This window comes from Xiphophorus maculatus, chromosome 4 (assembly GCF_002775205.1).
Source record: "Xiphophorus maculatus strain JP 163 A chromosome 4, X_maculatus-5.0-male, whole genome shotgun sequence".
Lineage (NCBI taxonomy): Eukaryota > Metazoa > Chordata > Actinopteri > Cyprinodontiformes > Poeciliidae > Xiphophorus > Xiphophorus maculatus.
The window spans coordinates 29,376,744-30,264,243 of record NC_036446.1 but is presented as its reverse complement, the minus strand read 5'-3'; the positions used below and the strand labels follow the sequence as shown (position 1 = coordinate 30,264,243).

Here is an 887,500-nt window from a genome sequence, read left to right as displayed (position 1 = left end):
TTCGTGATAAACAGCCATTTTGTGTTTCTGAAGCTGGATTCTTTTATCCTTTTGACTTTCACACACTCTTTCCAATTCAATTAAGGAGAGCATGTCTTTCCTCTCAATGTCACGAAGTAGTTTTTTCTGCTGCTGTTTAAATTGTATCTGGGAATCCCAGGAATCAGTCAGAGACTTGATGGCTGCAGCTTTTTTCTCTTTCTCCAGCTTTACACGCATTTGCTCTGCAGCTTCCCGATGTTTCATTTCTTTTAATAACTTTTCCTCCATAAAAGCCCTTTTCATATCTTCTTCCCTCTTTATAAGAGACAGTTGGTCGTACACTATTTGTTTACGGATTTCGCGACATCTGTCCTTATCAGGAATGTCGGAGTCACTGTCATAATCTAGAAAGTCTGATTCATAATGAACATCTCTTCCTTGTTCAGTGACACCGTGATGCATTTCCCACTGCATTATGTCTGGGTTGTCCATATTTTTTTTAGTCTCGTCCTGTAACTCGTCTGATCCGGGAAGCCTTTCAGCCCTGTCCATTTCCCTCTTCTTTTGCTGGTTATATTGATATATGAATGACATGTCAATTTGATGCCGTCTGTCTGACTCCATTATGGCAGCCATTTGTTGCCTTTCAATTCCAGCTCTTTCCTTCTTCTTTTGTTGTTTATCTTGAATCTGAGCATCCAATGTGTCAATCAGAGACTTTCTCAAATTGGCTTTCTTTTCTCTCTCTTGTTCTTCTCGTAACTTTTGTCCTAGCTGCTGCTTAGCCCTCTCTTCGCATCGCTTTTCCTCCAAAAGAGCAAAGTTTGCAGCTTCTTTCCTCTTTAGATCCTCCAGATTGTCATATACAATCTTCTTACATTCCTCTAGAGAACTGAGCTTTTCACAAAGTCTCATCTCACTCATGTGTTTTCTACAGTCTGATTCAAATTGAACATCTTCCTTTTGCTCACTAATACTCTGATAGGTCTCCCTCTGCATTGTGACTTGGTATTTGGTATTTTGCTCAGTCTCATTCTGTTTGAAGAATTTCTGGTCTTTCCCCTTATGTCTCCTCATCTCAAGTTCTTGAATTTGACGCAACCTGTCTGCTTCCATTATGGCAGCCATTTGTTGCCTTTCAATCTGGTCCATCTCCATCTTCTTCTGCCGTTTATATTCAACTTGACCATCCCATGCATCAGTCAAAAACTTTTGCATTCCAACTTTCTTTTCCCTCTCCTGTTTGTCAAGTAATTTTTGGGTAAGCTCTTGCTTGGCCATTTCTTTATAAAACCTTTCCTTCTCTATTGCGTATTTGGCAGCTTCTCTTCTCTTAATTTCTTCCAGATTTTGATAGGTCATCTTCTGACATCTGACTTGAAATTTTGCCCTTTCAGGAAACCTTTTCTCCCCCTCGTGATGTAAATTTTTTGACTGAATGCCTTCACTAACCCTCTTATATTTTTGCCTTTGCATTATGACTTGGTCATCTGCATTTTCAGTAACATGTTTGACAAGTTTCTCTTCTTTTCTACATGACAAAGGTTTTTTAAACTGCTCATGTTTGTCTTTTCCTGAAAACTCGGTGGATTTACCTGTGGACAAGTAGAGAGGTCTTTGTCTCCCAGCTGGACACCATATTTTTGCTTCCTGTCTTTTAGTTTCCTCCATTCTCCTCTTCTTCTTCTTTTTACTTTCAGCTCGGGCATCCCGTGCATTAGATTTTTGCATTGCAGCTCTCTTTTCCCTCTCTTCTCTATCTTGTACAAAAGTAACTTTTGGGCAAAACTCCTGCTCTTCCGTTTCTTCATGTTGCTGTTCCAATAGAGCTCTGTTGGCAGCTTTTTTCTTCCTCATAGCTTCTAGCTTGTCTTGCAAAATATTTTTATATTTGTCATACCATCTCCACGGGCCCTCCTTGCTGGCAATCTGAGGTGTTTCAGTACCTGGTTCACTTGTACCTTGTACCTTTTCACCCTTTTCGGGATCTCTCTTGTTCTCGAGAGTGCCACAGTCTGAATTATTGGGAGGAGAGCTGAAATTTTGGGGACTGCTGACCACATTGTTTAAAACACTAGTTTGTTCTTGATTTTCCAAACTGCCGCTCAGATCTTCAGATGGCTGTGTCTTCTTTGTCCTTAGCAAAGGGATGAGCCTCTTGGGTAATCGACAGAAATCCATCTTCTGTTTCTTTCTCACGGTGGGAAAAATACTGTTCACTGTAAGTAAGTCTAGGAAAAGTAAGTTTGGTGCTACACCTCTGGTGCTAGAACACAAGTAACAAGGTGTTAAAAAGCTGAGGTGCTTGAGAGCTGATCATAGGATCTATGACACAATAGTGACCCTAGTGATATCATCAGTCAGGTAGAAGTGTAACATTAGTTGCTATAGTAACCAGGAAAAGCTCTGAAGTGATTCACACCTTCTAGTAAAGGAGATGTTTCAAACCATCAAAACATTTCCAAATAAATTCATTCATATTAAGACAAATTAAACTTTTCCCAACAATTTAGACCAGCTTCAGCCAATGTGGCTGTAATTTAAATAGGCTTAACAATGTGCAAAACACAATCACCTGGTTTCCCATTAAATCTGCTCAACACTGTTTTCCTCATCAAAACGTGTTTGAGGAACTCAGGTTAAACTTTGGCCGTTCCATTCTTCACTTCATTTGTCTTATTTACATTACTTACCTTCGTTTAAACCGGGGCTCGGCAACCCGCGGCTCCAGAGCCGCATGTGGCTCTTTAGCGCTGCCCTAGTGGCTCCCAGGAGCTTTTACACAAATGTATGAAATTTGAAAAAGATGGGGGTGGGAAATATACTTTTTGTTTTGATATGATTTCTGTAGGAGGGCAAACACGACACAAACATTCTTAACATTTTCCAATGATATAAAAATGTGTGGAATAAATATAGAATTTAAACATTTCCGTCAACAAAGATTTACGTCAAAACCCTGTGACACGTTTCTTTCAGCTGGGCGGGGAGAGAGGCAGGTGGATGTTGTAAACAAACTGACGGGCATTGATGGCATAGTTACTTTGAAAAACTAACTTTAACCGGATTACTGATTACTCCTTGAAAAAGTAACTTAGTTAGATTACCGATTACTTGATTTGGAAAGTAACTAAGTTAAATTAAAAGTAACGTTTTTAGTTACTTTCAGCAGCTGCTAACAACAACGCTCCACCACCCGTGAAAATTACATTGATCTTTGCCAATACTTAATTGTAAACTATTGTTTAATGCTAACATCAACAATGTGTCTCCACTTGTAAGGTTGAACTGAAGGGGAGATTGTTTAATGGTTACAACAGTACAAATAAAACTTTAGTAATTTGTGCGTGTTTTTGTGTGGTCCAGTATTATCTGGAAAACTAGGACTTTAGACCCCGCCCTGCCCTCCGGCCCTGCGTTTGGTGTCGGAGCGCAGTGCACAGCGCTCCTCCTGCGGCTCCACAATTCAGATGGCTGCTGCACAGATTTATGACACTTATCTTAATATTAATAATTATAATGCCGTTTAGTCACACAACTTTACGGACTCGTTCATTCGTGGTTGTTTTCATGTTTATTGCGCTGTTCATCTTGAACTAGCATCAATCACATGGTTGTATATGTTGGAAGTTCATCAACATGCATGATATAAATTTTTCTACCTGAATTAATTTGCTTTGACTCAATAGTTAAGTACGTTTATAGCTAGAAAATTTACTTTCACGTGCAAAAAACACATTTTTATGAAAAAAACATACTTACCACAGCAACAGCACCAACTTCACCTTCCTGGCAAGGGGAGAATGGGAGGGGCTTGTAAATATAATGGTCACATGACCATAATGTTGTTCCATTGCCTAGATATAAGGGGTGTCTCACATTACCCAATGTCTCACAATACCCCGCTCTCCCCTATTAGTCTCGATGTTCGCAGTTTTCTGGAGCGCCACGCGAAGCTCGACGTCATTCAGAGGTTAAATATATTGACTTGACATTAACAAAGACACAGCGGGACGGATCATCCGGGAAATGATGGACTAAAACTAACTGGATGTCAGACAAATTCTGGGGTTTATGTCTGCTTATTTCCAAGCCCAAAAAGCGCAACCCGTGACTCATTAAATTTTCAAGCGACTTTAGAAAGAACAAAACAAGCCCAAAGCCGCTTATAATAAACGGAATTGGTGACCGAAACTCAAAATAGTTCCTTTTCAGCAACAAAATGCGCATCTCCCTGCATTGTTTACATGTGTGTGGTGGGCCATGGAGAGCAGAGGGGAAAAAAGGAAAATAGCCGAGGAGAGATTCTACGATTCTTAGACCGAATCATTTGCATTCATTGCCAATGCTGAAGGATTACCTGAATGTTTGCTCTGTAGCGAGAAGTTGTCAAATACCAAAAAGAGCACCGTACTTTCCTGACTGTAAGCTGTACCCACAATTTTTTTTCAAAAAAAAGCGGGGGATCACGTGATGCACGCTGCGGAATAGTCGTGTGTTTTTTGTCTTCGCTCTGGATTGAAGTAAATCTATTATTTAAGACAACAACCCACCGTGTGAGCTGAAACATAATCATGTCCAGATGATCAGCCAAAGATGCTGCATGCTGAGCCTGACCAGCATCTCCACTGCAGACAGATGACAAAACCCTAACCAACCCTCATCACAGGTCATGGATGTGTCAGCTGTAATGGAGGAAGAGCTGTCCACCGATTGAAGCCGACAGGTCAAACGGAAAACATCTGGAGTGCAGCCATCCTCCTTCATGAGGTCCTTTTTTTCAAAACCAGAGATGACCTTTACCTTCTCCTGATCAACAGAAACACCACCAGCCTCCACAACGTGGCCCAGGAATCTCACAGACCTCCTGAGAAAGTGACACTTTTTCTGGGCCAGCTTCAAGTTGTTTGCTCTCAGGCTGCACTTCGTTTTGCTGATTTGTTACATTGTTACAGAAAAAAAAGTGTTTCGTACTGGTATTGAGTGGGTTTTTTTTTTACACAGTTTTCTTCATTGTGTGTAACTCTGGGGGGGGTGAATGTAACCTGGTTGTATTTCTCTTTTGTTATAATTACACAAAATGACCTTTTTTTTGTTATTTGTATTATTTCTTATCTGACACCTCTAAAAAATCTGTCATTGTTTTAACCGTGTGACTTTAAGAGTGGAGGCCCCTCCTTTTTATTTCTTCTTCTGTGGTATTGTCTTTAAATTGTTTGCACCCCTTAGCCCCTCCCCTTTTGTCATGTCCTGCGGGAGAGGTGTGTGCTGTTTATTTTTCATCTAAATACATCCAGTTTATTTATAGATCTATTAAGTGAATTTTTGTTACGTACTTCTGTTTTGTGTAGGACTTGGAGCGGGCAGCCTTTATACAACACGGTTGTTTTCTTATGTTGTTCTCGTCAGAATAAATCGAGAAATCACCTTTTTTAAAGACAAACCGTGTCACGGCCTGATCACTTAAAACCAGCACAACGCAGAATGGATCCGGTTACACTTGGATTACTGGAACTAGGTCCTAGATTAATTTGTTTGGTTTCGATGGTCTCCAGCATGTGTGGCAGCTGTCAGGTGAGGAGTACAAAGATAAGTGTGTGATGCCTACAGTCAAGCATGGTGGAGGGAATGCCATGGTCTGGGGCTGCAGGAGTGCAGCAGGTGTTTGGGAGTTACATTTCATGAACTCAAATATGTACTGTGAAATACTGAAGCAGAGTCTGATCCCCTCCCTCTGGAAACTGGGTTGCAGGGCAGCGTTCCAGCATGATAATGACCCCAAACTCACCTTTAAGACGACCACTGCTTTACTGAAGAGGCTGAGGGTGAAGGTGTTGGACTGGCCAAGCATGTCTCCAGACCTAAACCCAACAGAACATCTTTGTGACGTCCTCCAAGCCCAGGAGAGTTAAGGCAGTTTTGGTAAATAATGGTGGCCACACAAAAATATTGACACTTTAGGAACTTTCACTAAGGGGTGTACTCACTTTAGTTGCCAGTAGTTTAGACATTAATGGCTGTATATAGAGTTAGTTTGCAGGAAGAACAAATTTACACAGTTAAGCAGGGTACTTCTAGCAGGAAACATAAGCTTTGTGGAATCTACTGGGCTCTAGGTAATTTACCTCCAGGCTCATACTCAACACTATCGTCCATTTACTTGGCAGTGTTGTGTAAAACTAATGATCTTAATAAGTATGGTTATGACAGTGTTTTACGTCCTCTGCTTCATGACATAAAAACTCTGGAGCAAGATGGAGTTTTCATTCCATTACTTGGTAGATATCTACAATCCAGTTTGTGGTGGCAGATAACTTGGGGGCTCACAGCATTGCAGGTTACAACGAAAGCTTTTCTAGTGGGTATATCTGCCGATTTTGCACGGGAACAAAATCAGACATCCAAACAAAAGAGGTAAAATCAGGTGCGTTGACCCTCAGGACTAAAGAACTCCACGAGTATTTTGTAACCTCAGCTCGGCAAAATAGGGCAAGCTGTTTTGGGGTGAAAAAAAGTTGTCCAATCACCGATGCTCTTGCCCACTTCAGTGCTGAGACAGGTTATCCTCCAGATATTATGCACGATCTGTTTGAAGGCATAGTACAAGTGGAGCTTGCACGGTGTTTGACAGTACTTATATCCAAGAAGTATTTCAGTCTTGAAATCCTCAACAAATCCATCCTGCAGTTCCCTTACAAATGGACCAATAAGAAAAACAGGCCAAATGTGATCCCTAACGGATTTTCAGGTCGGGCAACGATGGGTGAAAATGCCCATGAAAATTGGACTTTAAGACTACTTCCATTTATAATTGGACACCCGGTGCCTGATGTGAAATGGCATGGCAAATACTGTTGGACTTGAAAGATATAGTTGAGCTTGTAGTTGCTCAAACACACACAGGCGAGTCCATTGGCTATCTTGAGGAGAAAATTTCAGAGCACAGACAAAAGTACCAAGAAGTCTTCTCTGATGTGCAACTACTCCCAAAGCATCATTATTTAGAGCACTACCCTCAAATGATCAGGATGTCTGGGCCTCTTGTTGAACTCTGGACTATGCGCTTTGAGGCCAAGCGCAGTTTTTTAAAGCAAGTTGTACGACACATCAATTGCTTTAAAAATGTGTCCCTCTCACTAGCTACTAAGCATCAGCTCATGATTTCATATCACTTGAAATCATCCAGCTTGGAGAAAACAAACCTAGAGGTTACCAATGTCTCAACAGTACCTCTGGATGTTTTGAAACAAGAAATAGCTCAGACTATTGAGAAGAAATTCCCAGGTACAACTGTAGTTCATCTTTCCAAGTGTGTGTCAAACAAAGGTGTTGAATTCAGAATGGGAATGATAGTTACTCATGGGAATACAAGTGGACTTCCTGACTTTGGAGAGATTCTTCAAATTTGTATTGTTTAGGGGAGACTGTGTTTCATAGTGAAAAAGCTTTATGGGTGGTAAAGAGAGCATTTCAGAGCCTTTGAGCTGAGTTGAGGGCAAACCAGAGAAAATGTTCTGTTGGAACTTTGTGAACTGGCCGATGACTACCCTTTGGCAGACTACTTTGTGGGTCCTCTGAGTCTGGTGACATTAAAAGACACATAAATATTAGGTATGTTTCCTTTTAACATTGATTGTGTTCTCAATTTACTTGTTATTGCAATGTATCTTTTCCGGTGGTGATGTTGCTGGGGCTTATCTATGCACTACACTTGAGCTACCCTCAGGAGCTCAAGCATACTTTTGAAGTGCTACAGAAAATAGTTCTGAAATTGGATGGAAAGAACTTATCCAAGAAAGCACAAGTTCTCAATATAAAACTCTCCCACTGAGAAACTTGCTAAGTTGAGGAAAGTTTCATATGGAAAATCAGTGTTTAAAGACTGCAGTAGAAAAGATTTAAATTGTTACGGTTCTCAAAGTTGAGCAAATATACTGACACTTTTTATGTTGTGAAGAATTTTATTTCTGTGCTAAACAGTGATCAACACAGCCCAGTTTTGGCTGGAAAAACAAAACTGTAACCTTTTTTTTGTTAATTTTTTTCAATGTCCAACTCAGCTGTTTTTTGTGCTGTGTAAAAAGAAAAAGTATAACAATTTCAAAAATACAATTCTGTTGTACCTTTTCTAATTGTGTTCTTGTTATCCTTTCACCCAGTGCTGTCTTAAAACACTTAATTGACGGGGCGTGCTGTGGTGGCGCAGGGGGTTAGCACGCCCCACGTTTGGAGGCCTCAGGCCTCGATGCGGACGTCGCGGGTTCGAGTCCCGGCGACCTTTGCCGCATGTCCTCCCCCCTCTTCCCTGTCTGCTGACTGTCGCAAAAAATACGAGCCACTAGCGCCGCAAAAATTCTTCGTAGAAAAAAATGGGAGAAAAAAACATTTAATTGAATAGCTCTTAAAAAAATGTCTTTGAATTAACATAATTAAATTATGGAAAGGATTTCCACATGAATAAATAGCTTTCTTTCAGCATAAAGCATGTTTTTTGAGCTAACTTAATTTTCATGAGTTGGATCAACTTAAGTACTGTAAAATAAGGTGGTTTCAACTAAATTTGCATTCATCTTAATCAAGTAAAGCAGGAAAACACGTTTGATTTAATTTAGAATAACCATAAGTTGTGCCAACACATTTGCTTTAAATAGGAGTAACAGAATTACATGGTGCAGAAATAAAGCAAAGTAATCAGGTGGAAATCCTTTCCTGTCAAGATCTGTGTTTTTTCTCTGTGTTTATTTTGAGTTTCTCAGTCTCCGTGTTGTCCCATCTTCCCCTTGATTGTTCCCTGGTGTGTCTCGTTTCCTTGATTACCCTCTGTGTATTTAACTCCACCTGTGTTCCTTGTTCCTCGTAGGGTCCTTGTCTAAGCTGTTGTCAGTCCAGTCGTTTACCCTGTTGCTACCTGTATTGAGCCCTGGTTTCTGCTCAGCAGTGCTGCCTGGGATTTTGGACTGTTTTTGGATACTTTGTACAGTTTATTCTTCATTAAATCTCATCATCATCACTGCAACCTGGTTCTACCGCGTCTTGATCACTACCCACCACCACTTCATGACATTTCCATGATTTTTTTATGTTCATCCAAAGAGATATTTTTTTCAGTGTGCTATGATTTGCCCCTAAAATATAACTTACTTGTTTCTGCCACCTTTTGCAAAGGACAGCTTTCATCCATAGGTTCCCATGGCGGAAGAAAATGAAACAATTTCACATAAAAACATTGACTTAGTCCTTTGAAACTTAGGTAAAATGCACTTGTTGTGGTCACTCAACCAAATAAAAACAGACCAAATACATTTTAAGTTGCATTTACCAGTGCATCAGCAAGATCAAACTCAGTATTTTCTAATAATCTCTGGGTCAGAATCAGACAAGTCTGACAAGTTTCCAACTGCAAAACAAGCCAACTTAACTTCTACCAAGTGATGGAACCGTATTCGGTCAACTATATTACATTGCATCTGGAAGCACAAACACAGCACAGGTAAAAACTAATAACTTTGTCTATGTGACAGGGTTCTATTATGACTTGGTCAAACATAAATGACTGGCCAGGGCTGGAGATCACTTTAGTGAAATTTATTAAGCTTTTCTTCAGGTGAACAAAGATGGTAGGTGCAGAATATATACAAAAGACAACACAGGCAGGTTAAAATCAGACAATCAGCAGTACCTTCAGTGTGACTCCTCAGGAGTCTAGCCACAGACTGCCTCCCTGTGGAGCAGAGCCCTGCTTTTAAAGCCACAGGCTCCGCCCACAGGAAGTCCAAACAAGCAAAAAAAAACAAACTAAGCAGTTACTAACTCAAATAAACTCTTAAAAGTATACAAAATAATAATAATGATGAGAGTAAATAAATAAATAAACCTGTAAACAAAATACAATACTCAATTTAATAGAAAACACTCAGTACATTCTGATGACATCACCAAGTCATCATATGACTCCCTCCCAGCACAACACAATCCGGAAACAACCCTGCTTGAAAATGGCACCGGGAAAATGTTTGAAGCTGAAAATAACAGGTTAGGATGAATGTTAAGTAGCAGGAACACCGCGTGTGCACCAACAATGAACTGCATCAGTTTAATCATAATGGTCAAAGCTGAAATGGACGTTATTAAGAAAGGAACTTCTGTCATCCATCACAAAGTTTGTCCAGTTAAATTTGGGAAGGAGGGCGGGTCTTTCTCTTAGTATCACCCACTTCAGCTTTGGTCTTATATATTCTCAGTTTCGTTGGCGGAAATTTTCTTCTGTTCTACGGCACAGTTAACAAAGTAGGTATTTTATGGTATTATTTGAATAATAAGCTAAAGCTTTTATTGTCTTTTATCTTTATAGTTGTCATTATCTATATATTTTGTGCTTTCTAGAACATGGCCAATTTATCACCACTGAAACTGCCCAAGTTAAGCGACCCGGACCTCAAGGCGGTCCAAAACGCGGCCCAGCTTGCATGTGTAAGTATATTAGTTGGTAACTAACTTTAAAAAGTATTGTGTTTGGAAATTTGTGTATGAAGTTGTGTAGTGTTAAGTAGTTCGAATGACGGTAATTCTTTTTGGATATAAAACATACCTGTGAAGTTTTAGGTTAGAGAATACCGTAACTTTCGCCTGAAGTTGGGACATGTGATCTACGAACATAAAATGGAGGGAGAGCCGCCATTAGACGACAGGACAGTTCAGGGGGTGAGATAAATGTAAGACTGGGTGGACAGAAGAAAGAAAGTACGCTATGTGGGAGGAAGACCTGGGCGTTAGACCAGGGGTCAAACCACGTAAGATGGAGAGGAGGAGGGCAATACTGGAAAATACTAATATTGGAGCACGACTGGAAAGGTGGGTAAAATAAACCGTAGCTTCCCGGCCAATACTGGAAAATTTACGGATTTACTAAGAGGATGGGAAGGAAGCTAAGAGCGGACTGGATTCATGTGGGTAATATAAATGGCGCGTTTTGATTGTCAGGTGCATTTGGCTTATATTGAACGTCCATGTGGATCGCCTCGAGGATTGTTGCGGTGCGTTTCGTTTTGCGTGGCGCGATTTGAATTATATGGAGCGTTCGATGCTTCGAGCGTGTCCGACACTCCACATATTTGAATGTAAACCTGACGACCATATTAGTTGATCAATATGATTTATTATTTATGGTGCCGTTTGGTAAAGTATTAGTGTTCATTGTAAAATATGTTTGACAGTAGTTTTTTTTTTCTTACATCACCATTGCACAGATCCGACTGCATCCCGTGCAGCTGTAAAAAAAAACAGCGTCCAGGAGGCTTTCCAGCTAAACCTGGAAACTATTGAAAAAAGAGGCAGGCAACTGAGGGCGGCAGAAAACAAGGTGAAGTTTCTTCAAAAAGAAGTGGAGAACTTAAAAGAAAAATTGGTCGCTTCTCAGATGATATTAGTTGTTTAATATGATTATTTATGGTGCCGTTTGGTAAAGTATTAGTGTTCATTATGAAATATGTTTAACAATTAATTTTTTTTCTTACAGTACCATTGCACAGATCCGACAGCATCCCGTGAAGCTGTGAATCAAAGCGTGCATGAGGCTTTCCAGCTAAGCCTGGAAACACTCGAGAGAAAAACAAGGCAGCTGAAGGCGATGGAACAAAAAATTAAGTTTTTGCAGTGTGAAGCCGTCACCCTGAAAAAACAATTGCTTGATGCCAACAGTAAAATTCAAGCACTGGAAGGCGGCGCAGCATTTTATGCTGATGATAGGTATATGTCATGTTGATTATAGGTTTTATTTTTGTTCTATATTTTAATCTTAATTAACATATGATATAATGGAATATTATTAGGTATTTGTAGTGTATATAGAAAGTATTTTTTGGTTCTTGGATGTTTTTACAAATCCATTTATTATTTATGGTGCTGTTCGGTAAAGTATTAGTGTTCATTGTAAAATATGTTTAACGGTATTTTTTTTTTCTCACAGTACCATTGCACTGATACGAATGCATCCCGTGAAGCTGTAAAAGACAGCGTCCAGGAGGCTTTCCAGCTAAACCTGGAAACTATTGAAAAAAGAGGCAGGCAACTGAGGGCGGCAGAGAACAAGCTGAAGTTTCTTCAAAAGGAAGAGGAGAACTTAAAAGAAAAATTGGTTCCTTCTCAGATGAAAATTGAAACCTTAGAAGGCTGCTCAGCCTTTTTTGCTTATGGTAGGTATATTTATAGCATAACATGTTGATTATAGGTTTTATTTCTACTTTATATTCTAATCTTAATTAACATATGGTATAGTATAAGGTATTTGTAGTGTATGCAGAAAGTATTTTTTGGTTCTTGGATGTTTTTTTTTTTTCTTTTTATAAATCCATTGTGAATAAAAGTCCTGCTCCACGTTCCTCCCACTGTCAGGTTAATTGGGTTTTCTAAAATGTTCCTTTGGTATGTGTGTGCATGGTTGTGTTTCCCGTCTGTGATGTCCTGTGACAGACTTGTCCAGGGTGTACTGTGCCTGTTGCTAATTTGCTACTGCAGTTAGCCACCAGCAGCTTTCCTGGTGTAAGAGAATGAACGGACTAAAGAAAGTCAATACATTTATAGACAATGTATCAGTATTTCTTAGTGTTTTTATTGTTCACGGTGTCAATTGTCCTAAGAATTTATTTATTTTACTATATTCAATTGGAATTGCTGTATGTGTTCTGATATTGTTTTTTATGCTAAAATCTTTCAAAGAAAATCAATGCTTCCACCAAACTCAGGAGGAAGACGATGTCCAGGACATGAGTTGGAGCACGGACAATTAAATTGATTGTTTTCTTTAAGTTCCTCAATTTTGTTTAAATTTGTAAAATGTTAATTTTATCAGTTTTTTAAAATCGTTCTATTAAAGAAAATAGTTCTACTTTTGTGAATGGATTCATTTTACATTTTTGTAACACGATGAAACAAGACGACCCCTAAAAAGGTAGTTTAATGTGAAGTTGAGTTAAAGTTTGAGGGAAGGACCAAGTGGGATAAGTTTGGTATAAATGTTGATGTCACACAACTCGGTTGTGGTTTTGACAGCTTATTTGGAAGGCAAGATTTTATTTATTTTGTTGGTTTCTATTTTTACTGTTGAACAACATGGATGGTGGCTAAATAATGGTGTGGACAACCCAAACAACCAACACCAGAACCGGTTGATTAAGGAGCTGGAGGAGAGCGAGGGAGCAGCAACATCCGCAGCAGGTGAGACAGTGAGACATAAAGGATACATCCAAGATACCTTATATACACACTGGCCAGTGCAACAAAGACTTGGGAAAAAAATGAGTAATCTTCATTAAATTAGAAGGTGTTGAAATAACTAATAAAATCGAGTGATCAGAATTGGTTTAGTAAAATATAAACTGTGAACTAAATAGTCACATCAGAAAGTTAGAAATGTCTTTAGTTTCTTACAGCATAATTAAAGTTAGTGTCAAGACGTTTTGGAGTGAAGTGGTGGTGAGGCAGACGCTCGAGACCCAGGTAAGATGAATGATGACAGTTTAATGAAGATGATAAGTCCAAAATAATCCACATAAACCCAGGCAGCACAACTGAGCAGAGGCCAGGGCTCAACGCCAGTAGCAACTGGTAAACAGGTGGACAGAACAGCACTCTAGACTGAATCACGCTGGAACAAGACAAGGACCCGACAAAGACACAGAGACACAGGTGAGACTAAATACACAGGAGGTAATCAGGGAACGAGACACACCTGGGAGTAATCAAGGGGAGACAGGACAACGAAGAGACTCAAGGACACGGAAAACTCAGAAAAACACAGATCACGACAGTTAGAGATGTTATCTTTACTGCTTTTTTTTACCCCAATTCCCAAATATATTGGGGTGTGTGACAGAATGTGGGAATGACTGGCATTAACTTATAATACTTTTTATGACAATGCTTTATGAAGTTCGGTACATTTACTTGTATTAGATAAACCACATTCAATTTGGGGGATACTGTGACTTATTGCAGCAACTACTCAAAATTCGTTTTAAGATATCTCCAAACAAATTAGACATATCTTTAATTAATTACGTTCGAAATATGTTAAGTTATGATAATAATGGACATGTGTCCCGTCAAATAAGAGATGCAGTGACATCATTTGAGATATCGAGAGTAACTTTCACTCGTCAAAATGTAATTTAAGATGTCATAAATTATTGTTTTTGTCAGAAAGTACATTCAGATATCTTAATTGACATTACGAAGTCAAAATGTAGTTTTGTCCACAATATGCATTTTTAGACGATTAGAATGTAATTACGGACAGTAAGACTAATCCGAATTGATGTTAAAACGGCCTGCCATAGCCGTCTAGTATTCACATTAATCATGTGGCCTTCATAGATGGTGGTGAGTCACTGTAAACATCCTACGATGTACTACGCAGTGATGTTGGCTGCGTAGTATGCAACCAAATCTATTAGTTGTCTTATTATTTCTTAATCTGATTGGTTGGTTGACCTCTCCAAAGTTCTGTTCACTGAGATTTCTTTCACAGACCCATTTTGAGTAAACTTCTCGTGAGAGTTTTCACACAATCCTAAGTTTCAACCAGGAGAGTATTAACCGGATTGCTTTGAAGCCTTTTCCGTCGAGGTAAGTTTTTGCATATGTTTGATAAAGATGCTATGAATGGGAGTTTGTTAAAATACAGCACCACGGCCATTATGTAAACTATTGCACACACAGCGGTAAAATCATGTAGCTTCAGGCTAGGTATTGTAATATCTGCTACTGATGTGAATAAATATAAGCCTGGAATAGTTGCTAAACGTCGGCAACGTTACAAGAAGTGGTGTAGTGAAGGTCTTGAGTGAAGTTCTCTTCACCTGTAAAAATCTGCGCACTCTGATTAGTTTTTTTCTCCTTTTTTCCCCACATAATTCAACAGTGATTTTCTAGCAGCTTTGAGTAAACTTACTTTTCTTTTCTTATACACATGACAACTGCAGAGCCAGTTGTCACGTATTTCATATGCGACTGTTTTCTTAAAGGATTTCTTTATTTTCTGTGTCAAGTTTTAAGTTATCTTTATTAGTTTTCAATGTTTTAAATTTTGTTTTTCTAACAGTACCATTGCACAGATCCTAGCACTTCCCGCGAAGAACTACAAAATAGCACCACGAGGCTTTCCAGCTAATCCTGGAAGCCGCAGCTGAGAAAAAGATGAAGTTACTGCTTAGCGAAGTTGACAGTGTCGATAAGAAATTGGACGCTGCTCAGACTAAAATACATACCTGTTCACCACGTTGTGTTATCCTGGTTTTTATGTTCTTGTTTAATTTAAATGGATTACAATTGTAGTTTCCTAAATAAAGGAGCCATAAGCTTGACGCTCTCCGTCTTTCCCTTTTTCGGTCCACTTGATGACGAAAACGACAAAACAAAAAAAAGAGTGGGTCCTCTTAATATAGTTGAATGGTTTACTTCAGAAATAATAATAAAAACGGTACAAAGGTTACCTTTCCACGAAAAATAAAGAGAAACGACAATTTAAAAGGACAGAGAGTGAAGTCAAAAAACTGTGTGGCTCCACTCCAACTGCCCAACTCACTCTGTCTAGCCACACCCTAAAATCCTTAATTCCAATTAGATATGCAAATTTTCAAGACTTAAGTGTAGTCAAATATAGTAAATTACTATGCAATAGATTTAACTAGTTATCATTTTTATCCAAATAAATTATAATAAGAAATATGAACATAACTTATCCTAAAGTCTGAATGAACAAAAACTGAATTTAGGCTTCTACAACAATGTTGCTTGACAGCACTGTCTCACTTTATCCCCTTGATTTGGATTTCTGTGGTAGAATTTTAGCTGGTCCAATTTTTGTAGATTTTCCTGAACTGTATTATAATTGCAGTGTGCCTATTGTTTTAGCAGTGGCTCAAATACTATATCACACATAACAATCATTGAGAACTCAGTCGCCTCTCTGCATGCAGTGACCACTCCCAACAGAGGGGAAATAGATTTTCATAGGGGACCAGAATTTAGCACAAGACTGATGCTGCGTACCGCCAAAAAATTCTAGGCTGGTATACAGAACTGCAGCAAAGCAGTCATTCAGAACAGCTGTACTTTGAGTAAGGATACATTTGCTTTCAATAGGGAATTTAAATCAGGAGTTAAGTTTAAAAAAAAAAAAAGAAAAAAAAGAGCTTTTTTTTCATTTTGAATCGTTTCTGTACTGTTGGTTCTGTCTGTGGAGACTGTCCTGCTTCAGGCATCCTTATCCTCATGTTTCCGGAGCTCGTAGCTATCCTGCAGAGCCTTCAGGCTGTTAATTGCTATGTTTTACGGCTGTTTGTGTCATGAATTGGTGCGGTGGATGTGGTGAGGCAGACGCAGCAGACCCAGGATAGGTAAAGATGGTAATTTTAATACTGAAAAATGTTCAAAAACAGTCCACAAAGATTCTGGCGGCACGGCTGAGCGGAAACCAGGGCTCACACCGGTAGTAACAGAAAGATAGCGTGGCAAATGAACGGGCAGACAGAAATCACACAACACGCGACGAGGACCCAACAAAGACACAGACACACAGGTGGCATTAAATACACTGGGGGTAATCAGGGAATAAGAAACACCTGGGAGTAATCAAAGGGAGACTCAGAACACAGAAAACCCGAAATTAACACACAGAAAACACAGAACACGACAGTTTGATTCTTACAAAATGTCTCAATTAATAGAAAACGGAGAGTATGCAGTTGTGTTTAATGTTATCAAGTAGAACAAGGCACACCTCAAAGACAACTGCTTATTCACTTATAATCGTAGATTTCATTGGTATTTATATATATGTATAGCAGTAACGCGCTACTGACGTTGGACAATGTCAGTACAGCATTTTTCAGTAACGAGTAATCTAACGTGTTGCTATTTCAAATCCAGTAGTCACACTACAGTTATTTTTTTGAAATCCCCTTGTGTTACTGTGCGTTACTATCGTTTGTTATTTAATTGTATTTCCTCTACGTGTCTTGTCGAGTGACCTACGTCTCTATGCGACAGTATAAGCAGCGACAGAAATGTAAAAAACGAAGGGAGATGCACATTTTGTTGGTGGAAAAACAGGAACTATTTTGAGTTTCTGTCACCAATTCTGATTATTATAACCGGCTTCGGGCTTCTTTTTTTTTTAAAGTCGCTTGTAAATTTAATGAGTGGATGGTTGCGCCTTTTTGGGCTCGTTTCTAAACGTGAAGTTGCTCATTTGGGCTTGGAAATAAGCAGAGACTCATAATAAATCCGAGAATTTGTCTGACATCCAGTTAGTTTTAGTCCATCATTTCCTGGATGATCCGTCCCGCTGTGTCTTTGTTGATGTTAAGTTAATATATTAACTTAATGTGACTGTGAAAAACGTCGAGCTTCGCTTTGCGCTCCAGAGAATTGCAAACATTTAGACTAATATAAACGTGGAAACAGCCACGAATGAACGAGTCCGTAAATCCTTCTTAGAGTTTTGCAGACAACAGTGGACCACACAAAATCATACACAAATTGCTAACAGTTATTTTTGGACTGTTGTAACCATTAAACAATCTCCTCTTCAGATCAACCTTATAAGTGGAGACACATTGTTGATATTGCCTTTATAAAATAACTTGCAATTTAACTGCATCTGATGCTCTCGGCATCCCATTTGGACCTCCTGTTGAAGTTGACTGAACTGGTGTTGCATTTTCCTCCACCGTTCATCGTGGCGTTGTCTATCCTGCTCCCATTTTGCTTTGTGGTCAGACTGCTGCTGCATTAGGCCTTTCAATAAAGCTGAGAGTTCAGAACAACTTTGTGCACCAGGGCGCTGCTCACCAGAAGCTTCTGGCTGGTTTTCATCATCTTGGGCCTCTGTGGCGCAAAAAAGTGGCTATGCAGTGTATGCAACTGGAGGGGGAGAGGGAGAGGTCACTGGAGGGGGAGACTTCACTGGAGGGTTAGGGGGAGACAACCGAGAGAACTTGGCAGGGGGAGATTGAGGACGAGAGGGAGACAACAGGGAAAAGCACTGGATGACCTTGCCATGGACCTGACCGTCTGTCTTGGTCTGCAGTGGGGTTTCTGCTTTCCCTGCGTACCTAATCACTGTCTCCCTTTCATTCAACTTCTCACCTGAGATGAAACCCTCACCTGCATTTTGTCCCTCATTGCCTCTGTTATATGGCTACAGACGACTCATGCTATGCTTTGTCTTGAGGACTTTTCCGGCCATTGTTTTCAACATCACAGTGCTCCCTATCACTTTATGGATAAAATAAGGTCCAGAGTAGTCTGCCTCCATCCTGGCACCTTTCCTACCCCTTTTTCTTATGTTGAATAGAAGAACTTCCTCCCCTTCTGTGAACTTTAAATTTTTGAATTTTTTTTGTGCCCGGTTTGCAAAAGCTTTTTTCATTTTTTTTTTGAGCCAGTTCGACATTCTCTTCCACCTGGATCTTTGTGTCCCCCTGTCTGTTGTCTCTGTCTTTAATAATTTGGCTGTAGTCCTCTGGTAGGACTACAGAAGACAACTGTATTGTAAAAACACAAACACATTTACATTCAAAATATAACTAACAAGACATCAAACTTTGTATTAAGGGTTAGGGTTAGGGTTAGGGTTAGTGAACTTTTTGACCTATAAGCAAAAGATTATGCAGAGGAAAACTAACCCTGCACATCGATCTGAACATCTGGGCGACACATGGTGGTGGCAGTATCATGCTGTTTAGAGGCTATTCTTCAACAGGTACAGAGAAGCTGGTGTCTGATGTAGAGGAGGAATTAAGTATTTTCCAGGTACACAGTGCAATTACCAGCCAAAATCACCAATGCCTCTGTAGTTATAAAAATGGTGTTAAGTTAAAAAACTGAAATTAAAAGAAACTAGACTTGAAATCACAGCTGCATGTGATAACTTTGAAGTTGGATTCTATGTATATACCAAGCTGAAAGTCTTTCAGACACACCCCCTTAAGCAAGTCTTTCCAACAACATTTTTCACTTCAGCCTTTATAACTATGTGTCACTGACAGGTAGACTGTGGGATAACTCAGTCTCACCTGTTATTTTCAGATTACTCATTCCTACTAATCTGGAAGACTGTAGTGTTTGTGTTGGCTAATGCAGGTATGTTTTTGAGGAAGTACTGAAATTTTAACATGATGTACAAACTTAAAACCTTAATACACTCGGATTTCCATGCAAAAACAGTACAAACCCATGTAATGTAACAGAATCGTACCGGCATGTCAACAGGAACTTCAGAAGGAAACCTAGCCTCTCTGCCATACATCAGAAAAAATGGCGAGTATTTCGTGGTGGTGTGGGTTTTCGACCTTAAGGAAAACAAAGTGGCCTCAAGGAACATGTCCCAGTCATCTTGCTTGTCGTTGACGAGTTTTCTCAGTGCCCTAGAAGAACAGTTTCATACATGTTCTAAGAACATACTCCAATTTGTAAAAGTTGCTTATGTGTTGCATTTTTTATGGTATGTCATAGCTATAAGAAGCTGTATATTGATACAAGCCTACAGAAAGATGTTGCAATGAAAAGAAACTATTAAAAGATATAAAACAAAACAAAAAAACATGTAAGTTTTCTAATAACTTTCTTACCGCTTAATGTTGTCATTTGTCTTTTCATCCAAGCCGTTGGTTTGAGGATGATAGGCGGCAGTGATGCTTCTTTGAATTGAAAGTAGATCACAGAGTCTACTGTTCATCTAAGGGGTGGGCACTCCTGGTCCTCGAGGGCCGGTGTCCTGCAACTCTTAGATGTCTCCCTGGTCCAACACACCTGAATCCAACAGCTGAATCTCCTCCTAAGTGCAGTCAAGTTCTCCAGAGTCCTGTTAACGACCTCATTATTTGACTCAGGTGTGTTGAAGTAGAGATGCATCTAAAAGTTGCAGGACACCGGCCCTCGAGGACCAGGAGTGCCCACCCCTGATCTAAAACAACAACGAAGCACATTATTATAACCTTTTACATATACTGAGGCTTCACAAAAATATATGTAGTATTAAATGTGGCTTACTGTGTTCACAAATTCTCGCCCTTGGTCAGTGAGAATACGCTGAGGACAGCCGTGCCGGTAAAATATAGAACATAATTTTTGGCAGACTTCCTCAGCGGTCTTAGTCTTGAGAGGGAAAGCCTCCACTCATTTAGAGAAGTAATCTGTAGCTGTCAGGATATACTGATTGCCACAAGATGTCAGGGGCATGGGACCTGTCAGATCAATTCCGATCAGCTCCCACACCCCTGACACCTGTTGGGGATGACAACAATGTTATCAGCAACAATGTCCTAGAGGTGGTAAACTTCATGAATTGATGGTTACCTTTATGCACTGAAGTTCTCTGACAACTTGGAGGGGAGGTCCAACTCTTTGGCACCGGTCACATTGAGACACCTTTACAACATTACAGTTTATAGGTTTTACGACACTTTGGACCATAAAGATTTTGCTAACTATGTTGTTACATACCCATTTCTCAATGTCTGCTGTCATACCAGGCCAATAGAATCGGGAACACATGGCAATGCGTGTTTTGACAATGCCAGTGTGTCCTCCCATGGGGGATGCATGAAACTCCTTGAAGAAGTTCCAGGCCTCTTCTTTGGACCGTATGGCCCTTCTTTTGGGTAAGGCTCCGTAGAATAGGTCACCAGCTGTATTAAAACAATGACCATATTATGTCAATATTGTAGTTAAAGATGTTATGTTTATTTAAGATATAAAAACCTTACCATGGATGGTAAATTTTTTGGCATACTTTCTTAAAGTTTGCCTCTGCCCTCTGTTGAGTGTCAATGGGTAGGAGCCTTCAGAAATAAAACTGAAGACTTCCCCCCCATTTGCACTCCATGTTTGCTATAAATGACACAAGAAAACATGTAAATTGCATCAACAAGCATTTAAACAAGACAATTCATTAGACACTGCAAATTGTTCAAATATATAATAATACCCTGCTGCAGTTGCGTACACAACAAAACACACCTACTCCTGCTACTAAACACGCCAACTGGTGCTGCAATAATATGACATTTCTGTGAAATATCAGCTCTTAGGACAAGAAATACAAAATTAAAATAAATAAAAAAAAGTTTGTAGTGAAAGCTTCTTCATATCCATCCTTTTTTATTCCGATTTAATACAAAAAAACCTTGTAATCAACATATTTATGCATGTGCATCCAACAATGCAATTCTTGAAATACTGCAGAAAACACAACAGCGAGTTTAAATGCAATTGAGAGATCCCAATTTTTTATTGACAACACTGGTGGATGCCATGTCCTTCCTGGCAACGCCTGGTGAACACAGGGACTTCAAGTGACTCAAGAACATCTCCTGTCTTTTATTAATTGAGGTAAAAGTCACACTGACAGTGACTAATACATAACCCAGGTGGCTGTACTCGTGTATGTGATCTGTTAACCTGAAAAGCCTTCATGTTCCAAAAACAACCTCAATTTGCATAAACTAAATATGTGGAAATGTAAAGCACATATAAAAACAAAATTAACATGAACGCTTTTCATATACATTAATGAAGATAAGGATTTGTTTCAAAAGTGAAACACTGGTTTTGCCCCAGTTTCAGTGTGGGTAAAAATTGCGTTTTCATACATCTGATTCATTTAATGTTGGTAACGGTGGATGCCAACATTAAGTTCATCTATGTAGATGTTAAAAAGGTGAGAGGACAGTATACTTCCCTGTCTTACTCCGGAACATGAAGGCTTTTCAGGTTAACATATCACATACACGACATGCTATCCAAGTTAGCAGACATGTTATCCAACCCAAAAATATCAAGGAACCGGGGGACGTGAATTTAAACAGGGCGTGTTTTGTAGTTTACTGCAGCTGCAGCAGCATTAAATTTAATTTATTTACTTACTTTTTATTGTGTCTCTTCTCGCGTATGACAAGCTGACGACTCCTCTCAATATCGCGGACCTCCTGCAGAATGCGCATGCGTGCGCATGGGCCCTTACCATATGTATGCTATTCTGACATGTATGGCTATCTGATAGAACACCGCCACTTTCAGTCCACTAACTAAAACTTGTGCCAGAAATAGGACCGGGCAGGCTGGACTTTCAGCATTAGCTTCGACGGCAATAGAAAAGGACTTCTTCATGGAACTGAAACGCACGGATAATCTGCACAACAGAGTAATTGAAATCTTGAGGAAAGAAAGGAGGATGGATTTTGTGTACAAATAATCAGGATTTTTGGTGAGTAAAATGTTGCTATATTCCTAAATAATATTGCAATTTTATCAGGTTATTTTTGATGCTTTTTTATGTGTCGCAGCTGTAGAAGTTTTATAGCCACAACATAGTTATTGAGGGTTGGATTGATTCAGACGGAGCACTACTGAAGGCCTAGGTGTGAAATGCACGGCCCGCCACTGCTTTTTAGTAATGTCACGGGTTGTTTGGACGCTGCTCAATTTTCATGTCTGATAATATAGCAGCCGTTCAACCGGGCTTTGTAAGGTTGGTGAAGAGCGTATTTATTAAAGTACAACACTGTGGAATTCCCAGTACCAGTGTGGTTGTGAGTTTTTGACCGTCCTGACGAATCTGCCGCCTCCTCTCCTCCCTTAAACACAACCCAAGCGTTACAGCGCCTAACCTTAATTATGTTACACTGATCAGCAACTTCCGGGTCTAGACTGGATGCTGACGCACGTGAAGCGGGAGCGGCTGCGGAAATTGTGCCTGCGCCATGTACCGCATGCAAATAATGACAAATAGAAAATGCAAATAGGCCCGGCCGATGTCCCGCCCCCGAGAGCAATATACTCCACCGTGATTGGTAAGTTCGTTCAGCTCATCACACAACACTGAAAAGTGCCAATTATATCAAACTTGCACTAACATTAAACTTTCATATTAAGGCAGGGGGCCACAAACTATCATCCCGAGGGCCGCAGTTGGCCCGCGGGCCGCGAGTTTGAGACCCCTGCATTAGATGGAACTGCGCTAAAGGGAATGTCAACAAAATAGTCAGATAGGTCAGTCAAACTTTATTAATAGATTACAAACCAGCGTTCTGAAAACTCAGTTCATTCCCAAAATGAATAAACAGCTGTTTTATTATTTTCCCCGAGGTAAAGTCAGTGACGTGGTATTTTCATGACACAGTTTATCTTTTAACAACAGCAAGGTGTAACATATAGTGGAGGGGAACTTTTCCTCGATTCAATAAACACGTAAAAAACAGTCTGATACTGTTAAGGTAAATCAAATGTTAGTGCAATCACAATATATATCCACTTCTGCTATAACCATTGATTCATTCATGTTAAATTCTCTCGCTGCTGCTCTATTCCTGTGTTCTACTGCGTGACTGATCGCCTTGAGCTTTTTTGTAATTTTCAAGTGCTAAAACCGCAGTCCATAGCATATAGGGTTTGAGTTAATTTAAGTAATTGTACGTCATTTTAAACAACAGGTTTTCTCTGGGTGCTCCAGTTTCCCTACAAAAATGGTAGATAGGTACATAGAGTAGATAGATAGATGGGTAGCTAGATATTGTCTGTAATTTTCTTTATTAGTAAAATGACGCAATCCTACTTTAAATATAAGTTTTCTCCGGGTGCTCCGGTTTCTCTAAAAACACAAGTGACAGATAGACAGACACTGTAATATGCTCTCTTAGTAAAATCAACTAATCTTGTTTTAAACTAAAGTTTTCTCTGGGTGCTCTGGTTTCTCTACAAACACAAATGACAGACAGACAGATAGATATTGTCTGTAATTTTGTCTATTAGTTAAATAATTCTACTTTAAACATAAGTTTTCTGTGGGTGCTGCAGTGCCTCTACAAGCAGGATGGATGGATGGATGGATGGATAGATAAATATTTTCTGCAACCTTCTCTATTATTAAAATTAAGTAAACCTTTGTTTTATATAAGTTCTATCCTGGTCTCTACAAACATGATACTACATAGGTTAGCTAGGTATAAATAAATATGTCTATCAATAGGTAAGCAGGTAGATAGATAGAGCTATCAATAACTCTTTAATGGACGGGCTGTGCATAAGACTGATATGACATATCATAAACATGACATAACATCTCATGTCATGAGATGTTATGTTATGATAAGTTATGTGATGTGATGACATAACATCATGAGATGACATCTCATGTTGCATCAAAATGAGATGTTATGTCATCTCGTGATGTTTTGTCATTATGAGATGACATATCATAAGATGACGTAACATGAGATTAATGTCATGACATGACATAATATCTCATGATGTTATGTCATGTGATGACATAACATCATAAGATGACATATCATGAGATGTTATGTCATAGCATGACATAACACCTCATGTTATGTCATGCTATCTCATGTTATATCATGCTATGACATAACATCTCATGATATGTCATCTTATGATGTTATGTCATCTCATTATATAACATAATGAGACGACATAACATGAAATGCCATAAAATGAGATGTTATGTCATCTCATGACACAACAATCTCATGTTGTGTCATGAGACACAACAAAGTCATGTTCTTTATGAACATGCCTCCATGTTCATAAAGAACATGAAGGAGTCTTTATGAATGTTTACAACTGTTGTCATGAAGTGTCATTCAGTAAATAATGACACTTTTAATGCAGCTTTGCATTAAAAGTGCCAACTTTGCATTATTTTGAAAATAATGTCACTTTAATGCAAGGTAGGCACTTTTAATGGACTTTCACTGCAACTTTTAGAGCAACTTTGAATTCAAAGTGTCATTATTATGGAGGCTTTGGACACAAAGGCCTCCATATGTGGGTTGTGCTTTACCGCTGTGCCACTACAATACCCCTCTGTGATTTATCTTTGACTAAAGTTATGTCCTCATATTATGTGAAAACCCCTCAGTTATGTTCTCAAACATACCTTAGAGGCACAAGGTATGTTTCTTTTGTAAATAAGGATGGTTCTAATTTTGATCGATTGAAATTGTGAATTTGTTGTATATAAACACTACGGCATAGTTTTGAATTAGAGTTGATATTTTTAGTGGTGAACATTATTTTCACCACTGGTTGTAAGAGTGTGTTTTTGTAGCTTACACTGTCCTTTTTGTGCGTGTGTTTGTGCATACAGGTATTACGGTGAAACTCAGGGCTTACTTCCAATAAACCTCACTGTTCATCAGTAAAGCCACAATCCTTCATTTGGGGCTGGGGGTGTTATACACTTTTTTATCTTTAATCCTATTAGGCATGTGCTACTGTTCATGCTTGTATATATGTGTGGCCCAGTGTAGACAAATGATCCAAACACATTCAACTGAGAAACATAAGTGTGTTTTATTCCCGACTGTCCTCAGAAGGAACAGTATTAATTTTGGTAAATTCTTGTAGCTTGGCCATAATACTCCCTTAAGCAACACACAGAATAGAATAGAATAGAAGTACTTTATTCATCCCAGCAGGGAAATTACTTCGCAGTTACAGCATAGAGACAAGACACAATAACAACTACCACTGAGTAGTAGTTGTCTATAAATTGTAAAAATATGAAATGCTGTTAATATAAAAAGCAACTTAAGAGCAGTCCTTGCAAAGATTTTTAAAAAAATGCAGATATGTATATGTAAATATATGTACAGCAAGTGTGCCACAGTACAGTTGTGCAAAATCGGACTGATTAGTGCAGAACAGTGATTTAGCTTTTATTGTACAGTGAGATGGCATGTGGCAGGAAGGATTTCCTGTATCTGTCCCTACGAAATAAAGGCATTTTTTGAAAGTGTTTTCTGTCGTTTTAATTATTTTTTAATAAAAATTGAGGATGGGGGAATTGATTAAAATCAAATCTGGTATGAAAGAAAATCTTGTAAGTCATATCATCAGCCTTATTCAGTATATGACTAACTGCATATTACTTTATATTCATATTTCTTTGTCGGTATTACTTGAAAGTGTTGCATTTTAATATCTCACCTGGAAGGCCTGCTCTACATGCCAAAACCTCACATATATATATGCAATATATAATGTAAACACTGAGATGAGAGAAAAAAACAAGGTTTGTGAAATGCAGAGTATTACAGAAGAGACTAAATGTTATTGTAGGTACAAACAGTACAACAAAATGAAAATGAATATACACTATACTTCCCAGCAGTCACTCAGATGTCAGACTTATTTGCCTTTCCTGCTGATGAAAACACGTCACTCTGGAGCAGAGGGGAAGAGCGGCTCAGCTCAGTCCAGGATCACTGCAGTGTGAGAGAAAAGGCTAGCATCGCGAGATCCGTTGTTAATGTTGTTGATGGTTATGGTTCTCACAGCTCACTGCCCGGACATAGCTAAGCGCTGTCTGTGCCAGAGCTAGAGGCCAGAAACCACACAGTTCTTATGTGAGAACAACTTAGTTACTGTTGTAACTCATCTGTGCTGGAAGAAGTAAAGTTCATGCAAGAGACCCCTCTTTCTTGCCGTGTATCTTCACCTACCCACATGCCTCCATCACACCGGAAACCAAAAGCACGACATTACTGATTATTAAGAAGCTCTCATGAACACATCACTGGTTGAAACATTTCGAATCTTAGTGAATATTTTGATAAGCGCCTCAGAAGAGGACGTGCTGGTCTCAGTCACCTGGCGTTCAGTTTGTTGCCTACTGCCGACATCGAATGACAACCTTCCCGCGACCGACCGGCCGATCACCATCGACGTATCGAGAACTGATCCTGATCTAAACTCTGCAGCTCTGGAGTTACTATTCCTGATTTAGTTCCAGAGAACTTTAAACTCCAACAAGCCCAAAGAGCTACACAAAAATGATGAAACAGAAGTCACATAATGCAACAATTAACAAATAATAAAATCCTAATGTGCCAGGAAGGAGGTGGAGGCTGCACCTGCCGGATGGGTAACTGCAGGCGAGTCAAGTAACTTTTAACAACCTGGTGTTGGTAACTTATTTTGATATTAATTGGTTGGAACCAGTGTACAGCAGCATCTTGACAAAAATCATGCAACATACCCAGCCCTACCTCCTTGCCCAGGGATCCATCCAAAGCAGTATTCACGCATTCTTTATTGTGATTGACAACTATGCTATTACATGTACGGCAACATGTTCAGTTGGAGCTCTTGGTGAGCTCTTCAAGGCCCATTGTGTGTTTGGTACGTCATACAGTGCTCCCTTGACCAAGTTCTTCACTTTTCTCCAAACAACTGTTGTGTTATGTTTTTTCACACAACTGAAAACTTCTCAGTTGTTTTTCAAGGTATTGGCCCGTACGAGTTGAAAGTTTTGTTTGAGTATTTTAAAGAACGCATTACATTGGAGGAACTGAATTTGAGAATACAAACTTTTGACTATGGATTCATGGAGAGGAATAACAGGCCAGTGGCTGTGAATTTATGTGGAGAATCGAATGATCTGGGACTAAATGCAGTTCAATCATGGTGCTTTCTGAAGAATGTTCCTCATGTTTGGAGATCTGGTAACATCTGATAATCCACACTGGGGCCTCCTCCTTTTACTACTACAAATTGTACATATTGTTCTTTCTCCAATGTTAACCCAAGGTCTGTGTGTATATTTAAAACATTTGATTGTGGATCATCACAAACTGTTTAAAAAGTTGTATCCACAGAAAAAACTTTTACCAAAGCACCATTTTCTCATCCATTATCCTAGGTGCATTCAGAAAATTGGCCCTGTACTTCATAGTTGGTGCATATGCTATGAAGGTAAACACAAATTTTTAAAGAAACATTAAAAGTAAAAACATTACCAAAACACTTGCTAAAAAACATCTAAATTATATGGCACATGTTTGGCAAGCTTCATCAACTTTTAATCGATTGGACATTGGACCAGGGAAAATGGTATCTTTAAACATGGTAAAAGGAGGTTCTGACATTTCTGAGGCAGGGCAAGTGTCTCTTTTGGAGGGATATGAGAATTGGAACAAATATATGATAAACAGGGGGGAAATGTTAGGTAAATTGTATATATTGTTATCAAATATTTGTTGTTTCATGTGCCTTTATAATGTTCTTGTCTTATATGCCTTTATTTGTTTCATCTTAGCATAAAGAATATTTCTGTGTTGTTGAATTACTTTGATTCCTTTCTCAGAAGGCCTCTCTGAGGAAGAGCAGAGAACCATTTTCAACATGGTTATCGCTCAGCAGAAACCTCTGCATCCTTGACCTGTTAGATAGTTATAAAACTGTTGCCATGAAGACGTACAACTTGCTCTGTTTTACCCTGTGTCTGGAACAGAATAATCTAGTGTGTAGATACCGTGTGTTTTGTTAGTGACTAGCATTTGCGTTGCAGTTATGTGATTGAAGTGTTTTCCCCGCCCCTTTGAGACGCTCTCTGTAACAGGGATCCTAACAGCAATAAAAAGGGAGAACGGACACATGTTTTCAGAACGGAAGAGGTGTGTGACTGAAAAGATCTCTGGCTGTTCTCCTTGCGAGTACAAAAGAATCTAACTCTCTTGTCTTTCTTGTGTTTGTTAAATCTGTCTCAGTAGGTGTTTAAACCTGACTTGTGGGTCAGGCACTAACTCGTACGTTTTTAAAACAGCAGCTTTCACCTTAGCATAATCATGGCAATCAGAGTCAGACAGCATAGAAAAAACTTTTTGAGCACGCCCCACAAGCACACACTGCAACAATAGCACACGTGCAGAATCAGACCAGCTGCGCGCCTCAGCCACACGCTCAAAAATTACAAAAAATGAATCTGGATCAAGTTCATTAAATTTAGGCAATAGACGTAAATTACCAATAACATCAAACTCCGTATCAGCACCATCCATAGCAACTGAAGGAGAAGAGACTCCAGACGCGACTCCCTGTTTAGCCAAATGTAACCGTGTCCTTTCGATCTCCAACCTAGTATGCTCTGCCTCCAGTTGTGCTTTTATTTTGAATTTATCGTGTTCAAACTGCAACAACAGTAATTCCCTATGCTGCTCAAATGTCAAACCAGGGGGTAAAACAGCAGTTTTAGATGAAATAGTTTCACCAACTGACTTGTGCAAAACGTCCTTTTCAACTAAATTTGCAACCAAAATGGACTTCACGTTCTCTTTAGACCGTCGGCCATCAATTTCCACACCGTAGTGTTTTCTAATCTCGAATAATTGCTCTTTTGAGCAATCTTCCAAAAACTCCTCTGAAGGAGAATCAAAAAATCCAGAGAAAGAAGTCATGATCACTTATAATACCAGAACTCAAACAATAATCAGGGAAAAGCGCTAAATCGTGTACAAAATAGGCAAACTGAAGAATCCCCACTACCCATGTATATATATAAAATTTAACAAACAACTGATCCCTAGTCTTCACGCTTCTTTGGCGGTGGGTTGTTATGCACCTTAAACCAACGGGCCAGAAAGGAAATCTATACAGATCGCCTGACTAGAATCCCACGGACGTGCTCCCGAGATAACTGTAAACAGTTAACACTAACCACCTAAAAGCGACACTACAAAGATAACGTCCAGATGCAGCCCAAAGGAGCCACACCTCTATCGCCTATCAGGGGACCAAAGCTGCAAACAGGTGCACACGATCAACACTCAACACACTGATTACAGAAAAAAAAAATCCAAAAACCAAACTCAAACAAAAAAACAACAAACTATCCAAGCGCAACCGAATTCAACAACGGACGAGCCCCCATTTTGTTACGACCTGACTCGTGAGCCGTAACAAAAGCCAGAGAAACACGGCCATCAAATAAAGAATATGTTCTTTATTGAACAACCCAAACAAATGAACAGAGCCAAACAGCGACAAGCGGGTATCCCCCTTGGTGGTCGACGGCATCTCTGAAGTCAGTAATAACCGAAGAAGTTCTGCAAAAGAAAAGAAAGGTCAAACAAACAAAACATAACCAGAACAGGGTGGCCAGACAGGTAAGGGAAGGGCCACCTCTGTAGAGCCTTATCCGGGTAGAGAAGCCGACTCCCTTTTATAGCGATGACGCGCTGGTCCTGGCGAATCCTGGTCCCGCCCACTCTGCTCCGCCTCAGGACAAAACACAATAACTGACGGATCCCTCCACGTTAAGTGGAGGGGGACGTCACACTGTGTGTCTTCAATGTCCTTAGCACAGAAATAAGCCTCTTGAGTAATCGACGGAAATGTATCCTTTTCAGGAAACCTTTTCTCCCTCTCTTGATGTATATATTCCAACTGAATGCCTTCACTAACGCTCTTAAAATTTTGCCTTTGCTTTACAATTTGGTCCTCTTTAGTTTGAGTAACCTCAAATTTATCCTGAATTGCAAGTTTATGTTCGTTTTTACATGACAAAGACTTTAAACCGTTTGTCTATTCCAGAAACCTCATTGGATTTAGCTTTGGACAAGTTGAGAGATTTTTGTCTCGGTCTCTCAATTGGACGTGATTTTGCTTCCAGTCATTTAGCTTCTTCCATTTCCCTCTTCTGTTTTTCTCTCCAAATGTCCAAATCCCGTTCGTAAGCGTTTTGCTTTCCAGCTCTGTTCCATCCATCCATCCATCCATCCATTTTCTTCTGCTTGTCGGGTCGTGGGGGCGGCAGCATAAGTAGGGAGGCCAAGACTTCACTCTCCTCAGCCACTTGGTTCAGCTCCTCTGGGGGAATCCCATCGCATTCCTTGGCCAGCTGAGAAACATAGTTCTTCATTTGGGCCTGGGAATGGATGGGACTTTTACACTTTTACAGTTCTGTTGGCAATTCTCAGGGAGGTGGAGAGTTGGAGTTCAGTAAGGGAAGTCTAACAGGCTTGGTATTGTTAACTTTTTGAAGACTCAATAAAGGTCTGTAAACATTACTGGTTTTTGCGTCATGTTTGTCACCAGAATACACCGTTCTTCCCATGTAGAACTTGGAGCAACTTCTCCCTGGTCCTGCTGCTGACAGAGTCTCCTGAACTTCATTATAAACAGGCTGTTTGTGTTTCTCAAGGTGGATTCTGTTACTATTTTCACCTCCACACACTCTTCCCAATTCAATTAAGGAAAGCATGTCTTTCCTTTCAAAGTCACAAAGTTCCTTTTTCTCCTGCTGCTTGCGCTGTATCTGTGAATCCCATGAATCAGTCATAGACTTGGTAGCTGCAGCTTTTTTCTCTTTCTCCAGTTTTTCACGCTTTATCTCTGCAGCTTCCCGATGTTTAATGTCTTTCAATAACTTATCCTCCATAAAAGGCCTTTTGGTAGCTTCTTCCTTCCTTTTAAGTGACAGTTGGTCGTACACTATTTTGTCCATATTTTTTTTAGTCTCGTCCTGTGTTTTCAGGATCTGCTGATCCTCCTTCTTTTCTCTCCTGGCTCCAACTTCCTCAGCTCTATATCCAGGAAGCACCCCTTGCCTTTCAGTCCTGTACATTTCCATCTTCTTCTTCTGTTGGTGTTAATGTCTGGCAGCCAATTCATCAGCCAGAGGGTTTTGCATCAGAATTTTTTCCTGCTGCTTTTCTTCATGAGACATTTTGGCAAACACCTCCTTTTCCATACTTTTATAATGCTTTTTTTTGTAAAATAGCATCATAAGCCTCTTCTTTCTTCAATATATCATCCAAATTATCATCCATGGTCTTCTTTAGGTCTTCTGTGTTAGGCTGCATCTCATCCTGTCTCAAAAATTTCAGTTCTTTCTCCCGTCTCCTAATCTCAATCTGCTCAATTTGATGCCATCGGTCTAACTCCATTATGGCAGCCATTTGTTGCCTTTCAATTTCAGCCTTTTCCTTCTTCTGTTGTTTACTTTGAATCTGAATCACCAATGTGTCAGCCAGAGACTTTTTCAAATCAGCTTTCTTTTTCCTCTCCTGTTCCTCTCGTAACTTTTGGCCTAGCTGCTGCTTAGCCTTCTCTTTGCATCGCTTTTCCTCTAAAAGAATGTAGTTGGCAGCTTCTTTTTTCTTGATATTGTCCAGATTATCATAAACATTCTTCTGACAATCCTCCATTCAATGTAACCTTTCTGATTTGCTCAAGGAATAAGACCCTTGCTTTTTAATCTTGTCTATTTCCATCTTCTTCTGCCATTTATATTTAACTTGACCATCCCATGCTGCAGTCAAAGACTTTTGCATTTCAACTTTCTTTTCCTTCTCCTGTTTATCAAGAAATCTTTGGGCAAACTCCCTCTTGGCCATTTCTTTATGAATTTATTCCTCCTCTAAAGCGTCTTTGGCAGCTTCTCTTCTCTTTATCTCCTCCAGATTTACATAGGATTTACATAGTCTGTCTTCAAATTGATCCTTTCCAGGAACTTTTTTCTCCCTCTCTGGATGCACATATTCCGAATGACTGCCTTCACTAACACTCTCATATTTTTTCCTTTGCATTACAATTTATTCCTTAGGATTTTTAGTAACCAGTATGGCTGGACACTTTTTAAACCGTTTGTCATGTTTGTCTTTGGAATCAATTTGTCCTATTATCTGAACTGGATGTGTTCTTATAAGTTCCAGTATTATAGCATCTTGCATTTCCTTGTCCTGTTTTTGTTTCATAATTTCCACATCCCGTTCGTAAGCAGTTTGTTTTCTATTGCTCGGTTTCTTCTGTGCTTTTCGAATGATAGTGACATGTTCGGATTTAATCTTCTGACCCACATGCAGAAATCAACAATTTCAATTGGGTTTAGGTTTTATTTCCTTCAAACAACTAGCAACAATTTACAGGTTTCCTCGATGTATCAGGGAGTGGCAGTGTCATGCGATCTGTGGCGTCTGGAATGAGAGTTGGGTTATTGGTGGCCTGTAATAAGTTGATCCGATGCAATGTAAAAAGCTTACTTTGGAATGGACTTGGTGAAGCGTGGAAGAAAGGTGCCCAGGGGTCCTGTGTGGAGATGAGGGGGAACGGTGGAGCAGGCAGGTAGGTTGGTACTGTTAAGGAGAAAAGTTATTATGTTAGCTTAAATTTTGGAAAAGCATGGCTCTCCTTTTCCTCCTGTTAGCCGGGTCGAGCGGGGTTCTCCGTGAGCGTCCTGCAACCGCGTGCTGCTAAAACGAAACAACAACAAAACGTGTTGACGTCACAGATCACGGAGTTTTAATCTCATACAAAGCAATCGACAACAAAGTTGCAGAGATACAGAGATATGCATTTTCTCATAAAAATAAGACACACAAGGGAAGACACACGAAACACATAAGACAGACAAAGGCGCCCACGTGGAGTAAAAAAGATGGAAAAAAACTCTCTCCTCTCCGGTGTTGACCTGAAACTATAAACCAAAAGGGTGTTTCCCTATTTAATATATGCAAAAAAGGCGTTCTGTTGTTTTGACCAATCAGAGACCTGGTTCAGCCTCGAAGGTGCTCTGTTTTTTGTCCAAGCAAATCGGAGGGAAACCCCCAGTCCTGCACGAATATCCCCCCCGCACCGAAGTCCTGTTATAAATCTCGCGACTCTCCTGGAGTTTCTTCCTACCACATTCCAGCTGCCGTTTCCATGGAGATGCTAATTTTATGGCTTTTGTATGCTCTTAAACAAACAGTTGAAGGCGTCTGCTTGTCTCCTCGGGCCTCTTTCGAAGGGTCACACAAAGCCTGTTTTTTCAAATACGAGTGATTAACACATGTGGGAAGATTAAGTGTATTTTAGCATTAAATAATCATTTTCTTAGCAGTACTTGCTGGGGAGTTTCACAGGAGGGAAAACGGTTGAACTGATTCTTCTAGAGAGGTCCAGTGACAAAAACCTAAAGAAAGCAAAAACAAGAGCTATGAACTTCAGGTAGGTTCTCAAGAGACTGATCAAAAGCTAAAAATAGCCGACAACAAGAGGTGGCCAGAGTGACTACCAGTAGACGTTAACCATCCAGCGCTGAGTGAAGGCTCTGCTGCTCCTTTATCCCCAGCACTCTGATGAGGCTGATGAGCTCCACCTGTGAGGGCTGCCCAGGCTCTCCACCAAGATCCTCGCTGGAAGAGATGCGTTACTCTCACTCGCACACACGCACACAGGAACCCTGACAGATAGCTTCATATCTCTCCTTCTCCTCCTGTGCATATCGAAGTTCTGTATCGCGAGCAATTACTTCCTTGATGTCAATTCTGGAAGGGAAACCAGAGCTATATCCTGAACTTTCACTAATGTCCGAATCAGTTGTGGTGCATTTCTTGTCTCTCATTTGATTTGGCCAAATTCTCTCGCTTCTGCTTTTCTTTAGCTTCTTGTCTCAGCAGTCTTTCAGTCATTTTCCTCTCAGGTTCCACATCTTGTGTAAATTTAGGTACATTTGACCGAAAGGTATCTAAAGATTCATCCTGTTCTTGAAGTGGGAAAGAGCGGTTCAAATCTTTATTTGGTCCTCTCTTCAATGTCCGTAGCACAGGGATAATCCTCTTGAGTAATCGACGGAAATATATCCTCTTCAGGAATCTTTTTCTCCCCCTCGTGATGTACATATTCCTTCTGAATGCCTTCACTAATGCTCTTATATTTTTGCCTTTGCTTTACAATTTGTTCCTTTGGATTTTCAGTAACCTGTATGGTGAGAGACTTTTGAAACCATTTGTCATGTTTGTCTTTTCCAGAAACCTCCTTGGATTTAGCTGTGGACACTTTGGGAGCTTTTTGTCTATTTGTCTCAATTGGATGTGTTCTTATAAGTTCCAGTATTTTAGCGTCTTGCATTTCCTTGTTCTGTTTTTCTCTCCAAATTTCCACATCCTGTTCGTAAGCGTTTAGCTTTCTAGTTCTCGGTTTCTTCTCCTGTGCGTTTCGAATTATAGCTTCATCTTTCCGTTTCCTCTCCTGTGCATGTTGAAATTCAGTATCCTGAGCAATAGCTTTCTGAATATCAATCCTGTCTTCCAAACATGAAGGGAAACTTGAGCTATACCCTGAGCTTGCACTAATGTCAGAATCGGTTGTGGTGCAATTCTCCTGTTCCTTATTTGATTTGGTCAAATTCTGCCTCTTCTGCTTTTCTCTAGCTTATTTTCTCAGGAGTCTGTCATTGTCCTTTCAGGTTTTCCATCTTTTGTAAATTTAGGCAAGTTTGACAGAAATGCGTTTAAAGATTCATCCCGTTCTTGAAGTCGGAAAGAGCGGTTCAGATCTTTATTTGGTTCTCTCTTCATTGTCCTTTGCACAGGGATAAACCTCCTCGGTAATTGAAGGGAATCCGTCTTCCGTTTCTGCCTCTCAGCTATTACGGTGAAACTCAGAGTTTACTTCCAATAAACCTCACTGGTCATCAGTAAAACCACAATCCTTCATTTGGGGGTGTTTTTTTTTTTAATCTTTAATCCTGTTAGTGATGTGCTATTGTTCATCCTTGTATATATGTGTGGCCCAATGTAGACAAATGAGCCAAACACATTCAACTGAAAAACATAAGTGGGTTTTATTCCTGACTGTCCTCAGATGGGACAGTATTAATTTTGGTTTGATTTGTACGGAACAGCAATGCTATCACCCAGGAAAATGTTTTTTACGAACGCTATCACGTTATAGCGTGATACGTATCTTAGATGTAATACGCATCTTGTTTAAACGTGATAGGCATCTCATTAAAATGTGACACAAATCTTGTCAAAAAGTGACACGTATGTTGTTAAAACGTGGTGTGAAGTGTATCTTGTTTAAACTTGACACGTATCTCGTTTAAACCTGATGCTGTCATGAAGTGCGGGGTGTGGTGGTGAGGCAGACTCTGTAGACCCAGGTACGGAGTAAAACTGGTGGTTTTAATGCACAGAGTTACAAACAAAAATCCAACACAGTCCAAAAACCGAGGCAGCACTGCTGAGCGGAATCCAGGGCTCAACGCAGGTAGCAACAAGGCATACGAATGGACTAGACGCCAACACACGACTGAACAGACGCCAAAATGAGACGAGGACCAGACAAGACACAGACACACAAGTGACACTAAATACACAGGAGGTAATTAGGGGACGAGAAACACCTGGAAGTAATCGAGGGGAGAACAGGACAACATGGAGACACAGAAAACTCGAAATAAACACACAGAAAAACACGGAACATGACAGACCGACAGACCCGCATCTTGTTTAAACGTGACCCGCATCTCCTTAAAATGTGACACGAATCTTGTTAAAACGTGACACGTATGTTGTTAAAACGTGAAGCGTATCTTGTTTAAACGTGACTCGCATGCGCATCTCTTTTAAACTTGACGCGCATCTCGTTAAAACGTGACATGTATCTAGTTAAAATGTGATAGTATATCTTGTTAAAACGTGACACTTGTCTTGTAAACGTTATAATTTTATGTCCAGGAAGTGGCAGTATAATGCTAGGCTAGTACAGAGGCTAACAGGAATTGGTCAAGTTTCCCTTCATGTTTGGTCTAAAACATGGAGAGATACGGATGCTGCTTTGCACTGTGGTTAAAACCATTAATAGCATGCGCACTCTGAGCAGGATCCTAAACAGAACAGGACTGCACAGAAGGAAACGTCAGTCTAGTCCTCTAGCTGTGGCGGCGTTTCAAAGACAATTGAAATACAAATATTAATTTATTTTTTAGAAAAGAAAAGATCCAGCTTCATCTGGATCGAAGCTGAAGTTGGCTTCCGATTGTAGCTTCTGATTCAGGAAATGGCTAAATTGTATTCTCTGATCACTGCTGGTCGTCGCACCTGGACATGAGCCTTTTCTTTGTTGGACCATCTGCTACAGATATCTTCTGGATCTTTCCCACACACAGTGGAAGCCATCAACACTGGTTTATTGTCAAACCATTTAGTGATTGCCAGCTCAGGCCTCCTCCGGACCACCGTCACTGATGCTCCTCTCCCTTCTTTTCGCAACTGCTTATCTCCTGGTAGCTGGCATGGCTTTGGTACTCGGTTCCTCATTATTGTTCCAGTTGCTGGAAGACCCTTTGCAAGCAAAGCATCCATGAGATTGATTGTTGTGAAGTATCGATCAAAGAATACACAGGTTCCTGTGGGAAGAGATTCAACCAATCGCAAGACTGCTGCAGCTCCAACTCCCAACCTTTGGCCCCTGAACGTATTCTTCCCTTGATACACCTCAAAATCCAGCACCAGACCATTTGGAGAGGCAAGGACAAAGACTTTTAGGCCAGTAGGGTTTGGCTTGCCTGGGACATATTGCCTGACTGGACAGCGGCCTGTGTAAGGGATGATTTGCTCATCAATGCAGACCTTGTTATACCTTGGAAGTCTCAGACAACCTTGCCTCACACGGTCAAGCAATGGTCTGACTCTCCAAAGAGTGTCTGACTGCTTTGTCTCCTCTGTTACATCCAGATCATCAACAATCTTGAGTGAGCTTCTCAGCTTGTAGAACCTGTCCCTTGTCATTTTCCTGCTAATAACTGGCACTTTAGTTTTTTTAGCCCAAAACATTTTAACTCTGGGATAGCCAAGGCAGGCCATGTGTACTGATATCCCAAAGAAAATCTTGATTTCTTGAGCAGTAGTATTTAATGACACTCCTGTAGTTTGCAGCTGTCTTTGATTTGTAAAAGCTGCCAAATCTTCAAAGATTTTGTCGTTAATGTACTGCGAAAAGTATTGGATTGGACTCCAGTGTTCTCTGATTTTAGGGTCATCTTGATAGACAGGAAGCCCAGGTAGCACAGGTGTTAATCTATTATGATGGATGGAAAAAAAAACACAAATAAGTACTAAAATACTAATACAGCACTAATCTAATATGATAATAGAATTGGATATATTAGCCTAGAACTAAATAAAACATACAAGGTAGTCCTGGCCCACAAAGCACGACGACTTTCCTGCTCCCTTTCTGGCTCTGAGTCTGTCTCCTCATCAGATACTCCTGCATCTTCTTCCTCTCCTTCTTCACCATCTTCTCCTGTCCCAGGCTGATACTCATCCTCATCCTCATCTGACAGCCCCAAATATGAATCTCCCTCTACTATTCGGTATAAAATCCTCTCTGCTTCACTTCTTTCTCCTACAACAATGTTGACTCATTAAATACATTAAAATGGTCCTGGTGTCCACTACAATTGACATTCATTAAAGAATAATTTGCTTACCTTTCCTCTTTACATAAAATGCGGTTGTTGGTATGCCAGCCATTTTGATTGAAAAGAAAAAGTGAGTTCCCAGCATGCAAACCTATCACATGACACATCACTGGAAAGCCCAGGATGTCCTCTAAAGAGTACTGCAGGGCTTGATAGGGTAACTCAAAATAGTAAAAGAAAATACAGGTGAACAAAATGTCCACTATAAAGGACACAAATGAATGGGCGGGGTCTCAGGAGGATATGTTGAAACCAAGCCCCAAAAGCTATTTTTCCCAGCCGACTATGTGATCTTAACAAACTCAATTTTTTGTAGGGGTCTGGGACTGTTTAATAAAGATTTATTAGGACACAAAAATGCTTCCAAAGCTAATTTGACCGACGGAAACAAATTTTAAAAATTGACGAAATTGAGTATTTTTTGACCACTCCCCAAATTTGTATTTTTCATCAGATTTAAATAAAACTTCTCTACTACAGATAAAGGCTGCTGAATAATATAAAGTCATCCATTTTGGCAATCTTTAATAGTTTCTTTGACATTTGTGGTAGGAAATAGGGATTTATTGTTTGTTTTTTAAAATATCTAATTTTAGATAAGTTTTGACTTGCACCAAAATGTTTATTTTTTATGCATTTCATTGAAACTGCTTCATCAGATAAAAACATTCACTTATGGCTATCTTCAGTAGTCTTTTTTTATTTTGCTGACAGAAAATAGAGATTGTTTTTAGATGTTTTTTTATGGAAAATTCCCTACTACCGACCATTTGAAAAAGTGCCAAAGATAGTACAGTTTTTCATAAAAAAAAAGTGTCCAGAATATATTGTAAAGCAGTGCATAAATGTTCCAAAAGAGGGTGCTGTTGATTTCTGTAATTGCTGGCACTACCACAATTCCGACATGTTTGTCCTGCCGGGGACACCGTAGCGCAGGGGATTTCTGCGCGCGAACTGCCGTATTCTTTACAGTGTGTTTACTGCCTGTAAGGTAAGCAGCAGCTCTGCTAGCTCGGTGTAACATATACAGTATATTAATATACCGATCTATTTCTGTTTGTTCAGTTTGCCTGTTAAGTATAAATTACATTTTGTTTTGGTGATGTTTGATTATTTTGTAAAAAGAAAAACGATTGAATGCTGACAGTGTGTTTACTGCCTGTAAGGTGAACAAAATAAACGCGCCAAAGTCTCCCCACAACGACGAGCCGCCTGTCTGATTCCTCTCCTGCACGGAACACATCCCACCCTCACACAAACACAACGCAGAGTCCATCGGGTGTCTTCCAGCAGCTGCAGGGTTAAAGAGGGAAAGCCTGGGTTACAATATTATTTCAGTATAGATACAGTCACTTCATCCTGCCGCCGCCCACATGATGATGCCCTGGGCGGTTGTCCATGCCGTTCATATCCAAAACCGAGCAAATCTGCTAACGCGAATCATGTGCCTAAACCACACATATACAGGTCGTTATGCATAATTCCCATGGCCCATAAAAACAACGAATCTAATCCGCTTTTTAAAAATTATTATACTAAATAATGACAGGGAAGCAAAGCATACCAGTGTGATCCACAGGAGGAGGAGGATGGACAACCCCATGTTCAGGTGAGGAGGTGAAGCGACCTTGTTTGCTTAATTTCTCCTCTTTTGTAAAAGTTTCGACTAGATTTAACTGTTTAACTCTCCTGCAGTCTTAGCGCGGGGTTCAGGAGAAGCGCGGTAGATGTCATGTTCAGCCAGCGGGATGATCCGTCCGCTTTTCAGTTTGGAAAATCTCAAACAATCTGTTAAACCGGCGTCCTCGCTAGAACCGTGCACACGGTAAAAAGCTCAGCAGGGCGTCACTCCACCGCTTTTAGAACCGCGGGAGGCTTAAAACTCCGGTTATTCATTTTTAGCTAGCTTCACTACGTAGCCACATTTAGCTTACAGAAGCTAGAAGGGGCGACTCGGGCGAGGTCCGTGCGTGTGTTGATATGCGTGGGGCGTCACGCACACTGATTCTACAGGTTTGGTACCAATATAATATTAAAGCTCACAAATTAATCCTTATTTTCATACCTAATTTGTCAGGTTTGTTTTGTATAATTCATTCGCTATTTGACAATCTGTTCGGAGGTTTTGATAATTTTATGATTTACAAAAAAACGAGGAAAAAACCCCCCAAAACTTTGACAAAACCGGGTATGTCTAGAAAGCATATGACGTAAGGTTTAATATGATATCACTGTTGGCTCATTTGGTCATTTGTTCGTGACGCCCGAACCGATTTTCTTGGACAATGTTTCAGTGCGGTGTCAGGAGGGGCGTTGGAATTAGCATAAATAATGTGTTCTAATCAGGCTTTTCAAAGAATTTATGAAAACTAATGGGAAAATGTAAGTGTTTTATTTGCGCCAATATACATAAAATGGGTATCATTGCAAAGGAAAATTAATAAACTTTAACCCAGTAGGGTTGCTTTTGGGAAGAAAATATTCTAAAAAGGACTTTTGATGATGGGAAGTTAGGCTATTTTCTGTGATCAGCATGCGTTCTCCTACAATACAATAGCTGAATAACGGCAACGCCTGTTCGTAACCAAGCAACCAAAATCAACGGAAGGCCAGTTAGTGCCAAAAGACAAAACTGGATCCTGTTAAGTGTTCTTCAAAATAAAAGACTTCCTCTTTCCAAAATAAATCATTCTTTGCACTTAATTATGTCTCACGTCACCTTTCTGTAATTGCAATCAAGTTAAATTTGGTGAATAATAATAATCATGTAAGTTATGCTTAACATATGACTGTAAATAAGTAACTAATTATGGAAATTATACTTACCTTATAAGTGTTAAGAAATAATCTGTTCTGCTTTAAAAACGAACATACATCGACACTTCAAATCTGGACTAGATTATTCTATGCCAATAGCAGAATATTTCAAACCTAGTTTGTGATTCGTGAAACTTTTATTTGAATTGTGAAACTTCAGTAATGAAAGATTTAAAAACATTTTTGCATCTGGAATGCATTAGAAATGAACTCCTATCACATTTGCAATATTTGCTATTATTTTAACTTTCTGTTTTCTTTCATTTTTTGTCCTAAAGCGCCTGCCTTTCTGTTTGACTGTTGTGGCTTACAGGGATGCATCAGCTAAGATAATAATGCCAACAACTTTTCAGATTCAGATTTATCGTCATGCAACATAGCATCAGAGATGAATAATCTATTCCAGGTCAGAATGTCTGTTCATGGGTAGATTAAAGATGCTACCCATGTCCTTAATTGGTCGCATCAATATTATAAAAATCACAATGAGAAGGTTATCTGCAAAGTAAGAAAAGTTTAACAGTAAGGCAGAAAAATCTGTACAAGGCAACTTAAGCTTTAGCTTCAGTCAATTAGGGAACAAGGTAACGGCGATTAAAGTTTATTTAAGTATTTTAATTCTGCTTAATTAATGATTCATGAAAGGAATTGTATCAATGTAACGAGCCATGCATTTCATAAGATTATTTTCAGATACTTAGTCTACTATTGACAGCATAATTCAGATAATTATATTACATTTCTGCCAACAGATGATAATAACCTTAGGCATATCGGTACCATCTACATCAGGGGTCTCAAACTCCAGTCCTCAAGGGCCGCTGTCCTACAACTTTTAGATGTGCCTCTGCTGCACCACACCTGAATAGAATAATTAGATCATTAAGGCTCTGGAGAACTGATCTACACAATGAGGAGGAAATTAAGCCATTTCATTCCAGTGTTTTGTACCTGTGGCACATCTAAAAGCTGCAGGACAGCGGCCCTCGAGGACTGGAGTTTGAGACCCCTGATCTACATTATGCTTGCTGAGAATGTTGATTTCAGTCTGGCCCACAAATGAGTTCATTGAAAAAATAAATACAATCGGGGCGTGCTGTGGTGGCGTAGCGGTTAGCGCGACCCGTATTTTGAGGCCTTGAGTCCTCGTCGCGGGTTCGACTCCCAGACCCGACGACATTTGCCGCATGTCTTCGCCCCTCTCCTTCCCCATTTCCTGTCAGCCTACTATCATGTAAGGGACACTAAAAAAGACCCCCTGGAGGGGTAAAAAAAAAAAAAAGAAAAAAGAAATACAATCAGTAAGATGTAACCATTAAGCTTCAGGTGACCAGCAGCATTGAACAGTCTTTCTTACTACCACATTTCTTTTAACCCAGCTGTACCACAAAGGAAGTTAACAACTGTAATACTCATCAGACTAAGGTAGTGGTCTCAAACTGCATTCCCCAAAGGCCAGAGTTCTGCAACTTTTACATGTGTCCCTTGTTCTACACACCTAAATTCATTGGCTAAACTACCTTACCAGCATGCAGTCTTATTAGCAGAGCAGTCTTGGTGCAACATTGGAACTTGCACATTTTCGAACTCTACAGCCTGTTTACAAATAAGGAACAGACGGGTAGCTTGGATGTCAGGGGTGCTGGGGGGTCCTCGTATATAGTCTAATACAGTGGTCCCCAACCGGTCCGTGGACCAATTGCAAGAAATAATTAAATATTTCCGTTTTATGTATTATTTGAGTCCGTTCAAATATTTTTATTTTGAAAATCCTTTAACCGGATTCTCTCGGTTACGTCTTGCGCGCTAACAGGGAGTAAGAAACAGGCAAAATGAGTAATAAACAGTTATCTTTAGAAAGTTTTTTTACGAAGGGGAAAGGGCCCAGTGAAGAGGCAGAAGAGCCCACTTGCAAGAAAAATAAAAACATTTAACAGACAATACCAGGAGTCCTACTTCAGATATGGATTTGTCCCGGTAGGTGATTCTCATATTCCAAGCCCGCTCTGTCTCATATGTGGTGACCAGCTTGCTAATGAGGCAATGAAGCCGTCAAAACTGTTGATACAGTTTGTGTTTCAGCTCACACATTGTTCCAGCTATCAAGGGAAAATTGAGTGACTTTTGACATTTCACATAAAATTCAAGACTGAAGTGTCACCCCTCTTATAAGCGGAATTAGGTTTGTAGGGTTGTCGTACAATTAAATATAATATTGTGCATGAAAGATATTTTAGCAACATAGAAGCAGCATAGGAGCCCTTCCTTAAAACTAAATGGATCTGGATCAGAACAAGTCTGTAAACATTAGTAAAATAGTTAAATGTTTAAGATGAAAAGTACTTTTGTTCCTTTTTTCCAATGTGTTGTTACTGAAAGTTAATCTCCGATGCGTCACAAGAGATTATGACTTAATTCACCAAAATAAAGCAAAAAAAAAATCATCAAATGCATCTAATTGCCCAAATTTTAGGCCAATCAAGAAAAAATCTTAATGTGTTTAAATTATACATTATTCAATTTATGTAGCGTTGTTAATTCAATTCAATGTGATTATTATTATTATTCATTTATTACTAATAAGATTTTTTTTTTTATTATATGAATTATAATGACTAATTATTCACATGTTGTAATGAATAATTTGCACATGAACATGAAAGGCACAACACAACATGTCAAAGAACATCACTAATAAATTGGTGTTCAATGGAACTTGGTTGAAGAAGCTCATCACCTGCTTCACCATCAGTTGTTTCTGATAACTTTTCTGTATTAGGCTGAATTTGTGGGAGAAAAACAAACCAAACCACATGAAAAAAGCATGAAGATTGTTGATGGAGTCTTCAGCAGAGAGTCAAAACTTGTGCAGGTCACTTGGAAGAGTGACCTGCACACATACACACACACACACACACGCACACACACACACACACACACACGCACACACACACACACACACACACACACACACACACACACACACACACACACACACACACACACACACACACACACACACACACACACACAAGTGGTTTTCACACACATAGAGCCCATGTGCACAAAGCTAAGTTTGAACGAAATGACACGCTGGGAACGCCGTCTTTATGGCGTAGCTTAGACAACGGCCAACAAAAAAAAAAAAGAAACTACTGTTAGGTTCCTCATCAAAAACCTCTTTTAATGAGGAAAACAGTGTTGAGCAGATTTAATGGGAAACCGTGTCATTGTGTTTTGCACATTGTTAAGCCTATTTAAATTACAGTCACATTGGCTGAAGCTGGTCTAAATTGTTGGAAAAAGTTTCATTTGTCTTAATATGAATGAATTTATTTGGAAATGTTTTGATGGTGTTGAGGAAGAATGATTATTTTTAGTGCTTAATACAGTTAATCTTGCGGCATGTGTAAAAGGTATATTCAACACTCTTATTTTGAACAAATTTCTTTATTTTGAACAGGTTTGTGTTGAGCATTTAAAATTAAACCAGATGAGCAAGCATTCAGACAAACAGGGGCCAAATGCAGATCTCTCAATGGGGCCTCCCGCTGTGCGGCCAGAGCACAGGAGGCCATAAAATTAGCATATCCTGCAGGGCAGAATCACTGGAGCTTGGGGGAGAGAAGCCTGTTCTGTTCACAGCAGATCAAAAGCCTCCCAGAAACCAACATCTGGGATGGTGTGAAACTTAATACAACATAGAAGGTTGAAACTGCTAACATTTAATTTCTAAGACATTTTTCTAAGTATTAATACCATGTTTTTACTGAAGATTGTATTATCTCATTTTAAAACTACTAAATGATGAATGTATTTGAAAATTGTACTATCTGTGACTATATCGGAATCAAATGGAAATAGTTTGAATGAAAATGTTTTGTTTAGTATTAGAAAATTGCTCAGGAATCATACCTTATTTTGTTCTGTTGATTTTATGTGTTATTTTTGGCAGGACTCAATCTTTTGGGGTGCTGACTGTAGAGGAGCAAAACTGGGGTTGGTAAAGATAACATTTCCTTGAACCAAAAATTACTGGATGTATGTTTCTTTGAGAATTTATGTAAGGAGAGATAATGAGAGAGACTTCACAGGTATCTGTGAAATCTTATCTCAGGTTTTTCTGTACCCAGAATGACCGTAGAACCACAGGGGGTCAGGACGCAGCTGTTCGCTCTTTTGTTTTACCAAGGGAGCAAATGGCCTTTGATCTTTGCCGTAAAATTAGGGGGAGTTTCTAAGTTTCTCTGAGTGTCCAAGGTAGCTTCCAGTTGGTCAACTGGAGGAACGCCTTAGTTGAATATATTATACAGGAAAGACACACCTTTAGTATAAGACTTCGTGTACAGGAGAAAAATTCAGAGAGCTGCCACTATTTTGCTTTTTTTCCATCGGCTCTCTCCAAAGACGCGTCTTTGTTTTGTTTTTTGTCTGTCTTTGTCTTGTCTGTCTTTGTTTGTATAAGGTAAACAATGCATATCTCTGTTCCTCTGCAGCTTTGTTGTTGATTCATGCGTTGCTTTGTATGGAATTAAACTCTGTGATTCTGTGACGTCAACGCGCAGTGTTGTTGTTTTCACTCTGGCTGCACGCCGCCCGCTGAGGACCCGGAAGATTAGGGAAGAGAGAGCCAAACGTTTTGTCCAAAGTTAATTTTAAATATTCTTCCTTAATAATGGTTTGAAACATCTGCTTTACTAGAAGTTGTGAATCACTTCAGAGCTTTTCCTGGTTACCATAGCAATAGCAACTAATGTTACACTTGTACCTGACTGATGATGTCACTAGGATCACTATTGTGTCATAGATCCTATGACATCAGCTCTGAAACCTCTTGAATAGTTTACTTGTGTTCTAAAGTCAGACCTGTAGAAGCCAGCGAATTTATAGTGAGTTGTAATCTTTTCATCGTGAGACAGAAACGAAATATGGATTCCAGACGATTACTGAAGAGGATTATTCCTGTGTTTAGGACAAACAAGACAGGACCAAGTAAAGATTTGAACCGCCCTTTCCGACATCAAGAACAAGATGAAACTTTAGATACCTTTCGGTCAAATGTTAGTGAAGGCAGTTATTCAGAATATGTGCATCAAGTGAGGGAGAAAAAAGTTCCTGGGAAGGATAAATTTGAAGACAGGCGTAAGAAGATGGCCTATGAAAATCTGGAGGAGATAAAGAGAAAAGAAGCTGCCAAAGACGCTTTAGAGGAGGAAAAAATTCATAAAGAAATGGCCAAGAGGGAGTTTGCCCAACAATTACTTGATAAGCAGGAGAAGGAAAAGAAAGTTAAAATGCAAAAGTCTTTGACTGCAGCATGGGATAATCAAGTTGAATATAAACAGCAGAAGATGGAAATGGACAAGATTAAAAAGCAAGGATATTATTCCTTGAGCAAATCAGAAAGGTTAAATCGAATGGAGGATTGTAAGAAGAACGTTTATGATAATCTGGACAATATCAAGAAAAAAGAAGCTGCCAGCTACATTGTCTTAGAGGAAAAGCGATGCAAAGAGAGGGCTAAGCAGCAGCTAGGGCAAAAGTTACGAGAGGAACAGGAGAAGAAAAAGAAAGATGATTTGAAAAAGTCTCTGGCTGACACATGGGATGCTCAGATTCGAGGTAAACAACAGAAGAAGAAGGAAAAGGCTGAAATTGAAAGGCAACAAATGGCTGCCATAATGGAGTCAGACAGACGGCAACAAATTGAGGAAATTCAGATGAGGAGACGGAAGAAAGAGAAAAACCAGAAATTTTTGAGACAGGAGGAGACGCAGCCTAACAAAGAAGAAGTAAAGACTATGGATGACAATTTTGATAATATATTGAAGAAAGAAGCGGCTTATGATGCTATATTACAAAAAGACCTTTGTAAGAGTATGGGAAAGGAGGAGTTGGCTAAAATGTCTGATGAAGAAAAGCAGCAGGAAAAAACTCTGATGCAAAACCCTCTGGCTGATGCATTGGCTGCCAGACATCAACACAAACAGAAGAAGAAGATGGAAATGTACAGGACTGAAAGACAAGCGGTGCTTCCTGGATATAGAGTTGAGGAAGTTGGAGCCAGGAGAGAAAAGAAGGAGGCTCAGCAGATCCTGAAGACACAGGACAACATTAGTGAGCAAAGAAGAGCTGTTCCATATAAATCGGTCGTTCAAGATCATGACATTGACTGCGACGTTCCTGTTAAAGACAGAATTCGTGAATGCCGTAAAAAAATAGTGTATGACCAACTGTCTCTTAAAAAGAAGGAAGAAGCTGCCAAAAGGACTTTTATGGAGGATAAGTTATTGAAAGATATTAAACATCGGGAAGCTGCAGAGATAAAGCGTGAAAAACTGGAGAAAGATAAAAAAGCTGCAGCTACCAAGTCTCTGACTGATTCGTGGGATTCACAGATACACCGCAAGCAGCAGGAGAAGAAGGAACTTCGTAACTTTGAAAGGAAAGACATGCTTTCCTTAATTGAATTGGATAGAGTATGTGGAGGTGAAAATAAAAGAATCCAGCTTGAGAAACTAAAACAGCCGATTTATCATCAAGTTTGGACGACTCTGCCAGCAGCAGAACCAGGGAGCAGTAGCTCCAAGTGCTGTGTGGGAACTGCTGACAAACATGACGCAAACCCTAGCAATGTTTACAGACCTTTACTGAGTCGACAGAAAGTTTGCAATACCGAACCTGTCAAACTTCCCTCACTGAATTCCAAATCTGTGCACCTCCCTGAGAATTGCCAAAACAAAAATGTAAAACTCCCATCCATTCCCAGGCCCAAATGAAGAATTTGTTTCTCAGTTGGCCAAAGAATGTGATGGGATTCCCCTGGAGGATCTGAGGAAAGTGAAGTCTGGGCCTCCCTACTTAGGCTGTCGCCCCCACGACCCAACAAGCAGAAGAAAATGGACGGATGGACGGATGGACGGATGGATGGATGGATGGACGGACGGACCTTTTATTACCTGTCTCCCAATTACTTCCACTCTGGAGTTGCCCACGGTGAGAGGCGACGGGCAGGAGTGGGCATACTTGTTGCCCCCCATCCCGCCGCCTGTATGTTGGGGTTTACCCCGGTGAACGAGAGGGTAGCCTCCTTCCGCCTACAGGTGGGGGGACGGGTTCTGACTGTTGTTTGTGCTTATGGGCCGAATGACAGTTCAGATTACCCACCCTTCTTGGAGTCCTTGGAGGGGGTACTGGAGAGTGCCCCTCCTGGGTACTCCCTTGTTCTGCTGGGGGACTTCAAAGCTCACGTGGGCAACGACAGTGAGACCTGGAGGGGCCTGGTTAGGAGGAACGACCCCAATGATCTGAACTCGAGTGGTGTTCTGTTGTTAAACCTCTCCGCTTGTCAAGGATTGTCCATAACGAGCACCATGTTCAGACATAAGGGTGTCCATATGTGCACACGGCACCAGGACACCCTCGGCCGCAGTTCGATGATCGACTTTGTCATCGTTTCGTTGGGTCCGCGGTCATATGTCTTGGACACTCGGGTGAAGAGAACTGCAGAGTTGTCCACTAACCACTACCTGGTGGGGTGGAGGATGCCGGTCAGACCTGGCAGGCCCAAACGTGTTGTGAGGGTCTGCTGGGAACGTCTGGCAGAGTCCCTTTACGACCGGTGTCAGAGTCTGGTCCACATTGCCGGCAGTAAGTCGGGCTCGTTTCCGGTGAGAGTTGGACTCCGCCAGGGCTGCCCTGTGTCTTCGATTCTGTTCATTATGTTCATGGACAGAATTTCTAGATACAGCCAAGGTGTTGAGGGGATCCGTTTTGGTGGCCTTAGGATCGCATATCTGCATTTTGGGGATGATGTGGTCCTATTGGCTTCATCAGGCCGTGATCGGCAGCTCTCACTGGAGCGTTTCGCAGCCGAGTGTGAAGCAGCCAGGACGAGGATCAGTGCCTTCAAATCCGAGGCTATGGTCTTGAGCTGGAAAAGGGTAGAGTGCCTTCTCTGGGTCAGGGGAGTTGGGGGGCAGTCCTGCCCCAAGTGGAGGAGTTTAACTATCTCGGGATCTTATTCACAAATGAGGGAAGGGAGTGAGAGATCGACAGGAGGATTGGCGCAGCTGAGACAAAAAGCGAAGCTCTCAATTTACCGGCCGATCTACGTTCCTACCCTCATCTATGGTCATGAACTTTGGGTTATCACTAAAAGGACAAGATCGCGAATACAAGCAGCCGAAATGGGTTTTCTCCTTAGGGTGTCTGGGCTCTCCCTTAGAGATAGGGTGAGTAGCTCAGTCATCCGGGAGGGACTCAGAGTAGAGCTGCTGCTCCTTCACGTGGAGAGGAGTCAGTTGAGGTGGCTCGGGCATCTGGTCAGGACGCCTCCTGGATGCCTCCCTGCTGAGATGTTCCGGGCACGTCCCACCTGGAGGAGGCCCCGGGGAAGACCCAGGACACGCTGGAGGGACTATGTTTCTCGGCTGGCCTGGGAACACCGTGGGATTCCCCTGGAGGAGCTGGAACAAGTGGCTGGGGAGAGGGAAGTCTGGCCTGCCTTCTGAAGCTGCTACCCCCGCGACCCGACCCCGGATAGAGCGGATAAAAATGGATGGATGGATGGATGGATGGACGGATGGATTAATGGATGGATGACTCTTCAAACCACTCTTTGCTTTTCTCTTCTGCTTGTCTGTGAAAACAGCAGCTTTCACTTATCATTTACATTACATCTTTGTGAGATTGTCTGTTAGCTACGTCAGACATATGAGGCCTTAGCTTTGAAGGTTTTATGAAGTTTGATACCGTTGTTGGAGCGTTTGAGGATGTCTGAATTATTTTCTAAGCATCATTGATAGTCCTGCAGCGTACGGAGCAGCCATTACTAACATATTGTTGCCTGTGCACCGGAAGTATTCTATGTGGTGAAAAAATGCGGAAATGCTAAAACCGCAGTCCATAGCATATATGGTTTTAGTTACTTTAAGTCATTGTACGTCATTTTAACAATAGGTTTTCTCTGGGTGCTCCAGTTTCCCTACAAAAACGGTAAATAGGTACATAGAGTAGATAGATAGATGGGTAGCTAGATATTGTCTGTAATTTTCTTTATTAGTAAAATGACGTAATCCTACTTTAAATACAAGTTTTCTCCGGGTGCTCCGGTTTCTCTAAAAACACAAGTGACAGATAGACAGACACTGTAATTTGCTCTCTTAGTAAAATCAACTAATCTTGTTTTAAACTAAAGTTTTCTCCGGGTGCTCCGGTTTCTCTACAAACACAAATGACAGACATACAGACAGACAGATAGATATTGTCTATAATTTTGTGTATTAGTTAAATAATTCTACTTTAAACATAAGTTTTCTGCGGGTGCTGCGGTGCCTCTACAAGCAGGATGGATGGATGGATGGATGGAGAGATAAATATTTTCTGCAACCTTCTCTATTATTAAAATTAAGTAAACCTATGTTTTATATAAGTTCTATCCGGGTCTCTACAAACATGATACTACATAGGTTAGCTAGCTATAAATAAATATGTCTATCAATAGATATGCAGGTAGATAGATAGAGCTATCAATAACATTTATTGGACGGTGTTAAAAAAGAGGATAATTTAACGTTAACTTTGGACAAATCGTTTGGCTCTTTCCTCTTTAATCTTCCCAGGATCCTCGGCGAGTGACGTTCTCGCTAGTGACGCTCTCAGTGGGCGACGTGCAGCGACAAGGAAACCACAACACTGCGCGTTGACGTCACAGATCACAGAGTTTAATCCCATACAAAGCAACGCATGAATCAATTAACAAAGCTGCAGAGGAACAGAGATATGCATTTTTCTCATAAAAATAAAGACAGACACAGGGAAGACAGACAAACACAAAACAAAGACAAAGAAAAAAGGCAAAAATAGTAGCCGCTCTCTCTGAATTTTAGCGCTGACCCGAAATTTTATACTGAGTGGGTGTTTCTTCAATTTAATATATGCAGTCAAGGCGTTCCATTCTTTGACCAATTAGAAACTCCGTAGGGACTCAGAGAAACTTAAGAACCTCCCTGATTTACGGCAAAGATTGAAGGCCGTCTGTTTTTTTTCTGAGCAAAAGGGCGGACCACTTAGTGCTAATCCCTGTCTGGTACGGGCGCCGAAAAGTCCTGAGATGAGATTTCGCAGATACCTCTGAAGTCTCTTCCCCCAAACTCCCTTACTTCTACCCCATCGGAATGCTACTTTTATTGCTCTGTGTGTGGGGGAGGCCCCTGCTTGCCTGAATGCCTGCTATTCGGCTCCATTCCCAAATGCTCAACAGAAAACTGTTCCAAATAAGAGTGCTGAATATAACTTTTAAGATTAACTGTATCAAGCATTAAAAATAATCATTTTTCCTTAACAACGGGCTGTGCATAAGACTGACATAACATATAAATATGACATAACATCTCATGTTATGTCATATCATGACAAGTTATGTGATGATATAACATAATGAGATGACATAGCATGAAATGAGATGGCGTCATGTTGCATTAAAATGAGATGTCATGTCATCTCATGACACAACATGAGATGACATAACATCTCATGACAACATCATAAGATGACATAACATGAGATTTATTTCATGAAATGACATAATATCTCATGATGTTATGTCATCCTGTGATGACATAACATCATGAGATGACATAACATGAGATATTATGTCATGATATGACATAACATCTCATGAGATGTTAAATCTCTGGGTAACTGCAGGCGAGCCAATAGCGCCAGAGGGCGCTCGTTATAAAAGCTGAGGTGTTGGGCTGTCTGTGTGCCAAGTACAGGTGAGCTTGGCTGCCTGCGCGCTTACAACTGCTTGTTCATTGTAGTTATAAAACTACAGTGAAGTATCGGCGTATTCACCTCCACGTTTGATTGAGTGGAGTGGTTCCTGTTACGGGTGCCGATGTTTGAGCGTTCCTGTTTGGGTGGGAGTGAGAGGAGCTTGGCCTCAGCGGTTTTATCTTTGTCTAGTACTTCTCTAGTACTTCTAGTGTTAAACTGCACTTGGGTGAGTGTGACTTCACGGGTGTTTGTAGTGATTTCTTTGTTTCGGAGCCTCCTGTCCAGGACCTGGCCGTACCCGCCGGTAAGCCTAGTTGGATTTATTTAGTAATTTTCTTTTTTTTCCCCTTCACATTCTAGTATTTTACTGCTGTGACAATAAACCACCACTATTTTTTGAGACTGTGTCTCTGGCTTATTGCGAAATGGACCTTTACTGTTATTTCCTGGGTGGCAGCCCTGGTGGCGTTGTTGGCCACAAACAAATTTCATTGCATAGTTGAACCGCTGAATGCCACACTAATAATTTAAATAATAATAATAATAAAAAAACATCACATTTTTAATAAAGATACAAAGGAAATAAAATTCTGTAATTAAAAACAATTTAATTTAACAATTGCCGTGTTCTCTTTGAGGGAACGTTTTGTGATAGCAGCTGTTTGGCTAAGCAAGTCAATGGATGAAGTGCTTTCAAAGATGACAATAAAATGATCAGACAGGGCGACATCAGTTACAGAGACATTTAAAATATTCACACCCTTACTGATACTTCATGATTGTGTGTTGCTTGTTTAACATGTTGTGTCAGACCAAAATTCTCTAATATATTAAAGATCTCATTTGCCCCTTTGTCTGCAGGTTGTCAACATAATAATAATAATAATAATACATTTTATTTGAAAGGCGCCTTTCTGGCACTCAAGGACACCGTACAGAGAACGAAAAATAGCAAAAACAATAAAATATAGCAATTAAAAATAGGTAGAATAAATACACAACAATGTATCTATATAAAATCTATATGTAAATCTAGATTTTTAAATCATGGATGTTGAAATCACCAACACTGTAGTTTTATAACTACAATGAACAACATTACTACACAGTCATAATCAATGCATATAAGAGACAAAAGCTCATTAAAATCAGTAAAGAAATTCTCCACATATGTTGGAGTTTTGTATGAAGTAAGTGTCAAAGTTCGTTTATAGCCTTTTACCTCAACTCCCCGATATTTAGAAGAGGTGAAATGACCCAAAGAGATTTAGCTGCAGTTTATGATATTCTTAAATATTGATGCCAAAAAACAATTCCACCAATTCCTGCACCATTTTACTGTAGTTCAGCATTAGAGAAAAAAAATAAAACTGCAAGGAAAAACTAACGCCTTCCCTCGGCTGTATTTGTAGTTGTCTGTCACCATCTGGTGGCGTTTTTTGGTACTGCTGCTACTAATCTTTCCTTTTGGATTTGAGGGAAGCCTTGAAAGTGAAGTTAGATGAACTCATCGATATAGAAACAATAAATAAAGATAAATTTGTTGTTTCTGTAAAAATCAAGTCTAGTTTTATAGAATCTGCACATTTTCAAAAGTATCTGATTTTCCATATTATCATTATTTACTTAAGAAATACCAGAATAACAACAACAAAAAAAGCGTTTTATCCTCACTTAAAATGATTTATGAAGGAGAACAGCATCAGCTTGGTACTGGTGATAACAGGCACTTGATTAATAGGAGGAGTTTCAGGAGGAGTTTTTCATCAGGGAATTCCTTAGAGTGAAATTCCTAGAGAATTCACCTGAAGTCTGGCTGTGCAACACTTGGAGAGATTTCAAATAGGCCCACGGTAGAACTAGAACCCTGGTAGAGAGAAACTTGTCATCTATGACAATACATTTTTTTTAAAAAAGAGTCAAAAGGTCTGACTAGAAGAGATCCTTTCTTTGTAAAAACAAGATGTTGACTTAAGTTTGCAAATATGCAGCTCCAAAATAGATGACTCCTGAAGGATGTAAAGTGTCAAGTTTGCCATATGTAGCAAAAAGCCACATATGATAGCTGTTTCCCAACTATTACACAGAAGCAGGGACGTGGATATTTGTGGTTGTTTTGCTCTGAGCGCCTTACAGTTGTTGATTGATTAACAAATTTACCTTCAAAGATCCTCTACAATAAAATAAGTCGTTCCCATTCACATACACACCGATGATGGCAAGTTACTACATGGTAACCACAGTTTCCCAAGGAAAGTCTGATACAGCCTGATAGGGCGGGAGGAGGGGGGGCTTGTAAAGCATGGCGGGCCGCCAGGCTTATAATACACTGGGGTAAACCCTGGAGTTACCTTTGATACCTCATCCTTTTAATTAAGCTACGGACTGAGGCCAAATGTGCCGCCAAGCTATTTTTTATTATTGATCCCAAAACACAAGAGTGTCTGTACTGAATATGGAGCCTCTAAGCTGCAAATACTGTCCCCAGGTTACAAAAATAACATTTCTACCAGAGTAGCACAACAAGAAACTGATTTTTCTTCCCATTCTTTTTCGTAAAATAGCTCACCTACAGTTCAACAATTCAGCGGTCATTTTATTGTGCCAAATGAGAGCTTGTCCAGACATCATTAGACGAAGAATGCCTGTGAACTTAAATTTTCATCATTTTCTCAGATACTCAATTTCAACTGAACTTCTGGACATTTATTGTTCCCTTTGAGGAATTATCCTCAATGTTCTCCTTAACCAGAGCTCAAATTAGGTAGACCGTCATGGTAGGTCTACCATACTCTTTTCATTTTCAGACAACGGACTTAGCAAGTTCTCTGTGGAGTATTTCAATTTATAGATTGGAGTCAGGGATCTTAGAGTTAAAAATATCTAGAGCAGAAGTTGAGGTCAACAGGACACGGCACTCTGACAGGATTAGACGAAGGGGAAACTGCGCTTTAAATGCATGGAAACAGTTTGGACGAGGCTGACCAGCAGAATAATCTGCTGCCACACAGTCCAAAAGGCATCAAAAGACAGAAAGAGATTTTTTTAGCAACATCACCAGCCAGCATGTGTTTTTCAGTCAGTTCATTCTGTGTGATACATGGATGACAACCACCTGTGGAACAGCTGCATTAATTCCCCCGAACCTGTCAGCCTACACCACCGCACATAATAATAAGTCAGTTTCTCTTTGCTCACACACGCCTCCAGCCCCAGAGCCACCAAGGGAGGACGTCTGCCCGTGTTTTAGCAGGAGGTGTGAGAGAGGTGCTGATGTGTGATTCCAAGGGAGGAACTTTCTCCATTTCAGCAGTCCGTCACAGCACACCCCAGGAGTTTGTCATCTGCGATTATGCTCATCTCTGTGAATAGAAAGAACCAACAGATAAATACAAGCTGGAGGGGGTGTGCGTGTGTGGGTGTGTGTGTGGGGGGGAGGAGTGCGTGTGTGTGATGACATGTTGACATGACAGAATGTGAAGACAGGAGAGAAAAGCAGATGTGAGAAACATTTCTGCATGTTTTCCCTTGGTCTGGTTATCACAGTCACTTGTGGGATGTACCTCATACTTGGCATGTTTGATTTCACTTTCTTCTGGTTGTAGGTAGACTGGTGTGGAGAAAAATGTGTTGCAATATTATTGAAAACACATAATATTGTTTCAAAAATGATCCATAAAAAACGTTTTGTGAGTAATTTAATTTAATGTGTATGCAATGGTTGAACGTACATCTGTCTCGTTTGCTTTTTTAAAAATATATATTTTCAAGTGATTTTTTTCCAGATTTTTTGTCAAAAGATTTTTTTTTCAAATTAATTTTCAGACTTAACAATATATATATATATATATATATATATATATATATATATATATATATATATATATATATATATATATATATACACTGCTCAAAAAAATAAAGGGAACACTTAAACAGGTGTTTAACACTTAGTGTTCCCTTTATTTTTTTGAGCAGTATATATATATATATATATATAACTTTTGAAAGTTTCTTTCTTTACAATGCCATAAGAGAAAAATTATTTCGATACGATTCTACTTTTCCATAGAAGACCCAATTTTCTACCTTTATATTTGCAGAATTCAGATCCAGCTGTACTAGAAGGAGGATAATGACTACAAAACTATAAGATTTTACAGTGTGCGTATCGAATGGACTGGAATTGGGGTTCTGATGATGAGTAAGGTTCAGCTGGCTTCAAGTTCATATTTCAAAGCCTAAAAATTTAAAACAGCAGATGGTTTAAGTCTGAGTTTGGCTATCAGTGGTACGTTGGCCTCCAGCAACATATTACATCTAGTATTCAAACTGTGTATAACCTAATATTAGCAAAAACAATAGCAAAAATGGTTAACAAAAATGATGTCAATAGATTGACTGAGTTCATTTAGTAAGTTAGATGATGGCATTTTTGGCTAAATTGCTGCCATTAGCATGAGGGCTACCACTAGCAATAACAACCCTCCAGTTAAGAGTCTTCATGTAGAATGCAAGCAACTCTGCATAAGCTAAAGTGACCTAAAATGTAGTGAATAGCATCTGGGGCATCACTAATGTGTTCACTAACATGGACTTACTCCATTCAGCATGCAAGCAATGTAGTGTAAGCTAAAATTAGCATCAACGCTAAAAGCTTTCTGAAAGGTGAAACCTGGTATGTTTGCTCAGAAAGAAGTTGTTTTCAATTATTTTTAATGTCACTACAGAATACCTTCACACAATTTTACTGGTTATCCGACTTTTAATTCTCTTATTTGTGATAACTAAAGTCACATTTTTGAATCCTCAGGCTTAAGCACTCTGATTTATTGAAAGCTGCTGCATCCTGGTGGTTCAATGCAGCATTAATCATTCTTCAAAGTTAATCAGCAGAGCAACGTTACATCAAGGATAATGTCTCTGGATTGCTTCTGAGTGCTCTTTAATCGTGCAGCAGTCAGGCGGATGGGGACATCATCCAGTTATTTATGGTTTGGGGAGTAACAGAGGACCTACAAGTGTGCCTTCTGAAGAGTAATTTATCTTTATAAGAGGAGCTCCCTGTTTAAAATCCCTGCTGCTGGAAGACGGTCAGCTTTTTCCCCCCCATAGATAACACCCTCAGAAGAGTACAACTAATTGGCAACAAATCTGAAAATCTTTCTAAAATCCTACGGGAGCCATTTTATGTAAAAGAGATTGATTAAAGAAGACAGACAAGAACTCCTCTCTTCGGGTTCTGAGTTGATCTGAATATACTGAGAAAGAGACGGAGCTCATTCATCTTATCCCCAGACTCTCGCCCAGCTCTCCGCCACGGAGTAAATCTTGCAGGGCAGCAAATCCAGATGTGCTGCTGAGGTGGAGACTTGTGAAAAGTATCCAAGGCCTTGGAAATGTATTTGTATACCTTGAGCATGTTTTTTTTTTCCCCATTTCATTTTGTCAGTTTCAATAAACGTCTAATTTTAGTGGTAATTTATGTGATGGACACTGGGGGTGTGCATATGACTGTGAAGAAAATTAAGTGGTTTCTGAAAAGTGCGGCTTTCATTTGTATTTAGCCCCGTTGATTCTGATGACCCAAAAATAAAATCCAGCAAAGTAATAAAATCAATGGAAGGAGGAGATCTAGTCAGACAAAACTAACTTTAACAATTTGACCTGCATGGAAAATGCAGTGTCCATTTTCTATGCACTGTGGAGGTGGTGTCGCCCTAAAGACACCATCTCCACGGTAACAAGTGGTGGTGGCAGCATCATCCTGTGGGTTTGCTTTTCTTTGGCAGAAAACCTTTTAGTCTGAAAACGGCTTGAGACTGGAGCAGATGCTCACCTTCTATAAGAACAACTTGACCCTCCAACCAGAGCTACAACCGAACAGCTTTGATTGAAACTTTCCCACAGGCTCGAATGGCCTAGTCAAAGTCTACATTTCAACCTCACTGAAAATCTGCGGTAAAACTTCAAAACTGAGGTTAACAGATGTTCTCCAATCCGTATGCCTGAGTTTGAGCTATTGCACAAAGAATGGACCATAACCTCTGTCTCTAAACGAGAAATCTCAACATGTCTGCAGCGGGAACTGCAGCAAAAGATGCTGCAACTAAATTTGAAAACTATGTGTTGCTTTCACTTCACAAGTCCAAGTAAAACACATGGAAGTGTGTGGCAGTAACGCAGAAAACTTGAGGAAAGGTTCAAGTTACAAATTCCCAGAGCACGCACACACACACACACACACACACGCACACGCACACGCACACGCACACACACACACACACACACACACACACACACACACACACACACACACACACACACACGCCTGCACGCACTGATGGAAAGATAAACTGAGGAAGATTTTTATAGTTTCTACCATTTTATTTCAGATAAAAATATGTCTTTTACAGATCTAGTTCACTAACAAACACAATAAAGCTCCGATGAACAATGGCGACTTTAGTTATACCCCTCACAGTGATGGCATCCAGCGAAGTGTGTTTAGAGCTTTAATCGGTCCTGCTAACAGACGCAAGCACATTTTTTCACAGATACAGTGAAGCCTAAAGGGCACTCAGCCCAAAAAGCTTCACATGAGCAGTAGTCGTCGTCATGCAGAGCCCTTCTGAAAGCTGTTTTATAGTTAATTACATTCAGAAACCCTTCCCTGCAATCTATGACAGAATGCACCTTGGAGAATAACTCAACATGCTACGCTAAACACTAAAACATCTACGTGCTGAGATGGATGACACACAAATCACACATAAATAGGTTAAAAAAAAAGGTCAGGTGTGGCGGTTCTTGGTCAGTCTAACAGTTTGTTTCCTGTGAAACTGGCAGAAAACAATAGCAAAGTTAACTGCTTTCTAATTTAAGTCATCAAACGTATTTAGTCTGCCTTAGTATGGAACACATAGGTAGGCTCACAGTTTGAATGATAATCTGCTAGATTACAGAGAACTACAGTATATCTGCTGGTGAGATACAGAGAACAGTTCCACCTGAGCTTGGTTTGTGAGCAACATGAGTGATTCTGAAGAACCGGGTGACCACCACACACCTTTTAGACTTCTATGAAAAAACACTTAAACGTTTAAAAGGATTCCAATGCATGCAATGGAATCTAAGTAAGCACTGAAATCAAGGTGAAGCAAATTAGCGATGATGACTTTACGTGCTGCAAATCTAACTAACGGCACACGGGTCGTCCTTGCAGGGCTTCATGTCTCCTTGCAGCAGCTGAATCATCACCGCCTTGGTCAGGTAGCTGGAGGTTCCTCTCCTTCCTAGAGGCGGTGTGTTGTAGAATACCTCCATGTCATCCTGGGGCCAACAGCCACAGTTAGGGACTTGTTACAGCAGTTGTAGTTTGGTACGCAACAAGTGTAACCAGAGAGGTTCCTCAGAGGCTTCCGTACCTGTTTCTCCATCCCCTCTAAGCGACTCCGGTCTCTCTGGAAGTCGTTAAACGCCTCCTTCACCAGACTATCCAGATCCACCTTGTCGCCAAACTCCAGCTCGGGGTTTCTCTCCAGCACTGTGGCCACCACCATCAGCAGCTAATGGTGGACAGGATTGCAAAAGACAATTAAAAGAGCTGAAAATACAAAGATTATAATTTTTTTTAAAGCTAATTTTGCTTCAGCTCTACTTGCTGCATGTTTGTTGGTCTTAGTTAATGTGGTTCTTCACCTCTACAATGATTTGTCTGTACTCAGGCAGGACAATGTTCTTGAGTGTGTCCTCCACCAGCAGGGAGAAGTTCATCTCGTACATCGTCATGTCTGACAGAGTTGGTTGCTGCGTAATGACAGAGGAGACCTTAGTCATGTACTGCTGTATCTAGAGGGGCAGGATACATTTTCCATTTGTTACATAATATTTACATAATGTTTTACAGGAAGTAAAACATTATGCATGATGCTATAACAGCTAGTAACAACGTTGAACCAAAACAGAGTGGAGAAACGCTGCCTGGTCCAAGTTTCGATTTGGTTCAAGCCAAATAAAAACAAAGATCCGTCCTGCTTCGCATCGGCATTTTTCCAACAGATTGCGATGCACATTTTGAGCAAACTTTTAAAACGTTGCAAAAATGAAAAGGAAGCAAATTAGGCGTGTTTCCATCTACTGGTTTAGAGTGAGTCAACCAGCAGAATTCTGTCAGATGTTGACATTACGCATGGCTGTGAGAAACAGGAAGCAGAGGTTGCCAACTAGCATGGACCATGTATATGGGGAGAGGTTTTCAGGAATCTGTTGCTATTGGGCAGGTTGGAACTTTTCTGTTGAGTCAACCAGTATTGGCGATGTTACATGCTGTCGTAGACAAAGGAGAAACAGGATCAGTCATGAGATAAATGGTCACTATGGCAAATATGTTTCCACCTCCCCTTTAAGGCACTAACTTTTTAGGAAAAGCCAAAAAAAACCACCCATCTCAAGCAAGTGTGAAAACCTTTTTTTTGTTGTTGCAAGACTGAGGAAGTTATTTAGAATGTAGCCATTTCCATCAACCTTTCCTAAAGCGATACTTCAAAATGCAGATAAAAAAACGTTGCTGGAAACACGGCTACTGAGTCAGGACGGCGTAGAGTAATTGAAATGCCTTTGGGCCCCAAGACCAATACAGCATTGTTGCTGACCATGTTCATCTCTTTTTGACCACAGTGTACTCATCTTCTAATGGCTACCTCCACTGTAAACGGATTACGTACCTGTGGGAGGTGAGTTCCTCCCACCACGATACCGTTAGGCGTCCTCTCCAGGATCTGCCACACACGGTCATAAAACCCCAGAGGGGTTCTGTTCAGACTGCCGTCGATCTGACGCCTGTTCAGCCAAGACCTGGGGTAAAAAAACCAACAGAACCTGATGAGATCACATCCTCAAAATAAGGGCAGCTGTTGTCCTTTTAAAAAAAAGATTGTTTTTCAGTCAATGCTAGTTAATTAGATAAGATAAAGCTTTATTAATTCCCTAAGGGAAATTGGCTCCTGCTTTAATTAGATGATCTGATATAAACCAAGGGAAGAAGATTAAACAATTAAACATCAAAGAAGATGTTTAAACAAACCAGAGCCACCAACGAAGCTCTGGTTTGTTTAAATCTGTGAGTTAAATGGAAAGTAAAAAGCGTAGATTTTGTCGGATCACGCATCGTTTATGTTCATCCAGCGTACCTGGCGGTGTGCTGCGGCTGCAGGACGTCCAGCAGCAGCTGCTTGATGTTGCTGGGAGAGAGCTGGTAGATGTCCTGAGGTGCCAGGTCTCCACCTCGGATCTTCAGCTCATGTTTCATGGCCTGAACGATCCAGCTTGGTATCCGCACAGCAGACGAATTATGTTAGAGATTACAAATGCCACCTCGTCCGCATTGCAATGAGGACATGATCAAAACCAGAGCTTAACTTCTTAACCCTCAATAATCCCACTCGATGCGTACCACAAGTCTGTGTACATGGACATCTTACTTTTTCATTCTGCCTGATGCCGCCCGGTGAAACATTAGAAAAGAAGATCAATTTCTTTGGGGATCCACATTTTCTGGAGCCTTACACTTGTTTTAAAGACACAACAGAAGTTCAGAAGTGATGCCACTTCTGCCCTCTGACCTTTGACCTAAGGTGAAGTGTTGACTCGTTATTCTTACTCTTTGTTTTAATTCCTTTATTATAGTCTTTTCTTACCAGGTTTCTGCGCCTCTTGTACGATTGTACCTTTTATCTTGCATTTCTCTACTTCCAAATGACACAATCAGGATAGATTCAGGGATGCAGCGGTCAGCTGTAAGTATCGATTCATTTTCAGTGTAGTGCCGAGGCTGGCATTGATCAAAACGCTGTTTTTTTGTGAAGCGCTGCCTGAGGGTTTAAAGGTCACAAACATCTAACACACAAACATGTCCAGCTGTGGCCTTTAGGTGCTGAGATTCCCGTTTGCCCTCCTTTTATACAACCAATTTAAATAATACTGCAGATGTTGTTTTAAATGGCCTCTATTCAACAGCTGCGTACAGAGTTAGTATCTTTATACACAGTTTGCTCTTACAAAGAAAACTGCAGGCACCATTTCCAGGAATCAGATTAGTTTTCAGGGCCTATTTTTGTCTGTTTTATTTCCACTGGAAGAAGTAGGAGGAAGTCAGAGCAGAACGGACCAATTGTGTACTCTGTGTACTCTTTACGGGAAGAACAGCAGCTGTTTTTCTGTGATTGAAACGTTCTTCTTTTCTTGCACATATTTGGGAGTCAGGATTGGTCCAGTTAATTTGCACATTTCAACACAAGAGTACACTTAGCTTTTAAACCATAACTGCTATGAAACAACTAGATATCGAAGTTGCTCTGCTCTGATTTTACTGTTTTTTAAAAAAAAACAAAAAACTTCTATATCTCTGCTGTAGATCAACAAAGCTGATGTTCCTGTAGGTCAAAACATGCACCGAACCTGTTGGGAGGTTTTATTATTGTCTGACACCATTCATCAGATCAACGGAGGCAGACATGAAATCGCCTTAAGCCTTTGGGTGACGTTTTTTATGTCCATATTCCAAATAATTTCCACCATCGTAAGTTTTTGCACCTGTTTTTTCTAATAAGTTAAAGGTCTGTTTTTTACATTTACATAAAAAACCACCAGTGTGGCAGATAAAAGCTGGAAATAGTCATTTTCAAGCACCTAATTACAGATTCAGTCAGCTGGATTTACAAAACATTCTGAAGACGTTTCTAGAAGTCTAAAATGTAGATCCACCTTTGGTAAAATATCACCATTTTGTGTTCCGAAATGCTTCTAAGATGGATTTTCTCTTTGATTTGTTGATATTAGGGCACAAAGCTAAACATAATTTCTGTGAGACACAGCGTGCCACTGTTGGTGAGCAGTTAACAAAACCCCACACAATACACAAGCCCGTAGGCACTTTCAACATTTTCAATTTTCCCGATAACATGACGCCTCAATCCAATCGCAAAGAAAATTGCAGCGTGGGTAATTTGGAGCGCGAGAGAAATGCAGAAAACAGGTCACATTACTGAATCTCAGAGGGATTTGACAGCAATTGGTTTCTTGAGTTTTTCAATGGCTAGCACCAGGGAGGGGGAAATTGCATCTAGGCAAACATGCTGCATGAGAAAATCCCAGTTGGTAAAGCACATAAGAGCTGCTCGAGCTTCAAATTCAGCCTGGTGTCGTCCTACCCGACTCTGATTTTGAGCATGCCGCTGAACAGCTCGGGGTTGTTGGAGATTATCCAGCCGATGTGGATGACCAGCTCCTGCTGGAGGACAGCTTCCCTCTCCCCGCCCTGGAGAGAGCACTTGCTGTAGATGATGCCCTGGATCACTCCTGGAGACAGCGGGTTGGAGATCACCTCCTCCTCATGCCCAAACAGACCCAGGGTCACCTGGTGATCATGTGCAAACAAACAAAAAAAAAAGTGCTGAAAATCTACCAAAGTTTTCAGCAAAAAAAGAAGAAAGAAAAAGAAATCATGTGCTATTATGCAGACCACTTTATCAGGAGACAATTTCAATATGTCTTCTGTTCCTTCAATTTGAAATTGGCCTCCTCTCTCTGAGTAAAAGTGAGAGAGTATGTGACACCTTTGTAGTTTTGCTCAGGAGGAGCATCAGAGGAAAATGACACCATGGCAAATTTCACTGATGAGAGGACACGCTTTTATGTTTTTTTGCCTTCGTCTGATGAAACTCCGAAACGTAGACGCATCGTTCATCCGAGTATCTAAACGGATCCGAGAGGAAGCGCGAAAGCCTGCAGCTGAAATGAAGTTTTGGATTCCGTGCAGGACGCGCTGTCAGATTTCAGTAACAATGTGAAATATAATCAGAATGAAGACTCACTCAAATGGGACAGCGCCTCGTTCTGCCTCCACTTAATACTTTATTGTAAAGAGAGGAGCGGCATCCGTCTCCAATTTTAAATCGGCTTTTCCAATCATGTCGAGAGGAGCCTACCCTCTTGCCTCATTGGCAATCTATATGCAGATTCACACCTTGAGCTACTTCAGCATAATGAAATACCTAAAAGTGTTCAGAAGGGTAAAAATGCAGCAAGATAACTGGAACTCTCGAGAGGAGGCTAATCTCTGAATACCACTTGAGAGAGAATGATGAACTGAAAGACATCCGGCATGATGTGGTGAATCCACACAATTCATGAGTCAGTGTGTCAATCGTGTATCCACACAGGTTGCAAATTATTGTGTGGCCAAACGGGGGTTGGGATGGGCGATGGGGGGGCGGGAGATAGGTTATGCTTGTTGCCTTGCTGTATCTGCAACTACAGCTTGGATCACAAACACAGTCGATGTAAGCTTTGATGAGGGACATGCGCAAGCAGCTGGCCCAAATAGTTCCCATAGGATACAGCATGAGGAGCCTTCAGCGATGTACACATCGAGATTTTGCTTTTTCTGCTAATCAGTGAACATTAAAATCGCCAAACATGCCGCCAACAGTTTTCCCCAACATACTACCCTTAGAGAAGGGGAACATTTTACTCAGGCCCCTCTCTGTGTCTCTGTGTACTCAGGTCTCTGTGTCCACTTACCTGCTTGCCTTGCACTAAAATACTAGTAATACTGGGGGCAAGGCTGTCCACTAGCTTAGTTAAGAGACTGGCAGCAAGACGGACAACAGACCTAATGGGCGAAAAGACACAAGAACATTCTTGAGATATTTAGGACAAGTAACAAATTTACAGCTTGGACTTTAATATGTACAGCGCTTTGTAGAAGTCTTTAAAGCATTTTTAACATTTTGTCATGTTACAACTGTAAATTTGATTGCATTTCATTGGGATTTTACGTGATAAGCCAACATAAAGTAGCACAAGATTCATCGAAAGTAAACGGACTTTTGTTCAGTTTCTCCTGAATATGTTTCGACACGTATCCAGGAGTCTGTCAGTTGAATGAGGAATGTAAAGCAGACATATTGCTCAACAGAACTGGCAAAAGCCCCTTCTCCATTGTCAAGTCTCACTCTAGCCGGTTACTGTCTAGTTCGGATCTAGCCAAGTTGGGTTGGTCTTCATTGGCAGGGTGTTCCATCGGCAGGAACTTGTGCGGGCTGTGAGCACGGAAAAGCTTTGGTCAATGCGCTGATGATGTCCTTTTATAAGTGCACCCCTCGGTGGCCAGTTTCTCTGAAGTCGCTGGCTATGTTTTTAATTGGTGCCAGTTGATGCCTTATGCGTTCTTAAGGCGCCACAATCTGTCCGGGGCTGACTGAGAGAGAGCTGGTTGAAGCACTTCCTCTGGAGAAAGGGCTAAAGACTCCTGGAGGGGTGTTGAAACATCTTCAGGAAATACTGAACAAAAGTCAGACTGCCTTTGACTTGAACTGCTTGTTATAGCATCTTCTTCCTGATCCAGAGTTATCGAAAGGTTGGTATTGGTTTATCACAGTAAAAACCAAATAAAAATATTTAAGTTTGTATCTGTGACAAAATGTACAAAAGTGGACCTTCACAAAACACTGTAGCTTCTTTCTTTGTATCCTTTGTACATTATCCAATAACACCAAGGGTTGCAGAAAACATCTACAGTAGCAATGTGCTGGAAAGTGTTCATCCTAATCACATCGAATCATTTTGATTCTGGAAGTTCCAATATCAAGTTTACTTTCTAGGAAATATTTTAATGTTCACGCAAGTCTGAATTTATCATTCATGAGGTTCAACGCGGTCTGCTAGATGCTTCCTCTTGTCTGCAGGAATCCTATTAGGGAAAAATGGCACACTGAGATGGCAGTTATCTAAATACAAAGCCAGGGATGACTAATGACACACAAAAACGAATTACATTTCTTACAGCAGTGGTGGAAGCATGGGGCGATGTCGTGAATGAGGCCATGAATAAGCTGGAACACAGTCTGCTCTTATTATATGCTGAGTAAAAGTCCTAATCAATTTTTCTACCTGAGAAGTTGTTGTATTTCATGATTACATTTGTGGGGAAAACAAAGGTACAGCTAGGAAATCAACAAAACATTAAAGTTTAAAAAGCATGGTATGCTGTCAAAGCACTGATCCTTAGAAAACCTATTTCAAGCCTCACTTGCTGGCCCATGTCAGAAAAATGAGAGCATATACACAGTTGAGTATGGGAGTAGATTCCCTACCAAGCAAAACAAAACAAGCAAAAAGACTATTCCATCTTTAAATGTCATAAGTGCATTTCTCTTAGCTGAAAATGTCGATGAATAAAACAGCATACAATCAAAGTTGTCATGTCAGGAAGCATAACGAAAGCAAACGATGAGCACAGAAGGCACTGATGAGAGAAACAAATACCCAGTTATGACATATGACAACCACCTGCAACATTTGGTCAGTATTTGTGGATGAGGCCAGCAGCAAACCACAATTCAAATAGAAATTCGACATCGTTTCAAATGGTTCCACACCCAAAACAAGCACAAAATACAAAATCCTTTTCTGTGAAGGACAATGTAAAAAGTAGACAATCTTTGCTTTCGTGGATAAGAATGTTGTTTTTGTTTTTCCAAATTATGAACTGGTTTGCTATGGTAACTTTAAAGCTTTTTCCAAGGTATTTAGATAGAATGATCTTTGGTAAGAGTCAAAATCTATTTAATTTGCAGTGCAGTGCCAGCCTTTGAGCCACTGGGAATGGACTTGGAGGAAGGGGTTCAGCCTCTGTGGTTTTAATGTAAAGAGAAAGCCAACACTGACCACAAGCTCAGCTCCGGATTACATCCAACTCAAGGTTCCTGCAAGCGTCCTAGCTGGCTTGCCAAAATCCTGACTGTGTGAGCCAAGGTTTCAATGTTCCTAAATCAGTTAATGCACTAGAAATACAGCAGTGTAACAAATTGACAAGATAGCCAAATAAAAAAAATCCAGTTTTTAGGTAAATTAGAGCAGAGTGAATGTTGGTGACTTAAACTGTTTGAAGAATTTCACATTAAAAATGATGTTTAGAAAGCGATTGTTCACATGTAACTAGCTACTGTCTTATGTCCACCTATATATATTTTTTATTTCTGTCGTCTTTATTCACATTAATCGCAGTTTTTCTAATTTGAAGTTTTTTAGAATGTAAAAAATTTACAACAGTTTTGATTATAAAATAAACAAATGTATTATTATTATTTGTAAATTAAATAGGAACATCTTAATTTTAAGGGTTTATTTTTTTTGCTTAGAAGAAAAACGAGGATCCGATTACAGTGAACGGTGAAATCGTACAGGTCAACACACAGCTCACACAGCTCTCCAGCTAGCCAGCTAGCTAGGCAACTAAAACATGCGGGAACATTTACTGTGTCGCCCGCTGAACTTTACCTGTTTCCCATGAACCAGTATTGTGGTGATGTGCGGGGCTATAGAGCTGGCATACTTCTTGGTAATGGCAGCAGCATGCCGCACTGCCAGCCTGTAGTTTATCCAGATCACGCAACAGTTTGTTTTGTTAGTTTGGGAAGTCAGGACAATGTGATTAAATGAATTTCTACAGACACAAGAAATAACAAAAAGCATTTCAAGCTACTTCCAGAGGAAGTCTGTCTCATGACGCCATAAGGCCACTAAATGACGCTACATGTTCTGTGAATATGTTTTGGACAAACACTATGTTTGTGTGTTGAAATGGGAATACCAGACCAAAGTTTTCTGCTGCCGGCTCGTCTGTAGATTCTCTCCAGTTCATCCATGAGGTTCTCTGGAATCACAAATATGGCTGATTTTATAACTTTTTCTAAATGTTGCTCTTAAATGAATATGGGAAGCATGTAAGATTAACACAGTTTAAACATTAAACCAATCGCATCCCAGCTCCAGCCCTCGAGAGACGATATGTTGAGGGTTTTACTGCAGATGCTTTCCTGCTCCAACACACCTCCATTAAAAAAATGTCATTTTAGTTCCAATTTCAGCTTAAGTTATAGAAATTTAGATTACTAGATGGATTTCTTTAGTATTTGGTAGAATTAGCTTTTAAATCGTATGACTTGGTTCAAACATTTTGCATTTCTTTTCACGAGCTTCTTACCATAGTTTGCTGGGATTTTGGCCCATTTTACCAGATAGAACTGGTAGAACTGGGTCAGGTTTATAGGCTGCAGTTTATTTACAGTGAAAGTAAATATCTGGTGTGACCTGTGGATACGTTGGAGCGGAAACACATCTGAAAGCTGCAACTCTTGTCCCCCAAAGGACCAGAATTGGGAACCACTGCATGAATCAACATTTTAAAACTGCTAACTGATTGTCTTCTAAGATTATTGTATAATTTCTCCTAAGACACCCTGATGCTCCACTAGAATCCTTATTTATGAACTCATTTGCGGCGTGTCCACACCATCCTTTGCCAGGAAGTCTGGTCCTTCTCTTCTGAGGAGGATACAGGCGAGCTGAGCCTGACTGGCCAAGCAGTTGCAGTCCTGCATGAACACGCAGACAAGCAGAATAAACAAAGATCAGAGTGATCCCGAATGCAAACTTAACATTTTTCAAAAAACAAGAAAAAAAAAAAAGAATGATGGTATCATTAACCGACTTAAAATGATACATTGTTCATGGTTTATACTAATTGGAGTACTGATTTGGATATTAAGTTGCAACAGCTAAAAAAACCCCCGTCCTGATCGTATTTTAGTTGAAATGTTACTATTTGATCGAAAGCTTTACATGCGATTCTTTAAAAATAATTTCTCTGTTCAACAAGAACCCAGTGGTAAACCGGATCATTGCTCTGTTGAAACAATCAGCTTACATGAAACTTCTGCAGGATCTCATAGGTGGGCTTGTTTTGCCACTCCCCCACACTGATCTCCGGCTGCTGCTCCAGGTCCAAGGCGTTGGGCGTGCTCGTCTGCCTCTTCACCTTCGAGTGCTTCGGCAGCTCCAGCTCCTCAAAGCTCTTAAACTCTGGGATCCTTTAGCACACGGAAACGGACCGCACATGTCAGTTTTATTTGACACATGAAATAATGACAATGTTCTCCTTTCAATAACGTTTTGGTTTCCTTTGGTGAAACAGAAAAAGCACTTTAACCTGAATTTTCACTTTTACTGCAACCACAGCAGAGAAAGCATTCACATTTAACAAGGAAAGCGTGAAGAAGCGTGAAGGGAAGAAACTCTTACTCTGCCTCATTGACGCGAAGGAAGTCCAGCTGCTCCACAAATGCTCCTGATATCAGGGTCTGTGAAAATGACAGGGGGGAAAACAGCACATTTAAAAAAACTATAAAGTTATTATTCTGGTGATACGGCCCCAACCATCCAAGAGACATAACAGTCATAGAGGATCCATAATGGCTCATGTGCCAGCAAGAGTGGAGGAAGCAATCTGGTACACAAGGTTTGTTGGGTGACTCAGGAAAGATAAAATGCTTCAAAAATGCAGTAAAAAAAAAAAAAAACAAGATTCACCAGCAAGGTGCCAAGTGACAATTTTTTTTTTTTTTTTTAAACGGACACAGCTGCCGCATGTAATGATAAAAGTTAGAAGATCTCCAAAGAGATCTTCTAATTTTCCAATTTTCCCTTCTCCTCAGGTCCAAAAGTGATACCACTCGTTCCAGCTGAAGTCAACTCAAAAACTAAACGAAGTGGCGCGGGAGACGGGCGGTTGTGCTCTCCATAACAATGAGATGATGAAGAGCACAAGTGTTTCAAAGCCGTGAGGTAGCTGTGAACGGAATGGCAAATAGGCAAGGGGTGGGGAAAGAAAAAAAAAGTTAAAAAAAAAGAAGAAGAATCTTGTGTGGAAGTCTCTGCTGAGCACCACAAATACAGTCTGAGAGGAGCTGGAGGAGGAAAAGTTGTCGGGAGTTTGACAAAGACATTAGTTAAAGTTACCAATGTTGAAAGAAGTTCTAGTTCTACCTCGGCCTCATTTTCCTTGCAGTCTGTTCTGCGGAGCGCCGCTGTCTCGGCAAGGTATCTTCGAGTTTAACTTTGGGATGCTTACAGTTGCATGTCCCCATGGCAACCTTTGTGGGAAACTTAAACGACTCTAGAGCAATTTATATTAGAAACAAGACAAAGGCTTGGAGAAACAACAACTCTGGTCTTTGTATAACCTATTTATTTTATGTAACTTCAAAATAAAAAACTGTTTGTGACATCTTGAAAATGTCTAGTTTTTGTTTTCTTATTGCATCTAAATGCTCCACGTCATCAAACTAATTAGGATGACAAACTGAACCGACATTTAAATAATAATTCAGTTTATTAAAGGTTAACTACCTAAATTGGTACTTTGTGACTGGTTCAACATCTACAGAAACATCTGCCACTAACTGGTAATCGTCACGTGGGGCAGAAACTTGGTTCACACTTCTTTAAGAAATGTTGTAAAACCAAATCAGATGTAAAACCAGACTGACTGAGCCATGATAAAAGCTTTATTCTGTTCATATTGAGATATTATATAACGCAAGTGTGTTTTAGACTCACAAACAGAAATTCTCTGTCACAATTTTATGACAAAGAGCAGAATTTAGGGTTTCATTAACAACAACATATCTTCCAATTTCTGTAATAGCAAAGCAGGTCCCAGATGACTTGTGAAATCTTAAAAAAAAAAAAATACATGGATTTATTTTTTTGTAAGAGTCTTCCTTCTATTCTTGTAACACTGCATTATTGTCGTATCATTTCGACTTTATTCTTGTTTGTTCTCGTGATTCTTCCCTTCATTCTTAATTTTTTTTTCTTAGTGTGGCCCCGATTCGCCGTCGTATCGCTCAAACAATAATCGTGTCCACGAGTCAGACAGAGGTGAAGGAGAAATGAAAGTTAATACTGCTGAACAAATAAGGGACTTTATAACAATGTCAAAGAAACACCATGCAGAGGGAGAAAAGGCAGGGGAACAGTTTCTGCTTTGACAAACCAGGAAGAAGAAATACTTCAAAACAAAGAAACAGTGCAGCCAATTCTCTCTCATTCACAACACCTGTAAAGATCGTGAATGTTTAAGAGTCAAAAAGGGATTTTCCCACTGATCCTTTGAGGAAAACATTTTCACAGACAACACACAAAGATAGAAACTGAGGAGGAAATGGACACAGCAGAAAATGTATCTTGACCAAATACATCGTCGGTGACCTTTCTACACACTGCACCTTTACAAACCAATACTATCTGCTACATTCACTCTCCAGCTTTAGTAGTGCCAAAGCAGGTCGGACGCAGTGCCCTGATGCAACACTTTTTTAATAATGCATTTAACGGGCCCCGGGGACATGTTTTAGGGCTGCTAAATTCACTGTTGTCGCAGCTGTAAAGGCTCTTCATCCCTCATGTCCAATATTTAATTCTGAATCCCTTTCCCAATATTTGAACTCCAACAGAGTTCTGATTGAAAAATGTAGCGTTTTCATTCACAAAGAATTGAAAGCGTGCTGCTGTTGCACAGTTGTTAACTCAGTAAAGCGCATCCTTACACTTCCCATTCCGAACGCGACGCTTTAAAAGCCGCTTCGGTTTTCTCGATTCACGTACCTGAAGTCTGTCGACGTGAACTTTGACCCCGCCGATGACGCCTTTCTTGAAAGAGGCCAACATGTCCAACACTGGATTGAAGCGGCTCCCTCTGGTTAGATAAAATATTTGATGGTTAAAGCTGCCAGTCAAACCTTCCCTGAGCATCAATCAAACTCACTTTAGTTTGTCAGGTGTAGGAAAAGTTGGTGAATTTTTCTATTCATTTTTTATTCCTTTGTTGGACATTGATTTATAGTCAGTATGCACTTTACCCTCCCCAAAATAAAGAAAAGCCTCCACCCTCAGGTGTTTGGTGGTGACATCAAATATACTATAAGCTCTTAAATTTTGTGAATTTAGTCATATTTATTTATTTTTTTCTTCTTTTTTCTGTACGGCAGCAGCAGAACGTTTGAGCCATATGTGAGAAAACTGCCTGTCTTAAAGATTTGTCAGCAACAAAGCACATCAACCTGTTTGTGAAGAGAAACATATTTAGAAATATTTACAAGGAATTTTGCATTTTTCCTTGTTAAATCCCTTCCAAAATCTACAGATAGAAGAAAAAAAGTTAAGAAAACAATAACAGCCAGGCAGATTCAACAGTCATTCATTCTGGAGCATCACTTAAACCTGATGTTTTTGACCATTTTTTTTTTTGTGGAAGGTTTGCAAAACATGTGCAATATTAGCAAGTACAAATGTGGAGATTTGTTGATTTTGTGTTAATTTTCACAATTGGAAGATGGTGAAAATGGAGGGTTTGAATCAGAGTCAAACGACACAAACACCAAAGAGTGAACTCCTTGGAAATGCAAGTGCTGCCCTTCAAAGCCTACGTTGCAAACTGCCATCAGATTCATTAAATCCAGCTGATCAACTCAGTGTTTGTGCCTCTCGTGACGTTATTGACCTAAACACAGTCAACTGGAATTGCCTTTGTACTTTAAAGAAAAACTTAAGGGGAAATTCATATTTTATTACCAAGCTTGGTTCTTACTGCCAGTATACATCTGTTAGGAGAAAAAAAAACAACAACTTGCAACTGGATAATATCTTTAAAACTTGATTCTTTCTTGATTTTCTTCGTTGCTAGTCACAATCAATCTTACAACTCAAAGCAAACGTGTAGTAACCATGCAATCTGGAAATATAACTAAGCTTCAATATCATTTATTCCGTCCTCTGTCACGGGTCACTGCTGTACGGGTCATCGTCCTGATCAATGGCAAACTAATGACTATCGAGCTGCTGCTATGAGCGCCCATTGATTCATTTTTGGGCGCTGCAGTGAGGCCATTTAAACATTTGTAGCGCATTTAACGTATGGCTCCCTGGGTAACAGTCAATACTTCTGTAATCAGCCCACCAGCCAGGCTGTAGTGATACAAATGAGAAACATTATCACCCAATCAGCAGGCAAATACAGTAGCACCGTTCTTCCACTTAAGATTAATGGCGCACACAAAACGGGAGAAGGGGTGGCAGCAGAGAGGGAGAAAAGTTAGATGAAAAAAAACAATGTGAACTGGCTTTTTAAACGCTTCACTACAGTTTTGAGACAGCGATGAATGTAGTGACAGCGACGCAAAATGAGACAGAAGACAGAACGCATTGGGAAAACGGTCACATCAAAGTAAAACAGCGGAAAAGATCTGCTTTGGAGTGTGAGTGTGTGCATTACTTGATGTTATCCTCGCGGATGAGAACCAGGAAGAGTGGACGTCCCTGCATCTTCCAGCACTGCTTGATGAACTGCAGGGCGTTCTGCACACGCACGCACGCACGCACGCACGCACGCACGCACGCACGCACACACGCACACACACACACACACACACACACACACACACACACACAGAGCATCTCAGACCCACGAGCTGCAGCTGTAAAGCATTCAATTTCCTTTATTTGAGTCGGTGGCATTTGGAGAGTTCAGCCTCCTCTGCTGTGAAGCTGGGTTTACGTTGCCGAGCTCCTCCAGCAGCTCAGCGTTAAACACAAACACAGTCTTGATGTGGAGAGATCACAGCAGGATGTCTGGAGCGTTCCTGAAAACACGGCTTATCGCCGGATTCACGTTACAATCGGAAATAAATAAATAACCGAACGTTTGGGAAACAAAGCTGTGCCAACACCTGCTTTCTTCACTGGAACAGGAAACGAGGACATTTTTAAATATCTAGCACTAAGAAGTGAACGGACTTTCAGGAAAAAACATTCTCTACTCTACAGCACTCTTGGACAAGAACGTTTTTCACTAACGTTTACATGATTACTCCGCTAGAGTCCCGCTGGTTGTGTGAACTGGTTGACTGGATGTTCTGGAACCATAAATTTGCCAGAGATAATGATTTACTGCATTCCTGATTGAACCTCCAGCTCTGGATCAGCAGGTTTTTTTTTTTTTGACAGTCTGTGACCTGATTTTGTCCCAGGTTTCTGACCCCTCTACATCAGGCTGTCCTCTTCACTGCCTGAATGTCGAAGCAAAACAGCACATCTCTGTTCCTTGCCTTCTTCAGATTGGACCTGTTTATTTCATGGAATTGCTTTTTATTACCACAAAATGTTAAAACCTAACAAAGTATATTCAATACCTGCTTTAAAGCTGGTAGAAGTATCTCTTACCAGCTTTTTCTTTTCCAGCTATAGTAGCCAAAATCTAATTTGCATATAATCTATCTCCAACTAACTATTTTAGTACTTGATTATTCTGACTAGTAATTGGATTTGACCACTTGAGCTTGTTAGAAAAAACTATTGAAATTCAAGTACATAAGTACTTGAATTTATTTTAAAAAACTTTATTTTTTTAAATAAGAAAATAAAAATGCTATTCCCTAAACTGCAACAACACAGCACTTCTTTAGTGAATTATTGGTCATTTTGTATCAAATGATGCACCTGCAATAAAAAAAAAACAACTTTTAAAATCAACATGCGAGAAGATCAGCTCTGACATCAATGGCTAATCTGCTTTTATTTTTGTATTTGGTTTTTTTTTGTGGATTAACTAATAGTTGGAAAGCAAAAGGTGGTTAATGGGAGAATTTAACAGAACCAGGTGAAGGTGAAACTGCACCGCCTGAGGAGTTCTGGGAGACGAAGGAAAATATTCTCATTCTAAACGCAAAACGTACAACTTTGTGTTGCTCTTTCTGCAAATGGCTTTTTTTAAATGTTTTTTTTTAATTTATCTGCATATTCTAGTTAACGATTAATCGGTCGCTTAATATTGGAGCAGGGGAGCAAAACTCATTTTTGTTTCAGGCCGCATCCAGATCATGAATGTCGTCAAAGGGCCGGTGGAGGCAGAATGAAACCGCTAAACTACTAAATTATGATAGTTGGGTTTTTTTCTGCGTTTGATTAGTATATCTTGAAATAAAACAATTAACTTTTTTTTCACAGTGATGTATTTCGGATCTATATAAATGAAAACTGATTTGATGTAACTGATTAAAAAAAATATTTAAGCACACAACTATTACTTTAAAGATGAATTTCTATGGCCCTCTAAAGTTCAGCGGGCCACATAAGAGGCTGCGGCGAGCCAGACCTTGAATTTGACACGATCCCATTAAAGGGTTGCATATTGTCTCGTCTGTCTTCCTTTTTACGTCTGTGCTTTAATGTCTTCTCAAACCAGACAAGGTGAATGTATTTAAATCACCTAAGCTTTTCCAAATCAATGAAATGTGACATTGACTCACCTTAATGTCGTCAATTAGAAGCATAACATCTTGAGACAAGTAGAAGTCACTTAGATCAAACACTATTGGGTAGCACACCACCGTCTTGCCCAGTATGCGATAAATCTAAGAGATAGACAGACAGACACACACACACTTGCTGTGATATCTGAAGATGGATGGCCCATAAGCAGTTAGAAATGTATTATTCTGGGCAGGACATAAAACCAGCCATCAGTCCTTGGTGTAGAAGTCACAAGAAGACCGCTTCTGATAAGACACAGCATCAGCTCATAGTACACACAGAGAGCTGGTAGAAAACTGATGATGATGACGATGTCCTCTGGCATGTTGCCATCTTCCCAATAAATGTTCCATTATAATATTGTCTTAATGTGTTTGGAGTCATGATTCATTTGTTTGCCGGTGGCTTTGTTGCAGTGTTCCAAAGGTACAACGTTATCTGGTTCTGCGACCTTCATTCAGCACAAACTCAGATATTTGCTCATTAGGAGTGAAAGTGGGGCAGAACGAGTTATTAATTCTAGCATTTTTTTTTAAGTGCTGCGTGAGAAAAAAGCAGCAGATGCATTGCTGCTGGAGTGCCTTGAAAAGCATGTAGACCTAAATTAGTCTCGTTACAAAGTGGACTCCAGAGGACTTTACTGTGGCGCACTAACACAGTAGTGAGCGAGGAGTGGGAGGAAATGACGTATTGTTTTTAAACATTTTCTATGTAAATTTCTGAAAAGTGTGATATACATTTCATTTCAGACCCGTCTGAGTCAATATATATGCCTTTGAACATCTAGACTAAAAGTTTCGTCCATTAATTTAAATACAACTCATGATCACTCAGTTTGGATTGAGAATATCTGAACATTTCGGACATCGGTATCGGCCGACTTTAGTCGTTTTTTGTTGTTGTTTCTTTTTACACACTGCTATTGGTCCTATAAATGAAACTGGGTTGATGCTAATAACCAATATTTCCTTCCATCCATTTGTTTCTGGAGGGGAAGCCGATTGGTCCCGTGGTATTTGTTTGGTCATGAGACAATGAGAGTGATGCAGTGCGGGATTGTGGGTAAGAAAAGAAGCAGTGGTGAAGTTGGTTGTTTTTTTTTCTCAAGATATTAAAAAGGTAGTAGAATGAATATGATCTGTAATATCATTAAATATCAGTAACTGGCCACTGCAGCAATATTGACACCCACATTTTCATGTTGCTGCATTCCTAATTTCAAGTAATGCCACAAATTCTCAATTAGATTTACGCCGGCGTGGCATGTTTGGATTTTAATCAGATTTTTCAGTCAATAGTTTCTTTTGGTAAAAGGCATCTTCCATTTTGATTTATGTACATTTTTTCAAACTGCTTGTCAGAAATGATTTATACTCTTCTCAATAATCAATGGAAGCATCTCTATTGAACTTTGAGAAATCAAAACCCCTTTTGTAATTGCTTTTTGTTCCACTTCGCAATCATGCGCCGCGTTGTGTTTGTCTGCCGTTCAGCTCAACGGGTTTGAATACTTCAGAACGTCAGCGTGCGACAGCAGCAGCTGGCATAATTAAGTGCAGATTATCAACCGAATCTGAACAACGGTCACTGATGCCGTCTGCGTGTTGGAGAAAGAGACAACTAAACTCAGGAACAGAATGCTGTGTGTGTGCTTCCACGCTCACACTAATGTATTCGGATCGATATGTGCTGTGTGCATCAGTCATCCCTCTTGATCCATGCAGCACAACTACAAATAGATGCACATATGCATTCATATCCTGATGTGTGTGTGCGTGTGTGTGTGTGTGGGTGAATGAGCACAAACTCAAATACCTTGCAGGTCCCGATGCAGCCCACTGGCCTATCCGGACGCCCACTCAAACCCAGCTTCTTATTGACGGCTAGAAAACGGTACGCCTGCAGAAACACAAAGACCTGAATCAGTGTGCACAGCCTTCACCGCATCCTCTCGCTGACCTTTCTGCTCGCAGGGAAAACACTGCGCAGCACACCTCTTCCATACGGATCCCTGTGATTGCATCTGTGCCACTTTGAAAATGAAAATACCGTAGTTGATTTGAAATGTCATGCTCCGGAATTTCATTTCCACGTCGCAACGAAAGCATGAGCCCGATATCTCTCCGGCCCGCCGAGGCATTTTGTGATTCTGCCACTCATGAGCTGAAATATCGCCCTCCGTGATAGAAAGCAGCAACGGATATTAGGTCGGTGTCTGAGTTATGAAATGCAGCAGTAATCAAGGTCCCTGTGCTGCCGTCAGCAGCGTGCTTAGTGGACAAAAGCACACCCATGAGCCCCAAACACCTGGTGTCTGAAAACAGCACTTTATTGGCTCACAGAGGCCCTTAGAAACAAATGCTACGAATTGAGCTTTTATTACAGTAGATAAAACACAATCCATTATCTTTTCATCAGTTAAAACGTCATTCGCTGCCAAATAGCCAGACATATCCATTCAAATCACACAAAATTTTTGTCAGTCATATTTTTGCACTGACTTTTAGACTAGACTAGAGATCACTAAACACATAACCAATTACTGAAAAAGCAGGTTATTTCACAATGCTGGTGTATTTTAGCTGAGTGAAGCTGACACCCCACCCACGTCAAAAAGTGCCCAGTGCTGGGCGTGCCATGGTGGCGTAGCGGTTAGCGCGACCCATATTTGGAGGTCTTGAGTCCTCAACGCGGCCGTCGCGGGTTCGACTCCCGGACCCGACGACTTTTGCCGCATGTCTTCCCCCCTCTCCTTCCCCGTTTCCTGTCAGCCTACTATCATATAAGGGACACTAGAGCCCACAAAAGACCCCCTGGAGGGGTTAAAAACCAAAAAAAAACAAACAAAAAAAGTGCCCAGTGCTCCGTTTGTGCAGGTTTGTGCCGTTAAAACTACAGCAGCGAAGTTGTTTTCAAGTTGAATGTTGGATATTCACAGAGTGAGCGGCGCCTGACTCAAAGTTGATCCAATTTATGAATTTTCTCTACCGCTCCCTCTTTAGCTCCACCTATTTATGACAGATGATGATTCCTGGTTAATAAAGTTGTCAAAACAAAGACATTTTAAACAATGTCAACTTTGTATTTAAAGTGTCATTGTTTACTGGATGACACTTATTCATGAAGACTTTATCATGTTCATGACAGGTGTTATGTCAGGTTTATGACGGTGTCATTACAGTCTTATGCACCACTTTTAAATAAAGTGCTACGAATGTTCAATGTTTGATTTTAAGAAGTACTCACTGAATGCAGAGGAAACAATTTATTCATACTTTAAATTTGTTAATGAGTGGTTTTATCAGTGCATTTTGCTGCAACACAGTCACAATCTTGACATGGACCAAAATCCCAGAATGTGCAAAAATCACAGAGCCTATAGCGACCAGGATGACGGCACCGCCGAGATAAACAGATTCTGTCACGGAAGAAACGACTGTCTGGGCATCGGATGAAATATTCAGCATGGTGCCCGCTCTGACTCCCGATTCCTTATTCCATCTGTGAGGCTGAGTGCCACACAGCAGAAACAGAAAGAGGTTGAGAGGAAGAAAAAGTAGCAGGTATGACAGTTCAAAAGGGAGATGATAGGCAATGGAGAAGGTCTCTGATTTAATAGGCATAATGGACAGGATGTGAGCCTAGGGGCAATAATGTGGTTGGAGTAGCGAGTAGGACGGCCACACAGGGGAAGACACAGAAGGCAGAAAGATCGTCGAAAAGAAACCAGAACCTGGAGAGATGGCACGACCGGAGAAAATGGTTGTTTTTAAAAAACATGACGTTGAGGGAAGGCGTCACACAACAGATTGACAGATGAGGAATGCCAGCAGAGCAGGAGACGAGGCTTGGAGTGACGGATATGACAGAGGAGAGACAGATGACACCGAGATGGTAGACTTCCAACAGCAGACATGCAGATGAGGGACAGGGTCTACGGGCAAAATCAGGGATGTAAAGGAAAACCTGCTGCAGAAGCAGTGCTTGGTGTAATGGGTGTGTCAGAACAACTCGTATAATCCGTAAAACGTTAAAGAAGCAAAACGGAAAGGATGAAAACAGCATTCTGTAATAGGCTGAAGTTGTCACTGAATACTTATGCACATTCAACAGCAACAGCTTTGCTTGGATCCTCCAGTAAAATCACGTTGACTACAGAAACTTTCCTGTTACAGAAGTCACACACGATGTACCCCAAGGTTCAGTCCTGGTGCCTCTCTTGTTCAATATCTACACTATACACCGTTTTTGCTTCCATTTTTCTTGAGCTAAACCCAAAGATGTAAAACATTTTCTATATACACATAATGACCATTTCTCTCAAATACTGTTCACAAATCTGTGGAAGCTGGGAGCAAAAGCAGAACGTTTGCGTTGATATTTTTGTTCAGCGTCTGTATCTTCATCAGATGTTAAATAGGAGACATATGTAATATTTAACAATACATGAACATATTGTCCAAAATCTGTTTTTATCATTAGTGAAATACTTGCCAAACTAAGAAGGTTAGTGGGAAAACACAAAATTTAGATTGTTATTCATACTTTCATTTCGTCTCATCTAGATTATTGCACTTGTCACGTGGTACAAAACTCTGCCGTAAGACTTTTAACTGGAACCAACAGAAGTTTTCACTTTACTAGTGTTCAGCTCCTTCCTTTATTGTTTTTGTTACTTTATAACTGACTTGTTCAAATCTCAATCTAACTTCTGCAAAACAAAAACTTCACATATTCCCAAGAACCAGACGTAAAACTCCAGTGAATTGCTCTTTCCAGGCTGTTGCTCCTCGACAGTAGAAGCAACTTCCTTTGTTTCTCCACTGTCTTGAGAGTTTGGGACTCGGCTAAAAAGCAGCTTAAGAAATTCTCATTCAACTATGCTTTCCCTTTAGATTCCTTCAAATATTATCATACATTTGTGTTTCATTCTGTATCATTTAATAATTTAAATCAATCATATTTTATTTTTGTGCTCTGTGAAAGGTGCAGTCTACATGCACTTTGCTGACTTCGTTGCCATCGGAGGATTCGTTGTAAGTTATGACTACATTTCTCACAAGGTCAAAACACAGAGGAAAGTACAAATTGGGTGTTTGACAATCATTCAGTATTACTCCCTTTCATTAGGTTGTCAGTTTTCATGAAAGTTAAACATGAACCAGCTCAACAAAAGCATCTGGGAATATTGTATGAGGAAAGACGTGGTTAGATTCAGAGGCGGTGAAATCCTCAATGTCAAGAAATGCTTTACGGCGAAAAAAAACAAAAAAAAAAACTAAAAACATGAGATTTTTGTAGTTAGTTGGAGTTACTCTGAGGAAGTCTTGCAGCTTCAGTATTTGCAAAAATACTCCTGAAGCCCCCGTCTGTTCATCATTCCGAACACTTGGCTTAAAAAGCTGTTGCAGGAAAACTAAGATCCCTTTAGACTTCAGCAGAAGATAAATAGTTCATCTCTGACAGAACTGTGAGAAATGTAACCTTTGGAGAGTAATTCTGCAAACTGTGCAGGTTTATGGATTGTCACTTTGGCACAGTAGCGACTTTACCATTATGCTGATCAATCAACACAAGGAACCCCTGTTGGGATAATAAGTCACTCCGGCGTCGCTGCAGCTCTGCAGTGAGTGATGGGACAATCAAGAGGAAAAACCTAAAAAGGACAAGCTGATGGCTTGACAAGCACATGGAATGACTGAACCAGGATGTATTGGGACGCTGAGGTCAGGTAGATTTGTGTGCTGCTGGAATGACACGCAAAGGCTACTCAAATATGAACCTTTTCTTTCCACCGACTTTTGGTAGTTTAGAGGAAAAGAGCAAAGAGTGAGAATTTTCCATTTCAAATTGAGCACAAGGACAAACGTTTGTCTATAAAAGCCAATGCTGCTTATAACGAACTGAAGATTGTTTCCATATAATCAGTAATTAAAACAGCGATCGCTAAATTATTGCATCACTTAGATGAGACTGTCAGTTGAGCTTCTACCAGGTCGGTCCCAATCAATCAATACGTTTTCTAATTATACCCAAACAAATGTTAGTGTAGGGTGAAGCTGAACAGAAAGCAGCTTAAATGTTAGTCGTAACATTTTATGGCCTTTTCTATATAATCTGTCTACATAAATGTAACTTACACTGCAGTGAAATATGCATGGAGCCAAATGATGAAGTGTGTCAGGCCCGGCTCCAGAGGAGTTCAGCGGGGGGGGGGGGGGGGGGGGGGGCAGTGGCTTATTGGTAGGGGGCAGAGTTAATGAGCTTTTACTTTAACATAAATAAATAAACAAACCTTTATGGAACCTCTCAAATAAAATAACCATACCTATTAATGCAAAATAAAAAAGGATGTAAACAGTGACATGTATAAAATGTTGAGTAATTATGCTCTGAATTCCATAAATATTTGCTCTTATGTTGCAGAAGTCCAACAATCTAATGCTTCCAATCTCTGAAGTCCATTTCTTTGAATGCAAGTAAGACTAGCAATAATAAAACATGTCACGACATGTTAGCAATGGATTGAACGGCTTCAAAAACTGCAGGAGACAAGAGGGCACAGATGCAGAAAGTGCAGGAGACGCCGCTGGATCAAATCGAGATAGGAGAAATAGAAAGTTGGCCACTCTGAGGTTAAAACAACAACAAGAAAAAAACAGCTTCCTGTCCTGCTGCCTCTTTGAGCAGGCAATGCGCGCCCATGCCGCCGGGGAAAAACAACCCCAGTTCAAAGAATAGACACTTTGAGCCGGCGGATATTAGTTTGACAAAAATGGAACATGTGACTGATGGAAAGGACTGTTGAGATTTGAGCAAATGTTGAAGGTGTTGTGCAAAACTTGGTGCCCGGTTAAAGTTTGATCAAAACTTACCTTGACCAGTTCCTTCTGAGGCCAGATCTGGATGGGCTCGACCTGCTGAGGCGTCTGGGTCTGAATCCCATACGTGTTCAAAAACACCTGAAGTCTGCAGAGACAAAAGGATTCAACACATCAACACTCGTCATTCTTACAACGTACTTAAAATGTGTCAAATTCAACCTAAACATGTTGGTTTCATATTATTCTTTTGATCTCGCTCAATCTTAAGCCAGCTTGAAGTTCTCAGAAAATATTAAATGCATCAATTATTTTTCCCAATACCTCAGGGAACTAATCACCGACGTCTCACCAAAATGGCCTTATTTTGTCTAAAGCTGTAAAGCTGTAAAGTACCATATTCTATGCAATTCATAGGCAACGAGATACGTGTTTCAAACCGATCCGTGATCCCCCTGTGACCTGCTTGTAAAAAAATAATAATAAAAAATTCTTGAGCAGCGGTAATCTTTTCAGAGAACTTTCAACCAAATGACGGAGAGTTTGACATATCACTAAGTCGAAAACGAAGCTCATCCTGGCCGTCATTCAGCAGTGCTGTGCTTGGATGTGAACAAAATTACACAGCTGAGGTTTTTTAGGGAAACAAACTTTTAATACCATAAAAAAAAAGAAAAGATTTTTCACCTCAAAGGTGAGAGCTTGGTGACTGCTGTGAGGGACGGAGTGTTTTTCTTTGAGTGCGGCGGCGTTCACACCGCTACAGAACACACAGAACCTGATGTTAACAATGCCTCGCTGCTCTAAACGTGACTATAAGGCGTTCCTTGTAAACTAAGATAAACTCCATCAAAAAGTCAAAAACTCTGGGAAACTTTCCAGGACGGAAAGCAAATGGCTTTTACAGACGGAGCTGGAGCAAAAACCAAAACTAAGCTGCATTCATTCTTAATTCATTCTGTTACTTCTAACTTTCTCTGTGAACTGTTTTACAGGCAGCTAAAATAAAAAATAATACACATGTAAAGATGAAAAAAATGGAAGGAAAAAGTACAATTTGAAATAAAATGTAAATCTGTGTCAATCACAAAGCTTCTGTGCAGCAGGCAGTAAAATGGGTCTGCAGTGAAAAGAAGGAGATGATGGTGATGATGATGGTGATGATGATGGTGAAGCGGGAGTCCTTACAGGGACGTGGCAGAAGCTACAGGTTGACAAGCTTCACAGTCATTTAACCCTGTTTAACGCCCGCACACACACACACACACACACACACACACACACACACACACACACACACACGCACACACACACACACACACACACACACACACGCCTCCACCCCTTCACACGAGCCCACAATGAAAAGAGTGACAGATGATGGCGTGATAGCGGAGGTCAGACTGAGCTCATCGCAATTACAGAGCTGAGCAGAAGAGAGAAGCGAAAAATAACCCGTCTCTATGACCTGGAACATATTAAGATGCGCACATTGAACCTTTGTAGACACACACACACACACACACACACACACACACACACACACACACACACACACACACACACACACACACACACACACACACACACACACACAAACGCACGCACACAGAAAGATTACCTCTGGCTCTCGGCTACCAGCGACACATGAATCACAGCATCGTTCTCTATGGGACCCTGTTAACAAGAGAGAAAGCAGAGAAGATTAACATCAGAACCAATGTTCTGCTTCATGTCGCATCTGTTGTGTTGCACGAGTTGGTTCCTTTGTGGCAGAACTGTGAAGTTTAGAACACTGCTAAAAGTTACAAATGTTGAAATTCATGTTGTTTTGCCTCCTTTTAATACTTTATTCGTGTAGTTGCTGCTTTTCTTGCACGTAAATCTCTTAATTCCTTCTGTCTCAGTGATGCAGCTCAACCAACAGTCAGTGGCGAAGCAAAACATAAACATGACTAATGTGAATCTAATTAAACCAAATCAGATGTGTGTGAAGGTGCGGGGTCGTGCGGGCGCGCGGGTGTGTGTGTGAGAGTAGGAAAGAGGTAACACAGAGGGAGGCAGCTGAGATTCATCTCGCTCATTTCTACGCCAACAATAGGTTTTGTTATTGCTGCCCACAGTCTCTGACGAAAGTGAAATAACCAATGAAGGTTGACCCTGAGGTAGTTGGCAGCAGGAAGCGGGAGGCAAATTAGCAAGGACAAAAGAGACGCAAAGTGAAAGTTGGAGCATAGATGGAGAATAATGTTTGGCTGTTAACAGATGATGTTTCCTTCTGCTGCATCTCAGAGACGCCGATGAAAAGGAGAACATCAGAATTTGCACGCAGGTTGTTTGATCCCGCTAAAAGGATTTTGCAAGAAATGTACGATTCCTTTGATATCTGGGGCCGGAGGTAACGCACATATCAGGATGAGAGGCGGAGCGCCGCCTACGGACAGGTCTTTAGTCCGTCTAAGACCCTGGAGTGGAACAGCGTTAATATTTTCAGTAATTTAACAGCAGGGCGGACCCCCGTCATCTTTGCACTTCTACTTTATTAAACTTGTATGATTAGAAATAACAAGCTGCACGTGAGCTGGTGTAGACTCGACAACCTGCGTCTGATTTTTGCTTGTTTGTGATCCTGTGCTCAATGTCTCTTCTCTTATCACTCCTACACTGGTTTTAATCATCACTGACTGGCTGCATGTCCTTTCGGTAAGTCGGTAATATGTCAACAAGAGGATTTTTGTTTTTCAGCTTTACTTTGTCCTGCGTGTCAATCTCTTTGTGACAGATAACCAACACTTCCTTTTCAGATCTGCAACTTTTTCAAATTCCTTCACAACAAACTGAAATATGACTAAATGTCTCTAAATAAACTCTATGACTAAATGTGAGCAAGATTTGCTTTCTACTGTGAGGTTGTTGCTCCTTTGCCTCATCACAATTTTTTATCCACGACGGCTTCAATTTCTCGCTTTTCAACAACTGTATATGTCCATTTGCGGATATGTATTGTGTAAGATGTGCTGCTGCCATCCCCCTCTCTCCGTTCAGTAGTGGTTGCCATTTAGTTTGTGAGTTAGTAAACGGTAAACAGAGCTGTTCATCAGCACGCAGAGTGACTATCCAGGGCCATTTAGGAGGCAGACAGCAGCTCGTGACTCACAGGACTCTTTCATCTTGCGCTCGTCGAGGAGATGCACACCCACCCACACACACACACACACACACACACACACACACACACACACACACACAAATGAATACAGATACAAACATGCAAAAAACGAAAAAAGAAAAAAGGGAACATGGCAACACGAACACTCCTGCCGGCAAGCACAGATGCTCCAAAGCGTTGGCAGCGGTGGAGCACAGAGCAGAGGAATAATGCACCCATCAAGCAGACAAACAGGCAGCCATTTTGTTTAGTCGAAACAGGATGGAGAAACTAACAGCCTTGCCTTTAGGCGGCGTACATGAGACAAAGAAAAACAAAGGAATGTCCCGCTCAAGTCAGCTCTGATCTCTTGAGAGAGAAAAAAGGTAATTTGGTGGAGAAGATCTGAAATGCATGATAGAGATCTCCATTCTCTCTTCCTTCAGTGACTGTTCAGCCACAGGGAGGAAATGGAAATGAGTGTTCAAATGTTTCTGTAAACAACCTATTCAGATTCTCTTTAACGACGTCAGTGTAGTGCGACTGAGCTCCTGCCGAGGCCGAGGGAGGCGATGGAGAGACGGGCCGTCTCCCCACAGGACGGGAAATGATAAAAGGATCCAGGAATAACCTGAGCCTGCGACCGGCTCAGTCTAGACCGGACCTTATGGTTCCAGAACTTGTATCTTCCACGACATAAAGTGTCAGGCTTCGAAATAGAGACAACAGTAAATACAGACATCCAGTGATGGCAGTGAGCTTTAACTTCGATAGTGTAATTTTATGACTTTAAGTGAACCGTTTCTCACCATTTTGCAACAATCGGTAAGGGTCAAATTGTCATAAATTATCATAAAAGTCATATATTCGATTATTTGAGGTGTTAAAACAATTAAGTTGATCTGAGATTTTCAAAGAAAGTCTGCAAGTGATACATTTTTCCTCCCAATATCCAAGAAAACGAATCACTGATGCGTCACTGATTGACAGAAAACTTGTCCAAGAAGTTCACAACTGCTCACTGTTTGTTTTATGCAGAATCTCAAAAGCATGTTTTTGTGTTACATTTTCAATATTCTACAGACCTAATTTCTCCCAAAGCTCAAAAGCAGTTTGATCCGTTTTCACAAATGAAAACATACATCATAGAAAACAGAAATCCCCAACAGCTCTAAAATCCACAGAAGCAGCTAAAATCGAAGTGATACTTTGATTTTCAGATTTTACATTTCTTAACTTATACCGAGCGAGCATGTCAATACGGAGGAAAGAGGCACAACTGCTACTCCATTTTGTTTTCATAGATAACATAATGTGAGCAGTGTTTCCATGTGGTCTGCAGCTCGGTGCTCTTGCAAAAAAAAAAAAAACATTTGCGGGATTTTGCCTCTCACCCTAAAAACAATCCGAGTTACTTCCGCAAGGCCAAAAAAAAATGTTCAGACGTTAATAAATCTCACCACGACGAAGCCGCCCAACAACTAAAAAACACAAGCGCATAGATGATGGATGGTGTGGTGAGAATTTGTGGAATTTTGTAAAGGCGTTTTAGGAATCATCAGGCTGAACGATTTCAAACACCTTATCGAGTTTATTGCCTGAAAACAAAGGCAAGAAGACAATCCTCCAATGATTAAACTGAGATTCGACGTAAAAATGACGCAGCCGAAATTGAGAATGTGCAAAAGACACATGTGATTTCAGTGTATGAAGGTTTTAGGAAATCCAACCAGCCAGGTCAAGGTGCTGAAAACATAAACAGCACCAAACAGCAAGAGAAACCTCCCTGTTCCTACCAGTCATGCCCTCAAGTTTAGAGGTCAAGTAGGAAACAAGCACATTGTTTAAAGAGGCATCTGGACACCAACTGTTTATCACAGCGTCAGTAATTAATTCAATACCGCTGAGTGCTCCCCTTTTGAAGCGACGCATTAAATTAAGCAGCTGAAAGCTGAAACACTGAAACAAAGTATTCATTAAAGCTGCAAGCAGCGTTAAACAGGGTGATGCCAGGACGTGACCAAATATTGTTGTTGGACATGGAAAATAGATCAATCTGGAACCTTCTAGGAGATACTTACAGTGTTTGACATTTTGTGGAGAGAAGGCAAAGTTTGAGGCCTTGTCTCGCCCCCTAGACAAGCTCGAAAGCTCAACATTTAAAAAAGATTTAATATCTCATCCCTTAAGGTGACACTGACAAAATTTGAAGCCGTTTATTCAACATGTGTAGGAGGAGTTTTTCAAAGTGTAATATGTGTAAAATGTAAAATAAAATAAGAAAAAAAAAAGGACAATTTAGCCCAAAATGGCTGACTTCCTGTTTGTTTCAGGACGAAGTTCTGAGAGACGTTCTGTGCACCAAAATGTCAAAAATGTTTATATTTGTGCCAATTCACCAGGCTGAGTCAGGGGGGCGCTGTAGAGCAGTTTGGACACGCCCCTTTTTAGCTCCACTAAAAAAAGAATACTGGCATTTTATGTGCGACTGATGCATGTACAAAATCTGATGCAACATCTTTCTATGAAATCTGAATATGAGCATAAAATCAGCATGTCGTCAAAAAATAGCTTACGTTCATTTAATTTGGTTTCAACTGAAGCACCCAGCTGTGTTTGTTCAAGACAAAATTATATTCTTTTACTTAATAAGGGACTTAATCAGCAGCTATTATCCCAAATATATAGCCTGTACAGCAGCACTTAATTCATAGATGCAATCTGTCTAAAAGGCATTTTAACTAAATCTTTCTGCTGCAGACGCCTACTGGGTGCTGCAGCTGCAAAAGGCCATTCATCTCTACCCTGGAATACAAACGCTCAGCACTCTGAGCAGGTCTGGTCAGAGCCAGATAAAATGTGTTTGGTCTCTATTTTCTGTTATCAGAAACAAGCAATAGAAATACTAAAATGAGCCATGAATCAGATTCCTGAAAGGTTAGACTGTTACATTTCACCCTGGGCAGCAAAGCCTTTTTGCCTCTAACAGCTCCAGTTTATTGTCAGCCTGCTGGTTAGCGACTGTTAAAGTTAAACGTTTCCAATAGACTTTACATTTTTCTTTTTTTTTTCTTTGGTGTGACAGACCAACACAAAGTAGAAGAAACCTTAAGAGTAAAAGGAAACTGCAGCTCCGAGGAGGAGCTGTGCCTTGAAGGCGGAGCTAGGTCCACCTGGGCGTTTTGCACAGTTGAATGGTTGCCATGGAGATTAGATTTCTCAAATACGCATGAAAAAAATCTAAGCAACACTCCAGGTATGTTTTCGATAAGGGAATAAAGCTCAAAAAAGATGATTTTTACATAATACTGCCACTTTAGGAATGCAGCAGCAACACTTCGTATTATACCTAGTAAACAAACTCATCATGTCCCGATGTCTGCACCGACAAACACACAATATTCTACAATATACAAAGGTACAAGATGACACACATCTTTCAAAATAAGTGTTTGAATGAAACACGCTACAGTTTTCACCAGGGAGGTCACAGTCCTAGAAAACCAAAACAGCCTTTTTTTTAGTAAGAGAATGTTTTTTTGTATCATACAGATAAATTTTAGTCCTGGACGCTTGAGATCAAACTGATGCAAGAAAAGCTAAAAAATATTCAAACAACAATTGTCAAGAGGCTAAGTCATTGCCTGCTGCATAGGATTATAAATTGATGCGGACAATTACAGATTAAGAATTTTCTTCCGTCTTGAAACCTCAATCCAAACCTGCAAGAGCAGGAAGGAAAAAAAGGAATCAGAAGCCGTTTTAAAAAGGGGGACATGCTGCCGGTGCTACGGTACGCCACGCAGGAGCAGGACGGACTGCCTGCGGTTACCAGCGGTTACCAACGGGCTGGCTGGAAGCGAGCTGCCCCTCAGAGATACGGTGGAGCTAAATTTGACAAAGTGAAAATCCATTTGCAGGAGAATGCTGCTGTGAGTCCCTGCAGAACCCAAATGAATTTCAGCTCTGCTTCATTTGACTTTTTCCCCCAAAATTAAAACCACCGACCTGTGACTCAAGATGGAAAGTGGATGAGATCGTTTCCTCTTTTTCTGCTTTATCCCTTTCTGTTCTCGATGTTACAGTTTCCTCCACAAAATCTTTTCTTCGGTTCTACCCCTGCATTTGGTTCGTGTGTTTGGGATTCTTTATTTTCCTACTCGTCTCTTATTTTCTGTCCTGTTTACCTCGTATCCTGCTGGCTTAGAACAAAGTGACCACACTAACTTTTCCACATGTAATGTGACATTTTCTCCTTTCCTGACAATTTATTATTCAATAATCTATAATCATAGGCGTTTTCAGAGATAAGTTACGAGCTTCTTGAATCACCTTTGCATTCAGTTCAAACATTCAATCTAATATCTCTTAATTATCAGGACATTTATCGTCCACAGACCTTTGCAGGTGACGTTCTATCAGACTTAGTTCCGAATTCTGGCTTGCACATTCGAAATCTTACATTTCCCCCATTATGAATCTTATGTTGGGGATTTCTAGATGTTTCTAGATGGGTTTTTTTGTTTGCCACTTAAAAGTTGAACAATATTTTGAACTGAGTCATCATGGAACTATCTTGGTCCGTGATGAAGCAAAACCAGAAGAAGTCTGCAGAGGGATAACTCTTTCGCCGTCTGCATGTTGCCTATTTTTGCTCAGTTCAAAATGCTAGCATTGTCATACTGCTGTGAAATCCAACAGCCAGCCGGCAGACGTTAAGTGGGTGTTCTCGGTTTGTGGAATTACTTGCCAAAATAAACCTGAATGAAATAAACAACACTGATCTGAAAGGCCACGCGACTCCGTTTCAAGGTCAGATCCGTCCCGGCGTGGCGGCTGGCGGCCTCAAGCGAGCGTCACCCCCTCAAAGGAATAAAACATTTAAACACTTTCATGGATTTAAAACGGAAGCAGAGGAATTCCTCCACCTTCCGTCCCTATCTGGATGAAATATAATCCCTTCTTTTAATGTCCCCGCACAGACGAGCGACTCTGGGCTCGCCGTGCTCCGGCCTTTCTGCGGCTCAGAGATTCAGATTCTGATGAGCGCGTTTCAAAGCAAGGGATCGGCAGAGACGGCTCGCATGAGGAGAGGGAGGGGAAAAAATCTAATCAAATCATGAAAGAGATGCCAAGTCGTTTTGTGTGAAGAAAACGCCTCCCGTGCACGGTTTTTAAAGAAGTCGCTTCGAAAAGGTCGTCCGACGGCATGAAGCGATAAGGAGCGCGACCGGGAGGTTTTTCACTGTTAAAGAGAACGTAATAAAAATGGATGTCTCCCCTGATCTGATTTAGGGAATCGCTTCCAGTCTGACAGGGAAAAAAAAAAAAGTGTGGCTCTACGGGACTGAAAGACAAAAGGATAAAAGAAGGGAGGGGGAGCCGATGGAAGGAAGGAAGGAGGGTGGAATCACCTCCACAGAGGAGAAGCGAGTGAAGAGTTGGATTGCATGCCGCTGACTGCCATAATTGCAAAGGCGCCCCGACTGAGAAAGCGATACATTGTTCCTCAGCCTGGGCTCAGAAATATTATCCTCCACCAACAGAATCCTTATGAGCAGAGGAGGAGGAGGAGGAGGAGGAGGAGGAGGGAGGGATCAATTGATATTAAAGGCGAGCCACGGTATGAGCTACAGGAGTCCCAGCTTGTCAGAGCCGCTCTGTTTGATTCCACGCCTGGAGAGCCGAGAGGCTGGTGGAAGATAAGTGGCCTGATTACTACTGTCTGTGTGAGCGGAGAGACGCGGAGGGGGGCATAATGACGCGAGCGCCGCAGTGAAAAATAAATATACATGCAGCCAAAATATGAATGCCTGATGGTGACGGGCTGCCTGGCAGAATTGTGCATGTGATGTTTTGTTGCATTAAAAAAAAAAAAAAAAAAAAAGTAAAATCTTTCTTTATCTTCAACTTTGAAAGTCATTTTTTCCCCCTTTTTATTTAAATGACAAACCCAACGCTGGAAAAAAAAGAGAGAAAAAAACAGACTTGTGGTGACTCTAACTTGCCAGTCTGTGTTATTGTGATGAGCCTTAACGCAGGCATGCAGCCTGACAATGACCCTGGAACAGAATTATGCTCCCCCGTTTCTGTGCCAGGCTGCACTCTGAAGATTCAACATGGCATACGAGCATAACTACAATCTTTGGGAAGCAGATGGAGCGCGTTAGAAGTGATGATGCCCATTTTACCGATTTAATCCGGTGTTAAAAGAAGCAAGTAGTTGGGCTAGGAGACACTAGGTGGACCCACATCTGTTTCTAAATAGTCAAAATTAACCTCTTTTGTTTACTTGGTGGTATAACATTACTGCCTTGTAAAATTTTTTTGTATTTTTTTTAATACATATTTAAGCAGGTATTATTGATTTTTTTCCAATGGAAACCTATAAAAAAAACACACAAAATGAAAGTAATCATGGAGATGGAAACAGGACGAGTAACGATGTGAATAAAATGCAGGAGTGCATTTTTAAAAACAAGTTCTTTAGACTGAATCAGCCTCTGATACTTGTGATTTGCATTGAAAAGCAATGGATGAAATCAATTCTGTTATTTTCCAGGCAGTCTGGCGCCTCTTCTATTCAAAAAGAAAAAAACCCAAATGAGTGGATGAAATCCTCTTTCAATCATTTCAGTCAAGACTTAGACAAACCTGAGAACCATTAATCCTCCCAGGCATGCGTTCCCAAACGGTTTGCAAACCAACAGACAATGCTGCACAACATGTAAGGAAACAGGTTTTTTCCCCCTGACTTTTATTCACTATTCAATAATTATTATATTCAGCATTCAGTATATGCTGCCTCTTACATTTTTTTTGTTGGCTTGGAGTTACTGTGGTTTTTCGGTCGGTGTTTTGACAGAAACTTGTTCCTTTAACGCTCGCTGCGCTACGGCGTCAGGAGGGAAGCAGCTCGGTGAATTTGTCTGGCAGCAAATCAGACAGATGAGAATGGAAAATAATATTTCAATAAATTATCCCAACTTATATTGTTTTAACAATGATTGACAAGCACTGGGTGAGATTTTATGATAATTTTTTTTTTTGATTCAATGTTTTTAATTTCTGCATTCTTTGTTTTTCTAATTTCCCCTTCAGCTCTCTGAGGCCCCTCTAGCGCCCCCTGGAGACGGCCACTTTGAAAAACACATCTCCAAGGGATACCTGAATAGATTCACAAGTAGGTTGTCGACTGAGAATTGCCTGATGGATAAGAAAGTACTAAAGAAGTAAAGTGCCCAGGTGACCCTGGTATATATTCCTACATACCTTCATATGCTTCAGTTCACCATGAACTAAAGCTGCTCTGCTCACCGCAAACTCTCTGTTAGTCTAACTGTGATAATAATCCAACCTCTGCAAACCATGTCTGAATGATAATGTCAGCCTTTCTGGGAGCCATGTTTGAAGTTTAACCACAAGTAAGCATGAAAGAAAAAAAAAATTAATGATTTATTTAATAGATTTCTTGAGGTAAAAAAGGATTTTGTGACAGTGATTCTAAGCAGACTGAGCACATCCTAACCTTTACCTCCTTCACAGACGCTGCGCTTCTGAAAAATAAATCAAATAAAAAATAAATAAATAAAAGTGAGTTTTGCTGGAATTAATCCTGTTCAGAGACATCCACACATATTTGGAGCCTTTCCATTCATGTTTCAGGAGGTAAGAGAGACATAAAGAGCATACAACTACAAATGCAGTTGGGCTGCAGCTAAGAACCCATCTGGGGAGTTCAATCTCTCCCACCAGGCAGCCTGTCATCAGTGGGGATTTCCATTCAGTAAATTGCTATGTTCATTCAGTGATTTGTCTCACTTCCTAACGTATACTTAACCGCCCCCCTGCAGTTGTTCCACGTCTGCTAAGTCGAGAATAGCAGGGCTATTTGCTGTTTTCACCAACAAAACTTCACCAGACTAAAAGTTTACTTTCCTGCCTGCATGTCAATCTCCTGTCTGCACTGTGCTGTCTGGCAGAGAGGACTTGGTCACCAACATGCTGGACGCTTCCAAGACAGGCAGCAGGTTGTTGCTAGCCACTTTGACAGGTGGCTAGCAACACCAGTAAGCTGACAGGATAGGCTCGAGACAAGCAACACCAACTGCCAGTGGTAGGTAATACTAGCGCAACTGACTTAAGCTAAGATGTTAGTTGTGCTAACCCTAAAGCACTAATCGAGGACATTAGCTCCACTAATGCTAAAGCGCGACACCAACATGTGGTAGACGAGGATTGGCCAGGCCGCTCACTCACTTCGGAGCACAACATTTATAATTTCCTAATAATTGACAAAAAGTATTTTCTTGAAGCAAATACATGTACCCCTGTCTTTATGTGGTCTAAGCACATATCACTGCTGCCACCAACTGTTATGGAGGGGAATTGCCTCATTCCAGTGGCGTACTCTTCTGGTGAGTTACCTCGCAGTTGGAATAACCAATCACCTGGCAGAGGTGGCCATGTTGATGTCAACATGTGTTGTGTTGCCCTCCACAGGGTAAAATGTGTCATTACTCATCTGTCTACACAGTTGTGCTTCAGGAAGTGATTCTTTGGAACAGACTTTTCACTCACAGTTTCAGTTTCATAGTTGATGAATATTGCTAACTTTTGCTGATTCTGTCTGATTGACCACTGCAGGGCATTGGTCAGAAAGCATCAGCATCAGCAGATTATTAACTGTTAACTGTAAACCTTAGCTATGCAGAATAAATTCACTGCACCGCATCTCGCCTGGAGAACGTGAGGAGCACCAACATAAAGGTTCTTGAAACAATTCATAAATGTCATTTATTTGTTTGTTTGCTCCATCCTTGCAACTTACTCCAAAACGTTTCTCGGAAGAAAAAAGAAACAGAATGAGATTAGACAGACAGTCGTCACTCACTTCAAAAACAGAAGCTTGAATTCTTAACAGTCCATAACCAAAATAAAAATTAAAAAAAATCACATTTTATTCAACTGAAAGCTTACTAAACAGTAAGTAAATTAGAGCTTTAGAATTTAGGCCCAAGATTTTATTTAATGGAAGCTCAGCTAAATGTTTGCAAGAATAATGATGTGCTAACAGCGGAACAAAATTTTGATTTAGCATTTTTAGATTATTGGCAGTGTGCCCACCACTGAAAGTTGAAAACTACTTTTGCGGCTATAAATTCATACGACTTCAGACTTTAGTTCTCAGTCGTTGCTTGTTATTTGTAAAGAATCTGTTGGTCAGCAGGCAGGAGGCAAAAACCAACAGCTGAGCTGAACTGGAGAATCTTCCTGGCATCAGTTTCTTTCTCATCCAGTTGGTATTTATAACACTGGAACACTACAGGTACAAACTACAAACTGTTTTATTCAGAAAGTATAAGGAAAATAATATGATGTTTTTTTTTTGGTTTTTTTGCAACAAAAAACTGTGCCTTTGTGTTTAGCCCCTTTTAGCAAATACAATCGTTTTAGGTTTAAATCAAATAAACAGGGTCTGTTTCTCATGTGGTGTTGCAGTCCTTTGGATCAGAGAAAAGCCAACAAATGCAGAGTGCAGTGAAAACAGCTCCTGTTGTGAAGCGTCGGCGCCTTCACTGTCAGCAGTAACCATCAACAAGCAGCTAATAGAAGGGCAGATGCTGCCTTTCAGCACACCTGGCACCGCTCACACTCCCCGCATTCACCTGACACACCGATTCCGGCCGCGGGAGACTCTGATGCACCATAATGTGCAAAAGGACGTGACAGCAACAGGGGAGGGGTTTGGATGAAAGGAGCACAACAGGTGCAAACATTGGATTCCTCCCCAGGGGCTCCAAGAGGTTATGCCTCCTGGCAGCTCGCTTTTCCTTTTGTCTCCCAGCGATGCATTGACCTTTAACAGGAAGACGGTGGACAGCAGAGCAAGTCAGCAGCACCGACAAAAGGAAACACGAGGGGCAAAACCAATCAGACGCCTCTAATGGGGTCCAAGACGGAGAGAACAGCTTGTAACTGGACAGGGAAAGCAAAGTTCTGTCTGAGATCAACACAAACTCTCAACTTTGAGGAGTTTGCAGCAGCAGCAGCTTGTGTATGTATTGGTAGGGGTGTAAGCAGAGGGTGCATTAGAGCATGGGTGATGTTTCTTGTGTTAACGCTTGCAAAGTGTTTGAGTGTGTGAGTGATGTCCATTTCCCTGCAGGTTAAGGTCAATGGCTGTCTCTGTGAGGCTTTTACTGTCACAGACCACTGGGCTCAACACTTCCTGCCCACCACTTGGCCATTTGGCAAACAGCATGGCTTAGCACACTGTGCATGCGTGTAGGCGTGTGTGGGCATGTGTGTGCGGGTGTGTGTGAGTGAAGCCAAGGCTACAGAAAGAGAATGAAGAAATGTGTGCATGTTGGCACTTAAGCGTGTGATTCAGTTGGTGGGGCTGGTTTGAAGTGGACGTAGGCTGGAACATGGTGTGATGCAGTGAGCTGCACATGAGAATGCGCCCTTGGGACAGACACATCCCTGTGTCCATCTGCTGAATGCTGCTGAAGGCGTCGCTGCGCTCTTTACACGTGGGAAATGTTTCGATTATTCAACACTGTCCTGCCACTGACCTGTGCTTTGTACGCCGCTGTATGAATCTGGTGTAATTCGGTTCAATGTTCGGCTCTGTTCCGGTGCCGTTCCACGTAAACAGGCCTCAGCGAGACGGACCAACAGGATGATAATGGAGAATAGTTGTTTTACTGAAACAGAACTGATGCTGATGAAGAGTCTCTGCATGTAAACAAATCACTGGAGTTTCATCTTCCTGAGGCTGCAGAGGGAGTGTGTACAGCAGAAAACCTCATGTCGTCTTCATAAACACCACCATGGGAATAGTTAATGTGGAGCTTCTGCATATCTTTCAACAGTAATTACTCCACTGACCCATCCATCAATCAATCAGATGGAAAGGACATGAGGTACTGAGTGAGCTGAATTTCAACGTCAAACAAGGATGGCATAACAAAGCAGGAATCATAACTTTTTTAAAAGATCTACATATAATGCATTATGAAAATATCAAATGTCAGATGTATTAAAGCGACAATAAAGCAACGTCCTTCTTTACAAAATGTAAACCAAACTGGAGTAGCGTCAGACTTTAGTAGCTGTCGTTGTCTCTGTTGTCGGTGGTAAAAGACCAAGAATCATTTCTACCGCCAGTGGTTAGGTTGTATTTACCCAGAATGCCTTATGCCATAGCCCACTTCCTGCTTTTGGAGCGGTTTCCCATCCCACTTGGCCTTCACATGTGCATTCTTACCTCAGCAGAGTTCACTTCAACCGAACCGAGACTTAGGTTTTTAGGCAGATCACAGTTCAGTTTAATTACGCATTCACATCTCCCCAAATGAACCAGACCTTCTACATAAACCACCTAGAGCAGGGGTGGGTGCCCAAAGTCGGTCCTGGAGGGCCGACATCCTGCATGTTTCAGTTTTCTCTCTGGTTTAACGCACCTGGATCCAATGATGGCTCGTTAGAAGGCCTAAGAAGAACATTGTCTTGTTGAAAAGGTTGTTGGTACCACCAGGGAGAGAACTAGAACATACAAGATGTTGGCCCTCGAGGACCCACTTTGGGCACCCCTGAGCTAAAGTTTGACTAAAACGGACTAAATCAGGTTTAGGTCATCTTTCTCATACACGTCTCTATTACCTCTCTTCAACAACAATGTGTGAAGAATGCTGGGGTGTTGGTGACAGACCTTGAAACCACCAAATAGAGGCTGCAGTCCTACTTCAAAGTTGAGTGCGTACTAGCTAAATATTGTGTGCTCATATCAAAATTTACAATTAACCTCGATTACGTGAAACAAACTGAACTTTAACGGTCAAAATCGAGGAGACAGGCCTCTGACACACAGCTGGTAGAACTCTAGGCAATAAATGGACAAAGTTTTCCTGCTAAAGTGATCACTCAAAGCGCCACGTTCACAACATGAGCATATCGGTAGGCAACATGCCCAGGGCCCATCGCCCTGCAGTGAGAGGAAGTTGAAATCACCAATTGCAACAGGACTAATGTTCCCAGTGAGCCACAGCTGCCTGCACAGCTCCACATAAATATGCAAAAGCCTTTCCCCCTTAACTGATACCATCTGCATAATGGTCTTCTTGACATAATTTAAGACCAGAAAGTTCAAACCATTACAAAAAGCTATCTGCTATTTCACCAAAATCCTCAGTACACAAAAAACATGGCATTATTATTCTTATTATTACCTATCTTAAGAGAGATTTAACAATAACGTCCAAAGCTGATGTACAGCAGCAAAATTGCAAAAAAACATTAATGTTCATTAAGCTTGCAGAATATAAATGACTTGCACCGTAAAAAAAAAGAAATGCTGCCAACACAAAGAATCAGTTTGTTTAAATACGTCAACAGGAGGTTTCAAAATTAAATAAAATGTTGTGAACTGATCCATCAGAACCTGACAAAGTCACCAGTTCTTTCTCAAACTGATTAAAGGAAAAGTAATATTGAGAAATACAAGCTAATAAATAAAAAAAAAGGCATAGAACCTTAAAAAAAATCTATAATTGATCAAATTGGATTGATGGAAAAGGATGAATTTATATCCAAGTATCATTTTTGTTTGTTTCAAACCCTCTTGAAATTGCTGAAATTTTGTGTTTTCGTTTTGTTTCGTGATGTCCTCGTGTAAAGTTTGTAAAAATGTTAAAGCTGTTGAGGTGGTTGATTTGAACGTTGTGTTTTGATTTGGTTTGTGTCTTAAGGTATTTCATTACGTCTCTTTTTGTTTGTGATGTGTGTAAAAGTACGACTTTATTGGAAACTTCATGGAATCTGCTGATGTATAGAACAAGTTTCAGCCTTCATCTACTCCAAATCCCTCGGACAGATGGGACACTCTCTGGCTGTCCAAAAGTCTGCAGCTTTCTCTGACACCTTTGCTCAGGTGGTGTTGGGGGAACCTGCATTGTGTTATAATGAGGGAGAGGGGGAGAGCCGTCGGGCTTGGAGCTGAAAGCTGCTAAATGTTGCATCGAGCGGCGGTGCTCTGGTGGCTCTCAGCTGGCTCCGCTGTGTTCGTACTGGAGGAGAGGCTGGATTCTGTTCTGGTTCCTGTTAATGTTGCATCGTGCATTGTCTTTGCTCCTGATGTCTGCTGATATATACAATATATATACGAGAACGCATCCTATAAACCCATATTTTACCTCTGGAACGCAGTCATTTTTTTCTCCCCATCAACCCTTTTCTTCACAGAGCCATGCGATCTTTGGCTAAATCAAAGAATTTTCATTTGGAGTGTTCCACTCACTCCACAGCTAAGTGGTGGATTATTTTAATTCCCACATGCCTTTCCTGCATGTTTGTGGAGCGGGATACGCTTAGTGCCTTTGGTAAATTTACAAAAAAAAACAACAAAAAAACCCCAGAAGAAAATTCAAAGAGACAGAAGGAGTGAACGACAAAGGGGGCAAAAAGACAGACTGAGAAAGCCACAATGACACCGTGAGCATTTCTGAAAAGCTGAGCACATTAAGGGAGCCACATTAAAAGCAAGAGTGTGACATAAGAGAAATAAGCAACTAATTCACTTTCATTGCCATTCATGACTTCTCTGATGCGCCGGTCGCTTCGCCCGCTGAGTCATACTGCATGTTTGTCAGCGGGATGTCACGCCCTGCTTCTCGGGGTGAGTTTCATCCGACTCACCCACTCAGACCTCGTGGCTTTTTGCACCGAAAACCCCACAGAGAACTGCTGCTGCAGATCACGGAGCGCTGCTTTTCTCCACAAAGTAAAGCTAGAGCTAAACACGGACTCGTCAGGAACTACAGCGCCAGCCAAAAGCCACGCACATCAACCGAGCAATCATTCGCCTGATTGGCCGACTAGTCGGCAATTAGTTTAATTTCATTCTTACTTTCATTTGGCAAGCCTCCGTAATTGATTACTTATTTATTTGACTTTGAGTTTAAAATGAGAATGTCACATGTTGTTATTAACAAAACAGTTTTAAATAAAAAAAAAAGCTGGAACAAAAATAGTAAATTCCACCAAGTCGCTCAAAAGTCCATTTGCTATACCAGCAGCTAATAATCAATCAAATGTCCATATAGATACATCCGTAAACACAAAACAGGCAACGAATATAAAATATCATCATTAAGATAAAAAGATATATACCCTCTGCAATGATACAGCACTCTACTGAGACAATATGCTTCATTATAGCTTGATAGCATGTTATACATTATTATTTTTTGTAAAAGTAAAAATTGATTCACTCTCTCTAGTTTCTTTAGGCAGATTGTTCTGCAGATTTGGTCCATGACCAGAAATAAAACGTTACGATTCTTTAGCTCCAACTTAGATGTTTTATTTTTTTTTAAACACTCTAATCCTCTCAAATGATAAATTATCTCTCTTTTAAACACTATATGTAAAGGACTATATGTTTTCCAGGCACATTGCATCATTTTACAGCAGCATCAGTTAATAATTTCAACTTCAGTTGTCCTTCTATATAAAATGTGACTTAAAAGACATTTAACTTGACATCGGGCCCCCAGGCGTGTGGCACAGCTGACTGGTTGCCATGGAGATTCAAAGGCTTCTCAAACGTTCATGAGAGAATCAAAGCAACACACCGCGTATGTTTATGATGAGGGAGTAACATTATAACATGATGTAAACTTTAAAAAGTAGATTGTGTATAACACTGCTCCTTTAATAAATCTTTTTAGCAAATGTATTGGCAATGTACTGTTATTTATTTTAAACATAACCTGCAGAATATAATAGTCCAAGTCGAGAAACGTTATTTATTTTAAGTGTACAAGTTTATCAGCTGTAAAAGCCTTTCTATACGGTACAATTTTCTTTTTTCTGCAAAAAGACAGTTTGGTTCTAATGGCTAAAACGTGCATTAAAGCTCCCACAAGTAACGTGACGTTCACGCACCTGGGGAGTGACTCTAAGCTTTTCAGCAGGACCTAATTACCTTAACACAGGAGAACCTGCTGCGCTGCAGCTTTACTTTTCATCAGATTTTCCACCCTTTGTCACGTGGAAAACATGCATATTTAAAGTGTTTGGCTTCATCCACAACCTCCCACTACAGTAAGAGCTTGCAGTTCATGGCTGCAGAAAAGTTTCTCGTACGTCAGGAAAGCATTAAAGTTGCATAAATGCCTCATACACCAACAGAATTACAACTTCCTCCCTGTCAAACGCAAAACGTTTGAACTGCTGCACTTCAATCCGCCGAGGCCTCCACGACGCAGACGCAATCCATCACAAAATGTGGGGAAATCTGCAGTACATACAGTATATTATTTTAAATATAGAGTACGTATCAAAATAATACATAATTTACATGATTAACTCATAATAATGAGGGTAGACTATTTGTGGATCAGCTCAGGAGATCTGCATGATTTTAAGGCGTTATTGGAAATGAATGTGTTGAAGTTAGCTAATGAAGGTAAAAAAAAAAAAGAAAAGATTTTTATCACCAGGTCCAGATCAACAACAGTTTAGAGTGGGATATAAGCTGAACAAAGTCAGTATTTTTGAAGCAATTCGTGTTCGCAACATGAAAAAATATGTATCTATGTATGAACTTTTAAAGTGGATTGAGCATCTATTCAAAACAAAGTTATTTCCTTAGAGTCTGATGTTAAAGACAGACTTGAAAACATTCACCTTCTATTTTAAATGCTCCAATATTCTCTATTCCTGAGCATAACAACCTATATTACAGCACATATTTAACAATAAGAGAAAATTAAGCTAACTACACACAGGTCGGTTCCCTTACTGCATTGCAGAACGACTCAAATGTCTGCAATATAAACTATTTAGATTCCATCAGCCTTAATGCACTTATGACATGTACTTTACAAAGCAAGGTGAAAATATTGGACTGAGGTTCTAAAAACTGGTTTTCCATCTTAAATGACACGATGATGTTTTTTATTGGGAAAAAAACTTAACTCCATTCTTCGACCAATGATGCATTAGACTGCATTGTTTTGGGGGTGTCATCAAAAATGACAATTTTGCAAATAGATTGGTTGATAAAAGTCCAAGTAAACTTTTTTTTTTTGTATTCGTGCCCCCCACTCCAACTTATGACAGAAGCTCTCCGGTGTGGCTGAATTAAAATCATTCTCCATTCTTGTCAACCTCTGCTAGGTTTAGGGGATGGAATATGTTACCATATAAGACAAACTGAATTCAAATAATTGCTTTTGTAATCCTCATCTGAAAATTGTCATTTAGTTGGGTTATTTTTGTTTGCTGAATGGCAACATTTAAGTGATACAAAAACAGAAATCTCTAAGGTGGCAAATACTTTTTTTAACAGCATTGTATGTTCATTTACTCTTACTCTGAGACATGAGTACTTCCATATATGTGGACAGAGAGAACAATAAGTGTTGAAATCAGTTCCTAACAGCATGTGGAAGCTCAGCATGGCCATGTGCTTGCTTCCTGCCTGGAGACAAAAACGCTGGACTTCAGTGATGAAGAGCCAACCAGACGTTTGAGCACACATTTACCCTCCCCCTCCCCAACTTAAAACACAAAATAATCATCAGAAAAAGTGGCAAAAACACCTTTTACTTCATCCCTTTACTTCTTTTCTCCCTTTTGCGTTTTCCTCCCAACCCATCTCGGGTCTCCTTGCCGACATAACATGAAAGCTGAGAGTCTGGCTGAGCCAGAAAAGGTGCAAGGGCTGAGATTCAAAAGCAAAAAAAAAATAAACAGAAAAAAAAAGAAAAATTGACATGAAAGAGAAATATGGACTAAAAGGCTAAGGTGAAACAGTGAGAGAGAGAGAGAGAAAAAAAAAGAGATGGAGGAAAAATGCTGCTTCATGAAGGCGGAAAGGAGAAGTCCACAACGTGCCCAGCTGACCCCAGGAGGCGCTCCGCTCAGCCTGATGAATAAACAATCACACCTAATTTGTTCAGACTGAGGGCAAGGCGACAGGTGCGTGGAGAAAAATGGTTCATTTGAGGCATTCATGTTCTCAAAGATGGAAAAAAGAAAACACCGCTTTGCTCTCCTTCTATACGACGAAATCTGCGAACAGATCGATTCTAAGATTTTCTATACACATAGAGGAGCAAATCACCTGCGACGGGTTTCTGTGAGGCCAAGGGTTTATTTTCTATCAGGTGTACAATGTGTGGTTGGAAAGGTGATAAGATGCAGCTGGGTTTCTCAGCGAGGCCTGGAGGGATGTTAACAAAACGTTCCAACGGCACGGAGATGTGAGAAAACCCTGAGGTTCAACGGGAGAAGAGCCTCCTATCAGATGGAGGACGACATAAAAAGCAGAATCACCATATAATGATGATAACTCAGAAATAGTTCAAATAGTTTGGATGTATTTTTTTTTTTTTTGTCGTACTTACGTAAAGTTTCTGTTTATATCATAGGTTTGTGGTGCGTTTTTATTACAAAAAAAAAAGATATAAAACTTCAGATATGTCACAATGAGATATTAACATACATGGAAAAACCTCACAAAAACCTTATACTATAGCAGAAAGTATGATAGCGACCGTAAGAAAGGCTTACAGTTAGGGCTGCTGTAAAATAATATTTTATCTTACGATTATCCGAGGAATCAGATGGATCTCTCCCTCTATCTCGGCGCCCATTCCTACCATTCGCTCCAAAACCGTGACGACGCGATTCCGACGCCACAAACGCTGTCGTAGTCCAACCATCGCACCGCGAAATCCGACAGTCCTCGTTTCTCACCCAAACCCTGACAAAACGCCGCACAATTCAACACCATGCTGCTAGCACTTCACAACTACTCATAGGCGAGAGTAAGAGCGCCGCCCTCCACAAATAATGATCCGGCCAGAACACGGTGCGCTACATGAAGCATAATCTAACGATGCTTCGGGGCAGATACATTTTCCTCGAGGAATTTTAATAATCGAGGAACTTGAATCACTTGAGGAATTGGTGAAATAAACCAACATTTGGGGATCAGGTGTTTTCGGTATGAATATGTGAGCTGTTGCATCACTTAAATAAATATGGATGAAACAGAATCCAATAGCCAATATACCTGTAAACTCCTGATCACTATTGGCATATTTGTAGTGCCTATAATATTCACCCCATATTCAATGCAGCACATAACATCATCAGCACAGCTGCCTTGTTTTCATCCGTCAGCGGACAGCCGGCCGGCTCTGTGTTGGTCTGAGACAGATTTAGAATTGCACATGTTAGTGAAAATCCATCTCAATTATTCCCTGGCCAGCTGTCAGCGCTAAAAGGTTTTTCTGATCATGTTGTCTGTAGCATTTTTGAGGCTGAAGATGAACCTAAAACAGAACATTTGGACGTGTGTGTACACAAACAGCACTGATTATCTGGTGGTAATGGATATTTGGAGCAACAGCAGAGCTACCCAACACAACAGTGGATGAAAACTGTTCTTTAACAGAACACAAGCAGCAGCAGAGACAGCAAATTCAAATCACGGCAGTGTCAGTGGCACTTCCGGAAAATGCCAAAGTTTAGTAAAAGGCAGCTTCCGGCTTTTGTAGCAGGTAACACACTTTTAGTGACGGATGCCGTGGCATTTGTGAGACGCCATGGTTTCGGTGACAGATGTATATGTGTTCTTATTTCTTTTTATTGATTTGCTCAAAATAAACTTGTTCACATTCACTCGGCCACAGAAGCTGCGTTTATCTGTCACAAAAGCCAGAAGCTGCCTCTACCAAGCTGTGGCAGCTGACACCAGAAGGGCCACTGTCGCTGCTACTGCCCCAGTTTGAGCTCCACCCTGCTTTCTGATCACCAATCTGATCAGTGAGTTCATTGATAATGGCTACAGAGGCCAACTCTCATTCCAAATGCTGACGGAAAGAACACGCCACAGCCAAACAAACCGAAGCATTTCACACATTTCCCAGACAGAAAGTTCACTTAAAATTCTTTCCCCATTTCCGTGGAACGATTGTGGTTTAAAAAAAAATAACCCATCCGGCTCAGGGTGGGGGTCTTTGTTCGTGTAGTCGCATGCTGGGTGGTGCCTGCTACCGTCAGAGGCCTGGCTCAGAGCGAGCTGCGCCGCTGCTACTCTAAGCACATCCAACATAAACCGGCTGTGATAAAACTTTTGATAATCTTGACAAAACCTGCTTCCGACCTGACAGGAGCCAGTTTTTGCTCCCAGGGGAAGCTAGTTTAGATGCTCCACACAAAGAAGCCGACGCTGATTTTTCTATTGATTTCTAATATTTAAAATCAGATCTATATAGATCACTGTCATATATAAGGATCAGGATTTGAATAGCTGATGTTCCCTGCTCTGCCAGCACTGGAACAACCTGATTATTTGCAGTGCCGGGCAGAAGTTTCATCACTACATAAGCGCGCTATGGATTTTGGGCTTGAAGTGATTTATCTATACTGTTATTCTTTCAGGGTGGACTGACTATGCAACCAACAGCTTCAATAAACTCATGAAAAGGAAGTGGATGTGCAAGTTTTGAAGTTATTGTGTTTTTCTCTAATCTTCAGAGGATCATAATTATGCATACAGGCTCAAATAGCACACACCTCCACCGATACTGGGCTGAAACGCTTTTTGTAGCCACCAGAAAGTTTTTGGAAACTGATGAGCAAAACTGGCAGGAGCCACTTGAACTGATTTGGGGCGTTTTCACACCTAATAGTCTAGTAGACTCTGTTTTATTTGGGACCAAAACTGCAACATTTGCTACATTTTCAGCTGCTGCGGCTCGCTTTCACGCCGCACTGCGTCAAAACGATCCAGATCAATCGACAAACATTTCGATCGTTTCGCCATGTTATGAGGGAAATAATCTGCCAGTAGAACTTGTTCTTTTTCATCAATATTGAGGAATTATTGACTTACAAAGAGTAACTCTATTTTCCTATAGAGTTCCTCGTGAGTTAGTCTTGCCTCATTTGAAGTGCACTAGAATATTTGCAATAGAAACCAGAACAGAACTACTTGATAAGATTGAGTCTCAGCAGTGTAATCATTCTAATCTGAAAAAGAAAACGCTTCAAATCGCATTTATTAAAAGGTCCAGAAGAAACATTTCATCCTTAACCAGGGTGAGTGGATGTAAACTTCTGACTCCATCGCATTTCAAACGCTTGACGCTGCGCTCGGTTTCTTACGAGCGGGGGAAAAAAAAAAGATCCACCCGACACCGTCGCAAAGTGAAACATTGTTATCTACAACGAGACGGGAGACGGTAAGAAACTCAAGCGCGGAGGCCGGCTGGATAAAAACATTTCCTTTGTTCCCTTTGCTGATATTTGGATTTATTCTGCCAATTGTCATACCTTCTAAAGCCTTTTCCTCTCCCTGTGCCTTGTTCCAGCTTTGTCTTATCAGCCAGGCAACAGAAACGGGTGGAATATGGAGGTGGAAAAATGGTTTCATGAAGCAGGTGAATATGTATCTCCAGCTTTCATCAGCGTGATCCTCGGAGCTGCCGGCCACAGTCGATATGGATTAAACCTCATCCTGATTGCCATTTAGAGGAATAAATAGGCGGGGTTTAATCCTCATCTGCCAGGTTGGCCTCTGGCAAGGTAAAAAACCATAAATATGTATAATATCTGCTGGTTTGCTCTTGATTTAGGGAAACACAATTAAGACTTCCTTGCATGTGAGGAGCCAGGAGGGAGATCTTTAAAAAAAAAGGCATTTAAGAACAGAGGAGGGCAAAACAGGGTGTTTGATATGAGCCATAAATCGAGTCTTTGGGGAGGAAAAAGGAATTAGAGGGCAGAAACAACGAGACTGAAAGTTTAAAATAAAATGTAGAAAAAAGTTCTTCAACAGAAACATGGACGTTAAACATCAGCTTCTTTAAATGGAATTTCTGTTTTCGTTGAACAATTTGCAACGTTTACGGCTTATATTTGGTCATTTATATCATTTGATTGATGTTTTGTTTTGTTTTTGTACATTATAAATAAACCTAACCAGGAAGCAAGCTGCGACATTAATTGGAGAAATCGGGAAAAAAGAAATAAAAAATATTAAAAATGTATTAAATTAAAATTAGATAATTATATAACACCAGTTTCCTTCTGACTTCAGTCTAAAAGTTATTCTTTCCATGACAAAAATACTATATGAAATCAGTCCACTGTTTCTCTTACAGACAATTTTCAGGTTATGGCCTTTTTTGCTGCCATTAATAGCACTCCAAGGAGGTATTTATTTTTTTAACATTTTTTTGTAGTTCATATCCTCCCAATGTACCATATACTGTATATGTACCATATATTACCATAAACTGAAATTATATGTTCCTTTTTAAGACTGTTTCCAGGACCTCGAACATTTCTCTAAAAAAATGGACCCACGTGGGGCCAATCGCAAAAAATGTGAAACGTTCTTTGCTAATGTAAGTCCACAGAGTCTCCAACAGTCAGTCCAGCATAAATATTTCATTTTTTAGGCCGGTGTGTAATCTATTCTTCCAGCTGAATTTCCTTCCAGGAGAGGGAAACGGAGGAGGTTCATTTTTACACAGGAACGGATTAGCTCAATTTAAACGTTTTAAGCCCTCAAATGCTCCCCTTTAATTACAGAGATTACAAAGAGCACCTGAGCTTCTTTTTATTTACAGCCTTGCTACCAAAACTGGGAGGAATAAAGTCTGCCTTACAGGATGCGGACCACACCGCGGAGGATTCAAACATATCTTGTTTATCTTTTGGTGTCAAACTGGATTTTCCAGGTGGGGTGAAGAACAGTCCACAACAGCAGAGGACATGATTTAAGGAGGCACGAGAGCACAAGTAGAGCTTAGACCCAGAGCTGAGAAAGGGAAGAACATGATGAGAGCAGAGAGAACAAGTGTTGGAGTTCTCCAAGAAAAGGATGATAAAGCCACTCAGAACCTTGTAGAGTCTTTGGTAAGCTGTCATTTTAAGCTAAGTTGCTATCTTCCTGTAGAGTCGGTTTGATTGGGAACCAAAGTTGCAGTATTTGCTACATTTTCACTTGCTGCGGTTCGCTTTCACACTGCACTGTCAAATGAACCAAACCCTCTGAGAAGCCACCGCAACCTCCTCGCCTGTGGTGGTGCTGTGATCCAAGAACTAAAACGTCCAAACGAGACACTGAGGGCGACTTCCTTCTTCATAAACATAAACGTAGTGCTGTCAGATTTTAGCGGTTATAGGATTTCTCTTTCGTCTTTGACATTTCTCCCACTAGCGCTTAGACTTGTGTGTCTGTTTTGGTTGTGTTTACCCAGAATCCCCTGCGGCGTAGTCCGGCTTCCTGCTAGTTTTATTAGTCTCTGATCCAGCGTTTTATTTTCATTGCCGAGTTATCCTTCCACATTCACGGTTTCATGCTTTGGCTTAATAGACGTTAATAAAAATACCATTTTAATGGAACAGCTTCAGTGTTTATGACTGTGTGGGCTGACTCACTTATGAAGCAGAACTAGAGTAATTATTTGAGATTGATCATTAGTAATTTTCCCCTGTTTCTCCAAGGATAAACATGTAAGTAATGAAAAAAAGAGGAGCACAGAGGTAATAATAAGTAAGACATTAGGTTAATTCCTATTAACTTGTAACAAAAATGAATCTCAGATTTCTGCATTGTTAGACGTCACAGTTGTGTGGAATCTTACCTGATTGGAGTACCTCATGCTGACGTTGCGCTGGTCTTGCCGTGGGACGTATCGGTGGATGGGGTCGATGTCTTTAGGGTTGATCAGCTCATCCACTGGAAAGTTAAGAAACGCACATGTGCAGAAACAAAAGATTATGAATGTCACTGAAAGATTTACAGACAGGAAAAAAACAAAACACTTCTGATCAATAGCTGTTCTTAGCATTCAACTGGAGTGTAACGATAGATTTAAGGAATCTTAAAATCGTAACTACATGACAAACTGTTGCCATGTTAACAATTTAAGAAACGCACCCAGCAGCTTAGCAATGTTGTACATGGCCTGACCCCAGAGGAACATCTTGCCATCACGACCAGAGTTGCTAGGGAAACGCTTCTGGCTTCCATGTTTGTTCTGCTCCGCCTCCACAAAGTCGGCCGGTACATAGTAGTACTTGGGGATCACAGCGTGGCCTGTCAAAAAAACAAAACAATAAAGCAGTGTTTACATAGACCACATCCTCTCTGGATCTGTGTCTCTGAGTAAAATGTGTCTAAATCGACGCAGCACAGAGAATGAAGCAACAACTCCAGCTTAAAGGAGTCATTTACAAAACCAGTTGTGTGTTTTAGAGAACTTTAGAGAAACAGATTCATGCCTGAGTTGGTATAGACACAAACATGGACTAGTTAACAAGGTTCTGCATTCAAAATAACAGTAATCTTTTTTATTAGAAATATTTTAGTGAGGAAAATGTGGAATTGGACAGCATCACTATCCACAATCACTCTTTATGTTAATTATAGTAGCATTTATCTTCCCTTTGGGATAAATAAAGTATTTTTCAGTTGAATTCAATGACCACTATAGTCTGATTTTTGTGCTGAACTCTAAGCTGAATCATGCAGCTGGACTCTTTCTATTTGCCGAGTCGACCAGTGTATGCTACCAGTGAGACTCGACATGTTTCAGAGCTGCTTCAACACTTAGCTTAGGCCTTTTCCAGACCACTTTCCAGGTGACTAAATGATATTTAAAGTGGACAAAGAACATTCTTCGGATTTTACAGCATGCTGTTTGTGCACTGATTAAAAAAAAAAAAAAGTTTCAATCAAACATGGCCGACACTGTTTTGTAAAAGTATTCACACCCTCTCTTTACAACAAATATCCATGTTTTTTTTTTTCTTCACCTGACCAAAACAAAGTGTAAACAGAAGGATTTGATAGGTGATTGTCTACATTAATAGTGTGCTAGCTGCAGTTGCATTCAGCCCCTTTTACTCTGGTCCCCTCTAGATAAAATCCATCAAAAGCTGCCTATTTAATCTGAGTTTATCTCCTGATTTTCTATGAAGATTTCAGAGTTTAGAGAAAAATCACAGAACTACAAAGGACAAGGAACACAACACACAAGTCAGGAAGAGTGTTGAGTTCAGGTTTACAGCAGGGATGGGCTCCAACACACCAAGCTTCGCTTTAAACGTCTCACAGAGGACTGCTTATGGTACACAAATGGAAAAAACACAAATTCAAACTGCAGCCAGCAGTACAGCCGAATGGTTAAGATCAAAGCATATTAAAGTGTTAAAATAGCTTGGTTCACATCTAAATCCAATTCAGAATTTATGGCTCAAGCTGAACATGTTTATTGGCAGGAATGAGCCGGAGCTGAGGAGGAAGAGCTCAACGTTTCAGCATGTAGATGTGTGAAGCTCACTCTAAAACACCCTCAGCTGTTAGAGCTGTGAAATTTGCTCCCACCAAGTATTGAATCAGGGAGGCTGGAAGTAAATGTAAAGCGTACCTTTAAACCTTTTATTTATAAAATAAAAAGGTGCAAACCGTTTATTAGGCTTCATCCTTTTACTAATGTACACGTAGTATGACTCTGATATACACACAAAAAAATAGTTAAAGGAGCTGAAGATAAGCAAAAAATATATTCGGCAACAATTTTAGGGAAATAAAGGAAACACAGACATCCCGATATGAAACATGAGCTGCCTTCCTAAACGTGCTCTGAACAACAAACAAGGAAGAACATTAAAATGTAAGGGTGCAGATTTGACCTGATGTCCTGCCTCCTGTGTGATTCCCCCCCCTGCCACTCCAGATTATCTTCAGAGCGCCACGCCAGCTGAGAATCCCCTGCTGTAAGTCAGTTCTGACCTGATTCTCAAAATATTCACCAGTGTGAAACAGTTTTCATGTCTGTTAGAGTTTCTGCTGTAAGTTAGCGTAGTGATGCGTGTTTGTTCAGTCACAGTTTCTGACCTGTTTGTGTTTGTCATCTTTGATGCAATATATTTTTGCTGTTTTATGCTACATAAGTAGCCACACTCACAGCAGAGGGCGGCATGTTTATGCTTTAGCAAATCAATTAAAGTCAATGAATTCTTCTGACAGCAGTAATCACATTTGTTTAGTTTTTTTCTCATTAACATTAATGGTGAAACAAAAGAAAAACCTTTTTGATTCACCTCCAAAGCTCAGACTATTAACTTTAGGAGTTGGTGCTATTTTATACAGAACAAGTACAAAGACTCTATGGAGGCAACTAATGTCTCACACCATCATCCTGTCTACTCTCTAATTATTCCCAGTCTATTCTGAATGGACCAGAGGAAACGCCAAGCTGCTGACTTTCCTATTATGTAACCGTTTCCCCTCAATATAATGGCTGCAGTCAAGGTGAAAAGACGTAGATTTATGTAACGTTTTTCTCATGCTAAAAATGACAGGATCTAACATGACAAACAAAATCAGAAATCAGAAACCAACAGTTGCTGGATGTGTACGTGCGTTTACGTGAAAACTCACCCTCGAACGACTGGAAGATGATGGGCTCCAGGAGGTCCTGGTACTCCTTCACCTGTGCCTTATTTCCTCTGAACACACCTTAAAGAGACAGGGACACATTTCGGACTGGATGGTGAGGGAAGGCGCTCTGGGCTGCGCTCTCTGTGTCTCTCTGCCTGCAGCTATGAGACAGATGTGATCCCAGAGCAGATTGTTTGTACTACTGTTTGTGACTGAATTGGTCCTCACAACATGAACAATACGTTTATGCACACTCCCGTTGTGTCAGTGTCATTGTACTGAGAAGACAAACACCCAGGTTCCATAATGTGGATTGTTTGTTTTTTTTAGAGTTAGGACAAGACAAGAAGTTTTTAACTTATACTGAGATGCTGAACGGTTTTGTGCAGATATGTGAATCTGTTGAGTGTCTGAGTTAAACCATTGATCCAGCCATGGACTACGGTGGATTTGACTAGACCGTAAAGAAGCAAACCTCTGTACTTGAACTATAACAGCTTTGTAGAGCAGTGGTGTCCACACATTTTGCCACATGGGCTGCAAAAACCTGATTTTTAACCCTTTAACTGTCACCTTGAAAACACTTACATGTTATCTGACGGGTCATGAGACAGTTGAGGGGTTTTAATAAAAAAAAAGAACCTAATTTGATTGTTTTTTGTTTGTTTCTATATTTTTATGCTCAGCAACAAACTAAACGAGGATTATTATGAAAGAAACAAATTGGTCTAGTTTTTTTTAGAAAATGGGTTTGTAATTCCTGCAAGATTTGAAATACACACACCGTCAACTTTTATTCATTGGTTTGTTTGTTTTTTACATATTTGTTGAAATTATCACTGTGACGCAACAGTCTGAGACGGACAATTTGTGAAAAAGAAAAAAAAAAGTCTTTCAAGGTAGAAAGACTTTTTTTTTTTTCTCCCAGTGCCAACCAACAACAACCAATCACGCCCACAGACTTCGGACACCCCTGGTGTAGAGCCTTAATGCGACATGGATACAGAATGTGTATGACTCTCTGTTTTGGGGGAAAAAAAGAAAGAAAAGAAAATGTCTTTATCACCTATTTTGTCATGTTAAACATGTTTTAAGAATCAATTGTAGTTTTTTTTTTTAATGTCTCTTCAAAATAAACCAAAATGTAATTTTCTTTCAAAAACACTACAAGCAGGTTTTCTCTCTCGTCCCAATGAGGCATCATAGCAGCAGCGGCGGCGAAGAGAGTGAGGCTTACCGTCAATCATCATGTAGATGAAAAACATGGGAAACTCGCATTCGATTCCATCAAAGAGCTGCAGAGACACGCAGAGAGAAGGAATTAGATTGCTTTCTAGTTTTACAAAGCATCCAGCTTGAAGTGAAAGCAGGAAAGCTTCTTAATATGAAACGGCAGGGAGCAAAGAAAAACACACAGAAAACACATCATTCTTTAATGCTCTCCAAGGTTTTTTTTTCTTTGTATTATTGTCATTTTAGGCAGATCTGTTGATGGGAAAGTGAAGATTTAATTTGCCACCTCAAGAACAGCAATACAGCTACATTACATACATCATTATATGCATTTGTTACTATCCCTGAGTTTGATCGCTTCCTCAGTGTGATGGTATGAAGAGGACAAAGAAGGCTGTTGTGTTATATGGACGCTTTATGCATGCAGCATTCTGATGATGGACAACGAATCAGGGATACAGGTCAGTAATAACCCACATTTCAAAGTCAAAAGATCTCAAAACAAAAGTAGTAAACACAAAAACAATTTCACACCCTGGAAACGTGGAGCTATAAATAAAACGCTTGATAAATGACCAATCGCATACTTTTAATTAAGGCTTTTGATTTAATTAAACTCGGGCACCTCGGGGGGCAACCCCCGCACTGATTTGCTGCCATCTTAATGCAACAAAGCCTGGAGGGAGAGCATGTGGCGGTGGAACGAGCCTTTATAGCATAAACCACGACTCTACGACTAGTCAAGCAGGCGTTCTGCTGCAGGCAGGCCCAAAGTTATGATACATCACAGTTATGGCACAACATCACACACGTTTATTGAAAATCCATCCTGGAGATAATCATGATAGCACATCCATTCCAACACCTGGATGAAAACAAGTCAAACTGATAGAACTAGAGGTGAAGATTTATGCCGATATCTGGTGTTAACATTTCTGTTGTGGCCGATAACCAATATTTACCGATAATATATCAGAAAAATATTCATACTCCTCTACATTCATCCGGACCGCCCTTCTGAATGATCAGTCAGTTTTTGGAGGACCAAAGAACTCAAATAGGAGCCTGCAGCAGCAGAACAGTTTCACTTTCAATGTGCACAATGTGGTAAAAACACTAGGAAATATTGGTTTAAATACTGGTCTAACATTGGTTAGATCTGACTAACACACATAGCGTTTAGTATAGTTCTGCAATCAGTGCAAAACAACAAAAAAGGTCGTAATTTTTAATAGGTGGCTAAGAAAATTGTGAAGGTCAAGGACACAGCTGACATTACCATTGAGTTAACCAACAACAAATATTGGTTAAGTAGATATGGACAGTTATTGTCTTATCCATTATTATCAGGAAAAAAATGAGGGTTGTGAAAATTAACTCGTTAACCTTGTTTTAATTCACATGTTTTTAACGCCGTTAATATTTTTTGGACACAACATTAACACACAGGCTGCTGTACGTTTTGCCCTGTAGTCTGAACGGAATTTCCTGTTTCTGTTTCAGCCGTTTTTCTACTAAGCGAATCTTCTGGTCTTTAAAAAGGTGCAGCATCGTTGTAATGAATTGACAGCCCTAATAAAAAAAACAACTAATTTATTAAATCATATTTTTTTTTGCATTGTCCAATTAATTATTCATGATTAATTCACAGCAACACTTTAATTAACATGATTAAACAGGAGTTGACAGCCTTAAAAAAGTATACAGAAATAAGATTTGTGATTTATCGTAACACCGATAAACTTCAACTGATGATTTCTGCAAATTCCCAGAAACAGTCAAGATAATGGATGTGACTTTTCTCCCACTGCGGATTCCAATAAGCCAAGAAGAAAGATGTTCGATCGAATGCAAGTCGGATGTCTGGGATATTTTAACATAATCAAGTTTATACGTTAGCTGGAGATAGGCACCAGCACCACTAGGTGTAAGAAAATGGATGGATTTCAGCAACAAGGCAGTTCAAAGTGCTTTACATCATAAAAACAGAATTAAGCCAACAATTGTGAAAACCAGCGACAGGCATCACATTTTGTCAAGTCCCACTGTTAAAATAATCAACAAACATCAAACATGTTGGTCAATGTTCCATTTTTCATGGTTCAAAGGAAACTCTAAGCACTCGGGTCTTTAGTCTCGATTTAAAGGAACTCGTTGTTTCGGCTGTTTTGCAGTTTTCTGGAAGTCTGTTCCAGATATGATGTGCAGAGAATCTGAATGCAGCTTTTTCCATGTTTGGTTTAAATCAAAACACAAAACCCACAAAAAAAAAAGATTCTGGTAATAACATGACACCTAAAATTGCATTAAATAAAACCAATGTCCAACTGTAATAAGATCAAAAACAATAATCACAGTGGTGATTATTTACTTAGTACAGACTGCAGGCAGGTGTGTTCACGCCTACATTTCTTGTAACCGTCATTTGTTCTGATTATCTCTGTCAATCCTCTCCACACCGATGGAAGATAACAGAGATTAGATCTTAATGCAGAAACAAACACCTAATGGAGCCGACACACGCCGACGCCGTCACTCCACGGATACCTCTGTCTGAGCGTGCTTCTTTAAACGCTTTGTGTCTTCATGCTGCCATTATGCAGATCTGCCGCACCTCAAACTGCTTTTGCAGCGACAGAGGGAGGAGAAATGAGGGGAAAATGATAGACAGGAAAGTGCATAACAACGCGCAGAAGCAGGGGAGGCTGGTTAGCGGCGGTGGGGGCAAGGCAGTCGCTCAATGAGGCCCGTGCTTTTTCGCCCCTTTGGGCTGTAAACACGCAGCGTTCCCTCGTGTTTTGTGCTTGAGCAGCCTGACTGATTGGTAAAACTGTCTGTCACCAAGGCAGCTGCTGCTCTCAGTGAGCAGACAGGAAGCGCAGGCGTTCGCCCCCGCAGTGAATTCTCTCTAAACGCCAACAACAACAGCTTCAATCGATCCTCTAGGTGTCCTCTGCAGGGACACCTGGTCTACCTGCGACCCCTCGCCCTCCAGACTGTCTTCACTCCCACAACCCGCTATCCCATGTCACCATTGTCTTACTGTAGACGCCTACAGGGTCGGGAAATCTAATCCATAGCAACCCCTCCGCCTCCTAGAAGGACAGCTAGTTGAGTATTAGTACTAGAAAGTCACTCTGCAGTAATATTTCCTGACCTTTCACTAAAAAAAATACAAAGTTTCTGATCCAAATCAAGTCATGTACATACAAAAGTAGGTACACTACTACTCTAGATGAAGAGGAAACAGCAGATTGTGTGGAAAACAAATGTTCCATAATGTTTTATGGAACATTTTGTGTGTTTTCTTCTCTGAATGAAGGTGTGAAGGAGCCTGAAGAAATGTTGGATAATTCAGAGCCTCAGAGTCTTTTTATCCCATTAGCTGCAGGATTAAATGCAGCTAATTGCAAAGTGGTTCAGACTCGGCGCCTCGTGAGTGCCCACTTCGGCAAATCAAGGAAGCGCCTTCATCGTCTGTGACTTTTCCTTTGTTAATCACTGTGCGGTTGAGTATATATATATATATATATATATATATATATATATATATATATATACTGTATATATATATAGAGAGAGAGAGATAGAGAGATATCTATCTATCTCTATATATAGATACATATATACAGTATGTATCTATCTATATATATGTGTTCTCTCTCTCTCTCTGTCTCTCTCTCTCTCTCTCTTTATGCTGCTCCTCTGGTTAGATACCAAATTTCCATTTTCATTGCTCTCTACCTGTACATGTGCAACAACAGTGAAGATGAATCTGATCTAATCTAATGTTGGGATGTTGCACAAAAATCCCAGGAATCACAAGTTTGTAATGTAACAAAGTGTACAAAAGTTCAATGGAGATGAGAGGCATTTTGTACTGATTTTCAGAAGAATTTTTCAGTCATTGAAAACTGAAATGGATCCATTCTTGCTGCCTGGTGTTCTTAGTGACCGTCTCTTTTAGCCTCAGTTTTTCATAGCAAATGATTCATCCTGTGCGGTAAAGGAGCTAGCTGGGTGTGTTGTTTGGGGTGTTTCTGTTTCTTGTAAAGATGCAGGTCTCCACCAGGGGGCGTGGCTGAGCCGGATGCTCCAGCACACCTGCTCCTAATCAGCCCACCAGCAGAAGCTTTAGAGCAGCTGGCTGCCGGTTTCTGATTCGACGCCTCCGTGTCGACCTGTGTGGTGCCTCTAACCCTCTGAGTTAACTCCTCGTTGTCAACTCAACTCTGACCTCGTGCCTGTTCCTACGGTTACCGCCCGAGTTCCCTCCTGGATCTGATCCTCCAGGATTTACTCAACCTGTCCGCTCTTGAATCCTCCGCCGTCAACTCCTCACTTCTCTCTGGATTCAAGCAATCCTATTCAACCAGTAAGATCGTTTCCTGAATCTCACCTTGAGACATTCATCCTACTGCTCCGCTCCCGGAGTTAAACCCCCCTGGACCAGAAATCTACTGCAGCTTCCTGTATTTTAATAAAACTGCCAAACTTCAGAACCGTTTCCTGAGAGTTCTCCTATGTGGCCAGAAGTTTACCATAAAATATGACATCAGCATAACAGGGACTGTCTTTTTATCCCGTCTATGTAAAATCCACACCCGTTAAATAGGGTTGTATCTATACATCGATATATATAAATGAAATGATTCAGTATACGATTCAAAATGTTTCATTTATATCATCAAGTTTACGATGTCCTTTATTTTGACATTTTGAACTTTTCTTTCGATGCCTGTAGGAATTTGGAGAGAAAATTATTTTAAATGTTTTTGTGAGTTGAAATAGATGCAAATGACTGCGTTAGATAGGCATAGTGCATCGCAGATTTGTGAATTATATTGAATCAAAATCATACGGCACACTTTGTGATATTGCATTTTTGCATCACGCGAGCCAAGTGATCAAAAACCAGATGTTACTCCTGGCAGAAAAGACGAAAGAAGACGACAGGAAGTGGCATGAGGATGATGGCGGACCGGGGTTTTTTTATGAATTATCAAACTAATTCACATGATTTTAATTGCTTTTCTTATTTAATGGGAACACAACAATTGCAAAATTGTGTTGTTTTTTTGACATTAGCAAAATATCAACAAAGTTTTCTGAACATTTGTAATGGAAACGCAGCTACTGATGACTATTGTGGATATGGCAGCAGGTCTGGTGCTGCCATAGAATAGGTTGGCCATAAACCCGGAGGTTCTCGGTTCAAACACCACTCCCTCCCTTCCAGAGAAGGAATTGGGGGTGAAACAGAGCAGCTGCAGGCGGCTGTTGTACCACGATAACCCAATGGTGGGAGGAGCTAAAACAACAATGCAGGGTCGATGTGTCCACTGGGTTTCAGATGACCAGTCCAGAACTCTCTGAACAACCATTTAACATGAATAGGAAATCCCACCCGGAGTCCTAACACTCACCTTCATCTCAGCAGGTTTGTAGTAGCGGCGGTTCTTGTCTTCGTTCGCCGTGCGGTAGCCGTCGCGCAGGAAGCGCTTGAAGCCATATTTGCCTCGGAGCTTCCGGACAATCTTGTCGAGCGTTTGGCTGTAGAGAGCGTCATCATCGACCGCAAAGGCCGGGTAGCTGATGGTCGGGAGCAAGGCGGCGTCGGTGTTCTGTCAGGGAGACGAAACACAGCAAGTCGCTGACAATCTCAACTTAACACAGCACCATTAGTAGGGATGCGATTATTTAAGTTATCGATCACTCCACCTATTATCTTGACAATTAATTGGATTCTGCAGTTTGTCAATTCCTTTTTCAGATAAGACATTTTTTTTGTGTGTGTAATAAAATAACTAAAATTCCTTTAGTGAATGCTTGATCATTTGCAGCAAAGGATCCATCAGCAGCTAAAAATAACACTTTTAACATCCAAATGAGCAAAGCTTAGTCCCAACATCAACACATCATAGAGCTGATCTGTTGATTATTGTTGGATTATCAGATCATTAAAAAGATAATAATAATAATAATAATAATAATATTCATTAAAAAAATTAAAATAATATTTGTTATCAAGTTTTGGCTTTTGCTCTGAATATGTTGTTTCAACAACTGGTCTTTTATAAGTCAATGTACTCCAGTTAACATGAATCTATTACTATTTTATTTGATTGTTTCAATAGTTGATTCAATACAGTTTATCTAAATGTTTCAGCTCTCATTATAAGTCAGCACTAATCAAGGCTAAAAATATTTTTGTATAATTTTCTTCCAAACGGAACCGTATCTGACTGAACTGTAACAGAACCACTCATTAGGTATAAACAATGCTACAGCAATTAAGAAGCCGATATGACTAGACGACGTGTTGAGCAGAACGAAAAAAAAAAAAAAAAAGCACATAATTCACATAGAGCAACCAGAAATATTTTCACTTCGTCAATAAGGGTTTCCAAAAGTAAAGCTCCTGCGTTTTCTTAATGAATAGACTCGGCTGCCTGGACAATAAGTTTCCTCAGAGCCGCGGTGAGTTCATTCAACAAGCGGCTAAACGAGCGCGTCTCCCTCCAGGTCTGTTTGATGCTCCTTTGTATTGGATTCTCTCTCAATTTGCGCTGATCTTTGCAGGAACAAAGGCTGGGGCAGAAGCATTTAGCCCCGGCCCTTTTATCTGACATCTCATTACAACTCCAGTGTGCATATTGACAAGGCAAACCGCTTGGCTATAGTCGCTCAACAAAGAGCAGAGCAGAACCTCGTACGGGCGACCGAACATTGAAATTGGATCTTTTGACGCACAACAAGCAGCACTGATATGGTATTAGTATCTTTATCTTGACATAATCCTGCACTGTTGACATTATCCTGCACCCCTACACTACTTCCCCCCCCTTAATGTCAGCCTAACATGGCTGAAACGGCCCTTTGATCCTCTAATTACACTCATTTGATTCCTCAAATACTGACGGGTGGCTTTCCTGCCCGACACATTCAGCACACACACTCTCACACACACGCAAATACATGCTGACAGGGCCGTGCAGAGACCTATGAAGGGGCAGGGGCTCAAATTTAAAAAAGGGGCACATAGAACAAAAACACAGTACAACAACCCATATTAATCAAGAATCTAATTGGATCCTGCTGTATCATTGCCATCATGTGGGGAAATGCAAAGCAAATATAGTCTATATTTTCCCCATCAGGTGTAAAGTTTCTGTTTCTGCTGCTGACAGTCCTGGAGGGCTGAGCTGATCTGAGACTGCAACTGTTAAACAGAGCAGAGGAGAGAAGGTCAAAGGTCATGAAGTTATGAAATAAGCAAATTTGCTGCCATTTTACTAATTAATCCCTAATAACATCTATTTAACCTCTAGAATAACCTGCCTGCAGACTGATTTATAAAAAACTCAAAGGGGTTAAATCTATATAATTGTTTGATGTTAAACCTCTAGATCTAGAATTATAAGACTGGAATATCAAGGGAAAGAAAACTCAGTAGCTGCTGGTAGGGGCCATTCAGGGGCCTCCAGACATTCAGGGGCCTCCAGACACTCAGGGGCCTCCAGACACTCAGGGGCCTCCAGACACTCAAGGGCCTCCAGATATTCAGGGGCCCCTAAAAATGGTTTAATTGTAACACAGACCTGTAGACCTTTAAACCTGTAGCATCATTTATAGAGAATAACAATGTTATTACATTTTATTTAATGCATTCAGCTGCGAAAAATAAATAGTACATTTAGGATTTAATTAGGACATTTACTTTGTAAAAGTTTAAAGAATCATCTTGATAGTTTGATTGTTCTGTTACCATGGCTACAATATGGTGTAATCTTTGTGTTTGAATTGGGTTTGTTCACAAATACATCACAGCAAATAACCAATAATCAGTGATTGATTTTAAACTCGGCCAATAAACCTGGTCTCCCTCTCACAGATTCACCTGATCAATATTTAAACATGTTAGTGATGCTGAGGTTCTTAGTAGGACGGAGGGAGGGGGGGGGAGGGGGGGGGTCTGTCTAAGGCCCCATATTACCTTGGGCCGGCCCTGGAGGAACAGCTGCTGCAATGCGCATCTCTGGACTCTACCTGGAATCTACCTGCAATCCACCTGGAATCTACCTGGAATCTACCTGGAATCCCCCGGTGGCCCCTGTCAGTCCCCCGATGCTTTGGAGACATTTTGATTCATTTCATTGTGGCATGTTTGGCTTTTTGCTGCGGTTCTAATTATTGCTACAATATTTTCTCTGATGTTTATTTTGTGACTCTAATTGGGCCGAATTTTCATTTAACACTTGAGGTTCTGCAGTAACTTCTATTTACAGCCCAGAACCTCCAGCCCAGATCCCGTCAGCAGCAGCTTTAACCCACCTGGTAGAAACGTTAAGGAGAAGCAGAGCAAACAGAGAGGAGGTGGTACCAAGTGGTACCAGGTGGTACCAGGTGGTACCGGAGCTTTGAGCTGCGTTGCGACTCGCGGTGACAGTCGGTACCGTGTCTTATACCAGGATGTCTGATATAAAGACAGATATTCTTTCTATCTGTCGGTGGGACCGTCTCAAGCTGCCTGTAGTGAACCGGGCTTTTAGCAGAATGATGAAGTTAGAAGTTTCTCTGCAGCCGAAACATTTCTGAGTTTATGGGCGAGGCGGGTTTTGTCCCGCTATTGCAAGGACGATTATAAAAATATAAATAGAAACAGTTTTTCTAACATTAGACCTACGTTTTTATTCACAAACCAGTGTATGAAAAAATATTCTTGCCCATAATTTGATAGTTAGAAGGCAGATCCGCCTCCTCCTCACCATGGACCCGGAGTCTGAACAACATGGAGGCTCTGAGAGTCATTATTAGACTGAGGGCAGCCAGACTAGTTTATTTTTAACAAATTATTATATTTAGCTAAATATTATTGCTGAGGGGCACAAACAGGCTTTCTGACATACAGATTAAAAATAAAAAATTCAAAAAAATAAAAATAAAAAAACTCAAAAAGGGCACTAGGAGCATCAAGTATAAAAAAGGGCAGGTGCTCAAGCCCCCCCCCCCTGCACGTGCCTGCATGCAGATGTGATCACTGAAGTGTCTGCAAGAGGTGGAGTGAAAAAAAGAGGAAACAATTTTACGCCTCCTTTCTTTTCCTGATTCCGTTTCATTTTTCCCCCCCACATTTGCCGTGAGGCCACCTCTCACTTTCGCCAAATCTTTCTGAACGCCGAACAATCAGCAGCACAGTTGGCGTAATGATCGACTACAAGGGAGAAACGCGGCTCTAAATTGAAATTTAGAATTGACACGGGGGTGTGGGTCCATCTGATGTGTGCGATTAGCCTTTGACGTGTGTGTGTGCGTGTGTGTGGCAGGCTACAGTTCGGGAGAGAATAAGAACAAAACTCCTGGTAGGCGCAAACGGTGCGACGGCTGTCTTAAAATGAGCAAATGTAGATCTGGCTTTTCACAGAGAATCACCCCACAATGTTGCTAAAACTGTTACATGAAAGTAGGGTTGGGCATTTATCGTATTATCATTTATTGTGACAATAATAAAAAATTTCATTGATTGCTGCCACTATAAGTTCCAATTAATTATGCTTAAACCCCCAAAACTGTCCGTATTATCGGGAGTGTTAGCTTGATTATTTTCTCAAGAAAACTGATCAATGAGAGTATCAAAATTGAATACATTTGAAAATATCATTGCATGTAATTAATATGCAGATTAGTGATACAAATCACACATCATGTGACTGGTGTCCTACAAAATGAATTGACAAATTGGTATGTTTTTCCAAGTAAAAAAAATTTAATGTAATGTCCCTTTTATCACAATAGCAATCAAAGAATATTGCGATAAAACTTAAAGTTTAAATTCGCCCCAACACTACATGCACAGTCATTCTGTTTTACCCTGATAAGACTGACACCGGGGGAGAATCGGGCATTAGCACGGCAGCAGACGTGGTGTAAAAATGTATATTTATCTAAATATATCATCTTCAATATTAATGGAAAAGCTATTCAGCAATGCACCAAAAAAATCTGTTTGGTGTAAGTTTTCTTTCTGCATCAGTGGACTGACTTTTCATGTTTTTTTCCCTTGCAAACACACACTGGTGTTTCTCTGTTTCCACCACCTGCAGAAAGAGGGAAAAAAAGAAGGTTGAGTTAAATCCTAAAAGAACCCTGCTGTAGTCAGCACTCAGTCTTCCTGCTGCTAATGCTAAATTAATTATCATTCAGCAGGATGTTTCTGGAGTCATCAGCACAGAGTCTACTTTGTCTGTTTAGCTCGCTACCAGCTAGTCGCAAGCCAAGTGTCTGCCTATGCTCTGCGTAGCAGTTATAATATTAATAATGAAGCGAGTTGCCTGAAGCAGTTCATGATTGTTTGCATTTTGTGAAAAGCATAAGAAGAAGTGGTGAAACTTGTTTGTTAATTGGAGCTGGTTGGAAACGACATGGTGAGAGATGAACTGGAGGAAGAAAGCAGGCCGCTGGATTTGTTCATGTAAATATAAAGCAGTTAACAGATGTTTTTGTCAACAGTACAAACATTACCCTCTACATACATGCTCCGTAAAAACCTGAGAGAAGGGCTGATCCAGGAAGCATAAAACTGTGATGGGAGATATAATCCTCATATCCATCAAATTGTGTGACACAAGTGAAGGTCTGAGTCGTACTCAGCTCCTCTGCTGGGGTCGGTGTTCTCGGCTGTGATTGGAGACCGAGGGGCTCGTGGACTGACTCACATGTGAGCGAGACTCTCTGGGCAGCAGGGAGGACAGGGTCTGTCGGTTCCTGTTGTGGGCGTCCAGATCCACAAATATCACAGACCAGGAGCAGCCCTGCAGCGGGGGCAAGAAAAAACAAAAAACAGCACAGTTACTTAGGAACTGTTCATGCTTCACAGGTAAAGTGGCGGCTAATAGATTTCCAGTCTGAATGCCCACCCCCATAAACATTCGCACTTGGCAAGTCATCCATCCTTTATCTGAGAAAAGAAAGGAAAAAAAAAGAAATAAATAAATAAAACCACTTGGCTTTAAAGCCCATAACTTCTCACCCCGTGCCTCCACACATCAAAAACACGCCGTTTTCCCTGCAAAGCCGATCGGATATTTCTGGCTTGCATACTTGTTTGAAGCTGAACGTGGGAGTGTTTGAACAGCGCAGGACTGATAGTTATTTTATCACTTCAAAAATCCTCACAGGGAGATGAAGTGCAACAGCCACAACGTCGTCTGTTCATCCGCTGCACTTAAATATCTTTAGGAAACGGAGGAGGAGAAGAGGAGAGTAAAGCTGTTCAGGTTGTTGTTTCGTTTTTGTTTTTTTTTAAGTGATCAAACCTTTCCGGCTCCAATGCGCTTCATCAGCTGTGCTCGCATAAAAGCAACTGAGTCACCCCTGCAACCTGCTAAGCAGTTTTTAATGCAAGTCTTATGCATAATGTATGAATATTGCTAGAATCTGTTTTTCTTCCCCCAAACAGGTCTGGGCTTTTAGTCAAATCAGCAATCTTTCCTTTCGCAATCTGCAGAGTGCCGAGCGCTGCTGGACAGAAACGGAGGCAGCTGAGCGCCATTCCACTGGAAAACTAAAACCGGCTTTAAGCAGAACAGAATTATATACATCTGTAGAAATATCAATGAACACATTCAGACCTGAAAGGGCAGGTTAATATCTATGACTGGGACTAGACAGGCAGCAGAGATGTGAACCAGCATGCACTTCCATCAACTGTGCCTCTTTTTCATGAATGTTTAGTGTTATACAAGGTTCTAATATTATATTTTTTAAGAAATCAATCTACTCTTTCAGTCAGTTTTATGGAACTAACTTCCATTTTTTTCTTGTTTTTATTTTCTGTGACTGCAGTTGGTGAAATATAAAAGGCTATTTAAGCCGAATCTCACTGGAAACTAAGGAAAGAATGGGAAATGCAAAAAAAACCAAAACAAAAAAAAAAGAAAAACAAGCTAGTGAATCAAAGCAAACAGAAAAGCAGGGAAAAAGGACATATGAGGGCTGTATTAGATTGTCTGCTTGTTTTTCAGAGTAACAATATGTCAGATTGTTATATGAGAAAAAACCTCAATCGGCGTACGTCTGCAGGATAAACATAACATGTGGTTGATAAATGGCACATTCAAAAAAGCTTTTGTTCACATTTATATGCAAATAAGAAAACAACATGTGTTTTTGTCACTGTGCCAGCTTCCGAAAAGTTTTTACTTGGAGTCTTTTGTTTCCGTAACTTTCAGAGCAAAGGTTGAGGCATTAAAAAAACAAAACATGAGATCTAAAAATCTCCTTTCCACTAAAATGCAGAGGCTGTAATGAGGTTGAACACTTCTGACCGCAGAACAAAATGAACAGAAACCCTGATCTGTGAAATACATTAAATACCAACAGTTTTTCCCCAACATGGCTGTAAAAGTAGGAACAGTATAAAGTGTAATACGACTGATTAACTGATTAATCAAAATTAATTGGAATTGAAAAAACTTGGCTTATTGCATCAAATATGATAAAATGGTGGTTAATCATAGTAATTGTTTACAAAGCAAGGTTTCCCCCAGAAAACCTGGTGGTTGGACGCGCAGCAGTCATTCATCCAGCAGCCTACTGTGTTTTTGAGTTAAAAAATGTTTAAGGTTGACAGGAAATATGAAAATATCATTTGATAATTATGTGTTATTGGAAGATTGGAAGATTCATATCTGAATATCAACTAAAAAGCCTTTAAAAAAAAGCAAACATTTAAGAAAAACTTAAGTAAGTAAGCAGTGCTAAGCCTGGTGGCCCGCCAGGCTTATGATACACCTTCTAAAGCTTCTAATTAAACAGATAAATGCTTAATTATTGACTTGTAATTGTCAATAATATAAACTATTATAATTTGGATCAATTTTTGTAAATCTTGGACAAAATTGTTTATCTATTTTGTAACAGAAAATGTTGTGTAATGTCAATAGAAAAACTGTAAAAAGCCACACAGAAAATGGAGGTAAACAGTAAATATAATAAGAAATATTCACTATTTCAAAGATCTTAATGGATAATCTAATATAAAACATGCTGGCACTGGTGATATGGAAGAAAAATAATAAGAAGGGGTGTTTACATGGATTCAAGGAGCCGTAAATGTGCCTTCAAAGCTGATGATGTTAGTTTTATCTCTCCAGTTCAGTTTGTCTGGAGCAGAAAAGCTGCATCCCTGCAACTGGTCGGAGGCGGGGGCGGTCAGTGGAGGAAAACTATAAACTCCCTGGACCTGTAAGCAGAGTGTCCATTGCGCCGGCATAAAGGCTAAATGTGACAGAAAAGCACACGGTCTGGAGTCGGCGATAAGTGCGATAGCAGAGCGTGGTTTATAATAAATGTTCCGCTTTGAGGCGCTGGGGGAGCTTGGTTTGGTTTTGGACGGCTGAGAGTCAGCTGGGAAATCAAGATTGATAAGGGTCATTAATAAGAAAGAGGAAAGCTGGTGCACAAGCATTCCCACATAGGAGTAGCAGACTTGATGCAACACGCACTCACACAGCTACAGATGCTCTGCGCAGCATGGATCATACAGCTGACACGTCAGTAAATCCATTCAACAAGCTCAGCTTGAAAACAGAACCCATTTTGAGTAGAAAGTTGCTGATGAGACTTTGCCCGCTTTCTGGTTCCTTGTAAGGTGCAACCTGCCAATTCCAAGTCTGTTTAAATCTTGTTTTTTTCTTCTTTATTTTAAAGAATGTAACTCCAACCAAACGCTGGAGGCTCTTTGATAGGAGCAGAACTCTGGACATATGGAGTTAAGTCCAACATTACCAACAGCTACACACTAAAGCAAACGTCTGACATTTAAAGGTTTTTTTACAAACTCAAGACGCAGTTCAGTAAAGCATGCACTGTCTGTTGAAAGCAATAAATGATGTGACTTCTTGATTTCAATACATTTAACCAATTTTATATAGTATTGATGGTAACACTTTATTTGACGGGGTGTGCATTAGACTGACATGACACTGTCATAAACATAACACCTATCATGAACATGAAGGAGTCTTTATGAATGTTTATGACTGTTGTCATTCAGTAAATCAGTGGTTCCCAACTATTTTCTGGGTCCCTCTATGGATTACAATAAAATCCCCCCCAAAAAGGAAAAAAAAAAAAATCAACTGGGCACACACATCGTTCAACCAGACATAAACCTACACACACATTTTGTTTTCAAACTCCACTGAAGTTTATTTCACACTTCAGGTTGCAACAAAACAAACTACAAACCATCTTTACAGGGAAACACTTTTGTGTAACAGTTTGTTTTTTTTTCCCATTCATCCATACCGCTTCCTGCGCCCCCCTGCAATGGCACTGTGCCACCCCAAGGGGGCGCGCCCCACACTTTGGGAACCACTGCAGTAAATAATGACACTTTTATTCCGAAGTCGTACTAAAAGTTGCACTTAAAGTCTATTAAAATTGCCAACTTTACATTATTTGGTAAATAATAGCATTTTTAATACACTATTTGCTGAATGACACTTCATGACAAGTCAAACATTCATAAAGACTCTTTCGTGTTTATGACAATATTATGCCAGTCTTATGCACACCCCTTCAAATAAAGTGTTACTGTGTTGATTGATTCATTCATTTATTTTATTTCAAACAATTAAAAATGCAAAACAAGAAAACAAAACAAAGTGCCCTAAAACTAATAGGTAAAGGTAGAAAACCTATTCTTACTACCTCTTTTTAATAATGTATAACAATAGTTTAGAACTACAAGAACGTATTGTTTATTTATTTGACACAATTCAGTTTACATTAACTGCTAGTAAAACACGTCATAGCTCAGCTCCACACCTGCATCACACCTGTTTATAACCAAGTCTGGACTTGAGCTGATATAGTTTATGTTGTAAAGTTTATTTTATTTTATCTGGCCCCAAATTCACAGAGAATTCATAGAACTCATCATTTCCACCTAAAAAAAATGTATACACTTGGTATTGCATCAGTTTTCCCCAATTACACCTTTTAGTACATTCCACATACCTTTGTTATCTTTATTATTATTTTTTCTAATAATTTTGTATAATAATAATCCTTCTCATGATATTAGTTGAACTATTTTTGTATTTTCTGTATCTCTGTTTTCTTCCGTCTTTCTACTTTTTCACATATTGTCTACATATTTGGTTCTTTTTCTGACAGGCATTTAGCAGCCATTGACCCTTCAGTCGTCGATCAGAGCCAATCAAGGCAAAATTGACCGATTCTGCTTCCTGGCTGACGGATTGGTCCAAAAACGTTCTCTTTTTCGCAGCAGTTCAAAAAAACCAAACAGGAGCTTCTGCAGTAAAACCTACAGCGACGCATAACGATCTTAGGAACCCTCTAAACTACTGAGGGATTTAATGGCCAGATAAGCTAATCCTGGGTACCGTCCAACTGTTGACAAGAACGAGAGGAAAAAAATATCTTTACTTCTAATCCATTGACAGGTCTAATGAATGACTCTGTTTTTCTGCCTTACAAAGCAAGAAAAAAAAAAGTGCAATAATGGATTTAGCAAAAGAGCGGGCGGGAGAGACCAAACCGGGATCAACTGCGACCATCGATCACAGTGTGTGCAAACATAAAGTATCTGCTGAAACAGACCCGGCCGTTCAGACAGAGCCCCGTCTCGAATTCAGAAGTAGTGCGTTTCATTTTTACTCAGTCAGGAAAAAAATATGAGCAATGAGTTTGAAATTCAAATACCTGATTCCCAAACAGGTTGAATCCATTGATGGCCTCCAGAGCAGCTTTAGCGAGACCCACGGAGCTGGAATGAGAAGAAACACCAAAAATTAACCACATTATGACCACAATGAAGGTTATTAGCTGAAACAGTAAACTTCATATTACAGTGTTTGATACTGTAATGTTGTTTCTGTCTGTGAATTATCCCATCAGCTTTCATAAGACTCTGCCCAATTCAAATCGTGATCATACAGATCTGGCAGGCCTTAATAAAGCTGAAGGCTCTTGAGGCTGCAGTCTGGTGTAAATAATGCCTCTCTTCAGGAAAAAACCCTAAAAATCATAAATAAAGAATATTGGAGTGGATTTCACAGTGACTGACGGCTGTGATTGCAATGCAGATAAAAAGCAAATCCATTTCGCTGCTGCGTCTCCATTTCTACCCAGTGGAGACGGGCACCAGAAAGAAAATTAGATGGGAGATCTGGAGGAAAAGCGAAGACGACTTCTGATGTCGCTGCAGACGCTTCAACCAAGCAGTGGAAGTAAAACATTACAGGTGGGTTAAATGCAAAGTCAAAACTTTCTTTAAACAAAGAGAGTTTAAAAATCCTCTTCAAATTGTTTTTCAGGACCATTTGAAAGTGACCATCATTGCTGTGTAAACCATCATAGCGTGTTTTCACACATGATAGTCCGGCAGACATGGTTTGATTGGGAATCAAAATTGCATTTTCACTGCACTGTGTCAAACAAATCAAATACCTCGGAGCAACCCGTTCACCCCATCGTCTGTGGTGGCGCTGCAACAACAACCGTTGAAGGAAGCAACACAAAAAACCTCAGAAGAAGACACTGAGCACATCTTCCTCCTTCACAAAATGTGAATAAAATTGAAGTGGCGTCAGACTTTAGCGGTCGTAGGATTTCTCTTGCAAGTGACAGATGCGTGTTTGTTTTGGTTGAGTTCACCCAGAATTCCTTGCTGTATCTTCCAGTTCCTGCTTTTGGCGCCGTCTCCGGTCCACTCGGCATTCAGAAGGGAATTCGAGCCGCGCCAGAGTTCCCCCTCAACCGAACCGAAAACCTGGTGTTCAGGTGGACCGTAATTTGTGTTTTTGATCCGTACCAGAGTGCGATTGCACATTCACACCTCCCAAAACAAACCGGACTTACAACGCAAAAAACTGGAGTTGATTTAACACCACCACGGAAAAATATCTCCTTCTGCTCAGATTACCTCCACATTGTTTTACTACAGCAAAACAAAATCTCAAGTCCTTTTGAATTCTGCTTCCAGCGAACCGAAACGCTGACACAAGCTCATCTATTCAAAGTTTGTTAAAAAAAACCCCAACATGCTTCATTTTGGGAAGGGGAAGCCACCAGCTTTCCCAGCAAGAACTTTCTTGGCTTATTACAAGTTGGTGGAAGCTTTACTGGGGAACAGAGCCGCCTGCTGCAGCTTTCAGAACGCAAGATGAAAGCTGAGCCGTCACGTTCACAGAGCAACACAAATATAATCGGCTCAAAAATGGGGAAACGTTTCACGTTTAAAGAAATAAAGCCAGTCACGACGTCTTCAAACACCTCAAACAACAGTTCTCATATCATAGCCGCTATACCTGTTTGCAGTGCGAAAACACAGATGAAAGTAGTATCAGGGTTTAATCGAAAAGTGAAAAGAAATTAGAAAGTGCCTTTAGAAACAGTTTACATGTGCATAACAAAGCCAAGAAAAGCTTTGGTCTGCCAGTAATACAAGCATTTGGCACAATGAAGAACTACAAATTGTACACTAGAGGAGCAAATTCACACTCTATAATCATTTTCATACTTTCAAACTTGAAATATAATTTCTCAATACATTACAGAATAAATATTTATACAAATACTAAAGCTAGAGGTCAAACTCGTCATCTCGCCTTACATATTGAAGAATGTGTAATGTCGGTCTAAAGGTGGGGAAATGAAGGGAATCTCGACACATTCTCATCCTGAGTAGAGCTTGTGCATTGGGATCAATGGTGTGGAATTTACAGCGTTCTGTTGGGTTTAGGTGGGATATGTTAATGTCCTTGTTGATTTCTAATACTTAATGATCAACTGACCATCTAAAAAAATGTATGCCAATTCTCTTAGTGCTGTACACATGGCACTGTGAGAGCCATGAGTGGCAGCCTGGCTTATCTGCTAATCATATTGTGAATGCTTCACTTTCATATTCACACAAAGGCAATGCCCTGACAGTTATTTTCCTATGGCACTGAAGGAACAGGGAGATGCTGAACAGTCTGCGCCAGATTACATCTGACTCATTAAAACCTGAAACAATGCTGGTGGGATTAGATATGCTTCTTTCAGTCAAATTTATCTTCAATCTTAAATCTATTTAATAGATCGGACGTGACGATAAAATGTTCTCCAGAGGCAAAAGTTAGTCATTTGTTATGTACAAATAAATCCTCTCCCCAATGCAAACAGGCTTTCTAGTTCATCTCTATTTAACCCACAAACAGAGCGAAAAGGACTTCTCCCTTACGCAGATCTAGTTTACATAAAACTGCTTTAAAACAAGTCAGCCTCGTTGTTTACCATTTACACACAGCACATGAATTGCTATTACACAGCTACATGTAGAAACTCGCTCGCTAATTGTGAAAATCAAAAGCGTAGCAACAAGAAGCACAAGACACATTGGATTAGTTATCTCCCCCCGCAGGATATCTTGGCAAGCTGCTGCCAATAGTGTTGGATTGTCAGAGGGAAAGAAGAAGAAGGAAAAACATGCTTCCAGGAGATAAGCCATGGCAGAAATTGAGGATCTTTATCAAGGCGCTGATAGAGGAGAGGGAGGCCAGCTCGACCTTGGATGATAAGTTAGTTAGAAGCAGGTAACAAAAGCTCCCTGCAGCGGGTCAGAACAGAGCTGCTGCTGCTCAGACATGTGGGCTTAACGACCAGCGTTCAGATTGTTGAACTCTTTACTGTGCAGTTTTTCTTGATGGAGATTACTTGCCTATTTCTGATTGTTGCTTTGTTGCCCATTACAACAAATAGCCATAAAGGGAGATAAAGATCTGCGTTGGGGTTTCTCGCAATTCTTAAAGCTGCAGGAGGTCACTTTTACAACTTTGTTTTTTTTTTACGCATTTGTTGAAACTGTCACTATGTCGTGACAGTATGAAAATTTATAAATTCATAAATAAATAAATCAAGGTCTTCTGTTTTCTCCAGTGCTAAATAAAAACAACCAGTCAGAACCAGGAGGCGGGTCTTAGTGCTGTCAATGACTCTGTGTGGCGTTGTTTCCGCTTCCTCTCTTCGTTCCGACGCTGCAGCTAGCACAGCCTCTTAAAAATGCTAACGCTAGGTAGGTGGATAAACAGTTTTCCTGTAATGGTAAGTTGGTTTTCCACCATTAGCACATTTACATAAGGATGATTGACAGCGCTACGCCCCTCCTCTCTGTATTTATGATTGTGCGTTAACATCAACCTTCCAATGGGAAATTAGCTGCCTGGCTAATATCTCATGTATTTACATGTAAATGTTCATGAATACATTTATTTAAAATGTCTCATTTAAAAAAACAAAAAACTTGCAAAGTGGATTAGAAGAAAAGGACGCTCGTTTCGTGTGGCATCTTCACAGCCAGTTTCAGCTTAAAACCTGGGATGCCGTTTCTCCAAATGCTGGGAAACTTGATGGCAACAGAGATACACTGCATGATATCTGCATGAGGGGTGGAAAACAGGTATAAAACACTTCAAAAGTCATTTCAGATTCAGCTCCATTCCTCATCATGGCTGTAAACCGTCTGACTGAGGAGATCATGTTGAGAAGCAGCAGCTTTTATTTCTACATCAGACTGTGGTGCATGAAGAGAACTGGATCAAACACAGATGAAGGGGGCGGGACTAAAGTTCAGGAATCACTTAGAGAACTTCTGTTTAGTTTGGTACTTAAAATATATATATATATGTTTTTTATTTATTTATATAAAAACATGTATAATTTTTTGTAATAAAACTTAAGTTTGGATTTTGTTTTGATTTGAAATACGTTTACATCAAATGACTCAAAACAGAAGTATGATCAGGATTTTTCAGATTTATTTGAGCAAACATTGGGTAATAATAGAGGTTTTATTTCCCAGAGTGGTGTATTACAGCAAGTGCAATATGTGATTCTACAGCTTTTTGGTAGAGGTGAGCAATGCTGCATATTTTAAAATCGATTCGATAATAAAGTAAATACAGGTCCAGTATCACCAATACTGATGCTGATATTGATTATTTAAGTTTGACATGTGATCAAACTTCTGAGCTTAGGTGTTTCTGTGGTCTTTCCATTTAAATATATTGTGTTAAAATCAGGGACGGCATTTAGATATATAGGTGTCTACAAGATACATTACATAACATCAACATGATAGACAGAAACAATAGAAAATGTACATATGTGTCCATTTTTCCCTTAAAGTACAAAAATTTATAATTTCAGAACAAATCCAAACTAAATATTTTTGAGATAAAGTTGAGAAACAAAAAATAAATTCAATAATCTAAAACTTAAGTTTTGATCAGATACTGATACTAACGTGATATTGATATTATCAATATTTTGAATCACTCTGCCCTCCTCTACTTTGTCAGACTTCCATAGATTGAGGTCTGCAGACTGATACCTACATAAACGGATCCAACACACAGACACACGCTGAGTCCATTTTGTTTTCATCCCTTTGCCTTTAGAACGTCTGTGATTATTTGGAATGATTATTTTATTCTAATAAATTCCAGAGAAACACGGTTTTGTGTTGGAAAATAATAGTTTGACAGGCACAATAAGAACAATTATAACAAACCCTTGGTATAGAAAACAGATATTTGTCCTAGATGTTTCAACATGTTATAGGATTTATTATTTTTTTTTTATTCCAGAACATCTTCATGCGCCTTTTGTTCCGGACCGACTGACCTGGAATGCAGCTCTGTGCTGCCGTTGTTGTATTTGCTGCCTCGCTCCCACATGCCGTAGTCGGGCACCCTGTAGGCTCTCTCCACACAGAACACCAGATTCTGGATGAAGGAAACCTGAGAGGCAAAAACAGAAACATCGAAACATCCAAAAGCAGAAAGGCTTGGGACACAGGGAGCAAACACAACACACACAACACACGATCACACACACCGAGAGAGCCGGAGCTGGTGGTCGTAAACATGTTCCCAAATGGGAAAAAAAAAAGCAATTGCAGCACATGATTTATGCTGCACCCACACATTGATACAAACACACAGGACACAGAGATACAACAATACACGATTGTACAATACCGAATGACCTTCTTTATTGATTTGGGAAGATGAAGGATGTAAGGCTGATTACTAAGGTTACCGAAGAGCAGGAGAAAACTGATTTCTCATCAGCACTCAAGGTGAAACTCTCCCTGCAGCTACAGACAAGGTCTCAACTAACTCATAAAGTGTGCCATTAATATATGTGAAGGCACCTACAAAAAAACAAAAAAAAACAAGGAGCTTACAACAAAATGTTCACTTGTTGCGATATTTGAATTCATTAAAACCATAAAGTAGCATTTAGAACTCGAAAAGATGCACCGATCAGGCTTTTCCTTTGAAAACGAGTTCAATATTTGATACAAACCCAGATTTGTCTGGATATTTATCCTGCAGATCAACAATCGGAAACATTGCCTGATTTCGATCTCTTGCCAATTTATTGGTGATTTATTACTAAACTACTACCGAATGTAGCCTTCGACTTTTCTTGCACGCGTCATGGAAAGACACTGCTACGACCTGTGAGTTCTCAAAACCTTGACTTCTAGATGCAAGACGTTGGGGGGGAAAAAGAAAAGTGCGAAGACTTTCTGGTCTTGCATCATTAAAAAGACCTGAACGCAGCTGTGCTTTCATGTGTACCTGAGTGACGGGAGGTTTAATCTGAAATGGCACAGTGAGGAAAAAAAAAGAAAGAATGAGTAAAAGAGAAAGATGGAGGGGAAAAAAAAAGAGCCTGCGCAGGTTTTAAATAGGCCAGTTTGAGAAGGAGGCCAGGCAGGAAGAATGAGAAAGGTGTTTGCTGCGTCTTTTATGACTTGAATGATTAACGAGAGCAACTCTTCAGTATCTTAATGGTATCTTAATGAATGTTACTGCCCACTGGCCAAAACAAGCCGCTCTGTCTTACTGATGCCAGCCAGATTACTAATCCTGCTTCTGTTTTGGGACGGAGTTTGTGAACACGGGATACATGTGGAAAGCTAAGTACTTTCTACTTTTACCCAAACATCCGCAGCCGATGAGCTTTTTTCACATTTGGCAAATCACAACCAGAAACTTTCATCAATTTATACAAGAAAGATCAACACAAAATGATAGTTTTTAAAATCTAAAATGGGGAGTGGATTTAATCCCCCACTCAGACTCCATTGTAGTCAATAATAATAGAAGCAATTTCACACTATTACATAACCCAGGCCTTCTAGGGCATTTCTATAAAAACATTGTTAAAGGGTTAATAGAGGAGCCATGTTGTGATGTCTTCCCGAACGAGAAGCTTTAGAAAGAGCAGGAGTTTTTAAAGAGACAGAGGCCCAGTTTAGTGAAGTACCATTATGAAGTCAAATTTCTTTTGTTTGATATGCATGCAGCATTTGTATAACAAATGAAGTTAAGATAGTTTATTGATTGTGCTGTGAAATGTGCCTGGAAAGCACAATAATGATTGCTTTATGATGCAAAAGTGCGAAACCTTCCCCCTGACCTGCCTGCTGTATTAACCTTCATGATGCAGTTTGTTCACTAAGCTTTTCTAGCAAAACTCGGCGGCCTTCACAGATTAAATTAGACATGTGCACTCCATTTAATAATTAGGGGATTTTTGACTCACCTAATTCCACAGAATTTATTAAAGGGTACCAGAGGCAGACAGAATGCAAATACACACCATATAATGCATTATTTTGCGTTGGGCCAGTTGAACACCAGACTTGTGAAGTGCAAAACAAGCAAAAGAAAAAAGATAAAGAAGGAGATTGTGATGCATGCAAGGCAATGAGTCGCAGCATTTCATGCATCATGAGACTGAAAATGACATCTGGCAGAAGGTTGATGGTGAATCTTTCCTTCAAGAGACGTGCGCAGCCTTTCTTTGCAATCGCAAGGAAATAAAAAAAGAGAAAAGAAAACACTGCAATGCAGCTTCCAGGCTCGGCCTGGAGGAAGCCCACAGACTTCACAAGCAGTGACAGCTTACAACAGGCTAATAAATACGGCACTAATGTGATTAGTCTGAATGAAATACATTTCAAACAGCTTTCAGTGGGAGCAGCAATCACAAAAGCTCCTGCTCAGTGGTTCTGATGTTTGCTAATACGGGGTTTGGGGCGCAGGCCGCTTCGGTTTGAATTATGCAATTTGGTAAGCGCTGTCTAACTAGGCAGAAAAAGCTGCTGCACAGCCGCGACTGCCCTCATAAACATAAAACATTGCATTGTTAATTTGTTTTGTCAGTGGTAAGAAATGGAGAAAAACGGGAGGTTACCAAGGTGATATACGTGTGCGTTTGGGCGTCTAAACAAAGTGCAGGCAGTATGCATTAATTGCTCAGCGGAATAATATTTGACCGCATTTCTGCTTTCTTCAGATGAGCTCAATTTAGTAAACAAATGGATTTCTCTACCAGGGGCACAAATTTCACTGCTCCGTAGCAGTAAGTAAAGCTGTGAATGAGTTGGCTGTTAAGCTAACTGAATTAATGATGTTCTTGTTGCTCCTAGAGGCCACACAATAAAAAATAAAAAATAAAGGTACGCTGTGGAAACCTAACGAGCGACTAGGTCTGTTTTTTGTTTTATTAAGAGCTGAAGATAAAAAAATACCCCATGCTGGACAGATAAATCAATGTACAGGAAGAGACAGATTTTAGGTAATAAAGGCACAAATCACTCAAATAAAATGTGAACAGATCATTTCCCAGGAGGACATTTAGACTTCCATACGGAGATCATCCAAATGGTTTTTTCCTGGTGAAGTTAACTAAGCGTTTCAGAGACTATAAATGCAAGAACTCCTATGAAAGAGAGATATTCCCCCCTCCGATTCTGCTTTTATGTCGGATCTGTGGCATCTGCTTTGAGCTTAGTTCAAATAAGCCCAAATTTGGAGGCCTACAGTTTCTATCAGATACTTTTAAAGGGGCAGTGATGTGTGTTATCCAGCCACATTGTGCTGTAAAATAGCTAATTTTTATGTTAACTGCAGTTGCTAAAACAATGCTATATACATATATCAAATGTGACAGAAAATACATTTTACTTTGTAATTTAATGCCTTGAAATTGGGCCTCTGTCTCTTTAAAAACTCCTGCTCTTTCTGGAACTCCGCCTTCAGGAAGTCATCACAACATGGCTCCTCTATTAACTTTTTGACAATGTCAAAGGGTTAGAGTTTCACTGAGAAGCAGCTCCTATGATGAGCTCAGCAGATGTGCAGTTCCACCAGGTGTTTGCTAATTGCTCTGGCTAGTCTGAAGGAGCCGAGTGGGAGAGTCACAGGGGGAGCAGTCCTCCCCCTGTGACTCTGTTTCTAATGAGGGAATAACATTATGACATAAAGCAAAGCCCAACAAAGGTCGCTTTTACATAATACTGCCCCTTTAAAATCTCAGTGGGAGGTAATATTTTGTACAGACGTAGAAAACAAATTTTTTTTAATATCGAGAACGATTTGATTTCCAGAGGGAAATTAAAACTACTGTAATTGTAGCTCATATGATAAAAGTTGGAAGTGATTCTTTGTATTTAAATGTAGATAAAAGAAATTAAAGCAGGACTCTTTAATGGACCTCTACAATTAGAACAGCACTTGTGTGACTTGAGATTGACACAACTGGCTAAAGACAGTCATGATGTTAACATTTTTATGCCTTAGTTTTGTTACACGGTGCCTTTTCTTTACAGTTTTAAACTAAAACTGCTTCAGCTGTCTGCTTTACTATGGCTGACGATACTTGACTTACAGTCGCCTTAATTTGTGACAGCTCTCTTTATTTAATTTGCTTGATAAGTGGATACAGTAGTTGATAGTCGGTTGCAACCTCTTCATGTGTAATAAATAGCAAATGTTCTAAAACATCTGTTGTGCTTCATCGCTCTGCTATTACAAATGCAGAAATAATTTGTTCTATAATTATCCATTTTACTTGACTGGTGTCTTGTTTCATAATGTGTATATATAACGTTTGAATAGCTTAGATTAGTGTGCAGTGATTTCTAAAGCTTCGTCAGGTGTCAATTTATGTAATCATATTTTTTAGATTCATAATGAAGAACATTTGAAAGCACATTTTCAAATTCCATTAAAATTGATATGTAAATGTGAACATGTCTTTTTAAGTAAATCAAGCAGAGAAGTTCACTGGATGGAAAACAAACCTAAAGGAAGAAATTTATTACTACTGAATGTGTAATTACTTAACCACATGCTTATAAAATGTTTGGACCAGCTTCTAATTGCTTCCAAAATGGCACAAGTGTAAAATGTCTATGTTTTTTTTTATTTTTGTGCTTTCTGGTGTCTTGTTTACCTCATCGGTGTTGTAAATGATCTGGAGACCGGAGCAGATCATCTCCACCAGGTACAGCAGGAACAGAGAAACCGCATCGATCTGCAGCGACGACAGAAAAGGTTGGGAGTGAAGCAATGTTAGAGAAACGACCGTCATTTCCGCTACGCCGCATGCTACTCTCAAATTCAGTTCAGCCAAAAACCGTTGCATACTGCAAAAAAAAAAAAAACAAGACATGTCTTTTATGTTAGCTAGAAGAAGTGACACCGAGACATCATCAATAATAAAGTGAAAGAAAAAAACAACAGCAAAGGACTTAATGTGAAAAGCAAATCCTTCACTTCTATACGCCCTTGTTGATTTTTCAGCGTCTTTGTCGCAGCACGGTGACTTTGCAGCCTTATTTTGATTTTCAATTTCTGGCTCTCTCGCTTGTATTGGACTCGCTTCACTGGAAGTACAGACTCCATCCAAATGCAGCGCACCAAATTGACCTCTTTCAATACCATTGACAGAAGAATAAACTGTCTGAGCCCCAGTTTAAAGCACATTCGCCTTTCATACAGAGAGAGAGAGAGAGAAAGGCTGCAGGACTAATACTTGATAATGTGTCATTTATTTGCTCATTTATTCACACCGTTTTATCTTTAACAAGGTTTACTCATCCTAACATCCTAACTTGATCTGAAAGTGACTTTCCCCCCACACCCTATATCGCCATTAATCTGAATATTCAGATTGTAGTAAAAAAAATAAGATAAGCCGTCTCGTTTCTACAGCTGGCTGTTTGCTGACTCACCTGTAGGTGGTGATAGTCGCCGTAGGTGTAAACCTCGTCGCCGGTGTCCACGTTGAAGACGGAGTGGAGACACTTGGAGGGGCTGGGGTCATTTTTAAACTCCTCCACCTGACAGAGAGACGAACACAGGCGGAGGTGGGTGAGATAAGACGGGTGAAGATGGTGCAGAGGGAGATAAAGGCAGAGATTTCTTTCGTTGCTTTTGATTTCGACACGGTAACAACTTTGAAAAGGTGAGGAAGAAACCGTCCACAGGAAGACAGAGAAGGCAAATATATGGTGCCTTACAAAAGCATTCTCGAACCTTTCCTCATCCTCAAACTTTCCGCATTTCTTCACATTACAACCACAAAATGTGCTGGGTTTTATGTCACAACAAGTAGTGTATATTTAAAAGTGGAAATAAATTGATAGTTTCCAATTTATTTGATTACAATAGCCATCAAGAGGTGTTGTGTTCACCTCATTTTTAACCTCCTAAATAAAATCAACAGCAATTAACTGCTTTTAGAAGAAATAAAAAAATTTTTAATGGATCTTTGGTTCTAGTGGCTTTTGATTGTAAGTTGACAGGAAGGTGGGTTGTGACAGAATAGTTAGATGTGTAGCAAAGGTCATCGTGTCGGGATTTGAACCAGTGCCTGCCGCGTCACTTTACCCCATAAACATAGTTTACATTTCTGTGATTTGATGTCAGTGAAAATCCATATTTTCCTGTAATTAGAGAACTTTAGAGAACAAAGTTTTCTTTATTGCTGTTCCTTTGTAATCAAAGGAACAGCAATAAAAGCAGGTTTAGGTTATAAAACTAAATGAAAAGTTTTGAATGTGTCACCCAGCTCTGCTCAGTCATCTGGAAATGCAAAGAGTATGGAACGACTGCAAACCTAAACTGCAAACCTTGAAGGAACCATGGTAACTGTGGAGGATCGAAAAGGTTACATATGTGGGAAAACTATCACCAGATATCACCTTGAACACACCGTTCCCAAAGCAACGCATGGTGGTAGCAGAATCATGTTCTGGGAGGTTGATTGGAGACATAACCAGAAAAAGAGACTGGGCTAAGAAAAACTACAGCAAAAGGTCGATCTGTAGGCATACAAAGCTTGTAGACAAATAAAAAAATAAGACATCTATCTGCAGCAAGAGGCGGTTTCACTAAGTGCTGAGTCAGGGGGACTGAATGCACAGGCACACCGTCCAGGAAACTGAATACTTTTGTTGAAATCTCATTGGAATACATTACAGCTAGTGATTTTGATGTGATCAAATGTAAAATGAATACTTCTGCAAACCACAGTGCGGTCCTGGAACCTGTCACCGTTTGTTGCCGGCGCTTTAAGTCTTAAATCACATCCGGCGATGCAGCAGAAGCGGCTCTAACTGTGCCAGTGACACATATTGAACATAATCTTTTATTTCCGAGTGAACATGCTCGTCCCATGAGGAACGACCGTAAAGGGATGCTGTGTGGGGCGGACTGCATCCTGCTCTGTGGCAGATAAGGGTCACATTCAGGTCACTCAGTCTGTGACATGGTTTGTAATAAGCCCTCCACGGTTTCTTGGCTACGTTGTTTTGTTCGGTGGCTTGTTGGTGGCTTTGTGCTTGTTTGCTGCATCGACTCAGCTCCATGCTAAATAACAGCTGTGCTGCCAGTCCTGTCATGCAGTTATAAATAATTGGCCTTTTGTCCCATCTTTCCCTCATTTGTTTCCCTTTTCTCCCTCCTCTCTCTCTCTCTCTACCATCTCAGTCCTGAAGCCTTACTGCCTTTCTCCTTGATTTTTTTCTCTCCTCAAGTCTTCCTTTTCAGCTTTCTATCATGCACTCTACGGTTTTCATTCACCATCCTTTTGCTCTTTGTATCTTTATCTTTTCTTTTGCAGACACCCTGTCTTTTGTCTGCCGCTCTACCGTTTCCCACCCTTTTCTGCCTTCGTGTTGCTACATAGCTGGGTTGTAGTCGAGACCCTCTGCCCTATTTTTTCTGGAGCTGCTCCACTTCTTGCTATCCCACAGTAATACGGATATAAACATAAGTGTGCATAGAGTCCAATGAGTTCTGACGCACATATTTCCATAAAAGATGCTTTTTTTCTTTCTTTAGTGGACCACCTGAATCTCACTCCAATAAAGCCAAAATGTCAACTGGCTCCACTCTTGAAAAATTTGTTGTAATTGCTACAAAGCACAATCAAAAGTTGAGTGTAGCCCCCCAAGTATTCTTTCTAATACCCCACTGTAATGGGAATGATCTGAAACAAGTGATGTTAATGGGATTTAAAGGTGCAGCAGCACAGCTTGTAGCCCTGCTGCCTGGCAGCCAGAAGGTTCCGGAATCGAATCCTGGGCGTGGGGTCTTTCTGCATGGAGTCTGCATGTTCCCCCTGGGTTCTCTCCGGGTACTCCAGGTTCTTGCCATACTCTAAAAACATGACTGTTGGGTAACTCGGTTTGCCAGATTTGCAATTAGGTGTGAGTGCGTGTGCATGGTTGCAATGTAGGGATGAACCGACATAAACATTTGAGCCAATATTGACAGCTGATAGCAGATATTTACCAATAATATGTAAATATTTTACAAACCTACTTTGACATTTTGAAAAAAAAATGACCCCACTGCTTACTCAGTTTTACTTATCGGATCGATTCAGATATGTTTAATAATGACTAATATCGGCCAGTGCCGATGTTGGTGCCTGTATATCGTGTATCCCTAATTATACATCTAGTGTATTATTTGTGCTGCCCTGGCAGCATGTCTAGAGTGTACCCAGTTTATCCATTTTATTTTGGTAATCTAAGTGTACAACAGTTATCTCTTGTGAATAATACTAAAATTTTATGTTTCATGTGATTGTAAGGAAAAAGACATGAAACGTCCTGAAGAGGTTCCTTCATGCAGACATCGGCCTTACATCTTCAATAAAACCTCCATGTAGTTCTTAAGTGCTGGAGACGGGTAAATGACGAACGGCGCTTTGTGTAATTAACTGTGTAAACGCAGCTTTGTAATTAAGACACAGGAAAGCTCTTCTCTGAATTAGGTCGTGAAGGTCGAGACGAGACGAAGCAGAGCGGCTTTCTCAGAGTGCACACACACAAACACGCGCGTACGCAGCAAGAGAACACACACTCTGAAAAGACGCTGCTCATGAAGACCAACAACAACATCCAGCCAGAAGATCCACTTGGCCCTACTTTGGCTGCATAAGGCAAAGCGCGCTCATTAGGTTTACTGCAGACGTGGCATGAAATGTTCCCGTTCGGAGCAAAAGTCCGAGGTAATTAAAGGATAGTGTGTTATTAAGCCCTGAGGACTGAAGCATCCATCCTCTTCCTGTTGTCATTTGCAGGAATACGAACAAAGGGAACAAGATGCCTCCGCTGCTTTAGAGGCTCTCTGCATGGAAATGTACTTCTGATAGGAAACTGTGCGTCACTGCAGGCTTTCCTGAGGAAAACAGCAACTTAAGAGCAGACGCTGGAACAAACTCACCTTATCGGCCTGCCTCATGTAGCAGTAGAGGATCCCTCTCATGCACTTGATGGCAGAATGCTCCAACTCATGCGTGCGGCCCAGATCATCATCGATGCGCCTGCACGGTGAGGGAAGAGAAAAGGACTTTAACAGCGCTGTTCACACAGGACATGAATGAAACGACGGAACTGATGGTCTCTCTAACAGAACAGGAATGATGATCCACTCACAAAAACAGACCTAAGAGAGGCTTAATTAGCATTTATCAGTAGAACCTCAGAAGTCAAATAGTTAATTATAGCATCTGACTACATTCTACTGACAGCAAAGCAATAGATAGAAGACACTCTTGGCAAGATTTCTGCTCATCTCTTGAGTATTTAAAAACTTTTCAGGCTGTGGAAAAAGAGGGCCAAGGCCGGTCACGATAAATTGTCGAAGAAGTTATTGTGATAAACGATGATATCGTTGTTCTGAGATCATTTTACCATAACACTGCCTACACCGTGTCATCATCCGAGTTTCAGATGATGAAGATCGTCAACCATCATCACGGCTGTTTTTGTTCGACAATGCACTGTTTCGAAAACGTGACGGCATTTTGTGAGTGTGGAATTTCTGTTAATGTTTCACTTTATTCATGCCTCATTTTACAACATGCATACATTTGTTATTAGATTGTAAACAAATCCCCCATTTCAGCAAGGGAAGGACAATTGTTTGTGTAATTATAAATGTGTTGTCATTCCTATGGATAAATGAGACATTTTGCATCCAGGTGATATTTTAGGCACTTAGATGTTACAGATGACTGGCCAGTGTTTGAATCTGGCCTTGTCTGACCAGATGTACATTTCCCCCATGATGGTTTTGCTGGCAATAGGGCCGTAAGGCTACCCAGCACTTCAAATGGAAAGGAAAACTGGAATCCAAATATGAAGCTGAAAAGTGGCTGTCGATCCATCTATTGGATTATAGTTGATAATTTCTGTCCAAGAAAACTACTGAAGAACAAAGACAGTTCTCAATCACATTAGTCAAATTTAAAGTGTAATGGAGCCACTTTTCAACATCAAGCCTCATGGCGTTGATGTTAACATGAACAATAACATCGAAAAAACAGATTTATATTTAAAAACCCTTAAAGACATAAAAAGCTATTTGTTCCTTCCACACTTAGGATTTCAATCAGCTTCTTACTATTACAGTACAAAAACATTATTTTTTGTATAGGCATGGTATGAACAAAACCATGGCACTGTAGCAATATTATCTCAGCTTTTGTCGTCTGGGAAAAAAATCCTTAATGTTTTTTTTTTCTTTTAGATTTTTCCCTTTCATGTTCTACTGTGTTCTTACCAGAGTTAAAGTGTTGCTTTATCCTGTTCATCTCCCTGTACTAATTATTGCTCAAAAGGTCTTACCATATATTTTATTCCTTTGTATTCACTTCTTAGTTCATTCTTATGCATTTGTGTTTAGTTTCTCTTTATCATCCCCATGTGTTTCACCTGACTTGCCACTCATCTTATAAGCTCTTGATTTGTTACAGTTCAGCGCTGGATTCTCTGTGTTAACGCAGCTAGTTCCATGTGCTGTTTTAAAAAAAAAAAAAAAAAAATTCACTAATGCCTCTCACCAATTGCTGTTTCACCACTAAACTTGGCAGATTGCTGTAGTCCCTCGGTGGGGGAGCAGAGCGCCGTGGCTACAGGCCGGGACCGTGTGTGCATACTGATGAAAAAAAAAAAAAAAAAAGCGCAGGCCGACGTAACACCTGGGAACTTCGAGGTCGAAGCTAAGGTACTATTTCAACTTTTGAGATGCTAAGCAGCTGCTCCCGGCCGTATCGAAACAAACTCCTGACTGCCAAAACACATCACTGCAAATGTCTAAAAGTAAAAGTAGTAAGACTAAAAATATTATCCCAGCTGCACAGCCTCCAAAACCAAAAAATGATTGTCCAAAAGACAAAAAAACAAAACAAAACAGTGTTATATCCAAAAAGAAAAGTCTACAAAGAACAAGCATAACAGAGCTACTCCAAGTACCATAATTCTCGATCAGTATTTAGTGATGGAATAAACAGAAACAAGCTACTCTCGGTAAGATATCTGCTCATCTGTTGAGCATTTAAAAACGTTTTCATGCTTTGGGAAAAGAGGGAACAGGCCTGTCACAATGAATCGTCAGACGTTATTGCGATAAACGATAATATCGTTGTTCTGAGATGATTTTCAAGTCATTTCACAGTAACGGCATAACAATGTAAGAACACATTCTCAAAGATAAAACGCTTTCTTTTCCAACAAACATTACACACTAGAACAAAAGTACACTTTAAATAAATAAACAAAAATGGAAACTGAAATCTCTGTAAACGAAGCTATTCTTCCACAAAGACGTCAAGTTCAGACTTGACTTCTGAAGCACCAAACTGAAGACTTTTGTCATCCACACTTTGGTAGTAAAAGATACAGACATGAGGAAAAACGGCCATGTAAATGGAAATTATTGATTTATTATACAATTAATCAATTCATTGCTTATTGCAACAGGCTTAAGAGGAAATATGTAAAGTAGAGACGACTGTCCATCCTGTTTGGACAAATACACTAAACCTTTACTCACCACTTGCCATTTTCTGATTACTTAGAAAATTAAGAGAGAGTTTCGATGGCAACATAACTACAACAACTGTCCCAGCAGCACATATATAAAACATTAGCATAAAGGTCAAAGGAAGAGCTGAAATCATGTGCACTTAGAGCAGGGGTTGTAGCAATTCCAGCCACTCATCAGATCCCTGAGTGTCTCACACTCGCTCAGACACACACACGCGGCAGCCGACTCTGAAGTAAGTAATGGCACAAGCCAAGCCTGTCAGATGAGAATCATCTTAATTAAATCCCAGTGACAATTCTAACAGGAGGCAGCCATGACTGATGACTGGGATGTGCCGCTGGTCACATCACTGGAGTACACTCTATTTTTACTCCTCTCTTTCACTCCGTCTTCCCCCACAATCTAATTTCCTCGCTCGCTTTTCCTTCCCATCCCTTGTTTTGCCTGGATATGCCTCTTATCTCGTCACACACTCTTTCTGCTGACCTTACCCCTCCCTGACATTCCTCCCGTTTTCTAGCCTGTTCTTCAACTACAAACCATTTTAGTCCCACCATCATCATATCTTCCTTTCTCCATAGTTTTCTGTCTTTTCTCTGTCTTTTTTTTTAATTCACACTTCAGGGAAATGCCCTTTTCTCAAGACACTAATCAGTGAGGAATTAATCAAATAAGGGAAGCTGATAGAGAGGATTTTCTAGCACTTGAGTGAGATGCTAATGTAGCACTCTTGTTTTAAAATCTGAAGACATATTAGCCGTTTATTTCTCTCTCTCTTTTTTTTTTACATATTGTGTTTTGTTAACAGCCCTGAATCATTTTCTGCTTCAACCATAAATTTCAAGTTTTGTTTTATAACCTGACATGGATTTTAAGCTGCACCACAATTTATTTATTTATTTTTTTGCTTCTTGTTCTTTAATATTTTCTAAGAAACCTCCAGGACCTCAAGAGAACAGCTGGACTCACAGCTAAGTCCTAAATTATTCATACTCCTGGCAGATTTGGCCTTAAGGTAATCTTTGAATTTTTCCAACATGACTCAGAGGTTTTATTAACGTTGTGGTGTGGCCTGACGTGAATCTGATAGCGAAGTTAAAAAATGAAGGCGGTGGCAGAGATTTCTTCCTGTCTGCAGGCGTCATTATCAACAATAACTCGGGAGAATTTTGAATTAATATACGAGTTAAGCAACAACGTATTATTTCCCTTTGGGATCAATAAGTATTTTTGAATAACAAAGAAATCTCAATATGCTAAAATGTTGAACATGTTTAGTGTTTAAAGTTCAAAGGGTATGATTATTTTTCCAAAGCACCATATGTTTTTCTTTAAGTTGTTATCCAGGGACTGACATATTGAGGAGATTACACTCAGTTTCAGTATTTCATGAAGGTTTTGGTTCAATTAAACACAAAATAAAACCATAAACTATTGCAGTCAAGAGAGGCTTTGCTCAAAAAACAGCAAAGCCAGGAAACTGAGACACACAATCACCTGAGTGTGTGTGTGTGTGTGTGTGTGTGTGTGGTGACAGATATTCCACAATTACACATGGTCCAGCTCTCTGCCAAGTAATCATGCAGTATTACCATAATTATGAAGCACCTCATTAATTAGCTAAATTAGTCATGAAAACAGCCCCCAAAATAAGCACAAGATTTCAAATATATCATCAGCCATAAACAGTGACAAAAACAGGAGGTTTTTCAAATCATACAACAGCCTTATCATTTAAATAAAGATTCAAATGATGAAACATAACCCGTGTCAGAGAGGTTTACTAACCGGTATGCCATCCCCAGGGCCCAGGCACAAGCAGCGCAGTACAGAGAGTCCCGGACCTTTGCCTCCTTCATGTCGGAGAATGTCTTGACGGGGAAGAGCCCAGTAGTGGGGCTCTGGTAGTTCAGGATGGTTGTTTTTACTGGATAAAGGCAGAAGAGAGAAAGAGAGGAGCAAAATGGATCTTAGTAAAACTCCAGTGATGGCTGCAGCCTCAGGCGCCCGTCTACGCATGTCTTACGTTGTTTGTTTGTCATTTTCTTGTTGTTGTTCTTTGGGTGGGCTGCACTGAAACTCATTTTCTGTACAGTCCACTTGGTACAATGTCAATAAAGGCTGACTCGAATGATTCTGGTTCTGAAAACTGAAGATCAACTGGTTTAATGTGAAGTTGTCGTTGATTTCGAATGGGAAAGAAAACATAAAAAACGGTGATGCAAAAAAAAACAATGTATGCATATGTACAAGGAGAAGTAACAGATATATGGGACAGACTGAAGTTCTTAATCCATAAGATAAAATCTGTAAACATTTCATTTCATTCTGCACAGTTCTCTGCATTGAGAGGGAAAAAAAAAAAAACGTCTTCAGATGCAGATTAAATTTTAAACACCCTTTTAGTTTTTGAGGGAGTCAAAACTGCAATTTAAATAAAAAAGGTCTATGTCTATGACCCTCACATTTAGCACAAAAGCATGCAGAACAAAAAAAATAATATTAATAAGAGTAGCAAAAGGGCTGTGATAAACGAGAGAGACTTGGATACAACATGTCGAACTATGGTCCTTGCAAAAAGGACAAACCTCCTAAAGAGCCTGCAGACAAAATGTCAGCAGGCTATTCAGGATGAAACTGTTTTAATCTATTTTGTTCCTGTTTTGTTTCTTTTGGACTGAAAAACGTTACAAAAAATAGAGATTTGAACAAGACAGAAACCCTTTTGGTCCTTTATTCTAAGAACTGTGGTTAATCTAGTTTTGGTCAACCAGTATTCATTTCTTTCTGTACTACTTGAATGTAAAAGATGAACAGGCTCCTTGAGCAGAACATCAGCAGCTTTCATCTTCTTATGACTCTAATTGAATACACTGCATTAAACGCCATTAAGTTACGAATAGGATAAATAAATGTGGTAATCATTGTTTTCGTTTTCATTTTTTGACTACAGAAGGTCAAAGCTGACTTTCCATTCAAACTCCAGCTTCTTTCAGTCCTTGCGAGTTTCACAACAGAAGCGACTTGAACCAAAACGCTAAAAGTTGGATTTAGCATTTAATCGTTTCCGTCAGGACATGCGTACTCTCCTCGTTTCGTGTTGGAGCTTTTCAGATGTTCAGCCTGTGCCGGTTTGCTGGCTCCACGCTGAGAGCACAAAACAGAGCCGTCGTTACACAACCACTGTTAACAGTTCAGTTTTTGCCTCAATAACTTTGTGTCTTTTTCTCTTCTTCTGCATCAACGTCAAACAGGAAATGAGGAAACGAGCCAAGGAAACTTCCTCCTTTTCAGCCCCTCATGTTGACCTTAACCTGAAAAACCTTTGCGGTTTAGATTACTAATGTAGAATGAAAAAAAAAGAGCCATAAACTTTACACCCACATTGATTTAACAATGAATCTTCCTAAAAGCATCTGAAGTATAAACCTGCTAACTGTAAATACAAATATAAATCTGTCCTGCCCTCTGGTAAATATCTCTTGTGTCTGATTGTGTCTAGATACAGAGTAGTGACTAAACAGATGGTGAACAAGTATCAGGTAATGCAGGCAGATGGCAAACCCTGTAATTTTGTCTAAGTTTAGCAGGTGTTAGATGGCGAAAAGCAGACTCGTTTAGATTTACAAAATTGACCATTTCTGGCAACGGGGCTAATCTACTTCAAAAACAGTAGCATCCCCGACGTAATTATGTCTGCTTTCTGCCTCATTTCGCTTTTGGTGTACCCGTTAAATGTGTCCTCGTGTTCAAAAAGTAGCTGCAGGTTTAAGTGATCCCATGCCTCTTTTTACAGTGATCAGGAATCTATTTGCTGGATGGTTGCAATTTTGTGAGAAAGCAATTTTGCACCCCTGACTGAATATTTCTGTATTTCTTTTAGCAAATTGGATTTTTTTTTTTGGCAAAGATAACCTGTGTTCACACAAAATGTTTTTCATTCATACATTTACAAGCCAATAAAACCATCTTATTACAGTCTGAAAAAGAACAAAAAAGTCAAACCTAAAGGTAAAACTCCCAGTAAATTATTGATTGAATGTGTCAGAAAATACGGTTTTCACTGGCAAAGACAATTTAAAAAAAAAAATCAAAATAAAAGACTCAAAGTGACTGAGTCAAAATTCAGATGTAGATCTGATTAAGATGCTCTGACATGACCTTAAATATGATATTCATGCTCACATTTCCTCCAAGGGAGCTAAAATTGATAACATTTATCAAAGGAGGATGAGCAAAATTGATGCAACAGCTGATTGTGGTTATTGCTAACTGCTAAGGATGGCACAGCCTTTCCTCTTCGTAAATAAGAGTTTCTTGCTGCAAGGCAACAAACTGTACTTCTACATTGTTAGGAATAAAATCTAGAAGGTGATGCATGAATTTGTATTCAGCTCCCCAGGATATGGTGAAATTCTATATCCTTAATTAAATTAATTTGTTATGGTTTAATGAGACAAAATATGAATAAAAGCTTACAATGTGCAAGGCAGCAATATGTACGCTGGATCTGAGCTCAACAGCCCGCTGCTATTCATTTTAATCCCCACAGTTCCACCTTAAGCTAGCAAAAATCCCAGCATCAACAAATCGTTCTAGTGAGACCTGAGAGAGAGGAAAGCTCCACAGCAGATAATGACCAGTCATTTCTTTGGGAAGAAAAAAAATGGGTCTAAAACATTCAGCCGGGGCTTTATTAGGAAAATCCAGCAACAGAAGAAGACAGAGCAGGAGTAAGATTTAAAAAAAAACAAACAAACGTTGACTGAGGTTTAAAGCATAAACACATCATAGTCCTCTAAAGTATCACACAGTGACACAGAGAGATGCGTCAGGCAGAGGTCTTCTCAATGATAACTAATGTGTTCAGAGAGACGGCTCCGTTTTTCCTCCTAACATTATTCCACTGCTAATGAAAGGCCCGTCCACTGCGGATCGCGCTTTGATTCAGGACGAAAGAGAGGGAAGGAAAAAAAGAATCAAGAGTGACTGCGAAAGAGACAGAGGAGGACAGACATTATGATGAAGGTGTGTGTGAGGTGGTGTGAGCACGTCCAGTGGAGACAGAAAGGATGTACGAGTGTGTGAGAATAAACAGTGGAAGTAGTGTGTACTAGATGGAAATGACGGACTGGAGCGGTGTGTGGGTGAAGTGGGGGTGGCTGTCGCGTTGGCAGAGATAAAGTGATTAATGGGACGAATTAGACGGATTAATAATAAACCTCTCAAAAAGTCCACCTCCTAGTAAAGTACTAATGAAGTACCTGGAACACACAAACATAAAGATCTGTGCTGCAACCAGCTGGCGAACGCTAGCTAAACTAAATCAAGTCTGTAATGTTCTTTTTATTTAATATTTGTAAAATTATGTTTAATTCAATTTTTTTTATTTGATAAAACATTGCTGCAGCTCATACCATCAAAATGTCTCCAAAGACTCGTTGTAGATGGAGATGCTGTGGGCAGCAAGGCTCTCCAGTAGCAGTCAGTCTTGCAACAAAACCGTAGAGGCCTCTGACTGAAGACACTGTTGCTGTATGACAGCATCATGACTCTCGTGATATGCTAACAACTGAATTTAGCAGAAACATGTCCTGGCTGACACACATCGTTAGCAAGCAGTGCTAATCCATCTCATTTGCTTTTGCTTCTTTGAATTTCTATCTGTATGTTTGGAAAGCAGATCATTGGAGTAGGAGATCATAGAGTATTATTTGAGCTTTTGAGATTCTAATCAGCTGCATCAAGGTAAAAAAAACAAAAACAAACAAAAAAAACACAATACCATGTTGCCATGGTGACACATCATGGGAAGAGGTCAAAAGTAAAATAAAAGTAGAGCAAAAATTCGGCCAGGTGCATAGCTTCTTAAACAAGAGCAAATAACTGTCCAAATGTGAAACGTCTCAACCTAAAAATGATGAACAGACGTTTAGAAAAAGAATAAATCAGAACTGGCTTTACAGAGTTACTCTACATGCTGCCACCATGAGCGAGCTATTAGCGAGAACACATAATCAATGAGTCTGCATAGAGTAAATTATTTTAGGTTAACAGTGTTAGTCTAGATAAAGCGCTATGCCAAAGATTTCACCCAGTTCTTAAGAGTTTTCTTAAAATTTTTTTTAAAAAAATCTCAATTTTTCATGTAAGGTGAGAGGTGATTTGTTTCTGCAATGCTTTGGAGAGATTTAACAATATATTCTGGATTAAAAAGTAAAGTAATGAGCATAAACAATGGAGGGGCTGAATGTTGTTTGGTCTCGGGCTAGAAGTTTCTCGGCATGCAAATCATCTGTTGTTGGGAGTTTTCTGTGCCGCCATCCATCAAGCTAATGTCCCACTAAATCAGCAGCTAATGTCTCAGGCACACACAGGCTGCTCTTTCACAATGGGCCATTTCACTGCTCTGCCAGGCTGAAGAAATGATAACGAGAAAAAAAACAACAACAAAAAAAGAAGAAGAAGAAGAAGCAACGTGATACCTTTACAGAGATATCATGAGAGCGAAATAGAAACGCAGCCTGCTGAGATCATCATTTATACAAATGTTGAGCCTGGCAGAGTATTTTCAATTGCTTCAATTGGTGGGTTTTTGTCAACATGGATAAAAAGCAAAACAAAATAAAACCTTTACTAGCCGTTTTTCTGCTAGCTGGCAGTGTACAGCAACAGGTAGGGGAGGGGAGAATAGTTCTAGAGTAAGAAAAAAAGAACAGCAGAAAAAAGAAAATCCCATCTTTTGGGCAACATTATCTGGCAACTCACAGGAAAGAAATGACAGAAGTTTGTCATATGTATTGAGAACATAACTTTTCAAACTTTATCTAAAATGTACATAAAAAAAGGCACACATTTTTTCCCTTCTAACAAATAACCTATTTTTATTTCCTTAATTTATTTATTCATAAAATAAGAAAATTAAACATTGTTCATTTGCATAAATGATTATTTTTTTATACGCAGAACATATACTTTACATTAGATTTTTGTTTCTTTTTTGGTTTAGATTTAAATTCTGTATTCCACCACCTTTTCCCAGTCAGACTGCTGGTTTGCTCAATAGAGTAATTAAGGGACAAATTAACCACATGCACTAGGGCAATACAGTCATTCCTGTATTGGGATTTAATGGCTATTTTCTATTTGTGTGACCAGATTTCCCTACAGCCCACACACTGCAGCATTAATGAAAACATTTACAACTCCACTGTGTCTTTTAGCACTATTAAGGCTAAGAAGTGTCCCACAAAGTGACTTTTTACCTCTTTTACAGAAGGTGAAGGGGACGGGGAGCTTGTGCTCTGTTGTCTCTACACCAGGGCTCTAAGTCAGCGCCCTGTTGTGTTATGGAGACACACTGTCCCTCCAAACCATGAGGCCCCTCTAATCCATGCAAGCAGCTGGTTTTATGAGAAAAGTCCTCTTTGAAATACCTTTTAGAACTGTCGCTATGTCCTGACAATATAATATAGAACAGATAATCTGTTCGGCTCAGTCACAAACAACCAATCAGAGCCAGGAGGAGGGTCATAGCGCTGCCAGTCACCCTTTTGTAAGCACCCTCTTTCTCTCTGCTATGCTGCAGCCTCTCCCTGTCAATGCTAATGCTAATTAGCATGGCCACCATTGATGGTGGATAAATGGCTTTCCTGTAATGGTAAGCTGTTTCTCTACACGAGGTCGACTGACAGCTCCGAGCCCCTCCTCCTGAATCTGATTGGTTGTTTTTGCCCAGGAGCGGCACATTTAGCTCTGGGAAGAGGTAGAGGAAATTGATCTTTTCGCATATTATCTGTCTTATCTAATACTCTCACAACATGGTGACATAATAAATATGTAAAAAAAAAGTGACATAACCCAGCTTTAAGTAAGTTAACATCCATTGCAACATGCTGTAATGAATGTTGTTACATTAAAAAGTGTTTGACGTTTAATGTCTGACATATTAGTATTCATCATAATTTTTTAATCAAATGCGCTGCACAAGTAGCAGTCGCCATTTTTTAAGACAAACTCTCTCTTTCAAAAAATACCAGAGACAAAGCTCCACGTTTTTAAAAAAATAAATCCAAGACAAAGGCTGGATGTGACCAAAAGCGTGTAAAATGTGGTGAAAACTGTGAACCTGTAGCTTCTACAACTCTATTTAAATATCACACAAATGAAACCAATAAAGAAAAAAAAACCTTTTACTCCCATTTTCTAATCAGTGCGAGCCCCACAGCTTACAGCAGCCTGCCTTCTGCCACCAGCGTTATCAGGGAGCAGAGTGAGTCAGTCGAGTGGAGCCATATTGGCACATAAATGAGAAACCAGAGAAATAGCAAAGGGAGGGGGGGGGAAATGAATGATGAACCGTAAGAGATGGAGGTAAAGCTTCCCTTGTTATTCTCTTCTTGATAAGAGAAATATAGTGCTTAATCATAGCAGCAGCAGCTTAATACCGCTGCTTTCGACTGAGCTGAAGGCAACACGGCACAGCTCACGAAAAAATAAATAAATATGGAGAAAATCTAACTGGTTTGATTTGTCATTGTCATCCAGCCTCAACCCTCTCCACCTCTTTTTCTTGCAAAAACTGAGCGAAAGCAGGTATATTGGCGAAAGGGCCTGCGCGCCGGCGATAACAATGTTGGCATTGTTCCCTGCTGGGATTGGATTGGACGACGGCTTCCAGCCGCCACCCAGCACAACAATTAAACAAGCTCGCTGTTTAAGGTGCCGTTCCACAATCTGGCAGAGGCCTTTTTTTTTTTTTAAAGAATCTATGAGGTTTCGACAAAACCGCTGCTCTAGGCAGTGCTGCGCTCCCTGATAGCAACAAATTGGTTTTAACTGAGAGCTACACCTGTTGCTCACTCAGCTCCCTGCATTGTCTTCTCTTGTTTTCTAAATGAATGCGAGCTAATGAACACACGCAAGCCTTGCTCTGACTGACCTTACTGAACGCATAAACTGAGGAAGAAACATACACCGATTCACCCACACACACACAAACACGCGGCCTCCATCAGAGCTGACCAATGGGCTGTGTCATATCTGCAACAGGAGTGTTCATGGGTAAAATTGGTCCATCCAGCCCTGAAGAGGCGTTTTCTTCACAGGATACATTAACAATCCGGACGCGGTTCCAAGGGGGCAAACTTTGATTCTGCTGAGTTTAAACTGAGCCATGATCCAGAAAGACGTGAGCTGGAGGTCACTCACGTCTTACAGCAGGTCTAGGAATGAAGTTGAATAAGCTTTTCAGTCTTGCCATTGTTTGCTAGCATTCTGAAAAGCACTTGAAATGAAGAGGACCTTTGTGTCGCATCTTTTAAGTGCAGTTCCAATTAAAAGGATTCACCTCCTTGGAAGATTTACCCTCTTTATTCATTTTACATATCAAAAATTTCATGATTAAGAACAACAAATCAAGCAAAAAGTCCAAAAAATTGGCCTTTAAAAAACAAACAAACAACTTTGTCTAAGTTTTGACAAAATTAGAAATTTATAAAAATATACCCCCTCGAATAAGTGATTGCACTTATTCGATTACAGTCAATGAAATCTGTTTTTCATCTGCAGGTTTAGGATGTATTTTTCTCATAAAAAAATATGAGAAAAAATATTTTCTCATATTCCCCTTTCAGGCAGACCCTTGACTTGAAAGGGGTCAAGTCAAATAATGACTTGACCCCTTTCAAGTCATTATTTGGTAGATGCTGCAATTACGTTGGCATTTTTTCTTGCGTAACTGTTGGAGCTTCGTCAGGTTGTTTCTGAACTCCTTAAATCCAGTCACAAATCATCTTTTTGTGGGGAAAAAGCAAAATCATGCTGATCATGATTGATTTGTAAAAGCAATAAAAAGGGTATAACATGAGTACTTTCTATAGGGAACGGCATGCGTCTTGTTTTTGATGCGCTCCCGTTTTGAATAGTTGTGTAAACTGGAATCGGTGGTGTGGAATTCACAGTGTCAGGACTGGGGTGAGTGAATCATCTTCATAGATTAAGTAATATTAGCTCATGCTTGTCATATTTGGGTTGCAGAGAGCTGTTGTACAGTATAATTTCCTCCTATGCCACTATAAACAGAGCTAGATATGTAATAAATTAGTTTACATTAACGTATGTATTTACTTGGGGTATAGATTGTATTTAACTGGCAGCTAAAGCATAACAAAAACTCTGTTGCACTTATGTTCAATGACAAAAAAGATTATGTCTTTATTTTTTAGTCTCCATTATACAGTCAATTTAGCTGTATTTACAATTTAACACTCATACATATTAAAAAAAAATGCTATTTTCACATTTGTCACTTTATTCTGTCACTTTTGCTCTCAGTCAGTACCAGATACTCGATTTTCCTCATGGCTGCTCTCTTCTGATCTTTCTACCTGATTTGTCAGAGCTAAAATTCTTGCTTGCACCCCACTTCATGCCCTCTGCTCATCTGGGTTCGCAATAACCTCAGCCACCTCTCAACTACTCCACAAGCGCTCTCTGCAATCTCCAGGGTCCTGCTCCAATTTTCCTTCAGGATTCATTTCTTGTTTTCACTTGACTAACAATTTATTTTGAGGTTGTCAGCCCTGTAAAAGGATAATGTCCAACGGAAAGTTGCCAAGGGTTAAACAAATGAAGGTAGAAAAATAGCGTTGATTTCTAAGTTGTGTCGCTCCAAATTCTGCAAATGCTCTAAAGATTTCCGAGCAAGACTGGTTGAGCTGCGCCAGGAGAAATTAGTGCTTCCTTGAGAAACTAATGAAAACTCCCCATTAGCTTGTCACTGTACTGTATCTACAGGGCACAGGCAGAGCTCTTCTTTAAATTAACTCTTTGAAAAATAGTGGCAACTGATGCACTTAGTAAAGAGCAATGGATACAATTCAGACGATTCAATAGTTAGAGTAACTTAAAATCAAGTGGAGAAGCAGTATTTTCCTGTCTCTGCTTTTTTAGTGCGTGTTAGTGTTAATCACACACATTGATACTGATGGGTAAGATTACAAATAGTCACATACTTTACTGGTTCTCATTTTGACTGATTATTCTAGGGGCTAACGAACATCCAAAAAGGGGGGGGGGGGGAAATAAAATAGGTGCAGATTATTTGATAGTGTAAGGTTTTAGTTCTAAAAGATTACCTCTATTTATGTATCACCACACACACCAAAGTCCCTGGCCTTTAAGATTTTTAATAAACTTTAAAAAAAACCCAGTACAGATTGCCTGAATAATGGGGACGATGTTGCCACAATCTTTTGTAGCATTTATTTTAATTACAATACAATTCAATTATGTTGAATAAGGCTTGTTCAGAAAAGTAATGTGATTTTTTTTTATTAAACTGCAGTTACATTAGATGCTACTTCTGAACCTATTGATATGTATTTATGCTCACAAAGAACAAAGAATGAAAAAATAAACAAAATAGTACAAATAACAATCCTGGCAGTCAAAGATAAATCAAAATTACTATCACTACTATCACCACTACTATCTTATTACTATAAGATCATTTTTAGGAGCTGCATTTATTGATCAAAAACAATAAATGATACAATAAATGCCTGTCCTATCAGATTGATTGGTTTATTGACTGAAAGTGAGAGGAGTTTTACTTTTTGTTTCTATGTATTTAAGAACAAGTACAAAGTGATGATAGAGTATCACAGATTAGAGCCAAACATGGAAAACTTTAAACTTCTGGTTGCCTTCTCTATGAATTTATAACACCTATAGAAAAGTCTAATTTCTCTCAGAGTAAAATCCAAGTGTATTTTCTGCATGTTTTTAAATCCATAAAGGTAAAAGGAACACAAACACCTCTCCTCCTTCACAGTTATTCTACTTTCATATACATGTTCAAGCTGATGGATGACAAAATGCAGCTTCAGCTCACCAGATTTGAATCTACGTAGTTATAAATTATTCATGTTGAACACAAACAGATTGAGAATACCAACGTCAACGCACAAAGCCAGCTAAACCTCCATCAGCGAACGAGTCGATGGTTCACCGTCAGTCTATACGTCAAACGTTTCCCCCCCATTCAATGCCGACAACTATGAAAAGCCCAGTTTATGGCCACAGTACTAACACCAGCGCTGGCCCTGCAGGGACAACAGGTTTTGTAATACCAGAAACTAATAACCACATGAACACCAAAGTTAACCTGGTCCAACACTGAATACTAAATGGAGCTGTAGCAGCGAGGATGGAGTGCTGCGCTCGGCCCGTTCCCTCTGCTGCTCTCTGCGTCTACTTCCGTTGATTTTGCTCAGAAACAAAAAGCAGGGAGAATGGAGTCTGACGTCTCGAGGCAAAACAAATAGAAAAAAAAAAGAGCTGCAAAGTGTCCACAACATGCAGATCTGACAGCTGTCATCTATGCAGTCAAAACGTTCAGTTTTCTAGGGACACATTGCACTCTGTTATCGCACTTATTGACTTGTTAAACAAATTTGTAAATAGTAAGATTACAAAGCAGAATTTTGTTAAGACATGAGTGTGTATTTTTTAAACTACATCAAAACTTTTATTAACATTAACAACTGTTTGCATCCCACCATCAGCTGTTGCTGTCACCAGCACAGTTTTTGCTGAGCTGCAGACACTTCAATGCGTCTGAGGCAACATCTGGTCATTTCAGTCGTGCCTCTCTATATGCTACACCTCCGACGTTCCAACAGTTTGTCGGCTGCTCTGTCAAAGACAAGACGACACTGGTTCTGTTTTATGCATGTCTCCTCTGATGACTTCCACTGGGATGACAGTCATTTTTCTCTGTTTGGAAAATAAATCTATATCTATGGTGTAAAACAAGATTCTTTTGGGCAAACACTGATGCTATACAGCAGCTGTCGCTGAATTTCCATTTATCACATAATTGCATAATTGGTTTACTGGAAACGCACCAATTTTGAAAAAAGAACAACAAAAAAAATTCTTGCTTTTTGATAAAAAAAAGTTTTGCTGATAGGATGAGGTGGGTTTTTTTTTGGCCATATCAAAATTAGTTTATTTCTTAAAACTGCAAATGAGACACTTTTTTTGTATCACATGAACAACCGATTTTGCCTCCGGCACAAATCGCCAAGAAGAAGATGACAAGAAGTAGTTGTAAGGATCACGGCATGTTTTTTAATGACTTATTGCGTTAACAAATTTAATCACGTGATTTTAATTGTGTTCCTTATTTAATGGATACACTGCAATTGCGATATTGTGTTGTTTTTTGACATTTGCAAAATACCGACAAACCTTTGCACACAATAGAAACGCTAGTGTCTTTAGTTAGAGGCTTCTTCAGAACCACTGTAAAGCAAACTGCTACAGGAGATCCTTCCTGTCCACAGCAATCAGCACGAGTTACATTTAATCTCCCATTGAGTTTAATAAAGTACTTGTGAATTTAATTAAACAACTCAAATGTATCACCCAATTTGAAAGCATTATTACTTTCTCTTATTGACATCTCCACCAAACAAAGTCTTGTGATCACAATATTCTAATCTAAATGTACTTATGTGTTGATCTTCTTCACTTTATCAATCAATCAATCAAATTTTATTTGTATAGCACCTTTCAGCAGCAAGGCATTTCAAGTTGCTTTACATCATATCAAACACAGAAACACAAAGCAACATGGAATCAACAATCAAAACACGACATTAAGTCAAGTTCCATCATTAAATGTGCAATTGATTACTTTTCAAATACAATCCTAAACATGTGAGTTTTTAGTCGAGATTTAAAAGAAGTCAGTGTTTCAGCTGTTTTACAGTTTTCTGGAAGTTTGTTCCAGATTTGTGGTGTATAGATGCTGAAAGCTGCTTCTCCTCATTTGATTCTAGTTCTGGGGATGCAGAGCAGAACCAGAACCGGAAGACCTGAGAGGTCTGGAAGGTTGATACAACAACAGCACATCTTTAATGTATTGTGGTGCTAAGCTTTATACTGCAAAGTGAATTTGTTTACATCCAAAAGAGAAATTTGAGTGAGCACGAAGAATCAAGGACAATATGTGTAGCACCGAGTGTGTGAGTGTGGGGAGGTACTGCTGTTCTACAGTGCTGCACTCTCAGCTGCTGGTAATTCAGCAATCAGCGCTAATGTGTATTTATCTCTCCTGCAGTGGTGCTGCAGCCTCCTTCACTGATTACATATCCTAGAATAATCTCCTGCACCGGGGCTCTGCCAGCTATCCATCATCAAGTTTGCGTCCTTCTCGAGTTCTTCAGAACTTTTAGGGGGTTTATAAAAGAACCTTTCACAGATGCAAGCATCGTGTATTCTTTTATTCATGCATTTTATACCCAGACCATATGTGGCATGTGGTGGTATTTTTTAATCATGATTTCTTTGTGTGACTAGTGAGTGCTCACAGTCTATGTCTGTTGAGGTGTTTCTGTGTCTTAAAAATGGCATTCAGACTCATTTAGATAGGATCTGTTTATGTGGCATCAAAAGGTTGAGAGAAATATGTCTGTGGGAGCTAAATCAACCTCCCGTTTAATGGAGACAAATTGGCCAGAACTACAAAACAAAATGGACGAATTCTAAGTCTGGATTACGCTATGCCAAGTTGTCAGTTTGATGTTGATATCTTGAAAAAAATGCACAATTATAGACAGAAGATTACACCCACTTCTGATTCCACTGACATACAAAACTGTTTAATTTACTTACAATGTGTGTTTTTTGGAATGCAAGATCCTTAGAAAATTATATTTCATATGACAGAAAAGTGACACACTGCAGATACAGCACCGCATTAGCTAAATTGACAGATAATTAAAAGAAGAGTCCCATATTGCATATACAATAAAAGAACAAGGACTTTATAAAGTTATGATATTAAAAAACATATCCAGGACTAACTTCCTAGTGGAATTGTTTCCTTGGGCTACGCAATGCACAGCAACAAAGTAAAATGTGTTTCCTTGAACGGTTCATATTGCAAAACATATTAGTAAGTCTACACTAGTGATTCTTCAAGGACCTAAACAACAAGTTGGAAGAACTATCAGATGATTTCAAGATTTAAAGGGGGAAATAAAAGCATGAGCCCTTATTAACAACAGGGTAGATTTATTGTGGATTGCCGTCGACAAATTCAAGCAATTCACGTTGCCATGTTTTTCAAATAAAGGAGAATGTGATCGATTTTAGCCTTGAGGCAGAGATTTGACATGTGTTGAGTTCCACATTGGGGACTCTCTTGTTTTACAAATCAGAACAAAAAAATGGAAGAAAAAAAGATTTCTGATCCTCCTTGGGTTATATAGTCAGTTGAAAAAATATCAATATTGCCTTGTGATGGACTGGAGATGTATACAGGGTATACCTCTCTTGCCAAATGGCATCCGGAAACAGACAGCAGCCTCACCCTCACCCCAACAGCCTTACAAGGATAAGCAGGTATAGACCACTGATGGACGAAAGATCAACAACATCATTATGGTGATAATGATGTTGTCCTGTTTGTCCAAGGTCCTGTTTTCCCCTTCTATTATCAATCACTCGCATTGTTTTTTTTTGCCCTCTTTTCTTGCTTTACTAGTAAAGTGTAAAGGTCTATCCTACTGGTTGCACGTCACTCAGGAAGGTCAAGAATTAAACCTGTCCTGCTAATTAGAGCACCTGGCTAACCAATCCTAAACATCTCTCTGGAAGCAAATGTTTTGGCAGTTTCCTGATCTGCAGGATTCAAGAAGAGTTTATAGAAAGCCAAGACGGAAAGACATCAGCAGGAAGGAACATTTGGTTCCCAATAATCTCAGGTGGGTTATAAGGTCCCGTCTTAGTCAAAAAGAATCCATGGTGCAGTAATGTGAAATGACAACAATATATTGGGATGCCAGTAGAAAAGACCTGAAACCTGATAACTTTATGGGAAAGGTAGCCTGGTAAAAACCAACCGCTTGTTCTGCACTTTTGATTTGTCCAAAGCATCGGGTCCCTCGGCAATTGAGAAATGATTGCTTGCTGGAGGCGTGGACTCTGTTGAACTTTTAAAAGACTGCATCTGACTTTACCCAATTGCTAACAGTTAGACGTGACGTATGTAAAGCACTTGTTTGATGAAGCTTACAGGAAATTGTGTGCACTGTAAACAACCTGCTTGGGAGTAGGACTTCTTTGTCAACAATAAAATGTCTTTAACCTTCCTCTTGCTCTGAATAATTGCTCAATATCTGGAAACAAGGCCTACATGGACTGAATGGCTTTGTTCACTTCCTCCACTGCCATTGCCAAACCACAACCAAAGGGAGGCTACAATTCCAAAACGGTGCAGAAAATCGTAATTGCATAAGAAGGCAACGGTCGGCTAAGTCAAAGTAGTCTAAACTGATGCATATTTTAGGCAAAGAAGATATTTATTGAGTCAAAAGTGGTCAACTAAATTTCAGGGCCACTGACTTTTCCATAGGGAGTGAGTGAACTTACCTGCATTGTAGTAACGGTCCAGCTTCTCCCATAGGGGCTCATCCTCCCGCTGGAGATTGGACAGCTTTAAAGGTTCATAGATAGAACCTGTAGAAGACATATTTATTACACAAAAACCAAAACATACAGTAGCACATTTCCTTTTTTTACTTCAACTGATGCTTCATTTGTCAATGAAGTTGGAAAAGGAAATTAGCAACATGGGGTCTTGTTGCGCATATCTAACCGAATGGACTCCTACAAATTTGACTATTTCCAGTTAATGCAAACAAACAAGCACCAGAGAATAGAAGCAAGACAATATGTACTATCAGCAAATTCTTTTTTTTTTTTTACTGCAACACACTGGGCTCAGATCAAACCATAATAGGCACACCGAGAACGAGAAATTCGAATAGTAATGTCGCACTCAGCCAGGCGTTACAGAGAGAGCAGGCAGTGGAGGGAACCCCCCTCTGCTAGGCCTTCTCTATTTTTCCACACACTTTTCTCTTTGTTAGATTTGCATTTTAATAGGTTTGACCTTGGGTCAAAACCACAGGTAGCCCACTGAAAAATTCACATTCTTACTTAAATTAGCATAATTTCCATCAGCTTAAAAACTTCAAGGAACAAAACCAATCTCTTTTTTTTTCTCCCCCTTTCTGAGATAACCCTTTAAACCGGTGTAGTGGAAAATAACATTATTTCTTACATAACAGAAAATGTGAGCTGTCCATGTTCAACTAGTTTTAAACAACCCCATGGCTAACTTCACTAATGAAAACCACTTGAAGCCACTTTGTCATAACTGCATATTTAGGTCAGAGTCCCTTCAGGGTTCCCAAATGATTGGAGGGGAGGAGCAGAATACAGAGCGTAATATTTCCAAAACCACACGATTGCTAAAATAAAGTTCATTTCATTATATTCAAGAATATCAAGTACCAAAATTAAAGTTCAAGTCTTATGTTCCATTATAATCTGAAAACATTTGTATCCTGATTACATAAAACCCTCTTATGTTTGTGTATTTATTCAGAATTCTCTGTGAAATTAATATTCCTTCTTTCTTTTTTGGGAAAAGGAAGGCTTCTCAACCAGCCCAACCTTAAAATAAAAATATACAACATATAGGCCACCAGCACCCAGAGCTTCCTAAAATATCCTCTAAATAATTACTCAACAGCACTTTTCTTTGAAATAGTTTACAACTAGAGACCTATGTGACTGAACTTACCTTTACAGTTGTTAGGGTTTATTAGTTCTACCTCATAGTTGATCTTCATATTTATCTTGTAAACATGTGACATGGAAATTTCTACTAAAACCAGCTCAAGTATGACCTCTGTTTTGTTGAAGGTTATCTTCTGTTTCAAATAAGTGAAAAAACCCCCCAACAAACTACTATCATCTGTTTATTTTTTGCTGTTGAAAAGAGCCCTCACTATTATATGACTGTGTACTTTAAGCTCTCTACTGAACATATGGCAGTTTAAACCATTAGTTTACATACACTGAATAAAAGACAATTGTTTCGACTCTGAAATTAAATCAGACTGAACTTTTTAATTTTTAGAATTACTAAAATTATTTCTATTTGCTAAACCAAAACCTGTTCATCTCTGGGTCACAGAACCCGTCTCGTTCCTGAGCCTTTTGATGGCTGCACATTCCCACAATGTCTGTACTTGTCTATAAATGTTTGATGAGATAAATGAGTATGTGGAAATTGTTCCCAAAGATGAACCAGACTTGTGCAGCTGCCATAATGGGCCAAGATATCTCTTCCTGGCATCTTGGTTGGTTTCTACTGACTTTCCCCATCATGTCAAACAAAACAGCAGTGTGTATCAGGTGTGGCTCAAAGCACAAGAGCTTGAGCTTCCAACTAACTCAGGTGTGTCAGTTAACGCATCAGAGGTTTCCAAAGCCATAACATCATCATCAGTTGTTTTTTTTTTGTCATTGTTTTAAAAGTTTTAGTAAGGTCAACTTGTCAACTTCTGCTTTTGAAGACATGAATAAATAAATCTCTAACATATTTTTGTCAAGAGGTGTGGCTTTGTGGTTGAACCAAAATGCAGACATGAGGTGGGGGACGTGGATCATATCAGGTGTTTAATGAAAACATAACGAGTACAAAAATCACAGGAGCGAAGACAAAAATCAAAAAATAAATCCTACAAAATCACCTAACCAGGGGTACACAGGGAAGCACGGAGTTGAAGTGAGGATCCGACGAGTTGTGGGTGAGACTGAGGAACTTAAATACTAGGGGAGTTGTGACCAAAGGACTGGGCTGATGAGTTAATAGATACCAGGTGTGGGTAGTTGGAGCAGGGATCAGGCTGAGGGGAGGCGAGAATGTGGCACAGGGGAACACCAAAGAATGAGGGAGGAAACACAAGGGAGCTGGAAATAATTCTAATATTAAAGAAACACTAAGACTAGAGAAAACATGATAAACTAGAAAGAGACAGAGACATGAGGGGGAGCTATAAAAGAACCAAAACAAAAACAAGGTTGATCTAAAAATAATAAAAACTAAGGATCACAGAAACTAGAATAACCCAAAGGCCTATCAAAGACATAAACCTGACTAGAATCACCAGGGATGGACATACGTAGACTCTGACATAACAAGATAACTAGGAACACTACGATGGGGCTGAAATAAAGAAACACAAGAAAGAGAAAGATCTGACAAGAAATCAGTAACAACAAATAATAAGAAATCAACAAAAAATGAACAAAAACAATGGTAAGAAGATCAGCAGCAAAACCAAACCCAAAAACCCAGAGTCTTGACAATTTTCTCTCTCATTATTTTAACATTTAGCAAATAGAAATAATTTTGGTAATTCATACCAATCTAAAATAAGAGAAGTTTGGTCTGATTTAACTTTATCCAATGAGGAAAAAAATAGGCGTTTGTCTTTTTATTCCACATACATAAACTTTAGGTTTCTACTGCACCTCTCTAGCTTTTCTATTAAACGTATTTCTTAATTAATTGCTATCCATCAAGAATTAAGATTTAAATTCGATTAAATTAGGAGAACAAGCTGCTGTGGGCATATTGCTTAATGACGTGGAAAAATGGACCCAGTCAGTTTTACCATTAAACAAGCAAGACATGGAAAAACCATCCAAGGATCTAAAAGATTTCTGAATGCATTTCCTGTCCGCTCTGGCTTTGTGCATAACTCTGACCCATATTCACTCCTGCTACTTACCGAGTCTGCGAACTTCTCGACGGGGCTGGGCAACCGCAGCCATTGAGACAGCCATGCTCAAAAGGTGAAATTAAGGCCAACCGTCTCTCTTTTTCTCTCTCTCAGCTAAATCAGAAATCTACAGCAATTCACAGGAAGCAGTTAGTAGCAGAGCGTTAGATTTGACACATGCGCCAATCAACAATGAATTACATTTAGAGGCATGATGATGAACAACATGCAGAGAATCACAGAACATATTAACAATGACTTGCAAAATTATTCATTCCCACTGATTATATATACATAGATATATATATCTTTTTTTTTTCTTTTCAGATTTTATTACACAAAAACCATAAACTTCAGTGTATTTTAGTGGAATATTATGTGGCCGACCAACACAATATCAACTGTTTCTTAATGTTTTTCCCCGAAATTAGTAATCTGAAAAGTACGGTGTTCAGCCTTATTTACTTCAATAGTCCTAAATAAAATCCAGAGCATCAAACTTATTTTAGAAGTTTACATTTTTTGTATATCAGTATAAACACAGGTGTTCCATTAAGTTTTGGGGGGGTTATTTGAGAACATTAATGAACAAACAGGATCATAAAGACCAAGCCAAATTCTTCAGACTGGGGCGCAGGCCGGGCAACGACCCAAAGTGAGCCCCTAGTTCTAAATCCTTTCTGACTGCACTTGGCGATTCTGATTTTGCAAAGATGTATCGCTACAAAATTTAGTCTCTGAATGTGCAAAGCTGGTTGAGACATAACTCTAAAGACTAGGCTGCAGCTAATGCTTTATTTTACTTTTTTTTTTTTAATAATAAAAATATCCTGCGGACTGTCTATAAAAAGCACAAATAACTCTTCAGGTTTTTTGCAAAGAAGAAAAAAAAGAAACTATCTATCTTATCTACTACTTTCTATCGCTTATAAAATGCACTGAAATGTTTGGTTGTAACATGAAGAAAGGGCTTTGAATACTTTTACAGAAGTCATTTGGTGAACTACATAAAACACAATCTACTCTACAATGATGATGTAATTATGAACGTAGACAATAACTGTAATTAAATCACTTATTGAAGCTGTTGAATTACAGTAATTTTGAGATGCTTTCTATAAAGCTGGACCAACTTTAGTAAATTACCCATATACACGAGAAGGATGCAGGAAAGGATCTGAATACAGTTAAAAGCTAAACAGGTCACCTTTTTATAAGTGTAACTTTTAAGAGTTTTGTCCCAATAAGAGACAAAAGTACATTTTTACTCTCGCATCGTTTCTCGCAAACTCTTTAAAATGAAACAACCTTCAGCATTTAAGAGGCCCAGCAGGTTTGTGCACAGTGACTCCATCACGACAAGGCAGCGCAGGAGCAGAAAGTTTTGCTGAGGAGTCCCAGCGAACCGAGATCCTCCTAAAATAGCGCCAGAGCTTGGCTCGTGAAAACCCCTGACCTTTCCTGCTTGTACCATCACCTCGGATCTGAACAGGTTGAGAGTACAAACAGACCAGAGTCAGGCCCGAGGTTGCCGGACTTTCGCAAACAAGCTGCAGCAGAGCAGACACCGCCGGGGCGCGCCATACAACGTGAGATCGTGCAAAGTAAATGAGTCAGACCTGATCTCTTCGATCGGGCTTTGAATTCCAAGAGTTTCCATCCGACATCTGCCAGACTCGCCATGTTTACTCTCAGTCAATTCCGCCAGGACTTAACAGCGTTTCTGCTTTGTGCCCTTCAAAGTAAAACGTTTACGGCTGTGATTTACAGTCAAGATGAGAATAACTTACATTTTAGTGAGTTTGGAGGAAAAGTGACAAATTAAGTATTTTATGGTATAAAAAAATTTTTAGGTTTGGTTTTAAATGTTCCGTTTTAAGAAGGAAATGCATTTATTTTGAAGAGCGACAGCAACACTTCCCTCGCTACCGTTCTCCAGCTTCAAACACCTGTCATCTGTCAGGCTATCAGTTTGCACGACATTGACGTAAATAATATAGTCATTTTATTTTTTTAAAATGGCTTACTCTTTGATTTTAAGGAAACTAACTAATGATAAAATAATAATAATACAAACAATCTATACAGATCTTTTGAAGAATACTTATTGTATTCAGAAGATGGTTGTGTTCCTTCCAGCCGTAAAGCGGTGTGCCGTATTCCGGTTGGTGGATGTTGTGGAGCTGCACTTGTTCCAGGATGCGGATGTTTACATTAAAGACCTTTTTAATAACGTTTTTGTTACTTTTATTGGAACAACGAGGCATCTTTGCTCTTCAAGATGTAACCGTGGAGCTGTTCGGGACCAACATGTATGGGACGGTGGCGGCGTTTGGTGACTTCAACTCGGATAAACAGACTGACATCTTTGTCATCAGAGAGCGTATGTAATGCTGCTGTCACTAGCGACCTGGCACACAGCTAGTCAGATAAATATACATGTACTTTTATAGTGATAAAAATAAATTGTCGGCCGATGTGTTTTTGTTTCATGAGTATTAATTTTCGAGGAGAAAAACGTACCTTGTCAAATGTAAACTTTCTTATTTAGTTAGTTTAAAAAAATTACTACAAAATATATACTTTTTACAGCCGTAAATTAATTTTGACCTCATTAAGCTGCTGCAGTGATCCAGGAAGTAGACAGAGTTAATTAAGCACACCTGTGGTGTTATCTGCTGCCACGAGACAAAAGTGTGCGGTCAAAGCTAGTTTATTTCTTATTTTTACTGTGAGAGAAAAAAGGAAGCGACATAAATTATTCAAGCTCACTTTAAGTAAAGCCAGTCAAAAACAGAGCTTTGTCTGGTAATGACTTTATAAACTCTAAATGCTCTCTCTAAGTAAATAAGTGTGTGTGGCCTTTTTTTCAAATAGAAATGAACGATTATTATGAACGAAATTGGTTATTATGTTTTTATCATGTAAATCACTTTGACCTGCCTTCTTGCGAAAATGTGCAATACAAGTAAACTGTTATTGGTCATTTTTCAAGACGCTGGCACAGAAAAAGATGCAAACTATTGTTGTTTGGGGCCATTTAAGCTTTGATAATCAAAGCTGAGGCTCTCTGGACCTAACTCAGCAACAGAACCTTTGATCCTGTTCTGAATAAAACACAGAAAACAGCAGAGAACTTTAAAATTCACCTGAAACCCTTCTAGATTATTATTTTTTTGTGAGGAACAAAAAAAAAAAGAACAGGAAATATAAATAGCAAAAACTTCAACTCGTGTTTACATATAAACAGTTATTGATTACTATGTTTTACTACACCATAGATGCCAGTCATGCAAGTTTTCGCCTCATCTAGCACAAATAATGAAAAAAAATTGATGGGAGTGTAAATGACATTTTAAAATAACTAGCATTGCAATGATTATGTTTGATTTAAAATTGGTTTTATCCACCTTTTAAGTAGTTGAAATCTGTAGAACTTTACTTCATATCAAGTATTTTTGATAATTCGTCAATGACAGGCTGCTTGTCCATACCAGGGGTTTGTTGTGGTGGGTAACAGATCTGTTTTAATTCTGTGTTATTTTCCAACTTTTGCAGAATCTGAGGTAGTGATTTTCTTGGCTGACTCCAAGTCTCCTTACTTCAAGCCCAAAGTTAACATCACCAAGGACATGTTGCCAGGGTAAATATTCTCAGAAATATCATCTTTTTTGTTTGCTTTTGTATAAGTGGTACATTCAATCTTTCTGTCCGCTGTATGCATGCAGTTTACTTTAGTGATGAGGCAAATTTGGCCACTGGCTATCATCTCAGTACCCCTCTTTCCTTTTCCAGGGACAAAACTATCACCAGTGTTGTTCCTGGAGATTATGATGGAGACTCTCAGATGGATGTCCTTCTGACCACTCAGGACAAATCTTCAGAAACATCAGTTTTCATTTTCTGGGGAAACAACCACACATTAGGTAAATATTAACAATAAATGGTAGCTTAGATCGAATTCACTCTTCTTTCTGTTTCTTTTCTAGTTTCTTTTTTTTCCAAAATGAATGTTATAAATACAGAAGAGTGAAATGTGTTTTTGCCGTCTTATGCTTTTCTTCAGTTTTTGCTTTTTCCTTTAATCACAGTTTGATTTTTCACATCATAAAAAGTGTTAATTTTGGAAAAATATGATCTAAATAATAATAAAAAGACAGTTTTCAAATTATTGTCCTTTTTATCAAGGGGAAAGAAACTAATAAAGTCTTCTACTATGTGAAAAAAGTAGCTAGTTTTCCTGCGTTTAGCAGGAATCAAGGGTTTCCGATAACTGGCAATGAATCTTTAACATCACTACTCAGTATGAAGAGCATTTCTAAGGTCATATTATATTACCGAGATTATATTGAAGTCCAGACTTTGTCTAGGTCACTCCAAAACCTAATATTGTTGGGGTTTTTAGTCATTTGCTAATGTGCTTCGGCTCATTCTCCTGCTGTATAGCCAAAGTGGAATTGGGATAATATTGCTGGACTTTCCTCCTGAAGGATGTTCTGGTAGAAAGCAAAATTTGTGATTCCATCAGTTATGGTAAGTCGTCCAAATCTTGAGGAAGCAAAGCGACCTCTAACCCTCACTCTACCAGCACTGAGTTTGACTGTCAGTGTGATGATCTGTTTCTGAGATGCTTTCCTAGTTTTAGGTCAGACTTAACACGACTCACACGTTCCATTAAAGTTCATCTTTTGTTTCGTCAGTCCGCAGAATATTTACCCAACAGTCTTGAGGGTCAACATGATGTATTTTGGTAAACTTAACATGAGTTTTGATGATCCTTTGGATTAGCAGTTTTAGCTTTGAGTTTCTCCCATCGCTTCAACTTAGCCCTGTCTCTTATTATTAAACAATGAACCTTGACATAAACTGACTAGCTTGAGGTCTGCAGAGCTTTGGATGTTGTTTTAGACTTCCTGGTGATAACGGGGTTGTTGTGCAGTTGGTTCAAGTTTGATTGAACAACCTCTCATTTGAAGGTTCACCACTGCTGGAGTTTTTTTCTCTGGTTGTGAATTTTTGGTTTGCTGGTCTCCCAAAGTTTAAAAATGGCTTTGTAACCCCTTCCAACCTTCAGTAACTCTGTTTTTATACTACTTTTTCTTTTAGATGATGTGATGCTTTTTGAGACCTTCCAGGTGTTGGGGAGCTTTCCAGAAAAATACTTTAATCAGAGTTAATTTATGACTTAAGAAGGGGCAATAACTTGTCTCCAGGTTTGGATACCCTTTTGTTCACCTTGTTGAATGAAATCATAATTTGAAACCTTGTTTTTTTTTATTATTCCACTTAGGTTATTGTTGTCTAACAGTAACATTTGAGGTCTGATAGAAAAGCAAAAGCAGAAGATGTCCTTAAGGGGGTAAACACTTTTCCACCTTCTTACTTAATGTATTTAGTTGAAATACTGTATATTGTGAGCAATTGCATGTTTTTGTAGAACTGAAGCCACTGATAGAAACCATTCTTATCATGCTTTTTATGGCAGATTGTTTCTAGTATCCAATAAATGACTCTGCACTGTAAATAGTTGAATGTTTTATGCATGTTTCCAAATCTCTCAGATCCAGTATTTATGTTTCAGTTGTGTTGTTAATACAGTGAGTGTAAACAGCTTGTGTTTCCATATTGTTGAGACAAATCCAGTTTTTTGATTCCCCCCTGATTTTCTTCATTGTTGTTTTAACGTAGTCATTCTTCAGCGTGAAAATAAATCACATCTTTAAGCAGAACTGGATTCTCTACAGCCCTGATCACAGCATTGAGAGGAGAAAAATGATTCTCCCGTCTGGTGTTCATATTTTATGCTGCTGGATCGTATTCGGGTTAGAAGTTGAGCGCCAAATGCAAAAAAAGTTCAAAGACAAAAAAAACAACTTAGTTAATTTATTAAAAATCTAATTTAGACTGGAACACGGTGCTTGTTATCCAGTCAGAAGTTTAAGACTATTTAAAAATCATCTTTAAAAAAAGCCTAAAATGAAATGAAACCTAAAAGTGTGGAAATTCTTGACTGGTGACAATGTAGAGCAGGGCTGTCAAACCCATTTTCATTTTGGGCCACATCCAGATCAAGAATGTATTTAAATGGCCAGTTGTGATAGACAGTATTGATAAAACTACCTATTAAAGATCTGTTAAAATGTGAATAAACAGCTGTCTTTGCATTTGATGAAAACCACTTGAAATTTAAAAATATCAAACATCTTTTCACATTCATGTGATTTGGGAGAATACAGGGTGTCCACACATCCTTAAAAAATCTTAAATTCATGTATTTAAGGCATAAAGTTGTCTTAAATTAATTAAAAAATATAAAGTTTGACATAAATACTCTTATATTTCATTATGGTCATTAAGTAGGTTTTAATGACCATAATGAAAGAAAATTTGGGGGATTTTCTGTCAGGCTAAAATTTGAGTCACACTTGGACATCTTTTTTGCCTTCAGTACTTTAGGTTGTCAATAAAAAGCTGCTAATATACCCTTGCTAGCTAGCTAGCTTTTTAAAATGTCTTTTATAGGTAAGTGTAAATGTATCACCAGTTGACAGGATGACATTTGTTTGTGCTACCAGCTTGCTTCTCTTGCCAACCCATAAGAGCCAGCAGGATCCCCCAATCGTCCCCTATATTAACAGATTTTTTGGTCTTAAATTTCATTCAAGCTGGCATTTAAAAGGTCTTAAAAGGTCATAAATTTGACGTGCTGAAACAAGTGCAGGTGCCTTGGCTGTGATTTAATTGATAAAATAATTTTTAAGCACACTGTTATCTCAAAGGTTTTATTTCTAGAGACTACATAAAAACATCTGGCAGGCCGGATCTGATGCATGTGATGTAGAGAAACCAGTTTAGAGCAAACAGAAATGTTTTCAGGGATGATTGCCTTCCATCAAGAGTTTTGCCCCTTGCAACTTGTCAACATATCCTACTCTGCTTGATGCCTCTGCACAACCAGAAGCTTCCTTCTCCTGTTGAATAAATGGATTTTCCTTCACTCTGCTGTGTAGAAAGTAGAACATTCTTGTCATGCCAGTGACAATGGAAACTTTCACAATAGTCTGCAATAATTTACTCTTTAGAAAATCTAAATTTCTTTCACCTTTTTGTGTCCCATGCTTGGCAGAGTCCAAAGGGGCAAATTTTTAGAGTGGGAGGAAACATATTGTGTTCTTTAAGATGCCATCTAATGGATTTTGGGCCACAGTCGGCATCAGTAAGGGCTTTAACTTAGATTTGGGATTTGCCTGTGTCTTCCTGGAAACCCCACTGGATCTGCTGGATCAGTTCAGGACCTTTTATTCACCTTGCAAGAGATCTTAGTTGTGCAGCTCAGCAGTCCTTTGGAAAATCTTTTTTCCCTGTGCTATCTGGGGTTCATGAGAGCGAATATCTGACAACAAAAGGACATAAAACTCAAATGTCTTCTCATATGCCGCCTTTTAGGGCCATAGATTAGAATGGTTTAAGTTTAAATGTAGTTTTCAATCATCTGTCTGTTGCCTTCCTCCTGTTTAAGTCTCACTTTACCAGTCAGACTCTGCTGCCTTTCTGTTCACCTTTGTAACTCATGACTGCCTTCTTTGTTCCTTTCCTGCAGAAATCTCTAAGCGGTATACCCTGAATTTCACCTTAACAGATCAGCCTCTTGTTATGGAGTAAGTATTAGTTTCAAGGTTTTTCAGATACATTATGCTGTGAATATTTTAAATACTAATTGCAGGAATATACTAATGTCCCTAATGGGGTTTTCTTTCCCACAGTTTCAATGGCGACATGATTCCAGATGTCTTCGGGGTGACCACGCCTCCCCAAACTGTAGTCTGTTATCTTACCAAAAGGTGAAAGTAATACCTTTTAAAAATGCACATTTCTTGGCTTTGTCATTAACTGCTACTCTCTCATTTATTCAGAATAATATAGAATCATGTTTCCCCCACCACTTTAGGATTCAAGAGTGCAGGAATGATTTTAATAAATCAATCAGAATGCGCACTCCTCACTCTAATGCTTTCATTGACCTCGACAAGGACTTCACTGCTGGTGAGTAACATATCGTTTATCAAGTTCCTAATAAGAAAATGATGAAAAATGTGTTTTGTTTGACAGCTCAAACCAACTACTTTATGTTTGTCGGCTAGAGAAGCTGAATGAATGGTAGTGGAAACGTACAATGCTGCACTTTTCCTCACCCGATCAGTGTTTAAGTTTTTTTTCTTGGGTACTTATCGTGTTTATTATTATTTTGTTTTAAAACAGTGACTGTAAAAGCATCTGATTCTGTGGCCGTATTCCTAGAGCAGCCCTGATCATCACACAGTTGTAACCAGAGCATTTCAGTAATAGATACTGGCAGCTCCAAAATTACACCAAGACTGACTACAGGCAGAAACCTTAATACATCTGCCTGTGAGTGTTGTTTTCTATTAGACTGGTGATGACAGTGCCACAGCCAAATTGGAGTTTTTGTTCTCAGATGAGCTTAAAATTGATTCTTGGACAACTTGCATCACTAAAGAAATAAAAACACAAATTGTTTATCAGATTTTGCTAAGGACTTCAACATGTGAATGTCGAGTCATTACATAGATTTTAACATGTTAAAATTGTTTTGATTAAAATCCTTTTTTTTTTTTAGCTTATACAAGGTTCAGAAGGGAGCCATGTGGTGCTACAAACAGGTTTTTCAAAGGTTTTAGTTTGTTTCACACAGTGCAGTGTGAAAGCGAACTGCAGCAGCTGAAAATGTGACAAATGTTGCAACTTTGGTCCTCAATCAAACCGAGTCTACCAGACTACCAGGTGTGAAAACACTTACACCATTCTTTCTCGGAAAACTGTTCAGGTTCTCAGGTTGCATGTGGATTGCCTTTGAACAGCCCTTTTCAAGTCCTGCCACAAATTCTCTGCAGGATTTAGCCCTGGGCTTTGACTGGGTCACTCCAGAACAACCACCTTGTTGTCTTCAAACCCTTTCTGTGCAGCTTTAGTTTGGCGCTTTGTGTTGTTAACTCGACAGAAGTTAAATGTACTCCAAAGTAGATGGAAACTGCATTCGTTTCACCTTGTCCATGTGCTTAGAAGCATCACCAAAGCATGACGCTGCCACTTCCGTGCTTCACACTGGGAATGGTGTGTTGGTGGTGATGTACATTTGCTGTCCGCCGTTTTTTATTTTGTAGAAATCCATTTTCACTTTGACAGTAAGGGGATTTTTATCCTTTTTTCTTTTTAGTCAAAAAAGTCACATTTTGATGATCATGATTGATTTGCAAAAAGCAATAAAAATGGTAAAACATTCGAGGGGTGGAGTACTTTTTATAGATTTTTATGGTACAATTTGTACCTATATGTACCAATCAGTAGAGCAGGGGGATCTTTGTGGTAAATCTATAACTTTTTATGAGCAGTCAGCCCTTTTTACGTTGCATTGGGCAAATGTGTAGCGGAGACATGAGAAAATTAATTGGAGAAATCTGGGAAACAAAAAAAAACTGCACATCTGGTGGGTTTTAAGTCCTGGCTGCTGCTTTTTGTGAGAGGTGGCTTACAGAGTGCAGGAAGAAAAAAAAGTGAGAGAGAAAAGTAGGCAGGAAGCAATGGAGCGATGAAGCTCAGCTGGAAAGGAGAGATGGTTTGAAAGAAAAGGATGGCTGGAAAGATAAGAGGGATGTGAGGGGGGGGATGAGCTTTTAGAAAGGCTCAGTTCACTGTCTGTGGAGGCCACCTGTTCCTCTAAGCGCTACCTGCTGGAGCATCACAGAATGGAGCAGGCAGAGCTTGAGTCCCTAAGATGGGCAGGTTTGTTCTTGTCAGCTGGTTCTCCCTTCATTGGATGATGAGAGTGTTTGCTATGCTGCTGAAAAAAACCCTGACAGTTAAGTTTTAGATGTAGATTTCAGTAGTAAGAATATAGTCCCCAGATTATATGTTGAAAACAAATTCATATTATTCCTCTCAGATTCTTATCTGCACCAACCTTTGCCATGTTTTCTGTTTTTTCTTTTTACATCTCTAGCCTTTTTATTTTTTTAGTCTATCAAAGGAAATACAAACACTGAAGTAAATACTCTGGCAAAAGCTGGAAAGGTTCAAGAGATAGTCGCAGCCTGCACCCAGAGGTACTATCTTACAGCTGCTTTGTGTTTTACCTGCTGGGTATTAAATGTTGTACCTTCATTTTTTGATTGACATATCTTTTTGCACAAAAATGTGGTTGCCTATCAGGATTCCTTACATAGAAGCTGTAGGACTGAATTAATTTCTCCTATTTTGCTTGAAGCCACATACTAGTAGTTAGTTTTTTAAAAAGTTAAAGTGAGAACAGCCCACAACCACTCTTAAAATAAGAGCTCTCACATAAGAAGAAACATCTGGGTCATGAAGTTTCTGTGTTGACAGCGTTTCTTTTTTTGTGTGTGCAAATCCTGCTGGGATAAAAGGAGTAGGCGGCCTAAAATGTAGACATCTTTATAAATTAATCTGCATGGATATGTTAATTACCAGCAAGTCAAAGCCGGCACAGAAAGCATCCCACCGAAACTAAACAGAGAGTCAACTGATATTTGTTGTTTTAAAGCTTTTCAATTGCTTTGACCCTTTACCAGTGCAAATCTTTATCTTGTGATTTTATTCAGTGTTTCTGAAATGGACGGCGATCCCCATCCGACCAAACAGAGAAGCAACACACTCTGGTCTTTTACTGGTACCCACTTAAGAACAGGAAGGGCGGTTTCACTGCAGTGTCAGGACTCCAATCCTGGTCCGCTCAGTGCCATCACTGTAAACAGTTTTGTAATGGTATATTGGCTGACCCCACTATATCAGCAGTTCCAGCTAAGGAAGGAAAAAAAAAACTGGAATTGTTTCCTGGCTAATGTCATGGCCTCATTTAGCCTGCTTATTGGTCTCTCTGGCCAAGCAACCTGGCGGTGACAGTGACATATAGCATGCGGCCCATAATCTTTTCATAGTGTCATCTTTTGGCAGCCATTACCTCTAACAACAATATATTCATATTAGATTAGTGTTTTTTTCCCCTTTCTTTTACTGCCAGTTAATTTGTGTTTGTTAAACAAATCAAGAGACTTTAGACCTTAATAAACCTCGTTGATTGTCTTGTTTTTCGACAAACACTTCCTGAAACACTTCAAAACCAAATGGGTGTAATAACACTTTGCAACTGGCTTATGGTTGGACAACTTAAATAACAGATTACAAAACAATAAATGTCTTTGTTGTTGAGCTCATCTGTCTAATTATTCAACAATTTAGCAGCAAAAAAGGATTTTTGAATTGAGATCATTGCTGTCTTTGTCGATTATATGGTTTTCGATTAAAATGCAATTACATGCGATTAGTTACAGACCCTGCAATTAACGTGATTCAAAATTTTAATCAAGTCCCACCACTAGATTAAAACCATGATATACATTAATATTGGCAACTGGCCTTCTCCTGTTATATTCAGGAAGCATCCCCCTATTTAGGTCTGTCATTTGAAGAGTATTATTATGGTTCCAGGCATCACATCACGTGTCTGAAAAGAATCTGTGGAGCAGGAGTCTACCAGCAGCTTGATTAGAAACTTTGTTGAGAGAAAATGTTGTAATTGCATAGTACTTATAGACGGTATTTTGTGAGAAAGGCATGCACAAAGACAACAATACTGGCATAAGGATTCATTGCTAGGCAACAGGGATGGTAATTCTCTGCAGCATCCAATTAAACTACCTCTGTGTTGAAGTGGCTTGTTGATTGTCTGACTAATATCACAGGGGTGGTGGGAGAAGAGAACAGATTTGCCACCTAACAAGGCTGGCCGAGAGGAACAGTTGCTTGTTCATAAATTATGCTTACATTTTGCAGGGCACTGTAGCAGAAATGTTAGTTTTGCTTGTCATCACACGTAAGGATATTGCATGAGTTTTAAACTTAATGCAATAAAAAGAAGTTAAAAACTGGGAGGCTAACCCCTAATTCAGATTTCAACACACATTTTAATTTCTAAATATTCTCCCTCCAGGATTGATCCCCTTTCAGATGACAGGTCTGCAATAAACATGGTCCCACAAACCAAACGTTACGAATCATTTTTTCCATTAGCTTATGCAAGTTTATTTTAGATTTTAGATCCTGTGTGCTTTCAGAACAGGCAGTTGAGATTGCAGAACCAAGGTTAGTGATGTACTACACACAGAGTTCACCTGAGAAATATGTATGAGGGCAATTCGCTAAATGGTTGAGCTTTTTAACTAAACTGTGTTGAATATATCCTAAGTTGTGCATTTTCTTTAATAAGAATCTTTAGGCCCTTGGGGAATCAATTTGATTAGGATTCAGAGGACTAAAATGGGATAAGTGGATTGAATACATAACATTGACACATACACCCCTAAGTACAGATCTATCACTGCATTTGTAACTAAAACTAGATCCTTCTCAGCAGAAGATGCTAGCTGCTCCCCATCAGAACATGCTTTGCAGTAATAGTCTAACTTCGCATGTTGTTTTGCCTTTTCTGAATTGTGGAGAATCTTAAGCGTTGCTAGCTTGGTGGGCTCTCAGTGTTGTTTTACTTCAACCTTCACGTCAAAACCTGTTAAAACATTTGTCTGTTTTTTTCTATTTCTAAAGATTTTCTTTCAATTTCACACATCCTACATATCACCTGTTTCTTGCAAAAAGGTATTTTTTCTTTTTGTATACTTATAATGTTTACCGTGAACTATCAAGAGGCCACAATTTCAGAGTTTTGCCTTTTGCAATTGGGTTAGAAATGAACATCAAGATATTTGAACACTGTTGTTTGCTAACTGAGTCAGAATTGTCCCAACTCACATCTCAAATGATTCGATTCTCTTCTTCCAGAGCTAATCCTTAGCATATTACAAATATTGCTACTACTACTAGTATATGAAAATGAAGGGAAGCAATCATTTTTTTTTCTACTGCTAAAATAGTAGATTATATTCATTATAATTTCATAGTCTCCTATGGTGTTCCACAAGGTTCAGAGTTTGGTCCAGTTTTAAACATCCTGTAAATACTCTCGTTGAGTGATGTCATTAGGAAACACCATGTAAATTTCACTGATAACTGATGCAATCAGGATTTATTCATTCATTATACCAGGTGATTCCTACCACTTCCTTAGCTTATGGGCAAGAAAATGGAGTTTCCCCTGAACTCCAAGTAATCTGAGGTTTTCTGCCCATAAAGGCTCCAGGACTCAGTAGCCATCCATATTTTTACACTGGTGAGAATGTGGCTGCAATATGTGGCAGGCTAAAATATCTCAAAGGCTGAGCATTAAAACTGTGTATTAACATTTGACAACTTGGGTGGATTTTTGCTTTTCTTTTATCATAATTAGTAAGTTACTTGCATTTCATTTGCCATTTTGTTGTTTTAGAGATATTTTCGTGAATGATGCACTGTATGCAAGGTCATTGTAGTTTTACCAAAATGAGTGAACCATCATGGCTTTGTGCTGTTATAATGGACACTGCTTTTGATGGCGATAGTGATACTGGAGGTGCTCAGACTTGTGAATCCACACCACATTCCTGTCTATGAAATGAGCTGATATGAGCTTGTTACCGTAGCTTCTGAGAGGAGTTTCTATTTACACAGAAGTGTTCAGCATATAGGAAGTGTCATGAGCAAAATAGGCTAGCTAATGTGTGCGTGGGTGTCCGTGTGTGTGTTTTGGACATAATCCTCCCTATAGCTACTGCACCTACGTTGTTCCCTGTAATGGTTTTAGAAGATTAGCTCTTCCGGGAATAGCATTGCTCCATTCTGTGCGTGTGTGTTTTTTCCATGTTTGTGAATGAGCCGTTTTGATGGATAGGGGTGGAAGACACAATGTGGAGTAGGGCAACATATTGGCTTAGAGACGGATTTATTCTGCGGAGCTCAACACTTTGTTCTTGGCCTCGATTCAGTATTTTATCTGTGTGTGTGTGTGTGTGTGTGTGTGTGTGTGTGTGTGTGTGTGTGTGTGTGTGTGTGTGTGTGTGTGTGTGTGTGTGTGTGCGTGTGTGTGTGTGGTGGGTGTGCATATCAAAACCAGCATCAGGGTGTTGGGGACAGTTTAATAATGGTGTTGCTCAAGCTTGTGTGGGATTAGTTGGGCTGTTATAGCTATTGAAGCTTACATAATTACGTTTGCATTGATTTATATCTGTGTGTAGGTGTGTAATGTGTAGTGTATCTGTTTAACAGCATTCATTCTTTATTGTTGTACCACAGTAACAAGTAGGGATGATCTGAATGAGCAGTTCTGAGTTTTTAGCTCTGGCCTGCTCCTCCTAACACACATAAATGCTTGTAATAAAATGATTTTTATAGATTTATAGCTTTTATGAACTGGAGAAAGAATCTTTTTTTTTGAGTCTTTGACCTGCTGATGAGTGGTCAGAGCTGATGAAGAAACAGTTGGTTGACTGGTTTGATGCTTTGAGCTGCAGAATTTAAATAGTGTCCATACTGGGAAGGTTTTAGAATCTAAATAAAATGTTTGGGATTTCTCTATAATTATTTATCATGCAGAATATGCTTCATTGATCTATGTTTTTTAAGTGCAACCTTCTGAAGCTTTCTTAAGACTGTTTAGAAGCTGGTGACTTTGTTCTCGCATCCATTCTGTTAAAATGCCAAACTTTACAGCAAATAAAAAAAATCCACCGTTAGCCTGTTACAGTACTAAAAGTTCTAAATATTTTTGCTTCTGATACATTTTTTTTTTAGTTGTGTTGCACCACAGTTTTACCAAAGTCCAAATCCCACCTGTGGCTTTTCTATGTGGAGATTTCCTTTAGGCCAAAAATTATGCATATTTGGCTAACTCTCAATTTGACATAAACCATCATGGCTGAGTGTATTGTGCCTCTTTGTTGCCTTGTGTCTTACGATCTGTTCAGGATGTACTCTTTATTTTACAGATTGATTGCAGATGATAGACGTCTGCCACCTTGTGATCCTGCAAATAAACCAGGTTTAGAAAAATGATGAATACTTTTCATTTTCCTTTTATAACTTTAATTCTTCTATTAATATTTTAAATAAAACATTTTTTAACCAGTTCACTGAAATTCATTAAGCAATAACACCCAGCTGTCTAGCCAGCCAACCTATACTCCTCGTTAGTATAGTGGTGAGTATCCCCGCCTGTCATGCGGGAGACCGGGGTTCGATTCCCCGACGGGGAGTGAAGTTTGTTTCAGGTCCCTCTTGAAAATGAGATCTAGATCTCAACGGGGTTTACCTGATTAAATAAAGAATTATATAAGTGGCTAAAGCTTAGAACTCTGTATTTAGAAAGTATTTGTTGTTCAATAGTTATTTGTAAAAGAAAACCCCAAAAAACAGCACACTTGTTTTAATTTCTAGGGTTTTAACACCTAAATCATGGAAATTATTTATATTACTAATAATAAATCAAAGTGAAAAAGTTGACTGGTTCAATGAAAATAATCCAGTAATGGTGTCACTGTAATAATCTTGCGCTCCTGTCTAAAAAATGATCTGGTTTTTTGGATTTTGTTCTGTGTTTCTAAATCACATCACAGGGCCATGGTGGTCACAATCATGATTGAAAGCCTAGTCATCTAAAGACGTTACTCTTGGTGTGACAGGTGTCTCGAGGGTCAGTCTGCAAACTGAACAGCTATAACTCTGTCTGGGCAAGGAGAAACGTACACAAAACGGCGTGCGTGTGTGTGTGTGGTAAATGGTTTGAGTAATGTGTTTTGGGTAAACGGATGATTTTCGGTAATTGTTCTAAAGTAATCTTACCCCTGAGAATGATCCACATTGTGCCACTTTTTAACCATGAATCTCCTTCTGAGGATTCATGAATTAGATAAACACACATTTCTTTAAAATGGTGAAGGGAAACGATGCATATTCTTTTTTCCACATAAAGATCTGAAGAGTATACAATGAATTTGTTTTCAGCGTCCCTTAGTTTCTATTTTGTAGAGACAGATTTTTATTTGTTTTTGTCAAAATAGCTTAAGTTCAGTTAGACTGAGTTTCATTGTTCTTTCAAAGAGTTTGAATACGTTTGCAAGACACTGCTTTCCTTTGGCTAGAATAACAGGCAGCAGTCATTGATTGTTGGGACTCTATTTGCATGTCTTCAGGCTAAGTCTGCCGGTGAGGGAACCCTGGTTTCAGTTGGATGTATCCGTTTCTCAGCTGACAGCTGTGACATTTCCCTCAGAATGCCAAAGGCTCCCCCCCCATCCAGCTGAGGGATGACCCAGTCGAGGGGTTAAAGACGGAGCGAACAAATCGATGCAGATAAACACTGAGGTCTTGACTGATAAGCTGCAGGATGTCTTTTAGCTTAACTATGAACAAATATACACAAGATACAAGAGTCACAAGAGCAACCGAGCGCACACACACACGCTGTGGTTTAATACATCTTATTTTGCTTCGTTATTGTCAACATCATTCAAAGTCCATCTCAAACACAAAGTAGACATCCTTCCTGCAGACCCATAAATAAAGCAATTTGATCATTTGGCTGGATGGCCTTCCTTGAGCTCGTTTTTGAAACCGCCCTGCAGGGATGAACCACACGTGTGTGTGTGTGTGTGTGTGTGTGTGTGTGTGTGTGTGTGTAGGGGTGTGTGTGTGTGTGTGTGTGTGTGTGTGTGTGTGTGTGTGTGTGTGTGTGTGTAGGGGTGTGTGTGTGTGTGTGTTGCTGTGGCATTTACTATATCCCTTTGACAGCCAAGGCAGAATAGGAGTCACAGCTTGTTTGCTGGGTAACAGGCTAACAAATAAGCCTCTCAGGGGCAGTAGAGACATGAAGTAAAGGATTGGCTCTGTGCCTCGCGCCTTCCTATCACTTCACATCATTTTCTTTACCTCGGTTTCTCTTTTCCTGCGTTTCAGTTGGGCTTTCTGTTCTGTTCCTACTCTCGTCTTGTTTTATGATAATACGCTTTTTTCTCTGAAAAAAAAAATTACTGTAAAAAAGTACTGTTTTTTTTGTTTGTTTGTTTTACCCCAGACATAGGCAAACATACACCTAATGGCTTGTCTTCTCGTGTCGTCGAATGAGGCAACGGCGTACATGCACAAAAACACGACGCATATCAACGGCTAATACAGCAGGTGAAGTGCTGGCTGTCAGATCTTCTTTAGACACGCTGCCTGAACAAACCAGAGAGCTGCTGCCAGAGCTGGAAGGTGTTTTACAGGTCCAATACGGAGATGTTATCCTGATGTTCTTTGCTTTAGATTGCTCTTGTAACCTGTCTGTGTGAAATACAAAAGTAGGACTTAGTGCTGGTTTTTGAGTGGAGAAGGTATTTTGAGTACAGAATTTCTGTTTTGATTTTGGAAATCCCCCCAAAAATCAGATAATTTAACTCAAAACTACAGAAGTTGATGCTGCTACTTGAAAAATGAGTAGATGTGTAATGTTTTTTCTATCAAGTTCTAGTTTCACTTATCTAGGTAAGAGTTGTTCTAAAATAGAAACCGGCAGACAAAGAAATGAGTTCACTCATTAAGGAGTCACACAGTGATTCTGTTCTGATGTATAGGCTCTGCACCAAACTGCACTGCGCTATTGTAGTTCTTTGGCTTCTGTCACTTTCTTTTTTGCTCTCCTCCATCTCTGCAACTATCCAAACATCCTCAGTGTTGTACAACCACTTTAAAACTCACTTTAACTACTCAACAAAATACACCCAACTTTAAAAAAAAATAGACTTCTTTTACAATATTGACAAAGTACATACTGTTTGTTTCTTGTTTCTTAATCTGTCTGTGTGGCTTTTTAAATTTTTATCCAAATGGGATGTTGGCACAACACTCTGGTCTATTTGTACCAGCAAAGGTGTTTTGTAAGATCAGGCTGCAGCTGAACCTACGACGACTAGCAACAAACCTGCAGACTGACTTTTGTGTGTTGGCCTGAACGCAACACTGCACATCGTAGCTGAGCTAAACTTAGACTGGATTTGCATATATATGTTAGAAAGATTTTATTATTACAGACTCAAAGTTCAAATTACATAAAAAATAAAGCAAATACAATAAAAGAATAAAAAGTACAATAAAAAACGCTCCTGACCATTCAGGAGGCAGTCATACCAAAGTACAGATGAGTATTTTACTGCACTATATTTAACGTTAGTCAACAGTAGGATAATTTTATTATTAGACTTGTTTAAACGACAAATAAATTTATACATAAGCTTTCTTAAAACAGCCATCAAAGTGCTGATGCGAGCAGATACAAACAGTTCACTGGCACTGGTCCATCTGGGCTCATTTAACAAAAGTCCTAATGCATCATGATAAGCCACCTTCAATCTATGAAGGCTGGCGCTTTTAAAATTGCACCACAAATGTGCAGTGTACAGTGATGTACAATATGATCTAAACAAGTTCAGTTTCACTTCATCAGAACAGAATCCAAACTTATGGACAAGTATATTTGCCTGAGCATATAACGTTAGATTTATGTATGATAAACTCCAAGATGGTCTTTGACTGGATTGATAGGAATTTCATCTGGAAACCTAACCCTAGCCCCCCTGACGGATCATAATTTTTTTCACCGCTGTTTTAGTGTTCTCTAAATAATTTCCAACATCAGTTTATTGAGTGAATTGGTAACATTTAATCAAGACTATTCAGTTTGAAAGAGAAAAAGTCCAAATGATTCACTGGAATGTGGATTTTTAGACTTAATACAGTAAAACTTTTTACAACTGCATTGGTTACTTGTCAGCTTCTTCGGTGTAGTTTTTCACAAAGTATAACATTTTTAACATTTATTGTGGAACGATTTGCAGCAATATTGCTTATATTTTAGCTTGTCGGATGAGAAGAGATGAAAAGTGCATAACATTTTGCATTAGCAATAAAAAGGTAGGGTTCGTCTATTTCCTGTCCTTTTTCTGCGAGCTACAGTTAGTGGCTTATGATGGAGTATAAGGACCAGGCTCTGAGTTTTTGATTTGTGTTTTAAATACGAGTAAAGTTGGACGAGAATAAAATCGTAATTTTATGATAACTTTTCACCATACTGCACTAAATTGCGGAATACTAAAGGTCTTGTAAAGTTATGGATGGTATTGGTTTAACAAATGACTAAGTACTAAATGTTTTAGCACATCAGAAGCAAATTTTCAGCCCCACGACTTTGAAACGATTGTTTAAACAACTTTTTTTACAGAGAAAAAACCAGACTTGCGTTACATATCACTCTATGAAGCTTTTAAATTTAACGACTTTCTTCCGGCAATATTGCATCTTTATGTTTTTTTTTTAATGTTTTAATTTCCTTTTATTTAACCAGGTAAACCTCGCTGAGATCTAGATCTCATTTTCAAGAGGGACCTTGGCAGAAGTCTGCAATACACAGCAACCTGGTTACAAAATAAAACTAATTAATACATTCTGCCAATATATATATATATATTTTTCTCCGAAGAGTTTTTGCGGCGCTAGTGGCTCGTATTTTTTGTACAGTAGGCAGACAGGAAGGAGGGTGAGGAGAGGGGGGAAGACATGCGGTAAAGGTCGTCAGGACCGGGAGTCGAACCCGCGACGTCCGCGTCGAGGACTAGGGCCTCCAAACGTGGGGCGTGCTAACGCCCTGCGCCACCACAGCACGCCCCTACATTCTGCCAATATTGAACCAATTCTGCTAATAGCACTTGGTTCTTGCAGTATTATGACTTTATTCTTGTATTTGAAAATAAAACTCTCTCAACCTGGCCATAAAACTCTCACACTTGCTTCACTGACTGGTTTTTCTTTTCACTGTCAGACTTCTCCATCTCTACTCTATGACGGCAGATATATTTCAAAAACCCGCGCTTGTATCCTTTGCTCCGTTTTTTTTTTTCTTCCTCTGCTTCGTTTACAACAGGGCTGTGTAGCTACTTCTACTGGCTGGAACAGGCAGCCTGTTGATTAGTTTGAACACTGGCTGCTCAAACTAATCAACACTAATCACTAGGTAGCACTAGGCTGCCACCTAGTGAGCGGAGGCTTGTTTATCAGTTAACATGAATAAAGACAATTATAAAGTCCTGCCCAGGGGTGCGCCCCACTATTTGAGAAGTACTGAGATCAACAATACTGAGTGTTACTGTACTGAAAACACTCAGAGTTAAGGAAAGTCATTGGAGGATCTATTGATGGCACATATCTTGCCATCAATAGATAGATGCCAATGTGAAGACTGGGGCCAGAAAACCAAGGAAAACATTCATTCAAATAAAGGAAATCTTCGACCTTGAAGGATTTGTCACCATTAGAAAAGGTTTTACAGTTTTATTTGATCACCGACATGAACTATACTCTCCTTTTTTGAGCATTTATTTGCAGTACAATTGTCAAAGCCATAAAGAGACTGCAAACCTTTACAACTGTTTGAAAAATAAGACGAGGAACACTGACCTTTCCCACCGAAACAACGAAGTGTGAAAGAAGATATCCTTAAGAGAAGCTGACGATGGATCAGCCACGCTCTGCTGATGAGATTTGGAAGCAGATGTCAAAAGTCTGAGCTGAACCAGCCGGAAAGAAAGACATAGAATACAGATGGCTGGAGATCACTGGTCAGTGGTCTTTGCTCCAAGGGAGCCAGCAGGTGATTTTAATAAGTGTAGTAAAGTAGATAGTTGATGTTATCATTTGTAATAAGAACATAACAGGTGATCATCAAAACCCCCCAGTGTGGACTTGGCTCTGAGGTCATTCCAGGTTATTTGCTACATTCATTAAAAAGTGCTCTTCATTGTGAATCCAATTAGGACTAACTTAGCAAGAGAGAGAGAATCTGAATCTAAGTGTCTCTCCCTGGAAGTTTGTTGTAGTCTGAATTTAGACATTAGAGATTTTCTGTTTTCAGATAATTTGGGACAATATTCTTGTCAACACTTTGCCCAATGTCTTTATGGGAATGGATGATATTCACAAATATGTTTTTAGCTAATATATTTACATTATTTCAGGTGAAGTGGTAATGACTTTAAGAAGACAGAGAGAGAGGTTTTAGAGCCAGCCTTCAACAAGTCAATAGCCTGTCTTGACTATTCACAGGCACTGAATGCCTATAATCTGGAATTTTCATAGACCAATAGACAGATATTGGTACAACATCTTTCAAATAGATGTGCATCTAACTTTAAACCCTACGTGCTTGATGTTGTATCAGCAAAGGCTGCACAATATTAGAAAATCTTGAGGAGGCGATAATATTGATAAACTTTACCATGACGATATCAGGTGCGGTATACACCTGTTTTCTTATTTCCTCTCCTTTTAATCTGTGCTTCTTACTCTGAACATTATTGTCTTTTGTGTCTAGTGTGAGCTTTTGTTGCCCTGTCCTACTGGCTAAATATTGCATTTGCCTAAAAATGCTACTTGAAAACTTGTAGCATGGTAATCAACCATTAGTTCACTCCAAACAGTCCTTTGTCATATGAATAGAATAGAATAGATATACTTTATTGAACCCCAAGGGGAAATTTCTTATTTGTTGAAAGCTACTCCATCTCGGGTAATGAATTAAAGAGTAACAAGTTCAAAATGACTAGATATAAACAAATAAATTAATAAATAACAAGCAATCACATGCAATATATTAATCTATAAATGAGCGCAGAAAAAATATTGAATAAATTAGCTCAGACTTGGGCGTTTTAAAGCCTGATGTCAACCTGCGCTCTGTGGTGCACTTTGGCAAAATGAGTCTCTGGCTGAAGGCGCTCCTGTATCTGGCCAACACGTCATGGAGTGGATGAGACTCATTGTCCAAGATGGCGTGCATCTTGGACAGGATCCTTCTTTCTGACACCATTGTCAGAGAGTCCAGCTCCACTCCAACGACGTTACGAATATAGCAACGACTGCTCTTGATACCCTTTATTTTGCAGTCGTAGTATCAGCATTGTTACACTGCTGAGCATGATGGAAACCAGATTTGCTTCCTCTGCCAATAAGTTATAAACCCTTTTTTGTGCTTATATCCTCAGTATTTTAAACTCATAATGTTCCATTTTGTCAGTTTCTGTTTTGTTGCCATGTTTTAGAGACCTTTTACTCTTAGAAATCAATCAGCTACAGAAAATCCATAATTGTACCCTTGAAGGGTCAACAGCAAATCTATAGAGAGATTGTGACATTTATTGTTTTTATGGGCCCAAAAAATATCAAGATTATATTTCCTCACAGACTTTTCAAAGCTACAGTTTTTCTAGTCAGGCAAAGTGAATCCAGCAAACATGAGTTAATGGAAATGTTTTGTATTAAACAAAAACATGGTTCAGATTAGTCTCAAACAAAAACTGTTTGTAAAAACGTGGAGCCCAATTTTGACCTTATAGACAATTATATTGTGAAACTTTAACCTGAGTAACAAGTAAATGTGATTAAAGTCTGATGCCCTTCCTTCTGTCCTGAAGCTACACTTAACAACATGCCACATACACAACAAGCACGGTATGTTATTTCAGAAAAAACTTACAGTCTGAGATACTTAAATCACAACCATGATCGTGCTGTAATCAGTATTCTCACTCATTACTGACAGAATTTACCCTCCTGTGCTTATGTGAGGGTAAATGTCGTTAGGCGACACGGTTACCACATTTACCTTTTTGTTTTCTTGTCCATTATCAAAAACCATCAAATGTCTGCTGCTTGCCTCTCAGAAAGCATCATAGCACCTTTTGAGGCTGCAAATAAAGGGAAGATGCAGTGGCAAGTGGGGAGAATGATGTGAAAGTGAGTCAAAGCAAGCAGATGGTGCACACTCATGTCTGCTGCCATCTATCTTCCCAGAGTCAGAGTTCACCCTCTCTGCTGCAGCTCAGAATCCCCCAAGCGCTGCCCTATCTGTTTATACAGAGGCTAATAGGACGGCCGGTCTTCATCCCCGTACGGCACCTCGGCATAATGGAATACTGGGACATAATGCCGCTCCAGTCAAACACTCAACTGAGGCCTTCAAATTGCCTCCAATCCCCTTAACAAATCTGCAGAGAGGCTATGAATAATTTGAGGGCCTGCTCATCTCTTCTGTCTTCTGTTCTTCTCCTCCTCCTCTTCAGATTAAACCTGAATCAGATAGCTTGATTTTGCTTTTTTTTTTTTTTAATTACAAAGTCCCAGACAATTTACCAGACTGATCTAGTTCAGCTTGAAAGGTCTTAAGCAGAAGTAACATTTGAAAGAAGTACCCCGAATGAATACAGAGGAAAATGCTGACTCTGCCTGAGTGGAAGCAAAAGTAGACCTGCTGTCACAATCACAAATTTTGATAAATAGTCCCAGAAGTTATTGTGATTATGATAATATTGTCATTTTGAGGCCATTTTCAGGTAATGTGATGATAATAGTGTAATAATGCAAAAACACATTCTCAAAGATCGGTAAACTTCAAAGTCTAATGAACATTTAAAACTGAATTTTGAAGACATTTTAAGTGTTCAAAATGAATAAAACAACAAATAAGTGAATTATGGAGTCTCTGTAAACAACGTCATCCTTTAAAAAAAGGGCTAATTGAGACCAAAGCACCAGACTGAAGACTTTAGTTATCCAGTTTTTGGTAGAAAAGAGAAAAACGATAAATAATGCAAATGGTACTGAGCTTGTTTTAATTTATCATGTGATTTACTGATTTATTGCTTATTGCAATAGGCCTTAGAAAAAGCGTCCTTTAAGTTCACTTTATTTCTCCTATAATTGCTCACTTTTAATTACTAAGTAATCAAATCATTTTCCAAGTACAAGCTGCAGATTTCAGATGTAGAAATAAGATCTAGAGCTTGTTGAAGGAGTTTTTGTCTCCATTTGACCTTAAGAGGAGTGGAACCTTTGTGCCGCACGGAGCCATTTTCGCAGCAGCGTGTGCCTCAGTTTATCTTTGGAGCTGTTTGTTTTAGAAATACTTGAGCTGTGTCAGTCGGGGCTTTTAAGACCCTGCTATTAGGAATAGACACACTTGCAATTATTCCGTTAGCGTGAAAGGACTGGCTGATTGTCGATGATTGGCTGGATCACAACCTGATGACAAAGGAACTCGCAGATTCACACGCAGACATTTAAATAATGTACTGAAATCAGCCACGCCGTGCGGGGGTGGGCGTTTGTGTGTTTGTGCGGGCGCCTCGTCGCGAACACGTTCATGTGGGTGTGAAGGCAGGAATTTTCAAGTGCCATTGTGATGGAGGGACAATTTTAGCACCGTCACAAAAGCTGGAGTCAGCGTGCGAGCCTGGGCAATAATAAAGTGATTATAGATTACGTTCTGCAGCCAAAGAGTCGCCTTTTGCTTCTAGTGAGCTGCTTTTTTAAGGTCCAGATCTACCTCGAACCATGTGTTGCTTTCTGTAGGTGCCTCACTCAGTCTTCTTTGTGGGTTTTTAGTACGTTTTTTGTGTCTTCAGACGTCACAGGTAGCATATCTCCCATTTCCCGGCAACATGACATTTTACTTACAGCTTTGAGTCCCTGCAGTGGTTATGCAAGCCCAGCTTCCCACACACAAGCACATTTATATACTTCAATTATATATGCATCCTTCCAGAGTGGTGGAGGATGACAGCTCCATTAGCTTGTGCTTTAAATGCATGTATTTACTGAATCTGCAAAGAGCCAAGTCATTACTGCTGAACTGGTTCAGGACTTAATTTTTGGAAACTTTGCCTTTTTTGTCCCAAATAACCAACAAATGAATTTAATTTATAGATAGTTTGGAACAGTTGAGTTTGAAAGATTTTCAGAATCACAGGAAAAATGGAAAATGTTGATTCCAAAGTAAAGTGGAATGATAAGCTTCAAATTCTTAAATATATCTCGCTTACTTGTTAAGTCATAGCAACAAGACTTTAGAAAGACAGTTTTTAGTGATTTTAGACAGAACATGTCTAATCATGGTGTCTCAATGGAGATGTTGAGAAGTGAGAAAAACAACCTGCTTTTTTTCAGTGAGCAAAGTAGAAAACAGACAGCTTCACAGAAGTGGCATCTGGATTGAGTGTTCCCGTTTATTTACTGTCTAAACACCTCAAAATGCTTTAAAAGAAAGTTTTGTCATTTTAAAGCAAAGTTGGTTTAGAGAAACTTTATCTCGGCCAGAGAAACAGAAAGTGGGCAACTTCACAAAACTGTTGTCTCGTTTATTGTCTAAACATCTCAAAATGGGTAAAACAAGACAAGAACATGCCTGACCATTGTGTTTAGAGTTACAGCGAAGTGGATTTAGAAAATATGCTTCATCATTTTCAAGAATGGCAACGACTTAATAATGCAAGAACACATTCTCAAATGTTCAGTAGATTTTAAAGTTTGTTGATCTTTAACGCTGGAACTGGAAGACATTTTACATATCCAAAATAACAAAACAAAACAACAGAAACAGCAGATAAAATTAATTACAAAGTGTCAACAGTGTAGGCAAAATTGTCCTGAAAAAAGGGCCTGTAGTTGAGAGCAAAGCACCAGACTGAAGACTTTTGTCATCCGGTTTTTGCTAGAAAGAGAGAAATGATAAATCCTGCAAATTGAAATGATTAATATTGTTTTAATTTATCATAAGATTAATTGATTTATTGCTGTTCACATAAAGTCCTACCATTAGGTTATTATTCCTCTTTCTCAGAGGGTACCAACACTGATCTGTCAAAAGTTTATGATTGACTTTCATTCTTTTTTGTTCCATTTATTGACTTGCAGAGCAAAGAGTGAAAATAATATTAAAACATTTTCCTCGGAGTCCAATATTAGACCTGCACATATGTTAGGCCGTCTTCTTGTCTTGTTCAGTTTGATGAAATTGTATTTATAGCATACCAAATCATTTCAAAAGTAATGAGATTTCATAAAACTTTACGTTGATATGTGAAGTCTCAATTGTGCTATGAAGAAAAACCTTCCATCAAGCCACTATTTAATCCCAAGGTGGATAAAAAACAAGTTTTAGTTGATTTGGACTCCTAAAAAGAATATGACTCAACCAGAGCCACTGCAGCTTTATACAAGTTTAATGTGGCTTTTAGGAGTTTCACCACTTTACCAGGTGCTGGGTTAATTGTTTTTACAATAATCAATCCCAATCCTGGTTATTGTTGTTCTACAGCACATAATATCAATATAATTTAGAAACAGAGAGTAATTGGATTCTTTATTTTTTTTACCAGTAAATTGAAGGTAATTGCTCTTTAGTGGGAGTTATTGAACCCGACAAACAACACAAGTCCAATTTACCAAGACACTCATGCTAATTCAGAAACGGTTTGTGAAATTAAACCATGTTAGAATACGCTAAACTAATGAGAATATTACAAGGAGGACTCTGTCTTTCTGTCCTCATTTATGTGATGTCTCTTAATTTGAAAAAGTAAAACTGTGTTACATTGAACAGTAGTGCCACCACTTAGGTTTTATATTAGAGGGGCAGTATTATGTGTTTACCAGGCACGTTGTGCCATTTTATAGCACAATCAAGTAACAAAATGAACTTCAGTGGTCATAAAAAATCCTGTATATAAAACAAAATAAATTTTCCTTCCTGATTTAAAATCTTGAAATTGGGTCTCCTGCTCTTTCTGAAACTCTGCCTTCAGGAAGTCATCTCAACATCTCTCCTCTGTTAACCCTTTAATAACATTTTTAGCTGTAGCTTGCACAATGAGCTCAGGAAGAGCTCACAGTCCCACCAGGTGTTTGCTAATTGCTGATGGCTAGTCTGAAGGAGCTGAGGGGGTGGAATTGCAGGTGGGGCCTGCTCTGTCAGGCAGGAGCTCAGAAACTTGGAACTTGCAGCTCCAAGGAGGAGCTTCGTCCTCAAAGGCGGAGCTAGGACCACAAAGACGTTTTGCACAGCTAACTGGTTGCCATGGATATTAAAGGATTTCTCAAACATGCATGAAAAAAATCAAAGCAACACTCAATGCATGTTTTTGTCAAGGAAATAACATTATTACATGATGTAAAGCTCAAAAAAGCCGATTTTACATAAAACTGCCCCTTTAATTTGTACTTTATGGGTTTATTGTGAACTAATGAAGGCAGACTTGAGGAAGAAAAATTTAAAAAGGTCTTTCATTCGAACTCAACAGCAGATTTTATTTCTGGAGATCTGTCTGTGCTCATCTCTCTTTTAACACCGATCGGTGGGGAGGCGGGGGAACTGCTCCACAGTCACAGCATATAAGAGTTTGCGAAATGAAGATCTCTGTATGCATCGCTCTGCTCCAACACGCTCCTCTCACTGAATCAGCAGACTCACGGCTAATCAGCCAATCCCGGCTGGATTCTGTCTAAGAGGCCTGATTGGCTGATTAACTAAGCTCATCAAGATGCCACCCGTAGAGGCCACAGGACGCACACAGCAACGAGGAGAAGGACAAACACACAGCAAGCATTTCAGTGTGAACTCTGCGCTCTGTGTAATGCATGCATGAATTGGTTACTTGCTTTGTTTATGTAAAATGTTCTGAGTTCATGTTCACAACTTGTTCAAAGTTTAAAGTGTAGCATTCTGGGTTTTAATGGTTGTTTAAAAAAAAATAGAGGCATTTAGTTTGAGGCTGTGGTAGTCAAATCCTAAATCTGAAAATATTCACTAGTAAATCGTTGTGGTTGGGATACTGAAGTTTTAGGATGTATGTAACTATGTAGCTATATTTCAGAAAAATACCTAGCTCTAAGATGCTTAAATGTTTCTGTTGCTTAGGAAACGCTTTAATCAGACTCTGGGCCTGATGTTGATTGAATTCTGAGGTATTTTTGGGCCCAAGTAATAAATTAAAAGCCCCCTGATTAAGTTCTTTGTCTGTGTGAGGATGGAGGTGAGTCACGAGTCTTGTGGAATATTTAGTCCTGTAGTCAAGTTTCTTTGTATAACACATTTCAGCAAGAAGGCAGTTTAAAGTGTTTTACACCATAAAAACATAAGAAAAAAACAATTATGAAACAAGCAATAAACATATTTTGTCTAATGTAATCATCAAAATCATCAACCAAATATACATTAAACATGTTGATCAATGTTCTAGTTATCATGAATCAAAGGGAACTATAAACAGGTGGGGTTTTAGCCTTGATTGTTTCTGCAGTTGTGCTGTTTTCTGAAAGTTTGTTCCAGATTTGAGGTGGCAAGAAGCTGAATGCTCCTTTTCCATGTCTGGTTCTGGGGATGCAGAGCAGAACAGAACCAGAAGACTTGAGAGGTCTGGAAGGTTGATACAAGAGCAGATCTTTAAAGGGGCAGTATTATGTATTTTCCAGGCACATAGTGCCATTTTATAGCACAATTAAGTAGCTATGTTGCCTTCATTTGTTATCAAATGCTATACATATCAAATATGACTCAAAAGAAATTTGACTTTTTAAATTAACACTTATAAATTGGACCTCTGTCTCTTTAAAAACTCCTGCTCTTCCTGACACGCGGCCTTCAGGAAGTCCTCACAATGTCACACCCTGTATAAATTTTTTTATTTTTATTATTTTTTTTTTACCAGCTTTTCACTGAGAAGTAGCTTGTATAATGAGCTCAGCAGATGCCCAGTTCCACCAGGTGTTTGCTAATTGCTGCTGGCTAGTCTGAAGGAGCTGAATGGACTAGTCACACATGAGACATTTTGCACAGCTGAATCGTTACCACAGGAAATTAAATGATTTTTCTTCATGAGAGCGTCAAGGCAACACTCATTTATGCTTTTAATGAGGGAATGAATGACATTATAACATGATGAAAGTAGATTTTACACAATACTGTCCTTTTAATGCATTTCGGTGCTAAACCATTCAACGATTCATAAACTAACAGAAGTATTTTAAGCTCTATTCTTGAGTTATAGAATGATGTGGGTCTATAGTTTCACACATCATTCATAACCAATCCCACCGCTGCGCTTTAAACTCTCTCCTGGCGACAGCATGTGCGTTGGAGGCAATCACTCGATGTAAAATGTCTGCCGTTGCCACGTTCATTATGCAGGACCTCCACTGTTCCCCTCACTAATGCAACAACCTTTCCTACTTTCCTTGTTCCCAATCCATTATCACGCAGATTTTCTTTTCTTCTATGCAGAGCACTGCAACGCATAGAGCCCAGCTCTAGTCTGAGGCAGATCAATGGCGATATTTATTTCATGTCCAATTATTGGGGCAAAGCCACAGAACACGGCAATTAAAGTAATCGTCGTCTCGCAGAGAAGCACACAGAAAACCGCATTAAAAGTGCAGCCTGCAGCTCGAAGCTTCAAGCGCAGGCAATATGAGTACAAGTGCAGGGTTATAAGATTCCAATAGCGAAAGCTACAGGCATTACCAGGGGGCGAAGACCTGAGAAAGCTCAGAGAAATCCTGTTGCTCCGAGCACCATATTTTCTCCGTTATATGTATTTTTTTTTCCTTTCTTCACCTGTTTTTCCGTCTGACTGCTCAAAGAAGCTAATTCATTGTGGAATCTTTAATAGATTTTCATACAAAACATACTACAGATGACTGTGTAATTAAGCTTCTTTTATTCATTAACACACTACCTCTTTATGATATTTCTGTTTCCTTACATAATGGAGCTGTGCTCCTCTTGGGAAGACCAGGAAGCAAAGTATGGCAGTATCTATTCTTCTTGTGGTGAATGTGTATGTTTTGCATTTTTGTATTGAGTAAAATAAACAGCTGTAATATTCTTTAGGGGATTCGGTTCCTACTTGTATTATTTCTGATGCGACATTGCTCAAATATGAAGCAGATTTTCTTTTTCTTACCTAATACAAAACGTTTACCATCAATGTTTGAAATTACACAGTTCCTTTCTCTGATTGCCTGTGCTAAGTACTAGAACTTCACTTTTGTCCTCACTGATCTGAAAGTTTTCTGTCATCCATATTAAATTTAAAAGTTCATCAGTAGGTTCTGTGAGTCATCAGGTGACAGTGCAGTTGCCAGCAATTTCATTTATACTCGACAAACAAACTTTAAAAATGTTGCAGTTTATACTTCTGGAACTCATACAATGGATGTTTGGTGCATCTACAAGTTTGTTTCGAAAAATTTAATCTAATGGTATTAGTCTATAAACACAAAAGAGTCGATGTAAAAAAAAAAAAAAGTGTACTGAATTTATTTGTGTACATTTTTGGTATATCAATTATACCAAACATGTTTCTAGACAAAGTTGATTCAACATGATTTGTCTTTTGATCAGTCTTTGTTTCTCCTGTGCAAGCTTAACAGTGAATAAATAAAATAAATGGAATTTCCATCAGCTAAATTAAGTCAGAGAAAACTGCTTTCTTTTTTTTTCTTTTCAGCCTGCAGTCATTTCTGTGTTTTATTTTGTTTTTATTCAGTTTGCAGAATGTGGGTATGAAGTTCTGACTTATTGAGTTCACTCCCTCCTCAGCAGCCGGTTACAGCAATAATTGAAGAGGGAAAAAACCCGTAGTTTTATGTGCAGGTTTTGACTGCAATTTTTCAAGTTTTTCTACAGTAGCAAAGCTCTCATGTGTTTTACCCCGGGCTAGAACACGCTGTCATTTCAGCAATTTTATTTGAAGAATAATTACCAAATGGAAAAACAATATCCCATCTAATAGCTTGCCTTCTCCTTTTTCTCGCCTTTGTTTCCTACAACAGATTTGTTCCTGACGACTGAAGATGGGAACTTTGAGACTTGGCTAAATAAGGTAACAAATGTACCTGATTACCGTACCTGATTTACAGATATAGATAATTTTATGAGTCCCGTTGACCCCGATGAATCTATCTAAAATAAACAGGAAAATGTGTAAACTTGTTGGTCCTGTAGCTTTCAAGTAAAAATATAAAATATTGCATATGAAGTGGAATAAATATTGTCAGTTCAGATTCAAAGTTCAGTAGTTTGTTTTAAATAATGTGTGAAGATACCCAGCTTTATTTTTAAAAAGCTCCATCATCAACTTTCTACTTAGCTGCTACTTTAGCATACACAGGTTTATCTTTGTCATGAAGTGCGGTTGAGAGGTGGTGAGGATGACGCTGAGGACCCAGGTTGGAGTGAAAGAATGATGATTTAAGGGTGAAAATATACAAAAATATCCAAAGTCCAGGCAGCACAGAATGAACGAAAGGCTAAGGCTCAAAACTGGTAGTGACAGGTAACAATGGACACACATCTGACGCGGCAAGACAGATTAGACAAGGCAGAATAGACAAGGACCCAACAAGGAATACAGGTGGGATTAAATACACAGAGGGTAATCAGGGAACGAGACACAGCTGGGAACAATCAAGGGGTAGACAGGACAACACAAATCAATAGACACAGAAACCTAAAATAAACACAAAGAAAACTCAAATCCTCACAATCTTCAGCTAAGCCACTGCTTATGGAAACTCTATTTAAATGTTGCAGCAATGATCCAATAATAACGTTAGTTATCGTCTTTCTATGCAGTACAGATCTTCTGTCTGGGCTGATGAAGATTTATCCACCTCTGCATGTTAAATGCTCGGAGGAACTTGAACTGATAACACACGACTGGACTCTATGTTCCGCAAAATACAGTTAAATTTTTCACTTTCAGAAAATCCAAAATATGTTTGCAGATACACCAACATGGTAAGATGCAAAATAATACACCTTGAGCTTTGGGTAAGAACAAAACTATTATCACAAAATTTAACAAGCTACAACGTATTCTTCCCTGTTTGTCAAAGTTATCGTTATGCTGTCGGATGCTCTGATATTGGCAAGTGGAAAATAATGACTTGTTTATACTTAAAAGTAATCCTTATCAACCTAAAGCTTTATCTTTACACTGCACAAAACCTTTCTTTTGACACTTTTATCCAAATACATTTGGTGATTTAGGGTATATTTAGCATCATAATACAATAGAATGAGAGTTTAGCATAATATTTCTAAAACTGGTGTGTTGCTGCATCTTATTTGTTTTACATAATCCTTATACCCTATATGATTCAGAGTCTGATCTATGCACATTTTATAAGTTTGCATTCTCAAAAAAGAATGAGAATTTAGTCTGAAGTGTACCTTTAACGTATTATACACCTGGATGCAAATAGTACACATATTAATAAGTTCATTGGACGTGTCGTGGGATTTCCTGGATTTCCTGGCACTGCCACCCGACTACTTAATATTCTAGGAGAGCAGGAAGGGGAGCCCATGGCTCTTGGTTTTTGTCAAAGGGGCCTGTTTGAAATGCAGCAGGTTGATTCAGAAGCTCGACAGTACTTTATCTTATCGCAGAGAGAGGGAATATGAAAAAGAAAAGAGAGGAAAGAAGGGCATCCAAGCAGAAACAGAGCGAGGGTTTCTGCAAAGTTAGAATGTTTGGGAGGAGGAAAGAAAATCAAGCAAGAGCAAAACAGAACAAACTTACCGCTCTGCTCTAAGACCAGAAGTGTGATCACATCACAACTTTTAAGTTAAAAAAAAAAAAAGACATGAAAGAAGGGGAGTTGTCACTCATAGCTCTAGAATTTTTATGTCTTCCAATCTACTGGCAGTGTTAAATTTTTCAGATGTGTGTATTAGGGCTGTTGTAAATGAATAATTTAGTAATTGAGTAATCTATCGATTATTCTTCAGATTAATCGAGTAATATAAAAAAAATTAATATAATAAAATATTGGTAAATCTAGCATAACACCGGTGTTACTACCGGATATCAATATCAGTCCAATTTTTCATGTTTGAGCATCCTTAACAGTTACTTTTTTGTAGTTTAGTAACAATAATAGCTCACTTTCTAAGTTAGCCTGAAGAAAAGTTGGGGCGTGCCGTGGTGGCGGAGGGGTTAGCGCGACCCACATTCAGGCAAAACGTGGCCTCGACGCGGCTGTCGCAGGTTCGACTCCCGGACCTGACGACGTTTACCGCATGTCTTCCCCCCTCTCCTTCCCCCTTTCATGTCAGCCTACTTTGAAAAAAGGGATACTAGAGCCCACAAAAAGACCCCTTGCGGGGCGATTAAAAAAAAAAAAAAACCTGAAGTTTTACAAAGATCTGAAATTCTATTCAATTTAATAATAAAAAGCCAGACTCACAAATACGCTTATAAACAATGTCTATGCTCCAGCTTTTAGTTTATGTAATCATCTTCAGTCAGTTTAATAGATGAATTCTCACCCTGCTACATACTTGTTACGCTTTGGGTTTGAAAATACGGGAAATGTCAAGCGAGCAAACGTAAAAGGAAATAGACCAGGGGACAGACGAACGTAAGTCTGGGAACCGATGGATGAAAGTCTGGGGACGAAAGTAAGAATTGGGGGGAGCAATACGGGATACAGTATTTACGGCACCTTCGTTTGTCACACTAAGAAACTCATCGACCAGCCATGTATCGCCATGATGATTTCTGCCACTCATTTGTTCAAACAGGGATGATATGAAATTTATTGTGCGGTTTGTCTGTAAAGCTACACTTACACTGTAATCATCAACTACTCAACCGCCCACCGTGTTCAGTCTATCTGCTCACCTGTATAAACTCCTGCAGCGCTCTTTCCGCCGTTCACTCTGAACCAGCAGCTCCCAGAGGAGAAAGGCTGCCGTACTCCAGGCATCGCGCCAGTCATTTTAAGGATGCTTATTGGTCCCCCAAAAACGATGAAAATCCAGGCATTATCATCAATCAATAAAAAACCCAGGGCCAAACTTGAAAATTGGAGGTTATGCCGCTAACATTTGCATTCGTCAACAACTCAGAGGCCGAAGTGAGAGCTGCACGTAACGCAAGTAATGTTCTGGCCGGAACACGGCACGCTAAATAATAAGACATAAATTAATGAAGCTTCGAGGCAGGCAAGTTTTCCTAGAGGAATTTTAATAATCGAGGTACTCGAGTCATTCGAGGAATCGTTTCAGCCCTATGTAAATATTAATCTGCTAAGGTGCTAAATTATATCAGAAGAATTTTAAAAATTTAATGTGGCAAAAAAAACAAACCCTGATATCCTAGCATATTAGAGCATTTAAGATATTAATAAAACACAGTGTTTACATATGTCACTTAAACCCTGGATGTGTCATTATAAATGTTCGTTATAAAGACACCCAAACATTCACTTTTTATTTATTATTTTTGCTTGTCACAGTTTTCTTGCAGCTCATCTACATTTATATGGGCTCCTTAGGTCTTACTAGCAGCACTTTGAGCTCTTGAGACATTTCAAATGCTGTGTGTAATATCTAAGAATGTAAAAAAATCTGTAAAAATCCACCTAGAATCGTGTAACATGACCGAGCAGCTTTCATTCACTGGAGATCCTAAATTCTGTTCTCATATCTGAGTTTGAGCCAATCTAAATCGTTTTGGGCAGATGACATTTTCACATAATAAATGTCAGTGTGATAGCAAATCTAAATTGGACTACTTTCCACATTAGTTTTGTCCAGGTCAGTAAATAAATTAAATAGCACATATCCGATTTTATTTTAATTTATTTGATTTAGTTGAATGGTTGTTCTTAATAGACCAATGGTTAAGCTAAAATTACAGTTTATTAGTCATTCTGGGCAAAATGTTTTTCCATTTGTGTTTATTCTGTATAAAAGAAACTATCTGAACCTTTTCTCATTTATGTAAAAGGTTCAGTTCCCTTATCCATCTAATCCAGTGTGCCAAAGTATAACTTGCTCTGCAAAGTGAAGCCTTTCAAATCAAGTGGAACAAAGGACGAAGCCCAGGTTTGGGTGCTAGACAAAGATTTACAGATGAATGGAGCTTCTTCTTTATCCAACTAAACCCTCTTCACTTTATGAACAACCGCCATCTTAAGTCTCAACTTCTTCCCATTAAAAAAGCCAAATTGCTTCCTTTCATGCAACCTTTTCCTGTGTTGTGTTGCTTTTCTCTAATGACCCTCATCCTCAATGCACCAAATCATCATGCACACCAACAAGTCCTAATATCAAAACACAAAAAACTGTTTGTAACTGGTTGCATTCTCCTACGCTTGAGAAAATATAGTCAAACACGGAAGACCAGGCCATTTCCCAGCAAGCCATCAGCATTAGACTGCTGTTAATCCCTTCATGCTGTTCAGCTGTATCTATCAGTCACAGGCCAGTAGACTCTCACTTGTTTTTTTTCTTCCACCACTTTTTTTTTTATTTTATTAATCGCCTCAGTTTTTCTACCGCCTTAGTCTTATTCCATCACTGCCCGTTCCACTGTTTTCTTGTGATTACACATGAGAAGGGAAGTCAGAGCAGTGGAAATAAAGTAGGAGATGTACAGAGAGACGCATCGGCCAGCGAGTTACCGAGCGGTGCAAAAGGTCAGGTCTGTGACATGATAGATTCAATTGGTGACACCGGAACAAACTGCACAAACATGTCAGCGTTCTGATTTTCAATTTTGTAATTTCACCATTTCACCAAGGGGAAAAAAAATCGGGGAAACAAATAAAATATTCATTTTAAACGCAGAGTAGCGGAAGCAAGTTGCAAGAAATGTTTTGGATTATATTTCCAGAGGGGGAAAAAAACCAAACATTCTTTCATTGTTTTCTGTTTCCTTGCCAGTGGTTAGTGTGAATTTAATTCCTTGTGACAGTAAATAGACCAAGCTGTGCAGCCAGAGTATTCTTTAGTTATCACATCAAAGAAAATAGCAAGGCAGCTTCTATATTATCCATCGCTATATTTGAGCTGCCTTGGCATCGTTATTTCGATCTTAGAAGCAACACGAAAGGATTTGTTTCACTGAGCTTACATGAATACATCCAGCCCATCAAGGGTTACCCTAACCCAATGATAATGGCATTCTTATCATATCACCTATTAGCAAATACAGTGGTTTTACCGGCACTTATTTATAAATAGAATATATTTCCTCTTTGTTTTCAGATTTGAGCTATGTGTGTTCCTCTCTGTATGAAAGAGAAATGTATTTGGGGTAATTCGAACAGACGGCATCAGCAATTCTACAGCGTGTAATCCCTTAATCTTCACACATCAGTTGGCCGTCCTCAAACACACTCCGTTTTTTAATCATGTTCCATTGCAATTAAGGAACCAGCACCAGTCAATCACACAGATGTCATCCCTGATACTCAAAGTTGACACCATAAATCCATGAGTGACCAGAAACCCTGATCTACTTGCTGCAGAATAGATTGTTTGTATGTCTGGTAAATATTAGTAAAAGTTAGTGAAATTGAATGATTTTGAAGAGTTATTTCTAGTAGTTGCATGTTGCTCCTACTTCTTGATATGGAAAATTATATGAAACCTTTGAGTGTTAGGTCTGAGTGAATGGGAACCTATGCATTCTCTATTCAACTGTTACTGCAATGGACCAATAATGCTTAATGTCAAGATACCCTAGGCAGACACTCTGTCTGCACTGATGAAGATTTATTCACATCACTATGTTAAATGCTCAGAGGAGCTTGAATCGATAACTACTTTTTGATTAATTTGACACACATTAAACACATGACTGGACATTTCCTTCTGGAAATATGGTAGTTTTGTACATTAAGTAGTGCTTATACAGTCATTAACTCTGATTCTTTTGGTATGGTGGAACTCTTTGTCTAATACACTCCAAGGAACATTTAAATCAACAAATAAAATGCCACCGTATTTGAACTTTGTCAGAATTCAGTGCATTCAGCATGATGCGAATGGTTAACGCAAAAGCACACTATTGTTGAGGCTAAAACTTAATTTCGCTTTGGAACTTGTTGCTAGTTGTGGGGCAAACTCCTTTGATAAAAGATAAAAGAAACAGTTTTGTAAAATGATATATTTCTAATCTATAAAGTAAGCACATTTCCACAATCAATTAATGTTTGCTTGGAAAAGGTTGTTGTAGTGTTCTCATCAAAAGTGTAACAACTCCGACTAAACACCAAGGTAAACCACAGCAAATTGATGAGAGGGAGACGTGTAGCAAGATTGAACATTTACTGTCGACTTCCACGTATCATAAGCTGGGTGAAAACTGTAAACAGAACAAACAATACAAACTTAGTTATGTGTCCGAAGAAACTTACAGTACATACATAAACTCTGCAGTTATATGCAATCCACTATGAATGGTTAAACAAGAATATCCGCCGCCATAACTAAACATTAACATCTTCGTAAAATAATATCTGATACATCTTACACAACATGTATGTTATCAGAAAATAACACTTACAGCATTGCTTCGCCTTAATTTCTCGCGGATGGCACAGGATTAAATGCTGAAGACACAACACATTCAGCCATGCTTACTGCAGCTCACGGAGAAAACCGGAAATTACCAAACAGGAAGTCCGTGGCAGACAACACAGTAATTCTTCAAAATAAAAGCCTTCGCACTTATTGCAATTACAAATAACTTACAATGGCATTAACACAATATCTATAAACTATTAAAGAAAAATGCTGTCAAAGCAGCACAGTTGTATATCAAGTTTTTTTTGTGTATGCTAACCATTTGTACATGAAGCCTCAGGTCTGGTCCAGCTGAACCGCCTGATTTGGGTTTTAGATCATATCACTTTAACATAGTAAAATTGAATAAAGAAAAACTGTATTACTAAGAATCTAGAAAGAACCTATTGCTCATGACAGCCAAATAGCTAAGAGCATATCATGCATATCAATAAAGGATGTATCTGATAAAAGAAACAAGCAACGTTTCCCCTAGTATCTTTGAACTGTACTTATTTACACCATTTAAGCTATAAACTGGAAAACTTTGTGTGAAAAAAACAGTACTCATGTCAATTTTAAGATAAAATTTTAGAAGTGCTGAGAACCTACACATTCATACAGAGACAGTGACACATGCTGTTTATGTTCTGAAGTCCGTTAAGGAGATTCCCCACTGGTTCAAGTATGCTAAGCCAGCAGTGACACAGCTTAGTAATAATAATGTTCTGTGTTCTTCAGGTGAACTGGACTTTGGTTAATGAAGTGTTTTATTATTATTATTATTATTATTATTATTATTATTAATATTTGCCTTTGTATACACTTCCAATGGTTTCCAGTATGGAAGGTGTTTGCACTGCATTTTTGACTCATTAAGAATTTATAGTTTCATTATTTTATTCATGGTGACTTTGACTCATCATACAAAGCAGGTGTTTTCATTTTCTCCGAAAACAAACGTGTCTTTACACAGAAACACAAAGCACTTTATTTTTATAGGATTTTTTTTTTTTTTTTTTTTGTAAAACTGATGACATTTCTGGCTTCAAACTCAATACATGTATGTGGCCCATTAGGATTATCCTTCCTTGACGACGCTATAAGCGATGAGCAGCCATGCAAAAAACCCATTTAGGTGTCAAAACATAGAGATACTAACCGACTCGAAAGAGGCAACATAAATCTAACGGGACAATTACTTTGGCAACACTAGTCATCAGTCTCCTAATCTTAATGTCTCAGGAGGGAGTTAGCGAGATGAGTCGTTTCTATAATGGATGGTTGAAATACTTTGCACCACACTTTTTAAGTATGCTCAACAGCAGTCACATTTCAAAACTACACTAAAAATAAACAATTCCATAAGTAGCAGTGAACTACAGCCTTAAAACCACATAAAAATGCTTTAGATGGCATCTTTGATGCATGTCACAGCACCAATTTTTCATCAGATGAACACTGGCCAAGCAGTCAACATTGTATTTGTTCAGATGAACAGAATGGAGCAATAAATAATAACATTATCAACACTTGATGTCACTCGTAGTTTCTTTTTCTCACCTGATTTGAACAGATTTTTCACCAAAATTAACATTAAAAAGTACCAAAAAATGGTAGATTATTTAGAATATTTGGGTATTTTGTGCAGTGGTAGTGAATCGTGTAAGCTGCCACACAGATACATTTCTTATTCATAAAATTATACAGTTCCTTCAATCTTTCTGTTGGTGCTGTAAGTCTTTGGGAGATGATTAGATTGGCCCTTTGTGTTCCCAACTAGTTTCTCTCCCAAAGCTTAAATAAGGTGAAAAATGTTTTACAGAAATATATCATAATTCATTCTTTCTGCTGCTTTTTTATATTTTCCTGATTTATGGCGCACCATGTGGAGATATTACACTTTTACAACTATATTTTGGCAAAAATAAACTAAGCCCAAGTTTCAGCTATTTGTATAAATAGCTGAAAACTTTTTTTCAGCTATTTATTAAACTTTTATACAAATAAAAGCATAAAAAAGGAAGGGCTTTTGAATTATGCCAATTATAAAACATTGGCATTTTGGAATAACTACTTCATACACATTGAACATCCAAAAATGATATTTTATGGTGTTCATTTCAGTTTATGATCAAATTCGTCAGATTGAGTTTCCGTCTGATAGACTGTTTGTTTGTTCATGTTTGTTCCAAGACTTCCCTCTAAATTGCCTTTGCTGGCAATTTAATCCTTGTGGCATTGTGGAATTTCTCTCAGCACAGAAAATCAATACCATGGATGGCGCTTTGCATTATAATGTTGGTCTTCCTCTACGTTATTACCAGGATCTGTCCGGTGTTGTTAAACAGACGAGCATTTATTGACTATGCTTTGTCTTTTCATCTCGTGAAATACAACTTTTGAATTTTATTAACTGTGGTCCATATAATTTTATAAATATGAAGTGTTTATTATAAGTTATAGACTTTCATGGTCTTATTTTGATGGCCATAGCAACTTATGACTTTAGCTAGGGAGGGAAAAAGAGGAGCAGCATATTTCTTAAAGAGAAAATGCTAAATTGCTTTTTTTTTTGCATTTAGACAATAAAGTCAGACTGGGGTTTGTTTCATTTTATCGGTTCATTTTGTACAACGCATTGCATCAAGTAAAACACACACACATCTTCAGCCTGGACATTCTGTCCCTATGCAGTTCCTCTCGATTATCATCTCCCTCCAGCGCCCCTTCTGGGATTTCTCCCATTGAGGTTGATTTCTGCAGTTGAATTTCAACCGGGCCAATCAGCGCACAAAACGATGACTTTTGAACGATTATTTTTGATTTTCTGTGCTGCTTTAGAACTGTTGTCTGCCAATGGTCGTAGTTTGGCAGATGTTCAAAATCGCTTCCAAATATTGAGCAATTAAAATTGGAGCAAGAGAAATGTTTAAGACATTTAATTGCAACTCAAGCTTAGAGCTCTCATGAACAGCTCAGTAATTCTCATTTCACACTGTGGGAAGGTTGTCTACAGCGCACGCAATTTCCGGTAAACATAGCTTTGCTTCCTCCATGCTCCAGTTGGCACATTACATCCATCACGACCAGACGTTAGCAATTGGGTAAAATCACATCCAATCATTTAAATCTTCAACATAGTCTACACCTCCAGATCTTCTTACTATGTCTATCTCTTTCATTATGTATATGCAGGTCTCTTAGTAAATGATTGTCTCCATTCCTCTTCCTGTCTTTGTTTCTGTTTTTGGTGCATTCTCCCATGAATCACCTAATGTTAGTATCAGCAGGCCATATATCCCTCAGTGCATGTGTGTGCATAAACACATTGCTTTTCCTGCGTATCTAGTATCTAGTTTATCCTTTCTTCCAGATACAGCTCAGAAAAGTATGATGTTGTGAGAAAGTTCAAACCTTTTTGCCACTTGCATCTTGCATAGATTCATTCCACGTAGAGTGGAATATTTCTGTGGTTCTGCTAAGGTGTAATGGAAGCCCAGGTTGCTTTAATAGCAGCCTTTATGTATGTCGTCTGCACGATTGGGTCTGGTGTCTTTCATCTTCCTTTTGACAATACTCTATTCATCTTTTATAATTCTCTCATTTTCTGAGGCACTGAATTTTTAGTTTTCATTTTCTGTAAGCCCTAATCATCAAAACTGCATCAAATAAAGGCTTGAAATAGTTCGCTTTATATGTATGTAATAAATCTATGCAATACCAGAGTTTCACTTTTCTGAAATGAGTGACAAAAAATATTAAAGTTGTCCAAGTTTGTTTTAGACGTACCTGTACATTTAAAGCGTATCTGTTTATTATTTCTGGAAGTCTCGTTTGTAACATTAATTTTTTTGTGTGTAGAGAGTGTAGAGATCTTCAAGTTAATAAATTCATCGGAGCAAACTGTGTGACAGTTTTAATGAATTGCTGGGCCACTGTCCCTTTAAGGCTGCTTTAACACAGGAAATAAACATAGAAATTCTCTGGCCTTTGACACTGAAAGCTGAGCTGCCGTCTGTTGTTTGGACATAATAAAAACAAAGTGCAGCATGAGCCCCACAGCTATCACATGCCATGGATATTGCACATGTATACCAATGGTACAGTGTTTAAATATGTTCATAATTTTGCAATTACGGTAATATTCTCTCTGTTTCTCTTGGACTGTGTAAACCCTTGAAAAGGGAATATGTCTTTACACTCTGCTGCTTCTGCCAGCTAGCAAATAGAAAAAACTGTAAATACTAAAGTTCAGCCTATTTATCTGTCCGGCGGTCTATGTATATTAAAAAAACAAAACAACAACTCAGTGCAGCCCCACCAGGGGAAAAACCTCGCAGGGTCTAATTGACCCAAACTCTTAAGACTGTGGGAGGGTTAAAGGTCGTGTGATTCTGACTTAAACTGTTTACAAGATTTGGAACAATACCAAAAAAATTACTGAAGGAATTTTTTCGCACTTATTTTACAGCAGATGGAAAAAATTAAAGGCATACAGTAAATGAAACGCATCGTGTATGTTTGTAATTAGGATAATTAAAAGATATTTTTGAACAGTGTGGGATCTGTTTTTACTCCTTAAGATCGTTTTTATGCATTTCTTTCAGGTACAATATTGAACTTTAGTGTTTTAATTGTTGTGTGCAAAACAAAAAGAAGTAATGTTACATTTAGAGACAAATGGGGGAAAAAAGGCAGAGAAGGCTTTTGTATCTGTAGCGTTTCAGCACCTGCTAGCAGATTTATGGATATGTGCCGGCTCTGCCTATTCCTAATGTTAATGCACAATTGTCATGCTTATCCTTTTTTCCCCTCAATTGGTCCATTAAAATGTTCCATAAACCATTTTCCTTTGAAGGAAAAAAATTACTGCTTCGGTGTGGTAACCATGATGCCTCTTCTCTGTATGGCCCTATTGATCCACTGGGTCTGTGACTGTAAAACAAAATTCAAGTGATGGCTGATTTATTTATGGCAGTTAAACAATCGAGAGTACAGTTGAGCATTTGAAAAATGTATGAGCATTTATGAAGCCGCATAATTTTATTGTTCTCTTTTCTTTCCCTCGTTTTCTCTGTGTTGTTCTCCCAGGACGGAACCTTCGCCAAGGGGGAAGTCGTCTCAAGTCCAGCAAAAACAATCGGGCAGTCCTCCTTTGTCGACTTTGGTAAGAATTAAAAATAGCTTTTTTCCTTTCCTTGGGTCGAATAGTCTTGTTGGTTTAAAGCAGAGCCCTAACTATGATAATCTTGTGCTTTCTAATGCTTTTTTATTTAAACAAATCTTTCTGTATTCATAGGAAAATCTACTTTTCAATTATTAGTGTAGCAGGTGTAGCTATACGTATAGCAGGTATAGACACCAGGTAGGAAAAATTAACAACGTCGAAATTGGCAGGTTTGAAAACATAAAAAAGGGCTAGTTGTTTTTCTAATGTATTAAAAGCCAAAGTTAGCATGTGATCTGGTGCGTCTTTGTTTACTTTCCTCCCTCCATGTCTATCCGACAGTATATCTATGAGCATTGTTGTGTGAGTACCAGAAATAACAAGTGGGACATTATGATATTAATTTTTAAAGGACCCATTTATGAAACACTATACTAAGCTACTAATGTTATATTAAGTGAGTGTAACTGTTTTTGCAATAATGTTTTTTTTGTCTTTATGATGTGGCTAATGGGGGATCCAAATAAACAAACAAATGCTCCGCTTTATATAAACAAAAAATTTATTTAGAATTTGCTTTGGGTTTATTTATTAATAGGAACAGACACCGAGAAGGAGGGGGAAATTAAAAGAAAGAAAGAAAAGAGGTAGGGAAGAAAGTTAACAGGGAGAGTGAGAGAGAAATAGAAGTGAGAACAAGAGGGAGACGGAGAATACAAGACAACGGTAGGAATCTGCATCTACATCTGCAGAGAGAGAGAATAAAGCAGATCAAAACAGAGAACCGAGAAGCGGCAGCAGCAAATAACAGATGTGTATGAAAGAACAACAATGTCACTGAAAAGCACATGGTGCTTGTTAATATAAGGTGTGTCTAGTGGCAGCCGCAGCCCAAGGTGGTGTGTGTCTGTGAACACCTGAGTCCATACCTGATTCGGCTACAAAGCAAAGCTTCACAGTAAAAAACAACAAAAAACTATTTTAGTTGAAACAAATGCAAAAAATGCCTTCATTTTGTTTGTGAAAACATAAAAATGTCATTGGACGACTAGTTCTGGCATTAAATAATTTAGTATGACATCGTTTCAATTTAATTAACAACACATGCTGCGTCATGGCACTTCACAAAGAAAACATGAATGCAGCTTGATTGTGTATCATCTAATGCTTTGATTGAAATAAGGTTTTTACATCTCTATAAAACATTAAAACAGCTGCATTGTTGAGGTTTGAGGAATGGATAGCAGTAGTTATATGGAACAATACAGAATAAGTAAATATGCATCCCTGGCCAGGTTGCCTTGGGGTCACAAATGTGTTTGTGACTTCTGCGTGACAGATTCATTTTTTTCTCTCTTCTTCTAGGCTTTTTAAGCTTCTGCATTTGAAGCCGCCTAGCTTCAAAGGATTCTAAATAAGACCTTATGGTCTCCCTAGCTTTGACGGTTTCACTGCAGCCCTCTCATCACGCGCACAAAAACCACACACTCTCACCCTTTACCCACGAGGCTTATCTCTCACACACAGTCACAGGCACGGAGTCCCACACAAGACAAGCCCACAATCCCATATGGAGCCAGATTTTTGTGGGGATCTTATCCTTTTAAACAATCCTGGCCAGCAAGATTCATTGTTAGGCTCAGCTTTACGTTTCTCCTCCGCAAATCTCCACTTTTTCACAAATCTCCAGGCTGCCTAAAGAGGCCCTTGGTCGTCCATCAGAGCGACCACACTGAGGACAGAAGAGGAGAACAACGCCGGCTACTTAAGCTTGTCTCTAATGTGAAAAACAATAAAGTTAGGGAGACCATAACAATATTAGGCAGGTGGTCGTAATGTTCTGCCTTTTTAGTTTTAAACCTTCTTTCTGTTCAGATCTGTTTCAGCTGGTTGGATTTTTTTTAAGATTTTGCCAAATGAAAATTTTTCCCTCTTTTTTGAGGGAGAGGGGTGCAGCGTTAAAATCGGTATAATCATTTTTGCTTTTGTTTTCCCCACAGTAACAAAAACGACTTCCCCAAAGTCAGCATGCATCCAGCTGATTCTGCAGCACTGCTTCTGTCTGAGACAGTGTCAGACCTTGTTCGCATTAATTCAGTAGTAACAGCAGGGGGCACCTAAATATCCGCGGGCCAAATATCCCAGCATATCGACTGGTGTACGGCCTGGCTTTTGTTTTTTTTGTTGTTTCTTTTGGATTATAAATCTGCTGCTTCATGCTGACTGAGCATTTCTAGTTATGTCTGGAAGAAAACAGCAAAGTCAGCAGGAGAAAGAACCTTTTTTATTTTTTTTTAGTTTGGAACTGTGGCAATACTGTGCAATACAGCTGAATAAATAGGTAATTGTCTGTGCTACTCATTATGACAATTAGTTGCTAAATATGTGTAAGCCCTCTTAAATATTCTAATAAACTTAATTAGTTTATTGATATTTCACTCCTCTATCTGTCTGCGCTGTTTGTTTAAAGAGCTGTCAATGGTTGAGCGCTGTTTATTCAATATTAATTTAGTTCTTTGTGCTGCACATGCACATAAACACGCAGCCAAACACACAGTAACAGTTTTACGCCGATAAACACATCTCTGCTGCCAAGATTAATCTTTTAATCTCACTGCAGCTCGGGGTGCCCATCAAATATTTAGTGAACAAACTTGCCCTTCCCAAATTGCTGATGATCTATGAGCCTGAGGGGAAATGACCTGTATGCTGTGTCTGAATATGTACATGTTCATATTCTCTCTGGAATATTATCAGTATTTTTGTTGTTTTTATTGGATACCCCCCCTAACCTCCCTATTATGTTTAGTTTCACTAAAGTTTTTCTTTTTTTTCCCCTATTTTCTTTTGTCTTTCATTCAATGTTTTCTTCTTCAGATGCTTTTGTCAACAGCTTAGGGTCAGATTTTACTACATTGTTTTGCTTTCTTCTTTTAATCCTTATTCTGCGTGTGATCTAAACATAAAACAAATCATTTTTAAATTTAATTTGGAAAATGAATTTCCTGCAGTCACTTTTTACAATTATTTTGAGTGATATCTAACACCAGCGAATCTGATCTGTGCAAACAACTGAATGAGTGATTGTGGATTAATTTAGATAACTTCAGATACACTGCAGCAAATAATTAAAAATACATTTAACTCGCAGAGATTTACAGCTACATTATTTTGTCAAACATATTTTGTGATGGCAAAGCGAGACAACATCAATAACAATGTCAGATCTGGTGTTTTCTAACAGAGATGCACCAATTAGAACTTTTATGTTGATTTCAAATCTCCATTTGTAAAAGAAAAAAAAAGTTATGACCATCCAATGCAATTACTTTCTGATGTCTTTAGTCGATTTAAATGAATTTAGAATTTTATTGTTTGTTTTCAGAGCTATCAGTTTTCATTTCAACGCTTTTAATTTTAAATTAGAGCCTGGCTGCTCCCGGGCCTAATTTATTAGGTTTTCTCGCCTCTGAGGACTTAAGGAAACCTTAAAGCCTCGTTATTTTTACCTTGGATTTTGATTTAAGTCAAGCATGCCTAACACAACAATATTCATTTTCTTTTGCTATCTTTTGATAAAGTGTATTTTACTTTCTTTTTAATCACTTGACCATAGTCCTGGAATTCTTTTGCTAAAATAGTCAGTAGTCAACCGTCACTATCAGCTTTTGTGCCTTTTTCACATTTTAAATGTGAAATATGTAAAAAGCATTCACCATTTTCACATCTTTCATAGTTACAAAGCTCAAAAGGCAAAAATGACTCTGTTGTGTTTTATTTGGCCTTTTATTAATCTACTTGAAGTTTTGCTCTCTCTCGCTCTCATGCAGCTTGATTAAACCACTTGATATGATGAAAACAATTGATCACATTTTAATGTTTCCATATCTCCTCTGACTTCATTTTAGAACTTGCTACTGAAAATAGCAAAGTCTGAATCTTCTTCACTAACATTTTCCACATCAAAGCATATCTGTTGAGCAGAAAAAGTTTGGACCTTTAAATTTCCAAGCAGCTCGTCACACATCAGGGCCAATCAAGAAAAAAGAAAAAAAAAAAATGTTGATTCCAGTCACCACCAGATGTCTGGGTGCATCTCTAGTTTCTTATGTTATAAATCAGGCTGATTGGAAGACAGTGTGCTCACCTCAATGAAAAATTCTTTGTTTTATCCCGATTGTTTAGCATTATTTGATATACAATGTAGATTGGATCCTACAACCCCTGGCAAAAAGTATGGAATCACCAGTCTTGGATGAGCACTCATTCAGACATTTCATGCTGTAAAACAAACTCAGATCAAAAACATGATACAATATTAAGGTCGTTCCAAAGTGCAACTTGTTGGCCTTCAGGAACACTCAAAGAAATGAAGAGAAAACATTGTGGAAGTCAGTGAATGATACTTTAATTGACCAAACACAGGGAAATAAATATGGAATCACTCAATTCTGAGGAAAAAAGTATGGAATCATGAAAAACGCATAAACAAAAGACCATTCAAAATACATCACTAGTATTTAGTTGCACCACCTTTGGCTTTTATAACAGCTTTCAGTCTGTGAGGCATGGACTTGATGAGTGACAAACAGTATTCTGCATCAATTTGGTGCCAACTCTCTTTGATAGCAGTTGCCAGATCAGCTTTGCTGGTTGGACCCTTCTTGTGGACCATTTTTTTCAATCTCCACCACAGGTTTTCAATTGGGTTGAGATCTGGACTATTTGCAGGCCATGACATCGACTGAATGTGTCTTTCTTCAAGGAATGCCTTCACTGTTTTTGCCCGATGGCACGATGCATTGTCATCTTGGAAAATTATTTCATCATCACCAAACATCTGTTCAATTGAAGGGATGAGAAAACTGTCCAAAATGTCAATGTAAACTTGTGCATTGATAGAAGAATTAACCACAGTCATCTCCCCAGTGCCTTTGCCTGACATGCAGCCCCATATCATCAAGGACTGTGGAAATTTGGTTGTTTTCTTCAGGCAGGCCTCTTCATAAATCTCACTGGAACGGCACCAAACAAAAGTTCCAGCATCATCACCTTGTCCAATGCAGATTCTTGACTCATCACTGAAGACAACTTTCATCCAGTCATCCACAGTCCATGATTGCCTCTCCTTAGCCCATTGGAGTCTCGTTCTTTTATGTTTAGGTGTCAATGCTGGTTTTCGTTTAGCTTTCCTGTATTGAAATCCCATCTCCTTTAGGCGATTTCTTACGGTTCGGTCACATACATTGACTCCAACTTCCTCCCATTTATGCTTCATCTGTTTAGTTGTACTTTTTCGGTTTTCAAGACAAATGGCCTTAAGTTGTTTGTCTTGACGCTTTGATGTCTTTCTTGGTCTACCAGTACGCTTGGCTTTAACAACCATTCCATGCTGTTTGTATTTGGTCCATATCTTGGATACAGCTGACTGTGAACAGCCCACATCTTTAGCAACCATGCGTGAAGGGTTACCTTCCTCAAGAAGTTTCACAATCCTCTCTTTTGTTTCAAGGGACATTTCTCTTGTTGGAGCCATGGTTCTCACCACTCCACTTCGTCCAGCAGCCCTCCAAGGTGTCATGACTGCAGGTGTTTTGAACTGCACACTAACGGGCACATCTAATCTGGGGCAGGTGTCCATTTAGGGAAAGGAAATAGACTGGGTGTGTCCTTTTTTTCTACCTCCAATTTGAGTGATTCCACACTTTTTTCCTCAGAATTGAGTGATTCCATATTTATTTCCCTGTGCTTGGTCAATAAAAGTATCATTCACTGACTCCCACAATAGTTTCTCTTCATTTCTTTGAGTGTTCCTGAAAGCCAACAAGTTGCACTTTGGAACGACCTTAATATTGTATCACGTTTTCGATCTGAGTTTGTTTTACAGCATGAAATGTCTGAATGAGTGCTCATCCAAGACTGGTGATTCCATACTTTTTGCCAGGGGTTGTATAAGAACCAAGTGTGGTCACAAAGGCAAGTGAGTCCTCCATCTTGTTTTGTAAGGCGTTGTGTCCCCTGTCTCTTCCTATGTATTCTATTATTTACGTGGCCACTAACAAACAGAATGAATGTGTTTCCCTCCTGCTCTAACTTTGTCAACGTTACTGGCAAACACTGAATTCTATTAGAATGCATTTCTCTTTTACTGCAGCGTGGACGATTGTTATCTCCGTCTTTATCTTTAAAAAATTGACCATAAATGATAAGAGATGTAATGGACAAAAACAGAAGAGACAGAATAAGGAATATCTTATTAGGCAGAAAGTACAGACGAGAGCAAATCGAAGCACCACTGTGTAGGCAGCACGGATAGAAAATAGAAAGTAGAGGCGATGTGAGGCAGAGTAGAGAGCAGCGCTGGATCCCTGTGTGATCTGGAGTGGGAATTATTTCCATCACACATCACATTGTCAATTCTCACTCTCTGCTTTTACCTGCTCTTTTCTCCCCCTGTTCAGCGCTACATTTTTCTCAACACATAAAGGACTGTATGCGCCAGCCTGCCTGTACTTCTGTAGAAACTGCAGTACAGGTGGAAAACTTCTGTTTTCCACCTGTACTGCAGTTTTGGCTTCGTCTAAAAACTGCTGAAAAGCTTAAGTTCTGCGCTGCAGCAGAGGTACAGATGTTACAATGTTTAAGTCTGAGTAGTACATTTGACCTTCTCAGAAGATTGGGCAATTATTCATCAATATAATTTTTCATCGGACAATGCATTTTAATTTTTTTTTAATTTTTACATCAGATTGTAAAGTGATATTTGTTGTGATTAAAAGAAAGGTATGTTCTTTCACTGTCCTCTGTAGCTTTAAAGCCTTGAGTAGAGTAGAGAAAGTTGAGAGTAGAGAAGCATTTTTACGCACAAAACATAAAAGAAATATTGGTTTTCTTAGTTTATTATCTCTGTTTAAACACCGTCTGTCCATCCGTCCATCTGTCCATCCATCCATGTTTACTCATCAGCCATCCGTCTGTCCATCCGTTGTTTTTCATCATCCAACAATTCAGTTAACATCAGTCCCTCATGTACAGATTCATCTACTCATCTATCCATTTTCTCATCTGTCTATCCTGTCCATCTTTCCATCCATCCCTTTCAGTTCTGGGGGTTTCAGGGCTACAGTATTGGTATATAACACTGTGGTAGGGGTTCATCCTACTGGCTGCCGGTTTTGAACCCCGCTCCATCTGGAGAAAGTGATCGTTCTCATCCAGTTAAACTGTTTCTAATACGTATTCAGTGGATTGTCAGTGTCCTCTAATTTCACAAAGAAAAACAATACATTTTATTTGATCTCCAAACATTTTCACAAAACACATTAAGCTAACAATGTGATTTTAGTCGAGTATGAGACTATCGTACTGAAATTGAACTTTTAATCATAACCTACCTTTCACAAATTAGATTTTTTTCTCTATTCGTGCAGAAAGCATTGATTCATTTTAAGCCATGCGTTTACCTTTAGAACGGTCATGGAAAGCAATAGGAAACCCATCCACTGTCTCGTGTTTATGAGCGAACGGTTCTGCTATTAGCCCGATTCCCATAATAAATGCACAGCATATGCCAGACAAAACACAACCATCTGCCTGATCACTCAAGTAATTGCTTTTTTCAAAGTGACAGCGGCTGATGCATAATTCATCATTAGGTAAAACACAGTGAAGTTTCACAACCGGATGTGTCACCAGGCATCAGTGCAGGTGGAATACAGAGACCAGCAAAGGGGCAAGTTTTTATGTTTTTAGAAACGGCAAAATCCCAGCATGTTTAAAAGTGTTTTTTCAAAATGGGAAAGGCTGTCATCATGCCCTCTGTGTGTGTGGGTGATGAAGTGTGTGCTTCCAGGCAGGTAAGTCAGCATGTGCGCAGCCTAGTTGCCTCTACTCTGCCCTCAGGCGTTCTTTTTCCACTCATCTTATTATATCGTGTAACATTCACCTCCCTCCCTCTGTTCTGTCAGCCTCATTCTCCCCTCAACCACTTTGCACTTTTTTTTTCTATTCCTGCATTTTTTTATATATAATTTTACTGGCTGTCCTGTCCTGTCTTGTTAACCAGCCTACGCTGCTTTTCTACGCTCTTCTTCTTCTTTTTTCTCTTTTGGCTCCATCACTTTCCTTCACTCCCAGAGAAAGGCCTGTACCTTTTTCAAACAGATGTAGTGCAGTGCTGCTTGTCTTGTTGAGATCAAAGTGGCTTTTACTTTGTGCCACGTGTGTGTATTTGTGCCAACGACATCCCTCTCTAGACTTCCTAATGAAGGAAAGCGGTCCCAGGAGGAATAATAAAAACCTAATCAAGCTCCATTTTGTCAAAGAGTTTACATTAGCCCTAATGCAAAAGTTTTTGTGGTTTGCAATTGCTGAATTTAGATCATCATTTGCACATTTTAACATGCAGTTTGTAGCAAATATCAAAGTTCCTCCATGAGCAAAGTGTCCCTTACTGAAAGAAAAGTCTTCTTTCCTAATGGCATTCACTACAGTTAAGTGGTGACCTTAAATATGAATTACCAACTGGACCATCTTCCCAATTTGCACTTTTAAAATGAATAAATGTGTTTTTCATTGAGCCTCAGTTCAGAGCTACAGTATTGGCATATACCAATACTGGTATACTGTGTTAACGAGACACTTTTCATGATCTTAACGATTCAGTTTTGGTTTTGTGTTAAAGATTGTTTGTTTTGTAGTTGTACTTTAATTATTTTATATCTTTGTTTGTCTCTCGGTTTCCTTTTTGTTTGTACTATTGCGTTGTTGTTAAAGGGATTCTTTAGTCTTCTTCACCGATCACTGTTACCATTGTTGGGTTTATTTTGCCTATTCATTCTTCTCAATCCATGCCCCATTTTCCTCACTGGGTGTATTATTTTGATATTTATATCAAATGATGCTTAGTATTGTTTCAGTTCCCCTATTATGATCTGTAGAGGGAGATGAAGATGAGAAAGATGTGAGACAAAACCGGTCAGTGACTATAGGAGGGGTTTGATTACTATCCCAACTTTTCAAGTAAGATTTGAATAGATCATTTTATGAACATACCAGTTTCAACAGTCAACCTCTTGGTTGAATGAAATGATCAATTCATCTCATGATAAAATAAAATGAGTCCTGTAATTTCCATTCTGATGAAAAATATTGTTTGAAGGACAATTTTGTTTACAGGGTTAGTCCATTTTCATTCATTGTTTCGGTTGTATGTGTTTTTTATTTCCGTTTTATTGATTGTTTTTGGTTGTTGTGTTTTATTTTGTAATTTTAAAATGTATTCCAATGCCAGTTTGGAGAGTTTTGTACAAAATTCTAGTTTATTAGTCTTTGAGAGGATAAAGTTGCAATTTTATGCCATTATCAATATATAACTTGAAAATGGTCTCAAAACAACAATACTATTGATTATTGCAATACTTTCTGGGACAATTTATTGTCCGACAAAGTTTGTTACTGTGACCCAATGCAGGGTCCTGTCCTTTGCGTATCTTACAGCAAGCATCTGTTAGGTGGGATGTCTCAAAGTATGCTTGTGTGAACACGTGTGATAATTGGCAGACGTCGGGATATTTTGCAGCGTGTAATATGCCACCAGGTCACACGGCCTAATCGTGCGGTCTGCAGTCTCTCATCTTTTTATCCACTTTGCCTTCTTGATGCCGTTTTTTTCTCCAGTCCAGCGCCATTCTGCAGCTTCAGTGCACAGCTCCCTCAACCCGTCTCCAACATGCCACACATCAACTGAAGGGGTACAAGGGGATAATGCGAGAGGGGAAGACAGACTCAAAGATGAGAGAAGTTGAAAGAAAGATAGAAGGAAAGGTAAAAAGGCGAGCATTAGGAAAAAAGGCGACTGGACTGAGGAGGCGAAGGTGGTCGAGTAAAGAGGACTATTACAGAGTCAGATGAATAGACGAGATGGAAGATGCAGGAAAGGGCAAGTAGGATGGGGGAGTGTGTGTGCTGAAGAACTGAATAATCAAAGAAATAACCTCAGCAGGACTGACTCTCTCCTAAACCTTTTGCTTTTCTCCACCTTGGTGTTTCGGCGCGGAAACTTTCCAGTAGAGCACACCTCGATGCACACATGCTCTTATTTGAATTTATTTGCCTTGTTTCAACATTAATGCAACTAATTAGAAAGCATTGCTCACGTCTGAATAATTTTCTGCTGGTGGGGGGATGTGGGAGTGTGTTTTGTCCCACCATATGTTACAGTACATGTGCCGGTAGATATTAGCAGCAATCCTGCAGCCCGTTCGGATGTGTCCTTCCATCCATGTTGGTTTTTCTTTTTAATCTGATGCTTACCCTAAACTTAGAATGCTATAGAGTCCAAACTAGACATTTTTCATGTTTTATACCATGAAAAGGAGTCTTTTAAATTCACAGAATCTTGACTTATTAGCTTTTTCAGCATCTAATTATCTATCTCTTTTTCTCCCACTCTGCCTCTCGCTCAGTTGCCCCTGACAGCCACTTTGAGTTTCTCCTCCTCCCCATCTTTGCGCTGTCATTCATCATCAGAGTCATTCGGTTCTCCTCTTCCACAGGGCACAACATCTGCTAGGGAGTCTGGCTCTTACCATGTTGAAGCAAATTTGGATTAACAGAGCAGTGGCAACCTGGGCTAAAATCGACTTTTTAAAAAAAAATTTTAAATAATAACTTTATGAGCACAGGATGAAACTTGTCAGTTAGTGGAAATGCACAAGAACAGCCTCCTGGAATGTAAACCATAAACTATGATGCTTATCAAATTAGTGAAAATCTTCCATCCATCCACCCACTCGCCCATCCACCCATCCATCCATCCGGTTTGGCTTTTAGATGCATAACGGAAACCTCCCATGTTGCTAAGTAATGCCAAGCACAGCCGCTGAGTTCCTTAGTGGGTTCACACTTTACTTCACTGACTTTGAAACGCAAAACAAAAAACAATCTGCAACTGTTCCATTATCAGTTTTCTTCTGGAGAGCTCCTGCAAACATCCATTTGGAGCTTATTGAACTGCAGTTTTAACAGCACACCCAAGGCAAAGTATGACTCCGTGGGTCCTGCTTAATTTTTACTCTTCATCCATGAATCAATGCCCCTAAGCTAAGCTTCCCCTCTAAGCTACTCGAATTTTACACGTTTGTCAGGACCTTTGTGAGAAACTGTTCTGTGTGACGAGACGACACACAGACGCCGGCTTACTATTGTATACCGCCAAAGAAATCTAATAGTTTCCTTAGTGGACCAATACCAAATATTAAAGAATTTGTTGCCAATTAAGAAAGGATGCAAGACATCCTGTTCTGTCAAAAGAATGCAGAGCAAAGCTTGTCTTGGTTAAAAAAAATTTGTACTGTTGAGATTTCTCTGGCGAGAACGATGTTTATTTTAAAAGACAAATTTAAAAGAGAAGTTTTCTCCAGCTTTGTTTTTATAAAGATAATAAAAAGCTGTACAGTATATGTGACTAGCATGCTGTGCGTTACAAAAGCCTGGCCAGTTTTCCTCGACATGATGATACTTCACAGCAGCTTTATTTGTATGACAAGCATTTTATCTATTTAAAAGGCTATCAAGACAGATTATTACAATGTTGGAGGATTTTATAGACCATGACAATCACCATGTGTTGAAAAGAATGATGTGCTAATTATTATTATTATTTTCTTTTTCCTATCACCACTGAGTTATTCACCATGCTACCTTCAGTTCTTAATGGCCTTTGGTTATGACGGGTTGAGTTGCCTCAAAGGCAACTTACTCTTGGGCTTACTTCAACCATATAAGTAAGCCATTTCATAAAGTCTAGAAGGCTACAAAGCTGCGACAGACTGGCGACCTGTCCAGGGTGACCCGCCTCTCGCCCGAAACATTAGCTGGAGATAGACTCCAGCACCCCTCCCGACTCCACTAGGGACAAGGGTGTTGGAAAATTGATGGATGGATGGATGGATGGATAGAAAGATTTCAAAACACAGTATTTTGCAGTCGGCTGTTGTAGTCAACAACTACCCATCCTGACCTGTCTCCTTGGCTGAAAGATGTCAATGAAGAAAGGTGGCATGCTATAATACATTCTGTATTCCTTTGCGTCATTGGAGATTTAAAGTTTACTGATCTTTGAGACAATAACATCGCATACTTGCATATGTCATGGCAACTGTAATGCCATTCAGTTGGCATTACAGTTGCATTCAGTAATGCCAACTGAATGCATTACAGTCGGCATTCAAATACATCAAAAACGCGACTCAAATCTCATAGCAACAGTAATATAAACTAATCACATGTTACTGTGCTTACCTGTGATTAATCACGTGTTACTGCCGACGCCTTGTCTGTGCAGATGAAAATTTGTGGAACTTTCTCATGATGAACAATTGAAGCGGGTGCAACAGCTGGTGGCCCGACCTTCTTTCTGAAGAATTTAACTATCGTTTTACCACTTGGATTCTGAAGGGCTGAAACATTTCATGCAAACACACACCTCTTTCAAAACACTGTAGCACATCAAAAACAGCACACATATTTCCTAAGCAATTATTATTATTCTATTTTTTTACAAAGGCATTACATTTCTTCATGTTTAGACCCGTGCAAGACGTAGTTATGCCAAAATACGTGGTATGTTAATTAGCGTGACGAAGACTTAAAGCACAGTGGATGCAAGGACTGATTCATGGTCACAAATATTGCATTAAATCTTTGTTAATAGTCAACTGGCATGATCAAATTTAAAATCCATATTTCCAATTTCTTTGTCTAAAAGCTCAAGGCTGTCAATGGTGCAGAAAGTGGCCTACTCAATGTTGGTAGCAGTGGGTAGTAATTCATCATATAATGAAAAATCTTTTTAATTTCAAAAACTATTTTCCGTCTAACACTTGTACATTTGCAGACGTTTTGTTCTGCTCTGGAGTTTTCCAGGAATCTTTTTTAATATTTGTTTCTAAGTTTCAGCCTTCTCTGATATTTGGATTCATGTATGTATTCAATGTTGCCAAGGTGTCAACACCCTTTGCTCTTCAAAATATTTCCTGTTGTATATATTCCTGGTGCTTGACCTTGTGGTATTTAAAACAAACCTTTTGGATAACAAAATAACTTCATGTTACAACAGCTTTACATTTTATCAAAAACATTTTGTTAAGCATCACCAAATAGAAAATTTGTTCCTTTTACGTAAACCTGAGCTACAGCTGAACCTGGTCCAGTGAAGCCTTTTGGTTTTGAATATCCTCTGTTTTAACTGAGGGAAATTCACTTCTAACTTGTACTCCAAATAAACCCCGCGTGGTTTAATCCTGATATCAATTAATATTAATGAAATGGCAGTAATTACTTGTACTGGATGAAAAGAGTTGGGAACTCATTGTTCAAGTCTAGAGACATTATTGAAAGACATCAAAGAGACAAGTGCTGCTAGGATTTGTGTGTGCTGGTGGAAAACAAGCAGGTGTTCTTGTGATCCAGTTCACACATGGAAAATTAAAAAAAAACACAGCACCTACTCCTTTGTTGCCTGAAACGTTGCTGCTCTCAAAGTCACAGCAGAACAAATTCACGGAGTAGAGATGGAATGAGAATATTAAAATAGCACAGTTGCGGGAAAGCAAAGTCTCGCGTTTCTCTTCAGTTCAACCCTGTATTTTTATTCCCTGATCTTACTTTGCGTTTCATTCTGGCAGATGGAGATGGCTATCAGGATCACCTTCTCCCCGCTTGTTTGGATGAAGCCTGTCAGAAGAGTGTCATCTACATCGCCAAGCGGAGTTCAGAAGAGGTACACACACACGCACACACACCAACGCAACCACTTTCAGCGGTTAGCCTGCTTTGTCCTGCTCAGACCTTTGCTGTCATCTGATATACTGGTTAATGGACAATCCTGTGGGAGGCAATAATTGAATCCCAAAGTAAAAAGAAACTGCCCTCTTGTTCTCATCTGAGTTATTGAATAAAATCTACTGTGAATCTACTGTGAGATTCTTTTTGATGCTCAAGCAGTGCCCAGATTTATGGCACAAGCAATTGTGACCACCATCAGACTTCTGTGTCAATGGTTTATAACCCCAAAGCGACCCACATGCGCAGAAAGAGAACGCAGACGGCACACACGGAAGTAATAATGAATGTCACCGTCTGTGGATCGATTTTAAAGTTATTGAGGGCTGACAGTTTTGTCACAAAGGAAGTGAATAAAAACAATGTGCAACTACTAGCTAGGGTCTTTTGTAGAGAACTGACTGCAAATTCTGTAGAGGAGGGGTGAAAAGACTGGAATTGGACCATTCACTGCAGTGAAAAAGTCTGCTTTAATGTAGCCGTAGGGTGTTTTCAGACCAGCCCTGCTTAGTCCACTTTAATCAAACTCTTTAATCATTTGCCCAGAAAGTCTAGTTCATTTGGGTAGGTGTGAATGCACTTTTGGTTCACCCTGATGTGGACCAGAAATGCAAACTCTGGTTTGCCAAAAACTTTAGATCTTGGTTCATTAGAAATTAACTCTGGTGTGGTTCAAATGCATATATGAATGCAAGGGATTCTGGGAAAGCTAATCCAAAACAAACGCGAGAGTCTATTGTTATCAGGAGAAACGGCTCGAGGTCTTTTACTAAAGACAAATGAGAATTCCCACAACCGCTAAAATCTGAAGGCCCTCCATTTTGTTTACGTTTTGTGAAGAAGGAAGGTACGCTCATGTTTTCGTGTCATTTCCTTCAGCGGTTCTTGCTGATGTGCCACCGCAGGTGACTGGGGGAACAGGTTTCTCTAAAGGTTTGGTTCATTTGTCAGTGTGAAAGCAAACCCCACAAGGTGAAAATGCAATAACAAATGTCGTAGTTTTGGTCCCCAATCGAACCGACTCTACCGGACAATCAGGAGTGAAAACACCCTTAGTTCCTTCTGTTTGGTGAGTCTTTCCCAAAAAGACCTTTGGTTTGTCAACCATTCCTTATGGGTTCTGGCTGCATGATTTGGGTCATTTACCTGCTGGAAGACAAACCTCCACTCGCCTCAGTCTCAGGTCTAACAGTTAATAACAGGAAGTCTTCCAAGATTGGAAGTTTCCAATTTAGCTTCATCATCTTTCAATGGCCAGCCTGAACCAGGTTTCTTGTTCTTAGTAAAGAGCAATGATAATCCCACCTTACGTTTTTCATGACAGGTTAAAACATAAAACTACCTTTGCATTAGAAATGGATACTTTAAAATATTTCAACATGTGAACAATTTAGTTCGAATCCCAACACGACAAATATTTACCTGCAGTTTACCAATTGTTTCTCTGATACAATTGTTGTCTATTTCAAGAAGCCAGTAGCCATGTGGCTCACTGCAGGAGGTCTGGGCTGATTCAGGACATCACTTTGTTTGTGGAACAGTGTGAATGTGACAGATTTGCACACACGTTCGCTCATGTAGTTTCATCTAATTAACGTGTATGCATTTAATGTAGCGCATACAATCATGTTCACGCCAAGTTGTTCTTGCACCCAAATGAGCACACGTCCGCTCCACAACCACCTACAGAACATCTTGTGCGATTCTCTCCGTTAGCTGTACGTTTTGGCAAGGGGGCTCCCTATAATTTCTTCTGACCAGAGAACTGGCATTCGCTCATTTTTAATTCCCAGTCCTCTCCCACACATGCACACGTGTGTATGAAAGACACGTCAGACCTCATAGATGTGCGCATTCTGTAGAAATGCTTTCTTTTTTTCTGTGTTTTTTTTTTGGGGACTGTCAGCACGACCAAAAATGATTGAAAGAACAAGAGAAAGGAGGAGTGTTGAAGAGGGCGGGGAAGGGAGGACTTATCAGCGCTGATGGATGAAGTAAACACACGTTGTGTTCTTTGTTGTTGTGTGTGAGAGACCGTCATTACTGTCAAAGAAAGAGACGGCGAAGACAATAGTGGGTGGAGTGAGGGCCAAATCTATTTCTCTTTAAACTTCCACAGCTGTTTGGAACTGCTTGGACACTCCTACGGAAAATATTGTCTTGACTTGTGCATTTAAAAAAAATACAATCGTTGCTGTAGCTCTACCCCTGCAGTCTCTCCAGTCCTTCAGCTGACAGGATTACAGGAGTCTGCGGGGGGGCTTCCCACAGTCTGCTTCATTTTTGCTCTTTCTAGACACACACTGATCCCATTTATAGCCACTCAGAGCTCCTCTCTCTCTTAGACCCACACCCTCAGTAACACAATGGGATAATACCACAGACAGCAGTGTAATTGTGTGACTCAACTGTCAGACAAATTGAAGCAGGTAGACAGGGTGTATTTTTTTTTATGTCACACACTAACCAGACTATCTGAAATATTCCTACCAACAACAAGGTGACAGAAATCTCAGACCATGACACTTTTATTAGTTGTGTTAACATTGATGCTGAGCAGTATTTATCCATTCACAATCTTTCAAAGTAAGGACCAATCAGTGTTTTGTTTTTTTTTTAAACATTTTAGAACTAAACTGGAATTTATGTTTGGTGTAAAACGTTTTCAGCACACAGCTGACACAACATACTGGAGCACTGAATCTGATTAAACACAGTAGGTGTTAATCCTGTCTGGTTTGGATTGTTAGTGGAGTGTAAGCACTAAGAACAAGATTCTCGCACTCTGCACACCTGCCAGCGATGAGTGAGTGACCCAAGCAGCAAGTGTTTGGCCGGCGGCCGCGTCTCCTGGCCCCGAGTCAAGGCAAACCACAAAGAAGTGATGAGCTCTGCTGACGCTCCTGCTGTTCTTGTGATTCGGCTTACGTTCACTACAATGGAGAGCCGTTTCGTTCAAAATTCAACAAATAAGTTATATTATTGATAAATGATTTTATGTATATTCTGTGAAATAAATAAATGTCCCCATTAAAACAAAAAAGTAAAGCTTTTGATTAGAGATGAATTCCCGTACTCCAATGATATATGAAAAATCCCATAAATAGGTTAAAAAAAAAAGTGTCACAAAGTAAAACGCCATTAAGAAATTAATAAACAATGGAAGAAATTCATAAATAAATAGCTAAAGTTTTTATTTAGGAAATAAGCTCCCAATTGAAAAATATGTTTGTTATTTCACAGGGGCCATTATTTATTTGGCATATTTATTATTCACTTATGAATAATAGTATTTATTTAATTTCATATGTAAAGACTCTTTATGCTCTACAACAATGAGCTTATAAATAAGAGCACTCAATTTGTATTAACAGCAAGTGATAATCTGACTGCACAGTGGCGCAGTTGGTAGAGCTGTTGCCGAACCCATGTGAATCACTGGGTTCGATTCCTGGCCACAGAGACAGCATTTCTACTGTCTCTGTGTTGCCCTGCGACAGACTGGCGACCTGTCCAGGGTGACCCCGCCTCTCGCCCGGAACGTTAGCTGGAGATAGACGCCAGCACCTCCTGACCCCATTAGGGACAAGGGTGTTAGAAGATGGATGGATGTGATAATCTGGAATATTCTCCTTGTTGGTTAAAGAAAATATCACAGCATGTAGGAGAGATTTAGAATAGGCTCTATAAGCCTATTTGTAAATGTAATGTTCAATACTAGTTTATACTTACTGCACTGTTGGTAAAAGTCCTTCATATCATCACCTAAAATAATGCCCTTTTTTTCCCCAAAAAGTTTTTTTTTTCCCCTAAATTGTCTTTTGGCAAAAACAGTTTACACTCCATAGCTACAGAACTTTACCAGAATCTAAAGATTGCTTGCAAACATCCTGGTGTCGGGTTAACAAGGGCACCTTCAGTAAACTCCACCCCTCAGCAGGCCGTCGCTGTTTTGGCAGCATGTTAGGGATGAATTAGAAGGCTCATACAATGAGCAATATTAGTCAAAAATCCTGGTTAAAAACAGAACCTGCATAATGAGCGATGTTTTTTCTTTTCCTTTACACGTCTAAATGCACATTGATTTATCTCATCTAACTACATTCCTTTGCTAAGCTCAGTCTGGAACCAATTCCACACTGAGGCTGCTCCCCTGTCAGTGTGAGGAAGACTGCATCTTTCCAACCCTTCAGGTTAGTTGGTGAGTCAAAAAGGTGACCCTGGCAGCAGGCAGCAGCAACACCAACCCACCCCCGACCCGTCCATCCATCTGACAGAAAGACGTGTGGAGTCAGTCCATCACTGGCTCAACTACTTCCTGAGAATCAGTGAGCCCATTTACACCGAAGCTAATGACTGAACACATGCATGTAAATGGACACCAACAACCACATGTCTGCAACGCTCATACTGTAGATGTGCTTCACTGATATACACTATGTACTAATCAAATCACTAAAGTAATCAAAGTTGTACTGTTGTCCAAGCATCGCTACAATCGCGGACGTTAAATTTGTGGGGTTTATTTTGTTGTTTTCGCCATTTAGTTGATTTTTTTTTTAATATAGTGGAACCTCAAGTTCAGTTTAATTTGTTGCGTGACCAAACTCGTAAGCCAGTCTACTTGTATTTCAAAAGATTTTTCTCCATTTAAAATAACAAAATAATTTTAATCAGTCCTAGCTAAGCTTTCTATAAAAGAGGTTAAAGTTTCTGGTTCCGATGTGACAAAAGTAGGAATATTTGAAACTGTCAGTAGCGATATTTCCATTACAAATGTGCTCAAAACTTTTTCAGTACTCTGCTAATGTTGAATAATCACAATTTTGCAATTACTGTGTTTCCATTAAATAAGAAGCAAAATTAAAATCTCATGTGAATAAGTTTGTTAATGCGACAAGTAATTAAAAAACGTGATGCGCCATAATTCTTCAACTACTTCCTGTCGTTTTCTTCTTTGTGGTTTGCGCCAGCGGCAACATCCTGTTGTTGATCATGTAACTCGTGTGAAGCAAAAAAAAAAAAGTGTTTCAATTGCAGTTTTGTGAGCTGAACCAATTTTGATATGACCAAAAAAAATCTATCATTGCAGCACCAAAACCTTTTGGCAACAAACACAAGTTGTTGTTGTTTTTTTCCAAAATTGACGTGTTTCCATTAAGTGAATTTATTTTTAAGATGTCAAATTGCTCAATTATATGGTGAATAGAAATCTACTTATTGTTAAAAATCTGTATGAAGTTCGAACCATTATCCATTAAATTCCACCAACTTTCCCGATTTTTCTCTCTGTTATAAAAATAAGCACATATAGCTTGTTTTTAAGAACTAATTGCACCCAGCTATTTTCAGCAGCATACTTTGAGGCAATGCAGAAAAATGTTTAGCCTTGAGTTACAACTTGGCACAGTCAGAGGAACTGTTGCTATGGCGAATACTCGGGTCATGTAGCAGTGGTTATGTGGGTGAATGTCATAGTATCATCATCATCAGAGTGAATTCCAGGAACCGAGGTTTTCCAGCACAATGTTGCATTTTAACTCCTGTTATTGGTTTCACCTCTCGGTTTCTTTGGTGCTGTGCATGATTCCTGCACACAAAGACACATAATCAATACCTCATTTACACAATTACACACTCACGCCAAAACTGGACCAACTTCCAGGGTGCCAATGGCTACGTGACTACGTGCTGTTTCCACTCTCCCCTGCATTCTGTCACTTGCTGTTTTTTTTAGTGTCAGTGTTAATGTAATGAGCTCTAGTCAGTATAGTGCTCGGTATACAAAAGTCATTTGTTTCAGATGTTTTTCTTTCTTTATTTATTTTATTCATTTAGCCACAGACTGCCTAGTCCAACAGTGTTACAGCACCTCCCCACATCACTCCATAAATCCCATCCACCCCAACCTACACCACAGGCCACCCACATTTTAATTTCTTGGCCTAATGAAGCGGCAGCTCTCTCCGTCAAAGTGAATCAATGGGAGTCTGCAAGCATGCTGTCGCTTTTTTTCACTTTAGTCATCAGCAAAGTCGGGGAAGCTATCTTTTATTTATTTATGTTTTCTACATTAATAGCCTTTTTTTTCTTGGGTTTTCATGTGTTCCTGCATGCGTATCATACGGTTCAGTGTGTGATGCGCGCATGTCGGCGACGCAGATTCACACGGTAAGTCATTAGTGTGCCGAGTTTTCCTGCTGGTAGATAAAAAGTCATTTATATGCAGAATCCTTCTCTCCGTCGCCATTAAAGGTATCAGATTACCTCACGAGCGTAAATCCCATCATCGTCTTCATCTCCATTAACTAGGTCATTTTGATCTCTCCGCTAACGCGTTTCTCACCCACTTGTAGCACACACACACACACACACATGTGCTTACAAGCAATTTCAAGTTAATATTGTTGACATTTGATCCAGCAAAAGTCTGAGTTATTTAGACGCAGAAACTACATTTGAATTAGAGATTCTTAAGCAACTGATTATCCTAAGAAGACATTCACTTGACATTCTACAGATACTTTGCTTTGGTTGTTGATTAAATGCCAGAAACTCCTGCATAATTTGTTTCAAATGTTCCGCTCCCAAGCTGGCTATTTTAGCTCACCTTAGAGACTTTTGAGTTGTACGTGCAAGGCCCAATATGATTTGCTTTAAAATCACACCACAGATCTGCAGACTAATAAAAACAAAACTCAGGGGAAACATTGTCATTCTGTCCTGGGGGAAAATGTCCTAAATTACTTCCTGCCTTCTGTTCAATTGCAAAGACCGTATCTTATGGCTTTCTACTTACGCTGTTGCGCTGTTATCTCATTCTGCCAATGGCCTTTTCATCGTCTGCCTTTGTTCTGCCAGAAGGTTTCACAAATTATGATAAGAAATCGGTGTCAGTAGGTAATCTTCAAGTGCCTCAGTTTATATATATATATATATATATATATATATATATATATATATATATATATATATATACACTGCTCAAAAAAATAAAGGGAACACTTAAACAGGTGTTTAACACTTAAAGTGTTCCCTTTATTTTTTTTGAGCAGTATATATATATATATATATATATATATATATATATATATATATATATATATATATGAGAAACCCTGCTCATCCTGAGTTCTGATTTTAATTATGACCACCGACAGGTAATGTACGTACAACAGATTACCCCCCACCTCTCGCCACAGCATCTCCTCCTCCCACCTGCATGGATAAGCGGATGTCAGTATCGTGGTACGTGTAAGTAGGCAGGAAATATTAGACAGCAAGTGAACATTTTGTCCTGAAATGACAAAGATACAGGATACAGGGGGACAAGTATTTGAGTGAGTTTGACAAAACCCAAACTGTGAAGCCTAGACACCTGGATTGGAGTAGCTCCAAACTGCAGCTCTTGTGGGTTTGTGTTTTGGTTAGGTAGTAAGAAGTATCAATCAAAAGTGGTCTCAGGACAGAGGAATGGAGAACTGGTGACGGAGTCACTGGTGATAATCATTGAGGGATCATTGATGCACGTAGGGAGCGTAGGCTGGACTGTGTGGTTCGTTTCAACAAGCTGCCATGGCTCATATTTCAGAAGGAGTTACTACTGTTTCTGCTTGAAAGGTGATATAATACACAATCCATCTCAGACCTTATTCCACTCGGGCATCTGTGGGATGTACTGGATAGGTGAGTCCGGTTCATGAAAACTCCACCTCACCACTTACAGGACACAAAGAGAGTCTAGTAGAGTCTGTATCTCCACGGATGACTACTACACTGTTAAGATTGGTTGACCCGCATTGATGAAATCAGTTTTCATTGTCGCGTAATGAAAATCACGTCATTCTGTTTTCTGCCTCATGTCGTCAGTTCCTTCTTTTCACAACCCTCCTGGTGAACTTGTCACTCTATACATGCAGACGTGTTGTGTGATTGGTCTGAATTGCATGGGTGTGTCTATTTATGGAGAAAGCAACATTACTCAAGTCCCCTGGGATGCTGTTTTGACTCTGTGCTACATATGGTACATCGTCAGGTAGCAGTGACAATCAGAACAGCGGATTTTCTGAGAGCAGATTTTTGAGGACCAATTGTTCGAGGCCGTGAGGAAGTACATACTGAAATGTTAAACTCCCTCTGGTCAGTTTTGATCTGATGCAGCGTCCGAAGGTTTCACCGACGCCTTCTGCTCTCTTTTTGTTTGTTTTCTTGATACTGTGAAAAACAAAAATGAGATTTTCTACCCTGCCAATTATTATTTCCTCCTCCTCTGAACTTGTGAACTTGTAATAGTCATTCTTCTGCACCATGATCGCAGTGTTTACTGCTGTAAACCAAACATGACCAAACACCTTGGTATGTTTTGTGGACCGTGAAGGATCTGTGTGGAAACGGCAGTTTGACTTCGGTCCAACCGATGCTGGTGGTCATAATTTTATGCCTAATAAGCATTTATGAACACGTGTCTATAAAGCTTTGATCTTTATCATCTTTCATTTCTGATCTTTCGTCCTTTTCATCCTTAGTTTTATCAATTTTCTCCATATACCTTGCTGTCCTTCCAAGCGTTACAGGAAAGGTCATGGATATTTACCCAGAGAGCAAAATGCCATCTCTAATTTAATCAATCAACAGCTTTAATGCTTTAGTACCTTCAAATGAAGCCCCCTCACCCTGATACATGTTAAACGCTCAGTTGCTGGGGGTGCATGTGTGTGTGTAAATTTTCTGCAGTATTGACTAGATCTGGTTGATATTCTCTGGGCTTTTCCTCTCTCCTCTTCTAATCAGTGTTGAGGGGGGGGAAAAGAAACAGACAGTACACTGATTGCCTCAGGGCCTACATCAGCACAGTGGTCTGCTGATAAGGCCTGGCCGGCAAAGGCCTCATGTTCCCCTGAGAGGGAATGTCATAGCACAAGTGAGAGCAGACCAAAGGACTCCAAGGTAAAGCAATCGCCTGTGATGTATTTTTTGCCTGTAGGACTTAGTTGGGGGGAAAAAAAAGAAATTGGAACAAGATAGGTTCTGATAAAATTTTAGACATCTGGACATATTAAAGTCGACTTTTAAAATTAGGTACAGCTGCACATAGATAACAAAGCTTTTCATTGAGTGAAATGTAGGGTCTGTAATTCCTTACAATTAGTCACATTTTAATCAAATACAATATTTTCAATCTGAAAAGCCTTTTTGCTGCTTAATTATTGGACAGGTAGACATATGAGCTCATCAGCAAATATATAATTTTGTGTCTATTTAGGTTATTCAACCATCAGATTAATGCAAAGTGCTATTCAACCGTGAAGTGTTCTCAGAAACCCCTGATCATTCATGAAAAAAAAAATCCTTCTTTAGAAATGTGGACTGAGAAAACAGACATTAGTGTTGGACGTCTCTGCTGCTGCTACATGTTCAGCATTAAGATGCTATTTCAGGCTTGTTGTTTGCAGATGCTGCTTCTGACTCAGATTTATAGCCATACCAGAAATGCAACTGTTGCATAGAAAAAAAGATAATGCTATTAATTACATTAAAACTTTTAACATGTTAAAATCTATGTACTTACTATGAACGCGTTCAAGAACTGGCCTGTATTTTTAAATTGTTTATTACAAGAAAGATTATTGTTCTGTTTTATAGCAAAGGTAAGGTGTCCGAAGTACTTAAAACTAATTCACCTGTACATGACAACATCTAATGTAATCTTTACATAAATTGCTAAGAATCTCTTTAGAGCTGCGCCTGTTCAAATGAATTTCTGCCGCCTCCTAAAGCTGATTCTCTGAAGCAAAGAAAGGTGGGACAAGATTCCTCCACAACAGTCTTAAAGACTGATTAAATTGCACCAAAAACTGATATTAATTTACACATAGCAGCAGGAATGCTTTCCTAAATCTGACAGATTTCAGTGAGTTTCTTAGCTTCCTATGCATTTCCATGTCCTTTTTTCACTTGCCCTATAGTTATTTCCTGTCATTAAAATACGTTCAGTTCATTTGTGAACTAATTTATCTTTGACCTTTCTGTGTGTGTCGATTATGTCAGCTATTACTTCAAGGTATTTCTACTAAAAGTTGCTCTAAAAGGTCATAAGGTTTTTATAATTTTAACATACTTCTCTTAATTAGCTCCGTTTTCTGTTAGTTTTCTGTGAACATGATGTGTGCTGTTGTGTATCTCAGTGCTCTTATTTTAGGCTTGCTGAGAATCAGATCTTTTATCATTTTCTTATGTATTCAGTCTTTAAATCATAGGTTTCCTTCTTGTTGTATGTTAACATTTATACTCAATGTAAGAGCAGAGAAAAGTACTCCCATTTCCTCAGTGGACACATAATCCAAATAATTCTAATTTGCATTATGGAGGTAATGTGTCACTATCAGCTGAGCTTCCAGTTAAGTCTAAAACTGGAGCGCAGCCATGTATTTATTGGAAACTTAATACGAATCCGTCTTTTTTCACTCGTTTCTTTCCTCTTCCATCTTCCCGTAACTGCTTTGAAACAGTCGGCCTGAAAATGCGACATAAAAATAACTGGCATCTTCTCGTTTTCACTGCCAGTTTTAATTGATTTACCTTCGGAAATTTATGATTATGCGTGGGAGAAACCATAATAATATGTCCATCCGGAATGAGCATTGCATCTTCTGCCAACAAATAGACTGGCAGCAACCTGAAAGCTCTCTCACTCGCTCTTCTCTTCTCTCTGCCAGCATCTGCAGCACGGTCAGCTCAAGCACTTCTATCTGCTATGGCAGTAATCATTGCTGAACATTATGTCCATCTGGCATACAGGCAGCTCCTTAAACCGCATTGCAACATTACTCAGTGGTCACTTAATGAGAGCCAGACAGAGCAGCATTTCATTAGAGTTCAATCTAGAAAAAAATATCCAACTTGGAAGTGACTTGTTCATTCCTCTTTAGATCAATTACACCTCCAATCATGGCTGTCAAGTAACTGCATTTGAGGGCTTATAAATACACTATTCAATGATTTTGAACAAAATTAAGGCTTGTTTTTATGAGGTTGTAGCGTTAACTAAAAAGAGTAATGACTCAGCAGTGAATCTGAGATGCATTGTGGCGGGGCAGCAGTACGCACCAGTCACGCTTTGCCGAGTACCTTGGTTTTGGTTTGGAGATCTCAGTTTGGTACAACCAGAAAAAAATCTAGAAATACTTAATACTGGGTTTAGAAAAAAATGAACCTGAAAAACAAAGGAATAAAACAAATCTAACATTTACTCCAGATATTTGATTGACATTGATGATTTTGACAATAACCCTCAGCAATATGTAATGTATGTTACTGGTTTCTCAATTGGTGACTATGTAAAATCTTTTTTGACTTTTTTGTGGTTTTATGATGCAAAGCACTATGAACTGCTTTGTTGCTCAAATGTGATAAATAAACTTGATTGATTGATTTCTACTAACTTTGCCTGTTTCAGCTCCATTAGGAAAATAATTGTCTATTTCTACAAGTTCAGTTTTGTTGTTTTGTTCGTGTTACTTAACTGTAGTAATTTTGGTTATAACGTCCTGCATTGTATCATTGCCAGTCACTTCAGTATTGATGTTATTTTTTGACAGGCTTAGAAAGTGTCTTTATGTTTTCATTCTCAGTCGCGGCTCTCCTGGGTGAAAGCTGTGATGACTGTGATTCATTCTGTCACCTTAATGCATCAACTTGTGAATGTTTACTGTTATGATTCAGTATGTGTATATTTACCATTACACCCCAACTAAAAGCATAATTTGTCACGTTGAAAAACTATGCAAAAAAAAAAAAAAAAAAGTCATTTTCAGGGAACTGTCCTAATGCATTATGGAACAGAAATCTGAGAAATAAAAATGTAGAAGATGTAAAAGTGATGGCTCAATTTCCATGATTATTTTTATTATGAGTTTTAATTAAATCATCATATTTTTAAGGCTTTATTTCAGTATGAATTTTAATGATTAGGTACCCCAGCTTGTTCCATTTGAAAAGGCTGATGACTCAGCGATGAGAATCTGCTGATGTTTGGATCAACATTACTTCCACCTTTTACCTAGCTGCCCTGTAAACGGACCAAAACCGGCTAATTCTCCACCTGCAGCTGCGTCTTTGCAGTTTACACAGCTGTAATTATGAGCCCTGCAGAGGTGACATCATTCTCTGTGCTGAGTTTTTTTTTTTTTTTACCTTTCTTTCCCTTGAAGGTGTCTTATTAAGAGCTGTTAGTGGCAGTTCTGGTGAGCGTCTCTGGTGACTCTCTCCTGCACCTGCTTTCCCTGTTTAACATTCATGAATAGTTAACATTTGCAGCTTCTTGCTTCTGTGTCTCTTTGGGATCACCGCATACAAACAGTATGCAGTGATGGAAATGCATTTTTACTAGAGTAGAGCAAATAAAACTATTTTTTTTGTAGTGTCTATACTGCTCTTTTTTTACAAGTTGAAATGAATAGATTTTTTTTTGGCTTTTGACAGAGGAACAAGTTTTGTTGAGGTATTTCTTATAAGTGATCATAACATCCATTATTTCTTTTTCTGTTGTCTTGTGTTTTGTTTAATATTTTCAGTTATTAGCAACAAGCAAATCATCCCATTCACTTCAATGTGATGCAGTTATGCTTTTCTACAGTTTCTCAATTCGAAATACTTTATGAATTGACTATTGACATGCTATATGCACTATACTTTTTGAGTAAAAAATTAGCAAAAATTAAAGAACCATGCTAATGTGTTGGTAAAAACATTGTTAAAGGTTTAATAGAGGAGCCATGTTGTGATGACTTCCTCAAGTCAGAGTTTCAGAAAGAGCGGGAGTTTCTTAAAGAGACAGAGGCCCAGTTTCAATTAGCTGTAATTTGATGATTTTGCATTAACAACAGAAGGTAATATAGTTTCTTGCTTGTGCTATAAAATTATACTATGTGGCTGGGAAACACACAATACTGCCCCTGTAGCAGATTAACTTTCACCAGTCACTTTGCAGAGCCTTATTGAAATGAAAATGATAAAAAAAAAATGTCTAGATAATTAATAATTGTTTTACCTATGTGGTAACTTGGTGACCATGTGATGAATAAGATGGTCAACAAAAAGCATACAGAGAGGATTACAACTCAACCACTTGGAGTTGAAAAGTTAAAAGTGGGACATTAAAAGTCCATAAAGTTCACAATATCCCACTATTATAATTGTTTTTTTTTATGTCTATGGTAGATCCAAATCTCATTTGAAAGACTCATCAAGTTATTAAATTGTCTGTATGCTTTTGTTTTTCCAGTGGGTGGAGGTCCTGTCCGATTTCAAGCAAAGGGACACTGTTTGGGGCTTTGTACCAGGAGACGCCATCCATCCACTGGTCCTGCATCTCGGTGACTACAACCTGGACGGCTTCCCTGATGCGCTAGTGATCCTCCGCAACACCAGTGGCAGGTCAGAAGAGAAAACCTATCAGCGTTCCCAGTTTTCTGGTGAAATTTTTGATTTTAAGTGCAAACTAATTTGAACTTTGTGATGGTGAACGAAGGTCCATGCTTTATATGATTCTTTACAAATAGACAATGCCGTAAAAAAAAAGTCTATCAGCTTTGACATTAGCACTGATTTTGCTTTTTAGTTTTGTTTAACCATTTCAGATCATCAAAATAATTTTCACATATTTTCAGCTCATTTATTAAAGGGGGGGAAAAAACGATCCAAGAGACAGAAACAGTTTGACAACATGAAGTAGACAAAAAGTTCTAAAGACGCAACGCATGATGCCTCGATCTAAGAACTGAGAAAAACAGATGAGGAACCAAACCAAATTAAAAGTAGTTATCAGTCTGGATCTCGTTATATAACCATTTCTACTGCTTTGGAGTCATTTGAACCATTGTGAGAATCTTTATCCACAAATGGAGAAACTACTGACTAGTGAAACTTGAAGACTTGCAGGCTGTTGCCTTTGCCTTAAAATACTCCATTAAAAACTGCGATGGTGAATGAATGGCCATCAGTTTGTTTCCTTAAGCTTAAGCACACTTAGGTTATCTAACAGTTAGTCAGAAAAATGAAGGTTTGGTGTGGCTTAGTCAAAGTGCAAAGTGAGATGCTGTTTTGATCTTCATGCTTTAAAATCCTAAAACCGCATGCGGGGTCAGTGTGACCCTGCCAGACCATGCACAGGGTAAAAATTGTTTAAGGTGAAAGTTTTGTCCTCTACTTCTCATGATGATATAAAAAAAATGCAAAAAGAAAACCTAGAAAATTGAGTCTGGAAAGGTGGAATCTTGAAATTAAAAATCTGTAGGAACCCAGACAACATGTAGTTTTTCATTTAGGCCCAGGTCAGTTTGGAAAGCTTTCCACACAAATCCAAATCATCCTCATTTTGATGTACGTCATCTAATTCCTTATCATTTAAATTTGCCATGAAATATTTCACCCTTTGACAAGACAATTTTAGCTACTGCAAACTGGGAACACAAAACACCACGGATCAGAGCTTAATAAATCCAAATACATACTTAAGAAGCTTATGCAAATTATTAAGGCTTCCTCAAATTACAAATGTTTCTGTTTTTATTTTCACAAAAATCATCCAGTTTAGGCTAAACGTATTGCATTGATTACTATGAAATGAATGTACTCGACCCCAGTTCTTCTTCCTGTTAATTTTAGCATCTACTTTGGTTTTTACTTACAAGCAGAGTTGTCACATTGGTGCATTTGCAAACAAGCGATTTAATTCCACAGATTGCTTGGTGATCAAACCCCAATCTCAGACTTGGGAGCGAAAAGCAATTTCTCTCAATTTAATCTGAACAGAAAAGCAAGAAAACAGATACCTAAGGTGAACTTGTTCGCCGACTTTTCTCAGCATTACGCCCGATAAGCCGGCCCTTTAAAGAATTCCTGCGCCGCGTTCCGGTGCACGAGTGCCATGCGCGTCAGGAATGGGACGTATGTATTTGTTGAAGGACTTATGTGGATTATCTGTCCTCAGAGATGAAGATAAGATAGTTGCAGGGGTCAGAGCCGTGATTGTCCATGCATACTGATTTCCGTGTAAGAGAGAGAGTAATAGAGAGTGTGCCTGCTTGAGCTTATTACGCTAGAGATGGGATAGAGTTGAGCCGCAGCTAAAGACAAATACCTCTGAACCCCAGTTTCTAATGCAGGCACTATATAATCACCAGTAAGTCGTGTTGAGCTTAACTTTTTGTGTTTGAAGAGGAGTTCCATGTCACTCGCTCTTATCCTAGCAGCTATTGCCTCTCTATTTTTCTATTTCCTTTTGTCCAGTTGATTCTCATTTTAAGCCTGAGCTTTGAAATCTAGGAGTGTCTTCATTGCAAAGCTTTGAATGCAATCTTACTTCATCTATAGCATTGGATTTCACAACATCAACATTAAAAGAAAGGACAGGAGGTCTGTTTGTTGTACATACAGGAGTGAAGCTTTAGCACAGATTATTGTCTTAAAGCTGCAGTAGGTAGCTTTTATAAAAAAAAAAATGTTTTTTACATATTATAACTGGCCTGGCAGTATAATATGAGACCAATAATCTGTGAAAAAAATCCAGCTCTTTGTGGTCCTACTGCCATTTGCAGAAATATGCCGCTCTCAGTCAAAAACAACCAATCGGAGCCAGGAGGAGGATCTTAGCACTGTCAATAAAGCATGTGTACGAGCTGCTCTCAGCCTACATCTTGTTTTCTGCTGCACTACAGCTTTTTTCACACAGAGGACCCTGTTGTAAATGCTAATGCTAGTTAGCATGTCCACGAATGACGGCCTTCTCATAACTCTAAGTTGCTTCTCCATCTTTAGCACATTGAGCAGCGAGTACACATGGTTGATTGACAGTGCTGAGACCTTCCTCCTGGCTGTGATTGGTTGTTTCTGACCGGGAGCATTATACGTATTTCTACAAATGGAAATAGGAGCATTGAGAGGAAGTGGAGGTGCTTGACTTTTTTTTTTCTCAAATTGTTGCATTTTCACCATAGACAGTTTTAACAAATGAGTAAAAAATATATTTTATATAAAACGAACCTACTGCAGCTTTAAGATCCCCTAATCAGCATATTTTACAATGATGAATTTGATCTCTGTTTACATATTAATGTCACAAATTCTCATTTATTAGCCCTGCCCACAAACATGATGCACAAACCCATTAAAATTAGATAACTGATTATCAAATTTATTTTTGAACTGTCATAGCACATTGTTTGCTGTGTCCGAAAAATTTGCACGTTTAACCTGCTAGAAGGTTTTTGATTGAAAGCATTGGGAAGATGCTGTCAAAGAAATGCCACCACAATGCCCCCTGGTGTTCAGCACCTTGGGCCAGTTTCACTAAGAGCTAACAATAAAATGTACATGTAGCACTGTGCAGTTTGAGGCAAAATGTTGTCTTGGAAATGCATCAGAAAGTCGGCCATTTTGGGAGAATGGGCCAGACATTGGACTTTGCATGTGATGCTTGATACTGAAAGTTGTTTTTTGTTTTTTGGTTTTTTTATTTGGGTGTGTCTGTTGTTCTTTGCCATCATGGATTTTTTTTTCTTTTTTACAAATTAGACTTTGCATCAAATTAGATTTGAATACGTGTTGCTTTTTTTTTTTGAGGTTTTATTGGCTGTAGTGACCTTTAGTTGATAGTGAATTGACAGGAAAGTGGGTAATGAGAGAAGGGGGAAGACATGTGGCAAAGGTCACCAGGCCGGGAATCGAACCTGCGACGGCCACGTCGAGGACTAAGGCCTTAAGATGTGGGTTGTGCTTAACCTCGGCACCACCACAGTACACAGCGAGTTATGTGGGCATGGCAAAATATATTCACTTCACCCTATAGAGGACAATCAGCCCCATGTATATGTATAACGACATACACATGTTTGTTATGAAACATATACATGTTATCAAATTCAATATTTGTGGCAATACCCGATAGCAATAACAAAACTAAATGCAATCGAAAACAACCATTAATCATCATAAATGATGTATGTGAGAATGTGGCTGTTCTTATTTATTAGTTTTTTTGTTTGTTTGTTTTTTGGTTTTTTTTTACCAGTTATTTGTTAATTCTTACATTGTGTGTGAATTGTGAGACAGTTATTTTTTGTTTTTAAGCAGATTTATCTTATCTTATCTTATCTCATCTATCTTAATCTTGGCCGGAACTCAACACAAGATGTTCCTTTTGGATCAAAGAAGTTGTTTAGCCATATTTTCACTTGGCAACATGAAAATAAATCAGTTTAGGTGTGACGGCCATTTATGGCTACTTATCTCTGTAATGAGCACATAAACTGCAAACATCAACCTCTCCATCCAGCTCCTTTTATTGGCTGCATATATCTGAAGCCCCTTAAAACTCTTCCCATTCAGCAAGCTGCTGCTAACTTTAAGTGTCTTTTAAGATGCTTTCTGAATATGTCGATGTTCAGTAGGACAGGATGAAAGGATAAATTCTTGGACGAAGGCATATTCTGGATGTTTCCCCTCCAACTAAAAAACCCTGATATCAAGTCGTGTTTCACACTTTTCACTCACAACAACGACTGACTTTCACAAACGTAGAACGTTTATAGAGTTTCACCAGGTGATCTGATGTGTTTATTTTTTCTCCGCTGGGAAAATATCTGCTTTATTCTCACTTTGACTCTCATCATGCACTAAAGCTTTGCTCTGTCTTTGTTTTGTTTTTTTCCCTCTCCTTCTTTTTCTGCCAAGAGGCTTTCAGCTAACCAAATATTTGGACCACCCATAACTGATCTATTTTAAGCCCCTCTTCTTCGTCTTTGTTTCTCCGTCTTTCACTCCTCCACTACATTACAGCTTTCTCTTTATCCTTTCAATTAGTTATTTATAGCTTATTTCAGATAAAAGTCCTGCCAGTTCACTTCACCTCCCAGCAAAAAAATGAATACTGATTTAACTGTTCATAGCAGAAAAGCAGAGGGTGTGAGATGAAAGTAATCTACTGGAAACAATAGAACAATGAGCGGATGGACGCAGCGAGTGGAATAAATTAAACCAAAACTGAAATGTTGTCGAGGAGTGTGTAGGTCACCTTCTAGTGCTGCTCAGTTGGGTTTTTTCATAAAGTTTAAGTTTAAAAACTTAAACGTTTTTTGAGCTATGAAGAAATAAAACAACATTTTAAGGTTTTTTTTCCCCCTGTTAGTTGTAATACAGCTTATTTAAAGGTTTGACAGCATAGTGTTAATGTGTCAACCACCTGGGACAAAAGAAAATCAGCTCTAGAACAGTTTCTTGCCTTGTTACTTTCCGACATTAGGAATAAATAAATAAAAAAGCTAAAAAACAGTTTGGATTAAACAAGCTATCACTTAATTACAGTTGCATGGTGACAAAAAAAGAAACTAAATCTCACAAAGGAGAAAAACAGTCATTGAAGAATAAGCTAGAGTAAATAATGAATGGTCGTATTAATGTAATCCAAATGGCAAAAATGATGTTAAATGAGCTAATTTGATTAATTTGCGAAATAAAGTGTTTCAGTTGGGGCTTAATATAATTTTCTAAGTGTTTTTTTTCCCAGTTGAAATCAAATTAATATAAATTTTACACTTTTACTTAAGTAATATAGTCTAAACATTATATTACTTGTCTATCGAGAAGGAAAGAACATTTAGAATAAGGTTAATTTCAGACATCAGTTCAAAACCTTCAAACATCCTCAAAAATGTTCCACATTTTCAACAGGAATATAACATAAAGAAACACAATCAGCTTGTGAGATAAACCGAAAGTATTTCAAATGGCATGGCTCTATTTTTTGACATGAAAATAGACTTTTATCTTGTATTACGCCACCTATGGCGTGCTTGTAAAACCTTTGCACCGTCGCTTTCGATGTGTTAGGTTGGCTTTAGTGGCTTCGACCAAAAGTCAGTGATCCCCACTTTTTCCGCCATGAAACCAAAATCTGCAGAAACTGGCCTGAAAGAGTGAACTCCATGTCTTTTCAAAACCTGTGTAGACTGTGAAAGCGTTGAGAGTTTAACAAGCCTCATAGCAACTCTTGCACTGAGATTATATAACACACAGGTGGACTATATTTGGAAAGGATGATGACTTGTAAAGGCGCACTGGGTTTTATTTACAGTTTAAATCCAAGTCATTTTGGAAACCATGTAATCCTTTTCTTTCTTTGTCAAAATTATGAGCCACTTTGCGTTAGCGACTCACGGAAAATCCTAAAATATACAGAGATTTATGGTTGCAACATGAAAAAAATGCAAGAAGTCTCAGGGGATATGAATATTTTTTACAAGGAGGCACCAAACTAATAACAGTTTTTTTTTGTAAGGTAATAGATCACCTCTACATAGGAGACAGGTTCAGTGTCAGCGCTTCTGCAAAGGCTCATTAAGAGCGACAGGGCAGACTGAAGATGTGGGTGAATCTGTATATTCGTGTCAGTATCGATGTGTTTCAGCGAAAGCTCTATACGACTCGTGTCCTGAGGATCCGCGTTATATCCAGGTCACAGAACAGACGGTGACTCTCTCACGGCCTGTCTCGCTGTGTCTTGCACATGCAGGCAAACACGCTCAAACAGATGATCGTCACAACAAATAGTACATGGCTGGTGAGAGGAAGCCTTGTAGATGTTTCTGTTTGCAGAAAAACAAGCACTGTGGGACGCTGGGGACGAGTGAAGCGGCATAATGAAAGAGACATTGACACACACACTGAGAGGTAAAACGCTATAAAAGTAGATATTTTTTATTCTGCTTTTTCTCTTTTATGATTTTATCAGTTCGAGAATGTTTCACAAGATTTCTATTTATAAACCACAGTTTATGACTGTGTAAATGTTGTAGCGTGACCACTTAGTGGGCAGCTAGAGGCTAGAATTATAGAACCTATAATACATCCGGAACGCTGCTGCTCGCGTTTTCACTAAAACGCCAATTCTGAAGTCCTTACACTGGCTTTAAGGTTGCGTTCACACCAGCCATGTTTATTCTGCTTTAATCAAACTCCAGTTCATTTGCCTGGAAAGTCTGGTTCAATTGGGGAGGTGTGAATGAGCAATCGAACTCTGATGTGGACCAAAAAGGTGAAGTTTGGTCGGTCTAAAAACCTAGGTCTCGGATTGCAATGAACTCTGGTGTGGTTCAAAATGCATATGTGGATGCATGCGGACTACAGACTGCTCCAAAAACAGGAAGTGCCCAACAACACAGGGCATTCTGGGTCAATGTAACCAAAACAAATGTCTAGCTCTAGCGGGAGAAATGGCTCATCGTCTTCTGCCAAAGACAAATGAGAAATCCTATAACTGCTAAAATCTGACGGCACTCTATTTTGGTTTATATTTTGTGAAGAAGGAAGTTGCGCTCAGGTCTTCTTCAGTGATTTTTGTGTATATTCCTTCAGTGGTTCTTGGTGCAGTGCCACCACAGGCGAGGGGGGGAACAGGTTTCCCCAAATACTTCAGATCGTTTGACACAGTGCAGTGAGAATGAGAAACCACAGCAGCTGAAATTTGTAACAAATGTTGCAATTTTGGTTCCCAAACCGAGTCTACTGGACTATCAGCTGTGAAAAAAACCCAAAAATATTGTTAGTTTATAAATCACTGAATGAAATCAACCTAACAGAGCTACTCCAACATGCTGCCACCGTGAGCGGCGCAACAGATTATGGAAATAAATTAACAGTCAGAAATTGGGAAGAACATTTTTAAAGCATAACTTTTTCCATGTACTTTGTAAACGTCCATCATCATATTAAATAAGTGACAGCACTTAACAAAGAGAGTCAACCTCCTTTAATTTGAGCAGCAGACACACAAGCTCGTTAAATTAGCAGCAGCTCCCTATTCAGGAATATTCTCCAGAAAATTAAAAATACTCACTGTTAACTCCAGATACTTTTAGCTGGTAGCCATTACCTTCGTTACACCCATGAGTGAATGTGACAGAGCAGTGTTACCAGACAGGCAGAGGACAGCTGCATCATATTGCATGGGCTATGCAACCGTCTGCCTCTGTATTACCAACAAAACCCTTTGACAAGTGTCAAAGGTACGGCTGGAGTTTGACGTGTGATTGGACAGAAGTCTCTACCTGCTGCTGCTCCAGCGCTGTTGGGGAACATCGGTAAATATTACACTACATCAACTACAGGTCACGCTTAAACCGCTTGTGTGCATCTGTGTGTGTGTGAGATATACAATCGTATACGTCAGTCAGCAGCCCTCGTAGAATGGGATTATCCTCAGCTGCAATCGTGTGGTTTTTTTTTTCTTACTTCTCTGCATTGCACCACACACTGATTAAAAGCAGTTTGAAAGTCTGATCTGCCTCAAGTGACTTGGATATAATTACATGTTCGCATGTGTCTTACGTGCACGTCGGCTTATAACGCTCCAGCAAATGAAAACAACAGTCAGATCATCATCTGGACAGCTTTCAGCTTTTAAAGACCCAGAGTAGTTACGGTTTCATTACAATTTTTGATTAAAAAAGAAAACGTCAATGTTGGAAGAATAGTGAACAAGGACATGGATGGAGCTAAATACAAGGCAACAGTAGAAGGAAACTTGTTGGGGATTAAAGTTCGGACTGTAGGTTCATCTTTAGCAAGCATGTCAGCTACCCCCCAACATGCAGCTAACGCTACAACTTCAGCATCAGATCAAAGCAAATGCAATTCTTAGAGTGACCTGATTGAAGTCCAGATGTAAATCCTATTGAGAGTTAAAGATGGATGTTTACAGACACACTTCATCCAGTCAGACTGAACCTGAGCTATTTCCCAACGTAGAATAGAGGAGAAAAATACATATAGACTTGGTCCAAAATACGTTCTGTTGGGATTACATCTAACGGTGGTTCTATAAAGTATCTACTACAATTCACGGCACAAATTTCAGATTTCTTACTGATAAATTATGAAGCCATGTGATTTTCCTTCCACTTCGCCATTACGTTTGATTCCATCCAAAACAAGATAAAGTTTGTCTAAGTTTGTGGCTGGAACAGGCCATGATGCATGGCACCATATCTAGACGTTGAAGTTTTATGTTTTCCACTTTGTTGCCTGGTGTCAATATTAACTTGGCCTTAGAATCACAATGATAGTCGATGAACTAATTAGTATCAGCACAACATTGTTGGAATTAAATGTATTAAATATGCAATCAATGCAGTGCAATAACATAAATCCACAGTTAAGTTTCCACTTTACTGCAGTGTTTTCCCATTGGATTCAGGCCATGATAATGCAAAAACATTTTTATTATTATTATTATTTAGTATGGATTACAGTACATGTACAGTACATACATAACAGTCACATTAGTGAAAAGGGGGGATAAATTACTGCCACCATTCATTCATTCATTAACTGTAGGTTAATGAATGAACACAGTGTGTGTAAGCAGTGATGGTGAACTGAATGACATAACACTGACACCATCATCAGCATGTAAAGAATTCAGAATAACAAGGTAATAAACAGGTAATAGTGATGATAATAATAAATCCGTATATTACCAGGTAAACATAAACATGCAATGGATCAATTAATGCTGTTAAAAATTATTACATAGGATGAGAAAGGAAGAATAATGCAGAAGAGATTAGAACGAAAACTTGAGAGACAACAGGAATTGCTTGTGTTTAACTGTGATCAGTTAATAAATGAAAGTATATTTTATATTGTGAAGCGCCTGCCAAATCATCTAATCTAATCTAATGTTTCAGAAAAAAAGACAGAAAATTGACAAATCTTTTCTTTCTATATTAATTTTTGGTATCTTCATTTCTGTCTGTTCAGAATAATTATTTGTCCAAGTGTACATATTTATGCAGATGGTGCATAGATGTACTTTATGTAACTGTGACCATGAGTTTTAACCACAAGTAGAGCAAAGTGTGCTGCTGGTAATAGGTACAGATGTTCAGAGCTGCTGAAATGTGATGTTTTGGGTTTTTTTTTTTTAAACAAACCCCCCAAAAAAGGCTGATACCACAGATGAGCTCTTAATTGGCTTGGATCCTCTTTTATTCTACAATCAGCTCAGATTAAATTTAAAAAAAAATAATTTGTAACCAAATGGGAGTCATATTTTCTCGCTCGTCCATAAAATGGTGCTTTTAAAGGTTGACCTAATGTGCTTTTTGGGTCGTAATGCTTCAGTTTCACCGACGCCGTTTGTTTTTGAAGCAGAGCCGTTTTCATTATTAACAGAGTTTAAGGACAGAAGAACTGGTTCCACAACACATTATTTCAGCTTAGTGGAAAAATGTGAAAAACCCATAATTGATTCAATAATAATAATAATTAAAAAAAACATAGTTAATTTGGCTTCTTTGCTCAAAATATTTCTTACCAAGCAACACAATGTGTGAAAACTATTGGTTTAGGTTAGGGATGCACAATATTGGATTTTTGGTCGATATCCAATTTGCCAATACACTAAAACCCATTTGGCCGATAACCGATACCAATACCGATAATTTTTTTCCTATACCTACTTATTGAAACTATATGACTTTCTCTACTGTGGATTAAAATACTGCATTATATTTTTCAATCTAGCCTGTTACCAAATGCTAATACTAAAAATGAGGCTGAAAATGATGCAACACTTTCAACTTGCTTTATGTTTATTGTCAAATTTATTCATGACATTTCCTCAACGACAACACAAAACAGTGCAAATTTGAGGTTGTGCTGAGCTGCAGGCATCATTATCACTGGTTTGTCATATAAAAACAACACCTTTTATGTTGGTGAGTTATTTTGACAAAATGGCCGATATTAAATATTACAGCTAATATCAGTCGATACCAATACCATTCTGGTATACTCTTACTTCATATGAATCCAGATGTTTTATCTGAATTTTTTATTTTTTTTATTTTTATTTTTGTAGTGGACCCTTCATCCTGTCCTCTTTGCCTAACTTTCTCACTTCTGGTTACTGCTGCTTCCTCTTTGTGAATATTAAGCAAGCTGTCAAAGACTCCAGCTCCCAATTCCATTCAGATGTATCATTTTTCATTTATCCTAGAAATAACTCGTAAGTCCGTGTTCCTCTTGTACTTCCCCTGAACAGGTACAACCCATATCTGTCAAAAACAGTTCATAGGTTATCAATCCAATCCATCAACTACTTGACATATTTGCTAAGCAATCAGCTTTTGGACATTCATTTGCTTTTTACCCCCAATCTCCCCACTGTACAGGCAAACCTTAGTCTTCCAACAAAAGCTACCAGAGATGCTCCCTTTTCAAACAACCGCTGCCATTCAGCATAAACATAATGACTTTTTTTCTCACCCATTTACTTTAAAAACTAATTAAATCTTTCCTGTTAAGGCTTTAAAGGCCTCTTAGGAATTGAATGAAGGGGTCCGTGCATGCAAAAAGACAGAAGGGAAGACTGTTTTTATTTCATTATGTCGACAAGACAGATGTTGAATTGAAGAATGAAAACTGAGGTAAATAAAGCCTCACCTCGGATGTTACAATCACATATGCTCTGATGTGTTGCTGAATCAGTCATTCCATAACATTTATGCCTCCAACTAGAACATATTTAGAGTTAATATTCACTGACAATAAAAATAGAGGCTACATAGTCCTGCAATGTAATGTGTTAGGGTTTACAAAAAATGCAAATGTAGTCCTTACCAGTTTTAATATTGATTAAAAATAAAGTCCAACACCAACACATTACGTTGCATCATCTTTCGTTCAGCAGACTACAAGCCAACATTCCTAAATGGTGAGTGTAAACCCAAAATTCACCCTCACCGCTTCATAGGAATTGTAAGTGGGAACAGGGAGCCACTTATAAAATACACTAAGATACTGATAATCATAAGTGTGAGCAGCTCTACACAAGAATACATTTTAGTAATGTAAACGCAATGACGGAAAAGAAAGACAATCAGCAATAACTTCAATGTTTTAACCATCCCTAAAACCAACAAAGCTTCTAATTTGGACACGACTGTACGATAAATGGTTCGTGGAAAGTCTTGAATATGCTGAAAAATGTTTTCTTTCCCATCACAGTCCAGAGTTTCCTCCAGAAAACCCGCTAAGCCATTTATAAATTTTTTTCACTTCAATTATTTCATCTTAATTAAAGTGTTTAAAATTTATCCATGACTTGCCACTTTGTTGGCTGAGGGTTTTATGGTGTAGACTCGTAAAGACAGGCGGTTGTTACAGCTATTCGGTGAATAGAAAATTTTACTTGACCTCAGTCTCCCTATACTGACCCTACTATGTTGCCATTATGCTTCTTACTAAAGAGACTCTTTAACTCGTCTTTGCCATCACTGTTACTGGTGTGTATATATAAAAATAATAGTAAACAAGCAATGCTTAGTCTGGGGGGGCCACAAGTAAAGCCTGGTGACCCGCCAGGCTTATAATACACTGATGGAAACCCTGTTGTCCAACAAACCGACATGTTATGATGGGATTGTTTGATGTTCATATACCAATAACATTTGTTTTTCTTGGTAAACTCCAACTTTACCATGCTATTCCATGTAAACATTTCATTGTCTCTCCACATGAACATTTTAGAAGTAGCCTCTACTCTCAGACGTTAGACCATCAATATTTCTTCTTTCCTGGAGAGTTTCAGGTTACAGTATTTTATTAAAATCAGCTTATTGGTCTTCAGAATAGGAAGAACAGTGGGCACATAGCTACTGAAAAGTGAAACTTTTAAATTGGTTGCTTTTTCAAATCTATAGGTTTTAATTTTACCACACATATATATAAGGATTTCCACATGAAAGTGATGCGACTTGTATTGGAAATGGTCCAATACAAGTCAGGAAATAGGACAAAAACATGTCACGTGTTTCAAAAAAACAAACCTCGAGGAACAGTTTTTTTTATTTTATTCTTATTAATTTTGTTATTGAGGAGCTTTCTGATGATGTAAATGAACTAGGCTAAGTAGTGGAGTCAGACGGGAGCTATGTGGGCTGCTTTATACTTGGTTTACAGTTCGCATCCGCCCTGTTGGGAGTCCCTGCCGCTGCTTGGATGGCAGTTATAAATTGATTCACTTTTCCAGCCCATTGTTTCCATCCTTAACCTAATTCTCCATCCCTGTGTGCAATCAGTCTGCTCGTAGCTCACAGGCAACAAAATGAATGTTTTGTAAATACAACAAAAAGTGTTTTTGTTTTTTATATCAGACAACAAGCTGATAGTATCTTGCAGATTTGTCCCAGAGGCAAAAAATAAATACCATTGTAGGTTTTGAACATTAAGATACTGTGAAGTTGCCACTGAAATGGAAGCGGTGACACTTTCATGCTGCAAACAATGAAAGTTTAATTCCAACACTTCCTGTTTTTGGACTTCTACAGTTTACAAGTGAAATTATGCTTTTTTTCTGCATCAACATTGAAAGATTTTACTTGATTTTTGTACCAACAACAATTCTGTACCACAAAGTAAGCTTGGCTTTTTTTTTTTTTGAGGGCATTAAAGTATCCTTTAAATTCACTGGAGGTCACAGGCATGCACACAAATATGCTATTGATCCGTTGCCCTCAGGAAGAAAGCGCATCCTGTGGCCCCGGAGTGTTTGATGTGGAAATGGTCCAGTCCGGCTTTAAAAGAAGCCCCCCCACCCCTTCGTCATAAAAGGAAGGGTTTAAATGTCGCACCTTGCCCTCCGACAGGCTGCTCTACAAACGAACGTGCGTTCTGGTAGGAGTGTTAGCATCCCATGTAGCCCAGTATGCATGTAGCAGTGTGAGGTGTGATGAAGCTATTTCTGGAGTACAAAATGAGGTCACAGATGGAGACAGCTGAACTTAAGTGATTTCTGTTGTACCTCCCGATGCTACATGACAGCGTGTCACATGCACTGTACGCTCCGTGCAGCTGATTACTGGCGACGCCAAATCCCAGAGACCAGAACTGCTATTGTCCTGTACGATCCACCTTCAATTATCGTAGCTGTCTTTGCCGAGGTTCACGAATCAGTGCAGAGACGGGGAAAGCCTTGGAGAAATGTGGCACATCTGCACAGCCCACATTTAGACACATTTATGTGTAGAACTATTCAGGCTGTAGGTCAGACTCGGTGTCTGACAGTAACAGAATAATGTTAACTCCGCCTGACAAGCCTCCCTTCCTCAGTTAAAGGATACATCTAATCTGTTCTGTCTGTGCCTTAGCAGTAAACATGCTACACAAAATAACAAAACAAAACCAGTTTTGTTTGGGATGCGTGACATAAAGTAATAAAATATACAATGTCAAGGTTGAAAGACATCACCAATAACCTCAATGCTTAAAGCTGGAATAAGTAACTTTTATTAAAAATGTTTGTTTGTTGTTGTTTTTTTACATATTTCCTGAAACTATCAATATATTGTGACAATGTAACTTTAGAATCTATAAATAAAATTGCCTTTATCTGCCTTCTGGACAAATACAATGCTCAGTAAAAACCAACTAATCAAATTCTGGAAGAGTGTATTAGCATTGTAAATCACACTTGTGTATGCGCTGCACAGAGAAACAACTTACCCTTGCAGGTAAAATGGTTATCTGCCATCATCAGTGGCCAAGCTAAGTAGCTGAGCATTCACAGCCGGCTCCTGTGGAAAAGATGTTGCAGCCCTGCAACCCTTTCCTTGGATGGATGCATGGACAGACAGCATAGCATTCTCAGCTAGCATAGATAGCTAGACAACAATACAATACAAATAGTATCATTTAAAGGCTCTTTTACTTTCTCAGTTATAAATTATCCACTGACTTACTTTAATAAAACTACCGTAGGCTAATTAGAGTGAATGTGTGCAATACTATGCTTTTAGTGTAATTTAGAACTGAGAATGGTAGAAAACATGTAATGTGATATCAGAGATGTAAATTAATGTTTTGGATGTAACAACTTTTCAGTGTAAGCATTTCTATTTGATAACAGATGGATGATTTTTAAACTTAAGCAAAATAATAATAATAATAATAATAATAATAATAATAATAATAATAATAATAATAATAATAATAATAATAATGATAAATAGCGACTTTAATTGCTTAATTTTCTCCTTAAAATAAAATTTCTCTTCCATGAAATGTTTTAAATCGGTGGTGCCCAGTCAGTCCTTTAGGGTCGTCATCCTGCATGTTGTATTTTGTTTCCCTGGTTCAGCACAGCTGGATCTAATGATGGCTAACATCTGTTAAAGCCTGTTGAAGAGCTAATTCAACCATTTAAAGCTGCTGTGTTGGACCAGGGACATGTCTAATACCTGGAGGACTCTGACCCTTGAGGACCAGCTGAGCACACCTCTGCTTTCACTTACCTTGTGAATGTTCATTTTTCTCAACATGTCTTGTCTTTTTACTTTTAATGAATAAGTGCTTTACAGCAGCCAATTCCAGTTCGGCCTGTTAGTTGAATAAAGGCACTAGAGGTTTCAAAACAGTAACAAAACTAAATTAATAAATTTCTCACTCAAACCTTTCCAAGGATTTAAAATAAAAGTGCTTTTAATGAGAAACTATAGAAAGTGTCACAATGAACAGAATTTTCTACTTTTGTAATTAACACAGTGTTGCTCCTCCCCCACCTGTTGCTCTTAGCTGTTTAGCTGGAAGAAAGAAGACGTTGCTGTCTCTCACAAGACAAATTTGACTACTTAAAAAAACATTTTTGGTTGCAAAAACACAGACGGTAATGATCTAGATAAAAAAGCACTATCCATCACCTTGTTTTAAAGACTACAGTTAGTTAGTCAGCTGACTGCAGGTTGAGCCTGAGCAGATAGCTGACAGACTACCCAAAATCAGCCTGTTAAACTCCCAGTTACAGTGACTGCTCTGTATATGATTCACACTGACTATATCTACATTTGCATTTAAAATGTCGCAAAACTTTGTCAATATTCCGCTAATGTTGAAAAAACACAGTTTTGCAATTGAGGTGTTTGCATTAAATTAATCCAAATAAAATCACTGGTGAATATGTTTGTTCACACATTAAGTCATTTAAAGACACAATGACATGATTCTCCAACCACTTCCTGTCGCATTCATCATCGTGGTTTGGGCCAGAGGCCATGTCCTGTTGTGGATCATGTGACTCGTGGGATGTGGAAAATGTGTTTCCCTTGCAGATTTGCAAAATAAACCAATTTCAATACAGCCAACAAAAACATCTCATCCTTTTCTCAAAACTTTTTCTCAAAAAAAAAAGAGTTTTTTGAAATTGGTATGTTTCCATTAATCAGATTTACTTTGAAAATATCAAACTGCCCTATTAAATGGTCAACGGAAATGCAGCTACTAACATTTCAGTTACAATGCATTATATTTGTGCTTGACAGTAAAATATTTGGTCACTAACTGTTGTTTATATTCATCTTTGATCTAGATTTGTTAAGCAAGACTCTGAATCTCAGGAAGAGTAGTGAAGACATTATGATGACTGAAAATAGAGACTAGTAAGGAAAACTGTAGATAATTGCATCAGTCATTGCGGTACTGAATATTATCCAAATATTTTTCTAATTTTTTAGATCTATTAAGATCTTATGTTCAAATCTAACAGTGGTCATTTATAAGATCAATTTTAACTGTTGAAGGCAATGTTATATTATTTTCACATCAATAATAATTGAGTAGTTATGTATTATTTGAATAAAACCAGTGAGATCATGTCAAACAGTTTTGTTTTAAACCATGAGAAGCTCATCCTGACCTATGCCTGGTTTCCATTAAATGAGCTTTAGTTTTTCTGTAAGTGTATATAGACCCGTGTATCTGTGCACGTTTTCCATCTATCAGTATTCAGTCCAACATAGCAGCTGCCAAAAGCTTAGGAGGCTGTTGCTAGGCAATGCCATTTAAAATCCATCCTTCTCTGTATGTTGGAAGCAGGGTGGCTCTGTTTGTCTTCTGGGGTTGGAGCTAATACCACAGTGTAAGGTTGAGTAGCATGAGACATTTGCCTTGTTTGTTTTCTGCAGCCACTTTTCAAAAATGTTCAGTCTGGTTTGACCTCAGATCACTTGAAACAATTGAAACTAAGCAGCTTTCTAGGAACAAAACAAAGAGAGAGGACGTTTGCAATTTACATTTTCTAAAGAGGCATTCTGAAAAGATCACTCATCTCGCTTACGTTTTGAAGAGACCTGTGGTCAAGCCACTTAAGTGTACATCCTTTGTTGACTCTTAGAAAGTAGGTCCATCCATCATAAAGCAGGATTATCCATCATAAGCTGACAAAACAGATACCACATCTGTTGTTCTTTGCTTTTTTATTTTTCCAAGGCCCCCGTTGAGTTCATTGTGAGGTTAACTTGCTGTCTGTTGCTGCATCAGAAACTGGATAGAAGTCAGCAAAGTCAGTGTTTAAGACATAGATGTTACTGTATGCACAGCACAGATGGAGTTCTTAACTTGAATGCTTCGTTTCATACCCAAATTAAAGCACTTTTTCTCTCTGCCTGCCACCATTTTAGCAGTTGTAGAGACTCCCTGCGTTGGTTGATTGGAAAATCACCATAACCCGACTAATGATGTGGATTGCACTTCACATTTCATGTGTCTTATAGCTCTTTATTAGGAAAAGGGATACAGCAAGAATGGAGTCATATATTGATTTGCTTTACACGTCTTCATTTTCTGTTAATCGTTTTGTTTGTTAGGTGAATGTTGTCAAAAGAATACAAAACCATCGAATGCAGAGACTCCATAGCACCGTGATGAAGGGAGCATGAAGCCACGGAGAGATGACGTGACTAAAGGAGTCTGTGAGAGCAGGCGGACCATACAGAGCGGTGACGCTGCCAGAGAACAGTGTTTGACTTTGATTGTGACAACATGAGTCACCACTTCTGTTCCTCACCGCAGGGTCCGAGAATGAGAAACCACAACACCCCGGGGACCCAAAAATGTATCACTGTCCATCTGAGTGGACATGCCCTCGTCTTTCCTTCGGCCAGCTTTGAGCCACGACCCCTTCATCCTCCCTCTTCTTATCAAGTAATAGGTCGGTGATGGTAGAGCTACAGCGTTGGCTGATTTACATAGAGAAATTAATACTTGGTGACTGTAGCTCATCTGGGCCTTTGAGGGCAAAAAGGGCTGGTTAGGAAAATGTTTGTGTCCTCAATGGATTATTGTCTGACTGCGTGTGTCTGTTTCAGTGAGTAGTCATTTTGAAATCTGAAAGCGGTGGGTCTGATTCCAACTCCCTCTTGCCACAAGTCAGTGTAGTCTTGAGCAAGGCTTTCAAGCCAAAGTTGTCTACCAATTTGGGTATGTGCGTCTATGGCAGTGTGAATGGGTGAATGTACATGTTGTCACAACTCTTCAATATCTAGTCAGCCCTGCTTCTGTTTCTTTTTTTGGTCTTTTTTATTTCTCTCTGACTGCCGTTGTATGGTCGCATTTGCCTTGCACTCATTGCATTTCCTCTGCTATTGAGCAGGTGTCTATAGTGAAACGTATACCACTACACAGCAGGAATGACAGCAGCAGATACAGAAAGCATGCACTTCATCAATAAATGTAACACTGTTTTAAATCATGTGAAGGTCAGCTATCATCTGAGTTTTTAATGACCGCATTCAGAACAACTCCTATTTTTATATAGCATTTATAGTATTACTATATTAATACCCAACTCTGTTTCGAAGCAGTCGGAATTTACCATCAAGAGTTAGACGTTAGGTTTTCACCCAGGGAGTCTGAAAAGAGAGGTAAAGGACTCTTTTCCAAAGAACTGAATGACATTCTGTTAAAGAAACAGATAAGTATATTGAAAAGAAAATTTTCAAATACATTTTGACCATTCATAAAACTTATTCAAAGCCAGAAGGCATTCAGTTGAGTCCTTGGTCATGTGACTGAAGTAGAGCATAAAAGTAAAAATGGAAACTAATGTATTTTCCCTTGAGCTCGACTGTGTTGAAGTGGAGCTGGTGAAGGACAAAAAAAAACAAAAAAAAAAACAGAAGAAATTAGATGATGGGCTAGGGGGTGGCATCAAAAGCGAGGTAGTCAGATTTGTCCAGACATTCACCATGATCAAGTTTACTGATTAGTGAAAGCTGGAAAGTGCAAAGACAGGCAGGTAGTGGCCTCCTTGAACGCTTGAGGTAGAGAAAGAAAAGGGTCATGGGCATGATTAGCTGGATGTCCTCTTACCAGCCGACTACTCCTCCAGAGTCCAATTAGAGTGGAGGTGGGTACAGAAAGAAACCATGGAAGATTCCTTACATACTCGAAATAAAAAAACCACAAGTCCTGACACAGAAGTCATGTTATAATCAAAGCCCCCAGACACACAACCCTAGACATCCACACTGCTGATGGCATGCTGAAAGAGCACAAGGCATGGGTTAGAGATTATTCCTTCACTTTTGTAAGAAACAGTACTTGCTGATGCTTGATTTTTATTACACGATGTGGTATTTCAACATTTAACTCACATTTCCACAGCTAGCATTATAATGCTCCTGTAAATGTATATATACACCGTTTTAAATTTTTGCATCCAGAATCATCTTCTCTCCCACCTTGTGACAGAAAGATATTTTGGGATGATCAGCTTTGGAGCTGAATCAGAAACATCATGGCAACATGCGAAATCCTAGGATTAGAAGCATACCCTACATGTCCTTTGTGATTCCATACGTCTTCACTTTATAGAGCTTGATTTCTACATCCTTAAATGAACCTTAGAAGTTTGGTCAGGTATTTCATAATGATATAAATAAGCATCTCTGTAGTTATTGCACCAAATACGTCAATATATGTACAAATTGTTTCAGCAATCTTAGCTGAACACAGACCTGGAAATGACATATTGTACACCTCAAACAGAAATATGCTGAACGTCATATGGGAAGGTTATCAGAATATAAATATACTAATAAAAATGTTTAATGTAGCAGATTTTAAATCAGCCAGATTGGCTTAGTTCGCACCAGGCGATAAAATGATTCTAACAATTATTGCTGTTTAACACCTGGAGGACAAACAGGATAAATTATTTTTCTACCTTTTATGCCCACAGCTTTTTCAAAGTACTAACAAGGCTGCCAAGTAGTTTTAATCACATTTACAGTGTAGTCCTTTTAGACAGTGAACAAAGATGCCAAAGAAAACGAGTTTTATTTCTCCATTTTATCATCCTTATCCAAGTTTGTAGGACACAGTAGGAGTGTAACCGTAAAAACTGCAGACAGACTGTGATTTTATGCGTATAAAAGTAAACGGCAACAAAAAAAAGCTAAGGTTGCAGTCTGCTGCTGGCCACACAAGCAAGATACAGCAAGCAATGCTGTTTCTGTGTCTTGGCAGAAGGATGCGTTTGTGAGTGTGTGTGTCGCATAATGACCTTGAGTTCATCTCACCAACGCAACCCCTGCAGCGCTGGGAAAGGACTCCTTTGAAGTACCCGGCTCTCAGAAAGAGCAAACAGACATTAGTGGACAACCAAATGCCTTGTAAGGTTCAGCCAGGGGGGTTTTCTGTATCTGCACGTTTCTTTCTTAACATTGACACCAACACATTTTCACATGGTGGACCACCTTTCAGAGGCTTGAGGTGCTGAATATGTACCGGTTAAGTCAACTGAACCGCAATCAGTCCCCAGCAACAACAGAGAGCAATATTGTTGCTGCATCAGTGGATCCTTGCGTGTGCCTGTATTGCCTGTGTTGTTGTGTTCATGGGTGACACAGAATGACCTTTTAGCACACCTCAGACTCTTTGTGTACAATCATGGCCAAAGTCATTACGGCCCTTACTCGCTGTCAAAATTATTCAATCTCTGTTAGACGAGATGTTACCATGGAGCTCTCAAGAGCAGGTTTTGGTCTCAGATGGCGAAAAAACATACAGACAATTAACAAGTTGATTGATTGATTGAGCACTTAACAACAACTAACAAATCATAAGAAAAAGAAAATCAACAATAAAAATAAGGGAAAATTGCACTAATCTAAATGGTATTAAAATTCTGTCTAAAGAAATAAGTCTTGAGCTTAGACTTAAAAATGTCTGGGTGGAGCAAAGATCTATAGGAGGTTGTTCCAGTGTTGAGGTGTTGCCACTGGAAAAGCCCGGTCACCTCAGTGCTTTAGCTTAGTCTGTGGGACATCTAATAAAAGTTGATTTGATGACATCAGGGATCTCCTTCATAGAGGAAGACTTAAAGATTCAGATAAATAAGATGGGGCAAGGCCATTAAGAAAATAAAAAAGGTCAAATCAATTCTAAAATGGTCAGGAAGCCAATGTAAAGAGGATAAAACGGGGTTTAACCAACTCCCCACATCCTGGGGAGTTGGTTAAAAGATGGGTTGCGGCGTTCTTTTACTACATTTTCTTGTTTTTATTCCAAAACAATACTGGCGATAGTCAGTTCTTACTAGTTTTATAAAAGGCAAAAGTGATACGGTGTTATTTTAATATCGTGAGCTCTTGTATTACATAATCATGTCAAACCTCTACCTACAGCGGATTTCTCAAAAAGTAACAGATCAGCTTGTTGAACTTGCTGTAGGAAGTTACAACAGAATCAGCCAATAAGTGATCATTGATTTCTGTTAAAACTTCTGTCTTCATAATTTTTCCCACATAGAGTGCATTCTAAGTATTTGGTCTCTCTTGCTTTTGTGTATTTTGTTTCCCTAGCTTATTTTATGTCATACACAGTGCTTCAAATACATTTAGGTAAAAATGACAAGAAATCATTTTCATGATATGAAACTTTCATATTATCTGTTAAATGAGTCAACATTATCTCCACTTAAAATGAACAATTCTGTTTTTTGAATAGTATCAATATTTTTATTTATAAAGAACGCTGACTACAAAAGAAATTAAGCATTCAGATTGTCAGATTATCATATTGTAATATAGAAATCATTTTGTCTAATATGATGTATTATACTGTAGTAGCACCTCATACATTAGTTGCATCATCCCCAGAAGGGAGTGTAAAATGTACTATTTCTACCTCTTTGTTTGTAGAGTCTAAGAATGTGTGTGAAGCAGCTTCCCCAAACAGAAGTAGAAAGAGGTCAGTTCGGTTCCCCAGAGGGAAACAAGATGGTGTTGAAACAGTCTGAAAAGGTAGATGTGGTGAAAGGAAGAAAAAAGGTTAGAGCTGTAGGGATTTCATTTAGTTCCAGGAAATCAATCACAGTCTGCCTGCATTTACGGAACAAGGCCACATGTGTTTACAACAACAGATGCAAAGCAATAAAATAATAAGAGCCTGTTTTAAATTTGATCAGAGGAGCTACATTGAAGGGGGATGAGGGAACACAAGTTCTATTTTTGTGTGCACCTTAGTTTTACCTGAACTCAGACACACGCTTTGTGTCTTTATTTGTGTACAAGAGCAGCTGAAGGTTTTGTTCACATTTTCTCATTTCTACAGCCTAAAAAAGCCCTCATGTTCAACCTCAAGTCATCAATGTTTTCGGGTCTAATCCAGGAGCCTGTAACCCTGTGTATGGTCCTTCACATCGTTCACTGTGACTCTTAATAACTTTAGCCAAAAATGCTAAAGAATTAAGCAATGTTCTAAAATATATGGGTAATTAAAAACATGGTGACTTTAGGTGTTTTTATGCAGTATGTGTATAAGATTCCTACAAGGAATGACACTAACAGTGTAAGGATTACTCTATTTTTACAAAGTACATTTTTTTTGTGTGTGTATCTTCTGGTTGAAAACATACATACTTTTGTGACATTGTTTTCAATACTTATTAGTTTAGAAAAATTGCTCATTACCTTAGTTTAACATTATCAGAACAAGAGTCTAGAGGAACCCCTACTCGCTTATAAATCAGAGACTACTAATTCTTAGACAGAATTATACTCTATGTGTTTTCTTTTTCTCTTCGTTTGCTCTTTCCTTTGGTTTGTTGTTTTGTTGCATTTCTTTCTAATTCATGTAAAGCACTTTGAATTGCCTTGTTCCTGAAAATGTGCTATATGAATAAAATTACCTTACCAACTGAATGCTCTGTTGACAAAAATATATTCATTCATTTGATGATATTCTTGATGTTAAAACCTAAAATCAAGAATTGTTGTTCAACTGAAAAGTCAACACAAATTTATGGATGTCTTGAATTGCTTGGCACAATCAGTGGTAACCTCACCATCACCGTGTTAGATGTAAATAATAAAGAGTATTTATTTCTGTTCTTCCCAGTGAGCAGCGGGCCTTCCTGTTGGAGAACGCTCCCTGTAACGCCCCCAACTGCAGCAGCGTGGGACGAATGTTCCGCATCCACTGGGACCAAACGGACCTGGGAGCGATCCAGAAGGCCGTCATGGCTACTTTCTTTGACATCTATGAGGACGTGAGTAAAGTATCTTTATTATTATACGCTGCTTTTTCCTTGCGATACTCTGTTCCCAGTTCACCAGTAATGAATATCTGCTATCTTTACCCGGTTGAAATACCTAATAAACTTATCAGACTTTGTGAGAATTTCAACATTGCTAAATAAATCCGATAGAGTAAACAAGAATATTTTGAATCTTGAGTTAATAAAAGTGTATTATTAGGTTTCTGTCTACCACAAAAAACAAAGTGTTTATATATATATACATATATATATATATATATATATATATATATATATATATATATATATATATATATATATATATATATATATATATATATATATATACACTGCTCAAAAAAATAAAGGGAACACTTAAACAACACAATGTAACTCCAAGTAAATCAAACTTCTGTGAAATCAAACTGTCCACTTAGGAAGCAACACTGATTGACAATCAATTTCACCTGCTGTTGTGCAAATGGAACTTTGTACAGAACAAAGTATTCAATGAGAATATTTCTTTCATTCAGATCTAGGATGTGTTATTTGAGTGTTCCCTTTATTTTTTTGAGCAGTATATATATATATATATATATATATATATATATATATATATATATATATATATATATATATATATATATATATATATATATATATATACAGTATATACAGTATATATTTCTTCCTTTTTGTTCCATATTTGGTTTTAGCAGATTGTTTCCTTAGATTATTGTCACTAATCAAATTACAAGCTCCTCAACCAGGGATGCAAACAATTGGTCTACTTATGATTAATTGTCAATTAATGATTTATTAGATTAAAATGAGTTCCAATTGATTTACTAGTAACGTTTTCAAAGACCTTCTTTGAGTGTTGTTGTGTGGCTGCCATCCAGAAGAGGGCGCCGCTGGTCATCCTTACGCAGATTTATTCCTGTATCGAGTCGATACAGGAATAAAGATGGCGGGGCATTCCTTCCTGTTTTGTTATATTTTACAAATATGTCAAAGTTAAATATGAGAAAACTACCAGTTTGTGTTTATTCAGAGATTCTTTAATACAGCTGACACACAAAAATAGTTACAATATAATAATGTGCTTCCTTTCTTAGGAATATAAAGAGAAAGAAAACTTTTAAAGGGTTTCAAGAAAATGGCCGCTTATCAGTTAATCGTTTGTCAGTCAGTAAAATCAATCAGCTTTTGCTGAACTCATTAATTGATAACTTGCACCCGTATTATCAACACTTCAGTTCTTTTACAGCCCTTTTTATTTACTGATTGATCCTCATTGATCCTCATATATATTCTGATCCATACGGGCATCCATAGTATGTCCCTGTCCTGATAATTACAGCGGCTAAACTTCTCTTTTTGTTTTGTTTCTTATCTCTATCTACATTTACAGGGAATATTAGACATGCTCATCCTGAGCGAGGCAGAGGGCAAAAGCGACTTAATGATCCACGCATTGAAGAACAATTTTGAAGCTGATGCCTATTTTGTTAAAGTGATGGGTAAGTGACTTACTGGCCAGATTTTCTCCTTTCTCTTCTTTTGTGTAAAAGAAGCAATTTGAACAAAGGAAAAAAGGCTTTTTTTTTCTAAAAGTGTCTTCAGCACATTACACACTAGTTTTTTCTTTTATTTGCTATAACAGCCCCACCTAGACCAATTAAACACAAGCAAGTCTATTCCCCAATCTAGAGAGCAGATGGCCGTAACTATTATCTGTCATATAATTCAGATTTTTTCGTCTGCAGTTCCTCCGTTGGTGCTGCAGTCTGGAGCTCGTTTGTGCTCTGTGATCAATTCCAAATCCATTAAGTTAAAATGGATATTTTAAGCACAAAACTTCTATGTCCCAAAAGCCAACATGTATAGTCTGCCCACTTTCCTTGGCTCTGCACTATCGGCTTCAATAATGCTTAAAAATTCTGTGCAACATTGTTTTTAGTATAGTCTAGTTGAAATTAAAATGCCTTGCAAAACTTTACATACAGAGTTTTTCTTACATTTTCTCATGTCACGAAAATTTTGCTGGACGATAAATTGTCCCAGAAGTTATTGCGATAAACGATAACATTGTTGTTTTGAGACCATATTTAGGTGGTATAATGACAAAGACATAATAATGCAAAAAGACATTCTCATAGATCAATAAAGGTTCATTAGAATTTAAAGTTTAACACTGGAACTAATAGACATTTTAAATATCCAAAATAAATAAACAAGACAACAGAAACAACAAATATAATGAATTATGAAGTCTCTGTAAACAAAATGGTCCTTTAAGAAAAGGACAGGTGAGACCAAAGAACCAGACTGAAGACATGTTTTGAGAAAAAATGATAAATCATCCAAATGGAAATTATTGAGCTGGTTTTAATTTATTATGCAATTAATCGATATTTATTGTGACAGGCCTAGTCACAATAAACACTCAATTTTCTGTGAGTATTTTGTGACAGACCAACATTGTTACATAGTTTTGTAATGAATAAAACTACACTTTTTTTATCGAAAAAATGTACTAGTATTTGTAACCAACATCCTCTGAGCCAGTACTTCACAGTAAGTACAGCTGTCAGTGAAAGAAATCTTTCTACCAGATTTGCAAATTTAGAAACTTAAAGTTTTGCTTAAGATAGCCATAACTCAATCATATTGCATCAAATATTACCACATATCTTCAGTGGAATTTAGTCGAGGACTTTAACTGGGCCTTTCTGACACTTGGACTTTGGCTTTTAGGCTTGTTGTCCCACTGGAAGGTAAACCTCGGCCCTCGTCTTAGGTCTTTTCCAGATTCTACAAGCTTTTCTTTCAGGATTGCTCTATGTTTAGCTCCATCAACTCTGGCCAGTTATCCTGTTCCCACAGCACGAATCTGTCACCACTATCCTGCACTGTGAAGATGGGGATACTAGCATTTTGCATGTAGGCTAAGAAGTTTAAACTTTATCCCCTTCCTACCAGAGCACCTTCTTCCACCTGTCTGCTGCATCCCCTTTATGTTTATATTTATCTTAAGATAAATGGCAACACTTTATTTGATGGGGTGAGCATTAGACTGACATGTCATAAACATGACATAAAACCTGTCATGAAGAGGAAGGAGTTTTCATGAATGTTTATAATTGTTGTCATGAAGTGTCATTCGGTAAATAATGACACTTTTAATGCAAAGTTGACCATTTTAATGGACTTTTAATACAAGTTTTAATGCAACTTTGCATTAATAGGGTCATTATTTATCAAATGATGCCTGATGACAACAGTGGTAAACATTCACGAAGACTCCATCATCATGACAGGTTTTATGTCATGTTTATGACAGTGTCACGTCAGTCTAATGCACACCCTGTCAAATAAAGTGTTACCAGATGGATACTTTGATGTTTGTCAGTGTGTCATGACACAATGTGAAAAATTACAAGGGATGTGAATACTTATGCACTGTTCTGCAGTTGGATAAGTTGCATTAGCTATAAGGGGAACATACTAAATAAAAGCCATGAGCAATGGACAGTAACTGCATATTTCCTCTCTCTCCTCTAAAATAATCCAGTGTTGGAACCATTACTTGGTCCATTAAATTGAAACTACAAACAGTCCACATCATCTACGTAGTATGCTGTGTTTTGTCACGTTAGAAACCTTGTTTTTGCACCAGATGTCTGATTACAGAACCCTTTCTCTCAGTTTGTCAGTATGGCTTCTTTTCTAATTATCTTTTCAGCAGCGTTTGAGTCCAAACACAGACTCGTTCTATTCACGTCACAATCTCGTTCATCATCTTTGAGCTCAGTTGCAGACGGTTTTCTTTTCGAAAGGGAGAAGCAGACCATTTGTACGCTGACCGTAGAAATCGTGACGGTTCTAAAAGTGACAAGCGTCAAGCAGGTGACTGAGATCAGTAATTAGGCCTCCAGCTAGACTGAAAACACAGGGTGAGGGGGGATAAGCTGTTGTGTGGGAGGTTAGTGGATTACTGACATTAATGTCGATCAATAATAGAGGTGTTTCCATTAGCTATTTTCAAGATTTAAGGTTCATTTTATTAGGCTTTCTGTGTGAGCAAAAGAATTAAAAAGATTGAGACCCTGCAGATTATTATCGAAGCGGCTGGATCTAAAAACAACACAAAGCAATTTCTGAAACATAAATACAAATAAAGAAAAGCAGAAAAAGATTAGTGACAGTAGCTGCACCACTCTAACAATATAGCAGTTAAGGATCATTGAGCAGGGCATCGAGTTTAGAAGGAACAACCTTCATTTGAGTTGCTTTGTTCTCACTTTAAGACTTTTGAGCTTTCTGTATACAAGCAGAGGTGACGGGTGGGGTCCTTCGTGCTAAAGGACACACTGCTACCACACCTGCTGTTTTAGATGTCCTTAATAGCACAGAGGCTGCGATGAATTGTTTTTCGGTCAGGTATGACCAGCCCCAGCAGCAGAGATGTTTTACCTGTGGCAAAAGGGAAAAGAAGGTGAGTGCGGAGTCCACTAGCTTCCTCCTTACCTTCCCCATACTAATGCAGAGCTTGTTTGCTCTGCACCCATTCTAAGGGGTCTTTGAGCTCCCTCCTGTGCAGTGACTCATCGTTGCTGAATGCCAATCCTCTCGCAGTTATTGCATCTAAGGATGTTATAATCCCAGGTTTTTAATGCCCAATACCAATTCTTGGTGAGATCTTTCAGCATTGTGCCTTAACAAATACAGAGTCCTAGTCCGATATGTAATGAAATCGGTGCAAGGTAGAAGTCGTAAAAATCTCAAGTTTACAAAAGCCGTACAATATAACGTTTTGGACGGATCTTCATACAGTTGTCATCACAGAGCAGTTATCAACAAGTCATATCACAACAGAGAGCAAGCATGATATAATTAGCTTAGCCTTTTACCAAACTGCTCACCATGACATCATCATCAGCATGCGCAAGATGTGAGTTTATAGAAGAATGTAGTTGTATGCAAGAGGCAGGTTTGGCTTTAAAAAACAAATGCTAAAACTATATCGAATTTTGGTTACATGTTTTCCATCCATTTTTAGCTGCTTTCTTAACTGAGTAGCAGATTTCTGCAGGACTGATGTCATCAAAGTTCAACTCACAAACATATCTGACTCTTGCATATAGCTGCAGCTTTAAATGAACTCATTACTTGCCCTGTTGCTGATAATGTCATAGTGAGCATTTTCCTGAAATGCCAAGCTAATGATAGCATGTTATAATTTGTTATAGGGCTTGTTGATAACTCTGCTTGTGGCCTATTACGGGTGTGGTTCCAGGCAATCATGTGTTGGAAAAACCTACTTGGAATGAGGCGGCATAGATTTTCATAGTCTGTGGGGGGGTTTTTTGCATAAAACTTTCAATCTTTTTAGAAATAAACTATTTTAATTCAGTTTGCAGACTGAGAGTCTAGAAGGTAAAGCGCAGGTTTATAACGAGGAGTTTGAAATGAACCTGGTTCTGATACAAGCTGGTTCTTTTAAGAAGCATACATTCATGTTAGTTATGTATTTTTTGTGATCAATGACCAGCCTGATCGTGGCAATCACATTCAGAACCAAGAAATTATGGCAGCCATTTATGGAAGCAACAGTTACTTTTGATTCCAATAAACTTCTGTTAATTCCCATACAATTTTTCCAACTTTGACTATTTCTTTTATTTTGCTACCCCATCAGAGCGTGAGAATGTGAAACCAGCCCCATTACTCGATAGTCATGAATGAGTTTTCATGACATAAAGCGTTTTCTGCTGGTGATGCACATGAAAAATGCGTCATTCACTTCGATCTTCGTAAACCACATTGCTTACTTTTCTCTGTAATAGCATTTTGAGATAGTTGTTTTCAAGGATTGCGGGTAATTAGGCTGGGGAGACGAGTAGGGATGTGGCGTGAAGCTCTGCGTGTTTCCCCCTTATGTAAATGAAACCCCCTGGGGTCTGGAGAAAAGCAGCAGCATATGGATCATAAGAGGCACATTCTGATCTAGATTCTCTCTAGGCATTGTAGGCTTAGCATTAAGAATTTAGAATCTAAAACGGGACCAGATTTTTGTGATGGTTAAAAAAAAATCCCAGGTGATTTGGTACTATTTTGAAGCGAAAATGGTAGTAAATACAAAAAAAAATAAATAAAAACATGTATTTTTAGTCTGTTTGACAGCTCCAGCTTGATTGTTGTTTTGCGTGTGTGTGTGACCTTGGCACGTCTTCTTCCCTAATGCCTCAACACAAATTCCTTTGGTGCCGTCTCTTTAAACAGTGCTGTTCTTTTCGGTATCCATGTCTTGTCTCACTGCAGCACTTCAAAAAAATATATACAGAGATGCACGCACAACCGAGAATCCTTTTCCTCCTCGACACGTTGATGAGAACTCTGTCAGCAGCTTCTTCCCTGCATCTGACTTCAGTTGGTACATTTTCCCTGCTTGTAAATATTTCATACATGTTTGGTCGTAGCTAGCTGAGCAGCAATAGACTAAAAAAAAAAAATGATGTGCCATCTATTGTATCGCATCAACAACTTATTCCCCTCTGTCAAAAACAGCTTAATAGCATCCACCCACATCGACCCCAAGAGAGGAAATTGTTTTTTGTTTTTCTTTAAATGTCTTGGCACGAGTACTAACGTTTTCACCCTCGAAGTGAGGCTGTGAGAGTGAAGTTCATATTCAATCCTGGCACATCGTGTCAGCCAGCGCTGCATCTCTGTTGACAGCCTGATCCAGCCCTGCCTTCTATAAGGTGGAATCCTATTTCCTCCAGATGACATCCCTCGGCCCTCCCCTCCACCGTATTGAGCATCACCCACTGGGGAATTGACGGGTTGAGTCTAACGCGTGTGTCTGTGCAGTTTGCGAGTGAAAGCAAAGATCCTGCGGTCCGCTTGGACTCTCTGGGATGAATCCATCAGTTCTACCGCAAACCTCAGACAGCAGCCTTCGCTGCCTGCCAGCCAGAGGTCTGAACCCTTGCTGGGAGACGACCTGGACCTGCACAAATCTGACATCTTATCCGTCCAAACACCTGACAAGAGTGCATTGCATCTGGACCTTTACCTGCTTTGCTGTCTGAGCGTTTATTATTTAAGACCCATATGCAAAATTATGGGCATAGACTCAGCCTACTAAAAGATTTCAAAGCTTGGATGTCTATTGGATCTGTTTTTGAAAGTAATGTTATTTGCATGTTATTTTAAGTTGGACACAAGTGCATGTATCTTACAAGATGAACTCATACAGCACTGAATAAGATAAGATTTTAACCAAAAAATAAAAATCACTCCAACAGCTCCTGCTTGTGTTCACAAATAAAATCCAAGTTTAATTTGACTCGTCCATATGTTGGAGTTTTGCATGTTCATTTAATTTTAAGATGATTCTAATCCCCCCCAAAAATATTAAGATGTTAAGTTTTGTGTTTTCAGAAACACAAAACAACACAGCAGGGCAACTCAAGAACTGCTTCCTTTTATTTCTTCAAAATAAGGCCCAAAAACATGGCTAGAACTAGATTTAAGTCTTAATTTACATACCCTCACATATATTTCTACTAACTATATCTTAGACTTACTTCAGCTGGACAAAATCTAATGATGACAGCTGTTCACTATGATGAGCAACAATACTGTGCTGTCTTAATATTGAGGATGTAAGTCATGATGAAGACATATCCATGTTTGACATTAAACTGATCTAAATAGCATTCTTGAAATATGAAGTCTATACAATGGACCACCAGTATTCATGTGAATACTTGAGGCGACCTCTGAAAACGCTTGGAACTGCTTATTTTAATAAGTCAAACACCAAATATACCTTAACATGCATCAACACACACAGTGGAAAGTGTCTCGAAACTACAACAGAAGCTAATATTCCCTGGCTTTGCTCCTGGCAGTACAACCAGTCACTGCCAAGGAAACTGAATGGCACTCCTGGGTTAGCTGCTTTGCAAATGCTAGCTAATAGCATGACAAGAAGCAAGTCAATGCCATTTAATCAAGATGCTCCGCATAACACAGCTGTAGACTGGGGATGTTTTTGTTCAGCTTTAACTTCTTTTCCGACTTTTTCAAACTGTTGGTTGGTCTTCCCTTTGGTGGTTAAGGTTGCTATCTTCTTGTCCAACATCACCTCTGCGATTTTATCAACGTTAGACGGAGAGAGGTTGTTGTTTTTCACACCACGTCACCAGACTTCCCACCTCTAGTGGCCTCCGTCAGTGATCAGTGAGTCATTAGAGCGACATCTGAATGTTTCAGGACGTTGTTGTTCATTTGTCAGGCAGCACAGTCATTAGTTAGCAGTGTTCAGAGGAAATCTGGTGCTTTGAGACATCCCATGTGCCACTGTTAGAGAGCAAATAAAGATATGAATCAGAGCTGAACAGTACTTTGCACAGATCTCTATCTTAAAATGCTGACGTTAAGACTTGATATCAAGTTATTATCAAGTGCTTAGAAATAAAAGAATACAGCAACCGGTTGGCCAAACGATGCCAAAGTTGGAATCTCCTTCAAAGCTTCTTTGATCTTAGCTTGATTTGTTCTTTTTGTAGACTTTTGTCCTTAATTACTTTTCATTTGAGGCATTACAAGTTAGAACACTTATTCCCTTATTCACTTATTTTTGGATGTTGTACAGCTAGAAGGAATTTTGCCTGACCATTGTTAGGATGCATTAACGTTGCAATAAGGTATTGTTTTTACTACTGGGAGCAGCTGGTTACAAATCAAAAGCTTAAGTAATACCTGAACTATGACCCCAAATCTCAGAAGAATTGAAAAGGAGTTGAATGAACGCCTGTATGATCTTGAGCTCATTTGATGAGTAAACAGATAAATGGCTAATGATTAAAATAAATGTTGCAAACAAGAGTGAATTAACTCTAGTATATGTTTTTGCTGTTGTATTTACTCCTCTTATGTCATCCCGCCATCCACAGGACGGCAGAATCCTTTTGATGCGACCACTTTAAACTTACTCACTCTTACGACCCCCACACACAAGGGGGGGATAAAAAACAACTACTTCCATAAATAGTTAGGCCAGTCTTGGATTATAACAACGACATGCGTGTCTGTCAAGTTTTACACAAAGCGCGGTGGCTCCACATTAAGCTGCGAGAAGCAAAGTGGTAGCGTGGTGGACAGATGGATGGATGATTACTGCTGAAGGAGGGAGGGGATGGAAGCAGTCATAAACTCCAGAATTAGAAAGAAGGATAAAACGACGGGGGAAGGCGAGCGGAGGGGGGGTTGCGTGTGCAAAAGTGTCTCCGAAGTGTGTGTCGAGAGTATGCGTGCGCTCCTCTATGTGGGGAAAGGAGATGAAGAGAAAGACTGACAGGCAGAACTGTACGAGTTGATTAGTTTCCTGCTCACTTATTAGGATGCAGATTAGCTGCATTGAGAAACATCTGGTAGCTTTTCTCCAGCCCACATACTCCTCCTCTGCTCACTCCTTCACATCCCTATTCATCATTCCTCCCACCATATCAGATCCAGACCTCTTCTCTCATCCCTGCACATTTCCTGTCCTCCTATCTTTCTCTCATTCCCCCTCCCCTTGTGCTTGCTTCTTTCATTTCCTCCCATCTAACCCCGTCAAGCCTCTGTTTTACATCTTAGTCTCACCTCTCCTTTTTGCTGTCAGTGCCGCCACTCTTTTTCTTGATTCTCGTCGACAAACCCTCTTGTTTCCACCCCACCATTTCTTCCTGCTGCCTTGTCAGTACATGCTGTCGTTTTAGTCCCTCTTTTCATTTCACTCAAAAGACATTGAGAAGATTTACATCAAGTCGATCAGCACGGTTTCTGTTGTCCGGAAGAAGATTTGACTGCAGACGGTGTGTTCGCGCCGCAGTGAATGCCTTTTGCTGTATGAGTTTCGGCACAAAAAGACGCCCGCTCCCCGTTTTTATCAAAAAATAGCATCCTGTACCGGTTTGTGTTGACAGCTGAAGCTCTACTGCTTCTGCCTGCCAATGAGACATGGAGCAAGTCAAGGCAATGAATTGTGCGTTACGTTGATGGCATTGTGCAGACAGCCTGAGAAGCAATTCTTTTTATGCCAATAAAAAAAAAAAGTTTGCCGCTGATGAATGTGTCAGCCTTTTCAGAAATCTACAGCTGTCTGCATTATTGGGTCCAGAGATAAGATAGATTCATCATCTAAATTACAACTATAAGCAAATACTAGAGATGCACAAACAACCAGATATCGATGCAGTTTTGAGCCAAGTCTAATTTGTCTTTAAGAACTGCAGTAGAAGATATTAGAACAACATTCAAAGTAGTATTTCTAGTCTTTGTGATCTATTTTTGTCAATAAAAGGGGCGGTATTGTGTATTTTCCAGGCACATAGAGCCACTTTATAGCATAATCAAGTAATTGTTACTTTCATTTGTCAAAAGAATGCTGCAGATATCAAATAGGACTTAAAAGAAACTTTGCAATTTGACAGCTTGAAATTGGGCCTATGTTTCTTTAAGAAGCTCCTGCTCTTTCAAACACTCCAACTTCATCATGTCATTACAACAATGCTTCTCATTGTGCCGTTTGCAACCTTTCTAAGGAGCGTTGCACTGAGATGTGCAGCTCCACTACCTGTTTGTCAATTGCTGCTGCCACTAGTTTGAAGGAACTGAGTGGGGAAAGTGCTCCGAAGGGCACAAGCTGAGCTGGAGACCGCCACTTCAAGGCGGAGCTTTGTGGGAGCAAGCATTTAGTCACCCCAAATGGTTGCCATGGGAGGTGAAAGGATTTCCCAAACATACATGAAAGAATCAAGGCAACACTCCAGGTGTGTTTTTGAGGATGATTACAAAATATTATTTTGTATTATGGAAAATAGTCAATTTTTTTTATTACCCCTCCAGGGGTCTTTTGTGGGCTCTAGTGTCCCTTATATGATAGTGGGCTGACAGGAAACGGGGAAAAAGAGGGGGGAAGACATGCGGCAAATGTCGTCGGGTCCAGGAGTCGAACCCGCGATGGCCGCGTCGAGGACTCAAGGCCTCCAAATACGGGTCGCGCTAACCACTACGCCACCACAGCACGCCTGGAAAATAGTCAATTTTACATGACACCCCTTATATTAGAATCAGAGTCACTCCAGTTTGTAAAACTGAGTTTTGTTATTTTAAAACAAACATGAAACTAGTTCAGTATTGACTGACAATTTTATATTAGTAGTTAGTGCTGTTAGGTTTTACACTACTAACACAGCAGTCTTTCTTTGTGTATATACTGGACAAAGTATTTAGACACTTTTTTAAAAGCTGCCCATATTCCCAAACCCAACCTGTTTGTAAATATCTGTTGGTATTTGATAGTTGTTGAAAATTTTAAGAATTAAACCTAACACCTCTGCTGTCCTCTGTTCAACCCTCCTGTTATTTGCTGCTTAGTTTCACCTTCTTTCTCTCACTGCTAAAATGAGCCATGTAAATATCTCAGTATTTTGCAAACATTACACTTTCCTCTGAATTTTCTTTTTCAAATACCTTGTCATCTTACTTTGTTTAAAACACCTCACTGATACTGAGAATGCTTTTCTTTGAGTCGTCTTCACTCAGTGACTACATCCACTCCGTACAACTTCGCCTTTATCAAGCAGAATGCAAGGAACATTAATTGATATCCGTCTTCAACTGGTAACTTATTATATTCCCATATGATTTAGTGACTTGGCAGCACACATTTTCAGTGTATATATTTAATTATTCCTACAAATTGAGCATGGAAAAAAAGCAGCACAAAACCTAATGCTGAGGTTTTGGATACCAGTTAGCTAGCTTGTGTCTTCTCAGTACTCATTTTTTGTTAGGATCTGACTATACATCATCTACAGGATCATTTAATGCTATATTTTTGATAAACTTAACGCAGAACTCACAAGACCTCAGTCCAGCTGCGGTAACATTAGTGTAAATGTGATTGCGGCTGCATTGAGAAAATCACAGACCAAGCAGTGATGTAGCGCTGGAAGTCTGTGTTAATTACTTCCGAGGTTTGTCAAGTTCAATTTCATTAGGGTGGACCAAACTCAATGAGAAATGAGGTAGCTGGATGGCAGCTTAATTAGCACATTATGGATTGAAGTTCAGATGATGAAAACAAACGCGGCACTTAATTACAAATTACATCTAATCACGATGTGATTTATGATGCAGATTGCTCTTGTCTGCATTTTACAGCTGATATTTGACCACAAACAAAAATCTAAAGACAGTCGCACTTCTGTAAAAAAAAAAAAAAACAACTTACTTTATTACTTAAAATTAAGTAGAAACTATGCTCGTTTGTGATTTCTATACCGTACTACACTGTCGAAGACAAATTCATTGCTTGTTTCAAAAGCCAAGAATGTCTATTGTCCGGTCATATTATGACATTTTGCTGTGGTATAATAAATTCTTGGATGAAGAGAGCCTGTTTGGGTTGTCGGGGTCCGGAGCCTCTCCCAGCTGCCGTTGTTAACAGACACCTGGCGGCCCACCGGGCTGAACCCAGAGCCATCTTGCGTTGCCAGGTGAAACCGCCTGATCGAGGTGGCGGTCAGCATTGTATTTCCAGTGTTCATCTGAAAGCGAAACATGCTGCAAGGCCCAGCCAGCTGTTCGGGGAACAAGCTGTAATGAGAGGACCAGAGGCAACCGGGGGAAGCTTCCTCTGGGAGTAGAGCACCAGCAACAGCAGGACACCAAGTCTTTTGTTGCACTTTAACCAGCTCAGACAACTACAACTATGTATTAACTTGGACAGGTCTATATAATTAATTTTTCTTATTTCTGTTGGACTGTTTTGGTTAGTGAATAACAGCTTCTCTTGCTCTTTGAAAACTATACTTATTTTTGGAATAAGCTGCTGAGGAGGATGGTGGACAACTTGCTAGGGAGGAGTTGATAACAGTTTGGTCTGGATTGTGTTGTAAGTTGGTTAATTGATTAATCGGGTAAATGAAATTGGCATATTCTGCAGATTTTTATTTAACCACTAATGCCTTTTTTTATACAATGTTGGGTATACATTAAAATATGCAACTAAACAAATAATTTAGTTCTTTTTCTAAATGACAAGATAAGCATTTTATTGCCTAAAATGCCAAAACATAGCATTCCTTTAGTTCACTCTTGATCATTTGTAGCAAAGGGGACACCTGTAGCTAAAAAATACTTCTAACATCAACGTGTAAAAAGCTCAATCCTTTCTGCTTAACAGCAATACATTTTTTTTGATTATCCAATTTAGTAATTGGATAGCAAAAGGTTAGATTTTCACAGAACTAAGTGAATCCAAATCTGTGCAACTTGAGTTTTTGGTATAACATATTTACAGACAGGTTTTTGTAAATGCAAAATGTATGGCTCAAGACTCTGACTACGTTGTTCTTCCACCAAATCGCTTGCTTTCAAGTATGTATACTGCAGTTAACAATTAATCAGCTACTAATTTAGTTGACGATTATTTCAATAATTGACTAATACTAATACAATGAATCGTTTTAGCTGCAGTGTACATGCAGGATGTGTAGTAAGAGTTTTTGTTTAAAGCTGTCTCTTTATAATACTTCTAACTCCAACTGAATGGACTTCCAGTCCGGCAACAAACCAGTGTGGTCTGCTGTGAGACATGCTGATGCTGTGGTAAATACCAGAGCTCAAATCTAATTGGTAATGAAAGTGGTGGAAACTACCAACGCCCATCAACCAGTACGACAGTTTGTTACCAGGTAGACAGAAGAAAAACTTTTCATCTGTTTGAAAATGAGCTCAGCACATGCTCGGTAGAAGTTGTAGGAACAACAACTCTGCCATCTACCATCCTTGTTGGATCAGTAGTCATGAGCATGTGGTCATGTCTGAACTTCCTCTTGCTTTTTGTGACCAGATGTCACCTCACTTCCTGTCACAATGTGAGATGCAGGTCAGACGCATGTTGGCAGGAGCGGTGGCCTCACACGCCTCCAACCAGCCCTACAGTCAGCAAAAGCAGCCTGAGGACAATAGGAAGTGATGAGCATCTCAGAGCAATGCTGCTCAGCTGTCAGTTGTTGTTGTTGCATGGTACTCTGTGTGTGTGGGGTGTGTGTGTGTGTGAGAGAGTGTGTACTTTTTGTGTCTGCTCAGGTCTCATTGACTTGCATTTGTTGCCACAAGAGCTGACACGGCCTGTCATGTTTGCCTACCGAGGTCTGCTCATCACATTTTCCACTTTTCTCTGCCAATGTGTGTGTGCGTGTGTGTGTCTGTGTGTCTTCTGAACAATCAGCTGTAAATTGGAAAGTATATAATAGTTTGTGTTTTCTTAACGGATGTGAGGGATATATTTTCCCTGACAGTTAATAGTTTTAACTGCAAACTTTATATGAATGTTCTCGCCTGGCACAGTCGTAGCTCTGTTGTAATCTATAATGTTATCGTAACTGCCAGGGCAGTGGCAGGTGCAAGCACAAGCCATGCTTTTAAAGAGGTATTTAGTTATAGAATATGTCCATATGGATAACCTGAACGTGAAATGTTTCCTGTTGGGATTCAGTTTGGATCTGTAGATCTACACTGAGTCTGGACGTTTGGGAACCTAGCTGAGCGGTGAGGAAAGCCTCAGTCTGTCACCGCCACACCAAGCACTCCTTCAGGCAGCCTGTCCTCTGACTGTCCCCACCTCATCAGGGAAGTAGCAAAAGAACAAAGTCAGCAGGGAGTCAATCCTACACCCAAAGCTAAGCTGCTAGGCAAGTTCAACCAAATGTTCCTCTCTTGCATGCATTGACTCAGTTTTTGGAAAACTGAAGTAAGCATTGCACTACTGTCCATTAATACCTTTATATCACCTGGGTATATACTTTAACTTATCTGTTTGTAATAGTTTGTTTTAAGAGTTTCAATTTGAGAAAAAATTCACAAGGTCGCCACACTGACAAAACAACTTGGATGCCATTCATTGCTACACTGAGTTACCTATTGTTGGTCTGAAAAACTCACATATTTACTTTTCAGTTATTTGCTTTTTTTGTGTGTTTTTGAATGGCATAGTGTAGCTCCAAACCCCAAAGTGAGAACCCTAGTGGTTATCATTGATTGACTCATTGACTCATATTGAAATTATTTGGTGTTATATAAAAATGTCTTAGGTACAGCATTATTTCATTTAAATATACCCAAAATAAGAAACATCTGTTCCCAGACTGTAGCTAAAGAAAAACGTCACGACATCTCTCTGGAGTTTAGACCAGGCCTCGAGAGTTTGCCAAGATGCTGAGCCCTTGCCCTTTCTAAAACCAAATTTTAAATATATCTTTCTGAAAGAACATTTGTTCAGATTTGTGACTATTGTGCATTAAAAGTTTTAAAATGCTTTGCTGTATTTTGTATGTACTTGAATTCTTTTGTGCTGCATTTGTGTTATTTCTTTATTTGCAAATTGATATTAAAAGTTTTACTAGTATGAAAAATATTTGGAGAATTAGGTTTAATATTATTGAATTAGTATCTATTTTATAGTAACTATATTAAATAAAATGTTTTAGCTAAACTATGTCATCAACATTTCATTCAATTTGAAAAAGGAAGTTTTGTCTGAACAGAATCTGGAATTGTTTCTTATTTAGCTGCATTGGTCTTAGATATCTGGCATGTTTACGTTGGTGTACAGTTTTAGCTTTATGTCAGATATAATTTTGCAGATTGGAAAATAAGCACCTATCAATAAGTATGTTCAATAAATGCTGGATTCTTAAATGCGTATCATGAAAATATTCTATCGTGTTTCTAAAAGTCAGTCAGAATACCAAAACAATCAACAATCAAATGTATATTTTTTACCTACTTATTTTTTTTCCTGCTTGCAGTTTTTGAAAGTTTGCATGTTTTAGTTTTTGTAATTCTTGACTAATTAAATTATATAAATTATTGCAAGAAGAATAGTAAATCAAACTGCAGGTCAAGACTTTTCAGGCCTATATGTCGGTTTCCATGGCAACCTTTCATAGCTGGAATTCAGTATAAACAACATAACTAGATACCGGATGTTAAAGGTCACCGCCACTCTATACTGACAAACTATGGCAGGCCCTTAAAGTACAATTTTTTGGGAAAAAATTCTTTCTAGATTTTGTTTTTTATTGATATTTGGCAAATTTTCATACAGACAAATCACATTCTACTTATTTCCACATGAATGCATTTGTGCAGTAATATTTCTTGAGCGTTTTTATATTTCCAAAATTCGATAATGTAGTCTGCAGAGAACATAGTGTACGGTAACGGAGTGTTCCAGTGATGCCATGGGATCAGAGATTCAACTCCTATGACATCACAAAGTGAGACCAGCTGATGACATCTGTCGTATCCATGGTGAAGCTATAACAGAATTTCCTACTTCAGAATCCAACAGATTGTATCAAGGAGCAATTTAAGATATTTTCAAAGCTAATTTTCAATCGGCTTCCATGATTTATACGCTGAAGAGTTTGTTGGAGTGCGTTACACGGGCAGTAACGCTTGCACAACCTGCTGATATTCTAAAGTTTGAAAGTCAGTACTTTTTAGAACTATTAGAGTTTGGGAAAACTATGCCTGGCATTGACCACGCAGAACTTATTTTCCACTTTCAAGAGCAATGGGAGCTTAATTTCTTGATACGTGCTCGGAAAGAAGAGGACCCTACAGCTTCTTCTGCCCCAAGTCTGCATCCACAAGATGCTACGAAGAAAACATATCCAGATGTCCAAGAAGTACCTGGACAAAAGGTTCCAGCTGTAACTGTATCCAGTGTCCAAGAAAGACCTGGAAAAAATGGTACATCTGGAACTGTATCCAGTGTCCAAGAAAGACCTGGAAAAAATGGTACATCTGGAACCGTATCCAGTGTCCAAGAAAGACCTGAAAAAAAGGGTAAATCTGTATCCATATCTGATGTCCAAGAAAGACCTGGACAAAAGGGTACATCTGGAACCGTATCCGATGTTCAAGAAAGAAATGGAAAAAATGGTACATTTGTATCAGTATCTCATGTCCAAGAAAGACCTGGACAAAAGGTTCCAGCTGTAACTGTATCCGGTGTCCAAGAAAGACCTGGAAAAAAAGGTACATCTGTATCCATATCTGATGTCCAAGAAAGACCTGAACAAAAGGGTACACCTGGACAAAAGGGTACATCTGGAACCATATCCGGTGTCCAAGAAAGACCTGGACAAAAGGGTACATCTGGAACCGTTTCCGGTGTCCAAGAAAGACCTGGAAAAAAGGGTACATCTGTATCAGTATCTGATGTCCAAGAAAGACCTGGACAAAAGGGTACATCTGGACAAAAGGGTACATCTGGAACCGTATCCGGTGTCCAAGAAAGATCTGCAATAAAGGGTACATCTGGAACCGTATCCAGTGTCCAAGAAAGACCTGGAAAAAAGGGTACATCTGTATCCGTATCTGATGTCCAAGAAAGACCTGGACAAAAGGGTACATCTGGAACCGTATCCAGTGTCCAAGAAAGACCTGGAAAAAAGGGTACATCTGTATCCATATCCGGTGTCCAAGGAAGACCTGGACAAAAGGGTTCTGTTGGAGCCATATCCAGTGCCCAAGAAAAACCTGATATAATGGTTACACTTAGACAGAGTTTGAAATCAAAGACAGGTAAACCAAAGGAATCTGCAATGGTTACTTTAAAAAGGGCTCTAAAGCATGAGAAAAAAGACACTAAAACTTTTCTAGCTGCTCCAATCAAACCTAAAACATCTTTAACGGCTCCAGTGAAACCTACACAACCAACTGGAGCAGCACCAGATGAGGAGCGGGACACTGCTAGATCAACAAAACGCAAGGCAACACTAAGAGATACTATTACTGTCCAGGAAACAGACGGTAAAGAAACAAAGAAATCTAAAGCTAAGAAAACAAGGCAAAAAAGTGTAGAAAGGACAGACAGACAAGGCTCTCTAATGCATTTAACGTCTCCAGTCAAACATAGACGACCTACTGAAGCAGGACCAAAGAAGCTTAAGAAGAAACACGGTAAAGAAAAAAAGCACTTAAAATCAAAGAAGACAACACGGTTGTCTTCCTCATACAGGCCTGAGATAGTCGAGCAAGCCACAGAAAACAGAGTTAACAGAGTCCTGTGGATTCAAAGAGAGAGGGTCAAACCATTGTTTAAAGCAGTCACAGAAGAGGCCCCTCCGCTTCCTGGAGTGTACCTTCCCTTTGCAGACGATTCAGCACATATCATACACTACAGGCAATGGAAAAAAGGCACACCTACCGGCCCCAACTCATTTCCAGATACAACTTCAAATAGAATATATCAAGTGTCCACAGTCTTGTAATAATGGAACATCATAAACAACACATACAACTAATAGGCTAACCTTCTATCCCACAGCTATAAGGCTGGACATCTATGTATTTCAACTGAATTAACTACCTAACAAGTGCAATTTCATAGTAAAATTAAATGAAACTCACAATTAAAATGAGCCGCACAATGTTTTATAAGGTTGAAGTAATGGTAACACTGTACTTGAAGGGGTATGCATAAGACTGATATGACACTGTCATAACATCTGTCATGAACATGAAAGAGTCATCAGGAATGTTTACAAATGTTGCAATAAAGTGTCATTCGGTAAATAATGACACTTAATGCAAAGTTGAAACTTTTAATGGACTTTTTAATGCACATTTTAGTAGAACTTTGCATTAAATGTCATTATTGACCAAATGACACTTCATGACAACAGTAAACATTCTTGAAGACTCCTTCATGTTCATGGCAGGTGTTATGTTATTAATATTTAGTGTACAAAAGAGAAATACAACACAATAATCTTTCCTATTTAGCTCACAGTTAGTGGGAAAATGAACATGTAGCTGCTGTCATCAAGGCAGGTGGTAAACTAAGCCATCAGAAATCAAAAGTCCAGCAGGTGCAAAGTTGTGCCAGACGAAGAGGGGTGATTTGCTCTGTCTGCAAGTTGCAAATAATTTTATTAGCCTGAATGTAAATACTTTACTTAGAATCATGTATTCCTTTTTGCTTTCTGCAGTGAACATGTACAGTACAATGGGTGCTAATGCAGCATGGCATTGATAATCCTTCTATACTATTCTATGCTCCACTACAACATACTATAATACACTAAACTATACTGTTTTATACCACACTACACTACACTATAATACACTATACCAGGGGTGGGCAATCCTGGTCCTCGAGGGCCGGTATCCTGCAACTCTTAGATGTCTCTCTGGTCCAACACACTTGAATCTAATAGCTGAATCACCTCCTAAGTCCAGTCAGGTTCTCCAGAGTCCTGCTAATGACCTCATTATTTGACTCAGGTGTGTTGAAGTAAAGATACATCTAAAAGTTCCAGGAGACCGGCCCTCAAGGCCTGGAGTTGCCCACCCCTGCACTATACCGTACCATTCTATTCTATACTATACTATACTATTCTATACTCTACCATGCAATACTATGCTGTTCTATTCTATACTGTACTGCATTATACTATTCTATAAAGTATAATGGTACATATGGTATGACATACCATGTGTATGGTGTATAGTGGTGTGTAGCAAAATATACACTTTACAATACCATACCATAGCATACCATACCATGTTATACCATAGCATAGCATACCATACCATGTTATACCATACCATAGCATACCATACCATGTTATACCATAGCATAGCATACCATACCATGCTATACCATAGCATAGCATACCATACTATTCTATACCATACTATGCCATAGCATAGCATACCATGCTATACCATATCATAGCATATCATACTATACCATACCATACCTTACCATAGCGTAACATACCATACCATTCCATAGCACAGAATTCCATGCCATTCCATACCATACCATAGCGTAACATAGCATACCATACCATTCTATAGCATAGCATGCCATGCCATGCCGGACAGTTTCTTCCCCCTGGCTGTCTCTCTAAACACATTGAACACCTTATAACCTCAGTAGTCAGTTACTCTACTATCAAACAAAGCAAGCTTATTTTACTATCACAACCAGCTTTTTAAGTTAAAAGGTATAAACATTGGCAACGCATACACAAACATACTGTTCTGGTTGTTGTTAATTTTATCTTCTTTAAAGTTTATATATTTAATGCTGTACACTGTTCTTGAATCCTAATATTTTATTATTTTATTGTTCAAAACTGGTTTTGGTTCTATTATCGAGAATCTTTGCTGCATCCTCAACATGACTTGTGACTTCCTTTCAACAATTTTATTAATGTACTTTATTAATCCCAAACCTATGCCAACTTGTTTCCCAATCTTATATTGGCCATTATGATTTATGGAAAGGAAAGTTTAAAATGTCTCTTCTTCGTCACTCACATTGTCTCCTTTTCAGCTCATGTGGGATGTGTAGCTGCAGTTGAGGTATTATTTGATCCCATGCGATATTAGTCAACTGCACTCATAAACCACCATGGTTACAAGCCATAACCTCAATGAAATGAAGTTATAAACAGTAACCAGACATGGACATAACCATGCACACACCATCATCAAGTCATGAAACATTTTTCATTGTCTGTTTCACCACAACAGAGATAGAACAGGTAGCCCAGTGGTCACACAGAGCATGGCAGGATACAGATGACTGCTCATCCTCCCGCTTGATTAGGTTAGCGCCACAAAAGAGCTGTCATCAGTCCTAATATTAGGCCACAAAATAGGTTAGCTCAGTCCAACCAAGGCTTTAGGGATTGTTGTTTATGTGTGTGAGAGAGAGATTCTGGCATTGAAATATCTCTATATTTCCCTCTGGAAGTTTGAGAGCTCTTCCACAAAGCTTGTTTTGGGCGAAGCAGAGCTGGTATGCAGTTGTTTCACACCAGCCAAATACTGTAGAGTGGAGAACAAAACCACTTGCAGAAGAAGCAGGACCAGCTCACACTCCCGAATCATGTTGATCAGTATTGTAGTCTCTGAGATATTTGGGATTAATCCACTGACGTTAATGTCTGCCTTGCCTCTATTTCTTCTCCCCTTTGTGCATCAGTAGATTCATTTCAAGTGTTTATCGTACTAGTATGTACTGCCTGTACTTATTTCTTCCATCTTGATGTCTCACAGTACTGCTACTTTGAGATGATTTGACTGAAAGTGTCCTTTTATTTCTAGGTATACACAGTCATATTCAATAAATTAACCGTTCATTTCAAGGTTCCTGTCCCTGCAGCAACACAGAGAAATAATTTTACCTGTCCACCACATAATAGTGTCAAAATACTTGAGGAACATGCAGAAATCTGGTCAGCAGATATAAATCAGTTTGAATATTTTGAATTCTTTATTGATTGAGAACCACATATAAAATGTCTTGCATGCTATTTCAATATCATGTAGATAAAAACTGATTTTTTAAAAATTCTACCCATCTTGTTTCCTTCCTACTTCTTGATCAAATGGCTTTTAATCTAGATCTGCCTGAAGTATGAATAATTGTGGGTGTAACTTTATTCAGTTTTTATTTTGCCATATTTTGGTACTTAATATGGTTCATTCATGTGGTCTATCAAACGACAAAGATGTTTTATGGGAAGTAGGTCAACAGCCACTTTCAGAAGTGAAGGAAGTTTTTTCTTTGTTTCCAGCAGATAAAACCTTTGCTGATGTAGAACATCTTGAAACGATAACCCCTTTTTTGTTATGAATGACGTATATTGAGTGTAATTTTTTTTTAAATCGGATTTACAGAGATTTGACTGTCCTCTTGTTAGTCCAGTTCTTTACAGTCACTGCATTTCAGTGGAAATGGGATTTTTAAATCCCGCAGAGATTTTTTTTTTTTTTTAACAAATCACGCTTTTGTTTGGTGAAGTAGGCAATAAAGTAAAAACAATGAAAAACTTAACAGATTAAAAGTATGCGGCTGTAGTAATACAAAAGTTGTTTTTGTTTTTCCATCGCACCTTGTCAAGATGTCAGGCTGCACCCCACATATTGTCTGGCTTTGTATTTTAAATGTTGACCCTTAATCATCACAAATTAAAAAATAAATTAATAATAAAAATCCATGTAATTTCTGTTAAGGTAATGTGCTCCTTGGCTTGATTGCAGTATTTGACACAGTATTGTGAAATTATTCCGCTTTCTGTAGATTTTAGACAGTGACAAAAAGTGGTTCTCTTTACCCAGAATGCATTGAATTTTTTGCTGCAGGATTAACACAGACTGTCCTGAGAGTTCCTTCTGTACTGTCCCCATAGGTATGCAGAGACACCTCTGAAAGTGTATTATAGGTTGATTATATGGTAATGTATTCTCTGACACATTAACATTTGCTTCGCTTCAGTAACTTTAAGTCTTTCTGTTGTGGTTGAGAGGATTGTGTAGGGTGGAGTGTGCCGTAAGGTCATGGGATAGTAACTGTGAGGCCTCCTGCAGTGTTTTCACTCTGACCTTAGTTCTCTCTTCTTCCCTTCACAAGAAGTCTTACTTTAGACAAATGGCAGTTTAATCCTTTAGTGCCATTGATTGAGTGTAAGCTACAGACAATTATAAAAGTACCCTGACCCTTAACAGCTTTAAATTTAAACAAGTGATGGATCAACCCATCCATTTAGATTATTGATTGTTGTGTCCTTCATAGATGATTAAAATCTAGTGATCTCGTGTTTACTTAGAAGTAATGTGCTTTCTGACCACATTCACATTTTGTGTGTCTGGCCTCCTGATACAAAAAAACACACGTAAAATGGACAACCATACTCCCATAACCCCTTCAGTAATTCTGCGAGGGTAAAGCTCTGGTTCACTGTCCTCCAGGCGACATTGAAGAGATGCGACAACCATGACAGCTCCACAATGTCCAGAGGTTTCAGAATTTCAGGCTGAACCTTTTAATTACTTTGGCAGCTTCTGTCACAGTGATGGAATCCCATCCTCCTCAACCCTCAGACTCAGATCTTTTAACCCATTTTCCGTGTCCTTTGTAGAGGACAAAGTGCTTCTTCCACCACCACCTGACAACGACCTCATCCCAAATCTCTCTGTTCACTCTCTCAGCTGCTTCAGGATTCCCAAAGGAAGACCAAGCCCCAAAGGTCTCTTTCTTCAGCCTGATGGCTTCCATTACCACTGGTGTTCACTGTCCACCAGACAACAGGCTGGTGGACACCATGACAGGTACCCAGATCCTTCAGGCCTCAGGTCCTGGAAGCTCAATCTACAATGATGGAGCTTCACATGGTCCATTCCGAGTTCATATACCTAATTTTCCTCAACACATAAGGGAAATTAGGAGGTGTGATCTACAATGCACACTTCCCAGGGATGTGAATTATAGATCATTTAAACGGATGTGTCAAGCAGCCTTCCCTGCCATTGGATTCAACTCACTATCGGGTGGTGATTGGTTCGCAGGTGAGATGATACGATTACAAAGTCGATCACTGACCTTTGCCCCAAAGTGACCTGGCAACAAGTACACTGATGAACTATCTCAGGCTGGCACATGATACCGAATAATAAAACACTACTCAGGCTCAGACTGTGAAGGCTAATCTTGTGGTATCATTCAAACAACACAACAGCTTTGGCTCTTTACTCATTCAATGAGGGGGCATTCAATGTCCCTAAAGCTGGATTATGCTGCTAGGACCTAGTATCAATGCCCCGCCCTCGCTTGTCGTCCAATTTGCATGGCACCTTATCCTAACATTTCTTTCTGCAGGTGGTGGCCCCCCATCAAGGGGTTTCCTGTCGCTTCTTCAGGCTTAGCCTGAAGAAGCCCCAGCAGCCAAAGTTCAACCACCAACAAGCTCTCATCCCTTGAGGAGTGTGCACTGGTTTGCCTCATCGTTGTGGTCAGCCATATTATAGGAATCATCAAATCACTTTGTAAGGCAACAAGACATGGTCCCTGCAGTTAAAGGAGGGTCCGTCTCCTTGGCAAAGTTGGACTTCTTACTGAGAAGATTATCAACCTGTTAAGTAGTTGCTGGTTTGTAGTGTGGTCAGCTAAGGGTTTGCATGTTTATCTTTGATGGAAGCTCCATCTGAACCGTGCCTCAGGCATTTTCTTAATAAGCTTGTGAACTTCAAAGCAGTCAATTTGCTTTTGCAACACGTACACAATTTCGTTTTAAATCAAAGCTTCAAACTGGGAGGGAAAAAAAATCTCTCTTGTTTATTCCCATAAAGTGGCGGCAGACGAGGTACCATGTAAAAGGATCAGAGCGGAGTCATGCTGTATACAGTGCCTTAACACTGCATCATTTGCATACTACATTGGTCTAATTTGTTGCAATTCGTTTTGGGGTTGGATCAAGTTTAAAAATGGCACGTGGGAGGGACACATCTATCCTTTTGTTACGACGGCAGCGTGTTTTGACACAATCTTTTTGAAGTTAAGAGGATTTTGAGCAGTGCTTCATAAGAAGGTAGCAAGGAGGAAAATATGCACGTTTTGCCTTTTTTTGTAGCGGAAGCTCAGAAACTAAATGCAGGGATTATCCATTAATTTATTTGTGTTTTTTCCATCTTTGATTTTTGGAAAACATTAACATTGTCTATATCAATTTTTGTGTAGGAACTAGAATATTTGAAGATATAAAATAAGCATTTTTAGCTTCCTGTAGTGAGCATGCTTTACATTTTCAAGCTAGGAATCCCACTCTGTTAAGCAAGGTCTGTTTTAAAACAAACACCAAATTATTCTGAGTCTGATGTTTTAAAATGTGTTGGTCGATTTAGTTCTGAGAACTTTAGAACATGAGGCTGTCCTTGTCCCCACAACACAACACATCAACAAAGCACTTCAAACCTTTCTGTACGCTAACTGGACTTATGTTAGAGCATCTAAGATTATAAGAAAACACTCAACTCAGTCCTCTAAAGGAGAAAAGAAAAAGAGATGAAGGAACATTTTCATTCTATATGTGGCTGCATAACTCAGAAAGACATTTTCCAAGGGTAACATTCTGCTGCATTTAAACCTCAGACAAAAAGTGTTTTTCTGTTTTTTTGTCTTACATGTTTGCTGTTGTTTGGAAAAACTTAGGTTACTTAGGTCTAAACATGAGGATGGAAGAGGATTTTGTGAAACATAAATGCTATAATTACTTCACTTAAGATAATGCACGTGTTACACATTTTTAACAAGATGGAGAAGATATGACAGTCATCTGAACTTGATTTTCAATATCTTAGTTGTACTTAAACATATATGCATTTTTAAACTTTACTGCATTTAGGATTTGTACTTTAGTAGTTGGTGAAATTTTGAAATGACGCAAAATATTACAGCTACTGACACTATCACCAACAGTGGTAACATTTATGCTAAAGTTTACTGATAACATTGATGTATTTGCAAACATTTCTGAACATTTTCATATAGTTATAAGACTACTATGTGGCAAGAGTGGATTTTACCCAATTAGTGGGTTTGCTAGTTAGATAAAACTATTTTAGTTTATCATAGAAAAAGGTAAAAACAACAACAACAACAACAAGAAACTCCAGATAATAGTGTTATATTGTTCACCCCCATTGTGATGGGGGGTGAACATCATTTTGAACAATTCAAAATGACGAATTTTGGATTTCTATCATCTTCCAGCCATAGTCATTCACATTACAAGTAGTAAAGACTTACAATATTTCACTGTATGTGTAATAAATCTGTGCAATATATAAGATTTAGATTGACACAAAAAAAAAATATATTTTTTGTATTATTTTTTACCTGTACATGTGAATATAAAGCCAAAGAACCACAACTCCACTCACACACTCAACTTTGTCAGCCTGGCCTGGTTAAGTTGTGTCAAAACCGAGAAACATAGAAACTTGTGGAACAGCATAAAATAAACGACTTAAGACTGAGAGAGTCGAAGCGCCTTTTATGTCATTTTTTTCTCGGGGTGGTCAGCCGTGACATGTTTGGTGAGAGACACTCACTTTATCTCCGTCTCACTCTATTACCCTGCCTAAACAAGTCACAGGGCAAAAAGGAAAAAGGTCCCAATTCACACATTTATGGGAAATGGTTCAGTGGATCAAAAAAGCATTTTCTTCACCCCCCCTGCAAGACAAACTCTCCACAGGAGGCTTCTCCCTCTAAGCATCGCTGTCCCCCTGCACATTAAACATCCCAGTGAGTGGAAATGACATAGCTTGTGGCACAAAGGCCTTTCTGTTGCAGTTTGGATTAATGAGACTCGCTAATAACCAGTAAGATGCTGTTTGTGGAGCTAATGTTGCTCTGAGCTCTTTGGGAGAATGATGTGGAGGATTCTCAGCTTATTAATTACCTAAAATATTAAGGTCATTTATAGAAACAGAATCTACAAGCTGCAAGAGAGGTGAAATGATTTATAAACACAACACAGCAGCTTTTCATAACTCGGCAGGTGAATATTGATTGATCCAGGATCAGTAGGCTGAATCAAACACCCCTTAGATCAATTTATTTCTCATTTAGACTCTAACTCAAAAGAAAAATGCCGTTATTTATGGGGGTTTTTTTTGGTTGTTTTTTTCTCATCCTTCTGCTTTTTGACAATAATCGCCATTTGAGTATGCTAGTGACCCCTTGAAGTTCTATGACCATTTGTTTGCCATGTGCTCTGCAGGTAATAAATCTTCACTGTATGGCTGGTACACTCTGGAAAACACATTGAAAAGAAAATATTTGCCTATTTCAGAGGCAAAAGATAGTGGCGTTTATTGCATTATGAACTACAAAACTCAAATTGTAAGGAAATGTTGGCTTTTATCATTTCTTTAGAAACTCCAGTCTTTCTAGGCTAAGAAGGGTCAAATTAGACTTTTATGTTAATAACCACTTTAAGCAAAAACGAAGGTGGTTTTACAGCCATTCACACACAATCTACGAATTTAAGTGTTTTCATTTTTAAGTGCACATCTCGAGTGAAAATACTGTACCAAGACTTCTGGGTAAAAGCTTCAAGGAGGTGTCTCCACGGTTACTGGATGTGGCATCCCCAAGAATAGAAACTCTGTTTGTGGCAAAGTTTTATTACAGAAGCTTACAGCAAATTAAGCTTGGAGCGACGCTGCATTGTCCTGATCGTTATTGGATTTTAACGAGCTGCAGCCGAGATATACTGTAGCTTCTCTATATAACATAGACATTGTTTTCACACCCCAGATGTCCATTCACAGCCTAAAGTCTGGCATGGCATTTTAATTGATACTGGAATTGATGGGAGAGAGCAGAGATAATTCTTATCCTCTTGCAAAAGTATTCATACCCTTTGAAATTTTGCAAGACGATGTTGCAAGACACCCATGGCTTTTTATTAGAAGTCTGTGTAATAAACCAACACAAAGTAGTAATATCAGTTATTGTAATAGAAGACTAACACCCATCATAATTGTGATGTAAAAGGACAGAGATATGTCTAAAATAATTTGACAATATTGGGAACATTTGTTTTCATCCCCCGTTACGCTGATGCCACTAAATGCGGTGTGATCAGCTGTCTTAAAGGGGCAGTATTATGTAAAATCACATCATGTTGTTCCCTTCTCAACTGCACTGTTGCCTCGAGTATTTTCCATTGATCGTGTAATTTTGCAATTTGACATTTTGAAAATAAATTTAGCTTAATGGAAACGGCAATTTAAAAAAATAAAATAACATTTTGATCAACTGTTTGATCAAATGAGGTGGGTTATTTTGGCTGTATATAGAAGTTGGCTTTTCTTACAAAACTGCAATGGAAACACTTTTTTGTATCACACAAGTTGTGCGTGATCAACAACCGGATGTTCCCACTGGTGTAAACAAGAAGAAGACAGGAAGTAGCAGGAGGATGATGGCGCGGCTTGTTTTTCGGTGACTTATCTCGTGAGCAAACTAATTCACATGTGATTTTAATTGCGCTTCTCATTTAGTGGAAACACCGCCATTGCAAAATTGTGTTTTTTCAACATTAGCGGTATATCTAAAAGTTTTACAAACATTTGTAATTGAAACACAGCTAGTTTTGCTCTCGTTCTCCGTCAAATGTGCGTTCCCATCGTTTCCATGGGGCTTAATGAGTTCGCCGCACAACACTGTGGCATATTCACGCATCAAGGGCCATGAGAGTCCAGACAATATTATTTGCAAGCAGAGAGTTATTGCACGTTGCTTAAAATGTAATTTCCCACCAAGTACTGCATGCCTTCCAATTAGTATATTAAAACATTGATAATCCAATGACGACTTATAATTTAATAACTGTGCAGCTCAAGGGGGCATTTAAAAAAATTTACCTCCACTCCTGGTCTTTTTTTCACCTTGATGTGCGACACTTTGGGCAGTGTTAATTACACAATAATTTGACAAATATTAACCTTCAGACATTTGCTTGTTGTTCCGTCATTTCTGGTTCACACGGTTTCGGCACAGTTTAGCGCTGCACCGTGGAACACACCGCTATGTCCAGCCCAAGAGAACACTATTTATGTTTTTAGTTTGAGTCCATCAGCCAAATTAAGGCAACCGTAGACCCAGGACCCCATTAGTATGCTAATAAAGGCTCTCAACTAATGACTGATTTACAATTCAGTCGATTTTTGTCCTCGCTCCGCTCGTATGCACAAATAAGTAAAACGCTCTCCCGGCACACATGTTCATGTTAATAGTTTCCACACTATTATTTTTTTTGTTTGTTTATCATTAGAGGCAGCTTATTTCTAGCCCTTTTTTTTCCTGTCTTGACCAAATCTACTTTGCATTTGTGTGATTAATAAATTGTGTTTGATATCATGAAAATATGAGAATCATTTGAGCCCCGGTCAGAGTTTCTACATCTTTTTTTTCCCTCCTACTGTCAGCCATTTTGGACCCACTTAGAGTCGCCTTGTAAGCGAATCCTTCTCAGTGTGATATTCTGGAAAGCAGAGATTCTGGTGCTGATTCTAACGGGTTTCTTTCTCCCACAGTGCTCAGCGGCCTCTGCTCTAACGCCTGTCCTGACGATGTCAAGGTGAGAAACCTTTTACTCTAACTTTCTGACTTAAAAAGCTCCTGTGTGCCCGGATCACATTGGTTTTTAAGAACTTTCGAAAAACTTTAGTACAAAAGAAGAAAAACACAAAACCTTACCAAATATTTTTGGTCTTGTTTTTAATGCAAATACCTTAGTGCACTTAAAATAAGACCAAATTTACTCATAAGTAACTTTTCAGCAAGATGTAGCAGCTTGTTTTAAGCCAATAATTCCTTTGTATTGATGAAAAAGTTCTAGTTCCACATTCAGACTATTTCACTTATAATGTGGGGGGGAGTCTTGTTATAAGTAAAATAATCTGCCAATGGAACTAGTGATTTTTAATTATTATTAAGAAATTATTGACTTAAAACAAGCTAGTATATGTTGCTGAAAAGTTACCTGGAAGTTAGTTTTATTTTCTTTTAAGCAAAGCTAATTTGTACCAAGTTATTTGCATTAGAAACTGGACCAGAAATACTTTGTAAGGTTTTGTGCTTTTGCAGTGTAGAAATAATTTGAACATTCAGTCAGTAAACTGTTTCGATATTGAGCAAAACCAAACTTGTCAGTTGATCCATTTTGTTTTTATTACGATAAAAGGAATCCAAGTCATACCATTTGCATATAATAATGAAAAAAAAAAATAGTGATTTTCTTTTTGTCGTTAATGCTGCATTTACATAAACCTTTCTAAACAATCACTAAGCTGTTGGCTAGCAACATGGAAGCTAAAGGAGGAGAATGTGAGCAGCAACCTTGATCAGCAAGCCGTACCTTTTGTAAAAGCTCCATATAATTACCCGCTGTTTGTTTTCTCTTCAATATGGCGACAGCTTTTTTTTATATTTTATTTTTGAAAGAGCCACTGACATATTGACGACATGTCAGCATATTAGTATTATTGTTAGTATGTTGGTATATTAGCACTGCAGAGTGAACCAGTGAGGGATTCTATCAACAAGCTCAGACTGAATCATTCTGCTGAAGGAGGGGGGATCAAAACAGCATGGCTGATTTTTTATTTATTTTTTATTTTTTTGCTGCAACATTTTAACATGAGGAAAATTTCCTGTTATGTTAAGACCGGAGAAGGGTTTAAAATAAGCTTTAAACAAGATTGAGAAAGGGTTCCTAAAACGACAATTGTAAAAGGCTTTGCTGTTTTTAAAAATATGAGAAGAACTGAAGCAGAAGACAAAAACAAAATAAGAGAGTAAAATAAGAGTTTCCTCTGGGGTTTTGTTTTCTTTTAGCCTTCCTTCTCTGAGTGGTTAAGAACGGTTCAGATCAGAGGCAGTGGCATCGTCCCATGTCTCTCTGATGGAGAGCTGTGGTTGCAAACTGTAAATCACAGTGATTTCTACACACACCTCTGTAAACCAGCATCCAAACACCTTCGTCTTTACATCACCGGGTCTGTTTGCAATAAAACAACGTTGTTGGATTTTATTTGATAAACAGCTGGAGTTTTTCCTTCTTTTTTTTTAAACACTCTTGACATTTGAAAATGTACTTTGAGATGTGTTTATTAGTCTGGGATACTTTGACAGCTGTGATCTCTACTGGGACTTACAGTGGAGTGGATTTTCTCATAACTTCCACAAGTTCCTACTCCCCCCATCCCATCTGTTGCGTAGTGGTTGAGGTATCAGAGCCCTAAATCATGTTTACATTGATTATACTGGGATACAAAAAATATATTTTTTAGAAGTTCTCTGTGTTTTTTCAATTGAATTAGGACTATTTTGCACAGCTGAATCCAAAAGTGACATCCATTTTTCTCACTCAGGTCAGATTTTTATTCTTTTATTTGTGTGTGTGTGACATTATCAGTTCATTTCCTTTAATAATTCTCATCCAAAAGAGATTTTAGGAGAAAAAAAAATGTTTTCGAAAAGAGTGTATTAATTAAATGCTACAAACTTGGATTTCTGCAAATTGAACAATAAACACTGATAAGGGTAAGTACATATAAATTGAACATTACATCTTCATTGTTTAAAATTCTCCGTCTCTTCTCGGTCCTGATGGAGTCTCTCCTCCTGCTCGTCACTCATTGATCCAGATTATCAGCAAACTGATCCAGATGTGAGAACAAGTCGTGCATTTTGAAGCTGATGTTGCTCCATAGTTCAGAAAGTTGACCTGATTGAGCAAAACCAATGGGATTTTTGGATTCAGCACATCACCATGACCCTAAAACAGTTGAAAAGCCCCAGACCATTTTTTAACTGTTGACCAACATTATCTTAGTAATCGTTTCATCTATCAATTGTTCTGGCGATTAATCGATTAATCATGTGCTTGTTTGATAAAATATTAGAAAAGCATTAAAAAATGCAATTGAACAAATAGTTAAATTCTATTTTTAAACAAAAGAATTTATTGTCAAAAATGCAATAATATAGAATTACTTTAGTATACATGTATCAGCAGCTAAGAAAATATGTCTAAAATCAACATGTGGAAAGCTCGGCCCTTTCTACTTGACTCAGAATCAATAAGGTTTAGGGCTGATCCGTTCAGTAGTTTTTCAATTAACCAATTAATAATTTGAAATTTGATAGCAGAAGGTGCTCAAGTGGAGATTTTTCTTACACAATGTAAACCAGGAGAAGCTAAAATTATTCCTAACGGTTGAACATATTTACAGACAAAGTTGTTTTGTTGTTTTTTTTATCTTAAATGCAAAACATTTATATTTTTGTAGTTTTGGCTTAGTTACTGCTCAGACTGTGTTGTTGTTTCAGTAAATGGCCTTTTTTTGAGTCTCTAAGTTAAAGTCGACAATCTTTTCGATGATCAACTAATTATGATTAATCGTTTCAATTTGACCACAAAACCAATCTTGAAAGTGTAGATACCATTAAAAAGCGATCAAATGCTAATGAAGTTAATGTGTTGGTTGAAACCTGCTGTTAATATCTGAGAGAAATCAACACCTTGACTTCCTTAGCTTTTGTTTCTTAACTTTCTATTCACTTTACGACCTTAAATGATTACTTTTACTGCTAAATTACGTGGTGTAATGATATAATAACTGTTGCTCAGATTGCCCTCGTTGAAGAAGCTCTTATTTTGAGCTTACTTGGCACAATATTTAGCAGTCACAATCATTTTCGGTCTGTGTGCAGTTTTCGATGAAAAGCGCTGAATGCTTTGCTGTGAGACACGTTGTATTTATTGTGAAAGCGCTAATGGCCAATTATCACCTGTGGGGGTGGACAAGCAGGAGAAATAAACAGGTAAAAAAAAAAAAACAGCATCCGGCTCTGTTACTCCTCTCCCAAAACCTTTCACTGGTGGAGAAGTCCTTTGCAAAACACATTATCTATGACATCAACAAGAGGCTGCCGGTTGTTTTGCTCCCCTGTCTGTCGACTCTTCCGCCTGCTTGTCTAAGTGAAAAATATGATGAATGCGGTAGACGAGTGGAGCTCGCGGCTGCTTTAACTCCTATCCTCTCCCATCCATCAGCCCCGCTCGCGTCTTTCTCTTCCACTGTCCTACCCCTCTTCTTCTTAGTCACACCTCTCGTCCCCCTTCACGCGTTCAGCCCGTTAGTCTTCTCCTCAACGCTTTTCTCATCTCTCACTCTCTTTTCCCCTCGTCTGTCTGGTTTTTTTTGTTGTTGTTTTTTTTTTTACCTCATTCCTATTCCTCTCTCACCCAAAGCGCCGCCGTGTCACCGCATAAAGGGCCGAGTCTTTCCCGCAGCGTGTCTGCGTGTGTGACGGGCTCGTGATTAGCCGATGGAAAGCGAAGGACGACTCGACGGGTCTCCTCATTCCTTTCCATCCTTTCATAATGAGGAGATGAGACGAGGTCTAACCATCTACCCCGCACGGACACGCAAATGTCACAGTCGTTTATAGTCGGGCAGGTTCAAGCCAGCTACGTCTGGCCTTTTGCGTTTGCACCTGTGATGGTGAGAAGATTGTGTAAAATGTCAGAAATGTTCAGCCTTTTTTCTTTAAATTGTGTCTGTGTGTTTTATTTTAACAGCCGTTTGGTGTGAATCAGCCAGGCCCTTATGTCATGTACACCACAGCGGACTCTAATGGCTACTTGAAAAATGCCTCAGGTGAGCACTTTTCTGTTTTTAGTCAGTATTTTTTAATAGCAGCTCTCGCTCCTCGTTTTAAACGCCTCTCCTCAGTGAGGGAACATTGGCAAGTAGCATTTATTTTCCTGAAAAAGATTCTGCCTCAGCTTTTTTATGTCACCGTTAGACTGGTCTCACTGCAAAAGCACAAAATCTTACCAAGTAATTTTGGTCTAATTTCTAGTGCAAATATCTTAATAAAGTACTTATTCCACTGGCCGATTATTTCACTTATAACAATACATTTTTCCCATGTCATAAGTTAACAATAGAACAAGTACTTTTTCATCAGTACGAAGAAATTATTTACTTAAAGCAAGCTTCTATATCTTGCTAAAATGTTACTTGTAAGTTAGTTTTGTCTTATTTTAAGTGTACTAATATATTTGCACTAGAAACTAGACCAAAATTACTTGGTAAGATTTTGTGTTTTTGCAGTGAAGACAACACGGGAAACAAGAAGTGTTTTAAATTAGGGCTGTTGCTTGTTGTATGATCAGTCTGTTCCCGCAAAAACGGTTCAAATTCATCACTTAGAGCCCCAAAGGAATTGCTTGTATGGTGATATAAGTGCAGATAATGTTCTATGTGTCAGGGTTTATCATTATACCTAACACAACACGAGTCTCAGTCTTTGTTGGAATGGTTGATGTTTAATCACAAACATTGATTCTCGTATTGTAAAGGATCAGGGGTTCTGCTCCCCTGTAGGATTAACACTTCCTCGGCCTCTGAAGATGACAAACACTTCCACATCCCAGCTACATGAGAGGACTGAAGGATACGAAGGTAGAGCGAGACAGATGTTGGAGTAGATAAGACACGACGCTGAGGACAGCAGCGCATTACACCGACACTGAGGAGCGCCATATTAGCTCCACCCAGCCTCGCTGTTAGACTGTGGGAAGGACACAGAACTGATGAGGACAAGATGCACTGACAGCCCGGGGTCAGAGATATATATAGTCGTGCGCTGCATAATCTCACTCTGTCAGATTTGGTTGTTTCATTTGTCTCTTGGCGCAGCTGGGGTGGATACATATTTAAAGAATGAGTAGATGGATCACAGTTCAACATCATCATTATTTCACTCTCCCTTAGACGGCTGTAATTGTCGGGATGTAAAACAGACTTTCCTAAGAGGGACTTTTAGTTCTTCTACAAGCGCCAAATGTACAGCGGACTGTTTTTTTTTTTTCTATTTATTTATAGGTTTTAAATCAGGACAGATTATTTGCTCTTCAAGGTGTAACATATGCAGTTAACTGGGCACTGACGGCCACAGCGAAAAGGGAGGGAGAGGAGGGGTGGGCTTTTACCGCCAGCACCCACGCCTACTGCAGAGAAAATGGACAGTAATTCAACATCCCACGGAATGTGGAGGCAGCAGAAAGTCACGGCTAGCTGAAGTTGGGAATTGCAAAAGGCCAAACCTTGGTGGAGATTCGCAGAGGGAAAGACTTTAGTGTTTTTTCACTGCGTTAAGCTCTGACCACAGCCTAAGATTCATAAAGCCGCCTGCAGGGATTTGCTGCCATTCAGTCGCAAAAGCTTTACCGAGGTTGGTCCACTCGCAGTCGCCATGCCAATTCATTCCCAGGTGTTGGATGTGGTTCAGGTTGTGTGCAGGCAAGTCGAGTTATTTCCAGCACCAAGCAGGTATACAATTGTTGTCTAGTGCATAAAGATTTAACCCTTTATGTCCTAAATTTAAAATCTCTGCCTGGATGTTATTTTAATTGCGCCCAGTTCTTTAAACGTCCTGTGGGTAACTATATTTGCCCATTTATCCATAACAACTGGAACTTTCAATATCTATTTTTGCAACTTACCATCTATTAAAAGAGCAATCTCAGATTAATTTCACTCCCTGCTGCAGCAGGGAGTGAAATTACCATAATAACCTGATATTGGCTGAAAAGCACAACGACTCCCCTTTCTGAAACCGTTGGAATTTTTCAGATGGCACCAAATGTGGCAGAATTACGGTACTACAAATTTGGGTCAGTTGCTGGCACTCTGTTTAGGACTTAAAAGTTTAAAATAGTCCTTAACCTTTTCTGAAACAGATAAAAATGTGAATTTGGGCAAGGATTTTTTGTGGGAGGGGGCAGTGTGTATAAACTTAGAAAAGCACAATAAAGTGTATTGGCAGCTAGTATTATGGGAGCCAAGAGCAAACGTTTTCCACATCTGCTTTTTCCCGATGGTTTTCTCGAGATAACGAGAAAACAAGGTTTGTTTTCTCGAGATCAGGAGATGATTGGTGTGCGAGTGATAAACCCGATTCCCAGTCGGCCATGTTTGTTTATGCTGAACTTGCGTTTGGTCTTGAGAAGTTTTGCGAGACACCTGGATGTCGGTGAGTGAAATCAGTTAGTGTGTGGCGTGTCGCTCCTGCCTTGTGGCTGAACACCACACACTGTACGACCAAACCGGTTAACCCTACGATGTTTTAGCGCCGAGTGTGTGGTGGCAAGTTTTGAGAATCGGATGACAACTTTAAAATCTTGCTGTGTAAACCAAAAGGTATCCCTTGGATTCTCTGTGCTCACATTTTCTGTTTTTTCTGGAAAGAAACGTATTAATTTTAAACACCTCTTTGTTTTAAATGCTGTCCATCATCAGACCCACTTATATATATATTTTTTTTTTTCCAGTTTCTAAACAAAGGGCGCAAAGAGAGGAGAAGAGTTGCCAATGGCTTTGCTGGCACAAATCCCAAGACCCCTAATTTAACAGAAAGAAAGTGAGACGAGGGAACAGTGTGGGCGTGGGTGTGGATGTGTGTGCAGTAATTTAAAGTGTATTTATTCTGTAGCTTGTGGGTCAGGAAACAGCTCCTGAGAATGCCAGAAATGAGCAATGACAGACTGCGCACACAAACACACACTATAACGTGAGGCTCTTTACTGGGGTCCAATGTTCTTCACTTACCCTTCAACCTCCTGAAGGGAAGAAAGAGCAGAGAGGAAAGGCAATAAAACACTTGGAGAAAAAGGCAATAAGAAGTAAGGAAATAGCTGGTATACCTGAAAGGAATTATAGGTAAGGGTTAAGAGTTAGAGCATTAAACAAAAGATAGTGGTAGTCTGAATAAAGTCATTTTAGTCTCACGAAACTTCAGAAAACGCACTGATGGCACAAATCTGCTAATTACCATACCCACATATGCTGGTACATTAAAGATATGCAGAAGTTATAATGTCATCCTTGAACATGCAAGAAAGGTCAGCATCAATCCTGTAATACTCCGCATCATGTCCATGGCCATGTGCAGTCTTTGTCCGTAAAGTGGAACTCTTTAAATGTGACTCGATTTCTTGTGGGCCAACCTGAAAAATCTTTTCCTCTAGGCTTCCATGGGTGGAAAACATCTCCTTGGTTATGCACCACAGCTACCTGTGGAAAATGATTCTGTGAAGCTGACAGTTTCGGGAGAACAGAGGTGATGGTGTTGGGGCAATTTGCGGCTTTCACTGGGCCGCCATTTTCTTATTCCTGATTCACAGGAAGAGTTTTATGACAATTTTTGTTTTTTGTCCCAATTTTCCTTTTCCAACAATCTTAAGGATGCATCGATTATTGGGATGACTGAAGATAATCTTAAGAGAAATTCTTGTTGTGTGGGATTATTCATCGTGTCTGGTAGCCTTGGCCCGATATGGCTTCATGTGGGTGTGGCCTGATGTCCGTTGAATGTGACGTGTAGCCAATCAGAAAGCGAAACATGAAGGAGAATCCAAAATACACAGACAAAACAACGTCCATGGTGCAGCACAAAGTCCGGTGGATGTTGTAGGATGATTAGCCTTCTCTGTTAAACTATCGCCATTGCACCTTAGTTGGCCTTGCTTGTTTACGCTTTTCAGATTTTCCATCGACATCTAAATGTTGGTGAGTGAAAATCAGTTAATGCATGGTGTGTTTCTCCTGCTGGGTGGCGCAACACCACACACAGTACAACCAGACCTGTCATACCGAGGATATATCGTCAGGTTTTGAAAATCAGCAGACAAATTTTAAAATCTTGCCATGTGAACCAGGCATTAGGGCTTGTTTCAATTATCTTTCTCCACGCAGGCAACTGCTGAACTTAAGTTCTGGGTAAAAGTGAGTCATTTGAGCGAACCCCAGCTGTCTCTGATACAAAGATACAATGCTATCACATTTTAAAGATTAATTCAAAAACAAGCTTGAGGTCTTTTCTGTGGAAAGGACATTTTTTCTTTCCACTGTCACCACATTCTTGCTCGCTACGGATTAATGCACAATGCATCCAACTGGACTTCCTTAGACTTTACCAAATTAGCATAAAAATCCAAACCTGATTGCCCTGTAACGTCACTTCTTGGTTTTCTCCTTAAACAAAGTACCTCACACATGACATTTGGAGCAAAGAGCTGCTTTCTTCCAGGTGATTGCGTGAAATCGCATCACCACCTCCCGTGTCCATATGTGCTCTGTTTGTCGCCCAGACTTTCGCATCTGGGCGTATGCACTTTGTGACTTTCTGACTTTGCGTGTGCAAGCGAGTGTGGATGTGTTTGCTGTACCGTGCCTCTTACTAAGCAGGGTGGATGGATGAGTCTGGACTGTGCTTCTGACAACACCACACCTCATTATCAACAAAATCCTGCTGAGACTCCGAGAGGAGGGGGCTGGAAGACCAGCAGGTGGGATTGTGGAGATGAATGGTTGATGGTATTCATTAAGAACCTTTTTAATGCTCACTCTCTTGTACTGTGGACACTAAATTATGCTGAGCAGGAAAAAAACACCGCAGGGTAATTCTTTCAGGTTCACACATGGATGTGTAGCAGTCACCTATGGATTTAATTAAATTTTAGGAACTGGAGAGTTTTCCACTTGTTGTTATTATTATTATTACTATTATTTACCTTTTTTATTTGCTGGAAGTAGGTCAGCAATCAATCTTGTTGAGTTTGTTGAGACTGATGTGGATTCAAGTAATCAAAAGCCCCAATCAGACGTGGTTCTGCAATGTCTCCTGGTTGACTCAGATATAAATAGATAACCCTAACAACGACCCGGAACACCTTACTTTACAAGCTGACCTCAGATCTATATTACTAGATTTATACGCAGATAAACTGCTAGTAATGTCAATCAGCTGGTATGGACCACCAGCAGGGGATTCTTGCTGTTACGTTGGTGCTCCTTCCTCTAAAAAACATTTTCTATGGAAGTGGCTTTGTCTCCATGTCTAGATCCTGTGCAGCTTCTCATTATTTTTTGGAACTACCTCAGGGGTGATTAAATCCAGACTTAAAACAAAACAGACTCAAATCACTGGCGAATACTCTGTCAACTGGATCAGGCAACCTGCAGCAAACAAATATACAGCAAGATTTTGGAGACAATGGCAACTTAATAGTGTGTTCAGACCGAACATGATTCAAGTTTCAGAGCTTCTGGTTCACATGCAAAGTCTATGTGGAGATGCGTCTAGGGCGCGTTGAAAAGTCTCCTGATGCAGTTTACATGTCTTGCGCATCGCATTTTGATGCGTTTTGTGCATCTGTCGCTGCTCGATTTGAGAGTTTGACTCATATGAAGCACATCCTAAGCGGCAGATACTAGATTTGGAAAATCTGAAATTTTACAGCTGGATACTGAGCATCAACTAATCAGAGAGACTCTGCCATGTGACGTAGTGAGCTGTAGCTGGTGACCTGTTAGAAGATGCAGGCACCAATGCGAGTCACCGGATTGTCAAACTGGGCTCGGGTGAGACAAAAATACCGCTGGAAGCGACCTTCGTCAGCACGCAGCTCCCGGAGCAGGTGGTGAAACTTCCCAAACTCGGAAATCCTTAGAATTATCAGGTGAATTCAAACACGGTGCAGAGGTGCCCAACGACGACGTTTTCTTGCTTTCAGTAAGTAAAGTCAAGCCCCTCTCTACTTCATCCGCAATTGTACGCCAGAGACAGCGAGAGGAAAAAAAAGTAAGATCAAAAGGCTCCACCCAGCGCACATCTTTCTCACACTTTGCTCAGACGTACATCTGGAGCGATTTTGATCCTTGATATCAACCGTCTGATTTAAAAGTAAACATGCGTCCAACTAGAGACGCTGGACGCCTTTTTGACACACACGAGTTCTGACTGCACACAGCATAAGGGCAAAAGGTCAACATCGAAGAATCAACCACAGCATCCATCTACGTTCCTGCCAACATTCACACCAATAGAGACGCACCCAACTTGGCTAGAACTGAACCAGACATTAACCGGCTGGAGTTGATGTCTTGACAATGGAGAAGAGGCTCAACATATGCCACACCACAGTCTGGTCTTTTTTTGTTGGAGGAGAGACTTTGCAGGAGTTTCTTGTACCTTTCCCATCCCCCACTTTTCCTGGCCCCATCCTGCACCTCAATTTTAATGCAATAGAGACACTGAGGCGAGGGGAGACTCTGTTTACAGCAAGCAGCGGACTCTACATCACACCACCTGCAGCTCCAATTTTGATGCACGTTAGGCATGCAAACCTGCATTGACTGAAAATTGAAAGCAGTGCTGAAGCTCTCTGTATAATTTTATGCATAGTTTGTTCTGAAGTGACCAGGAGGAAAAAACAAACATCTGGAGACATGTACTTTGTTATAAATATCAGTGTATAGTTTTACTATGTTTAGCTGTACCTTTACATGTTTCCGGTTCAGTGTTTGAGGATTCACACGATGGAAGTCTGGAGGAATTTTTTTTTTAATCTAATATTCATCAGAAGCTTAATGCTTGATTATTGTTTTAAATGTCTCGTTCAGTATGCAAAAGCTACAAAAAAAATCTGTATTCAGCACATTCTCACTCCAGTGCTTGTATAAACCTCATTATTACACAGAAGAGTCTGAATGACTGTTGCCTTTACAGATGTGAGAGACAGGCATTAACAACCCTTAGCAGTTCATTATCTGCCTTGGTGCTAAAACTTGGTTAGAGGTGTTGAAAGGAGAGAAACAAACATTTAAGAGAAACAAATGTTCAAAAAGGCAGAATAAAACATGAAAACAAGTCGCGTTCATTTGAAGGAAAACTGTACCAGCTAAAATCAATGTTGAGTTCTCTGCAGTCCTTCCAATTAGTCTAATGAGTTTGTGGGATTAGCAGTGGCCCACACACAACACACTTCATATCTAGTAAAATGCAACCACTCATCAAAACTTCAAAAAAAAACAACCAAAAAACAAATCTCAATTCAAAACCAAGTAAACAGTAAGTGGTACCCAAGTCTCAGACTCTTTCATTGCCAATTATATGAAGCATAATCTCTAAGCACATAGGGAGGATTTAAAATCTGCAGGTAAGATGGAGGAGTAGGTGGATGGGAGAAATGCATTGGGTTGAAAGCAGAGAAAATCAGGGGGTGTTGAGGAAGGGGCTGGAGGTGTAGAGTGGACGACTGCAGACAAAAAAAAAGCACTGGAGAGAGAATGAAAGTGGAATATAGGAAACCATGGGAGTCTGGAGTAGCAGAGTGCATAGAGATCAGGGGGGAAAAAGCAAAGAAGAAAGAAAATATCAGAGTGAAGGGAGGGAAAAAACAAAAAGAGGTAACTGTCCCTAGAGATGCTGAGAACGACTATTGATCAGGCTTAGCTAGCTCTTCACTTCCCTGTTCTTCACTCGCTCACGCTGCCTTTCTTTTCCCCTTTAACTTCTCACCTGTTAATCTCTCCTCCAGCCTTTCTCAGATACAAAGGAAGGCCAGCAGCATGTTGAACTCTCTCTGGGGCTGGTTCTGTTCAGCCCAGTGAACAATCATCTTCTAAACATCGCCGACCGTTAGCAGTTAAAGGGCTTGTATGTTTTCCTACATTCAAATCTTCTGCTTAAGACAGAATAAAAGGATAGCCATTAAGGCCGTTTTGTGAAATACAGACCCATTCAATAAACTGGAATATTATTGGAAAATCCCATTTATTTTAGGAACTCTGTCTGTCCCCAAGTGAAACACATTACATTGATTAATTCCACCGAGGTGCAAGTTTGAAAGCCTTTATTTCTGTTAATTGTGATTTTCTGCTTATAGCTAATGAAAGCATGATGTTTAAATTTTAAATATTACATCAAACTAATAAAATATATATGTTTTAAAAATAAAGCAAAACAGAAATGTGGGCTTAATAAAAAGTATATTTAATCCCCGCTTAAAGATTATTTCCAAAAGATATCTTAATCTGACAAATAAGACTTTTCGGGATGTATAGTTTAATTTATTGAATGCAGCATTCCAAAATGTCGGACTGCTTTTAATAAAACTGCCTTCTCTTTTGGCACGATGAGTCATTGGTTTGCAAAATGAGATTATAACCCATCCTAGTAATAAAATGTTTGAACACTTGACAAAAATACGGCGGTTAAATAAGCAGATTGGTACTCGTTATTTACGAAGGCAAAGAAATGGTTTTATGAATTGCCTGTTGGTTTGTAGTTTGGTTTTAGTGAGAGCTGAATAGTTATTAGTTTGGATTGAGTTAGCTGCAGCTCATTATGAGCATCATTGTAATATAGCCAATGATATTTAACTTAAACCGCTCCAGTGCCATCCCTACATGTCTTTGAGTCATAGCAATCACGTGGATGATTGTTCATTTTCCTCTGTAAAAAAAGAGACTTACAATTTTCTAAGTGCAAGAACTTGTTCAGTGGCTCGTTGTTGTGTGCTGCCAGCCTATTAAAAAGGCCTTTGGTGTTAGGCGTTGTTAGGTGCGTGTGATTTTTGTTTTCAGAAAGCATTTCCAACCTCTTTCAGGCTGCGTACTTCTTCTGCTCTTTCTGCTTCATGGCTTTTTTGTGGATCCCATTAAGACTGCAGGCATGTTACGCGGACATCTCCGATCCAGAGTTAGAGTTGTTTGTTAGCTTTTACCTTTTCAAGCCTGATATGAGATGAGCATTGGAAAGGAAAAAAAATCTAACTTTTTGGCCCAACTTTTATTTTATTTTTTTATTAGTTAACATAAAAGGGTATATAATTTATTGTGCAACGGCTGCTTTCAGACTTGCTACAAAGTCTAGCCTTTTAGTTCAGAATTAATACATATTTATATCAAAAGCATACATATCATAAAGGTATTTAGATTCACTTCCACTTTCAGGATAACCTCTGAGATTTATTTTACAGTGTAGCTTACCTTTTTTTTTCCTTTGTCTCTTCTGCTTCAACAATTGCCATTTTTCTTAATTTAGTTCAATTTCTTCATTCAGATCTGGTTACTATGGAGACCATCGAAGTACAATGAACTCGTTGTCAAGTTGATGAAGCCAGTTTGAAATAATTTGAGGCAAAACGGATACTCTCATGTTGTTTCCACCAAACTCTGACCCCCATCGTCTGTTGGAGCAGAAGTTTACACTTTCCTGACCAGGAATCTTGTTTCTAGTCTAGTATGGGCCGAGATTAGATTTTAACCTCAGTGTCCCGTTTTAAAACGGCAGGAGAGTCACCTGGTGTGGTCCTCTGCTGCTGTGGCCCATCTGCCTCACGGTTCTAGCGCTCTCTGCGTTCAGAGGTTATATTTCACATACCGACCTTCACATTAATTAGGCTTTTTCATCCAGCAGCTGCTGTTTACTGGGTTTCTTCATATTTTTCCGGCCTTTCTCGGTAAACGTAGATCAGCAGATTGTGGAAAAACTCAACTCAGCTGGTACCAACATACTGTACCATGATCAAAGTCATTTAAATCCTCTTTTGGACTCATTATGTTGTGTGCTTTCAACTTCATCACGTTGCCTTAGATAGATAATTGAGTCGCTGCCATGTGACAGGCTGGTTATGAAGCAATTGCATAGCAATAGCTAATAAAGTGGAGTTTATGTAAACAAGAGCATAAAATCCCCATCACATTTACCTGTATCTGCCTTTCGTTTTAATAAAATGATGTGAAGCTTTAGATGAATAATGTTCTAGCATTAACTTCCTATTCATATTACTCTGTCGACAATTACAAATTAGATGTTGTAATACAGCACATTAGTGGTGGGAGATTAATCCTATTTTTTTTAATCTACATCTCATTAAACATGACAAACATAGGGGAGCATATTACATGGTTCCACCACGAGACGCAAGTAAAACGGCTGATCTTAGCCGCCACTGCTAACTGACACTAACTGGAGCGCTCATTACAACCTTTACCGGAAAGGTTGTAATAACCCACATACATGACTACAACATCATTTCATATTGTAAAATAACTGCTGCAGTTCATGAAAAGTCATTGACATGGAATTATGTCAGTGTGACCGTGTTTTTTCCGCTGAGTCATAACTCAGCGGAAGAGGCTAGCTAGGGAGGTAGCTAGATAGCTAGCTAGCGAGTTAGCTAATTACACAGTTCTAGATATAAATAGACTTTATAAAAACATAGCAGAGAAACAACAAATCACTAAGAAGGATTATGTTTTAGTTACAGATGAAGTGAGAGATTTTGAACTCATTAGCTGGTGAATTAGGTTAGCTGTTTGCTAGTTCTCTCTGCACTAATAAAGATTATAAGTCACCCGAGGAGACTCCATGCTCTGAGCGTCTACACCCTTAATTTACCTGATAGTCAGCTGGTCATTTTGGCCACTCAGACTGTGTATAACACTGAGCTTTAATCCACAGATAATTATGAGGGTTGAGGGGGAAATGAAACAAAATGAGACAGTGGCATCTCATCATAAGTAACATACCCTGTCCTGAATTGAACGCCCAACAAGGACCCATAGGAAGCATTAAACACAGTTGAAAAATGTGACGAAACTTGATCTGTCACAACCAGTTTTTCTTTTTCGGCCTAAACCTACAGATGTATGTCACAAGTGTGACATCGGAGCAGCTCAGAAAAGCTTTTATTCTCCAGTGAGGCAGATGCTGCAAACAGAACGCTGTTTTTGTGGGTTGCAAACTTTCCGTTTTGGTCTCATTCTGTCAAAACCGTTTGAAATAAAACGAGGGATAAGACAAAAACAATATTTGCTTAGCGTTTTACTCAAACGAACTTCAGTCTCCCAGTGAATATATTCTACATTTGTGTGGATGTCTTTTGTGTGAGGATATTATTTCACTCCGGATTTTCCCATCCAACTGAGGCCCGAGTCATTACTGGGTGTAAAACTCTATATAACAATGCATAATTGATGAGAAGCAAGCAATGCATAGATAAGGACACGCCATGCTGATAATTAGAAAAGAAATGTGGGAAAAGGGGGTGTTTGAAGATTGTTTTTCTCCTGCAGCGCAGTTAATATTTTACACATGATGCAATGAAACACACTTGTGTGGCTGGGTGAGACTATTACCTGCCTTTGGCTGTGTGACTTTTAAAGAGTTATTTTTATCAAAATTTCTTTTCAAAATGCCACATCTGATTTTTTTTTCTTATTTTTGTGGTTGTTTTATTTATTTCAAAAGAGACAATGCACATATCATAGAGTTAGCCATAGAGGCTAGTTTTCATCTCTAGGTACAATCAATATAAACACAATAGTACAATACAGGCAGCTTAAATAGCTTCTTCCAATAAATAGGATAATACTGATAAATAAAAACCATTTTTTATCTTAAAGTTATAAATTTAAAAAGAATAAAAAGCCATTTATCACAAAGGTTCATCACAATACAAACTATACATTAAAAAAGAATAAAAATAAGAATCACGTGATCAGTGCCTGCATGTTTGATGATGTTGGAGTCAAAGGTGTAAGTTAGAAGAAAATGAATTACAAGACATTTTGGCAGATCTGGTGGCATTAAATAGATGCTGCGAACACAAGAAATTCAACTCCAGTTCTTGCAGACCTATACGATTTCTTTTCTCACACAGAGCGATCTGGTGTGATGGCGGCGATCTACTGTTCCCGCGTGTCGTTCCGGTCGCAGGTGTTTACATGCCTCACTGCCGTGGTGTTTAAGAGGCGGTGCGAAGCGGGACAGAGCAGCCATGAAGCCCAATGGGTCCTTTAGCTGAATCACATCACACACACACACACGCACCCCCGCCCGCATGCACACCCCCACACACACACACACACATTTTTATCTCGCAGTCAGTTTTCAGATCTTGGCATCATTGCTCTGGCACTGAAGGGGCCTCTTCTGGCGAGGCGCTCTGTGTGTTCATATGCACTCCTGTCCCTCTCGGCTCCTCCCTATATCTCGGCAATTTGCTCCCTTTATCGCCATCAGGGGAGCAAATGGTTTCTATAGCGACAGGCAATAGGAATTTCTGGGGGGTTTTTTCTGGGGGTTTTTTTTGTAGTTTCGAAGCTCTTGGGAGTGAAAGCGAGCTCGTCAGTGTTTCTGCACCACAAGTCAGCCAAGCTTATGACTACACTGTCATCATGGATCAATTTAGGGGATTACGATGGGATTTTATTCTATTATTCTATTATTTTATTATTTTTTTCTTCTCTATATTACATATTTTTTGTCCTTTAATATATATATATATATATGTTAATAGGTATATATATATAAATTCCCTTTTATTTGCAGTCTCTCACATCTCCTATTGTCTCACACGACCACACACATAGCTTAGCTTCAGACTGCTATGCGTGACATTGTTTCGCTGCCTCCCAGCCAGAGGTGGGAAAGCCTCTAGACGGAATATGAAGACATGCGTCAGAAGAACTCGGCAGATGGACACACACTTTCACACGCATTAACATGTTGTGACTTCCTCAGAGGCATCAGTCTTCTCGCTCTCTTTTGATTTTCAATTTCTCTTCTTTTTTTTCTGTTTTGTCGTCTGATTCCTACAAGGAATAAAAGTTTGCTAGTTTAATTATTCAGTTTACATCCTGCCACTACTTGATTTAGCTATTCTGTTCTGTTCTTTATGGGTAAATAAGAAGGAAACATGGTGAAATACTTTCAATTTTGAATTCAACAATGACTAAATGTTGCAGCCAAACAATTTTAAGAAAAGGTGGGAAATTGACCGAGTCTGTGATGTTCACAGGAAAATAATGTAGGAACTCCATATTCAGTTGTGAGGCTAAAACAAGATCAATAAAGTTCGATCATGCACACATGAAATCATTTCATGAACAAACAATGTTTTAAATCAGTTTTAGCTTAAAGTTATCAGAGGCTTATTGACTGTAGCTGAAAAAACACTTTTACTAGCAGAGTCTGAGCCACTGAAGTAACATTATCAGGATTGGTTTTGGTATTGACATAAAGATGGTAACTGGAGTCTTTTCAGTGTGCGCTACTGAATGGAGACTTCATCCTGACTGAAGTTTTATAAAACAATCTTTGTCTCACAAGCCACAAACCGCAGCTCTGACAGATGTCATCTTCTGTGAAAGGCTGCATTTGTTGTTGTTCTTCTTGTTGTGTTTTTTGGGGGGTTTTTACCCATGGAGGTTTCTGGATGATTCCCCCAAACAATGGTTTTATAACAATCTGTTCATGTTAGCTGAATCTTCTGTCGATTGACTTCATAAATGTCTATCTAAATGTACTCTATTATAACTTCAGGGGGGTGATAAAACAAGCTAAAATCCATTTACCTCTGGTGGTTAAATTGCAACATTTTTACCATTTAGACTTGATAACAGAAGTTGTGAATACAGATTTGTATAATTTTCTAATATTCTTGCAATCCTCTCACTGAGAGCGACAAGAAGAGTCGTCTCCAAAACACAAACTGAGCTGTGTTTGGTGGGAGTGGAAACTTTTCACATAGCAGTTAATAAGTCTTTAGCTATTAGCTTGACTGCATTTTTGCAAAATAGAATAGAATAGAATAGAATATACCTTAATGCTCCCCAAGAGGAAATTGTTTATTTGTTGACAAGTTACTCCATCCAATGTGTTAAATAGTAGTAAATACAAATATAACCGTATAATTTTTTTTCAAATATGTATAAATCTAAGTGTGCTATTGTAAGTAATTTAAATATAACTAAATGTAAAATGATCCATACAATAAAATAATAAGCCTGCACATGGAAACATGCTGATCTGTAAGTAAATGTATAAACGAGTCCAGAGAAAACCTAGATATAGACATTCAGAGGAAAAAAAACCTTAAATTAAAAATAGAACCACACTCAACGTAGGTGATATGTTTGCTTTATTAATTGACAAAATAATTTATAGTATTTTTGCAAGTTAAATTAAATACAGATTGGGTCAACCAGGCATTCTGGGCCACTCACAGTTTTTGATTTAAAAACAAGTAAAAGTTTTTTTTTTTTTTTTTTTTAAAGTGCAACAGTGCTGCTGGTCCTTTGACAGAGGTAATATTTACTGAAATCAACAAAAAGTAAATGAATCACAGATAATCCTTTCTTAGGCATCAAAGCATATTTACTCAACCTTTATCAGATTTTATTTTTTTTTGATGTTGAAGCACATGATTCGGTTGATGAAACGTTCTGGAAAATGTCGTTTGCTAAATGTTCAGCGTTCACAGTAAACGATACATGACAGTTTCGTAGGCAGACCATATTTACTTCAGTTATTAAACATCCGAGACCTGACTTGGACTTCCAATAACATTTGTAATAGCAAAGCTCAGGCAAAGTTTCACTAATAAAGATACAGATTTGTGCCACAATGTAAAACTGATGATAAACTATCTGCATGCAAACTGTCATTTAGAACAAGAGGGCATCATCTGTCCACTTACTGCTAATATTAAATCTTTCATTGCGAACTTTAGCAGTACAGCTGCAAAAGTGTCATGATAAAATTTTAACTCGTAAATGTAGGAAGAGTTTCATAAACATGGACCTCAGCTGCCATCTGTTGCGACTCGCCTGACCTTTAACAACACTGAGCCGAAGCCGCAGGTGTAACAAGCTCTTTGTTTGTTATTAATGATCATCATTTGGAACAGAGGACGCTGAATCTGTTTGAAATAATAATAGGGTATGAAGGTCAGCACTGCACGTTAACATGATTAAAATATTTGACTTATTTTGAGCAATGTAACTGATCAAAAAAAAAAACTGATGACATTTTCTCAGCTACATATTGTTACGCCACATTGTTGTTTGATTTTTTTTTTATTATTATTATTATTTAACCAAGTGAGTTAACAAATTCTTATTTGCATTAATGCCACAATATGTGGCTGGACAGTGGTGCAGTTGGTAGCACTGTTGCTTTGCAGCAAGAAGGTCCTGGGTTCAATTCCCGGCCTGGGGTCTTTCTGCATGGAGTTTGCATGTTCTCCCTGTGCGTGCGTGGGTTCTCTCTGGGTACTCCGGCTTCCTCCCACAGTCCAAAAACATGACTGTCAGGTTAATTGGTCTCTCTAAATTCTCCCTAGGGTTGTTTGTCCTGTCTGTCTCTGTGTTGCCCTGCGACAGACTGGCGACCTGTCCAGGGTGACCCCGCCTCTCGCCCAGAACGTTAGCTGGAGATAGACACCAGCACCTCCCGACCTCTCTAGGGACAAGGGAGTTAGAAAATGGATGGATGGATGGCCACAGTATGTAAAAATATAATAAAATCAGGGTCTCATAAAACATCACTCAAAGCACATAAAGTAACAGTCAACACAAAATGTAATAAAATGTTTGAATTTTGAATTGTTTCGAATGACGTAGGTTAATAGTGAGGATCTGCCTGTGAGTCTGAAAAGGTAAATGACCTGAAGCTCAGCAACGTTTTGATTTAAATGTGATTAGGAGCTACAACATGATCCTTATTAGAAATATAATGATTAGACTGTGATTGTTTGTCACATAATGCGTCATATTATCACATAATCATTTCTAAAAAAAAAAAAAAGAACAACCTCTGCATTTTGGAATAATTGCCGCAAAATGTAATCACTTTATTAAATATGTGGCAGAAAATACTGCAAAATGTGTTCAAGGTTTTTATTCAGTTTTTTGTTTAATGCGTTTTTAATGATGTTTTGGCAACACTTTATTTGAAAGGGTGTGCATAAGACTGACATGACATTGTCATAAACATGAAATAACACCAGTTATGAACATGAAGGAGTTTTCATGAATGTTTAAGCTGTTGTTACGAAGCACCACTCAGCATATAATGACGCTTTCAATGCAAAGTTGAGGCTTTTAATGCACTTTTAATACAACTTTGCATTAGAAGTCATTATTTACTGAATGACACTTTGACAACAGTCAAACATTTATGACAGTGTCATGTCAGTCTCACTCACACCCCTCCAAATAAAGTGTTATCAATGTTTAATTACATTTTGAAGTGATGTTATCACATGTCTGTCCACCTAGCTACATTTTAGCTTTTGTCAGTTATATGTTAAAGCTTTAATAGTCGTGTAGTGAAAGATGTTTTTCTAATCTGTGCGTTTCATCCATCCAACAACTTAGTAAGTGGCAGAATTCGTTTGGTAACAGGTTTGTAAGAGAGGAGCCGTATTTAACTGCTTCTTGTTTGGTTTTACAATCCAACAGTAGATCATGCAGCCCACATAAGTGTGTGCATGCACACGGGCGTGTGTGTGTGTGTGTGTGTGTGTGTGTGTGTGTGTGTGTGTGTGTGTGTGGGCGTGTGTGTGTGGGTGTGTGTGTGTGTGTGAAGTTCTTCCACAAAAGCAACTGCTGGTGCAGATTTGGAGTTTTCTCATTGTCTTCAGAGAGATGAACTGGAGGCTGTCAATCATGTGTGCACAGTGGGAGTCTCTGCCAAGGCCTCCGCTGGCTCTGCTTTAGCGATGTAGGACACACAAACCCCAATCTTCCTGGCAGACAAACAAATACACACAAAACACAGACACTGTCACACTCTGCACTCCGAATAATACCCTCTGCCAGCCTCCCTATGTTGTGAAATGGCTTTCCTCCAACCACGGCTATGTTTGTTATCCAGTCTACTCAAACACACACTCGCTCGGCACTAAGCAGACGCTGAGCCAGGCTCCCTGCCTGCAACGTAACCCTGCTTGATCCTGCCTCTAAGCACACACAGACACACACTCATCCACTCCACCCTGCTGAGTGGCCGGCTGCAAGCTATCCACCTCTTGCCACCTTACCGGGGTAAGCAGTCTGTCAAAAACATCAAACCAAGCTTTACTTGAAGGTCCAATCCCCCTCACAAATCCTCTTCAGCACTTTTGACTCTAATTGGATCTTTCTGAATCATCTTTTTCCGTCTAATTTCAGTGTTTCGTATCGGGTTTTTTTGATGATTTCTCCATAAATGCTGGGTTGTCTGTGTTCCACTTTGACGTATACAGAACTTTCATGGTTTTGCCAGCAGTATTTACATGTCTGATTCGTTCGCCGGACTTTTGGTGCTGACAGATAATTTGTTTCGCTCGAAGGGTCTGAGTGGAACTCCAGATAAAGCTCCGATCTCAGTGGTTTTACACTTGATTAAACTTTTCTCCTGGGTTAATTTAAAGGTCCAGTGTGTAGCATGTAGTGACATCTTCACCGCAAATTGCATACATCTTGCTTCCAAACTGTGGTGACCTCGGTTAATGAAGTATCATGGCCGACTCAAGTGCACATTGGGGTACATTCTCGTTCTGACGTTCCAAAGACATCCATGTTTAAATCAATGACATGCTACTCAACTTTATTTATATAGTACTTCACATGACAAAAGCAAACAGGTCATAAATGCATTAAAGATTAAAGATTCGAATATAAGCTGGGAAAAGAAATTGCTTGTAGAAGACAAATAAAACTTGAAATTTTGAAATGCATATAAAAGACAAATTCGGTACAGTTATTCATCAGGAAATTTTGGTAACATCTTAGGACAATACTTGTTTTAAGGTGTTTACTGTTTTTAGCACATAGGTGATAAGAAGAAAATAAAGATTGATGATTTTCTAGGGAGCCAGAGAGGGATGCCAAACAGCATACAGATATAAACATTCTTAAAGTTATATAAATCTGATGTTTCTTAAATAAAAGGACACTGTTATTGAGATTTTCAGTCAAAAGTAAAACCAGATTTCTTAATCTAGCATTCTGAGCTAAATCAGAACCATCTAGAGTTAAGAACATGACATCAACAATAACATCTGACATTTTTTGGGCCAGTTCTAATTACCTTAGTTTTGGTGAGGTTAAGATGCATAACTGGACATCCAGCACTTGATGTCTTCAAGACAAGTGTGTAATGTTAGCAGCAGATTAGCTTTCTTAGGCTATGTGAGAAATAAAGCTCAGTGTCATCAGCATAGAGTTGAAATAGTAGATCATATTTTCTAATATTTCCTACAGGTATCCTACAGTTTACTGAATATTAGTCCAGAACATGGTGTATACTGTGTCAAATATAGTGAAAGTTTTGTTTTAGCTTTTTCCACTGATAAATTGTTAGGATTGTTGTTAAAAAGGATTATAGTAACTCAGAATAGGGAGTCGTCTTTCAGAGTATTTTTCGTTGGCAGGTGCAGTAGGTGCTACTATCGTGTCAGATTATGGCAGACATGCGTTTAAACATTTTATAAAACCATATTAGAAATATTTTTAATTAAAAATGGAATAACAAAGGGTGGTTTTAACATTTCTGTGTGTTTTATGCTAAATCAGCATAGAATATTTACAACATAAGGCCAGCAACAGTAGAAACCCTGAAAAGTAATTTAATGGGGAGGATCAGCCTCAAACTATTACTCTATTTTGTTTTTACGTGGGTTATGAGCTTTTCTTCAATTTTCATATTTATTGGAAAGGACGCACTCAGCTAGCCTGCTCTGATATAATAGATAAAAATGTACTTTTGTTTTTAAAATCTGAAAATAGACATAAAATTTGGCTAAATTCCCTTAATTGTCAAAGCCTTTTGTTGCTCTAGACACATTTTTCTTTGTTGTAGCAGTGGTAAATGTGGCTCTTTGAATTAAGAAAAGCTGCTGACCCTGAGACATCACAATCTTCACTGATGTTGAAAAAGTTTGGAGTTCATGCTTACAGACTGATTTCAGCAGATTTTTTGCTTCGCTACAGAAAGACTGAGGATCACACACTTATCAACTACACCAGCTGAAGGATCATAGAGTAGAGGATTGGTCAAACAAAGTTAAGCCAACTAAACGCATCAAACTCATGGAAAGTGTCAGAAGGACGACAGCAGAGAGAGTGAAACTTAGGAATTAGAGGCGGTAATAAGCAAATTTAAAGAGACTGTCTCTTTTTCAGCCCTCCCTAAAATGATCAAGAAGCTGTTCAAAATGCTTTATGCATCTTTGACAGACTGCTGGTGTTAGATACATTTTATCGTTAGCATGTTACTCATTACAATTTTGAAACTTTACTTTGTGTGCTTCCAGTTAACTTTAAATGTCATGCTGTGCTGAAATTAAACAGATTTTTGGGGGTATAAATTCATTTCTTTAGTCATCATGACTGCTAAACTTAATAGGATGATAAGAAACCAGATTTTATCTCTCTTTTGTTGCTCATCAAGCATTCTCCCAATGCCCTTTAAGGATTAGGAAATTGCCCGATGCCATTTAATAAAAAGTAAAAATCAGTTTCTGTTCTGTTGCCCACTCAGATAAATGTCAGGCACCCTGAGTTTCAGCTTTATTGCTTGTTGGAAGCCTGGTCTTTGTACAGCCCTCAACATGTCAGTGTTTATGAAACCGTACCTAGTTCTCTGTGGAAATGGCCAATATTTCTGTCTCTTTCCTGTTTCTGTCATGGGGATATGCAATTCAGGCAATTATGCCACCCTTTCGCTGCAACACAGCGAAGCACTGAAAAGCTGCGAAGGCAGACACAGTCCAAACAAGCAGAAATTTTTAGCCATAAAAAGAAACGTCCAATGAAAAGCTTTTTGTCCAATGAAAGTTCAAAAAGTCAGTGATTACTACTGAGCTGCCATGCTGCCTCTAGCCAAACAGAAATAAAGCTCTTACACCAAACCAGTCCATCTCGATCAATGAAGGCATCACTGGACGTTCATTTACTTCAGTAATTCAATTCAAAAAGTAAACTTGTTTATTAAATGGATATTTTATTTGGTTATTTGTGTTTCATTGGCTGCTTATGTGTTCCAGCCAATGAAAAGCTAAAATTTGGTTTCTTGGTTGAGTGATAGCAAAAGGTGCAGATGGAAAAGATGCACATTCAAAATCAATAATAGCACTTTTTAAATAAATAGAGTGAAATCCTTTCAAGAGGTAAGGGGGGATTTTACGATGTGTGGACTTCAGCAGGAGTCAGAAGCCATTTTCACAAAACATTTCCATCATAAACCCACCAAGACAAGCCACCTTTAAGCTGTCTCTGGTCCTTCATAAATCACAAGTGAAGTTGTTGATATCCCACACTGCTACATTTATCAAAAAACAAGCCAGCAGTGCAGGATGGCTCTCTTTTCCCCCACACCATTCTTTTCAAAACACTAAAAATCAAAATCAAAGTGGCAATCTTGTTGGCTGAGCAAATGCTTCAGATTTAAATGATATTTCTCAAAATCTTCTACTTTTGGCAGAAATTATTCTGGGGCTTTGGATTTTAAATCCTGTGGTTAGGTGATCACACAGACTTCATCACTCCCTCGACCCACAAAGCTAACCCAGCACTCTGCAGCACTGCCAGTGTTTGGCTCTGACTACCTTGCTTGGCAAGTAAGAAAGGAACAGATAAAGGTTGACTTCTACCCCTGTGCTGCATCTGTCTTTTCACAACAACAAAAAAATGGAGTAGGCAAAAGGCACTTTAATCCCACCTCGAAGTGTTTTTGTGAAAGCGGCTAAAGCTTCAAGAGAAATCACACAGTCTTATCCAAGACATGGGCTGCAGTCGTTGTGTTAAGCTGCTCCTACATCAGTGACAGCGTCAGAAACATCTCACCGTGTCAAAGGAGAGAAAGGAATAGACTGTTACTGAGTGGTCCAAACTCCTCTTCTCATATGAAAGTAAATTTTTCATTTCATTCAGAAATCAAATCCTCCAGAAAGTGTGAAAGAAGACTGTAGACCAGTGGTTTCAAAGTGCAGTCCAAGAGGGCCAGAGTCCCTGTAACTTTTTGATGTGTCCCTTGCCCTACACACTTGAATTAAGCCTTTATCAAGTCAAGAGGACTCCAAAGCACTTCACACTACATTCACCCTTTCACACACACATTCACAGTGGATAGTAGCCACAGCTTCCTGGGGCTGCCATGAGCCACCTGACCCTTTGACTGCCACAGGCAGGCAAGATGAGTGAAGTGTCTTGCCCAATGACGCAACGAAAGAGATGAATAGAGTGGGGAATGAACTGGCAACTCATCGATTACAGGGCAAACTACCATCACCATCGTCCAGTCAAACTCTTCAGAGCTCTGCTAACAAGCTGATATTGGACCCCGTTGTGCTGATGCAGAGAGACATCTAAGAGGTTCAGGACATCGGCCCTTGAGGACTGAAGTTTGAGACCACTGCTGTAGAGGCGCAGAATCCAATTGCTTGAAGTCCAGAGTCAGTGATGACTTGGGAATCATGTCATTGGCTGGTGTTGGTCGTCAATACAGCTGTTTACTTGGGAAGTCCTTAATGCTTCCATCTGCTGAGGAGCTTTACAGAGATGCTGACATTATTCCTCTGCTTGGTACCTGTCCACTTTGACAAAGGTACCAAAAGCTGGTTCAGTGACCATGGTGTTACTGTTGTTGATTAGCCTGTAAACTGGTCTGAGCTGATTTTTAGAAAGTCTTTATGTGCTGTTGTCAAGAGGAAGATGAGACACCAGATCCAACAACTAAGTCAAGGACACTTGACTGCCAAAGCAACCTGGGTTGGGAGGCACTGAGTGACTTAGTCAGGAAAGAACATACACCATGTTCAGAGCAAGTAGTCCTCGACGTGGTTGTTCACGGTTTTGGTTTCATGTTTTCCCCTTCTCTCTCTCCACCACCTTTCCTGTCTGTTTGCTGTTCAATAATGGCTACAAGTGGTTAAAAATCAAAATTTCTATTACGTCTCAGCAGAAGCAAAGGCTGATCTCCATCCCATGCCTCAGTGACGCAATAATTCATGCAAAAGTAAACTTGACCAAGTACTGAGTGCAGATACTCTACAGGAAATGGATGTTTCAGTAGATGCAGTTCTTTTAAATTAAAGTCCTGAGAAACCAAATTTTGGGTTGTAATAAGCTGTGAAGCGTAGCCTCTTAACTGTCACTCTGAAAAATGTTAGTCCAAGAGGACACTGTTGGATAATCTACAATATATATATTATAGATTATAAATCTATAATATATGTCATGGACTTCATTTTTGAGCTAAATTACTCATATAAGTACATTTTTTGATCTTGCTGATTTTTTTTGTATATAGTTTTGTTAATGATGCACTACAAATGTATGCCTACTTTCCGCTGGTTAGGTTTGCCTCTACTTAAGTAACACACCAGGGACAAAAACGAAGACCTTCAAAGACCGAGGTGGACTCGCATGGTCCGAATTCAGTTGACCCAAAATGAAAGCAACCTCTCTTTTTCTTCTTCATCTAAACCGAGGCTAAGCATAGATTAGAAACCTATCTGTTGTTCTCCCCCGTGGTCTGCAATACGCAGTCTATCCACATTAGTTCTGATCACTGGCTGCCTCCAGGCTTTCTCCTCTTCCACCCTTCCTTCTCTCCTTCCCTCTCTTTGTTTACCACATAGAGGTTGATTTATGTCGGCTGCACTTGGCAGAGTTGGGTGGCGTGGGCGAGATACAGCAGCTGAAGTGGAGCAAGAGAGGAGACGGCGAGGAGGGATGAAAAGAGGGAGAAGCAAAAGGCCAAATCGGAGTGATGTAGCAGGGGGAACATGGAGAGATAAGGACAGGCTGAAAGAGGAGAACTAAATGCAGAAGGCTTGGCGAGAACAGAGAGAACGGGGGGCGGGACGGAAAGAGGTGTGCCAGCCTCAGGTGTCTCCTGCTGATTTGTATCCTTCCTGATGCGTCTCTACGTGAGAATCCAGGGTCTCTCGTTTGGTTCTCATCCGTCTCATTACGTAAAATCATGTAAAACGTAAATAGAGGACGATTACTTAGAGCAAAACTTTCTCTTTTTTTCATATTGTTCAGCTAGATTGGATGTTTGTTGCACTGTAAGACAGTCGCCCTTAACATCAAAACATGATTATGAAACATCAGATCGGGATCTCAGCTTTTTTGTTTCCAGGTATTTATATCTCACTTTGTTGCACAACGTCGTGTTTTGTAGCTGAAAGCATTTTTGGAGCACGAGGGAGACGAAAGGGAGAGATCCGGTTGAAACCAGATATTTACATACACAGAGTAAAAAGATGCAAACACATTTTTTATCTCAACGTCGGAAGTTAAATCAGACCAAACTTTTTTTGTTTTATCTAAAAAAAAATATTTTTTAGAAGTTATTTTGCAGCTTTTCTCGAATTCAAAGGTTATACATACGTTTTGCTGAGCATCAGGGACAATGTCTTTTAAAATGTATGACTTGGGTCGGAGCTTTTGGGATGACGATTGATCTGAAGGAAGGAAAACGTAACATCAAGAAAGGAGAGTTGCACAGAGAGTGAATGACTGCTGTTGAATGAGATCCATTTCCACATTGATCAGCTCCTCTCAGCTCCATGGGGAACAGTTTGATTGATACACTGCCTTGTAGATGTATTTAAACCCCTTGACCTTTTTCTCGTTTTCTCACATTGTAGCTACAAGCTGCTATTCCCTCTTTTGGGATTTGATTTGACAGACCGACACAGAGCAGCACATCATCAGGAAGTGGCAGGAAAGAGAGACGTCGTTTCCAGTTATTTCGGGGTCGTTTCTTTTACTATTTTTGGATATTTCCCTGCCAGCTTTCCACATCTAGAAACCAACATGTTTGTTTGTTCTATGAAAATTGATTGGATGGAGAGCATATGTGAGCAGACTTTTTCAATACTTTACACAGATTGTCAATGTGATTCGGGGGGGGTGGGGGGGGGCTAGCATATCGTTGAGTGTTGGAAGGGGGGCGGATGGACAGAGTATTGCAAGAAGGGGGAGGAGGTCTGACTGTACACTAACCCCCCTGGTCCTCCTAGATATGCTATTTTATTTATGTAATTATAAGTAATTTCCACTATCAGTGATGTTGTCCAAGTGTGCCATTTGGAGGCTCCAAATGGCACACTTGGACAACCCCTGTACCTCCTCAAATATAAACATGTCCAAAATGACATTTCTTTTTTGTGCTATTTTGATCAATCTTGAAATCCACGAGCAGAATACTTTATTCTGCAGATTTATTGTATTCCCCAATCCATACATTCAACACTCAATGTACATTTTCAAGAAATAAAAATGAAAAATCTGGGTGAAGCAAAATTTTTCAGTTTTTATTTTTTTGTGTTACAAACGTAATAGCTACAAACTACTTACAGTTAAAGTATTTTTGACTGCAAAAATAGAAAATTTAGCTTGTCATCTTCATAAAGAGACTAGAGCTTTTGCATGTACTCCAAATTGTTCAAGAACAGCAGCTGGTTTAATTTGGGTATACCTTTTCAGACCTCATTGAAGTGAAAATTAATAATTTAATGTTCACTTCAGATTTAATGCGTGTGCACATTTTTATCTTTAAAGCAAATTTATTTAACCTACAAAGTATCTTTCCAAAAACAGGGTCTTTATAGGCTTTTTTCCCCACAAGAGTCAAGCATTAGATTTCTAGCATTACTAGTGTGTGTGATTTAGCTCTTCCATTCGGTCACCGCAGCTAATAAAACATTTTGCTGTCAAATCAGACACAAAAGAAACACTCCACTCTCATTAACTCACTCTACATGCATTTATACTGTACAGGCTTTAAGCACTGTAAAGCCAGATGCAGTTCAGAGGATTATTGAAGCAGAAACATGGCAGTTAACTTAACTATGCATGAACATACAATACAATACTCATTTAAAAACAGTGCGTGCGTGGACGGGGGTGGGCGTGTTGGGGTGTGTGTGTGTGCTGGAATGTTGCTATTTAACTTTAGTTTATTTTCCAACAATTCAGAAACAGACTAGAGAGCAGAGCAAGTTAATAATTCATGGTGGCCATGGAAACACAAATAACAAATTCCATCTGTTAAAAAGCTGCTCAGCTATGTCATTAAATGAGAAAAAAATGTTGTTTTTTTTCTCCGTGGTTCCAGTAGGTTAAAATCAGACAATTGCAGAGTCTGCATGACTCACCGTCTTTCAATAGACGCCTGCAGCACCTGTGAGGAGAATTCATCCCAGCCGCCGCTTCACGGGTTTCTAAAAGGAACCGCATAAAAATCTACAACTCTTGCTTCTCTCTCTGTGTTTCCCTGCAGCTGGTCAGCTGAGCCAGTCGGCTCATTTCTCCCTGCAGCTGCCCTACACTGTGCTGGGCCTCGGACGCAGCGCCAACTTTCTGGACCACCTCTTCGTTGGCATTCCCAGGAGGCCTGGAGAAACGGTGAGGATGTTTAAAGACACAATGGAGGCTGGGGAGCTGAGAGGGGGAAGACAAATACAGGCTGCGTAGTTGAACAGATTATCATCTGTGATTGAGCAGAAAAAGAAAAACGTAAAGATTTTTAAAAAACAGCTCAAAAAACATCAGATTTAAACGCCTAGGTGCAAGTTTCACTGTAACATGAAAGCTGAAGTTAAAACTCCAAATTGAGTTATTTCTGAGGAGCCTGTGACCCTTTTGAGCGCTGCGTGCCATGCGTGTCTCTGCCACTTTATGTCTCTGCATTGAGTTCAGTGTGAGGGGGGAGAAACAGCCGCGGGGCGGCGATAACCGGAGCCAAAAAGCTGTCCAAGAAAATATCAGCTCATAGAATAATTCATGAAAACGTTTAGCATTTCAAAGTCACAGGCGGAGAGCAGAAGTTTTTGTTTCCGAACTCAGCTTTTTTATGTCAAGGAGCTGGATGTTAGATTTTTTCATAAAATAATAAAAACAATCAAAACGTCTTTCTGTTTATTTATTTGCTACGCAGAGCAGAAACAGCTGAATCTATCAGAACAGTCTGAATTTTCTGCCATCATTTAAAGCTTGGTCCACATTTTCTTTTGCAGCTGTTTATGCAGAGATGTGATGCCTTGTCAGGAAATGTGTTCAAACAAGATGTCTGCTAATGAGAGCAGCTCATTAGATAATGTGAGAAAGGTGCCATGCCCACATCTTTTAAACGCTAAGTGTGTGTGTGTGTGTGTGTGTGTGTGTGTGTGTGTGTGTGTGTGTGTGTGTGTGTGTGTGTGTGTGTGTGTGTGTGTGTGTGTGTGCGTGCGTGCGTGCGTGCGTGCGTGTGTGTGTGTGTGTGTGTGTGTGTGTGTGTGTGTGTGCGTGCGTGTGTGTGTGTGTGTGTGTGTGTGTGTGCGTGTGTGTGTGGGTGTAACAGCTGGACCCAGTTTAAATCGCAGCAACAATCCGTATGGATTTCTTTCCAGTCTTCCATTTCTGATATCAATTTATGGATTATTTTCCTAAACGCTCACATTTTCACATTATTTACCTTCGCTTCTTCTCCTTAATGAGCACCGGCGACGTATTTTCACTAGTCATAAGTTGTGTTTGGCCACATCTTTGGAAGAGGCATGTTTTCTGCCTCCGCCTCATTCCAGGTGTTAAAAGGTTTACTTTCAAGAGTTTAATTTGTATTTTAAAAGAAAAAAGGGTTGCAGAACTGAAATATATTTAGACACATTGAGGGAGATGGATAATACAGGAGACATGGAACGTTTTCCAGATCTAAACATGAAATGGTTTGATAACCTTTAGGGAAAATCACCGCTTTGCAGTATTTTAAGAAAGCAAAACCAAAATGATCTCAATTTATGTACTTAAAACAGAAAAGCAATAATTATTCAAAAGTCCAGTCCCCCAAACCTTTGGGGTTTGCTTTAGGGTTGAATACAGTACATCCCTGTGCTGTTTGGGAATTATCCTGACTATTAGCTAATAATGTCAGAAACAGCTGGAGATCAACCCAAAAACAGAAAGCAGACTATAGCGCAAGGTATTCTGGGTAAATACAACCAAAACAAACATTTTAGCGGGAGAAATGGTTCTTGGAGTTTTACTAAAGACAAAAGTGGAATTATACAACTGCTAAAATCTCACCACCCTTCACTGTTGTTTACGTTTTGTGATGAAAGTACATGTGCTCCTGTCTTCTCCTGAAGTTTTCATGTTGTTTTCTTCAGTAGATCTAAGTTCAGCGCCACCACAGGTGAGGAGTAGAACAGGTTTTTAAAGGGTTTGGTTCATTTGACCCAATACAGTACAAAAGCACAAATGTTGCAAGTTTGTTCCCTAATCAAAACGAGTTTACTGAACTATCAGGTGTGAAAAGACTCTAAGTAAGAGTGTTGGTTGGCAAACCTTTTGTTTCTACACCATTACTCTAGTATTTACAGGAAGAAATGTTTCCAGATTTGTACATTTGTCCTTATGGATACATTTAGGATTTTTAAAATCTTTTTTTTTTCTTGCTGTTTTTGAGACTAATTCTTTACATTGTTTATAACCAACTTATCAGTTCATTTCTGTTCAGAAGTGCCAACAATTCAATGTTGTCACATCCTTTATAACAAATCTTTAACATCTCTGGAAGCCCACGATGCATGGATGACTACTGAAGCAATCCTGCATCCTGTTGGACGATGCGCTAATGTAAAACTAATACGCTAAACAACAGCAAGCTTGTGTTGATGAAGTGTATTCATCTCCCACACTTTTCTACTTCACTCCCATAAATGTCAACGCTCTTCAGCTCGGCTCCCTCCCCGTCCCCGCATCCATCTCCGGCTCTGTTTCCTCTCCCAGTACACTTGTCGCTCTGAATATTCTGAACAACAGATCCTTTTTTCCCCCCCCTTCCCGTGTGGCACCAAGGTCTTCGTCAAGCAGCTCATTTAAATTGCAGATGACTCAGTCCGACAAACTCTGAAGCCGTAATGCGCCCAAAAACTCTCAGCTTAACCAGGCTGCTTTATTGTGCCTTTTTTCAGTCCTTTTTTTAAAAATCCCTATACATTTTTAGATCGTCTCGTGTTCCTATTTTCCCTCCTCCTTACACATTCCTTCTACAAAGTGTCTTAATGAAGGCCTAAAGATGCAGTCTATTATGCAAAGTGGGCTTTTTTTCACCAGTCAGAGGGTCTGGAGAGTGGAGGGACTTCATTAAATCTACAACGTCTTTAATGAGGAAAAGCCGGGTCCCACTGTAGAGAGGACGATGTTTATAAATCCTTTCCACTGTGCCTTCTTGATGCCTTTGTTAGGTTTAATCTGTCTGTTTATCTGCGTTCCTGATTTCTGATCTACGCGGTAAAAATATCTCCACATTTAACAGTAATAAACAGTGAACTTTTGTGACGGGAAAAATCCGTAAACTATAAAACAATTTTAAACCGTTAATGTGATGTGAAATTAATCTGTGAAAGTGGTCATTTGTATATTTTACATTTCTACGTTCAATTTATGGGGTTGCTTTCATGTTTGTTTTAGGAGAAACGGTGTTGTTTTCCTCAAGTGAAAACATTTTCATCTTTGAACCGTAAACTCAACAATGACAAAGCCATCTGACCGGGAAAGAAAAATATATTTTACCAGTAATTTTAAGCTGGAACTCCGGCAACCTCAGCTGTCGGCGTTTGACCGTTGAATCAACTTTTCTTCCACTGAACATTTGATCCAATCTTTGCTTTCCCACCCCCTGCCTTTTGTAATTTCTCACCTATAGAAACGTTGCGATGTGACGATGACCCCGCACCCGATTCCCTACAATGGCTGCCATTGGTTTTAGCTGTCAAGTTGTCAAAATAATGCACTAAATCTTAAATATACGCATGAAATATAAAAGAAAAAGGGACCCAGTGTTTTGCTACTAATTGTCAAAACTATGACAACAAAATAATAAGGTCCAAGGGTATCGCATTTCACTGGTCACTGAAAAGTTTTCATAAAACAAAAATATGAAGGGAGAGGGAAGTAGGTCCGTTTTCCTAGCTTGACGTTGACATCCTTAAGATGTGCTGCGGGATTCTGATTCTGTTCAGCTTGTAGAAAAAAAGGGAAGGCGACCCAAACACCAACTCTGTGACAGATAATCAGAGAAACAGGTGTTAAAATTAAACCCCTGCTTAATTTAAACTGCTGCTGCTGCTGCTGTGCTCAGATGATCACTTATTAATCATCTCAGAGCTAACGTCAAGCATGAGAACATTATGTAACGGACTGAATGTTCTGTTCTTCGTGTGGGAAATGTCTGCGTGTTTTTAGGCGGTGAATAACGTGTCTGAGGACTCACTTGGTAGTAAATGTCCGCTCCGTCAGCCAGTGGAGCTGCTGTCAGTCAGTTTCTACGGCTCAGAATGAGAAAAGAGAAGAATAATGCGAGTGGTTTTAGAGTAATTCTTCTATTGTTTTTCTGCGTCATTCTTCCCGTTGCTGTGGCGCACTGCGCTAAATTAATAATACCTACATCTCCAGGTTTCATTTAGCTAACTGAGTTGTTCTACTGCAGCAACGTGGCTGTGGATGGCAAGTAAAGGAATAGTCTTTTTGGCCTCCAGCCTTGTGCGTATGTGCAAAATTTCCAGATGTGAACAATAGCATTGAGTGTGTCTTTAACAGCAGTTTCTGTCTGCTGTGTCCCTGAGGAGGACGGTCTGTGAAACGTGCTTGAATGTCTTCCATTTTTCATCTGATCTCTGCTATCTGTTACTAGCCTCTTCCTCTGTGAGTGTTTCTCCTCCTGCTTACTTATCTTCCACCCAGGGGATTCCCTCTGCTGTTCCAAGTGGTTTACTTCACTAATCAGTCCTTGTCACTCTCACCCGTCCTGTCTGAATCTGCCTCCGTCGGCTCTCTCTGGTAGCGCCGCTACTTTCCCTGGCTTTGAACCAGACCGTCTCTCTCTCTCTCTCTCTCTCTCTGAAGATTTGGGAAGGTTTTCGTCCTCCAAACAGCCAGATCAGATCTGCTCCCAGACAGCAGCAGTGGAGGCTGACTCGCCTCCAACGTCGCCCAGCCCTCCTCCACCCCCCACTGGTCGCCACCAATGGTTGGCGCTTTCCGAGAGCTAAGCGACAACGGCTGGCGGCAGGAGTGTGCTTTTTCTCGTTTAAAAAAGCAACGCCTTCGCTGCACGCTTATTTAAAATAGCTGCGAGATATGGTTCCCGCTCTGGTGTTGAGGAATGGGGAACCACAATTAAAAAGCAGCAGCACTTCCATATTCTGCCAGACTGGATATGTTAAAGATCCCTCCAGCTCCGAGCGCGGTTATGGTCTTGGGGTCACTGATGTGATTTCCCCCGTTGCCTCTGGTTACGCTGAGCTCATAAACTGTAGCTCTGGCAACTCTTGATCCTAAACTGTCTTCATTCAGTGTTTTTTCTATTATAACTGTAGATAAAAATTCTAAAATTAGAATACTACATGGACTGTAATATGGCCGGATTATTTTCTAATCTGAATAAGTATGGAAATTTATTTTTTTATTTTTTATTGTTAAAAAAATGAAGAGCCCATAGAATAATATGGTCTAAGAATGATGGGTTGAATGGGTTTGACAGCACTTTGCACCAATCTGATGGGTTTATTAGCTGTATAACATCTACAAAACTACAAGTGTCTTCATTGTTGAGCTCATATGTGTGTTCAATAATTTTGCAGAAAAAAGGCTTTGAATTAAGATATTGATCATTTTATCAATATAGTTTATCAACATAGTTTTCTATAATTAATTGCAAATTACAAATAATTATAGACTCTGCGATAAAAACATTTTTTTTTTTAAATTGCTAGTTCCAACACAAGTAAAAAGCGAATATTTGTTGTTGCAAAATAGAAAAAGCAATATTATATTTTGCAAGCAAAAAATGTATATTTAGATCCTGATCTCTGTCTTTGATTTGCCACATCAAACTTAAGCTTTTTTTTCCAACTCTGTGGTCAGTTTGGTTTCTAAGTTACTGACGGAGAGTAAAGACAAGTACAGAGTCCATCAAAAGAACAAATATCATTTCTTTTTATTTGCTCCTAGTTCTTTTTAGATCAACGTTGTAAATTGGGTCTATGACTTTTTTTTTTTTTTTAGTGTTTACATACAAAATATGGGCTTCCAAGAAAACACACCACGATTTAAGAATCTGTAGATAATATAGAATAATATGGTCCAGAATCATATTTAGCCAAACGTCATAGATTTTGAAACAGACCTGATTACCATTAGTCCAGACATACATTTTAGTATTAAAATGTTTATAATGTAAGAAAAACAGGAAAACGTAGAAGCAGGGAGATATTCTTTTTGATTTTCTCCTAAAGTTTGAACTTTGCAGCTCACTGATGACATCGTTTTACGTTCTTTACGTTTACGATATCGACTTTAGGTCATTTAGTTGAACTTCACCAATCCAGTTGTTCTGTTTACTGAAATCTCTTTATAGAATAGAATATAGAATAGAAGTACTTTATTCATCCCAGCAGGGAAATTACTTCGCAGTTACAGCATAGAGACAAGACACAATAACAACTACCACTGAGTAGTAGTTGTAGATAAAATAAAAATAAAATATAAAATGCTATGAATTGTAAAAGTATGAAATGCTGTTAATATAAAAAGCAACTTAGAGCAGTCCTTGCAAAGATTCAAAAAATGCAATTTTGGTGTTTCTGTAATAAAATAAAAAATAGTATAAAAGTATCAAATGCAGAGGTTCAGATTATGAGTCTGTTTATAAAACTATGCGCTGCCCAGCTGTGTCAGACGTCATGACGTTTTCTGGCCCGGTCAGTCAAACATCGCCCACACAGAGCTGCCTCTGCCATCAGTTCGCTGGAACACAATGATATTTGTTCTTTTGTCCTTTTCCTAATGCTGGGTTTGTTTGTGTGCTTACCTGGTAAATGACAGGTAATAATGGACATGAAGCTAAACTCTAAAATTTAAGACACATTTCTGATAAGAAATGCAGCCGTTTCTCCAGGTTTTAAATTTTCTGTATAATTATACCTTAATCCTCGCGCCTGCCTTAATGTGTTTCTAGTAATTACAATCTGCTGTCTCTCACCTCTCGTGTTTTTTTTTTCTCAGCTTACTCTTCTGTTGACACTGCTGCAGGGTCTCGAGAAAGTATTCACATCTCGGGTCCCTTTCCAGGTTTTGTCACATTACTAACAGAAAATACAAGGCGCTTTATTGAGATTTTACCTGATAGAGCAGGAAACATCTGAAAAATGTCCAATTGCCTTAAGCAGTAAGTAGTGGGAACTGATTAAATTTTTTAATCGAGTTAATTTGGGGTTCTGTAATTATCAGAACTGACCGCATTTTCTGTCAAAAACCATCAAACAAACAAATAAAGCAACATTTTCGATTCCAAAACTCTTTTTACTGCTAAATTATTGAATAAATAGACATATGAGCTCAACATATGTGCATTTAATCTTTTATTTAGGTTATTCAACCATCAGATCCGTGCAAATGCTGTTATAACCATTCAGCTTTCAACTGTTACAAAACTCCTGACCATTCATGAAACTTCTTTAGAAATGTGGCTTCAGTCTGCGCTGCTGCTGCTACATGATTAGCATTGAGATGCTATTTCAGGCTTGAATAGCTTCACTGACTCCTTGTAGCACAACCTGAACACACAACAGTAGTTTTTTTTCCTCTGTCCCATCAGAGTGTCTCTCGAGGACCAGCTTTGTCGTTGGTCGCCTTGTTTGCAGATGTAGCTTGTGCATCTGGCGTACCAGAAATGCTTGGGACTTTTGTATGTATAAAAAAATTAAAGCGACAAAAATGCAATTAATTTTGTCACACTATGTAATGCATTAATCACAGTTAACTATGTTAAAGTCCCAACCCTAGTTGTAACGTAGCAAAATGTGAAAAGGTCGAGGTGTTTTTCCCCGAGACGTTGGATACGCTGCCTTAGTCGCTGTCTGTAAAATATGATCGTTTTCAGATTATGAACAATCTTAAATAAATCTGGTTTTGTTCAATTGATAGACTGCCATCTTTAAGTTTATTGGCTTTCTTTCTCTCTTTTAGGAGACGAGGAAACATGAGTGGACGGCCATCATTCCCAACTCTCAGCTCATAGTCATTCCCTTCCCACACAATACTCCCCGCAGGTCAGTAACACTCACCGCAGACATAAAACATTTCAGTTGAAACATAAAAAGCACACACACACACACACACGTTTCTCTTGTAAACTGCTGCCACAGACACATTTAAACACTCATGCTATTCACGGTTTTATTCGAGCTCCTTTAGCTTGCTGCAGACGGTGTCGGCGTTGCCTCTCAGAGGAAGACAATGCCCGGTGAGCAAACACCACGGCATCGCAGCGTGTGTGCGGGTGTTATTATGGTGCTGTTCACATGTTGTTATGAAAGCCCAGGAGGAGCTCCAGATGGCAGTTCGTCTCTGACAAACACACACACTCGCATGTCTTCCTCGCCCCCCATACGTTACACGCAGGTGTAAAACCACTTAGCTGTCGAATGTTTCAAAAATGATGACATATTTCGGATCCCTCTAAATTTCAAGTTTTAGAGGGATTACTGTAGTTCTTTGATTGTTTCCTTTGTGAAAAATGGGAAGGAAAAACGGCAACAATGGTTCTTCTGTGATGGCTCACAGCTGGAGCTCAATGCAGCAAGAAGAGCTCTTATTCTTTGGACACGTATTAACTCAGCCACTCTTTGGTAAAAGGTTTGTGTTCTGCCTGTGGTGTCGAAATACCAACACTTTCTCTTGGTTATAGATATAAGCTGGACCAAATCGCACTTGTGTAATATTAACAGTGTTAACTTGTTCCTTTAAGATCTTGGAATGTTTGTTTTGCCATTGCGTAATAAGTTAGAGTATGGCATAGCTCTACTTTTCTGTTGACCCCAGAAATAAAAGAAAGGAGGAAATTTCAAGCTATCTCTAAACTCTGTTACTTGGGAACACTGAGGTTTTTCCTCATGCAGCTACAATAGAGAAACAAAGGTAGACAGAACCAAAACTTGATGTGAGGGTACGCATTTTTTCAATAGCCATAAGGTACATAGCGCTCTCTGTGCTTAGCAGACTTACTCCCCTGAAACAATGTCAAGAATGTGAATGTAAAGATCACTGGAACTGGAGAAGAATCAGTTCAAGTTCCTGTGGTGTTCAGTCAAATAAACCAAATCTTTTATATGCTATTTTGTCCGTTTTCATCGTAAAACCGAGTCATACAACCGACTCGTACCGCGCCATATTGGACCCCTTCAGCTGTACATCCATAGGTACGATATGGTTAGGGCGGAGCTACTGGCGTCACATAACAACACAATCCATTGATTAGAGAAGATGAAAAACGTCTCAGTTTTTGACAAGCATGAGGGATTCTAGTGCGTCACATTTGGTGTTACACTAGTTTGACACAACATTTGGTTTTAGCCCCGCCTGGACAACGTCTAACTGGCGGTGGATACGCTCTTCTGAATATGTCAGACTATAAAACAGCATGCCGAAACGCTCAGTGGAAATGAGGCAATAGAGTCTGACCTTTTCATCCAACATTACTGTCTCACCTCACCAATGCTCCCCTAGACAAATGGACAAATGTTCCCATAAACACACCCCAAAACCTCGTGGACAGCTACGAAGGTTTTACCAATGTTATTTTAAAGCCTTGGCATTAAGAATGAGATGTCATTCAAGGTCATGTGTGTGTCAATACTCTACACAATTTAGTCTAGATTATCCTCTCACTACCTAAACCAAGATTATAAGTATGTAACGCAGTTGCATTGCAGTGATGCTAAAACACAATTTGTGTCAACTAAAACAAAAACAGTGGTTCCATTTACCTGAAAAGGCTTATAGCTTTTACACTTTTACCCACCTTCACACTGTATAAAACTGTTGTTTGTACCTCCATATGCAAATCATGTGCTCTGCTGTACTTTGAGAAACATTTTCACAGTTTGGAGGTGATAGTCTTATTTTGCTACAGCTTTTAATCCAACAGCAAAACATTTAAACCATAAAAAATGGTTACAAGTGTAAGTACACCAAAGATTTTGCAACAAACATAGCGGTGTGTGACATCTTCCTGTTCTTCTCTTTTTAGATGGAGCGCTAAGTTGTACCTCACTCCTAGCAACAGCGTCCTGCTGACGGCCATCGCGCTGATCGGCGTGTGCGTCTTCATCCTTGTGATTATTGGCATCCTCCACTGGAAAGAGAAGGTCGGGACACAGAAAACACTCACTCGGTGCTCTGCTGTAGTAAATGTTCACACCTTCTCGGTGAAACACCGCTTCCTGCTACTTCCATTCGTTTATTGGTGAATGAGCGAGAGAGACTGGGTGAGCAGACTGGTCACAACCGGCAGCAGATGGATCTCACTGCCTGTCCTGTAGTCCTCTGGCCTCCCCACTGAGCCACACACACACAGTCCTTCTCCTCTACCAGCTTCCTATCCCCGCGGGCCACAACCTGGAAGGGCGTTCAGCTGTAATTGCCTTCTTCTGTCCTTCCAGCACGGTAGATCTGCTGCTCATTACTGCCTAAATGCGCCCTCCAGGGAGTCGGTGCATGTTTTCTCATGTGTTTTGTGCTTCATTCTGGGCCGGTTGTTCTCAGCAGCACACGCACACGCGCACAGTTCAGTCGCCGAGGACACAAGGATGCAAACGGTTAACAAGTTATTCCAGCAAATCTACTTTTTCTTTATCGTTTCCCTTTTTCTTCTTCGAACCCTGTGATTGGCGCGTGCCGAACGGAGAAGAGCAGGAACTCTCTGGCATCCTGTCTGAACCATCTGCTACTGGAGCTTGTGGGCTGCATGTGTGTGCCTGGATGTGTGTGAACATCTACCATATGAGCATGATTACACACACACACACACACACACACACACACGCACAGGAGCTCTTTAATTGTCCTCCATTGAAGGGTAATACCGGTGTGAGTGCTTACAGAAAAGACCTGGCCTAAACCCGATTATTTTTTTAGCTTCCCTACACAATAACACACACGCACATGCACGCCCACACACACAGTACAAATGATATGAGAAGTACATTTAAAAAGAATAGAAAAGAAAATATAATACATATGTTATCAATGCGAAACTTACCAAGTATGTAAAAAATTAATAAAGTCACTAAAATTATAACGTTTAGCTACAGCACAAGTTAAATGTCTCTTTAAAACCAAAAAGCTTATATATAACATTGATTTTGGCTTTAATATCACTTAACTTTAGCTGTTTGCAAAAGTTCTTCAGAAAATCTTTATTTATTGTTCTTGTTATTTTATGTCGAAACCAAAAACTTCTCTTATGCTGTTGATACTGTGATTGTTCAAAGATACAAATGTAAATATGAATTTTGTGTTACTCAGATCTTCACCTTTCCATTGGGAACATTTAGAGGACAGTCGCCCGTGTTTCCAGTTTGGGAAAATGGACGGTTTCTAACCAACCTGAACTTTATACAGTACATACAACTTCATTTGCGGTTGTTTGATCTGACCAGGGTGTATCCTCCTTCTTAACCAATGATGGAACTTCTCACAGCCCCGCAAGAATAAACAGTATGAACGATGGCTGGATTGATAAATTGAAAAAATAAAAACTTAAGTAAAAGGAGAAAGAAATGATTGAACCACTTCCAGAACCTCGTTTGGTTTACATCGTCGTTTTAACTGATGAAATTCAGAAACTCCATTCGATGATTAAATAAACATTGAGGCGCGTTACGTATTCACTCTGCTTTAACTTTTTAATTTGATCAGAATTGCTGAATGTATTATCAGGTCTCTACACAGCAGAGCTTCTATTACCAGTGCTGTGCTCACAACAGAATATGAAATGCAGTGATTGAAATTCTCACTGAACGTCTCCTTGGGACTTTTTCGCATGTTGCCTTTGCAAGGCACAACAATGAATTTGAAACAGTCAAAATGTTGAATTTTAGTCCTTTGTTTTCAGAAACGCATCTTTTACTGACTAAATAAAAACTACTTGATTCTTTCCTGAATCACAACTGATTGTAAAACATATGAACCAAGTGGGTTTTTTCTTAACTTTCCTCTTTGCCAGGATTTCTACCTCTAGTCTTGTCTTCAATAAGGGAAGCTTGGTGGGGCTTTATTCCACAATACCTAATCTCCTTATCCTTAGAAGAAGAAAAAAAAAAGCAGTTTGTTGTTGCTGCATCATTTGTGTCTTTTTCTGTCTGTAAGGTGAACGCCTTCGCTGTAAGTCTGCTGCATTTGCCTGAATGTGAGCAGAGTTTGGATCTAAGCAGCTTTAAGGATATTTTTACCAGTGGGGGACGACGCAAAGAACTTATGAAAATATAGAAATGAGTCAAACTAGCAGCAGGTGGTACTGTGTTGCACATGTAAGCGAGGCGCTGCGTAACAAGCGTCAACACTCCTACAGCACTCCTTAGAAGAATCAGTTCAAGTTTAAAATAGAGACTGAAGAGCATCGTGTCTGGTTGGTTTGAGTCTGTACTCAGTTCAAAGGTTACATTAGTTTGTTGGTAGACTCAGTCCGCTCCTTTGGTATATATTCAGAGTGAAGATGACAATCTGCACTTCTTCAAATAAACCACAATACCAGTTTTGTTTGCATCAAAGTCAAGTGAATGTGATTCTGATACAATACAGCTTCAAGTCTGTTCACCTACCTAGAATAAACGACCTAATCTTATCTGTTCATTACTGAAAGGATCGCATCAAGTTGCAAATATTGTCAACAATCGTTTATGGCACAGCCGAACCTAAAGCTGTAAAAAGCTTTAAAGGGGCAGTATTATATATGTTCCAGGCATATAGTGCCATTTTATAGCACAATAAAGTAACTAGTAGTTTCAGTTGTTATGAAAATCCTGCATATATCAAGGATGACTTAAAAAAAATCTTACTTCCTAATTTAACGCCTTGAAATTGGGCCTCTGTCTCTTTAAAAAATTCTGCTCACTTTGAAACTCCGCCTTCAGGAAGCCATCACAACCCAACATGGCTCCTCTATTATCCCTTTAGCCAAGTTTTTTTACAAGCATAGCACTGAGAAATAGATCTTATAATGAAACTTTTACAAAATTATATTTTGTACATGTATATTAAAACCTGTCTCAATGTGGTGACGGTGTAATACGAAACAAGCAATCTGTAAAAAGATCGATCTCCTCCACCTCCTCCCTGAGCTACTACTGCTGTCTGAAGAAATTCACCACTCCTAGTCAGAAACAACCAATCAGAGCAAGGAGGAGGGTCTTAGCGCTGTCAATCATCCTATGGTACGAGCAGCAAAATGCACTAATGGTGGAGAAACACCTTACCGTTACAGAAAACTGTTTATCTGCCCTCATCAGCGGCCGTGCTAAAACACCTGTTAGGAGAATCAAGTCAGAGAAACGCTGGTTGATTTCTTCAAACGGAGTGTTTTTCTTGTTAGTTTGGACTTTTTCATAACTGGCTATTTTGCCTGTTTTTCTTGCCTGAGCTTAATGATTATTATTTGTTGAAGGACGATTTGGTTTACAGAGACGTCATAAGTTTTGGTTGTGTGTGGTTTTTGTTCCCCTTTTATTTATCATTTCTGGTTTATTGTTTGTTTTGGATATTTAAAATGTCTCCCAGTTCCGGTGTTTCTGGGACAATACATCGTCCTGTAAAGTTTGTTAGCGTCACAGGCTGACTTGTTGTGCATCTTGTGAACAGTAGATTTGGACATGTTTTGGATCATCCTAAGAAACCTCTTGATGACCATTCATCAGGTTGATGATATTGAAGATGACATGCACTCCTGGCCCACAGCATCACAGATCCTCCTCCATACTTAACAGTGTACATGATCTGCTTTTTGTCTTTGCTGCTCTTTGTTTCCCTCCCCAGCTACATTGAGTGTTTTTTTGTTTGTTTGTTTGTTTTTTTTACTGCAAAGCCAAATTTTAATCTCATCTGAACAAACTACATGTTCCAGTTTAGGTCCCAGAAGAGATTGGCAAACTCCACATGTGGGAAGACGAAAACTGGTTGTTTAGCATTGCTGCTAAACAACCAGCATTGCTGCTAAACAACCAGTTGCCAAGTGGATTTGGTATAATGGTTGCTAGGGCTTGGTGTTTCCAAGTTGCCATTCTTTGCTGCGGTTCTCCAACAGCGAGCTTTAGAAAAATCTTTTCTTTTTTTTTTTTTACTTTCCTCACCATTCTGCTCTCTGTGAATGCTGACAAGATGAACATGGCTCCTCGTCCAGCTTCGGGGTCAGACGCTAAGAAATGGGCCTTGGTGCCTCATCCTCGTGTATCGCAGGGTCACAGAGAGTCATGAATTAATAATCAAGTTCCTAGAAGAAGAGGAAGAAGACAGAAAATGTTTCAGTTACATTTATTATTGAATGAATATTGAGTCTACCAACTATTATGTTTGACTTGCAGTGATTTTATTGAAAACTACTATTTCTTTACCCGTGATAGGATTTTTTCCACCAAAATATTTTTAATCAAAAGAAAATTTATGTAAATTCTTCAGTGCAACAAAATAAGATTTTTTTTTTCACATCTTTTCCAGGCATTTACCTCCTGGTGTTGTTCAGTGGGCTTGATGCCAGTGTAGGGGTTTTTATCTGGAAGCATCAAACCCTTGTACCTCCCTAGACATGTTTTATTAATCTTCCTTATTGATGTTTTATTTCTTTTGAGCCTGCATCTCACCACTCCTTATGATACAATTGAACACTCGTTCAATTGAATCTAAACCACTCGGTTTAGAGTTTTTTTTCTGCCCGTCGGCGCTCACATTTTCTTTACCTTATTGTACAGTTTTAAACTAATAGCTGTTAATTCCAAACATCATTCCTGAATTGCCTTATTAATCGATAAAGACATGAGACAAGACGGTCCGCCTCGCTGTACTCCCACCAATCATGTTTGAGAGATCCTTTAATCTCCCGTGGCAACCATTCAGCTGTGCAAAACACCTGTTGGGACCCAGCTCCACCTTTGAGGTGCAGCCTGGGGTTTTCAGGCTTCCGCCTCACAGAGCAGCCCTCACCTGAAACTCCTCCTCTCAGCTCCTTCAGACTAGCTCTGCTGAGCTCATTATAGGACCTACTGTAATTCTCATTGAAATGCTGGTTAAAAAAAAAACAACATCGTTAAAGGAGGAGCCATGTTGTGATGACTTCCTCAAGGTGGAGTTTCAGAAAGAGCTGGAGCTTCTTAAAGAGACAGAGGCCCAATTTCAAGGAGTTAAATTATGAAGTCAATTTTCTTTTAAGTTACATTTCATATATATAGCACTTTCTTAAAATCTGAAGGTAACATAGTTACTTGATTGCGCTATGACATGGGATTGTCTGGAAAACACATACTGCTGCCCCTTTAAGGCTACAGTTGGTCCCAAGACTATATTGTCAACAGTATCTTCCAATAACATATAATTACCCAGTCATATTTTCAAATTTTGCCAACTTTTAAAATTGTTCAACACAAAAATATTGATGACTGCTATAAAAGAGGCTTAAATTTAAACTGTGAACTCTCACTTTAAAACCAATAGGTTCTGTTCAGACTTTCTAAAAACTCTACATCTCTGCTTCATTTGGGAGTATCCACCGCTCCTCCCCATCCAGGGAATCCAGATTGGGAGTGAGTGTTTTGCAAACTCCCTCCCTCATATCTCTTCTCCTCTCAACCCACTTACGGTGGGGGTGCGTCCGGTAAGGTCAGGGTGAGACAGCTGATTGACATTTAGCATTTCTGTCTGTTTGCACTGCCGCCTCTGGTATTTGCTCCTCTAATAACAAAGTCAGATAGAGGGCAGAAACACAAGGGCAGGGGTGGGGGAGGGGGGCAAAAGATGTGTAGTCCAGGCTAAACAGCCGACAGGGCTTTGACAGAAAATCCTGTGAACTTCTGTGCATTTCTGTCGTTAGTGGCGATATTTAGAATGCCTTCTTAAATCAAAGCCAGAAAGGAATGGAAATGTGAGGGAAAAAATGCGATTTTTAAAACATAAAGCAGAATCTAATCAATCTGATCTTCACACAGGTCAAATTTAATTAGCTGGCATTTAATCCCAGTCATGCTCCAATGCAGCTACCGACCTGCTTTCAGACACAAACTCAACACTATGTCTATAAAATCTATTGACAGAAACACATCGATGCAGCGCTGCCTAATAATTATTCAAGCCTCAGGTTGATTATTAGGTGGCGCGCCTTGGCTAGTCAATTACGGCAACATCAGCCCCCAATGGATCGGTCGTCTAAAGGAAATCAGTCCATCAGCTCCTGAAAACATTGAGCATCAGAACAGGACAGCATTCAATATGAGACAGGCTTTCCTTTGAAGAGAGATGAAGGCTTTATTCCAAACTGAAAGTGACAGGATAAAGAAAATGGAGTAAACATGTCACTGTCCATCTATTGGACTCAACACCAGGGAGGTCCGTCCATGAACGGACGGTTTGGCTGAAGAAAAGCTGGAATCCGGATTTTTAGATGCAGTGTTCTTTGATAATTAGTCAATATGTTAAGCAATGTTTTAAAAGGTATTTTTTTAGATAGTTCAAAGCTGATGCCTGTTTTCCAATGTGTTATCTGTGATCTTGGAATATTGATTGCACTGTCTGAATGATTTATTTTTAAATCATTTTGTTTTTACTTTCAGCTACTTTTAATTAGCTGAAATTAAAAGTAGCCTTTAATATGTGGACTTTCATATTGTCATAGTTTGGGATTTTTTTTTAGTGAGGTTATGTCAAAGTTAACATTTATAAGCAGTTAATATTTTACTTACGGTAGATGATGCTGTTGGCATATTCATTTTATTGTAATTCAAATTAGCTTGCCCTGGAGGCTGAAGCTAACAGCTTGTCCAACAAGACCGAACCGAACCGAACCACCAAACCAAATGTAATCTGAAAAAAGTGAATACTGTTGGTAGACATAACCTTCTGTGTAAAAAATCTATCAATGCAAACATAACTTACTTTAAAGTAGCATTTGATTTAAAAAAAACAAAAGAAGTTCTTTAAGACAATAGTACTTTGCTTTGGAGTTAGCCTCATTGTTATCTTTGTCTTCTGGAACCAGCTAATCTGTGTTTATGCTAAAAGAAAACACCAATGAATCTAGGGTGCTAACTAGCTATAAACTAGCTTCAAACACGTGCAGTGATGCTCAAAGAAATCCTCCATCTTGTTTGTTCTCGACATTTATTCACCGTACTCTGTGAAGTACGGTGGCATTTTTATTGCCATTTTTATTATGCCAATAAAAATGTTTCTTACAAACCACATTTTAAAATGTGAGCCCTTCGTGTTGGTGAAATTGCAAACGGTACAAAGTGGTTAAAATTATGTCCACCTGGCCAAAACACAAAATTATAGAGTATGATCACACATTTGTAAGTGCTTCTTCGGGTAATTTCCTCACATCTACATGGAAGCTGTTTGTGGATACAAATGTTCTTTCCGGACGTGAAAAGGCCGCCTGGGAATAAATTTGCAGTCTTGATTCTGTGCAGCAGTGGAGACGAAGCTGACACGAGGCTTTAGCGCCGCTACTAAACGGCATTCAGGCTGTTGAGGTCCTCAAGCTGTTCTTTTATAGATGTAAAGTTTTTTAACATGCACAATTCTTTCAAATTGATCATTTTATATGAAATATTTGGCCAATTTCCAACATATGCTTGCCCCTGCTGACATCATGAGTCAGCTGATTTATTCTTCATCTTACCCAACTATCCCTGCTTCCTGCCCGTGTCAGTGACCAGGTGATGAATGCTCACCACTTATCGTCAACTGCTGTCTGGCGGCTAACTCAAGGATAAAAGCGTGTGTATGTGTTGAACAATCTCCTCATATGAAATGCCGTTCCAGGTTCTTTGAACTGTATATTGGCATATAAACTGTTCATTTAATCAGGTTTTTTAGACAAACCAGCCACTAGATTTATAACTGTTTTTTTAATTATTATTTATTAGTGTGTCTAGCAGATACAGTGCCTCGCAGAAGCATTTCTACCACATGTCAAATTGAACGGAAAGTATGTGTGGACTTCAAGACACAGATTAACAATTTGATTTAGAAGGAGAAACCACACAGCTGTCAGTCAGACATAACTTACCTTATTATTTATTATTATTTTTATTAACAGAGATTGTGAACTTTGACAGACTTTTCTGTGGGATTTCGTCACAGAGGATTCAAAGAGGACGCTGTGAAATCTCGATGCATGGATGACGAGCCTGAAAACCAGAACTGCTACACCTGAGTAAAAAAAAAAAAAAAAAAAAACTCCCTGCAAGGAGTCAGTGACACTCTGAAAACCTCTGACTGTGCACACACTTCATCTCTGCGTCTCAGGTTTATCTGCCAACCATGGAGAGGAAACTCAAATAAACAAGATCCAAACGCTGCTGCCTGTTCACAGCCTGAGCTCATTTAAAATGCAGGGGGGCAGAAACACCAGCCCAGGATGTGAAGAGTCAGAAATGACACTTTACAAAACACACACACACACACACACACACCGTTCTTCAGGATCAGAGGTCAACACCACCTGCACCTTCTTTCAATTAAAGAATCAGCTGCAGTCATAATGTTGGTGTAGCACACACTGCTAACCACTGACTTGAAAAAAAGTATTTTTTTTTGTTTGTTTTTGTTTTTTAATACTGTACTTATGCATTTTCAATGTACAAAACAGAGCATCCATATAAAGGATAACCTCAGCTATTAACCATTTTTTCCAAATCCATTATTGCCAAAACAGGCTGGGAGGAAAAGCAACAACAACAAAAAAAAAACACTTTACAATGATAGCTCATGCAGTGATCTGCAACTTTAAACGATGCATAAATAAATATTCAAACACAATTTGGACATTGAAGTGTCAGTAGATTTCCTTCTGCAGATTAATATGATAGAAATAGCAACAATCTGCTCATGTCACAGCTCTGACTTCATATAGTTGAGGTTCTAAACTGCATTTTGTTCACCAAATCTCCTCACGCCAAATAAAAATCATCTTCCTTACGTTCTACAAAGAAAATGTAATTGTAATGAAACTCCAAGTAAATGTTTTGTGTTTGTTGATGTTTCTCCAAAGTGCCTCCCAACCTTTTCCATTTGATAAACAGGGTTACAATGTTCCATAATTCTACTATTGAAGCATGTTTGTACGCATGCTGAATTATATTACGAGATGAGATCGATATTTGCAGATTGTGCACAGACCAAACGGTCTTTCCAAAAGTTTTTGAGCAGAACTTGAAACAGTAAAAAAAAAAAACGATAGAATAAGAAACCCAAAATGAAACAGCAACAATAAGGAACAATGAGTATCGACAGTTCATGTTCTGTTTCTATGTCATAAAATATTAAATCCAATTTATTTACGTAGCGCCAATTCACAACATATGTCGTCTCAAGACACTTTACAAAAAATAAATACAATTATTTCAATCAAATCATGCAATCATAGTTACCAATTGCATAGAATCACAATTTGGTTAGATTTAAAGGTTTATGGTTCATTTTTGTTGTATTTTAAATTACTGTAGATGTTTGTCATTGTTTTTGTTGTCAAACTGTATTTTCTTTCCTATAAGGTAGAGTTGCAGCAGAACACCTCTGGTTCAGGTTGCTCTGATGTCATGATAGGTAGACCTCAGCAACACGACTGACTCTGTGTGTTGCTGTGTGTCCCACAGAAAGCAGACGACCGAGAGAAAAGGCAGGAAGCCCACCGTTTCCATTTTGACGCCATGTGAAGGAGCAGCGCTGCGCCACGGGAACGCCTGACCCCTGACCCCCCTCCTCCTCCAGACGCTCAGTTTGACCCACACTCATTTCAGGGGCCAATAAATTGATACTCATGTGCCCTAAAGCGTTTCTTTTTTCTTTTTTTATATCCTTTTCAGTCAATGAGTCGGATGTGAAATATTTATGTTCCATTTGATTTATTCATTCCGGTGTTAGAAGCACGTCCTGACGGGGAGCACTGTGGAGGTTTAAAGCAGCGGCTTCTCGGGACGGACTCAACAGAGATTTGTGTTTTGCACGTAACTCCACATCTGCTTGTTGCTATGGTTTTTATTTAAGTACAACTTTCATTAAAGGTTAGCATCTGTTGGGTCAAGTGTTGAAAGTGGGTAATGTTAACTTGAAATCCATGTCATTTCTTATCATTTTTGTAGTTTTTTTGTTTTTTTTTTCCCTCTTCTGGCTTTTTCTGTGAATTTGAACAGATTCACCAGAAGCTGAATGGAGGAAAATGAATAGAAGTGGACCGGTACAAGTCAAAGCTTTGCTTGACTGCAAATTCAGATTTTCCCCAGCTGATTGTATCAAAGCTTATCACAGAAGTAAAAAATAAAAGTATCTGCAACACTTCTGCACCGGGCTGAGGGAACAGTCTGAACACTGTCGGTCCTGCTGAGCCAAGCCCAGTTTACTGTGATAGAAACTGGATTCTTCTGTCTTCTTAAAGCTGAAGCAAAAATATGTTGATTTTTTTCCCCATATTTATTAAAATTGCCATCATGTTGTGACAGTTTTGTATGAGAGAGATAATCTGTGAAAAAATTGTGCTCCTCCACTTCTTCGGTGATCTGCTATCACGGTCTGCAAAAATGCTCCGCCTCTTATCAAAAACAAAAAATCAGAGCCAGGAGGAGGGCTTAGCGCTGTCAATCATCCTCATGTACTTGCTGCTCAATATGTTAATGGTGGACAAACAGAAAAACTATTTCTCCCAGTCATTGGTAGCTATGCTAACTGTTGTGGTGAGCCTGCTGTATCTAAAGTGATTGACAGCACTAAGACCCTCCTCCTGTCTCTGATTGGTTGTTTCTGACTGGGTGGCATATTTCTGTTGTCAGTTCTGGGAGAAGGCAGAGGTGAAAGTAATCTTTTTCACAGATTATTTGTCTTACATTTCTGTCACCACATAATGATGGTTTTAACAAAACATGTTTTTGTAAAAGTCACATACTGCAGCTTCAAAAGCTTGATTGAGCCACGCCCTCCGACTCGCCATGTTATTTATTTTTTGTCCACCGATGAGCTACAGGCCGTCGATGTTTGCACTTTCTAAGCTAATTATTAATCGTGGGTGTGTTTTACTGTAATTGATTATGCATCGTGAATTCTGCTTGCAAATGAATGTTCAGGCATCTAACCGTGTTTAGCTTACATGTTGGCTGAGAATAAAGGTTTCTTCTCGTGTCAGTCTGCTTTATGATTATTATTTTTTTATATATACAAGTTATTGTGACCGCTTCCCGCACGCTCCCTCGTCGACCGCCTCTGCGCGTTTCTGCCCTGAAGACGCTGCAGAAGAACACCGTGTCTGTGCGGTGGCTGGGACGCTGGAGGAAAAATGGTCTAAATGTGTAATGAGTTCAGCATCGGCGAAATTAAAGGGCCTTAAATTTTCCAGAGGGCCCCCAGAGGCGGCTCTGAGCATCCCAGTGGGCTCCTCGCCACACTTCAGGAACCGACCTGGTGAGCAGCCTAACGCGTGGTGGGAGTCAGAGTCAGCCCTCCCCGCTCTGCAGCGACAGTAAGCGGGTCTGAACTGAAGCTTGGCTGCCTGTGAGGAGGAGGAGGAGGGTCTACAAGCTATTATGAAGGTAAACAGGAATAGACTGAATTAAAAAGGAAATCTTTAAAAAGTAAAAGCATACATTTTAATAAAGACTTTTTTGAGGATATATTGGCCATTTCTTTCTAAATGTAATGCTGACTTACAGTTAATTCCCATCCTCTACTTTGTTTCCGAGAAAAAGAAAATCCTCCCTTTATGTTTTAGTCAAGAGTTTAGTGAAGAGGCTAGTTCAGCTAATGAACTGCTAGCGTATTCATGTTCGGCATCCAACAGGCAAAAATTTTATATAGGTTGTAATGTTAATAAATATAAAATAAGGCATAAGGTCTGCAGTTGGCCATGTTTATTTATTGGAGGAAACATTTACGTTCATATCCAACTCCAACTGGTTTAGCCCTGATGCTAACCTGCTAGCATGTTAGCAGTCTAACATGCTAGCAGGTTATTATTGTTTGTTTGGGGTTTCCATTTAATTATTTCACTATGAAGTGATAATTTTAGCTTTATTTTAGGCTAATGTCTGATTCAACAGAGAGGAAATTGTGTAGAAATGACTTTACTTGAATTTTAAGTCAATTATGTTTAAAAACTTGTGAGAATTTAGCTAGTTTTTGTGTCATTTTTATTTAATGTCTTGTTGAGATTAAAAATCTCTTTCAAGAGAGAGCTGGTCTAGACTGGTGGCAGCACAACATTTTGTAAACGTGTGAATATATTTCGAATATGTGTTTGAGTTTAACTCGATGTCTTTTTCTTCAGTGATTCCTACTTGGATGTATTGATTAACCGATATGTGAAAAATGTAGGCAAGGTGTCCGAGTGTCAACGTGAAGTTCAGCAGATTTACTTTCACCAGTGGAGCACTACAACGGTCACCAACGTGCTCCATATAACTCTATTAAAAAGTGTTTTGGGTTTATTTTAAGTGTAGTGGATAAGGAGATGGACAAGACAAGAAAGGGAAAGAAGAATAGAGCAAATACAAGAAAACATACTAGGAATCTGCCTTCAGAAAAAGAGGGAAACTCCTGGTAAACCATAACGAAACAATATAACTGACTGGATCAGTACCAGGCAAAGAATTAAACTTCAGCTCACATCCCAACAAGGTAGAGGTGCCAGATGTGGTAGTGCTGTGGGCTGGTGGTATTAAAGACTGGCTATAGTTGGGCTGGTTAATCTGGTTAAGGATGAGCTCAAAATCATTTTCCCACCTACTGCCAGTTTTTAGAAGGCACTTACCTGCATCTTTGAATTTTAACACGCATGATTTTTATGCAGGCAGTGGTCCACGGAATATATCAAAGTGCGCTGCTCAGTTAAAATATTTAAAGATGAAAACACATTGGGAACTTTTGGACTCTTTCTTAACGGGAGGTTTAACGGTGTGTGTGGGGCAGGCTGTGGTTGCTGCTCCAAAGAAAGTTGATCAACAGGTCAACACACTGACAGACTCCATGAACTGAAGGACGGTGACTCTTACTGAAACATGTGTGACTGTTTCTGCTATTTATTTTCTTTTTTTTTTCTACGAAACGACGAGAGAGGTGATTTCATTATGATTTTGAGATGTTTATTCTTGCTCAAATCGATAAATGGATGGGAAAAGTTTCATTAAAATGCGCCATAATGTGCACGCTAACATTGCCTGTTAATTATGCACACATTTCCTCCTAATAGAGCCAGAACACAACTTGCCTAATCGTTGTGCACACAGCGTGACAGGAAAGCAAAATTTCACTTCAACATTTGTTGTTTTTATTTTTATACATTTGTTTATTTATTACGGCTTGTGAATCTTTAATAATAGAAATAAAAAGTCAACATCAGTTTTTTTAACCATCCATGAATCAGCAATCCGGGGGGGGGGGGGAGAGGTTTTATTCGACTGTTTTCTTGATTTTTCTCATTTGTTCGCCGGTTAAATGCAAACAACATCTCAACCGGAAGACGAAGCCCTGTGCGGAGTTGCACCTTGACGACGCCGCTGACAGGCAGCCGCTCACTGATGTAAGCAGCAGCGCGGCTTAAATGAGCTTCGTTCAGGAGGAGCGTTTCTTAGTTCTGACGCGGACTGAGCCCAGAAAGCGCCTCTCCTCCCGCTCCTGCTCTGTGTTTTTCTCTCTCTCTCCTCCCTCCCTCCTTTGTCTCCATTATCACTCTATCCGCGTGCGCATTTTTGGATAGCATCCTATCCGCGCGCATCGTCCCTGCCTCCTCGTCTCTCGTTGCCCGTCTTCGATGCGCTCCAGCCGAAAGCGGACCGGACTGCGTGAGGTGAGGATGCCCGGCTGAGGTTCGGAGCGGAGCGGTTCGGATTTCCAGCTGCCAGTTGCGGGCGCGCTTCTCTGTGATGGATTTACTGTTGCTGGAAAGTTGGATGTTCGTGACCCGGTTTACAATGCCCAGATCAGGGGGAGATTTTTGAGAAGAGGGCGCTTTGGAATTGCACCGGGAGGAGAGATGCACAGAGGTGAGTTCAATGCGCGCAGAGAATGTGCGCTGCGCACAGGCAGGAGCTCCGCTCCCATCCTCTGGGTGAGCCTCAGTTAAATCAATTAAACTTGTCCTCCGTGTCGCGGTTGGCTTCGCAAATGAACACGTGTCCATTCAAGTGGTTTATGTCATTTCAGTCTTTGATCATTGGACCTAAACTAGCACCGTAAAGTGATCCACCTGCTGGTTTCCTTCTGCAGGTCTGGTAATGGTTGGCAGCCTGTAGGTAAAGAGAGACGAAACTGCATTCATGTCAGTCAGTATAGGTCGATTTCTACGTAGAGATTTCACTTGAATCTTTATTTTGTATTTAATTTATGTGCTGTGCATTCATTTTTGCAATCAGTTTAAGATTAGAGAGGCGTTACAAATAGCCTAAGCGTTTAATTTTGCTTTATCACTATATAAATATGTATATAAGAACAGCAGCCAACCCGAAGGCACATCTGAGTCGTCGTGACATCAAAGGTCAGATACCGAATCTATTAAAAGAAGAAGAAGAGGGATAAAAACCAATCACTAAGCAGAGAGTGACATGACTATCCCGATGTTGGCTAATATCTATGTTGGGAAATATTTGTTATCCTTCGTATCTAAACGTCCTAACAGACGCGGGCTTTGTGTGAACAGGGGAACAACTTCCCAGTACTTCCATGAAGCCCTTTCTTCTGGTTGCGGGGAAACGCTCCAGGTGGAGCGGAGCAGTCATCAGACCGGGATGCACGCTGCCCCGCACGCGCCACCGCTCGCGCTCCGTTCCTATTGACTGTCTCGCGCCATCAACACCTGTGAAACAGTGAAACACTTGTCGCAGCACACAGAAGAAGCGCGCGCCTTCGTGCTACCTTATGGGGCTCGTGGTTGTTTGTTGTAATTGGTTCAAAATCAGTCAGGCTGAATATATATATATATATATATATCTCCAGATTGTATCGTCACGTCCCACTTGATGCTGGAGTTAAAGGACGTGTTTCCCTTCTCTTAACTGGCCTGTTGTAGAGGCTATAATGTGATTATCTCCTGATCGGACAGGACAGGGGTATTCCACCACCAATCTGTTATCAGACAGCAGTGTTTATACAAGTGTTCGTTTGTTGAAAACTGATTACTATAAGGTACAGCCAGAATGTTGGAAGATAGACGGGTGATTCAAACTTTTAGGCAGTCCTTTTAATATTGTCTTGGGACGAAAGAACTCTTTAAATTTGCCATTATTGGTGTGTTTTTTTAAGCCAGTGTTTTTCGACGTGTGTGCCACCGGGGGGGCGCTCAAAAAGTTGGAGGGAAGATGAGGGGGAAAAAAGCAAAATAAGAAAAAAAATGAACCTATCTTTCTGAGGAGCCCCCAAACGGACATTGAAGGGGAAAAAAATACATTTTTAAAAAATAAATATACTTTCTTGTAAGCTCCAGATACTTTCTCGTGAGGACCTGATAGTGTCTCGTGCCATGAGATACTATCTGGTGCGCACGAGCAAGTTTATTTTTTCGTTCATTGTCCCCTTAGGGGCTGCGTAATCTTCCTGATTCCTGATTAAATTTATAAAGCTGCTATTCTCCTCAAGCTAGCATAGAAAGCGCGAAGTAGAAAAGTTTTTGCCAAGAAAAAGACCGAAGGAACCGCCCAGCATGCAGCCCTGTCATGGCCGACTAAAGTCAGAAGGTATGGGGCCGCTTTTATACTAAACTAATATAATTATTATTGAATATGAATTAAAATGACAAAAAGAAAGCTTCTTTACATATCAGACAAAAGCTAATGCTATGTGGGCGGCCATAGCATAGTAACGTTTGGGAACCCCTGTTTAAACCAACAGATAGCACACTATTTCACACACTATTCTAAAACCGTTCAGTATTGTTTCATTCAGTTCAATACAAACACGTTTATATGTGTTAGCTGGTGACTTAAAGCTGGTCAGTTTCATTCTGTAGCCCTTTGACTGCCCTCTCTCTAATGAAAGCAATAGAAATGTTGATCAGGGTCCACTTCTCTTTTATTAAAAGTGTTTATACTGCATCTGACGCCCTGGGCAAAGAGCAATGTCACCCAGGAGAAAAAACAGCTCTGTGCCAAACAGCAGAATAAAGAGATAATGCGTTATTGTTTTTTTTTCTTCTTCTTCTTCAGTTAGTGTGAGCGTGCCAGGATTGACGATGGCAGCGTTTGAGTATTTTTAAATCTGCAACTCTCCTGGGATTTCCATTCTCTGAAGTCTCTGGGGTTTCAGTCAGAATGGTGAAACAAACAAACAGTCTCTGGAAGTGTGATGAGAGGAAAAGCGTCTCTCAGAAAGCACCGCGCGCTCAAGATGGAAGCAGCATCAGAAACGACACGTTAGCTTTCACTGCTTTCAGCCAAAATGTGATGCTGGAATCAAAACGGCCACAAAAATGGACATTTGAAGAGAAGAGAGAAACAGAGAGAGAACCCTTGCTTTATGATTCTGTGTTTTTGCTGAGGCTGCAGATGATGTTGACCTGGCATCTGGCGTCACAAGCGTGAATCCACCGAGTCGACCTCCTAACACCAAATAGGGAGCTTGAACTCAGCCCTCTGAGTGTTTCTGATCAGGAATACTTTGATGGGCGCAGCTAACGATCCGCTAATGAGTATTTTTGGCAGATGGAGGAGTTGAGCTGTCTCTGCTGACATCAGATCTAAATCCAGGATGGGCTAAAAGCAGCAGCATATAGGTGTGCAGTTGACAAGTCTGCAGGAATGATGTGATGCAATCATGTCACCGAAGAGCAGATTCTTTCAGCTCGGAGGGAGGAAAACTAGGTTGTTTTGACAGCATGGTGATGCCCCCACTGTCTTTTCAAATTAAAAGGATTTTAGGGCGTGTGTTTGGAGCTTATTGTGTCGGGCCACCTCATTAGCCACCTAAGAGATGGAGTGTGTTTGTAGTCGGGGCCAGCCATCCATACTCAGGGCCGCGGTTTCAGCTGTTTCAGCTTTGTGTGACAGATGGCTGGAGTGGACCCTTTCCCTCCCTCCTCCCGGCCTTAAATTCAGCTCACGAGCCGAAGTGGAGAAGTGATGTGGAGAAGAAGTGACGTGACCCAGAATAGCAGGGTTGAACCCGAGGTAATTTCTCCTCCTTCTTTAAAACGAACTGAAGGTCAGGAAACTTTCCCCTCCGTCCCCCCGTGGGGTGTGATGATGACCTCAGCCGTGTCGCAGGGTGATTGGGGTGTTTCCTAATCGACTTAATTCTTTCTGTTTGTTTTCGCAACAGAGCGAGTTGATTTCTTAAAGAGATTTCAGCCTCTAATTCATTGATGATATTACAAAATAGCTCCCGGTCGTTGCATAAATTAGGCAAGTTTAAAAAGACGAGAGGAAAAAATAAAAGCATTCCAGCTGCTCTTTCCCGTGAGGTTTCCTCCAGGTGAACCACGGTTCTGTGCCTGATTCACGGGTTGCAATGTGAACAAAAGCTTCCAGATCCGCTCGGTTAGCCGGTGCCCGAACTGAGGTGGTCCGCACTCCAAATAAGCCCGTGGTAGTTCATTCTCCCACCTATAACACTTCATTGCAAGACAATGGAGATAGAGTTAATGAGGATCCCGGAGCCCGAGGGTCGTGAATATGTGTGCTTTTTCAAAACGAGTTCAATCACAGCCCACACTCTCTGGTACCGAGGAGCGTCTCCGCTGCACACTTTGCCTTTGCTGGCCTCCTTCTCCACCGTCCTTCATTCCTTCCTCTGTGTGATTATGCGATGCTTTCAACTTCACATCACTCTCTAATGCAGAGAGTGAGTGGGCCAAGCTTTTACTAACTCTGTGGCAATTCAGTAGACAGCATCTAATCTTTTCACATGTCCTATGTTTCATGAGTCAGGTACATTCTCTGATTCTTTGTGTTTCTGGTGGTGGGTTTTTTTTAAACTGTCTTTTTAAAAAAAATCCTTTTCTTGTTCAGCTTTAGTTATCCATTAAGTTTTAATGTTCTAACTTAATCCCATTATCCTGCCATCCATGTCTATTAATCTTTGATGAAATACTTTTTCATGCACTGGTTATTAGACGTTGCGCGTGTCCCCAATCTCCTTCGAGCAGAAGTAGAAACCATCACTGCCATGGAGCCTCGGCTCACACAATGTCTGTGTTATCACCAGTGTTTGCAAATAAGTTGTCGCTTCTCTGCACAGTTTCTGTTTTTTCTCTGATATTTAATCCAAAGGCGGCAGAGAACAGTTTGCTTCGGCTACGTTTTGTTGAAGTGTCATTCTTTGGAATAGGAAACAAAAAATGTGTTTGATCAGTTAATTCCACTAATTTCTACACCTGTGTTGTGAGAAACTGGCAACTTGTTAACCAGGAAGTTAAATGGTGCTTCTCTAATATCACATACAATGACACCAATACCAAGCTAGGTTTTTCTTGATTGGTGGATATCGATGTTATGCTGAGAGGTGGAAAAAGAAGTCAGTCAAAAAAAGCCCTCCCATGAGTCTATTCACCGCCTTCTCAATTTGCATCGGCCAATCACATCAGCCTTCTAGAGTGGGGAAACAGTTAACTTTCACCGTTCACACTGTGTAAACGCCAACAATTATTTATCAATAATAAACTATCAGGCAGACATTCGATGTATGCAAAATTGCATTGAAACAAGGGGGAGAAAAAGAGCAGCCACACGGAGGATGATTGACAGCGCAAAAAACCCGCCTCCTGGCTCTGATTGGTTGTTTCCAGTTAGTGCTTTGAAAAGGCAGAGGAAATTGATTTTTTCGTATAGATTATCTGTCTTATGCTGCACTCTCACAACATAGTTTCAACAAATATGTGAAAAAAAAAAGTTTGTATAAAAGTCACAGACTGCAGCTTCAAGTGATCCATGCTCAAAGTGGAGGGATGGATGTTTTCATGAAAAAGCAGTGGTGCAGTTTGTTATCTGCAGATCAGATCTACGTTTGAGTTTGCAGCTTAGGCTGCTGCTGCAAGCACGCCGCATGTCTTGCATCTTCTCTTGATGGGCCGCTCAGCAGTGGGGCGTGCAGCCTCTCAAACACAACAAGATGTCTACCACGTCTACACACATCGCTTAAGGTCATTCCAATATCCATCGATAAGAATCAGTCATTCTGTAGCTGCCTTGGGGTATTCCTTTGGAAAAAAAGAAGAAATAATGATTCAAAAAGGCCTGAGAGGGAAAGAACCTGGTTGTTGGAGTTACAGTTTGAAATAAAATTAGTAAAATCCTGACACACACCTTGTGCTTTGCTTATTATCTAATTAATAGTTGAGCATCCCACAATTCCCCCCCATCGTCTCTTCATAAATACCTCATGTTGACACTTTGTGTAATTGCCATGTGGACACAGTGGTCCTTCTGAGACAGCTTCCTCCTGAAATGAATTTAATACTATCTGTCACAGCTCTGCCGTTTATTAAATATAAATAATTCAGTCACAGATATCATAAATCCATAGTCTACTGTAATTAATTAAGACTGAGTAAGACCTGCAGCTGATCGAATCCTATGTAGTTTGAGTGATTTCAACTTCTTGCTGTTTATTTAACATCAGGTGTGATGTGTATTAATGTAATGTTCAGACACTGAGGAGTAATGTGTGACATCTCTGCTTCACAGCGTGGATTCTCTTCTTTCTGATAGAAGAGGGCTTTGCACTGGCACAGAGAACTAAAGGTGAGCTAAGGCAAAACCTTAACGTCATTTTTACACCACATGTTGTACGTTAACGCACATCTACGGTATGCCAAAAGTGCCACATTAAATTAATAGATGAATACTTTCTTTGTTATTTATGAACATGCATTGCAAATATATGATTAAGTGCGTGATTAAATATTTGCATTTACAATCGGTTTGTTAAAACTTAACATTATTCTCCAAAAATTCTTTTCAACGTAGAATTTTTTTCCCATTTGGTTATTTTTTGTCATTTAACATGTCATTGTGGTAGATCAAATACACACTGAAAAATAAAGATATTTAATAATCACTTATTTACACTGTTTTCCAGTGTTAAATCGGTTATCTGTGAGTTTATTTCTAATCTATTTTGCATTCATTTGAATTGTGGGACTTTTCGGACCTCCGTAAAAATAACCTTTCTCCTTAATTCAGTTTTCTCTCTCCTCCCGTTTTATTCCCTACCTGCTCTTTTGTTTGCTCTTGCTGTCCTTCCCTCTGATCCTTTTGCCATCTAATCATTCTCTCATTGATCCACTGATCCAATAACTGCTCTGTTTCTCCCCTGTTCTGTCCTCTTCTCTGGCCTCAGACTCCCCAGGCGACCCCGGCGGCCAGAGCCCCGGCCAAAACGACTGCGGCACGTGGGTCCGCAACATCAACGGCGGGGTGTTCATGTCACCGAACTACCCCAACACCTACCCACCCAACAAGGAGTGTGTTTACATCCTGGAAGGTATAAAGCTTGGCCGCTTTTAGCCGTTTCCTGCTCTGTTGCATCAGTTTCCTCCAGAGGGGGCTCTCTGCAGACTCAGGGTGGGCCTTTCTAAAGTGCTAACTCTGATCGGCCGGTTCCTACTGCAGAAATCCTTCCAAAACTTGAGTGTCTGAAAGGCTTCTGGAAACAAGAAGTTAATTTTTCTTTGACTCAAAGTCATTTTAAGTAACATTATTTTTTGAATAATTTAAAAAAAATATCTGTACGAGTTTCACAATATTTCAGAAACTAAAGCGGATTTTATTTTTAATTTAATGGCAGGGTATCAACATTAAGCCTCCCTACTTATAAAACATCTCTGAAAATGATTACTGCTGCAATACTGCTCTTATTTTGAAATGTAAGTAAAAGACAGGCGCCATAGTAGTTAAAAATGGCCATATCTAAAAGCAAAAATTAAAAACGGTTGTTAATTTTGACCAATCAGGTGCTGTCATTGAAAAACGGCTTGCTTTTTTGTTCGTCCAATCAGGTGTGGACTAACAAAATCAAGAGGAACATGTAAGCTTTTCACAAGAACCACATCTGATTGGACAAAATTAAGTTTGCTATTTGATTTTTTTTCTCTCTCTTTCTCTATTTTAATATCACTAGTTTACTTTTCTTGCATCAAACTTTAACTCAGTTTTTCAGTTTCACACCCTTGCTGTTGTAACCCAGGGCATTAGAAGCCCTTATATATAATAACGGCATGCAGATTGTGTTAGCTGGTAACAGAGAACATCAGGTTACATTTCAAAATAAGAGCATCAACATACAGTAAGTCACCCTGTTTTAATAACCAGCAGCAGTGATTTTTCAGAGATGTTTGTAAGTACGTATAGGGAAGACTAAATGTTGATACCCTGCCATTACATTAAAAACAAAATCATTTTTGGTTACTGAAATAATGTGAAACTGTCATAAGTAGTTAGAAACTAATAATACAGACATAAAAAAAAGAAATCCAAAAAATGATGTTACTTAATCTGGCCTGTGCTGTTAACTTCTTGTTTTCTTAAAGCAGTCCCTGCAGATGGGCGATTCCTGTACGTTCTGGAACACGTCTGCTGCTGGAACTAGCCAATGAAATAGGATTTGCTAAAATAAATAAATTCACTTAATAGCAGCACACCAGTTTCGAGAAAAGTCCAAATTTTTTATACAGTGCAAAGGTTTTTTGCCTTTGTATGAGGTTGTTTTTTTTTCAGCTGTACCGAAATGCGTTTATTTCGCAAAACTGTGATGGAAACACTTTTTTTGCATCTCGAGCAGGGGCGCCGAATAGAGGGGAAAAGTTATGACAATTCCTAGGGCCCCTGACCAACAGGGGGTCCTCCACAATTTATTTATTTATTTTTTCATAGAAATAAAAAAAATGGGGCCTTGTCAATTACAAAATTAATTCTATTGTGTTTTCTAAAATTGTTCTTAGCAGTAAAAATTAAATGTTACCCCTCCCAGACTGAAAAGCAGACATTTGCCATGAACCCCCCTGGCTCTGCATGAAATGGTTCGTTCCTGCTTGGAGCTTGATGGTGATGATGTTCAGCAGCAGTCAGTGGAAGACAAGAACAGCTGTGGCTGTTACTATGCTGCTAATGAAAATAATAAAGTTAGGTTTACAAAAAATAGAGACAAATAGATAAAAAGGTAAAAGTGTGAATTTGTAACCCAGTTTTTCTCCAAGAGAGGTGGGTAGACTGTGTGAGGTTATCAACCATTCAGCATAGTTAGCTTAGCTACAGCCTACTGTTTACCTCCTTTTCACTAACATTTAATGAATTAAGGAAAGAAATTACCAAAATATTCATATATTGAACATGTACCTGTACCTTTTACCACTTAACAGATGAGTCGGTCAGCAGCAGCTCTTTCCCGCGTCCCTCCTGACCTGCCCTCTCCTATATGCAATTAAAGCTGCAGTATGTAACTTTTATAAAAATATTTTTTTACATATTTGTTAAAACTGTCATTATATTGTGACAGTATGGCATGAGGAATAATCTGTGAAAAATCTATTTCCTCTACCTTATCCCAGTACTGTATAGAAACAATCAGTCAGAGACAGGAGAGTTTTAGTGCTGTCAATCACTATCTCATGTGGCTGCTCATCCTTATGCTGTCTCTAGCGCAGCCTGTTGTGAAGGCTCAGTCTAGTTAGTATATCTACCATTGACAGCAAATAAAAAATTCCCTGTAATGATAAGTTGCTTTTCCACCATTAGCACATTTAGCAGTGAGTGAATGAGGTTGATTGACAGCACTAAGACCCTCCTCCTGGTTCTGATTGGTTGTTTTGGCCGGAATGTTGCATTACTTTAACCAGTAATAGCAGCTCAGTGAGCAGGTGGAGGAGATTGATTGTTTTCACATATTATCTGACATGGTGAACAGCTTTAACAAATATGGAGAAACTTTTTTTTATTAAAGTTATATACTGTAGCTTGAATAAAATGCAACTACATAGCACTTTTTGATAAGTCTGGATTGCTTTATGTATATTTTGCACGTTGCCTATGACTGTTGCTCGTGGGGAGAGACCTTTCAGTAATCTAAAACTAATAGAAAAAAATTAAGCAACCTACTTGCATACTATATGCAGACTGGATGTTAAATTCATGAGCAGTAAATATTGTGCTAGCATCAGTATTGGACCAAAGAAAGCAAGGATGTTGCAAGCCTTTAAAACGGTGACACTTTTGATAGGTCAGATAGACTCAAGAAATTGTAACGGCAGCTGCGTGGGGGGCACAATTACATTTTTTGTCATGAGGCCCAAGATTCCTGGCGGCGCCCCTGATCACGAGTCATGTGATGGACAACCAGATTTTACTACTGACAGAAAAGACGAAGAAGACAACAGGAAGTGGTTGGAGGGTGATGGCATGGCTTGGTTTTTAATGACTTATCACATGAACAAACTTATTTATCTGTGTTTTTAATTGCAGTTCTTATTTAACGAACACACCGCAATTACAAAATCATACTTTTCTTGACATTAGCGGACTATCAGCAAAGTTTTGCACATATTTGTAATGGAAACCCAGCAGGTGTTCCCTTGGGGTCTCAGAGAACCCCCTCTAACATACCTGCTTGATTCCCTCCTTTTAGTAAATGCCCTCACCCTGACTGACATTGTTTTATTGAACCGGTTTTCCTCTCTGTCGCTGGAGGGCATCATGCATTATTTTATTTTTTTTATATGACCCATTCTGAGTTTTATAACCTTTTAAAGAGCGGTTCCTCCCCCTCACCCCGGCTTCCTGCCAGCTCGGCGCTCGCTCTGTTCGTCTCCACACTCAAAAGATTTGCTCATTGAAGGACACATAAGAGTGGAACATCTGCTACAGAACTGGGCCTTCGTGGCTCGTCGCTGAATTGCGAGCGTCCTCGTCGGCGTTGGTGCTCGCTCAAACGTCGCATCAATCAGTAATTTGGAGGCGCGCAGGAAACATAATGGAAAAGATCATTAGCGGCTATAGGAGACGGGGATCTGGGTGATGCGTTCTCTAGACTGATGAACTGTTTGTGATGCTGAAGCACGGCTCCTCATGCAGATGAGATGCCTCCCTCTTCCACGGCGCAGGGAGCAGGGGGAACAGATCTCACACACGGCTCAAGTGCTCCACCTGTGGACCAATCAAAACCCAGGCCTGCTCTGGTTCTGGCTCATCACACAGATCAGGCCGATCCGTTTCTGTCGGTTTGTCCCAGAAGGCCTCGGTCTTTCTCAGACACAGGGACGCTCACAATCCATTGTGGGGGCTAATCAGTTAGCTTTGTAATCATAATTTGTGGTTAGTGAGCCTCATTGATTGTGTCATGTCCCCAAGTTCATCAGCTAAATAGACGAGGTGATTATATATTCTGCTGTTTCTGTGTCAAGCGCTAGTCATTATTTTGTGTGTGTCACTCGGAGAGAGACGGGAAGAAACACACACACACACACACAGAGAGAGAACTGGAGGTGCAGTCATACAAGCTGCTTCTTCAAGCAGAATATCACGGATCAAATTCAAATCCGAGACACAAAAAAAAATCATTTGAGTAATTTTGTTGCAGTTATACAGAAAAGAAAAGAAAAAAACCCAAAACGATCCACTCTTAACTTCACTCTTTGTTCTCTACTCTGGGCATGGACAGCCTCTCCAATCCCCCGCCTTGCTGCTGAAGCTCTTCTCTTAACCCCCGTCATATTTTTTTGAGCAACCATCAGCTGCTCCTCTGTTTCTGAGGTGGAAACAGTTTTGGTTTCAGAGTGCCGCGTTTCGTGCGCCGCCGCAGACGTGCTGATTTGCCTGAACCGGCGAACTTCAGATCAGAGACGCAGTCAGAGACGGCAGCTCCGCTCCAACGCTGCACAGCAGCTCTGCTAACTGTCATGGCTCCTTATGAACTGACTGTGACTTGAGGCGCTGTACTGTGAGCGCACCGACGCCACTTAAAAAATCTCTGATTGTGAAGCTTGTTGAAAAACCCTTTCTCACTGTGACACTTTAAAGCTACAGTATGTAGCCTTTTACAAAAATTTGTTTTTTTTCCATATTTGTTAAAACTGTCACCATGTCGTGACAGCATAGCATGAGACAGAATCAAGCTCCTCCACCTCCATCTGTAGAAATGCATCAAAATCAACCAATCAGGACCAGGAGGAGGGTCTTAGCGCTGTCAATCAACCTCGTGTACTAAATATTTTAATGGTGGAGAAACAACTTACCATTTCAGGAATGTTGTTCATCCGCCGCCATCAGTAGCCATGCTAACTAGCATTAGCATTTGTGGCAGGCTGTGTTGTAGTGAACAAGTTGTAGAGTTAACAGGAAGAGGATGGGACTTAAAAAAATGGCAAAAGAAGAATTGGGACTTTTGCAAAAGTTAATCTTTCTACAGGACAGCTGTAAACATACAGCCTGAGCCTCATGGCAATTTTCAGTTTTAATCTCAAAACTCTTTCTCAGTTTAAAACGTTTTTTTCCAGTTTCAATTTTCTTTTTCTTTTAACAAACTTTACGGCCGCAATTTAGCTCCTTATTTCTCAGAGATTTCTTTTTTTAATCGCTCATTTTCCTTCCGCCTCACATTTATGTTTTACTAAAGCACACTGACGACTGAAAACACTGAAAACATGAAGTTCATCATGCGCCTAAAACAAATGTAGCTATATTTGCAACAAAACAAATGTCATCTATTCCTACTTTGATAGTCAGACGCATAAATCCAGACTAACTATTGAAACTCGAAATCTCAGTCAGATCATTTCTGCCCTACAAAAACAAGCAAATTTTTTATTTCATTTTTTTCTTTGCTCTCATGTTTTTTTTCCCCCACAGCTCTCCCCAGACAGAGGATCCAGCTGGCTTTCGATAAGAACTACTACATCGAGCCGTCGTTCCAATGTCGCTTCGACCACATCGAGATCCGCGACGGGCCGTTCGGCTTCTCCCCGATCATCGACCGCTTCTGCGGAGGGAAGAACCCGGGCCTCGTCACCTCCACCGGCCGCTTCATGTGGATCAAGTTCACCAGCGACGAGGAGCTGGAGGGCCTCGGCTTCCGCATTCAGTACACCTTTGTTGCCGGTGAGCGGTGAACTCCACAAACCTCTGTTGTTTTTTTTCTTCCATATCGAAGGTTGCTCAGAGAGATGTGCGAGGAGCGATGTCGGATTAAAAATAATAAGCCCCACAGGGTTTTCTGATTTATCTGTTTAAAATAATATACCAAAACCTAATTGAGTTTTTCTCCACATTTACAAACTCTGTTTCAATAATCTTGGTGCCTAGATGAAGCTGACGCCTGTGAGGCTCCATCTGAAGTGTAAGTAGAGCAGCAGCTGCTGTAGTTTCAGAGAAAATGAGGATGGAACATAAAATAGTTTGGAGTTTTTTGTCTTTCACCAGAATATTTTTTGCATTGTATCATTAGTAAATCTTTTAGGCATATCAATAATACGGGTGTAAACTTTTGGAAACCATAGATCTACCTAGACCTGTGCAGTTGAGGTAAACTAGATCAAATATACAAAGGTTTTAGTTTAAAAAAAAAATCTCAGCATTTTGCCTTTGGCACAGATTGGCACCATCTACGAAACTGGGGGTTTCCTGTGTTTTTACTTACTAAACTTAATAAATCTGTTTTGACATGTTTATAATTGCTTGTTTTTAATGTTTTTAAAAAAATACCTACTGTTATTTTTTATTCAGTTATTATAAAGAATAAGAAATTGTTATATTTGACTCCAATTGAAATGTTTTGTTTGGAAATCCAGTATAAAAAAACACATAAACTTTAGGAAAATTTTACTACACAAAAAAAATTTAAAACCACCCAAATATCTACTTTTTCTGGCACTACCAGAGCTCCATACAATGTCTTTTTGATGAAGATTTCTGGTCACTGACGTCCCACAGCCTTCGGGCATAAACTCTTGGTTTATGTCAGACTCTTGGCTTGAAGCTGATAAAAAGCACTTGATGCTTTTTATCAAATGCTCAAATGCTTTTTGTCAGCTTCAAGCCAAGAGTCTGACGTTTCCATGGGTACCAGCTATGATTAACTGAGGACAGGTGCAGTGATGAGTGTATGTAAAGAAGTTAAATTTGCGTGGGGCTTTACAGGTTTTTAACCCAAACCGCCAAGAGCCTGAAACATGCAGCAGATCATATTTTGGCGTTAGTGAGATTTTCCATCATGTTTAATCATCCACTGCTTCTCTTTCATCCTTCAAACATCTTAATCGTCCTTTTTTTGGGAGGGTGGGGGGGATTTTCTCTCAATTGAAAAGTCTTTAAATCTAAATCCGCATGCGCTCCCATCAGATAGGAGATAAGGAATCCTCTCTGTGCTTTATCTCGGCCGCTTCGTCGGGACCGTATCATGACTCCTCTGCTTACCTGTCCATGCATTGAGGGTAATGTGCCTCCCAATTTTTTTTGATCATTTCAGACCCAGACTTCCATCTGCACGTGGGCGGACTGCTGAACCCCATCCCAGGTACGACGCCGGCTCTGTCCCGTCCGAACGCGACGCGCCGGTAATTGTGTATGAAGTCAAAGGATGTTCGTATGCATAGTTACGAGCCTGCGAAAGGACGCAAGCATCTTTCATCTTCCTTCTGCCTCCCCGTTTCTGTTCCTCTCCCTTGATGTTGTCCTGTGTTATAATCTTCTGTTCGCGCTTCAATTGAACCCTAAATCTCTTTCACTCCTTAACAAAACCCACCGCCTGTCAAGCTCCTCTTTTCAAACATCTTGTGCGTTTATGTTCTCGCTGCTCTTCCTCGTGTTTGCCTCAGTTTTTTTAAAGGTGTTTTTTTTTGTCTTCTTTGTTTCGATGTGCAGACTGTCAGTTTGAGATCGGCGGCTGGGACGGGATTATTCGCTCCAGTCAGGTGGAGGAGGAGGAGCGGGTAAAGCCTGGTGATGCTCTGGACTGCATCTGGACCATCAGGGCGCCGCCCCAGTCCAAGGTCAGTAGACAGGAGCGTATTAGTCACGATGCCGGACCCGGCCGCCTTTATCTGGAATAGAAAGCAGAAAAGCTGCCAGTGGGGGTCTGAGCTGTACTTGTGTGAGGACGAGTCACATTTAGTTTCGTTTTATCATCTTCAATCATTCCACAGGAAGACTAGAATATGTAGTTTATAAAGTTTTACATTTCATATCTGAAATGTAAAGTTTTACATTTCAAATATGAAATTTAAAACTTTACATTTCATATCTGACTCTGGATGAAAACACCGGATGGAAAAATATTTCTTAAGCTGTATCCAGCCGTCCGTCCGTCCGTCCATCCATCCATCCATCCATCCATCCATCCATCCATCCATCCATCCATCCATCCATCCATCCATCCATCCATCCATCCATCATCCATATTCACAGTCTGGCCATACAGACTTAACTGCCATAAACTCATGCAGAACATTTTGAAATTGCACTTTAGAAATTGCCTTTTTTTTTAAAACTGAATTCTTGAAAACTCTGTTCTGTAAATGTTTGGAATCTTCACTTAAAAATCTAACGTAGATCTGTGTAAGTGATACTCTCAGCTATCTGACTCCATAGTTCCTGATGTAAAACGTCTGACCCGTGTTAGAAGGCTGAGTGTCAGTCCACGCCCCAGATGAAGTCATTAATTCCCCTCTAATCGCTCTAAATGGCAAAAGCCAGCATGGCTTCTGAGATGGAGCTCACCAGCGTTCACAGAAGAGAGCCTCCAGACACACACAGGTTCTACGGACGTAAATGTGAGCTGAAATGATTTAAAGGTTTACCACAAAGATCTCTGCTGTAATTCGTCTGAGGCTCTGAGTTTAATTAACAACAGAAAGAGCTTAAAATCTCTTAATTGTTACAGAGAGCATTGCTGTGCCGTCCTCTGTACAGTAATTCTGTTCTAGAGTGATTCTCCTGGCTTTCAGCAGAGAACTCAGGCCTTAAAGACGATCTGTAGCTTAGCCTCAGTGTTACGCTTGATTACACTCACTGCAACATACATGAGCTGAAAAGTTAACCCATCCAGAAATGTGCTAGAAAGAAACTTGAAAACTAGAAAATGCTATCTGCAGAGATCTGGTATATAAAGTGAATAAATCAAAGAAATTAGCATTTCATGTCCAGATCAAATGTCAATTTTAAATTAAGGTGAGCAACTAGCAGCTTTGTCACAATTTGTTTAGATGCTTAAATTGGAAAGTCAGGATTCTCCAAACAGGCCAAAGTTCATTATTCAACATGGCTACTGTGTTACTAAAATGTAGTGAAGCTTAGGTGTCTGAGTAAAGTTAGCCACCTCACCTTCTTCAAATTAAACTAAATTTGTGTCAAACTTTTGTACTGGTTTGTTCAGCAACAATTTTACTTTGTGTTGCTATCATTTTGAAGATATTAATAAAAGTCTCCAGAGAGTCTCATAGAAGGTCAACCAGTCGCTCACACATTTATGAAGTCAAACAAATTTGGTGTCAGTCGACTGTGCTACGTTTGTACTGCAAAAAAATTTCCTGCACAAACATAAAACAAACATTTAACACCAATTTTGTTTGATTTGGGTAATGTGGAGGAGCTGGTTGTACTTTTGACCTTTAAACATTCACTAATACCTTCAAAACAGAAGCAGCACTAATCAGAATTTCTGCCACCAAAGTGTCACAGCAAATCAGAAAGGTCCAACAAAAGCAACCTTTTCCTGTTCAAATTTGTAATTTCCCATCACTTGGCTTCCTTACATTCAGGTTGACTGAATGTGTGTGGCTCTGTGTCACGGTGAAAGCAGAATTTAGCAATAAAAAAATACCCTGACGATTGAGAAGAGTATTTTTTTTTATGTGCCTGGAGTGAAAGCCCACTGACTTCTTCTGATATTTATGAGATGATATGAAGAATCTCATTGAAATTACAAACATAGTCAGGCTAGCCTTGATTCACAGCAGCTCTGTTTCTTCCCTCACGGCTAAATGACTCATCCGAACTCCCGCGCTGCTCACTGGCCGCAAAATGAGCACAAATGAATGCACATCCTAAATAGTGTAAAACCCCAGATGTACCCAAATTACATAATGAAGTGTCACATAGCGTAAGTAATGTTCTACGCTTATGAGCACATTTCTGCCCCTCCGACAGTCTGACGGACGTGTTGCGCCGGTCCGGCTCGTGCTTTCGGAGGCAGCGGTGACGATGATCTGAATTTAGCAGAGGCTCTGGCTTTTCTCGCCAGATATTAGGCAGATGAAGCAGAAGGAACAGAGGAGCACAGTCAGCTGCTGCAGGAAACAGGTGCTACATGGGCTGGAGGTTTCGTCAGAGGGGTTGCTCTCCAATGCCAAGCAAAACGGGAAGAAGTTTTTGAAATAAGAATTTAATGCACACGTTGGTAGTCAGGATATGGATAAACTCAAATCTACACTGCACATACATTCCTAAGAATAACTGGTTCAGTGTAAGTACTTTGTATTTTCACCACTTGTTTTTTTTGCAGTCATCAACAAGCTTCTGGCAGAACTCTGGCTGGATATTTAACCACTTTTTTAACAGAACTGGTAGAGCTTGCTTAACTTTTAAGTCTAGTTTGCAAATAGTTTTTAGCCTTCTTTTTTCTGTTTGATTTTTAGCAATTCTTCAACCATTTTTTATGTGTGTTAGGGACGTTTCTACCATCTGGTTGCAAGAAAATATTTCAAGATGTTCAGAATTAATGCAGGATAAACTACGTAGGGATAGATTGAGTCTAAAAGGAACAGCCAGCCAGGGCAGCAGTGTGTCAGCTTTCCTTGTTTTTGCTAATTCTGTGTTGCAAGATATCTAGGTTTTAGAAGATCCCACTGTGCTGAAAATGTACCTATGACCTCTTAACATATCTACCATTTTACAGAGAGAGATGGTTGAACACACGGCTCTGCAACATGCTGCTCCGGAGCCACAAGTGGCTCTGTGGATCTCCCACATGGGCTCGTAATAATTTTGGCTAAAAATGGAAACGAACCAGCTAATGATTTTAAATTTAGATAGAATAACAAACACATTATTTTAACTGTTTTTTTAAACTGTCTTTTTAAATTAAAATATTTGCATTGTTTCCCCAAATAATGACACTAAAAGTCCTTTTAATATGCATTTAGATCTGTTTTTCTTATTAGGTTGGAATCCGTGTGCTTTTTTGTTTTTTACGACATTTCCCGTCCCACACACAAGAAAAGTACATCTTGTTTTTTCATCTGTATCTTTATTTTAAATCCTAAAGCTAGAAGTAAAATGGCGGTTCTTTAAAAGTGACAACTAATTTTCCGTAGTAGATGTATCTAAAATTACAAGTTGTCTTTTGTATTTTCCAGATTGTCTTAATGCCAGCTCTCTGTGCGTCTACAGATTTACCTGCGCTTCATGGATTACCAGATGGAACACTCAAACGAGTGCAAGAAGAACTTTGTGGCCGTGTACGACGGCAGCAGCGCCATCGAGAACCTCAAGGCCAAGTTCTGCAGCACCGTGGCCAACGACCTGATGCTGGACAACGGCGTGGGAGTCATACGGATGTGGGCCGACGAGAAGAGCAGGCTGAGCCGCTTCCGCATGCTGTTCACCTCCTACATCGACCGTAAGAGAACATGATCTGGTGTGGCCTTCTGCCGCTCCTTTGATATGTTTAATAATAGCTGTGTTTCCACTGAACAAATAATTGCACAATTGGATATGTTGAAAATAAATTCACTTAACGGAAACACACCAATTGTGAAAAATAAAACTTTTTGGCGCTAGATGGGGTTTTTTTTTGGCCGTATCGAAATTGGTTCATTTGGCAAACCTGCAATGGAAAAAAATGTTTTGCATCACACGAGTCACATGATCAACAACTTGATGTTGCTGCCGGCGGCGCAAACCAGGAAGAAGAAAACAACAGGAAGTAGTTGTCATGTTTTTTAATGACATAGCGTGTGAACAAACTTATCCATGTGTAATTTTAATTGAGTTTCTTATTTAACAGAAACACCACAATTGTGAAATTGTGTTTTTGAAATGAGCAGAATATAAACTTGTTAAATCACAAATCAAAAAAGTTTTTTTTGTAAATATTCTTTGTGGTAGAGTAACAGTTAGTTAGTTAGTTAGTTAGTTAGTTAGTTAGTTAGTTAGTTAGTTAGTTAGTTAGTTAGTTAGTTAGTTAGTTAGTTAGTTAGTTAGTTAGTTGCACAATTGTGATTATATAAGCAGAGGGTAGGGTAGCTAACAGTTGTACTCAAGTCAAAATATTTTACCTGACATATTTTTGCTCAAATTAAAGTAAACAGTAACCATTTCAGAAATTGCTCAAGTAAGAGTAAAATGTTTTTGGTATAAAGGCAATTCAAGTACTGAGTGTCTGATCAAAACATCAATTATTTAATATTTAAAAATGACATCATCAGATGAACCAAAAAACTAAAGTTTGAGGAAATTTTTTAAAGATCAAGATGAAAATAATTCATATAAATAAAATATTTACAAAATAACAGTCAGGCAAAGGAAACATTTTTTCCAAATTAATTTCTTTCCATATAGAAGTTTAGCAAAACACTGCAGATGTGAGTCTGGTGAATTTTGGTTAAAACAAATTTGTTCTTCATTCATTGAAGTTACTGAATGTGAGTGGAGTATCCAGAAACTTTACTCAAGTAAGAGTAGCGACACTTCATAATCAAATTACTCAAGTAAAAGTAAAAAGTACAACAAAGTAAAAGTAAAGAAAAAATCCAAAACGTTACTCAAGTAAATGGAATAAAGTAAATGTAACGAGTTCCAAGCCAACTCTGGGTGTAAGAAAACGTACACATCAAAATAAATAAAAAATTCACTTACATGCTAAACACTGATCACCACAGTTAAAGCTGGTAGTGGCAGCACCATGCTGTGGGGAGGAATATGGAGGTGGAACACAGGGGCAATCCTTAACAAATACACAGCCCTCTTGATATGCACAGACATGCCCTAAAATACTTGTTGGTCTGCAAAATTTTGATGCCACACTTTTCAGATTTTCTATTATGCTTTCTTTTCACTTCTTTCTTTCTTTTCACGGCTCATGTCACACTTTGTCTGACCACATGAAATCCTTTGAAACTAGACTATAATTTCCAGTCATAACATAACACAAGTAAAAAGAAAAAAAAAAGTTCTGTCATGTTATGACCTCAACTGATAGTCTAATTAAATCTAAATTTCCATTGTTTTCAAAAGAAATGTGCCTTTATCCTAAGAGTAAGGTAGCGCATTATTTATTTGTAACACACCAGCTGCCTCGCTATCTTCCCACAGAGAGAAGCAGACATGAATTCAGCTCGTCTCTTCTGCTTTCTGTTTGCATAAGCAGTCATCAGCAGAGACTTGAAGTGCCGTTTCAGCGAAGCAAGCTAATTAATACGTGCCATGTTTAGAACCCAGATACGAGAAAACCAATTATTTACCTCAGCGTTTCTTAAATAACCGAAAGCTCCGAATGTTATCTTCACATGCCCGTCATGGCATCACACTGAGCTCATTACTGGTCACTTTCACCAGGGAAATAAGAATTATTTGATTTATTTCAGTGAAAGCAAGAGCTTAGAGGGGTTAATAGAAATCACGCATCAAGCCTCATCACTCTTAAAAAGACGAAGAGACTTTAAACAAATGCTGTCAGAGGTGACACAAAGTAGGAGCAATTGCCGCGCGGAGGAACCGGTTCCTGTTAACGCCGTAATATTTCCATTAACTGCCTGAACGGGCTGAGATATTAATTGCCACATTCTCCTGCACACATCCCCCGACCCTGCCTGAATGCTAATGTTGTTTTCATCAGCAAAAGCCCTCACCGTTGCAGGCAGAAGCTAATAGCTTCCAAATTCAGCACCCATATTTTTTATTTTTTATTACTCTGCGAGTCCTTAAGACCGCTTCGTCCTCATTAATTCGGGTCATGCAGCTGATCTCCTGGAAAGCGGGAACGCTGGCTGGATGACTCCCAAACTTTATTTGGTTAGTCAGCGGCTGGATCTAAGTTCGCTTGGAGGTCAGAGGAAACTATTAATCTTTGCCACTTGATGTGTTTTTCTCTTCACACTTTGTTGCCTTCGATGTGCCGCTACAAGATGTAAGCCGGACTTTATTAGACGTACACGAAGCGACGCTGGAGTACGCCTCGTGGAGTTGGTAACTTTGTGGTCAAAAAAAAAAAAAAAAGAATAAGGTTGAGGCGCTGCAGACGTGCTATGAGAGAATACGTGTTAGTAGGTTTAACGGGATTGATCCCGTCTGTAGAAGGAGACTTTGGCACACACTGCTTCTCACAGGCTACCTCATCTACACGTCCTCTCATCAAAGCCGTCTGACCTGGACTGTGGGGCTTCACTAAGCTTGACACAAGAAAAAGTCATGCAGTCTATTTGGCTGAAACGATTAATTGAATTAATCATGATTAACCGATTATTGACATAATCGTCAGTTAGTTAGCATGTTAGCTAAGTGTTTTTTGGCTGCAGAAACATCCTCTACAAATGATCAATGAAATGCCAATTGCTGAGGTAAACAATGAACAAACTACTTCAAGTCACTTCGTTTCATTTGTTAAATCATAAGCTAAAAAGCTCACTGTGTGATTTTATTTTTGGCTAGCACCACTTTTTTTTTCTTTTTTTTTTACATTATGTCTATGTTGTATTTGAAAGATTCAATAAAAATTTATTGATAAATCAGCCCAGATTTCCTTAATCTTGGGAGATCGATGATCGGCCGATACCTACATGTGAAACCGATCTTATCTATCGATCTTATCTACCCTGACAAATCAGTCCTGAAATCAGGCCTCATTTGCTCAGCTGTGAGAACGGTTTAACTGACAGACCCGCCTCTCAGGTCATGTTTGCACATTTGCGGTGAACAATAGTCACCTCGTAGTTGTCAACTCAGCGACTCATATTGCTATATTTAGCAGCAAAAATAATCTGTATCATCCAAAGTCTGAATTGGCAGGTCAGGCTTCTTAAAGATTGTGATCTGCAATCAGCCAGAAAACTGCAACCCCTCAAATTTAAATGACAAAAAACCCCAAAAGTATTAAATCAATGCTCCAGTCAGTTTTCCAGAACCTTCTAACACACACAGACATATAAATGGTTACAAAGTAAATGTTCCGGCTTCAGGCCTGTTTTTATCTCAGTGCTGACCACGCCCAGCCTTCAGCATCCTCCAACTCTTCTCCCAGCGCCCGGGCCAGTGGCCGCTGCCAGTCACCTGCGTCCCTGCATCCAGACTCTAACGACGGCTCTAACGAGGTCCCTCTCTCTGCACCCGGTGGACCAGCAGCACCTCATCATGTTGCATTTTCACCCGCTCTGCCTTTCTTTTTTATCTTTTCCTCTGAAATTGCCACAAGCCACCCTGCTATCCTCCGCTCCCTCACTCCACGGTTGCAGTTCAGTGGAGCCGCCATCCGCTCCCCTCGCCCGTCCCCTGATGTCCCTTCACGGGGAAATGATGATGTACTGCTTCACGTGCGCCGTCTCCATTAGGCCTCCAGCATTTCTACAAATAACATAACATTTGTCGCTCATTACAGCCCCCAGGAGATTTTCTGCTGCTAGAGTATTCTTTTGTTAGCGTTAATGTTGTTTTATTATCCCTTTCCCCAAAATATCTCCTGGTCCTTTTCACACTCCAGTCATCTTTTATTCAGATTTATTCAGCTAAATTTTATTTCCTCTGTTCGTTTCTTGCCTGCAGCTCCCTGTACGGCCAATACGTTCTTCTGCCACAGCAACATGTGCATCAACAACACCCTGGTGTGCAACGGGATCCAGAACTGTGTCTATCCATGGGATGAAAACCACTGCAAAGGTGACCATTCAGACTGCTTTCTATGACGGCGTTTTAGGGACATTGTAGATGGACAAGCGGAGGATTAAACTTTTGCTAAAAAAAACACTGAAGCTTCCAAGTTTTTTCTAGAAAATGTCTGAGGTTAATCTCAAAATTTGAGTTTTTTCTAGCAAATTTTTGATGCTTTGACCTCTGAAATTTTAAAGGCTTTTTTCTAAAAAAAAATTCTGAAATTAATCTAAAAATTTCAAAGTTTTTTCTAGCAAATTTGACGCTTTGCACTAAGAGGTTAAATTGTTTTTCTACAAAATTTCCAAGATTTTGTAGAAAAAACACATAAATGTATGAAAATAAACTGGTTGAGATTGAGATTAATCTCAAAGATTTTATGGCGGAAATTTACTCCTTTTGTTTTTTATTTTTTGTGTCTATGTGCAATGGCCCTAATATACCATCTTAGTTTTCATACTGGTGCTTGGTTTTGTTGTACTTACCAGGATTTTATGGCTTTCTCTGATCAGGGCTGATCAGAGAAAGTATTTGCCCTCTTACAGATTTCTTCTGTATTTTTTAATCCTTGTCCCGAATACATTTTAATATTAGACAAAGACCACCTGAGTAAACGGACATCCTATGTGGGAATAAACAATCCTGCTACCTTCATAAATCATGTGCAATATGTCATTTGCACATTTTTTTGGAAAGCTGGCGATGAAAATTCCTCCACGGTGATATGAAAGATTAGATTTAAGGCAAAAATATACTCTTTTACATATATTTGTTTGATATTAAATTATTTAAAACTTTAAAGTGTAACAAAGCACACAAACAAAAGCCTGGAGGGAGAATGATAATTGCATGGTTCTGTACTTTCATTTCTTTTTTTCCACTTATCTTGTTTGTTCTGCCATCCTCCTGCAGAGAAGCGTTCCAAGGGGCTTTTCCATCAGATTACCAAGACCCACGGCACCGTTATCGGAGTTTCCTCAGGCATAGTTCTTGTTCTTCTTATTATTTCCATTTTGGTCCAAATGAAGCAGCCCAGAAAAAAGGTGAGTCACTCTTTTGTTTGGTCCTGAGGTAAAGTTCTGAAGGTTACACTGGTAAATGGAAATGTTTTAAGGATCTTAGACCAGCTGAAGATGAAGTGTTGTTGTATTTGACAGCTGATAAATCCTTCATTCAAGCCGAACTTCTCTGTGGTTTCAAGGTTTATTGTTTTCCTTCCTTCTTAAAGGGATAGTTCAGTCTTTATGAAGCAAGGCTTATGACATTATTATTAGTAATAGGCCTCTTGGCTGTTGTAGACAAATGTTACATTGTTGTGATCCTCAGAGAAGTGATACTAAGTTTCAGCGAATCAAAACAGTTCAACCTGAAGTTGCTAATGAATATTTAGCATCTATGTGTTTTTGAAAGCCATCTCGATAAACTGACAAATTTCATGTTTAAGTGACAATAACAAGGTATAAAACTCGTTTGGTTACAATGAGAAACATTGTTGTTTTGCATCTAATTTGCGAGGGTTTTCTCATTTTAACAAGAAATGTTCTCATTATAGCAAGCTATAAGATTCATCTGGTTATAACAAGAAACTGTCGTTTTAACAAGTTTCATATCTTGTTATAAAATGCAAAGGTTTTGTGTTATAATGAGAAACTTTGTCGTTACAACAAGATACTGTTCCTCAATTTATTTCCAAGCTCTGGCAGTTAAACACCTCTGTATCTTTCCTGCATTCTGACTTCCGAGGACTTAAAGTAATGTTTTTAAAGCCTTTTAAGGTATCTAAACGGTTCCGTATCCAAAGCTGTAACGGTCTGGGTGGTCTTTTCAAGGTGGTGGCTCGGCGACCTGGTGTCTTCAACAAGGCTGGATTCCAGGAGGTCTTCGACCCGCCCCACTACGAGCTCTTCTCTCTCCGCGACAAGGAGATGTCCTCAGACCTTGGCGATCTTTCCGAGGAGTTGGACAGCTTCCACAAGGTGCGTCGCTCCTCCACCATGTCGCGCTGTGTCCACGAGCACCACTGTGGCTCCCAGGGCTCCGTAGCCACCGGAGGCGGCGGCGGTGGCGGAGGGAGCATGAAGCACAGCAGAACTACGCTGAGCTCCATGGAACTGTCCTACCACAACGACTTCTCCAAGCCCCCTCCCATGAAGACCTTCAACTCCACGTCCACCTACAAGAAGAGCTGCTACGGCTACAAGCAGCACTCACAGACTCATGACTGCGACCAGCAGGTCATTGAGGACCGCGTCACCGAGGAGATTCCATGCGAGATTTACGGCCGTGGCGCAGTGGGACTAGTCGGAGGAGCGACCGTCGGAGGAGCAATGGGAGGATCGATGGGAGGAGCGATGGGCGGGGCGATGGGAGGAGCGATGGGAGGAGGCGGCCCATCGGGAATTGCTGGAGGAGGGATTACAGGCGGAGTGTCCATGGCTGGCGGGATGGGCATGGTAAGCGGAGTGAGCATGGCCGGGCCCAGTGGGATAGCTGGAGGTATTGGCGCCGGGATGGCGGGCGCCTGCGGAACCCTCAGTGTTCGGGGGACCAGCGCTCGCAACAGTACCACCATAGTTGACCCACAGCAGCGCTCCATATCCATGGACTTCTAGATCCCGAAGGCTAAACGGGAAACACAGACCTTGCATTTCCTTTATGGAATAAAAAGTTACAGAAGGTCGAAAGCCCCACATAAACAGACCAACCCCTGCTTCCTCCCACTCCTCTCGTCTATAGGTAACTTTTTGTTGGGTTCTTTTTTTTTTTTTTGAGTTAATACACAAGGACCTCTCAAATTCACATGGAGCCTTTGGAAGAATGGAAGCTATTAGAGCAACAAAATGGACCAAACTACTCATTTTTTGATACTGATGGACCTCCAGTGAAGACAACATAAAGACATTCTGCCTCTTCACTTGTCTTTCACTTAATCTCTACTTCCACCTGAAACTTGTTGGAAAATGTCCTCGCATGCAGAGCCAGACTTCTCTCCATTGGGTTTCTTGGTGACTCCAACGGGACAGAAGGGGACTGTGAGACATGCTACAGGCAGACAGTTACATTTATTCACCTGCCAGGCACAAATATATATGATCTATAGTGCATCTTCTAATAATTTATATCCTTTTGATTTATCTTGTTGGTCAATGTACTGTACTGTTGAAACCAGAATATATCCAGCCTCATGGTGTTGCTTGGCTTTTTACTCTTTCGTTTGTTAAAATTGTTGCTGCCCTGATTTCATAGAGGTGGATTATCAGTGGCACAAATCTGATCAATGAAATAAAACGATTGCAATGTTATGTCAATATAATAATGATGTAGTTTCCATGGTTACCTCACAGGGGATACCCATCACTCTCCTCAGGGTGAGCACATGAAGAGACTGTCCTGTTTGGGTAAGAAATGTAGAAACAGAGATTATTTGAGGTGTGTGAAGTTTGTGAACAATGATTTATGGAACATGAAGCTCTTAGCTGGGAGAATCCGAGTCAAAATAAGCAACATTCCCGAACCCTGCATTTCTAATGGGGTGGGGGGATATATATTTTTTCTCTCTTTCTCCACGACCCGATTGTGTAAAACAAGCACAAGCCTTCTCCCTGAGTGACACATGTAGCCTGTATTAGACTCATTTATGTTTTTTAACCACTTGTTGTATAATTTCATTCTGTTGAATTAAACGAGAGCTTACTCACATCCTCGAGCGGAGTCTCTCTCTTTTTTCTTCTTCTGTAAACAAGAAACATAAAGACGACTCGCGGCCCACGCGATGGAAATGTCTCGTCAAGGTAAGACACACACTGTGACAAGCAAAAACCAGCCTACGCCAAGTGGGGTTTTTTTCTGTTTTTGGTTTTTTTTTCCCCCCCGCTTTGCTGCGGTGGATATTAACATGCTAAGGTGCTCCGGGGATAATTTATTCGAGGAATTGTTTGAGCCTGGTTGAATGCGCGGGATTCAAGGCTGACGAATTCCAAGTTCCACTCATGAACAACATAAATTGAGATCGCGCACATCCTCCCGACTGCCACACGTTTGAATGAATCCTCGCAGCATTTCTCCACTTTTGTCTCTCTTCCATGCTCACATTCGCCTCACCCCTTCCCCGTGCTGTCAAGACGCATTTGTCCCGGCCGAACCTCGGGGCGTCCTTTTTTAAAAAAAAAACAAAAAACACGCGACCTTCAAATTTGGCCGCTCTGTGCTTGACCCCGATGATGTGGTCTTCTGCCTCTCAGAAGTTTCCAAGTGTTTCATAATAACTGTCATTATATCCATGAATGGTGAATATTAGTGAGCAGCAGCATTTGTAACATGTCAATATTAATTGAGAATAAACATCTGAACATTTCTAACAGGATAAAACGGGGCTTCTTTCTCCACTTCTAGTTGTACGAGCTGTGTTATCGGTTCAGCTGTCTGGTGATTCCATAATACAACATTCAGTGGTTTAAATGTATTCAAGATGCTATTCTTGTGTTGTTTTTTTTACATTCTCAAAGGATTTCTCGACCAGAGGCAAAAATACCACATTGCATCAAATCCAGATTGTGATGGTACAACAGCACCACCAGGAAGCAGACTGCTGCTCACCTCTGAATAAAAGCTTAAAGAGTTTAAACTCCCACCAGGTGGACAAGAAGTAGTTTTCTAAAACAGTATGTCCACTAAAAGATTGGACGGATCTTGATTTGAGAAACCCTATCTTTAGGGAACCCATGGCCTTGGGTTTACTTCATTTTGTCAAAACTCACGTTCTTTAGCGAAATGGGTGACGTAAGCTGCCATGTTCTTTGTTGGTAAGTACGTGTCTGGTATGCTTTAATGTTTTAATTCATCCATCCACAGGTAATGGATCTAGGAGGGAGACACATCACTTTTCCCAATACCAATCCAGAAAAGATGTTTAGTTCCTTGGCAAATTCTGGGTCCACTCTAGTGCCTGGTCGCAGGGGGATGTGTTTGGATTGGAACACCCTTCCAAGGGCAGCACCCATGGGAGTCATTCTGAACCACCTAAGCTGACTTATTTTCAAGGCGAAGGAGCAGCAGCCGGTAGACAAATCTCCTCACCCTGCCACAAACTCCAATGACCCTACAGGGAAGATCAGATGTGCCATGTAGAATTGTGTTCTTTGGTGATGATCCATATCTCACAACCCTTAGTGAGGGCTGGATTGTAGTCGGACTGATAAATGAAGAGCATCGCTCTGTGATTCAGCTCTGTCTGCACCATGATAGACCAGAGCAGCACCTGCAGTATGGCAAATGAAGCCCCAATCTGTCTGTCCATCTTTTCACTCAGTCCTACAATTACTAGTAAACAAGACATCAATTCTTAAACTACTCTGCCTAAGAGCAACCCATAGATCCCAATGATAGTTGACCAGTACTCTTTCTTGGAGTCAGGTTTTGTTGGGGTGGCTCATCATTCACTGTCAACCACCAGGTCTTGGCTCCTGGGGATCAGTAGGTGTAGTGCGAGGGGGCTGGTAAGGTAAGACACGTTGGGGCATGCTGATTTTTGGCATGTTTCAAACATTGAGTTTTTCTGCTAGTAGCTCTTCCAGGCCATATTTGGTCAGTCTCTTTCTAATTTATACAGTCATTAATTTTAACAATGAGGAAGCAAGCCTGTGGAATCTGAGATGAAGTCCAGTTTCTGTCATTTGTGCATAGTTTCACTGAGCATTCAAACTTGTTAAAATGTCCATGTATTAAAAAAAAACAAGGAAGAATTTCTTTTAAAAAACATGTCTACCAATTTTAAATTGAAAGTCCAGAGAAATTATTTGGTGATGTAAAAAAAAAAAAAGAAGAAATTCCCACAGGGTTACAGGGTAGCCACAGATTTTTACTGAGGCCAAGTTTATTCAGTTTTTATTTGGTGTATAGGACCATTCCTAAATTTGAATCTCAGATGTGTTGGTTCTACCTGCATACTAGTCTAACATGAATGATAGACTAATTTAAATCTGTAAATTTCCTTTAGTTGTGGATTTGCACAAGCATAGTTATTTTCCATTGACAACCCTATAAAAAAAATACCGCATTTAGATAAATAACTTGATGACTTAGTTTTAGAGAAAAAAAAGTGTTGAATTTATTTAATGAGTTGCTTATACACTAAAAAGAAAAATTCATTTGTCTACTTTTTTTTCTTTTTTTGCGTGGTTTCCAGAAATTTTACTTCAACATGTGGCTCAAATATTCCGCTGTTAAGCTGCATACTGACCAGGAGGGGGCGACAGTGCGTACGAAGAGACTTTAACATTCCGGAAACTGAGGAAGACGACGAGCAAACCATTTTCCACCGGCTCCTTCTCTTTGTCCATCCTCCTCCTTGTAGAAGCAACATCCCCAGCAACACCATGGCCAATGTTGCCGACACAAGACTCTACGACATTCTTGGAGTGTCTCCGTCCGCAACTGAAAATGAGCTCAAGAAGGTAAGTTAGTAGAAAAAAAATTGTAACAACCTGAGAAGAAACAGTTAGAGCTGAGAGTTCTAGAAAAACGTCACGTTTCTCGAACCAGGAAATGATTTGCTAAGCTAATGCTGGCTGTGAGGTAGCCTAGCATGCTAACGGTGCTAGCATTTTAAATGGCCTGAAAGTTCATGTGACGATGCCACTGTAAACTTTAATTATTACAGATTCTTTACATTGCGGAGAGACCAGTCCCAATGTAGCCACTTCCAGGCGGTTTATTTGTATTCGTTAGAAATTTTACACATTAAATCTAAAACGGTAATATGTAAAGTTTAGCGTTTCTTGTACTGATGTAACTGTTGACCTCAAGTTAGCTTTAGCTTAAATCTCGGTGGCATTTTACTTAGCGTCGTTTGTCAAAGGGCTGTAATGTACACATTATTTTATTCCATCTTATGTTATGCTAATTAACACTGCACTAACTTAGATTCAATTGGTATTGGGTATATAATAGATTTAAAAAACTCGGGGTTAAGTTCCTATTAGCTTCGCTAATCTAGGATCTAGCTAAAGGAACAGCAGCTTATAGCCCAATAACTGCGTTTCTTAATTAACCGACCCACCGCTGAGTACCCTTTTTAATGAGTATTTAGAGACATTTGTTCTAATATCTCACAAAGTCCCGATTCGATGGCGTCATTTCTCATGTCATGCTGCTTTGCGTTTTCTGTAGGGAAGCTAACTAGCATGGCTATGACGAAGTCGCTTGTTTCCGGTTTTTTGATATTTAGCTATTCTCCGTATAGTGCCAAGTTTTTCCGTTGCCTTCTTAAACATGACGTCCGAAGGTATTTTTGTATGTATTTAAAAAATTAAATAAATAAAAAACTGCTGCCCGTACAGCACTGCTGTGTTTTGGGTGTTAGCGAGGGATCCTAATTAGCAAATTCTGGTTTTCGTTAGCAGTAAAGTTGTCAGACATTTTGAGGGTTCCGTTTTATTCTGAAGGTCGATTTGTATGTATAGTTAAGTAAATAAAAGCCGAACAGTAGAATGTTGTGTCCTTAACTGCGCCAGAAATGGATCGTTGTGTTCTTAAAATCAAGAGACTGAGGTTATAGGGTCCGTTTGCCGGTTGGAACAGTTTGGTTTCTTTACGCAGGCACGTGCGATTACGTAAACAGCGAGTAAGCGCCTTTCAGGTGTTCCTCTCGTGGGACGTTCCAGGTTACACAGGAAACAACAATTACACAGGCAAATTCTCCTTCTGTCTTTCCAGGCATACCGGAAACTGGCAAAAGAGTATCACCCTGACAAGAACCCAAACGCTGGTGACAAGGTAAACATTTGGTGATGGCCTCCTTCATTACTGTGGGGGACAAAATGTGCAGATAAAGACATACAGTGGTCCAAACGGTGAATTTTATTTGTCTCTCATTTCAGAAAGCGAAACTTGTTTGTTGCATAGATTCATTACTTATGGAAAGAAATAATATAAGCCTTTTTTTCTTGCATGTTTGATTATTGATTATTACTACATGAGCTCATTAAAAAAATATATATTTCAAACAAAAATGTCAGATTTTTGAAAAGTTTATTAATTACTGTGCACTAAATACATAGTTGAGGCTCCTTTTGCATAAATTATTGCATCACTTTAGCGTGGCGGTTTGTCTGTTTTTGCTGAGGCGTAATAGAAGCCGAGGTTTCTCATTAGACGCTTTTGTCGTTTCTGGTTAAGAAGTGGCTTTACACATTTACGTTTTAAATTTGTAGCTCATGTGGCTGAAGCAACTTTATGTCTCTAGCTGCTCTGACTCCAGCCTCAGTTCACTCCTTGTGAAACTCTCCAAACTCTTTCCAGGCTCAGAAAATCTCTACTTTAATTTTTGGAGATGTTATTGTAGTACATTTTGAAATTTCCTGTCAAATTCACAATACTTCACATTAATTGACTATTTTTTGTTGGTCTATTACATAAAATCCTGAAAAATGCTTAAGTTTTACCAAATAAATACTTCAACTTCTCTTATAGGAAACATAAATATTAGTGAAGCTCATTTAGTAGAAAACAAATTTACCTTGAGTTACATTTGCATTGTGTGTTTTTAACTGTACATAAGCACCAACTATAAAGTCTTAAAAAAGGCAAATGTAAAAATAAAACCCATTCAAATAAGCAGTACTCATTTGCTTATTGTCCAATTGTTTCATCCTAATTAAAGTTTTTTGATTCTTTATCCATGACTTGTTACTTTATTTGCTGAAGTTGTCAGCCTGTAAACTGGTGAAGACGGGCAGTGGTTATGGAGTTCAGGAGAATAAAGAGACTCCTGACCTCACTCTCCCTACATGTTCACATCCTGAACGTACTATGTTGCCATTTTGCTTCCAACAATTTCACCAAAGACACTCTTTAACTTGTCTTTGCTATGTGTTACTGGTGTATAAAACCCCCTATAATATTTATAAACAAAATATGCTTAGCCTGGTGGGGGAGTATTAAGGCCTGGTGGTCCGCCAACCTTAAAATACTCTGGGGGAAACTCTGCCCAACAGTCAGGAAAGATGTGTGAAACGTGGCTGCAGCAGATGTTCTGTTTGAACTCAAGTTGTGTTGATTTATTGATTAATTCTGAATAAAACGTCAAAAATAACTTCGGTCTTTGATTTAAGCTGCTATAATAAAATTTGTTTGGCTTCATGCATCTGATGGAGCTGATTTATGGCCACAGTGCTGCTGTTTGCTTTTCTTGCACAGAACACAGGAAGCTATATTAACTTCTGTTTGCCCTCATCATCCTTTAGATCAGGGGTCTCAAACTCCAGGCCTCGAGGGCCGCAGTCCTGCAGTTTTTAGATGTGCCACAGATACAAAACACTGGAATGAAATGGCTTAATTTCCTCCTCCTTGTGTAGATCAGTTCTCCAGAGCCTTAATGACCTAATTATTCTGTTCAGGTGGTGCAGCAGAGGCACATCTAAAAGTTGCAGGACTGCGGCCCTTGAGGACTGGAGTTTGAGACCCCTGATGTAGATGATTTGACAGAAAAAAAATAATTATTCAAATTTGCTCAGAGATGATGGTTCTAGAGTAACTACAGTAATCTTAATGATGTAGTCCAAACATTAACCTCATTCTGGTAGCTTTCTGAATTCAAAAATGTTCTGCTTCCCACTGTTAGTCCTTTTCTCTGTTATAGAGAATGTAGAGGTGCTGATCCCATCCTGTTATGTTTTTAGTTACAGCCTCAGTCCCTTTCTTTGGATTACATCAAAACTCTTGTTTTTTGCTGAAGTTCTTTTTTCTCTCTCTTCGTCAAGTTTAAAGAAATCAGCTTTGCCTACGATGTGCTCACTAACCCTGAGAAGAAGGAGCTGTACGACCGGTATGGAGAGCAGGGGTTGCGGGAAGGAGGCGGGGGCGGCCCCGGGATGGACGACATCTTCTCCCACATCTTCGGCGGCGGACTCTTCGGCTTCATGGGCGGACAGGCGGGGCGCTCCAGAAACGGCGGTCGCAGGAGAGGCGAGGACATGGTCCATCCGCTCAAGTAGGTTACACGTCCCTCAGTGGTCCTGTGATGTCTACAGCCAGGTTGCTAAGTAGCTGTGTTTTTGTTGACCATTTAATTTTGCAATTTGATGTTTGGAAAATAAATTAGTTTAATGGAAACACAGCAATTTAAAAAGAAAAACTTTTTATTTCTATCCAAAGTTTTGCCACTAAGATAAGGTGGATCTTTTTTCGGTTGAGTCAAAATTGGTTTATTTCGTAAAACTGCAATGGATACACTTTTTTTTTTTTTCACGTCACATGATCAACAACCAGATGTTGCCATTGGCGCAAACCAGGAAGAAGATGACGACAGGAAGTAGTTGGAGGATGATGCCGTGACATGTTTTTAATGACTTAAGTGAACAAACTTGTTCAGTTGTGACTTTAATTTACTTTATTATTTAATGGAAACACAGCGACTGAATGTATTTTTTTTTTTTTTGACATTAGTGGAATATTGACTAAACTTTCCTCATTTGTCATGTAAGCTCAGCTAATGTCTCATGTTTTCTTCAGGGTCTCACTGGATGACCTTTATAATGGGAAAACAACAAAACTACAACTCAGCAAGAATGTACTGTGTAGTTCCTGTAATGGGTAAGTTGGATTTTATTCCACCTCTGTTGTTTTCTTGTTGCCGCCTGCTGAGGTGTTGCCCTGTTTCTTCTTTCATCGATTCAGACAAGGAGGCAAGACGGGCGCCGTACAGAAATGCACGGCCTGCAGGGGGCGGGGCATGCGCATCATGATCAGACAGCTGGCTCCAGGCATGGTCCAACAGATGCAGTCTGTGTGTACCGATTGCAACGGAGAAGGTGAGGACCACGGCGGCCCCGGTGTGTGTTTCTGCGTTCCTGCGGCCGTCTCAGAGTTACAGTTCGTTCCGCGTGTTTGATCTGCTCCAGGTGAAGTCATCAACGAGAAAGACCGCTGTAAAAAATGTGAAGGCAAAAAAGTGGTGAAGGAGGTGAAAATCCTGGAGGTCCACGTAGACAAAGGCATGAGACACGGGCAGAAGATCACCTTTGGAGGAGAAGCCGACCAGGCGCCGGGGGTGGAGCCTGGAGACATAGTTCTGGTTCTGCAGGAAAAGGACCACGAGGTAAAACCCAACTTCTTCAAGTAATATTATTATTCTGTAAGATTTTTGTTTATGTTGTACTTCAAAGCATCTGTTTAAAAACTTGATCACATGGCCGTTTCTCTGGAGGTGTGTTGGTTTAGAAACATGGCCGATGCTCTGCGCACAAATAGTTTTTTATGCGTCTGCATCTGTCCTTCTGAAGCAGATACACATAAAGGTTCATAAATGCATATTCTATCATTCATGTAAACTAGAGGTCAGAAATTAGTTTCCAACCTCTAGTTTTTGACTTTTCAAGTTGCTGGTGCTGATTTCCAATAACCAAAAGAAGACACTATTTTTAAGAAACTTCATTTTCTTGCCTTCCTATCATGATCAAACAAGACTCTTACTATGAGCAGGACGTTGTCACATGTGTGTCTGACCAGTTCTTTTAAAACAGATTTGCTTACATTTTAAAGCAAAGGTGAGATAATTACAAAATACATCTTTTACCATCTTCTACTAGAAATCAGTGTAGCTAGCACTGCAAAACAAGCACTGCATCGTTGTGGGTTTTTGTTTTTTTGGGGGGGGCGTGGGGGGAGTTGTAAGTCTTTAGCTCGAATTGCCAAAAAGTTCCCAAAAAATCTTAATCCCAGAATGTTTAATGTTGAAAGCTGAAAAGCTAAGCTGCAAGTCTTGCTCTCTCTCGCTTTCCTGCAGCCTTTATAGTGTAAAAGAAATGCTATTTCCTCCTCTGTTTTAAAAGGCTAAAAATCAGTAGATTCCAATGAGCAGCTAATGTTTTGGTCATTAGTTCTTTCAAAACAAAAGAGACGCCAAATAATATCCATAAACTTTATTTTCACGTGGAAATCTTCCAATAATTGTCCATATTTAGTCATTTATGAGAAGTTTGGATCTAATGCGCCGTGTTGTGCCAGTTCTCCCTGAACAAGTTGAACACGGTTCCTCCCACTGCTACAGGGAACCAGTCCTGATCAGAACCGGGCTCTGTGGGCTTCACAACATCTCCATCTTCTCTCCGTTTCAGACGTTTAGACGAGAAGGAAACGACCTCTCTATGACCCATAAGATCGGCCTGGTGGAGGCGCTGTGCGGCTTCCAGTTCATGCTGAAGCATTTAGACGGGAGGCAGATTGTCATCAAGTATCCTGCAGGAAAAGTCATTGAACCAGGTCAGATTTCTTCTTCTCTGGTCCTCCAGTTCTGTTTGAAATGTTTAATGCTGCGTTGAAGGACTAAATGTTGCTTCAAGCAAAACTATAAGTGAAGACATGAGATGGATCGTCTTGTAAAAATACATCATCATTTTCAGTAATTCTGTCATTAGTGTATTAGAGCCGTTGGAGATTTAAAAAGAGAGTAAATTTCTGCCAAAAACGTGAACATTTCTGAGTTTTAAAAGTCAACAATTTTCTAGAAAAAAAACAACTGAGTTTTAAAAGTCAAAATTTCTTTTCTTTTTTGAATTTCTGAGATTTCAGAGTTTTTATTTATTTTTTCCTGTCTGAGATGAATCTAAACTTTCTGAGTTCTTTGGCAGAAGTTTCCTCTTCCTTTAGTTTTTCTCTCTATTGCCCCAACACCTCATCGTATCACTGGTCCTATGGAGTAGCAGCACGTATTTCCTGGGCGGTGTGGCTAATATTAATATCAATCTTGTTGTTTCCAGGCTCGGTCAGAGTGGTGCGGGGAGAGGGCATGCCACAGTACAGAAACCCGTTTGAGAAAGGAGATTTGTTCATCAAGTTTGATGTCCAGTTTCCTGAAAACAACTGGATCAGCCCAGAGAAGCTGGTGGTAGGACAAGTTCCTCTATTAACACGTCATCTCTGCTATCAGTTTCTTTTTTTGAATTTATTTTCAGAAAAGCCTCGTCTCATTTTTGTTACAGCTCCTTCATTTCTCCGACAGGAATCAACAGCTGAGCAAAACTTACCCAAAAAATGGTTCTGATAGAAAATGTTAATTTCTGATTTAGTTTATTTAAACCTTTCTGAGCCACAATGATAGTTGTTACTGTCAACACAATAAGCAAGCAAGGAGTTGGAAATAACAGTTGAGTAATAATTGCTGAATTATGACAAGTTTCTGTAACTGTCCCTTTAATAAGTCTTGTTCTTTTTAGACATAAGGTGTCCTACTAAAGGACTACCACAAGGTGGCAGTAGAGCACCAAGCTGTCTCCCAGCTACTGTAGTAGTTGGTAAACAGTCCTGCTCTATTCTTCTATTCTCTCATTATTTAGTGAGAATTTAGCAGTGCTTTGGTGAGAGAGAAAATCAAGAACGCCCAACATCTTTACATTAAGCTAACGCAGGCTTAATGTAAAGATAATGTCAGGATGTTCTTGTAACTCAAGATGTTTCTGAAAACATTTATGGAACATCAGCAACAATCAGTTCCTCATGAGGCTCTTTGGGAAATAAAAACCACTTCCTGTTAATCATAAGAATATTTCTTTTACAATCCAGAGAGGCCAGAGCTGTAAAACTAGACATGCACCGATCCGATACCAGTATCTGTATCGATCTCGATATTGAAAACAAAATTCTAGATCGAGCATCAGTGACGATACATCTCGATCCTGAAGGGCAGATCTATTCAGTCTAATTCTATGCTTTGTGCTCTGAGCGATGTCATGCTTTATTTATTTTACATTATCTTTTTAGAATTTCTAATTGCACTTTCTGAACCATTTAAAAGATTTGTTGTAGTTTATTTTTACATTTTTGACCAAAATAGTCAACCTATTGTTTTTAGTTTCTTTATTATTTATTTAACATTAACTGTTCTACTCCTAACTGCACTGACTGAACTAATTAAAGTTGTTTTTACTTGTTTGACCAATCTCGTGAAGCTATTGGTGTATTTAAATGAGCCATGCTGGTGCAGAGTTGGCAAATAAATTTATTTCTGTGTAAAAAAAAAAAAATAAATAAATAAATTAACAGTTTTTCTGTACCGTATTGGCCAATACTACACCTCAGATATCAGTATTAGTATCAGAAGTGGCTCGGTTGTTGCTGTGTAAATCACACCAGATTTCAGTACTAAGGTCAACTCTCCCGCCCGTTTTTCCCCTCACAGGAGCTGGAGGACATGCTGCCGTCGCGGTCGGAGCCCCCCATCATCGCCGGAGAAACGGAGGAGGTGGACCTGCAGGACTACGACGCCAGCCAGGGCTCGTCGTCCGGCGGCCGCAGGGAGGCGTACAACGACAGCTCCGACGACGAGAGCGGCCACCACGGGCAGGGCGTGCAATGTGCCCACCAGTAATCTCCATCCGGCTTCTCAGACATACACACATACATATATATATATATATATATAAAGTCTTTCTATATGTATATATACATAAAATCCCAAACATCCTCGTTCTGCAAGTTGCAGAGTGAACAAGGAGCCAAGAAACGTCCAGGTAGTTTCCACAGACACAGATCCAGAACATGGCTGCACCTTGTAACTGTTCCCTAACGTCACTCACCTCAAAATCATCCGATCTTTTGTCTGAGGAACTCTGAATAGTACACCGCACCTAGATATGAACGAAGATTTGTGGAAATAAGTTTGACGCCCCGCCCACTTCCCCTTCCTGTCCTCTTCCTCCTCTGTTCCAGTCAGATCCTCTCATCTGATGGGAGGATCCAAGGAGAAGAAGAAACAAAACGCTTCTTGGTTGCAGAGTGTGTGACTTGCATATATATATATATATTTTCTTTTGTTTCATAGTATTTACATTAATTTAAGAACTAACCAATGTGCACACAGACAAAAAGCAGCTGAGCAGTGTGACATAAAGATAATTTCTCGTTGATTCACGGACTCATCCACTCGGCGACATTAGTAGGAATTTGTTTCTGATTTTTACCTTTTTATTTTCGTTTGTAGGATTTTTATGTTTTCTTTCTTTTTACACTTTAATTCACTGAGAAATTTGGTTGTGTATATCATTACGGTGGTTGTTGATGAGCTTCATCAACAGCTGCAGTTTGAGCTGTAATTTTTAAGAAAAATAAAAAATAAAAATCATCAGTGAAACGGGGAAGAATAGAACAAGCTATCGTCTGTTTCTGTGCCGAGACCATCTGCATGTAAAAAGCTTTGGTTCTTGCACTTACCAAACAAAATAAAGCAGCAGTCTTCTTAAGAAATGTCTATGAAGTTGTTGAATAAACTGTTGAAATACCAACTTTGGTGCCATTCGTTATTGTTTTTGGAAAAATAAGAATTTATGTTCTTTGCAGCTCGTCAAACAATTTTTTTGAATCATTCTTTACTGTTTAAACTCAATTCTTGTCGATTGTAATTCTTAGTTATTGTCCTGAAACATTAAAGCAGATCTGAGCCTCTGGAACATCCTCACAAACATCACTTAATTTATTCATTTATATTAATCCTCATAGATTCCTTACACAATTATAAATGAATGTTGCTCACTGCGTGATGGATCTATGAGTGTGAAATTAACGGGAACACGGCAAATGTGAAAAAACGCGTTTTTCGATCAACGTTTTGCGTTTTTTTTCCACAACAAACTTAAGTTTTTTTTCACATCACACGAGTCACATGATCAGATGCAAACCATGTAGAAGAAGACAGGAAGTAGTTGAAGGTCATTGCGGTTTAGTGGAATTTTAACAAGGTGTTGCTCACATTTCTAGTGGGAACTCGGCTGGTGATACATTTCCATTGGACTCTTCATTTTGAACAAGATCAACACAATCAAATTGTTATGACCAATACAAAAAAATTAATACAGACAAGTCAGCCGGCTGGGAACAGCGTCTGTCATTTTGTTTTTCACATTAACCGAGGTGAGCTGAGTTTGTTGGTTGTTTAAAAAAAAAAAAAACTAGATAAGCTCCATGACGTTCATCAGCAGAAGGAAGCATGAAGTGATCCAAAGTGTCCAGATGGACGCTGTTCTGACTTTGGACTTAAAACATTGGAGCGCCACCAGCTGATGACATAATTCCTCAGTCTGTCTCAATAACAGCCGGGTCCAAACGTTTTGCCATCATGGCCAAAACCGTTAAGTTGAAATCACACAATTGTATATAAATATATATATATATATAATTTTTTTTTTTTTTTACTGACATTTTCAAAACAAACTTTTGTGCCTTTTTTATTTCATCTGCTCAATAATAAACTTGACGAAAAATGAAATTTTTATTTAAATTAAAATAGTCAGATTTTTCTACACAAGTCTAAATGTGTTTGTTGAGAGCTGAGGGTGAGAGTCCAAAAAATCATTAAAAGGTCAGGCAACAGTGCTTTAGTATAAGACAGACAGTTGCTACATGTTAGAAGTTTATCTTCTTATTTTTGCTATAAAATTTTTCTTTTGAGTAAAAGTAGGTCAATGATTGTGATTCTAGTTACTCCAAAATTAATACGAATGTAAGAACTTTAATAAATGGGAATCAATTTTTAAGACGACTTCATCTGTTCACAAAAAAATTGCCCTAAAAGTTGAAAAAGTGTCCATCTGGCACACTTTATACTCCCCTGCTCTCCAAATGTAGCCTTGATTTATCAATCAAATGTACTGCGATAAAACATTCATTTCCATTTCATCATTTTTGGTTTCAAATAAGCACCATTTTTTTTAAGTACTTAGTATTTTGTGCAAATGCAGCTGGAATCCTGAGATAGATTAGAAAAGGAGGTAACCATCATTTTAAGATGAGTGTTTTATTGTAATGTGGATTTCATGCTGCAAAATGTTTGTAGTAGTCTTACTTGATTTGTGCAATTGTTTCTCAAATATTTACATTTATTTTTGTTGGTATGTTTTAAGTGGTGCATGTTCATTTTAGCTTCATTCATACTCTTAACTGCTACTGTAGTTTCTTTGACCACCTTGGAAAAGAGTCTGAGATTGTGGCTGTACTTTGATCCATTCATGAATGACAGTTTTCCATTTTCTTTCATGTCTTTCTGGTTTTCAAATATATGAGACAATTTTCTGCACTTCTTTGTAAGTCTCCAGTCCACTTCGAAACAACTTGGAATCAGAGCATAATGTGCAATTTAACCAGCATGAAGGATATTTGCTGCCTTCCTTCCTCGAGGGCCACCCATTTTTCACCCAATTGCCGTGGAAAAATGTTATTTCAAAAGCAAGTGTTTATTTCTCCAATATAAGACAAACTCTCATCAACAATTATGAACAGAGCACCACTTTCTTTCATTTCCATCTACTGATTATCCCGTGAATATAATAGTTATAAAGGCTTTTCCCTATCATGACATCAGCGGCGCCGTGGCTTAGTTGGTTAAAGCGCCTGTCTAGTAAACAGGAGATCCTGGGTTCGAATCCCAGCGGTGCCTTTTGTCTTAATTTCCATTTAAAGGTGCTGATAGCTTTTATTTTACCTTTCTGCATCCTTTAAAAATACCAAGAAAATGCTAAAATAATTTAAATGTATTTCAGAAGAACTATAGTTTGTAGATTTTGCAGAAAGATAATCCGAGAAATGTGCCTTACACACCTTGTATAAAAGATTTCTGTTACTTGTTGCTGCGGAAGGCAGAATCAGCAGGTTTGAGTGTTGGCGGGTCGGTGTGTCCGGTGTGTGTGGATAACGTGCTGGTTTACGAAGGATTGTTGTGATCGGATATGTGCTGAACCAGACTGGACTACTTTAAAAAGGGAGTGGCAAACAGCGCCATCTTCTGGACGACTAAAAAAACTACATGCAGTAAACCTTTAAATACCAGTAGGGGAAGTAGAGAGGGCCAAAACTGTCAACATAAATCCGCCCTTAATCAAATGACGAAGGTAAGTTAATTTTAGTAGGCCTATATTGCGCTTCTCAATAAGTAGTTATATTTAAATATATGTTTGAAAATTTATGCTGTTAAAAAGAGCTGCAAAGAGCTTAGAAAGTTAACAAAGACATTTACAAATAAGAACTCCAGAGAAATTAAGAAACTCTTCTCTTTTAATTAAGTTCACATATTTAACATTTAAATGTCACATTATTTGGGTCAAATCACCACTTTCACAGAGGAAGTTCAAAGATTTCTTCTTTTTCAAAACAAATCGTTCACTGTTGATGTGAAACAACATTAATATGATTTATTTGTAAACGTAATGTCTTTTTTATGTTGTTTTTTAATATTTGTTATGCCGCTGAAGCTAATGGGGAGCTCAACAAACAAACATTTTAGAGCCATTTTTTTGACTTGATGTTTTCATAAAATCTTCATATTTTGTCACAAACAATTAGTCCACATCGGTTTTACTCGGCTTAAATGAGCATGAATTTATTTTTTGAATTTTAATATCCTGTTACTTTTTTAAAAAAATGTAAGTACACTCTTTATTCGTGAACTAAAGTTATTTTCAATAAATGATCACATAAAACAATGCATTCATACAGCATAGATACAGTGCCTTCCAAAAGTATTAACATTTATTGATCTTTCACACGTTTGTCATATTACAACAAACTAAAGTATTTTTTAGTATTTTATACCATGATGTAAAGCTAAAAAAGGAGAAAAATTAAAATAAAAAATAACAGCTGTTTACACCACACTATATCATGATTTATCGAAAATTGTAAAAATAAATAAATAAAAGTGAACAAATGTGGAAAAGTTCAAAGGCTTTTGGAAGTTTAACTACGTATCTTTGAAGTGAAATTAAAATAAAACAGCAGACACCGTACCCAAATAAAGCATCAGCGTTAGAACACCATGATCCAGCCTCTTAATTTGAAAATTTGAAATATATCTTTTCCCCCTCCAGTGTTGCTTTTATTTTGAAGAGTCCAACCGGAAGCCGCGTGACTTGCGCTGTCTGCCTTTCTCTCCCTGCTTTGCTCCGACTGCAAAGGACACAATGCACGTTCCCAACGCGGAGCCGCCGGCGGCGTGTCGGAGCTGACAGCAGATGCTGGAGCCTCGCTGCGTCCCCGATGCGGAGCCCCGGATCCTGAGCGGACCATGGGGCCGACACAGCCGCCGCCCCCGCCTCCGCCTCCGCCGCCTCTGCTGCTGCTGCTGCCGCTGATCGGACTGCTGTGGTGCCGCTGCGTCCCGCTCTGTGCAGGTGAGAAAACAACAATCCCTCCATCCATCCATCCATCCATCAGCGCAGACCCGCTGTTTTTATACCGGTGTTCCTTACATTCATGGAGGCTTAATGAACCCGAGTTTTAGCTTTTATTCGCCTCTGATGCGTTTCTCATTAACCACACCTGAATAAACCCGAATAAACCTGAATAAACCCGGGCCAGCATTGTTCCTGCCGCCGACACGGTGCTGAGCCGTCAGAGGTTTTCATGTTGTGATCTGGAGGAGGAAGCGGTGTCAGTCATCCTGCCGGGAGCATTGATCTGTGGTGGCTAAATGATCAGGGCGAGTGTAGAAACATGGATGCTCTTTCACAAATGTGATGCTGGTATCGGCATTACATCACTGCCTCTCTCTGCAGCCCCACTCTTCTTCCTCCTCCTCCTCCTCCTCCTCCTCCTCCTCCTCCTCCTCCTCCTCCTCCTCCCGTCTCTGTGTCTCTGCACCTTAATGGAATGACCATAGAGTTGATGCTGAAGCTGCAACACATGCTCTTTACAGGTCTCTGTGTGATACTGAGATAAGTGATTCACACACCTTCCTAGTTGCAGACAGACAGTCTGCAGACACTCATCATCATCATCATCATCATCATCATCATCATCGGCTTCATTTGTGGGACTTTAATGACGGTTTAAACTGAAACTACCAGACACAGCTGGAATTTATGATTAAAAACAAGAGTCAGAGGCACAAGTTCGGATCTATTTTGGATTAAATAATCAAATGCAATTTTGTTTGTTTGTTTGTTTGTTTAAAGCACAGTTAAAGTTTCAATAGAGTTGGGGTGCACCGACTGAACCTTTTCCTTAAAAAGCCGATTTTCGCTGAGGTTTTTATGTTGCTGTTGTTGTTTTTGTCTGAAAAGTCACTAAATGTCGCAACAAAATCGCTAAGTTGGCAACTGGCCAGTTATCAGCCTGCTTTAATCCAAAACCAGCCTGACCCTGAGCATAATGCAGCCACCACTATGCCTCACAGCTAGTGTAGTTGTTTTGGGTGTTGGGCTCACCTTTATCCCGACCCTGACCCTGACCCTGACCCTGACCTCGACCCTGTTCTGATTTAAATCCAGGTTTATGCCAGAAGACCAACCGATTCTCCGTTTTTGGAGTGGCTTAATATCACCAAACTGTAATATATTTATGCTGATTATGACCGTGAGCCAGCGCTGCGTTGGATTATTAAAAATAGAAACACCTCCACCCTGAGGCTCTACTTAGGAAACAAACATAGTTACAAATGCAAATAAGAAATAAAATCAAACATTAAAAAGATAAAATGTTTGTTATTTAATTTTCTTGCAAACAACAAACTGTACTTCAAGGCCATATTGAATAAAAAAAAGAATAGTGTGATAGTTTTAGGTTTTGAAGAATATTAGAATTTATATCACCATACAAGTTTATAATTTCTTTTCTCATGTTCAGAAACAAGAACATTACGTACTGTACATAAAACAGTTCCCAAGTTTCCCCTCGATTCGTTTCTGCATAGCTTTGTTACGATCCAGTCGCAGCGTTTCGTTCCCGCTTCCTGTCCGGACTTTGACTAGGCCGTCGCAAAGCCGAGCTCCAAATCCTCCTTCCCCCCGCCGCTCTGCAGGACGGTCAGTCGGTGTGACATGAAGCGGACGGAGGGAGCAGGAGTCCAGGGTTGCTGCGGCAACAGAAACATTCTGCAGCCCTGTTCGATGCGCGGCCAGACACGTTGTGTTAGTCGATATCCATCACTTAGCTTTTAATGATGCCCCCCCCCCCACCTCTTGCTTCACTCTGCTGCTGATTCACTGATAAAGTGTGAAAGGCTTAAAAAAAAACAAGCTCACACCCTCAGCAGAACCCAGTTCGTCTCTGGGTTGTTTTTTTTATCGCAGACATAAATATTCTCCGATCAACATCTCCAGTTGTGGCTCAGAAGCTTTCAGCCAGATTAGTTTCCAAGTCTGCCAACATCAGCTCTACGTGCCGCACCGGACGTCTCGAGAGAAACAGAAGTTGATTTTAAAGTGGTGGGTAATCACCCTGACCCTGACCCTGACCCTGACCCTGAAAACCTAACTGAGGGAGGTTTTCAGGAAAGGCGGGTTGATCCTGAGGCGTCTGTTTATTGAAGGAGCATCAGGATCCCTGACTGCGGCTGCTAAAGCTCGCCGCCTCATCCTGACGGCGGCGCTGCTCCCTGGAGCAACGGCTCCACGGCTACAGAGATGCCGTTGCCTTGGTTGCCGCTTTAACTCCTTCTGGATCTCTTTCGATCTACATTCACTGCATAAAAATCAAATAAAAATCTTACCAAGTGTTTTTGGTTTAGTTTCTGGTGTGAATATCTTAAAACTAACTTGTTTCAAGTCAACAATTCTTTACTATTGATAAAAAAACAATTTTTTTTTGCACAGCATTTCACTTACAGCAAGACGTTTTTCCTGCTACAGGAGAAATAATCTGCCGGTGACACTCCTACTTCTTTATATCAATATTAAGAAATTATTTAAAACAAGCTGCTATGTCTTTCTGAAAAGTTTTTTGTAAATCGGTTTTGCTTTATTGAAAGTGTACTGAGATGTTTGCACAAGAAACTAGAACAAAAATACTTGGTAAAATTTGAGTTTTTTTGTTTTGTTTTGTTTTGTTTTGCAGCATTTCATCAGTTGTCCCCAAAATCTGTAGGATCATGTTGGTTTTTAAAATGTGAAAATATTTAGTTTCAAATATTTGTAGGCACATCTGAGCACATTAGGGCATCATTGAAATTATTATTTTCTTCAGTGAATCTACTTAAAATTAGGAATTTAAATCTATTTACTGCACAGAGGAATATATTTAAAAGAAAATTCACTTTATTTTGATCAGACTTTGGCTTGTATGTTATATGTCTTAAAGCATAAGATGCAGGTGTATATGTACAAGGACTAAAATGTGTATTTTAACAAAAATATAGATATTTTTAAAAAGAAATATATGTAAAGCATAGATGAGGTAAGCAGCAGTCACAGAAAAATGTCACATTAAAAATAATAGTTTAGGGTTTTATTCATTATATTTAATGTTATATTTTTTCTGTATTTATGCCAGTTTTTTTTTTATTTAAATTAATCCTTATCATATATTTTAAATTTGAAATTAGATCACATGCAGGACATTTTGCTTTATAAGAAAATCTATTTTACAATTCATTTTCAAACGGGAGGGAAATAGCGCCACGTAATATATATATTATATTATGATTTCCTGCTTATGGTTCAGAGTGTTGGTGTGTTGCAGCGGCCTGCACAGAGCAGGTGGAGGTCCACACGGAGCGGAGGGGGGTCCTCTACAGCCCGGCCTGGCCCTTAAATTACCCGCCTGGCCTCAACTGCAGCTGGCACATCCAGGGCAGTCCGGGGGAAGTGATCACCATCAGGTAGGGTCGCTGCTGCACATGCGCAGCAACATTTAATTTTTCCCTGCAAAAAAAAAAACAACAAACAAAAACACGATCCGTCCTGGGCTCCAGCTTCCGTAACTTTGACCTCATGGAGTCGGGAGGATGCTCGGCGGACTGGCTGCTGATGACGCCGACGCGCAGCGGGGAGTCCAGGCTCTGCGGTTCCGTGCTGCCCCCTCCTTTTATTTCCACCAGGGGGCGCGTTTGGCTCTACTTCCACTCTGGGAGCAACAGCGCGGGCCAGGCGCAGGGCTTCCGTCTCTCCTACATCAGAGGTGAGAAGGGAACACTTTCTCTGCGCTCCAGTTTAAAAGATAAATAAATAAATATAATATAATAAAATATATGACTTCACAGTCAGACATGACAACAGAAACTTAAATGTGTTTCATTTGGGATTTTATGTGATAAAAAGTGTAAACTAGAAAGATATCGTTGCCTGTTTTCCTAAATAAATATCTAACGTCTTGACGTGCCTCTCTGCAACTAGCGATTATTTGAGTAATCTATCAATCATTCTGATGATTAATTGAGTCAAAAATGAAATAACAGCATTCTTTTAGGGTATAGCCGATCATTTTTATCAAAGGATAATGTTTTATTTTTGTTCATCTATTACTATTTGGATAGTAAACTGTGAAGCTAAATCTGCCACTTCAGGAGTTCTGGTTTCAAGTGGCCTTTTTTGTGTTTATGCTCAAGTTAACGATTAATCAGTCACTGAAGTAGTTGATAATTATTTCAGTAACCAATTCATCGCCATGAATCTGATTAATCGTTTCAGCCCTAATGAATTTGAATGATATATTTGGTATATATAAATTGGCGAGAAGTTTGTAATTATTCTGCATGTCCTGTTGTTTTCCTCTGATGTTCTCCAACAAACCGCTGAAACTTTCACAGAGCGGCTGGATTCACACCGACACTGCTGGATAAAATCTCACTTCACAGACAGTCTGGGCTTTCTCTCGTTTACTTGGATTCCATACAGTATTTTTTTTTCTTCTACCGAACCAATCAGCACACAGAATCAGAAGTTGCCAACCTCAGTGTGGATTTTCTGATTTAGAATTGTAGTCTGCTTGTAGTTTTAGCTGCTTGTAGTTTTAGCAATGGCAGCGGAGGAAGTGAACAGGTCAGTTATGTTTCTTCAAGTGGAGAATGTTTGTTCACAGCATAGAAAATGTCCTTTAAGCTTTATAGCATCAAACCGGCGGCCTACATATGTCACGACCAAACTTTGGCTTTTGGGTAAAATGTCAGACTGAACAGAGTGGACGTCTCCAGAGAGCAGCCCGAGAGCCCAGACCGTCTGGATGGAGCTAAGTGTAGAACAACGGTCTGGTTTTTACACACAGCTGGACTCCGCCTGGGTTTCTGCCCCCTGCAGGTCACCTCGGTCAGAGCAGCTGCCAGTCAGACGAGTTCCTGTGCGGGAACGGGAAGTGTCTCCCTCGCTCCTGGAAGTGCAACGGCCAGGACGAGTGCGGCGACGCCACAGATGAACATGGCTGCTTCCCGCTTCCCACCGAGCCCCTCCCCAGCCTCTGCCCCCCAGGCTCCCTGCCGTGCACCGAGGCCCAGACCACCCGCTGCCTGCCCGCAGCGCTTCGCTGCAACGGGGACCGAGACTGCCGCGACGGGAGCGACGAGCTGCGCTGTCCGGACACCACCTGCGGCAAGCGACTGGGGAACTTCTACGGCTCCTTTGCCTCCCCGGACTTCTTCCACGCTGACCGGAGCTCCGTCACCGAGCTGAGGTGCTCCTGGCTGCTGGACACCCAGGACCCCAAGCCCATCGTGCTGCAGCTGGACCTGCAGCTGGGGCCCGGGGATTCCCTCCACGTCTACGACGGCCTGCTGCAGCGGGCGGAGCATCTCTTGCAGGTGCTGTCGCATCACAACAACCGGCGGCCAGCGCTGCTGGAGTCCAGCCGGGGTCAGATGAGTGTCCTGTACATGGCGCAGCCTCACAGTCCCGGGCGAGGCTTTAACGCCACCTATCAGGTGCTTCGACGTTCCTAAGCATGACACAGTGGCGCCCCTAAGAGGGTGACTAGTGGGGGCCATGAACCCTTACCCCCAACTAAATAAATTTATTATTTATTTATTTAATTCCTTTACAGTTTAAAATGGTGTTGATATAAACAACATTTGGATTTTGATATATAATCTAAATCCCTTCTCTCAAAAGTCAATTTGCTACACCTTACGCAAGTAAGCATCAATCAACCATCAATATAGATACATCTTTAAACACAAAGCAGGTAATGTACATAAAAAGGAAGTATATTGATTTTACTAAGTGAATGTACTTCATTACACCTTGATAGCCTATTATTTTTTATTTTCTTGAAAGTAAAATTTGATCTTCTCTCATTGGTTTCTTTTAGACAGATTGTTCCACGGATTTGTATTTATTTGTTAGTTTATTTAATTCAGTCTAAAAATGAACATGTCACATGTTGATAGAAACAAAAGTTTGAGCTAAAAATGAGAAAATAATCTTATGTATTCTACCCCTTCCTCTCAAAGGTCAATTTGCTATACCACAAGAAATTAAGAATAATTAGATTTGTTTGTTTAGTTGTTTTATTTATTTATTTATTTTAAATCCCTGATGCTCCCAAATCATAATCTTATACTTTATGTTATCTTTCTTAATAAATCTTTTTTTTGCCAATGTGTTAGTAAAATACTGTTATGCATTTTAAATATAACTTCCACAGTATAATAATCAATTAAGTTATGAAATAAATAAAGTTATATACATATACTGTATATCTGTGTCCACCCCTATAAAAAAATTTTCTGGGGCCACAGTTGTCATGACGACCTGTTTCGGTGTAGCCAAGAAAAGCCTATACATTTATTTGATGTCGTATCCTTTCCTCCACCTCACAGGTCAAAGGTTACTGTTTCCCCGGAGAGCACCCGTGCGGCAGCGAGCAGGGCTGCTACTCCGACCACCAGCGCTGCGACGGGTACTGGCACTGCCCGTCGGGCCGCGACGAGGAGGCCTGCGCCGTGTGCCCGGACGGGGAGTTCCCGTGCGAGGGAGGCGGTGGTGGCGGCGGCGCGTGCTACGCGGCGTCCGAGCGCTGCAACAACCAGAAGAGGTGTCCGGACGGCTCGGACGAGAAGAACTGCTACGACTGCCAGCCTGGAAACTTCCACTGCGGCACCAACCTGTGCATCTTCGAGACGTGGCGCTGCGACGGCCAGGAGGACTGCCTGGACGGCAGCGACGAGAGGGACTGCCTGGCCGCCGTGCCCCGCAAGGTGATCACGGCGGCGCTGATCGGCAGCCTGGTCTGCAGCCTGCTGCTGGTCATCGCTCTCGGCTGCGCCCTCAAGCTGCACTCGCTGAGGAACCGAGAGTACAGGTGAGAGATCTGGCAATCCTAAGCGGTGAAACGATTAATTGGGCGATAAATGAAAACCAGCTGAATAGTTTCCATTTGCACGATGGTTTGTTTTTCTACCAAACCCTGTCTGGTGCTTTGGGCTACAATACGACCAGCCCTTTGTTTTCAAAGGGCTGGTCGTATTGTAGCCCAAATTTCAAAATATTTGCCCTTTTTTGAAGGTCAAATTTTGTTTAGAGACCTCAGTGTCCATTTTATATGTTGTTTTGTTTATTTATTTAGGATATTTAAAATGTCTTCCAGTTCCAGCGTTAAACGTCCTTTAGAAATTAAAGTTTATTGATCTTCGAAAGGGTAAACTTGCATTATTTTGCCGTTGTTATATTTGTTGAAAATGGTGTCAAATTATTTGTTTATTGGGTTTTAAGTTTGTGTCTTCATTGATGAAGAAATGTTTTTTTTTTAATCTGATTCTCTGGGGGAGCCGGTGTTTCAAGAGAGGGTCATGACCCCCATTTGAGGTCACCACTGGATGGACTGCATGGATGCAACAGATAATTTTATGTTAAAACATTTCATCATTGACCCTTCATAACATTTCATCAAACATGTCCTGACCTACGTATGTGGTTGTAATGAACCAAAGTGAAGAAAAGGTCAAAGGTGAATGAATACTTATGTAAGGAATAGCACCAGTGTTGATGCTTTTAGTCTTTATTTATTTTTTAGTACAACATGTTTTCTTCTTGGCAGAAGCTCACAGGAACGCCTGATTGAGTCTAATACTTTTAACTGGAGCTGGTGGAAATAAGAAATGATAATAATTAAATAATAATAATAATTAATATAATAAACAGGTTGTCTCGTTTCTCACTGTTGCTCTAATTGCAGAGCGTTTGAGACTCAGATGACTCGCATGGAGGCAGAGTTTGTTCAGAGGGAAGCCCCCCCTTCCTACGGCCAGCTGATAGCCCAGGGTCTCATCCCCCCGGTGGAGGATTTCCCAGCCTACAACCCCACCCAGGTAACACCATATGGGGTCTGCGTCGAGGAACTGTACGGTGACACAGCACCAGACGTAACCTTTATTTCCGTTCCCGCCCTGCATTCAGGCGTCGATGCTCCAGAACCTGCGGCTGGCGATGCGCAGGCAGATCAGGCGTCACTCGGCCCGCCGCTTCTCCTCTTCCTCCTCCCGCCGGCGCCTCGGCCAGCTGTGGAGCCGGCTGTTCCGCCCCGCGGGTCGAGCCAGGGCCCACGCCGCCCTTCTGGATCCTGCCGAACCCGCGCAGGTCACGCTGGGGCTCCACAGCTACCACACCGTGAGGGAGGAGGGGCCCCTGGGCGCGGCGCGAGACGCGGCTGAAGATGGAGGCTCGTGCTCGGCTGCGGTCGACCTCCAGGCTAGTGTGCCTGAGAGCCCCGCGTCGCCGCTGTCCCCGCACTCGGTGAACAGTTCCGACTCGGAGGCGCCGTCGCCCATCGGCGGGGTTCCCCGGTCAGACCCGGCCGCCCCTCAGGCGACCGCTGCTCCCCCCTGCCGTCGCCGGCCATCAAAGAAACTGGTTCTGGAACTCGCAATTAACCTAAAGGGCGTTTCCTTAAAACGCTACTCGCCCGTGGGGCCGTTTTCTCCCGTGTCTCCTCCTGCGCTGGAAAGCAGCTTCTTGACGCAGTCGGAGCGACGTCACCCCCTGGGGTCAGCGGTGACGTCACCCTCTGAGATCGTGCCTCCGTTAGTGGAAGGAGAGGAATTTGACGGCGATTTCTCCGGGGATGTGCCAAGTGAGGAAAGGAGCGAGGTGAACGGAGATGGAGCAAGCTGACTCAGCGGGTTCCACACAGCGAGGAAGATGAAGACTCAGGGAGGGAAGTGCCATGAAACACGAAAAGCTCTCAATGGGGGAAGACCAGATAACGCTCCAATCAAGTGTCCTTCTAATGTGTCTGAGACCTTTCCTTTTCACTGACGGCTCATATTCTGACTGCTTACTACTCTATCCTGATGTGAATAAAACCAGCAACGTGTGTTGTTCTTTTCCTTGTGAAGCTCACTGAGGATTGGAACAACTCTGATCAACCTGCTTAGGCCAACACATTAAAAACTAAATCTTCTGAGCAAGCCACAAACAGCTTCGTGTTGCTACCCAGAGCCATTACACACCGCTACTGACTGTGAGCCGTGGAAGCCTATGGACAAACTTCTTCCCCTCCCTCTCCTACAAGATGATGTTTTACCAAAATTTTTAACATTTGGTCCCAGTCTGCCACGTTCAGGAATGTTAGGTGGAGATATTTAATTGCTTCTGTTTATTTATTGAAAAGGTGAACCGTTGTTTTAATCGATTACTCAATCAAAGCAAAAAGACAGTTGTTACTTACCTGCTTAGTTTCATTCTCACATCCAGGTTAGTCCTGCCACTGGTCTCGCTTTCTCATGATGTTGATTGTTGTTAGCATAATTATGTTTGATGTTTATTTATTGCTGCTTCGTGACGCGCCATCTTCAGCTGAACTGTGGAATAAACAGCCTCAGAATTTAGTTGTAGCTCACAAGAGAACATTGCATAACCAGCTGGTTAATAACTGTTAATTTAGTTAATCAGGATATGTGTTTGGTTAGCTAGCCTCCAGTTAGCTACTCGACAGACATGTACGACTGTACGGTTGTTTTACGTCAGCCTACTAGTGATGGATGGAACTCCCTTTAGTTTCAAAGGCAGGATTTGTTTTCAACGTTTTCTATAATTGGAAAAAAATATATATATTTCAGCCGAATTTGTCTTTCTTGTGACCATGAGGAAAGGACAAGAGCCTTTTCAAGCCAGCTCAGTGGCAGTGCGCAAGCAACAGGTGAACAGAAGGGGAGCGCTATACTCTATGCTTGACGTAACCAGAGAAAATTCTGGTCACTCCAGCACTTTTCTTTTCTTTATTAAAGAAAGTGCTGATGGCATGATGGAAGATTTTGAAACGGAAACTTTTTAAAGACCTTGGTTTACCTGGATACCAGCACTGATACCATGACTAACCCGAATCACCTTACTGTACCGTTCGACACAAATTAATTAGTTGGTTTTATATATTTTTTAAATACTCTGTCTCCTTGAACTGAATTAGCCAACATGAACGCTGCAGCCACAACACATTTATAGTTTAATGGCTGTTAGCCGGCAGTTAGCTAGCTTAGCATACAGACTGGAAACAGAAAATGCTAGATTTGCAGTGGTTTGCTCTTTTTTTTGGACAATGCGTTGAATTCGATACTTGCGGTTATAATATCTATCAACATTAGTCAATATCAATATTTTTCTTAAATGTGTGCAGTGTACATTAGCAAGTTAGCTTAGCGCAAACATTGATAATTGGAGGAAGGGATACATTTTGCTGCTTCTTTCTGTTTTCATTCTCTGTTAGGTTAAACTAAAAGCTTGCTTCAGGTTTCATATTTAACATTTAAGTGAGGTTCCTCAAGATGTTCTTTTACCTCCTAGAACTTGGCCTAAGCAGGGAAGCAGTTAGTTTAGCACATTTAGCAATTGGTAAAAAAAAAAAAGACTAAACAGCTGTTTCCTCCTGGTTTTGAACTTTGTACTAATCTTGCTACAAGGCTTATATATTAAATATATAAAACACTAATAATTTTTTTTAAATGAAACTTATTTTAACTTATTTTGTGAAATATCAAAAAAGCAGGCAACAGTTTCAGCTTGAAAGATTTCTCCTGCGTTTTCTGCTGGCAAAGAAATGTTCAACCCGTTTTTGGATACAGCTCAGATTTTTGGGTGGCATTTCTTATTTGCCAAGTCATGAGTTTTTAAATACCCAAACTGGGGTGGATGCAGAGGTCAAAGACCCCGGATGTTGCCTGTAAATGTGCGCAGCCACGTTAAATGTTCTTTTGCTTGAATAATCCAAACTTTCTCTATGCGAGTATCCGCAATGATTGTGAAGACAATGGAGACGATCGCTACGGATCCGATACCAACTTCTCACTACGCTCTGTTCGTGGAACTGCTCGAGGAAATCATGAAAGTTTTTTTTCTAATATGAGACAATAAAGAAAATAACTCTATTTTTCAGTTTTCGGTTAAGACTTGTGTGACTATCTTCCCTTTTCTGCTCGTGTCTTTGGCGCGTTTTGTAAACGCCATTTTTCGCTGGCAAGAGCCGCTTCTACTTGCGGCTGGACTACTATAGATTGTAAATGTAGTTTTTCTACTTACCTGTTGAACTATCGCGCCAATATTTTTGCAGTAAAAAGAAGGAATGGTTTAACTTTGTCCAGGAAAGCAAGAGACATTGTTAGGAGCTTAATGCGGGTTCTTAAATGAAACTTTCAGTTTTTTCTTATCCAGCTTGCTGAATGTCCCATGCTACCTTCATCCACAGCCTATTCATACCTCTTGAACAGTGGTCCCCAACCCCCGGGCCGCGGACCGGTACTGGTCCGTGGACCAATTGGTACCGGGCCGCGCAAGAAATAATTAAATATTTCCATGTTATGTATCGAGTCTGGAGGATCTTGTCTTTTGAAAATCCTTTAACCGGATTCTGTCGGTTACGTCTTGCGCGGCAACATTGAGCCCACAAACAGCATCGGTTTCCGGTCTCCTCCCAACGCGCGCACCCCCCTGCTTTCTTTTCCAGACGGGCAACCCCGTACCCCCCGGTCCGCAGAAAATTTGCGAAGCCTTAACCGGTCCGCGGTACTAAAAAGGTTGGGGACCACTGCTCTTGAACATTTTCACATTTTGTCAGTCATTCAACCACTGTACTGGAATTTGCAACAAATTGCTTTTGAAGTGGAAAGGAAATGGCTTTACAAATCAAAATCTGGAAAGTGTGCTACCTTTAAGTGCGTTACCTTTAAGCCACACATGGAGAGGCTTACTCTATGGGTGAACAAATAAACCTGTAAAAACGAATATGAATACTTTTTCAAAGCACTGTTCTTTTTTTGTGTGTATTTTCATAAAAAGCTGCTGCGTCATGTCAGGTCGTGGTTTTTCTGTCAAAGTTCATTTGACAGCCGTGGTCGACTGTTTATGATATTTTGCCTTCCTGGACGCGGTACGCTGTGATTCGTTCATCTGGACGGTTCGGTTTCAGTTCACCGGTTCGGTTCGGCTCCAGTTCACCGCTGCATCAAAGCGACTGTCTTCTCTGGGGGGGAAACAATATTCATTTTGGTAAAACGTCGTGTAAATGTTTTTTTTTTTTTCCTCTGGTGACATTTAACATCTCAGTAACGTGGAAACATGTATTATTTGGAATGGTTTAATAAGATTTTGTTGTGTGGGTGATCTGAAAAAGGTTGGGTTTCATTTAACCTTCCAGATGAATTAAATAATTTCCAACATGTTAATTCCCAACATTAATGTTAATGTTTTTGTTCGAGCATTGTTGAGTTTAACTGAATTAGGTCCAGAATAATTTAAGGTTTGTGATTTAGTTGTGGTTGTTATTCCCATCGAAGTCTGAAGCCAACATGAGTTTGTATTATTTTGAGATACTAAATTTAGACTTTTTTCTCCTGAAATGTATATCAAGACCTACTGATCAAAACCTGTCACAGTTTTGACGTGCCTGAATAAATACATAAAAGGTCTAGTTTTCCCTCAATTTCTCAATTCTTTAACCAAGTGACGCAAAAACCGAGTTTCAAATTTCTACAAAAACACAGATTGAAAGCAGTAAAAAAATATATATATATATGGCAGGCACTTTGTGTACATAATATCTCCTGTTATCAGCTATCATTTCTGTCGATACTACAGTAAAAACATTTGGTCACGATGCTTTGACATGTAGCTGTGCTTATTGAATAAAAGTGCAACTCTTTGGACAAAATCAGTAGAAATAGGTAAGCAGTTTGGGAGCATAAGAACCTTTACATCAGTCAACATTTTCACCAACTTAATAATACTGAACAGCAACTAGCAACCCCAACTTGGACGAGGTAAAAGACAATAGATTTGAAGTTAAACTTTTCAAATTCAAAAACACTCTTTAAAAATAATATAACTACTAACATATAACAAACTAACATTTTTATGCCACTGTTTATTCTGGCAGTGCTTTTATCTGACGAGGCCGCAAACATGACAAGTGACAAAACACCTTTTATAAGCTGCTATATTTAATGACACTTTCCATTGTTATCATTGCACAACTTTACACATTTCTTTTCTTACAAACACAGGTACACACATCCGTTATGTAGTGTGTGAAGACATCACAGCACGTCTGAGGAACGTGATCTTTGCAGGAGTCCTTGGCACCTTTTTTTTTTTTTTTTACACAGTATTTACAAACTGCAACAACTACTGCCTGGACATGGCCAAACAGACCTGTTTTAGGCTTAAGGAGTCTCTCTTTTTTTAAATGCCCAGTTACCAGAATTCATAGGGTCTAGAAAAAGCACCACAAGTTTATTGTTGTCTTTCTAAGAAATAAAAAAAAAAAACCAAACAATATCTCCTCAGTAAGTAACAGTTCTTTTTAAAAGGTAATGCCGCGGACAAAATTATGTTGGCGGTCAGGTCCCCAAACAGTTTAAAGGAATAGTTTGACATCCTTGAACAGAGAATTTTTGAAGTTTTTGTCAGTAGAAGTTCCCATACACAGAAAAAAAACAAAAAACGAAAGCGCCGATATCTCAGTTAGTTTGTAGAAAAGTCCTGAGCGACGGGAGGCTAGCTAATGAGACAAAAGTCGACATTTTAGCCAATTTTAGCGAATATAGAGCATGTTATGTGGCTGAGAAATTGGCGACAAATCTAAATGTCTCTTATATAACCGCAGAACGTTTATATAGAGCTGGTTTGAGAAAACTACTGAAACTTCACCTCCAGAAGAAAGGAAACCATCTCTTCAAACGCAAATAAACACTTCACCTGCACCATCCTGTGGCAGTATGATGCAAAAACCTGACGACACAAATTCAAGTAAGCTTTAGTACATCAACAGGACTAAAATCTGTACAAGCGTAAAACGTCATCAGTACCTTAAGTTAGTTGGCAGGTTTATAAAACGTCAACTGGCTGGACGAGCTGTGGGCCATAAAGCGGACAATGAATGTAAATTTCTGCCAAAATTTTCAAGAAGAAACTCGGAAATTTTGAGATTAATCTGAAAAAAATGTAAATAAAATTGACTTTTTTTTTGTAATTTTGTTGACTTTTGAAACTCTAATTTCTTTAATTGAACATTTCTGAGATTAATCTCAGAAATTAATCTCAGATTAATCTCAGATTTTTTTGCCAGAAATTTGCCACTCTTCTTTGTTTTTTCTATCTACAATTGCCTTAATGCTCTATGATACAAGCAGGAAGTGTGTGTCTATGTTTCTGCCTTTAACCTTTGCCAGCTGCCATTTTGGATTCTGAAATGTTATCCACTAACAGGTTTGTGGTAAGTACTGTACGGTAACAATAATTTCTGGTCGCGTGAGCAGCTCTAAAGAGTCCACCGCTAAATCTGGAAAACCTGAAGACACTGTTAGGTGCCAACCTCAGACATGAAACAATTCATTTATCCAGTTCAGCTGAAGCTTCTTGCCATTCTCACGTCTCTCTCAGCTTGTAATTTTCATGCTAGGACAGAGAAATACCATTTAAAAAAAAATTCAACACCAACAAGGCACGTATGGTATCTCTCGGAACATTTGCGACAGATACGAGGATGAAATAAGTGGTGTATCATAAAAAAAAAAGAAACTACAGCTGAGCAGAGAGGATCAAGAGTGATTAGTGAAAAGGTGCTGGAGAAAGAAGTAGCGATAAAAAAAATATGACTAAGTGCAGAAACTGCTTGCATATTCGTCTTAAAAGTTTCTCTCTTCTTTTTTTTTTTCTTCTTTTAAACGTTTCTCCATGCCAGCTGCATTCGGGGAAGATGTACAAGAGAGTACATGACAGCGATTCGTCACAACTCAGAACACAATTGGAAAACCTAAACACCAAAAACTGAAAGTGCAGGCGCGAATGCAAAAATAAAAAAACAAAACAGAAAAAAACACATTGTCGCTGCTCAGTCGATGGCTTTGGCAGTGAGGGGTTCGGTCTCTGAAGAGTCTGCCTGTGGAAACACGACGTAGCACAGCTTCTGGCCCATGTATGTCACTCTTTCTGCAAGGCAAACGGGACAGGTCAGCTGATGGGAATCTCTGCAAGCAGGAAGAACTGTTTAGAAAAGTATTGTGTCGTGTATCATTTATCTTTTAAAAGGAATTGTGATTCATCATTGTAATGATGAATTTCAATTATGGATGTTAAATTAAAAACAAAAAACAAACTGTATGATCAGAAACGTTTTTTTCACTTTTTCTTCCACAAGAGAGCCAGTAAATATCAGTAAATTCCTAAACATGACTCGTTGCTGTGTGCAGTTTAGGTTACGCTTCAAGTAAGTGGCGTAAATTTTAGCTCCAAAAGTCGAAAATTTGGGAGAAAAAAAACAAAACATTAATCTCAGAAATTTCCCAGAAGGAACTTGGAAATTTTTGACTTTTGAAATTCTAGAAAATTTCTGAGGTTAAATCTCAAAATTTCCTTAAGAATTTTTTTTTACTTTTCAAACTCAGAAATTTTCTGGAAAAAAACGTGGAAATTTCTGAGATTAAACAAAAAATGTCTGAGTTTTTTGGCAGAAATGTACTCCTTTTTGTTCTTATCTACAATGACTGATAGGGAATTGATACTTTTTACCATTTATTTACTGATATATGTGCTGTTTTTATACTTCTGCAAGATGTGATATCCTGTTAAATATGTTTCCAGACAATGTGCAGACGCTTTTGCAGCTGTCTTAAAGAGTTACCATATATGGAACGTATTTTCCTGAACTTGCCAGACCTGTTGAATTATCACTGTGACGATATGCCTATGCTTAGAAGCGAATAAATATTGAAGGCCTACAATCCCCTGTTGGAGTTGGACGAGCTAACTCCAACAGTTGGAGTTAGCTCGTCTGACGCAGCTAAGTCTGACACGTGTCTCCCCTTTTGCAAAAGACAAGTTTTTGTGTCCTTGTGATTTTTTTCAGTTTATTTGAAAAATAAACCTAACAACCTATACGCCACTGAAATGAAATAACAGCAGGACAGTAGGAATGTTTTCCCAAGAACAATAAGTGTGTTTGTGGTGATATGAATACTGTGCCATGCAGTCACAGTCATGCAGTTATCTAAAAAAAATTATTATTTTTATCATAACATCATCAAAATAATATTATCTTTTTCACAATAGCATCACAAAATATCATGATAAAACTATGAGTCCATATCGCCGGGCCCTAGTGCAGTTTAAACCTTACTTACCCAGCAGTATGTAAATCCACTTGGGCTTTTCTTTCCAATGAACTCCCACAAAGTAAACGGGGACGCCGGTCAGCATGATGACCATGCCCAGGCCGCACACCACCGGCTCAGAGTACAGACTGCAGAACAGCAACAGGGCCCAGAAAATCAGGTAGGTGATGGGAACCAACAGGTTCACCTGCACACAACAAAAACAGACAGAAATATTCACATTCATGCTTCAACATATACATGCAACATGTACTGGACTTTTTTTTTCTTAATATTCCAAGAAAATACATGAAAGTTTACATTCACTTAACCCACACTTAACATGTACAGTAGCTGTATATACCAGTCAGTAGGTGGCAGCAAAAAATTAAGTGTGCCTATGAGAAAGATGTGACAAAATAACAGCTTATGTTAAGCTTATCCCAATAATTAATTAATCACATGATAAATTAAAATGAGCCCAATAATTTCCATTTGCGTGACTGATTGGTAGAAAGAGAGACAGACACACAAAAAAGGTGGTTCATTGGTCTCAACAAGACTGTTTTTTGAAGGCCACTTTTGTTTACAAAGGCTTCATAATTCATTCTATTTGTTAATTTTGTTTATTTATTTTGGATATTTTCAGTTCCCGTGTTAAATATTTGTCTAAAATTTTAAAGTTTATCCATCTTTGAGAGAGTGCAATTTAATGATTATGCCATCCATCCATCCATCCATTTTCTAACACACTTGTCCCTAATGGGGTCAGGAGGTGCTGGTGTCTACCTCCAGCTAACGTTCCGGGAGAGAGGCGGGGTCACCCTGGACAGGTCGCCAGTCTGTCGCAGGGCAACACAGAGACAGACAGGACACACAACCATGCACACACACACTCACCCCTAGGGAGAATTTAGAGAGACCAATTAACCTGACAGTCATGTTTTTGGTCTGTGGGAGGAAGCCGGAAAGAACCCACGCATGCACAGGGAGAACATGCAAACTCCATGCAGAAAGACCCCAGGCCGGGAATCAAACCCACGACCTTCATGCTGCAAAGCAACAGCTCTACCAACTGCGCCACTGTGCAGCATGATTATGCCATTACTATTAAATGACTTGAAAACTGTCTCAATATGACAATATCATCATTCATCATGATCCTTTCAGGGACAATTTATTGTCCAGCAAAATTAGCCTGGTTGACAGGCCTACCTGGTGTACATACAAAGTGCTTAACTAATTTAATGGACATTCATGACATAATGGACAATGGCTGAGGAACTGGTAAAATGCTCCTGTTAACATCAGGGAAGCTGTACCTTAATGGGTCTGGCCAGGTTGGGCCTCTTCTTGCGAAGGTAGAGCAGGCCAGCGATGGTCACCCCGTAGGACAGGTAGTTGATGAAGGACACGTAGTTGATCAGGTTGTGTGTCTCTCCAATACACATGATGAGTACTGTGGCGATACACTGGAAGACATGCAGGTAGGTTTAAACAGAAGGAAGTTGTTAAGCTAAAATAACAGGCGATTTAGTAGTTAATTACGATTTCTACAATTTTGGGTATTAGAAATAAAAGCTGGACAGAAGCAGCACTTACGCAGACGAGCAGGGCGGGGATCGGTGTGCAGTTTTTCAGATGGATCATGGCCAGCAGGTACGGCAGGTGACCCTCTCTGGCTCCGGAGAAACACAATCTGAAAGGAAAAATCAATTGTACACAGTTTTATTTTCCCTTCTCTGACATATTTGAAGCAAAACATTTAGCAGTGGTTGCAAAAAAGGACAATTTAAAAGGAGCATGATTTTGTACCTGGAGGAGGTGAACAAATAGCCGTTGATGCCTCCGAATGTGGACAGCGCCACGGAGATGGGCATCACCCAGGAAAACATGCCCAGCAGCTTTTCCCCAAACGTCTGAAACAGCAAAACAGTTGCAGCAATGTTGCAAGGTTTAAACCAAAGTCAGTTTAACTCACAGAAAAATGGAAATGTCTGCTAAAAGTCTACTAAAATGACAACAAGTCTGGAGAGCAGCAGAGGTCTTTCAACTGTCCTTTATGGAGGAAGGGGAAGATACAAAAACACTGCATATTGGCAGGAAGATATTAGAAAGCAAACGTGTGGAAGACGATGCTCTGGTCAAATAAAACCGTCAAAGCTGCAATGGAACAGTTTAAATTAGGGGTGTCAAAACTTTTTATTACCGAGGTGAAAAAAAAAGTACTAGCGGGTCAACATTGAATACTTTTTGAAGAACTAACAATACAAAAAAGTAGGTGTTTTTACTTGTTCAACAATAAACTAAAAACGCAAAATGTTTGTAAAACAAAGTTTCATTTTTCATAGGAAAGAAAGGCGAAGATCAAATTGTGATTGAAACCTCAAAAGGAGTTTTCCATGTTTACCTCATTGAAAGAAAGACATCCAGTTTGCAGATTATTTGGGATTAATTTAGAAAAAAACAAAGAAAAAAGCAGCACAAGAACAAGATTCAGGCCACTCTTTCTTTGAAAGCACATGTTTTCAAAGTTCAATACAATAACAAGTTTAATACAGTTATTAAAGTCACTGGATGAATGTATTCACATTTTACACTGAAAGTAAAGAAAATGCTGAGGGGTGCAAAATATTTTGTGTTAAGCCTAACTTTTTTTTGTTTCTTTGTCCTAATAAAAGGTCAACCACCTTTGCTGGGGTTGGGTCAAATTTGTCTCCTTTTGAAATTGCAGTCAAGAAAAGAAAATCAGACGGTCACTGTACTGGGGCAGAGTTAAAAAGCAAACACTGTCAGAAAAACAGTGATGTGGATGTTGAAACTGCTGTTTTTCTGTAGCAGATTTTATTGGCTAATGCTAAACCTCAGATATCTTTGTTGAAGTGAAGCGAAAAATGGTTCGATGCATCTCTAGTTTGAAGAATGCAAACACACACCACATTTTTTCTGATGTTTACTTGTGAAGGAACTATTGAAAATCATTTTCCCTCCATTTCACAATGATGAACTACTTTGTGTGGTTTGACAAAACACACAACAGTAATCAGTGGCTGCTCACCACTGCTACAGCGTTGGAGGCGAGCAGCTCCTCTGGAGTCATGGAGGTGAAGTAGGCGATGTTGGTCATGGTGTACACCAGGGTCACCAGTGGGATGGAGATGTAGATGGCAAGCGGCAGGTTCCTGATGGTACAAAAAAAAAAAAAATCATTCTACTGGAGCAAAGGAGCTGAGACGTGCTCCCTGTTGTATCAGTGCCATCGTACCTGCGTGGTTCCACAACTTCCTCCGTGACGTAATTGAGGAAGTTCCAGCCACTGTAAGCGAAGGAAGCCTGCAGGAAGGCCAGAGCTATCTGTCCAAACGACGGATCCTGGCTGAATTCAAAGGCCACGCTGGGCCGCAGGGCGTCGTAGTGACCTGCACAGACACGGGAGGAGGACGGGCCAAGAAGAGGTAGAAATTAACACCTGAAAAAGGTAATGGTTGGATCATGAATAGAAGAAAAATCTAAAATTGTAAACTAATTTTCCTGCTGTTAAGTTTGATCGTCTGATAGACTTACTGGACAGTATAGAAAGAATGCTGAGATGTCACAGTCAGTCACTCATATCTGTGAGTTTATGTTTGCAAGGGCTGCAACTAACAATTATTTTAGTGATAGATTATTCTATTGATCATTCTGAAAATCGCATAAAAAGAAGTAAACATTCTGCAGATTTTTTTATTTAAGTATTTTTTATACAATGTTAGAAATACACTAAAAGTTGCAATTAAGCACATAATCCAATTAATTTTTTAAATAAGAAAAACATAAACAAAAGACTAAAAAATACTTTGAACTTCAACACATGAAAAACTCAGCCCTTTCTGCTTGACTTAACATCAAAAACAGAGATCTGAATTTGAACCAGGTGAAGCTAAATGTTTGCCTCTTGAGGAATTTTGGGTAGGGCAAATTTACAAACAAAGGTTTTTTTATTTTAAATGAAAAGTGTATAAACCTTTTTGCACACTTTTGGAAGTGTGTTGTTTTTGAGTCTGAATGCTCCAGTTAACGACTAATCTGTTACTAAATTGGGTGATGTAATGGGGTTATGTCATTCATTGCTATTAATCGTATCAGTCGCAGTGATTACCTTTGAAGATCTGGACGAGTCCAACCACAATGATGAGCACTAGAGCCAGAAGTTTTCCTACAGTGAAAATATCCTGAATCCTCGTCGCCCAGCGAACACTGGAGCAATTCACCCAGGTCAGGAACACTGTAAACACACACGCACGCCCACACACACATGCACAAATATATATTTATACAGACATCTCATACAGCATAGCAAAAATGCTTTATAGATACACACAGACCCAGAAATCAGATAAGAACGGAAACCTAACAAATCCCTGTACATAATAAACACTCAAACTACTCATTAGTGCCTGCTAGCCAAGCTTTTTTTACTGTCTTTAAAAAAAAAGGTAAGCACATGATTTCCTGGGTTAACTAAATTACAAACAGAACGTTTCCTGATTTTACCTCACAGTGTCTAATCCATAAGCCTGCCTTAATCTGTCAAAATGACCTCATTTAATAAACCCACATTCTTTCATTCACCCACATGGAGTTGTGATTGTGTCGGAGTACAATCACATTTGTAATTGGTCATTTATTTCTTCAATTCTTCTTGTAAAGAAATCTGTTATTGTTGGAAAACTTGTTTCAAATTAAAAGTTCTCACATTTGTGGAAAGATAAAGAAGCTTCTCTCTCTAATGTTAGTCTGAATAACAAACTTATTTTTTTAAAAAGGCTCCTCAACCAGGAAGTTGCCAGTTACAACCCTTCGGCAACAATCGGGAAGAATTTAGATCACGTCGATGAAACTATATTGTTTTGTTTTTCCTTTAATGACTGGGAGCAGCTGGTTAGCCTCTCAAACGCTCAAATAACACATGAACTATGACCCCAAATCCCAGAAGAGTTGAAAAGGAGATGCATTGGATGCGGATCACACCGTCTCTTCCATAAATCTTAACAGACGGCGATCACATCCCCGACTCCAACGTCTCTCTGCTCGACTTTCTAACCAAACGGCCAGACGGAGGTTTCAAAAAGAGCAGCAAAAGCAAATGAAGTGGATTAGCAGTGCTTGCTAATGAGTGATGGTGGCATCCAGCACATGCGACTGTGGAATATCATCTCTGCTGCCTGGATGTTAAACTGTTAGCATGGCAGACTGTCATACAGTAACTGAATAAAAGCTGCACATTTCCTCCAGCATGTAATACTAAGATTACTCTTGTAGTTGGAGTCATGCAAAACCCTTTACTTAAAATGGAAGAAAATAAATTCAGATATCTTGTTGAGAACAATAAATTTGCTTAATGAAAGATTTTTCGATGAAATGTTTTGCAGATATAATGAAGTGGTTTTTTTTCTTCAGCTGCATAAAAAATGGGTTATTTTGCAGAAATGCAATGGAAACACTTTTGCGTCACACGAGTCATGTAATCGACAACCAGATGTTGCTACTGCAGGACGATGAGGCGTGAACAAACATATCCACATGTTTTTTGAATTCTTTCTCTTATCTAACGGAAATACCGCAATTGAGAAATTGTGTTGTTTCGCCAATAGCTGAATATTGGCAAAGTTTTTTTTGCACATTTGTAATGAAATTATTAGCTGTGTTTTCATTACAAATGTGTGCACAACTTTGCTGATCATGTCGAAAAAGTATAATTTTGTAACTACGGTTTTCACATTAAATATGAACAGCAATTACAATCACATGTAATGTCATGAAAAAAATAAAAAAAACATGCCTGTCTTCTTCACAGTTTGTGCCAGTGGCAACATCCGGCTGCTGATCATGTGACTATTATGATGCAAAAAATATTTTTATATCCCAGTCTTGCAAAATAAAATTAAAACATTTTGATACGGCCAAAAAACAACCACCTCATTCTAGCGGCAAAACTTTTTATTTGACAAGCAACTGGTTTTTTTTTTTGCCCTGTAAATTGCTGTGTTTCTATTAAGCAAATAAATTTTCAAAATATTAAATTGCACAATTATGCAGTCAATGGAAGCGCAGCTTAAGACAGCAAATAATTTTGAAGCTCGTCAGGATTTTAAAAAGTTACTATTTTGCAATTTCCTAGTTGAGAAGAAAAATGTTTTAAATAATATTGGTAGCTGGAGTCCATGTTTATGTAATAGTATAAATCTAGCTGTTCTTTGAATCCTTGTGGGTTTTTCAGTGAACAAGCAGCATTGTGAAGGAATACAGCGGACATGTCAGAGAAAATATTGTGGACCAGTTTAAAGCCGGGTTAAGTAAACTGTTTGCAGGGAGACGTTGGCTGGTTGTTCTTGGTGAAACCCACAATGGTACCACAGCTGCAATTTTCCTCAAGACTGCAGAACCATTTCTGCTGAAACTAACAGACTTTCCAATAAGATTAGATTTTTTTTTTTTACCATTAAGTGCTGTTACAAAAAAAAGACCAAGCACACATATAAAATCCCACTAAAAGCACATTAAAGTTTGTAGTTTAAATGTGACAAAATGTCAGATTCTTTCGCAAGACTTTCCACTTCCCATGTCTGCTAAGTAAATCTTCATTTGTCATCCCTTTTACTAAGTTTCTGAATGATTAAATCCTTATTTTGGTTAAACAAAAACCCTAAAACCTATTATTTCTTCGTTACGCTAACTTCTCACCGCACCTCACTTCCAGACTACTAACACAGTGACTTGCATGGGAAACAATAGTGTGTGTACCGGCACATACAGACGGCAGGTCATCCATCACTAGAACAAGGTTTTCCCTCCCACCACAGAACACTTCTTCCGCTGGTACAGGCACTCACACACACACACACACACACACACGCACGTGAATTGTTGGCAGGAGGTTTTGGTGGCACCGAGCAGAGCTTTTTTTTTTCCTTCTCCACAGCACTGCTGAGTTTTATAGTCGGTTACTCTCTGGGTGTTACATGCGTTTCCGTTCCTGTGTTCCCTCCGCCGCCTCCTCCAAATTTCCTCTGTTTTAACCCTGACAGGAAGGAGGTGCCAGCGGCTTTGAATGTGACAGTGCAGGTAAATATGTGTGCCGCCATCAGGGGCTTCCATTGAAGGCCGCTCCAGCACTTGAATACTAAACAAATTACTGCTTTTAGCCTTAATGGATTCAGATCCAAAGTCGGTGCAGATTTATCGGGGAGGGGGACCGCGGGGTGTGGGGGGCTTTAACCTCAGGAACACCCCCTTCTGGTTCAGGATGTGGTCACTGGAGTCACTGAATTGGTAATAACTCCCACCAAGTTCCTCTAACATCAGAAAGCAGTCAGAGTTAGCCAGATAACTGGGGATGGGTGATCAATTGATTTTATAGATTAATCAAATTTTGGGCATTTGAAGTTGGAAAATCTGGATTTTTTTATTCGTACTAAGTCTATTCCAATTACCATCTATGACCATTATTAGGAATCAACTTAAAATGTATATGATGAACTGATATGATGTGTCTGTAAAGTGCCTTGAGACAATATTTGTTGTGAATTGCAGCCCTATAAATAAATCAAATACCTCTGTTTGGCGTCCTGGGTTCTATGTTATGATCTCCACTCTTTTGGCTCTGATGCTCCGACCCACTGAGCAGTGGGAATGATTCCTCTCCTCATTTTAAATTCAAGTAAAAAAAAAAAAAAAGAAAAGAAGAAAAAGCATAGACCCACAAATCAGATGATGTATGTCTTAATTTTAAGCCCCCCCCCCCAAAAAAAAGTCTTTAAATTAATTTTATATTTGATGATTATGTTTGTTTGGTTTTTCTTATTTGTTTTTCTGATATTTTACATGTCTGAAATAATTTAAATAATTTCCACTGTGTTGATGCTTTGGGTTATATTTGTGTGTGCTGCTATTCCTGCTCTATAAAAGACCCTTTTTTTTAACTCCCCTATAACATTTGTAGGGTGTGACAGGCAAAGTATGTATCTAGAAAAAAAACTAAACATGGGTTTTGCTGTTCAAGTGCTTTGAGCTATATTTCTAAAAATCATAAAACACACTCACTGTACAAAGTCATAAAACATAAACAGCACCAAATACCAAATTTCTGTTCTGTAATCACTGAGGCCAAAATGACAGAACAGAAATTGCAGAGTTTATGTGGAAACCGCTTCAGTCTGGTGACCAACAAAGATCCTCCAGTCAAACAGTAAATGAATTTAATGCAGCATCTAATATAGAACATTCTGGGAATTTTAGAAAGCTTGCCAACACTAAATTGAAACCACTGGTCACAAACTGCATGAGCACATGATTTCTGTAGATGGGTCAACATCCATCACATATCTAGTAATAAAACTGTGCTGAAGTGAAAAAGGTGCGTTTTATTTTAAGGTTTTCTCCAAGATTGTTCCTCCTCTAAAAACCAGCTTCAGGGTTTTTGGAGGAGATTAGGATAATTGCTGATATATGGAAAATAATTGGCTTATTATGGAGAAGAGGAGTTGCTGAAGAGTCAGAAAGCTGGGTTGGTATGGATTGTGGTGTGGGCTTGGAGACAGACTGTCCAGCACAGCTCACCTACAGGAAATGACTACTTAACAGATTTTTCCTGCTAATGTTCAGTCTCTGGATAACAGCATGGATTATTTACGGCGGCAGGTCCACACTTGGCAGTGAGTTCCTTCACCAGCAGTCAGCATGGACATCCTGACTGGACTGCTGCTCTGCAGCCTGTTATGTAAAAAGCTGCAATGTACTATGTAGTTTGACAGTCAGTCCTCAAGACATGCATAAACTTTTTCAGCAATTTGATTTAATGTCACTTTTCTGTTCAATCAGACCAGAATTCCAGCCTTTTTTTCCTCCATGTTCATCAGGGAGCCTTGGTGAGCCATGACCTGACACCTGTGTATCACCGTTGACATGTACTGACCACTGCAGACCCTGAACATCCAGATCATTACAACCTGCTTATTGTTAAAATAACTCTAATCTCCATGCGTTCCTATTATTACAGCTTCTATCACTGAGTTCCAGCTAGAAAGTCGGGATGTTAACACATGCAACGAATGTTGTAACAATACCGATGCAATGCTGTATCTCTTACAAACATCAGTATTATATATTTTCCAAGCACATTGTATAATGTTCTAGTACAATGAAGTAACTATGTTACCTCCAATTGTTATAAAAATGCTGCACATATCAAATATGACTTAAAAATGTTTTTACTCTTTGAATTTAATGCCTTGAAATTGGGCCTCTGTCTCTTTAAAAAAAAACCTCATGCTCTTTCTGAAACTCCACCTTCAGGAAGTCAACGCAACACGTCTCCTCCATTAACCCTTTAACAAGGTTTTTACCAGCGTTGCTCTGAGAAAGAGTCCCTATAATGAGCTCAGCAGACGTGCGGTTCCACCAGATGTTTGCTAAGTGCTGCTGGCTAGTCTGAAGGAGCTGAGGTGGGAGGGGTCCTCTGGGAGGTCATTGCTTGCAAACTGCAGCTCCTCATTAGAGCTGTGCCTCGAAGACGGTGCTAGGTCCACCCAGGCGTTTTTGCAAAGCTGAATGGCTGCCATGAGAAATTCAAGGATTTCTCAAACATGCATGAAAGAAAGAGTCAAAGCAACAATTCAGGTGTGTTTTTGAAGAGGGAGTAACATTCTAACATGAAAAAACTCCATCTTACATATTACTGCTTCTTGAAGCTCTACTTTCCATAACCAAACAGCACTTCAATCATTGATTTTAGACACTCTTGCATGTGTCTCTTCTAAAATGAACATGTTTCCACCACACTTTGAGAGGACCAGCCACATTGAAAAGCAAAGTCAGTCATAACTGGGTGGAGTCGGAGTTGCTCCCGATTTCTCAGTGGGATATCCGACTTTCGTAGATTTTTCTGACTGGGAAATCTGAATTTCTAGGTTCCAAGTACAACTGGAACGCAGCATAACTCATCAAGATTAATGAGAAAACTGATGCTAAAATAAGAAATAATTAACTGTGACACAAAGTTCTTCACTGGTTTTAGCAAATCTCACCTATAAATAACCAATGAAAATAATAACCAGTGAAACCTAGAGCACCTCACCAAGTTACAGAGGAAGTGTCTTCACGTAAGCGAGCTGGAGCTGTGTGTGCCTATTCTTAGTAGAACACCGCTAGCCCAAAACTGGACCTGTCTGGTTTTTACTCACTCACTCCAGGGTGACTTGCGTCTCCCTTGCAGTACGTTCTGCATGAGAGGAAGGAGGGGGAACGTGAATATCTGGGCTGGCTGACATTCAGAAGTTACGCTGACCTCAGACCAGTCTGACACTCAGCTTTACAAAGAGGTGAAAATAAATCCCACAAGCATTTAACCAAGTCTGTCTGCTTAACAGTATGAACTCTTAAAAGAAGTGAGGCTGATCGCAGACAGGAAAATAAAGTCTCTGGGACTTCAGCGCTGACAAGTAACGCTATGAGGATGTGGAGAGTAGTAGACAGCCAATGAGAGCTGCCGACATCCTTCCTGAAACACAGGCGGCCAATAGGATTCCGTCATTAATGTGCAAGGTGTCCGGCCCATTTCCTGTTTGCATTTGACTCAGCCGCGGGAGCATGAAACAATACACAGTAGTGTGGACATAGCCGCTCATTAGCGGCGTCCACAAAGCCTGGCACCATTATGTATTCTGACACTGCCACTGACACACACACACCCACGCACGCACAAACACACACACACACACACACTTGCACAAAACAAACCAATCAGTCCAACCAGAGTCCGACAAAAAAAAGTTAAAAAAAATAAAAAAAGCTGTCCATGTTACACCTGGTCTAACTGGGCAGCAGTTGTAGCCCACCGTTGCTTAAAATAGCAGCGCTCCATCAGTGGACTCTGAAAATGTTAAGCTCAGCTTGACACGTGGAAACACTCTCCTGCAGATCCCCATCTCACTACCATCCATCTCCCCCCCGTTTTACTCCATCCGGATCAGACAAGACCCGACCGGCTGTCTTACTGGTCCGATACATGTACAGCATGTCTTTGCCATTAGCCATTTCATGTCTTGCATTTCAAGCAAAGGCGATGATGAAATTAGAGGCTATAAATGGAGCAGAACATTCTGGATGGGATTTTCGAACGAAAATGAACAGCCTCAGGCGACATCATCGGGTCCTGACGCAAATAACTGGAAGCCGGACAAAGACTTTGCAATTTAAATGTTTTCTTTAGTTACAGTCAGAACTTGAAGAGTTTTGTTTAATGTTTGATCTAATTCCTGGCCCCTATCAGAAGATAAGTTGTTTACGCATCATATAAAAGAATGTCTGCCCTGCTGATTACGTCACTAGGAGTTTCTCTGGTTCATGAAGTCATCTGACCTGACCGTCTGAGCAACAGAGGATCTGTAGTCAAGATATTTTTAAGCATGGTGGCACAATGAAAATAAAAAAAAGACACTACGCAGGCTACTACACTGAAACACTGGACAGCTCAACTCCCAGTAACCTTCAATTCAACACTCTCCACGTTTTCGACTAGCTATGCTTATCACTCTACTGACCTAGACGGACTTGGATTTGTACGTTCTTAAAAAAATTTGGATGGTAAACTTTGAGCCACAGCAATTTAATTTTAAACTTCTCAAAAAACAACAACAAAAAAACAAACAAACAAAAAAAACTGTGCTTTCATTCAGTTAGCTTGGTGCTTTCTTGCGCCAAGCTAGCCAACAAGCCTATAGCCTCTACCTATAGGCTACATACTGGTATCAAACAGGAAATGGACTGAACCTCCAGAGGACTTTTCTTGTCACACTGACTAAGCAAAGCATTTCTAGAGTCACATTCATCCAGCCGCAATCAAAAATGTTCACGTTAAGTGGTGGGCACACTTCAACTATTGTGTTAATAGCAGAGCTAGTTTAGCACTTTAGCATTTTTGGTAACTTTGAAAACATTTAGCGCACTTAGTTTCCCCTTAATTAACTTCTCCAGATAAAATATAAAGCGCGAACATATTTAGCTCTTTTGTAAACTTTCAGATAGAGTCAACTAACTTTTTCGTTAACACTGCTAGTCCACTGTTCACTTTTATGTAGCAATATACAACTTTGTAGGTAGGCAACGTGGGGCTCAGAAGAAACACGTGAAGGAGGGAGGAAGCTTGACTTTTCCAATGATTTCGAGATGAAAGGTGATGTGACAGACCAGTTTATAACTTTAGAAATAATTCAGTGCATCTTACTTATGCTCCAGTACCAAAACCAGGCCTCAAACAGAAGGACTTCTGCCAGAGGTTGAAATTTGCACGATATCTCCCTGTTTCAACAATCTTGGTTTGCCAGAATAAAACAACATATTTGGTAAGGCGTCCCAGACATGCTGGTTACAAACATCAGCACCGCAGCTGAAGGAACTGGGATGAATAAACTGCACACAGACAGAAAATGTAAATCCTAGAAGGCTTTAGACTCACAGACACAGATGGTGGCGAGGAGTCTGGTGGCGATGAACGGAGGCAAGCAGTTCTGGAAGGCTGGCTGCAAGACGTAATTGGAGAAGGTGAGGGCAATGACTGCCAGCGTAGTTGGATACATGATGAGAACAGCGCTCCATAACAACAGGAAGCTAGAAATAAAAGAACAAGCATGACTGCAACACACCATTCAAAAAATACAAAACATCCTTTTTTTAATTCATGAGTAGAACTCACAAGCTATTTTGTGCTGACGGCTGTTTTTACTGTTCATGCTGTTCTTTTTCAGTTCCACTCGTACTTTTCATTCACACTTGTACAGAAAGCTGCGAGAACAACCGCAGCTCTGTTGCAATAGTGGTTGAGGGCCTTGTCAGAGAATTATAAAATATATGAAGCTAAAGCTCAAATATGAGGGTAAAAAGACCTAAATAAGCTCCAAGTGAGTTACAGAGGCAGAAATGATCAGTTTCTCTACATTGTTGATACAAAAACTGTTTTTGCAGCCAAAACAGTGTTGTCTCATTAGCTGCATTTCCAGTGACCGTATAATTGCAATTTGACATTTGAAAAATAAATTAGCTTAATGGAAACACGGCAACTTCGAAAAAACTCACTTTTTGGCGCTAAGATGAAGAGGTTTATTTATTGGCTATATTAAAAATATCACAAAACTGCAATGGAAATACTTTTTTCACACAAGTCACATGATCAACAACCAGACATTTCCACTAGCACAAACCAGGAAGAAGAAGAAGACAACAGAAAGTAGCTGGAGGCTTGTGGTCAAGTATATTTTTCTAATGACTTACCACGTGAACAAACTTTTAATTGGATTTCTTATTTAATGGAAACGCCACAATTGCAAAATTGTGCTTTTTCAACATTAGCAAAATATTGACAAAGTTTTGAGTGTATTTGTAATGGAAATGCAGCAACAGACACAGCCAATAATTCACTAATCCATTCTGTCTATAATAAAGAAAGGCCTCAAAGAAGGAGTCTACTTTTTTTCCCAACAATGGTCCTCAAGCCACTGCCAGGGTGTTTCCCTGCTTCAGCTCAACTGATTTAAATTGATGGCTGATTACCAGGATTTTACTGAACACCAATTCTAAGGTGTGTTGTCAGGTGTGTTAAAGCTGAAAAATATGTGAAACATGCACGTAAGCCTTCAGGACCTATGTGCACGTAGAGAAGTCAAAACACTGAAGTTGCTGTTGTTTTCCTGAAACCATTTCTTCAAAGTCAGGCTACTCCAGAAAGTTAGAAATACTTGTTTGGCAACAATGTTGTAAATACAGCATGTTTCAGGAAGAAGCAGAAGTCAAGGCTCTTTAGAAAACTGTGTCCTACAAGATCAAATTTCCTTAAACATCATCCCTGGAAAAAGAATAGCATAGGTAGCTCGAGTGATCTACACATTTTATACAACTTTTACGTTATTGAGGTGAGACACTCATCATAATTCTACAACAGAAGAAGCTTGGCGCGGTAAATCCGGTTGTAAACAATGGCTGGAGCAAGCAGCGTTCCACTTTTTCCTGTTTTCATTTTTCTAAATTCCAGTTTAGCTATATTTATTGAATTGAGCATGACCTGCTGTATAAACATCGATTTTGACCAGTTTTAGAAAGTAATATATTGTAAAAGAACATCTTATTTCTTGAAACTTAAGGCAAATACTGGAATACATAGACTTTACATCTCTCAGAGTTTACTATTTTGCATTCTTCTGAAGGCTCAAGTACACATTTTTCAATAGTTCACGCCCTCAATATTTTGTTGAATGATCAATGCAAACTTTGACAAATCTATTATAACTCAAGGTTGTGATGCCATAAGGATTAATACTTCTATACCATTAAAAAGTTTTTTTTGTCTTGCCTGTATCAGATTCTCCATCCCAGAGAGCAAAATACTTGAGTGAAAATAAGAACTTGGAAAATCTAGACCCTCGACTGGAGTGTTGCTTTTATGCGATTATGTACAGCTTCCTAAACTAAACCCATCAAATTCTGAGATGCAGAGTTTACAAGAAGACACAAGCTGCCGATATGTTCTACTTACCCTACAAGCCCTCCAAAGATCTCAGTCACATACGAATAGTCTCCTCCAGATTTTGGGATTGTGACACCGAGTTCGGCGTAGCACAACGACCCAAGAGCGCAGATCCCTCCTCCGCAAACCCAGACGATGAGCGACAGTCCCACCGAGCCTGCATGCTCCAGCACTCCTTTAGGTGAGATGAAGATCCCCGAGCCAATGATGTTCCCTTCATGGACAGAGTTAACATTGTTAGCTGCTGCTGTTCTTATAATTCAGTAGAAGTCAGGTAGTGAGCTAATTCACAACTAGTACATTGTGATGCCAGAAACCAATAAAGTTTAAGTTGTTGTAGTTGTAATAGAATACGTTTTCAATCTTGTTGCACTTAAAACAGATTAAGAAGTTTACTACAATCTATGATATGCAAAAAAAACCTAAAGGGGCAGTATTATGTTGTACAACTGTTGCCAACTGTGCAACAGATCCAGATGTAAAGTTTCCTCATTATTCCACACTCAGCCATCAGTAGTATGATGAAGTGGAAAGGAAAAAGGGAATGAGTCAACTCGTCCACAGTGTGGTAGGCCATAAGATCACAGAACAGGGTCAGTAGTCGTTGAGTCGCCGAGTATATTGAGGTCACCAACTTTCTGTGTAGAGGAGATTACAGTCTAGAGCCGTTTTTCAAGAGTTGGGCTTGGCTGCTTAGCTCTAATGAGAGGAACTTTTAATGTTTCAGTAAACCAAATCGTTTTGGTCACTCTTATGCTCCCAACCTTGTGGGAACGGTTTGGGGATGACGCTGTTAGTTCCAACATGACCGGGTTGGAGCTTTGCTTTGGCTCTGTGCTGAATCTACATTTGCTGTGCTAGGCATCTAAGCCTTTACGCTGCAGTTTAGACATCTCTTCTATTTTAAATGTCAGAAACTATAAGAATGCGAGTCAACAAATGCTGTGTTCCACTTCCCTATCATAAAAAAAAAAGAAAAAAAAAGTGGAACTTCCCACCGAGTCCAACTTCCCACTCAAAGCAGGAGCACTCCGGATACCTTTAATTGACGGATTACGTGATTCTACTGAAGAGAAAGGGTTCAAAACGTGATCGTTGGACACGGCGTCTTCTACAATTTCCTGCAATGGAGACGCTGATGAACAAAAACAAAGAGCTCTCTTGTTTGCGTGTGTACTTGTGGCTGTAAATAATCCATCTTGCTATCGATGTTTGCAAATGAGCACTAGGACAGAGCAGTGCTGTTGTCGTTGCCATCAGGTCAGCTCTGAGCCACGTTCAGCTGGAGTTTGAGCTCAGCTGACCCCTACAAACCGAGGGTTCCTTCACTTGGCCAACATGTTATGAGTTCAACTTTAGCTTGGCATGTATGACATCATCAGTCTCTCCAAAAGAAAAACACAAAACAAAAGAAAACTACTGCATGCTAGAAAGTAACAAAAACAAACAGCAGCTGTCGAAACAAGTGGTGTTTTTGCACTGGCCTCCATGTTTTCCCCCATCCTTGGGGTAAGTTTGGGGCTAAAAAGTGTGACTCTGCTGAGGGTAAACATTGCGGCCGTTGAAGCCAAGTGAGGCGTGCTGTTGCTCTGAATGCTCCCTAATGAAGCAGAGCAAGAGAGGAGGACCAGGATGTGCATTTGTCATTGTCTCCTCACTTGATGGAAGAGACCGTGTTGAGATGCAGAGCTGTTACATAAAGCCTTTGTCGCGTTTGTTATGTCATGAAAGTTCAGCATCTCAGCGATTCAGCAGGAACCGGGGGGTCTGCCTATGTCTACCTGTATCACAGTTGTAAAATGATTTCAATAGTTCAGATACACGATTTCACTACAATCTTTTCTCGATGGGGCAAAACTGAATCGTTTCTGTGAAAGCAGTCCTGGGTTTTGTCCCATCTCTCTGGTTCTCATTTGGCCTCTTTGAAAATTTCCCACCACTGTTTTAGACAAAGCTGAAATGTAAGGAGAGAACTGAGATACCCTTCCAATAGCAATAGGGCTGAAGCGATTAATCGGAATAATTGTGATTAATCGTTGATTGACACCATTGCCAACTAATTTAGTAAATGATTAATTGTTTAGTGGAGTATACAGACTCCAAAAATGCCTAACAACACACTCGGAGCAGTGATGAAGCCAAGACTGCACAAAAATATACATTTTGAATTTAAGATTAAAACAAAATCTTCTCTGACTGTAAATATGTTCTAACCAGAACTCTTCATGTGGGATAGTCGTAGCTTCACCTGGTTCAAATTCTGTAAAATTTCTCCAATTAAGCACCTTTTGCTATCCAATTATTAATCAGTTAACCCAAAAAATAAACAGATTAGCCCTACTGATGTTAAGCAGTGCAGAAAGGGCTGAGTTTTCCACATGTTGATTTAAAAAAAAAAGCAAAATGCATGTTTCACCATCTCACAACTAAAGAGGACCAGGATGTGCATTTGTCATTGTCTCCTCACTTGATGGAGGAGGAGGCCTCAAATGTGAGGGCAGAGAAGATTTGCACTGCAGAAAGTGAAACAGCCGAGTAGGTTTCTGGTTTACATCACTAAGCCGCCAAAAGAAAAGAAGAACTGAAGGATTTTTGATTTATGTTGTTTTCAGTCAGAATTGACATTTTCATTGGGTAGTGTTGTCAAACCAGTATTACTAGTCGCTGCAAGCAGTGGAGCACCAGAGCAAGTCAGTACAACACATTTCAAGAATATTGCAGTCAATTCATGAGTAGGCTGATGGTGGTGGGTAGCAATATGACTCAGGCAGCTCATGTTCACCCACTCTGCAGTGTTTTTAAAGAGAACATTCACTTTACTCCACTAAGATTACAATTCAGACCAAACATAGCCATTCTGATCTTTACATTCACTAATGAAGGATTTTTTTGACAAGTAAAAAAAGGACAACCTGCAATTCGCTTTAGACTGAATTCATCAACAGGATCGGATCTGACATATCTGGTACGGAGAAAAGCCAATCAATAACCCAGAGATCCAATTTCACCACATGGGCCACTAAAATCCTGAGCAATGCATCTCTCATCTTTAAAAGACTGCATCACAACTACATAAGTATTATTTTTGTTCACAACTCTTCATGCCTCTGAGAAAACAAAACCAAAAAAATCAGATTCCACAGAAGAAAAATCAACTTCCACAGTGTTGATCGTTAGAAAGTAAAATTGAGGTTTCTGACACGATGGTGGAGAGTCAAAAACACAGAGGAAGAAATTCTCTTTCCTCAATGACACAGCTTGAAAATCAGATTTGAATACATGTTTATAAAGAAGCAACTAATGATTATTTTAGTAAATTAGTTATTCTATTTTTTTTTTGACAATTAATCACATCTTTACAGAGTTTTATTTTAACCACTTGAGCCGTTTTTTTTTTTTTTTTTACAATATTAGAAACACAAATTACATTTATTTTTTACACAAGAAAATATTTTATTTCCTAAAATGCATCAACACCACATTCACTTCATTTGTAGCCAGGGATGCATCTGCTGCTAAAAAAATACATCTAACATCAAAATGTGAAAAGCTCAACACTTTCTGAGTTTTTTTACAGATCTTAGATTAAAATGTATATGTTTTTAACAGTTTTGGCTTATTTACTGCTCTGAGAATTTGTTCTTTCAGCATATTGCCGTTTTTTTAGTCTGTATACTCCAATTAATGATTAATCAATTACTAAAGTAGTTGATGATTACTTCGAAAAGCGATTAATCCAAGCTTTTTGTCACATGTCAAAAATTGTCAAGACAAAATTAGCAACAAAAAAAATCAAAAACAAAACGTGAGAAAACAAGGACAAAGAAATGTTTTTTTTTTTAAAAAGAAACAAAATACTGACTTTTTTACATATAGGCAGCCCGGTAGTACTTGGGCTGGAAGGTGTTTATTTTATTTGGGTTTTATTTTTTTCACCTCTGAGTGGCTAACTGTCAATTTACTCCGGTCTCGGTTTGACGGGGTTCCCTCACTTCCTGTATCTGTTCCCTCACTTCCTGTATCTGTTTACGTTTTTTTTCAGCTGTTACAACCATTTAGTCCATTGTTCTCATGTCGTAATGTGTTTTTTCCAAGCCGCCTTTAAACGTAACATGAGCGTTAAGATACCGGTGGGTGTAAGAGTCATGTCAGCAGCCAAGAAAAGGCAAAACACCTGAACACAGTTTTTTCCAAAACAAGTGGAGTTGAATAATGCTGTTGGATGCAGATGACAGGCTGTTAAGTATATTTTGTTTTTAAAAAATGCATGTGGTATCTGGTTTATGTGATTTTTAATATTAAGGCAGTGTTTTTTTTTAATGGATTATGAAAAACTTTATTACTATTTGCTCTTATCATAATGTGATGTCTAAGTTACATTTACTTTTTGAAAACAAAAGAAAACAAACTTATATTAGTAGTTTTACTGCATTTTTTACTTGAGTAATATTTTTAATTGAAAGAGATAAACTTCAGAGATTGGAAACATTAGATTTTTAGATTTCTGCAACATAATGCTAATGCTTGTGCAAGTCTAAGTATAGGCACTAAGCACCGTTTTTTGTATTGATTAACTACTATTTTATTTGAAAGTTTGTATACACATTTGTATTTATGTGAAATTATTACTATAAAAGTATATAATCAATTGTAATACTTTAATTAAATAAGTAAAATAGTAAATTTTCTTTTGTTGGTAAGGGATGTGTAAATCATTCTAGAGCTAAACAAAATGTTAAACGAGTTTCGCAGATTTGCCTTGTTAAAAGAGAGGGATCCACTATGTGAATTTTTTAATTTCTCGACTCAAAATAATCTTTTTTTTTCAGTTCTGGGCAATAAAAACAAGATTTAGATCACTTTTATTGAAAAGTTTGTAGCCAAGTTGAATAAATTCATTAAAAGAATCAAAGCCTGCTGATGGATGTGGTCGCCACGTTGTACTGTAGCCAGGATTTTCTATTGCAAAATTTTAATTTGTTTGTAATACTTTTGCCCTGACTAAAAATGTAAAATATTTGTATTTTCTTGAATTGGAGTTGTGGGCAGCACAAAATCAGTTTGGCCACTGCATTAAAGTATATGCTTTGATGCATTTATACCCTAAAAAACAGCAGTACTTATTTGTTTTGATGTATGCATTAGAAAATTATTTTTTTTTAAAAATCTAATGTTTTACTACCTGGTCAGCCAGTTGGTGCATCTTTGTCCCAAATGAAGCAGAAGTGATAGCATTTAGCACTGAAAAATGTTCTAAGAAAGGCAAGGAATGTACTGAAAAGTGGTATTTATGCAATATCTTTAAGGCATGTGTGTCCTCCCTCTGACCCCAGACTTTTAACCAGCAGCTCCGTGGAACTTGGGACATTAAACAGCAGAGTAATCTGTGTGTTTCAAAGCACGACTGTGTTCCGTGGGCAGCTTACTGTACATTTTAAATCGTTTTTTTAGGAGTGGCTGATTTGCATATTCTAGAGCGGACTGCTGCAGTGCCTCGCTGCTCAGCTGTCCCACAGAACCGGGCCTCCCAACTTCACCACACTACCCAGCCACGTAAGCATCCTCATATTCAGACCCATACGACTGATGCAACAGTTTCCACGCGAGCCGGAAAAAAAAACACACTACCCTTGTACTCAGAGCCTGCCTCTTGCAGCTTCCGCGTGCTCAAACGACTTTTCAGTCAGATTATTTATTTATTTATTTTTGTACTCGGGTTTTGCGTCCAAGTTTGAGGAAATGAGATGAATTTGAGCCGGAATATCCCGCTACGTGTAACTTTTGGACGGCTGAGTGAACGGGATGCCGTGTCATAACAGTGAGCCGAATCCTCAAACACGTTTCTCCGTTTACTTCAGGTTGTGGAGCTGAATCCCCTCCACAACCTGTCGGCTCGTCTGTCTCAGTTGTCGCGCGCACTCACCGATGATAATAGCGCAGGCGCTTAGGAGTCCGATTTCCTTCTTCAGCGTGACTTTGTCATCACTTTTGGCGTTTTCATCCTTCTTCCTTTTCCTTTTGTCATCCATCTCTCCCTCGCTGTCTTCCTCTTCCCCCTCGGTCCGGTTCAGATACTGTAGACTGAACCACGTCTCACGCTGCCGGGCGCACTTATAATATCGTGCAGATGACGGGGAGGAGGAGGTGCGCATGCGTGACAGTCCCAAACTTTGACTCAGGTAGGTTAATGCGAGAGGTGTGTAGAGATTCAGGGATGTGGCATCTTGGCCTACAACAAAAAGGACAAGGTTTCTTTTTGTTTTGTTAAGTTTGCCAGGCTATATCTACATTATATTGATGAGTATAAACACACACCCAAAAAATAACGAGGCAAACCTGCGAAACTCTTTTTTTGGCTCTAGAATGATTTACACATCCCTTTCCAACAAAAGCGCCCAAATGAAAAGTATGAGGATTTTATTAATTGATTAAAAATATTTTCTAACACTAAAAAAAGAGTTTTAGTTGATCAAACTTCAACAAACTCTTTCAACTAGTTACAAGTGATTGAATGTTAAGTTAAGTTATTAAGTTGTCATGTTAAAGGAACTATAATAAATAACTAAACTGAAATGAATTGTTACCAAATGAAGCTATTTATTTAAGTTGGACCAACTATTTCCCTTTTTCAGAGTAGATTTTGAAGCCGTTTGCTTGAGGTTTTAGAGATGTGAAGGAAAAACTTCAGGTTTCAAGATGACTGAAGATTTGAGGAGTACAGTGTAAATTTTTTGATACAAAGTTCTGCCTAATGGTCACTTGGAAATACACTTTTGATGCCGTCATTATAAGAAATTCCAAACTGAAGCACATCAGCTTACATAGAAACTGAACAGGAGCAGTATGGAACAACTCTGAACCAAAACACTGACGAGCACATTACAAATTAGTGACAAATAATATTATGAGCTTCACAAAAGCATTTGCACCCCTCAAAATGTTCCGCATTTTGTCACATTGTAACTACGACACGTAGACAAACACGGTACATTTCTGTAAGCGATTAAGAAAGAATGTGGTGTCCACACAACAGGCTGCGGGATTCCACTGAAAACGTTGTAGTTGGTATGCCATGCCAATCGGTGGCGCTGTAACACTGCCACCAAACAAAAAGCACTTTTACAACGAAGATTTCATTTGTGAAAAGGAAAAAAAATAAGGTATCCAAGCCAGCCCACCAGCAAGTTCACATTCAAACTGCTAAAATAAACAAAAGTTTTCAAGGACATACAAAGCGTGTCCTTGAATTTAATGGAAACACCTTGAAATGATCTTAAACAGTCTGTAATGCTTAGAAATCCAACAATGTGCCTGATTTAAAACAATTCTGCAAAGAAGAGTGGGTTACAATTTTTACAGTGATGTTAAAGACTTATTGCCAGTTATCGCACACACTTAATATCAGTTCTTATTGCTAAGGGTGGTACAACCAGTTATTGGGCTCAAGTGGGAATTATGTTTTCACACAGAACCAGATTGATTTGGATACATATTTACCCTTAATAAATTAAATTAAAAAAACAAGACGTTTTTTTATTTACTCTGATTCTGCCTACAAAATATTTAAAAATGTACAACTTTTACATGCTACAAAAAGTCTTTAAGCAGGCAACTAGGTTTTTACAGTACTGGAAGTATCTCCCAAAGGTCAATGGTGCAGCCAGGAAAACAGGTCAAGTATGTAGAGCACTAATGCTGTGGAAGCAGCTGTGGCGGGACATTTAAACCTACAGCAAGAAGAAGATGTTCCTCTTCATTCATTACGAGGAGAAATCCAGGATGCAACATATCTCGACTTTAATGCAACTGACTAGCTGAAGCATATTTGTCAACCACAGGAAATATCATCTGTACTTGTGTGACAAAAATTGCTAACAGACAAACCAAAAAAAAAGAAGAAAAAGCAATAAGTTTGGTTTTCACACAGCTGCTTAGTGGCCGTATTTTTCTCAGTTTACCACTGAAAGCATTTAGGTATTTAGGTCAGTTGTGAGGCAGAAAATAACTGGCTCAACCTAGTTTTGAAGCTCGAACGAGGGAGCTGGAAGAAGTCACGGCAGAAATGTAGAACATTAACTATATACTGTACAGACCAGATCAGGTTAGAGCTGTGATATTATCACACTTTTATCTCAGCTTTGTTTTAATGAACCAGAAAAACTGTAATTCTGATAAACGATTGGCTTCTATTTATCTGTTAGTGGAGCAAATTATTTATGGTCGCTATTTTTTGACTCTCCAATAAATAAATAAAATGTTTTAGTTCTATGTATCGGATTGATGACTAAAAGAATATTCCATTTTTTAAATTTGCCAATGTATTTAGCATCAGACTCCATTTTACCTTCTGAAAATACAGAAGACGTGAGAGGAAAAGGGAAAATCAATCTAAATTCAACTTTGATCATTTCAAATAAATCCAACAAATACAACAGAGGCTTATGGCATGGATTATTGGTGCAACTTTTAACAGCTACATCAATTCAGATTCATTAATCTGCTTTTTTAAGGTATGTGAGAAATGGCCTGGAGGAATTAAGCCTTTTGTGTCTTGCTAAACAGAGTAGTTATGCAGTTAAAGCTGTTTTTTCTCCCCCCCTTAATTACGTCTAACATTGCATTCAAAATGCAAACAAAAATGTTAAGCAAGATCCATTCTACTTGAAACGTCTCTGCTGGCCAGTAGCCAGTGAAGTGACAGATTGAAAGCATCCTCAATTAGAAAACAAGAGAGGCACTCTAATGGAGCCGCCTTCTGTCAAGTGACCAGGAGTAATTCTTTCCTGTGGCTGCATGTCAAGTTGCCACAGGGAACACCTCATATTTTATGTCATTACCTACCCTAATGCACTGACAAGTCTTGTTTACAATTAGCTTAACACAGAAAGCGTGACAACAGCTTAATGGGGCCACAATGGGGAATATTTATCTGGGTTTCTGATCCAGGAGATCTCTCTGAACAGATCCCTAAGCTACTGCAGTATGCCAAGTATCAGACAACCCAGTCTACCAAACCATTAGCAGCGCAGCTTTTATTCTAAATACACAGTATCTAATGTTTGCACTGAGCACTGTTCAGTTAATCATCTGGCAGCGGTAAAAGTACGGCACAAAAACAAACCTGCCCACCTAAACCGACAGGGTGGACAAGGAAAGCAATGATCAGAGAAGCAACCAAAAGGACTGTGGGGAAGTCTGGAGAATCTGCAGAGAACCGCCGTTCAAGTGGAGGAAAAGGTCAACACAACAACAAACGTGGCCTTAACAGAAGAGAAACCTATATAAAAATAGGCCTCAAGCAACAGAGGAGACATGACTCTGGGATGACAGCAAAATGTAACCTCTTTTCCTGTGTGGCAAAAATCTCCCATGGTGAAACACGGTGGTGATGGAATCATGCTGTGGGATGCTCTTCTTAGAAAGAGACATAGAAGTTGTTTAGAGTTGATGGGGAAATGTTAGGAGATTAAACGTTAAGAGGTTGCATAAGACTTGTGACTATAGAGGTTTATATTCCACAAGGATGATGATGACCCTTGAGATACGGTCTGAGCTACAGTGGAACGGGCCGGGTCAAAGCACAGTCATGCCTTAGAGTGGCGCAGACACAATACAGACCTAAATCAGATCGAGAATCTGAGGTTTTCTTTCAAAATAGCAAGTTTGCAATGACGAATGGCCAAAAATGTTAACCTTTTGATGCGGTAGACATGTGACAGAAGACTGACAGTAAGAGCTGGATCAACAAAATAGATGGTTGGCATGAGCCCCTGTACAGTTTGTGGTGTGCTACACTCTCACAGCAAAGATTAACCTTAAAGAATGTCTGTTTATTTTATTTGGGTTTTATTTCTTTTACTTTTACTCCTATTTTGATTTAACGGGGTTCCCACACTTCCTCTATCTTCCAGCTTCCAGCTGTTGCAACAGTTTAGGCCACTGTTCACATGTCATAACATGTTTTTTCCAAGGCGCCCTTAAATGCAACATGAGTGTTAAGATCCCAGTGTGTGTAAGAGTCATGGCAGCGAGCCAACATGAAGCCAACAACAAGCCGAGGAAGTTGAATAATGCTGCTGGATGCAGATGACAGGCTGTTTAGTATATTATGTTTTTTAAAATTTAATATAGTATCTGTGATTTTTTTTTTAATATTACCATTGTGTTTCTCATGGATGATGGAAAACATTTGTTTTTATTTATTGTAATGTGACGTCTAAGTTACATTTACTTGAGTAACATTTTGAAGAAAAAAAAACTTATAGGAGTAGTTTTACTGCACTTCTCACTTTTACTTGAGGAATATTTTGAATTTAAAGAGATAGACTTCAGAGATTGGAAAATTTGGATATTTTTAAGATTTCTGCGATGTATGAGCTAATGCTTCTGCAGATCTGATAATGAAGGAACATTTTCTACATGTTGCAGTTTTTAAAGAATCTCCGTCTCCTTCGGAGCCTCACTTATTTTTCTCACACACCCACATACACACACGCTAGTTTAGGGAGTTGAGTCATTAAGTTGTGGCAGGCAAACGCCAACGAATGCACAATGAACTTGGAGGCCAGCCTCCCTCTCCAACGTGAGGCCCCGACAAAGAGAGGAGATGCTTTGTTGGCAACGGGAAGACAAGCTGAAACACTAACTTCAGTGTGATTGCAGGATAGGATGAGGAAGAGGAGGCGATGAAGCAGGAAAATAGCAGAAACACTGTGGTGGCAGAAGTGATGTAGTTGTACATAGATGATGATGATAGATCACAGGATATATGGAAGGGAAAAAGAAGCAAGAGAGTAGTGAAGAGGAAAAGAGATTGACATGAAAAAGAGTAAAAGAAAAAACGGATCATGTGAGGCATCTCAAATTATGATTTATAGAATCAGTCATCAATAGCCTGTTGAGTTCCAGACTATGTTCAGACTGGAACGCTGTAGCAAGATAGTGTTCCTGTCTCCAACAAAAAAAACTGAGTCGTAGAATGACTCGTAGAGTACAGGTATTGAAAGCGGAGAAGCTTAATTCAACAGTCCAAACCACTGAGCGGTACAAAGGCAGGCGAAGAAGAAAGTACAGACAAGGTGGAGTCGATGGAGAAGAGTATAAGGAGTGCTCTGGAACAGGAAGATATCTGCAAGAGTGAGGAAAAAAGGCTTAGAGGATGGCAGCGGAGACAGTGGCGATAACAAAATGACAGTGTGTGTTAAGATTTTCATTGACAGTGGCCAACATAGAGAGGAATAAAAATGAATGTCAGGAAAGACAGGTCAGGTTGAGTGGTTTGAGGATAAAGGAGGAGGAAACAGGAAGGCCAGGGACAATGTCCATGGATGGAGTAAGGGTTATGCCAGGGGTGGGCAATCCTGGTCCTCGAGGGCCGGTGTCCTGCAACTCTTAGATGTCTTGCTGGTCCAACACACTTGAATCCAACAGCTGAATCACCTCCTAAGTGCAGTCAGGTTCTCCAGAGTCCTGCTAATGACCTCATTATTTGACTCAGGTGTGTGGAAGTAGAGATACATCTAAAAGTTGCAGGAGACCGGCCCTCGAGGCCTGGAGTTGCCCGTCCCTGGGTTATGCAGAGGGGTTAGTGTGAAACAGGGGGGATGCTGGGAAAATCTAAAGTGGAGGCAAGAGATTTGACCCAGCAACTTCTAAAGATGGAAGAGCATGAAGAACAGAGAAGGTATGTAGATCTCTGTTAAGAAGTCCTTGTGGTAATCTGTCAGAATCCACTGCTAAAGAACTCGCCAACTATGACAAACATGCCTTACTAATGTTCATTGAATGAAACCCTTTACTTAGCATAAAAAAATTAACAACAATGGTAAGATCCTAGAGATAAAAAGTGAGCGAGAAGGACAAGAGGGAAGGAGTTGTTAAGAAAAACAAAAAGTAAGGACAAGGAAATTGAGAACAAGAGAGGAAGGAAAAGGCCATGAACCTAACAACACTTTTCTGCCAGGAACAAACTATCACTCTGTCTCAATCTCGCGTTCATCCCACCCTTGATCTATTCTTACTCTAGAGCTTCTGGAGTGCCTGGTCGAATAGTCTGCCATACTACCCACATCACGCATCGTTTGTTAACAGGCAACCCAGAGTTCTTGTGGTTCGGGAGCAGAGCTGCGTAGCAACCCCACAGCACTTCCTGCTGGACCAGGGGTTGAACGTCAGTGGCCGTTGTTCGTCGCTGTGCCCCTTCTGCCTTTACAAAAACAGACGGGAAGCAGTTTGCTCACAATCAGCTTTGTGCTACGTTGTGAGGAGAAAGGAAATGAGTGTGAAGGCCAAGCCACCCTAGTTCACTGCACCTCCATATGGGGTAACAAATATGTGTTTTGAACAGACGTCTTTGAAATTAAGGTACTAAGAGTCAAGGAGTTTGTGAAGGGAGATGAGAGGGGGGGTTGGTTAAATTTAGGGCTTTGCCTGTCCAACATACTGTGCTAAAAACATGGCTGCATCTCTTTAACACCCAATGGATTACTGTGATTACACTTCGGCCACTGAGCCCTAAATCACAGGTGCTAGAAGAAACACCCTCATTTTGCGTCATCTGCCCTTTCAAAACATGATAGCGCTGATATGGTAGTTACAGAGTGAGCATCTATGTATTTGTGAACACAAACTCCATTCTCCAAATTGTTGATTAACAATACTGTTCAATCTAACTAAGACATTGGCAACCCTTACATCTTTGATGAAATAACAATTCATGCAGCAACTCTGCCAAGAGACAGGTCAGGTACTGGAACACATTTCTTTTTACATTTATGACTTGTGAGAGATAATTTTATTGTTGTTGTAAGAAGTTCAGGTATTTGGTTACATTTGGTTTTTGCAGTGTGTCTTAATGAAACCGTGCCATCCGCCAACATTTACAGTTCCAGCAGAACCTTTGAAAGTTAAAGCTTTTATACCTCCTTATGTCAGGAGTTTCAAAGTTAAAAGTTTTTCCATTTCATTACTTATTTGCTTAAGAAATCAATACCGAAAGAACTATTTTGAGTCCTCCTTTAACAAGTCATCAAGCATTCTGAATCATGGAGCAGTGTAATGGTGAGTCATTGTACTAGGAAGCTTTATTTTTCAGTACAAATGCTACTTGTAGACAGTAAATGTATCAACATAATGTAAAATCTTCAGTGACTTTGGGACAGTGGACTAATAAACATTTTGAATGAGAAAGGCCGTATAAACAGGTGAGTAAAATGAAATGAAATCTAGACTTCTATCTCCATCTAGTGGTCAAATTTGAGCATTACAAAAGATAGGCGCATTAGACCAATGCTGCGTCATGGATTCAGTTCTAGACTAAATAAATGTGTTGCATAAAGAGAACAAGTCTCCTTTTTTTGGGTAAATATAAAGATGATGATATGAACTGCATTTCAATCACCTTTACACTCACTGGATATTAAACGAACTGGGAACATATTCCACCCCAATCATCAAAACAGCAAACAAGAAAGGAAAATCTGAGTTATTATATCATCCTTCCAGTTCCTTCATAAATTAAAGTTAAATAATGCGTCCTCTGCCCAACCGCTAATGAGTTTCAATTAACTTTTTACTGCTATATAGATGTTACAGTTTTTGATTTAAACCCCACGCATCTTACACGTGGAGAAAGCACTCAGACAAAACCTGTTTTAGCCTAGTTTACAGCCCCAGCAACACCCTGTTGCCCTAGCTTCAACTCCGTTGTTGACAATAATCCTCCCATGACATTAATAGCTACACGAGCAGAACAGCAACATGCCTTTCACCCGGTAAAACCGGAAAGACACAAAGCACAAAAGGCTATTCTAGTTCCCAGGATGTCATGAAAAGGGAATGCTGCTAAAACATCTTTAAGGGCAGTCATGGATCCAGTCCAACTGTCACCAAATGAATTGTCGCAAGGAACAAAGCCAGACATCCATCATACAACATGTGGTTCTGCTTTCACAAACAGAACCGTTTCAAAACTACAGAATAGATAGGGCCACTGAAACAAACAAATCTGACTTTAATGGAGATGGGTACCTGCTAGCAACCAGCTTCAATGACAGAAATGTAAGTTTTGCTGGACGAGAGGTAGAATTTAAGTGATTTTTATTTACATAGGAGAGGTGTATTGAATTACACATTGATTGTAAAGGTGAATGGAAGAGCAGAAAAAAAAGAGTCAGAATCCTGAGATTAGGTACTTGTCATAAAATCAAGAAGATTATGGACAACACTAAACATCCTCTTTATGAAACTTTTATTCAACTCAGTGTCTCCAGTCAGAGGTTTTGTCAAAGTTGCTGTAACACAGACCTCTACAGGAGCTGATCACAGCCATCACCATCTACAACAACTCTTTGAACAATTTGTGAATTACAACATTTAATTTAAAGACAGAATTCCGAGAGAGAAAGAAGTCGTCCCACGTGGAATAATTTCCACCAGGTTTAGATATTCCACGGGGTTTTAAAAGCTGCAAAACAAAGTAAGACAGATGAAGGCTAACTCATTCACAGCATTGTTGAATTAGTTCGTAGGTAATTGGAAAAACAAGTTTGTTAACAGCGTTTCTAGGAAAGCGGACATGATGTAAACAGAGTTTTAGTGTTATCTGTTCGTAATATGATTATTTTATTTTTTATTTGAAAGTTTAACCATTACTTTAAAAGTTAGGTCTGCTATTCTATTATATTGCTCGAGCCAAATAAACATGCACGGCAATTTTGCGCTAGTAACACCGTCTGTGGATTAATGCTAGTTTTGCGACGCTTTCTCTTACCGCGTTACTGTAATGTGGCGTACGTCTTCTGAAGGAAACAGGTGACTTCCGGTGACCTTTTCCTCCTTTATCCTCCGGTTTCTCATCCCGCTCCAGTATTTTGGGCGGAGTCTGCTGTTCTTGCTGGAAAACTGCTCTGCTGGGTGGAGTGAGGACAGAGCAACGGGAACACTGAGGACAGACGAAACTCACCTGTTGCACAGCAGCGCGCTGCTTTCTTATTCAGCTCGCCTTTAGTGCTACTCCTTTTTTATCTTTTTGGTTCGGTTTTGCTTCGTTTTAACCGGGCCCTCAGAATGACGGACACTCTTTTACCGAACGGCATTGACGACAGCGGAGGAGACGGAAAACATTTCAGAAAGGTGAGTTTAGTTTTTCAACAAACGCACGAGTTTATTTCTACATGTATATATATTTTGGAATAAAACCATCTCAGCTGCGGACTTTGTTTCCTTAAACTCGTCCATTTTGGCTTCAGGTTTTTAAGTGAGGTGTTTGCTTTCCATTAGATAAAAACATGTCAGGGAGTTTTAAGACTAGCTTGTATTTTGACGTGTTCCCCACAGTTTGGACGCGTTTTAAAGCTTACCGTCCATTCAGTTCTCTGAAATCAACCAACCTCACTTTCGACATTGCTTGTCACATGTTAAATGATACACTGTTATCCTTTTTTTTCAATCCGTTGTGAAATTTTAATGAAAATTAGTATTCAATCAAGATAAAATCCACCCCCCACAGCTGAAGTGCCTCTGGTGACGCTACATAAGGCAGCCCAACCAAGCTGGTTGTTTCTCCCTCTTTCCTCGTGTTCTTAATTAATTTTCCCCTTTAAATGTTTCTTCCTAAATTTTGTATCACTTCAGCAAAAATGTTCTAGTTATTTGGGGAGCTCTGCATGAAATTAAATACCAGGTCAGGCTAGAATGGATAGGTGTCATTTTTAAAGGTCTTGGGGAAACTTACCAGCAGTAAATGAACACAGATACCACATGGATTAAAGAAAGATTCAAACAGGAACTTAAACAGATTTTTACCCATTAAAGTTATGAAAATTGTCATTATCTCCCTTCAAACAAGAAACTTCAGGTGTTTTTTGTTAACTTTTTTTTTTTAAAGCATTGCATTTAGTGAAAATCTTGTTCTGTACTGACAGTATTTATTTTACTGTCGGTGTATATTTCTCATGTAAAAAAAACAAACAAAAAAAACGCACCACCAAGGTTAATGATAATGTGTGGGGGATGACAAACCGGCTACAAAATACACTGATTTGAATGGATAACTACTGGTTCTAGTCTTTTCCAATCCTGAAATGTCACCAACAGCAGTAGAAACCACTGGGCTGTCAGGTTCAGGTGTCTGCGGGCACATGTATGGGTGTGTGTGTGTGTGTGTGTTCTCTTCTGGGAATAGCTTTGTCTTGAGAAACTGGAGGGCCATAGTCATTATCGGTTGTCAGCTTTCCGTCAAACATGCAACGGGTCTAAAAGCTCCCTTATGGACTCCCGTCCACATAATTTCTGTTTCATCAAGATTTTCTTTATGTTCTTTTCCTGCAGTTTGACCAACGATTGTTGTGTTTCTAATGAATTTTATCTAAGTATTTACCTTTTAATTGATTGTAATCAACAGCTGAACATCTGGGAGGTGCTCTTTATAATGCCATCATCTGCATAATTAAAGGTGGTTGACAGCACTTTCATCTTCTGGTGTTTTGATGTTGAAGTTGGTAAATTGCCCAGCTACAGTACCGGCTACAGTAGCATTTTCTGGAGGTTTGGGTTTTGTGTAGTCTGAGGTTATAGGAGAGACAGTTGGCCAGCTGAGTTATTATCTAATGTGTTTTCACAGAGTTTGGTCGGCCTTTGAGCACTCCACATGTTCCTGAGTGTTTTCACAGGGCAAGTTTGTTTAGATGGGCATTTGAGCGCTGCCTTTGTGTCTTTAAATCCGCCCGAATCCCACTTTTGAACGCTGTCTGGTTTGAGACTTCCTGTGTCTATAAAAAGGTTAGTGGGCGTCGGGGGCTGGTACAGCCACAGGACACGACCAAACCTTCTAATGCCTTTAAAAATGTGGAGCCTGAGCTCTACTTTCATTATGATCCTCACTCTTTGCTTTTCACTTTCATTGAGTATTAAAGAGTTTGCAGATTCATGTCAACCACAATTACATCCACATGTTTTCATTTGGCCTTCTTAAAGAGATTTACAACTAGGAAACTTCTCAGTCAAATTTCTGCCCCCGTGGAACTTGGTGAGTATTTTATTTTATTTTATTTTATTTTTTTTTCTCTACTTGGTGAGAATAAGATGCAGTGATTAACAAGACCTCATCGGGTCTGACTGATACTCCAGGGAGCTGTTGCGGTTCGGGACCGTCCGTAGTTTATCTTCCAGCTGGCTGGATGTGTGCAGGATGGAAAGATGGCAGCACAAAACCCCCGAATCGGCATGTTTCTGCTCTTCATCTCGACCTCCTTGGCCAGAGAGAGCATTGACGTAGCATCTGGCCTGGGGCTCTCCTTCAGCCAGACCACAGACACAAATTGACAACATGTGCCTTGGTTCTCGAACCAGGCAAGCTCCCCTTTCTGGGAGAAACATTTGCTCCTTCCAAGCGTTGGTCATGGTGGAGACAACCTAGTGGGAGGTGGAGAGGAGGGCAGCAATAATCAACAATGGATTTGTACAGTAATTTACTCCAAATTAAGATTTGAGCTTTTTAACGTGCAGATGAAACTAGCAAGTCCTATGATTTTAGTTTTCACTACATGTACCTTAAGCGACAATGAAAATACCGAGCACACGTAATCTATACCGGCAAGAAACAGATTGTTCCAGCTCAAAACTGGGTCGTGCCTGAAGCCCCCTGTTGGCAGATTGCCACTGTTAATCACCACTTGTGCAAACCAGCTAACTCATTATACGTTGCCTCACATGTTCTTTATGAAACCTCGGTTATACAACTGCAAGTGGATTTTCTGCGTGATGGATATGATGCTGGACTGGGCGGCCCTTTGTGTTTTGCTCTAATTAAGTGCATAGCACAGTGACGGAGAAAGGCTGCACTGTTCAGGCGGCCCAGCAGGTCGAGGAAATTAGTTGTACTAAAGGGGATAATAAAGATGGAGGCAGACATGGCAAAAAGTGATTTATGTCACTGATGTTCAATTAGGCATGTGGGTGGGTACTGGTGGCCAAGTCTTTATCCTATCAGAACAAACCCTCACTAGGGGTGTGTTCACGCCAACCCAGTTTACTCTGCTTCAGTCAAACTCTAGTTTGTTTGCCTGGAAAGTCCGGTTCGTTTGGCGATAATAGTGAAAAATAGTGTGAAAGTGAACCGCAGCAGCTGAAAATGTAACAAATATTGCAATTTTGATCCCCATTCCAACCGAGTGCACTGGACTATCAGGTGTGAAATCACCCTACAACACTATTTTTTGATTGGAGTTAGTAAAATATGGATACCATGTCTGTTAGGAGGCCATCAACTGACCCGAAGCTTCTTGTACTAAAAAACATAAATTTAGTAGAACCTTGAAAACAGCCACATTTACAGTGTTTGATTCTCCATTTTCTTTTGTATAATGTATAATGTATATTAAAAAAAAACATTATTACAGCTGTTGCTTATGAAATTGGGGAACAAAAAGTGGGTAGTTTGAATCTTGGCAGATCAAGTTCCAACATCCTTCAGCCTGCTTAATGACTACTTGCTAACTTCGATGACAGACGATGAGTGACGTTTTATTTTGCTATATACAAACGACAGAAACTTACTGCTATGGCAACCATCCGCCTCAAGCCACTCCCCAGTCCTGTTACATGCCCCACCTGAGACGTAACGACGGTAGGACAGTGTGTCACGATCAGAGCACACCCTGTCAAGTCTCGTGCTCGTCATCCTGTTGCTGTTCCCAGAATAGCTCAGCGCCTGTCTCTGTTGATAAACAGGGCAGTCATTTGAATACATGGTTACTTATTAAACCTGCAGGTCACTGAAGTGTTTGCGCTGGTCCAATCTTGTGACCTCAATGGGCGCATTGTGCTTTGGCTGTGGTGTTTGGTCGAGTGCTAGCCTCATTGGCGCTTTGTGACCCTTTCCACCTCGCTGTTCTGCCCGCTCCCTTCACAGAAACCTCTGACACAGGCTCTGTCATCGCAGCATGACTCGGACGTGAATGTAAAGGATTTGAGAGGACAGTCAGAGGAAAAGCCCTCACCGAGAACCGCACTTACAATGACAGGAATGAGTAGAAACAATCCGTACCAGCAGAATGATGTCACATCCTTTGGGCAGCTGACAGCAAAGGGGCACTTCACTGAATAAAAACATGTTTAAATCATTATGGCTTTTTTTAAAATTATCTTTGTACTTCCATTGAAAGGACACCTGTGAAATTTGAAATTCTTTTAGTGTTGAGTCAGGCTTGAGTCAAAGACTGAATCAGTTGTTTACAGAAAAACGGTGAACTCATCTCTGAAATCATAGATGTTTCTTTTTTTTAACCTCTTGCGTCCTTTTTTTGTGTTTTTTGACTCCTAGCTCTACTTGGTGTTCATGGATAAACCTAATTGCATTCTTTAAGTCTGTTGTGATAACTGGTTTGACTGGTTAACTGGTTTCTCTACTAGGCTTGTTTTTGCAAGGCAAATTATAATGGAGCCAACACCTCTGTTGTGTATACTGAATAGGGAAGTGCCTGTATGAGATTCTTACAGTGTGACAGAAATATCCATTTTTAGAATTATGTCCACAATATCATAGTTTTTATTTACATCATTGTTATTAGAAAATGAAAAATTTCTCCTGCTGCTAAAATATTACAGTATTTAATAACGTTTAGCATTTATCATACATTGACTTACGCAAAAGTGTAATATGCACATCCAATTAAATTTGACAAGTTTTCAAATGTATATTTTACTAAATACTACACATTGTTGCTGTTCTGCTCTTTATAGAGTAATGCTTGGAGTTTGTAACTACACTGCCTTCTTTTTATTCTTTCTTTTGTACAGACAGTGACAGTCTATGTGACAGCAAACTTACATTTATCTTTATAATCTTATCATTTATTAAAGAGAAATACTTTTAAATGTTAGATGGGGAAGCAAAACCATGTGGTTTTTTAAACTAGTGTTTTTGTGCCTTGATGCTACGTCTATTAAAGAAATGAAAGAAACTTTGCTGAAATATTTTATTGTTCCTGTGCTCATAACACCCTGATGAGAAACCGCACACAGGTGCAAAATAAAGCCGCACGATATATGGACTCTCAGTTGTCATGGCAGTATCAATGCGGACAGAACCGTAATGGAAAAGAACTGCCTGAAGGCAGCATTTGGCTGAGTTGTCATTCTTGTTTCCATGTCTTCTCCTCCAGGGCTGCAACCCGCTCGCGCAGACCGGACGGAGCAAGCTGCAGAAGCAGCGAGCCAGTCTCAACCAGCAGATCATCAAACAGATGAGGATGAGGGCCGGAGCTGAGAATCTGCTGAAGTACGGTCCAACTCACGCACGCACACACAGCCAAACACCCCTGTACATGGATTGTTCGCGTCTGCACAAAGCGAGGATCGTTGCACAACGCCCGTTTCTCAGGATAAAAATACCCCCAATTCACCGGTGACGGTGACACATGCAAACTGTGATTTTTGCATGTGTCACCTAAGGTGGAAACATTGCAATAATTATGTAATTTTTTTGCACCATAAGTGAACTCAAGTAAACTCCAACTTGTTTTCCATTTTGACACGCTTGGCTGCACCCCTGCGCTCCTCTGTCATTGTGGGGATTGGATGATAAAGCTCTGAAACAGGAGCATTCCATTTAGCCTGAAAACAAAGAGTCACTGTGATTCACACTAAAGAGAAGAAGAAGAAAAAAAGAGTCACAACATTTTTGCTCATGAACCTGCTGCTTTGATCAGGCTACCAAAAAAGCCCCTTGCAATCACACTCCTGGTTTTGTTTGCTCTTTTCAAATGTTATTTTCTCCTGTTGCTACACAACATGGGTTTCCATGGAGGAAAGCTTGGAGATTGATTTAGATTGGAGTTTTGAAAAACACACAACTTGAAATGTTTTTTCATCCACATATTAATTAGTGTAAATTAATATTTTACACCAATTTTCCTGTTTTGGGATGATACAGATTTTCCTCCATAGAACCAGAGGAAGATCTGATATTACCAGTGAACCTACATAAATAATACAGTGATTTTTTTTTTTTTTTTTTATAATTTTGTCTTAATTATGACATTGAATTTATTAACAACTCCACACGCTGTGCCTTTTCTGCCCAAAACATAAACCAGGTAATATTTATAGACCTTTATTTTTGCATTTATTTTATATAGTCCTCAAAAAAAGACATCTGGCTATCTTTGTATTCTATTAAATACTGTAAATCATTTAAACTCCCTTTAAGTCAGTATTTATGACTTAAAGGGAGTTTAAGTCCCTTTAATAAAAATATGGTCGTGAGATAAAAATACGAACAAGCACGTAAGCAGTAGGAGTGTATTTTTCTAATTTTTAATGAGAGACTTACAGAAATGTAATTTTTATATTCGTTCCCCACAGTCTGAGTGTTTGACGCTTTTTAGCTGATTTGAATGAGATGTATTGCTATAAGTTTTTATAGGCAACATTTAGCAATATAAGTTGCCTATAAAGCAATAAAGAAAAAAGTGTTGCCTAGAACGATAATATATTATTATATATAATATATTCAGTTATGTCTGAGTATACCATGAATAGAGTTTAAAATAATACAATCAGAGCCTAGAGTCCTAGAGTACATTTCGGAAATCTGACAGCTAGAATGTATATATTCATGTAAATGACAAAAATTTAAGAAAAAGTCTGATATGAATAGCTTTATGCGTCATAAAGCTATTTCTAGCCATTTGTTGCTGGTTCACAAAAACCTTGTGTTCTTTGCAGGTTTGGCAGAAAGTTTCCATCATAACAAGGAAAGTCAAGCTTACTGATCCAGCAACATTCAGCTGTCAAAAGTCCAAACACTGAAGCTGAAGCTTCTGCTTTTGCAACAACAAAAAAAAGCAACTGTGCATCTTCGCTTTTGCAGCGGTCACTGCAAAAGCAAGTGACAGCTGTTGGATAATTTGCCACAAAGACGGTGGTTTGAATTTGATGTTTTAAGATATACTTTGCATAATCTATTTCACAAGTAGTGCAGTTAGTTTTGATGATCAGAAGAACTGTCTCCCTGTGTGTTTGTTAGAGAATCCAGGTCTTTAGCTTTATTGTGAGATTTTGAAAAGGTTTCTAAAACCTTTCTAAATCTAGATCTTCTGTAACGGACAGAAGTTGAACATTCAAACAGATGAAAAGAGCAGTATTTCTGTATCGATACCTTCAGGCTTCCAGGTATTTGCAGAAGTCAGCTCTGAGCTTTTCCTCAGAGCTGAAACGATGAAAAGTAAGAAACCTGGAAACTAAATAACCAGGAACTGAACTTTAGTGTATACCTTGGTAGAAAATACAGTTTCCTTTTTAAATGGCTTTTCATTCTTTTGTGTCTTATCTGACTTGATTGTTAAACATCAATCAAGTGATGATTGAGGTTAAACAATCAAGTGATTGATTGTTTAATCACTTGATTAAAACAATCACTCAGTGTCATTGTCACTGATACTGACAATGACCAACCCAAAGTCTTTTTTCACTGTGAATTCACTAGGCTGGTGTGTTCAATGTTGGGGTTTCAAAAACCTCAACCTACCGATATGCATTTTGGCCAATGCCGATTTCTTTTTCATCTTAATATAGCGACAAAGTCGCTGGGAATTATCTGATGTAGCAACTACAGATAAACAAGGCTCAGTGTTTACTGGTAAAGGTCTGACTTTACCTGTCTGGAACCTGCAGAGGCCCGACATTCCTCTGGTACCTCGCATAACTTACTGACGCGAAGGCTGGGGGCAAGAGGCCGTTGTGCACATCCTGTCTGTCTGTCTGTCTGTCTTTCTATTAACCACTCTAAACCAGGGGTGGAAATTAGTACCCGCCTCTGGCCAAATGCAGGTAAAAGTATGAAGTGGCTTGTAAATTGGAGCAATGCACCTGCCACTGTGGCGGGTTGACAATTTGAACAGAAAAAAAAAGAGGGATGTTTTTAGTAATAAGAATAATTGTGAATTTCAATAGAAAACGTAATAAGTAAGAAACAACAAATAGGACATTTAGAAAACAGCTATTGAAACCATTTTAAAATGTTTAAAAATGACCAGACACATCTTCAGTAAATACTATCTGGAAGAGTTGTAGGCAAAATGTGATGTTGCCATGGTACTTTCTAGGTGACAGTATTTGTCATTGGCTGACATCAGTACACCTTTCTTTTGCCTCTTTTCCATTGTTCTGCATTCCTCTCCCAATCAGCAACAGGTGGAGTCTGTCTGGTCTGACCAGTTTCTCTCTCTTCTTTTCTTTCTCTTTTTCGTCTTTCTTCCACTGTTGCACTTTTAAAACCACAACTCTTCTCTTTTAATGATGCTTCATTTAAAATTTGAACCAGGATTGTTTTTGTTTGTGTTGAAAAGTTATTATGGAGAATTAGAAGATATTTATCACAGGAGAACGGACAAAAAGGATTGCGTGGGTCGCCCTGTTTAAAGTTACAAACTTTTGTCCTGTCCTGTATCAGAGCTCGGCATCTTTTCCTCAAGACAATAATGTCAAGGTGCCAAACGTATAAAACGGCTTTTCCAGAGAAGAGGATGGGGGAAAATCCTTGTGTAAAGCCACACTTGCTGGCTTCCTGTCTGGTTCCCACACACTGCTGGGTGATATTTGATATTGAAATTGGACTTTAATAACAGCTTATGGTCAGGTTTTCTGCATCACTTTTTTCCAACCCACAGCACATCCACCTCTTCAACCCAGTTTTTTTCCCCCCTAAACCGAGATTTAAAAAAAAAATAAAGCTGTTGGTGGGTTGAAATGAAAAGCAAGTCTTATAGTGTAAACAGGTTTCTTTCTAGCATTACTGTAATGAGCAGCAGGTATTTATGCTGGCAGAAGGGGTGACGTCGCACTGTGTGTAGAAAAAAAAAAGTTTTACTGATGTTTCAAAATGAAAATGATTACTGAAATTATTATTTAAACGCTTTGCTATCACTGGAAATAATTGACCGTAAAAACATTCTCACTGGAGACCTAGCAGTGCGTGTGTATGGTGTCTTTTTTTCTGGTTCTTAGCCAAAAATCGCTGCATTTTTTTTTTTAAAGTTGTCTGTCGACACCTAATCGCATATCACACCTAATGTTGAAAATAATACCCTGTAATTACAGAGTGGTGTCAGTGCCAAAGAGTTTGGCTCTGACCTGACAAGTTTTAGGTGTGTTTAGCATCCATCCATCTTCTCTGTTACGGTCATGCAGATAAGATGGCTGGTCGGGATGCGATTGTCAGCTAGTATCCGGGCCAGTGTGCTGGTTTTTGTTTTAAGAGGGCTGCCAGTGAAACATAAATTCCTTCCCACAAAAAGCCGCAGACAGGTGCTTCATGGGTGTTACAAGAAACGCAACCCTAAGTTGCTAGGGCAACCTTATCGCTCTCAGGCAGCGAAACCTTTGCTGTTGGTTTCACAAAGACGCACAACTGCTCATCTTGCACAAATATAGCCATTATTTCACTCTTTAAGGTTATTTTGCTGTGAAGTTTTAAGTTTTTATTAATCACCTAATATACAACAAAACAAGACAACATTAAAGTTAGGCTATAGAAAGAATAGAAGTCAATGCAAAATCCTTGTGAAGACAAATGTATATGCTATGTGAGTGTGCGTTTGTGTTCTATGGTCCAGATTACTGGAAGAGAGAGATTTGTTTTAATATTCAGCCACAGAAACCTTTAGTCCCACTAATAGATGTTTTCTTTTCCCGTTCAGCCTCGGGCCTTACTTTAAAGGGGATTACTATCTGCATGTGTATCCTTTTATCCTCTGTTTAATCCTTTGCTTTTGTCTGTCCTCTCGTTTGTTGCTCCTTGCAGGGCCACAAACAACAACAAGGTTAAAGAGATGGTTGTTCTGGAGCTAAGCTACGTCAACTCCAACCTGCAGCTGCTGATGGGACAGCTGGAAGGACTCAACAGCTCAGTGGACGTCTATCAGAGCGCAGAGTAAGGAGGCCTTTCCTGACCCCTTTATAATTATGAATATGTTCCTGCTGACCTTAGGTATAGAAACAGTAAAGTAATGGGAACGTTTAGCTGCACAAAGACATCTACACCTACTGTTTGCAATCTATTTACTGGCATTTATAAATTATGCATTTTCATTGTCAATTACTATTGGTCTTCATTCACACGTTTATTTTTGTTGCTTTGATTCACATTGAAATGCACAAATCGGTGGAGTTTCCTATTGTAGTTATGTTAAAAGCGTCCCTCCACGTAGCGCTGAGGGTTCTTCACAACTATTTGACAAGTCGGTGTCTTCACCTTAAGTTACCTTTAAAAGCACCTGCGGAGGAAGAATAGTAAAGTTGATTGACAGAAGGAAAAATGTGTCTCTAAAATGCGTTGTTTTTAGTTAATAAGTTCTCTTTAATTAAAAGTAGCTTCATGACTGAAGACGTTCAAAAGGAGAAGGACATTTAGAGAAACCCTGAAGACAGACCGATCATTTGAATGTCAAACCAGACTAACGGGTTTCTGTGCCACTGTATAAAAAGCAACAAGGAAATTGTGAGCTGAACCTTTATGCAAACCCAATTTAAGCGTCTGGTGTTTTTTGCAAGATGCATCACTGGGTGTGTTCTGCTGAGGTGTGCGTGGTACTGAGAGTTTTTTTTTTTTGGTTTCTTTTTTCATTTATTTTGTTTATTCACAACTTTCTGTGGTGTGAAGGAAAACAAAGCATGGATATCTGGAGGATCCTCCACAACCTCCAACACAAACGTTTCAGAGTCACAGCAATGAGGAAATGCAAAAGCTTTAAAAAGCGCGGCTGGATGTTTGGAGGGAAATCAAGCGACAAAGCATTTCCTCATCGTTTGAAAAGGTGACTTAGCCCGCGCATCACATCAAAGCCACAGTTCAGCCAACGGGGATCAACACTTCAACCAGAGGACTCACCTGGAAGGAGGCTCTTGGCTCCCGTTTAGCAAGCATACAGCAGAGAATGAGCTGGCAAATGCTCAGGTGTAATTATAGGCTCTGATTGCTCCCACCCAGAGCCAGAGGGTAATTCGCCATCCTGCTTCCTTGAACTGCTTACTCTCACAACGAGACGAACCCGTATGCTGGCAGGATGGTTTAATATATGAATTCAAACTAGCTCTAGAACTCCCTCTTCTTATTTCAATGGTGAGCAACAGCTGCTTTTCTAACCTCATTGCTGATATCGTATTTTAAAAGCACCTAAAATGCTTCAAGCCTGCAAACTGTGGAACTTTAGCTTTTATGGTGCAATTGCATTTGCTCATAATCAGCTCCCTGTTCAACAAAGGATCCAGTTCTTGGTTTTATTTCTTGTTTTTAAGAGTTTTAATGGTTTGCTGCACCAAATTCAAATAAACCTTTGACCCCTTTGCTTCATTCCAAGCATGACCTACAAGGTCTACCAGTCACCTGTGATGGAGGTTTCCCAGTGCTGGAACAACCTCCCTTTGTACACTAGAGTTGCTCAATCACTCATTTTAAGACGCTCATAAAAATCTCTTGACAAGGACGCCATGTCAGACAGAGATAAATCACAACTTCTATTCTTTGTCTTTTAATTCTAGCTTAGCAGAACTTCATATTTTTATTAATTTTTTTCTAGTTTTGGTGATTGAGCTTATTTTAAGGTCAAAGCAAAGTTCTTGGCTTTGTGAGGAAACGCTAAGGCTCCTTTCTATAGGTAAAATTAGCCCTAAAATAATTTGTGTCTCTGGGGTCAATTCAATTTTGTTTAAAAAAACAACAAACAATTTTTAATCTCAAAGTTCTGCAGAAAGTTAACGCCCCTCGTGAATGGACTCACTTTGAACGCGTTTGTCCGCAGCACTGATTACATCGACCACTTACATAGCACCAGGCTCAGACCTAGACGAGTTTTCTTGTAAATTACCTCACAAACCCAAAACGCCCTCTCATGTCGGCACTACGATAATCCCGGATTATTTTGTTTATCCCACATGGATGCCGTCCTACAACACTCAGGAGGTTTTAACCTAGATTCAGGGAGTCAGTCTGCACCGATACACACAAACAGTGGAAGATTATGAACTTTCCTTCCCTGCAGCGATCAGGGAGGCAAATACTTTCCCACTTAGGTTTATTCTTCTTTTTTTTTTTTTTTTTTTTAAGATTTTCTGCTCAGCAATTCATCTGATGTTGAACTTCATACTTTTCCATTTGGGGTTTGGATTATTAACACACGGAAAGTTTAGCAGCTGCTTCTGGATGAAATTGTTTTTCCCCAGTGTCTTCGGCTTGGGGATTAAGGAGTGAATGGAGGGTCAGAACAGACGGCTTGTTGTCGGTGTCTGCCAGGTTCTTAAAGAATCACCAGCCCACCATTCTGTCTGACAATACAAGACTCTGAAGCAAGCATTATCTGTCCACCTGTGTTTCCCACAGCCTGAAACACACATACACGCACACGCCAGCAAACAAACCCTACCAAGCAGCCCTTGCATACTCATTACCTGAACAAAAAGCTCTTGGATGTGTTGAGAAAGTTCTTTTAGGTGATTTGTGAGCAGCTGTCTCTTTGGGGTGATGGTACAAATCTCCACAGTGGAGACCTAGCCTGCTCGAAACACAACCTCAGTGGTGAATACACAAAGACAAGACTCTCATAACCTTTCTAGGCTTTTCCCAGGAGATCTCCGTCTTCTAAATGGCGTCCCTTATTGTCACTCTTCCCAGTTTCAGTTTCAGCAACACATTTGCTTTAAAAATCGCTCGTCCTTAAAACGTTTTCACTTTGCTAGTTTTTATGCATCTATCATGGATAAGTACAAATAGATTGCCAATTGGCTGGACAAAGTTCATACATTCCTCGTAGGTCTTAAATTACCTCCATGATGGTCTTAAAAAGTCTTAAATTGAGTTGGTGAAACCTGCAGAAACCCTGTTTAAAATTGTTTTCTTTTCTTTTCCCCTTTTCTAACCATCTTTTTTTTAAAATCTGACTAGTGGTTGTTTCATTCTTATTAAAGCAGCTAAAATTTGTATCAATGTTTACATTTTGTACATTGACACACTTTTTTTAGCTTCATAAATATTGGACAAGAACCAGATGCATAGGAATAAATGTTCATCTTTATTTTCTATTGATTTTCAAAACTTCTACATCCATCAAACCTCTATAAAAAATACCTCACTCTGAATCAGGTTTATGTGTAAAACACATTTCAGCAACAAGGCAGTTCAAAATGCTTTCCGGCATTTTTTTTTAATGGTAGCTCAGGTTGTTTAGATTTCAAGTCATTCCATATTTTTTCATATTTCATACCCTAAAAATGACCCATACATTTCTAAATTTATTGTTTTTTGGGGAAGAGAGGTGACAACATGAGGGGACCATGGCCTAAACCTCTCTCTCTTGGGGGTGTCACTGTTTCAGTCCTGCCTCCCAAAAAATGTCAGTGTCTAAAATTGATGCCATGGAAACATCATTACTGCAAGTCTTTCCCCAACCTAGTTGTATGAGAGGGAAACAAAGGTCAACATGACTTCATTGGAGCTGGTTAAAGGCCTCACCACAGTCAAATGTAATGCAAATCTCAAGTGTTAGCTGGAATATACCTCTCTCTTCTCTGTTATAGAAAGTTTCTAAAGATAACCTTCATTAAATTGCATCAGGTTGTTGGTTTTTGTGCTCTTCCTCTGAAGGAGGAGACTGGTATCTGGTGAGAGATCAGGGCCTCCTGCAAACTCTGGAGTCACAGAAGTAGTCAAAACATGCAGCTGTAATCAGAAAAACGCTCCAAATTAATGATACAAATTTACCGCATGTAAGCTTCCCAAGTTGTCATCTCTGAGAATCTAATCAGGTCGAACCTGTGATCCCTATTGCCGCTTTTCCCGCCTTCCTTAACTTAAAGACTTTCTTTCAAACGGTCAGAGTGCATAAATGCAGGGAATTTTCTGTGAAGCTTTTGACATCTTAGATTCCCAGCATTACAAACGCCTCCCCTCCCGGGACCTGCACCCTGCCGAACCAAACCAGAGATCAGAGTGATCTCATCTACAAGCGCTGATGCATCGCCGTGCAGCCCCTATCTCTGCTGTCTGTGCTGCTGACGCAGAAGATCTGCAGTGATTCACTGAGCCAGTGCGCCAGAGGAATGCAGCGCTATCTTAAAGCGATGAATGAGTACGAGGAGTTGTTTTGCCGGAGCATGTAGTCCGGACAGCTTGTGCCTCCGTTGATACGCGAAGCTTCACCTTGCAGGGAATTACAAATGTGTTCTTTCCACTCGGTCATGTTCTGCCACTTTACAACCTCAAAGTTCAGCGTATATTTTTTTTAAAAGCTTTTTCTGGCTTTATTTATGGCCTTTATTTGAACATGCTAAGACAGAAAAGTAGGTGAAAAGAGAGAGGGAAGACATGCGGTAAAGGTCAAGAGGCCGGGAATCGAACCTTGCGACTGCCTCATCGAGGACTAACTAATCTTTTTGTGGGTTGTGCATAATTATTATTTTATCACAATTATGTTAAAGTATTTAACACATCACAGTTTTCCATACTAAACATATTTCTAGATGGTGCTATTGACATGAAAATTTCACCAGGTGATTATTATTGCTGTACATTTTTGATTGTATAGCACGTTTCCGGCAACAAGGCCATCCAAAGTGCTTTACATCATGAAAATGCAAAAGTTAAAAACGTCTTAATCACCAGTTTAGAAACCAGTAACATTACCAGTAGCATTATATTTTATCAAGTGCCATCGTCAGAATCATCAGTATGCATCAAATAGTTGTTAGTCAATCAACAATCCAACTGCAGTCAAAGAAATCCAAAACAAATAAAAATAATTCATAAGCTATTCAGCTTTTCTTACGTGTTCATTACAAATAAACCATTTCCACTCTTCTTAGCTGCAGCAGGATAAAAATGAACAGAATACATGAACTCAACAAGTCCAGACGAAAAGAAAAATGTTAACAAAAAACAGATTAAAAAGTAAATAAATCAGCATCACAGGTTTCAATCAAACTTTAAATATTCAAGCCGCTTTATGGCTTTTAATCATTCTATTCCATGTTTTAACCCCGGTTACAGAGACATACTTTTTGATGACGTTTTTATGCTTGTTTGTTTTGAAGTTCAGTTTCCATCTTGGCTCATGTTTCCCGTCTCTTTCAGAATTTTATTTGGGAGCATATTATGTTTTTATCTCCAAAAAGAAGGGAGAGAAACCAAAACAAATAAGTTCAGGAACTAATTTATGTGTAATAATTAGAAATGACGGAGGGAAAAAGTATTGAACACACGCAGAAAGGGAGGTGGAAAAAGGAATGGAAAGCCAAGAGACCAGCTGAAATCCAGCGTCGATTAGAAAGCCATCATCTTCCTTATTACGCAGGAGAAATTAATATTTTTCACTCTTAGTTTACATTATTTCACATAAATTAATTTCTGAACTTATTTGTTTTGGTTTGTTTCTGCATATGGATTACTTGGGTTGTTACCAACACTTAGTGAAAATTGCATGTAAATGGCACCTTTTGTGAAATATGTTTACTATAAAAAGTCTGTTAGAAAACAAACTCTGGGCTTCAGCTTGAATTAGCCAACATTTTAATATTCATATGGAATTATTTCTCCTTTTACCTCACAATTATGCTCTACTTACTTTACATTGATCTATCACATCACATCCTAATAAAACACTTTAAAGTTTGTACCTCTGACATCGAGTGCAATGACTTCCTGTGGAAACACCCTGACCTCTTTATTGCTGCAAATTATTTTGTGTGTGTGTATTTCCTCCTTTAGTTTCTAACTCTGCTGTGAAGCTGATGAGAATTTAGAGGTTTTTTTTGTTTGTTTGGTTTGTGAATGGCAGCAGGTACTTGTCACGGTGTATTTCTTCAGCCCCGATAACGAGCTGAACCTGCTCTCCGTCTGTCTGCAGCAGACGTCCGAGTCCTTCCCGCTCCACATTCCAAACGATTACGGCGCCAGCCGAGATGAAACGAGAGGTTTCAGGACGCGGTGCAGTCTCGCTTTTACTAGAAGCTGGTTTTAATAACAGGAATTTTTTTCTAAAGAAGGAGCAATTACAGGAGTTTGCTTCGCTGCGCTGCTGAAGCGAAGCAGCGAGTCAGGGCGCGGGGAGGCGGGAGAGGATGATTAATTGATGGAGAGTCGGTGGCCCTCATTCACCTTTAAATCCCAACTCCTGCAGAGTGTGTTCACTACACCATCTGCCAAATCCTGGCTTCGCTAATATGATTTTCGACATAAAGGCCCAACAAAATGTTAACTTTCTCAGCTTGAACTGCTTGGATCAGCTTAGTTATTTCAAATTATTCAGTATTGTTGACCTTTTTTCCCAGGTTCAATAATTAACAACATGCAATGATTAGGAAAAAAACATTCTGATCCTTGATGTTGCTGTAAGTAAATCAGATTGGTTTAATGGGGTTTAATGCAGTTTTCTCTTTACTATTTTAGTGGCCTTGGCTTCAACTGGTCACGTTTGTTGAATTTACTAACTTGTTTTCTGGAAGTTTCTTCCGGATTAGAGGAGCATAGAAACTGAATGCCAATACGTTGTTGATCACAAGACAACCTTCTTTCTGTTTTGCTTACAGGGAGACTACCAACATTCCCCTGATTGCCCTGGGTCTGAAGGAGACGAAAGAAGTTGACTTCTCTGCACCATTCAAGGTATAAAACCATCAAACGCCGCGACTTGATGTCAATATGTGTCCTAAAATATAAAAGTATTGTAGAATTAAAGAAAAGCAAACGCATGTTTAGGGCTGTGCTGAAATCTAGCTTTACGTCATTGTCCAGGATTGAGTTTACTGTTATATAGCATTCAGATCCTTTTATTGCTTCATAAAATGATGTCCCATCCTGCAATAATCAATGTTAAAATGCTAATATCCATCCTGCAAACATGACCCACATTATAATAGTCGATGTTTTCAGTTGGGATTTAAAATGAGACTCCTTTCATTGAGGATTTGGGTCATTTGTCTGCACCACCAGTCGCCCTCCGCTATATTAATAGCAGCTCTGATCTCTAATCTGGCATTGTGGGGTTTTTTTGTTACCTAAACGTCAAATGCGCGTGGGACATTTCCAAAGCCCATTCCAGCAGTGTGTTGTTATTGTCGCAGTACCTGCCAAAAAACAGCTTTTATCCTCTGCACGTTTTACACGCCTGCCTATCAGCACAGCTACAGCCATAAAGTCGTTCCAAAGCGGGTCAGTAGCCGCTTAGAACGCCGGGGTAATTATCGAGCTCCGCTGCGCCGTGGGGAAGCCCGCTTGTAAATGTCACGATGGCTCGTTTATCGCTCGTCGCTTCCTGGTCTGGTTTCCTGTCAGTAATTGATCTCCGCACATATCTCTGTGCTAATTAGCAGGTGCAGCCGGCTGGCTCTGAAATAGGATGGCTTTTAACACGCATTCTTCGGCTTATGTGTACAGCAGAACAGAAAAGCCCCACAAAATGTCGGCAATGAATGAATAAATGCGTTGGGCTCAGGGTTGACGCCTGTGTGTTTGACAGGACTTCATCCTGGAGCACTACAACGAAGACGGAAGGACTTTTGAAGACGAGATCGCCGACCTGATGGACCTCAGACAGGTTAGTGCTTTTGAATGTTTTCTTCCCAACGTATAATTCTCTACTATAAAAACCACCTTTATATCCACTCCCCAAGGTGTGGAAATAACCGGTTGTGTTCCTACAACTTCAAATACTTTTCCTTTTTTCAAAAAAAAAAAAAAAGACTAGTCTTTGAGAGTTTGAGTGAGAATATTACATCCTCACTTCTACAGGTTTATTATTACTACTGTATTAAATTACATTTTTTTTATGCCTTAGGCCTGCAGAACACCAAGCCGAAACGAAACTGGGGTGGAGCTGCTCGCAAAATACTACAGCCACCTTCCTCTGATAGAGAACCGCTTCTTCTCCCCGACACGCCAGACGGGCATCTTCTTCACCTGGTATTACTAAGTATTCTGCTTTACAAAAATCAAAATCATTCATACCATTTAAACATTTTTACATTTTGCCATGTCACAACAAACCCAAATGTATTTTATTGCCGTTTTATGGGATTGTGTAACTTTTCTGGGTTACACAAAAGTAACCCAGAAATAAGCAAACAAGTGAAAGATGCTTTGGAACGTTGTTGTCTACATGGGAAGCACAGTAGAAAACTAACTGGGCACACCGGATCTCATAGTGAAACATGGTGGTGGCAGCATCATGCTTTAGGAGGCTCCACAAAATATTCACTCAGCGAAGGTTGAATAAACAGAAGCCATATATTTATTGGTTTCCACTACACAGTTATGCTCTATCTCCTAATAAAATACGCAGAACTTTGTGAGTAACGTAACCTGTCGCAAAAACCAATTAATCACATAATAAATTAAAATGAGCTCCATAATTGATTAATCATTTTTGAAAGGCAATTTTGTTTACAGAGACTTCATGACACATTTTATTTATGGTTTTAGTTGTATGTGTTTGTTTCTGTTTTATGTATTATTTTTGGTTGTTTTGTTTTATTTTGGATATTTAAAATGCGCTATATAAATAAAATTACCTTCCCTTACCTAAAATGTCTTCCAGTTCCAGTGCCAAGTGTTTTTTATGTTAAAGTTTATTGGTCTTTGAGGCGATGAACTTGCATTATGATGCCGTTATCAAGATATTACTTGAAAATGGTTTCAAAACAACAATATTATCATTTATCGCAATAATCACTGGGACAATTTATCGTCCAGCAAAATTTGTTATTGTGACAGGCTCAGCTTTTGCAATTATGAAAAACTAACAAACACGATGTGCGTTTAAAACGAACCAAACGATTACGGTACCTTAATTTCCATAGTTTCTGCCTTAAAAAAGCAAAGTGCTACATAAATGAAGAAGACAGAGAGCAGGAATCTCCTAAATCAGCTGCCATGTTGGGGGTTTTCAGTCTTCAAGTATTCTGACACCTCCTTAAGCCTGTGGATCAGCTGGTATATCCCTACCTAAAGCCTCGCTTGCTTATAGGAGCTTTAAATGAGAAAGATTTAGGTTGGTACCAGCTGTTTGTCTTCCTGTGCAATGAGAGGTTCTAGTTGTGGAAATAAAAAGGCAGAAATGACATAAAAGCTGCTGCTAATATGAAAAACATGTCTCAAAATAAAGTGAAGGTTTTAGTAAAGACGTTTTAGACTATGCCTTGACTCTTTTATGTATTTTAAGCCACTTGTAAAATTATGTTTATGCTCCAAATTGAGCTGTAAATGGTGATGAGGGTCGTCTTCTTTCCTGCAGGTACGACTCCTTCACAGGCGTTCCCGTCTGCCAGCAGAACCTGTCTCTAGAGAAGGCCAGCATGGTCTTCAACTTGGCCGCTCTGTACTCCCAGATCGGCACCAGAAGCGACCGGCAGACAGTAGCGGGCTTGCAGGAGGCCATCTCGTCTTTTCAAAGAGCCGCAGGTACATTTTCACTTTGACCGCATTAACCTGTAACGACGTGGAAGTCAGCCCAGGGGGGAGTTTGCGTTTGCAACTCCAGAGTGAAACGGTGAAAGAAACTGTCAGCTACAATTCTTTTAAAAATAGCAGCCTCCCTAAACACTTCCATGAAATGTTGGTGTTTCTTTGTACCGTACACAATGGCAGTAAGGACACAATAACATGCTACTGAGATAAAGTTCGTCGACGCTCGTGTCAGCTTATCAGCCAGCCGCCGCCGCCGCCCTCTGGTGTCCGTGTCAAGAGGAAGAATGAATGCAGATGATGTTTCTGGCTCCTTGTCATGTGGCTCCAGTCCAAAAAAGCATCAGACACACAAAGTAGCTCAAAGGTTTTCAAGAATCGCCGTCAGATCTTGATAGATATATGGCTCTGCTGTACGGCTGGTCTTTCACTGTAATTACAGCTCGCAACTTGGCTTCGCTTTTCTCGCTTTGATGAATCTTTTTTTGAGTTATAGTAACTAAAGCACTTATGTTGTGACAGGGAACATTGTGCACGCAGCAAAACTAAACTGAGAGCTGACAATTGCTGAGCATTTATTTATGTACACATCTAAATATATGTTGGATTTGCTTCAGTGCTCTAAAGAATTGTAGGAGAAACCATGTTGCATAATGTGTCCTAGCAATCTAGTTCTCTGTTACTAAGTAATAAATAGCTTTCTGTTGCTACTAGCTAATCTAACAAAACAAAATACACACTGGCTTGTTGGAAAAACTGATAATCCTACTGCGTTCTGGGAGGAACCTTTTGATTTATATAATTATCAGATGAATAACAATAAAATAAACAGGTCAAGTACTTCAGAACAAATTGCTGTTTGAGTCGCATCTATTTATTTGTTTCAGTTTTGTTAAAACTATTGAATATGTTTTAGGACTACCATTATTCGTATGAAGTCTACCATTAATCAAAGGTTGAAGCAGAATACTTTGAAAGATTGAAAAAGTAGAATCTCAGTTTTATTTAATACCAGTTTGTCAATTACTGATTACTATAAGAACTATTATAGTGGAAAATGGGAGCACAGTTCAAAATAAGTTGTCTAGCCTTTCTGTAGTGAGTGGTAAAATATTATGTTAGGAGCAGAAGTGATGTCACGCCGTTTGAGTGTAAGAGAGCAGTCGCTAAAAACAAGCAATTTCGTACCTTAAAACAAAGACATTATTGTAGAGGTCACCTTCTAAGCTGTTTTTTAGCATCTCCTAAGTTAGCGCAGCTAGTGGGCCTAACATTACAAAAAAAACAACCTTTACCATGTTCTACTAGTAATTTCCCTGGCTAGTGTGGCTAATATTACAAAAAAGCGGCCTTTACCATGTTGAATTAACAGTTAGCCTAGCTAGTGTGGCTAACATTACAAAAACAGATGCTTCTCTAAAAAATTTAGCTTCTTAATTTTACCTGGAGGCTTCCTGAAAAGTTGTTGACGTTTTCTAACCCAGAATGTTCCATTAAAATACTGTTGTTAGTTTATAAATCACTGAACGGCTTAGCACCACAATACATTAAAGATATGCTTTTATTGTATCAACCTTCCAGACCTCTCAGGTCTTCCGGTTCTGGTCTGCTCTGCATCCCCAGAACCAGAACCAAACGAGGAGAAGCAGCTTTCAGCATCTATGCACCACGAATTTGGAACAAACTTCCAGAAAACTGTATAACAGCTGAAACACTGACTTCTTTTAAATCTCAACTGAAAACCCACCTGTTTAGAATTGTATTTGAAATGTAATCAATTACAAATTTATTGATGTAACTTTACTTAATGATTGATTCTATATTGCATTGTGATTCTGTGTTTATGTGTAAAGCACTTTGAAATGCCTTGCTGCTGAAATGTGCTATACAAATAAAATTTGATTGATTGATTGATTGATTGATTAAATGGAGGTTGAAAGCAGAACATAAATGTTTTGAAGCCGCTTGGGTTTTGCTTAGGTTTCTGTTAACTCAAACCTCTCCCCTCAGGCATGCTAAGTCACCTCAAGGCAACCTTCACCCACACCCCGAGCTACGACATGAGTCCGGCCATGGTCAGCATGCTGATCCAGCTGATGATTGCCCAGGCGCAGGAGTGCCTCTTTGAGAAGAATGCTCTGCCGGGGGTACTGAACCAGTTCACCTCCCTGATTAAAATGGCCCAGGAGGCTGCCAAGGTAAGTAGCGTACAAACATTCATGAAGTGTCCATAATGTGCTGGTCACAAGAGTCTGTTTTTTTTCACTCCTCCATTGTCTTCCTCCTGCCAGGTCTCGGAAATCTACGATCAGGTCCATCAGTTCATGGTCCAGACGCCAATAAAAGACAACGTGCCGCTCTTCTGGTCCACCATGTCACAGGTCAAAACCAACCACTACCGAGCCATGGCGCACCACTTTTTAGCGTCAGCATTGCTGGATCATGAGTGTAAGAAAACCTTTCTGGGAACGTTTTTGGAGCTTTGAAAGATGTAACAGAGAGAATGTACTTTTACAAAAAAAACAGGATTTCTTATTGTACAATCTGTTGTTTCTTTAACAAAACAAATTGGTTCTGCCTCATGTAGAAAACATTATTGAATGTTCTGCTCTTTGCCTTTAATTCTGTGTGAGCTACTGTGGGTCTTGCCAGATGAGTGAACTGAACTACAGTGAGCCCTTGCACTATTACACAACAGCTATTTAAGGATTCACACACACACACAATTCAGAAGCTTTGTCTGCAGAAACCGTGATCAACAGAGAGTGGAGAGGGGAAGGCAAGGGAGGAATTTAAAGTACAAAAAACAAATTCTGGAGAAAAGTTACAATGTTGCAGGATTATTTCTTTATATCTCTGTCCAGTGGATAAAAAAAATAACTCCAGAGGAAAAAAGCGTTCTGTGGTTGATAGCAATGTTGTCGGTTTTGTAACTCTACTGGTTGTGTAACAGCGGTGATTGATTAGTTCTGATTTCTTGTAGATGTCATATTTCATTCTTTATAATTAAAAAAAAAAGAAGTTTGTGGTTTATTTTCTAATCCACAATCCAACTGAATCCCCTTTGTCTATGTTGAAGCTAATTCACATTCTGAAGAGGCCAAGCTGAAAGTTTCATCGGAGCACACGAAAACATTAGAAACTTCTTGGACTAGGACACAACTACAGATAATGACATGGAAACTAAGCTGCTTTGAATCTGGCAGCTCATTAACAAATTCCTGGCAGACGAGGAAAATAAAGCAGTTAACCACAGAACCGTGGAGAGAGGTTAATTTCCAAGCAAGAAACGTCAGTGAATGATGGCAGCAGTGGAACGGAGATGAAACACAAACACCAGCAAATGGTTCTGCCTCAGTGAGGCGAGCTGTGTGATCCAAACCCAGAGAAAGTTCTGTCCAGAATATGTAGATGACAGCTTATAAGCACTTATGAAATTTTAAAAGAAATTGATGAGCTTCTTAGTAAAGAAATGATTGCTGTTTAATTTTAATATCTACAGAATTCAGCAAAATTCATAGCTTTTTTTTTCTAATTTTGCCACATCACAACCACATACTTCAATATATTTTGTTGGGATTTTATATGATCGACCAACACAAAGTAGTAGGTTTTCAGGGTTGAAGTGACGGATTGTTTCTCTCCTCTGCGTTTAGTGGGTCCCAACGACGACGAGGACCAGCAGGAGAAGACCTTATCTCAGGTGTACGATCAGCTCCCCGAGGGATGCTCCCCACTCGGCATCCTGAAGAACAAAGACGAACGTGAACGGATTGGTAAGCGAATAACAGCAGTGGGAATCAACTTGATGGGATTACACTAGAGGCTGCCCCGGCAACACAAACGGCTGTTCATTTTTGACTATATTTTGTGTATTTTTCCAGGTAAAGCTCACATTCGCCGTGCCATCTCGGGTCACGAAGAGGCTCTGAGGAACTACAGCCTTTGCCAGCACCTGGAGAAGCTGGAGGCTCTGCAGGAAATTCTAAAAGCCAGCCACCGGCGCTCACTTGACAAGTACAGCGACTACGACAACGAGGAAGAGTTCGTTGACTATGTCGAAGCTCCAGACATCATCTGTGAGTCCTGGGGGTGTTTTCTTTTTAGAAAAAAAAAAAGAAGCAAATATCCTGTTTGCTTTAGCACAGGAGGTTAAGATGAGATTCGAGGAATGCAGTCTGTCTGTGTTCTTGCGTTAAGAGGGAGAAAAAACTCCCTGTGATTGACTTGGCGACAGAACAATGACCTGGAGCGTCTCCACAACAAACGCTTCCCGAGCTCAGAAACCATTGTGTTGACTTTCATGGTGTCCACACCTGCTGCAGTTTTATTAGCTTTGATAAGTGACTGTTAGGTGACGCAGTAGTTATTCTCTTGACCTCCCCTGTACTCCTCCCTGCAGGACGGCGGATGTAAATGACCTCATTGTTTTTCCTCTTTCTCTCCCCTCAGCTAAAACGGAGCACAAAGCAGAAATGGAGCTTCCTGCTGCCACAAAGGTGAAAGTCACCGACTTTTTCCAGAGGCTGGTATGTGGGTTACTAATATTCTTTTACTCACATTGCTATTTTTCCTGTTGTTTTTTTTTCCTGGTTGGTTTATTCATCAAGTGGTATAAAATGTCTGTGGATTTGTGTGTTTTTACCATTAAGGATCTGCTTAGAATTGAACACAAACAGACTTTGACTTTTTTTTTTTTTTTTATCATTTCTGAATACAACCAACCAAGGGTGAGTCTCCAGGGAGCTCTGGGACATTTAATCGTGTGTTTAAAGACATGTCATTCCCAAAGCCTCCTGGACTTTCATCCAAAACAACAAATGCCAAACTAACACTAACCATGAATGGAAATGGGCTGAGCGTGGTTTAAGCCTTATTTTGGTTACTACGGTATAAATTGAGGAAACAGAGAGAGGTGGAACATGTTGTGGGTTAGTATTGCTATTTTGAATTCTCTTTGTGATATCTGGTTAAGGATATTGTTTGAAATTTCCTATCAATCATACTCAGACTTTTTCACATTTTCTCGCATTACAACCACCAACGTCAATGTGTTTGAATGAAATGCTACGTGACAGACGTACAAAAAATGGTGCATAAGGTGTGACATTCATTAATCAGAGAACAGGCCTAAAAGTAACTGCAAGAGATCCAGAGAGACCAAACGAATATCCCGTCCTGTTCTCTGAAATATTCTACCTTTCCAGATTAGATCTGTCCACAGTCTGGATCATTTTAAATCACTTCTTAAAACTTATTTTTATTCTTTGGCATTCAATGGATACTGTAGCTCTTCTGTTGTGACTTTTTGAAAAAACTTATTATTACTCATATTTTTTTAACAGTATATATAGATTTTTTTTCTTGTATTATTTCTCTTTTTCTTTTCATCAACTTATTTTATTATTGTTTTTGTGCAGCATTTGGTGCCGTTTTAAACCTGTTTTTAAAGTGCCATGTAAATAAATTTGACATTGACATTGACATCCATACACATCTGACTTTTAGGGGGAAAGTGACAAGAAGTCGGCCATTTTTGAAAGAACATCAGCAAGAAGTGGTTGTACAAAGCAAAGCATCGACTCTGTGGGGCGGATCGGGAATGTACAACAAACTTTATAGACATTTATGTACAACTATTGTTAGTCTATTACTTCACATTCATTGGAATAGATTGACGTTTGTGGTTGTAATGTGAGAAAATGTGGAACATTTCTCTTATTCCATTTACTCTCCACAGTGATTCCTAAACTCCTCACGTCTAAACATTCAGTTTCTGATTCCTTTTGGATCTCATGCTAAATGCATGAAGGAATGTCACTATTTACTATGTAATAGTGATGGTATGGGTAAACCCAGTTTACAGCTATGCTGATAAAATGCAGGCATCAGTTTCAGTCAGCAGGTGGTAAAGCCTCAGAACAGAAGGACTTCTGTTGTTCCTGTCATAAAATCCAAGCCACCTATTTACTAGCAGTTTAAGCCCAGGATTGTCATCCTTAGAAAGATAAAGAGGATTGCTGGATTTAGAACAATAAATAATAACTTTGGAGCTAAAAGAATCTTTTCTTGTAATCAAATTTATTGCTCCTATAAGTGTGTGAACTTCTCTGGTGTTAAACAGTTTTACAAAAACAGTTACATTTATGACGGCCAAACCCGATCTTCATCTATGAAACAATAAAGTCACAAGTGTAACAGAAAGTAAACCTTTGGATCTTGTAAACTTTCCTGAGACATGACATTGTAAGGAGGATCTTTTTATAATTTTTTTATTCTCATTTATGCTTATTAATACATTTGGAATGACTGAATAAGCTGAAACAATTGGATTAATCGCAATTAATCGATTATTGAAATAATCATCAAGTAAGTTAGTTGATTAAGCATTAACTGGAGTATACAAACTCAAAAAAGTCATTTGGTGAAAAAAACCCCAAGATATTCAGAGTATTAATCCAAAACTACACAAAAAATATGCATGTTTTGTATTTAAGATAAAAACACCTTTTTGTTTTTACATATGTTTTAGCCAAGACTCCTCAAATGGTGTAGCTTTAGCTTCACCTGGTTCAGACTTACTTAAGGAATGCTATGTTGTTGCATTTTAGGCAATAAAATGTTTATTTTCTTATCCGGAAAAAGGAAATTGAAACATTTGTTTTTCATGTTTTAATGTATTTCTAATGTTGCATAAAAAATGACAAGTGGTTGAATTTTGAAATTTGATTATTCTTGTACTAAAATAATCAGTAGCTGCAGCCCTATGCAAGTAAAAAAGCAAAGTACTTTGAAAATGTTTCACTTTCTGAAAGCATGTTGATAAAATTCATACGTCTGAGTGCGTTACACAGAAACCTGATAACACAGATGCTCGTGGTTACTGAAGAGAGAATGTATATGATTGCTCTCTGTGTGACTTGGCGTACAAGAATCTTGACAGAACTACACAGGAATTTGCCCCTGACCGCCGTGTCTCAACAGGTCATGTGTCAATGAGGACACAAGAACCTGGAATTTCAGTTTTACCCCATTACAAAACCCAACAGGACCTTTTAAATTGAAAATAAATAAATCTAATTAACCTAAGCATTTCCACCTTGTGTCCACTCAGGGCCCTCTGGCGGTCTTCTCGGCCAAGCAGAAGTGGACGGCCCCGAGGAAAATCCGAGTTTGTGCAGAGGACAGAGACCTGGGTTTCACACTGAAAGGAGAGGCACCAGTTCAGGTGGTCTCACTGGACCCTCTGTGCCGCGCCGCCGTAAGTTAAACTGCATTCTTTACATCTGGCTGCACACGACTAATTATGTTACATTTGGAACGCTAAGGCACTGCCCACCCAAGACAAAAGTAAAGAACTCGGTCAGAAACTCAAATGTAAGTTTATAAGGTGAAGATGTACATATAAATGTATCCAGACAGGAGGAGGAAGTCAGAAGAGAAGTTGTCTTAGAGGGGCTAGCTTGGATACCCAACAAACCGGCATGCTACCCAGGGATTTAAAAGTACTTTGAGTGGAAGTGAGTCTAGCTGTAATGCACCACAGCAGTGATTGACCACTTATGCCTAGAAGTTTTATTCAAAATGTCAAATTCTCGTGGCATTTAAGTAGATGTTGGAATCAGTTTTGACCTAAATGATTACTTTATTTGTGTACTCAAACTCAAAAACGTATCATAGGTTAGCTTTGTCACTGCATGTTGTTTTTCTTGGTTACAGCCAAGCTGATAGTCAATTAACACCAGTTCCATTTCCATTGACCATATAATTGCTCAAATTCATATTTTGAAAATAAATTTGTTTATGGAAACACGGCAATTAAAAAAAGAATCTTTCAATTTCAATGAAATGTTTTGCTGCTAGGATGAGGTGTTGTTTTCTTTTTCTTTTGTCAAATCAAAATTGGTTTATTTCACAAAATTGCAAAGGAAACACTTTTCTTGCATCACACGAGTCACATGATCAAGACAACAGGAAGCATTTGGAGGATCATAGCAAGACATGTTTTTTGTGTGATTTATTGCATGAACAGACTTACTCGCATATGATTTTAATTGCGTTTTTTACTTAATGGAAACACTGCAGGTGCGAAATGGTGGTGTTTTTTTAACATTAGCAGAATCTCTACAAAGGTTTGCGCACATATGTAATGGAAACGCAGCTACTGTCAAAACTTACTCCTTCACTTGCCTCACATATTGAGAAAAGTGGTGTTATTGCTAAAGCTATTTGTCATTTATAGACAATGCAGGTGACGTGTTTTGAGAGAGATGCAATAATTTCCTTACTGATATCAGCGGAGGTTTTCATGCTGAATCATAAAAAGTACAAATTAAAGTAAAATGATTGATTTAATTTCCTGGAAACACTCTCCTAAATATAAATTTTGTTGTTCCAACCCCTCAGTTTTGAGTTACTCCTTTTCTTAAAACCAGCTTTCTAGTTTAATAATCTTGACTGTGTTAAAGGAGAGAAATCTGTCCTGCAGACCTATTTATTTTCACAGAGCTTTGAGGAAAGTAAGAGCGCTCACTCCTTTGACATATTTCCATTAGGGCTTTTTTTTTTGCCTAGCAGTCAGTTTTCCATTTACAGCCTTTACAGAGGGGGCGGTTGCATATGCTGAGTCATCAGTTGTATATGGCAGAGAATTTACTGTTTTCATGTCAAATAAGTCTGCTGTAATATGACCTACTTTAACAAACCATTGGAAGGACCTGTTCTAATTTATTTGCATTTTGTACTTTGACAATTCTTAGGCTTAAAGTTTATGAAGTGTGAAGGGTCCTCTAGTTCTAGTTCTAAACTCTTTGCACGATAATTAAACGACCAGCTCAGTTTGAGTCGGCTTTTTTCGGACAGGAAATATGGACTAATTCCAAACACTCCTACCGGTTTTGTGGGCATTTGATTCAAATGAAATCTGGCTCCGTAAGCTCAACGGGATTTGCGTCTAAAAATGTTGGAAGGCGCTCCCCTCCTCCCTCCTGACACTCTGGCCACTTAATTAAATTAAGAAACGGGGAGTATTTACGCCCTGCAATCCTCTGCAGCCTGACAGCTCATTAAGATGTGCTAACAAAAAGCATTCCTTAATAAGCTGCGCAGGAGATCCAGAGAAACAGATTAGTTGTAAGGCATAAGCTTTACCAGACCAAACTCTTAGCAACTCTTTAATAAAGCATTCAGAAGGCTTTTTTTTTTTTTCTCAGGCAGCTGATTTTGAAGAGTTATCGACCAGCTCATGCAAATGTAAATCAAGCAATTAGACAGACACGGTTCAACTCTTGCCTGTGGGTGTGGACCCACTCAGAAAAAGACACACTCTTACACACACCCCTACCTGTCTGCTGATTTTAGCTGCCTTAAGGGACGAAACAAGATGGAAGTCCTTAAAGACATTCTCTGTGAATATGTCGTTGTCTTTAAAATCCAGTGTCTGACTCTTGTCTCGTCCATGTCTTTTAAGACCGATGGACTGAAGGAGGGCGACTACATTGTTGCCGTGGGTGACAAAGACACCAAATGGATGGCTGTCAGTGACATGATGCGACTTCTGAAAGACTTGGATGAGGAGGGGATTGAAATCCAGGTGGTCAGCGTGATCGACAACAGCCCTCCAATGGTATGTCTGACGAATTCCTGGAAAGAAAATGAAATAAGGAGGCTCTTGTCAGACATATGTCAGAATTAAATATTTCCACTATGTTGCAGATGTATTGATACTCTTAAAATGTTCATGTGAATACCAAAAAAGTGAATGCATCTTTTTTTATCAGCTGGACAAACTACACATAAATGTAAGGTTGAAGGAAATGATGCTTGGTTGGAGTTTATTAGACAACTTTAGTATGACACCATTACTGCAGCACACTTACATATTTCAGACTGGCGACAAAAGCAGGACGTAGCTAATCAAAAACACTTCCCGTGTCTACACAGCCTACCAAGAGCGCCACCTTCAGCGGAAACCTGCCCAAGACCTACTCCATGATTTGCCTGGCCCACAACGACGAAGACAAGCCCCCCAAGAACCGCAAGGTCATGAAGAAGTCGTCGTTCCTCAGCTGGGGCCTGAAGAACAAGATGAAGAGCGCCAGCACCTTGAGCCTGCCCACGGACGACCACTCGGGGGCGCTCTCCTGGAACAAACCCATCCCCACGTTCCCCACCTCCAGCACTTACAACAACAACAACTGCCACTGAGACAGCTGCCGGAGGTGCTCTGCTGTACCTGTGCCGGGTACAGTGCGCTTTCGTACGGAGTAGTCGTCACTCATTTTGGTGTTTCAGCACCAGAAACAACAAACATGCCAAAAACAGCACACAGGCTGCCCGTCTTAAGAGCGTCAGAGATAATGGGAAACCATTTTATTCTGTGCCAGCGCGTGTACAGCACAGTATGACTCCAGTTACCATTCATCTTAAGACACACACACACACACACACACACAAAAACCTCTAAAATTTGTGAGTGTACCCATGCCAGCGTCTACTGCTTTTGCAAAGCAGTGATTAGAATGTGGTCTAAGAAGTCTACAGCATTCCTGCATACATGAAGGACATTGTTACAAAAAAAAACGTCACACAGCTGATCAGTGAGGGAAAACTAAAAGTGCTGTGAAGTTTTTTTGTTTGTTTTTTTTAAGCCTAGGGAGATTTATTATTTTTTTCTTTATTTTATGTTTTTAGAATGCAATATCCGATAAGCTGCTAAATCATACCTTCAGTTTTGTGTTACTGTCTTCTTTTTTTTTTTTTTTTTTGTATTTTGAGAAACAGCCTTTAAAGATGGTGTTTGAACTTCGTGCCATGTCTGGGACGCTGTGTAAATAAAGAGACCTTTGTGTTTTATCTCCCCACATGCCTCCACGCCCGCGACGAATCATTTACCGATCTTATATTTTCGTAGGAAGCCGGAGCCGTGCGTCTTCATTAATGTGAATCTGTACGTAGTCGAATCTATGTTAATAGAAGGGAAGGATGTGGTTACACTGATTATGTTTGCGACGCACACTCTGACAAACGAGAGTGGCTCGGATGAAAGCCCGCAGCCACGCGCCTTAACGTTAACGCTAACAACTTGCATTTTTTACTGACACTCCTCAGTGTTGGACTGTATCTCTTTATCTACAAAGTAGATTCTTATATTCGTTTGATAATCAAATTATTTATGTTGTTCAAAACCACAAAAATAAATATATATATTTACCTTTTAAGTTTAGTTCAAGTTCTAAATTGTTACTTGGTGGATTTCTGTCTTTTGGAGGAATGTATTTTATTAGCTTTGGAAAAATTGTCTACTTCTACCTTTTTTTTGTTTTGTTTTTCTAATGTATATTTGTAAATGTTTTCGTAAACCTATGTAATTTTCGGTACTGTCTGCGTTTACCTAACACTGCTTTAAGGTGCCATGTATGTTAAACGATGAAGTAATATGTATGCATGTTAGCTTTTTTTTGTGTGTGCGTTAACGCTGCAGTGCCTGGTGATGCTGAGTGCCTTAGTGTGTATGCAGAGGGTTCGGTCTCCTTTTCTTGAAATGCTTTCTGGTCGCTCCATGTTGTGCACTTTGTGCCACATTGTTGGGTCTTTGTCATGTGTTCACTCGAATAAAACAGAATAAACAAAAGTGGGGTAAGGTGAATTTTCTGAAGTATTTGTCAGGCTTTGTGTGTCTGGACCCAACAAAGCGGAGGAGCAGGTGGGAAATGTCTGGAATGAGGTTTGACCTACACACACCTCTTAAAAAATTTTCAACAATTTTTTTTTTATTTTTTTTTTTAAGTCAGGCTGGTACCACATGACATCCTAATCCATCATTCCACAGACTGAAGGAAACGCGTGATTACATTTTACTCATTTGAGCTTTTTATGGCCTTAACAATTGATTGCTGGGTGTAATGTGTGCTCTAAACTTAAATGGGGTTTTTTTGTTAAGTGAAAGTTTGTTTCTTGTTGAACTTTTCCCATTATGTCAGTATAGAAAATGTACGTAATCTAAATCGAAGCTTAAAAATAGTCTAATTAGTATGTAAATCGGTTGCATACGGAAAAATAAAGTGATGCCAACATTTAGTGGTAATGGTTAAGAAACTCAACGTCTTTTACTGCAGCGGTGTAATAAGACAGCATTTTTTTAGAAAGAGCCCATCTTTAACTACATTTATACAAAGAGGAAAAGAAACTTATACACTTTTAAAGTTTTTATTGGCTCTAGTGGTCTTTATTTGAGAGTGGTTAGACAGGGAGGTGGGTAATGAGAGAGGGAGAGGACATGCAGCGGAGGTCATCAGGTCGGGATTTGAGTCTGACGGCTGCATCGAAACACTAAGGCCTCCATACCTGGGTTGTGCTTTACCCCTGTGTCACCACAGCAATGTTGTGATTACTTCCTGAAAGTTTCAGAAAGAGCAGGAGTTTATTAAAGAGATGGGCGTTAAATTAGAAAGTCTTTTTTTTTTTTAACCAACTGAAGTTAACATAGTTACTTGGTTGTGCTATAAAATGGCACTATGTGTCTGGAAAACGCATAAAACTGCCCTATTAAGTTGAGTTGACAAGTTTCTAGAAATGTAAATACTTTTGAATAAGTTTCCCTGGGGTTTAAATGTGATGCGACATAGAGTCCTACTTCCTTTAAATCACCAACCACTAGTTTGGTTGAGGCTCCAGATTCAATTTGCCTCCATGAACAGTCAGCAGGTTGGTAACTTAATTCCAAGGATCAGTGTTAGATGAGTGAAATAAAGAGTGGCATGTTAGAGTCACCAAATCGTCCTAACAACAATTACAAGTATGTTGTAGTTGGCTGTTTTTGGGACAGTTCTAGAGCTGACAGTGCAAAGAGGGACGAGTCATTAAAAGAAAACATAGACAAAGAATAATAGCTATATTCATCCAAGACTGTAACACAACAACCAAGTGTTTTCAGTCCGAGGAATTCGCACAACCACTGTAACAGACTGTTACACGCTGCAAAACACAAAATCTTGTCAGGAATTTTTGTCTAGTTTCTAGTGTATATTTTTGTACAATGGAAATAAGGCAAAAGTAATTCAAAAGTCACTTTTCAGCAAGATATGTAAGCTTGTTTAAGTCAATAATTCTTGAGTATTAATTTAAAAAGTACTAGTCCCACTGGCAAATTCTTTCACTTATAAAAATATGTTTTTCTTATTTCAAGTGCAAAGAAAATCTGCCAGTGGAAATAGTTCTGTTTGTATCTATATTTAAGAAATATTAACTAATATAATGCAGTTTTTTATACTGAATGTTAAAACAGACTGAAAGCCAGAATGGGGAGTCCAAATCAGATCTATTATGATCACGTTTTCTTTTCTGTCGTTTCTACATTTGGATTACCCTTTACTGTAATCCAAATGTAATGTAACGAAGGTTTTAATTACTGTCTCAAACAAGTCTATGCAATGGAGGTCTCAACTTGGTGTAGACTAGGTTGTAGGACTTAAGGGGTACTTGGATAAACTGGATTTTCCAAACTAAGTAATTATGTGTTGATTATAGCCAGCTTATATATAAAATACAAATGAAAAATTATTGTTATCAAGTATAAAACCTAAAGTAATGTTTTCTTTCCTTCTTTGTTTCCTTGCTTCTTTCTTTAACGCACTGTCTAGGTATCAACCGATCTCATGCTTTTTAAAATTTTATTTAATGGGACACACACGCCCCCTGGTGGACGGACTGTTGGTTGCTGGACACATCGTTGCTAGGGAATTTAAAACGGTGTCTGATTGGCTGTATTTGAGCAGGGGAACCAATCACCGCATCTTTTGCAAAGACGTGGTTTCCCATGGTTAAGCGTCTAGATACGGCGGCTGGTAAATCAGTATCTCCTTTTAATTTAGTTTACTTGGTTGTCGTAGACTGTTTTTTAAGAACAGAGAACCAATTCAATCATATTACAAGAACAGGATAGCGGTTGGGTGTTTTTAAGGCAGTTTGGCGATTAGCTTGTGAAGTCTTTGCGTAAAAGAAAAGCTTTTTGTCCGTCAAGTTATAGAGCTAAAGGTGAATCATTTTCATAATGATGAAATTCAACTTCAGACGGGAGAAAGACAAGGAGTTTGTAAGTTTTGGTTTTTTTTATTATCACTTTCCAATGTTTAACTCGGTTAATATGCCATGTTGTGTTAGCTTTAGCATAGTATAATTAGGGTTACTTAGCGTATCTTATTGTGTCGAGCTGACATTTAATAATGTCCATCCAATATTAAAACATTCTTGGTTTAATATTGACCGTCGGAATTATGGCGCACTTAACAGCTAAAGCAAGTCGCGTGAGTATTTACAGCGCCACGCAAAATTATTCATCTGTCTGAAATTGGTTTTGCTGTTCAAACACTAATTGCGGTGTATGTTACGGAGTTTTAAATAACAGCAGCACAAATTAAGCAGTAAGTGTAAGGTTTTGATTTTTTTTTTTTTTTTTTTGACAAATACAAATCTAAACGTTTGGCTTGCTTTTGTATTCAACCCCCACAGTCAGTACTTTGTGCAACCACCTTTCTCTGTAGGAATGTCTGCCTGGCTGACAAAACTTCACAGTGATGCGCTAATTTGTGTTGGTTTATCCCTGAAAACGTCACTGAAAGCGTTAACCTAACAAATACAAAGCACTGTTGCCATTGGTGTTTTTCATCTACATTCCTCATACAACAGCTTCCTCTAACCCCCATCCAGTTTCATTGTTGCAATAAAATAACAACATTACTTGTTATTTTATTTCCGAGTCTTGAGCCTCTGTACAAAAACAGAGTTACAGTCTGTGTGTGACAGGCTGACCCTGTAACCTCTCCCCTGTTGATGTGTTGTGTTGTGTAGAAGCACATAGCTCACGGTTTGATCCCTGCCGCCTCCATCGCTCCTAAAGCCGCCGTGCCTCGTACTCCTCCCCCACAAAGCCCAGACCCCTCACCTGAGAGACATCGGTACCTCACACACTGGCTTTGTCACCTTCAACCTCCCAACATCTTTTCACATTTTACACTATTTTTCCAGAAGCCTTTTTTTTTCTTCTCTCTTTTCTTCTTTTACATTTGTACGGTCATTACTGAAATGTTGTGGACTGACTGCTATTGTAATCAATACTCAACTTTAAGGGAGATTCCACAATTGTTGGCCCTCTGGCAAAGGGGTGCAAAAAGCCACAAAAAAAAAAAGAAAAATTAAGCTGAAGTAAAATAAAATGATTTATTCAGCGAAAGAAAAGTTCAGTTAAAAAAGATGATCTTATTTAAATTAATTTATTGTTTCATTTATTGTCTACTCTTGTCTTAATTACAACTGCTACAACAGAGATGTGCCTTATGTTAAATAATAAAAACAAACAAGTAAACAGGGTTAGTGGATTCCTGCTTTGGGTTGTAAAAAAAAGGCACAGGGCGAAACCCTGCAACCTAGTTGTAGTTTCTTAATGACTTTCATGACCAATTGCATGAAATTTCACGTTTCATGCATTTCGCTGAAACGGCGAGTGTCGCCAAATATTTTACTGGCTTTGAGAACCTGAATGTATGGTACTTCAGTAATCAGCTTGTAGATGGAAACCCCATTAGAACATTGCAGGATGAGCAGAAGAGAATGGAGGATATATAGCTTTTAAAACATCTTTACCAAGAGTGTGGTTGTAAGAATTTGGGGTGCCTGTAACTTATTTATTGGGCTGAACCGAGGTACTAACTTACCTTTTACAGCAAGTCATAAAATGATATCTTCTGACTTCAGTGAGCCAAATTTCACAAGCAGTATTTATTGTTTGTGCCTTTTTGCTACGCAACGTTTGTGTTCACATCCACAGGTCGGCGTTGGCTGCAGCTATCCTGTCTTCCTCGTTGACGGGACAGACGTGGGTCATCCCGCCCGCTCGGCCAAGGTCTTTCTCTGAGACAGATCGTTCAGAAACTTTCCTTTCTGAGCCAAACGGCAGCAGTGTGCTTTACTCAAGGTGAATTCTTCTCTACAGTCGCACGCTGTCCAGTCTTCAGAAAAGTATCCCTTTGTGGCTATAAAACTTAGTGAGCCACAAGGCGTTCCTTCCGAGACTTGCATCAAAGTCCAAATTCTGCCTTTTCCACCTAGAATTAAAGTGAATTCATAAAAAGCGAGACCAGTTTTCAGTCATTTTCAGTCTTCGAATCACCTTACCTTCAACAGAGACAGATGGTCGGAGGATTCGGCTAGCCGGCCACACCTGTCATCCCCCGACCACTCCGAGGGAGAGCTGGAAGACGACAAAGACGGAGCTGGTAACCAGGGTGAGGCGGACGAGCATGTGTATCAAACTCTGGACAGACGAGAGGATCTTAGAGTGTCAGAAACAGTTCATAACCTGCCTCTAGAGCCAGAGGTAAGGAAGCACACATTTGCTGTGTTATACAACATCAGAATATGTTTTTGGTAGAGCTATAGAGTCTGTATGCTCTGATATGTTCATACAGAAAAAGATTTGTCTCTCTCGCTATCTGTCTGACTAACTTCCTGTTTCACCCGTCTCTCTTCCAGGCCGTTCTGTCTCTGGCCACTCACATGTCGGGTAGAAGAGTGCCATCTCCAGGTACCGACTTTACTCTACACATGGATGGATTATAGTAGCCTACGTAGACTCAGTAGAACTGCTTCAGAATAAAATGATTGTAGCACAGAAGTGATGGAAACGTTTATCACCAGCATGAGAAAGCATGAAGAAGAACGGCTGGAGTTGCACCAGTCAGGAATCTTCTGGCAGATCCTGTTGATATCTGAGCTTTGGATATTTTAAAGCAAACATCCTTGACGTTTATGTGAGTTTCATTAAAAGCACAGCAAAATGTAACAAAACGCATGCTGTAGGTGACAGAAAATAGTGGGAGTTCATAGTTTTGAGGCAAAACTCATTTAAAATGTTCCTAATACTTACTTGACTAATTTTAAATTACTAAATGGGTGTCATTAGAACTAAGTTATATTCGCTATTACTTGAGCTGTGTCCAGGCATTAGATGATGAGGACCTACAATATTCTACTGTGCACGTTGTAAAAGTGATCCATACATGGTCTCAAATGCAACACTCTCACATACGGGTACTTTTCCTGCCGTTACACTCATTTCTTTATAACTTCCAGACCTCACCGAGGAATCAAGTGGCCAGTCTCCAGAATCCAGAAGGAGAGAAACTCTCAGAAAGAGCTCCGAAAACCCCAAGGAAGACGTGCGATGTATGTGTTTCCCATCACCTTCTGTGTCTCTTATTTTTATTTATTTATCTTCGTTTACCCACCAAACAATCATTGAATTTCCAAACAGAGATCTCTCATTGTTTTCTTGTTCCTCTGTTGTTCTGCCTTAAACTGAGCCTTCAGTAGGAAATAGATGTTTCACAGTCATTTGTCTAAATGAATAGGAACAACTGTCTGTTTCACATCAAGTAAGATAAACTGTTGTTAGCAACAACAAAATGTATCATTTTGCCAGCATTTAAAATTGTTCTGATGTTTTTTGTTGAGCTGTCACATACAATCCAAAACAACAGAAAAAATAAAACAGTAAAATTTGTGACAAAATGTGGGAAAACTTTTGCAAGGCACTACAGTTGTTATTGGCCAACAACCATGTGTTACGTTCTTAATCCACTAGAGGGCAATCTACCACAAAGTCAGGCAAACCGAAACTTTTCTTGTTTTGTACTCTGCTTTCTTATGCATTTCTTAGTTCATTCAGCAGGAAGATAACTGGTAAATTACTATATTAAAAGAAAAGTTCTGCATTTATTTTAGAGATTCAGAGCTGTCCTTATTGCATTTCAGCTCTGCCACCCATCCCAACCACTAACAGGCCTGGTGGTGCTAAAATGCCAAAACAGAACGTCCACTCCTCTCCAGAAACCAACCGAGGATACAGTGAGCTGCGGAAACAGAGGAAGACCAAGACGATACACGAAGACAAGCAGCTGGAAAAGAGGCTGGATCGCCTGGAGCGGGAGATCAGTCAGAGCCACGCTTCCTCAAACCTCAGATCCGCTGCAGGTAAAACGAAGGAAATGTCAAAGGAAAATAAGTCTGAAAGTTTAGTGAAGTAAATGATTGCAGCATTTAGTTATTAAAAAAACAACAAGAACTCTAAAGTTAAAAAATATAAATGTTCAATACACAGAAGTTCTAGTTCTAGTTTTAGCACCCCAAAACAGAAAAATCACCTGGAAAATATAATCAGTATTGAGGAAATGTCTTCCAAGAATCCTTCCACTTGTTTTGCTGTAATTTATAAATGAATCAGTGAGACCTTATGATGGACTATTAGAGACATAGCAGATTAAAAAAGTAATTTTCTGGTAAAAAAGAAAAACAACAGGTCAAGTTGACCTTGTTTTAGGTCAACTTGAAAAGTAGAACATTTTCATAGAATTTCAAAGTTTTTTCTAAATTCTTTTTTTCTTTTTTAAAGAAATTTCTCAGATTTCGGTTTTTCTCACAAAGTTTCAACTTAAGGAGCTCAGAACTGTCCAATTTTTTTTTTCTCTCGAAAATTTCTGAGATTAATCTAAAATTTCCTGAGGGTTTGTTGGTGGAAATCTGCTCCTCTGTTCTTTCCCTAGCTACTTTGGCCCTAATATGCCATCGTATCATTCTGAGAACCGATAATATTGAATACCTTGCTATGCTGTGCTAGCAGGCAGCCAGGCAGAGCTACAGAGCCTGAGACAGCATGCGCAGGAGCTGGTGGACGAAAACGACGCCCTGAAACTGACCGTCCACCGTCTGAACGTGGAGCTGAGCCGCTACCAAGCTCGCTTCAGACCGCTGTCCAAACAAGAGGTATGAGAAACTCAACCAACGTGAGCAATGTGCTGAGAACAAGAGCTAATCAAACTAATGAGTACAATCAAAATCACCCAGCTGTAGCTCTAATGAAACATGCTCTCTGTAAAATAACCATGCCTGTGATACGGCACGTTTCACTTCAGTACGTTTCTGGAAATATTGGTTTTGTAATCTCATTTGATTTAATCATATCTTGTGTTTATTTCACCATTTCGTTGTGCCGCCTTTCTAATTAAGCTTTTCTGATAGACATCCAGTGTCTTCTTTTTGATCCGCAGCCCTGCTGAGTGATAGGAGGTTTTCTTGTCCCTTCTTCCAAGTGATTTCCTTCAGTAAACTGTCTGCGGCTCTTCGTTCCTTTCTCTCCGCGCCGCCGTGTCGTTTAACCGGCGGATGAAAGCAGACCTGTGCTTTTAATCATGACCAGCGCATGCTGGGTGTTTTGGGGTTTTTTTTTACATCAGGAGTTTTCTTGTGCTCATCTCTGACTGTTTGCTTCCTCTGTACCAGCATGTCTTTGTGAGTGACTCATTAGTGACAGTGGAAAAGATCTTCAATACATATTTTTGTACATCTTCAGTACATTACAAAAGAATAAATAAATAAATAAAGAAATAGGATAAGGACAGATGGAGAACTTTATGACAAAAGCATAAAGGAAAACTTTAGTCAAAACAGAGCTTTGCAGTTAAATAGTATGTAGAATAGAATATATAATGTATTGTTTGGCAAAAGCTTGCTGGGAAGCCTGTCGTGTTAGACCAGTGAAACGCAGTACTGTATTCCTTGTCTTTCTGAACATGTTCCTTAAGTGTTTGAACTGAAAGAAACAGAAAGCAAAACATTGTTTTTGCAGCGTATTACCAGTTGCAGTTAGCAAATCCCACCGACTTATTTTGTTTTTATTGCATAAACATCTTCTTTGATGTGGACCATGGATTCTTTTAGTGAGCTCAACGTGAACCTTTCTAGTTAAAAAGGTTCCATCCAAGACTATTTCACCATTTTGTTGTTGCAGAGTTTTGTACATCCAATCATAAATTTTAGTAACAGCTGTAAGGAAAAATAATAACTAACTTTTTTGTTTTGTCTTTGGCTGAATTTCATCTAGAGCTCCAAAATCAAAGGCATACCGAGCACAGGTTCTCCCCCTCCATGGCTGGTTAGTAAAGAAAAAACCTCTTTGTGATTCTGCTAGGTTTAAGTTTTTGTTCCTGTTATTGAGGCAAGGAGGACATTAAGCGTTTTTTTAAAAATATGTGACATAAGTAAACGGGATATTTAGCATATTTATTTTCACCATCCATATCTTTTTAGGTTGACATGAAGTATCTATGCCCTTTGCTGCTGGCCTATGAAGACAACATGAATGAGAAGGAAGCTCTTCTACAAACCGCTGAGGTAAAACTGTTTTATTACAGATCGTATGCATTTCTGTGTTTCTTTTCCTTCCCACATTTACAAGTAGCTCTCTAAAGGTGTAAAAAGCTTCACATTCTCCAATAACAAATACAATAAAACACATGAAAGTTTAGGAAAAAAAAACACATATCCCCGGTCTCTACTGGGAAGAGCAGTGACTGAGAAAAATGTAGAAAATAAGGGCTCTCTCTTTTTGCTTGGTTTCTGTTTTATTTTCCCAGTGTACAAGATTTTCAAGGTTTGTTCATACGAACAAAAGTTTCTTCTGTGTGTTTGCCTGCTGCAGGAGGAGGTGACCAACTTGCGAGCTAAGGTAGACGATGTGATGAAAGAAAACGAGAGGCTCCGTAATGAGATGGATGTGGTCAACCTTAAGGACTGGTAAGAAGTGTTGGATCGTCAGAACCAGAACTTATAAACAAAAACAAAAAATGAAGTGCCTTTTTTTCTGCCTTTCTGACCTTTTGCTCTTTGTTAGTCAGAATAACAAAGAGAGAAATTGCAAAACCTCCACAATCACCTTTATAGTTATCCTTCATTATATGTTTGCATAAATTAGCATTTAGACAGTTTTTCCAAACAATTTTATCAACATGACATCACCGAACAGTAATTTGGCTTCATATTTGTCACGTTGATCTTCAGAACAATGAGGCCAATTTGAAAGCTAAAGAGCAGATATCAAATTGATTATTAAATCAAGTGCTGTCTAAAGTAAAAAGTTTACATATAAACCTCTTTACTACTAGATGCATTAGAAAAGATGTTGAGATTATTTACTCTAAGTTGATGGTGCATTACTTTGCAAAAATACTAATTTATTTCTATTGATCTAATCTTTACGATTGTATATGTATTTATTATTATTATTATTGTTATTATTATTATTGGAGCTGTCATTTTCCTTCTACTTGAGAATTATTCACTACTTTGTGTTGGTCTATCAAAACTGCATTGACGTTTGTGGAGGTAAAATGAAATGTGCAAAATAACTTTGCAAGGCACTGGAAATATTTATTTTCAGTTTTACCTCCAAAGAACTGAGGAATAATAATAATAAAAAAAACCCCAACTCCCTCCAATCTCTCTCCAGCCAGATGATTCAGCAGCAGGCGCTTCTGGTTTTGCAGGAGAACCAGGCTCTGATTGGTCAGCTGGAGGCTCAGCATGAAAAAGCCAAGGCCAACCACGGCAAACACCAATCTGAAGGTGCTGCGAAAAAGGGCTAACGTAAATTGAAACACATTTCTTAATAGCCAAAAAAAAAACCAGCAATGTGAAAGTTGTAAAATAAAATCCCAAACTGAACAATCTTTGGGTTTTTCGCCTACTTCTTTTCCTTTACACTCTTCTCCTCCTTCTGCCTCTCTGTAGTCTTGAAAATGTCTAAGCAGCTTATGATGTTGGAGGAAGAGAAGGAGCGTCTGCAGGAGGACCTGGAAGGAAGCAGACGGGGGTTACAGAAACGCACGAAGGAGGCCGAGCTGCTGCAGGCTCGCCTCAAGGATGTCGTCACATGGGATGAGCACTGCAGCATTGCAGGCAAACTCAGAAGGTGCTTCTACAGTCTCTGCTGTGATTCATATTTAAATGATTAATCAGCATTAAAACAACTCTGTTCCATTCGTCTGATTGAGAATTGTGCAATTGTGGATTCCACCTTATTACTTTTTTTCATAAATGTACAGTTTAGTTTATTTCAATATTTCGAAACAAGTGATTTGATGCGGAACAATAAGATCAGATTCAAGAAGTCCAACAAGGGAAGCACCTAAAACATTGCATTTTTAATTGCCACGGAGACCAGCTAGGGGATGAATTATTTAACATGAGAGTAATTGAAACCAGCAGAGTTCTGCAAATTAAAAAAAAAATTAGCACTCTCAAAGAAAATGAAAAAATTACCAAAGCTTTGAGCCTTTCAAGGTTTTTTTTTTTTTGCAGACTGCAGCACTTTATATAGCCAGAATCCAAAAAAAGAAAAAGATATCAACCAGAATATTATGAAAAATCTGGAAACATTTTCCTTGAAATTTGTTAAACAGAGTGAATCCTTTAATGCTTAAATGTGCTCCTGACTTTCAGACAGCTGGAGGAGCAGGAGAGGAGAAATAAGAGCGAGAAGGAGCAGTTGCTTCTAAAAATGTCCAGCCTGCAGGAGGAGAACAAGAGTCTGGCTCTGGACAAAGTCAGCCTGACTGCTGATGTGAGGACGGTGAAGACTGAGCTGGAGCGCTGCAAACAAGCAAACAGGTACCAAATGGGCTGCTTCTACTGGATCTGCTGACTCCTGAATTATAAGAAGAATGCATTTCTGAATCCATTAATGCGCAACAAAACAAAAACACAGCATTGGTACATCTTTGTGGAAAGCCTGGAAGTTATGGAATTGCATTTAAATTTGGAAAATGAGTGGAGCAAAAATATTTTCCATCCGTTCTTTTCATTTTACAGATATCTGGAGGTGCAATCTGCTAAAGGTTGTTCAGTAATATTGAACATATTAGAATATCGTCACCTTCCTAAAATAACGGCCCCAAGTAATGTTTTTTTGCCAAAAGTGGTTTTGGCTAAAAATAACTATCTCTTTTCTTCCAAAAGTTGTTTTAGGCAAAAAAAAAAAAAAAAATCACTTTTGGCAAAAAATGACTGAGGCCATCATTTTAGGAAGGTGACATGTGTTGCTATGAGGCACTTTTGTCATATTAAAAGTAACTTGAAAATAGCAGACTTTAAGCAAGTATATTATACAGATTTTTTTATAAAGCCCACATTTCTGTATTAAAGGAGCAGTATTATGTTTTCCAGGTATGTAGGGCCATTTTATAGCATAATAAAGTATCTATGTCACTTCAGTTGCTATAAAAATGATTTGTATGTCAAGCAAATATGATTTAGAAGATATTTTACTTCTTGGTTTAACGCCTTGAAATTCGGGACTGTCTCTTTAAAAATTCCTGCTCTTTCTGAAGTTTTTCCTTCAGGAAATCATAACAACGTCGCTCCTCCTCTATTAGCCCTTTAACAATGTTTTTACCAGTGTTTCACTGAAAGTAGCTCATATGATGAGCTCAGCAACTGCGCAGTCCCACCAGGTGTTTGCTAATTGTTGATGGCTAGTCTGAAGGAGCTGAGTGGGAGAGGTGAGAAGGAGGGCTCTGCGAAGGGGAAGCTCAGAAAGTTGGAAACTGCAGTTCAGGGGAGGAGCTTTGTCCTTGAAGGCGGAGCTATGTCCACCCAGCTGAATGGTTGCCATGGGAGATTAAAGGATTTCTCAAACTTGCATGAGTGTCGAGGCGACACTCCACGTATGTTTTTGATGAGGGAATAACATGATGCACAGTTGACTTTACATAGTATTGCCCCTTTAAAAAGCTTAAGTGCAAAATCATTATAATTAGCACAAAGGAGTGGCTTGAAAACATCTGTCTGTGTGTAATCTATTTAACGTTTCACTTAGTGAATTGAGTGGTCCAGTAAATTATTTAGTTTCCTTCTGGCTGATCACCGATAAAGGCTGGCCCAGACGACTTACTTCTGTTCTGCACGTCATAGAATTCATATGCAGATTCTATTACATATGTCTTGGTAAATCCAGATGATGATTTTCTTAACTTATTTTTTAAATTTTAATCATGGACTCAAGCTGTTCTAAAATCTCCTCTGCTCTGGGAGCGTGCTCGGTTTCCCAGCAGGCTTGCTCTGAGATTAATGTGGAGTTATTCATTCCGAGGCGTGAAGACTGTCAGAAAGGGTGTTGGATTAGCCGAGGATTGTCTCACGTCCTTGTACAGATGGAAGCATCTGAAGATATCCAGTTAATTCTTTGTCTCTCTTCTGTTCGCACCTCTTCTCTCTCTCTCTCGCTGTCTCTGTCTGCCCAACTCCTTTTCCCTTAACCCTGCTACAGTTTCCCATTGTTTTATCTCCTCTCTCCATTTTACAATGTAGCTTTCGTCTCCTGTTTAAAATTCTCTCGCTTGTTAACTCACACAATCGTTCCTGTCAATCAATTAGGAAGGCAGAGAGGAGAATGAGTACGCTGAGGAGACAAAAGGAAGAACATTTGCTGAAGGAGGAGAAGACTCGTCATTACCTGGAGGCTGTCGTTTCTGTCGCAGAGCACATTTCCAGGGAAAGAGACCATCTATTGCACACGGTACTGCTGATGTTACCGCTGTTCCGATATGGACTGTTTCACAAGTCACACGCACACACTAACTGTGCAAAACTTTGTCAATATGGCGAAAAAACACAATTTCGCAATTAAAATCACACGTGAATAAATTAGTTCAGTAAAAAAAGGCCACAACATGATCCTGCAACTACTTTCTGTTGTCGTCTTCTTTGTGGTTAGCGCCATAGGCAACGTCCAGTTGTTGATTATGTGGCTCTTGTGATGCGAAAAAGGTGTTTCCGTTGCAGTTTTGCAAAAATAAACCAATAAAACCTCAATGTTTTTACTAAGCAAATTTATTTTCTAAATGTCAAACTGGAATTGTGTGGTCAGCGCAGCTATTGACCAACACATAATTTCCCTTGTAGAAGAATGTCAACACTATTTTGAGTTAATCCGGTTTAGCTTGCGAGAAAGCTCGCTGTTGATTTGAAATACTCGCCAACATTCATCAGGTCGGACCCTGGAATAGTTTATTTTGTGATCTGGCGGTGATTATCAGGTGTCCAGGTGAACAAAATATGAAAGACTGGGCAGGAGCACGCAGCACAGAGTGACAGACAGACGTGAGCCGTGTTCTGGCAGGCGATTTAGCACATGTCAGATGAAGCTGGGCCTCATATGTATTAAGAAACTAATGGATACAAAACCTAGCAGCTGTGCAGCATCTGGGTGATGTCAGCCAATTTATATAGGCTTAAAAAAAAATCAGAAAACACATTGTCTGAACCTGTTGTTTATCCCACAGGCAGCTTTGCCCCTACTGTGTGAAAAATATAGACATTGTTCATACCAACAGTGGGAAGCATGGAGACAAATGCAAATAGAGAAGGTGACTGATAATCTAGCATATAACCTTCTTATTTCAATTCACTTAAGTTTAATTATCTATTGTAGGTAGTTGCTAATGGAAAATCTGTCCATAGCTGTATTTAATCTGCCAAGATTAAACATGAACACATTCCACTAATGTTATTATGCCATCTAATGTGATAATCAACGGAACTGCGCTCTGTTTAATTATAAAAATTTCACAAGCAATTTACATTGACATATGTCAAATCAGGGGTGTCCAAAGTGCGGCTCAGGGGCCATTTGCGGCCCTTTGATTGATTCTGTGATGGTATATTTAGTTTATTTCAAAAGACAGTGTATTTTTCCCCTTTAAATTATGGACATATGGAGATTACCCTACAGGAGTTGATTTGTGCCCATTAAATGTAGGATAAAAGTTAAAAAAAAGAATATTTATAGAATGATTCACTTTACCAATATTTATTTAACTATATTTAGTAAAAAACTGTTTTGATATTAAAGATTTTATTTTCCATAAAGCCAAATGCTATTGACCATGATTTCTTCTCTAAAGCCAATAAAATGGGGGAGCACATTTTACCAGAATTTGACAGTCATATGCTCTGACCATTGAAAACCTTTTTTTTCTGTTTCCAATTCTCCCCCTTTCCTCCATGTCTCTCACCTAACTCTGTGTCCTTCCCTTCCTTTCGTAGCTCAGTAACCCTCCATCTTCCCTCTCTGCCCTCTTAGGCATCTGGACTCCAGCAGGAAAAGCAGGGATTTGTCAGCAGGATTCTGAATGGCACGGTCCGCTTTGGCAAGCTTCAAGAGGAACTCAAAGTAAGCCCGTTTCCTTTTCTGTTTCTTTCGTTTCTCCCTTTCTTTGGTGAAAGTCTGAAGTGTGATTTTAATCACACTTCAAGGGGGCCGTGGTTGGCTTTTAGGATTGGAGATGTAAGATTTAAGACAGATCTAAATGCAAACAAGAAAATAAAGTTCCCAGAGGCTGCACTGATACGTGCCTTACAGCTGAATTTGGGTGCCTAGCGTTTATATTTGTGGAGCTTCATATTTGGTCCAGCAGGTGTCTTAAGTTATCAAAATTAAGACCATTTTCTTGTTGATTCTGCTCAATAGAATCCTCATGTGTAGTTAATATTGATCAGCCCACTCTACCTCGATCAATGTCATTTACTGTTAACTTCTACTATTCTGAAAATCTACATTGGTGCACACCGATTTCCTTCAGCTCTTTGTCTCGCAAGAGTGAACACTGGCAGCATTTTCATTGAAAGAAGCAAAACCAGCATCAGTAAAATAGTTTCTGAGAAACTGCACTACTGAGGATGATGTTTGTGAACATAAAGCTGCAAGCGGCTGCTACACTGCAAAAATACAAAATCTTACCAAGAACGTCTAGTCTAGTTTCTAGTGTGAGTATCTCACGTGAACACTTGAAATAAGAGAAAACTAATTTGCAAGTAGCAATTTTTTTTAGCAAGAAATAGGAGCTTGTTTTAAGTAAATAATTCCTTAATCTTGATGAAAAAGTGCTATTTCCACTGACAGATTATTTCACTTATAATATTTTAAAAATGTCATGTTACAAGTGAACTAATCTGCCAGTGGAAATAGTACATTTAAAAAAAAAATCAGTATTCAGTAATTGTTGATGTAAAGCAAGCTCCTATATCCCACAAAGTGACTTGAAACTGCTATTAGTGTAGTAACTGGCACTATGTTGAAGGGAATTATGGAACTTGTCACGCAGGTGTTTCATGTTACGCAGCATTTTTACTCACCAGCTGTTAATTTGCCATTTCTTAATCTGCAGAAGAAGAATCTGAAGAGTGACGATGCACATCAGCAGCTACAGTTAACTGCTAAGTAATGCAGCTCCAGCACATCCCAGCGCACTGGTGTCGCGTGATCAAAAGAACATGACTTGATTGGATAAAAGCCACTCGATCAGATCTAGTGGTGATTGCCTAGGTGACCTTTTTTTGCTGCCGAATGTAAAGTAAAAAACAAATGCGCAGCATAAAAAGCCAGCGTTATGTATTCAGTGTCTAAAAAAAACCAGATTCTATTGAGACTTTTTACTCATGAGCGAAGCAAAGCTACAGTCTGAGAATCACGGCGGCGTCTGGATTTGGCTCCCTCGTCTGAACTGATGAGTGAACAGATGGTGGCAGCAGCTGGATGAATTCAGAAGTGTTCAGGGACATTCTCTCAGGTCAGATCAGCTCCTCTCATCGCAGTGAGCAGACATCCTGCAACAAATGCTTTCTGTTCAAGCAAAGCTCTTATCTGCAACTGTTCTGAGCTCTGAGGGCGTTTTGATTGCTGAACGCAGATGATTTAAAGTATGTTAAATTTCCAGCACTTGTTTTTCGGTCTGCTGAATGTTCCTACACAAACATGAAGTTATATCTAGAGGAGGTACGGCATCCCATTAATAGCATGACATTTAAATTAAAAGGGATTTGCACCTTTTTTCCGCTGATGTTTTAATCTCAAGTACACGTACTGTAGCAAAATACATAGACCTTTATTCTATTGTGTGCATATTTTGTCCCATTTATTGGTTCCCTTGGTCCAGACGCTTAAAAAAAATATATGACAAGCTAATCTGGTAAGAAGAATTTTGTAAATAGTAACACAGATTGAGAGAACTTATGATCTGCAGCTACATATCAGGCAGAATATAAAAGCACTTGATATAGAGGGCTGTTCCTGTTAGCCTCGATATGCTAGGAGCCATATTTATCCTGTCACCACATCCACTGATGGATGGTGAAGGAAGTAAAATCTTCAAAGCAGTGCAGTGGTTGTTAGGGAGGGACGCCAGCAAAAAGCCTTTTATGTCTCACCATAATAAATTTCATTTATTTATTTTTTATTTAACCTTTATTTTACCAGGATAAAATCCTACTTATTCAAGAGAGTCCTGGCCAAGAGGCAGCAACAAATACATCAGCTTTACAAAAGTAACCATGCATAGTTTGCTAAACTCTACTACAATCTTCACTGGAATTAATTACTCTTGTCCACCAGACACCAAAGACCAAACTCTCTCCTCAGCCACCTTGTCCAGAAACAAATGATGATATATCAGACACCACAGCCATGAACATTTCTCAGAAAAATCAAATGGAGTATTAACATAGTCCAGCCACTGACCCCGGTGTAACCCCATATATTTAAATGAGGTAACTCTAAAGAAGAAGAAATGCTAGTTTCTGCATTTTTCCTTGAACCTCTAGTCACCTCCTTCTATCCTCATGTTTCATCTCAGCTTGTGGAACTTCACAGAGTTCCCTCTCTGGTTATTTGACTTCACTGAGACTTTTCATGGGGATGACATTTTAAAGTTTTCAGAAAGGAAATAGAACGTCATAAATTGATGTTTCGTCGGTTGTGCAAGCCTCCCTTCTGTGAAGTGCCGAACCTCCTTATGCTCGGTATGGAATTAATCGAAACGTGAAACTTAATGTTTCAGTTTTTGGCCTCCACTTTTTTCTCTCACACTGAGATTCTGATAAAACTCAAATATTCTTTGCCTGGAATCAGCCTATTAGCCTCACACCAGCTCATGAATTGTAAGTTATTTAGTCCCATAAAGAGAAAGCAGGTTGTGACTAAATTATTCACGCGCAATTAATATTCATGTTGGTCCATCTCCTAGAAACACCTGAAAATCTTGCATATTTTATGGAGTCACAAGTTTGAATGACCCATGCAATTCCTGACCCAGATTTAAATGGATTTTTTTAGAAAATAATTTAACTTCTATGTTTTTAATTTAGTTAGCTCTGCCTTCTCCTAGTACTCCCAGTACAGACTGCAGAAATACAACACTCAGACGTAGCGCTGTCAATCACCCTTATGCTCACACTCTCCCCCTTGTTCACCACAACATATCTTTACACGAATGCTAACGTTAGTTGGCATGACCACCCATGATGGTGGATAAACAGTTTTCCTGGAATGGTAAATTGTTTCTCTACCTTTAGCACATTTAGCATCATTGATCGACAGCGCTAGCAGCACAGGGAGGAGGTGAAGGAGACTGATCTTTTCACAGATTATCTCAATCATATTACACTGTCACGACATGATGACAGTTTTAACAAATTTGGAAAGAAAACATATTTTGTGTAAAAGTTACATACTGCAGCTTTAAATAACGCATCTGCGTGAAACCTTGTATTTTAAAAATTCTTCCTCCTTGAAAGGTTTTTAAAAGGCGCTAACAATTAGCACTACCCTCATCATGATGTCCTGACGACTCGCTGTTAGCTTTAGCAGCTAACAAAGCTGCAAAATTCACAATTATTTAACAGTTAAGCCAACGGACTAAATATGTTATTACAATTCAGAGTGAAAATTCAGGACTCTTGAAATATTGTATCCTCCAAGCCTTCCTGTGTGATTGCGAGATTGACATCTGTAATATAATAATAATTGTGATTTGATTTGTTATTCTCATTTAGTCGTCAGACTATGTGAACAACATAGTTGGCTTGGTAGTAAAATACCTATAAGTGCAAGACAACGGGTCAGTTATTTTTTTCTTATTCTTCACGTTTTGCTCCCTAAAAAATAATTTTTATTGATTTTTGAAGTATGACCTGAGTGTGCTGGTGTCTCTTCAAGCCTGATCGAATGGAGTGTGGCTGATCCACTCATGACGATAATTTTAATTCTCATTTGCATTCAATCTGACTGATGTGCGTAGCAGTAGGTATAGTCAAAGACACACGCTTTATATAGAAAATAATTCTCCATTTATTTCATCTTCTTATGGCAACTGTATGTAATCATGTGGTATTGAGCAGACAGTGTACAAACAAAGGGAAACTTTGGAGAGGACATTAACACAGACAGAAAACTGTGATTAAACGAGGTGAAGAACGTATAAGAAAGAGAAACTTTAGGCTTTGGAGTTCAGATGGTTGTTACAGTGAGAACATCAACATGGTCAAATTTGAAGCTGATTGGTGGCGGTCACACCGAAACAAAAAGGAATTACCAGAATTTTTATTAGACAGAAAGCCTTTCTGAAAACACCTCCTACATGGCTGCATTTGCTCTCCGATGACAAATAGTTTCGAATTGCAAAATTATTACTGGAATTTTATCATTGAATACATAAAACAAGTCATTCCAAAGCCCTCAGTTATCGACACACACAAAAGAAGTTAAATTGACTCTGGCTGCGTGAAAGCCTGAAGGATGGAGTTTGTCAAATTACTCGGCACAGACTTGACTTGACAGACATGTTCAGACTTGGCTCTGAACACACAAACGCTTTGTGCGTCTATGAAACCTGTACAATTCAAACCACCTTGTTTGTGAACAGCAGTGCAGCTCAGATATCAGAATTATTATTAGTAAGTTAAACAGTTTTTAGCTTTCTCTGAAGTGCTGCTGGAAATATCCGTCTTTTCTGCATCAGTTCACAATGTCTTGAATACAAATTTGACAATACATTGGGTTATTAAAAAAAAACACCTTTTGGATAATCATTCAATGATAAACATACAAATTTTAACTCCAGACAGAACTGATTGGAAAGTATATGAGTTACATTAAACAAACCTGTAGCTTATGTAGTCTTATGTAGTCTGTATGCAAATCTTAGAATTAGAAATGTACTGATATGAAAATTTGGGCCAATATCAATATCCGATATTAAAATTCCTGTTATGGCAATCAGCGATATTTACTGATATTACAGATGTTTTCTTTAACCTTTGTGAGATGACCACCATGATATTGAGTCTCTGCTTCAGTTAAACAAAATGACTAACATTGACCAATACCATTGTTGAAGCAGTTATAGCAGAACCATATGTACCAATCATTTATATCATTTATACAAGTACATTTTGGAAAATTAAACTTTTTTGATTGTGCCGCATATGTAACTCCCCTTTTTCACAGGATTTGATGTTCTCTAATTTTAATGTTTGTCTCGTAAAAGCACTCATACTTCTTAAAGTTTTTCCACATTTTGCCAAGTTACAAAAACAAACCGCAATGTACTTCATTTGCATTTCATGTTATATAGACCAACACCAAGTTGACCATGTTTGTGCAGTGGAAGGAAAAAATACATGCTTATCAAACTCTTTTTCAAAACATTTTCTATTCACCCCCTCTGGCAATGCTTGTTGCTGGAATTAAAGCTGCAAGTGCTTTCCACATCAGGACCCTTAATTTGTTTTGCATACTCTACTTTGCAAAATAGCTCAAGCTAAGTCAGATTAGACATAGTGTGTCTGTGAGTCAATCATTTTAACATGCTTAAATTGATTCTGTGGTTGCAATTCTGACTGTAAGTTAAGTGTTCTCATTCTTCTAAAAAGGTGAAACACTGAAGTTTGTTGAAGCTTCAACAAACTTCTAAATGAGACAAACTCAGTTAGTATCAATACTTCCGCAATGTATGGTTATGTAATTTCCTCCTAAATCTGCTTGCGTGAAATATCGAGTGCCTGCTCTAAAAGTCTGTAAGACCAGCTCATATTCACAACACGGAACAACTCAGGCACATACACAGAGACGTACATCACAGGACTGTAGGTATACTGCAGGCTCCAGTCGCAGGCTGAGCTTGTCAGTGATTCTGTTCCTCTTGACCAAACTGATATCGAAGCAGTAGGCGTGAAGAAAGCAGAGCACATCACTAAAGATAGGTTTCTGTTTCTTTCTGCATGGTCCTTTATATGCAAGAGGACAGCTGCCTGCTAGGAGTGCTATTAAGCCCTGTGAAGAGGATGATATCACCCTAGCTTTCTTACTTCTGGAGCTTATTTTATCCTTATCCTTCGGTCCACTGGTTTCCATACTCTCAGCCCCGGGCAGAGCAGTCACACATGCCCTGACACAGGCACTGACAGAACCCATACACTAGGCAAACTGTCAGACTCGATGGCACTAAGCTAACACATACGATTCCTAGAGTCACTCTCTGGATCACTAACAAATAGATTCCTAAGGGCAGCGAACCAAAGTATAAGAAACCAAGTAGCCACACCAGGATACGTGGGACGTGATTGCAGAACTTTGAAAGCGCATCATGATCAGTGGGTCCATTGGAACCGATTGACACAGAGTCCAGGCTCTGGTCGGCGTAGATATCCGAGCTGCCATTGTGGCTTGGAGAGCGCTGCAAGTCCCTCTGAACCTCCATGATGGTGATGACCAGGCAGTTTGAGGAGTCATGGGACGGGCTGGTGGAGGACAAACTCTTTGGCGTCAAGACCACCTCCCTCTTCTTGTCCAAACTGCAGGACTTTTCTCGCATTGTCAGGTGGGACATGATGTTGACGTCATCAGGCAGGGCAGAGACCTGGTACTCAGTGATTTCAGTTTGGTGTCGGCAGAAGGGGCAGGGGACGCAGCCCGCTCCATCAGTGACGTCCAGAATCTTAACGAGGCATCGGGAGCACACCCGATGTAGGCAGTCCAGAATCTTAGGCTTCCTGTTGTTGGCATTGTAGCGCTGGTAGCAGATTTTACACTCTAATTCCTCTGGGGGAGGACAGTCCGTCTCTTCTGAAGTAGCCGGAGGACTGCTCATCTTCAAGTCATGTTCTGTGGGACACATATGGGAACAGATTGAAAAGAAAGTGTTAGATTTAGAAATGGTTATGTTTAGCTGAACGGTGGAGTCAGGGAGACGTAGGGGAACAGACAGAAGCAAGAGGATGTTTTAGTTCCCAGCGTGAAAAGGTCAGGGCTTTGCCTTCTTCTCAGACTGCTCTGACTGTGTGTACCTGCTGGTGATGAATGATTTATGGCCTGGGAATTAGATCAGGGTGTCATCCCTGTGCCCTTAGTGGCAAAGCAAAACCCAGCGGTGATATTGATCTGTGGGGAAAGGTGACAGGAGTTTCTTCTTCTTTAACATTTTCTCTCAGTTCTTGTCTGGACTAGAGAGTTGTTAGGTCGTAGAGGTCTTTGCTTTATTTCGACTTGTTCTGCAGTTTCTTTTGCATCAAATTTTGCCTTCATGTAGTTTATTTGAATATAAACTATTGATTCATAGTCAATATTCAACCAAATAGCTGCTTTACTTTGGATTTATCCTTCTTTGCTAAATTGAATATTGGATATAATTAGAAGCCAATTGGTAGTAGCTTTTTGAAGGACAACTGGTGTCCTATCATTTAAAAAGAGGTAAATCGTGATTCCATTGTAACAAAATGTTACTTGTTTTTAGTGGTTCAAGATGTGCTGTTTTTCTTGGAAACCGCTTCCTTCAAGATCCACTTATCGAGTTTTGTGTAACGTGGTTCTTTCTAAGGAACAAGATTCAAACTTTTGTCCGACTATTAAGGTCTGGGCTGTCAGACTGTTATTGTGGCGTTTTAATATGCCGATATACAGAAGATAAGGTTTCAGAGTTTAATCTGTAGGGATGCCTTGTGCTTTAGCTGGCATTTATTGGCCTCCTTCCAGTATGAGAACCTGAAAGTAAAAGACTACTACCAATATTGTTAGTTTATTATTAACAATATTGCAGTAGCTAAGATATGGTGACAAGCATGATAATAAAACGTACATGTTGTTTAATCTTTGAGCTCCTGGAAGACTTCACTGTGTTTTGATAAAAATGAGATGAAAAGCTACTCATTCAGTTTTGCACCTGCTGATAATGACTTTCCAGAATAATTGAAAGTGATCTCAAATGAAATTCATTTTCCATTTGATTTGAAAAGCTTTCAGTTTGGACACAAAACCTGTTACTTCAGTTCCGTCCTTCGAGTAGGTAAGAAAACAGTTCAAGTTTCACCTCCTACTAGCACTCAGATTCTTTTATCCATTAATCTCAAAGTTTTATCCTTTGGACTAACAAAGCCTTCTTTGTCTGATCTTTTAAAAATAATAAAAAAAAAATAAATTTAAGGTTCTTCGAGTGATTCATGACATTATTTTTATATTCCCGTATCTTAAGACAAGGCGTACTGCAAAATGAAGGACCAAAATGACAAAAAATTTGTTTTTCTGACAGTTTTCACACTTTTATTGCTGCAGCATTGGTCAAAGACACTCTGAAGGGTCAAGGCTAGTTTATACTCGGCCTTCGATGTGCTCACAGACAGCTGAATGCAACACTGACTTGTAGTTTCTGTGTACAAACTAAGAGGCCTGGGGGAGGCCGCAGCTGTCGGGGACGTGCTTTGTTTATAATCCTGCTTCAGGCGAAACTAACACCACCCTCCTCCCCCCAATACACACATTTCCTAGCAGAACGTCACGATCAGTGCCCGTCATTTCCAGTAGTATCTGATTATTGCCCTGATTTATTGATGTATTATGAATATTTATGTCCATTGTATGTGTATATATGTGTATAGAGTTTCTTTTAGTTAACTATTAATCTTTTGATTATTGTGACGATTAAGCTAATAAAAAATGTGCATGTTCTGCGTTTGGCATTTAGGCACTTAAACCTTATTTATCCAATATTAGAGATGCGTGAAAAGATGTTAAGTTAAGTTAAATGTAGAACATAGCATTCCGTTAGTGTGCGCTTAATCCATGATTTGGATTAACTGGCTCATAATTGGATAGCAAAATGTGCTTAATATGAGACTTTTTTCAGGGAGCTATACTGCTCTGTGTGTAATGTTCTTTTATCTAGTGGCATTTTTGAGTAAGTATGCTCCAGTTATTGATTAATCAATTACTAAATTAGTTGACGATCATTTCAATAATCAATTCATTACGATTAACCCGATTAGTCGTTTCAGCCCTGTTGGTCTTTGCATGTTTTAAACTAAATTAACTCTCATATCCGTATTTATTCCTTTGTTGTGTCTTTCTTGATTAAGTTAATCCAAAAAGCATGTGTGTAACCCATTCTGAAGCTGTACATGCAATAAATTACGAGCGTAAATCTGTTACAATAACAAACTCAGCGACGTGCCGGTCTACTTAGGGTCTTTGCATCCTGCCATTCGGTTTGACAGCCATTGACTCACTGTCCAGATTGCCAGTCAGACTGTGTTTGTACTTGGTCTCCTGAGCTTGTTTTCACGGCAGCATAACATCATTTCAATTCAAGCACCGGTCACAGCTCCCAGACTTCAGTTTGCCTTGCAACCACAATGTTTTCAAGAAATGTTGAATGTTCAATTTGAGGAATGTATTATTAGTATCTCCAAAGTGTTGCCACGCACATCTTATATGTTTAGTACAATCAGGTCTTCTTCTATTATTCATTTCCTAAAGGATGGTGCAGTACTTATGTGCTTTCTGTAATGTATTCTCAGACAGTGGCAATCAGCAAGGGAAGTACAGTCTCTGTGGCTAATTAAAAATGAATTAGTAAAGGTTAACAGGGTTTGCCGGAACTGCTGAAAAGGGCTTTGATTTATCTTTTTTTTTTTTTTTTACCCCTCCAGGGGGTCTTTTGTGGGCTCTAGTGTCCCTTATACGACAGTAGGCTGACAGGAAACGGGGAAGAAGAGGGGGGAAGACATGCGGCAAATGTCATCGGGTCCGGGAGTCGAACCCGCGACAGCCGCGTCGAGGACTCAAGGCCTCCAAATACGGGTCGCGCTAACCGCTATGCCACCGATTTATCTTTTTGAAAATGTTTGGTACTGCATATCGGCTAATTTCTAACACCTATGTTGATGCATTAACCAGTCCTCTTCCAATCACGGAGAAACAATGTAAAGGAAAGGCTGTCATCCATTCATTTATGATAATAAAATATACATTGAATAGGTGAAGGCTGGCAAATGCCCAACAGGCTCCTCTTTGACTTGCTGACTGTTAAATATTTCAGCAACAGCAACAGGTCTGTTGCGTTAAAAAGCCCCCAGAAACATGTCAGAAAGAAGAACCTGCTTGAGCCGTCCCAAGGACAAAACTCAGGGCAAATGTTGAACAGAAAAAGAAAAAAAACACGGTTCAGAGCTTCATTCAGATGACATCATTTCTCATGCGTCTGGACTAATTTAGGGATCTAATTATTGTGACACTCAGATCCACAAGGGCTTTCAGCCTCTGGCAGTGAAATATATGGATACTGCTAAAGGCGCTGAAGGAGATTTCTTTCATGGCACTAAGCAGCTGCGTTTCCATTACAAATGTGCACAAAATGTTGTGTATATTCCGCTAATGTGGAAAAAGCACAATTTTGCATTTAAAAGTCACGTGAATACGTGTGTTCACACGATAGCTCATTTAAAAAAAATCATCCTCCTACATCATATCCTCCGCATTAATCTCAGGAACTGTATTTTACACTAACTCTGTTTATATAGTTTTGTATCTAAGTAGATTATGGGTAAAATCAGAGCCATTTTTCCATTTCATGTTTTGTAAAGCCAATGATGTTTGCATCCCCAGGTTTAATCTGGTATCGGGGTGTTTTTTGGTTAAGAACAGACATTAACAACTCAGGGCTCCTTATATCAAGGCAGATGTTAAACAGAAGAAAAAAAAACACGGTTCAGAGCTTCATTCAGATGACATCATTTTTGATGCGTCTGGACTAATTTAGGGATCTAATTATTAGCATTAGCTTTTACATTAGCATACAATAACTATATGAGCTAAAATACTAAATTAAACTCTTGTGTTATCACTCGGGATCAGACTGTAAAGTTAGAAAAGCAAAATATGCACTAAAATGTGACAAATTACAAAAATGTTGCAATTTTTTTGGAGTATGTATGTCTGCCCTGGGATTTTTTTCCAAGATGAAACGCTTCCAATTGCCTTTGTCTTGCTTGTCAGCCTTTCATCCACCAAACCCCAAGACACACACACACACAGACACATCTTCTATCTGCCTCTTATCTGTGCAGATCGTTCTGGAAAGTGTTGACCTTTGCTGTCAGAATGTCCTCTTTGTGAATCACCTCAGAATTGATCAGAAGACGCTGATATTGCTGTTGTCCGAATATTCAAACTAATAGAGAGCCCAACCTGACATCAACGTTATTAAAATCAATAACACGTATAAAACTCAGCAGCTTTAAAGTGCAGGAAAATAAAACATTGTAACAAATTATTACACAGTGTCAGTGTCCCACCTAACTCAGTCACTGTTGACTTCTAGATACTGAATGTTTGTTTTTTACTTGCAGTTTTAGCATTCCATGTTTTATGGAAACACAAGTGAATGTGTGTGCTGTTAGGCCAAAGGTGTCAGGACCTTGTTTGTTTGAATTATTTTGGGGATTTGATTATTGTTTTGTGTTTCTTTCTTTGATTAGGCCAGCATTCACTCTCAATATTTCTGCACCTCCTCTCCTTCCAACTCCAGTCATGACAAATCAGGTATTTTTAGTTTTTCGGCGTGTCAGGATTATGCCTATCAATGAATATTTCATGAGCAGCCTAAGCAGCAATGCATGTGACCTATAACTGGGTACGTGGCTTCCTGCCAACTGATGCAAGTGGGACTGGATAGTGTAAGGCAGAGAGAAGGAAAAACTAAGAACAACAAACAAAACAACCAGAACATGACCTGCTGCAGCTGCCGGATGATCTCTGATCTCAACATAAGGACAGAGTTGTCAAGGGGAAAATGCCTTTTTAAAAAGCTTTGCATTCTGCAGAAGCTGATTTTTCTACAGTTTTGGAAACTGTTTTATTTCCTCTGCAGCTATTTAAAAGCCGTATGAGTTACATCTTTATTCGCTTGTGTAAACACAGCCGCAACCAAGCTATATACTGGTGAAGATTTAGTGATTAATTTATACAAAATCTAGAATAAAAAGCAGCCACATCAAAGTTTCAAACTCTTTTATGTCCTCATCAAAATGCAGCTCACAGGCGAAACGACTTATTGGTTGAACCGGCTGCTCACTGATCACAAATGACTCTGTTCTGCAGCAGGAGAGGGATCGTGCTTTCATGCCAAGTAAAATATTTTTCCTTCAGCAAAGTACAGATTATCATTTTACGTGCAATAACATCAAATCCTAAAACTTGGTAATATGTTTTCTCCATGTTCCACATCATATTTTAAAAAGCATCATCTCAGCAGGACTATGTGTGTTCGGTCTAATTTCGTTTCACCCGCAGTACGTCAACATGCTGTCGGTTAATTAGTGTGTGTAGGTTGACCTGAGTGGTGACCTGATGCGGGTGGTTGTGACTCTCAGAGAGGCAGAGAGGCTTTCTACTGGCCGCACAGCGCGTTGCAAAACTATTTATACCGCTTGAACTCTTTCAACAGCTTTGTCATGTTCATACCACAAACCTTGTTGTATTTCAGGGGTATTTTAAGTGATAGACATGTGACAAATTAAATATATGATTTTGAAGCATTCTGAGCATGACAACATAGTTTTAAAAAATACTGAATGTGAGCAAAATGCTCACATTCAAAATAGGTCTTTTGTTGGGTTAGGTTGCAGAAAATGAAAAGAATCTTGCAGAGGTTTTCTTGGATATCCTAACAATTTAGCTGTTTTTTTATTTTTTTTAAAAAAGCTGCGTGCTTTACTCTGATACCTCTATTTTATTTTACCTTTATTTAACCAGGAAAGTCCCACTGAGATTAAAAAATTACTTTTTCAACAATTACAAGTAGATAGACAATTAATATACCATACAAATAATGTTTAAAAACTGTCACAATTTGAAGAATTCCTCTCTAATGACTTAAAAATGCTCAATGAAATAAGTTCAGCTAATTTTCTATCTTTTTGCAACATGTTCCATGGAAACAGAGCTGAGTAAACAAATTCTCTTTTTATTCCCAATTCTGTGCGGGGAAGTGGGACACAGAGCAAGAAATGATCCTTTGAACACAAAAAACAACATCCAGTCCAACAAGCGGCATCGTGAATATCAAGACAAAAAAAAAAAATCAAAAATCTGGACTTTATGTGAGAGCAGCAAGAACCATTGTTGGGAGAAAGCTGTAAGATCATGTTTACAGTTTGCCAGGAAGCATGTAGGAGACTGTGATTGAACTTTTTGGAGCAAGTAACAATGCACGCAACCCTGCTCAAAGCATCTGCGTGATGAACCAGAGTGGTGCCAGAGTGGTGGCAGCATTATGCTGCATTCCTGCTCAGCAGAAACAGGGGTCAGAGTTCATAGGAAAATGGGTGGAGCTAGATACGGGGGCAATCTTAGAGGAAAACCTGTTGGAGACGACTAAAGACTTGACTTCCAGCAGGACAACAACTCTAAACATTCAACCAGTGCTGATATAAAATCATTTAGATCAAACACTATTCATATGGTAGAATGGCCTAGTCAAAGTAAAGACCCTAATCAAATTGAGAATCCGTGGTAAGACCTAAAAACTGATGTTGACTCACACGTTGACTGATGTCTGCATCGACACATCCTGCTGTCTCACAGAACAAAATGGCAAAAACTGATTAATAGGTTTTTTTTCTTTTATATCACCTATAGTTTGTTTTATTTGTCAGATTTTAAATAATTGGTTTTATTTATATATACAGTACAGACCAAAAGTTTGGACACACCTTTTAATTCAGTGAGTTTCCTTTATATTCATGACTATTGACATTGTAGATTCACACTGAAGGCATCAAAACTATGAATAACACATGTGGAAATATGCACTAAACAAAAAAGTGTAAAACAACTGAAAATACCCCTTATATTCTAGTTTCTTCAAAGTATCAACCTTTTGCTGTGATTACTGCTTTGCACACACTCTGCATTTTCTTGATGAGCTTCAAGAGGTCGTCACCTGAAATGGTTTTCACTTCATAAGTCAACCTGCCCTGTCAGGTTAATAAGTGGGATTTATTGCCTTATAAATAGTCATGAAAATGAAGAAAACCCATTGAATTAGAAGGTGTGTCCAAACCTTTGGTCTGTACTGTATATATATATATATATATATATATATATATATATATATATATATATATATATATATATATATATATATATATATATATATACAATATATGCCTTATTTTCATGTTCAGACCCTAAAAAGCCCCATTAAAATCCAATTTTTAACAAAGGAATCCATTTGCTCTGTCACTCTGTCTGCTTTCCAACACTTTACAAACCAATGCAGCCTGTTGAAGTCCTGCGTTTCCCACCAGCTTCTTCTTCCTCCACGCAGTGAACCGGTCTCTCCTCTGTTTGATGCACTGAGACGGATGTTGCAGTCGCCTAATTAGAGCCGAAAAGGTTAATCTGTTTATACATGCGCGGACGGACGCTTTCTAGCTTGTTGAATAGAGTTATTGCCTCGGGGGCTTTAAGTAGCATTTGATTTTGTGAATTGATGGAACGGATCAAGGGACATGATGTTGTTACTGAGATTGTGAGGTGTTAATTAAAATAACAGCAAGCCGGTCAGGTGGGAGGAGAGTGTTTACAATGCAGCGTTTTGGCTCTGCTCTGCAGCGAGAGCGTAAAAGTTGCTGCCTGCAGCATGAGGCAGATGCAACACTGGAGCTCATTCAGAGAAAGATGAATCCTTTTCAGAACGTTAGCACACGCTAACATGACCCTTAATCTGATAATTATTGGTCAGATTAAAAGCACAGCATATGAAGGTTTTTCTTTCAAAACAAGAGACTCGATTCCAATATTTTCAGGTAAAACAAGTGATTCACTTCTAGCTGGGATTTTTCAGAGGCAAAGTCAAGACCGATAGCGAATCTCATTCCCAGCATTCTGCATTATGTCTGCTGCTGCACAGACATCTGACTGCTATCAGCCTCGTTGATCAGCTTCCAACCAGGTTTATTATGATCATGTGGAAGATATTCGTTCTTTAAAATGTTAAGAGTCAGATATGGTTTAGTTATTTGTTATGAGCGGCTGTAGTTCTACTCTTTTAAAGTTTGCCTCTGCAGAAAGCTCCCTTAAATGTATTCATTTAGACAAAAATTAAGTAGAAGTTTGAGGCCAGAAATTTACAGAATATCATAAAGTTTTTATGAATCTCAAACTGTTTTTAAACATTTTTTATTCAGTCTACACTACAGTGCCTATAAAATATACTAATACTGTTTTTTTTTTGTTGTAGTTGCTTTTAGAAAGCAGTCATGATCAACAAAAAATGATTTAAAAAACCATTAATGTCAAAATAAAAAAATGATTTCTACAACTGAATGACAAATACAGATATTGAACATAAAATAAGTGATTGCATAAATATTCACACCCTTAGAATTGGTGTTCAGTGGATGCATATGTGGAGTGTGGATAGGTTTGATATTCACCGACTTTAAGGGGGTGAATATTTTTGCATTCACTCAAAAAAACTCAAAACAGCTTATTTCTGAAAGCAATTAATACCGTAATCTCTCACATGCACTAATTATATTATGGTGTATGTATACATATCTACCTAAATATACATATGATTGTAAAAATTACCAATTCATGTTTATATGAGGTATATTTCATGCATTGTTTTCACTATTTTTTGGATTTGGGTTTTAATCTCATTGTATACGTGTACAGTGACAACCCCCCCCCGCCCCCCCCAATCATTTCTAATTCTAATTTCATGTTCAATAACTACAGTTAAAAAAGTCCAATTATTTTGATCATGATTGATTTGTACAAGTGATAAAAAATGGCCCATCGTCCAAGCATGCACATTGTTAATGGTAAAGGTGATCAAACACAGCAAATAAATACAGATGGATCTCGTTTCTGTCCTTTGATTATGTGTAATGCTAACACATTGTAGGATGCTCCAAGTATACAACTTTCAGTGTATACACTAGTTGTATACTAAATAAATAAACTAAAAATAAATAAAAACAACCAAAAAAAACTGGTTTTTACAGTGTATACACTACAGTGTACACTACAGTGTATACACTGTAGTGTAGTATACACACTGTAGTATACACACTACAGTATATACACTGTAGTGTGTATACACTACAGTGTATACACACTGTAGTGTATACACTGTAAAAAACTGTAAAAAACAGTTTTTTTTTGGTTGTTTTTATTTTTTATTTTTTCATATCTTCATAAAAGATATGAAAACTCCACGCTCCTTTACATCATCAGAATTTCAGCGGATAAAATTGTTGTGAGAATCAACTATTGCATCAGTAATTAGTATTCTGGTTGCCTTGTTGCGAAGGCGAGCGCCCCCTCGGGCTAAATCTGGCAGGGACGGCTGGATGTTTGGCGGCTTACAGAGCAGGCTAAATGTCACCGCGTCAGCTGGCCAGATGCTGGTGCCCTCACGCCTCCCGGTGCGCCCCAAGACATTTGGATTCTCTGGCTGCAAGCTCTGGACCCAGACAGCACCATTTGCATTCATCGCTCGGCACAGGAGGGAATTAACAGGGAATAACTGCCTTGCAGAGGGACATTTAATAGTTCATGGTGTAATTCATTCCTAGTTATTCGTTCTTTTTGCTTTCATTACGTCTCATTTCAGATCCACCTCTGCTCATCTTTGCTCAATAATGTTTCGTTTCCTTATTTGCTCTTTGCATGTCTGCTTCACTCACCAGAGCTTTTGTCCTGAATTTATACAATCTCGTCTTAGTCAAATCACGGCGATTTGTGTGGCAAAGCTAACCTGGAGTAGGCTGACTGAAAATCACAGCTTGAAACTGATTGTTTGAAACTATTGCACGGTGGCTTGCTAACAGAAGGATAAACGTTGAGACAAAATGGAGTTAAAAGATGCAAATGTCAGCGAAACTTCTGAACAGAATTAAAACCCTCCAGCCAGTGATGCACCAAGATTTGCGACTCGCACGGAAGGAGACATTTTGTGACAGGACGGAAAATGGAATAATCTGGTTTCTGTCAGTTTGTCACAACATTTCCGGCTGGGTGAGGTGACACGTTTTGGGGTTTAATGAGATGCTTCCTAGCTGAAGAACTTGTAGAGAAATAAATGGACAGCGTTTGGATATATACATATATATTTGTTTTTCTTCATTTGAACACAGAAAGGATTATAAGAGTAAGCCATATTCCCTACGCAGTTATGAAGGCTATGTGTTTATATTGGTTGTTTTTATTTCTACTCATTTTTGATATGGAAAGAAAATCTATTAACAGTTTGTCAAAAATGTTTCATGGCCAACAATAATGCACCAGCGCCAATTCCTAAACAAAGAATGTTTACATTTCAGTTTATCACAAAACAGAGAAATTTTTTTGATGTTTTCAGTCAATTATAATATGTATAAAACTACAAAAAATGCTTGGTTCTTTTAGATTTTTCTAGAACCTTTCAAAAATATCCATAAGCCTCTACATCCCTGTCACATTACAAACACAAACGTAAGTGTATTCTATCAGGGTCGACCAACATTGTAAAAATCTGAAAAGTGTTGTGTACATTTGGAGTTTTGCCTCCATATGCTGATACATCTAAATAAAATTCTTGGCAACAAGTTGTCTTCAGAACTCATGTTACTAGTAAAACTATCAAGAAGAAAAATGCAAAGGTTGACTCAAAGAGAGTACACACGTTTAAATTTGACAAAGGTTTCAAACATCATGTCGTAGCGTATTTCCACTGAATTTTTAACAATGTCAGTGGCCCATGTCACCTCTTTATCATATAAAAGCCTTTATGATGCATTAAACAACTAGTGTCAAGAAATAAGACTCTGCTATTTAAATAACTAGCTAATGTCTATAGCAGTCCAGACAGCTATTCACGGTGTACAGTGATATTAGGAAGACGAACATGAATGAGTATCTTCAAGGTCTGTTTTTGCGTCTTTCTCAGTGCTGCTACACTAGCTGTATAGTTCACCTGTGTGTAGTTTATTGTAGGTATAAACGCAGGCCAGAGAATCCCACTGAACTAACAGAACAACTTCCGATCAGTCAAATCCAAATTGATGTAGATTTTAAACAGACTGGCAGGTTATGATTATGATTGTCGTCTGTTTCAGTGACACGGGCGACAAAGTTCAAATGGAGGAGTCGAGACCAAGCAACACAGCAGACAGCAGGTCAGGAATTAAGTTATGGAGAAGTTTAAAACGGGCTTAGGTTATAGAACAATATCCAGGTTGTAAGCCTCTTCAAGAGCTCAGAGCCACCATTCATCTGGAAATGGGAATAAGCTACTGGAGAAATAAAGCAAGAAGAAGTCACTTTGGAGTGAACAACTAGGTGTGCACCAATGAAGCAGTTTTGTCTGCTTGTAAAATACTATGTGGGATAGAGAGCTAACACTAAACATCATCCTTTGAATCATGGAAACAGAAGCATCATGCTGTGGGCCTGCATTCTTTACTAGGGAACATAGGAAGTTGGTCAGAGCTGATTTGAAGATTGGTGGAGCTAAATATACTGTAGCTGAATCATGGGAGAAAACAGACGCAGCTCATAAACATGCAGCCAGAGTTCACAGGTTAGAATGGCCCAGTCAAAGTTCAGACCTAAAAATTACCACTCAGATATTTTTTATATGTAACTTGAGCTAATTTGCAAAGAAGAATTGGAAAAAGTTCAGACTTATAAATCTCAGATTGCAGCGAAAAGGGGTTTCAGCAATTTATTCTCTCAGACAGGGTGAACACAAATGCACACCACACTTTTCAGATATTCTTACTCTAATCTTATTTGGACTATGTATTGTTTTCTTTTATTTCAAATTTGACATGATTTATTTTAGTCAGTGACAAAAAAAAAAAAACCCTAAGTAAAACTGAAAGTTTGTGGTTGTAGTGTAGTGAAATGTGAAAAAAGGAGCGTGTATATACTGTATATTTCAAGATGATTTAAATGCACGCTTAAAAGAGAGTATTTTTGTGGTATGAAGCCACAAAAGACTCACAATAGCTTTATAAATCAGGTATACTGTCCAAATGGGAAAAACAAAGCAAAGTATCCACTCCGATTTCTCAAAGGGGGCGGCTTGTAATGAACCTCAGCAGTTTATGGTTTACTGTCACCACTTTGAAGAAGCCTGAACAGAAAGAGTGCAGCACTGAAATTAAAGGAGCAGCCACAAGTTTCTCTTTCTTTCTTTTTTTTCCCGCCCTTGAGATAAAAACACTGTAAGTTTAATATAATAAGTTCAACTTGTTTACTTTGCTCCCCCGTCTTTTCTCGGTCTTTGTGCAAACTACAGACAGGAGCAGTCAGGGGTGAAATTTGCTCGTGGCGAATGCTCGAATTATTACATCAGAGCGCTTCTCTCATCTTTCTTTACTGGCTCTGGCTTAACAGGATAAAGCGATTATGCCGTTTTGGAAGCACAATCAACGTTAATTGGCAAATTTGCATCAAATTCATATTCATTAAAAAAAAAAAGTTCTTCATGTTGCTGCTTTTGTGCAAAAGTGTCACAATCACCATTGGAAATGTCCAGAATCCAGACATTATGTGCAGACGTGGAGGAAGTGTTTATTTTATGCTTTAACTAGCAGATGGTGTGACACACACGCACACACACACAAAAAAATATAAAATCTTTTTCAACTCTTGTCCTTTTTTTTTTTTATTCTTCTGAGATCTAACCTATTTGCTCCTCTGTCAGTGTTTTCCATTAGTGGAGCTTCTTATTCCACTTGTATGAGTGTGTACTGCACTACCAGCAACAGTTCGGAACTGTCAGCAGCAAAACAGCTTCTAATCTGCAAACACACCCGCCTTTAATCTGAACCTACCAGCTAAATGCTTCCTAAATACAGCCTAACACACACACATCCAAGTGTGCACACACACTTCAGACAAAAAGAACATGCAGGAAAAGTCCCGACGTTTCTCACAACAACAACGTGTCGCACGGGGGGTGGAGGGGGAATCTACAGATTGCAGTTTGTGCGTGCGTGTGTGTGTGTTGCTGTTACTCCTCACCTTGTCCCAGTGTGTGTGACACCCCCTCCTCCGCTCCACTTGTCTCTGCTGCGCTGTCCTTCATTTAAGTCCACCTTCTTCATAGCAACACTCCTCATATCATTCCCTTTTGCATGTGTGCGTGTGTGTTTGTGCGCAGGTATACCGGAGGCAGGCGTCAACCAGGCTGGCAGCGTTGGAGGAGGCTGCGGAGGGGAGGACGGCTTCTTACAAGAGGGAGATCCTTCACCTGCAGAAGCTGCTGAGAGAAAGACAGGAGGCTGAGGAAAAACTGCTGCAGTCCAAACGGTAGGAGGGGGGGGCGAGGAGAGGAGAGGAGAGAGAGACAGAGAGGGAGAGAGGAGGACGGGGGAGGATAGTGAGATAATGTATGAATGAGCGGAGGGGACCCGATGAGATGAAAGACAACTGTGTGTGTAGAAAGAAAAAGGTGTAGGAAAACAACATTGACTACGTTTTACAATCTAATAGTCTGATTTAGCTCATTAAAGCTGCATTATGCAACTGTTGTAAAGAATGTGCTTTTTACATACGTGTTAAAAGTTGCGACAATTTGCTATGAGTCACATTATCTGTGAAAAGATCAATCTCCTCCACCTGCTCCCTGAGCTGCTGTGGCTGTCTGACGAGTTGAACCGCTCCCAATAAAAAATGACCAAGCAGAGCCAGGAGGAGGGTCTTAGCGCTGTCAATCATCCTCACGCACTCGCTGCTAAATGTGCTAAATGCGGACAAGCAACTTACAGTTACAGGTAAACCGTTTATCTGCCGTAGGTGACAGTTTAGCAAGATAAATAAGCTTGTATTTCAGTCAATAATTAAAATAAAAAAATAAATTTAAAAAGTACTAGTTCCACTGACAGACTTTTTCACGTCAAAAATCTTTTTCTGTTTTAAGTGGAAAAAAAACTGCAGTATTGTTTACTTAAAACAAGCATATTTTTCTTGCTGAATTTCTACGTTTCTTTTGTCTCATTTCAAGTGTACTAAAATATTTACACTAGAAACTAGACAAGACTTCATGGACAAAAAAATAAAAAATAGTGTTTTTTTGTCAGTGTGCTAAACATTTTGGGGTTAAATTCTAGGAAGTGAAAAGGAAATGCTTTCTAGGGAGGAACTATATGTCATTTTATTTTAAGATATAAAATCAGCAGCAGCAACATAATGATTATATGCAATTCAATGGAGAGACGTTGGAGATAAAACGATCCACAGGAGGAGGAGGAAGGATCACTCTCACCGCGCTGACGGCTTTTTTTTCCCTATTTCTTGCAACTGTCTTTCAAAAATCATCTCCAGAAAGGAGAGTGAAACCCCAGACACGTCCCCGTCACATGTTGAATCCTGCTTTCAGGTTCACTGCAGGTTGCCACACCGAAATGCGATGCAGCGTGTCAGGAAGTTTCTCAACAGCATCATGATAAAAAGCAGTGAAGATGCTGCGGCGTTATTATGGGATGCCACCAGGGACATTAGCACCCCATAAGTTGTGACATGCTTCAGTCTGCCGAGGGAAGCGCAGTGGGAAGTCCAGGAGAGATTCTCGGGCAACCATATATGGATGGATTCATAAAAAAAACAAAAAAAAACAATCAGATTTATTTTGGTCAATATCAATAACAATGCCATTTAAAATAATTGTTCTATAAGTTTGAAAAGACAGGGCATCTTGGTGCAACTTGAAGAACCTTGAACTACTTTCAATATAACAGTCTCCTGTTATCTTTCTGTTTATTTTCTTTAATGTAGGCTGTTATATAAAACATAAAGGTAAAATAAAATCTGGGACATAGTGTTCTTCAACAGTTCCTCAATAGAAAAGCAAAGTGCTACATTGAAATTAAAATGTAAAATATACTGAAGCAGAAATTAACCTAACTTACAAAATAAATGAACTAGAAATAAATTCAAAAGAATAAAGTAAGAAAATGATTAATTGCCTTCACTTATTATAAATAAAACATTAAACATATGTGCTCACATTTTAGTGCAGCTACTGTAAGATTTTTATAGATTTCAATAAGATTAGATTAGACAAAATGTATACAATAAATGTCACTTAACATATCAAATCACAGTCTAAATTCCAGTTGTTGCTCAGGGGGGCAGACATGACCGCAAAGCAAATCTTTCATATTATTATTATTTTTTTTTAAATCTGTACCAGTCAAGAGACATCACAAAATGTGAAATGTCAAAAGTAATAACACAAAGAATCATTTTTCAGCTTTGCATTGTTTTTGTGTTTTGATATTGACTATGAAGGATAAACTGAGTTAATCACACAGCCCTGATGGCTGGAATAGATGGATGTGGTAAGACATGCTAGCGCAGATGCAGCAAATGAGGATCAAATCTTAATATACCCACCGTATTCACTGATGGGAATTTGGCTTCATCTGGATATATATTGTCTTTTCTCCAGATATAACTTTCTCAGCACTTTGGAGTGACATGTGGCCAATAAAAGGAGCAGCAATGTTTTTTTGTGGCAAGCATTAGCTTTAATCTTGCTATTTTTCAGCCTTAAATAAAGAACAGATTTGTTTGTTTTTTTCAAATAAATCTTAAATACTACCGTGTTGAATGGAAGGGTTTGAAAAAGAGATTGTTTATGCCGCACAGTTTGTGCAGCCTGTTAATAAACTTGCACTGTCAGTATGTTTTATATAAATATAGCACCCTTCTAATAATCAGATTGCTCCAGAAAAAAAAAAAAAAAAAACTCTCAACAATTCCCCTCTCTGTTTCTCCCACCGTGGGTCGGTCTGTTTTTAGATCCGTCTCCGGGCCTGATGCCCGCTGCTATCAAATGAAAGCAAGCTAATCAAATTGTCTGAAGAGTCGGCCCTGCGCTGCCTGGAGGGCATCTTAATGACGAATCACACACATTATCAGACGCATCTCTAACCAGGACGGCTTTACCCGATCTCAGGAAGGTCGTTCGTTCTTTTAATTCAGCCTCGCTTGCTTTGTAATTTATGTAGTAAAGTGCTACTATCGGCGCTATTCATCGGGTGGAAAAGGCAGCTGTGTTTTAGTAAATACACAGGACGAGATCCTATCAGCTGTGATTCAGCCTCTCTTATCACTGGCTGCCAGTCAGTTTGGTAATCGATTTGTAAGATTGCCCTGATCACCCATGTGCTCTGCATGGTTTATTTCTGAGACAAGTGGCTGAATAGTCGACCCTTTCAGAGAAATCGGACTAATAGGGGGATAAATAATATGAATTGAGATATTTTTTTGTATGAGAGGCTTAAGACATCTCTAAAGATGTCTTGTGATGCAATAAACCAAGATGTACGTTAGAGACAGATGTTTCTTTCTTTCCACATCAAGTTGCTTCCCATCCAGTCCATCCAGTTTCTCCTCAGTTTTACATATCAAGATAAAATAAAAAGTCAATGGCTCTCGCATACCTTATTAACCCTCCAGACTAATGACTATTATTGAAATTTGTTAATATACATTTGATGAGAACTTAACACTCTATTTATCAGTGTGAAAAACTAACAACTTCCTATAAGTTTTTGGTTGATTCAATTTTATTACAGGGAATCAACTTTTTTTTTTGGTAGCAATAGATGTATTAACTCACTTATAACTTTTACAAACCAGTAAACCGAACAGGTTAACTAGTTAAGAAGATTTTGCTCGGTGTTTTTTGGCCAATAAAACCAAGGGAAATAGAGCGTCCCATTTCTTTTTCGCCGTTTTTCTACATGTGTTGTGAACTTTTCAGAGGTGTGCCCCTAAACTTGCTTGCTGTGGTTAAATCCCTATAACCATTGACTCATCGGAAATGATTGAGAACAAATTCTGATTATAACTTAGAGCTTCCTCCCTAGCTCTGAGTTTTTGCTGTGTTTTTGACATGTTTCTAATCAGAAGCCCCTCATTAAACTGAGCTCAGGGTTTTACAGCCGAAAATCCCTTTAATGACACTGAGTGATACCAACTGTCTCAAAAGATATGTTATTAGGAAAACTTTTCCATCTTTGGCTCATTCGTGCGATCAGAGCAGAGTTGAACCTTGCCTCAGAAAGTGGTCGGCCTAATTAGACTTTTTCTGATAGCCATCCCCCGGACGCACAGTCAAGCTTTGCCAAGTCATTGGAACACACACCGGGGCCAAAATGTTACAGAAAAATCCTGTTTGTAGATAGGGTTTTTATAAAATACCCCTGGATTGTTTTTCCTTTTTGAGAAAATGCTTTAGCTTTGTTCTCAGGAAGAGGAGCGAAACTTTTCACCGTCTCCCTTCAGAAGAATCTTTCTGCGAGTCAGTCTCTGGTCCCTCTCATCCTCTGCTTTATATTCTGCCCCTGGTGCAGCCGCAGAGATGCTGATCGGTTGTGATTGCTGCCTGCCTCCGGGGAAGCGCCACGGCCCGAGACTTCATGGAGCTCTGGGGGTGGAAATTGAGCTTTCAGATCTTCGTTTTCCCTCCTCTAAACATAGTCTGCTCCTCCCACTGCTACCTAGCCACTCAACACATAAAGACTTGCTTCATATAAACAAAAAGCAACCTCCAAGTCAACAACCAAAGCTGGTAATTTGCTGATAAATTCCCCCATTTTCATTTAATTTGCTTTCAGCAGCCAACAAACTGAGACCCTGATTATATAAGCCATTGTCAGTAAGTTTAGAATCTGATTAAAATGCAGCAGGGTTTCGCAGGACTGAAGTCAGTGGATGGTTAGTATTGATTAGGAACTTCTTTAGTTCCTAATCCTTCAGTAAATCCAAGTAAATTACGACTTAAAAGATGTATTGTGGCAAATAATTAGCTTTCACTTATTAAAGGGGCAGTGCTATGTATTTTCTATGTTATCTTCAATTGTTAAAAAAAATGCTATATTTATCAAATGTAACTTACAAGAAATTTTGCTTTGTGGTTTAACTTCTGGAAATTGGGCCTCTGCCGCTTTAAAAACTCCTGCTCTTTCTGAAACTCCGCCTTCAGGAAGTCATCACAGCATCGCTCCTCTATCAACCCTTTAGCAGCGTTTTTACCACTGAGAAGAAGCTTGCATAATGAGCTCAGCAGATGTGCAGTTCTACCAGGTGTCTGCTAATTGCCACTGGCTAGTCTGAAGGAGCCGAGTGGGAAAGTCGTGGCGGAAGCTTTGAAGCCTGGAAACTGCAGCTCAGAGGAGAGGCTGCATCTGAAAGGTGGAGCCAGGTCCATCCAGCCGTTTTGCACAGTTGAATGGTTGCCATGGGAGATTAAAGGGTTTCTCAAACATTCATGAGAGAATCAAGGCAACACTCCAGGAATGTTTTTGATGAAGGAATAACAGTATAACATGATGTAAAACTCAAATATGTTGCTTTTACATAATACTGCCCCTTTAAAATATTGATTTTTAAGATAATATTAATAGTATTACTGTCAATTCTGTTCCAGCGTAGGCTTGAAACAGCCCTTCCTTCTGCTGTTGAGCACCTCAAAGTGCTGACAGTCATTTATGTTAATGTGTAGAGCTGGCCTCGAGCTTAAAATTCATAAAACTCAAGTACACAAACGATCATGCTGCAGAAGTTTTCTGTTCCTTCAGGCTCCCTCATTTGATCAGGGCCTACCTCGTCCGTCAGAGCCACTTTCCTCTCAAATCATTCTGCATTCACTACGAACCTGAGGCAGTTGCCAAGGACTATATTTCGCCTGCCCTCGCAATAACCTGCCAGTTAGAGAGACATGAAAAAGACGACTTAAACAGGCAGAGATGGGTGGCGGTTTTTTGTAGCAGCCGTTGTAAAAGATCCCCGTTTGTTATTTTACGGTCGTAGCAGCCTGTGGCGTTTGTAGCTTTAAGCCCGTAGTGAGTGAGAACCTGAATTAACATACAGGGGTAGTGCTTTGCTAACAGCAGCCTTCAGCACATAATTTCTAATCATGTTGTATCTCTGAACCCAGCACTGAGATGTTTCTTCTGCATCCAGCAGTTATAAAGCTCTTTACTTTATTATTCTTGTAATACTCATCAAAAACACAGTAGATCCAGTGGTTGAAGGCTAGTTCAAACACTCAATCAAATGTAGAAATACATTAAAATATGCATTCTGTCCTGATGATGAGGCTCCTTTTCTCATAGTAAAAGTTCTTTATGAAAATTACCCATAAGCATGTGTTATATATACTTTACATTAAGCCCATATTTCTGGTTTAAAATGTATTTTTTTTATATTGGACTGAAGTATTATTCTAATCTTTAATGTCTTGCTTGCGTTAGCTGTAAGTGGAAAATTATCATAATTTGCAAAATAAAGACTTGGAAAATATGAACCTGCATGTTATTAACCTATATCGAGATTGAGGATTGAGTGGCTGAAATGAATGAACTTCTCGGTAATTTTCTGATTTATTGAATTGACCATATGGAATGACTGCAGTGCAGATATCTAAAGACGCAATTGTACTTAGTGGCACGTAAGCCACACAGTGACTGGCAAATGTTTCAATATCCTTTTTTTTGTGGAATATCAACACAAAATATAGAATCATTGCTAAGTGGAAGGAGTAGGATACTACTTTCAAATGTGCAATTTTTAAATAAAGAATCTGCTTTCCACAGATTCCACTATTTCACAAAATCCCAACAAAATACATTGAAGTTTGTTGTTGTAACATGGCAGGATGTGAAAAACCTCAAAGGTCTTTCTCTTTTTTCTCTCTCTTTTTTTTGTAGAACCGTTTTTGCAAGGCACCATGTATATTTAATGCAGCAAAATACATCTTAGTGGGTCTGTGGTCACTGCAATCAAGCCAGTCTTCAGCAAGAGTTTCTCTCCATCACAGGCGCATTAATCTTTTTTCCTCTATGCTGAAGCAGCAGGGAATGTGAATGGCAAAACACTGGTTGCCATTGGTAACTGTTTGGATTGGATGTAATTAGCGAAGAATATGTGGTGGTTGTCACTCTGAGACGACAAGGGACAAAGTTTTTTTTCTTTTTGCTCACATTGAAACACATCAATAATAGAAAGAACAGTTTTATCTTTTTTTTCCTTCACAGTCTAGTCGACGTTCTCCAGATGGACTAGCAGTCGCTCTAAAGCTCAATGAATGACACTGAAGGAAACGAGTCCTTGACACCAAGCATCAATTGAGAGTTCCGATTTTTTATACACACAAATATATACATATATTTTCAGATTTTCACGTGGGGTTTTGAAATTCTGTAACCTTTTTGGCTAGGATCCGGTTATTAAAAGTCATTTGAAACACATGAAAAAGAATAAAATAATTATTTTACACCATCTCTTGTTACCATCTCTAATGGCCTCTAGTCCACAATGCCTGACACAGGTGCTTTACATAAACATGTATCAATAAATGTAAATCTTGTACATGGATTATATTGCTTGACAAATACAAAATGACCAAAATTGCCACTAATTATGTTTTAATTGACTTTATGTTACTTGCTGAGGGGCAATGTTGTGCATTAATGAACATTTTGAACAACACAAACGTAAATGCACCAATTTACAACCAAGGCTGATTTCCATTGTCTGCGTCCCTAACAAATGGTGCAAGCTAAATTATTGAAAATTATAGTAGTAAAAAAAAAAAGAAAGACGAACCAACAAGGGAAGAATGCATCAAGATTAATTTACAATGCCACTAAATATGCCATAAATATATATGCGGTTCATATACGTTTGACAGGATTACCTCATGTGGCAAAAGCGTTAATGTTCTCCTCAACACTGCCTTCCAGATAATTATTTACGTTGCGATTAGAAAGTATTTGACCTCTTACAGATTTCTTCAACAATAGTCCAGGAGATCCCAAAAATAAAAAACGAGAACAATTTTTAGCACTGCCGTCTGAAACTAGTGTCATTATCTAGAGTAAAATACGTCCTGTACCAACACAAACCGAAAGGCCACTCAGCGAGGAGGAAGCCATTACTCTAAAAGAAATGTAAGAAATCCAGAGTGCAGTTTACAAATGCACACATGGACACAAAACTTTGTTTTTGGAGAGATGTCCTGTAGTCTGATGAAACAAAAGTGGAACTGCTTGGCCATAATGACTATTGATATTTCTGAAGGAAAAACCGTGATAATTGTTCCATCCTAACTGTGAAGTACGATGGGACAGGAGGAACTGGTACACTTCATGAAATAAAATAGAAAGAACATTGAAGAAACATCTAAAGACATAAGTCAGGAAGTCAAAGCTTGGGTGCAAATTGGTTTTCCAAATGGACAATGACTGTCAACGTGCAGCCAAAGTAGTTACAAAGTGACTTAAGAACATCACAATAATGCACCTTTCCCCTATCTCCCATTTACACTGTTGGGATCAAAGTCAACGTTTAGGTGTGGCCATCACAAAGCCCTGACCGCAACCAATATTGAATTGTGGGTAGATCTGAAAAGGTCTCGGTCGCACCAGTTCTATCAGGAGGAATGGACCAGAAATCCAGCAAACTATTGTGAGAAACTAGGGGAAGAAAACCAAAGTCATTCAGTTCAAAGACAATTCTACCAAATGCTGAGGAAATGTATGTAAACTTTTGATTTTGAAGACATTGATAATAAATCTCTTAAGATATGATCTTCCTCGTAACTGTGACATTTAGAAAGTAGAAATAATATTGATAATTAGAAACATAAATGCTGTTTTACAGCAGAAAATCCAGACGGACAATGCCTGACCGTCAGTTTGTGACCTTATGTTCAAACATATTCAAACATAAACGATCTGGAGCAGAGAAGTAATTTAAACTTAGAATGACTTTAAAAATGTTTTGGAGAGGCCTAGTCAAGATCAGGACCTCCTTCTCACTGACAGGCAGTGGCCTTAGAAGCCTCCGTTGTGGTGGAAGTACAAAATCTCTGCAAAGAAAAGCGGATCAAACTTCCTCCACAGTGATGTAAAAAACTGCTTAATCGTAATTGTCAATAGTTTTGTCAGATAGTTTTGGATATCGGATAGCTTTTATCCACGTTCTCTGTCTGATATTAACAGTTGTTTGATTTTGTACAAGATTTTAGAGAGACAAAAAAGGAAAAACTGAATCTGTAAGAAGGTAGATACTATTTCGGCACTTTGGTACCGTTTAGAAAACCGAGCAGCACTGTCTTCTTACAGCCATAAACCCGCTCGCTATTTAAACTGCTGAAACCAATGTGCCGCAAAATTCAGTAGGAATACCTGGCTTTCCACCACAGTGTCACAATTGCCTTGACAGTTACGCCTGTCTCACTGTGGAAATCAGCAGACACCCTCCGGCTCGCTCAAAGGCCAATAAGCAACAGCCGAAGAAATCTTCAAATTTATTTCAAGACAATTTCACACATCCACTGCATGCTAGGCCCCCTCCAGACCCCCTGCAGAGACTCTCCAGCAGCTCCCCGAGTGAAAGCCACAGCAGATTACTCAGTGAGTGAAGCAAAGTGACTGATGGAGCTGATTTCCTTGCTTTTTAAAAAAAAAAAATTTTTTTTTTTTTTACAATTTTTCCTTTTAGGGACGTAGAGGAGGAGTTGGAGGTGGTGTGGCAGGTGGCAACACAGGAGAACCAGCAAATGAGGGAGACGCTGTTGGACACGAAGCTGAGCGGGGCGCTGTCGGCCTGGGCGCTTTCCCCTGACTTCCCTGCTCAGACTTCAGAGGAGGCCATCAAATCCCCCCTGCTCCAGCAGACGCACGGGCTGGATTTCTATTGCTGAAGACCCAGAGACTAAAACTGGCGGCGTCTGAACATCAGAGGATGGTACTGGTATCTGGGTCACGCTTTCTTTAGCTTTTTTTTTTTTTTTTGTAAGGCGAAAGAGCAGACAATCAATAAAACTAGGACGAAATTAATCCTGAAGGCAATCCGTTGGCCTGGGAACGCACTTTTCTGCACTTTTTATTTTGACATTTGACATAGTATTTTACTTGATTTTAACATATTTGTTTGTTTTTTTCTTTCATAAAATGTGCCATGCACAACTGAGGGGGTGAGCTGAAGAGTAAAATGGGAAGGTGAAACTTGACTGAAATGTCCTGAAGTCAAAAGGCAGTGGTGCCATCTACTGGACACGACATGGCAATGACTCTATTACGGCCTTTGACGGTTCTGCCAGAGAGCAGGACAGTGACCAGGCTGTGTGGGTGTAAATAAATACACCCATCATCTGTACACTGAATGAAGAGAAATAAGAGGAATAATGTTAAACTCATTGAAATTTAAATTTACTTGAAGAAGATTAAAAATGTATATGTCAAATGAGTTTTCTCTAATAGATATAAAGAACATATTTTAGACATATTTAAGAATGTTTATATATTTGTACGTCCTAGACCTGTAATTTTTAAGCCCGACTTTTATGATTGTAAATAATAAACCAACAATTCACATCTGGGAGCCAAATTACTTTTCATCTTTTTTTATTCTTTCTTTATTTTTTTTTGTTTGAAAGCTCAAGGTAGTGTGAGCATCTAATATTTTGACTCTAACTGGGAGTTGGACTAAAACACAGATGGTCACAACTACTGATAGATGTTATCAGAAAATATGATAACATAAAACAAAATTATGTATTTATACTTAAATATAGTCCATGTGACTTTATGCTGTGAAGTAGTGAGAAGAATGACTAAAATATGGTATGTGACCATAAGGGAACATGTAAGTGTTAAATAATAAGGCCTTAAGAGGTCTAAAAGGGCCAGTATTATGTGTTCTCCAGCCACATAGTATCACTTTGTTGCAAACTATGTTACCTTTAGTTGTTATAAAAATGCTATATATATATATGAAATATGCCTTGAAATTGCATATTGAAACCGTCAGGAAGTCATCATAACATGGCTCCTCTGTTTATCACTTCCAGTAACCATGAAGAAACTCAAAGAGCTAAATGTGTTAGGCTTAGGTTTCATTAGTGTGTGAGTTCTTATTCTAATCGATGAATGTTTGAGGTGACAAAGTGATTTTTACACAAAAGCCTTTTGTTGTACTAAATATCTGTTGTGCTCTACTGATGGTGTGGGCATTTTTAGAAGAAGAGCTCCGTTTCTAAGACCAAGCAGTCTTTAAAAACTGTTGATTCTGCAAAAATCTGAACTATTTTTAGCATGTAGTATCAAGTTAAAACCAGCAGGTGGAGCGCTTCTAAAATCGAAATACGTGACGCTCCTGTTTAAAAAAAAAAAGGAAAAAAAAAGTCCGAGCTGTTACGTAAACATGTTCTATAGTTTGCGAACTATCTCTTCTGTGCTCGTAACAGTAAATAATACACTATACATATTTCTTTGTTGGAGTTTGAACTACTGCTACAAACAAAAGAAAAATGCTGAAAAGAACTTTATGGGTGGTTTTTGAACCTGGAACATTATAAAACCGAAATGGTTAATAACAGAGCGAAAACATGAAGGGTTTATTTTTTTACTTAACAATTTAAATATAACGTACAAATGAACGCTTGACCAACTCTCCCCAAATAAACACAACAAGTTTCCAGATTTGACGGTTCTTACTGCAGGTAGGTGATGCTGAACACTTTAAATGAAATGACATTAATGATCTGCAACAAAGATACATGATTTATCAAAAAGACTAGTCAGTGAGGACACTTTAATCTAGTTATGAGTGTTATGTTTATCTTTGTGGTTTCTTTTACTGTACAGTGTCAGTTGAATTTAGTTTTCTATGAAAGGAACATCAGTTATTAACATTTTAATGCCATTCAAAAGTAATTGTGTAGAGCAGTACATAAGGAAGCTTACTTTTTTCAAATCAAAAACCACTAACATTTGCTAAAAGTGTTAGTAGTTATGTTTTACCAAAAGTTTTTTTTTTTTTTTTTTAAAGAAAGATGCATTATTTATGATTTCAGAAATTGTCACCAGAAACATTTTCCTGCAGATTTTCTTGAAACCCCACAAACATTTTGCCACATGAACTCAAGACACTCAAATCTGACTCAGTGAACAACAAGATAGTGATCTGGAAAACGAGTTGTTTTAAACAGGCCTAAAATGTCGCTTTGGCAACACACTAATAACCTGCAGGAAAACAATGATTTATTAAATAGAGAACAGACACAACCACAGATATTTGGATTGTTAATCTATTTGTAGATGCTGCAGTTCTGTTCTTGCAGTTTGCCGCTCACTGAAAGAACAACAAACAGGAACACCATCTGCTTCTTAAACAAGAGACAGTTCCCTTCACATTAAGGTGTGTGGTACCTTATTTCTACACTTTATCAGGTTATCCACACTCTTTTTTTTTTATTATCATGTAATCCGTATAATCCTTTTCTTTTCATGTCTCCTGTCCTTGGTTATGAAAATATGTTCTGAATCTGTAGGTCAGGGCTTACACTCTGGTGCTGTGTGTTGCCATCTTTGCTCTAATTTTGTACAAGATACTTTAATAAAACTGAACGGTTTTCTCATTAACATGCTTTGATAGCTTTGCTTTTCCAACACCAATATACAGAAACAGGCATAAATTGAAAACAATTAACCGTTACAGTTTTTTTTTTTTGTTTTTTGTCTTTTTCTGGTGGACCTGGACACTAATTTGCGTTTCAGCTAAATATCAGCCAGACTTTATCGTTTTAGGTTGATGTACTATAACTGATTTTAATTGCTGTGTCATTCGGGCTGTCAGCAGGGAAAAGCAGGACGTTTACCTCTGAGCACACCAACCTTTGTTCTTCATAGAAAGGGAGGCAGAGGGAAATCCTACCGGCTCCTCAGTAGAGTCTGAGTTAACAAGCTGCAGAGGCTCCTCTCTGTCCACTCTGAGGTACTCTTCTGTTTATATCAACATTTCTCTTTTAGATTATCTACTCCTGATTTTGTCAGCTCAGCCTAGTTTTGATTGGGATTGTCCAGTCTGTTTATTTAGTCTTTTACGTTGTGTTGTGTTTTTTTTGTGTGTTTTTTACATTTTAGAAGGTGCCGTTTGCCTTATGCAAGTAAAAACATAAGGTATCAGTGGTTTTTTTAATTAATAGTATAAATTATTAAAAAAAAAAAAAACAGGGTTTTGATTTTGTTCAGATCTAAAACTTTCTTCTCCTCAACTGCAATAAAATGAGATTATCCACTTTTAGCTTGTGATAACTCTCTGCGCATACAAATTTTGGTTGCATGCGCATTGTTTTAGCAGAACATTTGTTTTACAGCTCCTTGTACTTTCAAAGTGAGAGAACTTTCTTTTCTGAACCAATATTAGTTATCAGACAGCAGTCGTGCAGCTTGAGCTGTTGGTTATTAGCCCTGTGAGTTCAAAAGGACTCTGGGTTTAATTCAGCTGGTTGCTGTTTTACCAAGATTTGTGGAGTGATTTTGAGTTGTCAGTATCTTACCCGTGGAGCTTTAACCATTTCTGAAACTTACGAGGGAAATTCTAGACCAATAAAAAAGGAGGTTCAAATGTCCTGCTTCAGGAATTTTTAAGACAACCAACAAGTTAACACCCACAGCGCATCGATTTCACGTCCAGGGGTGCTTAAATACATCCCTGCAATATTTTAATTGTGCTATCAGCATTTGGAGAGTTCATCATCATCATCAAACGAGGATACACCAATGTGTCTGATCAGCCGTCTTTAAAACATGAGGATGGTTTTATCCTGTGCTGCATTTTAGCTAACGGTGATGATTGACTAAACAAAACTGATGGAAGTAAACAGGAACAGCCGATTAGGTTTTGATCCACCTTGCAGTTAAATCTGAAAAATTAGTGTTTCACAACAGTTTAGGTTTCGTGACCTAAACAATGTTCCTGAATACAGTGCCAATGCAATAAAACCAAACTTAAATGTAAAAGAACATAATTAAAAACCTTTATCAGTTATTGTTTGATTCACCAGACACTTGAACTTTGACAGTACCAGAGAAATGGGAATTAGAAAGAAAAAACAAAGTCAACTAGTAGTTCCATAAAAGATTTGTCTTAAGCCTTTTGAGAGGGTAGTTTCTGTACATAACATGTAAAAAAAAAAAAAAAAAACATGTTAAAGATGAACAGTGAAGCTTAATTTAATACTAAAAATCAGATTTTATTCATAGTATATTGCTTTTTTTTGCTTGTAATTTTTTTTTAGCCTTATCAAGTAAATTAAATTACATTAAAAACTTTGCACTATCTGCATGGGTCACCAGACTGCAGTCAGCCAGCCAGCTGCTCCTTTAGTCTCCACAGCATGGCAGTGTGAAGCAGTAAGTGGAGGAGGGGCAGAGATAAAGTACAGTACACTCCATGAAGTGCAATAAATAAACTATAATGGATCTAAACAGTCTTTGTACTAGAAGTCCAATGACACCTTAAGATGGGAAACCTCCATGTACGGTTTTGTTGGCAAAGTGAGGACCTTCTGTTCTTGCTATTAGACCGACTTTCATAATTCCATTGCTGAACTCTTTATGCCCTCATAATAGTGAGATCAAGTTCTGCCTTTTCAGCTCTGTATAAATTTCACAGCCATGACGAAGGACAGAGTAACCGTGACTGTGTGTTTGGAGTCATCTCCCAGAACTTTGACACAGTGGGAAGCAGCTCCTGTAATTCATTGACTCTGTAGTTCCAAGTGTCATGAAGCAACACGGATTATGTATCCACAAGTCATCTGCATACAACGTCTCAATACTGTTCCTGTTAAAACCCCCAGAAGGTTTAAAATGGAGCAGGAGATGCGATAACTCGCCCCAGTCTGATTCTGTCTGTTTAAACGCCGTCTGATGAATTTTCTTGACATTTCTCGACTAAGAAACTCATCCAGTTTTCATTCTGTTTGTTATGCAGGACACAATGAAGAAAGATTATTCCATAGAGCAGAGCAGGAATCGACGGACATCTTTTGTAAGTGGGCAGAACAAACAGAAACCGGGATTTTACAGTCTGACACTTTCCGTTTCGTCCCTTCAGATCTGCTCCCCTCCTATTGTCTCGCTTGCATCCTGTGTTTTTCTTGCACAACTCTTTGAGTCTCTGAGACTCGTTAGCTGGAATGTCATCTAACTCTGCCTCTTTCTCTTTGCATCTTCTTGGAAATTTTACGCCTCAGACAGATGATGGTCTTCGATGGAGAACTGGATCTGAATTTGCCCACCCAGATCACACCGACGTTCCTAGCAGCAGGGTGTCCCACCCCTCCCTGTTTGGGAAATACCAGCCCAGCCTACAGACTCTCAAGCCCTTCCGCTGGTCTTCCCCACAGTCAGTTTCACTGGTGACATGAAGCGCTTTACTTTTTGACATGTTGAACCCACAAACTTTTTTTCCACCGGGTTTAGATGCGATGGACTTTAAATCAAATGCATGCTATACCTCCATTTCACAATCATAGAGCTCTTTGCATCAGTCCAACATAAAAATCCCAATACAACACATTGAAGTCAGTGGCTGTAAAGAGTGAGGAAAATGTGTTCAAGGCATTGCATGTGTGGTAAGACCCATGTATGTGGATATTTAAATGTCATTCCTTCTGTATGCGTAGATCCCACCCTGTGGACAATGCAGGCTTCTTGTCGTTTACAACCTTTGCCTGGATGACTCCCATGATGTGGGCCATATTCAGGAACAGGCTGGACTTGTCCTCTCTTAGCCTCTCCCCATTTGACGTAGCTGACACCAGCGGAGAGAGGTGAGTAGCTTTTGCTTTTGCTCATGTATGTTTATGATATCGGATGGATACAACATGGATTGTAGTAAAAGAACGCCTTAGCCAGGTTGCTAAGCTTTGAATCTGGAGGTCGTGTCTTGAGTCCAATGCTGCAGACACCCTCAAAAGGATGGGAACTAGGGGAAAAAAAGGTTGACTTCCTGTTCTTGCATCTTATGGTGACCTTGAATCTCACTGTGATCAGTAAATAATCTCACGTGTGTGGCCGAAGTCAGTTCCTTTGACCAGAGGCTCACCTCATCTCCACTTCTGGAGGCTGTGAAATATTGGCAACACGTCCTTTGAGGTAGACTAGAGGATCACCAGCTTTATTGATGAAGCACTTAAAAAACCCATCAAAGGTTACAAAGTGCTAAATATAAAAGTGCAAAAAGAAGAAAAATATTTAAAATTGTTGGTGACATAGTGTATGCTGTAGGGGCTGGTAAGAATGCCCTCATTTGAAGGCTAATGGCCTAGTAAACAGTTTTTGCTGGAAGTTGCTGGTGATGCAGTAGGAAACGTTGCTCCCTCAGACTTGAAAATCGTCCTAACAGAACGCAGCAACCAGCCAAAATATTACTGTCTTGCAGGTTGCAGAGACTCTGGGAGGAGGAGGTGGCAAAGAAAGGCCTGGAGAAGGCGTCCCTGGTCAGAGCTGTTCTCCGCTTTCAGAGAACGAGGCTCATTCTGTCCGTCATCATCGGCACCTTCGCCATGGGAGCAGCTTTCGTTGGCCCAGTGAGTTTGGTTTTCATTCCACCTTAGCTCTATTTGTATGTTTATGCTGCAAAAAGACAAAATCTTACCAAGTATTTATGTTTAGTTTCTTGCGCAAATATCTTAGTGCGCTTTAAATTAAATAGGTTCCACTAGCAGATTTCTTTCAACCATAACATAGGAAAAATGTCGTGTTATAAGTGAGATAATCTGCCAGGGGCACTTGCATTTTTTTCAACATTTAAGAATTATTTACTGAAAACAAGCTCCTGTCTGAAAAGTTACTTATGAATTCATTGTTTTATTTATTTATTTATTTATTTATTTTTATTTCAAGTGTACTCAGATATTTGCACTAGAAACTAGAACAAAACTACTTGTTTTTGCAGTTTGTTTGATATGCTCAGATTGATATACGATGTTAGTCACAACACATTCGACTCTGGAACTTGACGTTTCCTCGCAACGCTCCTGTCCTGTTACGTCTCCACGCTTTCCTGTCCCCCCTCAGGGCATCCTGGTTAACGAAATCCTGAACTACATAGAAAGCCCAGAGAAGTCCACGGTGGCCCACGGCGTCGGTCTGGCCGTGGCTCTGTTCTGCACCGAGTTCCTCAAAGCTTTCTTCATCTCCCTGATGTGGGCGGTCAACCTGCGGACGGCCGCCAGGCTGAAAGGAGCCTTCTCCTGTATGGCCTTTCAGAAAGTCATCTCTCTGAGGGTGCACAGCGGCATTTCAATGGGAGAGGTAAAGCATGATGCAATCACCAGACGCTGTAGTCATTTCGGAGGCTTTGAAATCCGCTCGCTGTCTCTCCCGTCAGATGATTAACGTCTTGACCAGCGACGGCCACCGGTTGTTCGAGGCGGTGCTGTTTGGGAGCTTCGCGCTCTGCGCCCCGGTGATCTTCATCGCCTGCGTTGTGTTAGCCTGCTATGTTTTGGGTTACACCGCACTGACAGGAGTCTGCACCTACATCATCTTCGTCCCCATACAGGTCAGCAGCTCGCGTCACATTCCCGGCATAGTTTTATCTGATTGAGCATTAACTATTCAATAGTAAGGACGAAATGCACAGAGTCTCATCCCTTAAAGGATAATTTTAGATAAAATGTAAAGAAAGAATTTGGATGACAATCAAATTTTCCAGAATATGTTCCAACCAACAGAAAGTAGCCATATGCAGAGTGAGAGTTAAAAGTAGCCATCCAAGAAATTACCCAAGAGTAAAAAATATATGGATAAAAGACGACTCAAGTACTGATACATTTAATATTTAAAAATGACATCATCAGACGGAGCGAAATATAAAGCTATGTGGAAATATTGGTATTTTATCAATCAGTCGATCAAGTTTATTTGCATAGCACGTTTCAGCAGCTGTGCAGTTCAAAGTGCTTTACATCATCAAAGCACGAAGTCATAGAATTTTAGCACTAGATTTTGTCAAGTGTCGTTTTAAAGAGCAAAATGAAACAAATTCATATAAATAACATAGTTACAAAATCACAAAATGAGGCAAATTAACTTTCTTTTTCCCCCAAATTAATTTCTTTCTATATAAAACTGACGAAACTTGAACAAAAACGTCAAGTCTGAGTCAGGTGAATTCTTGGTTAAAACAAGCTTGTTCTTCATTCAGTGAAGTTACTCACAGTGGGAAGAGAGTCCAGAATTTTTTACTCAAGTAAGAGCAGCAATACTGCATAATAAAATTACTTAGGTAAAAGTAAAAAAATACAGTAAAAATACTTCTAAAATCAAATTCTTTTCTCAGTTTGTCCTGGCAAAGCTCATTAACAAGTTCAGATGGAAAGCCATGCAGCTCACAGACGGCCGCGTCCGCACCATGAACGAGATTCTGAACAGCATCAAGCTCATCAAGATGTACGCCTGGGAGGAGTCCTTTGAGAAGAAGATAGCAGGTGAGTAAGGGAGCGGCTGCATGTCAAGCGTTTGGATACAGAGTCTCACAAAAGTGTTTTTATTGCACGTCGACTTTTTACACATTCTGACTTCAGCGTAATTTTATTTAGGTTTTTATGCAATAAAACATAAATCAACATAAAGCATCCCAGTGATCATGAAATGGGTCAAAAACGTCACAATTTATTTATTTAATTTTTACTGAGTCAAACTGTTGCTCATTAGCTCAACCTTAGAACGGAGAGTCTCCATTCTAACTAAGCTCAAACCCCACACAGATGGACTCTATTTTTCTGACTAGATGACTTTAGGGCTATTTTTAGGTTGAATAGAAATGCACGTCACAATTTTCAGAGTTTTATTTGTAAATGTATGATTTTCCTTCTACGTACTTATAATTCTCCCCGCCCCCTAAAGGCCATTCTGTGGTACTACATGACAGAAACGTTATCTTCCTTCCAGGGTTAAGAAAAAAGGAAAAGAAGCAGGTACGGCTGGTCAGCTACATCCAGAACATCAACACCAGCATCACCAGCATCATCCCGACCGTCGCCACTGTTCTCACCTTCCTGGTGCACACTCTGCTGGGTTTGTCACTCACCACGTCCGACGTAAGTACAGCAGCAGGCAGCGCCGGGGTTCGTCTTGTGAGGGGTCGTGAAATCAGCAGTCATCAGACGATTCCTGTCTGCCAAACAATTTTCATTTAGATTCGGTCTTAACCCTGCCAGGTGTCGTATCGATTTTGTTTGTTATGTTCTCTGATATCAACAGGCCTTCACTACCATCGCCATATTCAACTCCATGAGGTTCTCCCTCGCTCTGCTGCCACTGTGCGTGAAGGCTCTTGCTGAAGCCGCTGTGTCCCTCAAGAGATTAAGGGTACAGTTTTAAACCGTTGCTTTCTTTTTAAATGTTTCTGCACAACTCGGTGAACTTCTGTGGTTTTTATGTTAGTTTATCACATAAGACCAATGTAACGTATCAGTAGGCCTGTCACGATAGCAAATTTTGCTGAACGATTAATTGTCTCAAAAATTATTGCGATAAACAATAATATTGTTTGAAGACCTTTTTACACTGAAAATGGTGTAATAATGCATGTGATTTCTTGCCAAAGTTAGATACACTTTATTTTCAAAAGAACACTAAACACTGGAACTGGTAAACAAAATAAACAAAACAACCAAAAATAAAAATAAAATGGATTCTCAGTCTCCATTAACAAAAAATGTACTGGAAAAAAAACTAAACATAAAGCCAAAGTGTAAATAAATACTGCATTCAACCAAAAGAGGGCAGATTATGAAGTCTGTATATTATGTTGCCCTTCAGTAATAATTAGATTTAAATAGAGAAGATGGGCACATCGACTACCTGATGCAATAGTTCACACTACATGATTTTTTGCTCCTATTTTTCCCCTTACAACAATCTTAAAACGTTGGTCTTTCTAAGATTGTGTGGTGTGTTATGGTAGATCATCGTTGCAGCTCCGATCTAAATCAGGGATTTTCCCCGACTGGGATCTTAAGGCAGCCTGTTGAATGTGACAGGCAGCCAATCAGAAAGCGAGGATTCTCCTCCGTGTTTTCTGAGGGGAAATTACGGAGGGGAATCCCAAACAGCTGACACGGAGCAACCCGAAGTCCAGCGGACATTGGAGATGATATGTGGAAACAACATTAATGTTTATTCAACATGCAAAGAATATAGAAATGACAAGGGGAGGAGTTGGAGCGAAACCGGTAACTTCCCTCTGGTGCCACCCCATGGCCATGTGTGAAACATGTTCTAGGCCGAGTTCTTATCAAAACTGTCCTCTGTTAGTTGTCCCTCGTTAATTTTGATGGGGACATCAAAACCTTCTAGAAGGGGGAAGATGTAGCCCAGTGACAAACTGAGGTTATGGTAGTTACTATTTGTTAAGGTTAATTTTACATAGTTCAAAATAAGATACAAGTATATTAAAAGTGAATTACTGTTTACTCAAACATACATTGGTGAACAACTAAGTGTTTAGTATTCTTCTTTCTGAAAGAAATACATTGGTATTTTCCTTCACCTTAATAGTTGAATAATATAAAGGTCACTATTGAGTAATTATCTTATTTGATGATAAAAACTATTGTTTGTTAGTGAGCTATTGTGTAAATATTGTAACTGAAAGAAGCAGTGTGACATAAGCTGCACTGCGCATTCTCTGATCTCACCATTTTCATTGGCAGTGGGGACAGTTTGTCCGGTGCGGGATGGGGATTGGTGGAGAGGAGGAGAGGGCGGGAGCAAGGGAGAGAGGAGTGAAGGGTGGAGAACGGAGGCGGACGGAAAAAAAAAAAACCAATAACAAAAAGAGGAATAAATAAGAAAGAGAGGAGAGACGAAAAGGAGAGACAGAAGGACAACAGGACGAGAGAGCACGGAAGTCGGGAGAAGTTGAAGGAGTTGAGTGGACGCTGGAGGGACGAGGCAGGAGGGGGCCGGAGCAAGTGGTCGCAACGGACTTCGGGCTAAGCTAAGTGGGCTAACGCTTTAGCGCCACGGTCCTGCGGCAGCCGTTGAGCCGCGGCGCAGTTGAGAGGAGGGAGGCATCTCAGCGTTTCCTATGTTTTCCCCGAATTGCACCGCTCTCAAATTGTTTCTTTCATTCGTCCTCCCTCTGGGATTTCAACATCTACTCCTCGTTGGTCACAGGCCTGCACCGTTGGGTTTTCTCGGGTCTTTTCCCATTTCTCCACCACCATTTGAAGGTCGTGAGTAGAACTGACTGTTCAGGACGATATATTAGCTTGGACATTGCTTGTGAACATTAAGTGTTTAGTGGGCCCGCCTTATGTGTTGCCTTATGTGAAAAGTATATGTTGTTTTCCATTTTTTTTTTTGGTGTTGTTTTCCTAAAACTTAAAAGTATTCACAGCTTACAGTTCAATGGTGATTAACAGTGAGGGTTCCCTGTCACCGTAGTTAATAAAGTGAAGCTGAGTAATTTCGCCTGAATTTCTATTTCTCTGGGTCATATTTGTTACAAACCCGGTCAGTGGTATTACCTCATTGATGTCGAACCCAAGCACCCACCATTTTAGTTTTTCTCATAGAGTGGTTTAAGGGTCTACATAAAGTGGTGGCCCGTACGGGGAATGTAAAAATAAATAAATAAATAAACTAAAATAAAATATTTCTAGTCTGACCCAGAGAAACAAAAAAAAAAAAAAAAAAAAAAAACTAGTTTAAACTTGCTCAGTTTGCTTAACCTAACCTAACTAAGCACTAATCCTATAGAGAAATATAATAAAGGTCATGGGGATGGCTCAGTTGAGGCACTGGTGTAAGGGCGAAGGTATTGACCCAGAGTATGCCATATTGGTTAAGAATGTCCCAGAAGAGGTAGAGGTGAATACCATTGAAGAAACTCTGCAGTCAATCAAAGCACTTGGTCGGGTTAAAGTGAGAGGCAGGATGTATGATCCGCAGACTCAACGTTTAACTGTGCTGTGTGAGTGTAGGCAGAAAGTCAATGCAAAAGCCTGTCCACTGGATGTCTTGCCAGAGGGCTCAGATGAGCCATGGAGAATCTTTGGACCTTCTGAAGAGGAAGATGAACCACAGAACTCTGGAAGCGGATGTAACCCATTTGTTGACTCGGGTCAAGATTCCCCATTTAGAACATCCACCCCTGAAGCCATTATAAGAGCAGTTGGTGAAGTCCTTCAAATGGCAAATCCTCGTTCAAGCAGTGAGGGAAGCCCTTACCGACGTCTACGCACTTTCTCTGGAGTGCAACCCACTCCTCCAGGGGAGGAGACATTGGAGAACTGGATTGAACAAGCCAGGCTTATGATAGAAGAGTCTGATCGACCTGAGAGAGAAATGAAAATGAGAGTTATGGAAAGTGTGAAGGGTCCAGCTCTGGAAATATTGCAGGCCGTTCGATTCAACAACCATGATGCAACCGCTATGGAGTACCTCGACATATTGGAGAGCACGTTTGGCACGCCTGAAACTGGAGAAGACCTGTACTTCACATTCAGACAGCTATGTCAGCAACCGAATGAGAAGCTCTCTGAATTTCTGAGGCGCATGGAGCGAGTTCTCAATAAAGTTGTTAAAAAGGGTGGCCTGCAGTCAGCTACCGCCAACCAAGCACGTATTGATCAGCTCATTAAAGGTGGCACTCGATCAGATCTAATGATGTTAAATCTTCGACTGAGAGAACGCCGGCAAAATCCCCCTCCATTTCTACAGTTGTTGAATGAAATACGGCATGAAGAGGAACACGAAGCTTCCCGTCGTAGATTACAACCTCCCAAAGCTGTGTATGCTAAAAGTACCATTGCAGTGCCAGACAAAGAGGTGATGGATCTGAAAGCCGAAATACAAGGGCTCCGCACGCAAGTGAGTGAATTAACTATCTCATCATTCACGCCAAGCACTGCTGCTGCCACTTCTGAGCTAACAGTCAACCCACCGAAAGTGACAGTAGAAGATAAAAGCATGCAAGCTTTGAGAGAAGAAGTTAGAGAGCTCCGAGAGCAAGTTTCTGTTATGTCTCTTCGACCCAGTTACCGCTCCACTACAATGTCACATCACGATGAAGTCAAGTCAAATTCAGTATCCCAAAGACCTTTCACACCAAGGGACTCGAGTGATTTTTTCTGCTACCGGTGTGGGGAGGATGGGCATTTGGCAACTAAATGCACAGCCCCAGAGAACTACCCTAAAGTAATACAAAAGTTGATACAGGTGCAAAGAAAACAAAGAACAAACCAGAAACAAAACAGCAACACAAGAACAAAACCTACCAATGTGGATGTAAAGAGAAGCGCTATCATGGTAGAGACCAGTGGCTTACCAGAGGGACTAATTGGACCTCCTTCCCTTGCCGAAGTGAAAATCAATGGCAAGATTTGCACTGCTCTGATGGACAGTGGGTCCCAAATAACCATCATCTTTGACAGCTTTTACTCAGAACACTTGTCACATGTCCCACTCCACCCGGTTACTGGTCTATCCATATGGGGCCTTAGTGAATCAAAGAGTGGTTACCCATACAAAGGATACATCCACATTGATCTGGAGCTCCCTAGGCAGTCCAAGTCTGAAACAATCAAGTCAGTTCCGGTTCTGGCTTTAGTGTGTCCTGACCCACGTTGTTCTGAGACCGTACCAGTCTTGGTTGGCACAAATGTCAAAGGGATTCAGCCTATCAACTTGAACCCAGAAGTGAAAGGCTCAGAGCAAGTCCACTCAGCCAGAGTCCAAGTGCAGGAACAAAGTTCTTTACCTGCCCATAAACCACAGCTTGCAAAAGATATTAAAGTGGCTGATGTAAAGTGGACAGGGCCAGGCCCACTAATCATTCCTGCTGGCACAGAACACATTGCCATTTGTAAAGTCAAAGAGAATAAAACAGTAGGAGACAGCATACTAATAACTGAACGTGCTGCCTCACCTGCTCTTCCACCAAGTGTATTGGTCCAGCCCACGGTACTGTTCTCTAAGATGCTAGATAAGAACAGCTTTCTGGTGCTGCTGAGAAATGAGTCCTTAAAGCAAACAGCTATTCCATTGGGCACCATTATTGCTCACCTGTATGTAGTTGACATGGTGATGGATGCCCCAGGAAGGAAGGTCAATGCTGTTCCACCCATTGACCCTTCTTTGTTCCATTTTGGAGACATCTCAATCAGCAGAGAATGGAAAGAACGACTACAGCACCAGCTGTCACAGCATTCCAATGTGTTTTCCACTGATGAATGGGATGTAGGTTTGGCCAAGGGTGTGGAACATCATATCCGTCTGACTGACAGTACACCCTTCCGGGAGCGTTCCCGCCGCATAGCTCCCGCCGATTTAGATGACCTCAGGCGCCATCTTCAAGGGCTGATTGCAGCAGGCATCATAAAGGAATCAAGAAGCCCCTACGCTTCACCCATTGTCCTTGCCCGGAAAAAGAATGGTCAACTGCGGATGTGTGTCGACTATAGAACCTTGAATCGCAGAACCACCCCAGATCAGTACACTGTGCCCCGGATCAACGATGCCTTAGACTGTCTGACGGGCAGTAAGTGGTTTTCTGTCTTAGACCTCCGCAGCGGCTACTATCAGATCCCTATGGCTGAAGAGGACAAGGAAAAGACAGCCTTTATATGTCCTCTGGGGTTCTATCAGTTTGAACGGATGCCGCAGGGGATAACAGGGGCTCCTGCGACATTCCAAAGGCTGATGGAGAAAGCGGTAGGAGATATGCATCTGCTGGAGGTCATAGTGTACCTGGACGATTTGATTGTGTTTGGCAGAACCCTTGAAGAGCATGAAGAGAGGCTGCTTAAGGTCATAGCACGCCTTGAGGAGGCTGGACTAAAGCTGTCCCTTGACAAGTGTCAGTTTTGTTGTTCACAAGTTACCTATGTTGGCCATATTGTCTCTGAGCATGGCATTGCTACTGACCCCAAAAAGGTGGAAGCTGTAACCCGGTGGAAGCAGCCAACCGATCTCTCCTCTCTGCAGTCGTTCCTTGGATTTTGTGGCTACTATCGGCGATTCATAAAGAACTATTCCATCATCGTCCGACCTCTTACGGAACTATGCAAAGGCTATCCCCCCACCCAAAAGAGAAGTAAATCTAGTCAGGGGACATGCAAAACCTACTACAAGGTTAACGAGCCTTTTGGCAGTCGATGGGATCAGTCGTGCAGTGAGGCCTTTCACCAGATCATTCACTGCCTCACAAATGCACCGGTACTGGCGTTTGCCGACCCAACCAAACCCTATACCCTCCACATAGACGCCAGTTTGCATGGCCTGGGTGCAGTTCTGAATCAAGAATACCCTGAAGGATTGAGGCCTGTGGCTTTTGCTAGCCGGAAGCTGAGTGCATCTGAAAAAAACTATCCGGTGCACCAGCTTGAGTTTTTGGCTCTAAAGTGGGCTGTAGTTGACAAATTCCATGACTATTTGTATGGAGCTCAGTTTAAAGTGCAAACGGATAACAATCCGTTGACATATATTCTTACAACAGCCAGGCTCAATGCCACTGGTCATCGATGGCTTTCTGCCCTTTCAACATACAATTTCACATTGCAGTATAGGTTAGGGGCTCACAACATCGACGCTGATGCGCTATCACGAAACCCCTTACCAGCAGAAGATAAAGACTGGCAAACTATGCCGCCTGAAAGCGTCAAAACACTGTGTAAGCAGGTCAACTCACAGAAAGTTTGCGATGAGACAATCACAATAGCAGAGTCTCTAGGGATCTCACCTGATGGCATACCTGTCTGCTACGCTTATCCAGTTCACCTCGATCTGGGTTGCTTGATGCGACTTAGCCACAACGACCTTATCCAAGCACAGGATGCAGACCCAGCAATCGCTCCCATCAAGCGGTCACTTTGCCAGGGTATACCATTCTCACCAGGGGATAACACTATGGCTAATTTGCTAAACAGGGAGGCGAGTAGACTGGTCATCAAAGATGGTTTGCTCTACAGAAAGGTTAAGAGACCCTCCGACATGGAAATTTATCAGATAGTGCTCCCTAAAGAACATGTCTCCATGGTATTAAAATCCCTCCATGATGAGTCTGGGCACCTGGGAGTGGAGAAAACTGTCGGACTCATCCGTGACAGGTTCTATTGGCCCAAGATGGGAGCTGAGGTTGAGCAATATGTAAGAAACTGTGGAAGATGCGTCACTCGTAAAGCACTTCCACAGCGAGCTGCTCCCTTAAAACAGATAACTAGTCAAGGCCCTCTTGACCTTGTGTGCATTGATTTTTTGTCACTTGAGTCGGACTCACAGGGGTTTTCCAACATCCTAGTAGTGACAGATCATTTTACACGATATGCCCAAGCTTTCCCAGCTAAGGACCAAACAGCTGCCACGGTGGCAAAGATCCTTTGTGAGCGTTACTTTGTCCATTATGGACTCCCAGTAAGAATACATTCGGACCAAGGGAGGGATTTTGAAAGCAGACTGATCCGAGATCTCTTGAAGATGCTTGGGATTCGTAAGTCAAGAACGTCTCCCTATCATCCGCAAGGAGACCCACAGCCTGAAAGATTCAACCGTACACTTCTGTCAATGCTTGGAACCCTTGATCCAAAGCAAAAGAACAAGTGGAGTCAAAAGATAAGTCAGTTGGTTCACGCCTACAACTGCACTCAAAATGAGGCAACAGGGTACTCGCCCTACTTGTTAATGTTTGGACGAGAGGCCCGGCTACCTATAGACATATGTTTCAGTGTGTCGGATGAAAGTCAAAAGTCTGTCTCCTATCATCAGTATGTAACCAAACTGAAGAAAGATCTCGAGAGAGCTTATGACTTGGCAACAGAGACAGCTGACAAGAATCATAAACGGAACAAAGCAGCCCACGATAAGCGTGTGAAAGAACAAGTTCTGGAAAAAGGGGACAGAGTTCTGCTGAAAAACTTTGGTGGTGCAGGAAAACAAAAGCTGAAAGCCAAATGGAGACCCATACCCTATTTTATTGTGGATAAATTGCCCAATCTCCCAGTTTACAAGATTAAACCTGAACGAGGTGGGGGTGCAGAGAAGACGGTTCATCGGAATCACTTGTTGTCTATTGGATACCTGGTGAGACTTCCATTGGATGACAGTGGCACAGAACCACCAGAAAGATGCAGAACAAGAGCGCAACAAAAGGTGGGTGGACTCCTAAAGTCTTCCAACAATGAAGAGGAAATGTACCCAGAATCAGAGTACGAGGAAGTATTCTTACCCAAACCACAGGGTGTCGATTTGGATGGACTACTGACTCATCCAGAGTTGTCCAACAGAATATCTGGGCTCACTATCAGTGAAAGTGATAAAACAAGATCAGTCCAGGATTTGGGAGAACTGGAGGCAGTCTCTAGTACCTATTCAGACATTACTGCTATTCCTGATCCAACCCTTGATCCAGTGGAGGAAACAGACCTCTATCCACCACAGATCCCTGCTAAGAGATCACAGAGAGTTGCCCGACCTGTAGTTCGGTTGAGCTACGATGAACTCGGAAAGCCTTCTGACCGGCCGGTGACAGTCTTCAGCCATGGAGTGTTGGTGGGAAGTGGAATCTACCAAGTCCCTAGAAGCCAGTTTTGCCATACCCTCTGGTGCCACCCCATGGCCATGTGTGAAACATGTTCTAGGCCGAGTTCTTATCAAAACTGTCCTCTGTTAGTTGTCCCTCGTTAATTTTGATGGGGACATCAAAACCTTCTAGAAGGGGGAAGATGTAGCCCAGTGACAAACTGAGGTTATGGTAGTTACTATTTGTTAAGGTTAATTTTACATAGTTCAAAATAAGATACAAGTATATTAAAAGTAAATTACTGTTTACTCAAACATACATTGGTGAACAACTAAGTGTTTAGTATTCTTCTTTCTGAAAGAAATACATTGGTATTTTCCTTCACCTTAATAGTTGAATAATATAAAGGTCACTATTGAGTAATTATCTTATTTGATGATAAAAACTATTGTTTGTTAGTGAGCTATTGTGTAAATATTGTAACTGAAAGAAGCAGTGTGACATAAGCTGCACTGCGCATTCTCTGATCTCACCATTTTCATTGGCAGTGGGGACAGTTTGTCCGGTGCGGGATGGGGATTGGTGGAGAGGAGGAGAGGGCGGGAGCAAGGGAGAGAGGAGTGAAGGGTGGAGAACGGAGGCGGACGGAAAAAAAAAAAACCAATAACAAAAAGAGGAATAAATAAGAAAGAGAGGAGAGACGAAAAGGAGAGACAGAAGGACAACAGGACGAGAGAGCACGGAAGTCGGGAGAAGTTGAAGGAGTTGAGTGGACGCTGGAGGGACGAGGCAGGAGGGGGCCGGAGCAAGTGGTCGCAACGGACTTCGGGCTAAGCTAAGTGGGCTAACGCTTTAGCGCCACGGTCCTGCGGCAGCCGTTGAGCCGCGGCGCAGTTGAGAGGAGGGAGGCATCTCAGCGTTTCCTATGTTTTCCCCGAATTGCACCGCTCTCAAATTGTTTCTTTCATTCGTCCTCCCTCTGGGATTTCAACATCTACTCCTCGTTGGTCACAGGCCTGCACCGTTGGGTTTTCTCGGGTCTTTTCCCATTTCTCCACCACCATTTGAAGGTCGTGAGTAGAACTGACTGTTCAGGACGATATATTAGCTTGGACATTGCTTGTGAACATTAAGTGTTTAGTGGGCCCGCCTTATGTGTTGCCTTATGTGAAAAGTATATGTTGTTTTCCATTTTTTTTTTTGGTGTTGTTTTCCTAAAACTTAAAAGTATTCACAGCTTACAGTTCAATGGTGATTAACAGTGAGGGTTCCCTGTCACCGTAGTTAATAAAGTGAAGCTGAGTAATTTCGCCTGAATTTCTATTTCTCTGGGTCATATTTGTTACAAACCCGGTCAGTGGTATTACCTCATTGATGTCGAACCCAAGCACCCACCATTTTAGTTTTTCTCATAGAGTGGTTTAAGGGTCTACACAAAGAATATAGAAATGACAAGGGGAGGAGTTGGAGCGAAACCGGTAACTTTTCAGCTGTTCTTCGTTAACGTGACGTAAATAGGTTATAATGATTTTCATTCAGTCAGGACTTTACGCTGACACTAGCTGGTCAGGTTTTGAAAATGGGCCGACAATCGGCCGACAGCTCTAAGATCGTGTCGTGTGCGCTGGGCTTTACACTAAGGAAATGAGGAAGGGAGGAGTCAAGAGATACAGCCGGCATTAGGAGAGCAAGCTGAGTAGTATAAAAGTTTAATGGTGAAAATAGCACAAAGTATGCAGGAGAAGAAGCGTGGCGAAATTTACGGAGCAACCAGGAAAGTGGAACTCAATAGTGTGAATGAATGCCTACAGCATTCACACTAATAAAAATGTGTAGGGGGGTAAAGTGGAGGGACCAATGGTTCCCTGGCCCAACCTGTTCTGGCGAAGCTGCGCAGGTCACTTCCAGTTCAGACTTGTGGGAATAATGTATTTAGTGCCCACAGATAATTTATTTTCATAGCGCATGCTCACTGTGAGCTATTAGTACCCCAGCAACAGTTGCCATGCTGCTGACAATGATGTCATCAGCCTGATTTCAAATGATGTCAGTGCCACGAGGCCCTACTAAGGATGCCTCTGTGATGTCATAGTCCATGACATCACCAACTGATCAGTTGAGTCTCCGGTCAGTCAACACAAAATTCATTTGGACACTTTAGCTGACGGAATAAAGATGAGCAACGAAAGCGACGTTTATGTGAGACCCAAGGTCTCCTTTTGGAGCAAACTCAGAAAGACGTGTTCTAACAAAGTTCATCCTGGACAAACCACCCCAGACTATAGGAAGAAGAAATTTCTCAGCGAGCTTCTTTGGAAAATAATAGAGAAAGTGGCAGACGGCCCCACCATCCATCTCGTCAGAGAAATCTTTTTAGAACAGCACAAAAAACTTTTGGCCTTACTGGTGAGGAAAACAGGTGAAATAAACGTGGACATACTTTCAGATGTAGCAGAAGAACTGAGCGAACGAATTTTCCAAAGCATTGCAAGGGACGCGTTCCACTATGCTTCAGGACTTAATTTAATTGCCCTACTTGACTACCCAGAAGGACATATATTTATTGTAAGAAAATTCAAACGTCACTTGGAGGATCCGGTTCCTAAAAAGAAAATGTTTACGAATACAAAAATGAAGATCAGGAGGACATTTTTTCCCAATGAAGATTTGTACAGTGATGAAAATTGCCTGAGTGAGTCTTACACTCAGGCAGATATGGAACCAGAGCAGTTTTTAAAGGACGCTAAAGAAATGGGATTTAAACGGGGAACCGAAGCTCAAAGAAAAAATATGGTGGAAAGAATATTTTGGAGACTAATTTATATATCAAGTTACAGATCAAGTTATGGCGCTTATAAAATGAAGGACACCGACCCCGTCCACAAGAAGCTTGGTCCAAAACTGTGGGAAGCGGTAAAAGACATAGATTTTATATTTTTTGAGGACATGGAGACAAAACTCGGCCAGGATATCTTTCAACTTCTGAGCGGAAATGATGATGTAGTACAAGAGTTATTATTTAAAATGATAAAAAGCGAAAACCCGCTGGTCATTTATAAACTAACCGAATGTTTCCGAAGAACCCTGGCACGTCCAAGAAAAATTCATTTCAAGAAAAGTTATATTAGAAAGGCGTGGAAATGGTTTGAACAGGCAATCTGCTGTGGAGAAGATTTAGAAGAAAGTCAAGAAGTTTTTAACAATGGACCAAATGTTGAGCCTCGCCCTGCCGCTGACTCGGTACCGGCCTCTGACTCGGGACCAGCCTCTGACTCGGTACCAGCCTCTGACTCGGAACCGGCCTCTGAGTCCGGTCCGGCCCCTGACTCGGGTCCGGCCTCTGACTCGGGTCCGGCCTCTGACTCGGGACCGGCCTCTGACTCGGGACCGGCCTCTGAGTCCGGTCCGGCCTCTGACTCGGGACCGGCCTCTGACTCGGGGCCGGCCTCTGACTCGGGACCGGCCTCTGAGTCCGGTCCAGCCCCTGGCTCGGGACTGGCCTCTGAGTCGGGGCTGGCCTCTGACTCGGGACCAGCCTCTGACTTGGGGCCGGCCTCTGAGTCGGGACCGGCCTCTGAGTTGGGACCGGCCCCTGAGTCCTGTCCAGCCTCTGAGTCGGGACCGGCCCCTGAGTCGGGACCGGCCCCTGGCTCGGGACCGGCCTCTGAGTCGGGACCTGCTCCTGTCTCGGGACCGGCCTCTGACTCGGGACCGGCCTCTGACTCGGGGCCGGCCTCTGACTCGGGGCCGGCCTCTGACTCGGCGCCGGTCTCTGAGTCGGGACCTGCCCCTGGCTCGGGACCGGCCTCTGAGTCGGGACCTGCTCCTGTCTCGGGACCGGCCTCTGACTCGGGACCGGCCTCTGAGTCCGGTCCGGCCTCTGACTCGGGGCCGGCCTCTGACTCGGGGCCGGCCTCTGACTCGGCGCCGGTCTCTGAGTCGGGACCTGCCCCTGGCTCGGGACCGGCCTCTGAGTCGGGACCTGCTCCTGTCTCGGGACCGGCCTCTGACTCGGGACCGGCCTCTGAGTCCGGTCCGGCCTCTGAGTCGGGTCCGGCCTCTGAGTCGGGACCGGCCCCTAGCTCGGGTCCGGCCCCTGGCTCAGGACCGGCCCCTGGCTTGGGACCGGCCTCTGACTCGGGACCGGCCTCTGAGTCGGGACCCGCCTCTGACTCGGGACCGGCCTCTGACTCGGAACCGGCCTCTGAGTCCGGTCCGGCCTCTGAGACGGGACCGGCCCCTGGCTCGGGACCGGCTTCTGACTCGGGACCGACCTCTGACTCGGAACCGGCCTCTGAGTCCTGTCCGGCCTCTGAGTCGGGTCTGGCCTCTGAGTCGGGACCAGCCTCTGGCTCGGGTCCGGCCCCTGCCTCGGGACCGGCCTCTGACTCGGGTCCGGCCCCTGACTCGGGTCCGGCCTCTGACTCGGGGCCGGCCTCTGAGTCGGGGCCGGCCTCTGACTCGGGTCCGGCCTCTGAGTTGGGGCCGAGTTGGGACCGGCCTCCGAGTCAGGACTGACCTCTGAGTCAGGACTGACCTCTGAGTCGGGCAATAGGGCGAGTCGCCTTTTTGCATTTCAACTTAGGAAAGCCCAAATAAATAGACACGTCCCCAAAATAAAACACCCCTCAACAATGCAGACTAAAACACAACCCAAAGAAATAGCTGAAGAATTCGCAGAATACTATAAAAAACTATATGATAATACGGACAAAAACACTCAGGAAGATGTAACATCCTCTTTTTTCAAAAAGATTAATCTCCCAACTTTGTCAGAAGAAGAGTCGCTGGAAATGACCCGACCTATAACTTCACAGGAAATTATGAATGTTATTAAAAACCTCAAAAACAACAAACCTCCGGGGACAGATGGACTGCCAGGGCAATTCTACAAAACATTTAGCCAAGAACTAACGCCAGCAATATGTAAGGTATTCAACTATGCACTAACAGAGGGGGACCCCCCTAAATCACGGTCTGAAGCCATTATATCGGTAATCTATAAAGAAGGTAAAGACCCAACTATGTGTGAAGGCTACAGACCCATGAGCTTATTATGCAACGATGTAAAAATACTAACAAGTATAATGGCAAAAAGAATGCAAAAATATATAGCTAAATTGATTAGACCAGACCAAATGCGATTTATTCTGGGGAGGCAGGGAGCAAACAATATTAGAAGAATATTAAATGTAATGTCATATACAAAATTTAAATCATTATCCTCCCTTTTAATTAGTTTAGATGCCCAAAAGGCTTTTGACAAGGTAAAATGGAGTTTTCTATACCAGACATTATTGAGATTTGGATTTTCACAGCAATTTGTTGAGTGGGTGAAAGTAATCTATAAAAATCCAAAATCCCGAATTCGAATTAATGGGTACTGTTCAGAATTTTTTGATCTCAAGAGAGGAGTTAGACAGGGGGACTGTCTAAGCCAGGGGTGGCGAACAAGTTAGACACAAAGAGCCGAAATCTTTAACTGTGAAAGTCCAAGAGCCACACCACGCGCTGACCTGCCAAGACAGACACACACACATGCGCACACAAACACACATAATTAAAACCATATATTTTTCTAATAACACACTCCTCTTCTTACAACATAACCCTCAAGTGTCCACCCTCAACACACACATCAAATGCAGCTTAGCCAGAGGTAATACAGCAACTACCCTGGAGGTCAGACACCTCCCTCTCCACACAGGCACTGCTCTCTCTATCCCTCGCTCTGACACACGCAACTAATGAACACACTTCAGATACATAGATAGGGCCTGTATAATGTAAATTGATCAATATTGAAATATTCACACAGGCATGTTTAGTCAAATGGTATTTTTTTCAAACTACATCACAGAGTTTCTTACCTTGCTGGAGGTGATGGGGTGATAATCTCAGTGGGATTTCTGGCATCTCTTGTTTCTAGTAATCCTCTGCAAATCAGGTTGGTATTCAGTTGTAGCCACTCGGAGCAGTTCCTTTACGTGAGTGTCAGTCAGAACGGACCGATGCTTGGACTTCACGTGTTTCAAGGTAGAAAACAGGGATTCGCAGACATATGTTGAGGAGAACATCGACAGCAGTTTGAGGGCGGCTCTTTTTTTTTTAGCACGGGCAATATTCCATGCCACTTTATAGGATGCAAGTGTCACAGCTTCTCCACGCTTGGTCAATTGCTGAAACATTTGAGACTGTCTTTTTACCTGGCTTTTCAATGTGCTCAATTTTTGCTTCCGTAGTTCAGTACCTTTGGGGAAATCCTTGTCAATATTAGCATGGAGTGTGCTAAAATGACGCTGAAGGTTTGAAGCCTTGTAATGTGATATCGTGGTATCGCATAATAAACAGAGCGATTTGCCATTCCGTTCAATAAAAAAGTAAGCATCTTCCCATTCTTCCAGAAATGTCCTGTGTTCATCGTCATATTTTCGTTTAGCTTTGCATTTTGCCATTTTTACAAAGAAGGTAAGTCTGCGGTCTGCAGGCATATAAAATGTTTACCTAATTTCCCGGCATGAGACGTAATCCGCGCATATGATTGGCGGTCACTTACGTCTCTTACGTCTTACGTCTCATAAAAAACACCCAATCTGTCAAATTAATTTATTAATTTTAAAATATTATTATTTGTTTTTAATAACCCCTGATGGATTTAAGTGTGTTTAAATATAAAAAAGAAGAAGAAAAGAAACATGAAACGAGGAAAGAGCCACAGTATATAGAAAATATGGTAACAGGCAAAGAGCCGCATTCTTATTGGTCGAGAGCCGCATGCGGCTCGAGAGCCGCGTGTTCGCCACCCCTGGTCTAAGCCCTCTACTATTCGCGGTTAATATTGAACCGATGGCAGAAGCAATAAGACAGAATAAACAAATCCAGGGAATAAGAGACGAGGGAGGGGTGGAACATAAAATATCACTGTTTGCCGACGATCTATTAGTACTCCTAACAGAACCACTCCGGTCAGTACCAGCTCTACTAGAAAGCCTTAAAGAATATGGGAATATCTCTGGGTATGTGAGTAACGAAAGTAAATCAGTAGCAATGATGGTATCAGGGGAATGCTCAGCACAGCTAAAAGATAAAGTAAAGTTCAAATGGACCGATAAAGGATTTAGATACTTGGGCATAATTATCAGACCTCGAACTTCACAATTATTCAAAGCAAACTATGAGAAACTGAAGAAGGAAATTATAAAAGACCTAGAAAGATGGGAGATCCTACCACTGACCCTCAGGGGGAGGGTAGAAACAGTCAGAATGAATGTATTACCAAGACTACTGTTTGTATTCCAATCACTCCCAGTTTCCATTCCTAACTCCTTTTTTAAAGAGATGGATAAAAGAATATCAAGGTTTGTATGGCAAATAAAAAGGCAAGAATCAAATTTAAAATACTTCAGTCCTCAAAGAGTAATGGAGGGTTAGGTTTACCGGAAGTAGAGAATTATTATTTAGCTGCTCAACTGAGAGCCATAGCTCTATGGTTAGCAAAGGATCAAGAGACAATATGGGTATATATGGAGCAAAGAGCCTGCCCAAATCTGTCCCTAGAGTCACTGCCCTTTACAACAAGGAGGGTTCAAAGAAATCTCAAAATTCAAAATTGCTGGATTAAGAAAACGATTAACATTTGGTCAAGAATAAAAAAGAAATTTAATTTCCCTGACTCTATATCAAGAATTGTAAAAAATAGCGAAGATTCCAGATTTTACCCCAGCTACTATGGATACAGGGTTTGAGAGATGGACAAAAGGGGGACTGGTATTTATAGCACAGCTTTTTAATGGATCAATAATGAAATCTTTTGAACAAATCCAAAGGGAATTTAATCCACAAAAAACTAATTTTTACAGATACTTGCAACTTAGACATTATCTCCAGAATCATAGTGAATGGCAAAAAATCTCAACAGATATGACCAAGACTGAAGAAATTTTATTATCAATAGCAAAAGGTGAATCAACAAAAGGCATGATCTCAAAACTATACAAAAACCTGCTATATGAATCCAGTGTTAATAATAAGTAGGCCTGTCACGATAGCAAATTTTGCTGAACGATTAATTGTCTCAAAAATTATTGCGATAAACGATAATATTGTTTGAAGACCTTTTTACACTGAAAATGATGTAATAATCCATGTGATTTCTTGCCAAAGTTAGATACACTTTATTTTCAAAAGAACACTAAACACTGGAACTGGTAAACAAAATAAACAAAACAACCAAAAACAAAAATAAAATGGATTCTCAGTCTCCATTAACAAAAAATGTACTGGAAAAAAAACTAAACAACATAAAGCCAAAGTGTAAATAAATACTGCATTCAACCAAAAGAGTGCAGATTATGAAGTCTGTATATTATGTTGCCCTTCAGTAATAATTAGATTTAAATAGAGAAGATGGGCACATCGACTACCTGATGCAATAATTCACACTACATGATTTTTGCTCCTATTTTTCCCCTTACAACAATCTTAAAACGTTGATCTTTCTAAGATTGTGTGGTGTGTTACGGTAGATCATCGTGGCCCCTCCGATCTAAATCAGGGGTTTTTCCCCGACTGGGATCTTAACACAGCCTGTTGAATGTGACAGGCAGCCAATCAGAAAGCGTGGATTCTCCTCCGTGTTTTCTGAGGGGAAATTATGGAGGGGAATCCCAAACAGTTGACACGGAGCAACCCGAAGTCCAGCGGACATTGGAGATGATATGTGGAAACAACATTAATGTTTATTCAACATGCAAAGAATATAGAAATGACAAGGGGAGGAGTTGGAGCGAAACCGGTAACTTTTCAGCTGTTCTTCGTTAACGTGACATAAATAGGTTATAATGATTTTCATTCAGTCAGGACTTTATGCTGACACTAGCCACATGCATTGCAGGTAGATTGTAGTAAAGCATTGATTAATACCTGGTTTTAAAATTAGTTCACTGGACTTGTAGCCATTATTTTGTGCCCATTGTTGGACACCACATGGCAGGAACGAACCCCATCGAATCGTTATACCTAGGATTTCTGTCGGCTAATGTGTGATCTGTCAGGTTTTGAAAATGGGCGACAATCGGCCGACAGCTCTAAGATCGTGTAGTGTGTGCTGGGCTTTACACTAAGGAAATGAGGAAGGAGGGTCAGTGGAGAGCATCGGAGTTGAGCCTTTTTTCATTCGGTGTCATCAACAGAAAGAGAAAAAGGCCGGAAGAGACGATAATGCCGATAATTGAAATGACATCGATAGTTTTAATTTATCGTACGATTAATCGATTTATCGTTTATCGCGACAGGCCTACGTATCAGGAAGTCAGTGATAGGCACTCTAAAACTGAAATGGTGATATGGATTAAGAATTTTATTGCAATATTTTGTGGTACTATTGTGATAACAATTAAAAATTATGATAAATAAAATTATTTATTGTTTTTTTTTTTGTGGTAACTCTATGCCACAGCATTCATAGCATCACAAAATCTTATCAATTGTTTTTGGGCTTATTTACTTAATACAAACTCCTATTTCTTGCTCAGAAGTTACTTGTAAATTAGTTTAGTTTTATTTCAAGTGTAAGATATTTGCACTAGAAATTAGACCAAAATACTTGGTAAGAATTTGTCGTTTTTGGGTTGCCAGTTACTTAAAATGCGTGATGTCACTAAGCTGCACACAGTAACTGCATTTAATAAAATTTTACTGAAATCTATTGACAACAAACACCGGAGAAAATTGTTTAAAAAAAAACTTTTTCAATAATTCCATCAATTTTGGTTTTCATTTAATTGACAAAAATTATTGAGACAACGATAAATCAAATCCTGTTCATGATAAAAAAAATTGTTTACAATAAGTGATAAGCGATAAACGATACGATAAATGCCCCTAATCCGATGTGTGGCTGCTGTTTCAGAAAATCCTGCTGGTCCAGAATCCCAAGCCCTACCTGGAGCAAAGGAAAGGCAACCACACCTCTGTAGAGATGAGAAACGCAACGCTGTCCTGGACCAAGGCAGCCAGCGGGCCAGACCTCCCCAACGGCCAGATGAAGAACCGCAAGCAAGACGACACGGATCTGAGTGAGAGCTTAGCAACGCTGAAGAACATCTCCTTCACTCTGCCCAAGGTCTGCAGCGAATCCGGTGAGCTTGTTGTGGACCCAGTTGAAGGGCAACTAAAGGGCTTTATTTTTGCTTCCTGAAGGGCAACCTGCTGGGCGTGTGCGGCAACGTGGGGAGCGGAAAGACGTCGCTCATTTCCAGCATTCTAGAACAGGTCGCTTTATCTTTTTTTTGTCTTTCTCAGATTTTTTCCAGTTTCTTTTCACTCCATCATACTTTGCCCTCTAGCTACCTAGTTTTTGTAGCGCTCCTGCAGTCTAAGTGATCTTCTCGTTTTCTTGCAGATGCACCTTATTCGGGGCTCCATCATAGCTGACGGGACGTTCGCCTACGTCTCCCAGCAGGCCTGGATTTTCCACGGAACCGTTCAAGAAAATATTCTGATGGGGGAAGCTTTCGACCAGGCCAAGTAACTACACGTTTAGGGTTGGGCATTTATTGTATCGTTTATCATTTATCGTGATAAAACTCTTATCGTGATAACAATTTAGATTTATCATTGTTGAGATAAATTCCAGTTAAATACATTTAAAACCCTCCAAAACTGTTTATCTTGTCAGGATTAATATTTTTTAAAATTTTCTCCACTGTTTGTTGAGATGAGAGTATCAATGAATATCGATGCATTTGAAAATATGATTAAAAGCGGTTATTGTAGTGCAGTTTAGTGATACAAATCGCTCTTGTTTAAGTGACTGGTGTGCTAAAGAAACGCGTAATAAACGGGAATGTTTTTCTAGAACAGTGTTTGTGCTTGAGGGGCCATGATTGCTGAGTCATGCAGTCACAGCCACACAGAGACCTAAAAACAAAAAAATAAATACAGTTTATTGTCAGTTTTATTGCTATATAAGTCCATGTCGCTCAACCCTACTGCACTGCCACTATTAGTTGCAGAATAAACTCAGAGTGTTGGCTAAACATATCAAATGATAATCTATGCTAGGTGTTCTGTGCTAACACAAGCCAAACGGACAAGCTAAAGTTTTGTTGGGTTTTTTCCTTTAAAAGCAGTCTGCTTTGAAGGTTATCTCACATGAAAAATGTTTGACTAGGAGAACGTGAAGTCTGATCTGTCGTGGCGGTTAGACGAGGTCAGAGGTCATCTGTGTTATCTGGCAGCTTCATGCTAGCATAAGGCTGACTGCTGATCTGCATATAGTGAGGACTTTATGGGGAGAGACTGGATGGAAGTTAAGATAAGAATTGTCCGTAAAAATGTACGAGATAAGCTACAGGTGAATAATTCTTGGGATAAATGTGTTTACTGGTTTAAATGTCTATATTTTAAAGAAAGACAGCTGTTATCACTGAGGCAGCAAAAAGCCTGGCTAACATTCAGATATAAAATGACGTAATGATGCTTTTCATTGTTTGTTGACATATTTCCCAATGTTTTTATGATTGTTCCACTTTGTACAGAGCTGGAAAAAAGTATTTGCCCCATTACAGATTAATTTTGCTTTGGATTATCAAGCAAATTTTGATATCAGTAAAAGATTAAACAGAAAATCCACTTTTCTAATGAGAGCTTCACTTCCTTTTTGAAAATGTAATGTTAGGAAGTTTTCCTGTTACAGCACTGACTGTTTTGGCCTACTCTTCATTGCTGAATTGTTCTACATTAGTCTAGTTGTAATGTATATTTAAGCTTCTTCCAAACCATCTTAGCCGGATCCGACCCCAGAATTTGACTAGGCCATAATTCCCTTTTCTGAGGTGATATTTGCTAACGTGCCTCGGATGATTTTTCTGCTCCAAAGTAGCCGCAGACAATGACACTCCCACCATGTTTAAGTGCACTAGTGCTACTCCAGATATAAGTTACATCTGTCGTGTGTGTCGCCCGTTACGGGACACACACCTTCCAAAACCATCAGGAAATGTGAGCTTGGTCATTTTCTTTGCTTATTGTTGAATCATGAGCACTGACACCAGCTGTATTTCTATCACAAATGTACTCAAAACTTTGTCAGTATTCCGCTAACGTTGAAAAAGCACAATTTCCATTGCAGTTTTGTAATATAAACTGATTTCTATGGGGCCAAAAAAACTCGCTTCATCCTAGTGGTGAAAAGTTTTTATCGACAAAGGAATTGTGTGTTTTTTTTTCTTTTGAAATTGCCACAATAAAGTCAATTTTTTTTCAAATTGCCAAATTGCGAAATTACATGGTCAACGGATGCGCAGCTCATGACTAGCAGAGGTTCAGAGGTCTACAGGGCTTTAGATGTTATTTTTATGAAAAAACAAGGACAGCCTGAGTAAATACAAATTAGCAGCTTGTCTTTGATTGGGTTATCCTTGTCTGATATTAAAGTTTGTTTGATCTGAAACATAAAAGTGAAACAAAAAAGCATAGAAGGAAATATGCATTTGGCAAAAACAGATTTTCACAGCACCGCAAGTGTCAAACTAAAAGCCGTCCTGTGTTTATGTTATACAGATATGACCGGGTTTTGGATGTGTGCAGCCTCAGAGCTGACCTTCAGATACTTCCATATGGAGATCGGACCGAGGCAAGTGATCTCTTTAACCTTCTTCTGCCAGTGTTCCTGTTTTGGGTCTGGCCATAGGTATATGAATATCTACAGACACTCATTTTGAATCTGAATCTGACTGAGAGGAATGTCAGGCTTATTAAAAGTATGTTCATTTCTAAGCACTAAATACTTGCATGAATTACTGCATCAATGTGGCATGAAGGGGGAACAGGAGCTTCCACTGTCGGTGTGGACAGGAACCAAATCCTGCTGGAAGATTAAATCAGCATCTTCATCTCCATGGTTGCACCTTTCCTTTTACTCCTTCCACTTAACCTTTTGATGAAAAAAATATTTAATTTTCTTACAACATTCAAATTTTCTGCGACACTAAACTTTGGGTGTTCGTTATCTGTAAGCAGTAATCATCAAAATGACAAGAAATTAAGGCTTGAAATATTTCACTCTTTGTGTAATGAATCTACGTAATATGGGAGTTTCACTTTCAGTTTATTTTGTATGCACAAAGTCCCATTTTCAGGTGGATTTTTAAAAAGATTTATTGGGGAGAGATGTCATGGTTCTTATGTTGCTGTTTTTTTTTTTTTGTCAGATTGGAGAACGGGGGCTCAACCTGTCAGGAGGACAGAAGCAGAGGATCAGCCTGGCAAGGGCCGTCTACGCCAACAAAGACATCTACCTGCTGGACGATCCGCTGTCTGCTGTCGATGCCCACGTGGGGAAACACATCTTTGAAGAATGCATAAAGAAAGAGCTTCAAGGAAAATCCATCATACTCGTCACACATCAACTCCAGGTAGGATCACACAAACTTTTTGCCAAGTGGGACAAAAACTGTCGAGTTGAAGGTAATTGAGGGCCACAACATTTTGATTTTTTCAAAATAAAGACAGATGCGTCTCACTTTTACCTTCAAGAATACGAACAACATGCAACAAAAATAGTAAAATAGTAAAAGTCTGATTTCTGTAGAGGTGTATGTTTTATGTTGGTTTGAAACATCACATTTTTGCAGGTTTGTTTTACTTTGTTTAAAAAACTAAAAAAAAAAATACAAACATTATCTTATCAGTTTCTTGATTATTATTCAAACAAGAACAGAATGTGGATCACTTGTTCTTCAAGAACTTGAGTACAAATCACTGGATGTTTGTGGGTTTGTTTACTATGATGTTAAAATGGAAAAAAAAAAGAAATTCATGTTTGACAAAACATCAGTACGTTGTGTTGTACATTCCATTTTTAGAAACTTTGATTTTTGTATCTTTTTTAGAAGGCAAGGGAAAACATATTGTATCATTTTTTTTAACTGCATCGACCTCTAACCTTGAGCGGAAATCCAAGTTTGTGCCGTTTTTGTCTGCACTAAATCCCTGTAAGGGCCACAAAAGGCTCCTGGGCCACACTTTGGTCACCCCTGAATTAGAGGTCAGTGTTCACGTTAGCAGCATTATAACCTAAATCAGGTGTGTCCAAAGTGTGACCCACGGGCCATTTGTTGCTCTTGAAATGATTTCTTTTGACTCCGTACTGCAATAGAGGAATGCTAACAATGTAGCCAACGAAATAGAAAACAATTCATAATGCCCCCAACAATTGGAAATTGTCAGTTTTTTCTTTTAATAATTCAACAATCCAAAGCCGTTTTTATGTCTCACATCTTTAATGATATACAGATTTTTTTTTTTATTGTTTTTTGTGTGGAGAATATCAAAGGAATTGATAATTATAATAGTAAAACTAATTTTTGCTATTTTGACTTAATGAAATTTTGTGTGTGCCAGTTTTGGCCATCACAGCAAAAAAAACATTTGGACACCACTGACCTAAATGAAGTTGTGAAAAACGCTATAAAAATACAAAATGCTTTCCAAGTATTACTTGCAACTCCACTCATGTTTTTTTTTTCATAAAAAGGCTCTAATTAGATGATTGCTTTGGCGTGCGTGTTGCAGTATCTGGAGTTCTGTGACGACATCCTGGTTCTGGAAGAGGGCGAAGTGAGGGAGGCCGGGAATCACCAGGCACTGATGAAGGCCAATGGACGCTACGCTCAGCTCATCAGCAACTACCAGATGGAGCAGTCGGAAGTGAGAGCGTCACAAAATGTTTTTATGAACAAAATCTTCACTTCGGCTTTGTCGTTCTACAAGCGCAGGGTATTAAACGGAAGAATCAGCCGTAAAACGAGCTGTAACCACCGGGTTCTTTATTGTTTGGGAATGTCAGACGCAGAAGGAGGAGGAAGAAGAGAAGGAGGAGGAGGAGGCGTCCCACAAAGAGGCTGCTGAGATCAGACAGCTTGCCGACAGTGGGATAGTAAACCCCGGTATGAGAACAAAGACTGTCTATTTCTGTGGAACATGAAAAATAATTGTTGGTAGAAAGTAATTATTGACTTTAAACAAACTCCTATATCGTGCTGAAAAGTTACTAAGTTAGTTTTGTCTAATTTCAAATATATTTGATATATTTGCCTTAGAAACTAGACCAAAAAAAACTTGGCTAGTTAGGTCCTGTGGTAGTTTGTGTCATTAGGAGTTAGCTTTCTTCAAAGAGCAGCACATAAGCTAGTTATGTTAATCACTGTTAGTTAAGCTGAGTTTTATAACTGCTGTAGTCGTGATCGAGAAAATAACATCTGTGCCTTTTTTCAGCTTTTGACATGTCAGATGAAACTGATGATGGGGCGCCAGCAGACCAGAAGCGTAAGTAAACAGACATCAGTAGACAGTACACTGTGATGCTGACCCAACGGGTTGGACAGTCTCCACATGGGAGACCAGAACCTTAAAAACAATGATTCACAAAGTTTCACTCGATGCTCGATGTCTGTTTCATTTCTGCTTTAACTTCACAAAACAGGTTACTTTGATTTGTTCAGATTTGTAGGACTCATGTTTTCTTCTTCATTGCCATTGGCAGTGTAAATAACTTATGTCCAACTGTATTCATCTTATTGTAATGTTAGTAGAAGCAGGTTTACCTTTAATTTTAACAACCATGACAAAATAAACAAAATTAGAGGAACACTGAATATGAAAGCTTCAAAAACAGCAAACTTTTATTAGTATAGCAACGCAGAAAAACGTCCATCATAAAGCAGCACAGGTAATCCAGGAAGTGATGGGGGAGGGTTGAATTTGAAATATATGTAGCTTTATTAAGCACTGGTAAGAAGTGCAAATATAGGCAAAATCAAGACAAATTGAGAGGGTAAAAGAAGTGTCACAGGGAACGAATAAAGCACGAAAATGGTCAGACAATCTCAGATACAGTATTAGGCTGTACAAATAGAACATGTTTCAATCAAACAAGGATTTTATTTGATAGTTTTGTTCCCGTTCAGCCGCTGTGACGGGTGAAGATCAGCTGGTGAGTCAGGAGTCCTCCACAGAGGGATCTGTGTCCTGGAGAATCTACCACCAGTACTGCCAAGCAGTTGGAGGTCTGACACACACAAAAACTCACGCCCACACACACACTTACCAGACTCAGCAGCAATATTCTTCAGATATCCTCTTCACTGTCGGTCTTATTTGGTGAAACTGTTTGTCTGCAGGTTATTTCGTCACCTTCCTCACCGTCTTCATCATAGTCCTCATGATCGGATCCACAGCCTTCAGCAACTGGTGGCTAAGCTACTGGCTGGGGCAGGGAGACGGGGTGAGGGTCTAATCACTTTGTCCTTCCTGTCACACATTTTCATTTTCAGTCACAATAAGTATGGAGATTCACTAGAGATGCATCATGCACAGCTTTCCCAGCCAATATTAATTCCTGGTTTTCCCATCCTGATGGATCCAAACTGTTTGATTCCAAAGAGGAAAAAAGTGCAGCAGGTGCTTTGATAAAGGATGTAGTTTCAAATCCAATAAATACAGAAATTACAAGTTCATTCCTATTTATGCATTAGGACATGTCTCCACCTTATCAAACTTAACACAACTGCATCATCATTGTTGTTTTTGTTAGAAACAGCTAGTGGGACTAGAAAGATAGCTAGCTATAGCTAGATAAAGAGCTAGATAAATAGCTATATTTTATGTTTGGTGCAATAAAGTTAGATAAATATATAGCAAGCTAGCTATTTATCTGGCTAATAATACGGTAGCTGGCTATTTATCTAGCTTAAATAATTAGCTGGTTCTGTTTTTAGCTAACTAGTCCAATAACTAGGTAGCTAGTTAGATAAATAGTTATGTAGCTCTTTGTCCAGGTAGCTAATTATTTATGTGTAAATAGCTAGCTACCATATTATTAGCCAGATAAATGGCTTGCTATATATTTATCTAACTTTATTGCACCAAACATGAAATATATTAAAGGTAAAGGTAATTTTATTTATATAGCACATTTTCAGCAACAAGGCAATACAAAGTGCTTTACAGGAAGTAAAAGGAAATACAAACAAAATAACAAACCAAAGGAAAGAGCAAAAGAAGAAAAATAATCTAGTGTTGATCTAAAGTATGTAAACTAGGTGCTCCTGTTCAGGGTTGCTAAGTATCCTCTGGTCTTATTCCATTTCGGTTAAACCTATTTCTAGTCATTGCTCCTCTAATATCTTTATATTTTCTTTTGTTTAGTCCAATTCAACGTCTAACTCTGGAAATATGACTTCTAAACCGGGTGACGTCTCCCAAAATCCCCGCCTGCACTTCTACCAAATGATTTATGGAGTGATGATCCTCGTCACGTTGGTCCTTGCTGTTATCAAGTGCTTTTTTTACACTCATGTCACACTCAGAGCTGCCTGCAAACTTCATGACAGCATGTTCCGAAAGGTACTGTGGAAAATCTGGACTCAGCAGAGATCAGCTCCAGTCAATTTGTTCCTATGTCAAAAGCGAGAACGTCGTTTCCTTTCTTCCCAGATTCTTGCCAGCCCGATGAGTTTCTTTGACACGACGCCTACTGGACGAATTCTCAACCGCTTTGCCAAAGATCAGGAGGAGTTGGACTCTGTGCTTCCTCTCCACATGGACCCCTTCCTGCAGTTTTGTCTCCTCGTCACATTCACCATCGTCATCATCGCCTCTGTTTTCCCCGCCATGCTGGCAGCTGTGGTTGTCATGGGTGTTTTATTCACCCTCATGCTCTTGTAAGTCCAACGCCAGTCAGGCCGGTGTCGGACCAGAAAGCTAAGGATTCAAAGAATCGATCTCTTAATGGAGGATTTTCTCCTTCAGTGTATTTCAGAGAGGCATTCGTCAGATGAAGAAGATGGAGAACATCAGCCGCTCTCCGTGCATCTCTCTCACCACCTCCACCCTACAGGGCCTCAGCACCATCCACGCCTACAACATCAGGGACAGCCACATAAAACTGTAAGATATCATCAAGTGATACCTCTCTGACAGACTTCTTGATACTGATCTACAATATACAGAACCTTGCAAAAGTATTTTTACCCTTCCAACACCTCAAAACTTTTGCCAGGCACTTTCATCAGAGGGTCAAAGGTTTGTGTCACCAACGTTTTGCCTTTTTTTGGTCAAACTATAGGTTCAAATCTCTGAACGACATCAACTCCAACCATTACTTGCTGTTCCACTCCGGCACACGGTGGCTCTCTTTCTGGTTGGACTTCATGGCCGCCTCCATGGCGCTGCTGGTGGCTCTGTTTGTGGTGCTGAGCAGCAACGACGTCATTAGTCAGCCTCTAAAAGGCCTCACCATGTCATACACCATACAGGTAAATCTGGACAGCAAACAGGTTTGGGTTCCTTTTGGTTTTTGGATCCTTCCGGCTCGCAGCAACACTGAGGTCTGCATGTCTACCAGCTGACAGGCATGCTCCAGTATGTAGTGAGGCAGTCAACTGAAGTGGAGGCCAGGTTCAACTCGGTGGAACGACTGCTGGAATACATCACGGTAAGAATCCTTATTAAAGGGGACGTATTATGCAAAAATCACATTTTGTACTTCCAGTTGGATCTCTACTGCTTCTTAAAAGAGCCCAAGAGGTTAAAATAATTTACAAAAACACTCGGCAGATTTTGTGGTGTTTGTTAAAAAGGCCCGTTTCGAAAATAAAAAACCTCCAGAATGTAACGTCACAAAACAGCAGGCACTGCCCCTCACCTAGCAACCCCCAGCGAAGCCCAGCCTATCACCTGGCAACCCAAGCTGAACTCCATCATGTTAGTTAGTTAGTAAATGTATTAATTTCATCAAAAACAAAACAATTATTTACAAATAGCCCAAAAATATGCTTAAGCAATAGTAATTTACAAAAAACAAAACTAAGGAAAAACATCAACTCAAAAAATAATAATAATTTGTATGGATTCACATTATTCAAGAGATTTACATTATTCATATTATTCTATTTCACATTTCTATTTCACTTTTCTTCAAAAACCTAATTTTTACCTTCCTTTTAAATATGTACATTGATCTGGCATTTTTAATACACAACTCCTTTCGTTATTAATAAGCAAAGCGACTCCACCACCTTTTTTCTTCCTTCTGTTCATAAGACAGAATTCATACCCCACAATATTGACATTATTTATATTTTCATCATTGAGCTATGTCTCTGAAAGTGCTATTATACTAAAGATTGTATTTATCTGATGTTTGCATTTGCAATTATACTTCTACTATTAAAATGAATAATAGAAAGAGCTCCATTTGTCATGTTTGTATGCACTGTACAATGGGTGCAGGACATGGCTGAAAAAAGTGTTTTGATTTTGATTTCATCCAGAATCCTCTTTCTGCATTCTTGTTGGTTGTGCAGTAGGCTCCACTTCTGCTTTTCAAAGGTGTACGGTTATATATTTGCGCATCTGTTTGCAGCCATTTTCATGTGCGAGTGTAAACGTTGAGTTGAGGAGGCGTGGAAGGCAGCTGCTAATTTGGATTTAAAGTGACAAGAGGCCCTAAAACATCTCATTCTGACAGGAGCTCAGAATAGGCAGAACTGAGCAGACTGAAATCTCATTATCTAAGAATGAGTATGCGCAAAGAAAATAAATAAATGAACATGCTTTTCATAGCTCACAGACATGTTCAAGGAAGCATAACAGGTCACCTTTAAGAAAGTACTTCATCATCCTGGGGTGTCTTATAACGCTTTTCTCTAAAAGGATTTCTTTTATTTGATTCCACATACAGACCTGTAAGTCTGAGGCCCCCAGACACATAAAGGGGGTTAAGATTCCTGACGGCTGGCCCAAAAACGGAGCGATTGCCTTCCAGGAGTACAAAATGAGGTACAGAGACAACACGCCTATCGTCCTGAACGGGCTCGATTTCGCCATCCAGGCTGGAGAGAAGCTGGGCATCGTGGGAAGGACGGGCTCTGGTAAGCGGGTTTCCACCATGGCTCTGTCACCATAGTTACAGAGCAGGACTCAGCCCCTCCCTCTCGCTGCGCTCCGTCTACAGGGAAATCCTCCCTAGGCGTGGCTCTGTTCAGACTGGTGGAGCCGGAGGGAGGGAGCATTCTTATAGACGACGTGGACATCGCAGCCATCGGCCTGCGGGATCTGCGCAGCAAACTCTCCATCATCCCCCAGGACCCGGTGCTCTTCACTGGCACAGTCAGGTACCCGCTACTCACGCAACTGGTTTCATAGAACAACCACTGCTGTGTGGACCAGTCACAAGCTTACCCAGTACACTTACCCACAGGTACAACCTAGATCCTTTTAATCAGTATACTGATGAGGAGATCTGGGCGGTGCTACAGAAAACCTACATGAAGGACTCGGTATGTTACTGAAACACACAACTCTTTGGACTCCTTGGAGTTTATATAAGTATTAATTTTAACCTTCTTAAATAATTTACCAAGGGTTTTTATGCAGTAGCTATCGGTGTTTTCTGCTTTTAGTAGTAATCAGAGGAGGTTTCGACATCAGTAAATGCTAGCTTGTTCTACTTTCTTCGCTTTGCTTCATACAGATGATCTGGACCCTCAACCTTCTAGATGGAGGCATGGACTATGTTGAAGTTTTAAAGAACTGGATCTGATTTTAGCCAGTCGTTAGCGTTTGGGCGTTACTTATGTAAGACGTCAGTTTGATGAAGCTTACCAGAAATTGCCTGTGCTGTAAACAACCCCGGGGAAAGTAGAGCCACAAGATCTTTGTCAGCAATAAAATGTCTAACTTTAGTGGCTCAATATTTGGGAAGCAAGGCCAACATGGACTGAACGTCTTTGTTCACTTCCTCCGCTGCCATTGCTAAAACTACGGGCAAACTACAATTCTAAAGCAGCGCAGACAAACTACGTCATCATTCACGACTTCTGCTGATGTTCGCTGATTTCCCCGGTTGAAATCCAACCGGGGAAATCGAGTTCAAAGGAAGAAATCCCAGCCGCAGCCGTGAAGGGAGATGAGAATTGAGCAGAATTGCATAAGAAGGCAATAGTCAGGTTAGCTAAATGCTAATTTGGCTGTGAAATAGAGCTAATAAGCTCAAATGACCAAAGATACAGAGAAAACGTGATGTTCGCTCTTATAGCGAAGGTTTAGACAGCCATAATCCCAATGTGGTAAACAACTTAAAGCGTGATCCAAGCTTTTTATGCAGCTCGGATCACAAGTGGAATAAACATGACTAAAGGTGAAATATTAAGTTTTAAATGTCAACGTCTTTAAAACAAAAGGTGGTTTGTAACTCTAACTATAATATATGGAATATATTCATGGAAGATGAAGTGTTAAATACTGTGTGCCTGTGTGTTTCATCAGATCTCCAAGCTAGACGGGACGTTGCAGGCAGAAGTGTTGGAGAATGGAGAAAACTTCTCTGTCGGTGAGAGGCAGCTGATGTGTATGGCCAGAGCGCTTCTCCGTAACTCCAAGGTCCGTATGCGTGGTCATCCATACTCCTACACGATCACCAGAGTAATCACACCCCCTTAATATTGGCACAATTTGTCACAATGCAGCATTGACACTGAGAGACTAGCTCAACATAGTAGTATATAATTTTGCAATTTAAAGAAAGATATACAGGAATAACGACACCGAAACCAAAAGAAACCGAAGGAAAACACATTGTCCTACATGCAGAATACTTTGTGTTGAGGGGAAGTTAAACAGCAAACGTAAAACATATTGTTGGCAGCATCAAACTATGGGAAGTAAAGAGAACACTTTTTTACAGGCTGCAAAATCAGCCTTTAAAAAACAATGGTTCATGAGTTAGAATGACCTAGTCAAAGTCCAGACCTAAATCTAATTGAGATTCTTTGGCTAGACTTGAAAATGATTGTTTTTGCAGATGTTTTCCGTCTAATTTGAGCAATTCTGCAAAGAATAGGCAAACATATCAGTCTATCGATGTGCTGGTAGAGACATGAAGGAAAGTAACTTCAACGGGAGAAATGAAAGCAAATGTGGAGCAAACTGTGCAAACATCGAGTCATTTTCCTCCTATTCTATGTTGTTTCACTCCTTTATTGGTCTATCAAATAAAATCCCAAATAAATATATTGAAGTTGTCTTTTTACGATGTAAGACAATGGGGGAAAATATTCATGTGTGTTTTTTTTTTAACTATTCTGTTACATGCGGCACTGATCAAGTCCAGTCAATCAAGTTAATTTGTGAGTAGCACGTTTCAGCAACACGGCGGCTCAAAGTTCTTCATGTCATAAAAACAGAAAAAAAGTCATAAAACCAATGACAGACATTACATTTTGTCAAGTTCCACCATCAATACTCATCAAGTATGCTGTCAAAGTTCTAGTTATTATGAACCACAGGTGGGGTTTAGTCTTGATTGAGATGTGAGTGGGTGCCTCATCCTCCATGGTGTGCCTGACAGATCATTCTGCTGGACGAGGCCACGGCCTCCATCGATTCAGAGACAGACGCTCTGATCCAAAACACCATCAAAGAGGCCTTCCACGACTGCACCATGCTCACCATCGCACATCGCATCAACACTGTGATGTATGCAGACCGCATTCTGGTCATGGACGACGGAAAGGTGAGCTACATGGAGAGACGACGAGGAACGCCTTTAAGAGTCTCATCCCTACAACGACGCGCTGTGGCAGTTTTAGTTTTTTGTTGTTTTTTTTAAAAAGAGGAGTAAATTCCCGCCCAAAACTCAGAAATTTTGAAATTAACCTCAGAAATTTTTGAGGAAAAATTTTGGGAAAAGTCTAAAACTTTTGGAGTTTCAAATGTCAAAAATGTTTGACTTTTTTTTTGCGACTTGTCAAACTCAGTTTAATCCGACGTTAATCTCAAAATGTCTGTTTTTTCCAAACTTTTCAAACTCGGAAATAAATTTCCGCATTTTTCTTCTTGAAAATTTCTGAGTTTTTTCTTGCAAATTTGCAACTTTTCAAATTCAGAAACTTCCTCTTTTTCTTCTTTTTTTTTAACATTTCTGAGATTTTTTTCTAACTAACTTGTGACTTTTCAAATTCAGAAATTATCTTTTTTTCCTAGAAAATTTCTGTGATTTTTTTTGTCAGAAATGTATATATTTCTTTCCATCTCCAAAGGCTCGCCGCTGTGCGTCCCTGACTCGTTTGGCTTTGTGTCTTTTCAGGCAGCAGAACTGGACCCCCCAGAAGTGCTGAAGCAAAGACCCGACTCCTTGTTCTCCTCACTCCTCGCTGCTGCTAACACTGTGAACACATAAAACCTCCAGAGCCACATCATCGAGCGCAGCAGTAACTCATAGTGACAGCTCTTCATCTCTCAGCCTGATGTCAGTCGGTACTGTAACACTATAAAGTGGAAAGGTGAGCTTAAATCAAGTGTGGCAGAGAGGGAGGGATCAGATGTGGGAAATATGAAACTTTTATTCTCGTTTTCTTGGTGTATTTATATCATAAGCGTTCCAAGAAAAACAATGGTAACAATGTTCTTTCATCGGTTTTTGTGTGTATGTTTTATTTATTGCTCCCTGTCACTTTTGCAAATGACATGTAAATGTAGAGAGTAATGCAGAATAATAAGTGAAAACGTATATATTTTTAAATTGCTACTGCTTTTGACGTCACAAAAGGCTCTTGTGTATTGTAAAAACAACATCCAATGTTTGCTGATGAAATGTACAACATTTGGCCTATTTAAAGGCTCTTTAAATAGGCTAAAAAGTTACTATTTAAAGTTACTTTTCGTAGACTGAATAAAAATGGAGCTCCAACAACAACAAAATTATTTTGTCACATTTAATCAACTTGATTTAGTCAAACTAAATTTCTTTACATTTACTTAACATGACAACATAATAAATCTACTTGGATAAACTGAATTTGTTTACTTGTGACCAGTTAACGCGATATATTTAAGATCAGCTGTTTTCTTTTTTTTCAGTGTGGAGAGAGATACATCCTCACATGCTAGCAGCTGTAACTGCAGTAAAATGTAGCTCAGAAAAATGAGCTAAACACAAATGCATCACGCACTTTTCAGAGCTTTGCAAACCCTGTATGAATTCCAAGCCGCTGCAAAAATGATGCAGTAACACATGAAAGTCAAATAAAAAATACTGAAGACATTAACATAGCATTGCAAAATTTGAACGAAAGTTAAAAGAGTCTGAATACTTTTGAAAGGTTGTGAGTTGATTTTAGCTCAGAGAGGAAAACATTGTGTTTGGAAACCAAATATTAAGCAATACAAAATGAGAGCAAATTGGACCGAATCACTTTTCAGTTCTCAAAATTAAGTCTCCTTAGAATGGAGACTTCAGTAGACGGCATCTTTACACCGGAAACGTGAAAACTCAACAATACGAAAGAAAAATAGTTAACAGAAAAGAAAAATACTGGTTTCTGAAAATGAAAAGTCTCTGTTTTCATCCTACTGAGCGCCACACGATGGCGCTATAACCTTCTACATACTGAAGGTGCTATTGGAGAGAATAACTATAAACTCCTCAAAGGCACATCACTCTATTGTATTATAAAAACTACTTTAAACCATTAAAATGACTCTAATAATAAGCTGAATCGCTCTCTGCTCTGTTTTGAATCTCTTGACTGCGTCTCTGGTTTGGTGTGAACTCTCCTGATGAACATTGATGGTTTGGTGCTGCAAGACAGATGCTCCCTTTGTTCCTCTTTATACCCTGCCAAAAAAAAGGAAAAGGAAAAAGAAAATAAAAGATGAACTTGTTGTGCTTTTCTAGTTGGAGCATCAAAGCAAAGAAAGTTAAAGAAAGTTTCTTTTTTTAAAAAGGAGAAAAAAAAAAGCCACTGCGAGAATCTGAACGTTAAGATAGTCACGGCAACTTAGACAAGACACGAGTTCTGCTTATACATATTGGAGTTGAATCTCCGCCTGCAGCACCTCTGGAACAACGAGGAGCTCAGTGATGTTCCTGGAACGTCCCCGGCGGCGTGGCCCACTCCAAGCCCGCCGCTGCTGCCTCTCCATTTGCTCCGGTGACCCCACAGTCACAAGCTTCTCCTCCAGGCTGAGGCTGAATAAAATTATCAATAGTTCAGTTATTACTCTTGGTGTCTGCATGCGATCATGCTGAGTTGTGTATTCTCCAAGGACAAAAAAAAAAGGAGCAACTTTCCAAACATATCCTTTTTTTCCCTTTTTGTACTTCTCACTTTTTCTCTGGTGCTACTTTGTGATTGTTTTATCGTTTCTGTCAGTGGCTCGTGAGGATTTTGCTTCCTCGGCTTGAAATTGTGTGACTCTTTCGAATGGAAATAACGTCCTTATTTAAACTCCCTTTGTTCTCATTCTGAAATGAGGGAGGAGAAAAGACAAAACTGGGAAAAGTTTTCCAGAACAATGCTGCTGGTGCAGACCTATCAATCAATGAAGTTTATTTGTACGGCACATTTCAGCGACAAGGTGGTTCAAAGCGCTTTACATCATAAAAACAGAAAAATGCAAAGTCATAGAACGCACTCAACAAATGAGAAAACCAGTAAACATTGCATTTTTGTCAAGTGCCATTGTTACACATCAAAATGTTTCAAAAGCAACTCTGAACAGCTGGGTCTTTAGTCCAGTTTTAAAGGAACTCAGTGAAGAAGAAGAGTTGTGACGGCAACGGTTTAGTTTCACGCAGAGAAACGGAGCAGCAAATTCTCTGCTTGTTCGGTGAGTATTAATGGAAACACTCAGAATCAGTGTTTTGTAGACCCAGACAGAGTATGCTGTAGGTACCAAGAGAGGAACTGTGGCGCTGGATGAGGAACTAAGTTGTCCGGCGAAGGCCTCACGGGTTTCTTAGAGAACATTAGCGAACAAACCGCAAAAGAAGACCGAGGAACTGAGCAGGTAGAAGAAATTGTGGAGGAGTTTCGAATCAAGATGAGCTTTGTAGCAAAAACCTACCAAGACGTGGCCGAAGAGAATCACTGTAAGGATCCTCCTTACAGTGATACAAATCACACTCCTTTAAGTGACTGGTGTCCTAAAGAAGTGTTTACATTACAAATGATTAGTTTTTCAAGAACAGGATTTGTGTTTGTGGAACTATGAGTTTCCTAAAAATAAGTAATAAATAACTTGTATATTGTGTCAATATTAGCGCTATCATAATAGTACCACGAAAATATTGTGATAAAACTTGAAATCCGTTACCCAAACCTTGGAGTAGTATTGAATAATATTAGCCTATAGATGTGTGTGAAGATATTAAGAGACATAACTGCAGCTATAAATTATTGTAAACAAACAAAATGCTATCCTTTCCCTTCAACTTCACAATCTTTAAATCATTTGTGTTGCTCTGGCACATAGCATAACTCATTATTAGGACAATTTTTATATAAGAACTTTGGTTTAGTCTGTTGATACATTCCAATTAATAATGAAACGGCATCAATTATTCTCACTCGGAAAAAATAGGATTAAATGCAGGCAACTTATTACGTGCTGCTGTTTGGTAATTCAAAATCACACTTTTGTGTAATGGTTACGTTTACTAAAAGTAGTTTTTGTACTGAATACCGAAAAATACTGAAGTAATTATCGCCCACCCTTAAAAATAACAATACAATACTTCTAAGTTTTTGGCCGAAGCAGCGTAACAAAGTGTGAAATTGAGTGTCAAGACGTTTGTAAAGCGCACAGACGTGGAGGTGGATGGATGGATGAAGAAAGGCGTCTTCAGATATTTTCATATATATATATTTTAAAACATAGTTCAGTCTTTATTTTGTCCCTTTTGTCTAATTTTCTCACGTGTAATTTTCAGACACGCTCTCACACCGAGGGTAAACTCGTGTTGGACGTCAGTGTGCGGACGCAGCCGCCCGCTGGCTGCGTGTGGGCGGAGCTAAGCGCGGAGCTGCTCGGAGTTTGTCAGTTTCCTAAATATAAGCGGGCGGACATCGTCAGTGTCTTTCTGCCGGGGACGCGTAGAGATAAAGACGGGATTTGTACAAGCTGCTTTTGAGGGGTGGCCAAATCGGTAAGTGGAGCAAAACGCCATTTTTGTTCTTTTTTCTTTCTTCTATTTTTGAATAAGTGAAAGTCCGTTTACAGGGCTGCTAGTTCTGTGCTGTAGGGAGTGAAGGGGACGGGACCGCTGCACTTCATCCACAAGACTCGGTTCAAATATGTCACTGTGTGTTTCTAGCACTCGGCTGGCGTTGGAAACTCGCCTTAACACGCTTTAATGTGTGTATCGCAGCGTATTGGCTGGTGCTGTCGCGTGTTTCTGTACATGCTGTGATCAGCCGACACATCAACACGACCAAACACTAACTTATTACTGACACTGTACGTCTCGCGCTAACGTAGCCAGTCAAACGCTGTTTCACACCAAGGGAATCACCATGACGACCTGACCAAACGGGTTAGAGCACCGGGGAATAGTTGTTCAACTTGTTACTGAGAGAAAAAGAAGAAGAAATATTCCATCCATCCATCCATCATCCATCCATCCATCCATCATCCATCCATCCACATGCATGATTGGTGCATCGGACCAATCAAATCTAATAATAGATTTAAATTTCCATACATTGCGACTTGAGAGTTAAGATAAAATGCAGCCTAACTGCCTAATTTAGTTTATAATATCAAAAAAGCAATGTAATAATAGAAATTAAATAAATTGTAAAGAAAAAACAAATCATACATTGAATGGAAATCCAATAAGGAATTGCTTTTCTGCCTTCTGGATAAGATCAAGCATGGAAATCCAATGAGGAGATATTTTTTTCCCCAATTGTAATATATTGAATCAGGTGTTTTATAATAGTGTTTATACTAGTATGCTGGCATAAAACCAGCACAGTAGTAGTACACTAATATGCCACCTGCTAGTAGTATACTATTACTAGGATACTATTCAAATATGCTAGTTTCATACTAGTATATTCTGCTCTACGAGGTAAAGGGCAACTACGTGTCACTTTTAGGGTTAAAATTTCCAGGCAGTGGAAGCAAAAATGTGTCACACCAATTGAAAACCGTCCTTAACGCTTATTTACTGAAATTCGTAATAATATTTATATTTTAGCTTTCATTATGTAACCATGTGTACTCCTGATATATATGGCTGGGTGATGTGACAATGTTTCACCTTGAGGAATTGGAACAGGATGATTAGTTGCCAGATTAGAGAGATCATGTTGTCGTCTCTGCGACGCGTTCATGCTCTTTGGTCTTACACAGGCCTATTTTTTTTCTGCTTTTCTTTTTGTAAATGCATTTTTACAATAAAGCAAGACTGCAAATAATGTCGTCAAGAGTCAATCTTCTTTTCCTTTTCCACGGCTATACAAGGTTACGTTTCTTTTGTTTGTTTTTTTATTGTTAAGGTTTGTCCTACCAGTTCTGTTTTGGGGCTGATTCTGTTTTTAATATGTAAAGGAGAAGATGTGCCGACACTCTGGAGTTGTTTTAATGAGATGTACATGAATGCATCGTTAAAAGCTCAGCTGTTTGAGACAATAGTATCAGTTACATCTCATGTGCTGCGCAGCGCTTTGGGCTGGTCGACTGCTGCAGGCAGTTGGATTTGGACTTTATCAGATATTTTTTCCACTGATGTTTACATTCAGCTTGTTGTTCCAGGGTAGTAATTGAGCTAAGTTCAGAGTGAGCTACATGCCTCACTGCTGGTGAAAAATGTGAGCGCTGACATAACTTAGCTTTGGTTCGGTTCACCTTTCTTTCTCCACCGGAGCCGCTTGAGAAATCCTGACGTTCCCAAATAGCAGAGTTTAGCAATAGCTTTAAATCCTCTCTGTTTTCTTCTGGTGTCACGTTTTAAATTTGCGCTTTTAAAAGTTTTATTGAGCACTAAGTTCCGCACGTAAACAATTTGCATATGTTGTGGTATAAAACAATCTGTATCTGTTTGTTCCTGATTGGAATTAAAATAAAAAGTTATTAAAATCTGCTCAGAGACGTTCCTTCAGCTTAGCTTTCTGTCGTATGTTTTTTTTTTTTTCACATTGGGAAATTGTAGTAAAGTACTGCTCATGATTATTCTAAAACCAAATATATATATTTTTTTCATATCGCTAAAACCCACTCATAACCATCCATCTACACATAGTGTAGCATCTGACAGTATATTCATTTAGCAGAACAAAGTCAAGAAAGTCCTTTTGACCACACACCTTCTGTAAATCACAAGCCTTACACAATAATAACTTTTGCTGCATGATAAACTGTCCCATTAAGTATTGTGATAAATGATAATATTGTTGTTTTGAGACCATTTTCAAGTTATGTATTAATGATGGCATAATAATACAAGTTTGCCCTCTCGTATAAACTTTAATTCAGTAAAGAACTCTTAACATTGGAACTGGACGATATTTAAAATCTCCAGAATAAAACTCAACAACCAAAACCAATAGATAATACGGACACAAAATCTACTTGGAAATTATTGAGCTCATTTTAATTTATCGTGCGATTAACTGATTAATTGTTTATTGCGACAGGCTCACGCCAAATCAATGTACTTTTTTTTTTTTTTTTGCACAAAGAAAATGTTCATTTGGTTTTAGTCTTGATAAAACCAGAGCGGGTGCTGCTCATTGCACACAGCAGTGTTTTACTCAGAGCGCCGGTTGTTCTCCTCTCCATACGCTCCGGTCCGTTGTTGCATCATTCACAGCGTTGCGTCGGCTCTCCAGCGCAGAGTTCCTCTCTCTGTAAAAGCTCATGTTCTTGAAGCAGCAGTGGAAAGAGTTTAGGGCTAAACTGTCCAGATGTTCCCCCAAAAACATCTGCGCCCTTCACGTGTGAAAACTGCTTAGCCCTGTTTGCCGATCTGTGGTTGGAGCTGACAGACTAATAAAAACAGAGGGAAAACTTCACCATCAAAGGGAAAATGAGTCAATTATCGTAGTTCAGCAGTATACGCCGCTGCCGTTTAAGGGCTTTAATTTAGCCCTTTGTGATGGATTTTCTGCACAGAATGGAACCCATGAATCCCCCATCTGCAATATATTTTACGACCAATTAGAACGAGGCATAATGCTTACTAAGGGCTCTTTTTCAAAAGTATAGTTACAATACACGTTTGAGAGATTTGTGTAACTTAAGTTGATCTGAATGTCCTGCCAGCTAACAGTACATAGTTGGTATTTTCAGATGATCTCCCATTCCCCACCACGCTCTTAATTTCATCCCCTTTCCACGACATCCATAAAATAAAATAAAAATTACACGCTAGCACGGCTCCATGTTTTATGTTAGCGCTTGCTTTTTTCCCCCCCCTACGTAATCTGCAGAATTGTGACAAGCCTTTGAGAGCATTGCAAAAAAAATGATTCTGAGCTCTAGCAGCTTGATGTGGGTATGAGAGCTATATTATATTTTGACATTTTCTGAGAAGAATGAATATCTGTAACAACCGATTGTAGTAAATTCAATCAACTCCATGAAAACAACTGATGAAATTGCAGATGATTCAGTGATAGTTAGCCTTCTACATGATGATGAACATGCCCATGGTCCTGTGGTCGATGAATGTGTTGACTGGTGCGATGAAGCTTTTCTCTTATTAAATGTACAGGAAACAAAGGACACGTGCATTTATTTCAGACAGAAACCCCATAACACAAATCAAACAGTAATCAAAGGTCAGATAGTGGAGACAGTAGAAAACTATAAATATCTTGGGATTATTTTGGATAATAAGTTAAAATTTACCTGCCATTCAGAAAACCTACAAAAAAAGGGCCAGCAAAGATTATTTTGTCTAAGGAGGCTGGTAAAGTTTCAAGTTGATAAGTCATTGATGATCCTATGTTATAGATCATATATTGAATCTGTGTTGACCTTTTCCCTCCTCTGTTGGTTTGGGAATCTCAGTATTAGACCAAAAAATGCCCTTAGCAGAGTAATACATGCTAGCAATAAGAACAATTCTCACTTACAGAACTGTGTAAAAAACAAATCATTAGGAAAACTAAAGACATTATTGCTGATACTTCTCATCCCTTACATGCTGATTTCCAGTTTCTGCCTTCTGGCATCAGGCTCAGACTTCCTTGTATAAGAAGTAACAGGTGCAAGCTCTCCTTTGTTCCTACAGCAATATCTCTTTTTAATGCAGGACAAGGTAGGGGGACTTGCACCTGATATAGTGTAGCAACTGTTGGCCAATAATGAAATACACTGCTGTATTCTTCCCTTTATGTGTTGATCTGTATTTTATGTGCATATAGTATTTATTTATTTTTTTAATCTTTGATACTTTGTCTTTTAGCCTCCTGTATTTGCTGCAATATTAATTTCCCAAATTGGGATACGAATAATCTGAATCTGAATTACCTTGCTCTGATTTTATTTATTTTTTTAGAAGTTTCCGACAAAGTATGAAATTAAAACATAATATTTTTGAGCTTTGGTTCTAGAGGTGAAGCGTAATATTGTGGCATAAAACGCCACAATATTTATCTAGGAAAGTATTATCTTGTTCCTGTCCGAATTACTTCGTTTTCAGCAGATTTTGTGGAAATCCATCTATTTTATGTACGTTTACGTTTTGCAGAGCTCACCCAGATTTCCTGAACAGATGATATCTATAAAAACGGTGTTCACTCTTTTTTTTTTTCTGTCACTATTAAGCGACCACACATCCAGTCGACATAGTCAGGGTATTTTTTTTTCAAACAGAAAAACAGTCCAGGTCCTCAGATATGGTGCTCACCAATTTATTTTATTCACACAAATCAGGAATGGGGAGACAAGACCGGGTGGGGGGTTGAGGGGGTGCTGCGTGACTTCGCTGCGGACTAGGGTGGGGGGTCACGCAACAACACTTTGCTTGCACATTTGCTACGGACTGGGGGGGGCAAGACTGCGCTGCGGACCCGGGGGAGGGGGGTTGTGCACCAAGGAAAAAAAGTATTTATTTACTTCTTCCGCGACCCGGTACCAATTGGTCTACGGACCGGTACCGGTCCGCGGCCGGGGGTTTGGGGACCACAGCTCTATGGTACGCATAATGATGCAAGTTGGAAAAAAAATGTTTGGGATGTTTTTTTGTTTTTTACATAAAATAAACCAAGTAAACATAATAAAGAGTTCAGTGCTCCATACAGAACCCATCCATCCATCCATCCATCCATCCATCCATCCATCCATCCATCCATTTTCTATCAGCCTTGTCCCTAGTGAGGTCGGGAGGGGTGCCGGTGTCTATCTCCAGCTAAGGTTCCGGGTGAAAGGCGGGGTCACCCTGGACAGGTCGCCAGTCTGTCATAGGGCTTCCATATAGAACCCAAAGATTTATATTACATACTTTTTGATGAGACATAAACATCCAAGTAAAAGAAAAAAACCCCATTCTAAAACATCATGCATCTTCCAGTCTATCCAAAAAAAAAACTCTGCAAACTGTAGGAATGGTTAACATTTATTGTACTCAAGTCAAATTTATTGTGAAAAATTTCTTCTCCTTATGAGAATTTTGAATTATTGTCATAAATTAACATTTTTGAGGGTAAATAAAAGAAAAAAACAAAACTGACAGTATGGTCGGAAGTGTTATTTTTTTACTATTTTCTCCACTTTTTGTTCCACAAGAGCATCAGTAAATATCAGTAAATTCAAAAATATGATGAAGTGCAGTTAATGTGTGCAGCTTTTTTAAGTGAGTGGTGTTTTAAAGATGCCTGTTGTAATTGGGAAAGTTTTTCAAGAACAATATTTGTGTTTGCGGCACTACAAATGCAGTGCCATAGTCACAGCCATACAGGTACCTATGGTAAAAAAAAAGGAAATAAATATGTTTTTTAATCATAATTTTCAATGTTATCACAATAGTACCGCAAAAATATCGCAATAAAATCCTAAGTCCATATCATCCATCGCTAGTGGGAGCACATTTTCAAAAAATGTGTAACTGCGAATGAAGGCTTCCATCTTTATCACTTCTCCTTGTTCTTGTCTGTCTTCTTCTTCTTCTTCTTCTTCTTCACTGCTTTTAGTTTTCATATTTCATCGGCTGGGCTTCAATTATCCACCCCGTCAGCCAACCGTCGTCGCCTGTCTGCTGGCTTTAGTGATTACAGGCTTCAGGGGACAGGTAATCAGGTCATGGTTGCGCTGTCACCGTGACGGTCCGCTGAGACAATAAGGAGCATGCGGGATGAAAGAGCGCTTCCGTCTTCTGCCACTAATGTCACGGCAACCGAATACATCTCTGCCACGAGTCGTGTCGAGGTGCAGATGTTAGCGGAGGCTTGTTTTCTGACAGTGTTCGGGCTCTGGCCGGACTGCTATGTAGCACCGATGCACAACATTTCCTGATGCAAGGGCGGGTGGAAAGTTTCCAGCTCGGTCCGTTTGGCATTGTGTCTCTGCTTTTCGTAAAGGATCCAGTCCTGTTGGATTCATTCGATGGAAATCCGACGCAGGCAGACAGGCTCTTTGCAGAAGAGTGCGAAGCGGTCACACCTTGAACTTGGTCACCAAGGTTTGAGTCTTTCAAAATTTTTAACCGCTGAGGCTGTGCTGTCATTGTAGGTGGTAAAATGTACTGATACCGCTTGAACATTACCACATTATGTTGCATCGCAAATGTGTTTCTCTGGGAATTTACGTGACAACCAACGAAAAACTCAAGTTCTGTCTGCTGAACGAGAACATGTATAAACAGCTCTCAGTCTTCAGATTTTTAAATGTATATATGGGAAATTACTTTAACAGGAAGTCTCACATAAACAGAAGATGTAGGTGTGAATTGGTGACTCGTGCCTTTTTGGATAACTGTGTTCTTCATTCAGTGAAGTTGCACACGGTGGGTAGATTATCTGAAAAATGTACTCTAGTAACATTAGCAATGCTTCATAATAATAATACTCAAGTCAAAGTAACTATTATGGTATAGTAAAACTAATCTCAAAAGTATTTTTCCCCTCAAAAAAGTTACTCAGTTAAATATAACTGAGTCACTGTAACTGCCTCTGACTAAAGCATCCTGTGTTGTTTTCTGTGTTCCTTTACTAACAGGTCTACTGAGGTACTTGTGGTTTTCTTTCAGCAATAGGTTTCTACTTACCACTCTACCAAGTTGAGTACTTTTGCAAGAGACCATAGTAAGTTTTGGTGTTAGTTGTTGCTCACACCAACTATTTCTTTCACCATTTCAGATTCACATTTAGAACATGTAAATTAATAAATAAATCTGTTTTTTTGTCCACATCTAAAATTGTTGGTTAAACCCAATTGATGTCCAACTTCAGCTGCTGTCCGTTCTGCCAACACTCCATTCGTTTGATTCAACAAGATATATCTCAATTTTAAAGTTTTGTTTTAGATATGGTCCTGTTAAATAGACTAATGGTTCATTCACACCAGGTCTGTTTCGTCCGCTTTAATCAAACTCCAGTTCGTTTACCTAGAAAGTCCGGCTCGTTTGTGGAGGTGTGAAAGCGTAATCAAACTCTGATGTGGACCAAAAAACGTGAACACTGGTTCGCCTACAAACTTCAGTCTCGGTTCGGCTAAACTGAACTCTGCCGCAGTTTAAATTTGTAAAATGCCAAGCGGAATGGAGATCGCTCCAAAAGCAAGAAGTGGACTATGGTGCAGGGCATTCTGGGTAAATACAACCAAAACAAACACATGAGTCTAACGCTGGCGAGAGAAATGGCTCGTGGTCTTTTACCAAAGACAAAAGAGAAATGCTACAACTGCTAAAATCTCACACCACTCCATTTTCCTTTATGTTTTGTGAAGAAGGAAGTCATGCTCTGTGTCGTCTTCTGAGGTTTTTGTGTCGTTGCCTTCAGTGGTTCTTGCTGAATGCCGCACCAAATGAAGGGTGTGGACAGGTTTTTAAAGGTTCTGTTTGGTTTGACACAGTGCAGTGAGAAAAAGAACTGTTCCAGCTGAACATAAAACAAATGTTGCCATTTTGGTCCCCAGTCCAACAGAGTCTAGTGAACTATCAGGTATGAAAACATGCTGACTCTCCTGCTGGTTACTGTCTAAGATGGCAGACAGGCAACTGATGTGACAGTCATCTTTTCAGACATGATGGAACTGCTGACAGGTTTCCTGTAGATGGAAAGACCAACTTTTAAAATCAAGCTGTTGCTTATGTATTGACCCTGTTCCTGAATATGGGAACTATTTTTTCTATTGAAGGCATTTTATTCACCTCCTTGCTGTTTTATTGAATAGAAATACCATTTCTGTAACTTGCTGTCCAATATTCTACTTTACTGCCATAGTCCATTTTATCATCTAGAGTTAAAATGAGGTGATATTCTATGGCAACAATATTGTCATAAAACTAGAAGTTTTCTAGTTTTTTCTCTCATCATAGGCTATTTGGGGCCATGTGGTTAACGGTAAATGGCAACACTTTGGAAGGAAAGGCTTTACTATTTTTAATCAAAGTCAGAGAAAACAGAGGCTCCACTGTAGGTGTCTGCTTGTCTTAAGTATTTTCATTGAGGGACTAAATTGACTCTTCAAAACCAGTTTTTCTAGTCAACTATATGGTCTCCTGCTGCAAATTCAAGCTCATTCAGGCTGATTGCTGGTGTTGACGGCTGAACTATTCTCCATCACTCCCAGCAGAAGTGGTTCAAAGGTTTCGTCCTGATCTGAATGTCCGGACCAGTTCTGAAGTTCAGATCAGTCTTTGTACATTATCACAGTTGGTTCTCTCTCTCTCTCTCAAGTTCCTAGTTGAGAGCTGCTAATGAGATTTCTCCTTCACTCCAATTAAGAATTAAGTCTGTTCCTTTCTGGATTTAAACACGTTTGGGAGGCAAAAGCTTATAGTTTCATTACTTGGCAATCACAAGTTAGAAAGACATGGACCTAATCTCTTTCTGCCTCTCCTCTCTTTCAGAACCGCATTGTTCTGGGGAAGTTTCTGTGCTGTTTCTCCACAGTCCTCTTTCCATCTTCACTCCAGTCCAGCTGCCTCTGGCCAAGGTAAAAAAAAAAACTTTAATGCAAGTGTTTCACTTTAAACTGTTATCTTTTTCTCTACCACGATTGAAATGCATTTCTAGGTGGTCTGTCCCCCTCTTTGCTCTTAGGCTCATGGATGTTAAACTTCCTACATATCTTGGAGATATTTTCAAAACTTTCATGGTGGAACAATAGTAACCTTTTGGGACTGTCCAGTTTGGGGTCATTTGCAGTGAGATTTCAAAATGTCTCTCCAATTATTCACCAGACAAACTCTTATTTCCCCCTTGAAACTAATGCACACAATCATAAGCTCAGGAAGGGTTTTTTTTGTATCTTTGTTCATGGTCTACAGTGTCTTACATTTTTCCTTATTTGCAGAATAATTCGTAAAGCTTATATAAAATATTTGAAAAATAAAATACAGCTTACGAAGTTGAAACACCTAGCAGAATAATACTTCATGTTCTAGACTCGAGTCCTGTTTTTTGTGTGTGAATAAATAGTCTGAGGAGGCTTCAGTCTTATCACTTTATAAGAGGATTTTGATGGTGTCATTGGAAAGTATGATTGCTTTTGGCCAACGTCGTTCATGATTGCTTGATTGAATTAACATTTTCTTTAATTCACTGTCTACTCCTGATCCCAAGATGACTGAAATGCGCCAACCATTGCTGCACGATTTTTGATTAGGCAACAAAAAATACCACAGTGCAGTGCAGAAAATAAAGCAAAATGGAAACGCAACAAAGAGGTGATGAAGAAAATTTCCAAGCTGGCAGGCTTTGTTAAACCACTTAGTTGGGTTGGAACGGAACCAGTATCCCTCTCGCCTTACCCAAACATTAGTCTTGCTAACGTGGATGCCGACACGACATGGTCCTGTGAGTAAATCGGTGGCTAATGAAAACATCAGCGATGGGGAAAAATTGACAGGCTTAGCAACAGCCTTCTTCTCCAGATCACACTTTAAACGCACAAACGGTGTGTACGTCCCAAGACTGTGGATGCTTTACTCTCCATCTACTGGAGTTGCTGTGTTTTGGATTTGCATGTTGCATTTACAGCTACACTAAAAGTCAGCTGTGCCTTAAAACGGATTTCAGTGATTACAGAAGCCCACCAGAGAATGCAGGAAGGAGCATGAAAACTTCAAACATCACAGAAAAACAATGCTGACATCACACTTGCAACATCCAGCGGACAAGGGTACTATGTCAAGAATATCAATTACATTGCATTATACTTTAGAGCTGGGACTAATCTCTTGTTCTTTGCATCGTGCCCTGCTGTGAACTTCCTTCCTCTTCCTTGTGTTTAATGGAAATGTTCTGGTCTGTTGGAAATGAAGACTCTTCCTGTTCCAGTTGAGATGCTCCTTCCACACTTGGCAGACTGCTGACTGCGTCTGACCGCTGGGCCTCACACCCAGACCCGTGATGCTAAAAATGCAACAGAGCGGCTTAGAAATGACACTAAACAAATACAGAAATCAAACAAGACAATGTCCAAATATTAGCCTTGCCGTCCACTTTGAGGCAGTCGCATAAACCCGCCTTTGTTGATTGCCGTAAATAGGTCGTCGTTTGCTCTGCCAGTTGAAACAGCAGTGCCCGGTCTAGGACTAGCTGACTTGGCTCAGTAAACTTTCGGTTGATTTAAAAGGCTTAGGTCCAGACCAGAGTGTGGTCACTGGCCGCTTTGGGATTTTGCGCTGGTCTTCATGATTCAAACCTTCATTACTTCAGGTTCTGCTTCTAGAAACCCTTCTTTGGTACTCTGCTGACGACTGGTTTGTTGCAGCAGCACCCGCTTCTCAATCCATTTGGAGTGATTTTGACTTTTAGGAGTTTTCCTCTGAGTCCTGCTTTGCCACATTGTGCGAACACAAGTTCTACACTACTGCATGGCTGCTCCGAACTCCTGCGTCTGTTGTCTTGCTTTGCAGCAACACTCAGGTAGGGTAATCAACCTCAAAACTCACTGTTCTGATATTAAAACCTCTAAACTCTTTCTGTCCTGTGCGTGAACTTTAAGAATCCTTTTACTTTGTGACTCAGTAATCTAGGAGAAAGCAAAGCAAAGCTGTAAAAGATGTGAGGGTGTACAGGGGTGGAGTGGTTGAGACAGAGGCGAATAGCTTGAAGGTCCCTTATGATGACGCTTCAGAACTGCTTAATATTCACTTTACAGCATTAAAAGGAACTTTTTACTTTGCTGAAAGCACCGAATATCAATGAGATCAAGAACAAATATAAAAAAAATGTTTAAAAAAATTCATTTTAACATCATTTAGCAGATCAAAGGCTTGGGTTAGGGCCAGAGATACTTTACCGTTGTACGTCTCTTTGAGCGTCTTCACTGAGTGGTGCAAATCTTACAATAGAAATGTACATGAAGACTTTAGAACCTTCTCTGTGCTGGGTGACTAGAAGCCTTCAGTCTTTATTTCTTCGTTGTAATACTTACTGGACAGTCGGACTGAAACTTTGGGCAGCATGCAGTAGCATGGAAGATTATTCCTATTTCTTTGTCACATTACAGCCACAAGCTTCAATGTATTTCAATGGATTGTTATCCTATAGACTGGAGTTCACAGATAAATCGGCCCCGATTTTCTTAATTTTGGGTGATTAGTGATTGGCTGATACTTAAACGTGAAACCGGCCTTTTAGAACCAACTTATCTATTTGCAAAGGTCTGAAAATCAGTCACTTTTTGTTTGTGAGAGAGGACTGAATAATGAATTAACTAACTAATGTTAACAATAGTCACCCCACTGTTGCCAACTTATTGACTTTGCTGCTGTATTTAGTGACTTTTCAGACAAAAATATTAGTATCGGCTAACATCGGATTCAGCAGGTCGGAATTTTTACAGATCGATGATCGGTCAGAAAACTGCAATCGGTGCTTCCTGTATAGACCAACACAAAGTACCACACAATTGGGACATGGATTTCAAAACGTTTTGCAAGTGAAAATGTAAAAAGTGTGGGACACCCTACATGTTCAACCCCCTTTCATTCTTACGGCTACTGAATAAAATCCAATGCCACCAATCGCCTTCAGAAGTGCATTTAAAGTTCAGCAAAAAGACCTCAAAGTTCATTGACATGACAACTACCCAGACCTTATAGAAGAATAGCAAGAGGAAAGCCATTGATGTGAAAGAAAACCATAAAAAAATGTATTTACATTTTGTCATTAGGCATAAAGGAGCAGGTGGTGCAGAAAAAGATTTTGGGGTGTGAATACTTTTGCAAGATGCAATAGGAGACAAACAAACCCTAGTTTGAATTCTTTCCATATGATTTTAGTAAAATCATGTCTGTTTGGAAGCAAAACATAGCAATTAAATATAAATAGCTTCCTTAAACCAAAGGCCTCGTCTAGAAAAAATAAGGTCACTCTTCTGTATACCTAGAAATATCATTGTTTCTTTACTAGAACAATTGGACTAAAAGCCATGTAATAATTTAAACTAACTGGTTTTATCCTTTCTTTATGTGTGTTCATCTGAAATGTCTGAAATAGTTTACTCAATGGGCCAAACTCCAGTTCAACAAGTGGAAGCTGAATTTCTTGGTTTGTTTTGGATAAATAAGAATAACGAAAGCCTCGCCGCATTTAAAACGGCAGCTTGAGTTTTAATCTCTGTTACAGGCATGACATCAGTGTCTCTGTGTTGAGACAGGAAAATCTTAGCACACTGCTGCTGCCATAAAAGCAACACAATAATGAAATGACATCACAGTGGGCCAGTAATTAAATGAGCAGACTGCTGTCTTGGAGGCTTTACTGGGTTGGAAGATTGTGAGTAACACTGTGGTGCACAGGAACACGGTGGAGCAACTGGCTGAAATTCACAGACGCATTTCCGTCTTTCAGTTTTTCTCCAAATTTAAACAGGAAGATGTGTAAATATTTTTTTTGTATCCTTATGAATTAAAGCTAACATTAGGATCTGAAAAATTGGTGTTTAAGAGTCTAAAGGAGTAGCAATATTAGGCCATGTTATACTTAGTAAATGTTCATAAACCAATCTATAACAATTACTCTGAACGAGGAATAATTTACTTTTTCACAAAGAGGGATCTTTTATTACATATTGAAAAAAGAACCTGGAGTTTTCTGTCTTTGCCTCAGCCGTAGAATTTATTTTAAATCAAGACTCAGATACATGTCATCCTTGGTGGTGTAAGAAAACGGAGTCTCCAGAAACTTTGAGCAGCACTGATGCGATGTTGGCAAACAGAAATTTTAATGTTTCACATTAGGAACCTTACTGATGACTGACTGTGACAGTTCTCTCTCCCTTCTGGATTAAACCATTCTGCTGAGACAGATTAACCAATCAAATGGACCCTTGATGCTCATGCGACTCTCCCAATGCTAACCCATGGTTGATCTTGCTACCATTATCTATTAGGTTCAGTCTAAAAGTCTCCACAAATGCTCATTCTGGCCATAAGTACATCATGACCAATGGCCTGTAATCTCAACCATGTAATCACGTCATTGTGAACACATGTATGGAAACACATCCTTCACACTATCAGATTTAATGCAATCAATACAATTTAGCTACAACAAATCATAGAATATTTCAAAGCTTTGTCAATTTCCACATGGGAAAAACATGATTATTTATTTAGGAAGAACTTTAATATGTATTGACAGAAACGAAAAAGACCTGCTCTCCATGGACCCAATCTAAGATATGGGCATCAGGTGCCATGGCAGTCAGTGTGACCGGTCAAATACATTACTGACATACAAACAATGAAGGAATATGATTCAAAACAAAATAGCAGGTCAAATACGCATACATACACTACTGTAATCCATTGTGATGGTTGCATTGGGTAGTTATTTACAGTCAACCAACATTACTTACACAGGAAACAGTGGTAGGAGGCGCCGAACCACCAATTATCTTCCTGTGTGAAACATCTACTGAGAAGCGGAACATGTACAGTGTTTCTTCTACGTAGCTGCTAAATAAGTGAGGCAGTATTAAGATGAATGGAATACCGCCTGTATGTTTGCTTTTTTACAGTTATCAGTTTGTATCACAGACTTACCCTGATTCTCAGTACAGGTTTCAAGGAGGATGACCATTGATGATGGTCTCCCATCATCAGTGATCGATGGATGGCCCTCCAACTCTCATTTACACATCCACCCTGTGTAACAAGATGGTTTCCATAAACTGCAATGACATTTTTGAGATTCAATTCTGTTCAATCCAAAAATACTTTATGTAATCCAAACAGGAAATCAAATGTTGTAACTTGCATCATCCAAGTGTCTTCAAAGAGTCGTTGTGGACGGTGATGCTGTGGGCAGCAAGGATCTACAGTAATAGTCAGTTTGACAATGAATCTGACATGTGTTTGCTGTATGACTGCCTCATGACAGCTTAATTTCCAGACAGCACAGACGACATTCCACAGCAACAGCTGACACCATCACTTCCTGATAAGTACTGCTAATCCACCTCACTTGCTTTTGCCTCTCCTCTTTTGATTTTCCGTATGGTTAGAAAGTCGGCCAGATAGACATTGGGAGTCGGGGATATGATCCTTGGGTTAGGGTTAGACCAAGGGTCGTAGTTCAGGTATTATTTGAACTTTTGAGCTGCTAGTTAGCTGCTCCCAGCTGTTAAAAAAAAAAAAACCTTGTCAATGTGTACACTGCGGTTACGCATTGAAACAACTGTACAGTAAAAAGTAAATGCGAAAAAATCCTTCCAGCTGCAATGCATCCAAAACCAGAGAGAATAATTGTCCAAACATGCAACAACTCAACCCAAAAAATTATGAAGAAAAGCCTTCAAAAATCAGAACAAATCTGAGAGCCACTCCAACATAATGTCACAATGAGGGATGCAATTTAAGAATTCATTAGAGAGATTGGATCTGTTTGAGATCTTAGAAGTCCACTTTGGCTTGTCTTGTACTAGCCATTAGCTTTAGCTTGTAGGACCAACTAATCAGTACTTATATTAAATGAAGACACCAAGAGAGTCTTCTATTGGATATAAGATTAGCCTTTCTAGCTCTCAGAATACAGTGCAGCCAAACGTTTTCAGATCAGTTTTACAAGACGTTCTGCTCTGTCATTGGGTGGATTTATATGGAACCACATTCGCCGCTTCAAACTGGTGACATGTGTGCTGCTGTGTTCCCTCTTAGCCTGGCTCATATTGAGAATCATTTGCATAAACAAATGCTAATTTCATTGTTGCCTCCTCTAAGTAGGTCTAACGCCATCATATTTAGCATAAATAGTCATTTTCCTTCCTTACATCAAAGGAAACTCCGATTAACAAGTGGGCATGTGGAGAGAGTCGCAACATAAACAGGGACGTGTTAAACACTCCAACCAGTAAACAAGCCCGCTCTCCCTCCTCCTCCCTCAGGGATCTGGTCCACCACATAGACTTGCCTGTTTACTATCTAGAAGTTCCTCCAGGAACTTCCACAAGAAACTCCATTTATGGGAACTTCAAAGCTCGTCCAGGCTCGGTGAGTGTGTGTGTGTGTGTGGGGGGACTTTTATCAACCCACGTCTTTATGCCCTGAGCTGAAAGCTTCTCTTTGCCTGCTTCTCTCGTGGATACAATGCAAATAAGCCGCTGCAAGAAGGAAGTTCGAGCCTGAGCCTAAAGGGAAGGAGAAGAGAGAGCAAGACGATGAGCAAAAGCTGCAGGAAAGGTGAAGCTGCAAATAAAGAATGCAATCTCAGTCAGTATGTACTAGTTCAGCAGTAAAAAGTAAAGGGTGATTTTTTTTTGTATCTTACCAAGGCTTTTTCCACTCTGACAGTCGGGATCACCTCCACAATTTACAGAAACAAAACGCTGTACTGTCCCTGACATATTGGAGACAGAGATGTCTTTATTCTGCTGCTAGCAGAGGATTTGAGGTTGGGGGGTGGTGTTTGTGTTAACTAGTGGTGTGTGCTGGATAGCACTCGTTTCAAGCTTCATTGATTCACTGTTGGAGAGACCCGGTGCACAGATCATGTTTGGGTCATCCCAATTAGAGACGAACTCAAGGTCTTTAATGAGGAGAGGGGATGAAAGGGCTTGCCAGTTACTCTCTGGCACTTTGTTCTGAAAACAACCTGGTGCTGTCAAGACCCAACTTGATTAACCTTCAATGGCTCTAACATTGTTTATTCTTTATGTGAAGAAAAACTTGAAAGGGGATGGAGGGTAGTAATTAGCGCTCATGATGCGTCAACTGCCTTTTCAAAAAATGCAATTTTTACGCTTCAAGTGATACCCTTTTGATTGGGGTTTATTGGGATCAACAGTCCAGTGTCACACGCGTCTTGCTATGTAGGGCCTCTTTGACACCAACTGAATGCTAAATGAACGCACATGGTGTCCTTGAGTGTCTGGTTCACAGAATGTAATGCCAGTGCTAACATTGGAACCCCATCTTGCTTGGAATCCCACACGACAACAAAAAAATCATAGATGTAACAGGTCTGGTCCTTTAGTGTGTGGCGTACAGCCACTTAGCAAAGATAATACATCAGACACAGACAGGTTTAGCTCACCAACATTCAGATGTCAGGGGGGAAATCTGTCAAAACCTCTGAAAATCGAACATGAGCCAAATATGGCCGACTTGGCAGAATGGAAGAATGATTATTAGAGAAAATAGTAAATGGCCTGTACTTTTTAAAAAAATTATTATTATTTTATTTTTTCTCCGAAGAGTTTTTGCGGCGCTAGTGGCTCGTATTTTTTCTACAGTAGGCAGACAGGAAGGAAGGTGAGGAGAGGGGGGAAGACATGCGGCAAAGGTCGTCGGGACCGGGAGTCGAACCCGCGACGTCCGCGTCGAGGACTAAGGCCTCCAAACGTGGGGCGTGCTAACCCCCTGCGCCACCACAGCACGCCCTTTGTGGCCTGTACTTTATATTTATTTTATGAAATCCAGAGGACACCAAAGCACTTCACACTACATTCATTGATTCACCCATTCACACACTGATGGTGGCAACCTACTGAATTGTAGCCATGGAGAAGCGAGGCTGCCATTAATCAGCGCCACTGGGCCCTCTGACCACCACCAGGAGGCAAGGCAGGTGAAGTGTCTTTCCTGAGGATACAACAACAGAGGTGGACGGAGTGGGGATCAAACTGGAAAAGATGATGATGGCAACAAATAGAAAATACAAAAAAATGTCTCAGGCGTCGAGCAACATGCTGAAATATCGGGCCAAGACAATCCAACATGTCTGATATCTCTCGATGTCCTTCCAGGTGCACCAGATCACTTTTCACACCCCACAAACAGCAGGAACATCTCATAAGATTATCTTTAGAGCCGTCATGATAATCATAGCATCTTCAAGATTGTATAAAATTGGCATTATTATCTTGCCATGTGAACCAGGCAGAACTTCCTTTCTCATTCAACGAAGTTGTTCAATCTGTGGTCTCTAGAGATGTGGTCCACTAGACCACACAAGCTCTTTATTTTGTGCCCGGTCCGGAGGGGTTGCACCAACCCTTCATGCAACCACCCCACATCCCCGCTGTCCAACCGTGACATTTGCTGCTCTCCTCTTGAACGACGAGCTAAAGGAGGAAGAGTTAAAAAGCAACAATCAGGTGAAATACATTGATGTACCAGTCGCAAGTTGGTTTCATGCCTTATGAATGTAGGATTATGAAGACTTCTACAATGTATTCGAACCTTGACGAGCTAACAGGAAGCACTATCAGCCCACCAGCATCTCTGTTTTCATCCTTATTTCTCAGGGAAGGTTTTCAGATAAAATCATCTGGTAACTTAGTGTAAAAAAATGCAGCATATTTCACACATGCAGGTGCAGTCTGTGCTGTGTGACCGCAGCAATGATAAACGAGATATTGCCTGATGTAAAAACTGACGAACTGAATGTTTACTGCGGTCTTACCGTACTGTGGCCTAAAATGGGAAAAATTGCACTAGTATGAAGCTAAAGCCAGCGGAGGGTTTGGCATAACTATGTTAATGAATTATTGTTGTTAATTATTGATGACGCTGTGAATGTTCAGGATGTCATCTGTTGCTTCTGGCTTGTTTGATGTGCTGCCTCCACGCTCAGTTTCACAATGATGCACAGCTGAGCCAGAAAATGTTATCTGCGTGGTGTGTGTGTGTGGGGGGGGGGCTGCGGTCGGACAGATGATATCAGCACTCCCCCTCTGAGAGTCATACAGTTCACAGCACAGGAAGTGATGTAGAAGACAGTGTTAACAGGAAGCTGGCTGTTTGGAGGAGTTTACATTGGGTTCTCTCCACATCTCATAGATTTGTCATTATTAAATCAACTGTTCCTTCCTTTCGATTACGGCACGGCGAAACTGTGAGGCAGTCATCGTTTGATTTGTTTCTCGTACGTCTTTGTTTCTTCTGCTGGAAACTTACTGAGGAAAGAAGAACATACTGAAGGTTAGAAAACGCATCCAACAGGTTGTATGTGACTGCACTTTGTAATCGGTACTTGTCACCTAACCTGACCTCATGACAAATGGTGTAACAACTAAATTAGCAACAGTGATACACATTGCATGTTGACATTTTTAAATGCCATTGATTATGGATGTCATGATACGCTCCGCTCTTAAGACGAGGCAGTGTATGGAACTGAATTCATAAAAACAAGATGAGATGGAGGTTATAGCAACGTTTGTGGGGAAATAAAGAATCCCCAGTATTTGTCGTTACAAACAGAGTAAACGTCTCACCGATATTGAATTGTGTTTTGAAGCTTCTGCAGTCAGCGAAGAGTGTTTCAGTCCATGACAAACCTGCTAATTGTGCTAAAGGCAGAGAAGCAGTTCACCGTTCCAGGAAAACCGTTTATACGCCGTCATCAGTGGCGATGCTAATTAATGGCAGCCTGCATTGTGGGAAACTAGTTGTTGCATAGATGAGTGTGAGAGCAGCGCATACATGAAAGTAATTGACAGCGGTAAGACTCTCCTCCTGGCTCTGATTGGCTGTTTCTGACGGAGCAGTGTGTTTCATTTACCATCTGTGTAGAAGAGCATTGGGAGAATACAAAGAAGCTCTTTTTGTTTTTCACTGATTGTCTCATGTTATACTGTCACGACATAATTACAGTTTTATCAAATGTCTAAAAAACATATTTTTATATAAAAGTTTTCTACAGCAGTTTTAAATTTAAACGTAAGTAAGATTCAGAAGATGGTGTTGGATGTATAAGGTTATCTCTACAAACTTTTTACATGTTTAATTATAAGATCTGCAAATTAATTTGACCAGAAGCAATGGGGTTACGGTAAGTACATAAAGACAATATTGTCAAAATTACCAGTATAAAATAGTGCCTATGTTCTTCATTGTAAAAGATGCAACTTTTCTAATGGGTTTAGTATCATCATAGATCTTAGTAGAGTTCAAGTTGAGCAGATGTTTATGTGAGTGTTGGTTGTCTTCCAGTGTTCTGGATCGATTTTGGCATCAGCCGGATAGAGTTTCTGCCATAGTAACAAATTGCATCCACATTGATCAGGACACGCTGTCTGGGAGGTGAATGTAAAAAGAGTTGTGGGACACACCTCGGTGTTGGTTCTCAGGCTGAAGCCAATTCATAGTCGTTGGGTTCTGTTCGTGTTTAAAATGCTTTATTTACAGTTCCAGAAACAACTTACAATTCCAGTTATTTTTTTCTAACTAAATATGTCTTTTTATGGACTTAATAATAATAGAGACATACATTAGTTAGACAGACAAGTCACAAAATGGGTGACTCATTAAAACATGATGGTGTCTTAAAAAATGGAGACACTTTTGTCCGTACGGCTTCCTGTAGTGCATTGTCATAAGAACAGCGTGGTTTTACACAATGCATCACTTTTAACATTTGTTGGTATTTATTGTTGTTGATAAACCGTTGCAGCCCTGCATGTCTTTGGACTACATGAGTTGGTGCCAGCCCACAAAACGCACAGCATGAACTCCTTAGACAAGAACTGATTTACCTTGAACATATTCAGTGGAACATCATTTAAAACCTGTCCACTGTGTATAGCAATTAACTTATTATTCTTGTGCTGTGACAGGAAGCTTGAGTACCTGCAGAGAATCACGCAAACTCCATGCAAAAAGTTTGTGGCGCACCGATCCAACGTTAATATCTGTCAGTCCTGATATTGAAAAGAATTCTGTATCAGTGAGAGTCTGCCCAATCCATAAAGGCAAATCTATTCAGTCTAACTCTATGCTTTTTGCTCTGAGTGACTTTATTATTTATTTGACATTATATTTAGAATTCCTAACTACACTTTCAGAGCCATTTCAAATAATGTTTGTTGTAGTTTATTTTCTACATTTTTGTCAATGTCAGTCTCTTTATTTATTCTACATTAGCTGTTATGCTCCTAATTGCACTGACTGAACAAATTAAAGTTGTTTTAACCTGTTTTACCAAATTTGTGAAGCTACTGGTGTAAGTAAGTGTGCTGAGTTACCAAATAAATTTGTAATTCAGTAAATGTATGTCTGTGTTTTAAAATGAGAAACATTTTAAGTCAATTCAGCACTGATTTTCTGTATCAGATCGGTATCGGTCGATACTTAACCTCAGATATCGGTATTGTTAGTGAAAAAAAGTGGATCTTGCGTCTCCTGGTGGCGACAAGATTCAAGGGATACAGATACTTTTGCAAGGCGCTGCGTCGCACAATCCATTTACCTACCAAAGACGAACTCGAATGTCTAATGTTTAGCAGAGTCCTGCTACAATATCAATACAGTAACTCAGTTACCGCGGCCCTTGAAAGGGCCTTTTGTGTTTCACAGATTATCATACTCGATCAAAGTGATACAAAGTGTTCTTTTTCACCACAACAGCGACTCTAAGATATCATCCCACCGAGCACGTTGAGGAAGAAACGTAGCAGAGTTTGAAGATAAAACAGATTTTTTTTTTTTATCTTCTCCCTCAAAATATTTAGGTTTTTCCATCCAATCATCCAGATTGTAAAAAGGATGAATCTAAATCCCTAATATGTAAGGAGCCTTTGTCTGTAAGGGGAAATAGAAGAGAAAATGGGAGATGCATTATAAATATTCTCTTCATTTCTGTTTATTTTTCATTTTGTGGCATTAAGTGACTGTCACTCTACTATATTGTCTTTCATGGAACACAAACTCCCTGTAAATCAGCAAAAAGTGGTCAAACATGTTGATTTGATGAAGGCCCATCACATTAGTCCAATCTCTGGAGGGGCATGGGGGGCGGGGGGCCTCGAAGGTCTGCAGACGTCCAGGGAGGGTTCGGTTAAGCCTGGCTTCGTCTCGCTCTCTGCCTCCTCCCAGATCAGATGAGATTAGGGAAAGTGCTAAGGAGCTCTGCAGGGGCACAGCAGAGCGCAGAAACGCTGAAGCTGAGGAGAGGAGGGACGCAGCAGAGCAGGTGGGCACCGGTGCAGGGAGGGAAGAGAAATCAGCAGAGAGCGTGCTGGTGGATCCTGGGTGGTTCCTGCAAACGTAGGAGCGTTTGGAGTCCGCTGGCTGAGGTTTGACACAGAGTAGACAAGCAAATGTTTGGTTATTTTTTTGTTTAGCTGTTTGTTGTGTCTAATGGAACATCCAGCGATTACAGATTCATGGGCAAACAAAAAGAGACAGAGAAGTTTTGAATATAGTATGCTCTGTTTCCTGCTGTTGAAGCAGGGTACGCACGCACTCTTAAAAAGTCTTAAATTCATGCATCTAAAAATTAAGGGCTTGAAATGTCCTAAATTAATTGAAAAATAATGTTGGTCTTAAATGTTAATCAGAGGTCTTACTTTTTTTGTAGCAGGATTATTTAATCATATGTATTTTTATGCAGTTTTCTTTTTTCTTGTGGGACTTTATTGTTACACAAAAAACTTTGAGTAACACACGGACATCCTCATTGTGTTCTGTGACTCAAAGTGGTGGTGGCTACTGAAATGAAATGAAATGAAATGGAAGCCTTTATTGTCATTGAGCTGAATTAGTAGAAGAAAATTCAGGATTGAACTGAAGATGGTACAAATGATGAGAAGAATCAAAATAGAATAAAAGCTAGTAAATAGCTGCTTATATACGCTTGCTAGTTAGCTAGCTAGCATTTACTCTTGATAGACGTAAAAAAAGCTAGCTAGCTTAATCCTCATTAGCTAACTAGCACTTACCCATGATGCTAAGTGCTTTTTTATGTCCGAGCTAAAAGGACATAGCTAATTAGTTTTACCTTTGCTAGCTGGATAGCTAACAAGAGTAAAGCTAGCTAGCTTTATTACGTTCATAGTTGGCAAGTGCCAGTTCATTGCCAACTGGCTGGACAATGTCTGTCCTATACGGCTCACTTCTGTCGCTAACTCATACTATTTGTTTATTTGTGATTTTCTTTTGTCCATTTCTGTCATGATACAAGTACCAAATTTTATTCTTAATATTCTTAAAAAGTTGCTGAAACTTACAGAAACCCGGAAAAGACTCTTTGTCTGTTGACAAGAAGCTGGTAACATTTCCATTGCTTTAGTTTGACGGTAAAGTGACGCATGAGGATGGAGTTGGGGGGGTAAAAATGTCTGAAGTTGTCTTGCTAATACTTAGTGCTGACTCAAAGTCGAGGAAATCACAATAATGATCCCATAAATGACATTAATCACAAAGGTAGATGCAGTTGATGATCTTCCAAACTCCCCTCATGTCTGGTAAAAAAAAAAAAAAAAAAAAAGCATCTAAGCTGAAGATGGGTTGTGATGGAGTGAAAGCAGGACTTGTTTGACTCTGCGTGTGTCTCTCTTTCAGCAGGCCGATGGCGAGCTGATGCCGGCGTAACAGCAGCTGACGTCGGGACTATGTGTTAAGGATTGCCTTTTGAATTTTTAACCACCTTGAGCCCGCTGGTATTCCTCTTCGGCTGTTAGTGGAGTTTGTGTCGGCCATGGGGAGGAAGAAGATTCAGATCAGTCGGATCCTGGATGAGAGGAACAGACAGGTCGGTGCCTCCTTCCCTGTCTGTCTTCTTACGTCGTTTCTTCTGATTACATGTTGTTTTCTGGAAGACAGAAAGTAACAGTATCATCTGTGCTTCTGAATACCTGTGCAAAACTGTAATTTTACTGAAAACCAAGAAACCAAGACAGTTTCAAAGCTCGTGCATCTCCTGAAAACATACCATTTACATCTGTAGAAGAGCAACTGGAACCGGTGGAGCTGGTGTTTTAGAAGAGTCTCAGCAGGTTTGGTGATGATGTGCTACAGACTGAGTTGAGATCTAACATCTAGAGCTGAGAGGATTAGAATGTAAAAACAAATCTTTACTCGTGTGCAGCAATATGCATAACTAACATGTGCAGTGATGCTAATGTATGTAAAAAGTAATTTACCGGCATACCTCTAGTTATAGTACCTAATGCAGCTTTTACAGAAATACAAGAAATATCCAGATGTTTTCACTCATCCCCAACTTTTACAATTGTCACATTTTGTTACATTACAGCCGTAAACTTTAGTGTGTTTCATTGGGATTTTGTCACAAACCAATGCAAAGTAGCATACTTGTGAATTGGAATTAAAACAATGATTTTCAAAGTGTTTTAGTCATTAAAATCTAAAACAAAATCTAAAAATCTAAAAACAAATGTGGCATTACTCTGACACTCATTCATTAAAATTCAGCAATCAGTTGGTTTAAAACCAATGTGTTTAGTGACTGGAATCGATCTGGGTGTAATTTAGTATAAGTTTAGTTGAAGGTTTCAGAGGTTCTTTTAGAGAACGTTGGAGAACAAACAGCTTAACATAGAGCAGACATGTCAGGGTGGATGCTGTGGAGAAGTTGAAAGCAAAGTTAGGTTAAAAACAAGAAACCTTTGAATGTCTCACAGAACAGTTCAATCCATCATCTAAAAATAAAAGAACTACGAGACAGCTGTTGTCTTGTTAAGGTGAGGTTGTTTAATTAAAATGACAGACTGGTTAAGGAGAGCATTAAATAGAGAAGCAGCCAAAAGGCAAATGGCAACGCTGGAGCAGCTGCAGTTTAGGCTCAATAATCTGTTGACAAGACGATCACAAATTCTGCCCTCTGCAAATCTGGCTTTCATGAAAGAGTAGCGAGAAAAAAAAAACATTGTTGAAAGAAAGTCAAAAGAAAATTTGATTACGGTTTGCCACGAGCCATGTGTGATAATGATAATTATTTGGTTTGGTCAGATGAGACAGAACTTAAGCTCTTCGGTAGCGGTGCACTGATAAATCGACCCAGATTCCCTTAATTTTTTGACGATCAGCTATTGGCCGATACTTCTATGAAAAACCAATCTATCCACCTCTGTAAAGTTCGGAAAATCAACTCCTCTTCCCTTTTGCTGTGCCGTGAGACAGACCTGCCCTCCAGGTCACGTCTTCATGACAATAGTCACCCCACTGCTGCTATACTTATTAACTTTTAAGACAAAATAATTGATACTGGCCAAAAATGTTCAGACATTTTAAAGACCGGTGATCAGCCTGAAAACTACAGTCTGATCGCCGCAGATTTCTGATCTACAAGCCAAGCTAATAACCATCTGCACATTATCATGCTGTGCTGATGCTTTTCTTCTGCTCAGAGTCTATAGAGAAAAATAAATGGAGCTTAATACAGGAGAACTTGGAAGAAAACACCTATGTGTTAGAAGGGCCTAGTCAAAGTCCAGACCTAAATTATTTGAAAATGAGCGTAGAGACTTGACATTTGCAAAACTGAGATTTCTAAAAATACTTGCTGGTGTATTTGCAACTAAAGCAGTTGTGTGTAGAATGGATGAGGAGGACTTGAAAGAAATGCACTCCACACTTTTCAGCTTTTGATGAAAAAAAAAAACAACAATTGAAAACATGCTTTATTTTCCTTCTGTTTCACAAATATGATTTGCGTTTTTCCATCACATTAAATCCCAATAAAGTTGATGAAATGGATGAAATGTGGGGGGCATAAGTTGGAGCATTGCGTGTCATTTAGCAAATCACTCCAGATCGGATCTCCCGTTACAAAAACAGCGTTAGGCCTCCATCCCGAGGAACTCCTGGACCTTTCTCTGCACCGTTTCCCTTCTGAGACAGCAGTGTGCGCAGCTGCTGGGCGGTGAGGGCAGTAATTTCTGGTTAGCAGCGCTCGGACAGCACCCTGTCATTAGCAGGGCGGGTCAGCGTCAGGGACACACAGTGGCCCTCTCTCCTCACATCTCCTTACATCTCCACGCGGCTGGCCGCTGGAATCCCTCGCTGTCTGACTCCTCTATATATACTTATATATATATCTATATATATATCACCCCCCCCCTCAACAGCACAACAAATACCAGCCTGTCTGGAAGGATTGCACAGGCTCTGGAAATATGGATGTGGCTGGAAATAAATATCTGGGAAGATTGTTTACATTTGATGTTTGGTTGTCTCGGCCCGAGCTGTTTGAGAACGGACACTGCTGCAGTTGTCTGGCGCGCATATCGCCCCGAGTCTTATATTTAGATCATGGGCTCTATTTTAGGAAGTCGGCTTGCGGTTTTGTTTTATCTGTCAAGCACATCATCTGTTTTTAGCCATTTTTTCTGCTTTCTCATTTTATCTTTCTGGTACATATTTTGTTTCATATACAGTATATATATATATATATATATATATATATATATATATATATATATATATCGTATATCACGATATGATATTCTGATCACGATATGATATGTATCACAATATTTGGCAAACGATACAACTCGATGCACTTTTGCGGTTTTCTGAGTGATTTTAGTGACATTTTGTGTTCCATAGACTTGGATTTAATTAACTGAAAACTGATTAAAAGCACCAACTACACAATACCTGACTCTGATTGGACAGAGTCTAACAGTCTACAGCTGGACAAAATGAATCAAAGATGCAGTGAGAAAATTAGTTGCTGTCATTTAATTCATGTGGATTTTACGCCAGAGCGCCAAATCCTCTGGCGTACCTGAAGATTACATTCTTCAGGCAATCGTTTATATACAGAACAGAAACCACTAAGCTAAAAACAAATTACGAAGTGGATGCCAATAGTCGCACCAATATCCAAACTTTGCATTAATTTCGCCATCTCACTGCTTTTGCCACTGCTCCATTCTGCTTCTCTTTCACAGTTACTTGCGCAACTTTACTTTGTTTCTTAGCAACAAAATACCGCCCATCGTTATTTATTGAAGATTTGAGATTTCCAAAAACAAAGGAATCTAATGTTGCGTTTTGTTGTTTACGTTTGGAAGCTCATTCCCTTTCACATTCCCAGAAAAGCCGGTTTTTGACATTTCTCTGACATTCGGAAAAATATGGTTTACTTATTTTAGCATAACTCCGGTTTTACTTTGCCTATTAACACAATTTAAAAACTTGTATGTAGTTTATAATGTGCACTTTAAGCACAAGTTGAAAGTGAGACTGGGGGAGGCGGAGTCCTGCTGCTACACCGTCACAAACCAGACATGGTTTAATGTATCGATACTCGCAGATGAATAATCAGTACCTTCCGAGGGTGGAAAAAAAATCAATAAATATTGTAGAATCGATTTAATTATACAGCCCTAACAGGAGGATAATTTTCCTAACATAATATATAAATAAATATATTTTAAATTTTATCTAAGATACTGAAGCAATTGAATTATAGTAAAACACTGCCAAAACCCAAAATTTTACCAAGTAGTAACTTGAAATATGACAAAACAAACTTATAAGTAACTTTTCAGGACGATATAAGAGCTTTTTAAAGTAAATAATTCTTTAATATTGATGAAAAAGTACTAGTTCCATTGGCAGATTATTTCACTTATAACTTGGGAAAAAATTTAGTTATAAGTGAAATAGTCTGCCAATGGAAATAGTACTTTTTCCATCAATATTAAGGAATTACAGACTTAAAACAAGCCTCCCAAAAAATTACTTGTAAGTTTGTTTCGTCTTATTTCAAGTTTGCTTTATTTGCATTAGAAGCTAGACAAAAATCACTTGGTAAGATTTTGTGTTTTTGCAGTGAAAACCACCATCACTTATCTACCAATAGCAATGAGATGGTTATTTAGTTGGGCTTTCTAAGCTGAACATATTAGAGCCTAAACGGAGTCCTTAAGCTCCCTGTCACCTCTGCAGTCAGTGAGCATCCTTGGTGCTCCAGTCCCAGGTGAGGCGCTCCGAGCGCAGGATGATCGGTCCCACCCAGCTCTCGGACTCTACAGAGCGCCTTCTGCGCCGGTCGGGCCGGTATGCAAATACACTCTGATCTGCACCGAGAACCGTCTGCTCAACTGACTGGCTTTCAGGTGGTGGAAAACAACAACACGTTAAGCAAATCCCAGTGCGGTGAGCTCAGTCAAATGCATTTGTTGGATCAGTCTGTCGTCAAAGTGGGATAATGTGTAATTTCGTACTGCTACTAACGATTAATAGTTAGTAGTACACCCCTTAATTTTATGATTAAGTGATTAGTCTACATCTCAAATTAAATGAGTTTGAACTTTTTTCATAGTACACTACATTTTTTTTGTATACGAATTACAATATAAACAAAGTATGAATTTTAAGAGCTTTTCCTTTGTAGTGGAAGTCAATTAAAAAATTGTTATCAAGTTATGAAATTAACCCTGAAATGTCCTAATCGCAATAAGTCGCATTTTAGTTAAAAATCATATGTCGACAAAATTAGCAAAATATTCAATTCAAAACCCCTTTTTGCTGTTAAATAATTGAATAAATAGACAGGTGAGCTCAGCAAGAAAATGTATCTATTGTTTTTAATCTGTTAGGTTATTGAAGCATCAGATTGTTACTCTTATACGAATTCGGCTGTCAAGGGTCAAGGGTCGCTGATGATTCATGGGAGTTCTGTAGAAATAAATACTTCTTTAGAAATGTGGGCTGTGGGAAAAATGCTGACATCAGCATTTTCTTGCATTGAGATGCTATCTTAGGCTCCTTTTAAACTCACTGTAGCACAATTTGAACACCACAGTCTGTTCCAGCGTCCAATCAGATCAGTTTTGTTTTTTTTAAGTAAAAAACGAACCCCCAGTTGGCCAGGAGAAGCGACTTTGTCATCCGTTGTTGTTGTTTGTCGATGTCGCTTGTGAGTCAGATTTATTGGTGCACCGCCACCAGAAACTCACAAGTAGAAAGGTTGTGTTTATAACGTTCATAACCAGGTTCATTTTGAAACATCAGAATCAGGGACTTCATCAGATGCACGTGAGGAATGAAAATAAAAAAAAGTCTAAATATAACGTATGATCAGAGCTTCACCGTCAGGATCCCAGAAGGTATGATCACAGAAACATTTACCGCCAGAAAAACGCCGTCTGATTCACAGCAGGGAGTGAGACGGGGATGAGAGAGAACGATCAGCGTGTCACCTGGTGCTCACTGTCAGCTGTAAAACAGACACTCCATACATGAAGGCGTTGAGAATATGAGTCATCTTTCCATATGAATCTATTCAATTTATCAGTTGAAGAGGTGGGGGAGAATTTTTTACAATAAAGCTGGGATTGATTCAGTCAACACATTATCAAAGGTGACCTAATGAACAGGTTAGGACAGATCGGTGGGCTATAAAAAAAAACGTGCTCATTACATTTTTTGGCACAAAATCATTCTTAGAAAATGAGATTTCAGTCTGCTCAGTCCTGCCGACTTTGAGTTCCTGCTTAAGGACTGCTTGTCGCCTTAAATCCAAATAATCTGCTGCTGGCCACGCCCTCCAACTCAACACTTACTCTCACACGTGAAAATGGCTACAAACAGATGCGCAAATATGCAACTGCACATCTTTGAAAGCAGAAGTGGCGCCGCCCCGACAACCAACAAGACTACAGGAGGTGGTCTCTGGATAGTGAGTCAACAGTAAGTCTTTTCGGGGGTGCTGTGGTGACGCAGGGGTGAAGCACAGCCCACATAAAGAGGCCTTATGAATCATGGGAGTTCTGTAGAAAAAAATACTTCTTTAAAAATGTGGGCTGTTGCAGGTTCGATTCCCGGCCTGGTGACTTTTGACCCCTGTCTTTCCTCTCTCTCATTACTCTACTTTCCTGTCACAGCACTTTCAAATAAAGGCCAGTAGAGCCAAAAAAAACCTTTAAAAAACTAAGTCTTTTCCAGCGGTCATTGTGCACTGAATACAGTGGCAAAACCAGCTGACCAAACATGCTGGAGCTCCGCAGTTGTTGCTAAGCTGCGCTCAGCTTGGGGGTTGAGATGAGTTTTGATTGTGACACAACAATCGGGAGGTTTTTGAAAAAACTAATTTTCCAGACACCAACAAAACCAACTGAAGAATAAAACCCTGCAAAAAGTGGGTTTTGCATAGTAGGTCCCCTTTAAATACATCAGAGGACATCACAGGGGCCGGTGGTATTCAGTCATGGGTTAGGCCACCAACAGAGCCTAACCCATGACTAACCAAACCCATGTCCATTTGGTTAACAGAACCAAATGGATCTGTTAACACAAATCCATTTGGTTAGTTTGGGTTTGCTTTGCTCTTCCAGGTGACTTTCATGAAGAGGAAGTTCGGCCTGATGAAGAAGGCCTACGAGCTGAGCGTTCTCTGCGACTGTGAAATAGCCCTCATCATCTTCAACAGCTCCAACAAGCTGTTCCAGTACGCCAGCACGGACATGGACAAAGTCCTGCTGAAGTACACCGAGTACAACGAGCCCCACGAGAGCAGAACCAACACCGACATTTTAGAGGTAAGGAGTCGACGGCGGCGTCTTCAGAGGATTCGCTTTGCCTCCCAATCGTCTTATTTGCTCCGTGTGCGTTCTGTTTATAGAGAGAGCATATTAGTTTTGATTAAAAGGCGCAACATGCAAATACGCCTCACGTACAGCACGGCTTGTTTTGCATCAGCCGCCATGAGGCGTGTGCGTGTACAGTTAGTGAGAGGAGGAATCTGTCTGACCGATGTTTTCTTCGTCCATGTCAAGAAAAGGGAAGGAAGTGACAAAAAGGATGTATTTTAAAAAAGGGGAATTTTGTGCTACAATGTAGAGCTCAGAATTTCATCTTGATGTCTCTTTACTTCACTGTTTTTCTTTGAAAATGTAAGGAAGTGAAATGTTCATAATTTAAAAGAAAGAGCCTAAGCTTTTGTGTGACAGACGAAAATATGAATAACAGATAGGCAGATTGGTTTCATTTCTCAAATTCTAAGGATTTAATCAGATATTGTAATGTCCACTTTTAGGCCTTTAGAGTTGCCCTCACTATTTTGTATATACATGTCACTACTTATGCTGGTGAGAAGCATATTTAATGTGGCTCTAAATGTGAGGAAAGAAGCAAATTCTGTGAATGCTCAAGTCAAGTATGTATAGTTTTTATTCACTTTCTGTTTTTCATTATGTGTATACTGGAATGAAAGGTGCTCTACATGTGGTATATTACAATCTTGCTTTATATTTAGATTTTTAACAAAATATTAAGAATTACCATATGAAAGTTAAATGCCCATCATGCAGCCTGCTGTGCGAACGACTACGTTCTTGATGCTCAATTCCAGTTTTTTGCAGAAAAATGTTTTGTTTTCATGTTGCCAAAAAATTATAACTCAATATATATATATTTTAAAATACCTCAATAACAATATCATAGATGGTATTCCACATTTTCTGCTTTCCCTCTTTTATTTTTTTCTTGGGCTAAACAAATATGTAACATCAAAACATAGTTGTTGTTCTCTTTTACTTTTCTTTATGAACAGCCACTAGAAGTAAATACTATATTCTTATGTCAATATATACAAAATCACAGAATATGTTTAGAGCGTCCAAGAAAATATAAATGCAAACTAATTCTGGTCACAAGTAACAAAACTTAAAAACTCAAATTAAACAAAGAAAACATTTGTTTTTCTAGTTGTTAAAAAGTGTTTGTCCCTCGTGTTTTTTTTAAGAAGTGAAAAAAGTATGTGCACAAGTAAGAATCTGTTCAATATGAAAGGAAATCTGGTGGGGTTGTGAGTTATTGTCGAGCATTGTCACATCAACAACGTAAAAAACTGCAGACTGGTCAAATATTCACCAGCTAAATTAATCAGAAAGTAGGTCGAGCTGCCATCAGTTGGAGCCGCTCCAACCAGTCGGTGTCAAATTCTCCTGCACAAGACGTGCGCACACTTTTAGATGTCTTGAACACGGCGTCTAGAAGTCGTGTTCAAATTACAGATGTTGCCATATAATGCCATATAATGACTCGGCTTAGGATGAAATCTCAGCGCCATCAAAGTTTTTTCCCGCCGTTTTCGTTGCACACGCCAGCAAACACCCACTTTCCTGAAACACAGGTGTTTCAGTGAGATGCTCGTCCTGTTTAATAGTCTCTACTCATTGGCTCTGCTGTTAGAAACCAATGGCCAACATGACTCATGTTTAAACTTCCACTGTGTGTTTGCCTTTCTTGGAGCCTGACTCTCACACTTGTACTAAGTTGTGATTTTACTCCTTCAGAGGAAATTCGATACATTTACTTCCTGAAAATGTACATTTAAGGCTCCACTTTGTGGCAGCCCTCAATGTGGAAAAGCCTTCAAGCTTCAAAAAACTTTCTACTTTGCCAAACCAGTTGCAGTAAAGATTATCAATACGCACAATTCAAATATTGATACTAAAGAGTGTCTGTGTAAACTCTCCTGCTGTGAAACCACAACTGGACACCTGGGGAAGCTCCGACAGCCATTAGCCGTGCAGAATTTGCCTTCTCTCCGCCTCATTTTGTTTATTCCCACAAATGTCATGCAGACAGACGAGTCGGCTCAGGCAGCGCCTGACCAATTGGAAAGCTGCTTGTTTACATATTGGTCTGTCTATTTGCAACATTTAAGCATGAAATTTGACTATATTTAAAGGACGGGCCCCTCTCGCTACAACAGGCGTCCCGTGTCGGAGAGGTCCCACGAGAAGCTCCTTTGGATCAAATTATTATGATCAGGCAGGAAAATTAAACACTCAAGTTTTTTTTCCCACACAGAACAAATGTAATATGTAAAAATTTAGTTTAATGTATGTAAAAATGACCAAAAATGATCTTTTCATTTAAATGACATCAAAACGTCTTGCAGTTGTCAACAGCTGAGTTTGGAAACAGCTGGTTCAGCGTAACGTTTTGCCGCCATTGTTGCATCATTTACTCCTCAAATGTGGGAGCTGAGGACACCAGTAACTGTTTAACACACAAACAAACAGTGGCACTTATTTTGCGACACTGAGCATTTAATGTACCTTTTGGATCGGTAATGGGAATGACGGGTACGGCCTGCTGTGAAAGCATTTTTAAGATAATGCCACCCCATTTAAATCATTCGTTTTGGCGTCTTTTTCATGCGTCAGTGCAAAAACACACTGGCTGACTGTCAAAGGAGGCACAAATAATTATTAAGGCTGGTTGAAATTAAGATTGTTGACTGAAGCTGGCAAATGATTCCAATTTATTTGCAGTTAGAACCACCATAGATTGAGAATGACAAAAAACAGTCTATTTGAAGAACAGGCTAACTTAGATGAGCCTATTGAAGAAATTAACACTTATTAATTTGAGCAAATTTAAAAAATGTTTCTGAAGCACTTTTAAAATAGAATACCAAGTATGATTTTTAAAAAGAACAAAAAATTAAAAATGAAGAAAACCCATATTTGTATTTGTTTGTCATGGTTTGTTATTGTGGTTTTCTATCGGCTCATCTTATCGCTGCATTTTTAAATAGCTTTGTTTAGAGCTTAATCACGATTAGAAATCACTGGTAATGGCAACTGTCGTAACAGAGCAGCTTTTAATCTTTAGTCATTTTTCTGAGAAGGGCCTGTTCAGTTTGGGGTCATATTTTTGGAAACGGCAACCTAATTGTGACATCTCATTTGCTCAACTAGCTGTGAACAGTGCTGTATTGTTGTAAGATAAATGAGAAATAACTAGTGCTGTTCTCACTGTTTGTTTGGTATGATCCCTCCAAAAGAGCCTCCAGACCTTTTATAAATTAGTGTGTCTTATTGTTGGACTCTAGCACTTAGCATAGGATAAAACTTGCACTATGCCCACGGTCGACTGTATCGACTGGCTCTGTTTATTGGGGTGCTACATTAAACCGACTCCCTTTTCCGCCTGACATTCTGGTCAGGCTTCTAACAAATAATACACAGGAAAACATTGTGATGGAGCCTTAAGAAAGATGGTGTGTGTTTGCAGGCGCTTGTTTGTAATACATCGTCGGGAACATTTTCCTGAAACATAATACCTTGTGGGGACTGAAGCCTAGTCCCCACAAGGGGAAACATTGTTTTTGGATCAGAGGTTAGATTTAGGACTAAGGTGTGAATTGAGTTTTGGATAGGGTCAGGGTTACGTATGTAATGGTAAGGGTTAGGGTTAGGGTTAGGTTTAGGGTTAGGGTTAGGTTTAGGCTGTAGAAATGAATGGAAGTCAATGGAAAGTCCCCACAAAGATAGCCACGCAAACATGCGTGTGTATAAACAACTGTCCACAAACCACAATGACGGCTGATCCAACATAAGTTCAGAAGTGTAGGTCAAAGGTTATCCACCACAACATCAACAACCGAACGTTACTACAAGTTACTGCAATCACATGTGTCTCCGCAGGCTGTTGAATCATTGAGTTTTTCACACAAAAACTTCTGCTTTCGGGTGCGTTTGGCTTCACTTTTGGTCAAATCAGTTCTGACGTAGTTTAACGTGCCGAACTGTATCGCTGCAGCTGCCTCTGCCCGATTTCAAGATACAGAAAAGATTGGATGACTTCTCTTTGTGATTTTCTTTTTTCCATACATAAATCTCGCATGATTTGGGATTACGTGCATTTGACTTTAACCATAAAGAGATGTAGTCTGAGTCATTAAATGTCACAACAGTCACAGTCTACAAAAGTTTTTTTAAACAAAATCTATAATCTATTCAAACAGTAACAAATTGTACTATTTTCTATAACATTTATATCTGAAACAACATATTTACACACATTAAAATAAAAACATACCTTGCTTTTCTTCCTTTCTTTCCTCATTGTTTGACAATAAAAAAGACTAAATTTCTCCTGCTTTAGGTCATCTAGGATTTTCAAAACATTTCTATTTATTAGATGCCAGAATGATTTAGCCTGGCAAATGAACAAGCTAATATCAGCTCATACTCTTTGTGTTCCTCTACTGCTGCCAACATAGCATCTTTGTTATATTTCGCACTTTTTCAGACAAAAAAGAATTTATCTCGGCCTTAATCAGAATTGGCACATAGGGCTTTTTAAAGATCGGTGATCAGCCAGGAAACTGCAATCGTTGCACTCCTAGTTGGTAGTTTTATAATTGTTCTAAATGTTGTCGTAACAGCAGAATAATTGTTGCTTATTCTGTTACACAACAAAAACACATATTCTTACCAAGTGTTTTTAATCTATTTTCTAGTGCAAATATCTTAGTACACTTTAAATAAGACAAAACTAACTCATAAGTAACTTTTCAGCAAGATATAGGAGCTTGTTTTGATTCAATAATCCCTTAATATTGATGAAAAAGTTGTAGTACCACTGGAAGATTATTTAATTTATTACAAGGCATTTTTCCCATGTTATAAAGTAAATAATCTGCCAGTGGAACTAGAAATTTTTCATCAATATTAAGGGATTATTAACTTAAAACAATCTCGTATTTCTTGCTGAAAAGTTGTGAGTTAGTTTTGTCTTATTTCAAGTGTCCTGCGATGTATGCACTAGAAACTAGACTAAAAACACTGGGCAGGATTTAGCAGTGTAAAACGTGCAGACATGCACACCACAAGGCCATGAAACCGTGGCGCTTTTTACCAAAGGCTACCATTCCGTGACAATGTCTCGCAGGCCCATTCCCAATGCAGCGCTGTAAATGTTTAAAATCTTGCTTTCTTATTGATCCCAACAGTAAAACTAGTCAAATGCTTTACAGCATTTGACTAGTTTCGGGCTGCATTTGACTAAACAGCCAGAAAGCCCTCGCTGGTCACTTCATCTTTCTGACAGTTTGCCTTTGTCACTATAATTGACCCAGGCTCACGTCCAGCACAGTGAAGTTTCAACAACAACAGAGACTCTGTCCAAGGTATGCAGTTCAGTCATGTCAGCCTGCGGAGATGAATGAGAAGTTCAGCGGAAAGAGAAGAACTACGACAGAGTGGAAGCTGAAAGTGCGGCGTGCGGCTCAGCCGTTATTTGGCTCCGATCCTTCAGAACGACCGCACGTTTCCTATAGGACACGTTCTCCTGGAGTCTGCTTTTTTCTTTTCTTTTCTTTTTTTTTAACTGCCAGCGATTTGTCGGATCAAATCTCAAGTATTGTGCCCTATTCTTAGCCTCGCGGGGCAGTAGTCACTTGCCTGAAAGAGGCTCACTGGAGGGGCAACGCGGGGCTTTCTTTTATCTTTGATGCAGCCCCAACAGCTACAAGACATCACCCTCACATGCTGTGATTCTTAACAGTGCAGCTCATGCCTCTTGGTGGCGGCCAGCCAGATGCCTTTGGAGATCCACTAAAGCCTGCTTTGACATTTGAGATGATAAGAAGGCACACACCCTCAGATCCTGTAACAGACACTTAGAGATAGTCCTCAGAGGCCAGACATGATGCAGTGCTTTAACCCCCCCCCCCTACACACACAGACACACACACACACAAACACACACACATATCTATAGAGACTTATCTCACTGTGCGAGTCTTGGGACTAAATCCTGCTCGACCCACATGCCCTTGTTCTGCTCTGCTGTTCTGCTCTGCTCCTCTCTGTCCTGGTGTCATCCAGTATTAGCCTCTTAGTGCATTTTTCAGGAAAAGGCATGCATTATAAAGATGGACACAGATGCTATAGACTCATGGCGTCCAATTTGGTCCCCATCAGGTTGGCAAGAGAGCTGCAAGAAGAGCGAAAAATATATATATCTAAGTATTTAATATAAGAAGCTAAGAATGCACCGATCTACTTTTTTCATTCCCGATATCGATACTGATATAAATATCTGAGGTCCGGCATCAATCCGATACAGAAAAACGGTGCCGACCAAAAACATTTCCTTTTTTTTTTCAAACACAGACATCAATATACTGAATTAAACATTTATTAGATAACTCTGCACCGGTGCAGCACACTTAAATACATCAGTAACTTCAGAAGCTAGAAAACAAATAAAAACAACTTCAGTCAGGGCAATTAGGACTATAACAGCCAGTGTAAAATAAATAATAAAGAAACTGAAACTGACAGAAACAATAGGTTGACTATATTGGTAAAACATGTAAAAGATAAACTACAACAAACTTACTTTCAAATGGTTCAGAAATTACGAATTTGAAATGTAAAGTAAAATAAACAGTAAAACATAGTGTCACCAAGAGCACAAAGCGTAGAATTAGCCTGAATAGATCTACGTTTATGGATCGGGCACATTGTCACCAGAACTAGAATCTTTTTCAATTTAGGGACCGATACTGGTATTGATATCGGATCGGTGCATTTAGGAAATAAAATCGGTTAGTAGATTCAGTAACGTTCAGTCTGCTTTGTTTTCCTACTGTAGTCAATATTTACTTTCCCTTATTTTGTTCCCTGTTTTTAATTATAGTGTTAACTTTCTGAATGGACCCTTTGCCATGGCAACAGCCCTCATTATGTAACAGTAAGCGCTGAGCGGGAGCCTGTAGCCGTCTGCTGTCCTCCCACCTTGGCCGCTGGGTGAGCCGGCCCCCCTCATCAGAGTGTGTCCAGTCTGCTGAAGGCATTCAACTTGTGTTGTGAAATGATAAATAGGATATAGAATATGTGATCAGCTCATCTTCAAATCAACCAATTGCAATAATTACAGTCCTTGACATTTATTATTAGATGTACCTTTAAATACCGTCAGTTACTGTAGCTCCACCAGCTAACGCTATGCCTTTATTGTAAAAGTAAAGCTTTTGAGATTGACATGAAATAGTTTTTCATTATAAACTCTATGCCTTTTGTTTTTAAGATTTTTACAGTTCTCTGTCCTGGTCTCTGCAGGAAGTGACGAAATTCCAAAAAGTAAACATTAGCTTGCAATGGCTCTAAATGCATCTGGAGAAAGTTCTGGATTATTAGAGCTGCAGCATGCAACTTTTATGGAAAAAGAATCTGGTTTTTTTGTTGTTGTTGTTGCTTTGTTTTTTTTTTTACATATTTGGTAGTGTCTCGTGATATTGTCTGTCTCGTGTTATACTGTCAGGACAAATATGTAAAAAAGAAAACTATTTTTTATGAGTTCCCTACTTCTACCACAACTAAGGTTAGGGTGTGTTTCAGCTGTCAGTGGAATAAATACTAATGTCACTATTTCATCCAGATGAGCTGCAATGATGAGTCAGTTTACTTTAAGCCATTAAAAGCAGCTAATTAACCCGTCGTTGTTCAACTCGTCATCTCCTCTGCATAGGTAGGATATAGACTGACTAAGCAGTTTAGCTTAAATATGCTTAGGTTGTGTATCAAGGACCTGCAGTTGGAGGAGAAAGTAAAGTTTGCTGTTTTGTTTCTTTTTTGTTGAAATACTAAACAGAATTGATGGACAGGTTTGTGTCATCCAGTTCCTTGCAACAGTAGTCACAGCTCTTAAAGTTTTCCACTTCATTTTAAACTACAACCACAAACTTTTATGTATTTCTTGGAGGTTTTTTACGGGACGTAACATCACAAATGGTGAAGTGGAAGGAAAATGATGTATGGTTTTAATTTCATTTATTTTTATATATATAAAAAGTAGCTGAAAAGGGTATCCTTACTCACAACGACAGAAACGGTTACAACAAGTCTCCCGTTTTACCGTTCCTGTCCACACATGCAGCTGGAGGAGAAAAACACAGCGCTCCGTGTTGAGTCACGGATCCTGTGGCTCACTCTTCACCGTCCAGTGCAGTCCAGCGTCTAAAAAAAGAAGAACGTGGGACAACTGCAAGCTCACCGAGACGATGGTCGTGGTAGAAGAGTCTAATTTAATTTAGTTGATTTGATTAGGACAGTGCACATTAATCAATATCGCCACAAATCACGGCGGCGTAAATACGCAGGAATTAGCGCAGTGGCTAAATTTGTCCTCGGAGAAGTGAGCAGAAAAAAACGAAACACCTCACTATACAATTCCCAGGGCAGGACACATAGTTTTATTAAAAAAGTACAAAATAATAATAGTAATAATAACATCCTCAATAGAAAACAATTACATACGAAATAACAACCAACAGAGAGGAACAATACAAGATCTGGACAGCTGTTGTATTTGTTGTGCACTCAAGAAATATTGGACCCACCGATCCACTTTTTTTGCCTCTTCCAATAAAATACCGGTACCTGAGGTTTAGTATCGACCGATACAGAAAAACACCTGTCTAAAAATGTTTCTTTTTTTTAAACACAGACATAAATTAACTGAATTACAAATTTATTTGCTAACTCTGCACGAGTACATCACATTTTATAATTTAAAGTACACCAGTAGCCACAGGTTTGGTCAAACATGTAAAAACGACTTTAATTAGTTCAGTCAGTGTAATTAGGAGCAAAAGAGCCAACGTGAAATAAATAATAAAGAAGCTGAAACCGACAGAAACAGCAGGTTGATTGCTTTGGTCAAATGTAAAATAAACTTTAACAAACCTTTTAAAAATGTTCTTAAATGTAATTAGGAATTCTAGATACAGTGTAAAATAATAACAAAGCATGACGACACTCTGTGTGCAAAGCATAGAGTTACACTGAATAGATCTGGCCTTATGGATTGTGCACATGGTCACAGATTCCTGATCTAGAATTTTCTTCAACATCGGGACCGATACAGATATTTACATCATATCGTTGCATCTCTACCAGCTGGCTGCGAGAAAGAAGAAAGAAAACATTGTTGAAAGAAAACTATGAGAAGTCCCAAATGTTATTTGCCACAACCCATTTAGGGGTCGCGTCAATTATCTGGAAGAAGGTGCTCTGGTGAGCTGACAGCACAGCCTTCGAAGTGCGGAGCTCTTAAAAAGTTCTGCAGTTCCTCTCCGACTCGCGTCGCTGTCAGAGAATTTCTCTGACCGGATCAGAGAAGACGCAGCACATGTGCGTTCGTTTCAGGAGTTTACGAGAGCGTTGAAGCGCTCTGCTGCTTTACGAGAGCTCGAGTGTGTGACCCCTCGAGAGGTCAACCGGCTGCGAAAGTGGCGTTCAAGGTCTGTGGTGGAAAAATAGACGTGTCAGAGTGTTTTTAAAGCTTTGGGGTAACTACCAGTGTCTGGGAATGCAGCGGCCGTGTGCCGGTCGGCCAGTCCGTCCCGTTCACGCTGTGACCTTATAATGAGAGGAGCAGAGAGGAGGGAGACCGCAGAGCTCGCGTCGCGCTCCAGGCTCGGCTGCTAGTGCAGGTGCCGTTAAATCCCATCCACTCATCCACTCCGCTGTGCTGTTTTTATGTTGTTGTTGTTGTTGTTGTTGTTTTCAAGGTGCGTCATCTTTCCCTGTGTTTCGCTAACAACGCCACAGCTAATTTCAAGGTGTGAAAACACACAGGTTCAGCGCTGAGCCGCCTCTGTTTGAGGAAGGGGAATTATGTAACCTTCAAGATGCATATCTTGCTCCGTTAAGGTGGAGCCCAGGATGTTTTCTGTGTGAAATCATCCACAACTGATGAAGTCAAGCTGAGCACTAAAAACAGCTGATGTGTGGTTTTGTTTGTTTTTTGTAAATCTGAATGCTTTTTACAACAGACCTTTTAAATTAATGGTAGCTACTGGCTTTGATAGAATATTTTTATATATATGGTCACAAGATGCGTTTCCATTACAAATATGTGTAAAACTTTGTTGATATTCCATTAATGTTGAAAAAAGAAATTTTGCAAACAAGGTTTTTCCATTAAATCAGGAATTAGAACAAACTTAGAATGCAGAGAAACTCTCCTTACTTCCTTAGATTAACATGATCAGAACAAAAATCTGATATAAATTACGGACTACTTAGTTTTAAACATGGGGAACTAATATGTAGGTTTTTTTTTTTTACTTTTTCTTCTTTTACTCTTTTCTTTGGTTTGTATTTCCTTCTAATTCATGTAAAGCACTTTGAATTGCCTTGTTGCTGAAAATGTGCTATATAAATAGAATTACATTAATTACCTTAAATAAGAAACGCAATTAAAAATCACACGTGAATGCGTTTGATCACACGAAAAGTCATTAAACACATCGTGTCATCGTTCTCCAATTGCCGTACTTCCTGTGGTCGTCTTCTTTGTGGTTTGCGTCAGTAGCGACATCCCGTCGTTCATCATGTGACTCATACGATTGGGGGACCAGTGTTTCCATTGCAGTTTTGCCAAATAAACCAATTTGTGTCCTAATAAAACACACTTGTGGTTTGTAGCATTCGTTTTCTGCTGTGACGTTGCAGGTTCAGTTCATGAATTTGTTGCCCTTGAAATGTGAAACAACTGAGAAGGTCGCAGAATGTCTTACTGGGAATATAATGTGCAATAATTAAAATAACTGTGAAATGACAGAGGGAAGGAAGTTTTTGTTGTAACATTTAGTGGTGAAATATTTAGTAAATATACATTTTATTCCTTTTTTAAATTGTTTGTTTTTACATGAAAAGTATTTTTGATTGTATTGGATTTTTAATTTTTTTTAATTTTGCACCTATAGGGAATACAACCAGTCATGTTGTTCTGTAACAATGATGCTATTCTATTCAGAGATCTCACCTCTGACTTCATGTTAAAATACGAAAAACAACAAAAATAAGTTTCCTAAAACTTCTTTAGCATGTCTGTTCCATCCCCTCCGTCTACCGCCTCGCTCGCATTGTAAAGAAAAAAAAGTTGTTTTCCGCCGATCTTTAATTGGCTTTTGTGCTTTTGCCTGCTGCTTTTTACCCACAGGCGCTGCATAAGAAGGAGCACAGAGGCTGCGACAGCCCAGACAACGAGTCGTCCTACGTCCTCACCCCCAGCACCGAGGAGAAATACAAAAAGATCAACGAAGAGTTCGACAACATGATGAAAAGTCATAAAGTAGTAAGCAACATTTTGGTTGGCTGTTTTGTTATTATGGTCGCATTGAAAAAGAAGAATAAATTATGAAATGTTGGATTTTATCGAGGAGATGCATTTTTCACATCTGAAAGACAAATGAGAAAGTGTCAAAGACTCTGGTACATGTTACAGATAATTATTGCAGACATTGAGCTCATGCAGTGTTTATTGCCTGTTGACTGTATGGTGTGAAGCACTTTGAACGGCCTTGTTGCTGAAACGTGCCATACAAATAAACTTGTCTGGACTTTCGTTCCCACTAGTCCACAGGTCAGCCACAGCAGCATTTCATGCATGCAGCATCAGGCAGCACCACCTATTGCCATGGAGCGGGAGGAGGAGGAGGAGGAGGAGGAGGTGGAGGAGGAGGAGTGACTTCACAGGCTCTAGCTGCAGCCACAGCAGTGCTGTCTGACAGCGGGATCCTCTGCTCGCCTCACACACACACCCACAGAAACACAAACTCCTCACAAAGACCTCCCAGCACTGGAAACACAGGTTAGTGTCACAGCATTGTTAACACTTTTAAGGAATGAACCACAGAGTGACGCTAAAGCGATGGGAGGCCCAGGTGGCCAAATGTGGTCAAAATAACAAAAAAATATATATATATATATGTATATGTGTGTGCGTGTGTGGACTGAATTAAATACAGAAGATACATGCAATGTCTGACAACAATACTTAGCATGCTTGATGTGTCTGTGAATATATTTTCATGAATAATCGTTTGAGAGTGTATATATTTAACTGGAAGGGCAGTTTGATAATAGCTGAGTTTTATTGAAGTAACCAGTTTTATTGAAGTGAAACGTATGACTGAACTTGAAATTTCTCTAAAGAAATGAAACATTTCAAGGAAGCACGAAGGTTTGTGAAAAAGATTATATGATATGTGCCTTGTGAACAAAAATCATGAAAAAAGTCTCTAAAGATGCATGTCTCTGCGTGTGTGGGTGTGTGTGGGTGTGTGTGTGTGGGTGTGCTCACCATTAGGTGGCCTGCAGGGCAGCTCAGATCTGGCTCTGCACAATGGCTCTGGAGCAGCTGGTATGTATCTTATAAACATGCTCTGACACACACAGTGCTTTCACACAGACACTTTGTTTTCCTGTGATCCGTTGAAGTCGAAGCGTGTAGGATTTAGGTCTGTTGCCTTTGGGTTGTGTCCTGTCGATGACGTCATGAGGCCTCCGGTTTATCACATCTCAGCGTCAGGGTGGGACCACTGAGTCAGTGTGTGTTGACTTCCTAAATGCTTTCTGCTTCACTCTGTCGCTCTGATTCAGGCTGCACCGCGCTCTTCAGGAGAAGAACTCAATAGCCTCCATTTTGTGAAATCAACAATAGCTTTTACTTGGCGCAACTCTGTGATCACATCAGGATTTAGCTATGAGGTACAAGATTAAGCTACCATGGGCTACTACCTTAAATCTGGTGTCAGGCTGCAGAGCTGTACTAAATATAAGGAGTACCAAACCGTTCAACAGATTCAGCCTTGTTGAGAAAAAGAAACATTTTCCTCTTTTCTCATTTTTATGGGATCATTAGCACCTTTAAAGAATACAAGAGAATGTTTTTAGGCCTATCGCAATAAGCAATGAATCAGTACATCACATGAAAAATCAAAACAACTTCAATAATTTTCAGTTGCATGATTTATTTGCTTTTCTTTTTTCCTCTCTCTCTTTCTACCAAAATCTGGATTATAAAAGTCTTCAGTGTGGTTCACTGGTCTCAACTAGACCATTTTTTTGAAGGACAATTTTGTTAACAGAGACTTTATAATTTTATTTTATTTCTTGTTTCTGTTGTTTTGTTTATTTATGTTGAATATTTAAAACATTTTCCGGTGTTAAATGATCGTTAGTATTTAAAGTGTATTCATCTTTGAGAATGTGTTCTTGCATTACCATTATACTACTTGAAAATGGTCTGAAAGCAACAATATTATCGTTTATCGCAATAACTTCAGAGGCAAATTATATGTAACAAACCCGATCTCGTGGTTATGGTTCGGATACGACAACTAAACATGGATTCCAAGGATACTTTCTACGAGACTTTCTCGTAAACAAGTCCTGATTCTCGCTGCAGTCAGACTCTCTACAGAGCAACCGTGCAATTTGGAGGTGTGTGCCCTCCTCTCTACTCGATTCCTGTGTGCCAGTGGCCTGAGAAGCTGGACTGATTTTTGGATGCTGTGGTGCCAAAAGAATCGCATTAATTTATCCAGAGTGCTGCTGCAGTGTGATAAGCTGAGGTCCAGGGTGTTCATGATCAACTCTTCTTCACATGCATAAATATTGTGTTTGTTCAAACCTTACAGCAATTTTCCCAGAGCTGAATCCTGGAAATGTTGCCATTACATAATGTTAGGAGAAACAGAGAGAGAATAAATGAATGATTAATTATTATCTCTTGTATAATGTATAGCTGCTCTTTCTCCATTCAGGGTTAGCTCTGTTGTGGACAGGATGACTCCAATACATATGAATACATCTGATATTAAAGTCTTTTTTTCCTGATTCCTGAACGAGTCGAGTCTAAGAACCTACAGACGGGATGTTTTAACAAGACCATTCGGATTCTGCTTTCCGTCACTCATCGGACGTCTCTTTCTCAGTGAACGGATTCATGGGCTCCAGCGGTGGAGGCATCCTGGGGAAGACCGGACCGGCCAAATCTCCTCCTTCTCTCCAGCACCAGGCCAGCGGCCCGATCCCCGGCGGCCGCAAAGGCGACCTGCGGGTGGTCATCCCTCACTGCAAAGGAATGATGCTGGTATGGATTCCCCTCCCCTCCACCCGAGTCCCAAACGTTCTCACCCACACCTGAGGTCACGTCAGGTGACTCCCGAGCAGAAGGGCGTTCCGATCGCTCTCCTCGTTCCTGGTTGATTTGGATTATCACAGCTTTCCGTGATAATACAAGATTGAAAACCCCAAGATTGTGTATATTATGAATAAAAAGAAAATACTGCACATTCACGAGGAAGATTCCAGACTCTATGAGCCGTCCATCTGACGCTCTCCACAGAGCAAACCACAAAAAGTCATACGTTTTCTGTGTCCAGGCATATTAATGGAAAGTTGAGTGGGAGGGGCGGGGAGTAGTTGAAAAAGACCCAAAGCAACAGGGAAAACTGCAGCCTTGATGGGTTTGTGAAATAAAACCCATTCAAAAGTTTGGGGGAAAATTCACAAGGCATGGAGCCATTACACATAGATAGATCCAGGACATGGGTTACGACTGTAGCACTCCTCTTTTTATTATTATTCCTATTTAATCTGTCTCATTTAGCATTCTAATTGTCTGTCATTTTTGGTTCCCTCATTGACTGTAAGCCAAAATGAACAGAAACTAAAGCTGGAGATAATCCACTTCATGTGTCATGAATATATGTAGCATCTTGAGTTTTAAACTTTTGGGTTGATAACTGGCATAAATTCACATTTCAGGAATATTCAGTTTTATTTGTTTGCCTTTCTCTTTCTAAGATAACATAAGAATTGGAATAAACTGAGTTATATAACATTTAAAAAGATTTTTGTAGTGTCTTAAGTGCTTAAATGGCTCTGCTTCCTGGATTAATGTAACATTTTCTGTTGTTAAACAATCCTAAAGTCTGTTGTTGTGATAGGAAATTGCATATAAGATCCACATTTAGCCTGAAGAGTTTCTCCAGTATTAGTCATTAATGTCAGCGTTTTGTTTTAAAAGAAATCAACACCCAGTGACTCCACATTAGCAGCTGCCACTCACACTGTTAGTCAGCAATTACTGTCATCAGGTTTTAAACGCGGGATCACAAAATGGCTTCCCAATATTATCAAAAAGTCTCCAGCGAAGTGTTGCATTTCATGGAAATAGAGCTATTTCATTGATTAGAAATTTAAGGGTCTATAATTAATTAGTTACTATTAATCGTCAATTTTTTATTTAATTGAAAACTGTACATTGAGAAGCGAAGCAACATTTTCAGTTCAAAAACCCTTTTTGCTGTGAAATTACTGAATAAATGGACATTATAACTCAACGTTACTGTTGCTTCCAGATGTCGCTTGTGCATCAAGAGTTACTGGCGTACCGGAAACGTGCAAAGACAATGGTTCTGGCCGGAACCTTTTTAATGTAAAAACAAAATATGCAATTAATTGTGCTAAAATGTTTAACCCGTTAAAATCTCTGCAATTCCTTAATTGAACTTAACACATTAAAGTCCCAGCCCTAGTCTGTGCTTCATCTCATGGTACTGCGGGAATCATATACCAGCCCCTGTCCACGTAAAGTACTGAAAATGTTTTCAATGTGATAGCTTCAGTTTTAAAGCTGAATGCCTTTCCAAAGTCAAAAGTAACCATTGCAATGATTGGTCAGTATTGTAAATGCTAAAGTAAGACTGCAGTAAGTTTGGATTATCTGGAAACCCAGCATCTTCAGACCTAATGCTGGTAACTCCTCCGACACGGCAGTAATTCACACAGCATTGTTGTGCTGGAGTGTTAACCACCGAGCTTTATTGGTTTTACTGTGGTGTGAAGCAGCAACCGTAAACAAAATGGACGTCTTTACAGTTTTAAGAAACAGCCCTCTTGATTAGATCATTTCCAAAGGCGCCTTTCACTTCCCCCCTTCATGCATGCATGCTCGGCTGTTCTGCACGGACCAGGACCGGCTCGGATTCAGCAAAGCGATTCACAGGAGGAACTGAGCATGTCGGCCTGTGTCAGATTCATTACTGCAATAGCTAAACTGGAGATTCTCTGACAGTAGAGTCGCGGACAAAGCAGGGAGATCCATTTTAGAATGGTGTAGCTTCCTATTTTTATTTTTGTTGTTTTTAACCCTCTACACACAGTGGTGTGTGTGTGTGTGTGTGTGTGGGTGTGTGCGTGTGTGTGTGTGTGTGCGTGTGTGTGTGTGTGTGTTTATTCAGCAGTGACATCGTTTGGAATGATGTCATCGCTCACTTTATCAGGCCAGAACTGCAACAACAGCTCAGGGAGGAACAGCACAAAACTTTTAGTGCTCTGTAACAGAGCTAGCTTTGCTATGCGTAGCATTAAGCTAGCAAAGGTTTTACTTCATAAACTTCTTCTGTAAAGGAAATCATGACCTGGTTCTAAGAATAAAATTCAACAAAAATGTATATTGTTTTTCTTCCTAGAATTATTTTTACAAACCTCATCAGTCTGCATTTAGTAATTGCTCAGTAAGCATAATGAGGTTCTTGCGTTAAAAAGGGAAAATGTGGCTACATTCATAGTTAGCAAATGGTTCAGAAAGTTTCTCTGAACCTCATCAACTTATTTTCAACAAGCAGGAACTTTACAGGCTTTTCCTGAACATCCGTCGCATCATGAAAAACATGAAGGCAAAACTAATTAAACTGTAAGTATGTTTTCGGTTCAATAGCAGATACACCAAAGGCCCAGCCTGTTTCTTTTTTTAATAATGTTTATACTGACATCATGTGGTTGAAACAGGGCATTGCGTACTCTGGGACTGCATTGCGAAGGGTTACAGAGAAAGAAATCTCATCATAAACATATTCTTCTTCTATCTAATAATGTCACTATGATTATTGTTGTTATTTTCAGAGTAACCAGCGGCTGGGCGCTCAGCCTCTCTCCACCCCAGTGGTCTCCGTCGCCACACCCAGCCTGACTCACCAGAGTCTGGGTTACTCCAGCATCAGCTCAGCCTACAGCAGCGCTGCAGGTTTGTTTGGGGTTCTTTCTGACCAGAATAGTTTGCAATATTAATCATTTCTATACAGTTTCTTGAACTTTATCCCATTTTTTACTTTATGTTTATATTTCTGTGGATTTTAGGCGATAGATTCATCCAACGTAGCATATAACGTAGCATATCTCAATCCCGTTGTAATCTGTTGATGACAATGACAAATAAATCTTATCTTATCTTAAAATATAAGTGTGAAGCTGAAGACAAATGATAATGTTCTCTAATAAACCTCTGAGGCAGAGGACAGCTGGATTTATATTAATAATAATAGATCTGAATGTTGCTGACTGCAGTGGGTTTTGTTATGACAGTTTGTATTTGTCAAACATTTAGACGGCATCCTATCACCTTCCTTCCACTTAACATCTTACACATAAATCACCAACAAAACACATTGAGGTTTGTGGTTGTAACGTGACAAAAATGAGGATTCCAGACAGTAGGAATGCTTCTGTTTTCACTCCGACTCTCATTGAGAGCTGTCGCTGAACGCATCCCGTCTCTCTGTTGCCCAGATTACTCCCTGAACAGCGCCGACATGACGGACTTCGGCTCGGCCGCGGACCACTCTCTGGTCTCCATGACGCCCTGGGAGCAGCACCAGCTCAGCTCCTTGGGGTGAGCGCCTGGAGGCTTTCCATACCGGAATGGGTCTTGCTTCTGACGGATCTGTGTTAGTGGAGAAGCAGGGTTCAGTTTCCGCTAATCTGGAACTAAATTCCAGAAAAATGCAAGACTGCAGAAAAACTGAATTCCATTAAACAAAGGCTAATCAGTTTAGAGCTGGCTTTGATTAGTAACAGCATATCAATATATTTGATATGTATTTGTTTGATGATTTTGATGACGGCATTTGTTTATTGCTTGTTCTAGAATTGGTGACTTTTGATGTTTTTATGACGTAAAGCAGTGTTTTACGTCAAGGGCCACCAGGGGGCGCTAGGGAGACCTAAAAAAAACTTGAAGGAAGATGAGAAAAGAATGCAAAAAACAAAAACAATAATAGAATATATTTTTCAGTCAAACAATATCATTTTTCAAACTGTAAAATCGTATCTATTTTTCAATAATTATTATAAAATATAAGTTAAAATAAATGAGTGCATATTTTTGAAAGGTTTTAAGCAATGACAGCAAAAATGCTGCAGATTTTTCACAAAGCTGTAAAAATCTGCAGCCTTGCGATGCTCTAAATTGTTTGTAAAAAATTTAAAAAAAATTGTGACCCCATGTGCTTTCAACTTAACAATTTTGGCCCTTATGGCAAAAAGTTTAGAGCTTTTTAAAAAAAAAAGAATTTTTTTTAAAGCAAGCTCTTTGTGCCTTTTTATTTTGTCTGCTCAATGACAAACTAAAAAAAATTACAATTTTACTGAAATTGACAAAATGGGTCTGATTTTTGTAGAAAACAAATCAATAAACTATTGCAGCATGCATCTAGTTTCTAAAGTTCTAATTTGGGTTGCGATATTTTCCTCTCAGTTAAAGCAGGTTAATGTTTGTGGTTCTAGTTCCTCCAAAATTAAGATGAACACAAAAACTTTGTTTATAAATTAGATTCTATTTGTTGCACTTAATGTTGTTTTGATTGCATTATTTTCCAGTAACAGAAATTACCCTGAGTGAAGAAAAAGGTTCCTGATTCTAGAATTTAAATCCGCCGGAGAGCTGCAGATGGCCCGTCCGCGGCATGTTGGACAACCCTGGTTTAGAGGTTTAGAAAGTCGGATTAAAATTCCGTCTTCAATTGATGAGCGTAAGAATGCATTCAGGGAATAAAGCAAACAGAAATCCAATGAGTCGGTTGTAGAAAGTTCAGCTTTTTTCCCACCAGATGGCGCTTTCACTCAACTCTCCTGGTTGTCTCCATGCGTTTTTTGCAGGTCGGCCAACTCCAACCTCTCCATCAGCTCTGGCCACAACATCAGCATCAAAGCGGAGCCCATCTCCCCGCCGCGTGACCACCTCCCCCAGCTCGGGTACATGACCCATCACCCCGCCCCCCCTCGCCCAGCTCCTGCCCCTCATCCTGGCTCTCTGTCCTCCCGGGCGGACCTGGGCAGGTCCCCCACCGGCAGCGTCGGCTCGTCCTGCAGCTCCCACGAGGATGGCAGCGACCGGGAGGAGCAGCAGAAGCGACGGCCGGACCCCCGCCTGCTCCCCGCGGCCCGGTCAGACGGCGCCGAGAGCCCGACTCTGAAACAGATGAGAATGGACAGCTGGGTGACGTAGAAAGCCCGGCCTTTACCCAGAAAACGACGTCGGACATCAAGACAAAACGCAGCAGGGACACTTGCTATGCAAATAATCCATGCTTTCTGTTGATTAACTTTTATCTTCTCTGTTTGTTTCTCCTGCTGTTTTTTTTTTCTTTTTCTTTTTAAATCTGGACAATCTGCAGAAAATTAGATCGATAAACCCCCGGCTGCGGTGCAATCACTTGGCTCTTGTCTGACGGCGTCGTGACAAAAGCATCGTCGTCTGAACCGAACAACGTCTGAACTTCTCAGGGCGAGAAACATTTGAAGCAATACTCCCTCCACGCCCCACATCTGTAATTCTTCCTTTAAAAATAAAATGTAGATTAAAAATGACTTATTTATATCGCTGCCAAAGCACCGTACCGTCCACACAGCAACACGTCTCATCAGCGTCATCGCCGTCCGGCTCCATCTGAACCACGTCTTTGTTGTTTTGTACATAACATCTCTATCATGTATCACGTGTATCGTAGCAACACAGTATTGTCTGTTTTGTCTCACACTCCCACCAGGTTTTGCAAAAATATACCTCTAAAGGTGGCTCCTGTGTCCGTTTTATGATTGCCACGTAACGAGTTCTAATGTTTAGTAAAGTTTACATCTTCCCTCTTAATCTGCTCAGTGAAGCATATCGACAGCCATTTTTATTGGCAGGAAGTAGTCGGGGGTGCACTGATAAATCGGCCCACGTGTTCCCAGTTTTGGACGATAAGCCCCAAAACTGGGAACCACTGAAACATGTGCAACCGATCTTATCCGACCATCGTATTGGTGGCGGAGAGGAGCGACTAACACACCCACCCAAAAAGCCACGTCTGCACGTGTGCGGTTAGCAATACTCATCCTAATGTTGCCGACTCAGTGACTTTATTGCTTTATTTAATGACTTTTCAGACAAAAAAAAAAGTGCTATTTTTAAAGATCGATCATCGGCCAGAAAACTGCAATCGGTGCACCCCTAACAGAAACTATGAAACTGACCCAGACCAGAGGTGGAAGGTGTTTAAATGCCGTGTCTGGAGCACACACCTCCTGTGGTAATTTATGTTCTCAGACGGGGACGTTCTGGGATGTATCATACATTTAAGATCTACCCTCCCGATTTGGTGAACCCTTCGTTGGAAACTTTCACGCTACTTTATTTGATCTATTTTTCTCGCTTGTTTAATTGCAGAAGCGTTATAATACAATTATTGTTTCCCTGCTGCAAACATGAAGCTGGAGTTTCCAGAGAGAAAAGTCTTTGATAATTCCTCCAGAGTCCCAGGTCCCGTTATATCCTCTTCTGTCCTAAACGGTTTTCCTCTTTGATTCAGGCCTGAAGGGTTTGATGATCATGAAAGTAAGTCGATTTTGTGTCGGTTTAACCACTCCTGCATAGATGTGGCCATGTTTGTGCTCATAATCTTTTAAAAAACAAACAGAAAAATCTTTAATGGCAAACGGCACCAAATTTTTAAACAACAGCCTAATTTTTCAAGCGGTTCATCGTGACATTCAGTCTAACAGGGTTCCACAGCATCACAGATCCTCCACTGTAGGGAACAATGGACAGTTAAAGTCCCAGTAGGAGTTCAGTGCCACTCTTTGAGTTTTGGAAATGTTTTTAATCTCAGTCTTTTTATCATCCTGTTTATTAAATGTGGTGCCAAGATGAATATGGACCGTCCTTGTTGCCTACCTGCCAGCTGCTAAAAGAAATAAGCCTCTAAGTCATGTCACGAATGACTAATTATTGACCCATAAAAACTCAGATCCACTTAAATATGATAATAATAAAGAAAAGTTATTCATACCTTTATGTCAGCAACTGTGTTGCCAGTGGTTTAGTTGAACACAGTCACGTCTTACCACAGGATTTACTCTCCTTACGGAAAAAAGGTGTTTAAATTAAAACTTTGATTTTTAGCGTTTTTGCAGTGTACGGTTATGCCGTTGCCACAAATGGTACATTTATTATAAGGCCATTTACCCATCTTTAGCAACAACACCAATAAATGTGACTCCACTGTGCATAAATGTAACGTCTAAATGAAGTAAAGCAGCTTTTACTTTCTCTGAGGCGTTTGGATTTGCAAAGAGACATTCTGTAGTGAACAGCAGCAGATAAAAGCAAAACCACTGATCTGATCTGATCTATTGTGGTAAGAAGAAACTGGACATGTACTAAAGTGAACTCCATGGATGGAACCATGAAAATAACTCGCCTAAAATACACTAACGGTGAAAATGGAGCACAGCTTTTATTCGTAAAAACTGTTCTGGAATTATGCTTTCCTCCAGTCTACCGGTGGTTCTCTTTTAAGATTATTTTTATTTTATTTCATTCCATCTTTTAAAAAGAATGGTGAAACACGAGAGCACGAGCGGAACAGCGAGAAATTGGGGCAGTGCGGGGTGGTGCGCGGTGGTAAATGTGGTAAACGGTGCAAAAGCTGCAAAGGAGTCGACCACAACAGTTCCTCTGGTTATTATACAGCAACTGTTTCTGCAACGACAAGTTTTCGCTGTTTGGATGTGTCGAGAAATGTGAGCGCAAAAGCAGTTGAAGAAGCAAAGTATGATGCGCGAAAGAGAGAAGAAAGACAGAGTAAAGGGGGGCTGGCCGACTGCACACTTTTCAGATTTCCGTTTGTAGAGCTGGTCTAAGATTAAATGTGCAAAGGAAATGATGAGAATAGTGTTAAATGCCACAAAACATTTCCACAGATGTAAATAATGTTCTACATTGAAAGCGAACTCTTGTGGTGGTGGGGTTTATGGTCAAAGCTGCTTTTTAAAAATCTGAGGAACTGAAAGTCCTCAGACGTCTCCTGTGGTAGTTCGTGTTCTCAGACGGGAACGTTCTTGGACTCCCCTGGATGTGTCGTACGTTTAAGATCCCCCCTGTGTTCAGCTCGCAGGATTTTTTTCCATCGCCTCAGATAGACCAAAAAGATTGCGCGCTACAGTCCAGTTCTTATACCTCAATTTTGATACGATTGAAGTCGGGCCACGAACTTCCAGCGACTTTTCACTCAACAGAATTGCCCACCCAGCGATAAAACGTAGCTAACGACAGCCAGGAGTTTGGACTCATTTGGATTAGATCAACAACATTTTCCAGTCCAACAAAAACAAAACGCATTCAACCCAGAAAGTTAGAAAACAGTTCTCCTTCCTCAGACCTTTTTCAAGACCTTTTAAATAAGTTGCTTGTTTTTTACTTTATGTCATGAAAATATTGGGTAACACTTTATTTGACGGGTTCGTGAATACAAAATGTCTTTGTTATGACAACTTGACATTATCCAAGAAATCATGATCTGTCATAAATTTGTTATTAATATTATTTCTTACCCAAATAACTTGTCAAGCTTAATTGGTAATACTTTTATAACACTGTAATAACCCTTAATGATGTCATCATACCTGGTGCTACTTGTTCCAGTTGATGTAAGATGAATTTTTAATGACTGTTTTTAAAGCTTAATGAAATCTTTATTGTTGGTCCTACTTGTTCCACTTTATTTCAGGTAGGGAGAAATAATTACTGCTTTGTTAACGTTTTTCACAGTGTAATAACACTTAATGACATTATTATGACTACCATTATGATATATGATGATTATTAGTTAATGTCAAGTTGTCATAACAAAGACATTTTGAATAATGTCAACTTTGTATTAAAGGTGTCATGATTTACAAAGTGACACTTTATGGCAATAGTCATAAATATTCATGAAGACTTTCACATGTTCATGACAGGTGTTATGTCATGTTCATGATGGTGTCATGTCATGTTTATGACAGTGTCATGACATGTTTATGACAGGTGTTATGTCATGTTTATGACGGTGTTATGTCAGTCTTATTCACAACCCGTCACATAAAGTGTTACCCAATATTGCATGATTCAATCACAGAAATGAGAGATTTACAAAGTAATTATTTTGCATTTTTAACTGTTGCTTTCAACTTGCCAGGCAGTGAACATTAATGAGGGAAGTAGCTAACTCTGGAGGAGCTGCAGAGATCCACAGCGCAGGACAACTTCTAGTTTTATCAACTTGGCCATTATGGAAGAGTGGCAATAAGAGGTTGCTGAAAGAAAATTACATCACCCTGAGTACCTGAGTTTGAAGTATTTAGAGAAGATGAACAGGCCGACTTTTCAGTCTGTAGACGTACAAAACTGAGTGAGACAGAAGTGACATACCACTTTAAAACTGCTCCACAAAGTATTGACAATTGCTGACTAATACATGCAATTTTTCACAGATTTTGTTTGTAAAATAAAACTAATAACAATAATAAATTGAACATCATGTGTCTCTTCCACCTCAAAATGATGCATCGCTTTTTCTTTGTTTGTCACATAAATCCCAACAAAATACATCAAAGGTATTAAAAGATGATGCTTTTCAAGGCGCCATATTGATTTTAAAGTCAAACTGAAAAAGGTTTTTATGACTGAGTTGAATTACTCATGGCGCTGATTTGTCATACTGTGCACATAAGCTAATTGTGAGAATGAAATCCTTTACTATCACTATGAACAAAAATAGGTTAGTCGGAGTTTACCAGAAGTCATGGATTTTATTTTGAAATGACAAAAAGCCTGAGAAAGTTCGACCGTAGTCGGAATGTTGATTGAATTATATATTGATTAACACTTTTTTTTAAAATTAGATCATTCCTAAATATGACTTTTGCCGTGAGGTCTCACCAGGAAGTGCTTTTACTTTTTCAGAAGCTCGCGCGCAGTGCTGCTGAGTCGCGTGCTTGACTCCTGCTGCTCCGGGGCAGAGAGGAGGAGGAGGAAGTCTCTGCGTCAGACACTCAGCCTACCGTCGGTGTTCCGACCTGTCGCTGTTCGTCCTGACAGAGAGACGATGCTCGCCGGGCGCTATGTGAGCCAGGAACTGCTGTCGGAGGCTTTACGGAGCGGCGTCACGAGGTAAACCAGTAAAACATTAGGACTTTTCTCCACACTTCCTCTTGAGTAGAAAGTTACCTGTGAGGCTCGTCGGGGTGAGGCTGGCCAGGTGAGCACTTTCCTTCCTTTCCTGAAATACCTCGTCGAGTTGGGCGGCTGACTCATAAAAGATGAAAGCATTTCCCCGTGAGAGTATTCCTCGTTAAAAAAAAAAAAGTATGTATGCCAAAATAGCCGCGCCTTGTTACATAGTTTCTAGGCTGTATATATATATATATATATTTTCTCTTCTCAAATCACTAATATACATTATATATTGCTTCGCTTTTATTTCTGTTGCCCTCCATTCCTTCTCTGAGACTTTACTGAACTACAATTTGGCCTTTTGTATGACAAGGTCGATGCCTTTTAGTTAAAACCATTAAGCATAAATACTATAAGAAGTTAGACATGTCTAACTTTTCAATGGCAAACTAGAATATATAAATATTTCATATAAATAACACTCACACACACACAAAGTGTGTGTTTGCATGTAAGACGCCGTGGCTCTGTTGTTTGGGGTAATTATTTAGCGGCTCAGGCTTTGCTGTGAACATGTCTTGCCTCATATCAGTGTGAAGGAACCACAGACTTTGAAACAGTTTCAGGAAATCGCTTCATCTCTTGCTCTGGCAACACCGAGCAGTAACGCAGTTTCTCAACCCCACCGGCCGAGAAACAAATAGATGCAAGATTTTACATTTTGCATGACAGCTTTGTCAACATCAGGTGGTCAAATCGCAGTTAAGAAATTCAGATCCATTGCCCCTAATTCAATATATCTAAGATTTAGAGGATGTAGCGAACAGAAGTGCTTTAGTGTTTAGTAAGGGATTAACCCAGTACCCATCCTGGAACGCTGCTGTGCATTCTTTTGAGGTCTGTGGCTTTTTTTTTTTTTAACTCTTTTAAAAAAAAATTTTTTTATCCAATAACAGTGACCTGATTTGGGAATGAGAGCAGTACATGCTCAGGCGTTGTTGCGGATGCATGTGTCTGCATGCTCGACGGTTAGTATTAACAAAATGCTCAGGATTGCTTTGCCAGAGTAGAAAAGCACAACTTGAACATCATTAGGATTATTGTCATCGCATCGATCCCACTGCCAAAGCCGCCTCACGTGGCAATGTCCCGATGGGAGAAAAACACAACCGTAGCTGATGGCTTTTAGCTCTGTGTATTCCTAATAAAGTTTCCCAAAGTTGACCAAATGAGGATATTAAAGTTTCATGTTGGGTCACGCTGACAACTCAGCTCTCATTTCTTTAAAGGGACAGTGTTATAGCACAATCATCACCCTCAGTTGTTATAAAAATCCTATGTATATCCAATTTGACTTTGCAATGTAGCGCCTTGAAATTGGGCCTCTGTCTCTTTAAAACCTCCTGCTCTTTCTGAAACTCCGCCTTCAGGAAGTCATCACAACATGGCTCCTCTATTAACACTTTAGCAACGTTTTTTTGTTTGTTTTTTTTAAAACCAGCATTTCACTCAGCTGGTATGATGAGCTCAGCCAGGTGTTTGCTAATAGCTGCTGGCTAGTCTGAAGGAGCTGAGTGAGGGGTTCTGGGGGAGGGCTGCTCTGTGAGGCAGACGGTTTGGAGAAGCTTTGTCCTTGACGGCAGGACTAGGTTCACCCAGGCGTTTTGCACAACTAAATGGTTACCGTGGGAGATTAAAATATTTCACAGACATGCATGAAAGAATCAAGGCGACTCTCCAGGTATGCTTTTGATGAAGGAATAACATTATAACATTATGTAAAGCTTAAAAACATAACATTTACATAACCTTCATGTTTCATTTTGGGAGGTCGGTAATCAGCCGATACTTACATGTGAAATTTTTTTTCCCACCTCTGCAAAGGTCTGAAAATCAGCTGCTAAGGTAAAATAGCATATTTGTCTGGATGAAATTTTACATATCGAGCACTGAGAAAGTATGGATCAGTAGCATCATACTGCCACTGCCGTGTTTCGCCTTCTGAATAATGTGTTCTCTTTGTTTCTTGAGGTAAAACTGCAAATTGGACTTTTTATGTTCCTCTGTGAACGTTGGCTCTCTGCTGCTCTTGCTTTATTAACGTTCTTGTTGCCTAGCAAACAGCTGGACTCCACCAGTTACAGATGTGACTTCGGGTGCAGATGTTTTCATTGCATTTTATTTAGTCTTGGCACAGTAGAAACAACTGAATTCAAATGCATGCTAGAATTTAAAAAAAAATTTATTAAAAAAATAAAAAACTTAGGGAAACCTTGTATCCTTCCACTTCATTGTCATGCTGTATTTAGCATGACAATGCTAAATCACATAAAATCCCAACAACATAATCTGACATTTTCTTTTTGACTGTAAACGCTCACATTCTTACTTTTGAAAGTTTCAGCAGCTACATTTAGGACCAAACCTGTTCTGGGTCTGAACTTGTTTTTCCATCACTCTGTAATATTCTAACCTTTCACATCTGTTTATTTATCATGGTCATATTGACTCAACCTGTGATGTTGCTGTTTTTCGTTTACGCAGACCCTCTCTGAATCCTCTGGGTTTTTTTGTAAGAGAATCTGATAAGAGCTGAGCGTTTCAGGGCCAGGCTGACCTCAGGAAGCTCCTTGACCTTTGCTGGCTGCAGCCTTCGCATGTGAACGAGAAAATTTTTCTTTCAGTGCGTCTAACTCTCTGATTATTGCAGCTGCAGGTCTCAACGTGTGTTTGCTGCAAGTCACACCAATTCAAAACCCTGCAGAAATACCACAGACCTCATGTGCTAAGTCAAGGTTTTATATATAGCGGATTTCAGCAACAGTGGTAGTTTAATTGCTCTTCATTGTGAAGACATAAATAAATATAACATAACAGTGGCAAAGTAAAGAGAAGTAATAAATTGTAATCTGGATTAGATTTAATCTGTTTCTCAATTGTTATTAATCAAAGGCAGCTCTAAAAAAGTGACTTTTTAGTCTTGATTTAAACGAAGTTGATGTTTCAGCATTTTTACAGTTTTCTGGAAGTGTGTTCCAGATTAGAGGAGCATAAAAACTGAATGCTGCTTCACCATGTTTGGTTCTGGCTCTGGGTTTGGTTCTGGTCCTGGTTAAAGTCTGCTTCTAGACGTTAACCAGAAGACCTGAGAGGTCTGGAAGTTGATACAGCAACAACAACAGATCTTTAATGTATTGAGTTTCTAAGCCGTTCAGTGAATCAGAAGTATTCAATAGTCTCTGAGCTACAGGGAGCCAGGGCAGGGACCTGTGGAGACGCTGTTGCAGTAATCAATGCGATGAAAGATAAATGTCCCATTGAACATTTTGATAAGGGCAGTCATCAGGACTGTGGTGAGCACAGAAAAGGAAAAAATGTAATCGTTTCAGTCTCTCTCTCTCTGTAACCTGCTAAAACTCAAACACTCTCAGTCATGGTTCAGCCAACCATGACAGCACAATGGTTTGAAATCACCAGGAGGAAATACATTTTGTTTTGCCCAATAAGTTAAAATTAGAATATATGGAAGTCATATGATTTTATCTGTTATTGTGTTAGTGCCAAACAAAGATTAAAAAAACTGTCTGTATTTAAAAAAAAAAAAATTTCTCCATAAAATCTTCATGCGCCCTTTTCTGTCCTTGACAGCAACATGTGAGATCAAGGAGAAAAAAAATGCAACTACTGTAAAAACATTGCATGTTGTTTCATCCCTGATTAATGCATCTGTTGGTGTTTCAGCTGTAGTGGAACCGGTGCTGGTTTCACAGAACTTGTATCATTTGTCACATCTGGAGTATTTGAATATCCTCGCAGCCTTCGCCGCTACGAGAACAGCAGCGGGTTTATCTGTGTTTCATGGGTAAACAGGGACAGTTATTTATCTGCACCGGACTGTTACTGAAGGTTTTTAGAGCAACACTCGATCGCCACAGCGCTTCAATCTGTGCCTCACGGCTGTGGTGGTGGTTAGCGACCGAGCTGATGGCATCGTTAGGATGGCCAGAGTTAATCATTGACCTATATGGTCTCTGTGTAAAGACAGCAGGTGACTGTGTTTGTGTGAAGTGGGAGGGACCGGCTAGAAATGATCGCAGGAACAAATCAGCTACTAATCGGCGGCGCTTGGATACCGTCAAATGTTTGTACGTCGAGGATGTTTACCTTTGATTCCTACACATGCTGATTGGTTGTGGTTTTAGTCTGACATAAAAAAAAACAAAAACCCTCATCAGGTTTATTTTATAGATAGTAAAACACAATGAAGTGAAAGGAGTGCATGCTGTCTGCCGTCCTCCATTGTACATCCTGATGGTGCGTCTTCACAGGGTAATTAAACGGACATCATCCGACCATGAATCCATTGCTTCTAGGTCAGCTAACATGCTTTCTGTGGCTTATTGTTGGCCATCAGAAATGTGGACTTAAGTCAGATTAGGATCAAGACTGCTTTGCAGTTATGTCACTCCATAAAGAACATGCTTTGATGCTTTGTTTTATGATTACTCATTGTCTTTTTGTGGCTACTTTTGCTACAAAGGCTAACCTCAAATGCATCCATCCATCATATGCCTTTTCCCACAAAGTAAGTCTGTCAAAATCCTTAAAAGACTGAAACAACTAGCCTCTCTTCTCTGTTCACAAATCAGAAATCATGTGAGATTCAAAAATTAATCCAGCATCGCAGAGCAACAGGAGGCATGAAGTGGAGTTATAAGTGTTAGCTAAAGGTTAAATACGTCTGCAGCACATTTTGGTTTTGTTCTATTTTTTAAGTGTAAACGACACTGAATCAACTTTTCTTGGCTCAAACCCACATTGGCAGGTTTGACGTGAGCAAAAGCACTGGTGGTAGAAATGTGTGTCAGCCGTCTCCACCTGTGGTTTCATAGCAAAACAATACCACAGGGGTTTAAGCATGTTTTGTTCTAAAATATGGGCTCAGTCTGATTCAAACATTTCTAAACATCCAACACTTTTCAAGTAACTATGTATATTTTTATAATCTGTCTATCCACACTTTATTCTTTGAAAATTGTAATTAAATCTCCAGTCAGTTTTTTAAAAGCATTATTAGAACATAATAAAAAATAAGTTTAGTTTAGAAACCAAACAGGAATCTATATGTACTGCTAACCAAATAATCAAAAAATCTGGTTTGTTTTTTACATTTCTAACTATTTCAGTTTTTCTTCTTTTACATTTTATTTTTTACTCCCACAGTCAAAATCAGAGTTGTATCTTATTTTAGTTTGTTTAGGTTAGTTGTATCTTTGTTTGGTTTATCATAAGGTAATTGTCTACTTATCCTCCTTTTTTAAATGTTGAAGTTGGTTTTGTGAGGTTGAGCCCAAATGTTGCGTAAAATTTGCTTCCTTGGGAATCAATAAAGATAAAATAATAATAAAAAAATGTTGAAAACCTGTAAATTAAAATAGAACTGGTTCTTAAAATTGTTAAAGTGACGGGACAGCAGCACTTGGTGTGCAAAAGGAGAAGTTTATGTACAGACGGTGGTGCAAGATGACTTTATTCACTTATATGGCTTAGATTGATGAATGTTTTTGCTTTGAACCTGAAAGGTTTAGTTAGTAACTGCATACATTAGTGCTGCAACTATAGTTTTAAATCAGTTTTACATCTGTACCAACCAAACTACAGAACTTACCCTACCTTTCAGGTATTTTTAGATACCAGCAGGTCACAGACTGAAAGGTGTTTGTTGTTTCTGTAAATTCCATACTGTCAGACTTAATGATTGCCGTCTTTCCAACATTGTTGCGCTTTCGAAACCAAAGTGTTTGAAGCTAGTGTTAGAGTATCAGCTATATCCTGTTTAGTAAGCAGGATATAATACTTTATTTTAGAGTATGAGGAAACTTATAACTTAAATATGGTTGGCAGAAAGACATTTCCTTAAATGTCCCTCCCTGCCCCAGGCCTGGTTTTCTTTTCTTTTGCTACTCTATGATTGTACTTAGCTAGAGATGCAACTAACGATTATCTGATCGATCAATCCGTTGATTTATTCTGATGATTAATCAAATAAAATAATTGGCACGATCTGCAGATTTTTCATTTGAGCCTTTTTTATACAATATTAGAAAGTACATTAATATAAACAAATGGTGCAGTTCTTTCAGTGCACATGATTATTTATAGCATAAGAAGCATCTGCAGCTTAAAACAACTTCTAACATCATGTAAAAAGCTCAGCCCTTTCTGCTTCACTTAGCATCAATAGGACTGATGTTTTGATTTTTTTTTGTTAATCTGATTGCTAATTGGATAGTAAAACGTGCCTAGCAGATTTTTATCTCTATATTTTACAGAATTTGAACCAGGTGAAGCTAAAATTACGCCACGCGTGGCGTTTTGGGTAGAACATATTTACAGATAGTTTTTCTGTCTTTAATGCAAAGTGTATATATTTATTGTACAATTTTGGCTCAATTACTTCTCTACAAAATTAGTTGACAATTATTTCACTTATCAATTCATCACGATTAACTGGATTAATTGTTTCAGTCCTGCTCTCAGCCCTGTGATGGAAGACCAGTTCATGTTTCTGAGCTTTGTGTGAGTCTGACCTCCAGAAGCTGCTTCAGATGTAAATCAGGTATTTCTGGGCTAAATTGTTCTTTAACAGTGACCCCACATTCATTCTTTGATCTCATCGTCTATTTTCCATCGATTTGTTTTATCATATTTTCTCGGTGTGAGCGTTAGCCCCACATCGGCGAGTGAATTACCTAAAAAAGTGTCTGCATATTGGCTCACCAATTCATTATCGGTTGAATTTCTAAAGAAATAGACAGAGAGCCACTGTGACGTTATGATGCAGATGGTAGACTGCGATAGGTTGAACTGTTGCTGAAACACCAGGATGTTCTGTTGTAACGTAGAATCAGCCGGCGTTAATTTCTACAGGACTTTAAAAGGAAGCTGCAGATAAGCACTTCCCCGATTTTCTCAAATAAAGATTGAAGAAGAATTGTTAAAACTCTCCTTTTTGAAATCCCTAAAAGCGATGGAAGAAATAGGAATAGTTTAGATTGTTATGTGATAAAATTTGATTTTGTGAAAACTTTTTATTTGCCATGCCAAGCAAAAAATATGCCTCTTTACTTGGAGCAGTTGTTGGACTCGTGTTCCAACAAACATGAGTGTCACAGAGTAAATCTAATATTTAAATCCTACTGCATCTGTAAGTCTCCTTCTGTCAGGCAGCCATCAGGTAGTCGTGCTTTACAAGTTTTCTATTTAGCCACATTTTTCCAGGCAATGGTCTCAACAGAAGCTAATATCTGCTGCGTGAGCTGACAGGAGTCTTGCTTGTCATGTTCCTTGACAGCACCTTCACACCCAGCTGCAGACTGATGACTCTGCAGTTCAGTGGCTGCCTTAGGAGATAATACATAGTGCTGGTCGATGGTTGCGCTCTGTGACATTTGGTCACTCCAAGCGGACGGACAAAGAGAGATCTCAGCTCTTAAAGCCGACTCCTCTAGGTAGGCATTAACTGTTTTGGTCTGTTTGATTTCTTTTTGAAAAGCAGAAAGTTTGTTGTGTTTAGCCTTTGAGTTGCACGAGCTGTGACTGGCATGAAAGAATGAAGTTATGTGAACAGAGGTTTCACTGTTTACTAAGAGCTACTGAGACATTCAGAAGTTAGACAAAAGAATGCAAAGCTCTTTATCAAATGCTTCCTTTTCATTTCTTTTAGTTTCACTTTTTAAGATCTTACAGTTCAGTTAGGCAGGTTTCCTAAGGCTCTTAGTCAGCAAGCAGTGAGATACGCGACTCAGTGTCTGTGCACACACTGTGAGGGCAGTGTGAAGACTCTCAGCCACAGTGGAATATAATAACAAACATCTGGACATCTTCACATCTGTATCGGAGACATCGGAGATCAGAATTACAGGAAAGGTAGAAACACATGTTCACTCTTATTATCTAATGCTAACATTTAATATATGTGTTGGAACATGTAGGAATGAAAACTGCTGCAACATGTAATTGTGTACAGTAGGACAAATTAATGTGAAGTAGGGCTGAAGCAATTAATCGTGACGAATCGATTATTGAAATAATCGTCAATTAATTTAGTAATTGATTGTTAACTGGAGTGTACAGACACAAAAAAGGCCATTTGCTGAAAAACGTTTCCAGAGCTGTAGCTAAGCAAAAACTGTACAACGTGTGTACAATTTGCATTTAAGACAAAAACATCCGTGTCTGTAAACATGTTCCACCCTGAACTCCTCAAGTGGCATTTTTAGCTGCACCTGGTTCAAATTTTGTAAAGAAAGAAAGAAAGAAAGAAAAAAAAACAACTATCAAAAAAATTTTAATTATTGTTTTAGCTGCAGATTCATCCTTTGCTGCAAATGATCAAGCGTAGACTAAAGAAATGCTGTTATTGTCTTATTTAATAAAATTATTTGAATTATTTTCTCCTTTGCATCTTTAATATATTTCAAATTTTGTGTAAAACAAAAAAAAAAAACCCAGATGTAAGCGGTTAATCAAACAACCTGCAGAATGTGCCATTTAAAAAAAATTCATTAAGCATCAGGATAATCAATAACTAAAATAGTAGTTGCAGCTCTGCTTGACATGGTTGTTTTTTTTTTTTTATTGTTTTTTAGAAATTGTTGAAGTATGAATGTTTTTTTTGGTAATATTTGATATTTTCTAGCTGTTTACAAGATGCAAATATATAAAAAGTGACCATTTCTTATAGGTTGTAGAGTTTGGCTCTTAACTTTTGGGTAAGTAATCTCCAAGAGGAGAACTGTATTTATTTAAAACGTCTTGAGTGGAATGCAGACCTTAATTGATGCTGAAGATCTTCTTGTAGATTGCAGTTTTTCCTTTCCTCCCTCCCTCTCGGCTCCTTACCCCTGCATCGCATTACACTGACTGATGTAATGCAGTTCACGGATGTTTATGGAGTTGGAACAATGTTTATTGGATTTCTAAATACACTTATTAGATGCATAAATGCTGCTGTGTGTTTTGTAAGACAAAGGGAGTCGATTCTGGGCAATATCCACAAATCCATGAATCGGTCGCTGCGTTTTGAGATGAGCTGAGTCAGAGGGAGGCGTCGCATTGTTTAGTTTTCGACCTTCTTCCTTGTAAATAAAACCAGATTTTGCAGATCATAATCACACGTCACGCCCGCTTCCAGCTGCTTTCCTTACATCCACATTCAGGAAACAGTAACTCTGACATGCAGTCTAATGATTGTGCCCAGTATTAGCCTTTTTTCTTTTTTTTTTTGAGTCTAGTATGTTTTATGTGATGTGTTGGTGGGCCGCAGTGTAAACCAAAAACCCCCTGGAAAACAAGAGAAATGCCAAAGGACGGTAGAAGTATCTTATTTGAGCAAGTATTAAATTCCTCTGTAATAGGAATCACACAAACAATTGTTTATCAATGAATAAAAAATTGTGTTTGTGCCGACGTCTGCTCTGGAATGAGGATGCAAATATTTGCTTTAGAACACTAATAGTTTGTTGAATCTTTTTCTCTTCCTCCTTTTCCACGCCTTTGTTTTGCTTCCTGCCAGTCAACATTGTGAAAGTTGATGCAGAATGAAAGCTGTCAGCGCAGCAATCTTATCTGACTCCTGAACAATAACTTGTACTTTTTGTAGAATCTCATTGTTGTCTGAGGTAAGAGTTGATCTTCCGGTTTGGTTAGAACATCAAATGTCTGTCGCTAACGTCTTAACTAAAAGAAAGCGATGTAAAACACTAGGGGTGGAAGGTTTGATCGGTGCATACATTCCAAAACACTTTATTGATCTGAAAGGCAAATTAAAGGGATTCATGTAGTTCGTAAACTAAATGCTTCATGAGAAAATAATCAGCACCTACTTCCTAATCTGTGGTGGGTTCAATACAAAGGATTTCATCTTAAAGAGATGAAGTTGAGAAAGCACTCTGTTGATTTATGTTTTAACATACATCATGCTGCACATTTACTCTGATCAGACGTTTGGGAAACGTTTGGCCCTTTATGCTGCAGGTGATGCTGCTCAGACTGTTGAATCCTGTCCAAGTGTGAGGTTCATAACCCTGCAGCTGGAGCGCTGGCTTATTTAGACGGCTGTCAGTATAATGCTGCTTAAAGGGAAGGACTATGATGCTGATTGAGAACTCACTAGAAAGGAATGCATTCTTGGAGTATCCTCAGTACTATAGTTCATTATTTCAGAGCTTAAGTTGGACTTCTGCTTTTAGCTGGAAAGGTGCTAGCCAGTGTTTTGGAACCATGAGAAAACTTAAACAATAGGGGTTTATAAAAAAACAAAACATCAGTTCCTATTTTGGGCTTGATATCGTGATGGCTCATGAAAACACAGAGTGGCTAAAATGCCAATGTTGTGATTGTTAAATATATCTTTCATATTTATTAACTCTGATTTCAGAAAAATAGTTTAAATATTTTTGAATGATAATAAACTGATTGGTTTTATTTCCTGATAAGGATACATTAATGAATGATTTGATGAATAAATTAAATGTAATATTTTTATTAACTGCTAGTAACATAAACTCTCCGTCGTCTCTGTCATGTCAAACAGGTGCATATCTTATATTTATGGGTTAGTAAGTATTTTAATACTTCCAGGAACAGTGTTATTCTGAAAATGACTGGTTTCAAATGTTGTGCATGTCTTTGTGGGGTTTGATTTTTATTTGAATGGGGATACTTTTTCAATTGATTTATGTTTATTTTACAAAATCAACAAAATTGACAAATTACAGTAAATGAACAAAAAATGAAACTTGTTTCCAAATACATATTTGTTTAATGCAGATTGCCTGTTTTAAGCAATAGAATTAGTATTTTCTGCCACATTTAATAACCATACTGCAGTGTCTTTATTTTTAAAGCCCCTATGACCGTATTGGTAATAAATGTTTATGCACACTGCTCTCTTACATGCAGTGAGGAAATGTTTTTTTGAGAGTACAAGTCTTTGTTACTGCCTTCAAAAGAAACTTGGATTTTAACTCTGAATTATTAAAACATGAATTTCCCCAGGCTGATTTTTCTTTCCTTTTCTACGTGATCCTTCCCAGTGTGGGGTCTGAAACTCTTGGTATTTTTCCATCTCAGCTGAAAGTGGAATTCTGCTCTTCTTTTCAAATATTTCCATAGTAGGTTGCAGGATTTTGTCAGCATATTTGAATGCATTTGCTGCCAAACACCTTGATATTCAGCAATAACTTGCTGCGTTTAAATCTTGATTGAAAATAAAAATACAAAGAAAGGACAGGATTATATATAAAATGCCAGAGATTAGGTTGATTCAAGAAGTCCCACCTCACAAGCAGAGACTTTTTCAGGCAGATAAATTCCTTCTTTTGTTACAGATGTGAATATTTCGGTGTCTTTTTAGGGGCACAATTCAATTCAAAGGCGATTTTTGATTCAGAAACCAATTTGTTTCTATTCAAACGGTCCAGAGATTCTGTGTAATTTATGAGATTGATAGAAAGGAAAAATAGATTTGTGCATACAATTCTGTAACTTAAGTTGCAAGGATTAGGTTGGCCAGCTGCCTGGCTTTTTCTTTCATAAAAAACACCAAAGAATTATTCCAAAAACATGCAGTGAGAGAGACGGCCTCCTACGGTGGCAGAAGAAGCGTAATGCGAGATGAAGCATGCTGGCAAATATTAGCGTAGAAGACAAACATTAACGCATTTTAAAATCGATTTTTGAGAGTTTCAAATCAATTCAGAAGTCTTAAGACTTGTACCTGAGCTTTTCTACAGAATCTATTTTCTATCTTCCATATGGTTTTGGTTCCTTAAATGGAATCACAAAAATGACCCAAGTTCCTGCAGTGGAAACTTACCTTCTGTTGCCTGTTTGTGTTTGTTGCAGCTCCGATCTCTGATTAGGTGTGAAACAGCTTGAGTATCTCGTTGAAACTTAAGTCGTTTTGGCTGTTGGCTTAAACCTAATGCTCCTCCGTGTTTCTGTTTCTCACTCCAGCTGTTATTGATGCCCAGACGCTAGCCGCACCTCTGCCCGCGATGGAATCCAAGAAGCGGAGCAAGCTGGACATTTTCCGGAAGAAAGTCCTGCCTCATCTGCACCGGGGCAAGAAGAGTCCCACCAAGCATGTCCTCCAACCCAACCACATCATGGACAACCGGATGAGCACGTCCGTCCCAGACATAAGAGACATGAGGCAGGAGTACGAGCGCGTCGCCTCCAGCACGCAGCCACACCTCTACAGCTCTCAGAACCACGACAGCGTCTCGCCACTGGTGGACAGGCGGACGGGTGGGAGTGGCCTGCTGGTGCCCAGCGCCGCTGACAAGCGCGTACACAGGCGGAGCATGCCTGCAGACTGCACAGACTGGGATTTCTCCCAGGAGGCAGTGAATGGTTTCCGTGGAGAAGAGACGAGCTCGATGGAGACGCAGCAGAGAGCCGTTTCAGGCATGGAGCCCGAGGAGCTGGCCCTGCCAGAGATAATGACTGTATACACACCAGACGGGCCTGCAGAGGACGCTTCACCGGACAGTACACAGGTATGCTAACTGCTTTTTAATTAAAATACACTGATATGAATCGGTTCTTCAGAGATAAGTGAGAGTTTGAGTACTGAATGATAATGGTTTAAACGTCTTTGTTTTCAGAAAGCAGCAAATTAAAAACTGCTAGCTTGTTCATTTAAAAGTAAACTAATAATAAATATATGAAAAGACTAAACATTAAATATTCTATATAGACCAGGCCTGTCATGGTAACAAGTTTTGTTGGACAACAAAGTGTCCCAGAAGTTTTTGCAATAATATTGTTGTCTTGAGACCATTTTCTAGTAACACAACAGTATAATAATTCAAGAACACATTCTCAAAGACCAATAAACTTTATATTCTAATGAACATTTTAAATATCCAAAATAAATAAACAAAACAACAGAAACAACAAATAAAGTGAATGATGAAGTTTCAGTTTTTTATAGAAACAGAAAAAACAAATTATGCAAATGGAAATTATTGAATTTGTTTTAATTTATTATGCAATTAATTGATGTATTGCTTATTGCGACAGGCGTAAAATAAACTGCATTTAAATTACAAACAACAATAAATTAAATATAAAACATATTTGAAGACAAGCTTTAAAAAACAAACAGTGAATATAAGTGATACAAATGAAGAACTTTACAGCTGGACGTTCAGGATGAAGGTAATAAGAGACTTTAATGAAATAAGACTTTGTTGTGTACATTGGTGTGGGGGAAGGTATCGGGTGTATTTGCATAAAAATGAGAAAGTTTAACTTGGAGGCGCTGGATAAGCGACTGGTGGTGCAGGATCTCCACCCAAAACCAACAGTCCACAGCAGCTCTGTGCAAACTGTGGCTGTGTGACTGATGACATCGTTCTTAATTGGTTTCCCTTTAAACAGGGTCAAGAAGTGTTGTGCAGGTTTTCTCTTCACAAGAACAGGCTTCAAAGTTTTAGCTAAAAAAGATTAAAGCTGAGGTATTTTATGTTCATAGTTCCCTTTTTATAAAAGGACGGGGACTTTGCAGGGAGCTTTACTGTAAATCCACCCTCTCAAAGTGAAGTAGTTCACTTTTATTGATTCATTTTCCACAAAACATGCCCTCGTTCGCTCCGGACCAGCTTTCCCTAGACTATGTTTGTCATTTTTTTTAAATAGTGAATCATGAATGCTGAATTGTTTCTAGAGCTGCACACATTAAGCGGATGTGCTGACATGTTTTGGGCTGAGGGTTTGGTTTAAGTGAGGCTTCACAACAGAGCAAGGATAGCAACCGGGAATATATATTTTTTTTGTTTGTCTTTGGTGTGCAGTTTTTACAGCCAATACAATGAGACATATTTGCTTTTACAGTTATTGACTCATTTCCAAATGTAGCCTTTAAGGTTGTGGTCAGAAAGTTCAAATTTGATTCCTCAACTCGTCTTTATGCTATGCTTCACATTTTATCAGACCAGCTCTTGGAGAGTGTGTAAACGGTGGAAGTGGATGACTTGGGTAGTTTTTTGTTGTAGGGAGGGATGGAAAGTCTGGTTTTCAATTACATGGAGATGCAGGCATTTATAGAAAATGAAAGTCTCGGTTGTTAATTGAAATGAGTTACTTAATTTTGATGAAGTGGCAGAAGTGGAAGTGCTTTGGTCACCTTACTTGGTTGTTGCTAAGAGTGATATAAATAAATAAATCAACCAATCAAAGAGTAGAAAGGAATTAGAAATAGTTCAGAGAAAGCCAAAAGCCATGTCCTGTAGGAATGCAGCAAATGGTATGGCATGGTAGTAGCACCATCATTCTGTGGGAATGCTTTTCTCTAGCTGGTAGAGTTGATGGAATAATGGATGGAGCTGAAAACCGGACGAAGCTTCCTGTCTCCAGCGGTCATTGGGCAGAAGGCATGCAGAAAGACCCCAGGCTGGGATTTGAACTGAGGATCGTTTTACTGCGTTTAAAACATTATGAAGTATTTCTTGTCTAGTTGCCAGTGCAAATATCTTAGTTATCTTAAAATAAGATGAAAGTAACTTTTCAGAAGGATTTAGGAGCTTCTTTTAAGTCAATAATACCTTACTATTGATTTAAAAACATACTTGTTGCACTGGCAGGTTATTTCAGGTATAACAAGACATTTTTTCCCATGTTGTAAAGGAAATAATCTGCCAATGGAACTAGAACTTTGTCATGAATATTAGGGAATTATTGACAAGCTCCGATATATTGTACCTGTAAGTTAGTTTTGTCTTATTTCATGTGTACTAATATATTTGCACTTGAAACTAGACAAAAAACTCATGGTAAAATTTTGTGCTTGGTATTTTTTTCAAAACATAAAAAATTAAAATATATTTGTTTTGTAGTTTAGACATCCAGGACGGTCACAATAACAATTTTCCTGGATCGCAAATTTCCTCGGTAATTATTTTGATAAACAATCATGTTTTTGTTTTCAGACAATTTTCAAGAAATATATTATCAATGGATAATATTGCAAATACACCCTGTCAAATACCAATACACTTTAACTTTGTAAAGAACACTTAACACTGGAACTGGAAAATGTTTTAAATGTCCAGAATAAAAAACTACAACCAAAAACAATAAACAAAAAGGAAATAAAATGCACACACAACCAAAACCATAAATAAAATGCATCATGCAGTCAAAAACAATTAATCAACAGAATGGAAAGGATTGATCTAATTGTAATTGTGATCATGTGATTAGCTGGTTGACAATGTGAACAGGTTGTAGTGACTGAATGTCTTGTTAAGGCGCTGCACGTTACACGGATGTGTGTTTAACAACGCGACCATGTGGTGTGCACACAGCAGGTAACTAGATCCTGTCCTAATTATCGGAGACTCCTTTCTGCATGAAACAGTCAGCGTGGGTCCTGAGCTTCTCTCCCAGTTTACAGCAGCCATTTTACACCTGATATACAGTTGAAAAAATGTTTAGTGCAAAGTTCACAGGAAATGACAGTGCACTTGTAGGCATGCTGTAGACACATTCCCTCACGACAATAGAAAAAAAAATTATCTCAGGGACCCTCCATGATTTCTCTCGTTTCGTTGTGCGTTTTTAGGGTTAAGTCTGTTTGTTCCCCGGGACTCAGGAATTTTTAATAACTTGCTCAGAGGATTTGTGTCCATGGCAGTAATGCCAAACAGGAATCAATACCTAACCCAGTAGTTGTTAAACTACCTCAGTCCTTTATTACCTGTAGCTATATGCCTTTTAAAAAACATTGTCCTTTAGTGTCATATGACTTTTAAAGGACGTCTCATCTTTAGCTGTACAATATAAAACTCCTGATTCCTGCAGCCTCTTGACAAACGACAAGGCCACGTGGAATGTAAGTGCAACTATGCTGTTGAGCAACTTACGCTTTTGATGTTTGGCTAATAGATGCAATACGTATTGTGAAATGTTTTTCTTTGAAAGGTTGTGAAAAAAGTGCAATTCCTTTTCCTTTTTAAATGGTTTCATTTTTGGTGTTAATATGAAGTATGGAGGTCTTTGCACACTGACGAATAGCAGATGATGATTTTAAGTTAGATGGTTTTGGTCAGTAGATCTTAGTTGATGTATACATTATTTAGAAAGTGATACTTTGTTTATATTTTGGCTGTTATAGTTTTAGATTAAAGATTGTATTTCAGCTTGTATCCAGCTTTTGACTCGTTGAAGTCGTGTTTTCATCGTTCTGTTTATTCATTGAACCGGTTTATTGACGACAACTGAATTCTTGGTGACGACGCAAAAATGTGTTTTTGTTTCATAGAGAAAAGTTGGAAAAGGCTTAAAGCAACGATTAGAGTGAGTTTAAGGAACATCAAATAGATATAAAAGTGCAAAAACAAAGCAAGTGGTGCAAATCTGTGTGTAAAATACAAAGTTTTAAGGAGGGCTCTCTGGCCTCTTTGAGAAATTTAGAATTATTCCATTTCTTGCATCGTTTTAACTAAGTCAGTACTCCGTTAAAAAGGACTAAAATGCAAGACTAATTGGACAGATAGTGAAGAAGACTGAAAGTACATCTGGGTTACGTAATCGCAAATAAAGGTAATAAAGAAATCAAGAGCACAAGACAAGAGCATAGTGCAGAATGGCACAGACTGTGGGTAAGAGGAAAAGCAGAAACCACGACTCACTGGAAGCAGCAAAGGAGACGAGTTTACAGAGTTTGACAGGAAGCAAAGATGAGGAGGGGGTCATTTCACGAGAACCAGAGGGGATTTTCCAGTCATGACCTATGAAGTAAGTTTCACAAAAAAAAAACAGCAACACAATTTTCCTGTCCATGGTGTCAGTCATGGTTAGTTAATCCTGAGTCATTTTTTAAAATTCATAGTCAGAAATCGCTCTAAAAATGTGTTATTGTCTTCAAAACCTAAAACCTATTTTCTCTTTAACTATTTACTAGCTAAATTATTAGCTACCTTTGAGATTGGAGATCAGGCTTGTGCTTAAATTATTTTCAAGATTTAAGTCACTGACTTGGTAACTAAGTAAAAAAAAAAAGACTCGTTTGAGAACAAACCTAAACTGACTGATTCAACACATAGAAGACAAATCAGGCCTTTTATTTTATGGTTGATGTTAATGACAGGCCATAACTCCTTTTTTTTTTTTTAAACCCCTCCAGGGCATCTTTTGTGGGCTCTAGTGTCCCTTATATGATAGTAGGCTGACAGGAAACAGGGAAGGAGAGGGGGGAAGACATGCGGCAAATATCGTCGGGTCCGGGAGTCGAACCTGCGACGGCGGCGTCGAGGACTCAAGGCCTCCAAATATGGGTCGCGCTAACCACTACGCCACCACAGCACGCCCCACTCCTTTCTTTTTAAAAGTAGATCATTACTTGTTAATCTGTCTAATGCATTCTACAGAGTGTAACTACAAATCATGTTGATTGGTTCTTCAGATTTGAGAACAAACCTAAAGACAAATGAGCTGCTAAAAGCTCATTTGAAAAGATTCATGTATTGATTGGATGAAAGGCCAGTTTTCCCTGCAGTGGGTCACCACTGATTACTTAAACATATCGGTAGTTTATCAAGCTCTTTCTCTCCTTTATGTTTCACTTCTAAACTTATTCTGTTTTTTATTTTATTTTTATTTTTTCTTGACTTTCTCAGTCTGACTTAGCATGGCTTGGCATACATTGGTCTCTGACCTTTGTTGCCTTTCCTGATTAATGATTGTTAATTTATCAGTGTATTGATAAGCTAACACAGACAAATATTGTTATTCCATTCACATGTCAGTGGTTTAATGTTGCAGTTATCCAGTGACTGTGCTTGTTTTATCTGTTCACGTCTGTAGAATATGAACCCAAACGCCATTAAAAACGAGAGCTAAAAGGCTTTAGATGGTTTACTAGGCCAGGTTTAGTCACTGGTTTTATCAAGTACTGCTATCTTTATTTTTCAATTTTAGAATCTTATTTAAACCTATATTTTATTCACGCAGCTGTTCACTTTGAGATGTACTTATGGGCCTGCTCCTGATTGAACTCAACATTTCAAAACTCTCGAATCCAAACTCATTTCAATACGTCATTTTCCAGGAGCTGAAAGTCTTCCAACATTTTGAAGTTGTTCGCATGCTTGTTAAGTAACTTACCTTTGATTTCTGTTAAAGAAAAACAATCCTAAACTCATGGAGTCAACCTGCATACCAACAATTTTGGCCTCTTGGAAAAATACTTCAATTATCTCTGAAGGGACTTTACTTGTCACAGAAACTCAACGAGTCCTAATTTCTTTTAGTTTAATCCTAAAAGAATTAAAGTAAAGTAAATATACCACACAGACAGACTGAATGGCATTTTAGAGAGGCAACAAAATGAATCCCAGAAGGCTTCTCTTTGAAAATTTGGCATATTTTGTCCTGTTTGTAAAAGACAAACAGTCTTTGTCACAAGACACTGCAAAAACTCATCTTACCAAGTATTTTGGTTTAGTTTATTGTGCCAATATCTTGGTACACTTGACATGAGACAAAACTAATTCACAAGTAACTTTTTAGCAAGTTACATGATCTTGTTTTGAGTAAATCATTTAACATTGATTTTTTTTATTTAAATTACCAGTTACACCAGTAGATTATTTCACTTCTTACAAAACATTTTCCTCACGTTATACTGGAAATAATCCACCATTGGAAATAGAACTTTATCATCAGCATTGAGGAATTATTGACTTAAAACAAGCTTCTAGAACTTGCTGAAAAGTTAGTCATAAGTTGGTTTAGTTTTATTTCTAGTGCACTAAGATAATTGCACTAGAAACTACTAGACCAAAAATACTTGATTTTGTTTTTGCAGTGTCACTATTGATTTTTCTGTTTAGTTTTTTTTTTTCAACCATGTAGGATTTTTCCTACAGTTCTGTAATATTTTGTGTAGATGAGACACGTTTGTTCTCCTCCAAGTTTCCTCATTTGTTTTTCATACATTACACGATATGCTGTTATAATCGGGTACGAAGACTCTGAATAAACAGCAACCTGAGACACCCAAACGCCGCCAAAACCAAGAGCCAAAAGACTTTAAATGACTTCTCTAGAAAAGTGTTGTCAAAGCTGGTTGGTTTAAATGTTTTTTACGCTGCTGTCATTTTTATTTTCTAATTTTAGAATCTTATTTGAATAATGTTCTGTATTTTATTCATGCAGCTGTTCACTTTGAGATTCCGTTTCATAGCTAAAGCTACCTTTCTGTCTTTTAAGTAATGTTTTGCTTTCTCTGTCCAGGCCGAGATGATCGAGCCCGAAAGTCTGTCGGACAACGTCCAAGATCTTCCTCGCTCCTATCTCCTCTCCATCAACCTAAAGGAAGGACACAACCTGGTTGTCAGAGACCGCTGTGGTAATGACCTCGTCCTGGCTCTGCTGCCAATAAACAAACTGAAACGGACGGTGCCGCTCAACCGTTCCCCCGTTTTAAACTTTGTCCTTCTGCAGAATAATGACACGTGTTTCACGAGAGATTAGGAAGAAAGATTTAGTGCTCGGTTTGGATTTTGCATACATTTTGCAGGTGAAAATATTTTGAAAAAGCAGAAAAAAAACCTCTAGATAATATTTTAAACAGCCGTCTGAGCCAGAATGTGATACCTTTATCTTTTCAAAAAGGAAACTGGGTTGAAAAGGAAGCAAATGAAGGTAAATGAAGAAGCTTGATGGTGGAAATATGAAGTGTTTAGTTCCTCACGAGCGTACATAGAATGGGATCTGCTCATTCTCATATATGCTTATATGGCATGTACGTCCCATATATCAGTGACTTCCAGTTGAGCGTTTTTGAGCTGCGTTGACAATTGCATGTCTGGACCGGTGAGTAGGAGCAAATATTGATTATTTATTCTTCCAGCCTGTTTGCTTCTCGCGAGCCGATTGTTTGAATCCACTGTACGGGACATTTGAACCTCTCCGAAAATACCGGCCTCCTCGCGGTTGGTGCGCCTTTTCTGGTTCCACCGCGTAGTTTGCTCAGCCTCGTTTCCTTCACAGGGCCCAGGAATGCTCATTTGAATACAGGTGCCATTGAGTCGAGGAACAACAAAGACACCTGGGTGTTAGGCAGGCTGCATGGTTTCTGCTGCATACAGCTCAAACATACAAGTACCTGTCTGAGCCACACCCAGCGCCGAATACCTCAGACTCTTTCACTCCTGGGATGTATTTGAATTCATTTTCCCTCGGTTGCCCGGGTGTTTGTTTACACGTGAACAGACAGGGTGAAGGTAGCGTAGGAAATGAAGACCGGGTTTGTTTCTATGCAGTGTTGTTAAAAAAGAAAATGAGTTTTCCTTTATTAAAGCACTAAGGATTTGTTTTCTATCTTGATCACAGACACAAACATTTGAGTCATTTGCTGCTGATTTTAAGATGCACGTTCAGCAGAACCAGACCGGCCTTCTCGCGGTTGGTGCGCCTTTTCTGCTTCCACCGTCACGTGATCAAGCGTAAAAAGCAGATAAGCCGTCGAGTTAAATAAGTCAGACAAATCCTGGGTGTTGCTTTTTCAAGACAAACGCCTGGTACAATAGACAATGTCTAGCAAAACTCAAACTGTTTCTCATGATGTCACATTACCATCTTAATGTGACATATACTTTATTTCAATTCCCAAGTCACCCAACACTAAGCTGTGCATAGTTGTGAAGTAGAGAAAAAATTATACATAGCTATCTACCTTTTTTTTTCAAATATCTGAAAAGTACATACACAGAAGGCAAATCCGACCCAAATCCTCTTTTTGTGTCCATTCCTGACTTTTCCACAGGTCATGCTGCATTGTAGCCCGGCCTTCATGTCATTGATGACGTGTCATAATTTTGCACCAGGACAAGCCAAACACTGTAAATCCAGACATAAACGATGGCTGAAAATTCTGATTATGAACTTCTGAAAGACGCCTGCGTCACTGAAGCTCATCACATCACAATGCAAACACTCTGACGTCCCTGCAGAAGTTGCTAGCAATGCTCCACAAAAGGCCGTTGCTATTAGTTGTGCTTTCTTTTTTATTAGTTGGCTTTCTTTGTCTTATGATCTTGTGACGATACTGCCGGCTCCTAAAGCTGAATAAACTTTAAAATCGATCCATAAACAGCTCCATCCATTATTACTTCCATAAACAGTGCACTGCTGTGTGACGTCTACGTTCTTCTGCACATTCGGGTCGCTTTGCAAACGTAAACCGTTCACACAAAAGTCTGGTTGCGGTTGGGTTCAATTAGTAGTTTAGACCACGCAAAAAAAAAAAACAAGTCATAATTGATAAAATACCAATAAAATCTGCTCACTTTTGTGTAAATACATTGAAAAACATAAAAATTAAATAAATAAATAAATAAAAGTTGTTGCTAATGATGGAAATTGTTCACCAGGGTGTTTGACAACAGATGACATCTGGGAACTGATGCGTCTGCTCTCAGAGGATTGACTAAGCAACAAGCTGCAAACACTAACATCAGCTGTTGATGAACTTTGAGTCCATCATGGTGTTAGCACTGAGCAACAGGAGACAGCATGGCAGGTTTTAGACCAAATGCATTTTTTGTACAAACCAACTTTTCTATTGGCACTTGCTGATCTGTGGAAGGTTCTCCAACCACAATTGGTTGGCGGCACTTTTTCTCACATAGCTGACAGACCCACCCATGATTAGCTTGGAGGAACTTCTGAAGTGAAAGTACCATAAAACAACAAGGAAATACTACATCCATACATGAACTCTAAGGTTGGCCTCCTGCATGTGAAACAGAGTTCAAAACGAGCGATCGCACATGATTAGCATTTTGAACTGCCATCAGGTATCATGCGGCTGAAGTTTAGTTGGCTTTTAAAGCAGGAAGTTGTGGTCCTGCAGCCTGGAGAGGAAAGAAAAAACCCCACATCCTCCACACACACATGAGAAGTAAAGTGAGCAGGTCAGGCCTCCCCTTTACTGGAAATCAGTACATTTTTTTTAAGTGTATTATATAGACAATAGAGTTGTGAATGACTTTATATAAAAATAATGAAACAAAAGCAGACCTTTTGGTGATGTTTCTTTTTCTTAACTTATCGGGTCATAATGAAAAGTAGATTTATGAAGGCAAAGCAGCTGGATTAAAACACCGAGTCTGAGTGCAATTGTTAATTTCAGATTCTCAAATATTACAGGCAGCAAAAATCAGAAAATCTTACTAAGGATTTTTGGTTTACTTTATAGTCAAATATCTTAGTTTTGACTTATTTCAAATGTACTAGTTTCACAGAACTTTTCATCAAGGTAAAGCAGCTTGTGTAAAGTCAATAATTCCTTGATGTTGATGAAAAAGTGCTTGTTCCATTGGTTGGTTATTTCATTTATAACCGAATATTTGCTATACGATACTAGACCAAAAACACCTTGTAAGATTTTGTGTTGTTGCAGCCTTAATTTACAATTTCAAAAATGTCTCCTGTCACCCTCTGTCTTGGCACAGTTTTTCTTTTCTTTTCACAATTTGCTAAACCCTCGTCACTGGTAATATATTTTTCTGTGTCCTAAAATGCTCTTCAGGTACCAGCGACCCTTACGTGAAGTTCAAGTATGACGGAAAGAGCATCTTTAAGAGCAAAGTGATCCATAAAAACCTGAACCCCGTATGGAACGAGTCCTTCGTCGTGCCAGTAAAGGATCTGAACCAGAAGATTTACATCAAGGTAACGCCTCATTCGCAAGTCATTCGCAGGGGTCAGTTGGAACTCGCTTGTAAAGGTCAACATGCTGGTTTGGCCTCTGTTGAGTTATGTCACTTTTAGCTGTGTGGAAATTAAATGTTTCAATAAGCACACATGATAAGACACGTTATGCAAAATCAACGCTTGGTTAGCACATTAGCTCTGCAGACTAACAATTGTTTCCACAGTTAGTGTTGTGGGTGAAGTTCAGCGACTGTGACTTCCCCTGTTGTTCTCCGGAGTTAACACTTTGTTTTCTGATATGACACAGGTGTATGACAGCGATCTGACTACAGATGATTTTATGGGCTCAGCCTCTGTTCTCCTGAGAGATTTAGAACTTGACAAGTAAGTGTCATGAATTATGAGTGTAGTGAACGTCTGAGGGGAGTAGTCTTGGTGTGAACTCGGTGGAAACTGATCTTTCATTCATAACAGCATTTGCCAGTAAAAACGGGGAAACACCTTTGACACCTTTGCCTGTGTAATTAGAATCCAGATAAATGGTGCCCCCTGGTGGGCATTTCTGAAGATGTTCCATCATGTGTTGCCATTTATTATCACTTCTTCATAGATCTGCTCAGTTTCTCTTCTTTAAGGGAACTACAATTCCTATTCTGTTATATTTTAAACTATAAAATGAGTAAATGTAAAATCAAACATTTAAACATTTTCTTTTATGATGGAGTAGATCAAATCATGTTTTTTCCCCTCTAAATTCCTTCTAACATTTGACATAGGGTACTGAGCAAAACCTTAAAGCATTTTATTTAGCTTTTATGTGGTAGATGAACACAAAGAATCCACATTTTTAAAGTGGAAGGAAAAGGATGCAAAGTTTTCAAAATGTTACAAAATACATCTAACAAGTGTGGCACACATAAGTATTTAGCTACCTTTCCTTAAAGGTCCCTAAATAAGATGCAGTGCAACCAAATTAGCAAAGAATGTTCCATCCATTATATGAATATTGTAAATAGCAAACCTACATTTTCCAGCAGGACAACTATTGTACTCTTGTACTCTTTTTAACCTTTTATTGACCTTTTCCTTAGGCCTAATGAGCTGTCGCTCACGCTGAAGGACCCAAACACTCTGGAGGAAGATATGGGCTACCTGCTGGTCAACATGACAATCTCTTACAGAAATGGAAGCAGCAAGAAAGGCTTTGTATGGCAAGCCCTTCGTGTATTAACTGCATGTGTTCTAGAAGTAGAAGTGTCTGTTTATCACCAATCAGGCATGGTGGAAAAAAAGCACAACTATTCTGTTGGGGTTTTTTTGTAATGTTTCAAAAAACAATCCTTAATAATGGTTTAGCCTATCTTTAAAGTTTTAATCAATAGACTTTGAAGCAATGTTTGTTGGACAGAGTGGAACTATTACATTATGTACAACGATACAGTGTTAAACACCAAACCTCTAATAAGAACTAATTAATTTTGTAAACTGTCCTGATAGATAAAACCTTAGATTTGGGAGAAATTGTGCTTTTTTAAAATTGTGTCTGTTTGAATGTTTTTTTTATTTTATTTTAAATGTTTTCTGTATGGCCTACTAACCTCAGTGCCATTTTGTTTTGCACTTATCATGCATGCTCCTGTCAGCAGAAGTGGTCCCGAAAGCGAAGTAGTAGGGTAAGGCATGGTGGAGGGAACACACTGGACAGACAATGAGCAACAATCAATTTGGTCAGCTTTATGACGGGTATCTGCCAAAAAAAATAAAAATAAAACACAGAATCAGCAGTTAAAAGCTCAACAAGAACAATCATGTTTGGATTTGCCTCATTCTGATCAGACATGCTTGAAATTAAAGACACAGTGTCAGCCACTCTCTGTATTTTGGCAGATATCTTTTAATGCAAAATGTATCTTTCTGTCACAAGAGGGCAGCAAATTACCATAATTTAGGGGAAAAGGCATCTGTGTCTTTAGCTAAGATGTGACAGATGTATGCAATCACACCTTTTTGTACCAATTTTAATTAGATTTTCTCTTTTAATCTGTGTGTGTGTTTGAAATACAAGTCTGCAAATTGATCAAAAATCTTTCTTCCATATTAACCTTTAGCCAATAGACTTTCTTGTACGTTAAAGGGTAAACACTCCACTTTTAAGAACAAAACATTGTCACACATTACATGCTCTGTAGTTTATTAGCACAAGAGACAATTACAAACCTCCTCCTGACCATAATGGAGAAGAAGTCTGACCGTTGTGTTCTGAATTCACCGTGACGAAGGGGTGTTAAACTCTCAGCAGTTTCTAAATGCATGTCTTGTGGCTTCTCTTGCTGCTGGCTTAGCATAGTGCATGAATCTGTTGTTGCAGCATGAGACGGTCTTCTTGAGACTATGTGCATGCACATTAACTGCACTCTTGTTTATATAACTTGTATAACTGAACAGATGTACATGATGCAGTGTGGCAGGTTTCTGCTTTAGCCTGAAACAGTAACATCAGCCGTTCATCACATGGCAGACAGAGAGGGTTTGTGATTGTCATCTCGGGCGAGGCGGGATCCTCTGTGTTTGATGACTTTGACTTTTAAAAACACTTTCACAGTGTCATGATGTCAAGGTAAAGGTATAAGGTTATCTGATTCAGGGATGTCCAAAGTGCAGCCCATTAGCCATTTGTGCCAATGGAGGCAGAGGGACACTTTGTTTTATCTTTCATGATGTTTTCACACCTGGTAGTCTGGTAGACTTAGATTGATTTCACACTCCTCTGTGTCAAACGATAAAACTAGTTGAAAAACTTGTTCCCCTCCTCACCTGTGGTGGCGCTGCACCAAGAACTACTGAAGGAAACAACAGAGAAATGTGTTGAGTGCAACTTCACAAAATGTAAACAAAACAGGAGTGGCGTCAGATTTTAGCGGCTGTAGGTTTTCTGTTTTGTCTCAGGTAAAAAACCAAGAGTCATTTTTCCAGCTAGTGTTATACACACGCTTTTGGTTTGGCTGTTTTTACCCAGAATGCCCTGCACTATAGTCCACTTCCTGCTTTTGGAGCAGGCTCTGGTCCACTTGCATCTACATATGCATTTGAACTGCACCAGAGTTCACTTTAGTAGAAGGTTTTTAGGCGGACCAAAGTTTGATTTTACATCGGTGCCTTTTCAAACAAACCAGACTTTCTAGGCCAACTAATTATAGTTTGACTAAAATGGACTAAGCAGGGCTGCGACTACTTCCTTAGGATGTTATTTTCACACTCTGAAACATTCTTAAGATAAAAAAAGTATTAGGTGCAACACAAGTGAATTTAATGAGTAAATTTTAGTCAGTCTATGTTATCAGATAACCAGGTAATGTGGCACGCTGCTTATAGCTTACTGCCTGTCATTTTAAAACACTGTTAAGAACATAAACAGTGGTGGGTGATGCTTCTTTGGTTTCCACACTGTGACTATTTGTGTTTTTCATGACTGATAGAAAAAAATTGTCTGTAAGGAAGAAATCTAGAAGAGAATAGAGATAAACTTTTGTTCTGGTAATCAGCTCTGGTTCGGCTCATGACTTTTTCTGCTGGGTGTTGGGGATAATAAAATTCATTAAGCTTACCTTAATGATGGGTTCTTTAAAACCCAAAATGTGAATCGATGCCCACAATAATTTGACAGTTTTTATATATTTTTTGTGAGGTGTTCACAATAAGGATATCATTTTCAGTACGCTGGTTTTTCATTTGTTTCTGTCTTTTCTGATCCTATCTCTGCTCTTTATGTGCCTTTCTTTGATATTTAATTTAGCTTAATTTTTTCGTTATTTATATCTTTTGTTCTCTCTTCTGATTTCCATCCTTCTTCAAACACTTTCCCCCATTCCTCTCATTCGGATGCCGGCCTTCTCTTACAGGGAGGGCCTTCCCAGAACTCTCAGTTGTCGGATTTGATGAAGAAGAGTCAGATCTGGACGTCGCTTGTCTCGGTGACGCTGGTTGAAGGTCGGGGGTTGAATTTGGACAATCAGACAGGTGATCTGTTTGTTCGCTTCAAGCTGGGAGAGCAGCAGTTTAAAAGCAAGGTACAAAAGGAAAAAAAAAGCATCTCTTCCATAAACGTCTTTCTCCCCATTTGTTTTGATTCTCCTTTCTGTTAGACTTTGTTTCCGTTTTTTACTTTTTCCCCTTCTAGCAAAAAACGTAAACATGCAAACCCCTACACTATCGCTAAGTGTTCTTCTGATATAATTTGTTGGTGATTAAAGTGTTTTTTTTTATGTTTCATCTTCTTTTTTTATTCAGAATCACTGCAAAGTGACCAATCCTCAGTGGAGAGAGAGATTCACTATGAGACAGTTCCTGAACGTTGCCCAAATCCTGGAGGTGGAGCTCTGGTCCAAAGAATCACGAAGGAGCGAGGAGCGTTTGGGAATGTAAGGCTCTACTCCTCATGTTTCTCAATGTGCTTGTTTTTTGTGAATATTATTCCAAAAACTATTAATTCAGCTGCCTTTCCTCTGCTGCCCTAAAATGAAATGGAGCGTAAACTGTTGCCTTTAGGATTCAGGAACACAGTCAGAGAGGAAGTCATTGAAGTTAAAGACGGTTTAGGTTAAAAAGCAGAATCCTACATTTTGAACACCTCTGTTCACTCTGTCATCTGAACATGGAAAGTTAATGTAAAAAAAAATGCAAACATCAACTCCTATAGTTGCTCTGTATGGACCAGATTTTTCTGGAAAACAGTTTAATATAAAATACTTTATCAAAAAATAATGAATTCCTCAGAACATTTAAACTTTTCCCCAATTTTTCTGCATTCTTTTACTACTCATTTCCCTTTGCCTTTATTTCTAATGTTTTCTTCTGAATGTGTATTAACTCGATATTTGTTAAAAATCTGGGTGCACTTGTCCAAAAGGAGTGCTATAATATGGATTTTGGACGATTAATTGTACAGGATTAGGACAAGTTGGGATGGTTAGAAATTAAATAACCACCTCTAGGTTTTAAAGAGTCCATATTTTGTTTTCTTTATACTTTTTTTACTTTTATTGTTTTTATTGTTTTTGACATGTATGTATGTATAATACATATATAACACTAATTAATTTAAAATAAATCCCAAATAATTATTTATGCCTCTATTTTTTGCAGCATTCAGCTCACACTGCTGAACCTTTGCTTCTTTAATCACTCTAACTTTTCACTTCTGTAATCAAACTGCTCCGTGTGTGTGTGTGTGTGTGTGTGTGGGGGGGGGGGGGGGGGGGGGGGGTGCGTGTGGGTGTGTGTGTGTGTGTGTGTCTGTCCAGGTGTGAAGTGGACCTGTCCCAGATCCCTTTGAACACGCGGGCATTGTTTAAGGAGCCCCTGACTTCCACCAAAGGAACCTTGGTCTTCCTGATCACACTAAACGCATGCAGCGGCGTCTCCATCTCAGACCTGAGCGCTGCGCCGCTCGATGAGCCGCAGGAACTGCAGAACCAGCTGGAGAACTATGTCAGTATCCAGACGGTGCACTTCACCACCCACCTACTCCTACCTACTATTTTCTCAGTTTGTTACATGAACACTCTTGTTCTTTTGGCCTGCAGACATGATTGATTGAATCAATCAATCAATAAAATTTTATTTGTTTACACATTTCAGCAACAAGGCACTTCAGAGGGCTTTACATCATAAGAACACAACATCATGCAACATAAAATCAACAGTTGAAACATTATATTTAGTCAATGTCTCAGTTGATGGATGCAGCTTTAGGAAAAGGTGATGGTCATCAAAAGTCGCAGTTTTTTGGGATAAAATTGCTGCTTTTTCCAGACTTGATCAAAGTTTTGGGGAATTTCAGCTTCTTTTTTTTTTTAAATACATTTAACAGAATCCTATTTCTCGAAGAACTATAATCAACAATATTGCAAACATATTTCCACTTGTATGGTTTTATTACTATTTAAACAAGTAGCAGAGGTAACGTCAGGCCAAACCTGTTTAAACTCTTTGACATATTAGCGGTTAGCACTAGTGGCTAAGTAGTCAGCCTCTGTTTTTTTTTTCTGAGAGAAGATGAATCACTACCTTTAAATTGAAATGGATTTATTTATTTGTATAGAGGAGAATGTTAAATATTAACAAATATCAAACACTTTAACATTTATAGCCAAAGTTCATTTGTAATGTGTGTCCCTAGCTGAACGTTCGGTCACATGAAACGATAAAAACATAATGCAAAATGTGAAATGCAAATAAAGATATAAAAACTTGGAAATTAATTAGAGCAGTAATGGAAAAACACTATCAAGGAATTTAAATTTGTCAGTCATTTCTGACTACAGAACCTCTTTGTTCAGTTCAGTTTTAGTTGTGCAGGAAGGGAAGTCCACATGTTGACTCCACCATTACCCAGAAATGTTTGACCAGTTGAACCAGTAGTTTCAGGAGGAATCGAAATTTCACTAAACAACCTTGAAGACTTCCCTATTATTTTTATATGTTTAAAAAACAACATGGTGATGAGATCTCACAGTTTCTCATCCAAACCAAAAAACCAGGGACACTTAATGGATTTCTTAAAATGGGTTTAAAAAAGATTCAGTAAATGAACGATGGAGATAAAAACTTGAAGGAATTGTTCTGTAGATGGCAGTACATGTTTTGAAAAGGTCTGAAAAAATAATCTCTTTCATCTTAAAGGAAAAAGGTTGAAAAAATGGTTTTACATCCAGTTTTAAACAGCAGCAAGTCAATCCTAAAGTGAACTCAGAGAACTCAAAATAATAACATTTAATAAAGTCCAACCTGGAGATAGAATGAGGTCCCTCTGTAGAAATCTGGAGTATACAGCAGGCAGAGAGTCCAGGTTTGTCGTGTGGGTAAACTATACTTGCTCGTGTTTAAAGACAAGAAGGGGGTAACTACTGTTTTGGAGAAAGCACCCTATTGCAATCTGCTTAAACGTTGTTGGAAGAAGCTTTCACGTCAACTATTATAGGCGCTTGTGAGTGTCAGATTTGCAAGGCTAGTTAGACTTAATGCCTAAAAGTATGAATTTAATTGCAGGGACTTGAACGTTGCTTGTAATCTGTCACAGGGAGTATTTATTTGGGTTGACTGTCAGCTCCATGTATGGAAATGTTGTGAAAACTTTGTCCTGATTGAAGGTTTGGTGAGAGAAGTGAGACGCAGAAGAAGAAGAGAGAACTCGCTAATGTTGCATTACCAAGATGTCTTTGGTTACAGAAAGTTTTTTTTCTTATTACTGTAAGTACAGTAATAATACATCAAAACCATTCACTGCAAAAAAACAACAACACAAAATCTGACCAAGTATTGTTGGTGTAGTTTTTAGTGCAAATACTTGAAAGAAGACAAAACTATCTTACAAGTAACTTTTCATCAAGACAAGTAAATAATCCCTTAATATTGATGAAAACGTTGCTCTTCCACTGCCAGGTTATTTCACTGATAACAAGACATTTTGTACATTTTTGGAAGTAGCAGTTTTCATCAATATTAAGGATTTATGTACTTAACACCAGCTCTTATATATTTGCTGGAAAGATACTTGTACATTAGTTTAGTCTTTTTTCCAGTATTTGCACTATAAACTAGACAAAAAATACTTGGTAAGACTTTGTGTTTTTGTAGTGTTGGTAAAGCTCTATTAATAACACATTATGATTTAAAGTTTGTTGAGGTTTTTTCTTTTAATCATTATTAGGGATGCATGGATCCACTGTTTTCACTTCTGATGCTGATGCAGGTATCAGAGTTTTAGTAATGGACGAGTTTGATGCCATACAGAAAATTACTACTGAATTTACTTAGAACCTTTCTGTTTTTTGAACACAGACATAAATAAACTTCCAAATTAATTTGATAACTGCACGATACCCGATGCAGAATTTTTTTCAATATGGGGAGCGATACAGATGTTAATATCAGATCGGTGCATGTCTCTAATCATTGTGCTTCTACAGCTCATCCAGTCTGCTTATTGTCTCTGTAGAGTTTGCAAAGATCTCTGACAAACCTGCGGGATATCGGTCTACTACAAGTCAAAGTCATCAAGGCCTCAGACCTGGCCGCTGCTGATTTAAACGGTATTTACGTATTTAGACTTAATTTTATCATTCGCAGTTAGTTTTGTCGCTGTTCCTCTTCAGTGTTTGCTCTCATCCTCAGGAAAGAGTGACCCTTTCTGCGTGTTGGAACTGGGAAACGACCGGCTGCAGACCCACACAGTTTACAAGAACCTCAATCCGGAGTGGAACCAAGTCTTCACTCTGTTAGTTTGAGTCTCAGATTTACATAATAACAAACATGATTCAGTTTCCTGCTCCGTCTGTACCTGACCTCCTTGTTTCGCCTCCACAGGCCTGTCAGGGACATTCATGAGGTCCTCATGGTGTCCGTGTTTGATGACGACGGCGACAAGGCGCCAGACTTTCTAGGAAAAGTCGCCATTCCGCTGCTCTCGGTATACGTTCGACTCTGACGCAGACAATAGGCCAATCTATTTACACTTTGGGCTTAAATTAAAGTGAAGCGGGTGATAACACCTCAGCAGACGGGAGACTCTGAGATATAATCCAGCGTGACTGCTGGTCGGGTTCATGGCCGAGTTCAGCACCTCGTGGCCTTTCTGTCCTGCAGATCCAGAGGAGACGACGGGTTGTCTACATGCTGAAGAAGGAGGACTTGGGCAGACTGTGGAAGGGGAGCATCACTCTAGAGCTGGAGGTTATTTTTAACCCTGTAAGTGAAAGTTCACCCTCTACTTGTGACACAATGAAACGTGAAGGAAGCCTTTGAAACACAAGCTTGATGCCGTCCGATCCTCTGCTGTTTTCTTTTCTCGACAGGTCAAAGCAAGTATAAGAACTTTCCAGCCCAAGGAGAGGGCTTTCATGGAGGATAATCTGAAATTTTCCAAAAAGGTTTGTCCCAGCTTTGACCAAATATTAAAATGATAATTTCCCATACAGAGACAGTCCCTGCTAGTGGTTTTTAAAAAAAGGTTTATAAATAAAAATCTGACAAGTATGTCTTGTAGTTGTTGTATTCAGTCCTCCCAACGTTAACTTTGTGTAGAACATTCATACTGGACCTGCAATATATTTAAAAAATCCAAAATAAAACACAACAACCAAAAACAATAAATAAAATGGGGGAAAAACACAGACAACCAAAACCATAAATAAAATGTATTTTGATGTCTCTGTAAACAACATTGCTCTTCAAAAACATAATTATCATCAGAATGGATTTTATGAGGATATTTTTAATTTATCATGCAATTGATTGACAGCACAACCAGCATTTCCTGTTGTGTTCAGTTGAACAGAAAGGGAGCTGCAAGTGGTTTTGCACTACGCTTTTATTGTGAAGGTTTGCTGTATTCATGGAAACACGCACCCTCACATTATTGTTTCAGCCGCTCTGCCGAGTGTAATCACATCCTCGTAAAAGGACAAAAAAAGTTGATTAGTCCAATAAAAATTTGAGCTGGTAATTAGTTAAATAAACCAACCAGAACATTGTGCACAGAACAAAAATCCAGCTAAATGTTTGCTAATAGCGGCAGGAGGAGGAGGAGAGGGCTCTGGTTTCTCTCTCCTGCCTGTCGGCTACAAAACCGGTCTTCATTCAGACTATTGAGAAAGCATAACTTTGCAATATTGTCAAATATTGTATAACAATATTGATTATAATTAACCCACATCTTTCTTTTCCATCATCACAATGTCCCCAAAACTCTCACTAAGATTTGTAGCTGTTTTTATAAAAGGACGGTGAAAGTCCATCTAAGCAGTGTCAAATTATATACAAGAACTGTTCATCTTTTCATACGTTGGAGTTTAATGTATTTCTTAAATGTGTGTTTGGTTTTTTTTATGTGTCCATTTTATCTTATATTTACTCTATATTTTTGAAAACTTTTACTGCTCTCAAGTTGAAAAGACTTGTGAATTCAAATGTTCTTATACTGTAATGTATCTATTCCATTCTATTCTATATGATCATTTATACTGAATATAGATATATTTTATTATGCTTTTTAACAAACCTCAAACCTTCACAGAACAGCTGAACTTGTTTAAATTGCACACAGTGTGGTATTTATTTTCTAAAGCAACTATTTGCATTTAATGTTATTTCAGTGTAACATTAAAGGAAATGATTCATTATTTTATTTTAAGTTATTTGTTTCCACGTTTTTATTGCATAATTCCACTCGGCTTTGTGTTGTCAAATCACATAAAATCTCAACAAAACACAAAATGACTTTAGCTCCTTTTGAATTTGCGTGCAGATTCATCAGGAAGGGATCACTTCCGTCACTAACAAATCTCGATATAAACACACTTCACTCTTTTGTTCTTCGATTAACTTTGAACAACTGCAGACATTTGTCTAAATTAGCTGCTCTGCGTTTTAATTGCTCCAACATGGAGTGAATTCTTGCTTGCTGTTCTGCTACATTAGCTTGATATACAGTGTGTGAGACAGGGTGCGAGACAGGGTGCCTGACTGTCTGCACTTCCCACAACGACTCATTGTTGTCAGACAATACGTTGCTCACTAGCGCCACAGAAGTGGCTTCTGAACTGAAGACTGGGCTCGCAACGTGCAGGTCTGCTGTCGGTTTTAATGTTCAAAGTCTTGTTTGCCAAAATCAGGTCAGATTACTGACATTCCTTTACTGACGCTGCAAAAATACAAAATTTTACTTTTTGTTTTCTACTTTCTAGTGTAAATACCAGTTTGTTTGCTGCCTGAAAAAGACCCAGATGTTCATAAATATAACAAGTAATTATTGCTGAAGAGGTTTCAAAAGTACTGGCTAGTATGCACAGTTCATAGTATGTTTTCACAATGAAGTTTCAGATCTTTAATTTGTGAAATTGGAGACTTTTTTTTTTGTTTTTTTGTTTTAGCCTTGTTGATTTTCTGATTATCATGAAGGTATTTTACTCTTATTTGGACAAACTAAAGTAACATCATAAAACATGTTTTAGATCATTTAAATTTAAGCTGAATTTTTATGTTTAACGTTAGTGATAATGTACTTTTAGATAATTTACATTTTTGTTTTCATTTGGGACCATTTAAAACTTTGAAATGGCTTTCTATAAAATTATGTAGAATTCTGTATTTGAAGTAAAAGAAATGATGAGACTGTCTGAAATTAGTCAAGCCATATACTGTATATATATATATATATATATATATATATATATATATATATATATATATATATATATATATATATATATATATGTGTGTGTGTGCTTGCTATAACTACATAGTTCTTGAATACAGATTTTAAAAAGTACCAGTTCCACTGACAGATTTTTTTTCATTTTTTTTTTATTACAAGTGAAAAAATCTGCAAGTGAAACTGGTACTTTTTAAAATCTGTATTCAAGAACTATTTACTTAAAGCAAGCTTATATATCTTATGTAATATAAAAGAGTTACTTTTATGTTACTTATGTTAATTTTGCCTTATGTCAAAAGTAATGAGATATTTACTATTTAAAGAAAACCAGTTTGATGTTCCTCTGATGTTTTCTTGTTGATTACAAGTCCGGTATATCTCACAAAGTCCCACATTAATTAAAGAAAACCAGATTGTGGATGTATTAATTATTATTTTTTTTGACTCCAACTTAATGTGTTTGTCTTCTGTGTGTGTTTTATTATCTGTGTCTTTCAGGCTCTGGCCAGGAATGTGGCGCGCGTGAAGGCGATTTACACGGCTATCAGGTCCACTCTGCAGTACATCAAAAGCTGCTTCCAGTGGGAGAGTGTTCAGAGGAGCCTGCTGGCCTTCCTGGTGAGGAGCTTTAGCTGCTGATCAACAACACTATCTGCATTTCTTTCTCTCTCTCTTGTTTTCCCTGCGAGGCTAGCGGAAGACGACCGCAGCCCCTTACTTGAACTCTCCCTGAGAGATTCTTAATCAATGCATCGCAAGAAAAAAACAAAAGAAAAAAAACCCTGCTAGCTAGCTCTTTGTCGGAGCGGTCGGCTTTCGGTTTCCTCCTGGACGCAGAGTTAAGCCTCAGCTGTGAGAGAGCCGGGTCCCAGCGGAGTCAGGATGGCCTATTTTTTTTCCTGACAACTCATTAACCCCTCCGTCCGTTCTGCGCTCCGTTTTGATTCGGACCCCACGTTATTCAGCCGGAGTCTCGATTAGAAAGCTCTTCAGAGATCTGACCACCTCTCCTTTCTGTGTAATATAAAATTGAAAACAGAAACACAGAAAGCAACCTTCTTCTTCTTTTCTTGTCGGCCATACAGTTCCAACTTTGAAATTTGAGCGTGGGCAGATGTTTTGTCGTTGCCTGCCGACCCACATTGCAGTCGATGGAAATAGCATAGAGCGAGTTTTTCATTAACAATTCAAGCAATCAGGGTCATTGAAAGGTCTTTTTGTTTTTGCTTTTCCCATCCCAGAGATGGCGCTAAAGTTTTGCTCTCAATCGGAGGTTGGAGGGTGGGAGGTGGTGGGGGAAGCCTTCTGCAGGGCTAATGAGGAGACGTTTTGCTTGCCAGTAGCACAGTTTGCTCAGTTTACTGTGAAAAACAGCAGCTGTAGTGGAGCTGTAATCTGATTTGAGTCATGCATTTAGTCTTTTATGGCCATAAAATGCATCAAACGGGGAGGGATCAGAGGTCGGCGCGGGCTTTAATCAGCAGCCTCTTGCAAGTGAAACATCTAAGCCGTATTAAAACGCGAGATTTAATGGGAAAACATTGCACTTTAGCTGCGAAGGAAAGCGTTCCCTCTTCCACACTTCCGACTTTCCGCCGTGGCATTCGTGTTTTAACTGACAGCTATTCGAGCAAAACATCGAGGCGATGTACAGCAACACGCACGTCCTCCGTTTGAAAGACAGCACCATCTGTAGTCATGTTTTCACACTGATGCCCACTGCCTTGTCAAGCCTCAGTGAGAAGAAATAAATGGCTGCCCAGTAATACCACCACATAAGCATAATGAATCAAAGCTTCACTCTGCGTGACAGCATGCGCTGACGAACCACCTGCACCATCTGCCGGCTGTCACACAGGGAGCTGAAACGCGCCGTAAATCGGCGAGACGCCTTAACCCCGGCAGCCGCCGTCCTCCTCCTCCGAACCGCTGAGCTAAAAAAATTGATAATAATTTTGAAAAACGATTTGCCTTTTTCTGTTTTTCATAATTTACTGAGAATCGGAAACGAAACGGGCCGTCTGTTTCCAAACGGTAACCCCCTGACACCTCCTCGGTTTCCCCTGCCTCCTGTCTGGACTGGTGTTCACTGTGAATCTGTCACTTTTTAAATGTGTTCCTCATTATGCAAACACTGTTGTCAGTGTTTAATTACTGCATTTGGTTTCCCAACTATTTTTTTTCCCACCTTTTGCTTACCGGGTAGGATCTCTATGGTTCTTGGAGGATCTGAGAATAATTAGCAGTGGTGTGCGGCAGAGCTGAGGCGGAAAATACATGAACTCTAATGCTCATCTCGCTTAGCCATACTTTTATTCCTTATGTGTTGCATAGTGAGCCAGAAAAACATGCATTTCCTGTGAAAACGCACTGTGAACACTGTAAGCTGAATGTTTTTGGTGAAAATTGCAGGAGCATTTTAAGTCCTTAAAGTGACTTAAGCAGTGAAAAAAAAGCGATAATCTGTAAAACATGTATAGATAAACTGTTGAAGAGGAGTGAAAACTTTCAGGCAATGAAAAATACACATCTAAGAAGTTTTAGAAATTGCTGCAGGACACTGCTTACAATGCTATATTATATATTATTTCACTCATAACATGGGAACATTTTTTGTTATGAGTGAAATGATGTTGGAGTGAAACTAGAACTTTTTCATCAATATTAAGGGATTATTGACATAAACAAACTCCTACATCTTAAACTTGCTTGTAAGTTAGTTTAGTTTTATTTCAAATCTACTAATATATTTGCACCAGAAACTAGACAGAAATACTTGGTAAGATTTTGTGTTTTTGCAGTGTAAACTGTAAGGCCAGCAGCTTAAAAGCTAAAAGGAGCTAAAAAGCTAAAGCTAGCTGAAAAACGAATGAAAATGTAGGCTATCACTAATGGGATGAAAGGACAGGACTGCCATGAAATCTTGAGAAGTACATTATACTTCTTGTACATTAGATATCCTTTTTTACATATTTTTTCTTTGTTATGATGTTCTTTGTTATTGTGATAATATCACAAAGTGCAGCACAATTGTGAAATGAAGGAAAATAGTACGAATCACAGTTTTTACAAAGAAAAATCTGACGCTTACTTTTATGCGCCAATACTTTATAGAACCACCTGCCACAACAATTACAGCTGCTTTTATTGTGTGTTTCTACCAGCACTCAAATTTTTGTCCACAAACCCAGTCCAACTGGATGTATGCCTTCTGTAAACATCAATTTTCTCGTCTTACCTCAGATTCTCAACTAGGTTTACATCTGCGCTTTGATTAGACCGTTCTAACTCATCGAATACGCTTTTATCTAAGCCGTCGTAGCTCTGGTGGTGGGTTTAGTGTAATTGTCCTGCTGGAAGATGGACCTCCAAATCACTCTCGGGTGTTTTGCAGCTTTTTTCAGGTATTTCTCCAATTTTCTTGTAGTTATGCCATAAACTTGGTTGAACAGTGCACAGTAACATGTTATCACAGTTGAAACCAGATGTTTACATAAATTGAATAAAAATACACATGCACATTTTTTCCTCACTGTCTAAAGTTAAATGAGACCAAAGCTCTCTTGTTTAAAGTAAGTTAAAATGACCAAAGTTATTTCTGTTTGCTGAATGCCAGAAAACGACATATTATAGAGATTTTTTTGGTACCTTTTTCAAACTCAGAGGTTCGGATACATTTGGTCAGCATCAGGGAGAACTGGTACTTAAACTGCATGATTTGAGTCAAACCATTTGGGTTTCCTTCCATGAGCTTCTCACAATAGTTTGCTGGAGTTCTGGCGCGTTCCCTCTGACCAAATGGTGGAACTGAGTCACAAGCTGCGTTTCCTTTGACTATATAATTGGCAATTTCACATTTTGAAAATAAATGTCCTTAATGGAGACACGGCAATTTCCAAAACACATTGGTTTATTTCGCAAAACTGCAATGGAAACGCTTTTTCTGCATCACACCAGTCACATGTTGCCGCTGGCGCAAACCACGAAGGAAACGACGGGAAGCAGTTGAAGACTCATGGTGTTTTTTATTGACTTATCATGTGAACAAACTTTATTCACTTGTGATTTTAATTGCATTTCTTATTTAATGCAAACACCACAATTTGTAATGGAAACGCAGGCCCGGACCTGCAGCACATTTCTACAGAACTTCCTTCCTGACTGGTATAATGTGTTCTTTGGTCTTCATGATGGAGACATAAGACCAATTAAGAAAGAATACTCTAAAATTATTGTATAAAGAACATTTTTAAAACATATATCTATTTTTTTTTTAATATTGCACTAAAATAAATCTTAGATTTCTTCATTTTTTTATTATTTTTGACAGTTTTTTGAGGCAGTTTTTGAAGTTATGCTGTAGGAATTTCATACTTCAGCGCTGAATAACATGAATGTTTTTCGTGTAGGAAAATGAGGCTGCGAACTCTAATATCGGCTGTATAATAACCTGCATGTGGATGTACAAAAAAAGATTTCTGACACATGCAAACTCTTTCCACAAACATTCATCTGGAAGTCTTTCCACCACTCTGTACCAACCTTTTCCTTTTTCACTCCTAAAGTTTTTCCTGTGATGTGCATAATATTCCCACATCCTTTTATTTATGTATTTGTTTTACAGCTGAAGTCTGTGTAATGCCTCTCAAGTTGAAATGAGCTACAATTATCCCAATCTTTATGGTCTGAGTATACATTTCCACTAAAGCGTGACTTGTGTTCCCCCCCCCCCACCCCCCCCCCCCCCCACCCCCCCCCCGCCCCAAAACCCTCAGTCATTACAAAGTCCTTCCTAATAAAACATAACCCTGTCAGCGTGAAACCACATCCACCTCGTCTCCCAGGCTCTGCTTTGGCTCGTGATAACACGGAGGAGCGTGCGCTTGGCAATCGGCACGTTGTAGCTGATGCTGGTGTTGGTGTTCTGATCTGATAAGCTTCATGTCCAGGAGAGCGATGTCTTTAGCAGATGTTCACCTCTTTTGTTTTTATTAGCTTTATAAAAAATTTAAAAACCCATAATTGTAAGCCTCACTCAAACATTTTAACTCACTGCTGCTTTTTGGCCCCAGGTTGCTTCTCTGGCAGCATTACTCCAGTTTGATTCAGATCTTCAACTGAAACAATAACATCCAGATTACTTTGTCATTTTATCTGCGTCACACAGTGCCTTGTAACACTTGGCCACTACAAACTTCAGTGGAGTTTGAGGGAGATTTTATGTGATGAATCACAAGGTGTTGCTCAACTGTGGGGAGGAAGAGAAATCAAACAAGTTTGTCGGAGCTTTTGCAAAAAGAAAAACAAAAGTTTGTCGGAGCTTTTGCAAAAAGAAAAACAAAAGACTCTGGAAAACTGACTTCTGTTTTCCAGAGTCAGTAATATGTAAAATTGACCCTTTTTTCTATTTTTGCAGTGTGTAGACATTTTCATGTCTTGCCCCAAATTTGCAATTAAATTTAATTTGAATTTATAGATTTTTTGTTTTTATTACTCTGGACTTTGGCTAGGACACTTGTACCACATGCCTCTGATCTAAACTAAAGCTGTTTGTTTAGGTGCTCTTGCCACTCTTCCAAATAGATCACAAGTTGCCCTGTAAACAGATTCTGTTGTGTTTGCTGTGGATATAAAACATCTTGCTATTTGCTTACCAATCGGTTGGTGGTTTCTGCCACCACCCGATTGGTAATTGTAATTACCAATCGTGGTAATTGATGTACCATTGGTTTAATCTAGGAGTATCACTGTAGAAGAGGCTCAATATATTCTCTTAGGTTCTTATTCGTAAATAATTGTGAAAGCCACACTGTATTTCCCTCCCAGTTTACAATCAGGCGCTACTTTGTGTTGGTGTATTTCATAAATTGCCCGTATCTGTGCTTTAGATGACATATCAGATGGCAATGACATTTCCACACAGCTTCCCCACGGCTGCTCTGAAGTGATTTCCTTCAATGTGCTCAGGATGAGTAACAGCAATTAGGCTTATGTAGCTACAGTCAACTCATAAGCTGGGGTTTGAGTTGGTCCAACTGAGCACCACATGAACATCGGGGTTGAGGTAATACCAGATCGCTCTTCATCAGGGGGACCGGAGCGGGTCAGATCAACCGTTAGCTTCTGGGTGTCACGTCGAGATTCCTCCCCCTTCTCTGTGCCTCGGCTAACGTTCGGTTCCTCCTGCAGATTTTTCTTGTCACGGTGTGGTACTGGGATATTTACATGCTGCCCTGCTTCCTGGTTCTGCTCATCACCTGGAACTACTTCCAGGTTCGCTCCGGACGACTCAGTCAAGACGTGGTGAGTCAATATATATATAGGGAGAGAGAAAGAGGGAGAGCCTGATGACTACTTTTCTCTGCTGTCTTTTTTCTTCATTATGTGCAAAAGAAAAATGGCCACCCAAACTGTGTTTTGTGCTCGTAATTAGAAGCTCATACGTTGCCATGGCAACAGCTTGAATATGTCTTTCCAAGTCTTAATAAAAGAATAACAGAGTACAAAAGCTTAGAAATCCGACTAAATAGGCGAATATAACAGCGCATTATAGTCAAAGCTAATTTTCAGAGCTTACTAACTCGGCTTTCCCCGTCCCCAGTTTTTGTCCTTCCTCTGGTTCGCTGTAATTGCACTGCAGCTCAGCTTTTGTTTTGGCGGGTCAACTTGGCAAACAAAAAAAAAGTGCTTAGTGCTCTCTTCAGAAAAGGTTGTGTGTTTTTTATTTTGTTGGTTTTTTTTCTGGATTTGGATCTCTCTCAGTTTCACTGATGTGAGTCCAGAGACGGCAGGAAAAACTATTAAGTCACAAGTCAATGAAGGATTTTCTCACTATGATTAGTTGTGACTTGTATATATGTTTACGATTTTGCAACAAAATAGGGTTTGTAAATATTACTTGTAAGAAAATAGTCAATGAATAACTTGGATATCATATTTAATTTAATTTTCTGACCAAGAAATACAAGAATTATTACAAATTAAGTATATACTTTGTCAGCTAAGGTTTCGTTTGCATTTTTCACAACATACTTCATTTCTTTATACATATCAAAGCAAAATAGTTGCAATAATCCATCTGTCATTAAGGAATTCATCTTTTCTGGTCAAAAATAGGAAAATAACAGAATATCTAAAAGAATGTCGGGCTAAATGTGACTCAGCTAGGAGAAGAGTTGAACTATAGAAACTATGGTGGAAACGTATCATTTTTAAAAATTATTTGGCTTCACTGAGGCGCATCATTTTAATTGGCTTTAAAAGTACAATGGCATCTGGCAGTAAAGTCACAGAAAACCAACTGGATACGTGCTGCTGTTCCTCTTCCCACCAGATGTGACAGATGTGAGCTCACCTAACGCAGCCAGACTCCATGTTTCATAAAACAGGAAGTATGCCGTCTGTTGACACCACTTTGGTGAATGTTGCTCTGAATTTCTATCTCGACGTTAATTAACTGTAACCTGTAATGAATTTAAACGTTTCTCAACAAAAATCACTGCTATTGGCAGATGTTCAATTGACTTTTCTTTATTGTTTTTTTATTTATTATTATTAAGCTGGGGTAGAGTTGTATACAATTATGGAAAGTTTCTGCTTTTTTCACCAGAATGTTAAATCAGAATGACGTCGAGACGTTTGTTTGGTCACCATGACAACAAAATCATTACGAAACATTCATTGAGAAAAGCAGAAGTGTTTCGAAACTTTAAGTAAGTCACCTACTGTATTTATCTGCTTTAGGGGTAACCACTCACATCCTTTTAAACGAAATGTAGTTTATTATCACATGCTCCCTTTATCTTTCTGGAAGCTGTTTTATTTTGATCATTTATATTTTCTTATATTCTCAGAACCTTTTTTAGAAGCTTTTGGCTGAGAACCACTTTTCTCCACTTCCTGATGCACTGTCAGGTCTCCGTTTTAGTTTTAGCCTAAAATCCATTGATTCAGTTCAGTTAATGGATTGAATAATCCCCCTGTTAAATAGAGCAGTTTTTATATCTATAGTTATAGCAAAATCAACTAAAAAACATATTTTTATCAAAATTTAGTTTAACAAGAAGAAGCTTCTTTATATTCTGTTTTCACGGTTTTGCCAGCTCAAGTACAGATTTAAAGTGACAGTAACGTATATATATATTTTTTTTAGCATTACCGCTTTTTAAACAACTCCTTTGCCATGAGTGAGTTTTTATGAGTAGCGCTGATGTTCAAACAATAATTATAGGTTGTTAATATATTCTGGTATGTGAGGCTGAGCCTGAGAAAAAGCCGGCGCGTCCCGTCGGTCGGCGACCCCGCAGGGCCGAGCGTTTCAGGAGGCTAATCTCAGGGTCAGCGCTCAGCTACAGGAGTTAGTCCAAGCTTCCAGTGTTACACCAACACCATGTTAGTTGTGTTTGTTTGTTTTTTATCCTGAATCCTTTGAGTCTCACCTTTCAGTGTTTTGTTTTTTCTTCTAGGACAGCATGGATTTGGCGGATGAGGACGAGGATGATGAAAAGGTATCGTACCTTCTGAGTTGGGTGTATTTTTAGCAGCTCAGCATCGACTTGTGTATGAATAGAAAAAAATTATGATTTTCTCCCCCCTTCCCCATGTTGACAGAGGTATCTCCCTCTCTGATCTATGGCTGTGTGTTGCTAAGCCTTTTATTCGGCACTAAATCTTCCGCAGCGTTTTGATTCCTGCCAACCACCAGTTGTACTCCTTTTGAAACCAAAAGACGTTTAGGCCTAATGAAGATCTCACCAACCTGTTTCCACTTGTCACAACACATTCATATGGAAATGGAGGGGCGGGGGAAAAGGTCTGCTGCATTTGGGAAAGTCCCTGAGCTTAACAAACTACATAATACCATCAATATAGAACTAATGACAGCACTTAGACATGCCTCTATAGAGCTCTTTCTGAAAGTTAGTGTTGACTGTCCTGAAATGCTTTTAGGCGGTGGAATATGTCTTCAGAGTGACAGCGGTTTATTGTTGACGTTGTGAATGGCCTGTGTGGCTCTGATTCATGGCGGTTCTCATCAGGATTCCACTGGGAACCCGACCCTGAAGCGGCCCAGGCCTTTCAGTGCGCTGACGGATATTTTGCTGAGGCAAAGCGCCGTTTGTCTTAACTTGTGGTTTTTGGAGAACATCCTTCCCGCGTCGGCCCATGTCCTTTCTTCAGATGTTTAGCCATCTGTTAGTCTCGCTGCTTTTGATGTGGACATGTTTCGGTCCGAAGTGCTTCTCTCCGAACAAAGATCTTCCATGAGCCTCGTTTCTTCTGTTTACTTTGAAGCCGTTCTTCGGAGTGTGGAGTGGCTTCTCGACAATACCTCATCTCTTTTCGTAATTCAGCGTCCTCCTCCGCTCTGGAGAGGTTACACCTTCAAACCTATTCGCACGGATCAAATGTCCCCCTGAAAGCCAAAACTTAAATAAATCATCCTCATTTACAACAAATATTACTTTAATTGTATTAGGATATAGCATTATTTTAGACTTTGGAAGCAGTTCAGTTTGCATCAACATTTAAATTGAGGCATGAAAAATACTTTTATATCAGTTTCATTCTTGGTTCAGATTTAAACTCGTTGTTTGGCTCTGAATGTATTCAGCTTTAATTTCTATTACTTTTGGTACTCAAATGTATTGAAGAGGCTACAGAAGATTAGAAAGAAGGCAGTACAGCGAATCAATTGATCATTTTGATATTCTAGCCTTATTCTTGAAGGTGCTGTTCATTAGTGGTTATTTGGAAAACAAAAACAGTTTAACTCAAATATTAAAGAAATTATTAAATGTAGCGCTCCACAAGGCTCAGAGTTGGGACCTAAACTTTTTAGTAAAAAATACTTTATTTTCTTCAGTTTTACAGATGAAAATAATACATTTCCTATGTGAATGACTTAAAAATATTGTTAAAAATGTTGTTTGTGATGACTGTTAAAGATAACGAACCTGTTATGAACTACTGGATGAATATTTTTGATAGAAAATATGTTTTAGGTTATTTTACTTTTGGTTGTTTTTGTACTTTATGTAAGAATGGAAATCTGTATTTATTTTCTCAAACTGTAATATGAGAGAAGCAGCTTATGTGATGTCTTCCTGATCATTTTTTACTCAAGATTTTACAAATTCTGCTTTGAATGTTAGCTCTTTATTTGGGGAGTTAATTTTAACACACGTGTTGTGAAATGAATGAAAAGAAAGCAAATCAAAACCTTTTGTAAAGTTAATTAATCATCAGTAACATCATAATAACAAGTCTTGGAGCCTTTGTTCAGTTTTGATTACAGTTTTATTTCTTGACCTTTTTTAAGCATGTTGTCGTTTTCCACCACAGGAGTCGGAGAGGAAGGGGCTACTGGATAAAATCCACATGGTCCAAGACATCATCATCACGGTCCAGAACCTGCTCAATGAGGTCGCCTGCCTGGGAGAGAGGATTAAAAAGTAAGAAGTTCTCAGATCCGTCATAAATGGCAACGATGCTGTGAATTTTCTGTAGGATTTTTAGCTTTAAAAATCATTTTAACTTCAACTTTCAGCACATTTAACTGGTCAGTGCCGTTCCTGTCTGGCCTGGCTCTCGTGGTCTTCATCACTGCTGCAGTCATCACATACTTCATCCCCATTCGCTATATAGTCCTGTTATGGGGTAAGTTTCAGCTGTGTTGTTGCATCTTTATCATGGCTTTTCCTCTCATTTTACAGAATGTCTATCCAGAATCTATTACAGAAATATTCATATCCCTTAAACGTTTTCCCATTTTATCATTTTCCAACCACAAATGCCAGTGTATGTCATTATGATTAACACTGGACAAACTTACAACCAGAGCCAGGACTGAAGCATATGCAGGGTTTAGAATGGCCCAGTCAAAGTCCAGGCGTAAGAATCTCTATCTGTAGTTGCAGTGAATGCTGGTTATGCAGAATATGAAAGCAACAGTTTTCAGATTTTTGCTTTTGATTTGCTTCCTGCTATATATTAGTATGCAGTATTCTGTTGTTTAACCCAAAGAAAATACTTTGAGTTCTGAGTATAACCTGAAAACTGTAAAAACTCTAAAAGTTGGTTTTTATTTTCGGTGAGCATTCTCACTTTAAACTGGAGAGATGAATTAAATTCATTCACTTGTCACTTTTATTTCCATTTACGTTCCATTTGAGTCTTTCTCTGCATGTTTTGTAACACTGAAATATTACGACTCAAAGGAATAAATACTTTTTTTTATTGTCTGGAACTTTGGAAATCGTGCCATCCTAAAGCGAGCGCATCTCCAGTAAGAAAAACGAAAAGTGTTCATGCGGCGCTGAGAGCAGCAGTTCTTGGACAGCCTCTCCTCCGAGCGTTTTCTGTTTGTGTGGAAACAAAGCGCGCAGCCACCAGAGACTAGTCCTAATGATATGCTGGTGTGACTTTTTGTTTTAGGTATCAATAAATTCACCAAGAAGCTGCGGAACCCGTACTGCATCGACAACAATGAGCTGCTTGATTTCCTGTCGAGGGTGCCTTCAGATGTGCAGAAGGTAAGCTCGGCGGGATCAGCCAGCCAGGAAGCCTAAAATCCCAGAGGCTGCCGGCTCTGCCTCCAAGCACGACGGCTCCCAGGCTTTTCCTTTCCCCCTCTTGTCTGTATAATTAGCTCTGTTTCTGTGTAATTATGCGGCCCTGTGTAATTTCACCCGTGTTTTGGTCGTGATACATCCCTGGTGGCGGTCTTCTGCTGTAAACCCCGCACGCGCTTTTAGCCGCACAAGTTAGCTGTGAGCGACTCAAGGTCCCGGTTAGCCGTGCGAAAGCAATATTATCACTTTTTATTCATTTACTGCTCACGAGAAACATACAGGCTTCTATTTTTTTTATTTCTGGACTTTTATCCTCTCTGCTTTCTACTTTTCTCTCGCTCATTCCCTCTAAGCTTTTAAACTCCATTTGTCTCCTTCTTCGCTGCCCTTGGGTCACATAGTTGAGTGAAAGAGACACTTTCGGAAGCAAAGAGATGCTCCAGTGTCATTGTGCTCCTACAACCGTGATGGGCGTCCCACTCATTAGCAATGCCGTTCCTCATTGAGCGAGCTTGCTTACTTTTTTTGAAATAACATCAGCTTTTATATCGCCCTGCATTGCTGAGTAAGAAATTGATATATTGTGCTACTCAGTTTTAAGAAGAAAGGACCTTCGTGTTTTTAATTAGCATTCATGGAAATGATGAATACTTTCCCTGCTTTGGTAATATTTCCCCTTAGGTTACGGCTGAACTCAGGAGGACCGCTTGGAATTCATTACAGCTTTGAATCTATTTACTCATGTCTCTGGTGCTGTTTTTTTTTTTTTTTTTTTTTTGCTTGTTTTGTTCATTTAACACATAACTAAAGATAATTTATGTTCTGACTTCCTGCAGGTTCAGTACAACGAGCTGAAAACTGGTCGGAAGAAGAAGGTCCTGTAGAAGAGGAAGGTCGTTTTCCGTGGCGGTCCTGATGCGGCCGTTGCTGGGCGTCATCATGCAGAAAGCCACCGTATGGAGGACTGTGTCTCCATCTGAGAAAATGAAAAAAGGGGGGGGGGGCTCACCTTTTGTCTTGGTCACAGGTTGTTTGATAATTTTCCCAGCTCAAATCGGCCGGCGCTTCTCAACCAAAGAACGTCGAATTAATGAATTCGCCCGTTTGTACATTTCCCAAGCAGCTTATGGTCATATTTGTCATGAATGTAGATGTTTTACCGTGTGTACAGTTTACTTTTAAATATCGATCAGTTAGTGACTGCTGTATGTTTGATTGTTGGTGCATTGTGACACTTGTAAGTTTGTTTTTTTCTCCATCTGGGAAGAAAAACTCAAAACTATGCAACTTTTGGGACGGATGTGAATGTCTTTGTGTTTAAGAAAAGAATAAGTCATTTTCTAAGTCATAGTTTTTATATAGAAGAATATAGAAGATAGCAGTTATGTATTAGATCTTTACTTTTAATGCAAAAATGTAATCACTAAGTTTATTTAATTGTGTCAATATGAATGTTTTGCATGCAAAGAAAAGTGCCTGCATTCAGTTTATGGTTTCTGTCACTCTTTGTTTTATTCTTCAATCCTGAGCTGCAGCACCTTATTTATTATCAGTAATACTCATAAACATGTTGTGTCCTTCTGGTTCCAGTAGCAATAAATGCATGCATCAGAGCTGTACGTTTCTGTGAAAGTGCTTCCTGCTTGCTATTTGTCGTTTCTCCTGTGTTGCAGGATTGTGGGCGTCTAGCGGCTCACTTTCAGAAGCCCACCTCTTCTTCCTCCTCCCAGCCTCCCCCCAAACGCTCCCCTTCCTCCCTCCAACTCTTCATTAGGCTTTCATGAAGAGAAGCGCGGCTCTGCGCGAGACCTCGCCGGCACCCCGGGATCCCCGCTGAGCCGACGGCCCTTGGGCGTCGCCACAAGCGGGAGGACCCCGGCGACCCCTTCTCAGCAGCCGTGACGAGACGCCTGCAGCCTGCGTCCCATCAAGCGCGGCAGACGAGGCGGACCTCCGGGTTCCTGGAGGAGGACGCTCGCGCTCAGAGAATGTGGCTCAGGTGTTTCAAGGTTTTGCTTGGTAACAACTTCTTTTTTCTTTTTTTTTTAAGAAAAAGAAAGAAAATCACCAACAATTTAAATAAATCACAGTATATTCATAAATTAATTCCTCAAAAATTCCCCCCCAAAAATAGCTGTAAATTTGTCCAACTTCCTGGAAGACGCCGTGTGTCACACGGTGACCCGCGTGTCGCTTCGTCTAGTTATAATGTTGACTTAGGTGTTCAATATTAATAACCTGCTGTCACGGACACCGGAAGGACATCTCAATCTGCCACTTATAGGCTCGGCATGAATATGTATAGGCAGCGAGACGCCTCCGAATTGCCAAGTGAAATCATGGTTCACACACGGGGACTAATGTGATGTGGCACAGTCGTTACAATGAGCCGCACAACCAGCGGCTGATTGGTCTCCATAGACTTGCTGTGATGTTCTATAAGGTGGGAGAAGATTCAGGCGAGAGGAGCGCTGCAGAGGAACCTATACAGAGACTGAATACACATTAGCTAATACCTGGATACTTAAATCATATGGAGTAAAAAACATCACAGTATTTCCACAAAGATTCAATACAAAGAGGTTTAACATAATCTAATCGTTTCACCTCCAACTGAATGCAATACAAAGTTTTCAGATGCAGTAGTACTTGCATATCCCTAAGTGTATGTGCAACACTCTATTACATACATTACATCTTTCTATTGCATAAAAAAGACCAAACATTCACAAAGACATCACATTCTGTCACTTTTTAGGAGAAATGACTCGTGCTCTAGTGTATTAAATGCATGGGGCTGTCAGGATAATAAACTGTAGGTATGACAGAAAAGTTTAGCATTTCTCACATTTTTAATACTTGGTATATCCTGATCCTGGTAACTGACCCGTCCCTACTCAGTACTAACCAAGTGAAATGAGTAAAAACTACAGAACTGGATTGAGCAAACAGCAGTTGGTGGTTTTCACATTGCTGGCTGGTAAGCTTGGTGCTCAGTTTCTCTCAACCCTTCAGACTTGCTCTTTGTCACTTTTATGAACACTAGCAAGGTCATGTAGCATGTGTATCAAAAAACTACAATGCACATTCAAATTCACATAATTCCAACTCAAATGCATGTAAGAATTTTGCGACGAAGTTCAGCCGAGCGGATCGCAGCTGTCCAATCATATATTCCTCTTCCATAATACCGCCACTCATCACAAGAGATATGTAATTACAGCATAATTGTGTGGATAATAAGAGCTATTACCATCATCATTATTGCTGCTGACCTCTTGCCAGCGACTGCCAAACCATTCATGTGTTTATTTTTATGTTAAGCTTAAAACTTGATTAAAATGAGGCGTTGACGTAAACCTGACCAGCTTCAATGCAAGCCGGCTCCCAAAAAGGAGAAAAAGTTGGAAAATTCTGGGTGCGTTACCTATGTTAGACATCTGATATAAGTTTTGACGACACCAAAGCGCATAATCGACAGAAAAAAACGTGACCCTTTGACCCCCGTTTCTATCAGCTAACACACCAGGAGTTGAGAGGAAAAAATGGTTTCTGTTTGGCTGCCATTATTAAACTCAGTGTTGCAGCTGTAAGAGGAAGCCATGTGATGGAGAACTATAGCTGCACATCACCTTTGACAGACCATCCACATCCGTGAACCATGGTGGGGAAAGCGTCGTTCTGTTTTCCTTCAAAAGGGACAGAAAAGCAGGTCAGAGTTGATGGACGATGGACGGTTCACCTTACAGAGACCCTGATCCACACAGAGATGTCAATTTTGTGCTTTGAGGAACAAACTGAGTAATTAGGATCCTTAACAACTTCAATATAAGGGTCATCTGACCTCCAGTATTCTCAAACACAAATAAAAACCTGAGACTAGATTATCAAAGCACAGACACCAGGTGTGATCTGGTTTGAATTAGATCTACACTTTGCTTTGCTTTGCCATGTTATCTAGGCAGGTGGTAGAAGACTAAAGTCATGGGCGTAGGTTTGGGTATGGACGGTCGTGACATGTCACGACCAATATTCAAGGGATATAAAATAGTCCCGACCAATTTTTGCCATATAAATAAAAAAAAAAAAAACATATGTATTTTTTAACAAAATAAATAAACGAAAATCTACATTGATTAGTTTAATATACTATAATATATTTAATATACTTCAATATACTACGCAGTGGTAGCATTCATTTTAAATGCTGGTGAGTTGGTGAGTAAGTTGTAAGGTCCCACCAAAACTTAGACCAAACCTACGCCCTTGACTAAAATACTTCAAAATGAATATTTCAGTCATGGAAAATATGGAGACCACAGAGCAAAATACTTGAACCAAACGATAAACTACTGATACAGTTTGGTTTAAGGGAACTGCTTGCTTCTCTGCAAGCTGCAAATGTCAATGAATATGGAGAAATGTTGATAGGAAAACCACTTTTTACCTCTGTCACTGTGATTTGCTGAAGTTGACTCTGTTCCTAAACCAAAGTCGACTCCAGATTTTTGTGTTGCTTTTCGAGATTTTTTTTTTTTTTGGCCTACTTCATGTTGTCAGACAGTTGTCATGTAAAAGATTCCATGATTCTAACTCCTGGATCAAGCTGGTGAAATAACGCCAAAACAATTATGCTAATTGCAATAATTCTTGATTTAAAAGTGAGAGAAATTCCATTTCACAGAACTTGTATAGCTTCTCCCCTCTAAAAACTTCAATCATTTGAAAACTGCACTTCGAATTTACTCAGGTTGACTTTTGATGATATTTAGAGATATCTGGTGATGTGAGACATAAATGTGAAGAAACAGAGAACATCTGAAGGGGGAGAAATTATTTTTCACAGTAGCATTGATAAACATGTTAAAATTTTATGTGGGGTTCTTTGATTTTTGAGTTGGTGCCCATAGCAGCTGCCCATCGCACACTAAATAAGTATTTAGAGTCTATTTGATGAGTGTAGCTTCTTCATAGTTAAATATTTCTTTAGCTTGCCTGTACCTTCTATTTGTTTTGTCGTTTTTACTCTCCAAACAAGAATCTGTGGTTATGTTCCATTTTTTAGACTCTTTGCAACATAAACCTCTACAAATGACCAACTTTAAGCATGGAAGACACTGAGCAACAACGGAGGAACTCGCGCACACCACACGTTTTCTGGAAATTGGACATTCAAATCTGTAAAATCAACTTGGTTCAAACAATCGGTTGCTAAGAAGAGATCGCTGCTGCCAATCAGTCATTCAACTTGGATATTTTGCCAGAATAAGTCCTGACTTTTAGCCGAACCTCTGTTTTCTTTCACCTTTTATCCACTCATCAGTCATTAGTTGCTTGTAGTAATGAGCTTGGTTTTGATCGTGTGGATCCCTTTCATTCCCCCCCCCCTCTCCCCCGCCGTCTCAAATCCACAGTGTCAAAAGTTCCACGAAGAGTCTCTGGGTCCAGGCAAATTGCAGCCGCAGCGTGTGCTGCTGCCCAGGGCCTGTGGGACGACTGTGTTGTCCTGCAGCAGGCCGACATCAAAGTGCTCCATCCAGAAGAGCCTGAGGCAGTGAGCCGCCAGCAGCTCTGCCTGACAGGGGAGATGCAAAACAATCTCAGTAAGTGAGCTCGGTCTTCTTACAGAAGCCTCGTGGCTGTCTCTGCTTTTGTTTTGAATTAGCCTCCCCAACAATGTTGCAGAGTCTCTCAGATTTTTTTTTTTTTTTTTTTTGCGAGACCCAGATGTGCATGTCATTTTTTAAAAAGGTGTTTATAAGAAAGGAGAAGAAGAAAAGGACGTGGATTAGCAACAACCGGTGCTGTTATCCTGGACACGTTACTGTGAAGTATTGACGTTTCCATCCGTATTATTACCAAGAGAGTTCACCAGTGATATTTTGGCAGCCACTAACATTCAGCTGTTACAGACGATGGATATAATGTCATCAGTTCAGTTGTTTCTAACCTGCAGGCACTCCCCAATGCGCTTGTGGTTTTTAATCATGCCTCGCTCTCTCCGACTCTGCCAATGTTTCAACAGTTTGCAGCTCTACCAAAGGAAACAAAATGTTGACTGTTTTATGCAAATGTCAAGGATTTATGCATTTCCAAAGCAAGGCCTCCTCTTGGAAAATTAGATTAATCCTATTTTTTATCCCCTCTGAATACAAATCCCTTGTTCAGAAGCAACCTGTAAGAAAACAAGTATTCAGAGAATGAGACAAGGAGGATCAGATATTTGGAAGCCTGGTCAGAGCAAATGAACCAAACATTCTTTCAATAGGTTCAGTTTAGGAACTAAATCTTCATCCTTCTCTCCGGCCACATCCAGACATCCAACCCTCCTTTAACCCACAGCTTCCCTGTCACTTCAGAGATGTTTTATCTTCCAACTGAGTCAAATACCCGTCTACTTCCACATGTTTTCCTTCAACCAAATCAGAAGATGCTGCTTCTCCCTAGAAGTCAGGTAAAGATTCAGCTGGAGAGCCTGACCTGGAGTCAGTCTGCAGGTCCAGATGCTGTCAGCTCCAGAGTCCTGAAGGCCTGTGTAGAGCAGCTCTGTAGCATCTCTTCAACCTTAGCCTGACCCAACAGACGGTTCCATTGATGTGGAAGACATCTTGCCTGGTTCAGGTAAAAAGAAAGAAAACCCACCCAACAAAGGACAACCCACTTCACGACACTGCTTTACAACAACAGAGTTGTTCAGTCTGAGGCTCCTTCAGTTCTGCTGTAGTGCAGACCTGCAGCCACCACCATCTACTGCAACAATTTGAAGAACCTTGGATAATATGTTACAGTAACATTTTATTTCCTTTTGTGTTTAATAAAGACTTTTTGATTTTGAATTTGAATTGAATTTATTAAACACTTTAACAAAGTTGACTATGACAAAGCGAATCCTACGCTGCGTTTCCAAAACCAATAGAATCAAAATAAAGTACCATTTATTTTTACAATTAGCCCAGCCTTTACTAAATAAAACATTGACGATTTATTTCTCATGATGTGTGTACATTGATCACACATTTTCAGTAACTGCTCTTTGTCAAAATTTTGGAGATCCGACTGAAAAAATCGGCCGATCTGGACTCTGTCCACAGTTACTTCTCCTCCTTCTTTCTTCTCTTCCTGCTCTCCTCCCTCCTCTAGAGGAAGAGCCTGAGAGAGGCCGAGCAGCAGCAGCAGCAGGAGGCTGGTGGAGGGAGTCATCTTCAGGGTCGATGTTTAAACTCAGGAGCTTCTGGAGAGAACTGCTGTGGAGAGACTCCTTGAAGCTTGATGTCTGCTTCTGTTCAGTCCAGGACATTTATACCGTCCTCTACAGGTGTGTCTGCAGGAGGATTACAGGTGGTGGTCTGCTCTGCTAGGCCTACAGTAAACCTGTAAAGGGAGGAGGACTCAGACAAACCTGGTCTTTAAACATGTTGTCTAATCCTGGTCTTCTGTCCATTTTGTCCGATATTTGTTTTCGATTGTTAGTTAGCTCTAATAACCTTGGCCTTTTTCATGTTCCTTTCATTTACAAATGACTTTCTCGCACCCTTTTCTGATAAAACTTGGGTGAACTCCCCATCCTCTCAAAACGTTCTTCTTCTTCATGACCTGCATAATGAAAATCCCCCATGTGCTTCATTTGACAAGCTGTTGAAGTTGTATCAAAAGCATCGAGTCCCTTTGTGAGGTTGATCGACGGCCTTTTGATACTCCTGCATATGCAGAGGATGGTAATAGGTTCCTGTGGGACAGGTTGCTGTGGCTGTAGCCCTCAAAAAATGAATTTTAAATTCAATAAAGCGGTCCAAGCCATTGTACCATACCCATTGTGCCTCCCACAATCACCAGATATGTCCGAGTGCTCATACATGTGTGCTAATTTAAAGACCCAGGTGTCTGTTTTGCGCGATACTTTTGAGTTTAAAATGTCCGTGCTTGGTAGGGAATGTTGAACTAGAAAGGGCTTCGAGTTTGTTTGGCTTTTGTACAGCTCTGACTATTTCCGTATTTTCAATGAGATACAGGTAATTAAGCATCGTGCCAATGACTTAATGTGTTTCTTTCTGCCATTAAAGTATAAACCCCTATTTGTACAATTTAATTAGCACATATAAACCTACCATGCCGCCCTTGAATCTTGGGCTCATATAAAAGTGTAAAGATGAATCGTGAAAAGAATGTGTGTGTGAGCGTGTGGGGTGTGTGTGTGTGTGTGTGTTTTCCACCTACGCGCCCCTCCCCCTCTCAATCTCATCAGCCACTGTGATTAAGGTTTGGCATTGGGGATTGTGCCGTCTTTTTGGAGAGATATTTCAGCTGCATTTCTGACACTCTGAAAGGAGAGGAAGATAAAGGAGGCGTCGGGGAAAAAACTCCTTCCCGTTGTGGGAGTCCTAGAGAGGGCCTTGAACCCTGCCATTCATGCCTTTCTCTCCATCAGCTGAGTCTAATTGCCAGTGAGGACAGGAGACCCCAGGCCCGATCGCTCCTTATCCTCTTTAGTGCTTTCAGGCGAGTGAAAGGCGAGCTTCTGCTTTTGATCTTTTCTCTGATTTGCTTTTTCTTCTCTGTCATCCCTACCATCCTCTCCTCAGGAGTGACACCAACTCCTTTCACGGGTTGCCCCCATCTCCATCTGCCCAAAATAATGACCAAGGCCCAAGCTTTATTAAACAGAGGTGGAGAAGGGAGGTCAACCCGGGAGGAGGGAGAGGGAGGTTTGGACGATGGAGAGCCCCTTTCCAAATCCAGTCCGTGGCCTCACCGCGTTCCCCCAAGTTCATCTCTATACTGTTCTCCAGCCCTCGGCAAGGAGAAAGGCCTTTCTTTACCGGATCGCAGACGTGAAGGCTCGTCCTTTCCCAGAGGCGCCGCTACAATAAGACCCCAGGCTGCTTGAGACAATGGGGAGCCTGTGTGATCTCTAAGCCAGACTCGGGATGAGATGATGCCTTGGTTGCTAGTCCCATGGGAGGGTAAACCCACTGGTCATTGTTGACAGCTAATGGACAGCATCTTTCCACTTGCAGGCCCCCCTGCAGACCGTGTCAGTCCACGTTGCCTCGAAACACCGCTCGGTGTCGGCCGGCGAAGGAATTCCGTCGAGAACAAGTGTTTGCATGTTTGCAGAAGAAGATCTCGCCTCTCACAAATTTCAAACTCTAACAAAAGCTGCATTCGGACGGGGGGGAATTCAATATAATGCGTGAACAGAGAGCACAGTTAGATTCACCTCATTCAGCAAGAATGCTTGTCACGGCATCCTTTTGCATCTCAGTCGTTTTGTGAGTTTTTGGATAGGAAACGGAGTCGCCTGTCTAAGGTATTTCGCATTGACCGACCATCAGTTTGTACCTGCTAGGTACGTCTTACCCAGTTTCATAACCAGTGTTTTATTTTCTATTCACCGTCTCCTTTATGGAAATGCGGTTATATGACACCAATAAACATCTCACAGCAGGACACACCCCAAAGTTATTTTAGTTTGCCCACGGGGTCAAAATCTATTTCGTCTGAGTCATCGGGCCTCAAGCGTGGGTCAGAACCGGAATGAAAGAAGACGGGAAATAATATACGGATTCATATTTACACATGACATTTCAACTTTTTATTCTAGTGTTGATAACTAAATAAAGTTCTTTGCTGTAATATGAAATAAACTGGCACACCAAAAATGCATTTGTATGACATTTTGTTTAAAGGTAAGAAATGAGTGTAAAAAGGAATGAAATGTGGGCACAAACTGATGAAGGCTCAAAGTGACCTGTAGCTGCAACTGGGGCAGATAGATTAGTGATAATTTAGACAAATAACATTTCTTACCACTTTTCAGGTGCGTGATGGAGAAGTAAACTCGCTCCTCATGCAACACGTGTGTTTGGCTTAAGGCTGTTTAACACAGGGAGGACAGAGGCGCGGAAACGGTTTCCTTTGGTTAATTCTGCAGATTGCTCCAAACAAACACAGAGGGATAAACTTCATGACAAATGACAGAGCAAAGTACATGAGGAACACTTTCTGCTTGTTTGTTCTTGAATTTATTCATATTTCACATGCATCGTGCTAAAAACGTGCTGATCATTTTTTGCGTTGCTGGAATACGTCAAGGCATTTACTCAGCTAACGTCATCCGTTTACTTTGAATGCTTTGTTGTATCAAAAACAGTTTCGCTGAAACGAGAAAGCACATTTCTCTTGGTGGATAGGAGGTAAATCTATAAATCACAAAAATGCATTCATACGAATACAAAAAAGAATCACTTTTATTTCTGATTTCCATCTTCATATCAAAATGACATGTAGAAAATGATTGACCTTCAGTGGAAAAATGTTTATTAGCATTACAGCTGATCTATACATTTCTTTCATTTATACTGTAGCCTTCAAAAATGGAGTAAAATAGTTGCATAAAGTCTCGTTTTGGTGCGTTGATAGTGATCCAATGACGGCGATGTTTTCTGTGTACGTCCATATTTTTAAATTAAAGACAAAATCTTTACATTAGACACATTGGATTCATACAAAATACACACAACAAATTTTGCTACATCTCAACTGCAAAGACATCAAATCTCACCAAGTATTTTTGGTCTAGTTTTTAGTGCAACTATCTAAGTATCATAAGGGAGAAGACAAAACTAACTTACAAGTCACTTATCAGCAAAAATATTGGGGATTGTTTTTACTCAATAATTTATTTATATTGAAGGAAAAGCACTAGTTGTTCCACTGGTAAATTACCTCACTTACGGGGAAACTGTCTTGTTATAAGTGAAATAATCTAGCAATGGAACTAGAACGTTTTCATCAATGTCGAGGAATTATTGACTTAAAACAAGCTCCTGTTTCTTACTGTATGTATTTCATATGCCTCAGACAAACAGAAGAGAATAATTGTGAAGTGGAAGAAAAATGATTCATGTTTTGTTTGTTTATTCTATTGATATTTCATATTCCTGTAACTAACTTACTCTGTCGACACGTGTAAAACAGTGTAGGTGTAGGTTGTGTTAATTGCACTCCAAAAGCAAACTATAGAGACATTATGTTTCCAAACTTATAACCATAAACATCAAAGTTTAATGACTTCTACACCAATCATGTTTAGATCAAATAAGATTTCCACAGAAACATAAGAGCGGCAATAAATATACATCAGACATATGTTGCCAACCAAACATGAAGGTATGTAAATCTCAGTCTGTGTCGTAATTTCTTTAAACAGTATTGAGGGAAGAATCAGTAAACATAAGGCAACTCCATGGAAAATAACAGACAGTTGATTTTCTCCAGACTCTGAGAGAAGAAAACGAGACATCTATGGAGCTCTGACGTTGTTATCGCTGCTTTCATTCGTAAAATGCTCCTGTAAGGCTCTTTATATTGAGCTGTGCAAATACGCTTTTAAACATTTCCATTCAATAGAAGCGTCGTCTTCGTTTTTTTTCCCTCCCCTTTCATTTTTACGTATTTCAACTATTCAGACAGCAGCACAACTGGCTGGAGCGATCTGATGGCCGTAGAAATTATGCCTGAAGAGAAAATCACACCTGAGCCAACTAAAGCATCGGCATTACCTCTTTGGAAATGTCTGTCCGAGACGAGAACGAGTCTTATCTAAATTGCTTTAAAGAGCTGGAGGAAGTGAAGAGTTTGTGTGTGTGTGTGTGTGTGTGTGTGTGTGTGTGTGTGTGTGTGTGTGTGTGTGTGTGTGTGTGTGTGTGCGTGTGTGTGTGTGTGTGTGTTGCTATGGGCAGAGCTTCTCTTTATCAGTTTTCTCTTTCTGCTTCCTTTACAGCCTCAGGGGGGAAAAAAAGACGGAATCACGTAGTCATGTAAAAAATAATAATAATAATAATACAGCTTATAGGGGAAAAAACCCAGATATGATACAAAACTGGAGAACTAACCTTTTAAAAATAACTATAACTTTGTATTTCATGATGAATATTTTCTTCCAATTAAGCAGAGAAACACACACCAGAGAAAAGGTAAAGATTCTTTTTATGAAAGTCGAACAGCAGTTCATTTACACAGCACCATTCATGCACAAAGTAGAACAAAAATACATACATTTATTTCTTTTTATTTTAAAGAAATAAAAAAATATTCAGGTGAGATGTGATAAAACCGATCAAATGTTCTTTGATTTTTGTTGACAGTTATGTACAAGTTGGCTGTTTAAACCTGTCAAGCCTCATGTTTCTCTCCACCAATTAACATTTAAGTCTGAAACGACGGAAATAATCAGTTTCTTATCAAATACACAACATTCAGCTCGTCTCTGACCCTAAATGCTTGTAGTTTAGCATCACAAACATTTACGGTCGGCCATAGGTCTGCATTACAACATGCGCATAACTTATCTTTCAGTCTTTTAAGATTCATTAACAGAAATATATTTTTGATTTATCTGAATATGATCTAACATTGGAGAAAACCTGCTAAAAGACTGATTTCTATTATTTTGACAATTGATCATATGTAATATTTACCCTGTTAGAAAAATAAATGTGCATTTATGTTCTACGAAAAGCAAAAATGCAAGATTAAAACCTGTCGACGTTGAATTTCTAAATGAATAAACCAATGTTGTTGGTTTTTTTGTCTTTGCAGTGACTCAGTTAAAACTTGCTGCAGCTGTTCTGCCTTCACTGTGGGGAGTTTCTTCCTCCAGACTTTCTCACTGCTGAACATGTAACAGAGTGAGCCTGGATCCATGTCATGCATATTCACACTAATCTAATCATGAGCTCTTTGTCTGTAAAAATAAACACTGTATAAATACACATATACAAGAACGAAATCCATTTTTTGGTAACGCTTTATTTGAAGGCCTGTGCATGAGACTGACATGACTCTGTCATAAATCTGTTATGAACATGAACAAAGCAAAGTTGACTCTTAATTGTAATGTAACTTTGCATAAAAATGTAATTATTTACCAAATAATGCTTTTAATCCAACTTTGTATTTAAAGTGTCATTATTTAAGGGATGATACTTAATGACAACAGTCATAAATATTCATAAAGACTCCTTCCTGTTCATGTCATGTTTATGACAGTCTCATGTCAGTCTTGTGCACACCCCTTCAAATAAAGTGTTAACCTTTTTTTTTATGTCCCACCAAGATTCGTGCATTTATATTTAAAATGACGCAAAGTGGAGCCAAAGTGAAAATCCCTGCTTGCGTTCTCAAACCTGAAGCAGCTTGTATCATCGGTGGGACCAGGGGCGCAACTACATACTTTCTGAGGTGCACGCGAACATGTCACCCCTCCCAGCCCCCCCCCTCGTCCCGCAACGATAATTTAGCTGACCTTAAATATTTCCCGTGGTTTTTTGGGTCATTATTTTGACACTGATTAAATGATTGCACAGCCTAGACTGAACCCCAACCTTCCCCACATTGCGCTGCAATGACCTGCATCACGTGACCAAGCAAAAACCCCAACGCCCCTGTTGAGAGTTTTAGTTATTGGGCCAACATGATTTGTTAGAAAAGGAGCGACATCAACTGATACCGATGTTGATGCCGATTTGTCATTTATCCCTATAACTCTCACTAGCTGCATTTTCCATGAATATAAAATTGCGCAATGTGACATATGGAAAATAAATTGCTTAATCGAAACATGCCAATTTTGAAAAAAACAAATGTTTCAATATGAAGTCTTAATGCTACATTGAGGCAGTTTTTATTTATTTATTTATTGAGGCTGTATTGGAATCTGTTTATTTTGCAAAACTGCAATGGAAATGAGTTTTCCGCATCAGACGAGTCGCATGATCAACAACCGGATGTTGCCGCTGGCACAGCAAAGAAGACGACGACAGGAAGTGGTAGGAGAATGATAGCATGATAGCATGATAGCATGATAGCATGATAGCGCGGCTTGTTTTTTTAATGACTTATCAAGTGAACAAACATTTTCAAGAGTGATTTTAATTACGCTTTTCAATTAAAACATTAGCAAAAAAATTACTGACAAAGTTTTGTGCACATTTGTAGAATTATAGCACAGGTATTTGTTTTATACATGATCAACTTTATCTGTGTAGAAAAGAAAAACAACGTACAGCTTACAAAGCCGGAATATCTGCTAAATAAAGTAGTTTTCGTAGTAACTCACTGTTTCTTTCCTACAAAATAAAGACAACTGACTCAACACCCTGTGAGAGTGACAGCTCCGTACCATTTTGCCGGGGGGCAGAGTTGGCATGAGGAGGAAACTCACGACAGAGCGTGATAGACTCTGGGAGAGCAGGAGGAGGAGAGGGAAAGGCCAGAGGACCGGGTCAGGCTGATAGAGATGTCAGAGCTGCTTCACTAAGCTTGTGACGCCTCAGAGAGCGGTGGAAAAGAAGAAGAGAGAAAAAAACACACACATAGCGGGGAGGGAAGAAAACAGGACAGCTGAAAGACCAGCAGCTTCGGTGACAGCAGAGGCAAAGACCACCCCAACAACAGCAGCAGCAGCAGCAGCAGCAGGGGAGGCTGGGAGGGGAGAGGAGACCAAGGAGGAGGCCGGATCCTCAGCTACACCCAGATAACCATTATATTAGGAATCTATCAATTTATTGATTGTTCTGATGATTCATTAACTTGATATTTTTAAAAATGCCACATTCTGCAGATTTTTCATTTGACCGCTTAAAGCTTTTTTTTTTTTTTTTTTACCCAATATTAGAAAAACATCAAAAGACACAAATAAGTCACGTTCGTATTTTAAATCTGATCCCCCCCCCCCCCCCCCCCACAGCACAACATTCCTTTTGTGAACGCGCCATCATTTGTAGAAAAGTATGCGTCTGCAGATAAACAAAGAAATACTGTCTAATATTCTTTTTTAAATATTATTATTAAGAAACGGTTAGCAAAAGGTTCTTAATAGATTTTTTTTTTTTTTTTTTTGCAGAATTTGAACCAGGTGACAGACAAAATGTCACTTGAGGAGTTCTGGGTAGGACATACAGACAACAGGTTATTTCATCATAGCTACAAAATGAATATATTTTTGTGCTGCTCTGACTGTGTTGTTCTTGCCGGGTCCTGGGTGGTTTTGGGGTTGGATTAACTGATTCTAGTGTCGTTATCATTCTGTGTTCCTCAGTCTCTTCTCCCCCTGGATCTCTAGTTTTTGTTCTGCTCTGGCTCCCCGTCTTCCCTCTGATAGGTTTTGTTGTTAATTTTTTCATTAAATGAACAATTTGGGTCCATCCTGGCTTCACCTCTAATCAAGACAATTGGCCCTTTTTAAAAAAAAAAATCTGCGTAATCCAGTTGATGATTAAACGATTACTACATTAGTTGATGATTATTTCAGTAACTGATTAATCGTTACACCTCATATATCTTCCCCTCGTCCCTCTCTGAGATGGATAAGGCAATTTTCAGAAGACAAAATGGCTGTAGCTAGTTTTTGACGCAACAAATAATAAAAAACAATTCACACACCAACTCAAGCTGATGGGAGAATATTAAAGATAGATATATTCCTATACACCTCTCTGTCAAACGGTCAGTTTTTCATACTTATTTTCCCGCAGCCGGTGAAACCAGCAGCAGGAATACAGCCGAGCGGCGGGTCGGGCTGTAAGTGCAGCGTGGTGGTGTCCGGAGTCCGGTCAGTGGGTGACCCAGTAATGAAATGTGATTCAGGTGCTAGATGGATATCTGGAGTGAAACGTCCCCCCTGCCCCGCGCTGACTGGCTGCAGCCCAGACGTCGCCTTGCGCCCACTCCCGCTGTAAAGTGTGATCTGCGGCGTTTGGCCTTTTGTCTGGGACAATTATGTTCACCATTAACAAGCTTCCTTCTGTTATTGTTCATATCAATGAGGGCTGGATGATAATTTGAGCCGATGGTGGAGCCGGCGCCGAGAGATGCCGGCCTGATGTGGAGAGTGTATTTTAGGGGGAGGGGAGCAATTAAGGCAGCAATAAAGCATTTTGTTCAGCTTATTGGTGGTGTGTGTGTGTGTGTGTGTGTGTGTGTGTGTGTGTGTGTGTGTGTGTGTGTGTGTGTGTGTGTGTGTGTGTGTGTGTGTGTGGGCGTGTGTGTGTATGTTGCAGGAACATTCCCATACATTTTCTTCTCCTTCACAACGTTATTTGTTTTTATGGAGTCGTTTGTGTACATTTTTAGATTTTTATATGTTGCAATTTTAAAGAAACATAATTAAAGATAAATGTATGGCTTGAAAATGTGTGTTTTTTGTAGAACTTTGTCTTGAAATAGCCTCACAGAACTTTAATTATATTCATACTCTGAAAAATTCACAATTTTGCTAAATTAAAACCTCAGTCAAATGTGTCATCAGCATAAAAATGACAAAAGTTTACTTCTTACGCAACTGGAGAGCCTGTTTATGTCCATTTAAATCAGTGCAGATTAATAATACTTTATTAATCCCAAAGGGAACTAAAGTTGTTATGACATCCATGTTTCTTCGCAGGTTTATTGTAGATGCTGACGACTGTGGACAGCATGGATCTCCTGTAGCAGTCAGCATTACAGCAACTCTGGAAAGACCCTCTGACAGAAGATGCTGTTTTTGCATTGCAGTCTGGGGAACAGGATACTTGTGACTGTGGAAAAGTTGAAGCCACGTTGATATTTTTGCGAGACACTTGGTATGTCAAGACTTTCTTTTTGCCACTGTTCTGGTGTGTTTGGCTTCTGCATGCATGTGTGTGTTTTTAGACTGTTTCCCACAATCCCTCAGTCTAACAGCCATTTCTCTCATTTTCTCACTTTCATGCTACGTTGCAGTTACTTGGGAAGTGGGAACTCGGAGCCGAATTTGACGTCAGACCCAAGGTAAACAGCGTTCTAGTTAAGAAATTGGAATTTCACCATGGCAACGCATCACGTTACCATGCATATTGTTTGCAGAATCTCTCTCCAACATTTCTTCTAAACTTTACTTTACTTTTCTTACGCCAACAACTGCTTTTAATTTGCTCAGTTTATAGGTGCTACATGTGCCACTGATTTCACATGCATTTTTACATGTGTCTTGTGAAATAAACACGCTTCCATTATCACATATTACCGCTGATGATGCGTGGAGCGGCCATATTGAAACGCAAAGTCGGCCCAGTTTCATAGAAGAATCTGACTTCAGAGAACGATCCAGTAGATTTATTTATTTATTTTATTATTTTATTTTTTTTGGACTGGGAGGTCGGAATTTCCCCCTTCAGAGTGTAACTGGAACGCAGCATCAGCTTCAGTTACTTCCTTCCCCTCACAGATGCTCCCAGTTTCCAGTTAACCACCTGCTTCTGGTTCAGCCATCACCTCTCCTACATAAATATCTCTGTCAGGTCGTTTTCTAATCCTCCTGTTATGCCACCAGCATTTATCCCTTCGTTGCGTAATGTGGGCTTTACTTTATATTTTTCTTATTTCTACGTAAACTCTTTGACTTTCACCTGCATTTTATCATTTTTACGATCCTGGATCAAGAAACCTGATGAAATTGCAAATCAATGAAGTTAAAATGTGACCCTAACCACGTTTTCACACCTTATAGTCCGACAGACTCGGTTTGATTGGGGACCAAAACTGCAGCGTTTGGTACATTTTCAGCTGCTGCGGTTTTCTTACTGCTCTGCGAAACGATCCCAAAATTAATTGAAAAAGCTGTTCCCCCCTCCGCCTGTGGTGGCGCTGCACCAAGAACCACTAAAGGAAACAACACAAAACCTCCGAAGAAGACAAGAGCGCAACTTCTTCACAAAATGTAAACACAATGGAGTGACGTCAGATTTTAGTAGTTGTAGGATTTCTTTTTTGTCTATGGTTAAAAAAAAACAAGCCATTTCAACAGCTAGTGCTGGAGTTCGTTTTGGTTGAATTTACCTCAACTAAAAAGACTGGAAAAAAGAAGTTAAATGTGATTTTATTTTATTTATTTATTTTTTTTTTGCTCGCAGGGAGATTAAAAACCGTCTTTAAACTGTTGCAGCTGTTTCGTGTTTTTATTGATTCCGGCGACTGTTTGAACCTTTTACCCCTCGGATATGGGAAACATTCCGGGGCCGCAACCGGCCCGTGAACCACGCAACGGACCCATCAGAGGAACGGCTCGGATAATGACTTATTGATGGAGAGGGACGCCGAGTGCTTCATGCATATTAGGACGACGCACGCTTCCTGCCGTGTCGCTGCTGGCGCTTCGGCGGCAGCCTGCAGATGACCTACATTCTCAGGTTAATTGGTTCCCTCTTAGGCTCGGAGCCCAATCATCCTCTGCAGCGGATCAGTCAGGAAAATGTTCTCCATAATTTCCTTTTGGAAACATCAAATATATAAAACGAAGCTTTAGGTGTGACTTTCTGCAGGGACGTATGGTGGCTTGAGACAAATTATATATATATTTATATATATATATACTGTATATTGATCACTTTTCCATATTTGGACACGATAAAAATCACAAACGTTAATGCGTTTTGTTAGGATTTTAACTGATGAATCAGCAGGAGGGGATGCAAGCCTTTGATTTTTTTTTTCTTTTTCTTTCAAATTAAAATCTGAAAAGTGTGGCGTGCTTCTGTAAGCACCCTTTTCACCCTGATCTGAAAGAACAAAATCCAAATGCACAAAGAACAGAATACAAGAATAAACTAAAACTAAATACAAAGCAATTAACTGACATGGCAAGACCTTTCGAACATTAACGCAAACAGGCGACTGGACAGAGTATGGCGAGACCTAAATGGATCGAAATATCCAAGAAAATTGTGAAAATACAGACAGAAAAAAACACTCAATGGTCGTAGTTCAGACAGGTCAAGTAGATATTTTTAACCGTAGCGAAGCATGGTGGTGGCAGCATCAGGCTGTGGGGATGAGTTCCTTCATCCCCACAGGAAATCAGACCAGCGTTTTCTAATCCTCCTCCCCAAAGACACACCGTCCCGAATGCTTCAGGTGTTCCGGCTCCACACGCCTGATGTACATGAATGAGGTCAGCAGGCTCTTGCAGCGCCTCCTGGCGTGCTGAGGAGGTAATGCAATGTTTTTGGCAGAAAACCACCAAAACCTGAAACACAGCGGGCCCTGAGAAATCAGATTGAAAAACACCGTTAAAGACCAACGCAAATACGCCTGAATGGCTTTGTTAAGGTCTTAAATCTAAGTAAGAATCTGTACGTTGGTGTGAATGCTGGTGTTCGTTTCCATTACAAATGTCCGCAAAACGTAGTCGATATTCCACTAATGTAAAAAAAACACACAAAAAAACAAACAATTTTTAAATTGTGGTGGTACCATTAAATAAGAGACACAATTAAAATCAATTGCGACAGGTTATTGTTCAGGTAATAAGTTATTTAAAAACATGTTCCTCATACATGTTCATGTTTTAGAAATCCCTTATTCTCCATGGCAACCATTCAGCTGTGTAAAACGCCTGGGTGGACCTAGTGCCGCCTTCGAGTCGTAGCTCCTCCTCAGAGCTGCAGTTTCCAAGCTTCCAAGCTTTCGCCTCACAGAGCGGCCCCCAGCGGGCCCCCAGCGGGCCCCCAGCGGGCCCCGGTGGCCCCGGCTCCCCACTCAGCTCCTTCAGACAGAAGAAATTAGCAAACACCTATGAAACTGCACATCTGCTGAGTTCATTATATGAGCTAATTCTCAGTGCAACACTGGGAAAACATTGTTAAAGGGTTAACAGAGGAGCCATGTTGTGATGACTTCCTGAAGGCGGAGTTTCAGAAAGAGCAGGAGCTTCTTAAAGAGACAGAGGCCTGATTTCAAGGTGTTCAAGTACAAAGTCACATTTCTTTTGAGTCATATTTGATTTATGTAGCATTTTTATAACAACTGAGGGTAACATAGTTACTCAGTTATGCTATAAAATGGCACTATGTGCCTGGAAAACACAAAGTGCTGCCACTTTAAAAGGGGAGGCAAGAAAAAGTGTCTCCATTCCCTAAATACATGCAGCTGCCCTCCACTTAACTATTAGCATCAGCACGGCCTTTTGGTGGTCCAGTCACTCAAAACCTCTGAGGATTTTGAGGTTGTAATATGAGGAAAATGGAAAAATGTCAACAGGTAGGACAAACCTTTCCACTGAGAAAAACAACTGAGAGCACACAGTGAAATCTGGGCCATTTAAAGCTGAATGCCAACATATCCGCTGTTAACAGAACTTTTTCTGTCTGACTGACAGAACAAAAGCTGAGTCAGCCATGCAGCAGAGAGTTCCCACATGTTCCCCGTCTGACATCCCCGTATTATACACCAAGAAGATGAGAAAAAAAGAAAAAGAAATGCTCCTGACATATTCAGAGAGAGGGGAACGGAGGGGAGGTTCCCAGCATGTCCGCATATGACAGTCCTTTGCTCCCGGCAGGCTGACGCAGCGACATTGTCTGCCTGTCATCGACGCCCTTCATCGGCAGATGAAGCTGTCAGCGGGGCGATGACTTTCTTCTGACAGCCGCTCCGCCCTCTCTCTTCAGCGCGTCGCAAATAAATATGTTGGGCTTCAAAAGCTGCCAAGGCGGCCCGTCGGACGGCGGGTCAGGGGGCCAAACGCGGAGTGAAAGCATTCCCGTCCCCTCCTAACCTGCTCTCAAAGAGCCCGGGTCACCTCTTTTTGGGGCTCTTATTCAGCGTGAGCCGGTCCAGAGGGCCCCAAGCCCCCCGGATCTCTCTCTCTCTCACACACACACACACACGCCCACCACCCCCCCACGCCCACACACACACACACACGGCCTGCTGGGTGGAGTTCTCTTTCAGAGTGATCAGAGCTTTAAATATTCTCCATACAGAGACTCTCAGCAGCTCAAACCGTTTCAGAGTGACACAGTTCGATGAAGATGAACTCAATTTCCCCCACCGAACATTGAGTTTGAAAAGAAATATTCACCAGCAGACCTTCTCTTTCTGATGAAGTCAAAGTGTCACCATGAGGGGGTGTGCAGGTGGTAGAGGTATGATGGTTTTATAGTGTAAACGGATCTGCATCGATAGATCTCTTTAAAAGTTTCTATTTTTGTATTTTTCTTCTCATCTTAAAGGGGCAGCGTTATGTAAATTTTTTTTTTAGCTTTACATCATGTTGTAATGTTATTCCCTCATCAAAAAACATGCCTGCCATGTTGCTTCGATTCTTTCACGCATATTTGAGAAATCTTTTATTCTCCTGTGGTAACTATTCAGGGACTCTCTCACTCAGCTCCTTCAGACTAGCCAGCAGCAATTAGCAAATTACCAGGAGGAACTGCACACGTACTGAGCTCATCATACCAGCTGCTTCTCAGTGCAAACACTCCTAAAAAACGTTAAAGGGTTAATACAAGAGCAGTGTTGTGATGATGACTTCCTGAAGGCGGAGTGTCGGAAAGAGCAGGAGCTTCTTAAAGAGACAGATGCCCATTAAACTGTGAAGTCAAATTCCTTTTAAGTCTGGAGGTAACGTAATACTGGCCCTTTAAGCTATGGAACCACGTTGATGTGAAACTTTTCTGCTCCAAACAGAAAACCTGATCATCCTGGATAAACTGAACACTTGGCATTTTGGCACTAAGGCCTGATCTTTGAAATGAAAGAGGGTTACTTGCTTTTTGAATGAATACATTTTGAACATCGTTATGTCAATGCTTTGTAGATCAACCTTTTACCGTGAATAAAGTTCTTTTCATGGTTAGTCCCGACCAGATGGTCACATTGAGACGTCAACTCTTTACGTGTTCCTGAGTTTAGATTTGGTCTCATCTGACTGCTTCACTTTCTAAGTGGCTGGTGGCTAAATGTGTGACAAAAGGCTACTTTTAAAAACAGCTTTCTTCTTGCCACTATTTAATAAGGGGAGATTAGTGAAATGCATAACTAATTTCGTCCCATTTTCAGGCGATCTACCTGTGATGGTCAAACCTTGACATCATGTTTTCTAAACTCTCCTAAGCGTCTCAAAGTTTGGCCTTGACCTGTCCTGGTTGTTTCTGAACTCCCCAAAGTTCAAGCCCATGTCGGCTAATGTCAAAAAACACAAATTGCGGTGTTATTAAATAAGAAATCAAATCAAAATCACACATGAACAAATGATCAAAGTGATGATCCACCAACCACTTCCTGTCTTATTCGTCTTCATGGTTTCCACCAGCGGCGACATCTGGTTGTTGACCATGTGACTCGTGTGATGGAAAGTGTTTCCTTTCTGCAGTTTTGCGCAATTGACTAATTTCAATAAAGCCAGAAAAAAAACCACCTCGTCCTTGCGCCACAAACTCCAAATAAGCCACATTGAAGTTTGTGTTTGTAATGTGGTAAAGTATCAGAAAGTTTAAGGGAGGGAAAACGTTTGCTTTGAGAAAGAGATGAAAGCTTAAAGTTGGGCGACTAAACGCCGCGGCTGTGACCCGACTTTGCTTCATCCCGGCCCTCTGGGTTGTTAGAATTGTTGGCACCTTACAAATTATAGAGAAAATTACCAACTCCCTCCCAAACCAATTTCTTCCCATACAATGCGTTCACCTTCTTTTATTACAATGATATGCAAATCTAACCCTAGTTTTTACAACGGAATTAATGGCTTTTATTTATCAGCCATTAAAGGTGCTGACTGTATAATAGGATGATATCAGAAATGTCATTTTCCACATTATTGTTTATTATTATTATTATTTTTTTTGACTTCATTTTGTCTAATGTCAGATTATTACAAATTAATTTAAATTATGTTGTTGTTTTTTCTGGACACATTATTCAAAACCAAAGAGAAAACTTTTTAAACAGCTCATACCTTTGACCTTTAATTTGCATTAGCACAAAGACACAGATGAATGTAACTACAGCTTCACTCAAAGTTTGAGTTGTGATCGGTTGCTCCTCTCTCACGCTCTTTCTTAAGCAACTTCCTTTGAAAAGTTGCAAAAATAATATTCCGATACTCACTTTTCTGTTTAATTTATGCTAAAGATAAAGGGAAAACGTTAACGTCAGGGGAATTAGTACAATTGGGAGACTTGCTTATCCGATGTCGTCCAATTTCCCAAATGAGCAAGATTACAAACTGCCAGTAGTCAGGAGATTGGGAGGTCAAAGGTCACAGCACACAGACAATAATTCCTGTGACCCATGAATGATCGTGGACCATGCAGCGGCGCTGGAAAGGAAATCGGAGTCGGAGTGTTTGCAGTGGAGCTGCTCTGTAGATCCAGACGCAGAACTAGAAGAACCTGCTAAACCTTTGATCGGCTTTATGAAACTTTTCTCTTTGTGTCAGAGCTCTGAGAGAATCAAAACGTATCTGATTGCCTTCTTTTGTTTGTTTGAGATTCTAAGAGTAGACATTTTATTATTATTATCATTATCATTATTATTATTATTATTATTATTATTGGTACATCTTATTTGCTGTTTTCTCCTGTTCAGCTTTTGTGTGTTTTGTTTTTATCGAAGGTTTTTTTCATTGCTCCTCTGGTTGCTCCTCTCCTAATTTGCTGTCCGTAGCCGTTGCCTGCATAAAAGTCTCAAACGCCTCCAGACGTCTCCAGAATCCCGTTCAGCCGAAATGTCCCAACTTTCAAACCGGGACCAAATGTGAGCACCATTTCTTAGAAGCAAGGCGTTTCGATCTGGATCATCTCGCACACGATGATCTGTTTGCCAACACTGTCAGGATGAAGACTCACCTCGGTGGAGACTCTCCCTCTGCCACGCCGCGCTCCACTGCTGCCTTTCTGCTCTGTTACACACCAGTGTGTGTCTCATCTAATGTGTTCATAGACTGCATGGCTCCACTGTGTGCTTTGTCTATTGTCTGCAGCACCGTGACTCTACTAAGAGAGAGAGAGTGTGTGTGTGTGTGTTTTTATCGAGTCTAGCAGCCACACAAGTAAGAGAAACGGTAGTCACTTGATCTAACAGGAGCTCTCCTGTACAGCGATTTGCAAAAAAGATTCATAGTGCTGATTTTATTTATGCATACAGGTTGACATGTTAATGTCACATTAGAGATTTAAAAAAAACTTCTGCGTAATTTATCAGAACTTTATATTTATACTGAAGCTGAAATAAAACTATAGACGGTTTTCGAAATTTTCTTCACAAAATTACGAGAGCAGTTGGGAAATAGTTATAAATTTCTGCCAAAAGCTTTTTCAAACTTTGAGACTAACTAGAAAGGTGTGTACATTTTTTACATTTGAAAAGTTACAAAATGTCAAGTTTTGAAACGCCGAACATTCCCAAGTTTTTTTTCTAGAAAATCTTCAAAGATTAGTCTCAAAGTTTCAGCAAAATTTCAACTTTTGAACGTCTGAAATGGTCAAGTTTTTTTTTCTAGAAAATTACAGAAATTAATAATAAAATCTGGGTGTTTTTGGCAGAAATTTACTCCGTCTTTCTAGATGCAACGTCCGTTTCATTCCTCCTCCTCTCTGACGCCACTGATTTAAATTCATTGAACTTTGTTTCCAGGAGGTATAATTATTTTTATTTCAACAATAACTTTCTGCTTGCCACTCTTTCATAAATCCAAATATATCAAGTTTATGAAAATAAAGAATGCATTTTGTAATTTAACTTTATTTGAAGGCACTTTTGGCATCGATCCACCAGTAACGCTGTGCAGCAACAGATCCTCCTGCAGAGAAATGGGATGTTTAGATGTTGGAATATAAAAACTGTTGCTGACATAGTACATGAAAGTTCATGTGTGTTCAAACATATTCAGACTTATGTTGAAAGAACAACCAAAACCGACTTTAAAAAAACGCAAAAATGTCACATCAGGAGGTGGCAGCATCATACTGTGAGGATAAGGTTCACTTTCCATTACGATAAGAAACGTAAACACACAGCCAGTCATGCATATTCATGACTAATAAAGTCACCACGGATACTTTCTTTGCCACGTGTTTATTTTCAGTGGTTGATTTGTGTGATGGTGAGATTGTCTCACATTTATTCTAGGATTAGGATTATACATCTCTTCATATTCCCCCAGAAACTATATTTTTGTATTTACTTTCATCTGTGTCACCATATATAGTTGGGGGGGGGGGGTTTCCACCTTGGTATGATTTTTATGATTTTCCCTCGTCCCTCCAGTCCTGGTAAGGAAAGAGACTTTTGCAAACCAACAATTTGCATGTTAAAGCTGCAGTATGTAACTTTTACAAAAAGGTTTTTTTCTGTATTTGTTAAAACTGTCACCATGTTGTGAGGCATAAAATGACACAGATAACTTATATTTAAAAAAATATCTGTCTTCTCCACCCCGTCCCCCTGAGTTGCTATTGCCGTCTGAAGAAATGCATCAAAAACAACCAATCAGAACCAGGAGGAGGGTCTTAGTGCTATCTATCATCCTCGTGACCACGCTGCTAAAGGAGAAACAAGTTACAGTTGGAGGTGGCCAAGCTAGCTAACATAGGCTATGCTGTGGTGAACCAGATAGGTGGAGGGCGTCAACACGAGAGTGATTGACAGCGCTAAGCCCCTCCTCCTGGCTCTGATTGGTTGTTTCTGACTGAGTGCATTTCAACAGTTGCCACTGGGAGAAGGCAGAATAGCTCAATTATTTTATTTTTTTACAGATTATCTGTCTTATACTGTGAGAACATAGTGATCATTTCATATACAGTATATACTGTATATATTTTAACAACAGTTCCATACTGCAGCTTGAATAGCAACAGATAATTCTCTAACATCTGCACACCTGAGTGTCTGGTCTGGTGTCGCACTGAAAACGTTAAACACCAGCAGAAATAAACATTACGCCGGGGGCCCAAAACAACTAAATGTACCGTGCCCTTGGTTGCTCCTGCAGGCTTGTTTGGACAGCGCTGTAGCAACAGATCACTGACAGCGATGTCTTAGCGGGGGATTAGCATGACTTTCGCCCTGGTTTCTGTTCACAATAAAGCTTTAATCTGGGTCCTGGTTGGTGGGTCGAGTCGCCGGTGCCGAGCCAATGAGGTGCCGCGACGTCGTTGCCGAGTCCCCGCCCGTGGGCGTTCTCGGCTGGGTTTGTTGGGTGGTGGCGGTGGCGGTGGAGCAGGGGGGGCCACCGCCTCGGCCTGGCAGCAGGCTGCGGTGACAGACGCGCCCCTGGGATTCCACCTGTCAGCCACACACGCACTAATCGACAGGCCTCGTACGAGCTGAACTCTCTGTCACCTCTCTGTCAAATCTTCATCTTCTCATTCGTCTGACAGATTCCCTCTGCCCATCTTCCTCCGCCCTCCTCCACCTCATCCCTGCCTCCGTCCCAAACGCCGCCTGTCGTCCCCCTCAGCCTGGATGAAACACACCAGCAGCCGTCCTGCAGGCCTGCTGCAACTAAACCAAATGGAGAGGGGAAAAAAAGAAAAAGAAAGAAAGAAAGGGAAACTGTTTTCTCACTTCAGCAAGTATTCCAAAAATCTTCCGTGCAGCATCCTCATAAACCCCCACCTCCACCACCTCCACCCTCCACTCCATTTTCTCCTTGGCATTCAGATTTAATGTGACAGAGGTGGTCTTTAATGTTCTGTAGTAATTGGGTGGGAGAAGCAGCGACTGTTTGGGAGGCGGAGGAGGCGGAGGAAGGGTCATGGTCAGGTTTCTGGTGGAGGTTATTCTGCATCTGTCTCTTAGCAACGCCGGCTCGTTCTTTGTACAGTCCTTGAGTTGATTGCTGTGGGGGGGGGTTCTCTCCTCCTCTGTCGTTGAAATGCTTTGCAAAGAAGGGGGCTCCTCGGCAGACAGGCGTCCTCCAATATTGCCTGCTTTTAAGTCCGTGTGAGCATCAGATGGGCTCAGTGAGGCGTGGCGCAGCAGCCTCGCCTCTCTGGGTGTAAATTAGCTTGTTGGGTTTTTTTCAAAGTGAGAAAAAAATGGAAGATGTGTTTGTTTTTATGTAGTTTTTTTGTTTTTGTCAGAGGAAATTTAAGACGGACTCGTACATGATATTGAATAACTCCAGAGCTTGACGTGCCTCCGTCCGCCCCTGCCTGCGTTTTGGTTGGTGTCAGGTGAAAGGCCAGAAGGGTCACGGGGGGGTCACTGAGACGGTGTGGGGGAACCTCGTCAGCTTCCAGCCTCCAGAGGAGCCAGACAGAGCGGCACAGTGTCCGTCTGAGGAGGAGGAGGACGGGATTATAGGGGCAATTTGGTGGCAAAGGGGGAATAAAAAATATGCAAAAGGACATTTAACGTCTCTTTTCCTCTGGAGCTCTGACCTCTGGAGAAACCTTATGAATGTCATTTATTTCCCAAACTTACATTCGATATGAGGTCAAGTCGCTGCTGGTTTCTTATAAATGTTTCCTGCCACTCATGTTGAGAGTTCTGGACCATCAGTCCAAACTGTGAACCTGGTGCATCCACTTCCTGTTCAAAGGGACAAAACCATCGGGAGTCCTTCCAGCAGATCAACATCCGACCAATAAACTGTTGGCAGCCATGTTGCAATGCTGACTGCTGACTTATTAGTCCGGAAAGAGGACGCGTTGGTGTTTGTTTGAGTCCATTTCAAACCAATAAGCACCAAACTGAGTCATCTGCATAACAAAAAACAAAAAACAATCAATCTACTATAGAGCTTAGGTCTTAATGACGCCTTTTAAAAGCCTTGTGTAAATAAATTAAAGCAACAAAATGCAAAGGAGTACAATCTGGGCATGCTCAGATGCTACAGTAAAATAACAAAAGGAACTGCAGCTGCGATATGCAACATTATTATTATTATTATTATTATTATTATTATTATTATTATTATCTTTGAAAATGTATGTTTATGATCATTTTTCGTATTCAAAATGGCGCTTATAGTCGTAAAGCGTTACAGCGTTTTGGAATCATAAAATAAAATTTTTAAAAAAGAATAATAATAAAAAATACAATTAATTTAATTTAAACTAAGTTTATTCAAAGCGAATTAAAATGTTTGCAGTTGTACTTGCCAGCAAAAGTCACAATAAAGCCTGAGCTGAAATGACGTCGCTGTTCTATAAATAAGTCGGACTGAGAGGTTCATGCGGAGCCAATTGAGCGTGATTATTTATTTATTTCTATTATTTTATTATTATTATTATTATTATTCCTGTTTTTTTTTTGTTTTTTTTTCTTGGTGATTTTATTTATTTATTGTATCAAAAAATAAGGTGGGACAATAACGTAAAAATTACACGAATTGTAAGAAAAGATTACAGTCTGCGAAAAAGAAAATACGTTGTTACGAATTGTTTGGTTTAAAATTTTAGAGGGGAAAAAGTCCATAAAGCTGCTGGAATCATATATTTCTCGCTTTTTGTATTTTGACATACAACCCAGGTGGATGTTGCTGGAAATAAAAATCAAAAGAAATTATAAGTACTCAGAAAACCGCATGTCAACTTTTAGCTAAACAGTAGAAAGGATGTTTTCATCCGCCGTGCGAGTTTATCTTTAATTTACTCGTACAGTTAAAAAAAAAAACGAGTTTGAGGGTTTATACAAAAGAGGAGAGTTCTTTGCTTATACAACTTAATTTTCTTTCTTTTCTTTTTCTTTCTTTCTTTTAAAAAAAAAACCATTTTATGCATTTATTTCCGAATTGATAAACCATCTGTGGTTTTTGTCTTAAAATCTTTACATGAGTAGTTAATTACTTAAAAGCCGTCCAGGTTTAAAGCAGCAGAATAATTATTGATTAATCGTCTGTAAGCGTCAGTAAAGCAGCGAAATTCAATCGGAGAAATAATAATAATAATAATAATAATAATAATAATAATAATAATAATAATAATAGTAAGAAGAAAACTTTATAGTATCCCACACTGAATAACGGGCATTGAACCCACCGCCAGCCTGTGGCCTGAACTATTTAACACGGAAGGGAAAACAGCTGAAAGCGACGCAATTATGCGTGGATCTCGATTGCTAAACGTCACAGTTTTTGTGGCGTAAAATGTAAATCCACATATTTATTCCTCGAAAGTAAAAAATGAAATAAAATGTTACAGTAGAAGTGCATCTATAACAGCAGCAAAAAAATAAAAATAAATTAAAAAAACAAACAAACTCGGGCTCACTCGGGCCGCATCGACCTATCGGCATTATTTATGGAAGATGAGTTATGAGCTGAAGGCTTTCTGTCATACATGACATGATATCTGATACATGATCCAAAACCCTCCAGGTTCGGATTTCTGAACCCATTTCTAGGGGCCGGAAGTACAACTTCATCTCCACAGACCTCAGTCTGAACCCGGTTTCTCCCGGCATCATCTCAACCAGCTCCGTTCACTCTCCGTTTTTTTTTTCTTCTTCTTCTCCTCCTCTTCTTTCTCCTGTCAGTTTTTCGGACCTGTACGTGTGTGGGAAAAATGCTCCATTGTTTCATGTTGGCCTTTTGGCCCGGAGCGCCCAGGGGCCGTGGACTGCCCGGCTTCATCCTCCTCAGGGTAAACTGTAGTGACAGAGCACTCAGGGGCCCCTCATTAGCTCTCTGTCCACTAAGAAGGAAAGAAGCTGCCTTAATCCTCTCTGTCTTCTTCAATCTGCCACCGCAGACACGATCCTTGTTTCATTCTTCCTCCTCCAGAGTTTTTGCCCTCGCTCCTTTCTGAAGGGAAACAGCCTAAACGGTTAACTTATATGTTAAGAAATATTTATGAGAATTATGGGGTGTTGGGGGGGGGGGGGACATATCCAGTTGCAAAAACATGTAATTCCCTTGTTTGCTATGTGAATAGTTGCTGAAAACAAATGTATGCTATAATCAGAGTTAAAATGTGGCATCATTCCTTTAGAATGAAAATGAATGTAATCTGCATTAATGGTCCAAACAAAACTGTATAGCGTCAGTTTTTCTTCCTCTCTCTCTGCACATCATGCAGCTGTCACTGCCACTGGGATTCATTTGTTTGACTAAAACCCTCCAACGAGGGTTCTGACTCCAGAACACCGCAGAATGTTCTTCAATACAAAACAATAATAATAATAATAATAAAATCTAAATAAAAAAAATAAATCATATTCTGACATCTACAGTCGGTTTGGAGACGTCGCTGTCATGAAACATCCCGTGAAATAAACAAAGTACACTTTATGTATAAATCTTGAGTTATAATTTAATAAGGTACCAATATGTTAACTTTCACAGTACATCAGAGTGGTTGTCAGAAAACAGAAAAAAACAACAAAAAAAAACACAAGGGAACATACACGCCCACACGCACACACACACATACACACACACACACACACACACACACACATTCGTACCCTTTGAACGGAGCAGGTTGTGCAAGTGAGTGGCCTGGGTTCATGTAAACACATGATTCCCATCAAGTCCATTTGTCTCTCGGCCCGGGAAGATGTTGCTCTTTAAAAATCTCTAAGACAACCAAAATTAAAAAAAAAAAAAAGTGGAAACCCATTATTTGGTAATGTAATCATCAATAATCTCCTTGTGCCATTGTTTGTTTGTTTGTTTTTTCTTTTGTGTGTGTGTGAGTGAAATAAACGTGACGGGGTTTGGGGTCTGAGTGTAAACCCCTCTGAGTAGAAAAACATCCGGCAGCTTCCTGACAGTCAGCCTCACTCAGCCGCAGCATCTCAGGAACAAACTGAACATGTCTGCTAAAACCCAAAAGCAATGATCCGCTTTTAATATCGTCACAGAAGGCAAACAGTCATATTTTCACAGTCGTGAAAAGAAGAATGAGGAAATTTGGCCAAGAAGTATCTACAATTCTTTTTTTCTTTTTTTTTTTTACAAGAGAATATTTTTGTAAAAATTAAAAAAAAAAAAAAAAGAAAAAAGAAGAGCAATTTCATAACCAGGAGATGACAAAACAATTAAAGTCAGAGCTTTAGTGTGGAACCGAATGAGTCAGGTTCAAAACAAATGCTGTAAATATTTCCATTTTTCACTAAGTCCAAAGTGCTTTTTTTTTCTGGAAGGTATGAAATCAAGAACAGAGACAAAACTCAAATAAAAAAAATTAGAAATAAACAGATCAACACACACAAAAGGCTCCCTGCAGTTTCCTCATTGACCGTGGGCAAAAAAACAAACGACACACGCAACATTTAGAAAGCAAAAGGATCGGAAACATAATTTACAAGCACGATAAATATACACACAGGTCCAATAAATATCGTTTTGTTAAAGCGTCCATACACCGTCACAATTACAAAAAAAACAAAAAAAGAAAAGAAAAAAAAAACAGTCCAAAATAAGCAGTCAACTTGTGTTGTGTCTCGTTTTTTTATTCTCCCTTTGATTTCAAATAATTTCCTGTTCTTCATTTTGTTCAGGACCCTTTTAGTAAAATAAGGCAGACCGCTGATATTACTTAGTAGAATTGCATGATTTTTTTTTGTTTGTTTGTTTTTTACCTTTAATAATCTCATTCCTCTGGCAGAGAATTTTGGGTTACATGGGGGGCGTGGGGAAACTAAACAAAAACCAAATCACTCGATTGGAGAAGCAACCTTGTAGCCTTCACACCTACTGGATGGGCATGTACGGCCAGCTGAAGCTGCTGCCGGACAGCAGCATGTCCCTTATCAGCGTCTCGATGGGCGTCTTCCCCACCAGGCGCACGAAGAACAGCTGCTCGATGACCGAGGAGGAGACGGTGCGCAGCGAGGGCAGGCGGAGCAGCAGCTTCCCGAACCGGTTGGGCTGGTTGGGGTACTGACTCCTCACGTACTCCTCCAGCGCGCACTGGGACTTCTCCTGGAGGCTCTCCACGTGGGCCACGTCCGACAGGCCGCAGGCGTCTGCACCGAGAGGAACCGCAAGGAAAAAAAATTAAGAAAATACAAAAATCAGGACCGTTTACAGAGATGCACTGATCCGATATCGATATCTGTCTCGGTCCCGATGTTGGAAAAAAATAAAAAATTTGGCCATTGGTGACAATGTATCTCGATCTATAAGTGCAGATCTATTCAGTGTAAATCTATGATTTGTGCTCTGAGTGATGTCATGCTTTATTATTTATTTTACATATTTATTACGCTTTATGAACCATCTAAAGGAGGATTTATTGTAGTTTATATTTTACACGTTTGACCAAAATAGTCAACCTATTGATTTTGTCAGTTTCAGTGTCTTTCATATTTATTTAACATCGGCTGTTATACTCCTACTTGCACCGACTGGACATGTTGAAGTTGTTTTTACATGTTTGACCAATCTTGTGAAGGTATTGGTGTATTTAAATGAACTGCACTGGTGCAGAGATATTAATTACATTTGTAATTCAGTACGTTTATGTTACGTTTTAAGTCAATTCAGCTCTGTTTTCCTGCATCGGGCCGGTATCGGCCAATGCTAAATTTCAGATATCGGCATCGGTATTGGAAGTGAAAAAAGTGGATCGGTGCTAAAAGTGAAGAGAGTCTTTCCATGTTCACCTATGGAACATAGAATTAGAAATAAATAGAACTTATTTCTAATTCTGCAGCTCAGAAAAGGGCAGAAATAAGTAGGATTTGTCTTTTGGGTTGCAACGTTCATTAGAGAAGAGGAATGTAGCATTCACTAGCATGCCCAGGTACACAATGAGGCCAGGAATGCTAAAGATCTTTAGCTCTGCTAACACATCCCATTACATCTCAGGGGATCAAAGCAGGTTAAAAAAACAAAATAAAATAACAGCCACTGAGACGGAAACAGCAACTCAGTCGTGGTCAGGTAACAGCCTGACATGTAACAGCGAAAGGTTCCATCATCCGTGCTGTGGGTGGTGAAAAGGAGTTCATCTGTCTCATCAGTCCAACGCTTCCTGCGATCAAAGATGTCGACGGCGCTCGGCTAAAACCTCCAAAATCGTCGCAGAGGAATCCAGCAGAGCCACGTCTGGCAGAGCGGCGCTGCTGCACTGGATCAAATGTTTTGCTGCTGCAGTCTGCCGCCACTGCAGCGCTGCAGGCCGCATGGCAGCAGGGGTTAAAGAAAGGCTACTGTGTCCCAGTTTAAAGACACGTGCTCAGATGTGCTCATGGGGACCGAAATAGACCTAGATAGAGGAGCTTCTTTTATTTTTCACTCTGCTGCTGCTCGTTCCTTTCGATCCAGCGGCTCAGCCGTTAAAGGGGCTGGGAGTTTAGCTGAGCACAACCTGTTTGTGATTATCTTTTTTTTTTTTTCTAACACGCCAAAGTATTTGTGGAATTAAAAACAATATTTAAAATGTAACGATTAAGGGTCACACAAAGTAAAACGTAATTACTGGAGCCGGCTCCTGGAAAACAGTTCATCGCTACTTGATTTGAGGAGGCAGGATTACGATGTTGACTGTCGGACGACAAAACCTCCTTTAGGGGTTTATGAAGACATATTTTGATCGCTATGAGTTTAAATCTCATTTGGACGCTACGGAGATTCAAAGCAGCTTTTCCAAACTCTTTCATTTCCTTTTGAGTCTTGGATAAACAAATATTTAGTACACAAGATGCTAAAGGAGTACAAGTAAACAACACTGTATATAACATCAATAAAACCAAAAAAACAATTTACAACCATATGAGATTTAGACTTAAAATGATCCTCATTCACACTAAGTTCCTGCCAGGTTGTTCTGTAAGAATATGGGTTTTATTAGTACTTATTGTGTCCCTTTTATTTTATCTTGAATGTATGTTTTTAATATGGAACTATGTTAAAGAATCTGTTCTATCACATTTAGGACAGACAATAAAGTTTAATTTAAACAAATATCTCTTGAAGGAATATCAAATTTTAGTGGTTTACATATATTTAATTTTATTAAATAAAAAAAACCTGCATGTTCAAAAATATTAGTACCCTTCTAAATAATTAACATAAAAAAAACTAAACTCTTCTTAACTGCTGACTGTCTTTTTGCATGTTTTGACTTTGTCTTTGAGGTTGGAGTGCCTCTTTACCATCACCCTAATCTGTAGCCCTTCTCTTAAAATGGGACTCCAGCACGTTCCTGTCACAATAAAAACCTTAACAGAATTTCAAATAATTACTTTAAAACTAAATTTGCCAAGTTTTATGTCTCATAAAGATCCAAGTTGCAAATCATGATGAAAGTTATTTTTCTTATGCTTTTTACTCGTAGCTGTAGCTGATTGTTGTTTATTTTATTCACAGTAATGGTTATTGTGTTTAATAACTCATTTTCCTCGTTGTTCAAATGTCCAGTTTTCCAAAACTCCTTACTTCCAGTGTGCACTGGGGTAAATATTCCCAACATATTTACCTGTGGTGAACAGCACTACCGCCTTGATGCAGCTGTACTCCGCCGAGTCCACCTGCAGCACCTTCAGCTTCTCCACCTGCTCCTGGAAGACCCGGATGTGATCCATGAAGGCCACCACCCGGTCGGCGGACATCGGGGACGCGTGGAGGCCCGCGGCGGCCAGCAGCGGGGCGACGTGGACCGGCATGGAGCACTGGGCGGCGTTCAGCACGAACAGCTCGCTCCAGGTGAGGCGGAGGAGGGCCACCTGGTCCGGCGCCTGCAAGTCCGGGAAGAACGGGATGTTCCGGGCCCACTCCACGGCGCTGAAGAGCATCCGCGCCGCCAGCTCGCAGATGTTCTCAATCCCCATGATGCTGTTGTTCTGCAGGCACTGGGAGCCGAACCGGGAGGTCGGGTAGGGCTCGGCCCGCAGCAGCAGGGAGATGTACCCGGACAAGTAGGAGTGGCACTGCAGAGGGTCCCCGTTCGTCAGCGCGAACTGGCCGTGGTAAGACTGCGTGGGTATCCTGCCCCTTTGCACGGCTGCAACGAGAAGCAGCAGAGATGTCACGTCAAACTGCAACAGACTACCAATGCAGCCCAGCTGACATTCAAAGAACAGCCCGCACTTGGGGATCTTTCACAGCAACAGATACCAATGAGACGCAACGGGACGCACACGGTCTCTTCTGTCCACTCCGGTTATTTCTACAGTCAGCAGTGGGAAGCTAAATTAGAAGTAAGCGACGAATAATAGTTTCAGACAGCTCCTGGTCAGAAATGTCACATTCAGCATTGTGACAAGGAAAAAAAAAATCCAGATTATTTGTAGGCCGCGACCTGCACGAAGTAGCGGGGTTTCTGTTGGCCTTAGCGGTCATTTCAGTTTGTCTATAGCGATCAAAACTGAGTCATAAACTAGTTTACATTCAGCTAGAAATATTTGTCTTCGGTCTTAAATTAAGAAAACCACTTTTTTGGGGGGTAGACTATATCTGTTTGGAATATGATCCAAATTTTAAAAAAGAAGAATTTGAATTTATAATATAAAAATAATCAGAATAGGATAGCCTATAACTAGCAGCACTATGCTACAGTAGGCCACCTGCATACTTAATAAACGTTGACACGGATTTTGCGTAAACCCACAAAATGCAGCTGTTTTATTTTTAAGCCTCGCTCTTTAAAGCTGAAATCTCAACAAAACCAATAAAAAAAAACATCAAAATTACGTGAAAATTACTGTGATATAAAATGAACTTCTTACAATGTCAAGGTTGTTGTTGTTTCACCCAGCTGACCGTGAAGGCAACAGGGATAGCTTACGCTAAACATGCTACAGGATGCTAGCTGCGACATTATGTCACACCCCTTCTGTTTACACTGAAATACACAGTAGCCCACTAGCCGTGAGATAAAGACTGATCAAATATTCTAGAAACACAGGGAAGGGAATAAAATGGGTTTTATCCACGTTATCAGACCCCCACTATTTGCTTTTCACAAATGCTATGTGTTCCATTAAAGAAATTCAGCTTTTTAAAAATATTGGACAGCAGCACCCTAAGCCAGTTAATATAAGTCAGTGGTAGTATTTTTTATTTTATTTTTTTTTTTTGCAAGACAAAAATATATAAAACGCTCTTGGTGAAAAATAGACTGGAAATATAATTTTTAAAATACATTTGAGACAAAATTAGGCTACAACAAATGCTCCATTAAGACTATTTACTTTTGGGGGGAAAATAGAAGTAATATTTTTAGCTAGCTATGACATAAAGGCTTATTAGATATTTTAGAAAGGATCAGATAGGCTTTCTCTACAATAGGACAAATTATCATACAATATCTTTTATGAGATGGTAGCATTTTAAAGGCTGCAAAAGAAAATTCAAATAAAAAGACAAAAACAATACTAGCTCATATTTGCCAATACTAGTAATTTTAGAGGGGAAAAAATTTATGCATGACTTAAAGACTGGAATTATATTTTAGACACACAATGGGATGAATATATTCACATAACATCACAGCCCAGGCTAGTTAATTCACCTGTTAACAAATGCTAGGCTACACAAATGTTGGGTCAATAATATCCAAGTTTGAAAATAATACCAGCGGCCAATATACTAGTAGTATAATAGTATATATATTAGAAAAACATACTGGCTTTGGGATAAAGGATATATTTAATAATATCAAATATTTAGAGAAAAATAAGTTTAGGCTAATAGCCGCTATTAGCTAACTGCCTACTAGCTAGTATTAGTCATTTTTTCAGTGACCAAAAATTACTAATAATTTTCCTGACATAAACGCTGTTTTAGAAAGGCAATGAGGAGCATAAAGTAGGTTTTCTCTACTATCACTGCCCAGAGCAAATATCTTTTTTATGTTTAACTAACGTTATAATAAACACATATTGCGTTATGCAAGTGTGCGTTTATAAGACGCGCGCGTTAAGGCAAGTAGACGGATGAACACAAGCAGAGTGGATAATGGGAAACTGAGTTTCCGTCTGTATTCTGCCGAGCTTCGAACAAAAGGAGGGCGGCAGGCCGTACCTTCCCTCCTCATGCCGACTTTGAGGCATTTCTTGAGGCGGCAGTACTGGCACTGGTTGCGGTGGTGCTGGTCCACGGGACAGTTCCTGTTGGCCCTGCAGGTGTACGTCAGGTTCCTCCTGACGCTGCGCTTGAAGAAGCTCTTACATCCCTCGCACGTGAACTGTCCGTAGTGCTTCCCGCTGGATTTGTCCCCGCAGACGATGCACTCGATCTGCTGGCTCTGCTGTTTGTCCATGGAAGAGGAGGAAGAAGAGGAGGAAGAGGAGGTGCTGTTGTTGTTGTTGTTGTTGTTCGTGGAGGAGGTGGTGGTGGAGGTGGACGCGGCGGCGGCGGCGGCGGATAGATTGGGCGGCGGTGCTCCCTGAGCCGCTCCTGCCTGGGGTATTTCCAGAGAGGCCGCCGAGTTCATGTGTCCAGTCAGTTCACCCGGGAGAGACAGAGGCGCCACTTGGGACACCGGGGAGGAGAGAGTCCCCTGGGGGTCCCCGACGCCCTCCGTGGTTCTCCACGCTACCATAGCCATTCCGACAGACTCCAAAACTTTGCGCAAGCAACTTTCCTTTAATTTTATTTATTTATTTATTTTAAACCGATTTTTTTTTAACACGCGCGATTTTAATCTCTTAAAGAAACTCCGACATTATTTTTTATTTTTTTTTTTTTACAAAAAAAAAAAAAAAATTATAGTCACATTAGATGCTTTGAAACAGCCTTCATTGCATCACCGAGGTGCAACACTACTAATGATGTGAGACTAAAAATAAACAGTCAGTCGTTGAAAATCCGAGAGGACCGCTTCACTCAGAGCGGTCTGATGCGCTCCGACATCCAGGAGGGTTTAAAAAAAAAAAATAATCAACTGAACCGAAATCCACAGGAAAGCGCGGCGTTATTCCACAAACGGATCCCCTCCTGTCCGTGTGTCCAGCTATGATGAGCGGAATGCCTTGCGAGCGGATCTTTCAGCAGAGATGGAGTCACCGGACCAGGCTCTCCAGACGCTCCCTGCTTTCCCGATCATCCAGAAGTTACATTAAAAAGACAACGAAGGAGGAGGAGAGAGAGATAGAGGAGAGAGAGAGACAGAGAGAGAGAGAAAGGAGGAGGGGGCGAGGATGAGGGGGGTGAAGCGGTTCTTGATGGATGGTGATTTTGATGATGCTTTGCAGAGTGTAGGAAATAGAGGCATCCGCACGTCACCGCGGCTTGGCTACGTAGACTCGGGGAGGGGCGGAGTCTTCGCGAGGAATGGCCGGCCTGGCAGCAGCTGTGCGGGGGCTTGGGATTTGCATAATACTGGGGCGTCCATATACCTTCGCCGGTCCTTCGTTTTGTCACTGTTGCGGGTGTGTTTGTGTGCGCACTTGTTCTGGCTTTTTAGCTGCGACATCTGCCGTCAAAGCGCATCTCCTTTCTGCAGCACATGTAGTAATTTTAAGAATTTTTTTTTTTTTTTTTAAAGGAAAGCCTATTATTTCCTAAATGAACGCAAACGCTTCTGGCTGTGGAGAGACTGGACAGTCAGAAGCCTCTAACTGCAGCTGTCTGATGCCACCTAGTGTCATGAGAAAACTGCACAGAGACATTAACTCACGGCAAGAGTCGAATGAACTGCTTTCATTGAAGTGAAACAGTTCAGAGCGAGTTAAAAATACATCCTCGTTGATTGTCGCGACCATTTTTTAACCTTTATAGTCATGCAGAAGGTCACCTCGGTGTAAAAGGCCCTAAACTCTCATTTTGCTGCAGTAATCTTGTGTAATTTTAAAGAATTAGGACTTTAATTGGCTGTTTTTAATCAGTGTGAAAAGCTGATTAAAAAATATATCTTTTTAGCGTTTTTAACCACACATGCCTCCACCTGTCCTGTCCATAAAAAGACACACATTTTTTTTCCCCACTGTCCAAAGCCAAATCTGACCAAACGTCTCTTATTTTAGGTCGGTCATAATTGCCAAAATTATTTCCATGTGCGAAATGTTAGAAGACGTGACGAGAACATTTTGTACAGATTCTTTTTTGTAGCTTTTCTGAATTCCGACATTTGCACACGCTTGGTCAGTATCGGGAATAATTGTGTTTCAAACTTTCTAACTTCAGTGAAGTTCGGTTTGAATCGTTTTATTTGCTGCATGTAAACTTCTGGTTTCAGCTGCAACAGTCATGTTTTTGAACTGTGGGAGGAAGCCAGAGCGAACACACACACAAATATGTGTGTGTGAAAGCAAGCAACCTCCATTCAGAAAGACCCCGGGGTGGGATTCTTACCCAAGACCTTCTTGCTGGCAAGGCGACACTGCTCCCAACTGGCTAAGGTCAACAAAAATGAAATGAGGTCACCTGAAGTATTTTACTTTCATTGTTTATACTTTACTGGTACTCTAGGAACATCTAAACAGAAATCCACAGCCATTTTGTTTTCCAGGGTTCAAATATGATGTGACACTGAAGCCCATTTCTGTTAGCCACTGCCCACCAGGCTGGAAGAGGAGTCATGTTTATCTTATCACTACACATCCTGAGCAGAAGGTAAAAGAAACTTCAGAGTTCACTGTCAGAGAGCTGCAGAAAAGAGCTGCAGTTCACCAAGCTGTCGCCGCGTCTCCATAACAACCAATAGACACCGTCTATGCTTGACCAGTTGGTAAACCCTACTGGGGCTTTAACTGGAACCATATCCATTGGTGAGAGTAGATTGGGCTTGTTCGTAACAAACATGCTAAACTGTGGGAAATCATCCCGCGCCCCCGTTAAGTTTGGTGGAGGATCTGCGAAGCTCGGGGGGAAACTTGCTACGGTGCGTGGCATCATGAACGTTTTGAGATACATTTCAATAACCATTCTGGAGGGTCGGAACCGGTAAACTGAAAACGCTCATAACGGAGCCGTCCAAAGGGGTAATGGTCCAAAACAAACGGCCAAGTCACGACAGAAATAATTCAACTGGACACAAAATTGGCCTGTTTTTAATGTTCACCTTAGTCTCATCTTAAATTAAAGGTTGGATTTTCTTTTTCACTGATGTTATGCTACTTCTAGGAAAGATCTAATCATTTAAAGACTTTTCACACATTTATATGAGATGTGCCAACAGTTTTACGTTTGTATATACAATATGTCTCCTAATTGTTTACGAATCAAGCTGAAATTTTCTACAATCTGTGATGCTTCCCACATCAGTACTACATCTCAAAGATCTTGAGCCAGATGTATGATTCACATGATTTTCTCTTCTGGTCACTCAGTATGTCCCCTCTTGTTTACAGATCAGGTAGTTGTACTGGAAGAAAAGGCCTCGGAGAAGAAACCCATCATTCAAAGACATTTTATATGTCCTGTTTCAAGTGTGTCCTGTGTGGCACGCCGTATTGTTGTCTGGTTGTCAAGGTGAGGCCCTAAACATTTGCTTTCACGAATGGGACATTTCAGCTTTTACTATGATGCTCTATTTGATATGTGAAATTATATTAGGAATCGCTTTGGGTTTATTTCAAATGTAAAGGATGGGAAAGGAAGGAGAAAACAAAGGAAGAACAGTGGGGGAAATGTTTAAAGGGAAAGAAGGAGAGAAGGAAGCTTTGAGGGAACACAAGTCAACGCCCTAGAAATCTGCTTCTATACCTGCAGAAAGAGAAGAAAAAAAACCCCTGAGAAACCATGGCAACAAACAACACATGCCTCTGTATTCTTACCTCTGTTATTCTTTCTCAGTTGTCAGAAACACAGTAGATGTCTGCAATTTTAATAACATAATGGTCGGATAATTGGTTGAGCTGTGAGTCCTTTTGCTTTTGGACCAGGAAGACTCAAACTATTCTCCATGCAAGTTTTTCCACAGTCCAAAATTTGCATGTCAAGTTAGTTGATTGGTCAGAGTTGGCCTCAGGTGTTTGTTTATGGGTCCATATCTCACCTTTTGACACCTGGAGACAGTAATGACTGTATCAGGACAGGACCAACTAATAAAACTGCTTCTCAGAGAACCAAGACATTATTCCACTAAAGGACACACAATATGTCCGACACTTTGCATTTTATTTAAATGATATTGACAATATTATTTATTACCTCCCCCTTTTCTTTGCTGCACCCCTTTATAATGTTGGCTTTTGTTTATTTCTTACAACAGAGCAGCTCATTCTGTGGTTTGCTTTTTTAAGTGAAATAAAATCCTTCCACTGTCCACTGAAGCATAGAAAGACAGTTTCAGTTTAAGCTGCAGTATGTAACATTTTTTTTTGTTTTTTTTTTTAAGTTAATTTTTTTTGTTTACATATTTCTTAAAATTATTATTATGTTGTGACAGTATAATTTAAGGCAGATAACTCTTGAAAAAGTCAAACTCCTCAACCACTCGGTCAGAAACAACCAATCAGAGCCTGGAGCCTGGAGCCTTAGCGATGTCAATCACGCTTGTGCTCAGCCCCCTCCCGCTTGTTCTTTGCTAAGCTACAGCTGGTTCACCACAACGTAGCCTGCCACGAATTCTAAGGCTAGTTAGCTTAGCCACAGATGATGATGGATAAACAGCCTTCTTGTAGCGGTATATTTTATTTTCCTCCATTAGCGAGCATCGTGCAGGAAGTTGATTGACACCGCTAAGACCCTCCTCCTTGCTCTGATTGTTGTCTTTTTGACTGGTAGCAGACTATAATAGTAGCACTGGGAGGAAGTGAAGGAGCTTGGTTTTTAAAAGAGAGAATAAAGAGAGAGAGAGAGAGATTACCACATCCTGTCACCATACTGTCATGATGTGGTGACAGTTTTAGTAAACATGGAAAAACATATTTTTGTAAAGGTTACATACTGCAGCTTCAAGCTGTCTCAATGGTCATTGCCACGTTGGCTCCTAAGGCTGACCATTCTGCCACGTTCTTCACAACAAGCTTTAGTATTTTCACCTCGCTGGGTAGAGAGGAGAAACCCTTATTTTGTTTACTGCGGTAATAAATCCCCTCTTTATCTGTTTGCGTATCATTAGCCACAGTTTTAGCAATTGAACGGTAAATACTGAAATATTTTTTTGCCCTTTTCGAGACTCTTTGCCGGCGGGGAAAACTGCAAGCCATGCTAATTGGAAACAAACCGAGGGAGAGTTTGACTGGGACAGCCCTGCTGTGTGTGCGCCGCCAAAAGGGATGGGGCTGTTTTATAGTGTGGCAGGAAGCAGCCACTGCTGGCTCACTGCTCGCAGAGTGGGAGCATTTTTCACACCGGCTTTATGTCACTTGTTTATAGGCCTGTCATGATAGCAAATTTTGCTGAACGATTAATTGTCTCAAAAATTATTGCGATAAACGATAATATTGTTTGAAGACCTTTTTACACTGAAAATGATGTAATAATCCATGCGATTTCTTGCCAAAGTTAGATACACTTTATTTTCAAAAGAACACTAAACACTGGAACTGGTAAACAAAATAAACAAAACAACCAAAAACAAAAATAAAATGGATTCTCAGTCTCATTAATAAAAAATGTACTGGAAAAAAAACTAAACAACATAAAGCCAAAGTGTAAATAAATACTGCATTCAACCAAAAGAGGGCAGATTATGAAGTGTGTATATTATGTTGCCCTTCAGTAATAATTAGATTTAAATAGAGAAGATGGGCACATCGACTACCTGATGCAATAATTCACACTACACGATTTTTTGCTCCTATTTTTCCCCTTACAACAATCTTAGATGTTGGTCTTTCTAAGATTGTGTGGTGTGTTATGGTAGATCATCGTTGCCGCTCCGATCTAAATCAGGGATTTTCTCTGACTGGGATCTTAACGCAGCCTGTTGAATGTGACAGGTAGCCAATCAGAAAGAGCGGATTCTCCTCCGTGTTTTCTGAGGGGAAATTACGGAGGGGAATCCCAAACAGCTGACACGGAGCAACCTGAAGTCCAGCGGACATTGGAGATGATATGTGGAAACAACATTAATGTTTATTCAACATGCAAAGAATATAGAAATGACAAGGGGAGGAGTTGGAGCGAAACCGGTAACTTTTCAGCTGTTCTTCGTTAACGTGACGTAAACAGGTTCTGATGATTTTCATTCAGTCAGGACTTTACGCTGACACTAGCCACATGCATTGCAGGTAGATTGTAGTAAAGCATTGATTAATACCTGGTTTTAAAATTAGTTCACTGGACTTGTAGCCATTATTTTGTGCCCATTGTTGGACACCACACGGCAGGACCGAACCCGATCGAACCGTTATACCTAGGATTTCTGTCGGCTAATGTGTGATCTGTCAGGTTTTGAAAATGGGCCGACAATCGGCCGACAGCTCTAAGATCGTGTCGTGTGCGCTGGGCTTTACACTAAGGAAATGAGGAAGGGAGGAGTCAAGAGATACAGCCGGCATTAGGAGAGCAAGCTGAGTAGTATAAAAGTTGAATGGTGAAAATAGCACAAAGTATGCAGGAGAAGAAGCGTGGCGAAATTTACGGAGCAACCAGGAAAGTGGAACTCAATAGTGTGAATGAATGCCTACAGCATTCACACTAATAAAAATGTGTAGGGGGGTAAAGTGGAGGGACCAATGGTTCCCTGGCCCAACCTGTTCTGGCGAAGCTGCGCAGGTCACTTCCAGTTCAGACTTGTGGGAATAATGTATTTAGTGCCCACAGATTATTTATTTTCATAGCGCATGCTCACTGTGAGCTATTAGTACCCCAGCAACAGTTGCCATGCTGCTGACAATGATGTCATCAGCCTGATTTCAAATGATGTCAGTGGCCCTTCTAAGGATGCCTCTGTGATGTCATAGTCCATGACATCACCAACTGATCAGTTGAGTCTCCGGTCAGTCAACATAAAATTCATTTGGAGACTTTAGCTGACGGAATAAAGATGAGCAACGAAAGCGACGTTTATGTGAGACCCAAGGTCTCCTTTTGGAGCAAACTCAGAAAGACGTGTTCTAACAAAGTTCATCCTGGACAAACCACCCCAGATTATAGGAAGAAGAAATTTCTCAGCGAGCTTCTTTGGAAAATAATAGAGAAAGTGGCAGACGGCCCCACCATCCATCTCGTCAGAGAAATCTTTGTAGAACAGCACAAAAAACTTTTGGCCTTACTGGTGAGGAAAACAGGTGAAATAAACGTGGACGTACTTTCAGATGTAGCAGAAGAACTGAGCGAACGAATTTTTCAAAGCATTGCGAGGGACGCGTTCCACTATGCTTCAGGACTTAATTTAATTGCACTACTAGACTACCCAGAAGGACATGCATTTATTGTAAGAAAATTCAAACGTCACTTGGAGGATCCTGTTCCTAAAAAGAAAATGTTTACGAATACAAAAAAGAAGATCAGGAGGACATTTTTTCCCAATGAAGATTTGTACAGTGATGAAAATTGCCTGAGTGAGTCTTACACTCAGGCAGAAATGGATCCAGAACAGTTTTTAAAGGACGCAAATGAAATGGGATTTAAACGGGGAACCGAAGCTCAAAGAAAAAATATGGTGGAAAGAATATTTTGGAGACTAATTTATATCTCAAGTTACAGATCCAGTTATGGCGCTTATAAAATGAAGGACACCGACCCCGTCCACAAGAAGCTTGGTCCAAAACTGTGGGAAGCGGTAAAAGACATAGATTTTATATTTTTTGAGGACATGGAGACAAAACTCGGCCAGGATATCTTTCAACTTCTGAGCGGAAATGATGATGTAGTACAAGAGTTATTATTTAAAATGATAAAAAGCGAAAACCCGCTGGTCATTTATAAACTAACCGAATGTTTCCGAAGAACCCTGGCACGTCCAAGAAAAATTCATTTGAAGAAAAGTTATATTAGAAAGGCGTGGAAATGGTTTGAACAGGCAATCTGCTGTGGAGAAGATTTAGAAGAAAGTCAAGATGATTTTAACAATGGACCACATGTTGAGCCTCGCCCTGCCGCTGACTCGGTACCGGCCTCTGACTCGGGACCAGCCTCTGACTCGGTACCAGCCTCTGACTCGGAACCGGCCTCTGAGTCCGGTCCGGCCCCTGACTCGGGTCCGGGCTCTGACTCGGGACCGGCCTCTGACTCGGGACCGGCCTCTGAGTCCGGTCCGGCCTCTGACTCGGGACCGGCCTCTGAGTCGGGGCCGGCCTCTGACTCGGGACCGGCCTCTGAGTCCGGTCCAGCCCCTGGCTCGGGACCGGCCTCTGAGTCGGGGCTGGCCTCTGACTCGGGACCGGCCTCTGACTTGGGGCCGGCCTCTGAGTCCGGTCCGGCCTCTGACTCGGGGCTGGCCTCTGACTCGGGACCGGCCTCTGAGTCCGGTCCAGCCCCTGGCTCGGGACCGGCCTCTGAGTCGGGGCTGGCCTCTGACTCGGGACCGGCCTCTGACTTGGGGCCGGCCTCTGAGTCGGGACCGGCCTCTGAGTCGGGACCGGCCTCTGACTCGGGACCGGCCTCTGACTCGGGACCGGCCTCTGAGTCCGGTCCGGCCTCTGAGTCGGGACCGGCCCCTGAGTCCTGTCCGGCCTCTGAGTCGGGACCGGCCCCTGAGTCCTGTCCGGCCTCTGAGTCGGAACCGGCCCCTGAGTCCTGTCCGGCCTCTGAGTTCGGTCCGGCCCCTGACTCGGGTCCGGCCTCTGACTCGGGACCGGCCTCTGACTCGGGACCGGCCTCTGACTCGGGACCGGCCTCTGACTCGGGTACGGCCTCTGACTCGGGACCGGCCTCTGACTCGGGACCGGCCCCTGACTCGGGACCGGCCTCTGAGTCCGGTCCGGCCCCTGACTCTGGTCCGGCCTCTGACTCTGGTCCGGCCTCTGACTCGGGACCGGCCTCTGACTCGGGGCCGAGTTGGGACCGGCCTCCGAGTCAGGACTGACCTCTGAGTCGGGCAATAGGGCGAGTCGCCTTTTTGCATTTCAACTTAGGAAAGCCCAAATAAATAGACATGTCCCCAAAATAAAACACCCCTCAACAATGCAGACTAAAACACAACCCAAAGAAATAGCTGAAGCATTCGCAGAATACTATAAAAAACTATATGATAATACGGACAAAAACACTCAGGAAGATGTAACATCCTCTTTTTTCAAAAAGATTAATCTCCCAACTTTGTCAGAAGAAGAGTCGCTGGAAATGACCCGACCTATAACTTCACAGGAAATTATGAATGTTATTAAAAACCTCAAAAACAACAAACCTCCGGGGACAGATGGACTGCCAGGGCAATTCTACAAAACATTTAGCCAAGAACTAACGCCAGCAATATGTAAGGTATTCAACTATGCACTAACAGAGGGGGACCCCCCTAAATCACGGTCTGAAGCCATTATATCGGTAATCTATAAAGAAGGTAAAGACCCAACTATGTGTGAAGGCTACAGACCCGTGAGTTTATTATGCAACGATGTAAAAATACTAACAAGTATAATGGCAAAAAGAATGCAAAAATATATAGCTAAATTGATTAAACCAGACCAAATGCGATTTATTCTGGGGAGGCAGGGAGCAAACAATATTAGAAGAATATTAAATGTAATGTCATATACAAAATTTAAATCATTATCCTCCCTTTTAATTAGTTTAGATTGCCAAAAGGCTTTTGACAGGGTAAAATGGAGTTTTCTATACCAGACATTATTGAGATTTGGATTTTCACAGCAATTTGTTGAATGGGTGAAAGTAATCTATAAAAATCCAAAATCCCGAATTCGAATTAATGGGTACTGTTCAGAATTTTTTGATCTCAAGAGAGGAGTTAGACAGGGGGACTGTCTAAGCCCTCTACTATTCGCGGTTAATATTGAACCGATGGCAGAAGCAATAAGACAGAATAAACAAATCCAGGGAATAAGAGACGAGGGAGGGGTGGAACATAAAATATCACTGTTTGCCGACGATCTATTAGTACTCCTAACAGAACCACTCCGGTCAGTACCAGCTCTACTAGAAAGCCTTAAAGAATATGGGAGTATCTCTGGGTATGCGAGTAACGAAAGTAAATCAGTAGCAATGTTGGTATCAGGGGAATGCTCAGCACAGCTAAAAGATAAAGTAAAGTTCAAATGGACCGATAAAGGATTTAGATACTTGGGCATAATTATCACACCTCGAACTTCACAATTATTCAAAGCAAATTATGAGAAATTGAAGAAGGAAATTATAAAAGACCTAGAAAGATGGGAGATCCTACCACTGACCCTCGGGGGGAGGGTAGAAACAGTCAGAATGAATATATTACCAAGACTACTGTTTGTATTCCAATCACTCCCAGTTTCCATTCCTAACTCCTTTTTTAAAGAGATGGATAAAAGAATATCAAGGTTTGTATGGCAAATAAAAAGGCAAGAATCAAATTTAAAATACTTCAGTCCTCAAAGAGTAATGGAGGGTTAGGTTTACCGGAAGTAGAGAATTATTATTTAGCTGCTCAACTGAGAGCCATAGCTCTATGGTTAGCAAAGGATCAAGAGACAATATGGGTAGATATGGAGCAAAGAGCCTGCCCAAATCTGTCCCTAGAGTCACTGCCCTTTACAACAAGGAGGGTTCAAAGAAATCTCAAAATTCAAAATTGCTGGATTAAGGAAACGATTAACATTTGGTCAAGAGTAAAAAAGAAATTTAATTTCCCTGACTCTATATCAAAAATTGTAAAAATAGCAAAGATTCCAGATTTTACCCCAGCTACTATGGATACAGGGTTTGAGAGATGGACAAAAGGGGGACTGGTATTTATAGCACAGCTTTTTAATGGATCAATAATGAAATATTTTGAACAAATCCAAAGGGAATTTAATCCACAAAAAACTGATTTTTACAGATACTTGCAACTTAGACATTATCTCCAGAATCATAGTGAATGGCAAAAAATCTCAACAGATATGACCAAGACTGAAGAAATTTTATTATCAATAGCAAAAGGTGAATCAACAAAAGGCATGATCTCAAAACTATACAAAAGCCTGCAATATGAATCCAGTGTTAATAATAAGTAGGCCTGTCACGATAGCAAATTTTGCTGAACGATTAATTGTCTCAAAAATTATTGCGATAAACGATAATATTGTTTGAAGACCTTTTTACACTGAAAATGATGTAATAATCCATGCGATTTCTTGCCAAAGTTAGATACACTTTATTTTCAAAAGAACACTAAACACTGGAACTGGTAAACAAAATCAACAAAACAACCAAAAACAAAAATAAAATGGATTCTCAGTCTCCATTAACAAAAAATGTACTGGAAAAAAAACTAAACATAAAGCCAAAGTGTAAATAAATACTGCATTCAACCAAAAGAGGGCAGATTATGAAGTCTGTATATTGTGTTGCCCTTCAGTAATAATTAGATTTAAATAGAGAAGATGGGCACATCGACTACCTGATGCAATAGTTCACACTACATGATTTTTTGCTCCTATTTTTCCCCTTACAACAATCTTAGATGTTGGTCTTTCTAAGATTGTGTGGTGTGTTATGGTAGATCATCGTTGCCGCTCCGATCTAAATCAGGGATTTTCCCCGACTGGGATCTTAACACAGCCTGTTGAATGTGACAGGCAGCCAATCAGAAAGCAGGGATTCTCCTCCGTGTTTTCTGAGGGGAAATTACGGAGGGGAATCCCAAACAGCTGACACGGAGCAACCTGAAGTCCAGCGGACATTGGAGATGATATGTGGAAACAACATTAATGTTTATTCAACATGCAAAGAATATAGAAATGACAAGAGGAGGAGTTGGAGCGAAACCGGTAACTTTTCAGCTGTTCTTCGTTAACGTGACGTAAACAGGTTCTAATGATTTTCATTCAGTCAGGACTTTACGCTGACACTAGCCACATGCATTGCAGGTAGATTGTAGTAAAGCATTGATTAATACCTGGTTTTAAAATTAGTTCACTGGACTTGTAGCCATTATTTTGTGCCCATTGTTGGACACCACACGGCAGGACCGAACCCCATCGAACCGTTATACCTAGGATTTCTGTCGGCTAATGTGTGATCTGTCAGGTTTTGAAAATGGGCGACAATCGGCCGACAGCTCTAAGATCCTGTCGTGTGCGCTGGGCTTTACACTAAGGAAATGAGGAAGGAGGGTCAGTGGAGAGCACTGGAGTAGAGCTTTTTTTCTTTCAGTGTCATTAACAGAAAGAGGAAAAGGCCGGAAGTGACGATAATGCCGATAATTAAAATGACGTCGGTAGTTTTAACTTATCGTACGATTAATTGATTTATCGTTTATGGCGACAGGCCTACTTGTTTTTTTTTTTACAAATAGTGAAATAAAGCCTCAGAAGACACATTCTGTGGTTCTCAGTCCCCCAAATTACTAATTCAAATGACTAATTTCTGAAAGAGAAACAAACATGATGGGATAGTGGCCAACCGTCATCTTTGGCGGGGAAAACTCATTCAGAATTCAGAAAATTTTTTAAAACTCCATCAATTTGTGATTAAGCATGACCAAACAGTTCAGTAGTGAAATACTTTTGGTCTATTTTACAATGATCTGATGTGATATATGTTATGAAAATGTCCATACCAGCTTCCCTCTGCTTGGGGAAGAAAAACAAGGGAGTGTTAGTTTTTAAACAGCACATGGCTGTTTGCATGAAGGCTGAAATATTCAACTTTTTTCTCCTCTGACCAGAATTAATTTTCTCTCTCCTACATCACTATTTATAAGCTTCAAATGAAAAAAAAAAGTTTAGATCAGACGGCAGCAATGATTTCGATTTACCCCGCTGCCACAAAATAAGATTTGTCTATAACTGTAAACAGATCAAATTTTTAAAAGCGTATTATTATTTTTTTAAAACCTAGTGAAATTAAACCAAAATGAATTTTTATTGTTAGAATTTGGAAAAAAATATATATAATCATATATGTTTTAGATAAGAAAAATTGTTTATTTTATTTGCTTAGTTTAGTCCCTGATGTCTTTATGTAGCCTGCTTAAAAATAGAAATCACATAGTTTGAAGCCAAAAAAATAAAACGATTAAATTACTATTAAAACCCACATATCACTGCTATTGCTGTGTTGTAGTTTTGTATAGACATGACATAAAAACACACAAAAGAACTGCCTTTAGAATAAAAAGTTTGGTTCTGTAAGAGCCATGGTGTAGGAGCCAAATGGCCACAAGCGCCTCTGGACCTCTGGTTTAGATGGACAGCCATGTTTTGATCAATTTGGGGCTGAGCCATACTGTTTCTACCTTTGTTAAGTGGGACATATTACTAAAAATTCACATTTTGCACATTTCTGTACTTCCATTTGGGTCGGTAAGGCTTTTAAAAACAGTCTAAGCATAAAAAAAAACACTTAGAAGTCTTTTTGGTGCAATGTTCATGTTTTTTGGTGTCTGGAAAATGAGCTGTTTCAAAAGCCTCATTATTGTTAAGTCACAATCCAGAGCACCGCACGTTACCTAGCAACCCCAGTCGAGCGCTAGTTTTACCACAATATGTTTTGTTGTGGACATCATCCAGAAACTAGTTGCCTGCATCGTTGCTGGTTGTGCAGGAGGCTCCACTTCTGCTTTTCAAAGCAGAAGTATAATTTCGTATAATTGCGCATCTGTTTGCAGCCATTTTCATGTAAGAGTGTAAACGTTGAGTTGGGGGAGCGTGGCCAGCAGCAACTTAATTTGGACTTAAAGTGACAAGACACCCTAACATGGCTGATTCTTCTTTGTATAAAAAAAGATGTGATGAATGTTATACACATACATTTTACATATGGATGTCAGAGTAAATGGGACATCTGCACACCACACTTTTAAGACTTTAATTTGCAAGAAAAGTTTGAAAACTATGTACCTTTCCAATTCCCAATTACATGTTACCTGTGTGTCACATCAAAGTGGACAAATGTGAAACTTTTCAAAGCGTATGAATACTTTTGGCACTGTAATGCTGGTAACATTACACGCCTAGCAGACTGTGTTAGTTAGCCACCTGAATACACCGAAGGATCAGGTTTTTTTTTTTTTTCCGTCAATAGATTGTTTTTACTCCCTGACGACACGGACAGATCCCAAGTAGACAATGTCAGAATCCATCTGGCTCAAACTGTGAGCCAGTGGTTCAGAGAGCATGAGATATAATTTTTACAGATGGATTGACCACTACAAAGTCCAGTCCATGTCGAGTTGTTGGGATGTGCAGTAGAAGACTTCACCCAGGGCCAAACGCTTTGTCACAAGACCTCTTTGGAGAAAAGAGAGAGAGAAAAAAAAATCGATCGACGCGTTATGACAATACCACAGCAACTGCATCCCATAATAAAAGTATTTAAGCTTCAAGGAATACGCAAGAATCCAGGAGTATTCTCGAGATTTGAAGTAAACCACGGTGTGATGTAAGCTCATTATTGGTCATGAGGTTAGGAGCGGGGTCTCAAAGTACACTCCAGCCAGAAGATTCTGAGTGTCCAGAGAATCAGCAGAGTCACGATGACCCACGACGGAGGTTTTTGATGCAAAAGGCAAACGCTGTGGAGGAAACAAGTATTGATACAGACGATGCTTCAAGATTTCTCGCCTACAAAGAACGGACATGTCGGTCATTTTCATCGCAGGTATCTCAACTGTGAGAGACAGAAGAAGAAAATATCCAGAAAATCACATTTATGTGACTATATGAACTGCATTGCAGATACGAAGATGAAACGGGTCGTAAATGGAAACAGCGACAATGTTCTTTTTGCCTCTGCCATGAAAACATGACATTTAAGGTTAGAATATTATATCAGAGAATAAATGACAGACGTTTTTAATACACAAATGTGGGCTTTGATTCCTGCTTAAAGGTTGTTAGTTTTAAAGGGTACTTTTAATCTGACAACACATATTCTAATTTATGACAGAACATAAACTAAAGGTAAACATGTTTCAAATTCATTCTACTACTTTTCGATTACAAATGTGAGCAAAACTGTCGATATTCCGCTAATGTCACATTTGCAGCATTTCCATTAACATAGAAACGTAATTAAAGTCACACGTGAATACGTTTGTTCAAGTGATAAAGAGCACGCTGCGCCATCGTCCTCCTACTTTATTGAAAAACATCAGATTTTTTGAAATGCCGTTATTTTCTAACTGTCAAATTGTGCAATCATATTGTAAATGGAAACAACAAAACAATGTTCTTCTTTTTGCCTCTGTTTCATAAATGGTTAATAATTAGGTAAGAATTGTGTGCAGGATTTTACTTAGGTGTGTCAGGGTAAAGAGGGCTGAAAAACAATGTATTGCACACTTTATACCACTTATTTCACACCAATTTACCCGTTTCTTTTTGTGAGTTTTGCTCTTTCTTCTCAAACCCCCATTTGGCCGTGGAACATGGCCGATGGCACTGAGCCAGGTTCTGCTTCTGTTGGAGGTTTCTTCTTGTTAAAGGGAAGCTTTTCCTCTTTGCTGTCACTAAGCACGCTCGGTATGAGAGATTGCTTTAAAGTCAAAATGTCGCTACATGCTCGTCCAGGAGGAGTGAATTGTTGCTAGTCAATGACTTGATGCAATCTGCTGGGTTTTTTTATGTAGAAAAATAAAAAGGCTTTTCGTGAACAAACTTATTCACGTGCGATAATTAACGGAAACACCACAATTACAAAATTACTTTATATATATATATATATATATATATATATATATATAACACTGTGGCATATCGACAAGGTTTTGCGTACATTTGTGATGGAAACAAACGCAGCCATGGCGGCCGGTTTCATTCTTTACTCAGAGCCCACAGATCGGCTTCCTGCTGCTAACGCAGCCAGATAAACAAACAGGAACGTTTTAGGCTGTTAAGCAGGGTCAGATCCTGGTCAGGGAGCAACAATAGTTTGTCAGTTAGATTAGCTCATCCCCATCCACTGCTTCTTCACCTGTCCCTGCTGGAGCGTCTCTCACCCTGGACAGCCGGCCTGTGACTCTGTCAGAGACTTTGCGGGGCAAATTTCATGCTTGGGAGACACACCGCGCTACAGGTCAGTGTGCAATAATAACGCAACAGGAAGACCAATGGTAATCCCTGTTATGAGCTCATTCATCCTGGTGAAATGTTAGGATCCTCTCTAGGACTTGTACAAAGTCCTACTTAACCTTTGACCTCATTCAGGCTAGAACTCATTATCTGGCACAGGATTAACCCACATAGCTTAGTAAATAATCTAAATACAAACTAAGCATTACACGGAGACACAACCTTCCCAATGAAGTTACCAGAATGTAAAAGTAATTAAAATGTATGTTTCTGGAATACTAATTTTACATATTTTATTTCACTGTCTTCAGCTTTCTTCTCAAGCATCTACATCTGCAGTTATGTTGCAGGACATCAGCTCAGTTTCATACAAAAAACTTAAAAAAACCCCTAAAAAACAAAGTGTTTTTGCACAAAGTGTATCAGTGTGCTGCAAAAACAAAATCTTAATGTATTTTTGGTCTAGTTTCTACTGCAAATATCTTAGTACTCTTGGAATAAGATATAGGAGCTTGTTCTAAGTCAATAATTCCTAAAATGTAAAAGTGCCAGTTCCACTTGCAGATTATTTACTTATGACAAAGACATTTTTCCAGTGTTATAAGTGAAATAATCTGCCAGATGTATCAGTAATTTTGAAAAGAACAAAATTAAGGAATTATTGACTCAAAACAACCTCCTATGTCTTGCTAAGATACTGGTAAGTTATTTTTGTCTTATTTCAAATGTACTAAGATATTTGCACAAGAAACTAAACCAAAAATACTGCGTTAGATTTTGTGATTTAGCACTGGCTCAGCAACCTCCCAACACAAAGTGTTTTTAATGTAGTCAGCCCATTTTATTGAAATATGTACATCAATATTTTCCGTTTGCACGCCGGTTGAGTTTGCATCTACATTTTTAAAAAAATTTTCTTGCATCCATGCACGTTTCTCCACCCTTGTTGGTGAGCAGCGCCGTTACTCTGAGGCTATGACCAGCGGGCCGGTTTGGAGGATTTGGCGTCTCCGGGAGGTTTCTTTGTAACTGATCTGTTGATCTCTGGCCGCCGCCGGAGGGTGATGCAGGCACGCGGTGACGTACCGGGTGTTACATTAGTTCAGACGGTTGTGTCAGGGCCGGGAGGGACAGTCTGAGGCTTGTTCAAATTGTTGTGAATGACATGGAAACTTAACAAAAACCTGAATCTGACATGGTGCTTCTCAGGGTCAGGTGGCAAACATGACTTTAACGCAGAGAGACTGCCCTGCAGTCTGCACTGAAGGAAAAGTAATGTGAAGCAGGTTGTCTGTGCAGCGCTCTCTGTAGAGGCATTATGCATTCAAAACTCACCTCACTGTTTTTATTTGGCCCTTTTAAAGGGGCGGTATCATGCAAAGTTCTTTTTTTTTTTTAAAGCTCTACATCATGTCATGTTATCACCTCGTCAAAAACACACCTGGAGTGTTGCTTTGAGTCTTTCACGCATGTTTGAGCAATCCTTTCATTTCCCATGGCAACAATTTAGCTGTGCAAAACGCATGGATGGACCTGGCTCCACCTTCAAGACGTAGCTCTTCCTTGGAGCTGCAATTTCCATGCAACTGCCTCACAGAAAACCCCTCCCACACCCAGCTCCTTCAGACTAGCCAGCAGCAATTAGCAAACACCTTGGGGAATATGCTGAGCTCTTTATATGAGCGACTACTTAGTGGTAAAAACATTGCTAAAGAGCTAATAGAGGAGCCATGTTGTGATGACTTCCTGAAGGTGGAGTTTCAGAAAGACCAGGAGTTTTTAAAGACACAGAGGCTCAATTTCAAGATGCTAAATTACATAGTCAAATCCCTTTTAAGTCATATTTGGTCTATATAGCAGTTTTATAGAAACCGAAGGTAGCATAGTTAGTTGACTGTGCCATAAAATGGCACTGTGTGCCTGTGAAACACATAACTCTGCCTCTTTCAGCGATGAAATGTGGAGGTTTTGGAAGCGCCTCGCTCTGCACCACCCACTTAACACTTCCTTGCTTCGACATTTTCACAAGACGAGCACAACAAAGACTCAAAATTCTCTCCTTCAGAGCGACGCCGCTTCCGTCCCTCACAACGTGGCACAGTTCCTCATTCCCCCCCAAAAACCGCTCCTGTCTGGTGATTGATTATGTATTTGTGTCTATTCATAGAGGCCAGATTCATCATTCCAATTTGTCAAGTTTCCGGAGTGCCTAGTTAATTATGTGCAGGGGAGCCAAAGAAAAAAAAAAAAAAAGGGACACCCTCTCTTTAGGTTCATGTGAGAATTTTTTTCCCCACCTCTTCCTTGTTTGAAAACGAGCAGCCGAAGCTTCGCCGGGCTGCGGGAGGAGCTGCTTGGCACCCTGGGTAATTAGCGTGATGAATGCCTCAGCAGAACAAATAGTGGCAGTCGGCTGTCTCGCTCGTCGCGTGGCTGTGCTGTCAAAGCTCTGGTGCTGCAAGCTCATCAGGGTAATAGATGATTGTGAAGCAGGGCCATTCCTTAACCAACAGCACTACGACTGAGCAGAAAACATTTCTGGAGGTGATTTTAATTTATTTTTTTTCCTCTCTTGAGAAAGAGAGAATCCAGCTGTCTTGAATCTATGAGGTTATGGACGTCAAGTGTATGTTTGGAGGTTACTCATAGCTATTGTTGCTGTGCGTTAAAGAAGTTCAACATTATTCTGCATGTGTTTTATTTTCTTCTTTTTTTTATAACCCCGATCCTTTGGAGTCTTTTAGGTCTGCATACATGGTTATGCAAAAATCCTGATGGTAATCCTCTGTGGGATTCGTTTCCATGCCTGAGCTGCTGGGCTGTCCTTGCAGAAATGATGGATCACATTATTAGATTAAAGAAGAGCAGGGGAACACTAGCAGCTGGATTTGCAATTCACATCCTCTTTTGAATACGGACCTATTCTGCATGAAAGGAAACGGCATAATTGGGCCTTGTGTCACTTAGCTGTTTTTTTCTTTCTTTGTTTTTAACAAAGTGTGGGACCTCGCAGTAAATCGGGTCAGCTGTCTGAAACACGTCACAGGGAAAAAAAAAAATCATACTCGGATATGCAGAGATGGAAAGCACACAATCTCTTGGTACAGATATGAAACCAAGAAACGAGGTGCAAAGTGTTCATACCGTTTTGGAGCGTCAGTAGATTTCTACGTGTAGCCGACTTTACTGACTTAAAATGTCAGTACGGAAAAAATCAATTTGTAGTTTAATTGATTCGAGTTTTGGGGAAATTGCTGCAACTGACATGAAGTTTGACTTGATTTTTATTTGTGTTATTTTTTATTTTCATATAGTACTTGTTTTTAATCTAACTTAATTTTATTTCTTATTTTATCATTTAACATCAATGACGTTGCAATCATTGTGAAGCACTTTGGTCAGCCGAGGTTGTTCTAAATGTGCTGTATGAATAAACGCTGAATCGATCTGATAATTGTGACGTGGAGGTTATTCTGGGCCTTTCCGAGCGATGCTGCACAACAGTTTGTGGCGCGCTCTACAAATCAAACCTTTTAACATTTAACAAAAAGTCATTTAACATTTAACACGACTCGTGTGGGGGGGCCGTTCAACATGTTGGTGCTCTGGTCCGATATGACTCAAATTAACGTTCCTTAGGGAGGAAAACGAATGCTATGTTCACACTGCAGGCGTTAATGCTCCACTCTGATGTAATTGTGAAATTACATCATAAGTTCTGTTTTGGGTTTTTTTTTCTTTTTTGCGTGGTTGTTCACATTTCCAAATATTTCTGACTTGTATGCGATCTCCCGTGTGAACGGAAAACAGCCTAAAAGTGTCCTTCATGCGCAGTAGAGGACACAGTAACGTCACACGTACCAACCATGCTCAGTGCTTGTTGAAGTAAACGTAGACGCTAATGGTGGAGCGTATCCACCATAAAGTCGTTGTCCACCTGGAGCCAGTACATCAACAACTTAATCCACGTTATTGTCCGCAGTGGTCGTAGTTTTTATTCCCACTTCCGCGTATCAGGATGCAGAATAGTTGACGCTTGACGTCACTATTACTGTCTGTATTACCTAAGAAGGAGGTAATACATAGATTTTATCGTTATCACCATAGTGCCGCAAAATATTGTGATAAAACTTTAGGTCCATATTGCCCAACCCTACTCTTCGTCCAGTTTTTTTGAGAGTGAGATATTTTGAAAAGCGGAATGGGGAAGAGTTTAGGAACAAAACCAGATAGAGACATACCGCCAAAGACCAGCATCTGTCACTTTTCATGCAACATTTTTCAAATTTTTATTTGGTAAGGAATGTAAAAACCATCTATCATTTCCTTAAGTTTATGGTTGTAATGTGGTGAAATGTGGAAAACCTCAAGCGGTGTGAACACTTTGTAATGCGTTGTGTGATGGTTTGATCCCGGAATGAGTCGAAGGCAGAGGCGGGTAATTCTGGATTTATTCCTCTGCCTTGACATTGAGTCAAGATGCTGCATGTATGTATGGAGGAAGCCTGATCTGCGTCAACCAGATTACAATTGCTGGAGAGTTTGACAGGCAACCTTTAGTGATATTTAAATTACACACACATACATAGATATAGAGAAAGTGGCTCTGATAGAAGCCAGACTGAAGTTTGACAGAGCATGAGAGACAGGCAAGGTTGTCCAAAGGTTACTTCTGGGTTCAGAAGGTGAGACTTTTGGGGATGTGAACACATCAGTCCAGCAGAGTCGTCGGGTCAATGTGAAGACAAGTGGAAGACACATTTCTCTGTCAGCGCGCAGAAAGCCCGCACGGGTTAAGGCTTTTGTCGTGAAGTCCCAAGTCATTGAGTCAATAGCCAAGGAACATGACACAACCTCTAACAGTCACTCGGCATCAAGCGGAACATGGAATGGCATGCTTTCCATTTCACTGCACTGTGGCCCCGGCGAGACCTCGTCTGCACTTGAGAAACAGGAGAGCTCTCATGCCAGGCGCTCGCATAAAAGCAATGCCTCGACTTGGCCTCGAACACGTAGCCGTCGCCCCCCTCACTCCCACCCCAAAGCAGGGGCACACGATGACTCACCGGTCAATCCATAACCTTAGCTATTATCTCCACTGGCTGGTGTGGCACAGTGGGGAGGCCGCAGATAACCAGAGGGCTTGGATGGGAGGAAATTAGATCATGGCAAAGCGCAGGCACATTTCGATTGGGCTGATGTCAGGAGTTGTCATCGTCCATCAGTGTGTTGGGATGGGGGGGGAAATGCTGCCTTTTCTTCTGTCTAACCCATGACCTGACCAAATGAAAAGCTTTTTGTGACAAGAATACAACTTCATGTACAGTTGAAACCAGATATTTTCATACACTGTTGTTGGGAATTTGCCTCTTACAGAGCAGCTTTAGAGCTGTGTGCCAAAGGAACAAGACTAATAATTAGCAATTATTAACAAACCTGGACACACACATGTATTTGTCAGGGAAACACCTGGAAACTAGGAACTAATAACAATAACTATCAATCTTGAATGTCATTTGACCTGTATGTGGTTGGTATATAATGAGGTGACAGTCTATCATTATATATGCTTCTCTACATGAAGTATAATTTCAGGGACCTTTCCGCCCGCAGCTGTCACTGAATGTCAACAAAAATGATTACAAACCACTGCTTTTTTATAAAGTACAAAAGATTTTTTTAAAGGGACAGTATTATGTATTTTTCAGGCAAATAGTGTCATTTTATAGCACAATCAAATAACTATGTTACCTTCAAGTTCACTTCACCTGCCTTGCCTGCTGGTGGGGGTCAGAGGGCCTTCTAGCACCTGTGCACTGTGGCCTCACCTCTGTCAGACTGCCAAAGGGCAGCTGTGGCTACTCTTCAGTAGTGAGTGTGTGTGGGAATGGGTGAATAACTGAATGTAGTGTGAAGGGGTCCACTGAACTTGATAGAACGCTATATGCCATTTACCATTTACTATGCTGCTGGGGACAGACACCCCAAACACAAACAGGGCTATAATGTTCTTTAATAAAGACTTCTATGGTTAGGGGCAAGAATGGTAGCAAGAAGTGAAGGCCAAGTGTCTGTTACTAGTTCTGATGACCAACCGCGTTTATCACCCCAACATAATTCAACCGCACTTTATAAGCTAGCTGAAAACATTAAGCCAGAACTATTACTAGTGACTGTTTAGATAACCTGGAGATACTTCCTAGCGCTGTTAGAATGGATAACAAAGTAGTCACTCATCCAGTTCAGGAATTTAGAAGTATCACATACCCAGTTATCCTCTCCTACCATACCGTAGTTGTCCAATCCTTTCTGCTTTCCTACTAAGTGGTTTTGGATCTGAGACAAGGCATTTTCAAAGTAGAAAATCACTTTACCATAACTCTTTTATCTACCATACAGGCAACTTATTTTCACTTTAACGCTTGATGTGATAAATGACAGCATGTAATAATTTGTCCTAGGTCACAGATGATTGTGTTAGCTAAAGTTGAGCTCGCTATTGAAGTACTTGATCTTAAAACTGACTGCACACCTGTTTTAGAGCCCTGTCCACCAAGTTATCATGGTCTGTTAGCAGCAAACATGTTTGCACTGGTACAGGCAGGGTTGACATATGTCAGAGTAATGAATCCAACTACAGCTGACATCCAAGTGCCTTCTGACACCGGACTAGGTGATTTTCATCCCCCTAGGGTAAGTTAGTGATAGATTACTACAATGTAGTGAAGAGTACTGTAGCAGCAGATGAAACAACAGCTATTCCTCCTCCTACACCAGGCTTACCTGACGTTGATCTTCACCACTCAGGACTCGGCAATGACCAATGCGGACAACTTGAAGCTCTATTACTAACTTGCAGTGACATGTTCAGTGTCCACGACTAAGACTATGGACGCACAGATGTGGTCAGACATTGTGTTCAGACAGATGAGGCTCCTCCCATCAAGCAAAGAGCATACAGACTTTTACTCAACATCTGAGCAGACATAGACAGGAAGGTGCAGCAGATATAATTGAGGAGAGCTGTAGCCTATAGTCTTCCTCTATTGTTTGAGAAAGAAAGATGGAGGCCTCTTTTGAAAACAAATTTTTTCCGCCATGCCCTGCAGTATCACATGACAACCCTTTTCGCTGTGCCTGCTGGTTCAGTACAACACTGATAACAGATTATACCAATTCAAGGTCAAGCATATCGGTAACAAATGTACCCCCAACATTTCAAATAGAGGGATTTGTGAAATATCTTGATGACATCTTTGTCTTTAGTTGCTGCAGAACCGTTCTGAAAGGTTTAAGTGGTTTTGCTCAGTTGGCCTTAAATTGAAAGCCAGGAAAGATTTGTACTCACTTGGTATCACCAAAACTTGTACCTCACCATATTGTGCCCAGTCAATACTTCTCCCAGACTGATGTAAAATGAAGCACCAGTATTCGCAGGGCTCATAGGCAACAGTGAAGAAAACCCACAAATACTTAAGACCCCCTCCAAAAAGGCTTACAGCTGTCTATTTTAATAGTTCAAACACCAAGTATACCTTGATGTGCATTAATGCGCACAATTGAAACCGTCTTAGCACTACTGCAGAAGTTGATTCACTGTTTCTTATTTCCACTCGGGTGCACAGCCAGTCAACATCAAGGAAAATAAATGGTGTTCCTGGATTGTGTACTTTGCACATATCAGCCAGTACCATGTCAAGTAGCATTGCACCCAAATATTTCAGCTTCCGAAGCTGCATTTTGTTTGCAATTTTTTTTTATATGCTTTATGTGAAACTTGCAAATAGGTGGATTTTTGGTGAATAATTTAGAGTTACATTCCACAGAAAAATGTGCAAATAGGTCAGTCTGTGAATACTGGACCGTGAAAAGGCAGTAGTTCACTGAACTGTTAAACTGTGGACCTGCTGTGATGTATTGCACAGAACACCTGAAGCCTCAGAATGTCAAAAAAGGTGATTTACCCTGATGGACCTGGTCACGTTGTACTTTTAGATGACTTTGCACAACAGATTTAACAAGCTTGCTTCAAGATGGAAGGGTCCCTTCAAGGTCTGCTGATGAACCAGGAAAGGAAAGAACTGTTGTTTCACATGTGAATAAGTGACTTAAGAAACACACACTCATGTATATGGATTGTGCACCATAACAGGCTTACACAGTTACACTGGACATTACCATCCATACCTAACAACTTCCAGACTTTTATTTTAGCCATGCCTATCATTAGTGCCTCCATTAGAGCATCATGGTTTTGTAAGAAGCCTTGCCTATTCTCTTTCCTACTCCTCCTCATACACACAGGCTGCAATCTTATCCTTTTCTATACTGTACTATACTCTCCCCAACCATCTAATTCCTTTCTTCCTCAGGGTTGTTCCACTAAGACATTTGACCTCCCGCAGTGGAAGCTAGGTTTGGTACCCAATTAAATCCAGACACTTTGCTATGTGAAAGGCCTTAATTAGGCTTTGGGGACCATCCTCTGATGTCACATTATTGGAACATGTTGTGGTTTAGTCTTTCACCGTTTACAGATCAATATCTATGTGTTGTAGCACTGGATTCCAATCTTAGTACATGTACATCAGTGTATGTTATATTAATATCTTTCATATTTGCAGGTTTAAATGCCACAACACAACTTACTTCTGCTGACTTTCAGTTGTGATTGTCTTTGTACCTTTCTTTTTTTTTCTCATTCGGGGATATAATTTTATTGTAATTATTTTTGTTACTTCTGTGTAGGTGAAAGAAGGAAACCTTGTTACTAAACCTGCTTAATATTGGATTTGAATGACATGTCCACTGTTCTTTACATGATTATTAGAGGCTGGTTTTTAGGGCCTCTGATCCAAAAATGACAACTTCCATCTTGTCTGAATGTAAAAATAAAAAAATTATTCATCCAGGCTTTTATGTCTTCAAGACACATCAGTAGTCTACCTAATTGATTGGATTCTTCAGGATTTACAGATGAACAAAGCCGAGCATCATCAGCGTAACAACCAGTGACATGCGGTCAGGGGAGACCCTGGCTCTGTCTCACCTGTCATCATGAAAAAATAATATATAATGATAAAATAGTTTATATTGCTATTTTCACCCTGTGGTTTGTACTGCAAAGTACCTATTTTTCATTTAGCTTAGCCAATTCTGATTATTTTTTCTTCAAAATCGCTGAATTTTTGCATTTCCCCATTCAAATGCTTGAAAGCGAAGCCGGTGAGGCAGCAGTGAGCTGAGCCTCACCTGGGATTGATCAACTTCTCGCTAACTGCACTGGCTGCCATTCTATGGGAGCATGTTCCTCCTGTCTGTACGTCTCCAATGAAATGGTAAAAAAAAATTAATATATGAACTTATTTTCCATAATTTAGCTTATTTACACAGTGTACAGTGTTTTTTGTCACCAACTGTGTGTGACGTGTTTTGTGTGCTGAGGAGCGATCAGAAACTACAGAGAGCAGATTCAAGGTGAGTCAGGCAGTTCTCTTGCCTCATGGCAGGGGGCGCTCATGATCCCAGACATTGTGACTCCACAACTGCAGAGTAAGAGACAGTAACAGCGAGCTAGTGATACAGTAAAAGTGCAGCGATATATTTATAGTTTTTTCCTCTTACCACATCAATCACTTATTAATAATCGCAAAATAAACATGAATCCTAAAACTATACCACTGCAACAGACTGAATGTCCTGCTCTTTGTGTGGGAAATACTTGAGTGTTTTTTGTGGCGTTGTCAGTTGCTATGGCAACGAGTCTGCGCTTAGCTGCGCTGATACAGAGAGTGAGAAACAAGTGGTTTTGAGTTGTACTTCAACGGTTTTTCCCTTTGCTGTGGAGCACAGCACGAAATTTCCTCACGTAAACAATAACATGCATTTGTAAATATGATTATGATTTACTCAGTGCCTCACCAGCTATGAACCTCACCGCACGACACCGATAACATATATATACATACATATAAAAATTCAAATGAGTTATCACTACTTTGTTAAAAAATAATCAGGCCAAAACTCCCCAAAATTGAAAACAAAAATAGCATATTTAATATATTTACAATAAACATACAATCATGGTTTCATCTCCAAGAAATACACAAAACTTAAAGCCTTGAAATACAAACTCAGAAGACTTAAAGAAAAAATATCTTGAGAAGCAAAAGGGCACATTTCAAACTCTTATGGGCGCCTTTGAAAATAGAGGTTATATTCTTTCATTTCAGTGTCCTTTTCCTTCATAAAGGTCTCCTGCAAAAGAGCCTGAAATTCAGACACTGAATACCATCCGCAATATAAGTTTATATATCATTCTAAACCATCACTAACACAAGGTTTAGCACAAGGTTTCACTTAAAGGCAACATGCTAAGGCTCAAACCAAAGGATACTATGAATATATGAAGAGTTTTCTGACCGCTAGAGTTGATCCGAATTTTCATTATGGCCATATTTACAGAACATATAGTCCTTCTTTTTCTAAAATATCTCGCAAAAACACTTCAGGTTTAACACTTTTGCACGAGGTGTTGTGTTTGGACAGTAAACTCTTCATATGTTGATAATCCGTTCATTAAAGTTGCTCTATTAAAGTCAATCACAACGCAAGGCCATCAAAGAAGGAATAATGAGAAAATAGAATTTAAAAAAAACATTTAGGCTCTCAAGTTAGTTTCTCATCACAAGGCAAAAAACATCTCAAGCACATTTAGGTGCGAAAAGAAACAGTCCTATTGCCACGGGTGAAAACACAGTCAAGCAAGTGTTGCCTCACTTGCCAACTCGTTGGACACACCTACAATATGTTCTTGTTTTTTCTTTTGCTGTTGCTTTTTTTTTGTCGCAAATGTTACAGTGCACAGGTTGATATGGCCGCAACTGGCTCTCGTCAGCAGGGAGCCCGACGCGAGGGCGCAGTTGGAAGGATGCAATCTGTGACGTTTGGCTGTTTTTCTGCTCTCTGTAGTGTTAATCGTACGACGCCAAGCTGTGGCTCAACATTAGAGACCCTTAGCACAAGCAACGTGTTGTTCTCATACGGACTAAAAGCAACACAAATTGAGTCAATTTTGCCACAGATGGAAAGACATTAATCTATATTAGACAAGACCTTTACTAGTAGAAAAGTCCTACATATGAACAGTGACTACATCTTAAATATTACTGTTCTCTAGATCAATATACAACAGCTTTATAATCTTTTGGGAACACTTATGCATGATATGGTTCAAATAAACCGAGGTCATCACAGAGAGGCTACAAAACGCTGAAGGAACTGCTCCGCACCGCAGCGCGTTAAGACTATATTCTCCTCAGAACGTCACACAACACTTCTATGGTGTCACTTTTGGCACTTGTATGGACAGTAGAGTTGGTACAATGACAGACTGGATGATACCAATGTCCAAGACAAAGCCACCGTTGGAGGTTGTTGTTAGTAAGAGACCCACAAACCTTCCCTTTCAGTAAGTAGTCTGATTTTTAACATTAAAGCCAGTTGTCCTGGAGCTCCGACTGGACGTCTGTGTTACCACCTAATTTTTGGAGATTTTGAAGCAATATCTGATAAAAAAAAAAAAAAAAAAAAAAAAACAAGCAAAAAAGTAGTTTTTAAGGATATCATACCCACAATTCAAAGCAAAATCACAATTTTAGGTCCATTGAGGGTTGATTTCCAACATAGAGCTATATTCAATATATTAAAGCTATCCCCACATCACTTTTAATTTATATAATAATCTGTTTCTGATGCTACAGAAGCATCAATATAGTATTTAAATCCTCTGCTATCTAAATACTTTATTAAAGTAGGTACAAATGATCTTCAATGGGTCGTGTGCTTTGAAAATAACCAGCAAATATAGTTTTTGAAACACAATATGTGGCATAATTCCCCCACAAATCGGATCAACAGAAAGCAAAAGTGGACTTTTACGAGTTCAAAGATGAATTAATAATCTTTGGGATTGTCCTTACATGCCTTTATTTTAAAAACCTTTATTCTAATAAGAAGACTAAACACATCTGGAGCACAAGTAGACGTCAAAGCAGCTACCACGGCTCCATGCTGGCAGGCTCAACAAAAGTCACCTTAGACCTAACGCGGTATACCGCCTTTTGTTCTCCATTTTCTTCATCTAAGTGACGGTTGGCAAACAACTAAACCCTTGTTCACTCGACCACAAATCCTGTTCCTATAGCTAAAAAAGAGTTAGCTAGCTAACTAGCTAGCTAACTAGCTAGCTACCCATTCACTCTAGCCACTCATGTCGTTTCCTAATTTTCAAGCTAGCTAAACTGCTTCTGTTTCCAGTATTCCACTTGAGTTCCCTACCACATCACATATAGTATACATATTTAAACACAATTGAGAGCAATAGAGAATTTTTGATGCAAAACAAATATAATACTGAAATAGCCAGAAAGTGGCACTGTACTGTGCTGAACTGTGTACAGTACAGTGCTGGCCATATTTACTGGGACTTCTGAGAAAGGTGCGTAAAAGCCAGTGGGCCTGTTTCTCTTCCAAAGGTAATCAAATCCTTGGTAAAATGCGGGGCAACATAAACTCTTTGAAATCCCAGCAAATTTTGAACGAATGTCTTTTAAACTCTGCCTCTAAGCTGAAACGTGGGTCGATGATTTGGTTTTCCGGCAGAGAAGCGAAAACGTTTAGCCAAATCAACACAGAAACATAAAAACAAAACCTTCGTCCACGGCCACCGCAGTCCCCAGAAATAATCCTACGGAGAACTTAGCGGTGGTGCAGTAATTGTTGAAAATAAAAGGCTGATTTTGTTTTAAAGTTTCACACGCTTTCAATAAAGATAATGTATGCAAGACATCTCTTTAGATCAGTTTAAAAAAACAACAACATTTAAATCACACACACACAAAAAAAAACACTTCGATCACTTAAGTGATTATGACTCGGCATAGATGAAATATTTTTTTTAAAATGGCAACATCGCAAAGCATTATGCATCATCAAGCTCTTCCACAGTCCAACACACAGTTTGGAGGACTCTTATGTATAATATACCATATGTTCAGCTAAGGACCTGCCGGCAAAAAACTGTAAAACTCGGTGACTTTATACTGAATGTTTGTCTTCATGTTTAAATGCATGCGTTACCAGCATGCGTTTGACTGTAGCTAACTCTAGCATAATGCTAACAGCCGTTTTTTTCTGCGACTCAAAAGGTCTCGTTGCATTGCTCTCGTGTTCAACTCGTTTTCCCGTAACGTGAAAGAAACATATTCACAAAGTCTCTTGTGTTATTTATGTTGCTTTTTTTTGTTTTTTTTTTAATCCATGCATTACTGCTGCAGGGCGCATCCCCACAAGTAGGATTAGACCACTCAGTTAATCTGCACGTCTCTGTCAGTCCTGATAGAATTATGTTGTTGGTTTATCTGAATCAGGTATTTCTCTTTTACGCTACAAAGACAGTTACGTTTAAACATGCACATTTATAAGTGCATGTTTAAAGTTTGTTTTATTTTTGTAATCTGTACGCTTTCTGTTGAAGTGGAAGGAAAATTGGTCTGATCCAGCATGTACCAAGGCGTTATCATAGGATGTGATTATTTCTCGTTCACATTTTAGGTATGTCTGAAAATTCAATAAATAAAATTGGCTGAGTATCTCCCCCCCGCCCTAGATTTCTGAGAAATTTTTAGAGAATATAAAATATTTGAATAATAAGTCCCTTGAGGTGGCTGCTGGCGCAAAAACGAGAAGATTTTAGGATTGTATTTGAAACGTAATCAATTACAAATTTATTGATGGAATTTGACTTAATGTCGTGTTTTGATTGTTGATTCTATGTTGCTTTGTGTTTCTGTGTTTGTAATGATGTAAAGCACTTTGAAATGCCTTGCTGCTGAAATGTGCTATACATATAAAATTTGATTTTTTTATTTATTTGAAGATACATGTTTTGTTTCTTTTAAATATTTTCTTTTGATTTAATACCTAAGATAAGGTTTGTTTGTTTTTTCAACATAAGAAATAAACTGAGTATGAGTTTCGGAGAGTATTAACAAATGTTAGTTTTAAAAATCCTTCTGGTTTGGCTTCCAAGTAGCTCAGGCTTAAAAACTGTCATTATTTTCATCTCTACTCTAAACTCACCTGAGAAACACTCAACAGTTTTTTTTATTCGGATCTAAAAAGTAGGCATGACCCTAATATAAATCAACAGTGCTGGTCAGAAATTTACATACATTCATCACTGACAAGAAAGTCCTATTCATTTTGTTTTTGTTTCTTTTAAATCTCCTGTGTCACAGTAGAATTATCGTAACGTGGGGTAAATACGTGTTATCTTACATTATTTTATACAATTATTTTAAACATTTGGATCTGTATGCACAATAATACACACAAGCTTGATATCTGACCATTCTGCTCATCAAAGATAGTGGAGCTCATTGAAATATGTTGGTTTCTTGCCACAGAGCAGACTTCAGAAATAGTTTTTACATTTTCAATATGGCTGAGGTCAGAGCCGTTCCAGACACTTAAAGCCAGCCTTCATCACTCAAACCAAAACTAGTTTGGATATGTTTCAGTTCACCTGAAACCAGCTCACCAACACTGATGCCTTCAAACTCGACTGAAACTTGCAGCTGCCCACCGGGATAGATCAAAGAAAGTTGGTATGCTAATGGCATTAGCATAATGCTATGCTAATCTATCAATCAATTCTTGTAGAAAGAGTGGGATATGCTGGCAGAGTTATGCCAGAAGCTTTTTTATGACTTCAAAGAGAATGTAGTTTTTGGTGTTGCGCCTCACTAAAAACCCAACATCAACGTTCATGACAACGAGGAGTGAATGCGAATCTCTAACCAGCACCGTCCTTTTGGTTTCCAACACTGTCGCATTTTATTTGACCCTTCATTGCTTTCAGACTGAAAGGTGGAAAAAAAATACCACAAATGACTAAATGCGTTACTAAGTCAGTTTGTGATTTTGAATGTTTTTTTTTCTTTCTGTTTTTTGGAAGTCCCGTTACTGTTTTTAACAGATCTAATGTTTTGGATGAACAACGCTCTACATGTTGCACAACACCAAGAGAGAGAGAGAGAGAGAGACTGTACATCAGATCAGATGCACACTAACAGATCCTGCTGGCCTCGTGTAAATCGCCACTATAAAACCGACTCCATGTTGTCACTCGTCTCCTGGTCCTCCAGGTTGTATATAAACTTTGTCCTGTTACTTGGGTTCTGGGTAATCTCCTTACCCAAATTGTCCAGAGTCACATTGGAGGCGAAAAGTTCGGTGGGCGTGAGGTAGCCCTCGTTGTTCTTGATGTACCTCCTGTAGTTGCTTTTCAGGCACTGCCACGTGGTGGCGTACAGGAGGAACGCCGAGGACTTGAGCACGATGGCGATGCTGACGTACAGATGCCTGTAGGCCACGTTGTCGTACAGCATGCAGGCGCCCTTCTCGCCGCAGACCGAGCTCCAGGACAGACAGGTGGAGTCGATGCCCATACCAAAGATCAGAGGGGGAGGGATGAAGCCTGGAGCAGGAGGGAAGGAGGGGTTGTGGACAGACGGCAGGTCAAAAGGCCAGTAGGAGCACAGGTTTGAGCTCCCGTTCCAGCTGGGTCTGAGCTGACAGACTGATGAAATGCTTAAGGTAGGTGAAAAACCACTCTGACACCTCAGCCTACAGCAGGGAGAACTTACAGCGGAAATTGAAGCCAAACAACAGTGGGCGTGTTTTGACACAGTTAAAGTGAACAAATATGGATTTATCTTACCTATCAGCCTCAAGAGGAGGAAGAGAACTCCAAGAGCATATGATTTAAGCTCAGGACTTACAGTTCTGAGAAGAAAAACGAGAACAACACAACAAGAAAATAGATTAATGTGCAAAAGTAATCTCCATAAGGTACTGCTTGATCCAAAGTTGCATCAAGTTAAATGTTAGCTGTAGCATGGTCACAAAACAAAACCGTCGCTGGCGGCTGGACTCTTCCGTTAGCCTGTTGCTGTCATGCCATGTTAACCTGTTGTTAACATGGCAGTCTATTGACAATGACACTCATAGTCCAAAAAGATGCTTCTTATGTTAGTTGGTCGCTATGTGTCGTCCACACCCCACTCACTTTACTTTGTTTATCTTAATGAAGTGAGTTACTGAAATAAATGAATGTTTGATTTCATTTCAATATGAGGATCAATATGTGATCAAGGAACTACTGAGAAACTGATTGAAGCAGAAACTTGAGCTCCATGCTGCCGCCAGAGAGAAACTGTTTCAAGATGTAAAAACTAAACTTCGCCAGTGGTGGTATTGACATGGCTAATGTAAAAAGAGTCATCATTAGAATGTTTAAACCGCTGACATACATTTGTATTAATGATATTCCAGAGAAAGCTTCAAAGAACCACTCTGTATTTTCCTCTCTCTTAGCTGTTCAAGCACACGTATAGTCCTCAAAATGTTTCACTTGAAAGATGAAAGATGAAAGATGTTTTGTAGGTTGGAAAAACCATCTATTACTGTTATTAAGCTAATGTGTTTTTAAAAAAAAAAAACAATAGCAGACATGCTAGGAAGCTGGAATGGGCTAGCAGCAGAGGGTGGGCTAGCTAACAAAGCCAATAAGCTAAGTAGCTGGCTGAAATGAGCTTCTTGGGCTCGCAGTGTGCCGTTTTAGACACCAGAAAAGCACAGAGCAGTAATATTCTTCACAGTAGGCATCTCTACTTAAAAACGTCCGCTAAATTCAGCAGGTGGTTGTTCCATATTTACAGTGGTCTTCCAGCGCTCTGTACATGCGCTAGAATATAGATGATCTGCAGCTAACTTTTGTAAAGTGACACATGATTCTCATTTTAAATAGTCTGACTACTGCTCATCAGAATCAAATTAGCAAAAAAAGAAATGTCTCAGAAATGATTAAAACTGTTGTAGTCAATTATGCAAGTGGTATGGGTTATTTTCGGTACTTTGATCATTCTCATGAACGTGTGACATAACATTCCCGTGTGTGCCTATATTTCTATCTATGACACCTATTCTGATGATTCACTCGTACAACGTTCCTTTCAGGATGCTCCAACTCACGTCATCCCCTCTGACAGCTCCCAATGTCCCTGGCTCCCTCTTGTGGGCTAACTGGGGCTGTACCTGATAAGGATGATGACGGAGGGCGTCTGGGCCATGGCTCCGATCATGCTGCATACACAGATGACAGACAGGAAGGTAAGGAACGCATGCTGACAGCGGGGGCTGGAGCACTTCCCCGGTGAGGCCTCGTTCTCGCCGCCGATGCTGGGTATACACCCACAGCTGCTCAGGTTCTGACGCAAAGACAAGAACCAGACGGTAAGCGTTTCTCCTTCCTCGCTGTCCAGGAAAGTCTGTTTTGTCTCCACCTACTGGTTTGGTGCAGCCAGCGAAGCAGGCTGAGATGTAGGTGACTCCGTTGGAGCCACAGACAGGACTCACTGAGGCAGTGTAGCAGTTGCAGTTACTGTTGCAGCCTGACTCAGGTTGCTTCTTCGACTGCAGCGTCCTACAGAGGCAGAGGAAGAGCGTATCAGTGATTACCCCGAATGTACGCGTCAAGCAAGAAACTTAACACAGTAACCAATTCTGAAAGAACCAATAAACATGACATTTTGTCAATTGCCGTCATCAAGCAAATATGCATCAAACATTGATCAATGTTCCAGTTATTATTAATCAAAGGCAACTCTGAACAAGTGGGGGCTTAGCCTTGATTTAAAGGAATTCTGTGTCTCCAGTTTTATAGTTTTCTGGAAGTTTGTTCCAGTTTTAAGGAGCATAGAAACTGAATATATTCCTTTATTTAACCAGGCAAACCCCGTTGAGATCTAGATCTCATTTTCAAGAAGGACCTAAATACTGCTTCTCTAAGATTGGTTCTGGTTCTGGGGATGTAGAACAGACTAGAACGAGAAGACCTGAATGGTCTGGATGGTTGATACCACAACCTTTTGGTGATTACTAAATACTAACACAAGTATTAAGTTTTTTTAGAAGGTTTTCTGTAGTGCCTTACATGACGTTCACTTCGGCAGGAAAACTAGTTGAATAGGAATTGAGTCTCTCGCATCTTAGTAACTTAATGGTCTTACTCATTGTTGTAGGCCACCGTAACCCCAGCAACAGGCCCCGTGTCACAGCCCAAGAAGAGGAAAGAGACGTAGCAGGCCGTGGACACCAGGTTGACCAGCATGGCCATGCGGACCGCTCCGAGAGCTGAGAGGTTCAGCTTCTTAACCAGGAGCCCCCCAAGGAAGATACCCAGACAGGCACAGGGGATGGCGGTCATACCTGGAGAAGCAGAAGATGTCGACTGAATCATTTCCTTCCACGCAGAGGTTTCTACACAGACACTGCTGTTAATGTTTACAACTTTTAATAATGGTGACGATGGAAAATAAATGTGAGGGAATTGGGAAAAGGAAGAATTAGAAGTAAATGAAGGAACAGAATGCTTTTTTTTTTAAACAAAACATTTATTTACCTTGTAAAAGGCTTATCATAATAAACTGCTCATATCTGCACATCAGTGTATAAATGTGTGTGTTTGAGGGGGTGAGTGTGTAGTGTGTAGCAATTTGGGCGGTCATAATGACTGCTAAGGCGCTACATAAATTCAGTCTGTTTATCAATCACCATGTGTTAGCATAGCTCTGTGCTAATTTAGCATATTATCTCCAGTGTGGATGTCTTTGCTCGATCGCTGTTCCTCAGTTACTTTGAAGATTTCATTTTATTCAAGTCACACAATAAACAAGCATAATCTGCTATAACCCAGTACAGGAGGATATGTTGAGTAGCTGGGGTTGCTAAGCTACTAATTGTTGTTTACATCCGGGTCATTGCTAAATTTTGACTCCTTCTTATGAAGGTTCATAAGAAGGAACTTTCTTATGAAAAAGGCTAATTGAATAAGAAAATAAACCAGAAAAATATAAAAAAAATTAATAAAAGAATCAAAATGTATTATATAACAGTTAACATAAACAAAGACATTTTTTTTTAGTCACTACGTTTTTTTTACAAATTGATTATTAATCCATTAATTTACCTTCTTTCTAAACGTTTATCCCCTTTCTACCCTGTTGAAACACACACATATTTCATCATTCATAAGACTTTATGAACGATGAAATATTTGTGTTTTGTATGTTAATATTTTTTATATAACTATAACTTATAGAAAATGTGATTGTTTAGTATGAAAATTAGGTGATTCAAGCATAATTAGACATATTTCTGACCACTATAAGTGAAGTTATACAAAATGACGCTTGGTTTGTGTTGAAAATGCATCGACCGTCACTGGTGGTATGCATGTGCCACCTTGGCCATGTGGTGGCTTGAGAGGAATTCAAATAATAGTCTACAATCACTAGTCCAACATTGAATCAGGAAAATGGTCGCGGTACCTAGCAGCTGATTAGCTGAGGAAGTGGTGAGGTTGAACTGCTGCTCCAGGTATTTCCCAAGGAAAGCAGCAAAACCAGCAACCACAGCTATCTCCATGCAGGCAGCCAGCGTGATGCAGCTGAACACCGGGTTGGACAGAAGATGCCTGGTTACCCGGGGGATCACTGGAAGGAAGAAAAAAAAAAAAGATGCAAGTATAAAAGTAGTGTTGCCTTTATTCAACCTCCTCCTACTATATCTTCTCACCTCTCAGATGCTCCCAGACCGAGAGTCCGCTGTTCATGTCGAAGCCACGAAAGTCTCCGTTGGGTTTAGAGTCCTGGCTCTCCAGGCTCAAGGAGGTGGGCAGCATGGCCTGCTCACTCTCCCCTCGAGCGTCCATGTCCTGCTCGTCCAGCGCCTGAGGGAAGCCGAACATGAAGAGGGCCGACAGGAAGAGTAAGGCACTGCAGAGGAGGAAGCCGCCCCACCACGCCCCGATCCAGCGAGGGTCATCCGGGGTGATGTCCAGCTTACCTGGGCAGAAAAGGTGGGAGAAAAATTTACAGCAATCTTTATTAAAAGCTTCGGTGACAAGTGACTCCGATCTGTCCTAACCCCACTGAGAACCTGTCATCGCTTCTTAAAAATCACATGGATACAAATAAAGATTAAAAAACTGCTGCTGCACAGATCTACTTTAACCTTTCTATTAGCGAACGGTTTGAATAGTTCAAGTTGCAAATAATCCACTAATACCATCCGATTCTGGCACGCAATGATGCTGTTCGATCTGAGCTCAATTTCTCATGATTTTTCATTTATAACAGCTGATATGGTTGGCTCTTCACATGCCTGATTTAAATCGCACATGTCAGTCTACGATCAGTATGGAGAGCTAAGACATGTTGGATAACAAGTTGTCAGTGGTGTTCCCCAGGACTCTTAGGCCTCCTAATTTTTCTGCCTTTTGGGGCTTCTTTTATGAAACATGCCATACATTTTCATACTTTACTGTTAAATGGAAGGTGTTAGAAATGATTAATTATGTGTGTTTGATGGGACGACAAAATGTAAGTGTCTTTAATTTTGCACACAAAAAGTTTTTTCATTTGGCAAAGTATGTGGATAGTTCAGCTATTTACAGTGCGTTGTGAAACATGGCTTGGTTTTCAGAATTGCGGCTAAAACAGACCCCTACATTTCTACTGGTTTATTCCTGGGAAGATGACTAGAAAGAAGAAAAATAAAGTGTGAATTTGAATGAAATAAATAAAAAAAAACAATTTAAGTAAACTACAGACCTCACTTTGAGCTTTTACAACAAATAGCTATTTGTTGTAAAAGCGTTTCCATCTATTTGTTCTGGTTAGTTTTGCGACGTTAACGAAACGGCTACTTACTGGTATCGATGAAAACAGCATCAACGTAGACTTTGGTACAGATGGAGCCTAGGATGAAGCCACAAGCTGGGCCGAAAACTAGTGTTGAAAATAAGATACCTGCAAAAAAAAAAAGAAAAGGACAAATGAATATTAGATATCAGATTACATATCAGATAAGTTAGACGAGACAAAAGCGAGAGCTAAATTTCACTCCTGCACCATGACAGATGAGGTAAAACAGCTCATTTCACCTCATCTGCCAGCAGAGGGCAGCATTGCATTAAGGCCAGCTGCTTTTAAAGGGAACCTGAGGCAGACCACTTCTTCTTTGCCCAGTTCCAAAATTTATACCTCCCAAGGGCACAGTAATGCACAGTCAACACGTTGCACAGACGTATCGATCTAAGACGAGATAATGCAGTGGCATCAGGACTGATCAAGCAGGAAATGGCTTCTTTGCGTATGAGTACACTCATGCAGCAGCCGCCTCACTTTGGCGCCGGGGCTAAGAGCTTCCCAAGAGGTATCAGACCAGGCAAAATTGTGTTTGTGTTTGGAGCAACTAATATGTTACAGTGAATGGGAACGGTAAGTGCAACAAGAGGAAGTGATGGGCTGTCTGCTAATAATAAGCCCAAAGTAGAGAAAGTGCTGCTTACTCCTGGTACAACAAATTGACCATTAAAACCCTATAGAAATGATTTTATGATCACTCTTATATCTATTATCAGGGATAATTTTTTTTACAGAGGTCTGAATCTACTGAAAATCTCAGAGAGAAAAAAAACATCTCAAAGCTATTAAAAGTTAGTTACCACTTGCAAAGTTATTCACACACACATTTTGTCTGTCTTAAAAAAGACAAACTTAATCTAAAGAAGGGGAACTCCAGCACTTCAACTTGACAGATTTGAATATGCATATTTCAGTCACAGACGAGCAAAAAACATTTCAATGGTGGAATAATCTCTTAAATAAAAAGCAGTTCTAAGTGCTTCATCAATCACATCCAATAAAACAAAACGTTTACAAGAAATATATAGATGAGCGTATAATTACTCTACAGTAATTTCCCAAACTACTGTAGCGTTAGCCAAAAGGGGAAACATTTGGCTAACTTTTTGTTTGTCACCATGAAGATTTGAGGAAAACTGATGGGACCAAAAATAAACGCTGTTTGGCGGACACCAAGCACTGTACATCACCACAAACACACCGTCGCCGTTAGGCATGGCGGTAGCAGCGTCATGCTTCTCGGCAGGAAGGCTAGCAGGTAAAATGAAGGCAGCAAAAGTGTCTGGAGGACAATTTGAAGGCCTTCCAGAAATTGTCTGTCAAAGGATTGAAAACATTCAATTATCTCAGCCAAAGAGCATTGGATGTGAAAGCGAGATCCCCATGAAACCCACAAGAGTTTATGAAATGACTGCAGCAACTATTAGAGAAACTGAATACAGGCGTCTAAAAATAGAAGAGGATGCACACGTTTGAACTGCTGGAGAGCGTTGTCTACTAGTTTGTCAATAGACATTTAAGTAAAGAGCTTGAAACGTGGAGCTTTGGGCGAGGCCAGGTTTGCCATTCAAGCAGCTGAATTTTGAGTTATTAAAAAAAAAAGTAATTATATTAAAGACTAAAACCTCAAGTAGATGAAGAAATCACAAGTGTAGTGCCGGTCAGAGGTTTCCGTCAACTCATTATGAAATGTCAGAAGAAAATGAGTCATTAGTTGGTGAATTTGAACAGTTCTCTTTTCAAGTTAGAATGATGACATATGATGTCTATGTCAGATTTTTTCTTAAATATTTCAGATAATCACACCATCCATTTATTTTTTTTGTCCACCATAAGTAGAAAAAATCAACAATTACTTCAAGCTCATGCCGTTGAATTTTATTTGACTTTTTTCATGCTTTGTGCTGTAGCCTGAAAACAGAACAATTCAAAAAGCCCCAAAATTATATAACTTTCATCCACACAGTCTGTGTATTTAAACTTCTAACACACACTGTAACTATTACACTAGTTATTGCATTGAACCTAACCTGAAACACATAGCTAAGCTCTAAGGCAACTGAGACCTTCATAAATATGATGTGTTTCTGTGATTAGGTGATTGTTTCAGCTTATTTCTGCTTTAATGCCTTCCATAAACTGCTGTGCTTTGCTTATTGCACATTTTATCCAACAATTACATTTGTTGAATGAGGTACAAGCCCTGTAAAAGCTTTTGTACATGATTTCAGGCATAACACTTATAGAAATGGTTGAAAAGGTTCAATAATTTCTATTGGAACTGTCACAGATCCAGCCCTGGGAGAAACCAGGAGGTCCATCTATATGTCACTGATTTCCATTACAGTTGATTCAGTCTGCAGTCAAACATGACCCCGACCATTAGCAACCTCAGCCAGCACGTCTGACAACTCAACAGCTGACCAATAGATGCACTCCTATATCTTCATCTGCCCTCCACCAGGGGCCAAACGGGCAACACATGGTGCTTAAAGGGGCAGGATTATGTATTTTTCAGTCACATGGTGCCATTTTATAGCACAGTCAAATAGCTATATTACCTTCAGTTGTTATAAAAATGCAGTGTATATCAAATATAACTTAAAAAACAAAATGACTTTGTAGTTTAACACCTTTAAATTGGGCCTCTCTTAAAGAAAGTCTCTGTCTCTTTAAGAAGCTCCTGCTTGTTCTGAAGCTCCGCCTTCAGAACGTCATCACAACATGGCTCCTCAAAGGCTGGTGCTCGGTCTCACCAGGCATTTTGCACAGCTGAATGGTTGCCATGGGAGATTAAAGGGTTTAGCACACGTGCATGAAAGAATCAAAGCAGGCATATTTTTGATGAGCAAATCAAAAATATACCTCGACTTAGCATTTCACAGCACATAACATAATGAAAATCCCCTTTAGTCAGTTGATGTACAGTATGTGATGTGGCGGGCAAACACACATCCAGCAGATGATCAGATCAACAGCACACCAATGCTCTTATCTTTAATGGATCCAAACCAGCCTCAATAAAAAAGTGATCCAAAGCCAAGTGCCTGGAGCAACGTTCAAAGGGAAACGGCTGATGATAACAACAGCAATAATATTGACACAGATGTGCAGGGAAGTGTTATGCAACGGCAATGAATTAGAGAAAGAAAATGTAGGAAGTGGGTTCAGAAAGGATGGAAGTCTGTTGTGAGTTGCTGCTGCGGTTAGAGATATCACTGCAGTCGTTGCCTGTTGAGGCACCGAGCCTTTGATGATGTACGCCGCCGCTTTGGTGATCAAATGTTAGGTTGTCTTCTGCTGGAGAGATTGACTAACTCAGTCAACCCAAACCCTTAAAGCTCATTAGATGCATCCCATTTAGGCCTGTCACGATAGCAAATTTTGCTGAACGATTAATTGTCTCAAAAATTATTGCGATAAACGATAATATTGTTTGAAGACCTTTTTACACTGAAAATGATGTAATAATGCATGTGATTTCTTGCCAAAGTTAGATACACTTTATTTTCAAAAGAACACTAAACACTGGAACTGATAAACAAAATAAACAAAACAACCAAAAACAAAAATAAAATGGATTCTCAGTCTTATTAATAAAAAATGTACTGGAATAAAAACTAAACAACATAAAGCCAAAGTGTAAATAAATACTGCATTCAACCAAAAGAGGGCAGATTATGAAGTCTGTATATTATGTTGCCCTTCAGTAATAATTAGATTTAAATAGAGAAGATGGGCACATCGACTACCTGATGCAATAGTTCACACTACACGATTTTTGCTCCTATTTTTCCCCTTACAACAATCTTAAAACATTGGTCTTTCTAAGATTGTGTGGTGTGTTATGGTAGATCATCGTTGCCGCTCTGATCTAAATCAGGGATTTTTCTCCACTGGGATCTTAAGGCAGCCTGTTGAATGTGACAGGCAGCCAATCAGAAAGCGTGGATTCTTTCTGAGGGGAAATTACGGAGGGGAATCCCAAACAGCTGACATGGCGCAACCCGAAGTCCAGCGGACATTGGAGATGATATGTGGAAACAACATTAATGTTTATTCAACATGCAAAGAATATAGAAATGACAAGGGGAGGAGTTGGAGCGAAACCGGTAACTTTTCAGCTGTTCTTCGTTAACGTGATGTAAACAGGTTCTAATGATTTTCATTCAGTCAGGACTTTACGCTGACACTAGCCACATGCATTGCAGGTAGATTGTAGTAAAGCATTGATTAATACCTGGTTTTAAAATTAGTTCACTGGACTTGTAGCCATTATTTTGTACCCATTGTTGGACACCACATGGCAGGACCGAACCTGATCGAACCGTTATACCTAGGATTTCTGTCGGCTAATGTGTGATCTGTCAGGTTCGGCCGACAGCTCTAAGATCGTGTCGTGTGCGCTGGGCTTTACACTATGGAAATGAGGAAGGGGGGAGTCAGTGGAGAGCACCGGAGTTGAGCCTTTTTTCATTCAATGTCATTAACACTGAGGAAAAGGCCGGAAGAGACGATAATGCCGATAATTAAAATGACGTCGGTAGTTTTAATTTATCGTACGATTAATTGATTTATCGTTTATCGCGACAGGCCTAATCCCATTAAACATGCATCCATACATCTAAACCAGCTTATCCTTGCCGAGTCACTGGTGGCTAACTACTGCAGTCACTGGGCGAGAGGCGGTGTACATCCTGGTCTGGTCCTCCAGTCCATAACAGCATTGAACCTTTAGTTATTGCAGAAGACAGGTTCAAATGTTGATGTCTAATCATTTTCTTTATTTTTGAAAAAAAAGTTATTTATTTACAGGTTTACAACAAACATTAACATCAATATACTTTGAGAAGCACTCTGAGTTGCCTTTGGCCAGAATGTTGCCTTAGGCCTCGACTTAGCAACTTAGCAGTGTAATACAATCTTGTACACACCTCTTGTTGGCCTGTCATATTCTTTTTAGAAAGATTCTTCCCATCCTTACGAAGACTGAGAAGTGTCTTAAATGTTTTCTACTTGTGGGTAACCTATCAGGCTGTTACGGGATGTACTTCCAATTGACAGGGCGTGATCTTATAACCCTTCCCAGATTGACGGACAGCAGCACTGGTCTCTAGAAGCTGAACAGTCGATGCGCAGTCACGTGGTTTCGGCACGTTTGTATTCACACGCATCTTTCATACAATGGCACAGACCACCTGGGGGACAGACCTCCACACCGCTACCCTATGACGACACGGTCTCAGAACTAGTCCCGCACTTTTCCGCAGACAGCGTCCTCCGTTACAATTTCCTTCCAGGAGATATTAACCACTTTCCAGTCTTACTACAGTAGCTATTTAGTGAAGAATGGTACAAATATACATAATTCCTCACCACGTCAAATACATGTTCCTCAAAAGTATCCACATATCCTGCAGATACAAAACCTGGAAGTGGACCAGTTGAAGAGAAATATTAATATTGCCTTCTGAAAACATGGCAACAAACTTCTGACCAATCACACAATACTTTGCACAGAGCTCTATGTCAATGAGAGATGATTCTGGCAATTCGGATGAAGTATGTGTTATCAGATGCAGTGTGCCTCCTTCATACATGTATCCAAACTTTGTTAAGGTCAATCAAGTACATTGGGTTAGTACTGTCTGGTTGCGACTTACACAGTAATTCTTCCATCACAGGGAAGTACCAAGGATGTTCTAATCAACACATTTACTGACAGTCACTAGAACTTTTTTTGTTCACATGTCGATACACGAACTGACCACTGAACACAGACCACCCCTTCAGTTCAGAAACATCAGCAGTTACAGTAATAGTTGTTGGTTTTTTTCAGTTTGTAAGGCCGTCGTAAAATGCTATGTGCACACTTTATTTTATTAGACCCTGACATTGCTCATTATATGCAGTAAGCACAGCACTGAGAACTTGCTGCAGTTCAAATGCAGTGAACCTAAGACTGCAGACTGTTGTTCACATCTTCAGCTGAGCTTCAGAGTAGTTTCACTTAGCTTTAATTAATGTGACTAGAAACATAGGAAGTGATGGAGTGTGACTTCAGTAAACCAAAGAGTCTAGGGGACGGTTCTGTACACTCTGTACATTAGGTACAGAATACCATGGGAATTTTGGCTGCATCTCTGATCAGTGCTCCCCTAGTAATTTTAGGTGGACGGCCTCATCTCGGTAGGTTTACCGTTGTGCCACACTCTTTCCATTTCCGGACCATGGCTAGAACAATTCTCAGTGAGGTGTTCAGAGGTTGGGGAAATCTTTTTACAGCCTAAGCCTGCTTTAAACGTCTCCGCAACTTTATCCCTGACCTGTCTGGTGTTCTGAATCATGTATAATTTGCTTTCTACTTCACAATTGCATAGCACTTCGTTTTGGTCTTTCATATAAAATTCCAATAAAATGCATTTACGTTTGTGGTTGTAAAGTGGCAAAATAATGGAAAAGTTCAAGGGGTATGAATACTTTTGTAAGCCTCTGTTTATGACCCCAATGAAACACATTGCAGTTTGACAGATTCAATGGGTGCATGCATGTTTTTTATCAATGTAATTTGCAGAATACCAGGCGATAAATCCGGTGCTTCCTCTTCAAAAGGTCCAAATAAAATATGACGTATCCACAAGTGACGGGAATCATTCTGGAGATGATAGTAATTCCAGAGCCATAATAAGTCCTCTGTGCTCAGCAGTCGTAAATAGAGCAGCAGAGAGGTCACACTGTGTGGGACAGGGCTGCTCTACCTGGTCACGCTCCCTGCACATAAATAATTTCACACTCAGACTCACATTAAAGCACAGTTCAATCGCTGGCCCTTCGTTTCTTGGCAAAGGTGCTCACATAAAACAACCCGGGCCCAGACCGAACGGACCGGGCGTGCTGAGTCAGTGTCCATTCCTTCCCCCGCTGTCCTACAGTGGAAGAGTAATAACCCCGGCGGAGTAAAAACATTTTTGCTGCAGTGGACTCTCAACTCGCAGCCCCACGCCGCTTCGTTTGACGTATTACCGAGACAAAACAGAGGCTGAGGTATGATGAAGGGGAAGATCAGCGGACTTTCTGCAGACCGCTCTGGCTGCGTTTCAATATATGGAGGGTCGCATGGCGTTACGGTTCCTTATCACAATCGGCTGCACCGTTGCAGATTTGCACTCTGTTTCCGCCATGTTTTCTTTTTGCAGAAAAACCAAATAGGTTAAAGGTTTGTTCAACATTGTACTTTTAGGAAAGATGGACTTAATGTGACTAATCTATTGGATATAATAACAGTGCTATGCTGACCCAAATCCAGTTGAGAATTGGTGGCGAGACTTATGAAATAAATAAAACATCATGTTCACAGATGTCCTCCATCCAATCTGACTGAACTTGAGCTATTTTGCTAAGATGAATGGCCAAATCATTTAGTGTCTAGATGTGAAAATGTGTTTGAGACACAGCCCAAAACGGCCTGCAGCTGTAAAGGCGGCTCTTCATCAGGCTGAACCAGAGGTGCTAAATGCCACACTTTCCAGATTTTTATTTTTCAAAGATTTTCAACTCAGGTGTTATTTTACACTTTGATGCTAATACACTACCTTCTGTTGGTCTGTCACATAAAATCCCAATGAAATGCACAGAGGGGACGTTCACGGTGTGCGAATACATGGCGTTTGAGGGACTGTGAGTCCAATTTTAGAACAACAATGTTGAGTGTTTGTGTTCTTTGGCACAGCACTACGGCACAACAGTCTGCATATCAAGTGGCTACGGCCAGGGCCTCCATTGCACTGCATCTAAACCACAGGTGGCAACATGCCAGTTTCCAGTCCTAAACAATCGCACGCAAACAGATGACTGGCATCACGCTGTTTTTTTGTTCTTCCAGACACAGAGCTTCAGTTGTAGCTGCATTCATATATTTAAATCTACAACACGAGAACCAATAACACTGCAAACATCTTACCAAATGCGTTTGGTGTAGTTTCTAGCGCAAATAACTTGGCACATTTGAAAGAAGTCAATAATTCCTTAATATTGATGAAAAATGTACTAATTCCACTGGCTGATTATTTCACTTATAACAAGTCATTTTTCTCATGTTATAAGTGAAATAATATGCCATTGGAACTAGAACTTTTTAAAATCAATATTAAGAAATTATTTACTCAAAACATGCTCCTATAAACTGCTGAAAGAAATTACTTGTAAATTAGTTTTGTCTTAGTTCAAGTGAGTTTCAGTATTTGCTCTAGAAACTAGATAAAAATACTTGTCCAGTATAAGGCGTGTCGCTGGACGATACATTTTTACAGTAACAATAATGTTGTTTTGAGATCAGTTTCAAGTAATACATTGATGATGGAATTATAATGGAAGTTTGTCTTCTCAAACACTGATCAACTTTAGTTCTGTGAAGAACACCTCACGCTGGAACTGGAAAATATTCCAAATCTCCGAAACATAAACGACAAACAAAAACGGAAATAAAAAACTACTTGGAACCAAAACCACGAATCAAATGGATTATAAATCCTCTGTAAACAAAACTGCCCTTCAAAAAATATTAAGTCATCAAAATGGAAATTATTGCAATTAATTGATTCATTGCTTATTGTACCAGACTTAGGCCAGATTCTGTTTTTTTTGCAATGTAGCATTACTACAAGAGTGAAAACGTCAGGGAGGTCATCACCTAAAAACAGAAGCGTATCGCCTGCATGCGTTGCTGTTAATCTTCATTTTAACCTGAACAACCTGACGCTGGAGACCCATTAAAAGCTGGAGGCCTGTGAGTGTCCCACAGTGTTGCTGTCTGGCTAACAAGAGCAGCACACACACGCTGCGCTCTACTTGCATGTAGAGCTGGAGCTGTTTGGGGTCTGCCTTGCTGTTACAAGCCATAAAACCCATCATTAACAGACGCTTCTTTGTTCAGACCCTTAGTGTGGTGAACAACCAGCGGGACGCTTGTTGCCTGTTGAAGCTTACTTACCTCAACCTATCAGTCAAGAGAGGGACAGCAATCAATAATCCAATTACAATTTGGCTCTGACATTAGAGTCTACACAGCTAAAGTCTTTAGTCTTTCTACAAGCAGCCATTTTCTACCCAGGACAATGTGGCTTACTTTGAAGCTCTAAATCTATTTTTACTTCACTTTAATCTGCCAGCAGGCACAATGATCTGATGCACCGGCCACCGAATGACAAAAAAAAAAAAAGAAAAACGTTAGGAAAGAGAGAGGCAATCAGAAAAACACACATGGGACGTGGGTAAGATTTTAAAAGCTGTTCTGACAGATCCAATCCAATTACAGGGTTCTGGGTAAGTATTTGGCTCCTTCCAGATGCTTTCAGATCATAATACTAATTTCTACGACGAACGTTTGTCAGGTGGTGATTTAATGTATGCTAGAAAAGCTAACCCTACAATCAACAAGACTTGTTGGGAATACACTGTACAGATCTATAGCTATCCATTAAAAATGTGCGCAAACCTTTGTTGATAGTCCGCTACAGTAAAATAAAACACAACTTTGCAATTGTGGCATTTCCATTAAGCAAGAAATGCAATTTAAATCACATGTGAATAAATTTGTTCACACAAAAAGTCATTTCAAAAACATGTCGGACCATCATCCTCCAACCACTTCCTGTTGCCGTCTTTGTTTTTTCCGGCAGTAGCAACATCTGGCTGCTGATCACACGACTTGTGGGATCAGAAAGGGTTTCCAAGTTTGGCAAACTATTCTAATTTTGATACAGCTAAAACAACGACCTCATTCCAGCGGCAAAACCTTTTACAAGAGTTTTTTTTAAATAAGTGGGTTTTCATAAAGCAAATTTATTTTTGAAATGTCAAGTTGCACAATTTTTAGGTTAATGGAAGTGCAGCTAATGAGACGGGTTAGGATTTTCTGGAAGGTGTATATCCTGTTACATCTCATGAGATGCTGCGTACTTAGCGTTAGTATTTCAGGGAAAGAACATCATTATATTGCATTGTGATTCTGTGTTTGTAATGATGTAAAGCACTTTGAAATGTTTTGCTGCTGAAATGTGCTATACAAATAAAATTTGATTGATTGATTGATTGATTACATGTTGAATGTTGCAAAAAATCTGAGGTGAATTAGGAGTGCTTCCATCGATCGGTTACAACCAGGCCACTCAAAGTGTCATTTCGTCAGATATTGATGCTACTTATGGCTGTAATAAACAAGATGTAGAGGTGACAAACATGGACCACACATGTCTCCGAGTTGGACAGACCCGCCGGTGGATCTGGGAATTATCCCAGCCTGGAGTGCCTTTTACCGGCCACTTCAGGCTGACAGTTTCTCCCTATGCGCTCAAGGGTTGGACTTTAAAATCTTTCCTAGTTTGGTGCCTCTAGTTTGGTATCCAGTGAGGCACAGATACCACCAGTGGGTGGGAAAGTTTACTACATCAAAAGTAATTCGGCAAATGTGCTTCCATCTCCCCTTTAGTGCATTAATTCTTTTCAGAAAAGTTAAAATCCATGTCAAACGAGTATAAACACATTTTTCAAAAACTTAAAACTTTGCTGCTTCCATAAACCTTTTCTAATGCAACACTTCAAAATGAAAAAATAAAAAACCGTTGATAGAAACACAGTTACTGTCAACCCCACACCGTTTCTCAGTGTGACGGTGTGGGGTTGCTCTGCTGCTTCAGACGTAGAATACTTGAGATCTGCTCTACCAGCCATCAGTTCCTGACCTTATCCTCAAGCACTTTGAATTGTGTAGCCAAAAAATGGTTCATCGAGCTCGTCAAACAACGCCGCCTTTAAATGGTGGTGGCAGAAAAAACAGAGCATGCACATACGACTTTCTAGACGACAGCGCAATTTTGGCACCTCAACAGCAGCACCGCCACAAGACGTAGCCACGGCGATCGACGTGCCTGGCGGATCGAATAACACACAAAAACATGGAACGGAGTGCGGGTGGTGGTGAGAATGGATTGATGTTTGTTATATTTATGTGTTGAGGGGAGAGATTGAGGAGGTTACAGCCAGGACAGAAGTGAGAAAATGGCAATCAAGTGCTTTTCAGCCTTGTTTTCAGTTCTTTAAAGGAGCAGTATCATGTATTTTCCATTTTCCCACCAGAATCAAGTAACTATGTTAGATGCAGTTGTTAAAGCAATGCTATATACTGTATATGTATATGAAATATGACTTAAAAGAAATTTGATTTCATTATTTAACCTCTTGGAATTGGGTCTCTGTCTTTTTAAAAACTCCTCCTGGTTATGAATTTCCACCTTCAGGAAGTCACCACAACATCTCCCCTCTATTAACCTTTTAACAATGTTTTTAGTAGTGATGAACTGAGAAGTGGCTCATATAATGATCTCAGCAGATACACAGTTCCACCCAGTGTTTGCTGACTGCTGTTGGCTAGTCTGAAGGAACTAATCGGGGTAATCGCGGTGCAGGGCTGTGTTATGAGACGGAAGCTTGGGAGCTTCAGCTCAGAGGAGGAGTTGCATCTAGGTCCCACATGTTGCCACGGGAGGATTTCTCAAACATGGGTGAAAGAATTAAGGCAACAATGCCGGTATGTTTTGGATGTTGAGATAACACTATAGCATGATGTAAAAAAAAAATTAATAATTATTTTATGTATTTTAGAATGTGAACTGGCCACAATCCTGACTTGAGTCTGATAAATAATCGGTGGCAGAAGCTAAAGATTAGGGTGATGGCAACAAAGACTTGGACTTCATCAGTTATGGGAAGGGTTTGAGTCCAATAGTATTGATAAAGATTTTTTCCCACTTATAGATCATTGTCTTCCTGAAAATGTGGCCAAAGTTATATTTTGCCAAAAGTGAATTTGGCAATAAAATTAGCACCTCTATTTTGCCTAGGGATCATTTAGGCCAAAGAAGAAATTATTTTTGGCAAAAATATGACTTAGTCTGTTATTTTAGGAAGGTGTTAAAGTATTTTTTGACATGACATTTTTAATCCCTATTTTGACATTGTTTTAGTCTCATTGTCTGTCAAAAACAAATTGTTTAGTCGAATGAAAATAGTTCTAAATCAGCATCAGAGAGTGGCATGAATAATTTTGGGGCTAACTGTACATCCGTACTTAACGGTGCAAATCAGATGCCAACAGGAATTAAATATGTGTCGCTAAATAAACTCCACCAGGTGCATGCGGTGTTCAGTGTCTTCTGCTGAGTGGTGAAGTCTTAAATATTTTCTTTATTATGCATCTTCATATAAGGAAACCCTAGTCAGTTCTGTATTGTCTTCCCGTTTTTTTATTTTTATATTTTTAATGGAACTAGATCCAGGAATACATAGGCTCATATATTTGTGTGATCTGATGGCGAACCTGACGGAAACAAGCTAAAAATATTGTGTAACAGATGCTGAGAGAGCAAATTAAAATCTAGAGACTGGTTCCCAGAACTTGATTTGTTAGATTGACATACTGTCTGAAACTTCTGGCTTCTACGATACAGTTTTATTTAAAGAATGGAGAAACAACTTTGGATTTTTACCCCCTCTTTTTCTTTCTTTCTCCTTCTCTCTACTTACTCTGATGGCTATCCGCTAATGGCAGGCTGCTGAGCTGCATGAAGAACGGGAACGGCACACAGCGCTGTCTCTCGACTGTTACCTAGGTAACGTTGACAGACAGCCTATTATGCACGTTATGTCAGCCTCCTAGTTGTTACTGTAAGTCAGTGCGCTACTGCCAGCCCTGGGAAAGTTTGCTGATGTTCGCAGAAAGTGCTTTCCTCCTGGGAACCTAAACTATATGACTGCAAGCAAAGTACAAGACACAATATTCTTCCTAACTTTGCCTGTGCAGAATTCCACTTGTTTTTTTTTCAACTTTCAGTACCTCCCATAATTGTGCAATAAAAGAAAACCATAACATGGTTTTCAACAACTTTTACAGTTATATCGTTAGACTTCCGGACTCCGTGCCTCGTGGAACCACCTTTCTGGTTAACGCAAATGAGCTGGAAGGAAAAGAACATATTGCTCCAAATGATTTTTCTCAAAATAGTTCTAAAAAGCATAGTGTGGGGTGGACATTTATAGTATCGATTATCGTGTATCATGATAAATTTTCATTTATCGTCATCACAATAAATTCCAGCTAATGGTGTTTAAAACCCTCCCAAACTGCCTTTATTGTCAAGATTGATAGTTTTACTATTTTCTCCACTGTTTGTTCAACGAAAGCATAAATAAATACCAAAAAAATACCGTGATGAAAATCATACATCTTTATATGACTGGTGTCATAAAGAAGCGCTTTACAAATGAGAATTTTTTTTCTAAGAGGATAATTTGTGTTTGTGGGGTGATGATTACCGTGACACACAGTCACAGTTATACAGTTACCTAAAAAGGATGTAATAAATTGTTTTTATCGTCCCTTATATCGTTATCACAATAGTACCGCATCACTTTCGCATAACCAAAGAAATATCACATGACCATCCTCCTCCTCTTCACCTGCAGAAACAAACAGCAACAAGATGAAAGTAAATATTGGTTGTAAATATCTGCCCAGTTTATGTCTTGGGCCGATACCAATATGTTAAAAAATGACCAATATCAGCCGATACCGATGTTAGCACCGATATATCGTGCATCACTAAATCTATAATTTACTAATTAGCTGACTTCTGAAAGCAGTTGGTTGCAAAGGATTTCCTTTTGTGATATTGAAGTAAAGAGGCTTGAATAAAAAAAAGCAGAAAAGAAAACGCAACATGAGCAGTGTTTGAAAACCTCGTGTAACCCCGTTTTGCTACTGGAGGCAAAAACATCCAACTTTGAGGCAGCTCCATGCTGATCACTGATACCTACTATGAGCAGGACATGTTTAGCTTTAGCTGTGGTTGCCAACTAAACAAAATGCAGTCTAAAGGCTAGGAAACAATTTTCCTCATTTTGCACACACAGCAGATGGTAAACTTAGAATCGGGCGCCAACGTTATAAAACCAACCTACCCTGACACATCAGTCCTGGCTGCCGCAGCCGGTGCGGCGATGCAGATTTCCTTTACAAAATTTATGCTCCTGAAAAGGAAGCAGGAAGGCCAAAGTCTACCTGAGCAGTTTCTGATAATGTGCAACGATTTGCTAATGGCTACGTCCAGCACGGCGATGATGATGCAGCTTGTCACACGACCTTTTAAGTCATAAAGCTGCAGGTGTGCAATCAGCATCCGATGCTGGCAGCATCACACGGCGTCTGTGTCAAACCGTAAAAGCACCTAAAGGGACCCATCAGGCGCTGTTGCGTCTAGTTCTTGGGACTATTAAAAACACAGTTCTTCTCCAGAACAAGACAGGCATAAAACACTACTCAGAGTTTAATGAGGAATTTCTTTCTTTTTTTTTTCTTTTGCTTCCATATAACCATGAAGCAACAAGGTTGTAATAATCAATTCTCCACAATCAGTGCACATAGGCAGGATGAGCGTCAGCTCCCCTGGGTCTGAAATCGAGGTTCCCAACAGGTCAGAGGTTGAGTCTAAGGCTGTAGCGATTCATCGGAGGACCCTTGATTTTCAAAATTCCTCTGGGCTTCGTTAAATTGCGTTTTAACATTTAGCCCCATATGTTCCGGATGGATAATTATCTCTCTCACTTCTGCCAGTGAGCTGTTGACGAAGGCTAAGTGCTATTAGCAGCTAGACAGCAATGTACAGAAAGAAGCATCACCAAGAAATAGACAAAAAGGGTCAAAAGTGTGGAATCTCTTTAAGCTAAATAGAAAAGATAACACAGCTTGGTGCGTGTACTGCAAAACTGAATTTACACTTCACAATGCCACGTCCTCAAACATCTCAGCGGGAAACAGCCACTACAATTACTCAATCATTTACTAAAATAATTGTTTAGCTCTAGTTGAGTCCTTCCTGTGAGTCAGGGGTCAGTCTTTACCTCAGTTGGAAGAGTTCAAGTACCTTGCAGTCTTAATCATGACTAATGATGGGGTGGACCCCGAAATGGATTAAACGGATTAGGTCCTACTCTACAGTCATAGGTACTGTTCTCTTCTGTGGTGGAAAAATACTTAGCCAAAGACCAAGGCTCTTGTTTTACTAGTTCATATTTGTTCTGACCCTCAAATGAACAGGTGGCTAGGCACAGCTTTATAGAGAGGATGGGGAGGTATTTAATTAGGGAGGTGGAGGGGACTAATTACAACCACAATGTGTTTAGGATGTTGTTGGGGGATGAAAGGATGGGTGTCAAAAGACTCACAAGAAAAAAAAAGGTTGCATCCATTTTTGGGCTAATATTTTTTGTGTATCTTGCAATTCCATGGTGTGCCAAAGCAGACTCGACTTTCATTTCGTACCCTTTGAGTAACTCACCCATATACAATGAAGAATACTTATTGTGGATGTGGTCATCAATGTGCAACACACCCAGAGACTCTGAGTCTGAAGCCAAGGTTCTCAATTGGTGAAAGGTTGAGTCCTTCTAGCTGACAATTTAACAGCTGACCAATGAACCAATGGAGTCAGTCTTAACAGCTGACCAATGGAGTCAGTCTTAACAGCTGACCAATGGAGTCAGTCTTAACAGCTGACCAATGGAGTCAGTCTTAACAGCTGACCAATGGAGTCAGTCTTAACAGCTGACCAATGAACCAATGGAGTCAGTCTTTACCTTAATTGGAAGTGTTCAAGTACCTTGTGGTCTCAATCACGAGAAATGATAGGATATAAATTGATTAAATGGGTTGGGACCTAGCCTAAAGTCATATAGGTGCTGTTCTCTATGTGGTCATCAATGTGCACCTGACCTGGCAGCTGTGAATAGCTTTATAGAGGGAGTGGAGATATGTCATTTGGGAGGTTGGATACAGTTTACCCCTATATATGTCAAGGGAATGCCTTGGGATTCCTCACAATGTGTTTACGACTTTGGAGGAGGATGAAAGGACAGATGTCAAAAATACAAGACCCACCAGAAAAAAAACTTTTATCCAGTTTTAGACTAATGTTTTTATGTACCTTACACTCCCATCGTGTACCAAAACAAACACTTGACTATCATTTCGCATCCTTAGAGTGACTCACCTATATACAATGAAGAGTCCTTTTTGTGGACATGGTCATCGATGTATGACACTCCCAGAGGCTGGACGGGAGTGGCCCCGATGCCGAGCAGAACCTGAGCTCCGATGAGCAGAAGGTACATCATGTTGGTGTTGGCTCGGTTGCCGCAGTTAAAACCAGAGTCCCGATTCTCTGACCTGGTTTTGTTGGAGCAGATGACCCTGCCGTCCTCGGCATGCCACGAGTCCCCTGCCTCATACTCATACTGATGAGTCAAAAACTCTGGCAGAGCTGAGAGCAGCGCCCCCAATGCCATGACGATCCCCCCACAGCCAATCAGCCGGGGCCGGTGGGCCTTGGCGCCGAAGTAGCTGACAAACAGGATCAGGGCCAGGTTGCCGATTTCAAAGCTGCTGGCAATGACGCCCACATCGGCACTCTGGAGGTTAAAACGTCTCTCGAGAGTCGTCAGAACACTTACCTAGCAGGAAAACAGAAAAACAATGAGTTTTACAGGTGTTAGCCAGAACCATTCTTGTGACTTTATCGCACACAGTCTCTGTGTATTTAACCATAGTAATTGTTAATTAGTAATTGTTCATAGAATGCATTTTCAAGTCAAATTGAATGCTTTTCAATAAGAACATATTTTGTGACATGCAGTAAAATTATGCTAAGTTCAATATGCAGTATGTGTGTAGCTTGGTAACCCTCAGGTTTCATGGCAGGTCAGGAGTTGTTTTTAATATTAGTTCAATCAGAAGATAAAATATTAGACCCAAGTCTTGAATAAGACTTAACCACGATTTAACCGAGAAAATCAGACAGAAAAGGAACAAGTTTTGTCATCTTTTAGGAAAGGATGACAAAAGCCATTTCTAAGGCTTTGGGATTACAATGAAACACAGTGAGAGCCATTATCCAGAGAACAGTGGTGAACCCTCCTAGGAATGACAAGTCTACCAAAATTGCTGCTAAAATCCATCAATAATTCATCCAGGAGGTCACTCAGAAATCTCCTTCAAGTCTAGATTGGTGTTCACAATTCAGCAATCAGAAACTGAATCGTTTGAGGCTCGTTCCACTGAACCTGCCTCAATGAAAGAGTTCAAACGGCAAATCCACTACTGACCAAAAAGAACACAATGGCTTGTCTCATATTTGTCAAACAACATATTGATGATCGCAAACACATTCGGGGGGAAAAGTCTCTATGGACTGATGAGATAGAAGTGGACCTTTTTGCTAATGGTGTCCCATTATGGTATAACACTAACACTGCGCTGCCTAGAACATCAAGTCAAGCCTCAAACATAGTGGTGGTAGTATGATGGTCTGGGCAGCATTCCTGATCAATTAAAACAACCACAATAAGTTCCATTAGAATGATTTTTCATTTTTCTCTTTTCTCTCTCTCTTTCTACCAAAAACTGTATAACTGAAGTCTTAAATCTGGTCCATTGGTCTCAATCAACTCTTTTTATGGAAGGACAATTTTGTCTTTCAGAGACTTCAAAATTAATTGTATTTGTTCCTCCTTTTGTTGTGTCTACTTATTTTTGGATATCTAAAATGTTTTCCAGTTCCAGTGTTAAATATTCAATAGAATTTAAAGTTTGTTGGTCTTTGAGAATGTGCTCTTGTGTTATTGTGCCGCTACAATTATATTACTTATTACTGGAAAATGGTCTCAAAACAACAATATTATCAGTAATCTGGGACCATTTATCATCTAGCAAAATGAGTTATAGTGTCAGCCCTGGACATACATTACACTACAGAAAGAACACGTGTGATAGGATGTCATTTTACTGAAATACACACCAGCATTCTGGAATAAAACATCATAAATCAGGGGTCTCCAAAGTGCATCCCTGGGACCATTTGTGGCCCTGATCCAAAATTTATGGCACAGATTTATTTCACCACACTAGTAACCTAAAATAGTTGACTTTACTAGAAAATTGCGTGGAAACCCGTTAACTTAAGTCATTCCAGTTATTGCACAACGATGAAACTAAACCGGTTTAGGTGGGTTAGCTTAGAGCTTCATTGCAGACTGTTGATGGTGACATGCCTAAAACAAACTAAAGTGAAAACTAGAAAACTTAAGCAACACACAATCTACATATCTTTTAATAACCACATTCTTCTTTTCATGTCTTGTAACATGATAGTACACAGCCCCTCAAACACCCAGGAACCTTTACTGGGCTAGTATTAACTGGGCTAAAAAAGAAAAACAACAACAAAAAAAAGAGGGACTCATATCATGTTCTTGTAGCCTAAAGTACATCTAAAAAAGATATTGTGTATTTAGTTTGTTTTTACAAAAGAACATTTGTTGCATTTTTCATAACAAAACAGACGCAGTTTTTGTGGCTCAGATCTACTTTTAACAATTTAGGGTCACATTTCAAAAGGTTTGGACAGCCCTGCCCTGTTGTCATGGTGAACATGCCTGACTCAGTTCTAATAGCTTGTACTGCAGGATGCACTGAAACACAGCTAAAAAAAAAAAAATTTTAAATAATGTCCTTTTCCTCAATAAAATCTTGCACCGAACAGGCAGTACAGTAATCAGACTATGTCGAAAGCTATCAGAGGACAAACCAAAAAAAACAAAAACAGATAACTATAGCCACTTCCAGGAAGTGGTTAGATGATCCATTGGACTTAAAATGAAATCGGAGATTTTGGATTACATGGGATGAAATATGAATTCTGCCAGAGGTCGTAAACTCTCTCTCTCTTTTTTTTTTGTTTTACCATTTTCTTCACTACTTGGGACCAGCTGCTGCTGATCTATTAACACCAGAGCAATGAGACGGGCTGGGGAGAGGCTCTGTCAAAGGAAATGTGGTGTTAATGGGGAAAAGAAAAATTTCTTGTGCCTTGTGTTGTGGAGATCACGTCATCTCCTGGGCCTTTGTGTGTGTGAAAGGCCTCCTGCATTAGTTACCGAGGCATTTCTGTGCAGAGAGCAGCAAGAGCCGGTAGGAATGGACCCCCCAATTTCATAACCTGCTTCCACACTGTCCACAGACGCATAGACGCATATGTTCCCCAAACAACGTGGAGCACATTGGCGCTGTGACGCTGTCTGGTCTCGTAGACACACACACACACACAAGCAGGCCCTGATGGGTGAAGCAGCAAGCCATCAATCAATAGCCGTGTTTACTGAAGGATGCCATTATGGTAATGGGATGGGGAATAATATGGCACCGGATGAGGCGCCGCATCGTTCTGCCCGTGACCCTCCGTCATCAGACGGACATGTCTGAACTCACCAGATAGGCGCCCACGGTGCCCTGTGCCAGCATGAGCGCGCATTCCGCCACCAGGAAAATCTTGATGTTGGAAAAGCAGGAGGTCTTCTTCTGGTTGTCATCCTGCTCCGGGTCGTCCGTGCTGCTCCTCTCGGTGCAGATCTGGCTTTTCACCTGCATCCTTCGAGCTCAGGCTCCGCTGGGGTCGGTCGGCGTGAAACTGAGCGGGTCCGGTCCGGCGGAGGAGGGCATTTGGTTAGGACGGCCGGTGAAGCCGCGCGACGCCGCGAGAAGAAGCCGGACTGAAGGCGTCTCTTCCGAACGGAGCGTCTCTGGGGCCGGGGGCGCGGAGAGGAGCACGGTCCGCCCAGGAGAACACAAACACAGAGACCGTCACAGACATCTCCTCTTCCTTCTCCTCTTCTTCTTCTTCCTCCTCCTCCTCACCAGTCCTCTCGGTGGATGTCAGCCTACGTAGCTGCGCGTGTATGGATGACGGCTTCCAGCACGTACGACGACTGGATGTCGCTTCCCTACATCCGGGATGCTGCATTAGCTGCGCTCTCATATTTCGGTTTATTTGTTTTTGTTTTTTCAGATTAATAGCACCTTTTGGAAAATTAAGCAAGTATTAAACATACTTTTCACTAAGACCACATTCCTGTATTTTTTTTATTTTTCATTTTTATTGGCCAGTACATTTTAATCTTTATTGTTGTATTTTATTTAACTGTGAGCAGAAAATATTTTTTTTTAAATAAGGTTCAAAACCATCTTATTTATTGCATTTATTAGTATGCGAACTTTGAGTCGCATAATGCCACGAACATTATGCGACTCAATATAATGTTGTCACGTAACTTCCGATTGCTTTATCGGCGATTGGAGGTTATAAATGTGATCTCAGTTTTCAATTCCGATTCAAAGGATTTTTGCAATTTTCTATGTTCGATATGTTTGTTTCAAATATTTACATGTGTTTACTGTATTTATAACACTTCTGGAAATAGGCTTACAGAAGCATTATGGTTCTTGTTTTGATCTCTTCAGACCTGCAGTGGTCGTCAATGGCGTCAGTTATTTATTTTTTTATTTTTATTTTTGTGAAGTGCCTTGAGATGACATGTGTTATGAATTGGTGCTATCTAGGTAACCTGAATTGAAATGAATTGATGCCTGAAGGAGGGACCCGCTGAAAATGGCTGTTATGCAGAAAGCACCTGCTGGTCGAAGCCCTGCTGCCCCCTAGTGGGCTTCGTGGATGTAACTCATGATTTATTTTCTTAACATTTTTATTTATGACAGCCTTAGACACAAACAGTAAAAGCTGTTGTTTGTTGTCAAAAAAAAATACGTCAACATCAAAAACAGAACCACCAGATTGCCCCGGTCGCAAATTTGTTTCCATGCCTTCATAATACATTCACAAAATGTTCTCTCATAATGCAGTAGGAAGGAACTCTACAGATCTATGTTTTTCTACAGTTCTTTTCATTGCATAAACAAAATTGATGGGGAAATATTTTTTTGACCATCTGTTTATCAAATTGCTTTTATAAGTACATAGAATATTGGCTAAGCTGTTTTTTGTCCTTTTCTTGATTTTTGTTGCACACTTTTAACATGTTTTTTTTATGATATCCACAAGGGGGTGCTGTAGCTCCCTCACTTCCAACCGACTCGTACGCTGAATTACTGAGCTACTTCTGAGTTTATCACTCATAAAATTATTTCACCCATAAAATGGGAAAAAATGTCTTGTTATAAGTGAAATACCCTGCTACTGGAACTAGTACGTTTTCGTGATTATTAAGGGATTATTGGCTTAAAACAAGCCACGACATCTTGCTGTAAAGTTCATTGCAAGTTAGTTTTTGTCTTATTTGAAGCGTACTAAGATATTTGCACTAGAAACGAGGACCAAAAATACTTGGTAAGATTTTGGGTTTTTTGAAGTGTGTTTATTCCCTCAAAAACTTCACACATTTTTTATTTTTTTTTTCTGACTCATTGGAGACCCTGTAATTTGATCTAACTGGCAATTATTTTGCTTCCAAATGCATCGACTAATCACAACAAATGAAGAAATACACAATGAATAAACTGTTGACCTTGGACAACCAAATCATTTTTTGTCCCTTTTCTAATATCTCTTAGGAATACAACCTTTATATCTTAAGTAAGGTCTATAAATGATCTTTAGGCTATGTTAACACTCAGGCCTGGTTTAGTGCATAGACAGCAGGGTGAGTAACCTACTTTTTTTGAAAACTTTTTTTAATCCAAAAATGTTACGAATCCACTTGAAATAAATAAATGAACGAATAGTGCCTATCATTCAGTCTACTGTTCATCAAAAAGTAGAAATAAAAATATGGAGTAATAAAAAATACCTAAAGGACCACGTTCTTATATATGAGTGCCGAGATCAAATACCATCACCACCATGCAGGTTGTTTTTTGTTGTTGTTGTTGTTGTTGTTGTTGGGGTTTTTTTGTTGGTTTTTTTTCTTGCAATAATCCTCGAACAATTAAGATGCCCGATCAGGACTGATTCGATAGCATCTGAGGGAGGGACGATCCATCAAGTGAAGTGTGGACTCAGCAGACAGGGCGTCCATTTCTCACTGCGTCTCTCGGAGTTGTTCCGGTGATTTAGGCTCCAGCGCGGTGCCTGCTGCAGCAGAGCAAGCCCACTGAGGACGTTATTTTAGGACGCCTCATAATCACAAGAGAAGAGGATCATAATGCACTTATGCTCAGGAAAACCACAAAATAATCAAACGCGGATGAAGTTAAGTAATGTCGCGGCCCCCGAAGACAGAATGCTGGATGTTCGCTTATGTGACTTTTATATTATATATATATATATATATATATATATATATATATATATATATATATATATATATATATATATATATATAAAGTTGCTGGGGGGTTTTGTGTTTTTTTTTACATAGACGTTTACATTGTCACAATGTCTGGACAGCATAGAATGAGAAAAATAAATAATGAAAAATAATTCGAGCTCCTGTGCCAGTTCTGGTTAGAAACAACCAATCGAAGGCAGGATGGAGTCTTAACACTGTCAACCAAGCAATGATGGCAGATGAACGGGTTTCCTGTAGTGATGAGGTCTAATAAGGTTATTTGCAACAAAAAAAAAAACTATTAGTATTGTTAATTCTGTAGAATGTTATGTTAGATTTATAGATTTGAGTAAATATTTAGTATTAATACTAATTAATACTTTTCAAGTGCTTGTTGCACCTTATTATACCTTTGCGCTATTCCGCTCTGTATAAAGTAAGGAAAGCTTGTCACCTAAAAATAGCATTATTATAGAGCGTTAGGTCATTATGTTTAAAAGGACGGCCATTTAAAACCGTTAAAGAACCACTAATGGCCATTACCTCATCCTTAGTGGTAATAGTTTAGTAATAGTAACAGTAGTAGACAGATGTTATGTCTGACTAACAGACTACATTGTTCATCACAACGACATCCTTGTTTCTATTGGACATTATCTTGTTTAAATGAACTGGTGGAATCAGTCCAGCAGATTCACTGTGACTCTTCAGTTCAATTCAGTTATATTCTTAAGTGCTCTCAGATTACATTCGATCCGTTTTATACTGTATGTTACAGGAACTCATAGTCAATTCAGTCAAATACTACAAACTCAGAACAAATTGCATACACTATAATTTAATGATAGCTAGCAAACGATACATTTAAGATCAGAGCTCCAGCTGTGCAACAGCGTTGGCAATATGTTCCTTAACCAAATCTGTTTTTACAGCTCACATCAGATGTTGTTAGCTCTCACCACTCTGAGAATTTATTTTACTTTTCCACCAAACTCAAAGTAACACAAAATCTTTCTACTACAGATTTTTAAGGAAGCCATAATAATTTCACAAACCCTTTCTTCAAAAGACACCCTGTAGCAAGAGTGTGGTTGGTGCTCCTTTTGTTTTTACGTTATGACTAAAAATATTTCTAAACAGCCAATTTGGTCTTTCTTCTAAGATAAGGGAGATACGCTGCAGTTAAAGTGAAAAGCTTGTTTGAATTTAAATGCAGTTTTCAAATGACTACCTCTTTAGGTGTTTTTCTTTGCGTTTTGAAGCTCTACATACATAGAGTTTACATTTTGAACTGTTGACTGAACAAATAAGTTCAGGGCAAGGAGACCCATCCTATAATGCTTTTTTATCCATTCAGTAGCCAGTGATCACAAACCATGTTTAAAGACCAGGTTTGTCTGAGTCCTCCTCCCTTTACAGGTTTACTGTAGGCCTAGCAGAGCAGACCACCACCTGTAATCCTCCTGCAGACACACCTGTAGAGGACGGTATAAATGTCCTGGACTGAACAGAAGCAGACATCAAGCTTCAAGGAGTCTCTCCACAGCAGTTCTCTCCAGAAGCTCCTGAGTTTCCGCATCGACCCTGAAGATGACTCCCTCCACCAGCCTCCTGCTGCTGCTGCTGCTCGGCCTCTCTCAGGCTCTTCCTCTAGAGGAGGGAGGAGAGCAGGAAGAGAAGAAAGAAGGAGGAGAAGTAACTGTGGACATCACCACCAAGATTCTGACCGCCAACAACGGCTCAGACGAAATGCTGCTGGAAGGAGACATAGTGCTGCCTAAAAACAGAAACGCCATGACGTGCTGGTACAACAGCTGCCTGTGGAGCAAAGCCTCCAACGGCTGTGTGGTGGTTCCTTATGTGATTGGTCGAGAGTTCACCTGCCATGAGAGGCAGTCCATCAAGACCGGCATGAGGTCTCGATGGACTTACTTAAATAAAGGAAATGTAAAAGTACTTATTAGGGATTTGTGTTTTTTGTTTGGTACCAGAAGTATTCAACATCTCCCGAACTGATATTAGGCTGGGTGTCAAATTGTATTCTCCAAAAAATTATGAGCATCAACAAGATCTACCATTGATTCTTGATGACAGATTGTTGGTGTGGCACCGCTGCCATTGAGATTAACCATAGTAGATCTCAAGAACCAGGCCTGAATAGAATTGACATGAAGAATCTGCCTAAAAACGCAAAGCAGGTGAACAGCTGTCAAAAAGAAACACTTTATGTACCAAAGGAAATTTAAGATCAGATGAAAAAAAATTTATTCTTATAGAAAAGATTGCACACCAATTCTTAAGAAGTTGTTTGACACCAGTGAGTATATACTGTATATATTTCTTTATTTTGCGACTGAGGTGAAAGGAAAACTGATTTGTTTTTTTTAATTGATCATCTTTCTTACAATATATAGTTTGGTCCCATTTTTGAGAAATTTTAAAAGGACAATACGCTGTTTTATCCCCCAAAGCATTTTCCATACGACCCTGTTAAGAATCATACGGAGTGGCATTAACTAAAGGACACTTCTGATAACTACAAATCAGAAACTTCCAAAAACATAAAATTAATCCCATGTTAATTAAATGGTAAAAAAAAAAAAAAAAAACAGACCAGTAACATGGGATTCACATTACTGACAATGAAATAATAAAAAAAAGGAACGATTTCCATTCAACAGTACTAGTGTCAGTTGTTACGTGTATAAATATAAAAGCCCAGAAGGAGCCAGAAATGCTCCGTATAAGTGTGTTTGTTCGGTTTGAACAAAGCGATGGAACATGTCTGTTTGCAGCTCCTCAGTGAAACAGGTGTTCAGATCCTAAAGCCCAGCAGGGGTGTGAAAATGAGGGTAGGGGGATGGTGGTGTTTTCATCTCCTGCTATAAAATGTCTGCTTTATAGATACCAGACTGGGTGTTATTATCTTTGAATGGTTGAAGGTTCTACTTAATGCAGCTTTTTGTGTTTTTGTCCTCTCCAGGAAACGTTTCCTGCACACTCTGCCATGCCCCTCATTAAACAAGAGGAAGATATTTCTAACTCTGGACTTTATTTGCCTCAATTCTGCACACAGGAAAGACTAGCAATTACCAGTATTGCTTTTGTAAGAGATCTATAGACGATAATATATAATACTGTGCTTTAATTCAATTTGCCATAGCATATTATATATTTTTATATTTTAGAAATGACAGACAGACTGAGGGTCTCACACATCCGTAATGTCAGTAGCTGCCAGCAAAGCAAACTGGTTTTTACTTTAGTAAATGAAGCTATCATTTGAAAGCTGCGTTTTCCGTTTACTCTGCTTATTTGTGTCTGATGGTAACAAAATCCTTGATGACCTGAAGCATGTAAGGGTGACAAAAGGCAAAAACACACAAGAAATCAGTAATGGTTCAAATACTTTCATATCGCTACACATCCTGACGTTTGAGGGTTTGTGTCAGCAGATGGCAGCAAAAATCTTTTTGAACAGCTATCCTCAACTCCCTTTCAGGATCCAAAGTTGTTGTCACTCTGATTTGTGCATTTGTTTTATTTTTTAGCACCGTGCAGGCAGTTGGTACCTCAGGACCTGCTATAAAATAATTCCTCTACAAATTTTAAGCTGTTTTTCTCCTTGGGATTTCTGTTATTTATTATTTTCATTTAGCATTTGGACTGTTTCTAGAAGCAATAGAGACCCAAAATGGACGTATAAAAATAAGCAAAATGTGAATTTTAGTCATAGGTCCTTTATAACCTCTCACCGAAGCTATTAAGTTTGTTCTAATGGTGTAACTGTGTATAAAATCAAATATCCCACTTTAGTATAAATCTGTGCTCTTCAAAGATTCCAAACATATTTTAATGTTGGTATTCTCTTCCCTCTCAGGGATGAGAGTGAATGTTAAACTAATGTTAGTCCCTGGCAGTTGCTACTGGAGCTAACCGGACTATAGGATGGTGCTCACTGTGGCATCACAGCAAGAAGCTCACTGGTTGAAACTCCAGGAGTCTCACTCACCCAGTACATCTGGAGCGTTGATCAACTGTGATGGGCATGTGGTCTTCCCAGGCACGTGCAGAGGGGGGGGCGAAGGGGGCTTGAGCCCCTGCCCCTTTTATCCTTGATGCCCCTAGTGCCCTTTTTGAGTTTTTCTTTTTTTTTTTTTTTTTTTTTTTTTAACATTTTTTATTTTTAATCTGTATGTCAGAAGGCCTGTTTGTGCCCCTCAGAAATAATATTTAGCTAAATATAATAATTTATTAGAAATAAACTAGTCTGGCTGCCCTCAGTCTAATAATGACTCTCAGAGCCTCCATGTTGTTCAGACTCCGGGTCCATGGTGAGGAGGAGGCGGATCTGCCTTCTAACTATCAAACTATGGGCAAGAATATTTTTTCATACACTGGTTTGTGAATAAAAACGTAGGTCTAATGTTAGAAAAACTGTTTCTATTTATATTTTTATAATCGTCCTTGCAATAGCGGGACAAAACCCGCCTCGCCCATAAACTCAGAAATGTTTCGGCTGCAGAGAAACTTCTGACTTTAAATTAATCATTCTGCTAAAGGCATCTTGAGCCTGATATTAGACACGGTACCGACTGTCACCTCAAGTCGCAACGCAGCTCAAAGCCCCGGTACCACCTGGTACCACCTGGTACCACCTGGTACCACCTGCTCTCTGTTTGCTCTGCTTCTCCTTAACGTTTCTACCAGGTGGGTTAAAGCCGCTGCTGACGGGATCTGGGCTGGAGGTTCTGGGCTGTAAATAGAAGTTACTGCAGAACCTCAAGTGTTAAATGAAGATTCGGCCCAATTAGAGTCACAAAATAAACATCAGAGAAAATATTGTAGCAATAATTAGAACCGCAGCAAAAAGCCAAACATGCCACAATGAAATGAATCAAAATGTCTCCAAAGTATCGGGGGACTGACAGGGGCCACCGGGGGATTCCAGGTAGATTCCAGGTAGATTCCAGGTAGATTCCAGGTAGAGTCCAGAGATGCGCATTGCAGCAGCTGTTCCTCCAGGGCCGGCCCAAGGTAATATGGGGCCTTAGACAGACCCCCCCCTTCCCCCCCCCTCCCTCCGTCCTACTAAGAACCTCAGCATCACTAACATGTTTAAATATTGATCAGGTGAATCTGTGAGAGGGAGACCAGGTTTATTGGCCGAGTTTAAAATCAATCACTGATTATTGGTTATTTGCTGTGATGTATTTGTGAACAAACCCAATTCAAACACAAAGATTACACCATATTGTAGCCACGGTAACGCAACAATCAAACTATCAAGATGATTCTTTGAACTTTTACAAAGTAAACGTCCTAATTAAATCCTAAATGTATTTATTTTTCTCAGCTGAATGCATTAAATAAAATGTAATAACATTGTTATTCTCTATAAATGATGCTACAGGTTTAAAGGTCTACAGGTCTGTGTTACAATTAAACCATTTTTAGGGGCCCCTGAATATCTGGAGGCCCCTGAATGTCTGGAGGCCCCTGAATGTCTGGAGGCCCCTGAATGTCTGGAGGCCCTTGAGTGTCTGGAGGCCCCTGAGTGTCTGGAGGCCCCTGAATGTCTGGAGGCCCCTGAATGTCTGGAGGCCCTTGAGTGTCTGGAGGCCCCTGAATGTCTGGAGGCCCCTGAATGTCTGGAGGCCCCTGAGTGTCTGGAGGCCCCTGAGTGTCTGGAGGCCCCTGAATGTCTGGAGGCCCCTGAATGGCCCCTACCAGCAGCTACTGAGTTTTCTTTCCCTTGATATTCCAGTCTTATAATTCTAGATCTAGAGGTTTAACATCAAACTATTATATAGATTAAAACCCCTTTGAGTTTTTTATAAATCAGTCTGCAGGCAGGTTATTCTAGAGGTTAAATAGATGTTATTAAGGCTTAATTAGTAAAATGGCAGCAAATTTGCTTATTTCATAACTTCATGACCTTTGACCTTCTCTCCTCTGCTCTGTTTAACAGTTACAGTCTCAGATCAGCTCAGCCCTCCAGGACTGTCAGCAGCAGAAACAGAAACTTTACACCTGATGGGGAAAATATAGACTATATTTGCTTTGCATTTCCCCACATGATGGCAATGATACAGCAGGATCCAATTAGATTCTTGATTAATATGGGTTGTTGTACTGTGTTTTTGTTCTATGTGCCCCTTTTTTAAATTTGAGCCCCTGCCCCTCCATATGTTTCTGCACGGCCCTGGGTCTTCCCAACTCAGGGCGGACTCCTGAAGTCCAGAGTTCAAATCCTGGATGAGCCCCGACTTTGTTATGGCTTGGCTCCAGGACCATGACAAATAAAGGAAATCCATGAATGGGATAACTCAAAATTAGATTTATATGACCAAAATCAATAGAGAAGACAGGGCCAGGAGGTGAAGTTCTTCTGGAGACACTGGCCAGCTGCCTCCAGTTCTGATCAGCACCAATTAGAAGCACAAAGATGTTAGAGAGACCCAGGGGAAAGGCCTTGGGCTGAAACAAAGATACCAAGGGTTTGTGGAAAGTGTTGACAGCCCAATTAATGGATCTATTTTTCTAAAACATTTTCTGCGTGAGATTATACCACTGCAATAATGTAGATACCGGGCGTGCCAATAAATCTGACTGTCAAAGCTTTATTTAATTAAAGTTTATGAATTTCTGCCTACATCACTGAAAGTAAAGTTGATATGCGCTGCATGTGATGGCCTACTTGGAGAAAGAAAGCGGCACATTTTGTGCAAGAATGCAAAAAATAATAATTCGAACAAGTGTCTTCCAGATAAGCACCCCATAAATAATGTGTGTGTGTCGTTTGTCACTAGGTCCCGAGTCAGTTTTCATTGTATTCAGTTTATCCGAGCATGATCCCTTTTCACATATTCAGACACGACCAAGCACATTACATTTGACTTTTGTTTTTCTTTCGAATTATCACTTACTTTAAATATATTCACATCCTTCCTGTCATTTTTGTTCATGGCAATGTAATGCTCAAGTGTTTTCTGTTTAGTGTAATTGTTAAATTCAGTGCTTTTTTCACACATTCTTATTTGCAAACAATTCTGACAATTACATTTCCTTTGACATCAGAGTTACACGCTGCTTAGATTGGTATTACCACATCAAAACCCAACAGAACATAATTAAAATATGCAGTTGTGATGTTTCAAACTAAAAAAGAAAAATGTAAAAAAAAAACAGCACATGTACTTTTGGTTAAAAAAAACAAAAAAACAAAAATGAATAAATAAGCGTTAGCTCGATACACAAAATCACGTTGAACTAATCATGTCCAGTTAGAGCCCTGCTCCAATGAAATAGCGAAGTCAGTGGGAGACATTTTTTTTTCAGTCTGACCTAGTTTCTTTTGAAATTTTTTCGGTCATCTTAACCCCTGAATAAGCTTAACGGCAACAGAAAGAAAACAGTGAAGAGAGAAAAACAATGCAAGTAGATAATGGAAGATTCAGAGGAGGAAGCACACAAGAGGAAAGAACCTTTGCCAGATGTAGGATAGTAAAATTAGCTTGCAGCTGGGAGCAATCATTAATATTACTTCCTGTGAACTGTGGAGGCTCTTTGTTTACAACAGGACTACATGAAACTATTCATTTTTGGTCTAGTGTAATTAGTTCTACATGTGGAGTCTCCACACTTCCAACCTGGTAAATGTCAAGTATTGTTTAACCATGCAAACTATAGGCATGAGTGTTGAATGTACAGGCTGGTATGTCATTTGCACCCGTTGAACTTTTTCTCTTTTAATCAGGGCTTAAGCATAAGCCCAGATATACTTTACTGGATCAAATAAAAACAATCTTAAAAGTGTGGTGTGCATTTGTGCTCAGCCCTGTTCACTTTAACGCCTCCACTTTAAAGACATTGGAACCAGTCTGGTAGCCTTTGACCAGACAAACAGTAAAGTGTATCTGGTCAAATTGCACAAACTGCATACTGACAGATGCACCTGACAATCTTGCGTCATTTAAATTTAAAGGGGCAAGTTGCGTATTTTCCAGGCACATAGTGCCATTTTATCGCACAATAGAGGAACTATGTTAACTTGACTTAAAAGAAATTTGACTTTGTAATTTAACACCTTAAAATCCTGCCTCCGTCTCTTTAAGAAGCTCCCACTCTTTCTGAAACTCCGCCTTCAGGAAATCATCACAACATGGCTCCTCTATTAACTTTTTAACAACCTTTTTATTTTTTTACCAGCGTTTCACTGATAGGTAGCTTATACGTATAATGAGCTCAGCAGATGTGCAGTTCCATCAGGTGTTTGCTAATTGCTGCTGGCTAGTCTGAAGGGGCTGAATGGGGAGTCACAAGGGAGAGTTACTCTGTGAAGTGGAAGCTCAGAAACTTGGAATCTGCAGCTCTGAGGAGGAGCTTCGTCTGAAAGGCGGAGCTAGATCCACCCAGGTGTTCAGCACAGCCTAATGGTTGCCACGGGAGATTAAAGGATTTCTCAAACATGCATTACAGAATCAAGGTAACGCTCCATGTATGTTTTTAATGAGTGGATAACATTATAACATAATGACAATCATGAAAAAGTTGATTTTACATAAAAAGTTTCCCCTTTAATGATTAATTTCTGACAAATCTAAGGAATTTTGTAAGAAAGAAAAGCATAAAATCTTACATCAATCAAAAAAAAAAAAAAAAAACAGAGCTCTTGCTGTTTCTAGGTTAAGCTCACAGTGATCAGTCACATTGCTGAGCAAGACGAAACATTTGAAAAGATCACGCTGCGTTAAATGCCACTTTGAAACGGCAGAGCCAGTTAGCAGAGATTACATCTCGGTGAGCGTCCAAAGTGGCTGCTCTGTCTGTGGCCGGCTCTAATGACTGCTATCTTTGCACTTTATCTGTAGGTGACTGAAAAATGCATTGACCTCAGTAACAAACCTGGCTGCTGGAGCGCAGAGCCTACACAGCCCAACACATTTAACATTGACTGAAATAAACGTGTGAGCAATGCAAACCTGGCATTTCCTTCTGAGAGGTAGACGCATATCCAGGCAAAATGAAATTAGCATTCTGTTGATTTATTTGCTTCAAACATTAGGCTAGAATTTTAAAAGATAAACTGGGTGCCGTCTGGAGCCAAAGATTGTCACAATAACATAAACCACACTCATCTTAGAGATTATGAGCAAATGCTATTGGATGTTCTCAGCAGAACCTGAAAATAAATAAATAAATAAATCCATCACATCTTTTTTATTAAAAAAAAATACGTTGTCTAAAATGTGAACTTTCTCAATGAATTAGATTTCTTCAGATTTCTCCAGGTAGTTATTAAAAACGTAGATCTTTGCCAAGTGCTGTTACGTCTGTAGGCTGTTTGCTGCAAAAACACACAAATATGAAGTATTTTACGTCTCGACTTTCGTGCAAATAACTTATTGCACTTGCAGTAACACAAAGCTGACTTACAAGTAGTTTTCCAGGAAGATATAAGAACCTGTTTTAAGTAAATAATTCTTGAGTACTGATTTTTAAAAGGTAACAGTTCCACTGGCAGATTGTTTCACTTATAACTGGACAAGTGAAATAAACAGTAAAACTAGTACTTTTTAATCAATATTAAGAAACGATTGACTTCAAACAAGCTCGTAAATGTTGCTGAAAAGTTACTTGCAGGCTAGTTTCGTCTTCATTTGAGTGCGTGTGCTTAGATGTTTGCACTAGAAACTACACCAGAAATACTTGGCAAGATTTTGTGTTTTTCTTTTGCAGTGTGGATGCTCACCTGATTAGCTGAATCAATTGCGCTGCCTTAAATCTAAAGCGGCCCGTTTCTGCTCATTAGTTGGCACCTGTTTGGTGTTGTGAAGAGCCCTGAGAGGACATTTGTTGTCAACTCACACTACAAACTCAGACCTCATTCTTCTCAGTGACGCCTGAGTCGACTCCAGTCGTTCTGCACCAGAGGTTCAGCTGCGACCTCCAGCTCTCACAGCAGCGCTCCAAAGCCTCCCGTCCATAACTGTCAGCGCCGAGCACAGAGTTCAGGTCTGAGCTCTGAGGTTACCTGTACTGTGTGTGTGTGTGGGTGTGTGCGTGCGTGTGTGTGTGTGTGTGTGTGTAAGGTTGTAAATGTCGGCACGTCTCCACCAAGTGGTCAGGAGTGTGAGTTGCTAGCTGTCAAAATGACAGAAGGCCTTCAGATTTTTGTGTCACCGTTTCAAGAAATAAAAAGGTCAAATATGGATAATAATCGGTTGGCAACACAGATCATCCTTGTTAGGTTAAATGGGAGTGAGCAAAGATTTAACCTACAGAAAGAGTAGTCTTTTTTTTTTTTTTTAGAAGAGCAAATTTTATTCTATTTATTTAAGCAGAAATAACAGGAAGTTAGGCAAGAATTTTTTGGCACCTCTACTCAAAAGGCGGGACTACTTCAGTGAAATAAAAAACAGTAATCCAACAAATTACCCACATAAGAGTATAATAATTTTGGGGGGGAAAAGTGGTTCTCTAGTACTGACTAACTGTTTGATTGTAACATCTGATTATATTTTTTAAAAATGATATAATCAGACACACAATAGTATAAAGTTACATGCTCGCTCTGGGATTTCTAAAAGATAAAATAAAATAAAGAAATTTGCAAATATAAATTGTATTGTACAAACTTGGGCGCATGTATTCTGTTAACTTGGTTAGTTTCTATTCAAGACACACTGACTCATATCCAGTTATGTCCAGTTTCTGTTGTAGACTGAAAAAAGAAAATAGTAAACAGAATTGATCTCTAAAAAAATGAGTAATGTTTCGCTTTTGTTTTGCGAAAGGCAAATGTTTTCCAGATTGATTTTTCGGTTAAATCTTTTTCTATGTTTGGATTTTTTTTTTTTAAATCTTGCATGTTTAGTTTTTTGTTGAGCAAGTACAAATTAAAGAAATCATAATAACATTGTTTTTTATGTTTTTCATTTAAATAAGAATCCAATTTTGTGGCCTTTGCTGACTTTCTGTCTGACTATTTTGGCTTACGGGCAAAAAGTTTGAACACCAGTGTGATCTGTAGGTGTTTAGAGTTTTAGTTTCATTTGTGTTTCTGGTTTATTACTTCTGTTATTATTTTAGATGGTCCATTTTAGTTTATTCCCTGGTGATAGATTAGATTAGATTTTTTTGTCATTGGTTCTTGTTTAGATTCATTATTATTTTTATTCATTGTTTATGTCATTTTCAGTCTCCTTCCCTTTGGTTTCCTCCGCTGTTTTTGTCTTTCACCTCTCCCTCAGCCTGCCATTTCCTTCCCTTTCGCAGCTGCTTCTTATTCCCTTGTTTTGTCTCTACCTGCTCCCTTCTCCCGCTTCATCTATCCATCCATCCATCCATCCATTTTCTGTTCACCCTTGTCCCTAATGGGGTCGGGAGGGTTGCTGGTGCCCATCTCCAGCTACGTTCCAGGCGAGAGGCGGGGTACACCCTGGACAGGTCGCCAGTCTGTCGCAGGGCCCGCTTCATCTACTCACCTCTAATTAGCTCTTCTGATTATCCACTCCCTCCTCAGTGTGCAAATTCTTCTTCCTGCTACATTTCACTCATGATTTCCTTTAGTTGTCACATTAAGTATTCATATTTGTCAATAAAAAACTTTCATTAAATTAAATTAGATAAATATTTTCCTTTCAGCGTGGATCATTCTGATACGGAAAAAGAGTGGAATCATTTTCACTGTGAGCCAAAAGCAGCCAGTTGTTGTGATCAGCACACATTATTCTTACATTAGCATGGCTGTTGAACAAAGCAGCTGTTGCTCGGTGAGCTACAGCGAACCACATCTGTTTGCTGACATAACTGGGAGAATGCGATGCGCCGCCCACTCACCAGACGGGACATGATGGAGGTGGACAGACCTGGGACGGATCACTGAGCTGTCAGACTCTGGGCATCACCCAGCCGACGGGGAGAAGCCGTGGTTCCAAGGCAGAAAACCCAACATCTGGTTTTAAATCAGAGCTCTGTCGGCAAACTCGGGACGCTTAATCCTAGCCAAAAATGAGCTGCAGCTCAAGCGTGACTGATATAGGCCCTAGCAGGTGACCCCACACAGTAAAACAGCAGCTCAGTCATGGGTCACTACAGCTCTCTGTAATCCTCCCTCCTTCCCCCTGCTCCTCCATTAGGCCAGAGGATGTCCTGTCGTCTTGTTTGTCCTTGACCGGAACTGCTGACTGGACTGGTCAGACCGCTCTGGATATGTCACTATTCCAATGTGTACACAGGAGTGAAAAGCTAAAGGTTAGCTGACATTCTTTTAGAGGAGCGGTACAAAGAGTTGGAAAAGTAATCAGACCTCTTGATTTTTTTGTGTTTTTGACAGATTGCCTCAGTGTATTTTGTTGCGAAAGAACACAAAGAAGAGTCTAACTGTGTGGTTAAAGCAGCTTTTTCAGCTGCAGCTGAGCCAGAACCCTGATGCTCCTGTTCTGACTAAAACCAGGAAGATAGAGCACATCACCCCAGTTCTGAAGTCCTTACACATTGGCTCCCTGTAGCTCAGAGAATAGACTATGAATCACTGAACGGCTTAGCACCACAATACATTAAAGATCTGCTATTGTTGTATCAACCTTCCAGACCTCTCAGGTCTTCTGGTTCTGGTTCTGCTCTGTATCCCCAGAACCAGAACCAGAGCCAAACATGGAGAGGCAGCATTCAGCTTCTAAGCACCACAAATCTGGGAACCAACTTCCCAGAAAACTGGAAAATATCTGAAACACTGTTCCTTTAAATCAAGACTAAAAACCCTCCAGTTTGGAGTTGCTTTTGATTCATAATTACTGGAACATTGATCAGGATATTTGATGTTGATTATTCTTGATGATGGCATTTGACAAAGTACAAGGTTTATTGCTCGTTCCATAAGCGACATAAGTGACTGTATTATGTTTCTATCATGTAAAACACTTTGAACCGCCTTGGCGCTAAAATATGCTGGATAAGTAAACTTCACTTGACTTAAACTTGAATTAAAAATGAATTGTTGCCAGTCACTGGCTGCTAAAAGCCACTGTCTCCCCAGATCTCACACGGCCCGGCATCGGCCCACAACAGTTTGGACCAAACGAGCCTCCAGCTGTGTCCATGTCCTTGCATGAGTCAAAACGTGGGTCATGAAGAGGTTAGCTTAGTTGGAGCTAGCTACAAATCCCTTTCATTTCTGGTAGTTTAGTTTTATTTCTGAAAGCATAAGCAGAATAACTAACTGGTTCAGTTTTTGCTATTTTTAATTTTTTTCACAATCAAATCTGATTGGATGACTAATAGAGTCATCCTCCAGATGTGCAAAGCTGGATGACACAAAGAAGACGGACGTGGTTCTACAAAGTATTCATCACTAAAACAGTTCCATGTTTTTATTTGCAAAAACAATGAAAACAAATCACTCATTATGCAATGAGAGATTGCATAGCGAGTGTTGATCTATCAACACTCTATCAACTCACATAAAATCTAAATAAAATGCACATTAGGGTTGCAAATGTACAGGAAAAAGTACATATGGGGGTGAATACTTTTTCAAAGAATTCAATTTAAATAATCTAATAAAAAAACAGGCCATGTGAGTTAAAGGGGCAGTATTATCAAAAATCTACTTTTTTAACTTTGCATCATGTTATAATCTTATTCCCTAATCAAAAACATTCCTTTAGCGTTGCTTTGATTCTTTCATGCATGTTTGAGAAATCCTTTAATCTCCCATGGCAACCATTCAGCTGTGCAAAACCCCTGAGTGGAGCTAGCCCCGCCTTCAGGGACGCAGCTCCTCCTCAGGGCTGCAGTTTCCAAGTGTCCACCTCACAGAGAAGCAACTTCCCCTCACAACTCCTTCAGACTAGCCAGCGGCAATTAGCAAACACCTGGTGGAACGACACATCTGCTGAGCTCATTATAGGAGCTGCTTCTCAGTGCAACGCTGGTAAAAACATTGTTAAAGGGTAAATAGAGGAAACATGTTGTGATGACTTCCTGAAGGCACAGCTTCAGAAGGAAGAGGAGTTTTAAAAGAGACAGAGGCCCAATTTCAAGGCATTAAATTAGGAAGTAAATTTGTTTTTAAGTCATATTTGATATACATCGCATTTTTATAACAACTGAAGGTAACATAGTTACTTGATTGTGCTATAAAACGATACCATGTGTTTGGAAAACACATCATACTGCCCCTTTATGTACCCCGAGCAGTTCTTTAAGCTCTTTAATGACCAAACGCTGAAGCCATTTGCAGACACAGCCTGTACATAAGATGTACAGTGAGAACGATAAACTCATTACCCACCTTCAAATCTGGATTCTAATGAGTGATAAAGATCCTTTCACACATGCATATGGGAGCTAGTGTGAGTCCAGTAACAATGACAAATAAAAGTTACATTTCTTGCTTTTGTTTCTCTTCATATATTGCTTTCTGTCCCCCCCCATCGTCAGTGGATGCACGCATTCAGAGCCTGCTGTCGGTGGATTTTTGCTCATTTGGTTCACAGCTGCCGTCCCTTCCACCCTTCGCGGATCCTCCAGGCAGAGTGCATTTCACGGACTCCGCCGTCGCCGGCTTGGCGTCCAGTCTGGAGATCACGGTGGCCCTGCTGCAGCGGCTCCTCGGCCTCCTGCTGAAGCGCACGGTGAAGAGGCCGTAGATGATCGGGTCGAGGCAGGTGTTGAAAAGCCCGAAGATAAACAGGATGTGGGTGAGGGAGTGCGAGACTTTCCCCTCCAGGTCGTCGGGGAAGAACCAGTACCAGAGTCCCAGCAGGTAGTACGGAGTCCAGCAGACGATGAAGGAGACCACGATGACGACGCTCATCTTCAGAGTTCTCATCCGAGCTTTTGGGATGTTGTTCTTTGAGCAGCGGAGACGCGGTTCATCAGAGGACACTAAAGGGGAAAATCGGGAAATTATTGTCCTTGTAGGTTGCAGTAAACTCGCTGAATAATGGCTTTTAAAGGTGAACACTCCTGCTAAAATGCCAGGTTTCATTGTGTAAAGGAAGGCACTACGACACAAAACTTTTTTTTTTACACTTATAACATTACATTCATCCTGTCCAATTAAACTGTTATAAAGTAAGTGTGCAGGCTGTTAAAATGAGGCTTGGCTAAAGCATATTCTGATTTAGTTTCAGCATTCAGGTATCTTAAGTTAACACCTAAAACGGAGTATTATGGCCATAATAAGAACAAATAAAATAATAAAAGAATACATTTATGAGAATAAAGTAATACATTTATAAAAATAGTTATAAAATTCAAGAATAAAGTCATAATAATATGAAGATAAAGGCATATTTCATGAATAAAGATGTAATATGACTTTATTCTTGTAATACAACACCTTTATTCTTATATTGTTTTGACTTTATTCTCATAATTATATATAAATATATATCTTTTGTATTTTCTTAACGTACACACAGCTTTACATTAACAGGGGCTTGTACACTTTTGAGAAAACAGAAATAAGATCAGACTCCACTCTAGATACATGTTGTTGTTCTACAGTCACAGATTTATCTGCTGCACGAAAGCAAAGAGTTTTCAAATAAATACATGGAGTTGAGTTTCATAATGTATCACTTTATCTGTAAGTGTCTATTCTTAAATGGTATCAAGAAAAAAATATATATCTTGATCAGGAAAAATGAGGATTCTTCCTAATGACAACATTTTCTTTTGTCTTCTATATTGCATGTTAGCAAGTTAGCAAACCAGAAAAAGATAAAATATTAGACTTAGTAAACATGAGTACAAAACAAATCTCAATAAGTATTTCCTTGGTTCTACATTGATATATTATCTATGTCCTCTTTCTTGTCTTCATTTAGGACTAGGTCCCAGGAAGTGAACGCTGTTTGGTTTGCGTAGTTACCATTCTTTTTTGTCATCTGCTTGGAGATGTGGATGAAGATCCGGCTGTAGCAGGTGATCATGATGGCCAGAGGCAGCAGGAAGAGCCAGGAGAAGGTGAACATGTTGTAGGCAGTTTCCTGCCAGTGAGTGACGAAGCTCCCCCTAGTGGTGCACTGAGTGAAGTTTGCTGGATAGGTGATCGTCACGTTGTGGAAAATGAAGACCTGTGGAAGCAGGTGAGAATGAACGTTAGATTCTAACTTTGACAACGAGAGTAATCTAGTCATTTCTTAGCTTGAAGCTAAAATGTTATGTCTGCTCACTATTATTTCAGACAAAATGTCTCTGGACAAGAAAAAAAAATCTTTATTAGACCTAGAAGTTTAAATCTTTCCAAGTGAATTTGTACAAAACCTCAACATCAACATACTTGGCAGATAATGCAGTATTCTTAAGTTTGAAAGCATAATTTTGAATCTATCAGATTCCAGCAGTCAAAGCTACAATAGGAAATAAAGGAGTTTCCATCACGTTAATTTATATGAAGGCTCATTATGAATTAGGGTTGCACCAACTGCAACCCTAATTGCTGATCACCAATCTTTAAAAATCCCGACCTGCCGGTTCCGATGTTTTTGTTTAATGCAGGCCACAGCTACAAAACAATCCTGATAGATAATCTAAGCAAATTCATGCTAAATAAAAGCTCAACTTAAACGAATAAACCAAATACATCCAAACGTTACGTGTCTTTTAGAGACACTTTTAGCAGTGGGTCCTCTACTGGATGACCTTGGTGGTAGTCTAAATCATAACAGAGATCAAAACGTGAAACCAGGGTTGTCCCGATGTGATACTGATATCGGAAATCGGTCCAATGTCAGGGAAAAAACAAGTACTGGATTATATCAGCCTGCACCTAAAATCTCTGATTTAAGCACATCAATAGAGGCACTCCACTCCAGCACCTAGTCCACCCCAGGATTTCTACCCAGCAGTGCTTGTATCCAGTAAGCACACCAACTGGGTAATTATAAATGGCCCAGTTGTTCTCATACATTTTTGTAGTTGACTATTGTTCTCTGTTTTGGTAATATGACTTAATCAAGGCTTTTCTAACGTTCTACACTTCAAAATAAGTCATAAAATTATGTATGATTCATGCTGATATCGTTTCGGGTTAAAATTGGTATTGGCTAATTCTCAAAGCTGCGGTATCAATATCAGAAATGAAAAAGTTGTACTGGGACAACCCTAGTAGACTGTACTGTAATTGCAGAAAATGTAGTTCAGTGTTTCAGCCAAAGGCAACTGAACACAAGCTTTTGATATTTGTCTTGTGCTATAACCCTGCATTTCCCTTTGCACTGCAAAAACACAAAACCTTATGAAGTACTTTTGGTTTAGTTCCTAGTGCAAACATCTGAGTTAGCTTGAAATAAGATGACACTAACATACAAATAACTTTCAGCAAGAAATAGGGGCTTGTTTTAAGTCAACGATTCCTTAATATTGATGAAAAAGTTCTATTTTCAAGTGAAATACTCTCCCAGTGGAACAATGGATTCCCATACCACCACCTTCCTAAAATAATGGCCTAAGTCATTTTCTGCCAAGTGATTTTTACAAAAGAAAACAAACAAATCAACCCCATTTTATTGCCAAAAGGTGATATAGGCAAAAAAAAATTACTTTTGGCAGAAAAAAAATGACCTGGGGCCATTATTTTAGGAAGGTGGCGATATTATAAGTTAAAAATAATTTGTCCAGCTGGCAGATTATTTCACTTTAAACTAGTACTTTTTCATTTTTCATTAAGGAATAATTGACTTGAGACCAGCTCATATTTTTTGCTGCAAAGTTACCTGTAAGTTAGTTTTGTCTTATATCAAGTGAACCAAGATATTTGCACTAGAAACTAGATCAAAATTATTCAGCAAAGATTTTGTGTTTTTGCAGTTTGAACTATGTTTTTCGATTTCATCGGCTGATAACTTCGTGCATCCTCACCTGAGGGATGGAGAGAAGAGCGCCCATTATCCACGCCACCGTCAGCATGACCCTGTTCCTCTTCGGAGCCATGCTGATCTGCAGGGGGTCGAGGATCGCCGACTGCCTGTCCAGACTTATCACCACGGTAACAAAAGCACAGGAGTACATGGCCTGCAGCTTGAGGAACATCAAGAACCTGCAGGCGAGGTCGCCGGCCAGCCACTGAACGGTGATGTTCCACGCGGCGTCCACGGGCATCACGATGAGGGTGACCAAGAGATCGGCTGCGGTCAAGTTCACGATCAGCACGCGCACGTGAGATCTGCGTCGGTGGCCGCTGGCCGCCCAGAGCACTGCCACATTGCAGAGGGTGGACACGCCACACAGGATGAAGGTGACGATCACTCTGACTTTCGCCGCCGTGGAAAACGTGGGCAGCTGCGGGGTCCCGTCCACGGCCGTCCAGTTGCAGCGAGGAGCCGAGAGGTCGCAGCTGGCATTGAGGTCAGAGCCTGAGCTCTGCTGATACATGGCGACGGGGGCGGCGCAGCAGGACGAGGTGTTCATTTCCCGACCCCTCAGCATGGAGTCAGCATTTTGGTGGGCGGCGCGGAGACTTGCCGAAGGGAAAGAGAGCAAACGGGACGCAGTCATATTCATGAAGTTTAAGCCAAAGATTTATCTGCATGGATTTGCATTTGCAAGAGGAGAAGTTAGAAATTAGCTGCGTGCGTAACAGAGAGGCTGTCAGGGAGGGAGCAGTCATCTGATGGAAAGACACTCGGCTCTAACAAATCACATTAGGTGCAAAGGGGGGAGCATTGAGTTTTCAGCACTTCCTGCAGCACCACCTGGAAACCAATCAAGACAATGTGCTGCTTGGCACTTTTAGGAGGGAAAATGAGCTCAACAGAACCTCACTGCTCAGAAGAAACCTGCCAAGATTTTTGAGTGACTTATAAACGTAGCTCCCATCACTACAGCTTCCCACCTTAAGCCAGAAAATGTTATATGCATGGTACTTTTTATTTTTTTTTAACAATTATGAACCAAGAAAGTAAAAGACTCGCTCTGAGCTTTGAAGAGTATTTAGTCATAAAGTTATTGAGTATTTATGTTTGACGAGTTCCTCTTTAAATATCTGCTACTTGGGTCTGGTCCATAAACAACCTCATTATTCAATCAACAGCACAAAAACGGTATATGTTTGCAAAATTATGTGTTTTATGACAAAGCTAATTCAAACGAGTTTTTACACAAGCATCTAGTCTGAATATCACGAGAGCTATGGGATTATAGAAATACCAAGAATGGAAGCGTTGGGGCTAAAAATAACGCCTGAATTAAAATATTCAGTCAGCTGATTGGATATTTCAGATAATGTACAATTCAGCAGATTTTTGGTACAATTACTTTAAAAAAATAAACAATATTTTAAATTCATAGCAAAGGGCGTCAACCTGTCAGGGGCAACACCGGGACATTTTAAAGGTGTCTGTCGTTTGTCGGTCTTGAAACATTTCAACCCGTTTTCTGTTGCTTATGGCCATCTGCAATTATTGAGTCTGGTGTTGGTCAAAGAGTAAAAATATGGCTGAGGGAGGATGCTTCATTTGGTTTGTGATTCAGAATACTAGTCAGTGAAATAGATCTATCTCACTGATTTTCATTAAAGGAAGACGGACTACAGTGGAAGCACTGACTGAAATTATCCAGCAGTTTCAGCAATATTTGTAGTTGTCCTTATTTTTTTAAATATTTTTTAACCTAAAGCTACAGTTTATCATCGGTTTATCACCTTTAATTGACCACTAAAAGAGCATTTTCCAGGCTTTTGTCGCAACAGATTTTTTTAAAAAAAACAGGTAAACCTCAGCAAACTGGTCAAACCTCGGCAGAAATTTTCACATTCATAACAGCATCTATAAAAACATTGTATTGTGCACCAGCCACTTCATTTCTAATGGTTGTGACCTGTGTTATGGTCAAATAATATCTATGTTGCTGATTTTATTTTACCAACAGATCTGACCAAGCTATTCAGAGCATTGATAGAGAAAGTAAACGAACGCCTAAACTAATAGAAACAATATTAATGTAAACATACTCACATTAGTCCCCAGGTGTTGGAAAACTGCAGAGAAACAAGACAAAATTAAATCAAATCCAAATAAATGCTGTTCCGGGCGCGGCTGCGGATCCGTCCCGCGTGTTTCTTTCAATATATTCTGTTTATCCACAGAAAGTCCCGAGGTCTCCCCACGCAGCTGTGTCCCTGCGCCCCGTGGAGTGGAGTCCCTTTTTCTTTCTCTCTCCCTCCGCCGCGCACGTGTGAGAGGCTTTATCAGTGCGCGCGCACGAGCTTTTCCGCATCCCGCGAGCGTCGGTCGGTTCAATGGAGCTCGAGCGTCACAGCGAAGTTTCTAATTTTAACCGCGTAAAAAAAAGTGTAATCGGTCTCCGCAGCCCATTAGCATCTCTGCCGTCGAGTCGAGACCGAACCGAACCGAACCGGGTCGTGACGAGGTAATGAGAGGAGGATTCAGAGGGGAGTTGATACTTTTTGCTTTGAGTCTGAATTTTGATTTTTGTCAGGCCTAAAGACATTTGAACAACAATGGCCTATATGGCCTTCAAACTTTTGTTGTTTGTTAGTTATTTTATGCTACTGGTTTCCAAATGTGTCCACAAGGGAAGAACAAAGATTGCTTTCTGTACCCAAGGAACTATATTTACTTATATAACCTTTAAGCACCTTCACTTAACAAATGTGCCATCCGGGGTAGCACCCAGAGCTAGCGCTTATTGTTTGTAAGAACCACCCCTATAATTAAGCTGAAGCATTTCATGTTTAAACTTAGATATTCTTTAAAAGAAGAACAGAGAAATTGGTCGCTGAGGATAGTTGGAAGAGGTTTTATTAACAACCCTTCCTCTGATCTGCATTGGTATTCCACTGCCTCCCCATCCAAACCGAAAAAGATGTTATTTCCAAGAAGACCCAATTCCACAGCACAAACAAATAAGGACACGAATTGTAAGAAAACAGAAACAGTTTTCCATTATGTTTTTTTCTTCTTTACGTTTACAGCTGCATGATGGGTTGGCTTCCACTGTGCGCTCCATGATATGAGTGGAAATATGAATCTTGGCTGGAGACGTAATGTAAGTAGAGATTGCACTTCCTCTCTGTATCTGTGTGGGATTTCGCTGCGCTTCTTCCCACAGTCATAAAACGTTTGTTTTGGTGTGCACACGCTGTTCCAAATGAGCTTGTACTTAAGCATCAAGCTGCACTTTCTTTACCACTTGGGATGCAAAATTGTTCTTTTCACTATAAGGATGAAAACGAAAGTTCCAGAAGGAGCAAACTTTGGTCTGAGGTAGAGCCGGAGAAACAAAGCACTGTCCACTTGGAACACCCAACTGTTTCCACTTTCAACCGTCTGACCCAAATTATCACAGCGGGTTAAAGGAAATTTGGTTGAATGTTTCAAGAGCAACCCAGGAAGTACCGAGGTACCGAGTACAGTCATGGTTGACACTTAAACCAAATAAGATGTTTTAACAGAATAGAAAGGAAACTGTCCTTAATGAGATTGATTGTTTATAGACGATTCGTATAGAAGTCAAGAAAGCCAATAAGAGCAGTCATATAATCAATCAATCAATCAATCAATCAATCGATGAAAGCCCAAAAGTTACATAACTTCTACCAATGATTAGCATAGGTAAACTTCTGCAGACATTCACAATGTAAGCACGTTCCACACAGTTCTTCCTTTCTTCCCCTCTTTTGTTTGTTTAACACATTAATTTCTATTTGCACCATTTTCTCCTGTGACTGAGGCTGTTATCTAAGCACCAAGGGCTTCTGGGAAAAAGTTACATCCGGTCTCTCTACATGAAAGCAGATTCACAATCAACAAAGAGATTCCGGTCCATTTAAACAGACAAAAATACCAAATTGTTATTCGTTTGCATGAGAGTCAGACAAAGAAATCAGACAGCAGTCTGAATCTGATGATTCAGCAGATTGCTGAATGGAACCACACAAAATGTTTTGTCTATTTAGTGATTTTTGGGGGGAACAAAACAAAGATAATGAACTACCTAGAGCCTCAAGATCCATTGAAATACAGAAAAAAACCTTCTGTTTCTCTTTATCGTCTTATGGGGGAAAAAAAACTAATTTGGCTTTCCTCTAAAGCCTCAGATCATCACATGGGGAAAGTACCAAAAAGATTTCCCAAGAAGACAATTAGGTGAAAATGTGAACCGTCTCACATGAACGCATTTGGTGTGTTTCACTGAGCATTTCTTTTTAGCAATTAAGAGATGAAACAAAGCAGCTTATGTAGCTGTGTGTGCAGGACATACCTGAAAATTACATTTTCTTTTTTTTCTTCTTCTTTCCTGCGAGAGGCACAAATAAAGCTCTATCTCCAGCTGAGAGGAGGCACAAAAATAATGCGCCATGCATTTGCTAACTCCTGGGAGATTTAACTGAGAAGACTCAGTGTATTTTCAGGGTGTATTTTCCCAACATACTGTAAAACTGATGGCCTAATCCCACAGCATCCATTACATTTTATATTTTTATGTTTCAACGTTGCAGTGGGGCTGCTGGTTGTCTCCGGCTGTGTGAGTCGGGGGACAACCAGGACAGGTCGGCGCTCTACAGAGTAACATGGAGACACAACGGACAGACAACCATGTACAGTGGAACCACCGCACGTATTGGCACGACTGCAGATAGAAAAAAACGTAGAAATTTTGAGATTAATCTCAGAAATTTTCTTGAACAAACTTGGACATTTCTGAATTTCTAGTGTGGCAAATTTGCTTGGAAAAACTCAGAAGTTTTCCAGAAAGAAACTGGAACATTTCTGAGATTATAAAGTTGAAGATTTTCAATTTTTGAATTTTTCTTTTTCTAGAAAAGTCCTGAGATTAATTTCAAAATTCCTGACAGTTTCTCTGGCAAATTTTTGACCTTTCAAACTCTGTAATTTCCACGTTTGTTGTAGAAAAAACTTTTGTCTACTTTCTTTCTGTCTATAAAATAGAAAATGTTAGTGTATTAGGGTTACAACAGGCCTAATACGCTGTGGTAAAAATGAGCACGTGTGAATCCGTACACAGCCAGTGATCCACTATATGCAGACAGGACAAGTCGGGGAGACGGACAGTCGTGGTTTTGGACTTTTGAATCTGGGGTGAACAGGGAGAACATTTAAACTGCATGCAGAAAGACCCAGGCTGGGATTTCAACCTTTTTGCTGCAGTCCACCAGTGCTACCAACTGCACTTTTGTGCCTCCCAAGTATTGTAGTATCTACAATAAATATAAAAATAAATACGTAAGCAATTTATTATATTATCTTAAGGCATACATTACATAACGCAAACTATTTGTACATTGAAATAAATATATTGGAGCCATAAATCATACAATTTCCGTCTTATTCCTTAGCCCATGTGCGGATCCCACAGCAGAAACCCGTCCACTCAGCGAACCTTAGATGAATCTCCAGAGGAAGGACAGCTAGAGGTCGTCTGTCATTGGACAGGTTGGTGCTTTGTTCCACGGCTTTCCACGTCAAGGTGCTCTTGGACAAAACACTGAACTCTACTTTAACTCTGATTTGTTCACCGGCCTGTGAATTAGTGAAGGAGAACCGGCCCTGAACAGCCCGGGTTATGCAGAGCAGCAGCAGTAGTCAATAGACGTGTTTTTATTGTTTCCCGTTCTTCTACACGACATGCAGATTATTGAGGAACTGATTCTGGAACTATTTTCTTTGCTTATTAAATGTACGTGAGGGGAAGAATGTAAATCTTTGGAACTTCTAAAATATTTAATATTTAATTTTTGTTCACATTACAAACACTAATTTCAATGTATTTCATTTGGGTTGTTGTAGTTCAGTATTGTGAAGTAAAGCAAAAGGGATAGCTGTTTTTCAACATTTAAGAAAACAAACAAAAAAAATCCCCAAAATTTTCCATACATTTTATTAATCTCTCTTTACTCCGATACCCGTAAATAGAATCCAATGTGAATCAATAGAATTTCCCAAATTTTAGATAGTAAATAGAGTTAATCTCTAACAGCTCAGTAGAAATAATCTGGACAACTACTGGATCTACACACATTTTGGGGCTGAATATAAATGCACTCCACACTATTCAGATTTCTATTTAAAATTGCAACGTGAGTCTCTATCCCTTAAGTTGTCTGTTGAGACAAAATAAGAAATAAACACAAGAATTGAAGGTAAATCCACATAAATCTTGAAAGATCTGCAGACGAGTGCAGAGCAGGAAGTGGACCAGAAGACGAGAAAGGCTGTTAACAGGAACCAAACATGGGCGGACGGGACCACTGAGCCATTGCTCTCCTTCTTTTTTCACTACGCGATAATCGCCTTGACGACATAACGGGGGGATGTCGTTTTAATGAGAGGAGAATAACATCTCATCTCCTGCAGCAGACCGAGCTGAAAGACTCCAGATCAAACAGCGGAGATGTACGCCGGGCCTGATTTGGGTTGAATACAGAGATCCACGCCGGCTGCCATTCAGCCTTCGTCTGTTTGTATGAACAGATCAGAGGAAGAAAGAAAGAAACCGCAGAATAAATTTCATTTTCAGATTGACCGCTTTGTCTCTCGCATATTGAGAGCTGTAATTAAAAGCGGCATGTGATTATGTGAAAGAGTTTTTAATCAGCGGACGGACGCTGCGTTGTTGCCAAACAACGATAATAACTGATATGATGTTGGCGTGTCTTGCAGTCGATGGGACGAATTAGTGGCCGTTCAGAGCCGCCAAATGTTGCTGGCTGTTGGTCTGCGCAGATATGAGACGCCGGGCGTCAGTCCAAGCACCATGCTAACTATTTGCTTCTCCAACATGTCATCTCAACTTTAATTAACTGCAACAGTAAGGATTATTTATAGATTTAAGATATAAATCCAGGTGGATTCCCTCCTCTTCTTCAGTTATCCAACATTTCTGCCTCTTTGAATCAGTTCTTCCTCCCTAGAGAATGCAGAAAGGCAAATGGGTCAATAACTGAATTTTATTGATTAATCAAAGTTTTGGTTTTTGTAGATTTAATTGTTGGAAAATCTGGATTTATTTTCATCAGTGTTCTCCTCTGGTTTCCATAGTTCATAGTGCAGCCATCTTGTTTGACAAGTGTGTTTTACAGCTTCTTCTTATCTGGACTTTTAATTCAGGTCAACTTTATGACTGAGTGTTATTGGGCCAGGCTAAATTTTTTAACTGATAAAGCCAGTCATGTTATAAGAATACGGTCGTAGAAATACGAGAATGAAGTTGAGATAACGTGAGAATAAAGCGTTAACGTTACCAGAATAAAGTCTTAATATTACGACTTGGTGAAATATTGATCCTATAAGAACTCCAGCACAAAAAAGACATAAAACAATGTGAGGAATGATGAGCGCCTTGTGAAGTTATACTTTGGTACTCGTTATACAAATAAGGTAATACTTTATTATTTAACACATTAGCATCAAACTATCGTCAGCAGCAGGACTTCGCAACAGTTATGCAAGCGGATGAATCTATTTCAAAGAAAACTACACGGACAGAGCTGGTCACTTTAGAAGATTTTTTCTCGTAAATTTAATGCTTTCTTCTGGTAGACTTTTTGTCATTATTCTGCTAATATTATGACGATATTCTCATAATCAAACAAACAAGCCGTATCGCCGAGCCATAAATAAAACGTTTGATTCCATCAGACAGGATGTGAACTGTGGCAGATTCACCCTGCAGCTAAAACCTGATTCTAAACACACACCTAGAGCTGTAAAGAATAGAGCGATGTGTCACGCAGAGGCCAGAGCGAATCATCGCGGAGCGTCTTGGGGTAGCATGATGACAAGACCAGATGATGACCTTTTAATGTCACACATATTCTGCCCAATTTAACAGTTTGAGGAAAACATTAAAAAAAAGAACCTGCAACAATGTGGTTGTCTCAGAGTGCTCACCGTCGAATGAAGCATCTTTTGCAAAGAGTCAATAAAATATGTTAGGTGTCTGGATTTTGCTCTTTAGGTCATGATCCACTTCTCCTTATGTTAAGGGTCGGAGCCTTAACGTAAACCTCCTTCAAATTCACAACACGCATTTACATGCAATTCCTCTGTAGGAAGAATCGTACATAAAATCCCATTAAATATATGTTGGTGCTTGTAGGCCTGTTGCAATAACTCAATTAATCACATGATAAATCAAAACAAGCTCAATAATTTCCGTTTGCATCATTCAGGTCTCTTTTTTTTTTTCTCTCCATTTCTACCAAACACTGGATGACTAAAGTCTTCAGTCTGGTGTTTTGGTCTCAACTAGCCCCATCTATTGAAGGACATTTTTGCTTACAAAGACTTTATAATTCATTTTATTTGTTGTTTCGGTTGTTTTGTTTATTTTTGGATATTTAAAATGACTTCCAGCTCTGGCGTTGAATGTTCATTAGAAAATAAAGTTTATTGATTTTTAGATCAATAAACTTTATTGATTGAGAATTTGTTCTTGCATCATTATGCCATTGCCTATATATTACTTTAAAATAGTCTCAAAACAACAATATCAAAGTTTATTGCGACAACTTCCAGGACAGTTTATCATCCGGTAGAATTTGTTGCGACGGGTCTAGGTGTTTGTGGTTCCAACATGGCGTCATGTGAGAAAGTTTGTAGGTTATTAAGGCAACTGTACGTTTATAAAAACATCTCCATGAGCAGCTCAGAATGATAAGTTCAAGTCTCAGCTTTAAAAAACTTTGACTTCTGTATCTCTAGCGTACGTCTGCTAAAAATAAGTGGAGTGACCTTCTTTTTCTAATGCCCAGCTAAGCCTGACTGTGTGTCATTCATGTAAAGCCTCCAGGCTAGAATCAGCGCATTAAGCACCAAGGACCTCTGGCATCAACAGATATGGCCGCCCACTGACTTAGAATAAATGTGTTTAATTATTTATTCTCCAAATATGCCTCATATATTTCATCTAAAGCAGGAGAAATACAACGGCAGAGGGAATTGGTAAGTGATCCCTCTCTGCTCACTTTGGGGACAATGCCAGTGTTTCAGTAGACATGGGCGGGAGGTTCCCCTTCAGCTGGCAGGGTCAGAAAAATGAAATTAGTTCATCTGAAAATAACATGATCTTAAGTGGAGATGCATCGATCAGGCTAATCCGACTTGTCTGCTCTTTCTGGTGACTTTAACATATGCAAACTCGCTTGTCCGAAGCTTTTTTTAGTTGAACAATTATTAGGGACAAACATGGGCAACGGCATAAACGAAAAACATTCCTGTTTAGGGATTAAACTCTAATCTTTATTTAATTTTTCCTGACTTTAGAATAAAGGGAATCAAAAAATTCCTCTTTTTTAAGCTTCCTGAAAAAAGAAGGATGTTGGATCCACACAAAGAAAAAAGGAAGCTTCTTTTTTTTTTTTTAGTATTGGACCTGCCAATACCAGCTTAGGATCTATAACCAGCTACAAGTGCTTTCTGTCATAGTTTGTGTATTTGAAATGTTTTATTGATATTATTTTGGGTCTTAGAACTGTTGTTAGTGCTGCTGTTTATGAGAAAAAGTATTTATTAAATGGTAAAATAATCTTTTGTGTTTGTCATGATGCTGCCATATTATTGCACAGTTTGGAATTATGACAATAAATGTGCTTGATGGGAATTCTTTCAAGCAATTTTGAAAAACAACCTCATGTTTTTTGATCAAAAGTTTTAGCGCTAAGATGAGACGGGTTTTTGGCTGAGTCAAAATTAGAACGTTTTTCAAAACTGCAATGGAAACACTTTTTTTGCATGACACGAGTCGTGATCAACAACCGAGTGTTACTACTGGTGGAGAAGAAGAAGAAGAAGAAGACGACGGGATGTGGTATTAAGACGATGGCGTGGCGTATTTTTTAGTGAGCAAATTTACTCACGTGTGATTTTAATTGCATTTCTTATTAAATGGAAACGCGATGATTGTGAAATTGTTTTTTCCACAGTAGCTGAATATCAACAAAGTTTTGTGCACACTTGCAATGAAAACGCGCAGACACATGTTGATAAGGACACAGTTCACTGTGTCAAAAACAGAGTTGAGAGTTCAGGCTTTAACTAGGCCAGGCTGTTAGATCAAATCCAAACTAAAACTGCTTTTGTCTGTTTCAGTTCAGCTCACCTGGAACGCCACATTGCTTTCATAGCTTTAGTTGTGCAAATAATGTTTAAATATTGCTGAGAAACAATGTGAATAAAAAAAAATAATGCTGAGTTCAGCACAAACATTGTATGACCTACATCGTTATATAATGATCACATCCTTGTGGAGTTGGGATAAACCTGTGTTCATTCTGCTGCCTTATAAGTTCAACATTTTTTGTGTTGCCAAAGTACACATGATTTATGCCTGTACATATGAACAAAAAATCTGTAAAAAAAGGAATAAGTGAAAGGACTTTTAATTTAGTTTGCACTGATCACCCATGTAAACTAGTAGAAGTCTGAGAATTACACATCAGAGCATTCTGCCTCGTCTGGCTAATCGATTGACCTCGGCTCTGCAGCTACCATATGCAGTCGGTCACATTTCGTCTCCAAGGAAAGACCTAAGCTTGTCACCCGTCACTGCAATTGCCCCGGGATGCAGAGTGGCAGAAATAATTCACACACACTCCTAACTGCAAGCGTAAACAGGCTCACTTTCACATGGAAAAGGATTAGACCAAAGCCTGGAGCACAAGAAGACTCTCCAAGGAGAGGATTTTGTTTTCCTGTCTCCGCCGACGGGCACAGGAGGCCACAATGTTGATTAAAATTAGCATGCGATACGTGACGGTACCAAAAACAGACACTTCGGAGTGGCAGCGACATGTACAGTGAAGATGAGGATACATGTATTAAAATGTTGCTTTCGTTTGTGCTTTGTTGGCATGTTTGTAACACGAAAATGAGTCAGTTGAGTCACAACACAAAGTCAAAGGGACATAGGATGATATCATTGTATGAGTTAGCTTGCTAAGCAGTCACATCCCTTCATTTCATCACATTTCATCACATTATAATCACAAACTTCAATGGATTTCACTGGGATTTTCAATAATGGACCAAAACAGAATGATGTATAATGATGAAGTAGAAGGAAAAGTATTTTTATTTGATAAATCTATACCTGTGTTGCAAATCTAAACCTTTGCCAGATTACACAGGGGGTCTGTAAACATTGCTTTTAATTCTTCTGCCTAGGCTTTGACTGGGTCATTCTGATATATGGATATGCTTTGATCTTACTGATACCATTGTAGCTCTTTGCTAAATCTCTGGTGGTGTTGTTGGGCTTATAGTAATCCTGTCTCAGTAATCAATTAATCACTCCATAATTTCTATTGTGATGATTAAATATTTTTTGAAGAGCTATTTTGTTTACAGAAACTTCACAGTCCATTTTATTTATGTTTTCGGTTGTGTGTGTAATTTTTTTAAATTTTATTTCCTTTGTATTTATTGTTTTTTGGTTGTCATGTTTTCTACTGGCTATTTAAGTTCATTAATTTAAGACCAAGTTTTAAAACAGCAATATTATCGTTTATCGCAATAAATTCTGGGATAATTTCTTTTGTCCAGAAAAATTTGTGATGGTGACAGGCCTGGCTGACAGGAGAACATCCTCACTTGTTTTCAGTGACAGGTGAATGAAAGTATCAATAAATCACTTCACATCGCATGATTGCATGTTGGGCAAAATATTATATTCTATTTTGGTCTGATCTGACCTGAGTGCCTTATTCAGGTGAGCTAAATTTAATTTTGATTTACTGAATCAAATACATATAACACTTAGTAGATTTTTTAAAGATTTGTGGGAAAGCGGGGCAAAATAAAGTCCTTCCGCTTACTTGCTTAAGTTCGTTTTGGCATGTATACCACATAAAATCGCAACAAAATACATTGAAATTTGTGTTTTTAACAAAAATAAACAAAAACTGAGAGAACAAATAAGGACGAGCAGGTTAGATGAGTTAATATGTTGAAACCTACTGAAAATGAAGCCAGCTTTTAAGAAGACTAGACCATAAACATCATCAACATCAGAAAATATTCATCCCATCTTCTCCAGTCTTTTTCAATAAAAACTAGAGGGAGCTGCATTTTTAATCTACATTATTTACATTCTGGATCACATATTGAAACTTTTTTTTACCATTACCTGTCAAGTCTGAATTGAAACAGGTTGCAGAAAATGTTTCAATACTGAAAAGCCATTAGAAATCGACTTAATGCGTCTACATGGAAACAGGCAACAAGGAAACCGTCGTGTTCGTTCTGCGACATTGTGGATCTAAATCGGCATGAAACAACGGCGGAGCTTAGTGGAGTGGATCTTTTTGCAGCTCTGATGGAAAAGGTCATTGCAGAGAAAGTCGTGCAGATGAAATCGCAAATTGTCATACAAAATGCAAAACCTGGCAACTGCAGCATCCTGCAAATTAATGGCTGCCATTTGATTGTGCTGAGCTGTAAAGGCCAGGGAGTGAAGACGCAGAATGCAGTTTGCACAACATGAAGGGATCACAGTGTTTATGGAACAACGTTTCGAAAGCGAAATAAAACTGTAGGTCCAATAAATCACACAAGAATCTGAACCATCACTGAAGAGAAGGTCTGCTTGATGTAATAAGACTAATTACATTTTACTGGAGAACCCCCCCCCCCAAAAAAGAACTATGGAAGACCATTTGCATAATGAAAGTAAAAATAAAAAATCAACATAAAGTCATAATTTTGAGATACAAAGTTAGAATTTTGACTTTCGAAGTCATAACTATAAGATAGCGGAGCAAGAGAGACAACGTGGTTTTCTATCTTAAAACCATGACATTCCTGTGATTATGACTTTAAAACTCAAATTATGACTTTTATTCTCATAATTATGACTTTAAAGCTCAAATTATGACTTATTTTTGTAATTGTGACTTTAAAACTTAAATCTATGACTTTTATTCTCATAATTATGACTTTAAAGCTTATAATTATGACTTACTGTTGAGCTCTTATTTTTCTTCATTCGTGGCAGAAATGGGCTTCCATAAAGAACTGTCTCACGAAAAAAAAATTGCTTTTTTTCACTCTGCATATGAGCTACTTATTGCAATATCGTGCAAACAAATCGTTCCACGTTCCAGTGAGGAGGGTGAATAACGCGTAACACTTTGCTCTCCAGGGAGTCGATGCTCATGTTCCGTCTGGGCTCTGAGGAAGGGAGCAGTTCTGCCTGACTGAGCTCCTCTGCTCTCTCTTAGGCAGGAAACTCAAAGCTGAGCTTGATGGTTAATGTCACAGATGAGTCACCATGTTTGAAGCCTTGGTCCACCTCTTCATTTAGCCATCCAGGCCTGTGACACAACAAAGTCAGCCCTGGCATGAGTGACGAATGTCGTTGATCCTTGGCCGGGCAGCGGCTCCGTCATAAGCCAGAGGAGGAGAGAAAGTGATACAGTGCTGACACTTGCTATTTGGCTCCACTTTTTGTTTCCCTCTGTGTTGTCAGTTCAATTACACCGTAGTCCAGTTATTCCAGGATCCTGGTCATGGTCAGTCATGGTCCCTTTTCCATCAGAAATCTTAATCTAAAAGCAGAACCAGGTCACCGCAGTGCAAGTAAGGCAATGCAAAGCATAGTGTAAAAATGAAAAGAGGTGTAATGCAATGTTCAGTCTTAGAAATAAAATTCTTACATTATGTCATGCAGGGAATATTTTACAAACGCTTGCATAAATAAGTATTAAACAAGCTTTAGTTTAGTTTTTCTATGCAGATATATTTCAGTTGACATGAAATTCACACCGAAGACGTCAGTAACAATCGAAGCAAGCCACAAATTAGTCCACAAACTAAGTGTAAAGCAGTGGGGTGCGTCCTAGTGTTGCAGAATAATAATACTGGTAATAGCTGCATATCTAACCTTCTGAATGTTTCAGTAAAGACCACTGGAGTCCAGAAGTGTAAGGCACATAATTTGACCAAAGACAAGCCACAGCCAGGCATCCCTATGTTAGATTCCTGACAAAAGAATAATCAAAAGAGTTGACCAAGAGCCAAGGAACTCAGAGAGTTTCAAAAAAAAATCCTGGAAGTAGAAAGTACAGTTTTCCCATGAAAACAATGAGAAACACTTTCAACCGCATTTGTCTCTGCATACATTCGCTGCACAGCACTATACTGCTGAAGAAAAGGTCACTTTAAGCTTGTTTAAAGTGTGTATGCCATTGAAAAATGGTTCATCCTCCAAAGAACATCACGCCATGCTGCACATGGTTCTGGCAGAGAAATGTTAAGATGAGACGTGTGCTGATGTCCCAACAGGACAACAGTCCCAAAAACACAACCAAGGAAACTCTTCACTGGTTTCAGAGAACAAAAGTCAAACTGCGCTAGAAACCTACAGAAAGAACTGAGGATCAGACTGCATTTATCAAATAGTAATTTTGAAAATCCTGACTGACCCGAAACAGGAAATATTCAGCGTGATGCCTCTTTTAACACAAGGTATGTAAATATCAGAACTATTTATCAGAGAAGTATCAGAGATTTATCTGACAACTCGTTTTTACTTTTGGTTGATCTTGACCCCTGTCCTGATGGCTGTGATATTGAAATCCCTTGCTTGAATGGTGTTGAGCCATGTGAAGGACATCACAGCCCCCTGCAGTTTGCTTCCCAGATGTGAGCGGACATATTTCCTACGGCAATTCAAGATGTTGTAGGAGATGTTGGTCAGAAAAGGTCAGCGGTGCTGACCTTCCCTCCATGTGGGATGTGTACACATCCAGGATCAAGAAAAATGCGGCTAACATCTCGGCAGGCCCCACAGATCCAGGGCGCAGTCTGTTCAAACGTTTACCTCCAGGCAGGCACTGCAGAGCATTTCTGCCCTCAGGCGTTCTCTCTGATAATTACACAGATTGCAATCAGAGTTCTCCATTTCCATGCAGTTTTGCCCCAACTTCCAATAAAGCTAACCTGGTTTAGCTCTGCGGTTCCTTTGAGAGAACGTTGACATAAACTAGGATCAGAACATCACTTTTGTAACAAGGTAAGCAATTATACTCACTTCATCTTTCAATGGTTTCAATGGAATTACTTTCACCTTTTGTCCCGTTTCTCTGTTTGCTTGACTTAATGTCAAGAACTGGATAATCCTGCAGTTCCAAACCCACTTAGTAATCTAGCCTGCAGCTGAGTTAGCAGTGCTGAGTCACTTTAGCTCAGAATGCTGATGAGCTGTGAACTGCTGACTAGAACAACTATAGCTCATGTGAACGCCAATAGTTTTAATTTTAACTAGCCAGTGATGCTGCTGACAAGATGAAGGCTCTTGTGAGACAAGAGGTGTCAAGAAAAGGAAACGGCCTGGTGCATGTTCCAATTTGATACAATCATCAGCAGTCAGGTAATCAGGGTTCCTTCTGCAAAATGATCTTATTATCCAGAGCTCTTAAACCATTTGGGATCTATAGATACTGCAGATATTTCTACAGGCTTTAAATAGAAAACCTGCAACAATCAGTGTAAAATGATGGATGGATAAAACTTTGGCTGATCACAGTTTACTGAGCCACAACCTGGTTAAGAGCACCCTCTAGTGGCAGAGAGGTGACCTGTTCCATCTTGACTGAAATCCCAGATCACTTTCTAACTAAATCCTGAAATGATAAGTACCACACAAATGTTTGGATTATTTCTTGTAAAAGACATTAAATATATTTTAGGCCTTTTTTTTTATCTCTTGTGATTAAAAGACTAATAAGCAGGTCCATCAGTCAGTTGGCCCGGTCTCCAAGTAGTTCAAACTAGCTAAACTAAGAAAACCCAAACCTATTTACTTCCCCTGAAAGGTTTCACATATTAACCAGCTGTGGAGAAAGATGCAGTTTTTGAGCAAAACCCTTTGTTTTTAAAGAATTACCTTAAAATGAAGATTAAACCGTGTAACGTCTGGAACTGTGGGAAGAATCAAGTTTGCACTACTTCAGTAGAAACTGGAAAACATCAATGGTTTCATCAAAAAGAAAAGTTCATCTTCTGAGGTTTGTACTGATGTCTAGTGAAGTAAGTGTAGTATTTTAATCTTCAAAGCTCAGAATGCACAAAATTAGCATCAATTTCTGAACTTTTCTCATTTTTTTACTCTGTCCGCGGTCTGGCGGGGCCTCGCTGACCCTGTGTGTGTTTTTACGAGTTTTTTTTGTGTATGTGGCTTTGAGAAGGAACTAATTTACATTACCCAACTATACTTTTTTTCTTAATTATGAATGCCCTTGAGTATGAGCTACAAGTCATTTCTCAACATGTTGAAGCTCAACAAAAAGTAATTTTAGTGTGACGTAAGACTAGGACACACACACTTATTACTTTTTGGCTTCTAAATCACAGAAATAATTGTAGAAATCCATGGTTTAAGCTGTGGCTTTCAAATTTATTTCACAGTAAATCAACTGTTTCAGCATCAGACATGATGGTGACAAACAAAAGCGACAACTATACAAAGTAGAGAACTATTTGTTGCAGTAAGTCGTGTGTCTGCATGTCAGGTGTCCATTATTAGCCCAGGCCATGCTAGGATACCCTTATTCTTATTGACAAAGAGCAAATGTTCCCACTGGCTCACAGCTCTTCCACCTCTGTTGCTTAATAGCATTGTGCTCTCCTAGTGAAGCCACAGCAGGCCAGGCCTTATGCAGCGCAGCAGGAGGGATGCGGTTGGGCTTTTAGGAGGTGATGGACACCATGTTGTTGGGACTCAAGATCTCAATCCAGTATCCGTCAGGGTCCTGGATGAAGGCCAAGCCTTTCATTTTACCTGAGGGAGAAACATGGGGAGCAGGGAGTTGACTTCAAAAATCTGCACTTCAGAAAAAATGAATGTAAGCTTTAAATATTTACTGTAGGTCCATGAAGAGTACACAGATTTTTCTTTCTCCCAACCCATCTTACCGTCATCTGGCTTCTTGACAAATGTTACTCCTTGCTCCTCAAACATCTTACAAGCTGCATGAACATCAGGAACTGCGATGCCAATGTGTCCTATTAGCAATTCAAAGAGAGACCATTCATTTCTAATGCACAGGGAAGTTAGAAATGTATGCAAATCTTAGCTAATAACTAATAGAAGTATAGCTGCCTTAATAAAAGTGAACTGACAGGAGTGCATATATTTAATTAATACTACACTTATTGTAAAAACAGGAAATAAATTTACCATATCCACGTGGGTCAGAGTTTCCATTGTGATAAGACTGGCTGTCATCAGACTCTGAACCCCAGTTACTGAGAGACACAAGAGGACAAGTCCATGAGGGAAGACAAGAGAGAGAAAATACACCACAAGTAAACCAACTACCAAGTATTTATGCTCTAGTTTCTAGTAGAAGTACATTAGTACACATGAAATAAGACTAAATTAACTTATAATTAACATTTCAACAAGATAACATGGGAAAAATGTTTTGCTATAACAGAATTTATCTGCCAATGGAACTGGACTTTTAAGGAATGTTGAGGAATTGCTAACTTAAAACAAGCTGCTATGTCCTGCTGAAAAGTCACTTATAAATGACTTTTGTCTTATTTCAAGTGGACTAAGATGTTTGCACTAGAAACTAGACCAAAAATACTTGGTAAGATTTTGTAAGTGCAGAATTGGGAAGTGAAAGGAAAATAATACCTGGTTCTCAACAGTTTTTTTTGTTGTTTTTTTTTTTTTTTTACAAATTTGCAATATGCAAATTTACAGACGTGGATGTGAAACCGATGCAATCTATCTCAACAAGGGTCTGAAAATTTAGTCAATTCCCTTTTGTTGTGCCAGGAGAGACAGCTGACTGACAGACCAAGGTCTTTATAGTTAACAAAAACTGACGAAAACTGAAATTGAGAAACATTTTTGTTAACTGAAATAAATAAAAACGGTAATGAGGAAAAATGTATAATTAACTGCAACTATCTCGCACATTCCTAAAAATGAACTAAAACATACTTACATTGTAGATATAATATTCTTAGTTTCTGTGTTTAGCTGTCGGCTATTTACGGCCCTCCATTTACATTAATCCACAAAATGGCGACAGCAAAAGTTGGGAGAAAACACCAGAGTCAGTTGGTTGGTCAAAAACAATCTTCTGTTGAGTTTTCATTACCCAATCAAGTATACATAATCACAATATGACACTTAGACCGTTTTGAATTTAGACCTTTTTGAATTCTGCACTTAAAAATTTGCCAAAGTATGAAAAAAACTAAAACTACTGAATTAGACAAACAAAACGTTACATTGAAATTAAGGTAAACCATAATGAAAAACCCCAAACCATTATAAACCCGGTCTGCATGTGTGCGGTTAAGAATAGTCAAGTCATTGGTGTCAAATTAATAATCATTTGCTAGATTAATACAATATAATAAGAGTCACATATTAGAGGGCAGTGAACCAGGAGCCAGTGTTGATGGCTGCCGACAGGCATCACCTGCACAGCGTCCTTCCTTACTGTGTCAGCTCGATGGTGGCTCTCCTTGAAAAAGTCCAGGCTGTCCTTTCCTTCACGTCGGCAGGAATCTCCTTCTTGTCCTCGTAGCCCAGGAAGAAGAGAGTGAAACGCATGGAGGGAAAGTCAAACTTCTGCAGTAGCCTGCAACATATGGCACAGCAGAGGGAAACTTTTCAGAGCTTCATGTCTGGTAGTCACAGTTCATAAACCAAAACCGGTACAAAAAAAAACAAAACAACTAAGCTTTTAGCAAAGTTCAGTGAGGATCATCTGTTTTCTCTTTGCAGAGTAGTTTTATCATTCGTTTTCTGTAACGTTCAAATTCAGCATCTTACAAACTCAAACTCACGTCATGCCTAGGATCTTGGTGTAGAAAGCCAGGGATTTAGCCGGATCCTTCACCCTCAACATGGTTTGCTGCATCATAAAGTCCTGAACACAGACACGAAACAACACAACTTTAAACACAGAAATACATCACTGCAACAACTACAAACGGCAATAAAATGCACTGTTTGTGCTTTTAAAGTGACAAAATGCAAGACAAATACAAGGAATATCAACACTGCACTGTTTGGCTAACATTCAATTTTTAAATTTATTTCCTTTTTTTAAATGTCTGCTATAATCACTGGACATCAATTTGAATAAAAATTAGAGATGCGAGTCTTTCAGTGTCTAGTGATTCGATTCAAAAACAATTTTTAATTCAAACGGTCTAGAGATTCTGTTCAAATTATGTGACAGACAAAAGGAGAAGACAATGTAAATAAATAAAACATTTATTTAAAACAATTATCTAAGGCTCCATACTGCATCAAAGTCCATCAGTTTATATTAATAGGGTTTGTGCATAAAATTCTACAATTTAAATTACCTGGATTAAGTTAGTTCAGCTGCCTGGCTTTTTCTTGAATAAAAAAATAAAATTGAATTTTTGAGCATTTTGAGTCAATTCGGAATTCCCAGGCCTGGGAATTGTGATTCTTTATAGAATAGATTTTTTTCTGCACCCCTAATAAAATATATATATATATATATATATATATATAAAATTTACTCTATCAAACGGTTTTTAAGATTCGGAGATAAAATAAGTTTATATGTTGCTTTTTCAGGCACTGACTGCCTTCAGGGTAACAATTTGTGTCCAAATTCTGGTTTGGACGGTGGTAAGTGGTCAAGTGACTAAAGCCACCTTCTGGCCATCTACAGATAATACCACCACATGAATGCTGCTTGTGTTGCAGATCAAAGTCCTCTGGATAAATGAGCACGCTTCAGATACACATAAGCCAGACCTGGTCATAAATGTACCAAAGCCTAATAAAATTAAATATAATCTTTCAGTGATAGACCAAACACAAAGGTTAAAGGATTTTCCTTTTTTCCCCTTTGCAAGTGTGACTTTAATTTGTTTTCAGCCTCTTGGTTATAAAGCAATATTCCAATGTTTGAAAATCTCACTTGTTTGAATGGTCCAGTCAAAGTACAGACCTAAATTCAATTAGGGATTGTAGGCAAGACGTTAGAAATGTCATTCACAGATTATATCAATAAAATAATAAAAGCTACATGAACAAAGTTGGTGGAGATACATCTCAAAATACTTACCCATCACACTTTCGGATTTTTCTTTGCAAAACTATTTTAAAATGTTGCACTCTTCTTTATAATTATGCACCACTGTGTGTGGACCAATCATATAAAATCCCAACAAAATAAGCTCACGTTTGTGGCTGCAATGCGACAAAATGAAATACTTTTAATAGGTAAAGTAACTATTTACAGCTGCATCTTATTCAGACAGCTCAAAGTTTAGAATAGAATGAGCTACGCTAAAGGGAAAGTTTCATTTTGAAAATAAGTGACACCTCAAAATTGTGCAATTGCTAGTGTTTCCACTCATTGGTTTTGAAGATATTTTAAATATGCAACACTACTTCCACGGATTAAAATGGAGGGGTGAATAAAGTGCAGCCTCCACGCCAGTGATTCAGCGTGTACAGACTTGTTCTTGTGCAGAGTCAACTCCACTCTCGTCTATTTCATGTCTACGCTCTTCAGCAGGACTCCATGCTTACTAAAACCAGTCCAGGACCGAACATTGTGTCGCCGCGCGGGTCAGGTAACTCTCTCGTGCTGTTTCTCCCCTGACGCGCACGCGCTCACAGATGTCAAGACTTCCAAAAATGTTGCAGGTTCGCCACCCAGTTAGCCTGTAGCAGCCTCTGCTAGGAACTTTAGTAGTTAGACAGGTGATGATTTACAGCAGATACTGGAAGCTTTGCCAATCATATTCAAATAAACCAAATTCAATTTCAATCTTCGAGAATTACCCGCCTTCAAAAGTCATAAAAGGAAATCTGTCCGATAAAGGGAGCAGCGAAAACAGCAGATTAACCTGCCAGGAAGTGTTCGGCCTATTGGGTTTGGCCGTCAGTGTTTCTGGCTCATTCTAACGCTCACCGGGCCGGCCGGCTGCTTACCTTAGTTAAAGGGTCTCCATCTTTACAAGCTGCGGCCGCTGCCTCGTCTGACAAACCGGTGTCGCCCATCTTTACAACCAAGACCTCAGTGCAGCTTTATTGGACTGACAGGGAAAGGAGAGCTGTCCAACTGGAAGTTTGTACGAGAATAACTTCCGGTATAGGCTTTTTAAAATAAGAGACGCAGTAACCATGCTAATTTCCAAATGCCGAATTACACTTTTCTTCTAAAATATATGTATACGTAACTGAATTTGTAAAATGGAAAAATTCTGTAAAAAAAACACTGACATTAATATTAACGACTTAAAGACATTGATTGATAGATACAGCATTCTTAATCAGGGTGGAGTATTTGCCATGTATAGCCAATTTGTTCTCATATCGTCTAAAACTGAAGGTAGGCTAATGCAAACAAGGCATTCAAACTGCACTTTTACATATCCAATAAGTCATAGAGAAGTTACTTTAAGTACACACCTGGTAACTTTGCTTTTGTGCAGCCCTGGTTAAGAAGCCATTGTCTACATCAGTGCCACTCAATACACAGCACAAATATTGTACATTTATTTAGATGTTGTATTTTTCCAGATTCAGGATTCTTCTGTTTCCCAATTTAATGGCATTTTGTACAAGTTTATAATTTCAAAATCTTAGATTATTATTATCAGCTATTTAATCTGGTTTGGTTTTCTAATACAATTATAGGTCCCATTAAGATGAACCCCAACTCAAACAGCACAGGCCAGTTTTCAGTGGAAATTGGTTTATTGTACAGACTGCAAAGATATTTTGTGGGATAAAAGTGGTAGACAGCGACTTCATTGACTTTACACCATATCGCTATTTCACCATAGTTACACATTCTGTAGGCTTCAGAAGATCACAATGAGCCAACATGATGGAACTGGACAAACAGCAAAGCTGACACACCTGTGAGAATTACACACCCACTGCAAGTCTTAATACTCACCAAGTTCCTGAGACAGTTCATCTGTGAGTGAGAATTGGCAGACTTTCCTCTGATAGATGTAGAGAGTATAATTTCATTGCTACTTGCCATTTTTAGTGTTTTCCAGATTTCGAAAACCCCAAACCAAATAGACAGAGAAGTTATGATCAAAACTATGACACCGATTACAGTTTAATTCTAGAAAATACCTCAGAGAGAGCAAGCATTCTGCCTGTTAGAAAGCCTGGGCCGTGACCAGGACTGCCTTTGCCTTAAAGGATTATAACCAAATTCTACTGCTAAACAATTCCTGGACCCCTAATTTCCCTTTGACCATCTCACAACATGTAGAAAAAATAAAAATAAAATAAACATACATATTTTAAATTTGAAACACATAAGTCAGCCTCCTCACTTAGGTCAGACATGTTAGAGAACGTGGGGCAGCCCTTTTTCTAGCAGGAAGCCATTTTGAAGGAGCAGGTGTTTAGTAGCTGCGTCCGAACAAAGTGTAGAACTGTGCAGGCTCCTTGCCGCTGACGCACATCTGACCTGGCTGAAGGGTTTTAATGGGAGAGAAGGGGATGCACAGGCTTTTAGCTCCCATTGACGGAGCTCCGGGCTCCAGGTCCTGGTCCCTGTTGAAAAAATAACTCAGAATAATCAGTAAATGATCCAGCAGTTCTTGATATACACACGGAATGTTTTAAATATGTCGGCCGTACTTGGCAGTGGTCTTCTTGATCCAGTCCTCACACTCAATTCCTCCACAGAAAGGAATCTGAACAATCTACAGAAAAAAACAGACGCATCCCTGATTGTTTGCTCTGATGTGGGATATACAGTATAAACTTGACCAGTCCGAGAACAAAACACTAAAAAAAACCATCACATTAAAAAAAAGACAACCTTCATTTCAATTACACAGATTAATGGGTGATTGAGACATTAGGAATGAAAAACATTCATCATATTAAAACAATCAAAACAAATCATCTTAAGCATCTTGAGCTTCTGCTCAAATTAAATGCTTAAACACAATACACTGTTGTGGAAATTTCTGTTGTCAAAGAATTAGTCTATTCCAATAATAATTAATCTTGGAGGTTACAAAAAAAATCTAAATCTAAAAAAATATCCTCGCTAAATTTTCTGACATTTAGCATTAGCAAACAGAAATAATTTTCATCATTCTAACTGATGTAGAAAAGAAGAAAAGTTTAGTCTGATTTAACGTCACACAGTAAAAAAAAAAGAAACATATTTTTATTAGGTGTATGAAAATATCTGGTTTCAACTAAAAAACGTTTTCCAAATCAAGGCATTTAATCAAGCATTAGATCACACTTTATAAATTATACACTTTACAAAACTGCAGAGTTTGAATATCAAGAGGTCTACACAGAAAAAGCACTTTCCAAAGCTTTCAAACACCTAGTGGAAGTTCAAGGATTTTCAAGGGATTTTAAAATGCTTGATTTTGTAACCTGAAAAAGTAAGGCTACGGTGGGAAGGGAAGAAAAAAAAGGAGTGGATAAATGCAAAGACAATGGAAAGACAAATGGAAGGATGGTGAATGGAATAGATGAATAGACAGGAAGTAATATCTGAGAATGCACAGTCTTCTTAGAAAAAGCCTAAGTAGAACTCATTTAGTCCATGCAGCCTAAAAGCCGTGGAGCTAAAGCAGAACCTGTGGTACGAACAGAGGAACTGACCTTGCCCTGGTCCAACTCTTTCTGGAACGCCTCCATCGTGTCTACAGCCACCATGTGAGACTTCAGGTCGTCTGAAGCTCTGACAGTCACATTAAAGACATTTTTATGAATATTAATCATCTTCTACTGTTGAAATATTTCACTCCTAGCAGGCAGAGTTATTCATTTTTTGAGCCCAGAGCACAGATTAACACTTCAACAACACAGTGCCGTCATGAACAGGTGAAAGCTGCACCGTGCTGCTTACTTCTTAAACAGGTTGTTCTGGATGTCCTCCAACATGCCCAGCAGTCTTTTCTCCACCTCAGCCTCTGGGAGCGTCACCTTGGCGCCCGTGTCTCTCCTCACTGCGACACACTGCTTCTGCTGCATGTCTTTGGGCCCCACTTCCAGACGGATGGGGACTCCCTACATGAAACAAACAGGGAAAAAAAATAAAAAATTAAACACCAGCAGAACGCAATTAGAAGTGGTTCACCTTGTAAAATATTCAACGACTCAATCATTTACACTTTCCAGAATGTATACTTGATTTTATGGGAGAAAGGGGTGTTCACCCTCGAGTTAAAATCTACACAGAAGGAAGGAAGACCTTTAGCTCCCAGTGGTTGAACTTCCATCCTGGAGAGTAGTTGTCTCGTGTGTCACTCTTCACCCTGACGCCGGCGTCCAGCAGCCTGCTCAGGTATTTGGAGCACTGAGCCAACAGGGCCTCCTTATCCTGCTCCGACATGGACGCAGTGATCCCACATGGAATGATGACAACCTGAAAACAGGAGAACATTTAGCATATTTTATTGACGTCTCGAGTGCATTTTGTGTCCATGTGAGCGAAGGGGGTCGCTGATGGCAGTTTTCAGGTCGATTCAGATTTTTTTTGTTTGTTTTGCCTTAACAGTTGCTAAATATGTAGATGTGCGTTTTGTATCCGTGTGAGCGTACCTGCAGGCAGGCCACCCTAGGTGGAAGGATGAGTCCCATGTTGTCCCCGTGAACCATGGTGAGCACTCCGATGGTCCTGGTTGTGATGCCCCAGGAGTTCTGGAAGGCCAGCTGCTTCTCGCCCGGCTTCTTGGGGTCCTCGAACGCAATCTCAAACATCTTGGAGAAGTTCTGACCCAGATGGTGGGATGTAGCCCCCTGTGGAGATTAGAAAAATATTGATAAATACTTTAGGATTCACCATGGGGAGTTGAAATGGTTTCCAGAATGCATAAATACGCAGAAGGACAGGAATGAGCCGTGTGTCTGGGAAACGCATTATCCACTCCTGATATTCCCCACTGTGTCCCTGTCACCAGTCTATTCCCATCATTATTTATTTCCCAGAGACATTCCCCAAGGCAACTGAGGGAATAAACAGCTTAAAATGTTGTCCTTATGCTCCTTATTTCTGTCCTTCCCATCACCCAAAATGTGTCGTATTTATCAATATGATCTTATCCTGGGGTTTTGTGAAGCTCATTCAGCTGCCATAAAACTAAAAATGTCATGTATTTATAATCTGACGTTTCCTGGGAAATGTGTCGTTTTATATTTGTATGAATAATTTTACATTTTTATTCTTAATGAGATGGAATGAAAGGGTCAGACAGACACCCCACTGTGTTTCCTGATGTTTGATTACATTTTTATTTGTGCTGTGTATTTCATGAATTTGGAGTTCTCTCTGTAATGTAAAGAGCGGTTTTGAAAGGTGGCAATCAGATAGGTGTATTATTAATATTATCGCTACCTGAATGGCTCGGTGGCTGGCGGAGATGAACGCCTCCACCGTGGTGGTGTAATCTCCTCCGGCAAACTTCTCCTTCTCGGTCTTCCTCCCCTTCACCACTGGGATGGCCATCAGCTCTTCATACACCCTGGCATACAGATCCAGGATCTGCAAAACCTATGCATGGACAACCAAGGAAAAAACAAACAATCAATCAACCAATCTCTACAGGGTGGAGTGGATAAGGAGGTGTGCAGGTGTGGTACCTCCTCAGCTGCCTCCTCCTTTGTAGCAAACGCCGTGTGTCCCTCTTGCCACAGGAACTCTCGTGTCCTGAGGAAGGGCTGCGGGTGTTTGAACTCCCACCTCTGAAATGATGAGACATGATGAAGAGTTAAAAAAAAAAAAATTAAAAAAAGATCTGTGCACTAATCAACTTCTAATATTTATGTAAAGAAAGGGAATGGGAGGAGGGTGAATTTTATTTACTAACCACAACGTTACACCACTGGTTTAGTTTGATCGGCAGATCCCTGTGGGACTGGACCCATTTAGCGTAGGCAGGATACATCACTGATATGGGAAAAAAAAACATAAATCCAGTATAAACACAGCAGCGGATTCATTAAAAACATGGAACTTCTTCAGAATCACCGTTGTAGAAATTTGTAGATATTTGCAAAATCGGAAAATAACTAATTAAAGAGGCATTATTATGCGTTTTTCAGGCACATAATATCATTTTATAGTACAGTAAAATAAAAATGCTATATATGCAGAAATTTGACGTAATTTAATGCCTTGAAATTGAGCCTCTGTTTCTTTAAGAAGCTCCTGCTCTTTCTCAAACTCCGCCTTCAGGAAGTCAACACAACATGGCTCCTCTATTAACCCTTTAACAATGTTTTTACCAACGTTTCACTGAGAACGTTGAGTTTTTGATCGGCAGATCCCTGTGGGAGTGGACCCATTTAGCGTAGGGAGGATACATCACTGATATGAAATCACTGATAGCTACATCTGCTGATGTAGCTAGGAAGTAGCTCCTGAGCTACTTCCTAGCTACATCAGCAGATGTGCAGTTCCACCAGGTGTTGCTAGTTACTGCTGGCTAGTCTGAAGGAGCCGAGTGGGAGACTGGCGGGAGAGGGCTAAATGACATTATAACATGATGTAAAGTGCAAAAAAAGTAAATTCTACATAAAACTGCAACTTTAAGGATAAACTTATTTTTCAAACACTTGAGTAACTGGGAGAAAAATATAACAAACAATATATGACAGGATATAATTTAGAATGTTTGTGTGAAATGAACAAAAATCAAACATTTCGAAACAACGCCACTCGATTCTAGTTTGTATCTTATTACCAAGATTCATTGGCTCAATCTATTGAAATGTTGATTTACAGTTCCACCTAACGCAACATCTTTTCCAGTTCATCTTCTTTTATACTTGTGATTATATTCTTCATTTTCTTTCTTTTTTTTATTTTTACTTAAGTTGCATCTATAATTCTGAATTTATTTAATTTAGTGTAAGAAATGTAAATGTAAAAATACGGAACAAGTCAAACAGAAGGTGGCTGGACAAACCTGTCTCACTGGTGGGTCTGACAGCGATGGGCTCAGCCAGCTCGGTTTTTCCTGAACGGGTTACCCAGGCAACCTGACAACAAACCAACCACAGTGATTAAAGGCACATCATAACTGCACTAAAGGGACACTACAACAATCCAACAATCCTAATCCATGTTACATTTACCAATCATCTTCACGGAGTCCGTTTCAAGTAAGAATACTGGTTGTGCTTCTGATTTCCGTTCCCTCGGCGTGTTGACTTACCTCAGGAGCGAAATCTGCAATGTGAGACTTTTCCTTCTCCAAGGCAGCTTGGGAGACAAACATGGGGAAGTAGCAGTTCTCTACGCCCAGCTTCTTAATTTCCCTGTCAAAGAAGTCTTTAATTGCCTCCCAGATGGAGTAGGCCCACGGCCGCAGCACGTAGCAGCCGCTCACATCGTAATACTCGATCATCTCCGCCTTGGTGATGACCTGAAAGGGCAACCAAAAAAAAAAAAAAAAAAGACATTCACTTTGGATATCTTGGACTTTTATTCAAGCAGATTGAAAGTAATGTGGAGTGAGAATAACTCACCTGAGAGTACCAATCTGCAAGGTTTTCCTCTTTCTTGGCTTCCAAACCCAACCTGAGAGGAAAAAAAAAAAGCTTTTAAAAAATTATACACAGTACTTTCTGTCGATTATTACATTTTTAAGGAATAGTTTATTTGTTAGATTAAAAGCTGTGATTACTGGGTTAAACACACACACACTTTTACATGTGAATCACATTAAGCAACCCCATGATGCACTTTTCAGTCCAATGCCACTCAAAGCAAGTTAGTCATCCGCAGCAAACTGACTAAATAAAACCAGTCTGTCATTTGTTTTGGTAGTTTTTGAGGAACAAATTGTTGTTTTTTTACTTGTCACATCTTAAAAACAGTTTTTTCATCCTAAAACCGTTACCACCCTACACCATACTCTTTTGTTCATTAGATTTCATGCTAGGTTTCTTGAAAGTATTTCTAAAGAAGCACCACAAAATCAGTGATTTAGAATTTTTTAAATCACAAAAGCGGCAAAGTTCTGTAGGAACTGAATTATTAGCATAGGTTGGTAACGCTAATTTAAAAATATTACCTCTGTAATAATTTTGTCTTTAAATAATAGTGAAACCCACTGTGAAACAGAGTGTTCTCTCACACAGTGTGACGTTGCCTCTGCTTGTAATATAAATAATGACAACTCATGGTAAGAAAGCTGAAAAAAATGGAGCTTTGACTGATGTTGACCATCGTAGTTCTTTAGGAGAAATTGGATCTGGCTGCAGGTTGGAACTTAAAAAAAGGTGGGAAATCAAAATCTGATCGGTGCGTCGGCACTGAGACAATCCAGAATTAGTAGCGCAGGAAGACAACAAAGCCTGTAATCTGGAGGCTGACAGCAGACAGCAAGCAAGGACGATGCAGGTTCGGGCTGAAACCGTTCTGACTCACCACCAACAGAAAATCCCTCCAGAGTGGCTGACTCACAGCGGCGTGCGCTTTTCTCAACAGATCCGTCTTGTGTCATCGTTTTTCACACCAGCACTGCTCTACAGCAATGCTCTAAACCCATCAGAGTCCATTCATACCAACATCACACTCAGGACCGACAAAGTGACTCAGCGTTCAGGCTTTTTATTGGCCGAGACTTTCCAACTTCACCGCCGCATAATTACAGACAAGCCAGAAGAACAAGCAGCTTTGAGCTAGCAGTGTGTGCCGACCCGTCTGGCGCATGTCCATTTCCCTAAACCACAATGATTTCTGTTGAAAACAGCGAGGCGGTAGCACCAGTAGATATGAAAAGTAAAAAGAACATTTTGTTCCTCGTTTTCCTAAAAAGTAACATATTTAAACCAGAATGTAACTAAACTCAGATCAAAGCTCTCCAGTGTGAAGTTCAGGTTTATCTCAAACGTGTTTTGAAAGCTGAAACAGAAGACGGCTGCTACAGCTTCGCCTTCCTCCCGTCGTCGTTTGGCCTCTCACCGTGTCTGCTTCTTGGGGCCTTGGCCCTCTCCTCCACCCTCTCCACCTCCTGATGACTCCTTTCCTTGACCTCCCCTGTCTCCTTTTCCCTTCTTCCCTCCTCCTCCTCCCTGTTTCTCCGACTTGTTCTCCCTCTCCTTGCGGTTCTTGTCCTCTCCTCCGCTGGCTCCAGCAGCAGCCACTGGTTTGTAGTCCTCTCCGGTCAGAGACTTGTACTTCCCCTTCAGGTCCAGTAGAGTCTTCACGGCTTCATCCACCTGCTCCTAAAACGTGGCAGCAGCGTTACATTTTCTCATTTCCTTTAATTTGGTTGTGAAAACAACAGGTGGCTGTCTTACCTTAGCGGCCTTCTCCGTCTTCAATTTCCTCACCAGCTCCCCCTGCTGGGCCACCTGTGTGTAGAGTTCCTGAGCCTGCGGTGGCGTGCTGGACTGGGTGGAGGCAGCACCGGCCTGAGTCTGAGCCGCGCTGGCTGGGGCCTGCAAGCCCGGCTTATACTCCTGCCCAGTCTGCTGCTTGTACTCTGCCTTCAGAGCCAGCAGCTGCTTCACAGCAGCATCCACCTGATCCTGACGAAACATTACAGGCTTACCAGCGCTGTCCAAACTTCTAGCAACTTGGGTCAAAGTCGACTCGACATTTCTCGCGGGCCAAAAACATTAAAGACTACAATTACAAGAAACTTTCATTTGAATTTTTGTCCTGAAATATTTAGTTTAAACAAATAAAAGTTTGTGTTTTTTTTGGAAGAAATGATTATGTAAATAATTGAAGATCCAAAAGTTTAAAAAAATTTTGTGCATTTTGGGATTAGTCTGTTCTCACAAAACATCCCCCACATGATTCAGGTCACTCTTTATTTGTATGTAGAACTAAAAGATAAATACTTTGTGTTGTTTCTAATGTTTTTATGAGAAGCTTTTAATTTTGTGGGTCCAGTCTTCCTGACTGGAAGAAAGTTTCAATCTGCATCTACCAGATGTACTAAAAAAATGCAATAAATGCTTCCTATTCTGTAAAAAGAAAAAAGGCACCTACTAAGTACCTTTTGTTATCCAATTAATTGGATAATCCAAAAAATATACAGATTAACTCCTCACTGTATTGATGTTAAGTCAAGCAGAAAGGGCTGAGATTTGAAATATTTTTTTAGCTGCAGATGAATCTGCTGCTACAAATGATTAAGCGTACACCAATGAAATGCTTTTATTGTACTTTATGCAATATAATTTTTATTTTATTTGTATCTTTTAATGCATTTCTAATATTCTGATAGACTTACGTGAGAATTCTGCAGAATGTGCCAGGTTTTTTTTATTTATTTCTCAACATTTTTAAAAGCATGCATCATCCTCATTCCCCTTTAATTCCTCATCACTTCGTCTTGGTCATTGCTAATCAAACAAAATCTTCACTGATTTGCGTTTGTGGCTTTGACGTCACAAAATGTAAAACAGTTCAAGCGTTACTGTCTGCGTTGATTAAAGGAGGGTGAATCTTACTTTAGGCGCTTTTTCAGTCTTGAGCTTCCTGACCAGCTCTCCTTGGTCAGCTACCTTCCCATAGAGGCCGGCGGCGGCGGCGGGAGCGGGGCTGGTGCTGTTCTGGGTCGGGGCAGCGGTCTTCTGGCCGGGGCTGGGGGCGGGGCCTGCTCCTGGCTTGTAGTCCTGCCCTGTGGCCTGTTTGTACTCTTCTTTCAGGGCGAGCAGCTGTTTCACTGCTGCATCGATCTTGTCCTGCAGCAACGCCAATGAGCAAACCTCAGTTCCACATATTTGTCTGTCTCAAACGGAGTGTCTGGCTCAGGGATATTATTTGGAAACTGATCCTTACTGAGTTGTTATCCATTTCAATTGAGTTTCTATAACCAATTCATACCAAATATCGTGATATCAACAGACACACATGTGCATTGGAAGTCATTTACATACGTCTTCCAGCTAACTGGTGATAAATTTGCACTTCGATGCAAAAAGCTAGCTAGCAAGGGCATATTATCAGCTAGTTAGTGGCAGCTTTAACTGCCTCGATTCACAGAACGCACTGAAGAGGTTTGCATGGGACTCAAACCTGACAGAAAAGCCCTGCGAGAAAAAAACTACTTACCTGAGAATCTAAGATTAAATAGTCCTGTCACAACAAAGGTTAGGATCTGTCATTACCGTATTTAAAGCCAACTTATATTTCCGTAATGAATTTAAGACAATGCAAGGATGCACCGACTCCCTGTGTCACACATTTGTATCCATTGGGACTGGGATTTTATTAAGATGAAGCAAAAACCTGAACATACTAAAAACAAAGCCGCTTCTCATGAGAAACTATAATGATAGACATTTATTCTCTAATCCCATCTTAGAAGTTATAGAATCAACTTCAGACAGCATGAATACATGGATTGTTGATTCTGCCTGTAAGAAAAAAAAAAAAAATCGCTGGATGCAAGTGATGTTTGTTTTTGTTCCTATGGAAACGTTTCTGAAGCATGCTTCATCCATGTTATTTTGATACAAAATTCAGTACCGTCTCTCTGAATACCTTGGGGGCCTTTTCAGACTTCAGTTTCCTCACAACTTCCCCCTGAAGTGCGACACGCTCATACAGGCCAGTAGATGAAGAGGAGGACGATGAAGAGGAGGAAGAAGAGGAGGTCATAGTTGGGGTGACGAAGGAAGTGGGCGTGCCCATCCCCGGTTTGTAATCCTGACCAGTGATCGCTTTGAACTCCGCCTTGAGAGCCAGGAGCTGCTTCACTGCAGCATCAATCTGGTCCTGGTACCATCGATAATGGGATTTAGAGTTATGGCTGTTCACGACTCAACTTCACTCTCATGCAAACGCGACAGAGAGATGAACGGCGGCGGAAGCGATGAGGAACGAGCAGAAAAAGATGAAACCAGTGACTTGACGGCTGAACATGCAATGAGGAAAACGTAGGACAAATCCGTCTGGGTGGAATAAATGATCGGTGGTGTGAGCGGTGACAGACAGACAGATTATCGTGGGTTAATAATTAATGTTTCGTACCTTCGGTGCTTTCTCTGCTTTCAGTTTCCTCACCAGCTCCCCCTGCTGGGAAACACGGGTGTACGGACAGGAGGTGGCCTCTGGCGCCGGCGCTGTTGGGGCAGATGCAGCGGGTGTGGCTGGAGCGGAGGTGGGCGGAGCCATGCCTGGCTTGTAGTCTACACCTGTCTGCTGTTTAAACTGAGCCTGCATCAGAGTTGGTTAGAAAGTTGAGATGTAGCCATTTTATCTGACTCCATCATTTCCAGTTCTTTCAGGCAAAGCAGGAATACCTTCAGAGAGAGGAGCTGCTGGACGGCCTTATCGACTTCCTCCTTGGAGGCTTTGGCAGCCTTTAGGTTGCGGACAGCTTCGCCTTGAGCTACGATGCTTAACAAAAGGTCAGCTGCTGAGGTTGAGGCGGGAGTCGGGGAAGGAGCAGAGACAGAGCTGGAAGGAGCTTTGGTAACCTTAGCAGGCTAAGAAACCAAGACATAAAACAGGAAATTAATACACCATACTTTTTTCCGAGAAATTACGAGGTTCTGTTTTTTTGTACAAATTGGTCAGACAACATGTTTAAAAAAAAAAGCCTAGAATAGAAATTACATATTTTTCTGAACTCAAAAAGCTTGATGAATGAATGTATTTTTTTTAAAAAATCAGTTTTCTGACACATTAACAGGTTCAGAGCTTCTTCTGAGTGTTGCCAGTGGCAGAGAGGCTACGTTTTCATCACTGACCGATCTGAACGGTTGCTTGGGAAAGGAATACACATTTGTTTATACACGGCATTTTATCTATATTTATTCATGCACATCTTTCTGCTTCACTTCTTACTCGTTTTAAAATAACATTTCCACTGTTTCACACGTTTTTCTGCAGCTGTGAAGAAAAACAAAAAGTGAGAATAGTCTCACTTTTTTGAAATGTTTAATACACATGTACATGTTCAATATGCCTATTTCTAAAAACTGCATAGTATTTCTTGCACATTATACCATTATTGTTGTTACAGTAATGTTGTTTTTTTTATTATTTCTTAAAACACTAAAAACATTTTGTGTGAACCTTTCTATATCCCTTGGTGACGTTACACCTGAATTTCCTCTTTGTAGACCAATAACGGTTGTTTGTTATTTTCTATTCTACAGTTTCATTTCACAATGTTTACTCAGAGTGACGTCAAAGATATGTGAATGAAGTCTATAAGTTTCAGCCTTTCCTGCTTATCCAGCCTTGGAAGAACTGGTTGGTCCAGTTTTACAAAGTTCCTGCTAGTGCCTGGCAATGTTTTTTTCTTCCCTACACATCAAGCAGAGTTTAAATGAGAACCTGAAGATTCTTCTCCTCAAACACTCACTGTGTTGCTGGAGGCCTGGCTCTTGTTTTTGTCCTTTGACCCGGCCGTCGGCATCTCCTTGGTGTGTCCATCAGGGATGTAGAGGAGAACACAGGGACTCTCCTTGCAGCTGTTGGGACTTTATACAGAAACACAGTTACCTCCGCAAAAGAACAGCGGAATGTCATAGCAGGGTGGCAAAGCGACACAGTAACAATCTTTCACCTGATTGGCTCGTACGGCTGGTCGCAGATGTAGAAGCCCCGCCTCTGGAGCTGGATGATGTCTCCTTTCTTCAGGCTCTTCAGACACGGATCTCCCAGCATCTTCTCCTCCAGCTGAAAGAGAGAGGCGGTCAAGAAGAAGAGCTTGCAGAAACGGAAACAGAAACGAGGAACTCCATACGCTGCACGCCCACCTTGCTGTTTTTGTTGATGTACTCTTTGAAGTCGTCGTCTTTGGTGATGACGGCTTTAGTGATGAGAGGCTGGTAGTTGACGCAGACGACAGGCAGCACAGGGGCGCTGCTGGTTTCAGCCAGCCAGGTGATCTTTGTCGTCTTCTTGTAGTCCTTGTTGTCCAGGTCCAGGCGAGCCTCGATGGACGCCACCTTACCGTCCGACGCTCTGAGTGACGGGAGAGGAGGTGAGGACAAGGACACGCAGTTTTCGTGCAGGGATATGCGGGGTTAACGTGAACCAGCTGTACGTACTTGTTGATCTTTGTGATGACGAGGTTGCCCCAGTTGATGAAAGTGACCGTCTCTCCTTCTGTAAAGGTCTCGGCGTCGGCTCCTTCGATCAGAACGCGAGGTCCGTACCAAACTTCCTTCAAGCCGACCTCTTCGTTCTGTAGGCAGGGTTAATATTGAGCTCTGTGAGGTTTGCTATAAGTCAGTGGACGCCTTAAATAGTCAAGTACTAAACTGAAAATAAGTGGCCAAAGTCCCGTCCAAAAAGGTTACAAAAAAATTTATAAATAAAAACTACAAATTAGGACCGGGCGATATGGACGTAGAATGGTATCATGATATTTTGTGATACTCATAATTATGATTATATAAACAATTTATTACTTATTTTTTTAGGTAACTGTTTGGTGCAGCAAGTACTGATCATGAAAAGTAGTTCCTTTCGAAATGCCACAAAGTGTGATTTATGTCACTCAACTGCACAAAGTACATTTAATCATATTTTCAAATTCACTGATATTTGTTGATGCTCTCAATAAATAGTAGAAATAAATAGTAAAAAATACTGTCCGTTTTTTTAAACATTAATTATAGTTTATCGACAACAATAAATCAAAATTCGCATTATGACAAGACATTTTTCGCAATAATTATAAATACCCATCCATTATATAACTACAAATATCAAATAATAAATCAAATAAAACCCGACCTGCCAATTCCACCCGATACAGATTTTTTTGTGTGTGAAATGTCGCTATATTTTGCAACAACATTTGCTAAGCAAGACCTTTGCAGATGTAGATAAGATTGGTTTCTCATGTATATATTGGTCGATTGCTCATCTCCCAAAATTACGGAAAATTAAGGACAATAAACCTACTAACCTTGGGATGCTTGGCCACCTCCTTCATCTCCTCTGTTGCCTCTGGGACTGAAACCGGAACCACATAGGAACTGGACAGAGCTGTGTACCTGGGAGCTACAGGGTCAATAACCTGACATGGCAACACAGAGAAGAGATCCACGGTCAGTAAGAACAACATGAACATATTGACATAAAAAGAAAATCTGACAAACAAAAAGGGCAAAGAAGCAAATAGTGGAACTTAAAGTTTATTTGTAAAATAAACCCAAAGAAAAGCCTGCCCAGCTCAGAAAGAAACAAATGCAGAGTCTGAGCAACTAAACAGAAAAATAAAGAAAAACTGATTTTATGAGTTGATCATGTTCACTTAAGGGTCAGCTCAAATTTTCCTATTTAACCAGCCAGGTTAGGTTTACACAAACAGCCAACAATCTAGCTGTAACAATGTGGCAGAAACACCACGTGACAAAGAGGCTGAAGTGATCTTAATGAAAAAGACGCTAAAGGAGCAGCAATCAGAGACTGCAACTGATTCTTCATCTCTGGTGTTTAAGATTTGACCCACCAGGACCAATTTTAGGCAATTCTGGTTTCCATTTAAGAAATGCTAAAAATGGTTTATTATAGTTAAAAAATCTTTGACTTAAACTTTTAAGTACGGTAAAGAAAACATCATTTTAAAGTTGAAAAGTTAATTGCCCTTAGAATCTTGCATTAGCAATTAGCACAGTTAGCAAATGGCACAGTTAGCATTTCTAAGCCCTTCACTCTATTCAGCCTCCTTTGTAACTCTGTTGTCAGAGCAAAGATGGCTATCTTGAAATCTTCAGTCAGTAACAACTTTCACACTGAAGAGGTTCATTGTCAATATAATTTAGGATCACTAGGGTGTAGCGTGTTAGCTTTTTTTTCTGCCCACAGGTCAGGGTCAATCAAAGCAGAAAAATCAAATCAGCTGAGAACAAAGGGTGAAAGATGAACAATGATGGGGAGAACGACAAAGGGAGGAGTAGTTTGGGAAGCCATTTAGTTTAACTGAGACAAACAATAAAGCTGTAAATAATTGTTACTATTAATCTCTAGGAGGAGCTCATAACATGAATCTAAAGTTTTGCTTGTCGATGCTCCTAAGCGCTGGCTTGGCTGGTGAACGACTGCAGCGTATGACAAAAGCAGGGTGGGTCAGAATGAGGAAGAAGAGGAGGAAGAGGAGGACGTGGTGGAGGAGTACCTTCAGACAGCTAACGGGCAGCTTGGAAACAGAAGAGTGAGATGTTTGTTGAATGTCAGGTACAAAGAGGGAGGAACAGAGAAAGGAAAAGAGGCAGACACATTGGTACATAATGTACTTTTCACTTGGTTTTGCGGGTTCCTGTTTTCGTTTTCTGGATTTTGTGCCTTTTACTCCTCTACAAACATCATTAAAAAATAGAGAAGAAAACACGCTATGATGTTGATGAAGCTTTTAATTTTTCTTCAGCAACACGACAGCAAATTGTCAAAGTAAAATAATTTGAAAAAAACCCAACAAGAGCAGCCAGAGCGTATGGTAGAAACTAAAAGAGAGAAAGCGTCCGAGGTGAAGAGTGAAATATCAGCTGAGCAGCAAAAATCCCAGAGAAACAGATGCACAACTCCAAAAAAACACACCAGCAGGAGGCGGCGGACTGCCGCTGGTGCTGAATGATAACAGGAACCCTCACAGTGCCACATTATTACAATAGTGATCACAATCATCTCATATTTACCACACAACTCTCTAAAATTAACACAACGGGATAAAATTTTTTTTTTATAACAACCAAAAACAGAGTATTCCCTCCCACCATCACCATGTGCTTGGTTAAGATGAGGGATTCCTGCAGGGTCAGTGATTAAATGAAGTTGGCTGAGTTTTCCCAAGTTTTAATTACATTGCGCTGTTCTTTAATGGATCTGAATCTGAAATGACTGGATTATATTGTATGACGTGATTTGCATTGGATCTGATGTTCCTGTAAAGTCTTTTTGAGATGCAGTTTGTAGCAAATTAGCGCTTTAATAAACAATATGAATGGAACTGACGTGAAAATATGAAGAGTCCCCACAGAAAAGCAGATTTCTGAAGGTGTGTTTTGCATTTTGCAACCTTTTTTTTTCTAAATAAATGAATGAAATGTCTGGAGTGCAGAGATGGAGCATGTGCACCAGACATGATGCGTTTAGCCGAGTGTATGAGTTTATTTTATGCAATCTATGCTAGAACCGCCATCTTTAAACAATAAGTAGAGCTTCGAGTTTGCGGTGTGCGTTCAGAATTTTTACGTAATTTTATTAAAACTGAGCTTAAAATTTATCAGTCGAAATTTTTTAAAGGCACAGCGTCCTTTTTTCTTCCTACCCGGTTTTAAAATCATGTTGCAAGTGCTAACAAAGGGGAGCAACACAGTTAAAAATATTTAAGATGATGTGTGAAGTGAAATGATGCAGGTGATACTGCACATAAAAGAGATGAGGAAGAGGCTGAAGAGCAGGCAGGAGAAAAAGACATGTAGGTAGCTGAAAGCATGAAACAGAAAAAGCACAGCTAAGCAGCTAGAAGCCATGCTGGTTGTAAAACATCAGGGGGCGATTTATGGAGAGTAAAGGCCGAGGCTGTCAGAACCAGGTACGTTCATGGTTGGTGGACAAACCTGACAGAAGGTTCGTCTCCTAAAAATAAAGTTTTTTACCTTACACACAGGCTAATAAGTGATCTGCAAACAGGCTGTGTGGTAGTTTCAGTTTAGCTTTTAACATCAGCTTGGTTCATCATAATGCAAAAAAGGTTGCCAAGTTCAAAAAAGAACAATAATTGAATTTTTATTTAGCTAAAGCGTCTAGGTTTCACCATATCAATAATAGGTTTTACTCAAATATTCCAGCCAATGGCAAACTGAAGGACTGACAGACTGCAACCACAGTGAGCAGCATACAGTCCATGTAAAACATTAATACATGATCAGAAAATAATCACTGACAAATAACTTTGTTAGTGTAATTATGGGAGTCTATTTTCAGTATTTGTTCGAGGCGACGTTGAAAAGCTGAACAGGCTTCAACACAAACTGAGATAAGATGAATATGAATAGAAATACCTTCTTATTGAAGGACCAGATCTTGTCCCACTCCATGTTCACCACTGACCTCGATCCACCCTGAGAGGACAAAAGATGGGGAAAAACATTTAGATTAGTCAATTTCTATAACAGTGAAGTGAATAATATTTCCCTCTAATCTTTGACATAAGATGCTACAGCTAGTTTTCAAAAGGCTTCACAGTTTTTCCTCTCTCACACAGCAATGTGAGATTACCTCACTTCCTATATAAATAATTAATGACCGCTCATGGATTAGGAAAGCGAAACCTAATGCTGTTAATATAATATAATATAATATAATATAATATAATATAATATAATATAATATAATATAATATAATGATTTTATTCACTAATCAAACTTTCTGATTTCATTTTTGAAAAATTTTATTTTTTTCCACCATTGCACTCCTCTGGGTTTCCGTAGTTCAGAGTGATGTTAACCCACCACAAGCATGTTTTACAGCTTCTATTTATTTCCACTTTGAATTCAAGCTAACTCAGAAGGAATGATTAAAATAAAATCTAGGTTTTTTTAAAAAATATTTTCTGTAATTTGTGTTCTGGCTTTCAGACCTTTGCAGAGGTAGATAAGATCAGTGGATAAGATTGGTTTTGCATGTAAATATCGGCCAATCGCAGCGTTTCTAAAAGTAAGGAGTAATCAGTGCAGCCCTAAATATTATAGTTCAGAAAGAGAACTTGCAATGGGATAAAATTGGTATCTGCAGTTCAAAACTTTACAAACTGGTGACTATTAAACCAAGATCAATACTTTTAGAAACGCAACAGTAATGTCTTATGATCTGGCCTTCCGTGCTATGATGAAGCAGTCTCTCCCTTCAGTAACAGCTGGGACATACCTGGGCTGCTATGAACTGCTTCAGACCGTCCACAGTCATTCCTCTCCTCAACACTCCTCTGACAGTAGGGAAGCGAGGATCGTCCCTGGAAAACAAGATGGCGCAAAGGTCAAAAACAACTAAAGATATAGAGGGGGAAAACTGCAGACAGGTCTTGATATATTAACCAGAATAAGCTTACCACCCGTCCACATATCCCTGATCGACAAACCAGGTGAGTTTCCGTTTGGACAGCACTGTGTTGTTGAGGTTGAGCCTGGCATACTCCCAGATGTAGGGCTTCCTGATGCCAAGAGCTTCAATAAACCAGTAGAACTGCTCGTCACGGTCATGGTACTCGGTGGTCCTGAGAGCATGAGTGACCCCCTCCAGACTGTCCACAATGGGGCAGGCAAAGTCGTACGTTGGGTAGACTCTGGAAGAAAAGGGAAGTGGGAGTGACTGCTTGATGAATATGTTGAAACAAATGCTTAAAGATGCAATACGAGCAGAGCATCTGGGGGTTTCAGCAAGACAATTTAATGCCACCTTGAAATAAACCAAAACCAAAAACTAACAAGCACAGCAAAGCTTTGTGCTTCTCACACTGCTTTTGGCTCTCTCATACTGCCAAACTTTAAGTTTTTTTTTTCCTTCCCAGAATGCACCTCACCTCGTATGGGTAGCAACAGAAGTGAGCCAGCGATGAACTTGATTTTAGATATGTGACTTTTAGACTTCAAGGATGCATGGACACCCTGTTCTTTTTTGTTTGTTTTTTAAAGCCATCTATAAGCTTCTTTTAGTTACTTCTGAAGTTTGCTTGTTTATACAACATACATTATTTAGTATTCATGATGTGAATCTGTGCAAAAAGCAGCTAAAAAGTCAAACCGGTTTCTCAAACGAAAGACTCGTACTTGTAGGTCGTTCCGGTGCGCGGGTGGGGGGCGTTCTTGCAGCGGTACAGGGTGGGGTCTCTCAAGCAGCCGTTGTTGGAGCTCATGTCGATCTTGGCTCTCATGCAGCACTTCTGACCGAATTCGGTCCCGGCTTTCATCTCGGCCCACATCTTCATGTTCCGCTCCACAGCTACGAGTGGACGATCAACATGCCGGTTAGTTTGCAAGCTTTTTGATTTGAAACAACGCAGCGATAGCTCCGCATGCCGTACTGTTGTTTCTGCATCGGGACTCGGTGCGCTGCTCCCTCTCCTGCTTCATCTGCTCAGGAGGGGTGTCGTCGATGTAGGCTTTGCCCTCGGCGAGAAGCTTCTCCGCCAGCCGCATGATAACGGGAAAATGGTCGCTGGTGTAGGTGAACTGGTCTGGGTGGATCTGGAGCATGGCGACGTCTTCCAGGATAACCTGAGGTGACGCACACAGAGCACAGAGGTAAATTCTCTGTTTTGCTATGCCACATACTGTACAAACTGATTAGAAACGATGTCACTAATTCTCAATCGTTTCACATTCTGACAATACCAGACCTTCTCAAAGTCCTCCTTCTCCTTCTCCGGGTTGGTGTCGTCGAAGCGCATGATGAGCTTGCCTTTAAACGTCACCTGGTAGTGCTGGTTCAGCAGGGCCGCTTTGGCGTGGCCAATGTGCAGGTACCTGCTCACAGAGACACACCGAGGCAGTTCGAGTCAGGAGACACGCAAATCAACCTTCATCAGAACAGAGCAGATTAAAAGTGCAGCCCTACCCGCTGGCCTCAGGAGGAAATCGAACTACCACCTTCCCCATCTCGGCTCCAGGCAAATCCACAAACTTCCCAACATCCGGCTTCTTCTCACCTGACTGGAACATGTTAATTAAAGGTAAATTACCCATTAGAACCAGTCAGAATAAATGGCATCGTCATGGTTTGTTTTGTTGGTTTCTGCACTGCAAAAATCACAAAATCTTACCAAGAATTTGTAGTCTGGTTTCTAGTGAAAATATCTTAGTACAGTTTAAATAAAACAGAACTAACTCACAAGTAACTTTTCAGCAAGTTGCAGGATCATTTTTAAGATCCACTGGCAGACTACTTCATTTATAACAAAACATTTTTCCCATTTTAAAAGTGAAAACATCTTGCTGTGGAACTAATACTTATAAAATCAATATTTAGAGATGATTTACTTAAAACAAGCTCCTATATCACCTTAAAAGTTTACTTGTAAGTTAGTATTGTCTTATTTCAACTGTACTAAGACAAAAATACTTGGTGAGATTGTGTGTTTTTGCAGTGTGTGCAAGGGTACAACCTGAAAACATAACCAATTCATGGTTAAGAGAGAACAGAATTAAGTCTTGAAAATGAGATCTCGATCTCAAAGGGGTTTACCTGGTTAATTAAAAGAATTTTTTTTTTTAAAGTCTTACATTGGAGTTGTTCTTTACAGGTTTCTTGCTGGCGTACTTGCTGCCCACAGAAGAGAAGGGAACCTGCGAGTTCAGGAAGAAGAACCAGCGGCAGACGTGAGGGAAAGCTTTGCTCTGACTTGGCCAACTGCTGTGATCTATGGAGAAAAGAAATTCACAAGCTGAGCTGCTGCAGTCTACATGTATAACGGGGAAAAGATATACATATAGGGTTTCTGTAATCGCGATTACAGAAACCCGATTTCTGAAATCGGGTTTCTGTGGGAAAGTTGTGAACAATTGCCATCTTGCCTGTAATGGGTAACGCTCTTAAAGTTTTCATCTGATTAGTTTCCATGGAGGCTGCATGTCAGCTACCTTTCAGGGCGGCCCACACAGACAGATCAGCCAGGGTGAGGGCGTGTCCGACCAGGAAGGTCCGCAGAGACAGGGCCTTGTCCAGGTCGCCCAGCGCCAGCGTCAGGTCAGGCTGATCGCACAGCCGGCGAGCGCTGAACTCCAGCCAATGGTCAACCTGAAGTCACCGATCACATTAAAAGGTCGTCAATTCAGAGTGAGTGTGAAACACCTCCACCCAGTCAGAATGTACCGACCTCGGTCTGCTCCATCATGTTGGCTCCGTAGAGGCCGAGGGCGGGAGCAACCCGGGCCAGGTAGCGGCTGATGGAGTTGGTATCGCTGAACTGGACTGAACTGGGGAAAAAAAGAAACAACGTATTGATTTTAAGGCTTAAAAATACAATCTTTGATTTTTTTTAAAGGTACAAATGACAGAAAATATCATTTTTTTAAAAATGACTTATTTCAATAATTTCTTGTGTGAGTTGACCTGAATTCAAAGTTGAAATAAAACAGACTTGTCAAATAAGATCGGTGTAGAGTCGATTGTCATCACTGTGAAAACCTAAGTATTGCATTGGTGGAAAAAAAAAATCCAGACTGTTCAAAAATTAAATCTTCAAAAACAGAAAATTTCATTAGCTGATCAAATCAGTTCATTGTCCGTTCTGTCAAATCGTGCATGTCCGGATAGAGTGCTTTAAAATGATATCCGTACAGTTTAAACTTTCCTACAGGAGTAGGAATACTTTTTATGTGTTTGTTACCAAGTTTCCATGAAGAACAATCGTAAAACAGACCAAACATGTCACTTACTCTGAGATGTGAAGGCTGTTGTCCCTTCCTTCCTCCACAGACACCTGCACAGTGTTCTTCACATGCTCTGCAGTCAAAAGTGCTCCTGTAGAACCAGTAATTTTTTTATTATTATTATTTTCTCTCTGCAAAACAAGAGACTCACTTCATAAATGATATCAGAAACAATAATCTAGATCTGGAGTCAAACTTGCAGCTCTTTTCACTTACTAAAAAATGACAAAGAACCAACTAAACGTTTAAAAACATAGATATAATGGAAAGAACCCACGTATACACAAGGAGAACCTTAGGTCGGGATTCAAACCTAGAAAGCTTCTTGCTGAAAGAACCAGTGCTACCAATAGTCTAATTATCTTTTATCTTTTGCTGTCATCTCTGCATATCAAAAATTTTTTTGTAACTCTGGACAACAAGTTTCTCCAGTTCCCAGAAACAGAGATGGCATCAGTTAAAACAAAAAATGAAAGTTCAACAAATGCCACACGTTTCAGTGTGCTTGCATCAGCCTGCTGTATTCCCTCTGAGGTACAAAAGAGGGCGCTGTTTGACCTACTGGCTTTGATAGTCACTACATTAGATAATCCAAGTGCAACGCTGGATTAACAACCACTGGAAATGTAATATTATCAAGTAGATTACCTTACAGATTACCTGAACAGGATATCACGGCATATACAATAACTATGACTTCAACGCCACTACAAGGCTCAGAGTGACATCCGACACTCGGTGCGAGTCCCAGTGAAATCTGCGCTTACTGATGTGTTACTTTCAAGTGCAAAGAGCTGATTACAGTAAATAACAAAATGGCATGTGGAGCTACAATGCCAGTGTGCGTATTATGTGTAACATTACTATTTTTAGAACCGGGAAAAATGACAGGAACCAGCTACATCTGTGGCTTTTTAGAGCGCCACGACTGCAAGTGAGCTGCGGTGGCGGAGCTCCTGCAGACCGACTAGATGAGCAGGATAGAATAGGACACATCATGGACACTTACTGCCGATTTAGACACTTTTTTTCTAATATAGACGGAAACTTTTTGAGGGTTTATTTTCATTTTATATTGTACGACTTAAGTACTTTCATGTCGCTGCAAAAGTAAACATAACACGAATATAAATACAGAGGAAAATTTAGAGCGGCGTTTTGTTTTGCTAGCTGCTGAGCTGTCACCCGGGGCGCGTGCAGGCTCATTGAAGCTGGGACAACAAACCGACCGCAGCTGGAGCTCACCTAGAGGCGGGTTGTTGCTGTCAATGGTCAGGTTTAACGCCATACTGTCGGGATTCTTCCTGTGCGCAGCCTGTACAGTCTTCACAGTGACGAACAGAAACCAGAGAAGTCAAAAGACACACAGAAGCCTCTCTCCACACGCCGCACCAGCCGCTACAGTCCGGAAAAAGAGAGTGAGAGTTATTCGGTGACGAACAACAAGGTGCATGTGGAGGCAACACTGCCCCCTGCTGTACTGGAAGATACGTAAGTGCCTCCAGTGAGATGATGACTCTTGCTCTTTCACAATTTGTTGCAGTTAAGCGAAAGGAAAATGACAAATACATTTCAAAACTGATAACAGCTAAGTATCTGAAAAATGTGGTATATATTTATATTCAGAGCTCTCAGACAGTGCTTCGTAGAATCATTGCAGGTATACTTTTGAAGTATTTTAGGGCATGTTTCTAGCAGCTTTGCAAGGCTGTATAGTTTGAGCTCTGTCAGACTCGACTTTTTGACCTATTCATGAAGAAGCCTAGCTTAAATATCAAAGAAAATATTAAACTCACAGCATCATATTGTAACTGTACACAACGACCAAATATGAAGAGTTTTCTTTCCACTTTTGCAATTTAAACTCGCATATTCCTTGAAATCTTACATTAATCAATTAACTTCAAGAGTTTTACTACTGGAACTATTGCAAGAAAATTAACAAACAAAAATAAATAAAGCCGTTATATATATATATATATATATATATATATATATATATATATATATATATATATATATATATATATATATATATATATATATATATATATATATATATATATATATATATATATATATATATATATATATATATTCACGCCTCCATTTCATCTTCTAGTGTTCAAAATTGAGGCGGAACTGAAGACAAACACTGCTATTTCCGACCGGAGTCGTTTCAAGTACGTCCCGTTTTTCTGCAGAGCGCTTCTTAAGCAGTGAAACAAAGTTTGGCAGAGCAGTTCGTTTTTGTGCGGCTTGGTGGACCTGTGCCCGTTCTCATTTTTCTGACTTGGTAAGAAAAACACTGAACTCCGAAGATTAACGTAACATTACTTAGATTTTTGTTGTTTTCCGTTTTTGCTCGTCGTCCATTCCATAGCTTGCAGGTAGCTTTGTGTTCAAACATAAAGCTACATGCAATAATTAGACAGACATTTGTTTGTTATTGTTGGTTCTTCATGTGCAAATAGTATTAGTGTTACTTGCGTCAAACGCTTTGTTACTGCAGGATTTTTATTTATTTATATTGAACAAATACATATGATCAATAAACATACAATAGTGAAAACAGAGGGACATTACATATAGAAGAAGAGAAAAGAGAATTTCAAGTAGAAATATTAATATTAACCTCCATTATATACAAATAAGTCTAGGATAAATTGAAAAAAAGTATGTCAAAAATGCAAGTAATTATTCTTCTGCAAACACTATAGATATATTAGTAATAATAATATAAATAGTCCGTGTTCACAAGCATCAACCAGTTTAAAAATGAATACAAAATTAAAGGAATTAACAAAAAAGTTTCTTCCTTTCTTCTATGTTACTATTACCACCAGATTATTATTGTTATTTTACTGTTATAATCATTTTTTAAAAATATTTTTTTAATTATTTATTTGCAGCTATATGACACAGATTATGAAAAAGTGGTAAGCTTATTATTTTCCTGGTTCTGTATGCACTGTATGTTTTCTCTTGTCCTAATGGTTACTTGTTTTTAAAAACCAGCGTGAAATAAAATAAATGAATGAAATGTTTCTCCTCACTGTGTCTCTTCAGGGATGTCTCAGGACAGTCTGCATGGCAAGTGGACCGTCTCCAGCAGCGACGACGACGATGAAGTTCTTCCTCCTTCGGGAACCGCAACACCAAAGTCCCGTCGACCAGCCGAGTCCAGTCACATCTCCAGCGGGTCTCCCTCTCCGGTACCAGAACCAGCTCCCCCGGAGGTGAAAGCAGAACCGGACAGCGCCCCTGTGTCCGCTCTCACTGTTCGTTCTGAGGCCAGACAGTTGGCAGCGAGGAACCAGAGGAACCCAGTCAAGTTCCAAACCAGCCCGTCGCTGAGCGGGAAGCGGAAGAAAGAGCCCTCGGACGGCTCCGGCTGGGCTCTCTCAGACAGCGACGACGAAGACGACGCAGAAGGGAAAAGGAACAGCCGGAGTAAGCTGCCGAACCGGGCGGCGCCAAACGGCGAGGCGAAAAAGCCGAGGAAGGAGAGCGAGCGTCCGCCAAGTCCCCACGGCCGACTCTACTACACAGACGAGCCGGACGACTTCTTTGAGGCGTCCTTTCCCTGCCTTAATGACACCTACAGATTCTACCTGAACAAAGTCACAGGGCTGGACAGGAAGTTCAACAGCGGAGCGCTGCACATCAGAGGTGAGGCTGCTGAGAGCAAATCTGACTTGAAGGAGTTCACTCATCATTCCTCTAGCTGCCTCATTGTGTGGCTGCTGGCTGGACTGAGTCAGAGTTAGAAAAGTAAAACCTATAACCTTGTTTTTATTCCTTCGGTCAAACTTTTTCTCTCCAGTTGCAGTCGCAGGGCTGAACGATATGGGTGAAAATCTTATCGTGATATTAGCGTTTTATATCAGTCGATAATTATTTATTAGATTTTTTGTATGAAATATCTGAAATACTGCCAAACTGGTGTCGCAGCTTTTCTTGTTTTATCCCCAGTTTTCTCTCCAAGCTGTTTTTTTGTTTATTATTATTATTATTATTATTATTAAGCAGTTGTGAGGTTGTTGCTATGCAACAAAAGAGTAAGTAAGTTAGTTGATGCCACCAACCTAGCTTAGCTGGTTGAGAAGCTAAAGCCTATGCAAGCTTACATCTCCCAGAATCCTGTGCAGCTCTGGACCTGGGTTCAGTGAATATTATATCAAATGTATTGTCCATTGATGTTTATCACGTGTCTGTCACAAAATATGTTACGGATTTATTGTCAACGGATTATTACTATTCTTTATCATTTATAAATACATCAGTCCTTATGAGGTGAGTAAAGAGCATGTATGGATTAAGCAGGATTAACTAAATTTATACTTCTTCCTACCTCCTTTTCAAACAAAAATAACATTTATATTAAGCTATTTGAATTGTGAACGTGAATACGTTTGAAACTAAACGAATAAACCAAACTACATAATATAGAAAACCATTTAACGTTTTCCATCTACTTTGCATTTATGTGCTGTTTTCTGTTGGCCAATCACATAAAATCACAAAACAATAATCTGGTCGTAACATGGGAAAACTTTAAGGGTCTGAATATTTCTCCACTATATACAGTCCCTTATTTATCTAACAAATATAACATCCTTTCTGCAGACATTCTGTCCCCATTATTCGGGACCCTGAAAGAGTCTGTCCAGGTGAGTAACTCATTTGTTTATGATGCCATTTAGACTTTTCTTTTTTTAAATGAAAAATTGGTTTACTTAATTCACCAAAGCTTTTTCTTGTTTAATAAATTTCCAGGCTTTGCCACACCTCTGCTCTTGTCTTTTGTAGTTTAACTACTGTTTTGATATTCCCTGGATGGTGAAGCAGTTCCCATCAGAGTTCAGGTAACTTCCACTTCTTATTTGTCTAATCAACATATTCAGGTTTTATTCTTTTTTTAGAGTGTTTCATGAAGCCCACATTCTACTTAGGATATGATTAATGAGCAAATACAAGCTCTTGGTTGAAAATTTGCCCGTTTTCTTTTTGGGGTTTTTTTTGGCAATTGTTTATCTAGTAAAAAGTGATGTGTTATTTGCAGCTGGGATTTTACGGCTCTGTTTTGGTTTTCAGACGTTGTCCGGTTCTGATCGTCCATGGAGACAAGCGGGAGGCCAAGGCACGGCTCCTTCAGCAGGGCCAGCCTTTCCCACACGTTCGCTTCTGCCAGGTACGAACCCCGCAGCGACGCCGGCGGCTGTAGAGACAGATTTCTGAGTAACGTCTTCATCTTAAGGTGAAAATTGTTCATGTTTCAGGCTAAACTGGACATTGCTTTTGGAACTCACCACACGTAAGAATCTCTCTCTTCCTGCATGGCTTTTTAAAATAGATCCAGTCCAATTCTCTCTAAACCTTTTTGCAAACTTGGCCCAAAAACAGGCCAAGTTTTGATGAAGACCAATTAAAAAAAAAAAAAAAATAGGACACTTTATTTTATTGTGTTTTTCGTGTTATTTTTACCCACTCCACAATAAACTTAGTTCAGGTAAATACAAAAGTCCTATACTAATTCTACAGGGAATTACAAGTTTCAGTTTCTTGGTCATGGCTGTGAGCAGGATGGATCTCCTGCTGTGGATTGTGCTGTAAAATGGGGCAGCAGATTGAACACGTGGAAAAAATAATAATCAACATTTTCAACAACAAATTAAGGAATATTTTTATTTTTTATATTTTTTTCAGATTTTTTTTTCTCAAAATCCTGGGATGTTTGTGGTTATACTTGCTATAAGATTAAAGGCAAAATAACCAGGTTAAAAAAAAGGAGGCATGCTATGTGTTTCACCTACGATATGAGAGAATTTTAATCTGTGTGTGAATATCTCACCCTGAAAAATGAAATAAAAACCTTCCCATCCGCATCAACTCCCGCAGCTGTCGGAGCAAATCATTGCCGTTGCTGTTTGGACTCCACTGGTCTGGTGTTGGTTGAGATTTGAAACGACACTTTTGTAAACTTCCGCTTTTTTATCGTGCAGGAAGATGATGCTGCTGTGGTATGAGGAAGGCTTCAGAGTCATCATCCTCACCTCCAACCTCATCAGAGCGGACTGGTATCAGAAGACGCAAGGGTAGGTGTTTTAGGGGTTGTTGGGAAGGAAAGATCTTGGTTAATATTTATTAAGTTTGCTGCTAAATCTGTTTTGTTTTTTTGTTTTTTGTTTGGTTGGGTTTTTTTGGGCCTTAGGATGTGGATGAGTCCTCTGTTTCCACGGTTACCAGAGGGGAGCAGCGAGAGTTCAGGGGAGTCGCCCACCTTCTTCAAGCGGGACCTGCTGGAGTACCTGGCGTCGTACCGCGCACCAGAACTGGACGAGTGGATCCAGCGGATCAAAGAGCACGACCTGTCAGAGACCAGGTGAAGCCGAGCGGAGGGATGAACGTTTTGATCCACAGCAGGGCTTTTACTGTAAGACGATGCTGCGGTCGAAGGCGGGGCAGAAACGTTCCTCTGTCGTTCTGTTTTCAGAGTTTATTTGGTCGCCTCCACGCCGGGGAGATACGTCGGCGCAGACATGGAGCGCTGGGGCCACCTGAGGCTCAGGAAGGTGGAGACTGTCCTCCCTTTCTTCTGTTACATCCCACTAACCTCCTCTCACACTAAATCACAGTAGGGTGGGGTGTATCGTTTTTTAGCTGTTTACTCCCACATTTTTTCGCTCAACGAGCCTTTGGTTTCCTTTGTGCTTCTTCTTTTTCCCCCCCTGTTAGCTGCTGTATGATTACACAAATCCAATTCCAGACGAGGAACAGTGGCCTGTGATTGGCCAGTTCTCCAGCATCGGCTCCATGGGGATGGATAAGACCAAATGGCTGGCGGGGGAATTTCAGCGCACACTGACCACACTCGGAAAATCCTCCCTCCGATCAGACCCTCCCGTTCATTTGGTTCGTTCCTGAAGTGTTAACTCTTCTGTTTAATGTTAAAAAGGCTTTTTAAAAAAAAAAAAAAAAGTTTATCTGATCCTACATACATGAAGGTCAGCTTTAAATTTCCTTAGGAATAATTCGATGTGATGCCACTTTGCAGCTCTATCCATCAGTAGAAGATGTGAGGACGAGTTTGGAAGGTTACCCAGGTGAGTCCTTTCCTGTAAAATGTTGAAACATTGATGTGATGCTTAAACTAGATGGAGTTGAGATTCGTTCTTTAAAAAAAAAGTAGCATTTTGTGTAAAATGAGAAAATAAATGTTCTGCTCGCACTTTGAAGTTCTGGATATTTTTCATTTTATTTCTTGCCATGGTACAGATTAGTGTCAGATTTCTTGATCAGTCATGAATTATGTCATTAAAGTTCAAGTAAATGCTTGTTGCAATAAGCAATGACTCAATTAATTGCACGATAAATTACAATGAGCTCAATAATTTCCATTTTTCATGATTAATATTTTTTTGAAAGACAGTTTTGTTTGTGGATTCTATTGTTTTTGGTTGTCATGCTTTATTTTGGATATTTGAAATATCTTCCATCTCCAGCATTAAGAGTTCTTTAAAAATAATAAAGTTTAATCGTCTTTAATAACTTGCATTGTTATTATGCCTTTATCAATATTTTACTTGAAAATGGTCTCAAAGCAGCATAAAATAGTATTGTTTCAGTGTCTATATTTGACGTGGGATTCTGACGGACGGATCCTCATGTTTTGTTTCCAGCTGGAGGCTCTCTTCCTTACAGCATCCAGACGGCTCAGAAACAGATGTGGCTCCATTCCTACTTCAAGTAAGCCGACTTCTCCTGGTGCAAGCTCACAGCTGTCAGTCATTTCTGGTGAACTAATATGGATTTGACTCATTTTTTTATTTTTATTCTCCGTGATCACAACAACAGTCTCACGTCAGACTAAGGGTGTTTCCACACCTGATAGTCCGGTAGACTCGGTTCGATTGGGGATCCAAATTACGACGTTTGACACAGTGCAGTGTGAAAGCAAACCAGAGCAGCTGAAAATGTAACAAACGATTTAAACAAATTGAAAAGCCTGTGGTGGCGCTGCACCCAGAACGACAGAAGGAAACGAAACGACACAACAACCTCAAAAGAAGAACAGCGCATCTTCCTTCTTCACAAAATGCAAACTAAAATGGAGAATCATCAGGTGTTACCGTTTGTAGGATTTCTCTTTGGTAAAAGACCATGAGTCATTTATTCTTGTAACTTGAGACTCATGCACTTGTTTTGGCTCTATTCACCCAGAATGCACTTCTCTACCGTCCACTTCCTCCTTTTGGAGCGCTCTCCGGTCCGCTTCGTGTCCACATATACATTTAAACCGTACCAGAGTTCACTTCAACCGTACCGAAAACAGAGTTTGTTTGCGCATTCACACCTCCCTAAATGAACTGGACTTTCTAGTCAAATAAACTACATTTCAATTAAAGTTCAAGTAAATAAACAAATGAAACTAAATATTCATTTTGTGCTTTAAAAAGCTCATATTTCTGGTAACAAGCTGTGCACCTTTCTTTTCTCTGATTCCAAAATTGAAATCTTATAATTCTGTGTGTGTGTGTTGTTCTGTAGCTGCTGGAAGGCGAGGAGGACGGGGAGGACTCACGCCATGCCACACATCAAGACGTACATGAGGGTTTCACCGGATTCCACTCAGCTCCTCTGGTTCCTCGTCACCAGGTGCGTGTGCAGATCTGCAGGCTCACGCCGCCGCCGCTCCTCGTTTTCATTACCTCTGATCAGATATGCATGGATCCACGTTTTGCATCGATCTGTCCCCTCTTGTGTGACTGTATGGACGTGTGCTGCAGTGCCAACCTGTCCAAGGCGGCATGGGGAGCCATGGAGAAGAACAACACGCAGATAATGGTGCGTTCCTATGAGCTGGGAGTCCTCTACGTTCCGTCAGCGTTCGTAAGTGGGAATAAAGAACAGCTTTAATCCACCATGATAATCCTGCTGTGCAAATGATAAATAGAGTGCAGAGAAGCCACATGTTACACGGAGTTAACTCCAGGTTGTGTTTTTACAGAGCATGAAGACATTCCCCATCGATACCAATCCATTTCCTGCCTCCTCCTCATCTATGTTAGGTTTCCCAGTGCCCTTTGACCTTCCGCCTACCAGCTACTCGCCAACAGGTACAGATATTTGCTCTGGGTGTATTAACAAATTTTTGTAACTGCATACAGAAAAGTGTTTTGAACAGACATACTGTCTCTAATTCCAACATTAGTGGGTTTTGATATTGGCTTTCCACTCAGGGTGGCAGAGTCGGTGGGGCGCAAAAATGGTTAAAAAAATAAATAATCATTTGGGCCCTGAAGGATTTTCTGTTGCTTTTTTCCCATATACAGTCAGTTGGCGTGGGCGCCCCCGTGTGGTGAACAAACTATATGTCAAAGGTGGTTGATGATGCTGAAGTTGGTGTCTGATTTGAAATCCATGATTTAGTTCTATATTAATGGACTACTTCTATTTAAAGAGTCTGGGCTGTATTTGACCTTTTTAAGTTACATTTATGAAAACACAATTAAAGATTTGTGAATCCTTTAACTTTGCAAACATGTATTGTAGGGGTGCAGCAATATATCAGCCCCAATTTGCTTCATTTTGTGAGATGGCGATATCGGTTATATGAGAAACCGATTTTATTCACTGATCATATCTATCTGTACGAAGGTCTGAAAATCATTCACTATTTGTTTTTGCTCTGCCATGAGAGAGGTCTCACCTACTGGCCCGCCCACCAGCTGACATCTGCACATGCGTGGTTAACAATAGTCACCCCACTGTTGTCAGCGTTACGACTTTTCAGACAAAACAATCTGTGTTTTTTTTAAAGATGGGTAATCAGAGAGAAAAATGCGATCGGTGCACCCCGAAAGCAGCGATTTCTTCATCAAAACACACACAAAAAATGTTTTTTAGTGGTTTCTTTAGATAAACTTTAAACTAATCAGACATAGTCCAAACTCTGTAGTCATTACAAATGTTTTCAAACTCTACGTTGAATTTGTATGCATACACATGAGAGGAGACCTCTAATAAAAGCAGGAATTGCTGCGCTCTTCAGTTTTCTCACTGGAGTGAATGTCATCTCCATCTTCAATCTAGACAGCAGCATACAATTAAACTAGTATGTGAGCATATTAAAAACAATCTAAGACAAACAGTGCAACTTGGGATAATGTTTGGTTTTATAAGTCAAAGTTGTTGTTTCACAACATGTTCTCATCTACTTTTCCCTCTGTTCTCTGTAGACCAGCCATGGATCTGGAATATCCCATACAGCCAGGAACCGGACACTCACGGCAACATATGGGTCCCCTCTTAGAAACTGTTAGCCGACTCTGTAGCCATTAGTGAAATTAAGCTATTTTTATACTGTACTGTAGACAATTTTCAATAAATAAATTACACCGCTTTCACTGCCTAGTTGTGTTGTTAACTGTTGTGATGAGATTTATGTTTGAAAGGACATAAGTAATGATTTTATATCAATATAGTATTGTATTTCATTACTTAAATAAATTAAAAAAAAGAATCTAGTTAATGTGAGGCTGAATCCAGGTGTATTTCATTGTATGAATGTTCAAGTTGCTTTTGCTTCTGAAGGTTTTACGTTACATAAAGCATTGTTTTCCATTTGTAGAAGCCACACTTCATGCATTCTCCAGATTTTATGATCATTTCTTTTGACCATGTGTTGTTCCCCGAAATTAATGCTTTTCTCCTTAGTGGCATTCTGGAGTTAAAAACAGCTGCCGCCACAGAAGACAGAGGAGTTCAGCTCCCTTTTTCACGAGAGTCCCAGTCAAAACGGGAAACCACCCAGTTAAGGAGACGGTAATGAAACGCAGACAGATCATCTGACTTTATTGCAATAATTAGAATACCAGACAAACTGGGCAATGGAGTTGGCAGATGGTTCTGTCGGTGAGGTTTCACGCTCGACAGCCGTTTTATCCTTTCCTGCAGCGAGTCGATTTTAAATGTGCTAGGTTCCTTTAGAAGCAAACGATTAACAAATCTGTGCTGAATTACTTCCGAATTACACCATTTCCTGTGTACTCACTCTTTTTGTCATTAAGTTGATTTTGAAGGAAGCGTATTGAGATCTTTTATATGGGCATGTTACCACAAAAAAAAAAAGCTGTATTCAGTTTTTGTATGTCTTACAATAAAGACATACAGTCTATATTGTCACAGTATAGACATACAATATCTTGTGGAGTACAATATAGTGTTGCAATATAGTGCAACACACTATATTGCAATCATTGCTTCTGATATCACTGATGCAGTAGATTGTTATCTTTGAAGTGTGATGTATTGATGCTCGCTTCATGCCAATATATAAGTTGGATGGATTTGATGTAAGGGCAATGAAATAATTTATTCTTAACTTTCTGATGGTGGGACATTGAATAAAAAGATAATTAGAGAAGACGTTTAAATGGCAAAAAAAAAAATTTAATTAATTTAATAGTAATATCTCAGTTATATGTTTTCCAAATACTATGCAGGTGTAGTTTTACTGAAGTTAGCTAAGTGATAACTCGGTGAAATATATTTACATACTTTACTTCCTGAAGGGAAAAAAATCAGGAGATATCTATGCTGAATATAAAAAAAAACCCAAAACTTTTTTGTGGTACTGATCACCTTGTCCACAATAAACTACCCGCCGTATGGACTTCTGGTACAGTAAACCCTTTGAACTACCACTCCCGTCGGCCTTCGCGTCACAGTGTCAATATGGCGTCTGTCTGCCGGACAAAAGGCGAATCTGTCTGACGGCGGATTGAAACCCAATTAGAAGCAGGGGGGAGACATTTTGGGAAAACTGTGACAGTCCCCGAGTCTCTGCGCTCCGAGGCGGCAGATATATGCTCAAACTAACATCTGTGGAGGCTCTCGGACTGGAATAAGGTGAGTGTTTCAGCTCTAACAACTGCTGTCTTCAAACGCTCCAGCTGCGGCTGCTAGCCCCGATGCATTTCCCCCTTTTTTTTCTCTCTCTCCCAGTAAGGTGATAACTGCAAACTCCTTAAAAAACCCCCAGAGCCGCGGGGTTTTCCTCGGCTGGTTAGTTTCACGCCTCCTATACGGTTTCAGCTGAATAAAACGGGACATTTTGACTTATTGTCGGTATACATACAGTTTGTCGGTAGCCTAACGCAAAGTCAACTTTTCCTAACCGTTGGTAAACGTTAATAACACCGTTCAGGCGCGTGTTTTATGCGTAATTAAACAAAAATATATGCGCGAGGACATTTTTTTTTTTTTTTTGCGCAGACGTTTATGTTTAAGCAAGGCTTAAGGACTGTAACCCAGGGTACTTTTACGCAATTGGTCATGAAATTGATCATAATAAACCCCGCACCTCCTAGAGACACCCACAGTGTAACCTCTGGCCACTTTAAGCAGCGGTTGGTGTTTTTCTTGATGCGGTTTCAGCCGCCAGTCCGGTCGTAAAGACGATCTTTGCTTCCACATGTGTGCAGCAGAACACGCTCCCCATGCCACGTCTGGGTAAGAAGCCTGGACGGCCAGTTCACTGGGTTCAGCCCCTGCTGTACAGTTATTGTTTAACAAGTTTATGCTCTTCTTTCGGTGGAGAGATCGAGTTCAGCGGGCATCGAGTTATTTTGGGAGAAAAGCACACAGGATCCAAATGTCCCACACAGTCTCCGGGAAACTCTGGAAGATGGTTTAAATGTTTTCCAGGGCTTATTAAAGGTGGTAAAATGTAGTATCGGATGGTGAATATTTGTGTTTCCAATCCCACTTGTTTAAAAGTTATATTTTTTCCGTCGTTCCGTGTAGCGGTGAGCATTTATCTTTAAAAAAAAAAATCATGATGAGAATTTCGATTTATCGTTGTCTCGATAAATTTCAATTAACGATGTCTAATAAAAACCTCTCCTGAACTGACAGTATTATCAGAAATGTTATTCTTGCTATTTTATCGACTGTCTGTTTCAAAAGAGCATAAATAAATATCAGTACTTTAAAAAATGTGATTAAAAGTAGTCAATGTGCAATTTAAATCACACTTTAAGTTAGTGGCATCCTGAAGAAGCCTATTCAAATGGGAACATTTTTGTTGTGCTATTGCAGGCACAGCCATATAGGTGCCTAAAAAAAATGAATTGTTTTTTTTAATTATAATTTTTATTCTTACAATAGTATCACAAAATATTGTGATAAAATTCTAAGCCCATATTGCCCACCCCTAACCACCCATCATCTATTTATCGACCCACTTATGTTAAGAATGGACTATAAAGGAAAGCATGCTGGGAAATTGAGTCTGGAAAACTACTTAATTTTGAGAGGAAAAGTGTGTAGGAAGGCTGAGGTCAGAATGGTGTGGAAGGTTTGTGTGTGCAGGACTGAGAACTTATCAGAGTTATCAGAGCTACATAGTTATTTATTTTATTTTTATTTTAGTCTTGATTATTGTGTAATCCTCAGACAGAGGTCAACCTCATTAACTGGAATCACCACTAAAGCTTCGTCTCCCAATCATCTCGCTTGTCGCTTTGAAATGCAGAGTTTTGAGCCGCCGGGTCAAAATATTCTGGCAGCGCGTGCACTTTCATGTAATCCCCACGCTGCTTTGGACACACTTTACAAGAAGCTACCAGCGTCTTGTCAGCTTTATAGGATTGACCCCGTCGTTCCCCGCACGCTTTGGCATCTGAGCCTCCCAGTCGATTTCAGGCCGCCGTCTTGAGGAGTTTCTGAGGCTCGGACTCGTGCAGCCTGGGAACATCTGCACAAAGGAAGATGACGAAACATGTTCCTCACACTCTCTCTCAATGTCAGATCTACATGGTGCAAGTCACAAAGCCACACGTGGTTTTTGAAAAATCAATCTCAGATGAGCTGTAAATACAGTAGAATAAACCAGAGAAAAAAGATTATAGTAAGAAAAATGTAAGCTTTCCAGTGTTGCAGAACCTTTCAAAAGTATTTGTACTCCTTTAGCTTGTCACAGGTCAACCACAATGTGTTCTATTTGAATCCTATGCCATAGACAAACAGAAAGTATTGTGAAGGGTAAGAAAAGGAATGCATGATTTTATTATTATTTTATTTACATGTAAAAATCTGTAAAGTGTGGCATGCATTTGGCTCTATTTAATTACCCAGAGTCTTCTGTAAAACCATCTTTTGCAGGTTAGGCTGACTATGAATTTTCATGTCTTGTCAGATTCCCAGTCGGATTTAAGATTGGACTTTGACCTGGCCATTCTAACGCATGAATATGATTTGATCTAAACCACTCCATTGTAACTTTGTATGTTCAGACTCGCTGTCCTAGTTAAAGTGTAACATTCTCCCTGCAGTCTGAACTCTTTTTCACCCCTAACACAGGATTCTCTTGTTTTTAGCTCTGTTAGTTCCTCTTCTCATCAACTCCGACTAGCATCCCCACAGCATAATGCTGCCACCACCTTGTTACACTGTGGCACTGTCTTGTGATAAAGTTTACATGTTGCCTAAGATAATCAGTTTTTTTACTGTGTCATTTATATGTCTTGTGGCAAACTGTGAATTGGACTTATTTCAGGAATGGTTTCCTTCTTATGACTCTTCCATAATGGCCATATTGGTTTGTTTTGTAAAATGAAATAAAAGTAAAAAAAAGTTTGAAAATAGCATATTTTCCATCCTCCTCACAGTTATGCACTACATTGTGTCAGTCTGGCACATAAGATCCCAATAAAATCTTTAAAAGTTTGTCCATTGTACTGCGACACAATGCGAAAGGACTCTGCTCTTTTGCACGACGTTGCAGCTGCTATTTTTAGTGCATATTTGTTGAGCCGTATCACCTTTTAAATCAGACCTGGAAGTAATTTAATGCAGATTGACAACGTGCATATTCCCTCATAAATAATTTACCAACACAAGCCCATTTTGCTGTAATTCTGCAGCTCTCTGTTATTTGTTTCAGTCTGATTTGATATACCATGAGTCATCCTCTGCAGCAGGAAGAGAAACTATGTAGCTTGGCTGCCAGAGATGTAAAATTTTCTTGGCATTTTTCCTAAGACACACAAGCACACGCGCACACACACCCCCTCACACACACTCACACACCCTCTATCTCCATTTCTTTTTATATGCGTCGATCTGCCTGCTGACTTTAATTTTCTTCTGTTGCCTGTTTCTTGTCTCTCTCTTTGCTCCAGAAAGAAACGCATTAAGACGGATGCGTTATCTCTTATTTCTGTTTATCTTACTCTGCTCCCTCCCCCTCCCGCCCCACCTCTAGCACAGACCGGCTTTGTTGTTATTATCAGGGCAGCTTTTCTTTTTTTTCAGTTTAATTCAGTGACTGTATGCTTTAAGAGTCGAGGCGCAACAAAAATACAACCAATGATTAGAATGTACATTTTCCAGGCTGAAGCTGCATCGAACTCGGGGTTCATTTTCCTTTTGAAATCATGGAACACAACACAATAAGCACACGCAGAACTGGGGCCATTTGCATAACGTTATATGATTACTGGGGTTGAAAACGTCTCTGCTCAAATAAAAGCCTGATTGAATCTGGAAGAATGCACTTCATATCTGGATAGCAGCTGCAGAGCGCTGTTCAAGGGGCTGCTGTGTGTGCGTGTGTGTGCGCTTTAGTTTGTAATGCTGCAGTTAAGAAGCTGACATGTAAATTTAAAGCAGTCATTCTTTAGTTTGTTTTATTAGTCTTAACTCCTCAAGAGTTGAGATTGTTTTTTAATCGTTACATGCTGTATATTATGTTTCAGTCAGATTGAACAGAGGGAGTCTGTGGACATATGCTTTAAAGTTTTGCTAAAGATTGACTCTGACCATTGTAAGTCATGAAAAGATCTAAGCCATTCCACTACAGCTATGGCTATATGTTTTGGGTTGCTAGACATAAACCCTTGGCTGAGTCTTGGGGGCTGGTTTTCAACCATTTAACAGATTTCTTTCTAGTATTGTCCTGTGTTTTGTCCATCAATTTTTTTACATCAACTCTGACCATCTACTTTCTCCCAGCTTGACAGAAGTATCCCCACATCATAGTGCTTTCACCTCCAACTGTCAACTTGCTGTTTTTGTCTAACCTCCTAAGCTAGCAGGTTAACCAATTTTAGCATTTTCACTAAAAAATAGCATATTAGTTGAAGTCAGCATGAGACATAGTGTTGCCTACTTTTAGCTAATAGGGTATACTGTTAGACTGTTAGTTAATACCGTTGATATGAGCATAAGGCCGACATTTAGGAAAGTAGGTTGTTTGTTCTCTATAGCAAATTGCTAATACTATCATATTGTGATTTTTCATTTCAAAATAAAAGCTTTACTTTTTCGTGGACCATTGATTGTAACCCTAGGTTCAAGATTTTTGACAGGATTTGAAGCTCAAATACTGATATTAACATACAAACAAGTCTGGAAGGCTGATATGACAACAGATCTTTAATGCATTTTGGTGCTAAATCATTCAGTGATTTATAAACTAACTACAGTAGTTTAAAATCCGTCCTCTGAGCTACAGTGAGCAGTGGAAGACTTCAGACCTGGGGCGATGTGCTCCATTTTCCTGGTGTTAGTCAGAACGCCAGCAGCCACGTTCTGGATCAGCTGCAGTTGTCTAATTTTTTTTTTTTTTTTTAGGCAGATCTATGAAGACACTGTTGCAGTAATCAATGCCACTAAAGATAAACACATGGATGATTTTCTTTAGATCTCACTGAGACATTAGTCCTTTATTCCTGGAAATGTTCTTTATGTGTCTCTGAAAGTTCAGGTCTGAGTCCATCACTACTCCCAGTTTTCGGGCCAAAATTTCTTCCAGGAATTTTTCTGGTTACTTTTTATTGTTAAATTGAAATAAAACCGACACAAGTCAGTTTCTGCAAAACATATAGTATAACAAGCCCTCCAGTAAAATGCTGACTTGGTCATCTCAAATCACAAAAGCAGTAATATCATCAGCCAGTTGGTGGAGTGTCTGACCGCCACTCTAAACAATGAGTAGAGGTCATCAGACATTAAGGATTCACTATATGCTGCAATTTCCTGACTCTTCAAATATAGAAGCCAACAAATAAGAAATAATACATTCCAAACAGTCTTTTGAGATACTAATATTTCATATATCTTAGTGATATATCACATAGCCCTACTTGTAACACAATGCTCTGCTACTGATGGCCTTATCCGCAGTCTGTGGTACCTACTAGAGAGGAGCCTCCTTTATGTACCCAACACTTGTATACAGCACAATAAGTTTTTTTTTATTGTTTCATGGAACATTGAAAGTCTTTATTGACTAGGGATGCGCCAATATGAAAATTTGGGCCAGTATCGAGATCCAATATTAATACTGATTTTATGACCCATAACCGATATTTACCTATATCGTATATATTTCCTCACCGTTTTGACATGTTTGGGAAAAAAACAACTCAAAGTAACAGACAGCAACAAGATGGAAATAAATACAGGTCGTTAATATCGGCAGTTTGTTGCGGGCTGATACTGATCTGTTAAAATTACTCATATAGGCAGATACTGATGTTACTGCCGATATATCGTGCATCCCTAATTGTGACCTTATAACATATGACAGGTTGTTTAAAAAATATCTGAATCGGCAGGTCAGGTTTTTTAAACGTTGGTGATTGCACAGAATATTGCAATTGCTGTGCGCTCCAACTTTGAACTCTTTCTTATCTTGATGTTTTCCAGGATGTTCCAGCAGAGTGAGGAGCCTCGCTTCACCATCGAACAGATCGATCTCCTCCAGAGGCTCCGACGGACCGGCATTACTCAGGTGGAGGTCCTCCACGCCCTGGACACGCTCGATCACCTGGACCAACAGAATGGCCACAAGCAGGCCCGCAAAGCTTCCTACCTGCCGCCCTCGTCTTCCTTGTCTTCCTCCAACTCCGTCTCTGCCTCTTCGTCCACCACTTGCGCCTCCACTCAGACGGTTTTTCCGGACAACCGACTCTCCCTGTCACCTGGCAACAACTTGGACACCGCCTCCCCGCCTCTGCCGGTCCCGACAGCCTCGCCGGTTGTTGTCCAGAATGGACTTGGCGCCGTCGCCAACGGGAAGCTTTCTCCGCCGCGGTTTCCTCTGGTCGGAGGCAGCGTGACTGCACCGGGCTTTGGGTTTGAGGCCAGTGAGGAAGACTTGGATCTGGATGATAAAGTGGAGTTCTTGATGAGGTAAGATGTGACCAGACTTAGAAGAAGATGAACCAATATCAAAAAAAGAGCCAGATCAAAAGAAAACCAAACGTAGTCCTTTACATAGTATTGTTCTAAGAAGGACCAAAGGCAAAAGTCTTTGATAAAAATAAAGTTTTTAAATGCAGACTGAAAGAGATGAACAGTTAAAGTACATTAGGGCTGGGTGATAAATTAATTTTATTGATTTTAATTGAATTTTTGATTGTTGAAGATTTCATTTTTAGAAAATCTGGATTTTTTTTTCCATGAATGCACTCCTTGAGTTTCCATAATTCAGAGTCATGTCAGCACGCCCAGGGCGGCCATCTTATTTGTCAGATTCTATCTATTTGTTGGACTTTGAATTCAGGTCAACTTTTAAGACAATTTTACTTGTATAATGGTGTCCTTAATCTGCTAATATCATATAATCCATTTTTTATAATTAAACAAAAATATCCAGAGCCTAACCCTGATAGGATCGTAGCATCGCTTTCTGATACCTACAGAAAGCAACGATTGAAATGAAAGCCACTTTTTGAATTTTTTATTTTTTTTTTTAGTAAAGAAAGCGAGAAAAAAATAAATTAAAATCAGATCCGGTTAAAAAAAAAATTGAGATGTTATTTTTAAGCAGTATCGCCCAGCCCTGGTAGATAAAGCTGCATTCAGTCAGAGGATCATATCAGTCTGAATCACAAACACACACACATGTACACACACACTCACACACACACGTACTCTGATGCGTCTCATCTGCAGTCGGGCTGCAGCATCTCGGTAGTATTGATTTGAAAATGTGTGAAGATGAATTCAAACTAGAGGCAGAGCAAACAACATTATCTTCAGACATCCTCACACCTACACACGTTTTTAGACACTGTTTCTGCTACCTGCATGCTACAGTATAAGTGTGAACTAATATTCTCCTCTGATGTTGTAGATTTAGATAGGTTTTGTACTTTGTGGCTGTGTATTGTAGGAGGGACAGCAGTGTGATCAAAGAGGAGATCAAGTCCTTCCTGGCGAACAGACGGATCTCCCAGGCCGTGGTTGCTCAGGTAACAGGTGAGTGTTGGTCCGACGAAACACTAGAGTAAAACAAAAAACAAAAAAAGTGCTTGACAAGCCCTACCGAGTGACACGAAGTCGTCATCCTCCAGGGATCAGTCAGAGTCGGATCTCCCACTGGCTCCTCCAGCAGGGGTCGGACCTCAGCGAGCAGAAGAAACGGGCCTTCTTTCGCTGGTACCAGCTGGAGAAGACGAACCCCGGTAACCATGTGTGAACAAGAACCTTCTTAATGTGGGTTCGGGTTAAACTTCTGCAAGCTAACAATCTGCGTAACAACAGGCGCCACTCTGGCCATGCGGGCGGCCCCGCTGGCTCTGGAGGATATGATGGACTGGCACCAGACCCCCCCACCGTTCGCCTCGGCCCCTGGGGGCTTCCGGCTGAGACGGGGCAGCAGATTCACCTGGAGGAAGGAGTGTCTGGCTGTCATGGAGAGGTGAGCAACAAAATCAAGATTTTACAGTAGCTTGTGCTTCCTGTTGGAAACTTTGAGTGTTCATATAAACGTACAGCCATAGTCAATAAATTAGAATATGGGACCCAGTGAAGCACATTTAAACCTGTCAAGTTCAGCAGGTATTAAACTTAATTTTCATTAAGGCTACAGTTCTGTATTAAAACTGTTTTTGGTAATATTCTAATTTTAAAGTCATGTCTTTATTAACTCTAAACAAAAAAATAATCATAATTAACAGAAATAAATCAACCTCCGTCTGTGTGTAATTACTCTATGTAATGTGTTTCACTGAGTGATAAAGTTCCTGCAATAAATGAACTTTCCAATAATATTCTAATTTATCGAATGGATCTATAGACGTGTTGCAGTGTGAAGTAACTCACACAAAATCAACAAAACTGCTAGCCACTGATGACCACCGTTGGTTTTAGCTGTCGAGTTGTCAGCATAATGCGCTTAATCTTAAATGTACGGCTGATGTAAAAGAAAAAAGGATGCAGGGCATTGCTACTAATTATCAACATATCAACAACTAGATAACAAGGACCAAGGGTATCACATGTCAGTGAAAAGTTTTAATAAAAAGAAAAATGGCTTGGGTGAGAGAGGTAAGTCAACTATGCTAGCCTGACTATGACAACCTTAACATGTAGATGTGCTGTGGAACTGGGTTTGTTTTGGTTCATAAAAAAAAAAAGGCGATCCACACATCTTCAGTAGAGCAGGTGTTTAAATGAGCTAATCAACCACCGCGGTGTTCATATGATCTCTTCTTAATAATCACAAAATGAACACCGAGCCTATAATGTTGAATGTTCTTTGTGTGGGAAACGTTTGCATGTTTTTTGGTGTTGAAACCTGTGGAGGTGTTGTCAGTCAGTTGCTATGACAACAGGTTTGTGTGTAGCATAGCCAATGCAGAGAGCATGAAAAACAAAGAATAGGAGTGGTTTTGAGTGATTCAAGGGTTTTCTGCGTTTCTTTCTGCTTTGCTGAGGCACACCGCACTGAATTAATAATACTTACATCTCCAGGTTTCATTTTGTTAACAGCATTGATCTACTGCAGCAGCGCGGCTATGGATGGCCTGTTTCCAGCTATAAACTTTAACATGCAAACGTGTCTATATATTCAAGTCTGTGGCTGTGCTGTGACATGCGAGAACGTTCACTGATTGCAGGTACAGTAAAAGGACTTGCCTGTAATGAATGTGATTATGTATAAACAGCTACTTCAGTGATAACCAGTATCCCGACGAAGCAAAGAGGGAGGAGATTGCCACTGCCTGCAATGCTGTCATTCAAAAACCAGGTATTATGTTCGCCAACTTTTATTTACCACAAACTGTTCGACTGCATCATACTTTGTATTGTAATCATGGAGACAATGAAGCAGGCAGTCCAGAGGTCACGTGTCTGTGTGTGTGTGTGTGTGTGTGTGTGTGTGTGGCAGGAAAGAAGCTGTCTGATTTGGAGAGAGTTACGTCTCTCAAGGTCTACAACTGGTTCGCCAACCGCCGTAAAGACATCAAGAGGCGTGCCAACATAGGTAATGTTTACTTCTGTGTTTGTATTAGATGCTCATGCATTTATACTGGAGTACACTACATTTTAGATGTTATCTAGTTGTCCAACTGTTGAGATTTTACTATTTTTATTTAAATATTTTTATAACAATACTAATAATTTTATTTAAATTTGAATTTATTTAGTTATTTTAGAGACAGTGCATGTTATTGACATTTACCAGAGTTAGCCAGAAGGCTATTTTTCACCGAAAGTCCTCAAACATCTGGTAAAAGTCACCCTAAAGAAATAAAAGTAAAACTACATAGTTACATAAACAAAATAACAACTACAATGCACTTAGTAAAAATACTAAAAACTAGAATGCACATAGAAAACACATAGACAAACTACGAGGCAAGATGACAGCAGAGGGGAGCAAGAGCAGGTCTAAATGTAAGCTAATCAAAATTATACAATATTATATTATTTTATATTATTGTTATATCATATAATATATCATTTTTTAACTTTGACAATAAACTTTGACAAATGACAATAAAATGTGTGAAATCGTATGTTTAATAATCCCTTCATCCATTTTAAAATAGCAATCTGTGAACAAATGTATACATCAGTTCAAAAATACCATTTGATTAAATATTGACATAACCCATCATCTAAGTATATTCAAAATGTCACTGTGGATGGTGATGCTGTGGGCAGGAAGGATTTCTGGTAGCAGTCAGTCTTGCAACAAATCTGAAGAAGCCTCTGACTGAAGCCTGTATGGCAGCCTGATGACCATCATGATATGCCAACAGCTCAATTTCAGGGCAGCAGAGACAATATTCCACAGTATCATGTTCTGGATGACAACATCAGTTATGTAGCTCTGCTAACCTGCCTCATTTGCTTGTGCCGTTCCTCTTGATACCTCTGTCTGGCTGTTTGGTTAGAAAGCCGAGCATCTCTTTGGCCCTGCTCTGCATCCATGCAGCCTGCTTTCCAACTCCCCTGGGTTCTGGGGTCATAGTTCAGGTATTATTTAAGCTTTTTAGAAGCTAATCACCTTCTCCCAGTTGTAAAAAAAAACAACAATTATCCCCTTTGGTTTTCCAGCTGCACAGCATCCAAAACCAGAGGGGATAATTGTCCAAACGTGCAACGACTGCCACCAACACCAGCGCAATTCTAGAAAAACCTCAAGTATAAAAATCTTAACTCCACGTGTCATAAAGTCTTAAACCCTGTTCAAAACTGAACGAGGTTCATTTTTGTACTCCGTCTTAAATCAGGTTTAGATGTGATTTATAGCTGTGCTGAATATTTTGGGCATTACACTAATACACTGTGACCAAACGCCAAAGCAATTAGCCCCCTCAAACATTCCTCCTTCCCCACAGACCTGTGAAATAATTCTGCCCCCTTATAAAAATGTGAACGTAAGCAATTAAATCCAATAGTTGTTTAAAACATGCCATTAACATCTAAAGCTTGTTATATACTGAAGGGAGGTGTTGAAAGCTAGAAAAACACTCAAGTCACAAGCCAGAGCTGGAAATCCTCAATTTAGGTTGTATTTAACTTAATTCTACTATAAAGTTAGGAAAATGTCATCGTTTGTGTAACTTACATGCATGTGTAATATTTGAGAAGCTGACTGAACATTCTCGAAACCCTGGTTGGTCTTTTAGAGCCGGCCCTCCCCTCGCCTGCCGTTTACTCTTGCCGCTCGTTCAGCTTTGATATGCTATGATAAGGTTTGTGTTTTTGAAGAAGCAGCCATCTTAGAGAGCCATGGCATCGAGGTCGAAAGTCCAGGAGGCCAGTCCAACGGCGACGAGGTGGACGGCAACGACTTCCCTGACCAGGTGAGCTGGACCTGCACAGCGAGTTAACTTCACGCACAATCCACGGCTCCGCCATGTTTAATGCAGCGTGTAATTAACCTGTTGCGTGTTTCAGGGTTGCGACGTGTCCCTGTTTGACAAGAGAGCTTCGGCCAGGCAGTTTGGCTTTAGTCGAGCTGACCTGTCCTCTCCCACCCAGGTAACTGTTAGGGCTGAACGACTGGTTGTGATTAATTGTTGACTAATTTAGTAGTTGATTAATCGTTAACTGGGGTATAAAGACTCTAACAAAATCAAAGACGAGCAAATTGCTACAAGAATAACACACAGAGCAGTAACCACCAACAAAACTGTACAAAAATGTATATGTTTTGCGTTCAAGATGAAAAGAGAAATCTTTGTAAATACGTTCCACCTAGAACTCGAGTGGCACAGTGTGAGCTTCGCCTGATTCCAATTCTGTAAAAAAAATATATAAAATGGAGCACTTTTTGTAATGATTAAATACATAAACAGAGCAACACTACACTGTATTGGTGTTAAGTTGAGCTTTTCACATGTTAATGTAACAAGTATTTTTGTAGCTGCAGATGCATCCTTAGCTACAAATGATCTAGTGTACACTGAAGGAATGTGTGTTATATTTTATGCAATAAAATGTTTTTCTTATTTTAAAAAAAGAGCTGAATTGTTTTCTTATTTGCATCTTCTAACATTGGGAAGTGGCTAAGCGGAAAAAATCTGCAGAAAGTGCTTTTTTTAAAAATTTTTATACAATTAATTGCTTTAGTGAAAGAATCGTAAGTTACAGCCCTGGTAACCAAACAATCCCGACATCTGCTGACCATCTTCCTAATGTTTCCCCTTCATCAGGTTCCGCCGCAGCTGCCCAGCTGGTTCTCCGCCCTGGCCAGGGGAGGCCAGCGGGGCGCCTCGCTGATCGGTCGCTCCCTCCTGTCTGGGGCGGGCTCTCAGGCAGAAGGATCCAGAATGACGGGCGCGTCCTGGTCCCCCCCGTCCCCGTCCCTCCAGGACGACCCCGGCCTCCACGTCGTGCTCTCCGAACCGCAGGACCCGGCGACGTCGGAGAAGACGGCGGCCGGCCGCGGCAGCCCGGCCTCAGCCAATCAGGCGGACGCGGGGAATCAGATCAAGACGGAAAGCGTGGATGACGACTGACGGAGGGGGAAACCCGTCACACGCTGGAGCCGTCAGAACAGGTGTCCATTATATGCAAGCAGATTTTATAGGAATGTTATAAGTGAACAAAAAGACCAAACGTTGTGTAAAACTCCAACCCTGAGATACCTCCCAACCCTACCTCCAACCACCAACCTACTCTTCTACACTCGTATAGCTGTTAATAGTGTAATATGATGATAACGACGAACCTTTATACTTTAGCCGTCTCTGGCCATCCGCGGGAGATTCAAACGTGCGTCTCAGATCAGATCCTGCAAAGAAAAGTCGGTTTCTCCGACGCTTCCAGGGAAAGGGCCCGAATGGTCCCAGGCGATTTCTTTGCTGGGTTGTTTTCGATTGGGGATCGGTTTAAATCTTCCCCGGATGGCCGTCCAGCGGGACACGAAGCCTCGCGTCCGCAGAGAAGACTGCATCACTCACAGCAGGGCTACGCTGTATTTGGCTTGGGAATCAAACGCTTTCAGGGGTCTTGCACTGTGATTTCAACTGAACAGCCTCAGTGTATAGGAATATAAAAATGAGCTTCATGGTTTTCTTTTTTTTTTCCTTTTCTTATTTTTACTGAATCTTTTATTTTGATCGTCGTCGCATTTCACGCCAGATTTCTGGCAGATGAATCCTTGTAGGCACAGAACAAGCTTGAGGTCGCAGCAGTTTTTATGATAATGAAAAGTAATTATCTTCAGAGAGGCAGAAGCAGAATAATCCCCCCCCAACCCCGCAGAGTAAGCTTAGTATATAATAACTAAAATGGCTATAAAATATAGACACATTTAAGGAGTGTCTTGGTTGACATGCCTTTGCAATATATTCACAACCCTTGAAGCTTTTCCCGTTTAGTCAGATTACAACCACTATATTTAATGTTGTTTTATTGGGGTGTTAATGCACCTATTTACAAATTTGTGCCAATATTGATGTCTGATATATTAATAATGCTGCTATGGCCGATAAATGATATTAGCCAATATTTATATGTCAGGGTTTCCCCCAGAAAACTTGCTAAGCTCGGGGCGCTAGGGCAGTCATCCTGCAGTCATCCCGGCATATTGTTAGGGTAAAACATGTTTATGGTTGACAGGAAATTTGAAAGTATAACTTTATAGTTATGCGTTATTGGAAGACTGAAAAATTAATACCTAAACACCAACTATAAAGTCTTTAAAAAAAGGCAATCATTAAAAAAAAGTCAAATGGGGCGTGCTGTGATGGCATAGGAGGTTAGCACGCCCCACGCTTGGAGGCCTTAGTCCTCGACGTGGACGTCACGGGTTCGACTCCCGGTCCTGACGACCTTTGCCGCATGTCTTCCCCCCTCTCCTTACCCCTCCTTCCTGTCTGCCTACTGTACAAAAAAATACGAGCCACTAGCGCCGCAAAAACTCTTCGGAGAAAAAAACCTCAAATAAATTAACAATGCTCAGCCTGGTGGGGGCATAAGGAAAGCCTGGTGGCCCGCCAGGCTTATAATACACTGAGGGAAATCCTGTATTTCATGACGTCGCTCTGAGCCCGGAGCATGGAAATGGACTGAATAGGTCTACCCTTATGGATGAGGCACATCGTCACAGATATCCTGATTTTTTTTATTTATTTACCCCCTCCCCCAATATCAGAACAGGGTAGTGGCGGTGTCATGCTCTGGATGGTTTTTTTTATATATCCTCCAGAAACAGGAAAGTCGATAATCAGAGTTGCTCATAACACTACAATTTGTTGGTCCATCACATAAAATTCCCCATAAATACTCTGCCATTTGTGGCTGCAACCAACACATTGTAAAAGAAAAGAAAAAGATCTTGGGATGTGAATACTTTTGCAAGGCAACGCATAAAATCTAACGCTAAATATAGTTTAAACATTTTTTCACTGACTTTCAAATATGAAAGCGGTTTTTCTTTTTTTTTTTTTTTTTTTAGAGTCTAACTTCAGGTTCAGTACTTTCAGTTTTTTTTTTAAATATTTTCTTCAGCTGATCTGAGAGACTTTATTTTTTTTAATGCACTGCTTCCACATGCCCGTCAGAAACTAAATAGGAATTTAAGCTGCATTAAAAACAGCTGCTCAGAGTATTTTAAGGCTATAAATTTAAGCGATATTTATGAACGTGGTATTCAGTAGATATAAAAAAAAGACTCAGTATTCACTTCTTAGATTTTATTGCGACTCAAAGAAAGCCAAAACTACAGACGTTTGTATATAATATAGCCATGTAAAGCGACTTTTGAAGTTCGGTCGGTTATTATTTATTCATTTTTGTGTCCAAGAATGATTGATCACTGTGAGATCTGCCTTCGACGTAGACGAGTCGGTTGGGATGGATTCAGCCCGTTTTAGAAGCTACAAACAAAAAGTGAGCTGAAAACGTACACAAACCGTGTAAGTAGGTGTGTGTGCGCGCACACACACACACACATCCACCCATATGGTATACTTTATGTAACAATATATAAACATATAAGCATCTATCGAGAGGAACTATCAGCCTGAGTGAGTGTTGTCGGTGAAAGGTGCGTGGAACATTAGCCAAAGTATTGAGTTTTGTTATCGGTGTATTTTTGACGTGTGTTATAGTTACGGATGGCTCTAAACAAAAGAGACGTGCTAATCAGAAAGGCGCATCAGATGTGTCAAATAATCATGTGAATTACATCATCTTCCTATTTTTGTTTTATCTTTAATTTTTAATTTTTTTTTTTTTTTGGTATATCTGTGCTTCCTCTGGGTGTGCCATGTGTTTTAAACACATACTGCCACAAATTAGTTGTATTGATCTGTTTTTTTGTTTTGTTTTAGTGACACTTTATTGAATACGATGGTGCTTAGAGTCCCAGCTGTTTGTAACTTTTAGCGATCACTTTGAGTGAACGGTAGAGCAGCAGCAGTAGGAAGAGAAAAATAATGGTTGCTAACCTCCCTCAGTTTCTCTCTCTCGGTTTACTCCACTGATGAATGCTATCAAACTAACTACACTGAGAAGCGCTTCAGCTCTTAAAAACATATATTGAAAAAAAAAAAAAGTTTAATATAATACCTGAACGTACAGCCGTTGTGGAAGTCTGCCATATTTTTTAGCTTCTTGTCAAACATCTGGTCCATTCTTACTCAATATGCAGCTTACAAGCTAGTTTAAAACTCTGCATTTCTTTTAATGACCACCAGAGGGCAGATTTGGGTGAAGCGACGCCCCAAACAAAGCACTAACATTTTATTATGGCGTCATTGTAACAAATGATGAGGAGTGAGCTCATTATTAAAACGTGCAACACTGTAGAGAACAAAAATCCATAATAATACTGGTAACTCTGTTAGACGTCTAAAGCTGTCTGGCCTGGGAAGTTATGGTCACTGGTTGGTTGTTAAAAATCAAGTCGAGCTGTTTTAGCAAGTTATTTACTGTTCACAAAACTACATACAAAACCAGCAGAGAAAAACAACAGTGTTACTGGTTCAGAGTCTTTGCTACATGACTAGATTCTCAGATAACTTTAAAAGAGAGAAGTTTTTTTTTTTTTTAAATAATTGAGTCTTGTTGCCAATAAGAACGGAAATTTCAAGCTGCAGTTACAATAATAACGGTGCTCATTTTTGCCGTAACGACCCGGTTGCTACAGGTTACCGTTTTATGATTCTTTCCAAACACCCAAACACTGCTGTAGCTCACAGATGTATGCTCACTTAGGTTGATTTTTTTTGTGACTGGCGCACTTTGTGGTGGTTGGTAAACAACTCGGTGCACTACCTAACGGAGCAAAGGAGTAGTGAAGGGAAAGCCCACCCAGCTGTGCGCCAATCATTTGGCAGTCGGCTAAAAAAAGGCATGAAAAGGTCAGAATACCAAATGTGGGCTAGATTTCTGCTTGGCTCCTATTTCTATTTTTAATGGGAGCTCCAAATTGTTCCTGACCTTTCTAAAAAGTCCTACATCCTCTACCGCTGGGATGAAACACTTGGTTTGGGTTAAAGTGTGATACAGCCGGCCCGAATCATTATCGTCTTTGCACCAAGGGATTCCTAAGTGAAAGTAAAATGGATTTTACCAAGGGCAACTTGAGCAGGAAAACAGATGTAAAATGCTAGGTGGTTATGCAATGAATTATGCTTCACAACATCTTGATTCAGTAAGAAGTTATAAGAATATAGTCCTAGTTTGTAACTGAAGTGGCAACTTAGTTTACAGTTTCAAATAATGAGCTAAGAACTTTAACGATTTAATAATAAACTGGGGGGTAAGCCAGCTTGGGTTGGAAAAAAGTGGCAAATTTTACTGGAAATGCACCGATTATTCAGCCAGAGATCGGAATCGGCTGATTCAATAGTAAAAAAAAAAAAAAACTTTTTTCCCCCCTAATCATTATTGAGATACGTCAAAAGTAAAAACTCCCACCATTAAACACAACCTGCTGCTTGTGCCTTGATGGACTTTTTGTATTTAGCTAAAAGTAGATAAATGCTAGAAGCTAACAATTTTAAGAAATAATGGATAGTTTTAGATTTACTTTGTCAAATCAAAATGGTGACCACTATCAAAGAACCATCAATCCTTAACCTTAAAACCCAAATAAGTTCAAACCGGAATCAGCAGGTCAAGTGCAAATCGCTTCATTTGGAGTTTTAGCAAGTCTTAATTTTTGTATTTTGATTACCAGATGTTTTAGTATGTTTTTGAGCAAACGGGCTTCTGTAATGGCCGTACATTCAAAGCAGTTCATCGTTTTTCAGTGATGTAAAGGCTGACGTCTTATTTTAGAGTTAAACTTTGACACGGATACCTCAGACACTCCACGTCAGCTAGAAGCTACTCCTCAAACGTTACTCTGCTGCTGCTGCTTCCACTTTTTTTTTTTTTTTAGACTTTTAAAAGAAAAACCAGATCAGAGAACGGTCTCGCTGTCGGAAAACTGTGATGAAGTTCTTTTTTTTAATAAAAAAAACAAAACAAAAAGTAAAGAAATGTGATGCTGGGTGAAACCGCTTCTCTAAGTAGGTTGAATAAATATAAAACTGATCGTAAAGGGAAGTTCTGCTCCAGTAAATCAGTTGTTCAAATCCTTCCTAATTTGGGAGATTTTAACACGAATCTTCAGTGTTTTCGGTGATGGACTGTTTCCATTTTTGTGACAGCAGAGCTGTCCGTCTTTGCTTTAAGCGTTAGTGGCATTATCAGTTATGTAGCTCTCTGTCATCTTTTTTTCTTCTTATTATTATTATTTACACCAAAAACCTTTTCTTTTTGGTTTAAATCTGCTTAGCAGAAACCTTTGTGAAAGGAAGCCAGTCGTTAGTTTAGGAAAACAAAATCTGCTGTCATGAGATTATTTGAATCATTTCATCCGCTGCCTACGTGGCAGGCTTACTGGGGTCTGGTGTTGCCATTTTGAAATTATTCAAACTAAAGGACATATACTGTATCTGTTGAAAACAGGAGAGGACTACATGGAAGGGATCTGAGCAAACTGGTTTTAGATTATGGGATCTTTTCTCATCGTGTTAAAAAAAAAAAAAAAGAGTAGATTGTTCATTCAGAACACGTTGTGTTGCAGAAATAGACAAATTACTGATTGATTTGCCAGTATTTAAAATAAGCTAACCCCTCCTTTTTCTCCCCATCGGCTTCCTGTTTTCAGCCTCAACCTGTTTTCATTCTGTCGATTTAGGTTCTGTGTCCTGATGACCGTTTTGTGCCAGAACGTGATGTAATCACTGAGTTGTTGTGAAAAGAAAACCCTCTTCCAGAGGGTTTTGCTCTTCCAGTTCTGTCTGATCTGTATTGATGTTTGTCGAGTCTTTTATTTTATTTTATTTTCCCCCTCATTTGTACAAATGCAGGTCAACATCTGCCTTCAATCATGTTTATTTCTGAACATTCTCCAGATGAAAACAGTTTTCTATATGTACATCTTTCATGCGGTTGTCATTTACTGTGTGCTCTCCGGCCTTAAATCTTCTCATCCCATTAGCCAGGGACTGGAAACGCTACACTTCTTCTAGCAGTTTTAGAAAAAAAAACGATGGTCCATCGGTCTGGCAATAAGCTCTTCAACACATCTCTGTAAAACAAAAATATAAAACCTCAACTGGATGGATGTTGGATCAGATTTTTTTATTATTTTTGTTTTTTTTTTAAATCCCCTTGTTCATTTCTATTTCAAGATTTAGTGCCTTTTTTGGACAAGTAGACTGTTGTGTAATTGCTATGTAGAAAATCTACATATGCCTTTTGTTACTTTTTCATCTGTTCAATAAACCTTGATTTGTTATTTTAAGGTGTGTTTTTATCGATATTCTATTTACAAGGGAATAAAAGCTGATCAAACTCGATGCTCCGTGTCGCTGCATTTCTTACTTGGTGCGTAGAATAGCTGCAGCTAAAGTCAGCTGGACGGAGAGCAGCCGTGAAATAACATTAAGTCTTGAATTTGACCAGGGCATGTCAACACATACACAAGACCTGAAACTATTCCGTTTTCGCTGTGGGCCTGGTGAGTCTTCATCTCAGCCTCCAAACATTTTGTCACCACTTGTGTAACTGGCCCTGATGAAGAAACGCCTCCGCAGCCTTTCACTGCGAGGAAGTGCAAGGTCAGTTTACCTGTGGATCTCAAATATGAAATTTGACTGTTTTTGCATGCAATAGAAACAATGTATCAATGTTGAAACTATTAAATACTGTCAGTGGTAAATATATATTCCTTTAAGCCCTTTTAGACTTCTTATTGTCACCAAGTTGCTTTAAATCTTCGTTCTGCAGCAGAAGAGGGTCATATCGGAACCACATTGCTGCCATCTAGTGGTCGGAGTGTGAAATACACCCATTTTGATGGAAGTGCTGTTTTAAAAAAAAATTTTTTTTGACTGTAGTGGCCTTTTGACCTTCAATCTGTGGTTGCCGCATTGAGGACTGAGGCCTCCGTACTTGGGTCGTGACTCTGCCCCTGCGCCACGTTCACCCAGCAGAAATCAAACTTGCGCACTTTCCTAAGCTTAATGGGCGGTATGAATCTAGTGGTTACGTGCCAGTCAGAATGTGGGGCTGTTTTAAGAGCAGTTTAATAAAGTAACTCGTATGCTAGTCTAGAAAATGACTTGAAACACATTATGCTAATTTTTCTCACACCTACCAATCTCTACCTGATTTATCCTCTGCTTAAAAGCGAAAGACATTTTTATATATCATTTTAAATTCAGGGACTGAGGGTTAAACCAACAAGATAGGGAAGCAGGCGTCTTCCGCTCACCTCTAATTTTATAACATTTATCAAGCTAGTACTTCAACATGTTAAAGTTAACAATTAGAGTGGGAGAAAAAAAAGTGGCCTCGACTTAACTTAGTGGAAACGACTTAATTGTAAGAAGTCGTGGCCATTATTTTTTTCCCCCATATCACCAGACGGACTCTATAGGCTTCAAATGTTTCCGTCAGAGACGCTTTTCCTACCTTAGAGGATTCCTGCGAACATGCTTTTGAGCCCCTTGTATTGCTTCTTATTGACCAGCAGGTGGCAGTAATTGTCCCAAATTGGAATCCAAGCTACTTCAGCGCAGAAAGAAATAAAAAGTAAAAGTTACATCACACACACACCAAACAAGAAAATCCTCATAATTTTTTTTATTCTTAATCTATCTACTGTTCAGATGATTAAAGATGAAAATAAATGTATTATTATACATGTTTATTCTTTGGATTGCAGCATAAAATTATTACATAAAACAATTAAATTAATCAAAACCCAAACTTGTGCTCAGATTTCTCTACTTTATAAGTCTTAATATGCGCATGTGTACACACACACACACATCCAGAGAACACACACACAGAAATGATGCAGGCAGACATTCCTGCTCCACACAATCAACAGCAGCAGTGACTGATCATGATTTCTTACAATGATAATAGTAATACTGTTGACCGGGCCAAGGCCACATTAAAAACAAACAGCTGAGCATTACAGTTCATCCTCAGCTACATGAGGGGAACGTAACCTTCGCACTCTTATGAGCCTTCATCGTTATGCAGCCCAGGTAAATGTGGCTGGAGTAACATGGAGGAGAAAATAACCCAAACAGGAGATGGAGATGAAATTTATTGAAATGGTTGGACGCTGCACCTGGCAGCTCTGTATTGCTTGGTTCTGTGGTTCCTTTTGATGTTCGAGAACACACTGAAGCCGGTAGGAACACACTGGAGCAAGGACTGAGGTAGCTCAAAGGTTAAAATAAACTTCCAATTCTGCTTTAGCCTAAAAAATAAAATAAAATAAATTTAAATCCTGAAACTAGATTTTATCTGATATGGTCCTGGGTAGTTGTGACTCCCTTTTAGTTTTTTCTGGTTGCAGCTAAAATTCCCAACATGGAAGACAAAGCCCTCCATTTTCTGGCTGATGTGTTCAAAGCAGCCACTAGGGGGCGAATCTAGGCAAACTCCCTCATTGGGAAACAGGCAGTGATGAACCTGACAGCTCCTGAGACCAAAAGACTTTCTTTACGACAGGAAACCAAAGTGGGCTCTTATTATTTTGTAAACAACCCGCAAAGATAGACAGTTTTCTGAAAGTTTAATGTAATAAACCGCACCTTTAGAGAAAGAGAGAGAGAACTGAGACTGCTCAGCTGGAAATTGCTCTGCATCCAGGCTGAAGGCCACATTAGAGGCAGGGGGCTGCACTCGGAACAGCACGATGAACAAAAAAAAAAAAGGAAACAGTGTGAAGGTCTGAAGGCTCATAAAGACTAAATATGCAAGATACAAATGGGAATAAAAATAGAACAAAGTGCCTCTAATGGCTGATACGGATCCATAAATAACTCTGGCTTGGCACCAGTGCAAAAACGAACCACCATTTTATTGTGTTCAAATGTCTTTTTGTTGTTCTAAATCCACTCAGAGGTCAGAGTTCATCCATACTTTGGGATCCTACAAACCTTGTTTATACAGAGGACTGACTGTTTGCTGTAGCTGAGCTTAGCTCTGCTTTTAGATAAAACAAGAACATGAAGTGTAAGGTGTTTTTTCTTTTTTTAACTTAAATAGAAGAGCTCGTAGCTCGAGAACACTGAACAGAAAAACAAAAATCCCACACAGGGGTGTCGTTTCCATCCAAGAGTTGCACGTTTTTCTCCCCTCTGTTCAAAGTGTAGTCGATACAACACGACGTGTGAAAGAGTCGTGGTTTCTGAGGCACAGCAACAAAAAGAAACAAGCGGAAGTCTGAAGTGATCTCAGCCCCCTGCGACCCCGTCTCCGTCCCCACGGCAACCATCTCTGAGGCTGGACTGGAAAAGGAAGGTCCAGCAGCCTCGCAGGAAGCAGCTGGTGATCGTTTTCCATCTGAGCGGAGCTACACAACATTCCTTCACACACACACACACATCAGAAAACCTACTGCCTTTCCTTCAGAACCACCTGTTAGAACCAGAAAATTACAAAACAGTCAAATCTCCCGACCAATCAGAGAACTCCAATACATCAGGCTAAATAACAGCTGCATTAGCCATGGGCCTGTCGACAGTCTTGTTGTGTGATACAGTTAGAAATAAAGTGTAAAGTACTGATTACAACAGTAGCACTGTTAACTGTAAATTATTATTTTTGACAGAGTTAAAACTAGCTAGTAGTTTTTCAAATGCTTATTGTACAGAATATTATTGCTTTTGTATCACATTAGTCCAAAGTAATACTTGGAGTATACATAGTTCAGACAAGTCTGAACTGCGCCTGCATCTGCGCCACTGAACCGCCATCTTGGTAGGCAAGCGCAGCACCAAGCATAGATGAACCATGGCTTTGAGGCCAACAAAAAGAAAGTCGATGGAGAAAAAGTTTATGACTTAGTAGTTGTAATGTACTTATAATGTCTATAAGTTAGATAGGAATGAGGCGAGAGCTAGTTCTAAGCTTGTGGCTTGTTTATTGTTGTCATAGCAACTCCATAGCACCTGTTATGACAATTAGCTACGCATACCTACCAAGATGGCTGTCAGTTACAAAGTTCCCGAAAGCGTGACGTCACATGAGATCTATGTATTAGAAGCTATGGGTAATATTAGCCTCTTTAGTTGGGCTATCTGCTAAGGTAGCTGCTGCTAACTTGCTAATTGTAGTCTTAAAAGTGTTTCATAACTAAAAGTGATCAGTATTACTTCTTCAGGCTCCACACTATTATCCATGTTTGTGATGACCATCTGTCCAAACAGCTTAACATTTGCATGAAGGATGCACAAAATATCGACATCAACATTGGTGTCGGCCAATGTTAGTCATTTTTTAAACATGTCGATAAAATAAGTAAAATTGGGGTGATATTAACAAGCGATGTCTATTTTCATCTTGTTCCCGTTTTGCATGGTGTTCAGGGCTCCGACATTACTTATAAGTGATATAGGAAAATATCGGTTAATATTATCGGCCCAAAATTTTAAATTGGTGCATCTCTAATTTTTTATGTAGGCATGGGAAAGTGGAGAAGCGTAGTTATGTGTTAATCAAAAACTCTGTACCTCGTTAATGGTAAATGGCCCACGACTAAAATGCACAAATCATAAACTCAACTCTGGTGACAAACTAGATTCCAACGTTATTGCAGATTCAACATTGAAAGTGTCTCTTTCCTTATAAGAACACGGGTGTGCTCGTCCTCACCACCTTCTCTTCCTCTGCTCACAAGACAAAGTGCCTCAACATTCCCTAAAGAATACGAACCACCCAAAGCACCACCCCTTAGCTTTATCAAAACAATTCATATCCATTCAAGCGCACAGCAAGAGACGGAGAAAAACAAAAATCGACTGATTCATTTACAAGTCTATTTACAACGCTCATAGCAGCAATTCTCAATAAATCATTGTGCAATAATCATTCCAATAAAACAACTTCATCAGCTCCCGTGCGATAAAAGCAAGTGTAGAAGCAACCCGATCAAAATACTTATTGCTAACCTCTCAAGTAAAGAACACGTGATTATAAAACAGATGAAATCCCAATGGACTCTTGAGGGAGAAGAGTCTCTATACGCACACAGTATAACTGATAACTTACAAAACATCTTCAATGTTAGAGATTCTTAGAGTCCTGAGTGTGCAGGGCTAGTCACAGATTTACATGCACTATTCATCAGCATGGAGATCATTTTAAATTGAGGGTTTTATTGATGCAAAACACAGTTGAAAAATGATGCTGGAAGGTTGATACGTAGACTACGCATTAAACTTCTTGAATGGCCCCAAATATCAATCCTATAGAAACTTCCTAGCTGCATAATTGAAACAAATTTGTTCTATTATTTCTGCTAAAACAGCAGTGATGAAATATCCAGCTGGAATTAAATCAAACAATAGTTGTGGTTTCACAAGTATAAGATTCCAAGAAAATCCTGCTCATCGACGATAGCTATGATAGTTTTGGCTGTCAAATTCTCAACCTACCAAGCCAAATCTTAAATGTATAAAGGACGCAAAAAAGAAAGATGGATCCAATGTTTTGATGCTAATTGCCAACAGTACAACTAGATAAAGTTCAAGAGTATCACGTCTTAAAAAGTCAGAAAAAAGTTTTAATTGAAAGAAGTAAAACGAGTCAGAGGGAAGTAGGTCAGTTATGCTAGCTTGACTTTGACAACCTTAACATGTAGAGGGGCTGCAGAATTTGGTGTGTTTTGTTCAGTTAGACAAAAAAGGGGGGACTCACACACCAACTCTCGGACAGATCATCACATCTTTACAGCAGGTGTTTAAATTAGCCAGTCATCCATCGCTGTTTTCGGACGATGTCTTATTAATGATCACAAAATAAATATCAAACTTGAAAACATAAAACTGTATTAACAGACTTAAGGTTCTGTTCTTTGTGTGGGAAATGTTTGCATACTGTTTTTGGTGTTGAATCCTCATACCTCAGAGAGCGAGAAAAAATAAGAATACAAGTGGTTTTGGGTTATTGTTCAATGTTTTTTCTGCATTATGTTTAGCTTAGTTGTGTGGCACTGCACCAAATTAATCATAGGTTTTATTTTCAAAATGGTTTTCCGTGGCAGCACTGCTATGGATGGCATAAAGAATAATTTTTTTTGCCCTCCAAAATCGGGCGCATGCTCAAAATTGCTGGAGGTAAACAATAAGAGGCAAGACATTTGTCTACAAATGGGTCCAAAATCATTGAAGTAATTCTACCATGGAAAAATAATTAGTTAAATGCTTCATTTAAAGTCCAGCAAAAAATGAAATTTGCGCTGATGAAGAGTGTATATAAAACTCTGACCGGACGTGATCACCACAGGAACAGACAGTGAGAACAGACCACGCATCCAGAATCATAACCCCAGCCGTCATCAGCAGAACATAGCCGGCAGCTGTAGTAACAGAATGACAAAGCGTCCCAGGACAGATAAAACATTCCTCTTCCATCTTTATATCAAACTCATCCCATCAGCCCCCTCTTGGTGACACAACAATGCTCCAATGCGTTACGTGTTGCCCTCTGACCTCAGTAGAGAAGAAACGCTTGGTTACAAAGGTGGAGTTGCCCTTTATCTCGCTGTACAGCAAATGGATGCCGTCTAGTAGAGTCCTAAAAAAAATATCTTGGAAACATCTCTATAGGTCAATGTTCAGGTTAAAATGCCTCTGGAATGTTTCATGAAATCATAAAAACTAATTTTAAACCTTCCAAGGTTATCTGAGTTTTCTTCACCAGGTGTGTCTGGAATGTAAAAACAAGCAGACGCTCTCCCAAATGCACTCATTTTCCCAGTTGTGTTAGATTTTTTTTTTAAAAATCACATGCATAGAATAAAATCAGCTTTTTCTCAAGCAGAAACTCTCCCAACCAAACACATCCTTCTTCGTCTCCGTCGACACTTGCATTAAAACGACAGTAGCCATCATCGGAAATCTCCAGCACTCTCCATGCTCACGTGCAGAAGCTTTTCCCTCCAACGTGTCCAGTGCAAAAGAAAATAAAATAAAATAATAAAAACCAACCTCTGGCGGCTTTTTCCACGCGGCTTCATCTTTTGACACAATATATTTTACGCACACTATGTTTCACAAACACACACACGAAGCCCCTCCCCCTCTACAGTCCCTGAGATCACCTCACACTTTGCACAAGGCTTTCTCGTCAACACATGACACGGCAAACGGAACGCGAGTAAGACAAAACACAGAAAGCAAACACAAACCAGACCATGGCGAAAGGCACGTTCTGGAGACTTTAAAAAAAGAAAGAAAGAAAAAAAAGTCCAGGAAGGGAGCGACGAGGCTCAGTTCAGGAGGGCGGCAGTCGTCGTCGTCGTGGTGCGTTCGGGAACTTCGGGGGAAAGCCGATATGCAGGGAAGCAAACATTTCTCATCAAAAATCTTTCAGTCAAAGTGTTTTTTCCTCCAATTCCTTATTTATATGTAAAACAAACCAAAATAATCCTATAAGTTCCATCTTTTTCAGTATGGATCAGATTTTCTTTTAAATAGTGTTTTAAAAAGACGTGACGAGTTTGCATTGCTGCGTATCGACTCAGAGAGGATCTCTGAACGGACGCTTCGGCTCCCGTTCGCCCTCAGCGTACTAGCCACCAGCTTCCCGCAGACGGCATCATTTCCCCCGTGTGGTAACCAGCCCTTCATTGGACTGAACAGTCATTCTCCACAGGCTCTTTACTCTGATCTGGTTTTTTCTTTGACTTGAAAGTGGAGCTTCCAGCAACATGTTGCCAGGAAGTAGACAGAGCCTGATGTGTTTTTAGGAGTCAAGGAAGAGCAGATGGACCGTGGGGAGTTTGCCTCTCTCCCATCTCAGTTGCTCCAGGACTTGCGGTTCTCTCCTCTACGAGCTATGATGGCTTCCCCTCGCAGGACGGGGACGTGGGCCGGCTGAGCGACGTCCGTAGTTCGCCGAGCGGCTCGGTCGCGGCGCGACAGCCGGTCTGGGCGGACCAGCACCCCATATCCTGGTTTGCAGAGGAAGTATCGGTGGCCTCCGACTGACCCGTCGTTCTTACCTGCAGGAAGGAAAACAATCCAGGTCATCGGGGTTTGTAGATTTCCCCCACACAGTGAAATTCAAGCGCTTTTCAAGGTACGTTTTTCAAACTTTTCCAGCGCCACAAGTTGGAGTTAAAAACTTGTCATCTATTACTGCTATTAAAGTCTTGTTCTAGTGATCTACATCCTGTAGCAGGAGTGAGGGAAATTAAAATATAACAAAATTTAAAGTTTTGAAATGTCTCTCTCACGCACTCTATACATCTGACTGGTCCGAGAACAAAACACTGGTTTAACAAAAATGATCCCCCAATTTTAATAACCTATCAATAAGTTGTTGAGCCATTAGGAATAATAAATGTTCATTACACTGAAACAACTCAAACAAATCGTGTTAATATTCAAATTAAGAGCTTGAACGCAATATATAAAGAGAGTTGTAAAAAAATGTCCTCGCTAAGGTTTCTTGACATTTAGCAAACAAAAGTAATTTCGATAACTTTAATTAACCTAAAACAAGAAAAATGTGGTCTGATTTACCTTCAGACAGAAAGAAGAAAAATGGATGCTAAAGTTTACATTTCATTAGATGTACGAAAATATCTGGTTTGAACTGTAAACAATGTTTTAAAGTTTATGCTTTTAATCAAACGATAAATTGCACTTAATCACAAAACTGTGCAGTTTGTATGACGGGCACTTTCCAAACCTTAAAAACACCTAATTGAAACTGAAGCATTTCCAAGAATTTCAAGAACCCGGCCCATTAAATCTCACACTTACCTATTGGGGTGTCCAGCTCCACGCCCACCCACACTCCGTCGGCGAACTGCGTCGTCCCCACGTAGCGCACAGTTCCGGCCTTGTTGCTTCCTACGGTGACGTACGCGCCCTCCGCCAGCCAGTCGGGCGGCACGTCGTCATGACCGCGGCCGTCGCCGTCATCCACAAAGATCTCCAGCCGCTCAAAGCCTTCAACTAGCTTCTGGTTGGAGAAGGAGAGCTCTGCCGGGATGCTGTTGTTGTGATTGGACGCTGCGACGGCCATCTTGGCGCCGCACTGGGGGGGAGAGGTCACAACATCGTTCCTATCAGCGCCCTGCTGCTGCTGTTGGGGGTTTGAGGGTGACGCCGCGTCGGCGCCCAGGAGGGACGAAGACGACGAGGAGGGTTGGAGGACGTCGGACAGGGTAACCGTGGAAACGCTAGCGGAGAAATACCCGCTCGACGACTGGCTGAGGGGGCTGAGGGGGGTGGTGTCATGCGGGTCATGCACAGGAAGAGGAGGGACGTCCGGAAACTCGGCCCTTCGGTCTTTGGCAGCGGGTGATGGGACAACAGCCTGCAGGGGCCCAACGGTTGCCGCGGCAACAGAGGGACAGGCGACAGCATGCGGAGAACGACAAGTCAAAAAAAACAAAAAACACCAAGGATAAAAATCAGCAATCTCAAAACTCTTCATTGTGAGCCATCAGGACATAATATTTAGTTTATGAATCCAGACAAACGTTTAATCTAAGTAATAAAATACAGAATTTGGCTCTCAGTGTTGCTGGTTCTACACAAACTCCCATTCCAGCAACCGTTGCTACAAATACAGCAAATGGTAGTTTGATAATGTCACCTTCCTAAAGTAATGGCCTAAAAGTCATTTGTTGCCAAAAAATATATAATAATAAAGGGAAAAAATAAATAAATTTTTGCAAAAAACGATTTGGCTGTTATTTTAGGAAGGTGACGATATATAACTTTTCATTGAAAAAAGATGTTAGAAGTAAAATAAAACTAGCTCCTAACATTTACATTTCTTTTCCTCCTAATATCAGCAACTGACACCTTCTCGCATTATGATCCGATTAATTTTGTGCCTATATAAACGATACATTCAGATTATTTAATCAAAACACATTTCAATTTGAACAAGGAATTCTGCACATGTAAACATATAAGCTTTTGCACGTTTAAAAAAAAAAAAAAAAAATCTAAACTGATCAAAAATGTTTCTGGCAATCCCCAAAGAAATCTCACCCGATTAGAGATGAACTAAGAAAATCTGCTGGTCGACTGATTTTACATTCGATCTGCGTTTGGACAGTTGAAAATAAAATCGAGAGTTTGCGTAAAAGCTGCAAGAAGTTTTTAGAAAAGTGAATGGTTTTCTGCAGACAGGCCAGCTGTTCCCTCTACAGCAGAGGGTTGGATGTGAATACATTTTGCAGTGCTGCACCGATCGCCTTTTTCCTAACAGACCTCCCAATTCTGATTTTGGCTGATACCAATATTTTTGTCTGAAAAGTTGCTAAATTGGTTAGATTACCACTTCATATGGATCTCTCACCGTCTCAGGCTTGCCTCTGCTATCGTCCCCTCCCGTTGATGCAACAATGCGAGGCACATGCTGCTGAGTGACACACAAAAGTTAGATCACACCTTTTAATCACTTATGAAGCAGTCTTTTTTTTCTTTTTTTCGCTGCATCAGCAGTTTCTGTTTCCGCTGACCTGCTGGCCGTGTGGCGAAGGTCTGAGCTCTTTCTTGTCGTCCCGAGCAGGAAACAGAGACTTGAGCAGTTTGGGCATCTGAGGAACCAGGGCCTTAACTGAAAGATAAGAGGCAGCAAGTCCTAAACGACCTGGGGAAGGAAGAAGAGGGGGAGAGGCAGCGAGGTGGAGGCAGAGAGGAAGGAAACAAGAAAACAAGAGGAGGTCCGGGAGGTGGAGGAAGTGTGAAAGATTAAGACGAGAAGTTGAAAGCAAGTCCAGAAAATGGCAACAAAAAAAAAAAAAAATCACCAACATAGTGACAGATTGACAGAGGAAGCGTCTAATAAAGCACTACACAAAACACAATCACAGAAATGATTTATTTATCAGCTATGAGGCTCTAAATTACTGCGACAGAAATTCATCGAGATCATTAATTCTGTTCATTTCTGAAACAAAATTAACTTGATGTCACACTGAAATGGGAAAGAAATCACGGTTAGCCATCAGAAATATTCACAATGAAATCATCAGACATGGCACAGCACTGATCAGCGACAACGCTGGCGGGGTTAGAAGAGCAGAGTGGGTGTAAAAAGCTGAAAAAACACGAAAATGAGTTCACACATTTATCAAGGCTGAGGGATGTTTAATAGTGGGAAACATGGAATAAAGTGATAAATGTCTTTGAATCGTTACACAAGAGAGGAAAGCGCTAAAAACAAAAAAGAGGAAGAAACAAAGACAGAGGGAGTGGAGGATGGCTAGAAAAGTAAAGATGGTGGGGCAGAGAGGCCATAAAAGGCAGGATGTTTACCTTGCTCTGGTTCCTGGTTCTGTGGGGGGGTCATATTGAAGGGCATGGTGGATGAAGAGGGGGAGGTAGAGTATGTAGACGGGGATGAAGCCGGGCGAGGGAGAGTGCGGTGGGTGGGCATGAAGATATCCTGCTGACTCTCCCATCGACCCTGAGGAGCAAAGACAGGATTTGTTTCAGAATGAAGGAAGTTTTCAGCAGTGGCGACTGCAAGATGGGGGCAAAAGGGGCCCTGGGACCCTCATAAAAAATACTGGCCACCCCACTGAATCATGTTCAGGTCATTGAGAGGTATACAGAGCCTCTTCTTCAATCAAGACATGAATGCCGAACCCATTAAACAAATAAGTACATTCATGAAGTTATATATATTAAAAGACCAATTAAAATTTATTTTCTTATAAAACTCGCCTTTGTTTTTAGCTCATATTTTATTAGCTTATTTAAGAGTCAAATTTCTAATTTTCGCTATGTTTGTAATTTTCCTTGTTTTATCAATACAGACCTGTCAGAAAACCAGAAGGCCAATTGTAATTTATTTTCGTACAAAACTTGCCCTTGCTTTTAGCTCATATTTCTTTGATGTTGCGTTAGTAATTTTTGCTTATTTTAACAAAATAAGTTTGTCTTATAAATGAGACAATGTGTCAAATAAAAACAAATAAATAAATAAGAATAGGTGGAACGTCTCATTATGACACATCATCGTATCAGCTACTGGCATATACAAATATAAAAATTAATAAATGTCTCCAGAGTTTAAAACCAAGCAGCAGGTCGGTAAAGGAATCTGCGCTACCTTATCATCCAACAGGCAAGACGTGGACAGGTCCTGCCTACTTCCAGACAGCTGAAACGTGAGACAGACAGAAACATTGGGACAATATTTCTCCGTTTCCGTACCACATGGAAGAATCTGATCATTTACTTTACCCTGTGAACAGACGGAGAGCTCAGACTCCTCCTGTTACTCCTCCCCTTGCCAGTCAGCTGCTCCTTCACTGCTACTTCCTTTAACAAGTTCAAACAAATCAGAAACGTTTAGCATTCCTGATGATCAGTCATTGTTTACAGTGCTGGGAGGTTCTCCTTCTACCTGTCTGAGTCTATCCAGGGTCAGGATGTTCTCCAGGCTCATCACGCTGCGGAGGTATTTCTCAATGGCGGCCTCGTCATCTCCGGATTGGCTGTTGTGTGCGCTCGCAGCCAGCCGGGCTAGCATCTCCCTGTCCTCTGAACCTGGAGCATCCTGAAAGAAGGAAAAAAAGAAACATGTCGGGTACGGTCAGGAATACTTTTGTGAGGCACTTTCAGCCCAACTAAACGCCTGCGTCCTCCTGTTCCTCGTCTTACCCCAGGAATGTTGGAAACCACTTCGAAAGTGACACCGCAGCCAGGTATGGTGCTGCGGGTCGACATCCTCCTGAGGAAGTTGTGGGCAAAACCCTGGCGACCCGGGTTGACGTTGACGCAGATCCTCTTCCTCAGTACCAGCTGCATGTCGGCGGGGTGGCTGAGCTGGACCACCGCCCGCACCGTCAGGTAGACACGCTGCTCCGGCCACGATCCGCCACGACTCAGTTGGGGACACTCATGGACGGTGGAGTCCCACGACGCCTCGGCTTTCACCTGGCGGTCATTGAGGGTCATCACTGTAGCGTGAGCAGAAAGGCAGCCAGAAAAAGAAAGGAAGAGAGAGAGAGAGTAGATGCTCACCTCTCCATCGTAATGTTTGACAATCTGCAGGTCGAAGAAGTCGTCCTCGTCTTCTCCAGTCAACATGGCGTCCCAGCCTCCGGCTTCAGGCACTTCAAACTGCTCATGGGAGTTGAAGTCGTCGGCTGGGGGAAAAGAGAAAATGTATGTTTGATGAGAAACTAAGGTGACGTTAGGGCAACCTGCGCTAGCTAACAAAACTGATTACGTTTAAGGTCCAAGAAGAGGACTGGAATGTGTGTTTCCATCCCTGGTAGAGGCGCCCTGTGAACAGAAAAACACTATGTATGTGGGGGGTTTTATGCTTGGGTGATAAATTGATTTTATTTAAAGGAATTTGTGATTTGTTTTTTCTTTTCACCATGGATTTTCATAGTTTGGAGTGATGTCAGCCATCTTGTTTGACAAGAGTGATTTACAGATTCTATTTATTTGGACTTTGAATTCAGGCCAACTCTACGACAAAATATAAGTCAGGCTAAGATTAATTTTTTTTCGCGAGAATAAAGACATAATATTATTAAAATACACTTGAAATAATATAAGAATTAAGTCTTAATATTACCAGAATAAAGTTGTAATGTCAGGAGAATGAAGTAGAAATTTTATGAAAACTAAAAGTAAAAAATTACTTGTCCAGTTTTTTCCCCCCTAATTAAAACGACTTTTTTCTCGTATTTTCAGACATTCTTCTAGCAAAGTTGCATATTTATTCTAATATTATGACTATATTCTTGTGATTCAACAAAAATTCTCAAGGCCCGACCCTAATACTTTGCTGTACAACTCACAAAAAAGGGAAGATTGAAAAATAAATCACTTTTTAAAAACATTTCCTATAATTCCTCATTTCTCTCACAGAAAAGAAAGTGAGCAAAATAAAAAGGAAAACAAAATATGAGATTTCATTTTTAACCCACAGCACCCAGCCCTACAACAATCTGCTGAACACATCAGGGGACGTACCACTCTGCAGGAGCGCCAGGAATGCCGCTGCCAGCAGAGGGCACCATGACGGCGTTCCTCTCCTCAGTGAGAGTCAACCTCCACTCCAGCAGCTGCGCCTCCCTCTCCATGTCATCCTCTGTCTTTTCTGGACACAAACATGGTAACATTTAAACATGTCAGACACAAAGTGAACATTTTCCATTTTTTTTAAATCAGTTCTTGGGGTTTAAATTAAACAGCATCAGCCAATCACTTTACAACCATTTCTCCCAACCTCCTAATAAAAACAAAACAAAACAAAAAAAAACATGGTGTAATTTCATGTGTGAACATCTGTAAATGTTACCTGCTTTGCTAACCAGGCTCTGCAGGTGTTGGTCCAGGTATTCCTGTCTCTTGGTGAGCGCAGCCAACCACTGCCGCCGCAAACGTTCCAGATCTCTGTCCTATCCAACAACGACTCAGTTAATGCGTCCTGTCCTTTCCAAACACAACTTCATCCAGAGCATTCTGAAGCAGAAACGTGGAGCGAGTCGTGTCGGTTTGGCGTACCTGGTAGCTGTCCATCTCGTCCCCTTCCTGGTTTGCTGTGCTGGTCCTGATCTCCACGCAGCCCACCGACACGGCCAACACAATCTCTGCTATCAGCGGCATCGTGCCCGAGTCCTGAACCGAGCGCACGTCCACCTGGACTCGCCTCGACTGGCCCTGGGGTCGACGTGTACCCAAACAGCAGTTTGAACATAATAAACAAGCCTTTCATCCTCCTCTGGAGTCATGCCGGCTGGGACTGTGTAGGTTTTACATCCCTACCTGTCGAAGCTGGAAGATTCCCCCCGTGCTCACGTCTCTGGCGGGAACTACTTCCACCGGAACAAAGTCTCCGTTTTCGTTTATTTCCAGGATCTGAATCCACAGTTCCAGGCGACGTGTGACCTCACTCCACCTACCATAAATTGTTTTAGTGTCTTTTACAAATCAAAATCTAAAAAGTGTGACATGCATTTGTATTCAACCCTCTTTTTTCTGATACTCTGAAAGTTGTGAAGAAAATCCAGAGTCACACGTGGCTCTTTGAATTTTCCACAATGATTCTTTATAACTTTAGCTAAGATGATTTCAAAGAAGAGAACTAGTGTTTCTAAATATGAATACAACCAAAACAAAATGCATTTGCTAAAGCATGGTATTTTTGTCAGTAGGTTTTTTTAAACACCACCTTTTTTTTTGTACAAACGTCGTTGGTTGTTTTTTATTTTATTTTAAAACCTAAAAACAGAAATAAAAGGCAAAGTCTTAAAAAACGACACATTTCCTACTGTGCATGTTCATCAAAAATGAATATGTCATGTAACAAACTACACAAATTTGAACTCCATGGAAGAGCGTCTAGAGACATTTTTAAAAGAAAGATGTAAGAAGTCCCATTTAAAGGTGGCCTGAACACATGGAAGACACAGCAAACACCAAAAAGAAGGAGCTCTGGTCAAATGAGAGCAAAGCTGAACGTTTTAACCTACATGCAAAAGTTCACATGGTGAAACATGGCGGTGGAGTAGTCAGACTTCAAGAAAAGATAAAGGAGCTAAACGCAGAGCGATCCTGTTAGAGTCTGTCTGCAGGAAGATAAGTGAGTGCGTGTGCGCCTACCTGTCTCGTAGTGTCCGCGTTTTGGCCTGGATGATGCTGAGGTCCCACAGGGCCGGGTTTCTTCCTGCGTCAGACTGCTTGTGTCCAAACACCTCGATGGCAACCGCTCCTTCAGTCAGATACTCGATGAAATCCTCCGTCACCGACACCGCCACCTCCTACGGCATCAACAGAAAATCACATCTATTAATCACCAAATAATAAATAGATTTATCAGCAATAAATAAATAGATGTAATTCTATTTACATGAAATGACTAATCGAATTAATGCCAACGAATCGATTACTGAAATAATCGTCAACCAATTCAATAATAGAGTAATCGTTAACTCAAAAAAAAGAAAACCATTCATTTATTCATGCTTGAAAACAACACACTCTAAACTGTATAAAATATATACATTATGTATTGCAGATAAAGAAAAGAAAAAAAAACTCTCTGTAAATAAGTTCTACTTAAAATTCTTAAAGTGCCACAATTTTGCTTTCCACTCATGAAAATGTTAATCAAAAGTACAAAAAATAAACGCATTATTCCGACACAATATTGATGTTAAGTCAAACAGAACGGGCCGAGATTTTGAGAATATTTGCAACTGCAAATGCAACTTTTGCTACAAATGATCCAGGGTTTATTTTCTTACTTAAGAAATACAGTTTTATTTGCATCTTTTAATGTATTTACAATACAGCATTAAAAAGGTTTAAATAAGAATATCTGCAGAGTGTGCAGATCATTTTTATCCAATTAATTGTTATAAAAAATCAACAGAATAACCGAGGACTCATGGTCAGTTGCAGCCCTAAAATAATCGTGCAGTACCGATCACTAATCAGAAAAATAAAAATATTGACATTCCACCTTGCAGCTGTCAAACACAACCATGCAGTGCGGGTCCTTTGAGTTGGGCGATGAGGAAGATGGGTCGACCTCAGGGGCCACGATGGTGGGCTCAGATTGGTCCCAGAACGAATACTGACAGAAGACGAAGTTGGACAGGTGCTGCGGCAGACCGGTGGCTTGCAGGATCTTTATCTGCAATTACACCAAAGTCGACATCAGAGTTAGAATTTGAGTAAAAGTCCGCAGCGTCTAAAACGGCTTCAACGACAAGCATCGGCGTTGCTTACCGAGCAGACCAGTTTGCGATCCTCAAATTCAGAGTCCTGGTTGTTGTCGGGTTCATCTCCTCCCGCCATGTTGTCCTCCAAGCCCCCTCCCACTCTCATGACCTCAACATGCAAGCGTCCTGCGACCTTACAAAGGAAAACAGAGGAGAGGAAAAGGTTAGTTTCTGTTATAGCGCTGAGAAGCTGAGAAGCCGGGGTTGTACCTCTCCCTTTTGGTTGATGATGGGAACGGCGTACTGCAGCTTCACGTCGTAGAACAGACAGGAAAGGAAAACGTTGGCGACGCCGATCAGACTGTGATTCTCCTGCTCATCGAAGAACGGGTCGGCTCGGCGGAAGTATGAACGCATTACCTGGAGGAGGAGGAATAGAGGAAAAGCAGGCTCTACAGGGGTTTCTGAAGTAAAACAACATACTCAAATCTAATTTACTTTTTCTCAGCATTCACAATTTCTACTTCAGAAATTTTGGTATCAAAAATAAGCAAACGGTTGGGAGACTCGATCAGAAGTGTAAGTAGTGCAGCGGCTGCTGTAGTTTAAGAGAAAATGAGGATGGAACATAAAATAATGTGGCGGTCTTTGTTCCTCACCAACATTTCTTTTACATTATACTGCATTTAAACCTTTCACAAATATCATGAATACAGCTACAAAATTTTGGAAACCATAGATCCACCTATACCTGTGCAACGATTGGTGCAGTTGAGGTAAACAAAAGGAAATGTACACAGGTTTTAGTAAAGAAAAAATCCCTAGACCTTTTGCACCATCTGCAAAACTTACTGAACTTAACATATTTTTAAATGTCTAAAATTTCTTATTTTTCATCTTTTTAGAAACACGCCTATTTATTTTTTTCAAATTATTATAAAACAAAAAGTAATAGCTAAATTTTACTCCAGCTGATGTGTATTTTTGGAAATCCAGTGTAAAGGAAAAAAACAAAAGTAATCTAGGCAAGCTACCAACATACTGTATATACTAAAATTTTTTGGGGCACTACCAGAGCTCCATACAATGTCTTTGATGAAGGTACTCATGATCCGATCATGATTTATAGCAGACTGTAGGGAGAACTCACTGGGTCGTCTTGGTGGTGGACGTGATAGTCTTGCCACTCCTGGTAAAGCTCTCTCATGTCCACCAGACGGTTCTCCATCTTCTCCAAGCTCCAGATCTGTTTGCCTCGGCACCGCCGTCGAACCTGAATGGCCGGTTCGCTGAGCACTGCGTCCCGCTGCAACGCAAACACGCCGAGGTTAACGAGCTGCAGGAAGACGCACGTTGGCACGGTTCCGTCAGAGGTTTGCTTTGAAGCGCGAGACCTTGCGGTTTGCGTTGAGGTTGTCTGACGGGATTTGCAGGGTGACTCTGTACTCGGTGTGGCGCTCCAGCTCGTCGGAGATGAAACACGCTTCCTGCACCAGGAGGTTTGCTCTCACTATCTGCTCCCTCAGCCTCCGGAGACTCCTCACCAAAACCACCTCCCTGGAAGAGGACGGGAAAAGGCCGTCAAGTCAAAAAACAGTCAGGAGGAAGGAGGATGAGGACTGTTATTGATTAATGATATCAATTAATATATAATTCCTAAAAGCACTAAAACCACCAAAACAAATGGAGCTTCTTTCCTGCTCAATAATAATCTATGAATATAATAAAATAGAAAGTGTTATACTTAACATTTTCTATTGATATACAATTTCACTCTAATAAAAGATAAAAGTCTTAATCTGCATCAACCACCTGAGCTGGCGGGACACAAAGAAACAATCCAAGGGCCAAAACTGGAACCCCCTCCCGCACCTTGGACAACCCTGGTCTAAGAGGATGAATTTAGCTGAGGAACTGGAACTAATTTTAATCAAATAAACCATTAATAGACAATTAATCGTAAGTCGATTCTGTTTTTTAAATACAGACCCTAAACACGCTCACACACACACCTGTCTTCACTCCACTGCCTCAGTCGGCTCTGAGCGCTGGTGGAGTGGCTCATCCCTCCCACACTGAGCCGCTCCAGGCTGCGGTAGTGAGACTGCTGTCCCTGCCCTGGCTGGACAGACATCTGTCCTCCAGGCTGGCCGGTGGACAGGCGGTCTGGGTTGAGCTTCTTGCGGAGCTGCTGGAGCTCCTGCTCGTACATCTGCCTCTGTCGCTCCAGAGCCGATCGCTTCTCTTCCTCGTGTTGCCTCTCCAGAGACTGGAGGACTGCCTGCATGGGATCTGAGCACAGGAAGGACAGATGAGCAGAGGAAGAAAGAGAAGAAGAGACAGGCTAGCGGTCTGCCTGGGAGGGAATCAGTGCAGCGTTCTGATAGGTCCTCTCACCATTGCTGCCCAGGGCCTTCATCATGACCTCGGTCTGAGCGAACTCGTAAGAGAAGCTGACCTCGCTGGAGACCTCGCTGGCCGTGTCACCGTCGGCGTCCAGCTGCTCGCTGCTGCCGCTGTTCTTCAACACGCCGCCTTCGCCCTCCTCTTCCTCTGCTGGCCGCGAACGGCGCTTTGCCAGATTGATTCTTCAATTAAAATAAATACGAGTCAGTGACTAAAATGGTTTATTGTAGCTTTAACCCTCTATGGCATGGCGTTGCCCTCAGGCAACAAACCACATAGCTGTACCTCACATTGCTCCTTTATTTTATTTTTTGGGGGGCATGATTTTTGACATATTTTTGTCCAAAAAATAGTTCTTTTATGAATATAGTTTTTGTTTGATTTGTATTTCATTTCTCATAATCAGTGTAGACAATCTTGGTGTTCTAGACCAATGTTACCCTGAGGCAACAAACCCAAATCTGGTTCCAGGAGGTGTCAGAGTCCGATTTTATGATTGACATGTAATTAGGGACCACCAAGCTCCCAAAGAATGCAGGAAAATATTTCTTCCCCACAAAAATAAAAAGTCATGCCATAGAGGGTTAAAAAAAAAATAAGTAAATGACACAAAAAAAAAATTTTAATTCTAGAAGATGACACAAATTAGTTTTTATCATGAGGAAATGAGAAAATGTTGAAAACTACCTGAAGAAGTGGTTGTTTCCCCAGAGGATTCGGTCACCATGATGAAGTTGCAAAGCAGTGGTTACTGGAGAACCATTAACACACGTCCTGTAACACCAATAAATGCATAAGACCTTTAGTAATCAGGTTCATCTCCACCCCATAACATTATTTAATAAATATCAGATGTTGCAATATGCAACTACATTTCTTTATTGATTCTTTATATTAATTTTCCCTGAGAATAAAAATGAATTATTTGTATCACAGCAAGTTAGCTACAAGTAACAGAAAAATCTGATGAGTAGAAGAAGTCAGTGGTTAGTTGGGAAAGAACAAAAAAAACAAAACATTTATTTACAAATAGTAAACACATGCCAACACTTCCCGGTCACACTGACTGAAGACTCAGCTAACTAGTTTTAGGTTTTGGCGATGCATTTAAAAAACAAAAGACATAGGAAGCACAAAATGGGTAGTAAGTTGTTTAAAACAGCAGAAATATGTCCAGCAATTAACTTGGAGAACCCAGACCTAATGGTATCATGGACACTTTCAATATATGCAGGGAAACGTGCCACTAACCTGGTCATTCTCAACTACATTGTAAAGTTCTGAATTTGCCCAAAAAAATTACATATGCAGTATTTACTTATAATCTTACTGTTTTTAGAAAAGAAAGCTTCAATTTATGCCTGCAGATGATAAATTGTCCTGGTAATTGTTGTGATAAATGATAATATTGTTGTTTTGAAACATTTTCAAGCAATATGTTTATAATAGCTAAATAATGCCAGTTTTCCATCTCAAAGACCAATAAACTTTTATTTTGCACTGAACACTTAACACTGGAGCTGGAAGATATTTTAAATGTCCAAACTTAAACACAGCCAACCTAAAGAATAAATAAAACAAAAATAACAAAAAACGCATACAAGTGACACCAAAAATAAAATGGATTTTGATGTTTCTATAAAAACTTCCCTTCAAAAAATATTAGAATAGAAATTATCAAACAATTAATTGATTAATTGCTTATTCAGTATGTGAGCTTTTATCTCTGTGTGCTAGCTGGAAGCATCCTGTGATTCAACAATCCTTCATTAGGTGATTTTGGATGTGCTGCACACATTTCTTACAACGTCTAATTAAACTTCTCCGTTAAAACCTAAATGCTTTTCTTTTTTTATTACATCTGACTGCAAAATGTGACGGTGTTGATCCGACCCTGTTTATTGGTATGGCATTGATGTAGATCCGTACAGACCTGTTCTCCAACTCTAATGTGGGAATCTTGGCTGTCCCTGCAGGCCTCCCTCAAGGCTATTTGGAGTTGAGTTCAGCTCATTTGCCTAAAACATGTTCCTGTAGAGTTACTCACCGAGCGTTGGGGTGGGGGGTGAGGATGACGGCAGTCTCTGCTGTAGTGTCGATGACGCAGTGCTCTGCCTGGATTCCCATCCCACACAGCTGGATGTCCTGGGAGTCTGCTGAGCCCACACGCGTGTGTTCCTGAGGCACAGCATTCACAATGTTATACTGTCGTACGAAGGTGATCCAAGGAAACCTCCTGTAGAATACACGCATTCCACCATGACAAGGAATATTTTTAGGCTTCTGTACCTTTAGGTAGTACACCAGCAGCTCATTGAGGGCGGGATCCGCGTTCAGGTTGACGAGAAAACTTTTATCATCTCCAACTTTGATCCCTGAAGACTGAAGGGAAATCCCCAGACTCTCCAACTGCTTCTGACGTTCCTGAAAGCACACACACGCACAAAACAAAAATACTGAGCCTGATTTCAAACACCGGCTGAACACAGTAGCGTTGCCGACCACTTACTTGTGCGATCTCCTCGGTTTTTCGGAGCTTCTCCTCCCAGGTGTAGGTCATCTCTTGGATCAACTTCTCGGACTCTTCCAGGCGCTCTTTCAGCTCTGGAGCTTTCATCGACTGCAGAACAGGAAGCCGATAATAACGGACAGAAAGCAGAGATGACTTAATGTCTTAGATTGCTGAAGAAGTCTCACCTCGGCCTGAGTGAGCTGCACTCGCAGTTTCTCCACTTCTTCCCTCAGCTCCCTGATGATGCGTGCGTTGGGGTCTTCGTTGACGACAGCATGGTTAACAATGTTCTTCGCTCGGTCGGCGTAGCGCAGCGTCGACAGGGTTTCCTCGTAGTTGTCCGCCGCCGGGCTCACCGTTGCCACCATGGCTGTGCGGCTGTTGCCCCCCAGGCAGTCCTGGAAAAGCAGTACAAACAGATGAAGTGTCGAAACGGTGGAAAATTCAAACGCATGCTTGAATAGTTCAATCAAAAGTGTTGTTTACCTTCAGCAGCCAAGTCAGAACCGAGTCTCTGTAGGGAACGAACTTGGTCTTGTTCTTCGCCGTTCCCTGTTCAGCTAGCGCAGAAATGACCAGACCAAGTGTAGTAAGGGACCTGTACCAAACAATACACACATATTGGGTTAGCGACTGTTAGCTTCTCATTACCGCTGGCTGGATATCATTATAGATTATCTATGCAATAAAGGGTTTCTGCAGGTTGCACCAACTCAAACTTAAGACTTTTCAAGACCATTTTGAATGAACCATACGACTTGTATCTGAACATAAACGTATGAACTTCGTCCAGCTAGTACGCAATTAATTTGCATTTATCCACTACAAACACAAAAAAGCTAGCTAGCTAACTAGCAAGAGCATGCTAGCAGTGAGTTACAGAGTTACCGGAAGCCTCAAATGCCCAATGAGAAAAAAAAAAGAATATATTAGATGAAATAGCCCTGCCAAGACAACATTTAAGACCTATGATTAACGTATTTAAGGTCAACTTACATTTTAAAATGAATTTAAGCCATTTTAAGCCCTTAAATTTAGATACATGAATTTAAGACTTTTTAATGGTGCTTTGATACCTTGCAGCAGGTGATCTGATCATTACATGCCCATTGCCCTTGCTTCTTTATTTTATGGATTTCAGCTCCAGAAGTAAATGTGGCTCATGTGGAAACGCGTTGCAGGTTTCTGCTAAGAGTTTTGCTTACTTGTTGATGTTGCTTCCCTCCTTCAGTCGCTCTCCTGCTGCTCCAGTTTTTGCTGCACGTTCACTTCCAGCCAGGTCAACCAGACTTAAACGACTCACCTTCTCCCCACTCGTCTACAGAATAAACAAAGACATAGACATCTTTAATTCCTTCCACCCGTTCACCTTTATTTCTCAGACTAAGTTCACAGCAGGTCATGAGGCTCAATTCCAATGTTTTGGCTGAAATTCATTTTCTTTTCTCTTTTGTTTTGCGTGCTGAATGATGTGACTACTATCAGACTTCTGTCCCCTGAACGACCCGAATGTACAGAAGAAGAACATAAAAGTCACACCGCAGCAGTAACAGATGTCACTGCTTATGGATAGATTTTTAAAGTTTATTCAGCAATGAGAAGCTGTTAGAATTGTCACACAATCATTAAAAGATGAAGAAAACTAATGAAAAGAAGGCTTTAACTAGTAGCACTGGCGTTGACTGCAACTTCTGTAGAGAAGTCTGTCTGGATGTGTAGTCAGAAGCAAGAACAATAGGATTGCGATGTGCTTCAGTGACCAACTTCTTTCACAGTTTCCTAATTAAGATTTTTTTTCAGCCATTGTGTTACGTGTGTGCTGCTTCTGGTGCAGAATTATGGTGCACCCCTCAGGCCAATGACGTGTAAGTCGGATTAAATGTGACGTGACTGCTCAGACTGCAGGCACTTTGAGATACACATATGCAAGTGGCACAAATCAGATGTTTTAGGGGGTGAAAAGATCAGAATTGAGCCGTTTAGTCTGCCGAGGAAAATTAAAACAAAAATCGGATATGGGTCGATTATGGGCAAAAGAGAGAGAGAGAAAAAAAAAAGAAAAACAGATTTGGGTCGCATTTTCCAGCTGCATTAACGTAGCCTTAGTACCGCTTCAGTACCGGACAGTAAAAGTTTACTGTGGAATGCAAACAAGTTGTGTTCTCCTCAGACGCCATATTTAGACAACAAACTGTCAGAAACTCTTGCTGAAAAGGCTTTTTTTCCTCCGTTTTCCTCCCATTGTAACTCTAGCAGGCAGGTATAAGTACCGTCCTCACCTCTCAGCCGCTGGTGTAAAGCTTCTCTCTGCATTTTTCTGAGGAGTGTCAAAGAAGAGGATATCAGGTCTCCATCTGTGACTGCTCAGCAGCTGACGAGGTTGAATCTAACACCTCACCAACACCTGATGTCAGCCCGTCGCCACGGATGTGGCTCTAACCAACCACTTTACTTTATCCGAGGAAGCTCAGGGCATTAAAGCACACTGTCTTACACTGAGTCATGTCGACGTAAAAAATACATGTCCGCCACTGCTTTGTGAGGTTTGTGTGAGGGATCTCCAAGGTTATGCAATCCTTTTATCTTAAACATTGGAGTTCGCTTTCCAAATGTTTCATCTAGCATCCCACTGAAAATCTCAGGCTGAGTTTACACACAACACGACTTCTGGAAAGACACGACGGAAAGATGGGAGATAAAGAGCCGGCAGCCCAGGGTGCCGTGATACAGATCAGCCGCAAACGGATACGGCTTCGCATTCCCAGAGGAAAACTCACTGTTGAACAAGGGAGAGTTTATCATCTGGATAAAAGAGGGAAAAAAAGGATACAAAAGGAACTGAAGTTGTGAAAATTTAAGCGGGAACATATTGGAGTTGCTGCTTACTGTAACTAACAGTAAACAGTCTTTTACGCTATTTTGATTCAGATCTAGACGCATGATCAAGCAAGTGATATAATGATGAGGTGGCAACAATCTTCAACATGGTGTTTTGTTTGCATGATTAGAAACTCTGTAGCCAGACTGGGTGATAACCAGATCAGGAGGCAGGATGTGTAGCGATAATGTGTCAAACTAGCTGGCTGCAGTTTTAAAAGGAGCCAAAACAGATCAACAGTTGAGATAAAAGTAACTAAACACCCATTGCATTCATCAGCAATCTGAAGGGTGAACAACCAAATAAGCTGTAAGTTAGTTCAAGGTGCAAACAAGAGTACAGAGTGTTTTCCTGAATGAAACTAATGATGTTTCTTGGAATGACTCATTCAGCAGTTGTGGGTCTTTACTACCTCTTAACCATTACGGCTTTAAACGTGCAACTTCAACGACAGCCTCCTGCAGTCCTGCGCACATGAGCACTGATCACCTATTACATTAAAAGGAAGTATCATGTTGTCAAGCGACAAATCAGTGTGGAAATTTTTGTTTCTGCTGCATTACTGCAAGCTGAAAATGTTTTTTTCTAGCCTCAAAACCAACAAATATGGTTTTAATGGGATTTATGAGCTAGCAAAGTGACTCACTCGCTTGATGAGTGACCAACTTGGTGAATGACTGCGTGTGTGCGCGCGCTGAAAACAAAGCAGGCTGTATCAGTTGACAAACTCGCAGTCATGACTGTGAATTATTAACAGGGTTTGGTGGGAGCCAGAAATAAGAGCGAGGAGTAAAGTGGGTCAGTGAGGAAAGGAGAAATGAGTCACTGAGGTTTTTCCTCTAAGAGACTCACCGTAGGGGCTGACGCCGCCGCATTCGGTAACTACCTTCACCCTCATCCCAGAGGGCGGCGGATTGGATTATTTGAATTCCTACTCCTACTTTCAGTAATGGCTGCATCTGAGGGCTTTTTGAAGAAAAAGTTTTCATACCACTTGAACTCCTCCACGCTTCGTAATTTTACAACAAACGTCGGTGTGTTTTCATTTTGAAAGAAATTGCTGTCAAATGTTTTTTGTTTTGTTTTGTGCTGCAGCCGTTTTGAAGATATCAATAAATGTTTCTAGAGGTCATCAAAGGTCAACTTGTCAGTCCACAATTACTAAATAAAACAAAATGTGGCATCAGTCGTTTGAGCAGCAAAAATGTGCATTTTGTTGTTATAATTTCTTATAATTAAAAAGGAAAAAGGTTCCCAGGGGTCACCAGAAACACTTATTGATATCTTTAAAATGATTGTGGCACAAACAAAATGTTTTGCTGCGCAAATGCTTGCCATTTATTTTGTTTGGTTTAAAGGAGGTGAGGGGGAGAGGGGGGGGTTCAACTTCACTCAGATATAAGCATTTAAATTTAGCACCTCTGACTCAATACTTCACACAGCTGATATTCCCTTAAATGACATTGCTCAGGATGTGACTCTACCAGTTTGGACATTAAAACTGACTTTTTATCAATCCATCTTTACAAAGCAGGTCGAGCTCAGTCAGACTGGACGGAGAAACTCTGAAGAGATTCTCAGATTCTTAATTCCGTGAAACCAGGAACTGAGAGAACAGCGTCTGAATAAAAAGGTGATGGACACATGATGCAGGGTAACATCGGCTGATCAAGGTTTAAGTTAAAAGAGTCTCTTAAGATCTGTTACATCTACAGTTTGTGACTCTTGATCATAACTTCACACTGATTTAAAATTGATTTTCTCATCCAAAACTAAGATTTCCAAGAGAATTCATCCATTAACGGTTTCTCTTGCTCAGCTCTATGTGTGTGTATGTGTGATTTCATCTTACCCCAGACCGCAGGTCCTTGAGTGTGTGTGTGAGGATGATGTTGAAGACGGCGTGCGATCGACTGCTCTCCTCGTTCATGTTTGTGGCAGCGACCGTCCGAGATTTATTCCCCTCTGACATCAGAGACTCAATGTCCTGATGAAACAAATAAATTCATTAAAGATGTCAGCAAAGAAGTATACAAACTTTACGCTTAGATCTATAAAGCTATTACATTTTCTGTGTGTGCGTGTTAGGTCCGGATCATAGAAGCTGCCACACAGGTTCTGGTTTATTCTGTCACTCATTCTACGGGACTAAGGCAAAGTTGTCCTGGGCCACTTTTGCAGTCAAACTAAGAGTTTCAAGAGTGACAGCCTGCATTAAGTCTCATTCATCACTACAGAGTAGAGCAGGAGTCTCGCACTGTTCCGCACAGCTGACCTGCTTTACTAACATCACTAGCAGTCTTTTCATGAAATGATTTTAATTACAAATTTCTGAGAATTATTGAGTCAGTAAGTAACATATTTCATTGAATTGAGATAAGGGGTAGGAACAAATAAGTTTTGCTTCTTCCTACTCCCTTTCAAATAGAAACGTAGTTGGAAGCTAATTATTTTGTTCCTAGTTATGTTTGGACATGTTTTCTCTTATCCTACTGGTTAAAGCCTGTTTATAATAAATAAAACAAATAAATAAAAACTGCCTCTTTTCATGTGCATGCCCTGAAAAACTGTTTTTAAAGACTGCCCACATTATTTATCTGATTAATTTAGATTTTTTTTTCCCCCACACACTCTAGAGTCACTTCTTCACCTCCTTGTATGACCAGGTCATGTGACATGATTTGCACATGGAACTTGGATCATATGGCTTGGATTTCCCCAGCTGTCCCAGAAAAGTTGCGCAGAAAGCAACCGAAACACTGATCACTAAATTGACCTTTAAAGGAAAGTGCAAAGTTTCTACAGCAGAAGAACAAGTTTCTCTGGAGGTTTTGTCCTCGCAAGGCTAATATGTACTGAAAAGGATCAGGGCCACTGAAAAGAAAGGAAAAAATTCTGGGTTTAAAGTCAAAATTCATAGTCAAAAAGTGGCAAAGGAAAGCAAACACCACCAACAACACAATAAAAGGCACTGCTGGCCTGATAAGATTTCATCCCTCGGTATTAGTTCAGCTCTTATGTGTGGGTTGAGAAATTACCTTAGTAATTCTCAGGAAGTTTGTGTTTATTGTGGCTCATTAGAGCCTGGAGGATTCAGTGTAATGCTCTCCCTTAAGGATGTCAAAGCTTTATCTTTGTGTTTTGCAGTGTCATACCTAGGCCTGTCGCGATAAACGATAAATCAATTAATCGTACGATAAATTAAAACTACCGACGTCATTTTAATTATCGGCATTATCGTCTCTTCCGGCCTTTTTCTCTTTCTGTTAATGACACTGAATGAAAAAAAGCTCAACTCCGAAGCTCTCCACTGACCCCCCCTTCCTCATTTCCTTAGTTTAATGCCCAGCGCACACGACACGATCTTAGAGCTGTCGGCTGATTGTCGGCCCATTTTCAAAACCTGACAGATCACACATTAGCCAACAGAAATCCTAGGTATGACGGTTCGATCGGGTTCGGTCCTGCCGTGTGGTGTCCAACAATGGGCACAAAATAATGGCTACAAGTCCAGTGAACTAATTTTAAAACCAGGCATTAATCAATGCTTTACTACAATCTACCTGCAATGCATGTGGCTAGTGTCAGCGTAAAGTCCTGACTGAATGAAAATCATTAGAACCTGTTTACGTCACGTTAACGAAGAACAGCTGAAAAGTTACCAGTTTCGCTCCAACTCCTCCCCTTGTCATTTCTATATTCTTTGCATGTTGAATAAACATTAATGTTGTTTCCTCATATCATCTCCAATGTCCGCTGGACTTGCTCCGTGTCAGCTGTTTGGGATTCCCCTCCGTAATTTCCCCTCAGAAAGAATCCACGCTTTCTGATTGGCTACCTGTCACATTCAACAGGCTGCGTTAAGATCCCAGTCAGAGAAAATCCCTGATTTAGATCAGAGCGGCAACGATGATCTACCGTAACACACCACACAATCTTAGGAAGACCAACGTTTTAAGATTGTTGTAAGGGGAAAAATAGGAGCAAAAAATTGTGTAGTGTGAACTATTGCATCAGGTAGTCGATGTGCCCATCTTCTCTATTTAAATCTAATTATTACTGAAGGGCAACACAATATACAGACTTCATAATCTGCCCTCTTTTGGTTGAATGCAGTATTTATTTACACTTTGGCTTTATGTTGTTTAGTTTTTATTCAAGTACATTTTTTATTAATAAGACTGAGAATCCATTTTATTTTTGTTTTTGGTTGTTTTGTTGATTTTGTTTACCAGTTCCAGTGTTTAGTGTTCTTTTGAAAATAAAGTGTATCTAACTTTGGCAGGAAATCGCATGGATTATTACGGTCATTATTATGGTCATATCTGTTGAGATTTTTTGCCATTCACTATGATTCTGGAGATAATGTCTAAGTTGCAAGTATCTGTAAAAATCAGTTTTTTGTGGATTAAATTCCCTTTGGATTTGTTCAAAAGATTTCATTATTGATCCATTAAAAAGCTGTGCTATAAATACCAGTCCCCCTTTTGTCCATCTCTCAAACCCTGTATCCATAGTAGCTGGGGTAAAATCTGGAATCTTTGCTATTTTTACAATTTTTGATATAGAGTCAGGGAAATTAAATTTCTTTTTTACTCTTGACCAAATGTTAATCGTTTCCTTAATCCAGCAATTTTCAATTTTGAGATTTCTTTGAACCCTCCTTGTTGTAAAGGGCAGTGACTCTAGGGCCATATTTGGGCAGGCTCTTTGCTCCATATCTACCCATATTGTCTCTTGATCCTTTGCTAACCATAGAGCTATGGCTCTCAGTTGAGCAGCTAAATAATAATTCTTTAATTCCGGTAAACCTAACCCTCCATTACTCTTTGAGGACTGAAGTATTTTAAATTTGATTCTTGCCTTTTTATTTGCCATACAAACCTTGATATTATTTTATCCATCTCTTTAAGAAAGGAGTTAGGAATGGAAACTGGGAGTGATTGGAATACAAACAGTAGTCTTGGTAATACATTCATTCTGACTGTTTCTACCCTCCCCCTGAGGGTCAGTGGTAGGATCTCCCATCTTTCTAGGTCTTTTATAATTTCCTTCTTCAGTTTCTCATAATTTGCTTTGAATAATTGTGAAGTTCGAGGTCTGATAATTATGCCCAAGTATCTAAATCCTTTATCGGTCCATTTGAACTTTACTTTATCTCTTAGCTGTGCTGAGCATTCCCCTGATACCAACATTGCTACTGATTTACTTTCGTTACTCGCATACCCAGAGATATTCCCATATTCTTTAAGGCTTTCTAGTAGAGCTGGTACTGACCGGAGTGGTTCTGTTAGGAGTACTAATAGATCGTCGGCAAACAGTGATATTTTATGTTCCACCCCTCCCTCGTCTCTTATTCCCTGGATTTGTTTATTCTGTCTTATTGCTTCTGCCATCGGTTCAATATTAACCGCGAATAGTACAGGGCTTAGACAGTCCCCCTGTCTAACTCCTCTCTTGAGATCAAAAAATTCTGAACAGTACCCATTAATTCGAATTCGGGATTTTGGATTTTTATAGATTACTTTCACCCATTCAACAAATTGCTGTGAAAATCCAAATCTCAATAATGTCTGGTATAGAAAACTCCATTTTACCCTGTCAAAAGCCTTTTGGCAATCTAAACTAATTAAAAGGGAGGATAATGATTTAAATTTTGTATATGACATTACATTTAATATTCTTCTAATATTGTTTGCTCCCTGCCTCCCCAGAATAAATCGCGTTTGGTCTGGTTTAATCAATTTAGCTATATATTTTTGCATTCTTTTTGCCATTATACTTGTTAGTATTTTTACATCGTTGCATAATAAGCTCACGGGTCTGTAGCCTTCACACATAGTTGGGTCTTTACCTTCTTTATAGATTACCGATATAATGGCTTCAGACCGTGATTTAGGGGGGTCCCCCTCTGTTAGTGCATAGTTGAATACCTTACATATTGCTGGCGTTAGTTCTTGGCTAAATGTTTTGTAGAATTGCCCTGGTAGTCCATCTGTCCCCGGAGGTTTGTTGTTTTTGAGGTTTTTAATAACATTCATAATTTCCTGTGAAGTTATAGGTCGGGTCATTTCCAGCGACTCTTCTTCTGACAAAGTTGGGAGATTAATCTTTTTGAAAAAAGAGGATGTTACATCTTCCTGAGTGTTTTTGTCCATATTATCATATAGTTTTTTATAGTATTCTGCGAATGTTTCAGCTATTTCTTTGGGTTGTGTTTTAGTCTGCATTGTTGAGGGGGGTTTTATTTTGGGGACATGTCTATTTATTTGGGCTTTCCTAAGTTGAAATGCAAAAAGGCGACTCGCCCTATTGCCCGACTCAGAGGTCAGTCCTGACTAGGAGGCCGGTCCCAACTCGGCCCCGAGTCAGAGGCCGGTCCCGAGTCAGAGGCCGGACCAGAGTCAGGGGCCGGTCCCGAGTCAGAGGCTGGACCCGAGTCAGAGGCCGGACCCGAGTCAGGGGCCGGTCCCGAGTCAGAGGCCGGTCCCGAGTCAGAGGCCGGTCCCGAGTCAGAGGCCGGTCCCGAGTCAGAGGCCGGACCCGAGTCTGAGGCCGGACCCGAGTCAGGGGCCGGACCGGACTCAGAGGCCGGACCCGAGTCAGAGGCCGGTCCCGAGTCAGAGGCCGGTCCCGAGTCAGAGGCCGGACCCGAATCAGGGGCCGGACCGGACTCAGAGGCCGGCCCCGAGTCAGAGGCCGGCCCCGAGTCAGAGGCCGGTCCCGAGTCAGAGGCCGGCCCCGAGTCAGAGGCCGGTCCCGACTCAGAGGCCGGACAGGACTCAGGGGCCGGTTCCGACTCAGAGGCCGGACCGGACTCAGAGGCCGGACCCGAGTCAGAGGCCGGTCCCGAGTCAGAGGCCGGTCCCGAGTCAGAGGCCGGACCCGAATCAGGGGCCGGACCGGACTCAGAGGCCGGCCCCGAGTCAGAGGCCGGCCCCGAGTCAGAGGCCGGTCCCGAGTCAGAGGCCGGCCCCGAGTCAGAGGCCGGTCCCGACTCAGAGGCCGGACAGGACTCAGGGGCCGGTTCCGACTCAGAGGCCGGACAGGACTCAGGGGCCGGTCCCGACTCAGAGGCCGGACAGGACTCAGGCGCTGGTCCCGACTCAGAGGCCGGACAGGACTCAGGCGCCGGTCCCGACTCAGAGGCCGGACAGGACTCGGGCGCCGGTCCCGACTCAGAGGCCGGACAGGATTCAGGGGCCGGTCCCGACTCAGAGGCCGGACAGGACTCAGGGGCCGGTCCCGACTCAGAGGCCGGACAGGACTCAGGGGCCGGTCCCGACTCAGAGGCCGGACAGGACTCAGGGGCCGGTCCCGACTCAGAGGCCGGACAGGACTCAGGGGCCGGTCCCGACTCAGAGGCCGGTCCCGACTCAGAGGCCGGCCCCAAGTCAGAGGCTGGTCCCGAGTCAGAGGCCAGCCCCGACTCAGAGGCCGGTCCCGAGCCAGGGGCTGGACCGGACTCAGAGGCCGGTCCCCAGTCAGAGGCCGGTACCGAGTCAGAGGCTGGTACCGAGTCAGAGGCTGGTCCCGAGTCAGAGGCCGGTACCGAGTCAGCGGCAGGGCGAGGCTCAACATGTGGTCCATTGTTAAAATCATCTTGACTTTCTTCTAAATCTTCTCCACAGCAGATTGCCTGTTCAAACCACTTCCACGCCTTTCTAATATAACTTTTCTTAAAATGAATTTTTCTTGGACGTGCCAGGGTTCTTCGGAAACATTCGGTTAGTTTATAAATGACCAGCGGGTTTTCGCTTTTTATCATTTTAAATAATAACTCTTGTACTACATCATCATTTCTGCTCAGAAGTTGAAAGATATCCTGGCCGAGTTTTGTCTCCATGTCCTCAAAAAATATAAAATCTATATCTTTTACCGCTTCCCACAGTTTTGGACCAAGCTTCTTGTGGACGGGGTCGGTGTCCTTCATTTTATAAGCGCCATAACTTGATCTGTAACTTGATATATAAATTAGTCTCCAAAATATTCTTTCCACCATATTTTTTCTTTGAGCTTCGGTTCCCCGTTTAAATCCCATTTCATTAGCGTCCTTTAAAAACTGTTCTGGATCCATTTCTGCCTGAGTGTAAGACTCACTCAGGCAATTTTCATCACTGTACAAATCTTCATTGGGAAACAATGTCCTCCTGATCTTCATTTTCGTAGATGTAAACATTTTCTTTTTAGGAACAGGATCCTCCAAGTGGCGTTTGAATTTTCTTACAATAAATGCATGTCCTTCTGGGTAGTCTAGTAGTGCAATTAAATTAAGACCTGAAGCATAGTGGAACGCGTCCCTCGCAATGCTTTGAAAAATTCGTTCGCTCAGTTCTTCTGCTACATCTGAAAGTACGTCCACGTTTATTTCACCTGTTTTCCTTAGCAGTAAGGCCAAAAGTTTTTTGTGCTGTTCTACAAAGATTTCTCTGACGAGATGGATGGTGGGGCCGTCTGCCACTTTCTCTATTATTTTCCAAAGAAGCTCGCTGAGAAATTTCTTCTTCCTATAGTCTGGGGTGGTTTGCCCAGGATGAACTCTATTAGAACACGTCTTTCTGACTTTGCTCCAAAAGGAGACCTTGGGTCTCACATAAACGTCGCTTTCGTTGCTCATCTTTATTCCGTCAGCTAAAGTCTCCAAATGAATTTTGTGTTGACTGACCGGAGACTCAACTGATCAGTTGGTGATGTCATGGACTATGACATCACAGAGGCATCCTTAGAAGGGCCTCCTGGCACTGACATCATTTGAAATCAGGCTGATGACATCATTGTCAGCAGCATGGCAACTGTTGCTGGGGTACTAATAGCTCACAGTGAGCATGCGCTATGAAAATAAATAATCTGTGGGCACTAAATACATTATTCCCACAAGTCTGAACTGGAAGTGACCTGCGCAGCTTCGCCAGAACAGGTTGGGCCAGGGAACCATTGGTCCCTCCACTTTACCCCCCTACACATTTTTATTAGTGTGAATGCTGCAGGCATTCATTCACACTATTGAGTTCCACTTTCCTGGTTGCTCCGTAAATTTCGCCACGCTTCTTCTCCTGCATACTTTGTGCTATTTTCACCATTCAACTTTTATACTACTCAGCTTGCTCTCCTAATGCCGGCTATATCTCTTGACTCCTCCCTTCCTCATTTCCTTAGTGTAAAGCCCAGCGCACACGACACGATCTTAGAGCTGTCGGCCGATTGTCGGCCCATTTTCAAAACCTGACAGATCACACATTAGCCGACAGAAATCCTAGGTATAATGGTTCGATCGGGTTCGGTCCTGCCGTGTGGTGTCCAACAATGGGCACAAAATAATGGCTACAAGTCCAGTGAACTAATTTTAAAACCAGGTATTAATCAATGCTTTACTACAATCTACCTGCAATGCATGTGGCTAGTGTCAGCGTAAAGTCCTGACTGAATGAAAATCATCAGAACCTGTTTACGTCACGTTAACGAAGAACAGCTGAAAAGTTACCGGTTTCGCTCCAACTCCTCCCCTTGTCATTTCTATATTCTTTGCATGTTGAATAAACATTAATGTTGTTTCCACATATCATCTCCAATGTCCTGCTGGATTTCGGGTTGGGCAGTGCCAGCTGTTTGGGATTCCCCTCCGTAATTTCCCCTCAGAAAACACGGAGGAGAATCCGCGCTTTCTGATTGGCTACCTGTCACATTCAACAGGCTGTGTTAAGATCCCAGTGGAGAAAAATCCCTGATTTAGATCAGAGCGGCAATGATGATCTACCGTAACACACCACACAATCTTAGAAAGACCAACATCTAAGATTGTTGTAAGGGGAAAAATAGGAGCAAAAATCATGTAGTGTGAACTATTGCATCAGGTAGTCGATGTGCCCATCTTCTCTATTTAAATCTAATTATTACTGAAGGGCAACATAATATACACACTTCATAATCTGCCCTCTTTTGGTTGAATGCAGTATTTATTTACACTTTGGCTTTATGTTTAGTTTTTTTTCCAGTACATTTTTTATTAATGAGACTGAGAATCCATTTTATTTTTGTTTTTGGTTGTTTTGTTTATTTTGTTTACCAGTTCCAGTGTTCTTTTGAAAATAAAGTGTATCTAACTTTGGCAAGAAATCGCATGGATTACTACATCATTTTCAGTGTAAAAAGGTCTTCAAACAATATTATCGTTTATTGCAATAATTTTTGAGACAATTAATCGTTCAGCAAAATTTGCTATCGTGACAGGCCTAGTCATACCTCTAAAAACAATCTTACAAAGTATTTTTGGTCTAGTTTCTAGTGCAAAAATTGTGGTCCACTTGAAATACAATAAAACTAACTTACAGCAAGATATCTGAGCTTTTTTCAGTCCACAATTCCTTAATATTGATGAAAAAGTGCTAGCTCCACTGGAAGATTATTTCACTCATAAGACATGTTTTTCCATGTTATGTGTGAAATAATCTGTCAGTGGAACTAACACTTTTTCATCAATATCAAGGAATTATTGACTTAATTCATACTCTTATTTCTGGCTTAAAAGTTACTTGTGAATTAGTTTTGTCTGATTTCAAGTGTTAGATATTTGCACTAGAAACTAGACCAAAAATACTTAGTAAGATTTAGAGTTGGACCCCTCAGGGCTTTGAAAGTAAACCAGAACTAGTAACAGGAAAGCAATTAACCGACTCCAGTTGGATGAGAAAACCCGTTTAACATGCTGAACTTGACTTCAATGCAAACCAAAGCGGCAGAGGAAATGCAAGAGTGAAAATGCAGCCAAGCATTTTTGGGAATCTGAAACCTCAAGAAGGAAATGTGATCACTGACGGTAAATGTAGAAGATAAAAATCAATAAGCCTGGCAGAGAATAATGAGTGGCCCACAGCTTTACCTTGTAGCTAGCTACAGCTAGGCGTGACAGGCCATCGACGTAGGGACCCAAAACTTTGTGCTCCCTCACCCTCAGCGCCTGTCGGCCCCTGGACACAAAACAAAACGGAACAGGGTGAGGAGACAGACGGACAACATGGCCACGGCTGGCATTCGCTCTTGGTGCTTTGTGTTAGGACAGAGGTGACGGCGCCAGCCCGGCTCTTCCTGATGGTCACTGAACTCGGCTTGCAGGCTTCACCGGCACACGGCTCTCTGACCCCAATTCTGCCACGCTCTCGACAACTTTATCATTCGCGGATCTGCGGCCAAGGCGCATATGGCTGTCAGATGGTGAGCTTCATTCTGGGTCACTTTACCAAGGTTAAAGGTCTTGTACAGAGGGAGGGTCAGAGGTTATGGTGTCTGGGGCAGCAGACGGTGGCCTGAAGCCCTGATTTACTGCTGACCTGCTGGACATAAACTGGCCCATTGGTGGCTGCAGAGCAGGCTGCTAATCTTTTTATCTGCTGACCACTGCAGCCATCACAATGCAACCTCCTCTGATTTATCAGCTCAATGAGTTTGAAATAATTACAACTTCGCTACAGGTTAGCCGATAAACTTTAAGTGTTTTTGGCCACTGCTTCAATAGGTTTGGTAAAGATGACTGAATATTAATCAACTGCAAGAAAATAAAAAACAAAGACAGGAGCTTTAAAGCAATGCAATGAAAAGAAAAGATATTCAGTCCCTGGAGGACGTTGCGGTGTGTTTTGTGATTGTTGTGGCCTTAAATTTTTGATTTTGTGGAGCCTCTTTTAAAAAGCTGCAGTTTCTCAACTTCATTTCTGACTAGTGATAATAAAAGATTTCTTTAAAATATGTGGAAAAGAATCATGAGCACAACTTCTATACAGAAACCAAAGAGAACTGAGTTTATTACTAGCATTTACTAACTAGCAGAGAATGTAAAATAGATAACATTAGTATTCTTATCGACAAGCCTGATATGATATATTGCCATGGACTAATTACTTAGCGGACATTATGTGAATGCAGCAGCACTACTTTACTTACTCGGTTTGTTTGGAAGAAAGAAAAAAAAACTTACAAATTTTTTTGGGTTTTTGACTCTGGCTAGTTGTTAAACATAACGCAGACCGAACAGCTCCGCTAAGCAGCAGGCCTCCCTACGATGATCAGATTCAAAGGTGTAACCGTGGCGACGGCATGTGTACGCTCGTGGTGCATTAAAGATTGCTCGGGGAAAAAAAATCACGTTACTACATCTTAACAACGGATCAACAGTTGGGGGACAGAAGGCACAGATATGAGAAGTACGGGTGAAACGTCCCACAGATATAGCCCGCGTCAGTTACGCTCATGACTGTGTTAGTAAATCCTACAGAAGATCTCAAAATGGTTTTGGCAAAAAAAGAAAGAAAAAAAAAGGCAAATGTTACTGCTTAGCCTCACACATGCTTTCATCTTGCAGGTTCGGCTTTCAAGAGACGTTGTGAAACATGAAGTTGAACAAGAGGCGGGCTAAGGGGATTGGTCGATATTCTGCCAAGATGCAGTGATTGGTCAGAAAAGAAGGAAATACAGGACTACACGGCTGCACAAAACTTACAAAAAATGAGTGAATTTGCAGTGGTGATCGCAATTCCCTGGGTGGATTAATTAGCACTGGGTTACAAAAAAATATTTTTAATAAGTTGTTTACATTTTTTCAGCTAAATTAGGACTGTTTTGCACCGCTTAATCCAAAAATGACAACATTTTTCTCAGTCAAGTCAGGTTTTTATTCTAATTTGATATTTTGAATAAACTGATCAAATTTTTGTAGCATTATCAGTTCACTTCTGTTAATAATTCTCATCCAAAGAAGGCTTTAGAAGAAAAAAAAAACGTTTTCTAGTAGTGTATTAATTAAATGCTACAAACTTGGATTTCTGCAAATTGAACAATACACACTGATAAGGGTAAGTACGTGTAAATTGAACATTACATCTTCATTTAAAATTCTCCGTCTCTTCTCGGTCCTGATGGAGTCTCTCCTCCTGCTCGTCACTTATTGATCCAGATTATCAGCAAACTGATCCAGATGTGAGAACAATTCGTGCATTTTGAAGCTGATGTTGCTCCATAGTTCAGAAAGTTGACCTGATTGAGCAAAACCAATGGGATTTTTGGATTCAGCACATCAAAATTGCCCTAAAACGGTTAAAAACCACAGATGATTTTTTTGGGCTGTTGACCGGAGTTATTGTATAAAACAAGCATTTGACTGAGCGGGAGATTACAGCTTTAACAGAGAGACTCTACACTACAGATAGGACACAAACTCTGATATTGAGTTTGCGCTGGACGTTCGACAGGTGTTCCTACCCCTTCGGGTCGAGCAGATCTCGGACCTTCTCGTTGTAGATCTCCATGTAGGACACCTCTACGGTAAAGCTCTCCTCCTCCCGCTGCTCCTCCTTGGTTCGCTCAAACAAAGCGCTGCAGAGGCGAGGAATCAGCCCGGGCTGGTCACCTGAGCCCATCATGGTGTACGACTTCCCTGACCCTGAAACAAACGTTACAGGCATGCAAAGGAGTCACTGGCGCCATTTTTTCTACTGCTTTATCTACGAGAAAATAGAAATTAAGCCATCAGTCAAGAGAACGTCACATACACCGTTTATACAACACGCAAAATAAGATGTGAAATAATGTTTACAGATATATATATATATCTGTAAACATTATTTCACATCTTATTTTGCGTGTATATATATATATATATATATATACTTATGGAGAAGCCAGAGTTGGTGAATTACCAGTTTGTCCATAGGCAAATATACAGGCGTTGTAGCCCTGGAAGGCGTTGTGGAGAAGACTTTCCCCAAGGCACTGGAAAACCACCTCCTGACCTGCAAGGAGGTCAGGCCCAAACTTCACTTCGTACATTTAGGTGTTTAAATTAAAGTGCGCTTTAAGATGCTAATAACAAACTGACCTGCAAATTTTTCCTTATCCGTTTCATCCATGGACCAGAAGCAATAGTCATAGGCAAAAACCTGAAGGAAACAGAGGAAACAGCAGAGGTATTAGTCATTAAGAAATCTGGCAGCTACCCAGAGGACTTCAAAAGTTATAAGACCAGCTATCTGACATGCCGATCTGAATTGTAGGGTAAGCTTTTCATGTAGCTTGTTTTTCATTTCTGCCCCTTGCAGAATTTTTTCTTTGACTCAAAGACTTCGACGTGTTCAGAAAAGAAAGGATAGAAGAAGAGAAGAAGAAGAATTACTTTATTCATCCCAGCAGGGAAATTATTTCGCAGTTACAGCAAGAATTTTTTATACACAGATTAACACACACACGACGGAAGCTGCGACTGCAGGCAGCCAGCTGAGCCGGCGCCATTTTTGAAGGAGGACATGCGGCAAAGGTCGTCTGGACTGGGAGTCAAACCCGTGACATCCGCGGGTCTAAGGCCTCCAAATGTGGGGCGTGCTAACCCCCTGCGCCACCACAGCACTCTGGGAGTCCAGTTCTACAGATATGTAGGAGGCAGTACTATGCATTTTCTACGCACATAGTAGCATTTCATAGCATAAGTAACTGTTAACTTCTGTTAAAAAGTTATTGTCAACGTAAAAAAAAAATCCTGATTTAACGCCTTGAAATTGGGCCTCTGTCTCTTTAAATGCTCCTGCTATTTCTGAAACTCCATCTTCAGGAAGTCAACACAACATCACACCTCCTTTAACTCTAACAATATTTTTTTACCAGCGTTGCACTGAGAAGTAGTTCGTATGATGAGCTCAGCCAATGCGCAGTTCCACCAGGTGTTTGCTAATTGATGCTGGCTAATCTGAAGGAGCAGAGTGGGGGAGTCAGGAGGGAGTGACTACTCTGTGAGACGGAAGCTTGGAAACTGCAACTCCGAGGAGGAGCTGCGCCTTGAAGGCGGAGCTAGGTCCAACCAGGTGTTTTGCACAGGGAGATTAAAGGAATCATCAAACATGCATAAAAAACAAAAGCAGCACTCTAGTTCTGCTTTTGATGAGAGAATAGCATTAAAAACATGATGTAAAGCTCAACCTTTTGACATAATACTGCCCCCTTCAACTATAGATTCTTAGCAACATCATTTAGATGTAACTTAGTTCTACTTGTGTTTTACCAATAATGATATTTGCTTCCGTTCAATTTAAAGTGATAAAACATAAACTGCTATGACTTTCATTTCAGGAAATCTTTCAGCAGTATGATCCGGGTTCGCTTCATATGTCGTGTTGCAAAGCAGTGCACCAATATTTCTGCTGAATGAGAGGGAAAAAAACATCAATCCTGGAAACACTGACATGCTGTGATGTGAAGCAGCCAGCAACACTCAATGTTTCAAAGTTTAAAAAAAAAGGCACTTTAAAAGTGCTTCTTTTTTTCTTTCCCTTTCTTTTTTGTTTCATTGCCTGGCCTGTATGGCTCCACACAGCTCTTGAACCTAGCAGAAGTTGAACAGCGGTGCCTTTGTTAGACACAGAGATGATTCACAACAATGGAATCGGGTGAGAAACGCCTGTGTGTTGGTGTGCGCCGTTACCTTGGACTGATTTCTGGAGATGTTGGAATGTCGAGGTCCACGGGAGGAGCATGTGGAAAGACGGATGAAAATAAGAGCACATTAATAAAAGGTATTCTGCAGCTGGCCATCCTGAACTCATAAAAAACTATTTTTAGATGTGCCTTCTGTAGAAATGAGCATTGGATTGGAAATGTTGATGTAATAAGACACCAAAAGCAAAATTTGAGACAAACTCTTCAAACTTTCCCCATTTTCAGTCAAGTAACCGAATGCAACACTCTTGGGCATATGTAGATTTCTCAAAAATATTACAGATAAGCCCATCACAACAAGCAATAAGTCAATCAACTGCGTGATAAAGTAAAATGAGAGCAATTACTTTCATTCAGAAAAACATTTTGAGAAATGATGCAAACTTTTGACACCCAGTACAAAGTAGTTACCGTAGTTTGCGCCACCTGCCATTTTGTCTCTTTTCCCTGTCTAAGCTGAATGATTCTTATTTTTTTTAATGCAATTTTGGTTACTGATATTTTATGGCCTATTTTATTTATTGTTGTTTCAGTTGTTTTAATTATTTTAGATATTTAGGATTTCCAGTTCCAGTGTTAAATGTTCTTTAGAAATTGAAGTCGTTTTTATCTTTGAGTGAGTATACCTGGATTAATAAACCAGTATTATTATTTTTATTACTATACTAGTTGAATAAGGACTCAAAACTACAATATTATCATTTATTGCAATAATCTCTGGGACAATTTATGGCCCCAACAAAATTTGTTATCGTGACAAACCTAATTATAGAGGATTTGAAAAGGATTCTTGTGTGGGTTTTGGATCTCAGACAGAGATGGGTGAGACCTTCTAGACATGTCTGTGTCTCTATGAATTTATGTCTGTGGAACAGGGTGGAGGGTGGGGCGGGGGGAGCTGTTGCATACTGAAAAAAAGATGATGGCATCCAAAGGTTACTGGGTCACAGTCACACAAAAAATGGACACAGCTGGTGTAGAATGTCTCTGACGAAAGTAAAAACATTCAAACATAAAACAGAAAGATGTGGCAATATTTTCAAAGAGAAAAGAGAGAACTATAACACAGAAATGAACTGACAGAGGCTACAACACAGTTAGTATTGGAAATTGGCCTGATTGAAGTATCTTTTTAAGTAAAGAACAAATAATACAGAAACATTTGGCTTTGAGAATTTCTGCAACCTCACCAAACAAGACTGATAACTTTTTAAAGAGATGTGCTAATATGATGACTACAAATGTCTTTGGACTGCCCCTGTGATGGTGCTAAATAAAACAGATATAGTTCAAATTCATGTTGTAGTCAAACACAGATAAACTAAAAAGCCCACTTTCTTTACCAACACCTGCATGAATATGAGGAGGAAAATGATGAAACCAGTCTTTATGATCTTTAACAGACCAATAATTCAACTTATCTAACAAGAATTGTATGAGTCTCAGATGAGTCCACCAGATTTAAAGTTTGTTGGAATGTCCATCCTCTTAGCCGCCTCTTTTCTCTTCCTCCTCCTCATTAGGATAAGGAGCAGCAGAGCTTTCATCTGACATCTTGACAGACACATCCTGCAATTACGTCAGCAGCTGGAAAAACGACCCGTTTCCTGGACATGTGTTCAGTTCTCCACCAATGGGAAAGCTCTTTGCACTCAAACGTCCCCCTCTTCCTATGTATAAACCTCATAAACAAATGCTAACGTCTGAACCAAGTCTGGGTGAGTTGGAGTGTTACCTTTTTCATCCCTTTAGTTTTTTTTAAATGTTTCCATTTCAAGAAATATGTTTTAATGTCTTTTACTTGAATCCAGTTGTAGGATGAGACTGAAGAAAAGACAGCTGGTGATTTACAGTCAGTTAAAAAAATAATAATTCACAGTTCAGGAGAATCCCTCAAACATTCTTAAACAACACCACCTACGTTGGGCTAAATTCTTGGCCTGCTTAAGTAGGTCAGTCACCTCAACTTCTTTTTGTTTTTGACTGCATACTTTTCTGAAATAACCAGGATTTTCATCAGTTACAGAACCAAATTTACAGTTTTGTTCAGTAAATTGAAACTGGAAAGTCTCTCCATAAAGCCTTCTACATCAGACCGCAACGACAAATGCCTTGAGCAAACGTCACATTTGGATGGTTTATTACGCATCACTTACACATAAAATGCTCCTCTGTCAGAGCTGAGCTAAAAAGCCCAAACACCTGTTTCCTTTTACCCATGCACATTCTTCATGAGCCACCAAGGCTGTAGCTCTTCCACAAACCCGCCAGCGATCTGCAACACTTCACATTTCAGATGCTCGGCTGCTGACAAGCAGACGCTCACAGAGCACAAACAGGCTCAGTTCCTCCTATCAGCACTTTAATTGAATCCAGTGGCTTCTTATGACGCAATTAACGCCTTCACTCGTCTGCTTTGTTTTTTCTTTGGCTCCCACCAGCCGTGTTTTATTTTAAAACATGCTGGAGTCACATTTTCCCTCCAAAGGGAGGATACAGTGGAGATTAAATGGTTCTCTTGGAACATACTTTTTGATTCACCCTGTTCTGAAGATATTTTTTGTTTGCCTGAAGGGCTTCTCCGGTCTGGACGGACGAGGGATGAACGCACTCTGGCAGGTTTTGACGTGCTTAATGATGACAGCTGTCATGGTTGCTTCGGAAACCAAAGGAGAGAGGGGTCACCCATTAGCGGAGTTAGGGGCTCCCCCCCCCCAACCAATGGCTGAGGAGAGCGAGGCGGTCAGGAGAGTGGCGAACCCGCCTCTCCTCCGTCCTGAAACAATTCTATTTGCTCCTCCTCCCTTCAGCCTGTCGCCGTCATTTAAAAAATAACTTAATGCATGAATGCTCCCTCTCCCCCTCTTACTCCTTTCCCTACTGTTATCGCATTCTTTTTTTCCCCCCTCTCCCACACCGTAGCATCCACGGCTGTGTGGAAAAGAAACAAGGAGTGGAGGACGGAAAGAAGGCTAAAGGTAGCCAGGAGATTTGAGGGAAAGCGAGGCTGGGTCTGGGACAGGAATTTTAAGCTCAAACACAAAGGTCAGCGTTACACAGTACATACTAAAGGTCTGAGTACAGTGCATACAGACTGCAGGACAATGGATTCTCATAGTGTGCAATGATTTCTCTCGCCACTGTAAGCGAAAGGCTAAAAGAAGCCATTTCTTACTCCATGGGCAACCAAAACCAAAGCAAACAAAGGTAATCCCCTGAAAAAAAAATAGGGGGAAAAAAGTGGAATTTGTCACTAGAAGAATCAAAACAAATATATAAATTTGAGAAATATTTTGAAACAATTGGAACATATGTAAAATGTCACGGCTTCTAATTAAAACTAATTTAACGTGCTGATAACTCATAACATACGACTAGGACAACAAATAATTATCCCTTCAGCTTATTTTATAAAACATTAGAAATAGATTAAAAGAGGCAAATAATTCAATTTCTATTTTAAATAACTAACTAAACATTTAATGCCCATTGCTTTACCGTATGCTTGTTTGTTTGTAGCAAAGGATTCATCTGTAGCTAGTAAAACTTCTAACATCATCATGTCAAAAGCTCAGGGCTTTCTGTTGGACTGAATGTTAATAAAATGTAGAGCTAATCTGTTGATTACTTCTTAGATTAACATAATAATTGAATAACAAAAAGTGCTTAAAATATTTTTGCTCTTTTTTTTTTTTTTTTTTGCAAAATTTGAACAAGATGAAGCAAAAATTGTCCCTTGAGAGGTTCTGAGTAGAAGTCACTTACAAAGAAGTTCTTTTTTACCATTAATCCAAAATGTATTTATTTTTCATACAGTTTTGAATTGATTGCCGCTCTGACCGTGTTGTTCTTTTAGCAAATGGCTGTATATGCGGCAACTAGTAATTAATCGTTTACTAAATTAGTTGACAATCATTTCAGTCATCTTTTCATCACGATTAATCCAATTCATCATTTCAGACCTACACACAACATGGATTTTAGTCACCCGGGGCCAAACACCTTCCTTTCTTCATTGTCTTGGGAACCAAGTCGCTTGTTATTGCATCACCGACAAGAACCTGATCTTTGTCAGCAGAACGCGTCAACATCCAGCTTCACTAGTGCAGAGCAAACAGCCCTCAGGTCACCATGCAAACCACGGCATCTGAACATGCAGCTATGCCGGGGTTAGTCATCTGCTTATCAGAAAGAGTGGCACAAAGTGACCTGAGCCTGTTGTTTTAGGGCAACTCACCCGCAAAAGGTTTGCTAAGAACAGAGGATGCAAATAAAAAACTCAAATGTTAAAGAGCAACAATAAAAATGGTGCAATTTATAGCCATATTTTTTTTAACAAGCATCTACAGGGGAAACAAACATCTCAGTGGAGTCAAAGTTGGGAATCTGAATATACAGACGGCTACAAAAACTAATGATTTAATAGTTTCTTGTCTAGGAGTAAGGGGCATGTAATACATGAGCTCCGTAAGAGGATATCCTTTCTGGAGCTCATTTGTATGAGATGTAAATGAGGTTCCAGGCTAGCCATTGTTCCTCACTGGGTTTAGAAACTCGTTGGAGTGTTGAGGTTTGGCGCTCACATGGAACCTCACGTCACTGTTAAAGCTCATATTTTAGAAGCAAATGATCCAGGATCAAATCTGAAGGAAGCAAGAATGCACAGAGGTTAAGGCATGAAGCCTCTTTTTTTTTTGTTGTAAATGATTAATAATTCAAGGTTGGATCAGAATGGGCTCAACTAACAATTCAGCGTTTTGCAAAGCACTGAATTCGTAAATTTTGACCTTTAGAAAAGTTTTGTCACGTCTCAACCACAAACTAATTTAAGTAGGATTTAGTGTTGTGGATAGCTTTGTGTAAACCATGTGCACTACACTTCCAAAAGAATTAGTTTGTATGACTTCAAAAGACGATAAACATCTCATTTCTAACCTACAGGGTTTAATATGATGTCACTCTTTGCACCTAGAATTGTTCTGGTTGTCCATCCACAAGGGTCAGGAGAGGGTTTTATGGGAAATTTGATCATTACTCCAGAGTGAGGTCAGACACTGGTGTTGGATGGTGAGATTTTTGTTCCCTTTCCAAAAGACTGTTAACTTTTATCTGTGACATGTCAGAATCTGACATGATACACGTGTACACGGAAATAGCTTTTGCCTAACATCGCATGTGCTTGCTGATCAAGAAAAGTGATGATGTGGGGAAAAAAAGATTAGAATTATTCATTTTTTTCATTCAGTTTTTCATACTTCAAACTGAAGAACTAAAGTGAAGTGTCATAAAAAAGGCTGTGTTTGCAAATGCCTCAATTAAAGTTTGTTTTTAATTTTTAGGAATTGATGTGAAATGTTTCATTTCTCATCTGTCTTTGCACTTCAAAAGGAAGTTCAAACTTGAGACGTCTGACTTGTATTGTATTTATATTTCTTTTGCTAGCTTAAGTAGCTACTGCAGAACTAGATATAAACTTATTTGATAATATCTGTATCGGTCCCGATATAAAAAAAACCTCTCTAAATCGGGTATCGTGACAATGTGTCTGACATGGCAGATCTATTCAGTCTAATTCTGTATTTTGTGCTTGTGAGCGACTTCATCCATTATGATTTATTGTCAATCCGGCACAGTTTTTTTGTATCGGATTGATATTGGCCAATAATGAACCTCGGATGTCTGTATCGGAAGTGAAAAAAGTGGATCCCTGAACAGAACGAGACAACGTTTTATTCAATTAATTATCAGAATAATTGCAAGATTACTAAAATAATCGTTTACAACAGACCTATAAGAATAGCAATGATTGAGTTATGCCAAAAAGCAGTCCTGTTTTCCAGTTATATGTTCCCATAATTAAACAGAAGGGGATCTGATCCTGGAGGCTCTGTTATCTCAAGCAAACATCATGCACCTGCAACACGCCAACTTAACTGCCTACTTCCTCAATGAACTCAACCCCGTCTATCTCAACGAACATGTAAAGCACTATGTCAATGTAAACTGGCCTCAAACAAACAAAATTAAAACAGCATCTGCACACTGAGCACAGCAGTCAGTCGGCCCATCCGGCTGTTGCCTCTTTGCCCCTTTGTCGCAGGGCGACGGAGAGAGAAGCTACAGCTCTGCTCTTGTTCCGAGCTCCATAAACGTCACCAAGGGAAGTTTATGGTCGACAGATGCTAGAGTAAATGAAGCTTCTTCCCCCCTCCCTCTGCCATCTTCTTCTCACTCAAGGAAGGAGACTCCCCTGGTCATCAGCAGCGACCCGGACTTAACCTCCCACCGAGCTCCCATGGAAACGGAAGAGATGAGAAAAAAAAAAAAAAGGAGGAAGCTGGGGCAGTGGCAAGTTACGAAGGAAGAAGAGAGCCGAGAGGAGTCGGGCGTTTTTATTCACAATTGTCTGTGTGTCAAAGCTGCTGTCTATATTTTCAGGCTCCTCTGACACACACAACCACCTGCCGCCGCCGCCGTCCTCCGCCTAAAGCCGGCCTTTTTACTGATTCTAATCAGACAGACAGCAGTCACAAGGGCTTCTTTCTTCCAACACAGCTGACCTTCCTCCAGGATAGCCAGTCAGTTTTTGAGCGGATTTCAAACCCTTACACATTAAGACTAAAGAAAAGGCAGCTTCTGCATTGTAGTTCCGACTGTGACCTACATAATCCGTCCTTCCAGAGGCATTCCAACATTCCTGCTCTGTAACCTAATCTAATAGATCTCCAACCATCTCCCAGGGATGAAACTGACAGACTCAAGCGTGTTCAGCCTAACCAAATAAAGACAGCTGGTTAACATGATGAAACAGCCAAAACAAAGACAGAAGTTCAAATCCACCTGTTGCGACTGGTCCAATTTCTTGCCAAAGCACATCATGAGGAAGAGGGAATGTCACAAACAAATTTAGGAGTTTTGGAAAAGTAGGAAAGGATTAAAGACATGTGCATAGTTTTCTTCAAGGTCAGCATCTCTCTCTAAGAGTACAGGCATTACAACAAACATGTAAATCTGCCATTAAGGATTTTTGCACAGTGAAAGCAGCTCCTAAAAAAGCTGTCGCTGTACCATCAGCAAAAATGAAAGTCAAATTTGCTATTGCAGCGACGGCTACCTGGAAATCCTGTTTCACATTTGTTGCAATCCATGTTGGGAAAACGACCGAGCAAACATGTGGAACAACGTTGCTCTGGTGAGATGGGACTAAAACTGCCATACGTTGTGCTGTGGGGATGTGGTCCTACAGCAGGGACAGGAAAACTGTTCAAAGCTGATGTGAATTTGTGTTTTAGCTTACCACAAGACACAGAAAGAAGATCTGTTACATGGGAAGGAAGGGAGGCTCACCTTCTGAGGTTTTCTCCAGTGTATCCAGTGTAAGCTAAGTGCTGTTTCTTTATTAGGTTTCTTTAATGTTTGCCTTTTCCAAGACTTCCTAGTTGCTGTTTAGGTTTACATGATAATGTCTACCAATAACACAATAATAATACCTAATGATATTTTCAAATTTCCTGTCAACCTAAAACATTTTTTTTAACTCAAAAACAGGATGACCGCTGGATGACCGCCCTGGCACCCCAACCACCGGGTTTAGCACGTTTTCTGGAGGAAATCCTGATGTTTCACCCAGAAACACACAGAATAGATGACAATATTCATCTATTAAACAAATAAAACTCCAGACATAAATCCAATAGAGAAGAACCGCCATGAAACCGCATTAGTAATGATTCAGACTGTGATAAAGATGTCATTTGTAACGAGTCCACATCCTGTCTCGTTAGGGTTAGAGAAGGGATGATTGCAGTTTTTTCTGTAAACAGTCTTTAAAAAGCCTGACCTGCCAATTCTGGCAACAAAGTTTCTAAGTTGGAAACAGTGGAGTGACTTGTTAACTGCACACGTGCAGACATGACCTAGTGGGCGTCAGTCAGCCCTCTCTCATTACAGAGCATAAGGCTGATTTTCAGACTTTTGCGAAGAAAGATATGATCAGTGGATAAGATCAGTTTTTACAAGCAATTTCAGCCTGATCTCCTAAAATGAAGAAAATAGGGGTCGATTCATCAGGTCGATCAGTGCATCCCTCTTTCTTAGAAGCAATCATAATATATTCTGCATTTGCATCCAACACTCTGTGGCGTGTACGGTGGGGTCATCTACTGAGTGTAGATCCTACCGCCTCAGTCGCTTATTGACATGCAACGTGGAAACTAAGGACAAAATATTAGTCAACAAATACTGCATTCTAAAGAGCAATTTGCAATATTTTGTGCATACCCATCTGATAGTCTATTTGGGATACATTGCTCAGTTCTAATGAAAGCCACACTTTTGATTTGAACTTCGAAATAATTTTTTGAAAACATTTACCTCCCACTTTATAATTATTTACTACTTTGAGTTGGTCTATCACATAAAATCTGATCAAAATACATTGAAGTTTAGGATTGTAATGGGAGAAAATGTGAAAAGTTGAAGGGCAATGGATATTTTGAAAGACACTGCTGTAGCCTATAAGAAATATTTTTGCACTACGTATGGCGTTTCCTGTGCCTACTAAGCAATCTTGGACTATATTAGTGAATTGTGTTTTAATCAAAACTTCCACTGCAAAGACCATGAGTGAAAGTCTTCCCTCAGTTTGATTATTTATGTTAAACACAGAATACGACTTTCCTTCTTTGCTTAGCAGAGCAAACATGCCGTCAGCTACAGATGCTCTCACTCCTTCCTATGCTGCATGATGAGGCAGGACGGATCTAGAAAAACATTTCTCCATCCGTATCTTATTTACATATACAAAATGTGGGAACAAACACCTGAGGCATACGTTTTCACCACAAAGTATTGTATTTTAAAGATAAAAATCATATGGAAGGAGAAGTCAACTGTTTTGTTCAAAGTCTGCTTCCTTTGCTGTGATTTTTAACCAACTGAAAGGAAAATACTGCATTACTTTTCTGTTACTATAAAAGGGATTCTGTTGAGGATGGCTGTGCTGTAATAATTTCACTGCCTAGGAATGATTTTTCTTTCCTTAACTGAGGCACTTAATGGTGTACGGGGTGTTTGTCTCAGAGAAATGGCACGATGTTTTGGCCAAGTCAAGTACACATGAGAAATAAATCTCATGCGCACACCATCAGGTGTTGAAATAAGAGCTTAGTCATGCAAATAACATGCTTACCGAGAGTCTGCTTTTCCCAAGTTGGCTCCAGCAGGATGGAGGATTGTCTGGTTCTTCGCCATTTCCACAACACATTTTGTGTTTAGCTCCTTTTCTGTTTAACAGAAAACAACAACTGTTATTGCAACAACTCGAAGCGCTTGATTATGTTCAGCAACAAACAAACCTGGCGATGTCAGACCTTCTCAGAGTCGGTGCTTTTTATTGCCAGGCTGAATTATTAGCTCTGTCTTTTTCAAAATCTGATCGGATATTTTAAGGTACGCAGCATGAGTTCAACAGCATCATAATGATTTTTCTCTTGAGCATCAAGTTTAAACAAGTGAGCAGGCAGGGAAATAGAATCTGAAAGTGACCTTTTACCTTGGACTAGGCTATGTGGCTAATCAATAAAACAGGACACGTCGTTCTGAGCGCCAACTAAACTCTCCCCAGTCACCGTAAGAACTGGTCCTTGAGCTTTAGTCATTCAGGTCCAAACAAAACATTGTTCCGACAATGTAAAAAATTAAACATTCATATTGACATATTGGCAGTAAATCCCATATGTGTCATGTAGCTCCTACTTTAGAAACAAGTTTAAATAAATACAATATAGAAGGAAGTTTACAGCCAAGTTGACCAGAGGAGTTTATTTCTGCTAAAGAGTTAATTAATTTTTCTCAAACACTTGGTAAAACCAATTACTGATATAATTGTATCACAGCGTTCTCAACACAGCTATTTATTTTTAAGATTATGAACTAGGACATTTCACTGAAAAAAAAGTATAGATTTAAAGTTTTTTTGTTTTTAATGCGAAGCTTTGCCAGGATTTAAAGGGAATGAATGTCCTTTCCCACATTTCTGAGCACAGCTGGAAAATATCAATGCTCTCCCTCATGGATACTAATCATCCTTATGACTGCATTACATTAAATTTACATTCCATTTAATTTATAAAATCTGTATGAGAGTTTCTGAATCGATTATATTTCCTTCATTAAATTTGTCGGTATTCCACATAAACCTCTGTTTAAGGGATAAAGTACCACAGGGCACTGTGCTTGGATCACTGTAGGTCAATGAACCAAAAAGACAACTACAACTCAATTTTTATCATATTTGTTACTTGTGAGCTTTAGCCCCTTTAGAATGATAATTCTGTGACAAACAAGACAAACTGAACCATACTTAATTACCGTACCTCTAAAGTGATCTATTTTAACTCAACACATCAGTTGCTACTGACCAAAAAATAAAACTACAAAAGGGGCACTTACCACCATCAGAAAGCATTTTTAAAAGACTAGCAAAACAAAATTGTTAAATGTTAGAACTTGAGTTAACAAAGACAGGTTATGTGTGGCTTCCCCTCTTTTCTCTGGGTGAGGATATCCTCCTCCTGCACCCTCCCACAAAGAGTTAAGAGGACAGTGGGAAACCTGATTCCCAACAGCAAACAAGTGTTTTTCTGGGACAATCGGAAATGTTATCCTACAACAGGAGGAGACGTTCATTGTCCCAAGGCTATCAATGTTGATACAGTAATCAAGATGCACTAAACCTTCCTTACAAATTAAATTTATTTAGTACTAAATATATCAAACCAGGCTATTGAAAATGTCACAATTTCTGCTGTGCAACTAATTAAATTCAATCACAGTCAATGTGACACGTGCTTTTTTTCTATTTGCTAACATATTGAAATAACACCGTCTCCATTTTGCCAAGAGCTTAAACATAGAACTGGTAATTATTTTAAGAATGCAATGAATGTTAATAGATTGGAACAATTTTATTCACTATAATGGAGTTGTGAAGTGCGAGCATGCAAGGACGGCAAACATTAGCAAACGAGTTAGTACAGGAAACTGTCAGTGGTTTCAATTCCTTTCTTCAACAAGTACTGCTTCAACTACAACTACTAATATAAAGGCTCCTGTTGCTTTTATGACAGAGCCGTGACAACTACAGACTGTGGATTTATATTCGCGTATAATGGAATAGCCACTGAAGATGGCAGCTGCTCCCCACATGTTAAAAAAGTTTTTAAAAAAACAAACTTTTAAAAAAGTGTCTGAAAAAGTAACACACTCCAGGATGAAGCGTGGGAGCACTTTAAAAACACTTCTTGTTCTTTAGTTTCAATACCTAAGCTATCACATGTAAATAACTACAGCAAATACATCTTCTAGTAGTTGCTGCTCAAGTTGACAAGTGATTCTTATAGGCCATATTTTACCGAAATAATGTCATATGCTCTAAGTCACCAATCTGCTGTTAGACACTACACATGAGATTACCTAAAAATCTAGGGGTAAAAGTTAAATAATGATGGAACTGATGTTTGTCCTTCGTAAGGTGATGATGTACTAGCCTTATATTAGCTAACAGTGAAAAGCGATGAGTGTTGCACGGGGAAACCACCAGTTACTCTGGCTTAGAATATATATATATATATATATATATATATATATATATATATATATATATATATATATATTTTTATTTATTTATTTCTACTTTAGGAATCTTAATTTTTGAAAGCTTTATAGAACTTGTAACAACTAATCAGAACAAAATAAAACAAGACCGAAAAGCAGAGATGTTTTCATTCAGTTTTGAGCCTCTGTCTTCTTTGCCTACATTACCCATGTCATAGTTACTGTACTGACAGTTCTTCCCGCTCAGCCAAGAGGAAAGTGTGATACAGTATGGTTCAGAGGATAAATGCACTCATTGCTTGCTGCCTTTGGCTGCTCCATGACCCATCCCCGTTTTCCATTTAGCTCTTCCATGGGCTACCTAGCAAGCTGAGGTTTGGCACAACAACCCCGACTCCAGCCAGGACGTCCGCTGGCTGCGGATGCCGTTGCTACGCCCGAGGTGCACTGTTCTTCGAAGGCCAACGCCATGGGAACGTGGAGCGTTACGCAACGTTAGCAAATACACATTTGGACTCACTCCCTTCCTGCCTTTGTCCAGCTGGGCAGCTAAGTCCATGTCTCCTCCTCAACCTGGGATTACACAGTGACAGTGGCCTCCAGGTTGTAGTTGCATGCTCACAGGTCTGAACTGGGGTAAAATGCAAATACAGAAAATGCCATCCTCCTCCCTCCCAACTGCTTTGAATGCATCTGGAAAGATTGTGTCTGAGATGTGGGATCCTGAATAAACGCAACTTGCAAAAACGCAAAGAGAAGCAACTTACTTTTCTCAAGTTTTATTCTTCTGCTGCTGAGAAATGTGCAACAATACGTCTATTCTACAACAGTAACACGCAGACAGAAGCGTTATTCACAAAGAAACCACCGGAAAGGCACTTCTGGAAACATGGCAGTGCCTTCCCTGCCTTCAGCCTTTCCATGCCTACTTCCTATTAACACCCACACTGGTGCATTTTCCCCCCTATACAGGAAAAAGTGATGAGCAATGGATGACTTTGCCTTGCCAGTGTGAAGTTTGCTACCTAGTTCTACTTGAAGAAAACAAAAGAATATGTTTTGACTGACGGATGGAAACAAGCAGCCAGTTTGCACTTGTGCCTCAGTGAGCAGGCTGAAGAGGCAGAAGCGAGTGAGGCCATAACCAGGACCTGGTTGGACAGAACTACTCAAGAGATATGAGCAGAGACGAGATTCTGACAGGAAATCCCCCCGGACATCCATCCAAATGTACCTGAAGTGAAGAAACTCTGCCAGAGGTAACACATATTGCATAACCTTGCAGAGATTTCCACTAAGGGTGTGCCAAAAAACACAAATATACTACAGCTCAGAACAGCTTTAAAATCTCCCAAAATTGATTTGGAAAAAATAAAATAAAACCAATCCGCTGTCTGTAGACCTCCATTTCGTAACTACGCGAGATGTTCTGACGTTGCCGCGCAGACTGTACTGGAACACAGAAAGCACCAAAACAAGAAGGAAACTTGTTTTGGCCCAATATTTGTTGAAGGCAAAAATATGGACTCATCTAGTTGTTTTTTTTAACAAATCTCCGGGAAGACAGATTTCGACATGAGCCTCACCAGGTGCGAGGTTCACAAAATGAAGATTGAGCACTTCAGGAGAGCTACAGCTGAGCCAAGGTACGCCATGCCCTCCTGTACAGAGCTGTGTGGTGTGTTGTATGATTAGTCAGAAGTTTTGGTCTAGGCCTGTCTCAATAAATCAATTAATCTCGTGATAAGACGAGCTCAATAATTTACATTTGAACCATTTACTGTTTTTCTCTCTTCCTACTAAAACCTGAATGACAAAAGTCTTCAGTCTGGTGCATTGGTCTCAACTAAACATTTTTTTGAAGAACAACTTTGTTAACAAAGACTTCCATAGCCATTTTATTTGTGGTTTTATTTATTTATTTTGTATATTTAAAATGTCTTTCAGTACTAGATGTTTGTTAGAAATGAAAGTTTATTGATCTTTGGGAAAGTGTTTTTGCATCATTATGCTATTACTGTTATATTACCTGAAAACAGTCTCAAAACAACAACATTATTGTTTATCACAATAACTTCTGGGACAATCAATCGTCCAGCAAAATGCCTTATTTGTGACAGGCCTATTAGCTGTGCTTTATGCAGAAAATGCACTCGGACAGCAACGTTGACAGTTCTCCTCAACTAGTCCACTTTTTATATCCGCAGGCGACATGAATAAGGAATGTTTATCCAACAGGGTGAAAAATTATGACATTTTTTTTCCCGATTCTTCAATATTGTGAACTGGCTCAAAATTCCTGGATGGAAATGGCAACGCCGTCTTCCACAAAAGAGGCCGGCTGCAGAAAGTGCAGCGCCATCTCCACGATCGCTTTATAAAAACAAAACGAAGGATGTAGGGAGGGAGTAATTCCATCCAAGCATGGATTCATTTAATGTCTCTGTTTGTCATTCTGCCGCACCAAGCAGACTGGGGTAGAGCATGGGGATCCTTTGCACAACAACAGATTAAAGCAGAAATCATTATAAATAATCATTTTGATTCGAAAAATTGATTTTGAATTGAATCTTGAGTAAAACAGTAAAACTATCAATTTCTGTTCCAGTAACCCCACATTGGTGCAGATGGTGAACGAGAACAGAGTGGTAGCTCCACTGTCTTGATTTTGTGACTGACGGCTCCAGCTCCAAGTAGGGGGACACACTGGGGGATACATGTGATTCATTCTGCCTGTTGTTGGTCAACCTCTCTGCCTCCCCACCTCCTCCTTTCACTGGACACATGGTATCCCACGGCACATACTCGACTTGGCAAGCAACCAGGAAATGTCATCTGTGCCTTCCTTTCCTGCTCTGGGAATCTGCTATGTAATTGCGTGAACTGGCGGAGCGTGAACGAAGACTTGCGCGACACTGTGCCTTTGTTATCCGGGCTTTTCTGAAATTAGACACAAGGATGTAACAACACGTAGCAGCCCTGGGAAGCTCAGTGCCGTTTGTGAGTGTAAACGAAAGCCGTCTGTTAAGCGGACATCGCAGTGCAACTCTAGAGACGCTCTCTGACCAATCTGGAGGTAGGAAGCTTGTCAGACTGAGTGGACGTTAAGCCGGAATACCTCCTATTAAAAACTCCTGACTCCGCTGTTGTCTTCGGCAGAAGATAAATTAAATACAGACGCTATTGGCATCTCAATCAAGCAGCAAAACAGACAAGGCGTTCAGTCTCCTCAACGGCGGATCTCACACAGCAGCTTGGTTTGAAATCTAGACGGGTGGCAGGCATCCATAAGAGAAGCCCTGTGGCAGCACTGTATAAACATATGCCATCTAGACCGGCCAGGTTACAGCCCTTCTTTTTTTTTTTTTAATACATCTACAGAAGCTCATTTCCCTAATGGCCAGTGATTTCTGACCTCTATCTCATTCCCAGGAAATTAAAACAGGGAGACACGTCGGTCTCCTGTGGACAACGTCTCAGGAAGGAAGATGCCGTCTTATAATGGTGAAGCTGAGTCAGGATCTTTATGAACCTGATAGGCAAAGGAACTCAAACAGCAAGAGGCAGAGAAAAACCTGCAATTCAACACGGACAAAACAAAGGAGGTGATTATCGACTTCTGGTGTCAAAACAACAGCGCAAGCGAGATGGAGCAGAGAAACAGGATCATATTTAATACATCAGAGTTCAGACCTCTGATGAACTTGGGGTGCACCTATGGCAGCTTACTGGATGATTACCAATCTTTTAAAATGCCTGACCTGCCAATTCCAATTCTGGCCGATACCTGTTTTGTTTTGATGTTTTGTTCTGAAATGTTACTAAATATAGCAAGAAAGTTGCTGAGCTGGCAACAGTGGGGTGACTATTGTCGTTCATGACCTGGTGGGCCGGTCTGTCTGTCAACCCTCTCTCACGGGAAAGCGAAAGAGGGCAGCAGCTGATTTTTAGACCTTTGCACAGATGGATGAGATCAGTTTCACATTCAAGTATCGGACAATCACTAATCTCCCATAATAAGGAAAATGGGGACTGTTTGTCAGTGCACCAATAACAAGAACCAACCACTTTTTGCTCACAACATTCTACGGAGTTGTGGTTTACTTTTGTTTGTGGACAAACTGGGTCTCAAATGGTAGTACAGCTGCTCTGCAGAGGATGGTAATGGAAGAAGAGAAGGTCATTTTAGTGTCCCTACATTTTGTCAAGGATCTGCTTCAGAAACATTTTCTGACTCCTTTTGCTTGCCATGAACTTTCTGAACAGTCAGGCAAACGGTACCGTAGCATTAAAACCAGAACCACCAGATGGTACAAGTCCATGTTATTTTTATTTTATCTGTCTTGATCAGTGTTTTATTTTTATTTTTCCAAGTAATGGAAATGCTGAATCTTTTAGTTAGCAATTAGAATCCATTAACGTGACACTAAATTGATTTGATATGCAAACCTGCGTTACGATCGCTGCAATGCATGAGCAATTTGATGGCTTACAAAGGGAACGTTGATCAATATAATAACAATAAAACCCTCTCACCTCTCCTGTTCATGGGCCGGACCCGCACAGCCACCTTGACATTGGAGTCATCCAGGCTGGGCTCACCCATGCTGACTTCTTTTTTTTTTTTTATTTTACTCCAAGTAGGTCCAAAATAAATTAACTCCTCAGCTGGACAATCATCTGAAAAGGCTGAAAATGTTGCGCTAGCCGGGGTGTCGACCAGCTAGCCCCTCACTGTTTTGCTCCATAGAGTAGACATGTCCTCGGGTTAAAAAAAAAAAAAAAAAAAAAAGGCTGAGTAGATTCCCACAGGAAATCAGTCTCCTCTCCTTATTTTCTTCTTCTGTTCATATTTCAGGTTGACTTAAATCCACACCGGCATGGGAGCTGGAAGAAAAAAAGTGTCACACGGGTTAGGTAAGGAGTCAACGCAGCCGATGTTTGTGAATGAGAGGGAAATATATTAGCTATTCGTGAGGGGAGAAACGGGGCTAGCCAGCTAATTTGCCCAGGCAAACACTGGAGAAGCAGCGGAAGGAAGGGAACAAGTTCCTGGCCTATTCTCTCATCTGACAACACAACACCGCTGAACAGCAGCCAGCCGCCGAGCTACGCACCCGAGCGGACATATGCCGGAGTTGACACGGCCAAACTGCGAAGACAGTGAGAGACCAGCAGAGAAGAGCCCAGCCGATGATCTACAGCTTCCCCAGCGGACCCGCTCCCTCTCTGTCGAGCTCCAAACTCCCAGCAGCATCCGCCCTTCGCGCTGACAGGCTGCCCTTCACAATAAAAGCTCAATCACGTCTGTCTAAACGACAGGAATTGCGTTGTGGAGCCACACAGCTATATACAGGCAACTTTTCAAAAGCAGAACAAATACTAACCTACTATACTATACTACTATAACCTCTGTATAGTTTTAAAGCTTATACAACATGTTCACACTTTTTTAAAAAGAGGTAACTTTCACTCGGGTTGGCTAAATTACTGGATTAAGTTAAATTAATGATAAGTTTATACTAGTTTTGGTAAGTGACC

General features: G+C 39.8%; 20 protein-coding genes, 3 long non-coding RNA genes and 2 other non-coding genes across 48 annotated transcripts in view; 13 read left to right on the top strand and 12 right to left on the bottom strand.

Moving 5' to 3' along the window:
• Positions 1-19,614: 19,614 nt before the first annotated feature.
• LOC111608466 lies at positions 19,615-20,604 on the bottom strand. Its single transcript, XR_002752683.1, has 4 exons — positions 20,488-20,604; positions 20,341-20,412; positions 20,035-20,268; positions 19,615-19,720 (listed from the first exon to the last, which is right to left on the bottom strand). It is a non-coding gene; the product is annotated as an uncharacterized LOC111608466 (long non-coding RNA).
• Positions 20,605-58,004: 37,400 nt separating this feature from the next.
• On the bottom strand, positions 58,005-165,112 carry phkb (phosphorylase kinase regulatory subunit beta). 3 transcript variants are annotated; one of them, XM_023332822.1, is made up of 32 exons: positions 165,027-165,112; positions 163,417-163,534; positions 160,199-160,285; positions 145,541-145,679; positions 141,146-141,245; positions 137,641-137,748; positions 136,860-136,940; positions 132,228-132,343; positions 127,263-127,326; positions 122,246-122,341; positions 116,957-117,154; positions 111,535-111,592; positions 110,298-110,375; positions 107,790-107,948; positions 107,494-107,588; positions 83,291-83,346; positions 81,724-81,817; positions 76,664-76,747; positions 74,845-74,949; positions 72,813-72,895; positions 71,147-71,237; positions 68,780-68,838; positions 68,406-68,568; positions 67,992-68,073; positions 67,295-67,352; positions 64,217-64,307; positions 62,845-63,050; positions 60,826-60,960; positions 60,361-60,490; positions 59,336-59,443; positions 59,062-59,202; positions 58,005-58,966 (listed from the first exon to the last, which is right to left on the bottom strand). In XM_023332822.1, the coding sequence occupies exons 2-32, from the start codon at positions 163,469-163,471 to the stop codon at positions 58,829-58,831; spliced, it is 3,258 nt and encodes a 1,085-aa protein (XP_023188590.1). In that variant the 5' UTR covers positions 163,472-163,534; positions 165,027-165,112; the 3' UTR covers positions 58,005-58,828. The 3 variants fall into 3 exon arrangements, with proteins under 3 accessions (XP_023188590.1, XP_023188589.1, XP_023188588.1); XM_023332821.1 differs by lacking the exons at positions 64,217-64,307; positions 163,417-163,534 and adding an exon at positions 66,977-67,067; XM_023332820.1 differs by lacking the exon at positions 163,417-163,534.
• A 452-nt stretch (positions 165,113-165,564) lies between these two features.
• On the top strand, positions 165,565-335,280 carry itfg1 (integrin alpha FG-GAP repeat containing 1). Its single transcript, XM_005802501.3, has 18 exons — positions 165,565-165,790; positions 166,966-167,050; positions 167,203-167,333; positions 171,008-171,065; positions 171,171-171,248; positions 171,356-171,450; positions 194,059-194,108; positions 205,685-205,760; positions 219,449-219,543; positions 232,888-233,039; positions 255,837-255,987; positions 257,390-257,498; positions 284,965-285,008; positions 289,020-289,098; positions 314,363-314,487; positions 322,090-322,172; positions 324,152-324,269; positions 333,762-335,280. Exons 1-18 carry the CDS (start codon positions 165,580-165,582, stop codon positions 333,819-333,821), a joined length of 1,800 nt encoding a protein of 599 aa, XP_005802558.1. The 5' UTR covers positions 165,565-165,579; the 3' UTR covers positions 333,822-335,280.
• Positions 178,551-178,622, top strand: trnad-guc. Its single transcript has one exon. It is a non-coding gene; the product is annotated as a tRNA-Asp (tRNA).
• LOC111608426 lies at positions 200,340-200,680 on the bottom strand. The gene is made up of 2 exons (XR_002752650.1): positions 200,592-200,680; positions 200,340-200,390 (listed from the first exon to the last, which is right to left on the bottom strand). It is a non-coding gene; the product is annotated as an uncharacterized LOC111608426 (long non-coding RNA).
• Positions 335,281-337,612: 2,332 nt separating the features above from the next.
• Positions 337,613-363,624, top strand: neto2 (neuropilin and tolloid like 2). Its single transcript, XM_005802500.2, has 10 exons — positions 337,613-338,132; positions 343,761-343,817; positions 344,416-344,559; positions 349,914-350,162; positions 351,529-351,576; positions 351,924-352,051; positions 355,449-355,677; positions 359,814-359,927; positions 360,831-360,961; positions 361,748-363,624. The coding sequence occupies exons 1-10, from the start codon at positions 338,123-338,125 to the stop codon at positions 362,528-362,530; spliced, it is 1,893 nt and encodes a 630-aa protein (XP_005802557.1). The 5' UTR covers positions 337,613-338,122; the 3' UTR covers positions 362,531-363,624.
• A 2,605-nt stretch (positions 363,625-366,229) lies between these two features.
• dnaja2 (DnaJ heat shock protein family (Hsp40) member A2) lies at positions 366,230-375,193 on the top strand. Its single transcript, XM_005802499.2, has 9 exons — positions 366,230-366,370; positions 367,632-367,691; positions 369,677-369,906; positions 370,428-370,508; positions 370,593-370,726; positions 370,817-371,013; positions 372,032-372,176; positions 372,674-372,801; positions 374,092-375,193. Exons 1-9 carry the CDS (start codon positions 366,293-366,295, stop codon positions 374,278-374,280), a joined length of 1,242 nt encoding a protein of 413 aa, XP_005802556.1. The 5' UTR covers positions 366,230-366,292; the 3' UTR covers positions 374,281-375,193.
• Positions 375,194-377,266: 2,073 nt separating this feature from the next.
• Positions 377,267-377,340, top strand: trnat-agu. Its single transcript has one exon. It is a non-coding gene; the product is annotated as a tRNA-Thr (tRNA).
• A 622-nt stretch (positions 377,341-377,962) lies between these two features.
• lrp3 (LDL receptor related protein 3) lies at positions 377,963-390,352 on the top strand. The gene is made up of 7 exons (XM_023332970.1): positions 377,963-379,069; positions 382,356-382,494; positions 382,588-382,793; positions 383,909-384,525; positions 385,423-385,904; positions 386,778-386,910; positions 386,999-390,352. Exons 1-7 carry the CDS (start codon positions 378,964-378,966, stop codon positions 387,710-387,712), a joined length of 2,397 nt encoding a protein of 798 aa, XP_023188738.1. The 5' UTR covers positions 377,963-378,963; the 3' UTR covers positions 387,713-390,352.
• A 1,654-nt stretch (positions 390,353-392,006) lies between these two features.
• On the bottom strand, positions 392,007-415,899 carry LOC102233756 (asc-type amino acid transporter 1-like). The gene is made up of 11 exons (XM_005802498.3): positions 415,656-415,899; positions 409,742-409,946; positions 407,672-407,823; positions 399,317-399,442; positions 398,444-398,597; positions 398,237-398,360; positions 396,994-397,097; positions 396,781-396,877; positions 396,501-396,650; positions 395,209-395,386; positions 392,007-394,018 (listed from the first exon to the last, which is right to left on the bottom strand). Exons 1-11 carry the CDS (start codon positions 415,882-415,884, stop codon positions 393,921-393,923), a joined length of 1,617 nt encoding a protein of 538 aa, XP_005802555.2. The 5' UTR covers positions 415,885-415,899; the 3' UTR covers positions 392,007-393,920.
• An 8,724-nt stretch (positions 415,900-424,623) lies between these two features.
• Positions 424,624-455,826, top strand: rhpn2 (rhophilin Rho GTPase binding protein 2). Of its 2 annotated transcripts, none has more exons than XM_023332306.1 (15): positions 424,624-424,864; positions 429,895-430,010; positions 434,535-434,663; positions 441,308-441,383; positions 442,237-442,314; positions 442,555-442,679; positions 444,010-444,176; positions 446,190-446,377; positions 446,471-446,627; positions 447,836-447,955; positions 448,064-448,258; positions 448,632-448,678; positions 451,294-451,440; positions 453,649-453,804; positions 454,122-455,826. In XM_023332306.1, the coding sequence occupies exons 1-15, from the start codon at positions 424,799-424,801 to the stop codon at positions 454,383-454,385; spliced, it is 2,031 nt and encodes a 676-aa protein (XP_023188074.1). In that variant the 5' UTR covers positions 424,624-424,798; the 3' UTR covers positions 454,386-455,826. The 2 variants fall into 2 exon arrangements, with proteins under 2 accessions (XP_023188074.1, XP_005802581.1); XM_005802524.2 differs by having other exon boundaries at positions 424,799-424,864; positions 448,632-448,708.
• A 2,187-nt stretch (positions 455,827-458,013) lies between these two features.
• On the top strand, positions 458,014-500,577 carry cep89 (centrosomal protein 89). Of its 4 annotated transcripts, none has more exons than XM_023331674.1 (18): positions 458,014-458,271; positions 459,027-459,133; positions 460,003-460,149; positions 460,359-460,551; positions 460,707-460,758; positions 461,307-461,399; positions 461,988-462,206; positions 462,853-462,995; positions 464,113-464,163; positions 464,319-464,402; positions 464,710-464,804; positions 465,517-465,632; positions 465,798-465,978; positions 466,509-466,676; positions 468,441-468,582; positions 470,149-470,238; positions 490,334-490,482; positions 499,690-500,577. In XM_023331674.1, exons 1-18 carry the CDS (start codon positions 458,230-458,232, stop codon positions 499,889-499,891), a joined length of 2,274 nt encoding a protein of 757 aa, XP_023187442.1. In that variant the 5' UTR covers positions 458,014-458,229; the 3' UTR covers positions 499,892-500,577. The 4 variants fall into 4 exon arrangements, with proteins under 4 accessions (XP_023187442.1, XP_023187441.1, XP_023187443.1 ...); XM_023331673.1 differs by having other exon boundaries at positions 462,850-462,995; XM_023331675.1 differs by having other exon boundaries at positions 462,850-462,995; positions 470,112-470,238; positions 499,690-499,776.
• Positions 474,205-490,335, bottom strand: LOC102218017 (E3 ubiquitin-protein ligase RNF182-like). Its single transcript, XM_005802523.3, has 2 exons — positions 490,195-490,335; positions 474,205-477,003 (listed from the first exon to the last, which is right to left on the bottom strand). The coding sequence occupies exons 1-2, from the start codon at positions 490,256-490,258 to the stop codon at positions 476,258-476,260; spliced, it is 810 nt and encodes a 269-aa protein (XP_005802580.2). The 5' UTR covers positions 490,259-490,335; the 3' UTR covers positions 474,205-476,257.
• A 2,268-nt stretch (positions 500,578-502,845) lies between the features above and the next one.
• On the top strand, positions 502,846-542,069 carry abcc12 (ATP binding cassette subfamily C member 12). Its single transcript, XM_023332606.1, has 31 exons — positions 502,846-502,965; positions 504,970-505,026; positions 505,232-505,383; positions 505,664-505,810; positions 506,422-506,569; positions 507,060-507,296; positions 507,373-507,546; positions 508,327-508,474; positions 508,938-509,086; positions 509,250-509,357; positions 527,423-527,635; positions 527,713-527,784; positions 527,915-528,039; positions 530,077-530,149; positions 530,727-530,930; positions 532,090-532,224; positions 532,364-532,463; positions 532,792-532,842; positions 533,484-533,582; positions 533,697-533,800; positions 534,724-534,921; positions 535,012-535,238; positions 535,327-535,464; positions 535,643-535,832; positions 535,922-536,011; positions 537,260-537,449; positions 537,533-537,692; positions 537,779-537,857; positions 538,846-538,959; positions 539,927-540,091; positions 540,665-542,069. Exons 2-31 carry the CDS (start codon positions 504,976-504,978, stop codon positions 540,755-540,757), a joined length of 4,134 nt encoding a protein of 1,377 aa, XP_023188374.1. The 5' UTR covers positions 502,846-502,965; positions 504,970-504,975; the 3' UTR covers positions 540,758-542,069.
• Positions 542,070-544,386: 2,317 nt separating this feature from the next.
• Positions 544,387-594,147, top strand: LOC102217519 (myocyte-specific enhancer factor 2A-like). 3 transcript variants are annotated; one of them, XM_023331811.1, is made up of 11 exons: positions 544,387-544,507; positions 553,382-553,467; positions 567,272-567,461; positions 574,021-574,224; positions 585,443-585,577; positions 585,859-586,093; positions 586,592-586,645; positions 588,222-588,379; positions 591,199-591,319; positions 591,862-591,964; positions 593,230-594,147. In XM_023331811.1, exons 3-11 carry the CDS (start codon positions 567,408-567,410, stop codon positions 593,576-593,578), a joined length of 1,413 nt encoding a protein of 470 aa, XP_023187579.1. In that variant the 5' UTR covers positions 544,387-544,507; positions 553,382-553,467; positions 567,272-567,407; the 3' UTR covers positions 593,579-594,147. The 3 variants fall into 3 exon arrangements, with proteins under 3 accessions (XP_023187579.1, XP_023187580.1, XP_014325544.1); XM_023331812.1 differs by lacking the exons at positions 544,387-544,507; positions 553,382-553,467 and adding an exon at positions 560,086-560,167; XM_014470058.2 differs by lacking the exons at positions 544,387-544,507; positions 553,382-553,467 and adding an exon at positions 562,769-562,909.
• LOC111608340 lies at positions 591,649-593,209 on the bottom strand. Its single transcript, XR_002752611.1, has 2 exons — positions 592,964-593,209; positions 591,649-592,015 (listed from the first exon to the last, which is right to left on the bottom strand). It is a non-coding gene; the product is annotated as an uncharacterized LOC111608340 (long non-coding RNA).
• Positions 594,148-598,411: 4,264 nt separating the features above from the next.
• Positions 598,412-645,687, top strand: LOC102217262 (multiple C2 and transmembrane domain-containing protein 2-like). 5 transcript variants are annotated; one of them, XM_023332342.1, is made up of 22 exons: positions 598,412-598,546; positions 610,571-611,115; positions 617,858-617,972; positions 621,159-621,301; positions 621,591-621,667; positions 622,375-622,489; positions 622,930-622,956; positions 625,183-625,350; positions 625,571-625,701; positions 626,584-626,770; positions 629,280-629,373; positions 629,456-629,558; positions 629,648-629,750; positions 629,927-630,028; positions 630,136-630,210; positions 632,994-633,113; positions 638,685-638,798; positions 640,961-641,002; positions 642,840-642,949; positions 643,045-643,154; positions 643,932-644,029; positions 644,905-645,687. In XM_023332342.1, the coding sequence occupies exons 2-22, from the start codon at positions 610,612-610,614 to the stop codon at positions 644,950-644,952; spliced, it is 2,586 nt and encodes an 861-aa protein (XP_023188110.1). In that variant the 5' UTR covers positions 598,412-598,546; positions 610,571-610,611; the 3' UTR covers positions 644,953-645,687. The 5 variants fall into 5 exon arrangements, with proteins under 5 accessions (XP_023188110.1, XP_023188111.1, XP_023188113.1 ...); XM_023332343.1 differs by having other exon boundaries at positions 598,412-598,634; XM_023332344.1 differs by lacking the exon at positions 598,412-598,546 and adding an exon at positions 606,387-606,478.
• Positions 645,688-674,943: 29,256 nt separating this feature from the next.
• On the bottom strand, positions 674,944-682,022 carry LOC102217018 (COUP transcription factor 2-like). The gene is made up of 3 exons (XM_014470054.2): positions 680,787-682,022; positions 678,241-678,765; positions 674,944-675,784 (listed from the first exon to the last, which is right to left on the bottom strand). Exons 1-3 carry the CDS (start codon positions 681,310-681,312, stop codon positions 675,510-675,512), a joined length of 1,326 nt encoding a protein of 441 aa, XP_014325540.1. The 5' UTR covers positions 681,313-682,022; the 3' UTR covers positions 674,944-675,509.
• A 28,669-nt stretch (positions 682,023-710,691) lies between these two features.
• LOC102233499 (solute carrier organic anion transporter family member 3A1-like) lies at positions 710,692-737,381 on the bottom strand. The gene is made up of 10 exons (XM_005802497.2): positions 736,952-737,381; positions 733,680-734,139; positions 717,583-717,681; positions 716,447-716,716; positions 716,200-716,364; positions 714,880-715,078; positions 714,158-714,293; positions 713,906-714,078; positions 712,530-712,594; positions 710,692-712,286 (listed from the first exon to the last, which is right to left on the bottom strand). Exons 1-10 carry the CDS (start codon positions 737,108-737,110, stop codon positions 711,910-711,912), a joined length of 2,103 nt encoding a protein of 700 aa, XP_005802554.1. The 5' UTR covers positions 737,111-737,381; the 3' UTR covers positions 710,692-711,909.
• Positions 737,382-754,164: 16,783 nt separating this feature from the next.
• LOC102216497 (gonadotropin-releasing hormone II receptor-like) lies at positions 754,165-760,334 on the bottom strand. 2 transcript variants are annotated; one of them, XM_023331980.1, is made up of 4 exons: positions 759,774-760,334; positions 757,681-758,278; positions 755,690-755,894; positions 754,165-754,698 (listed from the first exon to the last, which is right to left on the bottom strand). In XM_023331980.1, the coding sequence occupies exons 2-4, from the start codon at positions 758,245-758,247 to the stop codon at positions 754,265-754,267; spliced, it is 1,206 nt and encodes a 401-aa protein (XP_023187748.1). In that variant the 5' UTR covers positions 758,248-758,278; positions 759,774-760,334; the 3' UTR covers positions 754,165-754,264. The 2 variants fall into 2 exon arrangements, with proteins under 2 accessions (XP_023187748.1, XP_005802574.3); XM_005802517.3 differs by lacking the exon at positions 759,774-760,334 and having other exon boundaries at positions 757,681-758,453.
• A 13,840-nt stretch (positions 760,335-774,174) lies between these two features.
• On the bottom strand, positions 774,175-778,822 carry glo1 (glyoxalase I). Its single transcript, XM_005802496.2, has 6 exons — positions 778,753-778,822; positions 776,613-776,695; positions 776,264-776,404; positions 774,979-775,046; positions 774,714-774,803; positions 774,175-774,579 (listed from the first exon to the last, which is right to left on the bottom strand). Exons 1-6 carry the CDS (start codon positions 778,819-778,821, stop codon positions 774,488-774,490), a joined length of 543 nt encoding a protein of 180 aa, XP_005802553.1. The 5' UTR covers position 778,822; the 3' UTR covers positions 774,175-774,487.
• Positions 778,823-779,501: 679 nt separating this feature from the next.
• eprs (glutamyl-prolyl-tRNA synthetase) lies at positions 779,502-801,540 on the bottom strand. 3 transcript variants are annotated; one of them, XM_023332279.1, is made up of 36 exons: positions 801,368-801,540; positions 800,129-800,213; positions 799,567-799,666; positions 799,331-799,487; positions 798,974-799,110; positions 798,309-798,403; positions 798,091-798,217; positions 797,776-797,968; positions 797,522-797,693; positions 796,804-797,037; positions 796,623-796,707; positions 795,757-795,816; positions 793,872-793,892; positions 792,660-792,770; positions 791,794-791,930; positions 791,500-791,707; positions 791,307-791,419; positions 791,103-791,220; positions 790,033-790,218; positions 789,761-789,946; positions 789,272-789,505; positions 788,236-788,469; positions 787,072-787,302; positions 786,734-786,996; positions 785,293-785,344; positions 784,980-785,189; positions 784,731-784,803; positions 783,630-783,709; positions 783,403-783,504; positions 783,158-783,313; positions 782,365-782,562; positions 782,015-782,188; positions 781,670-781,830; positions 781,423-781,501; positions 780,430-780,494; positions 779,502-780,342 (listed from the first exon to the last, which is right to left on the bottom strand). In XM_023332279.1, exons 1-36 carry the CDS (start codon positions 801,408-801,410, stop codon positions 780,192-780,194), a joined length of 5,031 nt encoding a protein of 1,676 aa, XP_023188047.1. In that variant the 5' UTR covers positions 801,411-801,540; the 3' UTR covers positions 779,502-780,191. The 3 variants fall into 3 exon arrangements, with proteins under 3 accessions (XP_023188047.1, XP_023188049.1, XP_023188048.1); XM_023332281.1 differs by lacking the exon at positions 789,272-789,505; XM_023332280.1 differs by lacking the exon at positions 793,872-793,892.
• Positions 801,541-802,304: 764 nt separating this feature from the next.
• On the top strand, positions 802,305-810,531 carry tdp1 (tyrosyl-DNA phosphodiesterase 1). Of its 2 annotated transcripts, none has more exons than XM_023331810.1 (16): positions 802,305-802,418; positions 803,192-803,794; positions 804,752-804,795; positions 804,935-804,990; positions 805,220-805,316; positions 805,405-805,439; positions 806,128-806,220; positions 806,337-806,507; positions 806,619-806,697; positions 806,861-807,037; positions 807,180-807,228; positions 807,805-807,871; positions 808,673-808,780; positions 808,912-808,969; positions 809,133-809,241; positions 810,364-810,531. In XM_023331810.1, the coding sequence occupies exons 2-16, from the start codon at positions 803,194-803,196 to the stop codon at positions 810,435-810,437; spliced, it is 1,818 nt and encodes a 605-aa protein (XP_023187578.1). In that variant the 5' UTR covers positions 802,305-802,418; positions 803,192-803,193; the 3' UTR covers positions 810,438-810,531. The 2 variants fall into 2 exon arrangements, with proteins under 2 accessions (XP_023187578.1, XP_005802572.1); XM_005802515.3 differs by having other exon boundaries at positions 808,912-809,014.
• A 1,335-nt stretch (positions 810,532-811,866) lies between these two features.
• Positions 811,867-825,716, top strand: LOC102237785 (homeobox-containing protein 1). 3 transcript variants are annotated; one of them, XM_023332515.1, is made up of 10 exons: positions 811,867-812,035; positions 817,841-818,326; positions 819,312-819,397; positions 819,493-819,603; positions 819,683-819,839; positions 821,089-821,171; positions 821,313-821,408; positions 823,151-823,239; positions 823,334-823,417; positions 824,092-825,716. In XM_023332515.1, the coding sequence occupies exons 2-10, from the start codon at positions 817,842-817,844 to the stop codon at positions 824,395-824,397; spliced, it is 1,497 nt and encodes a 498-aa protein (XP_023188283.1). In that variant the 5' UTR covers positions 811,867-812,035; position 817,841; the 3' UTR covers positions 824,398-825,716. The 3 variants fall into 3 exon arrangements, with proteins under 3 accessions (XP_023188283.1, XP_023188282.1, XP_014325543.1); XM_023332514.1 differs by having other exon boundaries at positions 823,148-823,239; XM_014470057.2 differs by having other exon boundaries at positions 823,145-823,239.
• Positions 825,717-837,048: 11,332 nt separating this feature from the next.
• LOC102237530 (kinesin-like protein KIF13B) overlaps positions 837,049-887,500 on the bottom strand; it is a 50,733-nt gene continuing 281 nt past the window's right edge. The window contains exons 1-39 of one of the 6 annotated variants that reach the window (XM_023331730.1): positions 887,077-887,209; positions 886,496-886,846; positions 879,534-879,627; positions 870,330-870,342; positions 868,737-868,797; positions 868,558-868,650; positions 868,121-868,301; positions 865,749-865,836; positions 856,725-856,859; positions 853,200-853,312; positions 852,481-852,592; positions 852,180-852,392; positions 851,992-852,102; positions 851,772-851,906; positions 851,530-851,660; positions 850,170-850,256; positions 849,474-849,664; positions 849,089-849,368; positions 848,471-848,633; positions 848,227-848,382; positions 847,347-847,496; positions 847,144-847,269; positions 846,875-847,048; positions 846,013-846,170; positions 845,176-845,308; positions 844,915-845,070; positions 844,709-844,808; positions 844,381-844,507; positions 843,623-843,678; positions 843,415-843,539; positions 843,052-843,327; positions 842,795-842,947; positions 842,632-842,709; positions 842,498-842,548; positions 841,699-841,849; positions 840,900-841,030; positions 840,737-840,799; positions 839,182-839,740; positions 837,049-838,415 (exon numbers count right to left, since the gene is read on the bottom strand). In XM_023331730.1, the coding sequence (XP_023187498.1) occupies positions 838,210-838,415; positions 839,182-839,740; positions 840,737-840,799; positions 840,900-841,030; positions 841,699-841,849; positions 842,498-842,548; positions 842,632-842,709; positions 842,795-842,947; positions 843,052-843,327; positions 843,415-843,539; positions 843,623-843,678; positions 844,381-844,507; positions 844,709-844,808; positions 844,915-845,070; positions 845,176-845,308; positions 846,013-846,170; positions 846,875-847,048; positions 847,144-847,269; positions 847,347-847,496; positions 848,227-848,382; positions 848,471-848,633; positions 849,089-849,368; positions 849,474-849,664; positions 850,170-850,256; positions 851,530-851,660; positions 851,772-851,906; positions 851,992-852,102; positions 852,180-852,392; positions 852,481-852,592; positions 853,200-853,312; positions 856,725-856,859; positions 865,749-865,836; positions 868,121-868,301; positions 868,558-868,650; positions 868,737-868,797; positions 870,330-870,342; positions 879,534-879,627; positions 886,496-886,565 (5,400 nt within the window). In that variant the 5' untranslated portion in view covers positions 886,566-886,846; positions 887,077-887,209 and the 3' untranslated portion in view covers positions 837,049-838,209. Of the gene's footprint in view, positions 838,416-839,181; positions 839,741-840,736; positions 840,800-840,899; positions 841,031-841,698; positions 841,850-842,497; positions 842,549-842,631; positions 842,710-842,794; positions 842,948-843,051; positions 843,328-843,414; positions 843,540-843,622; positions 843,679-844,380; positions 844,508-844,708; positions 844,809-844,914; positions 845,071-845,175; positions 845,309-846,012; positions 846,171-846,874; positions 847,049-847,143; positions 847,270-847,346; positions 847,497-848,226; positions 848,383-848,470; positions 848,634-849,088; positions 849,369-849,473; positions 849,665-850,169; positions 850,257-851,529; positions 851,661-851,771; positions 851,907-851,991; positions 852,103-852,179; positions 852,393-852,480; positions 852,593-853,199; positions 853,313-856,724; positions 856,860-865,748; positions 865,837-868,120; positions 868,302-868,557; positions 868,651-868,736; positions 868,798-870,329; positions 870,343-879,533; positions 879,628-879,699; positions 879,795-886,495; positions 887,210-887,500 lie in introns of those variants that run through there. The other 5 variants (XM_023331731.1, XM_014470053.2, XM_023331732.1 and 2 more) reach the window with 5 other exon arrangements.

Excerpts from the sequence above, each read along its gene's own strand:
- LOC102217018 (XM_014470054.2), bottom strand. The coding sequence starts at position 681,312 with ATGGCTATGGTAGCGTGGAGAACCACGGAGGGCGTCGGGGACCCCCAG. Across the intron at positions 678,766-680,786 it reads AGTCGGCATGAGGAGGGAAG|CCGTGCAAAGGGGCAGGATA; the intron begins GTACGGCCTGCC and ends TTCTCGTTGCAG. Across the intron at positions 675,785-678,240 it reads GGTAGTGCTGTTCACCACAG|ACGCCTGCGGCCTGTCGGAC; the intron begins GTAAATATGTTG and ends CTCTCGGTGCAG.
- LOC102217519 (XM_023331811.1), top strand. The coding sequence starts at position 567,408 with ATGGGGAGGAAGAAGATTCAGATCAGTCGGATCCTGGATGAGAGGAAC. Across the intron at positions 586,094-586,591 it reads TCCCAGCACTGGAAACACAG|GTGGCCTGCAGGGCAGCTCA; the intron begins GTTAGTGTCACA and ends GCTCACCATTAG. Across the intron at positions 591,320-591,861 it reads AGCCTACAGCAGCGCTGCAG|ATTACTCCCTGAACAGCGCC; the intron begins GTTTGTTTGGGG and ends TCTGTTGCCCAG.
- abcc12 (XM_023332606.1), top strand. The coding sequence starts at position 504,976 with ATGAAGAAAGATTATTCCATAGAGCAGAGCAGGAATCGACGGACATCT. Across the intron at positions 532,225-532,363 it reads ACCAGATGGAGCAGTCGGAA|ACGCAGAAGGAGGAGGAAGA; the intron begins GTGAGAGCGTCA and ends TGGGAATGTCAG. Across the intron at positions 538,960-539,926 it reads CGCTTCTCCGTAACTCCAAG|ATCATTCTGCTGGACGAGGC; the intron begins GTCCGTATGCGT and ends TGTGCCTGACAG.
- cep89 (XM_023331673.1), top strand. The coding sequence starts at position 458,230 with ATGATGAAATTCAACTTCAGACGGGAGAAAGACAAGGAGTTT. Across the intron at positions 460,150-460,358 it reads AGCAGTGTGCTTTACTCAAG|AGACAGATGGTCGGAGGATT; the intron begins GTGAATTCTTCT and ends TACCTTCAACAG. Across the intron at positions 465,633-465,797 it reads CGGCAAACACCAATCTGAAG|TCTTGAAAATGTCTAAGCAG; the intron begins GTGCTGCGAAAA and ends GCCTCTCTGTAG.
- LOC102217262 (XM_023332342.1), top strand. The coding sequence starts at position 610,612 with ATGGAATCCAAGAAGCGGAGCAAGCTGGACATTTTCCGGAAGAAAGTC. Across the intron at positions 626,771-629,279 it reads AGAACCAGCTGGAGAACTAT|AGTTTGCAAAGATCTCTGAC; the intron begins GTCAGTATCCAG and ends TTGTCTCTGTAG. Across the intron at positions 644,030-644,904 it reads TGCCTTCAGATGTGCAGAAG|GTTCAGTACAACGAGCTGAA; the intron begins GTAAGCTCGGCG and ends GACTTCCTGCAG.
- LOC102233499 (XM_005802497.2), bottom strand. The coding sequence starts at position 737,110 with ATGCAGGTGAAAAGCCAGATCTGCACCGAGAGGAGCAGCACGGACGAC. Across the intron at positions 734,140-736,951 it reads GCACCGTGGGCGCCTATCTG|GTAAGTGTTCTGACGACTCT; the intron begins GTGAGTTCAGAC and ends TTTTCCTGCTAG. Across the intron at positions 716,365-716,446 it reads GGTCTGGGAGCATCTGAGAG|TGATCCCCCGGGTAACCAGG; the intron begins GTGAGAAGATAT and ends TCTTCCTTCCAG.
- neto2 (XM_005802500.2), top strand. Across the intron at positions 343,818-344,415 it reads ACTGGCACAGAGAACTAAAG|ACTCCCCAGGCGACCCCGGC; the intron begins GTGAGCTAAGGC and ends CTCTGGCCTCAG. Across the intron at positions 359,928-360,830 it reads GGATGAAAACCACTGCAAAG|AGAAGCGTTCCAAGGGGCTT; the intron begins GTGACCATTCAG and ends ATCCTCCTGCAG.
- dnaja2 (XM_005802499.2), top strand. The coding sequence starts at position 366,293 with ATGGCCAATGTTGCCGACACAAGACTCTACGACATTCTTGGAGTGTCT. Across the intron at positions 366,371-367,631 it reads CTGAAAATGAGCTCAAGAAG|GCATACCGGAAACTGGCAAA; the intron begins GTAAGTTAGTAG and ends CTGTCTTTCCAG. Across the intron at positions 372,802-374,091 it reads TCAGCCCAGAGAAGCTGGTG|GAGCTGGAGGACATGCTGCC; the intron begins GTAGGACAAGTT and ends TTCCCCTCACAG.
- phkb (XM_023332821.1), bottom strand. The coding sequence starts at position 165,090 with ATGGCGAGTCTGGCAGATGTCGGATGGAAACTCTTGGAATTCAAAGCC. Across the intron at positions 63,051-66,976 it reads TACTGGTTCATGGGAAACAG|GTGACCCTGGGTCTGTTTGG; the intron begins GTAAAGTTCAGC and ends CATGATCACCAG. Across the intron at positions 60,961-62,844 it reads ATGCTCAAAATCAGAGTCGG|CTGGATCGTTCAGGCCATGA; the intron begins GTAGGACGACAC and ends GCGGATACCAAG.
- LOC102216497 (XM_005802517.3), bottom strand. The coding sequence starts at position 758,322 with ATGAATATGACTGCGTCCCGTTTGCTCTCTTTCCCTTCGGCAAGTCTC. Across the intron at positions 755,895-757,680 it reads CTCTTCTCTCCATCCCTCAG|GTCTTCATTTTCCACAACGT; the intron begins GTGAGGATGCAC and ends CTGCTTCCACAG. Across the intron at positions 754,699-755,689 it reads GCAGATGACAAAAAAGAATG|TGTCCTCTGATGAACCGCGT; the intron begins GTAACTACGCAA and ends TTTCCCCTTTAG.
- tdp1 (XM_005802515.3), top strand. The coding sequence starts at position 803,194 with ATGTCTCAGGACAGTCTGCATGGCAAGTGGACCGTCTCCAGCAGCGAC. Across the intron at positions 804,991-805,219 it reads CAGTTCCCATCAGAGTTCAG|ACGTTGTCCGGTTCTGATCG; the intron begins GTAACTTCCACT and ends TTTGGTTTTCAG. Across the intron at positions 809,015-809,132 it reads TCTACGTTCCGTCAGCGTTC|AGCATGAAGACATTCCCCAT; the intron begins GTAAGTGGGAAT and ends GTGTTTTTACAG.
- rhpn2 (XM_005802524.2), top strand. The coding sequence starts at position 424,799 with ATGACGGACACTCTTTTACCGAACGGCATTGACGACAGCGGAGGAGAC. Across the intron at positions 446,628-447,835 it reads AGCATTGCTGGATCATGAGT|TGGGTCCCAACGACGACGAG; the intron begins GTAAGAAAACCT and ends CTCTGCGTTTAG. Across the intron at positions 448,259-448,631 it reads CGAAGCTCCAGACATCATCT|CTAAAACGGAGCACAAAGCA; the intron begins GTGAGTCCTGGG and ends CTCTCCCCTCAG.
- LOC102233756 (XM_005802498.3), bottom strand. The coding sequence starts at position 415,884 with ATGCGCACCTCCTCCTCCCCGTCATCTGCACGATATTATAAGTGCGCC. Across the intron at positions 396,651-396,780 it reads TCCCCGCCCTGCTCGTCTGC|TGTATCGCCACAGTACTCAT; the intron begins GTAAGTGCTGCT and ends CATGTCTTCCAG. Across the intron at positions 394,019-395,208 it reads GTGGATTTACATACTGCTGG|AAAGAGTGACATACATGGGC; the intron begins GTAAGTAAGGTT and ends TTTGCCTTGCAG.
- lrp3 (XM_023332970.1), top strand. The coding sequence starts at position 378,964 with ATGGGGCCGACACAGCCGCCGCCCCCGCCTCCGCCTCCGCCGCCTCTG. Across the intron at positions 379,070-382,355 it reads CTGCGTCCCGCTCTGTGCAG|CGGCCTGCACAGAGCAGGTG; the intron begins GTGAGAAAACAA and ends GGTGTGTTGCAG. Across the intron at positions 384,526-385,422 it reads GCTTTAACGCCACCTATCAG|GTCAAAGGTTACTGTTTCCC; the intron begins GTGCTTCGACGT and ends TCCACCTCACAG.
- LOC102218017 (XM_005802523.3), bottom strand. The coding sequence starts at position 490,258 with ATGAAGGACAGCGCAGCAGAGACAAGTGGAGCGGAGGAGGGGGTGTCA. Across the intron at positions 477,004-490,194 it reads GTCACACACACTGGGACAAG|AACATGACTTGAAGATGAGC; the intron begins GTGAGGAGTAAC and ends TGTGTCCCACAG.
- eprs (XM_023332279.1), bottom strand. The coding sequence starts at position 801,410 with ATGGCGTTAAACCTGACCATTGACAGCAACAACCCGCCTCTAG. Across the intron at positions 799,111-799,330 it reads TGTGTGGGCCGCCCTGAAAG|ATCACAGCAGTTGGCCAAGT; the intron begins GTAGCTGACATG and ends TTTTCTCCATAG. Across the intron at positions 786,997-787,071 it reads AGACGGAGAAGGCCGCTAAG|GAGCAGGTGGATGAAGCCGT; the intron begins GTAAGACAGCCA and ends GCCACGTTTTAG.
- LOC102237785 (XM_014470057.2), top strand. The coding sequence starts at position 817,842 with ATGTTCCAGCAGAGTGAGGAGCCTCGCTTCACCATCGAACAGATCGAT. Across the intron at positions 821,172-821,312 it reads TGCTGTCATTCAAAAACCAG|GAAAGAAGCTGTCTGATTTG; the intron begins GTATTATGTTCG and ends TGTGTGTGGCAG. Across the intron at positions 823,418-824,091 it reads ACCTGTCCTCTCCCACCCAG|GTTCCGCCGCAGCTGCCCAG; the intron begins GTAACTGTTAGG and ends CCCCTTCATCAG.
- itfg1 (XM_005802501.3), top strand. The coding sequence starts at position 165,580 with ATGTTGTGGAGCTGCACTTGTTCCAGGATGCGGATGTTTACATTAAAG. Across the intron at positions 255,988-257,389 it reads TCTTTGACATCTATGAGGAC|GGAATATTAGACATGCTCAT; the intron begins GTGAGTAAAGTA and ends CTACATTTACAG. Across the intron at positions 324,270-333,761 it reads TCCTCCACTGGAAAGAGAAG|AAAGCAGACGACCGAGAGAA; the intron begins GTCGGGACACAG and ends TGTGTCCCACAG.
- glo1 (XM_005802496.2), bottom strand. The coding sequence starts at position 778,821 with ATGGGCGACACCGGTTTGTCAGACGAGGCAGCGGCCGCAGCTTGTAAA. Across the intron at positions 776,696-778,752 it reads ATGGAGACCCTTTAACTAAG|GACTTTATGATGCAGCAAAC; the intron begins GTAAGCAGCCGG and ends GTCTGTGTTCAG. Across the intron at positions 774,580-774,713 it reads TGTCAAGAAGCCAGATGACG|GTAAAATGAAAGGCTTGGCC; the intron begins GTAAGATGGGTT and ends TTTCTCCCTCAG.